Source organism: Cygnus atratus, chromosome 9 (genome assembly GCF_013377495.2).
Source record: "Cygnus atratus isolate AKBS03 ecotype Queensland, Australia chromosome 9, CAtr_DNAZoo_HiC_assembly, whole genome shotgun sequence".
In the NCBI taxonomy this organism is placed as follows: Eukaryota; Metazoa; Chordata; class Aves; order Anseriformes; family Anatidae; genus Cygnus; species Cygnus atratus.
This window is the reverse complement of record NC_066370.1, coordinates 15,066,235-16,135,408: the sequence shown is the minus strand read 5'-3', so window position 1 is coordinate 16,135,408 and position 1,069,174 is coordinate 15,066,235. Positions and strand designations below refer to the sequence as shown.

The 1,069,174-nt window shown below is 48.0% G+C and overlaps 13 protein-coding genes across 51 annotated transcripts; 5 read left to right on the top strand and 8 right to left on the bottom strand.

Annotated features, from left to right (window-relative positions):
* Positions 1–1,319: 1,319 nt before the first annotated feature.
* TFRC (transferrin receptor) lies at positions 1,320–16,931 on the bottom strand. Its single transcript, XM_035544995.2, has 19 exons — positions 16,827–16,931; positions 15,169–15,239; positions 13,557–13,770; positions 12,755–12,977; positions 12,399–12,542; positions 11,677–11,773; positions 11,161–11,283; positions 9,860–9,955; positions 9,550–9,689; positions 9,000–9,169; positions 8,587–8,706; positions 7,878–7,963; positions 7,686–7,749; positions 7,251–7,318; positions 6,813–6,877; positions 6,319–6,400; positions 5,198–5,419; positions 4,581–4,721; positions 1,320–4,302 (listed from the first exon to the last, which is right to left on the bottom strand). Exons 2-19 carry the CDS (start codon positions 15,199–15,201, stop codon positions 4,060–4,062), a joined length of 2,331 nt encoding a protein of 776 aa, XP_035400888.1. The 5' UTR covers positions 15,202–15,239; positions 16,827–16,931; the 3' UTR covers positions 1,320–4,059.
* Positions 16,932–29,374: 12,443 nt separating this feature from the next.
* On the top strand, positions 29,375–31,640 carry SLC51A (solute carrier family 51 subunit alpha). Its single transcript, XM_035544994.1, has 9 exons — positions 29,375–29,409; positions 29,575–29,669; positions 30,063–30,217; positions 30,327–30,400; positions 30,488–30,646; positions 30,755–30,866; positions 30,983–31,129; positions 31,275–31,380; positions 31,504–31,640. The coding sequence occupies exons 1-9, from the start codon at positions 29,375–29,377 to the stop codon at positions 31,638–31,640; spliced, it is 1,020 nt and encodes a 339-aa protein (XP_035400887.1).
* Positions 31,641–35,155: 3,515 nt separating this feature from the next.
* On the bottom strand, positions 35,156–51,256 carry PCYT1A (phosphate cytidylyltransferase 1A, choline). Of its 2 annotated transcripts, none has more exons than XM_035544990.2 (9): positions 51,128–51,256; positions 46,082–46,222; positions 43,614–43,713; positions 41,289–41,405; positions 39,101–39,252; positions 38,218–38,296; positions 37,328–37,470; positions 35,947–36,135; positions 35,156–35,560 (listed from the first exon to the last, which is right to left on the bottom strand). In XM_035544990.2, exons 2-9 carry the CDS (start codon positions 46,196–46,198, stop codon positions 35,354–35,356), a joined length of 1,104 nt encoding a protein of 367 aa, XP_035400883.1. In that variant the 5' UTR covers positions 46,199–46,222; positions 51,128–51,256; the 3' UTR covers positions 35,156–35,353. The 2 variants fall into 2 exon arrangements, with proteins under 2 accessions (XP_035400883.1, XP_035400886.1); XM_035544993.2 differs by lacking the exon at positions 51,128–51,256 and adding an exon at positions 49,445–49,541.
* Positions 51,257–51,794: 538 nt separating this feature from the next.
* On the bottom strand, positions 51,795–57,988 carry DYNLT2B (dynein light chain Tctex-type 2B). Of its 4 annotated transcripts, XM_035545074.2 has the most exons (7): positions 57,863–57,988; positions 57,500–57,633; positions 55,821–55,890; positions 54,418–54,481; positions 53,903–54,010; positions 53,258–53,335; positions 51,795–52,450 (listed from the first exon to the last, which is right to left on the bottom strand). In XM_035545074.2, exons 1-6 carry the CDS (start codon positions 57,910–57,912, stop codon positions 53,288–53,290), a joined length of 474 nt encoding a protein of 157 aa, XP_035400967.1. In that variant the 5' UTR covers positions 57,913–57,988; the 3' UTR covers positions 51,795–52,450; positions 53,258–53,287. The 4 variants fall into 4 exon arrangements, with proteins under 4 accessions (XP_035400967.1, XP_035400969.1, XP_035400966.1 ...); XM_035545076.2 differs by lacking the exon at positions 53,903–54,010 and having other exon boundaries at positions 51,800–52,450; XM_035545073.2 differs by lacking the exon at positions 51,795–52,450 and having other exon boundaries at positions 52,734–53,335.
* Positions 57,989–62,152: 4,164 nt separating this feature from the next.
* PDCD1 (programmed cell death 1) lies at positions 62,153–66,726 on the top strand. The gene is made up of 5 exons (XM_035545095.1): positions 62,153–62,261; positions 64,015–64,347; positions 65,225–65,380; positions 65,772–65,806; positions 66,508–66,726. Exons 1-5 carry the CDS (start codon positions 62,153–62,155, stop codon positions 66,724–66,726), a joined length of 852 nt encoding a protein of 283 aa, XP_035400988.1.
* A 7,010-nt stretch (positions 66,727–73,736) lies between these two features.
* On the top strand, positions 73,737–75,002 carry LOC118247184 (receptor-transporting protein 3-like). Its single transcript, XM_035544958.2, has 2 exons — positions 73,737–73,840; positions 74,507–75,002. The coding sequence occupies exons 1-2, from the start codon at positions 73,737–73,739 to the stop codon at positions 75,000–75,002; spliced, it is 600 nt and encodes a 199-aa protein (XP_035400851.2).
* A 7,559-nt stretch (positions 75,003–82,561) lies between these two features.
* On the bottom strand, positions 82,562–103,028 carry MASP1 (MBL associated serine protease 1). Of its 2 annotated transcripts, XM_035544772.2 has the most exons (11): positions 102,688–103,028; positions 100,583–100,808; positions 95,434–95,611; positions 95,210–95,341; positions 94,457–94,653; positions 94,032–94,179; positions 93,658–93,776; positions 93,318–93,396; positions 88,909–89,046; positions 88,260–88,334; positions 82,562–84,601 (listed from the first exon to the last, which is right to left on the bottom strand). In XM_035544772.2, the coding sequence occupies exons 1-11, from the start codon at positions 102,690–102,692 to the stop codon at positions 83,706–83,708; spliced, it is 2,193 nt and encodes a 730-aa protein (XP_035400665.1). In that variant the 5' UTR covers positions 102,693–103,028; the 3' UTR covers positions 82,562–83,705. The 2 variants fall into 2 exon arrangements, with proteins under 2 accessions (XP_035400665.1, XP_035400666.1); XM_035544773.2 differs by lacking the exons at positions 82,562–84,601; positions 88,260–88,334; positions 88,909–89,046 and adding an exon at positions 90,991–91,490 and having other exon boundaries at positions 102,688–102,860.
* A 59,771-nt stretch (positions 103,029–162,799) lies between these two features.
* On the bottom strand, positions 162,800–166,620 carry LOC118247183 (cytoskeleton-associated protein 5-like). The gene is given in 2 exon segments (XM_035544957.1): positions 162,800–162,912; positions 162,915–166,620. Coding segments are annotated over 2 exon segments (3,819 nt in total).
* Positions 166,621–171,792: 5,172 nt separating this feature from the next.
* On the bottom strand, positions 171,793–173,195 carry SST (somatostatin). The gene is made up of 2 exons (XM_035545013.1): positions 173,058–173,195; positions 171,793–172,187 (listed from the first exon to the last, which is right to left on the bottom strand). Exons 1-2 carry the CDS (start codon positions 173,193–173,195, stop codon positions 171,975–171,977), a joined length of 351 nt encoding a protein of 116 aa, XP_035400906.1. The 3' UTR covers positions 171,793–171,974.
* Positions 173,196–178,896: 5,701 nt separating this feature from the next.
* BCL6 (BCL6 transcription repressor) lies at positions 178,897–197,210 on the bottom strand. Of its 2 annotated transcripts, none has more exons than XM_035544604.2 (10): positions 197,130–197,210; positions 188,372–188,410; positions 187,202–187,369; positions 186,029–186,250; positions 184,909–185,892; positions 184,135–184,316; positions 182,897–183,064; positions 181,501–181,631; positions 181,031–181,168; positions 178,897–180,186 (listed from the first exon to the last, which is right to left on the bottom strand). In XM_035544604.2, the coding sequence occupies exons 3-10, from the start codon at positions 187,360–187,362 to the stop codon at positions 180,043–180,045; spliced, it is 2,130 nt and encodes a 709-aa protein (XP_035400497.1). In that variant the 5' UTR covers positions 187,363–187,369; positions 188,372–188,410; positions 197,130–197,210; the 3' UTR covers positions 178,897–180,042. The 2 variants fall into 2 exon arrangements, with proteins under 2 accessions (XP_035400497.1, XP_035400498.1); XM_035544605.2 differs by having other exon boundaries at positions 187,202–187,373; positions 197,130–197,192.
* A 147,294-nt stretch (positions 197,211–344,504) lies between these two features.
* On the top strand, positions 344,505–681,227 carry LPP (LIM domain containing preferred translocation partner in lipoma). Of its 32 annotated transcripts, none has more exons than XM_035544619.1 (14): positions 344,636–344,782; positions 352,608–352,740; positions 367,321–367,426; positions 409,228–409,327; positions 439,979–440,043; positions 463,699–463,900; positions 492,958–493,067; positions 511,417–511,539; positions 548,981–549,649; positions 595,701–595,824; positions 622,239–622,408; positions 661,158–661,336; positions 664,095–664,215; positions 666,276–681,227. In XM_035544619.1, exons 6-14 carry the CDS (start codon positions 463,708–463,710, stop codon positions 666,402–666,404), a joined length of 1,818 nt encoding a protein of 605 aa, XP_035400512.1. In that variant the 5' UTR covers positions 344,636–344,782; positions 352,608–352,740; positions 367,321–367,426; positions 409,228–409,327; positions 439,979–440,043; positions 463,699–463,707; the 3' UTR covers positions 666,405–681,227. The 32 variants fall into 32 exon arrangements, with proteins under 32 accessions (XP_035400510.1, XP_035400520.1, XP_035400512.1 ...); XM_035544620.1 differs by lacking the exon at positions 344,636–344,782 and adding an exon at positions 344,977–345,067; XM_035544617.1 differs by lacking the exon at positions 352,608–352,740 and having other exon boundaries at positions 344,505–344,782.
* A 4,226-nt stretch (positions 681,228–685,453) lies between these two features.
* On the top strand, positions 685,454–978,519 carry TP63 (tumor protein p63). 2 transcript variants are annotated; one of them, XM_035544952.1, is made up of 22 exons: positions 685,454–685,846; positions 686,304–686,441; positions 757,418–757,618; positions 768,495–768,898; positions 770,868–771,019; positions 775,813–775,959; positions 807,536–807,971; positions 808,826–808,949; positions 811,727–811,874; positions 896,400–896,528; positions 897,276–897,408; positions 929,155–929,409; positions 958,650–958,836; positions 960,520–960,635; positions 960,964–961,073; positions 961,984–962,120; positions 962,885–962,967; positions 963,904–964,040; positions 974,568–974,725; positions 975,557–975,701; positions 976,589–976,682; positions 977,919–978,519. In XM_035544952.1, the coding sequence occupies exons 8-22, from the start codon at positions 808,943–808,945 to the stop codon at positions 978,213–978,215; spliced, it is 2,136 nt and encodes a 711-aa protein (XP_035400845.1). In that variant the 5' UTR covers positions 685,454–685,846; positions 686,304–686,441; positions 757,418–757,618; positions 768,495–768,898; positions 770,868–771,019; positions 775,813–775,959; positions 807,536–807,971; positions 808,826–808,942; the 3' UTR covers positions 978,216–978,519. The 2 variants fall into 2 exon arrangements, with proteins under 2 accessions (XP_035400845.1, XP_035400846.1); XM_035544953.1 differs by lacking the exons at positions 685,454–685,846; positions 686,304–686,441; positions 757,418–757,618; ... (4 more) ...; positions 808,826–808,949; positions 811,727–811,874 and adding an exon at positions 878,512–878,573.
* A 14,907-nt stretch (positions 978,520–993,426) lies between these two features.
* P3H2 (prolyl 3-hydroxylase 2) lies at positions 993,427–1,059,603 on the bottom strand. The gene is made up of 15 exons (XM_035544686.1): positions 1,059,114–1,059,603; positions 1,009,078–1,009,224; positions 1,008,202–1,008,391; positions 1,005,246–1,005,377; positions 1,004,288–1,004,430; positions 1,002,899–1,002,988; positions 1,002,389–1,002,429; positions 1,002,042–1,002,136; positions 998,638–998,765; positions 997,942–998,037; positions 997,709–997,859; positions 997,074–997,191; positions 996,631–996,706; positions 995,677–995,817; positions 993,427–994,814 (listed from the first exon to the last, which is right to left on the bottom strand). The coding sequence occupies exons 1-15, from the start codon at positions 1,059,567–1,059,569 to the stop codon at positions 994,722–994,724; spliced, it is 2,097 nt and encodes a 698-aa protein (XP_035400579.1). The 5' UTR covers positions 1,059,570–1,059,603; the 3' UTR covers positions 993,427–994,721.
* Positions 1,059,604–1,069,174: the final 9,571 nt, after the last annotated feature.

Genomic DNA, 1,069,174 nt, shown 5'->3' with positions numbered 1-1,069,174 from the left:
GTGGGCACCGGCCGGTCGCCGCGCTCCTGCAGCCCCGCGCGCACCCCCAGCAGCACCCGCTGCCACTGCCCCGGCCGCCCGGCCCCGCCGCCGCCGCCGCCGCCCTCCGGTGCCCTCCCGCCGGTCACCAGCTCCTGGCCGCGGGCTCCCAGCCCCGCTTCTTGCACCCCCTCCGCCAAGCCCCCCGCCTCCTGCACCCCCGGGGCCACGCCGCCGCCTTCCTCCACCCCCGGGCTCAGCCCCCCGCCCTCCGCGACCCCCGGCCCCCGGATGGTGCAGGCGGCTCCCCCCGGCCCCGCACGCTGGGGGCTCGGCTCCGGCGCCCGCTTCCCGGTGCCGCAGCCCCGCCGCGGCCTCCCCCCCACCCCCCACCCCGCACGGCCCCTACCCCGCCGCGGTGCGCGCTCCCCGCCGCCGGGGCGCGCTCCCGGGGCGGCGCGCTCCCGCCCCGGCCCCGCTCTTAAAGGAGCCGCGCCCCCGGCTTTTACGTAACGGGAAGGGGGGGGGGGGTTAGGGGGGGGTGAGGAGGGACGGAGGGGCAGGGAAGGGCCGGGGGAAGGGAGGGCGGGCAGGGGCGGTGCGCACGGGCGGACAGACGGACACGGGGTGCGGGGGGTGCCCGGGGCAGCAAGGGAGGAAGGAGCTCCTCGGGCACGGGCCCCCCCCGAGCAGAGCCAGGGCTCCTGGAGGTGCTGCCTCCCACCCCCCAGGTGTCGCTTTGTGGGGGCCGCACCTCAACTACGAGGTGACATTGGCGTGAGGGGCAGGGGAAGGCAGCCCAGAAAAGCCCAGGGGAGCTTCCCCGAGCACTGGAAGCCCCCCGAGCAGGTAAGGTAAGGCTGCAGGGGGCTGGCTGGGGGGGGGGGGGGAAGCTCCAGGGCAGGGAGCAGGGGCAAGGACACAGCCGAGGGGAAGGGCTGGGAGCCACGCACGGCAGCACCCGGTGCGCCGATGCACGAAGAGAGGGGAGCAGGTGAGGCCTGGCCTCCTGAGACCCAGGGACAGCCAGGCAGCATAGCGTAAGGCCCGGACAGGTGGGAAGTCCCACAGTCAGCCTCCTGCCGTCCCCCCAGACACCCCCGGCTGCTTAGAGCCACCACCCTGGGGACCTAAGGAGGAGGCGGGTACCAGCCCTGTAAGGGGAAGAAGGGCAGAGGAACTCACATGCGTTATTTTTCCACATCATTGCTCACGCCCTCACCCCCATGACCTGTCGTGAGACAGGACTGTGAGCACGCCGAGCCATGGCGAAAGTTGAAGCTGGCCCGTGTCCGCAAGAGCCCGAAGGCTTGGCAAGAATTCACAAGAGGAGTCGAGGGTTCAAGCTTCACAACTTTATTCAAGCAGACAGCAGGTAGCCTAGAAACAGACACTGCACCCCACACCACGTCAGATGCCAGGACTGAGCGAGGGGTATCAGCACCCCAGCAGCCATGGCCGTGGCATCTCCCGCCTAGCCAGGGTTTAATCTTCCTCTGCTGGTTACAAAGCACATGATTAAGTCTGACATCAAGACGCATGCAAACGCTACAGTGAAGACTCCTAGACAGCATCTCTTAAATGCCACCTGGAGAAGTGCCGCTAGAAAACAGTAACACAAACAGGGCTGCACACATGCCTCAGAGAGAGCAGGGTACTTAAAGAAGAGCTAGGAGTTGCATAAGCCTGGACCTAAGGCTTCCAGAAAGACCGATGAAAATCCAGCGTGTCCGTGTCCCTCCGCCCCCCCCTCCCCTGAGTTAGCGAGAACTAAGCTTACCAACCCAGCCACGGACTTCTCCTTGCCCAGTCCGTGTGGAGGCCCAGGTCTCCGCCCCAGCTGAATGTTTGTTACCTCAAGGGCGCTTGCTTTGAGGTTTAAAAGCCAGACCAAACTTTTTGCAAAGTACAGGGCAACGCGCACTAGTGTCAAACAGCAACAGTGCTGAGCGTCAGGTCAGGGAGCAGGGAGGCACCAGGAGAAAGGTACCGGTGATTTCCCTCACGCGTGCCCAGGAGGCAAGGCTGGGGCTTTCTAGAGAGACCTGGGGAGGGGAGTAAGCAGGCCCCCGGACTGCCAAAGCAGGCCAAGTTCTTCCTTTCAGCAGTACGCTGACCTAGCTAGAGCAGCTACCTGAGTCCTCTAGGCTGCGGTCAGCCCGAACCCCCACACTCACCTTTAATTCACCAAGTCTTTGGAAGGAAGTTTACTAAATCACAGAGCACACAATCTATCTAGCCTAGCTTCCACTAACATTCAAACACCAGTCTCAGGACTGGGGGCAGGAAGCCACTTCGAGACAGCACAGCTATGAGAAAGTTCAGCTTAGAGGGAAGGTAGAGTCTAGAGAAGTACATAACAGGCTGAAGTTTGTATTTGCATCACCACAGGAGAGTGAAAGAAATATGACTGCGGGAAGTTAATCCACGTTAGATACTAACCATCCAGCTTTGCAGATGACATTGCATGATAAGCATAAAACAATTATGGGAAACACTGTCCCCGATAATTACGTACACCCATAGTGCAACATATGGAGGTCACTGCCTCCGATATAACACTGTGGTAGGCAAAAACTACCTTGTTCTTTACACATTATGGAAGACACTGCCTCCGATAATGTCAGTTAGGTTTCATGATACATAAGGTACTGGAAGTTTGCAGGAAGCTGCCATTTAAAATTGGGCCAAGGCCTAATCCAAGGTACTTTGCGAGTGCTGCAGTGGGTGGAGCAAGAGCTACACAACGAGCCCTGCTCAGGGTGCCTCTGCCCCTCCGCCCCGGCCAGCAAGGAAGCTGCGCTCCCCACAAGGGGGCAAAGCTGCCAGAAAGGGCGGGGAGAAGAGGGAGTCCTAAGCCCAGAGAGGCACAGGCACCTCGGGGAAGCCAAATTTGCAGTATTTGAGTTCTCACCCAGGTTTTCAGCATTTCAAGGATTGTTTTGAAGCGCAACCCGGAGGCTTGTTACCAGGTTTGCACCATCAGGTTTCTTCCAGAGGGGCGTTTTTGCCACAGAAAGCTTAATTGCTAGTTTTAAGAAAAATAATAAAAAATAAGTAGTTGGGGGGGGCTTGTTTAGATTATTTCAAATGCAAAGTTCCAGTATCATGTTTGATTGTAATAGCAGATGCTGCTTTATTCAAAAACGACAGTATAACTGTCATAATTATGGAAGGCACTGCTTCCGATAATTATCTTCTATAAAAAAACCACACCATTTATAGTGAACGCTGTCACTGATAAATAAATAAACAAATAAATATCTCAGTGCCAAACAAGAGCCATCCTGCAAAAATGGTATCAGCCAAACAGTGTTTGGCCAGCAAGAGACTCGATTTCGCAAAAGGCCCCAGCTCTGCAAGGTCTGAAGTGCCAGTCCTGAGCCATTTCTCAATGCCACAGCACTCGCGGAGGCGCCGACTAAGGATACAAGACGGGGCATTATATAGTCTTTGGGTTATCCTTCCTGGGTGCCGAGACCTGCCTTTGCAGAAGCAAGCCTCCAAGATTTTATTGGAGCCCTGCTGTGGAGAAAAGGCAGGCCGGGCACTTCAGAGCTTGCTGCTAATCCAGCACTAACAGGCTAGTAGTAAGCTGTTGTAGTAAGCTGTTTTACTCTTGAACTATAGTTTTGTGTCTGCAGCTCCCTGGACAGAGAAGAAATCCTTACTACAAGCTACAAACAATAGAGGAATCCATTCCCTGTTCTGTCACCACATTTAGGAGGCCAACAACGAAAAACAAACACATGATATGGTACCTCCCCACTCAAGGTACCGGTTCAGGATTCACCTGAGCTGTTAGTTCTCAAGTATACCAGAGAGCAAACGCCACAAAGCAGCCGTACATGGCCGGGTTGGACTATGGTCAGATGGGAGCCTGATCAGAGAAGATTTCATGGAAATTTTAGTACCTGCTTTTAAACTGCCTCCTGTGAATTTGTGAGGTGAGATTTAAATTTTATCTTCAACTTTGGTCAAAAAGGGATCTGTTGCCAAAAAAAACCTCTACAGAAAAATAATGCCGTGTTAGGGAGTGGGTTTCCTTTATCCTGTACCTTAACCAGGTGTTTGCTGTGTCTAGAATGTATTGTCTGTATTCCAAATGTCACCCTCTAACGCATTGGCAGCCCCTTTAATGGTCCAGGTCGCCAGGGCCAGCTGCTCTCTCAGCATGTTCAAATCCACGTCGCTCCTGCTAGTTTTCAGCAGCTGCAGATGCTCCAGCAGACTCTGCAGGGTGTGGGAGCCTTTCCCGAAGAAGATGTGGCGAAGGGGAGCATCTTTTGGCGAGAGATACGGGGAGAGGAAGTCATATTCCACCTGGAGCAGAGGTGCAAACTTCAGGTTACGCTCACCTCCCAAGTTTTTCTTTCCTAATCTGTCCCATCACGAGCCCCCAGCCTCCCACCCCCACCCAGCCCTTTCCTAGGGCAGCTCTGCACAGGCCAGATCCTCTCCTGACAGCAGCAGTCGGTCACATTAACGCTACATAAGAAGAGACACGGATCTGCACAGCGTCCACAGCTTCCAAGTGGAAAGCCCACCCCAGGCAGCTCTCTCCCTTTGCAGAGGGAGGCAAACCAGCTGCAGGCACCTACCTTCATGATCCTGTCATTGAGGGCTCTGCGGATGACCTTGTTCTCCTTGTCACTGTTTTCGATGTCTCTTCTCAGTGCATTTGCAGCTCGCTGGAAGTCACCACGGGCAAGAAACAGCCAGTCCAAGTTCAGCCCCAGCTCCTGTGAGGGAGGAACTGTTAGCAAACCTGATTTTCTTCTTTTGCTGCTCTTACCAAGTTGTTTTTTTTTTTTTTTTTTTTTTTTTGCCAGTTAACCAAGTAGCAGAGCAAGTTCCTGGCAGTCTTTCCTGAGGTCACCGAGCACAGTGAGGTCTCTCCCCACCCACAGTTTCTCGTACTGTTACAGCAGAGGTGCAAATGAGATGCAAAGCTGCACTGTGAATGATATTCAGACTAGAAACAATCACAGCCACATCCATTTCCTCAAGAACTCTAAAGCCACTGTAGCTAAACCTGTCTGCCACAGCTACCATGTCTGTACTGTTCCATAAGGAACATTAATTCAGATCACATCTTGTGACCCTCATGTCAAGAAGAAAGATGTCCACCCAGTTATACGTAGTAGTCACAGAGCCTTGTTAACACACGACCCCAGAACAGCCTACAGGGTTTCAGTGCATTCAGATCCTTTCTTACCTTCACATCCTGATCGTAGACCAAAAACTTTTCCTGGAACGCTAACAGTTCCTCACTGTATCTCCCAAAGTCTAGGAAGAGCTCATGGTCATGGGTCAGCCTGAGAGCTATTTGTCCAGCTACTTCCGCAGCAGCACACAGAAGAGCGTACAGACTGTTAATCGTCTTCAGGTTCTCCACAGTGTCCTGAGTAGTGCCCAGGAAGGGATATTCCTCATCTTTCTACAAGAGAGAAGGCGTAAAAGTTAGACAGCAATGCTTCTCCAACTAGGAGGTCTCAGCTCCCAGCACATCCCATCAACTTGTGCTCCTATGTAGTGAGATTTGAGTGGCAAAGTTTCAGAACATGAGGGAGGGGAACGGAACGCCCTCATCTAGTCCCTCACAGCCTCCAGCGATCAGCCACATGCCCTGTGAGCTTGTTAGGCCCGAGACACACAGACCCATTCTGTCAGAGCTCCCTGCGGAGCTGCAAGCAGGCAAACCATCACCCAGTTCGGTTAGTGCTGACAGCGCTCTCCAACCCTTCTGAGCAGAACAGCCCAAGATTTTTGTGGAGGAAGCCTGACACTCGCAAAATCCAAGCACTCAGGAACCAAGGAAGCTGTTAGCAGAAAGGGTCCCAGCTGCACACCTGCAATAACAGTGCAGGCTGCCAGGCTGCTGCCATTTTGCCAGCACCAAGCTGCAACAGCAGATCTGGACAGTCTTGAGTTTCTATTTGCTCTGGCCAGCTGTACAGCTCCCCCAGAGCACCCTGCTTGCTGAGCAAGCAGGCTGCAGTACATTCTCTAATTGAAGTAGGGGAAGCTTGGCATCTCTTAGTGCTTTCAATTTCTACATCGTTGACATCTGAGCCTCCAGAAGAGAGATGGCCCCCTCTCCCCACAGAACACAAGCATCCAGGACTCTCAAACAGGAGCTAAAGGCCAGCCACGTCCCAGGAGCAGCCTTCACAAGTACTGCCCCAGGTCCGGAGGCTGCACCTCCTCCCTCAGAGAGGCTCCTGCATGGACACTGAGCTCAGGACAGCAGCTTGTGCTTTGCCATCCTGGAGAGCAGCTATCCCTACAGCACTTTCCACAGCGCGAACACTAGGCAGGCGGGCAGGCAATACTTACATTGTAGAAACCAAAGGACACCACTGGGATTCCAGAGTACGCCAGAAAAGGGAATGCTGCGTTATCTAGGCCAAAAGGAACGCTGCAAGAGACGGGTATAGTTACCGACGGGTTTAGACAACCCAGCTGAAAAGCTACAGGGCTAGAGGGCTCAAGTTGAAGCTCTGAGCCAACTGGGCTACTCTGTCTAGACAAGACAGGTTTTGGCAAGGAGTCCGAGCCAAGCGCTAAGGGCTGCTGGTCCATTTCCGGCCACTGCTCCTTATACAAGGCGGTTGTTGCCCTGCAAAAAGGGTGTCTGAACTGCCTACGGGCAGCTTGGGGCAGCACTCAGCACAGCTAGTGCTCTGCTGGTCACGCCTGCCTGACTCCAGTGCAGCAGGGAAAGCCCGCCCCGGACAGCGGCATGCCATTCCAGCGCAAAGAGCAGAAGCAGTTTAGTTTGTGCCTTTACGGAGGTCTGCTTTCCTCAACAGCAGGACTGGAATACTTACATTGATTTTACCCAGTCGGAGCCAACTCTGCTATAGAGGTTTCCTAAGTTTGTCGGATCCTTTACCTGCAGAGAGATGACAGTCACTGCACTTGTTCTGACCTCTGTTTAGGCTTCCAGGCTGCTGGGTGTGCCCCAGAGCTCACAGAGGCCAGTCAGGTGTGCTCTCCTGACTGTTCTTTACACGAGCACACTCCATGCAGGACAGGCACTCACTTCCCACCAAACCGTGGCATTTATTAATTCCAGATTTTACATAAGTGAACTGCAATTCCCAGAGCCCAGCTGACTTCAGACAGGGCCCTCCAGAATATTTCAGCCCCTCGTCTTAAGCGCGGCTTCTCTTTAAGAGGTGCCAGGCTCTGCTGAGGAAAGGGACCCAGTGGAAAGTGGCTTAAACTATTATCACACCTGATCCACCTGAGACCCTTCAACTCACCCCCTTCATAGTTCTCTCCAGCAGCGCATACAGCAGGGGGCTAGCAGAAATCTTGATGTTTTTTGTGCCTGCAAGAGAAAAGGGGTGTTTAACACACTGACAAGTAATTGCCAGAACAGCTCAGAGCTGCGACCAAGCAACAAGGCCTTCTGGGTCAAGTGATCTACAGCTTGCTGCCAAAAGGTTTTCAATACGCACAAGGCAGAAACTACAGGAACCTAGCAGAACCGTCTTCTGGTTCAGGCTGCAGCAACCCCCCGGTTTCAGTGACAGCGGGCCAACAACAAATGGAGTCATTCTGGCCTTCAGCCAAACACCCACCACCACCTCTAGCACAGTCAGGGAAGCGCCTCCATTTCTGGAGGCTAATGGATATCTGTCAAACTATCCTCGTCCCATGGTTTCAAGAAAGCAAAATTAAGAGTGGCAAGTTACCCAGGACTGCAGCATCCAGGTTGATGTAAGTGAAAGCTTTGGCATGCAGCGTGGCTGAGTACCCCTAGAACAAAACAAGCATTTCAGGATAAGCAACAGCAGCATAATACGAGGGAGTTTATTCCACAGGGAAATGCGGAGTGAGAAATGACGACTGAGCAGTCATCACACAACAGTCCAAAGAACCAGTACCTCCAGCCATTCCGTAGCACCCACAGCGCCGTAGTCTCCCGCACTCCAGCTAGCGAAGATGATGCTTCGCCTCGGTTTGTAGCCATCTGCAAAGAGACAGACTGAGATCTCCGCCCTTCCCCCGAGATGTGGATTAGCACTCCGGACCTGGGCTGATGAAGTCACCTGCTGCTCAGACAGAGCTGAAGCATTCTGGCTGCCGCAGACAAACATGTGCACTAGTGGCAGCAAGGGCACTGTACCCTTCCCGGCCCTCCTCGACCTTCTGCACGCTGCAGAGCTGCGTGATGAAGCCACATTCTCTGTATTTTACCCCCTTTCTTTATTCAGAAATAACCCTGGGGACAAGGGCACTCACATTAAGTGCCACGGCGCAGCCCCCACCCCTCCAGCTGGTCAGCTGCTGTTTTTCACCTCCAGGCCTGGCTGTCCAATAGCCAGCTCACATTTGAGGTTTGCAGTGCACGCTATACAAGGATATTCTTGCATTCAAGCCGTATCAGATACAAGCAGGCAGTCCCTTGGAAGCAAGCGCTGGCTGCAGACAAGCTGTCTGTGTTGGACAAGTAACAGCTTCTCAGAAAGCTTTGTCAGGTTTCCCACACATTCTCAAAGGATTATTTTGTAACTGGGCTCTCCAGTGTTAACGCACACAGACCTAAACCTGTATCAACCCCTCAACCCCACGCTTTTGTACACAGATATTTACCATTTTTCACTATGTCCGAGATCACACGGGCAAGTTCCAACAATATAGCAGTTCCAACGCCAGCCTTGGCTGCTCCTGGGCCCCAGGAGTCTCTCTGCGCTCCGATCACAACGTACCGATCTATAAAGGAGACATCAAGATCTGAGCTGCGAGCTTCAGATTGCAAACATCGTCTACCAAAGAGGCAACTTTGAGCTTTTGTGCCAGGAATCAAGTGCAGAGTCTAACCCTTGTATGAAGCACACTGCTTTCATCTAGCCTTTCCCTGGCACTGCAGTTCAGCTTCTCTCTTAACCCTCAGAGACGGGTCTTGGTGCTACTGAGGCTGTCTCTGGGAGCAGCTGCCATGTTATGGAGATCACAGAAGACGAAATGCTCCCCTTGAGTCTGAGCCACAGGGCAGTTGCTGTTACCTGGTTCTTCAAATCCTGTGATAGCACCAAAGATGTTCAGAATCTTCCTGTCCACCATGATATTGTTCACGTCCAGTTTCACCATCAGCTGCTTGTTGCTGCTCACCGTCATCTTACAGACCACAAGGCCACCTCTCCACTGGGGAAGGCATGACTCTCCATCCATTTTGCTGAGGGGAAAGGAAAGAAAAAAAACCACCTCTGAACTCATTATCAAGCTCTGGCCTCATTTAACTATCAAAAAAAAAACCACCATCAAGCCTGCAACTGCAGGTACAGCCTTGTTCAGAGCTTGCTCAGGAACAAGCCTGCAGCCCTGTGAAGCCCTGCTAATTAAGTGCAGAAAGGAAGAATGCAGAGGCCAAGAAGAACTCAACACTAGATTAAGACCTGCCTTTAAGCAAGGAGACATGGATGAGCAACATTTCTACAGCCAGTTGCAGTAAGTGTTCCCTGCGATACACAGCACAGACCAGCAGAGAGCTCCCTGGGCTCGCAGCACCTCATCATCATTCTCACCTCTGCAGCAGAGCCACCAAGAGCCTGTTACCTGAACAGCCTGCTCGCTGCGTGGCTGGAGATGGTCTGAACAGCAATGTGGGGTAGTCCTGAAGATTCAATGGGAGGAAACTGGGTGTGGTTGAAAGAAGGGAAGCCTGGGGTGTAAGGGTCTCCAGTTCCAAGGTGGGCCTGTGGAAAGTAAGGAGCCCTCATGTCTCAGGAGACCAACAGTTTCCACCTACACAAGGGCATGAAGCACTGCTGGGCTGGAAGCCTGCAGAAGGACTTGCTACAGTTTGCAGCCCACAGAACGAAAGCTTCATGAGAACGGCAGACAGGAGAGCCAACTGCGTACTCACATGCCCAAACGGGACAAGGTCGTCTGTGTTCCCGTACTCGTACGGATCCAGGTACATCAGCACACCGACTGCTCCTTTCTCCTTGGCGTTCATAACCTGAGGTGCAGAGCAACGTTAGCTGCGCACGTGCACAGCAAGCAAGGGGAGTTCAGGCAAGTACATCAAGTAACGGGTGTGAGGGGCTGAGCTCCTCACTGCCCAGCTCCACAACAGGCTTTAAGAGCCACCTGACAGAGACGTGTGCACAAGGACATGAAAGCTAACAGCCTTACTCCAGGCATGTCTCTAATGCCCTTCTGAACAGTTAAGACACTCCTTGATTAGCATCTCACCCTGCAATTCCTTCAGCACAAACTTACTCCTTGGAGCAGCTTGGAAGAAAGATGCTATTTAATTGCGATTATGGTCTGTTTTCCCAAGATTAAGTTTATCTCGGGACAAGAAGCCACTGGAGGCCCATCTTCATGTCAAAAATAGAGACAGTGGCCTCATCAGGTCCCTGTTTCATGCCTTCAACCCAGCTGCCTCCAGTATGCCACAGGTCCAAACACTCCTCCAAGACCACACACCAGTTTGAGGAGCGGGAATGGGACTGGAGTACCAGCGGTCCCCACTTGTGGAAGCAGGTTTCAGCTTGTGCATCGTGGACGCGGAGAACTGACAGGCAGAGCCAGAGCGACACCCAGCAGCGACACCCCAGCCTCTCCACAAGCACCCCTCTGAGGGGCAGTTCTGAGGCAGACCTAAAATGGGCTTGTGCACAGGACTTGGATCTTTTAGGCTGCCTGGCTGTTCCGCATCGCTTGCTATGAAGGGAATGTTAAACAACACATGGCAACTGACTGGGAAGGCAGTGCCAGCACCTTCACTCGGACCATGCCTGCAAGAGCTCAGTGCAGACACGGCAGCCGAGCTTTGAAGGTACCTGGTCGCAGCAGCAGGAGGTGCCCTGGGGGTGAAGCTGCTCTGCTTCTAGCAGCTGTACCTAGCCATAGCAGCCAGCCCCGCACGCGGCAGTTCGCAGACTGCCTCTCTCTGCCTCTTAAATGCTTGGCTATCCCAACCAGACTGCCAGAGGCTAAGAACAGCAGCCCCATGAGTGGTAACCAGCTCCATTCAACCTCGGTGTCCAGACCTGCACGTGGAAGCTTGGAGCAAACAAACAAGACCAGGCCTGCAGGACAAGCCTACCTATGAATTCTTGCGACGTGAACTGAGGTAAAGTGGTGTGACTACAGAAGAAAAAAAACATAGCTCCCTGCTGCCACGTTTTGCCAGGCTTTGGGCCACAGGCTGCTTACCTTCTCAGCAAGGGTTATTTTGCCAGCTCTGACAATGACTACGGTTCCATTCAGTTCAATCGCTGACTTCTCTAGCTTCTGAAAATCTGTTTTCTGTCCATAGTTCGCATAGACTGGTTTGCCCTAGGACAGAAACACTGGTTATAAACACAGCAGTCCTGTGCTAGGAAGGCACCTGAAGCACCCTGCCCAGTTACAGAGCCTGGAACACATCAGCCTGCCACTAGCAGCGCGGAGTTCAATTTCAGCAATGTAAACTCTGATCACACGCAACACACGTATCGGAGCAGTTCTGTCAAAAGTTCCTGGCTGGATCCCAGCAGAGAAATTTAAACACTAACTTCTGCCTCTTGACAAAGTAAGAAAACTGCCTGGGCCCACTCTTTTCCCTCCCTCTCCCCACCAGCTCTTTAATTGGGAAGGCCTTTAAGCAGCACAGGTCTTGACACAACGTATTTCACACATTGCCACCTGACAGGCACACAAAAATCCCAGGATTTTCTTGGAGTCACTTACAGTAACTGAGCCGGTCTCACTGTATGCCACATACGCATCAGGAGTCTCCAGGTCCTCTTCTTTATCATCTTCCAAAACAGACACTTTGTTCTTGGTGCTGTTAAGTGTCAGGAGACAGCGTTACATTCTTTCCTACGTTAAGTGCATATTTAGCTACCTCACGTATTTCAGCGTAATAACCCTTGTAATTCTGATCAAGTCCATGCAAAGCCTGAAACAGGCCAACTCATCCCAGTGCTTTCACAAAACAATCTCGGGGATTGTTCAGACATTAATGAAGGAAATTCCACTCCCCTAGCATGAACAGACAGGAGGACCTGGGGATGTGAGCTGTCAGCCCACTCAATGGCAGCTGACACCCTTCTGAGCTGCTGGGAGCCACCGCCAGGTCTGCAGCACCTGCCTGGGTAACAAGACATCACCTTGCTATCAGTCTTGGGCACGGGGAGTCTACTTTTCAGCTGAGCCTTTACTCTGTGTGTTTTCTCTCCATTGCTTACCCATGCTTTAAGAGCCAGCTGTCCCAGCTAAAATTCAGAGGACTGCTACTAGGCCCTCTGGATTTAAGAAGCCTGAAGAAAGGAGCAGCTACAGCTTGGCTAGATAAGGTCTTCTTTGGAGAGAGGTAACTGGCACACAATCTCAACAGCAATTAAGTGTTTACTCAGGACTATGGAGATCCATGCTGTAAGGGAGAGACCTGCAGCTTTTCATTAACATACCTGCCTTTGACCTGCAGCTTTATATAGTGCTTATCCTTCCACACTTGATTCAAAAAGAAGCTCTTGAACTGGTCATGAATGTAGATGGCCATGTTCTCATCTTCACTCTGGCCAGCTTCAAAGGAGTACTTACTTGCTCTTTGCCTGCGGATAAAGGACGTATGGCTTAGGCTACAGCACCAGGCTGCACCACAGTCCCCCAGCCTACAAACCCAATTTGGATGAGACGCTTAAATCCACCTTTAACCACGTGCCCCCCTACATCGCCACGCCTCTTGTTCTCCAAGCAAGCCTGAGTTCTGCTCACAGGCTTTGCCTCTCCCATAGCTGTAAGCTAAGCTTTCCGGAACTGTTACCTCAAGTTCTCCTCAAGACGCCTTTCTGACAGCTTATTTGACAACAGGCTCTTAAGATCAGGCCAGTAGAGGATAGGTAGTCCTTGAACCTCCTCTTCCTCAGTTCCATCACCATCCGCTAAATAAGATGCGGTAGGAGTCACCTCACACTTGCCACTTCCCTCCAGACACTTGGCAGCCAGCTGCATTCGTCCACGGTAACTCAAGTAGCCGATCAGAAACCCTGCAGAGAGGATACATGTCAGAAAGATGACCACACCAGCGCGCTCACAGCAGCCTGACAGTTAAGATGCAGCACTGTTCTCACACCATTTTTAACGAGCTGGAATACCTAGGGACAGACAGGAAGGAGTATGCAGCCTGACATTTTGCCTGAGCCAGCACATTTTAAGGCACACTGTAGACCTGATCTCGTGCTTGGCAGAGTCCCTCCAGACAGGGAGGAGAAGGATTGCTTTACATTGGTGGCAGTGCTAAGACCTTGGAAAGACCAGCATCAAGCCTTACCGATGTGTTCACCCACATCTCTAGACAAGTGCTAGGAGTTGATAAGGGGAAAAAACAGTGACTGGTTTGCCCTTTGGCTAAGTCACAGTCCCGCTATCAAGCTTCACGCTTCTGTGCCCAATTCTATACAAGTCTGAGCCAGGTGTTCTTAAGAGTTAGTGACAAGAGGCTGCAGCCTGGATCCAGGCTCTTTAATTCTGTCCCGAAACAATACGAATTCTAATGTTAGTGGATAGCCTCAAGTAACCGCATGGAGCAGAGCCTGGTACTTAGTTTGTTTCCCACCCTTTCTTACCAATCAAAAGGAGGAGAAAAGCCGCAATGACTAGGAAGCAGAGGTTCTTGCCATTCCTCCACGGCTGAGCCACGTGGGCATGCAGGTGCTCGGGCCTCCCCGCCTCTCCTCCTTCCTCATCATCAGCAGACAGCTTCATCTCCACATGGCTGTTGTCTCCGTCCGTTTGCCGGGCAATGCTGAAGCGAGTGTACGACATCGGCTCGCCACCGAACTGTGTCGAAAGACAGCCACGTGATGGTAGAGAGTCCGCTATGCCAGCCTACAGCCCCTGCAGCCAGTTGCACTTGTGCTAAGTACAGCGTGTTCATCTGAAACCGCTCCAGCACAGCCAAGTGTCGGCTGTCAATAAGCCAGGCTGGCTGCTAACAGACACAGCTGGACCCACTCGGGGTCTCCAGAGCCTCGCAGCTGTTTGCCCTGCACAAGCTCAAAGCTACGCTAGTCACATTCTAGCCTGGACTCTTCCAGATACAACGCAGGCAACGGTATTGACATTTCCCATGGAGCCCCATGGCAATGGCTGACAGAAGCAGAATCTCCTGGTCTTCAGCAGGAATGCACTGGTTTGACCTGAACACGTGCGACTTGCACAGAAGGCAACTTTGATCAGAACAGAGGAAAGGGAAGGCAACCCCTCCACAGCCGTGCCTTTGAGCCACATTCACTTTGACGCAAGTAGTCTCATCCAATATCTGTATAATCTTGTATTAAGCTGCCCCAGGCTACTCTTAAATCACATTATTGATGAATATTATAGAGCAGCTAGGCTGAAGAGAGATGATCCATAGGAACCCTTATAGCCTTAGCTGACAGGAAGGCAGGGATGCACTTCTCACATCCAGCAGCAATGGGAACCATTTGAGAGCTCTTTTTCAGCGCCCAGGCGGCGTAGCTGACTTAACTCTAAGCAGAATCACACAGCTCCCATTAGAGCCACCGAGCCCGCTTGTAGCCATGCTTGTGCTTGGGTACTTGCTGGGGACAGGCAGGAGGCTGGCTAAGAGCCAGAGGAATAGTTCTGGGAGCAGCAGTCCTGCGGCCTCCCTGCTATGCTGAAGAAGCAGGCGGCAGAACGTACCCAAGCTACTACAGTCTGCCCATGCTACCTGAAATGAAGTGCCTAGCAGCTCTTGTAACTGAGGGGAAAAACTGCAGCAACATCTCCCCAGTACTAGTTTCAGAAGCACGTGTCACAAAGGCTGACTTTGTGGTTGAGCTCCCCTTCCCTCCCCCCTAGAGAGAACATAATAGAACATGTGTTGATTGTCCCATGCTGATCGTCCCAACGGGCATTTAATCGGCTTCCTCATCAGTACTTCCTCCTGGAACGTTGTTCAAAGCTCACTTGCCCCTCCACTTATCGCTTTTCCAGCTTCTTCAAAGACCCAAGACACTGTAGCAGTTAAAGATAACCCTACCAGACCGAACAGCTTAAACCACTTCCTTATCATACATAGCCAGCTAGCGACAGCAACTTGCACAGTAGCACCTAGCAGCACGTTAGACTTTCCATCCTCTGATACCAACACGGACTTCGCTGAATCGTACTTCTACAGTATTGCCAGTTTGTCACCGAGAGATAAATGGCACGGGGGTGGCAGTGTCTTACCAAGTTAGAGATTGCTGCTCTGGCATGGTCCATCGCCTTCTGGAAGAGTACCCACCAACGTGACTGAAGCCCTAGAAGTTCAGAGCACAACAAATCAACTCAGGCTGTTCCCCTGCAATTATATAAGATGCCCAAGATCAGCCACAGCCACTAGCAGAACGTTTGCCCACGGATTTTATATAAGTCCTTCTATATAAGTCACAATGTTGGTTACACTAGATCAAGCTTGCCCCTTAACCTTGAACACAACCTGAAGTTCACACATTCACTCTGCAGATGAACAAACATTCTTTTTGTTGAAACCCAGTGGTGGGAAGGGTATACCTGAGGAGTACGGCCTCGCACAGCTAAGTTCAGCCAAGGCTCTTGTCAATTGTAGGGCCAGCTCCACTTGGGAAGGGCTCACAAGAGGTAGCTGCTCAGCAGTGACAAGGGACAGCACACGGAGACATTGGGGCTCAATGACAGCACGGAGACATATATCTGACTGGTAGCCAGAGGTGGCACAAACCCATCAGCCAGAAGCTGCACCAATTCCTACCCTACAGGAACACTTTCATCTGGAAGGTCCCTTCCAGGTGACTATTTCTTTGTAATTTCATAAAGACAATCTCCACGCTGGCCCGTCTCCCAGAATGACTAAGAGCAACCACCCAAAGGCGCTGCAGTTACTTTTATAGCCTGCATTTCCCTGGAGGGCATAACTTATGATTTGAATCAGTTTAGCACTTCTTCCTTGGGAAGATGTTTGAAGGAGCTTTGTAAGCTAGTGACCAGGCAGCTTGGGTTGGGAACACGCAGCCTGAGCACATCCTCGAGCAGTGCTGCTGAGAAATGGCTTTGAGCTGGTGCATGTGGGCAGAGCACTCGAGCTGATCTTCAGATGCACGTGGATTATCACCTTTACACCGCGCAGCTCTGCGCCAGGAGCCAGCAGCAGGGACCAAAGGTTAACAATGGCCTGCCATTTGTTTCACCTTTCCCTCAGAACAGGGCTGCGGGGAGGAGACGAGCCCCAGCAGCCTTTCCAGGCGATGTTTCGAGGCCCAGGCCGCCACCTGGCAGGCGGAGCAGCCACCCCGAGGGGGGAGCGGGCAGGGCAGGCTCCAGGAGCAGCTCGGGCAGGTGAGGGACGGGCTGGCAGCGCCCAAGGGCCTGCAGGCCCCGCGTGAGGAGGGATGCTCGGCACAGCACTGCGGCAGCGCCCCCGTTACACCCAGCACCCGCATCCACCCCCCCCTCCCACACACACACCTCGACAGAGGGGGAAAAAAAAAATAAAATTAAATTAAAAAAAAAAAAAAACAGGCGAGGAGCCGCCTCTCGCGAGGTGCGGTATCGCGGGCAGGGCCCGGCTGCCAGCCGCCCGATAAGCGGCGGGGCCGATACGCCGCCCTCCCGGGGCACGTCTCTCTCCCCTCAGGGGCCCCCTCGTCGCCTCAGCACGGCGGCGCCGCTCCCCCCCTTCAAGGTCAGGCGGCCATGGCAGCGCCCACGTGCCCGCCCCTCCCCGCCTCGCCTCGCCTCACCTCAGGGCCCTTCCCGCCTCGGGGCCCTTCCCGCCCCGGCGCGGCGCGGCGCGCGCCCTTCCCGCCCTTCCAACGGCCGCCGCCGCCGCCGCCACGCGCGCGCGCGCGCGCCCTTCCCGCTGCACTCACCGCCGCCCCGCGCCCCGAGCACACACTGCGAGCCGCGGCGGCCGCCGCCCGGATCATCGCTGCCCGCCGCGCCACGCCCCCTGCCGCCCCGCCGCCAATCAGCGCGCCGCGCGCAGGCGCAGGCGGGAGCCCCGCCCAGAACCCCCGGGCTGTCGGGGAGGTGGTGCCGCCGCAGTTTCTTCCCCCCCCCCCCCCCGCCCCTCCCCCTCGGCTCACCTCAGCTCCGTCCGTGCCTCGCTGTGTGTCTGCGTGTGTGGAGGGAAAGGCGGCGCCGAGCCAATATGGCACCGCCGTGCTGAGGGGAGAGGTTGTGACTCGGGCTGTGGGGACTCCCTGAGAGCCCCCCAGCAGTGCCTGCAGCCCTAATAAGCGCCGCCAGTGTGCAGCAGCCCTTCTTGTGCCCGTTGAAGCAGTCCCTGTGGCCACCCGCGCTGCCCTGACAAAAGCCACCGACCATGGCTGGCCACCACAGGATGGCTCCTGGGGGGCTGCATGGCGTGGCCCGGCTCTGGCAAGCCGTGTGTCAGCGGGGGTCCAGCCCGGGGCACGGCCGGGACTGCCCGGGGTGAGGGGGTGGAGGTCTGAGAGAGGGCAGGAGCAAAGCCCCGGGGGGTTCCCCGTGCTGTTTCCAGGGAACTCTTAAGGAGAAGTGAAATGTGTCGCGTGTGCCTTCTTCCAGCGTGCTTCACGCAGGGAGCGGGTTAACGGTGAGGGTAGTAAATATTACATGGAAGGTATTTAAGAAACCCATAAACCGCCCATGCCCTTGGTGAGTCTATCTCCAGCGCTCAGTACAATGCCAGGTTAACCACATCAGTGGGCGGTGAAGGCAGTAACTCCGGGAGCGATGAAGAACTGCAGCGCACAGAGTCACTGGAAACACAAACAGATCCTTCAGGAAAAGGAGAGCCCCAGCTGCTGGCTGGGAGCGTGGCACTGCCTGGCCAGCACCCTGAGGGGACAGGGAACGTGGCGGGGACGCTGCCCCGCTCCCTGTGTCCCTGCTCAGCCCTCGGGGCACCTCGGTCCCCAAAACACCAGAACTGCCCATGCTCACGAGTGGCCCTGGAGCCACTTGTCCCCTCTGTCCGGGCTCCACCATGAGCTGGGCACCGCTCCCAGCCTCCGTGGCTGAATTCATCCCGTCGCTCACAGGAGGGCCAGAACTGCCTCGAGGTTTCGGTGTGCACACGCTCCGTGGTGCTGTGTTCGTTTTTCCTCTTGCTCGTTAAAGAAATAAGTGGGTAGGGCCGGATTATTGCCTCAAATCCTCTCCCGGGAAAGAACGATGGGAGCAGAAAGTTTGTAGTTTGGCAGAACACATGATTGCAAAGAGGATTATGCTTCGTGAAAAGAAATACATTCCTGCGCTGATAAAGGGGGGATTAAGCTAGGCCTGGACTCGATGCGGCCGTCTGGAGACAAGCCTCAGGAAAATGGCGGCCGGCAGCGCCGTGGCGAGCCGTGCTGGTGGGCCAGCCCAGTTTGTGGCACGAGGTGCGACCCGGGCTCCAGTCCTGAGGTTTGGGTTCCCCCAGCCCTACAGGGCTGGCTGCTAGTGCCGGTAACGGGTAGGCACCTCCTTCACTCGGGGTGTAGGGCCCCAGGACACGCTGCTGCGGGGTCCTCGGGGGAAGCCAGGAGTGTAAGAGGGTGCAGAAAGGGATTAGAGCAGTCCTGGAGCGGGGATCCTCTGGTTGTTTTTAAATACAAGTCTAGATGCAGGGAAGTATCTAACCAGGGGAATGCAGCCCAAGCCCTGCCCAACGTTTTATGTTCCTCCTGAACAAATGAATAAAATCTCCTGCTGTGAAGGCTGTTGACGGGGCTGGAGGTGCCATTGCCTTGCAATTAAAGACTCACGTGCTCATCATATCACCTTCAGGGAAGGATGAGGCACCCATCATAGAGAGGACAAGACCTGTGAAATGGCAGCATCGCCCTAAGGCCCAGAGAAGGGCCTTTCCTTCAGTTTCGCTCCAGGCAGGTTTTCGCCTATGTGCAACCCATCCAAACCACTGGAGGCCTCCGGAACTGTTCCCTTTTGTAAAACCGGGCTTTCCAGCTCCCCACAAAACTTCACCTTCTGGTAGTGCCTGTGCTGGTGTGCACAGCACTCGGCACGCTGCGAGTACACAGAAGCAGGTTCGGAGACAGAGGAGCGATGCTGAAAAGCAGCCATTGATTTACGTCTCTCCGTGGCCTCCGTTGGCTGCCACCTCCATTCCGGAGGAGGCGCGGCGTGCTGCGCGGTGCCAGCCCCAACCTGCCTTGGCACATACCAGCTGCAGGTGTTTTCTGTTCCCTCTCACATCTCTGGCCACATGCTCAGCAGTTCCCCATTTTTACGCCTGCCCGGAAGAGGGGAGAAAGCTGACATTAGAAACACAGCTATCTTTGCAACTTAGCTAGTGCTGGCCTTAAAATGTTGCATGCTTCAGATGCAACATGGTACCTGAGAGCAGTTTAACCCCGGTCCAGCTTCCACCAGGGCGTTCCTCCTCATGGCAGCTTGGCCCTGGTGTTTTTAGGAGATGTTTGTCTAAACTCTGAGGGGCTCGTGCGTCCCCTGACTTAGACTCAAATGATTCCCCAGTCCCTTGTGCAATACCCCACAATGTGACCGTGTCCCTCCTGCTGGACGAATGCCCAAACATGCGACCAAAACGTGGGAGTAAAAACACGGCTTCACTTCAGCTTTATGGCATGGCTGATGCTTTCGTGACCAGCTGCGCTACCCACATTTTGGCGGTGGCAGTTACAAAGCAGAGGGAAAACAAAAGCCCCAGAGATAACCAGGTTGGGAAGGATGCCCTGTGCTCTGTGAGCCGCTTATCAAAAACGACTGGGAGGTGACTCGAGTACTTTTATATCAAGAAATACTGGAAGCACTGTGGCTTTTTAATCTGGAAGGATGGAAAAGCCAGGGACAAAGTGCAGGAGCTTGGTGCCAAACCAGAGGTGCTGCAGCCGAGCGCAGGGCTGAGGGCAAAAGTCGCTGGAGACATGGTGGACTCAGGAGACAGGAAAGGCTTCAATCTGCCCTGCCTACGGGCTGCTTCCCCGGCAGTGCCAGCTCCTGCCTTTCTGGCAGCAGATTGGAGCAGTGCGTTGGCTGTGCTCCCTGCTCAACTCACAGCCTGCACCAGGCTGCAATCAGCTATTGTAGGTCCCAAAGGAGTTGGTAAATCCACGTTTTTGCAATTTTGGGAACTGTGCTGCAACCCACATCCTGCCCCGCCAGAAAGACCCTGCCCTGCCTTGCTCGTGTCTCCTTCCCAGCTGCAAGTGTGATATCCCAGAATTTGGCAAAGAGTGTCTCCATCCTCTAGGAGGTGGCCTTGTGGTTTCACCATTTCCTTCTGACCTTCCCAAACGCTCTGCGTAAAAGAGGGAGCCCGGCAGCACCGGTATCTGGGAGAGGATCTGCAGCCCACCTTCCTGCAGCAGAGGCCAGGAAAAGGCGCTGGAGGGAGTGGAGACGTGGCAGGTAGCGCTGAGAGCTGGCCGCAGCTCCGTCTTCCCTTTGAAACAAATTTGACTTTGCGTCCTTCCCGGGGAAACACCTGGCTCCGGCCTGGCTCATTGTCCTCGGCTGGCCCCGCAGAGCGCCGAGCAGCCGGGGACCCTCACGAAGCTACAGACCCCTCCAAGAGACCTCCGTCTTCCCACGAGACACCCAAACCCTCCGGAGATTGCTGAAGGAAGGAAGCGGGGCTGGCGGTGCTTGCTACCACCGTGCTGCTTGCCAGAGGCCAGCATCAGTTAAACCTTTTGGCAGGACTCTCGGCCCTTCCCGAGGGGACAGCAACGGCGCTAGGACAAATCCCCGGTGTGCACGGGGCTGATACGGCTCTCGCCAACAGACAGCGGTGCGGTGGGCAGCTGGAGCAAGAGCTGTTGTTGACCCAGAGCCACCAGTGCCGCGGGGTCAGCGCGGCAGCGTTCCCGCTATCTGGGCGGCTGCACCGCGGCACACCGCTGCTCGCCACGGCCCCGATAGCAGCTCTGCCCCCAGAGCGAGCCCGGCTGCGCTTATCTGCTGGTCGGGGCTGTGGTCCGACAGAGCCAGGCACCCGCAGGGGGGCTGCGGGGCTGGGGGCCCCCCGACAAGTGCACAAACAAGCTCAGGATGTGAGCACAATGGCCGAGGACGGGGCTTTGAAAAGCAGGGGGACGCAGTGCGGCCGTCCCGGGGCACATCAAAGGCCCCGTCTCGAGCTTGCGGCTCCCCAGCAGCCCCCGTGTTTGATCGCCGCGGGCCTGGCCCCGGCTGGCCAGGGGAGCTGGAGCGGTGGGAAGCGGAAAGGGAAAAGGCAGCTGTGGGGAGAGGGCAGGCACGGGGCCGGGATACAGCCCCCAGGCTCCACATCACGGGTTTCTCATGAGCTCCCTCGGTCTCTCTTTGTTCTGGCCCTGGCTGATCCGTATCTCCAGCGCAGCACACTGCCCCTCTCTTCCCCACTTCCCCGCATCTCCGGGCAGGCGTCCGGGTCCTTTTCCAAAGTGCCTTGTGTGCCGTTTCACTTGTCCTCGATCTGCAATTGCCGCAGCTGGGAGCTTTGTATTTCTTTTTTTTTCCCTTGCAGATTCGGTGGGCTGAGCCCTAGAAAAGCCACGGAGGTGCTCAGCACCTGCCACCCCCTGCACCACCACCCCTACATCCCAGCCTGCTTGTGGGGCCCTGCTACACCAGCTGAGCCCCTCTACCGGCATCGGTCCTGCGAAAGTCCCTCCTTGTTTATTCCCGTGCTCCCAAAAGGGCCTGGGAAGAGGCTGGGAAGCCCGGAAAAGTTTCCCCTCTGATTTGCTCTGCAGTGCCTGCGCTCGCTGCTGCGTGTGGGCACCCGACAGCGGGAGCCTGCCCGGCTGCACCGCGGGGACGGCACAGCCACCCTGCCCGACGCAGCCCCGCCGAGATAAGGGAGCGCGTTGGCTCCGGAGATTAGACCTGCCCGCTGCTCTGTTTCTCGTTTTTTTCATGCATTTATTGGCAAAAGAGGAGCCCGAAGGGGGGGAAGTTAAAACAACAGAGGGGGAAACAGCACCCTGTTGTGCACTGCCGGCTGGCTCTGCCGAGGAAAATTGTCCCCAAGGGGACTGGGGAGAAGTCCCCTTGACTTCTGCGCCGGGGAAGCTGCTGTAACCCGCGGCGCTGGCCCCAGGAGGCTGGGAGCAGCTGAGCGGGGCCGGGCAGAGCCTTTGTGCCTTTGTGCAGCTTTCTGACCGCAGGGCTTCTTGGCCCCGGTGGCTTTGCTGCTTCTGAAGCCGTAGTCAGGGGAATTGAACGCTCCCCAGGCAGGTGCCTGCAGCTTTTTGCAATCGGAGCTTTTGCTTTGTCTTGTCAGCCTGCTGGAAAAGCCTTGTTTTAGGCAGGATTAATCTCTCGGAGCAATATTCGAAAGCAGAGAGGGGGCTTTAATTGGGGTGGGATTAGCAGGGAGAGGGGGAGCTTTCTTCTTTCCTGCTAATTGCCCCTTATCTGCGGCTGCGAAACCTGCTGCTGGCTGCCTGCCTGCCTGCCTGGCTGTGCTGGGGCCCAGGCAAGCCGCGGGGCTTGTCGGTAGGTTTGTTTGTGGGTTTATTTGCGGGTTTATTTGCGGGTTTATTTGCAACCTGGCTGGTCCAACGTGGTGCCTCCGACCAGGGGGCTTGCTCTGGCTCCTGGCACCCGGTGTCCCCGGTGCAGGGCGCTGGCTCGACCCGCTCTCGCCGTGACCGCTGCACGCAGGAGCCTGCCGTGCTGTTTGCCCCGGGCACGCAAAGCCGGTCGGCACCTCAAGGGCAAATCTTTGGCTGGAGACGGGGCATGCCGCTGGAAAACCTGAGATAAGCGGCCCCGCCGCCCGGCCAAATTGCTGACCTTCCAGGGTGTGCTGTTCTGCCCTGCAACAGCCCTGGGCGCCGGCCCAGTGCACGTTCTCCGAGGGACGGGGCGCTGAAGGCAAATGTCTGCAGCCAGCGCAGCCTCGCCTGTCCTGCAGCCTTCCCCTGGGATGCACGCACAGCAGGGCAGGAGCCCGCTCGGTGGGAAAAGCTGGCTTTACCCTAGGGGAAAAAAAAATACGTCAGCTTGTATTTCTGTCTCGACGCGGCCTGAAAGTTGAAGCAACTAAAAAAACACTCCAAAGCCAATGGAAACAACCTCCCTTCTCCCTTCCGCCTTCCCCCGGCGATCAGCAGTCTGGTGCCCTGACCTCCTGACTTTTAGTCATCCTTGGCCCGTAAAGAAACGGCCACAGGGACCGTGTCCAGCGCTGGCCTCTCCTTTAGCACAGCCCGGCTCAGGAGCGGCCCCGGGGGCTGCTGAGCCCACTTGTGGGCGCAGGCACCTCCCGGGCTCCTTCCCCTGCCTCCCTTGCAGCCGGCCGGGTGCAGTTGCGGGTTTTATCAGCCGTGTGCCTTGTGAAAGTGCCCTCCTCTGCTCCTGCACGTCCCAGCTGCTCAGAGCAGCTGCTTCATTTATTACAGGGGCGGGCGCCAATGCTGCGCAGCCAGCACTGCTCACGGAGGAGCAGGGTCCTGCTCCCTGCTTGGATGCGCTGCTCCGAGCCCCCCGGGGCGGGCACCCACCCCTGGTGCAGGGCGGCAGCACCCAGGGCGAGCGGTGCCGGGTGTCCTCCTGGTCCCCAGGAGGGGCAGGGCTGTGCCACGCGCTCGCACCCACACATCCATCCCTGCAAGTACGGGCGCATACACACCTACGTGCGTGCGCCCACGCACCTCCGGGTGCACCCACTCCCCCCCCCCCCCCACCACCCCGACCCGTCTCCTCGGCGCAGGGTGCTGCCGTGCCCGCCTCGCCTGCAGGCACAAAGCGAGGATTTATGGGGCAGCGAGGAAATTCCTGCCCGCCCGCCAGCGCCGCAGCGGGTGGGTGCGGGCGGCCAGGCTTGCCCGGCACCTGCAGAAAGCGACGGCAGGGGAAGGAAGGAAGGCGTTTGCCTCGGTTCCCGCTGCGCAGCACTCGGGATGTTTTCCACCTCCCCACCTCCGACGGAAGGAGTCCCGGCGCCCACGACGTGCGCACGCGGCAGCGCTGTCGGGGCTGGGTGCCCGCTCCCCACTGCTGGCGCGGTGTCCCCGCGGGACAGACGGGGCAGGATGGGCAGGAGCAGCGCTCCTCTTTCACAAACGCGCAGTGTGTGTGTGTGCTGGCTCCCCGGGAGAATAGTTTGGGGTTTGAGGCGTGCCTTTTTCAGAGCCTCAGCATTTTCACCTGCGAGATCCTCGCAAGAGGCAGACGGGTAGGAAAATAAACTCCTGACCAAAGAAAACGCCCGGAGCCCACGCACAGTGTGCTTTTACCTCGTCACTCTCAAAGTGCAAACATCAGCAGTGACGCGCAGCGTTTTAGGTGGCCGCAGGAGAAAAAAGCCCCTCTGTTTTCAAACAAGGTGCCTTTTCATGCGGGGGCCGGCTGCAGGAACCCGCCGTGGTTGAGCAGCCGGTGCTGGAGCAGATGCTGGGCGCGGGGAGGAAGCAGCGCCCGAGCCTGTTGACTGCGGCGCTTCCTCAGGATCCCGCGGGCGGGCTGGGGACCGACGCCGTCCGTTCGTCCCCTTTGAAGGTGACAAAGCCCCCGCCCGCCCTGCCAGGCCCTGCCGTTCGGCCGCTTCTGCTCCGGCCGAGCATGGCACCGCCGGACGTGGCTCTGCTGGGAGGAAAAGCAAAGAAAAAAGGGAGCCCGGAGCTGCTCAGCAGAAGATGGAGCCGGGGATGCTGGTGCCAGCGACTGCCCGGCTTCTCCCCAGCCGTGATGGGCTCCCCTTCCTCCTCCCGCCATCCTCCTCCTCTCCCGACAATCTCCTCCGGCCAGGAGACGACAAAAATATTGACAGACTGAATGTGCGGTGCCCTGAGCAACCTGCTCAGGGCCACCTCTGGGGACAGGGAACCTCGGGGCAGGACCAGCACGGCCGGTGCCTCGTGGAGCACTGCTTTGGGAAGCGTGATTGAGGCTGGGGCTGGGTCGATAACCGGCCGGCGGGGCCGTGCCGTGCCTGCCTCGGGGGCACACCCCCTGGGTATATACACGCTCTGTAAGGCCCCTGTATATTGCGTAAAGTCATGTAGACACGCTTCTCTACGGATATGTATGGCTTTCCTGTGACCGCGTACACGGTCAAACATTTCTTTCATTTCACCTGAGCTGAGCGCTGGGGACGGGGACACCGAGGATGGGTGCGGCGGCACCGCTGGCTGCGCCTGCGCCCCCCCCTTCCCTCCCCATTCTCCCCCCTGGCCCCGGTGACCTTGATGGGCGGCGTGTGCCTGCCTGAAATGCCGGCCCCGGCTACAAATAACGCGTGGCACGGGCTCTCCCCTGGCATCAGAGCAAAGCGATGAGCTGACTCTGCTCTCCTGCCACAGGCATCGTTTGTCTTTTTACAGATGGGGAAACCGAGGCACGGCGAGGGCCTCGACTGCAGGAGACCTGGGGGTTTGCAGGGGCTTCGGGAGGGGTTTTCTTTTTGCAGAGGGACTGCTCCCCACTGCGAAAGGGTGATCTGAGGGGGGGGCTGCTGCTCTGCCAGGGGGTCCCCACCTCCTGCCGCACAGCTCTGCTCCCTCCCAGCCCTATCTCCTGGGGACGGCCGCTCCCGCCCTGCTGGCCGCCTCCTTCCAGGGGCAATCGGTGGGGCGCACACCGCGCTTATCTGCGGGCCAGCCGCGGGCAGGGCTCCCCTGTGGCGCTATCGGCGGGGCGGCTGCAGCCCCGGGGCCAGGGGGACACAGCCCCATCCCTCCTGTGCTGGGGCCAGCCCCGGGGGCACAGCCACGGCCCCGCGCTGACCATTGCACGGCGACGCTCTCGGGGCCAGGACTCCGTCCTGGTGTCCCCCCGCAACCTGGCAGCGAGCGTGCCAATGCCAGGAGCTCTGGCGTTGCGTTGCAGCAGGGCATGCAATGGCAAACGGAGCCTCGCCTCGCCTTGCCACCGGCAGGATCCGGCCCCCCGGCCTCTCGCCGTCGAGTTTCCTCTTGGCGATGCTCATGGGGTGCGGGGGAGGCCAGGCAGGGCCGGCGCCCTGGGAAAGGCTTTCCTGTCCCTTTCTCAAGTCCGGCCACCGCCACGCTTTATTTGTTTCTCTTAAGCCGCGTCAACCCTCCTGCTTCCAGCGTCTCCGTGGGGTGCTGCCGGCACGCCGTGGGGGGGCTGAGCGGGGTCACCAGCTCCCCCTAAAACCCTGGCACGGGAGTACCGGGGCTGTGTGGCTGACACAGTGACAGCACAGAGCAGAGTCCTGGGCAGGAGAGCTCGGGGTGAAGATGTTTATTGCCTGTTTGTGCGGACGGAGCTCAGCCTGAAGGCCGGGTGCTGGAGCAGTGCGTGTCCCTCGGTGTGCGGGACGGTGCGGGGAGCCGGTGCGGGTGCAGCGGGACATTTTCACTCCTTGGCGTCCCTGCCATCCGCCACACCCCTAGGCGCTGGGTGGAAGAGGAGAGCAGGGAGACACGAGCATTTCGGCCTCCTGACAGCTCTCAGCAGGGCTCTGCGAGGGACATCAGCTGGGGCAAGCGGCCAGGCCACCTGGCCTGGCCACCAGGAAGCCAGGGGCCGGTGGCACGCAGCCCCCGGGGACAAGCACAGCTGCCGGCCCCCGTGGGCTCCCCAGGAGCTGGGCCAGCTGCTCCGGCCGCAGCCCCGGGCAGTTAGAGATGGGCGGAAAACCATCCCCAAACCCCATGCAAATATTTGCATTTCCAGAGCTTTTCCAAGTATTGGGGAACGCTGACAAAGCAGCCGTGTGGGCGATGCAGACACGCTGAGAGGGGTCCGATCGGCTTTTTTGGGCAGGGTTTCAAAGGTCAAACAGTTTTGTTTAAAGAAAGAAAAAGCTAACCAAGCAGAGAGGGTTTGCCAGCACACCATGCCCCCTCCAGCAGCTCCTCGGAGCACAACACCCACCGCAATGCCCGTGGCACTGGGGGTTCCCTGAGCCTTAAATTGCCAGGGCCCGGTGGCGTGAGTGGCTCTGCTGGGTGCTCCGTTCTCCTTCTCCACCTAAGGGATTTTTTGGCAGGAAAGGGGAATCCCGGTGCAGTCCTCAGGGGAGCTGGTCAGCCCAACAGCATCCTGGGGCTGTGAGGAGTGCCCTGGCCGGGTCTGAGGTGATGGGGCTGGCCCAAAACCTCACCTGGTCCTGCCCGTGCCAGGAGGCGGATGCTCACCTGCCTTTGGCTCCTGCCCGTCCTGCCTGCCTTTGCCTGCAGCAGCAGCCTGCGGGGAGAAGGGTGGCTGTGGGGACACGGGGGTGACGGAGCCTGGTGGGGGCACCCTGTGGCTGTACCTGGCTCCTCGGTGTGTGCTGCGCTCAGGTGACGAGGCAGGGGACCCAGGACACGAGCAGGTTTGGGCAGGGAGCGCTGAGGAAGGTCGCCACGATGCTGCAGAGCCAGTCAGGGACCAGGAGCCGTGGTCGTGCTGTGCAGAGGGCACCCAGCCCCACTGCTGGCCCTGGGGCTACGCGCAGCAAGGGGAACAGGCTCCGGCATGTGCCAGCCCGGGCGGCACCGCGGGGCGTGCAACACGTGTGTGTGCACGTCGGGGCTGGGCTCTGCCTCTCCGGGCCAAGGATACGTGCAGCTCTTCCCCAGGGCAATGGGCTCAGGGGGCTGAGCACCGGGTAGGTGACGCAGGACAGCGGGACAGTGGTGACATAGCGCACGGCGACCGTCAGGGACAGCAGCTGTTGCAGGAGCTGATGTGTTTTCCCAGCCCCGGGCAATGCGGGTTGAACTGGTGTGGCGGAGGGGTGCCGGTGGCAGGGGGCAGCTCCTGTGCACCCCGATGGGGTCGGGGGCACCGAGGGTCATGAACACGGTGCCGAGTGTGCAAGGGGTGATGGAGTGCAGAGGGCTGGGCACGCGAGGTGCAGAGAGGGCACAGGATGCATGGGGTGCGCGGTGCGTAGGGACAAGGGTGCAGGATGTGGTCAGTGGGACTGTGGCGCGGGGTGGGCAGCGCTGGGTGTGCGTGGCACCTCGGGCACCCCGTGTCCCTCACCTTCACGTAGCCGTTGCAGTGAGGGCAGCAGACGATGCGTCGCCAGCGGGGATGCTGGCACCTGCGCCAGCGCTGCCATCTCGCTGTGCCACAGAGCCTCTGCTCCAGCGCGTCCCCCCAGGCCCCTGGTGCGGGTGACACGATGGGGACACTGCTCCCCCCAGCCCCCCGCTCCCGTATCCCCCACCCATCCGGGTGCCTCACCTGGCTGGGAGAGCTCCAGGTAGGCAACGCTGAGCAGGACGTGGCTGGTGACAGCCAGGATGAGGATCACGAAGATGGTGCTGGAGATGGGGACCAGCAGCAGGACGTGCAGAGCCAGCCAGCTGCACCTGCGGCGGGAGCGAGGGGAGCTTGGGGCCGAGGGAGAGGGGGCGAGCGGGCAGTGGGGTGCCCAGGCCCAGGGGCTGCTTGGGACGGGCGGTGGGCACGGGAGACGATGCAGCTCGGGGATGTCAGAGCTGATGCCCGGCTCTAACATCTGCAGGATGCCGACGTGGAAGGGCGGCTCTGTTGCCCCGTGTCGGCAGGATGGGGCTCGGACCGCTGCTGTGGGGCGACTTACGGGCCCAAGAGCAGCAAGCACAGGCACAGGAGGATGGTGAAGTGAAGGGGCATGAAGAGCTCCATGGTGGGCTGGGCAGCTGCGAGGCCTCGCTGGGTGGACTGCATCCCCTTCTCCTGGCCGCAGCCCAACAACCCCATTCCACCCCCACGGCAACCCCGGCATCACCCCGGAACCCCAGTCCCACGGCAACCACAGCATCCTGCTCCCGCAGCAGGGTGCTGGGGACCCTTTTGGGGTGCAGGTGCCACCCTGGCTCCTGCAGGACCCCCCTGCCTGGGGGCAGAGGGAGAGGGGCTTGAAGACGTCTGAGGTCCCAGCGCAAACCAGAGCCCATCTGCCTCGGGGTGCTGGGAGGGCACCGGGACTTCACCCCGGGTGCCGGCACTGACGCTGGGTGCTGAGCCGTGGTGCTGAGCAGGGCTGGCCCTGCCCTCTAGCGTCACGGGAGCTGCTCCCAGCAGGGCCCAGCCCCGTGCTGCCATGCGAGCAGGGCAGGTGCCACTGCCGGGAAGGACGGACGGAAGGTGGCAGGCATGGTGGCACCAGGTCCCATCCAGCCACTGCCGCAGAGGGGACAGGAGGGCGCACGGGGACCCCGGCACCATGGGGACCCCCCACCCAAACCCATCCGTGGGGTGCCCCAAGGGGCGGGCAGGCGGTGTCACGCCATCGCAGGGCCCTGCGCAGCGGGTTTTGGGGACATGCAGGCGCAATGGCACGCGGACGGCCGCTCCTCCCAGCACCCGGGTCGATAACCGGGCGGCCGAGGTGTTTGTGGGGCCGGCAGGGCGCGGGGGCTCGCCAATGAGCGCCCGGAGCTGGTTAAACTTGAACGAGGCACCGAAGCCTCCCCGAGGTCCCTGCCCTGGGGACTCTGACCCCGCGTAGGATCGGGGAGGGGACGCGGAGGCAGGCGGCGCCGAGCAGCCCCGCAGCCGCTGGGACAGAGCCGGGGAGCAGCGGGGCAGGATGGAGCCCACCGTGGAGCTGGCAGATGACCCCAGGTGGGTTGTGGGGAACCCCCCCGTGCTGCTGGGACGCTTTGCAGCTGCTTTTCGGAGCAGGATTTTGGGTTAAAGGAAGGGAGGCAGGTGGGGGGGGGGGGAGGCAGGGGGACCCAATGGGGCTGGGTGTCCCCGTGTCCCTGGCAGTGTTCCCCTTCTCCGCAGGTTCCCCCGCTCGCTGGTGGAGATGCTGATAACCAACTTCAGCGTGCCGGCAGCCTGCTTCTCCCTGCCGCCCACCTCCCGGCAGCTGCTGCAGGGTAAGCGGAGGGAGCGGGCGGTGCGGGGAGACCCTCCTTGTGTCCCCCTGGGACGGGGATGAGGGATGGAGGGGGATGCGGCAGGGACAAGAAGGGGGGAGGCAATGGGGTGCTGCTGGGGTCTCAGCTCCCACCCCAGAGCCCTGCCCAGGGGGTGGTGGTGGTGGAAGAGAGCAGTGAGGGGAGCAGTGGGTGGGTGACATGGGATGGGGGGGGGGGACCAAAGCACCGGCTCCGGCACTGCCAGATCCACCAAGGACACAGCGAGTGGCTTCCAGTGCTGTGCCAAAAGGGACCGCGAGGTGGGCTGGGGGCAGCACCCTGCTGCGGTGGCTCTGGGGAGGGACACACAACACGATTCGACCAAACCCCTTTCTCACCCCTCCCTGGCAGAGCTGGACATGGTCCAACTCTCCATCATGGGCTTGGCCACCATCCTGACGCTGGTGTCGGTCGCCATCTACGTGGAAGAGGCCATCTACCTCACCCACAAGATCCGCTGCCCCATCAAGATGAAGACCCTCCGCTGGAGCAGCTCGGCCCCCACGGTGAGCTGGGGATGGGGGCGGTGGGGGCGCAGCACCAGGGGCACCCGAGGGGTCTGAGCCCCCCCCGGGGATGGGGAGCGGCTGCGTGCCATGGCCACGTCTCCCCCAGGTTGTGGCCGTGTTCAGCTGCTTCGGGCTGTGGATCCCGCGCTCCATGATGGTGGTGGAGATGGCGACCACGATGTGAGTAGTGCCTGCCCCGGGGCGGTGGGGCTGGGGAGCCCGCGGGACCTGAGCACCTCTGTCCCTCATCCTCCTCCTCCTCCCCAGGTACTTCGCCATCTGCTTCTACCTCCTGATGCTGGTCATGGTGGAGGGCTTTGGGGGCAAGGAGGCGGTGCTCAGCACCCTGAAGGACGTGCCCATGGTGCTCAACACCGGGCCCTGCTGCTGCTGCTGCCCCTGCCTGCCCCGAATCACCATGAGCAGGTGAGGGAGGGCTGGGGCAGGGGCTTCACCCCCTGCTTCTGCTGGGGCAGAGGAGGAGGCCCCAGGCAGGGGACCTCGGGACGCCACCGACCTCTCTCCCCGTGCCAGGAGCAAGCTGCGGTTGCTGATGCTAGGGACTTTCCAGTACGCCTTCTTGAGGACGGCCGCCGTCTTCCTGGGGCTGGTGCTGTCTGCTGACGGGAACTACAACCCCGCTGATGTGAGTGCCGCGGCGTGGGGATGGGCAGGGTGACGTGTGAGAGGGGGGAGCCCCACCGCAGCCCCAGCCTCGCAGCCAGCGGCTCCGGCAGCCCAGCCGCATTTCCTGCCCCCCAGATCTCGGCGGAGAGCGTGGCGCTCTGGATCAACACCGTCGTCGGTGCCTCCACCCTCTTCGGGCTGTGGGCTCTGGGCATCCTCTTCCGGCAGGCCCGGCTGCATCTGACGGAGCAGAACATCAAGGCCAAGTTCACCTGCTTCCAGGTAAGCCTGAGCACAAGGAGAAATTCGCAGCACAGGCTGGAGGTTGGCGACGAGGTGTGCAGGGACAGGAGCTGCTGGTGGACGAGACCCAGGTCCAGCTGCGGGTGGGGACAGCAGCCTCTCACCGGGGGTGTTGTGTTTGCAGGTTCTCCTCATCCTGACAGCGCTGCAGCCCGCCATCTTCAGTATCCTGGCCAACAACGGCAACATCGCCTGCTCGCCGCCCTTCTCCTCCAAGGCCAGGTCGCAGCGTAAGTCGGGAGAGGCGGGAGCAGATCGCTCGCTCCTGGCCAAGCACCTCCAGCACGCAGCAGGGAGTGGACACGGCCAATGAAGACATCTTCGACCAACCCGTCTCCGTTTCTCGCTTTCAGAGATGAACATGCAGCTGTTAATCCCGCAAACCTTCATCCTGGCCGTGGTGACGCGGATATACTACCGCAAGCAGGATGACAAGCCGGGCTACCAGCCCTTCAACATCACGCCCACCAGCAGCAACGCCAAGGTGTGAGCGGGGGGGAGCACAGGAGGGTGCGAGGGGCAGAGCCCGGGGTGCTGCCCTCCCTGCACAGCCATCTCCTCCTCCTCCTGCGGCCCTGGGAAGCTGCTGGGAGCAAAGGCAGCAGAGGGGGAAAGGGCGTGTCAGCGGAGGGTGACAGGGTCCGAAACCTGAAGGCCATGAGCCAGAGGGAGCTGCGAAGCAGTCGTCCAGCCCCGGGGGGGCTCTTGTCTTGCACTGAATAAAGGTAACTCTGTACGTGGGTCTTGTGTTGGTCACTGGGCTCAGATCGTGGGAGGATGGAGCCCAGGGCAGCAGAGCCATGGCGCAGGGCTCGCAGAGGGCTGGGGCTGATGAGGTGCCCAGCACCCCCCACTGAAGCCCCTTCTCCCTCCAACCACTGCTAAGACGGCACGTGAGGAGGCCACGACGAGAGCTGGCTGGGCTAGAACAGCAAAAGGGACCTGGCACGCAACGAATAAAACGACTTTGCATTTATTTGGCTAAACACAGAAGCCAAAAAAACAACTCCAGAACAAGTAAGACACGGGGCTGTGCACGCAGGCCATACAGAGAAACCAGCACAGCGAACACGGATTGGGAAGAGCCAGCCCGAGGTGACAGCAAGAGTAGCTGATGCACAAGGCCAGGGATGGGCAGGGGATGGCAGAATGTGGGTGCTAAGGCCACACTGTGGGTGCTGGGCACCACCAGAGCTTCCTGCGACCAGCACCCTGGTGATCTCCCAGTGCCCCCCAGCACACTACCTCTGGCCGGTGCAACCCTGGGGAAGAGAAGAGTCAGAAAACCAAAGCTCCCAACTCCCACTCTTTCATTTCTTTCATCCATTTCAGGGAAAAAGTTCTCTTTCCCATCAAGGGGGGAAAAAAGTGACTCAAAGCTTTTTGTGGGTGGCTGCATTCAGAGTGAAACTGCTCAGCTGGAAGACACACCGGTGAGCAGTTATGAGACCGTCAGGCTTGACAGACTCCTGGCAACAGAGCATGACAGCACTTTCTAGGCACCAACGGTAGCGTTGGGCCCGGGAATCTGGTTTTGACAAGCAGCAACACGCAGGCAAGCAGCAAAACACGGGACTCGGTCACCTTGTTGGACAGCCAGACCCAGCTCCTTACGTGCGGCAGGTAGGACACCCAGCCCGTCCAGCAGGGAGCCCTTGTGAGCACCAAGTCTTCCCTGAGGGCAAGAGGCAGGGTTTGTCCCAAAGTCACCGCTACTGCCAGGTGTATTCACTGCTCCAACACCTGCCTCAGGTTACAATAAAGTCCTGACCCTCTAAAATGTCTTGGTAAGACAGGGCAGCTCTGGAAATGGGGCCAGTCCAGCAATCCAGGAGGAAACAAACAAAACTAAAAAGGAAAAAAAAAAAAAAAAAAAAAGACTGCTCTGGGATTTGAGTGTTTTTTTTTAATTTAAGTGCAAGGAGGAAGCAGGGATTATTGGTTACAAGAAACAGCTCTGTTATTCCAAGCTACACGTAAAACCATGCCTGGCTTCTTCCTAAGCGCCCCGGGTTGTGCAAAGACACCAAGAAACACGCAGGGTCTCCACAGAACAAGCCACCATCCAAAACACACCACTGTTACCCAAAATTACAGAACACTGTTGCATAACTTGTGTTTAAAACAGCAGCAAGGCTCTGAAGCAGCCTGGCCTTTGTGATCCGCCTGGGGAAAGCGACTTGACACCCCTAGTGAGGGAAGGGTGAAGGAAGGAAAGTGGGGAAGATAGGGAAGAGAGACCATGGGTGATACAAAATAAGTGCTCCACCATCATAAATAAGCCAGGTCAGTAAAGGCTGGCTCGTACCAAGGGACCGTTCTTTGCTCTCACAGCTTAAAGCCAACAGCAGCCAGCCACACTCCCAGAGCTGTGCACACCCCTGCTGAGAGAGGACCGAGTGGCGGATGAGGAATCCCCAAAATACCCTTTCTCACACAGGCTCTGGCCTCAGCAGAAGCCCAGAGCGAAGAGGTTTCTCTCCTACGAGACTCTGCCTCTGGGCAGCATGACAGAGCCCTCTGGGGGCATGCAGCCCTCTGGGCAGCATGACAGAGGAGCAGCAAGGTAAAAGCCAGCAAGCAGCAGCAGCCTGGGATGATTCGCCTCCCTGCTGCTCCCCAAGCCCCCCATCCCGCGTGGCAGAGCTCCCTGCGGGGCTGCGAGCCCTCCTCGCCTGCTGCCAGCACTGCAGGAGCTCACGGGGGCTCAGCCCAGCAGCTCCACCCAGAGACAAACCCAAAGGGAAAAGCGAGTGGGAGGTTCATGGGACAGCCAGCTGGCTGCGGGGACAGCGCGCCGAGCAGCTCGGGACCTGGCACGGGGAGGGAAACTTCCACCCGAAGAGCTGAGGGCCACAAAGCTCGACGCTTACTACACACACACGACAGCAGGCAGGACTAGGACCTTTCAAATGAGCAGAGCACACGTTTAAAATCTTAAAAAGCCGCAGCACTCTCTGATGTTCTTCCCGGCCTGCCTTGAGGAACGGAGTAAATGGGCAGGATTTGTGCATTTATTGCACAGGACAGGTAACACGGGACCGTCACCCTTCACTGGGCAGTAAAACGTGCCCCTCATCTGTCCAGCTGCACATACCGACAGACAGCAAACTGGCTGCGTGAATTCTTGTTTTGTCCTTATAGCAGCAACTTGACCAGTGTAAAGGACTGCGCCAGTCCTCAGAGCACAGCAACTGAAACACGGAGACGCGCAGAGCACAGCGCTGAGGGGCTGCGTGGACGGACAAACACTTAGGACACACCAGAGACTGGGACAAGGAACTTCTCAAAGGAGCACACACATTCATTTCCTACCTGGGCGCTCACACACCCGAGGAAACGCACAGACAAAGTGCCCTGAAACAAAGATTCATTCTCTTCTCTCCAACAGCAACTGAGGGCTCAATTTTAGCTCGAGATTTAGCAGTCCCGTTAAGATTAGCTGGAAAAGGCCTTTCCCCTGCAGCCGCCTGTGCGGATTTGGAGCTGCAAACGCTGCACACCTGCAGGGCGTGCGACTACGGTGCTGCGACTTCTTCCAGGGGGTGACTCGTGCACGCTAAGCTGGCAGCCCTCTCCCCAGCACATCCTCACCACGGCACGCCGGGAAGCTCGGCCAAGAGGCATGCCAGCGCTGCCGAGCCTGCCAGGTAAGTTCCTATCGGCTCCAGAGCAGCAGAGATGTCCCTGTGTCCTAGCAGCTTCTCTACGCAACTGCTCCCTGCATGCTGTCGAGGTCACCCTGGTTGAGGAACCGAGGGGTCTTTCATTTGGCAGTGGCACGGATACTGCCTGGGGCTGGGAGGGATAAGACAGAGGAGCTGAAAGAAAGAAGGGGCAGGTGGGTCTTACCACTCTCTGTCTCGCCTGGAGAGTTTAACAGGGGAAAAGAAACCAGAACAAGAGCCACACTCGAGCGCTATTCTTTGTGTTTTAAAAGAGTAGTTTCTTAAAATATAAAAACCATCTTTCCCCTGGAGACCACTAGAACGTAAACAATAAAAAGGGAATTTGGGGAGAAGGGAGAGGAGGTTCGAATGTGCTTCCAGGCAGCAGCCCTCACTAAGAGCAACGGGTGCCTCCGAGGCCCTGTGCTCACTGTCAGCCCTGTTCCTATGGCTCTCTTGCTCAGTTAGAGTTCCCCAGTGGGTCTGGACTTAGGATTCGGCGATTAGTGGGTCACAGCAAATCCCGGCTGGCAGCTTAATCCTCTTCATCCTCACTGATGTCGTAGGTGACTGCAGACTCGTTCCTGGAGCGGTTGGCCGGTGAGGAAGGAGGAGTCTTAGTTGAAAAGGGCCAGCGGAAGGAGGGTGACGGGGAGCGGTCGTGCGTGGGGCTGCTGCTGGGGCTCTGCTTGGGGCTGATGGCCTGCAGCATCCGGCCCTTGCCCTCCTTCAGCATGTGTTTCTGTGACGGAAGCAGGAGGGACGTTAGCATGGCTCAAACAGTGACGGAAATGGACACTGCTCACAGCCCGTGCAGAGTTTTGAGCTGTTGTGTCTCAACTCCTCATGCAATATAAGAGCAGAAACCCAAGCACGGTGCTATAGTGCCTTCGGACACTGCATCCACTTCCGCCATTACCCACTTTCAAGCACCTCTAGCATGAAGTGCCTGTGACATTTGGCCAGCACCACGGGACAGCCAGGCAAAAAACACTTGTTTCAGACCCATCCCGTCCCAGGCCAGTGACAAAGTGACTGTCAGTCTCTTTGCTCCGTGGCCTGCGGGACACAAGCTGGAGTTCGCAGACTCCAACTCCCCTTTCCCCTTCTCCCCGGGCAGCTCCTTACCAACGCGCCTTCTGGGCCAAACATCTCCAGGAAATTGCCAATGAACTCCCGGGACTTCTCTTCCCACTTCTGAATGAGATCAATACTCTTCTCCTCCACTTTCTGGACAAATTCCTTTGACTTCTCCTCCACATCCTTCACCCTTTTTTTCACCTTATCCACACGCTCCTGGAGGTGGTATTTCTTTTCCTGTTGAGTAAATGATGGATCAGAATACAGCTCACCAGATCTAAGTGGCGACCACCTCTGATCTGCGTTATTACACTGAACCGTTGCTTAAGACTCAGCATCTCCACCAGTTTTGTGACACTTCTCCCTCACTTCAGTGATGCTTCTTCCCTAGACTAAATGGCAGACATGCAGCGGGGCTGCGAGACGCTTTGTGGCAGGCCCTGGCACAGTCCACAAAGCAAGACTAAACCCAGAGATAAGGACTATCTAAGAGCAGTGCATGGAAGAGGGAAATATTTATAAAATATACAGATTAGATTTGAGGGACCTGCTGTAGGTCTCCTTGCATATCGTGACAGCACAAGGCTTTTTGCTGGGTGTTCGTAAACAGAGAGAGTTGGATGCCAAAGAGAGGCCAAGCAGCCGTTACCTCTCCTGTTTCATTTTGTATTTGATTGTATTAAAAAGGCATAGTGTCTGAGTGATAAGAAAAATGTTTACTACTTAAGAAAAGCCTCCTGCCATGCATTCTGCTTGTGTGCTGAAAGACGCTCAGTACAGGATCAGAGCACATCCTTCTCCCTTAACTCCTGCAGCTCCAGAGAGGGAATAGCACAGTAAGAACAGGATCAGATTTTATCCTAACAAATGCCTCTGCCTCGGGGAAGTGGCTGAGGGAAGGAGAGATATGAGGAGCTGCAGCTGCTGCCAGGAGCAACCAACACCTCACTCAGTTCAACAAAACACGCATTTTGCCACATGCCCTGGCCTCCGGCTCTCTCAACTGGTGAAATGTCACGAAGTGATTTCTGACAATAGAGCAGTATTAGCAAAACCCCAGCTCCTCTGGATGGGCCCACTCCTGACAGTGAGCATTCCAGGGGAGGAAGAAATCTAATTTCTACTACTATAAGGACACTAGTTTGGTGTAACTGTTTAGCTCTGCAGACTTGCTGCTCACTGGTATACAGCAGAAGCGTGCTACTGCTATGCAAGACACAGCTTCACACAGCTTATAGAACCATAGAATGCTTTGGGGTGAAGGAGGCCTTACAGATCACCTAGTTCTAACCCCCCTGAAGGGCAGGGACACCTCCCACTAGACCAGGTTGCTCAAAGCCCTGTCCAACCTGACCTTGAACACTTCCAGGGATGGGGCATCCACAGCTTCTCTGAGCAAGAAGTTGTGGTGAGACACACTTCGACTCACATTTATGAAACTGACGTTGAGCTCTTTAGCTGTGTAGCCCCGTTGCAGGTTCCGTCTGGCATAAACATCGTAGTCCCGCACAATGCGGGTGATGATATCTGATGTTGAAATCCCCTCGGTCCTCTGAGTTGGTGCAAACATGCCTAAAGTTGAGGAACAGGACTGAGGACAGCTGTAGCAAGACACATGGTAAAAAGCTGCTGCCACCTCTAATAGTAAACAACTTCTCCTGTGAACACTCCTAACCGTCCTCACACCATCATGACTCTGCCCTGGAATGCACAATACCTGGCTCCTCCTTTCTGCGAGTATGAGGAGGAACTAAGAAAGACCTAAGCATGTCAGAAACAATTTCGTACTCAAATACAAATATATCTTCTAAAGAAAAGCTCCAACTCTTCACTTCATGTGGTTTCGAAACTATTGACTACAACCCACTGCATTTAGAATAGCATGGTGACAAGGACAGAATAAGGGGTCCCACAATTTAACGGGTAGAAACATACGCCCTGATGGCTGGGTTTTGAAAGCTTAAAATAAACTGCCCCCCCCCCCAAGTAGTATAGCAATCAGCTAGAGGATCCACTCTGTAAAGTCTGTAAGATTCTCCATTCGTGAGAATCTATAAGACAAGCCGTAATATTTTGTCAAAAGGTGGCTGTGAATTCAATCACAGTAACAAGGTTGTACATAAAAATTAATGTAAGGCAATCCTTGATATGGCACGTGGAACAGTCTACGCCTGATGAACTAGTGCCCAAAGCTGTACTTCTTCCTGCCCTCAGAGCCTCCTGGGCAGACCGCGTCCCCACAGGGCCACTCTGCAGGGCACGACCCTGCCATACAGGAGCACAGGAAAAACTACAGCAGAGAATCTGACCCAGACTCACCTGCTTCTTTTATGTGCTTATATACATCATCGCTGCCAGCAGAAGAATAGGGGATGTCATCATGTGCAACAAAGTCGATCTGAAAATTAAGATCAACATGAGAATCAACATTTTATCTCGAGTACGCAAGTCTCCTGCTTTCTGCCACGGATGGTAACTTTTTGCTCAACACCTCCACTCAGAGGCGTGACCGAGAACTGCAAGACAGTTTCCCCCTGAAAAAACAACCAAGAGCAGTCACAAATGCTCACTGGCAACTGCATATCAAACTTGTTAGCACACAACGAAAAGGAAGGGCTGGGACTAAGGACACAGCTGCTCTAAGCTCCTGAGAGAAACAGCTTGTTAACGGCCACAGGGGGAAACTAAGCGTACTCGCCAGATGCTGTTTCACTTCCCAAAGCAGTTCAACAGATGTCAGAGACTCTTTTTACTTCATCTTACCTACTGATAAAAGACTCACAATACAGCTTGCCTGGTCTCCTGCTGCGGGGAAGCTGATGTAGATTTAATCTGGCACTGCTGAAAGCAGGGGGCTGGACCACACGACCTCCAGAAATCCCTTCCACCCAATGTTATGCTCTCCCTTTTTCATGTTGCACACCAATGTGTAACTAGCATCGGCTTCTCCTCGAACATAGAAAACCCTTTTGCCCTCTCAGGCTCCTTTACCTTGTCACTATCTGCCAGCTCAGCACACACTTCTAATCTTCCAAGAAGCCCCACCTGGTTCCCATAACCCAGCTCATTCTATATTTAAGGATCTTCAACAGAAATGGGTTGATCAGGCAGAGGTCACCCCCACGGATGAATTCTTGCTGTAAATAGCAAGCACAGACAGCAGCTAATCAAAATTCAAAGCAGATCAGATGCCACATATTACCCTGTGCTCTGCCAGGAATTCAGGGGTGAGCGTCCATGGTGCATTTCTCACCACTTCGTCCACATAGCGACAGTGCTGCACAGCATCGTACCGCTCGTTTTCATTCATCACCGTGAAGCCCTTGAAGTTATGGGTCAGCTCATCACTGCAGACTGAAGAAACAGGCACAGAGAAGAGTGAGACTGAGGTATTTACCCTAATACTTTGCAGAGAAAGGACCCTGCATACACCCCTGCCAAGCCAGACAATTCCAGCTGCTGACAGAGGCTGGTGCTTCCAAACCTAACTTCTAGCCAAAAATCACTAGAACCAGGGAGTGGTGACAGGGCACTAGACTCTCGAGCCATTCTAGGCAGGCTGAGCAAGGGGAATTGTCCATTTGCTTGGGGGATTTCTGCACAAGCTGGGGACCTGTACCCTAAGCCCTCAAGGTCCCTGGAGACTTCTTCAATGCTTATCAAGAAAACCAACCAATACAGAAGACAACTCTCCTGTATGAAATGACACCTGGGGTTCTACCTGGCAGAAACTTGCTTATTATCCTCTGCATGTCTCAGCTTTGGAAACTGGAGCCCGTATGAAAATAAAAATAAAAGTAAAACAAACAAACAAACAACAACAAAAAAAAAAAAACACCAAAAAACCCACCTCCCTAAACTTCTAATTTCATAAATAACACAACGCAGTCTAGCTCTTGGAAAACTAAAATGAAGAGTGAGTTCACTGTAAATTAAGTTCATTTAATTATGTTCTATGAAAAAAGTAAATGAACGACTCTTCACAATCTGCACATAATACATTGAGGAGGAAGCAGTTTCACTTGGTTATCAGACTCAAAAGTAAACAAGGGATTACCAGTCTCAGGGTATTGGATTTATTTATGTTCCAGACAAACAGATGATAAAGAGCGGGTGAGATTGCTCCCAGCTTGGAGCTAACGTTCACTTGGGCTGTGGCCTCTTGTCTCCCTCATTTCCTGGTGCAAGGGGAGCAGCTCACTGCCCTCCACAGCTCCCCAGTCTCCCGGAGGCAGAGAGCAAAATTACACATCTTAATTGGCATGTTAATAGTGTTACCTGAAGGTATTTTCCTGTCTGATGTACGTTTATGTACATAGCTTGTCTTTCTGCCTGCAAGATTTCTGAGTTTAGAGCGTTTTGAAAGTTTGATTAACTTTATCAGCTTTCCTCCCTCCTCTCCCCTTCCAGACACTACTGGAGCACACACAAAACATACAGAAGTACCACTGTAAAAATGCTCTCAGCAGTGAAACAAAACACAAAGACATTAATGGTCTGTCATAGAATCAGTTTCATTTTGCTGCAGGAAGTTAATGACAGTTGAGAAAACTAGTTAAAGGTATTCTCAGCTCCTGACACCTCAGCATTATTACGCAGCCTGACTAGAGGTCACCTCCTGATAGACAGCATCCACAGCCTGAGGTGTCTCTAGTGTCACATATCAGAAACGTGGGTGAAGGTACAGGCACAGAGGCACTGCGTGGACAGAGGCCAGCGTATTGCAGCAGCCAGAGGAAAGAGTTTCTTCTTTCCTGTTATATTCTTGAAGGAGACCTGGCTGAAACACCTCTGCTGGATCCCCTCAGGCAGCGAGCAGGATATTCCTGGTTTTATCTCAAGGACTTTGAATCTAATGAACAAAATATGAACTTTTTATTGGAGAAACAGGGGCTTTACTGACTGCCACGTGGCTACTCGTGTGCCCAAGGAACCACTGTTATCTTCATGCTCCTGGCAGGACCTGCTTGGGGTTAGCCAGAAGCAATTCCCAGCAGAGAGCTGGAGTGGGAGGGTGACTTGCAGGGAAATACTAGTGACACAAAGCTCAACCAGCCATGGGGGAACTGTTAACTGAGAGGCAGATGCTCAGCTGCTGCTAGTATATTTTCATACTCGGTGGTATCTGTCACAAACAGAGGGGCCAAGTTTGAACAGGCTGATGAGGAGTCTTTTCCTTGTGTTCTTTTGGTACAGGATTTCTTTCTGCAGATGTATCTTACTCTTAACATACTGCAGTAACACTTCGACAACAAAGTGGGATTTGGGACAACTGCAGGGACAGCCACCAAGGCCATGAAGACAAAAACCCTGTTATGCCACCTGTATGCACAACAGCGGAGGTTAACTGTGCTCCTATGACAGCCAAAGTCAACAAGATCACGCCTTACCTCCCACAATGAGGTATGTGTTTGGGAAGAGGTTTTTTGCTTGCATCAAGGCCCGGGCGTGTCCGGAGTGAAACAAGTCAAATATTCCATCGGCGTAAACTCTGACAGGGCGATCCACTGTGCCAAAGAGACAGACAGACAGACATTTGTGAAGATGCCTTCCTGGAGAAGTAGTTGCTGCTCATGCATGCATATGGGGACCTTCTGAAACTCAGGGGGGGAGTTGCAGGAAACTGGCAGGGTGCAGAGCCATAGCCAGGAAAGATTTGTGAAAATGGCTGGCTCTTTTCCTTCGCACATGGAAACAAACACAGCAGAGAACAGAGCTGAAATACAACCGTGTTCAAAAACAGACCCAAAACCTACCACATACCTACCATGAAGGGACACTAAAGGGAAAGCAAAGTCTGAATATCTCCCTCCTGTGGAATCTAAATGTAGCATTTTTTATTTATTTATTTATTTTTTTGCACAGCAAGGAGATACAAGAGGGGAACTGGCCAAAATGTTTTGTAGGTGCCTGATTTCCCCTACCAGCCAGGACCGCATCTCAAGACCTTCTCAAAATCCTCCTCTCTACAGCCCACTGCCACAGCTTCCACGTCTGGTTGAGGGACCAGGCTGTTCTGATTCCCCACCAGCATCATTGGTTCCCTACAGTCTAATGAAGTGTGTGCCTGTATCTGAAAACCCATCTGGACTACTCAGAGAAAGGCAAACACAATTCTGCTGAACTGCTGGCATGCATTGAAATCATAGATTAATAAGGAGGAACAAAGGCCATCAGCCCATCTCTGACAGGGTAAATCGTAGCTCCTCCCTGAGGTCAGCACAAAGATAAGTTGAGATAGAGGAGTACTGCCACGTAGCAGCAGGAGTCTCCCCGACTTCTGGTCCCCTGGGGCCACACGGGGCTCCGGCTCTCTTGTTGCTGGTGACAGAAAGCCACATATTCTTGTTATATGACACTTGGGAATGGGCTGCTGCTCTCTGGCCCAGTTCACGCAGACTGATTCAGAGGCACACCAAAGCTGCAGAGAGGAAGGGGCAGAGAGAAGACCCATCAAGAGAGCCGAAACCTCCTGGGTCTGGGAAGGGCTCTGACTGCACCTAGAGACAGAGCATGGGAGAGGAAGACTTGATGCAAAGGGAAGGATGTTAAGTTGAAGCTAAGCAGAGGAGTCAGCCTGAGGACAGCCTCTTCCAGTCATTTGTCAGCAAATCTGCCTCTGTCTGAAGGTGCCAGGAGGCTCTGGAGGGCCAAGGATCCGAAAGCCTAAGACTGCAAGAGCTTTCTGTATGCCAGGAGAGGGCTGGCCCTGGCACGCCCCTTCATTAAAGCGCAATTATGTTCTGGGAATTGGCTGGGACATCTGTCTCTTTTCCTCTGTACCTGCAGCAGCCACAGTTGCTGAGCACAGGCATAAACAACAACAGGGAAGCATGCAGTGTATTTTACTCTTAGCAGGCAGGAGAGCCATCGATGTTGAAATCAGAGACCTTTGTGCAGGTTCTGGAGACTTTCAGCTGGGAGACTAATGCGGACTGTGAAAAGCACTGGATTTCCAGAAACTCCTGCAGGAAATCACTGCCAGATCTCATTCTAAGCTGGCTTCTCTCTCAACATCAGCAGCAGTCAGGTAATCAGAAGTGCGGCATTTTTATAGTCTCAGGGTCTCCATAACGGAGAGGCCAAGCAAGACAGCACTGTCTGCACACAGCTTGGCAACAGAGGGCAGCCATCCTTCAGGAGGAGCCAGTCCTGCCTCTGCTTCCCTGATGGACTTGCAAAGAGCACAGTTTCTCCCAGTTTGTTTTATAAAATAAAAGGGCACGTTCCTGCTGTGGGAGTAGCCTATTTTGATTAATGACACTGACTTTCATTCAAATCCAGGCTAGAATGGGATACTCTGGACAAAGACATATGTTGGTTTTACTTGGCATTTCAAATTCCAAAAGAGATGACTTTTAAAGTGCCTAACTTTAAGCTGCTTCAGACAAAGTAGCACAGAAAAATGTTCAGCTCTGACAGTACTCTTTAGCTGTCAGTGGCATAGGAAAAGCTAAAATATGAATATTTATTTACCTCAGAGAATCTTACTGACAAAGGTACAACACCTCACACACAGAGCCTCCAATTTCAGCTGAACTGGCAGACCCAATTTCACATAGAAAGAGTTATTTAACCACTAAAGCATGAATAAAGTCATGGGCTGCAAACCTGGTCTTACACAGAAGGTTGGATCAGTCTCAGGTATCAAGAGTCAAACCTCTTCCCCAAACCCAACATTTATACAAACCCCGTCCAGTCTGGTTCTTACTTACAAGGGGTCCCTCTCATCGCTTCTTCATACGTCACTCTGATGTATGGCTTGGTGTAATCGATTTCCACTTCATCTGAAAACGGAGCTGGTTCCTTCAGTCCCTAAAAAGCCAGAGGTGGTCAGCCGTGAGAATGCAAAGGTGAGCGCGCTACGTAGCAGCAGCAAGGCAACTGCAGTGCTCTAGGCACGGAGTGACTTACTGTGTCTGCATGATTCGAGCACGTGTACTGAAAGACTAATTAGTGTTAAACCTCAAAACAGCCCTGCAGGGCGATTAGCCTGAATTTGACAGGGGGAGCTTCAGCAAACCTCACTGTCACGGCTGTGACTTTGCCCACCCGGGCAAGACAATCACTTTGCTGTACTTGTGTGCCTGTGCTGTGATGTGCAAATTCTAACAGCTCCTCAGTTTGAATACACAAATGAGCAAAAGAGCAATACCAACAGCAGCACAAATCCCCAAGGAACACGTGCATCATCTCCCTTTTCTGAGGCATATGTAACAAGAGACTGACCTCGATCTGTGGCAGAACATATCCTAGTGCTGCAGGAAAACCTCGCTAATCTACTAGCCTGATCACGACAGTTACATTTAATCAGCAGCTGAAGTCCAGGTATCCTTTCTGGTCTCCTCTGAGCGGGAACAAAACATCTGACCTCCCCATAATGGAACAAACAGCTCAACTTCCTTCTCGCAGGAAGGTGTGAGGCAGCAATGCCTTCTCTTTCCTGAGCCAGAAGGCTGGGAAACAAGCCTGCAGATCGTTACAATAATACCTTCAAGCTGCAGAAAGCTAATCAGCAGTTTCCTCTCTGGCTTCCTGTCCCATTGCAGCGTCCTGCCACAGTACCCAGCACCGCTGCAACCAGAAAGACCACTGCTAGTACTGTTAATGTCAGCCCTTATTACAGTGCTCCAAGTGAGGTGCAAAGGAAAAGCAACCCACTGACCACTACGCTGAAGCAAACTGACGCTGCTGAAACCTCCTTTAACAGGAGCATCTTCTGAGGCTCTGGTACCCACATTTCACACACCACCTCCTCTGGTGGGTCCCTATCGTCAGGTCCTCTCTCTCCTTTCCTCACTGCCATGATATCTGGTACTTGTGAATAAAACCAGACTCTTTGCAGCTTGGTTGTCATGTATGTGATACAAAGCTAGGAGTAATAGCATAAAAAACTACCAAAATTATCAGAGAATCACAGAGAAATGCTCTCAAAAGCTCCTGCCAACCTCACCCTTCCTCTGCAGCACCTACAAAGGTCAGGACAACCAAATGTGCACAATAAAACAGGCTGGGTATTACCTGTTTCATGCTGTTCATATAGATAGATGCTTTATTTCTAACACAGGAGAGACACAAAACTGAAGAGCAAGTGATTTCCATGGAATAACCCTTATGCTTCTCTTTCCTCACTGAAATATGCGGAATTTTCAAGAGGGACGGGATGGATCTTTATGGAAGTCAAGGATATTAAGGCCCTGTGGAATAAGTCATGCAACAGCTCAATCCTCCACTTCCAACACTGTTAACATCTGTCAAATGTCTTGGGACAGCACTGAAGTACTCCCCAAGAGCAAAACGTTATCCAAGAGGAAAGCCGTGACACATCACCAAATTTTACCAAGGACTATGACCCCAGTGTGATGTGGCAGGGACGGTAGTTGCTTCTCACAGAGATAAGGAAAGAGCAACCAGCAAACACGTGATGCACAGGAGAGCTCAAGGAAAAGGAGCAGAGAAGAGCTGTAGAAAACCCATCACCACAATGGTTGGCAAGGACAAGATAAAGTCAGCTCTTCACAGTGACATTAGCTGAGACAGATGACCTTTAGAAGAGACTCCAAGTTTGATCTAGAAGGAGAAATACTTTCCACTTATTCTCTTTTAAACATTCCTGAAGTATCAGCAACATAAATGCAGCATCCTGCCACACAAGGGAATCAAAGAAGTCATCTTCCCAGTGTTGCAGACAGTGGTTTCAGCAGCTTTCTTCTGCAGGTGCTAACAAACTTCAAGCCCACCAATGGGTCCCCTGCCTTGACGTGGACTTTCTGCTAGGTACACGAGTTGTTACGTACTTTTTTGGGTGTATTTCTCCCTCCTGCTGGCCACTGAGAAAAGCCACCTATGTGAAGAGCATGCTTCCTCTTGTAGCACGTGGATATCTATATGCATGCCTCTTTGGGTGCAGATTAAGTGACTACAAAGAGGCTGACCAGACCACAAAAGCAGCTTAGCAACGCTCGCTTCAGATATAATTTAAGCCCATGTTGTAAGCATGTTATTAGTATGAGCAAAGGAAGATTTCAAACTGGCTCTACAAGAAGCATAGCTACTGTCATTTGCTTCTCTCCTCCCCCTTGTTTTCCGTCTCCACAGAAACCCCATAACATTTATCTTCCTGCTGCTAAGACTTCAATGTGTAATCTCCAGGCACCTACAGCTCCTATCTCTGCTTACTTACGAATGAGCGCCGGGACATTTTTGGAGGGATTCCATCCAGCTCCGTCGCCCCGTTGGGGCCGGATCCATCTTTTCTTCTCTTGCGGGAATTCAGCCTGGAGGAGGTCGGCGGCTCCATCTTGCCAAGCGCGTCCAGTAGGAACTGGGACAAAATGAAGGAGAAGAAAAAAAGAAAAAAGGGAGGGGAGGGAGAGATATTTCTTAGCTCTTCCAAAGCAAAAAAAAAAAAAAAAATAAAAAATCAGTCAACAGCAGGCACAGCGTACAGAAGGTCAGTGCAAAGACACAGCCACCTAACAAGGGGCTTAGCCAGTTGTATTTGGCATCAGCTGCCAAGGCTTGACAAACAGTGCCTGGTGGGAATACGGAATCATTGAGTGCAACTCGGGGCTCTTCTGCAGAGCGGGAAGTGTGCAGCAGTCAGCTGGCTGGAGACAAACTCACCCAAGAGTTGCAGTGCAAGTTATAAATCAACAGAACAATGCTCATTATGCTGTTTTAGCATCTGAAAGGCAAGCTGAGGATTAAGGCATGCCCAGTCCACATCCAGCCCTCCCCCAGCTCTTTTCGATGACACCGAACGCAAACACTTCTACCCCTCAGTGCTGCAGCCCCCGCTTCGAGACGCCGGGTCCCCGCGCAACCCCGATGCGAGGAAGAAGCCGGTTTAAGCAGAAGGACAAGGGGAGGGGAAGGAGCGAAGGGGTGCAACCCACGGTCATAACTTCACTAACGAGACGGCTTGCTGTTTGCTTTGCTGTTTGCGCAAGACCAAGCCGCGGCTCAGCGGGGACAGCTCACCTTGGGATGGCTGCCACCATCCTCCCCTCTCGTCCCCTGTCCCCACTGCAGCGGTGACTCAGCTGGTGGCGAGGCAGCTGCTGTCACCACATTCGGGCACACGCTCACTCCTGGCACTTTATGTACCAGGTTGTAATTAGTTCAGCTGAACCGTTTCTGCGATGAATGGGCAGACAGACGGCCAGCTTGGGACAGAAATCGCGGCAGCCCTCTGGCCGTGAGCTACCCTGGCGTGTGAACCGGAGTTACCGTACGCTGCTGTCTTCCCAAAGGGCCCCGGAGCATTAGGAAGTACTCCGCACAGCTGAAGCAAAGCTAGGGATTTATAAAATGCGTGACAGCACACACTCCCTTTTCAGCTGCTGAGATAGAAAGAGGCGCTGCGTTTGCAGAGGCTGTAAGTGAAGAGCAGCAGCTAAGTCTTGTGCCTCCTGCCCACCTGAGCTGCGCAGCTCCCAGCGCGGCAAGCAGCATTTTGGAGCTGCGAGCAGCACGAGCCCTCCCTCCACCCAGGAATGATGATTACGTGCATGCCTCTACACCCTTCTAATAAGAGCCAGGTGGAATGTAAAACTTCTCCCCACCCTTTGCAGAGGATGTGCTGGAACACGTTAGGCGGGGCAGTGCGAGGGAAGGGGACGGGCAGCGTCCCTCTGCGCAGCCTGTCCACGGGGTAAAGCTCTGCTCCTCGGCCGCCAGCGAGCCTGGGCTCTGCGAAAGGGAGCTGGTAAGAAGCAGATTTAGGGGTTGGGCTTACTTGAATCCAAGTTAAGGAATGTCCCCAGGTAAGGAGTCAAATGCAGTTTAGTAACACACGAGCACAACTCTCCCCACCTAGCACCAACCAGGCGGTACCTTACAAGCAGGTGTAGGGCCAAGTGCCTCTGGTGTGGTGTTACCTGCAGGTACGTACCCCAGGCTGCTCTGTTAGACCTAACGTAGGGCACTAAGACCACAAAAAGAGAATCTTTAGGTGAGCGGGAAGCCAAAAAACACTGGGGAAAGACAACAGTCCTGTCGGAAACTGCCCGGTTCACCTAAAAGCAGCACAATTCTGTTTCTGGTGGAAGCAACCTTAACGTTGATGGAAAGAGTGGGGGAAAACAGCTGTAGGTTTTCTCGACTACCTGGCTGGTGGATGGCACACAAGCGCTCTCCCTGCCCTGATGTTACAGGCTAGACCGTGCTGAAGGAGCCTCTGCAGAGTCTGGAGAGCTTGGCTGGGCACCTCAGGAGTGACGCAGCTCTGTTAATTACTCAAATTAATGCAGAAATTAAGCAGTAATTTTACCTCTTCGGGGCTCTAAAACCTTTACCCTGTGGCTAGCGCGTTTCCGGGAACTCCTCCCAGCACCAAAGTTATTAATGAAAATAACTGGGAACAAGTTGGAAAACAAGCCATACCTCACTGCGATAAAGCTACTGCTCTTGGAACAATTTTTTTTTGACCCAAAGGACTAAAATAGCACCCTAAACAATTACTTCCTAACAATGGGATGCAGCATCTGTAGCTGAGCTGAACACATGAGCACGCATCTTTGCTTCCCCAAATGAGTAAAACACTGCCTGTTCTAAAATTAATTACACTTGCAGCAGATGGGGAGCAGGGAAGGACAGATAGCTCTGAAAGCTTATTCTGAAAAACTCCAAGACAAAGAACTGGCATAACCAGAAGAAATGGCCCTGCTGTAAAACATCAACACTGTTCCACTTTGCCTAACGCATCAACCTCTTGCAGAACCGAATCCGTGCTCGACACGAGAAAGTGCTCTCTAGGAGCAAAGCTAACAAGTGCCCTATCAGGGAAGGCCCAAGGGGCAAATCCCAGCCTCTGCGCCGCTTTACAGAACGCTTGTGGCTTCGCTTCCGAAACTCATCTCTTTGGTGCGCACCCTGTATCAAGGAAGTGCCCTCCATCGCCTGCCTGCTGGCTCACCCCGAGCTGAGAGCTGCATGGGCTCTGCCAGGAGGAGCCGACTACAAAGCTCAGGGCATTTCCCACAGGAACGCAGCCACTTCTTGGGGGGGAGAAAGGACAGGCATTGAGCAGCACAAGGAAAATTAATTTTTTTTCCCCTTAGCGCGAGTTAAGTAATCATCATCTGAGCTGGAATTTCACCACAGCACCTGTGGCATACGGACAAGGTCCCAGAATTGGTGCAGCAAATCCTGTTGCTTACCAAAGCCTTACCTCAGGGACTGCTCCTTCCCAGGCAGCTGTGATGTTTTGTTTAGCCCCAAGTGTAGGCATTCGCGGTGTCGCAGGACTCTGCCTCGCGTGACACCACAGGAGCAGAGCAGATATTCCTGCATCCCGAGCCCACTGATGGAACGGGGACCTGACTCATCTGCATTCTTTGTGTTTCGAGACTCGAGGGATTTCTCGAAGAATATTACGATTTGCAAATCTACGTGCAGCAGCAGGATTTCTCCTGCCGCTTCTGCTGCGTCTTGCTTGCAACAAGGCAAAATAAAACCTGCTACTTAAACTCGAAACACGTACGAAACAAGAGGTGGCTGCCACAACCCCGTAAGCGCTCCAGCCCCGAGCTGTTGCATTTACCAGCAGAGAAGAAGGTCAGCAGGAGGCCGGCACACCGGGACACCGAGCCCCCGACCCCAGGCTCCACAGCCTGCTCGCACGCTCCCGTCGCCCGCTGAACTCGGAAGGCGTTGTTAGCACGGTCAGATGTGACTGTCATGTGCTGCTCTGCCTACAAGATGATTCCACTATACAGAAGCAAGCCATTTCTCTTCTGCTGACTCATCCGCAGGCAAATACTACTAAACTTTGCACTCTGGCAGCTGTCCGCGGTGAAGAATTGCCCTGACACATGGAAGGCACGAAGCGAGAGCCTCAGGGAAAAGGAAGAGGTCCTGTCACCTCAGATAATTCCCCTGCCAGGCTGCAAAGCACCAACCTACCCTGCATTCCTCAGCCATGGGGAGAACAGACTCTGTATTCTGCTCTCCATCTCCAGCCCCCAATTTATGATTAATCTCACTGGTATGCATCTCTGTACAGATCCGCTGTAGACAGGAAGGCTCAGAAGAAGTTAATGACAAGGCTCGTCACAGACTCCTCTAGATACTGATGAAAGGCTGTTTACAAGATGGGGGTTAACCTGTACGTAATTACTGGGAGAGATCAAGATCTCTCTTCAGTCGGTGTTTAAAAATCTTGCCCAATCTCCACGCCAACCTCATTCACAGCCCAGCCTTGCCCGATGCCCCAGACCGAGGGCAGCGGCACAAAAAGCGAGTGGAAACGGCCAGACTGCGGCTGTCCCTACGCTCGGTGCCTGCTCTGCTCCGAGCCCTCGAGCCCCTCACAAAGGTTCGGCGGGGTCTGGCACACACCGAGCCCTGCTCACACTCAAAACACGGGCCGCTTCGGCTACTTGCGATGTATTTATTAGCAGTCACACGCAGACCTGGTACCAGCACTCTGCGGTCAATGGAAGGATGCCGGGCGCCACCCGAGCCCCAAAGGCTCGAGGTGATTCTCGCTACCGCCGCCACAGCCGAGCAGGGTGCTGTGTGATCACCGAGGCAGTGCTGCTATGAAGTATAAAAAAATAAAGGAATTGCCGGCAGGACCTTTTCGGTGAATTCGCAGCCCTGCTGGGCATGCCGTAACCTGGGGCACCGAGCGCCCCGGCACACAACAAGGTCTCTGCTGCGGTTTGCAGGAGCAGGTTTCCGGAGGATATCGCAGGTTTGGGGCTTGCTGAGGGGCCGTAATGTACAAGGATGGGCGGTCGTTCTGCCGGACTTTCGGGTTGCTCCTCGTGTTTTAGGGTCCGCCAGCAGCGCCTACTGAGAGCTGGGTGCCAGCCTCCCTCAGGAGGGCTGCCCATCGCCACCAAGCCCCCCAGCCACCTTCAGGGCTCACCCTGCGGTGACACCGAGACCATTACAACCCCCTCCTTGCGCTGAGAACCTTCCAGCCCACACGTTTTACTAACCCTGCGATTATTCTCCGGTAAGCACCGCGCAGGCATTCACAACACGTTTCACCACCAAACCCAGCGGCCACCCTCCGACCAACCCCCCCACGGGTGCCCCCTTTCGGACCGTGCCCTGCCCGAACCGCTGCCCACCCCCCGGTCCCGAATTACGACCCCATTAACCCGCCCCCCCGCCCCCCCGGCTGCGGGGCGAGCACCGCCCGGTGCAGCCCCCCGGGGCCCTCCCGGTGCGGGTCCCTGTCGTACCCCCCCCCCCCCCCCCCGTCCCCACACACCTTCACCCGCCGCCGCCCGGTGCCGGAGCCCTGGAGCCGGAGCCTCCCGGTGCCGGTGCCGGTCCCGCCCCGCTGCCGCCAACGGGGCGCGGGCGGAGCCGCCGAGCAAGGCCCGGGCCGCAGGAAGGGACCGGCGGCGCCCCGGGAAACCGCGGCCCGAAGCCGCGTTCCGGGCCCGCAGCGTCCCCGCCGCCTCCCTCCGAGCCCCGGCTGACTCCTCGGCCGGGCGAGGTGGAGGGGGTCGGGGCAGGGGTTCCGCAGGGTTTGGCTGCTGGGTGACAAAGTCAGCAGGTGGATGGGGTGTGCGGGAGAACGCTGCGGCTTGCAGCCTTGCTACGGCAGGGCGAGCATCGAGGATAAATGCTGCAAGTTATCAGAGGGGTACCGCGTCCCAGAACCGGCTGCAGGACCCCTGGTGCTCGCCCTAAAGGCTGACAGGGACCAGGCTGTATTGTTCACAGCCCCTTGGTTTTTCTCCGGGGGAAACACGCTATCCATTACCCTGCTGCTGTTACGGGTAACTGGAGTTACCAGACTTAGACCTGTGCTTTGTGCAATCTCTTTGTGAAGCAGGTGTTAAAAACCTCCAAAAACAGAACACCTGCAGTGCAAAAAAATCATGATTTAATTACTGTGACTTGATAAAAACATCAATACAAGTCTGAGGGTATATATAATCTCTCAGTGATTTTTTTAATGGGTTGTTTCACTGTTTTCCAAAGCCTGTGGACTCTCAGGTTCACACACACTTAGTGGTGCCATTACATCCTCAGCAGCTCATTTAACATGTCACAGATACAAAGACATCAGGGAAGCCACCATCTATTTCCCATCAGAGGTAAATTAGATGAAGCTGCTTTCAAACAAACCTATTACAGAAATAGCAATGTACTTGTTCCAGGATTGTAGACAGAAGAGTGATTCTAGAAGATGAACCATAATTTTTGACTCCTCTGCTAAAAGATGCACGGGCAGAGTGTGTTCTGCTCTAACAGTTGGTGAGGGTGGGATTCAGGATTCACCGTGCTAAGCTTTAGCACTGCAAGAACCATTCATGCAGTTGAAATTGTTCAGCTATGCTTCTTCCTCAGTCAGCACAGACAGAGAACAGGCATCACAAGAGAGCAACTCCTCCTGTCTTACAACGGGCATTTCAGATGCATTCCAGTAGCACCCATCTCTCAGGAACCAACCTCATCCTCTAACTTCTGGGGAGATAAGAGATTTTGGAGCTCCTTTTCTGATTTACAGCAGCCTTTTCTATCGTTCCTTTCAAGGCTCGAGTCCTAACAATTTTGGTCTCCAAACATCCAACTGTGTATCCTGAAACAGTTACAGAAAGGCAAAGATTGAGAATGCACTGCAATATCTACTGAATTGGGCACTGAGCAATGATTATTCAACACTTCCACAGGTGCCAAATTGCACAGAACCAACGAGGAGATACAGCTGGAAGTTTGGGCACTTGGTGGGGTGTGCAGGCTACTGGCTTGAACTATTGTCCTAAGCAACTTGTCTTCTTGTCAATTAATATCATTTCATGTGACACTTAGCTGGGACTGACAACATAATTCTTACAGAAGTCATAGTAACAAGTCTGGATAGCCAGAATTAGAGATCAGCTTTATTGATTAATTTACAAAGAATCCTCAGAAAATGCTTATCTGAGAAGCACTGATGAGCAATCAAGGCTAGTGCATTTTGCAGAGTGGAGAAAAAGAACAAGTGGTGGAAATGGCAAGGGTAAACACACAGGAGAGAAACAGCAAATACACAGATTTATTAAGCTACATTTCTTAGAAATATTTCATTCACTTCAGAAAATTAACAAAAGTAAAAGTAACAGAGCTCTTTTACAACGAGAGTTGAGTTTGCCCTAGAAACAATGGCTATTGGCAGTATACTTTTTAGGACAAAACCAGTACGCTACATAAAAACAAAGAGTGATTTAAATAAAGGAGATAATAATAACGTGCTTAAAGCTATATTGATATCCACAAGGGAGGGGGGATGTTGTAGTGTAACAGGTGTAGGACGTGCTTTGTAGAGCTGTATTGTGTTAGGTATTAAAGGAAGAATATGGTGCCTTTGAGTGTGTTAACAAAAATACTCTAATATATTCCTCCCCACCTTTGTCCTTTTGTGGGATCTGAACCATCTTCAATAGTAGAAGCAGCCAAATGCAGCTACCACACAAAAGAGGCTGTCCTGGGGAAAACAGAAAGGCTCTGCGTTAGTAAAGGCAAACTCTTTGCTAGCGTAACTGAAAAGGCTAGCCTGGGGGAACACTTGGACCAGAGCACTAAAAATAGTTATAGCTTTATACTGTAAAATCCTTCAAACTTTCGTCTTTTTAGTCACTTATTTACTTCAGGTGTGGTGTAACCCAGGTCAGTGAGTCTGAATGCCAGAAGTGCCTCAGGTTTCTCCAGCCGCACACCCAAAGGTGTGTAGGTGTCATTTCGATGCGTACCTAGAAGTGTCCCAGTCTCATCAGAACTGAGTAACTTGGCCCTTGCCCTACCTTCACCTCTCCAGGGCCCAAAGCCGAGTATACCTCTGGGCTCCACCCACAGGGCGTTCTTAGAGCACCCCTACTGTTTCAGGATCCATAGGCACTGTGGGAATGGGTCCCAACAATTTCTCAGCTCAGTGAAGGGAAAATAACGACCCAGAAACAATGTAAAGCATGAAAAACTTCTGCTGCAGTGACCAAACCCAAATCTAGGTGAATGTTCTCACCATCAAAGAGCAATCAGTGCTCCTGCCTGTTACCTGTAGCTCACGAAAAGGACATCCTCCTTCCTGAAAGCCCCGTAGCCTGATGCCTTTGACAGCAGAGAGTCTGAAGCCCTTCACAGAGAATTTAACCTGGGAAATGCTCTGCGGAGTCAGGACAGTAATGAAGGAGGTTTTAAAATAAAATATTGGCTTTTGCTCAGTCCTGAATTCCAGCGGTAGTTCTGGATAGCAGCTCGGCAAAGCATGTAAAAAAACAAAGCACTTCATCTCTTGTGCTTCCTCTCCCTACCCGTAAGACGGTGCAACTTAAATGACTTTTGTACAATATTGTATGATCTACTCAATAAACAAGTTTTACTGTGTTGGATATTAAGCCTATTTAATGAATTTGTGAATGAGACTGTAAATCATACTGTTTTGATTTGGCTTTGGTTACTTCCAAAGGGGCTAGCAGTTGCTTTTGCCTGCTTCACATTTTAAAATTAGTCTGCCTGTCATACAAGAAGTAGTAGCTTTACATTTCCTACGGTAAAACAGTCAATACTTACATTAACGAAAACATCATGAGCATAGCTGTCAGTGTCAGCATCCCAGAAACAACGTGCAGCCATACTAGACAAAGGAGAAAGCACAGCCATTACCTACAAAGTTAGATGTAAAGAACTAAGTGATCACACTTTCCCTCAAAAAACAAACTAAGCTTCCTTTAAGGATAAAAGAAACTGGACGCGTTCCCCTGAATCCTGAGCACTGCTGAATTCTGCCACATGCTGTAACCCCCTTTGTACGTTGGTCAAGGTGCATCTTCAAACTCCTCAACTATCAATTCTGCCAGCTCCGCTGTGCAGCAGGGCTTGCAGCCTCCTTGCTTTCGTGCTTAAGAACCTTTTGACTTCTGATGTATGCGTATCAGTGGCTAATTTAGCTGATTTGTTCTCATCCTTCACCTCCCGTGCCCTCCTGATGCATACTACCAATTTATTTATAGGGAGCTATCGTATTCCTTGGCAGCCTTCACATTACTAGAACCAAGCTGAACTCTTCTAGCCCTTTCATATCTACACTGTCTGTTCCCTGAGAATTCTGGCAGACTTTTTCCTGCATCTGCTTTACTTTGAAGACAAGCAACTACACTGTCAGAGGATATTCTGGATGAGATCTCAATGCTGCCTTGTTTAATGTCACTGACACTCTCTTCTCTACAGCAAATGCCCAGCTCACTACCTTCCCCACTCAGTCTCAACTGACAGGATTCCTCTTTGCTTCACTGATCTTCTGCTGGAGTACCAAGCACAATAATAACGTGAAGCCCAGTGTATAAGGCACATAAACCTTGTAGGCTGTTCCTTTTTGTTTTCTCCTTATCCAGCAGTAATGGAAAGCTACAGCCCACCACAGCAGCAAAGAGTAATTCTTTTGTCTGACTGCAGGCACTGGGAGCTAGATTTCCAAGTGCTCAGCACCCCCAGCCTGGGCTAGATTCCCATAACAGTACTGCAGGAGGATTATAGGAATTTGAACTACTGAAAAATACTTATTTGGGGGGATTAAATGCAAACGAAGTACTTATGGAAATCTGGCTTTAGGCACAAGTGAGTTACCATGGCTCTTGTGCTCCAGCAGGGCCCTGAGAATAGACTGGATGTATGCTCCAGTTCATCATCAATACAATATGAAATGCTTTTCTGCAACACACCTCACAAATGCTTCTCAGCATTTCAGCTTGTTAATACCCATCACACAGCCAGTTATCACCAGTCAACTGACTAGGAATTCAATCAGCCACAGTCCAAGCCCGCACTTGCTACTTAAGAGAAAAGGAAGCGCTTTACATTTTAGTACAGGCAGAGATATCTTAGAAGCTGGAAAAGTTGGAAGCAGCTCCCAAAGGAGAATGGAAAAAAGATAAAACAAAAATCACAGAAATACAATTAGAAAAGGCAAAACTTACTTCACTCCTTCTCCCCTCTGCTCTCCAATCACAACCTGCACCACCATTTTGTACCTGTCAAATCCCTCCTCTGGGAAAAAAAAAACAAAAGAAAGGGAGAACAACTTCAAACTCTGTATTTGTTTAAGATATGAGCCCAAAACAGGACACACAGAGAGAAAGATTTCTAGTTACAAAGCAGTGTCCTGTACAAATTAAAAGTACATGCAATTGGCAGAGCAGACAGACTGCCTCATCACTTCACTCTCCTAGGTAGGGACTACCACAACCTCGTTTTACTCAAAGGTTGAACAGGGTATTTGGTATCTGTCAGAAGATGCATCTAAATCAGAAGATACAGCTGAACAGCCCTCCTATATGCAAACATTCCAGTTCTACAGCGTTCAAGAACTGAACACATAGCGAGAATGTAAATAAGGCTGCTGGTAGGCAAAAGCCAATTTAAGAAAATTGGCTTATTTTAAAGCTGTTCTGATGCAAAGGTATTTTAGAGATTTTTCTGCCGCGTAGGTGTTTCCTTTGCTTCTGAGCTGAGATAGAAGGTCACAAAAAAGCTTAGGCAGGTCTAAGTTGCGTGTCTGCAAAAATACGTGATTGTTTCACAATAGTAATGGGATACTTTTGGGGCAGAGGCCAGACCCAATCGGGCCATGACAAGGTTCCAGAATTCAAACCAGAACAAGCACGCTTTAAAGAAAATATTAATCCTAATGCCTTTATCTTCAATAAAGCAACATAAGGGAAGACTCGAGTGCCTGTTTCCGCTGGAAGATTGAATATTACATGCTGCGTCTGGTAACATCCACTGTGTCAATGCTTATCAGAGATGTCAGCCCATACAACTGCCACACTGGGCCAGTCTTGCTTCAGGCTACTGTGAGTGTGCTTACAGATTGCTGAAGTCTAGCCCTGTGCATTTTAGCTTGCCATCAACATGTGCTGGGACTACAGCTGCTGCTGCTTTTAAAGCAGATGTGTAACTCTGGGAGAAGCATAAACCCACAGTTCCTGCTGAGGGTGATGGCATTTCTGCACAGCCACTGCTCATCAGCCCAGCAGATGGAGCACTAGCCTGTCCCACGGGAAGAGGGGAAAAGAAGTGACCACACCAACTCACACCTACCTACTTTTTCCAGCACTGAGCACAGGAAACACCTACTGGATCTTGCACTCAAAAACGTTGGAGGGTATCTTGTGCAGCAGCACCACCACTCTTCCAGTGCTGTATTCACATCCTCCCCTGGCCAACCGTGCTCCTAACTCACCCTTCACTGCTCCCACCTGGCCTTGTTCCCATCTCAGGAACACAAAAAAAAAAAAAAAAAAAAAAAAAGAGGAACACTTCCGTTTGTTGAAGCAAGAAGCAATCTTTCCTCCTTCTCTCTAGTGAAGCTTCTTTCCCTTACAGCCCTGCAAGGCTGACATCCCACATCAACCCATCCATATGAAAACAAAGCTGCTTGCTTGAATTAGATTTCTGGTTCCACAGGTAAGGCACATGTGTATAGAACATAACTTCATGTTCATAGATCATAACAGCACCATAGATAATAACAGTAGACTTTCAGTCAGCGGACAGTGAAGGAATAGGCTTTATGAATAAAGTAGGAAAGAGGAGATTTATCAAAGGAAGAGAACAGAGTAAGAAAAGAAGCGGCTTTCCCTGCACACCTCCTTACCTTTCAGCCTGTCTTTTATTATCTCTGATAAAGACTTTGTAAGTTGAGGCACTTCTTCGGGGACGTAGTGAGCATCGGCCAGCTTCTCCTTCAGTATCGCGTGGATGCATTCTTTCACCGTGGACGACTTAAATCTATCGGGGGGGACAAAAAAACCAGCAAGAAGAGGCTCAGGATATTTGCGTTACACACAGAAACACACACGCACCCCCGGGCAAAGCTTAGCTTTCCCATTAAAAAGTCAGACAAACCGAAGAACTGTAGAGAAAAGAGCTTAGCTCGAAGGGAGCTAGCCCCTAAACCTGCTACAAACAAAATCCCGGCGGCCAAACACGGGCAGGGGCAGCCCCAGCCCCGCCTCACCGCAGGCCAGGCCGCAGCCTGTGAGCGCCCTCGGGGCCCAGCTCGCCCATGGCCGCCCGCCGGCCTCGGTTACCATGGCAACCGCGGGCACTTCCGCGCCGCTACTTCCGCGTTGCTGACTTCCGCGTGACTGACGTCACGGCGCCACGCCCCGTTTTCGCGCCAAGGGCGGCACGTGGCGGGCTTGGGCTGCCCGCACCCTGCCCTGCCCTGCCCGCACCCATGGGTGCTGCTGCGCCCCCCGGGGTGCTCCCAGAGCCCCCACCCCACCCTCAGGGCTCGGGGACATGCCGCATGGAGCCGCTGCATGGCGCAGCCCGGTCCCTGCTCACCGCCCTGCCGCTGCCGCCGTGCAGCGTGGGTGTCCTGGGTGCCGTGCACCCTCCTGCGCTGCCCCCCCATGGGGGTTGCACCGTGAGCTTTTAAAAAAAAAAAAAAAAAAAAAAAAGCATTTAGTAATTCCACACCGTCATCACAGAGCTGTGCTGCACCCCCTGCCCGCTCTCTGTCCCGCGCTGTTGGTAACAGCTCGCGGCAGTCACCTTCTGAGAAGCTGACATCCTGCTTCCTCTGCTGTTTATCTCGCTGCGGCAATCTCTCCGAGCGAGTTTCCTACGTACGGCGGGTGACACCGTTGAGAACTCGGCGCCTGAGCTAGAATAGAAACGGCACGAAAAGTGCAGCTGGCTGCGGGGTGGAGCGCGGCGCGGGGCTGAGGGAGCAGGAAACCACCCCCGGCTGCCAAACGGGCGCAGGCTGGCCAGCCTTTGGGCACGGGCTGCTCTCCCGGCCGGGGAGCGGAGCCCCTTCCTGCGGCGGCTGTGAGCTCTGACGCAGCTAGGCTTGCACCACCTCCTGCTCCAGGCCTCCCCTGACCACATGCAGGTTGCTGAGACCCGAGGTGCAACAGCTGCCGATGCCCATGGGCTCAGTGCTTCAGCAGCATCACTCTCCGAGACGATCCACCAGAGCCCTGGGCATGGGAGCACCGGCCCTGGACATGCACCGTGCACCTTGGTCAGCAGCTCAGCTTTTCCCAACCCCGTACCAGGGCCCCGCAGGTTTCTGCTGGCTGTAGGAGCCTGTCGGTGACACCGCTCCCTCTCCTAGCACCCGGCACTCGCTCAGCCCCAGGCGCCGCTGGGCTGTGTGGGCTGGAGCCGCCTCGCTTCCCCGCAGGGTCTGGCGAAGCTCATGCAAATCATCTGCACGGGCCTTCTTAATTTCCGAGAAGTATCTGAAAGGCATCGGGCTTGCTTTGCATTTATTTGCAAACACCATTAACCATTTCCTGCTGCTGCCCAGCCATTGCCGCCTGCTGCCTAGATCAGAGCCACAGATGCAAATTCAATTAAGAAGCTGTGTGTGTGTGGGGACATGATAAACCTGCGGGCTGATCTTCCTCAGCATCTTTTCATGGTTGGTTTCATGGTCCCACTCATTTGGGAGGCTTTGTTTTCCCAAGGCTTTGTGGGCATTCAGGATGGGGCCTCATCAAGCTGCATACCAGGTGTTTGAACACTGCTTTCTTGTTCCTCTTCCACACTTTCAGTACTCCTTAAATAAATACCCCAGGTGATTTCAAGCTGCTTTGGGACTGACTTTAGGCCCTTTGAGCCGCTTGGGGTGTGCTGGCCTTGGCAGGGTGAAGGATACAGGTGAAGGACTACCCCATGCACCGTTCCAGCTCAGAGATGGAGAATTTATTTTTTAAAGCATCACAAGATCGTGTACAGCTTGAGCACTGCTTTTCCTCCCCTGGCATCCAGCTCCCCCTTCCTGTCTGCCCTGTCCTTGCTCCATCCTTGCTGGGCCCGTTGCTGGGGCCAGGCTCCCCCCCGTGATGCCAGCACCCAGGGCACCTGCAGGGTCCCTGCACAGCTGCGCATCTCACATCCCCTGCAGCCACTTTGTTGTAGCAAGGTAGATCTTGGCCTTTTTTTCTTCTTCTTCTTCTTCTTCTTTTTTTTTTTTTTTAATTTTTTTTTTCACCCTTTCGTGTGCTTTCTACCAGTGCTCGGTCGGACAGCTCGTGGCTCGTGGTTTCTGCTGCGTGCCCAGCTCTGTAGCCTCCCCTGTGCTTCATGGCCACCCAGTGGGGCTGCATCCTGTGCCTCACTGCCCCTGATCTTTGGCTCAGCTTTCTGCAGAAACGCAGCTACTGCAATGATTCTGGGGGGAAGAGTCTAAAGCAGCAGGAAGCAAACAGCAAAACTAAGGGGTGCCCGGTTGCTGGTGCTGAGAAATGTGTTTTCCCATAGGAATTTTTGTTTCCAAGCAGTGGGTATTTCCCCTTCCCTTCCTGCTCTGCCGGAACCTGCCGCCTCAGTCACGGTGTGCTGTGGAGCCAGGGAGAACTTCTGCCTGACCCACAGGGAACTTGAGCATCACGAAATGTTGCCTTACTCCCTGCGTTTCCCCCTCGTTGTTTTCTAGTGGACACAGCAGCCTTCCCCGCCCCGCTGAGCAACAACCCCCTGACGCCTCGTTTCGAGCGTGTGTTGGAAAGTTTGAGCAACCGCGCTATGATTTTAATCAGCCCCGTGCCAGCCGCGCAGGGGTGTGAGCCAGTTTTTCCTGCCGATCCTTCCCTCGGCGAGCTGCAGCCTCTGCAGCGATACCCGTCACATCTTCCACCCAAACACGCCGTCAGGACCGCCTGGAGGTTTTCTGGGGCTGCAGGGCAGGCGGCGAGAGCCCTGGCCCTGAAAAAAAAGCAGGCTGGGGGGTCTCCAAAGGGGACTGGGGTGGCCCAGTGATGCTGTGGTGTGGAGACACAGAGCACCGAGGGGGAAAAGCCGCCTTGCTCTGAGCTGTTTTCTGGAGTTCATTTTAGTTTCTTTAGTGGTTTTTGTTGTTGGTTGGTTGGTTTGTTTGTTTTTTTAACGGGAACACAGGATGAGGCAATAACCATCTGAAATCCACCAGCGCTGCTGTACATGCTGAAGAGCGCTCCCCTGTCACCATGCCGGGCTGCGTGGTGGCCTTGGGAGGTGACAAGCATGGGACAGCCCCTGGGCTCTTTCCTTGGCCCATGCAATGGCAAAAGCTGAGGGCCAAGGTGTGAAGCTACAGCACCAGGAGGAGGCCGGAGGCAGGATCCAGGCGGGGCTGGATGGAGCCCCCAGCCTGGGCTCAGCCCCCTCCTTGGCTGCAGTTGGGTCTGAAAGTGAGATGTGAGTGAGCCTCAGCCCCGCTGCTTGCTTCTGAGAGCCTGGGAAATTATTAAATCGTCATAAGAATAGCATCCTTTGCCCCAGTTATTAATTTTCCCCCAACACTTTCCAAAAATTGCCACCGCATCACGGCTGGGCTCGGTAGAAGCAGGAGGAGCCAGCGAACAGCGCGGTTTCACCGCTGCTTATTTGCGATGTGAATATTAGTCAGCAGGGTGAGCGGGAAGCATTGCTGGCAGAGAAATTAAAGAAGTCTGCAGCAAAGGTCACCCCGATAACTGTACCCTGACCTTGGGCACCTGCCCCCTGTAAATTCATCGCTTCATTAGAAACAGGCCCGAGGAGGCAAAGTCTCCTTCTCCTTCTCCTTCTCCTTCTCCTTCTCCTTCTCCTTCTCCTTCTCCTTCTCCTTCTCCTTCTCCTTCTCCTTCTCCTTCTCCTTCTCCTTCTCCTTCTCCTTCTCCTTCTCCTTCTCCTTCTCCTTCCTCTCCTTCTCCTTCTCCTTTTTCTCCTCTTTTCTCCTCCTTCTTCTCCTTCTTCTTCTTCTCCTTCTTCTCCTCATCCTTCTTCTCCACTTTCTCTTCCTCCTCCTCTTCCTTTGCCCCTTTCTCCTCCTTCTCCTTTGCTCCTTCTCCCTTTGCTCCATTTTCTCCTTTTCTCCTTCTTCTCATTTTCTCATTTTCCCTCTCTGATTTTCACCTTCTTCTCTCCTCCTCCCTCCTCTCCCCATCCCCTCCCAGTGTCAGCACCCAGCAGGAGGACCCGTGGGTGCCTGCAGCCCCGGACACCCCTTTCCCTGCCACCCATGGGCCATCTTCAGGGCTGGGGACATGTTATGGGGTGCTGCTGTGTGCCGCGGGGGGAGTGCACGGGGAGGGGAAGGGGCCAGGCCACAGCTCAGCTGTTCCCTGCCTCGGTGAGGAGGAAGCCGGGGGCGGGAGGCAGCCCGGGTTTCCCTGCGGGGCCGAGATGGGCACGTTTCATTTCCACCCCAACCCCTGCCGCGTGTGGCGGAGGACGAGACAGCACCGTGGGGAAGGAAGCGCAGCGAGAGCCGGGGCTGCGCGGCATGGCACGGGGCACGCGGCACGGGCAGGGGGCCCGCTGCCTCGCCATGGCTCCCGGCGCCTCGAGGACCACGCGGGGCAACGTGGACGTGGCCCTGGCCGGCCTCTGCGTCCTGCTGCTGTGCTGCAGCCCTGTGCTGGCCGGCTGCCACCGGGGTAGGTAGAAAACCCAAAGGTTTTGGGTACGGAAGCAAGGGGAATGGGGGGAGCTCGCGGGAGGAATGGGGTTAAAGGATGGAGAAAAGGGCCAGGTGCTGAGGCTGTGGTGCTGGTGGTGCTGGAGCCCTGCTGTGTGCGTGCCGACCACGGTTGGGGCTTGGTGTTGGAGGTTTGGGTTTGTCAGGTGCTGGGGTTTCCTGCTCTGGCTTTCATGCCCCCGTGCTTCACCTCCTGGGGTGGGCTTGATCCTCACCGAGGCAGGCTCCTGCCTCTGGTTTTGCTCGGGGTGAAATTTCGGGAGAGAAAGGCAGGTGGAGAGGGTGAGTGGGTGAGTCTGGGTAGGGCAAGGAAGAATCCTGATGAAGCCAGGTCCCTGCTTTGGTGGCATCGTTTTTTTTTTATGTCCCAGTGGTGAACACGGGGCTGGAAGCCCTTCGTGGGACCCTCCCCAGGCACCGATCGCAGCTGGTGCTGGGAAGAGGCAGGGATACCTGTAAAACCAGCCCCTGCTCAGGACATCCTCCGAGCAGTTCATTCATTGCTGACAGTGGCGCTCGGTAGGAAGCACAGCCCTGAGCCTGCTGAATATTTCCTGTTAAATGCAAGAAACTAAGAATACTGCGACAATTAAAACTCTCGGCATAGGCACTGTCACAGCAAACGCTGCCCGCTGGGAGCTGGAGCAGTTCCCTCTCTCCATCCTCCCGTCTGGTATCGTTTCTCATTTTTTTCAGTCCAGTTTTTCAGCTAATCCTGTAATCAAGGAACTGTCCTGGTACCTTCTCTGCTTGGTGAGCCTGTTTGTATGTACTGGCCTCAGGCCAATGCTGAAGGGCGAGGGGGCACTTTCTGATCCTGCCTCCGAGTCCAGGGGCTGGTATTGGTGCTGGTTTCTGAAAAATGGGAAGTTAAATTTCACCAATGGTTTGGATCACGTGTGGTCAGAAAGCCTACATGATTTTTTTTTTCCTTTTCTTTTCTGCTTTTTTTTTTTGCTCTGAACCCAATATAATACAGCAGCTACCTGTCCCTGCTTGGTCTGCTTGTCCATGCCAGGACATCACCTGTTCCAGTGGCTCAAGCAGCCAAAGTGAGAGGCAGGCAGAGAGTCCGATGGGCAGGCTCAGTATTGCTAATTCTTGCTAATTAGGGGCTTGCTGGGGGACAAGAGGGCACTGCTGGGGCTCTGCAGACCTGGCTTTGCTCAGGAGGTGGTGGAAGGTGCCTGGCCCATGCCTACAGCCCTGCTGGGACTGGGTGGGCAGAACTGAGGTGCCCCAAACGGGAATCCAGTCCTTCTTCTCGCTTTTGGAGGTGATACCAGCTGGAGGAAGGGTGAAACCCAACGTTAACACCGAGCATGGATTTAATAGCAGTAATAATATGCCTCTCCTCCCTGAAGTCTGTTTTCTCTGGTGCAAAAGCTCCTGTGGGTTCATTGTAGGGGGCTCTGCTGAGACCACTTGGCGCAGGTCACAGGGCTGGGCTCGTGAGCAGATTTTCACAAATCCCCTTTGTGAATCTGGCCTTCAGGAGCTGAGGGTGGGACAGCTGAAAAGCGAGCGGGGACTCTGGCACACGAGGCAGAAGCACGAGGGGCATGGGTTACCATCACCTCCGTGTGGGATGGGAGCTGCAGGGGGCTCTCACCCGTTTTGCAGCCCAGGCTCCCGCGAAGGGCACGTCTGCTTCTGCTGCCCAGGTGCCCGCTGTCGCCGTGTCATTTCCCTGCTTCTTCTCTCCCCAACAGTGACCTTCTCCCCAGCCACGTTAACTCGCCCCGCAGGCGGCTCAGCCACCTTCTTCTGCAACATCTCCATAGAGAACAATTCCAGCCTGGAGTACAATCTCAACTGGTACAAGGAGACCAACCACAGCGATCCCCAAAAAATTGCTCAGATCAGCCGGAGCATCCCTCAGACAAAGACGGAGAAGTACCTGCTCTCCAACCACACTCCTGTCTTCAAGATCGAGATCCTGAACCTCCACCAGAATGACTCGGGCTCCTACTACTGCGGGCTGATCGCCTTCTTCCAGCCCAATAAAGTGGAGGAGAGCAACCGGTCCCACCTGGTGGTCACAGGTCAGCCAAAGGGGACAGGCCATCGGTGTCACCCAGCAGTGCCACCCCAGAGGGTAGAGACTGGGTTGGATGGCGAGGGGATGGGGACTCCTGGATTTGTTCTTGGTGAGAGCCCTGTGGGGCTTTGCACGTGTCAGCTATGGAGTGATGTCCTCCCTCTGCCCTGCTCCCTGCTCCAGGGGCATGCTGGTGGCATCTCAGCTGCAGTGCCTGCCAAGGGGCTCTGTCCCAGAGATGGAGAAACCCCATGCCTGGTGAAATGTACGGCCCCAGGCAGGCAGCACCCTCCTGGGGAGGACCTGGTGTGGGTCAGGAGAGCACAACCCTGCCCTTTACTCGTACTATTGAGGTCCGGGACACAGCAGGCTGTCCTTTCCCTGAGCACACTGCAGCTGGATCTGGCCCCGAGGCAGGAGGTCTCCGTCCCCAAGGATGCTCTGGGGAGGAACGAGTCCTCACTGATGGCATTCTCTTTAACAAAAAGGGGAAAAAATGGCAAAAGTTAGTCTTCTTACACAGCTCCTGCCAGCGTGAGCTGGCCCCAAGATGAGGAGGTGTCTGAGATGCTTGGGGGAGCTGTGTTCTCCTTGGGAATGGGGATCGGGTCCTGCTGTGAGACTGCCTGCGGGTGTCCTGGCCCCTACACCCTCACTGTCAGCCCGTGTGGGATCATCTTCACCACCCGCAATGAGGAGGAGTGGGACGTGGCCAAAAGACCCCCCACATCAGCCCAAATTGAGGGCCCTGGAGGGATGGCGGGGCTGTGGCAGCCAGCCTGGAACCGAGCCCTTTCTGGGGACACCCCCTGTGCTCCCCCGTTACCATTCACAGAGATCTTATGCTCCTGACCTGCTGGCTTTTGTCACGGTTCTTGCAGCAGCCCCTGAGAAGATAAACACCACTGAGGAGCCCGGCGTGGAGGACAGCAGCCCCCCAAGCCACATCAAGGCCGTGATCCTGGGCGTCCTGCTGCTGGGCTGTGCGGTCGTGCTGGTGGTCCTCGGCTACTGCATCATCACCTACAGGAGAGGAGGTGAGGAGCCCGGGGACCCCGCTCGCCGTGCCGAGGGACCTGGGGGTGTGCTAGGGGACCCGGGGGGTGATGCTCCTTCAGCAAACCCAGCTGGGACCTGGGGGCAGATGGATAGGTGGGGTGCACGTGGGCTGGTTTGCCGTGCCCAAACTCAAGCGTGGCTTGTCCCCGCGGGGCAGGCATCTCCGTGCTGATGGGACAAGGGTGCTCAGGGCCCCGCTCGCCCCCCAGCCCACGTGCTGCGGCTCTGCACCTCTCCTTGGAGCACTGCCTAAGGACCCGAGGGGACTGGCGAGTCCCAGCGCAGCAGCGTGGCGAGGCTGGGTCAGCCCCAGCTGCTCACACTGCCTTGGCACACGAGCATCTGCTAACCAAACGTGTTACTTTGCAGATGTGCAGAAACCACCAAGTGAAAACGCTGCGGAGGTGAGTTCTCCGCCTCCGACAGCCCGCCGTGCTGCGGGGGAGCGGCGCTGGGTGCGGGAGCGGAGGGCACGGGGCCTCCCTTTATCAGGCTTCTCGCTTCCCCTATCTCCTCTGGCACTGCACGATCTCTCCTGCACCGCTACGGCTGCTCTTCTGCACCTGCAGCACGGCCCCATCGCGAAATCAAAAAACCGCCTGAGGCAGGACAGGGGCCTCTCTAGTCCAACCCTTGCTCAAAGCAAGGTTTTATCTGATGGGGAATTGTGTTGCTGTGAATAATGGGAGACACTCCCACCCCGTACCCCCCTCTTGCTGCAGCTTGGCTTGTTCCCTCTCTTCCTTTTGCTGGGCACTGCCTGCAGTGTCTGTCTTCCTCCAAGCCCGTCAGGTAGCTGAGGGCAGCCTTCACTCTCCCCTCTCTGGGCTGAGCAGTTGCAGCCCCAAGCTCACCCTGTGCCACTGGTGCCCATGGAGAGGTGGGAAAAGGGACCCTGACCTGCCTGCGGGTGACCCCAAGGCTCAGGGTCTGGTTTCCCTGCACAAATGCCACCCCAGGTCTGTACGTCCTTCCCGTCTGCACTGCTCTTGCCCTCCTGGGATGCTCGTTCTGGCACTTGCTGTACAAAGGGACTCGTGCTGGGAATGAACGGTGCCTCTGGACAGGGGATGAATTATCCCAATGGGGTGTCCTTCCTCTGCAGAAGGAAGAGAAGCCCCCCGTGGTGTCCGTGTCCACCGTGGACTACGGCGTGCTGGAGTTTCAGTGGGACCCGCACACCCAGCTGCCTCCTGAGACCCGTCCGGACGACCAGACCGAGTATGCCACCATCATCTTCCCCGAGGAGAAACCTGTCACGCCCGAGCGGGGCAAGAGGCACCTGGATGAGAGGACGTGGCAGCCGCCGTCACAGCCCTGCTGAGGGCCGGGCTGGCCCCAAAGCCACATGTGTGCGCTGAGCAGAGCGATGGAGGTGCTGCTGCTGCGGTTCGTGTCGGACAGCGCTGGCTGTGCTGGTGTCACGGCCACGGGACAGGCACCGAGGGACAGGGACAGGTCCCTGCTGGCCTGGTGCTGGGCTCCAGGTGCCTCCGTACACAGGGCAGGATGGGACCGAGCAGCGATGCCAACGGGTCTGTGCTGAGGGATGGTCTCTCATCATCAGTCTCCCACCTCTCCCCGGGGATATCTGCATCCAACCCTGCCGGCAAAGCAGGGCTTTGGGACAGGCTCCAGAGCGAGAACAGGGGCAGTGCTGGGAGCTGCCACCCCGCGGGAGCAACATCCCCACCCCAGGGTCTGTGCCAGCTCGGGGCAGGGACTTCTGCACGTACTGCTATTTATCGAGCCCCTGGGAAGCTGGCGTGTGCTATCAGACACTTCCCTCCTCCGCGGGGACGAGGGGCTCTGCTGGGCATCCCGGGACAAGGACGCTGTGCCTGGTGGGAGCCAGATCCGGCTGTGGGGGCGAATAAAGGGTTTGGCGCCCAGGCTGTTTGCTGACTCGTGGTGGCAGGCGCGTGGGCAGGCAAATAACAGCTCCTGGCAGCACGCAGGTGAGAGCCGGGAGGCGGCGGTGTCTGTTGTGGTTCCTGGGCCCCTCCGCGCGATAAGCAAGCCGCTCTTCCATGAAGTTGCTCTTAATAATTTAGAGAACGAGCTGCTCCCTGCTTCCCACCCCTGCCTGGGCTGGGCCTGGGTGCAGACGGGGCTGGGGCAGCCACAAAAAATAAAAAACCCACTCCCCTCTCTGGGCTCAGCTTGGGTTTTCTGCCTACCCAGCTGGGGACAAGGTGCTGGGGACTGGCTGCCACCATGCAGGGTGATGCTCATGGTGTGGTGCCTGGCACAGCCCAGCTGCAAAGCTGTCTCCAAACTTCCATTTTTCCCTTGAAAGCAGTGCCAGGGATGTGCAGCCCAGCCAAAAGCTTACAGAAACCAAAAGAGAAAGCAGCAACAGTCGCTAGAGACTGGAGAAGCCCTGGTGAGAAGCAGGCTTGGAGGCAGCAGCGTCCTGCTGGGAGACCATGAAACCCCAAGCAAACAAAGGGCCATTTGCATACTGCACGTCGTGGCACTGTCAGCAACTTTCTTTTCCCATTACCGCAGCTAAAAGTAGCATAGTCTTGAGACACCAGGCACCGTGGTCTGTGCCCTCTGGGGGCTGTGACATCCACAAGAAGCCTCCAGAGAAGATCATATGGGATGAGCATCCATCCAGGGTGGCCTACATCCTTTCCTAGGGCAGGGTCATGGACGTGGCAGCCCCGCTCAGTCCCCTGACCCTCTGCAAGCTCCCCTGGGGCAGTGGCACATCTCACCCCACGTTTACACACATCACAGTGCAGCTCAGTCCATCCGGACTCGGTGCAAGGAGCAGCTCCGCTCCTCGCCCTGCAGCAGCGCCGCGCTGCCCCAGCAGCGCAATGGTCGTGCAGGAGGCAGCTGCAGCAAACAAGAAGTGGGAGCTCAGTCAGCAGTTTTGGTTCTGCCTTTCCCGTAAGAGTGCACGCAGGAGGGTGGGCCCTGCTTCATTTTTTCCACCCTGCCTCTTTGGGCAGCAGGGGTGCCAGTCACGCCGTGGGGACTCAGCACTTAATGAAAACCCCAGCGAACACCCGAGCCACGGCAGTGCCTGCGCCCCTCGGGGCACCCAGCAGCCTGGCCACCACCCCGTGCCTCGCAGGGAGCAAGGCAGCGCGGCTGGGGACATTTGGGGTGCGTGGTGGGGATGCCCCAGGCACCATCTCCCACCCCTGTTTGCAGGGCAGGGTGCTGGTGCTGGCCCAACAGGACCGGGCTCCCGGAGTGGCTGCTTCTTGCTGGGTGAGCTCCAAGCAGGGGGCAGGCTTCAGGTCCCCAGCTGAGCATCCCTGGGCCGAGCAGTGCCCTGCTCCAAGCTGGAGGCTCTTTCCATCTGCCCAAACTGCTACATCTTTCCACGCAAGCCAGATCAGCCACTATTTTGATTTTCCCTCCAGCTTGGTGATGGTAGCCCCATCTTTCTGGAGTCACTGCGTGGCACCTGAAGCCATCTGTTTTGTCTCCCACCCTGAGAGGTCCCCAGTTCTGGCTTTCCCAGCCCCACCATTCCAAGTCCCTCCTTCCCAGCCCCTCTCTCTGTGTCAGAGCCCTCCTGCTTTTGCCCACCTCCGCACCAGCTGGCATTGGCACTGACTTGGCACCCCTTTTCTCTGCTCCGAATTGAGCAGGGACCCCAGCAACTCACGTCCACCTCTATTAAGGTTTGCATCAGGTTTTCTAGAGGGGCTGAGTTGACACCCTCAAGGACTGGTGCCCTGCAGGTACTTTAACTCTCCCTGCCCACACCAAGCTTGGGTTGTGATGGGTCAGGAAGTTTTGGGGGATTTGGCAAATTCTGGCCTTTCTGCCATAGCTGCTTTGCATTGCTGCGAAGAGGAACGATTTTAATGGTCCTCTGTTTAGGCTGCAGAAAAAAGCTTGCTACAGAGCAGCTAGCAAGGCCCCCCAAAAACCTCCCTCTGGTTTTGAGCTCACTCACTCCAGCGTTGTGGCCACCAGAGCTCACCCACACCCTGCAGCCGTGCCCCCAGCCAGCCCTGGTGCTGCGCAGGACCAGGTGCAGCTGGGGTGGCTGCAGCCACCGCCACGTTTCCTGGTCTCTTGGGCCTGCCACAGCAGCCACTTCCAACCACGGCCACCGCACACTTCCTCAGGGCAGCAGGGGCTGTCACTAGCATCGCTGCTGAAGTGCTTTGTCAGCATCTCAGGTGCATCCAGAGAGCAGGGCTCGCCCCAGCTCCAGTCCCACGGCTGGGGGAGCGGGCAGGTCCCCTGGGAGACCTCCAAGATCTGGAGCTGCTCCCCATCAGCACACACAAGAAGCTTCACGTGCAATGAAGTGCCTGAGCAAGCAAACGCCCCAGCAGAGCTGTCTGAACCCCGACTGTAGCTCCTTATGTAGCCCAGCTGTGGTCAGAGGTGATTGGGAACATGTGAGTCCCTTAAAGATGCCCTAGCCCAAAGGCTGGGTTTTGAGGAAGTGGGCAGGAAGATGGAGAGGAAATCCTCTGCTGCTGCTTGCAGGAGTGTCTTCAAGGAGAGCCATGCCATGAAACATCAAAGCACTGTTCCTGCAAAATAGGGCATTGCACTTGTAGGGGGAAGAAGGGACAGTAAGGCATTAAGGTCACTTACGAGCAAGCAGTGTCCTGGTCACTTACAAGCGCAGAGAGCTGGGAGGTTTCAGAGCAGTGTTTTGGTTTTTGGAAGGGCTGGGCTGCAGGGGGATAGGTGTGCGTGTTGCTGGCCCCTGGGTTATGAGGTGGTGATCTCTGGGTGGGACTGGCCCCCCGGGTGTGGTGGCATGGGAGCATCTCCATGGCCTTGTCTGGCTGGGAGAGCGGCTGTCATTTCTGGGGGCAAGGAGCTGAGGTGGGATGCATGCTGCAGGTGGTCAGATGTGCTGCTGGGCAGGTTGCCTGGACCCCTAACCAAAGCCCATCTACACCACCCCGGTGTGTCCTGATGGGTCCGGACCCACAGCATCTCCTCCGTCCCATCCCACCGAGAGCCCTGCCTGCGACTGAGAGTGCTGGAGGCTTGCCGAACATCTGCGTTTCCTCCTCCTGCCCTCATTTTGCTTTCTCTAGTTTTGCTTTGAGTCGGCTCCATGGTTTCTCCTTCTCTCTCTTCCTCCCTTGGGAGGGATGTGCTGCTGGAGGGGCTGGCCGGCTGAGCAGTGCTGAGCCCTGCGCCCAGGAACAAACCCACTGCCACCGCACCAGGCACAGCCTCCTCGGGGGGGGCTGAGCCCTCTCCTTACACCAGGGGGACCACCATGGGGCCATCAGACCAACGGGGCACCAAAACCCACTTGAGGTGGTACCTGATGGTGTTTCCTCAGCTGGTTCCTCCCGTGTATCTCTCCCCACTGCTCAGCATCCCTCTCCATCCCAGAAGGCTGGGGGCAAGGGGACAATGTCCAGCCCAGCTCAGGCATGTCCTCATTTCCTTGGGATCTGATTCTCCATGCCTCAAATCCGTTCTGGGACAGACCTGCCTTCTCTAAGGGCTCAGCCGTGAAGGTAGCCCAGCCTGGAAGGGATGCTGGTCCCTAGAGGACGTGGGCCTCGCCGTGACGGGGTCACAAGCAGTGACACCAGTGCAAACTTGGTGTGGGGGACAGGGACACGGGGAGCTGGCATGGTGCTGGCTCCCAGGAGGGTACGGATGCCAAACTCGCCATCTGCATCAAGGAAAGGGAAAAAAGAGGATCCAGGAAGCTACAGATGAGTCAGCCTCTGTACCCGGAAAACCGCTGGAACAAATTAGTAAGGCCACCAAGCGGTAAACACTGAGAGGGCAGCACTGGGACTGAGAACGTAGATTTAGCAGGAACAAATTGTGTCAAACCAACCTAATGCTCTTTTCATTAGGGTGACGAGCTGGGTGGTGCAAGGAAACTGGGAGTGATGCTATCTTTGTGCAGTGTGTTATGTTAGGTTCTCGTAAGCAAATTAGGGAAATGGGAAATTCTCCCACTGTGGGTGGACTGCTACCTGAGAAGCTATATCCCCAAAAGAGTTATCAATAGCTCGTGATGGCAGGCTCTTCAGATAGGGTTTCTCTGGGGAAGGGAAGCGCATGGCCCGAGTGAAGGCAGTCTGCTATTTAGGGAGGCTGTGGAGGCCATCAGGGAAGAGGGTTAGAAACCAAATCCACAGGTGAGCTGGAGAAAGGAGCAAAAATACCCTGAAAAAAATGTTGGCACAGCAAGAGCTGGAAGGGGAGGAGAGGAAGGTATCCACCTTCCTCCTCACACCCCAGCTCACCTGGGGGTGGGAACTGAAGCCAAAAATAAATTTGGGCTGTGTGAATGTGGCAGGGAAAGCACCTTGCGGGCTGTGTCTCATCTTCTCCTTCACCCATCCCGTGGAGGAGTCAGGGCTGGAGCTCCGGGATGGAGAGGGCTTGTGGGGTCCGGCCCCGTGGTGGGATGGGGCTAGTGCCCATTGCCCATCGAGGCCATGCTGGGGGTCCTGTGGGACCTTTTTTTTTTTTTTTTTTTTTTTTTTTTCCAGGCAGGTGCCGGTAAGCATCAGGGCGCTAGGGCAGCGCCGAGAGGTGTGCGCCGAGTGGAACAGGACGTCAAAGCAGTTTCAGCTCTGTGGGTGGTTCTGGGAAAGTCCCTTCAGTGCCGGCAAGCACCGGGCTCTGACAGAGGGAGCAGCGCCCGGCTCCTCGCAGAGAGGAGCTCGAGGGCTCGGCGCCCTGAGTCGAGATCTGAGTCGTGTTGCCGTGACGCAGCGGGGCAGGCTTTCCATGACAGCGGGGTTTTGGAGGCACCCGGCCCCCCGAGCCCGAGGGGCGGCAGGGAGAGCGGGAGCAATGCTGGCATCCCTGGAGCCTCCCCTTTTCTTTTTCCTTGCATTCATCCCCCAGGATAAATCTCAGCCCCGAAAGCAGAGGGGCTGAGGGGGTGGGCAGGTGCTGCAGGGTGGTGGCCCTGTCCCTGCTGCCCTGTTGCTGGTGGCTCTCTGTGTCAGAGCGATGCCAGGCACTGCAGGATGCCAGCGGGTCCCCGTGGCAAGGCTCTTGGGTCCCATCTGCAGGTTAGGGCTTTGCTAGCTCTCCATAAGGATCCTGAAAACTCCGGCTTGGCTCCTCTGCCTGCAGGAAAACCTCTGTTCCTCCCTCCTAGCCCTGCTCCAGATGACAGGGTGGCGTTGCTGTAAAGGGTGGAAGGACCTCAAAATGAGGAAAAAGCAGGCACAGGAGGCAGTGTGCCAGCAGGGAACCCTGCTGCTTCTCCAGCCTCTGGAGGAGAAGCTGGGCATTGTCCTGGGGAGCTGCTGCACGCCACACCTGGTGAGGGGCTATAGCCACTGTGCTCAAACCACGGTGGCCCGCATGGCCTTTTTTAGGCACCCAACACGATTTGCTGCTGTAATTTTCCCCGGTGGCTGCATCCTTGGTGGTGCCCTGAAAGGCTGGGCACTCTGGGGAGTTCTGTGCCCTCGCTGTGCACAGGATGGTCTCCTTTGGATCCTTCAGGCCGGACGAGATGGTTTTGCTTCGAGGTGGCTCCACCAGGCTGCAGATCTTCCCCCAGCGCCTCTCTCAAGACCAGATGCCATTCAGCCCTTTATCTGCCCATCCTGCGTGGCTCCGGGTGGGATGCCCAGCGATGGGGGAGGCAGGGGGTTGCCAGCAGCCCCGGCCCTGCTGCTTTCACCTCCCGCGGCGCTCTCGGCACAGAGCTCACCTCCCCACTTTCGGTTTTATGTGCGGTGCCATCATCCCCGACTTTCCACTCTGCGGTTTCATGTCAGGCTTTTTCTGCTCGAGTTGGCTGAAAGTTGTTAAAAACACCCCATGTTTGGTGGCAGCTATCGAGAGAGATAAGTGTACCTGGGGTTTTGTCAGCTGCTGAGCTCTGCATTTTCGGTGGGTTTTGCTTCCATTATTCCTATGCTGGGCAAAATCTCTGCTGATTCTGCCCCATTGCTCTGATATTGGTGGTCCTGGCCAGCACAGGGGTTCTGCATTTTGAGCCTCTCTGCATACAGACAGTGATGACAGCTTCAGCAGGGGTGGGATTTTGCCCCGTGCCCAAGTCTTGCATGCAAAACGCATTGGGGACACCTGCCTTGTCTTTGCTTTGGGGGACTTTTCACCTGTCCAGATGTGGCACAGCGTCAGCAGAACCAGGGAAACGGGAGTTGGGATGGGGTGGTGCTGCTCACGCGGGAGCAAAGGTTCCCCTCTCCAGGCAACAGGATGTGACTTTGCACCCACGAGGGAGTGAAGAACGGTGTGGGGCACAGTGAGCTGCACACGTATCAGCGCCCAGAAGCTGCAAGCTTGGCCTCGGCCACCGCCACTTCCCCAGCTCCAGGCAGGACCATGAGGACATGGCAGAAGATTTTTGCACAGAAGGTTGCGGACATGCACGTGAAGGAGCCGTGGACGCTTCAGGAGGATGACAGCCTGCAGGTGCACAGCCCTAAGCACGGCCGGAGGGAGTATTTGCAGAACCATGCAGCTGGGAGGTAGGGGCTGCTGACTTGGTCCCCTTCAGACCACCACTGCTGTCCTCCCCAGAAAGCCTCCTGCTGCCTCAGGCTGCAGCAGGGTGACCCCGGCCTTGGCAGAGGGGTGCAGAGCCCTTTGCCACAGCACCCTGCAGCCTGGGAGGGAGGAGGGGATGCAGAGGGGGGTGCTGGGCTGCCAGCCCCCGTACATGTGAAAGATGAGGAGCTGCAGGTTTCTCCCCTTTTGACTACTGAAGACATCTCCTCACCTGCCCTGCGGCCTCCACCCACACCTTCCTTCTATTTTGCTTCTTTTTCGACTTCCCCTGCCCCTTGTTGATGCTGGCTTTCCGCTGAGATGTGCTGCAACAGCACGGGCTGGGGGCCGGAGCCCCAAATGGAGCCGGTGCCGGATGCTTCCCTCCCCCAGGGCCCCTGCTCGGGGTGGCAGGGTCCAGATGGGTGCGGGCACCAGGCTGGTCCTAAAATCTGGCCAGCCCCCAGCTCACCTGTGCTGAGCTACCCAGGCTGGTGTCAGGCCCACAGGGGAGGACAGGCCATGGGTGTCCTTGCGTGAAGCTCGTCCCTCAGCCCCGACTGCCCTGGTCCCTACTGATGGCGTGGGGAGCCGCTGGGCTGCAGCAGGGAGCCAGGGATGAGCTGGTGTCCCCTGTGCCCCGGCAGGTTCCAGTGCTCCCAGTGCTTACACGAGTGGTCCTCAGCCAAGGTGCACATCCTCTTCCACATGCGCCGGGGCAAGGTGAGGATGCGAATCTTCCGGCAGGCCTGCCGGCGCTGCCTCAGCCCCCAGCTGGAGGAGCCCAGTTTCAGCCAGGAGAACCTGGAGAGGATCCTGCACAACCTGGTGCTTCAGATCCTCAAGGACTTCTACAAGGTGCCCGTGCAGCTCTCTGACCTCCTGGAAGTGGTGGTGGACTCGGTGCTGGTGGGGCCGCACGACAGCAGCCGCTGCGAGGGCTGCCGGCTTGGGGTTTGCTCCAAGCCACGAGTGGCCCCGAAGCCACCAGCCTGGAAGCCCAGGAGGCACGTGGACACGGCCACGAGCCCTCCACGCCAGCTCCTCAGCAGCGGCTTTCCCTGGAAATGTTGCTTTGTGCTCCTCTTTGTATGTGTTGTGGCAGTGGTCCTCTTCATCCTCTTGTATTTCACCTTGAAGTAGTGGGAGCTGGGGCTGGCAAACGGGAGCCAGGGTGATGGCTGTCGGGGTGGGGACGATGAAGGTGGTGGATGGAAATTTGGGTGCCCAGGGCCATCCCTTTTCCTCATCTTGGTGAAGTTTCCCCAGCACACAGGGGTCTGGGACGGCCACCACCACCATGCTTGGGGACCTCAGTCCCAGCTCAGGGGAGCCCGGCAGGTCTGATGGCTTTTTGTGGGACACATTCTGCACGAGGATGACCCCCAGCTCCCCCACACAAAGGATGGAGTGTACATGCAAGAATAAACCAGCTCTTTGTCCTCAGCCCGAGGATGCATTTGTGCTTTTTTAATTTCTCCAAAGCCTTTTCTGGGTATGTGTGACCAGCTCAGCTGGAAGCAGCTCTTAGGAGACACATCCCATTGCTCTGCTGGCTCAGCCTTAGTGAAGATGGGGACCCAAGGCAGCCGAAGGGCACCTGGAACTGAAGGTTTGCAGCAAATGCACCAGGAGCCAGCAGCACCTGCCCGATCCATACCACACGGGTGGATTGGTGACTTTGTGCCTCGCTCTCCCCATCTGTAAAATGGACCCCAGCCGTGCCGTGGTCATCCCCCTTATTCCTTCCAGCTTTCCACTGCCCTGGAGACAGATGCCGTGGGGCCAGGCAGGGAACCTGAGTGTCCCCAGGTTGCTGCAGCAACAGGGATGTAGGTGATGATGTGGCTTTGTGCTTCTCTTCCTGCAGCGCCCAGTGCTGCCCCATCCCACCACCGGGGCTCTCCTCTCTTTCAGCTTTGGTGATCCCAATGTGAGCACTTTTAGAGCTCAGCCCAGGCCATCGGCCTCTTCCACAGCCACCTGGACCAGGCTGAGGTGCGGGTCTGGGTGCAGATGAGGACCTTCAAGCAGTGTGTGTGTCCCTGAGCCTCCACGGACCAGAGCTGCACTGCTTATTCACCTCTGCCCTTCTCTCTGGGGTTTTCTCTATCCCACCAGCTCTCTCTCCCTTTCCCCAACCCTTTCCTCATCGGCTGCCTCCCACAGCCCCAGCGCCAGCAGATGGAGCTGCGAGATCTCCAGCACCGCACTGGGAAGCACTGGGACCAGTGACCCGCTAGCACTGGGAGGGGGCAGCCCTCTCTAAATGGGGGCAGCCCTCTCCCCGATCCCAGTGCCCTGCTGGCTCCCTGCAGCGTGGCTCCCCCAGACCGTGCCCTATGTTGGTATGGTGCCAGCCTGTTGACGAGCTGGTCTCTCTCTCTGGTTTCTCCAGTCTCAGAGCACTGGAGATAGATGCACAAGTGATGCAAAGCACCGGGTTTCCTGAGCAATTTGGGCAGGGGAACCTGAATGTCCCCATCTTTCTGGAGGTTTCTGCTTGCTCGGAGCAGCCAGGGGCCGAGCTGTGCCGCGGGAGGAGCTGGTCCTGCAGATGGAGTCCCTTCCATCCCACGGCTGTCCTGGCGCTGGGACCAGCCCTCTCCCTGCCAGCGTTATGTCATGAAGGCAGACACACTGCCAAGTTTCTTGCTGCCATTGCCCCTGGCCCTCTTCTTTCCATGCTGAGGTTTTCCCAGCCCCAGTCAGTCACCGTGTCTGGCTGCCTGCAGCCTGCCCAGCCACCCAGCTGCAGGGGGAACTCCCTCGCCTCCTCCTGCGAAGCCAGCTCTGGTGGAGACTACATCCCTGCGGGGGTCCTTGTTTTCTTGCTTGTGTCTCTCTGCTCTTTTTCAAGGGCAGAGGCATCCCTTAACCCCCCTTGCAACGTTCTCTACACACACACAGGCTCCTTCACCCATGGCCTTGCATGCATACGCTGCTTTTTTCCCCAGTCCCCTGGCTGATGCTGCCTGCCTGTCTCCTTGTGCTGTGTGTGTGTCCGGGGGGGCTCTGCCCCCTCCATCGTGCAGCTGCTTCATCCCCCCCTATCACTCAACAACACCCATGTACACATTGGCTTCTGAGCCACAGCCTCATTTTGGGGCTTTTTTTCCAGGATACTCTACTCTGATGTTCAGTTGTGCCAATCCCCCATGGGTTTCTTAGCAAAATGCCCTCTGTGTGCTGCTCTGCATGGCTCGTGGCAATTTGGAGGCCAGAGCAAGCCCCCCCCAGCTCAGCTCAGTGGCCAGGGAAGGTGAGTGGCATGGAGACAGCGAGCCCGTCCCAAGGAAGGTGGCAGAAGGATGAAGGATGCTCTCTCTCCTGGTGGGATGCTGGGGGTCCTGGGCAGGTCCTCACTGTCCCCCGCCTTGTGCCACTCCACGGCTGGGCTCCTCCACAGCTGATGTCTGGTGCTTACACCTGGCCAGGGATGGGCAAACCTCACCCAGGGGCATTTTGCTGGCCTTTTACCACAGCCAGACTGATAAATTGCTGTCTCCGTTGCCTGTTCCCATCTGCTGCCCACTCCCATCCCCGTGGCACTGGGGCGAGGGGCTGGCACGAGGGGCTGGCACTTGGTGGCACACAGGGCAGTGAGCAGGGGACATGGGCTGGGTGGCATCGGGGACTTCTCAGCAGAGCTGTGGGAGGGAGGAGGACGGGCTTTATTTGTGATGGGTATCTTGTGGGCAGCAGCATTTTGTAACTTGCCTGGGAGCTGTCTAGGCACAGGTCCTACAGCTGAGGTTTGATGCCCAGGGGACCATCTTTTGCTTTTGCTTTTTCTTTCTCTTTCCCTTCATTCTTTGGATATCTTTGGACATGCCAGCACACCCATGTGTGAGCGAGCCTGGGCAGCCACCCTGCTATGAACCCTGAGGAGGCCAGTGGTGTTATTTCAGTCCTGCGCTGTAGGAAACTGGGGGCCAACAACCCAGCTCCCAGCCCTGGATCTGGGCACAAGGCAGAAAACATGCCCGTGGTTTAGGCTCTCTCCAAAGGCTGGATTTTCACAGCCTGTGATGTGGAGAAGGGATGCTCAGCAGAGCTGTGTCCCTGCCCCAACTTCCATCCGTGTTTGCTGCAGAGCCCCTGCTGTGAGGATGTACCCTCCCAACAACAGCTAGCAGGGACAGGCTGCTTCTTCACCCCTTTTAAAACAAAAGTCACTTACCTGTTAGATTTTCTGCATGCTGATTGAACCCAGATTTAATTTTTATTCTCTCTTGCTGCGCTCTCCCCCGGCCACCAACCCCATCTTTAATGACATGCTAGGGCTATAAATAATTGAAGGGCAGGATCTCACCTCTTGCTTTTCCCTGCAATTTGCATTCCTGGCCAGTCCAGGTCTGTCTCAGCCCATGAAGCTGCAGGGGCTGTAGCTGAGCAGACACACTGCCAGCTTGCACAGGGCAGAGCCCCTCTGAGCATCCACCCTGCACAGGTGAAACCACAAGTGCTGGTGGAACCACAGCATTTCTCCCCTTGGTGTGTTATCTCTGATCCCGAAGTAGCTTAAAATAAACTGACAGTGTAAACAGAGAGCCCAAGGGCTTTGAAATCAGCCACCGCCGCAGTCGGTAGTGGCGGGTGGTGGATGCACTGCTGGACACCAGCCCAGCTAGCAGAGACGAAGGGTTATTTGCAATACTGGGGGATTTTGTTAGCATTTCACCCGTGACGCTTAGGAACAAGAGATATATTGCATGCGCTTCAGTTTAATTGTTTGCTTTCAGGGATAAATATTTTTTTTCCCAGCACTTCTGAAGAGGGAGTTTATTGAAAGCCAAAGGGCTCAGCGGTGTTGCAGAATTCCTGGCCTTGAAAGGCTTCTCTGCAATCTGCAGCCCCTGGGGACCGTTTCTGAGCTGCCTTCAACCTGTGCATTGCCGTGGGGCAGGGAGCTGGGACAACCATGGGCAGCGGTGAGGAGGCGAGCACTCCCCTTGGGTCCACAGGAATAAACTCTCCTCCACAATTCTCTCCTTTCTCTGGGCTGAGGAATCTGTTTTCTTTCCCTTTTTCAGGTAGGATAGGCATGAGTCCACATCAACACCTGGGCTTTAGCAGCCCATTGCATCACCCACTGGGCTCCCCGTGCTTGGGAGTGGGTGGGAAGTCAGTGCTCCACTGCTGTGACCTTCCTGAGCCACTCCAGGCTCTGGATGACACTGGAATAAACCCCGTACTGCTCCTTCACCCCACAGCCATCCCCCCAGGACACAGTGCCCAGCAGCTGCCAGTGGCTCTTCTTGGGACTGAAGGTGACCATGGGGCCCCCTGAATCTCCGCTGCAAGCATCGTTCCCACCTGCACGGGGTGAAAACTGCTGCAGAACCTCTCTGGGAACCCAGACACCCCCGTGGAGTGAAACAGAGGCTTGCAGGGAGCAGGGACTGGGATGTGAGGCTGGAAATGGCACAGATTTTTACCTTCTTTCTCCCCGGCACAGATCATGTCATCGGTCACCGTTCTGTGGAGCCTGGCGTAGGCATCTCTGCACTCGCTGTGCTCGACAATGGGCACCTCTATCTGCAACACAAGTGCTTTGGTTCATTTCTTCCTGCTTCCCCCACCCAGCCTCCTCAACAGCACTTCCCGAGCCTCCAGATCTTCTCACCAAGTGCTGCGTGAGCCCCAACCCCATGGAGGGAACCCCAACGTGATGGGGACATGGGGCAGTGCCATGTCCTGCTGAAAATTACATCCATACCGGGCCCTGAGGCCAGCTGTAGCTCTCACCTCCATCAGGGTTTCTGGAAGCCGTTCCAGAAAGGGTTTCCCCCAACCACTGATGATGACCAGGGTGTCTGAAAGGGAAAGGGAAGATGCTGCACTGCTCACCGTGTGTGCTGCCCTTGTTGCCTGGTGGTTCTCAGAGGTTGGATGCTCCTCCTGCCCACCTGCATGCTGTCTCTGCCTCCCACCTCCCTTCTCCTGAAGGCTGCCCCTGCCTGGCAGCTCCTGCCCCAGCTCCCCCATCCGAGCTGTGGTTCGGGGCTGGGGAGTCCCGTAGTTGTGCTGGGAAGCTAGAAGAGATGTGTGGAGCAGGCAAAGCTGCCTGGACCTCACACAGGTGTGTGGCAGCCCGGGAAAACAGTTTTCAGACAGGATGTCTGGGCTACACTTAGATAAGGGACAAAGGGGTTGGGAAGAGGAGAGGGAGGGGATTGTGGTTCTGGGTTCACAAATCACTCAGAGCTGCAAGGATGAGTGTATCAGGTTCATGCAGTCTCTGAGGAGGCTAACCACCACCAAAAGCTGTTGTTCCAACTCTAGAAGGCTGTCTTGATATGCTATCTAACTCCCCAGTGAGGTCTGAGGAGCATGTTCCAGGGATGCTTTCACTTGGTTGATCCCAAGCCAAGCCAGAGTCCTTGTGAGGTCCCTTCCAGCACCACTTCATATGATATTTCGTCCCTGCCATTGCCCCTCCTCAACACCCTGGCTCTTTCCCTCTCCACCTCCCCAAGACATCTCACATGCATCGAGGTGCCCCCTGCACCCACCCTGGCTCATTACCCAGCCGCTCTTGGGGTACACCCTGGCTGCTGCCACTCCTCATCCCTGCTCCCTTCCACCTCTTGAGCCCTCCTGCAGCCCCTTCCCCGCAGTGGAGGAGGGAGAGGAGGGCAGCAAAGCTCTTGCCTCGTGGCTGCTTCTGGTCAGGGAAGCAAATGGGCATGACGTAGTCGTTCAACACTGCTGCTCCAGACAGCTCCACCAGCCCGATGTCGTACTCCAGGGTGGCAGGGCGGTAGGACGGGTGGACGAGGAGGGCTTTGGGGTGCATCTGCTGCTCCGTGCCATCCTGCCTCAGGGTGCTGTGCTTCCCTGGGAGGGAGGGGAGGCAGGGAGATGTTTGTACCAAAGAGGGAGGTGGCTCCATGGCGTTTCGGCAATTAGGGCAGCTCACACCGTGGCTGGGTGCTCTGCATGTGTCTTTCAGAGGTTATTTTTCAAGCTGTACCCAGAGCCACCGTGGGGAAAGCAGAGCCCTGGCCATGGCTCCACAACCCCCCATCAGCGCTCTGCTCACCCAGGATGATCCTGAAGGAGGAAGGGGCAAGCAGATCCGAGCTGCGGAGTTGGGGGCTCTCCATGTCCAGTTCGTTGTGGAGGCAGTGGGCTGCGGTGACAATCCACTTGTTCCCTAGGAAACAACCCCCGGGCATCAGTGTCCCTCTGAAGAGTCCACCCTAGATGCTCTTGGCTCACCACGTATGGGAGAAAGCCCAGTGGCAGCGCAGCTCCCTGGGCCTTTGGCAGTGGGAATTGCACAAAAGGAGGAAGCCATGGGAGTAGGGGTGCTCACTTCTCTTGTAGTTCAAGAGGAAGGGAGCATTAAGTGAAGCTGGCTCCAATGAACACGAGGAGCAGTCACCCTGTGGGCTACTGTGAGGGACCAAATCTTTACATATGTTCAAAAACCACGTCAGTATTTTCATCAAGCAGGATGGTGAAGCTCAAAGGCACCACATCTGAGCCTGGGAGTCCCTGGGCAGCGGCAGGCTGGAGGCTCCCAGCGTCCTAAGATCTTCCCTAACCACAGGCAGGATATTCCCAGCCCGGCTCTCACCTCCTGCAGCATCTCCCCGAGGATGGTCTTACCCAGAAGGGAACCTGCGCAGAAGGGCCGGCCGCCCTGAGAGAGCATAGCGATCCAGGGGGAGGCTCCTCGCTGGGAGAGGTGTCTGCCTGCAGGCCGGGACATGGTATTCCTGGAAAACCTGGGCTTCCCACACACTGCAACCAGAGGGAAGAAAATGAGATGTGAGGGATGTAAACACCCAGACTTTGCAGTCACCCTTACTGGGGTGTGGTGGAGTAAAAGGATACGGAGTGCCTCTCCTTAAACCTTAGTGAAGGGAATTTTGAGGCCATCACTTGGATCTTACAACCCTGAGCGGGTTTCCAGACTTTTCCTGCTGTTTCCAAGGGTTTCCAAAGAGCCATATGGTCCTGAGTACTTGCTGCATTCCCAGGCCATGTGGAATGGGGGGGCTCTGATTCTGTGTTGCTGGCAGTATGGAAAGCAGCCTGTGTTACCAGCAGCGACCAGAAGCCTGGGAAATGGTCCATGGGAAGGTTTCTAGAGGGCCATGGCCGTTCTCTGCTCAGCAAATGCTTGCTGAAGCTGATGGTAATTGCAGACAGATTTCCCAAAGTGATACGGATGTTTCTGGGCACTGATCACTGTGAGACCGGGTAGTATTCAGGCTTGTAAAGCCCACAGGTTGTCGAACCTGACTGAAGGCTAAGGAGCTCCACCCTTTCAAGTGTGCTGGTATTTTGCAGCACTGCTATACATGGGTGGGCAGGATGACTACACCATGTGAGACCCAGCAGCCTAGCTTTCCCTAAAATGCTCCTTGCAGACGTGGCTTGCTTGTCTTGCTTGTTGCGAATGTGTAGTCTATTCATTATGGTCAGTTCTCCAGCACTGGATCGCACCTCCCTTACATTTTCTGTGCAGTATGCTCCAGTCTTTGTCTTGGCCATGGAAAGAGTTTGTGTGATGCAGAGCTGGACTGTGTGGAGCTGAGGGCATGGCTGATAAGGTCTGACATGGACAGAGAGCAGATGCCATGGAGAAGGAGCAGGGGTGCGTGGCACAGATTTGTGACCTGCCTTTGCCCTCAGTCCTTGACCTTGATCTGCCTGGAAAAAAGCCTCAGGGCACAAACTCAGTAAATATTAAAGTTTTATTTTGTTCTCAAGAGGAAGATTACACAGAACCATCCTTACATGACATTGGATATTTTACAGAATGTAGTATCAAAAAAAGAAATATATATATATAAAAATACCTTGCAGTTACATGACATAGCCAAGAATACAGTTCTTAGCGTGTCTGCAAATTAGACCTTCCTTAGGCCTTCTGCTCCTCTACATGCTCTACAAATGGCTTTTTGGACGATAGCAAAATGGAGAGTGGCTCATTTACTGTTGACTCATTTCTTGCATGGCAAAACCAAAGGAGGAGGAGGAGGAGGACAGGCCCAAAGAAGGTTAGAGGCATGCAGAGAGAACAGCAGGCAGTTGTTGCATGTTGCTTACAGCTATACGAGGGCTGTGCTGGCAAGTGAAGGAGTTGATGTCCCTGCTGAAGGAAGCTAAGCTTACCTGGCCATCCCATATGCTGGGTCGGTGCCATCTCAGCAGCCATTACCTTTCCAGCCATGGCTGAAGTTTAGGGCTAACGTGGACACATCCTCACATCCCCGGGGCCAGGTGGACATCACCTGAGATGCCATCGGGAAGGGATGTTTGTCTGCAAACATAAATACCAGCAAACCCACAGGGCTCTCTCACTGCTCGTTGCCCAGAAAAGGTGCGTGACACAGTGAGGGGGCCCTGTGAGGTCCAGGACTGCCTGTCCATGTTTCCCATGCTGTCCACAGCTCCTGTTGCTCCTCCAGTTACATCATCTGATGGAAAGAGCTGGCCTGAGAGCTGTGAGGGCGTGGGCAAGTCTCTGTGCATGGCCCAAGGCTTTGGTGGCAGGGAAATGCTGCTTCTGTCACTGTGCCTTTGTCATAGCTTGGAGGGAGCCTCCCTAGGAGGGTGGGCAAGGTTTGGAGCCTGGCAGCATGAGCTAAGGATGCCGGATGAGATCTCACCCTTTGCTCCCTTCCCCCAGCTCCCCAGCAAGCATTTCTTAAGAGCGCAAGCAAAGGGATGTGGGACCAAGCGAAACGGATGACGTGGAGGGCTGGCAAAGGCCCGAAGTGCGGCTGAGCATCGTGGCTACTGCTTGCGAAAGACCAGAGTCTGGAGCATATTAAAAAACAACAAGAAGAAAGGAAGCTGCGGCAGCAGGCAGTGCTTAGTCACTCATCTCTCCAGCTCAGGGTCCAGAAATGTCCACCTCTCTGAGGAGCCTGTTTTCTTCTCCACCCAGTCCACGTAGTTGGAGACTTTGGTGTACACCCCATACACTTGCTTGCTGCCACACTCTTCTGGGCCACCCCATGAGACCAGCCCTTGGGCCACCCACCTCCGGGTTCCCGGGTCCTGAATGACGAAGGCTCCCCCGCTGTCTCCCAAGCAAGTGTCCTTCCCACCTTCGTAGTAGCCGGCGCAGAACATGTTCTCGGTCACGCTGTAGTTCCCCGACCGGGACTCGTAGCTGGTCTTGCACTCCGCATGCAGCACCACCGGGAGCTTGACGTACTGCAGGATGTCGGACAGCGTCCTCATACCCGAGCTGATGATCTCGTCCACAGTGATGTTGGGGTTGGAGATCCCCCAGCCAGCCACCAGCCCCAGTGTGTTGGGGTGAGGTCCCTCCAGCTCGTGCTCGAACTGGGGCAAGCAGACGGGCATGACGTAGTTCCCCATGGTCACCTTCTCCTTCAGCTTGACCAGAGCGATGTCGTGGTTGTAGTTCTGGATGTCAAACTCCTCGTGGAGTATGATCCTCTCCACCGTCCGGTTGACGGCCTCCATCTTGTTCCTCACGTCGTGAAGGGCCAGGTAGACAGTGACGTGCTCCTTCGAAACGGGGATGACCGTCTTGTCTCGCCGCTGGGAGCGGAGCACGTGGGCGGCTGTCAGCACCCAGGAGTCCGAGAGCAGGGCCCCGCTGCCAAACCACTTGTCGTTGGGCACCCGGGACATGTCCTCCACCACAATCAGGGCCTGCCAGGGGAAGAAGCCGGGCTCTGCGTTGCGCCCACCGATGATGCGCTTGATGATCCCAGGCAGAGCACGAGCCGGCCGACCGCACACTGGGGACAAAACGGACAGCGCTGTTACTCCCAGCACTTATCTGGGGAACAAATGAAAAGGGACTTCCCTGTAGATTATGCCACATGGCTGGTTATCTTCATAACCATGAGGATTGTGGGGTGACCCCTGCAGACCCTGTTCAGCCCTTATGAAGCTATTTCTCTCTGTTGGCCTGAGCTATTTCAGCAACATTTTTGGAGCACAGAGCATCTTCCTTTGCTCATGGGTCCAGGACAATAGGGAGCTGCTCTCCCAGAGTTAAAAGTAACTATACCAAGCCCTCTGTCTATGCTTTTCATGGCTGTGGTGAATAAGGCATAGATTAGAGAAGTGTCTTGTCTATGGCACAGTATAATCTGTTGCTTTCCAGGATTTGGGCCCCCTTTCCCCAGGTGAGGGGGGGGACCCAATCCTGTCATCTGCTCCCACATGGCACCCTGGGAGACCCAAGGGAGGGTTCTAGGCAGCTCCCCCAGGAGCTCTCCGCTAGGCCTGTGGCATAATCTACCTGCAATGATGAACGCACCTTGCTCAGTGCCATCCATCATTGCACCTTTGGGACCTGCAATACCTTCTCGGGGGGGTAAGAGGGTCCAATCTCCCTCTGCATCTCCCCAAGCACCTTGAAGCATGGCTGCATGGCTCCTATGGCTATGGCAGCCTGTCCAGAACAGGCCATCCTTCAGCTGGCAACGAGACAGGACTGAGACCAAGCTTGGCCGCTAGGCCGGGTGCTGGGGCAGTGAAGGAGGCATCTTCAGAGCCAGGAGCTCCCTCTGGCTGCTGTCCCAGCTCTGCAGGACTCCAGCATGGGTTCAGCCATGGGCAGCCAAGGCCCAGGTTGCCCCAGCAAGTTTGCTCCAAAAAGCAGCCTCCTGGCTGCCTTCTCCTTTCCCACCCTTGCTGTAGGCTGTGAAAACAGAAGGTGAATGCTCTTGGCCATGAGGCCATGGTCTCTCTAGGTACAGTTCTGGCTACCATTTGGGTGGGTCTGTGTCCCAAAAAGTATCCGCTAAGTTTCGGAAAGGTCAAGCTCTTAGTGCCTGTCAGGGCAGGGCTGCAGTATGTGTGGCCCCGTCATGATGGGAGGTGAAAAGCCTTTGATGAAAAATGTGGGCTTGTGCAAACGGGTGGTATGTGCCAGAGGTCTGCCTCTACTCCAGAGGGGCTGGAGGACTTGCCCTGCAAATAGTGGGTGGAAAGAGTGGTCTTAGCTGGTGGAAAGAATGGTCTGTTGTCTGCTGAGAGTGAGAATGGATCATGGGAACAGTTCATAGCAGACCATGGGGATGTGGAGGAGGCTTTTACCCAGTGATAACTACCCCAAAGCTGTATCAGATCTCTTGCCACTGAAGGCAGGCACAGAGCTAGCAAAGGGGGAGCCAGGGTGGGACTTCAAGCTTTCTGAGTAGGATCAGATCTTAGTCTTGGTTTACACCTGTGTGATTTGTGCTCCAGATGTGGACCATGGTGTTACCAGACTCCTTACAGAAGAGGAGGTAGAAGGAGAACTCTGCTGTGTCAAAGACTTGGTGGATGCTAGGATTTCTGCTAGGCCTGGACTGCAGTAAAACAGGGCTGCAACATGACAGGTTGTTGTACAGTTGTGCTGGTAGGTGGGAGAGAGAGCTGGCTGGTGGGCCAGCCTGCACTTTGCAATTCCTCACTTTGCCATTCAGTTTCTGGAGTGGTTTGGCTGGACCCACACCACTTCAGAAGCAGAAAGGCCAAGTGAGTAATCCTGCAGCCTCACGCTGCCCTGCGAGCTCACTCAGCCCTTCCCCAGCTGTCCAGCCGCTTGGGCTCCTGCTCAGCGTGTGCCAGGGGAACGCCACCAGGAGGACTGGAGCCTTACATCAGCCCAGCCTCACCCCTCGCCCTGAGACCCATCACGAGGCCTGTGGTGTCACGGCCATGGCATTCACCCTCCCGGCGGAGCTGTGGCCGGAGGAGGCTTGGCCACGGGATGTTGCCTAGCACCGTGGGCTTTACTCCTGCATCCCAAGTCTTCACCGCAGTTCTGGCAGCCAAACCAGCTTCCCTCTGCTCAGCTCCAACAGACCCAGAATTATGTCTGAGGGGCCTTGATGTGCTGCCTGGTTTGCCTCCAGGTGCTTTATCCACATGCTGTGACCCACCGTGAGGAATTCAGCAGCTGAAGGTGGCACTGAGAACCTATTCCTTGGGACAAATGTGGTGCTCTTGGAGCTGGCTTGTGCCTGTGGCAGTGCCAGGGAGGGGAGTCCCAGGCTGGTTAGTGCTCAGGGGTGCTGATGATACTGGGAGGCTGTGGGAGCTGATTTGGGCTTGCCGTGACTCTGCCCCATGCTCCCATGTTGGGAGGGGAGGATGCTGAGCCTCCCAGAAAGAGCGTCCCAAGGTGATGGGATCAGAGCTGAGAGCTGGGGCAGGAGCACCGGGAGCTGCTAATGTGGATTTGCTGTGGCTGCTGCTAGGAAAACTGCGACTTCAGAGTGTGTGGGGAGCATCTGCCTGCGCTTCACTCCCCTGCCTTTCCCAGTGCTGCAGGGAACAGAAAACGTGCTCGGGCTAAGAGCTCCTGCCTCCCAGCCCAGCCCAGCTGTTCTGCTGCACCGAAGCTGACAGCCATCCCAGGGAGATGATTTTAGAGGAAGCGCATCCAGCCAAATATTTATTCTATTAAATTACATATCAAAAACGCTGACAAGGCTGCAAATGCTCCCACTAATGGCAGAGGCAGGCGCGGCATGGCCTGGAAGAGGAGTTTCTATTGATGGGGAGGTAGCGTGAGACACGAGGGAAGATCTGAAGAGCAGCTGGCCAGCTGCTGCCTGCAGATCCCAATCTCAGGAGAGCGTCACCCTCTCCCTGGGATTTTCCATTTTCCTGAAGCCTCCCTGACTTCTGTCACTAATCAGGAGGTCTGGAAATGGCCCATGAAGGCAGCTAAGGCCCCGAAAAATGTCCCCGTATGCTCCCGGCACAAATTATTTCAGGCTGAAACATCAAGGAGGGATGCAGGGAGCAGCTGCCGAAACGAGAGCAGCCGCAGCCCCGGTCTCTGGAGAGCAGACACCCAGCAAGACCTGCTGTGGGGCTGAGCCCTGCCGCCGTGTCCCTGCACCGCTCCAGAGAGCCGTCCCCGCACATCCGACCGCAGCCTGCACCCAGGGCTGCTGCCAGCCCTGTCTGCAGCCGGCTGTGGCCAGCCCACGTCCCAGGGACTTTTGTTTAATCCCGAGCGGGCGCCTGGCCTGGAAACTTGCTGGCTGCAAACGTTTCTGCCACTGCTCAAAGGCTTGGGACTTTTGGCCCTGCGAAAGGGCTGTTTTTTTCTGCAAGGCTCGGAGACGTGCTAATTGCTCCTGCATGGGGACACACTGCTAATGGGAGCCGGGAGCCGGCGCCACCAGGCAGGTCGTGCTCTGCCCTTGGCTAGAGCCAGCTCCAGCGATGCTGGGGGCCGAACGTGCCCATATTGCTGAGGCTGCTGCCTTCCTGATCCCCATCCCCACTGCCCTCTCTGCCATACATTGCAGCAGTGGACACGTACAGCACATAGCTCTGTCACCAAGGAGAGGGTCCCTGCCCGGGAGCAGCAGGTGAGGTCGGGCAGGCAGCCCCCTCCCTGCACATCCCCGCACCCCTCACCATGGTACCCATCCCCACCAGTACCTGGTCGGCAGGACGGCAGCGCCGTGCCCAGCTCCTCGCTCCTCCACACCCCTGATGCATCGCATGTGTAGGTGGCTGGAAGAGAGCAGCGTGTTAGCTGGGCTGTGGCCTCAGCGTGGGGACACAGAGATGCTGCCCTGCCACCAGGACCCTCTGAACCCTTTTCCAGGATGCGATCTCCTTTTTAAGCCCTCTGAGCTGCCACCCCATTAGTGCTGCTGCTGCCCATTACACTAACGAGTGCTGGATGCAGGGACCAGATGCACAGGGCTATGAGCAGGGAGGCAGGAATGTGAGGAAATTCTTTGGCTTTCCATACTGAGGGAGGAGGAGGAAGGAGGGCTGGGACATATGTGCACCCTGGCTGCCACCCAGAGCCATGTCCAAAGGGTGCAGAGACCTGTGGTGTTTTGTGAAAACCCCTTGTGGTGTCTCTGCTGGTGGATAAGCGTGAAGCTCTGTCTGCCATGATCCCACTGCTCTCTGCAGGGCTTTGGTTCTGCTGGGTTTTTGGGAAAGGGAGCCTTCAGGAGCCCTTCCTAGGGCTGCTGGACCTGGTGCTCTCCCCAGCACGGAGACCCCATTGTGGCCATCCCTGGCTCCCCCCGCGTGCCCACCCGCACCATGGGGACCTGGTCCCCCCGCTCACCAGTGGTGTTGGGGGCCATGTGGTAGTAGGGGTGCTGGCAGTGGTACTGGATGGCCGCACGGTAGGTGGTGAGGTTGTTCCTGGAGGAGAAGGTGACAAAGCCATGCTCCAGCTCCGGCGGCTCTTTGCAGTCAGCAACTGAAAGCCAACACAGAATTGGGATTGAGCCCTGTGGTATGTTCAGGGTGCCCAGCCCCATGCAGGCAGTGCTGGGTTTCAGCATGAGTGGTGGTCCTACAGGGCAGGGTGAGGCTCCTATAGCCCCATACCTCGCTTCTTTAGGGCAATGCAAGGAGCACAGCCTGGCACGGCTCAGGAGGCTCCTTGGCTCGGCTCCCATCCCTCCTAGGATGTCCCGAGCTGTGTGTTTAGGACGCGATCTGCTGTACCTTTGAGAGGGGAAGGGATGTGCACAGGTGGGCAGGAGCTGTCAGGACATGCTCCCGCAGTTTGTCTTTGCACCCCTTATGAATGGGCAGGAAAAAGCAGGCAGTGGTTCACCAGGCACCTCCTGCACGCACCAGGCTTTGTCGGTAGCACAGCCCCATCTCTCCTGCCCTGGACCTGCTCAGCAAGCTTTGCCGATAGGCATTTACAGCGCAGGCTGAGCACCCCTAGGTCCTGGCTCTCCTGTGACAACCAGGGATGAAGGACACGGAGAGCATGGCTTGGCTGCTCTGCAGGCAGGGGGAGACCGGCAGCTGTAGGGAAAAACCTACCTGCTCCAACCTCCAGGGTGCCATTGCCCTTTCCCATGGTCTGTCTGTAGTCCCTCTTCTCCCCCATATTCCTCACCATGCCCTGCCCAGCCTCTTCTCCTATGGACTGGGCTTGTGCCACCCACCCAGGGTCTCATCCTGCCTGGGAAATGCAGCTCTGTGGAGCTGGGCTCTGCCACTTTGAAGCTGAGAGGATGGGTGACTTTGCAGAAAGCAGGTCCAGTGGAACAGGGGCACGTGAGCTCCATGGGTCTGGGTGCTTGAGGATGGGGAGGGGGCTATCAGGGCAGGCAGCATAGTCAGGAGCCTTACCATGGTGATCCAGGCTAACGAAGAAAAAAATCACTAGAAGCAATGTTGGCACCAGGGACATGTACTGATGCTCAGGGTTAGCCACCCACTCGGGTGAAAAAAGCCTGGTTAATGGCAAAATGCTGTGGCTCACTGTCCACCAGGGTCCCCTCTGCCCTGCTGCGGTTTGGCAGGAACAGCGGGCGGTAGGATGGCTGCAGCCAGGTTGGAGGAGGCTCGGGGTGCCTGTGCTTCACAAAGGGGCAGAGCAGGGGACACAGACTCTGTCACCAGCCCCAGGGTCCCCGAGCTTTCCTGCTGTCTTTCCACCATGCTTAGGAGCACAGTGGTTTTGTGCCATGGTACCAGCACCTGTAAGACCTGTATAAGGTGCTGGGGGATGCTGGGGCTTGCAGGAAGAGGGGAATGGGTGTTGGGGGATCGATGTGGCTGGCACATCTGCTCTGGGGCTATTTATGGCTGCAGGGCTGTGCCCCCCAGCCCGCACAACCTGTTCCCTCCCTGCGTGTCCCGCGTGTTGAGGGCAGCCCTGATGCCTGGAGAATGGGTTCCTGCACAGAGGTGCTGCCCCACTGCTGTCCCGGGTCCTGCCCAAAGGGAGTGGGAAGGGAGTTTGTGCCTTGAGCTCTTCCAGACTTTTGCCTTGGGAGAGGGGCTGTTTAGCATTTCCATCTTCCTAAGAGCAGAGCCATGCAGAGCTCCCCAGCACTCTCCTCCTCCTCTCCCAGCCTCTGGTCCCCCTCCCAGAACCCTCCCAGTGCAGCCCCTGACACCTCAAGGAGCCCTGGGTGCACGTCCTGGGCTCCTGGGGACACAGATGAGGCCAGACACCGGGCTCTGGCCTCTTTTGGCTGTGACCATCCCAAGACCAGCCCATCCTCACCTCCGCAGGGCCAGCAGCGGGGACCAAGGGTACACAGAGCAGCATTCCCCGTACCAGTGCCAGGGCTTGGTCCCGCACGCATCCTCCCAAGGGCGGTCAGGAGAAGGCTGCTGATGCCACCCCATCCTCCCTCACCCGGGGCGGGGGAGCTGAAAGGATGCTCGGAGAGAGGAGAGGAAGGAGTGTTTCTTATTTGCGACGCTGGGCCAGGGAGGAAGGGCAGCGGGAGGTTAAATCCAAACAAACAAACCATGTGCGGGGCCGACGCTCCTTGCGCAACCGCCGGCTTGGAGGGGAGCAGAGCACGGCCGGGGCGTCCGGAGGGGTGCGGAGGATGCGCCAGGAGCTGGCGGCAGCCCGGGGACAGGCAGGGACCTTCCCAGAGCGCGACGGACGGACAGGGGGGGCTCGGCTCCGAATTTCCCTTCTGGAGACGGAGTTAAGAAAGCACCGTGCGCAGGGGGTTAGGAGCGCCATGCCGGTTAGACAAGCCGCGGAGATGGAGTTGGCAGCCAGAGGCAAAGGGGAGCTGCCCTGGGTGCGGGACAGAGCAGAGAGGGGCACGGAGGCAGGCTGCCCATCTCGGCGGCGCGGCCGGCGCCAGCCTCACGCAGCCACTTGCTCCGAGCCGGCTCTTCTGTCTGTCTGGTTGTCGGCTCTGTCTGCAGCTGCACCGAAGGCAGAGGGGAAGGAGGAGAGCAGAGAGAGAAAGCTCAATTAGTAGCCGAGCAGAGAGAGGCATGCAGGAAACCCAGCCCCCAAAACACCAGAGATCTGTAATGAGCACCGGGAGCCATGGGGACCCTGATGGGGACCCTGATGGGGACCCGCTTGGCTCATCCAGGGCGATCTGGGGACAGTGGCTGGGAGAAGCTGGCGAGGCTGCAGAGCTGGATGTTATCCACCTTGGCTGGGGAAGGTTTCTATTTTTTTGCTTTTCTTTTCCAACCATTTTTGCCTCTCCCAGACGTACAGGGGAGGTGGGAGGCACGGCAGTCTGAAGGCCTGGACTGCCCATTTAGGGGCTTCTTGGCTTTCTAAGAAAGCCACGGAAATTTAGCATAGTGATTTATCTCACACAAGAAGGGACTAGTTCCAGCCCAAACGGAATAGTGCAGGTAATCATTTCAATGTTCTCCAAAAATTAATGCTTTGGGGGTTAAAAATATCTACTTTTTTTTTCTTTTTTTTTTCTAGGCAATGCCAGTGTTTATTTGATCTCTCTCCAAGCTGGATAAAATCAATGGGAAGCTGGTGGTGAGAGGGGTAGTTCTTTGGTGGGGCAGAGACGTCACTGATCCCATACTTTGTAAGAAGCCCTTTCAGATATGAATCTATTTAGCATGTCTGACAACCTCTCATTTTTCATTTTGAATGAGCAAACGTGATCTAAAACTCCAAAAACACACTCCTAAGGTAAAATCCATGACATCATTAAAATAAAAAGGATATGCCCAGAAGGGGAGCACCTGGGTGCCACACCCCTTGAGAGCATCTCATCTTGCCTGTCCTGGAAGGTCTTGGGACCTTCCCTGAGAGTGTTTGTTGCTTTTCTCCTCTCTGGGCCAGCCTTACAGCAGGCTGAGTAGCAGTGAGTGCCTTCTGGGGCTGAAGGGCACTGGTGAGTGTTTGGGGAAAGGAAAGAGGTGTTATCAGGTACATGAGAAGCTCAGCTCCGGGCCTGAGCTGAGAGAGGAGCTGGGTTAGACAAAAGAAGAGCTGATGCAAATGGAATCTCCTTTCTTTTCCTTCTTTTCTCTCTTTTTGAGGTTTGTAAGTATCTGGGCAACTTTTGTGTCCCCTTTCTCTTAGCTGTGCACTACCCAGCTAGAACCTGGCACCTCTCTAAAGCCCATGACCTTAGCAGCCTCCATTTGGAAGGAAATTTGGACCAGGAACCAGATTATCCCAAATTGTGTCAGATTTATCTAACAGCTCAAACAATCCCACCTCACTCACACGGGACCAGCCACCTCCCTCCCTCCAGCAGCAGCCATTCATGAAGGTGCATCACCACAGAGGTAAGTCTGATATGATCCATGCCCAGGTTTTGCGGTCAAACAAGCTTTGTGGAAGCTTGTAGGTGTTTTCTAGACAGCAGGGAGTCTTCCCATCTCATGAAGCCCTTGCTCTCACATCGAGAGCAGGATTCAGCCCCAAATTTGCCATCCTTCACGTGGCAGCAGAGCCATCACAGTGCTACTGCTCACCCAGCTCCCAAGAGCCAGGGTTGCTCTTTCTTTGACAGGGAGGCAGCAGAGCTGGTCACAAATCAACTTATGAGTAATCTAAGGGAAAGCACAAACCTCCTGCTTGTGGCATTTGGACCAAGCCCCGTTATGCTACCCAAGAAAGAGCCAAGAGAGTGTTGCAGAATTACGTAGTCTCTCTGGCTGGGTCTGAGTAAGGAGCTCCGCTCTGGCAGGGCAGCTCTATCCAGCATGAAATTTCAGCAGGAAAAGGACATCGACAGGGTGTGTGTGGGGTTTCCTTACTTTTGCAAACGGGGATCTTGTTACTCCATGTCCCGTCCTTCAGGCACTCGATCTGGAAGGATTCACTCTCTAGGTTATCCTGTGCAGAAAAACAGAACAAAACAAAACAAAAACCACAACACCATCAATGTACGAGCCTATAAAAAGCCAAATTCTTGGCAGTTTAATAAAGATATAACCAGACCTCCCTGGAAGAGGACTTTTCTAGCTAAAAATTGCTTGAGGAGGCTGTGCCCTAGGCCCTGGGGAGGAGGCCCAGGGGGTGTGGGTCATGTTCACTCTCCCAAGCAGAGATGTGATGGCTTTGGGAGGAAGGGTTCCTCCCAGCATCACCCCATACCTTCAGTACTTTGTAGCCGGTGTTGCAGCTGATGACAACCTGGTCTTTGAAAGTGTACTTGGCTTGGGAAGGCTCGATTTTCCCATTGATGGGTGGCTGCACCAATGGGCATGGGTTTCCTTTGAATAAAGAGCAAGCAGAGCAAAACAACACTTAGCTGAGTAAGTGGAGCAAGTGGAGAGTCCCGGCACTACCGTCCATCCCCCTTGGTCAGGTCTGAGCATCCTGCTCTGCCCTTGCCACCAACCTACACCAGCACGGCTCAGGAACAGGCTCATGGGCCACCAAACTCCAGGTCTCCACCTGCAGAGTGTATAAAGCCCTTCCTTCCCATTTCCCAAGCCCAGCCAACAGAGGAAAGCAGCAGGAGTTACCGATTGCTGTGTACGACAGCTTCCAGCCCCTGTTCTCCCCCGAGTTATCGCTGTGGAAGAGGATCTGCACGCTGTTGGTTTGGGTTTCGATGCGTCCTGGGGACTTCTCTCCACAGAAAGGGCCAAACTCCCTGGGGCCAGCTTTGATCTACCAAGGGAAAGAGGTGGCTTGAGGGGGTGTGGATCCCTGGGGATCTCCTCACCCTGAGGATGATGGACAGGGACGCTTCACCACCTTGTGGTGGGGTGATGTGAACTGGTCCTGGGCCCAGGGCCAGAAAGAGGGCCACCATCAGATGTGGTAAGAGGTTCAAATATCATGGGGCTCCTGCTGGCTTCACCATCCCCATTTAGACTGGGGTAATTCTGGCCCCATCATTGGGACCCCTGGGGTACGACAGGATAGTGGGGCAGAGGGAGCTCACCTTAATGTAGTCATAGGGACAGGTCACCTCGGGGTGGTCTTCCACGTCGAAGCTGTCCTCGAAGCTCAGGGTGATGAAGAAGCCCTCCTCCAGCTCGATGCGGTACAGGCAGTCCGAGCTCTTGGGGTAGGGGCTGGGGAAGTCAGCGCTGGTGACCACCCCACTCCTCTGGGTGTAGAGGTTGTCGCTGCACTCCACTGAAACACAGCCGGGACGGATCAGCGCCCCGTCAGCCACCCCCAGCCCTGGCCACACTCAGGATAAGGGGTGCTGATGGGCACCCAGCTCTCAGCACCCCTTTGTCCCAGCCCCTGCTCCTGCTTGCACCCGTCTCCCTGCCTGCTCAGCCCCTTCGTGGGATGGGGTCCGTGGCCTTGAATGTGGGTCCATGCAAGGAGAACCTCGCAAGACAAGCTCCAAATATGCCCGTGATGTGGAAGGTCCTGGGCTGAGAGCCAAACCCATCTCACCTTCATCAGGCATACTCAAAGCAGAGACGAAAACATCTCATTTCTCCTACTTGAGGAGGTCTCTAGAGTTTAGCTGAGGTAGAAACCACATCTCATTCCTCATGAGATGACTGCAGGCCTTGGGCACTCTCCTGTCCCAGGCTAGTGGCTTGCAGGGGAGGAGGCACCTCATCCCTCCTGGCAGCAGGAGAGGGCAGTTTTGCCCGCATTTAGTAGGTCTGTTGCCTGCTCAGGGCCTGCTCTGCATGACCATCCCCACGGCCCTGCTGTGCCCGGCCAGTACCTTTGCAGGTCCTGTTGTCGGAGTGGAGGATGTAGCCAAACCTGCAGGAGCAGTAGTACCCGCCGATGTAGTTGTGGCAGTAGTGGTCGCACGCCAGCTCCTCGTCGCTTTTCTCCAGGCATTCATCCACGTCTATGTGGGATGGTGGGGAGACAGCAAGGAGAGGGGGGTCACACGCTGCAGCCCCCCGCGTCCAGTGCGTCCCAAGGCTGTGTGCTGCTTACCCACGGCCGTGTAATGGGCGTCAAAGCCAGTGAAGCGCTCCTCGTTGGAGAAGTCGGACCTGAAAGTCAGCCCCATGTAGGGGCCGGGGGACAGGATGACTTGCTGGCCAGGGGCCTGCTCGGTGTCTGTCGTCTCCCTCCCGCAGAAGGTTGCCAGCTCCTGGTCTTCTGCTTCAATCTGTAGCAGAAAGGCTGGGTGAGCGCTTGGCTTATGCAAATCACACGGGCTGACGTGTCCTTGGGGTGCTCCCCGGTGCTTGGCCACCCCTCAATGTACTCTGCACAGTGCTGTGGGTGTCTGAAGCCCTGGAGAGCCTCCAGTGCCTCCCTGCAGGAGGTCAGGCTGGGCTCGCTCTGGCTTTCCGGGATGCTGTCATTGCAGTAAAGCTGTTAAAGGGTTTCTGCGAGGGGAGACGAGGTGTCCCACCCGCTCTGCCCATGGCAGCCCTCTGAAGTCATCCTGGATGGGGAGAGGGTGGCACCCGGGGGCTGCAGGAGGGGATGGAGGGGCCATCATGCCCTGCTGTCATTTCAGCATGCTCACTAGCCTCTCTGTGCAGCCTTTACAGCACAGACTTGCCCATGCCTGGAAGCACTGCAATCCCAGTGAAAAACCCTCCTGTGTTCCCTGGAAGCCCCATCCCTTCCTTTTCCCTCGTCCTTTCCCCAAGACCATTTCAGCACCAACCCCATCTCCTTCCCCTGCAGTCCCACCCCTGGTCCCTGTCCTCATTCCCAGCACCCTGTCATATTCTGAATATGAATAACCCCCCAGGGGAGGAACACGAGCAATTCTGCACCACGCCAGCCCTCCTTGCTCACACCAAGAACACGTTATTATGGCCATAACAAAGCACACAGCTTGGGGACCCATGGGTGCTGTGATGCCACCCCCAGCTCGCGTGGCCTTGGTGAGGTGGGACCCTCCTGCGGCTGCCACCGTGGCTCCCCGAGACCCTCGGGATGCGCCAGCTGGGGAGGGTGCGGGGAGAAAAGGAAATTTCCCAGGGCTGAGCATGCAGGAGGAAACTCGCTTACACCAGGGAAAGACAACATGGAAATGGCAGCTCAGCATGCCTTGACATTGCCTCCAGATATTTTCCATCCTCTCATATGAGCAAGAGCTGGCCAGAAAAGAGAGACTTTCTGACGATAGATTTTGAGAATTTGGAGAAAAAGCATGCGTCCCGCATTGGGACAAAAACCCAATTGAATTTTATTCTTTTTTTTGTGAAACAGAGTTCTGAAAAAAAAAGGAAAACAAGTAATTTGGGGTCCATCTGGTTTCAATCGCTTTGAAATATACTGTGGTGCTTTAGAATCGTTTAAAAATCCAAAATAAAGGGTGTTTTGAAACAAAACATCATTTCAGGCTGAAAAACGGGAGCACCATCTCCAAAAAGCGAACAAGCCTGGCTCTTTGGCTGCTGCAAAAAGCGGGCTGGTTCCCCTGAAGCCCCGGCTGCAGCAGCACGAGCACTGCGTTTTCTGCAGAAAACCGCTTTTTTGGGGAGTAAAGCTGTCGGAAGCGGCGTTTTCCAGTCGGCTCCTCGGTGCGGGGCCAGTGCTGCCGTCACCTCTGTGGGGATGCACGGGGAAATGTCCCCCGTGCCCGTGCCCCTGCCAGAGGATGCTCTCGCCGTGGGGCCTCGCCGAAGGTATCGGCAGCCCCTTATCTGTGACGGGTCCCATGCCCCGGGACGCAGGGAGCAGAGACAGCCCTCCGGCTGTAAACTAAACAGAGAGGTCATCCTCCCTGGTTAATATTTGCTGCTTCTGCTGAGGACTGTATACTTTTTCGTAGATCATTTACATCCAGCGAGCAGGCTGGTAATTAAATCCTGGTTGTTTGTTTGGAGTTTCTCCCTCTCGGGTCATGATGTCGACGTTTTCACTAGAGAAGATGTGTCCCTGAGGGAAATATCAATTGCCGAGGAGAAATTCCCTATAAAAATACGCTGAAAGAAGCCTGCTTTGAAAAATAAAACATAGCGACACTCTTGTGCCTTAAATTTACCCGTGCCACTGCCTACTGCCAGCTTTGCTGTCTGCTTTTGCCTCTGCTCTCCTTGTTACGATGCCTGCCCCTATGGATGGTGGGGGGTCCCTGCCCTGGCTGTGGCTCTGTCCCCGTGATTTTTGGCTGGGGCTGGGAGTCAGAGGCTGTCACAACGCACGTGGCGATGCAGGCTGTGCCCAGGGCACACAGAAAGGAGACAGCCCCAGCTTTGGCCGCTGGAGCAGCGATGTCCCGGTGATGCCTCCTGCAGCGGCTGGGTTAACAAAGCCCCCCCAGCACCGCAGGGAATTTGGCCGGGTGGCTCAGCGCCTGCCATCGGAAAGGAGTACGGAGCCGGCAACACGGAAACGCGGCCGCCAGCCCTCCAGGAATGCACTAATTGGACTGACGAGGGCAAAGCATACCACTTGTAATATATATAAATGGCTCATTAGGCCGAGAAATCGCAGTGTCGGGCTGAAGACACTGGGAACATGACATGGGGAAGAGAGGCTCAGAGGCAGGGAAGGGCATGAAATGGCCCCTGCGGAGCCGCCTTGCAGCCGGAGTGCATGGAAGGAGGCAACACCCAGATTAGCGGGGTTTCGTGTGAAATGCCTGATGCTGTGCTGCTTGCTGTTGGAAACGAGGCAGGGATGGGACAGCCAGGAGCAAGAGCCTGCAGCTGAGTCTTCCCCACATGCGTGCATCCTCTCCCCAGTGGAGGTTTCCCAGACTTAGCAGAAAGCTCCTTCCCAAGAAACCCTGCAAAATCATGCTGAGGTTTTAACTCACACCCCTGGAAGCTCCACTTGGTTCCCCTGGTTCAAGAGAAGGCACCTGTCCCATTTGGGGCAAGGACCTTGCACCTCCCATCTCCCTGCTTCTGTCCTAGGGTTGCTGGAGACCTGTGTCCAGAAGCACTGGATGCTTGCTGAGCCTGGGGAGGAGCACGCAGGCTGGTGTTTCCTACTTGCTCGGGGCTGCCTGCTCCTCCTCTCTTACCTCCTTACTGAAATGCCACCCGTCCCATCCCCATTTGCACAAACAATCCCGCTGGCCACGTTTCCCTAGGAGCCACGTTCGTTTTATATATATACACACGCACGCGCATGCATGTGGATATATATAAATCAACAGCTATTGTTTTAATTAGCCATTGTTTCAGGGCTCTGGAAACTGTTCCCTTCCGAAGACCACCCCGAAGGCAGAGACCTGCGTGTGCTCGCAGCTCAGCAGGCCCCGAGCTTGCTGCTGGGGATGACTTTCTGCACTGCTCGAGCTGGGGCACATGGGCAGCCGAGGAGGTGAGGGAGGCAAAAACCACGGCACGGTGGCTTTCTGCCTGACCCCAGCTGGGTCCCCACCTTGCACCGGGGCTGTTTAGCCCCTGTGTTTGACCTTTGTCTTATGGCAGTGAAGATGATGGAGATGGTACCAAACAGAGAGGTGGCACCTCTGGCTTTCTGAGCCACGATGAGCCCCTTTAGTGGGGCTGGCAGAGTATTACAGACACATCTATACGTGTTGGGTTTTCCCAAGGAGGAAAATGGTCTTCTATTCATCTGCTGCTCTCCTTACATGTTCCAAGCTGATGCCTTAGTAGCAACAAAATTGCATGTCTACCCAGCGGAGCAGCTTACGGATCACCTGTAATCCACCCAGACGGGCGTTTCTGAGCGTTTTCGGCACTTTTCAAATGCAATTCTGTGGTAGAGGCTCTGTGAGCTGAGCTACAGCCCAGAGCAAATTTATACAGCTGAGATCTAAATCCCTGTGAAAAATGCCACCTTCTTATGGAAATCCAGCAGCAGGGAAAGCTGTGATGCCAACTTGGCACCGTGGCCAAATAACAGGGAGCCCTTATGAAAAAGGAAAAATGAGCAGGGGGTGAAGGGCAGGAGGAGGGGTAAAGCTTGGAATGGGGAAAGTTTCCAAGAAATCTGCTCCTTGAGCTTATTGGGTTCTTAGAGCAATATATCTCTATATATGTCCCTGGCCCTTGTGCTTGGAGAAGATCCAGGAGAAGCAGAAAGAACTAATCAAACCTCAATGAGAGCTGTTAGTAGCAAAATGAGTGCCAGCACAAAGGGGAAATTAAAGCAGCAAACAGATCCAAGAGGAAAAAAAATTAAAATGTTTGCTTTGTCTTCTTAGGGCGAGAATAAAACAATAATTGCGAGTAGCTGGCACCTAGCACTGGGGCTGAGTGCTTCCGGACCTGGGTGCAATCTCCACCTGCCTCCATGCAGAGGGGAAGGGTGAGGCTTGTGCTGGGTGATGGGTGATGAATGTTCAGCCCTGAAATGTAGGAAGCACCTGCTTGCTACACCTGGCCTGCCAGAAAGCACCCAAACTGACCAAATTCAAAGAGACGGAGAGCCCAGTTGTTCTGGAGGTGGGGAACCCTGTTTGGAGACACAGAGTTGCAAGGAGGCAAGGATGCTCTGCGGCACAACAGCATGCGGCCCACCATCATTTCTGATGGGTTACTGCCCAGCAACGAGGCAGAACGAAATCTTTTGTGGTTTTGCTCACGACAGCTCTCTGGGAACATCCAGAGCTTGTTTGTGCTGAGGGTATTTGCCAGCAGTGGCCCCAGAAGTTGGACCTGGGCTGTGATATGGGTTCGTAGTGAACACAAAGGAGCCTGTGGGTCTGTCCCAGTTGCTTGTAGGAGGGCTGCTCTGCATGCAGGCCCCAGCTTGCAGCCTTAAGCTCAGGTCTAACCCTTATTTTTGGTTCTGCTGGGTGTCCCCACAGCCATGACCTGGCCAAGTGTGCTGAGCTCAGGGGCCTCCTTGCACGTGCCTGGCATCAGAGGAGCACAGCCTGGGGGTTTTGCCACAGGGATTTCATCAGCACGCAGGTGTGTGAATCCCACAGGATTCAATGAGAATTAAGTGTTGTAGTTTCAGAAATCTGGTCCTTTTTGACTGGGCTCTGATTTGGGTGTCCCACCCACTGGTTAGTGCAAGGGATGTTGTCAGCTTATTGTGCTCTTCCTGTTGTCCACTGGTCTGACAATTCCTGTGCCCAATAAATGGGGAAAAATACCTCGTTCCCAGCTTTTCCAGCGCTGCCCTCTCCCCGCTGGCCAAACGCATGTCCCACCTGCCCGTTCACACGTCCCCTGATACCACCGCTCACCTTCACGTAGTCGTATTCACAGAGGTAGGATGACTCCAAGTCGAAATGCATGAAGTACAGCTTGATTTTAAATCCCTCGGGCACAGAGATGTTCCACGTCACTTCCGAGTCGCTGGGATAGGAATCGGGGAAGTTTGGGGAGCGGATCTCCCCAAACATCTCTGTCAGCTCAACGGCATCCGCCACGCCGAGCAGCCAGGCACAGAAGGACCAGGCCAGCGGGTACCTGGAAAGCACACGGGGAAACCGAATGAAACTCTGGCCATCCCAAAGCCTGTCAGGGCTCAGTCTGGTTTTCCAAAAAATGCATTTTTTTTCCCCAAAACCCTTACAAGTTTGTGTAAGGTTGCACAGTTGAGACAGACCAGTGTGCCAGGTTGGGAGAGGTGCTGTGGCACCATGCCACCAGCAGCAAACTCTCTGCAGGGACATGGAGGTGAGGGTGGGAGCTGCACATGGCTCTGAGGAGGGAAAACCCCTTAGAAAGGTGGGTGACGGAGGTGTCCCGTGGGATCCGAAGGCACCTCTGCAGCTCCAGGCACCATCAGGAGCTCCATGCTTCTCACTCCTGGCAGCTGCAGCCACCAGCTACACGTCTTTGGACTAACAGCTGATGGGCAAATCTTCGCTTAATAGAAGAGTAAACATCAGGATGTTTAATAAAATAATGATGCTTTCTGAATTGGTTTAATGAAAGCATCATGGCAATAACTAGTGTTGTTACTCCTGCTTAGCTTCACCCTGCCAAACGGGGATCACCGACTCTCAGCAAAAAGCACGCTGCTTTGCAGCTGGGCGACGATGGACCAGGGCCCCAGCAGCAGAACCTGCACATTGCTCCCCACTAGCACACCTCTTCTCTTCTCTTCTCTTCTCTTCTCTTCTCTTCTCTTCTCTTCTCTTCTCTTCTCTTCTCTTCTCTTCTCTTCTCTTCTCTTCTCTTCTCTTCTCTTCTCTTCTCTTCTCTTCTCTTCCTTTTCTTTTTTCTATTCTCTTCACTTCATTTCTCATTTACTCTTCTCTTCGCTTCTCTTTTACTTTTCCCTTCGCTTCTCTTCATTTTGCTTTTCCTCTTCTCTCTTCTCTTTTCCCTCTTCAGTTCTCTTCAGTTCTTAGGGTACCACTCACCCCAAATGAAGAAGGGCACAGAAGTTAAGATCCACAGAGACCTTTTGTCATCAAACTCAGATTTAAAAAAATCTGATCCAAGAGAATTTGTCCCAGTTGCCAACTTGTTTGTGCCCGAGGAGGGCACAGAGGACAGCGATTGCAGGTCACCCTGCAGCTGCCCAGCTGACTGCACACCAGCCTGGAGCTCCATTCGAGCAGGAAGGCGAGCGCCAGCAGAGCAGTTCTCAGTGCAAGGGGTGAGCAAGCCCCTGCCCATGCTGGGTGTGCAAACTCGAACGCCCATGGCATTGCATGGGACCCGGCCGGAGGAGAGACCTCCGTCTTTTTACAGCACACAGAAACATGCAGGAAATTAGAGCCATTAGAGAAAATTTCCGCTTTCTAAAATAGGTACTAAGGCCTGGCAGAGGCTTGTAGGTGTATATTACAGTCGCTGGAACTACCCACACGTGCATGCACACACGGTTTCAGAAGCAGGGCTTGATTAAGGTATGCTGATGAGGAAATTGAATCTATATAAGTGGATTATTTTTAACCTGTCTGCGTTCTTTCAAAACCAGGGCAGTAGTTTTCTGGAGCTCGTCTGTCTCGTCCCACCGCTCGCCCCGGCCCCCGGGTACAAAGCAAAGTCGTGGGGCACCGACAAACTTGGGCCGACTTTTCATCCGAGCGGACTGAGGTTGAACATGCCTTTTTCTGACGGCTCGTCTGAAACCACAAAAATGTGCGAAGGGAAAAAAATCTGTTTCTCTTCTGCTCGGGGGCTGGCGGAAACGGGCATCACCCCCTCCGCTTCGCCTGGCCTTCAGCGCCGCCGGCTCGCCCCGCATCCAGCTCCTCTCCGTGAGTCCCGGTCCCACTCCGGAGTGAAACCGGCGCCGCCCCCCAACCACCCCCCGGTGCCCCCCGGTGCCCCCCGGGGCCGGTGCGCGGCTCTCCCCCGCCGCATCGCCCCTCATCCCGGAGGCACTCACCTCATGTCTCTGCCGGGAGAGCTCCCCGAGGGGCTGGGGAGGCAGGGGAGGGCGGCTGGCTGGGCGGCGGGGGCCGGCTTCGCCTCCTTCCCCACGCTCCGCTGTCCGCCTTATCTCTGGCCGGAGATTTGTGAGCGTGTGCGCGCCTCTGCGTGTGTGTCTGGAGTTGTCTGGCATTTTCCATGCAGGTCACGCCTTCCCCTGCCTGCAACGGTTCCCCACATCCCCGCACGCACACACGGACCTGCCTGCGCTGAAGGCTCTCTCCTTCTTCCTCTCCTCTCCTCTCCTCTCCTCTCCTCTCCTCTCCTCTCCTCTCCTCTCCTCTCCTCTCCTCTCCTCTCCTCTCCTCTCCTCTCCTCTCCTCTCCTCTCCTCTCCTCTCCTCTCCTCTCCTCTCCTCTCCAGCAACCGCTGAGAAGTTTTTGTCTTCCCTAATCTCCAGAGTTTTGTGTGTGTGTGCCCATGCACATTGTGTGTTTTTTTTTTTTTTCTTTCTCCCTCTCTCATTTTTTTATCCTACAGTCTGCTTTGCCAGATGGCTAAAATTTGCCTCTCAATAGGGACGGGAGCCTCCAGCAAAAACAGAAGGCAAGAACGTGTGAAAAAAAAAAACTGCACAGAAATGAAGAGCTGCGGGGATGTGCTGCAGCTGGGACCCGCGCTCAGGACCCGATTTCAGCTTCTCCACCCTGAGCTGTGCTGGGCTTGGGGCTGCGGTCTGGTTCCTGCGAAACTTTCCGCTGGTGGCAGTCGGGATAAAGGCGAGAGCCGGCTGGGAACCTCCTGCAGGGCTTGGGGCTGGCTGGACTCTGCATTTTGTCTCAGGGCAAAAGAGCAGCTTCGGATGTGGACTCTACTCGGGAGCGAGAGCTGCAGATGCCAAAGCTGCAGGTCCGAAGCCTGAATCCCTCCTGGCGAGGTGAGGACCTGCACGCTGCCCACCGAGCCATGGGACATTGGTTTCCCTTCCCTGCCCCAGGAACAAGCAAACCCCAAGCCCTCCTGCCTGCACAACCCGAATCGTTCCTTAGGGCTGCCTTAGGGTGCAAGTGGCCCCCTCGTCCAGAAACGCCAAGCTCGGAGACATCAAGAGCAAAACTTTCATAGTTGGTGACCAATTTCAGCTTGAGCTGGTTAATGTACACCCTGCAGACACCCCCTGGCAGGCACGGGTACAGCTGCAGCGCGCTAAAAGGCACAAAAACAAGGGGCAGGGAGATGGGGATGTGCTGGCACCGCTCCCCCAGCAGCAGCTCCCAGCCCTCCCAGCCCTCCCCAGCCTCTGCCATTAAAGTGGCAATGGTAACTCGCCTGCCCCTTCGGCTACGTGCAGCCCCCCAGGAGCTGGGAGGGAAGAGGTCTGGGGAGAGGAAAATGGGGTGGTTTTTCCATTCCTTGCCTTTGTGCTCTGGGGGCTGACAGCTCCTTGGCTTTCAGCTCTGAAACCGCTTCTCTCGCTCCCATGGGTCCCTGGTTCTGTGCCGGGGAAGAAATGGCACCGAGGAGACTCAGCCGGGTAAAATAGAAAAATATGAGTGGAAAAGCAGTGGAAGAATAGCAGGAAGGCTCTGGGCAAAGGGGAGATCTCACTCTGCCATTTTTTCTGCCTCTGTTTGGGAAGTTTTAACAGCTCATCACTGTACAAACACCAGCTCTCGCTCATGTTAACACACCCAGGCAAGCTGATCAAACTAATTAATAGCTCAGCAGTGTGTCAAACGCAGGGCTTTATTTTTGCAGGCAAGTGTGCTCTTGTCTGAATACATTGTGATCTATTTTTTCCCTGCCTGTTCTGCAGGGTGGGTCCTTCATGCACTCATTTTTCCACCATGACAACCTCCTATAGCTTTTTGGAACAACTCCTGCACTTCAGGAGCAGCTCTAAGCCTCGAGTGACACTTTCTTTGCCTGCTGATGCCTCTTTCAAGCCAGATCACCGAGGGCCAAAGTCTGTGTTTACACTGCGAGGCTGGCTGTGACCTGTGCAGTGGCAATGCAAGTTCAATGTGCATCCAGCCCGAGCTGCTGGGAACAGCAGGGTTTAAAGCATCCACGCCGAACCCGGAGCACTGGAGGGCAGGGGAGGATGCAAATCAGCGCAGACCCCAGCAGCAGCCCTCTGTGCTGCTTGCTCATATGCTGCAAACACCCCTCCCATGAGCACCGCCTGCTCACCTCCCTGCCTCCAGGAAGCAAATTCCCACCAAATTCCCACTGGCGTGCTTGGGATGCCGGCCTTGCACGGGTGGCTGCTGTTCTGCCATGGAGCTGGCCCTGCTCCGGGGCTGGCTGACCTCCAGCCAGGCTCTGCGTGCTGTGAGATGTCTGTCCCCATGTGCCCGTGCCGCCCAGCATCCTGGCTTGGCACTCCAGGTCATTGCCAGCCCCTAAAGCAATGCAATTCCTGTGCTGCAGGGTGGGGAGGGAATGGCAAGGGGAGGTGGGGAACCTGCTCCACCTGCAATGCCTCCTCTGGGATTGCTCCCACCTGTCCAAGAGGAGGGTCCGTCATGGCTATCGGTGATGCCAGGGATGTCAATCTTAGCCCTGCCACACCAGGGACTCGTGTACATGTTTTATGAGGCCTGGCCACGGAGTAACAGGAGTGGGCATGCAGAGTCTTTAACCAGAAGTGCTTTTTCCCCAGGTGCTGGTGGGACAGCTGAGTTAAACTGTGACAAAGCAGCAGATGGGCTTGGACCTGCTTTATCTGCCTCCATCCTCAAAGAGATGGTCCCTGGAGCTACTTCTGTGTGCCCACGATGCTTGTCTAGGAGAGAGCTCAGCAGCATTACCCAAGGCAGTTCTTTAATGCTGGGGCCAGATTCACCTCCTGGAAATAACACCCTGCACTCCGTGGAGTAAGACAGCGATAAAACAGTTGTGAGGAATAAATCTGGCCCTGCAGGAGTAGTGATGAATCCACAGCTGGTGTAAATGATCATACACCGAACACCAGTGTCTGGCAAAGAGCTTGTGTCCCTGCTGGGTCAGTGCAGCACTGCCTGTGCCACAGCCTCGCTCAGGTCCCACATTGTGCCCTTGCAGCATGCTCGCTGCTCCTCGGCATGATGACAGAGGCAAAAGCCCTGGCTCCGAGACAGCACCGCAACATCTCTCCTGCTCTCCTCCACCCCGGCTGCTGGAGAGGAGCCCAGCTTCCAGGAGATGGGAGCTCAGCTCCCAGCATCCGGCTCAGATGGGCTCCTGGAGCCCCCTCGTGGCTCTCACCGCTGATGGGGTCCCACCAAAGGCACCCCTGGGGAGCTGCTGGTGGGCCAACAGCCCCCTGCTGGGGTGGGGGATCCCTCCGGACCCCTGGCCCTATGGAGGCAGCAAGACCCTCCTTGGGGACATCTCCGAGCGGCAAAGCATGGGGTGACAATGGACACCCCCAGGTGCCCAAGCGGGGCAGACGGTCCCCTTGCAAAACCATCTCCCTGCTTCGTGAGCTTGAGATGAGGCAGGTCGTTTGCTGTCTTTGCTGTCCCCTGCTTTTAGAGCCTGCTCCTGTGTTGTGACAGCCCCAGGAGGAGGTGACCCCTAAAGCAGGGGGGAAAATGAGGATGCGCAGCATGGCAAACACACATGGCAGTGGGAGAAAGGAGGGACACGGGGCTGGGGAGAGGAGGAGGGCTCACGGGGTGGGGAAGGGAGGGCGCGGGGTGCTGGGAGAGGGGAGGACGCCCAGAGGGGACCGGAGGAAGGCTGGCAGTGTGCCTGTCCCCGTGCCGCTAGGTGGCACTTGGACCTCTGCTTGCGGGGACGGCGGCCCGAGCGCTGCGCGACACCGGGGGCGGGGGGGGGCTGCTGGGCACAGGTGAGCTGCAGCCCCCCCCGATCCCATCCCACGTCCTGCCCCGGCCCCTCGCAGAGTTGTTTTTTTTTGCTGGGGTAGCCGCAGCATCCCTGGGAAGGGACCTGGAAACCTCCAGCGCGCCAGCAGCACAGCCCGGTGGCTATTCACAAGAAATCGATGCTGCGGGAGGAAAGCAGATCCATAACGCTGTGGATGGAAATATTGAGCTTCCTTCCTCCTCTTTTCCTCGCCAGCTCTTGACAGCTGCCAGAGCTGTGACTGTGCGGGTATTTAGCCACGTGTCCTGGCGCTGACTGGTGGGTATTTTGGCATTGTTAGCCTTTGTATTTTGCTGGGAGGGAAGCCCCTAAATGCTTTTGAGATTCGAGGTGCTGGAGCATCCACCTGTATGACAGAATATGGGCTTGGCTGTGCCTACACCACTGCTGAAGTGCCAGAGATCTGCGAGGATTTAAGGCACTCAGCACCCACAAAGGCAGGGAGCAGAGCATCATTCGCACACCTGTGATAGAAAAACAACTGTGAGACTTTTTGGAGCAGTCCAGAGGAAAGCTGGGGCAGGGACTGGCTTTGAAGCCCACGGTCCTCAACCCTCCTCAGTCCAGGGGGGCTCCTGGCAAGGAAAGGGGTCTGCTTGCCCCCCCAGGTGCCCAGATCCAGCACCCTTTTCTCATCCAGGTTCATCCAAGAGCTCCACCACCGGGATCTCTGGCCCCAGTGAGGGTCCCACCATGCCCACCCCTCTCTGTGCACATCGGTGCTCCTCCAAAAGGCAGCGTGCTCTTGTAATGCTGGCAGACAAGCCTGAATCGCCGTGATTTCCCCCTGACCAAGCGGCTGTGAAATTGCAGCGGGGGCAGAGCCTGGCGTGACTGAAGTGATTACGCGGGTGGCGAGGGACGATAGCAAATCTGCGGCGTTGGAGGGGGCCGCACGCTGCGCCGTGCTCCGAGCACAGATAATGTGAGCTGGCTGAGCTCAATCAACAGTTTGTTTGCAGGACCTTGCTTTCCTGGGGAAAAAAAAAAAGAGAGAAAAAAAAAAAAGATGCAGAAAAACTCAGAGCATTATTTCCCTCTTTTTTTTTTTTTTTCTCCAAAAGCTTGGCTTGCCTGAAGCTGGTCGGTGCCAAACCACAGCATGAGTCATTGCAAGGAATGGTTCTGGCAGCACCATCCACTGCTCACCTACAGAGCACTCACAGCAAATCCTGCAGGTCATAGCTCCCTCCATTAGGGTCTGCAGCCCCTGCTTTGGGCACCTAACTCTCTGCCCTAAACGCAGCCTCTTTCTCCTGGGAAGCCTGAAAACTAACAGCCTGGGGAACCCAGGGCTTGCTGCTGCTGGAGGAGCTGGATGTCTGCTTTCTCCTGGGGCCAGCAGATCCTCAAAGCTCCCCACAGGAAAGCCCTCTCTGTCAGGCTGCTGCATCGCTTCTAGACTTGGTGGTGGTGATGCCACGATGGCCGGAATAAGCCTGCGGTGGCGAGCAATCCTGTCCCTGCAGGTGATGGGCTGGATCCACCTGCCAGGCGTTGGTGACCCCAGATTCATAAAGATTTATGGGGATTTCTGCAAGGAGGTGTCTCCGACAAGTCCTTAGGCCACCAATGCCAGCGTCCACCCCAGGAGCAGCGGTGCAGAGCCTGGGAGCTGATGGCGGAGGACTTGGCCAAAAAGGGCTCTGGGGACAGGAGAGCGGTTTGCCTGCCCCGGCACACTGCTGTGTGGGTCTGGCTGTGGAATATTATCGACACACACCAGCCCTGCTCTCATTAACAACCTGTTAATCACACGCCGCCTGGTGTTAGAGGTGCGGGAGGCGATGCTGCGACATGTTCTGGGGGCTGGAGGGGGAGCACGGCTTATAGATCACATAGCTGGAGGCAGGAGCGCAGGGTGGATTTTAACAACCTATAGATCATGTAGCTGGAGGCAGGAGCGCTGGGCGGATTTTAACAACCTACCTGCGTTTATGAGACCTGCAATGGGCCATTCGTTATCTTCAAGATCTGCCGTGGCTTGTGCTTTCCCACACAACCTCGCGTGCAATGCCATTCAAGGCACGTTTCGGTTCTTACTCATGCCCCAGCCAAGCCCTCCAAGACACAAAGACCCAGCCGATGACAAGCTGGGCTTCTGGGAGAAGGAGAAGGCTGTCGGTGCTGAGGGTGGGCAGGGAGAGACGGTGCCTTGCGCTGTGTTTGTGGAAAGCAACGTCTGCATTATGCTTTCAGGAGGCAGCTCCTGTAGGTGTATTTGAGCACAAAACCCGATACCAAACACTTGTGGCATCACAAAGCGATTTGCACACGGGAGGTTTCTCCCCCTGCCAGGATGCAGCCGCGTGTGGGGCCGAGTGCTGCTACCAAGAGCACATCAGAGCAAGAAACGCACCCCGAGAGCAGGAATGGAGCAGAAACGGCTGGCGGAGGGGGCAGCCTGAAGGGGGGCTGCTGGTGTAATCGAGAGCATCCAGTTAGATCTGTGCATCCCTGGAGAGACTCTACCAGCACATGTACGTCGGTGCTGTAGGCAAAGGTGAGCAGGCAGATAAGGGTAAATCCCAGTGCCTCTCAGCCCTGGAGCATCCTGTGCCTTCCCCTGGAGCAACTGGTTTTGGGGACAGGGTGCTGAGGAAAGGCAGCAAGGCACGGTTGGTGGCTCCAGCCTGTCCCAGATGCTTTGTTCCAAGGTCGTCATTCTTCTTGTTTCCCTAGCTGCATAGCTTCGTTTACAAAATTCTGAAGTGTCAGCCAGGATCAAGCCCCGGCTTTCATTTTCTGTTTCTGTTTAAATGAATATTGATGCAGTGTTTACCTTTCTTTAATAATCATGATGATAAAGGACTTGGAGCCATTCACTTTTAATTACACCCTTCTCTGGCAAAGAGTCCAGTGCAATTAGAGGGCTTTCCAGATGTGGAAGAAAACAAACGAACTTTTAATTTTTCTTTCCAGAACCGACAAGTGGGCTTCCCAGCGGTGTGCCCTTTTCCCATGCTGTGGTGGCCTGGAAGCGGGGACTTCTGTGCCACCTCTCTGCTCTGCTACTGGGGGAACTGGTGTCCACAAAGCCTGGTGGCTCCTTGCAGCCCCCCAGTGTGGCCAGCGACCTGGAGGGGTGGGAAGGAGACATCCATCCCGTGCACAGAGGTGAGTGGCTGGGAAAGGACGGGAAGCCTTTGGAAGTCTTTGCATGTTGGAGCCCTTAAAAGCTGGATGCTGGGACCCTACGCCGAAACATCCCGTGTTGCAAGTCAGTTTGGAGACTCCTGTGCCAAGCAATTTTTGTCTCTTGAGCTCCTCTGTGTTGAGCAACCAGTCGTTATTGGGCACATGGTGCTCCAAAGCAGCTGAGCGCTATGTGGGGCTTCCTCCCATGTAATGGCTGTTTCCAGCAGCAGCGCGCTTTGGCTGAGACAACACCTTAATGAAAAGCTCTTTTACTGCTTCTGTTCTGTGTGCTGAGCGGTGCAACAGGCTGATCATTTTCATCTTGTAAAATATACATCATTCTATTTTACATAGGGAATAATCATGGCAGAACCGTTTTTTTTTTTTTTTTTTTTTTTTTTTTTTTTTTTTTCATTTTTATCCTTTTCTGCTGTAATTACTGTCCTCCTGCTGATGCCTGTGCTGGTGTCTGTCCGTGATGAAATGAGTGAAAATTTAAACTGCCCCGGGTGACGGGACACGGACCTTGCTGAAAAATTTAAATGTCTCTTATGGAGAGGAGGCCAGCCCATAAATAAAGGATGAAGTCCCCACTGCAGGAGGGGGAGAGCCAGTGCACCGAAGACTTAACGCTTTCCTGCCTGCCTCCTGCTGTGCCTTTTTGCTGTGGTTTCTTCTCCTTGCTGCAAGCCGGGAGCACCCAGGAGCCCCAGATATGTGGGGATCCCAAAGGACTCAGGGGCTGGGTCGTTGTGTTGAAGCAGGAAGCCTTGAAGTCAGGTGCAAACTGAAAATAACCACCCTGGGCTGAAGTGGGCATGTTGATCTATGTGGCCTGAGAGCTAAAACCACTGGCAACCACTGGGCTTAGCTGGTGCAGGAGCGATAGGCCAGCTTTCTCCTTTGGGAAATGGGGGATACAAGTAATTTATCTCCTCGCAACACAGAGGGGATGCGGCAGAGAGGGAGATTATCACATGCTATAAAAGCTAACATGAATAAACCGCTATCTCTAAAGGATCAATGATTTTTAGTTTTCCAGCGGAGGACTGTGTTTTATCCCCACATCTCCTTGGAGGTATTTTAGAGCCTCCTTTCACAGACCAGCCCAGGCAGCCACAGATGCTATGGCAGTTTGGTGAAAAACCTCTCCCAGTAGTAAGTTACTATTTCTGTCCATTACTGACTGTACATTACAGCCGTGGTGCACACAGGTTGCAGACCTCCGGCATCATCAGCTCTGCCTCCCTTCTAGCACAGGCATAGCATCACATAAGCTTCAGGGAGCCCTCCTCCACCTTCTGCCGCTGGTGAGAGCTCATCTAACACGTGAACATGAGGCTCACCTCCCCCTGGACACTTACCCCCCGTCCACGCTGCTTTAAGCAGTTGCACGGAGGAGGAAATTATGTGGGATGGACCGGTATTTGGGGAGGAGGCAGTGAAACTTCTCGTTTCCCAGGTGGTAATTTGCTTCTCAGCAGATGATTTTCTCCTTCTCTGCTGTTATTGAAAGTGGCTCAAAGAAGCCTCTAAAGCCACGGCAGGGGGGGAACTCTGACTGCAAAGTGGTGATGGCAGATTCAGATGATGTGTGTGAGAGGGGATGTGGTGAGAGGGGACACAGAGGACTCTGCTGTGTGGGAACAGGAGCATGAATGAGACAAAACACTGCTCTGGGCTTGAAATGTCTCATTTTTCAGCTTTGTGTCCCAGGAATGAAAGCATAATGCAGCCAAGCTCCCCATCTCTCACCCTACCTCCTGTCACCTCTGAGCGGGGTCACCCATTTCAGCCAAAGCTGTCATGCAACAGCCCCAAAGACGTTAAGTTCCTCTTCAGTTCAGTGAAAGACAGAGGAGAGAGACCCAAACCAGCATCACCAGCATTAAGCATGTCAGAATCCCCCCAGGAACGTCCCTGATAAGCTGTGGGCTCTCGTGGAGAGATGAGGCGAAGCGGGATGGAGTATCTGCCTCCATTCAGGTGGGTAATTGCTTTGTGATTCCCTTTCCAGAGGTGTTTGCTCCCAGCTGTGCTCAGTGGCTGGAAATTGCTGCGGCACAAGGTGTTGGGGTGCTGTAGGAACGAGCTAAGGTGCCAGGCGTTGTGGCTGGGTGCTAGGGAGGTGGGTGCCCTGCTCTGCACCCACCCTTGGGGTGGCAGGGCGTGGGGTGGGATGGGACGGCGGGGATGGGGAGCATGTTCCTGGGGCTTGCTCCTGAGGGAGGTCTGTGTGGGCTCTTCCAATTAACCCACCGTGCTTAATTAGCAGAAGCTCCCTGTGGAGGCAGATAACTAGGTAAGGACCTCGAGGGTCGGTCCTCATTATCTGGGTTGGGATATTGGATAGGGAAGCATGGGGTGCTCCGGGATCTGCTGGCTGAGCCCTGGAGAAGCTCAGCTCCTGTCTCCCGAGTGTCCCCGTCCCCCAGGCAGGCAGCATCCCGCTGTCCCCATGGCCACCGCAGTCCCTGGGAGCATGGTGCTCTCCCTGAGGTGTTTCCACCTGGTGACCCATCTCCTTCCCAGGGCTGTGGGTTTTGCAGCATCAACTCAACAGCCAGAGGTGCCTGGGCTTCTTTGAAGGGAACTTCCCAGGGAGCTCACCTCATTGTCCTTGAGGTGCCACCACCAAAGCCCCTCTTGGTGGCTCAGAGCCTCTAATGAGGACACCTGCAGTAACAGCCTGGGCCAGACAACCAGAAACCTCTGCCTGGCTCATCTCCCCTCATTCCAGCTCCTGCCCATGCTGGAGACTTTGGAGGGAGGCTTGCATAAGGCCAGAGTGACCCATCCAGCTCTGCCCGGCTGTGTTGTCCCTGCAGCAAGTATTTTGTTGCCTCCAAGAGCATCCTTTCGATGCTCCCACCTCCCTCGGGTAGCCCACCCTCCCCTGTGCAGCCAGGCAGCCCGCTCATTTTGCAGCTGCACCACGGAGAAGCAAGGAGCTCTGGAGTTTTATTAATTTTGAAGAAACAGATATTTTGATCGTCAGGTCAATCCTGGATTATTTTTGGCGAATGCAGTTTGACAGACCATTATTTGAAGGGACATGGATCATTTAACCAAGCCTAATTGCCTCTGTGTCACAATTAGTCACTCAGGCTGAGGAGGAATCAGTGTCACCATCATTTTGTATTGGGAGGCAGTGACTAAATCTAATGCAAGTGTTTGAATCAGGACTGCTCTGTACGCACATTCATTATGCTGTTAAATTGGCCGTAACTCCTCGCGAGGCTGCGGAGCACCACGTGTGCGAGCCTCGTACCGGCTACATGGGGGAGAAAAAATGCTGAAGGCAAGGGAAGGGTTTGGGAGGGAGACTGAGATGTTTGGCTGGTTGGTGCCTTGGTTTTCCTGCAGATATAGGGATAGTTTACCCATGGTAAGTGCGAGTTAGGGGATGTTCCCCAAGGTCTGATTAACCTGCTGAGGCTGATGGGGCATGATGCAGGGCAGAGCTGGGGGATGAGGGAAATTCCCAGAGATCTGGGGAAGGGAAAGGCTCAACCATCCCTGGGCTGTTCCATCGCCTGGTGGGGTCACCTTGAAAAGCAAATCGAGGATGCAGGGTTGTTCCTCAGGATGGGCTGAAAGGAGACTTGAGTTCCTTGTGAGGTCTCCAGAGACAGGGATCCAGCTCAAAGAAGCAGATTTGGACTGGAGACAGCCCAGGGAGTTGTGCTGGTGGATTTATTGCTGCTGAACACACCTGAATGGCACCTGTGGGAACAAAACCCGGAGCACAAGGGGAGAGGTATCCCCAGGCAGGTCCCCGTGTCCCCAGGAGGGTCTGTCCCCTTCGTTTCAAGCTTTGAGGCCGTACCGCAGGCACTGGGATGCTGCTGTGAAATCAGAGGGTGGCGGGGGATGTGGGACCTTGCCCTCCCAGCTCACAGAGCCCATGTTTCCAAAGCCCTTCTCTTTTTCAGAGAGCATTCAGACTGAGAGCCGAACGTGGCGAGCACGCGAAGGAGCCAGGAAATGAACTTCTCCGTGAAGCAAAAATCCAACTGACTCATTTGTTTTCAAGGTTTCCTGCCCCAGAGAAATGAAAGACGTAATCATACAGGGAAATGGGAAGATAAATCGGGTGTTATTTCAAGTATCACTGGCTCACATAATTTTATTGTGATGTTTGCAAGAATGGGCATTTGCTCCAAAGCTCCTCATTCTGGATTCAGACGGATTCTTGCGACTCTAAGCTTTTAGTGAAGAAAAGGACATTTTACGCTTCACAATCATGGGAAACAGCTTGAAAATCACGGCCTGAGATTGACTGCAGAAGTTCAGCAACCAAGAAGCAAGCAAGGAGAACTCAGTGGGCACGTTTTATCTGACGCCCCCTCTTCTGTTCTGATCAAGAGAAATTTTGCCATGCTTTCCAACAGCGGAGCGCACAGCCCTGGCAGGAAAGCAGATTTTGGGGGCAGATCAGGTAAAGTGTGTGTGACTCAGAAAGCTGTGTGGCTTCTCCATCAAGGGACGTGTGGCTTCAGCACCAAATCTTTCCATGCTCTGGGTGAAACCACGTATCTGGATCCAGTATAGTTTAGGGACAGGGAGCGAAGGGGAGGCAGGGTCAGTTTGGTGGAGGCAAGGCCAATTTAGCCCATCCTGCTCCTCCATCCTCTCCCACCAGCCAGGGTTCCCATCAAGAGAGGCCCCTTGTGCTTTGCCAGCCACTCTGTGATCATCAGTGCTTAATGACAGAGCCACGAGGCCAACGAACTCCGACTGACTGCCAATGTGCCTTGCGGAGCTGTGTCCCCTCTTCATTATTGATGTTTAAATCCCTTTCAGAAACACAGCCACTACCTGAGCTGCTGTCTTGGTGTCGAGCGGGCCATGTGGAGAGCTTTCAGAGGTTGGAGGCAGGGATCTGACCAAAAACAGCCCCGCTGTGCCCAGCACAGCACAGGTTGGTTCAGGTCTGGGGCTTGCTCGGTGCGGGTGCTGCTGGCCAGAGCAGGTCTGGTTCAGCGAAGAAGAGACAAACATCACGGTGAAGGCAGAGGATACAAGGTGGTATCTTGCCCCTCTCCTCCTCTTATCTCCTCCCCTACAGCCCTGTCAGCTCGTTCAGCAGCTTGCCTGGCTGTTGTCCTGCCTTATCTTGCCTGCGATGCATTTTCGGAGGAGGGCAGCTGTAATCTGTCATTCTGAAGCATCATACATTTGAAATTTCTGAAAAGAATAATTACAGAGTGGCAAAAAGAAGGACCTGGGGCTTTAAGAAATAATCCCACAAGGCTTCTGGGACATTTCCAGTTTCTATTTTGTCTCGACAAAGGCAAGAAGCAGTCAAAAGAAACAAGGTGCTGTTCAACAGAGAGAAATAAAGATTTCTTTAGGATGCATCCACGCTGCCTGGCTGGCTGCGGGCAGGTGATTCACACCGCAGGGATGCAGCCCAGCCCGTCTGGATGCTCGGCCTCCAGCTAGCAGAGGATGCTCCCAGCCCTGTCACCACCCCTGATAACCTCCAAACGCTCCTGGCTGTTTCAGACCTGAGCTTGAGAGATTTCCTCTCACTAACCAGGACCCCTGTGCTCTCTCCCCTGTGAAGTCAGGGAGCAACGCAGAGATGTGCAGGGAGCTCATTTTCTTCTCCATCCTCTGCCCAGCTGATTTATGCACCTGTGTAGGTGTCTGTCCTCCCAGGCATCCCTCCTCCAGCCCAGTCCCTGCTCAGCTCTAGCAGTTATATCTTGTCTTTCCTGCCTCGTCCCCACCCGGCTAGCGGGGAGTTCTGACTCACAGGAATAAAACCAGGGTGAGGCGGGGAGCGGGGATGCACGGAGCCGAAGCCAAATGGCTCCTGGAGGCAGCTGGGAGGAATTTTGTCTCGCTTGGCTTGTTCTCCTTGGTTTTATGTCCCGTGGGAGGGGAAGCTGAAGGTCTGTGATGGATCTGTGGGATGGCCCTTCGCGGGGAAGAGTGTTTCCCTTCTCCGGGAGGGGCAGGAGCTTGCAAGGAAGGCTCCGGCACCCAAATGATGAGCTGGCTGGGATCTGTCTCTCATGCTCAAGCTCTCTGACCACTCAGCTGGACATTTGCATTTGGCCAGGGGGATGCGTGTGACTGGCACCTCACTTGGCACTTCTTTCCTGCAAAGAAGTGCATGAGCTGCTTGCATTTTTGCCCCTGCTGGGTTCTGCAGAGAGGACAGCAGCCCAGGATGAGCCCCTGATGTTGGCAGGGAGCAGGCCAACCCCAGCTCTGGCTTGCTCTTTGCTCTAAGTGTCTTTGCTCCGAGTGTCAGGAATCTTCAGTTCTTACTACCAGCTTGCTCTGGGGAAGCCAGAGAGAGGGCAGGAGCGGTGGGAAGAAGCAGAGACACATTGCAGCCAGCCTCCAGCCTTGTGCTGGCCACCAAAGGGAGCCCAGTGCTGCAGAGCAGGGGCTGCAGAGCCCCAGCCCTCCACCAGACAAAGTTTTTTTTTTGGCAGGGCTGGGGGACAAGACAGCAGACAAGGTCCTGGCCATGGATGCAGTGCTGGGAGAAGCTCCTTCAGGTCCTGACCCTCCCTCCCAGGGCTGGCACAAGGAGCCTTCCTCCCCATGCACATGCAGCAGAGGTCACTGCACATCCCCTGGGGCCAGAGCACCCTGCAGCACACGGGGCAGTGCTTCTCCAGGGGGTAATTAATGAATTTGGATAGATCTGCTGCCAATAGCCAGCTCCAGCAATTAGAGACCGTACGGCGGATCTGATGGCTGGCGGCAACCAACAGCACGGCACGGCTGCAGGGCACGGATGTAAAACGGGGTGGATGTAAAACTCACTTTTAGGGGCTCTGGGCGATGCAGCAGCAGCACAAGCCCTGGTTTATGCAGGCCGGCTGCTTCGGGAGCAAACCGTGAGTTTGGGGCCGGTATTTCCTGGCTTGCAGCCACTAGGGGCTGCCCTGCTCCAGCTCCTGAGCCACTGCTCGCCGGGGCTAGCACGGGCTGCGCTGCCTGTGATGCAGGCACAAAGAGAAGGAGGTAGGAAAGGCCCTGAAGTTTTTTTTTTTTTTTTTTTTTTTGCCTTCCTTCTGCAAGAGGATTGAGCAGGCATCCCAGGAACTGGGTGCTGAGGGAGGGAGCTTGTGTCCTTGCTGAACGGAGGGAAACTGAGGCACGGGGAGCCATGTGGCAGCACAGCCCTGCAGCTCAGGATGAGCCCCCAGCTCCTGTCCCAGCTGGTGTCACACATGGGGACATGCCCTCCCCAACCCTACACGGTGGGCAAATGCTGCAAAAGGCAAGGTCCTGCACTCACACACCCCGACGTGCCCCCCGGCATGGGGGAACCTGCCCTCCCCTAGCTCCTGTCCGGGCACCCCCTGTCAGCATCTGTCAGCGCGTCCCGGGGGAGGTGGCACATGGCACCCACGTCCCGCTAGCCACAGCAGGGTTGTCCTCCCTGCCACCAGTGCAAACCAGCCCGCACGGTGCCCAGGGTTCATTCCCCATGTGGGGAGCCTGTCACGGTGATGGAGATGTAAACGGTGGGCAGGATGCACGAGCTGATCCCCTGGGGATGGTGGATGCCAGAACGGGTTACCCTAGTGCTCCATCGTGGCTATCGGATGGCTTGAGTGCTTCTGGGCTGGCACGGCCACACGCTCAGCACCAAATGTTCCTGCTTCATTCTGGGGGTGGGGGACTCCCTGTGGGAGGTGGCGGCTGGGAGGTGCTCAGGGGACACAGCCCCCATTTCTCCTCCGTTTCTCCTTTGATCCCACTCCTTGCTGCTCTCCCCCTGGGGATTTTTGTTCTTCCCTTTTCTCCCTGCCCTGCAGAGGCTGCCATAAATCTCAGCTCCTGCCCTGCTGCTAATGGGCTGCTTTGTCCGGGGTGAGCAGGATGCTCAGCGATGTAAATCGGCGTAGCTGCCCTGGCACTGACTTAGCCCAGGTGAGGATCTGCTCCACAATCTTTATTTCATTGTTATTAAAGCCCAAGCATTGCTTCTAGTGCCCGAAAATCACTGCCTTCTGTCACGCTTGGTCTTTGGCAGACTGATTTGTTGACAAAGACGTCTTCGTTTATCTTTTCAAAGCATCCGCTGCAGCCGGATGCTTCTCTGACCCTCACGTTTTCAATAATCTTTTCCCTTCTTCCTTCCAGCATTAGAAAGCCTCTTATTCATTTGAGAGATAAGTGTTTACGTATGTGTTGGTGAGGAAAACTTAATCAATAATGCTCATGAATAACATCTCTTTGTGCTTTAGATCTACCAAATCTCATTCCCCCTTTTTTTTTTTCTTTTTTTTTTTTTTTTCCTAAGCAGAATTCACATTCTGCTCCTGTCTTTTTTTTTTTTTTTTTTTTTTTTTTTTTCAAAGTTCAATTGTCTGGGAGAGAAAAGCGAACTCCAAGCACAAGCTGTCATTTTGTAGAGACATCAGTCTTATCAGTCCCCAGCACCCACACTGTGCCCGTCCAGGGAGGCCAGGGGAGCTGGGCCGCCCGTCCTGCTGCACTGCCCTGCACGGGGATGCTGCCCCTGGTCTCTGGAGCAAGCAGGACCGCTACAAGTGTAGCCTGCTCCGTGCCCGCCCTAGCGAGAGGGAAGCTCGTACGCCATGGAGATATGTGAGTGTTTGCGGGGAGCAGCTACAGGAAACTAATGGACCGTGAAATTATCCAAGAAAGGTAAAAAAAATAAAAAATAAAAAAAAAAAATTGGAGCAAACTGCAGTGCATCCACAGCTCTGCCATGGTATCAGCCTGCTTAATGCAGGGGTAAATAAGATATGGAAGGCAGGGAGGGCTGAAAGGGCTCTTTCCAGGTTATCTGCGTGACCTGTATGAAGCTACTATGCTGGAAGCAGCAAATGACTGGGGGAAGCTCCGAGGAAGGGTTATTGCCTTAAGGAAAAACAGAAGGAAAAAAAAAGACTTTGTAAATTGGTAGCCTGGCTTTCAGGGGAGACTAGAATAGTCATCAACATCCTCCTGATGGTGAAGTGCACTGATCCAGCAAGCTTCATCCCAAGGGGTCCCAAAGTGCAGTGTTGAGCTATATATACACCAATTTTTGCTGGAGCTCCACCTCCGGCAGGGGAAACACACTCTGGGGCTGCGGGAAGAAATTCAGAGAGCCAGGGCAGGGGCTGCTAGGGGCTGAGCTCAGCAGGGGGCAGCACCCCAGCGAGAGGGATGCTCATGGCCATGGATGGGCGCAGGGAGAGCAGCAGCAGCTCACCATCAACAGGCTTCCCCCTTCACTGAGCTGTCCTGCTCCTGCCCTCCTGCCACCGTGGGGTCTGACGTGGGAAATGAAGTCGTCTGCAGTATTCAGAGCTGGTTCAGAAATGAGTTCTTTTTTTTTTTTTCTCACAAAAGAAAGTCTGGTGGGAACATATGTTTATTGTCAAGGCAAGGGAAAACCCTTTTGATTTTTATTTATTTCTGTCTAATCAAAGCCCAAAGCTCAGGGTTTCAGCTCTCTGGAGTGTGTGTTGGGATAAATACATTTCTCAGCTTGCGGAGAGGAATTTTCTGGAGAGAAGCAAGAGCCCATCGGACAAAAAACTGTGTGCCCTCTGCGTTGCTCCGGGCGCAGAGCATGACCAGCTTGCTGTGCAAAGCCTCCCACCTGACCCTTTGCTTAAAAAGCAGAGATCTCTCAGCTACTGCCCCACAAGCTGGCAGTGTGGTGCCGGGTTATTATGGCCTCATCCTTCCCGCCCACTGCCTCCGCACCTCTGTCCTCCCCGGCTGCCTCAGCCCCCAGGCCAGAGCTGGAGGCTGGGACCCGTCCTGGGCTCAGCCTCCACCCGACCTCGGCAGGGAGGACGGGTCCGGGGGTCCTCGCAGGGGCATCTCTTTGTCCTGATGGAAACAACCCGAGGATGGGGATTTTGGTTGGTAAGGCGGGGAGTCGAGAGATCAAGGGGAACCTCTGGGGCCGTGGCGTGCTGCTTTAATCTACGCAGTAATTCGATTTCTCCAGAGCAATGTTGGCTCTGCATCGGCTGAGGATCTGAAATGTGTTTGCTGAGTTAATTTGCTTGCAAACACGAGATAATTGAAAGCGGTGCTGCCGCTTAAAAGCTACCTGAGAGAATGTAAGCACACGTGAAAGGACAAAATCCCCCAAATAAAGGACAGGGGTCATGTTCCTGGGGGGTAGACAAGCTCTCCTCCCCTCGTGGGTCTACCTATGGCTTTTTTGGTTGAATTTGAATACAAAATGGGTCCAGCCACCAGGCCAGCCACGGCCCAGAGCCACCCATCCACACCCTGCTTATGAAAAGAAAGTTACGCTAAAAACCGCCTTTCACCCAGATACTTAATTAAAATAATATTGAAACAAGCAAAACACACAGTGTGCTAAGTGCACGGTCACAGCTTCCCACAGCTCATTTGCAAGAGTGCTCAATAATGGCTGCGGGTAATTATTTTTTAATCAGCCAGTGTAAAGAACGATTGGCATGTTAACAAATGGGGCTTGTTTCCTCTTACTCCAACAGGGGCAGGACACATCCTGATGCTCCGTGGGGCTGTGCCTGGTGTTTGGAGATGCCACGGGTGGCACAGTTGGGGTAAATTTGGACAGGGATGCTCTGGTCTCCCTCCCATACCAGCCAGCAGGTAACTCAGGGTGGGTTGGGGATGCTGCCTTACGTCTGACCAGAGTGAATACTTGTGCCTGGGAGGCTCTCTCCTTAATTAGCTGAGTTGTCACTGAAGCCCAGATGTGATTTCAAGGGCAGGATTGTCATTGCCAGCCTGTGTGAATATTTCACCCTTCCTAATTGCCTGCTGTCCTGCTCCCTGGCAGCCCAGGATGGCCCATAAGCAAGGCAACACTGAACAGGTGCAATTAGGCAAATCACTCATTTTTTAAAGCCAAAACTCTATGCTTTTTGCTTTATTTATTTATTTATTATTATTTTTCCTTCCAGACAGCTGAGGCATCTGGGGGCATGAGCCCTTTTCTCCAAGGTTTCTGCCTTCCTCCCTGCTTTGAGGCCAAACCCATTGGGGTCTGGAGGATGGACCCGACCAATTCTGGCTTTTCCTTCCCCGGTTTGTCAGCCCTGCTTTGGCTCTCAGAGGGCCTTGTGTTCCCGACAGTGCTTGGGTAACTCATAACATTAATAATTCTGCTTGTTCTAAAACCACACTGTGGGTGCCATGAAAATTAATGAGGGAGCCTATGGAAATCAATTTCCTGCTGCAAAGCCTCCTCTCTGGAGAGCCATGTACTGGGGGCCTTTGGTGGTTATTTTGGGCAGGTGGCATGGTTATTTCGGGCATCCTTGGCCCAAGGAAGAGCCTTTGCTGTGTGGTGTCCCCTGAGCACACCCAGCAGCATCCCGGCAGGTCAGGAGCAGCAGGGTGCCATCCAGACCCCCCCCAGGATTGCTGCTGAGCCGAGCAAGAAGCTGCCTTTTGGTACACCGGCAGCCGTGCGTTCCTGAAACCTCATCCTCAGCAGCTGGAGAAAGTTCAAAGAAGCTTCCTCACTTGGGGAGTTTGCTGTCATCACCCCAAGGGTGGCTCCGAAGCCTTCCAGACGAGATCTCAGCTCCCTGGCAGCTGGCTTCATGTGGCCTTTGTGTTCCCATGAGGCTGTGTGGGCTCGTCTTCATCTCTTCTCTCCATCTGGTTGATTTATTTCATTACGTTCCAAAATTGCAACTGACACATTCCTCCCACAATTGAGTTGTTTTTTTTTTCTTTTCGGGGTGCAACAAAATTACTTGTCATACCACCCAGGCACCATAACTGTAATTTTCCCATCTGTGCAGATGTGCTTGTGCCTCTGGAGTTTCAATATTCACAGTGTGACAGGTCGCTTTGCACCAGCCTCCTTCTCCAACACCTTCACTGCAACATGATGTCCAGAGGGCAGGCATGGAGAGTGAGGGTTTCCCATGCTTTTGGTGCATTATTGCCCATTTAATTTATTTCCACTGCTGCTAATTATTTTGTCTGGTTCCTCAGGTGCAGCAGGTCCTGTGCTCTTCCTTCTCTGCAGAGCCTCCAGCACCAACAAACCCAAGCACGGAGCTGGGGGTCAGGGTCCAGCTGAGACCTGCTCCCACCAGGGGTGTCTTACAGGACCCATCGTGCTTTCAGATGGGTTTGGATCCACCTCCACCAGCCAGCAGATGACCTGTCCCCTTCCATCCCTTACTTTCCATTCCCCAAATGAGACTCAGCCCGTTTCCACCCCCTTTCCTTCCCTCTGAGCCAGACACCAGACAACACAGACCCCACCTCTGAGGTGCCCAGGAGTCAGACTTCTCAGAGGCTTTTCCCTTTTTGCTTTTTTAAGAGCAGTTTCATTAAAACAGGTCTCTGACTGTGTCCTGCAAGCCCTTGGGACACAGCCTTCTTGTAAGCCAATTTTCCATCCCACTCTGCCGCTCAGTGCATTAAATCTCCCTCCCCTGCCAGAGCTGTTCCGGGTGAGAGCACTTCACTTTATTAACACAGGCACGTTAGTTTGGGAATTGGAAAAGGGGAATTTCTTAGCAGATTTTGCCCTTTTCAAATCATCCAGCAGTTCTGGCTACATGCTTTGGGGTTTATTTTCCTGCAGCGGAGATGAGATGGCTTTGCTGGGGAACTGACCCATCACGACTCCGCTCGGAAAAGCAAAACACCAACACCCTGTGCTATAACAGGCTATATAGCCTGTTGTGTCCCTGCTCCCTGCGTGCCCACCCCATCCGGACTGCATGGTCTGGGACTTGAGAGGTCTCCAGATGCCTCCTGCCAGGGGTGGGCTGGCAAATTTTACAGGGTTACAGGGGAATTTGCCAAACTGCAGGCAGGGATGGTTGTTCGGATGCTCTTCAGAGCCCTGCACACCAAGGGATGCCGTGGGGTGGGTAGTTCCCCGGTGTGACAATATGGCCGGCCCAGCAGCAGTATTTCTGGGACAGCCACCAAAACTATCACACAAACCAGTTTTGGAAGGCAACCCGCGATCAGCTTTCTGTGGGAAGGCTGTTCTGGTGGGCAGCTTGGTTTCTGCTGGTGCACAACGTGAGCTGGGGTGGGAGGATCGAACCACCCACATCTCAGTGGAATGGCCAGGACGCAGCCCCCAGACCCCTTGAGCTGTGCTGGGAACCCCTGCTGGGCAGGGGCTGGTTTTAGTCCTAAAAAGTCACCCGAAGCACGTAGAGGATCTGCTTGTTTTCCCATTATTTAAATCCCACCAACCTTGGCTGCGTTAAAAAACGACATCGTTCTGCCGTTCCCCACCGCACTCTGCTCTTCTGAGTAAGGAGATTATGGTCTGGGGGAAAGAAAATGCCTTATCTGAAGTGGAAAAAAAAGCAGGGTAATGTTGAAATAATTGCTGTCAGAGGATGATACATTTTTCAAACGCGTCCTCTCTGCTCAGCGTGAGGCAACGGCTGCCTGGGTTTCAGAGCATTATGGAACATTAGCCTCCGCACGCAGCGCTGGTTGCTTTGTTTATTATTTTAATTTCCAAGTGTCTAGCAGGGGTGGATGGTGCTGGGGTGACAGCAGGGATGAGATCTCCTCGCTTGCAGTGCTGTGGGGACAGGGACAAGTGGGGACAGGCTGCCATCCTGGCAGGGTAGCGGGAACTGGAGACCAGCACCCTGTAATTTTTCCACTTGTAAATGTAATTCTTCCACTTTTCCTTGAAAACTGATAGGCTGGAACCTCTGAACCCTGCTTATATAGACACCCCAGAGGCACAGCAGCAGGGGTCTCTGGTACAATGCTGTCCCAGCTCCTCCATCCTATCTACTCCAGCAGAGCTCTCTTGCTAGCAGAGCCGTAAGTTCAATAGGAAAATGAGGTTTCCAGTCAACCCCCGTCTTCTGCTCAGCCTTAGAAGATGGGTTTGTTTGTCTGGGTTTTGTTTTAATGTCTTCAGAAAATTAGGGCAATTTTTGAAGAAAATAATTTACTTTGTAATGGGGTGGGGGGAAGACAAAATGAAAGAGAGAAAACGTTTCGACAGTCTCTCTCTCAATGCCCTCCTTTCTTCTCCACCAAGGCTCCTTGCATTTGACCTGAATTCTCAAATAGCTCCAGCCCTCCTGAATGTCTGGTTTTCAGCAAAAGCACCCCTCTTTCTTCACTGAAAATGCCTGTCCATGTCGGACCCCCATGCAAGCCCCATGTGCTCGCCCAGCAGCTGGGTGAATGAGGCTGGGGACAGCTGCGATGCTAACGTGGGTGCCAGCACCCTTGTTTGCCGCTCTACCTCTGCCCCATCCTGATGTTTTCCGTCACCCAGAGAACCCCAGCAGATGAGAAGCTCGGAGATAGCTTTCTCCTCTGAGAAGCTATTTGCAAATATTAACATAAAGCCTATTTGTATGCGTTCAAGGCCAAGGACGGGTAAGCCGAGTTCCTTTTATCTGATGCACAATTAGGAGCATCTCCCAAGCCCTGGAGAGCCCAGCAGGGAGCATGGCATCAGATGGGGGGTTAGTGCTGGGTTTGTTCATGGCATATCCTGCTTTCCACCCTGGTTCTGGTGCCAGCCCAGCTTTACATGTGGATGCGGGCAGCGCATAGCAGAGATGCTCAGCAAACGATGTTTGCCTTTACAAACATGGGAAGGAAGTATCAATCAAATTAACCAAACCTAACAACTAATGACTTGACTTCTGATGAAAAGCTGAAACTGAAAGGAAAAAAGCCCAGCCCTTCCTCAATTCCTTTGAACCCAAGCAGTTTTACAAAGCAGGGTCTGGCAGCTCTGGCAGCCAGGTGAGCACCTCTGGCTGTTGACCAAGCATCCAGCCCTGGTGAGCTGCCTCGGGCAACCCCATGAGCACCCTGGGCTGCCTGGGGTACAGTTTACAGCTGTGCTCACCCAGCCTTTCTGCTACACAATGGCTGGAAAAAGGATTTGGAAATGCTGCTGTGAAAGGCACAAGACCCATCCTGCAGCTTGCGTGTGGCTGAGAGATGCCCCCATAGTGGTGCTGCCGGCTGTCGGGTACTGGTAACAAAACCCTGCTCTGAATATTAGTTTCAGCTTATCCAAAAGAACCTGACACTAAATATAAATCACAATCAAAGAGGGATGAAATGATATGTGTTTATGTATCCTTGCAGTTGTATGATTACCTGGCCCAAAGCTGGGACTTGGGAGTCAAATGTTCCAAATGCAAATGCAAGCCTCCTAGTCTGACCACAGCGTGGTGCTTGTGATTCGAGCTGGCATTTCAAGCCCAGAAGGGACTGCTCTGCCCAGCCTTTATTTCAGTAGGGCTGAAATTTGGAAAGACGAAATCAAATCACATAGCTTTGCCACTCACAAATAAAATATATGTTTCCACTGAAACATGGGGGAAAGGGAAAATTTCCAGCAAATGTATTAAGTTTTGCAAATCTCAAGCCTCTGTTTCTCTTTCTGTACAAAGCCAAGTAATTGCAGAGAGGATCTGGAGGAGTTGCAGCCACTTTAAGTGAGCTATTTGAAACTATAAATTAGTTTGAATTTTGCTTTTTACAGCTGACAGCGAAGGGGCAGGTTTTGCTGTTTCTTATGTAGTGTTTTCCAGGTATGTTGTCTAACTTTTTTCTTCCAAATCTCTTGAGTGGTCCATAATGAGCAATTATAAAAGGCTAATCTCATTAAAGGGAAAATCTCCTCATTCATCTAATTCTTAAATCTCTTTCTGTTGGGAGGGAATATTTAAATGAGCTTCCTCCCATTATAAAGTTACTTCTGGGTCTGTTTTTCATCACAGCTAAATCAGAACTGGGGCACAAAGTGCTTTTACTTCAGTCTGTTCCATAGCTGCTGGTTTTCCTTGCGTGGAGCTCCATCATTTCGGAGTGCTAGAAACAGGGAAAAAACAACCAGCGAGAGGTCACTTATTTTGCTCCACAGTCCTAACAGGGACCATAAATTCATTAATGATCATTGCAGCTGTAAAGAACCCCATGAATTTTATCCATTGGCCAATAAACGCTTCATGGTATTTATTGGGAATCTTCTGTTTTTTAAAGACAGAAGGGACATGGCTTTTTGTGGAAGAAGGATCTCAGAGATGGACTGGTGTTTCAGCATCCCCAGAAGCCCTGTTTGGGCAGGGGTATGTGGGGATGTGACAGAGGGCCAGCAGCACCCAGAACGAGCAACGAGCTGGTGAGTGCCGTGTGCGCGCGATGCTTCGTTATCTGGGCTGCGCACTCGCCAGCTGCCAGCCTGCAGTCGGATAGCGCCTCATTGTCTGGGCCAGGTTCGTCATCGGGCCTTTCTTCTGCTCCCCTCTCGTCCCTTATCAGCCGCCCTGCGCCCCCGTGTTCTGGGGAGACAAGGCTGCTCCTGCACGGCCACCCCACAGGGCAGGATGCGGCCCCACTGGCCGCTCGGCGGGGGAAGGTGGCGCTGGGCAGAACAAAACCCAGCCTCATAATGAGGTGCCATAGCAGGGGAGAAGCAGGGTGCCTGAAAGGACTGGGAATTCAGAAGTTGGCCCCAGATAAGGTGCTGGCCCAAATGCCAGTATGCTAATGCTGCGGCGCTAGCTGTGCACGCCGCCTGTATCTGCGTCCTGCGTGTCTCGCATCTGTGACAGCCTGTCTCTCCTCAGCACCAGAGATACATATTTTGCTTAGAAATCAGGGCAAACCATGCCAGCATTTCAATGCGAGTGATTAAAGAAGGCCAACCCCCTGACGACGTCCCCTCACGTGGCCTCTGTCTCTTCTCACCACCAGCCTCCCACCGAGTTCACGATCCGTCACATTGCCTTCCAAGGTACCTGCAGAATTTTGAACTCGATCTCCGCCTTCCATCCCATCCCTCTTCAACTTTCCAAAGGGAATTTGCAGACTTTGATGTGGAGGTATGGAAAACCTCTTGTTAAGGAGAGAAAAAATGAACGAAGGGGTTGTCCAAAAAGAGAATCTTTGGTATGATGGGGACATTGCTTCAAAAGGCAAGTTGCTGCTGAAGTTTGATGCGTATTGAAGCACTGGGATCACCAAAACCTTCTGTCTGAGCACAGCCCAGCAGAAGAGACTCACTGGTCTCTTGGCACCATCCTGGATGAGGCTGCCATGGCTGGGAGGCTCATGCCTCTTGCACATCAAAGGCCTGGTCCCACCATTCACCACCACATGGAGAGGGCAGAGGGTGAGAGAGGTGAGAGAGTCATTTCAGCTTAACGTTTAGGTGAGTAGTTCTTGATCCCAGGACAAAAGCAGCTTTGGAGTTCTGTTTTCTAGGAACCGTCATACAGAGCATAATAAATAAGCACAAAATGAAATGAATCTGAGGAAATGTTACGAAACGGTGTATTCCTATTAGGAGATACTCCAGTGATATTTTCATTTTGGTATCAACAGGGAGCCATTATTGAAACAGTGGCTTTAATCAAAAAATGGTTGTAGTAAAATAGACTTTTTCCTTCCTCAGATCAACTCTCTGCATATAATTTGGAGCCCAAAATGCTAGCTTTACTTAACTGAAAAAAGAAAAAGAAAAAGAAAAAGAAAAAGAAAAAGAAAAAGAAAAAGAAAAAGAAAAAGAAAAAGAAAAAGAGAAAGAGAAAGAGAAAGAGAAAGAGAAAGAGAAAGAGAAAGAAAGAAAAAGAAAAAGAAAAAGAAAAGAAAAAGAAAAAGAAAAAGAAAAAGAAAAAGAAAAAGAAAAAGAAAAAGAAAAGAAAAAGAAAAAGAAAAAGAAAAAGAAAAAGAAAAAGAAAAAGAAAAAGGAAAGGAGAGGAAAGGAGAGGAAAGGAGAGGAAAGGAGAGGAAAGGAAGGGAAGGGAAGGGAAAGGAAAGGAAAGGAAAGGAAAGGAAAGGAAAGGAAAGGAAAGGAAAGGAAAGGAAAGGAAAGGAAAGGAAAGGAAAGGAAAGGAAAGGAAAGGAAAGGAAAGGAAAGGAAAGGAAAGGAAAGGAAAGGAAAGGAAAGGAAAGGAAAAAGTATTTTGCTTCTTATCCTCTGAAATGCTGACTTTAATGAAAAAAAAGCCCATGCATACGAAGAAAGTTCCATAGAAAAGTGTGGAAAGTATTTTGAATGAAAATTACCCAAGACTACAAAAGGTCTGACCAAACCAGCAAGTGTCACTTCCATTTTTGGACCGAAAGATATGATTTATTCAGAGTGTGACCTTCTAAAAGTCACTACCAATATTTAATCAAGCTGTCCAGCTCCCAGCAAGGTGACACTAACATAACAGTAATGGCCAAGCCCTTCTCCAGCTCCCCACCTTGGATGGGTGGGTGGATGGATGGATGGATGGGTGGATGGGTGGATGAATGAAACCCAGGAGGACATAGGAGACAGGCTGGTGAGGCAATGTTAGAGCAGCAGGACCAGGATGGTGGAGCTAACCCTGCCAGTCAGTTCTCCCTAATCGTGAGGCTGCAGGAACAGCTGGGGCTGCTGCTTACATTCATTTCTTCCGAAAGCAAGAGTGCTCACGAAGATGCTATTTTTTTCCACATGCACAGCATTCTGGCTGCTATTTTTGCTGTGCTGTCTGATCTGCTCCAATGGCACGAAGATATTCCTGTTCTTTCCTTTATAGCATCCTCCCTGAACGGGTGCCCGGTGCCGTGCAGACATCCATAGCTACAAGCTTGCCTTCTCCACTTGCTGGGGAGGGAAACTGAGGCAGCAGGAAGAGCTGTCAGGCAGCTGTGGTTACATGGGGAAATGAGGAGGCTTCAGCTTAGCTCTGGGCTCAGGGCTTTAGCAGCAAGGCCGTCCTTCCCCTCTGAACTGGGCCACTTTGAGCTGCCTTCATGGTTTATTATGTACAGGATTTTCGTCAGACGTGCAAAGTAAATTAGCCCCGCATTCACAGCCATAATCACCTACCAATGATCTCATGCGTGTGGCACAAAAGGAAAGGATCTGCATGGGATTCTGCTCTGCAAGTATAATCCGCCCATAGCCTCCTTGTTAATTAGCTCCTCTCAAGCATCCAATCTGTGGCAATTATAGCAATCAAAAATGCATTCAGCCCCCCCACCCCTCCTGCTCCCCATCAGCACCTGACAAGCCGGCAGGCGCATTATCCCAAACCGCGGCGAGCGCACGCGGGTAGGGCACAAACCTCCCCGCTGCCTGCCTCGGGACTCATCCCCCACAGTGCTGGTCCCGGCACAAGGCCCTGCGTACCAGGAATTATTAAAAAAAAAAGGAAGAAAAGGAGACAGAAAGAGGCAGATTTCAATTTTCTCCCATAGTTTCAGGAGCCCATAGAAAATGGAGTGAAAGATGCTATTTAGCCCCTTGGGCTCAATTGGCTTCTTCTTCCTTTTTTTGCTGATGTCAATGAAAAAGTGAATCTCTCTTATTTTTCATGTTGTCTGATTGAAAGCGCCGCTCGGATGAGAGGCCCAGGTGGGATGAATGCCCGGGGTGATTGCTGCATTGTGCTCTCAAAGGAGCACTTTGTGTGAGCCGCAAGGAGGTGGTGCGGGGGGATTCGGGTAGCCGTGAGTGCGGTCCCCTGGCAATGATCTGCCAGTTAACGCAGCTCCTTCCTCCTGCCCCTGCTTCCCACAGCCTCTTATCCCAACATCTGTGCTGTGTGTGCATGCAGCAGCTGCTGCTGGGGACCCCAGTTTGAAGATGGAATCGAAGCAATGTACGTCTTGGGGAGCATCCTCTGGTTTGACACCCCCCTCGAGACAAAATGTCATCCTGGGGCTGGGTAAAGGATGCTCTAGGTTTGACTTCCATCCTGCCTCCCCTGGAGCTTGAGCTGGGCCATACTGGGAAAGCCATGAAAGCAGAGGCAGGGGGTGCTGCTCCTCCTTGTCCATCTGCCTGCAAACCCAGCCCAGGGGTACTTGGCACCTCCTGCCTGCTATTGCTGCCCCCTCTTGTCCCATCTCTGCAGGAGTTTGGGGACTTTTCCTAAACCAGCTATGGGAAATGACCTGGATCACGAGAAAAGCCCTTTGAACAAGGGTACCTTTGTCTTAGTCCAGGTCCCGACCCTGATGTGGGTGCAAACAGCCCCAGGAGACCCACGGCTGTCCCTGGCTATGCTCACAGCACGGCTCATGCCAGTGCTCCTGCACCACTCCTGGGCAAAATCAGCCAGCTGAGCTTAGGCCAGGAGTGCTCACAAGTCTGCTAGTCCAGCTTAGTGGTGGGCGCATCATCCTTCAGATGGACGGATTCCTTGTGGGAGGCCACAAACCCACCAGGTTATGCCGTGCTGGGTCCTGTGGGCTGCGTGATGCTGCTGGGCTTGCAGCTCTGAGATAAGTCAGCCAGGGTGAGGGATGGCCCAATAAAGCACAGGCTGAGCTCAGGAGAGCCCCCAGATAGCTGCCACATCCAGAATTGCTTGCCCCTTGGTCTCCTCCAAGGGCCTGGCAGGGAGGAAGTCCTGTCTCTGATTGTGCAGACACAACGTGCCCCTCAGATGCCCCTGAACTCTGCTCTGCTCTGCCTGGAAAATAAATCTCCAGCAACTCACGGCTACATCAGCTGCACAGGGCAGAGGTGGGCTTGAGGGCAGTGGGCTCCTCCACACCAAGCTTCTCCCAGATACTTGCATGCCTGTGAATATCTGCCCTCTTTGTCCATCGCAGGGCTTTGGCACGGTCACTCCAAATCTCCTATTTCTCTCCATTTTCTTAGAGATTTATTTTTTTCCCTTTGAGCACAAAACCTCCTTGCTCTTTTCCCTCCTCCCACACATTTTCAGTGGAGGAGAGAGCAAACTGGCACCCGGGGATGTGAGCCCCAGGGGTGAGGGTGAGGTGGGAGCAGGGCACAGCTCCATGGAGCGGGGGGACCTCTGCAGAGCTGCCCCAGCCAGGCCGTGCATCGGTATGGAGATGGCTGGAGAATGGGAACTAATTAGTATATGTGGAAATAAAGGGAATATTAGCTAAGCCGTTCTTCGGCTTCCCTTTTCCCTTCCTGCTTTCTTTTCCTTCCCAAGCCCAAAAAGGCTGGTTTACATTCTAATGGCTTTAATTACTTCATGAAAATGTGAGCGGATGGGGAAGCACTGCCACCAACAACGCTTTAATGGTTGACTGAACGCAATTTGAATTAATTTGGTTGAGATGGCTATTAGCCCTAATACTCCAGGGCCTGTCTCGCTGGTGTTGCTGTCACTTCCCGTGCCCCTGATGGAGGTTTCCATGTGTGCCGCTGCAAAATCGCCATCCCTGTGCTGGTGGCATGGGGGCAGCCTGGGGCTGCTGGCCAGAGGGCAGATGGGCATGGGTGAGCACAAATTCCCTTGCTCAGCACTGGAAGCTGTAGATGTTTTCTTGCCCAAAGCCATGCCCAGGGTAAGGACAGCCAGGAATTTCCCCTTCTTATTATGTCTCTGGATCCTTACTTTATTTCAGTTGTCCCGCGCAGCCCTTCTCAGTTTGGTGCTTCCATGTCTGTACGAGTCTCGTGTCTTTGGGACGCCGAGGGAGAAACAGCATCTCGGGCAGCTCCGTGGCAGAAGCTGTGCACCCACGAGCTGAGACTGGCTGCTCCTTTCAGTACCACGAGATTCCCTTTCCTCCAGCCCCAGCATCAGCTGCAGCTGCTCTGGGCTTTCACCTCCCTCCCTGCCCACGCGTCCTGCTGAGGGTCCGGCCACCGGTGCCACCGTGGAGGCAGTTTGCTCCTGAAGGCAAGGCCAGCAAGCAGGTGTGGGCTGAGCAGGATGTTGCAGCGTCCCCTGTTAGCACCTCTCGGGCCGTGTCTGCAGCAGGTCCCCTGGAGCCATCCCAAGAGGCAGGAGCTGTCCCTGCTCCTCGCTCCCTCCCCATCTCCAGCTCTTCCCCTCCATCTCCTGCTGCTGTGAGAGACGTGGCTTCTGCAGGTGTCCCAGCCTTGCTCTGCCTCTGATTTGCACCACGCCTGGCCCCTAGCACCACAGCAGCAGCCAGGGATCTGGCAGGGTGTTAATAAAGAGAAGGAAATTAAAATCATCTTTTGCTTTGTATCCTTCCCTCTACCCCCACTGTGCTCCCCCCCCCCCTTCTCACACACCGACAGCTTCTCATTGCAAACGCTCTCTCCGGGGATGGGTTTTGCTTTGATCCATCTGCAACCAAATCCTCACAAATGCCACCGGCTTCACCAACTTACAAATCTGTCATGCTGGAGCAGGCTGTGAAGCCTGCCACTGCCTTGGATTTCATGGCCCTTCGCTGAGCTTCAGGTGGAAAGAGCCAGCAGTGTCGGAGGCTATGCTGGTAACTGGTGCTGCATCTCCTCCCCTGCTTCATCTGCACTGGCTCTTGGCTGTTTTCCACCGCTGAGCAGGGGGCTGGAGGAGGGACCAGCAGTGCTGGGGCTGGAGATGCTCAGGGGATCCGAGAGCAGCCCTGATCCATGCCAAGGGGGCTGGCGGCATCCCTTTGGCAGTCTCTGCTGGCTAGTTTCAGGGCTGGGGCATTGCCCTGGCCATACTTACCTCCAGGCTATGCTTCCCCAGGCTCTTTGGCCGCCTGGCCCAGCCTGCCAGCTCCATCTGGCTCCTGCAGACACAGGAGCCAGGCCATTAGTGCTGGTCCAGCTGCTCCACCAGCACAGACCCAGCACTGCCGGGCCCCTCGCCCTTTGCCCTGAGCATGAAAATGGGATCTGAGCCCAAGAGTGATCCGCTGGGGCACCCTCCTGCCTCCAGCCTGCAGGATAGGGGAGGGCAGGGGCTGCTCTCCTTGCCAGCACCAGCTCCCTTGCCTGAAAAAGTGCTGCTGTGCCCCAAGATTTCTGTTTATATCAGCTGTATTCTCCCATCAGATAAAGGATACTGCTTCTGCGTGGCCCTCAGGCTGTCCTGGAGCAGCCAAGGATGGACAGATGTCCTTGAAAGGACACGCAGCCCTGTCCACCTCTAGCACCACTAGCAAGGGATGAGCTCCATGGGGCAATCCGAATTGGAGCAGGGTTTTTGCAGCATCATGGATTCAAAACCCCATCTGCCCTTAGTGCTGAGGAGGGCGGTGGGTCCGCACTGAGATCTTTGGATGCTCAGTGTGCCGGGGGAGCTGGTCTGGCTCCAGCCCCCGACTGGACGTGCCTGAACACAAAGAGAACAATCAGACATTAATATTCATCTTTGAGTGCTGGTGATGGGCTGATTACAGTCTGCAAGGAAGATATCAGACTGCTCACGGCAGGGATGGCTTTCTGAGGTATAAAAGAGATTATTGTATATCTAAAATACAGACTTTGAGAAATGTTTTCTTGGCTACAAGAAGAAAAGCTTCTTTATTTGTGGAATTAATTTGCATTTACTGTAGCTTGCATTAAAGTTACCCGTTTCCTTTCATTCAAGGGACTTCTCTTTTGTTCACATGAAAGCAGGCAGATTAACCATCTGCAATGCACGTGTTCCTCCTGCTAATTGCTTACGGGATGCTCCACTTTCCACTCCCCAGAATGACTTCCCAAAGACTAAGCCAAAGTCACTGCAACTTGCCAGCAAGATACCTATAGGAGGGAAGGCTCTGCCACAGCCACATGAAAAACACTGAGAAATACAGGCACAGATGGGCACGGGGGGTGAATGCAGCACCCCATCCCGCTGATATCCTCTGCTCTGCAATGTGCCTGTTGGACATCGCTTCCCTGCTGGCTTCCCTGCATCCTGCAAGGGGATTACAGGGCAGCAGCATGTGGATTTGAAAGAGCCGGTGACTTCTTGGGTGCCTGTGCAGCATGTCACGGAGCATGGCAGTTCCTCAGCATCCCTGCCTGGCCTGCTAATGAGAGCTCCTCTGATTAAGCTCCACCCTTGCCCTCGGTGGCATGTAGCAGGGCTTTCTGTGACACTGTCCAGGGGGCTCTGGGCTGCCAGGTGCTGTACGTAGCAAGTAAGACTTGCTCTAAAAATACTGACAGACTAAAAAGGTTATACAAAAGACAGGCAAGGGAAATGAAGAGGTGGCCCCAGAAAGGTATTAAAGCACCTCGGCCACTCACCAATGCCATGAAGTCCCCCAGGGCCATGGCAGAACTGGCACAGCGCCTGGTCGGGTGTCTCATCGACAAAAGGGGCATTTTTCCCTCTGCTGAGCAATGCTTGGGAAAAGAATGAACAAGGAAGTGGGTGTACCAGAACAGGGTTTCATGCCTTGCTCCCCGCTCTGAGCGTCCCTCCGGAGAGGTCCTGCTCACCTAACCCCCACCTGCAGCTGCTGGCAGGTGACACCTTTGCAGGTGAAGCTCTGTGTCTGTCCCTCCATCCCATCCAGGGCACGTGAGTGGGGCCAGGTGCTTGCTAACCCCTGTGGTATGTGGGCTCCCACCTGCCCCCTCATTCCCCAGGACCCCCATGCACGCCTGCCCCCGGGCAACTTGCTTGCAGGGATCCAGGGCTCAGATTTAGACATGCTTCAACTGAGTGGTGCTGATTGCCAATCAGTTAAACCAAGTTAAAATAAGAACAAGCAATGCATCTAAACAAAGGCTGTCAGAGCAGCCAATGTTTTCAAGCACTTAGAGGGAACTCTTTTCCTGTCCTCCATTTCAAGTGGAAGTTTGTATATTTTTATGCTTCCAGCACCAAAAAATTAGGATTTCTGCCACCTTCTGCAGGGCTGAAGAGCCAGAGCTTCTTAGGCTCAAAGGAAGAAAAGCAGAAGTCATGGAGACTGGAGCTCCATAGGTCACACGCACACACACAAAAAAAAATGGTATCAGTTTTCATCATCCAATGTCATTAAATCCTTTGAGAGAAAGGACTGCATCTCTTCCGAGAAGACCGGGATGAAGATTTCATCTAAAGCACCACCTTGCCTTTGCACGAGGGGATTTGTAAAGAACAAAAGCCTCAAATAATCCTCCTCATCTTAATAAAAGGATAAGACAAACTTACAAGCAGTCTAGGGAAAATCTAGTTAGGCTTCAAATTTGGACAGACAGCTTAAGCCAGGGAGATTAAACAGTTTGACAGACATAAGCGCTCATGCCTCTCCGCATTGCTTTGCGCACGGAGGACAGAAATGGATTTTGTAGCTTCTCAGATGCTCCTGGCACTCTGCTGGGAAAAGCTGCCCAAATTCCTTGATTTCCTCCCCGTGAACAAATATTGGTTCAGCCCCTTGGCTGGCAGAGGCTGGCTTTTCCCCTCTGGCAGCAGGGGAAGGCGGCCAAGTCCAGCCTGGCACGTGCCCGGCCGGCTGTCTGATCTCCGGCGTGAGGGATGCGCGTGGCGGGGAGCCTCTGGCGAAGGAGGGCTCGAGAGACACCAGCTGGTTTTGCTGGAAACGCTGCAGATTAATGGTGTTTGATTCAGATTCCACAGGACCTCCAGTGGGTAACTAGCAGAGGATCAAATACGTATCTCCACTAAGAGGTAACAAAGCTGCTGAAACTTAGTGCATTTAGGGGTATAAACACTGCTCTGCGAGCTCTTGAGCACAGGCTTGGTTCATGCCTGCGCAGAAGCCAGCAAACAGCTCTTTAAGCTTTTTGTCTCATCTCAAGGCTTTCCAGGGGGTCACAATGATGAGATGGGTGCTGGAGCTTGGTGCAAGGACTGCAGGGTCCTGGCGGGGTTTGTCTTTTGCCTAGAGCATGAGAGCATAGGCACATGCTGGACTTAATTTTGGTGAATTTATGCCTGATAGAGAAGAAATCTGAATGTGCTCTACGGAAGAAACTGGGTACCTCTTTGTGGATGCTCAGCATCTTAGAGGATCCAGCATTTAACCTGTGGTAAGTATGTTTGGGGTGCACCCTTCAGGATGAGATCTGCTTCTGGAGGCTGCGCCTGCGGCTCTTTGGCCTGCTCGGTCTCAGCCCCATTCACAAGAAGATGGCAGCTGCTTGTTTCATGCAGCTTCTGACTTCCCCCTGCTTTTCCAAGTGAAATTTCCTCCCTTCTTCTGTTCGCTGTCATCACCAGGACGCCAAGAGTGGTGCTGGACCACCAGGCCGTGTAACACTGGATTGCACCAGAGGGAAAACTCCTGGCAGGATGAGCACATCGAGGCTTTGCTGCCACTGCTCCACTCCCTGCCAGCAGGAAGGTTTCCTCCTGTGGCAGAGCAGTGTTTTACAAGCTACGCCGAGTCCTCTGCCACCACGGTGCTATAAATCCTCATCTCGATACTCCAATTATCCCTCTCGGTGCACGTCTGACTTCAGAATCCCATCAGACAACTTCCTTACATTCTACTAGAGACAGAGTCATTAAGCACAGTCTGGTCACCCTAATTCACTTAATAATTTGACACGGGCATTTTTTCACCTTTTTTATGCCCATATGGGGAGGTGATGATAATCAGGGAAGTGTCTTGGTTCAAATGACATAATTGGTTTTCGTATTTATTCCCCCTCACTGATCTCGGTTCAAATGTGCTCAGCTCACAAGTCAAAAAGATGATGTCTTCTAATTATCAGTTCTGCAGAGCTCATCTCGGGCTCTGCGAATCCAGCTGTATCCTTTGTGCCTCCACCACGCTGTCACCAAGAATAAAGTGTCTGCAATCAGGAGGCAGTCAGTCATGTTTTGTTGCTGATGTGCAAGGCAGAGCGGAAGCTCGTTTGCCCCTCCGCCCTGCTACTGCCTCTGTTGAGTCAAGAGGAGAAAAACTCATGTTTTCAGCTGGGGTAGGGCTGCTGGAGAGAAATGCAGGGGGCTGCCTTAGGGGAACAGCGCGGGAGGGATGTTCCAGGTTATGGGAATGGCAGACGAGGTGAGACCCACAGAGGCACTGGGTGAAATCACCGTGAGTCAGTGTCCCTGCACGAAGGCTGGGTGGAAGGGCCAGCCACCTCCGCTCGCTTGAAATGGCTCATTCTGTGGGCTGGGGGGTTTACAGCAGGCTCCCGCAGCCTTTGATGACTCTTTCTTCCTACATCTACGTGTCTGGGTCACACAGGCATATTTATAGTTCTGGGACTATGTCCCGGAGGCCATAAATGCATTGAATGGCTTTCAAGCAATGCCGATGCCTTGCACCTTTATCATTGGAGCTGTGGGCTCTGTTAATTGAGTTCCTTCCGAGCTTTCAGACCTTGCTTCTGTAGGCTGAGACCAAATCATGGTGGGAGTGCAGATTTGGGCTGCTTGTGCCATGGAAATGGGAAGGGACACATGAAGGAAGGAGAGGAGCCAGGAGGGCAGGGCGCTCTGTGCCCGCAGCCGCTGGGTGAAGGCACTTCTTCCTAGGGATGGAGCCACCACGGGCCAGACTCTGACCCATCTCCTGGCAGCAGCTGCAGCCAGCCTGGCTCTGTGCAGCGCTGGCCTTGCCAAAGGCTCATCCTTTTGCCATCCTCATCATTTTGTTGGCCAGGCAACCCCTCATTTGCTTGTGCATGGAGCTGGCCCTGCCAATGGGTTTGATAGACAGCTCATCAAAACCCAGGGCTCAAACGGGCCTTTGCCCAGGACCTCTATTTACTGTGTCCATCTGTTGCGTGGATGACACAGATGGCAAAAGCCAGGTTTCAGCAGGACCTCTGCACATCTCGGCGGCTGGCAGCCCGGGGGGCAAGCTGGCTGTGGGGCAAAGGGGAGCCGATGAGAGTGCTGGGAGGCGTTGTGGGCAGGCAGAGCAAATGGTGGAGGAGCCAGCATCTGGGGGCTGCAGGCAGATCGTGGGATGACTCATGCACTTCTAACAACGTGGCTTCTACCTGGAAGAGGCAGCCAAGGAGCAGGATGTGTCCCCTTTTTCCCAGTGCTTTCCTACCCAGGCTGCAGGTCCTGCTGCAGCACAACCCTGCCCCGTACCAGTGGGCTCGGCATGGTGGAAACCCTATGGGCTGCGATACCCCATATCCCATCTCCTGAGCAGCTCATACCCGCCCTTCTTCAAGCAAATCTGCTGTGATTTCAGGCTTTTAGTGACACTTTTGCTGCCTTTTCTCTCTGTGCCATGCGATTGTTTTCTGGCCCAGCTCTGACATCTCAGGAGATGTTGGGGTGTCCTACGCATGGGGTGCAGACAAGATGCTCTGAGGACACTTGCTTATCACGTGGCTGCCCTGAGGCTGTGATTGCGGGGGATGTGGCTTGAAGACCCTTTTCTTCCCTTCCAGTCTTGTGTGCCTAATTCCTCTGAAATAATCCCAAAAGGGCAGTCAAACATTTCCATAATAAGGAACATTCTGAATAAGCAGTTTCTGTCTCTGCCTCATCTGTAAGCTTTTCTTAAGATAGCAAGTAGTTACTTTGGAAAGTATGAACAAAAACCCAAAGAAACCAAACTGAATTTATCTCCTTTAAACTGTTGTAGAAAATGTTAATTATAACGATCAGGCTGTCACGCTTGGTGTTTCTTTCAGCCCTTAGACTTGGAGGGAACGGGCAAATTCTACCTACGTTCAAAATATGAACAATTTTGTACACTTATATATAACGTATGTTAAGCTTTACTGATCCTGCCTACGGCCCTTCTAGAGAAAGATTGCGTTAGTCTTGCAGATGTGGAAGGGGATTACAACACTAAGCTTGGAGCACGATGCAGTAGTTCTGCACCTGAATCACAGACGGGGGTACCACCCTCCCCTCCCCCGATTAATAATTTTCTCAACAGGAAGAATAACATTCATCCTCCCCTACAGATAGATTACTTTTTGCAGTGTTAAAAAATATCAGTCATGCATCAAAAAAAAACAAGAATCCCCCCAAAATGAAGGACAGTTTTTGTCTGAGTTGAAACAAAAAAAGGATTAACACAGAATACAAATGCAAAGCTGATAGATAATGATAGTGTTTTCTAAAGCTCCCATCACATTCAGGTTTCCAGTCACCTGATGGACAAGTTTATCCCAATTCAGAGAAGCAGGCAATCCTGTTTGTTCACCCCTTTGGCATGATGAAGGAAATCTGTAAAAGCTTTTCCCATTTCTGTGAGCTTGAGACTGGCAGAGCAGACAGTCGCAGTGAGCTCAGACCAGGCATTACTATGAGTTTTCAAATAACTTGTTTCTGAGGATTTGGTTTGCTTTACTGTTTAGTGAATCCATCCATCCGTCCATCCATCCATCCATATTCACTGACCCCTGCAGTTAGCTGTGCACTGATGTACAAACACTGTGCTTTTACCCCAAAATCCACCCTCACATTTCTCTCTACCAATCTAGGAGTGCTATGGGTGGGTTCGGAACACAGAGGCACCAACACTCAGACATGCCCTCTACTGTAACCCCAGCAAAAATAGTGTATATCTTTGTCTCATCCTCGGCCTGACTCATGCCACCAGGTGCTGAGCAAGCCACTGCTGTGCAGTAATTGGAGCTGGTCTTTTGGCCCAAGCAGGAGAGGTTTGTGCTATCCCCTGAGCAGGTATACAGCTCAGATTGCAATGAAGCTCTCATTAAACGCACATTAATCAGAAGCCTTTTAAGGTCTTTTTTTTTTTTTTTTCTCTCCCATAGTTTTGTTGTCACTTCTTCTTGCAGCACTTTGGGCTCTGCAACTCAGGATCAGTGGTTGCCAAAGGGACCCGAAGAAATATGTGTAGGGCTTGATCCTTCCGCAAGGTCCTTTCTAGAAGAATCTGAGCAGGATGCTGGGTTTGTCCAGCCCTGCTGTTACGAATGGATATGGCCCCTCCGGGTACTCTGTGTCATGCTTGTGCTGTTCCTGCAGGGGAACGAGAACCCAAAACCCAGAGCAGAGGTGTGCTGGGGATGTTAATGCAGTGGCATCTCCCAGAGCAGAGCCTTGTGGTGCTTATCGAGAAAAGATATCTTTTCTTTAGTAAATTTTACATGCTCCTCCCAAGGTCACCTTCCTGATAACGCAGACACAAATGGGTTACCTTGTTTGATATCAAACCGCCTCGGAACAGGCTATCACAGCAGGAATCACCACTCAGTGAAGGAAAGGAGAGCCCTGGGATTTCCATGCTGGGACACGTGGATGCATGTGGTGATGCCCCTGGCAGAGGATTTGGGAGCTCAGGGGCAGCAGGCAGAGCCAGGATCTGCTGCCCTGCATTTCTGCTCCAGCACTTCCCATCTCGTCCATCCTGCTGGTGGGGAGGCAGACAGGCTCCCGTGGGGCAGACGTGCCAAGGGGAGCCTCTGAAAAGCAAGCCGTGATTTTCCACAGATGCCTCTGAGAGCTGTGGTGATGTGGCTGCAAACATCTCCCCGTCCTCGTGGAGGCCACCCCACGTTCTTCCAGCTGTGACGTGCCAAGGCCTCCGTGCCAAGACCAGAGCAGGACCTCCGGGAGCCTCTGGTAGCCCTCAGCCTCCCTGGCCAATTAAAAATCCACCTCAAGTGGCGTGTCTCATCTCCAGACCTCTCTGGGGCCTTGCACACCTCATTAGTGTAATTGGGAGACGTGTGCGCTGTGGCAGAGCCCACCCAGGTGTTGAGCTGTGGTGGCTGTTGTGGGAGACGGTCCCATAACTCGACACACCGCACGGTGAAGGGGCCCGTCAGCTCTGACATCCCGCCAGGAGCCTTCTGTAATCGCTGTTTGTAGGGGCAGGCAAACAAAGCAGCAGCGCTGTGTAAATAGCAGCAGTTGTTTCTGTGATGCCTGTGTGGAAACACCTCTGCCCTGGAGCTCTGCTTGCTTCACAAATGCTTGCCACAAAGCCAAGGTACCCACTGCCTGCCTACGGTTCTGAAAACCTCCCAGTTCATCCAGCAGGATTTACCCAGCCCACGTCTCACAGATGGGGAAACTGAGGTAGGGGCTGTGAGGCAGAGCAGGAGCAGAGCAGTCCCTTCTGCCTACGAGGGGCATGGGGTCAGCAAAAGCAGATGTGAAGAGTCCTCTGCCAAAAAACGTCCCCTAAAACTGTTTTCTGCTATGGGGTAAGCAATGTCCTGCTCACAGCAGGGGGAAATGGGGTTTAAACAGGGCTGGCACTGCAGGACAGAGGCAGGGATGCTGTGCTAGGGCAGCTGCAGGAGCACCACTGCCAGCCACCCAAAGCAAACCCCTCACCACAGGACAAAGAGCAGCACAGAGGCCGTGTGCTCCACATGGCACGGCATCCTCCCTGCTTTCCCCTGGGGGAACAGCTGTAATCACATTGCGTTGCCATTTTCCTGCATGTTTTCTGCCTGCAAGGTGCGGAACGAAGTGAATCCCGAGGCAGTGTAAGGACTGGTGGTATTGCTAGAACCCGGCTCAATGAAAAACAGATTTACATGGCATTAAAGACCTCTTCTGCCTCCTCCAAGTATCGGCTCCAAACTGATATAGAGCAGGACTCGTGTGGCAGGATTCTCCTCTTCCTGTCTTAAAAGTATTATGAAAGATCGGGGCCTGCTGCCCTCGCGGTTTGCAGGCACGTTATTGTTATTAATTACAGTTATTACCCCAGCGCCGACCCACGCAGCATCTGGCCTGCAGGCTGCCTGCAGAAGCAGGAACTGTGGGCTCTGCCAGCCGAGGAGAGGCAGCTCCCGGCCAGCTTGGTGGACAAACAGCAGCAGGGGACAGACGGACAGACGGCCAGCGAGCGCGGTGGCAGCTGGCCCAGCAGCGCACGGAGGCTAGGCCGCCTGCGAGTGCTGCTGCTGCTTGCTGGCAAAAGTGGAGGAGAGATCGTGGGCAAAGCGCTTGGGAAGTTTGGAGGCTTTTATGTGGTGGTTGTGGAGGTGGGGGAGGCTGCTGCCTCTTTGGTTTAGCCCTTTGAAGGAAAATGGAGAGGGGAAAGGGAAAAGGGAAGCACGCCAAATTGAAATGTGAGGGCTTGAAGCTTTGCTGGAAAGCAAAGGGGAAGAAACCTCCCCTCGCGACCCTCCCCGGGGGAAGAATGAAAGGAAACACGGTGAAATCAAAGTGTTTGCAGAAATGTAAATCCCAGTAAACACCACAGGGGAAGAGGCTGTGAATATCTAAGCAATTCCACTTGTACCACGCAGCTCAGCCCGGGGAGGGGGGGGGGCTGCCGCCTCGACAAGCCATGACGTGGGACCCCCGTGTGCGTGCCACAGGGTGAGGCTTCGTCCCCAGGAGCTTGGCTGTCTCCCCAGGGCGATTTCCAGCCATCTCAGGGCTCTCTGTTGCAGATTAAACCCAGAGCAGGAGAAGCTCTTGGGTTGGTGCTACACCTCTGTGCAGGTACCCAGCCCCGGGGTCCCCCTGCCTGCTAAGTCTTTGGGTGGATAAATGGCACATGGCCAAGTGGTGGGGTAAAACCTCAGAGCTGAGCCTTTGAAGCACTTATTTTAACCATCCTGGTGACGTTCTCCACTCGGTCCTGGCCTCGCTGTGACAGTGGGTGTCAGCAGCACGAGGGGGCTCCGGGACTGGCAGAGAAGCCGGGTCAGCGGGAGCGCTGCCCACACCTGGGGTCCTGTCCCCACGTCCCCCCGCAGGCAGGGCTGGGAGCTGGGACCAGGGAGGAGGAAGAAGTAATTAAGCACTCCCCAGGTTCGTTACACTAACATGGAGCTGGTGGAGAGCAGCAGGAGGAGAGAGCAGACTGTGTCGAGTCCTCAGCAGCATGGCAATGCGGCTGTGGTTCAAGAGCCTATTAAAGAGCCGAGACATGCACAGGCTTTATTAGCCACATGTCAGAAAGCACTTTCTACAGTAAATCCTCCTTAATAGCCATATGCTAGGAGAGAATTAAGTGCTTTTTAGCTCTCAGACAGTTATGTAAACTTGAGAGACGAGAAAAAAAGATAAAAAATATCAGAACAGAGGAGCCTTCAGTACACACCAGTTATTAATGTATTTATCTAGGCCATTTATTTATTGAAGATATATTTTTTTTCCTGGGACAGGCCTATTAAGTCTGACAGCTTAATCGACACCCAATGGGAAAAACGCCATTTTATAAAGTAGTTAAACTCCCATTGATTTCAATATCAGCTCCATTTTTTATTTTTTATTTTTTTATTTTTTTTCCCCAGCCATCACAATCTGTTTGACAGACTCGTTAACAAGATATTAAACTGCCCTGTCTTTTTTTTTAAGAACAATAAATTGCTACAGAGAAAGGTGCTGTTGTCTTAACAGATGCCTTTCACAGTGTAAACATCCCTTGACTGATAAGCAGAGAGGGAGACAGCAAGCAAACTAGCCTTTTCATGCTGAATAAATAGCGGGACTGGAAAACTGGCACTGAAATCAATGGTGTTTTGCTCTGCAAAGAATGCTGCGCTGGAGGACAGGATGGTTTGGGAGATGGATAATGGGATTCAGAGGCTGGATGTGGTTTAACACATTCACACAACCTGGACGTGGGACTCCATGTAAGTCCTCTGCAGGAGGGACTGGGAGGATGGACCCATGGGTACCAGCTCTACATGGGCAGGGAAAAGGGGAATGGCCAAACACGTGGGTGCTTCATCCCTTGCTGGCATGAAAGGACGGTCGTGGATGCTGTCATGACCATGGGATGTGATGCTGGGGTAGCAGAAGGATGTCTGAGCCATGCTCTTAGGGACAGGCACTGCTCAGAGCCATGGGGACCGTCACCCTGGGGCAGCCAGGGGGGAAGGACAGTGCTACGATTCTGAGCATTTCACCCTAGTCCTCGTGTCTGACCCTGCCCAGGGTCCCCCTATTGTACCCACCACACCAAGCCTATTCTGGCGTGTGCTTTCCCCAGAGCCCTTTCTGAGGGCTGGAAGGTTCCCAGCTCTCCCGGCATCCCCGCTGTGCCTGCCCCCAAACCAGCCCCCCCCCAGCACACCCCTGGCTCCGAGCACTGCAATAACGCTGCGTTTTATTGCAGGATCTTAATGATGCATCCGCAGATACTTCCCCTCTCTAGCTGAGCAAATTCTTGCTGGGATGGAAATTTTAAAATGAGAGTTGGATTGTTTCCACATCGCGGGGCACAGCCAGGCTTCAAATACAACAAAATTCCTGAAATCCGTTATCCTGTCACCTAAGCACTTAAATAATTAACCACAGAAACATCCCGCCTCTCCCGCCAGTCTGGAGAGTGTTTGCATTCTAATTGATCACTAAAGGCAAAGCAAACAGCTCGGGGATCTGTCAATAATTACTTTAGAAGAGGCAGCCGTGGTCACTAGGATGAACTCAATCTACTCAACGACACGGCAGCACTTACCTGGTGTAAGCACCGGCTCCGGCTGTTCACTCTAATGACTTTATTATTCCAGTGTCATTAGTGCTATTCCTCTCTAAGTTTCGTTAATGGGCACGCACATAACCAGCCTTTGCCACTGAATCATTCTCCCACTCCTTTATTTATTCCTTTCACTCTGTGGGGGCTGCAATTTCTTTTTATATCTGTGCACATAAGCATATGGATCTTTTCTCCCCCCCCCCCTTTTTTTTTTTTTTAATTAGAACTGAAAGGCCAATTTTCTTGCTGAAGGTGGCAGTCAGAGGGGGGCACAGCTTATTTCCAAGGGGCTCCCACCTCCAGATCCCCAGCGCACGCTGTGCATCCCAGGCTCCTTTACGTAAAGGAACATCAGAGAGAGGAAATGAGACTGACTGCTGTTTAACTGTTGGGATGCTACCGCAGCTCTCCTCTGGGAGCCTGGGATGCTGATACAAAGCCGGGGCATCCTCTGCACATGTAAATTCCCAAATCTGCCCTGCCCCAGCTCCCTGCTCCCCAAGGATCCTGCTGCTGCAGCGGGGGCTTGGCAGAGCCTCCATTAATGAGGATGAGCACGGGGGTTGAGGGTCCCTGAGTGAAACCTCCCTGGAACTGACCCAAATCCATCTCAAAGCTGCAGGAGCAGTGGTTTTCCATGCTTTTTCCATGCACTGACATGTCAGCAGCCACAGCCGTGCTGGATGTGGGCTGCAGGGTGCAGCGGCTGTAGGGGCATGGATAATGTTGTGCTCTCAGATGGTCCTTGAGAAGGAGGGTGGCCTTATAGGAGGACAGGGAGCTCTACAGGCTCATGGAGCTCTGCTGGGCACCAGTAATGCCCCTCGCTGCAGACCCTGTGGCCACATGTGGAACAGCCCTAATTAAGCCTTGTTTTGCAGGCTTAGCCTGTGATCACCGCCTTTAAGAGCACAAAGCCTAGCCCTGCTCTCTTCAGAGACTGCTTCCTTTGCTACGGGCTTTCTGTGAGACCAAGGCAAGACACCATGCCTTGAGGAATGCAAAGTTCTCACTGATTTAGCCCCAGATTTCCTTAGGGGCTCTGGGACTTGGTCTTCCCCAGTTTCTCAGGAGGGTAGCATGGATAGGAGGGCATCCTCTGTCTGTTTTTGGGAATATCCCAGAGTGAGGAGTACCCAGGCCATGTGGGGGGGTCCATTTAAAAGACCGCTTTCAAACCACCAGTATTTCTGCATTCAGCAATGAGCAAAAACCCTATGCAGGGACCCAGACTCTCCCTTTTAAAACCCAGCCACCTAAAAGATGTGAGGAAAGCTCCCCAGTGCTGCTGGGGGGTGGTGGCAGTGTGGTGGCAACATGTTCTTGTAGCACTTGAAGTCTCCGGGTGTAGGATGTGCAGCAGCCAGCCCTGACCCCACTGTCCCCATCCCTCGGGGGGATGAAGCTTTGACGGGGCCGCTGCTTTTAACCCGGAGCACAGAGCATCTCACCAGGAGTGCGGAGAAGTGCCTCGTAGGTGGATTATTTGCCTCGGCATTAAGCTTGAATAAACAGGCACAGGACACTGGGTGAGGGATGGAGGGCACGGAGCACAGAAACACGCTAATGAATGTAGCATCCTTGAGGATGCGAGGGAAGGGAGCGCAGACAGAGCTGTCTGTGTGGGAGGCCTCAGCGCTGACAATACACTAATCAGCACCGCTTCTCGCAGCCCTGCTATTGCTCACGCATTAGCTGAGCTGTTATCCAGAGCTCTCCCTCAGCCAGCAGTGGTGGCTCTGGCTCACTACCAAAAGCAGCCCTTGGTTCTCCCCGGAGCATCCCCCTGAGGAGATGGGGGCCCAGGCGGGGCTGGGGAGCCCGTCTCCCTTTTCCAAGTTGCAAAGCGCAAGTATTTACTCAGCTGCCCTTGCTTGGGGCATCTACCTTTGGGAGAGACGGAGGTAATTTAAAAAAATCAGCTCCCCTTTCTGCATTTTGGAGGACAAGGGGTGGTGCTGGGAGGGGAAGAAGGCTGCAAACTGCCTCAGGTACGCCTGCTCGGGCATGGAGGGCACCACTGCAGCCCCCACAAGCCCCACCACCATCCGTGGCCAGCAGCATCCCAGCCCCACGGCCCCTTTTTGCCCTCGGGTGCCCCATGCTGTGGGCACAGGGCTGCAGCCTTTCGCCCTGCTTTGTCACATCAGTCACCGGCGTGGGAGCAAGCCTGCACTGTTCAGATGTGTCTTCCCCAAAGCAACGCAGAATATATATCTCCCTCGGGCAGTCTTTGGGAGAGCTCCCTGGAAAATGGAAAAGGCTGAAAACAGCATTTTTAACAATCCCCACTACGGCTCTGCCACCAGCCTCTTTGACTTCGTGATTTATTTCTTTTCAGGAGTGAGCTAGACCGTGAAATCACTTTGAAGTTCTGCTCCTGAGATGAAACATCAGGAAAGTATTAATAAAACCATTTTTTTTTCCATGATAGAGGGAAAAAAAAATAAAAACATGGTAGAAATAAGAAGAGCTCCTGTGGAGTTGTTTACTCTAGATTAAACAGTCCCAGGCTCTCCGGATCTTAACAGCTTTAGCTGAGGAATGGCCTGAAAGTGATTAATTTATAAGGTGACAAATATCACGGGCAGGCAGGAGACAACTCAGCCGCTGGCTGAGAGCTGAGAGGTTGTAAGCAGGGTGCTTCACCACACCAATGGTTTTCAAGATGGGGTTGAAATTCAGAGGTCTGGGTACCTGGATTTTGGTAACAGACCCCACACCTTTCAGCTGTGCCACCTGTCTCATTGAGCTATCCCCAGAAAGTCGGATCATCTCTCAAGACTAACAGCATTAATTATGCCTGGATGCGAGCAGACGCACGCCGCCGCTTAATTTATTCTTCTTGCATTGTAGCTGATTGCTTGTTATTCTATTACCCCCCCCTCTGGATGGCTCTTGTACTCAATTATCGCACTGCTGACCCGCCTCGGCTGCTAATGTGACACTTTTGTTTCCTTTTCACTACAACAGCGTCGCAAATAGCAGCGTGCATCCGTTCTGCGCACGGGGGTGCTGAGCCGCTCCGGCAGCACGAGCGCGACCCTCCCGCGGCAGCAGCTTAATGAAACACGGAGCGAGCTGCAGCCGAGCCTGCCGCTGTCCCCAGGCCCTGTGTTTTGAGCAGGAGGCTTTAGAGTTATTGATCTTGGTGAGTTGGGTTGTTGGGAACAAGGCTGTTGCCTGCAACAGGAGGAGAGATCGTGCAGCAGGTGTGGGAAGGAGCTCGGCTCGCTCCTTGTCTCCGCTGGAGCCTTCCTGTATAGCATCGGGGTAAAACATGCTCTGCTTCATCTACAAGACAATAATTTGAGGAAGGCTTGATGGCTGTAGGAAATGCAGACAGCTGGCAGCCCACCGCCAGGATGTGGGATGTCTTTGTAGCTGAGCGGATCGGATGATGGGGTGCAGCACAGACCAAGGCTTGAGCTGTCTTCTTCCAAATCACGTTGGTGTGGGAAACCTCTCCTTCCCCCGCAGCTGTGATGTGATAGCTCTTGTGCAGGGAGAGGGGAGCACTGGTTTGGCACCCGGAGCCGTAGTTTTAAACTTCTGCAGCATCTGGCCAATCCAAGCAGGGGTGTGGGTCATGGAGTAGGTGAAGGAGTGTGCTGGGAATTGTTTGCTTCCCCCAGAGCTGTGCCTGGGACTGCTGGGGAGCACGGAGAGGCTGCAGGAGGAACATCCTGTGCAGAAGGGCTCAGGGCTGCTCCAACTGGGCTCCAGCTGCCCTCTAACAGAGTGCAGGAAGGGCCGGGATGGTTTTCTGCTCCTCACTGCCTCCTTCAGCAGTGATGTATGATAAAACAAGGGTTTTCCAAAGTCCTTCCTACCAGTTAGAGAGAACCCCCTCTTTCCTGAACCAGCGCTCCTCTGACTCAGTTGCTTTGTTTATATTGCTGGCTGCAAACTGGCTCTCAGAAACAGGGCTCCCACTCGTCTCATTCAAATAATGTCTCAAAAAATACTGTTCTCAAGCAGGGCCTGGAGGATGCTGCATCTCCAGGTCCCAGAAGTGCTCAATTGCTTGCTGCTAAAGGCAATGCCTGGCTTGGTTTTAGGGAGCTGTGACCATGACAGGGCTATTGGGCCAGGGTCGGGAACATCTGCTTCCCTGCCCTGGAAAACAGAAATGCAGATTATCCTCAAAACCCAGGCTCTGAATGGCAGCTACAGGCTGTGCTGGGGCAGGTCCTCCCAAAACAAGGCCAAAAAACATTAGCTAAGCCTCCTGCTGCTGCCGCCGGTGTTTTATCTGCCTGTGGATTCATGACCGAGGGCTCGATCTTGGCTTTCGGTGATGACCGTCTGTCTGGCTGCTCAGCCCCGGGGGCATCCCTGCTGCTCTCCCAAACTTTCTCCCACGAACCAGCCGATAAAATGTCCCTGGCGCTAACAACTGATCTCAGAGCTGTTTTACTCCCCCTTCACATAATGTCCTAGTTTCTCATAAACACAGGAAGATGAAGCCTCCAGTTCTGCGTGGTACAGAAGTGCCATTAGGGCAGCCGGTGCGAGTGCCGAGCAGCAGGCAATTTAGGATGATAGTGTGTTAAAACAGTCGAGCAACCCACTGTCAATTCAAAAGCTTTCTGGCAGCTCTCTCTTCATTTCGGAGATTTCTGTCTTAACAGGCCTATAAAGGAGCAGATTAGTGGAGATAAATTGGGTGGCAACTCGGCCTAATGTGTGAGCAAGGCAAGGCTGTGGCTCTCGGACGTGATGTGGGTGATGCTGCCAGAGGTTTCTCCTGGGTCCCATGGTGGGGCTGTGCCCCAGAGCGGCATTGCCCTGTGCTGAGCTTCATGGTGGGGTTTGAGGCTGTTTGTACCCAGGCACTGCCCCGTCCTCGGCCACCTGTACGGGTTTTCTGGACCCCAGCCAGCAAAGAGAAGGGGCCTCCATCAGAGCTCAAGGAGACCTTCAGGCGCACTGCCACCTCCAACTTGCTCCCTGGAGATGCCTTTTGTCCTCCCTGGCTGCCTGCAAACCCGAGCCACCCCCTGTGAATTTATCCCTTTTGAAGCCCCGTGAGGCAGAGAGCCCTCTGGTGTGGGCAAGCCCACCCTGGTGCTGCTCATAACTCCCCGCAGCTCCCTGGGATCATTCCCCTCCTCTCTGATCTCGTCCAGACGCCACCACTGCTTGTTAAATACAGCAGGTTTTGAATCCTGGCATCCAGCTGCTTAACATCACCCGGCTTCGATACGGAGAGCTTCACGGTGGAGGATATCTCCGAGCACGTTCCTTGCTGCCCATAAATACAGATATTTTTTCCTGTTAAATCCTGGCTCTATGAACTCCATTCTATTTACTCCATTAGCCACAGGCAAATTGTAAAATTATAGCCCCGTGCTTCAGCTGGGAGGCCGTGCTTTGAGAGCAGCTCAGGCTCCTGTTAGCGCTGCGCTGTGAAGGCGAGGGATGGGACCGGGGAGCCTCTGATTACCCAAGATAAAACTGATGTGAATAACTCCTAGAGAAACATACCGAGAAGGCTCCCCAGTCTATTAACCACCGAGATTGGGGTGTGTACCGAAGCTGCTCTGTTTAAACCTTCTTCACCACGCTGGGGGATTTTGCTCACTTTCCTCATTTAATCCACTTACATTTGTAGGCAGACGGGCGGGTGGGCAGGGACTGATCCCTTCCTCACTCCTTACCACGATATCTGAGCACTTCCCTCTGCCTGACACCATCACTTAGTGGCCTCTGCCTGCATTTCTTTAAGGTGTTCAAAGTTGCTCTTTGATAGATAAACCCTCCTGCGGCTTAAACTGCCAAATCTGAAATAGTCCTGGCTGGAGAAGGGATTAAGCAGCAAACCCTTATTTATTTTCTTCCCGGTGCTCAGAGCAGACACTTCATGGCATTTCTATGAGGCATAGCCTGTCCTGCCTCTGCAGGTTCGTGCTCTGCCCAGGGACACTCCTGGCTCCATCCCGCTGGGTCGCGAGGCAGCATCCCCCAGCTGGGGACCCTCGCAGGGGACCGCAGGGGACAGGGGAAGGAAAACGGCCTCATCAGCCCGTTAAATTTATCATCATTGTGCTTTTTACCCACTTGTTTTAAGAACAACTGCAACTGTGCATGGAAATGTCCTTGGGCACGGTTACTTTATTAATAAGCTGTTTTTTTTCTACAAAAAATGCAAAATCTGAACCTTGAGCCTTTCCCATCTGGAGATGTTTTGGAAGCCACCCAGCAGTCACCTGGCTTCTGACCTTACTCAAAATGGGAATCCCCAGAAAAATCTGTGAGAGATGGTATCAGGGGTCCAAACTGGCAGGTAATGGAGTCTTCGGAGCTAATAACTTCATGCCCTTTTGTTGACTGGCAGGTTCAAAATTGAATGTCTCTGGTTGTTGCTCAAGGGAGCAGAGCTTCCTGTGGCTGTTCCTCAGCAAACAGTGATTAAACTGAAGCTTTATGCTGCCAGGAAAAAAAAAGAAAAAAAAAGAAAAAGAAAAAGAAAAAGAAAAAAGAAAAAAAGTAGCTTTGTAAACAAGCTCTCAGGAGAAGCCCTCCAGCTTGCCCTGCTCACCTTGTGTGTACAGAAAGCAAACAGCAAACACCAGCTTCCTCCTTCCAGTTTCTGAGGTTCACTTAAAAACCGCCAGACTGAACTGTTTTGTATTTCAAACACAGCTGGGAATCGCATCTGTCATTTTGATTTTGCACTGTTCAGGTTCTTATTTTCCCCAAGTTCATTTCTCCAGCTCGACTGCGAGCTGCACTTGGAGAGGAGAGCAGAGGCCGGGTACCTGCAGCCCTGGCTCCCTCTGTACTGGGACAAAGCCCTGCTGCTCACTCCTGCTCTCCTGGCTACTCTCCTTGCTTTTATTTATTTATTTTTCCTTTATTTGATGTCCCCTGAATTTTTTCTCCTCTTTCCTCATTTAGCTGCACTCAGGACAGACACACCACTGCAAAGGATGGGACACACGAGGCACCGATGGCCGCCTTATAGTACCTCAGCTCTGGAGCAGGCTCTGGTTGTGAGCTCCAGGCAGGCAGGCTCCTTCTGCCTTTCAAATAAAGCCTGTTCCTGTTGAACAGGGGCTCATTATCACAGCATCAGGAGAGGAGGGGTGTTGCCATATAGCTAATGTGGTGATTTCAGGTACCGTTGCCTTTGCCTGATTAAACATCTCTGGGATCAGGCAGACTGCTTGGATTGAACGGGCCATTATCCTGTCCCGCTAATAGCAGACTCACAGAAGCACGTTATAATTAAAACCAGGATAAAGCTTCTGGCTTTATGCACACCCAGGCATGCCGGGTGCAATGCAGAGCACAGGTTCTGCAGCACCCTCTGCCTTGGCACATTGTGCTTGTGCTGCTCTGGGGGAATTTGGGTGTAAAGTACAAAGCGATTGCAAAGACTTGAGGGAATACGAAAGACCTGTTGCTGTTTTCTGAGCAGGTGATAATGCCTGCCATGCCCTGGGTTTGGAGAATGGGGGCTGGGTGGTGGGACAAGGGGACCCTTGCCCTGCTTGGGTTTGGAGCTGAGCAGCGCGGGCAGTCCTGGGGTCCGGGACGCAGGGGAGCTAGAGAGGGTACAGGGAAGAGTGAAGTGGTGCAGGGGATGGGAAAGCTGCCTTGTGAGGAGAGAATAAAAACCCTGGGTCTCTTCAGCAGGCAGAGAAGGCTGAGAAAATCATGAAAGTTTTCAGTAAGATGCCTGCAGACTTGTTCACCACATCCCACAGCACTGAGACATTGGGACACTCACCGAAGCTAGCAAAACACCAATTTAAACCAGATACAAGGAGGCAGGTTTCTGCCCAGAGGCAGCACATTTCTGGAACACTGTGGCTGGCCTTACAGGAGCTGGTGTTACCGTGGCTGTCCTTCAACCTACAGCACAGGGCAGAAGCAGCAAGCAGCTCCCCACCGCCCTGATGCCCGGTGCTCAGCAAACTCCTCTGATTCCCCAGGAAGCTACTTAAGTAAGGGCTGTAAAATTCCTGGGGCTGCTTTGCAAGTGGGATGTTTGTCATGATCAGCGTGGGGTGTCACTTAAAACCTGATTCATCTGGATCCCCCTGGAATGACATACTTAATATGAATTATTTTTTACCCTCCAGCAATTTTCTGACTGCTCCTCTCTATAGATCCGCAAGATATAGAAAATGGCAAATATCTGCTTTCATGCAGCCAATGTGGAAATTAAATAGCTCGCTTCCTCAAGGGACATATTCTGCCCTGAGCAGCCCAGGTAGCAGAGCTGGCAGGCTGCTTCAACGCTTCTGGCCACAGGCACATGGCCCTGATGATTGCCCCTTGGGGACACACGCTGTGTGCACCCAGCAGCCCAGGTAGCATCCTCTCCATTTGCAGACTGCAGTAGCCAGCACCCATGGAAAAATCCCTGAGCAGGACTGAGGTTTGCATCCTGAGCAATGCATAGACCTCAGGCTGGAGGAGAAACATCGCCTGCTGCGTGGGGGACAGCCTCATGCTCCTGCATGGGGTGCACGCCAGCCACACATGCCGGCAGTGTGTAACGAGTGTGTGTGCACCCCTGCATACACTTAAACGTGTGCATCCTGCCTGCTTGCCCTGTGAATCCCCATGTTTGCAAGCACACGTGTGTGCCTGCGTGTCCAGACTCCCAGCTCCGTTTCTCTGGGAAGAAGCCACTCAAGAGCTCTTTCCAAGTAACATTTCCAATAAAGAGACCTGCGTAAATGGTGCGTAAAGCTTTTATGAATCAAGCCCTTAATCAGAAGTTCGGGTTTCCGAGCACATCCTTCAGGCCTAACAGCCCCTTAATGCATTCATCACATTAAGAGTTAATTTACAACACGCGGTCTGAGACCAGCTCCTGGTCCTTCGGTGAGGATCCGCCTGAAGTGCGAGCTGTGTGTTAACCACCCAAATGTATTCTGCGCTCGGGAAAAAAAAATAAAAATTACCCCTGATATTTTCGCCCTTCAAGGGAGACTCTGGGCCGTGGAACAACATAGCAATGGTGCGACGGGACCACCGCCGCGTTCATGAATTTTAGATGCCTGCGAGAAATTATCTATTTTGCTGGACCCTTGCTGGGCTCAATCAGTTCCTCCGTGGTTGGTGACAATTAAGAGCCAGTATGATGCAAAGAGGATATTTGAGACGCTGCTTGAAACCAAGCCTCCCATCCCACCAGCTCTCAACCTCCCAGGACATGTACCCTTCTCTCTTGTTCCCCAAAAAGGATCAGCCTGGTTGCTGTGCTCCTGGTTTCCTGGAAATGGGCCTTCACACCTGAAGTTTGTGTGCAGAAACAGCGGTCATGCTGGAAGGAGAGGAGCTCATTGCCCACAGTGTGCTGCCCATGCAGGATGATGGGCAGGCTTGGGGCTGCACCGCGGCACACCTCAGTCCATGCAGAGAGTGTTTCAGCAAGGCAGACCTTCCCCCTCTTCCCCCACTTTTCTTTCCCTCTCTGCTTTCTAAGCAGATGACGATTTTTGGGCCGTTTTTCTCTTTTCAGACAGCACTGTTTTGGAGCTGAGCCAGGATCTGCTATTGAAGTAAACAGGCCGTGCAGGCGCTTCGTTAGCAGCATCTTCCTCGGGCTGATCTCGCGGAGCCTCGCAGAGCTTCACAGACCCAGGAGGTCACAGCGGTGATGCTCAAGGCATTGTCCTCCCCGTGCCCTTTTCGTCTCCTACCCCATCCTAACAGATCCAAACCTGAGACACAGGAGACAGGAAGGGAGATGGCAAATCCTCCCTGCCAGCACTACAACACTGTCCCCCCTCCAACCCCACTGTCCCCATTTATTGTGTCAGCATTGCAGTGTGACACGGCTCCGTGTCACAGCCTGCCACAGCCCACCTGCAGACGTGGGCTTTGCTGTGTTCAATGCAGTCATACCAAGAGAAGGAGACGATAATCAGCCAGCTTCCAAACAGAGCTGGCCAGAAAAGCTTTACAGTTTTGGATGAAAATGGCTATTTTCATTTAAAAGAAAGCATTTTTCAAAACATACCAATTTCTGAACAATATTGTCTAGGAAATTGCCCTGTACTCATCTGCTGGCATTGGATGATTTCCATCTTTCCTCTGTTTTCACTCAAAAGCAAACTCGGAGTTTATTATATATATATTTCCCTCTATATATCTGATATAGCTTCAAAGGTCAAAGAAAAACAAAGCATGAATTCACTAAAACTAAACATTTCCCATTAAAACAACTTTCAAAAGTCAACAACATTGGAGAGGCTTAAAACTTTGTGTTTGCCTGCTTCAGAACTGAAAAAAAAAAAAAAAAAAAGAGGATTTGTGGAGCTTTCATGAAGAAAAACACTGGGTTCCCACCCTGCTCTGCTACCAATGGACTGGAAACCTGGTTTCATGTCCCTCACCTGCTCAATTTGGATAGGAGATTTGAACCTACATCCCCTACAGAAAAGCTTAGTTATCTGTCACGAACCTCTCTCATTGCCCTCTGCTCAAATTTCTCCCTTTTTGCACAACTTAAATAGAATAAACCCTCTGGGTTTTGTTTCTCCCTGCCTTGCCCTGACTCATTTTAAACAGCGAATGATGAACGTGGCATTGCTCTTGGTAGGCAAATTGTGCTTGATCCTTCCAAAGGAAAGCTTTCCTTGGTGTGTAGCTCCCTTTCCAGCCTTTGCTCACTCCTCCCGTTGTGTGGTGCCCCAGCTCAGCAGAAAGTTTCATCTCAGGAGCATCTTCCCACCTTTACCCAGCCTGGCTCTGAGCTGGGCATTTCTGCTCTGCTCTCCTCTGTACGAGGTGAGGCTGATGGCAGCTGCTGAGGTTTCCCTGCGTGCACAGGGGTGGTGAAAGCAGCACAGCATTACCAAAAAAGCTGCTGCTTCCCAGCCCAGGCAAATGCTCTGTTGACTTTTGCAACAGAACAGAGAAGTTCTCTGCCATGCAACAGGCAGACAAGTAATCCTCGTGCAATTTATCACAAATCACTTGATCCAGTCTTTGAATTTGAAAGCCTTATGTAATGTAAATACATATGAAAGCCTATTAGCCTCCTTTGATCATATTAACCTGCCGCTGTGCACAATTAGTTTGAAATTTTTGTCTGAAAAGCTCCATATTAGTGTAAGGAAAAACATAAGGGAGAGATTCAACCTGTCAGGAGAAAATAACTTCTGAGAGGATGAGAATTTTGTATGATTACATGACTCAAGCATAATTCTTGCCAGTCTAACACGGAAACCAAGTCGGACTGTCTCACAAAGAGCTCCAGGACCACACTGGGCTCTCTGCTGGGCTTGTCTTGGGGCAGACACAGTCCCTGGCTGTGGGTAGATGCCGTGCATTATGTAGTGGGGTGACAAATGGTGTCAGGATGGAAGAGGAGATGTCAAGACCTCAATATTAAAGAATTTGTAACCTAAGTAGACATGGTGTTCTCAGGAAACAAGCGTAATGCTGTCCCCACTTAAAAGATCTTATCAGTGGCTGGCAGAAAAAAAAACGGTGGATTAAATGTTAAATTCCCAGTCCAGTATTGTCTCTTATCTATGGGATCATCACTTCTCTCCCAGGGGCCCAGTTTCGTGCTCCTTGAAAACAGATTGACTGACGAAATGGAAGATGTCGTATGCTGCTGTTTCACCCTGGCTGTTGACCGTACTGTAAGTAACACTGCCTTGGACATCCTGTCTGAAATGGATGTCCAGCCTGCTTTCTCCAGACTGCCTGGCATTGCCCTTGAGCAAGCTGTTCGGGAGGCTTGACATCCCTGGAGATCTCTCTGGCCTCCACCAGAACCGATCCTACCTCCTCTCTCCCACGTGGACCATTCACCTGACCATTCATCACTTTTAGCCTCTCCAAGTAGAAGAAAGGATCAACACAATGGCAGTGTTGTTCCTCCTGTACAAGGCATGGGAGTTATTACCTTCCCCTCAAAGATTTCTGCCTTGTTGTTCTCGGTGCTGGAGGAGGCTGGAGCTGCAGCCTCCCAGAGGAGATACAAGGCCTCTCAGAGCCACTTCACTTGTGCAATAGCAGCAGCACCTCTTATCTACAAAGACCATATAAGCAGTAAAATACTCCATCCGAGCCGGGCACAGCCGGGTTTCCAGTGTAATTAAATGGGAAGATGAGCTGTAGGGGGAAGGGAAGAAACCTAACCCTGGCCAACAAAGGTATTCCGGAGGGAGCTGCTTAAACTCATCCATGGGGCTAATTAGCTGTGATATTTTCTTGTTATTTCTGGGTCCCCTCTACAGTGTCAGATGTCTGATAGCAACGGTTCTCCAGTCACCAGCAAGAGGAAACAAAGGGCATCCTCCAGGCATGGCACTGGGAGAAGGCTGGGCATGCTGCTTCGTGGTCTGTTCACAGCCCCGAGGCCAGGGTCTGTGCGTGGCTCATTGGCCTGTAGGTGCCACCAAAACGTGACACTTCCTGCTTGTTTCCACGTGCCTGGGGGTGCCGATATGCTCTGGTCTTCCTGGTAAAAGCCCACCCCAGAGTACCTGAAAAATTGCTCTGTTCCTTCTTCTGCGACTCTGAGCGCTGTCCTACCCTCAGCTGACAGCCAGTGCACAATCAGAGCTAAGTGCTTTGTTTTCCAAGATGAGGCAGAGATGAAAGAGCTACACATGCCAGAGCTTTGTGTTTGCACTCTTGTCAGTTTAGCCTCTTGCAATGGCTTAAGCACAGCATCAAGGAAGCTCTTCTGGCTACTCCAGAGGACGTTGTTGGCAAAGACACCGTCCTGACATGGCCTCCCCATGCCCTCTGTGTGTTTTGTGCCACAGGAGTGCAGCAAAGTAGGGGAGAACCTCAGCAGAGCTGGGGCAGTGCTCGGCGTGTTATCCAAGACACCAACTGTTGGCTTAAAATACCCCACCAAATGTTTTGGTGCAGAGAGCTGAACCTCAGAAGTGGGAGAAACTTGGCATAGAAGTGACCCCCCCAAAAAAGCCAAGCTGTTTCCCTTGGGGAATTTCATGGGGGAGGACACAGGGAACACGGGAATGCTGGTATCATCTGAGCATTGCCACGCTTCTCTCCTAGCTGAGCTGCTTTTTGGCAATGTGGGGGGCTGTTTGCTGAGGCAATGGGTTTGTGATAATTTGGGGAATGGTAAAGAAATAAATTATTTACCAGATGAATAGAGCAAAGGAGAGAAAATAGCAGGGGATGCAAATGCATGAGATATCTTTTCTCTGCTTCCCTGTTAGCAATGGTTTTCTCAGCCGTGATAATTCAGGAGAGGCCCTTTACCTCGGCAGCCATCTGAGATGATTTTCCAATTAGCCAAATTCTCAGGCTGGTTCCCGTGAGCTGTGTGGAGAGCTCCTCAGCAGCGCATTACTCAGCCTGCTTGTCATTTCCATCCCGGCCTTATGGGTGGATCTCGCTCTGAGCATACCAGGTCTGTGACTACCAGCTTATCTAACACGTTTTCTTCTCTGAATATGTACCTTGGAGGCTCTCAGGTGGCTTTTCCAATGCAGCCTGAAGGACCTTCTGGGCCTGCCAATGTACCCTGGCTGGAGGGGACAGGGGTCTCCACACCGACTGCACCTGGCTAGTCCTGGAGCTGCAGCAGCACTGGGAGCTTTCGGGGTGTCCAGAAGCCTGGTGGCAGCCAGCCCTTCAGTCAGGAGCACTTATCAGGCTTCTGGGTGGACTTTTCCCAAGAGCGCAATCTAGAAAGTGAAAACAAATGATGTGCCTGGAGCTGGTGTGTCTGGGTGATGGGCTCGGGGTCAGGATGGTGTGGGAGCAGAGCCAGGGCACCACTTGTGTGCCTGCCTGGGACATGCTTTGCTCCCACGGTTGCTGAGCATGGGCACGCGTGGCAGCAGCACTGAAGGGAATCTCTCACCCATGCCTGTTCCTATTGCATTACAGACCAGGGCTGTGCTCCCAGCGCCGACAAACAGTCGTGTAAAGAGGCTGGAGGATGCCTGTGGGACCTGACCCTGCCTAGGCCTGTGCCAAGGATGGATGCACAGCCCACAGCAGCTTCTCTACACCAGGCAGCCTTTGCCAAATGGGTACCTGAAGACAACCTTGGACAACCAGCTGGTACGCTATAAGTCCTGTTATATTAATACAGGCTTTGCCTGAGCTTCCGGGGAGCAGTGGTACGTTTCCCAGTCACAATGCCTTCTTTCTACGGGCTCCCAGAGTTGCGAGCCATGCCAGGTACCTCAAATGCTCTCTGATCTGCGTATTGAAGTTTCTCAGAGATGGATTACCATGTGTAATTGCCATGATGGATAACGCGGCGTGGTATTGAACAGGGCCCTGGAGTCATTCAGGACCTACATTCGCCCCGCATGTTCAGATGGAAAATTAAATGATTCTTAAAATAATAAATGTGCACCCTGGAGAGAAATACTCAGCTGCTCCCTCAAGAGGAGCTGTGCTGTTCTTGTGTTGAGCAAGGAATGAGGAAGGTAATTGAAAAGTTATTACTTTGGGGGCAAATTTATCTTGGCTTGTATAGCGCTGCAAAAACACTTGACTGGTGAAGCAATACATGAACTGCAACAGGGAGAGCAGCCTGCTGTAGAAAAACCAGGCCAAAAGATCTGGGGGTGATTTCTGCACAGCCCTGTGCTCTGCGTGGTGGCAGCGGTCCTGAGCTAAGCCCGTGCCACCCATCTGTGTGCCACCCGGCCCAGGTGACAGCGTGCAGGCTGATGTGTGCCACCTGCCCATGGAGATCCCCAAAAGCTGTAGGGCAGTGGTTAGAGCAGGAGTGCTGGGGTGTGGGCAGCAGTCTAAGAGAGGCTGCCCCATGCCAACCGGTGGCATCAGCAGCTCTCCAAAAGTGCCACGGCTTCGAGCCCAGCACCCTGCACCTTCCCCATGGGCAGCTTCATTGAGTGGTGCTGGATGGAGACCACAGGCACCCAGCCGTGCTTTCTCCAGCTGCTAGCAGCCATTCGGTCCCTTCCATGTAATATTGTCTTCTCTGTGACCGTGCTGTGGAGGTGGAAGCAGGATGGGAGGGCCAGCGGGTGGGAGGAGGACATTATCGACATATTCGTAATGAGGGGCTCAGCCCCAGGACAGGGGCAGGGCAATGGGGGAATCTCTGCCTTTGGAGATGCTCAAACCTCAGCTGGACAAACCTGTGACATAGCTTGGAAGTTGGCCCCTCTGTGTAGAGCTGGAGGCCTCCAGAGGTCGCATCCTGCCTCAGTCACTCTGCCTCTGCTGGGCCAGTTTGTAAGGAGGAGGAATTAAACCCTGCTCGTCCCACAGAGGTGAGGACGTTGTGGGATCTGCAGTCTGCCTCGCCAGGGAGCTGAACCTCAGACAAGCTACAGCTGAGGAGCACTTCCACGGTTGTGCTGGAAGTGTGAGGGGTTTTCAGGTCTCCCAGACCAGGCAGTGACAAAGGTGAGGGTGCCCTACAGGTGTGCTGATGCCTTGAGATGGTGCCGGCACGGCTGTGTGATGCTCCAGCCACTCAGCCCTGGGCCCTGCACACTCCAAAGCGAGAAAAGTAAGGAGAAAAAAAAAAACAGAAAGGGGAATTTGCTCCTCTGTGTCTGCTTAGGGCCTGGCCTGTCTGCAGGGAATTTCAAAGCAACACTTCAAAAGGTTTTTTTTCCTGTTTGTTTTTAACAATTAATTCAAATGAAATAAAAGTTTTCACATGTTGGCTTTGCTGTTTTTTTATTATTAAAAAAAAAAAGCTCTCAAATAATTAGAGTACTCCAAGTAAACAGGCTCTTCATGCTTTATTACCTGATGTGTATTATGGCTCCGTTAATGCACTGTGGCATTTCTGCCATTTTCCGTATTTCAGAATGTTTTAAAGATGGGACTCAAATCATCAGCATTAATTGCCAGCAAAACAGAAAAGAACCTTCTAAAAGGGAAATCATTTTATAGCTCTAATTTGATTAAGCGGCAAAGCTCATTGTTTCCATCTTAGGTGGACAGTAAAAACACAAGTAAAGTTAATATTTATTAATCCTAATGTGCAGGCCAGGTAATTGCATTGCCCGCTGCGGCAGCGAGGGCTGCGTGACTCTCACTTGCTCTCTCGCTGTATATTTGCACACTCTTTGGGTAAACAGGAAAACGAGGAGGGTTCAGTGCTAATTAGGGAGACAAAATCTCCTTTGCAAAGGGCTCCCGATTTTAATTGTGAGCTCGGTAATTGTGCCTGGTGACAGCGACCCAAACCCAGGGGTGGGTGAGCAGCTCCGGGAGAAGCCATGGCTTACGCGGGCAGAGACGTGTCCGTAGGCGTGCACACGTATGCAGGCGCTCTTCTGTGTGCTCTTCATATCACACACACATTTTTCTACAATTCCAAAATGACTTCTTTTTTTCCCAATTTTTTTTTCTCCCTGTACCTTTCTTTGCATCCAGCTGAGATGCGAAGCATCCTTATGCTGTGAGCAGCACCAGCACCCTGCTGTCACAAGCATGACCGACATCTCGGGTTCCTCGGACCTAGGAACTTCTGGGGCTCTTTCTGCCCTGGCTCCTCTGCAGCCAGTGGAGATTCACCTCTCCTCGCCTGCTGGCTCAAGCCCACTTCAGTGCCTGGATGGTTTTGCCTTCAATAGTTTACTTGCCAATGTCTATGAATCTGCGCACTTCCATCAGTGTACTGAGCAATTATTGACATCTTGGCTGGTGGACACTGGGCTCTTCTGTAGGAAAGATGCTTTATAAGGCAGAAGTAGGTGTGTACACTGGGGGAAAAACATGACGATTGCCCAGGGCAGGTAAGGTCCACCACATCACTAAGTCAGAACCACATTGGGCACACAGATTTCATGCCTCTGACTTAAAAACACCTGCATCAAGTCCCTCTTCCCACGGGGGCATCACCCTGCAGCCACGCAGTGCTGTCACCACGACCTCCCTGTCTGAATGCGAGCCTGGCTGGGGCCTGCCAGGCTGAGGCAGAACCAGTCCCCAGCTCACCAGACGTGGCCGTGAGCAGGTGCTAAACCTGTGACCTCTGCACCGGCACCGACCTGAATTAACACGAGCTGCTTCCAGGATCGTTTGTGCTGGGCAGGGACAGATTAAGGAACTTTCTAGCCTCCTCCCAGTCCACTCAGAGAAGAAAAGAGCCCCGCAGGATCACAAGCCGACCATTTGATTTCCCCACCAAGCCTGCTCAGCATCTTGCAGGATTGGCCCCCTTGCATCCTGCCTTTTAATTGCTGACTGATTGTAATATAGGATTTTATTTTCCCTATAATGACTCTTGGGGCCCCCAGATGTTCTCCTCAAGTGTGGTTGCGTCAGCACTAGAGACTGAATGACTGATACCAGCAATTTTTACAGCTTGAAAGGAGAGAAATATGTGAAGGGGATTTAATTTAGCTCTGATACTGTGTCTTCATCTTCAAGACTCTACAAGAAAACGACATCAAAAGGTTATTTTACAACGAGAGGAGGGAGAATTAGCCTGAGAGAGGGAGAGATCACCGAGCTGGCTTTCTAATATCAGTTCATTATAGGGAACACGTTTGCACAGCCGCTTCACTGCTGTTGTTAATTTAAACCAAGATGATTAAAAGCTGTAATTGCACCGTTTTAAATAAATGTCCGCTATCTGGATTATTATATTTTTAATTAGCGTGGCTCTGTCCAATGTTTTTATCTCTCTGATTGATTTGTTTATACTGCATTTATTTATAATGCATTGATCTCCCTGACCCTGCTACTTCCCCAGCCTGCAGTTTGGTCACGGTTCCAGCAAATGGAAGAGGGAGTCTGACACGAACCAGGAAAGAGCAAAAGGTATAGGTCAGCTCTCCCTCCTGAGCTTGTCACAGCTCTTCTTCTTGCCTCCTGACCCAAGAGCTCTTCTGCTATTTGCTCTTCCCCAGGGCTGTGGAGGAGGCTGATCGGCTGGAGGGCTGGCTGGCAGGGAGGTGGGATGGGGAAAGTTTGAATTGTCCTTCAGAAAAACCTGACAAACCCATGGTGCTGGCAGAAGCATCCTAGGACCCTGAGGTTTCATCCTGTGTGGTAGGACCCATCCTTTAAGCATTATGTCCCCAGCAGGATCATGCTCCTCTGTCTTCAAGGGACTCTCTAAAAATGTAAAATTTCCCTGGCAGAAGGCAGGATTTCCTGGCAGGCTGGGCTACCTGTGCTGGAAGTAACTCCTGCCCAGAGCTGTTGAACAAAGCACATTTGCAGTCCTTGCTCTCTTTCTTAGCACCACCTGAACCAATGCAACTGTTGGGCAAAATCCCAAATGAGCAGCTAAGCCCATGCTGGACCACAACACCCCATTGCATGCTGTTCTCTGCCAGGGGCAAGGAGATGCAAGCATGAATACCTCGTAGATCATTGTCCTGATGTTCGGAGCACTCCTGGTTGCTGCTGGAGGCTGTACTGATGGGTAAGTGCTGCGAATATGCAAGAGACCACTTGCTCCTATAGGACTCTGGGTGCTTCTGCTGCTGCAGTTATCTCCTATCACTCACAGTATCTGCGGCACAGGGACTGCCATGGACCCCCTTGTGCAGGTTGTCCAGGTAGGGTCAGCATCCTGACTGGTTCTGAGCCCTGTGCCCTGGAGGGATTTGTGCATGCTGGGTTCAGTTTTGCCCTCTCCCAGACTCAGTTTTGCTACGAAGACTGAGCTCTGCAAACAGGCAAGTCCTGCAGAACTACCCTGCTTCTGAAAAACAGCAGCAGAGACATCAACCAGAAACTCAGACTAGCTCCTGGGCTTTGCAAGCCCGGGAAACCAGATCCCAGATAACTCTCCTGGCATTCATGCTCGAGTTGTTTCTTTATTGGTTATACGATTCACGCCATCTGCCCGTTGATGGGTGCCCAGAAGAGTGCCAGCTAGCTCTGAGAATGGTGACTAAACACCCACCTTGGCTGCAGGTCCTGCTCCTATTTCTGCTGTTGTTTCTTCGTGCCCTCAGGGACCTCATTGCTGTGCAGCCCTGGAACGGAGGGAGAAGCGTGACACGAGCCCCTCGGTGGGGAGCCTGCCATGGGCGGCGGGTTTTCCAGGCGGCAGGGTGCCGTCACTGCCTTCCCCCCAGGGGTCCCTCCTGGGATCCCCGTTGGTCCAAGGGAGCTGCTTCTGCCTCTGGGGACATGCCCAGAAGGGGTGGAGGAAGATGTTCTCTGGTATTTTGCTCTGTTCTGATGATGGCCAGGCTTTGATTCAAATAGCTCTGCAAGAAGAGGGAGAGGTTTACCATGAAAGACTCCAACTTTCACTTAAAACATTTTTTCTCACATTCTTATAATTCCTCTAGACCCTCCCTCAAACTCTCCTAGGAACAAATATTCTGGAAGATGCTGGAAGGCATTGCCTGTTTTGCTTTGCAACCCTACCAGCTGTCCAGGGGACCTCTCCCCATGCCCCTATAGCTGTTTTATTTGACCCTGCCCTGGCAGCAGGACTGACCGTCCTTCGGAGGTAAGCTTCCACCTCGGAGCCAGCTGCATCCTCGATCAGGGAGAGGTGGTCTAGGATCCTCACCCCCTTCAGCTTGCACAAAGTGTGCAGCAGAGTTTTCAGGGTCCGCAGGGGGAGCTCGTTCGTGCACCGCCTCAGTTTCTCCTTTGGGATTGACTTCAGGAGGGTGTTGACATCCAGCAGGATTTTGTCCAGGTTGATGGTGCTGATGGTGCTGGGGAGAAGACGCGTAGTTCTCCAGAGGCATTTGGCCAGCAGGTCAGAAAACTTATCTGGGCTGCCCTTGGCACTCAGGCTGCCTTGGAGCAGCTTGAGCAAGGCACAGAAGATCCTCGTCTGGTCAGATTTTTCTAGGATCCTTCTCATGAGGACATTAATGGACTGTATAAGCTTCTGGTCTTCCTCTTGGTCCCCCTCCAGGAATTCTAGCATTAAGGTAAGGAGGTTGTGCATTACATCCTTCAGCACCTCCATCGAGGCCTCCTGAGCCAGTTTCTTCTCCTGGAAGAGAAACATCATGGCCTGGATGACACCTTTGCATCTCAGGATGATTTGGTCCTTCCCCCATTTCTCATCAGATTCCTTTTGCTTCTGGAACAATTTAAGTGGTTGGAAGCTGGCTACGAGGAACTCATTAACGTGCCCAGCCATGGCTTCTGCTTTGTTGTTCTGCCTCAGGATCTTCTCAATTTCTTCCACTGCCTGAATGCTGGTGTCAGAATCGCTGTTTCTAATGTCACAAATAAGGGAATTAATAGTACGGGTGATGATATAACACGTGTCATCAGTGTCTGAGGAGGCGGGCAAGGTCTGGAATTCAGGGATCGTTTCTAGCCGAATGACATCCCTCAGTTTTAAGCGCCTGTATTTTCTGGAGACCAGCCTGCCCTCGTGCTGTCCTATACGTGGAGGCAGAGACCAAGGAGCCTCAACCACATTATTCAAATTTCCTCCTTCAGAGCTGGCGGGCTCTGGCTTTGAGGGTGCACCTCCTGCCTGCTGGCAGATGCCTTCAGAGCCAGTGTTTGAATCCTGTTGAGGCTTTTCACAAAGATGTTTTGCTTGGGACACTCGTGGCCTGCCAGGTTCCTGCTCTGCAGTTTGTCCCAGCACCCGCATATATTCTTCAGGGAGATCCCCAACAATTCTGAGTACAATTTCCCCATGAGTTTTGCGAGCTGTGACCATGATGTTTAGAGCAGCGTTATGAATAGCTCTGTCTTTGTCTCCGAGGAAGGCGGCTATCTTCTTTAAGGCTTTGCTAGGGCTGGGCTCACACACTTCCAGGCCATACACCTCGAGCAGATAACCCATCTCCACCAGGCATCCTGCCTGCTGCTTGGTGTTCTGGAACCTGATGCCTTCCATGAGGAAGCTGAACACCTTCTTAGCTGGGTACACCAGGCACATGCTCTTCAGGACAGTGTGCACCAATTTACAAATGACTTTCCTTGGCTCCCCCATCTTCAGGACCAGGTATGGAAGGAAGGAAAGGGCCTCATTCTCCGTCAGCTGGTACTTTTCTTGGATCAGCAAAGTTAGCAGCAGGTTGAGGTACTCCAGGCTCTTGATAAGCACCCACATGTTGGAGTCAAAGAAACACAGGGTAAGCCATTTCAGGATCAGGTCCAGGCAGCTGATGACTCCTTCCTTCTCTGTCTCCAGGTGCCTGATCATCACGGCCAAGGCTTTGATTTGGTGCAGGAAGCTGGGGTGGAACAGTTCCACCTGGAAGCTCCTGGACACGCAGCTGCTCATCTGGGCCTTCAGCTGCTCGATGTACCTTTTGTTGGGAGCAGTGAAGTTCCACTGCAGCACTTTCCTGCCTTTCTCGTCCCTCAGTCTTTGCTCTTTCCCCCTGGGAACAACAATGAAGATGGGTACGGGTTTGTCCCCATCCTTCAGCGTGGGCTTTGCCTGTGCTTTCCCCTTGGCTGCACCCATGTCTTTCATGCCTTCCTCTCCTGACGTGGGTTCCTTGGGACCCTGCTTCAGCTCTCTGCTGGGTTTGGGTGCTGGCTCTTCAGCTGACACTTGTGAAGACAAGGCTGTTGCTGCAGGTGGTGTGGTTGGAACAGAGGGCAAAGCGGCAGTGATGTTGTCTGTAGGCTGCCCAGAAAGTGACTCGACAGAAGCAGTGGTTTGAGCTGACAGACTGGCATTGGCATTCTCCAGGATTGCAAGTACGTGGTCCCTTGCACCTGCCTTCAGCTCGCTGGTGGCCTCAGCCATCTTCTCAAAGCCAAGGTGCATGATGAAGAAGGGCAGGGCTGCCTGCGAGGCCGTGAGCACGTCCCGGTTGCTGTCCCGTAGGCAGGAGAAGAGGAGCGGCACGCAGCGGAGCAGGTCCGAGGGAGCTGACCGCAGGGTGGGCAGCTCTTCGGCCAGCCACCGCACCAGCTCCTGCTTCTGGAAGGGCATTCCTTCTCCCAGCTCTCCTGAAATGTCCTGCCCACCCAGCCACTGCGATATGTTGAGCTGTGCAGCCCAGGCATTCACGGCAGCCAGGGCAGCCGCTCTCGTGCTGCTCTTGCTGTCCCTGAACAGAGTGATGAGGGGAAGGCCCAAGTCCTTCATGTGCTGTGTTACATTGGAGCCCATGGCTGCGGACAGGTGCTGGAGGACCCTCAGGGCCATCTGTACCAGGCTGGGGTTCGGGTCATGGAGACAAGCCCTCAGGGCTCTTGGGAGCTCTCCTATGTTTGGCTGGATGTGTTTGGCATCCCGGAGGATGCAGGCGACCTCTTCCAGGCCCTCCTTCTGCATGTTCCAATCCTCCTCCTGCAGCTTGGACAGCAGCTCTGGTGTGATCTTGTCACTAATGTCTATGGCTCCTGTTCTTCTGTGATCCCCCGAGTCCTCCTGGGTCCCATCACCCAGGCCTGGTTTGGGGTTGGCACGACTGGGAGCTGGTGGGACCTGCCCGTGCACCTTCTCCAGCTCAGCATCTATCTGGGGGAGAAGGGGCAGCTTTTCACTCTCCATCAGCTCTCTGAGCGAGTCTCCCACGTACAGGTAAATAACCCCCAGCAAAGTGATGGCCGATCTCTGCACGCGGGGCTGAGCAGCAGCAAGAGCAATCCTCAGGGTATTTATTAGTGTCTTGGCCTCCATGCCAGCAAAGCCAAATTCCAGAATTGCCTTTGACAGCCAGTCCAAGATCTTGGTCTGGATCCTGGAGTTATTCTGTGAGAAGGCCAATGCCATAGCTGTCTGTGCTGTCCATGGCAATGAGCATGCCTCTGCTATAGCTGTCAAGGCTCCTTGGGCACTGGTGCTGCACAGCACATCTCCCACCATTTCCACCACGCTTTCTAGGACAATTTGAGCCGATGTCCTGGAGAAGTCCCCTTCCTGGGCTAGCAGAGTGATTGTGTGGAGTTTCTTCTGCATCACCTGGAGCTTTGTCTCCTTGCACCCCCGTGACAGCAGTCTCACCAGGGCTTGGCACGGTATCTCGCTTTTCTTCATCTCCCTGATAGTCTTCTGCAGGGTCTCCATGCTGGAAATCCGTTCTTTCCAGGCGTTGCTTTCCAAATGCTGAATGCAGGTTTCGGGAAGCACCGCTGCCACCTTTTCCTTGCACTCTTCCTCCGAGAGCTCTGGTTCACACATGTTGCTTGAGCCCACCCTTCCCATTTGGTGTTGGGCTCTGTCCTTCCAGGGCTGGCCAGGTTTCCTTCCAAGCACCCTAAACGAGGAGCAAGAGGGCAGCGCGGGCTGTCCTTTCCAATGGAGAGGTGCAGATGTTATGGCGGCACCTTTGGGCCCCTCCTGGCAGGGTGCATGGAGCCCACAAACCGCCTGCCACGAGTGCTGGCCATTGTGAGGTCGGAGCCACCCACGGGGAGCCACAGCCCTGTGGCAGGGTCCCAGTGCCACCACTGTCACCAGCAGCGACCGTTCCTCCTGCAGGTGGGTCCGAGCCACTGGGTGAAGGCATCGGTGCAGGCAGCAGCACCTCCAGCCCTCGTTGCCTCCAGCGGTGGTTTATTCAGGCTGTGGAAGATGCAGCCTGGAGGCAGGGACTGCCACGCATTGTGCCACCACAGCCGTCTGGTCCCCTGAGCCTGTAACTGGACATAACCCTTCCTCCCTCTGCCCACACGGTTCCTGCCGAGACTGTGAGGCTGTCGACAGCTGAGTGAGTAAGGAGTAGTTTGGGATGCTGAACAACAACAAAATTGCCAGGGGAAAGAAGATTTTCACTGAACCAATTTTTTAAAGGTTTTCTTTAGAACAAAACCCACCACTTTTAACCGTAGATAGCACAGTTCACTTTTATGCTATTTAACTTTCTTCCAGCCTGTTACAAGTTGACACCTTTTGCATGAGAAATGCCCTGTAGAAATGAAAAACAGGCACTCAGCCGTGGGCAAAAATCTCCGGCAGTGCAGCAGCACTGCCTGCATCCTCAGAGGAAAGTGAGGATCCTCCAGGGAAAACTCTTTGCAGGAGCCCTGCACCCATCTCCACTGCTTGGACAGTCCCTGGCATGGAGGAGAGCTGTGCGGAGTGTCTGCCCTCACGGACAAGGATGCACAGACCACAAATAGGACAATCTGTGCTCTTTGGCTCTCTCTGCTGGCTGCAGTGCACCCCACTCGTGGGATTGTGCTCCTCATGGGGTCCCCCAACATCGCACCCTCCAGGGAAGAGGCTGGTGTCGGGAGCAGAGCAGCAGGGACAGAAGTCCCGTGTTGGAGCCTCTGGAAGAATCACACACCACAATGAGCACTAGAAGTCAAATAGGGAAGGAAAGATGCGGCAGTGAGGTTTCCCTGAAAAGCCTTGCAAATGCAACAGCTGATTTCCAGGAAGATCCTTCTCTTCCCTAAGCCTCCAGCTGGAGGGACAGATTTTCCTTGAAGGCAAAACCCAGAGCTGTGCAAGGGAGCAAGTGCTGGGAGGGATTCACCAACTCTGCTCAGTGCCAGGGGAACAGAGGTTAACAAGTGCTGAGGGATGGGCACAGGAGGGCTGGGAGCATCTCTCTGGGGCCAGCTTTGTCGGGGCTGGAGGCTGGAGTGTTTCCTCCCATCAGCAGAGCACGGCAGCCTGCCTGCAGCTGCGAGGGATTGGGATGCAGGCAGCAGGGAGCAGCAGCACTGATGCTCTGGGAGGTGAGCAGGGCTAAGTCCCTCTCCTTCTGCCCCAGCAGTGAGCAAAGCCTGGATCTGAGTGCAGCATTTCATGCTTTCTCAGGGAATCTCTCTATAAGAGATACTGGGGACCTTTGTGAAACCTCATTTTGTTAATCGAGTGGCTTTTGGTTCCACCCAGGTGGGTTTCTTTTTTCGGTGATGCTGGAAACATCAGGTCATGGCACAAACTGGCATGTGTACTGTACATATGAGAAAAAAATGCACTTGCTGATTTTTTTTGAGAGCTTGTTAATTTTTGGGGTTCTGCCAGGCATTTTCAGGGTAAGTCTCCCAAGATCGGGATCCAGACTGCTGAGGTACTCACAGCATCTGGCCAAACAGCTCTTTTGGGTATGCTATTAGGTGTTAACAAATGCGACAAATTATTCACTAATAAAACAAAGGAGAAAAAAAATGCTCAGTGTAAGTGAATTTTACTGCATTATTCTAGTGAGGAGCTGTCAAAGAGTCAGAAGGTGTTCTGAGGAGAGAGAGTACAGTCTGTTCCTTTATCATAATAGCTTTTATTGCCTAGGTATAGTTTCTCACCCCGGTCAATAAGCATCCTGCTGCTTTGTTTTCAGAGCATTAGGGCTCGGTTACAGCAGCAAATGCTTCTTTCCAGTCGCCTGGTGCTGACCCATCCAGGGGCTGGGGGCTGCTCCAGTGCTCCCCAGAGGTGCTGGGGTTTTGGCAGGATAGAGGGGAAAAAGATTCCCATGGTGAGAGCAGGGGCCTGGGAATAGGGGATGCTCCTGGTGCGTGCAGATCGGAGCAATGATGAGTCTGCCGTGATGCCTGCTGGGAGCTACAGGGGCAGATTAAATGCAAAAACACCGTGGAACCTCGTACAGGCTGTTCTGGGTGAAGGACAGTTGTGCCCAGGGGTCTGGGCTCTTTGTCATTTCTGCAGAGCCAAAAAGAGCAAGCCGATGCCAGAGCGGCCCCAGGCTATGAAGTCTGGATCCCAGAAGCATTTCTCGTGCACCGCAGCTAGAATTGCTTCGAGCTATCTGTCACCAACGAGCCCTCTGGGACAAGGAAGACTTGGCCTTTCTAACAGTTTGTGCATCACATAACAAATACCCTGGCCTGCTTGCTAGAGCCAATGACCCTTCCTGGCATCGTTACTTGGAGAGGTTGCTGCTGGGGATGGCTGAGCAGCAAATCGCTGGCTTCCCATCAGGGCATCTGTGCTTCCAGGCCTCATACAATCTTTTCTGGTTTTCATTAAAAGCAGCTCTTTGGACAGCAGTTTCAAGCCCTTTTATGTGGCTCCTCATGGACGTTTCCATGCAGTGCCTCATGAATCACCAGCTGAAGGCACCTGCCAGGGTGGGCATTGCTCTGGGTCTGCCCGTGCCACCGAGTGCACGAGGAGAGGTGAATCAACCAGTGTGGGTCATCGCGGCCCCCGGCCCTCCCCAGGTTGATGTAGGGGCTGCTCCTCCTTGGAACCTCGGCTCTGAGCTGCTGAGAACCTCACTGGAAAACCTCTCTCAAAGCCTCTCCCTTCCCCTTTGGCAGCTCAGGCCCATGGAGCTGACCGCACCGCGTGCTCTCGCCCCACATCCAGCCCAGCACGAGCCTTCCCAGGCCAGGACGCTGTGCCGTGGTTGTGTGGCCAGGGATTACATACAGCCATTTAATCTCTTTAGCCCATAATTCCCACCCATCAAAGAGAAGCAATAAATCTTTCTCTGTCTTTGTAGTCTCTGTAGCTCAGCAGGGCAAGTCCATCTCTGGCATCGTGTTTGCACGGCTCCCAGTCCCTGGGATTGCTGGTGCTGCCGCGGTGCAACTACACAGAGTGATGTTGTGTTTAATGCCCTGGGAGCCACCTCCCCAGCCTCCAGGAGCTCCTGAGCTGCCTGAAGGAGCAGGTTTTTCTGTCTGCCTTCGAGCAGAGGGCACTCACACATGCCTCTACCAGTACGTCTTCATTAAGCCTCGCAGAAGCTGCCGCGCCGTGCCGCCAGCTGCACTGCCGTGACGGGCTGGTGTAGCATGTGAATCACTTCGTCTCGATCCCTGCCTGTGCCTGTGGATCATCCATATTCCTACTTGTGACGGGTTTCACTCCTGCAATTGGCAGGATTAAACTCCCTTCAAAAGAACTGCCTGAGCATAGTGACCAAGAGGAAAAACCTCAGGCGAGGAGCGCTCTATTTATAGCCCATGAAGGATAGACTCGGTGCATAAGAATATTCAAGCCCCCGGCACCTCCACCCCCCTCTCTGTTCCTATAGCTGCTGTCTTACAGCTGTCTTGGCACTGAAGAATTGGCGGCTTTTTCAAAGCTGACGGGACCCTCAGTCAGGAGAGGAGCAAAGGGACAGGGGTGGGGAGATCTCAGCTTTGCTAAGTCCCCCAAAATCTGCTCCCTAAAGGACATCCAGCAGCAGAGGAATAAGACGTGATGTAGGACTGGTGCTCTCCCCTCGGTCTGCATCCACACTTTCCAAGGGGGGTCCTATTCTCACCCTATCTGCTTTCAGGGCAGCAAAATGATCTGCATTGCTTGCACTTCCCACATCTCTTTAAGGAGGCTCCCCCAGGGCTGCCCCCCTTTGCTCCCTCCCAGGGGTGAGTTAATGTTGCACCCCGCTCAGCTGCACTGGAGACAAAGAACAACAACCCCATTTCTCACCTTTGGATACGATGTCTGCAAAATATTTGCTACTTTTGCTCCCGAATGATGAATTTCTGATCAAAGTGACATTTGTGCCCCACGTCTCCAGCTCGCCGACGATGGCATGTCAGAAAGCAGCATGGCTGGGAGGAGAAGAGGTTCTGGAAAAGCACAAAGAGTTTATCTTCCATTGAGAAAACTGTTTCTTTTTCTCCGTGACATCTCCTACCCAGCTGACACTTTTAATAATGTTGTTAATGATGATGTAGTGGGTAGAAAAGCTGCTGTAGTGGGTTTACTAGATGGAGAGATGCTGATGGCATGGGGTTAGCACCTTGCCTTTACAAGGATGCAACCCCCCCTGCGCAGTGGAACAAAGGAGAACTTTCTGAAGGAGTCTCAGAAGCGGTGGATGTTGCAAGGAATAAAATACACCAGGTAAGAAAACATTTCAGTGTTTGTGAGTGAGAAGGAATAAGGCATGCTGGGGGTAAACCTGTACTGTGAACCTCTTTTTTGATACCCACAGCTTCCAACACACAGCTGTGATTTCCAGCAATGTCACTGGAGCTGGGTGTAAATCCTCTAGCCCGACTTGTGTCGGTGCTGTGCCAGCACCGACACAAGTCGGTGCCAGTGCTGTGCAAGTGCCAGTGCTGTGGATTTGACTCAATCCCATTTACAGGGATTCGAGGTCTAAAATACTGCGGTGTCCCTAGGTCCCTTAGAAAAACAGCAAAAATTTTTACTTAAAGAAATCGTGTGTTGTGTATGTGTGCATGTGGGGGCTGTACTGCCATTTGCTGTCATTGCCCTGAGACAGGCAGCATTTCCAAGACAAGCAGGCTGAGAGAGGTGACTTAGGTTTCCTCAGTGACCAGCAAGTCTCAGCATCACTGTTTGAAACATAAACTTTATTGCAATGAAGGATTAAAAATAGTACATCTGAAAGAGTCGCAGAGTGCATGTCATTAAGGAACTAGTCAGAAATCACAACTCAAGCAAATCGTGTACAATTGGAACAGAAAGTTTTATTAAAACAACTTGAAATCGAACTCAGATTTTCCTCGTGTGTTTCATTTCACCATAACCGTGTATTTACAGTCTTCGCCTCTTGCGGTGAAGGTTCTGCTCGGGGCGGGGGGCTAGGAAGAAGGCAGGGATGGATGGGGAGGAGAGGTGGGTTTCAAAAGCTAACAGGATGTGAAAGTTTTCCAGAAGAAGTTCTTGCAGCCCGCTTTGCGTTCCCGGGGCGCCAGAGCGGGGTTTGAGTTAGCCGAGCGCTCCAGCTCCAGTCTCACTTCGTCCTGCTCGGCCCCTCGGGACAAGTCCTCAGACTCCAGGGCTTCATTTTCTGTCTGGCTGGGCTCTGAGAGCAGTTCTGCCAAAAAGTACTTGGCCAGTTCCTTGGGGAGAAGGGAGAGAAAGAGGGAGAGAGCACGATTACTCTTCGGCTACTGGAGGCTCGCTGCACTGCGCCCAGGACAGCGGCACAGCTCCGGAGTAGACGGGGAGCTGCATCTCCCCAACGTCTCAGCCCAACCAGCAGCTGCCTTCCAGCAGCAGTGGCTACAAAATAAAGCAGAGCAGGAGAGCACTGACATCTACCCGGTGTGCTGAAGGGATCGCTGGGCAGGGAAGGAGCTCACCCGAGCATCACCCTGCCACCCCGTCCCTCCCAGGTGGTCTCAGCGAGGATGCTGAGAGGCTGCTGCTGAAGCAGCACAGGGCAGGTTTTGGGGAAAGCAGCTGGGCTGGGGCACCCTCTCACTGGGTTCTCTTTCCTCTCATCCCTCTGAGCCCTGGCTGCCCCGTTGCATGGCAGAGGACATCTTCCTGCTGCATCGAGGCAGCTGCCTTGGTTCTGCACCCCGGAGAAGCCTCGGGGAGCTTCTCCAGGGGCTCTGCCCTCTGTGCGGGCAGCGGCCGCTCCCTGTCCCCCAGCAGGCTGGGCTGGGGGGGGGGTCTCCCCATCCTGCCCCAGCCATCCAGCTGCCATGGCCCATCTCTGGTGGGGAACCAGGGGTCCGTAGGGGAACTGGGGGCTGCAGCAAGCGGCCTGGGGTCTGGAGCGGGGACAACAGGGAGGTCTGCTGAGGAACAGGGGAAAGGCACTGAGGGTACCGGGGTGTGCAGCGGGGAAGCGGAGGGGTCTGCGTTGGGGAAAGTAGGGGTCTGCCAGGGCGACGGAGGGGAACAGGGGAGAGGAAGCAGGAGGAGAAGCGGGGCCGTCGGGGTCTCCAGCGGGGTGCCCGCCCCGTCGGGGGGGCTCTCACCTGCTTCCCGGCGGCGGCAGCCAGGGATTTCTGCAGGAACTGCCGGAGCCGCGGGTCCGAGGGGGCGGCCGAGACGGTGCCGAGGGCCAGGGCGATGGAGAGCAGGGCCAGGGCGCAGTGGAGGCGGCACGACAGCATCTCGCCGGCGGGGCGGGCGCGGGCAGGAGGCGGCGGGGAAGCGCTGGCGGCTCCGCTGCGGCTCGGCTCCGGCGTTGGGGATCTCCTCGCCTCCCGCCGCCTTTATAAACCCTTCTCCTGACGTCAAGGCGGGGGCGCCCCCCTCGCCCCACGCCGCCGGGGGTGGGTCCCTGCCCGGGCTTGGGGGGGTGGGGGTGAGCCGCGGCCGGGGATGCTCCGCTCTGCCCGGGGCTGGCCAGGCGACCACGGCGCTCCCCCCCCCCGCGTTGTACTCCCCCCCTCAGTGCTTTCCGGCTGCCCCCCGCCTCCTTTTCTCCCCAAACCGCCGTCCGTCCGGGTCCTCGACGCTGCTCGTCCGTTGTCTCCTCCCCGAGCCTCAAGCATCCCCCCGGGGGGCGGTGGGGGACCCCCCGGCTGTGCGCCCCAGCGGGCAAAGCCCCTGGCCCCAGCGGGGCTGCCCGCCCCGTCGGGTAAAAAAAAGGCTGTAGAGTGGGGGAAAGTGCAAACCTTCCCCCAAAAAGCGGCTTAGCAGCAGGGACCAGGGGGTGCTGAGCTGTCTCCGGGGGCAATTTCTGCCTCCCCGGCTCTGCAGCATCTCTGCAGCTCAGGAAAGTGGGGACCAGCCGGTGCCTTGGTCGTGTGTGTCCCCCCGGTCCTGAGCTCAATGGTGCTGGTCCCATGGGGGACGTGCCCATCATTGGGATAACCAGTCTCCCCATCTCTCCCAGCCTGTCCCCACGGCTGGCCGGTGCCCACACGGATGGATCCCTCCATGCCAAGGGACTCCCCAGCCCTCTGCCAGCAGCAGGAGCAGATGGAGCTCTGCTACCACCCCATTGTGTGGTGTCAGGGGCCCTCTCCTCCTTTTCCCAGCTGGGGGAAGTCAAAGGCTTGTGGGAACAAGGCTGCTGCTGCTCAGAGGTCTCCAGAAATCTCCAGAAGGACTCTTTCAGTTCGTGTTGAATTAACGCCCACCCAGCACGCTCCCAGACTGACTGTTGCTGAGGCTGGACTAGAAGTGAGGAGGGTGTACCGAGGTGTTCCTGCTCTGCTTTACAACCCAGCAAGAGGAATTAGTGCTGGGTGCTGGTTCCCAACCGGGCAGACCTCCGGGCTGAGCAGGCGCTGCCCTCCCTGCACGATGCACCCCTTTCTCTGTGTGGGTATCTGCAGCCATGTCACATTCATCCACTGCCTCCTCCCCAAATCATGGTGCAAATGAATGCAACAGGGTTAATTTTGACCCAAGCGGAACACCCTCACTCCCCTTGGGGATCCAGGTTTTCATGGTGTCCATGCATACTATGGCTCTGCCAGCCACATGGGGACAAAATTTGGAAGACGAGGTTGGCTCAGGCTCCTTCATTCTCCTGCACTGGGGGCAAGAAGCCGTACCCCTGCCTGGGGATGCTGGAGGGATTGTAGGGGTGTCCTCTGGCAGTAGGAGAAACATTACTGCATGGAAACATCTTGGATTTGGCCCACTGAGCTTTAGACACCTACCTGACAAAAGCAGGGCAGTGGTCTTTTGCTGTCTCTGGTCCTGTGCCCCACCAGGAGATGACTTGGCCCCAGAGCAACCTAAGGAAGGCTCTGAGGCCCACCCTGGTTCTTTAATCCCTCACTGGATTCAGCTGACGTTGGGTGGAGGCAGGACCAGTGCCAGGGTGCTGGTGGGGAAGTTCTCCTAGGAGAAACTTGCCTATTTCAATGGAGTAAAACTGAGTTCCTATTAGATCTGAGCCTTGCTCTGGATCAAATTTTGAAAGGACCAAAATATTCTTGGTGCTCTTGGGAAGAATTTGGGGGAACCACTCTGATGTTCTCCAGCCAAAAAGTTTTGGGATCCCATTTCAAATAACATCTAAAAGAAAAATATGATTTAACTGAAGATGAAAATATGTGCTTTGGTTCAGAAAACCCTCTTGTGCTGACCTGAAGGAAACCAGCAGAGAGGGGGTGGAGAAGGTGGGGGGTCCACCTGCCCCCTGCCCTCTGCCTCTTTGTGGTGTCTCCTGCCGTGCCCCCGGCGCAGGGCAGACCGTCAGACATCCTCAGGACGCTGGCGCAGGCACGGAGGGGCGAGCAAGGTGCAGATCCATTCACCACTTCCCCCTCCCCCGGCTCCTCCGGGGGATCAGTGTGCTCAGAATTTTTTCCCTCATTCCCCAGCCGGATAAATCCGTCATCCGTCCGCTCGGCTGTGGCGAGGGCGATTCTGTTCCTTCCTCTCTGCCGCAGCGCTGCAGGGCATGTGGCTTTGCAGACGATTGAATTGCATTGAATTCCTGGGACTGCTTCCTTACCCCCAGCTCTCCTCCTGTTTGCTCCACGAATCCAGAGCAGTCCAGCAGTGCCCGGACTGTGTGCACAGGCTGCGCGCTCAGTGCTGCGCCAGCGAAGCGTGCCCTCTGCTGTCACTGTGCTTGCAGGACCGCTCTCCTCGCACCTCGTCACCCCAGCTGCCACCAACCCTTCCGTGAACAGAACAGCCTTGCCACATATCACTACCTTGACAGCAGGGAAAAAAAAAAAAAAAAAGAAGAAATTATTATATTGCAGCACTCAGCCGTGCTGTAGTGCCGAGCTGCGGTCCACGAGCCAGGGCTGTGAAATTCCTCATCATGAAATTCCTCTGGAAAAGCAGCCTGAGCTATAGGTACAGATGAGTGAATAAGAATAGTCATCTGTGCCTGGGAGATAATGAGAAACAAGAGCTAAATAAAGGGGGGAAACTGATGCCAGCTGGTGCTTTGTGTCCCTGGGACGGGCTGTGCAGGGGGCAGTGGTGTCGGGATGCCATATGGACTTGCAACAGCCCTTTGCAGGATGCTGGGGACAGACCCAGCTGTGTAGCAAGTGGCAGGCTGCCTTCTGCTTCTCACAGGGATGGGCAACATGCAAGGTCAAGAAATTCTCTTACTCCCTCATGTGGGGAAAAAAAAAAAAGAGTCTTTAAGAAATAGAGTTGAGATAAAATGCCTCTGTGCCTGGGTACGAGTATGAACTGAGATCATGTTTTATTGCTTGTCTGTGCACACCATTTCTGGTGATGGTCTCCAGGCCTCAGTGTGCTAGGTCACGTCCCTGTGCACTGACCGCAATTCCCTTGCTGCGGGTGTCACGCAGAGCTCGTGGCTTTTAGCCCAGGAAGGGCCACGCTCACCACGAAGGTAGGCTGAGAGGGCTGGGGGGGATGCTTGTGCTGAGAGGTCTCTGGATAAAAAGCAGTTTCTGTAGTAGGATTTGGGTGCAAACCCATAAGAACTGGAGTCTCCCAGTTGCCTGGATAGTTTTTTATTTCTCAATGATCAGCACAAGGCAAGAGATGATGGATACAGATGATGGGTGAGCACATGCAAATATGAAATAATAGAGGCTCTGGTTAATAAAATAGAGGTTTTATTGATTTATTTGATGTATTATTTTTATTAGTTTTTATTTTTAAATGTATTTTTAATTCTCATCTCTATCTTTATTCATTTATTCCCGCAGCTCGGTTATTGCCGGGATCCTTCCCAAACTCCATCCTCGCCCGCCCTCTCGTGGGCACCCGGCAGAAGGCAGCGGGGCCCCCCCGGTGCTGGGCGCAGGCTGCGGTGCTGCCAGCAGCGATGGTGCAAAGGGTCCGGCTGTGCACATTTCCACATTTTGGGAAGTGCCAGCTGCGCTGCCTGCATTTAAACCTTCAGTACTTCAGTGTCAGCACGAGTTTTTCAGCACCAACCCGAGGACTAGGGGATAAATGGGTGAGTGCAGCATCAGCTGAGCCCCAGCACCTTGCTGCATCGCTGCTGGTGACCCTAAAAGTGCTCAGCCCGAGGAAACTCCAATCCCCATTTCTCTACAGGGTTGCCCCACAGCCTGTGCTGGGAAGTGAAATGAGGCAGGTGTCGGCGGCGTGGGAAATGCTTTTTCGGTGCTGAAGAAATCTGAAGGGAAACACGACCACATCCCAGTGTTTTGGGCTTGCCTTCGTGTGGGAGGAGGGGGAGATGGATATCAAAGGAGCTGCTTCAACATATTCCGGGAACCTTCCTGGAAAGCGGCCAGCTTGTCAGTTCGCTGTTGCCTGCCCTTCTGAGGCTGGGAGGAACCAACCCCCCTATCTGGAGCTGGGTTTTCAACTGACCCAGTGGCACCGACACGAGCAGGCAGTACCTGGTCACCCTTTGCGGGCTCGGCAGCCCTAAAACATGCCGTGCAGAGCTGTCTGACTGCTCCCTCGCCTCTACAAACACGGCACATGCGGAGCAAAGCTCACCGGCACGGGCTGGCCGTGCCAGCTGCCTGCAGACCTCTTCCCTCCGGACAGAGAGGGAGAGAGATTGCGATCGTTTCGGCAGAGCTGCCTGGAAAAGCCGTGACATCATCGCTATAAAAAAGAAAACAAACACACACAAAAGCTGTCCCAGGGAGGAAACGCAGCCATGATCCAGGAAAATACAGTATTTATTTTGCAAACGCAGCTGAGCGGCTCAATGGGGAATGGAGGGCGCGGACACGCAGCCTGCTCGTCCGGGCAAAGCAGGGGCTGTCAGCACGGCCCGGCAGCTTCCAAAAGTGCCGGCTGCAGTGGCCTGAAGGGTAGTGGCCTCAAAGGCAGTCAGATCCCAACGGAGAGGGGAAACCTAATGCTTGTCAAATGGGGATAGCACTCGGAGAGAGGTCGTGGGTTTGAGGTCCTGCCGCTGGCCGAGGCTGGCCTCAGGAGGAGGCAGAGGCTGCTCAGCCCTTGCTCCCCTGGAGGTATCTTCCCCTCCTGGCAGACTCTGGGCACTGGGAAATGAGGAGTGTCCTGCACGCTGGCTCGCTCCCATCTTGCCATTTCCTTTCCGTGCCCTGCTTGTCTCAGCGCCGTGTGTCCCGTGGCACAGCCTCCCTGCTCCCTGCAGCTCCTCCTCACCGCTCACAGCCAGGACCTCCCCTTCCCGTTGGCGTTTCAAAGTCCTCCTCTGTAAATCACTCCCCCCAGCCCTGCCCCCCAAAACTGGCCAGGAATTAAGTGAAGGAAACCCAAAGATGAGCTGCACCCAGCTCAGACCCCGAGCCCACCCAGGCCACAAGGAGCAGGGGCCGTGCTCCGGCACAGACGGTGCTGCTCATGCAGCTCTGAGGCTGGTTTTCTGCAGCCGGTCGTGCACACATTGCTGCCGTGTGCTTGCACGGAGCCCTTGCTCTGGAGAATCCCAGCTTCCCGAAGCCCAGGTCCCCCCATGGCTTCAGCCCCCCCCCAGAATATGGACCGAAGGCAGGAGCAGTGGGGATGGCTCCCCGATCCTGGCACCAGGCTGCGGGGCTGGAGGCCAGGTGCTGTGGGCCAGCCTCTTCCTGGAGGAGGTCAGCGACCTGGCTCCACCGAAATGTTGTGCAAGGAGCTGAACCAGCGGCCCCCTTCCCCGAGCCACCCTGGCAATCGCACAGGTTTCCAGGAAATACAAATAAATGCCTCGTCACCTGGGAGCGGGCTCTGCCTTCTCTCTGCCAGCTTTTCGCTGCAAACGCACAAAATCCCCCGGAGGTGGCACAAGGGGACGGTGCCCACCAGGACCCGGGGACCTTGCTCCAAGGCCATGCCAGAAGCCATCTCTGCGGGACCCGTCACAGGGAGCTGCTCAGCCCCTTCGGGGACAGCATCTGGGGCTCAGGGTGCTCCACGAGGAGGAGGGGTAAGAAGAGACCTCTCACCGCACCGTGCTTCACTTTTCTTCGTTTTATTCTTTTATTTGTACAGCTATATTTTACAGAACGCATTAATGCAGTTTAGACACAGCCCAAACCCTGTCTCCCGAGATTGTTTATAACACAAGCATGTAAAATAAGACTGAAAAAAAAAAAAACCAACAAACAAAACAAACAAAAAAAAACATTCCCCGATAGAGAGTTCCACCAAAACTCCTTTTGCAACATCAGGCTGTACCTTGAAGAAGAAACTGAGCTCAATATAGTCCATACATTGAAAACTTCCATTGAAAAGAAAGGCACCGTGCGAAACCACATTTTACATATATACAGACTGAGAACTAGAACAAAAAAAATTACACTTTATTATTATTTTAAATTCCTTCTGCAGCTTTGTTGGTTTAATACACACTTTTTTTTGTAAATTGTAAACCTTCACTTGCAAAAAAATACAAATACACTGATGCATTTAGACAAAATATTTTCTTACTTGTACAGATGCAATACTTTAAAATATCTCGTTAAGTGCTCTATCATAATAAAGATTCTCAGAGTGGCTTCTGCCTGCAGAGTCCAACTGAGCCTTTAATGCATTTTATATATTTTTAATATAGCTTTTTTAAAGGTCTATATATATTTATTTTATATATATATTTATATATTTATATCTATATATATTTACAACTCTGCCATAGATTCCTTCACCTTTGGTTAAAAAAGTTAAAGCCCTCTCTTTAATAGCATACTTTCTCTTTAAAAGAACACACATTTTGCATACAAAAGAAAAAATCTGTTCCCATAAATCAACATTACATTCCTCATCTTCAAACGGCAAAGGCTGTGAAGGTTAGACTCCAGAGTTTATTAACACTCCACTGCACAGACATTTAAAATGACTATTTTTATTTTTATGTTTTATATACAATAAGATCTGAATAACTTTATCTTTCTTTTAGTTTCACATAACTGGGAAAAATAAAACCCGTGTATTTTTTTTTGTTTTGTTTTGTTTCTAATGTTTTTCCACCTATCTGCACTATGGGTTTAGAGGCACTCCATCATGTGATGAATTTTTTTTTTTTTTTAATTCCTCTCCTCTTTTAAAGTGTTGCAAGTATCCTTTGGACAGCTTCCCCCCGACCTCCTCCTGGGAAATCCTCGGCCTTCAGCAAGCCTTGGGGAGCTCCGGAGGCACCTCGCTCGCCGAGATGCGGTACTGCACCTTGGTGTTGGTGATGGCCCCGTGCTTCTGCCGCAGGTGGAGCCGCAGCTGGCTTTTGTGGCGGAAGTGCAGGTTGCACTTCTCACACTGTGGGGCGAGAGGCAGAGGTGCAGGGCATCAAAAATCACATCAGGGGACACGTCCTTCCCTTGGAGGTGGTGGCCAAGCAGTACGACCACAGCAAAATCCTGTCCTCCCCCAGCTACCTGGGCACGCTGCACCCATTGCACAGATGGCATTGGGGAAGTGGAGGCATGGGGGGAAAAGCAGCAGGGAGGCTGCTGAGTCCCCAGACCTTGTCCCTGCACCCTATTGCTCCATCCCCACAGCTCGGGCACCTCTACTGGGGGTCACACGCTGCATGCCAGGCTCTCCACAGCACACCTCAATTTATGGGACGTACAAAGGTCCCTCAGGATGTGACCCGGGCTCTTGATGGACACACCAACAAGCTGCTAATCCAAATGCTCGAAGTGGCGACAGGGCTATTTTGGGAGCTGCTTTTGACCCCTGCCAAGAGGGTAGCCCCAGAGGGACGTTTGGATGACAGTCCTTGCTCTGGTTCCCTCCCTGGCAGATAAAAAAGCCTCAGCAAAGAGCCGAGAGCCCCAGGGCTGCAGCAAGGCAGGGTGGGGTACCATCAGCACCCGTGAGGCTGTCTGCTCCTCTGCCCCATCCCCATGCACCGCAGAAAGCTGTAATTTAAGCTGCAGCTATTTGGAGAAGTGTGACCTTCTTCCAGAAGAGGCGGAAGAAAAGGAGAGCAGCTCAGATGTGCCCAGCCCGGGCTGCATGTGGCTAACACAACACGGGGACAGGACACACGGAGCAGAGGCTGGTGAAGGGCACTGGGGTGTCTTCCCACCCCCTCCTTGGGTTTGGCAGCATCCCCCCCGAGCTGAGAGCCCCTCAAGAAAGCAGGGTCACTCACATGGTACGGTTTCTCTCCCGTGTGGATTCGAAGGTGGCTTTTGAGGGTCTGCAGGTGCCGGAAGCGCGTGCCGCAGATCTCGCAGGGGTATGGCTTCTCCCCAGTGTGGATGAGCACGTGAGCACGGAGGTGGGCCACCTGAGGGGAAGAGGTTCCAGGTTAGAGCTCCCAGCAGCTTATTTTATGTATTTATTTGTATATGGATTCTAGCAGGGATCCAGGACCACGCATGTCTGAGGTTTGATCTCTCCAATCCTTAATAGCAAATGGCTGAAATCAAGTTTCCTACTAAGCCAGCAAACTGGTCCCCACAGACCTCAGAGCCCCTATTTATCCCCTAATCATACAGGAAAAGCTGCCCAAGGCAGCGAGCATGGCCCCTCAGCCCCCTCACAGCACCCCAGGTCTCAGGCAGGACCCCAGCTGTGTCCCCTGCCCTGGGCACTGCGGGTCCCGGAGGTCACACACACCTGGACGAATCTGGCCCCACAGGTCTCGCACTTGTAGGGTTTCTCTCCGGAGTGGATGCGTGTGTGGGTTTTCAGGTTGGCCGGCCGGTTGAACTGTGCCCCGCAGATGTTGCAGCGGTACGGTTTTTCTCCTGCAGAGACCAACAAAAAGGGCAAGGCATAAATACCAGTGGGCTCTGCACCCACCAGCCCCAGCGCTCCCCGAACCACAGCCTTTTTGCACACCCAACCCCACAGCATGCTGCACCGGCTCTGGCTCCCATCCCTGCTGGAGACAGCCACAGCAAATGGGTATTTTAGGAAGGGGACCCAGGGCAGGAGCAGCCTTGCTCCTCTGTGGAGCATAGTTAATCCACTGTTGTACTTTTCAGGTTGGGAGCTACAGCCTTTGGGGCAAAAGGGAAAGCCTGGCAGTGAAAACCAACGGCACCACTCCTCCCAGCTGGTGCCCCAGATGTCCCCTTGGCCCTGAGTAAGCCACCCAGAGCCGCCTGGCTCCCTCTGAGCTCCCAGCACATCCTGTCCCGGCTGTTCATTGCCTCTTTGGATGTTCAAGAAGAGCTGGGAGAGCAGAAAGCCGAGGCCCAGCAGCCCAGCTCCCGTTCATTATTCAGTTACGATTACCGCTGTCGGCCCTGGCTGGCTTTCACATGGCTGGGGGGAGCTGCAAAAATGTTTTAACCAGTTTCTTCAGGATGCTTTAAGATGAGCTCAATGGGGAGCGGGACACAGCCATCGCCTATTCCTTCCTGCCTTTTTCTTTTGTTTTTGATTCAAGAGCAAGTCTGTTCCTGCCTGGTGTATGCAGAGGACCTGGGGGGCCAGAGGACTTTGAGCCCCACACCCTCAAACCATGCCCTGGTGCTTGTGTCACCCTGGTCACCCCTGCGGGCCACATGGAGCTCAGCTGGGGCTGTGGGATGGTGTCTTTACGGCCCAGCAGCACGCACTTCCCTTCCCCAGCCAGGGAGCTGGCTGTTGACATGCTAGGCATTAATAAATGCATGAAGAAAAAAAAAATCCCCAGGTTTGTCAGCAAATGACTAAACCCTTAATATCCCTTTCCTTTCTCAGCTTTCATTGTGCTGATTCACAGAGCCCATCCGCTCACAGATTTTCCCATCAGCAGACTTTCTGCCAGGCTAGATATGATCTGGATTTCTAGCATGTAGGAAAAAAAAAAAAAAAAACACTAACAAAACAGATTTTTTTCCCTAAATGGTTTTTCTTCTGTTCTTTTAAATCTACCACTAAGTGACCTGGAGGCCACGCACCTGCTCCCAGCCACGCGTTGTGCAAGCGGCCTTTAGAAAAGCCCAAGGCTTCACAGTAAATGAGCTCAGCCCTCGTGGAGTCGCAGCCCAGCCCCTGGCAGCCCCCCAGGATGTCGCCGTACCTGTGTGGACGGTTTTGTGGCTGGCGAGGTTCCCCTTGTAGCGGAAGGAGGCCTGGCAGCGGTCACACTTGTAGGGCTTGTCGCTGTGGACTTGCAGAGAGTGTCTCTTGAGGGAGGCCTCCTCGGAGAACCGGCAGTCGCACTCGTTGCAGAAGAAGGCTCCGTTCTCTGGGAGGGCAGAGAGGGGGGCGATGAGATGGATGAGACGGGCACTGCGCGGCCAGCGCCAAAATGGGCCCGTGTATGGCTTGGGGAGGTAGGGAGGGGAAGGCAGAGCGAGTGTTGGAACAAGGAGGGAGGCCCAGATGTATTTGTGGTCAGCCATGCCATGACCTCCCCAGCCTTCTCACGCACACAGTATCAACGTGCGCGGCTTGAGAGAGAAAAGGCAACACGAGCCACCGCTCCTTCAGCGTGATACCAGCTACCGCTTCTATAAAGCTGCTTCTGAGAAGCCAGGCAGCTCACCTGGGCATCTTCCAGAGAGGTCCACAAAGGCACCCAAATTATCAGGCGTCCTCTGAAGGAGGGATGCTCAGTTCTGGACCTCCAGCACCTTTAGAGGTGCAAACCTTTATGGGTACAGATGTCTACAGGGGAAGACTGCCATCATCTGAAGAGGCAGGCAGGTCCCCCTGGCTTAACTCTTCAACGCCGTTGAGCATCACACCTGGCTCCCTCTGTGGACGTCTGCGCAGACCACAGTGACAATCCTGCATTCCCCCTCCCTGAGCTACAGGCAGATCAGCGCACAGATACTCGTCTCTGGGCTTGTGGAGTTTTGCAACAAGATTGCAAGCCTCATTATCTGCGTTTCTCCAGATGTGCACATTGGGCTCCCTGATAATGAAGACACCATGACGGATGCATGAGACACACCAGCTTGCCCAATCCCCATTAGGGTCATTACATCTGCCAAGCTTGTTCTCGTGTGGTTCTGGCGGGGTGGGGTGCGCTTTGCTTCCTGTCCTGAGCTGCCAAGCTGGCAGCAGGTGACTAACTCCCCGCACAAGGTGTCTGGGGAAGGGGAGGATGGAAGCAATTCCCACGTGTGTGCATCTCACATGCATGCACACAGCTGCTCACCCAGCTAAAAGGGTAAAGCACCTTGGGATCTACCAGCACCTGAGATGGGTCTGATGCCCTTTGGATGAAGGGCACCGGGTGGACGGGTCCCCAGAGCGCACAGCCCCCTCGCCTGCCCTTTGAAAAAAGGCGAGCAGGGATGCAAGACTCACCGCAGCTGGAGTCAGAGTATTCAGATTGGGTTTCCCCCATCTCCTCTCCAAAGGCTGAGCCAGGGGTATGAAGGCACATCTCAGCATGTTGCGGGGACTGGCAGCCACAGGAGCTGCACTTGGACGAATGCATGTACAGCGGGGACTGTCCTTCGCTGCTCCGAGGGGACCCATCCCGGGACCTGTGGAAGGACAGCAACGCACACAGCCGTGAGAAGGCTCTTGCTGTGCTTGAGCTACTGGGCCCTTGACGTTTGCACCCTTCCAGACACGAGGAACATCCACGTTTTATGGGGAGACCTTTGCGGTGAGATGCACAGCATAGCCCTGATCAACAACAGGTCCCTGAGCCACATCCTTCAGATGCCCATCACAAAATGACCTCAAAGCTCTCTAGGAACATCCAGGTCCAGGGGACAGCACACTGCTCCACACTAGTTTGGCCCTTCCAGCACCTAAAGCCAACCAAAAGCTCTAGGCACAGGGTGAAAACCAGGCTCGACGAATCCAGGCTCCAGAAACCATCCAGAGCTGCTGAAGCAAGCCAGAAATTCCTGACCCAGTGTTCCCAGTTCCACCACCAGGCCAGGCTGGCACCGCTACCGTGGAGATGGATAGCATCCAGCCGACGTCACTGGCAGCGCTTCAGCACGTGCAGAGGTTTCCACCTGCCCGCGGCCGGACACCCCAGCGCAACGCTACATCTATTTCACACACCTCCAAACCCTCACCAACAACACAGGGAGTCCTGTCTCCCCGGGGACATCTTCTCACCTGTTAACGATGTTGTTGAGTCTGCTCGCTTGAGGGATATTGGAGTCTTCTCCGTTCACACTCATCTTGGTGGGGGATTGCACGTTGAGATGCTCCGGTTCCATGGACTGCTGGCAGGTGGACATGGGCATGTAGGTGCGAGGAGAGAGGGTTCCCATCTCATTCTGGTCAGCACTGTCTTGCTTGGTGCTCTGATTCAGAGAGTTGAGGACGATGAACTTGTACTTCTTCCAGTTGCAGGCTTTGGGGTCTGTGGGGCTCTTGGTGAAGAGGGAGTTGGAGTTCTGACTGATGCGGGCGTTCTTGCTGCTGCTGGACTCGGTCGGCGAGTTGGGCTGACAGTCTGACTTCTGGGGGCTCTGGGGGCTGATAAGTCCCTTGCGGTCCAGAGGGGTGTTGGTGGGCTCAAAGTGCTGGCTGATCTCATCCTCTGAAGAGGTCCGCTCCTCCTCTTTGGCCACTTTGTCGCAAGAGAAGTAGGGATTGTTCCGGATCGAGGGGACGACAGGTTTGGGGCCAGAGGCTACGCCGTAGTGCATGTCGCTCCTGGCTTCTTCAGCAGCGCCTTCTTTCGGAGCGTAGATGGTGGCGTGGCACATGTTGGCCGAGATGTCGGTGATGGTTCTCATGTACTCGGTGGGGATCGTCCTGGAGCTGTCGCAGGGCAGGATCCTCTCCTTGGGGAAGGCACCTGCCCTTGAGACTTCGGAGAGAGGCATCCTCATCTCCCGCAATTCGTCATCCACAAGGAAGCCATTTAGAGGGAGAGGACTGTACCCGGGGTAGGGAATGGAGGATCCAGACAAACTGTTGAACAAGCCAGGTGCAAAAGCCCTCCCGTTGCAGAGGGACCCGTTCTGGAGAGGCATGCTGTTCTCCGAGACGTCTCTGCTCCGATAAGCCATCACCTCTGGGTGGCTCAGCATCCGGCCAGCCAAAAACTCTTCCCTTGGGGTCTTCACAGCAGACACCATCTCAGCTTCACTGGAATAAGGCAAAAAGGAAGAGATGCAGTCATTTTCAGCACATAAGGATAAGCCTGCAGATGCTTAGACAAGTCCTCCCCCACCCACCGAAACACACCATGCCAGGATCTCCAAAGTTCACTTAAGGTGCTCACCTAGATTTGACAAACCTTCGGCAAGTATCAACCACGTGCTCCATCTGCAGGTACAGCGCTGTGGCCATCACAGCCATGATATTGTTCTCCCGCAGGTTCAGGCGGGATGTGTACATGAAGTCTAAGAGGATGCAAAACCCCTCGGGGTTAATTTCAGGGTCTAGGTTGATGACATTCAAGTTGCACTTGAGCTGGTCAGTGAAGATGCTGTAGAAGAGGCCACTGCAGAGAGGAGGCAGAGGGAAGATGAGTGTTATGACGATTCAGAGGAAGAAAGGAGAATTTACCTGAAATCCCTTAGCTCATGGAGTTTTGTGCGTGATAAGGAAGGAGGAGAAGGAGGCAATTACAGTATTCCCTGAGCTTCCCCCTTATTATCAAGCTTGGTTTCCTAGCTTAGTAAGCGTCTTCTGCGCTGCACTTTTACCAACCGGCACAGCCTGCTTTTAGATCTCACCTGCTCAACAACTCCCCACTGCCTTGGTTTAGAAATTCACCTTTTTCTGTTTTTCTTACCACCACCCCCTTCCCACTGTGACTCAATTCTTTCAGAAGCCTCTTGGGGCATCCATGCTCACTCTTTAACATGGAGGAAAAGAAAAAAAAAGGAAATGTTGATAAAATATTTTTCAGACGTCTTAGCAGTCAAATCCTTGCTTTTCTGTATCTTTACATCTTGTCAGCAGGAAACCCTGAAAGGCATCCGCAGTTAATGCAGCTAGGCAGTGGTGGGATGTTAATTAGAGGTCACTAGGAAGCAATGCTGGACCTGGGAAGAGATTTCAGACCCAAGCAGGCTTGAAAATCCACAGAGGTGGGTGCAGCCAGAAGCCTGGGAGGAATAGCTCTAAAAATAGCAGCGGCAGGGGACACCACGGTCACAGAGGACTCGCTCAACCCCAGCAGCATCCAGTCCTGTCCTGTCCCACACAGCGTTTGTGCCCTGCCTTCAGAGATGCCCCACGTCCGCTGTTCTCCTGCTTGTCCCCATGGGCTGCATGTGGACTCCGTGCTGGAGATGAAAGGTCTCAGTAATCCCTTTATCGGTGCTAATCGCTTGGCAGCCTGTTTCTATTCTGCTTCTCTGCCTCAGTTTCCCTGCCCGTAAAACCCACAAGCCTCCCTGGGGACGCAGCAGCGGCGCAGGTGGCCAGAAGCGGAAGGTGCTCTCACCTGCAGGCCATCAGGACTGTTTTGTGGGCTCTGAACTGCTCCCGGTTCACAATGATGACGACGTCAGTCAGGATATCCCGGCTTCTAAGGCGGTTGAGATTGAGGAGGACATCACTCGCGTGGCGGGTGAACTGGATGCAGCTGTCTGCCGGCGAGGCCATCTTGAGTCTGCCTGAAACACAAGCGGGAGAAGGACGGGAATGGAGACGCAGCCACGAGAGCACCTAACCTCAGCGGGGAGGCAGCTGCTGCTCTGGGATGCCTTCAGGTGGCCAGGACGGGACGGCATCAGCTCCTCGGTGCTGGGACAAACAGCCCCACACCATGCCAAGTGCCTGCCAGGTCTCCTGGTGAGGTCTCTTGGCCAACAGCAAGACCTGGCATGCCTCAGTCCCACCCAGCCAGCTGGCGAGCGAAGGCGACCAGACCCTCCTGAGGATTAGCTAACCGGCTCTTCTTTCTCCTCGCCTCGCCCATGGCGGCTCCACCCCAGCCCACTCCTCCCACCACCACCACTGCTCCTCAGGTTCATCCCCAAGAAGCTCCCAGCACAGCTTGCCAGCCTTCAGATCCTTCCTGGGCAGCCACCCGCCTCAGCTGCTGGCTGCGAACCCAGCCACGGAACCAAAACAGGCCTCAGAAGTCCCAGCTGGAGCTGACTGATTTCACCAACCCTCACCCACCACCAAACTACTTCCTTGCTATCAGGTGGCCACCCTGGAGAAGACCTGTCCATGGTTTCCCAATGGATGGATGGTGGCAGCGAGGAGCAGAACCCATCCAACCTGCCAGGCTGCTACCCACACCGCGGCCCGGTCCGTCCCAGCGAGGAAGGCTTGGGTTAGTCAAGGCACACAAAGCCTTCTCCTAGCACGACACCCATTGACCCATCTCAGAGACGTCCCTGCCACCGGCCTCTCAGGGCAGTCTGCACTCCCCCCTGCCCCAGGTTTGGGCTGGATCGTGCGTTTTCAGCAGCACGCTCCCCAGTGACCAGCCCCTTCCCGCAGCCCTGTCTCCTCCTCCTTCCCCAGCGGCATGCGAACGTACAGCATTTTCCACAGAGCAGCTGCTCTCCTGAAAACAACTCCCAGCTGGGTCTAATGAAACATTTCATTCAACACTTTAAAGGGAAGGGGGGAGGGAAGCACAAAATTTAAATTTACATACCCAATGCCTCAATTCACAGTCCAAAAGTTTCTTTCAAACCTATAAATAAAGCAGAAGAAAACAAACACCACGTTAGCTGATAATTATGAATTGGCCGTGGCAGCGCACAAGCTTGCTGTTTCCCTCGAGTATCAGTGGGATAAAAGCTAGAGATAACAAACCTTCCACTCTCCAGTAAGGTTAACATTTGTTTCTTCCGGTACAGTACGTTCTTATCACAACCACAGGCTTTGAGAACCCAGTCATAGCTTCTTCCACACCCTCTAGCCCAAACCATGGGCGTATGCCAAGGAGATTTTCATTTCCATGACTCAGGAATTGAAGGCAGGTGGGGAAGGGAAGTCGAGTGAGAATTTTCTCACCACTTCTTTCGGGGATAGCTCTCCCCTGCCAAGACCGAATTCCCGGGCAGCACCACATCCAAGACCAATGTCATATTCCCAGCACCTCGTTATCAGGTATGACTTACAAACACCTGCTGCCACTCCGCTCGGAAACCTGGAAAGAGCCTGAATGTGGCCCTCCAAGCAGCTATTGCCCTTCTCGGGACACCAACACGCCCCAGACACCAGCACAAGCGCGCTGGATGGCGCTGCCAAACAGACCTGGGAGGATGCGGACGTCAAGAACCAAACAAAGCGACTTGGCCGGGATCACATAGGAAGTCGGTGGCGGAGATGGAAGGGGACCCAAAACAAATGCCTTCCTCTGGCTGCTGGAAAAGCCTTCCCCCAAACCGCAAGCTTTGTCTCCAGCAGCTGGCTTCGCGGGCAACGCAGCTGGGGCAGCAGGGCAAGGAAACCCAGGAGCTCACTGCCAGAACTCATGCTGCTACCTCCAAATTGACTAAAAAACAACAAACACAACTGACCTGGCACCAACCAGGAGGAAGGTCCCCAGCAGCCGCCCCAGCAGGAACAGGAAGTGCAATGAGTAAGTGAACCAACAAACCCCAAAACCTTACCATGCTATTTTTAGGGCTGACCCCAAAATGCAGAGGGATCCAGTAGGATTGCCAGCACCTGCACGGAGCGCATCCAGCCCTGCGAGGACGAGTGTCCCCTGCCCTCACAGCTGACATGTGGGTCTGGACCCCAAGCCTCAGAGACCTTGGGGTGGGAAGAAGAGGAGTGATTTAAGGCATGGTGTCGCATGCGAAGCCCAGAAGGGTGTCTTACAGCCCTATCCCGGCCATAAAATGCAAATCTTCTAGACCTGCTCTGAGCCTGGCAATCTTCAAACTCTACCACACACACAAAGTGACTCATTTCCCAAATACTGCAGACTCTGACCTTTCTGTACTTGCTCACTGCCAGCCGCTTGCTACCAGCGAGCGAAAGCCCAGGGACTCGCGGCGCTCTGCAAGCAGCCCACCACGCATCCGTGCTTCCATACCAGCAGACGGCCGTATTTAGGGTGGCCGGGTCACATCCCGACCTCGGCTGGGCTCCCGGTGGCTCACCCCGGTGTCACAGCCATCAGGACTGACCCGTCTATAAACCAACAAACTGCAAGATGAACTCTGTGCCCGTGAGCATCACGTGAGACACTGCTGCTGTCACCAAATTCCCTTACCCACAGCGAGGCCACGGCACTGCTGGCTGTGGGGACACCCCGCTCCTCTCCCATCGCCGGACCCCGCTCAGCCCCTTCCCCAAATCGCCTCTCCCCAGCGCAGTGCTGCAGGGTATGGGACCCGGGCAGGTGCATCCCAAGCCCTCCGGCTGCAGGATGTGGGCAGCACAAGGGAGAGGGACCTTCCTTCCCCTCCGAGCCGCGTTAACCCTGCCCCTCCCGGCCGCTGCACAGCACCAGCTCAGCACCCCAGGGAGGATGCTCAGGGAGGAGAACAGCAAAGAAGGGGACAGCGGTGGGGAACCAGGGAAGACCACCATGGGCAAGCATGACCCTCTCCACCCACACCCCTCTTCAGCCCAGGATGTGCCCCCAGGCTCAGTTAGGTTCAAAGCATCACCCCAGTGTCCCCCCCCCCCCCAAGTTTTCCTGCCCGGTACCTCGCAGGTGGGGGCCAGTGGCAGTGCTCGGGGCTGCACGCCGGGGCTTGCTGTGCCCGGAGAGGAAGGTCGGGGCCCATTTCGGGGGTGGCCACATGGGACTGTCACCGCTGCTGCCTTCCAGGAAGGCAATGGGTCTGCCCCAGCGGTTCAGGGAACGGCCCTTCCCTGCCGGCACCTCCCCGAGAAAAACCATTCCTGGAAGGGAGCCCAGGGCCAGCACTGTCCTCCCTGGGGCCAGCACAGTGGGCACAGGGAAGGAGTGCCCACGGGTGGGGGAACCCCCCAGCTCCACCCCATGAAAAGGGGAGACCCCTGCAGCTGTCCCCGGCCACAGGCACAGGAAGGGGGGGGGGGGAGAAGCTGGGACCCACCCCCCATCCATCTTCCTGCCATTCACAGGGAAATCCCTCCAGCCATCCACTCCCCCGTTTATAGGGAATCCCTTTCCATCCATCCTCCCACGACCCTGTGCAGAGGGGAGACTCCTTCCTCCCCTACCCTCTTCGCATGGGGGCTACCCTTCATCCTGCCCCTCTCCCCCCACCATGCACAATCTGGGTGGGGGCACCACTCACCCCCCTGAGCTCGGCTCTCCTCCCCCTCCACCCTGTGCTGCTCCAGAGCCTGCAGTGCTGACTCCCTCACCTCACCCTGGAGGGGTGGCTGGGTGAAGTCTCTCTTCCCCACAGCCTCATCCCACACAGAGTTCCGAAACTGCCCGCCCAGGGGAAGCTCCATCCTGCCACCCCCCTCCAGCCCAGCCCCAGGGGGAAGCACCCCCCTGCCTATCCAGCACGCTGCCAGCTTCCCCCCCAACCCACGAGGGGATGCTCACTTTGTCCAGCACAGGGAGCAGAGGCATAGAAAGGGAAATGGGGTGCGGGGGGGGGGGGGGGGACCCAGGACACAGTCGGGGGTGCTGTGAGCCACCGTGAAGAGGATGCTGTGGGCTGGGGGTACGCAAGTGCCCAGCTCGGCTTTCCCCACGTCACACAGTCATGGGGCACTAAGCGTCCTTTAGCTGTCACAGGACAGTTTTTATTAATTTAGCAGCTTCTGGTTGGCGTCTAGGCCAAAACGTGGCTTGGTTAATAATAACCGAAGAAGAGACGGAGAGAAGTCCTAGCGCACTGTGTCAGCACAGATCAAAAGCAGCATCACCAGTGCGAGCCCTGTAGTTTTTTCCATCGTACCCTTCCGTGAGTGGATTGCACTCGCTATATCGAGCGGTCTCTGCTAACTTTCAATCTGATCCAATTTCCTGCCAGCAAACAAATGTTTCTAGGAAATGCAATACATTATCCGGACGGGTTTATTATCAGCATTTGGAACCAGGAAAACTGCATATTTCTTGAGCGCTGCAGGGAACTTTATAGTTTGTACTTCAAAAGAGCGTTTAAAAGGATTGCCCTTGAAAGCTGGCCCAGTTCAAGTCTCCGCATTGTTTTGGTCTTTGCAGAAGAAAAAGCAGAGCAGGGGGAGCACGCCAGAGCTGCCTCCGACGTTTTCCACTAAGGAAGACTCCCCCTGCCCTTCACGTAGCCGAGAGCTGACGACGAGGCAGAGCCAGCGAGTGCCCTTGGGAAGCGAGGAGCCAAGCCTCCTTCAGCATTTCCAATGACCCCAAGCAATTTGGCACATTAATTTTTCAAGGGAAGGCAGGGACGCGTCCCAGCTGAAGCCAAGGGAGCAAGGGACTGACGCCGCACGCTGCCGAGCCCCGCGCCGAGCTGACGGCAGGGTGCAGCCGGGGCCGGGCGTCCCCGTCCCAGGCAGGCTCAGAGGACGGGTCCCGCTTTCCCCACCCTGTACCGACCCCCCCATCTCTGTCCTCCTGGGGCTGATAGGGAGACACAGCTCATTGTGGCAGCAAGGCCCAGCTTCGGCACCCCACTTAGCTGGGGTGAGACATGAATGAAGGTCAGGGGTCCCCTGGCAGGGGAGAGACACCTCTGTGTTTATTTAGCCCATCATCCTCACAGGTTCCTGGTGTGCAAGCCAAAGGGGGCACACCAGCCAGGAGAAATTAAGAGGGGAGGAGCAGAAAGAAAACACAGCCCCAAATTTGCCCCCCCTCTCTCAACTCCCACAGCTCGCCCTGCTTTAGGTGCGAAGCTCCACTGAGATTGCTGGGCTTTGAAAGCAGCCCTGAATTGCTCTGATTTAAGGGCCAGGGGTGTGTGTGTGTCTTTTGGCTGCCAGTGCCCTGCTGCAATGGGAACCCAAGACCTAGCATGGATTAAAAAAAAAACAACAAAAAAAAACACAGGCAGGACTACATCTGCAGTCTAAATTTGCAGTCTGAAGAAGCTGAGTGGTCAGATGCTAACTTTTGGATATTCATCTAACCGAACTGCAAACTGTGAACTCCTGAGGTTTGCCAATGCCTGCTGTAAACATGGAAACCAAGTGTCACTTTTTGCCAAACAGAAGAATGGTTTAAAAATAGATTAGAAAAGAATACAGGCACTCAGCATACAGGGCTCCTGTTTATAGACTCCCATGCCGCTATAAAAACGGAACGAGAGGTTACGAGCATGCAGGCAACTTTTCACCAAATTTAGATTTTACAAACTTCTCAGAAACCTGAAAACAACATTTCGGGATCCAACTGAACCCGTAAAAGCCCTTCTCATGGAGTTTGCAGCCCAAACACTACTGCACACGGACTAAAACGGGCATGAAATGTTTTTTTTTCCAGCCACGACAAACACCGTACAGTTTGTTCCTCCACGTGAGAAACGCGCCTATAGGTCAGAGCTTCATCTCACTCACCTACAGACTCTGTAATAAGAGTTTATTTTTAATGGGGTATTCCAGCAAATTAAGACGACATCCACCCCTGCTGCTAAAAACACGGGACCGCCTCAGTAAGTTTTACCACCTGTCTTTGTAATGGGTTTTGGAGGACAGCGTCAGCGTTATTACTAAAAAACATGCCTACAAATTAACCTGAGGCTGCTGCCATTGGTGGCTGAAAGCTTCAGCCCCTCCGGGGGGGGGGATGATGTGGAAGAGGGAAAGAAAAAAAAAAAAGAAAAAAGAAGCATAGCTTTACAATACAACCTAAATTAGGCAGAAATTCAAGGGCAGATTAGCACCACAACTTGGAAAGATTTTCACATGTGATTTCATGACCAGATGCAGAGAGCGCTCCATATGGAAATGTCAGTGACTTTAATAAGCACTCGGTTGTTTCCAATTAGGCTCCTTAAGTAAGTTCAGCGGCATCCGGAGTTTCCTCTGCCACCTTCCTCCTAGCTAGCAAGCATTTTTTTCTTTTTTTAAAAAGGAGTGTTAATAAACATGTTCCCACTCTCCCGAGCCTCCCGGCTCAGCCCCTGCCCGGGGAGGAAGGAGAAGACAGGACACTAGATGGCACCAGTTAGCTTTGCTGCGGGAGCAATTTTTCCCCTTGGAAAATAAAACACCCCAACCAAACCTGGAAAACATATAATTTTGTCGATGTAATTCTGTTTCTCTTAAAACGCGTCTGAGCAACATTATTTTTATGAGCTTTTCCAGCCTTGTTTTTCAAAACTTAATGTTTCTGCTAGGGTTATTTTTGTCTCATCAGACAGCAGGCTTACGTCCTCCCAGGGCTGCAAATAGGGACGTCTAAAAAGTATCATAAAGAGTTTTGACAGATTTTTTTTTTCCCTCCCCTCTTTAAAGAGAGATTTGTTAAGAATCACTTCTCATTCCAACTTCTTCCTTCACAATAACAACTAACTAGTTAACCTCCACTTCCTTTCTGAATATTGACTCAGACAGGCAGAACTGAGGGGGATTGGAAATTGGAATTGAAATGCATCCCAAGAGATCTTTGATCTGTTTTGCCAGTCAAAATTGAATGCTCGGAGATGAAGTCTTTTCTTACTGGAACAATGTAATAATCCATTCCTCTGGAAAATTGCTAGACACCCTTTGAATATTTTAGATGGCTAGCTGATTTGTTTCACGGGGCAAAAATTGCTATCTGTAACATAAGGTTTTTTGAAACCAGCAATCCCACCGTCAGAAGAAAATAACAGAACCTCAGGTTCTGCCTCCGTAGCTCTACCTACAGACGGAGAGGAAGAGAGGTCTGCCCTAAAATATTTTCTAAGCAATTTTTGAACTGCAGCCCCCCCCGCCCAGGGGGCTGCAGGTGGAAGCCTGCGTTTGTTCTTCAAGCACTTATCCTGCTGACCTTTAAAACAATACAGCAAATAATTTTTTTTTGAAGCATCTGAAACCTCCGGACAGGAATCGATACGCAGCCCCGGATCGAACGAGGGCTTGATCCCGTACCCAGCCCTGCTGACACGTCCAGCTCTGTGGGGAAGAATTTGGCCCCGGACAGACGCGGGACCGCCGCAGCGCGCAGTGCTGAGCCCCATCTGGCTGGCTCAGCCTCGCTTCGCACCGATCCTGCGCCTACCGAAGCGAGTGGAAAAAACTAACCGAGGCGGGCTTCGTTTTTGTTGTTTTTGACCCGTGATTTTAAGCCCCGACTTGCCTCTTTCCCTGGAAATGCAACAGGAGGTAAAAGGCAGCTTTTTAGGCACATCTGAGAGGCCGCCGCAGATTTTTTTTTTTTTTCCCCTAAACAAACGCCCTGCTTTCTGTTTCCCTCCTTCCCAAGAGGCGATTTCATAACATTTCGTACTGTGACTTTGCAAACTACGGGCGGGGGGGGCCCGGCTGGCGAGGCAGAGGGCTGGGGGGGGGGGGGGGGGGGGGGGAGAGAGAGAAGGAGGGGGGGGGACGGCCGGGAGAGGTCGCTGCCGCCCGACCACGAAAAGTTTTCACAACAAAGTTGGGCTTTTTTCGGTTTTGTTTTCCTTTTTTTTTTTTTTTAAAAAAAAAAGGGGGGGGGGAATTAAAAATAATAATAATAAAATAAAAATGAAACACGCATCACCGAAAGAGCTTTCTCCCATCCCCCAAATGCTGTTTTTTTTTTTTTTTTAATTTTTTTTTTTTGAGGGGGGGGGGGGGGCGGATGCGGAGCGGGCCGGGCGCGGCGGTTGCGCGGGGTCTGCGCGCTATTTGCGCGGCTCGCTCCAGGAATAGCGTGTGGCCGGGGGCCAGCCGCGCAGCTCCCGGCGGCAGATTTACGAGCTCCTGTCGCCGCGCCAAGTCCGCCGCGGTAGTAAACACACGGCAAAGGGCTGCCACGGGGAAAGGGAGGGGGGGGGGGGGACACACACACACACAACCGGGTGGGGTGGGGGGCTCCCCCGTACCCCGACAAGCGGCCCCCCCCCCCCCCCCCCCAAAGCGCACCCCATCGCCGAGCGGCCGCAGGACCCCCCCCCCCCCCCCCCCCCCTCCTTTTCCTCCTCCTCCCCGCTGTTTGCAGGCGGCATCGCTGGAAGGAAAAGGGGGGGTGGGGGGGGGGGGGGGTAGGAAAAAAAAAAATAATAAAAAAGATCGGAGCCCCCCTGCGCGGTATTTTCAGAGCCACTTCTCCCCCTCCCCGCCGCCTCGCTGCGCGGGTCGTGCCGCCGTCGAGCCGGCGCGGTTCCTTCCACCGAGCCCCGGGAAGGAGGGAGGGAGGCCGGGAGGGAGGCCGAGCCTCCCCGCCGCCTCTCCTGTCCCCCCCCCACCCCACCCCCCCCCCGCCGCTTCTTTTCCCCGGGCCGGCAAAATGCCGCAAAGTCCGCTCCATCCCCGCCCGGCTCCTCGCCCCCGGGGGGCTTTGACAGATCCCGGCGCGGCCCCGCCACAGGTTGCAAAAAAAAGCCGGTAGGGAGCCGAAAGGGGAGGGGGGGGGGGGGGGGACACGCGGGGAAAAAGCCCCCGCTCGTACTGCGGTTAAAAAAAAAAAAAAACAAACCTCGAGAAGGGGGAAGGAAAAAAAAAAAAAAAAGAAAAATCACCCCGAGAGAGGGCCGAGCCGCCCGGTGCCGCGACACGACGCACACGCGGGGACTAGGAGCGAGACAGCCACTGGAAGCGAGAGGACAATAATAAAAAACGATGATAAAATAAATAAAATATAAAACACGCTGCCCGAGCTCCGGCCACCGAGAACCGACGCCGAAAGAAGATAAAATAAATAAAATTAAAATAAAAACCCCGGAGCTCCCCGGCGGCCGCGGCTCGCCGCCGTCCTGCGGCCGCCTGCAGGTGGCAGGGGCACCGCCGGGCCCCCCTGGGGGACGCGGGGATGGGGACAGCACCGCTCGGGGGACAAAACCCCCCGGCTGACCCCATGGGGACCCCCGAGGGGGACCCCCCCCTCCGGGAGCCGGCCCCGTTAGGGCAGCGAGGCTGGGATTTTTTTTTTTAATTTTTTCCCCCTTTCCCTTTTTTTTTTTTTGTTTTTATTTTTTTTTACTATTAGGGCGTAAGGTGAGGGTCGGGGTGTCCCGTGTTAATTTAATAGGGGCACGTTAATTTAGTACGGAGAGGGAATTATTATAATAATAAAAAAATAAGGGGAAAAAAAAAATTAAGGGAGAAGGGGATGGGGGGGTGGAATAGGGGATGGTAAAATAAATTTTTTTTTTTTTTTTGGTGGATTAAAAAGTGCCGTCGGGGCACCTGCCGAGGGAAAAAGGAGGAGGGGGGGGAGAAAAAACGGGTAAGAAATATATAGGGGCGGCTGGGCGCCAGAGCGGGCAGGGAGGGAAAGAGGAGGGAGAGAGAGAGAGGAGGGAAGAGAGAGGAGGAAAAAAAAAAAAAAAAAGAGAGAGAGAGAGAGAGAATTAAAGGGTAAAATCGGCCGCGGCAATAGAAGCAGCAATCACCTGGTCTCCGGGCTTTCCTAGAAACTCCTTGCATCACCACTTCTAAGAACCCCAGTTCTAAGAATCAACAGAGCCCAATTCTCGGAATTTGAGCTGCCGGCCCTACCACTGCGAGCGGCGCGGGGAGGGACGGGGACCTCCCCTACCGCCTCCTCGCCGCCGCCGCCGCCCCGCCGGGACGCCTCCCCCCGCCGTAACGCCCCCGACGGTGTCCCCGTGTCCCCGACCGGCGTCCCGGTGGGGAGGCGGCGGCGGCGAGGGTCCCGCCGCCCCCCGCTCCCCGCCGTGTTCCCCCCCCTCGCGGTGGTCTCGCCCGGCCGCGGGGTCACGTGGCGGCGGGCGGCGGCGTGACGTGGGGGCGCGGCGGGGTGGCGGCGGTGAGCGCGCGCGCGCGCGGGCGCGCGCCCGGGCGCGGGCGAGGGCGCGCGCCGCGCGGACGCAAAGGGGGTCCCGGTGCGAGAGCGGGGACGGGGCTGAGCGCACGTGGACACCCCCCCCTCGCCTCCCCCCAAAAATATAATGCCGGGGGAAGGAGGGCGTGTGAAAAACTATATGCTTTTTTTTTTTTTTCTAATAATTCCTTTTTTTTCATTTTTTTACTCCTTTTTTCATTTTTTTACCTTGTTTTTTTCCCCTTTTTTCTCGTTTTTTTTCCCTTTTTTCCCTTGTTTTTCCCTTTTTTCCCGTGTTTTTTCCTTATTTCCCCCTTTTTCTCCTTTTTTCCCTTTTCTCCCTTTTTTCTTTTTTCTCTTTTCCACCCTCTTTTCCCTTTTTCCCCTTTCCCCCTTTTTTTTTTCCATTTTCCCCCTTTTTCCCCCCTTTTTTTCCTCCCTTTTCCCCCCTTTTTTTCCTCCCTTTCCCCCCTTTTTTTCCTCCTTTTCCCCTTTTTTCCCTTTCCCCTTTTTTCCCTTTTTTTCTCCTTTTCCCTTTTATCCCTTTTTTTTTTTGGGGGGGGACCACTTTCTCATTCCAACAGTCAACCCTCCCTCCCTTTAAAAAAAAAAAAAAAGAAAAAGCCAGGATCCTGCTGCACTGCACTGGAATTTTGCATTTTTCATTATTTTTCCTTCCGTTGCCTCTTTTTTTTTTTTTTTTGCTAATTTTTGACAAACACATCCACGCTCGGCTCACAGCCTCAGATGGGATTTACTCTTGGGGCCAGAAGCTTTTTCCTTAAAGCCCCCCCCGCACCCCCATGCGCTTCTTTTTCTTTTTTTTTTTTCGCATTTTTATTTTTTTGACTTTGCTCCTTAACGCTGGGATTCTCGAGGAGGAGAAAAAAAAAAAAAAAAAGAAAGGATGACGATGTAATTTTTTTTTTCTTATTATTTTTTATTTTCAGACGCTTTCGCTCTTTTCCTTCCCAGGACTCCCGAGCGGTGGGTTAATTCTCTGTAGCTCTTGTGGTTCTTATTGCAGCCCAGCCTGTAAGTGTGCACATCCTCGCGTTCCTCCGCTGCTCCGCGAATCTCTGCTGGGGTGCAAAACGCCGTCGGCTCCTCCTGGCGAGCCCGGGTTTTTCTCCGGGCACTTTTTGCCCGCTCCTATTGCCGGGTGTACGGAGGGGAGGGCGAAGGCCTGCGCTGGCCCTTGCGGGAGGCGGTGGGAATAAGGCGAAGACTTCTGCAAACCCTTCTTCCAGTTGGGTTTTGCAGCGCAAGGATGGAGGGGGGTGGGAGGGGGCCGCCACCCGAGCGTTGATCCGGTCCCATATGTAAATGTATCACCCTGTATGTAAATCTGTAGAGATTTATACCTCTCCAGCCTCGAGCCTTGCGTATTTATTTTGACCGACCGTGCCGGCGCTGGGGCCTGCGGCTTGGGTTTGTTTCGGGGGTGCATCAGCACATTGCCAGCCTGCTGTGCCGTTTGCCCCAACACTTTTTCAGCTGTGGGCTGCCCAGCGTGGCCGAGCAGGGGGAGGGCGCGCTCCGGGCCGGGATGCCTTTCCCATTGCAATTAATAGAAATTTGTTTATGAGAATAACCACCACGGGTCACGGTGCCCTCGCTCCTCCGCTAATACAGTCGCTCGGAGCTACTGATTCAGTTGCCGCTGAGCCCCACGAAACGGGTGCCTTTGCTGGGAAGTTCCTGCGTGCCGGGTGCTGCCTTTATTTTGATTTTGCAGCCGGGCTCGCAAGCCGAAATGCTCGGTGCCTGCTCTAAAGTCGGGGCGGGGGGGGAGGGAGGAATAAGAAGAAAGCTGTTCTGCTAATCCGACTAATTTTATCATTAAGAATAGACCGGTGGCAAGATCAGAACGGTGCTGCCGAGACACTTGAGATGGTTCAGATATGCTCGAAAGCTGTAGTTAAAAAGCAAGATGGGATTCCCAATGAGGGAGCACGGCCAGAGCCGTGCGAGGCTCCGGGCCCCGGGAGCAGGCTTGGGAGGTGTTTGTGAGCGGCCGGCTCGTGGGACCCACTCGCACAGACTGCCCTCCGGGCTTGTGCTTCCTTACAGCACGGAAATTAAAAGGCCTGAGGGGGGGTGGAGGGGTTAAGGAAAAAAAAAAAAAAAAGGTTCTTTGCTGTTTGTCATTTTTCTGCAGCGTGACGCTTTCGGTTTAGCCAGCCCCTGTGCCTGGCTGGACGCAACGCTTGCAGAAAGTTAGGCAGGGCGAGAGGGCTCGCGGCGGGGTTTTTGCAGAGCCCCGGGGTCAGGCGTGACTTCTGCTCCGGTGGCACTGTGAAGGGGGCTGGCTCTGCCTCGGTCTGCAGCGTGCCCCCCCTGTTCATGGGGATGCAGAGGTCACCCACCAGCATCCCCGCTGGGCTGGGAACTCGGCAGGCACCCGCTCGGCCTGGGCGTCTTCATAGGGTGGGATTTTCTTTTTCTTTTTCTTTTTTTTTTTTTTTTTTTTTAATTTATTCTGCAGTTTAATGTCTTCTCATCCCTCTACTCTGTCACCCATGGGGCTCCCACGCTGCCTCCCACCACAGCTTCAGCACCCCATAAAAGCAGTGACGGTGGCTCCAGGGTGCCAGGGAAGGGAACGTCTCCCCAGGATCCCCCTCGCTGTGCCTGTGCCCCACAGGCCAGAGGGGTCTGTGCCGGGCAGGACAAGGCCTTGTCACCTCCTGCCCCTCTCCTGGCCCAGCTGGGTGCCGGCCAGCCCTGGCTCGGGGCGGTCACTCTGCAGCTGGTGGTGGCTGCCCAAGAGGAAGGCGACGACGAGCCCACAGCACGCGGAGGGGCGGCGGGGCTGCCCGGACCCCTCTGCCACAGGGCCCCCCTTGCCCACATCACGTAGCCAGCCGTGGGCAGCCTCTCCTTGGGACTGCAACCCTGGTGCCACTTGGTGATGCCAGGACGGGGGCATCGCCGCCGCAAAATGGTCCATGTGGTGTTGGCAGAGCAAGGCCGGAGCCGTGCTGGGCATGACAGAGGGTGATCTGCCCCGGCTGAGCTGCTGGGCTGAATGGCGCTGGGGATGCTTTCTGATCCTCTGCCAGGGCCACAGCTCTGTGTTGGGGACCTTCGGAGCCAGGGGTGAGAGGTGAGGGGCTGCGGGACCTTCCCTTATGTCGGTGGGTTTGAAGCATCCCCGCGGCCCACACCTCTTCACAGGTGACCCTGTCAAGAAGCGCTTCACCTCACGACATAAACAGCACCCCATAATCATTTTTCCCTTCAGAAATTAACTCCTTCCGGCCACAAGGCTTCTCCAGCCCCCTTCCAAAAAGCAGACCCCAAAGCTGTGTCCGGGAGGGGGCCGTTCAGCCTTACAGAAGAGCACCCGGTGGCAGCAGGGGACGGTGGCGGCCGCAGCCTGCATGACGCTGCTGGAAGGGAGCTGGGCGCACATGGAGGTGCGTGCCTGAGGCCGGGCCACACGCTGCACGGGGACACTGTATTCCCTGGTTCAGCCCAACTATCTTGTTTTCTAATCTAACCTACTTTTTTTTTTTTTTTTTTTTTTTTTTTTTTTGTCAGAGGTTGGTGCTTTGCAGGAACCTGTTCTCAGTGCAATCTCAGAGCTTTTTGTGGGTGTCTGATTTCTGTAACACGTTTTGGTTTCCAGTATGAATGTAACGTACAAAAGGATATCATGACACTGCTCTAGGTGTATGCGATCTTATCTACCTGACATTTAGGGTTTTTTTAACCGTCCATTCACCTGATTTGCATAAAAATCACATGGGGTTTCTTTTTTTTTTCTTTCCTCTTTTTTTTTCATGTATCATCATAACAAACTGCTCAAGTTTACCGGGCTGCCTTCTGCCTGTCAGCATCAGCTCCCCTCTTTCCTCCCTGACAGAGGCTGGGGCCAGGGAGGCCAGCGCTCAGCAGGGACAGTGCTCCCTGCCCCACTGTCCCTGTTGGCCGCTGAAACCTGTAATGAGCAGGATTTAACTTCCACGCAAACCAAGCCGGCAAGCACGCATCCCATCCGGTGCTAGTAAATTTAAATAGATGAGACTCCTTTTTATTGATAAGGAAACTCCCCAGAACAGCCCCATGCTCCCAGCAGGCTCCCCCTGCCGCGGCCGCGCTCATTACAAAACAAGGCCGCAATTAAAATAAACTCCACAAGCTAAACAAGCTGCCGCCTCTCGCTGGTCATGTGCAGGCTTTAGCCCTCGCGCAGAACAAAATGTTTTCCTCGGTATCGGAAGAGCCATCAGCTCCATGAGGAGGGAAGAGGGAACATGTAAATGGCAGGGAGTGGAGTATCGTGATGTGCATCGGGGCACTTTTTCTTGCTTTCTTCTCTCTCTCTCCCTTTTTTTTTTTTTTTTTTTATTGGAGTGTTTGTGATCTGGCTAGGTCCTCGCCGTGCGCGAAAGGACTGGAAGTGGAAAAACTTGAATGTCACGGCAGGGCCCGGCTGTTCCAACATGCCCTGGGCACACCTGAGCTGACCCCCCCTGGCTCCCTGCTCCTTGCCACCCCAAGCTTTCCCCCCACAAGCCCCCAGCCCCATTTTTATTGCCCCCATCACGCCCCGTGCAGAGGTGTTGGGTGACAGCTCAGCACCTCCCAGAGGGACACTGGGGCACCCTGGAGGGTGGGATGAGTGGAGGGATGGACGGACAGACAGAGGGAGGGACACCAGGGAGGGGCACCCCGTGGTGACCCCCAGCCTCTGTGTGATGGCATTGCTCTGTCTGAGAGTGTTGCCTCTTACGTGCCACATGCCACAGCATGAGGATGCCCCCTTTGGGGCAATAAACACCGCTCGGATCAATATCCCGCAAAAAGAGCGCTTTGATAAAGGTGGTCCCACTGCACTCAATAAAGTCTCAGGACATATTCCCGTGAAATTGCCCAAATAACTCGTGAATCTCCTCAGCTCTCGCTGCCAGGAGAGAGTGCAAACTTGCCTGTCAGAAACGACTTTACTCCCGTGTAGCCGAAGGAGCGAGATAGCTGCCTGCCTGCCTGCCTAATCTCGCAAGCACTCAGGACGAGGTCGAGTAAACATTATTTACACGTGGAAGGGGTGCAAAGCCTGCCGTCGTGCCGGCACCGTGCAACAGAGCACTGACGGCCCTCGCTGTCTGTGCCTCAGCTTTGATTTAGATGGGATTTGATTTAAGCAGCCCCAGCTTTGCCAGGCGCTGCACCAGAGGACTGCTGCCCACCCCTGCCCGCTCCCCATCAATTTTTAACCAGTTATGGACCAAAGTCTGGGAGCGCCTCAGCGGGGCTGTGCCAGAGAGCCTTTGCATGCCTGATGGCAGCACCTGTCCCACGTCTCCAACCCGCCCCACGTCCCCAGTCCGCCTGCTTGCCTGCTTTTCCCCACATTTTCTCATCCTGGCACCTTCAGAAATCTTCAGCGTGTGACCAGTGGCAGTGCTCAATCCCTCTCCTGGCACTGTGTGGGGACGCTGACCTCTCCCATTGCAGCTGAGCTGTCAGCTTTCAGCTGTCGACATTAGAAAAACTTCGGTAACCCCCACAGATACTTGTCTGATAAGGAGTTGCTCAAACCTAATGCAAAAGAAGTTGCTTTGTTGGAAAAAAAAATAAATAAATGTTTTGTATGTTTAATAGTGTTGTTTTCTTCTGTTCAAGAATCCCTCAGATCCCTGATGTCAAAATGCAGAAAAGAGCCTAAGGAAAAGGACAGAGCCTCAAAGTTTTGCAGGGAGCCTGAGTGCAAGCCCATGGAAATTAAAAGAGGGGTTTCCATCGATCCTGATGGTTTGCAAACAGGCCTCTCGAGTTCAAGCTGCAGCAGCAGGGGGGTTTAACAGCTCCTCGGACATCTCAGCCAGTCGAGTGCTGCGGGAATTTCAATTTCTCTCTTCAAATAAAGCATCAGCGTAATTTTTATATTCTTTGAAATGATCTGCACATTTTCTTTCAGTGAAACCCTTTGATTTAGACTTAAAGGATTTAGTGACTGGGTGGGAGGGTATCTGGAAGTAATGATGAAAATGGTAATTATTTGTTTTACTGCCTCCTGAAATTCTTTTATTTCTCTGTACTATCTTTAAAAGCATGGCTGGCAATAACAAACTGTCTCTGAAAAGAATTCAATTAAATGCATTGCCAACAAATTATTTTATATTTTTTATACCAGTATTTAGAGTGTTAAATAATATATTAGTAGATTTATAGACTACATTTAGGTACGACTATGAATAGCCACATTAAAAAAAAAAGCAGAATATTCATGTGAAGGGGGGGGCTGGTTCCTGGGTTTTAAGATTTTTTTCTTCTCGTCCTTTTTTTCTTATTTGAGTTTCAGTTTTAGGACTTAAAAAGAATTAGATTTTCCCGTCCTTTTCTGTTACTCTCAAATGACAAGAATAAGCCAGCTATTTTTTGAGGCTAAAATTCCCATGGGATTTCTCCTTATTTTCAATAATTAAATATTAAAGAACTCAGAAAGAACCAGGCAGATTCTACGATACGGACATGAATGGAATGGGATATTTATTTGCATAGGTACATGGCAAATAGGGAAGGATCGATCTCTGAGCTGTATGAAATTGCCAGTTACTCCATTAGAGTTTACAAATAGATTATTGCCCATAAGAATATAACTCTTCAAGTCCTAAAAATATTTCAACTCCAGGATTATTTTTATTTAATCTAGTAAATGACAAATATATTTTTAATTCCTATAAAGCACAAATAAAACCTCTCCAAGGAGCTGGAAACTGAACCCAACTGCTTTTTCCCTCCTCGTCTTTTTTTTTTTTTTTTTTCATGGATATTTCTTTCCTTTTTTTTTCCCCCTTCTTCTTTTTTCTCTCCAAAGTCTTATCAGCCCCTCTGAATTTTGCAATTTATTTCTCCTTCCTCCTCCCTCAAGAAGAAAAACAAAACAAAACACTTTCCATCAGAAAACACGATACTTTCCCCTCCGAGCCTCTCTGAAAAATTGCCTGCCTCGCTCTCTCAAGACGAGTTTCCAGGATCAACAAGTTAACCTTCAGAAAGATTACAAAGGTACAGGCGGGCTGCTGGGGAGGTGAATCATTAAACACCAGGTGAAGCCCAGGGCTGCGGGAGGTTCCCAGCACGGCAGGGACGGGGTGCTGGCATCGCCGGCCGTGCGTGGGGCTGCTGCTGTCCTGGCCCCGGGGTTTAATTCCCCCGGCCACGCTCTGTGCTTCCAGGGCTGCCTCAGCCCTCGCTCGTGCGAGCGGTCCTGCCGCTTCCAGGGTGATAAATGGGGCTGCAACGGTGTGAAATATGGGAAAGTGGCCAGGTTTCCCTTCTATCCCACCCCAGCTGGGACGGAGGAACCTGTTGCTGACCTGCTTCGCTCCTCTGCTTCCCTGAGCTTCACCTAAAATGCCCCTCGCTGCCCCGGCCCCAGGGAGAGCAGGATCAGGCAGACAGCCTACCCCACTGCTTCCCCGAATCCTGCTCATTTCTATTTTTTTTTTTTCGTAACAGTTTTGTTTTAATATGACAGCATATTTAATAAACAGCCCCAGGCTGGAGGGAGGAATGCAAGCTCCTTGCCGAGATGTGGAAACCCCACACTCTTCCTGCCTCGTCCCTGTGTTCTGCTGCAAATGCATTTGCACTTCTGGCCCCCTGAAAAAATGTCCCATGGGTGCCGAGGGAGGGGGCCACACATGGACCACGAGCCCCTGGGCTCGCCACCCAATCCCATGGGCCGGAGAGAGAGCCTGCAAGGGACTTGGGCTTGGTTTTGCTGGCTTCAGGCAGTGCAAACAGCAGCATGGTGGCAGGGCCGGAGATGCCCCGGCCTGGAGCAACGTTGTGGCATTTTCTGGCATTTTTCTGACTTGAATTTTAAGCATTTTGGGGATTTATATTTCTTTCCGGTGTGTCCCCCTGAAGCATCCCTGAGTGTGGATGAGAGCTTGCTACAAGGATGCTCCAGCGACTGGGTTAATTCCCTCCTGCTAATTCCTTACATAATCATGTGGGCTCAGATCCTCAAAAGTATTTGTGTGCCTTCCTCCCTTGGAAATCAAGGAGTTTAATTGTCTGCTAAAGTTATTGTGTTTTGTTTTGAAAGCAGAGCAGGAAATAACAAACTTGGTTTTTACGAGCTTTGTTTGACTCTCTGTGGTCACAGATCATTTTATCTACCTTCACAAATAAACTCATGGGTACGTGGCCTAGTGACCAGAATACAGATGGATTTTTAGACTACGACAGTGGGAACTGGGTGCCAAAGTAGATTAGGGGAGCTGGGTCTTGGCCTGTTTATGCTTCTGGTCCCAGTTGGTAAAATGTGGATAAGACAATGGCATGGCCTCGCAAAGATGCTGGGAGGAAGAATCTATTAAGGGCTGTGAGATGCTGAGATAGGAGGATAATAGAGATCGCGTCAGTGAGAGATGCCATCTATTACAGATAACTATGGCACAGCTGACTGCATCTCCCTCTTTGGAAATGGCTCCTTTCTTAGTTTCATTTTTGGCTATGCGACCCGAAAGAATTCCTCTCACTCCCTGGCGTTTGTCCCCTTCAGATATTTCATGCGATACGGAAGAAGGAGGAATCAAAATACCATGACATTGAAGTTTATTGCCGATTCTGCTCACGTCGGTTGAAATCAGTCACTAAAACCTCAGCCGGCAGGACCCCGTGCTCTGTATTTTTCTTGTCTAGGTAATCGCGATGGCAGCAGGGGGAGGTAAGTAGAAGGGAAAAGGACTGATTTTATTAGGTGTTAGAGGAGCTTATTAGAAAACTGGGGGGGGGGGGGGGGGGCGTGGGGGGGGAGAAAGGCAATAAAATTATAAGGACGTGAATTAAAACGAGTGATGAAATCCAGTCCCTGCTGACTGCGAGGGGAGACCTCTCTCCGCATGCACCCTTTCTCAGTTTGGAAGATGCCCAGGCATTGATAAACGTTTTACGAGAGCCCGGCTCCGCAGCAGTGAGCGGTGGCTCATACCAGGAGAAAAAAAATGCTCGGGTGCCAGGATCGGCTCCACAGCTTCGGCAGCGGTGGTGAAGCCGCTGCCTGGCTGCCCGTGGGCCCTGTTTGGGTTTGTTGTCAGCAAGCAATTTGGATCCGCAGTGTACCTGGGTTATTTTTAGGCCAATTAAATTAATTGCTGGAACAGACAACCCTTTTCAGACCCAAGGCGCTTTTTGCCCCCCTTCTCGATACTGGAGGGCTAATGCATTGAGTCTGGGGCTTTGGTTTGGCAGCCAGGGCAGGTGTGTGTTTTACGTGAAAAACAGCAGCAGGGATGGATGCTGTTAGACAAATATTTGGTTAATTTTTGTAATTATTAGTAATAACAATACCCTGCTCTCTCAAGCACCTTTCATCTTGGAGCGTTTTGGAAATAGGAGGAAAACCAAGCCACGCAGCTCCGCTCTAGGGGCTGTAATTACCCTCAGCTCCACGCTGCAGATGCAGAAAGTGAGGCCGAGAGAGGCAGAGAGGACCGGAGGCTGCAGCAGAGCAGGGGAGAGGTCCTGGGGCTGCGGGACGGTGCCTTGAGCAGCAGCCAGCCATGGCCGGGCTCTTGGAGGACATATGTCCTGGGAAGGAAGCTCATCTCACCAGACCGTCACATACCCTGCTGGGGTTTGAGCCGGGGAGGTGCTCCCCTCCTGGGCTGCATTATGCATGGATGAGGCTGCCCTTCCTGCAGCTCTTTGCCTTGGGTCCTTTCGGGTGAGCGCAGGGCAGAGCACTGGCTGTTTCCAGGATGAAACAGCCTCCTTGCTCCGTGGTGCTGCACCAGCCCGTACAACCTTTCCCCTCGCTGCTGCTTTCTCCCACAGGAGGTTGAAACGCTCCCTGACCAGGATGGCTTCCTCGGGCCTCGAGCCTGTGTCTTCTCCCCTCAGTGTCAGAAGTGATGGGCATAGACGGTTTTATGATGTTCTCCTGAGCCCTCCTGGTGCCTGAGCACCAAGAGCCCACGAGGTGAGGATGGCCCCTCAGTGACGAAGAGCAGGAGACCCAGGTGGGCCACGGAGGCTGGCCCATGCCACTCTGGGCCACCACAAACTTTTGGCAGCTGTACACTCACCACCTTGGCTCCTTGCTAACCTGGCTGCCTCGTGCAGGACCTCTTTTCACTCATGGTTAGGGTGCTTCTTCGAGCTTCCACCCTACATTTATTCTTGGACCGTTGGTCCCCCACCATGTTTAGGCCACCCCTGTGCCAGACATGCCCTCCCGCTCCTGCCAGCTGTGGGCAACTTGGATGTCCGCCTCCAGGCCATGTTTGTCTTGCTGGGAAATGGGTGGAAAACTCAGGAATTTGGGATTATGCTTTAGGAAGTTCAGCATCTCATTCTAGAATGATTTTTAAGATTCTTGCCCACCCCTCTCCCCGTTTTGGCCCTTTTTGGAACAGAGGTGGCAGACTGTGGGCATGGCGTGTCCTGCAGCCTAGTCACCCAGCTGGCAGCCCGCCCCATTCCCTCACCACCACTTTCATCTGCAGCTCGTATGCTGGACTTTGGTCCATGACCCTTGATGGATATTTCAGGACGTGGCTAGAGCAATTGGCATGGGCTATTCCAGTATGTTCCTACCTTTAGGAGGGCCATGCCGTGTTAGCCAGGATCTAAGATGAAGAGGGGTAAATATGTTCAAGATCTAGTTGGGGGGGGGGGAGGAGGGGAATAAAAGGAGAAAAAAAAAATACTGAATAACCTGCTATCTCTGTTCTGCTCTGTGCCATTCTGGTGAATCAAACCTTTTAACCCCAGCAAGTGTCATGGTTTAGGCCCGCACTGCTAGCACCGAGAGCCTGGCTGTGATGCTGAGCCCAGCAGATCGTCAGTGCTTCGACCCGATGCAGGGATTCAATCACCTAAGTACAATCCAGATCCCCGTTGACCCAGTACTTCTCTCTTTTATTATCGGTGCGCAATCTCTCCTGCTGTGCCAAGATTTCTGTGTTCTTCATTTCTCTTCCGTCTCTGATGCCACAAAGTCAAGTGAATGTCTTCAAGGAAATCTCTGTAATAAAACCTATTTCCTCCTCCCTGCTGCAAAGAGAAAGCAGAGTAATAGTTTCTTTATCCATCAGGGACCAGTTAATGCCTCGCTCCTCATCATCACCAAATGCAACTAATAAAGGAGTAAAGGAGATTTGGCAGTTTAATGTAGCAGCTAATTTTGTGCCTGCTGCTCTGCCAGAAAGTATTTTCACTTTTGGGTGATGCCAGAATAGCAGAGCTGATTAATTAGCCTTCTCTTGAGCAGGAAGAGCTCAGCTAAGACACCCGCAGCCCTTAAACATCCCAGGCATTGGCCAACCTTTCTAGCAGCCGGTGTTCCCGGTATCTCAAGGGTTCATCGGTCTGTCTGTCTGGGTAAGGCAGGAGGATGACAGTGTAGGGCTTTCCCTCGGGAGGGAGAAGGTCTATCGCACAGATTGGGTCTAGCTCTGGCATTTAGAGAGCTGGCTGCAGAAAGCCCCGAGCATGTAGGTGCTGTCCAGGGACCACTGATTTTCATGTCCCTGTGCAGCTCCTGCTCCGGAGGGGTCAGTGCCGCAGCCGTCACTTGCAGATGTGCAGGTCTGTGGAGGGCGGCTCTCAGGAGTAATAAATGTGTTTGTGCAATGAGCAGAAGTGCAAAACTAGGGAACTGTGCAGCTTTGACAGGAGGGTGTCTCGACAGAGATGTTCAGACTCATTCACTGCCTACCAACAGCCAAACACAGAGGGGACACTGGTAACATGTGGGACAGCCCCCGGAGCAGTGTGTGCCATGGGACCACGCCAGGCAGAGCCCCATGCTGGCCGGATTGTGCTCAGAACAGGGCACCAACTGCTCCCCAGCTCTCCCTGCCCTGCCTTTCCCACTCACCAATTGTTTCAGGTCAGCTGAAGCCTGCGGACACGTTAGTTAAACGCAGGGAGAGGAGCAGGCAGTTTCCGTAGGGCCTGGCCATCCTCCTTTCACGAGGTTTTATGGTAATGCCTGTAAGAGTTTACGAGACCAGGATCTTAGTGAGTATGTTTGTAGGCAGAGAAACTCCCTCCGAGCATGCAGCGTGTAGGATGCAGGAAAACAAGTCCCTTGGTCTTGGCTGGGTCTCTCTAGACACTGCAACAGTAATGATAACACTGAGAACTTCACTCTGGAGACTTGGGCAACTTCTGCTGGCCAAGAGCTTCTGGGGCAACGAGTGGGTGTGAATTGGGAGGTGGTATGGTTCGGTGCTGGGCTGCCGTGTGAGCCTGGGCACATACCCCAGTGTGAGCACCTTCCCTGGGGCTGGCCAGATGTGCTGCTTCTGTACCAGCCGCACAAATCCAGATGCTGCAGTTGGGCCCCAAAGGAGCAGCGCATGGTAGGCTGGTTGCACCCTTCACCATAGCCCCTGTTTTTGCTGACCCTGCAGCAGAAGATGGATACCTGTTTTTTATGGTCTAGTTAGTAAAGATGGCTCAATTAATGACATAGAGCTCTTTGAGATTTCCACTACAAGCACACCTGTCCTGAAAGCAGCGTGAAGTCCCCTCGCTTTTCCTGCATCCTCGGGCTTTCCAAGCATCACTTCTGTGTGTCAAGTTGAATTCGGGGAAACATGGAGTTACCTCCATCCTCATCCATCAGACTGAATGGATCCTTAGCAGGAAGCAAGGGCTTAGCCCATGGCAGGTGGTGAGGTTTAAGTCAGGCTTTGGAGCTATCAGGTCAGAGGGAAACGCAGTGACTTGTGCAGAGACCCAGAGCAGCTGGAGTTAGCTGAAACTTGCAATTCCTGAATGCCAGACTGCTGAACTGCGACACAGGGATGGAAGACCTTGATCTAGCAAAGGAGATAAGACGTTTCAACTGGTACAAAGTAGCCAGTGTAAAACTGAACTGAGAACAAGAGAAGGCTCAGCAGGCACAGCCTGGTGATGGGGCGGCCGCCTTCTGGCACCGCGTGCCACTACGTGACGCTGATAAAGGAGAAAAGCACAAAGAAAATGGAAACGGGATCACTTTTGCATTTTTCTGGTGCAAAACACTTTGCCATTTAAGACATATTGTTCAGGTGTTTCCATCACACTGCATCACCCCTTCGTGGTGAGGGGAAATAAGCGAGGCGGACGAACAGACGGACGGACTGGCGTGCCATGAAGGTGCAGCTCAGCCAGAGCTGCGAGGGCAGCACGACGGCTGTTTGCTTTACAGCATGCGGCAGAGATTGACAAATCAGCTCACCTTGATTTATCTTGCTCTCCCAGATGTTATCTCGAAATGTCTCAATCCCATTGTTCCGGCCTGACCTGCCAGATAAGACGCAGCTTGTGCATCTCTGGGACAGGGCTTGGGCAGCCAGCAGGTCCAGCTGGCAGGAAGCTTGGCTGCGAGGGGACAGATCCTTCCCCTGTTGCAATCACGGGATCAGGAACTTTGCTTTTTCATCAGAAGAACTTGTTGATTTTAAAAATAGCACAGTCACGGCCTATGCTCCCAGGAATGTCTGGGATTGGGAAAATGGAAATACATTTTTCCGTTCCTAGTGGAATTGGCACTGTAAAACCTAAACAGTGTTTGTCCTCCTGGACCTCCCCAGCTCCACGCTTCTGTGGCATTTGTCTGCGCTGTGTTTCGGTGAGTGACCACTAGCATGGCTGTGTCACTGTGTCACTAACATGGCTGAAGTCATCTGGTGACGGTGCCAAATTCCTGGTAGCCAGCAGCTTCCCCCCTTCCTATCCAGGGCAGCCAAGTAGATGCTGTAAGTGCTCACGCAGCACACGAGCTGATCTTAAGGGATCTTTGGAACGAATCAAGGCCCAAACCTGTAAAAACTTGTGCACCTGTTCAGTCCTGAGAGCATGAGTAATTGCAGAGAATGAACATATTATTTCTGTCATTTATTCATAGGCGCTATTTCTATGGCTCTCTTCCCTTATTATCTCAGTGTCTTGTAAACATTAATGAATGGTTCTCAGGCCCCAGCACACTGCTTCATTGTTTGGGCTGCGGGTCACAGGGAACGATTAAGGCTACAGGAAAGAAGGAGGTTTGGATTTAAAAATGCCCCCCCCCCCCTTTTTTTTTTTTTTTTTATGTTTCTTTGCCTAGCTTCTGGAGTATGGGAAAATCAGGCTACCTCAGTGGTGCCTTCTGAGCCATTTCAGAAAATATGAACCACTTCAAAAGTTGCCCTGTTTCATCCCACTCTGAGAGATTCATGGAAGCCATTAGCGGTGTCTCCAAACCTTGCTGCCCCTGAAGAGTTAATGCACATGGCTCTAAAATGGACTTTCAGCTCATTTCAGATGAAAAACTATTTCCTCCCACTTAACCTACCTCTGAGAAAAATGTTGCTCCTAACCTTGGCTGCCTAATGTTATTAAACCACTGTCGTGTCCTCTGGGACTTGAAGCTGGGGCTGGCTGAGGTCCACGCGGGCTGTGCTGTGTGACCACCTCCTGCCACCACTTCTTAGGGTGCTCGTCCCCTCCGTCCATGGGTGCTGGGGCAGGGGAGAAGATGCTGCATCCCCAGCCAGGGAGCCAAATTTCAGCTATGAGCAAAGCCCCGAAGGGCTGGTTTCTCTGCAGCCACACAGCTGAGGCGCTGGTCTCATGTTGGGAGTGATGTTTCTGTCTCTGGATCCACGAGCTGGATGCTGCGGGGCTGGGAGAGGTGGTTGGCGTTGGGGCAGAGCTTGGGGATGGGTTCCCTGGCCTGCAGACTGGGGGCTGCAGGATTACAGAAGGGGGGTTGCACACATCCATCCTCATCCAGGAGTTGGAGATAGGTCCTCAGCAGGGAGGTGCTGAGTGTCAGTGTCCATCTGAGTCAATCCATGCAACAGCAAAGGGCTGCGAGACCTCTGCAGATATTCCCAGGCTCAGGGCTGGGGATGGGTGATTTTCTTTTTTTTTTTTCACCTGAAACTTCCCTTGTGTGAAAAATGCAAATTTGGTGACAAATAGTTTTGAGCATTAGTGCGGGTTGTGCTAAATTGTTTGTCCTGAGAAAAAAATTCCAAGAAAGTACATTTGCAATGTTTATTTCAGTTTGAAATTCCCCTCCATTTTACTTGTAAATTGCTCCAAATCAAAGTGCAACATTTTCTCCTCACCTTTCACGTATGCTGTAATTTAAATAAATAGTTCTAGTTGCAATCTAAAACTAATTCCCTCCTTCCTGACTTTTCAGAACTATTCATAAAACAAAACAACTCCAAATTCATTTTTTTCAGGCAGCTCTTCTCAGAACCATTAGACGCATTAACATCCACCACATAAATGAAACCACAGGCTATCAATGTTTTAAGACAGCTGTATTTCCCACCAGAAATTTGCATAGCATCACCTTTGTAGCACTCTGAATTACTCTACCAATATTTTTTTTTTTTGGGGGGGGGGGGGGGGGGGGAATGCAAGTTCCTGGTACCAGAGCTCGAATTAGGAGTCTGAAAGTCCCCCAGTGAAACCTCAGCCACACTTTTATCCACCGGTCACAGGTCACCTCTCCTGCCTATGTGCTCGCACTGAAGGACCTTCATCCCTCACTCTGTCTCCCCTCACTGCATCTGTCATCCACTTTTCCTAAACCACTTCTTTCTTCTCTGGCAAAGCCATCCCGCTAATAGGTCTGGTCCAAAGAATGGTTTAAAATGCCTCCTCAGCAGCCAGACATGACCTTTCTGAGGGATCCAGAAGCTATCTCTGCAAAATTTCCATTTTTGCCACCACTTGAGATTTTCATCAAACTCCCATCTAACAAAGTGTGGTTCTCAGCAACTAGAAGCAGAAGCAATTCAGTCCTCTGGGCAGAGATATTTGTCTGCATCAAGGAAATTCGCCCGATTAGACAGCAATTGGATATTTTTTCCCTATAATATATACTTCGAGCATAATCCCTCAGCTCAATTCCCCTCCCCCTCGTGGAAAAAAAGAAATAAGAGCAGAAAGAGAAAATAGTAAAAGCCCAAAGTGCTTTTCCTGCAGAAAGCACCATTTCCTGGCGAGCTCTGGGAGGTGCAGGAGGGCAGCAGCTTGCCGCAGGTGTCCAGCCCCATGGAAGTGCAAGGATTCACTTTTCCTGCAATGGGGAACTGGAATGCTTTTGGGGCCCATGCCCCAAAATGGCACCTGTAGGAGCCCTGCGTGGCAAACACCAAGGTGCCATCATTATACGGGCATTGCAGAGAAGTGCTGCCAGGTTGAGAAGGAAGAGGAGGAGGAGGAAGGATTGGAGAATACCTCTCGTGTTGATGCCATGGGTTCTGGCAGCCCAGCTCAGCTCCTCCTGCCCTGGGAGAGAAGCAGGTGATGACACTGCAGAGAGGGCTCAGAGGGAAAAATTCCCATCATTTTGAGGCCTGGAAGTCTCTCATTACCCCCAGGTGCTTTTATTCACTGGTTTTCCTTCAGAGTCGTGCAGAGGTTTGAGGTTTGTCTCCCTGGGATGTGCTGGAGCATCTTGACTGAGAGAGGAAGGTCCTGAGCAAGAGGGCCAAGGCTGGGTATCCTCCGTGCTCTGTCCCTTGTGTGTGCTTAGAAGCTCGGGAGCACCAGCAAGCCAGCCCCAGGTTGCAGGGGTGGGGTGGGTGCTGGTGAGAGACCCTTCAGGCTCCTGGGTCCCTGCACAACTCCAGCAGGGAGCAACCTCGTGCACTACCAAAGCTGATGGGCTCTGAAGGGTCCAATCCCATTGTCAAACTGGGGGCACTTTTGGCTAAAGCTGCTCAGCAGTTCAGTGGTTTGCCTCTGATCTGTCCCCAGGGCTTCCCTGCAGGGAGTTTGGGCCTTTTTCAGTCTGTACACTCGGAAGTGTTGCCCGGGAGAGCTCGGTCCTCGCAGAGCTCATTTACAGGTTGCACTGCAGGTAACCTCTGCAGAGTGCTCTCCACTGGGAATGAAGCTCTTCCTGAGGACAGGTCTCCTGAGAGGGGCCCTGCGTTGATACCAGGTCGCCTTACTCAAGCAGGGACAATATTTTGCATGGAAAACATTCTTCCAGGAGGACTCTGACTTCCTCCATGTCTGGCAGCATCTCCCAGCGGTGTGCAGGCTCCTGCTTCACCACATCACCCACGGCAGCTGCTCCCAGAGCAGGAGCTTCATCCAGCCCCACGCGCTGCCTTGGAGCACATCCAGCCCAAATAGCTGGGGAAGGCATTGAGCAACGCGTCCGCCTGCTGCAACACGGCTGCCCCACAGCAGCCGAGCAGCGAGCCTGCAGACGGCGATGCCTCGGCTGGCCCTGCCAGGAACTTCTCGCTCCCTCCTCTGCTGGCAAACACTTTGGCACCTGCAGCTGCTCCCCAGTTTGCAGCAGGGGAGCCTGGCGAAAGAGATTGGTGGAACGAATCGGGGTGAAAGTGCTGCTTATAAGCAATCAGGTTTTGGAGATGCAGTAAGAGAAAACGTGCACCCATCGCTGGGTACTGCCTGCTGCTGCTGTCCCCAGCTTGTTTGTGTGGGCTCCACAGAGGTGTGCTGGATACTTAGAAACTGTCAAATCCTGAAACTTTCCACTCGTGTTGGAGGGATAATGAAAACCCAGCTCTAGTCAACAGGTTCTCAAATTTAATCACTCTAAAAAATGTCAGCTTTAATCCCAAACCCCATGAATACTTCATGACATCAACTGCATGTTGACACTCTGAAGTCAGGCAGTTTTTAAAGGATTCAGATCTGTTATAATTAAAAGGATTTAAAGTTATAGAAAATTATTAATTTTGTTCCCTCTGGTTTCTTCCTCTTCCTTTTCTGAACAAGTCAATGAAGTCATAAAAAGCAGGTGTAATGGAAAACAAACCCAGAGATCTCCCTGCTGAGAAATGTTGTCTGGCAATGGATTTTTTTTTTTTTATTTCAGCAGGAGGAAATGGTGACATCAAAATGATATTGTAACATAGTTGGCACTAAACGAGCATAAAGTGCCCTAGATGACAGCCCATCATCTCACTTGCCTACTATGCTCTAGGTGTTGAAAATAAACCACTTGTCACATAGACCAGAAATGTATTTCAGAGGTTGTGTGAGATCCAGGAACTCCAGATATTGCAGCTGTCCTAGATGACTGGCTGCACTGAGCTTCCCTCTCACTGTGAGACATTTCAGAGGCATCCTGGTGGTCCTGATGGTCCAGAGCCACATCCCAGCCATGTGCAGCACACATCCCGGGCTGGGGCACCAAGCCTGTGTGCAAAACCCTCCTGTCCTCACACTGCTGTCTACATCAGGGTTTTGATTTGGCAACCACACTACAACTAATCCCTTGGCTACCCTCACCAGGAGGCACAAGGAGAGCCTGTGGGCTTGGCAGGCAGCTGTCTCACATGTCTGACATCTAAAAGTGTCCCACTTGTTGCTCAGGGCATCTCCACCTGCCTCCTAGCTACAGTTATGTGCTCTGTCCCCTGGTTTCCAGAGCCACGTCCTGGGCAGAACCATCACTGTCCTTCACATTCATGGCCTTGGAAGAGATTTTGTGGGGCTGCACCACCCCTCGGGCTATGGGGGGCAAGAGGGACAAAAGAAGCAAGACATGGACCCTGATCCTTGGAGAAGGGCTGGCCAAACATCTCTGCACTTCCCAGAAGCCTTCATGTGCTGCCAGCAGCATGGTTTGCGGGACACAGTTTCCTCTGACCACCTTCACATGCCAGCAGGTAACAGTGGCCGCACCAAAATCAACAGCACGGTCCCACCATCTGGGTGTTCAGCTCTCCTTGCCGGAAGGCCCATTGAGAATGGCTCAGTATTTGTTCAGCTCCCACAGGGCTCCCAGTGAGACCAGCAAAAGCCACATCAGCCAGAGGTGGGCACAGCACCAGCAGGCTCTGGCAGCAGCCTGGGGAGAAGATCCACCAGCGAGGGAGGCAAGCTGAGGAAATCACCCTGCATCATGACTGGAAGCTGCTTGAAATACCGAGGTGGTTTGCAGTTACCTCTCTCCATCCCTCTAACCCTGACCATCACCTCACTCCTGCCCATGTCACAGCTCGGACAGTCCTCACCAGTCTCACGTTCATCTTTTCAGCACTGGGCCCCCACTCACTGTTGTGCAGGTCTTCCTCGTTGGGTCACCACTTTGTTCCTCCTGCACTGGGACACAGGAGTCGTCCTTGCTGTGTTTTCCAGTTCCAAGAATAAGGTGCAGCACGACAAACAGGAAAGAAACCCAACCGTGTGTTTGAAGGCTCCAGGACCTTCAGGTTGGTCTTCGTGTTCAAGTGGGGAATGATTGAGCAAGAACTTGATTTTATCAGAAGGAGGTTGTCCATTCTCTATTCCAGCAGGGATTTCTTTTGGTTATTATCTATTCACGCATTTAATTTCTTTAGAAACAGCATCTGCCCAAAAGCTCTGGGCAGCCTGCCATTCCTCTGATGTACAAAGTGTACTTGTTATTGAACCTGGGAATGCATTAGCTTCTGATCAGGCCGTGGTCTTGCAAAGCCTTTTCCATATGCTTAATGCTGCGTGTATAGGAGACATTCAGAGGGACAAAGCTCAGCTTGCCATTTGTTTGTGTGCTACAGGTGATCGCTGCAGATGCTGTATCATTCTTCCCATTCCCTGAAAGACACAAGATCACGCCCCACCTGGACATGCGAAATGCAGCGATCCTCCCCTGCTTGGGAAATTATGCCAAGCTCCTACTGTTGGTATCAGATGTTATTTACTATGCAGTTCTCAGGAAAGATCTCAAGTAGAGCAGCTCTGCTTAGTTGCAGTCATATGGCCTCACTGGTGCTCTCCATGGGACAGAACAAGTGCACCAAGTGTCCCAGGCTCGCATCTGGGGACTGATTTAAAGCAAGCATCTGCCTCTGACTGCACAGCTTGCATGTCAGTAGAACAACTCAAGCACTTTAGGCAGCTCCAGCAAAGTGATATGCAACGTCCTTCTACTGCTTCCTGCACAAAACCAAACATTTCCCTTTGCACAAAGGTTTCTGACAGCAAAAGAACCCAGAAGAAAAAGGATCCCAAGGAATCCTCTAGAAAAGGACAAGCTCCTCGTGAAAATGTCCAGAGGCCTCTGGAAAACTTTCCAGTGGTAGTAAAAGCCAATAAAGCCTATTTTATACCTTTGCGACCAACTGAACTTACGCAATCACTCTGCTTCTTACATAACGCTGGCAAAATGCCACCCCCTCCCTGTTCTGGAAGAACCAAACCGACGTGTTAGAAGAACACGATTGGAAAGCCTGGCCGGGGCCATTACTTTGCTGGAGCACTTAAAGGACATGCGGAATACACTCCAGGTGCCATGAAATAATAGCCCGTGTCAAACAAGTTCTAGGCCTCTTACCGTGCCTTGATCTGGCCACTGAACACACCCGTTCCCAAACTGGGGTGACATGTGGCTCTGTCTTTGGGAGTGCTGGGTGGACCCAGACGTGGTCTCCTCCGCCCCACCCAGCCGATGGGTGAATCCAAGCTGGCACGGGGCAGGAATCATCCCACAGCCTCGTGGGCATGAGAGGAAACCCACGCCGGTCCCATCCTCCACCAGCCTTGCCAGTCGCTCATTTGCAATCAGTCCCGGCCGAGGAGCAGAGAGCAGGCCGGTTCCCTGGGCCCTGCTGGTTTCCCCTTCCTGGGGGCTTCCCACTGCTGGTTAATGGTGGACCAGTCTCGGGCCCTTCACCTCGCTGCTGCAAGCAGCCCGCTTTGCTGAGTATGTTCTTCGTCAACTCATGTGTGAGGTGGCCAAGTGGAAATTTGGTGGGAAGGGGCAGCAGAGCTGCTGGTAATGCTTGGGTTTGGTGGCTGAGGGGAAAGGCTTCCCTGTGGGCAGTTTTCCCACTTTGTAAAGGAATAGGGGAAGCTGAGAAATAACAGCGTGCATGCAAAAGCTGCTAAGAACCTTCAACAAGTGTTTTGGGCATGAAGAGAAAAACCTCTCAGACTGCTCCAGATGAGGATCTGTTGGCTCCTGAAGCAAAGCAGAGGCACAGCAGCACAGCCGGGGACCCGCATCCCCTCCATCCGCCCCATGGGGGTGTGGGTCCGGCGCTGGGGCACGCAGGGCGGTGCAGGGATGCTGACGGGTGGGCAGTGAGGTGCGGAGCTCGGGACACAGATTGAGCCCTCATCAGGGCGAGCACTTCGGCGTAAACACTGGGGGTGGGGAAGGCGTCTGGGCGCGGGCAGGCTGCGACCTGCACGGTGCTGGCAGCCTGCATCCGTCCGCGAGGTTTCTGATTTCAGGAGCAAAGGTGTTCTGAGAAAGCGCCCGCGCTGGTCACCGTCATCATCACCGGGCACTGATCAGGCTGGGGTCTTCATCAGCCCTTTCTCATCCTTCTCTCCCGCTGCTTTTCTGTTGCACGGATGGAGTTACGGGCGCGGGCTTTTAATAGAATAAATAGTTAGTGTAAAAAAAAAATTACTGCACAGTTATTGCCCTCTTAAATCTGCTCATAAAGGGCTACAACAGGCAAGGGAGGAAATTATTGCTGACCTGCAGCTGGTCAGCTTCTGTGAGGGCTGCATCCAAGCCTGGCGGTTCACACTCAGCTTTTCAAGATGTCATCTCATGAAATTTTATAAGCTCAGTGGGAGCAGGTGAGGTCAGGGCCATAATGGGAGAGGAGCGAGGCAATGCTGGGAGCAGGCACGCTGCTTCGGCAGGCGGTGCTCTTGCCCGCGGTGCCATGCCGTGCTGTGCCAAGCCGTGCTGAGCCCAGCCGTGCCGGGGGAGCCAGGGCCCTGACCACTTCAGTCGCTGCAGATCTCGTGGCGTTGGTTTTCACGAGTGCTCGGGTGCCGGCCTCAGTGGCCAGGCCAAATTACTCGCGGGTTGGAGACAGAAGGCCACCGAACAGGTTTGAAGGGATGAGGAAACATTTAGGTCATTTTTATCCAGAGCGCGTCTGCTATCTCTGGATCTTGCCAAGTGGGCAAGACACCAGGAACAGGAGGTGAAGAGTAAGAAACAACTATGCCAAGCTTTTTTCTTTCTTTTTTTTTTTTTCCCACCTCCTTCTCCTCTGCTATTGGTTTCACTGAGATTACACCAAACGCGTATCTGAATGCACGCAGCACGATGGAGATGCGGGCGGTTTTAGGGGAAGGGAGCCAAGCTGGCAACCCAACTAGTTTGGTGAAACTAAACTCAGCTGTTTGGAGACCAGCTCATCTGCACAGGGTCATCTCCACCAGCTCCCTGTGCCAGGTCTGCCTGGGCACAATACTGGGGATGCGGGAAATGTCTGAGCACGTCCTCAAGGCTACACAGAGGGTTTGAAGGGACAGAGATCCCACTAAGGTCCCAAGTCCTCTAGAACACTGTTTTTGAGGACAGAATGGGGATATTTATTTTTACCCCTTTTCCTTTCTTCCCCTTGATCTGGAGCGATGTGGGCTGTACGCACGGTGTAGAATGTGAGCACATACTGTACATCTGAGGTGAGATGAAACACAAATATGCCTTTTCATAATAGCATTTACACCTGGAAGAGAAGACCGGTTTATTACCTTGGTAAACAAAAGTTAGAATTCAAGCAAAGTACAAACTTTGCCCCAGGCCGTTCTGACAGCGCACCTTGTGTTTGTGAAGTGAACTCGGCTGCTAATGTGCAGCGTGAAGCAACGGGGCCACCTCCAGCCCTCCCCCAGCCCCTTATCTGAGGCCCAAGGTTTACAAGTGCATTATTTTTTTGGAGGGGGTGCTGGTAGGTGGTGCAATGCACCCCAGATGTGCCCGCTGAGATGGTGGCTGCTGGGGAGGGCAATGTGTGGCACCTCGCCACTGTGCATCGGCTTTCTCTCTCTCTGGAGAGGGTGAGGATTGCAAGGCGTGTAGGTTTAGCAATACGCTCAGTGCCAAACTGAGGCTTGTGCAGCAGGGATATGCTAATGGGGGAGAAATGCCTACGGTGCTTCTCTCCACGGCCAAATCCCAGCCTGGCTCCCAGGAGAATGTGGCTCTGGGGGCATGGCTACACCCTGCAGGGTGGCTCTACAGTGCTGCAAGACCTGGCCAAGGCTCTGGACCACTTGTAAAATGTCCTCTTTGTTTGGGAATGTGTTCCTGGTTCTAAAACCAAAAGCCACCTGGGAAGCACAATTCTGGGCAGGGAGGAAGGGGATCCAGACAGATCCAAGAGGAGCTGGAGCAGCAGGATGTGTCTGGCACCACGCTCCCAACCCATCAATCCTCAGCCATTTTTCTCCATGCCAGAAGACGGTTTCTGGACCAGGCAGAAGGCTGGCTCTGGGCTGGATGGCTCTGTATCCTCATTAGGCAGCACCATGTGCTAAGGGCAGAAAACTGCCAGCTTTGCCTGGAGGGAAAAAAAAAAAAAAAAAAAAAAAAAAGAAAGAAGATGAGCTTGTTGGGGTACAATTTACAGCTGTCCTCACATTCCTAGTTCAAATATTTGGCCAAGCAAAATCCCAAGCTTTATTTTGTGCAAGTTCCAGAAGTCCATAAAATTTCACTCTGTTTTCCTTGATGCCTTTGTTTAATTCTGGTGACCAAAAGGGTAGGTGGCTGTAGCCAAACAGTGTCAGAGAGGTTTTTAGCTTCAGGATATGCAGCCCAGAGGAGACACTGATTTTCTGGAGAGATTGCTCTCTTGAAAAGTTTTGAGCACATTTCTGAAGAATCCCCACTCCTGGGTGCTATCTCTAAAAACTTAAATCTCCCTTGCTGGGCCTCCATGGAGCCAGTGTGCCCAGGGCTGTGGAGAGGACGGAGGCACGCCAGGCCAGCCGAGCTCTGCCTGCTGCCTGGCGGATGGCAATATCCCCCTGCAGTGTCATCTCCGGACCCGCAGCTGGTCATTAGCAAGATGCTGTGTATCTCACCGGGCCCTGTATTTTTCTGCAGGTCACTGCCAGCTTTTTCTGATGGCTTAAACAGTTTCATCGCTGTGTACAGGAGCTGTACTGCCAAGACGAGCTAAGCCTTTGAAAAATCTTGCCCTTTCCTAGACCACAGCATTGTTGCTGGTTGTTTTATTTAGCTCTGCTGACCCCAGAAATGTCCAAGGTCATTTTAAGGAAACAAAACGTGTCTGTTGGTTAGATGTAACTGGGCTAGAAAATCCTCCAGGCGTTTATTCTCACAGCCCCCTGTCTCTGGCAGAAGGGACTTGTTACACTTCATGTGAGCCCAGCTACTCGAGAGTGGCATGCACATTGTAGCTTATCTGTGCTGCGATCTCTTTGAGCTGCTGGGAGGGCACCTTCCTGTGCTGTGCTTTCAGGGGAAGAAAACCAGGACCCTGACTGGTGAAAAAGTGACTTCCACAACCACATTTTTTTCTGAGTCAGTGACTGCTACTGGTTTGCATGAGGTGGAACATCAGTGTCCTGGAAGCAGCCACTGCTGCAAAGGGACAGACCCTCAAGTAAACCTTAGAAAACAACACTGAATTAATTTGACATATGAAATCCAGCAGAGACTCTCAGTGGAGGCAGGCAAAGCATCCGCAAAAATACGTTAACAGTGCACTCTGCCTAGGTGAGGGGTCCCTGGGGGGAGCGCCTTAAATCAGGGAAGCGGTGGCAGAGATGCTGTGGAAGGAATGCTCACTCAGCTCTCTGATCATAACTCCTGCTGACCCACTCGCTTTGCTGGATTACAAGAAACAGTCACGAGGGTTAAATTTAATCTGAATATAGCAACACCATTAATACAACTGTGATTTCAATTTGTTGAATGATGGCTTTGGCTGTATTTATTGCAAGGTCTTAAAATTCTTGGAAGACGAGTACTTACAGAAATTAAATGCATTTCTGCATAGGATTTGTGTAACCACATCAAACGTGCCTAAGTACACATTGTACAACTGTGGGGCTCAGTTCTGATCAGAGATACAAGATTCCCCGGTGCTGCTGCTGCTGCTGCAGGAAGACAGCTTTGCCTGGCTGTTCAAGTCCCTTTGCTTGAGTGATTGAAAACAAGACCAGGCAAAGGAAGGAATATAGCCCAGGGAAAGTTCTGCCTGGCTCATGAGAGAATGCAAACGGACCTAATAGATCACTTCCATCTCTAACTTCTTTAGATTCTGTCATGATTCTCTCAGGCACTTTGCAAAGTACGTGTGTCAGTACACATGCATTTGCAAAGGTTTTAGAGGTGAACAGGGCCGTACCTAAACCTGTTTGAGAACGGCTACGTGAGCTGTGGGTTTGGTGTTACATGGGGAGGGCTTGCTGCATCTCTAGCTTGCATGTCTTTAACCCAGACCAGAAAAAAATCTTGCTGGTTCTGAAAGTTTGCTGCATCTATTTGTGAGTACCCACAGGCCATGGGATTTGCAGCAGTTTCCTGGAAGTGCAGGGTCCAATTCTATTCCAGAAAAGAGCCCATTTTTTCAGTGCTTGTGTTCAACCTAAGGTTGAACATCTCTCCAGAAAATCTCCAACTGGAAACAATGCAGTGAGTGGAAGAAAACCTTGTCTTTGTGCACTGGAGTGACACAGTGATGACCGGGCTCCAGGCAAGATGGGACATGGTCTACTGACTGCATTGGCAGCTGCAGCATTTGCACCAGCCCTTCTTGGGTGGCCTCCTTCTGCAGTGCCCAGCAAGGGACAGGGATCTTGTGTTTGCACCTGCGATCGCACCTGCAAGCCCTCTGACACAGGTGAGCCTGCAGAGCTGGGCGATGGACATGGACTGGGATGGGGTTTATCTCCCCAGACAAAGGTGCCTCTTTTAGCTGTGTCTGCTGCTGTGTGCTCCTGTGGGTGACAGAGTCCCCAGACAACCCCACATGCACACACCACAGGACAGCGAGGCATCAGGAGGCAGGGGAGAGAGCTCTGACAAAGACACAAAATGCCCAAGCACCTCTTAATTGTCACTCATAGCAATACTCATCTCCTCCATGCTGCACTGCGTCTGCCCCATAGCTTTAGTGCAGTTGTCACATTGCATCCACAGTAAATGCATCGAATAGAATATAGCTTTCTATTTGTTACTTAATAAATGTATCAATAACCAGATTTGTCCTGAAGCATAAGACATCGCCAGCAAATGCCTACCTACCTAAGCTAATACAAAATGTTGGATAACTCTTCAGTTTGTAATTCACTCTTTCGTAAATACCGAGACAACAATGATAATAAACTTTGTACTTTCGGTTCTCCTCTTATTGTAGATCTTTAAGTGTGTTACAGAAGGTAATCGATAAAGATTTCACAAGAGGGAGCTGGGCATTGCTTTGGTAATAGAATTATTTGTTAGGAAAACACTGAAAAAGACTCACAATTAGAAAAGCTTTGAAAAAATCCCATATTTCTTTGCAGAAAAGAAAATTCCCATATTTCTTTTCCTGCTTCCTTATGGGTTTTGGCTCATCAGGCCCCACAGAACAGCCCCTGTGCCTGCACTCAGCGTTGGGGCCCTTCCAGGGAGCAAGAGGAGGTGGTCCTCAGAAGGATGCTGCAAGGGGAAACGGAGGCGGCTTGTTCTCCACATCTCCAAGGCTCCAAAGGCTTTCACTATAGCAAGGGAGAGTTAGTTCACAGACAAAGGAGCATCAGAATTACAAGTGCCCTACAACTGATCGCCTGGGAGCCGTAACAAATCCAAGTGATGAGATTTCCAAGGGGAGGTGAGATGGTGCCCTCTCCGGAGGGCTCGGGCAGGGTCCCCACCTCGCGGAGCCCCGCAGAGCTGTGGGGTGCTCTGCTCCTGAGCGTGGGGCCTCCTGCTGCCCAGCTCTGCGTGCACACTGCCAGGAGCACTGCTCATCCAGCCTTATTTATGGCGAGCGGCTGAGCGCCCAACCATCTGGAACCCGGCCCCAATAATCATGTCCTCTGCCAAAATAAATTGGACCTAATTGGTCGGGAAAGGAGGAGGGGGAGAAGCGACAACAGCAAAATCAACAGCAGCGACAACAAATACCCCAACTCACCCCAACACAGTGCTCAAAACAAGCCATTAAGTGTCATTCAAAGTCAAATTGCACCAACTGTCTGACAGGCTCGTCCAAGTTTGGCCTTATCAGCATTCAGCACCACCGCCCCAGGATGGACGAGGAGACACAAAACACTGCTGAAGGGTCACTGGGGGAGAGGGGACCCATGCTTTTGTTTACTCCACGGCCCTTTATGCCTTTCTGGAAGATAAACAAAATATATAGCTGGGAAAGAAGTCCATTCTCGGGGCTGTGTCGCAGCTCTCCGCCAAAAAGCCACCCTGCTGTCCTCCTCTTGGCCCACCCGTGCTTGCGTGGAGGAGCTTGGGGGTGTCCCTCAAAGAAAACCTCTGTCCTGCTCTGCTGGGCTTCTCCCACCACCCTGGGGCTGATCCCAGTGGGGTTCGCATCACCCCAGGGTCTGAGCCTGGTGGGGTTCACCCCACCTCGGGACCTGATGCTCCTCCAGCCACAGGCAAGGCAACCTGGCTGGCATCTGCTGCTTGTTTGCTCCCTCCCTGGGGGAGAACCGTGTGCAGTGGGCTGTTTTGTTTTGTTTTCTGTGTGTATACACATTTTAATATATGCATACGAAGGAGCACAGATACAGATACGGCCATGGACTTCCCAGCTCTCGCCCTCCCTCCCACATGCAGATTAACACCTCTGAGTATGCTGCTCTCTCCCCAGCAGTAGGAGCGAGGCTGTTTGGCTGCACAGCGTCCCCTCCTCAGCACATCCTGGTCCTGCTTCTGTCTTTTAAATAATGCAAGCATGGAAAAATGCATCAATGTGCCTTACTCTTGCCGGGTGGAGGACTTTGAGTGGTGGTGCTTTGGATCTGTTCTCCTTCCTAGGCAGGCCACTTCCTAAATGTTGGGGTTTCTGCTCAAAAGTCCCTTCACCAGAGGAGTTTCTCTTCACCTCAGAGGAGATGGTGCCATTGAGCCATTGTCATCTGGAATGCCTCTCCTGGGCACTTGTGTTTCCTGAAACAGAAGTTTTTATTCCCCACTCCAGGGGAAAGCCCAGATAAAGGCTGCCAGAAATTATTTTGCAGGCTGTGATTTTCCCTAATCTTCCTGCCCTGTCTCAGAGGTGATGGAAATCCTCGGGACTTCTCTAGGAGTAACAGCTCTTGGGACATCTTAGATGTTTCAAACAGCAGTAATGGGAAGGCAGAAATGCTTTGGATGCTGTGATTTATTTATTTTTTTCTGCTTACAAGTCCACACTGACTTCCAGGTGGGCAGTGCCTCAGTAAAGATAGGCCAGTTCCCCAGGCAGACAATTCCCCAGACATTGTTGACAAGGCGAGAGATGCTTCACCTGTGCTTCCAAAAGCTCTTGGCCTCTTTTTCTCTTTCCAGTGGGGCTTTTTCTTTACCCATCTGGAAGTGCTTTGTCCTCTGCTCTCTGTGATCTTCCTTCACAGAGCTCAGTTCCAGCTCTTGCTTTTCCGATTTTCCTGCCCTTTCCTCTGCCCTTATTCTGGTTAGAAAGGACTCCCTGGTCCGCCTGCTCATCCAACATTTTATAGCCCCTCGCTGCCCCTGCTCCTTGCAGGCAGTTGCTGCTGAACTCCGTGCTGGTTAGAAGCCTCCTCCTAATTTTTATCCCAAATGTTTTCATACGCCAGCTGGTCCCCCATTTGTTCTCATGCCAACAGGAGCTCTTAGCTTGGATAGCTCTTCTCCCACCCCAGTGTTCATGCCTCTGGTGTATTTACAGACAACAAAGCTATGCCCTCTCCTCCTTAGTTTTGCTAGACTAAACAAGCCAAACTGTCTTGAATGTGGGTGAAGAACACATTCCTGAGACCTGCTGAACCTGGGACACCGACAGGAGTGGCTGCTGGGGGGTCCTCCTGGATGCCTGCTGCTTCTGCAGTGCTTCTGCTTTCAGCTGCTGGAATGAGGGTGCCTGACTGACTACTAGGGCAGTTTGCCATCCTCCATCCCCATCTTGGATGATTTCTCCAGTTCTGTTTTCATTATGATCCCTTGCAGCTAAACCTGGAGGTGACCACAGTGCACCGCACCCGTCCCCATCTTCTCACCCTCCTCACTGTACTCTTCCTTCCCTTTCTCACTCTCAGACCTCCACCTGCTGTGTCCCTCTGTCTGCCTAATATCCAGCACCAGATTTTCCCAATGTAAAGCTGTTCGTGTGGGTAAAACTGTATTTGCCACCCAGTTTTATACCGTGTGGCCAGGCTGGCTGCATAGCTGCTACTCTTCTTTCCTTCCTCTTCCCTCCTTCCAGTTAGGAAAAAAAAAAAAAAAACATTGTGCAGCCCCTGCATTTTATCCTCCTTCTGATCTCCCAAGGAAAAGGGCTCTGTAGTCAGTGGGGCTGGTCGTGCCCTTGCACACATGGGTTTATTCAGCCAGCGCCCATTCAGTGCCTGCTGTCTGGGGTATATTTGTGCTGCTCCTGTGCTCTGAGGGCAGAACCAAACAGCCTTTTGTGCAGCTCAGCTTACCTCTGTGTAATCTCTCCCAGAATGAAGGAATTTTATATAAGTATTCTGAAAAGATCAATTTAAGGGAGGGTGAAGAAATCAGCTCTACACTACAGGTGCCTTTCCCCGGGCTCAGAGCAGCAGAAAGGTCTCCTTCTCCTTTTGCTCTCCATCACAGGGGAGGATGGACTCAGCTGCCTGGGGTTGCAGCAGGGTGTGCGTGCGGCGGGGCCAAGCCAGGTTTCGGCGCGTTAGGTTGTGAAGCAGTGAAAGGATTGCCACCAGCTTCTGAGAAACGCCTCACCTGCGGACCGTCGGCCTCCCTTTGAGGACGCGGTTTCTGTCTGCAGTGCTGCAGGCTGGGGCGTGGAGACCTGCAGAGGAGCAGCTGTGGTCAGCTTTCTCTTTTTTGTGATTTCCCCTTTTTCGCTATGACTTCTTGGCCAGGCTGCATCCCAGAGCTGCGAGGCTGCTGCAGCAGCCTGCGGGCAGCGGCACGTGGAGCAGCACATTCATACTGTGAAAGCAGGCGGAGTGCTGCAGCCTAGCAGCCTTCCTGAGGGCTCTGCCTGCACCTGCCTGTGTGTCTGTCTGCTTATACACATGCTGCTGCTTCAAAATGTCATTTAGGAGCAGAATGGGTGAGGAGGGTTCAGCAGGGAATACAGAATGGGAAGGTAACAGTGTAAATATAATGGGTTTCAAATCTGGGGCCATCTTACTTCATTTTAAGAAAGCCTTGGGAACAGTGCATTTCAGCTGTGGCTTAATATTTGTTTGCCAAAGAGTTATACTTAATTTCAAACACCACATTGTTCCTGCAGAGCACCAAAAGCACTTTATGGAAAGGCAGCAAGCTATTGAATCAGGTTTGAAGCCTGCAGCTTTATCCTTGAGACACTCTTTTTTGAGACAACCTTGGCCTAGACTATTTTAAAGCAGCAACTCTGGGATTGGTAATTTCTCTTCCGTAGCACAAAAGAGCTCTCTACAGTAAGAGTCAGCTGTACCTGAGAGAGACTGAGCTCTGCAGGAGCCAGTCCATGGCTATGGCACTCCCCATCCTTACCTGAGATGGAGAACCAGATCCTCCCAAACGAACCCCTGGTCTTTATCACCCAAAGCCCAGCAGCGATGAAGACAAAGCCTCATAAGTGACAAATATTTGCTGTGCTGTTTAATGCCTGAATGAAAAGCACAGAAACACCTTGATGAGGAGACCGCTGTGAGAGCCCAGGAGAGGATCAGAGCCCCCTCGTACTTATGTGGCACTGACAGCCCTGGGGGCCATCTGCTGCTGGGATCCAGGTTTCCTCATCACCATTTACGATGCATGGGCAGCTTTCAGCAGGTTATGGAGAAGCCTAGTTCTGCTCCTGACAGCATCAGAGCTGGCGGCCAGAGTCCTTTGCAGCATCAGGATGCTGCAACACAAAGTCCGCGGGTTTCTGACACCTGCACCCTACAAAACATGGCAGTTTCAGTTCGCAGTGGCTTGGGCAATCACTTTCCATTGCCCTACCTTTATGCCCGCCTGGGTTTTGCTTTCTGTTTAGGGTTCAGGCTCACCCAAATCTTTGAGGTGAAATGAGTTCAATAGAAAGTAGCATGAAAGAGGACACTACCCGGATTTCCTCCAGCCTGGGCCTGTTCTCTAGAAATGTGCATGAAACTTTGAAATTGGAGACTCGTTCATGTTTTTAATAAGATCGTAAACAAAAATATGAATCAAAACATTTGCTTCCTTCCAAGCAATGATATGGGAATTGATTCAAATGCATACATGCAGTCTTTAAGGCATCTTGTCTCCTTTACTCCAAGGCTCCCACCAAATCCTTTGCACAGGCAGTATGAATGCTGTGACTTTTTCCTCCTGAGTTTGTTTCCAACATTTCTTCTTCTATTTTTCAGTGTACCAGCAAGTCATCTCTTCCTGTTGGAACCAGATATCACCCTGATAGCCTTGGGGGTGAAGCCTGAATTGAAGTCATGATTTATCTGCTGTGTGATTTCCTTTTCTTCAGTATTTGTCTTGAATGGTCCAGCAAACCTCAAATTTTCTTGCACACCTCTTATTCCTGATCTGCTGTAGAAAATTTTGTAAGTTTAGCTTAATAACTTTATCTCTTTGCCCTTCATTTTCTCCCCAGCCCTCAGTTGCTTGTAACTGCTGTCTGCTGTATTCTTCTCCATGAGCCCAAGCTGGAGTTCCTGGCAGGGACTCCTGTGATCCAATAATGTCAGGTACCTGGCCTTTAGCAATACCACTTCTTGACACATTCTGCTTTCTAGAAGCAGGTTCATGCCCTGTGGTTGTTATATATATCCCTGTATCACAACAAAGGGCCCACAGAATGATGCAGCGGATAGGTGACCTGCCATGCTGACTCAACAAGTTTAATTGGACTTTAGTAACTTTCAAGATAATTAAAATCCCTCCTGTGCAATCTTTCCATGTTCTGGGTCACAGGGATTAAAACACAAGCCTACACATAGCTGGTGCAGACTTCTTGTTCTAATACTTTCTGAGCTCAGTGAGACACTTCTTCTGCATTGACTCAGAAGGAAAAGCACACACTATTGAATCAGCACCACCACTTCCTTCCTTTGCAGCCGTGCCATTCACACACTTACCCTGCTCATCTTGAGACAACCAGCTAGAGCAGTCCCGAGGAAGAAAAAACAGAGGTGCAGAGAATAGTAGCAAAAAAAGGTATAGGGTAAAACACACTGGAGGGGGAAGGCAACCCTAATCCTATGCAGCTGATATCTGTGATTACCATGCTTTTTATTAAGCAACATAGGTTGGCTGAAATGAAAGTCACATGAAATGAAAGTGAGCTTAGCATCCTCCCAAGAGCTGATGAAACGCATCATGTCACGCTGCTAGGGCACAAGCAGTGGCTATGGGGGCTGCTGTGGAGAAAGGAACTTTGACCCAAGCAAAAGGGAGCAGCTGCTCTTACCAGGCTCTGCCACCTGATGACTCTTGCACCAGACACAGCCGCCTCAGGGTGATTGTCATGCCCGGTCACAACAACGCTGTGGTGAATAATTGATTTCCCTTCCCTGCTGCAAAATGCCTGGGCAGCAAGACCCATCCACCAGCTCAGCTCTGCCGGCAGGATAATTAAAAGGTCTCCCTTTTTAAAAGACCCACCATATTATCGTGTCTGGCTGTGCTGGCCGAGGGAGCCTGGAGCAGCGCAATCCCACACGCCAGGACAGCGTGCAGAAGTAGTGCTGTTGGCTGGTGCATTTTGGTGGCTGAACATCCAGCTCTGTTGACTTCTGTTGCTTGTTGCTGGGGACTTTACATGCCCTCAGCTGTGATGGGAAATGGGGATCTACAGCTCCAGATCTGTTTAGCCATGGCTGGTACAGGACATGAATCAGGGTCCCTGGTGCAGCCATTCAGCACCAGATTTCGTGCAACCTGGTAGAGAACAGTTAAAAGGAATGCCAGACCCAACCACAAAGCTTCACAAGCTCTTGAAGCTCCTTTTGTTGGAATATTGCATCTTTCCAGGGAGTGTTATGGGAGGGGATGAGTTTATAAAGCTGCAAGAATGGTTCGAGCCTGAGTGTCTTCACTTAGCCTCAAACTGATAGCACAGGCATGCGTGCGGTGTCCATTATCAGCATCACTAGCCAGGAACATTATCAGATTAGCTGTTTTTAGACAGGGAATGAAACCATCTACCCATCTCTCAGGGTAATAGAAGTGGCTGGGTTTACCTAGCACAGCTGGGTTTGAAACAGTCATCAGTGAACAAGTCCCTGAGCACACCAGCTCCCTGCTCACCGAATGGAGCCGTGCTGCTCCGAGGCTATGAGGGACCTGCATGCTAGAGCAGACATAGGGAGGAAGGTTTCATTTCAAGCTAGAGGCATGGTAACAGGATTTGACTTTTACTTCTGCTGTTTCTTTACTATTTTGTCACCATTCTGATTTTTTTTACTTCGGTTTTCTTCGTTTCACTAAACCTTGCAGAATCATGTGAACCAGGGAGCTCAAAAGCTGGGTGAAATTTTTGCCCCAGGCTCACAACATGTAAGATGCGTTTGTGTGTGTGAGTATGCATGTCTTCATACGCACAGATGAGTCATTCTTATTCTTGCTCGTGTTATTTCCGGGAGGGGGAAGTGAGGTGGTTTGATCCAAGGTAGGGGAATGCAATGCATGGGCCTCTAGCATGGGGCAGTAGCACACCGAGGGGTTACGGCTCAGCAGAGGTGGGCTGGGGAGTGAACCTGCTGCCGCTTTCCTAGCAGGAGAGTGGGCAAAGCAGTCCTGTGCCTCAGTGCCAGGGCTGGTCAGAAAGCAGCAGGCGTGTCTGCTCTCCCTTCCCTCACTTTCTGTATGTCACTGTGGGCAGAGGCAAGGCTCAGAGAGGAAACCGCAAGTGGTCTGGGCTGCTGAGTCTCAACAAACAGCAGAATGGGCTCCAGGTGCAGCCTGCTTGCTTTCCGAAGAACCTGATGTATTTCTGCCTGTCCCGGGGAAGCATTACTGCTGGTACGTCTGCTGGAACATGCCATCTTCCCACCCCGTCTCCCATTCCCCCTCCACCACCTTCCCCGGTAGAGGCTGACTTTTTTTGTCTCCTTGTTGTCCCTTCCTATCAAACCTATCTGATGGCTGGCAGATTTAGGGCTGGAAAAAAGGTGTGCACCCAATAAAAACTGACCCAGATTGTCACCCATGATTTGTACTGAGCTCAAATGGGACCGTTCCTGCAGCTCTCAGTTGTTTAATTCAGTGTAAGATGAATTATTTTTAATCATCTCACTCCTTCTGGATGCTGGCTGGGGACAGTGTCGTCTATATTATCATATATTAAAATGGAACGGAGGTTGAAAATACACATCAGCAAAGCAAGCTGTTCCTGGGGTAATTTATGGCTTATCCAGTAGCAAAGACCAGCGAAAATCTTCCAGGAAGGTGCGTCCTGCAGAGAAGGTAAGCCTGAGTCTGCAAGACCAAAGGGTACAGACAAGGTCTGGGATAAACTTTGTAGGCCAAGATCCATTGGTGCCAGCACCAAAGGAATCAGAGGAGGCCAGAAGCTGACCCAAACCTCTGGTTGTCACCTAAGTTGTCATCTGAGAGAGCCCAGTGGTGGCCAGGAGAGGAAGAGAGGTGCTGCCAGGACAGCTTTTGGTGACGGTCCCCCAGCAGTGATTTTGTCACTCAGCCTCCCACGTGTGTCGGGTGCCTCTGCCTCAGGCACATGGGCCTTGCACCTCCGCGTTGCGTGCCACCCGTGTGGGCTGCCCGGCCCCACTCCTCTTGCCCCACGACCTGGCAGGCATTACGACACATGTCGTGTGTGGAAACACTCCCCAGCGTTTGGGCAGATGTACTTCTCATGTCTTCTGGGGCCTCTGTGACTCCTTCCTTCAGGAGACAGCGTTGTCTCCTCACACCGTCCTCCCCGACCCTGTCGTTCAGGACTTTGCAAAAGTCATAGTAAGCTTTGTTTACCTGCTTGTTCCCGGACATCTCTTTAGAAATGTCACAAGCAGAGACATTCCCAAAGAGCTCTCAGGTATCAAGAAAGAAACAAAGTCAGTAAACAGCCTCCACTGGGCTCTGAGCAACATTGACTTCCCCGAAGAGGAAGATGAGGTTTTCCTTTGAGGCAGCTAATGGCTGTCTCTGCCTGCTGGGAGGAGGTGCAGGCTGGAGTTTCTTCTGTGTATGAGAGACACCAGTAAGATGAGTAATGCAAAAATCACTATTTGTTGAGGTTGAAGGAGTCACCTCAGTCTGAGGACAAACATCCCAGTTACATTTCTCTCTGCAGTACTGGGGAGCACTGGGTTCCTCATGGTCACTGGTATGGTCAGTGCAAGCCCAGGACTGCTCCAGAGTCAGGCAGAGCCTCTGCAGTCACGATACCTGCAAGCCTAGGACCAACAGACCAAAGCCAGTTGAGGACTTCCTCCAAAAACCTTTCCCAGAGCTGACCTCTCTCTGGAGTGCTGTCTGGGTGCCTCACCAGCACCACTGGGAGCTGCAGCCTAGGCCAACTGGATGGTGCAGCACCCATGGGGAGGCACCCGAAACGGAGGAGAGCCTTTGGTGGGACTCATGTGCCAGCTTTGCTGCCTGCTATAGGGGCTTGCCAGAGAAGGGGGTGTTTCACCCGAGCTGTGGAGGCTTGGCAGGTAATAACTGGAGGCATGGGAACATTGATGCAATATGAGCTAGGAAGGTACATAAGGTCAGGACTTTTTAGAAGTCCTGCTTTGTTTTTTCAAGTGACTTACAGAAGATCTGCATGAGTGTGTAGATGGACACTAATGGCTTTGCAGATTTTCATGTCATTCTGGAAAGTCCAGTTTAGTTTCATTTGGCTGGTGAAGCTTTTTCCAGGCACACAGATAGGAGAAAGGAAATATTTTCATGGACTTATTGCCAAGTGGCATCGGCATGTGCCTTTACGTGATTGACAGAGGAGATGCAGAACCCTAACATAGTGGTCTGCTGGTGATCAGAGATGTTCTGCTAATGCGGTAAGCCATGGCTGTGATTTTTCTAGTCTTTGTGAGGGTTAAGGGGAGGTCAGTGCACATGGATGTGATAAGGACACTTGTGGTAGATGTTCTGAACAGCTGGAGAGCCTGGGCTGATGCAACTGCACAAGAGCAGGTAGTTGTGGATGCATAGTGTTCCTGCTCTGACCCTAGGGCCATGGTAAGAAATGCACATGTTTGTGCAAAGGCCTTTATTACAATGACCTCACCCATATGTATGCATTTTAATCATGCCAGTGAATGCCGGCTGTGTTTATTTTTAATACAGCGCTTGTTTTGATGTTACAATTGTGATGGTGTGGATCTAATGTTGGTGACTCTTCATCTTAGGCCTTAAAATCCAGAGCTGAAAGTGAAAAGGCACTTTGCATTACTTTAAAATACAAAAGGGAATGTCCCTGGGCAAATTAGTCCTTCATTTCCATTCTAGACTGTAGTCAGCTGTCTGCTGCCTGGAGTCCACAGCACACAAGTAGCTCTGGAGGTCACCCGAGGTCCCTTCTCCTGCAGCCTCCCGCAGCCAGCTGATAGGTGATGGAAAGGCAAACAGACTTTCGGGGGAATGTTCGCTTATACCCTGACCTTCAGTATGACCTCAAGGGTAAAACACAGTATTTGCAAGCCCTGAATTTTATTTAACATGCTGTTAATTCCCTCTTTCTTTCCCTGGATAGCTCCAAAAAAATCCCCAAGAGGAAAGAATATACTCTAATTCCCAGGTCTAGCAGGGCTTTCCATTAGCCATGGTGGTGGGGTACTTGTTACAGTAGCAGTTCCCATGAGCTTTTCATAGAGGAGAGGTGTTAAAAAAAATAAAATGAAAAAGAGAAAAGGTCACTGGAGATGTTGGCAGCCAGTCTGTGCGATGGAGCCCCAGGAAGACCAGGGATTTCTGACTTCAGCCTTGCTCTCTCCTGCATAGTGTTGCTGCTGTATCTGCAGAGATCTCATGGTTTTGTAATGCATGACGTGTGCTGGTGATAGACAGGCAAGCCAGCGAGCCGAAGGCAAGCTGCCAGCCTTCCCTTCACTTTGAATGCCCTTGGCTGTCCCGAGACTAGTTCCAAAACATTTAAATCGCTTAAGTGTGCAGTGATGTGTTTTAATTAATGCAGAAGAAGGGGGCAGTAAAATACAGGTCCCTTCAGTACTAATTTGGCCTCGCGGTTGAGGCACAGGTGCTAGAAAGCCAGCAGTGCCTGGATCTGCCTCTGCCTTATTGCAGCATGCACTGTGCTCAGCTTCCCCTGCCTCGGTGGGGCTGACAGTGCTGTCCTGCTATCAACAGGACAAGGTGTGCCATGGGGAAGGTGAGTTTAGTACACAGGCATTCATGATACCTTCTTGGTGCTCTGTCTAGGAAATAAGCTCTGCAAAGCAGTTAGTTTATTATTAAAAAGCTGGACCTGGAGACAAAGGGCTTCCTGTGACACACTTTGTGACAAGCTTTACTAAGTGGTGGAGATTCCTCCAGAGTCTGAGTCCTCCATCCAAAGTGAAACATCATACGAAGAGGTTCCTGCTCCCCTGCTCCCATCACGGGGTGTGTGTGTGGGGGGGGCACACAACCGTCACACAGTTACACAACTTGCCCAGGAAATGTGGCATCAAATCAGGGCTTCACTTATGCAGTCCAGAGGTTCCCTCTTTCATCAGAAACAAACAAACAAACAAACAAACAAAACCACTTTTGCAGAGCTCTAAAGAAGGAGTATTTCTGAGTCCAGTATTTTCCCCATGAGCACAGTGGGGAAAAGCAACGTGGAAAACTTTCTGGGTCATAATTAATGTAAAAGAGAGCAGAAGGTTTTGGAATTTACGATGACACATGGATTATTAGGGATTACGTGTTGGCTTGGTGAAGAGGCCCAGCTTCAGCATCTATGTCCTCACAACAATTCTTTAACAGAGGGGGCATACCATGACTCGTCCAGGTGAATATATTGCCCACTGCAACACTGGCACTCCTTCTAAGGAAGTATTTTAAGCAATGGCTCAGCCTGCAAACTGGTCAGAAGATCTAGCACTAGCTGACCTGGCCAGCCGATCACCCAACCAAATTTGTAAATAAAAGGTCAAATTCTCAGACAGGTTGCAAACAACTAGCACATTTACTGTGAGAGCTTTCCCTTTAGAAAGCCACCCTAACTGGATCTTCTAAGCTCCTCAGATACCCAGCATTTGAATGGCAGCTAGGAATGGCTTTGATTTTGTAGAAGTTTTATTGGGGAAATTTAAACAGCACCTGCAATTAGTCAGCATGAGTCTTACCAGAATGGTCAGTTCCTTAATTTAATGAGCACTCGAACAGTGATTCATTTCAAAGTGGAACTTGGTTATATTGCTGCAGAAAGAAGAAATGACAGAGGGGAACAAAGAGAATGAGGAAATAGTTGGTTTAGGCTGAAAACAGAGCAATATGTTCCTGGAAGTACACTTTCAGCCCCCGTGCGGGCCTGGCTCATGCTGTGGCAGGAATCCCTGCGTACAGGTGGACCGTCCTTCTTAGCAAGGTTCCTGTCTCTCCAGGCCAAAGCTCGGCCAGGCTGCAGGTGCTGCCTAGCACTACATGCCAGACTGCGCTCCAGAACCACACAAAGAGCATTTTCTATGCGTTCCCGTCTTCTGTGAAAGCACTCACAGGTTAAATACTTGCATAGAAATGTAATAATAATGATTAATGCATTCCTGCCCGAGCTCTGGCCATTCTTCTGACATAATCCGTCCTTCTTCGAGACCATAAAGCCTTTGCTCATGATGATGGGTGTTTGGTCCTGCAGCCTGACTGATGTCAGCAGGAGATGAAAGTGTTGCACCTCTTGCAAGGCGAAATCCACCCGTTCTTGACCAAGTGTATGCCTTCCAGAGTAATAAAAGAAGTGTAGCAACTAAGCCTGTTAGTAGGAGATCAAGCAGAGGAATGAGAAAGCATTCACTGCCTGAGAAGAAGGCCTGGCAAAGCTCACGGTGGTGAAACGAAATGGAAATGTTGCAAACTTTCACCTAGAATAAACAATCCGAATCAGCTGGAAGCGCTTTCCATCGCTCTGGTTCCCAGGAACAGGGTTGCATCATTTTCTAGACATAAGGCTGCCAAAATCTGTAGCGACATACTAGAATCCTACTGATTAGCCAGGTTCTTGGCACACTCGTATAGCCAGAGATTTATTTATCTATTTATTTATTTATTTATTTTTGTGAGAATCGCTGGTAGATTAAATACGGGAGGCAGGCAACACAAATACATATTACTTGGGTGGAGGAGACTTTTGGCTTTAGGGTAGAATAATGCTTTGTGTTACGTGGCAGCTTTCTGTCAGAGGACCTCAGACATGAAATACCATTATTAACCTCCCAGCATTGTCTGTGGCAGATGAGACATGCTCCATTTCTCAGATGGGCAAAAGCTGGCCAGAGATATTAAGCACTCGCTGCTCTCAGATCCCCTTGAGTCAATCCTGACTTGCTTCCCCATGGTTCTGAGGTCCCTGCTCTGTGTTTTTATATTAGCCTTTGAAAGCTGCCTGCAGCACTTGCAATTAGTAGGCACACTGGTGGAGGAGTTGGTGGCACACCAGGGTCAGAGCTCAGGAGCTCTGGCCTTCTAGCTGCTCTGCTGCTTGCTGGGTTATATTTGGAAGCAGGGACAGCATTCCTTAGTGTTTGCACTTCAGAATTATTTTACTTTGAGAAAATCCTTTTTATTCTTTTCTTCATAAGTATCTCCTTCTGTTTCACATCTGTTCTTTGAGCACTGCCTAACCCATCAGTTTCAGTGGCTGTTTCATCCTTGCTGCTTGCCGCTCTTGGTGCACACACACCCAGCTCTGGAGCACCTCCTTCACCCACCTCATCTTCACCGGTTCTCCCACAGTGCCTACTTCTTCTTTTTACCCTTCACTGCCTGTGCCACCATCCTCCGGTTGTTCAAGGCAGCCTTTATACACACTTCCTTTTTCTTTGAAACTCGAGCAATGCAAGAAGTGCGTGCTTGGCAAAAGTTACGTGGCAATGGAGAGGTTTCCCTCTCACTCTGCTCTTTCCTCAGTGTGGCTTCCTTTGGGAATCCTGCTCATAACTTCTTGCCGTTTGCAACAGGATCCCAGGAACTGAGCAGCAGTGAGACACATCTGGGGCTAAGCTGGAACCGGAAGCCAAGTGCAGACAGGCATACTGGAGTGGAGGGGAGGGAAGCAGAAAGCTCAGACATAGCTGGACGTCCAGCAAGGCCTCGCAAAGCCAACTGGCAACACCATCTTCCAGGGGCTGTCTGAAATCACAGATAAGTTTGAATCAGAAGTTTCAATGCAAACACTCATGAACTTTGAGAAGGGTCAGGTCCAGACGGGCTCCAGCTGGACTCCAGACCCTGATAAGAGAGTTCCTCCCATGGGCCTCGAGAACATCTGAATCCTCAGCAGCCACTCGGCTGACCTCTCCTTCCCAGGTCTCTGGGCTTTTTTACCCAGTTACTAGGTCATGAGCTTGCAGGAGACCCACCCACTTGGGCCTGTTGGTTTTCACTGGTTCAGGGACATTTTTCTTTCTTCAGGGAGCTCTGCAAAGCATTTTTTCTTGCAGGAGGGGAGGAGATTCAGCATGACTCAATGGTGTTTAAGAAACAGGGGAGACAAATGAGGAGATCCTAGAGGTACTTCCTTTCTGAATAGCTCAGAGATTAGTAACGCTTTGCCGTACCTGTAAATAGTTTGTGCACAGACACGAATGCCAACAACTTCTCTGGAAAGCTGCACCTCGCTAGCCCTTGTTTTCGAAGAGCGTTTGTGATTTTTCAGCAACCACCTAGCAAAGCCAAGAGAAAATAAAAAGATCCCTGACCTTTCACTGCTCTGATTTCCTAATCATTTGGACACCTTTAATCCTCGCCTCAGTCACAGGGCACTGTTGTGTAACACAGCACAGTCCAGGAAGGGCCTGGCACAAGACAAATGCTGGACATGGAGCATCCTTGACGCAGAAAAAGAGCTGTGCAAGGGGTGCAAAGAGGAGAGCATGTCTGGGGGCTCACAACAGCATAAGCTGTATTTATGCAGTGCTTGGGGATCGGTCAAGGCATGGAAGGTTTTTGCCTGTCACCAAAGTGGCCATGCAGAGTGGTCAGACAAGTCGGGCAGCGAATGCATGCACATTAATATTTGCTGTCACTGAGGTTGCAAAACAAAAGCAGACAGATCGTTTCAGGACTTGGCCTCCTTATCTCCACCTACCACAGCCTATAAAGTTGCATAAGAAAACAGGACAGCATAGAAAGAAATTTGAGGTGGAAACCTGAAGAGAAATGAAGCAGATGCAGCGACACTGAATGGCAAAACTCCCCCCACAGAGTAGGATTTTAAGGTAATGGCAAAGTAGTCCTGTGCATGTCTCAAACCCTGACTTCAGATCCTGCCCAACTTAGGCCAAAAGAAGTTAAAATTAAGGAGGCTTCTTTTGTGGTTTGTCAAACACTCTGTGATTATGGACACTCCAAAAGCTCATTCTGCTGAAAGACTCGAGGATGTGCACCCTGCTGGAAAACTACCTTGTTAAATGCACATAATTCCAGTATGCAAAATCTTAATGACTGAGAAAAAGAAGAAGATGTTCCCCTTGTGGTTTGGTGGTGACAAAAGGGTTAATCATCTCTCGACGCTCCCGACAGGGTCACAATAAAGCCAATGGAGCAGCACGGTGGGGACAAGCCCTGCAGACACGGGGTCCCTGCAGAAATCCGGCGAGTGGCAGAGGAGACAAAGGCACTCTGAAGTACTTTCTCTTGGAAACCCTGGCTTCATTTTCAAAAAGCAAAGAGATGTTGTTTGGGAGACACGAGCATCTGCTTTGTGACTTCTTGGTGCAGGGGACAAGCAACTCGCTGGTGTCTTGCCAGGTAAGCTGCAAACAACATTAGGTCATTGCAAACAGCTTTCCTTGGGCTCCATCTGTCAGATAAGGACCGTATCACTGGCATGATGTTTGTGATGCCGAGCTCTCCTTTGCTTAAGGAAGGCCAAATGTGAAGCTCATTAAGGAGAGAACCTGAGACGCCCTCCCTAGACCAGCAGCAGCTGACTTGCTGCCGTGGGCTGGTTTAATCTCCTATTAGCTCAGGTCAAAATGAGCTGCATGGAGAAATATCTCTGTCACGACATGTCAGACCTGCAGAGCTGAGTCCCAAGTGCAAAAGGTCCTGGGGGCCACGGGGTGGTTCTGGCTCTGACTTCCCCGGGGCTGATGATGTGTTAGTGGCTGCGGGCAGCCACGGCGTGCTCTGCAGCCTTCTGCGGGCTCAGCCTGCAGGAGACAGGCATGTGGTACAGCCTCACCGGCTTCGGAGCAGGCCCTATTTAGAAGCCATTCAAATACGGTGGTGTCCAGGAAGACATGTAGCACCTAATAGTGGTGTAGATTAAGAGGAGATTAAAAGAAAAGTCGTGATTCAGCCGTGATTTTCATAGCGAGGAATGATGCCATGGAAAACATCAAGGAAAATGAGATGGAATGGGCTGCCATTAGCAGATTGCTTTATTTGTGGCTATTGGGTATTGCTGTTGTGCCAAATCTTAAATTTATTGGGTGCCATGGATTTCTTCATTAAAATCATATTACTGAATTGTTGTTTGTTGCAATTTTCAGTGACCCTCTCCTTAGCTGTTTTTATTTTTGCTGTATGTGTGTGTATGACCCTGTAAAAACAGGCCGGTCTGTGGGGAGAAAGTACATTTGTAGCCAAAAGTGTGTATTTTAAATGGCGTGACTGATTTTCTCCGAGTTCTCTCCTCTCTCTCCTCCATTTTGGCTTTGTGCTTCACCTCTCGGGCTGCACCACTGTGACTCCAAACCCTTCCCGTCCCAGTTATTAACGTTAAGCTGACAAGCTCTAAGCGAGGATTTTCAGGTGTCTTTATACAACTCGTGCTGGCTGCTAGGTGTTCCCAGGAGGCTGCAGATCCTGGAATCTTCCACCCTGGCAATATGCCCAGCCCATCGCAACTGTGACCTTACCAAGATCTCAGTACTGGGATTTTGCAGCTGTTCAGATCTCTCCAGATACCACAGCAAATGGTTTCTGCTCTCTGAGTCAGCCGGTTGCTGCACCCCAGCCCTTTAAGGTTTTCCCACTATTCCTTACCAGAACCACCTTCAGAGCTGGTCTCCTTGGGATGGAGATGGAGCAATGAGTGGAGTTGGGCAACTGTGTCACTTGCCTTAGTTTGCTAATGTCAAGGCTTTTGGCAAGCTAGTCCTCAGGAAGGCACACGGGAATGGCAGAATGGTGGAGACTCAGAGCTGATGATCAGATCAGCAGCCAGCTCTGGGCACTGGCTGTGTTGTTCAGAAATCACATCAGCCCTCTTCTCTCAAGGTAATGAGATCAGTTATCTGACGCTGCTTGTATCCAAATTGCATTCAGATAGTTTTATGCTTCACAGGCTGCTGGATCACAGCGATAGTTATACAAAGCTGGTGATGGCTGCAGGACAGAAACAGCTCCCCTGAGCCCTGCTCCTTCACACCATGCTCTCCTCTGATGCACATTCATATGCTGGAGCACCCTACAGCAACAAGCACCCATAGAGTTCAGACTGTGGCTTGTCTGATCATATCAAGCCATCAAGATTTACAGTCTCATCTCTCTTCTGAGCGGATGTAATAATAGCAAGAGCAGAGGTTCTCACCACAGCAAGGCAAAATTTCTTTTTCAATGACATGCCCATCATCAATCCCTACAAGAAGGTTTTTCAGTTCAGAAGCTCATGAGTACATCCCATCCCATACACTCTGTGCTGCTCTTTTGCATAACACTTCCTAGCTTGTCTGTACCTAGCCCTGGGCTCTCTCAGGTCTTTTCTGTCCTCGGGACAGATCTCTGAGAACTGCGGTATCAGTCTCAGGTGTTGCTCAGTTATAAGCAAGGAGGCAGGTTCATTATTAGGTTTCACATTTTGCATGAGGTGGGACCAAGAGGTTTGTGTTTGATTTGATGAATTTTTGCTCTGATTTGGAGCACTCAGAGAGCAGCCTGGCTGCCAAAGCAAGCTGAAACAGGCAACACTTGAGACATTCATATCAGGGAGCACGCTGCTAACCCATCTCAGCAGGTGTGATACCATCCTGCCACCATCCTGCACCCATCAGCTTGTAGTCCCTCCTTTTGACCCAGGGCCTCATGAGACACAAAGCATCTCTCAGTGCAGAGAAAGCTCTGTGGAGAGACTTCCCCTGTGCTGACCTCCTGCAGGGTTTATGTGCCCGAGACCAGCCGTCTGTGCAGGGGCACGGGACCATACCCACTTGCAAGCAACATCTCCCAGCCACTGAGGTCCAGGGCAGAGGATGCAGAAGGGCCCATCCTTCAGCTCTTGGGTCTTCAGTTAGTCTTTCCTCCTCACTCCAAGCAAAAGGCTCTTTCCCGGAGCTGCTCCCCATGGTACTGGAATCTAAACAATCCTCCTAATTAGCTTTCGGACAAAATCAGGTTACTGGGTTCCCCCCACCATGCACACACTTTTGGAGGACTGGGAGCAGAGGTTTTGGGGGAAGATAAGATGCTGCTCTGTCAATCAGAAACACCGTGAATAGCATTTGTTATGCTTTTGTGAGGCTGTTAAGTATTTCTTGTCCCTTCTTAAGACTCTTCACCATACCTTTCTGCTGATGGAAGGCACCTGGCTCTCTAGACTGCCATCCACAGACGAGCCGACGCACATGCACACACCTGCCTCAGACAGGATGAAAATGAGGCATGGCATCTATTGCCAAAGAAAGGTTTCTTCAGTACCAGAATTACTAAAACTTCCTTAAGATATGCAGGAGTGCTTCCAGATTGCAAAATGAAAATCGCTGCCCGGAATCCTGAATTCAAAGTAGGGAAATATCCCTTTAAAGAAACCCATTGGCAATATGACTAAAGGCCCTAAGGCCAAGTTGATCTTCAACACAACTCCACTGAGTCAAGAGAAATACACCAGGGATAAAGTTTGGCCTGATAGTGAAAACCACAAGCAAGTGAGAATGATTCCCACAATCAAGCTGATCTGAAAAATGCAGTTAAATTTTGCCCTTAAAGGAATCATTTTCCTAACAATAATGGATAAAATGAAATGCTTGTCAAAATTATTACAAGCATATGGTGATGAGACGATCAACATCTTATGAATTATTTCCTTCAGCAGCAATATGTTTGCTTCATTCTTTAGCCATTCTTCTTTCTTTAGTTCCAAAGCTTGTGACCTTCCTGCTGGCTCTTCTAGATTTACTACCTGCCCTGTTCATTCTTGGCTTGCTAGAGCCACACAGATGATGTGTTTTGGATGCTTAATCCCAGCTTTGCCACTGTGTTGATGTGGCATTTTGTAGAGTATTTTTCGGACCAGTATCCTTCGAGTACATCTCTACTAGTTCATCAATACTTGAACTGACCCCCAGGCAATGCTAAGGGTAAGTATCTGATATTATCTCCCAGGACTGAGTTCTTGGTTCTCAGCTTAACACTTTACAAGGATGCCTAAGCGAAGATGCTGGTTAGAATGAAGACAAAACTTTCTCAGAAAGCTGTTTCGGAATGTGGGACTTGCTTCCCAAGAGAGGAGAATGAATGACCACAGAATTAATCTCTTTCAAAGATCTGTCCAAAACTCATTTGTTGTGTTTAACTTGTTCTCAGCAAGTCCTAAACACACGCTCAGAAACAAAGAGTGGAAAACTCAACTGTAGTTATACACAAAAGCAAACAAAACCCAAACAGGAGCAACTTGCCAGTGTGCTGAAAAGGTCGCTACCAAAACAAAACAAAACAAAACAAAACAAAAACTTCTATAAAATAATTATTTTTTTTTCACTTAAAGTACTGAAAAGGGAAAAAAAAAGAGAGAGAGAGAGAGAAAGGAGAAAATACAGAGTCTTTTTTTGGATGTTTATCAGCTTGGGAGGGGTTACCAAGAACTCCAAGGCTTTTTCATTGACTTTTTCACCCTCTTGTACCTTCCAAGAGGCATCAGGCCATCTGAATTACATTCCTCTTCCTCAGTTATGTAGTTCTCAGTCCCAGAGTTCATGGTTGTGGGCGAGGGCTGGAGACTCCTGCCTGATCCCCAGCACTTCAGGTATTCACAGATATTGCTCCCGCACCTCTGTGTTTAACTCATGTTTGGCAAAGTACAATGTGATCTAAATCAGGCATCCCAGGAGGGCAGCCAGCTTGGATTTGAAGGCACCATGAAATGTGAATCCTATCCTGGACCTGGAATTCTTCCCAAAGATTAAGCATCTTCACTGATAAAATGCATGCTACTTTCTTACTCGAAATTACCAAGCTGTAGTGTGCTTGTCATGGGGCTGAAGACCCCTTTCCTCCAGCATCGCTTCCTGAAGGTGCTTGCACACTGTCATAACATCACCTCTCACTTTGCTTTTGAATAAATTTAGCAGATTGAACTCCTCAAGTCTCTAAACTTCCTTTTCAAAGTGCAGAGACCAACAATAACAGGGAAAATACTTGTCTGGTTAATACTGGCTGGAAGCAGACCTGGTCCATACTGCAGCTGGCCGTTCTGTTCATCCATCTGGAGCTCCTGGGAGGCCCCTTAGCCTCACCATCACACTGGAAACACAGGTTGAGCTGCTTGTCCACAGCATCCTTTCCCAAATCCTGGCCTTGCTTTCCAAGATATGGATTCTCCCTCTGTGCAGGTCGACTTGTGTCCCTTGCTCCTCCACACGGGGCTGTCACACTGCCCAGTGACCTGGATCTCTCCACACCGCTGCCCCGGCCTCTTCATCAGCTGCTGCTCTGCCCGTCTGGTGTCACTTGCAGGTTTTGGCAGCCCTCGTTGTGGCTCACCTTCCACACATTGATAAAAGCGTTGAAAATTATTGGATGCCCTATCAGTCCCTGAGGCTCTCCTCTGGGGACGTGCCCTGGGACTGCTCATTTGCAAAGTCTTTAACCTCACTGGTCCGTAAGCCACAGAACATGCATGCTATTGACGTTGGATATCCTTACTTGCTACTAGAACGTGCTAAGTCAATCACCTTGCCAAAATCTGTCACATCAACAGAGCTGCTTTTCCCAACCCAACTTTTAACCTCTCCAGAGAATGCAGAGTTGTTTGAACAGCTTGATTTTGATGTGAAAAGGCTGAGCCAACTTCCATGAATAATAGCCACAGCTTTTACCTCTGCTCAGCTCAGTTCCCCAGCAGCTTTTCCACCATGTTGTCTACAACTGGTTTCGTGCTATTGTGTACTACAGTTTTGCTTTATAACCTGTTTGTGCCCTTGTGATTTGGAAGATGCTGTGTTCCACTCTCCCATTATCTGTCTTAAGTGAGCCAGGTAAGGTCTGAAATGGGCAGAAATGCTCCAGCATGATGCAGCTGCTGTTTACAAGCAGAGGTGGGGGGCTCTACGCTCGGAATAGTGTGGGAATTTTCCTTTTTCCTTTTTTAACCACTTTTACTCCTCATCAAGTGCTTTCAGACCCAGCCTCAGGCTCAATTTATTTTTGAAAGGCCATTTATAGCTGCTGTGTCTTAAAGCAAAAAACAAAAACAAAAACAAAAAGAAAGAAAAGAAAAAAAAGAAAAAGGCTGCTGATCTTATTTTTAAAGAAGAAACCACGCACACGCTGGCTCTGTCGCAGTTTGCTCACTTCTTGGTGTCCCACAAGATCCTCCCCACCGTGATAGCAGCGTATCGCCCCGCTCCCCTTACCGAGCTTATATAACAGCGTGGGGTGGAGGCTCTGCTGCTTTCGAGGCTGAAGCACGGAGAGCAACAGCTTCACAAAATTACCAGAGCTGGGAGTGGCCCGCTTTGGAGTAACCCACCTGAACTTCCAACTTGTTGCACCCTTCGGTTCGATAGTTTTTGTGTTCACAAACATCTGTAATGGGCGTTGGAGAAATGTTTCTTAAGCAACCATCTGCCTGCATCCAAGCACCCAGATTTTCATTCTGGCTCTGATTTGGTGCTTCTTCCTGTTAGTTTTCCTTTCCAGCTGTTCTGATAATGCAGCACTTTAGATTAGCAGCCTCTCCTCTTGAATTTGTAAGCATTTACTGAGCTGTTGTTTGGTTAAGGGACCAGACAGAGACGTACACCAAACAGGAAGGGATATGGTGGGTTTGTGGTCAGAGCACAAGGCTCTGAATCAGGAAATGATCAGAATCAACTTCGAGAGATGGGTCCAACCCGCAAAGCTCAGTTCTGCATCTGCTTCTGCACCGAGCTCCGAGTACCCTGGTATTTAGGCTGATTTTGTTTGTGGCTGCTGCGTGGGGCTCACCTCTTCTTTCCCTGGATTTCCGCAAAGCAAGCGTTTATTAAAGGCAGATCGCCAGATTGCAAGGAGGCTCAGTGCAAAATTATCTAACCGAGTACCTTCCTGGTGGTGAAACAGCTTGGACCCTGTGGACATCACTTGCCTTGCAGGTGTCGGGGGAACTTTCCCAGCTTGTCTCCCTAGACGTGCTGTGCACACACAACTTTAGCTCATCCCCGAACTGGAGGGAGGCAGCCCCAAAGCCGACAGCATCCCTCTTCTCTGAGCTACCCATGTGCATCAAGCCGCAGCTATCTGTGAGGAGCAATAACAAATTCCATCCCCGCTGAACAGCACCACAAATGATGTACAATATCTGATTCCCAGATGGCAATGTTAAGAACAGAAGGCAACATGTCTGGGAAAGTACCTGGGGCATACCTGAACAATAGAAATAATAGAGATGTAAGAAGAAGATAGATCTTTTTTCTTTTTTTTTTTTTTTTTTTTTTTTCCTGATATATGCATGCCTTGTGATCACTCAGGAAACAAACAAACACCTTTTTTTTTTTTTTTTTTTTTGGTCAAGCAGGAAACAGCCTGAATGAATAGAAACACCGTCAGAGGTCTAGAGTAAAAGACTTGAAATAGGTGAAAGGTTGGTAGCATGAGCAATGTGCCAGGCTTGTCTGCTCCCAATGTCTGTGTTGTGCATCACGTGAACACATAAATCCTTGGAATCCCTCACCATTTGTTCGGATACCAGCAGATTGAGTGTGCATCTACCTCGCCGGTGACTTGAAGGATTATTCTTATAGGACAGACTCCCCCTGCTAGGCTGCTTGCATGCTTGGGAATACACAAGGCTTGGGATGGGTATTTATGCACAGGTTTTATTCTAGGCCCACTGAGGAAAAGGACTTAGGAAAGAGGACTGACATGAGGAAGAAGTGGCTGCCTTTTCTCAGATGTTCCAGCAGCTGAACATCCTGCAGAATGGTGAAGCTAGTGAATGTTTTCTGAGATACCAGTGCAAACAGCAGTGAGATGGAGATACCACCCCGATGAGCAGCAGGCAGCTTCATGCAAGTGCACCAGTTCTGCCTCTCCAGTCTCGCCCCGCCTGCATTTGTTCCTCCTTTGCCTGATGGCACATCTCCCCCACACAATGGCATGTAAAATCTAATCTCTACTGAAAGCTCTGCAGGGCAGGAACTCACACATTCAGATCCAAATAGGCTACTCATGCCTTTTTAATTTCACTGGATCAGAATAACAACAGCAAGGAAATAAAGTAACAGCCAAAGAATCAAGTCAGCGCAGTGAAACAGGTCCCTTCCCTGCCTTACGAGTTACATCCACACCACCCCATGCTAGCGGGAAGTCTTCTAGTCACAATCAGTAAATCTTTCCCTTTTAAGCATCCCAGAAAGCTCTCAGCCACCAAGGAGTGGCCACTGATGTCCACTAATTCCCAAAGGCACACGGACCAGCACCACGCTGAGAAGCATCCCAGGGCACAAGGGGCCGGGGAGCCCCTCTGTGCCTGCCCATGGTCTGGGAAGAGCGAGCATGGGGTTGGTGCACTCCCACGCACATCTGCACCCCGGGCTGGCACGATGCTGATCTCCCCAGACATCAATCCTGCTGCCATCTGGATGACAGATCTTGCACAAGAGCCGTGCCATTACATAAGGCCGGGGCTGTTTACAACTTCCCGCGAAGCGCACGCCCGCCGTGTGTTAATCAGAACGGTTCGCAGTCAGTCCTGGAGTAAACAAACGTGGCTTCACCAGAAAACACGGCACCACACCTCTTCACTCCAGGTGTGCGTTTTGGCCCACTATCTGTTTCTGCATAGTGATTAGGGACTGGTATTTAAGACAATTTCTTAACAGGACCTGGGATCGGTGGTTTATCTCCTCATTAGCTTGGTAATGTCATTAATTAAGGTTATGTCAACGGACATGATGCCACAGCAGATGGGTGTTATCAGTGGCAACAGCCTTCCAGGGTTTGTGTTCGCAGCCTGCCTACCGCGATGCGCCATTAGCATCCTGCCTAAGGTGGGGACCTGCCCTTTCCCCACGCTGCTGCTGAGAGCCCTCTCCGCAGTCAAAGTGTCTTGAGGCAGGCTCCAGAAATCCTCTCGAAAGTCCCTGTGCTCCCAAAGCATCTCAGAGTGGGGAACCATGAGCATGGGGGGAGTTACGGAGGGGTGAGGAATGGACACGGGGGCTGTGTCCTCTACCTTGCCCACCCTGCCAGTGGCGCTCCCAATGGTGTGCGCCCCAGGCAGGCAGCAAAAGCAGCCTTGAGGCCTCTTCCTCTGTCCTCCTGCTCCTGGGGCTGGGCTTCCTCATGGTCCTATGCAGCAAGATTAATGCCCTAAGCCCCCTCGAACCACTTCTGAAGGGCAGGGATGGTCCCGGTGGTGCTGCACAGCCCGCAGGGCCTCGGGCCACAGTGCTGATCCTGGTGGAGGAACGGTGCTGTCGTCGCCTCCTTCCTCCTCCTTTTGCATCTAACGCGGCTGCTCGTTCGGCTGGCTCTGCATTTCCAGCTGAGAAAATTAGCACGTTAGTGAGAGATGTGGTGGACTCTGTCCCGTGGTGTTAACAGCAGGGCTGGGTACTTCAGAGCAAACCGGCTGGCAGGGCTGGCAGGAGCTGGGCCCAGGCCTGCACGCAGGGCAGTCGTGATGTTAGATTTAAAGCAGGCATGTCACGAAATCCATGAACCTGTGAATTGTTGGGCTTCAGAAGAGAAAAGCCAGTGAGTTTAGCTTGCCTACTCACACGATACTCTTAGAGGTAGCAGGAAAGTGTGAAGACCTTTTGGAAACCTTCTTCTTTCTCCTCTTCTACTCCAGAGGATGTAAGGTTAAGCCAAACATGCTCCTGGGTCAAGTCCTGCCCTGGTCCTGTACAGAAGCCCCAACGTACCCCAAAGCCTTGGTGCACTTTAAATACATTCAACAGTAGCATGTGCTGGCCAGCAGCAATTTTAACAGCGGTCCTTCAAATGAATGCAGTTTTAGTTGTTTTCCTCGGTTGTTTGAGGTCACTGTTCCCCCGCCCTTGTTAATAAAGATGTGATTAATGACTTTTGGCAAAGATGCCGCCTGAAAGAGCCAATGCTTTAGGAAAAGCAAAACCAGTTTTCAGGTATTTTCTTTAAGGTTCATCTCAGAAACACACAAACACATTTCAAAGCGTTCATAAGACACACTTGACACCCCCTTTGCCCTGTCTCCACCCCCAGCAGACACACTGCCATTCATAACCCACGTAATTATTTTCCATCTACCTGGAAGGGAGCACAGAGAGCAGGGTGGGCAGCGCAGAGCCGTGCTCGCCATGCTTCCCCAGGCGGCAGCAGTGGCTTTGTGCTTGCTCTCCCCGCACTGAGCAGCACCTGAAACTCCTGGGTGAGGCCCTGGAGTCCCTCTTTAAATAAATCGCAGTGGTAAGGGAAAAAGAGAACGATTAGAATTGTGTCCTCTGAGAGTGCTGGGCTCACGTTTTCAAGCTTTTTTTTCTGTGAATGGTGAGGCTCGGAAATGCAGGTGGTTAAACACAGGGACGGCACAAGGTGAGGGTTTCACAGCCAGGCCTGGGGCACCAGAGCTGGGCCTTGAGGGAAAGCACCAAAAATTGGGATGTTGTTGAGAAGTGCAGTACAAATTTAATAATTAAAGGAGCACTGCCTCCACTAAGCACACACTTCTAGACGGGCCATGGCTCATACAAAAGCTTCACATAGCTTAGATTTCCCAACAGGCGCTTCAACCTTCACATCGGTGAGGTTTAGCCTGCACCACGGGGGCCAAAAGGGATGTCTGGGAAGGGGTGGCTGTTGCCTGAGGATGGGGATGCACAGAGCCAGCGATGCTCCTGAAGGCTCGTACACTAGGTTTTAATCAGTGCTGTGAATTAGCACCACAAGAGCTAGGACCAAAGCAGAGATGCTCGTGTCTCAGCCCATAAGGGTGCAAGACACCTGTGCCACAAAGATCACATCAGCCCCTTTGCCAAGCTCTGAGGCTACTAGTCCACCTGTCCAAGGCATTACATGCACTGTGTGCTCTCATCATTTGCAGCATCTGGATGGAGAGCTGGGGACGGCTCTCAGTTGCCTTTGTCCAGGCACAGGAATCCCATGTGCCTCTTGTCGTGCTCCATGGGGCCACTTGTGCAGCTTTTCATGGGGAAGGGGTGTCTGCAGCATGAAACATGCTGCGCCCACGGCAGCACGTGGAGCTTGGCAGGACCGGTGTTTTTGCAGCTGCAGGAAACTGTACTGGGGAGAGCCAGTTTGAATGGATCTCTGACATTTTATAATCCCTTGGAAAGAAAGGAGCGAGTGCTCCAGTGCGAGCTTGTCTCCGAAGCTGAAGCAAATCCTTTAAATTAGCAGGACACTCTGTGTAGAGAAGAGAATTTCCCGTTGCTGTGTGCTTTCCCCTGCAGGCACCGAAGTGGCTTAAAGCACCGCTAAACCCCAGGCAAGCAGGAGCAGTGTCTGCAGGCTTGCCACTGGGGTTCTGGACTGGCCCAGTCTAAGCAGATGGTGAACTGGCAGTGCTCACAAGAAGATCCTGATCCATGTGCTGAAGCTTCCCCAAAATTGCTGTGGGTGGCTCTAATTATAACATGTGTCCTACCGCCTCCCCTTCCTGCGAGTAGGAAGGAGCCCAGCTTTCTTGTTACACTAGCCGCCTGCCCGTTACCAGGTCAAGATTGCTGGTGGGATAAGGACTTTCCATTTGCTTGCAGCACTGATGTCCTACTTGGCAGCACGCGCCTCATTCCTTCAGCCCTACAAAGGGAAGAGCCCCGAGCAAAGCAGGTTTGCAGCTGGCTTAGCAACACGGCTGCTCTGCATTCCTGTAAATTTCCAGGTTCAAGTGCAGTTTGTTCTTCTCTGTTGACAAGCCAAGTGGACATCTCAGTTCCCTTCATCCTGCTGCAGAGCCTTTGGGAAGGATGATGGGGCCTGGGAGAAGCAGCAGCTCCGGAGCTTGGTGCAGTGCTGCAGCAAGGCAAGTGGTTCAGTGATGGAGAGGAGATGACCAGGAGCCATGCCATCCGCCCACCTGCAGACTTCCAAAGCAAGAGAGAAGCTTGCTCTTGAGCTCTGAGGTGAAGAGGTAAATACTGGGGTAGATCCAAGTCCCCAGGGCTAGCCTGATTTATTTGCCAGTCCAGACAGTCCATACTTTCAGCCTTGGATGTGATGACTCTATTTTTATTTATTTTTATTTTTTAAGCATATGCCTCATTCTTGGGTTCCCGTTACTTTATTCCCAGTGAGGCTGGTGTTTCTTCATTGTTTTCTCTCACGCATGATTGACATTAGCAGGAAGGAAACCTGGAAACTATAGGAACTGTTCTCTGCACTGAGGGAAGGTGCCTCGTATTCTTCTGAACCTGACCCCATTGTTTGCTGCTGCACCCACAGGCACGTTCTCTGCTGTGCACTGCAAGGATCAGGGCATCCTCACCCAGGTTCGGGCAACGGTCACCAGCAGGATTGCAGGGCTGGCCCCATTCCCATTCAAGTCAGCATGAGTTTCACACCTGGTTTGACTGGGAGCAGAATCAGGTCCCTCATTCAACTATATAAATAGAAAGATTTGATTTCAGTGCAGGTGGATATCAAGTTGTTCTGATGCTTTTCCCTGATTTCATTAGCGAGGCGATTTGTGTTACAAGGAAAACTTGTTCTGAAGCTGTCATTATTTACCTGAAATGCATCTGCACTTTGAAGTAGGCTCTGGAAACACAAACTGAATGAAATTGTCCATAAAGTACAGGTGGAGAGGCTTTTTCTGAGGTTTGAGACTGTTGGGTTCCCTCTGTGCTGGAATGCAAAACGAATGCCCTAAATTTAATCACGCACCAGGCTTTTTTTGCATTCATGACTCGAGAATGAATTCAGTCGTAAAAAGAAATGCAACTGACACATTTGGCATGCAAAACAACCATTGTTTTTGCCAGGGGGTTTCACGTGCACGTGTGTATGTGTTTATCTGTAAAACAGCTCAAGAGCATTCATGGAAGACTTGAGCAGTGGAAACACTGGTTGCAGCTCTCCAGAAGAAGTCAGCATCCAGCCGTGGTCGTTGGTCTCCCTACAGATCCTCCAGATCCTGCTCCAGGGATTGACCTGGCCAGATCCTGTCTAAAATCACAGAAGAACACAGTGATCCCAGACTAATAAATGAAATAATTTAATAACTAACTTGCAGGCCACTAAACTCCATGAGCTCAGACTTGGTGCGTGCACCTTGTTTTGCTGCGCTGCTTTCTTCCCAAATGAATGGTGCGATAAAAGTAGCAGCAGCTTAGTGCCGAGTGCCTAAAAAAAGGTGTTTGTTTCCATTGCAGTGCTTAGCTCATTGTTCCTGCCACTTGTCCTGTTGACTGCCTCCTCAGGAAGGCCACACTCCTGGCAGCCAGGAGCTCCTGCCTGCTCCCTGCTGCTCCGCAGCCAGGTTCCTAAATTCAAGCTTTTTGTTTCCAGTGTCTCCTTCTCCCTGTGGGAAAAAAGAGGTGATTTCTTACTTGTCTCACAGTGGTCTTTTGGTGACTTTTAGAGCTTTTGAAAGCTGCTTATGGTTCCTCAGATGGTACCAGAGGAACACACCAGTATAACTGGCAAGAGACACAGGGATTCTGGTGTGCAAGCTGTCATGGATGTGACTTTCCTGAGATGCGCAATAAATTACACCACCCCACGTCTTCTGGTCACTGAAGGGTTAGCTGAAATTCCCTTGCATGCTACACTGGAATGAAAACACCAGCAGGGTCTGGTATGACACCATTTACACCTGAATCATTTGGGACAATCTTGTGAAGAATGGGCTCTCCCAGAGATGGAGGTTTGCTTTCCACTTCACTTCTTCCCCTGGTGCTGCTGTTTTCCCCAGAGGGACACAGGCAGGAACAAACCCCTGGGGGCTGCCGGCTTTCCAGGCAGGGTCCTGCCTCTCCTGCCTCCCGCAGGCTCCCGTCGAAGAGCGAGAGTTGAGTCAGTCTCCATGCTCCGCTTCAGTCTTGTGCGGCTTCCTGAAAGCAAGCATTGAGATATGCAGCCCGATTTGTTTTTTTTTTATTGTTGTTGTTGTGTGTTTCTTTTTTTTTTTTTTTTAATTTGCCCACCAGATCCGGAACTGAAACCATCAATTCATTTCACTGAAGATCTTGTTCTTGACTCAAATCAGCAATAGCTTCCTCAGCTAACACCAGGTTTCTCCCCACTGAATCAGCTGTCCCAGCTCCTGTGGGCCTGAAGGTACCTGTTTTGTGGTATGAGAGAGTTTTGTTATTCAGAACAAGGTGAGAAGCTTCCCTAGACACTCAGTACCCATCTTTATGTCCCTTCTTGGAGACCCATTAACCCCTTAGCCATGTGCCGAGGTGGAAGACAGGAGGGCTGAGAGCAGGAAACATGGGGAAGATCCACCTGAAATCATCATTTCCCATCCTGACTCCCAGGATGATCAAGAAATGACTCCCATAGTCTCCAACCATTTCAATTTCAGATATACTTTCCAGACCGTGTTGCTATCCACTTCCACAACCCCAGCTTGTGTCTGTCCATGGGCTGCATTCCCGAGAGCACCAGGAAGGGCTGGACACCACAGGGGGATGTCACGGGAAGGGAAGGAGCTCTGCTCTGCATTGGTCTTGTTGTGCTATGTGAAACAGTGATGGTGCTGCCCCGAGCTCGAGCAACACGAACTCTCAGTACCTGTTCTCATATCTTTCAGAGCTGTATCAAATTCCACCAAGATCAACGGAGTTTTCACACTGGCGACCATGAGTTTTGGATTCGTTTTTCTGAGATTTAAGTTTTAGGAACAGGCAGGAAATTATCCATCAGGAAATCTGTTTCAATCACCCCTTTTAATGGCAGATGCTTTGGAAATGATTACGTGCTATGTAAAGAAATATGGCCTTCTGAATTTATTCAGGCTAATTCTGAGCAAACCCAAATCTCTTTTATACTGTTCAGGCTGTGCAGAGTCTTAATTTACACAGAAATTAATTTCCAACCAACTTAACTCACTTTTGTTCTGCCAGAACAATAGAAAAACCTGGATCTACACCATATTTTATATTTGTGTGCTGGTCAAGAGTGTGTTTTCCTTCAACTACTGCAGTTAGAGCGATAGAGCGAGTATTAGAGTGATAGGCAGATAGAGTGATTCCCTAGGGTGGATGTAGTGATGGCTTTATTCAATGTGATTTATCCCCCCTCTTATAAAGGAATAAGACCCATACATATAAACACCTCTATAGCATTACAATTCCATGCACAGTAGGGAAGTTTCCTGCTTTCCCACACACAGGCACAGGCTTACAATAAATACTGAGGCCCAGATCAGCAAGCATCTCTTTGCTTCCTACCGTGGGATGAGTTCAAAAGAAAGTAGTGGGACAGATGATTCAACTCTGATAAAAATGTGAGTTGTGATGGCCTTGACAAACTTCTTTTACCTTCCATTTGCTGCTATTTCATGCTATTTGCTACACACCTTCATGGGTTTCCAGCATCCCCAGGCTCAGTACCAACCCCATTGCTGCCAAAGGGTCTGTGTGCTGCTGGAACGTGGACTTGTCACCAGAATCACCCTCCCTGCCTTCCTGAACCTGAACATGCATTTATGGCTGGCTTCAATAAGGAGAGCTCCAGCACATGGTTAAAATAAGGTACCTGCTCCAGTTCCCAACCACAAAACAGATATTCACCATGTGAACCACGGTGCCGCTCAGTCAAAACAACTCAAAATAAAAGCGCTGCCTACTAACAGTGAGAAGGATTTGTTTGGTATAAATTACTTGGCAAATAATCCTGCACCTCAGATACATTTCAGAAAACCGTGACCTATTTCTGGATGACTTATCACACCCATGTGTGACAAAATTCCTCCAATAAATTAGTTGTGATGAATGATTTCAATGTTTATTATTATTATTATTGTTACTATTATTATTATTATTATTATTATAACCTCCTTTGGCCACCTTAAATGTTCTGAGACAAGATGAAAGTACTGAAACTTCTAATGCCTCCCTGCAGAGCCGCTATTGTAGGAGTGAAAAAGAGAAGAATGGATCAGTTTTTAGTAAAACCCATGGTTTATGTAAAGCGTCTGATTCAAAACCTATTTTCTGTGTAGCTTTTTCTTGTAGACTAAAATAGTAGGCTGCATTCAAACTAGACTTTGAGCTCAGTGAAAAGGAAATGCTGATGAAAATCACGACTCAAACACCCTTGCATCATTTAATTCTATTTGTTTTATTGGTGAGATACAACCTGGGCCCCGTTCCATCGCTGTAGAAGTGGAGGGCAGGAGGCCAGCCTCAAGCTTAGGCAGCTGCTGGACCGCAGTCAAACCCAAGATGTGGAATTTGGACCAGACCAAAGTCCACAGAAACTTTGCCAGCAGCTTCTGCAGGGCCAGATCTCACCTTAATGATCACCTCGAGTGCCGCCCTGCAGAAAGGAGTATGTATTTGTTCTTACAATAGGCATTCGCTGGACTGTCCAAGTTCTCCCAATGGCAGCCCCTCTTCCCCTTTCACCACTCCAGCGTTCACCCCAAGCGATGGAGAGCAGCGTTGCAGCAGGTGATGGGCACCATCCATGCCCCCCTTATCTGAGGATGGATGGTGGGGTTCCCCACTTCAAACCATCCACGCAGAATTCATGACACCTTCCTTGGCTGCCTCGTGCTTGTGTTTCATGACTTTTGGGTCTTGACATCTCTGCAGCAATTGCAGCTTCTGAAAAACATGTTAAACACTCCTGCCAGGAGGTTCTGGGTTAACAGGCCATCATCTGGGAGAAGCAAAGCTACGAGCAAACTCTATAGGCAGTGAGCTTGTGCCCACAGAGCTGCAGTGGCACGTACAGACGTCTCTGCAGAAATCACTGTCCCGCTCTCATTTCTACGATCTCTAAGTAGCTTCCCATTTTCTATATATGAAAAAAATATATATATTTATAGGTATTGGGGAAGTGATGACAAAAACTCATCTTAACATGCCTTGCAGCAGAAAAGAGACAAAGTTCCTTGTTGTGGCTGCTGGATAAACCCCATTATTCGGTCTGGTTTGTCCCTCACGTGAGCGGTGTCACGGCACTGGAGGTGCTCAGCTTGGGCGAAGGCTGTTGCTACACTGTGCCATGGCGCAGCGATGGTGAGATATCCCATCGTGGGAGGATGCAGCCTGGCATTGAGCGGTCACAGCAAAAAGATACCTCGCTCAGGAAGCCAAAGCCGGCACCTGAAAGCTACACAATAGTCATAAAAGATGCTCAGCCTGCAGTGCCTGATGAAATATGGATCAGTGTAATTGTTTCTTACGCTGCTGAAGTATATCAAAAAGCAGCACAGAGACTCCAAGTATTGTATTACCACTGCACACTTCAGTGGCTGCAGCTAACAGCTTATCTTTATTTCCATGCTGACAGCGCCAAGCGAGTTGATTTATTTTCTGTGCTGTCTTAAATATCTGAGAAGATACGCGTATCCTAGAATCGGAGGCACGGATACAGCAAATCAGCTAAAGGCATGCTTAGCTAAAGCCTTCTCTGGAGTCACTCTGACTTACCTGAGAGTTTGCTCAGCGAAGCTCACAGAGCATTTGTGAGCCAGCATCTACCAAGGGTCTTTGCATGTGGCAACAGTGATTTGCCAGCGTGGCTCAGATAAGCCACAACTGCACTGATCATTTCCTACGCTCCTTCTTCTGATGCCTTTGTTGTACGCTTAACAAATATTGCTCCCAATCAAGAAATGTGTGTGATTAGCAGATTCAGACTGAAGATTGGTTTCGTATTATTTGCCTTCTGGTTCCAAAGCTCTGTGGAGGACATGTTTTCAAGCTTTCTTTTCAACCACAAGTTTTAGAATCTTACTTTTTTTTTTTTTTTAAGTAAGCTAAGATTCTCGTGTAATCACCTGCCTCTGGCAGCTGGGGTTTAAAATACAAGACCAAATATGGCCAGAAGTGGAAACAATGAATGATCAGCTTTTCTCACATGAGTAGTCCCTTTGAAGGTTAAGGATCTATACTCATGAGCAAAGTTATGTGTATATATGAGAGTCTGCAGAACCAGAACATGAAAAAATACAAAACTTAACTTACCCTAGAAATACAAAGCTTGCATAAACTGTTTGTTTCACAGTTGGGAAAAATACCCTTTTTCCTAAAACAAACATATTTCTAATTTTTTTTCTTTTCCTTTGTAAAAATACCTGCCTAGAAGCAGATGTTTGTCTTGTAAGCCCTACTGTTTTAAACCTTTCCTTAAGTGTTTCAGTAAATATTAAGAAAGCTTAAGGCAATAAAAGAATTTTATGACTTTTTAAAAGAGCTTGGTCCTTTCCCTCCCACATTATGTTTTCAAAAAAAAAAAAAAAAAAAAAGTCACATAACCTACATCTTTATCTGCTCCAGTCTGAAGGTTTCTATTTATAGGTTTTGGTTATGAATGTTTTTTCCTATGAAAAGGTCAGACCTCGCACATATACAATGGTGGAAAGCCCTGCTTATTAAAAAGCAGGCAGATGGATTTGTTAAAAAGAAGTCATTTCATAATGCAGCTGCTGTGAAAGGAGGCTGCTTTAGCAGAAACATCCTCATACTGCATTATGAGAAAAACAGGTAAAGGAGTTCTGCTTTGTGGCTTGGTAATTTTTCCTTTCCCAGCCTCCCTCCTCAGATACGCAGCACATTCTTCACCTCTATTTACACGCTTTGTCCTACACCCATGCAGACATCCACACACACCTATGCACAACCCTACACACACACACACACACACACACACACACACTCCATTTTTCCACCCCTACTGCCCTGGAAAAGCCGGAGGAGATGGTGCACGACCGCAGCATCCCCTCCGCAGAGCAGCCGCGCTCGTACAGCCACCAAGGGCCCACCCCGCAGCGCTCACGCTCTGCTTTTCCCCTTCAGAGCAGGCTGCAGGTGCCCTAGGTTGGCACGGGAGGTTTGGGGTATCCTGGGAGAGGGGGTGCTGATTCGGAGGAAGGCATCACGCAGGGTTTCAGACCCCGACAGCGGAAGAACAGTGACTGCAACCTCCTGCATTTTGGAAAAGCAGCCAGGACCTCTCTCCTTTGATGATGGTGAAAGAGAGAGTTCTTGGCTACTTTGTTCCAGCCCCGAGCAAGGAGCTTTGATAAGCTGAAGGACAACCACTTCACCCCCAAAAGCCTGTTTCTCCCTCCTTCTTCCTCTCTGAAGCATCCTAATCACTCTCCACACCTGCAGCACCCTGGGTTGCTGGAAACATTTCCTGAAGATCAGTGCTATCAGGGAAGGTCTCTCCTGTGCTTTATGAAATCATATGCAAACAACAACAGCAACAAAACCACCCTCTTTCAAATAAAGCTTTGAAAACAGCCACCTGCCTGTAATCCCTGGCTTCTTTGTACAAAAAAAAGCCCCCCATGCTCTGATCAGGCTCTTCTGCTTTGAAGGAGCAGCCTGTGCAGGAGGGGATGGCGCCACTGTTGAATTCATGGCGTGCCCACCAAGGGCACAGCTCTCTCAGGACTTAATTTCCAGGGAAGCACCATGGCATATTGAGTTGGACTCGATGATCCTTGTGGGTCCTTTCCAACTCAGGATATTCTGTGATTCTATGTCCACTCTGAAAGTCACTGTCTGTACCAGTTCCTGTTCAGCAGTGCCTCAAAACAGCTCATCCCTAGGATTTTAAATGCAGAATTCCACCTGCCCAGGAAATAATTTGTCCTGTTAGTGCTTCCACCACTGCTGGGATCTGTCTTGTCACACCTGTAGGGAAAAGGGAGGATGGTTTCACTGAAAACCACCTTCTTTCCCCATATTGGGCCTGGCCCTGCACCTCAGGGCTTATTTATCAGCTTCTTCTGCTATCATTCAGAAATGCCGCAGGTGCCTCCTCTATGGTGCCCTCCCACAGGGTGCCAGCCCTGCTCCTGCTCTCAGTAGCCACACGTGAGGTGACAGCAGTGAGGTCCCTGCCATGTGGCTGAGGACATCCAAATGCTCCCAGATTCAGCTCTATGAACAGCACCACACATGAGGTTTAGGAGGTCTCACTCATCCCAAACACCGTGGCTGAGGGAAGGGGCTGCAGCGGAGCTGGGCTCCGGGACTTCCATCCCAAGCAGATCCAAGCCCTCCTTGCTGTGTGCAAGCAGAGCTGAGCCTCCTGGCTGAATGCTGTCTCAGCTCAGCTCCCAGAAGCAGAGCACAACAGCCTTATCCAATGTCAGTCAAGCTGTCGATGGAGACATAAGGCAACTTCCACTAGCCTGCAGCATGGTGTTATACCAGCAGGTTATCACCTGCCAGGTTGCCACCTGCTTGCATTAACAAGGTGAAAACACAAATCTTCTGTAGCAACAAAACTTATGGGATTTAAAGCTTTAGTGGTGCGTAGATATTTCGCCCCGGGTTGGTCTCACCCGTTTTGAAATCTGATCCAGCACCTGATGGAGTCCTGTGGCAGTCACCAGTACCGCTGGGAGAACGGCCCTGGAGATGGGCAGAATGTGCATGAGGAAAGTTGATCGAGTACAGAAGTCAAGATGAGCCTGGAATTTAGAAACATGGACCGAAATGTAGGCCTCCATGAGAGACCATGTAGGTGTAGTGTTTATTTCTTTATCTGCAGTGAAATCAGTAAAAAGGTTTGGTAAGGCAGGAGTGGAAAAACAAGAAGAAACAGTCTTTCCAGATGACCTGCTGTGCCACTCTCCTGACTGCTGTTGTTTCAGAAGATGAGTTGCTGATAGCCGTCCAACCCAACGCAACCTGGCTTTAGCTCACCTCACATGCCCTGTCCCACTCCTAACTCCCAGGCTACTGAAAAAGCATTAATTACTGCCCTTGCAAAAGAGAGCATCTAATTGCACCACAGGGCTTGATGCATGTGAAAGGGGGTGCATTAAATTACAAACCACTGTTCCTCTAAGCTGCAATGTCCGTGTGTGAACTAGGCTGCAAGCTACTCTGGCAAGAAAAGGCATGTTGCAGATTTGTAGGGTACTGTGCACCTTAGTCAACTGGCCATTAAAACCAACAAAGATCTATATTGCAGTTGTGGAGTCAGATATTAAAATGCTCATATCTTTTATGGCAGTCATATTAATCAAGAGGAAATCAATTTGTGATGAACTCGATGGCAGCCAAGCCTGAGATCATCAACCTCTCCCACCCCGTGACCCCACACAGCAGACGGAGGTGCAGCCCAGCATCACTGTGCCCAGCAAGCGGGGACCCAAATCTCCCTCTGCTCCGAGCATCCCCTGGGGCTGACCCCAGGACCTGACCCCCACCTGACAGGCCTCAGCATCTCAACGTTTCCCTGGCTTGGTGTCCCCAGAGCTCCCTGAGAAGTACGATGCTGCGATCCACAGCTCGGGGGCACAGCACCCAGGTCTGCTGGTGAACAGATCGTGGCCAGGACGGCCGGGAGGCGTGTGGTCCGGCAGTGCCGTACACCTGCCCGGCCAGCTGTGACAGTCTGCAAGCCAGGGGAAAGTGAAATAACTCTGCCCACACCGCTGCCGTCGCGGGGGGGCCGGGGAGCGGGGAGGACTTAGTAATACCGAGAACAAAGAAGTCTGCCTTAGTCAGATATTTTTAATGATCTCTCCCCACACAGGGCAGGAAGTGAAACTGAGGTCCCAGCCGAGCCCCCCCCCCTCGCTCTTCCCCTCCGCAGCCCCCAAGGCAGCGAGCCCGCCCGCGTGGTCCCACCGTGCCGGCACAGCAGCGGGCGAGACGGCGTCGTGCTTTCAGTCAGCGTGGTCGGCATGCTGCGAGCCGGGCTCCCACGCTGCCACCCGTCCTCCTCCCCTGGCCCCGTCCCGTCAGCACCTCCCATGCTGCACGCCATGGGATGCTCGGGCAGGGCTGAGCTGTGGGAGGAGGACCGAGAATAAATTTTTAGGTGAATTAGAGCGAGCCGTCGCATCATCTAACGCGACCTCTTCCTGGCCCCAGTTTCCAGCCCAAAAGAGGGCACCTGAACTGGAGTGAGGGTGCTGCCTGATGTGGCACAGCACCAAGCAGCTCAGGGCAGAGGCTGAAGGGACGGAGGGAGGACACCAGGGAACATTTGCTGCCTGCCGAGGCTCCCAGGTGGCATCGAGCCCCATCGCTCGAGCTGTTAGCAGCAGAGCTGTAGATCGGGGGCCTTGGGAAGCAGCCATCCTCCTGCCTGCCGGGACAGCGCAGGTTTTGCCCTGCCCTGCTCTGAGATTCAGCTCCGGTTGCTCAGGGCGGGTGTTCCAGAAGGTGCATAACGAGGCAGGTGGCAGCTTGGTCAGCTTGGTGCTGGGGAGGGGAGGTTCCTGCAAGAACCCCAACAAACAGAGACATCCCACTGTGGTAAAGCCCAGCTTGTGGGACCCAGAGGAATCAAGGAGAAAAAAGTGAAGATGCTGCTGCCTTGAGGAGCTATGAGTGGAGACTATGCGACAGACCTTGCCCTCGGACTCCCTGGAAGTCCCTTAAATTAGTGAAACCACTTGAATGTGACTGCAGTGAGGAGGACATCTCCCCCCCTGCCACAGTTGCTTCTTGACCCCTGTTCCCATGGCAGACCTAGGAAAGGAGGGTGCCCAGCACCCCCAGACCCATGTCTCAGCCACCCCTGTGAGACCGGGAGGGATGCCACTGCCCCAGCTGCCTCCGGGGAGCCTGAGCAAACTGCTCAGCGCTGCTGTGCCTGGCCAGTATCGGGCAGTCAGTGCACATTTCTGCCATGTGCAACGCAGCTGGGCAGAGGAGACAGCTGGCAAGCAGATTTGGACCTTGGGTCCTTTCCCTCTGACAAGGACAACTCATGGGAGGCAACCAAACAGCAACACCGTCCTTCCTCCCGTTAGCCCGATCTGCAGGGCCCGGTCAAAGGTCCTTTTATTACTGTTCTCTTCTCCAATTAAAACATCCTACAGATTGTACTTGGCAGGGTCTCAACAGCATCCAGAACTAAAGCCTGTTAACAGGATACAATCAGCTAGGTTTAGGGCCTGAAGTAAGCCAGAGGGGTAGGGAACATTTGCCAACAGCAATGTGCCAAGTCCTGTGGTTTGCCCATTTTAATTCCGGCTGTTAATTGCTTTCCAGAAGCACCCACAGGTCCCAAGTGACAATCTGAAGCCGGTGGCCAAAAGCTCACGTGCCTGTAGCAAGGGGAAGCCCGGCTCCAGAGAGCTGCATGGCCCCCTCGAACCTGTGGTGTCCCCAGGGACCGACAAAGGGTGGCAGGGACAAGGTGGTGGCCTGTGCCGGAAGACTTCTGGCAAGCCAGCACGGTGGGTTTAAAGATACTGTGCCCTCCTGCCAGCCAAGAGTTCCTCAAAGCCATCTAAAGCCCACTGGGCATTTCACACACTGGCTCATGTGGGTGCATCCAGCTGGACTGCCTGGGCTGACCGGGAATTTGGTCCTTGCAGGAGCTGTTTGGGACATGTCAGTGGCTCTCCAGTGATCACCCCGTCCCTACCCTGCTTCAGAGAGCGGTGCTTTGCAGAAGGATTTCCACCACCAGCAAAGCAACCAAGCAGCATTTCTCTGGGGTGCGAAGGAGGAGTTAGAAATAAACAAAAGACGTAGTTGCCTCATACACTAAGGAGCAGCATGTGAAGTGATGGAAAGAGTTCTGTGTTCAGGAGTCCCTGCGTGACTCTTCAGGCTCAGCAATACCCAGAACAGTGGTATTTTGGAGCCTCCGTAGAAGGGCAGAGGGAAGGGAGGCACAGACCAATTCCCACATTAATTGGCTCTGGGCAAAAGCATCCAGAATGGGGTCAGAGACCCCTTTGTCAGGTCTTGGACAGGTCCATGTCCCCTTTGCTAAGTGAAGTCCTGGCTAGGGAGATGGAGGCGAGCTGTGACACTGCGCTGGCAGTGTGTGAGCACTGCCAAGGGACAGTAAGAGATGTGCATGGGGGTGCCATGCCCAACCCTCTGCTCCTGGCGGATCAGCACCAGCTTGCAGCTGTGGTTTGCAGGCAAGGGGAGGGATGGAGAGCAAAATAAACAAGCGGAGTGAAATGGCCAGTCTGATTTCCTTATGCAAGCTGAAAGGAATACAAAGCATGAACAAGCCCCCGATGAAAACAAGCAGTGATTCACACCAGTCTGGAGGCTGTTGGATCCAGCAATTTTCTTTCCAGCTCTGCTCTAATGGCAAGTGAGTTTGATTTTCACAACTCATTCGCTTTTAATGACCTATGGGCGTCATTAGTGATTGAGTTAAGGACACTGGATAGAGAAGCTGTATGTTGACAGGGGCCCTTTGTAATTGCTTCCTGTGTTGGGCTGTTGTTTGTTTGTTTCTCGTTTCCAAACACATACATTTTCCTTATTGTTTCTGACACCTGTCAGCAAAAAGCACAGCCTTGTGTATCTGCTGCCATCCCTGACCAATGTGCAGGGAAATGTCCCTGCCTGCACTGTAGGAACTGTGCCAGCAATTCCAAAGATCAGGCAGGGAAGACAGGTAATGCAAATAAATCATAGCACAAAGGAGGACTCTCCCTGCAAAGGCTGGTGCCTTTAGCCTCATCTAGACTAACAAGAGTCAAAGGTTAATGCAGGTGTCACTTGAAAGGTAATTTTCTATTGATTTGCAAATAGGTCCCTGACCTACTGACCTTGGTGCTAAGGGAAATAGGAGTTCTCCTGGAGCAACATATGTGCAGACAAATGCATTATTTACTTTGGTAGTCCCTGTAGAATTTATAGACCCAGGCAGAACCAATATAGATAACCTAAGGTATGTGGTAGCCCTTGTAAAGGTTTGTGTTTCACGCTTAAATATTTGGGCAGCAAAATAGCAACCTTGATTATAATTTGACATAAGGAAACCTCAAGGGCACTCTCCAATTTCTACATCCTCTTACAGGTGATAAAAACCACCCATAAATAATTTTCACTCAGTGCCTCAGGAGCTGCTTGCAGGGTTCAGCTCAAGATGGGCTGGACATGGTTGATGTTGTGCCAGGGCGTAGCTCCGCTTGCTCCTCTGGAGAAGTTCCTGGTGTGCACAGCAGGAGAGGCTGGTCAGGCCTGGACAAGGAGCACACGGCAGCGGTTCTCCACGTTGCTGCTGGTGGGGGTCACATTTTGGAAGAGAAGCACCTCTGGAGGCTCAGCTGTGAGCACTAGTCCCTGGCTGGACAGGTTGTCTGGAAGCAACAGCAAACCTTCTGTGGTTTGGCCACAGATTGGAAACTGAGTCGTTGGAAATTTTCCTCCTCTTTCTTCAATAGAAAATTAGGGAGCTTTTTAATGAACAACTGAAAACCTCAAAGGCGTAGCACAGGGAGATGGCCGCGGCTCTCCCTGGGGATTTTAATTATGCCTCACTCTCCCTCTGCGTGCAGTGCCATCAATGATCCATGATTCAGAGCTGATCAGCCAGGAGATAACACGTGCAGGGAGCTCACTTCCCAGGAAACACGAAAGGGTGTAGGACTTGAGAGGCAGCAGCAGATTTCCCAGCTCAGAGAGACTTAGGTTTGCAAACAAAAAGTGAGTATTTTCAGTGGCTGGAAGGACAAGGAGGAGAGTGGGGGAGAAACAAGGAACACAGCCATGTGCAGCATAAATTCAATGGGCACCTGCCCATCCTAAGCACTATTCTCTCCCCTGCAGCCAGGCAAGGCAACTAATCATGTCAGGACCCCACCATGCTTCTTAGAGCTGTGCTCAGCAGTCCTCCTGCTCCTGTTCCTGGTGGTCCCATGCAGCCCTATGTACTCCTGTGCTTGTCCAGGCTGTCCCCTCCCTGGTGTCCCATGCAAAGGGACGACCTCTGCAGCCACCAGAAACTGCAATCTTGGGTACATGGCAAACAGCACAGGAGATGGGGGTTCTTCTCCACAAACGGGTGGTGTCAAAGCTGGCAGAGCTGTTTCTGTCATGTCCCAGCACCTCTGGATGCTGCTGAGGGTAAGGCTCAGGGGTGGAGATGCTGCAGAGTCTCCTTGGCCTGCTTGGAAGAGCTCAATGGATCTGCCAACTAGGGGAATCCAATTCTCAGCCTCCCACAGAAAGACTCTCAGAGGTTTCTTTTCAGCTCTGCTTCCCACACCCCACCCCAACCCAGTTCTCATTCCCAGTTCCTCTCCTTTTGCTTCCCACTCCCAGAGCCTTGATCTCCCTGCCAAGTCTGGTCTCCTCCAGCAGGCTGCTAGCTGTCATCCTGCTGCCCCACACCGCCTTCTGCCAGCAATGCATCCAGGCCTGCCCCAAAATTTGGGGCACAAGAACCTGGCAATTGCACCTTGACCCACCCAGGCTGGGAGTCTATCACAGCCTGGGGACACCTTGCCCAGGTATGACTCAAGCTGCTCATTACCTGCCAGGGCTGCCAGGCAGGCAGGGCATTATATACCTGTGTTCTGAGCTGGCTTCCCAGGAGACCCAATTTCACACAAGGATTTCAGGTGGATATCGGTCTTGGCACATCCTGGTGGCGGTTGCAGCGGCAATCCAGCTGGGCCTTTTCCTACCCACTGGGAAAGCAAAATGCTGCAGTCTGGGGTTCCCATCTCCCCTTTGCACTGTGCTGTTTCTCTCCCACCACCACACACACCTCTGCTCTGCAGGGCAAGTCTTGCTTTGGACTTTTTCCTGGTAGAATCCAAGCTGAGGCACCTTCACGCTTGTTTACAGGACAGTGGTGTCACTCCAGATATGACAAGCCATGGTTGCAATGCTGGAAGATATTGATGCTCCCAAAGCTCCTCAGCTCCCTGGTGGAGCAGGAGGGAGAAGTGCTCAGTGGAGCTCCTGCCTGATCCAGCAAGATTGGCTTTGGCAAGGTCACCCCCTTCGCCTCCCAGCTGGGAACATGGGTTGTGTGACAGCCCACCTGCAGCACTGCTGCTTGACTGGCACAAGAACTGCCTTAAACAGCCTGGCAACCACAGGCAGCCCACAGGGCACGGATTGCCCAGCCCCGGAGGTGTTACCCCATCTACTAGTCTGAAATGCTACAGCACCAGGTGTGGGACCTGCGAGGAAGCTGCTGCAGGAACGCTGTGAAATAAACACAACGCCTTCCCTGCTCCTGTCCCTCCAGATGAGGGGCACCCTGCGGGATGCAGGATGCTGAGCCAGCATCCACCAAGGACCACAGCCAGGATGTGCCCCTGCCTGCATCCATGTGCCAGGATTCATCCCCCTTCTGCCAACAGGCAAAGGAGAAACACAGATTGGATTTTACAGAGGAAGAAACCAGAAACGGAGAGGTTTAACCACACTGCTTTTCCTGAGTTGCCCAGTCCCTGCAGAGGACCAAAATGAATCCAGGTTTAGGCTGGGCTGGATTCTCCTGAGCTTTTCTCCCCTAGCTGCACAGCAGCTGATCCATATGCTGATGCTGTTTCTTGGTTGCTGCAAGTAAATGGTATTTACCTGCAGAAAGCAATCACTGGGAAAAGCTATTTTTTATTAGGACAAGGAAAAAAACAAAACAAAACAAAAAAAAAACAAGCAAAGAAACAAACAAAAAAAAACCACAACAACTCTAGAACAGGCAAGTTTAAACAAAGCTGTTACCAAAGGCAACACTTCTCTGACTCTGTAGCCTACAGTTGGTCTGTGCCACCACAGAGAGAGTGGCACTGCTAAAGCCAAGGATCGAAAGAAGTGCAAAAATGCATTGGCAAGGCAGCAAATATTCCCACCTGGAGACCTTGCAAACCTGCCACAGCCAGGCTCTGCCTAGCTCTGCAGCAGGGGAAGGCACTGACTGCTTTCAGAATGGGGTCTCCTCCCATATTCTCATGGATGATCTTTGCAGCCCTCCTTTTGTAATGCTGTCCTTTTCCCTGATACAGGGGGCACTTGTGCCAGCTCCTCTGCAAAGGCCAAGTGAGGTTGCATGTGCAAAACCAGGGCATCTTTTAACAGCCCACACCAACAGCAGGTGGGTGAGATAGAAAACTCACTGCATATCCCTCCCTAAGAAAAAAAAAAAATATATATATATATATATATCCTATAGCCTTTGACCCTTTTTACATGCATAAGCCCAGGCTGCAAAGCATGGGGATGCTGCTGGGTGCTTTTAGGGGCTGATGGCTGCTCCTCCCCGCACAAACTCCCCCAGATGCTGCCGAGGAATGGAGCAGCAGTTGGTTATTATTTTTAGCCCCCCGTCCACGTGGTCTGAGGATCAGATGCACATTCCCAGATGCTCATTCCACAGATGCCGAGATCCCCCCAGCCCACACTGTGTGGATGCACTGAGCTGTGGCAGTGCCAGTGGTAATGGTGGGGGCCAGTCATCCGGATCCCCCCACCCCACAGTGGGGTGTACCCACACGTACACGTGCACACACACACACCACCTGCTGTGCTCAGGAAGCCTCCACTGAAACAGGCTTTCTAGGAAAATGGAATAAATACAGGCAAGGAAGTCAAACTGAAGCCGTGCATCAGGGCACGTGTACGCTGCCATGTGGCTTGCATCCCCCGCAGGCTCTGGCCCACTGGAAGGAGAAGGCCCCGGGGCAGCCCTGCTGGGAGGTGTCGTGACACAGGACATCGACAACATGAGTCCTGCCTGGCTGTCAGAGGCAACACAAGATCCAGTGGCTGCTATCTGAAGCCAGACCAGTGCAGATTAGGCCTAAGGTGCCTTGCTGTCAGGAGGCCAATTAACCACCGGCACAGCCCTAGAGCCTGTGGTGGATTCTCCACTGCTGGCAAAGGCCCTGCTGGCATTTGGGCTTATTTCTGAAGGCTCTGCTCTTGTTCAGGTGCAAATATCCATCTTGCAGAAGCACTGGTAGGGGGTAGGCCTGAGGGCAGTGCTCCACAGGCAGCCAGCAGCACTGGAGCATTTGTGCTGGTGTCAGCCCTGGCATCAGCCGGGATTTGGGCTGGCACCAACACCAAGAAGCCTTGGCAATAAGGCCTAAGGTACCAGAACTCTTCTGGCCTCCATGGTGGACATCCAGCAGCCTTAAAACCCATGACAGGACACAAGGAGCACGAGAACACGAGGTAGGCCGGCCCTTGCTGCCATGCGCTGTGTGCCCAAGTTTGAGCACTGTAAGAATGTGGTGACTTTGTTTAGGGAAAATGGTGTTATCTTGCACAGGCTTTTCTCCTGGCTTCTGTCCCTTAAGCCAGTTTCTGACCGGTAGATAGCTATGGGGTGAATCACCTTCTTTGTGCCTCAGTTTCCCTGACTACAAACTAGCCGAGAGACTGTGCTCGTTGTCATTTATTCAGTCATAGTGCTCCTGAGGGAGGAGGGGAGGAGCTCGCTGAAGCAAACCTGGAGCCTTAATGCCCACAACCTTCCAGGGGCAAAGCCTCACGACTCCTGATATCACACTTCTTACCAGCACAGTCATCTTGAGAGAGTTATTGCGAGACCCAGAGAGGCTGCAAGCCCACGGACAGTCAGCGGCTGTAACCGCAGCTCATTGCTTTGTGCTGTGCACCTCCCTCGAGCTCTGCTTGTCCCTGGTGCATCGCGACCCCCAGCATCGGCTGGAGCAATTGCCGTGGGGCTGTGGGGTTGTGGGGTTGTGGGGCTGTGGGGCAGGCTCTGGGAGTACTGGCCATGCATACTCCAGAGGCTCTGCATAGCCAGCCTGAAAGGAAAGGGGGAGAAGGGGAAAAAGAGATTTTTGATTACTTAAGCGTCAGGCTTCTGGCAACCCACAGCATCTCTGGGGAGCGGGTAATCCTTTCCTAGACCCAGCAGTATCTCGGCATGTAGAGGGGAGCCCTGTCATAACCCTCACCAGGGCATGGCGTTCTTCCCATAACAAAACTTGGACACACTCAGGCTATTAAGCAGAGGAAACGTTTGTTGCTTTTATTAATAACCTTAAGAGCCCCGTGCCTTCTGTTGTTTAGCAGTAAACTCGCAGCCCCACACAGAGAAGATTTGCTGATGATCCCTCCGCTTCCCAATAGACTCTTTTGAAACCTACAGCACCATTTCCTGCTGAAGTTCGGTAATTCCTGAATTACTGTGGTGGCCCCAGCCCCAGGCTCTCCCAGTCTGTGGGTCTGGAGCACTCTCCTCTGCTGTAAAGGACAAAGAGGGGATCAGGCTTTTCTGCCTAATCTCCTGCACAGCAAACAAGAACCACAAATATTGTTAAATAATCTCATGAAAAAAATCTAGGTACCACTCCAGCCCTTACAAAGCATTTCCCTGTGCCCACCGCTGCCCTTTAAACTCCAAACAGCTAAAGTGGGACCTGCTTTCCTGGCTGAAGACAGAATTGATTTCCTCTTTGTTTGTTATTGTGTCTGGTAGCCTTCTATCCATAAAACTTGTGTACCCGTAGACAAACACACGCAAACACATACAGAGACCTTCTGTCCATGCCAAATCCCATCCCTCCTTCCAGAGAGAGCTGTGGGCAACCGTGGTTGCGTTAGCCTGAGGTTGGGACAGCTGGCTTCGAGCCTGGACTCTATCCCAGATCTGCAGGAGTCACTTTTTCAATGCTCCATGCCTCAGTTTCTCCAATGGGAGCAAAGGAACAGCGATTCTGATCTCCTTCACAAAATGCTCCCAGATCTATAGACAAGAAGAGCTCAGCTGTGGCGGTGGTATCAGAGCCTCCCTATTCCATCATTATTTTGCATTACTTTGATGCCCTTGAAATCAAAATATCGCTCTGTGATTTCATTAGTTTTCAGGGAGGATATCAGCAATCTTTCTCAAGTGCGTGCATGCGTCAGGTGAGGGGCTGAGGGTGGTGGAGGTTACCTGAGATGAGTATTAATGACTAACAGCTTCAAGCTCAGACACCAGAAGTGAGAACATCTAAATCTAGATCGAGGCACTTAATTAGACTTTTATTAAACTTCCTTCAGCACATGGGCAAAATTCTCCCTTGCTTTGTGAAGCTTATAATACTAAAAAATACGTTGCCCTTTCACACTTAGGAGCATGTTACTCCAACTTTGCTGCAGGTTGAGTTGGTATTCAAGGAGCAGTACTGCACAGTTTCCAGCTCCCTCTGGGCTCATTTAATTGCTCATACCACTAAGATTTAGGCACACTACCAGTGGTGTTTTGGTGGATCAAAGTCCTGATGCAATCAATGTCTTTGCAGGGGCAGGCTGTCAGCTGACCATTTTTGGCTACTCGTTTCAAGGCGAGCAGCCTGCTTTGCACTGGGATCTTTGCACAGCTCCGACCCAGAACGTGTGAACGCAGAGGATGGAGATCCCTGCTGCAAGCTGCTGGGGAGCCCAGCCCAGTCAGGACTCACATTCCCCAGCATTTTGTCCCTGTGCCTTCGGTAATCAATATATAAACCCTCATTTAGCATGGCTCAGGCAGGTGGTCCTCTTGTCTTCTTGTTGCCATGGCCCTGCCTGAGATAACACACAGAAATAATAACATTAAAACCCTCTAGCATCACTAAGCAGCTGTAATAATTAATCCTTAGCACTCAGCCCTACATTTTACACTTTCAAGACACACGATGACGTTCCCTGACTGTGCTCGCATGCCCTGCTGCTCCTCAGAGAAACTCTCTATTGCATGCTCTATTATAGAGGGAATGAAGGATAACACGTCCATGGGCATCCATGCATTTCGGTGCACCAGATGGGAATATGGTATTATGGTCTGAACAGTTTGCTGTCCTTGAGTGTCCCTGATTCACAGGACGCTGGAAAGCCGCCAGGTCAGCAGCGAGCCTGCAACTGGGTCTTACATGTTTGGGCGGATTAGACCCAAGGGCTCCTCCGGAGAGCTAACCGCGCTTGCTGGGATTGCTCTGCCTTTCTGGTCTGTTGCGCCAAGAGGGGAAGATATATTATTCTGGACCCGTGGTGGGACAGTGCCCCAGCTGTGATAGCCAGGCTGGGCTTGGCAATTCTAGAGACCAAACCTCCTCGGCGGCAGGCTGGTTGTGTCTGCGAGTGGCAGCGTGGGGCAGCAGCAGAGCTGGGGTGGCCCTGTAGGACCTGGTCCTGGAGCTGTGCTCACAGCAGTCGGAAGCACACACTCTTTTCCTAGACCATGGCACAAGTCTTTAAATATGTGCTCAGCTTTAAGCTAGGGAGCAACCTACTGCAAAACGGTGCTGGCTTCAGGAGCCTTATCTCTGCTTAAAGGTCAGAGCATGCTTAAATGCCTCAATGGTTTGAGACCTTAGCATTCTCAAGGAGGTAAATTAAGAGCAGCCATCCTTTCCAGCAAAGCAAACCCCGGAGAAATGGATTGTTCTTTCACTTCTGCCTAGTCTTTTTGCTGAGTTAAACTGGACATGCTCTGAATCTGTGCTGTGGCAAGTGGAACAGGACTCTGGTGCTTCTCTTTGCACCACAGGAACAGCTGGGGAAAAGGGACTGGGCCAAACTGGAATACCTCTGCACCGCCAGTAGCGATCCAATGCCATCCTCTATGAAAGATGCTGGCATCTTGTGGGCTCTGACACCCCGGGGATGGCACAAAATGTACTTCATCTCCCAAGGCTTTGGGACCTGCAGGTCATGAGGTCGGGGTATGGGCAGCTTGAGGTGACCGGGTGCTGACCAGCACTCACCACCCAAGACACCCTGTCCTGCCTCCCCCCCCAGCAGGGAGCTATTTTGAGGTCCTGTTTTGATCTCCTTTGCATGTCAGTTACACTATTTCTGAGCACGTTTATTTTTATTGTTTTCCGGTGGTGAGCTCGTCGCCCGGTGCTCTCGCCTTGATCTTTTCCACTTCCTCTCACTTTTATGCCTCTCTTTCCCCACCGGGCGGGTGGGACGGGTGCTGGTGTCAGAGGCAGAGGACGAGCCGTGTCCCCCCCATGCTGCCACCCCCGATGGAGACTCCCGGGGCGGTGGGAGCCAGGGGGACCGCGTGGGTGCCCTCGCCCTGCCGCCTTTACCACCCTTACCTGTTTCCAGCTGCCACGTGGGGGAAAAAGTGTTGATTCATGAGTTGTCACAATGTAGGTTATGGTTAGGCAGATGAGTAAAACTTCTCCCAGCCAGCGCGGCGCTGCGGAAAGGAAGGGTTTGCTCTTTTCTCACCCAGTTCCAGAAACAGTAAGACCAGCCAGGCTCTTCTGGAAGGGGCCCTTGGGTGCCAGCATCAGCTCCCTGCTGAGGAAACCCAGCTCCCACCTGGGAAGCTGAACTTCTGTTTTGGGTTGGTGACTGAAATCTGATATACTTCTTCCAAAAATAGGGGGGAGCATTGATGCTTGGCAGCTGAAAAGGAGAGAGGAAGAGAAGGATGTCTCCTGAACCTTTTCCAGGAAAACCTACTTCTCAGCACCATCATTTTTATTTTGTTCAAGGTATAATTTGCCTCCACAAGTCTTCAACAAGACTTTAAAAAAAAAAAAAAAAGGCAACTAATTTTTAAATACAAAAGCCCTTAAATTTAGGCAGGTATTGATACCAGATCTGCCATAACCTTCACCTGTGTTTGACACTTGTGGAAGAAATGCACGTGTTACCTGTTACAGCACATGGAGCTGTGCTTTAACAGGGCTTTATTGGAGCAGTGCCCATGGTGGTATTCAGCAGGGGATCTGACACATGATCAGCATCCATATTCCTACAGGGATGGGGTAAAAAACCAAGTGATCTGATGCCAGGGCACACGGAGGTGGCCAGCTGAAGGCCAGAAAGCAAGCAGTGGTCCGGGGGAATGGTGCACACCTGGGGCCGAGCCAGCTCGCACGCGTGTTAATGAACGCCCATGGATTCAGCGCCGCAGAGAGAGCTGCAGTAACAACGAATCACTTACTGCTGATATTGTACCATCAGGTGGTTAGCGAGGGTTTCCTCTCCAGACAGGCTCTTGCCTTCCTGCGGAGCAGCTGGGATCAGCCTTTTGGGGAGATGAGTGAGCAGCACCCGTGCGTGCAGTACCTGAGCCAGCCCCTGCAGCCCCCAGCTCCTCCTGACGGCCAGCAGCTCCCTCAGAAGATGCCCCTGGGCAAGTGCTGGCCCTCGGCTGCAGCCCACACGCAGGCAGCTGAGTAGTGAGCAGTCAGGTGCCAAGTCCCCAGACACTCCAGTTAGGGTCAGCAGTCCAAAGGGTCAGTTGGAGATAAGCTGCTTATCGTTCCCAAGGCTTAGTTTCTCATTTATAGCTGCAGGGAAAAGCAAGGACACCTGCAGCAGGGAAAAGCAAGGAGGAAAGCGAAGAAGCATCCTGTGGTGCTCAGACATAACAATATCAGTCACATAAGTGCTCAGGTAAGATAGCAGGAGGGAAGGGGATTTTGATTTACTCAGGTGTCGTTTGGACTGTCTGACCAGTGAACCTCTTCCTCCTCCACTTCAGCCTAGATAGGACTTCACAGAGAGCATCAGCTGCCTCCCCTTCCCTGGGAACACTGACTGGGTGCGTGCTGCCCTGCCCCAGCCCATGCACTGCCCTGCCCCATCTCTGCCCCTCTGAAAGCTGTCCAGCTTCTGCTGCCACAATTTCCACCAAAAGCCCTGAGCCCCTTCCCACTCACAGCCTCCCTTCACCCCGGACCGCCTTGTCCTCTTTGATTTTGGCAGCTCAGACTGCCCCAGGCACTGGTGTGAGCGGGGAGCCCGGGATGGCAGGGATGTGGAGACGTGGGACCATGGGGACATGGGGATGTGGGGACATGGGGACATCATGGGGACACGGGGACATGTCTCAGAAGAGCAGCAGGGCTGAGTGGCGAGCTCGCCCACGCCCCCCAACCCCACACGGGTGAATCTGCCTCTCACTTTTTCCATGTGTGAAATTCACACACAGAGAGAAAGAGGTTTCAGGAAATTTCTGCTCCTCTCAAAATCACTTCTGATTTTTCTAGTAAAAGCGTCTGCCAGCCTCCTGCCGCCAAGTTCTTTTTTTTTTTTTTTTTTTTTTTTTAATACATATACGATTCAAGCTGCGTTGGCTCCACTCCTGAAGTCTGGCAGGTGCTCGGTGACATATGTTCTGTGATAAATGTTTATTACATAAGTTCATTCAAGCTAACATGGATTCTGAGATACAGTCAGCTCTCATTATACAGCTTGCCTTCAAAGCTCGGTGTCCAGATTATGCCTTTTCTTGTACAGATGTCTCCCAGGGCTTGTCTGCTCCTTCCCTGATTTAGCCAAGCCTTGATTGGTTCATCAAGGTAGTTAACGAAGGCAGGCCGTCCGACCTGGGGGAGGGGAAAGGGAGCAATTATAACTTCAGCTTGTTCCAGCTCATTATGTTAATCACTGTGTATCGTATTTGATGAAAACACCACTCTCCAACCATTAAAACTCAGGCTCTGCCATCACTCAGAGGCAAAGGGCCTGGTGTCACCCAGCACAAACACCGGTCCTGCCTGCGAGGGGAATGGCATCAGGTTGTTACTGCCTCTGCTAGAGAAATTGCCCCCGATCCCTCCTCTTTCAGGACTGTGGACACATTTCACACTGTCTGAGATTCCCGAGTGTGTTCACCTTCATCCAGGTTGTGCTAAAAACTTATTATTATTGTTTAACCTTTTAAAAATAAATTCCAGTCACTCTGTGGGCTGTTCTTTGGAAAGATGAAATCACAAGTGCTGCAGCACGAAATCCTAGGCATCCTGTGCAAGTCCAGGGGAGTGCTGCTGTCGAATGTACCCTTTTAATGAGCGTCGAATGGCAAAGCATCAGGATAAATACTTTGCTTTAGATTAGGAGATTGGGTATGGTAAAAGCCAGAGCTGCCTTTGAGCTGCCCCTCATGTCCCTGGGTCTGAGCCTCTGTCAGGGCTTCACAGAGTCTCAAATTCATTTTGCTGACCAAGTTTTGGCAAGAATATATGCATGCACATGTCCGGGAGCAGCACAGTGTGCCATCCTGGAGAAAGAAAAAGAAATGTAGCCCTGGTTTTCCATGGGCAGTGATCTCGCTGTTTGCTCTCAGAGATCCAGCTGATCCTGCATGTTATCACTCTCGATGTGACAAATTCTTGTGCAAACTGGATGATTCACGTAACATTTTGCAAAGGTCTCGTGACTCTGGACTCTGTGGCGAGTCTGACCTTGCTGAGACAGGGCTGGGCTTTGGAGGGCACAGCAGCAGCAGATGTGACATTTTCTCATAGGATCCCCTTACCTCTGTGAGCACAGGGACAAGAATGTCAGGACCATCTACAGGCAGCAAAGGCTCTGTGCAAGGCATGGCCCTTTGCCAGGATGAGCCTCTCCAGTGAGGATTTTGGAGCTCAGTGAAGGGGAAAGCAGGCAGTGTACTCTACACTTGATCAGTTAAGGCCAGCAGCAAGAATAATCATTTTCTAGTCAACACACGTGTCTTATCTGACAAATTCTGAAGCAAATGCACCATGGGCTGGCTGTTGCTAAATGTCTGCACCACCCTGGGTCTGCAGCCCATTCGTTCGGCTGATATCTCCCATTTGCTGGCCGAGCAATCTTAGTCAGAAGCAAACAAAACCAAAGACGCGGCAGACCTGCAGATGGGAGGGTTTACAGTTAGGGGACAGCACTGGGGTATGACGTGTGGTTTGAGTTATAATGTATGCCTGGGTTATTATGGTTGAAGTGGCACGGGGGTTTAATACAGCTGCGTCAGATGCTATGCCAAGCCTTCACTGAATGCACCAGTTTTAGCAAGATGTGTGAATATTATTCAAAGAATCTAAAGTTGAACTTGCTGAGCTGTAAATCTCAGAGACCAACATGTACTGCAATTCCAGGACGGCCCGAAGCATCCCGGGGAACAGGAGAAATGTGGAGGACGTCGTCCTTAGAGTGCTTGGGATCAGAAATGCAGAGCGGCAGAGATCAGCTGTCTCTGCTCGTGCCTTGCCTGGGGCTGACTGTAATCAGCCTCATGTTTCAGAGGTGTGGAAGGGGTAAAATCTGGCATACAGAAAAGAGAGGATGCAAAAAGGAAGAAAGGAGCATTGAGGGGAAAGCAACATCACCAAAAACCCCGGTCTAGTCTGGTTTCTCTCATGTCTTTGGGAGGAATCATCTACACAATGTGTGGTAGAGAGCATGTGGGAAATATCTCCCACATGCAGAACAGCAGAACAGCAGAACAGCAATTAACATGCTTTTTTAATTGGCATGGGCCAAAACTCCCCCTCCCTGTCTCTTGGAGCGAGCACAGCTGGCCTGGGCCGCCAACTCAGATGGACATGGCCGAAGCAAGGGGTCAGGAGATGTGCCCTGAGTTGTCCCTTTTAGAGGATTCCCTCAGAAAAGGCTGTGGAAAACAGCAATTTAATGTGGGTAAATTCCCAGCTGGGAGGCACTGGCTGGGCTTGAGGGGCAGCTCTGCGTGGTCAGTCCCAGAGCCCGCGGGGTCAGGGTTCTCTGCTGGGACAGGAGTGTGCTGGCGCAGCAAGCAGTGGTGTGGTGAGGTGGGACAGAAACCTCTTTGGAGTCTAATTGGTTTTGTGTAGCCTGGGGTTGAGTAAGAGCTCTGAAAATAGTAAACCAGCACCCCAGAAAGGGATGGCCTTTCTCTCCTATGAACTTCTCCTGCCAGGCTGCAGCCCTCTTTGCTGTAACCTGTGTCCAACCCCTAGAGAAGTCAGGAAGCACCTGCGGTAGCATTTGCATGCACTGCAAGGGTTTTGTGGCAGGGACTGTCCTTTGGTGGCTTGTGCTGGCAGCCTTCAGAGCCGGGGGTCCTGGCCAGGGCACACCTGCAAGGCGAACCTTAACAAATGGGTGCCCGTCGCAGCCACTCGGAGACGAAGCATCTCATCTCTGGCTGGGCAGATGAGTCAGACCCAGAGCAAATTAGAGTTAGTTTGGGTGGAAGTGTGATGTGAGTGTCTAGCCATCACTTGTGGGGAGGGTAGATCACATCGCTGCAGCTCCATTAAGAATGACGCAGCCACTCTCCACCCGTGGAGAATTTGCCCCAGACCTTTTTAGTCAGCTCCTCTGGGTAATTTGATTTCCCTCCGCATTAAGGACACTAATGGTTACAAGTGCCGTAAATACCAACGTGAGCCACATACCAGTGGAAGCGATGGTTTTGCATCTGCTGCCATCCAGCCCCTCTGAGCAATGCCTGATCAGCAGCCTGCTTTCAGAGCACCCTTCCCTCCAAAAGAGCAGCCACTGTGCTGAAAGCGGAGCTAGAGATCACTCTTCAGAGGATCAATTAACCTGACAGCTCTGATCCTCCGGGGGGGTGACATGGTGACATCATCAGTCATTCTGCTGCCGAGGGCTCCCTGATCCACAGGTGTTGGAGTACTCTCCATCCTGGGATGGGTTATTTGGAGCATTTTGACATCCTGAGATCTGGGAATCCCAGTCTAAATTATTCAGGAGAGACAGTGAGGAATGAGACTGAGAAAAGCACCACTGGAGATGGATGTGTCTTCAGGGTTTGCAGAACCACTCACCTGTAGAGTGCTCCAGCTCACTGGGAGCTGAGATTAAGTTCACAAGCCTTAACGGACTGTAAATGAAAAGCAGGAGGTTGGTTTGGTTGGTTTGGTTTTCCAGAGGGTCCGGGATTCAGGCCTTTTTGTTGAATAGGCAGCTGTGTTCTCTTTTAGGCACGAAGCAACCCCTTCTGTTGTCTCCCCCATAAACAGGTCAGGGTCAAGTTGCACCTTGGGGTGAAATTTTCCAAATCTTCCTTGTGGAACCTCTGTTTCTGGGATGCCCAGGCAGAGCTGGCAGGAGTGGCCTCTCCTCTGGAGATCACTGGGCACCAGGTCTCTGACTGCTGCAACCCTGAAGCTCCCTCCAGAGAGATGCCCCAGACACAGAGCCTCTCAAGCTTCCCATCATTCCTGGAATGCTGGCATGGCTCCACTGCAAGACTGATTTTGTTCTCTCCCAGACCTTTTCCCCTGATCATTCTGCCCCATCCTCCAGTCCATCGTTTGGTCTGCTGCTCAGTGGATTCTTCCCTCGTGCACCTTTGTTTTGTGCCTTTCCTATTCAGGATGTGGATGCAGGAATCGGCCAAGACGCAGCTGGTGGTGGGTTTGACACAAAGTCATCTGAGTTCCCTTGCCCCTGCCAATTATCGGTGTTGCAGCAAAAGACGGGGTGCCCACAGTGACTGTGGCCACTGCTACTGATGGGAAGACCAGAAGGGAGCACTCCTTCTGTCACAACATTGCCACTCGTGCTCACAGCAAGTCACTGCGTGTTGTCGGGTCGTTTCTCGCGCCTCTCCCTCGTCTCAGCGATGTGGAGGTGCGCACTGAGCACCCTGCATCCAACTGCACTGCCCACAAAGGGTGTTTGGGGGTTGACCAGAGGAAAAACACCCTCCTCGGGAAGAGCCGATGTGGCTGAGAAGCGATTTTGTCAGAGTTGCTTGGTTAAGCATGTGGAGACAACTGCTCAGGGTCAGCCATGGATAATGAGCCTTCAGATGACAAATCACAGTCCTTGGCTGTACGGTAAGGGGTGTATGCTCCCGGCATGCTCTCTGTGAATTATTGCAATGGCAGCACTCACTTCCTTTCTCTGGGAAAGAAACAAGAGCAAAGCAAGCAAGAACTAGCAGCAGATGGTCCCTCCTGTGCCCAGATCGTTCCAGCCAAAACAAATCTACATCCCCAGCTGAAGGGAAGGGTACAGGAATAGCACAGGAGTGTGACTCAGATCCAGTGACTCAGACAGCAAGGCGAAGGGAGGGAGGGAGGGGGAGAGGCAGAACCTGGCGCAAGAGCCTCTTACGGATGACAGTGATTATTGCTATTATTCCAGCGAGTGCTTGCGGGCACCGACAACTCTCACTCCTGCTCCTGTTCTCATTTTTTGTGTGTTTTTTTTTTTTTTTCACCCTCTCTCTCTCCTTCTTCCCTTTTTGTGGGTAAGCTGTGAGCAACCCCCTCCGCATCTTTATCTGTTTGTGAGCTGGTAAATAGCAAGCCAAACACTTGTGTGCCAGATATCAGATAGGCTCAGCTGTTTGCATGCCAGCGGAAAATGCCACATGCCCGTCCTCTCTCCGCCGGGGCAGCGGCGTGCGAGATTCCAGGCATGGTCCTGGTCTCGCCTCTCCCCTCCCTTCCTCCTCCAGCAGCTCTTTCTCCCCACAACAGTCATTGTGTCAAACAAGGATGATGTTTGCCCAACCTCAGCAAGTCAGATTTTGACTAATGAGCTCAAGTGCTGAACTGTTGGTGTTATTCTGTCAGAGCTGCCGGGCAGGTCAGGTTAGCTACTGCCACTTACTCATGCATAAAATGTTTTTATGGCCCTTGGTTTTGCCACGGGGGGACGGATTCATCTCTTGATACCCCTTAGATGCTAAGAAAGGCTTTGCAAAGCTCCTGAAAAGCATTATCACTGGAAAAACTAGGCCATTGGGTGAGATCATGCATTAAGCACTAGGGGCTGGCTGAACAATCTGTCCCAGAAACCACCCTTGGATTAGTGCTGGGCTGTGCTCTGGCCCTTGGCACGGGCACAGGTGGGACGAAGGGCCCAGATCCTGCCTGACCGCATTGGAGGAGAATTCCCCTGCGGAGCAGAGCTTCCAGCCTCCTCAGGCACCCCGCTCCTGGGCACGGGGCCTCTGGGGAGTGGGCAGCAAGTCCTGGGGGAACCCAGGCTCTGCTGAGCACCAGCAGCACCTCTGTTTCTCCATCCCAGGTCATCTTCTCCGTGCCTTCCCCATCCACCACCAGGCAGGACTTGGAGGGTTATGGTTTGTGTTGGACCCACAACTTCTTGATGCTAACCCCATTGAATGGCATCTCTCCCATGGTGATATGAGTGCTGATGCTGTTGTTGTATGGTGTTGGTGGTGCCAACTACCTTCAGCAGTGTGGTTGGCACACACAGCTTATGCTGCAAGCTCAAGTCAATTGGGATCTTCAGAAGAGCCTAACTGGCTGGGAAACACTGGTCCCATTTACTTTCAGCTAAGTCAGGGACCATAAATTGACTAGATTGCAACTGTAACAGGTATCCCACAGACATTTTGGGTTTCATGGGTGACCAGAACGAGAACACCATTCTTCTAGGGTGCAGAGGTGCTTGAATATCCCATCCTTTCTCCTGAAGTGAGTCCCATGACTCGCACAGTGCCTGTGGACCCAGCAGAGCTGGCTGGGGACTTACAGCTTACTCATCATGAATGCAGACATCGGCACCAGAGCCCTAAACCAAAGGCTCCTCGGGGACAGAGCCAACACACAGACATGAGCATGTGCCGACCCACGCATTACTCACCAGCTAGCAATGGCTTCAAGAAAGCCCTATGGTCACTGGCCCCACCAACACATCGTGTGTCTGGGCTGGGGGAAATGGCCCAAAACTGAAGGACCACTGGGCTTGGAGGGTTTTCTCTTTGGGCTAGCAGAGACAGAGGGCAGACTGTTAGAGTGAGGTTGCTTGACGAGGGGCATCAGCCTGACGTATTTGGAGGGAACTGATAAGTTGAATTTATGTGCAAAAAATATAGAGACACAATTATATAAACTATACAGATATTTTTAACTTTGGTACCACTCTGGGCTGAATTTAACCGAACAGGATACAGGAGGTAAAACATTCTTCATGGCTACATGAACAACTTCCCCCTTCTTTGCATGTGTTGGTGAGGCCTCAACCCATTATAGACCATGGCAGTGCTATATTTTCACATGTATAATGTGCTGTGTTATTTTTTTCTTAAAAAAAAAAAAAAAGTGATTCAGCAGTAAAGCAGACTGCGTGCACGTGTGGTAACTCAAGGGGAACTTTAACGTAAAGCCCCTTCTCCCCAGTTACCCTCCCAGTCCTGCTATGGGCATGAAAATTCAGCATGTTTTCTATTCCTGTCCACCTTGTATAACGCTGTTCGGGATGAACTCCCTAAAGCATGCAGGAAGGACAGCTCCCAGTTCCTAGGGTCAGTCAATCGAACTCTTGCTGTCCATGATGGGAGAGGAGCAAACCTGCTGTTCCCAGCCCAAGCCGATGCCTTGGAGGCATAGCCTTTACAAGCGCGTATACTAATGCATGCTCTGATGCTGTATCTGCCACACTGTTGTTATACCCAGAGGCTGTTTCTGGGGGAAAGTTTGCATGACCTAGATACAATCTTGTGGTTCCTGCAGGGAAGATAGTGTCTGAAGTCAAGATGCTCAGGTGGGAAGCAGCAGTTATTCTATGCTAGGCTCTGGCATGGGCTTCCTATATAAGCTCACTAAAAAACTCTGGGGTTCCTGGGGTGCTAACTAGGGTGACACAGTGCACTGTGCAGATGAACAAGGCATTTCTATATGCGGAGTGGATTGGTACCTGAGGCTCAGAGGGTTATGATGAGGGGGAATCATTAGACTGTGTAATCTGACCCATGGAGCGCAGAACAATTGTTTGTACCTCGCTACCCCTTACCCAGTGCTCAGTGACTTCTGCTTGCCTAAAGCATCTCTTCCAGAAAGGTGTCTAGTCACGATCTGCAGATATCAAGAGGAGAGCCTGCCCCTCCCTTTGGTCGTTTGTTCCAGTGGTTAATCACTTCTTTGTTAAACACGTGCGCCTTACAGCTAATTTGAATTTGTCTGGTTTCGGCTTCTAGCCAGTGGCGGTTCATGTTTATGCTATTCTCTTCTGCATTAAAAAGCGATGTCCCACTCAGTATTTTCTCTTTGACGAAATTACTTGCATGCTGGACTTAACTCACCCTTCAATTTTCCCCTCCTTTCCCCTTTGGGTGCACGAAACAGATCGAACCATTTCAGTATCTCGCTCTAAGGCATTTTCTCTATTCCTTAATTCATGTCTGTGGCTCTTCCCTGCCCTCGCTTTAACCACCTTTTGAATATTAAAATGTGAGCCCCAGGCCTGGATGTGTTATCTTATCCACTTTAGTTGCAGTGCTTTATATGGAGGCAAATTAACCTCCCCGTCCCTACTCATTGCCTTCCGTGTGTGCTCAGAATTCCCCGGCAGCCCTTGCCCATCGAGCCCCTTTCACCCAGCGGCCACGGTCTCCTGGGGGGCTGCTTCATCAAGCACCCTGCCACCATCTGTGCCCTCCATCAGTGGCCGTTTCACATTATCTTCCAGATTGCTGATAAAAAGCATGGGATAAAGTAGGGCTGAGTCTCAAACCTGGTTGGGATTTGTTGTTCGGTGACGAGTCCTCACTGACAACAACATTTTGAGATCTGTCAGTTATCCAGTTCTCAATCTGTCTCGCATATCCTCTGGTTCATACTATTCTGTGCTATTTTTTAAGCAGGATGTCATGGTTTTAGCTCAATCCCCTTGTAAAAAGTCTAAGTATAGCATATCTGCGTAGTTACCTTTACAGGCAACTTTGTAATCCCCTCATAATATTAAATCAGGTTTGTTAAGTGCTATTTTCTCTACAACAACGTTGAATCACATTCTCAGAAGAGGGGAATGCTAAGAGACTATTAAATATTATTATTTTATCTTTAGTCATCTGCTGTCCTCACCTAGCTGGGAAGACAGATTCTGTGTTGTTGGTCTCTTGGATGTAGCACCACCCAGTAGAGCAAGATCACCAAGTCCCCTAGACTACCAGATAATAAGAGACCAGCAACAATTTGGTGAATGCTGTGCACACCAGCTGGGAATCCACCAGAGAGGAAAAACGACTGTTTGGTGTGCAGCATGGGCTGGATTGTGGCTGCTGTTGTGTACCCACACCAAAGCAGGAGTGCAGCTCTGAAGGCTATCTCTTGGGCTTGAGCATGTAGCACCACACCAAACCATGCTTGTGTGAAACACCAGCTCCAGGACAGAGGAGTGGAAAAGAGCTTCATCCCTTCCTGCCCCCCACCAGCCCCCAGTGTGCCCACACCTGAGCAGGGCGATACCACGGCTCCATTGTGATAAAGGTTCGGGGAAGCAGAGAAGAAGGGATGTTCTCAGGTGCCAGATGCTGTCTTTTCTGCAGAACTACCTGAGGATGGCTGTACTCAAGTCCCTTGAGTCAGTCTAGTGAAAGCAAGCAGCTTTATCATGTTATAAAGCAGGGTGAAACTTTCGGATCTACGATCTCAATGATGGAAAGAGCAACCTGTGGATTTCTAGTGCTGCTCTAAGCTGAGCTGCTCAGTGAATTTTCCCTGGTGAGTGTCACAAAAGAAAGTTTGTCTTTCCTTCCTGGCCACGAGGGTGTGTTGCAGGGAGGCACGGGAAGATTGCACAGCATCTGCATGGAGCTAGTCCACTTCTGTGTGACGTGGTCACGTTAGCGGCTGAAGAGCTGAGCTCCTGCTTTGCTTTATATGACTCAGCCACTTCATGTTAGAAGCTCAGCTGCATTCGGGAGAAGGATATTTTATTGAGGAGTTCAGATTGGCTCTCTGTGGTACCAGGTTTTCAGCTACTGTCTCTGAATCACTTACTTCCCTCCTGATGGCCATGTCAAATCGTTTTTCTCAATCTTGTAAAGATGCTCTAGAAGGGAAGCCCAAGTACCCCGTGTTTCATAGCCACCTCATCTTCAGAAATGCTATCCTCATCAATTCCTGTGCCTCTTCATGATTATTAACAATAGAAGATGTCTGAGGAATGGGCAGAATTCATCAGTTAGAAGAGAAGCACCCCAGCCTGTGCCTTCTGAAGACCCCAGTATGTCACTGGCCTTGGGACCTGGGAGGACTGGGAGGCCAGATTCTGCTTTATTTGACCTTTGAGTCTTTCTGATGAAGATGGAAGCTGTCATGATTTATGTCACAGTGACCAAACTCTGAAAAATAAGTAATGTTTCCAATGCAATTTTCTTTCTCAGATGTGCCAGCTGCTCTTTTTCACACTTTCGCTGCACATTTATGAGCGAGAAGGAATGCACACACATACATGCACATACACACAGCTGCAGCCATAAGACCAGCCTGGCCTTGGCCCACACGGTGCTTTCAAGCTCAGGGATGTATTTAGTTAGAGCAGGAGAAAGTTAAAAAAAAAATAAAATTGCTGTTATAATGTCTGGATTTCCAAACACCTGCACTAGGGTTTCCTGATATTTCTGCAGACATTTACATCAGAGATACAGCTGTCACAGCACTCACGGAAGAATTTAGCCTTCATTTGATCATGACTCTATTCTTGTTTCATTTTCTCTTACTTAAAATGGAGATAAAGAACTAAAGTTTCATTACATTCAGAGCTGCAATAGTTAAAGTCCAGACTAGTGAAAAGTATCCAAGTCTACTTATACCAGTTTAACATTATTTAGTCAAAGTGCTGCTAGTTTAGTTTAATTTGAACATGTGAGGAAAAAGCTTAAACCATTCTACCTGTAATGCATTTTAAATTAGACTGAAAATTTGTGTGCAGAGAAAGCTTAGGTTTTAGAAAGGCAGACCTATCTTGCTGTTGTAAGGGAAGAAGCTAGTTTTAATTTGTGATAGTTTTTATTCCCTCTGCAATATTTCTTTCTTGATGAGTGCATTAGTTGATCAGATTTAGGGGACTTAAAAACAAATAGGATAATCAAGGCTGAATTCCTATGAAACAACATAAAAGATGAAAACAATAAAGCAGGCTTTTCTCTGGTGTATATTGCTGGGATGCTCAGAGCGTTCTCCTGCTTCTGACTTTCCTGGGGCATAATGATGCTCACTACTGTGGCCACTTACTGAAAGGTGCCTGGCTGTATCACAGATGCCTTAGACCAGTAGTGGAGAGGGAGAAATGCAAGTCAGGCAGGTAGTTCATTCAAGTTAGAAAAAAAGAGAATGGGGACTACCACTTGGTATTTCTAAACAGTTTCACTCTCTGGTTCTTACAAGGTAGTAAGAAGCTTCATATTCTTTACAGGAAGCCAAGCAAATAATTTCAGGCAGATCTCTAGAAAGAAAGAGAAAAAGGAAAGGAAAGGAAAGGAAAGGAAAGGAAAGGAAAGGAAAGGAAAGGAAAGGAAAGGAAAGGAAAGGAAAGGAAAGGAAAGGAAAGGAAAGGAAAGGAAAGGAAAGGAAAGGAAAGGAAAGGAAAGGAAAGGAAAGGAAAGGAAAGGAAAGGAAAGGAAAGGAAAGGAAAGGAAAGGAAAGGGAAAAGAAAAGAAGGGAAAAGAAGGGAAAAGAAGGGAAAAGAAAAGAAAAGAAAAGAAAAGAAAAGAAAAGAAAAAAGAAAAGAAAAGAAAAGAAAAGAAAAGAAAAGAAAAGAAAAGAAAAGAAAAGAAAAAAAGAGAAAAAGAAAAGAAAGAAAAAAGAAAGAAAGAAAATGAAAGAAAGAAAGAAAGAAAGAAAAAGAAAGAAAGAAAGAAAAAGAAAACAATCAAACAAAACAAAGAATTTGAATGTTTGTCTTTATCTTAGATGTTCTGTAAAACCCCTTAGTTAACTAAACCTATATTTGGGACCTAAACCTACTTGACAGTTTCCTTTAATTAAAACCTCATCCGCTGTTCAACTTACAACAACAACAACAACAACTACAAAACCAAACTTCAGAAAACAAATGAGATGACATCTGTTCCTCGGGCAAAGCTCCTTTGTCCTGAATTCTAGAGAGCTGGTTATTTAAGGAGAGACTTATGTGAACAAGATTAAACACAAGCAGCAACACACCCTGATGCAAGTATGAGGGTGTTGAAATTGCTCTGCTCCTCTCCCCAAAGACATTTCAGATCCCATTTCTTGAACACTGTTTATGTCGAAAGCGTTCACATTCTGATTTCCTCTACAGCCAGTTCGCTGCTCTTTGCAGTCTCTAAAAGCATCATCAAGCGTTTCCTCATTAGATAATATCATCACACACCCTAATGATTAGGCTCAATGAGTCACCTTCCTTTTTGGAGCACTGCATTCAATCCAAAATTGTGTATCCTCTCTCCCTTGAAGAGAACTCCCTCCACATCCAGACATCTCAGGAGACCAGCCCAGCTGTAGCAACAAGTTCATTAGCTGGCCCATTGTGGCGGATACCAAAGTCCTTTGTGTGATGCCTGGGACAATAAGAACGGTGTGAGGTTTGGGGATGTTATGTGGACACCTCTGAAAGGGGTGTCCTTGCCTTAGAGAACTTTACCGTTTGAAAAGGAAGAAGCTAGCTAAGCGGTTAGCAAATCATTTTGGGGACAGGGAGGATGATTAGCAATCAAAGTAGCTTGGGATGTATGGAGAGGGAGTAAATAAACCAAACACATGGGGAAGGAGAAGAAAGAGAGGGAGAAATGTTGAATGGCAACAGGCAGTGAAAAGCAAGTAGGCAACGAAGCAGAGGAGTGACAGTGGTTTCATGTCACTGGGAAGCTTTGTGCCTACTGGAAGAGGAAAAGGGATGGGTCCCTCCAGTTTGATTGAAAAGGCCTTTTCCTGTCATCTTGCCTGCAGAACAGGTATTATTATTTATCTCATTTATTCATGCCTTGGCAGGAATTGTGACAATAATGCCACCTCCATTGCAGGGTGCATTACCTGCCCTCCCCTGAAGCCCCCCCAGCACAGGGGCCAGCACAACTCAGCGGGGAGGGTAGCACAGGGGTGGCAGGGCAGGCAAAGCAGCCGGCATGCTCTGAGACTGCAGCCAGGCAGGGAAGGCCTGTCGCTCTCACAGAAGTCTCCATCGAAGGGCTTTCCTGCCCCTCCCTCCCGCGTTTGTGTGTGGTAGAGCCTGCAGGACTTTTGCTGTTTGCATTTATTTTTGTTTTTATAAACATTGTAAAAAGCAGATGCTTCCCTTGGGAGATGGCTGTTTGCATCCCCTTGTTCGCAGGTATTTATAGAGTTCCCCTCTCTGCAGCATCTGAATGCCTCGTGTTCTTAACTGGATTTATCCCCACATTTACCTCTCCCTTGCAAGGAGCTGGGTGCAGGCAGACAGGACCGAAAATGAGGGAACAAATCCAGACCTGAAGTCTGGAAGCAGCCTACTCAGCTGCCATTTAACCTTGGACTATGCCTCAGCTCAAAGGTTTTTGACAGCTTCCAACTCTTGCAGCGCCCACATTTATGTTTCTGCCCCTTCCCCAAACAGCTTCCAACTCTTGGTAGCATTGAAGAGCACAGCCTACACCTCCAACATCCTGAAACTAGGTGGAGAAAAGCCTGGATTCCCAGGGGAACACTTTCTGGAAGATGTGTTATGAACACATAACAGACACCCAACAAGCCGCTGCACCTTTAGGGCTGAGGTTTGCACATTCCCTCTCCCTCACCTGACTTGCTGATGAGATGTACCACCACGCGGGAGCACATCCTCACTGCCAAGCTATAGGCTGTCTAGGCTTGACTCCCTGGCTCTCCTAGTGAAGTGGTGAATCACTTCAGCCTCCTGGTTAAGGCACTCACGTGCATCACCTTCCTGGATCAAATGTGGTGTGTTTCGTCTATGCAAATACACGGATGGAGAAGCCTTTCCTCCCAGCAACACAAAACCACAGTCACTCCTGCTTTCTCCTTCTGGCTCAGCCACCATTGGTTTATTGTTCAGGATGCTCTCTGTTTGGATCCCATTTCTGAGGCTCCCACGTGTTTCCTGGAGAGTCCCAACCCTGCCCCTGAGCCTGGAGTTTGCTCAAAGCTTTCCTCTGGCTTCCCAGTTCCAGGGAAAAGGGCCCCTCTTAAGCTACTTCCTCATGCTGCTGAGGACTCATGGTCCACCTGTCTCTTTGGAGCCAGGATATTTCTCCCTGAGAAAGCGATTTCTCTTCCACTCCCCTCTTTCTCAAGCATTGCTTAGGATTCATTGCTCACATCATCTAAGAAGGTCCTCTTAAAAACCATCTTGGTGAGTCCTGCTCAACAGAGGAGGCTTGGTGCTCCTCAAACCAGGGAGAAGACACAGCCGCTCTGTTTTCTGTCTATTCTGCACAGATAATTTGTTGCTCCCAGTCATACGCCTCCTCCTAGGTCTTCTCTCCGGAGGAGGCACTCTTGTCTCCCTGTCATTGTTTCACAGGCACACGCTTAGCGATTTCCCAATGGTGGTATGTGGCAACAATGAATCCCCAGTGCACGGAAATGCACATGAAATTGTATTAGTCACACACAATTAAGCAACGCACAATCACCATGCAATCAGGGGAAGCCTGGATGCAGATTATTGAGGCGCAGAGGTTTTTGATGAACCATATTATCACCCCAAAATGCTAATTTATGAAAAAAAGGAACATTTTCCTTGAAAGGGGTTGTACTGGGCAAATTTTTCAATTTGAATTGTGTTTTAAGGGTTGGAAATTGCCCTTTTGTCATTTCCAAAATGAAAAATTCATTTCATTCGAAATGACTTTTGATTTCACAATTTAAGCTAATGAGATTTTTTTTTCTTTTTAAGTGGCTGAACACAAAACACTTCAAAGTTATCAAAATGAAGCAGTGTTGATTGCCCCCATTGAGCTTTTTTCCACACTTTATTTGTAAAAATACTTATCATCACCTACATTTGCATTTAAGAAAAAATGCTCAAACATTGAAAACATTTGCAGGACACAGTAATCATAAGTTGCTCAGCCTTCACGTAATGGCAGTTTCACCACCCCCTTGTTACATGATTGTGATATGCTGTCTTGTCTTGACACCTTCCAAAGGACTGTTTCTTTCCTCAGGAGAGGTATCTGGCTATGCACATATTTACAAGCTGCAAATTCACACCAGACGTTTCAGATAATTTGCTGGACCATGCCATGGAGGAAATGGACGTGGCTTGATTTGCCCCAGCTGGATGAGGTCTCAGTGAGGCTCAAATGGTATTGACTTAATAAAGGGAAACCTTTGAGAGCTATGCAGCCTCCAGGTGAGATTTCCAGTGTTGATTTGAGGCTGTAATCAGTCATTATAATTCCATTATAATAAGCAGAGACAAGTTCAGTAGCTCAGCACATTTCCCATCAGAGGAATGTCTGCAAACATCATAGGCACCACTGGTCCAGATGCTCCCCGAGAAAGAGGAGCTCTCCCATGGGGTGCTGGGAATGCAGACAGGCGGGTTTGGGGTGAGCACCCCAAAACTTCCCACATGATGCCTCGCTGACCTCCTTCAAGCCCTCTCTTTGGAAAAATTAGGGCTAGGTTGCACTCAGACAACTGGCTGTCACACCGACCTGTGCCACTCTGTGTTTCCTTGGAGTACCCCCCATGCCTGCACCCCTTGCCCTACAGACTGCATTATGGCAAGCTCTGGGGGCAAGCAATCTTTTTGTCCTGTGTTACAATATCTCGCATAATAAAGGTCCTGCCCCAACAGTGGCATCCTCTGTGCTACAGTAGTGCAAACACACGTGGCTGTAGCAGTCTCAAGGGTTTTGCTGATGGGATGTATTGGAAGTGCTGTTGGGTAAACTTTGAGGTGCCAAAGAATCTGGATCTCAGCCTCTAAGCTTTTTAGACCATCATTTTTTCTTCTCTGTGAACAGTTTATAACCTACCATGAGACACTGCGTCTGATGCTGACCAAAAGTGTATCTTCAAAAAATCTTGCATAACACTGACCGAAACAAAATCAGAGTGTGTTACAGACCAAGGTAATCCCAAGTACAGTGAAAAACTGAAAGACTGGGATCTCCCTAAAACAAGTTTTGGTTGCCTGTGCTTCACAGGATGGGGTGGAGATTAGAAAAGGAGGCTGGAATGTCATAACAGCCATTGAGAATATGGCAATAATCAATTTGCTTTGAATTATCTTGCATTCAGTCTTGTTTTACAGTAGGAATAACTCAAATCGTAAGACAGGAAATACAAAGTAAAAGCCCAGTAACCACAAGCTTTTATCAGCAAGAAAACATAATAATAATAATAATAATAATAATAATAATAATAATACAGCACCAAAACAAAAGTATTTCATAAATCATCTGTTTTGAATTGTTCTCATTTCACCCTTGAGAGGCAGCACCGCTCACATGTCCAGATAGCAGTGGCTCTCCTCTGCTGAAGCAAGAGCTTTGTCAGGCATCTGACTCCTCTCTTACATAATGCACGGCTGTGTGGCCATGCTGGTCTGAAAAGGGGGAAAATAACATGCGATTTACTGAAATATACCTATCACAGTGGTGTCTTAATGTTGGATCACCACCATATTTCCAAAACTTAAATTTGTTGAAGATACACAGAGAGCTCAGCCATACGACGTGTTCTCACTGGCTGAAAAAATTAACAGCAAGAGATAAATTACTTCAAAGTCACTTGTATGAAGACGTTTATACACAGGGAGATGCTGATGCATGTGTGCATGTTTTGTAGACACTGATCCTCGTAGCAGAGAGCCAGGCAGAGGATGGCACTTCTAGGGATACCCAAATACCCCTGGTCCTATGAGGCTGAAGGGCAGAGTCATGACCTGTCCTTGGCATAGCTGAAAAGCACAAAAATGTCTGTGGTTTTGGCTGTTGCCCAGAGACCTGTGCCCTTGCTCAGCCAGTCCCCAACACCACTGCCAAGCCCACAGGCAGTTTCTCCAACCACTTTAGTTAACAAAGCTAGCCTGACCAAGAGGAAATGAAGCTCTTCTTCTTTGCATTTTTTTTCCTTTTTTTTTCTTCTTTTATTTATTTTTTGTTTTGTTTTCAGTCATGCATCCACATTTCATGTCTTGCCACTGGATCCTGCGGTTGCCTCCTGCCACCTCCTGCTGCAGCCATGGAGGATGGTGCTTTGACGGCTTGGAAGAACAGCAGGAATTCAAGCCTGGCCACAGAGTGGTCTTACAGGGCATGGATGCTGGTTCCCCAGTCACCCCTAAGAGCCCTTGTGGTAGGTGTAAGTTTGTGAACCTGACAAGTTTGTTAGAGTCCTTGTTTGTCTTCTTCCAGTACTTTGCAGCATGTAGCATGAGTGCTAAAGGGAAGCACCATAAGCACTTTCTAGTGTTTTGAACTTTGCTTGGCAAAGGAAAAAGAAAAAAAGAAGAAAAGAAAAAGAAAGAAAGAAAGAAAAAAATACAGCTTGTTATTGTGTAGGCTCTCCATAGGAGCATCCCACTTCAGTCTAGAGTTGATTATTATTTAAGTAGGAAAACATTCCTCAGGAGTTGAGAGAAACACTCTTTCCTCACTCTCATTAGTATCAAGAACTCAAGGAAACCTCTCTCCCAGTAGACGAGTAAGGTTTAGGGGGTTCTTCTAATGCTGCCCGTGATGTCATGCCATCTCTTTTCTCTTATGCATACATACACACAGCAGCATCTGTACCTGTTGACATATACTCAAGGAACTGATCTGTCATGATAGAAGAATTTCAAGCCAGTATAACTGCCTTTCTACCCCACATCTGAGCTATCTATCTGTACAACAGGCACCGAGCACTGAGCACTTCCCAGGTCCATCAGCCCAAGATGCTGCTGAACTTTGGGAGCTTCTATTTTTTTTTATTTTTATTTTTTTTATATGGTGGGGAATATTTTACTTAGGAAAGGTTTGCAAGGGAAGGGTTTGAACGGGAAGGGTTTACATCTCAGCTTCCTTCTTTCCCTCTGAGCTTTCACTTCACTCTAGACATGACAAGGAAGCTCTGCACGTTGCCATGCTATGGATAAACCCAGCCTCCTGAAAAACTTGTTTTCTCCGTTGACCTTTCTGATCTATGGAGCTTTTATGTGACTGGGATGCTTTGTTTAGCTAAATATTTATACAGTAAACATTTGGTGTATGGGTTGCTGTTAAGACTTCAAGCTCTGTGGGACAGAGGCTGGTTCTCTATTGTGTGCCTCGCACAGCCATAGGCAACACAATGCACAGCTATAGCAACAAAATTCCTACGGTTTTTGGAGTCACAGACTGTGACTGATTTTCTTAGGCACAATGGAGCAGCTATCATCAGTTGCTCAAGAATGAGGTTTCCAAATTCCCCTTTTCTACAAAGTCTGGGCAGAAAGGAGGGGGCGTTGAATCCTATCACGACAATATTAGAAGGAAGATGAGTCAAAAGTGTCGCAGGGGTGTCCATCAAAGAGTAGAGATAAAAGTAGCAAATCCCAGCAGCAAATTGTGCCTGGCAGACACGACGAAATAATGCTGCTTGAAGGGAGTGAGGGGAAGTGTCACTGCGCCCCGGGTGCTAGAAGTGCCTCCGTGAGCGCCAGAAGAGTTGAAGTTGTCTTCGCTGCAGACTTTCCGTCTGACGCCGGGTGAGTCACCGGCGTGTGGCTCACTGCAGGAGCGCGAGTGCCTGAGCGCTGTGCAAACCAGTGCAGGTCAGGTGCTGAGACAAATGTAAGGATCCTAGTCTCTTCTCTCCTGCGAGGTGCAGGTAACATGCCCTCTGTTCCTATATGGTAAGGTGTTTGAGGAGTGAAGAGCTTCGTGCTAAGGCTGCAGCAGCGAGCAGCCCAAGTCCTGAGCTCTGTGAGGACTCGTCACTGTTATCTGACACAACGGCAACTGGGGAAGGCCAACATCTGCTTCTGGAGCTCAGCCAAGCTCCTCTTCATTCAGAGGGGTCACCAGCCTCCTGGCTGGGCATTTGGGTTCCCGGTTGCAGACCAACAAACCCAACCACCGGCCGACCAGCCGTGTCTGCAGGGCGCGCTGTGTGGCCAAGGTCTCACCAGCCAGCCCTGGAGGAAGCCACCGATGCTGTGAAATTAACTTTTTTTAACCAAGAAATGAAGTTTCCTTTCCTGTAACCCCAGACTTATGAGTCAGCATTTCACACATCAGTTATTTACGACGACAACAACAAAAAACAACGCAAGAAGCAAATTCAGGTTTTGGTAGGATGCAGCAAAAGGGGAGACATTGCACACAATGCTCCTAAGCTAAATGTGTCCCCTTCCTCTACTTTCTCAATAGCCCCCAGTTTTCCTCTATTTTGGTGTAGTCTTTTGTGTGTAGCAGCTCCAGGCCTACAAATTTATACTGTTTAGCCTGAAGGGAAACATGTTTTACAGCTGGGGACACTAGGGCACGGATAGCTGAAATAACCTGGCTATGTCTTTAATTCCCCATACTGGCTATCTCATGATCCTACCCAAAAGCAGCATACGTGCACTCCCTCCATGGAGCTGCCGGAATTCAAGGAAGGGCACAAATCCCATTTGTGCAATAAGCCTGAAGGCTTTCATTTATGCACTCTTTGGTAACGTGTGTTCAGCTCTAGATTGTAAATGAAAATTGCTTTGAGTCACAAGGAAGATCCATGCAACCCACAGTCTCAGCGCCTAACGGTGCTGGTGAATGCTGGCTGCAGTCACGGAGGCTAATGTGGCCTTCTGGAAGTGCCGGAGTGATCATGATCCCTAACTGCTTAATGTTTTTTCCAGCCTCCACAGGCCATTTGGCCACCGCGATGATGTTGTGAGGTGGTAACAAAGGATGCAGGAAGTCCTTATGAGAAGGATGCTGTGACGAGGAAGCAAACAAGATGAGCTGTTAATAAAAGGCACAAAGCACTGAAATCCCTCAGAATATGTGGGGAGTTTTCTGGTGAGTAATACCAGAATTTTAGGAGCAGAAAAATGAATCATTCCTACTCCACATTAACTGCTCTCATCCTGCCACGATTTACAAACCAACGCAGTCCCATACAATCTCTCACTGAGGGATGGAGTAAATGATATTTTTCCTGCAGGAAAGACAAGGTTTTAGCATTTGTCCTAGACCACTGGGTCCTGAGACCTCATGAGAAAGGCTGAGCTAAAGGGAAAAGTCAGCAGAGCCCTGGCGAGAATGAGAAACACCTGTAGGTTATTCCCAGTGAGAAGAGCGGCTATCATGACCCCTCAGCATGCAGCTGGCAGAGATTTGCATGTAAATACACTATCAGACAAAAAGTATATGAGAAATTAGGTTGTAAGAACCTTTCCCTTTTTGCTTCCCCCCCCCACCGGGAGCTGTGTTGGGTGCTCTGGGATAGACTGGAGAGCTGCCTGCCCTATCTTGTTTGCAGTGACGCAGCCAGGTAAAGTAAGTAGGGTGGGTGAAAGTCTTTGTTGTGATGAGCTGGCCAGTGGCTCTTGAGCAGGCCACCTCACTGGAGGGCTGTGAGCAATATCTGTAAACACGTTTCACGCAAACATCGTTATTCTTGGCAGCTGCACTAAAAAAGCTGCAGCTTAAATGAGTGTCTGGTTCCTCAGTCTTTCCTGTGCTATGATCTCATGCTACAATGTGAGCAAACTTCCTATCTGTGAAGAAGGGAAGCAGAGGAGCCTCTGGGGAGCTGGAGTGGATTTTCCCTCCTTCCCATCAGGTGCTACTTTTACTGCAGAGCTGAGGTATATCCGGAAGCCTGGGTCAGGGCTGATGGGGAACTCTGCAGCCCCACTTGTGAGGATGCTTGGTCTCTGTGCTGCATCTTCATTGTGCCAGCAGTGTGTGCCATGGTTTATTTGGGGTCATGCTACCTAAATATGGGACCCTGCTCTCGCATGGCTGGGTCCAGATAAAGAACAAGGTGGTGGGAGAGAGCAATGTGCTCAAACTCAGGCTGCGAGGGGCAGGGGCTAGTGATGGCATGGCACTGGGTCTGGCAAGCTGCTTTTGCCTTTCTTTCTCTCCCAAAATTTGAGGCTGTGTCCAGAGGGATCCCTACAGCAATCTGGTTGTTGAGGGAGGAGAAGAAGGTGTTGTGTACTTCCGTAGAGCAGGGATCCTGCAAGGATCCATGGCTCACACAGAAGGGTGGAGCAAATGAATGAGTTTTGTACTGTTCTGGATCCAGTGCTGGTCATATACAGCAAAACCAGCAGGAACCCAAGTTGATACCTTTGGAATCCAAGTGCTTATTTTGATAGTGTGGTTATGTTTGGATTTGTGCTTGTTGTTTTTTCTTTTTTTAAAGGTGTAGTGGATTAATCCTGGCTTGTGCAGTTGTTGTACCATAGTTTGTTTTTGTGTTGTAAGGGGCTTGGCAATGGTGTCAGGAGACGTGCTCCCTAAGTACTCTTATTATTTATCCTCATTGTACAAGCTGCACCAAATAAGTACCAGCCATTTCCAGAAATTGCTATTGATTGGGCAACTGCGTTTACAAAGCTAATCAATAAGTTTAACCCCCACCATATATTTATTTGTGATACAACTGCTCTCTTTGTGTGCCTCATGTGCTTTCCAGAGCTTGTAATTTGTCCAGTGTAAATAGCTGATTTCATCCTTTTTCCTGGGGAAAAAATAGTCCTGCTATTATAACACTGTGCCTCTTCTGATGAGGGAGGTGTATGTGTCTTCCTGTCTTTAGGGTGGGTAATTTCACCCTTCACAGGAAGAAGATGAAGGGATGGGAAAGAGCCTTGTTGTTTCCTGAACACCAGAGTTACTGCAGTCTCCTGTGGATTTTTGTCCTTTGGCCTTTTCATCCTACTTCTGTTTCTGCCATAACAACCCCAGCTCTTTTCACACGTCTCTTCCTGTGACTCTACAGCAAAGAAGATAACGTAATGCTGTAGAGGGACAGAACCGTGCAAGTGCTTGTTGGACAGGCAGGACATACACCCTGTTTCCAAAGGGTTGTGTAGCATAGGCCTTTCCACAACGGGGACCTCATCTGGGTCTTTATCTCTAGGGTCTTTATCTTTAAAAGGTCTTTTATCTGTATCTTCCAGGGTTCTTCCAAGCACTGGATACTTCTTGCTGCCAAAATTTCTACTAGTCCTTTAGATATGACCAAATTGGGTCAACAGTTACAAAGTTCAATGTGAAGGTTGGATGGCTGAAGGGTCATCAGAGTGTCAGTCCAAAAAGTCATCTGTGTGGATGGCTGAATTGCCAAAAATATTTTACTTAAGTCCAGATGTCTGGAAATCAGAAGAACTTGGATAGCTTCCTCTTCTGGTCTCAAATGATTTTGCTCATTCATGCTGTACTGGCAGTTCTAGATCCTCTAGGGTGAGGATAAGAGCACACAAAGCTCTTCTGAAGGATTTCCCCACAAACTGGAAGCACCAGGATTTTGCAAGATCTTCTTCTGTAGTGTGGGACTATGACTAAATAGACCTTGGTGGTTCTTGCTCCATTACAGATGACAGTGCCCTGTGTGAACTTGGATATGTGAATGCCCCCACCTCTGTTCTCAGAAACAGACCCACGCTTGACCTCTGAAACCCAATGCTCCAATGCTTCTCCAGAATTTCCCACTCTGATCTGTGCAGTCACCACAAATTGGCCCAATTTTGGACTTTCCTCTTGCAGAGAGTGGCCATTAGATCCAACAGGCTTATGTGCTAACAAGGTTTTTCCAGGATTTTGAGATTTTTCTTAGGAACTATTGTTCTGATCATAAGGCCAAAAATGAGGTAGTGCAGAAAGTGGTGTGTAAGAATGTTAATTATTTCCTGAACAGTAATACTGGTAGTTTCTGTTGTATTCCTTCAAAAAAAATATATATAGAACTTGTTGACCTTCTTCAAACATTGTAAACAAGGAAGCTGAGGTCTCAAACAACCCTGTCTCTAAAAGCTTCTTGCAAAAATCAATGATCAGGCAATAGTGTGCCCTGTGTACGAGATTCTGGGAGTTATCAAAAGTTAGATACTGCTTGGCCAGTTGGATGAGTGTCCAGCTGGCACCCAGCCTGAAACATGCCATAGCAAATGCTGCTTCTTGCCCCGCTGGTAGTTACAGGACATGGGAAGGAGCTGATCTTGTTGGAAAGGGGGAGAGTTTGGAGGATGTCATCAGTCCTGGAAGCATGGGCTGGGAAAGGGGCAGGTCATGGGGCCTGTAAAGGGGATCTTGGAGCACTGTATGAAGGGAAATGTGGGGGACACCAGGGTAGGTGTGCTGGTGAAGTGAAGGCACACAGGATGTAAATTCTTAAATCATGGAAAGAGGAATGCTGATGCCTGGAATGGCTTGGTGTATTGATGATAAAATGTGAGAGGTTAAATACTTGGTTTCTCGTTCTAGAACTCCTGATGCTCACTTTCATCAGACTTTTAAAAGATGGTGTCTTTCTTTGGCAGTAGGTACAGTATAATGGTATATCTGGAAAGTAAAACTGACCTGTGTATAACTAGTGCTTCTGCTTAATATATGAGAAGGCTTACAGGCAGTGGAACTTAACTCCCAAAATATAAACCTTTGTCTTCTGACTTTACCTCAGATTATTTTAATTCAAGACTCTAGAAACAATTGCGATTAGCTCCTATTTCTTCCTTTTGCTCCTCTTTATATTCAGTTGCTTGTCCACACCCTCAGCTTCTTGGATCATTGACTCAGATGTTTAAATGGAAAAATACTCAGCTCAAGTTTATTGCAATGAGCAGAAGCAAAGAGGGTCTCTGTAAATATCTTGGTTCTTTGTATGCAGCTGGGTTCCCCTTTGTTTACTTGACTTCCCCAGTTATTTTCAAGCTGTTAAGGTCATTGCTAGTTAATAGTTGGCTAGAAATCAATAGACAGAGATGGTTAAAGATAAGTTTTAATAATGAGCGCAATCAAATTCTAGCAACTTTTATCTCTCTGCTGCTGCCAGTGGTGGCTGGTTTTTGTGCAATGACTACATTCATTTTCCAGCTGCACAAACTTCAGGCAGTGTTTTTTTATCTTTGTAAAATACAGCTACCATAGCCCACCCTGGTGCCTCGTGGTTAATGCTGTCTTGCTAGAGAACTGAGTTCAAGTGTGCTAAATGACTTCCATCAGTTTCAACAGGGTTTTCACCCAATGTTCACTGCTATCCAGGTAAAACAGCTCCAAGATATCTCTGGAGTTAGCCAGAGATGGAGCACTGTCATCTCTTGACTCATCTTTGAACAGATGGAGAGCTTCTCCAAGTCCTGGTGAGCATTTCTGTGAAGTTCAGCTGTCCAATGCATTCAGCACCTTCAATTAAGCATTATGTTGCAGCTGGATTTTTAACAGTTAAGCTCCATCTTGGAAGGGAAAACACAGGGCTAGGATTTATGCCTTTAAGGTTCTGGTTTGCTTGGTTCAGAGTGTGCAGAGCAGTGCAAAATCTAATTGCTATTCCTCACCTGCTGGACCTCATTACGTGGAAAACCAGATCTCTTGCAAATACCTCTCATGTTGAGTGATCATTAAAACACGTGTGTTGAAAGTATTCTAGAGACAGTGGCTGCTGCTGGGCTTTGGATCAGGTTCTGCATGATGCTGCTTGTGCTGGAGGTTCCTCAGCTCCCTGTAGTTTGCCAGGCAGTCCCGTGCCTGGCACCAGGTTCTCTTCCTGTGGGTTTTGCAGCATGTTTTGGGTTGTGACGCAATGGCATGCTGTCCTGCTGCAGCAGACTCACCCAGATAGGCATGGCTGGCACTTGTGTGTGCTCAAGCAAGTAAAAACCTCACTCTCTACTGAAAGCCCTCTCAGATGTTTTCACAAATATAATGGGCTATGGGGATGGTCTGGGCTTGGAACGCATACCAGGAATTTGAGGGACTCTCGCTCAGTTCTCTGTTCTGTCCCAGACTTCATCTTCTGCCTCAGGCAAGTTACGTCAGTGCAGTGACTCAGTTCCCTAGCAGTACAATGGAAATAGCAATGCTGTTCTAACTTGTGGGATTAGTTTGGTGATAAACACCTCTAGGACTTCAAGGTGCTGTGCTTCTGTGATCAGGACAGCCACTTCAGCACCTAATGTATGAAAAAGTGACTTGAGCTCTTGTACCTGCTGAATGCTTTGGGGAACATTTTTAACTGCCCTTTCAAAGCCTGTACTCATGCTCCGCACCTGTAGGAACTTCTCTTCTTCCTTCCCTCCCTTGCCACTGTCTGAGAGTTGATGTTCTGGGGGAAAGAGGTGACCCCTTGGCCAATGGCAACGCGTTTCAATCCACTACAGACAAAATTTGATTTGGCTACTTGATCATGCCAATGGGGCACTAGTTTGATGGGATTGTTCACTGCAAATCCTGCTGGAGATGCGTATTCTGAAGGATCCTAGCAGTAAGCTCATGAGGTCTGAAGTGGTACAAGGAAACATGGTAAAACATCTCATGGGTTTTGTTGAAGAACATCCAGACAGCATAAGGAGCCAATTTTTGCTAGGAAACAAATGAAAACAGTTCACAGGTAGGGTATTTTGCATGCATATGTATATGCAACATGCAGTTACCAAACCAATAGGTGGAAGATGCGTTGCTGTTTTTTTATTAGTAGTGTACACTAACAGGCCATCTCACTGGTTCAAGGTGGTCATGGTTTTATAGGTAACCTGGGATGGAGTTTCTCTTCTGTGGCATTACCTAGCACATCAGCTCATCACCCTGTCCAGGAATGAACTTCTTGCTGGTTCTTCACTTTTAAATAACTTCCAATCTATTTAGAAGATAAATTCTCTGCATTAATGCTCTTGATAATATGTTAGAGCAAACATCTTGTCCCAGTTCTATTGGACCCTCTCCTCTGTGGATTTTGGCCATAGAGCAGCGAAATCAAAGTACAGCAGTTGAGGATTTGTTCCTATTTCCAGTGGGCAAGTCACCAGATATCTCTCAATCAACCTGTTAAATACAATTGAATTCCTCCTGATCCATCTTCTGGGGTTAGAGGCTGTTTGCTTGTCTGTTAGGATCAGCAGGTGGGAGCGTGGCTTCCTGGAGCTTGTGATAACAAAGTCTGTAAGCCCTGCTTTGTGCTCCCTGCCTCGGTGCTGTGTGAATGGCAAGTGGTCTGTTGCACCTGGCACAGAGCCACGCCTGAAACCCAAACCTTTGCTGGGCTGATAAGCCAAGCCATGTAATGAGAAAGGAACACTCTGCCTTGCTTCTTAATGCTCAAGGGCGTGCACAATGTCAGTTTGTCCAAGGCAGGAAGGATTTGTTTGGAAAGGAAAAAAACAACAAACTTTTCTAATACCAAGCAAACAAAATGAGGTTTTGGATGTTTGGGGTTAAGACTTAGAATCTGTAAGCGTTTGGCGCTCATTTGTTTCAAATAAGGCCAAGGTCACAAATGACCTGAAGTCATGGTTGTACTACTTGTTTTGCCTGAAGAACTGGCTTGGATTTGTGAATGAGCAGTAAACTTGCCTGAAATATCTGATTCTGTAAGACCCAACCTATTTGCTGCTTGGTGTGGTTTGGGGTTTTGGTCAAGGGAAGGATAGGGATGTTGACAAAACATTTTCCAACAGCTTGCAGACAATTTTCCTTTTGTTTCAAAAGGATGTTTTCTATGTGCAGAGCTCTTGAAGGGGGGGGTGGAGGGGGGTGAGGGGAGGAGTTAAACCATTGCAACCCAAAAATTTTCTCCTTAAAGGCTTTGGACAGACGCTAAAGGAGATTTCCCAATTATTCTTGTTTTATTCAAATTGTTTTGTACTTGGTCATCGGGGGTGGTGGTGGAATCTTGTCCTAGCTTAGATCAGAATATCAGTAGGTAGGAGATTGCATAAAGTTCTGGGCTCATTACTTTGGGTGCAGCACAGGCAAGTAGCAAAAACAACCTTCCCTTCCCTGACAAACGTCTGAACAGGAATGAGACAGGATGCAACAAGTGGACAAAATGAATGAGTGTCGGGAGGAGAACGAAATGAGGAGGAAGTTGTGCCTTGCCATGGGCCAGCCTGGTGCCAGATGGGTGTGAGGTGTAAGGCTTGTGGTACGGAAGAGTTTTAAGGAGCTATGTGAAAGATGCCACTCTGTTGGTGTGAATTTTGAAGCAAGCAAGGTATAAAAAACTGTTCTTGGAACTAGCAACTGGTAGTTTCATCAACAGGACCTGAATGTGAATGGTGTCACGGGAGCTTTTCTTCACTGCCTCAGTCCTGTAAGTCAGGCTCAAAGGTTGCTGCTGCTGTCTGGGCTCAATGCCCATGCGAGAGCTGGCTGGGGTGGCAGGGGGCTTTCTCTCCTAGGCAGTCAACCTAAAAGCTTTTCATCTTCAGAAAATGTCAGTTAACAGATCGAAGATGTTCAAAAATGCCGAGTGCTCCTGGTTCCTGCTGTCTGCAATCAGAGCTGTGGGTGCTCAGGCCATGACTTGAATAAACATCAGAACAAGATTCCCAGTAGCAGCCAAATCTTTAAGCACTTCACAACCCAGTGGCTCTCAGACACTCAAAGATTTTCTTGTTGATCTTTTGGTGAAGTGCTGAACTTGAGACAGATCTGAAATTCTGCTGGGACTCTTCAATTCTCAGAGCAGCTCCAAGAAGCTACGTACAAACTCTCGACGTGGTTCGGTTCCATTTGACACCTTTGGAAATGTGTGCCCCCAGGCAGCTGAGGCAGAGAACAAGGAGGAGACAGTGTAGGGCAGCAGAGCATCTCCCAAGCTGGGCAAGTGTAGCTTGTGGTTGCTTGAGCAGTTGGCCAAAGACTTGTGAAGCCCACTCTGCCTTAACATTAAATCCTGTCCTTGCTATGAACAAAGGTGGGACCCTGTAACACCCAATACACACACAGCAATCTGCCATATGTAGGTTTTTCAGGTTACTGGGGCAACCTGCATCAGAAAATGTTGCTGTGGGTGACTGGAGATCAAGTAGTGATTCAACGTTTTGTTCAGGGTGTCAAACAGCTGATTGATATGCATCATATAAAACAATGTGGTGAAGCAGTTGGTTGATGGCTGTCTTCTCAAAGCTGGGACAAATAACGTGGTCCTTGGTGTTGCAGAGGTCTGTGCACCCTTGGTGTGGTTGTTCCTAAACAGATAACTTTCTTCTTTAGCTTTAGTAACAATTATTTTCTAACCACAGTCTTGGGCTGCTAATTAGGAGAAAATTTCTTATCCTCTGATTTTGAAATTGCTCCCCAGCAGGAGCAATGAATGCAAGAAAGTCCTCCCTAAGGATAGGATGTGGCTTGACAAATTTTCAGAAATTTGTCACAATTATGTTTTGCAATAAGAATATATTAAATATTTAATAATTAAATAATAATAAATAAATATAAATATAGATCTTTCCTATCTCCTGTTTCAGTTGTGATCTTCCAATATTAGCTCCTGTTTTAAAGTGACCTGGCTAAAACTTCAGCTCCTTGGTATTGTCTTTAGTCTATTCCCATCCCTAACCAAGCTATTAACTTGTGGAATCAGTTATTAAAGGCACCTGTGACCCCCCACAAACCCCAAAGCCAACTGACTTCCTACTTCTCCTTTCTGATCTGATTTGAGGTCAAGATCTGAACATGCTTCAGCACTCCAGTCCAATTAAAAAAATCAATTTGTGTTTAAAATTTGTTTGGGGGTCTTTAATCCCCTGGTGGTAGATTCCTCCCATCCTTTGGAAGTTGTAGGGAAAAGCATGTGCAGTGATATTAAATGACTCACCAAACTAGCCTAGTGGCTTATCGGGCTTATGCGAAGCTTACTGTACTCAACGGAGCGTGGTGGGACACCCAGCACTGTCTGCCAGATCAGGAGTTGAATTGGTGCTAGCTGAGTGATATTATCCAGGATGCCTGGGGACAGAGGAAATTAAAAGTCACTAACACTTGCTGCCCTGAGCCAAAGCTCAATTGCAGAAGCACCTGCAGGGTTGGCCTGAACACCTACTGCTTTTTTTTTTTTGGTTGACTCCTCAATGTGTTTTTCTTTCCAAGCCAGTGGATGGCATAAGGCAGCTGACTCTAGGTAGGCAAAATAGTCAGGGATGAGGCAGAACAGGATTCTGCTGGTGTGCAGAAGGTCTTGGGGACACAGTTGGGAGGGGGGAAGAAGAAATGCCCCTCATTTCCCATAACCCCTCTTGATTGTGGCTGCTTTGTGCTGAGCCTATGAAAAATAAATGTGGGTGACAGCATTTGCAGCATGACGGGGGGAAGCAGACAAGCTAAGGTTGTTCCAAATTTTTCATAAAAGAGCTTTGCCCAAGGAAAGTCTGGGTTTCAACTGGGAAAAGTTTCTTTGGAAGAAACATCTGTTATTGAATCTCAATATTTTTAGTTGAAAGTTCTAAAACTAATAGAAATAGTTTTAGATCAAATAATTTTTTTTCATTTTGTCTTTAAAAGTTGTCTTTAAAAAGAACCTTTTCAATCTCTTAGAGATTCGGGCTGAAATGTTAAATATCAAGGTGAACTGAAAATTCAGGAAAGAAGATCTTCAGTTTGACTCAAAATAAAACCTTCAGATTATTCTGAACTGCCAGTGAACCGAAAAATCAGTCATTTGCACTAATGATAAGTAACTGGCAGGTTGTTTTGCCTGTCAAATTCTGTGTCTTGTGGAGTGAGCACATTGTTGTCTGCTGACATGATCTACTGAGCTGCTAAAAAAAAATAAAATAAAACCAAATATAGCTCCTATCTGTTGGCAGTAAGACTTGCTAACAGGTGCAAGGGACTTCTGTCTGGACCATTGGGATGAGGGACCCCAGTTTCATTTCTGTGCACTCAAACTGCCGTGACCTAATAAATACCCTAGGATTTCCCCTGGGTACTAATGTTTAGAGACCATCATGGCAATAACCACTGATTATCTGGTTGGCAGTGGCATCTGCAGGAAGGCACCCGTGCCAAGACAGGGCACAATACCACAGTGTGTTGCAGAGAGGAAGGTGAATGATAACGCAGGAATGGGGGGCAGGTAGAAACTGGGCTTTCCCCAGCCTGCTGAGGGTGCGTGCTGCTTACCGCCATGAACAGGGGTGAGAGAAATCAGCTGGACCCCTCACTAGAGTAACGAGGCAGAAAAAGAACAAAACCTGGGTGTCTCCCAGCTTCTCCACGCTGCTGGGAGGCAGAGGCTTGTCTTTGGGAAGTGGGCTGCCTTCTCCAACAGGGGCTGTTAGGGATCCAAGGGGGTGTCTCGATGCTTGTACATGTTTAGCCTTGGCTGCTTTTTTGATAGCATTGCCAAAACAGGTGGGAAATCAAGCTGCCTAGCAGGAAGGGCTGCTGTTCACTGAGAGGTGGGCTGAGTCTGGTGAGGGGCTGCGAGGGAATAAACCCCTGCCCTAAACCCCATGTTGGACTGGCTGTCCTGAGCTTGTAAAAGCACAGCAGAGCCTCTCTCCTCCCAGACAGGGGGCTGTGAGGGCAGGGAGTGATAGCCTGTGGGCAGGGTGATGGGCTGCAGCACAGTCAGTGCTGGGAGCTGTGCCACTGGGGGCTTGCTGGGCAGGAGGGAGGTCTCCTTACTGCAGGTTGAGCAGTGGGGTGGGATAAAAAGTCTGCAAGGGAGATAAATAACCACAAGGTGCTCAGGAGGGAGAAGGCAGCATGGGGATGCACTGCAGACCGTGACCCACAGCTGCCCAGACTGGATGGCCAGGAAAGAACTGTGCAATTGTAATAACCGTAATTTTATGGCATGTCTACCAGGTGACCAGTGACTTGCTGAGTGTGAAGTGGTGTCTGAGCTGGAAGGAAGCTCTGAGAAACTGTACGAGGGCCTGGGTTTCATCTGGGGTGCATCTGGTGGTTGTGGTTAAGGCAGAAATCTGGTAGTTAAAGTAAATCAGAGTTTGGGGTTGGAGGGAGGGGGAGGGGGGGGAAGCAAGCTGCAGTGTGAGCGGGACCTGTCTCATCTTCCTATAGTTCCTCCTGCCTGCTGTGTTGATCCCAAATAGGTTTCTGGCCCTACATGCAGGAGGTGAGGCAGCTTAGCAGGAGCCTGAGGACCAGCTGCCAGTGAGGCTCTTGGCAGCCTCACTCATGCCATGGGAGCAAGCCTGACCCTGACACCTGTGGCATGGGATGGGAGCTGGGGGCAGTGGGGCCAAGCTGTTTTAGTACTGAAGTATTAAAATAACACCCATTTCTTCCGAAATGCTTTAAGGTTTGGACTACGGTTATGTAGTGGTGTAGTCCCCTGAACCCTATAGGTTTTACTACCGTAAGAGGAAAGAGAATCAATTTAGTGAATGTGGTTAAAAATGGGTCTGGCTCTGAGTCCTGCTTGCTGTGATCTCTGGCACAGTGTGTGGATAAAGAGTAAAGTTTATCTGTACAGCACCCCTCCCCAGGGAGCTGGAGGTCTCAGCTAAATAAGGCTTATTTTTCAAAGAGCACCAGACTTGAGCTAGGTCTTCATCTTTGGATGTTTGCTGTTCACACCGTGGGTGCTTATGTCCATGTGTGGCCATACCCCTTCTCTCTTCAGTCTCATCCCAAAGCAGCCTGGTTGCTCTTCCTTCCTTTCGCTGTGCTCCTGTTCCACTTCATCCCACTGCCGTATCTGGTAGAGGGAATAGTTTCTGTTCTCCAACTCACCAGGTCAACAAAAATATACACGTTAATGCTTCTTTCCTATTTGTCATCCAACAGTCTTACCTCCAAATAACCTCAAGGATCTTGCTACCTGTCACCTGCTCCTACCCTTGTTAGGCACAGGGTCATTGCTGCCCTTTCCTGATGTGACTGCTGGGGTTGGACTGGGGGCTGCCTTCCCCAGCACCTCCTGCCAAAGCTGGGGCCAATGCAGCTGCACTTCCCATATGGTGGGGTTAGAGCTACAGCTGAAGTTACAGCAGAAAGTGTCAGCTGTGCTTTGCCAGTATTTTGGAAATGAAGCTGGAGCAAATTGGTTTTATTTATGGAAGAGTCATTTCTCTACCATATCTCTGTTTAAAATCAGTGTAAGTGTTCAATGTCCACAGGTGTATATTAGGTTGCAGAAGTCATTATTCCAAGTTGTGAAGTCAAAAGCTGTCAAAACATGATACAGATTCCCAGTTGTGCCCTGGGATAGTTTGTCTACCCCGACCATTGTCAACTCCGGGTACTGTGTGCATCGGAGTGCTCAACCAGCCTTTCACAGGCAGTTTGCACCATCTAAAGCAGCTACTGACCTCGTGGGACTTGGGCAGTGATTTCCAGGAGGGGAAGGAATGAGTGATCTGTAGCAGCCACTTCCCTGGTACCATCCAGGGCAATGTGCGGTCTGTCACAAACTTGTAGCATCCACTCAGTGTCCAGTCTCTTCACATAAGTGTTGCCCTGCGGCAGGGATTTTAGGATGTAATTCAGCATTACCAGGCAGAAGATAAAGCAGGATTACTGGATCTTTTGCAGTTCTTGTAACCCGGGCTCTAATCTTGAAAGAAGATGAGTGGGTGAGTAGGTCAGTTTGGGTGGGGTGCCAGATCTCCCCATAAGCCTCACTGAACTTGGAAGAAATTGCCTACGCAGCAACAGGAAGGGGTTAAATCCTAGCACAAGGAGGCACAAAATATTCTCTGGACAAAAAAAAAATCATACTATTTCATTTTTAGCTTTCCTTTATGGAAGTCACAGGACTTTGTTTACACTGAACAATGCAAAGCCAGACTAAGATCAACGTGTCCTTGATTTTGTTTTGCATGTTAAGTACTGCATATTTACCCCTTGCCACCTAATTTGTGAATTTGCCAGGAATCAAAATATCCCTTTAAACTAGCCAGGAAGACAGCAAAATATGAGTACTGCTAGATCATTATCCAAGGCACAGCTATGATGTACTGAGGGTGGCTTTGCAAGGTCTGAAGTATAAAAATGCAGCTAGGAAGAGTAAGTTTTTTTTGTTGTTCCAGACGTTGATTGTAGGTAGAAATTAAACTGGAACATCTCAGATTTGTAATCTGAATATGTAATCAAGATGTTTTCTCGGTGGAAAAAGCACAGGGGATCTGTGGGGACCCAAGGGTGAGTGTTGCATTGCCCTTTGGAGCAGGCTTGTAGATATAACTGATACAACTTAAATGTTTGATGCAACTTTGTCTTAATGATGTAGGAGGAAATCTAGTTTACTCTCCTTTCTTAAACCTTAACTTTGAGGAAAAACATTGTTTAAAAAAAAAAAAATGTAACTTCATCACAGATCTCACTGTCATAATTTCATCCCATTGCTTTTACCAAGTACCAGACAATGCAGCTGTTGGTATATTAGAACACCAATTTGGAAGAAAGTTTGATATGCCTATGGCAGGCTGTGTGAGTGAGTTTTTCTCATGACTATTTTTTCATGCGTCAGTTTCCTGATTTCTGTATTTTTTTCTTCCAAACTCTTTGAAAGTTGGACAGTGATAGTTTAATAAACAATGAAGAAACGTGTTTTTAAATCATTCTAGCTAATTTGTATAGATGCTTTCTACCTGGTTTGGCCATCTATCTCCTGAAAGGAGGAGAAATCATCTTACAGCTAAAGGTACAAAATGAGCTCATTACTTTATTAGACATCAGAAAATCCGGCCTGGCAGGAGCAGGAGGAAGAGAGCCTTCCTATGCATCATTGTCAGGGAGCTATAGCATTCACTGGAGTGTGGTGACAATGAATTAACTCCAGGCCTATTGGGTTTATTGCTGTATGTAGGTTCTCAGAAAAAGGAGAGTGCAAAAAGACTTTCAGGGTTGTTAAAGTGGCAAGTGTTGTCCATCCAAGTCTTGTATTGTCTACTTGATGCATAATGAAAGTTAACGAGGTCAACTGGAAATATTAATTGTCCTACACTGTTTACTGTCTACCCTTGCTCTGGTTCTGAAAAATTCGTGCTTAGCAGCAGCTGAGAAGTCAGCAAAAAGCGTTTTAACATAGGCAATGGGCAATATTTGTCCCAGTGATGCCATAATGCAGGTGGTGAGAAATCACTCAATTATATGCATGAGGGGGACTCCATACAAGAGCAACATTTGGAGCTTTATGGGCAGCATAAAAGGAGAGAGAATGAGGTTTTTATATCACTGCACTCAGTTGTAGAAGCATGAGGTTGTTTCCCACCCCTATGCATATGCTTGGACTGTGTAAGGAAAATGAAAATGAATGCCTGCTTGGAAACTTGGCATGGTACCTATAGGGAGGACCTGTTCCAGAGACACCCCCTCACCCACCCTCCACATCCCCCATTATATAGGTGATTTCATGTGTCCGAGACTGGGCAATGTCAAAAGTTACACTCAAAATAAAAATCTTGACTTTAACAATGAGCCCTCAAAGCAAAGAATTCTCAAAAAATATATTTAATTGCAGCTTTTCTTCCTCAGCAGTTACTCTAGAGCAAGTGAAATAAGATCTTCAGCACATACAGCTCCCACCACTTTATCACCCCACTTCTGGGTTTCCTGTGGGGTCCCTGCCCCTGGAGCCAGGTGTGCAAATATGCAAATCTCACTTTTTCTTCCCTAATGCTCATGGTGGCTGAGAGAAAGCACATAGGTAAGATTACAGTACCTGTCAGAGCAAGGTATTTGTGTTTTCCATTAATTTCAAATTGTTTGAGTGTTTTAACCCATGATTTTTCAGAGGCTGGGGCTGGCAGTGTTGTATCCCTGACATTGCAGTGACTGTGTCCATCTTTTCCTCCAGACATGCCAGCGCCTGGGCTGTCCCCATCCTCCTTCCTACTGCTCGTGACAACTAAAACGTTTTTCTGCTGGTACAGTTCTTCCTTTTTATTTACGTAGAGAAGATCCATCCCCTAGCCCAGTGTTTTTTGCCTTTCCAACACAAATGTCTATTTTATTTTTGTATTAAACAAAATACAAAACTGCTACAAATATCTTAATTCTTTTTCTTGCTGTAAAGCTTGACATCTGGGTCTGTAACAGCTCATCAGTGGATTTGTGAGATGAAGCAAATGACATTTCTATATAGAGCACTGGCTGCTGTAGAAATCAGATGGTGAAATGGGACTGTAAAGAATTTGGTATTGAGTGATGATCTTCATCCAAGGATCTCAGAGTACAGCAATCCTGTTTTGCTGACATAGAGGATGGGTGACTTACTCCAGCCTGGTCAGCAAAACTGGTTTCATAGCAGAGAACACATCTCTGGAGACCTGTACCTAGAGCAGAAGCGCTCTGGTGTGGGCACTGCCTGTCCGTGTTTTATAGCACTCATTGTTATAATGAGGCTTGGATTCCAGCGTGGATAGAAATGCATTTACTGTAACTAGCTATGTTTGGAGCTCTAATCCCATCCTCACCACACGTGAGATGTGCTCAGATGTTTTCTTGCCCCATTGCTTTGGTGGATGACCTGCTGACTCGTGCCTCCCTTCTGCAGAAGCAGCTTGAGCTGTTTTCTGTGCAAACATTGCTTCTGTGTGTTAGAGCACAGCGTGGGACCAGGGCAGCACTCCTGCTCTGTCCTGCCCTCAGCACTGCTCCGGGAAAAAAGCCTCTAGAGCAGGCCAAGCAGAAGCCCTGGGACTGTAAGTGAAGTCAACCCCAAAACCCAACAATCCCAGGTAGTTTTAGGATGAACCTGGAGAAACTGTCAGAGGAGGATGCTTTCAGCAGCTTTTCCTTCGTGCTCCTAGGGGAGGCTGGAGGTGTCCTGGGGCTGGGCTGCTGCTGGCAGTGTTCTCCTTATTCCACTGGTGCTGAATGCCTGGGGAGATGCTACTCCAGCTGGGTCGGGGGCAGCAGGACACAAGGAACCCTCTCATGCCCCAAAAGGGAGCTTTATCCCTGTCTGTGGTGACTTCGTGCAGGGATGGAAGGAGGTCGTCTCCTTGCGCTTGCAAGCTAACCAAAGTCTGAGGCGCACAGCTCTGTTTTCAGTGTGTTTCTCTGGGGCCTTTAGTTCCTCCCAAGTGCCCAGCATTAATGCAGTGCTCTCGTTGCCTTTACCAAGGGAGTCACGATGGCAATACCAAAAACTTCATACACACAGTTCTGCAGAGTTCAGGATCACTCCTTTCACAAGGAGCTCCCTAGCATGCTAGTGGGGATGGCGGCAGGAAAGGGGGGGCGCAGACCTTTTCCCAGTGCCAGCTATCATCACATTCAGATACACAAAGATATTGAAGAAATCCAGCACTTCTGTCCTTTTGGCTTTCCTGAAGGATGTCTGTATCACCCTATTCCTTCCCATCTTTGAAGCTGCTGGGCAAATTCTGCCCATGATGATGTGGTGTCCAAACCTCATGCAAGGGTTATTGATGTGCTCCTGTGGAGGCTGGTTGTCCACACCAGCTGGAAGCCTAGCTCTGTGCTCTAGCTAGCACATCTAATAGCAGAGACATTCAGGTCCAGCTGCACCATCTCAGGCCACATCTGATCAAATTTCTCCAGTCAGCAGTAAGAACTTGCTGATCCCCAGGAATCCCATGTGCTGCAGCAAGGCGGGAGAGGTGGCAGTGTCACTGCTGGCTGGTGCTGAGCCCCAGACCCTGGCAGGGTGTGAGGGGCTGAGCTGTTGGCATGAGGAAAGGCCCAGCTACCCATGGCCATATCCGTGGAGCTCTGTGGTGCTCTGTGCTAGAGGAGGAGGGTGTATTACATGCATTTTGCTGCCTTTCCTTTTGGGGACTTTTTGCACTTCCAGCTGAACCTTTTCTTGAAAAGAACTGAAAAGCTGTGAAAGTTGTATTGTTCACCCAGGTCTCAGTTTTCTTATTACACAGGAAAAGTTCTCTACATCCAACTTACTATTTTTAATGAAACCTTTCAACTTTAATTGCAGTGGCCTTACATATGTGTAAATATATGTATGTGGGTTGCATCTGAAAATTAAAAATATAGCTGCTTAGTTCTCCTTTTTGGAGGTTATCTCCCTGTGATTGCTTTGGGACTGGAAACCATGCCATGCTGTAACACTTCAAAATCTCCCGTGGAACCAAATGTCTGTCTTACTGCACAGCCTGCAGCCCACCGGCCTGTTAAAGGGCTGGATGGGGCTGAAGCAGTTTTCTGACTTTAAAAATGACTTTGGTAGCTGTTAGGAAAGAGGAGCTATGTGGGTATTAATGAAAGCTGTCTCAATAGCTGTGAAGGGATTTGCTGACTGTTGGAGCCTGCTCTATTCTGTGCTTATCTATTTCTTATGTGGACTGCTTGGTGCAAATGCGAGGTGGGGACTACCTCGTTGCAAGCACGGGATCTTGGAAGCAGTGAAACAACTGTTCCTGGTTTTGTCTTGTGATTTCAAGTGGCCATCACTTGCTTCTTGTACCATAACATAACTTATGTTTAAGGCATGCCCAGAGTTGTGTGCTACAGGCCCTTTGCAGATCTAAAAGAAAATCCTTGATGAACTGATGAACCCAAGATAAATTGGCTTTGCTTTCTGGGAATATCCACAGGGAAGAGTGCAATGAAGTGGCTCTGAAATAAGTGAAGCCTGGAGAAGCAAAGGAAAAGGCACATCAGCCTGAGTCTGTCTGGAGTGATGCAGAACACTCTGTCAGTGGAAATCCATCTTCATGGAGCTTCCTGTTGAGAGCTGCTGTGCAGTGCCCCCTGTGATCCAGCATCCAGGTGCTTGTGCCTGACCATGCCTCATCACTTCCCAAAGAGCAAGGGAGATGAGGAAATAAGAGTGCCAGAAATGGCTCTATCAATTGGCAACTCTACATCAGGTTTTCGTGTACTAGCGGAGAGGGGGGCTGGTGGCTTGCAGCTTTACTTGGTGGAGGGATTTCTACACATACCAAAAAATCTAGCAAACCAATTACCTTTATCTTTGTTGTACAATAGCACCGAGTAGAGGGTGTTAGTCACTTCTGGAAGAGGGAAAGGAATTTTACAACATAAAATCACATCTTGTTTCTCTTTCTTTTTCCAAGATTTTGTCCATCTGTTCCCTTTTTCAAAAACAAACAAACTATTAATACAGTGCTTTGATAGAGCCTTCTGTTCAAGGCTTTTAAAGTGCTGTACAGATATTCATGATTTTATTTGCCAAGAAGGAGTCTTTAAGAGATAAATATTAAGTTCCTTGCTTCCCGTAGGGCAGATGCCAGAGAGGCTGTGTTTGTGTCTGTGTGTAGGGCTGATACTGCAACTGGGGCCCTGGCATTGGACTCCGGAGAACTTGCTTGATTCCCATGTCTGTCTCAGGATTCCAATATGATTGTATACTAATTGCTTGTTTTCATTGCCTTTTTTCCATTGTAAAACATGGGCATTTCTCTTATTCTCTGCCTTGCCCATCTTTGTGCCGACCTGACCCCAGCTCTGGTTTGTGTGATGCAGCCCTTGGCTGGGCACCCACGTCGAGTGGCTATTTCTGCACTGTGGCATGACCAGAGCTTTTAGCAACAACGTGCTTGGTGCCAGACCCGTGGGGTTGGGTACCGATATCACTGTGGTCTTGGCATCGGGATTCAATTCTGGCTTGAGTGGATTCCTAGGCGAATTTTCTGCCTGCACCAAGCTCTTTGCTGCTGCAGTACTGTTGGTCAGGAAGGCAGCTCATAGGGACCTACCAGAGCCGCTGTCACCTATCCATCTGCATCCCCAGTGAACCCACATAACTTTAAATCCCCTTGGATGCAATGCGGTGTAAGGACGTGCATTGGCAGAGCTTGGGGAACTATGCCCCCGATCCTGAATTTTACCTTCCTGGGGTACTAGTGGCACCTATAAAGCTCTGGAGGAAACCTGTTGTGAGGGCTACAGATGAGCAATCTCCCCTGGAAAGGACTTCCTGAAAATCTACTTGTTCTCTGAAACATCTCTGCCAGCCTGGGACAGCAGCCCAGTCATGATGTTCTTAGCCACTTTTCCTTTTGTTCTTTCTGTTTGTGAAAAAGACAAAAGGATAAATTGGATAAAATGCCCCAGATGGAAAGCTTTTGTTATCAGGGAAGAAGCAAAGTCATCCAAGAAAGGAAGGAACCAAACATATCTAGCGCTGAAACGTGTTCAGGAATATCACAGTTGCTACTTACCAGAAATCAGACTTCAGACCCACAAAAGGAATCTTAAATCCCTTAAGGGAACAGACAATGCAAAGTTCTGTTCTTATGGTGAAAAATACTTTCCCTTCTCACTGCTCTGAAACTGAGCTTGTGATGGCTTTCAAATTACACTCTGCAAGCTTGAGTTGGCTTGTGAGTCGTTTATCCTAAACTCAGTCATAAAGCTGAACTGATCAGAATAAAAACAATTCAGTAATGTCAGCCAGTCTCTGGGTTCATCTGCACTGCAATATCTTGCAGTCAGGCATAGGTGGCAGCTACCAGGATAAGATGAGAAAGGTGGGTGGTGCTCAGGAGTATGGTGAGATGGTGGGAGTGTGGAAAGTGAAGCAGACAGGGTTTGGGTCACAGAAGAAATGGGTGGGCAGGTATTGTATGTAGACACAGGAAGAGACTGAGTTAGTCATGGAGAAAAGCCAGGTCACCTACGTGAGGGCTGATATTAAGCTGCCTCTACCCACCCAGGAACAGTACTACTAGGGGTAAAAAGTATTTGAGTGTCTAAATCAAAAGATGCTCACAGGCAAAATCTCCCAGATGAAAAGACACTTGTGCTAGGGCTGATCATTTCTTTGCTACCGCCAAGGCTTTCCCCCTCCAGCAGAAAGCTCAGCCTGCAGGGCTGGGGTGCCTGGGTGTGCACTGAAGGTTTAGAAGCAAAAGAGGACTTGGTGCTCAGCTGTGTTTCTACTTATCTGTTCTCTTGCCACAGAGCTGTGAAAGTTTCTGAGCCTTTGGGTAGAGAAAGTCTATCTGCTAAAAGGTCTCAGTGCTACTGGGCAGCAAGTGACCTGGCAAAAGGAGTACAGGTGGGGAACAGTGAGTATGGCACAGCCTGTACTGGAGAAATTAGACTGGATTTTATTGTGCAATTTCTTGTTGGGACTTGGCGTGACCTCCATTATACCCATGAGATCACCTCCAGCAAGTATCAATAGCCTCTTCCCCTGTGCCTTAATGTATTTTTAATACCAAGTAACTGCCAGAAAATAATATTGTTTCTGGAAGCTTTCACTGCAACATTTAGTTATACATTTATCCCATTGTCTGTGAATTCAGGATTCTTAGTTACCCTTAGCCCAACACCTGCAAAAAGAAAAAGGAGGTTAGGAATATATAGCCACAATAGTTTTAAAATAACATTGAAAGTCATTGTTATCTGGCCTGGTTGAGTACAAAGTCTGATACAAATTGTGAAAGAGAATTTCTAGCACCTGGGTTGGGATACTTTGAATTATGCCAACTTAATGATGAGGTAGTCAATTAAAAAACTATTAAGTGTACAAACTTCTACATAGCTTGAGTTCCAGCTACATGTTTCCTGTTTACTGAACATCACACCCTTACACAGCACATAGATATTTAGTAACACGTGAATTACATGCTCTCCATCAAATTCAAGTTCTTGTAGTTAGCTTTGTTGAAACTTAGGTTAGCTGCTAGCTTAGGACATAACATTGCCCATCTTCAATCAAAAATGAGTAGAATTTATGAGGCTGTATACGAGTGTAAAATGTTCCAAGCAGTAAATATCTCTTTGTGAGAAGAGCATGAGTGAAATGAATAATAAGGACTGTGCTGTAGGTGTAACTAATCATACATCTTTTGCCTATACATATGATGTGGACCATATGATGATAACACTTAACGCTCTTGATCAGAGGATCTCAGATCATTCTGTAATGAATTCTTGCTCATATCACACTGGTAGTGAAAACTGGTATCTGGGAGATTTAGTGAACATCCAAGATTGGAACAAGCCATCACATGATACAGGAATACAAATCTAATTTCCTTATATATCTAGTGTGATGTCCCACTCACTGGACCAGGCAGTGTCACGTATGTGATTACATGCACCTGTAAGCACAGCTTCCAAGCAGTGCAGTAACAGAGGAGATGTGTGCCAGAATGGGCTACTGGTGTGGCGTGTGAAAGGAATAAGGAAGAGGAAAGAGGTCTCTTTGGATGGTTTTCCTGGGATGGGGATGTTTGAAGAGGTAAACTTGTTGATTATTTCTGAGCTCAAATCTCCTGAACTTCATGTTCTGATCTTTTCTTCTTTGCTGGAACAAGAGGAGCATGACACAGCAGTGGAACCATGTCTGGGATCCACGTCTGCTCAAGTCTCCTGTGTCCTCCTTTGATCTCTTTGTCCCTGCTCTCTGGGAAAGGACCACTTCCCAACCCCTCCATACACCTGCTTGTAACTAGCACAGCTCAGCAGTAAGTGGATGTGGTAGGAATAAAAAAAAGTTCCTGCACCAAGCCCTGAAATAGTTGGCAAGAATAGGTTGATAGTCTGATTCAGTGACGACAGCGCTCCACCCTCCTTCTGTAAATGCCTCATATCTCCTGCTGCCAGTCATGATAGAAATACAGACGTAGCTTTTCTCAGGAGGATCTAAATGTTCTAGCTGCTATTTGGTAAAGGGGATATTTCTCCAATTAATTATTAAGTGGAGCTCTGGCTGGAGGAAGGGGCTGCAGAGGTGTCAGAGTGAAATGGGGTGAGTGTTTTAACCTCTGTGAAGCTCTCCTGCAATCTGCAGCAAGTTTGCCTTGTGGGTCCTGGCCAGTTCTTGTCCTACAGCACATCGTCACGGCTGGCCAGCAGAGAATGGCCTCACGGGGACCCTGCCAATTTCCATAACTTGTAGGACCATCTTTTCTCTCCTTGGCAGCAGAAATACGCTGCAAGGGAAGTGTTACCTACTGCTCATGGCTTCCTTCTGACCTTATTCTCCTGAGCTGAGATAGTGGTCCTAGATGTGGAGCTGTAGGAAAGCACCAAGGAAAGCAGTCACGGGGATGGGACTGATGAGCTGAGAAGGAGCAAGGGGAACGTAGTACAGTTTATTGGATATGGTGTTGTGCTGGAAGTCTGGAGACCTGGCTTTCTTCATCCTAGATTATATGAGCAAATATCACCTCACTGCAGTGATCACCTCACCCCATGTGCTGACCCTTGGTCCTCAATGACACTAAAAAGAGCTGCAGGGCTACTGGCAAATTGCTGCATCAACACAGCCTTTTTTTTTCTGGCAATAAAATAATACTCCTGTATGCTAGTGTCCTACAACAGGAGCCCATTTTGGGAGATGAAGTAGGAAGGATTAACTGAGTTGACTTTTTCAGGTTAATCTACTGAGGCAGACTCTCCACTGATATGAATCAGCACAGTTGATACTGTGAGGAAAAAAAAATTACTATTGTACCTCATGTGCAGGAGGATCTTGCCTTGATGCTATGGTCTTCTTTCCAGATGGCTTAATTATCCTTAAAAAAAAAAAAAAAAAGGAAAGAAAACTGTTAAATGAGTCTACTCCATTAGTAATAAGATGCCTTCTGAATTTTGAGCTGAGATAACACTGCAGATCACTACAGCACTCACCTGGTCCTGTTCAGCCCTGGGGACCCTCCTTTAGTACAGGCACTAAAGCCAAAGTTACAATTAAGCTCTGATTCAGCGTACGAGCTGTCTAATATTGAGTGAGGCTGTGCTTTCCTACCCTGTAAATGCTGCAGTCAGTGGGCATCCTGAAGCTTTACCTCTGATTAGCCCACGTCTTAGCACCTCCAAAACAAGAACATATTGCACTGCTTTGGTTTTGGTGTTCTTTTCAGTTGCACTACAGCGAAAATGGTGATATTTTGCCCTAGCGTGGGGCCAAACTCAACAAACAAAGGTCTTAACTAAGGAACAAGGAAACCAGGAATGACCTCTGGAGAGTTTATTCTGCTCCAGAGGAGAGCTTTTCCCAAGGTCCCCTCCAGTTTGTTTTCCTGTTGCCACTGCCAAGTTGTGCCTTTGCAGGTGCCCTGCCAGCTGCTGTGCAGGCACAGTGCCTCTCCGTGCTGCGGTCATCCACATCACAGCTGAAGCACGTAGCTCAAGAGCCATGCTCGTGTTTTGGAGGAGCATGGGACAAAAGGATGGCTCTATCCCTGGAGAACTTAAGTGTATAAGCCAATGTCAGCTTCTGCTCCTATTCTTCCCCATTCTTCTTGGGAAATGCATGGGTTTGGGTCCCAGACTCTTTCCGCAGCCTGAACTCCAGCGCTTTGTTCCCAAGCACAGCCATTCCACTGGCATGCCCTGTCCAGGGGGATTACTCAAAGCATGTCTCTGGGCATGAGTCAAGCCCTGTCATCAAAGCATGTTCATCCAGCTTCTCATCCTCAGCCAGTTGTGTGCAGGCAGCTTACATCCAGGGTCTTGGGGGACAGCCTCCTGGCAGCGCACTGTGGTGTCTGAGAAAGGAACAGGAGGCTTGCTCCTCAATCAGTCCGTGCCTCACTGCTTCTCCTGTCTAACCTGTGACTGATTTATTTTTCTTTTGGCCTCTCTATCTGCTCCTTTCTGTGTCTTTGCCATGCAAGTCCTCAGGACTGTTTCTGATTCTGCACACCTTGACTTCAGGGCTGCAGTCCCTCCAATGTGCAAGACTGTCCTGGGACCATGGTAGTTCCCCATCCTATTTCTGGCTGTGCCGCAGATTTTGAGGATCAGCCCTTTGCCTGTGTGTCCCATGGTTCCTCCAACCCATGCAGTATGGCTGGTGACAGCTCCTGCTCCCAGCAGCACTGCCAAGGCGCTGTTTGCTGGGGGTTTGGAGGATGAAAATTGGCTTGGGGTGGGAAAATGTCCAAGCTGACTCTTACCATTAAGCTGTCAGCAGGATGTGCTGAGGTGTTTAAATATTGATGCAAACATAGAAGAAATAGTTGCCCTCTTCCGGAATGAGTGAAGGATTTACAGCGTAAAACATCCCAGAGCTCTTTGCCAACACTGCTTAGGTCACAGCTGTTCCTCTGTGATACCAGCACATGGTAACCGTGGTGGTGAAAACCACTCATCTTGTGCTCACTTCAGCCCGGAGAGCTGGAAACCAAGCAAGGGAAGGCTTTGACTAGCACAGAGAGGTGGGTTCACAGAGGAAAAGGCTTTCCTGTGCCTGAGGAGGGATCCCTAGCCTGGGGTTAAAAGTCAGATGGAAATGCTGAGAGCTGTAAACCAAACGTCTCCTTTGGGGCTGGATGTGATGGGCTCTCCAGGGAGATGGGATAGAAAGCTGCTGAGCCAGCACTTTGATGTCCAGGAGAGGGAGTTTCATTATTCAAGCCTTCCTACCAAAATCAAATATTTGCAAACGGAGGGAAACTGCTCCTTGAGTGGTTTGCAATGGGCTTCCTGCTGAGCTTTATGCCAGCAGCATGCAAGTTTGAGCCAGAGCTATATGTAGGAATGTTTTGGCATTTTTACATGTCTAAATGCTCAGTTTTCCCTCACCTGTCCTCAAGACAGGTACAGAAGAAGATTGTCTTGCCTCTCAGTGTGTTTTCAGAGTTAAATCCAGGCTTGGTTGAGCTTTCTGCTCACCCAGCTCAAGGGCTTTTCCTGAGCTCAGCTCCCAACCCACCGCCCCGGCAGCATCGTGCTGCTCTGCAGCTGCTGTACCACATCTGCACAGACAGGGCTCACCACTGGCTCAGCTTTGTTTTCCTAATGCCAATTTTTCTAATTATAGACCTGTGGCTATCAGCCAATCAGCTCCATTTTTGAGGCTCGTTATTGGACTTTGGATGTCAGGCTGAATTTTTCCTAACTGTCCATAATAACAGTAATAGCTTGACTTCCACCATGAGACAATTAACCTTCTTAAAGTTAAGTGCCTCAGGCAGTGCCTCAGAAAGATTCCCTCTACAAAACAGACAATTACCTTTACTTAATAACCTTTTGCTTTTTAATCTGATATTAGTGCCAAAGTAAATGTAAAGGGCAGCGCTCTATGTCCCCTCTTAAGTGCTTTAAATGCCTGTCCACGAAGGCTAATGAGCTCCCATTTTGCTTAATCTAGATTTGCTGTGGATCTAGTGATACTGTGCAGTATCTTCTTTTTAAAAAAGCAAATCCAGACTCCAGGGATATAACAGTTTTAATTTGAATTGTGAAGGTAAGAGAAAAAAGATGAAAACTCACAATGCCGAAAGAACAATAATGGTGTCCAAACAGCAAAACAAGGCAAAGCATTTTCAGCATCAGTGTGACTCTGGATTGAGGCTGGTTTCAGTGGGAAGTGGTGTTAGTGTCTATAAAGCAGGAACTTGTCACTGGCACTTCACAGGGTTAGCGTCTGCCCTCTCTGCCCTCCTATGGACTTCAGGGAAGACAAGGCTGGGTGGTTTTACAACTTTCTGTACATCTGTCCATCCAGCATGCATGTGGTCCATCAGTCCCCGGCAGCCGGGAGTGCTGACCTCCCCAGTGGTGGCTGCGGCAGACCTATGGCACAAGCACAACTGTTATGCGGATGTAATCTCTTCATGGGTTGCTGCTCATGATAATTAATATGTACAACACTAGCAACTGTTGAGACATGAAATGCGCTCTCAGGGAAGGAGTTACTGCTCCGCTGACCCTGTGTTTTCCACTTTCAGTGAGAGTCCTCTGATAATATTGAATTTGAGCTTTGGTAAAACCACACAAATTTCTGAGATAAATGTAAAGCTGTAGGCATGTCTCTATCATGTGAGCAAACACCCTTTTTCGAAGAATACTGGAGAAAAAACAACACCAAAAAACAGGCTTAAAATCCAGGAAAAGCAATGCTATGGCTGCTCTTAACAGATGTCTAATTCCTCCTCTCCTCTTAAATCCATGTATTTAGATGCAGAGCGTTTTCACACACCGCAGAATGTCAGATTTATTTGCTTTATTATAGTGTCCCTGCTAAGTCTGTTGCCTGCTGCTGAACCGACATTTATTCTTTTCTTGTAAGAGCGTTCTTGTTTCATCATCTCAATATAATGAGGTTTATATTATTATATTTTTATTATAATAGAAGCAGCCTCAGGTCCTAATCAAGATATTGGGCTAATTGCTATGGAAACCTAATTAGTCAGACCATGTCTCAAACTCTGTAAATATTTATACATGCACTTAACTGTCTGCATGCAAACCATCCCACCCCGGTCATGGGAATGAGGCTCAGCACATGCTTTAGTGCTGATAGGGGTGGGAGTCTCCTTTAAGACAAGGTTTAGCTATGCTGGAACACGTAGAGAGGAGCACGTAGTGGTAATCAGATTGGGATCGTGTATGTGCAGATTAGGATCGCATCAGATAGGGGTTGGGTTATGGGTTTGAGTTAACAGCTTAACAGAACTTTGGAGCTGCTGCATATTTTTAATTATCTTATAGAATAATAATTAAAAAGGTGTGAGTCAGTGTAGCAGACAAACAGGCATATACAAATACAGGGATGTATGAGGTCTCTCTGGTCAGAATAAACTAACAGGTGTCCCGAGCCATTTCTTACCATAGGGTTGTAACCATTATTTGAAAAACGTTTTTGACCTCAATTTTAGAACTTGGTTTGCATGCATGAATCAGTTCAGATTTACGTGTTTATTGCAGCTGAGAGAAAACTCAGTGTTAGCTTTGGTATAAACACCTTAGACCGCTAAGGTATTAACTTCAGAAGTTGAATATATGGAACTAATCAAAACCCTTTCATGAACAGATTAATGAGGAGACAAAAATGCACAAGTAAAAGCTGCTAGGCTTTGAACAGCCGGATCTTCTGCAGTACCTTTATTTATTTACTTTAACAAGTATTTTAATTGGTTTCGTTACATGCTGGTTGCGGGAACGGTGAGGTGGGGTAAACTTGCTGAACGCTAAGAGCTGCTGGCAGATAGAAATAGAGTAATGTCATAGGTGCTCTGTTGAACCCTCCTCTGCATAAAACCTGGGTTCTGGTGGTCTTTTATTTCAATCTTCCTCGTTGTCTGTGTTTGTTGCACCCTTGCACACAGCTCTCCAATTGTGCATATGCATTATTTAGCCTCCCAGGTGGGAACAGAGGTAGAGAACAACAGCATTTAATTTAGCTTAGCTGGTACAGTAGCATCCAACCAAGAACAGCAGATTCTCTGCCATAAAAGCTGGCATTCCCCTTCCCAAGGCTTTCTGCCCAAGCACTTTGTCCATTTAACACTGCTTATTGCTAGTAAATAACTTCTCTTTATGCAGAAAGCAGCGAAATGCTCTGAGAAAAAGAATTAAAAAGACCCCAAAAGCAAAATTAAAAGAAACTCCTGGGACCTGCTTTTAAGCCCTGCACTTCAAGCGAAAAGGGGATGGAGGGGAGATGAGGCTGCACTGAACAAACGTTTCCTGTGCCGCGTGAGTCACTGCAAAGTTCAGCAGCGCAGCCCTGTCAGGGACGCCTCGCAGACCTTGCGATTCAGGACTGTAAATTTCCTTCCTGAGTTTGTTAGCCGTGAACAATGTGTGTAAAGAAAAAAAAAAATCCACTATAGCTGCTGGTATTATGCAAAAGAACTAATGCATAAACAATCTGCTGCCTTTTGGGGAGCCGTGCAATGTAACACCAGGCACCAGGAAAGAGCAGCAGCTCTTCCAAACCTTGAGATAAAGTAGGGATCTTAGTGGAGCTGGCTGAAAATTTTCCATTAAACGCTCTGCTTTTAACCTGGCTCTTGACTAACCTTATTTTTTTCCTCCAAAGTTACGTCATTTCTGTACAAAACATCAACTACTTACTGAACCAACCAAACAAGAATCGCCTCTCTCTTTTGCTATCTGCATAATTTTGACCCTGGGAAAATGTCACAGGATGTGCCTCAGCAAAATTTTAGTTCAAAGGCCTCAAGTCCTCAGCACCCTCCAAGGCGTTGGTCCCTCACTCACTGCCCTGAGGCTAGGAAAGGCTCCCCAAAAGAAGGGGAATAATGGGCAGGACTGGAAGAGCCACATGGGAAATGAAGTCTGAGCAGGGCTCTGGGGGAAAATGGGACCAAGCACTTTGGTGCTCTAGCTCCACAGAGAGCAAGTCCTAATTTCCATTTCCTATCTTTCAAGATTTTCACTGAAAAGCCAAATTTTTCCTATAGGAAAATTGTATTCCAATGGGTGCTGAAGCTAAGCTTTAAGCTAAGGAAGTTCCAAGTTCTCTGTCTAGCTGAGATCATTCTCCTAAAGCTTGCCCAAAGCTTCAAGAACAAAGAGAAAAGCCACAGGATCCAGAGAAACTTGATATTTCTCGTGTTTAAAAGTGAGTTTTTCTTTGTAAAGTGAGCTTCTCTTTATACGTCAGAAAGGAGAGTAGCAGAAGTGACAACGAAGCATGCAGCTATTTTTTGATTTGCAGCTTGCTGTGAAGAGGTGTTTTCACCCTCTCCCCCTTTTCCCTTTAGGAAGAAGTGTTAAATTAGCAATGAAAACAGCACATTAACTGACAGGTACTGCAAATAATCTAATCATGAGACAGCATTAAATAAAACAAATTCAGCATGTGGTGGACATTGGGGTTATTTTCTTTAGCAATTACATAGCAGTAAAGCTCTCCTTAGATATTTAATGGGTCATAGCTAAATAACTTTTAAAGCACATTTCAGCATTGCTGGTAAATGAGAAGGATCTAGTATTTCATTCTCACTGCTAAGTTTTACAATCGATTATGGCACATCCCAAGCTAAGCTACTTTGGTAGGCATCTGGCAGTGCCTAGCACCAAACGCCGCAAAGGAGAGCTTGTCTAGGCATAAAAGGAGAAGAGATGGGATGTAATGCTGGGCATCTTAAGCAAAAAGCCTTACTCAGCCAGGGTCTAAAAGTGACTTTTTTATGTTTATTTTTAACTAACTGTGAACTTCTGCAATAAGTACAGAGTGCTACTTGGCTCCTTAAATAGCTGCGATGACGAGCTGGCGCTCGCTTCTGTTACTATGTGAATTTATGGAGCTGTTGTCACACGCTTTGTTAGAGGAAATATATGGTGGTTCTGTCATAGAGAGCGGACACCTATAATTCTCATTTTCTTTGCCTGCTCATAAATCCCCGCTGCTGAGCCGCACCGTTATTGTGCTGGGCTTGCTGCTGCGGTCCCCAGGGCTGGAGCGGGGCTCTGGTGAGCAGGGGAAGCGCTGCGTCACCAGCGCTGCTGCAGCTGGGGTGAGATGTGGCATGGGGCTCCTGGCAGCCTGCCCTGCAAAGGACATTCATGTGTGCATCCATCCGCGTCAGGGGCATGAAGGCACGTAGCTCACGGGTAGATGGGGAAGGCACAGGGTGACTTGGAAATGCCACTGGCTTGTGCAGGTTTTGGGTAACTTCATGGGTTTTGGTGCCTGAACGGTGTGAGCAAAGAGGGAAAGGCTTAGAGGCTAAGCAGAGAGACAGGCTTTACCTCTCCATTCCTTTGCCTTTCTTCCCTGACTCTTTGCTCAGGTCATCACACCAGCTACACGGGACTTGGCTGTACTTCATCTGCGTGCGTAAAGCCTTGCCTTGCCCTGCAGGCCTCCAACAAAAGAAGTGCTCGCTCTTTTGTTGCACAGACATCTGCAGTCTGGTTGGGCTCAGGATAGGCTTGATCGTGCTGGCTGCCCTCTAGGAGCCGTGCCTTTGCTGCTGCTTTGTGTCTGACGCCGGAGCCGCTCTTCACACCGTGGTTGCTGCTGCCCTTCGTGCACCGACTTTGCTCTCACAGTCGGTCCCTTTTCTTTGCTTTTCCGGCCTCTAAGCCCCTTTCATCTCGCCTTTGCACAGGCTGCAGCCAGCCTTCTTTCATCTTCTTCTCTCTGCTGGTGGAGATGCCCATCATCTGAACTGCTCCATGAGGAGCCCGGTGGCAGCAGGGCACGGGGCTGCGGGTGCTCGCCTAGCAGGTGCTGCGTGACCTCGGGGAAGTCATTGCTCTCCCCTGTGCCTCTGTTTCTCTTTCTGGCTTTCACCTGCCTTTTTCTCTTGGGCTGGAGGCTGCTGTGTGCGACAAGCCTGTGACAGTCTGTGTATTGTGACAGTCTGGCCTCAGCTGTAATGCAGAAGATCGTCACCGTGTCCCTGCTTTGCCCCTTGTCTGCGCAGGCCGCAGTCCGGCCTGCCTCTTGTGGCAGCTGCTTGGAGATAAATGTGCCCCTCAAGGCGAAGGGTTGACTTCAGTGACTTCTCCTGCACCTTTATGGGAACAGTGAAGACAAAAATGTGGCTGTGTTTATTCCAGCATGGGGCTGGCTGCTCTGGGGGTCTCGGCCCCACGTTGGAGAAAAGGGGGTAAGCAGTGGCTACACATACCCGTGCCTCTACCAGCAGCCTGGGAGCCACCAGGAGCAACAGCAGGGCTGGGGACAGCACTGGGGTGCTCCTGTGTGGGCTCCTCTCCCTCCAGGTTCCCAAGGAGTCTACCAGGTTTCTGTGACTTGTCCTGACAGCTCGTAGTTCTCAGGAATGGTGCTGTATCTGCTATATCCTCTTACCAATGGTCTATTTCTTAGGACTGAACCCCTGCAGCAGCTGTGCACTGAGTTGCTACAAAGCTTTGTTAGGCATTGAGTATCCCTCACCCCTGGTCTGGAGTACCACAAGGGGCTCAGGACATCCCCCATCTGTGCTGTAAGCGTGGCATGGGGAGAGAGGATGGAGACACAGAGTCTCTCTTCTCTTCCCCCCCCACCGTGTGTCAGCCTGCCTCGCTGGAGAGTGGTCTATTGATCAGGATACATTGCCAATTGCTTCCCGGAGAAGCAAGCAGAGGCTGAAGCACACTTCGTGCCTCTGATGCACGCTTTCTTCCCTGGGGCAGTGCACTTTTCCTCCTGCTTCACCATCAGAACAAGAGGGAAGGGCACACGCCAGCCCAAGGCTATCGCTGCGTTACAAAAGGCAGAGTGATGGAGATGGGCAGTGAAAGACACTGACTGGCGGAGCTTAATCCCTGCTCGCCCCGTTTTGACAGTGAAATTACACGTTTTGATAACGAAAGCTTCCACCTGGAGAGCTCGATGAAAAGCACAGGGAGGTGTTGGTTCTAGACAGGAATTTGCTCTGCTATTCTGCTCCTCTGGAGCTTTCATAAGCAGGTTTCTTTGCTACCACAACAGAAAGAACACCTCTTTCATAATGAATTGCCTTCAACTACCATGAGCCAAGCTTAGGGTTTTTTTTGTTTTTTGTTTTTGTTTTTTTTAAATGTGGGAGCATAAAAAATTAAATCTCTGTTGGATTTTTTTAAGCAATTATTTTAAGCACTGTGAATAAACAAGGAGTGCCTGACAAACACCTGTTATTTTTCCCATCGTGAGTTTGGCTGCTGCTGAATAGTCAGAAATGCTGCTCTTTATAGGATCAAGTGTGTTTATCTGGCAGAGAAGAATAGGGTTTGTTTTCACTGTGGAATAATGCACTGGCTGCCACATGAAGTGCAGCACTGGCTTTTATCAGATAGGAGGCATGTGCTCTGCTGGCTTCCTCCTGGTGGCTAGCAGACCGGAGGGACTTGGTTGCAGCCATTTCATGACCCGTTTCTCGGTATTTCTGGGCCCACTGGGAATGTGGAGTTGAGCTGGAGTGCAGGACGTGGTTCAGATCCGGCTCTCAGCTTTCTGAAGAAACCAGAGGGTGCTGAGTCTGGTTTCTGAACTTCAGGTTGTTCTGAAGCGTGGACTCTCTCAAAGTCCACGTTCCCAAAATACAGAGAAGCAGTTTATAGTAACAAGCGTTGCAAAGAGGCGGGCTAGAAACAGCTCTGGGAGGTTCCTGTCATCAGCTGCTTCCTCCTCACCCCTTCTCCCTGGAGGCCGCGGGCTGGCAGTGCCATGGAGACAGGGTGAATGGGGTCCTGCTTGTGTGGTAGCTTCCAGTGCACTGGCAGAGCAGTGTGGGAGACCCAGGGCAGAGGGATTACAGCAGCAGTCGGCTGACTGAGCTGACCTGATTGAGCTGACACTTCCTTCTTTTGCAGCCTTAACCTTTGCTGGAGGTTGTCGCCTTCTCTCACCCGTCCTCCCTCTGGGTGGGAGGATGCTACAGAGCAGCCGAGCGGGAGCCCCGTGCACAGGGCACAACCTCAGGGAGGGGAAAGAAGAAGACAGGAGGTCGCTGGGACTCTGTGGCAGATGAAATAGGGCACGAGGGCAGACAGCAGCAGGTTTGTAGCAAAGACTTGGTGTTGCAGGTCAGGCTTGAGGTGACCTGGCCAGCAATTGTTCCCCAGAGATGATTGAAATCCTCTGTCCTCCTTCCCTCCTGTAGCAACCAACCACCAATGTTATTTTTTAAGTGCACTTCTCAAGACAGCAAGGCTCTTTAATGAGATAAGACAAGCACCCCATTAGCTCCTAGCAGGGATGATTTTAGCAGGGACACTTGCAGGGCTCCCTTATAGCTGGGCTTTGCTGGTTGTTGGTGCAGGGGGAGTTTTTTTCTAAATTTTCTTACTTCTTAAGAGTTCCCCATAAACCACAGCACATTTTGAAGCTCAGTTAAAGCCCAGAAAGGGAGTGCAAGAGGAAGGTGATGGGACACTGGGATCAGCTCACTCCTGTTGGTGCTTTTGTGTGTGAGCAGTTCAGAAGTTCATGTGGCTGGATTTCCCCCTTTCCTACTGCTCTGTGTAACTGGTTCTGCACTGGATCTGTGCTGTGGCACTACAGATGCCCTGACAAGGAGAGGAGGAGGACTGCACGCATGGGAAAACAGAAGTTTGCACACCAGATAAACCATGCTGGTTTATCTAAGCACTGCAGGCAAAGCTGCTCAAGGTCCGAAGAGCAGAGAGGGAAGCAAAGAAATCGCAGGAGTTTTACTCCTGCTGCTGCTCTTTCCAAGTATCTAGTTGTGAGTATGTAGGCAGCGAGTCTGCATTGCTCATTCTGAGCTCCTGCATGGTGAATGGGGACAGCAGGGACTTTTGCCAACTGCTGGCTACTGGCAAAAAGGATGTTTTTAGTGGTTAAGGAGTAAGACAGGTAGCAGAGACCAGCCTTCCATCCTGGGCGTTGTTACCAGTAAACTGTGTGTGAACAAATCCCTCAGGCCAAAATTTTCATTGCCCTGCCCTTCTGAAAATCAGGCCACATAAGTTGCGTAAATATGGGTGTAGGTACCTAGCAGTAGGCAGCCAGGTTGGAACATTTTGGCTTTAATCCCTGTACCTGAGTTACCTCATTTATAAAATGGGGATAATTCTCTGCTACCTCGAGGGATGCTCTGAAGCACAACTCTATTGATGCTGGTAAAGCATGTCCCAGCTCGCTGGATAGCTATTATTCTATACTTGACAGAAATTGGATATGGCAGAGCTGAACAAGTGCTCTTGGTGTAGTTTTCTCTGTTGCCACTGGACAGCCTTTGAGTCACAGTTTTCCCCTCTAGTGAGACAGAGCAGACTGCGTGCTCCACGTTGCAGCCTTAAAGAAACTGAGTGTTGCTAACAGCTCTGCCCCAGCTTGTCACTGCTCTGGATACTCTGGCAATAGGACATGCATCTTGTCCCCTGGGAAGGGCGATAAGACTTGTCAGGACACTGTGGAGGGTGACTTTGGAAGCTCACGGTGTTCGGAACAAATTGTGGTTATGCCTTCTCAAGTTCATGTGGTTTGCTTTCTTGTAGAGTGAAACCAGCATCTCTGCTGTGGGGGCCAGCTCCATGCAGAAGACAATTAAAAGAGCAAATTAATTCAGAATAGCTCTGGGTTTGGAGATGACTCTTCTGGAATAAAAGGGTCTCTTCTCTTAGCATGTGCTAAGCAAAGGAACAGGTAACAGGAAGCATTCCCACCAATTTTTCATGTAGACAAACCCTTGATTCATATCCATGATTTCCACAACATTTTCACAGTCAGTAGCAAGACGCTCTTTCCAATAGAACCGTGCTCCATCTTCTTTTCTGCCAGTACCATAGAAGGTGGCTGCGTCATTTTATGCTAAAAAACATATTTTCATATTTCAAAAACTAATGCAACAAGATTCTTAATTGCACAATGCTGGCAGAACAAATAGTTCAAAATCTTGTGTTTAAAGTCACTTCTTGATTTAAATCATAGGACGCGGATGATAAGACTTGCTAATTGAAAAGCGACTGTCTGCTTGGTTTTCATCTTCTGTCCTGCTGGAAACTAAAGAGTAGAGGCAATCCTGAGAGGTGTGTAATATCCTAGGATTCCCTTGCTGGCCTCATCCTCAAGGTGAGGTGATTTGTGTTTGGTTGCCTATCTTCAGTTACAGCTGCTCTATCTTCTGAGTCTCAGCCCTCACAATAATGACAAATGAACCTCCGTGCCCACCTTTGCACCCAGCCGGTTTCATATCAGGTAGTTTCACTGCCCACACGTTGGTTAGATAAAAGAAGAGTCTTCGGCTCTTTTGCAATCCTCTTACCTCCTCAGAAACCTTCTGCAATCTGCATTGTCTTGAACAAAGGGTGAGCTAAAATATGAGTGGGACACTTCATTATAACCTCTGGCTGCGCAATGAGTCACACCTGTGATTTTGAAATGCAAAATAATAAATTAAGAGGGCAGTAGTGAGATAGAGCTGACAAACTGATAATAAAAATACTGGGCAACTTGTCAACTTCAGCTGAGTAACCAAAGAAAGACACTTTCTGCCAAGCACAGGCAAATGAAAGGCTCTCTTTGCTGCACTGTTGTCATGTTGAGGCCAACGGCAAAGTCTACAGATCAATAAAATGTAAACACTGACTATATTTTCTAGAGCCAACTTCTCTTTTTGTCCTCCTGGAGAAGAAAGGTTGGCATCTAGGAGTATGAAGTAAGTAGTGAGAGAAGGGAGTATTTGCTTTGCTGAGTGTTTGCGCCAACTGAATAATCTCTGACTTAGTTTACCTAAATGTAGACTACTTTTTAAATGGGATTAGAAAAGTTTAACTACAGTTAGCCTGGTCCTCAGAGGGAATGCACTGATAAATATTCTTTTTTTATCATACACCGTCCTTCACACTAGCCATTAAACTCTTTTCTTAGCTTGCTTCATTTGCTCGGTGGTACAAGCCTGTGCCATGCAGGGTAGGCTCACAACGCTGAGCCAACCCCATACAGCAGCACAGAGCCGCAACGTACCCCCAACAAGTCAGTACGCAACTCCGTAAACAAGCTTTGCAGAAGAAGGTACAACCAACTGCCATCCTCCTACCATCATCTCAGTTCAGCAACAGTATAATGCCTTTTACATAGCAATGTCTTTTTCAGAAAACAGCAACAACAAAAACCACCTAAGCCTTGAGTGGTAGGGAATCAGAATTATCGTAGGATAAAATGCCCTTCCCCAGGAAAAGAAGAAAAAAGGGGAAAGACTTGTCACCAACTTGTCTTCTCTTCTAGGTGATTATATGAAAGGGTTTTTGCTACCAGGAAGGCAGGCTCCTCTGTTGTTTTGGGCGAAGAGCTCACTCTCTTTGTCTACGAGGAGGAATGCTCTCGGTGTTTCTTGGGAGAAAGGTGGGGCTGCAGCTGTGCAAGTGAGATGCGCACGTGGAGGTCTGGCATGATCCAAAATCGTCATCAGGACAAAAACATCCCCAAACTGAAAACTTCTCAATGGAGTAAAATCTCCACTGAAATCACATACAAAAAATTAATCTCAGCAGCAAGGTGGGAAAACTCTTACAGTGCTTGCAATCACAAGATTTCTGGTTTAAGACTGCAATCTGCAGACTTTTTCTCTTTTCCTGTTGTTCCGGTCATTGTGGTGTTGGGGAATGGACATTTTGGTATGAGACAGAACTGATGCGTTGCTTGTAACTGGGCAAAGTATGGGGTATTTTATTTCTTGGGTGCAGGAACTCTTCGCTTTTGAGCACTGCTGACACAAAGCACTGGAGTTTTCTCCCACCGATACAATTCCACACTCAGTTTCATGATGTGACATCTTGGCTGAGCCTGGGTATACAACAATGTCTGAAAAAACAACATTTCCAGCCAATGACAGCAGTGAATGAGCTGCCAAGGATGAACCCATTTGGTCCAGCTGTGAGCTGGAGGATGGTTCATGGCAGTGGGTGGGTGATTTCCCTGTGTGTACAAGCACCTCTGATCCAACTAGCACCATTCCGCTTGTCATTTTTCTGTCTTCAGTTTCAGACTTTGTCAGCTGTTGGCTTGCCAGGTACTGGATACTGCAATGACAAAGACAGATCTAGATTGCGTCTAGCTGGCAAGGGGAGCATGCCATTTTTAGCAGGAAGTATATCTTTTTATATTGCAGCAAGATAATGTATGTATTACAAGTAGATCAGCAGTGCTTTGAGGGATTTGAGGCCATGGGGCAGTCTGTAGCTCAGTGTCATTCACAACCTCATGTTGATACTACATCCTGTGATAGTACGTCTGTGTCCATGCTTTGTAAAAGCAGCTTGCAGTAAGTGAATCTGGCACTCAGCAAGGAAGAAGCTTGAGCCATCTTCTTGGCCATACGGTGGCAATGGAAAGGTGAACAGGGTAGAGGGTGGTTTCTATATTGAATTCTTGGCATTGCTCAGCCTTGGTTCTGCTCTGTTATTTTACCCAGACAAAAACTTAAGAGTTGTGAACCCTGCCTGGATGACCACCCCCAGCTCCTCAAACACGTATTTGGACTTAGCAAAGTGGGGCCTAGAAGAGCCTATCAGGCACTTTTCTGTAGAGTATAACTTCTCTGAAAATATCATGGCTACTATTGCAACCTGTTATCTTTAATTCCTTGGTCTGAATGATGTACTTCTTTACAACCAGGAGTATCCACCAGCATGTCCAGAGAGAGACTTGAATTCATACTTCTAGCTATGCCGTGAGACTTCTCTGTTTCTCTGCAGCTGCTGCTGGCTAGGGAACACATAGAGCAAGCAAGATGCTGCCTTCCGTCACCAAGGTCAGCGTGTTCTTACTAGTCAATAGCTGGTGGCAGCCCCTGGAGGCTGGACATGGTTCTCACTGCAGCACCGGGGACTGAACATGGAAAGCACCTGGCTACTGTGGCAACACGGGTTGTAAACAAATAGAGACTTGGCTGGGAGTTGCCGCCACAATTCAGTACGGCATGCAGAAGTCTGATCTACAAAGCAAGCACCTCCTGTTTCTAAGGAAAACTCAACAGTTGTCCCTGCACAGTTTTGTTTCCAGCAGTGTTACACCCAGTCGAGTGCTGGTTTGGGATGATTTGCTGGGCATGATGCAATGTTCTCATCCTGGGATCAGACTGGTCTTAACCCAGGATTTTATGCAAATCCAAGGCTGGAGGAAGCTAGAGCATGGAATAAGAGAAAATCCCCGTGATCAAGGTTGCTGATAAAAGCAACCGCCTTCAGCCGGTGAGCAGCACCGCCCACAGACGGGCTTCGGGCTGGGCAGAGGCTCAGGCGGCTGATGACAGTCCGGCATGGTGTGTGCCTGTCGCCTGAGAGCATAACAGGATGTTGTCCCAGCCCACGCACAGGATAGCTCCCTCTGAGACAAGCAGCAAGCCATGCCAAAAACGTGGACAGATGCAAACATACATTACACACCGTGCGCAGGGAGTCCTGGGGCAGCCGTGCTAATCTCGTAGCTGCACGGGCCAGGTGGAGTGGCTGAGTGTAGGCACAGTGCAACCCTCCATGTTCCGTGGCTTGCTAGATGTGCCCTGTTCAGTGCATTATGCCTACTTTCTACTGTGGACAACATTTGGGAATGAAGAAGGTCTCTGTGGTGGCTGTGTCTCCTACCCACTTACAGACACTGGTCTCAGAGCACTTATTGTGGAGTCCCTCGAGTGAGAGGGAACCTACCCTAGTTATCCCAGTTATTAGGAGTGGAAGCATGTCCCCACTGTTTCATGCCAGCTGAGAAAATGCTTTCAGATAGAAGCATCTTGTCTCCCCAGCACTTGATGCACAGGGTGCAAGTAGTAGAAAGCACTACAACTGCAGAAACAACTACCAGACGTTGCAGTCCTTGATGATTACTCTTCCTAGCCTTCCCCAGTGTACTACAGAGGCTTGACGGCTGCTCAGCAATGCCAGCCACAGTCCTACCTGCGCAAGGCTCTTGGTATCTGGTAGCAATGTGACTAACACTGAATTGCAGGTTCTGTCATTTATAATTCCCAAGAAACTTTCTCCCGGAGGGAGTCACGGCGCGGGGTTGCAATGGCAAGTATTTTGCCCAATTAAGCAAGTGAACAGCCCTATGTTGCTGGTTGACATTTAGAGCAGAGCAGAGCAAGACAGATTGGAGGAAGATGTTGAAACCTTGTTTATGTTGGCAGTGGATGGGGTTGCGAAAAAGCCCTAAGAGAAAGTAACAAACAAAGGGTGTGTCTTGAAAGGAGGCTGAGTTCAGAAACCTTTGCACAATGTGTAGGCAACACGTGCAAAAGCCAGGTGATTCAGAACTGCCTTTCCTACGCTCTTGTGACCTAAATCCCCCAACAAAAGGGACTAGTATGTGCAAATATGATGAGAAGCACCTGGCCTCTGACTGGGATCAGGTATTTGGAACTGGTGCTTCCAGGAAGAGCTCTTACTCTTACTGTGGTATTACAGAACTGCAGAGCTCGGTGCACCATGGTGCGTTTTTAGAGTTGTGTTTAAGCCCCAGGGATTGTCTAAGATCAGAGTCGGGGCTAGTGGCCCAGTATTTTAATCTGTGTGTGGCTGGGTTTCTTCTAGCATAAAGCTACTCTTTACGTCGCCTCTTGGAAGTAGACCCTTGTATGAGATTTTAGATTCTTTCAATGTTTTGGTCAAAATAGGAAACAGCTTTTGTTGGCTGGGGGAGCAGAGGCTTACTACTCTGCACTGAGTTTGATGCTTTAAGAAGACTTTTCTCAGCTCCAGGCCTCTGGAAGAGCTGTGCAGGCAGAATCAGTACTACCTGTCACTTCAGGGAAAATGTCCTTTGCAACTTCTTTTGGAGCTCTAAGAGTTAAGCACAGGCATTCCGTGGTCCTTCATTTCAACCCACAATATTAATTACTCTTCCACCTGCCATGGGAGCTCCCCTATAGCACAGTGCTGTGTCATTTCACATCCCACCCATGAAAGTTTTCTAAGCCCATGTTATTTCCTGGGAGGAGTGTTTGTGAAATGACCGTGAGTATTTAAATCCCCCTGGGGACCTTTTGATAGGTCGGTCACAGCTTCCTACCTCTTTGGACAGCCTTTCTCTCATCTTGCATGACCAAGATGAGATCGCACAACGATGCTGACTCAACGCTACAGAAAGGGGTTGCATCATGAGGCACTGATGAGGTGAGATGATGCAGTGGTGTCATGAGGGTGGAATCTGCATATTCTGCTGGAATTAACAGACAAACGCCAAGCTGAGCTCCTCTGTCATCTCCTGCATTCTTAGATCTTTTTGCCATCTTATTTGTGATTCAGCCTTTTGAGGCAACCTGGGATTTGTCTGTTTTTTTCCACAACTGAATCATGTTCTCATCTGCACGTTATTCTTTGCCTGAATTTCCACAATCGGTGTCTAGACAAATATCACTGCTTTGCAAGGAAGGCAAGTGGAAAAGCACCTTTTTACTCCAGAGTATCTCAGGAGCTTTTCTGGGAGGGAGAAAGTACACTCTCTTCTTTGAACAACGTACAGATTATCTAAAATCAGACCGTGGTAGACAGAGATAGGAACATGGTGTGTAGGAAACACAATATTCAGGTAGGGTGGCCAACGCAGTGCTCGGCTGTGTCTGAGTCTCTATAAATCAGCTAGACATCCCGCAGGCAGAACAGTACAAAAAAGGTCTCCAGAAAGCACTCAAATACAGAAAAAGAAGAAACTTTATGAATCAGCTCCATGCGCATTGAGGTCAGCAAGGAGGAAGGCAGAAGGACATTAACATAAGCAGAGCCATTTATTAAAACACTGCAGCCCTGAGAAAGCAGAGTAGGAATTGCTGATTTCAGAGATCATGTGCAACAACTGCCAGACAGGGGACTTCCCTTGTTCTCTGCCTCTGACCTCCACTCATACTTTTGCTGTTCTGTTTTATATCTATATGTTGTGGCTCCCAAGCCCTCAGAGCTGAGTTTCCCTGCAATATTTTTATGTAATGCATTTATTTTAACAGCTTCCCTACACGGACTGTGTGCAGTTCTTTGGGGACGAGGCCATTTTTCAAAGTTAGTGCTGCAGAGACAATAAAAAAAGAGTTAAAACAGATTAGAGTTCTGACTCTTACTATATATCAGGGAAATCTTACTGGAAACCTCAGACGGATGCACAGTAAAAAGCCTAAGCATGCTGCTTCTGTGATATATTTGCCTGAAATTGCTAGAAGACTCATATAACTTTTCCCTGTTTGCACTTCAGAAATAGATTGCTTTGCTTCTTGATCCAAAGTTTGAGCAGTTCATGCTTTAAAAACTGCAAACCAAGGGGCATTGACTGATAATCATGTAATTATATGCTTTCTTTCTTTCTTTTTCTCTTTCTTTCTTTCTTTTTCTTTTTCTTTCTTTCCTTCCTTCCTTCCTTCCTTCTTTCTTTTTCTTTCTTTCTATCTCTCTTTTTCTCTCTCTCTCTCTTTCTTTTCTTTCCTTCCTTTCTTTATTTTGTGTTCTTTCTGTTCTTTCTCTCTTTCTTTCAGCATATTTTGGCAGCACATAAATCATTGTAGCTTTCTGGATGTAGTGGTAGAGCTCTGCTCCCAAGATTTTAAGACAAAGTCTTGCAATATGAGGACTGAATATCGGCTTAGCCATGGTAACTATCACTGTCAGCTTAGCTGACAGTACAAGATAGTTAAGCTAAATTGCATAGGTTGCAAGCCTACACACTGCAAAGTCACACTGGTTTTGTTTATTATGGGCTAAGAGGGAATGCATGAAGAGTTAAAACAGCTCAGCTGATGTATGGTAAGTTGTTAAGCTTGTAAGTCTTGAGTCTTTATTTTCTAATTTAGACCTGACACGGGAAATGGAGGACAATAATTAATGAGTGGAAGAGGAGATATGGCTTTACAATAGACAGAGATGGTGAGATAACCTTATTACATATTTCATTGGATCTTTTACCAAACAGATGATAGATTCATTATAAAGGGTGCACAGAACAAAGGGAACATTGACATTTAAAGAGATTCTGCTCCGGAAAGCAGCCACAGAATTGGCATGATGGGTTTCCGTGACTTCTGTGTTTGGTTTTCGGGTGAAGGAACAGCTTTATATCTATTAGACCTGCAAACTGTTGTGACATGGGAGTTACACTGACTTTGAGTCTGATGAGATTTCAGTCTTGAAGTGTGTTTCTGTTTATTCCCCCTGTTGTTTTGTGGTTTTCTCTCCATTTTTTTTCCATGAAGGCCAGGTAGAAGCAGCTTTTCCCCCATTGTTTTCTTTGTTTTGTTTTTCTCATTTGTTCGCAGGGTAGGGCTGTTTTTCCTGCTATATTGTTGCTGCTTCAGAGCTGCCTACACACAAGCTTATCTTAGCTTAGTTCAGCGAGTGTGAACTTTTACATTTGATGCTCTTTATCAACCATAGAATGTCTTATTCTTGTTCCCTTGAAAACTTTTCTAACCAACCAAAGCTGAAAGATCAGCTGTGCTGATATTTAAATATAGGGGTCTGCAAAACCTTGTGTCCTGATTTAAATTAAAACTTCTTAAAGCTGCACTTTTTACTTTATATGCATTCAGTGTGTTGGAAATATCAGCTTCTACAACTATCTTTGAATTATATCTTCAGTGAAATATAGTAAAAGCCTTTGCTTTCAGTGAGGCTGGGAAACAAGAACTTAGATACTCATAAGCTTAAGAGTATATTGGTGGACTGGTGGCATTGAGGTGGCAACAATTCTAGAATATTTACATGGGGCAAGATAAAGCTCCACCTCGCTCAGTGTCACATCTCCAGCCATGTTTCCTGACTTTGTCCAGCAGAACACCCTTGGCAGAGTCCATGACCTCCGAGATGTCTTCAGGACAGTGGGTGCTGTCCCCGGTGCACTGGGGAGCCCTTGAACCTGAGGCATTTTAGACTAGTTTAAATCTTGTTTGAATACATGTCAATAACACCCAAACAAAAGGCTGCAGTAAGGCCATTTTGCTCGTTCTGAAATGACGTTTCTCAGAATTTGGGTTCAAAGGAAATTGCAACTTTCCGGTTCAATTTAGGAAAACATGAAATGTCAGATTTTTCTGCAGAACAGAGATTTCGGCATTCATTCAGCTCAGCCAGCAGGTGAGGAGAAGCTTAACAGTAGCACATGGAGCAAGTGGTCACTGCAGTAATCCCCTGAGCAAAGAGCACATGAAGCTGGAAAGCTCTGAAAGGGAAGTCAGAATGACCCTAACAGAAAACTTTTCCTAAAGGAAACCACATCTGTTCAAGCTGGCATGCAAGACTGTTCTCAGGAGGAGCAAGATGCAAAGTTCAAGGGAACTGCATGTGAAGACACACCATGACTTCACTGGGGTTATATAATGAGCCTCGGTGTGAGGAAGCTCTTTGTTCTATTTACAAATCCCTGTATTACTGACAAGGAAACTTTGGTGGCTGGCTTCCAAGGAAAACAATGAAGAAAGAAAGGTGGGTTTTTCTTTGTCTTGCAGCTCCCATAAATCCCCTACCATTCTGAAATGTGATTTTTTTTTCCCCCATGTGTAACCCCATAGCATGTTTTACAAGTATAATTACAAAGCAATCAAACATGGGATCAGTAACTAGAAGTGCATCAAGGAATGCTGAGCCCATTTGTTTGGAAACTCCACAGGTGTTGGTCACAGCTTGGAAACACCAAGGTTATTGTGTGAAGAATATTGTTTCAGCCACAAAGAGGTCAAATACCGGAGAACATTCTTGGATATTAAGTGAGATTTAAGTCAGACTTGTTCCTCAAAGACAACCTGCCACTAAGGAGGCTCGTAAACCAACTTCTCTGATTCAAAAGCCCCCAAACTCTGAGAAAGGTCAGAGTGGGATTGGGACACCAAGTGAGAAGATATAGCAGAGGTTGAAAAATCATGAATAATGCAGAGAAAGGAACAAGGAATGACTAATCATTCTTTGCTATAGCACAAGAACACTGATTTATTTATTTTTTTAAATCACAATAATTTTTCTGTACTGCAACAGACTCTCATTAGAGACTTCACTAAGCCAATCTCTGTGACTCTACAACTCAGATGCTTTTCTTTACTCCTCAGTAAATATTTAGACTGAATGGTGTAGAGCTGTAATGTTGTCAGGGAATTAACCCTTGGTACCTATTTCTAAATCACTTCTGTATATTTCCTGGTGAATGATCTCACTGCTGACTAAAACTGAGCTATGGTTCTTCAATAAAAAATTATTCAAAAAAAATTATTAATAATTAAGTTCCCACTTAATTTCCCAGGTATTTGGGGGAAGAAGGCATTCAGTTGATAAAAGCATGTTACAGAGAACTACAAGGTAGGGATAGTCCTTCTGAGTCTCGTTCAAATTCCATTTCAGACTCAGAAGTTCCTTATCTCAGCTCTCTATCTAGGAAAATATTTACCCATTATAATGATCTAATCACAGGAAGGGGCCAGGGCCCTATTTTTCTCATTTGCCTGCCTGTCTCATCATGGGGTGAGGCTTGACACAGGGTGTGTACCACTCCCAGATCCTCATGCAAAGCTTGCAGTTGGGGCTCAACACCAGCAGTGTCAACTGGTGCAATTCTTTGGGTGGCTGTGACAATGTCTCAGTGCTTTCAAATGCTTCCTTGTGACATTTGGCTTCTCTGCTGGTACCACTTGTGCAGAGTGGCCTCCTCATCTAGGCATCTCTGGAGCAGCGCCAACACAGCTAAAGCAAAACCAAGTAGTTTGGTGTTCATACCCAAAGATAAAGTGGGAGTGAGTGGTCTTAACTGGAAGGCTCCAGTCTGGCTAGGCTAAAGGCAGAGCAGGAAAGAGCCCAGATAAAGTCTTGGCCACAAAGAGTTGAGATGACTGGTTCTACTGTGCTCCCGCAAGCAAAGAGACAAGCTGATCTTTCTCATTGTAATAAGATAGGGAGGGAATGGTTATATTCTTAGGTTGCTTGTTGCCTTCAACCCTCCTGCTCAGTAATACTAAATAAAACAAATACTTCAAGGGTATAGATCATTATCCCTGGTCAGCTGCCCAAAGGGAGGGGACAGAGAGTGGTAAACAGCTGACACATGGGTGTAGCCAGCTTTTGATTTAATAGTGGAGAAAAGTGGCATTTTTCAGCCCACGCTTGGAAGAGTGAGACGTTGAACACGTGAGATGGGCGTCCAGAATTTCTGCAAATGCTAGAACCGATTGGCTGAAATGTGGGCAGGATAATGGAAATACCAACTGAAAAACTCTTTTTCCCCCCTGTGGTAGGTGTGGACCTGAAAAACATGGGTGATGTCAAGCTGCTTTCAGCCTTCTTAAAGTTTTGAAACCATTTGTCCCTTTCTGAAAGGTCTGTGCTGAACAGATATTTGTAAGCGTATTTCTTCATGTTCACAAGCTCAGTCTGGAGTGCCAGCCCTTGCCTGGGCCATGACTGTGCTCCTGCAGCTGCTGTGGCTATTGTGGGTCCATAGCACCCAACAGGTGACAGAAGCAGACGTGTCCTACGAGATGGGGAAAGAATATGCATAGGAGGGTCTGGCATTTTATGCACTCCCCAAGGGACCAGCAAGATTCCAAGGTTTCTCCCGTGCAGCCAACTCCTAATATCTGTGCATAAACTCAATGTTCTTGTGTTTCCTATCAGGTTGCTATGCTGCAGCAGGGGTAAAGATGTTGCTCCCAGTTCACATTTACTCTCAAATTGTCTGCTAGATTAGAGGCGAGCCATTTGGAAGAGATCTATGAGCAATCTGGTTTAGCTCTCTGCAGACATTCCTCTCCAGCCGCAAGCAGCTCATGAGCAGCTCGAGTGTAGCTCCAGTGCCAGGGATCTGTCACCTCACTGGCAGCGGGGCTGGGCTGGCTCCTTGGTGATCCAAATTCCTGGGGACGGCTGAGTCCAGGGCTGCCGGGGCACGCTGCATCGCCTCCATGTCCCACAGAGGAATGGAGCAGATGGAGCAGCCTTTGGCCAGAGATGCTGTTGGTCGAGGTTAAACACGTGGGTTATAATTGGCCTTAATTTGGTCTATACTTACGTCCTATGAGGTATATGGAGATCTTAGAGTAATTAATGGAGGTGGCGAGTCTGGATTATTATCTGAGTATATTCTCCCAGAGACTTGGAAGTGTAGTTGTCTCCTTTTTATAGATGGTGCGCTGAGGCACAAAGCTCCATAGTCACTGGGGAGGAACATGTTGGATAAATGTTTCTCATTAGAAAATGTTTATTTGTCAGACACGATTCCTTTCGTGTTGTGTATGTGGGAATGTATCCATTTCAGCAAGACACTCTAGGAATCATTTTCTTGGCATCAGAATGGAATTCCTGGCCAAGATGGTCCTCCATTGTGGCATGGTAATTATTGGGGTGGCTGGGAGACTGCAGGTCAGGCCTTGGAGCTGAGGCTAGCAAGACAGGAAATTAAAGCAGAATGGTGATCTTCAGTAGATTCTGGCACTCTGATTTGTTTTTCATTGTGTGCTTTCTGTCCTTTATTGCAAGGGAGAAAAGTCCTCCAAAAATGTTGAGAACTCCTGTTTTTGTCACAGTAGAGACGGGAAAGTTTCCAGACTCTCAAAGGTATTGGCAAATGGAGGAAGCTCTTTCCAGCTTAGCTCAATCTGCAACTTTCCCAGAGTCCCACAACTGCTCTGCTTCAGAGCAGGATACTTAACTGTGATTTCCTACAATGGAAATGATGGTACACAGGTTGCCCAGTCACTAAGCTGAGAATGGGCCAAGCTTGCAACCAAGAACGGGAGACCGAGCACTTTCCTTTTGGCTGTCCACCTTCATTGTTCTTTGTTTAGAAGCTAGTCAGTCAAATTGGTCACACCCCTCTATTCATTCCTTATACCATCTTAAACTCTTTGCTTCTTTGAGGCTTTAAACTCTTTAGGACTTTTGTAGGAGATGGCTAAGGATTTAGATGCATTCCATGGAAGAGGCTTCCTGAGTCAGCAAACCCAGACCTTTGCTGTTGCACAAGGCAACATTTTATGGCGCGGAATGTGGGACATCCTGGAACATCCACCTCAAGTCATTCATCTTTGGTGTTAGCCAAACTGCACGGCTTTTGATTTCTTAAACTCTTCCCATCGATCCTGTAGTTCTTACCTCAAGGGTGTCCAAAGCTTAAGGAAACAGAGCTGTCCAGGAGCCAAGAAGAGAGTTCAAGTTTTGTTCACGTGAAAATCATCAAGAGAAAGACTATGCTACCCTTGTGCAGGGAGGCCAGAAGGTCACTGGTTTATTTTGCAGTCTTGTCAAACAACTCTTTGATATGTTATTCACCACAGTTCAGATTGTTTTTCATCCAGAATTGTTCTTCTCTTCTCTTCTCTTCTCTTCTCTTCTCTTCTCTTCTCTTCTCTTCTCTTCTCTTCTCTTCTCTTCTCTTCTCTTCTCTTCTCTTCTCTTCTCTCTTTTTTCTCTTTTTTCTCTTTTTTCTCTTTTCATTTTTCACTAGGGGGAATCCAATTTTCTCTTCTCCTCCCTTCCTAGTATTTCTGATCTCTGTAGCTGTCTGTGTACTACACCCATCTTCCCTGACTGAGGGAGTTACATGTGAAATTCACAGTTGGCACCTCTAGCTTGTAGATATATTTATGTGGCTGTACATATTTTTATGTGCTGGAACTCTACTTTAGTAGAGCCCACAAGACTGATGAGCGAGGCAACATATTTAAAATATACATTTTGTAAATGTGTTAATGACTACATGGGCTATAGGTCCCCGTGGAAATAAGAAAAGGCATTCTTTTAATAAACAATGGAGCGCATCCAGTTTTTCTTCCTACTTAAGTTATTTCCAGCACATTCACTAAAATGCTACCAGATTCAATAATATTTGTCTCTTTCTTGGCTTCTTACATACATAGCTTTCTTCCTTGACAACAAGTCCAAGATTTTTTGGAGCCAAAGCAGGAATGATGATGTGTTTTTGTTGTTGTTGTTCTAACCAGCTGTCTCTGCTCATCTTGCTGTCACTAGGAGAAGACATCTGCTTAGTACATTCAATATTTTTGCTTTGATTCTCAACAGGGAGGTCAGAGCCTATGCAAAAATGTCCCCCAAATTATTTGTTACCACAAACATTTCTTTTAAAGCTGGGGTACTCGTTATGCAGTGTAAATTCCTTAAAGAATTTGACCAATTCTCTTGTAAAACAAAGCACTCATGATTTCACTGCTAAAATCTGGACATGAGACATTCACCATTAGCAAGATATCCTGCAAGATACCAGATGGTGCAAATACAAAGTCTAGTGACTTCTGCTCTAATTATATCACATTACTCCGATGAGATACTATAAACTTACTTTTTTTTTTCCCCCACTAAACTGACGCCCAGAGAGTGAGGATTCTTAATGAAATTGTCAACTTTACTAATTGTATCTGTTAATTTTATCACATTTCATTAGAAAAATGGTCAAGCAGCAGGGACTAGCAGTATTATGGCTTGCCTGTGGACCCAGAGTGCTAGGCAGTTCTTTCTTCTAGGCACTAGCAACCCTCCTTCTTCATTAACCAAAGATCCAGTCTAGCAAAACACTTAAACCTTAAAATCTTAAAAAAAAAACCCACCTTAAATCCACCCCTGTTCAACAGAACGCTTAAACATAAGCTAAAATCTCACCGGACTCAAATTGGATTTAAGTATGTCCTTAAAATTAAGTATGCTACACTGGCACATTGCTCAACTACCTTTTTCAGTGACGAGATTTAGCAGTTTTACAAAGCTTTACCATTCTTTCCAAGTGCGGCACAGTTACAGCAGACAGCTATGGAGCAGGGCTGGGAGCAAAGCCTGAAATGAGTGCAGAGGGGTCTATACATTTCTGAAAGACAATAGGAAGGGCCTGAGCTACCCAAAGCTTATCTTAGCCAAGAGTAAAGTGACATGGAATTAATTAGGACTAATTGGCAGGTAAAATGGGGAGTTTGGTGAACCATGTGCAACTGAAAGATGTGTACAGAGATGCAGAAGGGTTTGATAACGGGCGCTATCTCTGATAAACTAATGAAGTTAAGGAGGGGTTGTTGGAAATTGTATTTCTCGTCAGTGAGAATTCCCTCGGGGTTCTGGCCCAGACTCAATCACTGTCAGTGATCTATGACATCCTAATGCCTGCCCAGCACATGCCTTGCATTCCTGTCTGGATGCAGACATACCTGCAAAATGGAGAATGACAAAACTTGGCCCACTGCTATTCCTAGATTCCCTTTACCAGGCAACAAACATGCATGTATCTCTAAATCAGGAGCGTGTACCCTGGTTAGAAATGAATTCAGGCTTGCAGGTTGAGTGTTTTCTTTCCTCTCTGTCTAGCATCCATGCTGGTGTTTCCTCATTCCTTCCCCAGTACCACAGGAATGCTATTGCTGTGAACTCACAGTTGGCATGTGCTTCCAAGAACACCCTTTGGAGACCAAAGGGTCAAATGCACCACCACAGCGTGTCTTGATGGGAAGAGGCATCCTTGTGGCAAGGTGGGTGAAAAGTGCTGTGGTTTGGGGCAGAGGAGTCTCCAGTTGATCTAAGGCTAATTGGATCTGATCTTTGTCTGGAAATTAGGCGGCAACTCTCCCAAAAAACACACATTTAGTGTGTTTTCCAGCCTTTCTGGCTTTTACCCACGGAAGGATTAGTTCACCAGGTGGGCGACTTTCCTGTTGTTCTGGAATTGTTGCTAGCGAGGGAACACGTCAGATCCCCACGATTTCATCTGATTAAGAGTTGAATTGCAGCAAAAATGACTTAGGTTAGAGATAAGGAAAGCTTTTCTAACTGTGAAGCACTGGAACAGATCCTGAAGATATCCTTATGAGCAGACCAGGTGACCATCTGGCAAGTACGATTTAGGCAAAGCTGCTCCATCTTTATGGTGCGAGGGATGAATTACCATGGATTCCCAAGAGCTCTTCCAATCCTGTGTGTGTTTTATTTCTGTTTGTTTGGGTTTTTGTGTGGGCGATTTTTGTTGTTGTTGTTTTTTTTTCATGGTTTTGCATCCAGAATTTCACCAAGAAGAAGAGACTCAGACTCTGAAAAATGAGGTTTCATCTGCTGACTTCTGGAAACTTTGTACAGAATCCCTTTGCAAATAATCTGGTGGGAGGTTTTACTTCAGGCTGGTTGTGGTGTGTCCTTTCTTGCACAGGAAGAGTGCAGCACAGAGCCTGCATGCGTGCTTTGGGCTTATAAGAGCTTCTGGAGACACAGGAAGGTGAACTGACTGGTCTAAAGTCATACAACACAGGAAAAGTAGGAACAGAGGCCAGGTTTCCAGGCTTCAAGTCATGTACCTTAACCACTAAAATACTTCATTTCCTTGAATTAATATTGGCCCATGCTGACTCTTGTATTACTGCCTCCTGAGTGGCCTATGCAATGTAAGGCATTTCAGTCTTTTGCTGTTTAATTCATTTTGCTGCTATGGTGCAGGGTGCGGTAGATATTACCAAAGGAATGATCGCACATTGCCAGTATTTTTGATTCTTTCCAGGCAAAGAGTAGATTTTCACAGCCAGGCTCAACACCTCGACGTTTCTACTTTCATTTCCAAAATGTATGATATTGGTCATGATAGGAAATTGAAAAAATAGAAAATTCACACAGTGCTTGACAAGGCAGTGACCATTCTGGGCTGCATGTTACAAGGGTAATGGGCTGGGAATCAAACTTCCACCGCTGTGCTGCAGAGGATTAGTCACAGTTCACCTACCTGCAAAACGGAGGTAGTGGGAGTACTATCTCATAGTTTGGAGGCCCAAAGCTTAAAATTGTTGAGATCATTCAAAGGAGGCTGCTATGGACGTGCAAAGTATCCTCTCTTCTGCTAACGCGACTGGAAAATTGCATAAGCTTGATGGATAAAGAAGCAATAATTGTTGGATATGGGACAAGGAAAATATTTGACCACTGGTTTTCTCTGAAATACTAAATGGAGAACACTTGTCTCTCATCTTGGGCCAAACAGTTTTCTTTTAGTTTTCAGCCGCTTCCCCTAGATACTAGTTGATATTACACAAGGACTGTTGCAGATTTGCAAAAGAGAATTTCATGGAGAATAATAATAAAAAAAAAAAAACACGCAACAATTCCTCTGTAAATCCGCTTCTCTGGAGCACTACAAATCAGGACTCTGGCGAGAGCCACACCATGCTGAGACTGACAGCCATTAGCACCAGCGAGTCCCTCGTGATGACTGCCTGACCTCTGCAGCAGAAAATACCATCAGGAGCATTCCTCAGAGTGTGATGAAGGAGCATGGCCTTGCAGCCTGGTGGTCTGGAAGGAGACACTTGAGCTGTAGCATCCCCCAGGCAGGAACTGAAGCCAGGCCTGCAGGGCCTTGGGCAAAGCCTTTGGCCACGCAGCCAGTGCCAGTGCTCCAGCCTTGCCCAGCAGTGCTTTAGGAAGCAGCCACGTTTGTCTTTCACAACAGGCCACGCTCGCAGTGTTATTGGCACTCTAGGTACACCTACAGCATGGGGCCCTAGTGACTCATGCGCTATTCTGCTTTGGTGTTGGATCTCAGCAGGGTTTAAACACGGGGTAGGCGGCTAGGACAAGGCTAAGGTATTTCTAGTCACAGTGCTTAGAAAACTTCTGTGATGGGACTGAAAGGCTCGCACGGATTTAGCTGCATGATGGCATCTGGCCTCGGCAGTCCTCCCCGTTCCTCTACAGGAATTTAGCACCCCTGGTGCAGGAGGCCAGCACAGGACACCAAATAAACCACAGACAGATCATTTGCAGCAAGGACTGAATGTGGGATATGTCACAATTCCTGTGCTGTGGGGCCTGCTGGGGAAGGGGTGCCCCTAAGGGTGCAGCAGCAGCTTCTGGGGTCTCCGATCTGCCAGAGTGTGCGGGTCCATCCTTCCTTGTTTTAGACACTTGAGCAGCCAGGGAAGGGCGGGGGAGGCTGGATCAGAACTCCATACTTCAGCTTCTCAATTCTTTTAGGCACTTAACGTCCTTTTTTGGGTCCTTACGCGCAGACTTTCCCTCCTGGGGCTCTTAAGCGGCGACTGCGGACATTAAAGCTGGTAATGGGGCAAGATTGTAAACATCTTCTGAAAGTACACAGCACAGCCCTTTATTGTCAAAGTGAAATACATTTAGAGCGCTTAAAAACTCATCCAGAAATCTCTTTCCAAATGAGTAAGGCTTGGCAGCTCTCCCCTCGGCCGCCTGAACGCAGCGTAACCCTTCTGTCTTCCCCTGCTCTTCAGGGCAAACCCAGTCCCAGGCTACAAAACTGCAGAGACCCAACCTCGCTGCGCCAGGGGTAACATTCCATTATAAAAACGATCACACTCAAAATCTGAATTATTTTAATTGCAGTTCTTGTAAATAGCCACAAAACAATCAAACCGAGAGATTAGAAAATGCAGCTTCCCTTCCCCCCTTCTCCTTAGCATGCTCGCCAGGTTTTGTTTTGAATCTCCGAGCAAGACAAGACCCTTTATTGTAACCCCCACCATCCTATCCCTCCCCCCAACCCTTTTTTAACGCGGCTGGGGAAGAAGAGAGGAAAATTCGGGAAAAACACCCCAAAAAGCATAGCACAAAACTTCTTCGCGAAAAAAGTTGAATACCACGAGCATCCCGCGGGGCTGGGCGAGGGGGTTGGGGGGTATAGCGAGGGCATTTTTCGGGCTCCCCACCCTGAGTTTTAGGGCGATGCTGGCAGGGTCGGTGCCGGTAGCTGTCTACCCCCCCCCCCCCCCCCCGCCCGCCGTGCGGCCGCCCCGGCCCCAGCCCCGGCCCCAGCCCTTACATGGCCAAATGTGCCTGCGGGGAAAGGCAGGAATTTTGGGGCCTTGACGTCAGCCCCGGGCAGAGCTCAGCAGCCCGGCGGGGCGGGAGGCAGCGGCGGCCGCTTTCGCTTTTTGTTTCGGGGGCGTCCCTCGGAGCTCGGGGCTCCCAGCCCACCTCCTCCGCCCGGAGGGGAGGTAAGTGGGCAGCGGGGGGGAGGAGGGGGTGCTGGGGATACCGGATGGGGGGAGGAGGGGGGGGGGGCAGAGGGGCTGCGGAGGGGCCGGGGGAAGAGGAAGAGGAGGAGGAGGAGGAAGAGGAGGGCAGCCGCGCCGGGGCGGAGCGGGGCGGCCCCGGGCGCCCCCTCGGCCCCAGCCCCGCCCCGGGGCCCACCCCCGCCGCCTCCTCCCGCCGCCGCCGCCGCCGCCGCCGCGCTCGCCTCCGCCGTCGCCTCCTCCTCCTCCTCCTCCTCCCCCCCCGAGGTATCGTTGCGAATAATAACTTGCCCCCTTCCTCTTCTTCGCCCCCCCCCGCCGAGGCAGCTGAGCAGCAGCTGGAGCCCCCGGCCGGAGCTGGGCGTGGGGGGGCAGCGGCTGGCTCCTCCCCGTCCCCCAATCCCCCCCCCTCCATACCCGGGGCGAGCTCGGCGGTGGGGCGGGAGCAGTGGGCCGGGGAAGGGTGGGAAGAGCTCCCCGTGCCGGTCCCGGTTCCCCCCCCCCAAAGCCCCTTCCCCGGGCCCTGCCGCCCGCAGGTGCACCTGGCCCCGGGGGGGGGGAGCGGGCACCTCGCCCGGCCCGACCCCCGGCCGGGTGTCGGTAGTAAATAATAAGTAGAGCAAAGCCCCAGCAGCTTTTTATACACCCGGGGAGGCCCACCCTTCCCAGACAGGTAAGTACGTAGAAATTTCCCACACCCTTACGTCACCCAGCGCTTTTTTTTTTTTTTTTTTTTTTTTTTGCTTCCCTCCCCCCCATTTAATTTTTGCCCTCCCCTTTCAAGCAGACAAATCTTATTCCTGCCATTGTTCGGGAGCGATCTCCACGCCCTGGGGCTGTGCTTGGGAGAAGGCAGTGCTCCGGAGTAGGAGGTGTTGATGGAGAAAACTCCCGCTGTAATTGCTCTGGCTACTGTACCTCGAGGTGCAGCATGGCCCCACGGCTGGGTTGTGCTGCCTTCTTCTGATTTGTTTTTCTTTGATTTCTACACTCATGTGAGGTGGCTTTTTGGCTCAGCTGTTTGGTTTTGGGGTTGGGTTCCTGTTTGGTATCTGTCTGTGACTTGGTCACACGAAGTATTAAGAGTTTTTGGAAACCACCAGGCTGGCTGATACGTCTTCCTACACATCCACAACACCTTGGCCCCTGTGCAGAAAGTGGTTTTGACCCCTGTGGAGTGTGAGGTCTCGCGCAGGAGTCTTCATTTTGGGGAAGTGCTCTAGATTGAGAGATTCTTTCCTTATGGGACCCAGTTTCCTGTAGAATGCTTATACCTTCCAGGAGTGGTTTTTGGGACCAAATCTGAGAGCGAGCAGGGAGTTCCTGCGCACCTGGGAGTCATATAGCAGGCGGTGGCCCACCAAGTAATTGCCAATATGGGACCTGAGGGAGGCAGGGAAACACCTGGAGCCAGAGAATAGGACACAACGTTTCATCTGCACATTACCAAGGCAGTTTTTCGCACTGGAAAACGTGGCTTGCTGTCCTGCGTGCAGCCCAGCCCGCTGTGCAACAGAGCGGGCTCGGGATGCGAGGAACTTTCTGGTTGTGTACGCCCTCACTGCAGCAGGACTAGCCCAGACAAGGCTAAATAATGCTCCAGGAGACGGGATTTCCCTCAGGAAATATTTCCATCTGAGGATAAAATGTATTGTGTAAAACTTTTTGCTGCCTATTGGCCTACTGTGTCTCCCGCTGACACTTCATCACATTCACCTCACCTGTGACGCTTCATCCTGTTGCTCCTGAGTTTGTTAGCGCTGTTATTCCCCTCTTTCAGTTCCTTAGCCTTTGTTGGAGGGTCTTTCCCTAATGGGACAGGCTGTCAGCGGGTGACAGTGTGGGTGGTGGCTCTAGGGCCACCTGGCAGTGAGCTCCTACCTTTGCTGTCTTGCCCTGCAAAGTGGTGGTGCTGCCTTCAGTCCTGCTGTCCTGTAATCATTGAGTTCTGTACCTGGTCTGGGATGGTGGCGGTGCTAAATCTGTCAGTGATGGCGCTGGCAGCTCTCCTGCCATCAGGAGCCTGCTGCACCTCATGGGCTCTTCTGCCACCCTGGTGCTGGAGGCCCCGAGTGGAGCCGAAGGTCGGTGTAGGCTTTTTGGGCGCCTCTTGGTTGGTGCCTGGTCATGGGCAGAAGGCGTGAAGTGACTTGGCACGTTGGTAATTTTTTAGGCCTGCTTGCCAAAGTCCAGGCCCACCCCATGTGCTCCATGGAGGCCACGGGTCTACAGGCCTTGCGCGCGTCCCATGGTGCCAGCGGTCCTGCTGTCCAGAAGTCCCTGTCAGAGGTGCGTGTCCCACATAGGCTGCAGGGTAAGCTCCTGGGTGTAAATGCGGGACATGTCCATGAAAGTGAAGCTAAAACAGTTTCTCATGGCAGCTTCAGTGGGTACTGCAAAAAAAGTTCCCAAGCTGCAGTGATTTCGCTGCTGTTACAATCTCACGTAAAACCAGGGCAAACCAGCAAAAACGTGCCTCTAGACTGGTGGGCCAGGAGTGGTTTTCAGATCCAATATCCAAACGATCACAGTAAGGGTACAGAAAATCCCAGGTGTTATTTTGCTGCCTTGTGTTGTGGAAACTTGCAGAGCAAATTGGACATCAAAGTGCATTGTTCTGAAAATCATCTTCAGCTGTGCTGCATTTCTGACAGGTGATGGGCTGCTCTCTTACCAGAATCAGGAACTGGTGTAGCGTAAGTCAAATTTCCAAATAATAAGTGCAGATTCAGTTGTGCAGTGCTTGCCAAAGCACACGTTCCCCTAGGATGTTAGGGGATGAAGCTCCAGAGCTGGAGCAGCGAGTTGGTGCTCAGCTACAGTCTCAGTGGAGCTGAAGTGCTTTTAAATACCTAATGATCATCAGTATATATTTTTAATTACAACATAAGTTGATTACACTGTAAGTACCAATTACAGTATGGTCAGAGTGGAGACACCAGTCACTTGATTTCAAAGCCTGACTGTTGCCTTGCTTGTTATTGTTGCTTCTTGGGTTCATCAGCGTAATGTCTGACGAAAACCTGAAGTGACTCCCTCCCACTTTGTGAAGTCTGGTGGAGAATGTATGTGGTCTTGAATAGCGATAGTAAAAAAGCTGGGAAGCTGAAAAACGTGAGGGAGTTTGATCGACAGTTTGGGATTGCTCCTATGGAAAGAACACGCGTTAGAAAGGTGTCACAGAGTTGATGAATGAATGATGAATTTGTGGAAAAAGGGGTCTCTGTTCCCTTGTACTGGTGCTTGTGAGATGTTGGAGCCAAGATGAAAGTGGCTGATTGAAAGCGAAGAAAAGTAAATGCTTTTCCAAGTAGGTGTAACTAAAAGGTGGAATTTATCGTGGAGAATGTTGCTGAGGACAAGAATGTAGCCAAGTCTGGAAAGAAGATAGGACAGCTGTACGACTATCAGGTAGATTCAGAGGTTTGCCAGTTAATAGTGTTGCCTCTTGTATCCTAAACATCTAATTGGAAAGAAGAGACCATTTCACACAGGTTTCTCTGAAACTTTTGATGACTGTAGCTGGAGAAAAGCAGTAGCTTGGGTGAGTGACAAATGGTTTGCAATAAGACAGTTTCCATGCGTCTGTGGAAACACATACCCTCAGGGTGCCTACAGTGGCTTCTCTGTTCCTTTGCCCATCATGGTTGTGTGAACAATGCATACTCGGTGGCATTTCAGTCCTTGTCGGGTGTCTGAAAGCAGTGCCTTTCTCCTAATAAACTCACTTGGCTGCTGGGCAGTGAGCTGGGATTCACTTATGGGCTGGTGGCTGGTCCTCTGTGCTCTTCACCCTGCAGCCTTTGGCTGCCTGAAGACTCCTGCAGCTCTGGGAAACCCTTCAGGTGCGGGGAAGTCTGAACAGCCATCCCTGAGGATGCCCTGAGAGGTTTTAGAGGTGACATAGTGATGACAAAGATGTGTATTTCCTTTAGGTACGTCTGTGTCTCTAAGGCACATTACTTTTTAGGCTGAGGAGACGGCAGGGAAGCAACATGAATACAAATTCCTGTCTATGTGATCTGCTGGGAGTCTGAGATCCAGCACCTGTGCTCGCTGTATGCGTGCGTGAGCAAGACAGCGGGACTCTTACCTTCTTGCAGTCCTCCACAGCCTGTTTTCTTACCCTGGTAACTTCATTATCTCCCTCTGCTCTCACAGCAGGGTAATTCTGCTAAAAGCTAGAGAGCTTACTGGAACTGCAGCCATGTTTGAAAAGCAGGCAGGAGTGGGGGAGACAGAAACCGTAGTTTATCTGAGGATGTGGGTTATCTAAGAGACGGATTTGCAAGGAACAATACCTTTAAAGAGTGTGGGTTACGTATAGGAAAACAGAGAACTTGAAATTAACTTTATGAACAACAGTTCCAGAGGAGGTATTGGAGGCAAGATGTTGCAGTCAACTTCCACATGTACATTGGGCCTCTCCGAAGCACGGTGCCAGTAAAGTATGAAGAGCTCAATGTTTTCCTCCTTTTAATTTTGGGAGCTTTTTGTTTTGTAAAACAGAAACAAACAGAGAAGAGAAAACAACAAATCAAACCGAAAACCACAGACCAGAAAAACCCCACAAAGTTAAAAAGCTTTTGACAGCTTGCGCCTGCCCAGGGAATGGGGGTTAGCTGGGTGCAGGGCTCCACTCTTTCTGTTCCTCCTACTTCTGGGCACAGCAAGCAGGTAGTGTTCATAATGTTTCTAGCCAAACGTGAAAAAAAATGCTACCCACATTTAATCATTGTTATTAAGGTTACTGGTAGAGACACCTCAGTAGGGACTCGGCTTTTATCTCAGAAGAGTTGGTTTCGATCACGTTCTGAGCAAGCGCGAGAGCTGGCATGAAAATCATCATTTTAAGGAGCTGTCAGCAAGTCTCTGTCATTTTAGGTTGTTGGTATCTGTTGTTGGGATCTGTGGGTGACAGTGACACACGTGTGAGTCACTCATAAGCGCTCCCAAACTATTGCAATATGCTCAAGAAAGGAAAACAAACATCGGTGGAGTTGTGGGCTGCTGATAACCTTTTCTTAGAAAAAGATACAAGCTTTTGAGCATTGCAGACTAAGTGAGGATGTTTACTGCAGCCCTTGATGCCGTAAGGGAACCTTGTAATACAGAGATTCCTCAATAACCCCATAAATAACTTTGTTTGGTCTGGGGGGGGGTCGTGATGCTTGTGGGTCTCCGCCAGCGTTATGCCAGTTTTGGCTCAGTGTGACAGAGCCGACCAGCCCTCGCCGGGTTTTCCAGGTTAGTTGGAAGGGATCCCATTTTGCATGTAAATGGGTTTACACATTTGAGCATCCTCTGAGTAGGGGCCGTTCAGCTCTCGGCTGCCTTCATTTCCCTGCTACCACTGCCCAGTGATGCTTCAAGGCAGGCAAACTTCTGCCAAATCTTAGATGATTGTGCCGCCAGTGGAATAGTTAGTTGAGATTTAATACGGCCATTATCTTTAGGTAATAAAATATCAACTAACTTGCCATAACTATCTTGTTTAATGTCTATTAAAAGCCCCACATACTTCATTGACTGGGTGAAATTTAATAGAAGTTCAGCTAAGCATTTATTGCTTATTTAATTTAAAAATAAGTTGATCTCCGCAGTTGGTAACAGGCACTGAGGATTTAATTAACATTCAGTAAACTACCCTGTTAGCTCTGAATTACACAGTCAGGTCTTGTTTATGCATCAATTTGTAACTCCCCCCTCCTCTTCGGGCTGGTGGATGCCATTGTCAGGAGCTGCAGTTGGTTCCTCTTCTCCCTCCTCCTGGGCTCCTGAGCTCTGCTCCAGCCCAAGCCTCTACCAAGTCTGCGAAGCAGGGATCGTACGTAGCACTGCTCGGTGACCAGCACCCTGCTGCTTTCTGGGGGCTCCCTGGCAGCCTGGCCAGTTGGGCAGGGCAGGAAGGATGGGGGAGGCTGGTAGATCCTGGCACAGCCCTTCGAGAAGGGGCTGTGGGCCCAGCGGGATGGGTACAGATGCTTTGCGTGATGAGTTAAAAGCAGCCCAGCTCCATGCTTTAGTTAAGCACAGCAGAACAAATGTAAAACACATCCTCTAGGGCTTTTTCAGCAATGAAGACGTCTGCATGAAACTCAGGTCAGTGAGTTTTCTGCAGAGAAACTCAGAGTGTTTGTTTCACAGGTGACTTGCAGCTGGTGCTGCGGCGGTCCCTGTGCTAATTGCACCCAGAGCGCTGTGCCTTGTGTCTTGGCAGCGTGTGCGCATCTTCCATGTGCTGCGCGCACGTACCCCGAGGAGCTCTCTCTGTTTCAGCAGTTTATTACCTCACCTTAACAGACTCGAATTACTCTACTTAATGAGGCAAGCTTGAATGAAGGCGAGGAGTCTCTCAGACAGTGCGCTTTACAGGGACTGGGTTGGGAGGGTGATTGGATTAGCAGCTGATAAGTGGTTGCAGCTCCAGCTGCCGCAGCTCCCCTGCCTTACTTGCTCCGGTGTTCGCGTTGCAGCTCAGCCCCAAAGGAGATCAGCTGGCTTCAGTTTAACACACCTCGTGGCTTGAGGTAGAGGCTTGATTTGCTTTTCATGGGTTTGGACAAATCTTGAGAGATACCTCAAGCTATTAGCGTGGCCAAGACAAGCCTTTAATCTGGTTTGCTCAAGAGAAGCAGATAGCGATTGCCCCAGCCACGTGGCAACTCTGTCGTTAATTACAAGCGATGCACTTGGTTAAAAGAACGGTGTTAAAGCTGCAAAGTCCAAGTGCTTCAAAGCTACAAAATGCCAGGATGAAGGCTGGCAATGAAACTTTAATTTGCTGCCCTCCCCACCCTCCCCCCCAAGTGGGTATTATGATATAGCCACTTAATTGCCAGGGCACCTCCTCTTTGTGCTCAGAATGGAAGGTGATGCTTAACGAGCACCTATTCAGCTTCTTTTCTTACTGTGCAGCGTATGGCCCCAAGCCTTATTTACTACATACCATTCAAACTGAGGGCTGAAAGCAGAATTATTAATTTCCTTTTCTGCTTTTCTGGAGAGCTCTCCGCTCTTTCGTTGGAGCGCTCTGCAAGTTGGGGTGACTATTTTTGCGGTGCCCTCCTGAGGTGGAGGAAAATTGTTCTTGCTGTTTTACTGATGGGACACCGAGGCTTGGTGAGGAGCGAAGCCGGGAGTCTCACATCATCCCTGACACTGAAATCCAAGAGAAAGAAGCCGGTCAGACCAGGGTTGCTTGCTTTAGTTTGCAGTCATAACTGATAATCAGAGAAAAACGGTTGAAAAGAATTGTTTGTAATTACAGACTGAGTTTAGCATCCTTTTCACCCAGCTCTGGAGATTACTCTGAACTGCTCAGTGCAGTTACATCTATCTGTACAGTCCATCTCCCTCATCTCTGCTGCTTTCATCTTCCTCATATGTGTTATCATCATCCTTGACTGGGGGCAAGGGCCGTACGTCCTGTGTGTGGGTCTCAAAGCGCCTGGCTTAGGATGGAAGCTGGGTTTTGCCTCTGGCGTTTGGAAACCAGGGCAGTTTACTGCTGTTGGATCTGCAATGGGAAGGTGAAGTCCAGAAATAAACCACAAAAATGGTTAAGGTCCAGGTGATATTTATGTATAATAATGTATTTCAAGGAATATAATAGGGATAATGGAGACTTTAGATCATCTGCTGCACATTTCTCAGTGGCTTGTTTTCCTGTGTACAGTAAAAGTGCCATTTTTAAGGTAGTTTAGGCTTGCTTTAGAGCTGTAGTGCTTCTCCGTCGCTTCTCATCCAACAGACTATTCTGTGGGAGAACTGCCTATTCTTACGATGCCTGTTCTGCCTTCCCTAGCACAGTTCCACTTTGGTGCGCTCACAGAGGCTCCTCTTCTTTCCTGAGTTCCCGGGGATGTGCAGAGCAGCGCTTGGGAAACGCAGCACTGCATCTTTGCCATTTAAGGAGGGCTTGGTGAACCTTCTGCATAGTAAGTCTGAAATTCAAGTGCGTGAGTAATCCAGCTGAACTCTCTGCAGCTACTTGTGTGCCTAATGATAAGCAAGGGTTTAAGTACGTTCCCGAGACAAAATCCTAATTTGCTTCAAATGCAGACGGGGAAGAAACAAAGGGCAGAAATGTTAAAAGTCAGCTCGGGAGATGTCTGGCTTGGTTTCTTATGAAACAATGCTGTAGCATGCAGACTGGCAGTAGCCTTGTTGCAATAGACACCGTCATGCAGTGCAGGAGATCACGCTGTGAATGAGGCAGACAAGTTGCAAACCTCTAATAGTGGCATTAAGCGATGAATTGTGAGTCAGAAGTGTATCTCAGAAGTTAGGAACAACACCTCGCACCTCTGTGCTACTGTAGGGGTGAGGGCAGTGTTCTTGGCACATAACGCCTCTTCCAGTGTCTCCCTTGGCATACGAGAATTGGGAGTGGGGCCAGAGCAGCAGGTGAGCTTCAAGCAGTACAAGTGAGCATGCCTTTCCAACGCACTCCACCCACCCAGGTATTCGAAGTGTCCAGGGCAAAGGATGGCAGCTTGTGAAGTGCCTCAGCTCCTCGTTTCGTTGCTCCTGGCGCAGCGTGTTTTACCCTGCTGCGTGGGAGAGGTGTGAACTCGGGGTGTGCGTGGAGGCTGTGGAAATCAGTGGAGAGCTGGAGAAGGAGCTACGAGAGCAGTGCTCGCTTCCTTACTGCACGCAGGGATCCCTGCAGGGCGTCTTCATTTGTGAGTTATTCTGCGTGAGGTTAGCTCCCATCCCCACATAGCACTCCCAATAGATTTGCGCCTTTCTGTGATTTCCCCCACCTCCTTGTTTTGTTTTGTTTTATATGTAGGTATCTCACTGAGGATGCAAGGCAGACAGGTTGGCATCCCCTCCCCTTTGCACTGCCGGTAACGTAACCCAGAGTAAAAAAGAGAGGCGTCCTGCTCCAGGGTGTTCCAGTGCTCATCTGTGCAGGTGGTGTCCCACCTCGTCTGGGGTCAGGACACTCACAGGGGTGTCATACCCATACCCGCACCACTCATTCCCTGCCTGCTGGAGTTTCATCTGTGCGGTAGCCCAAGCCTTTGATCTGTGTGCACCCATTTTTTTTTGCCTCGGGTGGTGTTTTAGCTCTTGCGTTGTGCTGTCACGTGCAAGAAGTGCGAAAGTGATCTGCTTGCTCCAGCTTTGCTGTGTTGAGGGCCGCTGTCTGCCTGCGTCAGCTGCTCCCCATACCTTGGAGGTAAATTGCAGAGAAGCAGGAGCAACCTTAGGTTTTTTTCTTCAACAGCTCTTGATAAATTTCTCATGTCTCAGATGGTTTGATTCATACCTGGTTAAGGGTGTGCCCTACTTCATGGGTGGAACTGGGTGTACAAAGGTAGCTGTGTATTATCAGGAAGCCCCACGTTGGATCATCTGGTCTAGTTCCAGCTGTTTTGGTGACTGCACCTTTTAGGACAGGAATATTTTCTGTTTGTTTTAGTTGTGCACATTCTACCTGCCATGTAATGAATGGAAACGGTTCCAGATGCTCTCGATCTCCAGAGCAAGACAAGGCCTATCCATCTCATGAATGACATGAGTAATTGTGGGCACGGCGTTCGTGCTTTCCAGCGCTCGTGATTACCCTTCTCTTTATTTTTGCTTCCATATTCCACGGTCGCTGTTGTCTTGTGTTGTCCGTGTCTCTTAACTATGAGGGTAGCGTCTTGGGTGAGCCTGTTTGTGATGGTACCCGCAGGAGAGTAGCGAGCCTGCCAAGCCGTGCCTGCTGGAAACCTCCTAAACCTGAGCAGAGGCTGCACCACAGAGCAGCGTGGGGGTCAGGGGAGCTCCAGCCCCGGGAGGTGACGACACCCCGGAGAGTGCTGAGAGAAGAGCAGAGCAATTGGCTTGGGGACAGAGAGACTGATTGTGAAGGAAGATGAAAAGGATGTAAAAAGTGTGTGTTAGCAGAATGTGACTAAGATGGAGACCTGATAAGTACTGAAATGTCTCTGCGGAGGGAAGGAGAGCGGTAGCTGCTGGCAGAGCAAAGCTCTCTGCCTAGGACTTGCAGCTGGGTGCAAAGCAGTTCTGAGTCACAGGAATATAAGGCTCCTGTAGCCCTGCCATCACAAACAATTACCGTGCATAATCCTTTTTGCAAAGTTGCTCAGGTCTATCTGAGACATAGCTGTGCTCTTCTCTGTTCTTCCCGGGGAGCTTGTCTCCCTCAGCGCTCTTTATCGTGGCTTCTGAGCTGTGCAGCTCCTCCGTTCATTCCTCAGCGCTTAGTCACAGGAGGTTTTTGTGGGAGGGAGGGACACCCATGAGAAACGTGTAACTTGATGCAAAGTCCCTTGCCACGAGGAATTTGGGTGGCTAATCTGCTACGGAGTGGCCTGGTGGAGCCCGCTGGAGACCCGTGGGGCTGTGCGTCTGTGTGACCTGCAGCCCTGGGGCTCCAGGGGCTTGAGATAATGTGGGTTTCTCTGTAAGAGGTCAACCCATACAACATTTGGGGGTTCCTGGTGGACTGGCCCTATGCCAGCTCGTTTACAAAATTAACTGGTGCAATTGGATGGGGGTAAAGTGGAGAAGGGGAGCAACAGGGCTCACTTAAACTGCCTGCGACTGAAAGTAGGCTGTAAACTATAGGAGAACCTCGTGCCTCTGTCCTGGCTCCAGAAAGGGAAATCTGGCAGGGGAGATAGGGCCATATGTGCAAATACAGCCTGTGGGTTTAGGTCTCGGTCCAGCACTCACATCCATAAATAGGTCAGTCCCTTCCTTACGATAGCGTTCGTGTGCACTTTGCAAACGTGAACCAACTAATCCCAGCAGATGTTTGGCAGCATGGTGAGCCCACAAGGAACTTAAATATCATCGCGCTTTGCTAGAGAGGTGCCCGGGGTTCAAGCAGCACCTGCTCGAAGAGGACGTCTGAGCTGGGATGGTTTTGGGGCTCTGTGGGCTCAGCTTTGCATAGCACCTGCCCCCGTTACATCGTGGCTATGTGCAGGCTGAGTGTGTCCCCACTGACATCGAATGCACAGCGTCCTTCAGCTTTCGAGGGGGGAAATGGGATTTAGACCTACGTTTGCACGTGCACGCTTCATCAAAACCCAAAGAAAAGGAGGTGGCGGTGGATTTTGTTTGCTGCCTGCCTTTCTCCACGTGCTGACGTGCCCAGCTCATTGTTGGTGTTGCGTGAAGGCACGGTGTTTGTGGCTAGCCTGATTCATTTGCTCGCCTCCCTCTCCTTCCCCAGGCAGGAAGGGTTATGTTTGAGATCCGTGACGCCCCGTCAGCTGCCAGAGATAACGCTGAGCACCAGGGCACTTCGCTACACCGGCTTTGCCTGCGTGGAATATTCAGAGGTCTCAAATGATGAATATCTTGCAGCCTTTTTTTTAATAGGAGAATTTTGCTCAGTGGTGCATGGGGCCAAAAGCTGCCTGGTGCTTTGCTTTGCCCCTTTTTAAGGGGAATTTGGATATTTGACTAACAGTTTTCAAAGGGAAAATAAAGCTGTGGCACATCACAGAAGAGAAAGGGGTAAGGAAAGCTCTGTAAGTCACGGTAGCCTCCAAGGCCAATATTCATCCTCTTAATAAAGTTCAGCTGCACAAGGGAGGAAGAAGGAACCGATCCTCTTCATGTACGGATTCTTATTGCCCCAACAGCCCATCTGCAGAGAGGAACCGGGAACAAAACAAGCTCTTGCTGCATCTGATTTTTTTTTTTCTGGGTGCTTTGAAAGATGATCAGAATGCTTTAAACTCTGGGCTTTCTCGCTCAAAAAGGGCCAAGGATTTTACTCGCTTCTCCTGGCTTCTCTTTTGTGCTCTGGCTTGATTGCTGCCCTGATTTCCAGGCAGAGTTATAATTATTATAAGGCTGCTGAGCCGAGGGGGAGGCAGCAATAGGATAGTTCTGGATTAAATAAATAAATCAAGGACTTTTCGCAGGTATGTCCTTGCTCAGATCTTTGTCAGTCCCTGTTAAAAATGCATCACAGCTCAGGATAGCAGCATGTGCTTTGTCTTCTCAGTTAAAGCTTCCCGGAGGCTCCTCAGGACACCTTTCGCTGTTCAGCATCCCAAGGAGAAGCCTCCGGTGTCTTCTGCTAACACGCAGGCCGTGGGCAGCTCTTCTGTCATCATCCTGAACCTGCTCCTGGTGCTCCCTGTGTGCCAGGCGCGTGCATCTGACTCGCCCCGTGCTTTCTGCCGCTGCTGCCTGGCCTTTTTGTCTGCATTAGTTTAATTGACTGAGGCGCTCGCGGGAGAAGCTATTCATTCCCCTGGTAACTGTGCTCGACAATCAGAAGTTATTCTGGGGGTGAAGGACTGCTACAGATTTGTTTTCCTTGGCTGCAGATCTGTAGCCCCTAATAGTTTCTCACTAAGACGAACCGAGATTGACTTGGTTTGCCGCTAATTAAAAGCCAAAAGGATCCGCAGCCCTCTCCAAAATAATTACCATCCTTGGTGAATGGGAGAAAACTCCGCTTGCTTCCCGTTTGTTTCCAGCCCCCTCCCTTTTGCCACTGTACTCTCACCTTGGCCCTGATGTGCCGGCAGCTCCGACCCCTCGCTGTCGGAGCAGCTGTGAGTTCGTGGTCGAACCCTTTCTCTGCCGAAATTGTGGCTTTTGGACAAAAGGGTAAATATGGCAAAAGAATGGGGACGTTTTATGAAGCCTCGTAGTTACTTTTGGGGGGGTGTGTTTGCTTGGTGGGAAGCTACTAAAAGCAGCAGAGGGGTGTGCGTGCACCCCGTGTGCAGGAGCGTGTTTTGTCCTGACTTTTTATGGGTTAGAAAACAAAAAACCCGACGTTTTGACTGCGTCTGTGTGCTCGTTACCAGGAACTCTGAACGCAGCAGCTGGAGTTCCTAGACAGCTTGGTTTCTCTCAGTAGTGGGTTTCAGATACACGTTAACTTTGATTCGTGTATCGTTCAGGGCCGGCGATGCAAAGAAAGGTGTCCTCTCCTCCCGCTGTGCTCCGTGTGTGTTCATCACCCATCCTGTCACCGCCGGGGCTGGGGACTGCCGCGGGCAGGAGGGCAGAGCCCTCTTCCTTCCACCGCTCCGAGGTGTCCCCAGAAGTGCTCGTGCCCCTCCGGTGCCCCGTAGCTCCATACGGGAACGGACGAAGGTCTTCACATCCCAGGCCTGGGGGCCGGGCAGGCTCGGCTCCCCCTGCAGCTCCTCACGGGGACATCCAGCCTGCGGCTGGTGCTGGCTGCCCGCGGTCCCCTCCGCAGCTTCACCGCGCGGGGCACAAAATCATCCTGAGCCCTCTTCATCCCAGGAGCCACAAGGAGCAGCAGAGCTGCTGCTGTGGCTCCTTAACCTGCCAGTTTCCCGAGGCGCTATCTGGCCGTGCCCTTAGTAACATACTTATTTTAATGCAGATGGAGTGCCCTGTTTTAATTGACTAAGAAAAAAGAACTTGGAAAGGGTGGATGAACTCATGACCTTGAGATAAATGGTTTCTTATTGAGTCCCTGGGCCCCTAAACCACCCCCTCTTCTGAGAGCAGCGTAGTTTAATCAAAGGTCAGGGGTTTTGTCTTCTTTGAGAGCCTCAGCAAAAGAGGGCTAGGCGGGTGAACTCTCCTCGCTGCTCCGTGACTGCAGTCATTCTTGCCTTGTCAAGTTCCCATTGAGCTCGCTCTGCTTGTTTTCTGTTCCTGGATGACGACTCTGTTGACCTTCTCTGGTCTCTGTGAATGCTGATAACGGCTCGGTGATGGAGTCAGCTGTGTTTCTGAGGGATGTAACTGGATATACGGCGGCTACGAGCGAGCGGCTTATGCAAGGCTGCTGTTAGCCTCCGCAGCGTGCAGCCTTGATGGTTTGGTAGGAAATTGTTTTCCCTTGCCAGCTTTGCCCCCGCAGGTGTCTCCTGTTTCGAGGCTGGGTGGTATCTCACGGTGCCACATGCACGGCTCTCTGAGCTGGGGCTGCTCCCAGAGGTACCGTTTTCCCCATCATTTTATGCCCTGTGGTTCCTTCTCGGATGGCGATCGGGCACGTGGCCGTGACTCTTGTGATAGGAGCAGTGTGAATCTTTCTGTCTTCTCCTTCTTTCCTCCTGAGTGCGGTTGCTAGCTCTCCTCGAGCCTGGCGGATGGCTGGTGTGGAGCTGGTCTTGCTTGTTCCCATCTTGGATGCCTGCTGCCTTGGTGTCCTGCCAAGCCAGTCTCTGCAAACATCAGCTGGCAAGTCTGACAGAGAGATCTTGGTCTCCAAAAGTTTCTGCACTTCCTTTCTGGTTTTTCCCCTCACCGAGTGAAACAAAACAAAAAACCCGACACAAAACAACAAATAAAAAAAACACGTAAAACAGTTGGTTTGTAAACTTAACTGCCAGCTTTGGTGCCAGCGACGAGATTCCCACTGCCGAGCTGAGCGCGGTGCCGTGGGAGTAGGTGAGGACGGGTCTGGCCGCGGCGTTGCTCTGCCTGGTGCCCTCGTGAATCACAGCAGCGGGATGGAGGGGGGTGAGGAGACTTTCCCTGGTCTCAGAGCGTCCCGTACCTCGGTGTGACGTTGCACCCACACGCTGCAGCTGGCCTGTCAAACAAATAGGCCAAAATACAGTGCTCAGGGCAGCAGGCTGGGGGATATCGTGTGGCAAACTCTTGGAAGAGCACAGAGAATTGGTAGCCAAGAAAACTCGGTGCTGAGAAACTGTCAGGTGCCTGGGCAGAAGTGTGCTCTCTCCCTGAGTACCGAGGGCATCCGGTGAGGGAGCTGAGAGGTGTTTAACTGATAACTTCACCATTCTGCAAACCTGGAGCTTCTTTCTTTCCAGGGAGAAACAAGAAGTAAAATAAGTTGCACTGCTCCAGGGGTACGATTGCTACAGCCACTGTTGGTGCTAGGCAAAAACCGAAGGAACCGCAGCACAAGTCCAGCGTATTGACTTCTCTAGGCCAAGATAAAATGGCACCGAGTGGCAAAAGACTTCTTATTCTCAAGTTTTAAGCAGAAAAAAGTTTTTTTTTTTTTTTTTTTTGAGCTGTGTGCCATCCCAGCGGCAGATGACCACGTTGAGTGAAGATGGATGGGCGTCTGACAGCTCTGCCGTGGGACGGCGCTCACAATGGTGCTGAGCCGGGGATTAGGTTCGTGTTTCCTTTCCATTGTAACGCCACCGCCTCGGTTGAGCCCCTGCTGTTTTAATACCAGGGATGTCATGCGGCACCTTATTTTAGTCATCAGCGCCGGGCTGAGGCTCGTGCACCCTGCACGTGGTGGGAGAGATGCTCAGGTGCCCTTTGGGGGAGACGAGGGGCAGCGGTGTCGCACCCCTCGCTGGTCCTCCCCGGCCCTAGGGAGGAAAGGTGTATTGGTACAAAGCATGACCTGAAAAACTGCCTCCAGAGGGCCGGATTCAGTGAGTGACCTGGATTCTGGCTGAAGTCAGGGTAATTTAGGAACTGACTCAGCTTTCTAATGTGTTTTCTTTGTCTCAGTCCCCATCTACGATGGAAGTAATGGGACTTTCGTGTTCAGAAGGTGGATGTATCCACAGGCATCCGGGTTCCTCTCGGTTTTGAAAAGTAGTAAGAGCAGTTATTAGGGCTTGTCAGAATGTCTCCAGAATTTTTTATCTATATTTGGTATAAATGACTCTTTTCTGAAAATGGAGTTTTCTGTGGGAAGCACCAGCCTGCAACTCAGTTCTCCTTTTGTAGAGGAAAAAGGCACTTTTTTATTTTATTCTTCCATTTGTGATGGTAACAACACTTGCTGAAAACAAGAATGTTTTCCTGACAAGCGGTTGGTGGTAAGGCTGCTCCCCTCAGCTGGCTGACTGCCACACTTCCACTCTAACCTTTGCCTCTCTGCCCCCATTGTTTTTTCCTCTATTTTTGAAGGAATTCGTGTTCTCGGTCTCTTGATCCAGCTGTTTAGAACGAGGAGCAGTGGAGCAGCTTTTTCATTTGAGGCCCCCTCTGAAGGTGCTCATTGCAAGTCTGAAACTAACAGTTTGCTATTAAGATATAAAAATGAAAGAAGATAACGAACACGTAAGCATCCTTGGAAATGGAGATGAAAAGGGGATGGACATTTCTAAAGCAGATGGAGAGATTTACTGGTCCTGGATGTTTGTTCTTGTTGAAACATCGTGATGGATTATGGTGCTTTTGAGGATACTTAGCCTGGCCAAGCGGACATGGGAGCAGGGAATCTGCTTTCCTGCCAGGTGTCTGTTGCTGTTTTCAAATGACCTGGCAGAAGTTGGGTAAAACAGAAGCTTTGAACCACGAAGACTGTCTTGTAGGCTCAAAGTTTCAAAGGTTTAATTAACAAAGGGTTTTAAGACGAGCAGTGAGAGCCCACCATGGTGTCAGGGGTTTTGTTGTGGCGGGACCGAAGCAGACCTGGGTGGAAGTAACCTTCCCCTCAAATTCTTGCCATTTAAAACCCAAATGGGTAAAAGGAGATGTTACTTTATAATACAACTCAACTTCTTCTCCATTTCCATTGCTAAGTGGCACCATTAGACTGTGCAAACGTGCACAAAAATGCAATCTCTGCTCTAGATCTCAGCCTAAGCGTGGGCTGCTGGAGACCTGGGGCTGGGACTGGGGGGATCTGGATGCCTTCATGGCCCCATGGCTTGGGGCACAGCACTTCTCCTCTGCTCCCCTGTTCTCTTCTTGGTCACCGTTGGTCTGTTTTTCTTTACCAAGTGTCTTAGGACTCAGGAATCGTGTTAGGGCAGCATTCTGCCTAGTGAGTCCGGCCATTCCTTGGGCAAAAAATGACATTTTTTTTGGTTTTGAATTGCAAAACATTATGCTTTGTTTGAAACCCAGGCTCTGTGGTGCTCTGATACTGCATGCGAACTGGAAAGCGAAATCAATTATCCTTCTTTGATCGAGAAGCCGGGGTGCATTCGAGTGAGAAAGTGAAACTGCCCCCCTCTTGCTCGAGGTCGCTGCAACCAGCCTTAGTGAAATGCAGCCAGCAAACAGGGCCTGTGTGTGTGTGTGTGCTGGGGGGAATCAATGAGGCTGTTTTGAAAATCTTCCGCTTCCACTAGACTGAGGGAGTGTGAACAGCATGAGGCCGGTAGTCTGTGCTTGAAAATACAGGGTCCGATCCTGGTGTCAATTACAGACCCGTAAATCACAGGCAGCGCCGCTGGCAGCCACGGGGAGCTGCTGAAAGGTCACTGCAGAATGGGACCCGCGGGCTTTCTGGCATGGGCATGCTGATTCCTCTCATTCCTTAGCCACCCTGCTTTCCTAGCCATCTTTTTCAGCGCTTTGTGTAGTTAAAGGACGAGGGATGTGACATGGCTGCTGCTGGAGCTGGGTTGTTCCTCCACTGCTGTCCAGTTGCTGCAGCTGAGAGCCGGTGGGGTGGCTCCTGGGTGCTGCAGGTAGGGCTGTCTCAGATTCCTTGGCTACTGCTTAAATATGTTGCGCCCCAAATAATTTTTCATGTGTTTTAATACAGCAGTCGCTACCTGGAGAGGCTGGATCCCACCCCACCAACGCTGCCAGGCCTGAAGGAGCACGCTGGAGCAGTCTCGGCCTCTTCCCCTTCCACCTCTGCTCCTTTTTTTCTGCTTGTTTTTAATCTCATTTTATGAGCCCAGGGACAAACCTGAAAATCAGGTGTGACAGCAAAGATAAAAGTGAGTCACCTGGCCCCGAAGCCAGGTGTGCCACTGATCTAGGAAACGGGGACTCCTGTGGGGTGGTGACTGAAGGCCAAGCTCTGCTGCCCTGCAGCGTGCCGAGGCTGCTGGTGAGTTGGCTCTTTCATCCAAGCTATCTTCACCCATCGCAGCCGATGCTGCAGGTCCGGGCTGCAGCTGGCGCCAGGGTTGGACCAGGACTTCGGAAGTGCTAAGTCCCGTCATGGCCAATTTTGACGCGCGGGGTTGTGGTGGATTTGAGAACAGCTCAGCGCTGAGGACAATGAACAAGGGGTGTGCGCTTCCTTGCGGGTCGAAACTCTTCATTCACGTAGCGTGCTTGCTGCTTTACACCAGCACGGGATCTGGCCTCCAAAAAAAAAGCAGCAGCCGGGTGTGCTGGTTGGTGCTGCTTGTATCGATGACTTTCTGAGCAGGTGCTGCTGCTGGCAGCGCCGGAGAGCCGCAGCACGGAGGAAATACATCTCCTGCTTTTGTTATTTAGCATGATCTTTGTATTAGATAACTTCAGCAGCGTTCTTCTGAATTGGAACAGTTTAATAAATGAAGCCTGAGAAGCACAGAAACAAATAAAATTAGAAAGCTGGTAGGGATCCTGCAGGCGTTAGTGTTCTGGTATAGCAAGATAGGTCCGTGGCTCGGAGCAGCTGTGTTCAAATGTAGAGCTGCCCATGCATATAAGCTGAATTTGAAGTCAGGGTGGGACTCTAATCTCAAGTTTGCATAGAAGGGGTCTGATTTTCTTAAGTGTACAGTGCGTGGGGAGCTCAGATGTACCAGTCAGTGATAGTCAGAAGTGCTGAGGATCAGGGCTGCTTGTAGCAGAGGAAATAGCTCGAGATTTCTGAATTGAGGACTTTGGCCAGCAGAAAACAAATATTGGCATAGTGTGGGAAAGGCATGAAAATACATATGTCAAAACGGTGCAGGCTTTTAAGTGTTTTTCACTTAAAATGAAAAGGTCAGATTGAATGGGGTTGTCAGCTGGGGACCTGTACACGCACCTGCCAGTCATACATGAGCGGACCCTTGTCAGCCCGTGCTGATGGCTGACTCCCTGAGAACTTGTTGGCGCTTGAAAACTGGCGACTGGAGCAGCTAAAACTACGATTTTCCTTGTAGCAGTCAGGCTGAGACATGTGTTCCTCGTTGGGGTGGGAATGAGAGCTTCCCGGTGCGAGGCTGCTTTATCCCAGTTTAACTGGTGTTCACACTGGGGCTTCTGCAAGTACAGCCGTATTGATTCAAGGAGAAAAAAAATAAGAAGAATGGAGAGCTCTGGGTATTTGTAAGACTTTCAAGTGTAAACCAGATTTAAAGGTGAATGCAAGTTTCAACCAGTCAGGAAAAACATATGCTGTTCAGCCAGGCTGCTGGATGAGAAATGTAATTAGCACTTAAAGAAATTATTTTAACGGCTAAGATTTTCTCTTAAAGGGATTGGTGATTCTTGTTACTTCAATTATCAAGTGACCACTGTAATGTTATGCTAGAAATGCCTTTTCTTCTGAAAATGCTGACTTTATTTCTCTGAAACAGCTTTCTTGCAGAGGTTTCAAGCTGTCCGTTTCTGAAAAAATATGAAGAATAAAAGAAAACTCAAAACATACTGGAGAATCAACATTTAAATTCAGGCATTGTAGGCTACTGCTTTTCGTTGTGATTTAAATCAGCAAACAGGAAATGTTGCTTTACATACTAGTGTTTTAAATTAATGGCTTTTCTTATCGTGAGATGTTGATTCTCGCTGTCGATAATACGGCATCGGCGTTATCAGGCAGGGTGAGCAGGCTGCTTCTGCTCGTCGTGTCTTTCAGGATTTGAGAGTTAGATCTCAACCTGTCACCTAATTTTCCTTTCGGCCTGGGATGGTTTTTATAACTTCTGATCACCTTCTCAGCTTTTTTCGAGCTGTACCTTAAACTTAACTAGTTGGAAAAAAACAAATGAAGAAAACAATCTCTTGTGAAAGACGTCGCTCTCAGTAAATTCTGGTTCCAGTGCTTTGTTCCGAGACTGCTCGGTGCTTTGAATGGGATGGCTGATCCCCGCTGTTCAGCTTTTTGCTTTAAATTACTTTTAAATGATAAATTGCTCGTTGAAATGCTTCAGGGTGCATTAAAATAAGTGGTCTGCACTGCACTAAGCACAAGAACGAAGATGCACATGCGCGCACGTACGTGTGGACCACCTCGAAGTCCCGGTGGCTGCAGCTGTGATCCGAAGGCACGAGCGGTGTGCTGAGCCCTGCCAGGGGGGAGCTGGGGGGCGTGAGGCTGTGTTGCCAGAGAGACTTCCCTGCTGTTACCTCATGCACGGCCACGATAGCAATCTGGGCTTTCTCGGTGCAAGATTAAAATCAGAATTAGCCGCATGCTGGCTGCTGAGCATCTGTCGCAGCGAGCTGGAAAAGCACCTGAACATTTCCCACTGAGGTTGTCGGGGGAAGTTGTGTGAAACCCAGAGGGGGCTCCTTGGGGCTGGGCTGTGGACGTATTTCCCTGAGCACTCCAGCGGAGCAAAGACTTGTGCTGGAATCGATGGCAATAACGTGGGTACGTCCGTACGGTGTGCTTGTTCATCTTTCCCTACCTAAGCCAAAAGGGGAATGAGCATGGCAGAGAGGAGGCTTGTGGAGCTGTGACAGGGAGAGGGGCAGACCCTTTTTTGGGGCAGGGATCTGTCCCGTTGGTCCCCATCAGCTCGCCTGGGACACAGGTGGGCACGAACTCGGGAGAGATGAGGCCAGACAGGGAGCGGGTTTGCTGCCAAGCTGTGGTGCTCCTTGCTGTGTACAAGGCACTGAGATGAGGGATCTGGGGAGAGGAGCTTGGGGCACGGGGTCCTCGAGTCTTGAGAAATGTTCTCCACCAAGAAATGCTTGTTGAGATCACGTCTCGGAGATCTCTGGTTGGGTGGTGACCTCATGGCTTCGTGGCTTGTGATGCAACGGCTGGGCAGCTCTGCCGGCACCGTGGGTTCGTCCTCTGCATCCCCCTCCTGGGTCCCTCTGCACTCTCAAGCCCGGACCGACTTTTGTAGCCTCCTGCTAAAGCAGCGGGGCTAAATGACTCCGTTCTGCCCAGGCCTTGTTTGGGGTCACAAACGGAGGAGTTTGGCGGACCAGCTCAGGTGGGTACTGCTGTGGCTGGCCAGGTTCTCCCTGCCCTGGTGGCCAGGAGGGGTGGGAGCCTGGGCACCGGCTGGTTGCTGCCTGCCCTGGGGATGGCACCCATGGGTCCTGCTCGCCTTGCGGGACCCAGTCACAAGCTGACAGGGACAGCCAGCGCGGAGAGAAAAGCCAGGCAGATGCGTTTCAGTTAGCTGAGGCTGCCAGAGTCCCATAAACGGTCTTATAAACATCTCGTGAGTTAAACCCGATGAAAGACAAGCCTGAGCCAAGGTCTTTTAAACACGGGTTGGGTCCCAAGAATATTGTCTTACCTGGAGCTCCCGGAGGTGCTGTTGTGAATTGAATTGAAACAGGGCAGGAACCAGAGGGGAATGTTGTTGTCTTCTGCCTCTGCAGATAAGACCGAAGGGCATTTTGCCAGGAGCCTGTGGGAAGGACCTAAATTGTGTATAACTCTACATCATTTTAAAATGAAAAGTAAACATGCAGAACCATAATATTTGCTTGTACTTGTCTCCTCCTTGATGGATGAAGAGAAATTGCTCTTTGGCTGAGTTCAGCAGCAATAAAACCTTGCAGTAACTCATCTTCATCCCCAGTCTGTGGTGAGTGGGAGACACCGTTGCGATCGCCGGCTGAATTTGCCCTCGCTGCGCCTGAAGGCAGCACTGAGGGTCCTGGGGGCTTGAATACCTGCTCTGCCCACACCTGGGTCCTGTGGGGAATCATTTGGGGCTGGGCACCAGCAAAGCATCTGTGGGATGGAGCTGGGAAGGTGCTGATGGGGCTAGGGTAGACCCCAATGTGCTCTTATGATGTTGGAGAGGCGAGGGTCGCGTGTCCCTCCTGGCTGCATGTAGGCATGACGTGCGGTGACAAGGGGGTGGTGGCAGGGGCAGGACGCCATCCCGCCGGGTGACAGGCCAGGGAGACCTGGGCTGTGAGCCACATCTGGTGTTTCGCCATCCGTTGGTTATAGATTTGCGGGCTCACATGCATCCTTGAGCAGAGCAGGTAAAACAGACGCAAGCCTGAACCGAGCGTTTCCATCGTTACGGCAGCAAACAGCAATAGCTTTTTGTGTTGTGGTGGTGACGAGGCGAGCCTGTGCTTGTCGCGAGCAGAGAGGGGGACGTGGGGGTGTCGGGGCTGTGGCTGGGATGGGATGCCGGGCGGGAGGCAGGAAGGAGTGCAAAATGCAGATGCTGTGCATCTCCACGGGATGCGCCCGGCAGCGTGTCCTGGCGTGACACTTGACATGCGCAGGATGCCGGTTGCATGGCCTGGCTGATAACGGGCTGGCCCCTCTGGTCTGCCTGCGTCTTCTGCGCAGGGAAAAACAGCGTCAGCTTGGTCAAAACAGAAAATCCCGTAAGCTTCAAAACCGATTGAAATGATGCCTCCTGGCTCCCTTGTCATGCCCCAAGCCACAGTGACTAGGGACAGATTCACCTGTCCTCACATTTTGTGCCTCGTTTTATGTCCCCCTCACATCCGTATCTTTACAAATCGTCATATTTTGTTGTATTCCTAGTGTGACACCTTAAAGCTTGGTGATTTGGGGTCATAATGCTCGCTTTCACAGGGTGCGTAGAGCAGCTGCTGTAAAGCAGTCCAGAAGCATGGAGGCTTCTGTCTACGAAAGCTGGGGAGGAAAATGCTCCGTTTTCCAGAAGTTGTGTGGGTTAAGCTGCAAGTTTTGGAGAAGAGCTGTTGGGAAGCCCATCCAGCGTGCATCACATGGAAGTTCTTTCTCTTCGCAGGGCTGGGAAAGAAACCCAAAGTCGTGACTCCAGCAGCACCCTGCGTGTCTCCAAAAGCCGTGCTCTGAGTTCATCCCACCAGCAAAGCTGTGCAGTGCGAGAGCCGGTACGTAAACACTTCTCACAGACACGAGGGGAGTGGAAGGAATTGCAGCTTTTCTAGCAGTAGCACCTTCTCCATGCCTCTCTTTTAGGGGACAAAAAAAAAAAAAAGGCTTCTCCTAATTGAGTGTGGAGGGGGGTTGCGATAACCGGGAAACAGGAGATGAAGTGGTAATTCCCTTGTGCTGCTTGCACAAGGACACCTTGGAGGGGAAGGGCTCAGCACCAGCAAGAAGCTGTGAGTATTTAGAAGTCATCCCAGACTGCAGCACTGGGGCTGTGGGTACGCTCTGTCGCGTGGAGCACTGTGTGACAGCGTGCGTTTGTAGGTGATGTGGGGGGCGCTGACAAACGCGTGCGTAAGAAATGCATATATACATGTACATACAGCGTACAAATCCGGGCAAACAAAGATGTGCAGTGCGTATATAGTATATACTATACAGCGGCATGTGAGAGCTCGGGGGTGTGTATACCAAACGTCTGTATGTACTATATATGGCAATAAAAGAATGCATATGCATTCATGTTCTCTTCTCTTTTTCTGTCTCTTCTGTCTCTCTGTGGAGCTGTTGCAAAGCTACCAGATCCAACCTCCTGGGAAGCCTTTCTGGCCAAGGTTTTACAAGCCAGCACCTGCTTTGCCTGCCTTGCTTTCTATATTTATTCCTTTGCACACAATTTTTGCCTTTGCCCGTAAAGTGGAACTGTCACAAACGTTTGTGTTAACTTTTGGCTGTACAGGACTTCAGCTTGCAAGTCCTAAGCTCGCTTTTGTGCGTGGTGTGGGAGGGAGCGTAGGTTTATGTAGTTGTGCATGTGTGTATGAACACCCCTGGTCCTGGCTGTCTGCATTACGGCATTCTCTGTGCTCTGTCTCCCCGTGATGCTGCAGCAGTCCCCACGTTACGTCTGTCGTGCAAGTTGTGCTCTCCACCTCTTCAGACATTTTTGTGAATCAAAAGCTCTGAGCGTCCTGCTTGTGTAATGCTGTTCAAATGAAATTAGTCACGCCTGACCCAGTGGCCAACTGATAATGATCTATACTGCTGTGCAGGAGGCTCGGGTTGGATTTTATTCCCAGGCCCCGGAGCTTTTACTTTCCAGGATTAGGACTGCGGCAAGGAGAGGGACTCGTGGCACAGTGTGGTAGGGAGCTGCTGGTTCAGCTGTGCTGGGACATGGATCTGTCCATCCCTCTGCTTTCTGTCCTCTGTCATTTGGAGTGGTAGGTGCTCTAAAACAGGAGCACTGAACCTCGATTTATACTTAAGTACCGCTGTTTAAGCACAGCGGCCGGAGAAGACACGATGCCATCTCAGCTGGGACCCCAAAAGGACATCGTAACTCCAGGTGGTGGGACTGCAGTCAGCGAATGCTGCTTGAGGGGGACGGGTGTGCTTGCTCCTGGATGCTGGGTGGCTGGTGTGCTGGGCGTGCCCCGTCCCTGGGGCTGTCCCCAGAGCACATCAGCGCTCCCTCCCAGCCCGGTGGGTATTGAAAGGCCGTGCTGGGCTGCCTGCCAGGACCGGGAACTGGCTTGTCCTCGTGTGCTCGGGCCCCTGCGCTCCCAGCCCCTCTAACAGCTATATTCATTTCTGGCATGGGAGTCCCCCTAAGGTCACGAAGCCAGGTTTCAACCCCAGGAGCCGTAAAACATACCCTGCCTGACCCCTGCGCAAAGGCAGCGTTAACAGCCTGCCTTCCCTGGGGTTTCGTTTCCCTGTCCCCAGTATGTGCCACTGCCGCCTGCATTCCTCTCCGGCTCGGTAAGCCCGTTGCCTCTCGAGCTGACGCAGCTAATATTTCCCTGCTGGCAGGGCAAGCGAGGTAGTGGCATTTAGCTGCTAGGGAGAACCTTGATCTCTTAATGCTGCTGGAGCCCGGAGCTGTGAGGGCTGCTGCGTTCCTGGGGCAGGATTTCTGCTGTCCCAGTCACTCCTCCTCCGTGGCTTTGTTCCCTTCCTTACCTTATCCCCGTTTCATCCTGCTGCGTGTCCTCGCACAGACAGTGCCCTGGGAATTGTCTTCTGTGGAAGACTGAAAAACGGAATCAGAGTTTGCAGAGCCTTCCCAGGCACTTCGACAACTTGTCTCGCCATGGTTTTGGAGCATCTTCTTCTCTGGTTATTGTAGTTTCTGAGCACAGAGGATGTTCCTGATGGCCTAGCTGTTGGCTGGGGCAAGCAGCTCTGGGGAAGGTCTCAGGGGTTTTTATTTTTATTTTTTTTAAAGAATAATTGATTGGCTGCCCACAGAGAGCTAGTCCCAGCCTGCATTTTGGGAAGATGTTGCTCTTGTGTAGCACTTAGTGCCACTGGAGCTGTTGGCTGTTTAAAGCTGTCTTTATAACTAACATGTAATGAGTATGTGCTGGTGCTGCCTTGTTAGGTTTATTTTTTGTAGCGGCAGTGATGGGTCACAAAGTTAAATGTTCTTAATCTGAAAGACACAAAGCTTTGTTTTCTTCAGAAGCAAAGGTTTAGATGTTTTCTGTCACCCGTGATATCAGGGACTGAACTCAGGCTGTCATGGGCCCCTGATCCCTGCCTGGCTACCGGAGGTAATTGTGCAGCCTCTGTCACTGCAGGGGTTTGGCTTCTCCTGAAGCCTGTGCTTCGGTATCAGCGAGAGCCAGATGTACTCTAATGTCACTTTTTTTTTTACTGCTTATTTTGGCCATACATGGGCAGAGTCAGCTCTGGAATTCCTTCCCTATAAATTCAATAGCATCTTGTGGGTGGTGCTGGGGAATCACTCTGGCAGTGCTGTCTGGGCAGCCTGTTCCCCTTGAAAACGTCCTGATTTGCACATTCCTCAGATGCTGCGTGCTCAGCCTGGCCGATGGCTGCAGCCACCAGCAGGCTGCCGGGGCAGAGGGGCTGGGAGGGTTTCAGCCTGCATATTCGCCTCCCGGTCATCTGCAGGGCGGCTGTCGTGGCAGGGGGGAGATGCGGGTGGCTGGGAGAGGTCCCTGCTGCCCTGTGGGAGAGGTGCTGTGGGTAAATCACCCCTCTTTGTAGCCAGGTTTTGCTCTGTAAGCGTACCCGTGCTGCCTCCCGGGCTTGCTGCACGGGCTGGACGTTGAACTTTGAGTGGGGACACTCGGTGCTCCCCCATTGCCATCTGCCACAGCATCCCCGTGTCACACGCCCCTGCAGGGAACCTGCCCAGGTGGCAGTGAGCCTTTTCTCATCGTGCTGCTTGCCCAGGGAGCCTGGAGGGCTTGTTTGTTGGAGCAGGGAGCCTTTTGGTTACAGGCTGGAGGAACGGCGTTGGGATCGAGGGATGCTGCTGTCCTGGGGCTCCTTTTCCCTGCGGGGAGCTCTCTGCTTGTGCAGGGTGTGTTCCTCTCTGCAGAGCTGCTTGTCCTCTGATGAAGCGGAATCACATGCACGCTTCTCGCAAGGCGCTGACTGGATGAGTCAGGTTCAGGGAGCTTTTCCCTGCCCCAGGTGAGCAGCTGGAGCGGAGCGGGAGCCTGAGGCCATGCGCAGTCCTGCTTGTGCCCTGTGCCCTGCTTGCCAGGTGGCTCTGACTGCTGGGTCTCACCTTATCTGGTGCTGAGTTAGTGTCACTATACGCACAGCCCGGTTTCACTTATTTGCCTTCAAATAGTACTCAAAAAAACAGCTTTGGGAGGTCTCCTGCCGGTGAGTCGAGGGATGAGAGGGAGCTTTGCAGCAGCAGTTGTGGATGCGGGGCGATGGCTCCTGGAGCTGCCTTGTTGCATCTCCCCGGGCATCCCCGGGAGGGGACGGAAATGCCCGGTGTCTCGCAGTGAGCCGAGAGCTGCCCAAGCATGGGCCAGGACCGTGCCGGCGCCGCGTGGCCCCGAGTTCAGGCTGCGCGTGGGTCGGCCACGGTGATGTGCTCGGTGCCTGGAATTCAGGCTGGAGAGGGGCAAGTCATCCCCGTGCCAAAGGCAGGGAGAGAAGGGTGATTTTTTTTGACATCCTCTGGAGTTTTGATCTCCATATTTGGAAATGTTTACCCATTGCTCTGATCTATTGCAAGGGAGGGGAGGTGACTCAGGGTCTGGTGGAAGCAGGATTTGAATTCCTGTAGTAAGGTTTTTTTTTTTTTTTTTTTTTTTTTTTGTCCTTCTTGTTTTGGAAGCTTCTTGTGGTCAGTTTTCAGTTCTCTTTTGCTCCTGGACCTTGTTCCAAATTTGATCTGCTCGAAAGGGAAGCGTATTAGCGAAGGAGCTTGCCTGGATGCTGGTAAGTGCATCATTGCTGCTTTAGCAAGCAACTTGGGATTTTCTGTTTTGTTTAGTCAGATGGATTGCATCAAAGTGTGTGCGTGGCTGCTGGTGGAGGCAGGCATGTGGATCGCCAGTCAACAGAAAAGGACCCGATGAAACTTTCTCGAGCTCGGAAATTTAGCTTAATAGATTGGTCTCAAAGGCAAAATGTTTCTTCAGGCCTAGGTACAAAGATAATTTAAGCCAGCTCCCATTCAGTCAGGCTCTTCCTTGTAGTTTCTGGCTGATGCACCAAGGCAGCAAAGCACTGCAGGGTTAAATGGGTATGGTTATATGGATGTGGTCAGCAAGTAAAGTATAGCTTAAGAAAGATTTCTGTCTCCTAAGCAAGTGTGTGTGTTAAAAAGGCTGTGTAGCACATGGATATATTTATCTCCAACGTTAATATTTAACTGTTTTGTTAGGGAACTGCAGAAGTTTAACAGCTTTAACTGTATGAAGGTTCAGTGTGTGTTTTTTCCTGTTATTCTTTATTTTTCCTTAGCGTGATGGTTTTTTATCTGTCTGATACTGCAGCTGGCTGCCTCTCTTTTTCTCCCCTTTTCCTTTCTCCTTCCTGAAAGGAAACTGCAGTTCATCGAGAAAGTCAGGGGAGCGGGGGGGAACCTGAAACATGTTTTGCTTCCTGTTTTATTCATGGCAACTAAAGCCATGCCCAGGAATCTGAAGTGGAGATCCACTATCCCGCATTCCTCTTGTCATTTGGAGCATGTAACACGTATAGAGTGCTTTTAGTGCTGGCTCTGGGGGTTGCGTAGCAGCGAGTCCTGCGCCTCAGATAGAAAGCACTGCACTTTGTCCTTTTACTTGGGAAGGGGTGTTGGTGAAAAACGGTGTACGGCTCGTGCCACTGGTTAGTGATGCGTGCATCTGCTTTGCTAAATGGTATTTTTAGGCTGATTCAAACTTGTTATCGTACTCTCCTTGTTTTAAACTTAGGATGTAACTTTCTAGGAGAGGTCTTGCTTGATTTTCTTTTGCCCTTTTAAATGGGGATTAATATTCAACGTGAGGTTTGGTTTTCTTAGAGATACGGATTTGCATCAGGCCTTTTAGGTGCAAAACTGACGTGGTTATTCGGGGGAAGACAAAAATGCTTGACATAGTTTGCGCAAGGATAGGATGTGAGCAGAAAAGCATTGTACCCCAGCAGGCAGCGAAGGGACTGCAGCGGTGTGTTCCTGCAGGCAGGTCGGGTTTCGAGTTCGCAGATTTCAGTTGCATTTTAATCCACGTTGTTTCAACAAGCTACTTGGATTAAGTGCCGCTTTGGGGCTCAGGGCCCTGCTGTGCTGGGAAAGAACCGCTGTCCCGAGGAGTTCACAGCCTGAGCAGACAGCGTAGGTGACGGCTTGGAAAACGGGGTGCGGGGAGGCGCATGGAGCTGCTGCAGCATGCGAAGCCTCAGCACGGTGACTTGCTTGAGGAGCCACCTGCCTTTGTCGTGTGCGGTGGTGCAGAGCCGTGGAGGGCGGTGAGTCCGGGTCTGTGTTGCTCCTCGTGCTCTGCGCTTTGCCTGTGCGTGTGCACGCGCGGCCCCGGGCCGTGCCGCCTCCTGCACCGTGCCTCGAGCAGCCCCTGCTTCAACGGTGCTTAGATGTGGTGCCTCCAGACTTCGCCAGCCGCTTGTAGCCCAGCTTGGTCTTTGGGGACAGGGCTGGAAATGACGATGTTCTGTTCCCCTCGCAGTCTCCTCCCTTCCATGCTTGCTGGAAGACCAGGACCAGCGGTGCCGAGGCCCAACTGGGTCCCCAGGCCTGGAGGCAGCGCCAGAGCGAAGGCGTTTCCTCCGGAGGCCTCGGGCAGACATCGGGCACGCCTGGGGAAGCACTCTGGGGCTGATAAACCTCCATGTGCCGATCCTTCTCCCTGACACGTCTCCGCTGGATGGACCTGAAGGCTGAGCCCCCCCAGGCAGAGCCCCTGCCTGGAGGAAGCCCAAGGCTGGGGCCGCAAACTGCCAGGGCTCTTCTCTGGTGTGTCTCCAGAGCCTGGAGAGATCCGGTGATCGCTGATGCTAACCAGGATCTGCAGCGGATGCCACACAAAGGATTTTCTTCTGTTCCAGGAATGGAGCCGTTAAGGGCTGACCTGTAAACTAATACACGGCTGAAGATTTTCCTCCTGCAGCCTGGCACTCTGTAAACACTTGAGCCTGAGAAGCCTTCGGTGGCTTCCATGGACCTTGAGCATGTTCAGAGAGCTCCGTGCCTGTTTCTTAAGCCTCTCGGTCACTTTTAATGATGCATTAGATGCAGAAGATTCGCTTTAGCTCCCATGTAAGGAGGATTGGTTCACAGCCTGTCCTTCATCCCGGCTGTTGCACCAAATGATCACGGCATAGCTCGCTGGGCTGGCACCGTGCGGGACGTGGCAGGGTGGTGACACTGTCACTGTGTGACCTGGGGGCTGTAAGGGGGCTTGGCAGGCACTAAGTGTGCGTGCCCCAGAAGCTGCCCCAGATAGCATGGGGGCAACGTGGCGGCATGGAAGGGAGGAAGGAGGGGCAAGATCACAAGCCTGGATGGCTCTTTGTGTCTGATGCTTTGCATTTCTGTAGGCAGAGGTTTCAGAGCTCTGAAACACTACATCATGTCTGCGGGCTGGGGAAAGCTGCGTTATCCTGGTGGGTGCGGGTGCAGAAACTGAGGCACCGTGTGGCAAATTTGGGAAAAGTGCAAATCTCCTGACTCCGTGTGACTGTTCATGTTCAGCTCCTGCAGACAGGCAGGTGTTTTACAACCTCATGCTGAATAGTGCTATTAAACACACTTACTCTAATAAAGTCATACTTTTCTGAGCGTGAAATATTTCTGCTTCAGTTGCTCACAGGTAAACCAAGTCATACCGAGTATTTCATAAAGTTGATCTATGTTGCTAGTGTGTGACAGGATCCCAACATGTATCGTTGCTTCTGGAGTTTCCAGATGGCACTTCACCTAATTGTGCCACTGCTACGTCTTAGTATCTGAGCAGAGTGCAGTCTTTTAAGAAATGTCTGTGCTTATTAGCTTTGTAATGCACATTCTTGTGTAACAGCTGTTGCAAGCAGCAGGAGGTCTTACTCTCAGCCTAATTCTTCAGTCAACTCTGAGGGAAATTTGCTCCTGTGAACTAGGTATTTGCATTTGGGGTAAGATCTCTCAGATGAGAAGAACTTGTTTGCCTCTAGTGAGCATGTCAGTTCAAGGACTCGCATGCCCAGGAGGAATAAACAAGTTGCTCTTGCTCCTTTAGCAGCATCAGTTAACAGTGTGGAAGTCTCCCCAGTTGCTTTTTGCTTGATATGGGGGTGACTGCATTTTAAAGAAACATCAGGTTTCGGGAGCCTAGCTGCCTGCATTGAGGAGGAAAGGAGTTCTTGTGCTGTGCTGTCTCACACCCCTACTGTGAAAATATTGCACAGAGGAGTCCCAGAGAAGCTGTCCGTTTTGGCAGCCACTTCCCTCCTACATGCTTGTTCTTCAGGTAAATCCCTCGTCAGCTCTGTCAGCTGTTCCCCCTTTCTCCCTGAAAAGTCATTATCATCTCTTGAAATTAAGGAAAAGACAGGAGGAGGGAATAAATGGATGTTAAGAAGTAGAAAACAATCAATTAAATAGTACATAGCATGTAATTTTCCTTGGAAACTTACCATGAAATTGAGGAGCACTTTAACAACTAGTAATTTAAATTGCATTTGAGCGCTGCTAATGGGTTGTTTGCATGGGAATTTCGGTCATTTCGCAGCAGGCCCCTGTCTTTAGTACCCCTTCATTCACTTTTAGAAAAAAAAAAAAGATCCTGCAGACAACTGGTCCAACTGTTGCTGGTAAAAGGTGATACCACTGAAATTTTGCAAGCTCTTGTTAGGTTCAGAGCTGTTTACTTCGTTAGCATCAGCTCTTCCAGTGTTAAATTGATGGGAATTCTGGGAATCCAGCACTTTTGATCTAAAGAAGCTTGTCAGGCTTGCTATTTCTAACAGGCAGGAAAATAACATTATTCCTATTGCGCTCACAACCGTGTTGGAGGCAGAATGGCTGCAGGGGCTCCTCTGGGCTCATGGGGCGTTTGCAGCCATGCTTGGGGAGGTCCCTGCTCCTCGGGGTCCTCCCCAGCGTGGTCCCAGTGCCAGGGCAGGGGAAGTGCCTTTTCTGCAGCCAGGGCTGACCTGGGAACACCGCCCGTGTCTGTCTTTATCACCCAGAACAAATCATAACAGCCTTTTGGGATCCGAAAAGGAACAACAGAGAGGTGCCGATCAGCTGTAGCTGTGGGTATTTTCACTGAACCTCTTAGGCTTGTTTTTCCAATGTTTAATGCTCTCCTTCACTACTGTTTTGCTTATAAAATGCCAGCGATTTTCAGCAAAATGCAATTAGCCATGTGCTGTTTTGCCACTGGTTTCGGTGGGAGCAGACTCTATAGGAAGGCAAAGGCAAGTTGCTTGTCGCCTGTTGCTGAATGAACATCCCGTTTTCAGAGCAGGGTTTTTGCAAATCCGTGGGCACAGCTAGCATATGGAAGGGGGTTCCATTGTAAAAACAAATCTGGCCTTCTGTTTCTGGATGTGTAGGTTGTTTCTTAGAAGATGGAACCTTTAAAATCTGTCCCTGCAAACATGGCTGTTAAATTCTTCTATTTCTGGCGAAGCGAGGCAGCTGTCTGCACTGAGATAAGCTATAAAAGAAGCAATATTTTCCAAAAATGGCCTTTTTAGCTATACCTGCCAGACAGCTTGGCCAGCAGGAGTTCACAAGGAGTGTAGCCACTGCTGCCCTTTTATGCACAGGGCCCTGAGCCACGTCAAAACTCCTGGGCAAGTCTCCAGGGGCAGCGTTAACCACCAGCTCTTCAATCTCTATCTTGTGAAAGGCTGCCACACGGACAAGAGCCTTTGGAGCAGAGGGAGGGCTGCTTGTCGATTTGATTGTTCCTACAAGATGCTCTGTTGTTTTCTAGGTGATTGCTTCGTCTTCAGCAGTGCTCCTGTTTTTAATTTTACTCGTACCTTTCTCGTTGCCGATTTGCCTGCAGTGGCTGTCTCCTTTAATCGCAGGGGGGTTTTGATGCTCCCCGTCCAAGTTATTTACTTGAACGTGTTCCCCTTTGCTGCCTATTCTGAGGGTAGCTAGTGAGTTCAAACAAAACCAGTAACAGAAATTGTAATTTTTCATAAGGGTCTGGGTGAGGTTTCTAAAAGGATAATAGTGTTATCCTTTACACATCCTGACACAGATGCTATCCACGGTTCTTCGTTGGTTATCAGCTAACCGTCTGCAGAGATACGATTGCAAGAAAGCTGTATCAGGTAATCTCATAGAGGCTGTTCGAGCTGTAGGGACAGAGGGGGACGTGGCTCTTGAGCACGCTCAGAGTGGGTGAGTGAGAAATTCTTAAACCCGGGAGGGTATCAAGATCGACATTTCGAGGCTGTGGCGGCGATGACCTCGTGTGGGCAAGGGGCTGGTGTGCGGTGGGAGGCAGGGGCGAAGTCCGTGTGGTGGAGGAGGGCAGAAGGGCCAGAGGGCAGCGACTTGGGGCATTAGGAAACCCCAGACAGCTCACGTTCTCCTGAGATAAGGAACCAGCTGATAGCATCAACTCTGTGAACTGTCTAGCCAGTACTCTTGCCCTCTTTTTTTTTTTTTTTTAAATTTATTTATTGAATGAGCATCTTACCATGCTGATTCTTGAGAAGTGCTACGCCCACAATACAAATCCCCCGTCACGCATGGGCAGTGTTGCCAAACAGCCAACTGCTGCAGGGCATCAGCTCAGCGCTGACGCAGAGCAGGGTTTTGCCTCCACTGTCTTTTTCGTGGACCACGGGCCTCTTAGTCACCAGTTTGTGCCTTGTGTGTTTTGCGTAATCCTCTCTTCATAACTTTCTTTTCCTTGTCCCACTTTTCCATTTCAGCAGTCCATTTATCCCCTCCCCAGCCCTCTCCCAAAAGCAGAAACTCTTGACTGGTAAAAGTCAATGCAGGTGTGCTAGGTACTCCTCCAGCAAATATCTGTGTGTCTGCTGGTCCAGCAACCGACTGACAGCTGAGTAGAAATGAGACACATGAGGTGGAATAATCCTGGTAAGGTGTTTGTGACCATGCTCTCCCCTTGCTAGCGTGTGCAGTGCTCCCCCAAGCCTCTGTGTGGCTCGTGGTGTGAGCTCATGGGTGAGCAGTGCTGCTGAAGGCCCTTTGTTTGCCCTCCTCCCTTTCTCAACTGTTTTTGAAGAATGCTGGTAGATTTAAGTAATAGCCTTGTAGCTGAGAGATAAGGAAGAAAAAGTCTTAAGGGTAGATTAGTTTGCTGTAGAGGGAAGGCAAACACCGAGGGAGCTCGGTGGAGGGAGCTGACACTGAGCTACCCTGGAATGCCGAGACCGCGTGTTTATCATTTACCCGCTCCGTAAATGTGTGTCGTGTTTTACAAGTGGGGAAGAAGACAGTCCTTGTCCGAAAGAGTGCAATCCAAGACGGACAAATATGCACTCGAGGGCCTGGTTAGGGAGGGCATGGGTGATTGCTGGAGGTAGAAATCCAGGTAAAGTGGATTCCTAGAAGAAAAGGGCTTCTCAGGTGGGAGTCGTGGGTGGTGAGAAGGGTGTTTAAGGTGCCAGAGGAGTGGATAGACAGAGGAGGGTAAACTGCTACGGAAGGAGATGAAAAGACCTGAAAGGAAAGAAGGTTGAAGTGGGAGGGTAGAAAATAAGAAAAGTAGTAGGAGGAAAAAAGAGCAACAAGGCCGCTGTGGGAGGGGATATTGTGGGATGCTGTAGATGAGAGTTGAGATGACCTTAACATCTCTTTTTTCGTGTGTTAGAAGCTATGCTGTAACTCAGCTACTGGGATTAGTCATCTCCCAGTGCATGAAGCACCAGTTTCTTCTCTGAATGGAGAGTGGTGGTCCTGTCTGAATGCCAGGGCTGGGAGATCTCTTGGCTGGGCTCGAATGCCTCGTACATCTGGTGGGGTGCTGAGCACTTACACGCCATGCCATCCTGTGCATGCGCCATTGCAAAAGGCTTAGGCATGTGCATAAGTAAATTGCCACCTTCTGCTTAATGCCATCAAAGGTAGCTCTCCAAAGACTTAGAAACCAAGTCAGAGATTACATATATATATATATATATATTTAATATGGGTATATGTATTATGAGTAGGTTTTCAAGTGAGGCTGCACTTCAGTGACATCTGAGAGGATGTGGGTGGGATTGATGTTTTTGTTGTGTCTTACCCACTCCCCAGTAAAAGAGCAGTAACCTTTGTGCACTGACTTCCACAGAACTGAGATGGCAAAAACTCACTGGTCAGCTGGTTCCTGGGTGTCCTGCTTCCAGTTCTCGAAAAAGAGCTTGGGACTTCCACAGGTTCTGTCTGGGTTTTGTTCCAGTCCCAAGGATTGAAGGAGTCAGGGAAGAATTTACTGTCACCAGTCTTACTTCCCTTTCTCTGATTTCTTCTCTGCTTTTGAAAATAATTGCCCTTCATTTTTGGCATTTACGCTGTAGCCAGTGTCCATGGACTGGAAAGCCCCTTGAGTTCTCCTGAAGCAGCAATAATAACTTCAACTTTCCTCCCAGATCTAGTCCTCCTCCTGCTTGCTTACTTTGTGCGTGTGTATGAGAAATATCTGATCTACATTTGTTTTGTGTGTGTGTGTGTGTGTTTTGGGGGGGTCTCGTTCCTCTGCTGATGCTTTCCAGATCTTCCTTCTGGTTTCTTATTTCTTCTCCAACTTCTTCGTAGCCAATAAAAGCTGTAGCCAATAAAAGGACATCTCCTCTGGAGCTCCGTGTACTGTCATGGTATGTTGCTCCAGCATGAGAAAAACTTGAGTTTAAAACATCTGAAATTGCCCATTAGCTGGGCTCGTTTCTTGTAGTCCATAATTTGGGGGTGGGGAAGAGGAGGCGAGCCATTCTAAAAATGACTCATCCCACAATAGATCGATGCAAAATGTTCCATTACATTTTCATTGTCAAAACTGACTCCCCTCTCCCACCCTTCCCTCTCTGTGAGGTGCAGCAGAGGCTGCTTCACCACGTGTAGTGGTGGTGGATGGGTGCACGTTGGCTGATGTATGGCCAGCCATGCAGCCAAAAGGCGTCTGGGTTTTAGATCAGGGCTTGCTGTAGGGGCATTGGCGTCCTTGGGTCATGGCTTGCTCCTCTTCTATGGACAGTGATGGTGTAAGGGCAAAAGTGGTGAATTTTTGTACGTTGAACCATTTGGGTCAATGCCTGCTGTTTGTTTTGGGGGGGTGTTGTTTGACCTCATGGAGTGTGTTTGTATGGCTGCACATGGGTAAGTACATGTGCTTAAGCAAATACAGCAGTTGAGAAGGGCAAGTGCAGCAGCCTGGCACTTCTCAGGGCTTCACAGGACAAGATACCAGATGTCATGGTTTCCTCAAATCCCAAAGGGACAAGGTGCAGAACGGACCTGTCCCTGCCTGTCCCCACGCTGAAGGGCTTTTCTTCCATTCAGCCTGCGTGCGGGCTGCTGTCCGTGAGCCTTACTGCTGAAAGCCCATGAAGTTGTCGTAGTAAAGCCTTTGGGGAGCAGGCTAAGTGGTGGAGACAGAACAGACGGTGACAAAATCTTTGTGGGTATGACCCGTACATGACAAATTCACAGGGTCTTGCTGGTGATGCGGGTGTCGAACCACCAGCCTGCTGTGGACGTGATGCTGTTCGTGTTTATGTACAGTTAGTTTGCTGTTTTTAAAGCTACCACCACCCTAATGGTTAGATACAGCAGTGGCTGGGGGCTTTCTTCTTATGCTGGAACATGAAAAGGCATGCTTTTGCTTTCTTTCTTTTATCTTTTTTTTAAACGCCAAGTGTCTTTGTGTTTCCTTCAGCAGTGGTCTCTTCACCCTGTATCATTGTCCACCTGCTCAATGGAGGCTTATATTATTTTGATGCTGCAAGGTTGTTTTTTTTTTTTTTTTTCCCAAGTAGAGCATCCGTAAGGAATGGTCTGCAGGACTTGCTTTGCTGAGGCTACGCTATACCAGAGCGTGGTGATGCAGGGCCAGGTCCATAGCAGGTGTAATGGCAGCGAGGTACCTTACAGTCTGGTCTGTCAAGGCTGTTTTTCACTGCTTGTAAAGGAGCTGTGTTGAACGCTTTGCAGTTTATAAGACTTTGAAAGCTTGACATGGACATGATGTTCCTCCTGAGATGTCGCTGCTGTATCTCTTGGAGCGGTTCTTTTGTTGCTTCCGACGGCTGAAATTAATGTGGAGCAAACTCCAAAATGTTTGAACAAGCTGAGCTTTCCTTGTAATATCTCTTTTCCCCAGACAAACATGCGGGGAGATGTTCAGCCCTCCCCCCATTTCCTTCCTCCCCAAGCCTCGAGACCGTCCCACTGTTGTGGGTTGCTTGTCTCCTGCACGAGTGTATTTCATTGTCCCTCGAGAATGCCCAAGTCGGTGCTTATTTGTCTCCAAATCATTGTCCTTGCAGTCTTGAACAAAACCCACGTTAAGCAGGTGGAGCTGATAAAATCACTTCCAACGCAGCTGATGGCAACTGGGTCAGATCCTTTCTCACTGTTTCCTGACGGAGGAGAAAATAAAGCACACACGAAAGCAAAACACACAAGTTTTCCCCTGTCTCCCTTCCCCAGCCCCCTGTCACGGTTTCTTCAACAACAAAACAGAAGCCTCAGCCAGTCAGCGGCACGGGAGAGTCTGAATTTCTCAGAGTCAACATTTCCACGTCTGACAAAATTTAAAAAAGAATAATAACAATAATAAAAAAAAAAGTGCAGAGGCTGCATGTGGTCTGGCACGCAGCCAGGCAAGGAGAGCTCTTTGGGGTTATTATTAGGCAGATAACTGTATCAAGAACTTGAACAGCAACCCCACTGTGAAGGCTGTGGCTCTGTTGAAATGCTGATGCATGTTTGATGCTTATGAGAAAATATATCGCAGTGTCTCAAGCCACTTTTTTTCTCCTTTTCCCCCTGCAATAACTTTGGTGCTGGTGGAGTTCCTGAGAAGCGATTACAGGTGCTCCGTGGGGAGCTATTGCTAGTTTTGATTACACCTTGCTTGTACCTCTCGTAGGAACCATACCTAGAACTTGTGCACGTTGGAGGGAGGTGTGCCCAAAGGGAACCGGACTGCCTTGAGGATCTTCTAATCCCTTCTCAGGGCTTATCTCAGCAAGGTGAGGGAAGTTTGGGGGCCCCTGGGTTCTGGTTTGGAAGGTGTGTGTGGAGAGGTACTCAGGGCATGGGGAAACCATCACTGGGACTTCAGTGCCCTACAGCAGAGGGTCAACACGAGGAGGTGCAAGAAGAGCCTGACATATCCGTTAGGAAGGACAGCCTTTTGGTGATCCTTAAGAACCGAGACACAGCACTTACAGCACTCGAGGAGCAAGAGCTGACGCAGAGGGATGCACAAGGCAAGGTGACACGGGTAGAGCTTGCAGCCCGGGAAGTTTCTTGTCAAGTGCTTGGAGACCGGCAGAAGAATGTCTGTTTGTAATGCTGCGAGATACCACGTATCTGTCTGTGTTCCCAGCTATATACGGTATGTGCAAGGCTATATATAAACGCTTTGGTGGCTGGTATTTTGGCTGATACACTCACAGTTTTGTGCCACATTGAGAGATTTAAAAATATCTCCCTGTTCCAGGAACATCTATACCATGACAGATGTCATCCGGCGTGGGGAGTGGCTTCTGAAAAGAGAGCACAGCGTTATTACTACGAGCCTCAGTACTCTATTAGATTATTTATTGCTTCGCTGCAGCCATGAGACATGTGAGGTGCATTACTTCTGCCTGTCAGTTTTTTCACACATCCAGTCAGGCAGCATCTGTCACTCCTCCTTGCAAGTCTCTAGCTTTCATTCTCAATGAACTTTCTTCCCGGCTGGAAGGGAGGCAAAATAAAGGTTTCAGGAGTACACGGAGTTAATGAGCGAGTTCATTAACAATTATTTACCTTGGAGTCGTGCCTCTGAGAATTAGGGTCCTGCCTGGCTGGGCTCCCCGGCCAAGACACGGTCACCTCACACTCGCTGTTGTTTTATTTCAAGGCGAGTCCGCAGACCTGTTGTGTCAGGCACTGGAAACCCAGCGTGAGTCAGACCCGTCTCAGCTGCACGAGACACGGCAGGGTAGGAAACAAATGAGAAATGGCATGCTCGGGACTTGCTTTTGGGAGCAGCTTTGTGCTTCTCCGGACCTCAGCTCATCGTCCGAGGACCTGGCGGTGCTGCTTCATCCCCAGCACCCGTCAGAGGGGACAAGTCCTGTTTTTGTGTGGCAGTCGTGAAGCACTGGCAGGGCTGTGCCAGGCATGTTCTGGTGGAAACACTCAGAGAGCAAATGCTGGCATTGCCAGAGAGCTCTGCTCGTACACGCAGGAGTAATTCTCCATTGCTCAGGCTTTGGACCCGCTCTGGGTGGAGTCTTTCAGACTGTCAGGGCCAGAGAACATGTTGGGGTTTGTACCTCCATTGCAGAGACTTCCAGTAAATAAAGCAAGGCAATGAAAAATAAAAGACAACAGAGCTGTGAGGAGGCATGCCTGACCCAGGTCTCTTGTTTCAGGCTACCATGCAAGGTGTCAGCACTCTGTTAAAATCCTGTTCTGCGTGCTGGGGCTGGGGTGCTTGTCCTGTAAGGAAAAGGTTGGGAACCAAAACTTTCCCTTCTGTGTTGGCTGCTGAGGATGGAGGCTTTGGATGTGGGTCTGGGGAACTCGTAATACCTTCATCTCCCGCCTACACTGGTAAGGGCAGAACTGATCAGTGGAGCAGCAAGGGTGGATGTGTGGAAAGTGGGGTTAGAAGTGGTCAGGTCTTCCTGTGACTATAGACCAGGTAGGAAGAGTCTCTGTGGGACTTGCTAATTGTCTGGGGTTTGGTTCCTGCCTCTTGAGCTTGGCGGGTGGGCCATGTTCCCTGTCTGGTTTGCCCATGGCTTGGCAGGGGGTTGGCAGCGCTGGCCAGGCATGCTCGTCTGCCGGCTCCGTGCAGAACTGCAGTGTTGCTGGGGGAAGGTTTGCTGGAAGCAGTCTGCAGCTACAAGGAGGTGGCCTGGTGAGTTGCCATTTGCATGGCATCGCTGCCAGCGGAGGTGTCAAACAGCCTGAGGATTTCTGCTTCCCTTCAGGGCCAACCCACGGACAGGTGAGTGTTGTGGGTTTAGGCTCGCAGGAGGAGCACGAGCCCCATGGGTCCGCTCTGCAGGGCCCTGGGACCTCGATGTTCTCTATCACTTTGTCAGTCCATCACTAAGGTCACGAGCAGAGGGATGCTTGTAGGTTTTCTCTGTAGATGTCCTGTTTCGTGCATCCCTCCCAGAATTCTGGCCCTGTCTGCAAATAACCCAAACATCGTTAAGCCCGGCACCTCCCTCCGACTGCAGAGGGACAACCTCTGCCGGTGGCCAGCCGCAGATGCCGAGGGAAGGCCCTCGACTTCCCCATCCCGCTAGCAGCAAGGCATGGCTGCGGCGAGCCCCTGACCTTGCACGACGCCCTTCCCGCTCCCGACCTCGCAAAAACCCCGGGCATCCACGGTGCAGCCCCACCGGGCGCTGGCGCCGGATGAAAAACAAAATGCATAGAAAGCTTCGGGAGCGTGGGCGTCGCTGGGAGGGCGGAGGGGGGTGGTGGTGGAAAAATAGCTGGGGTGTCGTGTCACCGGGTGTCAGGAAGCAGCCCGGCATTGGGGTGAAAGACGAGCAGGGGCCGGGGCGGCGGGGCTGCCGGCACATTCTGTACATTCTGCAGCCCCGCAGCACGTGGGGCCGCGGGAGCAGCCCTGCAGCCGCGCGTTTCGCTTTCAGGCATGTAGCTTAGCCGGTACGGCGTTATCTGGGTGCATGCTGAGTCTCTTACTCTCTCTCTTTTTCCACTCTAGTTTTAACTGAGGTACGCTTGTTTATCCATTGGGGCTCTACAGCCTATAAACAGGATGTCTCTCTGTTTCCTTTCAGCCCAGTAACACTAAACCGCTCTGAGCACAGATAATGCTGTAGTAACCCTCCTCGGGGCTGAACAAGCCTCGTGCCAGTCATAGCTATATGCATAGCATATATGGGAGTGTTTAGCTCGTATATGCCTCTATGGATGTGGCGTGAATTGGCCATCATCTGCAGGTCCACGTTGTCGAAAAGGAAATAAGTGCATGTTTTACGTAGGGGGGCTGGAAATGAGGTAGAGATTTAAACCGGATCCTTAATTTATGCTTTGTAAATACGGTCTCTTGAATAAAACCCTAAACCTGTGAAACCTTTTGGAAAAATGTCACTGGTTTATTTAAACGTCACTTTCTAAAAATTTTTCCCAGTCTACCTGGGGACCTGGGCATGGTTGGCACCAAGAGCGTGAAAGTGAACGAGAGAGCACAGAAGATGACTCCGTTAAGTACTGCTCACAACACAGAACAAAGTTTTGAAGGGAAAAAAAAAAGAAAAAGGGAAACAGTAACATTATATTTCAGGAAATTGTCTCTCTTCAAAAGGTCTTTTTAGGTGTTTCAGTCAGTGTGAAACCAGGGAGGATAAAGGTCATTCTTCTGAAGTACTTTTTGATTTAGGATATTGAAATCACAAACAATAGCAACAACAGAATGGAGGTTTAGTCTGACATGTTCAGTATCTTAGCTTTGATGTTCAAGATGTTCAGTGATTTTTATTGATTGTGATCTTGTTGTAAGCTCTGCCACATATGATGTCTTTTACAACCCCTGTTCCATTAAATCTGTAATTACTTTGAATATCTAATCTTTCCTTTGAAAGAACCTTAAGTTTCTTGCGCTTTGGAAAAGTGCTCTCCATACAGAGTGCCAATGGGGGGGAAACTTTAAGCATACTAATTCTTAGTGTGTTAATTTTTAAGCCAGTCTTATCAGCTTTGGGGCTGGACTGATGATTTCTTACACTCGAGGTTGGAAAGCAGGGCTCTAGAAAAGAGACGAATGTTGTTTGATTTTTATGGGGTCAGCGTGCCCTTGGTTCAAGGGGATTGTCGGTGAGAGCTTACGGTTCTGTAGAGGTTTTAAGCCTGTACCCACCACTTTAACTGGTTTGTCAGATCAACATCTCGTTTACAGAGAGGATTTCTGGATCTGTTGCTGAGCCGTGGATCAGAATAGCTATTGAGGAACAAGTTGTTCTGCCATAGCTCTTCTGTGAGCACCTCATATGCCTACAACTTCATTCCAAAATGAACATGCCTTTTTTTTGACTTCGTTCAGGCTATTTTGGAAGGAGTAAACTAAAACAGCGAGGAAAAATGCTCCGTTCCTCCTGAAGTAAGATGATCTGCATTGGGCATCTTCGCTGCGAGCTGCTGTGTTTTGGCTTTGCTACCTGGGCGGGCAGATCGCAGGCCACACGGCAGGCCCGTGACAACCTGGAATTTTTGCAATTCATTTTCTGCTAACGCAGCGTTCTTAGGAGATCAGATGTTTTCTATAAAAAGCTGGATGATTCTGGTTTTAATAGAGGGGCTGGCGTGCTTGCCTTCTGTGCCCCATTTGGCACCTCATCCTTTCGTCCGAGCGGGCTGGGTGAGTGCCGGGCCGTGCTTGCACCTGGTAGCACGAGGGGCTGACACAAATGAATGGGGTGCTGAAGCTGATGTTCCACCTGCCATACAGATGCCATTTAAATAAAGATGTGCCCCTGATCCCGAAAGCATTTACCCATCACAAGGGTTGGCAGCGCTGGCTAACATTTAAGCCGTTTTGTTTAGCTCATGGAAGACAGGAGTAGATTTCAGCGCCACCATCCCGGGTGGACAGCGTGACATTGCGAGCGGTCGTGAGCCTCTTGGCCGCTCAGAGACCCCTGTGGAGCTGGTGGCCAGCAGCTCAGGCTGCACGTTGGCAGCAGGTGATGCTCTGGAGCAGATCCTGGCTTTGTGAAATGACCCATCCCCTGGGGAGCGGGGCACGCTGAGCTTGAGTTTGGCTTTCCCACAGTGCTGCGTAACCTCTCCCTTGTAGCATGGCGCTGCCCAAGTGCCACCGCTTCTGCGGTGACACATTTGTGTCCCCCCATCTCACGTTTCCCAGGGGAAAGAGGAGGTGAATGGCACGGGATCTGTATCTGGGCTAACTGCCTGCTCACGTGTTGGCATTGGGATCAGAGGGGGCGGTTGGGTTGGTGGCAAGCCTCCCTCCTTGCCCCGCCACACCTGGGTGCCGCGGCTCATCTCACCTCCTGTGAGCAGTGCGACACCTCCAGTCAGGTTTTCTTGCCCTTGTTTGGTTTTTGTCTTCTTTTCTTTTGGAAAAGAACAGAGGAGGAATGAAGGGGAAAGGTAAAACTGAATTTCCACGGTGCCCAACGTCTGTGGTCCAGCCCTGGCCCCATCTCCCATCCAGGCAAGCCCCATCTCCAGAGAAGGGTGTGCTTCTGAAAGGGAGGAATACAACAAGTGTCTATGCTTAAGAAAGTGATGTCAGAACAACCCCCTTCATTTCTCCCTTCTAGAAGTCACTCTGCATATAAAGTGGCTCTCTTTCACATTCTTGCTGTGTCCGAGCTGAGGCCTGACCCTTTCTTGAAGTGGTCTCCATGCCCCTAGCAGCAGCCCAGAGTCCAGGACTGTGCCTTTTCCTCTCTTGTAGGGAAGCTTTCCTTCCCCATAACATACCTTGGCAAACACGAGGTGATCTCACCTGATGGGACTGACCGGCATGTGGTTCCTGCTTGAACAGGAAGATGAACTGGGCCAGAAGTGATAACTTCAGTCATTACTGTGCCTGAGGGGGGACCAAGATTGCCTTTGTCTTGTGTCAGGCGTTTGCTGGTGCTCCAATGGACTGAGGAGGTGATGTGGCAATCTCCCAGGTGCTTTACTCTTCATTTAGTTTGTGGCTGACCATTGACAAACACGATAGACTTCAAAAGTTACAAATTTTAGTCCTAAACCATGCGTGCCTGCTCCCTGTGTGTTAGCCTGGAGGGCTTTATGGGATTCATCTGCTCTGTGTTCCTGTCTGAGCTGCTCTGGATCTTGTGGCTTTTAAAAGTTGGAGGGATATTGTCTAAAAGGTGAAGAAACTTGGTAAAAGCCAAGAAAACAGTTCTTTGTAGTGCATTCAGCAATGCTGGTTGAAAAGTGGTAGAAAAGAAGGAATGTGTATACTAAGCATTTTAGTAGGTGATTTCTTGGTGATAATGAAACATTACGGTGAGGGAGAAGTGCTGCTGCCTTGTAAGACAGCAAAGGCAGCGCTGCATCAAACTAATGGAGAGAGATAAGCTGATTAATTTTCTCACCATTTTTTCCCCTGCTATCTTGTTAACATTTGAAGTGGAAAAAGTCACCTGGTTTGAAAATGTTACTTGGTTAAAAAGAAAAACCCAACCGACCAAAAAGTCTTGAGCAAGCATTTACTGTGGTGGGTGGTGGGTGGAATTACAGGACCTACACAAAAACAGTGCCGTGGACTTGTCTGCTGGATTGGCCACAGGAAGGAGCCATGTGCCCGGGGTGGATGTGGCACCACTGATTGTTCTGGTGGCAGTGTAAAAAGTTCCTCCTCCCCAAATTGAGAGGTGTTGATTCAGTCCACTGGTTAGTAATACCTAACAGGGGGACCAAAGATTAATTCAATGGAAAAAATGAAGATTAGCATGAGTAGGGGATGAATTTGGAGCTTGGAAAGAGGGCATTGCAAATACTGGGATAATGCAAGCCTGCTGAAACGCTCCCCACCACTGCTGGTGGAGCAGAGGCTGCTGCTGCGTAGAATTCAAAACCAGAGCTTGGCTGGGAAATGGGAAGTATTTTTTTTTTTGGGGGGAGTGGAATTAGAAAGAAACAGGAAAAAGCACGTCCTGTTTTTGACAAAGAATAACTCCTAAACACCTTCGCCCCTACCCCCTGTAAAACCCACAGACCTCTCCAGAATCTGAACTTTCTATTTCTTCTTTGCTTTAAGAAAAACAGTACAACACAAAACTCTGTTCCTTCCAAAACACCAAAACATGGTCTAAAAATCACGCACAAGTTCTGTTACTTGAGGTAGGAGGTAAGCAGAGTTTTCCTGGGGAATAAATTGCCAGGAGACCTCCAGGTACTGCCCAGAGCTCATGTGCTCCCTGCTGCTCCACAGCAATGTGTGGATTTGCTGGAAATTGGTACAGTAAGTTTTCTGAGGATTTTTTTAATGCTGCCAGATACTGTTTAACGCTCATTATTTTAATGTAATGCCCGTGGTCAGTAGTGCCATCACCTGTGCTTTGTGTATTTGGGAACCTAGCAGCCTTCTGCCTTCCGCTGGGTTTTTACCTTCCTCCCAGCTGTGCAACTGGGTAATTCTGTAAAGCCGACAGTCTGGCCTCAAAGTGTAATGCTTACCTGCTGATTGAAGGTATCTCCTCCACCTCTACCTCCCTGACCTCCTTGTTGCCTGCCCCCTGCAGACGTGCTTCGAAGATGCTGGGTGTGGGTTACAAGTTCCTGAGAAAATTTGTGGGTAAATAATTAACGTGGTGTAACACTGAGCTTCCCTCCCCGAGGCTGACCGGTGACAGTGAATGTTCTCCTTTTTAGCTTGTTGTCCTTGTCCTGGAGAGTGGATCTCCTTGATTGGGTTCAGTTTCTTTCTTTTTTTTTTTCTTTTACCTCCTCTTTGTGAGAGTAAATAATGCACAAACTGCAAACGGGAGGTGGAATTGCAGACGAGGAGCTGACCTATAAATCTTTGATCTGGTTACATCCTGGCTCAGTGGAGGAAACAGCTTCTTGCTTGAGAGAAAGTAAAATGAGTCCTTTTGGCTCGATCGGGTGCCAGGACAAACCCAGCCTGTGCAAAAAGCTGCACGTGGCTGGGGTCTGATTTCCACGCAGAGAGGTGGTGGAATCTCCCTCCCTGGAGATCTTCAGAAGCCACCTGAAAGTGGTCCTTGGCAGCCTGCTCTGGGTGTCCCCCCCGAGCCGGAGGGTTGGACCAGATGGCCTCCAGAGGTCCCTTCCAGTCTGGTTCTGCAAGTTCCTCATGGGAACTAACATGATCCTTAGGGTAATGAAGAAACTCAGGGCAAGGGAGTTGCTGGGGAGCGCTGTGTTGAGGTTGTCAGAGGCAATGCGGCCTCCCCAGAGCTTGGGGCTGTAGATACGGGTTAGGCTGTGAACATAATTGCTTGCTGTCCTGGATTATCCCTATTTATTTATTTATTTATTTTTCTATTTGACCCAAAGGCCTTCATGAAACAGCAAACAGCCCCAGCTCCTGTGTGCATTTCATCTGTACGCCAAATCTCTGTTGTGTGCAAGTGTCACCCCCCTTGCTCCACACAGACCTGGGACACTGCCGGCTACCTGCAGTTGGTTTGGATGTCACCCCAAAGTGCCTCTGCTCTGGCTGATTTAAAACAAAAGCTATTTTATGGCCTGGGGAAACATCTCTGTAGAGAGTCTCCTAGGTATCTCATATAACAGCCATCTCTGAGGGACAGAGGAAGATTTTTCTAGGGTGAGCTGAGTTGAGAACTGGCAAAATCCAAGATTTCTGTTTTCAGCTCTGTCTTGTATTCTCTTGTAATTTTGGGCTCTTTCAGTGCTTCCCAGAAGGCCTGTGTCTGTTGTTGTGATTTGGTGGAGTTCAAGTGGAAATGCGTAAAATATAAGGGTCACAGTACCAGAATCAAGTGTCTCAAGTGAATTGATTCTTGAAGATTGGGAAAAACAAAACAGACAAACCCCCAGCTCCCAGGTTTTTCTGTGCATCAGCTTCCCCTTCTGGTAAGTGGTGCCCTGGAAACCTCCTCCTGGGCGTTGTGCTCAGCCTCGGTCAGGAGCATTCCGTGGCAGCGATGGCTGTGGAAAGAAAGACCTGCTGTTGGTGAGAGCAAGAGGAAGAAAACGGGAAATACCCAATGCGTGCGCAAGTAAGAAGCAGAACCCAAAAAGTCCTTTGATCTCGAGCTGCTGTGGTTTTCTCTCAGTTTGCTTGCTCATGCTCCTTGGAGGATTTCTGGAGGAACTCCAGACTTCAGCCCACCGTCACCCCTGGTGAAAGGCACCTTCAGACCTACCGGGGCACGGCCCCAGTGGGGCTGTGTGCGTGGGGGGAGCTGTGGCCGTGGGGCAGGCAGTTTATCTGGCCGCATGAACCAGTTCCTAAAGCGATGTACATGAAGCATGGCCAGGCAGGCTGTTTCCTCTACTGCGTGGCGTTTGCTGTATTGTAAAGCTGGAATGGTTCCTAGAAAGCATTAAGATACAAATAATATTAACCAGAACCGAGAGAGAACAGCCAGTCGCTCAGAAATGAGAGAAATACTTTACGGTGAGAACAGGGCAGGAGGAATGAGGCTGCCCGTTTGCTACTGCTTAATTCCTGGAGAGCTTCAGCAAAGTGTGGTCCAGCAGGACCAGGGCACGAGCGAGGTGCTGGGAGCATGTCCTGTGCAGGTCTGTGCCACGTGGGACTGGGAGCATGGGGCTGCAGGTGGTGGTGCTGAGGTGGTGAGGACCCTGAGATCCTGGGCTGGGCGCTCGGTCCCTCTGAGTCACCATATCCACCTGTCAGCCGGGACCGATCCATCCCTGGGAGGCTTCACAAGAGCATTTCTTGGTAAGTTGTACCAGGATCCTGGGAGATGCCCTACTAATCAAGTGCTAAGTGCCACTTCTCTGTTTATTTTATTGAGATATTTACCTGGATGGTAACACCTCCTCCCCTTCCCTCCAAATGCTCACTCGCTCACATGAGCACTTGTAAGGCCAAAGGGGCGGTCAGCCCTCTTAATCTGTGCTGTCACGGAATAAATAACCTACCGGGCTAAATCCCTGCAAGCTTGTCCTAATCTCACCTCGTCCTCATCTGTGTTCACGCGCATGATTGTGTGCTGTCAGCAGGACGTAACGCGCTTCCTTCTCTCACAGCTTAAACGGATAAATCCTGAAAGACTGAAGATGGAAATTGCGTAGTGTTGGGGAGCTTGGGCACGTGCTTCAGGCGAGCAAAGCGCTGTTTGAAAGGACAGCACTGGCTTCAGAGAAAAGAAATGCATTCCCTTCTATCTAAATTTCACACCATAATTTGGGGAAACCATGTGTTTTGGTTGTGTTTCATGTTGAATAGATTTATGCTATCATTTTTGTGTTTCAGAGTTGTCAGTTTCTCCAATGCTCTGAGCAAATCTTTCCCTCAGCAGCCAGGAGAGAGAGAAACTACTGAAAAACAGTGGTGTGTGGGTTTTTTTGTTTTCTGTTTTGTTTGTTTGTTTGTTTGTTTGTTTGTTTGTTTTTCATTAACATACTGAAAATGCAGGCAAGGGGCATGGCACAAACACAGGTCCAAAAACAATCTATATTTGTCTCAGGTCTTACCATTTATTGATACTTGGTTGAATTTGTTGATCAAGTTTTCCTTGATAGGCTTTGAAGTGGAAAGTCGCAGAGGGGTATGGTGACAGCGCCGTGGAATGGATGTAAACGGGTCCTGGGTCAGAGCGGGCTCAGCAGTTGGTATATGCACAGAATGTGATGGGCTCATCCTCCTTGGTTGGTTCTGCAAGTAGCGCTTCCCCAGGGCGACTTGTCAGGCACTGTCCAGACAGGGATCTGCGCTCCTCCTGGGCTCTCACAGCTCCTGGAATTCCTCTGCCCAACAGAAATATCACGTCTGTGTGTTTTGAGGGGAGAAGACAGGCATTTAGCCTTCGGTTGGAGCAACACGGCGTCACTGTGCATCTCATCTTCAATGCACAGGGACCGCCAGTTTCAAACCCCCTCGTCACTGCACAGGGGTCATCCTCCTCACTTCACAAGCCCCTGTGCTGCTGGAGATGCAGGAGCCCATTGCACAGGGTGCAGCGACTCCCACAGTGGGGGAAAGGCCCCTTGGGGAAGGGAACGGTGTTGCTTGGGGCCACTCCATGCAGCAGCCCTGGTAATTGATGCTTGCCCCACAAAGCTGCTGCGTCAGGCAGCTCCACTGATCCTGGAGCTGGGGAGCAATGGGGAAAAGCAGTTTAAAAAGGCCAGTGAGGGTTTCAATCAGACACCAATCCCAGAGAAGTCTTACATGTACTGGGAGTGGGTGGTTTGCTGTCCTGAACCCTTCTTGCAGCATGGCAAAGGGCTTGATTTTGAGACTGAATTGACTTCTGATGCTAGTGCAGTGGACACAGGATCCAGAGGTTGCTCAGGAACCTGCATCTTGGGCTCCTGAGAGAGTTGGGTTTTGTTCAGCTGGGGCTTCCCCAAGCGGAGGAAGGTTGCGTGGAGCCATCAGGCTGGTGGAGTCCAAAACCTGAACGCAGCACAGGATAACTTACTGCCCAATGTTTCTTCTCCCATGCTAACTTCAGCACTGAAGAGCTCGTTGATCCGTTTTCGGGGTGCTTTGGAAGCAATGATTAACCCTGGGGAAGGGCTGGTGCCTGGGAGGGGTGCTGTGCATCGCTCTCCTGGGCAAGCACCCTGTGAGCTGTGGGGGCAGCGAGACCCCGGTGCGGGCATAGGGGAACGGGGAAGGGCGAAGCCCTCAGACCTAGAGGGTATGGGCTCTGCCCCAGGCTAAGCAAAATAATCATTAGTGTCAACATCTGGCCCATCAATTCTTCCATTAGAAACACAGTTCTTTGTGGGATTTTAATATCTTGGCTATTTCGGATCACACTGAGAAACAGCATGCCCCTGCGCAGGCACTCAGCGTGGATGCTTTAGTTGTTTGCAGAACCGACATATATAATAATAATTTATTGCATCGCAACGAGAATGGGCAAAGTGGGAAAAGCAGGCTCCTACATAGTAGGAGTTCTTTTGTATGAGGCGAGCTGTCGGAGCGATGTGCTTGCAATTAACTGTAATAGCAAGAGAGTAGCTGCTGAGGGGAGGGATTGGGCAAAGGGGTTTTGGGGAGGTTCAAATTGTGTATTGAAAAACCAGAGCTCCCTAATGATAGGGCCAGTTCAGATGCCTTTCAGTCACTGCTGTAGTCCTTCAGCCCCCCTCGTAGGGCTAAAACATGCTTTCTGCCGGCTTCTGCATCCTTCCTTACTCTTAGCCCTGCAGTTGCCTACTTGAGGCAGCGCCAGCTTTTGGGGGGATGTGTTGGGTTACAAGGCAGCGACTGCAGGAGCAATGTGGGTTGCTGGTTCCCTGTGGTTCTTTGTGCACATCTGGCCTCAGCACTGTGCTCTGCGCCCTCTCCACCATGGCACAGCCGTGCCCCAGCAGGCAGAGTGGCTCAGAAGTGACCACCAGAAGGTCCTCCCAGCGCCTTCTGTCACTCACCGCGTCTAAAATCTAGAGCTGGCCCTTCGTAAAGCCCCTGTCCCAAACGAGGTGTTTCTAAACCTCAGGCTCGGTATTTAAAGCTCGGGCTGAAACATTTCCATCCCCAGGTAGGCACAAATTTAAGGCAGTCTGATTTGCAGCTGGGCTGAGGAGCCAGAGCTTTCCTGAGGGCACGAGCTGCACGTGCGTGCGTGAGTGTGCGTGGGTGTATGTATGCAGCATCCCTTCAAAACAGGATCTGATTTAAGAGAGTATTTCTGTACAGGAAAGCACATAAGTATATGCTTAAGTCCCACGGAAGTCAAAGCAACTTAAGCACGTGTTAAAGTTAATCATGTAATTAAGTGATTTTCTGAGTTGGCCTGGATCTGAGATTGTACATGCGTCTCCCTCGAGCTGAGATCCCCAGCCCCGTTTTGTAGATCCTTCCCAAGGCAGGTGCCGGTTTATTTATTTTTAATCCCATCTTTAAAAATGCTTGTTTTGGCCTTAGTGCTTTGCGAGTTATTGGGAAAGATGATGTGAAAAGTTAAAGCGCTCTGAGCAGCGCCGTCCTTTTGAAATGACTAAGAGAATTTGTACCATTCATTTCAGGAGGGCGCAGCATAGCAAGTAGAAGGCAGTAACAAGGATGTTTCACCGAAGGATACTGTTGGAGTTAAAATGCCGTCTGGTGTGATGAGAATGACAGCCTGCTTGAAATTGGTGTGGTGTAATGTGCTACTATAGATTGCTTTCCTTTAACGTCTTTTTTTTTTCCCCTTCCTGAAGTCTTTTTGCAATGAGTGGGATGCTTGCAGCATGGATTTGAATGTGATATTGTGTAACAAGAATAATAAGCAGGTGCACTGTATCATATTTAAGTGGAAAGCTACTGCTTCAAAGGGAGAAGTAATGCGGTTACTGCTGTGTCTTTTTCCCATAGAACCATTGTTCCCCAAGCACTTATGGGTTTCCCTGTGTGTGAGGCTTATTTAAGTGAATTCCCATTCAGGTGGATGGGATGCTTTGCTTCTGAATTGATTTTTGGTGGAACTTTTTGCACTCGCAGAGTGCTAATATGTAAGTTCTCCATAACAAGACTAACATTTTGTCGGGAAATAACAGGATGATTTGATGAACGCTCAAGTGTCGCTAATGAAAAAGGGTGGGAGAGGAAATTACATTTAATAAGGAGTTTAAGTGACAATTTTCTTACAGAATGCCACCGCGTTTTAATTTTCCCAGTGAAGAGAAAACCAGAGGTGCTCACGAGGCAGATGCAGTGCAGCTGGGTGCCTAACCTCGGTGCTTAACCCCGTCCCTGTGCTACTGCAAGTCAGCGCTTCCCGACGGCCAGCAGCGTCCCTTGCTGTCCGTGGGGAGCCCCGCAGACGCAGTCCTCGTGGTGTTGCAGCCCTTGTTTGCAGAGCGCTCTCTGGTCTTGTGTTTCGTGTCCCCGCTCGGCCTGGCCGGGAGTGAACCCTCGTCTTGACCTGCCGCATCCTCTGGTAGGAAAGCTGCCAAGCGACTTCCAGCTGAAAACACAGTTTGTTAGGAAAGGGAACGAGTTACTTTTTGGCTTGCCTTTTGGACCTCTGGCCTCCAGACCAGGCAGATCCTCTTTCTAGTCCTCACTGTAGTAAATCCTCCCTTGCCAAGACCGGCGGTGACGTTAGGTGCTTTTCTGATCATATTCCCTCGCCAGTGTTGGCCCAAACAAGACCTTCCAGCTTCAGATCGCTCTGAGAAGGGTATTTGCTCATGTAGAGGTGCCTGGTGACCCCCTTTCCTGAGGAACGTCCTCAGCTGATGATTAAAGTCCATTTTAAGTGCCATTAATACAAGTGGCACTTGGACAGGAGAAGGACACGACTCGGGGCTTTCCTCGCCCCGAGGTACCAGCCCTGAGGTGCTGTCCGGGACTGCCACGTCTCTGAGAAGCACCGAATCACAGGTCCCCTTAGCTCCTCCTGGCCAGCACACCTGAAAATGGGAAAGGAAAACAAAGCTTGAGGTTTCACCGTAGAAGGGTTGTTGGTTTGCCATTTAGTGAAGAAAAGAGTTGGGTAGCTGGGGGGCACACATCTGTGCGATAGGCTGGAAAATGGGGCAGAGGTGAGTTCTTTCCTTGGCTGTGGTAGTTTGTCTATTTGACAACCCACTACTGCTACAGGTGCCTGAGTCTCTTTCCCTGGAAATGCGGTAATAGTTTATTGTAGGTGTGTTATGACATCTGTAATGAATGTATTCTTCCATTGTTTAGGTACAAGGTTTTACATCCTTGGTAGGATCGATATATTAGCTTGTTTAACCTCATAAATCCTAATAACACTACCAAGCTAATTCTGGAGCTATTTAAGATCATGAGGGCCGCTGGTTGCAGTCTTGATTTCCACCCTGAGCTATAACTGGTTCTTTCACTGAGAGCTGGAAGCTCGGGAAGGGGATCACCTTCCTCCTCAGCGTGTCAGCAGCACCTCAACATTAGTGGAGAAAATAAGGCCACTCTCTCAGGGGTCCTTCTGTCAGAGGAGATGAGGGAGGGGTGGGTTCGAACTGAAGAAATTTGGAGGGCAATGAGGACTGGATATATATGGTCCATCCTGATGTTGCTCGGATGTTTGTTGGTGCAGTTTCTAAGGGAAGGCAGTGCTGGGTGTAATTCTTCCACTGGTGCTGACAGTGCAGCTTCTTGAGAGAAGGAGCAGCTCTGATGCCATCCCTTGCATCGATCCCCATCAGTCTGTACAGGGTTGGACATTACTTGCATCCAAAAGTCTGTGATGTAAAGAGTTGATGAATCCTGGGGCAAGAGAGGAGATCTTTCTCAAGGCAATTTCTCTGTGTAAGATGGAGATTGTAGCGTCTATTGTGTAAGGGCAGGATCTGAATCATCCAAGTGCAAATGCCTATGCAGCACATCTTGGCCGTTTCTAGATGAGACACGCCATGGGCTCCACCTCCTGTTCATGGGTAGCTGGGTGGCACCCTATTTTTTCTGCCTCTGGTGCAGGTTACCAATGGTCTGATGAAAAGCATGGCTGATTGCAGTAGTCTGAAACTTTTCTGGGACTAGCTGAGGAGTGTGGGGGCCACTTATTGCTCATCCTTGCTTCCTTTTCCAGCCCCACCACAAGCTCTCCTCCCTCAGCAGAGCTCTTGAGCTTTCATGCCAGCCCTGCCACGTGCCCTGTGGCTGCAGCTCAGCTCCTCCTGGCCCAAAACACTTTCTCTAAACCCCGGCACATTTGCCTCCTGCCAGCCTGTACCCGGTGCAGCCGTCATCCCACGTCCTTCAAGCATCCCCTTCTTTTCCATCCAGTAGTGAGCACGGTGGGGCAGCATAGCTTCTGACTTCATCTCTTGGGTTGTGTGTGGGGGTCGTCGTCGTTGATGTGTTTTCTTTTTCCTTTGTAGTTTCTTGTTCCATTTTTCCCGTTTGCAAAGTGGGGATGCTGCAGGGAGGTGGTGCACCATCGCAGCTCAGCGGTGCAGCAGCTGCGTGTGCTCCCAGCCCACTGCAAGCGTGAGGCAAAGCGCTTCAGCTGAAACCGCCGGGAAGTCAATTCACCCAAATTTGCTAAGCCACAGTGACTTTTGGTTGCAGTCACCTTGGTATTTAGAAAGTGCTCTGGTGTCTGAGAAGGAAAGTGTGTCGTGGGGTTTATTAGTTTTAGTTTAAATGCTTTCAAAGGGCTGGAGACTTCTGCTGGGAAAAAGAAAGGCAGTTTGGGGTTTCTTACGCTATCACACCAGCCCTGGACATGGTGCGGACAGCTGTGTGGTTGCTGGGGACTTGCCACCTTAGCTGTGATATTTTTGCAGACACGGCTTTAAGTGCAATTCTATTGAAGCGCTTTGTAGCGCTACAGGGAAGGGAATTTTAAAGGGTTCGCACAGCCTGGCTTAGAGCTTCTGAGCTTAACTGGTGTAAAATGTTCTTGGCATGCCTTTGAGAACAGCTGCCTAGACACACGCATTGTCATATAGCCGATCCTCTTTGTTTGGTTCAAGCATCATCATCCTTCATTACAGCAGCAAAACCTCACCTGAATCTGCCGTTCTGCCTCCAGAAACAGCGGAGACGTTGTGTGTCATCCCACAGCCACGTCGCTGGTGGGGGAGCTCTGAATTCATCGGGCACAACTCTGTGTCCGTCCTTGGGTTTGTAGCCACAGCGCGAAGAAGGTGGCTTTGGTCGGTGGTGGGGCAGGCTGGGCTTGACCAGACCTTTTCCTTCCGCAGTGCTGTGGCTGTGCTTGCCCACCCCGTGCCCTGCGTGGTGTCTGCTGTCACCTCTGCTAAGTGCCGTGGTTTGGCAGAGCCACCTCTGCAGGGACCCAGCGGGGACCCCTTCTCCTGTGCACCCAGGGGACCTCCTCGGGCTCTGCAGGAGTGCAGGGGTGCCAAGGAGGATTGAGAAGGCCTTCTGTAAGTGAGGACCACATCTGTCTCTTCTTTGCTTTTGCATGCAAAGCAGAAGCTTCAGCACTTTCTGTTGCTCAAAATAAAAACCAACGACAACAAAAGAGGTAAGAGAAATCCTGAACTCCAGAGCTCCTGGGCGACAAGCCTGTGAGGGCAGACAGGAGAAGCACTGTTGAGGGAAAGCAAGCGTGAGCCTCCTGTGTGAGGTTTTGGGCCCATAAGGGACTTGTGGTCTTCAGTAGCTTTGCAGCGTATGTTGGTGATTTCACTGGAAACATCGCCTTTGGTTTTATCCTGTCCTGGTGGAGATGAAAGGTGTCAAAGTAAAACCGTGGCAATTTTGGTGGTAATGATGGTAAAAGTAAAACAAAGGATAAACGATCATCTCTTCCTTGCTGCCTTTGGACCTCCTGCCTCCGTGCCCACCATAACCAGACGGGAGCAGCAGGTCCTGCTGTGCGTGCTGAGGTGCGGGGAGGTCTCTTTCTTGTGAATTTATTGCTTTTAATCTACATAAAGCTGAGATGTGAGCCTACTTTCTCTCCAGTGTTGACCGAGCCCTTTAAGACATTGACTCGCATATCAAGACACAACAAACTGAGGCTTCCCTGCTCTGGGCTGGCGTAGGAAGAAAGGATTTTCTCTCCCATTTACCAATATTTCACATCAGCTTTGAATGACAAGTGAAGAAATACGGGCATTCGTTCACCTGCGGTTTTGGGGTCACCCTTAAATAAATAGGTGAAAATAGCAACCAGTGACAAACTGAGGGAAGGCTAATTCATCCTTTTCCTAGCATAACTTCCCACTGGCTTCTTATTCTGTTCGCTTCAAGATGCTTAAGCCTGTTTTTCTCCCACTCTAAATTTCCAGTTGTTTAAAATCCAAGCCGACAAAGGCAGCCTTGTCACAGCTTTACCCTGGATCTGCTCCAAACGACAGCAGCCAAGCCCCTCACTTCAGAGGAAGAGGGGACAAATTCTCGGCTGCTGGAGATCAGCATTGCATCAATTTTGAGAACAGACCGTCCAAGGAGATGCTTAAACTCTTGCTGCTTCCTTCTCCTATTTGCATTTCCCCCAGCCCGGCAGGGATCGGGCACCCGGCCGGGCTCCTGATGCGCGCCATCCCATCGCTGTCCTTTTGCTCTCCAGGAACGTGTCCAGCACGCCAGGTATTCGCCTCTTGAGGAAGGATTGGGCAACCGGCTCACCTCGAAGGAGCAAGCCCTCCTCGGCCAGGCTCTTCGAGCAGCCACACGAGCCTGCTAATCCTCCCCACCTCTCCTCCCTCCTCCTCCGGCTGCTCCGGGAGTGCTGGTGGCTCCTGAGAAGTTGCAGGCGCATTAGGCACCGACTGCGAGACCTTTCCCTTTTGGTCTTTAATGCTGCAGCATTTAGACAGTGGGAGCGCCATGCTAGTGGGGCGCCCGCTCGGGGGCAGGAGGTGACATCCTGCGGGGACCAGTGGCGGTGGTGGCTCGTGCTGGATTCGCAGGGCACTGGGTGACTCCCCGGGGACAGGGGGACAGACGGGGCGGCTCGATGGGCGGGTGTGGAAAGGGGACTGCTGGGCAGCGGGGGAGGAAGCATTCACTCTTGCTCCTCGCGGCACGCAACTTTGTTTTGCTAATCATTCCAGCCCACAGGAATTTTGTGTTTTACTGATTTTTGGTGGTGGTGGTTCTTTTTCTTTCCATCTCTCTCTTTTTTTTTTTTTTTCTCTTTTCTTTTAATTGTTGGAGCTGGTTTTAATCCCTGACCATAATAAAGCCACACTGTTAACACAAGCAGCAGGGTAGCTGGAATCACAGCTGTACTACAAGCTCTGCTTTTAATTTCAGGCTGTTATTAATGAGGCTCGAAACCTTCCCTTCCCCCAGAGGAGCTTCAGCTGTGTGTCTTCATCCAAGCCAGTCCACTGGGTGCTTCTGAGCATCCCTGGCTCCGTTTGAAGGCAGTGGGCTGCAGGTAGACCATTACGTATTTCGGTGTAATGAATCTGTGAGCAGCAGAACTGGGTGAAGAGGTTTCTGGCTGCTGCCCAGCCCCTTCCCTGGTGCAGGGAACTCAGCACGGGACGGGTATTTCGGATGGTGAGGGTGCCTGCCCCGGCTGGAACGCAGCTTTGCTGGTCCTGCAGTGCCTCCCGTCTGCTTCTGGTCCTGCCACCTGGTCCTGGTTTGTTCTCTCCTCCAGCTCACCCAGTTTATGGCAAAATATTTCCACTCCTCTTTTTCGCTTGGGCCAACGGTGCTGGTGCGGGGGAGGGCATGGGACTTGGCGTGTTTGGCAGAGGAGGGAGGACAGGATGGGGTGGTTGGGTGGGCTTGGTCCTGGTGCCGAGCAAAGGGCTCTGGCATCTGATGTTGTAGTCTGATGGGACAGTATCCTTCACTTCCCATGGAGGGAAGCCAGCGTGGTGCTGGTGGGAAGCATCCCACTTGTGGACAGGCAATGTCCTGCCCTCTAAATGTGTTTGGAGAGGGACTGAAAGCACTGGGATCATCTTCTTCAAAGCACAGAGTGAAGAGTATGTAAGCAGAAGTGTGGGAAGGCAGCCTTGGTCGGTCTGTTCTCCTTGTCCCGACATGCAGACACATGCGATAGTCAGAACTGAAAGATGAGAATTTTGAAACAAGTGAGAAAAACAAAACAAACAACAACAAACCAAAAGCAAGAACAAACAGCTCTGTCACCTAACCTGTAATTGAGTGTGGGGCTTTTTGATGCCGATGATGTAAGATCCAAAGGTAGCCTGGATGCTTTTGTGCACGTAAAGAATAACGTCAGTGCTAATGACTCTTGGCAAAAGAACAAAATAAAATTGGAAACAATATTGAGCCTCCTGCCTCAGGATTTAGTGAGTCTTTTCTCTTTCGGACACTGGAATAAGATGGCATCTGTACTGCGTGCCTGCCTGTGATGGAGGTTTTGCATCATTCTTTAAGGCATCGAGAACCAGCCAGCATCGAAGGCAAGACACGGGGGGAAATGGGCCAAGCTGCTGATTTCTTCAAGGCTTTCCATCTTCTTCCTGGTCAGTTCTAGCGTGGCCTTGCTGGGCCCACCATGGCTTAGCGTGGTCTCTGCAGTTGTTGCCACTGCTCTCCTCTGCAGGGTTAAATGAGAGAGCTCTTCTGATACTGACGTGCTGAGAAATGGGAGTTGATGCAGACTCTTCCTGGGTATTTGTGATCCAAGATTTCCTGCCTTCGGAGGTGGAGTGTCTCTGTCTTTGCCTTTCTGCTTCTGCAAAATCCTGAGTGCCCCCAGGAATAGTCTGTTGATTACTGAGGAAGCAGCAATGGCAAAAAGGTTTTATTTTTTACACTGTAATATTTTAATTGCATCCTGGATACGGAAATCCCAGTCTGCTTCTGAAGCTGCTGCAATGGACTTTAACTTGGAGGTTGTCAGGACTTGAGAAAAACTCCCAGCAATTTGCATCTCTAATGCAGTCTCACACTCCTGTTTCCAACCCGTGTGCGTTACAGAGGATGTGTTTCTCTGTGCTGAGGTCACGTAACCCTCCCAGCCCCAGCTGCATGTGCCGAAGGCCAGGCTGCTTTTTATTTCCAGCACAGATAGGACTGGAGTGCTGCTAGCATGGGAAACAGCCCTTTAGGATTGTAGCCACAATAGTTTCTGGCTTTTAAGTCAGCACCCCCCTTCCCAACAATATAATTAAGAAAATTACTGCTCGTGCATGTGCACATGTGCATGCGTCTTCATAGGAACCCTTGCTAGGCTGGTGTGGTTCAGTTTTCCTCCTCTTTGTGTCCTGCGTGTCAGCAGCGTGATGTTTGAGGCTGACACCCTGCTGTGTATGCACTAGCCGTTTTCCTAGACGGATTGATCGGATTTCCAGTAAAGACAAACAAAGTCGGAAGTGGGGAGGCGTTGAGCACGCAGCGCTGCCCTCCCCAGCCCAGCCGGCTGTGCTCAGCTCCTTATAGGGCAAAAAAAAGGAACAGGAAAAGAGAGCGCAGCGTGAATACCAGACATACAATGCATTCCTTGCAACTGCACTCTTGGAATTTGCTTTTCTCAGAAAGTGAGCCCTCTGCACATCCATTGAGTCACTCTGTACTGTTTAGCAGGGCCAGCATCGGGCTGGCTCCAGGGAACACTGACTGTCTTGTGTAAGTGAATTTCTCCTCTACAAGGGTCTTTCTTTTTTTTTGGTGGGGGACAGAGCAGGGAAAAGGGCTGGAACGAGGAAGGGGAGAGGAGCCAGGTTGTCCTGAAACTGGCTATGACTCCTGGCAAGCTGCGAGCAGGTAGACTCCAACTGCATTTATTTTCTTGTCCTGGTTGTCCAAAAAAATCAATCTTGATTCATCATTAGCCTCCGCCTTTAAATTATATTTTCCCTGAATAGCATCTTCCAGTCAGTGGTAGGCGGAGGATAGATAAGGGAATCGATCCTGGGAGTTCATTCATAATCTGGCTTCAGCCTGCGGCACCAGATAGCTGCCCGCATGAATGGCCGGCTGCTCTGGGGCTGTGCTGCGAGCCCAGACCTTGAGGTACGAAGCACCAGCCCTATATATATTAACCAAGGGTCCCGATTTCTCCAGACGTGCCTGGGGTTCGGAAGCATTGGTTTGTTAGCCTGGGTTTTGCATCCTCCCGTGAGTTTGAATGAGGAAGGTCAGGCCAGTCCATCACCTCCCGGCTTTGCCACTGACTCAGCGTGTGCGCAGACACCTCGCACGACACGGAGCCCAACCACCACCGCAGGTGCTGTGGTTTCCTAGATTGTTTGGAAGGCAAATTGGGGATGGGAAGCCACAGCAGAGTGAATCACGGCGCTGCCTGCGGCCACTCTAGCAGAGACTCCTCCAGCCAGCCCCATGTGCACTCCCCAGGGGAGAGCTTTCCCCAGACCATGGATGTGACCCGTGCGTCCTCGTGCACCTTTCCATGGGTGCTGCCTGCGTCTCGTGGGGCCAAGCAGGTGGAGAACCGGGCGAGTGTCGCTTAGCCAGCAGGTGTTTCTGGTCAGGGAAAGAACAGCCTCACGACTGAGTCATGTTTTATTGCCTTGGGCTCAGGCTGCCTGGAAAGCAGCCCTCTGTTGTTCTTCGCAGGCCTCGTGGAGGTGATGCTGCTGCTTAATTTCACGTGCTCCTTTCATCTGACTTCAGCACCGTGCTTTCCCAGCTAGAGGATGGGCTGTGACAGCGCTCGGCTGAGGCAATCTGTGTAGCTTTGTGAGGAGCCCATCTGTTTCTGTGCCTGACATCTGGGTTATTCCATGTTACTTGCCTTCATGCTTTCCTGTAAAACCAAGCACGTTATTAGGACCCGAAATAGTAGCTCCTCTGGGCCATGTTGTAATAGGAGGGTGTTTCATGATGACAAGTTCCAGCGCTGCATGAAGGCAAAGCTCTTTTTATATATGCAAGAAAATAGCAACAAGCTGCTGGCAGGTCATGCGTGGCTCAGCTCTTTGAACTTGTACATTACCGAGTGTGTGCTGTCTCTGTTCTCAGAGACTGTACTCTGCAACAAGCACTGTAAATTATCCGGCGAGGATAATAGGGGAGTTTGTGATGGTAGAAGAAAGAGGAATGAATGGCAAATTTATGCTAATGAAAACATCTGTTGAGTATTCTTGCCACTCTTTCCTCATCCATCCCCACACACATCCGGAGGTTGTTTAAAGCCAGGTGGAGTAAAGAGACTTGATTTTTTTTTTCCCCCTCACTGTGTACCCTGGGCTCTTGCAAACGTGTAGCTATGGGTGCAAAGCAGAAACATTTGGAGTAGAACTGACAGGTGTCACTTTTTGGCTCCGCTCCACGTAAGTGCGTTGTTGAGCACTTTGCCATACCTGGGACTCTCCTCCAGTGTCCCCAGGGGTTGGTTTGCTTGCGGAGGGCTTTCAGGTGCTGCAGCTAACCTGACCTGTGCGCGTGGCTGTGGAGCATCGTGAGTTTTGTGGCTGCTGCAGGGCCACAGCCTTCCTTTGCTGCTTCCATTTCTGCTAGGTTTAAAAGGGAATAATCTCCCCCGCTTGTTTTTCTAAAGCAACAAAACATTGGAACTGGTGGAGCAGGAGAACCGGGCAGGCAACTGGTAAATATTTCCGTAATTGTTGTGATGTTTTGTTTTCCAGAATGTTTTCTTCTTGCTGGGAAAAAAAAAAAAAAAAGTAAAAAAAAATTCAATAAACACAAAGCAGGCAACATGTTTGCACCCTCTAAGTGCAGGGGAATGCTGAGCTTTTGTTGCTTTTTACTTATTTATATTTTTTTGTGGTACTGCCATAAGGTGTCTTACCAGAAGTAGGGGCCATCATTATTAGAGAATCCTGTAAAACAGCTGCAATAATTGCACAGTGTTCTCTGTTGCTATCAGTTTTATAATTATTCATAGATGTTTTTTAAAAGCCGTGAGGGACTGTCTCAGCACACATCATTGATTTTGCTAATAAAATCCTGTATTTTAATGGTACCTTGCATTGGAAAAACATCAGCTGCTCCATAAAATTAAGACTCATAGTACCGTAGGATGGGAATGTTTCCTGTTGTCTTGATGGAGGGATTGATCGAGATGGATTTATTTGGTCGCTTAACAGCTACTGGTGCAAAAGCAGGTACCTCAGCTCCTCTGCTCCAGCCCCTCCGAGCAGGGGTTTGGAGCCCAGCGTCCAGCTCTCCCCACCCCGACGTGCTGGTGTCCTGCCCCGGGACCGGCTGCGATGCAGCAGGGTGCTGCGGGGCTGTAGGAACAAAGCCGCTTCCCTGCCAGCTCCGGACCAGAGGCTTGTGGAGCACGATTGTTGCTCCTGCTTCGCTGCAGGGCGAGGGCATGGTGCTTCAAGCCTGCTCAAAACGATCGTGCTGTAAGGTATGGAGAGAAGACCCCCATCAGGTCGTGGCCACCGCGCTGTCCCCAGCGATCCCTCCCTGCGAGGTGCTCAGTCGGCTGCTCAGATGGAGGACGTTACTTCTGTTTCGGTTCTGCTCTGGTTCGTTTTGCCAAATGCCACCCTGCCACTGAACATTCTCTCCCTGTAAGGCAGCGGTAGGTGTTGAACTTGCAGTCAGAAAGTCACCGCTGAGCCAAAGCTCCAGGCCGGCGTGCCGCAGTTAGCGGGCTCGAGCATGTCCTTAGTTCAGCAGGAAGAAGTCAGGAGGTGATACGAGCGTGTGTTTTATTGTATTTATTTATTTAGAGAGCGTGCGCGCGTTGTATTTCAGGGAATGTTTCGCTGTCAGGTTCACGGAGCTGAATCAGATTTAGTCTTACAGGAACCAGCCCAGTTGTCCATAGCAACCTGAAATTGATTTTCCCCCTCTGCCTCCTGAAAGCTGTTCCCTCTTGAATCATCCCTTTAATTTAATACAGCGAACAGGATGTCCCTGCCTGCTGAAACTTTTTTTTTTTTTTAATAATAAGTAATCTAGGCAAAAATTTCTTATTTGAGAAACAGCCGCGACTCCATCTTTTTCTGCCTGGCATTAGTGCTTCCTGTGCCATTTCCCTGTGCTTCGTACCAGGTGCCGGAGGCCATTAGCAGGGTTGGTTAATTACTGCTGTGGTCACAGGGAGACCTCCATGTGTGCGCTCTGGCCACGTTGGCCATCTTGTCCCCTTGGTGGCCAGCCCGAAACCCTTTTGTCAGAGGAGTGCCAGAGATGAGGGACTGGAACCATGTGTGGTTTTGCTTTCTCGAAGACCATTTGGCTACACGTGGACATTTTGGAAGAGCGTCGGCTTGCACAAGAGCAGTAAAGACTGCGCTTTTCCTGCGGCTGCTTGCCCCTGGCTTCTGCACCCCATTGCAAGACAGCAGAGGGACTTCTTCCCGTGCCTGTGGCTCCGGTGCTGCTTAGTGCGGGTGCCGCAGGGAGGACGAGGTGCCACTGGGCTGGGGCAAGGTGTGCACGGCAGCATTTGTCCCCTCCTGGACTTGTCCCCCTTGTCTGTTCCTTACAAAGGGAGCGGAGCTGCTGCATCCGTCTATGTGTAGACCATTCTCACAAATTGCACTGCTCTCTGCTGTGAAACGCCTGCCTTTTCCTGGCTTGTTTTTTGGGGGAAATGCACGAAATTAATCTGGCAGAGCCTTGGGCTGTGTGTCCACTTGCCGCCGCTTCCAGGGGAAACGGTGCCACTCAACACGCGTGGTGTATGGCACCTGTTGGGAAGATTGCCGTTTAATCTTTCCCTTATTTTCACATCAGTCAAAAAATGGGTGTATTTAATGTGCATCAGCTGAACAGTTCACCAAATAAACTACCCAAAGAGGTTAATCTCCAATTCCACACTGCTTTTACTGTCAAATCCAACTGCTTCAAAGACAGTAATGAGTGTAGCTCTAATGATGAATTTTACATGCAGAGGTAGCAGAGGCGTTTACTACATCTAGTACTTTCAGGTGCCAAAACTGAGAGTTATAAGGCCAACTTCTTTTTTTCTCCAAAAAACTCCATGTTTTGCTTATGGTTGTAGTACAAATCTCAGAGATCGAACAGAGCACGTCAATCAGTTAGTGCTCATCCCTTCTGGATGTGGTCTCTCTGTTTCTTTATTTCGGTAGAAAAAGCACAGCAGTAAATATCTGGAAAAAAATTCCACGATCTATGTGACTTCCATCTTACCGTTCAGGAGGATCGTATTGACCATGAAGCACCCTTTCTGGTCTCCTTACCATTGCCCACTTTACGTGCTTCCTATCTTCCAAAAGCTGCAAGAAAGTGAGGAGCCCACTGTCCCACATGGTTGCAACCTGGTTTTCCACGCCACCTGGCTTCTATACACCCCTAGCAAGTAGGGTGAACCTTTCTCCAGGTCGAAATGAGCTTCCCTGCGTCCTTGTTTGCATTCGTCCCTGCAGCAGGGACGCTGCAAGTCTGAGAGCTGGACGCGACCCGGCTGGGACACGCAGAAGTTCCTCGACTGTTCTCTGCAACTTCTGACAGCGGGATATTTGTAAACTTAAACGCTTCCTCCCAGAAGTATCAAAGGAACTAAGGCCACTTTTCAGCATGAACATGAAAGGCTTTCGCGCACCAGCGCAGTGAGCATTGCCATGGAGAACAAAGGCTTTTGCTAATCGCTTCTAATGCCTTTTAAGTTTATGCCTCATTTTTTCCCCTTTTTCAGACAGCCTCCCAGAGTACCGAGACTTCAGCGACTGACTCACCAAATAATTAACAGAAGAAGGACTCTATCTCTGAAACTTTTGAACACCTCTTTTAATTTTCTTAAACCAGCCGGTACCCTGGCCAGGTTCCAGTTTGTGTAATTACATTTGGTCTAGCTTAATCCCTTGGCAGTTTCAGTTGCGTGTGGTAGTCTTCTTGGCTCCCCGTCCTGGGCTGCCATTCAATACTACTCCATGGTTTTCAACAGCCACAATCCTGCTGTGGAAATGGTTGTGTTTTCTTGGTGGAAGCACTCCTCACACCTGTATCCTTTGCTGAACATCCATAGCTCTCACTGGTATGTCGGAACGTAATATATCTGATCCTACAGATGGTCCTGTTGAAATTATCAAAGCTACTTGCATTCTCAAGGATGGACATATATTTAAATTCTTTCATTAGTTGGACATACATATATTTGAGGTTTCTTTGAGTTCTTCGTTTTCAGTAGAAGGCATTTATTGCTGGTTCTTTGCAGCTACTGTGTGTTGTAGGGATGTTATTGGTGCAGGTATTTGTCTTTATCCTTGGAAACACCACTTCTGTTATCAAATCTGTGCTAAACAGGAGAGTGTCACCTTCCTGTGCTGACAGTAGTGGGGCTTGCTGTAAGTGCTGTACTGGTAAGAGAGAGATGATCAAGGGAAGCAAAAGTCCAGGACAGCTGAGACGGATTAAGGAAAAAAAAAATCCCAAGTGGAAATCTGGATATGGACAAAGTACGGTAGTGAAAGGTAGTGAAAGTTGGTGGGTGGTATGGGCAAGAGAGAAGGCACTGAGTTGTTACGTTGGCACTTTTACCCCCTGATGTGCAGCAGACATCTTGCTTTCACAGCAGATGGCAAAAGGAGTGGATCTTGGCCAAAAAAGTTTCCACTTGGTACTTTGAGTCTAAGAGCAGCCCCTGTTAAGCGGAGAAAGAAATTTAGACTGGGTGGGATGCGAAAAGTGATCCATTGAACAGTGATCCACTGTTGTGGCAAATTGATTGCTACTACGTGGCCCCCATTTTTTGAGAGCCCCCAAATGTAAGAAGGCAAATGTATTATCCCTGCTTTCCCTTGTTGCTTGTTTTCTCCTGAAATTTGGGACATTCTTGCTATTCAGAACTCTTCCGCTGTGTTTCCCAGTGCTGCTCATATAAATCCTTTCTTTGTTCTTCCTCCTTTTCCACCAAACCCTTGTGTTCAGGAGAAAGATTTCTTTTTGCTACCTAGAGCATTCAGAAGATTGAGAGGTAGGACGTATGTTGCGAACACAAAAGTTATTCAGTATTTAATCAAATCTAACTTTTCTCCTTTGGGTCTATCCCATAATTACACACACTCAAGTCTCAGAGTGGATGAGAAGTCTTGCCCTGTTGGTTTCAGTGACTCTGAAAATAAAGTCACCGGTGGCAATATTCAGGTTTGTCCTCTGTCACAGTGCTGGAGTCGGAGCCATCTGATTTTGGTGTGTACTGGGTACTGCTTATAGCTTGGCAGGACTTTATGCAAAGGCAGCGGTGCACTTTGTTTCCTGGAACAAAGATTTATCAAACCCTTATGGTGGCTGTCAGAGAAAATGTGGCTAAGTTTGAGTGGTGGCATATGATGTATCTGTAGTCTCTGATGTTGCTTTTGAAGATCTGTTTGAAAGTTACATAATAGGGTGGGAGAAGTTGCAGTTCAGAGCTGTCGGTTTACTACTGGACCCTGTGCCTACCATCCTAAAAACAAACCTCTTTTTTTTTTCAGAGTCGTTTATAATTGGGTGTGCCTGAATGCATCAGCCTTTGGATGTGAGCGTCTTCTCCTGAAACAGCCTTGTGATATCCTAGCTGCCTGTTCTCACGGGGTAAGGAAAGAAATACACCAGCAGAGACACAAGACTAAGAATCTGCTCTGAGCAGAAGCAGAATGGCAAAGAAAGGGCAAGCCTCACTGGTGCCTCGGTTCGTAAATTTTGACAACAGTGAACTTCTTGTGGAGAGAGGGAACAAACCGTAAATCCACTTACTGTAAATAAGACAAATCACAGGCTTAAGTTGCAGCAGGAGAAATTTAGATGAGACATTAGTAAATGATCTCTTGCATTAAGAATAACCGAGCACTGGAATGGATTGCCTGAGGAGCTCATGGAGCTTCAGTTGTTGGAAAGGTTTAAGAATGAGTTAGAAGGGCTCCATCAGACGTGTTTTAAGAGAACAGATCCTTCTGTGTGGTGAGGAAATGGACTAGATGACTTCTGGAGAGTCCTTCTAACCCGTTGAATGTTAGAAATTGCAGAAAGTGTAATTCTTATCTTGACAACGTTATTCAAAACTTAAAAGGTAAAAAGGAAAGCTATCTGCAGCAGATCGAAAAGAAAAAGAGAAGTATCTGTGCAGAGGGAGCTGCCTGGTCTGATGATGAGCTTTGAATCTATGGCAATAGCTGTGCTCAGTGTCTTTGTTACTGAATGGTGATGTCCCTCTGGAGTGAAGTGCAAACGCGTGGAAAAGGAGTTCAGTCCTTGGTTATTGGCATGTAATCCAACCTTGCGATAAAAACAGGAGGTTGTGTCAATTCTTGTTCCCTTGTAGCAAGTTCTTGCAAGTTTGGGTCTCATCTGTGGTCCTTGTAAAGGGTTTTAATCTTACTTTCAGGTTGTAGTCTCATGTGTTGCTCTGATGTGAGAGGACAATGCTACAGATTGAGGTATACTGTGCAAAATGTAAATAACGTGTGGAACACATACACAGGAACCAAATGATTGCTTTTCTTCTGTGTTTCCAGGGCTGATGAGATGGCAGTTTCATATTTCTTTTCTTGTTCTTCTGTTCCTGTTCTCCATTGTGTTTCTTTGTCCTGCCTTGACAGTGAACACAGCAGGCTTTTTCTGTGTTTAGAAATGCTAGCTCACCAGCTGGGTGTTGAAATTATGTCCTAAGGATGGCTGCTCGTTTAGTTCCCTCGCTTCTCCCTTGCTCCCCCAGAAGCTGCAGATGACAAACCTGGCCAGGGGTCAGGCAGCCCTGGCACTTCTGAGGGATCATGACCAGAGGAGCAGAGTTTGGGTGCTTCATCTTCTTGTGCAGCTAAGAAGGATAGTGAGATACGTCTTCTGTGTCTGAGGACACCTGAAGATGAATGGGAAATTCTTCAGCCTCCTTTTGGACTTCGGGATTCATTTGTTTTCTCTAACATTTGCCTTTCATTCTTAATGTCAGCAAATACTGGTGTCTCCCCTAGAGTTACTTGAGTGTCTTATTGTTTGTTAGCATCTTCTGTTTAGCCGAGATAAGCTGTTGTGTCCCAGTGGTGCAGGAACATGGAAGAAACTTTCAAATAGCTCTAAGAAATGCAGGTGGTGTCAAGAGAGAGAGAAGTAAGGGGATGCCTTTCTCTGAAGTCACCTTTGTACATCTTTTTTTCCTCTTGAGCTTCAAAATTCGTGCAACTACCTGCTCAAATCTTGAAAGCAAAATGCATTCATGGAAGGATACAATTTACTGTATGCCCCCTGATCTTTTGATCTCAGTCAATCAAATAAATGTAAGACCTTGCTGTTCACCTTATTGCAAGGACAGCTAATAAGTTGAGGGGTTGTGCCGATGGCACTGATGGTTTTCCAGCCTTGTTCTTTTTTTATTGTTGTTGTTGCTGTTATTTTTTATGATTCTAACCTTTTGGACTGGTCAGGGTAAGATTATTTGCAAAGAATACTCCATAAATATGCCTGTCAGGATCAGAGTTAACATTCAAACGTTGCTGCTTAGCAAAAGAAAACAATATGCCAAGGTCCAATTTAGATTTCCCTGTAGGGTTGAAAATAATGACAAGACTCACTTAACGTGGCAGCGATGAGTCTTTCCACCTTTATGGGAGCGGTTGCCTTGCAGCTTCGCAGCACATGGCAGCTGTGCAGCTGGTGAACTTGCTGGCTGGACCTGAAGATCTGGAGTCTGGCATCTCGTGCTGGGGCAAAACTGGGGCAGAGGAGCCCTGAGGTGCATCTCCCAGCTCTCCAAGGTGCAAGCTCAGTCAATTCCGTAGCTTTATTGGGATGATTTTGCAACTGAAAATTCTTTTTTTTTTTTTCTAATGCTATGCTCCTTGCCTCCACCTGCAGACAAGGTTTGTGGAACTGCTGTGAGCTCCGTGTCCCACAAAGCAGTCCCCTTTCCTTCCATGCAGTTGAGAACAAACATCCTGCTCCGCGTGCAAGCTGGCGTGCATTGCAGGCACTGCTTAAGAAAGTCCCAGTGTGTTGTGAGGAGGGAGTGTGGGTAGCTCACTGTGATTTTTTGAGCACTTTGGGAATTGCAGGTTTTGGTGGGCAGCCGCTTGGGTTTTCCCCATCGTGAATATTCATTGAAGCAGTTCCTAGATGGCTCCTAAGGAAGATTTTCTTTGGAGGAGGCTGGCAGCATCCAGCGGCAAGAACCTTGCTTGTCTGTCAGGAAGTGTAATGGTATATTATCGATGTTTCTGCGGTCCTGTCAGCAGAATTAACTTCTTTGGGTGAGAGCAGCAGGAGGAGCAAGGCTGCAAGGCAGCAGGCTGTTATTTAAGCATTAACCTGCAGTGTCTGAAAGCCACACCAGTGCGCTGTGTTGAAATGGTCTGTTTATAGAGCCTGATCATGGAAGCAAATACACTTCATGTCGGAAGCATGTGGATATTTTGAGGTTATTTTATTCCTCCTTTTAAAGATGAGCACGTGAAGGCACAGCAGCGGAGCCCAAGGGTGGATCTGAGAGCATCTCACCCATAGGTTTGGCAAAAAAAAAATAGGAAGGAAGGAAGGGGGAAAAAGAAAAAAGAAAAAAGGCACGTGGTGAAAGGTGGCTCATTCCCTGAAGAAATTATGCCGTGGATTGAGAAAGCAGGCTTAGACTGGGTGGTGAAATAACTGTGCAGAGATGCAATGCGACTTGTGGAAAGTCATGTGGCACCTTAGTGACAAATCCTCTACGACAGCCCAGCAGTTCTGGGTCCAACTCTGCAATGCTGTAACTTGCAGCCAAACAGATGGGGCCAATTCCTCGTCAGAGTCGGTTGAAAAATTTAGAAACAAAAATAAAAATTAGCGTTTCTTCCCAGCCTAAAATCCAAAAGCCCCGGCGCCTGTAAATGATAGTGACTTAACCCTTTGCTGGACTCACCTGCCTTGCCCATTAAGCTAGGAATAGTGGAAGAAGAGGCCACTAAGTGTGGCAGAGCAATGCTTTTGCTGTGCACCCTCCAAGCCCTGTGTCCCCACAGGGATCCTGCTGCGGGCTGAGGAGAGGCATCCCCGTCCTTGGGGCACAGAGGGGAAAAGCATTTGGTGGTGCAGGAGTTTTCTGTGGCTCAAACACCAAAATGCTTTTTTTTTGTATTCTAAAAGGGATTGAAAGTTAGCAGCAGGGGTCATAGGCACCTTGAATGAAATCGTATGGAGGCATAAGAATTAGCAAGGTATTTTTGAAAATATCCATTACATGTATTCCTCTTAAGAAACATGTTGAAGATGCCATATCCATAAATACTAATAAGGCTGTTTGATTCCAGTTTTCAGGTAAGATTAACATTTTATTGAGTATTATATCTGTCACATTCAATGCTTTAGTGTACCATCCTCTCCGGCTTATTAGCATAATTGCAGTGCTTAAGCAACAATAAAAAATTCAACAGTAAAATAGCAGTTAGCACAGGCAATTTGTTATCAAAAGCTTTTACTTAAGGACAGCTTCTGAGCATATTTATTATCAAGTTAGGGCTATACATTATTTTTATTTAGAAAAACAAGAGGGGACTGATGTAGGATTTTTTTTTTTAATAGCTGAATCAGAAGGCCTGAAAATTGCTCGCAGCCTTTTTTTCTGTTTCTTAAAAATGCTCGGCAAGTTCACTTGGGATGGGAAGAGAAAACAAAACTTCAGGTCTGGAGTAGGGTTGCGATGTTCATAACTCAGCAGAATAATCCTGCTGACTCTTCGAACCATCTCAAGTGCCCTTTTAAGTCCCCTCACCACGTGCCGGGGCCTGAAGACATGTCCCATGACGGTTGCTCAGGCAGCAATGATGCTCTTTCCAAGGGTGCATGAGTGGGTGGTGGGCTTGGTTTTGGAGGCTTTGGGGCTTGGTGTTGGTTTTCAAAGCAAGATTTCTGCCCCAGGGAGGACAGACGGGGCTGGCCTAGCAACTATGGGTAGTCAGAAGCCTGCTGGTGTCAGCGGCGCGGCGCAGGGCCGGAGGTGTCCCAGCCTCACTCCCTGCCGGTGCCACAACCCGGAGGTTATGCAGGGACGTGCCCACAGATGGGAGGGATGGGATGGGACCCACAGGGACACGGGACGTGGCTGTCAGCGCTGGCCTTCGCCGAGGCCGGAGCAGAGGAGCGTGCTGTGGCTGCGCGACAGTGCTGCGTGCTCCCACTGTTTCTCTTCTCCCTTTGAGGACGAGTTGGGGAACAGGTCTTCTCCAGAGGATCTGTAGCTGAGATGTGAATGTGCACGTGTCTGGGTGCAAGCACCTGCCTGTGCACGCACATGTGTGTGTGCACGCAGTCACTGTGGCCAGCGTGGCAAGATTTCATGTGTGTATTTTAATTGGCAACAAAAGGCAGATTTTGGGGGGGCAAATTTACCAGGGACATTCAAAATAAGCTCACAATATACCTCATTAAAACAGAAGAAAACAACATTTGAGGTTTAAACAATGAAAGAAGTCCTCAGAAGAAGAGGTCCATCAAGGAAAAGACAATAATTTGGCAAGAGGAAGGTAGTTGGCTATGGGCGCCATGCACAGTGGATGCAGGGGAGCTGCCTGCTTCAGACACTGCAGTTCAGCTGCTTTCGTGACTGCTCTGGGAGTTGGGGAATTGGGAGACAGACCTTAGAAAGCTTGTTGGAAACCATTATTTCTTGAGGCTCAAGTTTGTCACATGTTGCCGGAGTCAGAGGCCTGGCCTTTCTGTGAAAGAGTTGATGGAGCCTCCTGCAGAGGGTGGTTCAGCTCAGCTCGTGTCTGCTCTAGGTGCTCCGGGTTGGGTGGGTACACGCAGGCATGAGTCTTCTGCAGTCCTGTGAGGTGGCAGCTGACAGAGACAGGCAAGCTGTGGTATTTATTCAAGTGAAACGTGTGGCCTTTTCCATCCCAGATCGCTTTGCTGTTGGAGGGTGTTCTCAGACCACTCTGTGTGGAGCTGGCTCCTCCACACCTCCCAACTTCTGCCTGACTTCCTCAGACAGGCACTCTTGGTTGTCCCTCTCTCTCCTCAGACCTCTGTTTGCCTCCAGCATCCCCAACTTCCCACCCCCAGTCACTGAAGCCTGGGGTCCCTCTCCTCTTGTATCTTCTGGGCATCCTTTTTCTTCTCCTCCCTGCTTCTGGAAGACCTCCCCTAGCTTGTGCCACCTTTTCAGTTGCTCTTCCATCTTCTGACTATAGGGATGATGGTGGACATAGCACTGCTTGCTGTTTCAGTAAATGAGAGGGGTAAACGTGTCTGTTTTTTATTTTTGCTCCCAGTTTGACTGTTATCGCCGCTCACCCCACGAGGAGAAGTGAAGGCAGCGCTGCCCCGGGGCAGAAGCTCATGTTCATAGTGAAACAGGATGTGCAAGCAGGTTGTAGGAATTGAGAAGGGAGCACATGGAAACAGGTGAAACTAAACTGGGCACATATTAGAGAAGTGATGTGCTTGTGGGGTCTTCTTCACAAACACCCTCTTCTGTGAATATGTGAGATTTCAAAGGAGTTGGTTGTTTCAGATCCCCTTTCTTTGGGGGGTACCAAAACCCATGTTATTCTTCAGACATGGAGAGAAACTGTATATTTCAGACTCCTGGGTAGTTGGGAGTTTTGCGTTGGTACATAGCTCACTCTCACAAAACTGCCAAGTCCTGCACAATGTTTAGACTTTCTCAGCAACCAGCGGGCTTGGTGATGTTCCTGGGAAGAAGATAGAATACACAGAAACGAGCTGTGGGGAGCTAAACTTCCAGGGAACTTCAGTCACAGGGGAAACATGGCTGTAATTTGAATTGCAGTTGAAACGTGTTCCTGTGCAGTCCTGCAGGTCCCCGCTTCTGTCTCTGCTCGTCTGGCTTTAGTAGTGTCCGACACATTAACTCCCTGAGCATCTCCTGCTTGCACCTAGCCTTGCAGCTCAGTAGTGCTGCGTGCCTGCTACCATGGCCAGGGAAGCCCCCTTCTAGGTGCTGTGCACATGCAGAGGGATCCCACATCTGTAGGAAGAGCTGGGGTACCAGGGGAGGTGTTTTCTGTGGTATTGATGTGATTGAGGGCATTTCCACGTAGCACCCGCCAGAGATCTATAATCCTCTTACAGCTTTGGTAGGAAGGAGCTGGCAGGTCTCTTGTACAGCCCCTGGCTCGAAGCAGGGTTAGCTTCGAAGTTAGATGAGGTTGTTGGGGCTGGTCATGGCAGTGGTGGTGTCATCACCAGGGATGGTGGCGTGTGCCTTGGCCAACAAGAAGAAGGCTTACAGAGGGCCTACGTGATTGTAGTGTGGTGTCAAGGGAGAGGAACAGTGAGCTTTTTGGGAGAGGGTTTGTATGAATAGTCAGCCCAGAGCCGGAGTCTGGGTGCTCTAGTGCACAGGTACTGCACCAAATTCCCCCTGAGGGGTTCTGGGAGGGATAGGGTCAGCAGCTGATGCCATGCATTGACACGGCTCCTTCGAGGATGGAAGTGCACGCATGCTTCTTGCAGGAAAAAAACTGGCTAAAAGAATTTAGCAGTGATAAATGTCATAAAAATACTTATGCTGGAATTTGTAAAGCCTGGAACATCTGTTCTCGACAATGCTTTGATCATGTTGTGGGGCTTTTAAAATGATACTTCCATGAAATAAGTGAGATCCTTATGGCTGCAGGATTCCTTTCAGTGCCCTTTTTTCATGGAGCAAAAAGGCAAATTTCACAGGGAACATTACATGACTTGAAACACATATTTTAATGGTTAGTATCAACCAAACAATGTTTTATTAGGTGCTAGAAAAATGTTCCAGTTACATACCCCAGGAAGCAAAGCACTCCCATTTACTTTTAAGCTTATGGGAGCTGCACTTTGGGGGGGAAAAATCAAGAATTCCTTGCTTGTATATTACTGTATTCAAAACCAAAACAAACTTGGTGAAATGAGCTTAAACATTCTGAAGTTGTTGTTAGAAAAGGGCTTTTTTAGGTTTTGTTTGCAGGCAGAGCTGCAGATGAGCCAGGATCAGCATGTTTTCCGAGGGATATGTTGCTAACAATTGTAAGGCATTGACAATTTACTTCCCTGAGCGCACTGTTTTGGATTGAATAACTTTTTAGTCATCTGCTTTTCTCTGAAGAGTCATCCTTCCCTCGTCATTTTAGCAGGCTTCTGCATGTTGCTCTTCAAGCAGCTGTGTGTTTCGGGCTGAAATGTTGTGATGTTGAACGTCGTCGGTGTTTTACGGAGCATGGAGAAGTCTGATAGCGGAGCTGTGTTCTGCTCCTCCTCGCAGCACGACACCTGACAGGAGGATTTCCTGATTCATCGTCTGCTTTCTGCTCCTCTGCCTTCACGTAGGAAAATCTCCTAGGCCACGTTTGCAGAAAGCAGGCCTGGAAATGGCTGTTCTGGGAAGTGTGTGCAGCAGAAGCAACTCCTCGAGCTTGGCTGCTGGAGAGAGCTGCTGGCCACCCCGCCATGGGGAAGGAAGAGCCCCCCATCTCCATCCATCGAGGGGGCTCAGGCCACGTTCACAGACAAATACGCTGCAGAGGATGCCCAAGCGTGCAAAAACCTTGGCAGTTTCAGAGCTGGGAAGTTGCACCATTGCCTGAGTGCATTCAGGCCTGCTGAGAGGTGAAGCTGCCTTAGATCCCACAGAAGCCAGGAGGGCTGCAGGGGAGGGCTGAGCTGCGTGGTGCCGTGCTCGGCCCTACAGCTTCTCCTGGAGAGCTCTGCGCCGAGCTCCGGTGATGTACACACAGCCTGTAGGCCACAAACAGCGTCAGGAAGGAGCAAGGAATTGAAGAGACGTGGAAAGAGGGGGGTCTCCTTTTCGGCTACGTTTGGGTGTTCATCTTCTTCAAATCCCTTGTGGCTGCTGCAGCCAGTGAGGCCAGCAGCTCCCTCAGGGAGTGCAGGGCAGGGCTCCCTGGCTCCCACTGCCCCTTCCCTCCGCTGGATCCACGAACTGGCTGCGAGCTCTCCCCAGCAAACCAGAGCCTGGCAGACAGGCGACGGTCATGGTTTCTTCGTTCAGAATCTATCAGATCTGTGAAAGGAGGAAAATTAATGGGCATAAACAACAGAGAAAGAATATGGCTGTGCTTTCTAGTAAGGCTCCGGGTGTCAGGGGTTAATTTATGAAAACTAAATTGTGTAATTAATTTCTGCATCTAACAGGTGAACAGGCTGCTTATTACTATGACATATCCATTTATAGCATTTTTCCTTAGCCAACACCTGCGACTCAGTTCTGTTACATGCTCATACTGTCTGTTAATTATTTACCGATGATTTACAAGTACAGCATGCAAATGAAATGCTTTTATGGTAAAGGCTGTATTGAATGCATAAGATTCTTGGTATTTATGCCACTGTACTGCCAGGTACAATCCCGTCGTGATCTCTGAGCCTGTTACTGAGGACTCCTTGTACATCCACAAGCAAGAGGCAGCCTCCTGCCCTGTAGACCTTGCGCAAAGAGGACCAGCGTTCTTGGTGAAAGACTTGCTACACACACGGCTATGGTACATGAGTGGATCTGTGTCCTTTGCTCCTTTGCAGATTGATTTCTGCCATTTTGGATAACTTTTCTGGGTAGCACACAAGAAATTCCCTCCTACAAAGGCTCATTCTCCTTCACAAGCAATGGCAGAAACAAACTGTTTAAAAAAAAAGTGTGATGTGCCTGATTTATTTTTTTTCCAAAAGAATAAAATAGTATAAAAGTCAAGTAGCAGATCGCGTTCTGACTCAGCTGGTAACTTATGATCCTATGCTATTTTGGTAACATTTTTAGCTTATGACCAGATTTTTCTAATATTAGGACATTGCCATAGAAAGTGTCAGAGTCCCAGACTGCCAGAACGTATCACCCTGCAGAATATACACTTCTAAGCAAGTGTGCAGGAGTAGTCCGGTAAGTTCTTTGTTGTGGTTTTAAATTGCTGCAATTTCTTTTTTTTTTTTTTTTTCCTGAATCACTTAGCAAACAGTGCCGGGCAGAACAACACAGCCGCCTTTTGTTTCTCGTGCGGTCAGATGCTGAAGCCCCATCCCCAGCGGTGCCTCTTGCAGGCTGGGGTGCAGAAGAAGGAGAAAGCAGTGGAGTTGCTCTGCTGGTAGATTTTCAGCTGGTGTAAACAGCTGTAAGTCAATTCAAGCTGTACTGACCATGTGGATTTTATGGACTTGAGAATCTGGTCAAACAGCCCGTGTTTTATAAAGAAGGAGCTCTGGAGATGGTTGTCATGTTCTAGGTAGGCAAGCAAGTACATGCAAAGTCTCCCTAAGCTAAAGAAAAGTGTGTGTGAACAAACAAACGTCTGTGTTCAAGTACAAGAGAAGGCAATTACCAAGGAAATCTCAAAGTTTACAAGTAGGATTTCTTTATAGGTTCAAATCTGCTGTGGTTTCAGAGTACCTAAGGACGCTTAAAATAATGAAACTCCAGACAGTCCAGCCCAAACATGCATGACCCAGAGCAGCAAAGCAATCATTGTGCTTAGCACTACCAATCAACTAGCTAATGCAACAGCTGCTCGGGGATTTTGCATTTAATTTTTGTCTGGATAATAACGAGGAACACAGGGTTAATGATCTGTGTCCGGTTTCCCTCCAAAGTGCTTTATTTGCACTTTGTGGCTGTTTTTCATGGTTCTTTGCAGCAGCCCCAAAATGTTAACTGACCTGAAGAAATCAACAATGGATCTTTAAAAAATCAGAAAGAAAAGTTAGAAAGGATGCTGCTTTCTAGCTTTTCATGTGAACACCTTGTACTCAGGCTCCCTTTGGTAAAGTAACCAGTAAAACCTATTCACATGTACTCCAATTAAAATTTAATGAAGCAAGAGGATGTATTCATATATGCTGACTAATGCAGAAGGAATAGATTCCAGTAACTCGGCTCTGTGAGCCCTTTGCTTAGCATTCAGGGCTCGGTTTACTAGAAAGCTCCTCTGTGGCCATTGAGCTGTCTGGCACAAACAATCCCTGCAAATTTGGGTTCTTGCAGTTACAGCGAGAGGTGATGATGGCTGATATAGGAAATAGCATGGCTGCTTTGTATGGCAGAGCTTTATCAACGAAGTCTGGTCTGGCTGATCACAAGAGGTGAGGCAGGGCTCCTGTCCTCAAGTGCTCCATGGGAAGGGGTTTGGGAATTGCTGGCTGTGTGTTCCGTCTGCCCTGGTACCAGAGCTCCCATCAAGCACCAGTTGAATGAACGGAGCGACATGCAGCATGAAGGGAAACCTTAATGGCCCTGGTTTATACGTGGGAAAACTGTTGCTCAAGTGGAGGATGTATGACAACTTAACCGGTGTCAGAAAATAGCCAGGCTTTCAGTGCCTCTGCCTTCGCTGCAGGTTCACCAGCCAGTTGTTTTGGCACTTGCATTCCCGAAGGATTATCGCCCTGCTTTGCAGAACATTTCACTTCTAAACCATCGCTCCCACCAGTGGGGAATGCACAGACGTCTGCTTGGGCAACAAAACAACTTTCCAGGAGCGGTGCAGAGCCGTGCTTGTCAGCTTTCACACCGTCTCTATCTCGTCCCCCAGTGCTTCTACCTCTCAAGCTGCTGCAGAGCTACCACATCATCTTGAACCCAGAAACAACGGAGAAATGATGTAAAAAACCTCATCTGCTCTTTTACATCACCGTGGTGGGAATGACCAGGCTCTGCTGCCCATGCAGCTGCAGCGTGGTCTTGTGCCAGCATGCTGTGGCTTTAGCTCGGGGTGGGGATGGATTTCCCACCTCCCGGGTGAGACGTGGCAGTGGGGTGATGCTGCACTGCTACGATAAATGGCACTTTTTGGATAAGCAATGAAAGACCCTGCTGTATCTGCTGTTAGTAATGGGTTGGGTGACAGAACGGAAATGCCACGGTGGAATTTGCCTTTGCTGCTGACCCTTGCATGACAAGCGAGAGCCCCTCATCACCAGGCCTTTGTTTTGCCTTGCCCCGAGTACAAAGCGGTGCTTCATCGGCATGCCTGCCTGGTTTGGTTCTGCCTCGATTCAGTGGCGGAGCTGCAGCAAAATTTCCCAATGCATCCTGGGTTTTCCAGTTATCATCCTCCTCAATCTCCATTCAGTCCTGCGAAAGCTCTCACTTGCTGTTTTGAAATGAAGCGTGGAAGAAGCCTTCAAAGGGAGATGTGAATCTGGAGCTGAGATCTTGTGCTTCGGTTTTGGCCTGGAAAGCTGCTCTTGGAACAGTAAGCATGAGATTTCTCTTGAAACCTCCTTTGTGTGCCTTTCTGAAGAAATAGCTGGAAGGAGAGAAGACCTGTCAGTTGAGCTCTAAAAGAGAAACCTATTGGCTCTGAATACACTGGGGACATTATTTAAGGTCAGTTGATCTGTGAGAAGGCATGACTTATCTAACGCAGCCTAAGGTTAGTTATGCAACAGCCGGGCTGTTCTTTGTTGTGAAGAACAACCTCAGTGTGTGCCTGTGGAAATCAAAGGCCTCGCTGAAGGCGTGTTGTGTTCTGGCTGGAAACTCTTGGGTGTCCTCCTCTAGTGATTTTCCTTTTGTAGTGTGTTATCATTGTGGAAATCTGAACAGTAAGGTTTCCAGTGGGAAAGGCACTCACTAAGTGCCGTCTGCAGACGTTGGGCTGCTGGTAGAAGTGTCCTTGGGTGGGTGGTGGTGCAGGACCTCTGGCGTTGCTTACCTCTGGTATTGCTTCAGACCAGGCTTTGCTTCCTTCACCTCTCTGCCAAACATCTCTCTGTGTCCTAGACCAGATCACTGAGTTGCCTTGATGCCTGCACAGGGCAGTGTTTTTAAGGTAGACACCGAAGAGGGTTGTCTTCTGACTTCTTGCTTGTACAGAGAGAGCTGTCACAGTTTGCCACTGGTATTGGTTTGGAATAAGTTTGAAATAATTGGTTTGTTGCCTTTCATGGAGAACCTTTCCTCCCTCTGCCCTCCTGTGTTGACACGTGCTGCCCCGCCTAAGTGCCGTTCTCCAAAGAGACTGGGCATCACCCAGCAAACCAAAGAAAGGGGATTTTCCTTTAAATCTGGGATTGGTCTCCTGTGGTGGGTAGGAGCAGGCAGTTTTGGGTAGCCAGTTTTGGGTTTGATCCTTTGTGCATAGTGAAAAATGCTTTATTGCTTGTGCAAAACTAAAATAATGTTCAGCAACGTTGCCTGTCGTGCTGGTGAACTGTCTTCTTCCTTCTGTGCTTTTTATTTGTGGGGTGTGTGTTGGGGGATTTATTATAGGGGAAATGAAGCTATTTGAACTGGCTTCGCACAAGCCTTGGTCTCGTGTGGTTTGTTTGTTGCACAGTCCTGAGTACAAGGAGGGGGCGATGAAAATAATCAAATGGGCGCTGCAGGGTGCAGGTGCTCTGGGCTTAGGGAGGGTGTTCACGTCTCCCTCGATGTGGCTCTGGACTGGGGTCCTGGAGGGTTTTTTCCTGCTGGCCCCTTACTCTGGAAGTCTTCCGGCTGTCCGGCTCTGCAGCCCTGTAAGCTGCCTTTGAAGTACACGACGGCGTTAGAATTAGTAAGAGATTTCCTCTGCTTCCCTAACTCAGATTCTGCCTTACCCCTTCTCAGCATCCGAAGTGATTAGCAGTTTCTGGAAATCCAGGCCTATGGATTTTATGAAGACCCCTGACAGTCAGGGGTGATTGTGCTCTCCCTGAGTGTTTCCTAAGTAGTAAGAAATCAATGCATCGGGAGAGACCGTGCCTGACATCTTTTAATTACGGCGTCCCCGTATGTCTAATGTACCAGAAAGGGCTCTGAAAGGCAACCCCTTTGCCCTGGCTAATTGATACAAAAACAAATTGGTGCAAATGAAAGTAAACCGGTTCCTAAAGAAAATGAAATTTTGCTTTGTAGTTGGAGCTAGAAGGAACAGTTGCGAAAGGAAATAAAACGTATGGCAGCCTGAGCTGCTTGGCTCTCGCAGATGCTGTAAACGGTGCCGCCAGCCCCACCGTGCCCCATGCTGGGGGACAAAACCCGTCCTGCTGTTAATGCTGCCCCAAATGAAGGCATTGTGGTACATGCCCGGGGGCTCTCGGGTGAGGGATAATTGCTGTTTTCTTCCCGTATACCGTAGAGGAGGCGATTTTGAAGCTTTACCATACTGGCTGCTGCAGTCCACATTAAGCTGGGTATGACATCAGTGTTAAGAGCTGTGGCACTTGTGGTTACGGCTTTGGGATTCCTTATATTTACTTTCTAGGGAACTAAAATTCAAAGCAGCTTTTATGGCTGTCACGAGAATATTGTAAGTTTCGAAAGAGGTGGCTAAATGTGCATTGACCTTTAACTAATACATCCATATCCTATTTTCTGTGTGTTTCCAATTAGGAGAAGTATGTTAGATTTATATATTTTTTTTAATTGTTAAAATAGGAAAGTTATTCAACTACAAGGCTTCTTCTGCTTTTTCCCAAAATAAAGATAGTGATGTTGTCCAAGGGCAGAAGTTTTCATACAATTACTGTTGTAAGCTGGAAATAAAGATTTAAGAATAGCACGCGCCATCTGCCACCAGTGGGGTAAGAACCAGACCAAACCCTGGACTGCTGCAAGCAGTTCTAATTGGTAACTTGCAGGGATGCCACAGGGCTTCACATCCCTCTCCGGCATAGGGGATGAAGTTTCTGAACGGGCACCTCCCTCCTCCTTGTTTTCGTGGATTCGTGTTCCAAAATAATGCTGTATCTTCGTTCCTACAACTGGGGATCCTTTTCATAAGCTGCAGTGCATCTTTTGCTGCCTTTAAAAAAACACACACAAAACAACCACCACCCAAAAAAAAAAGCAATATATTCCCCACTTTTTAAAATGTATTTTGCTAAATATGTATTTTTGTCAAATTGCAGTTTGCTCCAAAACATTTTTCTTTATATAGAAAATGGAATTCCACCTCTCGGAGACCTTTGTTAGCAGCTGTTCTGCTAGCTAAATGTCACTGAATTAAATGGAAACAAAATAAGAGAAGGAAAGAAGAATGTGAGGTTTTGGAACAAGAATTCTAGTTGACAATTTCAATCCCAGGTAGAAGAAATCCTCCTCTCTTCTGATTTCTGAGATATTCTGGAGATCACTACCCTGCTATTTTATCTTGCAGAACATTGTAATACTGCAGCATTTCTGGAAAATTGTTTTCTGTGTATATGAGCACGCTCTCCTTGTATTGCACTCAACTGCAGAGCACAAAATAGAGGCATCCACTTACCATCTACTACACAAAAAGGTAGAACCTTGGAGGAGAAATGCTTTTTTGTCAGAAAGCTATCAAAGGCAATAGGCTACAGTTTACTCATCCTTTATTTAATTTAATTCTAATTTTTTATTTTTTAGCTTTTGGGAATGAGTGCCACAGGGTTTAGCTGCAGCTTCACCCCAAAGTGCTGCTTGGAGGAAGGAGCTCAGCAAAGGCTCTGTTGCTGAACCCTGCACTTGCTTTTGCCTTGGTCCCTGCTCTTGCCCAGAGAAGTGCTGGGGCACCTTTGAAGGACCCTTGCTGCTGTTTTTGGCACCTCAGCTTTTGGAGCTGGCCTTTAAAGCGCTCAGTGTAATGGGATGATAGCTTCAGCTTGGGGTGTGTAGGAAAGGGGCCCCACACCAGCCTCCTGAAGGTCGTTTTGGCTCAGTTTTGGGTGCAGTGAGGGCTCCTGGGGTATTACCCGCGGACTCCGTGCAACCTTAAGCATTGCAACTGGCTTGTCAGAGAAAGGACAGCTTACCAAAATACAATTTATAACCAACAGCTTACTACCAGATACAGTAATTAATACAGAACATGGTGGGGCTCATCATTAAAGTGCTTTGTTGTGCTTGCATGACTGCTGCTGGCAAGGCCAGCTTCTGAGGCTAATGAAGGACGGGGAAGAGAGAAATCGGTGCTGTAGTTAGCTGATGGCAATATTTCTCCAGGTCACATACTGTAGCGTGCGCTGTATCTGATCACAAATCTCAGCCAGACATATCTGTCCAATAAAAGTTGGTCTTCCAAATTCTTGCTTAGAGAGGCAAGAGTTATCGTTCCCACCAAGGTCGCTGTGAGCTGACGCCAGGCGCTGCTATCGCTGGGATGGGGGTGAGGGTGTGCGGGCACTCGGCAGGGACTGGAGGATGGGAAGAAAACTCTTCATCCCATCTGCAGTGGTCCAAATCCTGCTCAGGTCATCAGTTGGTGTCCGGTGGTTGGTGAGCTTGCCTTTCCTGCCACGTTCTGGTGGCCACATGTCCAGGTAAGGGCACTAGCAGGTGCTGCGTTGCAAGCCAGAGTCTCTTCTGATAAGGAGGTGGTTGGTTGGAGGTAGGTCTCGCTTCCCGATAGCTGTCTCAGAGTGGAATGACTTCAGCAGAAGTTTTAGTCTCACATTAGTTTCCATCCAGACGTTTGGAGCCGTTCCCAGCAGGGGGTTAAGCTGCAGCAGCAGCGCGAGCCCTTTTCTGGTGTTTTGGTGAGAGACAGGCCGGCTGCTGGCTTTTCTAAGGTGTGTAGGGAGCTTGCATTAAAACAAACAACGCTCTTTCCCTGGTCTGTTTACTGTATCAACTCTGTCTTTGTGGGCTCATTCTTTGGGACATGTGCAATCTCATCAGACTTGGAGAAAGCCCTGGGTCTGGAGGGGCTTGGAAGGTGGGCATGGTCAGGTCTCCTGCGTGGAGGTAGCAGTGGGTAAACCAAGTGTCCTTTAAACTTGGCATGCTCGAGCTCCGTGGTCACTGTGATCTACTACAACACTGATTTATAAGAATACTTTTGGTTCAGTGCCTACCCTTAATTCAAACGTCTGATCAAACGGCGCGTTCTGGGTTACAGCTGCCCGCGGTGACAACACCTCACTGGGCAGGGCGCGCCGTGTCTTGGTTTTATTGAGCACTGCCCAAACAGTCAAAAAGCAAGTTTTAAAGTGCCTCATGTTGGTGCAGATCGGGCTACTGCCATTTCCCAGGCTCTGGGGCAATTCACAGGGAATCCAAAGGAACGAAACTGAAGGGTTTTGGCAGTTCTGCTCTAGCTTAGAACCAAGTAAGCGATGTTCTTACAGTTCTTCTTGGCGCTTCTCTTCCCAACAAGTCCTTTTGGGCATGTTTGACAACAAAATCAGATCAATTCACTGCATGATGATATATTTGCCACTTTAATTTCCATGGCCTCGGTTGTAATGGCTTTTGCTGTGTGCTCTTACACATCTCCGTTACTGGCTGTAATGGGTGGAGGGATGTGCCTCATTGGGGAGTGTATACACCCGTCACGTCCCTTTTTACGCGGCAGCTCTTGACCTTCTTACCTGTCCTGTAAAGGAACCTCTCAAACGTTGGCTAATCCCACCAGGGTTTATGCAAGCTGGCCGAAATCCAGTCCTGCCTGGGTGTGTGCAAGATGCACCAAGGGGCTTGGACATTTGTGTCCTGGCTTCCTGAACTAATCCTAGTCAAAGCAGCTGGAGGTAATGCACTGCTAGGCCACGGAGTTAAATCAATGCCACAGAGGGCATGGCAATGTTCTGACCATTAAAAATGTTCGTATACAGGCTCCTAGGCTAGTCCTGAGAGGTGCGGCACTGCAAAATGGAGTCTCCTTAGCAAACCCTGCAGGTTCAGACTGCAGAGCTCGTCAGATGGCTTGCCATGGGGCTGAAAAGATTGCTCTTGGTGATTTTCTCTTCTTCTGCAGAAATATCAAAACAACCAGAATACTGACTATTTCTGTTGTCGGCTTGATGTTTGTTTTGTAGCAGAAGGTGACGTCTCTCTTTGGGACCTTCAGCATATTTGACAAAGGCACACTTCTCTGAGAGCCACAGAAACGGCACAGTTGAGAATTCTGGAGTGGAGCACGTGGCTGTAAACTGCTATCTGGAAAATGAATTTTTCTGGCTCAAATATCTGTGCTCTCATCTGTTGTATAGAGAGTCAAAATGCTATAAATGGCATGGTTTTGTTTGATGCTGGAGCCAGCAGATTATCCATCTGCAGTACTGGCAGTGTCCTTCCAATTCAAAAGAATTCTTAAGAAATTTTTGTTTAAATTACAAGAATTAGATTCATGCTTTGCAGCAGGGACAAAAAAAACCAAACACAAGCACAAACAGAAATAAAAACAAAACAAAAAAACAAAACCAGTTCTAAATATTTTGATAACTTTTGAAAATAATAATCTAATGATAGCAAATAGCACAACAGTGATACGGAAACAGAGGTTCAAATGTTGCTCAGTGATCTTCACCCACTGCGTGGAAAGCCCCGGGACCCCTGTCATGGGTTGCATCCCATCTCTAGTTGTTTTTCCAAACCCAAAATCAGTCCTTTTCCCCTAAGAAAGGCATTTACTTTCTTCTTTATGTGTCTGTATACACAGCCTCACGCATAGATAGGCATGGTAACGCTGATGCCTTCTTCTGTGAACTCATGCTGTATTACCGAGGAGCGTGTTGTCGGCAAGCTTTCCAGTATTTGTAAAAGGTCTACACGGGGTAATAAAATCTTGTTGTTGGGAAAATCGGTCTAATTTTGAGATTGAGGGGTGTGAGAATAAAAGATACTTTACTGTAAATTGTAGGTAGATAACAACAGAAACTCAAATATTAGAAGAAACTGGGTATCGCACAAACCACACTTTCACATCACTAAAACAAGAGCTGTGCTCACACAGAAACATGAACCTCTTTGCAAACCACAGAAAGTAAAAGGGAGCACTCCTGTTTCGTTATTGATCTAATTGCTCTTTTCTTGATATGAGAATAGATATGAAATGCTCTTGAATATTCCAGCATGCACAAAAAAAGACCGTCATTTTTGGAAACTTTTAAAGGCACAGCACATACTGATAAGTTGCAAGGCCTTTTAATACTGAGTTACAACTGGCTGTCTAATGCCCCCTAATTGTTCTTCTGGAACGGAATATATTATAGCCTTGATGAAAACTTTCCAGTCTGGAGTGATATGAAATGAAGAGAGTCTAGCCTATGTTTTCGTGTGACTAATCACTTTTGGATGCTCAGTTTCTTTAAGCATATCTTATTTTAAGAAAACAATCCTCTGGAAATTGGGGATATTGGGGAACCTTTGTGTTGGGCACCTCCAAAGCTCCCTTCCAACCTAAATGCACCTGTGGCTCTTTGTGGTCTTTGTCTTTATCTGTAACCTTTTGCCTTTGGTTTTACAATCCCATTTAAGACCAGGTTTCCCAAGTAACTTGTGTGAGCCTGCGGGACATGTGCAGAACGTGTGCGACTTAAAAACTTGCCATGTTTGTGTGTGAGAACAAACACGCATACGAATGAGGTTCCTGGATCAACACAGCGAGGGCTGGATGCGTTTCAAAGCTTTCAGAGTCTAGCGTGGTGTGCTTGTCTGTGGGGGAACTGTGAAGGTGAGTGTCGGTCTGTGCTCACCTCTGTGTTTTACAACACTGTTTCATTTATGATCTCCACCAGCTTTGCTGCTCTGCCTGCTCCTGCCAGCAATTGCACCTCCTACTCTTCTGCCGGGCTGAGCAGACTCCGGAGCCAGGCGAGATCTCTGCTGGCTGCAGGCGATGCCAGCTCCCCAGATAAGCTCTTCCCGAGGCTGCCGGCAGAGCGGATGGACCAGGCTCCTTGATTCTCCTCCTGGCTTTGCTGCTGGCTCACTCCAGTGGCATCAGGCAGCTTCGCAATCGATCCCTTGGTTCCTACAACATGATGAGCATCCGTGTCATCGCTGTCCTGGGCTGGATGCTGGAAGAGCGTTTTAGAAGGAGATGGGGATTCTCAGCTAGAACTGCACAGTGGCTGTTTTCCTGTAGCGGGTAGTTCATCCTAAATGCCCAAGGGAAGGGATGAGAGAGAGAAGCAAGATGCAACCTTTAATAAAACGTTTTTGAAGCATTTTAGTTCCTTTAAGAACTAATTTTCGCTTCCTGAAGTCTCTGGCACTTCAGAGTGGTCGAGAGATTTGCAGAAAAGGTCACTTCCAACAGTAACTAATAATACGAGGTGGAGAGGAAGAGGGACTTCTCTTGATGGCTTGTTCTTTAGACATCTCAATGACTTGTTTGATGAATCAGCGATGAATCTTTGCCTGAATCCCCTGGCAATTCACTTTACCTGTAAATCATGTTTAGCTCGTTGTAACTTTCCTTTCGTGTTTATCGATTTGTTGATTTTTTTCCCCCCTCTCAATAAAAAGAAATGAATTTGTTCTATTTGAACCAAAATGAGGGGGAGCCTCCAGCTTGCAAGAACATGACTGCATGGTTGGAGAGAGGTCACTTCTACAGGGAACCAGCTCGGTAGCATCGAAGCATCACCGTGCACGTTCCTTTTAAGGGAATTTTCCCTTGAATTGTCGTGCAGTCCCAAGGCACTGAAGACAAACTTGCACAAACTCCTCCAAAAGTCAGCCTGTCAGAAATGCTAAGAACGTATTGGCTTTGGGTCGCTGCCGCTGAGCCAGTAAAAGAGGAGGTTGGCATTTGTTTCAGGCAGAGCGGGCCAAACCTTTCTCTGATTCGTGTGCATTTGTGCACAAAGTTTTTTGTTTTGTTTTGTTTCTGCAATGGCAACTGTATACAGAATGCAATGTGGGAAAAGATTAAGTAAGTTCCTTTCAGAAAAGCTTTATCAGAAATTTGCCAAAAAAAAAAAAAAAAAGAGAAAAAACAAAAGATGATTCTGCTCATTTTTTCCTCAGCACTCAGGAAAACCATTGCTTTGAGTCAAGGTGAATTGTTGATGAGTTTGTAGGTTTAAATAGCTGTTGCCAAGATGCAGGTAAATACTCTGCAAGCCTCCAGATGCTGCCAGGAGGAGAAGCAAACATTTAGTGCTGGAAACGTGCAGATTGGTTGCTCAGGGCCTCTTTCTTGAAGGATTTCTGAATGTCTTGTTTGCCTGTATTTCGGTAGCATGCAAAGGGCCTGAGTTTGGGCTGTGTCTCTGTTGAACAGTGCTGGAACAAGAGGCCACCGCCACCTCCAGGGAGGTGACAGCATGAGCTGTGCTGGTGGGAAAGGAGAGGGTGAAAGCAGTGCTTCGGTCAGGGCTTCAGCAAACCTGGAGAGAGACAAGACCTGCTGCTTTCTGAAGAATGGCTTTTCAGTAGCAATGTTAAATAGTAATACTTTGCCTTCTTCCAGGCTGTTCCTAATGGTGGTGGAATATCACTGTGCTTGTAGGACAGGGGAAGGCCGAGCTGGGGAAAGGAAAAGTGACTTGCCCTAAACTCCACGGGAAGCCAGCAGTTGAACCAGGGGCAGGGAATCCTGCTCCCTCCGTTCTGTGGACAGTAAGAAATTTATTTGTACTCTGCAGGCAGATTCATATATTTCAATCCCCCACCTCACTGCTATTTTTGTAACCTTTTGGACGAGAAGCTGGAGAGCACCAGAATACACAGGTTTGATTTCCATCCTTTTTCCAGCCAGTCGCTGCTTACTATGGCATCGTGTGTGCGAGGTGCTCAGCCCACGTAATGCCATTTTTGAATTATATGAATCAAAATCAAACCAGCTTCCACTTTCCAGGAGAGTGGTCCAGTTCCCCCAGAAGGATCATGCTCTCACTCAGATTCAGGTCGATGATGTTCTTCCCTCCATCGTGAGCTCCAGGCGGTGCTGCCCGAGTACCATCCAGAGGTGACGACATTTCGGTGGCAGCTGGAGTGGTTCCTGCCCCTGTGAGCTTGTACACTGCTTTGGGACCCTTTGGGACAGAAAGTATTGTTGTTTGTTTGTCTGAGCTGGTATTTTCACCGTGCTTTATTTCCATTGCTCCTGTTAGATGTGTCGGTTTTCATTATGTCTTTAGATAAGGCTCGTGTGAAATGGGCTTCTGTTTTGTTTTCTCACCAGAGGAGTGATTCATATTCAAATGGAAATGGTGTATTGCTCCAAGCCAACCTTCTCCCCATGTGCTAATGGGAGGAGAGGGAGACACAGGCGTGGACCGAGCTGGATTATTTTTCTCCTTCTGCATTTAGAAACTTTCCAAGTGGCTTTTCGGGAAAGCATGGGAACTTAACTGCCTGGCATGGGAGAATCCCGGGCTTACACATTTTAAGAAAACAAGATGAGCCCGAATCTGATAATTTGTCTGTTTGAGCTGTCGGAGCCATATGCTATTGTCCAAAAAAAGGAGAACTTAGAATTCCTTTGAAGTTCTTTTTGTCATCTTTCTTAATATGGTCCTGTATCTTTCCTTTGCTCACAACACAAGTTTTTAGGAAAGTTGCTTGCACTGTGCCCCGAGGCAGTGGCTCCACGGGTGCTTTTCCGTGGCATGGCAGAGGCCATCAGCTCATGATCCCCTCTGCTACCTCACACTTTCTTTAAAGGAGCTGGTTGCTGCCTGAAGAAGAGAGCTGCACAGTCGAGCAGGCATTTCGGATCTGGTTGGAAGCAGATGCTGGCTAGTCCAGCCCAAATGTGATGAAGGGACTTTATCAAGGGTACTGTAAAACAGAGAGAGCAGGCGCTGAAATTCCCGGCGTGGATTCACGTGCACACAGAGCTGTGCTGCTCTGTCCCTTGCAGCTCAAAGTGAATGCCACTGCTTGTCCTGTAAACACCCAAACTGAGGTGATAGTGTATTTCATGGAAATACATAAAATTAGCGTGAGCGTTCTCCTTCTGGTTAAGGTGACTGACTAACAGAGCCTACTCGAGGAGATTTGCCGTGCTTTAAACCTACAGCTCAGCGTATTTCCTTCCTTGGGTCTTCCAAATCAAACTTGGCCATGTGAAATGATCCTTGACCACGCGCTGTTTGCATTCACGGAGTCTCTGTGAAGCTGGTTGAATATCTCTAAGGTGCCTTGAGGCTTTTAGATGAACATGATCCAAGGAGAGGTGATGATACTTTTAAAGTAGCACCTGAGGAGCTGCTAAGGCTTGGAGAATCTATCGACTTCGATGGGACGTCCATGGCCACACCTTTGTGTTGCTTTGGCAATCCAATTACACTGACGGTCTGAAAACGTCGCGAGGATCAAAAATGAGCTGCATAAAATCAGAATTTGCACAGAAGTGTTTCCAAGGAGGAGGAAAGAAGAGACACTGACAGGTTTTCATAGCTGATTGCAGATTTGTTCGCCGCTGGAGAGCTGGTGACAGATGAGAGCTGGGTTACATGTCACCGAAATACTTTCTGGCTTCAGAGCTTTTGAACTGGAATCGCTCGCAATTAGCATGGGCTTGGCAGAAACTGGCACTGCAGCTGCTTGCACAGAAACTGTTTGCACAGTCCGGTTGTGCCATGGGGAAAACCTCTGGTAATAAGGAGCTCCAGCATAGCCTTGAGGTGGTGTCTGGGCAGTGGCTGCTCTTAGAGCAGCCGAAGTCTGTGATGGCATGCTAGTGACTCAAAAAGCAAGAGCATGGCTGTCTGTCTCTGGTACCCAGTCCTTGTCACCCATACGTTACGGTCTTGAGCACATTTATTATCATGGCTATGCTTTTTTTTTTTTTTTTTTTTTTTTTTTACACATTCTGGAGTCAGGCAGATGCAGAACGCAACCTGCTGTGGACTCAAAGGACCCGCCAGGGATCAATTGCCCAATCGACACAATAAATTACGTCTAACAGTTCGTTAAATAAAGGAATTAATGAGGACCAGAGGGCACCTGCCGCGGTCCCCAAAACCTGCGTTGCTGCTCAGAGGTTGGGCAAGGTGGCTCCCGCCTGCCTTACGGAGCCTGGGAGCTTGTGAGTGGGTGGCGTGGGAACTGGGGACAATTGAGGATTCGTACAGGGATGCCGAGTTGCTCCCCGGGGCAGAAAAATAAATGTATGATTCTTGGCCCTAGAACGAAGAAAGCAAGACGCTGCGGACATGTTGCAACCCGCGCAGTCTGTGAATGTTTTCTTCTTGTCAGATGCTGCTGTCACATAAGTAATTTCATTGCCAAAGGGAAGGGAATGAACTAATGAAGTAGGAGAGAGGGCTACTTACTGAAGGGCTGCGTGTTGTGAAAATCAGTGCACCGAGTGTACGGCTCTTGGTTTGCTGTCTCTTGCAGCGTTTGTTTATCTCTGGTTATGGGGGGGTGTGGGAAGGGGCGGTGGAGCAGGAGGTGAGTCTGCCTTGTCCGGGACCAAACGCACGTTCAGAAGCAGCATTATGCCTACAGGGCCTGAAATGAGCCCTTAAAATAGCACGCTCCACATCTTGGTAATGTATTGAATATACCTTGATGAGAAACAGCCTGACTGAAGTATCGAGCGCGTTGTAGTGGATCTGCTGTGACTCATCAGGAAATCAAAAGTCTTGAGACAATTCCTTACCCCCAGCTCCCCCACCTCTTTGGAAGAGACGGGAATTAGTCTTAGCCAGGAAGTAATTAATTGTTCTGTGATTGTCATAAATAGGTACCAAACAACAAGCTTCTACTGAAGCATTTATATCCTAATCCCTGTCTTGTGAGCCCGGCTATCGAGAGTCTCCATCAGGCAGAGAGAGTAAAAAGGAAAGTTCTCAGGAATGAGCAGCGCTTCCACCTACCTGCCTCTAAGTGAGACAGGCTGGAGGTGAGTGGGTAGGCTGCGTGCTGTAATAAGCCATTTACTAGGATAATGGCTGCAGGCTACAAATGCTGTTTCTGCTTAGTCTGTCTATTCAATGCAAACATTAGAGGGAAAAAAAAAAAGAAAAAGGAAAAAGGAAAGAAAGAAGAAAAAAGCGTCTACCTCAGTCAAGTCTAATAATATTTTTAATCCCCAGTGTAGTTCGTGAATATTAACTCGGCCAGTGTCGCAACTCCCCGCAGAGGCAGATGACATGTACACACAGTCTTCACCTGGCTGGGAAACCAAGGCACTGGGAAGGACTCGTAATTGTGGGAGGCTTCTGGTTTTAGACTGGGGCAAAATTCTGGTAACAGTCTGGGTCGCCAGTGAGTGGGATGGAGCCATCCTTTAGTCCTTGGTGGGAATTCTGCCTTTCAGGGACCAATCCCATAAACTTTGGGTTTCCTTTGGAGAGATTCACTGCCTGCTGCTGTAGGCAGCAGCGTCCTGCAAGCTGGAGTCGCAGAAGTCATGGTGGCACATCTGGCAGAGATGAATTGTGAGGGCACAAATATGTGCAGAAATCTCTCTAAATGAGCAGGTATAGCCCTTATGAATCTGCATGGCTGGGGGATGTTGCTGGAAATCCAGATGTTGGGAAAAGAAGTAAGAAAATACAGGCAATCAAATACCTGTTTGAAAAAAACAACGCCCAGAGAAAAGGAGCTTGATGGCTTTGTGTTTGTCTGCAGTGAAGTCATGGCAACAGAGCACTCATTTAGCAAAATTAACTGTTTCTCTATCTTTAAAAAAAAAAAAAATCAAATGAAAGTGATGCAAGAGAACATCCTTTTATCTCAACCAAATGAGTCCATTTGTGCCAAAGCAAAGGAGTCATCCTGGGGAGTTTGCTCCTGAGAGCGTGCACTTTATTAGAACAGAATGTAATAGTTGTCCCAGAGCCATAGCTGAGAGCCCGGTGCCCTAGGCAAGCACTTTCAGTAACAGGAAAACCAAAGTTAGGTTCCTGCACCCCTGTGATGTCGAAACAGGCACTTGGGAGCGTGATTTTAAGCTCCCGGTTGTTTGGTATTTCAGCTCAGTTAAGCTCTGGATACAGCCTGCAGAAGGGCTGTAAGCTCTTTGGAGTTCCTTATGGGAAATGTTTAGTTTCAGAAGTAGTTAGGCACCTCGGGATGAAATGCTGGTGCTGCTTCACTCCAGGTGTAGCCATATGCCTGGGGAAACCAGCCACCTCCAAGTCCTGTTGACTTGAAGACTTCTTTGTGCCTGAGACTCCTTTTTGGCTCCTAGCCTTAGTGGTAGCTGCAATAATTCTCACACCAGCCCCGGAAATAACACTTCTGTGCTACTTCTGTTTTGATTTTCACTGCCCATCTCCGTGCACATAGGGCTCTGTGAAGCAGCGCGTGATGGTGAACCGCATGGTGACTGTATTGGTAGGCACGAAAGCTAGATATCTGTCACCGAGAATCTCAGGTCGGGAATTCAGAAATTGTTCATCTTGGTAGTGAGCGAGGGCGAGCTCCAGGGAATACAGCACAACCTCAGACACCTCGCTCGAGAGGCCTTGGAAGGGGTGTGTTTGTCTTAAATAGTGGTTTCCAACCAGATCGAATTTTATTTTGTGGCTCTCCCCTGGAGATGGATTTAGGCGCTGCCCTACGATTTCCATGGGAGCGTCTGACGGCGGAGATGCAGAGCTTTTATCTGTACGAGGAAGCTGAGCGTCACGGGGGAGACTTTTAAGGGTGATTCAACTCCGACGTGCTCTCTGTCAAAAAACGTTGGGGAAGCTTCAGGTGAATTGGAAACCTGGTCATTCACTGACATCAGTGCTGGTCAGGTGAACATGAGTTGGTTCCCATTGCCTCTCATGCCCGGATGAGATTTGTGCCTTTCCCTTACAAGTTAAATTTCAGCTCGATGAAGGCACGGTGAGAAACGAGTGCGGTTGGATGAGTTTTGCTCAGAGAAGGAAAGCCTGGGTTTTACAATCATTTCATACCCAGGTAGATATCTCAGACATTGTTGTGGAGGTCTTCCATGTAAAAAGCCGGTGTCTGAGGCTTTTTTTGGAAAGCATCTCTTCCAGGAGGGACTGCACGTGGACGGCGGTGCTGGACTGTGCTTGTCAAACCGGGTGCAGAGGCTGGCAGGGGTGCATGGCAGTGCCCAGCCCAACCTCTGGCTGATGTGATGCTACCTGCAGCGGTGGCTGGCTGCTCCTTGCTGCTTGTGGCCCTTCTCCAAGGCAGGACATGGCTCTCGTTGGAGCTGTTCACAGCGTTAGAGCAGCAGGGCCGGGCTGCAGCAGCCTCCTGCCGGAGCGATGCCCGTGGGCTGCCCGCAGGGAGGAGAGAAGCAGGCGAGGGTGGGAGCGCAAATGCCAGGCGGTTGCACGTTGCATTTTGTCAGAGGTTTTTAAGGAGTAACAGCTCGCATCCCAGGCTTTTTACGGGGAGGATTGAGATTCCCCAAGCAGGAACGCCAGCAAATTAGGGAGCCCCAGCCCCGTGGGTTGTCCCAGCCCGCGAGGGGCGAAGAAGCGCGGCGGAAAAGCCCGAGCGGCTGCTGCCAAACGGCTGGGAAGATGCAGCCCACGACGTCTGTTGTGTCTGAGATCTCTGTAAAGTCTCTCGCATCCTTCCTCAAGTTTAGTTTTCCAGTGGAGGCTGTCGCAGTAATGAGAATGTCTCCCATCTGCTCCTCACATGGCTTGGCACATTCAGCTAGAATATATATATTTTTATTATGGGGTTAGCCAGTGGTAACCATGACGATTAGACTTATCACGCAGCATTTTTTTCCCTCCTCGAGTCAGTTTGAAATGCTGACAATTAAATAGATACAGTACACTTTAGAGATCCATCAGTCTCTGTGTTGTCTTGACAACCGGAGTATATTTAGAAATGTAACAAGTACATGGAGTTCAATTGCACTTTTGCTAAAACATACTTCTGTAGCTTGAGAATTTAATCTGTTGTTTGTAGATCCAGGTGCTTATTTGAGCTGCGCCTGACTTTCTCTGTGGTCTGTCTGGGAAGCTTCTGCGTGGCAGCGGGGAGCCGTGCCTGGTGGGAAGGGACCCTCATCAGAGGTGCCCGACACCGCGGTGGGAGCACCAGGAGCATCCATCCTGCTGGTGGGCACGGGGCTGGCACCCGGTGTGCTCGCCCGCACGGGGTCCTCATGGCTTGCCTGCTGGGCTGCAGTGCAAGAGGCAGCCCGTCCGAGCACCCTGCTCATCCCCTCCGATGAGCTGCTCTCGTGGTGCAGGAGCACGTCGGTACAGGAGCACTGTACCTCCGTGCATGGTGTTAATAGAGCGTGGTGTCTTGCTTCCAGCACCTGAGCTACCTGAGCTTCGAAGGGTCGTGGCTGCAAGCTGCTCTCTGCCGCTGAAGCAATAGCAGAGACTGAGAGTGTTTCTCCATATCCCCTGTTCTGTTTTGTCTTTGATTTGCTGGGGCTTTTGGGCTTGTTTGATGTTAACAAAATGCTACTACTACTCATTTGTTGTTGTTTTCATTTATTTTTGTCCTTTCCCATTTTACTGGCAAAACTGAGCTCAACCTGCCATAATTTAGCTGGAGCAGCATGTTGGTTAGGTGCCTGGCACTATGGGTTTTCAAAGCTGCATCCAGAACTGGAACAGCAGAAGGGAATATGATGGAGTGCACCCAGGGAATACGATGGAGTGCACCCATGGGGCTGTGCACAACCCTGTCCCCACCACCCCTGCCCACACACTGATGCCCAGACTGGTGCATGCCCTGTGCTGGGTGCCTGGGGTGGCTGCGCTGCTGTCTGCCCATTCTCCTCGGAGCCAGCAGAGAGCTGTGGTCAGGGCAGGCATGTATGACCAGGGAGCACGGTGCAAGTGCCACAGCCATACCCACAAACGTGGTGACATTCCAGTCCAGCTGGGACAGGAGGCTCCCATCTGCCACCGTTCTGCCCCAGTGGAGCAGCCCGCTCGCTCCCGGGGCAGCGCCGCCTCCTCGCTCACGGCGCTGTCTTGCTGATTGAAAGGCTAAGGGAGGGTTGCATTTCTTTTTCTTCGGGACGTGGCAATGTCAGTAGCATCCACCCTTGGACAGAGAGCTGTAAAACGTGTTGGTAACGTGTTGGTAGCATCACTGCTGCCGGGGAGCCTGGCCATTGTGAGCTCACTGCTGGGAGGCTTTGTGACAGGGGGTTTGGGAAGGCTCGAAGGAGAGGAGCCCAACCTGAGCCCAGCTGTTAGTGCCAGAGGCAGCCAAGGACGCACGTCTGCGTTTCCTGGGGTGAGCATCGTCTTATGTGCATGCCATAATATTTAGTAGGGCTTACAAGGAGGAGAGGACTGCGTTTCTCTGTTATGATTTTGTCTCTCTTATCCCTGTATTTCTTTTTAATTCAGTATCTATCAAATAACGCGGATGATTTTTTGGTGTGTGCACAGCTCGCTTTCATTTTTCTGCATTTTATTTGCTTCCTCCATTTTACCGATTTCCCAGTGAGAAGCAGAAAGTGAAGTTCTAGCTCCACTCCAGCTTGTCTGTAAACTGTTAACATGCCATATTCAAGTGGTTAATTGCTGCTGGGGTTTATTCTTAAAATACAGCTACCAAACCCCGAAGATTCTAATGAGTCTTCAAGCATGCTGTAAACAAGGTGTCCAAATCAATCTGACAAAGATAATGGTCTTCTATTAGAAGATATTTAGCTGCAGGTTGGAAGAGCTTTAATGTTTATTGGTCTGTAGATCTGTAACCAGACAGAATCAGAGTAACTCCATTGATTTCAGTGGAGCTCTAACTGGTTATTACAACTGAGGTTTGGGCAGCGCTTTAGATGCAAATTGCAACATCTCCGAAGGTAAGTGGGGTTTTGATTTAATTCCTGGAAGCCATAATGTCAGCAGAGAAGCGAAGAGCTGGGACCCACATACCCCCACATCTGTAACTTTGGGTTAGCTCTCTCTCCCTCGCTGTCAAGATTAGATTCCCTTGATTAGGACTAGTAATTAAAACGCAGCTTCTCTTAAGCATCTCCCAAAGGCAGGCAGGGAGAGTGGAAGTGCAGCCTGTGCAGGTTGTATGTGTGTGCTCTGCAGAAAACGCCAGCAGTTATCTTCTCTCATCTCACTGCTCATGGTTGGGCTGCTGACCTGCAGCTTGAGCTTTCCAGCTCCAGAAGTACAAAGCTGGTAGCGCTGAATTCCCAGGCTGCAATGCAGAGGGGGCTGCTATCTCTTTTCCCCCAATGTGTTCGTGTCCATGCAGTGCTCAGGAGGCATGGACCACCGCTCCTCACCCCCTCCGTGTGTGGTAGAAGTGATTCACCATGCATTCATGGCTGGTCACGCAAGGGGCATGAGTTTCAAACAGGCTGGAGGCATAGGTTAGCATTAGCTATTTGAAGTCCTCGGTCTGAAAGCGACATCAAACAGGGAGCAGAAAATGTATCGTGCACAGAATAATCCGTGGGATTTGTTTCCCCCTTTAAAAAATAACAATAATAATAAATTCCAAACTGTTGGCATATGCTGCCTCCTCTGTGGTCAGGACACCTGTCTGTCTCTGCTGTTACTCGATACGGGGCTTACAGTGCTCGAAAAAATGTTAACATGCATTATTTGTCATGGCAAATATGAAAGGAATATCCAGCGTCAGAGCAGGCAGATCCTCGGGAAATTTCTCCGGGCTTCTTGCGCTTTGGTGAGGGCCTGAAGCAACCTCTGCAGTTCTCCTTCGCTGCACTTCCCTTCCTCCACCTGGGGCGGGAGGGCGAAGCTGCTGCCCTGCCAGATCCACTTCTCCTAGGCAAGGACACCAGTGGTGGGCTCTTCTCCTCCCTGCCTTTAAGGATCTTTTAACTCATTAGTTAATCTCAGCCGCCTGTGTTATAGACAATTAATTTCAGGCATGCAGGGGAAGGATGTGGGCAGAAGCTGGAGGTGATAGGGAATCCTCTGACCCTGGCGATGGAGTGGGCAGGGGCAGGTGTGCAGGGGCAGGTGTGCAGGGCCTCGCACTGGTCCTCGCTGGTATTTTGTACTTGCTTATTTCTTCCCTGGCACTGAGATGAAAGGAAATGGAAAACACAAGAGGAGGCTCAGATATCAATAAGCTGCAAGTATGAAAGGCTGCTGGTTAAAAGCAGCCTGTGGTTACTTCGAAAACCCAACTTTTCATGTTTTTCTTTTTGCTAGGCATCTTTGGAGGCACCCAAAGGAAGCCAGGGCTGGAGGTGGAGATGGGACTCGGACCGTCCCACCCGGCCGCTTGTTTTTTTCCCCAAGTGCTGCGTGTATAACGCATCCCATCTCGGCCTCACTACTCCTTGGTGCTCACATGCCTACCCGGCGCCGCAGGGTGACTCACTGCGGCCCTAGCGGAGAAGGAGGCTCAGGAAGAAGAGGCCCTTTAAGCACGAGAGGCAGGAGGGTGTCTGGTCGGGCTTTGAAAGAGGCTTTGTTACCTAGAGCCCTTACGTCAGTGCCTTTCACCAGCTCCGCGTTGATTTAAAACAAGCAGCTCCTCTCTCAAATAAACCTCAGTCGCTCTGATGCTCGCTCAGATTTAATCTGCCCTGCCGACGTGTGAAAAGCCCTTACATGGAGCAAAGCAGGGCCAGGCTGACACGGGAGCTGGATCAGAGGAAAAATAGTCATGATCTGCTCTGCGAGGGAAGGTAGCGGGCCTACAGGCCCTTTTAGGGCTGTTTTCTCTGTGAGGTGTCACAGCCAGCTTGATTTACTTTCTGCTTTCACTGTGAGCAAAAAGGTTAATTCTGCCCTTTCCGTTTCCGTCCGCAGAGGTGCCTCGGAAGAGCCTGTCCCTACGTCTGTCCCGGGGCCTGACGGGGCTGCCTGGCTTCCAGGTGAGGAGCGCATCAGCTCGTGGGGCTTTGGCAAACAGCTGAGTGTGGACAGAGCCTGCAGACCCCAGGGCTGCTTTTGCAAAGTGTAATTTGGTCCTTCAGCAAATGAAGGCGTTTCTCCAGAGCCCGTGGTGGTGGAGGCCAGGGCACCCCAGGAGACTCAGTGTGGTTTTTATTATTTCTGGGTCCAGGTCTGGACCCACGATGACTGAATTGTAGTGAGGGTGAGCCCTCAGGTGAGGTCGCTAAAAAGGAGCGGTGTCAGGGCAGTGGGTCTGTCCTCAGGCCTCCATCAGCTGAAACATCCCAGGAGGCAAAAGAGGTGTTAGAGATGCTACAAAGTGATGGCAGCTGTGGGGAGAAAGCAGCGAGCAGCCCCGTATGGAGAAGGGGATAATAAATGGACAAGGTTAGCTGGTAGCTTTGGCCTCGTCATCCTTTTTAATTGTGCTGTTTATACACAGCACTGGCCTTCATGCCCCGGTTTGCTGGGGGGTTATTTTCATGCCAGAGGCTGCTTCTGGACACGGGCCACTAAACCCAGCTACCCTGTATTGACTAGTGGAGCTACTTCATTTGCCTCGATGTGGATCCGGCTTGAGATCTGTGAGATGTCTGTGTGGCATGCAGAAATTGGGAGTGCTTCTTTACCCTCCTGTGTCACTGAATAGAAGTGCACTCATCCTGCCATTTCAGTAAGGCAATCCACATCCTTCCTTTCCTCCTTTTTACCCTCTTGTTTTTCTGTTGCTTTTCTTTCTGTCTGGTGAATTATGGCTGGCTAGAGATGAGGTTTCAGCGTCCTGTTTACTGCAAACAGTTGGGGGCATTAATAAATGTTGAAGGAGAAAGACAGACAAGGGATTAATAAGTAGAGGACAGGAGATTAATAGCAAGAGAGTAGAATTTGGTTCAAGGCCTGGTCTTCCCATTTGCTGGGTTATCAAAGATTAATGGCAGCACTTCTCTTAGTCTCGCTCCTTCTGTGGCAGCTTTCCTGGCTAAGTCTAATAGACTGTCCCAGTGTGTTGCTGTAAATATGAAACCTAGGGAGAAGCCCACCCTTGTAGACTGTTGACTAAATGAGATGGTATTTTTTTTTTTTTTTGCTTTCTGTTGAAAGCTTAAGCAACAGCATCAATATATTTGTGAATTGGGAAGTCAGATGTTTAGGTGCTCACAGCTCCTCTCAGGACAAAAGCATATCATAAAATGTATCTTGCCAAGCAAGCAGTCTCTGACAAATTTATTATTTTTTACTGTGAGCCTTGTGCAAGAGATTGAAAAAACAGTCAAGAGAAGAGAAATCAGTTTTTTTTCTGGTGGAGAATTGGACTCTTGCCCTATTGTACCTGGTCTCTCATTAGGCTATTTGTGTGAGATTAGATCATGGTAAGGAAACCCAAGCTTTGGGAAGAACGTTTCTGGTTAAATTTGCTGGAGGACCGTAGAACATTGGCCTGCACCACTGGAAGTCCTCATGCTGGTAGGAGGGTGCATGCAGCTGGTGGTGTCCCGTGCAGAAGGTCAGCCTCAAACTCCGGTAACAGTCGAGTAATTCCAGTAATGTTCCAGTAACAGTGGAGGAACACAGGGCTGGAATCAGAACTTCGTGCAGCAGTAGCTGAATTTCTTTTGCAAGGAAGAAAGGCTGTGCACTGCTTCAGCGTCCCTGTAACGAAGCTCTTCCCATCTCCTCTGCTGTTACGTTCGGTGCCCTTGGCTTTTCAGAAGTTAATTGATTTGTCCATATTATGCTTCTCTCTTTAATTTTATTTGTGTAAAGGACATGCACTAATCTTTCTCCAGAGAAATGTTTCACACTGCTCCTCTTTGAATGTTGGCTCCGGGTCTGCCGCGTTTCTTAATGAGTCTCCGACTGAAAAGCCACGGTTGCCACATGCTCCAGCCTTGATACCCACATACTTGCACACCCACAAACTTGCACACCCACACGCATGCTCCCGGCTGAACCCAGCAGTCTGCCTGCTCCGCGCACGCACTCGCTGCTTTGGGATTTGCAGCAGCAGCCCCGTGCCTTCCTAGGAAGCCTTGCACACGGCAGGGGGTTTCTGTGATAGATTTGGCATCAAATTAGCTGTCCTGCACATCAGGAAGGCTGTAACCTCTTTGTGGCAGCATCCCCCAGGCGCGGTTAACATGCTTCTCTAGGAGCCTGGATTCCTGTGGGCTGCGTTACCCGACGGGTGCTGCTCCTTCCTGAGGACCCGAGCTAGCACTGAGCATGTAGACAAACACCCAATGCTGAATTACTGCCTGGAATGCCACCGGCTGCCAGATCTTTGATAGCTTGTTTTTAATGAAGATTCTTCCTGTAATTCCTAGAATATCTTGCAGTGCAAAAAATGAGCCGTGTGTGTATTTTGCTGTGGGCTGAATTTTTCCTGCTCTTCACAGTTCCCTCCGTGAGCAGAGAGGAAAGGGAGGGGGAAGCAGCTGACTGCTTTTTTGTTGTTGTTTTTCTATTTGACTTCTGTGAAATATGCAGCGATCAATCGCTTGCAACTAACAAAATGTTTTTGTTTCTCTTCGCAAAAGCATATGGGAACTGCAGGAAAAGCATATGGGCATTTTTAGGAAAACATATTGGTGAATGGACAAATTATAGCGGTGCCAATATGCTTTGGATGTTTGGCTAGACCACTACTACCACCACACTTGCTGGCATGCAAACCCATCCGCAAGATTTCCAGCATATGAGTGGTATGGAGCTGCTCCTAGGGAAACGCAGGCTGTGTTGGATCAGACCCACGTGGAAATAGCGTTGTGATCCATCTTCAGGGTGCGTGACTGCCTCACCGTGTCCCAGGCCGGGCTCGCTGCTCGTGTCTGTGGCAGCATATCCATTCTCTCACAGCAGACTGAGCCCAGAGCTCCACTTGCAGCTGGCTGTAAGTAATGGTAATGGGGACCATTTTTCTTTGTAAAGCCCTTGACTGCGGTCCTAATAACACCTGAGCATCTTGCAAACAGGCTAGGCAGCCTCGGGTTTTCTGCTGCTTTGTCAGGCCTTTCTTTGCTAGCTGGGGCTTTATTTTTAATTTCTCTATCATGTGCACAGCTTTTGAGGAAATGCAAACCATTTGCATTGCTTATGGGCCCGGTCCTGTTTGCTGTCGTGCTGCTGAGTCAGGGAAGGGCCCCATGAGCTGAGAGAGGCTCGGGGCGGTGGATGAAAGGTATGAAAGATTCTGGTTTGGCAGGGCAGTTCTGGTGGCTCACAGCATCCCTGCGGCTCGGGTTGCTCTCCTGCGGTCCCATGCAAGAAAAAGTCCTTGACAGCTCCCTCTGGGCAGCCCTTCCCTCTCACCTCTGCCTGCAATGGGCAAAACATGGTTGGAGACTAAGGGATAAGCGAGGCGCCCGTGTGGGCACTCATCTGGACGTCACTTTGTTTATTTTGATTGTGATCCTGCACTCTCAGATATCCTGAGATTCAGCACCTTTTAGCGTTCTTCCCCTTATGCCAGCTCCAAGATGATCAGCTGCTGAGTAATTTTACATTATTTAATGTAGCCACTTTCCTTCTAGCTCTTCTGTTCCGTGAGACAATTCCCTGTTTTATTATGCACACAGTACATTAAGATCCTTGTGGGCCAAAGTTCCCAGCAGTGCTCAAGATGACGGCAAAGAAGTAGGTTATTTCAGAAATAACGATCCTCTCCTCTAGAAGCCGTCTTGAAGTTCTGCTTTAACTGCTTTTGATATTATACGTGTTTTTTAAAAAAAATCCGGTACTTCCTAAATGTTACAGAGCTCAAAAAATACACTGTATGCCTTGTCACAATATTTAATACAGAGTGCTATTTACAGTAATGAATCAAAATGTCAGTTTTTAAAATATGAACTGTCAGAGTGTTCCTACTTTGCAGAAAACTTTGATATGACAGTTTGTTAATCATATGACTATTACATCAAATGTGTCTTGGAGTACTTTTGCTCAACAAAGTCTTTTTTTATTCCTTCCCCTCCCTTTACACTGGTAATTCTGGTAGCGTTGTTTGACTGAATGCACTTTAATTAGAGGTCTGAAAAGCCTGGAGCTGAATGCTTTTGCATTTTGCAGACGGGAGGTATCAGTACCTGTCCTGATGCTGATCGTGGTCACCTAGTCTTACAGGTGGTAGAGGCTGGTTAGGATCACCTTCACCGAATTTCCCCAGTCTTTGCCCCAAGCCTAGAGTGGCTAGGAGGCTAGGATGCTCTGGTTTCGATATATGTGGCTGTAACATGCACGTGGAGGGTAGTAGGGGAGAATGGGGCCTGGCAGAGTTATCTCGGAGTGCTGAGTGCTGTAATGAAGTAAAATGCTGTGGGTGAGCAGAGCGAGCCTTGCTTTGGGATTCACAGTACCTTTCCCAACACCAGCCTGGGGATCACTGCCTGGCGCATATATATATATATATATATATATATAAATAAATAAATAAATAAACAAACATATATATAGCTTCAGCATGAAGGGCCAAGCGAAATCCTTTGCAGCCTCATGGGTTTTGTGCCATGCAGTGGTGGCTGTGTGGGGCAGGCTGGTGTTGCTCCTGCGGCAGGAGGAGGCAGGGGCTGGGGATCCCAGGTTCCTCTCCCCGGGGCTTTGGTTACTCTGACCCGTGAGCCAGGTCAGCGTGTTTGTGCCATGAACTCTGCTCTGTAAATGTAGACCAGGGCGCTCAGTGCTCTCTTGTGTTCCTTTGTTTGCTTATCTGCAAAATGGAAGTAATTAATTGGTACTGGTTAACCCGGGGGAGTCTCCTTAGAGCTGGATTACTCAAACAACTGTGCTTCTTGATGAAGATGAGGGGGAGCTTATGTAGATAACGATGCTTTAGAGAACAGCCTCTGGAAGGAGAGGTGTACGGGATGCTGATATGAGGACTGGAGCGTGGGGAGGCATCTTGGATGTAGCAGAGCCCCCTACCTCTGCCCATGTCTTTGGGTCGCCTTGCCTGGGGCATCAGGCGGATTCCCGTCGCTTATTTATTGTGTGACTCCTACACGCACAGCATTTCTCATTTGGAGTTGGCCTGGCACGGCTATGGGAATAGGAGGAGTCTTAAAAAGGCAAAAATGATGTATCAGCAGTTCAGAAAAGGCTCTTACACAAACAGGAATGGTGACAAAGTGCCCATGAAACGGGGCTGCTGCGATCCACCCCGCCGGGGGGCAGTGGGGCTGCCACCTCTGAGGGTGGTGGCCCTGGGAGCCACCAGCAGGACGAATGTTAAGGTGTCACTTCCAAAACCATACCTCTGTCAGCTTCACCGGGCAAGCTGTGCTGCTCGCTGCCTTCCCTCATCCCGCTGAGGAAAATCGATTATTATTCAATTTTCGTTTCAGACAAACCACGTTCTTAGCGTGGTGATTTTTCTTTTATTATCGTTACAGCAATGGATGGAGAAGGAACTCTAACAGATGTATGATCAGCAGGGCATGAAATTAAAAATGTTTGTGTACAACGAAAAGGTTGTTTACTACCAAATTCCTCATCTGAAAATTAAGCGATATTAAGATTGGCCACGAGATCGTGTAGCGGGCACGCAGCCCTGTTTGCTCCCCCTCTCCCAGCAGCATCAGCAGAAAAGTAACAATCTTTTAAAAGTTAGCTTTATTTAACGAAAAAATAATAATCCAACTGAAAGGTCAGTACCTGCCTTTGGAGGCAAATTATCCAAAGAGCTTGTTCGTCCACTCTGGGACCAGCGGTGTCAATTCAAAAAAATATTTTTACTGATGCTTAAGCCCAGCTGATGAGGGCAAATAGAGCATTTTCTATCAAAACACTTCTGGCTGGACAATAAGGTATGGATTAAATCATTCAGAGTGGGGGTGTGTACACGTATAGAATGTATTTGTTGTCAAAATGCTAAAAAATATATGTTTGGAGCCCCTGCTGCAGCATGCCTGGAGAGGTGCAGGTTGCTGCTCAGTCCCTGGTCCTCTCCCTGTCTTGTGGGGCAATCTTTTGCCAAATTTCAGCTCCTCGGGTTGTGAAACCTGGGACTCCCTGAGGCACCTGGGTGCTGGAGCAGAGCAGAGCATCGTGCTGCCTCCTGGGGTGTGTAGGGTGGTTTTTCAGTTTAGTTGGTTTTAAAAAAAAAACAGGTTTTTTTTTTTTGTTTTTGCATGGTTTCTTTCAGACCCCGGTAGAAAGCAATGGACTTCTAGATTTTTGTCTAAAAAAGTTGTTGGGTTTTTGTTTGTTTTCCCCACATAAAGCATATGTGTTTTTTGGTTTTTTTTTTCATGGAAATGAAATTTTTTGTTTGAGAAAATGCTCTTCCTTCCTATGAGCTCTATCTGAGATTCACGGTTCTCAGTTCAAGCTGCTCTTCCATGACTGTCTTTAAAAATGTACTCATGAATTTTAAAAGAGCTGGATTAAGAAATGGCTGTCACAAACACATTGCTCGTCTGTGTCATGCCGTGGAGGTAAGCCTGGTTCTACCTAGGACTGAACATTTCTTGGGTACTTTGAGTTTCACACCTACCTTCATCCATTCTTTATGACTTCTGAAGACTTTGTGGCCACGTTCAAGGCTGATGCAAGTGGAAGTCTTTAGGACTGCTCATGTGCAAAGTTTCACCTGGGTAAGTGTTTGCAGGACCCAGACCTGAGGCAGCAGCGTGATGAATTCTGCACGCCGAGCCCGGACGGCATTGAGCAGAAAATAGGAAGAGGGCGAAAAGATTGTTCCTGTGCTCTGGGAACAATTGAGACAGAAAATTGCTTCCAGGATTTTTTCACTTTTCCGCAGAGGGTAATCAGCCTGTGTAATTCTCTGCCACAGGAAATACTGCCTGAATCTGCTACCCAAAGGCAGAAAGCAAAGTTAGATACCAACTTGAATAGCAAAGGTACTGCAGAGCAGGGACTGCTCCTTACCCTCCTTTTCTAGGTGTAATGGCTGCTCTGTATGGCATAGGAGGTCACAGTGATACAACTAATGGGGCAGCTAATTGCATATGGGCTTATGTACTCGGCGTGTTCCTGTTACACAGTTGGACCGATCTCCAGTATTCGGTGCTCTAAATAAGGAGGCAAGTTCGTATGCTGAGACTGAAAATGGAGTTTGCTAAGCATCGTGCTTAGGGTGTAAGCCTGAGTCTGCAGGGCAGGTCAGAGCAATTCCAGGAGGATGATGGGTGTCAGGTATCTCCAGTCCTGTTCTTGGTTCAGTTTATATCTTTGCTCCATACACTTAAGAAAATCCTCATATCTGCACCTTTATTAGTTCATCTGGAGGATGGAGCAATCTCTTGGGCTGCTTGCAGGGTCTCTGTTAATGAAGCAAGGCCTTTCAGCCACAGGTCTCATTGCAGCTTTTAGGCAATACGATTTTTATTTTTTAACTTGAGTGAGAATAGTTGTGGCCAGATCACTGCATGTACATTATACCTGCTGGCCACCAAATTTGATTGCCAAATTTCCATTAGCAGGTCATATTGGGCAAAAGGATCTTGGGCTGCTAGATGAGAAAAGAATAATACAGAACCAAGTTGGTGTGGGGTTATCAGCTCTGGATGTGATTGTTCCTGTCTGTTCATCTGGGTAACGTTTGCTTTTGTGTAGTATTTGTCTGCATCTGTGCCTCTGTGCACATGGGGAAAAGGAGGACAAATATCACTGGGGTAGATTAGCATTAAAAAATAGTTAACTGATCAAAGCCATAAAGCTTGTCCAAGTGAATTCTTCAGAGAAATAGCTTTGAATTTTCCAAGCAGCCGCAGGCCATAAAAGCGAAGCACTATCACTCAGAGATGCAAAAAATCTCCTTCTGTTGGAGTGTTGGACCTATTTGTTCCCTTTTAGGAGGGCGTTCAAAATGTTTTCTTAATTTTCTTCAGAACATCTCACTGCTATCCATCACGAGCCTTCGCCAGCTGGGATAGCTCCATTCCCCATTAGCTTTAACCCTGCACTGAGAACGTGTGTATCTGTCCTTCGCTTTTTAGATGCTTTTCAGCTCCGTACGTGTGGCAGGATGGCACTTGCAGAGCTCTGCTCATCTCATGGCTCCAAGCGTCGTAAGGAAAGGGCTAAAACTTCTCCCCAGTGTGTAGGAAGGGAGGTGGTGACGAGGAAGGGAGGACGCAGGAGGTGGCACCTCGGAGGATGCCACGCTCTGCCTCGGTGTAGCATCGGTCCTGTCCCGGCTGGAGCACCGGCCCCGGGGCTGGGGAGCAGGTGGGGTGAAGTTGGGGGAATTTCGTTTTACTTGAATGGAGTACAACAAGCGCATTGTTTTGTTTCTCAGAGAAAGTTATTGAGGGCTCATAATGAAGGTTAGGAAACCAGCCTCTGGGAATTGGACACATAAATTTGCTTTATGCTTATGAAAGCCTCTCTTTAGCAGTGTTTCGCTTTGTTGTTTTTTCTTAAGATGCACAAAAGTGAAGTGCTGCCGTATGATCCATAGGCGGAATATTTGGATGGCACGATCATTAACAGGAAGGAAAATTGCACCTCGTGAGGTGCTTTGTAGTTGAAGTGCCTGTCCTCCTGCAAGGACTCAGCTGTCCTTCTCAGTACTGGTCTTCTCTTATGGGGAAATTTTACTGCCTAATATCTTCTGGCCTTTTAATATGCTTTATTGTAAGCCCATCGCACAAAAAATAAAGGCACGTATACTTTTTGCTCTTGTGAATGTTGAGTGTTAGGGCCCACAGGGAGGGCTGTTAGGGGCTGTGTCCTGGCTGCCTTTCAAGCAGAGAATTCCCCTTTTGCTTCCCTTCTGAAACCTGGAGTCTCATTCTCCAGATAACCCAAATTTTAATATGGCCGTGTTTACAACTTTTTCATTTTCTTCTTTCCCCCCCGCCCAGGCAAATTTATACACGTCCTGAGTAGCTTCTTGTAGAAACTGAGGTCATCGTTGTAACAGGTGGGCAGTGCATGGAGGGCAGAGCTGTGACTGAGGGGCAGGACTGCAGCTTTTGGAAAGGAATTAGATCCTTGCACAGGTGGGGGCATGACATTTGTGTGTGCCATGTATACACATCCTGTGCTTGGTTTCTGTGGTGAAGCAGAGATCATTTACCCCCAGAGCAAGGCCGTTTGCTGGGATGAAGTCATCAGTGTTCGGTTATTAAAGCAATATAGAGGCACATCCACGTACAGGACAGCACAAAGGAATTGTGAATTTCGCCCCTCTCCCCTCTCATCATACTTTGGCCTCTCATATAGGCTACGTCCTGCCTTCAGATGGAAGCAGTCCTCAGCTATCGATAATATGGGCTGAAATTGAATCTGAAGCCTAGGGCCTTTCTGCACAGGGGGAGTATTGCGAAACAAAGCCAGGGTGTGAATTTAAAGTGCAATAGCTATTCCGAGCGCACTTCTCATGTGGGCAGCCTTATTCTGCTCTGAGAGGGCCTTTGTGCAGTTCTGCTTTATCCATTGCCAAAGGCGCTCTCAGAGCAGAGAGAAGAATGCCCACACAGGGAGTGAATAGCTTTTCCAGGCTATTTCCCCATGCTGAGGAGTCCCAGGAGATGCGCATGGTTTCATGTCCCCATGAACGTTGCGGGAGCTTACCCTTCAGCTCTCTTTCACCGGAGCTTTCACGTGGGGAGACGTGCTTTGAGGTGGGCGCTTGGTGGAGTTGTGTCTTCTGGACCCTTCTAGGTTCATTGTGCATCACTCGGTTTCTTCAAGTTATGGGACTGGACTTGGAGATCCATGGGGTCTTCTCGAGATGTCGCTGGTGTTGGGGTTTGGCGTTGTCCATCAGTGCCATCGTGTCCTGCAGTGTGTCCTGGCTGCTGGAGAGGGCTCGTATGAGATCCTGTCTCTGTTCACATGTTGTACCTTGTCATACAAAATCATCAAGCAAACCTGTGCATGGGGTATGATCGTTATCTGAATATTGCTGAACAGGGAAAAAAAAAAGCCCATCTGTTTTACAAAGAGGCAGTGTAAGGAGCAGGCTCTGTGACTAAACAAATTCACATCTGTTTAGCAGAACCATCAAATGGCGAGCAGAGGGGCCTAATGTGAATCACATGTTAAAACCACAAATATGAGTGAGATGAGCTGCAAAAGAGAGAGCCTGGAAGTGTTGATCCATGTGAGCAACTGTTGGTTTCTCTTCTTTCCCACTTTCCTGAGCAAACGATGTAGCATCGGGGGGAAAAAAAAAAAGAAGTGGTGTGCACATGTGTACACATGTCTGTGTGCAGGCATGTATGTTCCCTGCAGGATTAAATAACCTTCCTCTATTGTCTAGATCATAGCTTCAACTGGAAATCAGGAGAGCGATGGAATTCAGAGGGGGCTGCAGAGGAGAGGGCACAGCTGGCTGTGCTTGTGCGAGGAGAGCAGGTGAAGCTGGTCCCTGGTGGCTGCTTCACGAAGAGTGGCTCCGAGGTTGCTTGCTTTAAGGAGGGGTGTGTCTTGGATGTGATTCCTCAGGGGGGTGTCTCCAGCAGTGCCATCTTAGGGAACGTGATGGCAGCAACCTGGGAACTTCAGAGTACTGGTTATGCCTTCGTATGCTCAAGCTAGCTTCAAAATGCAGATTGTGTACCGGTCCTAACAGACTGCATCTTTCCACGGATCAATTTACTTTGTTGCTTAGGTTTTCCCCTTAGTGTTTTAAGTCCTGCAGAAACAAAGGGCAGCTCAAGTTTCCTTATTGGTTGCATTTGGAGTTGTTTTTTTTTTTATTTTTTTTTTCAGTGCCAAGAACATATCAATACAATTTCAAAACATGGTGTTTTTATAACTTGAGGCAGCAGTTTCTAACTCAAAAACAAGAAAGCTTTGGGGATGTGCACACAGCTCAGGTGCCTCAGCTGCATTATTTGGCTGGTCCCCATAGCACCGTAAGAGAGTCCATCAAGAGGGGAAGGAGTCTTCCCTCCCGTAAGATGTCATGAAAAAAAACCTGAAATAATTTTAATCTCAGAGGTGGTTTCTTGTTGCTGTGTTCCTTTTTGTCCTGGATATTTTGCAGTATAAGAGACCGGACTTGCAGGCACGATGAGCGGTGATAGATAAGCCATTAGCCCTGATTTGCAGATTCTGGTCCCCTGCAGCTCCGTGTGCTTTCTTTAGCTGACAGAGCCTCGCTCATACTGCTCACCTGGGATGTGAGCTCTGCAAGAGTCTGCTGGAGGTAATGAAGCACTTAGAGGGGCTGGTGGGGTTGAAGGTCCCTGGGGTGTTTAAGGTGTTGGCAACTGCGTTACTTTGAAAGAGAAATATGTGCTTTACACAGGGAAGGCGTGCTGTGGCCTTGCAACCACTTACTGGTGGGGGAACACGCCTTGCCTTAGACCTGTGAGCTGGCAGGTGCAACTGTTGGAGGACATTGGATTAACTGAGCTGTGTGCACTTACCAGCTGTGTGGCCCAGCTGCCCCAGCAGCATGCGAAAACAGACCCCAAGTGGCTGCCAGCCACGGCTGAAATGAGGCAGCGTAGCGCCAACTCCAGATTTGTGAGAAGTTTGGTTCCTCCTTTCCTCCAAAAATTCCCTGCGCTCATGATGCACTTCATCCACGTCACACCTGGGGAACCACCCTCGGCTGGAAGCTCTTTGTCACAAGGCTTGATACAGATTGCTGGGGAAGGGAACAAAGGGCTGAAGTGGTTCATCAAAATGAGAAGACGCCAATGTGATAGTGGTGGAGCAACTGGAATGACGTCTTTGATATGACGCAGTTGTTTAGCACAAGTACGAGGCCATCGCGGATGCCTGGCTGAGTTAGCTTCGTTGCTGGCCCCGTGGTTTGCTCAGTTGGGGAATTATCTCCCAGAGCTCGAAGCACACCAGTTCTCAAGTGAGCAGACACTGACCTGATGCAGAAGACCAATAGTTTACTAGGATAGACCTCAGTAGTTTGATGAGTTTGAAAGAAGAATTGAAAATTAAATCCTGACCACTTGTCTTCAGTCCCCAGTTTCTATTCAGAGCAGAACTAATGCCCTGGAGATACAAAAAGAGAGCTTTATCTTGGTGTGCTCAGGAGTGTCAGCACACTTGCCTCGCTTCTTAATGTTCCTCTTCACCCATTTCCCCCAGTTCCAGAACATCCCTCTTTGAACAGCCATCTTCTCAACTAGCTGCATGTTGTGCTTACTGCAGATAGCCCGGGGTAGCTAACGTCACTTCATAACTTCTCCTTCTAGCCATATGTCCATGGACAGTCTGGGGCTCCCTTGGCTTACGCAGGATCTCAAAATACACCTTTTATTCTGCTGTGTGCCGTCTTTGATGAAGGGACCTGGAGGATACAGTGGATGCCAAATCAAATGCGAGTCTACTGTACACTGTGAACGCAAATAAAGCAAAATGCGTGCTGGGTTACTTCAGGAGAACCCAGGAGGGCAGACTACAGGAGGGATCTGGAGGCATTATTGCTCCCCTTTACTCTGTGCTGGCGAGGCTGCTGTCCCGTCGTGAGTCCTCCAGTTGCAGGTGTTGCAGAGCTGGAGGGAGCCCAGAGGAGGGCTGTGGGACACTCGAGGTCCTAGCACACGTGGCCTGCAAGAAGGCTGAGGGAGCTGCATTTGCTTAGCCTGGTGGAGAGGAGGCAACAGTGACCCAACGGCAGCCTGCGACCACTGCCAGGGGCGTTACAAAGATGTCAGAGCCAAAAGCTTCTGTCCAAATGGCAAAATAAAATGCCCTGGATATACGTAGTGGATTGGGAGATTCAGCTGGAGAGCTGGAAAAATGTGTTCACTGGGAAAATAGTGCACACCTGAACAATTTACCAGCCTCGAGTCTCTGTTTTGGAGGTTTTCAATGACAAAGGCACAGCTTGCCTTATCTAGTGTTAGGTCAAGCCTTATCTAAAAGCAGGACTCGATAACCAGCAGAGATCCTCTTTCTTTCCTGAGAGTACCGTGGGCTTTCAGTTTCTTAAAGAAGAAAGCATTTTAATCTCTAATTTTGCTTTGTGTGGCAAAAGGGAGGTAGGAATACATTAGGGTGCTGGTCTCTTGAGAATGTCAAATCACCTGTTGTGAACTTAGAGAAACGTAGTCTTTTTCTGACTGTTTGCACAAAGGCATGTGTGTTCTTTTCCTACAGTTTCCAGGCACTCAAATATCTTGCTTCCATTAGCAATCTCTCTGCAGCATCAGTTCCCAGCCATCTGGCAGCAATCACTCCTTAGGATATAGGATTTTCCATAGGAAAAAGGCTATTTCCCCTGATTATTTGCAAGGTGCCATGGGCTGAGCTGCCAACAATGAGGCACAGGTTGGTGCAGCGCTCAGGAAGGAGAAGAAAGCATCCAAGGATTTGTTATACACCAGGCTGTGACTTGCAGGATGGCTTGGGGTCTGGGGAGGAAAAGTTAAGTGGATCAGGTGGGAGGGAAAGAATCAGGGATTAAAGATTTTGATCCTCAGCGCAATTCTTGCCCATTAATTGATTTTTTGGGGGCATTATGGTTTCAAATTCTGGTTCATACTGCCAGCCCCTTGAGGTGTTGCAAGAAGGTGATAGTGGTACGTTGGCCCTGTGCTCGCATCCCACTTGAGCAGGGCCCCTGCTGTGACCGTATTCTGGGCTGCAGCTCCTCTGCCATTCACAGAAGTCCTCTTGACAGCTTGGGGTTTAGACTGCAAATTGTAAATGTGTGTTCTTCCAGGAAGTGGCAGCTGGCTCTTCCCGTCCCCCACAGCTCTTTAGAAGAGGGGCGCAGCACGGGGAACCGGCCATAAGCAATAGCTTACCTACGCCCCCACCAGCCTTGCTGGGTTAGCACCTCAAGCTCTGCTTTGTTTCTGTGCTCGCACTGTATCAGTTTCCCCCTCTCTGCTGGGCTCAGGTCCCTGCTGTTCTCCCCAGGCTGAGCCATACACACAGCTCTCTGCAGAGCTAATACAATTAGCTCCGTGTCAATACGCTGCCACAGTCCTGTTGGGTCCCACCGGGGTCTTGTTGATATCTTGCTGCTGAGCTGAATGCCAGTTTCGTATGGTTCCCTCTTGTTTACAGGCATCATCAGCATCCAAACTGCCTGGGTTTGCTTTAAAAGCTTTAACCTTGCCATCTTTGTGTTGTCCTGGTTTCCTGGTTTCTTTGCTCTTCTGTGGGATAGGCCTGAATCCAGTACGTGTGCACTGGTTGGATTCCAGTACGTGTGCACCGGTTGGATACGCTCTATTCTGTTTGGCAGCGCCTTGCTGAAGTAGGAACCCAAGTATGGAGCTATCCCATAGGCACAACAACAATCAAGGTTACAGCAAGAATAAAGGCAATTTTTTGGCAAAGGGATCTTGAAAATAAATTACGTGCATAAGGGAGCTCATGGTCTGAGACTCCCCATGATAACCTCTCTGCATTATTCCGCCTGATCTTTTGCTGTCCCTATCAGTGTATTTCCTTGCTTGTTTTCTACGTAAAATTCTCAAACATCCATCTCAAACTTTCCTTAGACAGTGCAGCATCCCCCTCACAAACTTGTAGGTCAAGTTATCAGGAAGAGAAGCTTAAGAACTGGAAGAAATTTGTCTGGCTCAGAGCTACCTCCTGGCTCAGCTCTCAAGGTTCAACCACAAACTTTGCTGTGTTTGAGTAAGCATTTTGGGCAGGCCACCAGGTCTACCTCCTCTGTTGCAATTGCCCTGGGGTTTGTTGTGACCACAAGTAGCTAAGGCCTCGGATTAACGTTTTATCCAATATGATTGTGTTTGGAGTTGCTGAGGGTTGTCTCATACCACAGGAGTCAGAAATCAGCCTGCTCTCTGCTGAAATTGTAATGCGGTCATTAGAGTTGTATTAGATTAGATAGATCTATCTATCTCCAGGGAGCCAGTACTATCTCTTTGTTTCAATGCACATGGGCCAGTCAAGTTCAATTTATTAGTTTTTTAAAGCCTAGTTTGTCATCCAAAACCGGGATGTGACATGGCTGTAAAAGGAAGATCTTGCTCATCAGTTTTTATGGGTGTGTTTTGCAGCAGCAGTCAAATTCAAATAGCCTGCATCTAATCCCAAAACTACTAATGGAATTATATTGGGGAAAAAAAAAGGAGTTTTATGTTTAGTTTGCCCTTCTACCTTTCCCACCTTTGAGGCTGATACGAGAGAAACAAACCAAGAAGGAAACTTAGAGAAGGGTAAGGTTTTGGTTGATGCTGTCATTGTCCCAGCAGCAGGATTTTGGTGTAAGATGAAAGTGGTGTTGGGTTGGTATCTGGTGCCTTTAACCTGCAGTAAGCAATGGTAGCAGAGATCTCTAACAGATCTTTACCGTGTCCGCTATGGACTTGCCGTCTTCCTGTTATGCCTGATTGATACTGTAGAAGTTAGAAAAAGAAGTTATTTTCCAAGTATTTGTTATTTAGTTAGAAGAATGGGCTCAGTCCATATTTGAGAACTATATTGCTGTAAACCCTTTTGAGGGCAGATAAAGCCATAGCTGGAAGTCTCAGGTCTTAAAGTGTTGATAATTGATTTTGGAAGGGATCTCTGGAGGTCATCTGGGCAAACCCCTTGCTCAAAGCAGGGCGAATGCTGAATTTAAGTCTGGTCTTCCAAAGGATCCCATGAAAATTTGATTGAAGCTGTTAAAGCCAGAGTGAGATGATGCTAGATTATATGAATCGAGGAATAATTCAGCACAGGCAGTGCTCTAACTAGGTTTCTTTCTCCTTTAATTCCTGTGATTACATTAGTGATGTCCCACAACAGGAAGTTGGTGAATGCTTTCAGCCCCGTTTAACTGGAGAAGAGATTTCAATTTTTTTAATTTTTTATTTTTAAGGGGATTGAGCTGAGGATACAAAACCCAGCCCTATCCAAGCAATTGGAAGAAAATCTAGGTCTCGGGGAGAGAGAGATTTAAACTTGCTCCAGCTGACAGCTGCTGTAAAAGACTAAAGCAAAACATGAACAAATGTCCAGAAACAGTGCAAAATGTATGCAAGCAAAGAAATTAATCTCAGGGAGAGATCTGCCCCAAGAAATTGGAGTCCATGTGCATCAGTTTTTGTGTAAGGTTTAAAAAGATAGTCACGGGGCTCAATGACTCCTGCTAGCTCTCTGCTGCTAAGCAGTGATCAGGGTCACGTCATCCCCCTCAGTAATCCCAGTGCTCAGAGCTGTTCTTGTGGCTTTTTGTTTCTCCTGGTTGCTTATGTGATGTTTGAGGACCCAAGTCAATTTGCCACTGGCAGGGTCTGAAGGAGGAGCTTCTTTGGACTGGTTAATGTTACAGGCCTTAAACTTTGTGAGATGTTGTGCAGATCAGCGAGAATTAAGGGGGTTCAAAAGGGATCACAATTTCCCCAAATCGCATAATTTCCCATATGATGTAAAATTGATGAGGATAAATAGTACCATATGGGAAAGACATCCCAAGAGGGCTTGGGCTGAGTTTGTAAGTAGCTATGGTACTTCCTATGTATGGTTAAAGCCCTCTAATGAGACCAGAATTTTGACATTGTCCTCTTTTGGAGACCACAAGAAGCAGGAAAGCTTCATGGCTAGAGATCACTGGCCCTAAATGGAGAAATAAATTAACTTAACATTCAGAGTGGAACAAAGCCAAGAGAAACAAGCAGCTTTGGGAGTTTATAAAGAGCAAATCTCTCTGGTCAGCCTCAATTACTGCTTTTGGATAATTAGTGGAGTGGAGGTGATAAGGACAAAGCAAGTAACTGTATTTCAACAGAGCATTTGGGTTCTGCTTTTGGAAATTTCAGGGGGAAAAATAAAGGAAGACAGAGTAGAAATGTTCAGTTTTGTGGATTGCACCTCTGACTGAAAGGGGCAATGTGTGGCATGGTTTTGCATCAGGAAGGATGTCTCCTTGGTTCGGTGCTAGAACTTGTCTTTAAAACTCATCTGGAAGATGAAGTAAAGTCAGAATTTTTCTCTTTGAGTCCTGCTGTGTGGCTGGAAGAGAAGGGAGAGTGGGGAGATCGCAATCTGCCTGTCTACATGTAGCTCTTGTAAGCCCATAGAGATGAACTTTGCTCATCCAGGGGAGGAGAGGCCTCGATTCTGTTCCTGAATAGCATCTGAGAGAAGCCACTGGAGGGCTTCCAGCTGCATCTTGTGTCAGCAGACAAGGTAGTGCCCTCCTTGTATCTTGTCATCCCCATGGCCTTGAGGCTGATGGTTAACTGTGCATGGGTGATACTAAGGACATTATGGATCTAGATCAAGCCAGTGGATTTAGGAAGGAGTAGGATGGATGACAGAGCGGACTGTCTGGAAGAACAGACTGTTGTTGCTCGTTTTTTGTTAAACACTGTTGCTACCCACCGCATAGCATTAGCGTAATTAACTCAGGGACAAATTCTGTCTTGGCAAAGCCCATCAACATCCAAGGAGTATTTGGTCCGTGTTAAAAATATGAAAATGAAATGAAGATTTATTTGGATAACAGTCTAATCACAGGAAAGCTAGCCTGCCTCAGAGACAAATGTACTAACAATTTCAGAATAGACAAATTGGTACTCTACCCTTCCATTGTTTATCTGATATGAGGCTAAATTGACTTGGAACCCTCTGTTTTACCTTTGCTTCTCAAAGATGAATGACATCCTGTAATTAAAAGCAAAAAAACCCCAAGCAGTTATGTGCTTTTTTTAAAACATTTAAAAAAAAAAAAAAAGCCTTGTCAGGATTTTATTAGCCTGGCATTATCTTCTGTTGATATTCCTGGTCTGATGTTTTTAGATAGTGTGGTCTCGTCTTGCGATTCATGGATTCCAGTTCCTCTGCTGCAGTGTGTTCTTTCATGGTTAGAATTTTCTGAATTTACAGCATTAAGATTGTCCTAATGATAGAACCAGAGCACACTGTTTTCCTTATTTATGCAGTGTGATTTCACTCTTTGCTCTTAATGTCATTTATCATGGTTAGTCCGGTCTTATCCTCTACCTCCAAAAGTAGATGATGACTAATGCTTCCAAGGAAGGAAGGATAACAGAACCTCAGGCAGCCACAGCTGAATTCAGTATGGTTTTTGTCTTTGATATTATCCATCGTATTACCCTTTCCATTTTAAGTTATCATTCTTGAAAAAATGGTCATATGCTAGCATACACCATTTCACAAAAGGTTGCTGAAAAATTGAAGAGAGTTCAGAGTAAATACATGAGTAAATCAAGAGAAGTCTGTTCTTAACAGTACATTTAATTGATACTTAATTTAAATGTTTTAATTTGATTTCACCAAAGTCCTGGCTGTGTTCTGAAAGGATCTGCCTAAGGAGGAGAGGCAGGTCAGTAATGTGGATGACAGGAGCGTAGCAAAATCCTGTGGTTGGAAGCGGAGCTAGATAAATTTAAGCCAGACATAAAGAAGAAGCTATAATTATGGTGCTTAATTGCTTGCCCAAACAATTTACCTAGTGTTGCGGTGGATTCTCCATTGCTTGCATTCCTTAAGTAGAGACTGCTTATACTTTCTAACAAATACTCTTCAGCCCAACAAAGCTTCACGGAAAAAGAGTTGGGTGGAGTTCAACGCCCTTCAACGTGCAGGAGGGTTAGATGAGATGGTCAACAGGACTTCAAAAGCAGTGGCAGAAGGAAGATTTAGGGGAGTTCTCTATGGGGCGGGTCTGTGAATTTGGTAAGAAGACGTTTTGCCAAAGTGTAAGGAGTCGCAGGAAAGAGTAGCCAGGCTGGGGAAGAACCTGTTGAGTTACTGCTGAGGGTGGCTGTGTGCAGAAGACTTCAGACAAAACAGAGGGAAATAGGTTACAAACTGGGAAGCAAGAGATCTCTGCTGCTGTGGGAGGATTCCCAGGGACACAGGCTCTGATGACGAAGATCGTTCCAGACAAGCTGTATTAAATGTTGGATGGCCAGATTTGCTGGGAAGGGACTCGTTGAAGCGAAGCCATGCCTGACTTGATTGCCTGATTTGCTTGGAACAGAAATGAGAGGCAACCATAGATTTAGCCTTCACCTCAGCTTTTCGATGAGAGCTCTGTGATCCAACTGTTGACTTGAGCAGCAGAGGGATCAGGCCCTTAATGCACTGCATTTGGCATACAAGGAGTAACAGTAACTGGCTTGGACAGCAAAAGGCTGATGAGAGTCACTTTTCTCCAGTGGGAGAATTGTTTTTTGGAGAACTGGTGATTCATACTGGATTTGATGGTTTTTCATTCCAGCCGCTATTAACCTTGAAGGAGGAGCTTGCTGTGTTCACCCACAGAAATGCGTAATGCAGCTATTTTAACAGCTCCATCATCCCCTGCCAGCTCCCAGGATCTTTCTTCTGGGCCTGCTTCTTGGGTTCCCCCAATACACCCATCCTGATGGTCCCTTCATTGCATTTTTCCTGTTACTTACCTCTCTCAAGCCTGTGATATCCAATACAGCTTTGTTCTTTCTAGTTTTTGAGTTTCTCAATGACTTCTGCCTTCTTGCAGTCACTGACTTTTGCAATCTCCCACATCCCAAACCAGCTAGAAACTTCTGAAAACTACACTATTCATTGTAGAGCTGGCAGAAATATATTTATACATATTTATGGAAGAAAACACTTCTAAGACAAAAGTGAAATGTGCACTTGCTGGTCGTTTTCGCTATCCATCCAGAAAAGCACTGCCTTTAACTTTTAGAGGTTCTCATTCAAATGCAGGAGCCACAATGATGCCGAGGCAGTGACACATGTAAGAGTAAGTTTAGGGTAGGACAGATTTTCCTGTGCTGTTCTGATTACTTGTCTACATCAAAAAATGTTAATCTGTTTTGCTCCAAAGAAGCTTCTGATTGAAAAATAGGCAATATTGTGAGAAATGGTGAGGGAGCACTGAGTGCTTTGTCTGAATTAGCCAGAGTGCTCCACTGTGGAGCAGCCTGCAGGGAGATGGGGTGCTGTGCTCCTCGAAGAGCCACAGACCCTTAAGATTGCCTTGCCCTTGGCCTTTTACCCTAGGCACACAGTCATGTGCACTGGAAAGATTAAAAACGTTGAGGGGAGAACAGAACAAACCCAGAAGTTCAGCTTCAGCTGTTAAAAAGAAGTTAATTCATTTTCCATTTTCATCATTTTGTGAAGTAGTTTGGCTAAATTTAATTGAGGCTGGGGAGCTGGAGCTGGAAAAGACGAGGAAAAGGGAAGTTGCTGAAAACATTGTCAAGGCACAGATAACAAAAACGAGTGACAGCAAATACATAACAGAAAATGAGAGGGGCAGAAAGAGGAAGAGAAAGGCTAACGGGGAAACAATTAGAATACACCACTGCCGCCAAAACAAATGTGTTAAGAGGGTAGCCGGGATGGAGCTGCATGCCAGCTTACAGTCAGCAACCGAGTTACAGCAGTGTGGTCTGCACATTCCCAAACTGCCCATCAGAACAGGCTGCTCTTCAGGCTCGTTCCCTGGGATGTCACGTTATGTTTGGTTGTCCCCAGCACTGTGCAACCCGGCTGCTGAAGCAGTTACTCCATGCATCGCTCAACCCGCCCCTGCCATGAACCTGGCAGGCCATAAGAACTCAGTGGGACCAAGGCACATTGCCTGGGAGGTGGGTGAGGAAGAACTGGGGAGCTGCCAGAGCAGGAATGATAATCTTGTTAGTGCTGTTTGTTTGTTTGCTTTGAAGTAGTGTGGAGGTAATGCCAGTGGTCTGAGGGAGCTTTCTACAGTGGGGTGATCTTTCATATGAGATGTCAAACCGGGGGCTGAAAACCTGTCAGAATAAAACTCCAGGATGCTTGTAGCAATGGGCAAGATACAGTCACCTTCAGATGTAGTAAGATAGCAGCTCTCAGAGTTGTCCTGCTAAGGCTGAGTGCCCACATTATTTTCTGCTCTGAAAACACAGAGAGTTGCCTGACTTGTATTGCCATCCTTTACATTTTTGAACAATGTGTGAGGAAGAGGTGGCAGGGTAGGTGAATCTTTGTGTTTAGTGGCAGTCATTTTCTAGGTCCGACAGGGCTGGTGTTGGTAACGGGAAGTACCAGGCGGCGGGAGCGCGGTTCGGCCCACCCGTCACGGCTGGTTTCCTCTGCAGCCCTGCGGGGAGGACCTGCCTTTCACTTCTTGCTTTCAGAATGATGCTCTGCTCTGTCATCGTGAGCTTGGCCGGCAGCCGTATGTGGGAGGGAATGATGCATCCTTGCAGCTCGGCCTTCGATGGTTGTCTGACTCCAGGGTGCCCCTGCCACACTTCCACTTGCCTCGTTTTGAGCCAGTCCCTCTGTGCTGGCACCGGTGGCCTCCTGTCACTGGTACTGGATGTCCGGCCTAATGGGCTCGTCCTCCAGCGGTAGGGACTGCAAAACCTGTGACCACGAGCAGTCAAACTGCATGGTGAGGGAGTGTTGGGGCTGATATTTGGCACATGGCGGTTCCTCTCACACACAAAGAGTGAAGGAGGTGGAAAATGACCACAAATTGTCCATTTCCTAGTGCTGGGTCAGACACAGGGACTGGCTTTCCTTTGCAGGCTTTAAGGAGAAATGACTCCTCCAGTAAGAAGCTTGTTACCTGGAGGAAACTTAGGCTAGAAGAGGCACAGTTTTAACAAGCATTGCTGGCAGCTGGAGGTACTGTCCCCATGTGGAGGCCTTGCTCCTTCCCAACTTCTGCCCCCACTGATTCAGCATTACTGTCTAATAGCAAATTACTAGGACACGGTTGTCCGTATAGGAGCCCATCAGACTACTTTCTCTGGCTCAAATCCAAGAGTCCTTATCTGCTTCTTCAATAAAGGACTCAACTGATCTTGCTCCACCATAAAGCTTCTAGGAGGCAGAGGCTTTGCCAGCCAGGGTGAGTTGGCAAAATAGCTCCATACCTAAACCCCAGCTGCTTGGTCTTGACATTTTTAGTGACACCTGAGCCCAAATTAGGAGAAAGGGGAAATGAAGTGTGATTTCTCCTTTTTTTTTTTCTAGGTAGACTTAAATGCACTGTCAGAAATGACTTCCTCGTGCCTAAATGTTCCATGTAATCCCAGGGGCTGGTTGCAGAGCTCCAATGTTACATGTTTCTGAGAAGCATGTGTGCATGGACTTGTGCCTGGAAGGCACCAAGAACATGCCCAGGTAGGCAGGAGGTGGCCCTGCAGCTGCATTCCCCCATATATCAATGAGGAGATCCTTGGTTTCCTTGTTTGATGGGACGTGGCGGAGGTGACAATATCAGTCATGCGTTTGCTTTCAGATTTTAAGCACTGACCTTTATAGCTAGCTATATGTGGCTGCACTTCTCAGCTTTGGAAATGCCTCCTCGTGAGACATTCAAATAGATGGCTTCTTGCGTGACCACAGAGCTGTGTCAGAACAGCTAGAGAGCTGCAGCGCTGTGGGGCTTGGTAATGATTTCACTCCGAGGGGGTGTACATCTGCCAGAGGCCATCCTTCATCTGTCCCCATTCATCTTCCCCACCCTGACCTCAGAGGACTGCTCGCACCAGCCACTAAAGCCCTTTGCTGCCGTGCTCAGCAGAGCTGGGACTCCAGAGCATCTCTGCCCTGGCAGCAGCCAGAGACCCCTCTGCAAATCCAGCAGTGCCTTTGCTTTGCCCTGCCGTGCCCAGCTGGAAATGCTTTTATGCAACAGCAGTCAGCTAATATCTTCCCTGGCCCGGTGCTGTCTCTCGCACTGATCCTTTTCCAGCCTTTCTGATCTAAGCAAATCTTTCCTGATCAAGTCCCAGCTGTGCCTGGTTTCCAGAGCCCTGGCAAGTCCCGACACCGAAGCAGGGCACAGGCAGAAGTGACGGGCACTCAAGGGCTCCAAAATTAGCAGTGGCTTTTGTCTGTTTGGGGTCTTTATTTCCTCACCGCAGCTCAAAACCAGCTTAGAGGCATAACGTGCTGGTGCTGTAGGACCATCGCTGCTCCCCAACGGCTGTGGCTTGTGTGCAGTGGAAAGCACTTGTTCATTGCAGGTCGGCCCATTACAAACAGGTTTTTTATGGGCAATATTTTCAGCAGCGTTGAGTCCAGTTCTCAAAAGTGATGTAGGCTTTTAAACAGACCAAAGCCAAGATTTTCATAAATAAGTAATGATTTGGGCTGCCTCTGTTTTCTGTTACACAAGTTGAGATGTCTAAAAGGAGCCTGGTTGTCAGTGGTTTTGGAATCCTGGCGTTTTTTCAAAATTGACGTGCTTTTAAAATATCTTAAGCTGGGCATTCAGAAATGGAGGCATCAAGAAGGATTAGCTGCTTTTGAAATCCTTTTTCTTAAAAGTTTAAATGAATGACAGTGGGATTTGGGGCCACAAATGATATGTTGAAAAGTGCTAAAGGTATATTTTGGAAGTGTGTCTGCCTGTCTGTAATGACACTTGTCCCCAGAGCACCTGCAGTGCTCTATGTTAATGTACCCACAAAAGCCTAACAGGGAAAGGCAAATACATCGCTATTGTGCTGAATAGATGGTGGGAGTGATGGGCTTCTCCAGGGTATCAGCCTGCCTCAACTCTGGTTAGAAGAGGAAAATAACAACACTCTTGCAGAGACGAGCAAGGAGCCGATCAGTAATTCCAACCAACTGGAGAAAGAAATGCAAGTTTGGATCTGAATTCCTGTGCAGTGGGACCACTGCTTAAAGATAAACATGCAAAGGTTAAACACATTATATATTTTGTGGGTTTAATTTAACAAATTAGCAAAGTTTACAACTGTTAGCTCCCCAGCCTAAATTCCTAATGCGTGTGTGATTGATCCTCGTTTGCCTCTCCTCAGATCTGAACCATGTCCCACCCGTCCTGGCTGCCGCCCAAGAGTACCAACGAGCCTGTTGGTCACGTTACAGCGAGGATGGAGACCACGCATGCCTTTGGGACTCCCAGCATCTCGGTGTCCACCCAGCAGACGCCAAAGAAGTTTGCACCCGTTGTTGCCCCCAAGCCAAAGTACAACCCGTACAAGCAACCAGGAGGTGATGGTGAGTAAATTTTTTTAGGAAGGAACCACAACTGTCTAATTCAAGGGAGTTAACCTTTAACAGAGACTGTACTTGACTTTCTCTCGGCTCGTGTGTTTGTGGCAGCCTCCCTTTTTGAGATCATTTAAATCAAGAAGAATGTGAAAGTATCTCTTCCCCCTTCCTCTGGGTAGCTACCTTCCTGAGAGGTGCAGGGCTGGAGGAGGACAGGGGGACAGATCTTTCTTGGTTTTAATTGGAAGCAGATGTCACATCTCCAAGACTGGTGATTTTCAAGGAGTTTTGCTTTTTTTTTTTGTCTTTGCCAATACATGTTGATCCAAGGAGCTGGAGCTTGAGCACTCTCCTCAATATTGTTTCTTTTTGTGTGTCAGCACAGTGGGAATCCTCTGCAAACATGGGATGGAGTTGGGGGTGTGGGCAGAGGTGTTAGGGCATGGATTTGGCAGAATGGTTCTAGGCATGTTTCCTCTCCAGCCTGCTGGTTTGGTTCAGTTTTATTCTTTTTCGTCTACTGTGGCAGGCTCTTGAATGTGAAATAATGTAATGGTATAATTATGTGGATATTTACACGACCGTTACAGTAACCTCTGAAGATGTTCTGTCAGTAAAACAAAAGCCTACCGATCACCACTTGTCAGCCATGCTCTGCCCCCTGCTTTAACAGTCCTGCTCTCTTCTTGCAGTTGAGCAGCAAACACAGTTGTTGGGTTCCTGTTCCATGGACATGTGGAGGCAGGGATAAACACAGGAACAAATTCGGTTGTATTCAAGAAAATTGCCAAACTAGCTTTTGATTTTCAGTTTTGGATGTTCTGCTTTGTTCTATCTCCACTTTTCCTTCTTTTGTATCGAGTGCCGTAACGTAAATCTTATCTGTATTTTTTTTCCTTTTTGTACTCTTATTTTTTCAAATTGTGTGCATTTTCAGGATGACTATAGAATAATGAAAAGGAGAAAGAAAAACAAAGCAACATATAAAATCTCACAGTTAAGCAATTTTCTAAAGTTAAGGGCGTTTAGTAGGAAAGTTGGAATAGTCTGACTAGTGCTTCGTTTTTTCCCTCTGCCACTCTAACTTCAGAGAATTCGGAACGAAAAAAGAAAATGTGTTGGAGGGGAGAAGCTAAGTCATATGCACCTGTTCTGTTGCCTTCAGTAACAAAACATTAGCAAGTAAGGGGAAGAGAAAGACATTTGGAATTAAAAAAAAAAAAGTAAAAATAATCCATTTCTGAAGTGCAGTGAAAATGTCACTTTCAAGTAAAGTGGAATTCTTAAAAAAAAATAAGATTGTTATTTTTTTAATTCCCCTAAAACTTAAAATAATAATGAAAAGTGACACTTTTATTTTTCCTCCAGGAAAACTGTTGTTGATCACCCACTATTTTTTGTCAGAAATGTCACTATGCCTTAATTGTTGATGCTTTAATTATTGTAGATCTGATAATAAGTGACTCAGGAACATCACCACCTTCTAAAAAAAAATCTGCTGCTTGGCATTTGGGGAAGGAGACTTCCCATACGAGCAAAGCAGCACCCTGGTGCTGCAGGCTGAGACGGGTAGGTGAGCCATGCAAGCATTCCTTATGCAACACAGGCTACCCAGTCCTGCCGGCATCTGGTCTGTTAGAAATGGGGAGATTTGGGGAACGTAAAGGAGGCCTTTGCAGATTTTTATTTTATTTTTTCCCTTATCAGTCCTCTGCCTTGCATTATTCTGGGCTTTTGGAGATGCTATTGTCACCTGACAGGCTTGGGAGAACTGAGGGGTGGCAAAGAGCTGGTCAGGGACTGGCTGAGCGATGTTACGGCGTACCAGCAGCTTAAGCTAATCCACTTCCAGAAGGTGACACGCTGCCGGTCGGCGTCAGCAGCTGGTGCAAAGCCATTAGCTCAGCCATATATAACCCTGAGAACACGAGGCTTTGGGGATCTGGCAGGTGAGGAGGGACAGCAAGAAAATATTTAGCTCACCATGCCTCATTCACTTTTTATGGCTCTGTTCTCTCCTCCGAGCCCCCTAATTGTTTCTTCAACGACCTCTGTTGGTTTTGCAGCAATGATTCAGCCCCGGAGACAGCTCCGTGCCCCCCTGCCTAAAGGGGCACCACCTAAATTTGTTCAGCTGGGGCTTTCCCATCTGGTTAGCTGCAAGGCCGTAGGCGGAGGTCCTGCAGCTCCCTGTTGTACTCGAGTGCATTTTCATCCCTCCACTGGGAAGACACCAGAATGACAAACCCCTGAGTCAGGCACCTGTGTGTGCAGCAGGGAAGGGCTGGACCCAAGTTCCTCCAGCCTTTGCATGGCTCTGGTGCCTCTGCGGTGGCCTTTCCTTGGTCTCACCTTGACTTTTATGTTTTTCCGCATACCTGCACAAAAGCCAGCCAGAAAGGTGCCGATGAAAAGAGAACTTTGAAGCAAGTTAGAAATAGTTAAAGGAGTAAAAAGAAAACAGAAATCTCATCAGCCAGTGGTTTATAAAACAGGAGCATTTTAATGTGCTGGAAGCAGTCAAGACATGCGTGGTTTAGACCAGCTAAGTGAGCAATTTTCTCGGTGGTGCCAGTCCCCCTCCTTGCTGTTTGCCACACTGCCTCGCTGAGGCTTGTTGTGAGCTAGATTTGTCACCTCAGCAGAGCAAAGACCACGTCTTGCTGTCACAGGGATCTGTCTGGGGACCTTGGGGTATGACTACAGTAATAATACTACTAATAAATAAGAACACAGCTGCGTGTTCATGTGTTGCATGGGTTTCTGCCTAACAGCTAGCCAGAAAGGTGGGGACTGCTGTGTTTTTATAGGCCCTACAAACAGCAGACTGGACTTCCATGCACTGCGGTCTGGGCTCGCTTTCTGGAGGATTTTGTGCTAGCCTTCCCTGTGGTGGCAGCTCGCGGAGGATTAACCTTGCTCGTCTCAAATGCTCCCTCCCTGGTTTGCGGGGTCTGTACCTCCTGCTTTGTTTTAGCCTCTCTGTTTGGGGATAGGGATGAGTTTCTGTGCTGGGGTTTCAGGCTGGCGGGTGGCAGTTCTTGCTGGGTTGCAGGAGCCGTGCTGGCACAGCAGTGTGCTGGGGCTCATCTGCTCCCCACCCCATCCATATGGTCCCTTGCTGCTGCTCTTCATCTCCGATCCTTCCTCCCCGGCACATGGGAGAGGGAGATGCTTGCTTTCCTCTCCCTGTCTCTCAGCCCTCTGCAGCACCCTGCCAAAATCCCTGCACGCTCTTTCTCCATGGGAAGAGTTGCTGCTGGGGTCTGTTTTCAATAAGTTCAACCCAAGGGCGCAAACATTGCTGCTCAGCATGGGCCTGATCCTGAGAGGTGTAAGCGCTGTGATCCTGCCCTGTGCAGGTGCCTGATGTCCTACACAGCTCCGTATGCACCCCCCAGAGGAAGGAGAGCTGCTTGAGCTCGGGGAAGATGGTTTTGTACAAGAAAAACAAGTGTCTGTGGGGAGGAAACGTAGCTGCAAATGAGCAAGAGTGGAAATCCAAATTAGGTGTCCAGACGTTCAAGCAGTGGCTCTAAAAGAGCTTGTGAGGCCAAAATCGGGGGTTTCAAAACCATGCAGAACTCCGTTGTCAGCTTCGGGTGCTCAGAAAGCCTGAGTCAGGGCTCCTCAGGTTATCGGATGGCTTGAGCGCAGTCACAGTGTCAGGCTTTGTGGTGTGATTTGCCTTTGGTTTGGATCCTTTTGGTTTCAAGCTGGTTTTCATAACCGCAAAAGCTCTTTCCCCCTTGCCTTCCCCTCCCCTCCAAGTAAAACCCCGCAGACACGAAGCGGTGCAAGCCCGGGAGCAGCACGGTGCTGATGCAAATCGAGCGCAGCCTGCGAGCCCTGGGAGGCTGCTCCCCAAGCAGAGGTGGGCTTTGCAGCCCAGCATTTACCAGCACTGGGATGAGAAGTACCGCCTGGCTAGGAAGCACGGGGAAGGCTTCCATCTCTGGTGCCCTTGCTGTACAAGCAGCCAAGTTCCTCATGGTCTTGCAATATATTTCATTTGCAGGGATCCGACCAGGCATGTGTGCGAGACAGATAGCACACGTCCAGCCCTGGCCACAAAGGGACGTGCAGATAACATCCCTCCCAGGACTATCGTGGAGTTTATGGGGTTGCACAGCACTTGGGCAGGTTTCTCTGTCACCCCTCCAGAGACTCTGAGGACAGGCTTTGCAAAATTAGCCGCTTGAGTTTATGCTGCCGACTGCTTCTGAATTCTGTGTTTGTTAGTGCTGTTTTTTTTTTCCTTGCAGTTGCCATCCCTGGTGAATGTAATACCTGCAGAAACGATTAATGTGGATTTAATAATGGATATAACGAAGAGATGAGAATTAATGCAAACTCTTTCGTTCTCCTTTCTTTCCTTGGGGCACTTTCAGGTATAGTGAATGACAGAAGGCTCATGCGCAGGTCTTTGTGGTTTTCATCTTCATTTTTATTTTTTAAAATCACCTCCTTCCATCTACCCAAGTTGGAGGAGCGGGCTGCGACTCACGAGGCAAGGCACAGCAGCAGTGCTGGCTCCAGGGCATGCTTTTGTAGTTGACACCACGTTGTGTATGCTTGAACCTGGCTGATGCAGGCTTCCCAGGTCCTGACCCTCTCTGCCCTCCTCCTCTTCATCTATGTGGAGAATCTCTAGCAGTGGCTAATTATATTCTGCTGTGTCTGTAAGGGACTGGGAGCATGAACTATCATGCTGTTTGTTTTTTCTTGTAGGCAAATATACCTAGTGGGTTTTGTTTACAGCAGCTGCTATCAGTATCTCTGTCTAATTTTTGAAGCCTGGGTATGGATTTATTGGAATAGACACTCAGTGTTTTAGCTGTGCTGTTCCCTGCTCTGCAATCTTTGACAGTTCGTAGAAGCTAAACCGCTCCAGAGTCTATTCATTACTTGGATGAGAGCCCTGAAAGGATAAATTCAGGCTGACTTGGGAAATTCTGCATTTTTTTTTTCCCGTTGTTGTTGTTTTTCTGGTTGTCTGTGCTGGGTCTGCACCATAGCATGGCATGAGCAAGCCCTGCTGCTGGAAGGGCTGCGTTTGGTTGTGGCAGAGGCATAGCTGCTCTCCTTACTGCTTCCCAAGAGCTTTTGGGGCATTTTGTTCAGTTTTCCTCGTAGTTGGCAGGAGGCTCACGCACATGAGCAGGGAGCCCTGTGCCAGCTGTGCTCTGGTGGTGTTTTCCGTGCGCTCAGCCCCAAACTAACATGAGATAATGGGATTTAGTTCAACCCCCTTTCATTGTGGTAGATGCAAAGGCTTGCTATCTTGCACGTGGTGTGAGCTGCGCACCTGGGCTGCTGCTGCAGCCCACATGAGGCATGGCAATGTGCAGTTATCCACTCGTTTTGATGTTGGATTGGGTCCTGCAAATCCCAGAGAGTTTCCAGCAGGACCTGCTAGTCTGCTTCCAGCTCTGCCACCAGCTGATAAAAGCATTGAAGCTCCAGGGGTGAGGCAGCATCTCGGTGATGGGACAGGAAAATAGGCTGAGAAATGCTGTAACCCTTTTCCGCTCCTATCACGCTCTCAGGATTGCACTTGCAGAGATGAAAAATGTTGTGGGAATAAAGAGGACTGCCACTGCTGCAAATCATCTTGACTGCCGAAGCACAGCCCCCACGTCGGTGCTTGTTTTTTAAAGAAAGCTTTTTTGAAACGAGTATTATAAACTTTTAAAGCCCTTCTAAATTCTTGCTCTCATTCTTCCATGTGTTTCTTGTGCTGAATGAAATGGAGCAGATGAAGCAATACTTTATTCATTAGTGTCAGGACTGCATCATCCACAGGCACTTACAAAATATAGCCAGGGAAAATGAACTTGAATCTGCAGGCCTCTTTGTGGTGGCTTTGCTACCTTCCACGCAAGAGCATTTAACGGGCAGACCAAGCCCCCGAACCCCGCAGAACACGTGGGAAGCTGGGGGTCCCTCATTACGGGGTTGCTGAGAACTAGTTTGGAGCAGCCTTTCGGAAGTCTCTATTGATTTCCCTTTAATGACATCCTCTTCCCCGTTGGTTAAGAACCAAGTGAAACCAGCTGGAAGTTAGTGGTGGTTCTCATTTGTGTAATAGTGGATTTAAATCACACCGAGCAAGCCGAGTGGCGCTGAAGATGCGTGAGGCCAAGCTGGTGCCTTTGTGCCCAGGTAGCAGCCCCTCTGCTCCACGGCTTATAAAACCTTGATGCTGGTTAGACAGACCCCATGCCCTTTGTGCTGGCAAAGCAGTAGCATCCCTTTCTGCTGGTCCCCCACCTTTTTGCCTCGGTTTCCTCTCTTATCTCTTTTCTTGTGTTTAAAGTTAAATGGAGACCGAGCTTTGCCGTGGTGTCTGCGGCACAGTGACCAGCGTCAGGACTTGGCGTTCTCCCTGGTGGAAATAAACCAGCGCTGGGTGGGCCCTACCACTTTGATTGCAGTCATCTCACCAGAAGTTACTGCTTGGGCTGGATTATAGTGTCTGAGTCTGCTTTTTTTTTTTTCTGGAGACAAATACGGAGGTTTGTGCTCTTGGCTTTGCTCTCAGGATGAACATTTTCTTTTCTGAAATACCACCTCAGATAACGGCACTGGAAAAAAATGCAACATAAAACAGGTGCATAAAGACTATTATTGAACCAGTATACTTATCTGTAGTTCACAAAATGTCAAGTCAAGCCACCAGGTTTTATTAACAATTCTGACTGTGTTTTGTTAGAATTACAAATATTAAACTTTCAGAGGCTTTGGAACATATTGCCACTTATTTGGGAACTGCTTGAAGTAATACCTAGCCTTGTTTTTCATTCTGGTGAGTGAGCTTGTATTTTCTTTGTTATTTGGTATCGTAAAGCAAACATTACACTCCTCAGCAAGTAGATTTTTAATTTTTTTCTGCCATGCATATTTTTTCTCTTTTTCCTTTCCTCCTGTCTATCTGTTCTTTCGAGATACTATATTTAATTTTTCCACTTCATTATTTCAAACATTGAATAGTGATTCATCTTTGCAGTGGCCTGTTCTGTGAACCACAATAGTTTGGTTAGAATAAAGAAAAAGGGCAAAAAAGGGAAGGAAAAAAAAAAAGACGGATCTGACATACACTGGATTGGAAAGAAGCCATCTTTTTATAACTCAAATTGCAAACATCTGTCATCGACTATATCAAACCTACTTTTAAAAAGATAATGTTTGTTCTCTATATAGTTCTAAAGGGCTGTGGTGCCCAATCAAAGTGAGAGAGCAATGTTAATGCTGAAATAGCTTGAATTCAAGCAGGCAGCACTTGTCCTTTTTATTTTAATCTGAAATTTTAACATCCTCCAGATGCTAGTCTGTTAAATAATAACAATTGTTATATGACAGTTAACAGTCAAGTAACATTTTTTATTTTTTTTGCCCTCGTTCACTTGATGCAGCTTTTTTATGCCCTGAAAACTAACTGTTATAATAAAGGATTATACATATATTTTTTTCCTTTTCTCTGTCTAAAGCTTTTTTACTCTGCCAGACAGAGTACTGCTAAGTCAGAGCAACCAATAAATGTCTATTGGATTATATTACAGGTTGGTCTAATAAAAGGTTAGAAGAATGAATGAGCAACTCTTGAAGCCACAGAAGCTGTAGTTGTGGCCAGAGCGAAGGCATTTCTGGCAGCGAACACTACACAATTACAATTTGGAATAAATATACGAGGCCTGAAATGCTTGTCACTTAGGCGAAGCACATGAAGATGGACTAGGTGCAAGAGCTGAGGGTCCAAGGGTGGGACCCAGAGTCCTGCAGCTCTGGCTTTGCAGAGGAGAGAGTTTAAGTAGAAGGGGATGAGCAGGTCTAGTTCCTAATAAATAGACATCGCTATCTAAAAAATTCCCCTTCTATTGGCATCTTTAACTAGCATGCACCTTGGAAGGTTGTAGCCATGAAAGAATGCAAGCGTGCTCTCAAAGCCTACACAGGGATTGGGGATATACCCGAACTATTTCAGGAGCTGCAGAGCACGATGCTGGAGTTACACATCCAGCAATTTCTTGGCACAGCCATGTGCCAAGAAGCACCCAGCTCCCCCAGGCTGCTCTGGGTGCCGAGTAGACTGCAAAGGCTCCTCTCTAGAGAGGAGAATGCCGCCTGGAGCGGGGACAGACCAAAAGACTCATAGGTCTTTTTCAACTCCAGTTCCTGAGATGACAGTGACTCAGGGAAGGTTTTGGTTTAGTCTAGACATGACCAAACCATAATGGAGAGCCTGGCATAAACGGCTTGTTCGTAGCATTGTAGAGATCATGCTGACATAAGAGCTGGATTTTTTTTTTCTGTTGAGCACTGAATTTATGGGAAATGCCATGGAGGTAAGGAACCATTGTAGGAGGAGGGGCCTGGACAGCTGGGCCACCTCTGTTTAAAATCCATTTTGAAAGATGTAGCAGTGCATTTTCTAGATACTCTGCGGTAGCCTGATCCAGCTGCCTGGTGTGCGAGGGTCTGCCACAGGCAAGCTGATGGGAAGAGAAGGGGCTGGTATGGGTAGGAAAACGGTGCTAAAATGGTGCTGGTAAACACAATCTTTTCAAAAGTAGGTTTGATATAATCAATGACATTTAAAAGTTATACTATGAAAAGCTAATCTGATGAGGGTTAAATTCTTGCAAAGTGTAGACTGAAGGTCTGTGAGGTTGGTGACCTTATCCTGAGCTATACCTGCTGGCAGTGGACCCGTTCTTTGATAGCAACATAACAAGATCAACTCCCCTAAGTTTTTGCCCCACATTCCCCTCAACACACACTCACAGTCTGAGCTCCGAGTTTCCCATCTCAGCCTGCTCCCCGCCAGCCGTGACACTCGGGGTCTTCTCCAGAGGGCACAGTGCCAGGCCGTGGCCATTTCAGCACAAGCTGGGAGCGCTTTGGGGGTCCCGGTGGCTTCCTTGGGACCCCGGTGCACCTACAGTGGAAGCATTTTCATCTCGTACTCATCCAGAGCGATGCAGCTCCGCTCTTTGCAGGACCAAGTCACCTCTCAACCCCTGAAGTGTCAGCGCCAGCTTTACAACATGCCACCGAATTGTCCGAGGGAATGTGCTAACCCAAAGCGTGTTGTGTATTTGCAAAGTTTTTGCAGGAGGGTGAAAAGGGATAATAATAATTCCCGAGCCACTTCTCAGGTAGGGGAAGGAAAGGAGCGTTTCTCAATAAGGATCCATTAACACTGCTCCGGCTGACAGGCGGTGAAACACAGGAGGTAAAAGTCCATTCTTCTCCCTTCCCAGTCCTGTGATTTTAAATGTTTGAAGGCACACTTCAGAAGCCGGGGAAGTAAAAGCCCCCAGTTGTGCCTGGAGACTCGGCAAAGGCCGCGGCGAGCGGAGGGGCTGCGGAGTGTTAATACAGTCCATCATTTTGTAACGAGCCCGATGTCCTTGTATGAGCTGTGTCAGGCTGTTGTCTGCACGCTGTCTTTGCTGATCACAGTAATCGGGTCATAAGAGAGGGAGAAGTAATAGTGCGTCTCTTAGCAACCAACCCCAGGAGAAAGAGAAAATTACTCAAACAGACTATCCAGCCAGGGAAGTAGAAAGATGAAATTTTCTGAAAGTCTGCTGGAAAGTGCTCAGGGACATAATTCTTTTATGTGTGAGATCCTTACAGGCTGAATCCAATGATATCAGACACTTTTTTTTTGTCGTCTTCCTGGTAAACTTTTATTTTTAATTGGCCTCAGAAAAACGGGGTGGGGGGAGGAGGGGGGGGACAGACCTTTAAAACAGAGACATTTCGAGAAATAAGTAGCATATTTTTTTATTATTTTTAACAATGCCGAGGAGAAGAGGCTGGGGGGAGGTCGGCACGTCTCAGGCAAGACACGAGGGGAGCATCTTATCTGCACGAGTGCTTTGCATGCCTCCCATGTCAGAACCAGCTGAAGCACGCTGGTGTGCCTGCCGGCCCCATGGTGGCATGCGCACAACAAACTCGGTGGGCCTAAGTCGCACCGCACGGGCCTTCACGCCCCGTGAGTGTCACGGGCTGCATGCCGACTGACGGATGGCTTTGGGGAGAGCCAGAGCCAATGTGCCCTCCCTGCCACTGTGCTGGGGCTGGGCACTCAAATGGGGCAGGTGCTGGCCAAGTCTGTGCCCGGTATGGGTCTGGGGGAGCCATGGAGGGGAAGGCCTCAGAGGCCTCCTCGTCCTCTGTGCTCTTTGGCTGACGTTGGCCGCATGGCTCGGAGGGGAGGGCAGTGGTTGGGGCAGTTTGGCAGTCATAATAATAAATTCTGTCATGTTTATTTTGTATACAGGGTGGGGAGAAGCTCGTAGGCTCGTATCTTATGCTTTTAAAAAATATTTTCTTTTCCCCAGAAAGCTGCACTTCTGTGGTCAGCTAGCTTATGTCCTTCTCGATGGGGTATGCCACTGCCATGGGAAAGGGGACTGGGTCTAGGGTGGTCTGCCCAGCCTCACGAAGCAAGAGCGTAAATCCAAGTGTGTTTAGTGGGAAGGTTAAGATGGTCGAGCCTCTTCCAGATTTGCAATTGCATCATTTAAGCTATTGAGGAGAGAGAATGTTTCTGAAAGCCTCACTTTCCTCCCTGAAAGCCTGGCTCTGAGGAGACAGAGAAACTGTTGCGTTTGTGGAGGAGAACAGATACCTTTAGGTGACTCATCCAGCCACAAATCGTGCCCTCCCTGTGCTTTTGTCTGCTTTGCCATCCCAGCGCAGGTCTAGGTTGTGTGGAGGAATTGGCTCATCCCTCCATGGGATAGGTTGACTTCCAGAGACAGGTTAACCTGCAGGTTTAGGTGGTTTGATGAAGGCTGCAACCATTCCCCCAAATCGGGGTCCAGGACAGTTGGCTAAAGGGTTTGGGCCAACTTCTGGGCTGCCAAACTTGTGCTGTTGTTGGTACCTGGCTTTGCTCAAGTACGTGTGTGAGAGATCTCTGGCTCAGCCTATGGATTGTATTGCAGACGTGTTCCAGGAGAGAATTGCTAAAGTTTCCTTAGATGAGGCTGACTTCAGCATCTTATCCTGGAAATAATCAGTGGAAGAGAGAGGAGAAAAAAGCAACCTTGCAGCTGTAAAGAATTAATAGCTTAGGAGCAACATCTACTACTGTCAGGGAAAAGTGAGATAAGGAACAATATTAATTGTAACTGCTTCCAAACAAATCAGAGAGGCTGCTGCTTTGCTGTCTTGTCACGAAGAAGAAAGACTTTCTTCCTTAAAAGTTTAGTAATTGAAGAGTTTCCTTTGCTATTTTTAGGAGTGCCAGTAAGTGATGTTTCCTGGAAATTTTCCCCCAACTCTATAAATACCGCCTGGGGCCTGTAATGGTGACTCAGTTTGGGAAGTCAACACCATGCACTTCCTCAACACAGCCAAGCAGCCCCCCGGGCAGAGAGCACAACTTCTGCAAAATGATTAATTCTGTATTGGTTTTTAAAACTGCAGTACAATTAAGCTCCTTCTTGGAAACTACCTCCCTGCTGCTCAGGCTTACCCTCCTGCCATGTTAGAGGTGAAGGCATAGGGGTCTGGGGGAGGCTGAAGTTTAGTTTGGGTCTGGAAATTCTGTTGTAAATGGTGTTTTGGTGTTTTGTGGTGCCATGGTGTCCTCTCAGTAACGGGCTCATCAAATGGCCCCAGCTGATGAACAGATGCATTGTTCCCAATCACCACCCCTCGCTGTCCTGGGACTGAGGTTCTCTCACAGATCCTGGTTTTGTCATTGGGTCCTTTCCCCTTGTGCTTTTTGACATCGCTTTTTGCACTGGCTTTTTGTGCTCCATTTGGGCACTAATCGAGCCGTTTTATAATTTCTTGTGTGGTACCCAAGGGAAAGCAAGACCTGGCTGACTGAATTCATTCTGCAAGTGTAGAAGGAAAATTGCATTGGGAGCTCAGGTCTGACACAGCTGTCTTACGTAAAAACGAATTTATAAAGACAAGAGGCAACACATGAAAGAAGCGTGACCTGGGTAAAATCACAGCTGGCCTGCATCTCCTCTGATAACAGCCCGGACATGAGACCACACAGCCATAACAGGTAACATATGAGGTGTTGCAGTGTATTCGTCTTCTGCTTAGTCCATTCAGAGAGGCTCCATATCCCGATGCCTTAGATTTGGATTAAATTTGTAGATTCCATTTTCCTTGTTAACCCGTTCCTGCCGACAGTGGGCCTGTGGCGTTTAAGCCTCTAATCCTCCTCTGCAGCAGGACAGGCAGATGGGTTTGTGACATGAGAGTACCTGACCGACTTCTCCGTGCACATCAGCACTCAGCCTATGTGGATAAGAACAAGATGTGTGCCTTCGAGAGGGAGAAGTGACCTTGTGGCAGCAGAAGGGGGTCGGATGGGTGGATCTCCAGCCACCAGATCTCTAGGTTTTGTTGAATTGTTCACTTCCCTCGTTAGGGACAGGAGTCGTTTAGAGAGCTGCAGGAATGATTGGTTTGGCTGAGCCTGAAAACTCTGATGTGTAAAATATTTCTCCACGCCAGTAAATTGCTCTTGTTGGCCAGACAGAAAATACTTCAAACCTAGCAGCTAATCCAAGGCAGGAGCTGTGATGCATGATTACAGCTGAGCTCTTTTTCCCTGCAATCACTGTTGGACTTTTTAAACAAATAATTGCTGAACCACCGCGTTTCCACTCTGAGTGTACGGTGCTTTCTTGAGGTATTCCTGAGACCAACTAATGGAGGATCCATTTTCCTTATTATTCCTTCTCACGTGGGAAGACTGTTATCTTCCTGTTTCTCATGTGATACTGTACACTTTGTACTCAGCGCTGCCTGTTTGTGTGTGTCCAAAAACGCTCTTGCTAATTATCCCTTTTGCCCCTGCCGGAATGTGTTGTGTAACTGTGGCAGGGAAACAAATAAGAGAGAAAAAAGTAAGCAGCATGGTAACTATTTTGAGAGATGAGCTTTCGGCTGTCATGTTGATTTTCCCAAGAGATACAGCATGTCCAGTACCTCCTGTAAGTTGACCATCCAGCATGGCATGGGTCTCCAGAGCGGGAATATTCCATTTTAAGACTCAGTTGGGTAAGACATGGCCTCGTGTTTGGTGGACACCGCCAACTATTTAAACATTCAAGTGCTATGAATTCCACCTGTGAAACTGGAGGCGGAGGTAACACAAGTTGGAAAATGAGGGCCTAAATGTCATGGCCTAAAGGTCACATTTCGCTGGCTGAAAGTGCAGTAGTCACCACAAACGTGAGTCTTCAGGAAGGGAATTGTGAGGCTCCGTATTTATTTGATCTCGGTGTACCTGGCCAAATATGCTTAATTCATGCAATGTCCAGAGCTAGTATTTCTAACAAACTTGTCCAACAAATGTGGTTCTGATCTTAGGAATCAAAGTCCTCATTTCTCATGTATTTTTTTCCTTTCCTTCTCGTGCTCCAAGAGCAGTGATGAAGGTTCTGGGAATTTGTTCGGTCACTGGGATGGAGTTGAAACCAGAGCTTTCTATTCTAGCGGTTTTGGCTTTGTCATGCCCAGAGCAATGAAAGCTCTTTGAGAGGAGCCGGAAAACTCATGAGGCATCAGAAGCAGCAGAAAGATGCATCTTATTTATATAAGCATTTAATTGCGAAATCTTTTGGCTACTTAGAAAAATGATTAGTCAAGTCTATTGGAAGGCAGAGAATGTCTATTTGTGGGAACAAGGGAAGGTTTGATCTTCTCAGATTTCCTACCTTTTTGTTTTTCCTTCTTCTCTATTGCAAATACTAAATGATTAAAGCGGGGGTATGTTTTGAAAGGAAGATTTCTGAAGGAGCTTGGAGGATTCTGTGCTTCCTGTTTGTTGATTATTTCATACAGAACCATCGCTGTTTGCAAGTGGCTAAGAAATGACAAAGCATTTGTTTGTGGGTCCCAAAATTTTAGCATGGTACTTGCAAGTGAAGTCTTGTTTTTGTTTTATTGTGCCTCATTCAGCGGTACTGCAGGTGACGTTTCACTCTGACACTTTTGCAGCCCAGTTGCTGCAAAGTTAGGTCAGTGATGGCTCTTCTGAGTGGTTTTACATAAAAGCAGCTGTCTGGACCTTGCAAATAAGTTTGTTATTTATGCACAAAGAAGAACTGAAGCCAGATCCTTCTTGTCAGGGCTGGCCCAGTACAGCTGAGAAAAGGCACAGCCTGCAAGGAGAAAACACTTTCAGCTTTAGCCAGTAGCTCCAGTTCGTATTGGGAATAATCTGCACTGGGACACAGATGTGTTTACTGTGAAAATGCCAATTTTATATCATAATATCTATGTCCTTTTTTCTATTTGTTAGAAAATAAAAGAGAATGAAGCTTTCTGTCTTTGATTAAATATATTCCAGTTAGGATTTGGAGGCTGTATCCCAGCAGGCTTATTCACATACTGTACTTCAGCTGTGGGCTTATCTTAGTGGGGGAAAAGTTTGTTCCAGTTAGCTGGCAAGTGGAGACTAGTGGCTGGTGAAGTCTCGGTTGAAGCTGTGTATTTAGCTGCTCTTATCTGCGTTAGCAAGTGGAGTGGAACACTACATTATTTTTAGGTCATCCTAGTGACTCAGGTGAGAATCACAGGTCACAATTTTGCCTCCTCCTAGTCGTCATATGCGAGCTACTGGAGTGCATCTGTAACACCAGTGAGATCCTTCCTGAGCTGCTGGGATCTTGTGACCGCTAGGAGTTACGATGCAAATGGGCTAGCGGATTTCTGTCGGTCAGCTGGCACACGGTCTCTGCTGGGGGTTTGGGAAGTTGCTTTCAACCCATGGGTGAAACCTGATCTGTACCTCAGCAGTTGGACACGTTCTTTATCAGCATCGCTACCTGCTAAGCCAAGAACAGCTTCTCAGCCTTCATTGACACGTTGTCTGCTGCCTATCGCGAAGCTCTAAGTAAACAACCCTGTGTGGGATCAACAGATCATCTTTGTGGCATTTCTCGTCATCTAAACAGTAATTCATTAAAAATTTAATGATTCTTTTGCTGTGTAGAGGGAAAAAAAAGAGAGCTGGCACCTTCCTTTAAAGTTTCTGTCTTTTGTATTTTTTGGTGATTTTTGTTTTGTTTTGGAGTTTTTTATTTTATTTTGGAGGAAATGGAGTTGATAAACTGAAAGAAAACCATGTTATTACAAAAGCTTGAGTGCTTCTGAGAACATTTAAAACAAGGATGACTAGAAATGACCTTTCCATCCTGGAGCGAACTTTGAGTGTGTTCTCCCTTTGGCATTTCTAATGATAGACTTTCCATCTGGTTTTTGCTTAAAAGCTAAGATGCAACTTGTGTTTTTTCACATTAAAACTGTGCATACTCTAAAATTAATCCTCTTGATCATTTCACTTCAGGGACAGGAGTGCAGAAAGACTGGGAGTATTTGCTTATTTTTAGCAACTCCATTCAGGCCTTCTAGAAGCAGATCCCTATTGTCTGAAATCAAGTAGTTTCTGATCTGGGGGAACCCTGGATTTTCCTCTGCTTGGATTTGGGGAGATCGTACGTTTTAGAGGAGATTTTTAAAAGAAATCGGAGAAATGTCAGGGCCCCTGGTGGGGTGCATGATCTGGATCAGTGGAAGGGATTTGTGGTCACATTAGCCACCCCTGGCAATACTATCATTCCTAGGACACAGATTCCCTGGTCCCAGTTTTCCATACTGATTCCCCAGAGCTGAATGTGCAAGAGTGAAATCCTCGTAAATGGATGCTTTGGGGAAGAACTCGGGATCTCCTGGGATGTACCAGTGCAACCATTCAGCCTCATTTCAGCAGAGGCATTGGGGAAAGTATGTAAGCTCATCCTTTTGCTTAGCAAAGCATTTCACCGAGTGCCTAATATGATACATGCTTTTTGAGGTCCCACGGGACGTCACATTTAAACACGCACTTGAACTTCTGCGTGTAACTGACTCTGTGCTGCATGCTAGCACGTGCATGTGCGAGTGGAACATTTCTCTGAGTCACGTGTAGGAACATCAGACACCAGATTTATTTATTTTTTCTCCCTGTGACACAGGTCATTATCGAATATGTTCTCTTTTTCTCCCTCTCTTTCTCTGTTTTCCTTCTTCATCCTTCTATTCAACAAAGTTCCTCAGAAATAAATGGAAGGGGAAGATTACTGGTGAGACATCCATTCCTCAACTGTTGTTCTGGTAGGAACAGCAGAGCATAAGCCTATTAGCAAAGCCGTTTTTCTATCAAAATTATATATGGGGTGTGTGCAGGAAACATATATTTTCTGGGCATCAGGAAGGCTCTGCAGAAGAGCAGAGGTTGTTTGGGGTTCTCGGCAGATAGACGCTGTGCTGAGGGATTTGGTGTTTTGCTGCAGGTTCATCTGGTGACCAACTCTATTAAAACAATGGGAGGGAGAAAGGATGTTCAAATAATGGAAGAGAACAATTCTGGCACACGTAGCTTCCTCTTCATAAAGCTGCTTTTCCCTTGAGGCAATATGTCTTGTGTGTTATGGGAAGGAAATCTTACAGTATAAAAGGAAGTCTGAACTGTTTACCAATGATTTTAGAAGCCTAGAAGTTGTATTCCTTTTATGAAGGGATAATATGGGTCCTGTTCCAGTATTTCAGGGAAGCTTTTTTAAGATGCATCTCCAGAAATAGAACTATGGGGATAGTTTCTTTGAAATAATATTTGTATGTGGCTTATGTTAATATTTCTGGAACCTTAGGGGATGTAGGCTCAGCAAAATGAAGGTGTTCACAGAACAAAAGCAACAGAGAGACGGTGTCTTTAGCCTGTGCTGCTTGGCAGACAGGACACCGGAGGATGACTCAAAGTTTCGGGGGATGTCTGTGACATGGGTTACAGCAGTCTCAGGGCTGTCCTTGCTCCGCTCTCCTGCGAGAGCTCCTGAGGGGCTGCTCTGCCTCCAAGAATAGCTGGCACGTTGCAGTGCTCCAGTTACGCCCGTTTCCCCGCCACATCTCATGCGCAGGAACAGCGAGCCTTCTGCAGGCTTTTTCGTGCTAAAGCTCTCTTACAGCTCCCTGCATAACAGGGTAAGAAGCAGGGTCCGTCCAAAAGTTTGCAACCTTTTATAGCCTCTCCAGTGCTTGTTGTCTGTCTTCCCATTCTCCTCAACTAAAATGAAGGCATGGGAAGAGAAAGCGGTGTTGATTTTTTATGATTAGCACAGACGGTGAGGTCCAGATAGCTGCAGTGGGCTTATCCAAGTAGGGATGTTTTGTGCAAACCTGAGCTGAAAAACAACAAACAAAAAAAAGGGGAAAAAGAGGCCGTACTGATGCAACTGACTGCATCACCCAGGATCCTTCGGAAGAATTTCTGTGTTTTCTGCAGAGTACGTAATTGAAGGGAATTTTTGATAAAGGCTAAATTGTGTACGGGCATGAAAAATTCAGCAGGGAATTTAAGCCATTTCCAAACCACATGAAACATTAAACATTTCACTCAAGAATAGCTTGAAGATGGCATGCATCATCCTAAGCTTTAAGCATTCATCTGCTTTTTCTCTTGCAAATGTTAGATATACAGTAAAGGGGAGCCAAAGCAGATTTTGTCTTCTTTCTCCTGACGAGTGCAGAGCCATTGCTTTGAAAAAATTTGCTGGCTGACCTGACACACACCTTTGTTTACCCATCTTGTCCAGGTGATCTTAGCTGCAACATTTTCAAGAGCTAGGGGAGCAGATATCAACTCTGTAATCGCAGCATGCCATTCTCTGCCTGTGATCAGATCCAGCCTTGGGCTCTCATCTGAGTGGCTCTCAAATCAGCCATTTAAATCCACTGGAGTTAAAGATTTTAATCAAGCAAGATGCTAATCGCCATGGCATGATGTGATATATATGGCCTGATTAGGATGTAGAGTAAATCCCACAGTCTCTTGAAAGCAGAGAATATTGTTTCTTCCGTGATCTTCAACAGCCACATCTAAGTTTTGTTTAGATGTGATACTGGATTTTAAAGCTAGGTTATGTCACTGTTTCTAAATTCAGAATGCTTTCTTTGTATAGAAAGACAAATATTGGCTAATTTCAGATCGTTCTTAGGTGTGTTTTTGATTACTTTGCGTTTTCTTGACAGACTCAAACATTCAATGTTTTCTATTTAAATGGAGTTATTCTTCACTTGGGTGTCTTTCATCAAAGAGACATGACTATGATTCTTTAAACCCTCTAGGATTGAGCTTCACTTTTGGAATGACTACAAGAAACTATAAAGCAATCACCTTGGATGACTGTATGCAGCAACTCATGCATTGCAAAATTGCAGTGACATTGTCGAGGGGTGAAATCTGATGGTGTGAGTTTGCAAAACCTTCTGTCGTTCGGTTTTGTTTAGCAAAGCTGGTTAACGCTCTCCAAAGGAGCATGGCTGTCTCTTCTTCTGTAGGCAGACACTAGGATTAGGACTCAAGTTTGTCTCCCTCTACCCAAGATGGTCCTCCGAGAAAACTTTGCACCCTTAAAAGATTTCCGCATGCGCTCTTACCGTGGCACACAGCACACCTTCTCATTCTTGTGCTGCAAAAGCAGCGTGTTGGCAGGCAACAGCACAGACTTATTGTTATTGCACTTGGGGCTGGAAAAAGGCAAGTGAGTAGTGATAGCCCTCAGCTCCAGGCACCACACAGGATGGGGGGAGTCTAGACCAAAGGCTGGGTAGTGTAGGTGCAACCAGTCTACTACAGAGAGCACTAACCTTGAGCAGTGCCGAAATAAGGCAGTCCAGAACAGCAGGCCCAGGAGGTGCTTTTCTCTTTGTTGTGGATCATGGAGACAAGAGACATTGACTGCAAAGTTCTCAGAGCTCAGGGAGACCGCGCTCATAAACAGCTATGAATTACATAGGTTCCACTGTTCATCATACAATCCCAGCATATCGTGCATCTCTATCCATTAACATAATTCCCAAACAAAGCCCCTGCTTGGGCTCTCCGTGGCTTTTTGTGCTGGCTGGTGATGTGGAACTGGAAGACGTTCTCCCTCCTGCAGCATCTTCTGTCTGACAGAAGAAAAGGTCCACCCTTGGAGAGTGTCCCTGATGCAGAGCTTTGTGTTTGAGGGCGAGATGGCCCATCCACTCCTCCCTGTGCTGCTAAGCACTCTCTCTCCTTCCCATTCACTGCTCCAGGCAAGCACTTCAGGTAGCATAGGGAGATGGGCATGTTACAGTGAATAACGTGCATGTCACTGCAGGCATCAGAGGTCTCAAAGTATGATAAAAGGAGGGTTTTGTGCTCCTAGAAGATTTATCCTCTTCAGTTGTTCCCTGAGCACACACTAAAACAATATATCTATTTTAATTGTTTTCTGAGAGGTTATTAATATTGAAGTGGGGATTTAGATTGAAGATCAATCATCAGCTGAAAAGAATGGATTTGTGCTTTCCTGCCGCAAGGCTGGGAAAGAAGTTAGGGTGGAAGAAAATCAAGAGAGATTCTCCACTTAATTTAACATAATTCTTTGCCCAAAATTGCCCAAGTAGCAGCTCCGAAGGAAAACCAAACCTCAGAGTGAAGATTTCAGAAGTCCAGCCTTGAAGCTGTAGCAGTGTGCTACTACAGTTTGTTATCATTTTTTTCCACAACATTTTTCTACAAGAATAAAAATCTCTGGCATTTCAAAGAAAACCACAATCTTTGCAGAAGATTTTAATTTTCTTCCACATTTTTCCTTTTAACAATATCCACAAGTATTTCAGTAATTCATTTTCTGTAGCCTTGGTTAAAGATAAAAGTTTTAACTCAATCTGAAAATGATCTCACCCAGGTTTCTCTACACTAAAGAATTGACCCAGCTTTTGGTGTGGTGTGTTTTACTGCGAGGGCCCCTTCGCAGTTACTGCCGTGTCCCTGGGCTGGTGCCAGGCCCTTGGACTTGTTCTCTGGAAGGGAGGCACCTTATGCTGAGCTGGGTCACAGCAAAGCTGGTTGTGTGAGTGACTGCTTTCTCAGAATGGTCAGAAGTTTGAATAACTGCAATATCGTGGTCATGGGCATAGGGAATGCAAGATGAGAGACATGTTTTCCCCCAAACCAGCACAGGAACTACAGTGCTGGCATTTATGGCCTGCTTTTGTTCGCAGAATAGGCAGCATGCTTGGGTCAGTTTAGGGAGAGAATTTTAGTTTAATGGGTTTTAGCAGTGTCATGAGTGCAAATATCATTGTCATCCTGGTGATGTGCCTCTAACGTGCCATTTCTGTGCCTCTGGCATTGACCTCTGCTTTTTTTCAGCTTTCAGAAAAGCCCGCCAGGGCTGAGTTCTCTTACATCCATTTTCTACACTGAGCAAGTCCTCCCTTGCACGTTTTAGGATCCTCCTGACGGGAAGTGGCACAGAGGTGTGCAATTGCTCTGCCTGCTCTTCTTTTACCTACCATAGTGCTGGCACTGACCAGCAAGGAGAAGGATGGGGCAAGGGGATACTTGGTAGAGGGTTTTGTGGGATATAGAGAACAGAAATGTAGTTATTTAGAAAGTCAGTTTAGCAGTTTGCTACTGAACTAGAGAGGTCCAGGAGCTGCCAGGAGGCCACTATAAGTGAAGCTCAGTTACTTTGCTGAATTACACAAGAAAGTGTAAATTTTAAAGCATTTCTACTTAAAATACGGTGGTAACTGCACACGTGTGTATAATAACTTTGGGGTGCTGGATAGTGATCATTGGTAGAGAAACATTGTGGATCAGTGCTTTAGGGTAAAATTGATCTCAAAGAAGAGAGCCTACATCATATTTTCTCCTCTGCTTTCCATGCTATCCGAAAGTACTGCAGAGAGGGTGTAAAGCATCTCCCGATACCTCCTTTATTTTTTGCATTTGGTCATAATCCCATTTTTCTTCCGTGATCTAGCCAGATCATGTGTGACATTTCCAGCAGGAACTGGCAAAAAGAACCAAACTCCATCCATGAGAAAAAAACACCACTGTATGTAAACATATATTTATGTACATTTATATGTATTTATATATAAATATAAGTTTATATTTATATATGGAGATTTGGAGCGTTAGTTACTTACTTTGAAAGAGGAAAATAGAAATGATTTCTGTTTATCCAACATTTCATTTTATCTTGAATAATCTTCAAGGATTAAGGATGTAATTTATTATTCAACTGTTACACTGGTGAATAAGAAGCAAATTCATTTTATATCATGAAGAAAATCTAGCAACCTTTTTCTGCTCCCCAGTAGCATTGACTAATTGCAGCAGAAGGAAGAAAGCCAGTGCTGTTTGTATTGCTGAAAACAGTGGACTGAACTAAGACATATCTGATAAAGACACGAGTTCTGCTTTAGTCTTTCCAAGTGTGGATGTTTATGAGAGTTACATAGGGAGGGGTGTGAGGGAGGAGGGAAGGAACTGAGGGAGCCAGTTTGAGAATCAGCTTGTGTTCTCTTCTTCAGTTCATCTGTGAGAGCTGTCCATGCATTTCCCACTTGGTATTTTGTTCCACTCTATCAAGCCAGTGGCAGCAGACTATGTGAAGAGGATGCCTCGCAGGCAGGTTGACCCCAGCATCCAAGGAAGTACTCTAGCAGCAGCAGGTTTTGTTTATTTTCTTTTGGCTCTCTCTTTTGTGTGCTGGGTGAGCAGGATGGGTCCAGTGCCTCCAGATGTTCTGCAGCAAGGGCCACTGCTGGCTCCAAGGCTGCAACACGTAGGGTTTCCTCTGACTATTCAGATTTCATTTCACCCCTAAAGCGGGAAAACAAACAAACAAAAAGCAATTAGAAGCAAAGATAAGTCCAAGATTGCTTAAAAACTGTTGGCTGCAGCTTCCGAAACTTGAGGAAGTCCCTTGGCAATAAAGAGCTCTGGGAGGTAGCTTTCCTGATCTGTGCAGTGTCTTGTATTTCATCACCAGGCACAGAGAGAGTTTGACTGGTGATAAGAAAGGATGCCTCTGAAGGATGCTGTCCCCAGCTTCCCCAGCTGCCTGCTCAGGGGAGAAAGCTGACCCGTGGCACTTTGTGCCGAAAAACGAAATTTGTTTTGATCGGGCCACGCAGCCGCAGCCAGAGAGAAGGAGGTCGTACCCAGTGATATAACTCATTTTTTCAACTCCTTCACAACAGCCTCCTTTGTAAATTAATGCCTATGTCAACTCCTGTCAGGCACTCTTAGCAGTGAACAAACGAGTTTAACACCATAATCTAATAAACAAATAGATAACCCGTTTCGGTTTTGTTCTGAGTAAGGCAGTGCTTCCCTTGCTGAGTTGCTTCGTGGACCTTTTGCTCCTCCGAAGAGCGGGATGGTGTGCAGGAATGCGGCGTGTCCCCTCTGAGGATAGGGTTTGCTCTTCTGCCTTAGATGCCCTGATTTCCAGCCTATTTCCAGTTGTTTGTGTTGAAATCTTTCCATCTGAGCAGGCTGTTTTCTGTCATTTTTAAAATCATTTGGAACTATTTTTGTCCACGTTTATTGGACCTGAGCAGCTGCAACTCCAAGTGGGATCTTGTCGTAGTAGTGACCAAGCAGGACAGACTTCCCTCCTCTGAGTGTGTTTGTAAGGACGGGAAAAGGACGGCTTTGTGTGCCCATGGGCTGAGGCACAGCGGGGCTAAGGGACATGCCCTAAGTCCTGAAAGAAGTCTGCGGTAAAGAGTGGTACCTGGAGCTTCTCGGTTAATCCTACAGCTCTTCTTCCTCCCTCTGTTTTAACACAGATTTTAATTAACATTTTACAGTGCTACGGGCTGTTTCTTGCAGTGCCTCAGTAAGCTTTAGTAAAGGACGGGTTTGTTTTCCTGAGAGTTGGGCTCTGATACTAGCTGACCTCATCTCCGTGCAGATACCAGTGTCACAGAGATACCCGTTTGGTGTAATGGCACGAGTGGGAGCAGAACTGCTTCATTTGCATGGCGTTCAGAGAACGTGTTGTCGAGGTGAGCAATATATCTTATCTCCACTGCAGAGAGGTCGGCGTGGGACATTAGCTGGTATGTTTTGTCCCCGTAGTCACACGGAAAAATGACTTGAAGAATCATAACGCAGCCTTGTGTAGATGTCTTTGTACTTGGTGGTGTGTTTTGTAAGCGTACGGCGTGTAGGATGTTGGGCTGATGTGCACGGGGGACACAAAACAGCCTTTGCTTTCACCTGCCTCCCCATACACCCATATACTTGGAGCACCGAGGCTGCAGGAACATCGACTGCGTGGCTGGAAAGGATGGCACGCCTCGGTGTCTGCAGCCACAAGCCAACTGAAAACGCAGCCTCATCACACAAGTGTTGTTTTCATGATGAGGGGCATCCAGCGTGGTGAAGCAGCTGAGATTTTGCATAATTTGGGGAACTGAGCCCTCGTTTCCTATCCATGTGCTAATTACTGCCTTTGCGGGTGTTTGAGAGGGAGTTCAATGAGTTCTAACGTGAACCAAAGATGGGGGGGGATTTTCCCCACCGGTGACCAGAGCCGGGATGAAAGATCTGTGTACACAACACCAAAAATAGCAGCTGTTTGTGCTAAATCAAGTTGCTTGATAAAAGCTGAATCATTTGAAGGAGACTTGCTCTGGTGTGCCAGCTCTGCTCCTCTTAGCGGCCATGTCAAGCTGAAACCTTTCAGGTTAGGGGTCCAGCTCCAGTCCCAGTGGCTATGTGGCTATGCTACATGCTGATAAACCCCAGTTACTTCTTGAAAGGTGGAAAAAGCAGCCTTCGAGCTGCCATCTCCACTCAGACCCGAACATCAAAGCAGCCAGATTTGGATCTCCCCGCTGGCACTCGCCCATGCAGCTCCCCTGTCCCCAGCAGAGCCTCATCTGCTGCTCCTGCGAGCTGTAGCGACTTCTCCTTGCTCTAGTAACGCTGGAAGAAGGCCAGAGCGATTCCAGCGGAGCTATTTTGGATTTGCGCTTGTAGGAGGAATTGTACCTGGAGGTTTTAAGTTAATCGCACGGTCATTTTTCCTCTGTATATTTAAACACAGAAGTTAATTAACATTTGAAAGTTTCACAGGCTGCTTCTTTTCATTATCTCAGCGAGCTGTAGTAAAAGGCTGCGTGACAGGAGGCTGATAGCCTGGCTGAAGTTGTGCAGGTGGGAGAAATGCTGGGGATTTTTTTCTATCAGATCCCAGGGGCTTGAGCAGTTGGACGATGGGATGGAGGTTGGGGTGAGGAACACAAGCTGCCATGGTACACATTGCCTGTTGACTTGCCGTGTAGTAAACAGAATTACCAAATGATCGTTGGCGTGTGTTTTTTATTTGAAGGGAATATTTTAAGCAGGACTGCGATTCATAGTCCTGAACTGTAGGGGACTAATGTTCCTGTTCTCCAGCTGGGAGAAACTAATTCAACATCTTGTGTTGTAAACACTCACTCATTTTAACTGATTACACCTCCAATGTTCCTCAAATCACTAAAATTACTAATTGCTATTCCTTACACATCAGAGAGTGAATCCTGAATAATTAACCCCAAATAAAATTAGATGAATTGGCCCTTTTAATTAGAATCCCTGCTGCTGTTTGTTCTGAGCTTCCTTTTCTTACTGTTAAGAGACTTTTAGAATGATTAAAACTGTTTAAGACTTAAACAGCCAGTGACCTTTTAATACAATATAAATCCATAAAAGCAATATTTCAGCTAGCAGGTGGTGAAGTAAATTTTTAGTGCAACTACCTGACAGATTCAGTATTCCTTTTTTAAATTAGCCAGTGTTGTGTTTTTTTTTTTCCCCCCTGCTTATTAATACAGTAGCTGATTAACAAAAGTAGTTCAAATGGTAGAATTAGTAATTGGTAAGAAAATGGTAGTTTGAGCAGTGCTTTGGATTGGCTTTATTTTATTCATGGTGGGTGAATGTGGTTTATTTAAGTGGGTTGTGTAGCTGGTGTGTAATGGTGTGACTGTTCGCCTGTACCAACATGGTGTCGATGACCACCTGAGACATGAGTATGACCAAAGATGTGCCAGCACTAAGCATGATTTTAATCGTGTATTTTCCTTGTCCAGTGATGGATGTTAAATGCAGATGTTACAGGAAAATGTAGCATGTAAACGTATGGCTTGGTGACACCTACGAGTCACCATGCCATATCGAGCTGAAGTTTTCTATAAAAATTGTGCAGTGTTGCTTTTGCAATATGAAAATTTCCAGACCACTTGGCAATGCTGCAGGATTCTGCAGGGTTTTCCAGTGGCTGTTTTGGGATACAGGTCTATGGGTGTGGAGAGACATTCGTGATAAGTTTAATCAAGGGGATTTTAGCCCAGATGGATTAGGTTCTAAGTGTAAATCTTAATTGTTTCACCATAGATCACCCCCAGATCGCTAACTTTGGCTTTCTGTAGTAGAAGCTAAATACTTGACCAGGGAATGGAAGATGACTGTATCTGCTCAGCTGTTGGGAGCAGAAGAGAAACACGTCAGTGGGGGTTTGCTCCATCTCTGTTTGTACTCTGCTCCCCGAGGCCAGGGGAGAGCTTGGTTTTTCAGGTGATTCAAACCAATTCTGAACCAGCCTCAGAGTCAGAAATGACGATAAAGGGTTATTTTTGTTTGGAGGAAGAAAAATGAAAAACATCTGGGCATATCGTCTTCAGATGTCAGCCAGAGATCTGGGAATACCAGTGTGAATCCTGTTTTGTTGCTTGATAGGTTTCATTAAGTTATTGTTTCAGGGAAAAATATGATGTTTTGCTTTTGTGTGTTTCCGAGGGTTTTCCCCCAAACAGTCTCTTCTTACTGAACATGTGAGATCATCTTTGTGTCTATAAGTTTCAAAGCTGCAAATCTTGATGTCTAAACAACTGTGTCAGTCAGTGGGGGAGGCAATTACTGTGCTGCAATTCATCTGCTGACTGGCAGATGCATCTCCCTGAAAACAAAGGCTTGAGGCAGATGAGTCTGATCCCGCAAAAAACTTCCGTGCACTTAGGAATTTGAAGGTTTGCCTGCGAGTGAGAAAGGTGCTTGGAGCATGAAACAGGATGTTTTTGTGTGTTGTTTTTTTTCTCAGCTTGTACTTGTACTCAGCTTTTTTCCTCCTTTTCTCCCCCAAACGAAGACCTGTTCCTTCCACATGTCATCTAAAACCGTGATCTGTTCAGGACCCAGATTTGACCGTCTTTGCGTGTTTCCCTCTGTGCCTGAGGGAGACGAACAGCAATGCCAATAACAATACAGGAACAGCTCTGCCTCCTGCGCTTGGGAGGATTTGCTCCCGTGAGCTCGCTGGGAGGAGGATGGGGTCCTATGGCTGTGTGTGGGAAAGAGGAAAGTGCAGTGGCAGGATAAATAACTAAAGCTGTGAAGGAGGAAAGTCCATCTGTTCACAGAGCACCAGGAAAAGGCCAAACATCTGCAAGGTCCCCCCAGTTCATCACACATCTGCTTTCTGCTTCCCAGTCCAAAACCTTCCCAGTCGCCAGCAGCTTATCAGCCGCGGAGGAGAGAGGCAGCAGAGCTGGGCTGGGGCGCGGTACAGCAGCTGCCTCCTGCTCCAGAGAGAAGTGTTTTCTTCCATACTCTTAAAAAGAGCTTTTCTCATTGTTTCTGTCCTTTCGCTCCTTTTCTGAAACATCTTGCCAATGTTTTTTTCTTTGGGGAGCAATGGCTCTTCCGAAGTGGCAAAATGGCATTTGTTTTGAATTTGTTACAGCGATTGTTATTTTCCCCCTCAGCCTTCTGCTTATGCGCAAACCCTGGCCCTTCCCCTATCTCATCCCCTTCGCCCCGTTCTCCCCCTGGGTTTCACTTAGGTATATTGAAGGGTTGTAATAAAAGCAGCTTGGCTTTTATTACTTGGCTGGAGGTGAGTCTTTGGAGCTGGGGCTAACTGGAGCAACAGCATCTCAAGTGTATTCTCGGGGAAGCGTGCGTCCGCTGCAGTTGAATTTATTTGCAAAACCACATTGGTTGGTTGAAGGTTCACTTTCAAAGCAAAGGACAAAAGTTTACATAGCACTCAGACATCCCAGCACTTCTAGAATGAAACACTTAAGATGTTTGTTTCAAAATATTTCCTTTGTTTCTACTCCGTATTGAATTTCATATGATTTGAAATAAAAGGTTGGATTAATTATGGAGCAAAGAGGAGATACTGCAGATGTTATTGTGCATGTATTTTTTTTAAATCAGTCTTGAACTCTGCCATACAATGAGCCAGTAGGTTTCATAGGATTTTGTGTATTGGAGCAACATGTTTGTTTTAAATTAGTTTTCAGTGTGTTGTTTTCAAGCTGTCTCCGAGCATCTGTATTTAGTACAATACTTTCTTAGGGATTCAGAAGTGGGTTTTTTTTGTTTGTTGGTTGGTTGTTTTTTTTGAGTTCTAGCCATGCTCACTTTGGGGAAACTGGGAAGAAATTACTTTCCTGGGAAATAAGATCCTTAAAAGTTCTAGGGGGAGTTTGTGCCATTTAGAGAGCTCGTGGCTTTAGCAGATTTGCAGTAGAACAGGAAACCTTTCTGGGGCTGCAGACCCAGCTTGCTTCCCGTACCAAATGGCTTGAAGGTGCCACGCAGGCTGCAGTGCCCCGCTGGTGCCTGTGCCCTGCGGTGGCTCAGCCCTGGGCTTCCAGCCTCGGCGTGGGAAGCCCCAGGGACTGCAGGTCACTGGGGTTTGGCTCAGCACCTCTGTGAGCGGTTTGGTCACTGGGGGTGGTGCTGGGGAACCAGTAGCTGGGAGCTGCTGTGATGCTGGGTCGAGGAGAGGAAAGGGTTAAAACTCTCCAAAAGCCACAGCTCTGAGATATGTGAAATACAACACTTTATTCACTTATCTTAAACTTCCATCACAGATGCACAGAGGAGAACCAACAGTAAACAGCTCTGCTTGCAGCATAAAGCTTTATGAGAGGAAATAAAAATATACCAAAGTGGTCCAAATTACAGGTAGCTGCCTCCCCAGGAGCCAAATCCAGTGCTAATGGCAAGCTCCTTTTTTTTTTCCATCTTTAGGAGGTGCTTTCAGAGCCCAGTGTCCTGCTGCCTGCACTGCTCTGCCCATGTTTTCTCCTTCGTTCTCCCACCTCTGATGTTCTTTAGGAGAGGTCTCCCTCCTCTGTGCAAAGCTTGGATGGCTTTGCAGCCAGTGTGCTGCTTTGTATTCATATTTACATCTACGTTGTCAGAACTTTAAGACAAAGCAAATTTAAAGTGGAGATATTCTATACATCAGCCCCACATACAAAGCCTCCTCGGAGCTGAAGGAGGTGGATGCTTCTGGGTTTGCAACTGGCCCATTGTTTCCTTGGCTGTTGTCACTGAGGAGAGCCTCTGATTTTCCCAGCAGCTCCTTACGTGAAGCCATGAGGTCCCTGTAGGAAAGGGAAACGCAAAGAGCATGGCTGCCTGCCAGCAGCAGGGATGCAGGAGGCAGGCTGGTCTAGAGAAATCATTTTTGAGCTGGTAAAACACAAAGGTACGTTGGGCTCCATGAGCGGTCAGAGACGAGAGGATGTTGGCTCTCCTCGTTCCAGCTGCTGTGAGCCTGAGGAAGCTTGTAGGAGGTTGGAATTGGGCTTGGTGCTGACCAGGAGGTTAAACAGCCTCAACGCTAGCCCCAAAGATTTTGGGCTCCAGCCCCAGCCCTCCGAGTGTCCTCTCCAGCAGGCAGGCAGTCCTGACTTGTAGTCAGCACCTGATACAGTCTTTAGAATGACCAAAAAGAGCCACAGGAGGGGAGTGAATTGTTTGGGATCTGTCGCAAGGCTGGATGTGGGGCATTCGGTAGTGCAAGTTCTGCAGCCTCCTGTGGCACATTTAAAGGAGATGTGAGTTTTGGTCTGGGTGCTGCTGCCTTCAGGCTGCTGTGGGTTCCGAGGACCTCTAAGCAATCTGCAAGTGTTCCTGAGCTGTCACAGCCATCTCCTGGAGCAGCGAGGGATGCAGTTGAGTATTTAATGGTTAAATGATGTGTTGACTGCCATAAAAGCAGTGGCAGAGCTGTGAGTATCACACGAGTCATCCCAGGAGCCAGTCTCCAGATACTCAGTCCACCCCCCCCATCTCTGTCTACCTACCTGCTTTCTCTCTGGGCAGCAGAGAGACGTTCTGAAATGATTCAGGAAAATGCTGGTGCTCTGCGATGAGTCTAAATTCTCTTGATCCTCTCTCCTAGGAGACTTCCTTCCTCCACCCCCACCTCCTGTCGATGACCTCGGGAATATCACATCACAAGGTGCCTTTCCCCCACCGCCCCCTCTGGATGATGTTACTTTCAACGTGCAGGTAAGAAGACAAGAATTGTATTGTGAGTGCAGAACTGATCCAAAGGGGCTGTGGAAATAAGTGGATGCTAATAAAACAAGGTGGCAAAGTGCTAGGGTTTGCGATCACGTGTCAGGAACAACCAAGTCAGCATTAGCAAGCTCCGTTTCCCAAGCAGGGAATATTTCCATTCAAAACTTGCTGGGCTATTAAAGGATTTTTCCCATCCGGCTTGAATTAGAAAACTAATTGCGTTACGTCCTTGTGATAGTGGATGGGAGTGAAACCTTCCCAGAATGAATTGTTTTCTGGAAGGGCCACCTCCTTCCACTGACTGTGGAGAGACCTTAGGGCAGTAATCTGATCCTAAAAGTGCTTTGTTTAGATGCCTAAAATTAAATGAAGCAAATAAGCCCTGGCCCGGGCTCCAGTGATGTCACTGGGACCCTTTCCACCTCATTTTTGCTAGGTTGGATCCTCCAGATTTGCCATCTGAGTGAAAGCACAACTTCTCAGCTGCATGAGGCAGCGGCATGTCCTGTGTGATCGGGAGGTATGACCACCTTTGTGCCGTCCCACCTGAGTGCCGGGTACTGCTGTGCTAGGTCAGGCAGGAACAGAAGGCGCTGAGCTTGCCCAGAGTACCTCCGTGCTTAGCAAGTTTCTAAGCACCAGGGCTGCAAAGGTCTGAAAGAGCCTTCTGGGAGCAGTGGTGAGGGCAAAGCCAGCGTGATCTGGGTTTGAGACTGGTCAGAGTTGTGTAACCAGGTGTCTGTGGCATGGGGCTGCCATTGATGGCCCAGGAAGGTGGTGGCAGTGCTGTGTCCCTCGATGGAGCCTGGGAGCAGCCCAGTGGGCAGGCATTAAACAGGATTCAAGAGGTCTGACTTCGTTCCTCACTCACCCCACCACAAACTCCGGAGTCAATTCATCCACTTTGTGCCTTCGTAAAAAGAAAATGTTTCTCTCCATCATGGGCTTCTTGTGATCTCTTGCCTGTAGCAAGATGTTCGGAGGCTATCACAAAGTCTAAGCATGTTCCCGTGATGGTTTCAGCATCCTTGGAGAGGGAAGGGGTTAATGACAATTATGTTTCCCACTGCCAGGAAAGGCTGCAGCCATTGGAGACATTAGCCAAGTGAGGAGCATGGCTTTTCCCAGCCTTGGGGGAATGAAGTAATTCCCCAGCAAGTGTTGTTCTGCCTCTTATCTCTCCAAGAAGCGTGGTCCTCCTGGGAGCCGGGGTGCTGGGAAGCAGCAGCGCAGCAGGCGCCTGCTGCGGGGCAGAGCTTGGCTCCCTGTGCAATGGGAAGAGGCTGTAGTGGTGCCTCTGTGCTTCTCCAGATCCAGCCATGGCCTGGGAAGGGCTTTTGCAAGGAGGAAACTTTGCCACATGTTTTGGAAGGGGTTTGTGATCCTCGCGCCTCAATCCTCCGACTGTCCGGAGATGTGCCACAGCAGCACGGGGCTCTCACTGAAACTTGCCTGTTGGTACAACCACCAGACGGACGGCTCTTCCCCGCTGAGCTCATGAAATTGTTATTTGTCACACCCTTTCCCTCTGCCTTTGGAAAGCCAGGGCTGGGGCAGTGTTAACAGCCTCGGTTTTGGCAGGGATCTGGTTAGATCAGGATTCCTCCGATGGCAGCCTAGTGGGAGAAAAGCAAGCCCTGGGGCTGCATCCCTGCAGTCCTGTGTGTCAGGTGTACCCAGCAGACACAGACCCCTGCCTTTAGTCTGCTCTCGTCTCCTTTTCCCCTTTCCTTTTCCTTCCATCCTCAATTATATATATTGGGAACAGGCCTAAGCCAGTGGAAAATTAGGATCTTGCCGGATCTCGTGTTGCAAGCTAAACCCGGGTCTGCTCTCTGATACCAGGCCACTTCAGTTCTGCGCCCCCTCCATTAAATGCATACACCGGAGCAGACGATTCCATTGCTGAGTGTGGGGCAGGTCTAAGGATCTGCTCCTGGGGCTCGCTGCAAGCCCTCCAGGTCTGCTCCACTGCTGGAAACTGATCTCCAGCAAAGCAGGCTCTTTACAGCAGAAATTCTCTCTGTATGGCAGAGGGTTTCGTGCCGCTGACAGCTCGTGAAAAATGTGCACTGTGGCTCGAGGTAAGGTTTTTTATACTAGGTGTTAAGTTGATGAGGGCAGCAGCAGATAGATATATGTTTAGTTTATTATCATTTCATGCATTACCGTTAGCAGACAGCTACAAGCTGCACAGATTATTACAGTTTAAGTTGGAGTTTATGGAGTAGCAGTTAAAATAATAATGCCCGGTTTTCATAGGCCTATTTATCTCTGGATCTCTGTTTGGACAGTGGAGCTGACCACTTAGGATCAGATCCAAAAAGGTACTTTAGTAGCTAACTTCCCTCTAGATGCCTACACTGGCTGAAATCAAAGGAGGAGTGGGCCATGAAATAACTTCGCAATAGATCTGGCATTTTCTTGTAATTTCTGTTTTCTCATCTAGATCACGTTCAGGTTCACAGCAGGGCAGGAGAAAAGGGGAAGGAAATTTTGACTCTTTTCTTATTAACTGTAATGCTTTGGAAAAAAAAAGAAAATAATAAAAGAAAAGGAAATGTTTATTTTAAAAAAGCAGCGTGTTGGAGCTGGGGGCCAGTTGTGTTGGGAAGTTCCCCTTCGGCTGAAGTCAGGCAGCAGAGGCAAGGGCTTGTTCCCAGAATGGTGGTGAGGGCGCGGCGATAGCGTGTTTGACAAATAAGGACATAAGCAAAGAGCTTTTTGCCACGTTGGCTTGTGCTCAGTTTAGAAGAAAAAAAAAAAAGGAGAAAAAAAAAATCCTGGACGGGAAGAAAAATGAAATCACTGTTTGTCAAAGGGAAATAGATAGATCTGGGAGGGAGGGAGGTTTTTTTTTTTTTTCTTTTTGCCTTCTAGTCTCAAAAAGGCATTCTGAAGGAAAGCAAACGTGAGCAACCCTTACAGAAAACCTCTCCAAGTGCCTGGTGTTGCTCCCAGCAGGACCCTTGCTGACGGCACCGGCCGTTGGTTCCTTCCTGGCCAGGCAGGGCTGCTTGGGATGAGACCCGTGTGGCGTGATGTGTAAAGCTGGTTCCCTACCCTGCGTCCGATCCCGAGGGAGGCCGGACCCTGCAGGGGGCATCCTGCAGACTTCTCGGGGGAATTGGGGTGGCGGAGGGCTGGGGCTGTCCGGCAGAGGCTCACACGGTGCCTTGCAGCTTCCCAGCGCCCATGGGAGCTGTCGGGGCAGGAGCTGGGCGGCTGCGAGCAGCTGTGACCCCGAGCTGCAGATCCGCCAAGGGCCACCTCGGTAAAACACGCATCTCCAAATCGCTGCTAATTGCCCACAGGTGCTGTGTCTGCGGCCCGGATCTGATTTTAATTTGGGACCCTAGCTGCTACCGTAGCACGGACGGCGCTCAGCCGGGAGATCACCTCTTTCCCAACAGCCCCCGGCTGTTATCAGCATGTTTTATTGACAGGCCGCAAAGCACTTCACAAAAGAAACACCGGTCTCTCTCTGATAAGGAAGCTGAAGCGGGGAAAGTGATTTGCCTGGGTCACCAGGCTGGCCAGCAGCAGGCTAAAAATAGTGCCCACATCTCCTGCATCCCAGAGCAATTGTTGGCTGCATCGTGCCGCCTCGGTACTGTGAAAACGGCGACTTAATGAATAAACACCATCCGCTGCTGAGACCCGAAAGAGCTTGGGATATGGCAAAGGGGACGTGCAGAAGGGCTTGAGGATGGGGTTTAGAGTGAAGAAGCGATCAGATGTGCTGCCTGCATGGGGTGCAGTGTAAAGCAGAAGCCAAGGCACCAGTTCTCAGCACGTTCGGGTCGCAGAGCAGCCTGGCACCTGCCCTTGTATGAGCTGTAGGGATACACGGGGAATTCCTTTCACCGGGGGAGTTTAGGGAGGAGAAATAACAGAACGTGGTCTGAAGGCATACACGCCTTCCTCCGCCAGGCTGTTCAGAGGAGAGCCCTTCTCCAGGAGCCAGCCTTGGGAGCTCATGACAACGTGCGCCGGGTGCGAGCAGCCAGCCCCCGTCCTTGTGGCTCAGCGTTTCGCTGCCTGCCGGCCCCTGGGCGAGTGCTGCTGCTGCCTCTGCCTCTTCCTGGGCTCCGACTCGCCCGCTGCGGAGGAATTTGTGTATTTGTCGGTTTTGGGTGCGTGTGTTGAGGAACCACTGGGGAAGGAAGGGCCCGGGTTTTGCCAACAGGGGGTGCTGCCTTAAATAGCGCATCTCCGCGGCTGGGCTCTGCCGGCGTGCTGGCCTGCCTTGAAATCGCCTTCCTTTGAATGGCTGGAGGAGCCGAAAAGGCCAAAGAGAGCAGAAAGTGTGTTCAGCCTCCCTCTAGTGCTAGATTTTGTTAATCATCGGGATTATTGGCCTGGGTTTAGGTGCTTGCTGGCGAGGAGCATCCGTAGCGCCGCGCAGCTCTAGCTGACTGCCTCCCCGGGCTCAGGCGAGGAACGGTCGCTCCTGGTGGCTCTGTGAATAAAACCGTGGTCTGTGTGTATGGCTTTCAGTTTGAAAGCCCGCTTTTACAGATTTCTGGGACTCTTAATGTGATTTATTAAAATCCAGGTGATAAGTAACAGCCTTTTATCTAAATTGAAGCCGTGTCCAACAGTATAAATAAATTACCTGGTAATGTTAACCCTCTTACTCAAACCTCGGCTTTGCAGGAATGCTTTTGATCTGTCTCCCTCCTTCTGCTGTCCTTGTGTGTTTGAGAAGCGGGAACGGGCTGTGTTCTGAATTAGACTTGAACAAATAACATGTATGCTCTCTGCATGTGTAAATGCTCACCGGCTCCCTACAGGTCGATGTGTGTTTGTTCTGTTATAGAGGTCCCTGGGCACTAAGGTAAGAAAAATCGGTAATTCACAGTCTTTATGTTGATGAGTATTTCGATACATGGTATATGAAATTGCATATGTTTTTCTCATATACCTACACGTATATATATATGCACGCAGACACACTAGATATATATATATATATATACACATACGTGTATATATATATATGAGAAATGCATAATGAGCAGGGATATAGAGTAGGCCTCCATGTTCTTGGGGAACAAGCAAACACATTTTATCCCTGCTGCTTTTTTATCCTTTCTGTGGGTAGCATGACCAGTAAATCCAGGATCACAAGAGAAAAGGAACACTGAGCATGTCTTTCAGTCAGCTCTTGATGTAACCCATCTTATACGCATGTTTGTTTTACAATGCCAAACCACATTCTATTTTAAATCTTTAATGAACCTCTGTTCCCATCTATGTAACTTTCCAATCCTTACTCTCTTCAGAATAGACAAAGATGCTTATTATAAACCACAAATTTTACTGAAAGGGTGAACTGGAAAAGTTTTAATTGTACAGCGTAAGCCTGCCATTCATCTCTCTGCCTGGCTATTAATATCTTGGCAATGCTATAATGCAATACAGCCTTTAATAGCTAAACCTCTCGGCAAGGACTACAAAGGAAGCAAGGATCCAAACAGTTAACTGTGCTCATTATTTTCATCATGGTTATTACTGTGTTATTTAATGTATTTGTTATGTTATTGTTTAATATAGTAACAGAGCAGGCAGGATGTGCCAGGACCTGTGCTGGTGCACACTCGCGCGTTCCCTGGGAGGAGGAGGGTTGTGACGGGGCTGTGAAATGCTTTCAGAGAAGGAACAGAAGCAGCTTTTGGTAATCTGCCATGCGACGGGTAATGAGGTGAGGGAGCAGAAGAAAGCAGCAGCTAATACAGATCACATGTAAATAAGGGCATGGGCCCATCTAAAAGGTTGTAATAGGGAACAGAAAGGTCAGAGAGACTGCTGATTGGCATGTTCTGAGATCACTAAGCTAAAACCATCCCAGGTTAAGACTCGAGGTGGTGTTACGCACGTGGTCCAAGCAGTGCGGCTGTGGGTCCCCCGGGGCTGTGCCCGAGGCTACAAGCCCTGGTGGGCTCATCCTGGCTCATGAGGGTACATCTCTTTGTGGGAAACTGTCACCCTGCTGGCAACAGAGCCAGGTCCAGTGCCCACACCTGCAGGGAGGTTGATCTGTGACCTGGGTTATCCTCCCATGGGTAATAGGGGCTTGAATGGGGTATGTAATTCCAGAGGCGTGGAGAAAAAGGAGACAATTTGGTCCTGTCAGACTGAGCTAGTACCGGGCTGTGACAGACAAAAGGAAGCAAAAACATCATTGTATCCAAGGTAGAATTATTTAAACACGGGGAAAATAGATAATGAAGACGTGGGAATTCTCCCATTGTAGCCGATGAGCTAAGTGATGGAAGAGAGTGAGATAACATGATCAGTATTGAAGACATTTCCATTCTTCTCATTTCTGAGTGCTATTCACATTTTCTGTTGGATTAGCAGGTCCTAGGAAAGATCTTTTGCAGGATTGGTTGCTTTCATGTCAAATCCTGGGTAGGCTGTGTTGCATTAGGGAACTGTAATGCAGCGGCGAGACTAAGACAAACAAACTGTCAGTAGCAAGAAGGAATTCTAAAAATTGCAGCGGATACAAATTATTTTGCCTTTTCTGTGAAGCTGGCTGGGGTTGGAAGATGTGGTTTAAAAAGACAAAGTCTTTCCATGAAGCTTGGTCATGGTGGTAGGCTTGGACGTGACACAGCAGGCAGAAGTCAGATTCCCACCTTGGTTTTGATGCTTTAAGTAGTACAATATTTTGGGGTAGTGAAGTAAGCTTTGGTCAAACAAGTTGAAAGGAAATGCACATATTCTTCTTGTCTGTCTAACTTTGGTTTTGCAGCCCTGGAGTAGTTCAAAGTGTAAGGCAAACTTCATCCTATTTTAGGTGTAAATTTTGCCTGGCAGTAGCAAGACGTGGATATGGAGATGATGTGAGTGCATCTAGTCACCAAGAAGGGAAGTGGCTCAAATGCAGGCTCCTGTCCATTTTTTAGTTCCTATCACAGGTGAAAAACAAGGCTTTGGTTGCCATGCCAGGTGATTTTGTTGTCAGAAAGTGTTGTCTCTTCGAGGAGCGTGTGGCACAGTGACTGAGCAAGCTGAGAGGTGGTAGAAATAGCAATGAGAAAAATTGCAGCCAGAGATGGAAGAATTTATTCCAGAACAGAAAAGCAGGCATGATTTTACATGTTTGCTGCCATTAAATTCTATCTTTGAGGACCATTCCCCACAATTGTATTCTTCCGTTATGATCTGCTGATGAAAATGCAGGATGTTGGTTAGCTCTAATGCACAAAGAATAGGTAAGAAAGAGCATCTGGAAAGCATCACAGAATGTTTTTAGGGCTTTGTTTTCAGTTGTGTGAAAAGTAAAGTAGAAATGTTTGGGAAGGCTGCAGCAGCTCCAAGTGTTGCTCAAGCAAGCAAGCGAGGACTCTGTCAGAGGTGCTGCACAGGCGTCTCTCATTCAGCAGCCCCGACATACAGCTCCTTCCCTCTCCATCTCATCGTTTCCGCGTCTCTGTTTTGCCATGGAAACAGCCTCATGTCTTGTCGCATCCCAGGTCTAGCTTTCGTCTTCAGCTCAGTTACTCCCCTCGCTCCTGGCTTGCTCTCCCCATACCGGGCTCTGCAAATTCACCGTGCTCATGCAATATGGCTCTGTGTTTTCCCAAAAGATGTCACTGCTGGGGTTTGTGCAGGTGTTTGGGTGTCAGCACTTCCCATGGCTGATGGCAGGGCTGCCTGCTGGGAGCAGCATGCAGCAGGTGCTAAAATTGGGTGACCCTCATAAGGAAATGTAGACAGAGGATGTTTTCTGCACTGAGGTAAATGCCATTTGGCTTCTGTGGCTGTATTGGCTCCAAGCAGAAACAGAGTTAGGAGGTATTTTCCTGTGGCCTAATGTGTACTGTAGAAATCACGATTTCTGATGCATATCTGTTTTCAGGCATGAATTCGTGATAAAAACAAACAAAAAACTTTAATTCATTTATCTGCATGTGGGCATTAGCAGAACAAACCTCAGAGCTCATCTGGGAAGGACCTGCATACTGAGAAGACTCTTTGCAAGGTTTTATGGTGGTCTCTGGGCAGTGCAGGTTGTTCATTTTTCCGGCTTTGTGTAATTCAGGTACTTTTCCTTCTCCCGAGGTTCTTAAGAAAAGTCTAGAAGGTAGGGTATCCAAACAGGACTTTGTTGTTAAAAAAGAAAGAAAACCTGTGGTTATTCAGCCAAATCAAGTACTAGGCAAACATCTTACAGCCTTGAAGGGAATGGAAATGCAGGCCTAATGGTTTGGAAAAGGAGACAGCCAACTTCTTGAAGGTGAGGACCTTCCTCAGTGTATAAACCCTGATGGGTCTGCCCGGCTGATGCTTATCTGAGGCTGCTGGTGGGCTGCAACAGGTTGCCCTCCGAACCAGCACCCGTCATCTGCCCTAAGCATGTGTACTGATGCAGAGTCCAGGCTTTCCCATTCTCAGCTTTGAGAGACATACAGTAAATTTTTTAACTTGACTCAGTTCTGAGGAAGCCAAACCCGGGCCATCCGCTTTCATGTAGTTTTATACGTCCATTTTCCTGACATCTTGCCAGGCTCTCCAGGAGATTCTTGAATCCTTGCAAACTTTTTGGCATGTACCCCTTCCTATTACAGCAAAACAAGCAAACAAATTCAGAAATATGTTATGTGTTTAACTTCTGCGCTTGGAGCTTATTCAGGCTGTGAAAATTGAATGGCCAATTTTTATTTTATTTTTTATTTTTTGGTGGTGATTTCATAATAGCTTCACAGCCCATGTTCAGGAATGCTTTCTCAAATTCAGAGAAGCTTGACTGTGTGCTTAAACTTCATTGAAGTTGATAGAACTTCAGCACACGTGTAAAATTAAGCATAAGCTTATGTTGTATACAGTCTTTTTGCAGGTGACACTAGCAGCTGCATATGGGTTTCCAACATGTGATTAAATTCCAAAAGGAGTTTTTAAAAACAGTTCTAGTCAACCTTAATTTTCTGAAATTGGTAGCTTTAACAAAACCTATCTTTTTTGATTAAAATTGCCTGAGACGTGTCCCTTTTTAAAAGCTCTTCATTTAACTGTCACAATATACAGTCTTGTGTGGGATAGAGTTTGTTCATGTAAATTTAATTTCCAGTTAAAGTGGTACAAATACAAAGTGATTTCAGCAGATCTTTGCGAGCACAGCAGCGCCTTCGCTTTCTCCCCTCCATGGATCTGGGGGCCAGGCAGAGCCATTAAATTGCCAGCTGTGTCCCTCTGCCTATTGCACATCACAGCCTCACCCGGTCACCTGGAGAGACCAAAGGTGCCCAGGCTCGATCAGCAGACACCAAGAGATGAAGAAATCTTGGAAGTTGGTTCTAGTATTTAATTACCTGCACTATTAGGCGTAAAGTGAATATCTCTTTTATTTTAGCCAGAATTGGTCTGGCTTCAGCCCCCTGGCTGTTGTATGTTGTTCTGTTTTGCTAGATGGGGCAGTCTTCTGGTATCCGGCGTTTTCATTCTGCGAAGCTGGTTAGGTATAGCTGTCGAGCTACTCAGTCTCCTTTATAAGTGAAACCAAGTGAGCTCTGTACGTGTCTCATTGTCAGCTGTTTCTGCTTCTCTGGGGAGTCTCTCAAGTTTTCAAAATGCTGCCTTCCAACCTGGACACAGTATTTCAGCGTCAGCCTTGCCAGAAGTGTTGAAAGAAGAGAAATCACTGATCTTCAGCCTCCCTTGCCTCAGGATTGCAGAACACCGGGAAGGAGCTGGCGTTCGGTGTTTCTCCCTCTGGACCATGAGTCCTGGGATGAGGGCTGGCTGGAACGGCTTGCCCACCACTCTAGAGGTGAGCTCCCTGGCTGTTGCATCTCTGGGTGCCGTATTCCAGCGGTGGGGCTTCCAACGCTGGCTCTAGGAGGTGAATTTCCAACATGTGGCTTCCATTCGGATAGCCTTGCGTGGAAAACCATCCAAGATAAACCTTGTCAAAAACGCATTTCTTTTCTTGCCCCTCACTGTTTTCAGCCTGCTCGTGTTTGACGGCGTAGTTCACTTAGAAGTTTCAAAGGGTTTCAGGAGCTGTCACAGTCTTCATGAGGAGGAAACAAAATGGAGTGCAAAAGCCACTCTGCTCCGGGGGAACATGGCAAGAGAGTGTCCTCACCTCCTCTTGCGGCTGCTGGGTTCGCTCAGGCAGCGCCTTGGACAACAGATGTGTGCGTGTAGGCATGTGTAATTCGTGGCTTGTCAGACACGTCCTGTGCAATTGGAGGCATCCTCCTCTTCCTTCTTCTCTTACACCAGAAAAGGAAAGAGGAAGATTACGACTTGGCCAGGATGTGGAGGTTAAGGGAGTCTCTGCTCTTGGACTTCGCCATGGGATCTTTTATAAACGTAACTTCCATGTAATGTGAGAGTTCCAGAGAAGTGGAAAGGCTGTCCTTTGCTGCAGTGGACACCTAATGAGCTATTTGGTTTCTGTTATTGGTTGAACTTTGGAACTGCATTGGGATAATTGGTTACTTTTTGGTTATGGTTCCCACTGGAGGTAGATGATGAAATATCCAATATCTCCTCTTAGTTCTCGGTTTTTCTGCAAGCAGCGATACTCTGTGGGGAACATCAGTTCTGCTAGATGGCTAATTAAACGTTAATTTGTGACAATATTGGAGCAGATTTTAAGTTGGCGGGGGAGTGGGCGAAGAAGGGGGAAACTTTTAGCAGTCACCGTAATTATCAATAACGAGTCCTAATATTATTGCATTAATTAAAGGAAAAAGTATATATTCCCTGCTGCCATAAAGTTAGTTACAGTCACTGAAAGTCACGCTGGGTCAAAGGGTTTCATGGCCAACTCTTCTTGCCCTGTGAACAGAGAAGTAGTGCTGTCCTGCAGAAGACATAAAGAAATAACTGATATATTCCACTTTATATTGTATATTCTGCTGATGAACAAGAACATTTTGCTAATTCAATTTAATTCCCAAGGACGAGTGATTGTAACTCCACCCGGAGAATATTAAATTGCCTTAATGGAAAAATAAACTGGTTTTATTCTCCCCCTTCCCTCCCCATCTTTCCCATTCAGCTTTCAAATAACTTTATGTGCCTCCTTAGTTTATTAATACACTTCTCATCTTGCTGCTGATTTTGCATCTGGTAGCACTTAACACAGACAAGACTTCCAAAGCTTTTGATCAGACATGGTAAGTAAACTATCAGGACTGTCGGCTCTGCTGCTCTGGCAGATGTCAGCTGGTGGGACTCCTCCTCTCCCTTCATCCCTGGACTGTTCCTTATCAAATCCATCCTGTTGCTTTCATGTGCTTGAGGATCTTGGTGTCTCTTCCTTGTGTGCTAGCTGGCTCACAGTGTGAAGATCCTCCTGTTGCCTAAATGGCATGTGCCATTTTGCTATTTTTGTGTTTTTTTTTTAGTGGTGATGCAGTCTTGAAAGCCTTACTTAGCCAATGTTGAAGTCTCCAAGACTTCCTTCCATGAGCAAAAAAGTAAGTGGTTAGAAACCCAAAAAGGCCTGCTGCAGGTTTGAATGCCCTAAGTAAAGGTGTCTGTGATGCTGGGAGCAGGGGGCTGGATAACATCGTCCTGGAGCCGAGCAGGTGGGGCCTGGGGGTGGCAGGCAGCACAGCACCTCTGTGTTGGCATCTCCAGCCTGGGGACACCGACATGTGTGCTTAGGGGCTGCAAGGTGGCTCTTGTTCAGTGCTCTGACCTATATGCTGCATCCTCTTTCCTCACAGAATTCCTTTTGGCTGTCCTCAGGGTGGCAATGGGAGGGGGAGTGTTTGACATCTTACTCCCTGGGCTGTACTCATCCAAAATCCAGGGCCAAATTCTCTTCTGTGGTCTTGGGAACAAGTCTGGATAAACCCTGTAAGCTGTGGCAAAAGCTTTTCTCTAGGGTTAGGGGCAGGAGCTGTTCGTAAGGGAACGTAGTTCTGGGCTCTGCCCTGGCATTATTGCTGCCCATCCGCACTGGTGGTATCCTGGCCCTGAGCAGAGCCAAGGTGCTGGGTTTGGGATTGGATCCCCTCTCAGGATGCACAGAGGGCAGAGGCTTGTTAAATGGTGATGGAAGGGCCTCTTCATGTGAAGTCAGGACGATCCTGCAGTAAAATTGCAGCTGGCGATTTGATGGCTTGGACTGTGGTTTGTCATCATCTGGCTTATTTTGTCAGGGCTGGGACAACAAATGCAGGGAATGAGATGCCCATTAAGGAGTTGTTTTGGCCCGGTGGGTTAGTGTCTTCATCTGGTGGCCAGAAGGAGCTTGTTTGAGTTTTCTTACTTGCCCAGCTAGGTGCATCTTCAGCTCCTTGCTTCCAGCCCTCTGCCTGTATTCCCTTTCCAGGGCCGGTATCCAATAAGCTCCTTGGGACAGGGATGTTTCCTGACTATGATATGTGAGCAGAGCCTATCAGACAGATCTCTAGGGAAATATAAAAACTTCAGTGTAATACAGATTCATAATGGCAATGAAGTCTTTGCTCTCCTTCATATATGGGTCCCAGGAGGCTGAGTGCAATTGACTGCATTTTCTGTCATCTCAGTTACAAGGAGGGAAGAAGTGGGTTTCCAGGTGTTGGTCAAAGCCCTGGCATTGAGGCAATAATCAGTTATTAACCTGCAGAGACTGACGTGTTCCCACCAGCAGACAGAGTGACTCCAGGGTGGTGACAGCTGGCAGATAGAAAGCACGAGTGGAGGCTCGATGGAAGTGTGAATGTCTATGAAGAGCCAAATCAGATCAGCAAGGGTCAATGGTGAGTGGCCAGACAGAAATGTAAGAGGGAAGCACAGAGTATTTTTTATATTTTTTCTGAATTATCATGGTAGAGTTTTGGTCCACGTGTTTCTCGAGCTGCTTTTGAAATCCACGTAAACTCATAGCAACCACAGTGTCATGCAGCAAAAGTAGCTCTGCAGCTTAGCAGCTTGTTGTGTGACAAGACACCTCATTTGTGTTGCTTTGAGACTGATACCTTCCAGTTTCTTGCTTTCTTCTTCTGTTATCTTTTTTATTTTTTTATTATTTGTCCTTCTTGTAAGCCTCCTACACAACAGCGAGGTTATAACTTGTTTTTTTTAAAGATTTTGCAAGATGTCTCCTAGCAATGCTAACAAATAACTCCTTTTCTCTCCTTGTTCCTTTACCCCAGCTATAAACCGTGTAGTTCTTTACAACACTGTGTTGCTTCAGAGAGAAAATAAACCCTGAAGGTACCCAGAGCTATTTACATTTTACATGGGTGGAGAAACTGCAAGTGGGACCGTGGCTGCCCCAGACCCATGCCATCAGTCTGGGATGGAGCTGTGCCTGGATCTTAGGAGGGCAGCCCCCTTTACCCTGCAGCATCTCCTGCAGTTTGCTGCTGACGTGAGCTTTGCTGATGGGAGGCATTTGACACGTAGGTTGAATGCTGCTGGGGAGCAAGGGGACTGGCGCTGCGTGGTCATTGGCACCTGAACCCCCTTTTTTAAGTGGGGTGCAGGCAGACCCACCTGCCTCCTTATCTTCAAAAGTGGCCAGAGTTGTAGAAACGTCACTCCGTTAAGTGACAGCTGTGTCAGAGAGACACAAAGTGATACCTTTGAACAGCCCACTTCAAACTTTTGAAGTGTTTTTCTTTGGTCCGGCTAATATTCAGAAACATAAACCAGGTAAAACTATTCTGTGACTTAAAATAGAAAGAGCAGGGGAAAAATAAATCAAAACTTAACTTCCCTTTGGCTTTTATCCTTGATGTCATCAAAAGACTAAAAAGGATATTTCAGGCCTGGCTTCAGCCTGATGGAACAGCAGGGAAGTTCTTTTCTATTAGATCCGTGATACAATCACGTCTGGTGAAATCACTGCGGTCACATCTGCTGAAATCTTCCATCATTTCAGATTTGTTTCAAAAGACTCAATCTGTCTGTTTTTAAAGGGCAAGACTACTTTTCCAGCCCCTCCTTGGTGCCTGGAACAGCAATTTTGCATCAATCAAGCATCCGAGACCCTCCTCACCCCAAATGCTGTAGTCAGCTCTTGTCAGCATGTGCGTGCTTGGTGGGGCAGCTTCTTTGAGCTGTTTTAATTTACGTCGGGGAGTTTGAAACAAAATGTTTGCACTTGTCTTTAGGCTCAGGGGAGAATAGTCACAGCAGCTCAGCTTCTGGGTGCCTCATTTTCCTGATATATGCCCTCGAGGATGCATCTTTTTGCCACTGCAGTGGCTCTTTGTGCTTTAGATGGCTTCTGTAACCTTGGAAAGAAGAAATTCTGGGAAACTGTACAGTGAGGGCGATGGGGTAGCAAGGGTGTGTGTCTGAAAAGGATTTTGCCTCTGGCAGTGGTATTGTTGGAGAAAGTGCAAAGCGAGAAAAAAAACAAACCCAAATAGCAGTCTGAAGTGTATCAAGACTGAATCACTTCTTCCTGGTTAAAATTTCTCTCAGTCTCTTCTTGTAGGTAGAGTGGATGCCATCAAAACCAAACGTCTTTCCCCTCCTCTCCCCCGCCTGCCCCCGGCTACAAGAGGGAATGAGAGCCCCATCCGTCCTTCTTTCCCTGTCTGCAGCTGCGTCTGAGCCCAGTGCCTGGGGCCGTGGAGTAGAAAGAGATGCTAGCTCCTTGTGTGGAGAGCCATTTCGTTTGCTCTGACTTCCACCGAGGATTCCCCCTGCCAGCAGAGCGGGGCAGGCAGCAGCAGTGGGTGCAAGCTGGAGGAAGCAGGCAGCCATCAAAGAGCTGCGAGGGGTGGAAAGTGGAAGAAAGTTTGGCCAGTGTCAAACGCCGTGGTGCGTCATTGCCAGTCTGGTTCCTTCCCGTCGCCCAAAGGTGCCTGAGCCCGCAGGCAGCTGCCCTGCGCTGCCTCGTCTCTCTGAGCCCCTCGCGAGGAGCTGGCTTGGGCAGACAGCAGGGTTCTTGCATCTCCGCCCTAATTTAGGATGTGTGATAAGAGCAGGTGATCCGGGTTGTACAAAAAGGTGCCCCTAGGGAAATCATTGTGCTTTTTGTATCTCCCAGCTTGGCGAACAGTCTTATGGCCTTTTTTAGCACAGTGAGCTGAACTGTGAGGCCCCACGTCGCCGTCTGCACCGCGTTTTCTGCACCGCACATCCCGTGGGGCGGTGAGGGGGACCTGTGACACGGGCTGGTGTTGGGTGGTAGGATTAGCAAAATTAAAGCCAGTTTTCATTGGAACAGCGTGGGTTGACAGGGCGCAGGAGTGGATTACTGTCACAGCTGCTCTGAGCTGCACACCAGGAATTCAGGGGCGGCCAAACGGGCCCGGCAGTGAGGCTCTGCTGTTTTTCTCCCTCCTGCCTCGCAGCAGGGACTGAGCCAGGGGATCGGAGTGTAGGCGTTGCAGAAATTCACGTGAGTAGATAGGCTCTGGCATGAGTAATTTGTTGGATTGGGTTGGTTTATGTTTGCTTTTTGTCGAACTCAGGTTGGCCAGGCCAAAGAAAGCATCCTTTTCCCTTTTTAAACCCATTTTTCCATATACTGCTAGCTGAAGCGGAGGGTGCACAAGTGACTTGTCTGCAACAATGCAGTAAATCCCGACAGAAATAGCAGGAGCAGCTCTTTCTGGTTCCTGTGTTCATATTTGCAACGTCCTGGACTTAACCAGCCTGGGTTCCTCAGAGCAAAGCCCTGTCTGCACTAACCTGTTGTGCCTTGGGAGCTGGTGCTTGCGTTTTGTTCCAGAGCAATATCATAAAACTTTTATAGCAGCGTCATGACGAAGAGCATGAGAGCAGAAATAACTTAACCCTCTCTTACTAAAGTTGTGGAGTTGCAAATTCTTTTCCTGTTTCCACATGAAACAAATCCCTCAATGGAGACTGGAGCGCTATGGGGAGGAAAACGCAGGATTCATGGAGATGGGGAAGAAAGAGCAAGCGGAAACCTGCCTTTGTGAGAATTAACATCTCTCCGGTGTTCTCAAGGTCTAGTCCTTTCCCAATAGGCCCTTCCACACATCGGCAGCATTACTCGTTGGCACTGTCACACTGCATTGTGCTTTAGCATTTGTAGAATTGGGCTCTTAATCTATGTTGATTATATTTTAATTGAATAAATAAGTCTTTTGCAGAGCCCAAAATCAATGGAGATGTTTCCATGCTTTTATTTTTATTTTATTTTTCTAGGTTTCCTAAGGACATTTAACTTTTACAACCTTACAACTTGTTCTGCAGCATTTGCTAGTCAGCTGTTGCATAATTGTTCTGGGGAATGAGAACCTGGGAATAATATGGCACAGAAATGCTAAGAAGCAGAAATAAAATCGGCTGATCTTCTAATCCACTGCCGTCCCTCCTCTCCAGGGTCAGCACCGTCGCACAGCCAGGATACCAAGCAGCCCCTTTGCGGGCCCCAGTTTTATTCCTGGTTCTGCCATTGACCTTCCGCACGATTTACCACCTCAGGTGGTGGTGCCTTGGGTGCCCTCCACATCTTCCTCCCTTTCCAGGCTGGCTTTTGGCCACTGAGCTCAAACGTTCTCTGGAGTGGAGCAATCTCAGGTTTTGAGGCTGGGAAGCCAGTGGCTGCCCTGCAGTTATTGTAGGCTGGCAATTGGAGGATGGAGAAAACCCAAGCAAGAGCCATGAAGTGTACTAGTAATGGAAAGGAAAGTGGACTTTTTCAGATTTAAAAATCCAGATACCTACAGCTGGCTAGGAGTAACAATCTGGGGTAATTCCTGTCTAAGGTATTTCTTTTTTGAACAATAGTTTGGATGGAAAAACACTGACTGCCTCTATAATAAAAAGAAGCAAGAAAAATGGAGTTTGAAAGTAGTTTCTAACCTGACTTTCAGTCTTTAAAATGATGTGTTCTTGCATAAAGCACCTTGGAGATTCCATTTTCTTGTTAGTCAAGCCAAATTTATTGTAATCCAATAAGATTTAATAATCATTAGGAACTAATGAATGCCTTCGCACGTATAAGCTTGGCAGATCAGAGCCTTCCTGCTTTGCATAGGCTGTCTCTCTTTGACCAACTTGCCATTTATGTGTCGGATTGATGACTGGGGAGTTCTGTAAAACAGGTAATGATCTAGTGCTCCTGAAATGAAATTTAAATAAAACCTATCTGGAGCAGTCAGCAAGCCAAAGGGAAAGGAAAATTTTTGGCTCGGAAAATTGAAGTAACTTGGTGAGAATGAAGGCAAACAGAGCTGGACTGTCTGTGGGGAAGTGCTGGTATGGTCTGAACAGGCATTACAGTTGAAATTAGGTGAGTTGTCTTATAATTCTTTTATATTTTTCTCATTGTAATAGTCAAGCTGTGAGTGTGCTCTTCTGCACTGAGCTCTGTCCTTGCACATACATGGAGAGACTCTGCCTGGGGAATTTGCAGATAAGTCAGACATGGAAGGACAGAAGACAAATACTGACTATGACTCAGGTTCAGAAAAGACTTTAAATATGTAAGGCTTTACTTGACTCAATAACTTCAGCCTCTGTGCATGCCCTAAACGTGGTCTGGCTAGGTGTGTAAGCTCCTGGCATCTCTGTCACACCTGATGGGGATCCTTTGCAGGCTTTCTTGAACTCGTATTCCTGCTAAAGCGAGTGTCCCGACCAGCCTGGTACAAGCAGGGCCAGACCACTTTGAAAACAGAGATAAAGCGAGGTGCACTGGATCCAAAAGTGTCCTGGCTGTAGGTTGTTGTCTGCTCTGGGCGTGGGCTTCCCTGAGTAATAGCCCTTCTCCCAAGGACCTTCTTTATGTTACTCCGTGACTGCCTACTGCAAATTATGCCCTTCACCTTGAGTCAGCTAGAAATGAATTGAACTTTTTCACTCCTCCTCAAAGGAGCTTATTTTTTTAATGGAAATTATAAAGAAGTGTTGAACTGTCCAGGTATAGCTACCACAGATTGATTTAAAATAATAACAGGTGTGCAGGTGGCCGGTCGCTGGCCCCAGTGGCTTGCAGCTATGCTCTGTGTGAGCTTCATCTGGGTTGGGATGTTGCAGAAGAGATGTTCTCAGTACCCAGGTGCTCCAAACCTGCACCCAGCTTTGGCTGCCCAGCTGGGCATCCGGTTAAAATACAGCTTCTCCATCTGTGGGGCTTGTCCTGCCTCACCTCGGCAGCAGATTGCGCTCCGAGTTGCATAATCCTCCAAGTCAACTTAACACAATGGGACCATTGTGGGAAACGCAAGAAGAAAAGCCCCAAAGCAGCCTAAATCCTTGTGAGATGGAGGCTTTCTGCTCGGCCCTGCTTCTGGGAGAGAGCTATAGCATTTCAACATGTTTGTCCCTGCAACCCGAGAGTTATTGCTGGGGCATGGTAGTAGCTCCATTTGAGGACAGTAAGAAACCGTGTGCTGGGCCAAGTGGTTTGAATAACTGGAACTCTTCTTCTTTCTCCTTTAAGGTGAATCCCGGTGGCAAGACACTAGAGGAGAGGCGGTCCAGCTTAGATGCAGAAATCGACTCCCTGACCAGCATCCTGGCCGACCTAGAGAGCAGCTCTCCTTACAAACCTCGGACTCAACAGGTTAGTGGCGCATTGCGTAAACCGAGCGGGAAAGTGGCCAGAATTGACTGCTGGAGTCAATTTGCTAACCGCTTGGTATTTGTTGCGAGCAGGCATGCCAGCTTGCCCTGATAGCATCCAGATGTGGCTGTCAATGGGAAGAAGGGCGCAGCCGCTCTAAAGGGGGCACCAGTTCAAAAGCTGCAGTACCTCTGAGAGAAGGGCCTCTGATCCCAATTGTTAGATTTGCCGTGGAGATTGTTAGAAAAAAGACTTGTAAAAAAATGGCATTTCATTTGCCCCAACTTTCCGTGGAGATTGTTAGAAAAAAGACTTGTAAAAAAATGGCATTTCATTTGCCCCAACTTTCCGTGGAGATTGTTAGAAAAAAGACTTGTAAAAAAATGGCATTTCATTTGCCCCAACTTTCCGTCAACAAGAGCTTGTGAATTAAAACCTGATCAATTCACAAGTACTTTTCACTTTTATTTATTTCACCCGTGTTTTGTTAACTTTTATCTGTCATGCTGCCAGAATGATCCAGGTATCTGCATCTCAAGTTGTTTTCTTTTGTTTTTGTCATCTAATCAGTGGTGACAAAGTGTCTTGGATAATAGCTTAGTGTTCAGGGTGGCTGTAGCCCAGCAAGACAGATTGGAATTCCCACTTACTCTGCTGTGTCGAGGTGAGGACTGTTGGAGCGTCAATAGCTCAGCTAATTTTTGTCACTAGTATAGGTAGTGCTTGAATGGAGCTATTTCAGTTCTGGAAAGATGTCATCTCTTTATCACAGGAAAAGGTGAAACCCTAGTGGCACTTTATAAGGGCAATTCATGAGATCTCTAAAATCATCCCAGATGTGTGTGGGCTTATTTGTGCAGCTCCTTCATGCCCTATCTCATGACTGGTCTCATTTCTTACATGTGCCTGGATCTGTAGGCATGTCTGCAGCTATGTTTGTCTTACCAGTGTGAACTGTGGCTAAAACCCCTTAAGTCAACAGAATCAAAGGGAAAATTGAGTGACGTGGTGCACACCCATTATCCATATAGGCCATCTCTTTAGTTTGTGGCTCTTTTGGTTCTTTTTGTTGTTGCATTTGTTTCAAGTAATGCAGGAAGAGTACTTTTGAGAAGAACAAAATCAGTGATACAGGTTTGTTTAGGTTTAAGCTCCTGTTTAAGTATGTGAACTTAGCAAAAGCAGCATTAAATCAGATCTGGCACTCCTGAACAAGACTCCAGCCCAGGTGTCCACCTGCCAGCAGAGCTCTGGTGTCGTGGCCAGTGCCATTTCTGTCCTTTCTGCTGGGACCTCCCAATAAACTCTTCTTTCATTCTAGCTGCGTCTGCATGGTGGCTGCATAAGCTAACAGCCTTACCCTTGTAAACAGTCCGATTTGGGTCAGTCAGTCAAAAACAGCAACAGCACAAACCAGATACAATTTGGTTGTTTTCCCTGTGGAATTTTGTTTTTTGCGATAAACGAGACAAGTTTTAACAGTGATTGTGCTCAGGCACCATGTCGAATAATCTGTGTTCATTTTGTGTGTGCAGACCAACCACCTACGAAGGCACAATGCTATGGGGAGATGCTTTATAGTGTCAAAACCCTGTGAGAGAGTTAACTGGAAGAGATTTGTACTTACCCATTTTCCTTGGCAGTGCCTGTAGTCAGCTACAGTGTCTTAGCAGAGACATGCAACTCGTGTAACCACTTCTCTGAGCGTTTGCAGTTTTCTGACAGTACTGCTGACTGCCTCCTGATACTTTTTTCTTGGGGATCTGGCATTGTGCGAACAGATTGGTGTTTTTTTTTTTTTTTTTTTGCTTTTATTTTGTACCCATACTATTAAAAAAACCTCACAGAGTTCAAATGCAAATTTCTGCAGGTTTATTCGAGTTTCTGGAGTTTGGAAGCCCGACTTTTGGACTTGATCTTACTTTTAAAGCTTATCAGCCCTAGGATGACACGTGCTGCCTGCTGCACGCGCTCCTTCATGGGGATTTTTGCCTGCAGTTCTGGTGGGGGCTCTGCAGATTTGTCCCCCCTTCTCAAAATGTCGGGGTGCTGCTCCCAGTGTGTTACAGTCACTGTGTGATACAGGGGGCAGAAAAGCTGAATTTCATTTCTGGGACCAAAAGCCAACTTTCTGTGTTCAGTTTCTCAGACTTGTCAGTATTCATTGGTTAACATAACCATGTCCCATGAAAAGTACAGCTGCAGCAACTTTACCTATAGCTGTTACAAAAACAAAATGCCAGAGTTGAATGTGTCATCCGCTGTAATTAAAAAGTACTCAGACAAGTCCTTGAAGGGTGGAACTAGAAGGTAAAGCTTTGATATTTTTCTTTGTTTGATCTGTACTAAGTATTAAAACTGGTGAGTCACTTGATGGTCTTATAGTAGGATAATAGATTAGGCTGCAAATTGTGAGGTACTTACTCAGAACATCAGCGCATTTATTGGATTACACCTTAGCTGACCTTCCCAAATTTACCAGAATAATGGTTGCAGATAGGAAAATAGAGTTACGACTTGTTTTCAGGGAAGATGTTTCTAGTTGTGCTTGTGCGGTTAAAGCATTATAATAATTTTATAAGTATACCTTGCCCTTGGGGGTACTCCTATTCTGGAATAAGAGAAATTTTATTGTTGGGTTTCTTTATTTTCTTTTATCTTTAAAATAGTTTTAAAGCAACATAAACTAAACTGTAAAATAGGCTTCTCATGCTGGAGTAGGAGTGCTGTCAGGATAATGGCAGGTGGTTTACTCAACAAGCACTACCTTCATTGGCGTACGTTCACAGAGGAGCTGATCTCTTCTGATCCTCGGTACGACTTCAGGATTGCAGTGAGACACAGTGCAGTGGGAGGTGCCTCTGGACAAGAGGGATTTGTACCCTTCTCAGTAGGTTTGGGAAGTCCAAAATACTTTTCAGATCGAGGGAGGCTCCCATCATCCCCAGGCGTTTCTCCTTGGTCGTTGTTGAGAGCGTCCTCCGCAGCAGAGGCTCTCTTAGCATCAATAATTTACTTCATATTGGCCATCAGCCACACGTGGGTGAGAAGCAGCTTTTGGTCACCATCACCTCAGCCCCAAGCTGAGCCCATGACTTGTGAGAGTCTCGCTGACTGAATCACAGGAGCAGCCAAAATTGATTAAAATGCTGTTCTTTTATTCCTTTTGAAATTGCATGTACCTAAACCAACAGATAATTATAACTCTGGGTCATCTTTAGCTGCAACACAGCAGTGTCTAAGGATGCTTTCTGTCATGGGAGCTGGTAGGAGAGGCCATATTTCACAAAATCAGTTGGAATTAGGGTTTTAGAAAAGGTCAAACAGCACGTGAGCTTGAGAGGTTTCTGTGTGATCTTCACCAGCGCTGCTGCTTCCAGTGTCGTGGGTGAATCAGAGGAGACTAGTCTGATCTCAAGATTGCTGTGTTTGCAATGGTGTGTTAGTAAATCAGCTAGCCATAGGTATTGTTTGAAGAACTGCAGATGCAGTATGACAAAATGTATTCATATTTTCCTCCTGTTTGGTAAAGTTCAGAAATATTAGTGTGATGTATAAAGTACAGAGATCCTCTTGTGTAGCTGCGATGTGTTTTCTGTTTACATATCACACCTCTAAATTACAGTAACCCATTGGAAAGTTCAGAGGCAGAGAACCCACTATGCCTTTTAATAGTAAAAGGGGGTTGTATAGACAAGGCATTTAGGTGCATGAGTTCCATGGATGGGAGTAGGGGCAATTCCTAAATTGGGTGGAGACAGGGGATTTGGTGGATGCTGTGGTCATCTTACTCTTCTGTTAAAGGGTATTTTCACCAACTTAGAGGGATTTTTTAAACTGTTCTCTTTAAATCCTAGCATAGGAGATGAGAGCAGCAAGGCCTCAAGCAGAAGAGAAAAAAAAAAAAGCCAAATTTCACCCCATAAAATAAATGTTTGCATTTTTTTAAAAGAACAAGAAAACTTTGTGACTCTGGAGAGAAAGCTTCCAGCAGAGGCTCTGAAAATGAAATATTGGAAATAGCAGCATATGAAAGCTCAGGATTTTTTGTCCCTGCTGTGAATTATGTATTGAATGCTGATTGCTTTGTTTGGAATCAGACACCTACCTTCTGAAACTCTTGGGTTTTATCCTGAATTTCATATAGATTGTCTGTTTGGCAAAATAGGACTTTGTGGGAGGTGTACCAGGTAATAAAATGTACCTGGTCCAATGGTAGTTAGGCTTTTTTTAAAAAGCAAATACTGGGTGGCCAAAATTTATAGAGTATTCAAATAGAAAAAAAATTGCTTTGATGGTCACGATCAAATCTACTTGTGTACAGCACTCAGAGGCTGCTTGATCCAGAGGGGTCTGGGCTGGCACTTAGGAGACCTGTTTCGTTCCCAGCTACCACCACTGTGCAAAATGACCACAAACGTAGCATTTCTGCTTTGCTTCCTCCCAGAATCTCTTCTGGTTGTGTAGCTTGGCAACTACTTCAACGTGATCTGCCTCCTACCCATGTGTATGGCATCTAGCAAAATGAAACCTTGGTCTGGGTTGAAGACCTTTAGGTGATGTGGTTGTACAAATAATGAAAAAGAGAACTGAATTCTTCTTTTCATCCAACAGATGGGAAAATGAAGGCAGAGTTAGGTGAGATATCTTAAAGATTCATGCCTGTATCTCTCTGCCTGTGTATCGTTGCCCCCAGTGCTAGATATCTGCCACTATCCAACGCTGTCAGCCAAGGCAAGTAATATTTTGAAGGGAAAGAAGCTCATTCTCAGTGTGAGCTCCAGAATAATAAAAAAGTAAATAAAATTAAATTAAAAATCAGTGATACATTTTCATTAAGTTCCAAACATACTGGGAAATAATGTCTTCTAATGACTGGAATTTAAAAGGGATTTAAATGTTTGACAGCATTGGTTGTTATTCCATCACTTCTTTTGACAACCAGTTGGGAATTACAAAAGCAGTGAAAAGGCAATGGATGTATTTTCTTGCAGAGTGATGGAAGAGGATTGAACAGCTATAGGATTGGAAACCACGAAACAAGGCAAAACGCTCGGCACAGAAGATTCCTAGGAGCACTCTTTCATGTGCATTTCTAATTTTAGTGTCCCATTTATATCTGGGCCGGGAATGTGCAGCTAAGGGTTCGGGTGTTTTATCTTTGTTTACGTGGAGCTGGATCTCCAGCCATGAATGAAGCTTCCCAGGCAGCAAAGAGCAGAGCATTCCCCAGCATTGGGAGAAAAAAGCCCTATGATTGCTCTTGGTGTGGGCTGTGGGATTGGCATATGGGCTCTGTAAATAACAGACTGCTAAAGCACTCTTCAAAAACAGTCCATGCAAATTCCCTAGTCCAGACTCGGAGTCTGATTTCCTTGTTCCTGTTAGTTGACTGAGCCCGGATTGTTAAGGGTTTTGCCAGCACAGTCCATGGAATATTTGCTACTATTTCAGTTGTCAGGAATGTTCTTCTTTCTTTTAAGAATGAAAATTCAGGGGTTCAAGTAGATTAAGATTAATTTCACAGGTTCTGAATTAATTGCCCCCTCCTGTAGCATTTACGTGACGAAGAGTTCGTGGTTCCTGATTTACAGGGCTCAGTGGGATTTGGCTATTTTAGGTGTTCAGAAAGTTGCTGCGTCTTTTCAGTGTTATTTGGGCTGAAATTTATGGCTAATCTGTTGTATTCAAAAGTCATATTTGGGGTAAATAAAAGGGCCAGGCTGCTTTCTGCTAGTCTGAGCACATCTAATCTATGGGCAGCTGCACCAAGGAGGCTTCTGGTTCCATCTGCACGGGGTGGTAACACGCAGTGAGGCCTTTCCAGTGGCACATTGCTCTGTATTTGTTCACTTGAGGTAGGTGCATTTTGTTTGTCGTGGGCTTTCTAATCTCTTTGGTTGTGGGATGGAAAGCCTCATTTGGAATAAGCCCATTTGAAGCATCCTCTGCCCATCCTAAAATGTCGATGACACTTGAACTGCGTGTACCTTTTAGTAGGACCATGTGCTGTGCAAGGTTTTCCATGAAGGCTGTGAGTTGCCAGCGTTTCTCCACTGACTTGGATGGCCCGTGAGTGGACACAGAGGGACAAAAGTGTCTTGTAGAGGGGTACCAAGCTGGCGAGCTCATAGTGGTGTGGCATGGGTACTGCAGAGCTCGTCCAGGCTGACCACGGGGCTGTGTTCAGCAGGCTGTGACACTTCTGCAGTGGTGACAGGGACTGGGAATTGCACAGGCTATTTTAACAACGGGGTCACCTCAGAGAGCTGCACTCCTGGCTGCAGCACGCCGGCTTTGTACTCTTTGTAAAACCCGTGTAGATTACCGAAGTAGAAAAGGAAGTGTCCCATCTGGAGCCATTTCAGTGGGTTCCTCCCAGCAGGCGACAAGCAAAGCCTTTACATCCAGGAAACTCTCTTCCTCCCGCAGTTCCCGTCCCCAAAGGCAGTGACAATCCCGCCTCGCGTGGGTGGCGGTGGAGATGGTCCCAAGGTTAAAGCTTTCTAGGAGCGCTGCCGCAGGCGTGCTGGCTGCTAGCGGGGCACGTCTGTCACGCTGTCCCTGCCACGCCTGCAGGCAGAGGAGCGTGCACAAGGCAGGGATGTTCAGCCGTGTACGTGTGAGTTGAGAGGCGTAGCCAACAGATGAGCTCATGGATGTTTGGATTTGGCCTACGTGTACAAGCAGGGGAACCTTCCTGCGCTCATCAGCTCCAGCCGGCGCGTGCAGCGAGCTGACACTGTTCTGATTAGCAGATGCTTGAATCGGTTGCATCTGCTGGTATGTATTAAAGCATAATCCTTTTGATAAGAGCATGTCCGTGAAGATTTTTAAAGGAAATTTAAAAAGATCCAAGATTATCAGCTCATCACAGATGAGCAGGATAAGAGTGACCTTTGCAGGGTATTATTTCTTTCTGTTGTGCTATCATCAGAGTGAAAATAAAACACCACCACTCCTGCTTTTCTTTTTTTCTGGATAACCAAGTTCACGGAAATCTTGGGAAGGTTTGTTTTTCCCTCTTTTTTTTTTTTTAAATTTCTGCATCCATTTGGGTTTTCTGCCTACGTGCTTGGCTCCAGCACCTAGATGACGACTGGTGTTGGATATATTGGACTTTAAAATCTGTGCAGGCATCTCAAATTTGTGTGTGGATAAAGGCAAACATTTACTTTGGGATCAGTGATAAAAAAACAAATAGTACCTCATAATTTGGTCTTTTTTCCTTCTGCATTCGTGATTGTTTTGTTGTGAGTGGTTGAGAGCTGGGCTCTTGCTTTCTAGAGCTGTTCAAGGCCTTCTACCTATTGTTATGTTTTGTTTTCTATCTTTTTCCCCACAATGGGGCCAGGCTGCTGTATACCATCAGCTCAGGAAGCCTGTCATCATTTCCCCATCCTCAGTGTTTGGCACTCGCAGTGGTTTGGCACTCATCTCAAAGGGACCCAGCGCGCTTCACAAGCTGTCCACGTGTCCAGCCAGCAAAGTGCAGCCGCCGCTGGGGCAGAGACCTGCGCTTCGCCGGGCCGCTGGCTCTGCTCGCATCCTTACACGGGTCGATGCATCTGAGTGCTTCGGTGGCATTAGATTTGCCACTGCGACAGCCCTGTGAAATACAGAAGTATTGCTCTTTCCTAGGTGAGGGAAAGACCGAGGCACTGGGAGATGAGAAGACTTGGTTTGTGCAGGGTCACCAGAGGAGCTGAGGGCAGACTGTGGGCTCCCCGCCACCATGTCACTGATTTATCCTCCTCTTGTAGCACGTGTGAATTGAGGGACAGAGAGTACATGGGGACATCTCCTCTCAAGAGGCAGAGAGAGGGGTCTCAGGTGTGGAGTGATACATCAGTGTCTCTCCCAGAGTGTGTGAACCAGGCAGAGGCAATAAAAACCCTTAGCTTTCTTCTGTTGGAGGGTGTTGCTTGATACACAGCTACAGTTTTGTGATCTTGCTGCCGTGTCTTGTGAGTAAATCCTGAAGGATTCAAACCCCCAGGCCCAGAAGGCTGTAGCCCCCTGGACCTATAGCATCACTGATGTCACCAGCACTTGAGAAGTGGGAAGTTGTTTTCCCCACCTGTGTAAGCCTGAAGGAATTTTATGAAGTTGCACTTAGTCCTATGGCACAAATCAGTAATTTCTTTGCCCTCTGCAAAGAAATAGCTGGCACATTTGGAAATGAAAGCACATGGATTATTTTTTCCCACCGTCGATGTCTGTCAATTGGCTCCTCCAAATGTACAGATTGAGTCCAACATCTGCTTTCAAGGGTCTGAGAGAGGGGTACGTGCATGTAAAAATCAGTGGCTGGGGAGGAGGGAGCAGACCTGTGTCCCTCAGGGAGCTGCGGTGTGGAGCTGGTCGTCCTCACCTCCCCATGGCCCATGGGCTGGCCCCACGCACACGCAGTGAGCTCCAAGCTCCAAGCCCACTGCGTGTCAACCTGAACTTTTGCTCTTCCAATCTGTACTGTAACCAGGATCCCTGACCTGAAAGGCGGATTGTTTGGCTGATACACACAGATAAGTGCCAAGGCTAATTCTAGGAGAAGGGAAGCAGGAGGGGCGGTCAGGAGAGGTAAGGAAGGAGAACAGGAAGGGTCAGTCTGCTCAAGATGCAAGACACAAGTCCATAGGAAATGAGGCTTCCTTTGCTCTGCTCTTGATGGTTGCTGTTCCTTTTGTGTTGGCTATTTCTCCTCTGCACACCCTAGGAACCAGCTGCGTTTCCCTCCCAGTCAGGGAAAGGAAATAGTTCAGAGCCAAGGGAACAGCACAGCAACTTAGAGAAACACCTGCATGGCAATGCATCACTTGGGACTTTGCTCCCACTGTGCCTGCGCTGGATGTCTGCCCCAGGCCATTTCCACCACAATGGGAGTGATGATTTTGTGCTTTGTGTGTTATGCTTGCAGCAAGGAGAGCATTGCCTCGATAGTTGCCTTTCAGTTTAACTCTATCCAGAGACCACCGAAGGGCTGGCACTGATGCTGCTGATGTGAGTTCCTGTTGAGTTGTGCTCTTGAAAAGAGGAGGGCAACTAATTTCTGTGGTTGCAGTTTCTAAATACATCTGAAAGGTGAAGGCTCAAATGTGCTAGGGAGCCCTAGCATTTATGGTATGGCCTTTACAAGTTTATCTTGGTTGCTTCCTGGTGCCAGTTCGCGTAAGCTGCTGCAGATTTCGCACATTTATCTTTGTAATGCCTTAAGGAAGGAGAGATTTGATTCTTCTTCTGTTCTACAAACGAAAAGCTGAAGCAGAGCTGATGCACAGAAATGCAGCTCATTGTAAAGCAGGGCTTTGGACATAGATCTGTGACGTTCTGGGACAGTTCTGTCATTTGCTGGTCTGTCCTGTCCATACAACGGTCTGTCCTACTGGCAAGAGAGGACCTCTCCCTGGAGCCCCTGCTGGCCAGCCCAAAGGCAGAGCAGAGCTGCTCCCAGCCTCCTTTCAGGTAGGGGAAAAAGAGGGCTGCCTGAAAGCAACTAGTGCCCTACAAAAAAGTAAGAGCTGGCAATGCATTTTCTACACTAGACCCTGCTACCAGTGCATAAATAAACACGATACATTTATGGCCTGAACATATCTCAGGATTGTTGCAAGATGTTCCTAGTTCAAAACCGTTAACCATTAGAGGAAGAGACAGATGTATCTGCGGATAGTTTAAGGGGCTGTGTCTATATTTTCTCTTATTGATCTCCTTTTCCCTTCCTGTCTGGAACCTTTTGAGAGATGACTGTGGTGCTGAGATGCACCGTCTCTGTACATTAAAGCTGCCTAGGCTAAGAAAAAAAAATACACAAAAAACACAACTGAAACCCAGCCCATATCTGAAAGCTATGAATTGATAGATTCTTCAGATAGCTCTTCAAATAACTGTAAATTACTCCAGGCTGTTAGAGTTTCATTGTAAGGAGGTTCCTTCCTTGAGTCAGGCTTCTTTGCATCACAGTAAAATGCAATTAGATGACGTACATATTGTGGCTTGGAAGCACTTACAATTTTCTTAGCCTTATGTTGTCAACTTTTGCTCAATAACAGGCTTGTGGACTGTGTCACTGTGCCTGTGTTAGCATATATTATCACCATATGGTGTTTCAATAGTGAATAGGAGACATCTATGAGTATGTAAAAGGATGAAATGGAAAAAAATATTACAGCAAGATAAGCCTAACATGCTGCTTCACAGCTGACAGTGAGTACTCTAGCTGCCATTTCTATGGGAAATCAATAACGTGTTGCTCCAATGAGTATTACTGTCTTCTCCTGCAGATTTAAAAACAAAACAACAACAAAACACCAAAAAACAAACAAACAAAAAAAAACACAGAAGCAGACCTGGCCAGAAAAAAATGAGATTTTGATGCAGGTGTTAGAAATATTTTTGCCAGTGTTTGCAGTCTGAGACCGCCCAAGCAAAATAGTTTGTCTTAGCATGAATTCTTTGCACAGAAAGTAGTAGTTTCTTTTTGATAAGTACGGCAAGAACAAGGGCAGTTTGTGCAGTTTTTATGGCATTATACATGTAAAGACAGATCAGATTGTTGCAGTCATCTTATCTGGTTGTTAGCATAGCCCAGGTCAGTGACCCTGCTATCTTGTCATAAATAGCACCGGTGTTTATCTTTGGGTTGATGTCAGACCGGGTATCTTGTCCCCTTTGGAATGATTTATAAGAAGTCGATGAGAGGCTGCCGCTGTCCCAAGGAGGGAGCCCTGAAGAACTGCCATCTTGCAGACCAGCAAGCACTCCAGTCTTCCTAGGGGCTCAAGCAATTTTGATTCCCTTTTCCAAAGCCATTAGGTTGTGATCCAAGAAGGATTCAGGAGAGATGGGAGGAACGGCTCTATGTCCACCTGTCAGAAAGCCAGGATACGCATGTACTTCCAAATTGCAATTATCAAGAGGGGAAGAGAAGGTGTTGGGGTTGATTACTGGGCTGGCTTGCAGAAAGACCAACTGCGTATTCCATGACATAGCTGTATAATTAACACTGCAGTCTTAAAAAGTGGTGGATAAGCCACTGTTTTTCAGCTGGGTTTCTTTGAGCAGAGGATATAGTACAAATGTTATGTTGAACTCTCTTTAATCTTTTTTCTGGAAACATTTTGACTTGAGTCCACATCGGAGGCTAATGTCCAAAGTGCAAGAAAGGGGGACCTGGCTGTGGAACAAGGTGGCCGTGAAGGTCACAGTGTTTTATGAGGCCCTGGTGACAGAGAGCTGCTACTGTGCTCGAGACAGCACTCTGCTTAGTATGAAAAGCTGCAGAGGTATCACATGGAGGATGCAATCGTTTAGCGCTTCTTCAGGCTAAGTGTAGATCACTGTCGGGTCTTGGAGGTATCTGGAAGAATCAGTACCCCAAAGCAGCAGGGCTGTATAACACAACAGCCATTTTTAGCTTTTTGGCAAGACTTGCATTTGACAAGACTTGGCTTTGACACTGTTGAATAATGTGGTCATTTCTAAGTAACAGCAATAAAACTTTAGAGAAACACCTGCTGTTTCTATATTGAACATATGTGTGCGTGCTCATGTAAAATCACAAATGCATGCAGGTCTAGAGAATACAATTCATATTTGGCATCTTTCCTACAAATTGTATTTCAGAACACTTTAAAGTCTTCCTGTAAATAAAGTAATTTCAGAATTGAGCTCATATTAATGAAGAAAAGGAGATGAAGTAAGATACAAAAGCAAAGGATGAAAAAGGGTTGCTTTTTTTCTTTTTTCTTTTCTTTTTTTAAAAAGCAAAACAGGCATTTGGTGAGTTCAATCATTTGCTGAGTAGTGTACTCAGTGATATCTCCAGAGGACATACGGACAGTCTCAGGAGACTGTCTGCATGGTGGGAACTGCACAGGGCCAAAACCAAAGTAATGGACCGATCACTTACAAAGTATAAATGGAGGGAACATCTGAAGATCCCTGGCTCTTTTGCTTATGAGCCAGTGCTGGATTATCCCCTATAATCAGTGCTTTCCCCAGTCCAGTTTCAAATAAATTAAATGTAAATATCTCTCTGCTTTCTTTGGGTGATTATTCCAGACTGAAACGCATGCAGCTGCTAAGAGCTATTTGACTCAAGTATTTCTTTGCTTAATTTAATCTCCTTGTTCAAAGTGACACTTCCTATATGTGTCCGTGCATGTGTGCCTGTGCCATGTGGATGCATTCACTTACCATACCTCATATATACATACAGAGTAGAAGGCGGCTTAAATTCCCCAGTACAAAGCTGTAATAAAAGAACTGACAGAATGGATCTGTAATACGCCTGACCTGACAATTAAGCAAACTTATTACCATGTCAGCCTGCCAGATGGATCATCTACTTGTGATGTAACGTGTATTGCTTCTGAATGTATTGGAGTGCAGTTTCCTATTTTATGTTTGTTGAGCTGAGAAAGGGAGAGGGAAGAGACAGTTTTATTTGAACTAAACCCACTCGTTTTGAGTGTGTTTAATGATAGCAATATGTGACAGATAAAATAAAATCCTAGGCCCTGGTCCATGTTTATTTTAATTTTAAGCAATGGGGAGGGATGGAAGAGATAAAACTGTAGACTAAAAATGTCTCCTGTTGTAAAACAGCAGCTTGAGCACCGAAAGGGCTTTTCTTGCTGTACTCTGCAGGACTCTTAGATAGGCAGCTTTGCCAGGTGGGAATTTGGGGTTTTGTCCCTGAGAAAGGGACAGTTTGGACTGTTTGGCATCAGCTTTTCTAATTGTTTCCTCCAAGCTTACTGAAGATAGTAAGGTTATACTGAAAGAGAGGAGGCAAGAAAAAGCCTGAAGCATGTCATTAACCTTGACTTCCTTTTAATGTAGTCCCACCCTGACCCTAAGGAGAAGGCGAGTTCTTCTTAGACCTTTGTTGTAGATGTGTCCCTGAGACTCCCACATCTGTCACCTGCTTTTGTCTAACCTTGGCTGAGCCATCTTTTGTCTCAGGGCTGCATTCCTCCTTCTGTTAAAGAGGGATAAACCCATGTCTTTGCCTGTCTGCTCGCTGTCGGGTGTTCGGGTGAGCGTTCAGTAGCTGGTGCAGTGAGGATGCGTAGGTAATGTTGTACAGTTTGTGATCTGTCGTATTTGCATCTGGACCTTCCTGATCTTCTGTGACTGCGTGGGTGGATCGGGATAAATTCTCTTTCTCTCAAAGGCTTATGTCAAGCACAACCTTGAAAATTTGTGCAGCTAGTTCACTTTTCTATGTGGCTAAGCTGGCACTGCTGGCAGTAAAGCAGGTATCTCTTTGTCTTTAAAATACTTACCAGGGTGCTGTTCTCCATTTTCAAGCTGTTCTCTGCCTGAAATTCCCTGTACATCCAAACAAGGTCCCTCACTCTGCTAATGCACCTCTGAGGAGCTGTATGCTCATGTCTCAAGGGAACGTGAAGACGATCTTCTTGTTCTGTGAAGCTGCTTGAACTGGCTTCCCAGGTGGGATGTTGTGCCCAACAGCAGGGAAGAATTCCTACAGAGAAGTGCATTACGGTATAAGGGAGCTTTATGCTCTGGACTGCCATCTCTTTTGAAGTTGCGTTGTCTTGTGTGGATATACCAAGTCTGGTTCCATCACGTGCTGTTGGCTGGTCCTCCATTGACTGGACTTCTCATGTGCAGAAGAGACTAGTTTTCACTCTGTTGGAAGACTCTCTCATGGGGAATTTTTAATACCTAATTTTCCTGCCAAGTTTTCTTCAACATTCAGCATCTGAAGTGATGGCTGTTGTGAGGAACCAGCTTCAGCTCTGGCTTAGCTCAACGGATAAAAGCATAAGTATTCTGCTTCCTGGACTCAGATGAATGCTTTTGTAATGTTGTAGGACCTTATAGTCTGCAGCTGAGCTTGGAGGGAAGTCCTATCTTGCGTGTAGTCAATTGAGTACCTTTTGTCTCAACCCCTGTCATTTTAATGTTGGTTTATTGCTGGTTTTGTTGTTGTTGTTTTGTTTTGTTTTTTTCAGAGACAGAAATACAAGTCTGGGTTCTGGGCTCTAGAAAAACACCCTGCCTGGACCAAAGTTGGAATTTAAGCCTTGTCTTTCCAGTGTCTTTCTGTCAAGTGTCAGTGTATGTGGGCCTGAAATTAAGAACCTAAGATTCTCCATTCTGTCTGAGGTGAACGGTCACTCCAGCTCAGTGTCCTTCCTAGTAAATACTAAAGGAAGAAGACAAATGGGGCAAATTTATAGCAATATTGCCCCAGGATATTTCCCTTTATCCAACAACTTGCTCTTCAAAGAGAATGACTTTACTGGAAATGTTCTCCAGTAATACTCAGTTGGGCTTTTTTCCTCTGTCACGTCATCTAATTGCTTTATGAACTCAGGTAAATTTCTGGAATTTAACACATCCCATGGCAAAGGAGACTCAATCCCATGTGTATGTTCTCCATTTGCCTCCCATTAGGGTTGTTCCATATTGCTTCTTTCAAGCACTGGAAGAGAGAGGACAATCGTTCCTCCTTTTTGTACCCCTCGTAGTTTTACTTGTCTCTTTTCAAGGCTCGAGGGTCCTGGTATACTTAGTTGTTTCAGAGTAATTTGAAAAATTAAGTGCAGTATCCGTATGTTTCTGATCAGGAATTGCTGTCCAAGTGCAACCTGAAGAATTTGAAGGTCGTAACAGTGGAAGTGGCTCCTGGACCTGTATCATGTCCTTTGGTATCTGCTGTTAACTTATTGTGAAGCACTGGATTAACTGTGCATTTTGTTTGTTACAGGTAAAGCCTGTGATTCCACTGTTTTACTTTCTTTTCGGAGTAACTTCCCTAGCGTCCTGTTTTGTTTTGTTTTTCAAATATGTTTGCAGTCATTGCAGAATTAAATTATTTGACTAGATTTTAACCTCATCGCCAAAGTTTTTGCATGATGGTTTCTGAAGATAGTATCTGCAGACAATGTGATATTTCCAAATAGAAAGTGATAGAAGAGAGACCTGGTGACCATATGGCTCACTGGGAGAGGTCTGAAGTAGGCAGAGTACTTTGGAACCGAATGGGATCTGTTGTTTTCCCCTTCCTTCCAGATCTCTGACATGCCCCCTGTATTTTCAGTGAGATTTTGAGCTGTTCTAGCATTAAGTTTCCCATCTGTAAAACAGAGATGGTAATAATAACATTCCACCTGGCTGTCTGACTTCAGAAAGCATTTTCAGATCTTCAGCTGAAAATTCTTTCTGCAAGTACAAAATATCATGATTTTGCCAGCTTATATAAAAACTGCCTCTTGCAGTGAAAAATCAGTATTTCAAATACTTTTATTTTCTATAAAGGAATTCAACATCAGACTCTTCCAAATGAGTTAGTTAATGTTTCACATTATAGATTGTGAGATTGTGAGATGTTAATTTCAAGTTCTGTGTAGCGAAGAAAATGTTGGGTGTACTTTTGTGATTTATACTTTGATTTGATCAGTGTGTTAGTAGTCTGGAGGATCTTAACTTTCAGAAACATCTAAGAGTTCATTACATTAGAGATGAATAAGATATGTGCATGAACACGTGTGGTTTTATTGCAAAAGCTAAATTAAAAGTGGAGCCCTTTTGGGCTGAAATAGCTAGCACTTCTCAAGCTCTTTTTCTGTCTTCCAATACTCCTCTGCACAAGCTAGTGTGAATCTAATGTGTTCTGCATTATTTTGCAGCTTTAACATGGGGACCTGTAGAGATGGTGAAAGCTCTGTATAGAAAGTATTGTATAGTGAGGGAGGAAGCCCAACAAAGCTAATTATACAGACACTCCCACTCTATTACCCTTCAGAGAAATTGAGCCTAACATTCTGCTCTTAAGCTTGTTAAACTATTCTTTTTGGGTGCAAGGATCTTATTTAGGGAATGAAATAGCTACACTGTGTAATCAGAATGGGAATTGGAGCAGATCATTATATTTACTCATTTGATTAGCCATAAAATAGCTACTGAAGTCCCCGTTTTAAATCTGCTCAGCAATTGTGCAGCAGGGCAAACTGGGTGTTTTAATTAGAAAAGAGAAAAGATTGCGGTATTTTCTTATAAGTAATAAATACATAAACACACGCACATTGTGATCCTGTTTATGTAAATAACCTTTTCCCTGTGGGCGTACTCGCCTCTTAATTGTTCAGGGTCTGTTCTGCTTCCAGCTGCAAAGAAAAGGAGAATAAAAGGTTCTGCATGTCTGCTTGCGAACGTACAAGGTCTGGGACTTCAAATCCAGTAAAGAGGTTTAGATTAGCCATTTGGGATTAACTGTGGTAGGAGGAAGGTAACCCTAGAAAATGACAGCGGAGAGAAATGGTGGGTCCCCGATCACTGGAGGGGATTTAGGTCAGGTTGTGCAAACATCTCTTAGGAGCAAGTCAGATAGGCTCAGCGCTACCTGAAGAGAGAGAACTGGACTGCGTGCTGTCCTCAGGACCCTTTCAGCCTCTCTTCACAGTTTTGCAGGGAAGCTTGTGGCAAGATTTGCTGACGAAATTTAAGGCTGTACAAAATCACCAGTGGGTTTGGTGGCCTTTGACCTGTTCCCCTTACCCAAAGGGGCTGGGGCTGGGGTGCTCTCAAGCAGGGGCAGCACCTGGCCTCCCCACGCACATCTGAGACCCACACATCCCCAAGGGGCTGCCTTGCAGCCACTGACAGCCCTGGTGGATGAGGATGCTGCCGAGGATGCCCTGCTTTCTCTCGAAGAATAATTCCTTGCCCTGCCACTGATCCACCCGTAAAGGCTTGGAAATGAGCCATTGCTGAAGGTTTCATTTTCTGGCTTCCTTTGCAATCTGAGGGACTCGAAAAGCAGAGCAGATGTTCCAAAGACAGCAAGCTCTGTAGCTGCTGGTTTCTCTGATCAAAATGGTCACCGTCTTAATGTTTCTTAAGTATATAATATCCCTTTAGGAAACTAAATAGCAGCAAAAATATTTCAGCTTCTTATTTATTTTGAGCCAACCTGAGAGAGTGAAATGAGCTTCGTTACAGAGAGGGGACCTGGGATTTTTTGAAGGCATTAGAGTATATGTGGAGCAAAGACAGTTGGCAAGTGTGTGTTGTGCAGCTTACCTTTGTGGGTCACTGAAAGAGTCATGCTAATGAAAATAACAAAATCACTCTTGTGGTGTTGCCTGTGCATGACAAGGCCTTTGGGCAGCAGGAAAGGGCGTAGTAAGACTTCAGCTTCCCAGCTGTAAGCAGTGAAATGTATTCAACCCAGTGACTCTCTTTCACAGATTCTCCCGTATCTCCTTCTTGGTCATTGATTTAACTGGTGCCCAGGGTTAGGACCCACTTGGAAATGGCCAGAGCTCCTGCTGTGTTGAGAAGTCATCTCCAGAGAGGCTCAGAGCAACCCCTCCCAGACGTGCTGTGGTGTCCTAAAAGAAGAAAAGAAATGCCAGCACCGGCTGTTCTGCATCTGTGAAATTAAGATATCGGTGCCTGGGCTGTTACCCTGGCATCGTTCCACAGCACGAAATTGTATAAGCAAGACAAGGGGCAGGGAAAAAACAAACAAACAAACAAAACCACCACCATTATTAGGCCTAGCATACCTAATATAACCTTATGGCCACAAGCCCCTAACTATAAAGAGGTTAGAAACATACCGTAAATTTTAATGAACACCTCATTCTCTTTTTAATGTGGCTGGGACACCTGCAGCTGGATGGGGCTGTTGTGCACTGCACTGCATCGCTGTAACCACCCCAGGGCCCACCTGGCTGGCAGGAGGAGCGAGGTGTAAGGCGAAAAAGGAGGCTGCTGCTTGGATTTTTGCTTGATTGTGGTGGCAAAGATATTTAAGTGCTTTCTCTGAAGTGTTGAACACCTGTAGTTCCCATTGAAATTAATGGAAACACTCAACATCATTGCCAGTTCCTCCCTTTTTCTTAGAAATGTCTGTTGTTTTGTGCTGTAATTTTCAGACTTCCTAAAAACCATAACCTAAAAAAACTCCCAGACACAGAAGTTCCGGCGTCTCTGCTAGAAATTAATCACATGCTTGAAATTTAAGTGTGCTCCTAAGTGCTCTCCTGGGCGTACCTATGCATGTAGATGTGGAGCTGCTGCCCATCCCTCTCTCAGTCCGACGTGGCTCAGTGCCTCCAGAGAGATCAGTACTCCACGTGTGTGCTCCTGTGCTTGCCCGCATCCTCAGCCTCCAAGCCCATCTGTCAGTCTTTGCTCAGATCCTTTCTGTGCCAAGGAAGGAGGGAGCCCCAGCCCAGTCTGACCAGCACGGTATATGCAGAATAACTAACTGGTCAAGAGACCGTCTTGGAGGAGTGTTTCTAACATTACATCCCTTTGGTAAGTTCCTTTCCGAAGTGACCAGCTGCTTTACACCCTGCAGTTTTGTGCTTAGAGCATGTCTGTGCATTGGGGTTGTTCGGTTTGAGCCCCTGGCTTTATGCTGACATAGTCAGCCAGAGGCAAAGTCGTGACCTCCCTTTTTTTGTCCTTCACCCCTTCGTAATATGAAGTACTATTGCCACAGGTATAAGGGGTGCAACAACCAGCATCCAACTTAGCTACGTGCAGCTCGGTGATCTAAAACACCGTGTGAGGAGAGTTTCAAATGTCTAGTATTTGTACCCCCAACTTAGAGCCACATTGAATGCTCCACATTGAAACAACCTCCACGCTTTCCTGAGGCTTTGCCTTCAGCCCTGGGAACGCATGGTATATGCTGACATGACCGTATACTCCTCCTGATTTCATCTCTGTTATTGATTAAACTCACAGACACATCAAACTGTGTGAAGCGATAAAGGCACCCCAGGATGCCGCGCTTCTGGACCCCCCTCTGCCCCCCCAGCCGCATGCAGGGAGCGCTGCGAAGCGTCAAGCCTGCCGTTGTGTCACTGAAAGGTTACAATCCCTCGAGCTGTCACGGTGACTTTTAAGTTTAAGCAAAGGTGACGGTTTCCTTTTCACGTCAACAATGGCACACCGTTTTTAGAGCTGTGGGTTTACAGCCCTGCCGTCTGCTTTTTGCTTCAAGGGTTTGTGCCCTCCGGCCGCCTCTCCTGGGGTTGTTCCCAGCTCCCGGCCTGGCGCCTGGTGAGAGGTGGTCCTTCAGCCAGACTCATTTTTCCAGCCTGGAGTTTAACTTTTCATACTAATTTGGTGTCATTTGCATAGGATTCTCTCCCTTCCAGGGAAAAGTGTGCTCCTGTAATCTGATCTAAAAGGGCTCCTAAAGGAACCATTTAACTATTTCTCTAGAAGCATGTAATAAATTTCCCGGGAGGACTGGTGCTCTTCTGCTTAGTGGAGGAGTGAGAAAGTATTTAGCGAGATTTCCCAAGAGATGAGCCTGAATGTTTCTATTCTATAGACAAATCTGCTATTATTGCTCATTGCAGGGACATGCAACAGTGCATGGAGGCTGCTTTGGCTTTGCTGGTGCTCTGTCGCTTCAGAAAGGTTTTCCCCTTCTGGAAGAGCTGGTCCCACTAACCCTTGTTTTGGGCCCAAGCCCTTGGGTACCTCTGCTCTTTGAAAAAGGTCTGGATAGGCTTGGTGAGACCATCTCCTGTGGGTGGAATGGGCTTCCCTCACACGATCCCACCAACTGCACACACCCAGCTTTGACACAGAGCTAATAGGGCACAGGATTGGGAAAAAAGGGGATGTGTTTTTATTCGTGTCTGGAAAATAGTTTCCATTATTGGTGGTCTTAAGGCCGGTTCTGGGAGTGGGTCTTGGGATGCTGTCTCCTGTCCACTGCTTGCTGATACTGAAATGCAGCAGTTGTCAGGTCCTTCTCGTAACGGGAATTAGCGAGATGAGCTTTTCCAGAAGAAATCTGCAAAATGAAGGCAAGGCCAAAGCTATTTCTGTACATGTCCAGTTATAAACCTTGGGAAAACTCTGGATTTCTTTCCATAGGCTGCATTTGGGGCATCAGGATTGATACATGTGTTTATTTGACAGGCAGCTGAAAATTCATTGCAATCCTGGTGAATCCATGAAATGTTATCGGTCTCGTGTTAATGCCTTAGGATCCTGCCTAGACTGGAGCAATACCCAGCAGGAGCCCGATGAGCTGAGGTTGTTGGATGCATTTCTGTCCTGCTCTTGATGCAGCTGCAGTGTTTGGTGCTTTCAGATGAGGCATTAGTAGGGCAGCTGCCGTCAGGGCAGGTGAAATGCCTGAGCACTGGGCACCTAGATGCTACTGTTGGAGCTCAGGGTTGCTGAGATTCTGGGCAAGAAGAAAAGAGAATCAAATCTTGAAAGCTATGGGAAATGTGCTCCTTGGCAGATGAGTAAGAAAACATGTGGCTTTCAGCATCCACAGGGAGCTTTGGGCTCATTTGGGTGAAGAGCTCGCGCAGCCGTTTTAGGACAGTGGCACCGTTGCCTTTCAGCCCACTGAGGCTTCACAGGGGACATCCCTTCCCAGGCTAAGCTGGGAGGTGCTGGCTGTGCAGAAAAGCCCAGGAGCCCCGTCCAGCCCGCCCCACAAAGGACAACTCACCTCCGCAGCTGCGGTTGGGGGCACTGCAGCTGGGTTTGTCCCCGGCCTTCTGCCCGCCCGCGCTCGTGTGACCTCCAGCCTTGGCCGAGCAGCACACGGTGCGGGCACATCCCCCTCCTGGCAGTGACAAAACTTGCCTCTGCGCTCAGCTCTTGGCCCGAGCACTTAATTGGGATAATTAATGCTGCATGGGGGCGAGCAACTATTTCTCTGAAGTCCTTTGCAGGCTCTTTGGAGTCTGCCCGTGTGGCATTTCTGTCTCTGCGTGTCCCTCTCCCATTCAGGGTTTGTGGAATGACTAAGTAGTGCTGACGGCATTAGTTGTTGGCCTGTATTAATTATTTCCGCGGGTTCTATTTAGTTGCGTGTTCCCTATGGGAATGCTGTGCATACAGATCACAGCAGCACTTAATTTTATTGCAGTAAGCGGCTGAGGTTGAGGAAGGGTGGGGGGGAAGAGGAGAGAAAGGGTCGTGTATGCGTCAGCCCTGTCAGGCTTTTCCTTCTGTTTCATTTGTGCTGAGGTTTTTATTATCATTAAGCCGATTGTATCCGTGGCACAAAGGGCTGAGTTACCTCGGTAACCACACTAGCTGGGATGGTAATCCATTTATAGCATCACTGCTCAGGTCTGATTAAATTAGCATGCTGATGACGTAAATGCTTGGCTGGGTGATGCTGACGAGGCTGCTCCTAATAGGAACTCTCGCCCTTACATTTATTCTCATTTATTTCATGAGACCCCTGCAGGAAATGTACAGAAATAAGGCTACAGATGATTGACTCTTGTTTTCAGAACAACTTGTGCTGCTAGCAACAGACAGCGATTTATATGAATGCAGACGGCAGCCTGCACATTGCGCCTTGTTGCCTCCCGCTGCAGAATTCCCCACGCAGCCCCGCCGAGGCAGAGCCCCCGTCTCGAGCCGTGCTTGCCATCTGCCACAGCAGCACCGGGAGCAGCTCCCCTGTCTGATGGTTTATTTCCAGACATCGCCGAGAAAGAAATAAAAAAAGGGTAATAATAAAAGGAAAGGAACACCCTGGTTCTTTACTCCCTCTTGTGAGTTTCCTGCAAACACAGACATCCTTTTACTCATTTGAAACAAGCCAGTTATTTATGTCTGAATTTTCATCGTTGAACAATAATGTTCAGTGCTAGCATTTAATACCATGTGGATCAAATGCTTTCAGCATCTTCTGACCAGCCCCTTGAGGGAAAACACTGACAACTGTATGATCACATAGCTGCGCCTGTTGTTTGATGAAGTGGTGAGAACAAGAGGAATGAGAGTTGCTGAAACTCCTGGTTTCCCTTCCCAGCCCTGCCTCTAATTTACTAGATAAGCAGTCTTTGGGGCAGGCTGCTTCCTAGCAGGGTATTTGGGGCTCCCAGTACTTCAGTTTTTTATCTAAAAAAAGAGAATTTAAAGTATGCTTTTTTTTTATTTTTTCTTTTTCCTCTTTGCAAGAGGCATGGGAGTGATTAAGTGCCTTTAAGTTCCAAAAGTGGTTGGAGATCCTCATGTGGAAGTTGTGAGGTTCTGACCAATTTACCATTTTAATTGTCAGGTTTGATTTACCCCGTCAGCATAGAAGGATTTAAAAGGAATTTTTGAACAAAAGCCATTTGGGGATGGAGGACTAAAAATGCAATAAACTTTAAGTAGCAATAAATAGTTTGGCATTTGCCCTGGAGTGTAAGCAGATGTGGCTGCACAGAAACCACTGGAGCTACACCTGCTTTGAGTCGGATTTGGGCTTGGAAATCTGTCATTCGTGAAATAAAACGCACGGTTTCTAGACACAGATGCCAGCGGGCCAGTGCTGGGTTTTTGGGGCCTGCAAATTCCCATCTAGAACTTACAGGGCTTATCCTTGGGAGTACAGCTGCTGGGGGAAAAGGTGGACTGGGTGGGGGTGGCATTGGGGTGCTCAGGACCCCACTCCCCACGCCTCTCCCAGCCCTGGTCTCTCTCTGTAGGAAGCATTCAGCGCCTGGGGGACCCTACCCCAAATTTCCAGGAACGCCAGTGTATAGAAGAGGGGCTTTATTAATGAACGTCTGCCGAAGGGTTAGGTTCTGCCTCTGGCTCAGCCCCAAGCATCCCTCCGATGAGACGCCCCGCACCGGTGGCCCACAATGCTATTGCATGAGCTGGCTGCGTGTGTGTGTACCGTGTACAGGACATTCATCCTCACAGCACAAAGATTAGGGGCCTAACAGGGTTGCTGCCTTGCAGGAGCCTTATCCTGGGGCTTTCCTGTAAATTAAAACTTTAATGGCTAACGCCATTAATTTCCAATTTCCAGAATAAAATATTTAAGAGCCATCAGCAGCACAGTGGCCTGATGGCAGCACTCTTTGGTGTGGCTCTCCCGGATGGGGCTTCCTCTGAAGGTGACAGGCATGAGCGCTCTTTTTGGTGCTTTATTTGATAATTTAACTTATCGTATGACTTTCAGGTCCTGGCAGAGGGAGCTGCCTCCAAGGGACGTGGGCTCTTGGTGCCCTGCTCATCACGAGGTGGTCGAAGCTCATAGCAGAAATGTGCATCACTGGGCAAGGGGGACTCCAGGCTGTATGGGGGTTTGGGAAGTCCCCCTTTTATTAAGTATATCTGCTTAATAAACAATCAACCCTCTTGATCAGCACCCTGCGTGCTGGGGCTGAGGGAGCGTGTGGGGAGGAGGTGGCTGTCCCTGTTCCAGCAGCATTTGCAAACTGGCTGCCGGTGTTACTGCGTCCAGATCGTGGCTGCTTGTTTCAGAGACACCATCAGAGCCTAGCTGAAGTCGTCTTCTTTATGAAGATTGGTCCAAAATAAGAGTTACACGTTGGTCTGAAGGGTCTGCCACTGCCTTGGTGTGCTGCAGGAGAAATAACTGGGCTCCTGACAAGCTCCTCGCACAACTCAGACGACGACCACAGGGCAGGAGGGAAAGTCCCACTGAAATTCCCCTCCCTTCCCCACAGGTTTCTGTGATTTTTGGCATGAGTGCATTGCCTTAGAGTGCCTGGAAATTTTCATTATAGGTGAGCAAAATTTCAACTCATTTGTCTACCAAATTAGAGCGAGGCAGGGGATGAACAGTAATAAAATTCCTCTTTGTTGAAACAGACCCATTATTGCTCATTTGGAGAAAAAGAAAAGCCTCTCGTGTTTGCATGTGTTTTGATTTTGATGCTGTTCGAGCCTGGTCCCTTTCCTCTCTGAAGTTGGGATATTTGTATTTGATTCCAATGACTCCCGTGGGAGGGGAATCTGTTGGCAGAATTTGGTTTAACACCGTGGGGGTTTCTGTTTATTTGGCGGGGGGGGGGGGGAATAACGAGACTTGTTTTTTTAAACATTTTAATTGTTGTTCTAAAGGAAAATTCACTGCGTATTATCTCACATACTTTTATCTGGTGCTGAGTCATGGAAGTGAGAGAATGTGTAGGCGTCTTAGCATAAGAGAGAGTAATTCTGTCATTTACATTTACAGACAGTTATGCTTTCCAGAAAACTTTTTTTTTTCTGTGGGTTGCAAAAGTGATTAATCTGCTGCTGAAACTGTCAAAAGAGGTTTTCTGTTTAAGAATTTTTTGAAAGAGAGAAAAATCTGTTTCTACTTATAGGAAATAATAAGGTAGAAATTGAAATAAAAAATCATACTGAAAGAGCAGACAAGAAAATGTACCCTTTCCTAATGATATTTTTCCTTTTTTCTTTTTATGTATCTATCTGTGTATCACCCTATATATCTGTCTGTCTCATGGAAAAGTCGTGTGGACTTTGATAGATACGAAACTAAATATAGAACAACGATGGCTGAGTTCAGCATTATCAATTCCATCTGTTAAAAGTATCATGGGATCAGTTTAAAATCATTTATATTTTCTCTTAAAAAACAAAACAAAAAAACAACAACCCACAACTAATTTCAGTTTCTTCTTAGTTTTCCATCTGTTTTTTTTTGAGTTCTTATCATGCTTTAAACTTTTTCTGCAATCTTGAAAGCTACTTTTTTAATTTAACAAAGTCCAAAATCCTCAATTAATTTTTCCTCTTCTGTATTAGTAGTAGGAACTACTTTTTTTCTTCTCCTCCATCCTTCTTTTTTTGTCTTTTTTTTTTCTTTCCTTTTTCCTTTTCCATCTTTTCCATTTTCAGAAGAATTGCTGGTAGCCTTTTCTTTTATTATTAAGGAAAGAATTAGTTACAGCTGAAGGAACACCTTTCCTCCTTGTGATATATCCTCAGTGGTGAAAATTGTAGTTCTGTTGGAAGGTTATGGAGCCTTTACCGGTTCCTACCAAATTGGTATAAGCCATTGAAATCAACACAATGGTCTTCTGTGACTAATTGTTGTTGTTGTTGTTGTACCCATTCCTAAGGACAAACAGGACAACATGAAATATTTGGCCTGGAAATTTAAGTTTTTTTCTAACAAACTACAAAGTGGTGTTTTGAAATGATCTTCCAGCAGTGGGGGAGAGGGTACAAAAACTTGAGCAATTTTCAGGATAGTTTATTCCTTTATGGAGAGTATGATGCAGCACAGAGGGAGACAGAGACAAGTCTGTAAAGACTAGCAAACTGTGCACAAAATATATATATATGTATAATAATGTCTGGTAAATTCTACTGGACCCTGTGTATATGAGACACATGTGAAATCTCTTGTGAAGATGCTCACATGCTGGAGCCCTGCTTTGCCTCCATGTTAAAGCAGACTTAATAGGTGAGGCCTCATCAGACAGCGACTGGTCAGAGATGGCTCCACATGCACACTGGAGAGTTTGGAGTTAGGGACATGTGGCTGGGGCTTAGCTGCTGGCAGGCTGCCCCAGCCCAGCAAAAGCCTTGGTTTTGGGTGTCCAGAGTAGCTGATACTACGTGGTTAGTTAGAGCAAGGTAGCTAAAGCCAAGCAGGATGCTGTGCTGCGAGCTGCAGTTGTCACACGTAGCCTTGGGCAGAGGGAAGGAATCTAACCATCACGTCACTGTCCACCAAAAAGGGCCTCAGGGCAGAGAGGATGTCCTCACCGTGTCCCACCTAGCTAAAGCCCTCGCTTGCTCTGGTGAAAGTGCTTGGGTTTGGCCTCTCGCTTGTCCCTGCTCTGTTAGAGTCTGCTCCCCCCGTCCCCCTTTATTACAGCTTACCCTTACCAACCGTAACAGTTTCAGCTGTGATCCTTTGGCCTTCAGCAGAAAATGCTTTGAGCTGTGTAAGTAGGATATTGATTTTTACATCACGTGCCCCACGAGGCTTTGAAAATCACATTTTTCCCCTTTAGCGTGGCTTATATCTAGTTTTTAGGAAAAGATGAGCTTTACGCCCCGTGAGATTTCCTGTTCGGGGTGAAGGAGCTCTGCGTTTAGGTCTTTTCACTGGAAAGCCACACGCTGCAGCTGGACTTCTAAATTAAAGGGGGGAGGGAATTAACCTGGCTTAACTTAAGTTTTGACAATTCCGTTGAGAGGCCAGTGACTCATTCAGAGAATTCAGAGAGTCCACAAGGGCTAGAATGATGCTTCTGAAAGCTTATAGAGTGTCATGGCTTTGTGTTTTAACAATTGGGTCCTGCAGTGAATTCTTGTGGGTTGTTATGGAAAAGAGATTTATTGATGACTTGTGATGCCAGGACGCTTGCTCCGTGCATAGTTTATTTTTTCTTAAAATACAAATATGTCATGAACCGCAAAAAAGAAGCAATGCGAGCTAGAAGTGACGTTCATCTTGCTGTAAATTCAGACCCAGACCTGAGTTCTCCCCACTCCCCTCGAGTTCAGGTCTGGAGCTTCGTTTGCCCTGTGACAAACAAGAACCAAAGCCACAAAACTCCACTTTGGATCCAAAATTCCTTGCAGTTTTTGGGCGTCCACTGCTGAATTTTGGATAGCATTGAGCCCTTGTTAGAACATTGTTGAAGCCAAGCTGCTCAGAAGGACTAAATTAATACTCCCTAGTCCCAAAGTTTTTAGCATTTAGCACTCCTGCCCCAGGGCTAAAAAGTCACTGTTTCAAATTCTGAAGTTAAAAATGTCAAAATCGGTTAGGCTATAAATCCCAGGAGCCATCAGTATACATTTATACATCCACCACGAGGGAAGAAGTGAGGAGAGCGGGAGGATATGTGTGCTTGTTTTGAATTAGCCAGCTGGTTTTCAATTCCCGGTACCAAAGCGTGCCGCAGGTCGGCTCGCCAGGCCGGGGCTCGCAGGGGCTGCAGCCAGAGGCAGGCCCAGGCCTCTGCTTAGCCTGTGCTCAGCCGAGGTTAGAAATCTCATTTGCTTTCATTCAGATATGACTTGCCAAGATCTCCTTACATGTTCATTTTTAAGATTTGTTAAGTTTGCATAGAAACCCCCGATGTGCTCCCAGTGCGGAGAAAAACCCTCTAAATTCATTGGCAGTAGCAGGCCGAATCCTGATCGGCCACAGCCAGCATTGAAGTAAATCTCCTGGAGTCAACAGACTTGCTTAAGCTGGCACCAGTGTTACTGAGATCAGAATCTGGCTTCTTAAAATGCACTTTTTAAAAATGTAACTCGGGCAGAACGAGGTTTTAAAGAATATTCTGGTTCTTCACTGTGTCTGCGATAACCTTAACCCGATCAGCAGCCATGGAGCAAATGTCTCGAGATGTTATTTTGATCCAAGAACACAGTAAGTGAGGAAAATTATAAATCATAACTTAATAGGGCTCATTAGATCATCACTGATGAAGTTTAACGACTTTTTTTTTTTTTTTTTCCTAAAACTGCTGAGCTGAGAGGAGTGTGGCATACAAGAAAGCCTGGTATTAAACTAGTATGTGGCATTAAGTTGCTTCAAAAAATACTTGTCGTTTTTGGAATAAGTATATAACCTATTCAGCAATACGAGTTGTTGAAAAACACAGCTCTTGCGTTCTGCTTAAGAATGAAGAAGACTTTTTTTTGTTCTTTTTGTGTGTGTGTGTTTATATTAAAAATTACAATGGCTATTTGTGACTTTGTTTCCTCAAGGCATATTTAGGAAAAACGGATTGATTTATAATGCCATTTGCAACAGAACCAAGCCTGCAGAGGCAATGGATTTGACGCTGCTGTACATGGGTTTTTTAGAGTAATATTGTTTTTATATTAAGTATGGAAAATGCCAGTCCTAAATTTTTATTCTAAATTTTTATCAACATGTTTTTTAAGTAAATACTTTATTATCCATATGTTTAATGTAATTTTATGTTTTCTATGGAAAGAGGAAAATAGTGGGGAAGCTGATTATTCTGAGTTAGCACCTTAATTTCTAAATATTCTCTCCAACTTTCTGCATTGCTTTTTACTTGAGTATTGCTGTGTTACAGATGGTATTTTTCTGTGCTACAAATTAATACTCTCACTTTCCTGGCTTGTTACAGTATCGCCCTGGTGTTTTGAATAGACTTGTTGTAGTGGGTAAATTCCATGCATCTTGGTGTATGTATTTATATACGTACAGAATAATTTTAAGAGCTACAGAGGGTGAAAGAAAACCTTTCCAATCGTATATATTTCTCAGCATCGTAATTTGGAGTCTGTGATATTGTGAAAAGACGAAGGTATTTCGGGCAGTGGTGATAACCCAAGCAGACGGATAAATGAGGGAACGTTCCACTCCACTTCCCAGAAGGAGCCATCTGGGAAAACAGTTAAAGCTGACCTGTTGTTGGAGCTCGTCAGCATTTTGGAAAGGTGTACGTTGGACCTAACAGGAAAAATAACCTCTCTGTCGTATCTGCTTGCCTTTTATGGTGTTGTGTTTTCTTTTTGTTTGTTTTTTGGTTTTTGTTTTTCGTGAAGCGTTATTTTTTTGGTGAGGCTGTATGGTTTTTCTCTGCTGCTAACCACTCAAGTTACTAACTTGAATCATTTTTGTATCCCACTAAAAATACTGGCGGATGATGGTGGGTTCTGGACCTCAAATGAACCATAAGAAAGCAGATGTTGTACGAACACGGAATTGTTTAGTGATGCTTCTGCTCTTCTGTACTACTATTCGCGCAGGCTTTAAAATGTGGGGAAGAAAAGAATAAAAACACATGGTTTTCACAGGAAATAGAGACAATACTAACATTTGAAAATGTTTATGCCCTGTGGTAGGATAATTTTTTTAGTCTGGTTTAATAGACTTTTGGAATTTGAAAAGATAAATAGGTCATAAATGCAAGCAATGCAACAACTAAATGGAATCGTAAACAAATAACAAGTAAAGCAAAGTAAACCAAGTAGAGTCTGAGTGCATATGTATTTCATATTATTTTATGTGTGCATATGCACACTTTTAATATCCTCTAAAATTAATAAAGGAAGAAAGCTTGCATACTCTATAAACACTCTAAAACTCCTTTGCAATTTAGTAGGAAATGAGAACCTTTTATAGAGTTTTTGGACTATTTTTTAAATCTGTTGTTCAACACACAATGGAAAATGCTAACTTTTCCATCTATGCTGTAGAAGACTTCTCCTGAAGATTTCGTGAATATGTTTCATTGTGTCACTCACAGCTGCACAACCCTTCCCCTCACTCATGCATCTTCCATTATACTGTTTTAATCCATTTATGTTAATCATGATACACATCCATGGATAGCTGCATAATCTGTATAACCCTCCAACCTGCCCATATTTATCATGCACATTAGCTTCTTTTCCATTACAAATAGCGAGTTATAAAAGGAAGAAAAAACGTTTTTAAGTTTGTGGATGTTGTAATTATGATACTTTAAGCTTCACTAGCTTAGTAATAGCAAAAGTCATAAAAATACCTTGCTCACCCAAAGTTCTTATTTATAGGGGAGTGGGGGCTTTCCCCATTGTCAAGCAGTGCAACGTCTTACCTAAGTTAAGCAAGGAGACTCGTTCAACTCGTTGAAGTGCCCAGTTTGCTTAATGGAGATGCTTTGGATGTGTCTGTCTTACTAAACCTTGGCGAAGGTGCTCCTTGAGGAGCTTGGTTTCTCTGCACCATGCACTTGTGTTCCCAGCGTACTGCTCTACCCTTTTTGTGGTCTTCTGTTCCGGGATTGTATTCAGTAGTTCTGCATTTTGATGTAACCAAAGGGCTGTGGTGCACAGCCCTTTACATAATTTATTGCTGAGTCGATGTGCCAGAGATTCAGCCCGCGCGGGGGGCTGCCGTCGCGTGTTCCTGAGGTCCAGACTGGCGCAAATTTGTCGTTCTAGTCATGAGAATGGGAAATTACAGAAATATCCCAAGATTAATTCAGAAAACATCTCACAACTGACATCTTCTGTAGCTTTCTGACAATGATATTTCTCATGCAGATGTCAGATGTCCTTGTAGATGAAGTGGCTACTGCAGTTGAACTGGTCAAGAGGAATTGCTTAAATAGGAGAGTTTTAATTCTAGCTGTCCTTTTCAACAAATTAAGCTCAAGTTATGGCCCTTGACTGTCTACCAGAGCTAGAAGTATTTAGGTCAATTGTTTGCACATCTTTATAGATGGTCTTTCACGTAGTCCTTCTCGTAAATACCAGATGATCACTCATCAGAAAGGGAAAAACAAATAAAAAGTCTCACAGTAGTTATTGTAGTGATAGTGTTGGGGTAAACAGAAAAGTAAATATGAAACCAAGAAGGACAAGCAAAATTCCTCCCTGGCATTACGTTTGTGTTTTGGAGACCAAACTTTTCAGATGTGCTCAGGTTCTGTGGAATTAATGGAGTGTTGGAAAGTGGAAACCCAGCTTGCCTAGAAAACTTGACACCCATACTGAAAGCTGAACCAAGGTGTTTGTCTGTAACTGCGCACATCTGTTGTGAAAGGCTTTTTTCCATGATAAAATATTGGAGGTCAACTTGTTATCACCTTTTCTTTTGTGCACCCTCTTCTCCCTTGTGTTTCAAGTTGGGCCGTCACAAGGAGTGCAGAAGAGGTTGTGAACAGAAACATTAACAACTGTGTTGACTCCTTTTCCACCCTTGGTAGCAGCTGAAAAACAGATCAAAGCTCAGAAGCAGTTGTGTTCTTGTAACACTTTATGGCATCTGTAAGGCATTCTCTTCATTTGAGAACCAGAGATGAACACTTTATTAGATTTCTCCTCTTTTTCTTTTGGTGTAATGCCTAGGAGCAATCTGTTCGAATACCTTGATAGCTTCTGGTAGTCAAGCCAACAAGCTGAATCCCATATAAACACTGCTGGGAAGTATGAGTGTGGCTGCTGATCACGCACAGCCCATGCCTCCGTGATGCTCACATGGCAGCTGTAAACTGGAAATGAGAGAATGATGAAACTGCAAAGAAAAGCTTCATCCGATTATAACTGTGTTTTGGCCGAGGTTTTTATGGTTTTGGACCAGACTTCAAAATTTTGGATGAGATTCTAAGGACATTTTGACACCTAAAGACACCTGTGCTAGCAACTGAGCCATGTGCATCACATAGCATCAGTGCACAGGGGACCAACGTGTCCTCAGTGTGCTTAGTCTCCTATATGAACATTATAAAGAGGGCCAGAAAGTCCTTGATACTGAAAATGCATCAGATATGCTGCATGGGGACAGTGCATCTGCCCACGATCTCTGGACATTCAGCAACCCAGCTAGAGCTCTACCAGAATGCTAAGTATCTGCAAGTCCCAACTGAAAGGCCAGATTTCTCTTTTTCACCCAGATGGTATTTCAGACAGAAAAAGAGGATATGCTGAGGGGAACCTGAGCATACATTATTACTAGCAAAGCTGCTTGTTCAAATACAGAATTTGAAGTCAGCAGGTGTTAGATGTGTCTGCACACCAGGAAACCCCATAAAATGCCTGTTCACGTTTTCAGGTACCTAAAGGCGCGGGTTTCAAAGCAGGGTATTTAATGTTTCCCTGGGGCTCTCCTTCCCAAATTGAGAGGGAGCTGGGCTCTGCTGCCTCAGGCAGGAAGGAGGCACAACCCAGCTGCTTCTCGTGGCAAGGCAGCAGCTCCAGTTCCAGTGGGAGCCACAGTTCAGCACGTAGGTGGGAAAGTGCAGCCCACCCACATCACCTCCTTCGTGTGCTGGAAATGCCTTTGCTGCCCGGCCTCTTGGGCTTGCAGGCGTGGCAGGATCCTGGCTCATCGGCTGAGCTGCTGGCACTCCACAGTCCCCTCGGTGCAAAGCAGTAGCTGAGCGTGAGTGGCAGCGCACTTAATGCAGGGGAAAGGCATCCCTGCTTCTAACAGTCACGTCAAAATTACCTGCTTATTGTGGGATTTGTCTCAACCATCTTGTGCTGTCTAAATATTCAGTGACTTGTCTCGGCTGTTTTTGTGCTTCTTTTACAGTCGGTGGAGAGAAGTAGATTCCCCCAGTGGATGATTCATCTCCCCCTTTTAAGCTTCAATATTAGAATGGGATAAATGACCCTGTGGAGATGCATTTCTTCACTGCTCTCACAGCATTAAGCACCTCATCTAGCTGAGGTGAATGCCAATCCTTGGTGTCAGGAGAAGCCAAGTTAATTTTCCACCCTTCGCTGGCTTTGCCACACTCTCTTCCAACCACTGCTGCCACCAAGCCCCGCTGAGAAGATTGCAGCTGGTCTTGGTGCGTGCCTGAGCTGGCCCCATGTTTCGGTCCCGGTTGCGCTCGTGGACCATGCAGAAGAGCAGCTGGGTTAGGAAGAGAGGTGCTGCACAGGCACTGGCAGCTGGCAGCCTCCTGGGAACGCTGCGTCCTGTGTTCAGCCCACCGGTAGTTGCCAGGTTTTTGCCTTTCAAGGGTTGTTTCATTCCTCTCCTGGAGTAAATGTGACTAAAATACTCAAAAAAGACAGCCCCAGCTAGAGCTGTGGTTCGCAACCTGTGCTCTGGAAACCCTGGGGGTCCTTGGATCACTCCTAAGGTAACTAAGAAGAATTCTGTGAAAGGTAACTTAAAAAAAAAAAGCATGTTTATTTTCAGTAGATTAACTCTCTCCGTAAAGGAACTTGTCTCTCCTGAAAAACATTTGGGGGCTGCAGAGCATAAAGGTTGAAAACCACTGAGCTGGAGTAATGTATCTTTATACGTGATAATTTGACAGCTAAAGGGCTAGAGCTATTCAGCTGTACCTTTATGAAAAATGTCTGGAGAATTGAATAGAACGTGATAAACTTTGTGTAGGCATTTTTGATCCAGTCTCTGAAACTGAATAACTGAAGGGATTCTATAGAAAATACTCTACAAATACACAAAATAAAAGGAGAATCAAGTCCTTTTCATAAGGCTTCCAGCTGATCATACAGAACCATGCTCCTGCTGTACACTACAGTTACTTTGTACTCTTCTTAGGATTTAACCCTGACAAATGGTATAGAATTATAGGCTATTTTTTTGTAGAACAGATTTCATCTCTAGTACCTATTTAATGACTTTGTTGTAGGTGTACGCTGAATTTAATGTAAGATCTATGTAAATAATTTCTACAGAATGAAGAATCGCACAGATATTCCGAACTTTGGGTTTCCCCACTAGGGTAGCTTTGAATCCAGATCTCCAGCTTTGACAGTCAGACCCTGTAGAAACGCACGGATTTGTGATAACGGCACAGACTTCTCACACGGTGGTTGGTGCAAGAAACTCCTGCAAATGTTTATAAACTTTCACTGCATTTAAGTAGACATGACAGGAGTTACCAAACAAAATGATTCCCCTCACAGTTGCACATGGTAGCTTTATTTAGGAGAAGTGTTTTGGGGTTTTTTTCCTCCCACATTCATTGAGTTCTGTTTGATTTTGTCAGTATTAGTTCACCTTTATTTGAACTGCTGGATAATTCATTTGTAGAAGAGGCAGTACATTTAGGTACTTCCATCTGTGTTTAAACAAGGCTCTTGTGCTTTCCCCATTAAAAAAAAAGATTTTGTATTATAATGTTTGTGGTAGTTGAGGTTCTGAATTTAACTCCTTCCTACTCTAGTTTCTCTTAACAACTCTGCGTTATCAGCACCTGGGGTTTCTAGTTTACTCTCTCTTTGCAAATATGAATTTGCAAGAAGGGGTTGATGGTAAGTAGCGTGGTTCTAATTTGCACTTGCGAAGTGTGTCAGACAGTTTCATCTAGTGCATGGCGAGCAGAGGAAAGCCTGTCTTCCTTTGAAAACAGCCTTTAGAGGATGTCAGAGAGCGTGTTTGGCTGCGATAGTCACTTGCAAATGCAGTACGGTTTTGAAATGAGCTGTCCAGGAGCTGCTGGAGGAAGGGATGCCTGAAATCCTATGAAGCCACTCTTTTTCTTTGTCTTCGTCCTTTTTCTAACTCCTATTTCTACTTGTTTTCGTGCTTCTGGGCTGTCATTTCGATGTGCTTTTGGATGAGTCTACTTCGTTGCGCTACTAGATGTTCTGTGGACTCGTTTGGATGAAACATTTGTGACAGTCATCTGTTTTGCTGGGACTGTACCCAGTGATATAGGTAGTCCTTTCCAGCTTTCTGTTCGTTACTCCCTCTTCATCTAGCCGACATCTTTATAGCCTCATCCATCTCTCCTATCCTCCTAGTGCCTAACAGACATCTGTTGAAATCACTCTTCTCCATGGTATCTGAGTGTCGTTTTCTCATTCTTCTGCACATGCCTGTCCTCAGAGCAGGAATCTTGTCCATAGTTCATGTGCATGTATAGCGTCTTTTCTTAATCCACTAATGATCTAGAGGTTTATGCCGGGGGTGATATTTGAGTCTGTGGCTGGGTATACAGAAGCCTGGACTGTAGCCACCCTTCTCTCCCAAGCAAAAGGGCAGAGGATTTATGGTGCTACCTCACCTGTGCCCTTGTTCAGGATCTACAGCCAAAGTTCCTCTTTGCGTCCCCATAAATCGTTAATGCTCCAGTAGTGTTAAATTCCCTCTAAGTTGTCCCATATCTCTACTACACCATGTTAACTAGTGTTACACCCTCCTCCTCCCACTCAAGCCCAGCTTTCATCACACACTTGCCCAGCACCCTCAGAGGAATTCAGAATGAGTCACGCAGGGTGCCTCTGGGGACTCCTACTGATGCAAACTTCCTCCTCCTCAAGGCAGGCTGTGGTTTGAATGCCACAATGCAGCCGGCACTTGTTAGCTCTACCCTTTGCTCTGAAGCTGATGGCAGAGCTGGGTCTCTGGCCCAGGCGCCCTGGCTTGCCACCTTTCCTTCATTTGGGTCCTGGTGCAGGAGGGGAGACTGAGCGCATCCCTTTTGTGGCATCAAACGTGGGAGCTGCTCAGAGCTTTTCAGAGTGCCAGTCAATAGGCAGCAAGGGTTATCTTGGAGGAAGAGGTTATCATTCATTGTTAAGGTGTATGCCAGTCCTGGCAGGAGACTGGCACCAGTACACAAAATGTGTTATGTGGATGCTTATATGTAAGATCAAAATCCCCCGGTTCTTGGGGTGGGACAGGTTTCCATCGCAAGAGCTTTACTGGCAGTCTGTCATCATTTGCTTCCAGAGTCCACATTCAGAAACATAAAATGTGATGAATAAGGGCTCATTTATGTTGTTTTGTTTTGAGCTTTCCCCCTCCCCACTGATGTGCCATTGTCATTAAAACATTATCTACCTTCTGCCTGTTCACATGGGAAAAAAATGCTTTTCTGGTGGTAATTACACAGTGCCGCATTGTGGACCTTTCATCCCATTACAGTAAGTGGACAAACTACTGTCATTTACAAGAATGAAATAGGTGAGGAAATGGGAAAGTTTCTAGCACTCCTGGACATAAACACCAGGCTGACATGGGAGAATAATGCCAACAGGAAGCAAATTTTCATGTTAGCACTGAGCACAGTTGTGCTCTGAAGGCAGGCATAGAGGAATGCCTGCTCCTTATCAGGTATTTCAGAAATAGAAGACTCAGGCAATATTAGTAGAGGGCTACAGACCCTTAACTTGTCTCTGTCTTTGCATTTCAGCAAAATCTCTTCGTTCTTCTCACTTTCAAAATCTCTTCAGTCTGTCTATGCTTCGTCATGGATCTGTTTGTAAGGTCAGGGTTTGAATATATTGAGATGTTTTTTCTCCAGCGGAAGTTTGCTGCATTGTTTTTCCCCACCTCTGCATACACACCTTTTACACCTCTAAAACTAGATTGATGCTCTTATTTTCCTGTTGCTTTGCTCATTTATAGTGATTCCTTGTGGGAGGTTTGCCCTGAAGGTGTGATTGCAGAAGTAAGTTCTTTTCCAGTGCATCAGCAAAAATGTCTTTGCACCTGTCACCAGTGAAGAACTACCAGTTGTGTAGTTGAGCTTCCTTATCCCACGTAGACATGGTTGTGGGCTGTGAATGAGAAGTTGGGTGGCTTGCTCTTACCTCCCTTCGTGTGTGGTGGTTGCCACATGGTGGTGGTGGGCCTGCCTTTCTCCCACCTTAGTATGGATGGTGAGCTCGGTACCTTTGGAGGCTCGGGGAAATAAATGGGTGATTGAAGTTCCTCTCCAGCCACTGGCCTGGGTTGGTTTGGCAGCAATTTATTGCCGCCACCTGCTGACCAGGCAGAGGATTTCTCTGGCCCGGGCAGGGATGCGCGGGGTGCTCCTGCTGAGCCCCCACTGCCCTCTCCCCTGCTCAGCAGTGCCAGCAAGAGCGTGACGAGGCAGCACATGCAGGCAGGGAGCCTGCACAGAGCAGCAGTGCCTGGGGACAAACACAAGATTGAGCATTTAGGGAAAAGAGGTGGATGTCATAGCTTAAACACAGCCTTTGGTGAGAGCTCAGCTTGTCTGACTTTGGGATGCTGAGAACTTAGAGGTTATTGAGGGGATCGGGGTGAGATCAAGCCCCGTGCAGGAAGGTTGGATGAGATAGAACCATCATGCTAAGTGCAACAGCAAAGAAATACTGTCAAACTGCACATGTTCCCTTCTATACAGAAGGCATGAAATTCAAGTATCCTTTTTGAATAAAGGAAAATAAAGAGAGGCAAGAAATTTTACCTAGTCCTGAACTCCAGAGATAGAAATTTGCTCTTCTTTGATTTAGTGAAAAGGCTTAATGGTGATCTTCAGTATTCTTCAGAAACCATTTCATATTGTGAGCTCTTTAACAAAGCTGTCTTTTTCCACCGGTGTATTTGGACATGAGAGTTAAACAAGAATTTTAAGAAAGAGAGACAAACAAATACATTGAACAGAAAGATGTAAGATACCCATTAGGACAGTGTCACCGCACTAAATCTTCATTCAGTCGCCAAATCCCAGGCAGTGGCGGTGCTTGCTGTGAACCGAATCCCTGGCTGCCCGAGCGCCGCTGTGCCCAGGTGCCGGTGCAGGGTTACAGGGTTGCCATTGCAGGAGCTGACTTCTGAAGCTCTTGGGAATCTTGGCTTGCTTTCTGCCCTTTTATGTGCCATGTGTAGCATTTGCCTTCGCTGGGGTCACTCCAGACTTGCAGTGCTTAGGAGCAGAGCCAGGAGCAGGGACACTTCTGTATCTTGCTTTGCTCCAAGCTTATTCTTACGGCTTGGGAGCTGCTTTTGTGCCATCCCATTTTGCTGCCTCCTGTGTTGTGTCAAAGATGGTCTCATATTGGGGGCAGTACACTCCAAGCACTCTGGGGACCCAAGGAATTTCATGTCTCCACAGAGACTCTACTTGCATTTTCCTTCTTTTTCTTAGCGCTCTCGTTTTCACAGGAACACGAGTGCCCCCCTAATTATTCTCCAGTGAGTCCCCTTTTTTTTCCCTCACATTTATCGCTTTTGAGTTTGTTTGCTTGTTTTGAGGCAGAGGAAAAAACCCCAAGGAGAGACGAAACACCGTGCGTGGCAGTTCTGCTCGGCTGCAGCAGCGCTGTCCCTGTTCTGTCAGAGCCAGAAAAGGTTGCTATTACCATTTTATAATGTGTGGTCTCAGGTACATTCCTGCTTTCCTAAGCAGTTTGAGTTGCTGTGCAGATGTTACTGTAAAACCCTGTTCCCTCTTAACCCTTCCGCGCACAACCTGATGCCCGAGCGGCCCCTCCTGCTGACGCCGCGGCTCTCTCTGTTCGCTCCTAGGGCTCCGGGACCTCCAGCAGCTCTGCTGCCACCGCCCCGTCCGTGTCCACCCCCGTCACCGGCCACAAGCGGATGATCATTCCCAACCAGCCTCCCCTCACCGCCACCAAGAAGTCCACCGCCAAGGGCCCAGGCCAGCCGGCTCCCATCCCGGTCACTCCTATTGGCACCCTGAAGCCGCAGCCGGTACCGGCCTCCTACACCACGGCCTCCACGCCCAGCCGCCCGACCTTCAACGTCCAGGTGAGGACAGCGCAGCCCAGCCCTCACTACCAGCCGCCCGGCCCGCAGCCCACGCACTACGGCAGCATGGGGCCCGGCCAGCCCTACGCGGCCCCGCCGTCCCGCCCGCCCGGCGCCCCGCAGTACGGCTCGCCACAGCCCCGCGGGCCCGACTACGGCTACGCCCCGCCGCCCGCCCGGCCCTCGGAGCCCAGCTATGGCTACGCGCCGCAGCAGGGCCGGTACCAGGACCCGTATTACAGCGGGTACGGGGGGAGGAACGGCTCGGAAGCGCCCTACATGCCGCAGAGCACATGGAAGGTCGAACCAGCGTATCCTGCCACTAACACCGTGGGTCAGGCTCCTCCCGGGCTGTACCAGCCGCCCGGTACGAAGAAGACCTACATCACCGACCCAGTGATGGCCCCGCAGCCGCTGCAGCAAAAGGTAGGAGACGCCAGCGCTCACAGGCTTCTGTGGGGGAGTGCAGAGGGCCCTGGGACCCTTCCACATAAGCAGCATGTAGGTTTAAATGTCTCTGCCTGCACCCACGTGCCCCAAGCAGCAGAGTGGCCACAGCTCAAGCTCCTCTTCCCCGGAGGTCAGGGCTGCAGGCACGTTAGCTCTGGCAGCAGGGGCTCAGCTTCTTGCCTCCTCTGCCCCTTGTCTCCACACCCCACATCAATGGGAGGAAAATAAGGAGGAATACAGAAAGGAGTCTCCCTCCACGGGGCTTCCAAAAAGCTGGAAACAGGGAACTCTCATCTGGTTCGAAAATAGGCTTTTGGGGGCTTAGGACTTGTGTCAGCATGGAAGGGTGAGGCAGCCTCGCGTGCAGAGGCTCAGCCTTAGTTGCAGGAGCTCACCCTGCGGGGCGGGAGGGAGCTACGTCCCTGCAACATGCCCCTGCATGATAAGCTCGTAGGCAATACGTCTGTATGGCGTTAGTGCCATCGACTTTCCTTCCGGGCTCTCCCAGGATCAAACGAGAGGTTAGGTGTCAACATCTCGTCTTACGGGTGCTTATGGACATCTTTGGTTCACCAGAGAAATAGTTCCTCTTCTTACGCAGATGGGAGGTACAAAAGACACTGTTTTTGATTGTGGTTCAGAGCGATTCCGGAGGTTGACCTCTTGTGCGTCGCTGTTTAAAAATCACATATTGCTGAAACCACATGGAAATGAGTTCCCACACAGTGCTGCGGGCTCTCTGACTTTCCTCTCAGGTGGTGGCAGGGCGAGTGGCATCCAGCCACTTTAGCCTGTGCCCGGGCCTCATAAAGCAAAGCTGATTGGAAACAGAAAGTTAAGCTGATCTGCTTGTTTTCTTTGTCCAAATTTCAACCCTGGCCAACCCTTGTCACTTTTGCTGGCGGCCATCTCTAATGTGGCTCCGGGGGCATGTGGGGACTTGAGCTTTGTGCGATCCTTGTATATGACGGGCTTAAGTTCCACTGAGGGGCAAGGACAGTCATGCCCAGGCAGGGAGGTGGTGAACCCATCGCTGGCTGGGGCCCCCCTAGCTCGTCTCAGCACGCTCCGGCTCTCCAGCTTGTGACTGCTCACAGAGAAAGGGTTAAAAGCTTCTGACACGTAAGAAGAAGTCTGTCCTTTGGCATTTCCCTCACTAGAAGCGTCCAGTCTGTTTTTCCCTGGATTCCAGATTTTCTGACAGTGGGAACTTGTGAAGGCAAAGATGTGTCTTGGGCAGTATACAGAGGGCAATAAATAAATAACTCCTTGGAATATGATCTACTAGCAGTTAATAAACTGCTTTTTCTTTTTCCTTTTTTTTCCCCTTTCCTTACCAAGAAGCTAGGAGTGGGGAGAGAAGCAATAAACTCAGCTCTGCAGGTGCCTGGTATAGAGCTTAGATTGGAAAGTAGCGAAGGGTACAAAATTTGCACATAGCCTTAACTGGTGGAAATTGGTGTGGAGTCACTGAGGAAATGCTGAGGTATAGCAGACACATATTTAGACTTTTAAAGATACAAGTAGGCCTATATATATAAAAAATTAAAAACTTTAATTCAGTCAGCATCTCTATGGAAACGCAAATCATCTTGAACCACAAACAGCACAAGCCTGTTAGTCTCATTTGCATTACAAAGCTGGAGGGACAATTTAATTTAGCTCAAGTTTGGGGTTTCACGTATGCATAAATATATATTTTTATATATTTACATATGTGTTTGTGTGTGTGCACGTGGCATTTGCAAATACACATACAGAAATATTTTATATATATCTATATAAAAATGATTTCAGTTCTCCGGCAAAACCGACCATGATCCGCTTGGTGATAAATTCTTCTAGAATATACTTTATCTTCTAGCCTGCTAAATATCGGCATTATTGACTATTTCACCTTTGAACTTACATCTGTTCTCTGACATACTGGTGGCAGACTGCTTGATTGCTGCTTTGTAAGGTGTACCGTTTAATTGGTGAAGAACTGAAGAAGATCTTGCAGTCTAACAGGAAATGGTCAGTAATAAAACATCGTGTGCTTTGCCAACGAAGCAGTGTTGTCCAGTTTTGCTGAATGTTCTCTTTCTTTGCAGTCTAACTCATTCATAAAATCAACTTCTGGAATGATTTTATTTAAAGGGATAAAGCGAAAGGCTATTAGTTAGTGCCAGATTTCTGATAGAGAGCTGTCACCGTAATTCTACTTGTTGGCTGCAACGTGAATTGTATTATATTTTTATACACAGAACTGGCTTCTGCGTTTTGTTGTGTTTTGTTTTTTCAAGGTTAGTTTGAGGCCTTTCAGTTAAGGAGAATGATTTGAGAAGACAAGGGTAAGAAACAGGCATTGATACCTATCACTTAAAATGCAAGATATAGAATACTTCCTAAATGTATTCATAAAAGTGCATTCTGAATTTTGAACACACTTTGTGTGGAAAATATTAAGGATGTCTTAACAAATCGATCTCAGACTAGCAATTCATGGTCCTTAATTCTAATACATACCATACATACCTTAATTAATACATACATACCTTAATTCTAATACATACCATACATATATACATACCAATACATAACTGTCACTGTGACAGCTGAAATTTTCAGTCAGTTCATTTAGGGTTTTTAATGGGTAAAAAAACCACCATGGTTTATATTTTGCATTCTGGCTACAAAGAGGTTGACTGTGGTTCAATGTTTATTGCTGTGTGCTAATCATGTTGAAGTCGCCACTGATCCAAAATAAATCTGGATTGGTATGGGAACAGCAAATAATCTGTACGGGCTCTTAAAGCCTGCTGAGAACAATGAGTTTTACTCACACACAACTGGTGCATTCTGTCCTTGGGCCAGTTATGGAAGTGAGAGTGGTGCATGTGAAACCTCTGTGCATTTTAGTCTTTTGTAGCACTCTGTGTAGCATTAGTGCCCAAGTCCTAGTTAGGAAATGAACTAGTAGAGTGCGTGTCCTCATTTAAACCTTCATGTGCTTCAGGGGTATCCCCGGCCAAAAATCTCAGTAGCTTTCTCTTCTTAGCTGAAGGTAGTAGGGATCTCTGTGTGAGCAGCAGGGGGCTTGTCACAAGACCATCACAGAAACGTGTGAAATGACCAGCTGCCTTCATGCCTGTTGCCAATGGTACTGTGTCCTCGCAGACCAAGTCCAAGTCTGAAGCCTCTTTCTTAACTTCTCCCCTCCCAAAGGTCAGAGAGCACAAGACCAGAGTGACTCATTAGGTATGCTGATTTTTGGCACCAAGATGTCCGTCCACAGTAGGAAAAAAAGAATGGCAAAGCCAGTTTCTGACATGGAGAATTCCTGCAAGTTTGCCCTGTGGCCAAAATAGAGTTGAAGAAACTACCACCACTGACCGACACAGCTATCATCAAATATTTCTGTGCTGAACTGGTTGACTCACCAAATACCCTTGTCACGCTCTCATATCTTCAAATAACTCTAGGTCCTTTCATTTTGGTTATGTTTGAGTGTTTTTGAGATACTATTGCATATCTCCAAGGGGTCAGGAGAAGATACGCTATGGGTGTCGACCTTGTTGGCATCCATTGTAGCTCTCATTCTGTCTCATTCCTTCAGTCCTGCAAAGGCTCAGTCCCCCGTGGCCCTAACCTCTGCTATTTTTGTCTAATGACAGGAGCTATGGGCACCTGGGGCCTCAGTCCAAATGTTTAGCTTTGATAGTGTGTAGTTTGGCAGTTGAGGATCCTTTTTCTGCACTTAGATTTTAAGAATTTAGCAGGAGACAGAAAATTCTTCACACTTTCAGGGACCACACGTGGCAGCTGGTGTATAAGAGAGGTGGCAGCTGAAGACACCCAGGAGGTCTGTCCTTCCTAGATCTTGGATCCCATGGGTTCTCCTTCCTCTTTCTGAATCAACTTACAGTCCTGAGAAACCACATTCCCTTCCAAAGAGATCTGCACATTTTCAGCTTCCAGACTGGGTGCACTTGAAATCACCTGAGGACAGCTTGTAGTTTTGGTCCAGAATGGTGGAAATCTCAACAAAAGCATTGATCTTTTCAGAGCAATCTGCTGATATGAGGAGGACAAAAGTGTTTTGTAGCTGTGATCTAGTACAGCATCCAAACCCATGCTCTTTTACTGCAAATTTGCAGTAATTTTCCTTTCGGTAGCTGTGTCTGTTCATGCCTGCTCCCATGGCACAAGTGTGTGAGTCCTCACATGCTTAGCATCTGCTGGCCACAAGTCCCCTTGTCCCTGCTTATGTACTTACAGGTGGCAGTGCGTGTGGAGCAGGACAACCACCCCAAACAGCCTCTCAGTGTTGTGCACCATTGTAGGTGAGCACCGTGGAAATTAAATGGAAAGACAAAGGGAGATCAGGAGGTAAAATTAACGAGGCAGCTCGTGCTTTTGGCATGGTTTAGGCAGTGGTGGCTGCTCGTGATTAGCAGACCTCAACCACCGCATCCTTTCCGCACTGCTGGAGGTGGTGTTTCTTTGCTGCCTGCTGCAACCAGCATTGACACGGTCTCATGAAACTTGCAGTACCCAAAAGAGGACTGTGACGGCTCGCTGTTTTCTCATTTTACACAGCTTTTGTCAGTTTTTCCACTGATTTAATACCTGTGATGGAGACATTCACTTGGAAGTTTCATCTTTGCCTCAGAAACATCTGCTCACCAGTGTCCTTTGCTATGACTGATGCACTTCTCTTGTACTGGTTTAATAATTTTTACAGTCTGCTATCACTCACATAAAATAGATACCTCCGGCACTTGCGTTTGAACTGAGACTAATGCTCTTGCTGTTAATCTAGTGGCTAGGAATTTTTTGTTCTCTGCAGATGAGTAAATGCAATCTGCCAGATTTCCTCCTGCTGTCACAGGGATATAGTCTTTCTTAGCTTTGCTTTTTGCTGTGGAGAGAGGCAGGCAGCTTAGTGTACGCAGCCTGCCTCCCCCCAAGTGTCTTCTCCCCCAGAATCTCTCATCTGCACCCAAGTCAAAAGTCACACATCAAAAATTTCCATTGGATGGGATTCAGAGACAGTGTAAAATGATGGTTGAAGTCAGTTTTCTGACAATGTGAGCTAGTAATTGCCCATAGTTTTACAATGCTAAAATAAATAATAGTAAAATTAAAAATGGTTATTTAAAATATTGCAGTCTGGAATTGAATGAATTAAAAGAGAAAGATATTGTAAAGTGAAATAAAAGGTGAAATTCCAAACTTCAGAATTGAATTTGTGATTTCAGTGTGACATTTCAATTTCAAAATTTCCAAATGAATATGCAAGTTCTACCCTGAGAATAGTAACAAATGTCAAAATGTTGACATTCTTCACAAAACAGTAATTCTGAGTTCTAACCAGCACTAGCTGTATATCAGCTGCTGACTCTGTCATTGCTTCTGGGTGGATTAAATTAAATGCTGTTGCTTCTGTTAAAATGAGGAGGAGGGGAAGAAGGCAGTGGTGTCTAACACTGCGATGAGAAGCTCAGAGTTGGGACTTGTTGGCACTCTGTGGCATTGAGAATGGTATCTTCCAATCAGAGATAATACAAATCTCCGCATCAAAATCTCTGCGCATTTCTTCAGAATTTTTAGGTGCAAAGGTATTGTCAAGAGTTGCAAAGAAATGTTTTCAGAACAGCTTGCTTCAGGAATCTGGCACGCTCTCTCTTATACCTTAAACTTTTGAAAGAGCCCAATTCTCACTGTAAAATGTGTTTACCACTCTTGTTTCAGAACTTTACAGTTAGTTCGTTGTATTATATTGTATTATTTAAGCACTGCATTTATTAGGAGGACTGGCTCATGACAGAGGAATTCATCGGATTTGTTTCTTAGGAGTCACAGAGAAACAACAAGTTGCCAAACAGTTACCTTGAAGTTAAAGGTAACAGAGATCCTGTAGTTACAGAAGTAAGTCAGGTCAGCAAATACTGAGAAACCAACTTAAATTTACAGCTTCGGGATGCAGGTTTTTCAGTTTCAACCTTTATTCAGCCACACTGGGTTAGTAATAGAAGAGGAATAATTGAGAAAGAGGCTTTTGGTGTAATACGTGAATGTTCTTTCTTGCTCCTTCTTAAAATAAGCTGAGGACAATGCCTCCATACATGATAAGGAATGGGGCAACCCTGAAGTTAATTGAGGGCTCTGTTTGTGTGCTGTTTAACTCTTGATAACCAAATGTCTACATTGACAGATGCTGTCAGGTTGTGTGACACTCTCATGGGTAATGATTTTTTATCTGTGGACATAAAATATAGTCAGCATATATTTACCTATGGATGAGAAGAAACCTCTAATGGGGAGGCTGCCTGGTTTGCAGGCAGTGGTGCTTGTCTGAACCATGGGGCCATCTGAGCTTGGGTCTCTGGTGGATGGCATGGTCTGAGGCATGATGAGGCAAGGACAGTTGGACTTGAGCTGTTGGTTTACAGTTTTCAGTTCAAAAAGCAGCACCCATACAAGTGAGTACCACTTAAGTAATTCACAGGCATACTGTGGCTGTTGTATGTGATGGTGACTCTGATTACTGGAGGAGCTGATTGTTTCTGTTTTAAAATGCAATTGAGTCCAACCACATTGTAATTCTTCCAAAGCCAAGGTGCTGAAGCACGTGGTGAAGTTGTGCATCTATCAAATAATCTATCAAGATGATTGCTAGGACATGAAGTAAGGACATGAATGAGTAAGGTAACTTACCCAGGCTTAGGCGATAAACCAGTAGGAGAGCTGGGGAGAAAGAGTAGATGTGGAGCATCTCAGTATCGTTGGATGGCTCTTCTGCTTGAGGCAAGAAGGGCTCCGGCTCTATTGGTTTGAAACTCGGCTTACAACCTGGCGGTAATACCAGTGTTTTGGCAAGCAACTGCCCAGTTCATAGTGATGCTTTGGCTAATGTGATATTTTGGTTATGTCATTCAGAGTGGATCACGCATACTGGGGTGATTTCCCCACTGATTTCCGTGAAACATGTTTGTGGTCTCAATCCAGTTCTTAACGGAATGTGCACACATTATCATAGTAATGGCTTATTACCAAAGCACCAACCTTGTGCAGGGAGCTGTGCACAATTCAAAAGATTATTCGTTGCTCCACTGATAGCTGTGGTTGTCCACAGCTAGGCTCTTGGGCCTAGTCCTTCTGTGAGCAGGCAAGGTAGAAAATGGTCATGGTGCACAGTGAGAAGTGCAAGTCATGTGGGATCTCCCTTAAAGTAGATGCTCAGTTATAAAGAGTAGAGAATAGTCTATACTGGATGCTGATATAGTATTTCTTCCTCCAAGAGTAATGGTAAGAAATAATTGATAATATATGGGCACGTTTACTGATCGTAAATGTTCTGATACTAAACTTGCTTAGGCACCCAAATAATGGGCTTCCTGTTTAGATTTACCTCTGGATAAATGTAAAGAAATGCAATATATTAAGTGAAATATCAGCCTTTGGGGAAAAAAAAAGTTTCCTATCACCAGCTGAAAGAACTCCTGCAAGGCAAACAGAATTTGCAATTACACTGACAGTTTTGTTCTTAAATGAAAATAATAGTGAATTATAAAGTTGTAAAATTGTTTTCACAATAATATTTTGCTTTTATAACTCATACTATTTCACTTAGTAGCTGCCTAGCTCCAGTGCAAGTTACATAACATGATGTTATGAATATGGTGCCTCAACTTTTTGTCCAGGGAATTAATTTCAGGGCTCTAAACTTTCCAATCGCATTTCTTCTTTGTTCCAAACACAGTGTATTCTCTGCTTGAAAAAATATCAGACAAACTCTATCTTGCTTGTTGCAGAATACTATTCATATGCCTTCACGCTAATAGGGCAGTTACTCAGTTTTGCATGGATCCTCAAAATAGTCCAGAGTGAAATGTGCTGTCTGAAGTCAGCTACATGAAACAAATTAGAAGAGCGGAGCTGCTATGTGTTAGGTGATCAATCTAGCATTAGCAAGGATTTTCCACCGTGTGGTTTAGCACCAGCACAGACAGATGAATTATTATTACTGTCAGAATCGTTCCCCCCCCACACTGATTAAAGCTTTTTCTAAACAAACAAAATTTCCTCAAATGAATTGGCAGTAACTTAGACTGACATATTAGGATTACTTTAGTCATCAGGAAAATGGAACCACACCTGGGCTGTAATAGAGCAAATTAGACATAATCATTTTCATCCCGTTATTTCCTAGTTAGGCTGTATTTTACCCTCAACTGAAGGATATTCTTTTTCAGGTGTTTCCTCCAGCTTTGTGAGAACTGGTGGCTCATTAAGTGAATCACCTCCTTTTCTGTTGTTGCTGTGAGAGCTTGAAAGGAAAACTCGTGGCTTTTTCAGGGCGAAAACTGCATAAATGACGAGGGAAGCTCCCGCTGTGTGTTTGCCACTGATGGATTCCTTCTAGGCTGTCACCAGGAGGCTGGGAAGGGTATTTTCCAGTCTTAGTCAGACTACAGAAGAAATCTCTTGTGAAGTGCCCTGAGACATTTGTACTCTTGCAAAGCCGAGTTTCATGAGTATCTTGCAGACTTAAAGTCTCAGGTGATTACCATGGTCCCCTGGTCTGATGATCAGCATCATAGAGGTGGTCTCTCGCACCTCCTTCTCCAGGCTCTTCTGTTTCCTTTGCAGCATCTCTCTCTCCTGTTAAGCAACACTTACTTGTGACCTCCCTTCCCCCAGGCTGCAAACCAAGAGTATGCTTTAGAAATGCATCAATTCTTGCACTGCCTCATCTTGCACTTCAATTAAAACTTTCTCCTAAACCCATTCCCTTAACTGCATGTACCCAAATTTAGATTTTTCACAACTTCTATGTGTTTCCACATCATTTTCCATGAGGTTGCATGTCCCCAGGGTTTAAGCTTAAAACTGGGGCTTTGCCATTGTTGAATTTCCAGATGAGTGAGAAAGAGGTGGGTGATTCTGTCCAGGAGATTTTTAGTATAAAGAAACAACGGAGTTATATTGCAGGCAAGTATGGCCCTGGAGGTAACAGAGGGTGTTAGAAATGCATGTCCTTGTGTTTGTGTCTTTGTCAGATTTCTCACCAATAATATGCCCAAACCCAGTTTTGAAATCTGAATTCAACATCCCACCTACCTTTCTTTACCCTTTCTCTATCAGGTCACCTTCTGCTGAATAAGTACAGCGCAGCAATTAAAACCATATGTGTAATTAAAAGAAGTTCAGCATAAATTTAAACGTCGTGAAGATAAGAAAGGTAAAAGGATAAAGACAACTGGAAGCTCCGTTCTGTGTGACCTGCTTTTGAATAAACAACATTATATTCCACAGTCAATTATCCAAAAAGTACAATGTGTTCTGCTGCCAAAAAAAGGTTGTCAGATAGAAGTGGTTAGTCAAAAGGACACATGCAGTGGAGTGAACATTAGTCTATTGTACTCAGTATACTATTATACAAACAGGGCTGGTTTGTTGCTGGCATTTGTGTTTGGTTTTTGTTGTTGTTTTTTTTTTTTAATTTTTGACCACAGACAAGATTATGCAGCTTTTTAATATTATTTCATAAACATCTAATTGCAGGCTTCAGCAAGAGGTGCAAGCATTGCTAGGGAAATCAAATAAGGTATGCTCTGTGCCGCCCAATAATAAGGCTTCCAATACAAAAGTGGAAAAACAAGTCATTAGTTACAACCATCGAACGGAAGAGGTCTAATGGGAGCCACAGGATAAACATTCCATTTTATTATGTCTTCGTTATATGTTTTGCAAGACTCCGTGGTTATAAATTAAAATTGCTTTTTGCAGCAGTGGCTGTAAAAAGTTCAAAATCTGTGAATGTACCTATTATTTTTATTTATATCACAGCAGGCTGCTAGCAAAATTAACTTTTTTTCCTCCTGTTTGTTAGTTAAAAGATGGAAAATGCATACAAATGCGTAGCTGAAGGCAGCACTCAAAAGTGCCATCCCCTAATTTTTTTTTTTGGAAATCAAGATGGTATCAATTTAAAGTGAGATAAAAGGGAGGGGAACCAAACATCTCAGATGAAATGAACTGCTTCACCATTACACGACTGGGTAGTGTCTGGTGTTTGGTTATAAATTTAAATGAATGCTAGCAAAAACATCCAGACGTGTCCTTGGTCTGACAGATGAAACGGGGTCTATGCTTGAGGCCCAGCTCGCTGACGAAGCAGAAGACTTTCCAGTGCTCCTCTGCAGTCGAATTCGCAGTCTTGAAGACCCTGATTACCAGCAGGAGAATCAGTGGTAGGACAGGGTTTTCCCATGCTGTCTGCTGCCTTCTGAGCAGGCTGGAGACGTGCTGCTGTGTGAGGGAATTGTACAACCTCTGCCTCTCCACCCCATGCTCTTCTCTGAACCTTCCAGCAAAACAATTAATTTGTTTGTTTTTTAATTCAGCTTTTGGAACTGACTGCCTCAAGGTAACAGGCAGAGCAAGCGATTTGTGGAATGGAGGTTTGTGGTCTTCAGAAACATCTGTTTCTCCTTTTAAGAAGGATGCGAAGGATATGCAGTCATAAAACCTCATCAACCCTTCTGCTTCCACTTAGGAGTTAATTATTAACTGTGGGACCACAGGCGGCTGCTTCTCTTGAGGACGGGCTGTCCCATACCTGGACAGTAGGTCGGTGGCTTTCACCTTGGAAATCCCAAGTGTCAGCAAATTACTTCTGAGCTGCACTTCCCGATCTATGAAAGCCTGTTGTCAGAAGCTTAAATTCATTATGCGGGGGCCTGCACTTCCAAGGGAGAGAAAAAATAATGGTATGCAAATTAAGTGGCTGAAAACCTCTGCCCTAGGGACTTTCCTGCTCTTCCCCATTAGCATTCCCCACGGGCTGTTGAGGAGGCAAGCCAAGGTGGTCTCACTTGGGCAAGGAATTGCTGCTGTGGAGAGGGACGAGGTACGTGAGCATCCTTCTCCAGGGACTGGGCAAAGGTGTCACCAGGCAAGGAGCTCAGCTCATTGCTAGGACGGATCAAAGCAAAGCAAAAAATGAAATGTGTTTCTGAGTCTACGTAGTCCTTCTCCTGCTGCTCCCTAGTCATCACCATTATCATTTTGCTGGTGTTGCTTAATAATTGTTCTAAATACGAGATAATGCCAGGTAATCAATACCATGGGACCTAATTGGTTTTCTATCATCTGGAAATTAAAAAAAAAGGAAAAAGTATGTTTAGTGCTGAGGGACCTGTTTTAGAGTAGAAACCTGAATTTTTCTACACAAGCTGAGTTCCTGCAAACTTTGCCTCCCACTGTGCTGACAATTTCTGAGAAATTATTTTATTTCCCATTTTAGATGTTGGACAATGACTCAGTATGCCCTGGAAATACTATCATTCTAGCAATTTTCTCATGTGGTAGCTCAGCTTAATGTCAGAGAAATGGGTAGTTATGAGTCCAGACACTATAACGTCGGACTTAGGTTCTAAAAATACGTGTTTGGTTAACTTGGAGTTGTCAACAACTTTTCTACTGCCACACATGCTAGAAGATGGAATAAGTGGCCTCATGCAATTCCAGGCACACTGTGGTCAGTAGAGGTATCTACAAAAAGCTAAATGCACTGGTAATGCAGATAAACGCCATGGCCACTTTTGCTGTGCCATGAGCATACCCTGCTGTATCAAAGTTTGGGGGCAGAAGCGTAAAGAGTTTACTAAGAAGAGCAACTGAGGAAACATGGGTCTAGATAGACCTTGCTAGAGTGCCTGAATTCTCAAATGTTTCGTTTCTGGCTTTAGGCTAGGTAGTTGAAAATGTTTGCCTCTTAGTTTCCTCTGTAAATCAGGTATAATATTTGCCTCCTGTATCACAGTAGGGGTTTTGAAACTTGATTGTCTGCAAAGTAGTTTTAAAGTCTATAAATGCAAAGTATTATTCCTATTTTCTGTGTGAAAGGGAATTGAAATCATGTGCAGAGCCTCTCACAGCAGGCACAGTGATTATTTGCAATGAAGGATATTTTTGCACCTTTGTATGGAAACTAAGAAAAGACCTCTCTTAAATCTGTGGCTATTCATCATTAAAAGCAGTTAACTTTTAGCATTTATGTAGTGTTTTATATTTTTCAGAGCCCTCCAATGGATCTTAACTAAATTCTTCGCAAAGCCTCTGAAAGGCATGCAGCAATATCCCACTTTTATAGTCATTTCCCCGTACTCACAGGAGGAGAAGGTAACTCAGCCAGGCTCACAAAGGCAGCAGCCATGTGGTTTTCTCCTCCACCGGTCTGTGTCTTGATGCAGTGTCAGAGGGATAGCTAGGTGCCTGTGCTGAGGGGGTAAAAAGGTCGCTTCAGAGGCAAGAAAATGACATAATTAAGCAAGTCGTACAGTTTTAAGGATGTGTTAGCTCTCGGACAGCGCTAGACATGAGGAACAGTGCAACAATGCAGCGTCCCGACCTTGGCTGGGTCTAAGGACTTTGTTGGAATTTAGGGTGAGTGTAGGCCACTCCCTCATCTGCTGAGTGGGTGGTTAGAGCATGAAGAGACTATCCTTGCCATGGCTGAAGTACGTGTTTTGTTGCCAAGCAGGGGAAAAGGACAATGAGATCAGGCATGACTACTTGTATCCTGGGCTTTCCTATTACTGAAGCATCTACATGTTTTATAGTGAACCAGATGCAAAGAATGGGAAGTGAGGATGAGAATAAATGTTGTTGCCCCAGCATTCAAGGTTATGCAACCATTTTCCACTGGTGTTCAATCTCTAATGGCTCATTTGACATTTGGTGGCAGTGTTATCCCCATTCAGGTTTAGAAGGCTGTAAAACAAACTCATTTATGAAAGGAGACAATTTGCAGCTGGAATCAGGGTATCTCTGTATGGTAATTCCAACTGTTGGGATTTTATGAGACAAGAAACTAGGAACAGAAACACACAAACATCCAAGAAAGCCTTAGCAGATATGACACCGTATATATCCAAAGTCCAAATACAGAAAATGTATGGAATGCTATTTTAGCAGTGAGTTTGATCTATCCTATGAAGGCACATGGAGTTACAGTGCAGTTTACCATTTTGTCATGTGTATAGAGGGCCAGAGTAATGTCAGTATAGTTATATTAACTTTGGAGCAACTATGTTGATTTAATAAAAGCTGGGAGTATAGATCAGAGGCTAACACAGTGTCATCCGAGGTTCTCAAGCAACAACTAGGAGACTGAGTAAATCACATAGTAGCTTCTTTATTTGGTTACTCCCTGCCTGCCTAGAACAATTACACAGTGAACCTAATTCTGGCGTTAGAGTGGCTTTACACTTAGCTTCAGGGGAATTGATACCTTATGCACACTGGTTCATGGGAGACCTTGGACTGCTGTATGCTTAACACTTCTCAATACTTTCTTTTGTGAGGATAGAAGAGACGTTGATTACATTAGAAATTCTGAGCAAACAGATTTTACTTGCTATATAAGAAGGTACCCATGGTAAAGAAGTGTGAAGAGGAACGCAGTAAGAGAACCACTCAGGTGAATGGCACCCCAGCGTGGATATCCATCCACCTATGGGGGGGTTTGCTGGGATGTGCTGATTGGGGTTAGCACCACCAGCAATGTGGGACCAGTCAGGAAGGACACTGGGCAGTACAGGTAGGTAGCAAAGGTGGATATCAGAACAGGTTTGTTGTGGACACGCGTCCTTACAGATACAAAGTAGATTTCTGCTTAAAAAATTGAGCCAGCTTTACAGACATATTTCTTTAAGACTTCTTTCCAAGCCTACTGCTTCTGATTTTTCCCAGAAGGACTTCTCTGTATCTCACATCCTATTTTTCTTGGAGAGAGTTTTTTTCCTGTTTCTCTTATGCGCTGCGCAAGAGGCAGCTGTTCACTCCTCCTCAGTGATGAATATATACAGGCTCTGTGTATGAGGCTCAATATACAAGGTCCAGAGCGTTGTGATGGCAGTGAGCAAGGCAGTCTCACTCAGCTTGTCCTGATGAGAGCTTATTGCTGATGGTTTCATATCTGCTCATATCTGCCTCAGCTGTTCTGCAGATGCCTTTCTTCCCCGGCACTGATTTTCACTTGAATTGCAGGAAAGCACGATTCCTTGGCAGAGGTGCACAGCTTTCCTCGGACCTGTGTGATTGCCACTCAATAGATGTAGCCTGGCAGAAGCCCAGGAGGTTTGAGTGCTGGGAAGACCGTGAGAATTCGTAAGTCGGGGGACTACAGGAACGACTATAAAAACCTTCCTGTCAAAAAGAAGCGGCCTGGCACTTGTGTGGCTTACATTCAGCCTGGGTTCTGCTGTGGGTTGTTAAACACCCACATGCACGTGTATGTAGGCATATATCAGCTGGGTTATTGCACTTCTAGAGCTCTACCCATGTTCTCAGAGTTAGGTTCACTGCCATCACCCATGATTTCTTCTCCTTCTGTGCATCCTATCTGATGAGTTCAAATCGCTGTAAAGCCAAGGACTGCAGCTTACTGCGTTAAGCCGAGCATGGGCAATGAGAAGTGTTCAACCAAAACATGGGTTAGTCTAAGTGGCTTAACATCAGTCTTTGGCACACTGACCAAAGAATTTGTCAGCATGGTTTTGACAGCTTGAACCTTGTATTCCTTTCCTATCCCCTTGGAGTTACCAAGGGTGAACTGTCCCACATAGATCTCCCATCTAAGCCCTCTTGCATCAATACTGATGGCTCATTCATGGTGGGATCTTGAAGTCTGCACACAGGGGACTTCTGTCTGCAAGCAGCGAAGGACTGAGTAAGAATGCCTCTGAAGAGCTGGCAGTTTTCACGCAGACGGGGAAATCAAACCTTGCTTGGGTTAATTAACATGCCCAGGTCCAAAGAGTGAGTTGGTGTTGAAGTGGGGAAGTGAACCCAGGGGTTTTGACATGCAGTGGTCTGTGCTTCCTCTTAAAAGGAGAAGTTGCGAAGGCACCTGTCAGGTCTGAGGGCTGTTGTGTGAGGCCATCCAAACTGACATATCCAAGTTTCAGTGAGTCTTTGGGTTTTCCTTTGTGTTCCTGACATGCTAGATGGTTAGAGAAGCTCTGAGGGCAAAGGGCACATCCATGTGTCGTCCTGGGAGCTGCTGGGCACCAGGGCTGGCTCTGGGCAAGGAGCTGGATTTTCAGTGTCATTCAAGTGATCCTACTGAATGACATTTGCCTCGCTGGCTGGGATGCACAGTCACGGGGCAGTAAGCAAAGCAAACACGTATGGTTGTGCGTGTGTTTGCACATCAGAGCCAAGCGGCCTTGTCTGCGTGTTTCAGATCACAACGGAAAGGGCACTGCTGGAGGTCACCGGCCTTCCTTAGCAAAAGGTGATTGATTGTATTGTTTATTAGGGTGCAGCAATTTCTACACAGCATCTAAGTTTTTATCCCTACCTTGTCTTAGTCCAAAGACTACAGCAGCCTAGCAAGTGAGCAAGCCCACAATGGCTGCTGTGGATGGCACTGGAAGAGCAAACCTCCAGAAAGGCTTTGAGTGTAGCTCAAGGCATAGTCAGCCCTGCTGGTTTGATCTCTTAGTTTTCCATTTCATGCCACCACCACACACACATACATGTTGTTCATGAATGTACATGTTCTGTCCTCCTCACTCTGCATCTGCCTCTGTTGCATCTCTTAACATACAATAAATAATTTGTGCAGCTAGGTGGCTTCTGTTGAAAGCATTCTGCTCCTTGCAGGGTCGACCTCCAGTATCTCCCTTCCTCGCTGTTCACGTTTTAACAACACAGCGAGGCAACAGGTCAAGGCCAGGGCCAGGTCTCCGTCATGTTTCATGCTCTGGTGACCCAGCAGAGTTTGACCTGGTTATTTCTTGCAGCAGTGAGTCCCAGCTCGTTCCTTTCCTGTCTCCTCAGCACACTGATCTGTAATACCAGCAGCACTTGCTTTTTGGTTGTTTGTTTTGTTTTGTTTTGTTTTGTTTTCCCCCAAGACTGTTAGACTCAGCAGTGCCTACAGTCCCGTGTGTTGTGGAAGGCCATTGATACCCACAGATGTTTGGCTCACTTTTTCTGGGTTGTTTGCAAATCCACTGGTGTCACGTGCACAAATCAGCCTCTCTAGAGACCTGCTCATTTTCCCATCGGTGTGAGAGCTGTTTAGGTTCCAGTCTTTCCTTTCTGAGACTTTCTCACCGTCATTCAGTGGCTAGGGAGCTGCTGGCTTTGTTGAGCCCTTCTGCTCACTTGTGCTGGGCCACTGGCACTTGTGCAGCGGGGACGGTTGGTGTGTGTGTGTCTGCCCTATTGTTTGCTCTTGTCGCACCACTCGTCCCCTAATGCCACTGCTCCGGATGGGTGCCAGCAGGAGGAGGACAAGATGTACCACACCATGTGAGACCGCACGGAGAGGTTTCAGTCGTGCGAGGGAGGAGTTCATCCTGCCCTTTCAGCGACTGTTTAATGTTCACAGAAATGTCGGAAGTGCTCTCCTTGTTCTTCGTGAGCTGGGAACTGGCAGCAAACAGTTCAAATACCTGCGTGTAACTCTGCACATGAGGCCCTGCATGGTATGAGCACGTGGCTGTTTTCGGATAGGTCTTCCTTTTGTGCGCATCGTGTCCTCAGTGCCGAATCGGTTTTGAGCCAAGAAGCACTTACTGATCCCACCAAAAGCTCCCTGACCGACTGAGACAAATCCACCTTTGAAAATTGAACTAATGCAATGTGATGACTCAGAAACATCAAGGGATTTTTTTTGTTTGTTTGTTCTGAACCACAAATGATCCTGTCTGAGGTTTACCTAAGGTCAAGCTACGAACTACAGAGCCAAATTTCGACTGTGCTCATGTTTGGGGCTCAGCTCATTATAAGGAGGGCTAGTCCTAAACTGGGATACATAATCAGATCTGAATTTCGCTTCAGAGCCAAGAGCTGCTCTGCAGCTTCTACAGTTCTCTATTTTCTGTAAAGTACGTATTAATATTCAGTGTAACACTGCCACATTGCTGGTAAACAAGCAAATCCCCAAAGTAAACACCAATAAAACAGGAAATCTTTGGGCAGGATTTAGTTTATCGAAGTTTCCATTATTTTTTTTCAATTATTATCTTTATTCTGATGTTGTCATCATCATCTTCCCGTGGCTGATGATTGACTCTGCACAGATTTCTTCTCATATGAGCTATATGCCAGGTTTTATCAGTATTGTGTGTCAGGGAAAAACATGCACCTGATTTGGAGGGAAATCCTGTTCATGCGTGAAAATAAAATAAGGCTTGTTTAGTAGATACAAATTGGATTTGTTTTCATCCTCTGCCTTAGTTTGAGTATAGTATTCATGTGGGGATAGGTGGTGCACATTTCTAATGCAAAACCAGTTTGTTTATCTTCCTAAAGTCAGTGAAAAGAGCTGCAAAGTAGCTGACAATCCCAGGGAACAGTGAAGGAGGATTTTTTTGGGGCATGTTACATCTCAGGCTGGGGAATGCAACTTTTGCTTTTTGTATCTTCACATGTGATCTTGCCAAAATTTCTAGCGTGCTCATAGCTCTCTGTCTTCATTGCTGCTTTGCTTTTTTTTTGACTTGTGATCATCTCAGCTTCATTAATAACAACTAACCCCTTTCATCACTCTGTCTGTCTGTTTATTTAGAGTTTGACCTTTTGAGTGTTTGTACTAACAGTTTCTCTTTGTGAAATGTTCAACTGCTGAAAACAAGTTCCAAGAAAGGGAATGTTATTTTTCTCTTGCATACTTGCAACGTTCAGAAGATGTGCCCGTGCACCTGCTTTTCAAAAGGAGCGCACCCAGCTGCTCTTGCCTGTTTTGGGGTGCCCAGAGCTTAGGAGATGGTGCCCTGCGATGAATGTTAACAATTGTAATTTGATCTGGAAGGTAGTGTTAGGGTGTATTGGCAGCAATGATCACAAGGGGGTCAAGTACTTTGTTTTGCATCTCCTTTGAAAAATGCTCTCTCAGGGATGCATGACTAGACATGGTTTATCCAGAGCTGGCTACATGCATGAACAGCATTTTCTACCATTTGTGGGGCTGGCTATGAGAGAGATCCTGCAGAGCCTTCAGCATTTAGAAGAACAAGAACAATATCGTCTCTCTATTACCTTATAGCACTTAAACTGCTATAAGGTGCTGAGATCTTGCAGTTCAAAAGAGCCTATACATTTCTAGTTTTCTGTCATCCTTGGCTACAGTCAGAAATAAAATGTAGATATATAAACAGGACAGCGAGGTCTTGGTGCAGCAGTCATTCTAGAGGTGAACATCTTGCCCTTTGAACCATTGATACAAGTTCCTGTCCAAAGGCAGAAGGCTTCAGCAGGAAAAAGCAGAAACTCTGGCCAAAGTAGAAGACCTGCCTGGCTGAAAAAGCACAGAAGCCCTATTCTGCCCAGAGCAAACCAAGGCTGGAAAATGAAAGACACAAAGAAAGCAGGATATTAAGGATTTGTGTCTGCCACAATCAGAAGAAGGTTTGAAATGGTTGTTACACAGGGCCATGCTTTAGGTACCCCAGTGTTAGGAACTAGGGTAGAGTGGCTCTGAAGGGTTTTGACAGAGCTCTAGCATGCGACTCCTCTGCTAAGTGTGTGAGAAACAAGAAACCACAGGGAAATGACTGCAAACCCCTTTGTCAAAAGCTCTGAGAAACTTTACAGTCTATGTCTTTTCCAAACCGGTTACATCAACCATTGCTGTTCCTAAGTCTTTAACGCTACAAAACACAGCACATGTGCAAGCTGCCGAGTTGCTGTTTAATGAAACACTATTGCCTGCAAGCCCGTTTTTACAGGCACAGGGCTTGCACTTTGCTTTGGGTGCTAGAGCCCAGCCCTGAGCTTGAGAGACTGAAACACCTTCAAGTGAGGGGCAATCCTTCTGCTACTTCTGCACCTCATTTAGCAACCCAGACGAAGTTGCTAAGACCGATCAGATGAAAGCAATGGTCAATTTCGACCTATTTGGCCCCAAGAAGAGCCATGAGAAGTTAGACTTTGTGGTATGTGGTGTCACCATTCGGCTGTGCCGTCACCTGCACTGCTGTAACCACATGGTGCAGGAAACAGCAGTGCATTAAAAAGAGAAAACTTGCTGCTCCCATCACAGTCATTTCAGACTCTAAGCCTGGTCTGGCCATGTCTTCTGGTGCATAACAACTTTCACTGGCTGCGGGTTCTGGCAGCCGCCTCACGCTCAGGTTTCTCAGCATTCAATCTGTTGATTAAGAGCCACGTTTTTTATTTAAGTCCCGTAGGATTTGCAGCTGGCCAGAGGTCATGCTGGAGCATGTGAGTGCTGTGCCTTGCAGGGCCCTGTGACCCAGCCACGAGAGCCAGTCACCTCCCCAGTGCCACCTGCCCCGTGCCCTGACCCGAGGCATGGCCAGGCCCTTCCCCAGTCAGTAACAGCCTGGTGCTGCTGCCCGTTTCCCAGTATGTCCAGCATGGCCTGTAAGGTTACTGTTCATTCTCTTCCTTCCCCTTAATTCATTATTTCTGCAACTGCCCAAAGCATAGTGCCTTTCTTTGAACTCGGTTAGGTTAGCTTTGGCTTTGCTCGCTGCATTTCTGCCACCTTTTCCTTCAGGTTATCAGTTCGCAGTTATCACCCCGGCATCCATGATTTAGTCACTTCTCTGCAGCTTCAGTCGCTCCTTTGCTGTGCTCCTCACCCTTCTCCTTTTTGACACCACCTCTGTTCAGGCTGCTGGCTGGACCCTGTCACGACTGCCACAGCTTGGTCTCATCAGCTTGGACATCCGCGGCCTGCTTTTTGGTGACAGGGAGGACCCACCATTCCCTCCCTGCTGCTGTCCTGTGCTGACAGACATGCCTGTGGGGCTTGGTTTGGTACAAAGTCAAGCAAATGAAGCAGCAAGATTCTTAAGAGTGGATATTTTGGGGCCTTGGGGTCATGATGTGGGGACAGACCAAAGTGTTTAGCACCCAACATGCCACCAGGGTGCAACAATCTGGTTACCATCCTGACTCCGCTCCATCAAAGGACAGCAGCTCTATAGCACAGCATCCAAGCCACCCAGCCTCTGCCCTGCTTGCTTTTTGGTGGTGTTACAAGAAGGGTGGTTTGGAGATGGGCAGTCGTGTTAGCCCAGCTCTGTGCGTCTGTGACCTTTGTTAGCGATGGGGCATCACTTCCTACATGCCCTGTCCTGCGGCAATGGGGAGTGTGGAACAAAAGAGGGAGTGCTGGCCAACAGTTATAGGGAAAGTTGGGGACAGCAAGGGACTCGGTGGAAAGAGGGAGGGAGAGGTAATAGGGAAATTCCCAGGTGACAGTGGAATATAACTAATAGGTCCTTGCAGCTGTCTGCCCTTTCTGGCTACGCTTTCTGTGTTGACTTCCAGCATGGAGAGCGGCGGGAGAAGCCAAAAGTCTTTCCTGCTGGCAGAGAGGAGCAATTTGGGCATCTCTCTGCCAAAAACATACATTCTTGAGAGAACAGCCAGATGCCTCAGTTCATTGAATCTTAGAAATGTAAAGGCTGCAAGGGACTTAGACTATCTCATCCTGCGCCCGTCAGTGAACCAGATCTAAGTATATCCCAGGGAGCAGCTCCGCTCCTGGCAAAGGCCATTCCGGGTTGGGAAGCATGCTGTTGCTACCAAATATCGCTGGGCTCCCGATCCGGGTTCCTCTTGGTGTGGTGCCATGAGGAAGCCAAGGCTCTCCCAGCACACATTTGTCAAGCCAGCTCTGTCAAGGTGTTTGGCATGTGTCCCCGTGCCAATTTTGATATCGAGAGGAATTCAGGCCTCCATGGGCCACAGTGAGCTGTGGGGCTTTCAGGAATAGATTTGGGAGAGTTTGAGACCTGGGCTGCTTTGTCTCCTCTGTCCTTTATAAAGAAGGAAATCTGCAGTTCTGTTGCCAAATGGTGAATTTCTTCCTGTGATATAAAATCAAGGCCTTGAACCCTAGTTTTGAAAACACAAGTTGGAAGTAGATCTTTCTCCTTAGAAATAACTTTGCAGTTAGAGAGTGATAACTGCAGCAGTGACACAGCTGTACCATGTAATCTCTTCTTTCTTCTTTCCTTTAATGCCAGTTTTTTCTCTCTGGCACCCAGCTTTAGGTGTATACATCTATATTTAGGCTACTGAAGAAGCAGCCCGAGGTATGCTTTTCCATGGCACAATGCATTTAACTTCAGTAGGGGCTGCAGGAACACAGCAGTTCTGAAAAGCTGACCTCTGATTTCATGTTTACAGATGCATTTCAAAGCTTGACTTCACGCACGTGAATTTTGAAGATGTTTGACCTAAAGTTCTTTTTCCCTTTCATTTTATAGTGGGCTCTTATCTGGTCATTACTGTAGCAGGTCACAATGTTTATCCCTGAGCAGCGGCCATCAATAAGTGTCAATTTCTAGCAAACGAATTTAGCAGCTTCGGTATTTTTTTATGATGGCTATTTAAAGATGACAAAAATCATAAATCTTCCAGGCTTGTCATTGAGAGTTTATATAGAGTTTGTTGATGAAACAACTTCACAGCTCAGCTGAAGAGGAACTGCAGGGTTTGAGGAAGCAAAAGACTTTTGATAGTGTGCAGCAGTCCAAGAAATTGAAGATAAAAAGCAACTTGCTGGCATTTTGTCCATATTCCTCCTTCCTAGTCAGAGCAAGAGCTTCCCTTTGCATCCCCAGTAGAGCCTGAGCATTTCCCAGCCCATGTTGAAGCCAGCCACCACTTACACCCAGGGCATGCTCTTAACCCTGGGGGCTAGAGGAGGGGAAGTAAGGCTCAGGGGACAAGAACAGGGGTGAGCACGACCTCCGCGAGCACAGCAGCGTTTCTTGCTTCGGGAGCACTCTCCCCCTCGTCACATCCTGCAGTGGAAAGTTCCATTGCGATATTGTTGTTTTACAATTGCAAATTTTATATGCTGAGGAAAGTTTGAATCTTGTGGATGTTTTGACAATGGCCAATAAAATCTCCTCCATAAATCTGGTGAATTCCCTGGTTTCTGTTTGCATTTTCATCTTTTGTACGGGCCAATGGCTCTCATTGGCGCTTATTTATTTTGCAGTCAACGAACAGACTAGCAGAGTTTATGGAGTAATTGCTCCATTATGCAACAAGTGGGAAGGTTTATGGCTCTGGGAAGAAGGAAGATTATAATTGTAACAACTAATACAACTGCTTTAGCAACCACCATAACACTAGATTGGTTCATAAAACTGCAAATTGGATTGAAAATAAACTGTCTAAAAAGTATGCTTCAGGAATAAACTTCTGTTTAACAGAGAGGAACGGTTTTTAGCTGTTTTTAGCTTCTGAAGTTATTGTAGGTGTCATTCCCTTTTTCTTGAAAAGCAGGGATTTGCTCACCCTCCAGGTTTCAGCTGACTGCTGTTTCTGAAAACAGGTTCTGTAGTAGTATATTTATCAGTCAAAATAAGGTAAAATATAATGGTAGTATCTTTTGTCATAACAATAGTTATTTTGTATATTTTGTATACTCATTTAGTGGAACATTCATTCTTGTGTTTTCCCCAAAAAAACACTCAATCTCCAGGGATAAAATCAGACCATTGGATAAATCCAATACCAGTCTGTGCTAGCCTCTGAGGAGAAATTACAGTTTGAAAACCTGGTCTTTGGTTCAACTCCCATTGACTTTGAACGAGCCAAAATTTCACCTGTGATATAGTAAGCACCTTTTTTTTTTCCTCTGAAGTGAAACTGAGTCAGATCAAAGGCCTTTTGCGTCCTTGTATTTTTTATTCTTCCTGCAAATTCCATTCTCATACTTGACCAGAGCCCCAATAAAACATGCCTGCACTAATTCCAGAAACGACCAGCACAGAACTGTACACACTCGGTGTAGTGTGCGGAGCCATTCTTTCCTTTTTGCCTTGCTGTCTCAGAGGATCGCAGTTCCAGTAGCTGGATGCTCTTCTATATATGAGATGAGTTTAGAAACAAAGTCCCAAGATACAATTTTCTGCATCTGTGTTAGGCACCAAGACGAGTGACTCAATCTTCTAAATGCTGGTCTCATAGCATTTCCAGCAAGCTTCACTGAACTGCGCAGCTTCATAATTCAGATGCTGTTATGTGTGTGTGTGTGTGTCTGTAAATATCTCTACTTTATGTATGTTTGTATACTGTATGTATTATGTATGTGTATACAGCACACTCTGGACTATATTCTTGCAGAATCTTGGTCTTGTTCTCCCAACAACTGTTTTTCTGTGGGTACCTAAAGCAGAGCATGGAAAGGGTATGCTACCAGGACTGAGGCTGAAGGAGGGAAAATGTGACATAGCAAGCATGCCCAAGTGAAAGAAGTAATGTAAGTTTAATGCAAAGAGTTCCCAGAGATTGACCTCTTCTGTATCAGGCCTAAGGCCCTTCCTAGGTCTTGCAAGCATTTTCAGTACCACCAGTGCCTCAGATGAGTTTACTTTAAACTACAAGGCAAACCTATAAAGCCTTTTCTGTGTAACTGCTAGAGGATCTCGGAAAACTAATTTCCACATCAGAGTGCAGTGAACTATGACACTTGGCTTAAGAGAGCGCCAGTAGCTTGCTGTCCTGCGTGTGGAACAGCACACCGAGCAGCACAGAGCAGACTGCAGGTCTGTGCTGGCTACAAGCCACGCTAACAATAACGTGTTCTCCAAATGCCTCTCTAGTCGTGCATATTTTAAAACATAATTTTAATAACTGAAGGCTTAATACTATACTTCCAAAGTCTTAATGTTGTTTACACAACATACAAATTAGACCAATTCTGACAAGCCCTGACCCTCTGTCAGGTGCAGTTATGAGCTTGTTCTGTAACAGCACCGGACTTTCAGGAACTGCAATAAACAAACACGTGAAATAAAAAGCCCTGTGGTGAACTCCAACCAGGGCAGTAGATCGACTGGAGGCTGTCTGCCTGCTGCAGAGCACCGCTCCATCTTCTGTGATGAATCACCGCCTTGTGCATGGCATTAAAAAACATGAGCCAGAGAGCAAAAAGGGTGTTATCTAGATGTAATGAACTCCTGAACTGACGTGGGGAACGTGGCATGCTGACAAGGTGTCATCAGCTACGAAGCAGGACAGGCCCCCTCACCTCTAAAGCCCAGCGATAGGTATCACAAAAAAACCACTGCTATCTGAAGCAGGATCTCTGGAGCCAGCCGTGCATGGTTGCCCCATTAACATTTCATGTGCAAAGAGATGAGGCTGTGAATGCTTAAAAGTCTCCCAGTGGCTAAACTGCAAGGCTTTTCTATTTTCTTTAATTGAAGACTTAGCACGCAAGCCTGTGTGCGCACATAATCTTCAGCCTGGAGATTTCAAGCTGTTAGGTAAATGAAATATTTCAAAGAGAACTTTTGGGGGTTTTGTCACTGGTTCCTGCTAGCCCTTAGTAAATTAGGAATAAATACTTGCAAAGAGAGTTTCATTTTTCTTTAGCACTATTGTGTGATGGCATCTGGACAGATAATGCAGCCACGAAGTGGAACTCCTTTATAAAGAAGTGCAAGTAGGAGCTCTTCTGAGGCTTGCAGGCAGAACCCTGCAGCTTCGTATCAGTAGTCAGCAGTATTTCAAACAGTGAGAAGATAATGGTCACTCTGAAAGGTGAGAATTGGATTTCAGTGGTGGGATTTCAAAGCCAGGTGCCATTCCAGCAATTGTGACCACAGCTGGCTGCAGGAGAGTCACAGAGAAGGGAGGCCTGGGTTAAATCACACTTAAAGACTTTGTGCATCTGTATGGTTGTAAAAAAGGCTTTTAAAGTGCGGAATGAATATAATCTTCAACTGCTACCAGGAGGACTTGCTAAAAAGATGCAGGGCAGTATCAGCCAGACAAGTTGTGGACAGATGTCTGATTTTTTCGGTGTGTGAGTGCCTACAAAACACAAGTATTCTGCTTCACTTTAATTTTCCTCGCTTGCAACTAAGTGAATGTGGATGTCTCTCGTGCTTTTCTGCTCACCTTGAAACACTGAACCACTCTGGTTGTCAAAGGGTGCTCAGTGGTTTTTAAAAAGCCAAGTTCCTTTGAGATGTCTGGCAGCAAGGCGTATCAGTGTCTTCATCAACTGTTGGTTTAGTTTTTTTTAATGTGATTCGAAGTACTGCAAGGTGCTAATCAACTTATTTTTTAGTCTGTCCTGCCCTCTTGTGAAACCAGATGTTGCGCTTAAACCCTGAGAAGGGGAAAGTGAACCCAACCAGTGTTATCTGTAGATGAGAAGCTTGCAAAAAAAGTAATGCAAACTGCACAAATGGAGAAAAATCTGATAAGTCTATGGTCTTTCTAAGGCATTCCTTCAACACGGACAAGTCTTTAGAGGCATTTTTTAAATGTGTCTTTTTTAAATGCCACCCCACTGTAAATGGCTCTTGCTAGCCACCAACATCAACTCTGCCCCTCAGCTGAGCTCCAGCTGTTCAGATCCTTCCTGCTTTGTGAATTAATGTAAGGGACAAATGTAAGGGACAAATGTAAGGGACAAAAGCTGTTGAGAGAAGAGATGAGGAGAGGAGGCCGGGCAGCCCTGCGTCTCGCACGCAGCTGCCGGCAACAGCTCTTTCAGCATTGGACAGAGCTCTGCAGGGCGGCCGGGACAGGACGGGAGAGCGAACTCCCCGGGCTGTGTCGGGCACCAGAAACACTTCCAGGGGCACGCAGCATTGGGCCAGACCTTGCTGAGATCTGGGAGAGTTTCATCACAGGTAAAGCAGCACCAGTGAAGGTCCGTAAGAAGAAATCACAGCAGCTTCCCTGGGGAAAAGCTTCTCCGGAACGTAGTTCTGGCTGGATGGGGACTTCAGGAACGCGCTCCTCTGATGATAATTCAGATAACCCAGTGGAAATTTAAATATTCACTTATAAACCAGTATAAAAATAACACTCCCCATCTGTTTAACTAGTCTTGGTCTGTCTTGTAACAGTTCACTGACCATCTGTTACTGTGGCGTAGAGAGAGACATTATGAATCCACTTGACTGTACGCATTTCAGACTTGGGTTTATTTTTGGTTGCTACTACATATGGACCGTGTTCTGTTACTCTCCATGTGTTTGTTCACAAGGACTTCTCTGCACAAGTTTCCCTAGGAGGGGTGTTTCAGAATGGGAGAAGAAGGAGAAGAAAAGCAATTAATTTTCTACTTCAACAATAATAAATAGTTTCTAATTTGGATCCCGTCGCACTCCCTCTTTCCCCAGCAGGCTGCATGGATGGATGAAGCAGCCAGGGGAGGGTGGCAACTCAGAGACGAGCTGTGCGATTAATGAAGTCGCTGTCAGGCGTGCATAGTAAAACTCAGACAAAATGAATCACTTCAGAGTTCTCTTGTTGGTGTTTCTCCCCTGTCTTCCTTCTGCTAAAAGGTTTTGCAGGTTCTTCAGGCACAATCTCAGTGCTCGTTAGTTCCCATATCCCACAGGTGCTGTAAATTAGAGTTGAACTTAGCCAATCTGATTGGTTTGCAGGACCTGCTTGTGAGACATGCTCACGGTTTTAGCAGTGATGCTTTCAGTAGCCCAGGCCGGAGTAGCATCTGCACCAGGCAAAGATGAGGGAGAAGTGGCTCCTTTCCAGGAGCAAGCAGACTTATGGAAAGGGACTGGTATTTGGCCGGGCTTCTTCATGCTGCAGAGCACCATTTGTTGCCACATCTGTGGTGCGCGGCTGTCTTGTTGACCCTTACTGAGTTCAGGGTTGGTGAAATGCATTGGAATCAATTTGTTCTGAAGATCATCATGTTGTCCCTTGTGGACAGCCTCCAGGAAGGGGCTCCACAGTCCCCAGAGCTGTATGGGGTGCTGTGTGACAGCGCTGGCTGTTCTTCCTGCCTCTGTTTTACAACAGGGTAAGTTCATTCATGTCTGTAGTCCTCCTGCTGCTGGCTGGCACGAGGTGGAAGTGAAACTTCCACCGCCTAACCACGTATTAGCTAGGCAGCCATGCATCTGCGAAGTGATTAAAGTAAATATTGATGTAGTCTCCATTCCTTTCATAGAAGCATTTTAGAAAGGCAGTGCAGATGATGCAGAAACGTTCCAGGACTTAGTCTGTACCCATTGCTCATAAAACGTTCCATACTTTCTTTGTAAGCTAGTTTATTTAGACAAGCAACAGCGTTAATTCAGGCATCACCTGATGCTCCAAGAGAATCTAGTTCAGTTCTACATCAGCCAGAAACCATCACGACTCCTTTTGTCAGAAACCCTTCTAGCACACGCAAGTGCTCTGGGGAAAAATACAGCCATGATAAATGTTCTCCTGGGAGAAGTGACACAAATACCTAGATGCAGCCGTACCTCGGTGAACTGCTGCTTCCAGTCTGGGGAAGAGTTTCAGGATCCTACCAGGGCCCACAGTATTACTGACTGTTAAGCAGGAGGAGTGGGCTCCTGTGCAGGGTGGCCAAGCAACAGAATCCTTCCCGCTGGGAACTGGTAGGGCTTGTGTGTGTGTGTAAGAAAACAATAGCAGACATGTAGGCCAAATAGGATTACGGTTGTGCATTAATTATAAACTAATTAACCCCCTTGTTTTTAGGCAAGGCCTACTTTATAAAAATCAGGTGAAAGGATTTCTTACATATATTACTTACCAAAGCTTTGTTAACATCTCACCATCTTTAATCCCTCTCTGTTTTTGCTTGTATTTAGTAATCTATCTGAATTAGCAGTGGTGTGACCCATTCTCTGCAGAGGCCAGGCTGCCAGCTTATAGAAATTACTGAAATGAGGCGCCAAAGTAATGTAAGGACAAATGCCTCCTCGTACAGATTGGCATGAACACTGGAGGCAGCATTTGAGCGTAATATTGACTAATTATTTAACCATGAGTGGCAGCTCTGAACATTGTGTTCTTTTTGCTTCGCTTCCCGCATTTACTGTGAATCTAATTACGAAGGGAACAAGTATTTCTTCTCAGGTCGCTGAAAACACAGCAGCTAGCTTTGGGAAAGTGCATGGGATGCAAAGTGGAGGCAGCCGTGAACTGCGCGTCAGCTCGTTGTTGTACTAGAGCTAGTACTAGCGTGCTTCACTAGTACTCGCTGAGCAGAGCGAGCAGGTGTTGGTGGGAATCTGCTCTGAAAATCCAAAAGCTGCCAACAGGAGAAAAATAGATCTTGGACTAAAAATATATAGTTTGAAATGAGCTGCTTGGATTATTGAGAATGTGATTTTTTTATTTATTCTTTTACATTATCGGTTGGTTCCTTTGTTCCTATCCAGAAGGCTTTCTTTTTAATGATAATTCTTTCTGTGATGTCAACAAGAAGCGTCCTCAGTTGGATGCATTTCAACAGGGGTCATGTGTATCGGGAGATAGGACCCCTAAGTGAGTAATGTAAGCTTCTGGCATTCACTTTCTGTGCACTTTCTCCCTACTGCAGAGGGAAACTTTTCTGAATTTAAAGCAATATGTATGCATAGTAATTATCTGGACCCACAGAATGATAGGAACAAATCTTCAGTTCAGGCTTGAGAATGCAGATGGTCATCTTATTCTTTCCTTTTCCACTATCTTCTGGCTTCCTCACCCGTGCAATGAAAAACAATAGATTTCAACTCCTAAATAGCTAAACCACCAAGCACGGCAGTAAGGAGGGGATTAATTTTTAGGTGCAACATTGAAGTTTGTGACACCCTGAGCAATTAAATGTGTATCTAATGAAATTTGAGTTTGATCCTACGTATTCCGCATCCCCTGAGAAGGCAGCTGTCTCATCAGGTGGGTTTGTACATTCAGGTTGGACTCATGACACAGATCTCAGTGGAGATTTGCATCCTGGCGTTACCCTAAACAAACCCCTCTTTGTGCTGAGGCATGAAAGCTTGATGGCTCAGCTTTTACTTGAAAAGCATCCTGTTGAGGTGGCCTTGTGCTTCACCACAGTCCTTTGAAGAAAGTCCGCCTTGACTGTTGGGTTTGTCTGGTTCAGAGGAACATGGTTTTAGCTCAGCCCAGAGGTGAACAGTGAAACCTGAGTGCGCGCGTCCTCCCTGGCCACGTGTGTGGTGTTGGGATCTCCAAGGGCACCCAGCTGCCCCAGCTTGTTGTGGGGCTGTCAGCTCAGCCTCTCTGTGACTTGCTGGTTTTCTCTTCCACAGTTAAAAAGGCCCCTTGGAAGATTTTGTTTGGCCCTAAGGCTCGTTGAGGGAGTTTTGGGAGGCAGCTGGAAGTGCCCCACTGGTGGAGCACAGCACGCTGTATTGCTCACCAGACCCCAGCCTCCCCCCTGTGAGCTTTTGGGCTGATGAGCGCAGCAGTTGTGGCAGGATAAGGGTGTCATTGGGTAAAAGACCACACTGCTACTGCCTTGAGGGGCATTCTTGGAGGCTGGAGTCATGTGCAGTGTAAATATATCCTCCTACCCTTTCATCTGGAGTCAGATGATGCCAAGCTATTATATTAAACGCTGTGTTGTAGTGTGTACTCTGTGGATGACTTTGTGAATGATACTTTTTTCCACAGTAAATCAGGTGGAAATCCCCTAGCTCTTGATCAGGGTGTTAATACCAACCATACCTCTTGCTTCCTTTCCATTAAGCTTTATTGAGTTAGCTATGGTCGCTACTTGCCGATTTTCCTCTGTGAGAAATCTACTGGCTCTTTTTCCTGGAAGTGCCCACTGGATGATTTTAACTACAGAGGTTATTGAGACATGCCAAGACCAAGATGTCAAGGTTGGCCTTGAACATTTGTCTCCGTACTACCGGAAAATCTATTTCGCAAGTAAAATGATTGCCAAAACCCCATTAGATAACTTGATGTCTTCTGTTGCTGGTTATTTCCAAAGTCTGCTACAGGGCTCAGATCCCAAAAATCACTTTTAATAAACTTGCAGTTGCTTTGTTTGTTTGTTTTAATTTAAGGTGCAATTTCTGCAAACACAAAGCTGCACCGCTTTCTCTTTGCCCTTGATGCTGAGTTGGTTGTGCATATTAATTAAGGGCCATTAGCAGAGTAAGTGCAGAGCAGTGCAGAATGTGACTGAGCACATGTGCTGTGCTGCAGTCTGCTGCGTTCTGTGGTGCACCACTTTTTGATGGGATTTGAAAAATCACAGGTGAAAACACACTCTTCCTTTATTAGCCACTATTATTAGAACCATATGGCTTGAGCTGAGGAATAAATTGTGCCTGGCATGTATCAACCTAGCATGTCTCTGCAGATGAATATCATTTTTGAAGTGTAGACTAAAGGGGAAATGAAGGTGGGTTAGTGTTGTTAGCACAAATAGACCAGGAAGGAGATGCTGGCACTACCTCACATTTTTAAGGCCATGCCACTGGCTTGCTGGAGGGTGATGAAGCAGTGCAGGCAAGTTCTCTATAGGAATGCTGCTGTGTTGACATACACTTGCACGCAACTTTTTGTATTCCCTCATAAAGTGAGAATCATCCTTGTTTATGTAGAACACAACACATGATGCAGAACATGAATCCGTGGAGGGTATTTGCATATTGGCATGCTGCTGCTGGGCTGCTGAGCAAAGTTCAAGATGAGACCTTGGCCACCCTTGCCTGGCTTGTCAAGGAAGAAGAATGTGTGCTGTCACACTGCATAAGATTCTCTGGTTTTGAGACGAAACATAAATCCTCCTATCTCTAAGCAGCCTAATTGCAAATTACCTGGACTCAGGGAGGAAGTTAGGCTTTTGACACACTACTTTATATTTTATTGTTTTGTGCTGCATGTATTTTGTACAGTACATAATCAAGGTGATGGTCCCTCTTAAAGACAGGAGCCTAGAGTAGGTGGAAACCACAGATCTGGTCTGCCCTGGAGATTATATGAGTTACCCCTTGCCTAGAGGGTATGGTGAGTACAAGCACTGTGGACACACAAGACTTGTGCTGTGCAATTACTAGGAAAATCAAATGCTACTTCCTCATTCTCCAGAATTAACTGCATTTAATAGGTCCTCAAACATATACCGTGTTTTCCTCCTTCGTGGGACAAAGATGTTTGTGAAGCAATCTAAGTCAGTTCCAGATCTGTTCTCTCTTGTTATTTCTTGGAGGTGTATGGGCTTGTTAAGTGTCTGCTGCCTTCAGAGTTTAAGTCCCCGTTGGTACTGAAGGGCATTTGACCAGGCCTGCAGCCTCGGTGTGCAGGTGAGGCTGGGGAAGCAGCCGCTGCTTCGCCTTGCATGCAGTGCAGAGACAGGCAGCCTCCCGGGGCGAGCAGGATCCCGCTCCCGACTGCCATCCCTCACCCAGCTGCCATCGTGGGAGAGCCTCATCGATCCGGCAGCAGCCACCGCCAGCCTGACATCAACTGGGAGCTAAAAATACCACGGGGCGGAAAGAAATAAGCGACACGTAAATATAAATCCCTAATGCCTCAGTAGGGAGCATTGCATTTCCTAATCATTCAGTCAAATTGTTTAAAGATTGATTAATACTGGAAAGCTTCTCGCTTCCACCTTGGTCACTGGTCTGTCCTTACCGCAGCGCTTTTAGGGGAAGGCAGAGGTTTTCCTTTCCTGCTCTCCTGGTTCTCCAGCAGCCCACCCCTTGCACGTATGCCCTTGCTAACGAGGTGCAGCGGTGCGAGCTGCGCTGGCTGCTGCAGCAGCTTCCCAAAGAGCAGCACGTTTGGGCAGCAGCAGGGGGACGGAGGGCACAGCACCGCATCGCTGCCTCCACGCCGGCACAGCTCTCACGAAGTCAGCCCGCTGCCTCACACCACCCGGCCTTGCCACCCACCCTTCCTCATGGCGCAGGTTGAACGAAATACCGCGACGGAGAGAAAATGGCGAAAGTGTTTCTCCCCAGCCCATCATCTGGCTGCCTTTGAAAATGAAAGGCCAGCGTGCTTTCTTTCCTGGGGAACCACGCGCCGAGCAATCGCGCTCCATTGTTGCCGGCAGATTTGTTTTTGCGCACTCCAGCCGGGAGGAACGGCGCTCGCGGGGCGAAGAAGCTGGCGCAGCGCGAGCGAGGTTGGAAGAGGGGAAAGAGCCAGCAAGTGGCAGCGAAATCTGCCGGGGCTTCGCCACGTTCCCTAGCAACCCGCGGCCCCGAGAGCCGCTCGCGACGTCTCCTCTTTATCAGCGCAGCTGCATGCGATGTACCAGCCTCGCCGGGGTCTGGCTCGCGCTATTTTGGGTTTAGAAACCGAAGCGTGTGATTGCGGCGCTGTCATGGGCATAAGGACTTTTGGATTGCTCTCTTGCACAGATGGGAGCAATTCACAGGGAGGGCTGGGAAAGTGACTTTCTGTTCTTGCTTGAATGTTGTCTGGTGCCGGCTAGTAAATACCATCTTGTGGCTTAAAGATGTTGCGACGAGTAGATGAGATAGCTCCCCTGCCGTTCCTTTTCCCCGTAAGGTGGCATCACAGGGATGGGCTCTCATGGATGTTTCTGGAGTAACTCCCTTTCCTGCCAGCTGCTGCAGACACACATGGGTCTTTGCACGAGAGGCACGCGGAGCGTTTTGCTGTCTGGGGCACTCATGCTCATTTACCGCATGCTTCCTGGCCAGGCTCACTGCACCCTGTGAGGCTTTAGTGGGGATTCAGCACTGAGTGCCAGGTGAGCATTCCCAGGAACCTGGACAAGACAAACCTTTCATTTGTCTAACACAAGTATTTACAGCCCACACAGTGGGTCCTCTGAATTCCAGCAACCTTTTGTACCAGAAGTCTAAGCTGGAGACGCAATGTTTTGGAGACGGTAAAAGAAGGGCAGTCACTGTGCCTGTTTAGGACCCAGCTTCTTTGTCATACCACTTCTGAGCAAAGTTTCTTTGATTTAGAGTCTGGAACAAAACCATAAAGCCACTTCACACATGAGCTTCCTTTCCTGTAAGCAGCTTCAGCCCTGAAGATGATCCATAGGGCCTTCAGCTGGCTTTGCTCAGCTCCGTTGCAGAATCTGTCACAACTGTTATCACAATCACAGAAGCATAAACAATAAGGCTGGAACTCACTCGAAGATCTGTCTGCTGCTCAGAGACAGGATCAACTCTGCCTAAGCCATTCTTCGGAAATGTTTGTTCCTACTCAGAAAAGCCTCTGTGACGGAAATTACAGCTTCTCCCCAGGCAATGTCTTCCAGCACTTTGCTGTCCTCTCTGTTTCTCCTCCTCCACACTGCAAACCCCCTCAAAATGCCTGGGTGATTGTCAAATACGTGTCCAGCACAAGGAGGGGGCATGAGTCCCCTGTTTAATAGTGTAAAACAAATGCAGAGGGGCAGGAAGGGAACGTGGACAGCAGATTACGTAGTTTTGGGGGGAAGAGGGAGGTGTCTGCAAAGAGTTTGAGGTTCACGGCATTTTTATAGATAAGCTTTTGAAATCTTTTTTTTTTTTTTTTTTTTTTTTTTTTTTAATATGCTACCCTTGGAAACGAAGGTAGGTGAGAAGGAAGGTGGATGAGGCACGCTTGCTGTGAGGGCTGCTCCAAGGGGAAACTGGCTCCTCAAATGGAGCAAGGAGAGAAGAAGCCCTGAAGACCAGCTTGGTCTGATCTGAGAAGTGGTAGTGGTAGTTCATGAAAGCCAGACTGAGAGGGGCACCACAGTTAGCACAAGGGACTTCAGCTAAGTAAGCCCTAGAGTGTCACCTGCAAGGAAGCAGGTTTCAATCACCCATATCCCCAGAGAGAGTGGGGTCTAAGTCTGCAGTGCTTGCTTTTGGTCTGGCAGACTGGGAGCCGGTTTTCTCCCTGCGTTGACCTCGTTGACTCAAATAGTGCCTCTCAACCAGCCCATGTACACCTGAGCACATTGCTCACTTTGGCACACTGAGCTAGACCCTCCGCTGCTGTGTAAATCAGCGAGTTCCCTAGAGCGACTGATTTGCACTGTCTGAAAGTCTAGCCCATCCTCTACAAGTAAATTCTGCAAGCAGAATTATATTTATCTTTTTGTTCTTCCCCTTCAGCCTTTGCTCAGTCAACCTGCGAGCTGCTTAATCATTAAAAAACAGAAGGGGGCTGCTGCTGTTGTTGTGGTTGAACAGGACATGAAAATGTTTCGCGGACAAAGCGAGCTTTTAAATACATCAAAGTGGTCCAGGCACGACGCTGTGTCCTGCCACAGCCCTCGGCCTCCTCAGCTCTAATTGCACATGCCACCGCCTCCTCCAGTGCGCCCCATCCTGCACAAAGTACTGCTTGGCCAATTAGCGGGATAAGTTCATCTCTAGCCCAGGAGCTATGTGGATAGCCTTCTTCACTGCGTCTCTGTACATGGAGGAATGTTTTGACAGCTAAACATGGATCTTGTTGAGCTGTCAGTTCTGCTCACTCTCCCAAGTGTTTCTTATTTATTGAGTCATCAGGCTCTTCCTGACCTCCTCAAAGTCAGCCCCAGCCTGGCACAAATGACAGCACAGAAATACAGCTCGAGCGTGGCCTTCTGAGCAGGGCAAGTTTCTTCAAGCATTTCATGCCTTGAACAGCGCAGATCATGAGGTCTCCAAGTCAGAGCAGTGGCTATGCCCCCAGGCTGGCAGTGGTCTTAGAGGCTGCAGCTGGGGAAATTCACATTCCCTCCCTTAGTGCACAGCCTGTGTGGCTGCCAAGGTCTTGGGTTTTTTTAAGAGGCCAATGGAAAAGCAGGGGACCAGGGAAGGGAGCAGAATGGCTCTGAATCCAGGAAGCCTTGCATCCACTTCTGGCTCCTAGCACTGGTCTAGGACCCCGTGCTCTTCATTCCAAACCTGATCTGGCTTGGAGGTCGGAGGTACTTCTGCAGGACACAGCACAGTCACCACAGAAAAAGCACCTATGCTCTTATCATCTGGAGCATTGTGACCACAAAGTAGTTTTGCGTTTGGAAAGTGTGCCCCTGGTGGATGTGGGATCACGCAGTAGGTGCAGCAGGGGAAGCAAAGGGGAACCTGTGCCCTTTGAATGCCGCATAACCCTTCGCTGAGGGAGTGAAGTGAGCCTGCGGGTGTCCTGTTGTGCATGTGTCCAGAAGCATCTGACCAATCCCATAGTCTGAAACTGGTCGTTTTTTGGTTAGCATTGGATAGGTCTTGTATGGGGGAGCTGATTCAGTAAAATAGCTGATGCTGGTACCTCACATTTGTTCTTGCTTTCCTGCCTGTTCCCTGTTCTGAGGATGCTGGTAGTACATCCTTCCATTTCGTACTGCTCCATTGCACATTGGTCCTCCCTCAGCCACCCTCCTTCATGCACAGAGTGCACACAGCTGGCTCTCCATGGGCTCTTGCCAGCTCTGGAAGCTCCTAGCCATGTTGCACTTTATTCTCCTTCCTCTCTGCCTCGTCACATCCTCTCCTCCAACGCTGGGGTCTGTCTCAAATCCCCTACTGCACACTGCCTTCAGAGTGCCCTTCCTCTTTTTGCCAACACTTCTCTCTTGCCTTTGTAGTTCTTCCTTTTTTAATTGTTATTTTTGCGTTGGAAAAGGTTGTTTTGCTCCTTCCCCTGGCTCTTTCCCCATGTTGCCAGTGCCCTCATTCTAGCTCTGACCTTGACGTCACTGTTCCTGCAGCTGTTCTCCAAGGGCCGTCTCCTTCTCTCTCTGCAAGCAGGATCACCGCAACAGCACAGCCAGCTCAGATCTTCACCCCTGTGCCTGCACGTTGCAAAGACCCCTTGAATATTTAATACCCACAGTGAAGCTTCCTGCAGCATTTTTCGGTAGCCTATAATCTCTGCTTCTTTGCCTCCCTGGCACAATTTGACCACCAGGTGGGATGTGCTGGGTCCTCAGCCCGTGGTTCCTTCCAAGGGAAAATCATCCCTCGTCTCTTGCTGCCCTTTGCTCGGCTCCCACCTCCCACTGATTGTGGGAAATTCCTAAGCAGGGGCAGAGTTTCAAGGGAGACTTGAAGCTTTTATCTGAGTAATACTTAACTGCCCTGGACTGTATTACAGGAGAATTATGACTTTGTTGAGAAATTTCTACTGCTGTGAGCCAAATGAGAGATCATTTTCATAAGTACATTGGATGAAATAAATGATCATCTAGATGACAGGCATTTGCCCTGGCCTTTTTGCCAAGTGCAGTATAGAATGTGGCACTGCTTTGTTCTGAAAATATTATTTCTGATTATCCTGGGGTAATTGATAGTGAAACATCATCTACAAGTCCCTTCTAGAGCAGCAGTGCTCAGGCTATTGAGATGAAACTCACTGGGAACTGCAGCCTTTCACTCTCTCCTGCTTCCTTTCTTGTGCATTACTCCCTCTGCTCTTGATGGGACTGTTTAGTCTCACCACCTTTTCCCTTACTGCTAATGTGTCGTACCCTGTGCCTGATAGCGCTCGGCATTACAGAAGCATCTGCAAGTACATCTAATGCCTTGTGGATGCGGGCTGCACCACGAGCTTGCTGCTGAACACTTTCCTGGGCTGTAACAGGCAAAAAGCATTTTGTCTACAAGCAAACTGTCCACTTTTGATGGACACCCCTGTTTCATCAAAAGGGAGAGAGATCTTTGAAAAGTTTTTAATGACCGGTCATTACGATCAACTGCAGTCGGGTAATTTTGTTAAAAGGCCATTGTCAGAGCTGGGGCTGGAGATGCGGAGAGGCCAGGGCTTGCTGGTAGAAGTGGTGTATGAGAGCTGCTGCGAGTTACTGCTCACGTCCAGGGAGATTGTTCTGCTTGAATTAAATTGCAGATGGTCATTGCAAGTGGTACTTGATGGGATGTTAGATGGCTGAGCTGGGATTCAGGCAACCTAGAGGTACCTGGAGAGGGCTCTTCACGAGAAGAATTAATTGTTCTAAATGCAATAAAGCTTCAGTATAAAGCAATCCAGCAACAAAACCATCCAACCATCCACGTAGATGGGATAAAATATAGAGACACTCTAATTGAGGCAGAAATTAGGGAATGAATTCTGATCTTTACTGTTTTACATATTGTCTTGAGCTGTGTCACTGCCCTTTTAATACTCTTCTCCATGATCTTTCACCGCAACGTCTTGAGGTGCAAGCAAATGAGCTGTCCTTTGACTTTGAAGAATAGCAGTCTGTCTTCTCATTACTATTTGCAAATTCTCTTTTCTTTTGCATCACTAGAAAAGGTATCAATTTGGATGTATTTTGTAACCTTTGAAGAGTGGCTTGGCTGAGGAGCCAGGCAGTTATATGACTTGGGCAGAATCCAGCTGTCTGGACAGTCTGTTAAGTTTCTGCCTTCTCTCCCTTGACTCAGTCACCTGGGAGGCTGAAAGTCAAATGAAGACTCGTACTCTGTGCTTACGCTCTCTGACGTCTTCGGAGCTCCCCATCTGCTTTCCAAAGGAACTCATACTCGTGTTGTTAAAACGGCTTCGGACCATGCAGTAACCACTTCAAGAGATGGGGTCTGTGCAAACCTTAAAGAAAAACAGCAAAGCTCTTAGGGAGAAAGCAGCTGCACATGAGGGACAGAGAAGAGATGATTTTGGGATCAGAACATGAGTAAAACAGAGAAATCTTCCTGTCCTGAGAAAAGGAAGACATTTCTGAGTGCTGCAGGAATATAATTTGCTTTTGCCACACTATTGTTTTAGCTAATATCATTCTTACAGCTTTTATTTATATAACAAGACACGTCCTGGGCAGCTGAGGGGCATGTTGGGAGAGCAGTGTTTCTTTTGAAGACATTATAATCTTACAAGACAAAACGTAGACACATTGAGTGGAAGGAGGCACAACTTGGCAACCAAAGATAATTAATAATAGTTATAATTTGTACTCATTCAGCATCTTTCATTCAAGGATCTCAAAGCATTTTGTAATCATGAGTTCATTGAGGCTCTCAAACTCTCTTGAGACAGCCAAACATTCTGAAGACCATTTAAAACAGCAGGGTGCAGGATCAGACTGGTTAAGCATATTGCTGAGGATAAAATTCAGGAATCCTGCCCTCCAATCCTGTAGATGCTGAACCAAGTGCCTGCTCCAGTCTGAGAAGCTTTTTTTCTTACTGTAATTTATATATATATATAAATATATAGTCTTTCAATGTTAAGCAAAATGTGTAGTCTTCATTTAAGTCACTGGCGTCCTGGGAAGTGTAATGGCCCATGTCACAGTTGACTAAAAGTGAGACTACAGATAGTGGGTTAAACACATTTGGTTAACCATTTGTTTGCTGTTATAGTTTTCACATGAAAAAAACTTAGATTGAAACCTGTCTTGATGATGGAAAGTGATGTGATTTTAAGTTTCTTTGTGTATTAAAACAGAAACCCATTTGCATATTCTAAGTATCTTTTCTAGCATATTCAGGCATCTGGCAAGAAAGCTATATTTAAACTGTTAATACAGTATGAATGCAAGTTTCACATGCAAAATTAGTACCATTAAAATGGTGAGATTTATTTTTCTTTTGAAACAAGTGATGCCCCAGCACTTCTGGTTTTGTTACCTGATAAGGCACTGCAGCTGGGAGAGTGTATTTTTTCAGCGGGCGACGAACCTGAACCGCAGGGCAGGTGGTGCTCCTTGAACAAACACCCTGCCAAACCCCCGTCACTGCCTGGTGAATGGCGGTGAGCTCCCTCGTCGCTGTGGTCCACCAGGGAGGGCACTGCACCCGAGGTGTGTGTACGCACGCCCGTCGTGTCGTTTCCCATCATCTGCGAGAATGGTTAAGCTCTGCCTTGGTGAAGTGCTTTACGAATGAAAAACTTCAGAAAGAGCAGAGCTCAGTTATTTCCTTGTGGGTTAGGGATGCTTGTGGAAGGATGGGGTTTGGAAGGAGAGTCCTTTTCTAAAGTGGTTTTATTGTGGTGATGAATTGTTCGGGCTAATTGTGTTCGGTGCGAGCAAACACATTTCTTTTCATCATTACAAATTTTGGAGCATTCTCATTTTCACCAGGTGTGTCCTCGTGCTTGACCTATGAGATAGGGATGGGGCTTGATTGGTTGGGAGACCATGAGCCACTACAGGGTGCCAGCCGCTGTGACCAGAGACCCCCACAGCCCTATGTCTTTCAGTAGCGCTAGCGTGGATTTACAACAATGTTCTGTACATCATCTCCCCAGATAAGAAGCCCTAGATGGCACTATGTACCCCGAGGTATATAGCCAAAATGACAAGAAATTAATTCAAGCCCATCTACAGCACTTCCCTATGCAGCTTGGGACTAAGGCTTAGAGACTGTCATCTGCTATGGATGCTTATGGCTCCTGCTGTGAAATGCATATTTTGAGCTGCTGATAGCAGTAAATACAATGCTTAATTAATTAATGTTTTAAAGGCAACCACTGGAAGCTTACATTATTATGACATCGAGAGAAGGGGAGTCGATAAGCAGGCTATAGGGTCTTTACTGCTGGTGATATGTGGGAATGAGAGAGTACATGACTCTGAGCCCAAAGACATGTGGCAAGGCAAGCAGCTAGAGCAGAATAAAGCTTTCTATCTTGAAACAAATAAAAGAGTAAACATAGGACTTCCTGATCTAATTTTATGAAGCAGAATAAGGTCTTACAGCCAAAAACATAGGGCCAAAACAATGCAGTTTACTTATTCATATACTGACATAGCAGTGATGCTTCATTCCCCCTCTCAATGGTACTATCCAGCTTGTGCCTTGAATTCCTGGCTACTAAAATGTCTACCACCCAAGTAAGTAGGGTTAATAGGAAAACATGAAACAAAATAGCCCGCTCCCCTTTCTGTATGAGAAAAGCCTTGACAGGTAAAGCGTATTTGTGTAATGATAGAGCCAGGAGGCCCCAGGCAAGATTAGGTACTGCTGCACTTGTTTCTGTATATACATTTAAGCAGCAATGGGACATTAACATGTAGTGCTGTATAGGTGTTCTTATTTGAAATGTAGTTTAAATCTGCTGTTTCCATGTTATCACGTCAAAGATGCATTACTTGGAGATTTGTTTGTTTTGCATTTCCTAATTAGAAACAGCCAATGTTGCTCCATAAAAGCCTAGCTCATCTCCTGTTAACCCCGGGTATTGTAAACAAACCGCAGTGTCCAGCAGGAACAAAGACCCTCCACAGCAGAAGTGGAAGCTGTCATTTAACAAAATCATGCTCAGCGCAGAAGCAAGCACCAGCCAGTGGTGTTTACAGATTATCCAACTTCGCTAACACCTAGCAGAAACAACCAGCCCTTCCCCATTCAAAACATAAGTGAGAACGTGAAGAATAGCAAGAAAAGCTGTTTAGTCTGTTTGCATATAATAGAATGCAAACAATCCAAGGACAAAACAGTCATGCTTGTTTATTACCATGCTTGATGATTAATAAAGCAGTCTCTGTATAGTTGCTTGCATCATAGTAGCTTGGAGAGCTTTGTAGGCACTGATTAATTAATGGAGAAATATCGTTAGACCCATTTTACAGGGTAACTAAGGTTTATTTAGGGTGATTCTGTTGAATTTAGTATCGATGCACAGAGGCCAAGACTTGGTTTTCATAACCGTGAGCTAAAAGCTGGGTTCCAGGTAGTCAAAATAGGCAGTTTAATTTTCATAAGGCTTGGAAACTTCTCAGCTATTTAATGATTTTGCATTCTGGCTCTATCATCTGGCTTTTAAAACTATCAGACGAGATGCCTCCCCTTCCACCTGTCCACATCCCTGTTTCAAAGTGTAGGAAAAAGAGACATTTGGCCAGAATCACAGGCTGACCAAGTTAAAACAGACAGAAAGAATTCATTTATATTATTATTATTATTACCCATATTTTGTGTAACACTGTCACAAGAGATTTTTGAAACTAGAAGCTTAGCAGGATTTGAATAGGACGGGAATGTGTGTGAATAACTAAGTGAGGATAGAGTTACAATAATGAAGTTTAAAAATAAAGAAAAATATCCTCTAGAGCTTTGGAGTAGTTACAAAACTGTCCTATTTCAAAGCATGCCAGTGTTTAATAAATGAGGGCTCTGCTGCCAGAGCTGCCCGTTCTGGATTCCTGGTTTGCTTCGGGAAGCAGTGGCAAGGCACGTGGCCTGCGAGGGGACCGAGGTCTTGCCCCACTCCGGCTCATCCCGAGGGAGACCTCTCTTCTGCTTGCCCAAAAAACTTGTGTTTTCAGGCCACTTGCGTGGGCAGGAGGTCTCAGGAGGTTGGTGGGTATCCCCTCGTACAGGGCACCTTCTTCAAAGGGATGTGACAAATTATTCTTCAAGAAGAAGTAAACCCAGGAGTGTGCATGCGGCAGAAATCTAGGCAGAGTCGTCTTTTCAGGAATGTGTATGTACTTGGACAGCTGTGACTTTTCACTGGGAAAATAAATCAAGAATTAAAATATTTTTTTTCCAGTGCATCTCCTCTGTAAGAGGGTTCAGTTGGCCTTAATTATAGACTGAATTACAGCTGCAGGCAATCTTGATATTTCTTTGGGAGTTCAGCTCATGAGAGATGTGGCACCATGCTGAATTTTTTGGTCTGAAAGTTTGCGATTGTTTTGGACAGTCAATAACTTAAATGAAAAAGCATGGTCTTTGTCAGGCCATTGAACAAAAAATGTGCTGAGATGTTATTTAACTGTTTATTTAACTGAAGATCAGTTTTGGTGAGTGAAGTGAAAGGAAAGTGCTAACTTCATGCAGATGAACAAAAAGAAAAAAAATGAAAAGGAAAGTAAGTATCAGTGAGAGATGTTTCTGGCTGCTTTTCAATTCCAAATTGGGCTAATTCTACCATCTGAAAAGAAGATAATTTCCACGTTTCTGTAATTGGGAACACATAATTGAAGTTATTTTCTCTCAGAGAGAAGAAACTTCTTCTATAGCATTTGCAAATGGACAAGAAAAATGACCACATACAGTGTACTCTGAGTGATGGCGCATTCATGACAGCGTGATCTTCAGATGTCTTTGTAGATCTTGTGTTGTGATTTTTACCCATTCAGGTAGACCTTTATGTGCGGGTGGGGAAGGTTTGTGTTGGAGCATGCAACGCACTGCCTCCAGAGCTCCCTTTTCTGGGCAGCAGAGCACCAGACAACTGATTACCAGTGAGGTCTGGAGTACAGAGCACAAGCCAGAGAAGTGCTGAAGCAAATGTAAACTCCACGTACCAAAATAATTGTGCAGCCATTCCATGCGACTGCTTCTTTTGACCTGGCTTTTTAGGAACTGAACTTTAATGAGGAAGATGAGCCAGATGTTGTTGCAGCGCTTGGAGTGGCACAAGTGATTAACTCACTTCCTTTCATTTGTAGCAGGAGATATTTTCTGCCATGGGGTTTAACCCTAGGGATGCTGGCATTTTCCTAGGCATGCCATTAATTAAGCACGCAGGACAGTGTTTACTCATGAATACATTTGCATCTGCAAAGGCAACCACAATTGTCACGCTCTTCCCCAAGGTTGCTCTGTATTTGATGGCAATAGTGAAGATTAAACTCGGGTGCTCCTGCTCCCAAAGTATGGTCCCTGCTTGCAGACCATGGCTCTTTTCTATTTTGTGGGCCAGTTTATCATCTGTGATGTTGCTGGGATTAGCCAGAGTGATGCTCGGAGGGTCTGGAAGGCCAGGTTGCCATTCGGCACGGGCCACAGCTCTCTGTAGCTCAGGCAGTGTCCATTAGTGTGTGCATCGAGGCGTCGTGGAGAAAAGAAAATGCATGAAGATAACTGTGTTAGATTAGACAGTAAATTGGATTTCTAGACAGCCTTGATCATGGCACAGATCAGGAAAAAATAGAGGAAGTTTAATAAACAACATAGCTCTGTTTTGTAAGGAAAGCCAGAGTTATATTTTTACCCTGACCTAACAAAGGAGGAGGAAGGAAATTGTTTTGCTGAAACAAGCACTCTAGATCCACTAAGGATACACTTTTCTCTCTCTGTTTGTGTGCGTGCATGTCCCAGCAAACTCAGCAGCATGTGCATATGCATAAAGTGCATTTTCCTGGAGGCATACAGTCAGCGTGTGCCATGCTAGGAGAAAAAAGATGTGCCTGGCACTGCTTAAACGTTGGTCAAAAAAGCATAGCATTTTAATCAAAATAAGTTAAAATGTTTTCTAACATTGTGGTTCGTATTTGTTATTTTTGCTGATCGTGGATACTGGATAAGAAATCTGCCCAGTTTGGAAAAGTGCAACGTAGATAAAATACGAGAGCAGCCTATTTGTTGTGTGTGTGAGACTATGTGGTCTCCAAAACCAGAGAAAGTCAGACAGGTCTGCAAATCTGCAGGTTTGGGTCTTTCAATTTAAATGGCACAGCCAGAGCCCCTACTGAAGCAGACATGAATGGGCTCCCTGATCCAGAGAAGTGGGAAGCCGGTGTGAAGGAGAGGGAGAGGGGTCACACATTGCCTGCCGCAGGTGTCCCACCAAAGCCTGGCTGGCACCGGGGCCAGGAGGCACGTGCTGATGCTGTCTGCCTGTGGGGTGGCCTTGGGTCGGAGACCAGCCCGAGCATGTCTACAACATTGAGTCTGGCCCAAGTACTCTGCGGCTGGAGACAGGGAATAGGACTCGCAGTACCCTGGGCATGGATTTGTTTTTGCCTCAGAGCCTGCGTGTGGCAAATCACTTCAGCTCCACGCATCTTGCTTCCCTTTCTGTGAACAGACGGCAGCTCATGCCTTCTGTTTTGGTCCATTTATGTTATCAGGCCTGAGGGTAAAAGCAATGTTTTAGATGCTGTGTGGACAGAGCCCAGCAGAAGAGGCTGGAGCGTGGTGCTTGCACGTGTTCATGCCACGCTGGTGATCGCTAACAGGGAAGAGAGAGGGGTGGGAGCCATCATCAGCTTGGGCAAACCATCCTCTCTGTGAAAAGGGAAGAAGTCCCAGTCAACGGGGTGGCAATGGTCATTCCTTTCTGCACGGAAACTGAAAGAGGATGAAATAATATTTTAAGATGCTTAGTTGCCAGATTGATTTCTCAAGCTAATAAATCCTTGGCTGCACTTGCTGTGTTAAAATATATGTTCAGGCAAGATTCATGATCAGCTCTTAGGAACAAGAGAGCAAAGGAAAAAAATGCTGTTCTTCCAAGATTAAATGCTTTATATTTGGCAGCCTTAATTGGCTTATTAATAAACCCTTTTTTTCAGGGTTATGTTATTTATTATTTCTAATGAAACAGTTGTTAACTAGCCTTCTAAAAACAGTCACAAAGCACTGGCCAAGGGCATCTGGGTATGCTGGGTCAAGTACCTGGCTCTGAAACTCTTAGTCATGCGCATGGCCTTATCCACACCAAAATGATATATCCCACCAAGGTGGCACTTACATGACTTTGAAAGCAAGTGCAAGCCCTGTGCATCATACAGGCGTGTCTCCCCGTACGAAAAAAAAAAGAAATTGTGGTAACCCAAACACAGCATGGTTGCATTTGTACAATAGAGTTTATGGAGCTATGTGCGGACATTCAGGATTTCCAGATGTTCAACAGCTTACTCAGAACAACTGCTAGGCATCTAGAAATCCTGGACTAGGGTACAAAATCCTTGAGTATTGCTCAGGAAAAAGTCTTCAGCAGAAAAATAAAACATCCCTGGGAAAACCTAAATGTACGGTCAGTTCAATCTGTATTCTCAGTCATGGATGCTGGACGCATGGCAGATAGACCTTGCACAGCCTTACAGGGACATTCATCCAGCATGGGGCTTTTTCCAGGTGCCCTTTGTTCCAGGGGACCGTGCCAATCATCTCCTTTGTGCAATGCTGCTCCATTAGAGAGCAGGAGATGGGCAGGCAGCAGGTACAGCTGTCCTATTGTGTGTGCACAGCAAATCCAGCACTTCCAAGAAGTGCAGTCATGCTACTGCACTCCTGGGTGCAGCACATGTGAGGTAGGTCAGGTCAACAAGCAAAGGGGGGTGAGTGATGGCGTATAGTTTAGCACGGGCCCTAGAAAAATAAATACGACAAGGTCAGGAACGTGCAAGTGTTTGGTTTCTTGGAGTGGGTGATTGAAATATTATTGCTAAGTGCCATTTGGAGACCTCTGCATTGACTGATGTCTCATTTGAAATCTCTTTCTTGCCTGAAAGAAAAAAGCATGAAAACATTCGGGTAATTCTCTTGCAGTGCTTTAAGGCTGCTGTTCTTGTTGAACATGACTGGCTCGATAAGGATTCGTCATTTCAGGTGTAGTCTGTATAAGCTAGGTGGAGGTGGCTGATGTATTGTTTCTCTGACAATCTTACATTTTCTCCCCATGTAAATAGGTAAAGAGCATGAAAAGTGCTTCCTTATAGGCTGATGTTCAGAAGTTTATGAAACTTATAAGGTCCAATCTTATATAAGGTCCAATCTTTGATGAAGAGAGCAATTGATCAATTAAATAACTTCCTGTACTGAAATACTGCATTTCATAAATAAGTTAGTTTTCCCATGCAAGTCTTTCAAGAAAGCAGTGCACACAAGGAAAGCTTCTGTCAGCATTTTTTAATCCTGAAATGACCGAGTTTCTCACTGCAGACACCAAACTTAGCTTCTTCTAAGAAACTCTTAGGCATGCGACTATTTCTGTGCTTCTCAAAATATGCCTGTACTTCTGCTGTTTTCCAGGGAGAAGACTCACTGAGACAGACTTTAAATATTTAATGCCAGCTGTTAGTACATGAAGGCCAAGAGGTCTCAATTTTTAAGCACATACTAAAACCTTTGTATCCCCAGTACTAAAAATCTGTGGACTAGCTCCTGCTCTCGCTAATGTTAACAGCGGGATTTGTGTCAAAACAAACAAGAAGAGAACATAACTAGCAGCTTGGAATTATCTGTCTTTGTCTATATACTCCACCACTGTAGGAATGATTGTTCTAGCATCTCTTCTATTGCATTGTTAAATGATGGAAGCTTTTGCCAAATCCAAACTGAAAAGCTTCCAAAGTCTTTTTCAGCGTTGGAAAATGTTTGTATCAAGTTATCCTTGGAATAATTTTCTTCTTTATTTATTGCTATGTGCTACCCAGTAGACACCTAATTATGAGGCACAGAGTACTTCTCATTCTAATAGGATATATAGCACTTCACTGGATGTTTTTAGGAGTCCATTTTCATTACATTAAATGGGATGTTTACTTGTATGAATCCCTTGGGTTTTAAAAAAAGCAAAAAGACAAAGAATGAAGTTCAACACTGAACAGTCAATATACCCTTTTACTGTAGGGGAATTCTGTTATACCACATCACAGACTATTCTCTGTTTTTTTTAGAGTGGGTATCCAAGCTCTGGACCCGCATCAAGCACTCCTGCCTTCAGGCCTGAGGATGAGCTGGAACATCTGACCAAGAAAATGCTGTATGACATGGAGAATCCTCCCTCTGATGACTACTTTGGTGAGCAGTGCTATGTCACGTTAAATCAGTCTGTCCATAGCCCCTTTCTGTATTTACCAGGTTTGGTAACAGGAAAGCATGACAGCTGCACTATTAATGTAGTGACATTCCTATTGATAGATTTGCTTTCCATGCTTGGGCTGGAAGTGTAATCATCCATGGGAATTCCTCTGTAATTTCAGCATAAATCTCATGCTCACTTGCTGTATGTTGACAGTCTTCCTGGTTATAAAGTGGAATTTTTTAATGTCTGGTTCATTTTGACACCACCTGTACCCAGCTTCTGTATTACCAGGCCGAATTCAGGTGCTGCATGCTGTACTGGTCACCTGCCCCACTCCTCCCTTCTCATTTCATCTGCAGAAAGCCTGGCAATGTAAATGCGTTCTGCTTCTGAGGCATGGATTTTCATTTTCTCTATGCTGCCATAGATTAAAAGGAAACCCAGTTTGAGTCAGTCAGGTTAGTTTTATATGGACACCCGTTAGCCCAGAACCGGGTCCAGCAAATATGAGGAAGACAAATCTGGACTGATTGAGTATAACCGATTGGGTATAACCATGTCATCTTCCTTGCCTGGCAGAAAGATAAGCAGTTGATTTCCTTTTGAAATGGTGTATAACTGAATTATCTCAGACATCTATAGGGATAAAATACATATCTTACTTCTACATGAAACACAGGTGGTACAGGCTGAACTCTGCATTAAAGTCAAGAGACTTGGGCATATTTGATACATCTTGCCTGTGTGTTTAGTTTCTTACAGGCCTGGCTGACAGAATTGTTAGGAAACAAACTGCTTTAGTTTGTAGAGTTAAATGCTAGGGGAGGCCATTCATTTTGTCTTCTCTGCCTTCCTTTATTTTAGCAATTCTGAAAAATTTCATTTAGATTGCCCCATAGGTCTATTGGTTATAGATTTTGGTTGGACAAAAGCATTTCTGGCTTAAAGAAACTTCAGTGGTTTTGTGTAATTGAAAAACAGGTAGGACCAAGGTTTAGCTAATAGACAGGATCTGGCAGTGACAAGGATCTGATTACATGAGAAGGTCAAGATGTTCTCATCAGATAAATATTGCCCTGTGAGATGCAGTAGGTATCAGTCCCCGTGCTCCATCAGTACCCTCTGCTTTCCATGGCCTCCACCCTCACAGCCAAAATGTCCTCTCTATAAACATCAGCTGATGAGAAGCACGGATCTGAGATGTAAGCGAGAACAACTTACTGAAAGGAGGATAACCAGAGAGCATTTTCTGTGTTGCTGCATTTGACTTCGTCTCTGCCCCATATCCATTTGCATTCACTCTCTGGTGTTTTAAAAGGGGAACGGCAACCGAACAAACATAACATGTATTTAGCTATTAGCGTGGGCAGGCAAAAAGGAGAAACCTTTTTCCTGCTCCCTTCAGGCAAATGGCTGAGGCCCTAAAGCATGAGATTTGATTACAGTCATTTTTTTAATGCAGAACCGTAAGTGGCAGGAGCCGGACTGAAGCCCACCCCACTCTTCCTATAGCCCAAGAAAGTAGTCAAGTTGAACAAAGAATTTGAAGACTCACAGGATCCAAGGTCAGAAAGGACCTTGCCATTATACAGCCCAATGTCCTAGTCTCAGTTTCTCCCAGAAAGCTTGATTGAATCATGACTTTAAAAAAAATTAAAAAAAATCTAATCTTATCTTAAAGACTTCAAGCAATGGTGAGTCAACCACCTACCCTGATAAGCTGTTCTAGTGATTAATTTTCCTCACAGCTCAGAAATTGCTTCCTGAAGTGGAGCTTTAGTTTTGTTTAGCACTTGTATTTACGAAGCTGAAATGCTAGGGTTTTGCAGACTAATAATGTATCACTAAGATGGCTCTGCTCCGTTTGGGAGTGTGGTACATCAAAGCTCTTTCTTCCAAAAAGGATGCATAGCTCAGAGGGTTGGAACATAAAGTCTCTCAATGTTAGGTCATCAGTTTAGCTATCAGATGGGAGGTCAGACCAATGCCATGCCAATAGCTCTTAATTCTGCAGGAGAACAGGAGATGGAAAGAAGCTTCCACATCATACAGAAATTTTAAGAGTGCTGTTGTTACAAGCAGTAGCATGGTCAAAGAGCGATGCATGATGCAAACTGGAAGATGAAAACCCAACAACCTTAGTCCTATCTTGGGCAGGTGATGCTTAATTACAAGCTGCACCTGACCGATCTAATTGCATTAAATCTATGCCACTGAAGGTCATCTCTGAAACAGTTTCCAGCCTTGGCATTTTTGATGTGCAGATGAACTGCATGTAGGGCTGAACTCCTCGTCAGCTCTCTAAGCATGCTGTGCCCCATGCAGCAATTTGGGAAGCATAGCCACAACTAATTATATACCTACCAAGAAAAACGCAAAACAAAACCAGCAGTCCTGGGGCACAACTGCTTTTTATGGTTGGATAAAATCAAAGAGGTGGTCTGCCCTCATCCTCTTAGGTTTGTTCCAGCCCAAGCTACTCTCAGGGGAAAATGATCTCTGGGATCACAATGGTTGAGGCTTTTTGATATGGCAGTGCAGGCCAGGAGTTCTGTACTAATTCTGGCTATGTCAGAGCTAAATACCCATCTACTTGAGCTGTCAGCCTAGTGCCTTTCCACAACTTCATGCTCATGCGGAAGGAAGAAATTAAGTGTGGGAGGAAAAAAAGAGTCTTTCAACTTTGGTTAACTGTCTGAACCAGTATCTCTGCCTTTGTTCTTTATTTGTTTAGCATGGTAGCGTGGATTGTACAAGATTCATATGGCACATTGATACAATTATCAGAAAAAGGACAAATGGACAGAGACATTGACTCTGATTTGCATTAAATATCTTCTGCCTGAGGTCTAAATGCCATGGTAATTGTAGCATACCAGATAGCTGTCAGCTAATCACTTTTATTAGTTTGAATTTAGAAAACTGGATTTCAGCATATTAAAAGTTGGTTAAGAACAGATAGGTTTTGAATTGAGGAATCTAATTAACCTTGCTAGAAAGCTGCAAGGCGTTATATTAAGTCATGAAAATAATTTGTTGGAATAATTACATTTGAACTGTCAGGCTGAAGAAAGGTCATTTTACTTGGCCCGTCAGCACTCTGGGGTCTTTTCTGTAACTGTCTTCCTTCTGCAATTTCACTTTCTGTATCTCTGGTTTGCAATCAAGCTATTTTGTTTCAGCGTGGGCAGAGTGGGGGCTCCTGGGGAGGGAAGAGGAGTAGGAGCCACTAAAGGCTCGTTGCCCTGGAAATACCAGCTGGTGCTGCTGGAGACTGGGTGAGCTGAGCTCAGGAGCTGGACAACCCGCACTTCCATCACGTCTGTGCTCACCACAGCACCTCTCAGTAGCTTCCCTGGGTGCAAATCACTGAAGGTGGTTTCAGAGACGGGGAAACTGCTCTAGCCAGCGATTGCTGACCAAAGCACACACAACTGGCACCATGGCAGGGTTCACGCTGCATTCCTGAGGAGCCAGGGTGCGTGGTAAGCCAGGAAGCAGCATGCTGTAGGCACACTTGGAAACAGCAAGATCACAGTTTGCAGCTGTTTGTTGCCTAGACGTAGGGCCCCACCACGATCTACTCACTGGGAAATCCTCTAGCTGCCACTGACAAGGCAAGGTTTAAGCACAGAAGTATCATAACTGAGTAACATAATTAAAAAATATATATTTTAGGAGTTAAACATGCATGCTGGTTATTCTGCCTCACTCCGTTTTGTTGAAAGCCCACTCTACTATACTACGTCCAAGAGCTCTGATCTTTGGTCTATATCACCTTCTACCCTCTTGTAGGTTACAGAATGACTTATGGAGTGACTTTTCCTCAGAAGTCCTTGGCAGATCAGCAAATTGAAGTCTCCTAAGTCTAGGCTACTCTTTACTGCTGATTCAGTTGCTGATCTGTGGTAGTTGGCAGTCTTTAATCAAATCCCTTTTTATTAGAAAGGATTCCCACGTGTTGTGCACTGTGCTGTAAGGATGCTTTCTCTCTATCACAGCTCTTCCAGTTGCTAAATGCATGATTACAGATAGGCATGTTGAGGGAAAAATAGAATACTGTGTGGAGTGGAAATTGAATAAGGGTGGAAGAGGAGAAACGGAGATTTACAGGAGATTAGGATGAAACTATCAAAGTGTTTTGTTGGCCACTGTGGGCAACTACAGCCCCTGATTTTGCATTTTTTAAAACACACACACACACACACACAAAGATCACAACTGTTCTGGACCACCATTTCAAATCTCATAGAAAGAAATGACTTCTGGCAGCTTATCAGTCTCTATCGCCATGCAGTCAGTGCTGATTAAGACTGGAAAATTGCCATCGGGGCCCCTCATCTCCTGTTGCCTTCTGGACTATGTCCCAGCTGAGTCACTCCCCACAACGGAGGAGTTTCCCTAACTGGTGGGAAGAAACTTTCACTGGCATTTTACCGTAAGCACACAGAGCTACCAAAGTAGCCACCAGTTTATGTACTTGATAACATGGCAGTCTCCTCTTGTAGTTCCAAGGTAGTGTAGGGATGCACATGGGGAGAAGAGAGATACTGAGATGGCCCTGTTGAAAATACTCAATTCGTGCAATAAAGGGACTTCGATTTGTCTCAGAGCTAACAGTTCAGGAGATACAGTTTTCTTCTTTCATATTTACCTTACGTCCTGACTTCAGCAATGGTAGAGGTGGTGCAGAGCATGGTGAGGAGCAAGGCTAGCAAGCAGGATGCTTGGCTTCCTTTCCTGATTCTCATCCTGACCTCTTGTGAGACCTGTAGCAGATCTGTTTACCTCTGCAAACTCCATTTTTGCCCTTTCACCCAATTTTCAGTGCACTTAATGTGCGTAGTCCTTCAGACAGGAGCTGATTCACAGCAGCAGCTCTGTGAATATCCCCCATGGAGAAGCCTTCATCTCCAACAGTTCTTTGAGGTGCAGTGTCACAGTAAAGAACGATAAGTGCCACCAGGATTGAACCTGTCACTGTTCTGTCAACCTTTCCACCTACTGGCTTTGCGTCTGCACTAAGCGTGATGTCAGAATGGCTGATGTCAGAATGGTGTCCCCTCATTTTGCTGCTTGAGGAGCAGGACACAGGTTAGCAGGTAACAGACCAAGTAAGGTATGGGACACAGGTTAACAGGTAGCAGACCAAGGAAGGTATGGGAAAGACTGTGATGGGTTCACAGAAGCTGGAGATGAGAAGGCTCACTAGAGATTGTGCAGGTATGGCTTCCTTCAGTTCGTCGTGTATTTGTTTCCTCACATAGCTCTGTGGGCTAAACAGTTCTAGTGTCTCTAAACCATACGTGGTCTGCATCACATTTTTGTCTTCACTCGGTATTTCTGCAAGACATCCCTTTCTGCCTGCTCAGGTAGCCTCTTAGTTTCATCTGAATTACCACCAGAAAAGGAAAATGAAAGTCGATGTATTTTGCCAGGTTCTTCTGAAAAGGTTATTATTAAAAGATGCAACTATTATTAAAAGAGCATAATTGCATTGTAATTTTGCCATGTAACATGATGCGTCATCGTGTCTTTTGTTTAAAGGCAGGGTTTCTGGTGCAAGAGAGCATACATCCTCATCTGAACAACATCTGGGTCAGAAAATAGTAGGTTAGATTTTCAACAACTGATGAGCTGACAGTCATTTTCTGTTATGTAACCACTCACAAAAGCAGGAAAAGCGTACATATAATGGGGACCCTTTTCTCCACTGTAGTTCAAGTTATTGTCTTTTATGCTCAAGCCATATTCTAGCATTTACACTCAAGCTACAGTGTCTGGGAGCAGCCTGCACTCGGGTAGGTCGTGGTGCAGTACCATCAGCATCCAGCTGCCCTCTTGTGGCCTGCCGCAAGGGGAAACATCCTCCCTCTGCTCCCCAGGGGCTTTAATTACCCTGGTAAATGGCTTTCAGAGCCTGTTTCTTCAGTCTCACTTCTTTCAGTGCTTGCCACCCGCATCTAACGTTATTTCAGGGAGTCCTGTGACTGCTGGAACAGCAAGTGCAGGTAGGGGTTTGAGAGTGAATTTATACAGGTAGTCTCAATGACTACAGTTGGCCCACAGTTCCAAGTGCGGAGTGAAAAAGAGGAGCCCCATGAGTGACTGGAGAGCAAAGCATACCATGTCTGCATGCATTTATCTCCAGCCATGAGTAAGGCATGAGAAAACATGGATGCAGAGCCTGTGAACTGACTTAAGTTGTTTTTCAGCATTCAAAAGAGTGCAAAAGTTTGATCATTCCTGCTAGTGATGGAGTCCACATCCTCCTGTGGAGTAGTTGTGGGAAAAATGTTTTGGAAAGCCGAGCACCCATATCTTTTTATTCTAGGGATCTTAGTCTTGTAAAGTCTTGAGCGTATGTCCCTTAATGTAGATCGAGCAGATGTAACAGTCAGGATTGAGGAGAGGCTGCACTCCTGTGAGCCTTGAGCACCTGCTACCCATATGTGCCATGAGGCAGGAGCCTCGTGTTCCCTTCTTTCTTTTCATATCTACCCAAGAGTGGACGAGACTTTGCATCATGAGTGTTTCTGAAGTACAGTCACCTCAGAGACCAGCACTGCTTCACAGATGTGGTCTAAATCTTGCGTCAAAAATAAAATTACCCGTTGTTGCTGTAGGTGATAAAATGCCAGCTGAAGCAGGTAAAAGGCAGCATGACAACCTTGGTGTTTTTAAGTCCCTCGTTCAGCTTGAATTGCTGGCAGTCAATCTAGACATATTTTTTACTTTTAAATAGAACTGATTTGATGCTGAAGTCATTTAATGGAGAATAAGTGCAGAGTACCAAGCTAGCATTTTAGCAAAGGGATTTTGATGATCACCTATGTGCTGTGAAACAAAGGTGGGTTTCAGGTTGTGAATGGAATTATTTTTGAAGCAACAGTCAGAAAATGAAAGCTGACAATTTCCTGGTGTCTTCGAAGAGGGGTGAAACGTGATAGTGAAATGTCTTTCCAAAGTACAGCACTGTTCTACAAGATTTCTTCAGCGTGTTTAAAAATGAACATATCCATGAAAAAAAATATTCTGTGAAGTTGGAAGTCATTTCTTATGTTGCAACAGGGCCCTTACTGTGCTAGATGCTGTACAAATGGATAGCAAAGCTCAGTCTCCTTCTGAAAAGACTTTGGCCAAAGATGAGGCTAATACTCAAAACCCCAAAAGTTAATAGCTTGTATTTGCAAACAAAGTAAATCTTTCTATCTTGAACTGAGAAGCAGTTGAAAGAGAATCCAGCTTGTTCCATGATAAACTTACATGCCCAAACTGAACTGTATGTGGACTGAAATGGCTGAAGAACTGATAATGAGCCATGAAGACTTCGTCTACAGGTCATTAGTCCGTAGCTAACTCAGGTCATTAAGAACCGAAAGTGTGACCTACCTTATGGCTGCTTCCTGCCCCATATGAAATGAGCTGGCTGGTCTCAGGGGGGTTCTCTGTGGGTACGTCATCACCTCACCAAAAACATAAATCGTGGCACCCGGAGGACCCCTCGTTGGGAATCTCCACGAGGAGGCCAGGAGCTGAAGACAGACTGTTAGCCTAGGAGCAGGTGGGATGGAGAAGGTTTGTTCTCCCTCTCCTCCTCTTTGATCTGTTGTATGGAGACAAGTGAAACCAGGATTTTCCACCCAGGATTCCATAATCACTAAATTCTCACTGACAGGTATTTTAAAAGGGGCTGTATGTTTGTGTGTCTATGAAGGAGTGAGAATGTTTCTCTGGATTGTAGTTTTATAGAAATAATTTTCACTTCAGATAGTGCTTTGGAGTGTTTTAAGCCACAAAATTTTTTATTTTTTTTTTTTGGTCATAACTTAAGGCTGAGTTGTTTAGAGATATTAAGGCAGCCAGTTCTGGAGCTGGGGTTAGAAACCACGCTTCCAACCATGCAGTCTTGGCCAACTCTTTGTTCCAGCGACATGAAAACAGTTTCATTTTTCTTTGTTTAGAGTTAGTTATGCACATGACCTGGCACAGAAGAACCTTTTTTGTTGTTGCTTTTTTACAACTGAAAACAGCTCACCTATTGTTTGAAGCTGGTTGCAGTAAATTTGCCGTTGCTTCCATGTTATTTCGTGGCTTTTTTTTGTACTGCAGCGATATCTGAGGCCTGCTAGTGAGACTGCAGTCGTGCTGCACTATGTGCAAATTAACCATGAAGGAGGAAACAGTATGCATCCCTCTGAGCTTCCAAGCTGAAAATACAGCAAGGACCAGGAAATTATTATTGTCCTTAATTCACAAATGAGGGGCTGACTGGCTGAGCTGAGCTGAGTCACCCAGAGTCACGCAGAGAAACAGTAGCAGAGTGGGAATTGAGCCTAGAATTCCTCCAAGTCCCGTGCCTTACCCACAGCCACGGCCTCACTCCTATTATATGTGAAAAGCAACCAGATGGGCTTGTGAGCCTTGTCTGATGAGAAATCACAACTCTCTGAAGGCTCTTCCCAGCATTTAGATCACAGGCCCTATTTTCCAGGGTTAATAACACAGCTGCGAAAATAAGAAAGGGGAAAAAAAGCGCTCCAGGACCACACTTGGTAATCTTAACTGCTGTTAATATAATGTACCCACTAATGCTATCGCACTTTAGCATTTAGATAGTTCATGGCTGTTATGAAAATTGATAATTCACCATAGTAATCTGTTACTTTCCAGTCTAGCAAGCAGCATCCCATGGGGGTGGGCGGGGGCATGGTGTGGCATTTATTATTTCTTCTTCTGGTGGCATTTGCCTCATGCTGTCATTTTTGATATGGTGGTTAGTGTCTTGCCAGTAACTTTTGGGGGTATTTTGAGTGTCACTTGAAGTTTAGCTATGGGGGGGGGGGGGGGGGGGGGGAAGGCCAGATTTTATCTGAGTGAAATGTGGTGAAAGAGAATTAAGCAGGGTTCTCTTGTGTGCTGGGCGCTCTTCTCCAGCCTGCTCTCTTCTGATAGAAATGCATCAAAACTATTTGTGTGGTTTTTTTTCTCTTCTTTATTTTTTAAGGAATCACTTTGACTCAGATTGTGTGAGATGAATCATAACCCACTTTCTCATCTCAGATGTGAAAAGAAAAAAAAAAAATTCCAGCTCTGCTGTCAGTGTCAGCATAATCAATACAGAGTGTTTCTCAGTGGTGCAAAGAGGTAGGGGAGTGTTGGAAGACTGAAAAGAAGCAGAAGTAGCCAAACTTTCCTGCTGCTTTTAGTGGGCTGCGCTGTTTTCATGTCTGCAGATGCACCTTGCTGTTCGTCATGTCATCTTGGACATGAACACAGTTTTTGTGTCTCTGGCTACAACCCTAGGTCACAGCCTGTGCTCAGAAGTCAGGAGACTGTCATCCCAAACTGACAGGGAAATCATGAGCAGCCAGCCCTTGCAGACATTTGGGACGCTACCAACAGCTGAGGGTAAACCCGTTGTGACTTCTGAAACTTGCCGTCAGATGTCACCTGCCTGGACTGTGCCAGCGCAGTTTTTATCAGTGTGGCAAACCACTGTGCCTGTCCCATGGCCTCGCCTGAGCCAGTCCTACTGAGGGAAATGGAAAACTTAAATAGCTATAGGATCACTATCAGTGTAAACTAGAGATAGGAGACCACACCTGATACCTCTTTTATGCTCCCTTTATAAGGGAAAAGGAAAAAAAAAAAAAGGTATAAAAACTTTATTTTATGAACTTGCTTATTTGCATTAATTTTTCTTTTTTTTCTTTTGTGCCTTCCCAGGCATGCACAGAGATGTAGGAATAGTTGCTTCTGGGGGTATGAGCTAAGAGTGAGAGCTTAACCCCTGAAAAAAGGATGTTCACAGCACCAGGACCAGGGTAAAAAGGGGACAGCACAGCTTAGTGTATGGGTTTTAGAAGCTGAGGAAATGAGTCTCCCCATTGAGCACAGTGGTTCAGTAAAACACCCTGGCAATAACAGACACATTTGTGGAGATTTTAGAGGGGTGCAACCATCATCCAAAGTGTAAGACACCCTCCACAGCTAAAGACCTGCACCTGGACTTGATATATGAATGGTTTTCTCTCATAGGTCCTTCCAAATTACTGCTCCAGCCATGCAAAGTTATTTATTTAAAGCTCTGAATCAGGCTGTATTCAGTTAGCAGCAGTATTCAGCTTAATATGCAATTTACTCAACAAATTCTGATTCCAGACAGTATCTTGAGAGGTTAATAACTTTCTATCTACTAAGTGCATGTTCTGTTTTCTGTCTGCTCTGTCGGGGTAGACCAAACAGATGATGCGCAGCCTTTCATATGAGGGTGGGGAGGGAGTGGGGAAAGTCTTTGTGGGGAGTTTGGTTGGTTTTGTTGTTGTTTTTTTTTTTGTCATTAAAATTATACTCTGAAAAAAAAAACAGCTTTTTTTAAATGCCATTATTTCCTTATTATCTGCATGCTCTAAAAGCCAGGTGAGTTCAGCTGCTGGCTTCCAAAAAACCTGCAGGAAGCCAGACGACTTCTACCTTGACTTTTCTCTTGAGTTGATGGTTGGCTGTGGCATGACAATACTGACTTTCCACCTCTTTTTAACTCAGGGATTGTGTGTCATCACGTGACCTAAGAAATTGTGTCCAGCTAAGCTTTCCTAGACGGAGACATTTGGAGGGGATGCTCTTGTAGGTCACTTATGCTCTGCAGTGCACTGTCACGTGCAGCCAGCTCTTCTGGACCGGAAAGTCCTAGCAATCGTCATTGCCAGCGTGGAGCTAATTCTGGTCACATGTTCTCGTTGTCACCTCCACAAGCTGGGCAGCTGCTTCTCATTTCTTTCCTGTGGCTGGAAGTAGTGAGAATCCTAAAAGGCATACGTATGGCGTGTATATATATAGTGCAGGATGCTGCGTGGACCTTGGATTCTAATGGCATTCCCCTCTTTCCCATTCTCCATCGCAACATCTCACATCAACTGATCCAGCTTTTGGTGCCTACAGAGTCTTGTGAAGTATGAATATCTCTCCAGTACTGGCAAGTCTGACATGCACATATGAAGCAGAGAGGAAAGTTTGGAGATTGGGACAGGACTGAGAAGGCTATGGCTACAGTAAGAATGGATGTGGAAGTGAGTTGGGCTATTTTTAAACATTCCGTTATTTGGCTGTATATGTCAAAAGTAATGGCTTCTTCTAAAGATAAAATGCCAAAACACAGGCTTCAGTGCACCGTGCTTGTGTAATTCGTAACTAGCCACTACTGATGCTGCAACAGCCATAACCTCCTAGACTATGTATGCTCAGTGTCCAGGCAAGGCCACAAGGAGAGGAGGCAAGTGAAACAGGGAGGTTGCTTAATGATCATAATTATTGGCACTTTTTTTTCTCATGTGTAATTCAAAAGGTGAAGAAAATGAAGCACATGCACTGCAGATGTGCACAGCTGGTGCATTGCTATCTCTACAGCACCCCTCCTTCAGAAGAGGATCTGAGGAGAGCCAGGAGGGGCTATGTCAGTCATATGGGCAGCTCCTAGTGAAAGCTTGTCATTTAAACTCCTTCAGTCTCATTGTGCAAAGCCATGAGGATACCAAGTGAGGAGTGGAAAAGGCTCTGTTTGCTCACAAAGGAGATGATAGACACATACTTTCAGGTCTGGAGGACTCAGATGAAAAACTGGGCAGATAACACAAGCTTCAGGAGCCTTAGCAGGAGTGTCAGAAAAGTGACCTCTTCCAGGCTTGGTGCAGAGGGACACGGGTGTCCTGGGGGCACAGATCTGTGCCCTGAGCTAGTCCTGGTCATGCCATGTTCATGACTAAATTACGTTGTTCATAAGGCCCATTGATCTAAGTCTGACTAGGTCTTTCAAACAAAAACAATACTTCATAAAAAGCCAATTAGTCTTAGGATCTTGATGTTTTTCCTGTTACATCTTTGTTCTGAAATAAGAGGCCATTGGGTGAGGATCTGTAGCTAAACTGTTTCAGGTGTGCCAGCATTGGCTTTTCCTTATGTTTTATCCAATTGCAAGGTGTTCACACACAGTCTCACTGCCTATTGCCCATTGCAGAACAACTTTATTTCATTTAGGAGGCAAAGGGGCTGACCTGTGATTTCAGGTCTTGTGTAAATGACCAAAGTCCTAAGACTGTGAATAACAGCTGTTAGGAATGGTGTGCATCCAGCAAATGTCTGATTACAAGAGCTCTTCTGGCCCAGGAAAATTGCAGCTGTTCGGAAAAATGAGTAAGGTTTTACGGGATGATATTTTGGAGCATGGTCTAATCATGACACATAGTGGGTCACATCTCAATAGGTGTGTGTTGACTAGAAGATGTTCAAATTGGCATCAGCTTGGCTAGAGGTCTGGTTGATTAAATATAGCCTAAGCTCTCAGGAGATCAGTGTGTGCAGTGGCTTCATGCTTGTGCTCTGGGGACAGGGGAGAGCAAAACAATACGTAGTGGAAATATCACTATAAAATGAGAAAGTCATATTTTTTTCCCCTGGGCAAACATTTTACTTGTTTTATCTCCCTCTTAGCTAGGAATATCCTACGGTAACCGCTAGAACCTCAAACCCAGCTTTTCCATGGAAAAGCCTTTTACTGTATTGCAGGAAAAGAAGTTTGATAGGTCTTTAGTCTGTGGTCTCCAAAACACGAGCCTGTCTCTTCCTCGTTATAGAGAAGTTGCTTCAACTTTCTTGTGAAGCAATATGGAAATGATAAGCACTGGGATAGTAAAATTCAGACTTTTTCCAGGTTTTCTAATGTTCAGACATGGATCTAAAGCTTAATTCAAACACTTCATCAGTCATCTGATCTAAAATGCAGGCTGGAGACTTCCCAGGAGCTGCATTATACACATTATTTCGCAGGTCATCAACTGTGTAGGGGCTGCAAAGGGGAGGCTTAGAGCAGTACAAAACAATGAAAGATATTTCCAAAATGTTTGAAGCCTTAAAAATTTGCATTTGCATTGGGTCTCACCTTACATTGCTGCAATTCTGTGTTTTGGATGCTAGCTTCTGCAAACCGTAGCCTTTTACTGGGGTGAAAATCTCCCACACGGTTTCCTATGTCGGGGTATGAATAATAGCTTCCCCAATCTACCCATCACATCTGACTTTGTCAACATAAAAAAATTGCATCATTTTAGGTGCAAATGGAAACCAACTCAGATAAACCAGCATTGGCTTTCTGGGATTGATCATGTATATTCAGAATTGCCTGAAGTTGCCTACGTTGACATCAGTTAAAATCCGGCTTGGGCTAAACTGAAATGAGTGTCTCTACACATACCTCAGATCTAAATTTGGAGGTCTAGTGGTTTTCAGATGATTCTGTTATCACATGTAAACAAGTCCATAAGTTTTCCCTGCTGTCATACCCAAGCACTTAATGAGGATTAAATATACTTAACATCTTCACAGTGAACTGCCTTGTATGAAGGAAACCAGTAAAGAGTGCCCTCAAAGTTCAGAGCACAATGATAAAGAGCACCCTGAAAGTTCAGAGCACAACGATTTGTCAGCCTTCTCCGTATGGAGGTTACCGTGACTGGTTCGGGATGTTCAGGAGGTTTTTCAACGTTGAGTTTTTGGCAAACGCATGTAATCCCTGCTGATGATAGTCTTTTCTAATGCCCGCTCAAGGACATTGGACTGGCAGGACTCACCATGACCTCTGGATATCGGATCGGTCCTTTCTGATTGGTTCTGCCCTATCACGAGGAGCGAAAGCTTTTGGGGTTTCAGTTTCCATCAGCGCAAAATTCTCAGGTCAAGAATTGTGTGAATAATTCAGGAGACAGGAATTGGTGCCCTTCATGCAAAAGTCAATTTAGCAAGAACCTTCCATCTTAGAAATGTGATAAGAGTAATACTTTGGACTCGTCTTCATAGATACTGATCAACATCAGAGCCTCTTCATGGAGGACTTCGGGTTGAATGTCAGGACAATCTGTACAGCTGGCAAAACTGGGATTTTATTTTGCCCTTCCAGTATCATGATAAACCTGGATCCTAACCTACATTCCCAATGTCTCCTATGTTAGTCAACAGGCCCTAGCCTCAAACAGAGCAGTCTTAAGGCCACTAAAGAGCTCGGCTTTATGTTTTCTTGTTTTGTTTTGTTTTGTTTTTTAATTCTTATTATTTTTAAGCCTTGCTAATTATGAATCAAAAGCTGTAGGATGTGTGAGGGTGACACATGCAATTGTGCAGATGGGTTTTCCACAGATTTTCTTTAAATAAAATAATTTTTATAAATATGTATCTCATATTTTGCACTAATTCAATGCCAGTGGAGGCCAGGCAAGAAAACTTCTGTCTCCTTTTTGATCAAAGTTTGAGAATGTGACGATCAGGTGAGAATAATGGTCTATGGATACTTGATACCAAACTGTGCCATCATGGACTCCAGATATGCAGCATGTGCCACAGGGAGATCATTTTGAAAATACTTGGGAGAGTTTTCAGTATTACTTTCCATCTACCTCAGCCAGTAAAAGCAGGTCCCATGACCAGAGGATGAGCAGAATTGTAATTATTACATGGTTACATGAGTATAAGTAATATGGTGTTACCGACATCGAGCGTTATTTTAAAAGGACTTTTGCTCTCAATACCAGTGTCCCATTTTAAGGATATGACATGTCTGGTCATCCTGAGTAGAAACAAGCACTGCACATCCCCGCCAGAATGGGAGTGCCTCTCTGTCCCACGTTGTAAAGCTCCTGTTACTTGTCCAAGAGAATAAACAAATATTGGACCTTGCACCTGGTTGGAAAAGTCCCAGATTTTGGGGCAAAGAAGGAAACCTCTGTCCAGTAGGTTGGTTTAATGAGAAAAAACAGAGTTAGTTGATTCCAGCTGCTGAGAAATTTGGGATGATGGAATTCAGTGCAGGGGGCGGTGGATGGTCAGCATACAGGTGAGGCGTTTTCCAGCGCCTGATGGATGTGATTTACGGCAAGGCTGCTGTCGACACGCAGACAGCGCATGTTTCAAAACAGCAAGGAAGCTTTGGGCTGGTGCCGGATTGTGAAAGGCAGGGTTTTAAAAGACCTTAAATAAATGAGGTGCCAGTTGAAATTTGGTGGGACATCTTCTAATGCAGTCAGACACCTTTGAAAACTCCAAGCCTCAAAGCCGCGGGGAATATGAGAGCTATCATTTGTTCAGGACTCTGCTCTTTGTGGGATCCAGCCTTTCTCCACCTTTTTTTTTTTTTTCCTTTCTACTTTTGGCAGGGGGAAGACAGGTTCCCTCCCTGTTTCTTGTTTTTTTTGTCAGACGTTTTTCCCCAGGCAGGCATGCAGGAGGCATGCCAGGCTGGTAGGCCAGAGCCATTGGCACGGGAAGCATCTCTGACTCAAAACTTCGCCATTACTCAGGCATTTTCACCTTCTCCACTGAACAGAACCTTTGGTAAAAATCTCTTCGTGCCACCACCCTCACGGTGATGCAGAGGCAGAGACAAGCCATCAAATGCCACCTGGAGCATAGCCAAACTATGGAAGAGTGAATTGAGTCATTCATGCCCAGCAGCGGATGTGATTTTTGGCTGGATTCGAGTCTGGTGAACATACTGATGGCGCCCATCCTGGGCTTATGAAATGGGTTGGCTGGGCTGGGGGGACAGAAGCGGTTTGAGTGCCCTTGCGCAACACAGAAACAGTTGGAAGTGAAAGTCTTTGGGAAGTGGGACATGGTTTGCTCTGCCTTCGTTCAGCACCAAACACCGCAGGGCCTTGACCCATTGCTTGGGCTTCTGGAGACCGCTTTCATCATGAAAACTCCTTTGGGCATGCAATACAAGGCAACTTATTTTTTTGACCTCGATGGAAAGGTTGCTTACCCATATCAGTTTGGGCCTTAACTACACCCTCAGTTCAGCTCTTAAGAAACCAAATGCTGAGGAGAATTTGATCTACACTTGAGGCACGCCTGCACTGAGCAGTGGCGTGATCCCGGGGGCAGGCGGTCGCTGGTCCTCCCCACCTGGAGGAGTGGGTGGGCGAAGGTGCACCAACCGTTGCACAACGAACACGAGGCATCTGAAGAGGAGGCCGGCTCATCTGCCCTCCAGACCTGCTTGGTTTTGCAACTACCGCTTCTGTTACGGGGTCAGGTGCAACAGCCCCTGAAACTACCCTCCGCTGCTCGACCAACACGTCTGGTATCCTGAGTCAGTGGGTGAGCAGCCTGGGACGGCGCACAGAGAGACACCTGCGAGGGAGCCCAGACAGGCCGGGGAGAGCTCCCCCACCTAGCCCCTGGCTGGGACTTCTGCCACTGGCCCTCTCAGTAATTGCGAGGTGCTTTTCCCAACGAGGATCCTGAAATCTGGCGCAGAATTACAGAGTGAGCCCGGTGGGCTGGGGGATCACCCAGGAAAACCCTCCCTCCTCATCAGCCCAAGATGAGGGTGGAAGGAGGAGTGATTTCTGTCACCCATCCTGCCTTCCTTTTCCTGTGGGAGTTTCAGACAAACGTACGGCTTGTGTGCCGCCATATATTTGTCCTTTCCTCTGTCCAGGGAATGTGGCTTTGCAAGTGTGAATACAAAGGGAGCTGGCTCAGTGGCTGCTGCTATTAGGATCACCAGAACTGCCAAAATACCCTGTCTAACCCACAGCTCTATCAGCAACAGTTTCCCTTGCTGAGGTCTCTTCCAGGAAAGGCAAAACCCCACAGTACCAGCTTTGGGATAAATTGCCCAGAGAAAGCTTTCCTGCCAGCCTCACAAGGAATTGGCTGATCCCCTCACCTTCACCTGTTACCCAGGAGTTAGTGAAGAGCTGCTGAGATTGTTCCCTGGGTGCCATGTAATGGTAAAGTCTCAATAAATAAAAAATTTTTTTAAAAAGAGATCTCAGTGTTAGCGATGTGTTCCAAGGAGAAGAGTCATCTTTGTTTTAAGAACTCTCATTTTCCTGTAGAAGTAAAATGAAGAAGAGCTTTCTCAGCTTTTGAAAGCGTGGAAAGCCCCACTTTTTCACAACTTTAAAAGATTCTGCCCCGTTTTTACTTTGGGAAAAAGTAAAGAGGGAAATCAGAGGTAGATTTTTTTTTAATGTCTCTTGCTTTTCTAATTTCCTATATGTTATTGGATGTCCCTGATGGAGAGGAATGATGGGCACAGAAAGATGGAGGATTTCTGTGAAAGTAAGATTCATTCGTTCATTTATTTTTTACCAAACGAAATGATTGCATTCCTTATTAAGTGTTCATTGACAGATTTTTTGGGGTGCAAATCAGTGGTCACCCAGAGACACACCCAGAGACACAAAAATCTTTTAAATTTTAAAATATAGTTGCAAAATTCTACTTCTTTTCATCCAACTATATACTTGCAACTTAAAGCTCCTTTTCTTTGGCATTTTCACGCCTAATGCTGAGCCCAAAGTGGAAGAAGTAGTGAAGAGAAGCAGGTAGTGTCCAGGAGGCAATATGGGACATGACACCCTGTTCACAGTCCTGGAGAGCCATGGGGCAGGCTGGCTGGAGGAGGAATTGCTGTTGCTTCTATAGACAACAGCCGGTGCCCCAGCCAAAAGTGCCTGGCAAAGCTATGCAAGCGGCTTGCTCTTCTGTTTCCCTAGCCGGGGGTCTTTAGTGGATATACAACTGTACTCTGTCATCTGGCAACTTTCATCAGCATTAAAGGGAACATTTATAAAGGAAATACAGTACATTTTACTTGCTCCCTTGCATTTCCTTGATCAATCAGCAAAGGGAGGAATGTTTCCTGTCTCACACTTTTTTTCACCCCCTTTCTTTCGCATCTCCAGATGTTACTGAGGCTCTATTTCAACCCCTTTGCACATGGTAAAACATGTGCCAAAAAGTTGACACAATGTGAAAAAAAAAAAAAAAAGTGTGCTTCAAAAAGTATCTGGGACAGTAAATAGTGTAGAGCATCACTGACCCCCACTGGGCTGGGACACTCACTGCAGATCACCCAAGTTGGGTCACTGGTACCTCACTGATGAGTTGGGAATGCGATCAGATCAACATTTGCCTGCATTGAAAAGCATTAAAAAAATACCTCAGCAGCTGTCTTGTCTGGGGAGGAAGGGGGGGCCAACTTCTTTTAAGGGTTCATGCAGATCCATGCTTCAAAAGCTTCCCATAAGACTGGTTAGACCAAACCAAGCCCACACATGTCCTGTGTGTCCACCACGAGTAGAGTAAGAAGGCATTGGCTTAGATAACTGTGAAGGGCATTTTGGTTTGATGGAAAAACAGACTTGCTCGTGATAAGGTCAGGTACTCACTGAAACCTTTTGCCCAGGTTGTTGGTGAAACTTCCATTGCTGGAGGTTCTTAGGAACAGGTTAAATAAGTACGTGCCAAGAATGATGTAGAGAGGGTTGATCCTGCCTTCGAGGCAGTAAGGCAGTTTCCATAATCTCTCAAGATCCTCTTCTACTTGAGTTTGTATATCTTTGTGGAAAAATCAGGAAGGCTCCTCTCCGAACCTTTATTTTCTGGCACTGATGCATTGAAGTTCTGATAATTCAGGAAGGAGCCTCTATCGTGTTGGTAAGCACATGCTGTAATCTGTTTTATATCGTAAGCAGGCTAAATTGTCTCTCGTGTCTCAGGGAGAGGATGATGCAGATGAGTAAGGGACAAGGGCCATCAGCACGTGGATGTTGAAGGCAATACACACCTTCCCTTCTCTGTTGTTGAACAGAGGCCAACCAGTTGGAGAGGCATGAACTTCTTCATGCTCCGTCACTGTGCTGCTCAGCCAGGCTGCTGGGGAGCGATGGCATGGCCTGCACAAGGACCTTGTCCCAGGGCAGGATTATCCAACAGGGCTGGGACATCCCTCTGAATTGGAGGGGTTTTTGTGCTGTAAGCCTGTCTCACCATCAGGCCTTTTTAGAGATTGTCTTGTGGTTAAAGAGACTAGACTGGGATTTAGAAGATGTGGTTTCAGTTCCTGGCTCTGTCACAAACTCCTTGTGTGACCCTCAGCAAGTAATATAACTTACGTGGGTCCCAGTTCCCCATCTGCATGTTGGGCGTCCTAAGAGTCCTCCACCTTCCCCAGGAGGTGGAAGGATTCACCGTTAGGGCTAGTGACCAGCTCGGACAGTAAGCTCAGCTCCGTGCAGCACGGAGAAGCATTTGAAACGGTACGGTAAAGTGTCAGTAGCCTGAGCCCGCACAGTTGCAGTGCTTTTGCTGTGCGGAGTGGAATGAGACCTCTGGGGCATACTGAGAATGTGTCAGGTTTGCAGCCAAGGAAAGTGAGAAGATGAAGTTGTATTGCGGTTGGAGGAAAGGGATGCAAACAACAGGAGAGCGCAGCTACTACTGGACGAGCATAGTACAAATGACAAGGAGGTCACTGCGGGGACCTGTACATCTGGAGTATAAGTGCAACGCAGCTAAACCAGAATAACCAGGACACAGTAATTAAATCACGGCCTTGGATTTAATTTATGAAGTGTTACAGGCACACGTTGCAGCATAAAGCTCTGTTTACTGTGAAAGATTGTGTTTTCTGACGTCTGTTGAAGAAGAGGGAATTAAGATTAATCTGTCTCGTGTCCAAAGGCTGTGTAAGACAACTGATGCATACAGCCTGCTACTGTCAAACGGCGAAACTCCAAGCTTGGATCCTGGCACAATAAACCATTGCCAAGGGCTTCCCACTCAGAAGTCTGAGTTCAAAAACAAAAACAAAACAGGATAGGTAAGGAAGGCAAGGATAAATTGAGAAAAGTATCATAATTTCCTACAAAATGCACAAATTACATTTAGGTTTCCCTGCACTCTGAAAGTGCAAGGCCCTGGGTGCCGAAGTGTTGGAATAGCTGTAGGACAGATACAGTCAAGGCATCTTTCCCAAACATAATCACAGTTGGACACATGCCTCCCATGCTCCACAGAAATGGAATAAACGCTACCTTATGGATCAAAGATTCCTATTTTATTCCCTTTGGATGAATCAAGGAACTCATTGGATGCTTATGAGTTACAGGATCTCTGCTATTGAGACTTAACCCAATTAAGGTGCCCTGGCAGTTAAGGTCTGCTCTTACACTCCTGGCCTAATGGATTAACCTCTGTTCATGTATCCCTTTAAAATGGAATAATTGTGCTGTCTGGCTTAGGTGCCCTGAGGAATCCCATGTGCTTGGGAAATGCTTGAAAACCCTTGGATAAAAGTCACTAGGAAAGAGGAGGGGGAGAGGGGAAAATCTTGTTACATTGTTGACTTATGGTCAACGTTGTCCTCGAAATGCTGTTTTGTCATCAATATTTCTTCATTAGGAATAATGATTTTTCCACATTTACTGCCAGCTGATTCAAAGCTGTCCAAAAGCAGAATGTGTCATGAATCTCTAAAATGCATTCGCTGGCGGACTCTAAACAGAGATGGTTAGAAAAATAACACAGCGGAAATACTGGGTGTCTTGAGGCTGCCAGGGGAACTTTTAGTGAGATATTTTGTCCAATGTATTTACATATTTTTAAAATGTTCTTAGTACACTTCTGTAAAAGGAGTATGCTGTATTTCTTTAGTTCTTTCTTGCATATTGTATCAGGGCTGCAGCGAGAACCAGGGAATACACTTAGCTGATCAAGGGAAATTGTGTAATTGATAGGCAGTGAGGATATGACCTTGTGGTATATTCCCACAGTACAGTTAGGTGGGAAACAGTTTTTTCCATCATGCAGAAGTTTCTGAGATATCAACATTTTTTCCCCACATTTGAGCAAATGCAGAACATTCCTACTTTTATGCTTTTATCAGAAAATTATCCCCTATCTCCTCTCTATATAGAACGCATGCTTTGAATTCATGAATTTAAACCTTTTGTAGAGAGAAGGCTTGCACATTTTCTCTCTGCTCTCTTCGCTCTTAGTATCTCTAGTTACTGCCTGAATTATCTTTGTTAGGCACTATAAATCACATAGCAAGGGATGATCTGTGCCCCCAACAGCTTAGTGTCTAAGTAGGTATCACAGACAGATAATGCTGTAGCCTAAAAAAGGTTAATGCAGCCCTGGGATGTACAAACAGGACCGTCTCAAGCTAGCTGGATGGAGTTACATTACCTCTGTATTTGGCTCCGATGTGATTGCTATCGGAATATTATGCCATAAGCATTAGTATGGCATGTACGTATTCCATCATCCATCTTCGGTGGTAGATGTTTGTTTGATTGGCTCACATTCTTAATCTGATATTTAAAAGTGACTCATGTCCAAGATAAGGTTGGACACCCTGTACCTAATTCCTCATCTCCAGATCACACCCAGACTCTAGCCAAATCTTAAGAATCTTGCTGAATAACAGCTCAGATTAAGGCCTTTCCTATTTATCTTCACAGATAAAACCTGCATCCAAGCTCCAGTGACCTTGAATCTCTGCAACATACTTTTCTAAAAATGCAGTTTCTCCCTGTTCATGCTCAACTGGCATGCAGCTGCAGAGATCACCGTCTAGCTTGTCACTTAGACCAGATTGTCCCTGCCTCTTAATCATTCCTCCGCTTTCATTTCTGTGTTGTATCAAACAGAAGCTTCTCGTCTTTACTTGCATGGCCTGTAATGACCTATTCACACCCTTTTTTTCTCTCATAATCTCCAGAGGCATATCAGCTCATCCGTCCCATCTGCAGGTATCTATGTTCAATCTTCAAGCACTTACGCTTCCCTTTTGTGCTCTCTTTGTCCTTTCCTCAGAAGCATCCCATTAAACTTCCCTCAAACTCCCTCCAGATCCTCTTTCAAATTCTTTCTTAACCTTTTCATTGGCTCAGCTGTCTAAAGGCTGCTTGTCAACAGTAAAATATTTAGAGTGCTGAGACCACAATTTTCTTTGCTGACCAGTTCTGTCTGATTGTTTCTCTGTATTTCCTATCTGGGTGCAGTTGTTATTGCTTGTAATAGGTTGTAAACTCCTGCAGTTGGGCCCTTCTTTTTATTCTGTGCTTGTCTGATACCCAGCATGATTGGGCTTTTCCACAATTTGAGCACCCAAGGCCTGTGGTAGTACAAGCAAAAAACAGGCAATAATAGTAATAAAATAACAAAAAGTTAGAACATGGCATCATGTGCAATTTGAGCTCCTCTTCTCCCTTCCCCCTCATTTCAGATTTGGAATATTTCACATTTTTTATACTACGAAGTACAGTAAATGAAGAGGTTTCAGAATGAAGTGTAGGAGCTGACATTCCCTTTCAGCTGCTGAAGTGTTTCCCCGTGATCCACTGAGTAAAGATGGCATTTCCAGCAGTTTTATTAGGGAAGCCTCTGTGGGCACCTCTATCTGTCCCCCCAAGGTAAGCCCAACACGTGGCAGTCGGGCTATGACGAAGGAAGGTCGCAGCCAAGGTTACGAACCTCTTTCATGCAAAAATAGAGGACTCCGGTCTCCCAGGCTTGTTGCCAACTTATCACCTTCTAGTTCTGCTGAAATGATCTTGAACCAGGGCCTAAAAAGGACTGGAGGGGCAGAAGAAGAATGTTGAAATGACAGATTTTCGTCTTCGTGCAGTTTAGTACTAATTTTGTCCTTTGTCTTTAAGCTGCCTTTTAAGTGCTATTTGTCTCTGTGGGAAGCAAATGGGTCACGTTGTTCTATGTTTCTACTGTAATACGCTGCCTGCTATTTTTCTCTTAGATTATTTGTGTAATCTTTTTTTGTGCAATCTGTTTGTTCTTGAGTCTTGCAAGCTTTGCCTTTGCTACTTCTTTCCCAATAAGCAGCGCAACTTGTTCTGTGTTCACTCATGGGCATTCTGCACACAACGGACTGGGTTATTTCAACCAGTGTGAAAATATTAAAATGGGGAACATGTGTGGGCACTTAATTGTGGTAAATCCAACCACAAATACCTTCGCCGTTGGTAATTGGCACACAGGAAAAGCAGACCTTTGTTTTGTTTTTATCAGACATAATGATAGATGCATTGTTTTTGGTGGGGTTTTTCTGGTTTTCTAAGGAAATGAGGCTTGAGCAATCACACTGCCTGTGTGCATGTGCCTATCTGTTTGTCAGTTCCTCCCTCACCAACAACTCTGGAAACTGATAGCCATTTTCAGCCAACTTTGAGTGAGAGGCAGGAGGCAGGAGAAGCGACCTGGGTTCACAGAAGTCCCGTGAGTTCACGGATTGCACCAAAGCCCACAGAAGGCGCAGGCCCTAACAGCTGCATCCCTGCAAACCAGATCAGTCCCACATTCGCCCGTGTGCCTTTGCATGGATCCAGACGCCCAGCTGTAAGCTCCCAGATTTGAATATTTTGGCTGACTTGCTTTTACGCTTCGGGCGAGTGAGTCAGTCGGTGGTGTTGCTAGGCACGGAGCTTGTGTTTTGATTCTCACTGGAGTGGCCGTGTCTCATGAAAAACATGGTTTGCTCCAGGCCACAGCGTTACGATTTGCATATAAACTTCTGAAAAAGGAAGCTTTCTTTAAGCTTTCCTGTGTGAGCGTTTACAGTAGCTTTTCTGTCTGTGTACATAATAGCAGAAGCCGGACTTCTCATAAATGTAGATGAATTAAGTCTGTTGCTGCCTGAATGGGAATCTTCTGTGGAAAAACCCAGAAAGAGGAAGGAAAGCCTAAGGAAATACCAACTTCAAGGGGAGAAGCTGGCTAAGATTTCTGTTGTGCTGTTCTTTGGTCTGTACCTGGCCACCAGCAGCGAAGCTGGGGAATGCCTCAGAGCCGTGGAGGAATGTAGCCTCAGGGCACCTTTTGGTGCAGAGAAGATGTCTTTATGCCCTTTGCTCAAAGAGAGGACAAAGCTACAAAGGCACCGAGTGAGTTGCCAGGCATTTCAAGAGTGCGTATCTAAGTTAGGAAGCAAACCAAAATTCCTGACGTAATAAGTGCAGCCAGAAGTATGGGCCACATATAGAGTTTCTGCAGCAAACGGAGAGATGCCTTGGTCAAGGAGGAAGATAAATGGTGAAGTATGCAAGAGTGGCTAAATTATGAATGTGAGAAGAGGAGGAGGGGAAGAAAAGATTCCCACATGTTCTACTCTGATGTTAACAAAGAAAGCTGAGAAGTGTTTGCATAGACACTACATTATTCTGTGTCCAAATGCCTCATAAAAATAATACCGGATGATCACAGAATGGCACACCAGGGAAAATAAATTCTTCAGCGGAATATTCCCGCTGGAAAAACACTGTGTAAAGTAATACACTAATGGCTTTCAATTTCATGTTTTATATATAGAGATATTAACTGCTCCCCAGACGTCTCTTCATATTACAGCCCAGCTACATGAGCAGTTTGGAGAAGGCCCCGCAGCACACTCGGTCTTGTCTGCACGCAGGACCAAGCAGCGCTCTCCCCTTGTACATGCAAGTCCTGTGCAACATACAGTAGGCTTCTCCTGCCTCTTCCCTGCAGCAGTACTGCTGCCTTGGTTCTCTCCAGTGGGATTTTCTTTCGCTTGGTCCTAGTCCTCATGGTTTTTTCCATTCTTCCCCCATGCTCTGTAGCCTCATCACCATGCTGGGAAGCTTGCATTCCTCCTCTGCTCGTAAAAAAGGAGCCCTCACAAGAAGCATTACAGTGGAGTAATTAAAGCCCAGCACTGTCAATCAAAACGTTAATAACAAATGCTAAAGAAAGTTAAGCTTAAAAACGACATCTATTAATTCCTTTTTGGAGGGGTTTCCAGGCTTGTCTTGGTTTATCTGGTAACTTCTCTCTCCACGTTGCTCAGACTGGGAGCTGTTGGAGTAGGAACTATCTGCCCAGTGTAGTGCCAACTACAGTTATGCCACGGTAGCAAATCAGAATGATCTGGATTCTTTTCCAAGCTCTCCTAATGCATCTCAAATGCATATCTATATGATCTTGCCACATTCCTGAGGAATACAAAAGCAGCTTACGTGCTTCGTTCACTGGGTGTAGCCTGCTGAAGGCTGGGGCAGGCAGGGAAGAAAGAAGGTGTGAGCATGGGGACATGGGTGCTAGGAGCTGTTCCATGCAGGGACAGCAGCCCTGCTGTCGGGTGACAAGATGTGTCTGAGTCCTCTTAGGAAGCTTTGCAGTATTTGTTGGAAAAAGTCAATAAACACAGAGCATGGTATGAGAGAACGCTGTATCGTTGTTGGATTACTCAAATATCATTAGGTACATCTTATTTGTATATGTTTTTTGAGTAATTCCATTTTGAGCTCAATCTGCCTTCCTTCTCTCACTTCAGGTCTTGTTTTCCTTCCCCTCCTTCCCACCCTCAGTGACCACATTACTCCATGCACAGTAGAGGGAAGCAGGATCCTACAGCTGGGGACACCACAATTATTCTTAAAATGAAAAATACTGGTTTGGGTAGGATAAGGCCCCAGACCATAGATGCTCCGTTGCCTTTGGTAGGGCTATCTTGTGCAGGGTGACTGAGGTTGTTATCCTAACTTCCCTCCATGGCTTTGTGTACGAACTACTCTCAACACTGCTGGCCAAGGACTTCAAATCTGCCTGGGATATCACAGTTTAAAATGAATTGTTGCTTTTCAGCATATGAGCAAAATTGCAAAGGTGTGCCTTTCACCCACTGTTTTCCATCATCTCTGCACTACAGTCTTCTATAGGAAAATGTCTTTTCCCCATGATCTAAGAAATCCTCTTTCTCTAAAAACCCGTCTTCACTTCTGCCCCGTAACTTCTTCAGCATCAATGTAGACAAGGTAGCAAGCCTTGCATGTTTGTGCACACAGATTTTTTTGTGTTACGTATTTGTGTATTGCATTAGGGACCTTTTTCAGAAACAGATAGAATTCTTAGAGCTTTTCTTTACTTAGAGTCCTTATTAGCAGCTTCTGATACACCTTTCTTGAATTATAGTAAGAATCAAGTATTTATAGATCAGCTTCTTTACTTTGAATAGACATAGTGTCTTAATCCATATTAATAATCTTCAAGCACAAAAAAGTAATTCTTCCATGTAGGTGATGATTTTGCGCTCTTTGTGATCACTCGGTCCTCAGCTACTACTTTTTATTCAAAATAGGAACTATGTCAGCATCAGCACGTTAGCAAGAGCACAGATTGATACTGCTATACTAGCAATATCATAAAAGTGAAGTCTTTTTGTTGGTATAATTGGCTCCATTGAGAGAATTGGTTTAAGCTGTACAAGCAAAAACTACTCTTTAAATGGTAACAATTGCGCTGCCACCAGGCAGCTTTATGAGGCCTCCTACCACAAAATCCTTTCATGTAGAGGCGAGGCTTTCAACACAGGTTTATCCCATGTAGCTGAGGAGCTGAGGGTGACTATATAGCTGGGTTAGATGATAGTTGAATGGTTTGCATCTGGGGCTCAGGTTCCTTATGATAATCACTGGTTACTAGCACCAGCAATAATGATTTCAGGATTTTCAGTACAGACACACAAGAGCACCCTCTTCCCAGTTGAGGATGGGAGTTTGCACTGACTCATGTCCCTTCCTTCTGGTGACAGGCCGCTGTGCCCGCTGTGGGGAGAATGTTGTTGGGGAAGGCACTGGCTGCACGGCCATGGACCAGGTCTTTCACGTGGAGTGCTTCACCTGCATGATGTGCAACAACAAGCTGAGGGGACAGCCTTTCTATGCAGTGGAGAAGAAAGCCTACTGTGAACCCTGCTATATCGTAAGTACCTGTGCTTATTTGCCCTTTGATTTTTAATGCTCAGATAACAGAAACATTCATTTCCTTCACTGCAATACTCCTGCCTTACAGTTAAAGCCTCAGTTTACAGTTAAATCTTATAGCAATACTGTAGGCACTAGTTTTCTGTGGTCTTCAGAAGAACTCGGATCTCTTCAGCTTCCTAGTTTAACTTTACTTTCTGTGCCATTTAAGCTGTAAAATGAAGTGGCCAAAGCAGGGGAAAGAGGTGCTTTTTGTGATTATTTCAGCTCTGTAAGGACTGTGCAGCAGTTTATTTCCTTTTTTAAGAGGTAGTATTATTCTCAGAAGCTTTTTGCATTGAGAAACCCGATACCAAAACCCATACAGATGTTGATGCGCACTAAAATGAAAGATGGGACTCAAGATAGCATTAAAACTTCTAAAACTGCCCTTCATGTTGTTTAATATTAATGGAAGTCTCTCCACTGAACTTTTGGATTGGATATTTTTCTGAAGCTTACCTTGTCCTCAAATTTCATTTTATGCTTCCAACAAGCTCTTAAATCAAACAATCAACAGTTGCTCTGAGGAGCTGCACCTTTTAAGAGGCTCACATAAAAGACAATTGGAACCAGTTGTACAGTTGCAAATTAAAGGAACATCACTTAACCTGAGGCCTTACCTTACTGTGACCTTAGCATACAATATGTTGGGATAATCCCTATAATTTAGAATGAGGAAAGCACCAGAACGTTCTTAAAACATTGATGGGTCTTCCTGTAAACCTCAAATTCAGAGTCCTTTTTATAAACCCTTACTTTTTTTGCACACCGTTAAATTAAGCTTATTTTAAACCGAAGTCTAGTTTAAGGTTGGTAACTGTAGCATTCAAGTTCTACCTGTTAACTCTGCAGGAAAAAGGTAGAATTTTGTGAAGGCCAATGTACCACCAATATGCTGTACTGCATCTTTTATTTACAGAGATATTTGTTGGTTTGTTGTTGTTTATTAGGGGGTGGGAGGGTGAGGCCTTTCCAGAATTAGACTGCACTTCTGAAAGGAGAAATTGCTTTTCTTGACATTTCTGGTATTTCAATAATTAAAGAAATAATAGGTATTTCTGTAAATGCTACCAATATCCCTTTATTCCGTCTGTTTCTGTGGAGTCTTTGCAGTGGGATTATTGCTGAAATATTGAATATAAAAAGGGAAGATTCTGTCTTATTTACAGTGGCAGTGATAGATGAACCATGGGAATTGACTTTCAAAAACTAAGTGATTTTTGATTGAAAAATATACTTCTTAAACATTTCCATTTTTTGTTTGCACTGAAATGATTGTACCATAAAAACTATAAGGTTAATTTTGTGGGAACTTTGACCACGTGCAAAGCACTGCAGATTTCAGGAAGGTGCATTCATAATGGGATAGGAACAACTTCGTACAACTGGAGTTAAACATTTTATTCACTTCAGGATGGAAATGACTTCATCTGCTTGCAGATTGATACTTTTCTTCTTTTTTAAATCAAGCACGCATTCTTCGCCACTCATCTGCTTTAGTTTGGGAAAACATCTGCATTAGCCACTGTAGTAATGGTTTAAGATTAAATAATCCCATTACTTATACACTTCATTAGCCTGAGTGAATTGTTGGCAAGGGTTCAGTAAACTTCCTACATTGGGAGATAAAAGGATAAAAAAAGGAAAGGAAGAAGGATTCTGTTCCTCATTTTCTTTCAAATTTGTCTTCTATCTATTTAAGGGATAAAGGAATGATAATTGCCTGGTTGCATCTGCATTTGTATGTTCTGCAATACGGCTTTGCAGCTCTGAGTAGAGAGGCATGAGTAAACGTTTAATAGCATTCTCTTATATAATCAGAAGGGGCCTTTAAATGTTCATCGTACAATCAACAAAAAATGGTTATGGACTCAACCCAAAACACTTTGGGATTGATGGATGCTGCTGCACATGAAGGGGAAGGGATTGTCCTACTGATGGGCAGCTGGATGGTTGGTACCATGAATGGGAAATGGAAAAGCAGGAATCTGGCAATCTGATTTACCAAAAATAGATAACACAAGTAAAAAATCAAACTCTATAGCCTGTGTTGTGGTTTAACCTGGCAGGCAGCTTAGCACCATGCAGCTGCTTGCGCAGTCTCCCGAGTTAGGTTGGGGGAGAGAATTAGAAAGGTAAAAGTGTGAGAACTCATGGGTTGAGATGAGGACAGTTTACTAGGTAGAGCAAAAGCCACACAGAAAGCAAAACAAGGAATTCACTTGCTACTTCCCATCAGCAGGCAGGTGTTCAGCCACTTCCAGGAGAGCTGGGCTCATCCTTTGTAACAGTTTCTTGGAAAGACAAACGCCATCACTCCAAGCATGCCCCTCTTCCTCCTTCTTCCCCCAGCTTTTATAGCTGAGCATGATACCAAGGGGCATGGGATATCCCTCTCGGGATGCAGTCATACTGAAGTCAATGAGAGTTAATCACTTGCCTAAAATCTAGTCTGCGCTTAAGGATTTTGCTGAGTTGAAGACTAGTTTGGTTTTCTTTTTGAGCTTTTCCAAGTCCTGCTATCAGAAAATAACTTGGATGCATGGAGTTCTGTAGGAAATCAATGGGACTGAAGATCCCAGACCCAGGTTCCTGTGGGCCTGAATTCCCATGGAAGGTGGAGCCTGCCTGGCTGGCCCAAGGCTTCACAGCTAATCAGTGGCTGCAGCCAGCTCTGGGAACAGGGTTCTCAGCTGGTATCAATCTGAATAATTCCATGATGCTTATTTACTGGTCTAATTCATGCTGATTTCCACCACACATCCCCACCTCTCTGTGTTCGAAACTCTTGGTCTGTTATGTAGGCCATTAGACCAAGCTGCTGCATTTACATTAAAGAAGGTCGACTCTAATATTTGCCTAGACCTGGTATACAAATTCATGAATTCTTGTTTTTCATAATTCCCTTGTGTGACTCATGGCCATACACACAAACTTTGTGCAAAATCAAAAATACGCTTTTTTCAACAATTAGAGTTGGCTGATCTTCTCAGTTTATGTGACTCTTAGTTGTGGTGGAGTAATTAAGATTACTGTGGAGAGTTGTATTTAATTAGTATTTAGTCAATACCAGGCTTAAATAGCCTGCAGAAGTGTTGTATTTTGCTTTTGTTTCTGATTTTATTAGTGACCCAGTTAAGATGAAGTTCCCCAAAAGTCTGAATTAACATCCAAGGAAGTCAATCACCTGTTTAAAAACATTTACTAACAGAAATGTGAGTACTAGAGTTAATTTTTTCATAAAAAAAAAAAAACACCCAAAAGCCAGTCACCATCACTTCTGTATGAATGCAGAGAGTTTTGTTGCCAATGTTTACTGGTTTTGCTCTGCATCCAAGGATTCTTTCATTATTAATGTTATTTCTAAAAGAGTACCAGTCTTCTCCATTAAGATGCTTCTGCTCAACCAAAAGCAACTGTAAGAAATAAAGCATTAATAGGAGGCAGATGTCTCCTAGTCCTTACGATAGGCAAGTAACATCTGAAATATCATGATAGGGTTTCCAGTGTAACCAGCTTACTGCTGTACATGCGAAGGATGCTGTCTGCAATATGTTATCAGTATACTTTGCTCCTCTGCTACAGGGCAAGTTACTGACAAAAAACATTTGGTTTGCTTCCTCTGTAGCTGAAGGGATTTTAGCACTGGGCTTGGTGCAAAGAAAAGGGTAAGAGTAATATCAGTAGAATTGTTGTAAAAGATTGAAGAGCAAGATGTTAGAGCAGTGCCAGCTGTCTGCTTTCCAAATACAGTATTATTGTAAGGACTGAACACAAGGTTAACCAGACACACCAGTCTGGCAAGAGTGATGCTGCTGTTTTGTGAATGGGGTGTTCTCTGATGTCCCAATGACTTTCTCCGGGACATGGAAATTTCCCTCTGTTCTTTATCCCCTTTCCCGTCAGTCCAGTGGCTGATGGTAGGAGATAAACTTTCTGTGAGGTTGTGGGCTGAGAGGTGCTGAGCACCTGCACTTAGCACAGAAAGCTCTGGCAGATGCTCCTGGCCTCTGAGGACTTCTCCTGTCATGCCCAAGTTAATGCTGGGCCCTGAGGGAAGTGGAAGTGGAGACCCAGTGATGGAAGCTACCAGATATGAGAATATAACCTTAAAACCTACCCCAGAGATCACTTGCAGGGATTTTGCAGGGTGAGGTTCATCTTTCCATAGTACTGGGAAGGCTTGAAGGAGGAAGAATTGTGCATGACTTCATGCCTTGATTGCCATTTCCCAGCTTTAAATGCAGGGTTGTAGTGCTCCACTTCTTTCATCAGTTAAGGTTTTTTTGGGGGTGCACACAGGCAAAAAATTGAAGGTTTCTACCTCTTACTAGCTTCTAACTTTCTGGCCTGTTGAGGCTGTAGTGTGCAGTAGGAGGAGACAGGTCAGGCCATAATAAGGAGAAATCCAGATATTTCATGAAACGGTACAACTAGAGCCGCTGGTGCCACAGAGCATCCTGCGGAAGCTTAAATTTGTTGATCATTAGGAAATCTCAGTGTTAACTCAATTTGTGCTCATTGAAAATCTCTGGTAAAACGGCTGTCAGCTCTCATGTGTCTGGTATGGTAAACCTCACCCTGTGCGTGCACAAGAATGTGGCTGTTCAAAACCTGCTCCAGAGAAGGCACCTCCAGCACATCTAGCTGAACGTGTGGTTGATCCCTGCAGTAAAATGATATCTATTTTTAAAAATAATTCTGCAATTTGTAAGCAGAGATTACAGCACTAATTTAGCAACCATGTAACAATTTAAATTGGACCAGAAAAGAGAAACTATAATTTAAAGATTTTTTTTCATGATACAAGTTTTCTTCTTTTTAAAGTAAAAAGCCCTTTATTCTTGTTTTTGTCAAGCAACGTATTGAATTTGAGAGTAATTTATGGAAAGTGCTGCCAGCATGGTATTGCGAGTGCTCCACAATTTGAATTTAAACTGCTCAATGGGATCATTAAGACTATTATGCCTGCTTTCCAAAGAGTTTGAATTCAAAATGACAACTGGAACAAAAATATAAAATAAACTAAAGAGAAGTCATGCACTCTTTACGTGGTGGAATTTTTCTGCCCTCGAAATATTTCATTGAGATCAATGCTCTTCTTCAGTCTTCTCCTAGGTAGGGAAAAAAAAAAGCTGGTGTTGCTTGTTTTAGTGCTGAGCTCCTGCCTGAGTCACTGGCAGCAGGGAGCTGAACCTGTGACCCTAAAAGCATTGCTGCTGCGGTGCAGCCAGCTCCTGCCTCCTGGGTTTCATGCCCTCGGTGGAGGAAGCCTGTGGGCATAGCAGACATAAAATGGGCCCAGAGTCTTGGCTTGCTTGCAGGCACACTTTGATCCTATTGATTATTAGCTTTGATAATTTTGCGAGTCTAGGCCCAGCTGGTGATGTCTTTGGGGGGAAAAAAAAAAAAACCCATGTAAAGATGACTGTCATTCCTGGTAAACTGATCATCACTGTAAAACTGAAAATGAATAAATCCATGAGAGTTTAACAGCTCTTTCTGTTAGCTTCCACTCAACTCGTTTGATATATTTAAAAAAAAATACAGGTGGAAGTTGAGGGAGGGGAGGGGGGCATAGGCTCAGTACTGCTGCTTTGGTAAATGGTCTTTAGCAATCAGAGCATAAAATAGAGGAGGACAGGGTGCTGTTACGGAAGCTACACCTGGAGCTTTCAGGAGTTCAAGTCTAGGAGGTACAAAAATGCCTGAGAGAATGTCAGCGAAACAGCTTCTGTCAAAACTGGGGCAGATGCTGATCTTAGCTGACCCATGTGAAGTATGAATTTTTTTTCAGTGGACTATCAGCTGTTACAAGGGTTGGGTCATACCTCTTGTTTTGTCTCTAATCAGAAGGAAAAGTTTCCTTTTTGAGGGAGAAGGCAGGGTTTTTTTAGTAACCACCTTTCTAAACCAGAATGATAAAGGAAGGGGAGAAAGCATACCTTGATTTGATGAGGTATGCTGTATAGCAGCTCCTCTGGAGACTCAGAGGGGCATATCAAAGAGGACAGGGCCAATTCATCTCACTGCCCAGCAAGGACAGGACAAAGAAGTGTCTGAACTGAGGCTGTAAAAGAAAAAACTCCTAGTAATCTTAGAAGGTATTGAAGCAACAGCCCTGCCAAGAATTGCACTGGGCTCACCTTGGTGGAGGATTCTCTGAGCTTAGACCAGACACCTCTGTGCTGAGGGTGGCTTAAAGACAAAATTATTCTCTTCTCAGCACAGCAGGATCTGCTTGGCTAACCATTCTGAATCACTGGATGGGATTAAAGGTGTTGTGCACCCTATTTTCAACCTACAGTTGATGTTTGCCTTCATGTTGTTGACTGTTGCAAATGCAGCTGATTGACACTGAAACAGATAGCAAGAGGATCAGGCCCCACCTTGGTATAATTGACTTTCCAGAAAGTTGAGTGGAGTGTTGCTTAAGAGAAAGACCAGCTGTGGACTGCAGAGCTAAAACAGCGTGATGGTACCAGTGTTATAAGGGGGATATTTCTGGAAAAGTCATCACAATTCTGGATAGCATCTTAATAGGTACAGCAGTGTTGTAAGATTGGCCATGAAGTAGGGCTGATTAACTAGGTGGGAGATGTCTTGGTAGGCCAAAATTTTGCTAAGGATGGATGGATTATATCCCACTCCTCTGAATGGTTTATCTGCAAGAATATGTCCTTATGAAGTGAAGGCTCCTCCTCTACACTGGGGTTTCTGTGTGGGACTTCTGTGGTTTCCTAGTAGAATCCAGATCTTTCCTCCTGTGTGTGTTGGCATCTCCAAAATCTTCAGCTGTCTTCCTGTCTCTGCCTTGAGCTCCTATAATTAGGGATCTTTATCATATTTGATTATGTAAAGAAAGCATTGCTTTGACATGTGTAATCTAGAAAAATTAGACCATGGGAACTCTGTGGAGGGAGTTCTTAGCATATCGGAATGAAGATGACATTGTGAAGGACCAGCTGTTGCCACTCAGTGAATTTCTCACCTCACAGGGTGAACTCCACTGACTAATTGTGTATTCTTAGGAAGATAAGTCTCCCTTTCTGTAGAGTCATTATGGCTCCTGGCTATACATCTGCTTACGGATCATACTGCAGTAGTGGGGACAGTGAATTCATTTAGCAATGACTTCAAGCTGTGTTGAGATTTCACTTTAGAAGGTAGTCCAACTCTTGCATATGTTTTCTAGAGCTAGCAGAAACAGCTTATAAGTCAAGAAGAAAGTCTTACGCACAGCATTAGTAGGAGAATCTTCATTTGCAATCAAGTATGGATAAATATTAGATGTCAAGCCTGTAGCACTCACCTTTGCTTTACTTTCAGCTGTAATTTGCTGCCTTCTCAGCATATTCTTTGCTGCTTTTATCCTTTTTGCTATCTGAGTAGCATCTAGAGATCCATCTCTAATAAACTATCCTTATGATGAGCCAGTGAATGACAGGCAGTGGCCTCCACCTCGGTACAAACTTACTGGTAAACAGCAGCAGGTAGGTGGAAAGGGCGGTGGCACTGTCAGCTTATTGCAAGCAGACAGCTGTCCCCAGGAAGATTAAATGCAGCTTGTTTAGAAAGGGCCATGAATATTGTTGGAAGCCTTCAAGGACAGGCGGTGCAGGCATTTCTAAAGAATGGTTTAGATCTGGTTGACCTAGGTAAGGGTAGATCTAGGGGTCGTCTCCTAGCCCTGGGTGCTCTACTTCTGAGCTCAAGCAACTTGTCCAGGATCACAGGCACAGCCTGCAGTGTGGGTCTTCCATGTCCCAACACACTGCCTAGTTGCAGTTGAGCCTGCAGAGATCTTCAAGTGAAGGGGTTACCTTTCTTTTCTTCCCCTCCTCAAACAACTGCACTCTGGGGACTTGGGCACTGGTATGAGGTGAATGTGAAGAGCAGCTGGAAGTTGAGTGAGGGCTCTCAAAAAACTCAGGAGGGTGGGAGGTACTGTGACAGTATTCTCTTCCGTGAGTTTTACCACTTGCTTATAATCCCACGTAGTTATTTGTCCCTTCAAACCACTGAAGGCAGTTATTTTGAAGGGCTGTGGTTTGTTTGGAATAGGTCCTGTAATTTAGGTGTGCATTTCCATCAGATCTATGTGTTACTGAATTTGCTCGGTCCTGCTCAACACAGTAATGTCAAAATGCCAGCGTCCACAGATAAGTCAGAATTGACGCAAGAAAATAGAGGGTTAATATAGTTAGCAAACCTTCTGGTTATTTTACACCATGGCTCTTATGCTTGTGGAGCTGCTGGTAAAGTCCGGGCCTTGCAGCCAGGGTGTGATAGCTGCCAGTAATAGAGCTGACTCTGTCCTGGCCTGTGTGTGGATTTAGCAGGTATGATTTACCCTTAGCAGCCTTTCAGAAAACAGAAAGCCTTGTCTCGCTCGCTTTTATTCAAGATGTCCTCTTGCTTTGGTCCAGACAGCAATTTGCAAGCCCGACTGCCAGGGAGGCGAGCGGGCGTTTGCAGCTTGCCACTTCAACCGGTCTCCGTGGTGAAGCCACACTCTGAGGAATTTGCTCTGGCAGAAGCTCAGTCTGTGAGTCGATCCTCCCTCTAGCGTCCTGCCTCTGTTTCTTCACTCCAGGACATCAGCTTGCCTGCATGCGATGTTTGTTTGCAGTAGAGGAAACTGTTTAACTTGCCATCGCACACACACAAACCCCAATGGGCTCGGTAGATTTCTGGTTAGAAAAACAAATTCATGCCAGTTTAGGGAAAGCACAACAAGCATGAATGATGACAGGAGAGAAAGTTTATTGATTCTAAGAGTATCATGAGTGTTTGGTGCTTATAGAGGGTAAAAGCAAATTGCAAGTGTTTTCTCTCACAGCTGCACTGATTACAAAGGTGTGGGCCAAGTACAATATTAACAGAAAAGGTAAATCATCCGCTGGGATACTTCGGGCAGAAGGAAGACCAGATTATAGCTGGAATCTGGTACTGCTTAGCTGTTGTGTTTGCTGGGGACAAGCGATGACTCTGCTGGTTGGTGGCAGCTCTCACAGCAGCAGAGCACACCTTGGTTAACGCAGTAAACGAGCCCCGTGGTCAGTGTGTCTGCACCCATCATTTGGGGACCATTTGTCCATCATTTGGGGACCATCTGTGTGTGTCAGGGCAACAATGGCACTGGTGGGCACATCAGCAAGCCTGCCATGCTCCAGGGAGCTGGAAAGGCATCTGGGTGGCTTAAATCGTGTGATGAGATCTGCACAGCATTGCCCCTTCTTTTCCCCTGCCTGTCGTTTCCAGACACAGGCACCACATGGGTTTTTCACAGCAACCTGATGCTGTAGCCCTCTGAGCAGACTTACTGCCCAGCTCTCTGAGACGGTTCAATAAGTGCAGGGACTTGGAAACTGGTTACAAATATTATGCACCATGCCCAGCTCGTCCAAGGCTTCGCTGTCATCAAAAACTAAGCTTTGTGACATGTTCCTGTTCTGTAGAACAGGACCCTTTAGGAGCATGGTTGTTTTTAGAACAGTAATCAAGTATAAAGCGGGAATTTGATAGGCTTCTTCAAGCACTATAGGAATGGACTGCTGCAAATGCTGGGGACTGCAAAAGATCTTTGTTGCATCAATTGTTTTGGTTTCCGTTTTCTTGCTGTAGTTAATCTGCTAACATTTGATAGTCCAGTGCTGTGGCTCATTGTCTTTACATCTGTGCTCTTGGGCTCTCTAATGCTGCTGCGTGGGCCTTAGGTTGTTGTACAACTCTAATGTTACCTGGTGCTCTTCATACAGGTATCCTTTTCAAACTGCTCAAATTCTGAACAAGTAATGGTTATGGTGCCCAGAACTAAGAAGTTGCTACTGACCTGGGTAGTTTCCCTTGCTTGTAAAGGGAAATACAGCAAGTGGGGAAAAAAATAACATCTGGAAGTTAATTTACATTTCAACACTGATTATTATCAGGAATTGAGACTTTTAAGTATGAATATTCCATTAGCTCTTGACAATGTAGTTTTTTGTTTAAGGACATGTTTGAACCAATACACCATCTTGGCGCTCCACCAACAGAGGTATCTGTGTAAATGCAATCTGTGCATAAGCCAGACAACACTTTCAAAAATTTATTTAATATTTCCTACAGCAAGCCATCTGTGACTGGTCATATTTTAGGAAGCAAGCGAACATCATAGCAACGTTCCTCCCTCTATTTGAGTAACTTTTAGACTTTTTAATTTAAATGTGCTGCCAAATATTTATGTTCTGTTGTGAAAAGAAAAATATTTGTTTGACATCTTAGTCTCCCTGGCAATTTGCAGTTGGTTGCTCGTCTTTGGAGCCACTCTTCTTTTATTATTTTTTTTCCTTGTGGGTAGAGTAGTAAAAGAAGGATGCACATCAGGTTTGGACATCCCTGGGGTTGTCTCCTGGGTTCACTCCTCAGCATTTGGTAGGGCTGTAGCATGTGGTGTGGCTTTGCAGGGAGCTAAAGAGGGGTTGAGCCCTGGGTCCTTGCATGGAGGCTATGGTGTGGGATGGATGGGTTGGGGGCCAGGCTGTGTCCCTGGTGGGTGCAGAGGGCAGTGGAAGAGCCACTGTGGTATTGCTGCCAGCAGCAAAAGGCTCCGGATTTCCTGGGAAAGCCAAATGGGTGGGAGGCGTTTTGCAGCACACCTCCCACAGGCACTGCAGCCATCACCAAGGCAACCGAGTTGCCAGAATTGAGGTAAAAACCAGTGATGGCCCAAGTCACGGCTGGCAAATACTGCCGAGCCTAAACCACCCTGATGGGACTGAGCCCTGCTCTAAGTGATACGTGCCTTGCTTTGGCTGAGGATTTTCACAGGAGGCTTTTATTTTTATCCTGTTCCACAGATTTATGGCTGGTGTAAATTTAATCGCCTACGGTAGTGAAATGCATTTGCTCAAGGGCTCAGAAACCAGTGTGATCCTTTTATTGCACAAAGGTGTTAACTAAAATACCCGAAGTAGTCCTCAAACAGTTAATTCCATTCTGGAAAGGCTGAAATGTGCTGAAGGGTCCCCAGTGGCATAGCACCAATTTCTGCTCAGTATTCATTTGGAACGGTCCGTATAACTTACCGTACTTACCACCCGGGGAATGTCGCAACCCGCAGAAGTCCAGGTGAATTGCCAGCACGTAACCTGTCTACCTGTCCGTCACCTCTAGGATCAAAGCCATACATAGAATATATGTGTTCATACTTATATGCTGAAGAGAGGTCCTTGTAGTATAGAGGAGGAAGAGAAGGCTGTCTAGATTTGGTTTTTACCTCTGACAGGTTTACTCTCACTGTGGCATGGCAATAAGATTAAAGTTTTATAGTAATATTACCTCCATCCAGACTAGAAAAAAAAAGTAAAGTCTCTCTTCTCTGCCACTTGGATTTTGATCTCTTTTATAGAGCTGCTGCATCTGTTAATAAAATCCTTAATTCATTCTGAACATTTTATTGTCACTTCAGATAAAAGTTTAATCAGATAGAATTATTGCCCTTCTAATATTCCCTTAACCTTTGCGTTTTAGACTTGCACCATATCAGTTAAATTTTAAAATCACTTTTTTATGGACTTGAATGCCCCATCTATGTTTTAGAGGGTACTTCTGCACAGAAATGCCATAGTCTATCTTAAGGTCATGTGAAAACTTAAAAGGCTCTAATGTGAGCTCTGCTCGCTTTCTGCTGAAGTGTCTTGCATGCCCTATTAATTACTTTAATGGTGACATGCTGGTTTAAGGGAGTTCTTTATTAATACCACTAAATCTTCTTTTATTGTTGTTTAAACACTTTTTCTTTCCTTTATGTAGATGTATTTAATCCTTTCTGTCTTTAAAATGAATGAGCGCATAACTTCACATGAAGCGTTTGACACTTCCATTTTGCATTCTCAGGAGGGGGCAGAGGAGCATTGCACTCCCTTGCCTGCAGCGTCCGCATCCCGGCAGAGATGGAGAAGTGCACATCTGTATTTGTGTCCATAATCATATGTTAGATTGTTGTGATGGAAACGACTTCTAAAATCTGATTTGCCTTTCTGAAAGTAATATGCAGTGAATTTGCTTCTGCCCTTCCAGGATGTTGAAATTCTTGAGGTCCATGCGGCTTGCTTGTTGAAAAGTGTAGAAGCCCAAGTTCAAGAGATTTGCTTATGTTTGAGCCATTTCCTAGCAAAGAGAAGAACACATCAATTTGCTCTTCTCAGTCAGAACTCTCTAACTAGTGTTATTCTAGTAGTTCACTTTAAGATTAAAACAATACAGCATTTACTATACCAGTTAAAGTAGCATAGCCCTTCTACCAAACTAGTCATCTGACAAAGCCCTGGCATCCATGTCTGCAATTCTGTTCTCTCTTCTACAAAATAAGTTTTGCTCTATATTAGTTGTGGGTTTTCTTGATCTGGGGAAGGGAAACAAGGTATGAGAAAAGCCATTATCCCTGGGACTTGGAGAAGCATTTCTCCAAAGCATGTAAGTGACTGATGAACTTGCTGCTTTTTGGTCTCTTAACTTGCTGTTGACAATGAGAATTGAACTCTTGGCAACTAAGTCATCTGGTGGTTCTTTCACTTTTGAAAGTGTTTTCTCCAGCAGCCATTGATGATCTTGTCACAGGACTTTCCTGCATTTGATAGCCATTAATAACCTTCCCTGGTCTTCAAGAAAATTATAGTAGACTCTTGGAAAAATTAAATTTGAAAAGGTATCACCAACAGCAGCTAGTTTTGTGTGTGGTTTTGTTGTTGGTTGTTTTTTCTTTGCAGTTTTTTTTGTCTGAGGGGATAGTATTTCAGGGCTGTTTTTTTGTTGTTGTTGTTTAGTGCAGGCAAAGTATGGAAACTTGTGTTATGCTCAGGGTCAGGAAGTCTCTTGACTTCTCCCAAATGACTTCTGTTTCCTAAACCATCTGTGCCCACTTGAGTAGTAGAGTTTTTGTGCAACCTTACACAGCTAATACATACTTGTACATACACACAGACCAGCACAGGATGAGTCTGAAGCCTGAATCCATCTGTAATGACTTATCTGCCTGTATCAGGTCTGTCTTTCTTCTGTGGACCTGTCTCAGGTTTGTCCCAATTACTCTGTAGTTACCAGTAGCACACTTTGCTGTCGGGTGGCCAAGGCCTTTTGCTCAGAATTGCTATTTTAATTCCAGAAGCAGGCAGTAAACTCATACGCTTACACAGTACTAAATAATACCTTTTGCATTTTCAATGTTTGCTAAATGGCACCCTTTTTTTTAGAATAAGTAGCTAATTAAATGGCAAGGCTAAGCGCTGTTTGGTGGGCCACTGGTGTAGAGCCAGTCTAGGTTAGACAAGAGAACTGTTCCTACAAAGCAAAGTAGTCTAAGCCATGGGCCTGCTCCCAGTGATCCTGACGTGAATGTGTTCTGTTATAGTAATGGGAGCTGAATCAGATTTCTGTTACCCAAGACAATGTAGCTAATGACTCCGTAAGAGGCACAGGCTCCTATCTCATAAAGTGCCCCTCTTGTGAGGATTCTAGACTGACTCCATTAACGTTTTTCAATTTCTGTTCTCTAAAGCCAAAGATAAGTAAGGAGGATTCAAGTGATTTTCAGTGGAAATTCCCTAAAATTAACTGAGAAAGCTTAAAAGATGCATTTTTCTCGTTTAGTTTGTGTTTACTTCCATTTTCCCTCGTGGATACCTTGTTTATTTTTTAAATAAATAATCATTTTAAAGCAGCGTAAATAAATTGCAAAATGTGCTCCAGTGGGGTGGATAAATATATTCCATCTGCTTGGGAGTGATTATTAAATAATTCACAAGTGGCAAACCCAGGAGTGGTTATCCATTTTTTCCTCATTCATGGGTAATTTTTTTTACATCCCGTAGGAGCTAATTATGTTTTCTTTGTACATAATGTTTAATAATTTTTAAAAATCTGGCACTAACCCCTCCATCTACAGATTCTTCAGTTTTTCCAAAATATTTGTGCATGTGTATGCACGTAGGAGTTGCCAGAAGATGTTTGTTACCTTTCTTCCTTTTTTTTTTTGCGTTGAGAAGGTGAGCATTGATGTCTGAAGTGAGACAGGGAACTGAGAAGCAAGATTCCTTGCATCGAAGGAGTTTGCTCCTGCACGGATGTGGATGGGACCCATCCCAGCTCTAACCCTTGCATGGGGATCAATGTGACTTCAGGTCTCTGACAGCAGTCACTGTTTGGCTTGTACTTCCCCCTCCCAGTGCTTCCTATTCATATGCCTATAAGGGTCATAGGGTATGCATGTGAAGGACCCTGTTGCCTTTTCCTCAGTGTTAGGAAGAGCTTGGTTACCTTCTGAAGCTCCAAGAGTGAGCCCAACAAACTCAACTTGTGGATAAGCAGTGAGTGATTACCAGAAAAAAGCTTAAGCCAAATCCCACCAGTGGAAAAACTGTCACCAGTATGTGGATTGGTGGGCTTTGAGTCTGACCTGGGCTGAACAGCTCAGCTCCTCCTGGTAGCTAGTAAACCCAGAGGCTTCACGTATGAGCTTTGAGCAGGCAGGGAGGGTGACTGAAGTGAGGATTGGATGAGGCTGGCATGTAGCAGGAGGCTGCAGAGTCAGCAGCTGGCACCTCCAGGACTGTATCCCGTTTCAGCAAGGTTCACGTTCCCGTAATTGCGCCTGTGTCACAGGGCAGGAGGCAGGGGACCACCATCCTGCCTTGGTGCTGGTGCCCAAGGTCCTGTGGTCAGAGCTGGGCTCTACCCCAGGCTGGAGGCAGATGTTTGCAGTTAGAGGACAATCACTATCTTGGTGCTAAAATGTGTAATTAGCCACAGGAAATTCTTTCCTCAGCTGATGAAGACAGGAAGGTAAAAGTCTCTTAATGCTTTCACTGTTTTTCTAGGGAGTTGAGTAAATCTGGCTGCCCTCACGGTGGGGAACAGCGGTACAGTTTCTAAGCAGGTAATGCTCTCTGCTGCTCTCTTGCAACATGTCCAAGTGTCCATGCTGTCAGCCAGGGAGGAACAAAACCCTCTCACTGGAAGGCAGAGCAATGTTTTCTTTTTCTCCTCCACCTCTTTTTCACATTCCCTGTAGGCATACGCAGACTCTGGGTTTCAGAGGCAGCTGTGTTCTGTGTGAAGCAGCAGCAAACAGCATTTCTCTGGGACAAAGAGCAGACCCCAACAATTTGGTTTTGGCTATGATTTCCAAATGATTCTTGACCTGGGAACTCCTCCTTTTGTTACTTTGCTAATCCCCTGTCTTAACTGGGAAATAGTCTTTGGAAAGAAATATAGTCTGGGTGTGAATTACCAGGACCTTGAACATTTTGCTTCTTTTTGAAGAAAGGCTCTTTCCTTCCCAAGACGCTTCCCAAGTTCATATTCTATATAGCTCCATCATAGTCAAAACTGGTCAGAGCAGCATTTCCCATGACTGCTGTCTGTGTAGAGCATGAGCATGAGCTTTCTGCCCTTTGCATAGTAATGAAATGCTGCAACTGCTGAGGGTGGCTCTGACTCCGGGCTCCCTTTCCCATCTCATTTCCTGCTCCAAATGGTCACTACATTTCACTCCTGGCAATGATGCTCCAGGATGGAAGAGCACAGCGAAGCCAATATCCAGGTGACAGAATTGTGGCAAGAGAACAAACTGAATATGAAGTCCTGGAGCAAATGAACAGTGTGTTCAGCACTGTGCTCTGCATGTGTACAGAAGAGGAGAGGCTGGGAGGATGAGCTGAGGTGTGCCAGCTAGGACGCCAGCTGCAGGAAAGGTGGTGTGAATGCAGGGATTGCTGGGCTGCTTTCCTTTAAACTTAAAGGAACTGGAGAAAAAAAAGCTGAGGACTGGAAGGGTGTTTGAAGGATATGGCTGGAGTTGGGAAGCACAAAACCACTGCCACGCTGGCTCTTCTGTGCCCGAGGCTCATCATTACATTAGCAGTTCTCTGGTCGTACCAGGCGGGAGACACTTGTGTTCGGCTTGCAGACCTGGGCTGCTGGCACTTCCAGCAGGTGTGGCATTTAATCCTGTGTTCCTCTATGTCCTTGATTTTAACCAGGACTGAGCATTGACCCTTGAAAGCAGCAGGGAGAGAGCAAGCGCTCAGTTCTCTAGAAAGCTGAGCCCAGAAGGTAGATGTTTCTATGACGTCCTTTCTTCTCACCCACACGTGCTGCTTCTCTCCCTGGATCTTGCGGTCGTCAGGTCACTGCTCCCTCTTCTCATATGCATTTTCTGTCTGTTATGGTGACCCCGTTGCTGCTTTTGCCCCCAGTCAAGTACTTGATGAGAGAGGTGATTGATTCCCATAGCAGGTGAAGTCGCAAGGCAGAGCTGGGAAGATGGCTGTGGCTCCCTGGCTTTGTCCCACGCATCCACGGCAGGCTAAGCACCACTTCACGCTGCCTCTTTTGCCGTGGCAGTGCTGACAGCACCTCTGCCAAAATGCACACCAAAGGCACTGCACCGGAGACTCCTGCAGCAGCACAAACATCCTCGGTACTGACACAGAGCCCGTCCACCGGGCTGTAATGTGGTGCAGCATGTATTACAGTGTGCTGTTAAGAAAACTGTAGTTGCTAAATGTTTCTGTTTTTATATAAAGCTATTCCAGCAAGGCTGTTATCTCATTTTTCTCTGGTGCTGAGAAAAGTGGTTGAATCAGACGAGAGACCTTGTGGGTGGAATACATTATGTCCAAAAATCAATCATAAGGTAAGGTAGGAATAGAATTGAGTTTATTTACAGTCCGTTGACTTTTATAGTTAGCACCATTTATTAGAGAAGATGAAGAAGAAGAAGAAAATTAAGCAGAGGGCAGGGAAATGTTTCTTTGTGATATTTTTGTGCTTGGCAATGAAAAGAGATGTGTGTACGAGCTGACAATTTATCTTCTGCCCTGAAGAGAAATGACTTGTTCTCAAATGGGCATGAAATGAAATAGTGCAGAACACGATAGGAACTTTTCTGCGTAAATGGGTCAATTTCCTGTCATTCTCTCGATAATTGTATGTAGAGCGCACTACACTCCAAACACTGGCAAATGTGAATCTTTTTTTTTTCCTCCTGTTATTTTACTCTTCTTGTAAATGGGTGGAAAACATATTCCAGTGCTGGCACTATTATAATCAGTTTTTGCCGGTGGCTAATAGCAGTCCATTTTCGGTGAATGCTTATTACCTCCAAGCAGTCCAAGACACTACATAATAACCCAGCACTGTGTAGATTGGTACTGCTAGGAACAAGATGTAGTTATAGGGACTCTATTGCAAATGCCCCATCACAGCAGGAAATTCACTCATCCTTTTATCTTCACTTTCCTAATTGCAAAATAAACCATGCTGTAGCTGGGGAAGGAACCTTGTTTGCTTTCTGAAACTTTTTCCAGTGTGGTTGGGGGGTTTCTGCCTCACTGTTAGCAGACTCTTGCATTTTCATCCACTGCCAGGAGGTCTGGCTGTTACCGAGGTGGGTATGGATTCGGGGCAGATTCAGGGAGGACTGAGCTGATGATTTTACTTTGGCTGTCATTAATTAAAAATAACAAAAGTGCTGCAACAGGTGTTCAGTGGGTGATGATTAGGGCCCCTGTGGCAGATTGGGTAAATCACACTGGTACAGGTTCGTATGGTGACAGAGCCTCGTGAGTACCATTGAACCTCAATCTGAGGAAGCCCTTAGGAAAAGATGGCGAATGTTTTTATAGGGTTGGCCCCAAGGGCCTGGATTCTGACTGTGGGAACATCTGGATAAATCCCAAACATTTGATTTCAATAATCTTCCTCCTTCCTAACTCCAAGCTAAACAAGATCTAGGCTTATCTAGCCCATCTCATCATGCACAGCATTATGCTCCTATTTGGAGGTTAGAGGAAGGATAAACACAATCCCAGTCTAGGACTGCAGATACCTGAGCTGTGACCGCATCGCTTGATGGGGCAACACAGCCAGTGTTCATCAGAGTGAGGACTGAAACCTCTCCCTGCTTCTCCAGTCACTCAGGGACATGTACTTAGAATTGCAAAAGAAACAGATTTCAACTGAAGGTGGTTGGGAGTAGATGTTTTCACCCCACTTACCCCCTTCCCACAAAAGGGAAAATCACATGTTTTGAAGGATGGAATCTAAGAGCTTGGAAATAAAACCCCAAGAACAGACTCTTCTTTTTTTCTCCCCACTAGTGAAAAAGCGCTTCTCAGAAGCATGTCAGGATCAGATATTTCCCATGGAAGTTTCCATTTGGAATGGGAAGTTTAGGGCATTTCTGAAGGTATAATCAAAATATTTTCACCAGCCCTAACTATGGCCCTTTAGGGTCTGTGTCAACTTCGTTCTGTGGATGTGGAGCAGGTTTCATTCCAATACAAGTGGTTTCATTCCAATACAAGTTGGACTGGGTCACAGCTTTGAAGAAAAAAAATAAATAAATAAAAACCAAACAAAACTTCAAGATAAAACTAATGGCTTTTTAAGTCTATAAGCCCTGAATTTCTGTATCACCCTCCCCACACACGCACACTGGGACAGGAAAATGAAAGTTTCTAGTAGGTGTCCGTAAGATCAGACAAGTCTATTTGTCTTTTATGTATATTCTTGATGCAAGTGAACTGGAAATAAGGATACCCACAGGACAGATCTTCAATAACTTCTGCCTGCTATCAGGAGTGGAATTTATGTCGCAAACCCACTCTGTGAATCAGCAGTTGCTGAAGTATGCTTATGATGGCTTTACGGAGTTGGCACTGCTTGACTTATGTGCAAGGCTCCCGACTCCATGCAAGCCGTGAGGAACTGGAAGCAAATGATCTCTGACCTCCATCAGGAAGCAGAGAGAAGTCTGTTCTGTTTATTCCACCTGTCTTTGGAAATATGCAGCCCTGAAGGACTGGTTCAGAAATCAGTTATGCTCAGGAATGCAGCTGTCGGGGGGGATAGGATCGGCCCACTGTAAAAGCCACCGGGGGAATTGGGTCAGAATTCGGCTATGCTGCTGCTTTGACCAGAGAATAAGATCTAGCGACTCTTACTTGGAGCGAAATGTGAAAAGATCAAGGGCTGAATTAGTCATTTTCCCCATGTTACATAACAATATTTTAGCAAACATTCTTCTCCCTGAATGTTTAAATGCATTGCTTGAATAATCACTGAAGACAATGTGGCAATAATATGTTCCTTATGTGTTGGAGGCAAAGCATTTATTCTGGTTTTACTTGTATAAAATGTATTAAACAACTTAGTTTTTGTTGATGTTTACACACAGGGAGTTGGGGGGGGTGCTTTGTTTTTTACTGTTGTTATTCCTTTAAGGGAGCACATTTTTTGTCTGTGATTCAGAGACAACTGGATTTCTATTAAACGGGTCTGATGCCTGTGGTGGGATTCATCCCAGATAACTTCATCTAGCTGGAAGCTGCATACTTGGTCGAACATGCATGGCTCTTAGGAGTGAGGGTGGAGACCTGCTGGCAGCTCTCAGGGAGGAATACTTTAACCAGCCCTACCTACAACCCTCTTGCAATTGCCCTGCTGCCGATGTCACCTTTGCTTGGCGTATGTAAGGCAAACCCCATCTGAGTACCTAGAAAGCAGGTTTTTGTCCACCTATAGCTCCTGAGTGGCCTGGTTGTTTAGTCATGCTCTAATTCACCCTCGTTCGGGGCTGACTCCACCAGAAAAGGCAGCTCTGACCACTTTCTTTGGAGACACAGCCAGGAAAAGAAAGTGGAGGTGCGGTACGCACGGAACATTTTATGAGATCTGTGTGGTTAGGAAGCATTCCCTAGAGATGGCTGACCTCTGGCCTCTGAAACCTCTTCAGTTGGAGGGCAAAATCTCCCCAGAGCTACCATTTCTTGGAGATGTGGGGGAGACGAGCAGAGAGGCTGCCTGGAGGAGAGGTCTCGCTGAGGCCAGCGTGCAGAAAGTGCCCTGGGGATGCGCAGTGGGTGGGACGGCTCCTTGAGAAGATGTGGGTCAGGAACATCCCTGGCTCTTGTCCTCCTGCCATGGGCTTCCAGCCTGCTCCAGTTCTCTGTTTAGAAAAGCACAGGGTTAATGTTGCTGACTGCAAAAGGAGGTGGATGTGGGTCTTGTTCCATGGCGAGCACCAGGATGGGGACAGCGGTGCTGAACAGGTGCAGCTGTACGAGCTACAATGCCACCTGTAGTAAAGGGGGTCAAAAAGGAGTGGCAAGGTTGCTTTGGCTAGCTGGCCAGGAGGGATTCTTATTGTCAGACACAAATCTTACTGGGTTTGAAAAACCTGGATTTAAAAAAAAAAAAAAAAAAAAGCCTGTATTAGCTCGAGACAGAGATGTATCCTGTAATCATGGAAATTTTCTGTTTCACTGCTGGCTTTGGGAGGAAATTCTGGCTTTCGAAGTTATAACATGACTGATAGGTTTTATTTGTATTTTTGGGAATTATTTTTTTTGTTGTTCTACTCCCATGACTCAAATCCATTTGAATTTTTCCCTCTGAACCATGTGTTTGTATGCTCTGGCTAGCCTCGTGTTGCATTTGATATTCTAGCATTGGGCAGTGGAGGATGGAGAAGTGTTTTTCCACTGCTACCACAGCGGTCTTCAGCTTAGTGTTGTAAAGCACAACTCTTTGCACGATCCACCACGCCCAGTTATGCTCTGTCACTCTCCAGGAGAACCAAGCACAGGGATTTTGATCCACTGAGGCCAGCACTGCTGAATAGAAGTTCTGCAAAGAGAGGCACAAGCCTCACCTCTTGCTTTGACATCTTTCTGGCCTGAAAAAGAGGTACCTCCTCCCAGCCTGAGTTCTGTGCTTAGGGTGGGGTCTGTCTTATAATAACATAATCAGGGTAGGGGATTTTCATCTACCCACAGACCCTTCCCACGATTGTGCTGTTTAGAGCAGTGACCTAAATAGAGGATATTTAGGGCTGGTTTTGAAGGGAGAGTTAGACAGCTTCCAGCCTTTGCCCCTGTGCTGCAGGGTGCAGATGGCTGATGGAGGCAGCTCTTGCTTTCTCCTGGGCAAGCATTTTGGCTTTGCATAGGTAAATATTTGCTGGGCCAGAGAGAGACAGGCAGGGGAATTGATGCTATCGCTGTAAGGTTAAGCTGTTTGCTGGAGAGAGGAGGCCAGCCCTCCAGGCTTGCTCTAAGAATACGCTGCAGACGCAGCTCTGCAAACAAGACCCCCAAGGGCATGCTCCATTTATGACTTGCCACCAGCCCCGAGTCCCCGGCCAGCATTGAACCATCAGCGCGTGAATGGTTGCGCGAATGCCTGGTGATGAAAAATGGAGGCACCTCGGGGACTTTATTGAAAGCTTGTGTGTTTTTCCTCCCTGCCATCTGCACCGGCTCCCCGGGGGCTCCAAGAGCTGAGTCTGCAAGCTCCCTCCTTCCTTTCGTGCCTCTTCGGCAGCGCCTTGCGAGGCGCTCGGGGACATCTCCCTGTGCGAGGAACTTCCTCACCACCGAGATGCTGCTGTGGCACCGGTACCCAGTGGGAACACAGCCAGCTCATCCTGATGCCCAGGAAAGGATTGGAGCCTACTCTGCTTTCTGACAACTCTGTTGCCTGTAAAGCTGGAAGGAATAAAAGCCTCAGTTGCTACTGTCAGCTGACCTGGCTCTGCACTTGTGTAAGTGGGTAGCATTTTTCATCTCCACACTGTTTGCTTTAACATGTCAAACAGCTGGCATTTTTGCAAGGTTTCCCTAGCTCCTCCTTCCCTCTCTCCTTCCCTCCCCTTTTCTTCTGCCTCTATAAAATAATGCTGCTATAATCTAGTTTGACTCAGCAGGATCCTTTTCATGCTGGCTAATCCCCATATATAGGCATCAGTTCAAGGAGGTGCACCAGAACACTGCAATATTTTCCCTAACATTTTGTTTAACCAGGATGACATTATTCAGACAAATTAATTCCTCCAAGACGTAAACTTGTTCTGACTGAGTGCTGCAGCAGCCTCCCTGAGAGCAACAAACCATGATCTGACATCTTAACAGCTCTGTACACGGTCAGGGGGAGTTGTACAGAAAAGATCTTCAGCTGTGCATATGTGCATGGTATAGCTGTCCCTTTCTGTAGATTGTTTTTCCAGCCAGGTTTGGGTAAAAAAAATGTCCTTTTTTTTTTTTTCCTTTAAGTATATGGGTTCTAACACACAAGCCATTTAGAAAATTATCCTGGCATATGAGAACAGGCTGAAGGCTCTATTCTGCCCTCTGAAATCCTTTCCAAAGATTTGGAAAATGGGGATCCACTTAAGCCACTCTTCTTCTACACCTTGAGTTCATCTTGCGTGTCTGAGGTGTAGCACATTCCTATGCAAGACTCACAAAGCTCAGATGCATGTGCAGCTGATAGGTGCCCCCTGTGTGTGCCAAATGGCAGCCCTTGTGAGAAGGGGAGAGGAAAACATCACCAGCCACTCACATGTCTGTCAAAAGAAGGAATTCCTGGTGCTTCATGTGCAGAAACAGTGCAAAGAGGTCCTAGCATGGGAAAGCAGTCCTATAGTGCTGCTTTTACCCTGTGTGGGATGTATGGGGAAGTAAGGTACGTCAGGCCCTGCTGTGAGCACCAGCTCTTGGGGTGGCATGGCTGGGCTGCAGGAGCTGTGTTCAGCTGAGTTTTTCTGTCCTTGTTCCCTGAATGTCTTCCTGGTGTTTGAGTTGTATCATGTACCCTATAATGTCTGTGCTTTAGGAGGCAGCTGGGAAATAGCTTTTTCCTCCTGCCCTTCATTTCATTCCACCTAGCCCTGAGCATCATTATGGCTGTTCAGGTGCCTACCAGTTCTTCCTTTAGCTCCAGGATCCCTAATTCAGTCTGTGCGCTAGCTCTGAGCCTGCCAATGCTACTGAAAGCCTCCTGGAGCAAGGAAATGGGAAAGGTGGTTAAGGTAAAGTAGCTGGAGCTCAGCTATTTGAACAGGCTCCTGCGTCCATATCCGCAGCTGGTTTCCTGCTTTGAATTCTACTGCTGCTTCATATTGTTTCTGTTCAGCTTGAGTTGCTTCAGTATGCCTCAGTTTTTCCTTCCTGAGAAATGGGTTGGTGTTAATGAGCTGTTGATTGAGATGTGCATGGAATGACGTCATGGCCATCCAGTCAGCTGAGCACTTTGTTCTGGGAGTGCTGGGAGCTTCTCCTAGCTGGTCCTCTCTTCTACGCCTTGCTGTCTGCTAGTGTAGTCGGAGCAGCTTGGGGAAAACATTCTTGCTGGAGCAGTGTGTTATTGACAGAGGCCATCACTAGCCTCTTGGTACTCCAGCTTTAAGTACCTTGATGTAGTATTATCACCATTAACTCAAAGCGAGTTAAGGTTACAGCAGACAAAAGTGTAACATCCAAAAGACACTGAATAATTAAAAGGGCTTATAATGCTATAACTTACAAAGATGAAATTCCATATGCTTAAAACTCCCGTATACTTAGATTAGTTTCAGAGGTTCCCCTTCCTCTGTATCAGCTGTGACAGATGTTTCCCATCTTTCTCCCTGGGGATCTTTCCATCTTTTTCTGGTTCTGTTTGTGAAAGGTCTTTCATTGGGAATATACTTCCTTTCATATTGCAGTTTTATCTTTTGGGGAACAGTCAACCTCCAAGCTCTCTCCCTTCTTCCAACCCTAGGATCATCTCTGATTTTGAGTCCTTCCTTTGTGGCAGAAGTAGGCTTGACCAGTAGCTTTGAAAATGCTGCCACTCAGACATGCCTAACTGCAGCTATCACCTACACGATAGTAACCAGTGCTGGCTTTTTGTTTTTCAGGGGCTTGTCAGAGTGATTAGCATGTTTTTTGTCTGTAGTAAGGGAAAACACTCTTTTCTCTTGTTGAAGCAATTCTTAAATCTTTCTGCAAAACCTTCTGTATGCTGAATTTTTTAATCTCGTGTGAAGTAGCTACCTCTCTTTATGCAAACCTAGAAATGCCCTTAAATGATACAGCTTATTAATGGTTTCTGCTTAAGACTCCTCATGACAGTACCTAGGAAGCCTGGGATGTCATCTTTTCTCCCAACGACGTATTTGAGGCCAGTGTGACTGTCTCTACAAGAGAAAGGGACAAGTCCCTTCATGTGAAAGTACATGGCTAAAACCGATTCCTAGTGCTGTTCTGCAGAGCTGTTAAGCATTGAGTACTCTTATCTGTAATCTGTTGTTAACAACACTGGAAAAAAATGCTGATGAAAATAGCAGGTTAGTAAGAGGTCAGTGCAATAGAGAAGCATGGACTGAAGAACGTCCTGGGCTCATTTGAGCAAAACTAGTTTAATGCACCCAACAGGGAGGCCTTCTATTCTTCCAGGAAAAAAAAAATCTGGCACACCAACTCTATCTACAGATGGAGGCTCATCCTACAAAGTGCCTTCCTTAGGAAGGAGAAGAGCTTTCCATACAGCCAGCTAAGGAAGCCTTCCAGTGTTGGAGCAAAAAGGGCTGATACCAACCCTTGCAAAAGGCCTACTTGTAAAGGCCGGAAGGGAGTAAGTTGAAGAGTGGTTTTGCATCGAAGCTCAGTGTTGGTGGAAGAGTGGAATCCCCTATCTAGTCTGCTCTCCATTTCTTACGAGGATACTGAAAACCAAAGAAGATGAAGAAAGCAGCCAAAGGTGGGAGAAAAAAATACTTGGAAGTGAGTTCAGACAGTTTAGCTTCCCAGAGGTGGCATGATGTAATGTGCAAGGCGAGGTACTGGCTATTAAAGGAGCGTTTATAGTGGTGAAAGGCAGAACAATGGTGGAAGCAGTAGCCAAACACATTCACAGCAGAAATGAGACAATTTAACAGTATGACCGGTTACTACTGGTACAAAAGACTGGTAAGTGATAAGTCTTCATCTCTTAACAGTTTTAGACTAGGCCCGAACGCTGTCATGAAATCCTGACTTAGTTCAACAGCTCTCGATGAATTTCTGCTAGAGCTGGGGTGATGGTTCTGGTCTGTGATGTGCAGGAGGTCCTGTGAGATGACTAATGGATCTTTTGTCAAGAAGCTCAGCTTGCTGATGTTAAACCTGTAAAGCACTACAAGTCTGAAGTGGATCGGTTGCCAGGGATTCTGCACAGAAACAATGCTGTGATAGTGCCAAGGACCTCACAAACTGTGGAGCTGGTGTAGAAAGGGTGGTGCCTTGATTTCTTTTTTGTCATCTTCCCAGAAGAGAACAGAGAGCCCAGGCATGGTTGGAAGATGGAAGCGTGTACATCGTATGCTGGCATGGTCCCTGTGTCCCATGCAGGGTGCTAGCTAACACGTTCCTTCTGTTAGACCTCTGCCATGGCAGGTCCAGATGTCATTAAATCCAGCTGATACCACTGAGTGATGATGATTTATGGCTGCTGGGGATTTGTCTGCCTTTGTTCAAGGAGCACAAGAAAGGCACTTATGGAGGTGGTGCTTGGAGTGGTCAGCCATCTCGGTCAGAAGAGGTAAAGGCTGATGTTTCCAAAAGTTGGCCTTCTTTCTAGCCATCTTGTGGTTTGTCTTGTCCGTGAGAGACTATGGGCTGCTTTGTTTTTCTGTTTTTCTAAGATGCTGAACATACCCCAACTCAAGCTGCAGGCGTAGAATGTCTTTTCTTAAAGACAGCTCAAATTAACCACCCTAAAATGTAGAACACCCCATCCCCGAGGACACTTTGCTGCGTGTGACTGTGAGCGATTAGCAGTTAAAAGGAAGTCTGTACCCAAAGTGAATTACTTCACACATCAGGCCTTGAGAAGATCAGCTCTACACCCAGCTGTAACGCTAGGGATGCCAGAGAAACAGTGGAGTTTAAAGTTCATAGAAGCAGAAGAACTGAATTGGAAAGACAGGTCTTTGGTATCCAGGCAGTATTTTCTCACCGGCAGATCTCAAAGCATTTTCCGAAGCTTGGTAAGAACAAGGATATGTAGGGTCAGATGAACCCTGGAGTGAGTGCAAGGTTTTCAGTCACCCATTCCAGATCTCAGCTCAAATATTTTTGTGTTGGGTTTCTTTCAGAAAAGTACAGAGAGACCCTGGAGCCAGAAATACTGTATAAAAGACACAGGATAATTAGCAGCCTCCTGGAAACATGTGCAACTTTAATAAAATTTAAACTCCAATTCCTTCCCACAGGTGGACTCCAGCAGTATTGTAGGCAGTATGTACAATTAATCTATTTTTATTCCTCTTCATCTAAAAATGTGAGCGTTAAAACATATGTAGGTAAAGCAAATGGAAAACATAAACCTGACTGCATGCCATGCTCATCTGAACTTGTTGCATTAGCTCTGTGAAATGCCTGGATCGCTCCTGAGCAGCGTACTCAAGTGAAGACTTTGCTAAGAGAAACATCTTCACCTACAAACTGGGCTTCTTAAAAAGCCCTATGACTTCGCAGCTCGAGAAGATATTGACTTTCCCTGCCAACCACAAAGGGGAATAAATGACTCCGGGAGGGCTCAAGTAATTATACGAAGTGCCTGGATCAACTTTTCCATGGGGATCCTGTAGCTACTGGTCTGATGGCTTAATAATGTGCTTCTGAAATGGCTGCTTTCCATTGCTGTTTCTCTCTGGGGCCAGATTTCCAGCAAGACTCCTTAGCTGCCCTTGCAGAACTGGCAGGAGGATGCTCGCTGGACTCGCATTGCATATGAAGTAGCCAACATTAACTTTTCCATAGGAAAGCTTACAGGTAGGGCAGAGCTGGGCTATGCTGCCCTAGTAGCAAACCCGGAAAAAAGAGGATGACTCAGAAGGTCCTAGGTCACTTCCTAGCTCCCCACCCTTCACCACTGCTTCCTGTCCCTCTGTCCTTTTCCCTCATCTCTTTGGAAGCTGGTGTAGCAGTACGGGAGGGGAGGAAGGGATCATTTTGCACAGTAGGGTAGTATGGTGCCAGCAACAAAACGCTTTTTTTCCATTAGGAGACCACCGGTGCTCATCTATGTGTGTAGCTGGGTTGGTCAGGCACATGAGCCACGTGTTACTACCAGGATGTCTCGCACCTTTGCACCTGGACCTGGTCCATATTTAGTGTGTGGTGAAGGATGGCCTTTCCTTCTGTTCCTAGGAGAGCCATTAAATCAGCAGCTATGGAAAGACATGAACCATACCAGTTTTACTTTGCATGAGCTGCTTGGCAGAAGGCAAGGGTTAGATTAGTTTGGGTGTTCAGATGTTTTTGCTGGGGAAAAGACAATTTCTGGTATTCAGAAAGGAAAGTTGGAAGTAACTTGATTTAGGATGGAAATGAGCAATTCAGCAGTTAATAAGAAACAACCACTGGTGCAGGTGACTGTGAAAGATCTCAGACATTTTAAAATACTATGTGAAGCACCAGAGCACTTTTTTTTCCACAACTGTGGAAAATAAAATCCCCAGAACAGAATGGAAAAGTTACAGAACAGTCATCCTGGAATAATGTCATTTTTCCTCTATATTCCATAGGCACTGTGATTTTAGCACAAGTCCATGTGCCAAGAGGATGCTATCGACTGGAGAATGGGCACGTTATATAATATCTATTATACATTCAACGTGTTTATATAAATGCACATTCCTTATGTAACTGTGTCACTAGGAGAACGGTGAGGCTGGACGAGTTGGTTTCTTCTTCCATTGCTGCTCTGCTTTGCTTGTTGATTCTCAAGCATTGTCACAGGACCGTGGCATTTGTGTTACTGCTCTGTGTGCCCAAGTTAATCTCTTCTTTTCAAAAGCTCCATTCACCTTTGGGGTTTACTGTATTTTCTCAACTGTTGTTTCTTTTTTAATGTAATACTTGGCTGAAAGCCTTTGGTGGTGTTGCTTTCACAAACTAAGGAGTAATCTGGTTAATGTATATTAGGAGCTGACACTTAGCTGACTAGTACAATGTTCAGTGCCTGTGCTTTTCAACTTTAAATAATACACAGGGCAGCCTCCTCAAGTGATGTAAAAGACCGGGTAAAGAAATGCCAACTGTCAGCTTGATTTTCAGTCTGTTCTGCTCTGACATAAACCTTCCTGACAGCTCAGACCAGTGTCCTTCATATTCCAAATTAATCCAGAATTTCTTGTGGTGATGAAAGGGAAAGAAGTGACTTAGAGCGAACATCCTTGACTAACCTTGCTGACACCAGAGAATTACCACCTACTCAGATATGTCCATCTGCTCTCGACAGCAAATCACAGAGCCTGTTTTTATTTGCATTCTGATGGTTTTGCCATTCAGAATTTGTCCAAGTATCCATATTGTCTGTCCAAAATAAGGAAACTTTTTTTTCACAAGGAGCTTTAATTTTTCCAGTTCAAGAGTAACAGAACAGTACCAAGATGTTAGATAAACTAGATAGGCAATTGTATTGTGAGGTAGCTTTTGCCCACCAGTCCCACCCCTGTATTTGAATGGAAGAGTAGCCCAAAGCTTTTGAGTCATTTCTCTCACATCATTCCAAGGATGGCACAGAGGATCTGGTCTATAGCACAGGTATTGGTTTGTAGGGTTTGAAGAAATTATGTACCATCCTTTTTCTCCTAACCCTATGTCATTGTCTGTCAGTGAAGTCCACAGCAGTAGAGTTCTGGCAGAATTGCCCCCAGAGGTTGGCTGGAGTTGCAGAGGGGCTGATGTCTACATCTCCACATCTTTCTCTGGCTGAGAATATCTTGTAGTGGAGGAAGGAAGGTGATGGATGGATGCTTATGGTGGAGTATCAGTCTCCAGCTAGAAAGCAGATTGATTTTCATTTTTCTCACATCTTACTGTAGATTTCTTTGGGTAATTCTCATGTGCTCCATCTCTTGTCTGGATTCTCCTTATATAGCTGTCTCCATTTTCCTCTTTGTATCCCTTTCTCCTCTGTCACTCTCATCTCAGCAGGCAGCTGGAACTTTCTTCTCCAGACCAGGAACTGAAGCAAACATCCAGGTCACCTGAATGAAAAGAACTAGGGATGTCATTACATCTAAAAATAATCCCAGTACCTGCTAGGGGATATATTTGACCCTGGACTTACTCAGCAGCCTGCATTTATTTCTAATTAGAGCCTGACTTTAGACAGAAGAATGGGTGTTGCTCCAGGGGATAACTCGATTCAAGCCTCTGAAGAAATCCTGGCCAAAAAAAAAAAACGACCTGCCCCCTTCATGGAAGAATCTCAGAGCACCTACAGAGGTTTCAGCCCTTGTGTTCAAGGCACAGATAAGTTTCCCAGTGTCCTAAAGGCTCTAACATGTTCTCCTCACATCAGGGACTTAAATGCATTTGGCAGCTCTTGAAGAACACTTCAGAGATTTGGAAGAATCATATTTTCACTGTCAGTCCAGGTAGCAGCAGCATCCAAGTGCATTGAGAGTTTTGTTGAGTTTTTTTCCAAGCTTTATATTGGATTACGTTATCTATTAAAAGCAGCTATTTTTATGCTGAACTGTTGCCATGACCTGTATTTCACAACTTGTATGTATACACGGAAAAAATTCTCTTGCACTCAAAAGGTGCTTCAGTGGCAACTCTATGAAATTTTGTGAAAAAAATCTCATCTTGCTGGTTTTGGTTGTATTGGTCTGGCGACTTGCTGACTTCTTGGTACTTCTAGGTGTCAACTTTGGCATTCAAACTGGTGACATTACTTCTGTCAGAGCGTCACAGGCCTCAATATCACACTGAACCCACTCTGCAGATAATGTGAGGCACAGAGATGGAAAATAATAAAATGAAACTCCGAGTCACTGCTGAGCCCAAGGACAGACACCAGGCATCCTTAGTCCCTAGTGCTCTTTCCCTGCCACTAGAAAACGTGACTGTCCCTTGTGACTTAGGTGAGAGGAATACGAGCTTTGCATTCGCTTTGAGTAATTTAGGTGGAAGGCAGAGATGTTAAACTGATATTCAGCTGAAATATTGAACCTTTGGTAGCTATTAGAAGCAGCTTAGACATGCCCTTATCTGTGCCTTGAAATAGGAAGGGGAAAATGGATTGTGTGCCTCTCCTTGTGGCTTAAAGAGGTGAGGTTTTATTCTTGAAGAGTGGAGGGGAAGGATTCTGCCTTTTTTTCTTCTAACTTCTGGAAATATCCAGGCTCTTAAGCAGTTCCCCCATCTTTTCCATTGTTTTTTTTCCATGAAATCTCTCCTGGAGAACATGGGAGTTATAAAATGCCAGCTTTAAATAGGTGGTGGTTAAAAGGCTACTGGTGGTCAATCCGTAACAAAAAATAGAAAAGCTCATCTTTGCTGGGTGCTGCCTTATTGACAGAAACAGTTTCAACTAAAATTTTATTTCCATGCTAATCAACGAGATTCCATTTTCTTGATAGTTTTTGTCACAAGTTCTTGCATTGCTCAGTCCTTCAGGAAAAGCATGGCAGGCGAGAATTCATTTTTAATGTAAGAAGACCGAGAAAGAGGAGGGTGAGGGGAACTATAAATAACCACCGAAATGTCACAGAGCCAGTCATTTTTTCCTCTGCAAGTCAGCTTTAGCAGTTAAGGTCAAGATAACATTTCCATGTCAATGGTCAGTTACATCAAAATTCTAAAACAGGAAGATTGAATGGAATTTTGGATTTTTTTCTTGTATTCCACCCAGATCTGACCAATTTATAGCCTCTTCAGTCTGCCAACTATGAGTTCCAGTGTTATTTTGGTTAAGCGCTTTGCCAGAGTGGCAAGCTTGGATTGGAGCATCAGGTTTATTAAAGGCTATGAAATTAAATTCGCTACCAAAAAGAAAAAAAAGCCTACTTCTTGCTGATAGTAACTTCTTTGTTTTTCCTTTGATGCGGTTCAATTGGACTTGGATTTTGGCCTAACGATTTGCTACACAATTTTGTTTTGTTTTCACAAAGTTCTAATCAGTTTAAACTGCAAGTGGTTTAAAATGCCTCTCTAACAGCTTCCTCAGCGTTGCTAATTAAGCTTTAAATCTCTGTGTTGTCCACAATTGTATCTAAACAAGGAGCAGAGTGTAGCTGCTCCCTGTTTGCCACATCTCCCAGCTGCGTGTAATTCTGCTGCCTGTGCGGAAAGCAATCACGATGGGACGGATCCTTCAGGCCTTATTTAGGCAAAACTCCCAGGGTGGCATACGAGGTCAGGCACATCGTGTTTTGAGGGAAGAGATGGATTTGATGGTGAGAACGTGTAAGGCAAGCAAGGCAGCATCTGTAGTGCAAGGACTGGAAGCGGTTGGGTGTAGGGAACAGCTTTGCTTTGTCCCCTAGAGCACTTTGTACGGTGCAGTCTTGTGTTGTGACTGGGTTGTAGGTGCTGTCACCTGACGTGTTGTTAATAATAGGTAAAAGCCCAGGCTATCAAAATGTGCAATGTATTCTTCCCATCCCTGAGGAGCAAAGCTAATGGCATATCATCGTTTTATTTCACAGTGGAGTGAACCTCAGTAGCTTTAGAAAGAATCCCAACAAATCCTTGAGCCAGCTGAAGACGGTTGCTCTGCAGTCAGCACAGCCTGCCGGTGATTCATCCCTAGGTAGCGACCCAGGGGTCTGAAGCGATGCTAATCTTCCAAGGCATGGCCGCAGCTGCCATCGGGGTCCAGGGATTTTGGTGGCAGCTCTGTGCCAGGTCTCCTGAGCCACCGAAGCCTGGAACAAGCTGTTTACCTCCGGCATTCTGGGAGGGATTGTGAGGGATTTCCTTCAAATCAGAAATCTTGGAAAATCAGCGTCTTACTCCAGGCGTTGTGTTATGCAGCAGGTTGGAACGATGGCTGGAGGGCTTGTCGTGAGCTTGGGATCTCCTCAGGTTGAAGAAATCTGAGGTGGATGATCTGATAAGACAAGACAGGGTCGTCTTTGGTGCTCTGGTGGTGTTGCTGTGCTTTACTGATGCTCATCTCTCAGAGCTCCAAAAGCCCGGTGGGATGCTTGCTGCTCCAGCTGCAGTCCTGGCACAACACGACCGACTTCACGCGATTACACTGGGGTTTGTACCTGTGGTCAGCAGTGCTAACAGAAAGCATGAGCAGTGCTCACCAGTGTACAGGATGCACTGGTTTATTGTGTGTTTTTTTTTGTGAGGAATGTGCAGCTCCTCTTTTTTTGATGTCAAGATGTGAGAAGGTTTGGAAACGGAGCTTCACCAGAAGGAAAATTACTGAAGGAACAGGAGCTGATTACCAAGCTGTATAACAGAGTTCCTCTACATAGCACTTGAAAGCATCCTTAACAATTACTTGATTTACTGTAGTATTGTGTGATTACAATTATTGTTGTTGAAAAAAAATTCTTACACTTAGAGAATAAAAAAATAAGTCGTGTGAGTTAGAGAGCATTTCCTCAAGATTTAAATATTTTACTCTTGCAAATTGCAGCAGCCACATTGGAGCACAGCAACACCTATTCCCCCATCCTGCACCTCCCAAGGTCAGACCTTAGTGACTTTTGAGGTGCATGCAATCGTTAAAGATAAGCTGGAATTGTGGCTGTTAAATATCTCGTTTCCATCAAGTAACAATTTGGGCACACAGACCGCTTCACAAGTGTTTATCAAATGTAGCAGCATCGTGTTTCTCACAGGGTTATGCAACTCCTACAGCCATTGAATTCACAGGCAAACTGAGGCAGAGAGCATAGAAGAGTCTTGTCTCTGTCAGTTACATAGTAGAAAAAGCAGAAGTAAAATCAGGCATTTTACCTTCCAGCCCAAAAATTTACAGTACGAGTCCCTCATTTGTTACGTTTCTAAGCGCTGCCATTTTAAAGTGACAAAGACCCCAGTGTTGTCAGAGCGAGGAATGCACAGAAGATGAGTAGCTTCGAGTGCCAGAGAGCAGTTAAGTTACTTCCAACATGAGGCAGCTTGTGGATTTTTAGCTGGAAGGAGTCAGCGTGATTGTGGTCGGACGCTGAGCCTAATGCAGAGCAGATCGTTTAACCCTGGTGTTCCAGCATGGGTCTCAACTTGTTGGTGCTGGAGATGGCCGTGGGTCTTCTATAAAACAGGGCTGAGCAACAGAGACATCACCCTGTTCCTAATTTTAATTATGTTTACTGTTAAAAATATCTACCTCTAGTTAGCATGGGCAGCCTGTGAGCCTGCCAGATCCAGCAGCTGCCTTCTCTAGGTCTCCTCTCCACCCTTGGACGTGCTCAGGTGATAGTAAAGCAATCCCTTAACCTCTGTTTGGTAAGATAGCTGTCTTAAGGAAGAGCAAATGGAGCTCCTTCCTCTCACCGTAGAGCCTATTTTCATACCTGATAATCTTCCATGAAGCTCTTCTTGAACCCTGCTCCATTTTAATCATGGCCTTGGTGTTACCGCACATTTGTGGACTCGATTGCCTGTTGTTGTCATTTTTACTACTAATACAAGCCATAAAAATACATTAGTCTGTCTCTAATAGTTACAGGGCAAGGGGAAGGGACTCTTTCACAATGTATGCTGGGAGGACTCTGGGCCAGATTCACCTCCAGCTGCTCAGAGTCCAGAAACACAAAGCTGCATTGGGTTGATCCTAACAAGAAAAGCAGATTCCAGCAGAGGGGAAACATGCCAGCCATGGTATTGCTACTGTGCTGGGAAAGCCACTGAAAACTGAGCTGAATGGAAGAACTATTTGAAAGCCACTGAAAACAGCAACCTCCAGGGCCTGAGCCTGTTGTGCTCAGCGCAGACCCACATCACACTGGTAGCATTGCAGGGCTGCCAAGGTAACTTATCCCAGCATCTTTTCTCCCCTCTCCCAAGAAAACAAACTCTACCACCTAAAGAGCACCCTCACTGCTTACCACTGTGGCTGAATTAGGGACTTCATCCAGATTATTTCTGGCTGTCAGGGGTCATGCCTCTTCCCCCCTTACGCACTGGCACAGCTATGGCAATGTGACCTGAGCGTCAGGCATCCAGCTGAGATCTGCCTGCAGCACCTACCCCTCTGAGAGCAGCATGAAGGGCAGGAGAGCGTCACCCACTGCTAATAATGTGTCCAGTTGGTAAGGTAAGCAGGAAAAGTTAACCCATACATGCCCAGATTTTCTCTTCAGAGGAGGGAATTTCATGCCAATCATCAGTGAATTAAATGCAAATGCCAAGATTTACCCACCTATGGAGAAAGATGGTAAATCATCACTGGGGATGGCTGAGGACTTTGGGAAGGGAACTGGGGTCTTGGTCTTCAATGTTCCTTTTCTACCAAAAAAAAAAAAAAAAGTTTTGAAAGTGTTGAAATTACATCTTGACACTTAACCCCTCCACCAATGTCTGCTTTATATTTAACTTATAATCCAACTATATATTTGTAGACCAAAACCCTAAATGAAACCATTTGAAATCATTTGAAGTGCAGCATTTCAATTGACCTGATCTAATATGGGGTTTATAAATTCACCAGACTTTTTGAGATTAAAGTGCTCTGTCTTCACTTAAGTATGGAAATATTTTCAAGCCTCAAAAATCATCCCACAATGGGGAAAATGTCTCCTGCTCCGCTCTCCTCACAGTCTGAGGAAATGAAGGACAGAGTCACAAGATTTAAAGCAATTCACTTACCACACTTTACTAAGTTACAGTTCAACTACAGTAGTTGACCGTGTGCCTGTTTTTAGCACAACAGTCACTTTTGGTTCCCGCAGCTAATACCATCTCCTCTGCAGTCACTCCAAGAATGTTTCTTCTCCAGTGCTCGCAAAATGAGTTCATGTCCCCACGCATGAATTGCCAATATAATTTATTCCAGCAACTTCCCTCCCCTTTCCCAGCAAAACAAGCTATACCATCCTCGTGTCCTAGTGCATGAGCTCTCCTCTGTCTGCCATGCGGAGTGCAGGAGAGGTTACGTTCATTAGCATTCCAGATGAGTTGCCAGTGCATAAGAAGCAGTGACTAATCTCGGTGGCTTTTCTTCTGCATTCACTGCTAGGTCATTGTGGGAGGTTCTGTGCGCTGCACCATATTGTGAATTCTTGCTGTCACCCAAACTTCAGTTCTGGGGGGTTTTAATCTAGAGCAGGGAAGCAAGATGTGCTGCAGCCCACAGGCTGCTTGGCTGTCACTACAGCTCTGCTCCTGAAGCTGTCTGCCAGCTTTCCATCTGGGACGTTCAGTTTTCAGGAGGGGATTCAACCGCTTCCAGTCTTTAATAGCTCTCGCACCCCAGAAGTGTCCCCCAGCAGCTTGGATTTTCATTTTGTTTCCCACGTTTAATCCCACCATCTGCAGAGCAGCTCCCTTTGGCTTTCTGTGTCTCTGTAGGGCCAAGTGTTGCTACAGGAAGGTACTGAATGACTCCCCCCACTACGTATTTTCCAGTAGGTATTCCCACTTTGTTACTGGTTGGGCTGTATTTCTTTAAGTCTCTGAGTTTTTACCTGCAAGCTACTAATTGACATCCTGCTCACTTCACCTGTTCATTGCCTGCATCTTAGTGCATGTTCTCTTGGGGTTATTTCGCTTTTCAGATGCATTAGGTTGCATTATTCTCCCTAGCTGAGCTGTTTCTTCTTTGCCACGGATAAGCAGTTCTGCTCACAAGAGGCCTGGACCCAGACTCAATCTTTAATGTGGGGCCAACCTCCCAGGTAGAAATGGATTATGACACTTGTTCCTTCCCTGTCCTTTTTAACCCCCCCCCCCCCCCCCCAAATCAGATTTGGAGACACAAGCGTCTCCAATAAAGACGGTCACTCTCTGCTTCTTAGCCAAAAATATGAGAAAAAGGTGGTAAACTTGTCCTTCAGCCCTTCCTGGATAGTGGGCTATATTCTTGTGATATGAATTCAACCACAACACCTAGGTCTGATGTTTCCTGACTGGTTCTTCTCTTTGCCTTACTTTGATGCTTTGCATAGTTCATCAGATGCACCCTGGGGTTGGCAGTGGCAGCTCAGGAGAAAAAGTAAATAAAAAAAAAAACAGCGCCATTATTTTATTTTTTCTTCATCTTGTTTGGCTTTCTGAAGGCCTAAAAGCTCCAAGAAGTGCTAGGAGAGTTAGCTGAACTATAAAAGAGCAAAATCAAGAAGCCAAACTTGAAATCCTACAGCACTGCTATTCCCATAACGTGCAGAAATACCTTTGTGCAGGTTGTTAGCTGCTGGGGCAGCATTTAGGCGTGTGGGATAACCTGATTAGAGAATCAAAGAAAACCCTGTTAGCTCCACAGGCCAAATCCTGCCTTACAGCAACCCGATGTCAAATGGGCATGAATCAAGGAAGCTTTCCCTTTGGCATCTTGTGGTAACACCTTGAAGAGAAGGGTTTGAGCCAGGGTTCTAGCAGGGAAAAAGGCTTAAGCAAATATACTCCCAGACAGGGAGTGAGCTGTAGTCTGAAACTAATGACTTTGTTTTTCCTCGCTGGTACAGACTTGGAAGGATGAAAAGAATAAATTTCTCAGGTCTGATTTTTGGATTGTATAGGTTTAATCAGGAGTTGGTTAATTTAAAATGCTTGTCGTGTTTGGCTGTGAGAATGTCAAACAGTGTGACTGAGCTGAGATTTGGGAGCAGACGACTTGTTTCTGAAGGCATAATCCAGAAACGTGATTACCTGCCGTCCTGGTCACTGCAAAGCTCCCACCACAGCCAGCGCGGCATGAGACGTCAGACAAGATGATTGCAATTATCCCCTTGAAGTCTTAACTCTCTCTGAAATGTGTGAGTAGGAGCTGTATTAGGTCTGTAGTGAGAGCAGTTCCAGGCAACACTGTTTGGTGTTAAATCCCTTTGTGGGATGGGTTGTAGCTACTGGTTTGTGCTCTGCTCACAGCACCATATAGATTGTGCTCGCTTTTGCTGTCCGGAGACCAGGCAAACTGCTTAGCAGAGAAGCTCCTGGGTACATAGGTAAGCCATGGAACTCCAGGTTGTGGGTGCTCAGTGTTTATCAGAGTTCAGAAAGCCATCAGGAAACTCCATGGGAGGACCATCCACTCAAGGCTATTGAGCACAGAGAAGTTGAGCTCTGGCTTAGGAAGTCCTTAAGCCAGAAATCACTGGAGGCTGGGAGCACATCCTCAGCGATTACTGTGTTTGTCCTGATTTCATTTGCCCTTGGCCTCTGTTGCTGGCAACTGTTGGAAACGAGGCAAGCAGTGACTTGGTGAGGCAAATGCTCCATACCTGTACGTATTCAGAAGTTGTCATAGATGCCTTGTGAGTGGCACAATATTCCCTCAGCATCTGCAGATACACAGCATTCCTTCCTTGGCAGTACAGAGAACAGCAGGGATGTGGACTGAGATGATGTGATCTGCTTATGCAAAGCGAAATGGTAATTTTGCCAGGTTATTCCTCCAAGGAGAAAATTATTGACCTTGCTTTTTCTGGCATACCAGCTACTGTTATAATGATGATGATGGTGACAGTAACCAGACAGAAAGGCCAGCAATAATTCTTTCCTGCCCATTATTACAAAGCATAAAGCAAAATCCAGTCTGAAACCAAGGCTAGTCTGGCTGTGCTCTCTACAAATGTGTTAGACAGTTCTCAAACGGGTTGAAATTCAGGACTTTTCGTATCAGGCTTTCCAAAAACAATCCTTTTGATCTTCTGATACGAACCTGTGTGTTTATATGTTTGTATCGTGCTGGTGATTTGCAGCCTAGAGATAACGTCCGACAGCGTATGTGTGAGTGCAGAAGTAACCTCTCTGAGTTCCTGGGTGATTCATCTCCTGACAATACGTCTTGGCTGCACATGTAAGGACTGGATCTTACCCCTGAGAATATTGGCTCAGAGAAGCAATAACAGTGCGGTCAGTCAAAGCACTATTTTCCCTGGGAATTTTGTTGCATGAGGAAGCAGAACTTCAGCCTTCCTGTGTTTGTCAACGTGAGCTGCCTTTCAGCAGCTTTTTATATTTCTGCCATTATTTTTTTTCCTTTCCTTTTTTTTACTCTCTTCATTTCTGTGTATTTCAGTCATAATCAGTATCGTAATCATAGGTGTTCTGTCTCATCCAGGATTCAAACATTGATTGGTAACATCATTTGAAATCTCTAGGGTTCCTCAAGCAAGACTACTGAGTGAAATTTGCTTTCCTAAAGTCCAGTGAAATGACCCAGGGCATTGCCATAGATTTACTGGTGGCATCTATGTGTGTTGCACCCTTAAGTCATGGCATGTGCCTTTTGGGCGCTCAGTTTGAAATAGTAAATTGCACATTGGTGGCCGAGGGGCTGGAGTGCCTCATGGACAACTGTTCGAAGCACATTTGTTTTGGTCTTTCTCTAACTGACTGTAGGGCTGAGTGAGAGATGAAATGGGATGAATCACTCAATGCATCCCACTTGAAAGGTGTTTTTTTGGCTCTAGTGCTTCAGGAGCAGGCCGGTACATCAAACATGTGAGGCAAAAGAGCATGGCTTTGGAGCGGGCATTTCACAGTCATCTCAGACACGGGGGGCTAGAGATAAGTGATCACATGAGGTCATCCTGAACTGTCTTTGTGGTGCTTTTGTTGTGGACACTGTTTTGTTTTCTCCCCAGACTCATCACTAGTTTCCCTCCTGGGAGAAGAAGATTAAGATTTACAAACAAGGCAGATAAAGGTTCTTTATGGGACCTGTATTTGCAGAACAGTTAAGGGGTCTCTGTACAGCCCCAGGAGTGTGAGTTTCAGCTTTGCACTGCGCATCATGGAGGTTGTGTCTGATAACTCAGCTGCAAAAGGTCATCCAGCTTGGGTAGTATGGAGGCAAAGCATCCAGGAGCACGGGCTGCATAACTCTCATGTGTTCTTGGCTATAGAAGCTGCAGTGTCTCGGATACACCCACCTGATGGTAAATGTCTTGCTGAGATGACGCTCACGTCTGGTTGTGTATGTTTGGTTTGCAGAACACACTGGAGCAATGCAGTGTCTGTGCGAAGCCCATCATGGAAAGGATTCTCCGAGCCACTGGGAAGGCCTACCACCCCCACTGCTTCACCTGTGTGATGTGCCATCGCAGCCTGGATGGGATCCCCTTCACCGTGGATGCCGGTGGGAACATCCACTGCATCGAGGATTTCCATAAGTACGTCCTAAGCTGCTCTCAGTGGCTTTGCTTGTCTTTCTCTTTTGTTCTTAAAAATCCTCCCTTTCTTTTTTGCTGAGTGTCCAAAAAGCTCTGGACCCTCTGCCGCTTACTCTGAAGACTCTTAAGAAGTCATCAGAGCTTTGCTTCAATCAGGCATGCTGTGACAGGCAAGATTAATTGATTAGCAGCTGCTGATGCTTGATTTTGCTTAGATCTGAATTTATGGATATCCCCTGTGTTCCTCTGTTTTAAATGCTTTGCGCTCCCCCTGCAGCACGTGCACGTTTCCCTTCCCTGGCTGTACCTGCACTTCCACATCAATGTCTCTCCCCTTTGTCTACCAAGCAATTAAGAGAGGTCCTGTGCAGTTGGACTCTGCAGGTATTTGCTTACCAGCTAGAGGGATCTAGGTGTCCACAGGATGCTCACAGTTCCTCTTGTTTCTAGTTGCTAATTAGATTTTAAAGCCGCTAAAAATACAGCCCTGGTAATAATTTATAGTGAAACCGCTATTTAAAGTAAGTTGAAAGGTATAGTTGCAAATAGCTTCTGTCATTGCCATGCTACCACCCCCATCATCACAGCTAATCTAAGGAAGACAGGTAGATATAATCAGAGCACAAATGTTTCCCCTGTATGGAAAAGACAGACACATTACACCCCTCAATTATAAGAGGAAATCAATACTGACAAATGTGAGTTTACATCTCAACCATTTATCTCTTAATTTCTAAGGGGGTAGACTTAATTAGAGCCTCGTGACATCGGTGTGTGGGCCTGAAAGCTCAAAGAAGCAGACTGACTTGACAGAAAGGAAAGCAGCCACGATCAACTCGCATGTTAAAATCCAACATGAGGATGTTCCCTGGAGCTCACATAGGCAGGGTTAATTGACAGGTGCTGAAGTGGCTGTGTGCTGCTTTGCTTTTTTGTGTCAGAAGACGAGTAAGATAACAATTGGACCTGAGCAGAGGCCCAACATGGGGCTAAAGCACCAGTTATGCTCATGAAAGGTTTCCCTCCAAACCAGGTATGATTTGGAGGCTGCTTCTTCTTCAAGTCCTTGGAGGCCTTGAGGTTCACATGCCTTCTGGAGAAAGGATGGGAGCAAGAGCTGATGTCCATCTTCAGTGTTTTGGCAGTGAACAGATCTGGACCTCAGGGCTCTGAGAGTGGAAAATGGGGTGTTATCACTCCAAGCAAAGGACATAAAATCATTGAACAAAGGTCGAGGGAAAGATAATGGGGAGTAGCAGTAGACTTAGTGGGACATTCAGAAGGTCTTTGGCCTGGCTGCCATGCATTCACCAGGACTTTGGCCAGCCCCTTTTTAATTGATCAGCAATGATGTTCTGGTCTGGAGGTCAAGCATTCTACATCTTGTATATTGTTTTGATAATAAAACGGTACCTGATGCTCATGCCATCACTTAGGTACCCCCTGAGCTTGGAGCCCCCGGGAGCACATCCACTTCCCTTGAAATCTGCAAGAGTCATTTCTGGGCCCCTGAAGTTAATATTTGGCTCATAATGAATTACCCGCAGTGGCCTGGACAGCGAAATGTTGAAGTATTTTTAAGCACTGCATTTGAGCTAAATGGCACAAGGAAGCGCCTGCATGAAGCAGCATATAATTAACTGCGATTACAGCTCCGGTCATATCCTGATCCATTTAAGTTATTTTTCAGAGTGCTCACTATCGCCACTGTTTAATTCATTTTTCCGTTAGATCGCAGCTACACAGACATCTTTCATCTGCTGCCAGTGAAATTAATATTTTTCTTTATTCCTAGTACAGATAGATTTTTTTTTTTTTTTTTTTTTTAAGCTAGTTAATTCTGGGGTGGTTCATGTGACAGGCTGGGTGGCAAAGTCAATCTTTCCTAGATATTTCAGAGGAGAAGGGTCTTTGATCTCCTTGTGTTCTGATGTTTGCTATAAGCATTGTCCTCTGTCGCTCCATAGCCCATGACCCCGTCTCTCATTAAATGGCAACAGAGTCTGTAGGTGTAAGTTTCTTTTTTCTGAGCAGAGAATTTGAAGCCAGAGAATTGGTACCAATATGTTTTGAACCAAAACAGCAAGTAGTGATTCACCACAAGCTAAATGTTCCCATGCACTCCCACCTGCCTGGGAGCAGAGATCAACCCTTGTCATGGGCAGATGGGGGAGCAAAACCAGAACATACGTGAAGTAACCAGAAGTTCATGCAGTGGACAATATAAGGTGGGAAAATAAAAGGCCTGTTTTGCCTGTATTACCAAAGGCCTGTTTCACCAATCACCTGTTTTTAATATTTGATTTTTATTTTTTCCAAGAGATGCTTTTGGAGCAGATCTGCTCATCTTTCTAACCTTAGGAACTGGACGAACTTTCTTAGAGTTAGGCTGAGGGTTGAGCCTAAGGGTTGTGGTGGTGCATAGGTGTCATGGTCATGGGTGACTCAACCGGTACTTCAGTTGTTAATTAGGGCAGGTAAAGTATGCTTTGCTGACTGTCAGGTGTTCTTTAAGACCTTTCCTAATAGTCTGCAAGATGCTCTTTAATACTCTGCAAGCCTGAAATTGCATTGTAAGACTAAAGTGCTCCTTCCTGCCTTCTTTCCAAGGAGGCAGCTGTGCAAAGCTGCAAAATGTGATGTGTGCACGTGCGTATGCCATTTATACACAGGCACATATTTCTGCCTAGCTGGTGCAGTTAGCAAAAACTTTTGCTCTGAGCTTGAGAATGACTGGGGCCGTCCCTTCTTTCTTCAGGAAATTTGCACCAAGATGTTCAGTGTGTAAGGAGCCCATCATGCCGGCCCCAGGACAAGAGGAGACTGTCCGCATTGTCGCCTTGGATCGTGACTTCCATGTCCAGTGCTACCGGTGTGAGGTTAGTATTCTAATCACATGAAGGAGAGAAAGCAAAGGCTGGTATAATTTCATCGCTGCCTCATGCTATAAACACGACTGGCATACCCTATTGTAACACTGGCTCTACAATCAAATTACTTCATTGACTCCAGCATGCAAGGAATTTTTCCTCATTTATATCAGCACAAATGAGAAGAAAATCAGGTCCCTTATTCATAACAGGTTCATTAGGAGAGCAAGAGAATGTGACTCAGTTAATTAGAGCTTAATATTTGAGAGCATCATAAATTATAGCTTGGACACAAACATTGCTCATGTTTATGTTCTTAAAATGAAAGCTAATGTGTGTTAGAATTTGAGCAAGATTGTACAGGAAACTCAACATATGGCTCTGGGTTGAAGAATTTTAATGGACACATAAACATGATCATTCTTGTTCAGTGCAATGCTTTTTGTGCTACTTTCCTGTTAAGTTTCATTACACACTTCATATAATTTTGATGGTAAGAATCTGAAGACAGAAGAAAAATCACCTTAAAGCAATTAACATGTGAGAACAGCTGTGTTAGAGAACCTTCAAGAATTCCTCAATGCAAGTGTTACTTGCTGGATAATATATCAGCCAGATGGCAGGGTAAGAAAATGAGACCGAACGTATTTCTTATCGCAGTTGCAGGTTTTAATATCCAACTGGAAAGAAGGATGGACTCTGGCTTAAAGGTCTTGGCTAAGACTGGGGGCATCTGGTTCACTTCTCAGTCTGACACTGGCATCCAGGGTTCAGCCCATTACTTAAGCCTAGTTTTCATAAGGCATTGGGGCATTCGTACACTAAATTTTGTAGAGTCTAATTCATCATACAGCATTTCTTCATGCTGGCTGTTGAGATACCTAGGCTTCATACATGAATGTCAGAAGTAGGTGCAGTGGATAGCTGAGGACAGACACGTGGCTCAGTGAAGTCCAACGTAGGTCCCAAAACAGTACATTATTAGCTTGGAGCATCATCTCATGGGCAACTGAACTGCTGCGGGCTTGACCTGAAGTATCCGTGTGGATTTGCTGTTCCAGAGATTGCTGCGCTATGATCTCTGCATAATGCAACTCTTCCCACAGGCACTGCATGTCGGTAAGACACTAAAGATGAGAGCTAGACTCCCACATCAGTGAGGTACAGAAGTCTTTTGCAATCTCTGAAAATCCTTCTGTGTTTTGGCCTTCACCTCCACGTGCCTCAACTATTTCAAATGGAGCAATAGTTACATTCCTTTTTCTATCACTTGCCTGCCAGGTGTATTTACAAACACAGATTTATCATGAAGCATGGCCTCTAAGCAAACTGTAATCCTCTAGCTGCAGCTCCATCAGTAGTCCTTGCCAAAATGATTGCCTGATCACACACACCATGAGGAGCAATGAGGAGTCTTCCTAGCAGCTGTACTTAAGTCAGCCTGAAAATATATAGATAGAGTTCTCTGGGACAGTGCTTGGGCCTTTTTTGGGGGTTTCCACTGTTCCTGTCTCAGCGAAATCCTCCTCTCAGGCACACCCTTTTGCACCAACAGCAATACAAACACAGGTGGCAGTTCTGGTCATGGGAGACAGGCAGGGAGTTTGCTTAGCTGTCACCCTGGAAAGGATGCTATAGCTTTGTGGCATTAACTCTTCCAAAGGAGATTACCTGTAGTCAGATATTAGTACTGAACTTCCTTCCTGGGGATGCTTCCTTTTTTATCTTTTTTTGCATTATTAAATATGTGCTTAAGTTTGATGTTTTCTTCAATGCAACGACCTTTCCTTCCTCAGAAATGTGAAGGGAGTAATCTCCTTTTATTTTCAATTGGATTAAATTCAGCAGAGAGCTTGGGAACCCATCTTCTCTGCAGCATTGTCTCTTATCAGGAAATGGCTTAATCATGAAAGACATCACGTACCTCAGCTTCTGCTTTACGCTGACTCAGGCTGGATCCTGTTACAAGGTGGAGAGTGAGGAGAGAGCTTCTTTGACTAATAGATTCTTTGCTTAATCTTGTTCTTATTTCTTATTTACTTTGCTTTTGCTGTTTGCTTGTTTCCTAGGACTGCGGCGGCCTCCTGTCTGAAGGGGACAATCAGGGCTGTTACCCTCTGGACGGGCACATCCTTTGCAAGACCTGCAACTCGGCTCGGATCCAGGCTCTGACTGCCAAGGCCAGCACTGATCTCTGAGTATCAACTGTGACCCTCCCCAGGATGCCTTTCTGGGGGAATTGCACAAGCTTTGCATGATTTCTTTCCAGCCTAGGGTCTGAAACTCTGTTTAAAAAAAAAAAAAAAAAAAAAGGTAAAACTGGAAGGCGTTGGAACAAGAGGGCAGTTCTTCAGGCCATGTTCAGACTGCCTGCAATAGGCACCTAATTTAGACATGATTCTCCAGGATGGTGGCAAGTCAGACCACCAGCTGTCTCTGCAGTTGATGGTGACAAGTGGTGATAACACCTAAGTTATCTGCCTGTAGAAGGAGGTCTGAACTGGTGAAAGGTGGCTGAGCTCTAGACCCTTTTCCTAAGTCATTCTGAAAACTTGATCAGCTCTCACTGAAGACAGGGGAGCTTCTCTTTGACTTAATAGTATCTGGGTCACAGCAGAAGTAGCTCCACTGTCACAGAAGGTATGAAACCAGTATGAGAGTAGAACCAGTGCTCCTCTCATTACATCACAAACAATACAACTTCAGCCATGCTGCACCTAAGAGTGTAGATGTGACCTTGTATCTTTGGGACACAGATTTGTTGTCTGAATCTTTTGCCTTAGGCCCTTACTTGTCTCCATTCCCTTCCAGTTCTATAGGTTTTTTTCTTTTTCTTATGAAATTATATTTTGCTATTGCATAAACTTATTCAGTAGTGATGCTTCCAATTCACAAAATGAGCAATCACAGAAAGACATAAGCTTGAATACACTACACACACACACACACACACACAATGTGCTTTTGATTTACTAGAGGTATAAGTCAATCTTGTCCATTGAGAAGGTCTTTCAAGAATCTGGGGCTGGAAACACTTTTTAAAAATCCCAGTAGTTAAAAAAAAAAAAAAACCTACATAGAACTGCAGTGCAGAAAGCGATGCTCAAAAACATCTTATGCCACTCATTATAGTGGGACCAATGTCAGCGCTGGTTTCTGGGTAGATATTTAAGCAGTGCAGTCTTGTTCCATTGTTAATTGCGATGGGGAGGATTTTTCTTCAACTGTAACAGGGATTGAAGCAGGCCTTGGGATAGATGTTTCTCTGATGGTAACGTGCACAATCTGGAGTTCTCATTAAAAAAGGTATCTTATTTCAACAACGGCAAAAGGACCTTTCTAAATACATGCAGTTGTTCAGTTTTTATCTTAAAGTTAAGGTGTTAAACCGTTCTCTGTGCCAACCCAAAAAGCAAGCATTTTTTTCTTTCATTTTCATCCCAGCCACTTATTACTCCTCGCTGGTAAAATGTCATTGCAGAAGAGTGCTGGGCCAGGAGCAGCACTTTCATCTCCTGTCCAGAGTTAATATAAATGCCAAGGTAAATAAAAAGCTGGGCACAGATAACCTTTTTTTTTTCCTCATGTTGATGGAGTTTTTGTGTTTTTTGTTGTTTTGTTAATTAAAAAAATAATAAATTTGCAGCTCACTCTGAGCAGCTATAATATTCTTGTTCATGAAACCCGTAATAACTCAGGTGCAAATTACATAGTGAGGGAGTAATTTTCATATCACTGAATTGACATTAATATCTTATTTGCAGATGTAATCAAAGAGAATACCTTTCTTTGCACTTAACAAATTAAGAAGCAGAACTGAAACAGTTGCAGGCTGATTGACCATATTAGTGACAAACTGGCACTTTTCAACAGTGTTACAAGAAATTTTTTTCATGCACCCACTGAAAAGCAGTGAGAATGCGGTGCTTTCATCTTTAATCTCTATAACAGAAGCCTGATATAATTATACCTACTAATGCTGGAAAAAAAGGAAAGTTAGATGAGCTAGGCTGGTAAGAAACAAAGAAGAAAAAATTGATATACTCACTGCAGCTCCAGCAAATGGTGCATTTACTTTCAGTTTAGCACTAACCTTTATGGAAGAACACTGTGAACTGTAATAGCTTTAGCTGTATACAGTAAATTCAAATACAAACTGTGTAAGGAACAGAGGTTTCAGATAGGTCTTTCTGTATTTTGGCAAGCTGCATTGGTGTCAGGGAAGACTCCCAAAATTCACAGCTCAGAATGAATCCTTCTTTGTAGAAGGGTGGCATCATTAAGCAATAGAAATCATTCTCCACCGTAGTGACTGTGCTGAAGCAGTTTGCCTTTTTATACTAGATTTCTACCCTGGCCTTCAAGAATTTTACTGCCTTATACGTTAACAGACTTTTTTTGCACTGTGGCTTCTGCCAGATTCCATCTGGGCTCCTGCTCCCTGAACCATGGCACGTAAGATACTTCTGAGCTCGCTTCTTTACAGGCAGTCCCCACCACCACCAGTCAAAAACCCTGGCAACTATTGAGCAAATCCAGTTTGAATTAACCCCATAGAAACACCGGAGTTCAGAGCTGGGATTGCTAACACTTGTTGTATCCCTATAGAGGATTTTACATTTCTGCAAGCATGCACAGAAGAAGCCATTCATCAGGCTACAAACACAGCTCTGAACTTCCTCCTTGTTAGTGTTAAATCAGGTGGCTGATGAGACCCTCATAAATAACAGTGGGGTAACTGATGGAAGTGAGCTAATTTGGCCACAGTCTGCAGGCAGGCACGACTCAGGAGGACTGAAGTCGAAAGCCCCTTGGGCTTTTATGGCTCTGCCATAGGCTGGACTTGGAGCAAGTCATATGGCTTCTCATCTTCTGCACGAGGTTTCTTTACAACTTCCCAGGGATGCTATGGGAATTAAACTAATCATGGATTGGCCCAAACTACCAATTTTGGAGTTCTGTTTTCTTTTTCCAGAAAAGTTTGCTGGTATGTAGGTTTGGGATTCCAGCCCATTTCAAAGCCAAGGGCCAGCCAGGAGGTCTAGATCTGAATCTCTGTGTTATTAGGGTGCTGTGGTGAGTTGGGCTGGTGTGCAGGGAGGTGAGAGCCAAACTTTTCACACACAAAATACCCCATGGATGGAAAGCAGTTGACAAAGATTGGGCAGTGTTATATGAGGTACTGTGGCTAATTTCTCTACCTGATATATCTGGGCAAAGGTACTGTTGTGCTTTTGTTTTTACTTCTGAAACACCAAAGCCATCTGCCTGTTGGAAGAAGTGAGTGTCCAAAAAGCTCATCTTCATTTTCTGTAATTCATGTTCTTTTGGCTTCTAAAATTGCTATAAATATATTTGCAAGGTAGTGCATATATGTATATATACATATATGTACATGTACGTACTGAGGGTCTCATCACCCACCTGTGCATGGAAATCTCCCCTCTGATGCATCAGGGTTTAATTAGGAAATGTTGGTGGACTTATCTTACTTGCACTGTAATTAAGAACCCCTGGGATATTGCTACATCACAATATTTATCACATATTTGTAATATAACCTGACTTATCTGTTCCAAAGAAGGACTTTATTTTGCCAAAGAGGCCTTGCTTTTTTAAGGTGCACTTCTTAGCCATGATAAAAATCACTTCGTTTGTGCCTGTGGTAATGTCGGAACTGTTCCTTTCAGAAAGATTTGGAAGATCACACATCTCTGTTTGAGTCTACAGAGGTTTTGCTTGTGCTGCTTTGGCTTTTTGAGCATTTGTTGGCGAGTGGGGCCTGATCCCATGATTTGTGTGGCCAGATAGGGCCCAAGAGGGGCCAGGATCAGGGTCTAATTTAGCAAAATGCTTAAGCCCACGGGGTTTGTTTAAGCATAGGCTTAAAGCCGTTGCATGGTATGACGTAAGCCATGGGTGTACAGTCATTAATACCAGACTGATTCTGTATCGCCCAGTCAGGCAGGTTCAAGTTGGGTAGGATGTGGGCACAAATTTCTGTCAAATGAGCTTGAACACACGATGCAGCTCCTGCATCGCCCTCATGCTGGCTGGAGGAGGGCAAACAGGAGATGACCCAATGCAACATGTGGACAATGGGGGGGTGAGTTATTACAAGATCGGTGCTTCGTGTCAGGTGGCTGTGGTACTTTCCCTGTGTCGTAAGTAGCCCTCCAGCCAGATTTACTGTATCTTTGAACCATGGCTTTAAGTGACTACTTAAACTTTCTCCGAAAGATTGGGTTGCCTTGGTTACAGCCCAATCCTTAAGCATATCCCCAAGGTTAACACTAGTATTTTATGAATGTGATGGTTTTTTTTGTCACTTACCTTAATCATTGCCTGAACGTTGCTTTTAAAAACAGAAAGCAACACCACTGCTTTAGCATATCAGATAATGCACCTTTAATTATTTTTTTTAATATTTTAGTTTAGATTTTTATCACAGCTGCAAAACACTTGGGTAATGACTTCATCATAGAGGTGTGGGAGTAGCGAAGTGTTTATCAGAGTGAACTCTACATAATAGTGTTCAGCCTGACGGCAGGAGCAAGGCTTCCCTGAGACACAGGCCTCAAGTTGACTTTCTACCTACCAGCAAAATGTGCCTGAGAAGAATGAGGAAAAGGTGTCTTTTAGAGAATTGGTGGTAGTTGAAGAGAATATGCAACAAATCATACTGAAATCTCTTTGAACCTGCTCCTTCCTGCTAGGCCGTGGTGAGCCAAGCCTAGCCTAGGCCTGATAAATGCTGGTTTTATGGTATTGATCCTTTTGATTTTGAGACAGTCCGGCAAATGTGGGCTAACAGCACCCCCAGAGACGGTCTGTGAGGGAAATTCTGTGTCTTCACCTTCCTTCAGTAACCATGTTAGACACCTGATGCCTTGGCTGAGAAAGGATTTGAGTTTTTAACTTTTTTTTTTTTATTGATATATGTTTCCAGCAGTCGGTTCGTCACGTTGATTTGCCATTTGTTCCCAGAGTTGTGCTGACTACGTTTGATATAACTTTCAATACTGTAAGTCAGGGCTAGCAGAGGGATGTGCTGAAGAATCTCACTGTGGTGAAATTCCCAAGAGAAAACACTAGTGATGGTAATTGAGGGTTTGTTGCCAAAGGATAGCAGGAACTACTTAGAACTATCTGGAGGTTAGTAATGTACAAATTAAGAGAGCTGTGAGCAAGAACACTATTTCCAGTTAGAGCTGGTCACAATTTTTACACTAAATTATGTGATGTCAGAAGTGCCGTTTTTTAAATGAGATATTCTCTTTTCAGTGTTATCCACAACAGTTTTTCTTGCTGTTATAATTAAAACCATATTGAATTTTTATCTAAATAGATTTCAGAGTTGTTAACAAATATTTTCATTTCTCAAAAACCCATGTCTCCCTCATTTTTTGTAGTTCTTGGGTTTCTTCTGCAGGTAAATTAAAGTTTCTGTAATGGTTTTGAAAGCTTTTTTGGATAAAAAATTCCCTTTTTTATTTTTTTAAAGCACGTGTTCTTGGAAAATGATTCAGTATTAGGCCTGGTAAAGTAAAATTTTAAGAAAAAAAACTTTGAAACTTTTCACAAGGTATTTTACCCCCCTAATTTTTGACTAGCTTTACTAACTTTGAAGTCACTGTTTCCTTTGCCAGAACAATCCAAATAATGTGACTCTTCTTAAAATAACAGCGTTACTTCCGTTGGGTTTGTTTTTCTTAAAGCCATGGACTGCCTGGCTATGGAGAGTGCCTGTGACTTTTTATGTGGCAATTGCATTTTTTTTCTTAAAATTAGTGAAAAATATAAGCACATCATTGCAGCTGCCATGAAGATCAAGAGGTACGATTGAACTTCCTCACCATTCTGGGCTTGGGAATGGCATTTCTCCTTAAACATTTCTTGAAATATTACCTGTCTTCCTCAACATTTCAAGTTTGAATTTGCAACAGTCAATTGCCTGTCTGGCATTTGGTGCTTCCGAGTGCTGCGAGAGAGAGAAGACTTAACACTTGTGAAATTATAAAGTTCTCCTGACATATAAAAACCCAAGAGAAAGCCATAAGCTCAGTAGGTTTCCTGATGGCCTTTGGGGAACAGCTCTCATTTCAGCTTGCAGGTTCTCTGCTGCGATTTGCAAACACTAAGCTCAAACACCTGCAGACCACTCTGGCATACGGACTCACATGCACACGTAAGGTGGTTGTGGGGCTACAACTAAGAAACGTTTAGGCTGAAATATTAAGCACTGCTACTTATACCCACTGGGCTTTGTTCCTGGCTGTGTGTTCCTGGTCTCTTTTGGCTTCGTGTTATGTGTATAGGCAACTATCCCATGGGCTGATTGCTGATATCAAGAGCTCTTAGTCCAAACTTTTTTTTCTGTTTTTCTGTTTGTCTACATTTCTCATCACTTGTAGACCTTTTAGAAAATGAGGAAGGAAACAAAAGCACCCAAAAGGGGTGTCATTACCTTTACATTTCCAGGGGTTAACGTCCCTCACTGGGAACATGGTGCTTGGAGGCTCTACTTTTTTGTCTCTGCCCTCCCTTTTGTCCACAAGTGGCAATCTTACCCTCTTTTTCCATTTGCTCAACATGCTCTCGTCCTTGTAGTGAAGATGGTATGTTACTTACTTCACAGAGGTATTGCAAGGCTTAGCTAGTAGTCGGAAAAACTTTTCCAGATCTTTAATCAAGTATTTTTGCGCATCCATAGTATCAGTGGCCTGCCATATGGATATCAAAGAAAATGATTATAATTATTGCTTTTAAAATGATTGTGAAATTGTGCCTTACTTTTTCAGTCATATTTAACCATGTAATTTAGAACCACATGATTGCAGGGACTTATCATGAAGAAATTTGTTTGAAGGATAGTTTGTTTTTAAATATTTTTTCTCCAAAAGTGAATTTATTAGTTTTCCCTCTTTTATTTCTTTTCCTCCAGTTTTATTCCTTTAATATGTTTGTGTAAAAGGGCAGCCAACATTTGCATTCGTGAGAGACAGAAGATTTTATTTGGTCTTGTATGTGGAGCTTTCATTTTCTTTTATGTTCCTTCAGGAAAATTCCTCTCTGCTCGATTACTCGTACTTAGATGTCTTTAAATGCAGGCTGACCAGTAAGGGTTTTTTGTTGTTGTTTAATTTAGTGTGTGGTTTGCTTTGTGTTTTTGTTTTTTAATTATCCAGATATCGGGTACTGGGGAGGCATTGCACATTAATGCAGAATGTTAATGCTAATTTTCATAGAAAAGACAAAATTAGAGTCCTTTCCCTGTCTCCAGCACAGTTTTGTTACTGTTTTGTGTGCGACACTAATATTAAGCCAGGCTGTAAAGGCAGAACACTCGGTGACCTACTTCCATTCACCAGCAAGAATCCTTTGTCAGCTGACTCCTGTTTGTTTGTTCATTTTTAAATGTCGGATTACAGAATGAGCATCTCCCAAAGATGAAAGAAAACAGTGTTTTCATGTGCAGGAAATTTGGGGTTGCAGTAACAGAACATTTTCTTTGTGAATTTGGATGTCATGGTGTTTTAAAGCCCCTGCCTGGAGCCTAAATCAATTTGGCCTCTCATCCAGTTCATCTCACTGGTGCTCCTAAAAGGCTGCAGCCCTGCAAAAGCTCATGCAGCATTTTTGGCTGCTTTCCCTTGCTCCCATTTGGTACATATTTGCACAATTTAACTGAGCTTTTCTTTCTGCTGAAGGTCAGATGCAAGCGATACGAAACACTAAACTTTATAAACAAGCAAAGCCATTTTAACCACAGTGTTTTGGACAAGAATGGGTTTTTAGGTGGCGCACTGTCTGCTGGCCTGTGGAGGGGGGATCCTGAGACTACATTTGACTGAAACAGGATGCAAAGCCACAAGCCTTGGTTTCTTAATAAACTACTTACTGTAATCCAGCTACACAGTTTCAGCCTCACACTTTAGAAGAAGCTTCCAGCAGCAACGCGCATACAGGCACTTTCCCTTTTCCTTGCAGAAAGTGAAACTTTCCCAACCAGTGCAAATTTAACCTATTGCATAAGATGCTGGAAGTTTGTTTTTTTTGGTTGTTTTTCTTTTTTTTTTTCTTGGGATTCTTTCTGTAACCTCTATGAGCAAAGGATAAATAGCTTTTCTTTTTCCTTTTTTTTTTGACAAGATTAGATGTTGCATATTGATGAGCTAGCATTTCAAAGGTCTATGGGGCTTTGGAACGTATTAAGAATCTCTGAAGTTTAATATTCACCACATCTTAAATATTCAGAAGGAAAAATCTGCATAAAATGGCTTTTGATAAATACGTTCTAGGCGTTCTTTCTTGCTGTCTTACACAAGCGTTGTGGGGATTGTGGCCGTGCCAGTTTTGTTCCAAAGTGTCTTTTGTTTCAGCTTATCAGGACCGTTTTGATCCCATTTGTATGCCCAGCACTTGTCCTGAAGTCTTTTATGGTTTCCACTGGAACTGTACTGCAGGCAGGTGGATGTAACCAAGGCAAAGGCACTGCTGAGCATCCTAACTCCTGCATGTCTGTCTGCCTCGTTGCTCCCCTCCTGATGTACAGCCTCAACCTGTTTTTGGTGGTGCAGGTTGCTCAGCCTGGCTGGTTAGCCCAGCAGTCAGGCTTGGCTAAGATCTTTCTGGAGACATTCTTCATGCTGGTGGGGATTTGCAGGTGGAGAGGGCAAGATCCTGGATGCAGGAACAAAGCAAAGTGCCGCTCGGTGCATCTCAGATCTCGCAGGGCAGTTTGGGTCTTTAGTAAGAATCTCAGCAGTAAGAGAAATGTTTTTAGGAGAAATCCTTCCTTGGATCTGTTTCCCATCTCTGTTGAAAATCTGACTGAAGCTTTAGATGAGGATCAGTGATGGGCTGTGTACACTCAGATATTTTACTGTATTATGAACGCTCTCATTTGCCTTATCCTTGAAGTCCCATGGTGCATGCCATGGTGTGCAGGACAGCTTCTCTGGCCCTGTTCATCTGCAGCCTGGACTTCGTCATGCCAGCCCCTGTTAAATCAGTGCCTGGTACTTTTTCTCAGGACAGCTCTGGCTTGGGCCAAGGGCATCTCGTGCTCCTATGCAAACAGTGGTGCTTTCATTTCTGGCTTAAAAATAATGCAGCCTTTTCAAATTCACCTTTCCCCTCTCATGTATTCCTGACGGAAGTAGGGTTTTAAATATTTCATAACATTCTTCTTTCTTCTCCTTTTTTGCCAGATGTCTTGAAAACATTGTCAAATTACAATCTGGGTGGGGGTTTTCAGGATCGATTTCCTTTCCTTCTTGATTGCGTGGTGTAGGTTTGCAATAAGTTTTTTTTTCTTTTTGTTTTTTTTTCACGTCTTACAGAACAGATGCCTTCAGTTTATGCAGAGAAAGATTGACTATGATTAGAGCTAATCCAGGATGGCAGGATTGGACCCCCACAGTGAAATCTAGAAAAGTGATTGCAAAAGTATTTTGTTTCTCCTTTATTAATTACACAGGAAGTTTCCACAGAAGGCTCATGTAACACAACTGGCCTATGTAATAAGTAGCAGGGCCTGTAATTACAGTCTGTCTTCTGATCCTATCTGTGCTCTGACTTTCTAGGCATTGCAGTTCTATTTACATGTGTCTTTGTCACCTTTTAAATTTTTGATTGGTCACTAAGGGAAGAACAGCACAAGCGGCGAGCCCTGCGGAGATCCAGCAATGAGGCATCCTCCTCCTCCTCACATATCTGCCTGCTTTGGGACACAGAAGAGATTTTTACCAGGCATGTAGCAAAGCGAGCGGGCTGTGCGCCAGCTGTGTATCTTTCGAGATCTCGGAGTCTTTGTAGGACTGGAAATTTGAACCTTTTACAGGTCTTAACTAGTGTACTATCCTGCAAGGGAGTTTATATATCAGCATTTCTTTGCTCCAAGCAGTTTCTACAGGATTTCGCCTTTCTTTTTTGTAAGATTCAGGATCTTATGGTTGCAAAGAGATCCTTCTAGATATGACACAAGGAGGGAGATGGCTTTTGGCAGCATTCAGAGTAGCTGAGCTACAAATGCTGATACCAATGTAAAACAGCAGTAACCTGAGTGGAAGTGGAAGGCAGCGATTTACCCACAGTTCAGCACCAGGTTCACCAGCACTGAGCACCAGCAAGCAGGCCTCAAGCAGATCAGCTGTCTGGCATGTCAGTCCTGAGGCCTGGCAATGAGGAAATGAGCTCCTTGCGAAAGTCCTTGGTGCTGGTCACTCTCACGGTAGTCTCTTCTCTCTTTTAAAACGTGTTCTCGAGTCAGGGTAGAACTTGAGAGGGGTGTCCCCCAGTCTTCTCCTTCAAGCCATATTCCCAGCGCTATGTTTGATCAAGAGGAACAAAAGCCATTGTGCAAACACTGTTATTCTGTGCAAAAAATATTGGCAACCCACTATGGATACATTTAATGTCCGTTAAAGCGTTATGCAAATCGTCCCTTTTCTGCAGCTTGCACTGTTATTTAATTATTTTTGGTATGACTTATAAAAAAAAAAAAAAAAGAAAGCACAATTATTTTTTAATTTTTTCTAACTCTACTTCTAAGAAAGTTGATGCTTTAAAGGGAGAAAAAAACTTACTTTCAAACATGGGTTTTTCAGGCTTCAAAATTAATAATTTCTACACCTGACCCAGTTCTTGCAGCTGCCAAAAAAGAAAAGAGAAAGCTATTTAAATTTCTCATAGAACCATTTATCTCTTAAAATATGCCAAGGCAATTTGAGGTGGGGGTGGAGACTCAGCTATTTATCTCAGCAGCTTGATTTTTCTCTTTATGTTTCTAACTGTCAGGGGAAAAAAACGGTAGGAAGCTATTCTTGGGCTATTATTGATGTATTGTGTTGCCATTATGCAGGATGTCTGCTTTGCTATATACGGAAGGACATTAATAATAGCCATCTCCCCTGCCCCCAGCCTCGGTTCCTCTTTGGGAAGATACGCTTTAAACTGGAGCATCTGCCCTGCTCAGACTGCTGCTCCACCCTCCTCTTCCCACCGTTTGTTCCCAGACTAGTTTGGGGGAACAAGGCTAAAGGGAATAAGGAGGCAGGTTGTATTTGCCATTTTTCTGCTTACTTGTGTGCTTGCTCCAGGCAAGTCATTTCCATGCCATGTACCTGGCTTCCTCTTCCCTTCCCGTGTGTTGCCCCTCTTTTCATTCTAAGATCATCAGTGCAAAAAAAAAAAAAAAAAACCTTTCTTGCTGTTTTCTTCTTACAGGGGCTGGCTGGCAGAACGGGCTCAGCGACAGCCCTCTGATTTGTTATTACCCAGCATTTCGTATCCAGAAATGTAGGTTTCCTCATTATTTGCCCTAAGTAGGAAAATGTATTCCCATCCCGCCTACCTCAGGTTTAAAATATTGTTGTGAAACTATAAAGGGTCAGTCCACTTGTTTAAAGACTCGGATGCTTGTTTTATTTTTGGTAGCAAAGTGTATGTTGAACAGGAATAGTTTGATGTTTAAAAAATAGCCCCACTTCAGCATTCCCCCGAGGTGCAGGAAGTCGTGTCTCCGCGGGTCCGTGCCAGCAGTGGGACAGCCCAGCGAGCAAGGCCGGCTTGAATTGGAAAGAGAACTGAGCAGCCCCATTTCATCTGGGAGCAGAGAGGTGAAAATAATAAACATGGCAAAGACTAAAGGTTGTAATTGGTCTTTTTTTTTTTAGTGGCTAAGTTTCTGCTTTTTGTGCTAATTTTGTTGTACAGAAGCTTTGCTTCTTCAGCATTTCTGATAGTCAGGACCAAGTGCTCTTTAGTGATGTCTTTTTTTTTTTTTTTAATTCAATTCTAGCTGGGTCCTAGGCTTGATCTGGTCCTTATATGGTCCAGAACCATTTTGTTTTGGGCACTGAATTAAAACAAAGTTAGGAACTCTTTAGGAAAGCACACCCAGATTTTAGGACTAGAAAATGCAATCAGAATATTTTCCAGTTCTGATACGGGGAAGTTTTCCAAATATGAAGTCTATGTGGGAGGAATGCCTTCATTTGGGAAAGTGCTCGGATTTCAAAATGAAAGGGAGATGGGCATTCATTGTAGTTCCTCATTGCTTTTATATTCTTACTTGGTGGCAGCTGCTCAGTCAAGAATGAGAAAAAAGCCATCCTCTGGCATGTTGCCTAAACTAGAGCCCAGCACCTCCTCGGCGGATGTTTGCTCCGGCTTGCCACACTCCTGTAGCCTGTTCTGTGCAGATCTAGGGCTGAGGAAATCCTCCTAATGAACCAAGGCCCACCTCATCCTCTCCGTATCCAGAGCTGCTCCCTGTGCTGAGTCTGCAGCCAGCCTAGGGCTTGATCCTGTCTTTGTAGTGCAGGTATTTTGCCAGAAACAGGTGTTTTCTCTCTGCCGTTAGCTCTGGGTTTTCTGTGCAGTGATTAAGATTTGCAGGGAAGGGGAGGGGGATCCTGCTCCAATTAGGCTGCCTTTGTGCTAACGTTTCATTCAGGGCTGTGTGAGATGAGCAGGTTTACGGAAATGCACAGCTAGAGGTTGTGGTTTGTTTCAATTTGAGATGGTACCGACTGAAAGCACAGAACTGAGGCACTGCTTCACATCTGCCAGTGCATTACTGACAGCTCTGTGTGGGTAGGAAGCCAATTCCACTTGGGCAAAGGGATGTTTTCTGCCTTGTCCTTTGAGTCTGATCTAGTTCTTTGATCTATCCATATAGGAGTAGTATTTCTAATGTGCCTAGTGGCCAAGTAGCTAAGCAGCTGACAAGCATCTAAGCAGCACAACCAGCAAGATGGGGAGTAGGTTATTAACTGAGTTGCCTTTACAAAAAATATATTCCACTTTCTTCACAATGTGCCTTTTCAGACACCTGTGGTAGTCGTTCATGGGCAGCAGAGAAATAACCCTAATGCCAAGCAGGGATGAGAACCATAAGCGTGATACAGAACAGAAGCAGTAGGCGGTTAATTTTGAGCATCTGTTTGTTCTCCATTGGGATGAGCAAAGCTTGTTGTCTTGTTTACTACACCACCTTGTCTGGTAGACAACTGTTCAGCAGTGGAGGTACTAGGCTGTATCTCCTTCAACATCTCAATCTTGTCAGAGCTCCATAGTCATTCATATCTGGAGATTTTATTTGCTTAATACTGGCTTTTATAAGGTCTCCATTATCCACTTTTTTGTACAACGTTAGAGGAGAAAATTCAAAGGTGAACCAAAGGCTGGGTGTTTGACTGGCACTACTGTGTTAAAAAGGCTGATGTGCTTTCACTTTGAATCCCCAAAAAGATGTTTTAGGAAGCTCTTTTCCAGCTGCAGTTGGAGAGGAAATGCAAGCTTTATTGGAAATGCAGCAAAGGGAAAGCTCTGATTCTGTGATTCTTTGATGCTTGGGACTGCACCACCATGACCCCCGTTGTCCCTCTGGAGAGTGGGGACTGAGAATAGTTCGAGGTATGGGCAGAGCAAATTGATGCTTGGATTTTCTCTTGACCTTGCTAGATAGGATATGCCTTGGTGAAAATTCAACTTGCTTAAGGGTCCTATAATTTCCCACACCATGGTTTGTGTTCTGGACTGCCAGAGAGCCTGGAGGGCAGCCTGCAGGTGCCTTCCTTCCAGTTAGTGAAATGAGAGGCAGAGTACCGACAGTGCAGTGTTGGTAACGGCACCTTCCTGCTCAGAACAAACAGCAGAGATGTGTTGCATTTCAGAGCCTAATCCCTAACATTGGCTTTACCTGTGGGTTGACACCAGGGGGTCCGAACCACATGTGGGTCATTCCAGAAGGATTCCTCTTGGCTAAATGCCTCATGGGCTGGGAGATCTGCTTAGCTATTCCAAACTGCAAGGAGGGCATGCCCCCAGGAATGTATTTGCCCTCTGTTGCTGCTATGCTTGGGCCTATCCCTGCCAGCTGTAGGACCTGTCTGCTCTAGGGTTCGCTGGTGATGATGTTTACTGGGTGGATATTAATGGGTAGTGGATGATTAGGCCAGGTTTGAGATGGTATTTCAGCTTTCTGGTAGCTGTTGGTTTAGCCCTTGAGATAGAGTGGGTTTTGTGTGGTTTCCTTTGGTGCAGCTGGGAGGGGAGCGTGGCTGCTCACCCTTCTCCTGGTTCTGCAGCAGCAGACAGAGGCTCTCAGTGGTATGGGAAGCATCTTCCTTTAAATGTGAATCACTAGCCTGGGTATCTGGGCAAGAGAGGGGTGCGAGGAGGCATTCCCTGTACAAGGGATGCCTTCTGCTGCAAACTCCGTGCCTTCAGATCCTAACGAAGTAACATTACTTGAGCTTTTGGGACTGGTCTCCTGTCTGTCAGAGCATGGGGGTACCAGAGCGTTACCCCGTGCTGAGCACAAGCAGCACCCGAGTCTGTGAGGGGCCCGATCCTGCTGTCATTGGAGTTGTCACAAATCCTGCGAGTTGCTGAATGCACCTCCCGTGAGAGGCTGAGTCCCCTCCCTTCTCACTGAACCCTCCAGGCCACTCGGCTCCTTCGCTGACTACTTCCACAGGGTTTTGAGGGCACTCAGGAAATGCAATCAGCACCTTACAGGATTGGTCTGCTAGGTTATATATGAAGTTTTTTCTCTGGTAACTTGTGTGCATGAATTGAAAACCATTTATTCCAGTTTGTTCTGAGGACAGATACAGCATATACACATTTTCTATATTTATAAATATATATAGATATATATATTTTGTTCTCAGCTAGTTACCTCTTCTAAACTGCAATTTTCAGAGCAACCGGCGTATATTTTTTATTCAACACGTAAAATGACTTTTTACTGTAAGAGAATGAAAGCTGTTTTAAGCATGTGTTTTCTGTATTTTTATTATGCATTATCCAATTATATTGAGATGTATTTTCCTCTTTGCTCTGCTCTCTCAGTTGTTATCCTTATTTTATCAGTTATGCTTTTCTAATGTTTTGTAAGGGAAAATAAATATGCAAAATCGCCAGATGCCTTTTTTCTTTGCAGAAGAAGTATCACAAATGCTTTTTTATTACATTTTACCAATCCAATAAACTCCTTATAAATTTCATTTTTGTTTGCTAGTGTGTGAAATTATTTTTTCAAGTCGAATGGTATTTACTTTCTCCCAACCTCCACCTGCAATTATGCTTCATATCCTTCATCTTTCTCTTTCACATTCAAGATTTCACTGTGTGGTTCTTTAACATGCTTAATTCCAGAGTGAGCCTTTTTCACTGCTGGGTGAAGCAAGGATGCTAGAGTAATGTCACAAGAGAGGCTACACCCTGCTTTTACTGACCATCTCATACAAATTTGGGGCTGTTCTCACAAACGTGCTTTTGCAGAAGAGAGCACTCCATTCCTGATCCGTGAGGTAATCTGCAGAGGTGGGTTAACATGCAGAGGTTGCCCACAAGTATTCTCAAGGCTGAGTTGTGATGGGGTGGCAGCAGAGCCAAGCACCTTGCTTTGCAGCTGAACGGAGGAGCGTTATTCATAGTACTACGGGGAGGGCAGAAGTGTGGTTTGCAAAGCGTATCTCTTTTAGGAAGTTTTTTCTAGGCTGTCACTGCAGTAAATAACCTGAATTGTTCCTCATCCAGTCCAATCTGCTTAAAAAAAATACTGCTGCTCATCACAGAGCCTGACCTTCACCTCTCCAGTCAAAGCAACTGGCACAGCACCAAACCCTCACCGAGCGCTTTCCCTGACCAAAACGCTTCAAGTGACAGAGAATCCAGTGTGTCTCCAGGTAAGCTGCTTCTTATTCGTTAAATATCTGCGCCGTTTTTAGCTTCTGTTTCCCTATATTTTCTATCCTTGGACCTTAGTATAAGAGCCTTTTGCTCTCAGAGATCTTCTGTGCAGGGCTACACAGGCTATCTTCAGGTGGGATTAATCTTGGTGAACCTCAGTGGCCCTAGAAGATAGATTTGATGTCTGAGGTGGCCCTCTAGTCTTCTGTAGTCTGTGGAGAAGGTCTGTCATCCCTTTGTTAAGTGAGCGTTTGATTAGCCAATCTGTAGAGGAGGCTGTGCATTTTTTTTTTTTCTTTCAGGGTTAGCTGAGGTGAATGCTGCCCTGCATTCATATCAGCAAAGGTAGTTTTCTTAAAACCGTTTTTCACAGCATTGTGGAAAGATCCCTAGGCATACAATATAGCTGAACTCATTCCCCTTTGTCCCTCCTTACAAAATTTAATTGGCATCTCCTTCGAGACATCCACAGATGGAGATCCCACAACCTCCCTTTGCAGTCTGTTCCATAGCTGCAATGTCTTCACCCCTGGACAGCTTTTCCTAATGTCCAGGCTAAATATTCTTGGCTGGCAATTAAATCCCATGCTTCCTTTCCTACCTCCAGTGAACAAAAAGGACTTGCTTAGTAGGTTATGTTTTGTCAGGGGATGCTTTGTTAGCCATGGAAGGAGGCGCGAGCAGCAGCTTCACTCCCAGCTCCTCCTCCCCATGCCCAGGGGACTTCAGGAAAGGCCTGTGTTCTCCCTCAGGAAGGGATGAATCCCGCAGCTTGTTCCTACAGGACACGGGAGTCTGAAGGGCTTTGTCTTGGCAGTAAAGGGAGTGTGATGTTGTAGGCTTTCAAGTCAATTCAAACTACAGTATAGTTTTTTTTCAAACTCAATATTATTACTTCCTTTATAGCACAAGGTATTTTTTCCTAAACTTGTTAGGATGGAAAAGTTCCAGGGATGTGTTGTCCACGCACAAATCAAAATGCATTAGCAGGCCAAGGGCCAGAGGTGAGGGCCAAGGGTGGGGGAGCTCTCAGTTTGATAGTTTGGCGCTGCTTTTCTTGTAATCAAAGGCAATGGGAATCCTTTGAAGACAATGAAAGCTTTGGGAGTGAAGTGTATCTAAGCCAGGTGTCAAGGCTAGCTGTACCAAGGGTTCAGCGTGGGATGAAGGTGGTGTAGAATATTTGGCTGCCCCACATGTTGCCCTGTTGGTGATATTCCTGGACAAATGGTGAAGCAATCATGCAGCTGCTTTCTTGTATTCAATCATTGCTACTACAAATTTAACCACCTGGCTTTAAACAAAGATGGGTCTTGTATGTTTGTCTCAAAGGTATCTAGGCTAACTTCCTCTGTATCACAAGTGGGGTTTTATTACGGAGCTAGGATGACTCTTCCTTTCTAGTCAATTTTGAGGAGGCTGCAGGGGCTTTGTAAAATTCCCTGGGGGTTTCAGAGCCAGGGTAAAACTTGGAAAGCCAGGAGAATCTGCCCAGAGAGTGTCTTAGCAGGCAGTATTGGCATTCTGGATGGGGTTCATCTCTGCAATCTCTAATAGTTTGGGACAAAAGAGTCCAGTGTGAGTGTAGGGCTCCCTCTGGGACAGACAGCTCCGAAGGGCCATTCCTCCAACATCTCGTGGATTACCTTTTCCTGGTAGGGTGAAGTGTCCTCCAGAGATGCCTCTCATGCTGTCAAGGGGCTCTGAGAGACCAGCACAGACCAGACTTCTGCAACTGGAGAAGACAAAAGGACACAGTGAGCAGGCTCTTTCACCACTGTCTACTCTCACCAAACGTCAAGTTGCTGCATAGCAAACACCACCTCCGCTGCACAAACAAGCGGGGAAAGGGGGGAGAGGAGTTTGTATTAGGCTGTCAGTAGAATTGCTGCTGCTGTCAGCGTCACCCGTCACAACCTGCCGGGGTTGTGCAAGATGAGATGCCGCTCCTCCATCGACACAGGGGAGCTCCCTTTCCCAGGCAGTTTTCGGGAGGAAGACTGGGAGTTCGCTGCCCCTGCTCTGCTGGACCAAATCCAGGCACTCGGGGTAACAGAGAGTTGAAGTGGGGGAAGCCTGCACCTCAGCTGCTGCTGAGAGTTTCTGGGGACAAAGGCAATGTTTTACTGATGCTAAATCCAGGTAAAACACACAAGGTCAATCCTGGAGCAGAGCAGAGATGTAGCAACTGCTTTCAAAGTGCTAGCCGCACCTCCAGTGCAGCATCACCAGGAGATGCACATGACACTGTTTTCCACAAGGTAAGGGAAAATAAATAAGGCCAAATCACTGCATAGCAGAATGTGCTGCTTTTTTATCTTGCAATATTGTTGATGTTGGACTGAATCTGCTGTCTTAAAGTATAAATATAAAGACGCTGCTAAATCATCACTATTTCAGCAACTAATTAAGGGGTAATGCTCATGGTGCAGCAGTATATGAGGCAATAAACGGCTTTGGCGGCTGATTAAACGCTGGCACCGAGGCATTTAATTACAGCAAAAGCCAATTACCATGTGCATATTCCGACACCACGGACATTATTCCTGTTATATGACAGAACAAGGAAAGGCAATAAACCATGCTATAGAGATGTATAGTACAGGACTGCATTTAGCTTTGCCAGAACCTGCACCCTTCGCTCTCAGATGGGGACTCGGGTTCCACAGGGAAGGCTCAAAAGAAGGTCACAGAATGGAAATTGTTCACAATACATATGACCCATTTGAGATCTAGAAACGGAGCCAAATATTGCAAATCCTTCCTTTACTAAGGTGCATTTGACCATATGTAGAAAATAATAATCCCACGCTTAGGGTAACAGGTGCAGTTGAAGCCTCACCCTAGCATATTGAGCATCAGTGGGCAAATCAGTGGCACTGGTGGAAGAGGTTATGTGCAGCCTTTTCTTTCTTTCAGTTATTGAATTGCAGAAAGCATAATCAGTTGCAAAACACCACATGCCATTCTTCAGCTAATTGATTTAAAAGCCGGAGTCTGATTTTCACAGGCTTTCAAGCTCTTGCACCATCCATTTGACTTAACCAGCTCAGTACCTCTTCAAATTAAGCCCTCGCTCTCTTTAACCAGAAGTGAATTCTTCCTTTTGAAGGAGTTTCCTAGAGAAATTCTCTCTTAGAAAATCCTTGGCACGAAACCTTAGCCAGCCTTGGCATGCAAACCTGCCTCACGCTGGCATTAACAAGCCTCTTATTTAAATGTTGATGAGCTCTTTGCTGCCAGTTAGCAATGGGAAATGCAGTCTGTGTGTTAAACGAGAGCTGGGAATGACTTCCAAATACCAAAATGTTTGTTAAACTCACAGCCCACCTCTTCCCTCCTTGGGGGTGGGAAGCTTCCCAGCAAATTGGCCCCATTTTGCACAGAAACTGCCAGACACGATCAGCCCAAGGATCCCTCTCGTTCTATGGCCCGCGTGGGACCGACGCCAGGACCACGGCTTCCCAGGATGCCCTCTCGTACCCGCGTTGTTCCTGTCTGCCCTGGGGAACATTGCCCCTGAGCCCCATTAATTAGGGGAGTCTCACGCTTTGAAGGCAGGCGCCCCTCACCGTAGTGTGCATTTGGGCTTGCTTGTTTGCTTTTAACCTTCCCTGCTATAGGGCAGTCTGGTGGCTGCTGCCTTTACTGAGAGCTGATGAATCTCAACCCCGAAGCCTTTCAGGAGTCACTTGGTTCTCCGTGGTGTTTTATAGAAACGCATTCCACAAGCTGATTGACATATTACGTATGTTGATTTATCTCTTTAGTTGACAGGTACCCCCTCAAATCCACCCTGAGGCTGTGGGAGCAGCTGCTAACTATTCACTTGCCACCCCATGGAGACCAACTGATTTGTTGCCTTTAAACCCTCATCTATGGCGAGGGCTCTTCAGTCCTTCTGGGACTCTTCCATTTTGCAGAGTCTGAGGTGAGTCAAAGGGTGACATTCAAATATGAAATGCAAGGCCAGGCAGCCTCTCAGTATCCTCGTGTTACCTTTTCTGCCTTCTGAAATCAACATGCTCCCCAGCCAAGGAATGTGTAAATTCTTTCGGCTATCACTCACTTTTGGATGGAGCCCAAATGCTCATATACACAATCGTCTGTTTCTTCAGTGTTTGAATGAACCAGAAAGGCTTTGTCTGCTATAGATGGGAGCTTTCAATCCCATTTATGGTACATTATATCAGTCTGAAATAGCATCTGTAAGGTTCTTAAACTGAACCACCGTCAGATTTACAGCCACCGCAGAAGAGTTAGCTGGCTGGCTCCAGAGAGCTATGAGCAGTAACCATATTCTCTTGAAATATTTGCTTTCTTTGCAAAGTTGACCTGAGGAAGAATGTGTTGTTCATTTAAAGATTGCAGTTTGTTCATTTATTCAGAGAACATCTTCATTGGCAGCCACTTGTAAAGAGATGAGCTTCAGAGCTGAAAGCGGAAGACATGCTTCTTGTCATCGTGGAGCTGGTGACAGCTGCTCAGCCAGGGAGCTCCCCGTGATACATCTACATATGTGCAAGGTACAACATGGGGGATTTGAGCTGCTCAACATCATAGGATGAGCAAGGCAGCTCAGCTAAGCACAATCTTCCACTCAAACCTCTGCCCAGAGAATGACTGGGAACTTGACTGAAACTCAGCAGACAAAATGGCAATTGCGTGCACGGACATGTTCTTGGTTTTTAATATCTCTGCTGCCTTGAAGAGCACTTGAAACACCTTGGCAAGGCTGCAACAGCAGGGCCAAAATAGGATGCACCAAAAATCTCCCCCAAGAGCTTACTGTTGGGTCATTTCCAGTCTGCTGGTCACCTGCAACCTAAAGCAAGCTACACTCAGGGAACCTATCCCCCATACCATCCCCACTGTAAACTGCTGGGAGAGTGGCTGGTTGTTTTCAGTTGTCCAGGGGAAGTGCGGGAAGCCAGCCGAGACTGGGGAGGTTTCGCTTGATGCTGTGCAGATATGGCTAGTGACAGCCCATGTCTCAGACGCTCCCAGCCTAAGAAGGCAGGACACACGAAGAGGAGGCAGCACTGGCAGCTCAAGCTGCCAGAGCCTTGTGTTTATGTGAAATTCTTGGCTTTCATTTAAAATAATAATAATCATAATAAAATAAAATAAAAATCTGACCCGCTCAGTTGGAAATATGATCGCTAAAGAGTCAGAAACCACAAGACCATTTAAAAAGGCCCATAATTCATATGTATATACTTATAACTCTTGATTTTGAAGCCAAAATCATGGTGTTTGGAGGCCCAATTGAAGTCTTATGAATTCTGAGGGGCTGACAGTACCAAGTGGGAAAAGGGCAAAATTAGCACATGGGAAAGAAAGAGGGTTGCCAAAGGTATGACGGCAGGTCAGTGGGAGAGCCAGGCCTCCTGCCTCCTCGCCCCATGTACTAGCCACATTGTCTGGCCTCCTTCCCCAAAGGAAATTAAGAGTCCTTAAAGCAATCCTGGCTATTTTAGTCTTGTGTTTCCATCTTCCTTTTGATGCTCTTATTTTCGGCAACACGCGGATCTTGCAGCATCCTGCTGCTCCCCATAGGATATTATTCCATCTCTGGGGCTCGTGGTCATGATACTGTGTGCTGATGACAGCTGTGGGAGTTTGCAAGTAGCTTAACATTTGCATGCCATGAATATGCAGCTCTGAGCATGGCCCAGTTCTCCATGTAGCCAGCCTGTGTATGTTTGCAAGGGATGGCAGCATCCTGCATACATCTAGATCCCAGGAGACACCAGTTCCTAGTGCCTTGGGGTGACATTTTTGTATATGCTTGGCTGTTTATAACCACAAACACCTGGATAACCAGCTTTCTGGGAAATCTGGGCTTGCTTTTAATCACAGCAAAAAAGCAGGGTCTTCCTGGTTGAGTAGCAATCGTCCCTACCTGAGCCATTTCCAGGATCTGCTGTCTGCACGCCAGCAGAGCAGGGAAACCTCCCAGCACTCGGGACAGCCCTGGCCAAGGGCAGAGCCCACGAGCTGCTGCTCTCCCTGCCGCACCGACGTCCAGTTTCTGTTTGCACCAGCACAATGTCAAACATCGCAGCAGCAGCTCTGGCGGAAGGTGAGTCTGCTAGAACGGAGGTGTCACTTCCTCTGCTGAGGCCTCTCTAATAACGCCGAGATGCTTTTCTAACTAATTAATTACAGGGCTTTGGCTGAGTCTTTTTAATGATTCCCATCTTCCTGCTGCTGCTCTGCAATCAGCACTACTCACAGCGCTGTTCAGAGCAACGCTGATGCCATCAGAGCAGACGGATGAGCGATATGGGGTGAGGGGATGTTTTTATTCAAGCCAGTTGTAATGTGAACTGCCTGAGTTTCTGCTCTCTGATGTACTTTCCTGGAGAGGAGGATGACGATACGGCAGGCAGGTAGCTCTACCAGGCCTTTTGCCCTCACCTGGCTTGCTGTCTCAAGGGAAGAACTTGTGCAGAGTATAAATAGTTCCCACTCTCATTAAAAAGCCATAAGCTCCTCAGGGTCTAGCTTGCCTGCACATCCCCATGATTTGGCGGTTCAGAAAAGAATTGAAGCTGCAGTCTGGAAACTTTGCTCCTGGACCTTGAATATTGAGACTGGCTCTAGGTAAAAGAGACCAGCCCAAGTCAGCACTCCAGCCCACCTATTATCTATACTCTGATAGCACATAGCCATAGTCCACGGCCTCTTGTGCTTGTACAAATCAAAATCTGTGTCCAAATCCTTCTAGTCTTAGCAAACAAAGACGACTGCATGGCTCCTCTAGACTAGTCCAGGCTATGCAGTATGATAGCACGACCGTGTGTAGCGGTGATCTCCAGCTGTGAAGCCACATTAATTATTGTTGCTACTACTGCCTGCTTCATTAATTGACTCTTCATATTGCAGTAGGAACCAGCTGCCCCAGTCTTGCCCAGAGCTTTATTGCAAGGGTGAAGACAAATCCACACCTCAAAAAAAAAAAAAAAAAAAAGGTAGCACAGTAGGAAATGAAAGGCAGCAGGAGAAGGTAGCTGTGAGAGCAGCAAGTCAGTACAAAGCAGCAGCCTCAGGAAACTGGCTCTCAGATGGTTGTGGGTCACTACAAAGTGAGATTTCAGGAAGGATTTGAAGGCAGATACTTGTGTCCTTTTAGGTTCATTCCAGGAATAAACACAAAGAAATATTATGGTATTTTTTAAGACGGATATGTGGGATGCAATCGGTACATTACAAGAAATTTTGCTTTGTCTTTCCACAAAGGGTTGTTGTGGGTTTTTATTCATTACTTCAAAATGTCTGTATAGGTACTCTCATTTCAATCCCTGTGGCATGAGCCAAACAGAGGAGATGAAACCAAGGTTTTCTTGAGAGCTCTATAATTAACAACTGGTCCCCTGAGCAGCAGAAGCAATCGAGCCTGCTTTCCTATGAATTTGTGCCATATGTGGTTCTTTGCTGTCTAAGAAGGAGTGAATTCACTCTGCAGTTCTTTGCTCATAGAAGGCCTTCCTGAGGTATTTCTCTCTGACAAAAACTTGCAGGGATCTAGCATCTTCAAGACCTTTCCATCTTCTTTCTTCCCCTCCAGTTTGGATGAAATTGGTAAGGAGGTTCTGAAGGTACCAGAAGGTTGGAAAGATGGATGGTACAGAAAAGCTGGCTATCAGATGAAAGCAGAAAATGCCATTATGTGTAGTAAGAAACCTGCTGGGGGGAAGTGGTGTATATCTGAAAGGAGATAAATTCAGGTCACAGACTCATTTTCTGTGATTCCTTCCTGGAGAACCTCTAACACTAAATAAATGATGCACTGGTCTTCAGCTGAAGCTGCTGCATTTAGTACAGCTCTTCCAAAGATATTCCTGCAGCCAGACTTTCAAAGAATCACCATTATCTTTACAGCCTCTATCCCAAGATCATCTAGAACTAAATAGAAGTTCAAACACAAAGTGCTGTGACTTCCTTCTCGGTGTAATTGATAAATATTAGCAGCGCCTTTGTACTGGCTTGAAGCTTTTGTGCTGAATTTGCATCTAATAAGAAGGGGCCTTTTAATGAACAAATAAATAAATAAATGGAGGAAACCTTCTCTTTGAGCTAATTTTAGGCACGTCCATGCTGACAGCTGCTCTTCCCTGATATATCTCAGCCACATCCTGGAAGGGCCAGGGGGACTAAGCTCCGTTCCTGCCACTGCAGCTGAGAACAGACCTTTGTTTTATTTTTAAGGGATTGATGGTAGCTGGCTTTCCAGAACCTCCCTTCATCCTGGTTTCTATTAGGAGGCTTACAACACAGGTGGGAACAAAGTTACAGCACTTGAATGGGTGTCCAAGCCACACACAAAACAACGAGAGGTTGCAGTCGCAGGGCACGGAGTGTCAGGCTGAGGTTTGCACTTGGTGGCCTCCTCCCATGTCGCTAGCTGGGAAAGAAATCCTGGAGTGCTGAGATGTGAGCTCTGGAGATGTACCAGATTTCGAGCAAACAGGTCTGGCACGTGGGGTCACCTTGGGGAGAGAGCCCCTGATGGACTGCAGATGTGCAAGGTGGCTCCAGGGAGAAAAACTGGGGAAGGGAATGGGGCAGGGCTTGTGAGAGTCCCGTGTTCAGCTGTCAGTGACCTAACAGGTCTGGCCCTGCTTCTGGTGAGCTGGAGAGCCCTAGGGAAGACTTCCTCCTCCTCTGGGCATGAAGTAAGCCAAGAGTGGCTCCCTGCATTGATTTAGTCCATGGGCTAACTCTTCTGTTTCCCCTCACTCACAAGGCACTGTACAGATGCATAAAGCTGAGATGAGCACGACAGGAAAAGTTTCAGCCCCATGTCTGCTTGGAGATAAAGTGGCATAGAAATGGCTCTTTGATCTTCACCCGTAGCTTTTATTTTTCCCCTGCTCTAATTAGAAACTCAGGACTTGTCTAGCTTGGATGATTGTTTCATTTCCTCGTTGAAAAGGTGATTACCCCTTTAGTTTTCATAATTACCTAATCAGCAAAAATCAAACCAATCAATGTTAATTTCAACCCTAATAAATATTCTCTGGTATTCTATACATTTATGTATATCTCAAAGCTCATCCTACTTGAAAGAAAAAAAATGATTCCACGAGTCGGGCCAGCTTGCTCAGCATCACATTCAACAGCATGCCAGCTTCCTGTGAACTCACAGGGAGGGGACGGCGTGTGACAGTGCAAAGCTGAACAAAAGCACCTAGAAACTGGGATGGGAAAGGCCAATGCGTAACAAGAGGTCACCTGGCCTGTGCCCTGCCACAAGATGGGACCAGCTGGACCCAGACTAGTCCAGGCAGATGTTTGCCTCTGTCCTGTTTGTGAAAGCACTCTAGGCTACAGACTGCACGGTCTCCCAAGCAATCTTTTCAGTGCTTGAACTGCGCTCATTAGTTGAGACATTTAGAGATGGTGCCAAAGTTAAATCTTCCTTGATGCACTCTAAGCTTATTATTTCCTGCCCTGCCCACAATGGGCTAATAGCCTGAACTTGAGCTGGGTTACTTCCTCCTCTGGTAGGTGGATCTGGGGGGTCATGCTCTCCACTGAGAAATTAGCCTGGACTAGCCACAGTTGTTACAAAAATACTGCCTGATGGTTTCCAAGAGTTGCCAAATTCAGGATCCAGCTGATGACCGAGGCCTTCCTTAGTCTTCTAAATCAACAAAAGTCTCAGCTTTTGGGATGAGGACGAATCATACGAGGGACCTAGCCAGTGTGTGCCTCACTTGACCTGCTCCATATAGGTAGGGTTGTAAAATTTCACTGTCTGTATATGTGTTGGCCCAGATGATTGCCCACCACTGTGGTTTCTACTCCAGTGCAGAAAGGGAAGGGTAGAAAAAAAGCAGTATGAACTCAGCAGTCACCTGCCTGCTATCATTTACCCTGATAAGGGCCAAGTGCTTCTTTCTGGCACTGGTAATAGTGGCAATACTAAATTGTAGTTGTCCCAAATTAAGTCGTCTCAACATTGTACCAGATGCTGAGATGCCTCTGGCAACTTTTTCCCCATTTGCATACCATCATCATTTGTGCCTTCCCTATTGACTGAACATTGCTCCACTTGCAAGCAACTCTGCTGTGTGGCAAAATGGCACATGCTTTGGGCCAGGACTGTCATTTCATGCTGGGTTTACTCAGTGTGCTGTGATGTGGGTTCACCTTCATAGCAGGGCAACAGCTGTGGAAGGATGTGAGCCAGACAAAGAAGATAGGGCTGGCTTTGCTGGAAAACAAAGTTTTCACGTATGCCTCCACCCGGCTCCTCTTGCAACTGTGCTCCTGAGGAGGAATTTCTCCTTCCTTCCTTCAACCTGTCCCTCCACTCAGCTGCCCTACATCACAGGACTGTGGCTGGACATTCTCATCCACTGGAGGACTCCGACATGTGGCTTAGAAGATGGGAGGGTTGCATGTTTGTGGTTAGCCTAGGCTTATGTTTTAGAGGGATGCTTTGGCCCCTGATGACTCTCTCTGTGGGGCTGGCCTTGAGGACAGATGCGTAGCAGTGAGGTGAAGCAGTGCCAAATTTTCAGATGTTGGCATTTTCTGTGGTTTCTGAGGAAGCTCCTCACCACAGAGGCACACACCCCTTTTTTTTTTTTTTTCCTGGGCAGTTCCTGGTACAGGTAAACCCGACTCATCTCTTTCTTGGGCTGCAAGTGGTGAAAAATCTTCCTAAAGCCGCGTCTGGCAAGTGCAGTGAGCAGTCGTGGCCTCCCGGCACCCAGCCCCCACATGGCAGATGGAGCTGAGCAAGAGGGAGTTTTGCATTGCTTCTTGTCTTTCAAGGAAATAATTCCTGAAGAGGAGGGAGGGCTCCGCTCCGGGTAGATAAACAGTCCCGTTGAGCCAGACCTCTCATGTTTCTGCTCCTGCAGTACATGAGACAGCATCCTGAGGGATCGTGCAGAGGGGCTTTCAAGCTGACAAGAGCAGGGTGGGAGCCCCAAGCTGCTGCCATGCAACTGGAGTTAACACAGTGGTGGGAGGGAAGGAAAGTCCAGGCCTGGCAAGGGCTGGGGCTGAGAGCTGGCACAGCTGTGTGTGAGTGCAGGGAAAGGTTTGCGGCCCATCAGGGCACTACACAAGAACCCAGGATTTGATGGAGCTGCAGGTCTGCCTGGGAGGCTCTCAGAGCAAATGGGAGCAAGGGCCAGAGCTGAAATAGCAGGAGCTACTGCACCTAGGTAGGATGGGAAAGTTGTACCGGAGATGCCAGCCAAGGAGGATGGGTTGCAAGGGTTCCTTGCAGGTCAGGACCCCAATCCTGATTCTTGATGCCAAAATGTGAAGACCTCTGGTTTAAGGAACCACCTAGAAGAAAAAAAAAATATATATATATATATATACTTTTTTTTCTCGGAAGCGTAGCACAGGATGCCTGGGAGAGGAGGTGTGCAAAGGGGCTTGGGGCTTGGTAGAGCTGCAGGGGAAGACCCAGCATGGCTCAGGAGAGGACACCAGACTGCTCACTGGGCAAAGGCTTGTGGACACATGTGGAGTCTCTGATCACATTGGCCTCGAGCAATGGCAGACACCTGCTGCTGATAGGTTTGGTAGCTCAGCCACTCCGTGAGCTGCAAGTTCAATCCCCGCCAACAGAGCCATCCCTAAGGGCTGACTTTCCTCCGTTTACTGTGCAAGTGACTGGATCTTCCAGCCAAGATCTCCAATAATGGTGCAGCTCAGCAGCATCTCTGGTCCCAGGTGCAAAAGGATAAGTAAAAGATCACGCAGGAATTTATTCCTCTTCTCTCCACTCCCCATTTTCCTGGCTCAGCCAATGTTCCACTTGGGATATTGGACCCTGATTCGGGAAGGCAGTCCCAGGTCCCAAGCAGTATTTGTCCTGGGCACAAGGGCATCAGAAGCAGGAGCATGACTGCCAGCAAAGCTGGGAAGCGCAGGCCTGCACAGTCCCTAGGGGGAAATCATTTGCTGATTGCATCTGTTTCCCAGAAGCATCACTCCAATTTATCCTGGGATTCACGTTTTTCTCCAGCAAATAAGCACCTTGGGAGCTTCATTTCCATCTCAGATGTTAAATTTAGAAGTGGTGCTTCCCCTTCTCCCACCCTCTCCCTGCCCCCTTCCCAACGGCTCCTGTATCTCCCCTCCAGCCCCCACCCTCACCTCCAGCTCTCCCTCTTTGTCGCATTACATAGTAATCTGAGATGCATTGGCTGAGCTCCAGGGAACAGAATGTACTTGGCAGGGAGACGGGTCTTGATGTCTGCAAAATGTCGGGAAATGCAGCCAAGAGCTGCTAACTGGGTCATTAACCTCTAGAAGAAGAGCAAGTTGTGGAGCTGTGCTCTGTCTCCCTTCATCTCGCCAATAAAAATGTCCCAGCAACGAGCGAGGGAAGAAGAGGTTTACAGCTTTAAGTTCTAGGCAGTCAACGCAACCACCCCTCCCCGACCCCCCTTCTCCCTACCCTCTCCCCTAGCGCAGCATTAAAGCTTATAAGTGGCCTTTTAAAAACACAGCGATCCCCGCGGAGCTGTCCCTGGGTGCTTGTAAAGAGGCTACTGGAGCAAACCAGTCACTTCCAGAGGCACACTGCTCCTGCTGTTTGTTGTTAGAGGGGCTCAGAGGAAGGGCCCTGCCGATATGTTACAGCCCCCTGCCACCCTTGTGCGAGGTGGGATGGGGACGCTGCCACCACCCATGGAGTGGGCAGCGAAGCCACTCACTGTCCCAGTAGAGCTGCACACCACATTTCTGGCCACCCCACCGCTGTGAGTTGCCATTGGGTGCTGAGGCCAAGCGGAAGTGGTTGAGTCCCCTTTGGGGTGCCGCATGGCAAGACGGCAGTAGATGTGCCAAGGAGGGCCCCAAGCACAAACGACCCTCCCCATGCCACTTGGTGCAGCTTGGAATAAAGTGAAACCTATTTGCTGATGGAAACGAGGCCTCTGCTGTGTGGGAGTGGGTGGGCAAGGGGTACCCCCTGGCAAGGGGTAGCCAAAGGTTGGAGGAATTACATCTCCAAAATCCTTCCACAACCCACACTAGGTGCCTGGTGAGCAGATCACAGGATGGAGGTTAGTGTGGTGGATTGGAGAGGGGAATAAAGGTGTCACAGGGATGGACTTGATCCTTAGAGGTGTGTTGTTTTCATCCTGCTCCTCTAGAAGAAAGCCATCCTTAGAAACTGTGTGGCTGGGCTCTCCAAGGACCCCACGGCTTACTTCTGTGCCTGATGCCATCATGTTGGGACACCCATGAGTTTTTCCACCGAAACACACATTCCCTTTGCTCTTAATCCATCCCCCATTTCAAAAGAAGCCGTAACACTTCCCAGCTAGTGAGAAACAGGGGAAAGCGATGCCTTCAAAACCTGGATCTCTCCGTGTGACCCAGGTTAGACGAGGTGGAAATGAGCCGCACCCCTGAGGCACATGGGGCCCTGCAGCAGGACAGCACCCTGCCTGACCTGGCGATGAGGACATTCGCTGCCATTCCCCACACCCTCAGAGCCCACCCATGGGCCCCTGGGGAACCTCAGCCTGACTTTGGGCCCCCGGGGAACCTGTCTTTTCCCCCTCAGCCTGTCTTTTCCCCTCAGCCCCTCGCAGTGCTTTGGGGTCAGCCGGTGACCGCAGCTCAGCACCCAGGCCACCCCGAGGGCGCTGAGGTGTCGGCGGCCATGGGAAGCCCGGAGAAAGGCCGAGGGAACCCGGCAGCCGCTCCCCGGCCTCTGGCGGCCGGGACGTGCCCTCATCGACCCCCGCAGCCACCGAGCCGGGGCCGTGGGCGGCAGGGCCGAGTCTCCCTCTTCCCCCGGCCCCACGCAATGCCGCTCCCCGAGTGCCCTCTGCTGACGAGCCGGGGCTGGAGCAGGGGCCGGCGGCGCGGCCGATGAGGGGGACTCCGGTGGGTCCCGGCCGGGTGTGAGGCGGCTGAGGGCATGGGGAGGGCCCGGGCCCGGTTCTTCTCCCCTCAGGAGTGTGCAGGGATGGACCCGGTGCGGGATATGCAGCGGGCCAGGCGGTGGAAAGCCCCCACAGAGAGAGGGGATTGCTGCCTTCCCCCCGAGTGGGTCTGGGGAAAGCCCACCTCTAGGCAGTACAGGGCTCGGTGTGGTTTGGTTTAGCGTAAAAGTTCTTGCGAGCTCGGAGAATATTAATTCTTCTGTAGTGAATGTGCAAATTAACACCTCCCAGCAAGGATAACTTTGTCAGCCGCCAAAAACTTTTAAATTAACGTGACCTCCCCACTATTCCCCTAGCACCTCAGTGTCAAAGGCATGGCAGTAAAACTGTGCTATAAATCAAGCCACATTCATTCCCTCCTCCCCTTTCCCACCCCTTACCCTAATCACCAAAGCAGAGACTACCCCAGGTCTTCCCGACTTCCCCAAACGCTTCCTCAGATTTGCCGGGTGCCTTGAAGACTGCAGAGCAAGTGCCAAAACCCAAAAACCTCTGCCAGGCCCCGTCTTGCCTGCACTCACACCACCACGTCCAGCACCTCAGTGGGATGAGGTGCAGGAGGACAGGCCGGGCAAAGCTGGCTGCTTCTAAGGCGGAGTGGGCTCAAGTAGCCGCTGATTGCCTCTGAAAGCCGCCTTAGAAGAAATATTATTTCTAAGGGAGGAGCTGAGTGAAGGCCCCTTTGAAATCAGTGACCCAGATGAAGAAGCAGCCAGTGGCATCCAAGCCCCCATGCCTACTGCAGCAGCCCCAGCGACACTGTTCTCCTTTCAGCAGCACTTCACTCGGAGGAAATGAAAGCATCGGAAAAGGAAACAGGGCTGAAAAGGCTCAGATCCCGAGCGAGCGGGCCTTTGTTTTCCCATTGTGCTAGCCCAGCTGAGCCTGTGTTGGAGCAGAGCCCTCCTGCAGCTGGGCCCAAAAACAGCAGCCAAAGAGAAACCCCGGCAACCGCCCGTGGCAAGAGAGAGGGATGTGCGGAGGCTGCAGCACTCGGCCGTGATGGAGGAGAGGTGAGGGGCTGTTTCTGGCCATCCCAAGGGCTGCTGGGACCGAAAGCAGCTTTGGAAAACACACTGCTGCACAGTGGTAATGCGTGCACTGTTTCACATGCGGAGCTGGCAGTAAATCTGCCAATGTCTCTGGCAAAACACTTCCTCTAAGGGCATGTCTGAAAGAACTGGGCACTGCACGAGCAAACATCGTGCAGAGCACGGCCCTGCCAGTGACCTCGCTGGCTTGGTGTCAGCACAGGGAAAGCTCTGCCTTTGCTTTCAGTAAGCAAAGGGTTAAACTCAGCCCTGCTTCTCCTTTTCACCCTGTTCAGGGAATGGTCTGTGAATCAGCCATGGTCTGATCACCTCCATCACCAGCTGAGGGGCTGGGTATGCCTTCCAGCCGTATCTGCTGCTCCAGGAAAAGGAGCCATCACTGTGGATCCTGGTCTTGCCATGATTTGAACCAAACTGACCAGGTGCCTCTAGGAGGGAGGTCATTGCTCAGCAGATGGCAAATCAGTGGTAAGTTGGGTGGAGCTGGGGGAGAGGGCAAGACCTGAGAACAGCTGTGTTTGAAGATGTGGGCCTTTCTTCCCTCTGTGTCAGTGATAAATATATAGTGAGCAATACTTAGGAGGTGGTGAGGCTGCCTCTTGGTTTCTCTTGCCTTCCTTGGTCAGAACAGGCCTGCAGGAACAGTTTAGCAGTGCTAAACACAAAAACAGTGCTGGCCTCGCAGGGATGCTGAGCTGTGCCATGTACCTCCTGCAGCTGAGCCTGTGGACCCCTCTTGGGCTCCATCTGCTTAAGCTGAAGATGGTGCTGTCCTCTGTGGCCAGCAGAGCCTCTTCAGATGTTGAAGCTGCTGTCAGCCCAGCTGGCAAAGCAGAGGTGGCAGGAATGTTTTCCCTTTACTTGGGCGAAGCTGGAGAATGATGCCTTGGGGACTGTGCCTTGCAAGAGCCCTGTTTGGTCTTTCTTGTCCTAGCTCTGAAGAACACGATGTGACTTAAATAACGCAGCTGGGGACACAGGCTCCAGTGCTCGTGGTGACTTCTTCATTCCCAGACAGAGGGTTTGTCTCTCCTAAATTTGTACTTTAATGAGGCTGTGATGGACGGACTCTGTCTGCTAACTCTGCTACTTAACACTACCGCAGCTGCTAGTGACTTTCAGAGCAGAATAACATTGCTGGTGTCATTGCCCTGTGATGCAAATACCTGAGTAAGGGTCCTTGCTGAAGTTTTTCAGTCTTGTGGCTTTTTGGTGGCCCTTCTTCCTGGATTTGTGTTATTGCGTGAATGTTTTTTTTTATTTATTTCTGGAGAAAGGGCTTTTAGGCTGCATAATTACTGAGGGAAAAAGGCTTGATCGTTAAAGGCTCCCCAAAGTAAATAAATTAAAAGAACCACCACTTGAAATTTCCCTTTATGATGATGATAGGAGAGTGATGACTCGGGGCCTCTGAACTCCTGGAGTCAAACAACATCGCTTCCACTTCCTGAAATGACTTTTTCTTAAAGGATCTGCATGTGTTTTCTGCAGCTGATTAAGGATCTACAATGTTTTATTCATGCACAACCCGGGATTATCAGCAGTGTTTTACATTTCAAACCAACCATTGCCAAGACTTCTGCAGCAGCTCAGGGAAGCTGTGCTTCCTCAGTGCAGCTCGAGGCTATTCCTAGAGAAGGTGTCACAGCTATTATTGTAGGTTACCCTTGTTCACTAACCTGTGTGATGAACTGTTAATGCTCGTCTCTGGTGCTGCCTTTGCTGGCTCCTTGCCTTTAAAAAAAAAAATAAATAAATCCTAAAACTCTGTGGCAAGTGATCTTCTTTGTATGAGTCAGTGCTGAACCAGTTGTTGCAGTGATGTATCAGATTTTATCCAAAGAAGGAGCTGCTCTTCGGCACAGAGCAAAGCATTTCTTGGATATACATGAATATCTAGTCAGTGATATTCAGCCATCCACAGCTAGCCCAGAAGCTGAGAACTGTTTCTGTTTGTCCCGGGACCACTTGGAGCTTGATGGTGGCCCCTTCCATTTCCGAAGTGTCACCCTTCCCATGAGTGAAAAATTCCCCTTTAGTTGTTAATTCTGCGGGGACTAAACCACAGCAAGTTCTGATCCCAAGTGGTCCATTGCATTTGTGAATAAGGTCCCAACTGCTGAATCTGACTGAAGTCAAAGTGGTTGCAACAGCAAGTAATTCAGCTGTCTGAGGGAAATGCACAGAGAAAACCCCATGTCTCCAGCTGCACAGTTACTGAACAGCAAAGAGGGTCATATATTAAAATTGTGAGACTGTTTAAGCACTCTGTAATTAACTCCTGTCTATTTAACCAGACAGCTAAAGCAAGTTAATTCACTGTCAGTTAGGAGACTTATTAAGCATCTGTAGTTTTTTAACAATTTGCTGGTCCATCATTAACTACCCCTAGATTATCTTGTCAAATTGATAATTAAATGCCTCAAAAATTCATTACAGACTCGATATATTAATAGGAATATAATTAAGTAATGTTTGCTTATGCGATCTGCAGTTTATTACCTGCATGCTGATTTATCTCCAAGGCATTAACTAAACCTTAGCTGTAGCCTATTCAGAATCAATACAGACCCAGGAGTCAATAAACATCGTATTAGATCCAAACGAGCTGTTTAATTGGGAGAACGCACTGAAGTTGTCTTCTGGACCTCCTGTGAGTTTGATAAGGGAAGGGCGATCCTATAATCACCAACCTAAACTTGCGGTTGCTATTTTTCGGCTGGGTCAGAACCATCCCTGAAGAAGAGGTCTAATTTTGCTGCCTGTTTGGATTGGGTTCTGTAGTCCGTTAGAAGCTGCCTAAATTGGTCTTACTGTGCTAGTCACTTGGTGCAAGGATGAATCAGAGGCTCTATTTTGTAGCAAAAGCTGGAGTTTAACTCCTGTTGTCCTGCACGAGGAAGATGATAGCCTAACAGTCTCCTTAAACTTGTAACTCTTGGACTTTGCATGTCATGTGGATTTCCAGGGAACTTCAAAGTTGCTTCATTAATGTTACTAGGCTTGAATTACAGGAAACTTTATTTTTTATTTTTTTTAAAGGAGGGGAAAACATGCTGCTTTTACTTTGAATAACTGTAAAGATGGAACAAAAAGTGTTAGGCTTGCTGTACCGCCGAAATTAAGAGCGACCGTGTGCACAGCTGTGTTTAAAGACGTGGGCTTGCAGTTAAGATATGTTATCGCTGGTTACCGTCTGCTAGGATTAACCAACCTGCAGCTGAGCCATTGATCAAGATAAAGCTGGGGGGATGCGACCACCCTCCCTCTGCAGCTGTGCATGCCTGATTCCGTTAGGTGTCGGGGGCCTGGTGCAAGGAGGTAGGGGCTGAGCATGTCCACAGCTTGGCTGTGGCTGGAGGTGCTGTGGCTGTGCCCATCTGCAGGGCCTGTTGTCCTGCAGGGTTTGCAGGGTGGAGCCCTCTGCTTGGTTTTGTAGCTTTCTTTATAATTTTTAAGATCAGGGAATTCTCATTAAGATGGATTTAAGTTCGTGTGTACGTGCATATGAAAATCATGATTTAAGAACAAATAGTAAGATGAAATATTCCAAGTCACAGTGTCATAAGCCCCGTGAAGTACAGAGTCATATTTAAAAGAAATCTTAAAAGCGTGAAGTTAAAATAATATCATTGTAGCAGTCCTCTCAGGGACTTCAGCTTCCCTCTGCTGTTCAGCAGTGTTATGAAATAACTGTATTGTCATGAAGATGGTATTTTGGTGTTCTGTGGCCCAGATTAGGTGAAATTAACATTTTACATGGTATATCAACATTTGGGTTGTGCTTTCTCCCCTTGAGGCATCATTACAAGCTCAGGGGTGACTGTATTATTGCTCTGCTGTCCTACTTTGAGCTATGGTACTCTTCCTGGGGGGAGGCAGGGGAAAGAAGCTGATGGTACATCTGATGGTTTCCTTTTCCCCAGTGCTAAACTGACGTTAATCACAAACAACTTACAACAGAGTATGTGAATATAGACTGGAGTCCAAGACAGGCTCTCGTGCATATTTTGTGAGCATGTCTCTGAGGTTTAATCTTTTTTCCCTAACTTAAGGCAAATTCAGCTTTGTTTTTCACACAAGTATATTTGGACTGTTTTGTTTTCAAAACTGGTATTCTACTGTTTGAATTAGATGAAAAGCTGGCCAGATCCAAGCTGAGCATTCCTGGAGGAGAGTTCCCAGCAAGCATGCTTGTGTGTGTGCAGCCCTCAGAGTCTGCCAGGCTCTTCTGTGAAGTTCTGTAAAGTGTTTATAATGCTTAAAAAAAAAAAAAAAAAAGACTGGATTTTGATCTGAAAAACATACAATTCCAGGGAAGTCTGTTGGCTGGGGGAGCAGATCTCGAGCTGGTATCTACAGAGCATTTTTCCATGCATTCTGTATGTGCATCATCCTTCCCGTTGTCTGGCTGGATGAAGAGCCTCACAGGTCCCGACCAGGAATGCAGAACTGTCGTAAAATTTACACATGCTTGTCTACTAAGAGCCTTTGCCTGGGAAATTTGGTTAGGAAATATTTTCCTGCTTCATCTTTCTCTGAGCTTTACTGGAATTAAAACTGAACCAAACTTCTCTGAAAGCTCAGAAATGCTTCAGTAACTTCTGTTTGTTTTCCTCGTGCCTCTGTACTTGGCTTCTGGCAAGGCCTGAAAGCAGCACTGAGTCACTCGGTAAAGAAGCCTATTTTGACAGCAGCCCCCTGGCCTGAGCAGGAAGTTCTCAAAGTCTGAAGACACCGACAGTTCTGGATCTCGCATGGTTAAAGCCCAGATGTGCAAAGCCTGAGGACTTCGGAGAGGTGCTTCAGCTTCTGGAAATGTTAAGACCATGCAAAGCTGGCAGTATGGAGAACCTCAGCTGTCGCTGGAGTTAACCAAAGAGGTGGCTACAGCAGAAATCCTTAATCTTCCAGTAATTTTGAGAATGAGTCAAATTCTTTGAAGTTTATTCTTTGAAGAATAGAATTCTTTTATTCTCCATCATGACTATTTAAAAAACAAAAGGCGGGGGGGATAGGTAGTGGGGAGAAGTTCCGTCTTACTCACCAGATCTGCAGGCTCTCTGGATTCTGAGTCATAGCTGCTGGCTGCACTGACAAAGGCAAGTTTTTTTAATTTGCTTTCTATCCTCATTAGTACAGTAGAGGGGACACAGCAAAGACAGGGACAGCAATAGGATTGTGCAAGCATCAACGAGATGATAAATTGGCCCATCAGTCTTCCTTGCTGGGAATAATAATTAACAAGGAGAAGCCCAATTCTACTCCCAAACCTCAGCAGGAGTTTTGGACGGTAGAAATAGGGAGTGGGAAGCAAGGAGGTTGGGAGGAAGAGGAGGCAAGTATTTTTTTCAGTAAAAGATAGATCAATTTATGAGCGTTTGATGTACAGACTAAAAGACAACCGTTGTTCCTCTGCACAACGTGACGTTAGTGTTGCTTTACATAAAAGAGGCACTGAAGCAGATCCCTCCACAAACTTTAGATTTGGCAAATTGACGTTTCCCAGCAGTGCGAGTGTGTGACACCACGCAAAGGAAGTCACGGAGGAGGTCACCCCATGTGAATTCACCTACCTTCTTTCATCTTCCCAGATGAAGAAGAAAAGAAATAAGAGAAAAATGCGAAAGGGGAGGAATTGGGTCTCTCTTGATATTTGCTAGCTATACGGTGCCTGCCATGAACAAGTCAGCGCTTGTTAGCACTTCCTACGTGGTGGGATGTGGCACACCGCACTCCTCACCCCGTGCACAGAAGAGGAAATCGCTGATAACTGTGATAGTTTGCTGTTGGGGCTACCTCGCTCAAGTTATCTAAACTGTTAGAAAATATATCAAGGTGAAGAAAGGCTCTTTTCGTTACAGTTGCATGCAAAATAACCACTCTGCTTCCAGTACTCCAGCATTATCTGTGGCCGCTCTGCGCTATTAAACTGCTGCTGAGCTCTCACCCTGAAGGAGTTGTATTTCAGCGCCAAATACAGCGATTCCTAACACGCGAATGGCCATATGCCTTACACTCCCACAGCCAAAATCTCCATTAGAGTTTATTTTATAGCAGTTCCTACCTTTGTGTTTGTAGAAGACTATGGGTACCATCTGGGAAAAATTGTTCTTTGTTGAATTTGCCTTTATTCCCCTTGGGATAGGTTTTTAAGGCAGGAGATGCTGAAGGATGTTCTGAGGACAGTAAAAGCAGCTTGAAGTGAAGATGTAGGAGGAAAAGTACTCAAGCTGTTTTTCTGCTTTTGCAATTGAAAGGAAACTCATGATATAGCAAATTTTCAATGGCACAAGAAATTCTGCCGTCTACTTCAACATGGCACTATTAGGCCAGCAATAGGGGGAGCAGCTGCTCAGCCGTTGTATAATTGACATCACTGAAAATGACCTTGGATTCATAATTAGGGTTCATGAGGATCAGAGGAAAAAGAAATCCTTAAAAAAATAACATGAACAACTGTGTGAGCGAGCACATTGGAACTCGACTGAGGGCTGAAGAAAATCCTGCCTGTCCCAGGGCCCCGCAGGGGGTGAGATGCGGGCGCCTGTGCTGGGAGTGGTTCCAGGTCTCTCTTGATACTGAGCAGTTGATCAGAAGTGCTGACATTTTAGGAGAAGGCCTGAGAAGTTCAGATTAGAACACGATGCGGGGAAGAAAAAAATAAAAAATAATAAAATAAAATAAAATTGTTTGTATATTTCCTGGGAACGAATGAGCAGGTTCATGCCAGTTACACGCAATCCGCAACATGGCACGCATGGCCCACTGCCTCCAGTTCTAATCAGTGCTTCAAGAAAGCATGCTGGCATGCGTTGCATGTGGAGTAGAGCTCCTTTATCATAGGTTTATATATCATATCATAAATATCATATATTTGAGAGCTCGGACTTTGATTGCCGCCTAAAATTGGGCACCGTGGTTTTCTTTCCCCACTCAGTGGGTTGGTTGGTTATGATTCTGAATCCTTTCCTGAGGCTCTTTAGAGTCCTGTATAACTTTCATCCATTTTGCTTTCTAGCAAAAATATATTTCAGGAAGTTCCATAATTGCACATTTCTATATGGTGAGGTTTGGCACAGGAAGCCTGATGTGAGGTTGGCTTCTTTTTCTTCCTTTTTAACTTACAGTGTTTAAATTGGGTTTCTACACAGATTCAGAAAACACATTCTGCTGGGTCACGCTGGAGCCTCGAGTCACAACTTTTGTTAAATGGGGAAGGAAATGCACCGAGTGTTCCCCCTCAAGCTGTCCCTATGGAGAACCCCACAGTATTCCTGTGTAGAGGTAATTAGCCAGTGTATTGAGCATGTCTTGAGCTGCAAACAGCTGCAAACCCGCAGACAGGTGCTCAGAGTTTAGCAGTACTTGCTCTCGGTTTTGTTTGGGTTGTGCTCTATTAGACTTTCATCTGTTAAGGGAGGGGACTCCAATTTCCTTCAATAAATAATGATTGTGTTTTGGAAATGCCAGTCATATTTTGGTAGCTACTGAAACATAATACATGAGAAATGTAAAGCTAGATGAACACAGTTTTCCGGAGTTTGTGTTGCATTCCTGGAGGGGGTTACAAGTCTTTTTTTACAGTGGGGTAGGAGCTCTGAACCGATTCCTTTCAGAGCTGCCTTGAAATGCCGCTAAATGGCTGCTTTCACAAGTCTGATTCTAAATCAGAAGGCCTCTGATACCTTATGGAAGATGTATCCTGTCGAGTTAGACTTGGGATTATTCATGATGAAATTAAAAATATGGTCAATAAAGATACTTGTGGTTTGAGACTCATGAAAAATATTTGTCCTGGTACTCAAAACACTTAAACTAGAATGATTCAAAATCAATGTGAAAGAGTAAAAGGATTAAACACAGACTTGGAAACACATCCCAAAACGTAATTGTAAACAGGAAATCAGAACCGAGTGGGTGTATTTCTCGTGGGGTCTCCGAAGTTGTTCTGGGGCCCTAAATGACCAAATGTTTTACAAATGGCCAAGCAGAAAACAGCAGTCAGGCATCGGCACAGCAAATGACACGTGGCCTGCTCGGGGCCACTTGGTGAGCAGGGCAGCGAAACACTGTGTTCCCCGGTGTGACCCCACGCCAGCGAGGGAAGCTCCGGCTCCAGCCAATTCCCTTCTGCTGCAGCCATTGCACAAGCTGCCGGTGCGCTCCAAAAGCACATGACCCTCCAGGGAAAGCAGCAGAAACGGTGATAAAATAAACTGCAGCTGTCCCTTATGAGAAGCATGTTAATTAGGTAGAAAACAGCATCAGGGTGCCAGCGTTCCTGACTGGTTTTCCAGTCCGTATGAGAAGAGCCACCAGTACAAGGATGGGCCTTGCCAGTTTTCAGCAAGACCGCACTAGGGATGAAGTTGAAATGCGGAAGAGCAGTTGCTTATGGCATGTGAAGACTAAGGCTGCTGTAGTCAAGATGCCTGGAGGTCTTTGACCTCCTGGTTAATGGAGAAAGGTCCCTTTTTTGGCTCCCGAGTATGTCTGGATTCAGACAAAATGGGGTTTGCTCCAATAAAGCTTCCAGCCACTTTCCCTGCAGCCTTTTCTCTGTGCCTTTTGAATTTGGAAGCGGGACTGCTGCTCCTAGAGCACTGCTTTCCCTGCTGCCGAGTTTTCCTGTTTACTCTCATTGCATGGGGTGGACTGGTGGAGCTCACACTGACTTGGACAGAGCCGCAGAAGCTAAATGTAGCATCTGAAAGAGTAAAGAATCAGAATTAAATACTGCACAGCACAGGCTGTGTGTCTGAGTTAAGGCCATTAATTCCAAGAAAGAAATGGCAGTGGTATGTGTTTCCAGGCCTGGGCTTAAGTGTAGCTGGAAGGAAAGAGCTACAGGGCAGCAGATAAAATATAACTGCTTCCAGAGCTCCCTGAAATACTCTTCCATCAAAATTAAGGAACATATAAACGCTGCAATCATCCTTGCTCTCTGCCAACACAGGGGACGAGGCAGGTAACATCACCATTTAAAGCCTGATCCAGCTCTGTCAGAACGTACACAGGGGAGGCACAGCAGAGCGACAGCTTGGGTTTGCTCATCTGAGATGTGGAGCAAGACCAAGCAGGTTGACTTGAGGGGGAAATTAAGAGGCAATCTTGCCACGCGTGTCCACACATTGCTCATAAAACTGTTGATGTGGTGGTCTTGGCTCTGTGACAGTGATGTCCTGTGCATGTCCTCAGCCCGTGACTGATGGAACCTTCTCCTGCCTCCCCTCCCGGTGCCAGCTGGCTACAGAGGAGCACGGGCTGCATTTCCCTGCATCCTGCAGATGATGGGGATATTTCAGGTGTAGGGAGGCCAGGCTGGCTTTTTGGGCCTTGTGAATTTGGGCTTTTTTTTTTTTTTTAAGAGTTTTTTAAGGGCTGTTTAGTTTTACTTTGAAAGGGTGAAGAGGGGAAAAAACAGCTTCCAGAAAAAAAACAACAGCTCAAGCTCCAGGAGCCAGATCTTAGCATGAGAACCCGACCCACCCTAGGGGAGGGCTGTGTCAGATCGCTGCGTGCCCAAGGAGCAAGAATTCACTGCCTGCTGAAAAGCCACAGAACTCAGACCCTATTTGAAAGAGTAACATCTTTGATATAAAAAAAAAAATAATAACAAAACCAAAACCAAACCAAAACAAAAAAAACCCAGCCAATAAAAAGCCTCAGACATACAGGATCCCATTCATGGTGGGAGGGATTTAGTGGAAGTATTTTCCTTCTTTAAGGTTTGGCACAGCCTTAAAGGAGTCTCTTTAAAAGCTTCCAGAGCTGATTATATTTTGGATTGTATTTCAAATCACCCTTCCCCCACCACGTTTGGTGGGTCCTCAAACAAGTTCCCAGAATAAATTACACATAACGGTAGCGGGATTTTTTATTTTATTTTTTTCTGAGGAGGAGGAGGAAGGAATAAATGACACCAAATTCTGTAATGGAAAGAAAAAAAAAAGTGTATCGGAAACTGCTGCTGAGTGACTCATGCTGCTGGACAAATGGAACCTCACTCATCACTCCATCTTCATCCTCCTCCTCTGGTGAGAGAAAAAGTCTTGGAAAAATATCAGCACACTCCCCCCCTGCTCTGCTTCTTCTCCCGTGGCATCTGTACACAGGGAAGCAGTCCAAGCCACAGCGATGGCTTCATGTGCTTCTTGGGGCAGGCGTTTTTTGTTGTTGTTATTTGTTTTAATAGCCAACTAGGAAAAGCCTCCGAGGTGACCTTGGAAAAATGTATGCACCAAAGGAAAAATATTGGGGGGGGGGGGAGTGTTGGAGTCCTTGTGTGCTTTATGTTTGGAGGCTTTTTTTCTTTTTTCCTAATAGTGTTTTTTCCAAATTTCCACTGAAATAAATTTGCAAGTTATTATTATTTTTTTTTTATGAGTGGGAAGAGAGGGGAGGATGTGCCGTGCGAAAGGCAGAAAGAGCTGGGCACAGTTCCGACTTAAATAAATGCTGCGTCATAAAAGTATAAAGGATAGTGCAGGGGGAAGGGTGGGATGCACAAAATTGCTCTGTTTCTCCTCTCTTCAGGAGAGTAATTAGCATTTTTATGAAGCATATAAACCATATACAAATCAAATATGTTTTTATTACTATAAAATGGGGGAGGGGGCCTTTTTTTTTTTTTCCCTGCCTTCCCAAAACATCTTCTGCAAATGTTTGGCACTGCTTGCCAGAAAGCCACTTAAAATGCATTTTTTTGACTGCCAGCTCCATCCGGCCCTGCTGTGGCCATGTAGAGCTGTTAGCCAGCACAGCCCCTGCCCAGCGAATACCTTTTCAGTTGTAGGGCATCTGGGTTTGAGTGGGTAGATACAATGGCTGTGCTCCACCTCACCGAAAAGCTTGCTCAATGAGATGCCATGTCTTGTTTGTTGTTCACCAACAGGTAACTTCTTTACCGCTCTCTCCAACCCCAGCTTTTGGGTTGACTTGAGTTAGATTGAGCACTGACTGAAAACAGCCATGGAGAGGTGCAATACTATGTTCTGTCATGCTTTTTGTGATTTCTCCACAGATGAGGCAGTGGCCATGCCATGTAGCCTCTTTCAGTACTCCTACTTCCCTCTGTCCAGCACCCTATGCTCTCTCCAGCCCAGCTTTGCTCATCACCAGCCCAGGCTTGCACATCATGGTGTCTGCAGAGCTGGAGGAGCCCCCAGGAGGCTGGATAGGAGTGGTGACACCTTAGGGTAGCCACAAGCTATCTGAGGACATGGGACAAGGGACTTCTTTGCCCAAGTGACTCCCTGCAGAGACAAGCACACAAACCCTGACCCCTTGATGAGATATATCCTCTCCTTTTGTTGGCACCTTGGAGCTCCTTCCCCATCCGCAGCCCCTGGACTTTGAAGCTCCATCCCCATCCCGTGCCATGCATGGGTGAGGCAACAGCCAGCCCCACTCTGCACCCCAATGCCTACAGGCAGACCCCCCAGCAGCCCCAGCTGCCTTCCCAGGCTGATCCTGTGAGCAATTGCCGGACAAAAAATGACTTTCAGCTGGACTGTGTTAAGCATGGGTGGTGCTGCCCTGAGAGATGGCTGCAGGGAGTGGTGGCTCTATTTAAGGCAGTATCTGCCAGCCCCCCTCTGGGCTATTGGTGGTGGGGTAGCTGTGTTGAGGTGATGTCCTTGGTGCCATCCTGAGGTCTCCAGGAGTGGTGTGCCTGTGCTGGTGGTCCTGGAGAAACCTTCCTGGCTGTAAGTGCAAGGGCTCCTCTGCCTTCCCTCCCCCACCTCTTTCCTTTTGCTCATTCCACAGGAAAGCAATCATAGTATCAAGTGTTTCCTAATAACTTTTTAGGTTGATGACTAATTTTTTAGCCATGCTGAATGAGGGATGTAATAGTTTGATTTTAAGGCCTGCTGTGAAGTAGGTGCCTGAATGAGAAAGGCACCAGTGAATTTGCAGCAGGGAGGCTTTTGAAATATCCCAGTTTCAGCAAAACCTCCATTGAGTATTTGTGTGCCTTAGAGGCAGAAACCAATCCATTGCTAGGTAGGAACCCATAAGAAAATGAGCTTTGCTGGAGTTAATGTTTGTGGCCTTGCCTTGTGAGAAGGGAGGGAGGCCTAAGCGGTTGCCTTTCAAAGCCCTCCCCCTACCCTGGGGGAAGGTATTGGGTTTCAATTTGGGCTTTGCAGGCAGGCCCCAGCTGAACTGGAGGCCTTGTGAGAAACACAAGGAAGTCAGATGTGGATTTGGATCCCCAAATTCCTGTTCTTTGTAAGGCGTTAGCTGAGTGCTGAACTGCTAGATCCCATTATGGGATCCAGGCTGCTTTGTGTGGTACAAGAAGGCCCCTGCTGCTACCCTGCGCTTTTGGCCCCAACTGGGCACCATGAGCTCCTGACAGGCCTGTGCTGGGCCTCTCCTGCTGCAGTCCCCCATGAAAATGTAGGATGGTGAGAGGAGTGAGCAAGAACAGGATGAAATCAGTTTTCTGTACGAATCAGCTGATGCGCTGTATAAAATGCAGGTCTAGGTTTTGAACCTAGAATTTTCTTTAATAACAAACCAGGGTCAATGAATGTAAAGCCTCATGCAGAGCCTTTTACTGTGTTAGTCATAGCTTGAATCCTTTATGTTCCCTCTTCTAATGGCAAGTATTATCCAGCAAGCCTTGTTATAGTGTGGTCTTTGGAGGGTGTGGAAGTTGGTAATGATGGTGTCTGAATGCTGTTCCAGAGATCGCTGCTACAATTCACAGCAGATAATAAGAGCCACAGCCAGACAGATAATAGAACTGACTGAGACCCATTTATTGCTAAGAGACTGTCTGAATATTTGTACATAGCTTGAGCCACCCCACCCTCCTTCATCACATTTCCTGGGAAAAGGGGGGAGGGGGGAAACAGGGCTAAAACAAAACAGAAGCCTAGGGCAGAACAGGGAGGAAAGGAGAAATTTGCAGACTCTGATGCATTTATAGTGTTTTTTTTATGGCCCTTGTCATAACTGAGCCAAAACAGTGTAGATTGCTAAGGTATTTACTGCCTGCCTCTACAATTGGAGGTGTGGGAAGACCATGGGGAGCAAGCGGTGGACTGGGACGGGAGCTGACCCCAGCCTGTCTGAAGCCTAGGGTGCCATCTGATCACAAAGCCCTCTTCTGTCACAGGTAAATGAGCAGTATGGTGGGAGGTTTCTCTGATGTCAGGCAGAGCCTGAAGTCAGGGTTATTAGCAGCAATCAGGACAGGAAGGCTTGGCCTAATTCAGAGCAGCATAGTTCATTGTCACTTGCAATTTTCTTAGTTTTCACATGTTTGTTAGCATGCTTAGGCCTTCCAGAAGTTGATTGGAGAGGTAATTTGTGTGCCAAAATATACATCTGTCATTCAAGTTACTTGGGGTTTTTGGTATTTGATTGACACCCTCTCCCCCTTCCCTGTCTGGGAAGTACTGGCAGTTCTTAAGGAGCAGAAAAAGTTGGTTTTCTGCTTTCTAGAGAACTTTCTAATGTGGTGCTTGTGCATGTGGAAGGTAGAGAAGTTCTAGTTTCTATTCCTGATGGCTGCACCATGTTTCAAGAGGGTCTGTGGCTGTTTTACAACCTTTCTTATGCCTGGTGCTGATACTGTTCAATGTCAGCTGTTTCTATGATGCTTTTGGTGAGGAGCGATGTACAGGAAAGGGCACACCTACAAACATCCTACTGATGATGCCACCTCTTCCTACTTTATCGAGATGGTGGAGAAGTTATGCTGTAATGCTTCTATTCTTGTTTCCAGCCCTGAGGAAAGACCCTGATTTAGTAGGTTGAGGAGAGTAGCTTTGTGATTTGACTGATCACTAGTGACAATGCAGCAAACCTGGCCTCACTAATGGAGGAGCTGACACCCTGGTGGAAGTGGACAGTGGGCTGCCAGAGAGCTCTGTATCAGCCTGCTGAGTAATAACTGGCCATCCTCTCGGACTGGCTTGGCTCCCTGAGCCCTTTTGTCAGCACAAGTTTGGTAAAAGCCTGTAAGTAAATTTAGCATTGGCCCCTCCTTACTCTTTGCTTTGAAATGCGTCGCTCATAGTGTTGTGTACATGTCTGTAAGCCCATGATCTGATGTTCTTATGGCTCTCAGATGTTAGAGCTGCTCAGCTGGTGTGGAGTTCTTGCCAAGTCTGTCTGCTGTGACCTTTCATTTTTATGATCTGCCGCTTGTTGCCTTCATCCCTGAGGTGCTCAGGCCTTTTCTTTGCTGAACAAACAGTTCATTATTAGGGTTTCTTGTTTTGTTTCTTGGAGATCACTGAGCTTTCTTTAGTAGTGGTCTGAGTTAGACTTCTGTTGATGAGAGAGAGTCAACTCTGCTTTGATATGCAAACATGTATAGGTGCAGGTCTGTCCCCACCATGTGTCTGCATGGTGTGCTGTCAACTAGTGATTGCAAGCATGCAGATGAAGGGTTTTTTCAGCTGGTTGGAAGAGATCTTGTCTTGGAGAGCCTTTCCTCTTGTGAGACTTCCCCTGGGAGGTTACTTGGAATTAGGCTTTTGATAGCATCAAATCCTGGTTTTGAAGCATTTCACAAAGCTTTTATGGAAGGAGGAGGGGTGGGATTTCTATTCTACACTGTGAACATAATGCCAGAATTTTGGGCCTCCTTGCATGGTCTTAGACCTTTTATATGAAAGAACTACAGGGTAGGTGTTAAGAAAACTGGACTTGCTCCCATATTAAGAAATATGTTCATTAGAAAAGACAAGTAAATACCAGGCTACATCTGAACTTTTCAAAGATATTCTGTTACTTTAATTGAAATCTGCAGTTTAGGTAGTGGATGTTCCTTGACTTCAATGTCCCCTTACTGAATTTTTTCTCATGCAGTTAGGCTCACCTCTCAGAAGTCCTTCATAGTTCTCAGCTCTTAATCTTAGGTTGAACAGGTATTTATGTGAAGGGAAAAGAAATGTCTGGAATTGTTTCCAAAACCAATGACTATATGGTTTAAATATCATTTTGGTGAGTAGAATTTCAGTCCTAGAGGAATGAGTTCTAGGAACTCTGACATTGATGCTATGCATGACAAAGTATTACTAAGATGTTTTTCAAAGGCTGTACTTAGGCTCTCTGGAGATTAGCTGTTTCCTTTCCATATTTCGGAATCACAGTGATCTGACTCTGCCATATTAGGAGCTGCTCGGTGGTCACTCTTTCCCAGTAATTTCACATAGACACTGTGATGCCTTGTGCCCCCAAATCACTAGGGCATTTTGAAAGTTTTACTGTTAGGCACTTAAATCTAGGCTCAGGAGGAGGCAAAAAGCATTTTTCTTTAAGGCTTGGGAACTGGGGAGGATTGAGGTCACCTAACTAACCCTCCAACAGATGGATGGTGTTCAGACCGTGCTTTCCTAGTGACCAGGAGGACCTGAGCTCTCAATGCAGCTGTGACTATGGTTAAGCTGTAGACCACAGGCAGGTTTTAAGTCTTGCTTCCTTCGTTGAGGAATGGGTGAATTGGTTCTTGGGCACACAGTTCCTACATGCCTGGGGCTGTCAGAACAGGCATGTCCTACCTATTCCTGTGGTCATTTTTTTTCAGATTGAGTTCTTCAGAAAGAAAGGAGAAGGGTGTTGGGGGCTAAGCAAAGGGCATTGTCCTGTATGGTTTTTCAGTTCAACCCTGAAGTAGCATGAAACAACTGTAAGCATTAACGCAGCTAAGGTTTCCTGGCAAAATTCAGTCTTTTTTTAAGACTGATAGTCACGCTTAAATCCTTCATGTACAAGATCTCGTCTTCAACCACACCTTGCCTCTGCTCTCCCTATACAATGAATGTACGCTGCTCTGACAGCGAAGTGAGAATGCATTAGCATCACCATAACAAATACAAAAGTAGGACAAAATACTGGTTGAAATCCAAGACCCAAGCATGAACTTGCCTGCAGAGATGCTCCAGAATGCTGTGTAAAATATGGCTGGCTGGAGAGTTGGACATGACCACCCAGGAACTCCCTTTGTGTATTGTGCCCTGAGTTCCTAACTACAAAGCTTTTCACTTGTATTGTCTACCAAATGCATGTGTAGTTTGAAACTGAAATATCTGAAAATCATTTCCTGATTTTATTGGCCTGAAAGAAGGGTCTGTTCATTTTGTTCTAGATCTGACAAATGTCTCAAGTGTGAAGAATACGCATATATGATGAATTCCAAACATCACTGTTTTGCTTTTCCTCCGTCAATATAATAGCTATAAACTAGTACTTGGACTAGTTTGACAAATTAATTTGAATTTCTACTTTCAGAAGCCACAATGATGCATGGAGTCAGCATCTGAAGAATCAGGGCCTATTAACACTCTTCCACTCTGGTCTTACAGGTTTATTGGACAGTTACACAACACTTGAAGGTCTTTCATCTTTTTCTGCCTGTCCATTTACATCAAGCTCAAGAGAGCAGACAAAGCTGTCACTATCCAGCAAGCTATGCGAGGGAAGCCAGGATGCAATGACTTTTGAGTAAACAGCAAGAAAACCAGTCTATAATCAAAGCCTGCCCGAATGGTCCTATGGAACACTTACATATCAATGGTCTGAGATCACGTAGCTTGTCTGTGCAATGTGGTCTACAGTATGACCCACTGAACTGCTTATCCTCTGCCTCTGGTCTGCTTCAGGTTTGCCCCTCGCTGTCTGTAGCTTTTTGCCCTGACTGCTCTGGGCACCAACGGCCTTGCTGCTTGAGTTCTGCCGACCATCTCTTTGCCCTGGGAGAGCCGTTTGTGTTGCCAGTGGCCAGGAAATGATGGGGATACCAAGAAATTAAATAGAACTAGAAGACAGCCTGTCTTCTTGCCAATGTAGAGTGGCAATGTGTGAGCAATAGTGCTGTACATATTGTGCAAAACAGGATGAGGGTTTTCCTGGCAGGCTTTTCCTCATAGCTCCCTTCAAAAACACTACCTTTCTACTGGGAACAGACAGCTAATGTCTACCTTGCAGTCATCAAGCTTTTTTTTGCAGCTGTACTAGAACTTGCTGCTTAAAGACTTATTACAAGCTGGTACCTTGTATGTGGTGATACTTAAAGACATTTTAATTCCCAAACTCAGACAACCATTTAGCTTTACTCTTGGAAGCTGTCTAGTTCTGGAGGAGGACTTGGCCTTTCTGCTGCTCACTTCCACAATACTGACTCAGCCTTAGGTTTAGTCCAAGTCTGTGTCTTGTGATGAGTAGGAAGAGGGATCTGACTAGCAGAAATTGTAGCAAGGTAGTCCTAGATGACCTTAGAAAGGATGCAGCCGTAATTGCCAGAACTTGCAGCACAGTCAAGCTGTAATACCCACCCTACAAGGCCAAGTAATTTTACTGCATCCTGATCTCAGCCTCTGTTTCTAATCTGGGCTAGGTGACTTGGCTTGCTGGAGTAGTGGAGATAACACAAAGGTCTTGGGATGAATCTTATTGATTACTGTATACAGCTCTGAGTAATAGAGGTATTGGCAGTATCCATACAGCTCAGAAAGGAAAGATCCCAGCCCTTTGTCTAAAAATACAATCGATTGTCCAGTTCTTACAGCCAGGAAAAGCTTTCATGGTCCTGGGCAGGTCTAGAGGTTATTTAATCTGTCTTCCCCTGCTGTTAGGGTAAGGCAGGTTTAACACACTATTGTTCTGATCTGTTTGACACTTGACTTCCTGTGACTCCCCCAAAGAGTGAATTTCATGTTTGGTTGCCAACTGAAAAAGCTGCAGTTGAAGGTCCCTTGTTACAAGCTTTGAGATTGATCAGCTACTAGCTATAAGAAAGGCACTAGCCAAGGAAAAAATCAGAAGTCTGCTAGCCAGGAAATATCCCTGTATAGGAAAGGAACTTTTCAAATTGTTTTAGATCCTCAGATGGTATTAATGGGCCTGGTCCCATGTTTTGGGAGAAAGGTACGCTTGAAAATAAACTGAACTGTAAAGGACAAGAAAGAATTTAGTCATGGTAGCTTAGATTCTCCTCTAATGAACAATGTGAAACATCAGGAGAATGGGAAGCTCTCCCAGGGGTAATCCCATCCAAGATTTAGCTGCCTCTGAATTAACCAAGTCCCCAAGCAGTCTGATACCACAGGATGCAGATGTTTTAGTTCTGGCAAGTAGCATGAAACTACAGGCCAAGATTGTGCTAAAATTTTCTTTCTTTTAATACAAGTTGCTTAAAAAAAAGGCAAGATTAATACTCACCCAGACTATAAGCCTTGTTTAGAAATGTGAATGGGTGTATGTTCTCCTGCTGGCTTGGTAATTTGGTAGATGTTAACACAATGTAAATAGAGTACAAATACAGTTTGGCGTGGTGTTTACAAGGACATATGGGAACTATCATTTTTATGCAACCTAGTACTGGATTTAGTGCTTCTGAAGGGCTTCTGCTTTGATTGTGTGTGAGCTAGGCTATAGTGTGAATGAATTATGAGGGGGAGCAAAACGTGCATGCCTTGTAAACATGGCGAAACCAAAAGACCCAGATAGATGTATAAATGCTGTTCTAAGCAAATACAAAAGAGCAAATAGAAAAGAGCAAATCTAAGGTCAGATGGTAAAAGCTTAGAAATGGAGGGCTGTTTCTCATCCTGCTTACAAAGAGATTTGAGAACACTTCTCTGTCATGCCATAGAGAGACCCACTGCTTGCTGGTCTAGACCTGTTCTGGCCCAGAAGAGAGGTGGGCTGCCAGCCACAGATGCTACAATGAGCCTGTGTTAGCTGCTAGTGATTTGCTTGTGCAGCAGAAATGTTGGACATCTGCTGTCAGCCAGAGCAAAAACCTAGGAATGCAAGTATGAAATGCACTGCCTGAATCAAAAGCTGCCACAGCCTTAATTTACTGCATGTGGGATATTTAGACCAGCAGGGGCTTCCTGACCTTTGTTAATATAGCATGTTGCAAAGCATCTCTCCGTATCCCATGACAGAAGATGAGTGTATGTACGCGAGGCAGAATGCCAGTGAAGGCTTCCCAGCGTTGCTGTGGGAGGGTGTTTGCCAAGAGAGAATGGCTAGATGATACTGAGGATGTACCAGGTCCTAAACTGCAGGAGGAAAATGGACTAACGAGTTATTTACATAATGGTTGCTGAAATCTGACTTGGAGGAGATTCCGTTCTGTTCCCGAAGCTGGTAATTGGTCTGGCTTTGGGTGAGAAGAACAAACCAACTGAGGCTGTGGGAGGCTTCTCAGCACTGGGAGGAGTCCTAGCATGCCCCCCACGTGCTCATCTATGCCAAAGGTTGTTCGCTACTCCTCCTGTCCAAGGTGAAACACTTTGGGTGCTCAAGCGCATGGGTCAGGAGGAGGAGAAACCTATTCTCTCGTGGCTCATGCCACAGCTGGAGCAATTCAGAGAAAAGTCCATTATTCAGTCTTATGCCTGCAAGGGACAAGAGACCATCATTAGGAAGGGTGACAACACAGGGTTTTCATTAGGCAAAAGGAAGGTTTCATGCAAAGCCAAGTTACTTTCATTGCTATGGAGGTTTCATGGCATTCTACTTCTTGGGTGTGGGCTCAGTCCCCCCATTGAGATTTGTTTATTCCAGAGCTCAGTAGGTTTCTGGGAAGTGCTGTAATAGCTGGGAGGAGATCCCATGGAGAGGGTGGATTCTCTCGGACACATGCTGTTTAACAATGCCACTGTCTGCAGAAGAACAGAAAATAAACAATGCAAAATCCCTGCCGTAAACCATGCAGTGTGCACAAACACTGAAACATGAATAGCCTCTCAGAAGGCAGCTAGTGCCAAGCAGCTTTACTGCTAATGTTTATTGTGGCGGAGGAGCTAGAACCAGCTCTTCAAACGAGACCAATATTGCCAATTCATAATGGGTTAATGGTCTCTGCAACTGAAACTGAAGTATAATGGTTCTTGGTGAAATGGGGGAAACATCTGTAGAAAGCGAGTTTGGAAGCAGTAAAAACTGCAATGAATTAATTTGATTTTTATTCGGATGTCTCAGGCAGGGAGAGCTAAAGGCCCTATTTGAATAGCTGTTGCAATAGCATGTAATAAAAGCTGAAGGATTGTCTCCAAGGACAGATCATCTAAGCACCAGGCAAAAGAAACAGGTGGGAGCAGAGCATAGCTGGAGGGGCTCTGAGGGACTGAGGGCCTCACTGAGCTGTGAGGTCTGGTGTGAGTACATCAAGTGGTGGTGGGGATGTTCCATCTGTGTTTTTGAGGGGGGCTGGGGTTCTTTGGTCCTCCAAAGCAGAGCTAGTCCAGTCCTTAGCTGCTCTGGCATGGATCTCCCACTCTGGATTCATCTGCAAGGAATCCAGGTTGCATCCTCCAAGATCCCCCTGGGGTGTGAACCAAAGTGCAGTAAGTTCCTGCTCACTGCATGGCTGCGCCACTAACTGCCTGGGTGGGGGTGACTCTCATTTACCCTGTACTCATCGGTCCCATCCACTTGCAAGGTCACTTCATGCTGAGAGGAGAATACTGCTGTTTTGTTTCGTGTTTTTTTTTCTGAATGAATTGTAAACACGGGTTTTCTCCAGAGGAGCCAGGTCATTCTAAAATAAGGTAAACACCACCGATGCTAATTGCAATGGAAAACAGAGCAGCTTCTGCTGGGCTGCTGTGTGCTGTCCCTGAGCAGGGATCCAGCAGAGCAGCTGGGTTCCAGGAAAGCTCTGAAAGATATGAAACATGCTCAGAATGGACCAACGTCTTCTGGACTTGGAAGCAGATTCCAAATATGGTTATTTTTGTTCAGGGGATTTAAAGAGCTGGTGGCAGCTGAGGAAAAAAGTGAGGCTGTGAGCTCTGGGGCCTGTTTTCTTTTCACGAATATATCCTGTAACGTAGTTCAGTATCAGTGATGGCTCTTTCCTCTAACTCTCCCTAACATGGGAAACGCACTGAAGCTCATATGAAGAAGTGGATGGTATGTGGTAGGGGGCTGCAGTCAGCAGCTGGCTCTCCAGTGGGGCACGTTCCCAGCTGCAGCGGCTCCTGCTCCAGCCTGGTGGGCCAGTGCAGCTGAGCACAGCTTGGGGTAGGTGGTGGGTGGAACTGGATGGGGCTTTGATGTTGTGCTGTAGTTAGGTGACAGGTTGGTCGTTCAGCACCTCTTGCTCCAGGTACTGACATATTCAGCACAGAATAACCACTAAGGGAACCCTCAGAGGTGAGTGAATGAAGATGCTTTTCCCTGAACAGCAGTAACAGCCTAACCCTTCTGCATCAGTGGGTAGTAAGTACAGTGATTTCCAGCAGGTCCAAGTTCTAAACTTGGCTATAAGAAGCTCTCAAAGCATAGTGCTACATCTTTGAGCTCTTCTGCTCCTCCCTAGCAGCAGGTGCTGTAGTGATTAGAGCTCTGAGAGTGAAGATGTAAAAGCCTGCAGCTGCTGCAGGTGACTGGAGCTATTCCTTATGTCAGGCATTTACAACCTGGTGCAGGGTTACACTTCTACCAGTGAGCGCAGTGAGCATTATCCCAAGGCCCACGAATGCGATCCAATTGCTTCCAAAGCCTGTGCCCTTCTTGCCAAGCAGTGTCTGTATTGGCTCCATTGCAAACAGAGTCCTGAAGTGAAAATAGAAAAAAGTCATGAGGACCCTTGTGGACCTGAGTTGCAAGCACAGGAATCCATTCTGTTTGTCCTGCAAGCTCTCCAGCAATGAAGGAAGCAAATGCCAGCTTGGAAGCAGTGTGATCCCTCTCTTCTGTCTTGCCAGAGGGCAGACTGATGCTGCTGCCTTGCTCCAGTTGTGCTCTGAGCTTGCTACCAAGGACAACCATTCACGTATTTGAGGAAAGCCTTGGTAAGCCAGAGCAGTGTACCTTTGAAATCATGTTATATAAGCTTTTGATAGCTCAAGAACTAGAGATGTCTGGATGGTTCGGAGCATCAAAAAGTCCTTGAAGTACATAGGGTTATTTGGCCGTACAGAACAGACCAAGTTCTAGCTATTTTAGGAGTAGATGTCTCTACTTTATTCTTTTAGGCACCCCTTTGCTGAGCTATTAGGCATGCCTGGCAGTCTGGTGCACAGAATACCTTGCAGAACTAGGGAAATCTTATCTCCTTCTAAACACCAGGGAAGTGAGACAGGCTAAAATCCACATCCTCAAAGGAATGTAGATTTGTAATTTGCACTGAAAACTGGTGGAGATAGCAGCATTTCCCTAGGGTTAGGGTTAAGCTGATTGACTTTTCTGGTATATAAGCATGTAATTGATTATCCTGGAGGCTCTGAGGCTAGGCACTTTCCTTAGATCATGTCTGTAGGGGTGCATGGAAATGAGCCTGTGTCTCCTGAGCCACACTCTGCTCTTGCTTGAGTCACTGCTGCTGCCCATGACAGCATTCCTTACCCTTGTCTCTGGATGAGTTGACTTAAGCTCTGTCTGGGGGAGCCAGGTGGGAAAGCAATCTGATTTTGGGGAAGTTATTGTAGGGCTCTCCTTTCAGACTCCAAACACAAGACCCTTCCTTCTCCCTCCCTGTTGCTCCTGCTGCCGCCTTTTCAGCTGCACGGTTTGGTGGGGCCAGCCTTGCCTAACTCCTCGCAAGCAGCCATGAATTTTTGAAAAGGGCCCTGGCTTGCTCTGCCAGCACTCCTTAGCTTTGCCTCGCTTTCCTCCCTGCAAGCCACGCTGAAGCATCGCTTCGCTCTTCTCTGGGGGGGGGGGAAAGTAGGTCATGGTGTCACGTAAGGCAGCTGAGTGTTAATACAGAGCTGGGCGAGTGGAGGAAAAAAGCCATCGGATTGGAGATGAACGCCCAGCTGTGCGGGATAACCAGGGATGAAAGAATTCAGCAGGGAGCCCGGTGGAAGCGCAGAACCGCGGTGGCAGCAGGTGACAGCGCCCGGTGCCACCAGCCCGGCTGCTGCTGCCTGGGGACCTGGTAGGCGCCTACCGAGGCTGCTCGGAGTGCCCTCTGCTGGCACAGGTGAGTCCTGGTCCTCCCTCAAATCTTGCCTTTTGCAAGCTGGGGTGGTTCTTTTTTTAATAAAGAAAAAAAATCCCCTCCGCAGTTCAGCTCAAATAGGCAATGCAGAAAACATGAGACAAGCATGGAAAATCAGCTTTCAGCGGTCCAAAATCCTTAGTTGCAAATCTTTTTTTTCCCTGAATTTTACAGATTTATGAGTCCCTTGGTTTATTTCAGCTATTTTTTGCCAAATTAACATATGAAAAAGGAGTTTTTTTATGTGCTCTTGACTCTCACCCAGCATTACTCACCAGGCCTGGAATAGATCTGTTTGGAAGATGGGCACAAGTCTTGCCTTATCTGAGGCAGCATTTCAAGATACCCTCGTGCTTAAGGAGAGGGATTCAGGTCTGGAGGTTTGGCTTCTCCACTTACTGACTTGGGATACCATTCACAGTTCAGGTGTGGATGGTGATCTTGGCTGCTTTCCTAATTAATGGTTTTAACCCACTTCTTAAAAAAATAAACAACAACAACAAAAAAGATTTAAAAGGTAAGTGTTTCAAAGGAGTGCCTGCTGAGAGAGTTTGGGGTCCTAATCTTCTTTCTGTGATCTTGTAGGCACAGTAACTTTTTCATTTTTGTCAGTCTGTTTGCAGCATCGTTGTCACTCAGAATGAATTCACTTTGAATTTGCCCTTGGCCAATGCATGCCGCAAGTCTCCCAGTCCTTCAGAGCGCATGTGGCACTGGGAAAAGGTGGCTCAAATTGTCAAGGCCAAAACCTAGGCTCCTCTTTCAGTCTGGAGTGCCTGATTAGCTCTGTAGTTCTGTTTGCAAGAACTCAAAGTTTTCTCTGGAGGGCTGGTATTTAAACCCTGCTCATAGCTCCCACCCTCTGACTCCAAGAGCTTCCTCCACAACTTGGAGCGGAGCAAACCTCTTGTGTCCAGGGGTTGGGAGCTGAACAAGATGAAATCCTCTTTCTTTCCACTCTTTCATAGTAATAAATAGTGCTGGTAGAGCAGAGTCAGGGAACCTCCTGGCATTATTAACACTTGCTGCTGCCTGACCATGCAGAGGGAAACTAGTGCTAAAATCCTGTGTCTAAAACATCCTTGATGCCTCCATCCTTTCCTGTTTTTCAGCCTACTTACTTTTCCAAATGCTTGGAAGTGTTGGTGACTGGTGCAGGCAGCAGTCTCTAGTCTAACCAAGGTTTTTGCCTGCTGCTGGCTCTGTGGCATGGATTTTTAAAGTTAGTTTTAAAATAGGTCTGCCTAGGAAGAGCAGGATTCAGGAGGATGCCATCAGCTAATAGGCACAGGCCAGAGATCCACAGCCAGGCACTTTGCAGACGGGCCATGTCTGGTGGTTGAGCTTGACCGTGGCATGCAGCAAGTTCTCCCAACCAGAGTGAGAACCTCAACAGTGCCAACTGTCAATTATGCCTCCCCTGTTAAAAATAAATGTCCTGTGTTTGAACTGGCTGACTTAAAATTCTAGCCTTACTCTGTGCTTGTAAAAGATCTTAGCTTCAAGGCTCTCTGAATGCTGTGCAGGCATTAGCAAGCTTTGATGCCCCTTGAAGGCTGTCTGGTAAGCAGGATTAGTCTCATTCCAGTCATGGAGGGCACAAGAGGTGAAGGGACGAGGCTGCCCACCTCCATCCCCATGTGTGTGTTCTTGGCTTCTGCTGCCATGCTCAATGTACCTGCCAACTTTGTGCCTCCTCTCCCAGCGGCACTGCTTGTCCTTGAGTTACCGGTCTGATTAATTAGAGGAATCTGAACCAGCACACAGTGCTCACCTATGTAGGCAACTGTTGCTTCTCCCATCCGCTGTTTGTGAGCTTGAAAACAACTTGCTGAAATGCTGAGGTGTAAGATGGACTTCTTGAAATATAATGACTCAGTTGGAGTTGCCAAAACTTGGTATATTCTGCTTGCCAAATGCATGCTATTTTCAGCTCTCACTGTTTGGAAGCACCGCATGGTTTGTGTGGCCGCTCCATCTCATGAGACTGGGAGATGGGAATGGTGGTGTTTGGGATGAGTTGGGTTTGAGTGGGATGAAGAGAGCCTTTGAGAAGCAGCAGTAGATGAAATGATATCAAAGCACAGGTGATGTTCATGTTGCTTACCCAAAGGTCTCTAGGCTGTCCCTGATTATATTCAAGGTTATAAATCCTATCAGGTTACTGAATTGGGTTCAACCAAGACAGAAACGGCTTTAATGTTTCCTTTAGTACCTTACATTATTAATCAAAAATGTGTTTTAAAGCTTGGCTGGTGTCACTTCTGATTCTAATCTTTTGTTCCTGGTGATCAGGAGGTATTCTGGTATTCAGGATTTCGACTTTACAGGGGGCTGTTGTGCCAAATCATTTTTTTTACCAACTTCTTCTCTCCTTTTTTAAATGTTAGGAGTTGCAACAAATCCTACATCAGCGGTTGGATTGGATTCCAAATTTTGCAGTTGGTTCCATTTGTTACAATGGGTGTAACTAATTGCCTGGATCCAAGCACAATTAAATGAATCTAGATCATAATTCTAGGAGTTGCACCCAAAATATGAAGCTCATTTCCCTTTATCCTCTAGCTCCATTGAATAACAATAGTCAGTATTAGCCTTTCCTGTTGAAAATCTATTTTGACCCACCTCAAAGGCTGATGAAGCATATAAAGAAAAAACAAACTGTGTGGGAGCTGTGCATCTTTGCAAGCTTGCAGGACTGAAGTGGTGGATGAAGGTAGCTATGCATGCCTCTCGAAACTTGCAAACAATTTATTTTTTTTTGCCTAATGACCTGGCTTTTATATTTTAACCCACATTGGATTGTTTTTATTACCTGTTTTGACTCTACCTATTGTGAAGTACATAACAGTAGTTCTGTGCATTTTTCTCTGGACAGCAGCTTAACCATTGCTTTGTGCTGAATAAGAGAGACAGATAGTGAGTCTTGGGATGAATCTGGGGTCAATGCTTCTAATCCAGTGTGTATAAAGTACAAAGACTTCTTGATATCTACTTTGAGTCTGGGTTTGTTGTTCTTTGTGCTGGGGCTGCTGGCCGAGGAGCCATCTTAGGATGAGCTAGAGCACAATGCTGCTGTCCCTTGAGTAGGGAAGAAAGCTTAACCTAAACGTTCTATGCTACGCAAATTTTCAGTTTGATGCTGAAACAGTGATTCTGAAACAGAATTAAAAGCTCTGTCCTGCTAAAATTAAAAACCTGAGCTCAGGAGTAACTCTATAGTGAGACTGTTGAATGACTTATTTGCTTTTTTGGGTCTAATTCATAAAATGGGCCCAGAGGAAATAGGAAAACATGCAATTCATAATAACCTCTCCAGAGAATAGCTTGTTTCTTTTTCTCCGCCAGTGGTATTGCCAGGCTTCAGTGTACTTAAAAACAGACCTGGCACAAAGCACAGATATGTTGGTGAAACGATGGAGAGAGGTTCCCCCCCTTAAACAAAGGATGATGATGATGACTTCTAATGAAACCCCCTTAAATTGGGATTCTTTTCAATGTCTGTTGCTGTAATATTGAAGAGCTTTGTTTGCCTGCTTACTCCAGATCTTCAAGAACAGAAGACAGTATCTGGATTTGCTATGTAGCAGCAGGAGAATGAACAAATATTAGAATCATGAAGAACTACAAGCACTCATGTAGTGTCAGGAGAGTCAGCTATAATTCTTTTACTCTGTACAGTCCTGGGGAAACAGCTGGAGCATTGTGTACAATTTGCTGGTTATACTTCGGGGATGATGTGGACTATGGGGAGATGCCAAAGAACAGGGAGAACAATTGGAGATCTTGAAAGCACAACCTCAAAGCAATTCTCATGACTAAATGAGAATTAAAATTAAAAAGCAACAGAAGCTTCAAAGTATATAGAAAGACTCATGCACAGGAGGAGGAAAATGCTGTTGTCCAGAATAATGGAAGTGGGATGGGAAATAATGTACTTCAAAACTTTCCGAAGTGTCCATTCTTGATCTTTCTTGTCACAATTTTAGTGCTAAGGATGTTGATGCAGTACTTCGAAGCACCTGGGAATATCATGGAGTTCCTGATCACTACAGGTGGTAAAGACTCAGTTACCTGAACATGTTAAAAAATGACATACCTTGTGCTCAGCTACCAGCGGTGTCTGATATTTGATTAGAACATCATTTTCTAACTAATACTTCCCTCAAACTCTCTGAGGTGTGAAAAAGTAATATCTGCATCTCTGCAAACCTTAAGCCTTAGAATAGAGAAAATATTCTAAGGTAAACTACCTCCTCTATTGACTTCATCAAATTTTGGATTTGAGGATGGCATAGAGACAGCAAACCAGGCCGAGATGGCTGAGGAGTTGAGGTCTGAGACCTGAGCTGAGAGCTTGCTTTGAAATCATGCAAGATGAAGTTGATGCAAGTGTAATTCTCATGGTGTTTTTAGTTCACATTAACCCCAGAGGGAAGTGTAAGCAGACTTTTCCAAACTCTGAAGCTTATTAGACCATGACATATTTATCCCTCTGGGAGATATTTAAAAGTGGATTGGACAAAGTGCTGGAAAATGTAAGGTCCTGTACACTTTGGAGACAATAAGTTCCATACAGTCGGGGCATCTGAACTGGGTTTAGTTTCTTATTTTGTCACTGGCTTGTTGTGTACATGAGTTAACTTTATTTTGAGGTCTGCTGTTGGGAACCACCGGAAGTGCTGAGGTGCTCTGACCTGGGATTTGAAGCAGGGGGTAGGACCTAGTTCAACTCATGCTTCCTAGTTTCAGGCCAGGGTTTCAGAGATGCTGTGTGCATGCAGTTCAGCACACTGACACTGAAGCACTTATGTGCTTGGGTTAAGCACATAAGCGTCTGTGTTTGGAAGTTCAGGTCTATAACAAAACTGCGGGTCAGCAATTAGTCTCAGGTGCTCTGGCAAAGTGCTTATATCACAGCTGACCCCCTGCTGTCTTGCCTTTAGAAAGCAGTGTGGCATCTGTAACAGGTGGTTAGGGGGTTATTTCTGGCACGCAGTCACAGAAGAGGCAGCAGCGTAATGAGAATAGACCAACATGCAAGAAAAGGTACCAAAGTAGGTCTCAAATCCCTCTTTGCTCAGATGAGCTTTATTAGACTATGGTTTGGGTCTAGTCAATATCTATAGTCCTTTAATTCCTGTCTGTCCTCAGTTACAAAATGGTATAAAGGAAGGATAGGAGAAGCTTCAGGAGGTTTTCCAGCTCAGTGTGACACCGTACTGATATTAATATCTGAGTGTGTGTGACCTTGTTAATTCAGTATACACGGGGTAGATACCTTTCTTCTGGCTGTCCGATGCGTTACTTACTATTAATGAGAAGTACCATTAAAATTTCTCCCAGCTTGAAGCCTCACTGTGATGTTAACTTTCACACTGTAGGATATGTGGAGAACTTCAGCCAAGGCTTAGGATAAAATTGTGGAAGAAAATGCACCTGTAGCTCGGTACTAATGGTGTATAGCATCCCGTAATGATTATAATAACAGCTCATGAGCAGAGCTCTGAATCTGAGCAGTGGGTAGAGGCATCCTTCTCAGTGTTGTGGTTTGCTTCTTGTGGGACTTGTTAGGAGCCAAGTTACGCCTGCTATTTCCAAAACTATCAGGTAGAAATTAATGCATTGACAGAGCAAATAACCCACTGCTTATTTCCTGAAACAAAGAGCACCTGTGACATAGAAGGGGTCACTGCCTGGCAAGAGGCTTGTGTAGACACTTAGAAAGTTGGGACTGGGAAGAGAACTAGGGACAAGTGGCCACACAGGGCCAAGGGTAAGTGTGGCTTGGGCTGAGACCTCTTTGTCAGGTGTTGGTGCTTCTTCAATGCCTCTTTCAGTCCTTTGACAATAAGCTCATGTGGGATCTGACCTTGAAGGAGGTTAATGCTTCCATGACTCAGTAAAGCCAAGTCACGCTTTTCAATCTTGGATGTTTCTTGTTGCTTGCAGGCTTGTCTCTGTTTGTGTTGTTCTTTGGGTGTGTTGCCTGCGAGGTGGCAATTGCATTAGGCTTGGTTTGTTTGGTGAGAGAAGGAGGGTCCTGTTTGTCAGGTATTTTCTCTTCTCAACTCCTCCAGCTTCTGCCAGCTTGGTCTCAGCCCTCAGGCTGAAGAGGCAGGTGTGAAGTGAGGTGAGCTATTTAAAAAAAAAAAAGAAACACAACTCAAAACCACACACATGGAGCAGGCTTGTGAATGTTGGAGGGGAGGATTTTTGTGAAGCCTGGGCGGTGTAGAGGGCACAGAGTATCTGGAGCTGTTTGTGCAACGCAAGGTATGGCTGAGGCCTTGCAAGTACCTCTTGGCTGTGCTGGGGCAGGGTCTCTTATGTGTGAGCCCTGTGGTCGTGCCTGGTGTGGCAGACTGCACTTCTTGTCTTCAGGGATTTGGTCTGCCTTGAACAGAACCAGTAATGTGGAAGCTGCTTAAGCGGCTGCCATACTCTTGCCTTTGCCAAGCTGCCAGGCTGGGTCTGCCTTGTTAAATGAGTGCTAAGGTCACCCTTGAAATAAATCTCACGCTGGAACTGCAGCCTTGTGTTTGCAAGATAGTAATTCCTTGAAATACCAGAAAAAAAAACACCCATGGACACCAGGGCCTTCTGTGCTGGTGTTACACAACATCTTGTCGGTGTTGTTTCTCGTCTTGGAGGCTTTACTCTAGAGACACCAGGGCTGAGCTTGCATCAACCTTGTGTGTTTGAGTGGTTTTGAGAGGAGGGTCCTCTAAGTGCCTGTTTGTCCTTTGGTGAGTGGAAGTCACTTAACTGATGACTCTGTTTCTATGACTGTAGGATAGAGATGAGATGTTGTCTTTCAAAAAAATTGGGGGGGGGGGGGGTTGGTTTGGGAAAAGCTTTGAAAAATGTGGGGTGCTAAAAAAAAACAATGGCATAAATGTTATGCAAACAAACTCTGGAAGATGAGGAAATACAGGTCAGGTGCTCGCATTTTCTTGTGATGCCTTGGGATTGCTGTAGTGTGACTCCCACATTTGGGTGGTGGAAGCTAAATTACAAAGTGAGGAAGTGGCTTTTACTTTCTAGCAGAATATGGATTCTCTGTAGCAAGGGCTCCTCTCTACTCTTGTGTAATACTGACTCTTTCCCTTTCAAGGCTTTGCATTTGATGGCAGCCTTCAACAAAAGCTGAAGCAGAGGCACTTCTCTGAACAGAAATTCTGGGTGAGATTACAGAGGGCTGAGCAGAGTTAGTTCCAGTGACTCCCTTCACAATGTTTTTGCATGTAGCTGGGCTAAGTGGTGAATTCTCATGACAAAATAGCAACTACTTTGTAAGACTCTCTACAGAGCCATTCCCCAAGTTACCTCTCTATGCTAGGCTGCAGCTGCCCACTGATGCCAAACCATGAGTGGGGTTTAGTGAATGGGAGAAGGTGAAGTGAAAAATGTTTGCTTGTGAGACCACTAGCATTCATGGAATGCTGCTGACAGATGGCTGCCAAGGTTATAAGGGTATTTATCACTTAAGGAGATAAATCATAGCTGTGTCTTCCCCAAATGATGTTGCATCTTTGAACTTCTTCCTGAATAAAGCTCTTCTTGTTTTCTGCTAGGCTCTGCATTGGCGATTGAAGGAACAGTGCCTGACTAATGATGCTGGACAGCAAGGAAATACAGTTGTCCTGCAAGAGCTGGCAGGTACATTGGGGATGCTGTTCATTGTGTTTTGTATTTGCAAGAGGGAGCTTGTGTGAATCCAGACATTGTGGATACTAGCATCTCCTGGCAAAAGGCTTATAAACCCTAGCAGTCATCTTGATGCAAGGATTCATTCTGGTTGGCCTGCTGGGAGCACTGGCTGTGTCCAGAGTTATGCATGCTTAATGACTTCCCTTGTCAATATTTTTAGTGGGCCGTTTTCACAGGACCATTTCACCTACCATCACCTTCTATCCTTTCTATCTTCATAGTTGCTTCTCCCCAGTAGATGGGAGGAGATGCTGTTTGTAGCAATCAGTGCTGTTACATGCCCCGTACGCTTACTTTGAAAGAGTAACAGCTCTCCCCCCCCCCACTTGGTGGAGGAGACGGAGGTGCTGCCTTCCCCAGTAGCCTCCTGCTTTGTCCCCAGGAAAAGGGCAGGCTTTCCCTTCACCCAGCTCCCCTGTACAGCTGAGGAGAGAAGAAATAAAAATTGGAGCAAGGATTCGCAATGAATCAACATCCCTTGCTTCCCCACCCTAGCTAATCCTAGAGCTGCCTGTAGGCTGCTCTGTTGTAAATGCTGCTGGTAAAATCACACTCCTGCCACTTTTCTTCCATGCCCTGGCTTGCCCTCTCTGTTAGGGAAGCTGCCAGGAATCCTCTGCTACGTATGCAACTGCGGGGGTGATACAAGCGCCGCTTTGTGTTCAACATGGCATTTAGGAGCTGTTTTCCCATTGCTGGTGATCAGAGCAACATCTGTCTCCTTGTTTACAAGGATGCAATTGTAAGATGATCAGAAAGGCTGGGTTTCTGTGGCTGCCACTTATAATAACTACTGAAATGCATTCCCGTATCAGCAGGAAGCATCTCATAATATATAGATAGACCCTCTAATCTGTTCTGCATTAGCAGATGATGGAGATGGTCCAGGCAGTGATAATGAAAGCTGGTCTGATAGAAGGCTGTTGAGATCCTTTTAGTTAAAGCTTGATGATTTGTCAGGCTGAATGCTGTCTTGTTCAGCTCTTGTGCGCTGAGGTTTGACCTGGGAGGGGACTGCAGATCCCTGCACCCCTGGCTGGGCTTGTTGGCAGGCGTGCTTGGCTGAGCTGTTCCAGTGCTGCCTTCAATATAATGCAAGCCATAAAAGGTGGTATCTTCCATGCTAGTCCCCAGTGTTCTCCCCTGTACTGGGATGCCAGCTGTGAACTCTAGATTGAGCACAAGCCTGTTCAAACACATGCTTAAGCAAGTGCATGTAGTTGAGTCATGCATGAGTACTGCATATCTCAAGGGGGCAGTTGTGATTATGGGAGCACCTGGATTTGGTGCATTTCTGAGGCCACTTTCATGTCCTGTTACCTGCCTCTATCTGTGCAGGATCCATGAGTTCTGTAGCTCTTTCTCATTGGCACATACTCTTTCCCAGTTGCTGTTCCCTGTGGGGAATTCTCTCCAGCTCTGATTGCCTGGTTTCTGTACTGCATTTCTCAGCTCCTCAGCTGTATGGTCTGTCCCTTGCACAGAGAAATAAGGGTTATGCTGGTGGACTTCTTGGGGAGCAGGGGCTGGATGAAGGGAAGATTTTCAGGTCTCTTATGCTTTAATGTGCCCGGACAAAGTTCAATTGTGCAGCACCTGTGGAATGTCTGGGTCTGCTTTGCATGGCTGTTTCCATGGGCTTGGAGCTTTCTATGTGGCTTCCCCTCTTTCTTTTTTTTTTTTGTCGTCATGATCTGTACCCTTCCTGCTGTTTATTTTCATTTATTGCTTTTTTTTCCTGTGTGAAGAGCTCCAAGCTATTTAAGAAGTCTATCCAAGACCTAGTGGAGAAAATGGAGTCTGGGATGGCATTTTTGCTGAAGATGTCCCCAGGATTGGAGCAGTCCATCTCCATCTATGGCTGTCCAGTTTTCACCTGAGGGAGCAGATGAGCTTGGCTGGGTAACCCTCTGGTGACTACAGCACAAATGATCTGTAAAACAAAAGTCTTTCTCCTGCAGAAAGACATCTGGCCACTAATAATGGGGGGCAGCGAGCAGAGATGAGGTGCATTGCCCAGATGTTTTGTTACATGCTCAAATATATGTATATATGGCTAGGGTTTTGATGGCAGAAAGCCTTATTTTCTTGTCAGTGGAGTAATTTATATGTCTGTGTCAGCTCTTCAGGAAGTATCATGTCAGTGGAAATGTAAAGTCTCCTGATCTTCTAACTCTTTGGCCTTACTTAAATTCTCTGAGTTCTCAGCAAACGAAGATTAACGGAATGGCTCTAGACATTCAATGGGGGCTCATGCTGCAGTGACCTTACTGATTGCCACTGATGAGTGGCAAGAATAGCAATTTTGAGCTTTTCTACAGAAGCAGCTTTTCGTCACTGTTGGAGATGGATCCCCTCCTTTGGGTGAGAAGCATGTTGGTGTGCAGTAGGAGGTGCTCTGTAATTCAGCACTTTTGGAGGTTTTACTTGCAAATAGAGATTTGGAAAAAACTAGGAAATGAATCAGTTGACTGTGGATGGAGAAACATAATTGTTGACCTCCTTTAAATGTTTTCTTTTCAGTGCAAAGCTGTACTGTAGCTTGAAGTGTCATCTTTGTGGTCTGCTCTTAAGAAAAGGCTAAAGAGAAGGTGGGGTGTTTAGGCAATACGCTAGACTGGAGCTCAGGAGATGCTATAGGAGATATCAGCTGGATTTTTGAGTAGGCTATGGATGACTCTGACACAGGCAAGCCATTAAATGTACCTGTGACCTTGTCTTTTGAATCTCAAGCTCTTTGGAACAGTCTACCCCTTGCTAAATGTCTGTAGAGTGTCTAGTGCAGTGGATGTGGTTTCTGGGCCAAACTCTTGGACATTACTGGTCATAAAACAGCAAATAATGCTCACCTGTTTCAATTGTGTAATTAGTCTGGAAATCCATATCCTTTACTGAAACTTCCTTTACCCTGGTGCCATCAGCTCTGTGTTTTGGGAGGACAATGTGCCTACCCATTGGCAGAGGAGCTGCCAGACTCCTACTGCATCCCCTTTTTCAGTATTTGGACACGTTCTTTCAATGTACTTGGCCAAGGTTGGCTACCTTTTGCTACTGTCTTAAGGAAAGCAGTCCTTGTATATCTGGATAATGTGTTGTTGTCCATCAAGTCACTGGCACAGACTTTCCAACTCAGTGCCATACCCTCTCCGCCACCTGGATGGTTTGCAGTTGCACCCAGCCATAATACTCTCTATGATGTTGATTCCCTCTGATTCTGAGTCCTTTATTACTTACACCAAAGGTTTTATTTTAATCCAGCAGCTTGCAGTATCACCATCACATTTATACTGTTTCTTTACAACTGTTTCTTCAGTCTACCTTGTTCTGCCAGTCTGTCTTCTGGCTCCCTTGTCTATCTAGGTGGTAAAGCCCTTGAAGAAAGGGGTTAGCTGTGTTACTCCTGCAATACTCAGTCATAGTTTGTCATTTGGTGGGGAATAGCCTATAAACTTGTGTAAACTTTCGCTCACAGTACAGATTTCATTATATTAGGTAGGTCTAATTATAAGGCCACTAGAACTCAGGTGCAGCCTCCAAGCACAATAGTAATATACATAATCACTTGGGTAGCTGCCTCTGCTCTGAGACCTCATAATAACCGGAGGTGGAGCAGGTCATATTTTGGCTTCCACTGGGTGTACATTTTGATGGATGCAGTGGGGATGTCTGCAGTGTGCTTGACCTATTAAAATTGCTTCTATTATGCAATTTCCCATTTGAAGAAGTGATTACGGGTGCAATCCCGTATCAGTTTACACTATTGATCATCCAGTGGTTATCCTGTTAGGATCCCAAGAGTGCTCGAACTAGTTTCCAAATTTTTTTCCTTCTTGGGCTGTTATTTAAGAGCTACTTTGATGTTCCAGTCCTGTGTGCAGTACAAGGCAGCAATAGCCCTTTGGCTTCTGCATTTACCAATGCTGCTTCTGGAGTGGTGCAGGCTGGCAAAATCCAAACTTTCAGCAGCATAGTGCTGAGGATGCATCAGCTACTGTACCCCAGAAGTGGCCTAAGACCCAGAATATCACTGGGGGAAATACCAACCAGGGCAGAGAATATAAGTGTTGGTGTCAATTGTTCCTATCAGTCTGTGGGTGGTCATAAAGGATGAAGAAATTGTGAGCAAATGAAAGTCTTGGTAAGGAAGTTGCTGCCTCAGATCTGGACATCAGGGCTCAGTTTTGTCATTCTAGGTGAACCAAAGAGGAGTCACGCTGCTTCAGCCCCTCTATTCCCTGGCGAAGGGCATAAAGGTGATGTTGCATTCATGCTTACGTGAGGAGCATTAAAACTACTTGGCTTTCTAATCTGTGTTTTAGCTTATTCCATTGTAGATATGCCTGAAGCTCATCCAGAGTGCTGGCTGCCCAGGCACACATATCCACCTCTGTTTGCAATTATGATACTGAACAATGTTTATATGTTAGAGATAAAGCAGGACAGCCTCCCTGGTTACTGCAGTGATTCGATTTTAGGTGCACACTCTGAGCTGAGCTGGTAGTTGGCCAAGGACACTAATGTTAACAGGCCTGCTTTTGGGTAAAGTGGTACAATACTTTCAATGGCCAGAGGAACTTAGCTCCTAAACTGTTGTCAGTGTGAAGCTTTTTATGCTGTTCTTGAGTTTGCAAGGGGAGGCGAAGGGAGAGCACAGTCTTAGTGAGTAGAGGGTACTAGAGGCTAGACAGAAGGCACAAGGCACCTTACTGGAAGTCATGACACACGGCACGCTCCTGTTCTCCTCCACCCAGTTCACTCTGGCCATACCAATGTCCCCTGCTGGCATTTCCCCTTCTTTCTTTGTCAGTAGATCTTACTGACTCACTCTTGTTTCAGCCCCATAGTTGCATTTTTCCCCTGCAGCTTCACTCAAACCTCATGTTTGACTGTGCTCAGCCTGAAGCTCCGCGTGCTGTTGGCTGGCTGCAAGCAGGAGCCCCTTCAGCACTGGGAGAGCTCCAGCAGGGCATTAATCAGGCTCTGTGCTGCTCGGCTCGGAGCGAGGGCTGCGGGGATCGCAGCTCCAGGCTGTGCTGATGCGAAACATCTGATGCTATCTGGCAGATGGGAGATGCTTACTAATTAGTTTGCCTTAGACAGATTTTAAATAATTTTGTTCAGATTAGGGTTTACGCTCTGCCTAGCTCCATGCTGGGTTCCAGAGTCAGGCTGGGGCGTTGGATTTTGATTGACAGTGATGGCTTTTCTTGACCAGGCATGCCTTTGTGGTCAGATACTTCCTCCCCAGCTGCTTTTGCGCCCTTAGCTAGCAGGGTCTAAGCCCAATCCAAGACTTACTATCATTAATAAGTTTCCTGAAACTTTATTCAAAGACTTTGAGTATGGACAGGGTTGTCTTAGATTCCCACTTCACTGCATTGAGTGAAGTGGGGGCTTGTCTGTAAAAGGGGAGGATTAGCTTCTACCTGGAATAATCCTTTAACAAAGTGATTCAACAAAAATCAGAATAGAGGAGGATTTACAGGCTTGAGAAGCCCTTATCCCAGAAGCTAAAGTCAAGATCATCAAGCATGAAATGATGAATAAGGGCAGGGAAACAAATGTCAGATACTGTGCGTAGGTAGAACACGCTTATTTTTGGCCCTTGTCATGTATCTGGAGCCATACTCCCTTTCTGTCTATGCAAAACAGACTACTGCTTGAATGATGCAAGGCTTTAAATTCTCTAAGTGACCAGATGGAGTTTGCCGCAACAATAGTGTTTCTGCTTGGTTTTGGGAAGGGCGGTGGTTTTGCTGGCATTACACAAGGCAATGTGTGATAAAATAAGGAACCTTCTTTCTCCAGCTCTTCTGATTTATGAAACTGCTGGAAATCAAAACTCTATTGCTGTTTGAAATTTTTGCTCCAAACTGTACTGGATGTTCTTCACATATTAATTTGTGGATTACAGAATGTTCTAGGCAAAACATCAGTGGGACAGTAAAACATTAATGCAAGAGTTCAGCTAACAAAATAAAACCACAGTGTTCTTCTATCCTGCTTAATAATGGCTTGAGTGAAATGGGGACAGTTGTGTGGTCTAGTGGCAAGTGAGGGGTGTGGTCCTTTGGATTCCTGGAGCTGCTTCCCAGCTCTTCTTTCCCATGCTGGGTGACCTTAAGCAAGTTTACCCCTTGCAAATTGGAGCCTGATGTCTGGCTAGGAAGCTTATTGGAAACTTAATTTTTGAGAGAGCATTTTGGGAGCTTGAGATGACAGGTGCTAAATAAAGGCACTTCTCTCTATTAAGTAGCTCTAAGAAAACACACTGAGATTCCAATTTTGTGACATTGGTACTTAGAGAACTCATATTTTGGCTTTTTATGAATTAAGTACTCTTCATCTGGAGTTGTCAAGAGATGACAAACATAGCTACTCCTGACCATTTTGCTAGGTTGACCGTTTCAATTTTCAGCTCTTCGCTTTATTAGCGTGAGAAGAACAATGGCCTAACTTCCATGTCAGCATATTATTTTTGATTTAAACAGAACTGTGTTGCGGTGGTCTTGACCATAGCAAAAGGTGCTCCAGAGCCAGGACGTTAACATAATTTTAAATGGGAGTGAAACAGGTTGGCTAAGCCTTGCTTTCCAAGTTGAATGTAAGGCATCAGCGGGGGGAAAAGTGAGCATTAGGGAAAAACTGTTGCATCAAATGTAGACGGGATGTGTGAGATAAAAGGGTTACTCTGCAGAATACCACTGGTAGGACATTTAAGCTAATTCTGCAGAACTGTCTGTTGAAAGGGGACAGCAAACATTTTCCTGCCTCATGGAGTAGTTGGAAAATGAAGTTGTAAAATGCTACGATACTGGGGTAGTGGAGGTGATACAGGTAGAAAGAAAGATCTGTGGACTGAGTTCCTGACAGAATGATCTTCATACAAGGTTACCTTATTTGGTTCTCTACTGTGAATATTTGTATAACAAAGAAAACCTTTTAAACATCAGCCTATCATCCCTCTATCTCTTATAGAGCTCAGGTCTAAATACCTACTCGGAACTTCCCTGAGTGAGGTGACAGAGGGTCTGATTGCTTCTGCACAGTCAAGTATGAGCCAGAGTCTTTGGGAAGGAAGTCTGTCATACTCAGTGTAGTCTTGCACCAGAATTTTGCCATTGGATTTTGCTGGAACTGGATCAGGCTGTTACTCTGAATGCACCCGCAATCAATCAATTTCAAGCTGTGCCCTCATCTATGGCCAGAACAAATAAAGATTTTTCTCCTCCTCCCCCATATGCATAAGTGACGACATGTCATTGGGTAAGTGTTGGTTTATTGTCCAGCCAGCAATTTGTCCTGGCTTGAAGTTTGGTAGCAGTATTCTGCACAGCATGTACTGTACAGGACACCTGGAGAATATGCTTTGGATTCGCACATACCTACATATTTAGGTAGCAGAGAAGCAAAGATTGCTGATCTGTGTGTTAGGCAAGCTCATGGGTAATTTAGTGATAGAGCCTTCAGTGTATTAAGACTGTTTTTGCAGATAAGTGTTCCCAATATTGGAATTTAGGCATTACATACTTCTAATTAGCTCTTTTCAAACCAGAATGGCACTCGATCAAGCCCAGTTTGATCCAAGCTGACTCATACCAGCCCACTGCACATGTATGAACCTCTTGCATGTGGAAAGATGGTGTGGGATTACAAAGCCAAAATCCTACTGGAATATTGTGCAAAGGAGTGCTGTGATGTTTACCCAGTGCAACTGTTAATGAGTGATGCCTAATATAATGCAGCTCTTCTAGAGGCGATGATTTCGTTTACACTCAGGTTTATTTAAAGTGTTCCAACACCTCTCATAATTAGGCCCCATTGTCTTGCCACAGCAGTGAAAATGGAAACTAGATTTTTTTACAAGGATTTCTGGAGCTCGAGCAATACATATAAATAATATACACAAGCCATATTTCAGGGTCACTGGAAGAAGGAAAATAATTCACCTGAGACCTTATGATCAGAAGGAGCCATGACTTCCTGCATGGCAGCACAGTTTATCAAAAGGAAGATGTGTGTCCAGTTATACACTTCCCAGCAAGAAAAATACTGGGATGAGTGTACAAGATGTGGCTCTGTGAACAGTTAATGTGGCCTAATGTGAAACTAGTAGGACAAACTGATTTCCTTTGGAAGGCAGACCAGGATACTGGAAAAGACTCATGGACAAGGGTGTATGGGCCTGGCTGGTGCTGTCACACATTAGGCCTCTCCTCTTTGCCCGTAGGGATCCAGCAGTGTGTACAGTCAGCCACCTGGATAGGTCTTTCCTGTGGTTTGGGTCTTGATGCACCAAAGGCACTGTTATCTTTGAGAGTGCCAGCCTTGGCCCAGTGGGCGTAGAAATAGTCCTTAGAAGGGGATGTTCCCTGAACCCACACTGCCTCAAGCTGCTCCACCTTCCCCTTGTCCTTTCCTTCATCTCTCAACTAAGAGATGAAGAGATGACTCGGGGTTGTCTGAGGGAAGCAGAGGTGCACTTAAACTCAACTCTTCAGGTGCTCTACATCTTTTGTGTGCATTGTTCTATGGCCAGGCAATGACCTGGCTCCTGGAGCACTTTCATCAGGATAATGGAGAGAGTCCCCTTGCCCTCCAATCTGGCCAAGGGTTTACAAAGCCCATAGCAATTCCTCCATAAAGACGTGATCTGACTAGTTCACATTAACACACCAGTTCATAATATCTAATGGAAATTATCAGTAGCCTAGGCCTCTGCCATAGACAGATGTGTTACCATTTTGCAAATGTGGAGTTGAATAATTCTGTTCTATCGATTAGAAAGCTAGTGATAGGATTATGGCTCTAGAGTGTCCGACTCTCAAATCTATGCTCTCCTATATCTATCTTTCCCCAGACGTTATTTAGAATAATTTCTCCTTCCAAACAAAAAATAATTTTGGGAAAGGCAGATTCCCAATTCTGCTATGAGATGTCATCTCTGTGATAGTGATGATTATGGGATACAGCAAATGCATACATAATTACTCTTACAGCTCACAGAGCAGCAGAGAGGCCTGTTTGCTGCCTCCTGAAATATATAACCAAAGACTTTTCCTCATGCTGTCTTCTCTGTGCATTTTCATGAGCTCATTCCCTAGGGCTTATTGTGAAATTGTTCTAATTTTCTTGAAGTAGGGAGAAAAATGAAATAATTCTGTTGGAAATGGCATTGATTTGTCTGTGAAGTCATTACAGCTGTTCCTCTCTTGAAGGAGCAAGAAAAGGAATTCCTGTCCTTTTTTTTTTTAACGTGGGGAGGTGAGAAGCAGTCTGACACAGAATGAATTTTGGGAACGGTTCTGAAAGTGCTTTCATGTTACGCACGTGAGAACGCACACTAAGAGTAATAATAAAGTTAAGAATTTTCTGACTTTCAGATGTGTGGCTTGGTCTGTGTCAATAGTTATAACGGGATCTTGGTGTAGGGTAATTTATTTGATGCAAAGGGTTGTGTTTGACAGCCTGAACTTGTCAGCCTTGAGTCACATAAGGGAAGGCTCAGCAGAATGTATAATGCAGATGTTCAAATAATAAAATGAAAAATACCCTTCTGAACTCTTCCATTAAATAAGAAAATTAAAATGGCTTAACAAAACACTTTTCTGTCCCTGTCTTTTAACACCAAACTGAAGGTCCAACGTGGAGTCTGAAATTGCTCATCAAGGGAAGGGACCAGGCTAGGATTTAGCAAATGGCTTTGTTATTTATTTATTTTAAATAAAGCAATTAGTTCTAAAGGGAACATGTCATATGCTGTACATTGCTAAGGTAGAACAGTCATTGTGCTGTTTGGCACTCCGTCAAACCGCTCCTTGTGCGTAGTTATTGGAGAAAGTGCATTTACACGTACTGTCGACGTCCGATGCCGGGAAGAGGTTTCTTAAATAACAAGACACAGGCTATTACGTGCATTAGCTTTATTATTTTTTAAAAGTGTCTTAGCCCTTGGGGACTGAAGGTACTTAATAATATGTTGCAATTACAGTGTGCCAATGTGTTGTCGTCATATCTCAGGTGCTTGACAATCGAACAAGTGCAAATTAACCTTTAGTTGTCTGTTGAATTTCTAGCCAGGTGCATTTATGTCTAGAGCTCACAATGCATGCATAGGGCAGTGAAGGACAGCATACATCTATTGTCTTAGTGTATGACCAGAGACTGTCTCAGGAGGAATGTCCTGCTCCATCACTAGATAAGCTTAGTCTATATAAGAGATGTTTTTTATTAGGATGATGTGACTTTCGTACAGCTGTATGGGATGTCTTGGAGATGGAGAATGATCAGAGGGCTTGCACCTTGAAAAGCGTGTGTTTGTAGAGATGAGTTGCAGATGATGTAAATGGAAGGAAGGATGGAGCACATTCCCAGTCCCATATTGTACAGTTCTTGAACCTTCAACTGAGGTATTATGTTCCTGCAAGGTTTCAAGGAAAGGGTTGCCAGAGACAAAAGAAATGCTGCATGAGTAGTTCCAAAGTGGGGAAAAGACTGAAACATTCACTAGCTCATTATTAGACATCAGAGAAGCAAAAACAGAAAGCTTACCCCTGACAACTCCTCAGAGCAACAAGAATTGTCTATTTTCCGTAGGAAAATGGTTCCTGTGCCCCTAGAAAGATGGGTGGTATATGGCAACCTGCTCAGCCAGCAGTAAGCTAAAAGCAAATTCTCAAGTCACAAAACTCACTGATGGGGAGGTTTAGTAGTGAGTGACTTTAGTGCTGTAGACAGGACCCAAACCTCTCATGGACTGAGCTGTTCAGTGCATAAATGAAGATAATATGAAGTAACTTCTGCTTTGTAGGACTTTTGTTTATTTTTTCTCTCTCTGGCATCTGCAGTATTAAAAGAGGTCTCAGAATGGAAGTCAAGGGGCTGTCCTGTGGAAACACGGCTGGCGTATCACCCTGAAGGCATGGAAAAGATCTGGTCTGAGTTGATCTCTGCCACCTAACCAAGTACAACTTGTCATTCATCTTTTGTGCTCTGGTTATTGCAACTGTCACCCGCCGGTACGTTTGGGTGTGGAGGAAAGGAGGCAAAAGGAGAGATACAGATGCTCTCTGTAGGTAACAGACAGCAAGAGTTCAAAGCAGACAGCTGATAGGTGTTTATTAGGCAGTATCAAGTGGTTTTGTTTTTTTCTTTGGAGTTTGAGTACAACTTGGAGGGAAAGTTTTCCTGTCCAAGAAATTAAAGAAGTTTTAAAGACCAGATGAAGACGTAAAGCAAATACTTAAAACTAGCTGAGATGCTTGATGTTTGCTGCTGGGTCACTACTGAGGTTATGGTGACCTGACTTCTAGAGTTGCAGCAGGCACAGCACTTTTTCTTCTTCTTCCTGAAAACATCTCATGAGGAAGCTTGTCTAGCATCCAGATCTGTCATGCTTGTAACCTTTAGGGTAACTTCTCTCTGTGTGGTGTGAAATGTGCTGATGGTGGTCCAGTGGGCACGCTGCAATACTTCGTTCAGGGCAGAAGCAAAGCTGCTCTCAACTGAGTCGAACATTGCACCTGCAGCCAAGACAGTTGCTGAAAACTGGTGGGCCCGGGACTTGTCCTTTATGCAGCAGAAGTACGTGAATTCTCCTGAGCTGTGCAGACCATTTGGTAGCCAGTAGTGCCAGTATTTATGGCATATACGTTACAGGTGGAGCTGTTAGGAACACCGACAAAGCTAATGTCTTTCTGTTACATACACAGGCTTCTTTCTGAAGCCTATGTTTTCAGGGGCTTATAGGTTGCAGTTGACTGCTTCAGCTGATGCCTACTGTATAAAATCCTGTTCTCTTCAATTTTGGTTTTGTTTTTATTTTTTTCTTTTTGTTTTGGAAAGTTCATTTAAAGTGATTCAGTGGTTTTGGAGAACAAGACTGGAAATTGTTTGCTAATAGCAAAAATAAGCTTAATTGTTCTCTTCAAATTCTGTATTTTAGAGCTGGACCTTGGACTTCAGAGGATAGAGGAGTTCATGGGGTCCCCATGGTGTTAAGGTTGTGGTGCCTTGTATGACATATGTATGGAAAGCTGTGTGTTGCCAAAGTATAAATCTTCTCTCCCTCCCTCCCCCTGCCTATCAAAAGGAAGGGGGAAAAATACATTTCAGCATGTTCAATGGAGCCTGCCAACAAATCCTCCTGAGACTTCCCTCACTGAGATGGGAATAGGGGTGAGGCTGAGCAGGTCTGCCTTTGGTGTGGTTTCTGCCAGCTGAAGGGGAGTTATCATGGGGCCAGGCTCTGGATCTAGGGTCAGGGATGTGTCAGTCAGATGGACGTGGTTAGGGCCTGACAGATACTCCCAACCACAGCACTAGAGTTAAATTTCAGAGCCTTGTTCCAAAGTGTGGAAAACCCGTATCTTAACATCTTGTTTGGAAAAACTGAATATAGGCTACACAGTTCTCATTTTTCTAGTAGATGTTACAAAAACAAACAAGTAACAACAACAGAAACAACAGTTCCCTACACGATGGTTAGACATATCTTCCCTAAGTCTAGGGAGAGCCCTTCTGTAGGCTCCTGTTCAGAAAGAAAAAAGTAGTTTTGCTGCTGGTATCAGTATGAACAGGTAAGCCTCCAGGGTTATTGGCACCTCTCCCTTGTTTGGTGCAACTTTTAAAGAAATGGGTTAGGGAAGAAGAAGAATGGCTCAGTGCAGGAAATAACCATGGATCTCATCATGAAGAGAACTTCTGTGTCAGAGGCTTAAATTAAACTTCTTAGTTTCTTAATTCACTGATAAGACACAGACTGAAAGAGGCCTCCATGCTGCAGGCTACACTAGTAGATCTCTGGTTTCCTCTGCTTGCAGTCTTGGAGAAAAAAAGTCGATCTTGCACCATCTCTGAGATGGTTCACTGCAGCTTCACAACTTTGCTTGGAGCAAGAATTCTTCTAAGAGCTTCAGGAAGCCGCTTTCCTTCCCCTCATGCTTCTGGAATTCAGGACAGGGGCTTGCTCTTGAAAATGTTGGTTTTCACAGGGTGATGTTTCTGGGTGTCTTGTTGGAGTTCTGAAAGCTGTGATTATGCCTGAGCTTTGTGATGTGACTGAAAGAGCTGATGAGAGCTGACCGCTAAACTCAGTATTGCACTCAGCATTGGCATCATTCTAGTTCTTGGCTTGCTCAGCGTGCAAAAAGGGTGCTGCAAGAACACAACACAACCGTCCATGTTAAAAAGGAGTCAACTGTCTTTTAAAGATGTCTGAGCAGTGGAAAGAAACCCCAACCTCCCCCAGTTTATATAACACAAGGTGGAAAACAAAACCCAAGGTCTGCATAAAAACACAAGGATTTTGCCTTCATGGGAGGAAGCATGGATGTCTGGAAGCACAGAACAATGTCAGTGGGAACATTCAGCTACAACTGGGAACTGGGTGCCACGTTCATATCTTCTGTGCAGGTCTAAACAGATTTGCTCAGCTGTATGACACCCAAGATGCTGCCAGCTCCGTGGCTCTACCAGCAGCCGGCTCAGCAGCTCCCTTCTCCAGTATCCAGTAGGTTTTCTTCCTATGTAAAGCTTCATGCTGACTGCCCAGCCAACCTGGGGACTTGGCCTTCCTCTTTCCACAGTTCCCGTTGCTGTATTTTGTTCTGGGACTTCCCAAGACAACGTCTGGGTGTTGCAGGAGATGTTTGTGCTCTGTAAGACATCTTTCGCTGCTTGTGCACTGATGGGTTGAGGTCTTGCTTGGGAGCTTTGTCCTTGTCCCTTGATCATCCCTAAACAAGTGATTAATGTATTTTAGATGCTTTGTGGGAAAAGAGGCTGTTATGGGGAAGCTTGATGATCGGTAGCCCTGTGCAAACCGTCCTTGTTCCCCATAAAAAGACCCTAGCTCCCTAGACACAGAGCAGTCAGCCAGCACATCTTCAGTGTCCATTCTGCCCATGGTGTGGGCAGAGCTGGAGAGTGCTTCTCCCCTTCTTACTGTCTGAAATCCCCAGCTCCTCTGTAAACCCGTTTTTCATTTGAGCATTATTTGCCCCGGCAGTGTGAGTATGACTTGACTGAGAGACCTCCTGGGAAACTAGCTCTTCTGTCTCTCTGTCTTCATTTGGATGCTTGATTCCTGGGAATGTGCTTAGAGGGAGAGACTGAAAAATGCCTTTTGCTTAGCAGTGAAGTTGTTGCCCAGAAATGTAAAGCCAGCATCCCAGGGGACTGCTGAGCCATAGTGCTTTATTCCTGGAACTGTATGAGGCAGTTCGCTGCACATGGGAGCTATTTCCACCTCGCTGATACGGGCTTTTAGGAAATTATGTGAATGTCTTCATGTCTGAGCAACCTGGAGCCCTGGATGCTCTGGCTGGTGGTCACTCATCTGTGAAAATATGAACGTGCGGTATGGAGCATGCTCCCGTCTGCCCCTGCTGTTTCTGGTTACACATGATGGGGAAGAGGGGGGAAAAAGGAACCCCTGCCATGCACCTGGCAGGCAGTGCAATCCCTTATGTGATGTATGTGTGGGAGCAATTCCTTTGTGACCCTGGTGAAGATTGGCTCATGTCCTGGAGAGCAGGATTTAGATCACTTTTATCTTTATTCTCCAAGCTACAATGATTATTAATGGCTATAAAATGACCCAGCTGCAGCATTTGACTTGGTGACCTTCGGTAACAGTGAATTTTGCAGGCTGGCTGTATAGTGGGGGTGGGGAAAGCTTTTCCTTATTCTTCAGGAATGTTGGAATTCCTCATAGAGATGTCATGCTAGAAAAGAGGCCTTGAGAGATTGTTTGCTTCACTTACCAGCACTGATCTGAGCAGCTGAGCTGCGTGATGTCTTCTATGAGCAGGACAGAGGAGGGATGAAGAGATCTCGCCCTATTCACGTGGAGCAGAGCATTTATGCTGCAGCACAAGGGCTGTGTTTACACAGTACTCGTGCACCTGTGGTTTCATTTCGTATTTGAAAGTGTTGCCCACAGACCGATACATTTCCAGGTATCTTTACCTTGCCCTGCACCTGTGCCCAAGGAGCTTAGGCCAGTAAAAAGTCCTTGGCCACCCTGTTTGTTCAGCCTGCTCATCCAAAGGCCTGGTAGGATGAGCTTGAGTACTTTTGTGTCATAGCCCCTGGGCAGAGGCCCCCGAGTCGTTTGGTTGCTCGTGCCCAAGTAAGCAGGGCAGAGCTCTCACTCCGCACCGGCACCGAGCAGATCCATGAGCCGGAAGCAAAACCTGCCCAAGTCATTTAGTCTTGTTGTACCTCTGGTTGCGTGAAGTCTGTTGCAAGAGCTAAAAGGTGCACTTTGCAGCCAGCCCGGAGAGACACGGCACACTGACTGAAAATCCATCTCATCTCATACTGACCTATTTTGAAAGAGTAAATGCTGCTGCTTCGACTCTATTTACGTGCTGGCTGTCAAGTTATAAGAGCAGCATTTGACAGTGCCGATACTGCCGTTTGTATCATCAGACAATCACCAGCCTAGCAAGAATTTGTAATTTGACTAACAGCTCATGACATTACTCTTATTATTTATTTCTGGCAGAACAAATGCAGCAGCAACTTTCTTCCATGGCATCAGCTCCAAATGTCTGTGGCATCCTATCAGCCAAGGCTTTTTCAAAAATTCAGCCGTACTCCCCCACATCTTGCTAACTTTACAGTCCCCCATGGCATCTGTGTGCACTGAACTGAGCTGTTGAGACTAAATGTAATTTGCAATCAGGCTTCTGTTAACGTGGAAATGTACCGGCTGCTCTCCTGCAGGATGGATTCTCATTCTGTCTAGCATATGGTAGCATTAAATCCAGTCTGGAGTGCCTCTCTTTACCACACTGTCAATCCTTGCGGAGTGGAGAACCCTAAAAAACAAGTGAGTGAAATACATTTCAGGAACTGGCTGTCTTCTAGCAGAGCTTGTCGGGAGCTATCAAAGGAGACCGTACCTTGAAAACTAGCCCTGACAGCATGCTAAGCGAGTACAGAAAACTGACTTGAACACTGATGCAAAAGCCAAGTACTTCCCAAGGCAGGTATTGCACAGGGAGAAGGGGACAAAGAGAATCAGACAAGTAAGTTCATAATTAACAAGTTAAAAAGCCAGAAGCAGCCTATCTTTCTGTTACCAATATGGGAGAGATTTTGATTCAGGAGGATAGCCTCGGGTATGAAGCCAACGGTTATGTAAAGGTTGGGTATAAACGTAGGCAAAACAAGAAATGCATCCATCCACAGAGAAAACAAACAGACAAGGCTTTTATCCATTAAGTATTTCTTTCCAGCTGTAGCTCGCTGCACAGCACATAAAAGCAGCCCTGGAATTTCTTCAGTGTTAGCATATCTCCCGTTGTCTTGTAAGGTAGTTTAATTTTAATTTTGCTATTTGAGTGTTATGAATAATTCACAGTGTTTTCTCACTGTCAGCTCTGATGGATGTCCTCAGCTCTTCTTCCCTGAGGCTCTCAGGGCTTTGGCCTTAGTGAAAAAGATGCAATCTGTATCTGAAGTGAATTGGATTTGAGGCAAGAAATCTATCATCATGGGCCAGCAGGGGCATGGGCATCTGAGTCATGAGCTTGCAGTTCTGGCTTTTTCATAGCTCTCTTTGGTCAATCTCACCCCGAGGACCACACGCATCTGTTCTTGTGCACACTCGTGTTATTTTTTACTTGCAAAACCACCGATTTGTGCTCAGTGCCCTGTGCCTTTGATGCGTGAAGAATCCTAGAGCTAAGCTCCTGGGCTAAGGTCAGAAGTAAAAGTGATTGAGTGCATTTGATCTTAACACCTGCTTTTTCTTGAGGCTTCTCTGACAATTTCTTATGAGTGGAAGTTATTTCAATCGAGGCCTGTGTCTGGTTGTCGGGAAGTGCTGGAAATATAGTAATGTCAGTAATTTGGGACTGTAATACCTGGAGTCCTGAGATGTAGGAGTGAAAGGTAGCAGCAGATCAAAGGCTACTTCTCCATCCAGGAAGATTCAATCCTGTGGGGCTGAAGCTACGAGTGACTGTAGCATCCCAAAGTGCTTCCTGGCAATATTATCTTTAAGTGAGAATAATGTGCCTGTTGAATATAGCTGCTTCCTTCTTTATTACACTCTTCTGTTCTTCTTGGCAGAGCTAAGGCTTAGGAGACTGTATATTACCAACCTTGGGCTCTGGCTCTGTCATTAGTTTTCATACCTGCAAAACCATTTTGGGGACATTTTAGAGTCCTGACCTATAATGCTGTGGCACTCTGAGCAGGGGACTACTGTAGGCAAACTTGTGAGAAAGATGGAAACAAGCTGTTGGGGTTTGTTCTCAGGGAGTTGTTGTAGACAGGACACAGACCTGGACCAGCCAGCAGATGAGGGAGTCTTTGGTTCTTCCTTGGTTCCAGATGGCCAGAATATTTCATGTGTGTTCACATGGACAAAACTGTCTGTACTTTACATGAAGAAAGAAAATAGGTGTGTTCATCCCGACCTCACCTTCCTCTGTTTCCTTTACTTAGGCCAATCCTCACATTCTTAATTTAAGAGGGTCTCCTTTTTGAGCTCTAGGCTACTGTACGCAGTGTTTGCTTACTGTGGCTGGTGAAAATAAGGGTAATCTCCATTGTGAGAGCAGAGCATACCAAGACACATCTCATTTCCCCCAGGAGGTGACTAATCCAAATTTAATCCAAGAAGATAAAAATGCAGTTCAAGAAACTATTTAGCACGGGTTTAAATCCTGAAAAATATGATGGAATTAAAAAATAAAAAAAAAGCATGTGTGTTTACTTGTTTACATGAATGTGGGTAGGAAAAGAGTTATATCCAAATAACTTCCTGAGTCATATTCTTAAACCTTTTTTCCCTGAAAAAAACCTGGATGTCAATTTTTTTCCTGACTGTGAGTGGTTAGTTTGTCTTCGGTAGCAGGAGGACAAGCAGCTCTTGCTTGTCATGTTTATCCTAAATGTGACAACAGACAGTTCCTAACTGTGTAACTCTCTTCTCCTCCACAAGGCATTCTCATTTAGTTGCCTCAGTGATATCCAACTGGTCTCCATCCCAATTATTTGTTTTTCTGGTAATTGTCCACATTTCCATGTAAGAAAAAAAATCATCGGAATAACTGTGGTTTTGCAAAGTAAATAACTGAGCAGAAACTCTCTGCATCTTGAGAGGGAAGAAAGGAGGATTATTTTCTGAAGAGGCGTTTTCTTTGTTTTTAACCTATATCCTCAGGCCCTGTCATCAGAGACCTTTAGCTGTCTGTGCTGGACTCCACTCTGCTCCTGTCACAAGGACAGGCAAGTCCTGTGAGGCTCTCCACAAGGTTTTGTTGGCACTAATAGGACTGTGTGTTGGGGAAATACCTACAGCTCTCAGCCCCCAAATGCTTGTGGATTCAGTTTGGCAGAGTTCATTTCAGACTTAAATCCCTGCCCTAAATGCTGTCCCTGCCTTGAAAAGTGAGAGGTCTGGTTTGCAGAGGTATGGTATGCAGGGAGGAGGTGGATGCAGACCTCCTCTGTCCTGTCACTGATGGTCAGCTTGATGGTTTTAGCACTTCTCATGACCAAAAATGCTCGGGCTTTGGGTGCCTTTGACAGGAGTCACCCCTGCTTAATTGGCAGCCCTGTTTGTGGCCATCTCTCCAAACGGAGACTGCCAAACAGGGGTGCTGGGTACATGGCTTGTGACTTCGATCTTGGTTAACCTAGCTGAAGTTTTCTGTTAGAGCCACCTCCACAGTACATTAGCTGTTCTGCTTAAATTTTGCTGAACTTTTCCTATCTATTTCTCATTCAGTTTGTATCCTAAGCTATCCCTGCAGCTTTGACTGTCCTATTTCTAGTTCTGATATCTAGGAAGAAAAGTGTAGCATAAACGGTAGAAATAGATAAGAATTCTCATAGTTTCTGCGAACTATAGTGATCAATTTAGAACCTGATAGAGAGGAAAGCAGTACGAAGGTCCAAGATTAACAGGTGCTACTCCTTGGGCATTTAAAGAGTGCTGGTGAAATAAAAATGGGAAAGTTGAAGGCATATTTTTAGAGATGCAAAGATCATAGTTCATTGCATTGCTTTGGTATTGATTACAGAAGAGGGCTGTCAGTTACTTGTTATCTAAAAAAAAATAATAATCTTGTAGCTGTGGCCTAAATGCTGTTGGGAATCAGCAGACGTTGCTATTGATACCAAATGTTTGGCATCATTAGTTCTCATACTCTGACACAGTCCAAAGTAATTTACAATAATTCCTTAGAATTATGCTTGAGCAGAAGAGTGTGATTCATCGTGCTTGATGGGATTTTCCTGTGTTATTCTGGGGACAGATATCAAAGTTTTGGGGTACTTAGCAGCAAGGGAAGCCATCAGTTCTCTGACGGGACTTCAAAAGATGATGTGTATCTTTGAACTTCATCTCCTGGTCAGCCGAGTTCCCCTTAGCCAAAGTTGGGATGAAACAAACCGATTCACCACAGATGTTTGTTCATTCATAGCATGTGAAACACTCTGACCATGGGCAATTTTTGAATGGCCAAAAATAAGAACTTCTCACTTCTGTGTAATATGGTCTGTTTACAGAATAATGCAGGGAAGGATGTCTCCATAGTAACCTGTAAAGCAGGCAAGTCTACATCTTCCACTCTGATACTGTCTTCAACAAACAGATTGTAAATCTGGTTTTAAAAAAAGAAAACAAAATAAACTATACTTTTGGGTTATGTGGCTTCTATTACTTCTAAAGAGCTGGTGGGCTGAAGATCTGTCCCCCTGCTTCCTCCGATTTGTAATAATAGCAATGTTCAAATGTATTGACTTTGATTTTGATTTGAGTTGCTGTTACGTCAAGTTGTTTCTACCTAAACAGTTCATCTGTAGATGACAAGCCAGGGAATCATGAGTAGTCCTCAAATATGTAAACAGATACTGCAAGAAGAAAGCATTTACATAGCCCATTGATAGGCTCAAAAATCTTGGGCTTACCTTGAAATGGAGAATGTGGTTTAGCCTAGACAAGAGAGTGTTTTCTGTGGGTAAGAGGAGTTAATATTTATTGGATTTTTGAACAAGATTATACACAAGATTATACAATTCTCCTTGCTGGAGACCTTTAAAAACAGACCAGGAATTAAGTGCAGATGATCGTCTTAGGACACTGGGGATGGTATTGGTGACCTGTTGAGTTACTAGTCAGCACTGCTTTCTATGACCCACCTTGTTTCTTAGGGCATTCTCCCAGGAAGTAGGTCTGTTTTGTCTAGGAAGAGCATATGGAAGTTGCTCTCTGTTTGGTGACATTCCTGACAACAGTGTGTGAATCCCTTCTGTCGGAAGGGCAAATATTATGTGAGAGGTAGAGTCCAGCATATACACAAAAAAAAGGATGGTTGAAGGAGCAACTTCAATCACCACAACTGCATTCCATCCAAAGATCGAGTTTCATTTGATGCTGCAGGAGCAAACTAAGCCAGTGCTGCACTGCCTGGAGGATAGCTGCTGTGAAATGGGCATCTGAATGGGGCCAGAGCCTGGAATGACCCAGGCATGAGACAGCAAAAATCAGAATGAAAGGTTAGGGGTCAAGCTGGTGGTTGGCTAGTGGTGTTCCAGTCCGTTCCTTTTGCTGGTTTCCATTCTGCTTCGTGTCACTGTTTTACAACACTGTTACTCAACCCTGAAATTTTCTTTGCAGCTCTAGAGAGATGACTTAGGAACACTCTGAAATCCGGATGTTTTTCAGGTTTTAGAGGTTTGGTGAAGGTAGCCCAAGGCATTCAGAGGGAATGGACTTCTGGGGCTCCCTATTTCAGCTGGGCTGATTGCCCATTGGCATTTCCTAAGATGGCAGATGGAAATGGACATTTCAAGGTGTTGGAAAATAATTCAAGTCACTAATTTTTTTTACACGTCAGAAAAAGTTTTATTCTGGTGAAGTCTCACAGGTGATGTAGGGGACGAACATTTGCAGAGCACGGTGGTATCTGAGGATGACTCCTGATTGCTGAGAGTGGGAGGGAACCTGGGCAGGGCACCTCTCATTCCTGTGCTTTTACTTTGTGTTTTGTCCTCTTCTGCTGCTAACATCTGCATTAGTTTCTGCTGCTCCCGCTATCTCCTGTTGCCTGTAATCCTGCGTTAATCAATAATAATCAGAGCTTCCTAGCTGCCGCCATCTGTTTTTGTGATACAGGCCGAATTTGCAAAACATCTCTGTTTTGAGGCAAAGCACTTGCAAGGTGTTACATGTGTGGATGGGGGGAAGGCAAACCCCGGGGAGGACGGCTGCTCTGGGGCAGCACCTCCTGCCCTGGCCATGGGACCCGGGGAGGGTTTTTGCCCCGTGTACCAGGGTGCCTGCGGGCGATGCTCCTGGGCCCGGCTGGGTGCTATCGGCAGCCATCTGCTGCCACCTCCTGTCCGAGCAGGCGATGGCATGCGGGGAGCTGCTACAGGGGCACTGCGCTGCCTGGTGCCTGCACGCAGCCAGGGGAGCCTCGCCGAGCTGGTGGGAAATCCTACAGCCTTCGGGGGGAAATGGCCACCGCCTTGGGCTTCCACAGTGCTATGTGTGCAAGGCAGTGAGGGGGCCAGCCGCTCGGAGTGATATGCCTGGGTGCTGAGCTGTCTTGTTGTGTTTGCCCTGTCTCCGCCACGCAACGGCCTCGTTTCATTCTGCACATTTTTCTTTCTGGCCTTCTCAGCCCCACAGGTCCCCCGGCCAACGCCATACCAATGCCAGCATCTTGGCAGGAGGAAGCAAGCCGGCCACTTCTCCCCGTCCCCTGGGGCAGGGCAGCAGCTGGAGCTGGGGGCAGAACTTCTCCCCTCCTTCCCCTCAAGGCTGCTCCCAGCTCCTCTGGCCTTCCCAGTCAGCTCGGGGCGGCTCTGCTGGACTCAAACGCTGGAGCAGGGTGTGCCATGATCCCCGTGCCAGAGCCTCTATGACTGGGGCCGCCGTCCCACTGGGGGCCAGCCCGCAGTGACTGGCTAGTGTTGGTGACCAGTAGTTGCTTTTTAATTTGTATCTCTGTGCCCTCCTTTCTGGAGGGGAGGGCAAGGGCGATTCTTTGTGCCTGCTTGCTTTTACTTCTTTGGCTTGTCCTCTAATAGCTACTGCAGCTTCCCTGCTGCCTGCGGTGACTACAGATTTGAGCTGAATTAATCCCAGACAGAGACTCAGTCCGAGGCAAACTTTCCTTCCAAAACGTTCGGTCTGAAAAGACACGAAAGCAAAACGGGCTTGCCACTTACCTTCCCCATGCCTGTCTCATCCCTGCTCTCCCGGGCAGAGGTTTGTTCTGCCTTCAAGCAGGACTGAGAGCCCTTGGTGCTGCGCTGGGTGCTGACCAGGCAGACGGCAAAGGGCGAGTCTGTCTGCCAGACCTCAGCAAGAGCACAAACAGAAAGCAGCAGCGTGGCTGGCGCTGACAGGTTTCGCTTGCCACCCTGGAAGCTCCCTGGGTTGCAGCAGAGGTGTTGCTGCTCTTTCTCCAGCTGGCCCAGGCTGTGGCCACGCTCAGACCCTCAGCCTGCCCTCGTGCAACCCTGTGCTGGCCGTGTCTCGCTCTGCTCAGCAATCCCTCTGCATGGCTCCTAGAAGCATCAGGATTTCAGATTCGGTTTCTCCCTGTTTCCTTTCCCAAGCACTCTTATTTCATGACATTCTGCCTTTTGTGTTGAGGTTTGTTTTTGTGCTGCCTGGCTGAGGTCAGCATCTGTTCTCACAGTCCCTGCCCAAGGGGACTTTCTGATACCAGATTATGCGGTTGCAGGCCCCAGACCCTCTCTGATAAGAGCTGGCTGTTTGATCCCAAAACAACCACTCCTCCTAAATCAAACAGAAGGAAACAAACTGCCTTCCTCTAATCTGTGTCTATGCAAGCAGGCATTCCCCACAGAGAAAGTGGTGCAGATACCCTGAGGTACCTGAGATACCTTCCCCAAGGAGCCTCACGGTTGGTGCTTCTGGCAAGAGCTTTTCTCTGAAATTGGATGCTGCTTCTTCCTTGACCTGAGACTAACAGCGAGCTCCCTCCAGCCCCACACCTATGACAGGTAAAAATCTTCTGAGCTGTGCTCTGTGAGATTTTATGTTTTGCTGTGGAGCTCCCTGTGCTGTCTTTTTTCAAGAGGCTGAAGTGCCAGAGCAAAGAGTACAGAAAGCCCCTGCATCCCTAAGCTGTGCAACATGGTCTGTCTTTGGATAATTGCTAGCCCCATCAAGAACCAGTCATTTTAGTAGTGTAAAAATCACTATGGTTTTATTTCAAGCTAGAGAAACCACTTTGTGAGACTGGGTGAGTTTCACCAAGCCAGTATGTGGGCTGTGGGTACAGCTGGAGTTAAACAGAAAGAGCCCAGTTCCACAAATACTAGATTTTCTCTTACTTGGTTAGAATCAGGGAAACAAAGTAAACAAGGGAAGGAAGGGCTGGGGAAGTGGGGAGAAGGGGAGGGGAGAAAACTTCCTCCTTTCTGACAAAACTGTTTTCACCCCCTCCCTCCAAAGAGAGGTTTTCTGCCATATGGAGTTTCAAATGTTTGTTTGCTTTGCCTACTTGGTTATTTACTGCTCTGGAGAGTCTGTGCTGTCTTTGCTGGCATGCTCTGTCTTTCAGGGAGTAGGATGGAATGAAAGGCTGTTTACCTACTGCTACTAGCACTTATTTAGCAGTGGAGTTGGTTTCTGATCCAGGTTTTGTCAGAAACACTCACACTTCTACACCGCACCAGGAGTGTGGTGGTGGTGAATTTAAGGGAGAACTCTGTCTCCTCTTCTAGGTAGCTACAAATCTGTACGCCTTGGTGTGTTTGACTCATGGAAAAGAGGGAAATACTTCTGTTCCTGTTTTTTTCCAGGTAGAGTAACAAAGGATTTCAAGAAGAGAGGATGAAGAAGGATGGGAAGGCAGATGTTTTGCAAAAGGCCGTGGAGAGCGTCCGTAGGAGACCCAAAGTCAGGAATTTTCTGGGTCCCTTGTCCTTAGTCTGTGAATATTTGCCGTACTCCTATGTCCCCTTCACCAGCTTTTTTCTTTGACCTGCCCCAAGCAAAGGCAGGCTGTGAGATGGCTTGGGGCTGGTTCCAGTGGTGTGGCACAGCTGCTGGCCCTGGAGGGCCTAAAGAGTCAAAGGATGAGTCTGATCTTCACCATCAGCTCTGTGTTAACCGGGCTAGAAACTCACATTTCCAGACAAGCTGCCGCTGTTCTTGATGGCTTACCATTACCTTTATAAAGTTTCATGTTCCTGTTACCAACTTTCTGGAAAGATTTAAGATTTAAGGCTAAGCTTTTCTGTAGGGCTGCAACTATCTCAAGGGCCATGAGGTGAATGTGAAAGCATCTTTTTCTTCATCATCTCAAAGTCAGTGTTAGGAAGGATCACCCTTGGCTATGGAAAGCTTTTGTAGTGCACCTATGGGCTAAACAGCATTCTGCAGAAGTTTCAGGCTGGTGTCTTGATCCCACACAAAGTATGCTCAGGGCTGCATGAAACGAAGTGCCCCAAGGGATCTCGACCTGAAAGCTGAATAGTCCCGCTTCATAGCGTTGCCCTGCTTAGCTACTTTTGGGAGTTTCAGCAGTACTTTGGTATGCCTTTATTGCTTAATCCTGGATCTTGTTCCTCCTTCAGAATGACCTGTCGTGTATTGTTTCCTTGGGATAGGGAGAATGCATGCAACTTGATTTTATGAAAGGCAAGAAGAGATGCTAATGTTCATCTTGCCTAACATCCGGAACAGTGCTGCCCATGGGTCTCATTGCTTTGTCTCTGGTTTGGGTCAACAATATGCTTCTGACCCAGGACTTTTCCAGGCAGAAATCTGCACGCTACTGGTACTACTGATGTTTGTTGAGCAATAGTATTCTGCAGTCATTCTGGGGGGGTAAAAAAAAATCTACGTATTTCCATTTTATCTTTTCTGGGTCCTAAACCCCAGATCTTTCTTAACTGTCTTTCAAGGAGGTAATGGCTGCTTGCTATGTGCTGGAACGCGTCCTTTATATTTGATATTAGTTAATGGGGGCTAAATTGCTCTTGGCTCTTGATATTCCTAAGTGTTCCCCTTTGGGGACTGGATTCCTTCCCAGCAAGTGGCAGCAGCAGCCACCAGCAAAGGTGAGTTTGACATTGCTGCAAACTCTCCCTCCAGCAACCCGTGCAACTGTGCCAGCACTGGCTCCCTTTGCTTGGATTATTTATTGAAGGTGAACTCCTTGAGCATACAGAGCACAGCATGTTTTCCTCAGTACAAGCAAGGACCCCAGGGGTGTGCTGGAGGAAAGATCTCAAGGTAAAACTATGGAAGGCACTGCGTAGGCTTCAGGCTGCTACCTCTAGCTGCTCTTGGCTTCTTGGTTCTAGGCAAGGGGCAGCTTCTCTTTTTCTGAAATAGCCTTTCGGCTCCAGTAACTGGGGGAAGGATTGTTGTTGTCTGTGGTTTAGAAAGAAGGGAGGGAGCGCTGGTACGCTTGGCTCTTGTGCTTCGGTTTTCTTATCTATACAGTGTGGGTGGCAATTTTGCCTTCTTCAGAGGGATGTTTGCAGGCTAGCACTCAATTTGCTCTCAAATTCCCCACTTCACAGTTGGGACACATTGGCAATCTACCCAGGAGCATTTAGGTGGGCCTTACCTAAGCGACAGTGGACAATACACGGTATAAACACTTTGTCTGTAATGGGATGGCTGTTCCCTAGGCGCTGCGTGTATCTGCAGGGAGTGCTGTTGTTTTACTACGTGTTGGGAGACTTCTCCCTTTGTTTAGGGTTGTGCAGAGTCCAGCTGTGACTTTGGCAGAACTGCATTTCCAGCTGAGTGAGAGAGTTCGTGCGTGCATTGCCAAGGGTCGCATGTTCCAGCATCGCCATCAGCTCAGATGAAGGTTGGTTAGCGGGCCGTGGTGCCCGCAGGCTCCCGAAGGCCGGCGTGCTTCTGCTCACACCAGCCTGGGACTCTGCCTGGTACCCCCGCTCTCTTGCATCAATTACAAATGTTGATATTTTTATGGCATTGCAGTTTTGCTCCCCGTTGGCTCTGGAGATTCAGAACTAACCCTCTGCCATGACAGCATGACTTTTCTCTGGATGTTATGCTGTGAGACGGAGAGCAGGAGGCAACCTGGAAGGCTTTCAACTGTATTATCTTTGCCCTCATTGCTAGTGTGTGAGAAACGTGCCATGCTGACTCCTCTTTGATATCTTCCCTGGATTTGTGCTGCTGCAAGGCTTCTCTGATCTCTGCAGCTAAATGACACAGCCTGGAAGAGCAAGGTATAAGTGAACTTAGCAGAAAAGAGTTTCTCTGTTTTAAAACCAGAGTGATCTCTGGGAAAGGAATTACTTAGAGCTTTGATGCTGCCAAAGGCCAGGAAGCTGGGGCATAGAGAAGAAATCCGATTGTTCAAATACTGGGAGCACTGAAAGCAAAACGTTAGTGTCAATCTCAGGTTAATTGGAAAATATTCAAAGGACTTTGTTTTGCTTAATTTGAGGTTAGAAGTTCCCTGGGGTTCTCCAAAAAGAATGTAACACTGGCAGCAACTTTGAAATGAACAGAAGTAAGCTGCAAAGCAAAGATTTTTAGAGGGGATGTGACCTCCTTGTGGACAGCTGGATAGGGCAGCAGGAAAGCGAGGATGAGAAAGCTGTGCATTGCAACTGCTCTTGCTTCAAAAGAAGTCTGTGGCGTGGCATAAATTAATAGGTAGAAAGACACCTCTCTGAAGACAGATTCATCCTCTGTTCATCCCGATACCCGACATCAAAGACAAGGTCACCTAGCTCCACGTGCTCCTCGGACGCACACACAGGCTTTGGGAAGCATGAGACATCCAGGTGTGCTGTGGCTCCACTGGGCTATTAGAAAGTCACCGGCAGCATCAGTGGTAAGCCTTGAGTGGCTCTGCAACAAAAGCCCCGGCTCTCAGATTAACCGTGTGCACTTGTTAAGGCCACCCCTTTATTTTTATCTTTTGTTTTCCCTGTCTGCTTAAGCATAAAATGTTTTGGGGCAGGGAGTGTCTTAGCGCACGTTTATAGAGTATCCTGGAGAACGGGAACCTGCCGTGGTGCTGGGTCCTTGTGGCAGTGCTGGCCTTAACCTGGGTGTGTGGGAGGGAGGGGGGCTCACACCGTGAGTCTGGGGCCCTCAGGGCTGGTTCACAGGCAGTCTCTGGGGCTCTGTGCAGCCAGGGGAAGAGGAACAGCAGCCGGGCTGTCAGTCCTTCTGTGCCTTATGCTAGGGTAATTCCAGCTGAGCACATCTCTGCATCATCTACAGTGGGACAGCATGAGGAGGTGGACACTTTCCATCACTCATGATAAGACAGGGTTTGAGAGCTGCTCCTCAGCAAGGGAATTATGAGCTGAAGGATCCTATAAGAGACCCTACCCTATTTCTGAGAAAAGGAACCTCTCCAGGACTGTGAGACTCAACCCCAACGTGTTGCCTCAAGAAGCATTTCCTGCATGAAAGTTCGTAACCGTGTTCGGCGGTGCGCCGTGTTCAGCTGCATACCTGCATTCGAGAGGTGGTGAAGGGGTTGGGAGCAGGGCACGTAATGGCCAAGAGGCAAAGCCAAACTACCTGGAAGCGAGCAGAGTTAACAGTCTGAGAGCATCTCCAGCAGATCTCTTAGAAGAGGGAGTCTTGTCTTCTCATTAAGAACAGAAGCATTTTTCAACCCTTTTGGCCTACGTATCAGTTCTGCTGATTGAAAAATCACGTCTATTGATGGAAGAACTCTCATCCTTCTAGTAATTTGAGTTGCAGAGTGAGGAAAATGGCTTTCAGACCTCTTTTGGTTTTGTTTGTTTTCCCTCCCCACTTTGAAGCATTGTATCAAAGACTAAGATTGTTCTAGTCTGATCAACTCCATAAGTCACCACCGAAATATGGAGTTACCACTGCACCAAAAGCTGTGAGCTCTGTTCTGCCCCAGGAAGGTACCCAGTCTGGAGATGCACGCATTCAGGGAAACAAGCCATCACTTCGCTTGTTTTGGACCATCCCACTCCACCCCAAGTTATTGATGCAGGTTTTGTTTTCCTTCTGAGTTTGGTTGGCTGTCTTGGGTTCCTATTTCTTGCTTTTTGTTCAGCATTTTGTCTGTGACATTACGTGCACTGTAGTAACAAATAGTTTTTCTTGCTGGGGAAACAGATACGAACAATGTACTGTCATGAAGTCATCCATAGGCCTTCTCTTTTTACTCCTGCAGTGCTTGGAAGTCTCTGGGAACACTCATCAGTGTTGTCTAGTTTTCACAGTGCACTCCATGAGTCAACAATATGTTACAGAAAGGCCACGAGCCAACACCCACATGGAGCAGCCCCTTCTATCCAACAGTAAAGTAACCACCTGAAGAACTTGAACCTCATGCTGTCTGCTGTTGTTGTTGCTTGCATCACTCAGCACTTCCAGTTTACATTCAATGTGTGTTGCAGGCTGCATAAAACACAGAGGAGAAAATTCTGGAGAAATATCACCAAACAAAAAACACAATATGATATCTATAATTGGAGACTAGGCATCATATTTATCATCTTAGACTGCTACAATTTTGTGTTATTAAAGAGTAGCATCACATCTTTAGGAAGATATTCTTCTTAAACTAATGGAAATAAACTGTCATTTACAGGCAAAAAAAAAAAATATTTGGAAAGTTTGTTCTGTTTTTCCACTCTGCAAGCTCAGGCTCTGAGCTTTCAGCTTTGTGAGGCTTATCAATTCTTTCAGTAATCCTGAAGTAGAAAGGCCACTTGCGAATTCTAGGTTACCTAAAACAAGGTGTAGGGAAGGGTTTTTGGAAGCATAGCCTTAAAGGGAATCAAAATCAACATAAAATGTGGTTCTGGGCAGAGTTTGGAGTAACATCCTCTGACGAGCTGTTGAAAAGTTTCATTACATGAATGTCGGTGACCAGCTTTACAAAAGAGAGGCAGAAGTGAAAGTCAAGCATTTTTTTCTTTTCCTTGGAAATGAATTGCTTCCAAAGAGTCATCCTAGGCAGTTTAGGCTGATTACCATGAAGATGTTGTCATGGTCTTATCTTTAAGTCTGTCCATCGTTGGCTAGCAACCAGTCTGGCTGTGCCAATGCAGCTATGCTAAACTACTATTTGCCTGAAATCTGGGTGACTTCATCTCAGAGTTCATCACTGCTTGCTGTAACACTGTGGTGTGTTGTACTCAGGCCCCTATGCCTCTTTTTGGTCATTGCTAAATGTAAGTTGAGGCTGCCTATTTGTTGGCTTCCCTTGTTGTGCACAAAAGACTATCAGAGTTAAAGGTGGGGGATAGGTGAGAATTAAACTACTGTTTTAGTTTTCCTGGCTACTTTCTCTTGTATAGATTAAATCTGGATTGTTTTAGACTTGGTTCCTGTGTTACTAGACTTGCCCAAAGTGAAATGCAGACTTGGGCAATACCCTGGACAAGTTGCTGGAGGTTCAGGCATATGTAAGTCCTACAGTCTCGTATTTCTATTGCTGATGTCTCATGCAGAACTCTTGAGTAACCTTAACCAGAACACTGAACCTTTCTGAACTTGGGGAATAGCACTGGCCTCCTATGAGCTGAGTAGTGTGGCATGAGATTTAGCTAATATTTGTAGAAGTGTAGTTCTTTAGAGGCATATGAGTCTTAGCTAATATTTGCAGAACACTTTGAGGTCTTGGGATAGATGTTGCTACCAAAGGGTGAAGTGGTATTCACATGTTCTGTCATGTCAGAGTTGTTTACAAATAGAATAGAATGGCGTTTTAAAGGTCAGAGACCTTGAGAACAATAGCGGGTTTGAAGTACTCATTTATTTTTACCAAGTTCAGATGCCTGGCATACACTAGCATTTCATTTATATAAAAGATCTGATCAAACATTTTGGTTGTTTAAAAGGGTTGTTTTGCTTCTTTTAGGCTGTTGAAATGTCAGATGGTAAAAACAACCAAGAGTTCCAGATGGGGCAGTCGGAAGAGAAACATGCTGAAGATGGTAATGGGAAAGTTCTGGATTCTCTCAGATGGGAGTCCCATGTCCTTACCTGTGACTTCCCAGCCCAATCACTGTTCAAGCCTTATGCAAAGCAGTATGCCTTGAGGAAGTTCTTCATAACCAGGGTAAGCAAAGCGTGCCACAGTTTATTTTCCCTGTTCACTAGTCCATGTATGCTGGGAATTGTTTGGGAGCTGGAGTCTCACGTAAAATACTAAGCTTTTACACAGCTGAGAAAATCATAAGCACTCTGCTGTAACAACCCCAAATTTGAATTGGAGCTTCATTACTTACATTAAGAGGGAGAAGTGCCCATGAGTTTGACTTCCTTCACTGGCATTTGTACTGTGATTTTCACCAGCAGATGATTTTTTTTTTTTTGTTACCCTAACTTCTAGTGAGCCTACAGGCTATAAATCTATATATGTGTAATGGTGGAAGATGAGGTATATAATAACAACTGTAAAATCCCTGGTCATTTATGGAGAAGTAAAAGTTGATGAAAAGGGATCTATCTAATCAGACGGCTTATGTAATAAAATAATTTTTTAAAAAAGTCGCAATTCCTCTAGTCTATGGCCAGCTTTCTTGAAGACAAAGGAAGGCATAATTTGTCCTGGCAAAGCTTACCCTGACTTAAAATCAGAGTAAACAGTTGGTGCAAATTGCAGCTTTTTGTTTACAGTTGAAACTGTACTGGTCATTGAGGGCTGGAGTTGCAGCAAATACCTAACGTATGTTGCCGTCTGATTTGTTATATTGGAGATGGATTATTCCCTAGCACTTAGGAAGCAAAGTTCAGTAGAGGGAACTGAAATTACCGTGCAGTGATAAGCTGCAGCACCTGGTGACCTCTTCTTTGATGCTGGTAAAAGTAATGTGGGAAAGTACAAGGGTGGTGTTACGGGGTGCTTGGCTGATCACTGCCATTTGTCGTGTCAGCCACTTACTGCAAGGGCTCAGTTCTCAGTGCTTTTAACTCCTGCTGCTTTCACCGAAGACAGAAGTTGCTTGGCACCTTGCACCTGTGTGCTTAGTTCCTGTACTGATCTGAGGGATGTGCAGAGAGGCTTTCTGGAAGGAAAAAAATAGCATTGAAAGCCACTGATCTCTGGCACGTTGTGAATGTGGTCTTCAGTTCTGTCTTGGAGACTGCTGTTCCAAAACTCCACCTCAGGAGAGCCATACTCATCATTTGTAGGCAGCCATCAGTGGCTGTGCAGGAGCTATTTTACCCAGTAGACAAAGGGAGAGGGGAAATAATTATCCCTGAATTTAACACTTAAGAACATGTGATGTATAGAGGAATGAAGCTAAACCCATGGGATTGTTACTATCCAATTAATGGCTGTTTGTTGCCATGCCATAGCCTGCACTGTGCTGGAAGCAGCAACACGCTAATAGGCAAGTTTCCTGTGCTTAGCTTTGGATCTTGCCACTTCAGGCCTGCTACATGCTCCCAAAAACCAATCTGGAGATCTCAGTCAGATAATACTCTGCCTGTGTGAGTCAAAAAATATGAATGCATGAAATCAAATATATGAACCCATGTGTAACTGAGCTTTCATTTTAGGAGTTAAAATGTAGATGGTTAAAATCTCAAATATTATGATTATGTGAGAAATTCATTATTTACTGACTTTGAATCAAAGGTGAGGTGGATCAGAGGTGTTTGGGGGGTTAAAGGTATAGAAAGTGCCTTGTAGAACTGAATGCTACTTGCTAGTAGAGAAAAAAAAAATGGCTTTATTAATTATGGTCCTTTCTGTCAAGTCCTTTAACCCTGCGTATCTATGTGGAAAGGAGTTCTATCTCCTCTGGGTAAAGATGGTCAATACAGTCAAATCAGAGCTGTTCAGGAGGAGTATTAGGGAGGCTGAAACAATCAAAAATGCTCCTGGTTCTTCATTTTGCTACTGACTTGCAAAGCTGCTCTTGTTGAAAGTTGTGGGCTTTTTAGGCAGAGAGCAGCTGGTCTGTGGTCTTAAAATGAGACTACGCAAAAATGTTACTTCCTTCTCTTCTTGAAGCGGATTATGTGGGGTCTGGGGGCTACACAGAACTCTCATACCATCCCATACCTCAGGTGAGACCACCAGTTGCTCCATACCTTCCCCTCTGGCTCTGTCATTGGTATCAACTGTTGATGTTTATGCTCCATACAGAATCAGCCTCTCCTCTCTCTTCTCATTTGAGGTAGTTTCAGGAAAACTGCTGAAGTAACATGCTACAAGGAATCCAGTTAAATGTATTAGAAACTTTTACAAACCAACAGGAGATGATTGCAATAACTCTTGAGGCTCCCTGCCCTTCTACCAAGGGTTCTGTTGAAACAGGCAAGATCTTTGAGACTGCTTTGGTAGTTCTTAATGTTTTGTTTCGGGTGACTGAGATGTTGCTTGTTCAGAGCTGGTATGTCTCACCTTGTGATGAATCCTATGATGGGCTGTCGGTGAGGATGTCATGGCTGCCCTGTTGCCATCTGCACAAGATCTGTAGGGACACAGATGTTTTTAGTCATAGAGGACAGGAGATGAGCTAGCCGAGTCATTCTGACTCGGGTACTACGGAGTGCAGGATGTGAGGCAAACTAACATTAATGGCTTTCTATGAGGGCACCACTTGCATGAAATCAATCTGATGATCTGGAATTGAAGCAGAAGTAGTCGTATTTTAGCTGTTATCTTTTATTGTCAGGTTTATTTTAGTAATCTTTTGCAATGTTCCCTCATTTTAGCTAGGAGTGTTCAAACAAACCATAGAAGGTCTATGCTGAGATGAGTTCAGAGTAAACTTCCCAGAGCTGTTGACTGAGAGGTCACAAAGGTACATGTGGAGTCTGGCTGAGGTGCTGATGTGTGATGGGTTGTTGGAAAGAGGACAAGGGAAGCCTGGGAGAGATCCATCACAGTGGTGCATTTGAGCTAGGTGAGCTAAGGACAAATGCCTGATCTGCTGGCTTATGCTGGTCTTTGTTGCTACTGTTGCTTCACAAGGAGGTGGTATTTGACCTGGCTCATCTAGAAGTAGGCATGTGTTTAGACTGCAGACCTACTGCCAATAATGTTCTTTCTGAAGTGACTGCTAGATAAGTCAATTATATCACTCCTCTTAGAATTGAAGCTATTAATTACATGAATTAGAAGCACAGAGCAAAAATGATCAAAGCAGGTGGTGCAATGGGATACCAAGATGCAGTGTGGTTTAATGCTCGTGATAGCTGTTCACTGAATTTCTTTGAAGATGGGCGATATATAATGTTTCTAATTGATTATATTAACAAGAGTGTTATCTGGAGGGCATTCGATGGGGATTCAGGAATTCTGGCTCTGTTCCTTGGTATTTCATTGGCCATCTGAGAAAGTTAATTCCTCTTCCTGTGCCTTAGTTATCCCACCATTAAAATACAGATAATCACACACAGAACTGAGATAATTACACTGTCCTTTTTGAAAAGGACATGGAGACCTACTGATTACAAGTTCTGGATGCATTTTTGAAGTTATTACTATTTGCTTTGTTTAGATAAGATACATCAGCGTCAGTGCATGTGTAATTTTGCGTAGAGCTGGCAAGGAGAGATGGGAACTTGAATCATTATTGATTTTCACTTTAAAGGTCTCTGCTAGCAATTTCTTTAAAGGAAACAATAAAGGTTGATGCCAGAGCTCTTCTTTTTGCTGGAACTTGGTGCTTCTCTGCAGTGCCTATTTCTAGTTAAGAAAATCCTAGCAGTTGGCAAATGACAACTCTTCTGTCTAATAGGTGGCACATCACTCATGTCTGGGAGTGTAAATGTTCTGTACTTAAGGATCTTCGCAGGTGGTACCCTAGATTTAGCAGAGACAAGAATAACATCTATTGCTGTTCCTGACACTTCTGAGGTCTCCCAAAGCCATTTGAAAAGTGCAGAAGTAGATACTGGCAGGATCAGGTTGAGGTGCTTTTGAAAGCCATTTTGTGCTAAACAGCTGTATATCAGCATGAGACATCATTCACAAAATGTCATCTATTGCGAGAAGGCCTTTTTTCCAACTCTTAAGTACCGCTCCCCCGTGATACTTTCTGAAAAACTTGTCATATTTCTATTTGTCATCCTAAAGAGGAGCAGAACAGAAGTCTCTGCCTGATCTTGAGTTAGTGGAGGCTGATGTAGCTGGGAGGCAGGTGACCATTTATGCCAGTAACAGAATGGATAGCTGCTGAAGGAGCCAGCATCGCTGATGGAAAACTGGCGTTGATATATTCTCTCACTCTCATACTATTGCTATTCAACGTGCTTGAAAAGACTTTTGAAAGAAGGAGAAAGCTTAGCTTAGAAATGGTGCAAAGCATTTATCTCCATGGCAGTGTTGTGGCGATGAATGCCTCTCACTTTTCACCAAGTTTTCCTGAACTTGGGACCAAGCCATTTCACACCTGGTTGCTGCTCAGGCCAAGTCCGTAACCAAAAAATCACTTTCTGCTTTTGCAGGAAGTGGTACTTCATACAACAAGCATCAGCTGATCTTAGTGGAGTGGGTGAAGGTAGAAAAAAAGTAGAGAAGACTGAGTAAATGGCTTTCCCACCTGTAGATGCTGGTCTTGCTAAAAACAATATAAAAATCTTCCAACCTAGCAGACAGCAGGTACTACGTGGCTTTCATCCCAGATGTCACAGAAACACCTTGGTGCTAAATCCCAGGTTGAAGGTGCCAAGTCTGTCTTTTATGTATTCTTGTCACAGGAGGCCAAAGCTGATGCTGGAGCTCCTGGTGCTCGATGGTGTTCACATGCACCCCAAGCCTCGTTCAGTTCCTTATCCAAACAGCTTACGTTAGGAACAGACCAAACAAAGAGGGGATAAAGGAGGTCCTTTTCTGTAAGCCAGTTTTATGCTGGTGTTGGTGCACACAGGTGTCTGCACTCAAAAACATGGCTATTATCTAGTTGTTGTGGCCAGCATAGGGTAGGGAATATAGCTGGATTCCAGCAACAAGTGGTTCGATCACTTGATACACTGTCATTAGGCTTCTTCTGCCTCCTTTGGGGATACACTGTCCTCAGGACAGGCGTCTCATCAGATGTCCACTCCATCACTGCTCTCCAGGATCTGTACCACGGTACTGGATAGGCTTTGTGATGCTGGGAGTTTTTGGAAGAGATGGGAATCCAGATCTGTGGATTCCACTGAACACTGAAAGTAGATTTCTCTTTTCTTGCTTGGAATTTTATCCCTGCTATTAATATTTTGCCTTCTATTTCAACTTCTTCCCCTTCTTTGTGTGTGTGTGTTAAGTTTATTTTAGGGAAGAAATTAGTTAGGCAGCCGACTCTGCAGTATCATAGTGGTGTTTGGTCTGGCAAGTGGCAGCCCCGGGGCTACGATCCATACACTAAAGGCTCTAGCATATAATGGTAACTGCAGTGAAATTATCTTGTAATGGCTGGGTGCATACTACCATGGCAGTGTAATTACACAGCAAATACTGCAGGCTGCTTAGCCTAATGATAGGCTAAGTGCCAACTGGAAGTGACAGTGCAGGTCCCTTGTGGGTAGGGAATGGTGCTGTGATCCTTCGTTGCTGTCAGGCACGTCCACATTCTGGACCAGTGGAGGTAATACCTCCTTTTAGCAATGATACTTGAGTTAGCGCTTGTCTGCCCTAGCGATCATGCGTTTTGCTTTATTTTTAAATGGCCCATCTAGCAAAGGAGGGCAAATGCGATGTGACCTGCTCTTCCTTTTGTGAAGGAAGCGCAGCCGAGTTGCTGAGGATGTCAGGCTGGCTGATGTGACAATTTTCACTTCCCTGGGACAGCCTGCTGCCATCCTCTAGGTCCTGCGCTTTGTTGTGTTCTGTGAAGGTATGTCAATGAGGGGCTTTCAAGCTAGTTCGAGTACAGCAGTAGTTTGTGTAAGTTTTGAAAGTGTTTGGTGGGTATTCATTATAAAAGGTCATTGGTGTTTGTCAGATGTCGATGCTGTAATTTCTGTCCATAGACAGAAGTTTTTAAAGCTGCCTATTGAGTGGCTACCAAATAGAGGTAGTGCCCATGCCGCCTTCTCTGGGACGCTCTCTGACATAGGAGCTTTCCAAGATTTTGATGTTGACAAATACTTGGGAGTCAGGGTACCTAAAAATACCTCCTTGCAGCCCACAATTCCACTGATAAATGGGTTTCCTTTGAGCCCTCATCATTTTCCCTCCTTCCCAGGCATCAAAACTTGAAGCAATCATTTCTTCTTCAGAGCATGAATTCTGTGATCAGACTGAGTGTCTGAGAGTGGCTTCACTAAAAGATGACACCCAAAAAGTCGGCTTGCAATAAAATCAAGTCTGACACCACAAATTCTAAGCGGCTTTGGAAAAATAACTTCCAGAACTACAGCTAATTATTTGCAATTCTCAGGGAGTGTTCATCCGAGACAGCCCAAAGTGCTTCCCGGATCTCGCATACAGCGTAGCGTTCAGGTGCCATAGTCTCAGCTGGGAAAATTGTTGCTGTTCAGGAGCAGAAGTCTCACCAAATGTCCAATGAAATCATTTAAATGCTGGATTTACTTTACATCTGAAAATATTAAGGCTACTAGTTAGGTTCCTAAGTTACATACCAAGCCTGTTTAGTTGTTGGCTTGGAGATCTTTGCAATATAAGCCAGCTTAGTTAATGAGTGCAGATCTGTGTTATTAGTTACCCCAAATCAGCTGGACAAGCTGCTGGCTTTTATTTCTGAGACATGGGACTGAATATGCTCAATCTCCTCGCAACAGGAATGAAGAATCATTCTGTCAATTCTCTTCCTGCCAGCTGATGCCAGGGTCAGAGAAGTAGGTCACACCTTCCTGGTTTTGAGATGGAGCAATACTCATTTTAGACCAATTTGCTCTGAGCACGGAGCTCATCTGCTGGGCTGAACCAAGGCATTGTTGCTTTCTCTAGTGCATTGTTCTGCTCTCCCTCTAATTAGCTCCAAATGTTTCTTATGCCTGGAACACAGTGGTAGTGATGAATAATGGGCTCTCTTCTCTTAACCCTTTGACCCCTCATTCGGCTGTGCACTCCCACCTAGATGCTTTCGCTTTCCTACATGCACCGGCGCTGTGGCAGTCTGACAGCTGCCTGTATCAGAGACTTGCTGACCCATAACCTCTTCCCTCCTCTTCTGTGAATTGAGGAGGGGAGTGCAGGAGCATGGTCTTATCTCCAGCAATTACGTTTATGATCACGGTGGGCGCTTTGTGCAAGTGCAGCCCCTGTGCTGCTGGTCGTGGAAAGGTGAAGGACCACTGTCGCTCTGGGCCTTCTGCTTTGGAGGTGACCCGCCAGGAGTAGTAGTACAACTTGTTGATTTGCAGATCTGCTGGTTTGCAGAACTGCTCTGGTTACACGCCAGCAGAAGAAGAGAGGCATTGTAGGCTGATCCTAGGAGATGGGTTTTAACTGCTGATTACTTTGGCTAAACAGGAGCACCCCTCATACGTGGTTTCTTTATTGGGGTAGGGTGCAGACATTTGAGATCACGTGTGAACAGACATGGGAGTTCAAGCCTGAAGAAAGGAATAACACCCATAAAGGTCTTACGTGGGGCTGGGGTTAGTGGGAGGAAGAAGAGGAGACTTGCTGCGCATGAGTCATGGGGAGGGATGCTTGGAGGAGGTTGGACCAGGGCATGTTCTTGTCCTACAAAACAGTGCGATGTAGAAACACATTCTGTCACATTCCTTCTCACAGCAGACCCTCTTGCTTTAATTTGTGGGTGGTTGTTGTTGCTTTTCATTTGTTTTTCCAATTCAGAAAACCGAGCCGTCAGCCCAGCACGCTGGGCTCCCCCTCACTGCAGCAGGCAGACAGCTTTTCGGAGGCCTGGCAGACGTCACCTGGGCCAGCATCTGCACTTCAGCACATGTGGCCATCATCCACTGCTCGGAGCAGCATGTCACGTCTATGTCTGCAGTGTGTTGCAGTGAGCGCCCTCCGTCACTGGAAGCACCTTTCAGCCTTGACAAAACAGTTAAAAACATCTGCAAGCCCTCCCTCCGCAGAGGAGCATGAGCGCCGTATGCTTCTGCTGCTCTCTGCGTGCTCTCTACCTGCCTCATTCCCGCAGCAAAGTGCCCCTGAGTTACTGCAAAGGCCAGCGCGCTGTCATCGCGTGCTGTCTGTTTTATAACTGTCCACTCTTGTAAAGCACTGACATTTGGGTAGGTTGGAAATAGTTTGTAGCTGAAACAGCACTGCTTTGTGCCTCTGGTGGGAAAGGCTGAGCTTTTGTTTATGTTGGTGTTGTCTGTCCTACAGCACACAAGGGCTGGGCTGAGGCTGGGGGTGTTTCTGTGGTGTGATGCTTTCAGATGCTTGAGTCACAGGTCTGTCTTTGTCTGCGCAGCTCCCCCGGAGCTGTATCCAGTATAAATTCCTTTTCCTTCAATAAAGATCTCCCTGTGGCCCAGGTCTGGGGGCAAAGAGAGTAAGCACTACAGACATTACTTTCTTTGCTACATGACTTCGGTATGACTAATGTCTTTGGAGGCTCAAAACTTGGAAACTGGGCCAGACCTCTTCTCCATCACTGTCATATGTCAGTTCCTGCCCCAGTCTCTTCCCAGCTTGCACCACAGCCCAGGAACTGGTGCGCCAACTGGGGGCACAGGATGACCCAGCAGCTGTTGGCCCTGAACAATTTGGCCAGGAGAATGGTTTGTTTAAGCCCATGCTCTTTTTTTGAAGAGATGGGTAATGACTGGGCAACAGAAGCTGCCCCAACAGCCAGAGGCCACCTCTGTTCCTTGTGTGGTGGAGTCCTTGGAGCTGCTGCCACTTCTGCATTGACACAGCCTGTGAAGGGAGTTTGCAAAGGTGGGAGTCAGCCACCACAACTGAGACAATTCTCTGCAAGAAGAACCTTGGTATTTGTAGACTGTAATTACAAGAAAAGACCATTTTGCTAATCTAGTCTCACCTTCTGCTTCATTCAGACGAGACCTGGACCCATAATGTCTGCATCAAGGCTAATAATTCACTGTTAAGCTATAGCACATATTTTAGAGAGACAGCAAATCTTGTTTTAAGTGCTCCAGGGGTGGAGAATAACACTCTCCTCTACATGATTTGTTCAAGTGATTAACTACTGACATTATTGCAAGTTTTAATTTTTAAATGCTCGTATTATTTCCAGTTTGATTTTATCCAGCTTTTAATTTCAGCTTCTGGATCTAGTTATATTTTTGTTTGCTGGATTCTTGGAGCCTTTTAGCATCTCTCACAGTTGTGTTCCCCACCACCACCACCCCAGCTGAGACACGTTGATAGATTTAGATCAAATCACCTCCAAGCTTTCCCTTTGGTAAGCCAGATAGATCTGGCTGCTGAAGCCTCTCCTTTCTTGTTCTCTGCCACATCTGGAATCAAATGATGTGCTATGTTGGATCAGTCATCTCTTCAGAACGGCATCTGACCACCTTCCATTTGATGATGCTTAAATACATGCCGTTAAAAGTGCTTCTTTTACTTGTGGCTGTTCTCTAGCTCCAAACCATCAGTGAATATTTTCCACTGACTGACCCAGACGAACCAAAACCCGAAGCTGACAGCGGGAGCTACCTGCCCGCCTCAGTGGGGCTGTGCCGGTGGGCACAGGATGTTCATTTGTGCCGATGGGCACAGGATGCTCATCATCATCATCACAGGCTGCTCCCGGGATCGCTGCCCCACTGAAGGCAGCTTGACAGTTTTACCACTTTCCTGCAAACAACTTCTCACCCCAAGATTTTTGGTCGCTTGTTTGCTATTGCCCTCTAGTGGCCATAGGACAGCCGCTGGCTTGGCTTTCTAAAATGTTTTGTTTTCTGCTAGTATTCCACCACTTGGTACCTTGGGGCAGTCGTCTTGTTGATGCGATGGGTTTCAGTAATATTACTTACCTGGATCTTAGCATTCAGCTTCATTATTTAGAGCTTTAATGCTGCGCAGGAAAGAAAACTTGCTCTCTACGGTAGATAAATTCTAGTCTTAGATATGGCAGGGCATTATAGACTTTCCTTTCTTGCTCATCCAAATGTTTTGACAACAGAAGCTGAAGAAAACGTTGCCTTTTTGGGCTTAGAATAATTCAGAGTCCTGCAGAATCTGAACTCTGAACTGAACTTAGTGTGTACAGCCAGCAAGGACCAGCCTGATGCATGAGGTTATCTTCTGTTGTATTAGAGATATTGCCTTTTTACTATTTGTATTTCTAAAGAAAAAGCTTTGTTTTTATTGTAAAGAGCGGACTATGTAAAACACGCTCCTTTCCAATGAATTATTTTTTTTTTTGTCAGGCAAGCCAAATCATGTATTGAATGATGTTGGCTAATCAGGTCTGTCTTCTCATGGAGATCCTACAAGATAGTTTATTAATGAGACCTAGATTTCTCTCCCTGGTTGTAACGTGCGGAGATCTTAATAAGCAATGAAATGCTGTGTCTGCAATCGCTTCTGTGAGGCTTAAAAGGAAAACAATACTACGATTAATATGATTGCTCTCCCTACACTGCCATCCGGTGGATGCAAAAATCATTTCCTTTTGTAAATGGAAGGGAAATTCTCCTACTGATATCACAGCCTCCAGACTTGCACCAAGCTGACTCTCACTTGTAAGACAATTTCCAGGCCAATGAAGAAAACATTGGTTACTATTTAATTTTAGTTATTTTATGTTAGAGGAGCTTTTCAATGCCCCATGTAAAATAAAACATTCTGTACCCTGGAATGGGAAGTAGACTCGTCTAGATCTTGAAAAGGGGATCTGAAAACCTCCCTGACTCTCTGCTCTCAATATCTGGTATGGACAGTCCAAGCCACTGAGTGCTCCTACTCTGGATGCTTTTGCAAAAAGGAAGGTTGAGCTCCTGTTTTGATTTTCAGATAATCAGTGCCTGGGATAGAAACAGCACAGCCCTGGGTCAGATGCAGTGCTGCATTTTTGGTGTGGGGTGGGAAGACATGGGGCTGGGAGTTAACTCTCTGATTGTCTTCCTAGGACTCACAGAAATAACGAGAAGAAGCAAGTGGTGCTGCTCATGTCCTCCTACCTGCTGCTCTGCAGATGTGACTTCACCATGCTGAGCAGCTTCTGAGCACAACAAATCTTGCTCACCCCCATCAACTGTATGAGCTGCTTCATCATCCCAGAGATGTGTCTGGAGAAGCGAGTACCAGGAGGGGATGGCAGCAGCGAGAGGTTGAGTGCCTTGGCTGAGTGTACAGCTGTCTGGGCTCTGCCGTTGCTTTCAACTTTATCCAATTCTGGGATCCATCTAGTACAAAGCACTATGGAAATCCCTGCCATGGGCATTTGGACACTATGTGCATTAATCTAATATGTTACAGCAATAGAATTTCCTGTGCCTCTCTCAAGGACCAGGATTGCAGGAGTTTAAGTAGGTGGGTTTGGTGCTACTTGCTTCCACTGCATATCTCCTAAATTCAAACATTTAGGAGGGCGTTTGTATATGGCAGCAATGTCTGAGCAATTGTGAACTGCTACAGTGAGGAAAAGTGCATGGCCTAAAACAGAATGGCCAGTCCTAGGAAATTGGGCTGGGAGGACCAGCTCTGGCATTTCAGCTGCCACAGGTGGGCCAGGTAATCACCAGGAGGTGGCATCCATCCCCCAGAGATGCCCCAGCCCATGCTGGGCACGGTGCCAGTCCTTATCTGGGAGCCTTGTTTTTTTTTCTTTTTTTTCCATTTTTTTTTTCTAGTACATGCTAGGCCTCCGAAGAGGCTCTGCAGTGGGGTATTTGGGGCCAGCCAGGTCCTGGTCTGCAGGCTGGAGGTGGGAAGTGCCGCCACCTCACCGTGCTGCCAGCACGTTCCAGTTCTGAGTCATTCCCTTGCTTGTTTATTTATGGTATTTATTTATTTACCACCGAGGTGTCAGCCCAGAGCAGGCTGGCTGTGCCGAACTCCTCTGGTGGCCTCGTGGCTGCTGCCAGCTCTATCCAAGTCCTGCTGCGTTGGGAGTGTTCCCACCCTGAGCCAAGGGGGAGAGAGGTTGGGCTCCTGTGAGAGCAATGCCACCGCAATCTCCCATCAAACGTGTGCTCGACTCCAGGTAACGAGCGTGGTAGCACAGGGTAAACTTCTTCTGCCCTCCCCATGGAGCCGCTGGCTCCCAGCTCTCTCCCTGAGCCAGCTGTGGGGGGTGGAGGGAGGTTAAGAGGCATATCCTTTGCTGTAATTATATCCTGTTGCTAGAGATATTGTGCTCTGCTTAAAGAAATCATCATAATACAGTCTCCCGGAGAAGGTAATTACTGTGCATCTTGTGAATGGCTGCATGTGAATGTCTGCTCAAGCTGCTGTCAGCAGCAAGTTTCAACACATCTTACATACCAGGCATTTCACAGCCTTAGTTTTATTTGTTTTCATCACCCCTTGCCTTGTGCTTTATTTTTCATTAATGGATCTGTTTTTTTGTTTGTGGTGGTGGTGTTTTATTTATTTATTTATTTAAAAAAAGGAAGGAAAAAAAAAAGAAAAAAGGCCAGAGTTCATGTCTTTGATGGAGTGTTTGGGTGGTGGCTGCAGCTTTTATTTGCTGCATTTCCATTGCTCTGTGGTGGCTTGAGGGGAACTCTCTGGAAGATGCTGTTTCCCAGCAGTTCCCATATGGTAGCATCTAACTGGGCCCTAGTTTCCTAGTGTGAGCCCAGAAAAAATGAACCGTACTGCTGTTGACAAAAGTCACCATTGCTCTATCACTAGCATAACCACACAGATTTAAGACTGTGAGACAATTTATTTTTCTTCTTCCAATTTCCCAGTTTTTCCCCTGTAGTGAAAAAGAGTTGGCAACTATCCCACCTGCTCCCAAACAGGGCTGTCAGACCTTTCAGGTTTCTGAAGGGAAGGGTCCTCTGAATCAAATCTATTTTACACCTTCACTCTGCCTGCCACTGGCACCAATGCCCCCACCTTAGGCAATAAGTGCTGCTGAAGTTTTAGAACCTGGTAATGTCTACGTGAAGACTGCATATGAATGAGCCAGATCCATTAACTTTCTCAGAGATGATTGAGGTAGAGAGACGATGGAATGCCAATGGAGTGCTGGTTTGTCACAGTAGGGAGTGATCAAGCTACTCTTCCTTTCCCAAAACTCACTAATGTTTGCCTTTCCCCAGCAGTACGTGTGGTAATCTGTCCTTGCGTTGTGCTTATAGGGCCACTGTGTGTGATCATGGCACCCTGCATGGCTGTGAAAACATCGTGTCCATCTCCTGGCCAGCTCAAGCAAGATTTGAAACTGCTGCTTGGATTGCTTCCTTGTGCACATGGCTGGGGCTTGCTCTTGCAATGCTGAAGCTGAATTGTTTCAGTACCCTCAATGATTTGTTTTGTTTGTGGCCAGGCTTCTGTGCACACTGAACATCCACTACGTCGCATTCAGAGGTGGCTTCTTCCTGGTGCTGTGCAGAGCATCAAGTCCGTCTCTCTCGATGATTCCTGGTGAAGCCTGAAATGCAGCCTGGCTCCTGCAGGATGGAAGGTGCTGTAATAAATGTGAGCTCATAATGCTGTTGTTAAAAATAACTGGGGCTAAATTAAAAAGAAGAAAATCATCTTATTCAGCCCTACCCCAAGGGAGAAATGGACATGAGGAATTGGGCAATCCTTCTGTAAGTTCTCTTTAGACTATATTTAAACCGCACCGAGAGCCAGATTCTCAGCTGGTGTCAATTGTTGACTTCAGTGGAGTGAAGCTGGTTTACACAAGTTGAGGCTGCTAAATGCCAGCATCTGGATGAAGCTGAGACACAGCTGCAATTACTTTTGCAGAAACCTCCAGTCTGAGGCTGGTTCAAAAACTGAGCCCTCCTGAGTGCTTGAGCTGTCAGGGCTCTGATTCAGCAGCTTTTTTGGGATGTGAAGGGTTATGAAAGGACCTTTACTCAGGTCAAAATTGGCTCTAATCTCAGCTGGGTTCTGCAAGTCTTGTGCCTGTCATTCTGTTGTAATCACTGCTTTAGCTGGGCTCCTCCAAAAAATTCTGCAAAACCTTTTTACTTGCTGCTTCACCAGCATCATCTCCTGTCTAGACACTCTAATTATGAGAAGCAGGGAGCGTACAGCGTGATGTGTAGATAACCCTGGATAACTCCAAGGCAACCGTGTGCTGCTTCCATCCCTACCCTGACTGCCCTCCGAACTAGTTTTGCCAATTTATCGGCTGCTCCAGCATGATGATTAGCAAAGTGAGGACTGTGCAGTGCCACCTGGGCAATATTCATTTGAACTTTGCCTTCAGAACCAAGTGCTTTAAGCTGCAGAAACTGATAGGCAAACCTCCTCAGATTGCAATGGGATCTAGGTTTAGATCCCTTATCTACTTCTGTTTTTCTGTATGCATGAAAACTCTGTGGATTAAAAAAACAAACAACCTCCCTCCCCCCCGCAACCCCATCAGCAGAATGCATTAAATCTGTAAGCTGCTTTGAGTCTTTTTTTGCGTATTTATTGTATCCACTCTAATTCTGTTCTTATCTGTGGACTTGTTTTTGATTTACACTACCATAGATGATATCAAACTCAAGCTTTATGTATTTCTGCTATGTCCTTTACATAAGAGCTTTTAAAGCTACTGATTTAACAGGAGACTGTCAAATAATCAATACATACAAAGCACTGGAATGAGTTTGCTTAATTTAGTTGCTCTCTGCAGTATGCCACCTCCAGGAGTACGTAATGAGAGGAAAAAGAAAAACATTTTTTTATTGCCCTTCTTTAGTGTCTCATCTTCTCTGGTTCCTTTGCTGTAACTGGTACCAGAGAGAGTTGTCTGTGATATTTAGCAAAGCCCCTGGGATTCAGCCTGTTTCCCAAGTCTCTGCACTCGCCTTGGGGTGCCATGCGGGTTTACATGGGTCTCTGCAGGAGCTGGAGCATGTGAAAATAATCTGTTCTCTGCATTTTGATTCCAAATCAATGCACTTTGAAGTGATTATAGGGTGTTGTTTTTTTTCTTTCCTTTTCTTTTTCTCCATAACAACTTCTGAAAAGCGCCATACTGATCTGTGGGGGGAGTGCCACCAAGCAGCCCGCTTCTGCTCCCGTGGGAGGCACCTTTTGTTCTCCTCCTAGCAGTGGCATGGGTGAGCTCAGCCCTCTGGGACATGTTTTTAGGTTACAACTCTTTATAGTCCAGATTAAAAAGCCTCTTTTTATGGGTCCCAGTGGTTGAAACATGCCATGAGCATGGAGGACTTGAAAGAAGCTGGTACTAGAGCCAGTTAATGAATGACCAGCATAAATCCCCCAGCTTTCTTGAGCAGTGCAGTCTGAGCAGGGTTGTCCTCAGCCTGCATCCAGCCAAACCTGGGATCCTAGCTGGAGCAATGGCTCCAAGACTCTTCCCAGAGGAGACGATCCCCCCAGCTCAGGAATTGTCAGAGCCAAAGCTAGGCCAGCTCCCAGCCTCAGGTGGAAACAGGAGGCTCACCTTTCCCCTCCTCTGACCTTTTCCTCTCAACCTGGTGGTCTCCACTGTCTGAGGATCAGCTTGGGATTGAGTTGTTGGATATTTGCTTATATCCCATAATTCTGACCTTGCACATGAACACAGGAAAAAAGGCAGCTCCACATGAAGAAAGCACAAGTGTGCCTTGAACTGTGGTTGTCTTAGCTGGGAGAAGTTTCCTCGCAGCGCGCCGTGGCAGGCTTTGAACCAATTTGTTGTTCCTTTGCTTACAATCAAATTAGTGCTCTTTTTGATGTAAACTATCTGTGAGATTGTTTACTTTGGCATGGGGATACATGTAGTTTTCTGAGATGCAAGGAATTTAGCTACCAGGGGGTTGTTTAGTATAGCTTGTTGCATTTGCAAAACAGATGGTGGCAGGGAAAATGTGGCCAGGAGGAGACTTTAGGACAGAGTTTTCTTAATATTTGCTGTCTCTATAGTTGCCTTTGTTGTTTGCTGGCTGAAGCAGGGTGGGTTTCCATCACGGAGAGAAGACAGACGGCACATACGACAGAGATGCATTTTGGATACAGGGAAAAACAATCTAGACTTGTGCTATCATTTCGTGGGCTTCTTTGCTGAGGTGGGGCACTCCCCTTCCCAGGGCTGGTTGAGTTAGAGGCACTGTGGAGGCTTTGCACGTTGGCCTGGCCCTTCTGACTCCTCTGGAGCCCTGTGGGCTCATCAGATCTGTGAAGTACCTGTGGTTGATGGCATTTGTACGCTGCTGCTGCAGAGCACAAGGAGGGAAATCTTCACTAGATATGTGCCCCAGAGCTGGCTGGAGGGAATGAGGCCATCACCATGGCCCAAGTGTCCTCTGTGTAATGATTTAAGTCACAGTTTTCAGTCGAGGTGAGAAAGGGCTGCTGTCCTCAACAGGGAGCTGAAGCACGGAGTAGAGGAGATGGACCTGCTCAAGGTCCCACAGAGGGTGCCCGAGGGAGAATGAGGGTGGATCCCTGCTCTGCTCAGCCAAGTATTCGAGCCTTGTGTCAAGTGAATCATTTTGGAAAAGGCCAGAGTTGCTCTGTTCCAAGGTCCATGTCAGTGCCAAGTTGGAACGGATGCCTGGAAGGCTCTGCCATGTCCATTTGTGGTGTCTTGTGCACGCTGGGTTCTAGGGCACCGGGAAAAGTGCAGCTTTCCATTGTGCTTCCGTCCAGGAAGAGCATCTGCTCTGATGGGCTCTGCAGCTCTGCTTTATATCTCCGTGAGACTCGTCCAAACTCCCTTCCAAGCCTTCATGTCCTCGCCTCTGGGCTCGTTCAGGGTGGCCAGTAACTCCCTGTTTGCGAGATCCTTGCAGGAAGGATCTGAGAGTGATCAGCCCTAATCAAACTTGGCTCTTGCTCGTGGCAGGATTGTGTTCCCCTGCATACCACCGGAGATGCGGCAGGCAAAGAATTTGTCATAGAGTCTGATGACCTTGCCTTCGGGGCGAGGTGCCAGGAATGCCCCATGTCTTCTTGGGGTGGGGTGCTGTCCTCTACTAATGCCCGGTGGAGCGTGATGACAGGGGTGCACACAGGCAGGGATTGCTGGGGCACTTGCTGGCGGGCCTGGTGGGGGAGGATCCCAGATGCCACCACCTTGTTATTTAGGGCAATGGAGCGAGCTGCTGAGCTACATCTTTCACAGCTCAGCCAATATTCTGCCTCTGCAGAAACACTTTGTAGACACCCATGCTTTGCCTGTCTAGGTGTCATGTTTCTGGGAGACCTTTATGCATCCTGCTATGAGCCCGTTGCAAATGCTTTTACTTTTCCTCGATTCTTAGAACTGAAGCACTGTTGTTAAAGGTGCTTGAGCACTTTGCAAGCCTCTGGAAGTATCATGGTTGTCTTACAGGTCAAAAGGTTGTCTGTCTTCTTACTGACCTCTTTTTATGAAGGCTTGTTGGATGTCAATTGCACATGGACAGATGTTGCTGAGGTAGCTGGGATGTTACTGGGCTTCATCAGCAGCCCTTAGCGTTTTAACTCTCGTCCCTTTTAGATTTTCTGGAGCTCCAGAAGTCTGACATCCCTCCAACATCCATATGGAGAAGCTGAGACATAGTGAGTTGCAGTGGAGTGGTTTGTCCCAAGGAAGTCTAACCAGAAAAGTTCTTCAATTTAGACTTTCACTGGGCCTTGCTCTGAGCCCTGATCAGAATATCCTTCTGTTTCTGGTACACGAGCCTGCTGGGAACGGATGGAGTGCAACTGTGTGAAGGGAGAGGACATCCTATCCCCTGTGGGGTGGGGCCTGCAAGCTGAAATGTAGCCTCCAGTGATGATCTTGGAGTGCTGCTCCCCAGACTAGGCTGATCTTGCCCTGCTTTGTATGCAAGTGTGGTTGCCAACACCTGCACAAAGCAAAGGTATCACGCTAACAGACCTGAAGAGCAGCATCTGGGACCTCATCAGCTGTGGCTGGGTGCATGGCCAGGTGAAAGTGTAAGCAGCAGCACTGAAGGTGAAAATTAAGCTGGCAGTCCTAAGCTATGGGTTTTCTGATAGGCTCCAGCTCATCTCTGTAGTTGTCCCCCTTGTCTCACTCACTGTATCGCAGCTCCATCTTTCCAGTAATTGTCCATCTGGATCAATTTGCAGATTAAGCCCTGCAGCTACATGCAGTGGGAGCACGGAGGAGTGCCACCATGTAGTACGTCCAGGGGTAGTCTGGACTGTCCAGGGATCCTGCCTGGAGCTCTTCCTAAGCCCTATTTGCATTGCAGGTTAACTGGGAACGAAGGAAGTGTGTGTAAGAGGGGGGGAGGAACACTGGTCTATGTGTATTTCCTGCCTTTGGAGGCTTTTTGATGAAAGCCAACACAGTTGTGTCCCCACAGGTTTGCGGATGTCCCCTTGGAGCCTTTAGATGTGGATCAGGATGCTGCGTTGGTGGACGCTACACAGACAGCTACTGAGGAGACCATCCCACTCAAGCTCTCAGACTGGATACCAGATAAAAGGCTGAAGTGGAATAGCTCAGACAGGTGGGTGGAGTAGAGCTGGAAGGAGAAAGTGACAGTGAAATGAAAGGGTGTAGTGGAAAATCAGGAGTTGTGCCTTGCAACTAGTCTAACCAGGACCCAAGGGGAGAAGGTTTCTAGGCATTGCAGTAGCAGCTTTGCAAATTCTGATGGAGAAATTGATAGTTTTTGTTGTTTTATTCTTCCATGCAAATGAACAAGCATAGAGGTGTTTGACAAACAGCTAAGCCTTGGACTTCGTTGCATTACCCTGAACTTAACCATTGATTAATTGCTCTTGCAAGACACCACTACTTCAATTCTTGGCAAAAGTCAGTTAGAAAGGGAGGAAAAGGGAGTCTATAGGAAGGGAGAGCAATTGAGGAGTCCTGGGATGTCCTTTCCTTGGCTGGCCGTTTCAGACCCTCTGCACTCCAAGCTTGTCCTGATGACTGCAGGACCTGTTGTGGTGCCAGCACAAAACCTTCCCTAAGCGTGCACTGTGGGCACTTGCTTTCTTGTGGTGGGACAGGACAGGGTGGGACATTCACTGGGGGTAGGTGTCAGGGGAACAAACATATCAGGGATGTGTGGAACTTGGGTAAGAGAAGGGCCCTGGCTTCTGCACAGATTTCAGTTGAAAGCTACTTTAGCACCTGGTTGTGCAAGAGCCTCTGTGGTAGAGGGGTTGTGTGTGACAGGCAGGAAGAGGGCTGCGCCTGTGTGCGCATAAGGAAGTACATGTAGCAGCTGTTGTAATTGTTCTAATAAAAGAATATTTCCCCAGTTTTCTCCTCTGGCACCTGGGGACCCTTCCCAGGATGCCCTTTCCAAAGCTTCTGTTTGATTTCCAGGGCAGATGCACATGCACGCGTGCGCATGGCCTCATTCATGCAAAACCCATGGTTCTACCAGCGCATGGCTCCTTTCCCCTTTGCTGACAGGGAAGGGGGAGTGTCGGGACTGAAATAATGACAGAGCTGATTATAATTAATATTTTTTGTGTCTGAAGAGTGAAAGTCCTGCCCAAGCCCCCAGCTGAGCACAAGCCAAAGCACTAAATCCCTGCAGGGGTGTGTTTTATTACTGACGCTCTGCGTGTCGAGGCTGGTCGCAGGGTCTGATGCTGTGTGTGTGGAATTTTTGTGGCTATTTTCTATTGTGCCAGTGAAAAGCAGGATCCCATCCGTATAATAAAAAGGAAACTTGAAGGTTTCCACGCCTACATAGAGGTGAATGTTTTCAGCATTACTATTTTAATTGCTTTACCTTCCCGTGACTTCCCTGTATTGCGCACCTTGCAAATGCTGGAGCAGATGTTGCAGGGGATGGAAGATGATGGGACTCCCAATGCCCCTTCCCCAAAAAGGTTCTGGCTGCTCCTCAGTCAGGCTGGTCAGTAGCTGGGTTGTTTTACAGTCTCATAATGCTTCATCGGGTGGAGCTTTCTGGGCTTGGTTCATCCCTGACTGTTTCTCTGTCAGGAGCAGGGCTCTGCTGGGAGGATGGGAAGAGAAAAGGGGAGGTTTTGACTGCTTCTTACCCTCCCTTGACCAGCTGAGTGATCTCAAGCAGGTCCTTTCAGCTCCTCAGGCCTACCTTTTGTATGCTTGCCTGGTGTCAGAGAATAGATTGATGGCTAAGCAGGGTATTGAAGCCCTTCTTAGCCAGGTTATGCACAAAGAGCAACAGTGAGACAACAGTGGGCCAGCTATCTCTCCCAGATTAGTCCAAAGCCCTATCCTGCAAGCTCTGGTCACTTCAGTGGGCTGAAAGGAAGATCGTCAGCACCCACCAATTTAACAGGAGGAGGAAGGAGTAGTTTCCTGTGTGGTATCTTAAAGGAAGGTACCTTTAACTGGGAATAGCAGCAGTATTGGCTGCAATCCTGCTGGCTTACCAAAATGCTCCAAGCATGCTCTGGAAAATGTAGAGCCCTGGGGACCCAAGTTGTGTTTGTACCTGTGCAGTCCTTTGTCTCCCAAAGCAAATTTCGGCTGGCAGAGAGAGCATGGCACTCCCCTGGGAAGAGGGGCTGCCTGGGCACATTTCCTAGGAGCTTACAAAGTTCCTTCCTCTCTCTGTCCTCCCTGCAAAGGGAGGGTGTTTTGGCTTTGCTATAGTTCTTTCTCTTGCCATCTTCACAGCCGAGAACCTGTTGGGACATTGGCTTGTGGGTGGCAGCTCACAGCTTCTCCAGCTGGCTTCAACCTTGACTTAGGGGAAGAAGAGGATGTCTGTATGAGGTGGTTTGCTGTCATCTGTGCCCGTGTCTACAGCAGGAGATGCCCTGGGAATATGGCTGAACAAACACCATCCTTGGTGGCTGCTGCCTTCGTTTCAGGATGCTTGTCTCTCTCCCACATTACTGGCCTGAATATTGCTGTTGCTCTACCTTCTCCTTTCTGCCCATGATCACATGGAACCAAGAGCAACCTATAAAGCCACTCAACTTCTGAGCTTCGCTCCTCGATCCTGGCACACCAGCTTGTACTTGCGGTACCTGCAGTCCCCAAGTGATCTGTCATCCAGGGACCAGATCCTTTGGACTTTGAACTTTCCATCCTGAAAAAAAAAAATTATATATATATATATATTCAGCTCTGTTTGACAGAGATCTCAGCGTCTTTCTCTGAAACTCTTTTGTTTTCACTGTTTGTTTTTTTTTTTTTTGACCTTCCAAATCCTCTTTTTCCTCACCCCCAGAAGAGCACGCTCAGCATCTAAAGGACAAAGCTGTGAGGGGATGCAGTCTCCAAGCAGCACAGGAGCCGCTGTGAGAGGGGAAGGGCAGCAGGATGGCTGTGACAGAGCACACACAGCTACTGCCCTCAATTAGCCCATGTAGCAGGCACATTTGAAATGAAAGCACAGCAGGTCTCCGAAGGGTTCCCTTGTGGGTCTTGCTGAACTTATAAGCTGGGACCACAGTATAACTTAATTTCCTGAAATGTCAAGTGGCTCATATTGGCTGCCTGCTCTATTGGTGTTTTTCTTACTAACACATTGTACTCCCATTTCCTGCAAAAAAAATCCTACCAGTGCTTGATGAGTGCTTAATAAGAGAAATCAGTAAGGACAGGAAAAGTTCACTTCCTGCAGATGAATATAATGACTATTAGCTTTCTTCTGTGTTTGCCAGAGGGATTTTTTTGGTTGTGGCTTGATTTATTTGTATTTTTATCTGCAAGGCTGAGAACATTGATCCAAAACCGTATCCTGCAAGTGCTGAGCGCTTCGGTGAGCTGTAGGAGGCCCTCAGCACCCATCAACCTCATATGAGAAGGAAAGGGTAGAGTGTCCTAAATGATAATACTGAGAAAATTCTTAAATTTGGAAAAGTAGCAATATTAAGGGTATAGCTGTCAACCTCATCGTTTTGTTACCTGTCTTGTGATAGCCTGTGTTTTGCACTTGGTTTTGCAAGAGAAGAGGCTTGTACAGTTGTACTGTCGGTACAAATTCCTGTGAAGGGGGCTGAAAGGCTCAGAGGCAAGTCTGGAGTATCCCAAATGGATTTTTTGTTATTTTTGAAATCTTAGTTTCTAGGCAAGCCTCACTATCGTTTCTTAGGTATGATTTGTGAGTTCAGTTCATTGTTTTATTCAAGATCAGGCTTTTATCATTTCTGTGTGAGGTAATACTCTTTTAGTGCTGGAGATGTTGGGTTTATAGGGAAGCTGGGGAGAGGGGGAGAGAAAGCCTTTCCTTTATGATAGCTTTTATGACTAATTCTAATGCTCCTTTCTAGAGCTTTTCTGCTTCAAAGTGCTGTGCAAGCTATTAGCTAACTGCACAGCTTAAGTAAATGAGTAGGTAAATAAAACTCCCTGCCATTTGAAGGGCATTTGAACTCCTCCTAAACCCTTGGTATTCCCGATCAGCGCTGTGTCTCTTAGGAGTCGGTCCTGGGTCTGAAGTAAGGTACTGAGCAGGGTGCCACTGAGAGCCACACACCGGGAAGTAATTTGGCAGAGACACTGAGACTTAGGCTATCTGAACACCAGTCTGAAAGTAAAATATCTTCTGGCTGTTTGCTTTCCGAATGAATGCCTTTTGCAATCTGGGTCCTTTCTTCTCGTGCCTTCACCTCCCGGCTCCTGCATCAATTCCTTGCACAGGGCTGTCTGTTCAAGCTCCTCACATCTCAGGGAGGGAAGAACTATCAAATGGTTATAACTGGCAGCCTTGTTGATTAAAAGTCAGCAACATATTGAAAGTAATGCAATTTTTATGCTACTACTCCCTATTTTGTAGAACGTAAGGGCCAACTGAGAGAAACCGATCAAGCAAAAATAAAATACAATAATGGGCATTTTAATCCCAAAATGATAGTCAGCCTTGGTCTGAAGCTGAGTTGCATATTAGCCTTCTTGAGAAGGAGCAAAGTATATCTTGTCACCACACCGCAGGCATAAGCATATTCCTTAGTTCAGCTCCTTCTCATCACCTTGCGTTACATAGCCCACATGCGAGGGTAATCATCTGGTTACATTGTTATGTCTTGGTACTCTAAATATTGGAGTGTATTAAGACACCGGAATAAATTAACCTTGATGTAGGCTACTGCCTGTTGCAGAGAACAGATTCATTAATTTTTTGTTGCTGTTGTGTCCTCGAGTCATCCCTTTCTGCGGATGTATGCATGCTGCTTGTTGGAGGAAGCACTGATGTCTAATCACATTCTGCAGAAGGCCATTTGAGATGATTAAAAAATAGCCTATTTGCTTGCTTTTGAGGAGTATTATTACAAGCAGGTGCTCATAGCATGGCAAAGCATATACAAAGGGGTATGAAGGAAAAAAAATTAGTCTTGTGGCTTTGGGTACAACCACGTGTGACTGTCCCACCTTCTGCAGTTGCCCTCTGGTCTTTCAGGGCCTTTTTGGCTGAAGGGAGAGACCCATTTCACTGTCCTGTGGGGCAAAGGTGAAGTTTTGTGCTTAGCCAGTGTGACGGCGGTGTAAATCCATGCACTCCTCACAAATAAGGACATTGCTTTGCATGAATTTTACCACTCTTGCTACCCAACCTTCTGCTACAGCTTTAAGAAGGGTTATCTGAACCAAGGAGAGTGACAACTTTTGCACTTCCCTGATAAATCCTCTTTTGGGAGGATCTAGCCCCCTTTGCATCCTCTGCCCCAAAGTAAGTTGGAAGGGGCTCTTGGGTGCTGTGGGGGCAGTAGCCAGCTGGGGTCACTCAAGAGCACTGCAAGAGGCTCGCTTGTCTCCTCGCCCCAAGGGGCAGAGATATTTAGACAGCTGCCTCACTATGAATGGGACTCTCTGGCAGAAGAATTAAGCAAAGATTAAAATCAGTTTTAGCTGTTAAATGTGTGCTTTGCACAGCATTAAGTAACTAAAAGGCTAATTATCTTTGAACTTATGCACGTGGTTTAAGATGTGATCCACACAAGTTGATATTTTTCTGTTGTCTACAAGGAATGGAAAATGAGGATAAAAATGAGATGTTGATGTTGATAAGGTCACAGCTTTTTGAGTAGGCTGGAGATGGTGCCCAGTCTGCAGGGAAGGAGGGTGCTGACTGAAGGAAAACAGGTTAAAAAAATCCTTTTTGACACTTGTTGTTTAGACTCTTCTATTAATAGGAGTTTGAGCTCTTTAAGGAAATACAAGTGTGCATGAAGGTAGGAAAATGAGATTGCTCTGAAAGAAAGCCAGGCTGATACCTGGAGGGAAAACTTGCTGTGAATGTTAACATTTGCTGTGTACAGAGAGTGAAATTTGGGAGGTGGAGAGTGTTGCAAAACCTAAACACAACAGTGCAGAGTGAATTAGATCAGATTTTAGAAAGTTTTGCAGAAAATGAAAGAATGGTGCTGAGCTGCGGTACAGCAGGGAGGTGCTTTGCACCCCTGTGCAGGCTGGGTACTTTGGGAGCTGCACCAAGCTGGAGATATCCATGTGGTGAAGACAGAGACAATAGGAGGAGGTAACGCTGTTGTTGTAATGTTGGTGCCATTTTAAAACCCTTTAGGGAAGCAAGTAAGCATTGCCAAATGGTGATCAAAAATCCTGGATCTTCTCATCCAACGCGAGCCAAATCATGACATAAGATAAACTTTTTTCAAGCTTTTTTTAAAGATTCAACTTTTTTAACCTTTAGATTACCCTTAAACTATTTTTCAAGCTTCTTTCTTAGCCATAAAGTGTACAATTATTACAGAAATATTACCAGGAATCAAAAGTGAAATTATTGTAGAGTTACTGAAGGAGTGCTGGTCGGTGGCTTCTATCTCACTGGCCCGTTCAGTGTGGTTGATGCTCACTTCATGAGCCACTAACGCCCTTCAATCTATTGTCCTGTGTCTGTGCAGTTGATTACTACTGTTCAAGTGTAACATTTTGCACTGATTTTTACTGAATTACACCTCCTCCCCTCATTCAGTTCTTCCAGACCATCAAGGTCGTATGAATTCTGATCCTCTGCTCTATATAATGTCAACCCTTCCTAGCTTTCTTGTGTGCGGTAGTAGTATTCGTATTCTCAATGATTTCAATGATCTCAATTTGATTTTTTTGTTAAGCTGTTGAATGGAACTAATTCTGAGGTATAAGGCTAATCTAAGGTTATGACACTTACAAAATGGTCATCACACGTACCAGCCGCATACTTCAGGCAGCAGCATTTTTGCCCTAGCTAGGAGAAGATTAATAGCTACTTTTCTCCTTTTCTTTCTGTGTTTCATGGTTCCCTTAGTGTTGCAAAGCACCTGAAGGGGAGTGGCAGGTAGTGCTTAAAGCAGCCGTCTTGGATCCACAGTCCAGACCTTCTGGTCTTAACACAGAGTCAGAGTCACCACCTGACCTCTCGCAGACCTCTGTAGCTTGTCGTACCTCTGTTTAGTCACCTGTAAGGTATGGATGAGTACAGTTGTTTCTTTCAGTAGTGGTGAAGGTTTCTGCATTGAGGCCTGACCCAGGAAAAAAATCAATGAGAACTGTCTGCTTTCTCTTCAGTAGGTGTTGAACCAGGCCTGAATTACAGGACAATAAGACTTTATGACTTCTGAAGTATAAGGTATGGATTATGCATTTGAGAAACCCATTAAGGGCAGTAACCTGCTTTAACAAAAGAAAGATCTCTAGCCCAGGCAGCTTTGATTGTAAGATACCAAGGGAAAAACAATTTCTTTTAGTAATTTAACAATGCAAATAGGTTCTGAAGTGATGACGGGAAGATGAATATGCTACTTAGAGTGGAGCTGAGCAGCAGCAAAGTGTTGGTGTGGCAGGGTTCACAAAAGGCAGCCTTTGAATGACAAGCACCAGCTTGGGCAAGAGGTTTTCACTGGGTGCCAGCCAGGAGAGGTTAGAGCTCTGTGCAGTGCGTGTTCCTTCTGACTCCACCACCCTGTCCTTATTTCCATGGCTCTGCTGGTTACCTACCACCTCGGAGAGGTGCTGCAGGCACTTTCTAATGGGCTTGTGTCATTGGTCAGAGATCTTTGTGTATGTAAAATTTGGGAGAGATCTATACGATCCCTGTACAACTGATGTTTGTAGATGATGGGTGAGGCAGTGATGTCCCAGAGAGCTACAGTGCCTTGGGCTATTATCTCATAAGTCAAGCAGGGTTGGGCCTGTTTGTTTTTGGATGGGGGACTTAGAAGGAAAAGTTGATTGCTACAGTCAATTTGACTTGGTAATTCAGAAGGTGGTGTTCTTCCCCCTAGATGGCATAGGCTGACATGCCGGAATGATTAGGCTCACCACAACTCCTAACCTTTTGGAAGAAATGTAAAACCAACATCCTCACCTCTTGAGATTGAGCATCACGGGACTCCTGCTATTACCCCCGAGTCCCAACCAAATTCCATCCCAAGGCAACCGCACCCTGCAGATGGAGATCCGCCCTGCCCTTTCAGGAGGATGCAGGAAACTTTGGTTTCACTGCTCGGTCACGTTGTACCACCAGCTGAACTGCTGCAGAGCTCAGTACAGATGGCAGCAGAATTGCTTGCCCTTTCAATTCACTTGCGCAAGTGTCCTCAGTGAAAAGGGACTGTTTAAATGGGAGGTGTTTTCCTGCCAGTAGGGATGTTGGAAGACTTGGTGGGGCCTGGTTTGAGCAATAGCCTCCCCATGCTTCAGGCAGCATAGTGGCTCCCTCTTCTTTGCCTCTAGCTTTCTCCACTGCAGCACATTCCCTCTGCAGCCACCCCTATCAGAGGCATGCACTGCTGCCCACTGCCATCTTAGCGGGACAGAAAACATTTGCTTAGCTGTTTTATACACTTCTTCCTATGCCAGTGTGGCTAGTTGGGCCAAATTCTGGAGTGATGTAAGCTATTTAGCAGTATGTAGGTGCAAAGTGCAGCAATTTTGTGTGCTGAGTGGGTGGTAAGGTAGGGTTGCAGCAGGAAAAGCAGCGAAGAGGATGGCATTAGATAAAATGTTCTCTGTGAGGAGGGTTACTGGGATGGGAGCTCTGGTTACTTTGGCCATGGCTGAAGACAGATTTGCTCTGTGTTTATTTGCTAAGCTGTGAAAGTGCTTGTGTGCATTCTTCTCTTTTGCTTTAGCTTAAACCTTTCTTAATCCTGTTAGCTGAAATAAATCCCGAACCCCAAGTTAAGTGGCTGCATGGGCGTTTGAACCAGCTGACTTAAATCTGTGTGAAATCACCCAGAGCTGAAGAGGTGCCCTTGCATGGGTAAACACAACCTTACGGTGACACCTTCCTTCCAGCGTCCCTGTGTCTCCCCGCTGTGCTGCTCCTGCTCTCCCCTCTTGGCAGGAGAACAGCAGCAGCTTCCTGCTGGGGAGGTCACCTCGCAGGAAAATAAGCAAACTCCTGTCTCCACCACAGTGATGGTGCAGGAAAAGGGCCGAGTAGACTGCAGCTAGGCTCTCAGTTTAGGGTCCTTGTAGTTGAGAAGGGCTCACTGAAGAGGAGGCTGTGTGCTGGCAAGACCAAGTCCCTGACCTGGTGACACGCAGAAATGGGGACTGCTCCCAGTGCCAGCCCTGGCCAACCTCTGCTGTCCTGGCAGAGCACGGTGAGAGAGGCATGCAGCTGGGCTTAGCTCCGACTTTTGCATATTCTTTACCATGCGTGTCCTGTCTTGACAGTATTTATGCAAATTTTTAAGTAGGGGAAAAAGCTGTCACGTAAAACCAAAAATTCATCTGAAGGCCAAATATGTAGGCTGGTTGGCTTCTGTTTTCTTTTTTTTCTTTTTTTTTTTCAATTAAAAATAAAGTAACCTATAAAATGACGATCTAGTTTAATATCCTCATTACATGTTCCAGGCAGTATCTGAGTCATGCCATTTTCTCTGTGCTTCGTACCCCTGCGGGGAATGTAAAAGTTCCATTTTTGTAATATTTCATGGTCCACCCCAATCAGATATGCCAGGTGAGAGTGCTGGGGCTGCAGGCAGCATGAGTGAATTCCCTCCAGCTAAAGTTGCTGTTGGTGGAGACAGGACCCACAGGTCACTGCTTCAGGTGACTGGCTCTGTCGGCCTGTCCTTTCAATCCACATCATCCTTTTGAGTGGAAACACACCCGAAGTCCTGAGATCTCTGAAGTCCCTAGTAGAGTGTCTTGCCCTTATTTTTGTATTTGGTTTGGGGAGCTCCATTCAATTTAACTCCTGACCAGTGCTAAGATCCATCACTTTTAATTATTACCAAAAAAATGTTTATGATGAGCTACAAAATCCTTCTCCAGCACTGGCAGAGATGCTGCATGTTCTCATGTCCTGATCAGCCAGTTCACATCAGCAAGGACATTTCTCGTGCAGGTAGGGGTCTTCTGGCTTGCCCAGACCATTTCAACTGGGTATTTTTGCAGAGATAATTAGCAGGATGCTTGCTGGTTAATGCCAACTGTGATAATGGGTTTTGTGACGCAGATTCTTGTTCACTAAGAGGCAGAGTAAATCAGACTTGCCTCGTGGGATTTGCATACCACAATAGTCCAGAGATCATAATTATGAAGAATTATTTTCTTGAGGACTCGAGGTCACAGTTAAGGTACAGCAACCTAAATCTCTCTGACCAGCTTGCAGACCCACTTATAAGCCAAGGTGCCAAAGCTACCTTTTGTATGACTAAGATCATGTGTATGAAGGGTTATCGCTGCTCAGCTAATGCACAAACAAGTGTCTTAATCTGTGGGATGAACATTATCTTCACTTTAAAGCACTTTGTAACTAATAGGAAGGGGCTAGAAGAAGGAGCTCAACTTCGGTTTACAGACCCCCCACCCACTAAGTCTTCATCCCCTTCCCAGCCCTGTGAGCTCTTGGAACTTGGCAGGTCTCTGCCTTTTTTCTGCTAGAATCACAGTTTTTTCCTTGGGCTGTGTCTCAGTTTCCTTGGCATGGTGGGAGGGGATGATGTTACCACCACTCCAGGGAATGCAGTAGTGTACGATTATTACTTTTCAGATATGTTGTACAGATACACTTAGAAATCTCCATTTTTTTTTCCGTTCTTTCAAAATATATGGCTCTAGTTAATGCACTCAGAGCCTGCAGGTCTCTGACTCTTTAATGCTGAGGAGGATGACAGCCTGCAGTAAACAAGTCTGCACTGCTGGACATCTCAGCTCCCTCGGCCATTTTATGTCCAACATTGGGTTGAACCCAACGAGAAGACCTGCACGCCTAGTCCCAGCAGGCAGCACAGCACTGTGCCCACTTTGGCTTCCCTGTGCCCCTTACAGTCCTTCCACGCCATCTCAGACCTTGTGCTCTTGGGTGCACCACACCCACACCACCCCCTTCTGCAGGGCACGCAACACAGCCTGTCGGCATCGAGCTGTAGAAACATTGCCTTCGCGGGCTGCAGTACCATTCTCAAATTGTTTTAGGCTTGTTGACTTAAAGCACACGCACACGAGCAACTCATGTCTTGTGGCCACAAGGCCAAGTGTCGTACGTTATGGGCATGGCCAGTTTGCTCTAGAGCCAAGATAGCCTGGGGCGGTGTTGGCATGGGATGTTCTGTACTGCCTGGCCTGGGAGGCTGGGAACTGCTTCCTAGGGTGGATGCCATTAGTGATATAGGTACAACCTTTAGCTACTGACTAATAAAATTGCTTTTGTACGTGCAAGGGTATAGCTGCATGCTGTTACCATTAGAAATGACAGGTTCCTTGCTGCTGACTTAGATGAGGCTGTTATAATGTTATCCTACTTTATTTATTTTTTTTCTCCCTGAAAGCTGACAGGCAGAATAACTTTTCTGTTTAAGGCCTAAAAATCTTCCTTTATCCTGATTTTTTTTTTCTTCTTCCCCATGTCCACATACATTTAAAAAAAAAAAAAATTAATTTCTGGAAGTTTGGATGCTTTTCTGAAACATCTAATAGCACTGAGGATATGAAATACTGTATTGAGTCCTCTGGGAAACCTACAATTAGTGGGATGAAAATACCTTCTGTACATGATTGAGACCCTGAAACAGCATGAGTAATTAAAATGCTATACAGGACAGAGTTGAAAATCCTTCCAGGATTATCACAGCGAGGCATTGTTTAAGAGGATGTCCTTGGGTTGGACAGCAGCAGCATTGTGTGCAGTTCCTGCCGGGGCTGGGAGGTTGCAGACACCATGTGCAGTACCTCCTTAGTCTTGTGTTTTCTTCCATTTTTACCCTCACTGTTCCAGCTCAGAGGAGCTCTTCATACCGTATTTATTTCATCTGAGGAGGACGGCAGATTGTTTGGTTGTGGTGTTTTTTTTCTCTTTGTTTGTTTTTCCAGCCAGTCCATAATAATGCTGGGTTGGTAGTGCAGAGCCAGTAGAGGGAAACCTTTAGGAAAGGTGTTTTCTGCACATCTACTTGTGTACTAGTCTTACCCCTTGCATTTGTGCATCCAGAAATGGGAACTAAGGAGCTTCCACAGACCTGGTTAAGCACTTAACACCTAGTTTCAGTTTCTACGGGCATTTTTTGTTCCTGAAGATGCATACAGAGCTCTCACAGTGCCTCAGCCCAATGGATATCCAATTGTCTAACTTGGACAGGATCCTTTGAAATTCCCACTAGGGGTCTATCTGCTGTGGACCTGAGAGCCTTATGAAATAAGATCTGAGTAGATAGAGGTTTGTTTTTTTCCTTTGATTTTCTACCTGCTAGGAAAGGCTTCCTGTGGGTGCAATTCCCAGCATGACAAGCCCTCATAGAGTACATATAGAAACAGCCTCAGCAATGGCAAAGGCTGAAAGATCTTTATAAATTATCATAACCAATTGGTCAGGATTGAAAAAGAAAGAGATTATGTAAGTAATCATAGTTAATTTACTTCTGGGAAGATTTGTAAAGCTCAGCATTGTTTTGGGACTGTGAATGAAACTTTTATTATGAAATGCGTGTTGGAGAGTCAGGTCGCATTTCTGCTTTCTTGGTGGAGAATGAAGCCAGACAAAAGCCTTTCCTTACACAAGTACCATTACAAGCACAGTTAGCAGATGTCTGCATCCTGTCTGTTGTGGGGTGGCATTAGTGAGCTGATAGGTGTGGTTTGGAGCAGGGATGTGAAGAGAGACAGGCTTTGTCCACAGACGGAAGACAGGAATGAGAGAAAGGGAAGAAGAATGGAAAAACAAATCCTTGGTTAGGTGCAGGTAACGGGACTGGAGGAATTGGTGTAAAGGTATGTGTGAGTGGGCCAGACCTGAGCCATGCATGTGGGCAGGGGGGAGCAGAATTGAGTATGAAATGGGTTAAAAGGATGTGTGGTAAGAAGAAGGAAAAAGGAGGAGAGCTGTAGGCTGGGAAGATAGAGGCTGGGTCCAGCATGACAAGGGAGCTGTGAGATGGCAGGCAGGCCTTTGCTTTTCCAGACACAGTTGCTTCTGACTACCCATTATGTCTGTCTCTATCTCTCTGCAAGGAAGATTTCCAAACCCATGAATAATACCTTATTAGGTAGATGGTAAAGCCCCTCCTTTTTTATCCTGCTTTAATTCATGCTTCCTCTGCTTTGGTGGCTGCCTTGTACATAGTGCTGTTAAAAGTGCAATTATCATTCTTCCTGGTTGCGCGGTATTAAGGGCGTATCCTCTCGCAGCATCTCCTGGAGGCTTATTACTCAAGAGAGAGGAGTTGTGCACTGGGAGCCAAGTTAAACTGGGCAAAGAGGAGGTTGTTTCCACCACAGGAATGGAACAGATCGTTTGCTGAAGACCAGGTCAGGAGCTGGTCTATGGGGAGAAAATGTAGCTGGAAGCCTGTGATGTAGGGAAGTAGAGCTGTGAAGCTGGAAGACGCAAGCCTGCAATTCTTTGTGGCTTAGCCTGCCTCTGTCCCTTTTGTTCACTGCTGTGGAGATGTGGGTTGGTGGCCATCCCCTTCCTGATAGTGGCTTGTTGTCCTAGACAGATTTCAAGGGTAGAAGGTGCAACTGTGACCCTCTCCTCTGGTCTTCTGCAGGATCTTGAGTTTTTTCTCAGGGAGCTATCCATACCTAGCTTAAAGATCCCCAAGCGATGGAGAATGCAGTGCATCCCTGGAAGAACAACCTTTTCCCTTCCTCTTTTAGAGGGTCTCTCTCTTCAGCGTGAATTCAACAAACATTTACTTGCCTTTTTCTATTGCACCACCATCGTCTTCTGTCTGCTTGTTGGAAAATCTCCTTACACATCACTCAGGTCAGGCATGAAGGGTGACCAGAGTAGCTGTCTCCATTTGCCAGGCTCCTTGATGTCTCTGAAGCTTCTTGGCTTTTTGAGCACCAGGCAGCAAACAGTTAAGACAGCTGAGCCGCAGGCCCCAGAACATTTTGCTAGGGAGCCAGGTGAGCAAAGAACAGATAAAGGCAGCACCTGCCTATGGGTTTGGAACAGCCTGGGGCCATGGATAGAATGTAAATACACTCTGAAAATCTTATTGTCTGACTCTGTGCCAGCGTCTTCTGGGCTCTTGTCATGGAAAATATTTCGGCTGAGGTCATTCAGTCAGCAAAAAAACAGCATTTAATACCCTCTGAGGTGCCAACTTGCTTCTTTCTTTGTGTCGATAAATAAACAAAGTAGGGTAGCATTTCATGTTGCCAGGATGATCTTTGTTTTATTAGGAAGGGTTTAAAGGTCTTTTTTTTTTTCTTCCTCCTCTTTAAATGCAAAGACTGTATGTTTCTGCTCCCTTTCTCTGTGTTTGCTCCTTCTGGCTCACATGCATACACGCCCAGCCTTTAGAGTGAGAACTAATGTCTGCTTCTTGTAAATCTCTGCTGGCTGCCCCGGGCTATGTTTTTAATTCCTTTATTCAGCTTTGAGATGAGTAGGAGAAAGGTGCAGCTTTTTTGAGATGATGGAAGTTGCCATTTCCCTTCTTCAGTCAATTAGGTGCTTTGGCTGCTTTCGGCTAAATCTCAAAACTTTCCATTGATGATAGCTCTGAAGGGGGAAAAAGTGTTGAGGGGAGCTGAGGGATCAGGGAGGGAGAAGAAAGGGGGCTGATAACTGGATCTGTTGGTAGAATGACTGATTTGCTGTGTGCGCCCCTAGGAGAAACAGCCTTTACTTCAGAGGTGTCTCCACTGGGTCTTGCTCACTGGCTTGTAATACCCAGTCACCTTGTGAATGGTGACTACCTCCTGGAGATGTTGTAGAAAGCACCACAAGGCCCTGCAAAGTGAAACAGTGGTGTCTCCTTTCTTCCGTTGTGCTTCAGCAGTGACGTGACAGCAAAGGCTGGGCTTTGCCATCTGAAACTTAAGCTTTTTCTGCTTTCAGGCAGGGAAGGAATGAGATCAGTCCTTCCACATCAGCACTTTTCTTTATCTTGTTGTTTTCTGCCCTACTTAGTCTGTCAGGGTCTGTGGCTCATCTGGAAATGAGTCTGCAAACCTTGGGGTTGGGAATCATCTCACCTGATTTTAGTTATCTAAAACTTAGACATGAAGTCTAAGATTTTCATCTATGCTCTCTCTTCGGGTGGTGAGGAGTGATAAACAACCCATGCCATTCATCTTACCTGTTCTAGACAGCTGCCTTAGGTTGGGATGATTCACGCTTTGGAAGCGCCTGAACTCTACCCAAACTGTCAGGGAGGCATAGGTGAGCGGCCAAAGCTAGACCCCTAACTCTCACAGAGCTCTTCATCTGACAAATCTATCAGTGATCTTCTTCCCCCCGTTTATCATGGATGTTGTTTATGTGCAGTGTAATGTTATAATGTCACTTGTTGTAAGGGGAGCGATCTGTGCCCATCTCTCTGTCAAGACAACTTTGTGCTGGGTTTGATGGGGATGGTGTTCTGTCTGTGATGGCCCTTGTTTAACTAAAGAACAGAGGAGGTTTTTAAAGTGAGAAGATAAGTGCTTTGCCAAACATCGTCATTCTGCTATCAATTTTTCAATCAGGTGGATTTTAAGGCCAAAATTTCAGAGCTGATGAAAGAATATGGAGGCCTGGTTCCCATCAGAATTAAAGATCTCGTCTTAATTGCTTTATATTTACCCTTGTGTTAATCTGTGATGTGATTGCTTATCCCTGTGTACATCTTTGAAGGAGAGACTGCAGGCATTCCCCACCCCACCTGAGATACAGACCTCAAAATATAGAGGGAAGACTAGAGCTTGGATCTGGGCTAATCTTTTTGGGTTGCTGCTGGGAGCACAATGGTGGCAAAGTGCTGTGGCAAAGGACCCCGCTTTTGAACCGAAGACAGGAACTAGGCTGAAGAAGACAATAATAGTATGTTGGCTCAACTGGCAAACACACATCTCTTTTGGACAGACTCAAAATGTTACATTGAGAAGCAGTTAATGCACCGTTGTGTAAGGTTCCTAATGGACTGGAGCCAGAATGCTCCATTAACCACACACGTATAAAATATTCATTGAGCTTGGGTTTTGTTGCCAGGCTGGAGGAAGGGGGAGAAGCTTTGTTTATAGAGATAAAACTGTCAGTATTGAGGGCTGAAGGGAGGAGTCGGTTATGTGTTCTGAAATCTTTTATTCTTTTTAAAAGGAGAAGGATTTCTAGTCTTTGGCAGGGGGCTAAGGGGTGCAAAGAGGATTAAATGCAAGACTTGTTGCTGGGTTTTACGTTTCACATATAATTGCCCAAAGGGTGAAGGCACCTCCTGTCTTTGTGCCAGACTCCCTGATCTGTTTTATACCATGTATTCTCTGCAAATTAAACTCAGGGTCAGTCTTTACGCAATAAAATAAATGTGAAACCCCTGATTGTGTTCCCCAAAACACTGACTTCTAGACAGAAGAAAACTTTCCTAAACACGGGAGAGTGAGAACTGTGGTGACAGGAAATACAAGCACTAGATTTCCTTCCTGGAAAACACAGGTTCACCTGTTTTTGTGCTGGGTTTAGATGTGCAGTAAGAGAAGCTTTCTGTTTTCTGGAAGCTGGATACAGTGAGCATTTTAGAAAGGATTTGGTCAGGAGAATTTTCTTGATTTGCTGTTCTGCTTGAACATTGCAGTAAGAGAAATCATAAAATTGTGTTTCAGACGGAATGAGTAAATAAATGTGTGCAAAAGTTGCTGTCCATGTGACCCTTCTGTCTTGCTGGAAGGTGACTGTACATCCACTCAAGTAAGGCACGAGGAAAGGGTAACAATGCTGCTCGGTAGGAAGAGGCAGGGTGCGGTGTTGTGTGGGGTTGATAACTGGGAATACAAGGCCAGGAAGGGAACACGTGGTGGTTTGCCTAAGCACTGGAGGTTTTGTATCTTGTGGTGTCTGGGCAGCCTTTTAGAGTATACTGGAAAGGAGCCGGTGACCTTCCTCGTGCATCATGTCTGGTCATGGTTGTATGAGCACTGACAAAAGATAGGGGAGGGCTCCAGGAGGCAAAACAAAACATTTTGATAGGAAAGGATGGTAAAGACCTGGAACTCCATTACAGTATTCAAGAAACGCTTCCAGCAGTATGTGCAAGGTCACCCAGACAATCAGCAATGCAGTGTGTGGCTGAAGAAGTGGTTACAATGAATTATTTAGACTATTTAGAACAGGAGAGACCCTAGGAATGGAAGGAGATATTCTGCAGGATAGTTGTTTTCTTCCAAAATAGCAAGAACTAGGTTAGTGGCACTGGAAACAAAAACAAATAGTAGGGGAGTCCTTAAAAATTATTTGAAATGGGGACCTGGAAAAGAACACGCTTGTCTTGATGTTGAGCATGAAAAGCCCTGTGCCCCTGTGGCAGGATCGGACAACCACTAATGAAGTACAGCTATAAATAAAATAGAGCAGTCTAAGCAATTCCACAGTTAAACAAGTCACATACATATTGGCAACTAGACCAAGATCAAAACTATCTGTGCTTTCCTATAAATGTTAAATGTATATAAAATGAGAATGGGTGAATTTTAATGTACTGGCCTCCCAGTAATCTTACTGAATGAAACTAATCAGTACGAAGCTGTATTATCAGGATACTTATTATGTAGAAATGACAAGAATAGATTTTGCCGTTGGTAGAGTGACTCAGTATGTTGGAAATCAGAGTCCAATAAGATAAATCGGTTATCTGTATCTTCGTTTACCACCCACTTTTTCTTGAAAGTTGCTATGCCAAATCAAAAAAAAAACGTTTTAAAAGGTTACCCTTGTCAACAGCTGGCCACGACAGTGACAATGTCCATGAAATACTAAGAAAGATTACAGGCAGTAGAAAGAGACTATGGACGGAGAGAGACTGGAGAAGATTTGTCCTAGGTAGGATATAAAGAGTAACTTTTAGTCAACATGTTTAAACTTCTTTCTTGAAGAAACTCATGAACCAGTAAAAGGGACAGACACTCTTGACTGAGACCTAGTTTTAACTATAACCATTGTACTGAGGTTGCTCTGCAGTAGTGACCAATGCATGGTCAAATTCAATAATTTCATAGGAATAATACCTTTAAAGAAACAAACACCATGACAATATTTTTTTTCTTTGAAAAGTGGTTTAAATAACACTAAAGGAGCATGTAAATGAGCAGAGCGTAAGTAGCATCCCTGTAAATCAAAGACAACATATTTCACTTCTTCCAAAAATAAACCCAACCCAAAAAAAAAAAAGCTTAAAAAGCTTAGTACAGTTAAATAGTAGAGCAAGGGGGACTATTAGAAATAAAAAGGTATCCTTTAAAAAGTGGAGATCGTGCCTAAATGAAGAAAATAGAGAGGAATATAATGTCTGCCAAGTTAAATGTAAAACCATAATAGCATAAACTGAAATAGTTTGAGGAGTGACTCACAAAAGACAAAAACTAATAACAAAAGCTCTTCCAAACGCAACAGGAGTTGGAAGTCTGCCTGGAAATGGTGGGATCAGCAAATGACCAAGGCGTGAAAGGAGCAATCGAGGTCAATAAGGCCACTGTGTAACAAATAGCAGAAGGCAATGGATGCATAGCAAATAGGAAGTCCTCCAAGGTTTGAGCCTAAGGAATGGCCTCTAATTGAATTGTTAATAGAAGAGCTTTTAAAACAGATCAATGAAATGAACAATAACAAATCACCAGGACAAATGATATTCACTCAAATGTTGTAAATTACTCTGGTATGAAATTTTGGGTTCAATCAGTCCTGATCCCAGAGGAGGTAAATAATGTGACACCAATCTTAAAAAGGGTTCCAGCAGGGATTAAAAAAAACCTACAGACTACTGAAGTCTGGCTTCAGTACCAGGCAAAAAATGGGAGGAAATTATAACAGAGTTAGTGGCTGCATACATAAATATGTTATATTGCAGATGTGTGAACACAGCCTTTGTAAATAAACATGTGCATCACTGCATCACGAACTGTGAAGTTCTTCGAAGGAATGAATAAGCATCTGGAGAAGCACGAGACACAAAGATCTTTAGATCTTGAGAGACTGGGCAATGAAGTGGCAGATTAAAGTCAATGTCAAAAAGTTTAAATAATACAAATAAATAATCTTGACCATTCATGCCTCTAGGTAGCTATGGTTTCTGTGTTCAGGAACATGATCAGTAAAGCCATTGTTGCTGATTTTCCACAGATATCAGACCAGTGCTAGCAGTCATGTAAGTGACCAAGAGGAATTCTTGGAGCTGGGAATAACTGAGAAGAAAACTAATAGCTTATGCTATTGCAAGAGACCCATTAGAAATAAAGAGGTAGTGGTTTCCCTGTGATGTTCCTGCATCTTTCCTGCTGTGTGCAGGACTGCTCACTCAAACTGGGAAAAAAAAAACGCAGTAGAAGTAGAAAAGACATAGAAAAGAACAATAAGAGTAACCAGAGGTCTGAAATGTCTCTTTTATTTTTAAGGAGAAATCTAAATATAGTAATGCTTTTCAGCCTTGAAAACTTAAGCATTTTACAGAGGCTTATAAAATCGTGAGTGGTATGGAGGAGGAGGTGGGTAGGAAATGATCATTCCCTCTTCCTTTTAACACAAGAACTGGGAGTACTAAAGAAACTAAAAAGGCAACAGTATAAAATCAAAGCAGTATTGTTAGTGATTATATTGTGGAAGTAGTAATGGATATAGAAAATAGCAAAATGAAAACAGATTCAGAATAGGATCAAATAAGATCCCCTAGGATCCATCATAGGCTACTAAACGCAATGACCTGTATCACTTTGGATGTTGCCTCAAATCCCTAAATTGTGGATGGCCAGAAACTGGAAAGCAGTGGCCAAAAAAAGCCACTCTGTGCAAGGCCTGCATCCTGCATGTTTTAAGTATTGCCTTCTGGATGGTGGTGCAGGTAAACTGCTGGGCTAGCTAAAGCTTTTCTCTGCCATGCACCACCATTTGTGTATCCCTTTGCTATTGAGGTTGAACCTGCTCCTGTTTTTGTTTCCCTTGTGCCATCTCAGTTCTTTGTAATATTCCTTTTCCTTTCTCCAGGTTTGCCTGAGCTTTTGGCTCACTTGCAAGTACTCAGCTTCTTCTGCTTCATTTGCAAGTTTCTGCATTTGAGCCTGCGAGTACTTTTTCATATGTGGAGATCAATGTTGTGTGTTTTCTTTTAAAAATCTCAAAATTTCAGCTGCATTCACAAAATCAGCTGATTTATAAGATCTGGATTAACAATGCATGTAAACACAGGACTAAATTTAAGTGTATGCTTAAGATGTTTGGATCTCAAACACATGTTTAAATGCTTTGCCACGTAAAAATAGATTCATGATTTAACACTAGGCCTTGACTTTCCATTGTGCTATTTTAATTTTATGCTGATTTAACTTCAGCTAACTCAGCCAGGATACAAGACTTGGTTTGGAGAAGACAGCTTTGGTCTGAAAACAAGTTATTCCAAACCCTAGAGCTGGAAGAAGTTCTCTAGGACTGAATATTTACAAGAAAGGGTGTGATGGCAGAGTGTTAGGCTGCTTCTTCTGGTTTCATGGTGTGAGTTTGAGCTTCATGCTGGAATTGCACAACACCCAAATACAAGTGGGTGTCTGGCCACGCTGACAATGTTAAAGGCATCCAGATGTGAAGGTTTTTGGCTATGGAAACTTTTGTGCTTTAACTGTGCTAGCCCAGTTTTCTTGGGAGAATATTTGGGCTTCTTTCTCTGGTGAGTTTTTTTTTCAGCATCATTTAAAATGTTGAGAGATGTAGTGATTTGCCTATAATAAAATATATAGACCTGGCCCTTGAAAGCCATTTCACAAGCCATGCCACCTAGATTTCCCTAACATACAAGCAGGTATTAGGGGAGGGAAGGAAACAATACAGCTCCTGTTTTCTACTGAACTGAAAACCAAGGAACCTCAGCAGTGTTTGAGAGAGAAATAGCAGTTTTTTTGTAGATGTTATGCTAGAAAGGTGAGATGCTGCACCCCAGGTTTCATACCAGTCCAGAGGCGTATAAATGAGGCAGGAGACTGGATTCATTGATTTCTAGTGTTGGATGCTCTTTAAATCATAGAATCAGCAGCCTAATTTTGTTTTGCGCTGCAGTTGAACCACGAGTTTGAAAAGGAGATGTCAGAGTAATCAGTGATTGACTCTTCATAGAATAATCTAGATGTTTCCAGATTGCTTTCAGACGCACATGAATTACTGCCCTGGAATTTGAATGGCTACTTACTTGAAATGGTTGAGAACTCCTAGCTTTGAGTCATCTTACTGAACATATTTCTTTATTCTGAATTGGTTATTTAGTAGGAAAAATGATAAGGCCTGCAAATTCCCTTGAATTGTTTGAAGGAAGGATTGATCCTGTTCCATTGAAACCCGTGGTCTACAGCTGTCCCCAGCGACACCTTCAATGAACATCAGGCAAAGAATTGTAATGGAAGTTTCAGTGTGCTCTGACAGGTAGGGGAAATGACTAATCAGGACAGCAGGTGAAACCTGCAGATACCTGAAGGAGGATGGTCCTGTGTGGAACTATCTCATAGGTTAAATATCCTGAGCTTTATGATAGAAAGAGCAACTTTAACAGGTGAGATCAATCAAGGCTTCCTGGCCAAGAACAATATGAAGCCAACTTGTTTGTCACAACCTATGAGAAACTTCAGTCCTCCCGTTGCATTCCTGGCTTTGAAAAAGGGAGGACTGCACTCCTGTATCTAGTCAGCTATTTCTCCAAGTACATATATATATATATTATAGTAGATGCTAAAATAGTTGTGCATTTGAAGATGTATAGGGAGATGTAACCACCCATTCTTGTAGAGAAGCAGGGAAAGGATTCTTGAATTCTGTTATACCACCTAAGATCTCTGGTTTTGGAACTGGAATCTCATACATAGAAAAGTACTCTCCTGGAGATGGGAAGAAAGCAGTGGGTGCTTCTCTCCAGCTGCCACCTGTAACTCACCCAGAAGTTCTGGTGCAAGGAAGTGTTTGAAGTGAACAGTTGCATCTTCAGGGAAAGCATTCATGTGCACTTGATTTTTCTGGGCTTTTATCAATTGAGCACAAAACACAAATTCTTTTCAGGTGTGAAGCCTACTTGTATACACGTGGTGTGCTGTGTGCCTCGCTAAGAGTGAGGTGGGTGCACAACCAATAGCTTCTTTCATAGTCTAGATGTCCAGCTTCAATTTACTGTTCATTTTCCCTTGTACTGAATTACATGTTAATGCTGGTGTAACCTCTGTTTCTCTCCCTCTCCATCCTAAATGTAAATTGACTTGCCATAACCTGCCACGCTCCAGAAATTACAAAGCCTCAGAAGATAATTTGTTGCTGGTGCTGATAGCATCTGTTTATTTTAATACACCCGCCAGTTGGGCCATGCTTGCTTGCAGATGGGGAGAAAATGACCTTCAGTAAAATCGCAAGCTTAACAATTCAGAAACAGTGTCTTCCTCAGCAGCCAGCTGCTGGTGATCTGAAGGTCTGTGTTTTCACGGAAACAGCAGCCCAGAGCATAGAGACTCAACCATCAGTGAGACAGAGGGTAACCTACAGCTTTTTGGAGAATAATGAGATATGGGAACATTTGTAGTAGGGCTGTGGCCTGAAAAAATACTGTGCGTCAGATCTTTTCAGGGTGCTTGAGTTCGTTGCTTTCATAAGTATGAAAAATGCCTCTGCTTCTTTGCCCATGAATGCCCAATTACAGTTGGGTTGTGGTGCTTCAAAGAAAGCCTGGTTAGAGCATTGTCACAAAATCAGCTAAATGAAGAAAACAATAGATTTTGAACTAAATAATCCTTGGGTTTTCAATCAGTTGACTGGCTGTGATAGAATTGGCAAGAGGGGCACAAAAAAGGCCCTCTTCCTATCTTGAAAATAAACAGAGGATGAATGATGAATGTTTCCTCTAGATAAGGAAGTAACTTTCACTTTGTTGATACTTGGGAGTACACTTACCAATCACGTTCTAAAGTTCCGTATGCAAATCACTGTGGTGGATTTTTTTTGTAGTAGTTTGCTGTTTTTTTTAAATTTAAGTCCTAGAGTTACAAAAATTAAGAGCTCCCTAAGCCTTTTATTTTGATTACTAGTAAGCTCTCCAATAATGGGAAGTTCTAGAGACATAGGAAATCTAATTTTAGATCAATATTTTAAATAGATCGCTATGATCCTTAATTAATACTAATCCCTGGAAATTCAAAAGGACTCATACAATAAAGAACATACTAAAGCAATGTGACTTATGAAGAGGCGTTTAGAGTGGATTATTAGAAAATAACTTCAGTCAAACTCAGATGGATTAAGAAAAAAAGACATCTCTTTGATTAGTATACTAATGTTGATGTAAGAACTTCCTATAGGCTTTTAACTTGCTCCCACAGGTATTTTTCATAAACTCAAATGGTAGAGTATCAAACAGGAAAAGTTACATGGATTCCAGTTATTCCAGTTACAGATCTCAAAGTGGAATTTGTTGGATAGATTTGAAGTGTAAACACATCAGTTAGCTGTGTTCCTAGTTGGATCCTGCCAGTCATCTAGTCTGTGCTTTGAGTTGTTTAATGGTGTAGCAGTGACTGGAAGGAGACTTTGACTCCACACTGTAGACATTAGCAGATGCAGAAAGACTGGCTTAGCAGAGTTTGGATCCCTCAATAGCGTGGAAATGGCAAATAATTTTTCAGGATGCTACAGGTAAAGGAAATTAACACTTTGAGATTTATGTACCAGATGGGATAGAATGTGTTCGGAAATGGGAATCTGGAAAACAGTTGAGAGTTTGAATGGATAATTGGCTGAATGTCACCTTTTGCTCCAGTGCTGTGGCCAAGGGGGCTAAAGCAATACTTGGATCCTTCCTAACGCCTACTTGATATTCCCTGTTTATATACCCAGGGATCACTTTACTGCTGTGTTTGGCATAGGTGCAACTGCTTTGGGAGCACTCCATCCAGCTGTGGTACTCACAATTAAAGAAGGTTGTTGAAAAATTGGACATGATTCAGAGAAGAGCCACAAGAATGACTGAAAGATTGGAAAACATGCCTTAGCAGTGGAGCCCATCTACTTATCTTACCAAGCAGCAGCTCAAGTCCGGTTTTCAAGCGAGCTATATAAGGAACATAAGTTCAAAACCAGAAGTCCCTTTGGGCATTAGTAACAACGAGCATCAGTAGTCAAAAGTTGGATGAGTTCGTACCACATATAAGCCTTCAACTTCTGATAGTGGACGCCATTCTTGGAGAAAAAGTCAGGGTTGTGATTTGTTCTGTCATTGGCAGGTAGAGATTGGATGCTTTTTCTACCTGCTTTATGCAGGTTTTCAATCAGAGCAGCCTTGATGCTGGCATCCTTTCGGAAGCCAGCCCTAGCTGTCCACAGCTGTTCTCTGTGGCTTTGATAATTTATAAATCAGACTCCTCTCTCCAAATTGTTAATAATCTGAATAAGCAAAATCTTTCTCATACATCTTCTGCTGTCTGATCTGGATGATAAACTCTGTTCTCCAGCTTCACCATAGGATTGGATAGGAAAATCAAGATTTTTTTGGAAGTATTTGTATGTGAGATTTTGTGTGATTGCGTGAAAAGTTTAGGGATTAGATCTTCATTTTAAAGTTAGTTCTCCATGTCTCCAATTCCCATATAAGCATGCGGGCTTTGGCAGGGGACAGGTCAGGAGGTTTCAAATGAACAGTTAGAGTCAGGCTTCTTTTTTCAAAGAAGTCATGGTCTGGCAGAAGGATCCACTAACACTTGTGGAGTGGACCAGGGAGAGCGGGGAAGAGAAGACCCATGCGTCTGGTGCCAGCGTTCCCTCTAACAAAGTCCATGCTTGCGGTTCCCACTACTGGGCAGTCTATGCATTGACCTGTGGCCTTGGCCATTATCCTGCCTTTCTTTTTAAGAAGGGGTTTTCTCCTGGGCAGCACAAAAGCACGTTGGCAATGGCACAGCGAGAAAGTCTGCCTTTCTGCTGCCCACACTGTTCGTGCTCTGCGAGAAGGAAGTCTGCCTGAAATATTCCCCAATCCTTAAAATAGAAATGGGTATGCCATGTCTCACAGTTCACTGAATTTAGGATTGAATCCAAGTATTCTTTAAATGTGATCAAACCTCAAATTTGGAGGATGACTGAGCCTTGAATTTGGTTTCTTTCCATTTTAGAAATGCTACTTTCTGGTCTGCTTCTCTAGGACCACTTAAAAGTCTTCAAATCAGACCAGATCTGTGGCTTTCCCCGCTTCCCTACTGGGCTGCTTTGATTTCTGAGCTGTGAGTTTACCAGAAAGGCCACTTTGCCTCCTTCTACAGTAAGGCGTTGTCACCTGGAAGATACAAAGTTTGGAAACTTTGTTGACGTTTTGGCCTGAAATGTTTTATTCCAAGGCTTTTTGCTCACTTCCATGTCAGAATGCTTTCTCCAGAAGCTTCTTTGTAAGATTCTGACTCTGTTATGATTGGAGTTGATTCTGTACTCTTAGTTTTCCCTATTTCTTGTTCATTTCTTTTTTTTAAGTCCCAAATATAACATTGTTTTATCTGAATATTTAAGGAGGGAATACACACTTCTTCAAGGCAGCAAACAGCCTTTCACCACGGAGGTCATGTCTGTGGCAGCATTGGGAAGCATCCATGCAACAGCAGTGGTGATCTCGCTATGCTGGCTTTCTGGCCAGGATTGAATTTCACTCCCTGAGCACATTTTTTCATGGGATTTTCATCAGTAATGCATGTAAGTATTGGTCAGCTGTAAACCCTCCATCTTCTCTTCATAGAAAGTAGTCCAAACCAGGATTCCAGATTGATGGGGATGCTGTCCAGGGCACATGCTGTGCCAACAATTTGGAGGGGTTCATCTGTGAACTTGGTGTTTGCAGTTTCTGAGTTTGTGCTAACTGCACTCTAGCTCAATGTCAGGCATTCATGCCATTGCTGTAACAGCAATGTAAGAGCATTTGCTCTTGGATTACAAAAACTGGACTGTACACCAAATTATCAACGTTGTCTTCAATGCCCTTGTTGTTTTGAAATCTTTAAAATCAAAATCCAGGAGCTTTGTAACACAGTAGGAAAGTGTTCTTTACCAACATGTTCCCTCATTCATATGAAGATATTTACTCTCAACTCTATCAATGAAGATATTGCCTCTAAACTGAGTTGAATATTTTAGTTACTGACAGTTTTTAGACACTCAGGATAGACCATATAATGATTACATATAATAGATTTGTAGATCAATCATAGAAATATCATTAGTGATATTTCTAGCACATTTCCTGCTCTTTGAAAGAGCCTTGTTTGAAACTTGTTTTGGTTCATCTGGAGACCTCTGGAACAACTCAGTGATAAAACTGGAAAGAAATTTTCCCTTCTCCATTATATTGGCAATATTGGGTCTCCTTAGTGAAGGACAAGATTATTTTTGAAATGAACTTTGTCTACAATGCAAACATTCTTTCTGGAGATATTCTGGAGAAGTATTTTGCCTTGAACAAAAGAAAAAAAAAGAGTTGGGGAAGAATCCCAATATAAGTCTGTTTTCTGGATCTTTTTTTTTTTTCTTAATTGTAAAATAGATGTATTGTTTCATCAGGTTGAAGAAGGCCTAGTTTTTATATGTATCTGAGTAAAGTTATGTTAATTTGGGGTTTCCAAATTCTCAAAAAAAAAAAAAGTATCAAAACAGTATCTTCAATATTTGTTTTTCTCTGGGCTTTAAAAAAAATGCTTATTTTCTGGGACGGAAACCTATTCTGCCTCAAAAGAGGCCCTGCATGGTAATTTTGCCCTTTTCACCCAAACTCTGTTTGCCAGTAAGCCTTCCGGCACCAAGCTGTTCTGTTTGTGTTCAGAAAGCAAAGGGTGAATCACTGTCTTAATTAAGGTCAGTGTGTGATATCTTTGCTGTTCTTCCAGCTATTCTAGGCTAGGGAAAAAAGAGTAAAAAACAGGATGTAGACTTTTTTTCTGTAGTCTTCAGTGACTGCCCAGTTTACAGGCAGGTCCTAAACATTCTCAGTGATAGTATGCTTTGATTGAAATTCACATTTCCATCCAAGTTTTTCCTCAAATGGCTGAGTAAGTTGAATGCAGACCACAAAATCTGTTGAAACATCCTGTTTGCCCAGCTTATCATTAGGAATAAAGGGAAGTTGGGCCATTGGTCACTTTGGAAATTTTTTCAGCATAGGTCTTCATATTTTTGGTGCCCCTTAATGGGTTTGTATGAATCTAAAATACATCGATAAAAATATCTCAAATCAAACCAATTTCTCTGACTCTAGCTGGAATGGTATTTGAAAGTTGGGGCCAGGAACTTAAAAGGAAAAAAAAAAAATGTGCGGGGACAAAAGAAAGAGGGAAGTGAATTCTACATCACTATAGCATTTTCTCCTGGTAACTTGTATGAGTTTCATTGCAGGCCCCAAGGCAAAGAATTTTCTACTTGGGCTGCAGGAGGGAGTGTTAAAGTGTTGGAAGAGGCAGGATGAGAAAGCTGCTATGTTGCTTAGGCGGTTGTTCTTAGGAAAGCATCGTTGGCAAACTAGAACCATAATTTTGCAAAAGAGAAAAAAAAAACTTGCCCAGGAAACAGGATTTTGCTGACAAGGTGTTAAGGAAAGAAAAATATGCTTTTATTTCATTCTGTTCTCTAGAGGGATTTAGCATTTTGCTGTGTAGCTCTTTCATACCGAACTTTCATGTAGCCCGTCTGTCAGCCAGCATACTTTTTAAAGGTGCAATACAGCTCTATTTTCAGAACTCCATCTTGTTTGAAATATGTTGAATTTGTTGTTGTTTCTGGTTTACCGTGAGAGACTGGGCATCAAGGTATGTAAAAATAGAGGAAGTATGGTTGAATCCTACAGGATCAAAAATGGGCAGAAGTCATTTGTGTTAGGTTGTGTGTGGCTCACACAGAAGACAGATCTCACGTGGGTTCCTTAGTACCTCTTGTAGGCTGATCTCTGTGCTCATCCCTCCATGCCCAACTGTCCCTGCTGGTGCTCCATCTGGATCATTGGCATCAGTTTTTAAAACACACTGTGGCAGTGCTAAACAACAGTGTTATTACCAAAGGCCTTCTCCATCTAACCTGGCCTTGAACACTTCAAGGAATGGGGCATCCACAACTTCTCTGGGTAACCTGTTCCAGTGCCTCACCACCCTCATAGATGTTAGGACAAAATTCTTTACTAATCTAAACCTACCTTTTTTAAGTTTAAAGCCATTCCCCCTTGTCCTATCACCATACTTCCTGACAGAGTCCCTTCCCAGCTTTCCCTTAGGCCCCCTTTAGGTACTGGAAAGCCACTGTAAGGTCTCCCCAGAGCCTTCTCTTCTCCGTGCTGAATAACTCCAACTTCCTCAGCCTGCCTTCACGGGAGAGGTGCTCCAGTGCTTTGATCATCTTCATGACCTCCTCTGCACTCGTTCTAATAGGTCCATGTCCTTCTTGTGCTGGGGCCCCAGAGCCTGAACACAGTGCTCCAGGTGGCGTCTCATGAGAGCAGAGTAGAGGGGGATCTGGATGCGAAGCAGTGTTTGGATTCAGTCCATTGTCATGACCTTTCAATAGGTTTGGAACAGGAAAAGAAAAGAAAAGAGCTTTGGCTCATCTCTTGTGGATTGTCTGTTGCCATTCAAGGACTTCAGAGACTGTCCTGCGAATGTGAGTGTCTGCCTCTCAGGGGGAGGGGGAGAAGGGCGTTTTTTGTCTTCAGCTCGTATAGACAGGAGAGCTCTTGTAGTTATCCCCCATCAAGGCACACTAAGTAGGGATGCCTCACAAGATGATATAAGTGCTGTATTTTATGACCTGAATGCAAAACCTGTATTAGTTTCAACCTGTTTCTGGTAACATGTGTCTAATGCTAAATTATCTCTTTTATGTGGTTTCTGTATTACACGCTAACCTCAGATTGCTTTCATGTGTTCAACTTTTGGGAGTTCAAGAGTTTTGCAGGAAGAGCAGTAAAATGTGTTTTTGTCAATCTCTTTAGTCTTGGGGCCAAGCTGGGTTTCTAATGGGCAATTTGAACAGCAATGGTTGCCTGGAAGAGCAGGCGTAAGCAGCTTGCATGTTGCAGACATGTGTGAGTGCATGTGCATGGGAGGCAACTACCAAGGAAACCCACTTGGGAAGAGCTGTAACAATGCAAGTCTAAGGCTGGAACAACCCAGTGATGAGCAGATCAGGATGGACTGAGAAATAGCATTACAGACTTGTTTTCTCAAGCAGCTGCGTTTCTGGAGATGCATATGCACCATATAAATGGTTCATGCTGAACAGCACTGAACTACAAAGGGGGAGCTGGGAGTGCTAGGGCTGCTGGTGTCCCTTCTTGCTGAGCTGCCTGAGCCTGAACCAGGTTTTTAGAAGAAAACTCATGTTTTTTAAACTAGTTTTAGATGCTTTGAGAAATGTTTTTGATGAGTGACCCCACAGCTGGTTATTGAGATAGGGTCAGTACCAGCATGATAATAGTCATGGGGACTTTGTGCTTTCCACAGTGCCATGTGGATTTCCTAATCTCTTCCCTTTAAAGCCAGGTCCCTTTACACCACCTGGACCTACAGTGGTCTTCCAGGCACTACCTGTGTGAAGGATGAAGTGAGCGGTAAAAAGGGGCTGTATTCATTCATGAGGTGAGGCAGGGAGACTGAGTCATGGCTGGGCAACGCCGTGGTTACAGCGGGGCCCGGGGAGAGGAGCGAAGGCACGCCGGCATGCTGGGGCTGCGTGCTGCAGATACCCCTCCCAGGCCGCCCATGGCCAAGGCCTGTCACTGTGATGGATGCCATAGCGTGCGCTGGCAGACAGCATGTTCCTCATGGCCTCTGCCCTGCACAAAACAGGGATCCAAGGGGCAAGGCATCGGGAAGCCCCGAACCTCCCTGTTTGTTGTAGCACCTGCTTTGCCCTTCCACGCCTCCATCCCTCCTTGGAGGAAGAGGTGGGACCATCCCTTCTGTCTCTTCCTGAGCAGGATGATCTCAGCATGAGTCATTCGCGGCACGATAGGGACCCTGTTTCTTTGGAAACAGTGCCCAACGAGCAGCTGCACGGCTCAGCACATCTCTGATGCAGCTTCTGGAATAGGGCAGGGCACCTTCCTAACTGAAGCATTCAAGGGCAAGGCTTGAGCGTGCTATAATTTTGTGCGTGGCTCTTGCCTGAGAGCAGGATGCGATGAGTAGAAGAGGGTGGGGATGCTGGGAATCACTTTCTCTCATTTTTGGTGTCCCCTTAGTGTCTGCCAAGTGTCTACTTCTTGGCCTGTAGGGAGAGTTGAAGGAGAGGTGAGCTCTCTGCTGGAGATGTTGGCTGTAACACAAAGGAAGATCATGGTTCATTCATCACTGGTGTCTCAGTAGGGTTTCAGTGGCTGAGGATTATTGGTGAAATCTCCATGTGAGTGCCAGCCTTTTTGCTGTGAGAAGCTGTCTTACTTTTGCTTGACTCTTCTTCTCAGGTCATCTTTTTTAACGTATCTCATGAGATTCTTAAATATCTCCTACACCAACACCTTCCTTTCCTCACAGAGGTCTACCCTTCCTTTGAGAAAAACACTGCCCTAAAGCCATTTGCTTGGTCTGAGTGACATGCTGTTCAGTTAATGAACCAGCGCAGCTGTGTTGAAGCATCTCAGCAATGAATACAGGCGAAAATAGAAGCTACAGGAGGGAAACATGCAAACCCTTCCTGTGCCAGAGACAAAATCCAGGGAATGCTGGGCTGGATTGCTGGTTTTTAACGCCTCTCACTAATTAAATCCTAGTCTATAGTCCACTTGTCCACTGTGTCTGAGGTGGTGTCTTCCTAACAGCTTTCTGGATGCATTTCCACTGGGGCATCTTCCATTAACCACAGAAACCTTCACGTATCACCTTTAAAGCAGACGCATGTAATTAGGTTGGGTTTTGGAAGGTTGGTTTGTTACAGGCAACTAGCCCATCACAAAGTTTGAAGGGCCAGCTTGCCCAGTTTTTAACCTCACAAAGATTTTGTTACAGTTAATCCTTTACTGCTGGTCCCTGCACCATGTTCCAAGTAGCTTAGATGATACAGCTTAAGTCTGTTTAAAAGGAGGGGTGGAGTACTTGTCCCACTCATTCCAGCAAAGAAACAAACCCAGACGGCCAAAAGGTTTCAAGTAAGATTGGGTGACACTCAGAACATGAAGGTATTTGGTTTGGTTAACAATCCAAGTGTGGTGAGTGGAAGAAAGTTATCTAGTTTTTAATCAACTAAAGATTTGTGTAATGCTGCATGTGGAAGTGGGAGTAGTACTTACTATGTAGCCAATTCTCAAAATTTTATGAATTTTGCAATGCTATGCTTTTGGAAAAAAATAATCTGTTATTATATAAGAAATTCAGCTTTCATTTAAAAAAAAATGTTTCTAGCCCTTACACTTATGTAGAATGTTACCTAAGCACATCCCAAAGTAAAATGAACAAAACAAAAAGCAACAAACAAAAGCAAAGCCTCCCTCAGTCCTTATGGTTACTCAGTCAAGCCCTGTACGCTCATGTTCCATTTTTCATTTGACTTTTTTTGTTGTTGGCATTTCTGCAGTTGTAAGTCAATGGATGCCCTCAAGGAAAGATTTGGTCTTTCTTGCCTGAGCTTGCCATGCAAAACGCTATTGGTAATAAATATTATCCCAAGTGACTGTGGTGTAAGTAATGGCATTCCTTCCCCAAAGATCACCCAAAAAATCACACTTTGTTCATACTGAGAAAGTACTGCTGGGAACAAAGGTGCAAATGACTTTTGTCTCTGCTCTTAATGTCAGATACAGCTCACGTGTGCATCAGGAACCAGATGGACCCATCGGGATCAGAGCAATCTCTAGTCCTGAACTCTGTCTCACTTTTGCTGGTGAAGCCCAAACCTGAGGCTGTGCTCAAACCAGTCTCTTCTTCCTTTCCTCTAAGCAAGCAATGAAATGGCAGCCCCTCTCCTGAGGAGGAAACACAGTACCTACCCCGCACTTGGCCTGGCAGCTCAGTCCAGCTGTGCACCAGCCCAGCAGCAGAAAGTCCACGCTCACTCTTCCTAAGCAAGGACCAATGCCTTGGGCCCAAAGCCAAGCTCTCAGCCACAAATACGGAGAAGAAGCACAGAGGATAACAAACTCTGCATTTAAGACCACCCTTGACCCATGCTTTCACCAGCACCATCACTCCAGCATTGAACTGGGGAGACTTCCATGCAGATAAAACTGTAAGGTAAGCCTGGGCACACCCTGCTTTACTGCCCACAGAAAGTGAGCATCACTGGTGATCCGATGTGCAAAGAATGAGTCCTCTTTTAGTACGTTTTCTTTTTCTTTCTGTCTTTCTTTCTTTCGCCTTCAAATATAAGTGGCAGAGGGTGGGAAGATTTGGAAATAAGAGGATCAGCTGTATTTTTACTAAGTGCTGTGCATTTTAGGCTTCCCTGTAAAATATAATGATAGATTTCTTCAATAATAATTACAGTGGGAAAAATGCTTCATCCAAATTGCATAAGACCAACTTTATCCAGGCATGTGGTTTTATAAGAATTTAATTGTAGATGATCTTAAAAAAAAGACCACAAGCTTTTGTTTAGTGATAAGAAGGGTCAAAAAATTTAAAGGAAACCCAAACCATAAACCCCTCTCTGAAGGCTTTTTTCTTCCACCACAGCGCACTAGTGATTCTCACTAGAATCAGCGTGTGGTTCTCTTATCTTGTGGTAGGAAGATAGGTCCCTGGGGAAAGCAGTAAGCTGTCTGAGTCTTTGAGTCAAGGGATGGAAAACATGGAGGGTGATTTTCAGAATATCTGACCATAATCCATCGTTAAATGTTCCCATAGTTCTGTGCAGTTTGAATTCCCTTAATTGTGTGATGGATTTACAGTTGAACATTTCAGGTATAATTACCTCTATTATCGGAAACAAAGGAGACACGTGCCAGTCTGACAGAGTAAAGACATAGCCTCAAGGAAATGGATTAGTTCATCTTCGTCTCTTCCCCTCACACATGCACATGCAGATATTTCTGCATGAATCCCTGTCTACCTACTTGTCAGTGCATTCATTGTCCCTTGATTTCCAGGGCTGCATTTTTGTCATCTCTCTGGGACAGCTCCTAATGGTCGAAAAGTTCTTCAGTTAAGTTCATGATCATCACAGGTCCGGTTACCGAAAGAGATTCACCTGTTTGAACCTTGATATGTGTGGTAAGAGTAAAAATATTTTTAACAATTCTTCCCAAGGGTTGGAAAACTAACACCTAGAAGCCATCAGACGTGTACAGGGTGCTTGGTAAAATGTGAACCTGGTTCATAGAGGGTGAAGTTCTTAATGTGAATGTCCATTGTGTGAGGCAGTAAATCTCATTCATTAAATCCTCTCTTTGGAATCCTGCCTGTGTTTGGGACATGCAGCTTGTCTGCAGGATCATCTAGACCTCACTTGTTTTCTCTCTGGAGAGTTACTGTTGGGCCTGTCTGCTCAAGGAGTTGGCTGCAAATAGAAGCAGGACTGGACTCCAAATTTATGTTTGCATTTAGAAATTTTAATGAGAATTGTTCACTTCATGTTATTCAGTACCAAGCTATCTAAGCGCACTACCAAAAGACAAACATGATGATTATGGACTTTTGCTACATATGGCCCTGACTAGGATTGGACACCAAGCAGTGAAAATAAACAAACAAAATATATATAAAAAGAGAGATTTTTATGTCTTGTAATGTGTTAGGTACAGATTTTGGACTTTAACTCCTCTGGGTGAGCAGTGCAGGTACAACTGAGTGGTTTTATGAAAGAGAACAGTGAGGTGTGTTTGTGTCTGTGTATAAATGCATGTAGACGTGTAATCGGCTTTTGAAAATGACACCGGAGAAGGAGACACGTTACAGCAGGGTGGTGTCATTTTGCATATCGGCCTCATTCATCTCTATGAGCCTGATGCCAAGAATAAAAGGTTGTGATGACGTTCAGTGGCACACAAACAGCTACCTGACGGTCCTGTTGTGTACACATCCATGGATGTTGCCCTGGAGACCTTGCAGCAGTGAGGGCAGCGTGCCTGTTTGCATCCAGATGCTGAGGGTTGCTTGGAGAAGCCCATCCGTCAGGAGGGTTAATTGGGAGCTTCGTCAGCACCTGGCCCCCTCCCTCCTTGGCTCCTGGCTGTCTCTGCAGAGCTCCAAGAAGGGAGCAGCAGTTACTGAAAGACCAGGAGTGGAGGAAAGCTGGCGTTTGGGTGCTGGTTTCCCTGTGCAGCCCACAACTGACTTTGCAAGTCAGCCAGGGGTGAGGCTGCTAAATCCCCATGAGGGTCTAGACTTCTTTTCCCTGATTGTAGTCCACTGCCCTGCTTACTGAGGTGGTATCAGAGAGCCTCCGTGGCACAGCGTGTGGTTCTCTGAGGGGGATTCTTTCCACCAAACATGGACATGGCAATGCCCAGACCCGAGCTGTCTAGATGCCCCTTCTAATTAAGCAGAGAGCAAGAGGTGTGTCTAGGGACTGAGTCACCTTAACCTGACAGCCCAAACAAGCCTTGCTAATCTCTCCTAAAAATGCCTATTTTTCTCCAGAAGCAATGACTTGAGCCCTGAGTGCTCAGATCAGGCAGAGGTATCTGCACTGCAAGGCAAACTGGACTCTGCTGCTCTTCTGGTGTTAAATGTGGCTATGTGAGCATTAACAGATGAGAAAGCTGCTTTGTTCTGCCCTTCCCCCCATCTTAGAGGTTTCCTTCTGTCTGTGAGGATGAGAAAGGAACAGCAAGCCATTAGCCAGTGACCCATCTTCAATTTTTTATACTTCCCTCTTTGCCTTATAATGAACTTACCAGTGTGGCTGGAGGACACCAAGGTGTGCCTCAGCTGCTAGTGCAACCAGCCAGGTGCTGGGCAGGAAAAAACTTTGCTTTCTCTAGGATGTCAGACTACTGAGAGCTACCATCAATAACACACAAAGACCTCAAATCTCTTGGTATCCTCTTTGCCCAGGCATGAAACCATGCCTCAGCTTGTTGTGCCAGGGGCACGTTGGGCCCCACAATGAAGAAAAGCCCACAGCGCCATGCTTCAGTCACTGTAAGGGATTTAAAGTGGCTTTAAGCATGTGGCCAGGGGCCTGCTAGCTGTTCTCCAGCTCTGTGCTGCTTCCAGACCCCAGTGACAGAGGCTCTGCCAGCTGGAGCAGTGGAGTATAGGCCAAGGGATGGATGCTGGAAGGCATCAAGGATGAGGAGCTGGCTTTAGTGAGTATGGGTGGACACATCTGAAACCCGTGCACCACCTGTGGTGTTAAACAAGCCCTTTTCTGGGCTGCTTTTCAATCTGACTGTGTTGTGCTCTTCTGACCATCAGGTTTTTATAAAATTTAAGCCTTGAGGGCAGAGCTTTTCTTCCTTTGACACTCCTAACTCATTCTGGCAAGTTTACATATGTTGTTGTTGTTGTTATTGTTGTGAGTAACTGGCAATAAATAATGCTTTTGGTCAAGGCTCTTACAACGTGGAACTGAACCTCAAAGCACCTCTGAGTTGTCTGTGCCATGACTAACATTGCTCCTGATACACAAGCAGGGGAAGCATGGAACAGACAGGGCATCTTAGAGTGAGACAAACTAAACCAAACCAACCAAGAAAAAAAAAACCTGTGCTATGTTGTGTTTAGGTGGGTGACAAATTCCCTCCCAGAAACCTGCACACCTGGATGTAGACAAATAAAGTAAGTCCTGAGCAAACTAAAGGGGAATACCTCCTTAATCTAGAAAATATGTTTAGGAAAAGGAGATTTTTATCTTGTGCCCCTTGTTTTTAGGTTAGAGTTGAATAAGTACCTTCATTATAGATACACAGGGTTCCTGTAAGTGACAGAGCAAAAAATATTGCAGCAAAAAAACCCCAACCCTTGAATTCCAAAAATACCGTCTCCTTTCAAAGATTTATATGCAAGAAGACAATCTCTCTTACAGAGTTTTTCCTGTCTCTCAGAGTCTACTCACTGGAAACAAGCAGCCGATTTAAAAAGATATTGGAAGAACAGCTTGGACATAGAGAAAGGAATGACCTGGAGTCTTAAAAAACAGACAAGCTTTTCAGTAGCTTGGCGCTTGGAACAAGAAGCTAAAAGTCACATAAGGTCAGCAAAGTTTGGGGCATTCTTGTTACCTAAAAATTTCCCATTCTTGGCTTCTCTTATTAGTGTCTCTGCTAAGGGATCAAGTTAACTGTTTTGTGGGGAAGCTGGACCCACTCTGCAGCTGTGGTGGTAAATTTTCTTGAATGTGTAAAGGGTCGGGATGAGCGAGTGGTTAGGTTATTTGAGGGCTGGTGTTCCTGAGCCCTCTTTGTCTGGGATCCAGACGGGCCTTCCTGTTGAGAAATACTGGCCTACTTCTTCAGTGCAAAACAAACAACATACCAGCTCCTACTCTAGCAAGACAGTGAACGTAGTTAACTATTTTCGTTAATGCCGCAACCATGTTGTAGCTTTTGGAGGTACCTAGCGCAGCACCTCTCTCCTCCCTGCTCCCTCATTCTTTGGTCGTATTAAGACAGTCGTGGCTCTAGAATAAAATAGGAGATGATCTACTTTTTGCAAGGAAAAAGTTTGTTTCTGCTGTCAGACTGTGGCTCCAGAGTACTTAAGTATGCCCTGGTCAGAGCAGAGGGTCCCCATTAGGGAACCTGTGCACATCCAGGGTGGAGACAATATGTACCACCAGCTGTGTTCAAGGATGCAACTTCATCTGCAGGATGAGCAGAAAGTACATGGGATTGCTTAACAGTATTTCCTTAAAATAAAATAAAACAAACAAAAACAAATAGAGGCTCATGTTTGAAGCCACGTGCTTCATGTAAAACAAACAAGCCCAGAAAAAAGCTTGCTCTTTGGAACAAAGTAGAACAAGAGCCTTTATGTAATGCCATATGTCATCATGATTTGTGTCATTGCAGTAATGCATAGAAATGGCCTCACTGCTTTGGCATGCTGGTAAGGGTCTAAGAAGCACTCTTTGCTGTGTCCCTTAGTAGGCATGGTCTAGGAAATGAGGATTCAGAAAATCTTTTGTGATGCCCTTGAAACAAATAAGTTTTGGCTGCAAGTTGGGCTGCTTTTTGCAATTCTGTCCAAGTTGTCATGGGGCTGCTTAAGAAACCCTAAAATCTCATAGTATGGGCTACTAGAATTGCTGTCCCTCTGTTCCCCCATGTGTGGCCTGCACAGGGACAAAAGCTGATGAAACATTTGGGTTGTCTTCTTTATGGTATTTGAATGGGATATTGCTTTCATCTCCTGCCTATTATACACCCTTGTGGCAGTTTGCTGGAGTCAACAAATTGCCTGTATAACAACATGTGTGTGCACAGAATGTATATATTCTATTGATGACTGCATAGGCTATTACATATACATTTAATAATTGTATCACATGTCTAGTTTTCTGTGTTTGAAAAGCATAAGGGTACCTATCAACAGATGTAAATTCATACTAAAATGCTATGATGTGGTAGGAGAGCTCTTAGCAGGAGGTGTGTGGGAAGTACTCTTTGTTATGGTTGTACCAAACTTGACTAGCCCAACTATGATGTACCCAAGCTGAAGAAACCTTTATACCACACAGTATTTTCCAGTTAATTATATATATTTGTACGTCTGGGTGTGTGTGTGTGGACAAGTGAGATCATCCATTCCTGTGAGACTTTTTTCTTCCTACCCAGATCATTTTTCCTCTCCCTAGCTCCTTTCCAGTAGCTCAACAACAACAATAGAGCCAAGAGCTTTCCCTCTCTCTCATCTGGTGTCTGCAGTCTGGTGTCTGCTCGGAGGGCAGGGCTCTGGGCTGTGGGTTCTGGGCACCCCAGTGGCGTCAACTCCAAAGACTGGTCCAGCTCGAGTCTGCTGCATTTCCAGGCTCAGATATGGGATGTTTTCAGGACAGCCTGGTTGTGGGCCAGGTTCTACCCAGAACCAGGAAAACAAATTTCTATTTTATTTTTTTTTCTTTGTGCGTGTCTGAATAAGAGAGAAACATGACAAAGAAAAGCTGTAGGTTTTGGGCCATCCAGCATCACTCAAGTGGTGTGGATTCAAGGGTTTAGCTCACCCTCAACTCAAACAGATTTGTTTTGTAGTTGCATTTGAAAAAAAAAAAAATCTATCTTAGTACTTGCTTAGAAGTTTTGGGGTTAGTTTTGGTTACTTTTTTAGAGGTGGATTGGTTTGTTATTTTTTTGTTTTGTTTTGAAAATGGCATCATTTTTTTTTCCTTCCCGTATTTGCTTGGATCAGAAGGTTCACTGAGATGCCAAACTATGGCTGGCTACAGCTTCAGTACATCTTGTAACAATGCAGGCCATGACATGCCAGAGTGATGGAGCGTGGTATGTACAGTCCAGGAAAGATGTGACAGATTAACACTGCTGATAATGTTTGCCACTCCGGATCTTCTACTAAAATCCCCTTCTTCCAGGTAGTTTAACTCTTGAGACACTGATATTGTGATTACCTACAGAAAACAGCTGCCCACAGTCAACCAGACAGTGGACTTGCATTTTCGATAAACATCATAATGATGTTTCTTCATTGTAGAGCTGGGCAACAGTAGAAATACGGGGTACTCTATCCTAGCAAGGGAACCATAATTTCTGCTTAATTTCTATGTAATTTCAGGCACTGTGCTGACTGGGATCAGCAACCTGTTCCCTGCGTCCACGTGGGGTATGAGGCAGTTCCCACCATGGCATGTTCCTCTGCTGCATAAGGTGTGATGGCTGCAAAATACATCCTACTCCTCTTGGTCAGAAAGGTGATGCTAGGAGAGGGGGCATAGGAGTATGGGAAAGGAAAACAATGTGGGAAAACCTTACTTTTCTTCTGTGTCCTATTTGTCTTCTCTCTCTCCTTCTGTCTAGAAAGCGCTAAGTGGTGTGCAATGCCTACAGTGCTGGTCTGGAGGACGCATGTTGTTCCTCCTGCTCACTTGTGCAGTAACTGGGCTCTCTTGGTGAAGGTCCATTCCCTTTTTTACAATAGGAGGTACAAACAGTTTCTAAAATTTGTAGAGTTGACAGCTCTCCCTTCATTGAACTACCTAGTGGGAGGAAGGAAAGAAAAGTCGTGCAGTGAATTGAACTACTGAATTGAAATGAAAAATCTCCAGGCTCTGGGATGCCCCTAGTCACTGGGGTTAGAAGGACAGTGATTTTCCACCCAGCATTGGACATGCTCAGGGCAAGCTCCAGGATGAATTGTTAATCTGTGATAGGAGCTCTGTTGTCTGGGTTTTAAATGATTTATCAGGAACACATTCCACAACAACTACATCCAGAAATTCTGGTCTCATTAAAGTCATAAGTGGAACTTGGTGAATTTTGCTTGGCAGGAAGCAGAGATGGAAAAGAAAGGGCAGGTCAGCAGAAGCAGACTCAATTCTCAAATAGTTGTATTTTTCCAGAAAAGAGAGGAGAGAGGGGAACTTCTGGTAGTTAGTCATTTTTTCCTACCTCTTCAACAGAGACAGAGGTATAGGGATGCTACAGCCCTGATTATTACTTGCAAGCATTTTTTAATGTATATATTTAATATTATCATGAAGCAGAATCTCCATATCAGGTTCTAGCCCTTCCCATTGAACTTCTAGATTTTCTAACTGTGCCCATTTCTACTGTATTGATTGCTACATATAGTCCATCCATCCTTGCATCTATGCTGGAGAGCAAAGTTACTCAAAGCTTTGTTACTGCACAGATCTACTGCACCTTATGTATTCTGCAGTACCCAGCCACATGCATGCCCTCAGCCAGCAGCCCACAAAGGGCAGCCTGTGCCATGTTCAGCAAGGGCTTCGCTGCCTCCCCTGGTCCTGGGACAACAGCCTGCAAATGGGAAGTTACCTTGAGGTAAGTGGTGTGCTCTGAAATTACACCCTAGCTTACCTTGCGGTAACTTGCTCGTGTAGTCATGGCCTTAAGGTTTTTCTTTAGTATCCATGGCCACAACATCTAAGCATTTTATGGTAGAGCATACACTAAACATTAATTTCAAATTATTGAGACTATTTTCATGACTCAACAACTTTCTAATGACTGTGTACCTTATTAAAGTCTTACAGCCCTTTAATAACGAAGTTTTCCCTCATCCCTTGGCATTTAAACACTCTGTATAACTGAAATGAAATGCATAGCTGAAGTGTTTTTTTAGGACACTTGATTTAAAGTCAGCCCAAAGCAGCAAAGGACGCTTTGAAAAATCTCCAGAGTGGACACTCCCAGAGTAGTCTGTATACAGTTTGAATTAATTATTCCCTTCATGGAAATTGTACAAGATGTCCCCCAGGCTCTTTTTGACTGCCTTGCTGCCCTTTTGTGATAATCCCTTGCTATCCTCTGGGCTCTCTGTGGACCTAAACTTAACATATAAAGCTATTTTTATCTAGGAGCAAGGGTGTGAATAAATTCAGAGAATGTCTCTCAACATGACTTTGTGTTTGTAAGCCCTCCTTTAACTTGATTAGAAATGCTCGAAGTTTCTTGCAAGCTGCCTTCGAGCATCCTCTGGTGAAATAGCTGCAGTTAAGAAGGATTTCTTCTCCCGTGGGTCGCATGGGGCAGCAGTCAGCCACTTGGGAAGCAGAGCCCCTGGTCTCTGTTCCTCACTGCCACATGAAATGACCTTGGACAAGTGTCCTTGCCGCTCTTGGATAATGTAGGTGTGATGCAGGTGTTCATCCTGCTACTCCATCCTGCACTCCAGAGCTGCACCGTTTGCCTTTGTGGGCAGGGCTCAGCTGGGGTTTCAATAACACCTTAGGGAGATGGGTTCCCAGCACTCCATTGATTTTAAATAGGGTCACAGGTGCCTCTAGGGTTCTTGAAAAATCCAGCCTTTAATCTTTTAGGGAAAGGATGAAATGTGCCAGGAGAAAAGAAGGATTTTGTTCATATCATTAGTTCTGATGAGTCCTTTTTCCAAAGTGGTAAAGGCAATTCAGCGAAGCATTGCAAAGATCCCCTAGAAGAAGCCACAACCTCTTACCTGTAATGACCATCAGCAGAGAGCACACAGCACAACTGCTTTGTACCAGAAGATGATCTCAGGTGGCCAGTGGCTAGCAGCAGGTTACCTGCCCTGCACGAGCCTTGCTGAGCAACTCCTGCCAGCAGAGCCACTTCCGGAATTAAAGATCTGCAACTCTGGTTGCACCACTGTATAAATGCATAAATGTCCGTTGGGAAAGAGCTTCTGCTAGGCTTTAAACAAACAGAACTTACCAAGCTTGGTCCCCACCATGGCAGGGCTGCTGTTTGGGGTCAGCTGGACAGGTGTACTTAGGCAATGCCAGCTGTGCTGCAGATGACACTGCCAGCTTTGCTGGCTCAGGTGAGTCTGGTCTCAGTCCTGCCTCGTACCCGCCTGGTCCAAGGATTACACAGTAGTACTGCAGGGCCCTGCTATGAGCTAGACTGGGATAAAGGCTGGCTGAGAGCCAATGTCAGCTTGCTTTTGAGAGGGACCAAACACCTACGAGCTCTGCAGAGCACCGGATGCCCATAGCGCTGGCTGAGACACTACGTGTGTTCGATGGGCTCTGGTGTGACAGAGAAATGGTGGTCTGGGATGTTCTGGAGCTGCGATCGGTCAGCTTGGGTCACAGGTAATGTGACCAGCATTCTTTCAGACCGTTGTCCTTCTTATTTCAATGTAAACACTTCCCACCTGTCCCAAATATGCGTGCCATTCTCCAAGACTTTCCAGCATTGCTTACATTTGCAGAACTTTATTCCCCGCTCCCGCTCCCTGTGCCGCATCTGTTCCCACCACAGCTGTGGCCACCCTGTTCTGTCTGGCTGACACCCCCGGCCCCCCCTTCCCCTCCAAACCACCTCCCCCTCCAAGATCAAAATACTCTGTTTTTATTTATTTACCCTGCAGCTGTCAGTGTTGTGTCTGGGTCAGTGCACTGCAACGTGGAGGGACACGCGATACGTGGAAAATCCTTAAAACTGCCAGTCCTGGTAGTAACCAACATACACACCAACAACAAATAGATCTCTTGGCCCTTTGCTCCTTTGAAAACAACAGGTCTGGGCAATGGAAGAAATAACATCGTTGGAGGCTGGCACGGACATCCTGGCCTGAGCTGGCACCGGGTTTGCGTGTGGTCGGAGAGAAGAGGCAGGAATGAAGGTAGGGGCTACCCCAGGGCTGCCCCATCAGTGGCTTTTCAGGCTGTGCAGAAATGCACAAGACAGAAATGTGTCTGTGAGGCACCAGACAAGAGCCGTGCTGCCTCACAGACCTTCACACCCATCTTTAAGATGAAGGAGAACACTGTAAGGGTCACAGATGCTGTTGAGGAGCAGAAAGCATCAGTATACAGATGGCAGCTTCAGTGGAGGTTAGCCCTCAGCCCAGCTGAGCCACAGCATCCTAGAAGGATGGGCTGGTGCATGGGCTCACAAATGGACCCAGGGACAGACTTACTGTTTAGGGCTACTGTGTGTCAGCAGCAATCATTTTTTGCGTTGCGCTAAACCCTATTTTTTAGGCAAGCACTTCTTATCTTTTGCCACTCGAAAATGCAAATGCCTTCTGAAAAACAGCTGTAGTCTGCCCCCTGTGAATATGGTTAAAGACACTTGCCCGTGTAACAGCTACAACACCAAACCAGGGCAAAGAGCTGGGTGCAGCTGAAGGCAGTGCTCCCCTGCAAACCTGAAAGTTAGCTCCCAGCATCTGTGATTCAGGCTGAGGTAGGATGCATGCCACAGCAGCTGGGTGAGCAGCTGGAAACTAGGCCTTCTTTAGCTGCCAGCCACCATCCCAGGCAGTGCTCAGGGCCACGAGAACTGCTCTTCTGTGCCTTATGGGTGTGAAAGAAGGGGGCATTGCTATTGTTGCTCTGTTGTTTCAGGATGACACTAAGAAAGGCTGGCACAGAAAAAGGGATTTTATTTCCTCTTTCTCCTTCCCTAAGAATAGTCAGTTTGTAGGCCTGTCAAAAAACAGGACACCAAGTAAGCTAAAAGACAAGGAAGGAGCTGGTAGCAGCATTAAGAGTAGGTCACATGTGCTCTTGGTCAGCCTTGTCTCTGCTTAGCTTTACCTACCTTTTCACTGCCACCATCCCATCTGCTGCAAGGTAACTTGCGGCTATCTCAACAGGACCCTTGTTGGAGCCTCCTTCTTGAACCATTGGCACAATGTGCTCTTGGCATGCGGGTTCTTGGAAGAGAGTATAGAGATGAGCAGGCAGGCTGTGGTGGATGGCTCCAGGTGGCTGTTATTGAAGCTGCAGGTTGCCTAGAGCCTGCATCTGGTGCAGGAATAGGATTGGAAGCCTGAATTAAAGTCTGTTCAATAGGGATATGCCGGCTCCAAGCACCAAACCTGCATTGTGATAGTCAGTTGACTTGTCACACTGCTATAGCAGACAGGGGAGGGATGTGAAGGCACTGAGAGGGCTGCAGGAGGCACAGGGAGAACAGAGCTGGTGTCACGCCCTTACTGCTCCACACTCCTCAGTCTCTGCTGCTAATTCAGCTCATTGAGAACCACAGCCCAGACCACGAGCTACAAATTAAACCTCCTTGCAGCTCTGCAGTTTCCTTCCCAACCTGCAATTTCTGCAGGACTACTTGCACTTATGCCTTTTCCACCACCTACAGCCCCACATTTTTGGGCGGTGAGGAGCAGAGTGACTTGCAAATCAGAGATAGGAGAGAGAAGATGACTTTTTCCAGCAATTTAACTCCTGTCCCACCTGGCATTGGATCCTTTCTTGAAGGTATCTTTCAAGAAAGCAGTACCCTTCTCAGAGGGCACAGAAGGTTGGTCTACACTGACGTTTATCTATTACTGGCCTACGGTGTACCTAAGTGATGAAAACAGCTGCCAACAGGTTAAGCAGAAATAGATTGCCTGGAACTGCAAGTTTACATCCCAGCAGTAATATTTCCAGTCCTTCAGATGTAGCTAAACATGTAGCTAGCAGCTTGCTGGGGTGTTCAGAGATTGACGTTAATGACATGTTATGCAAAAGTATCTCTTCCGGGACAGGATCTTATTCCTCCTAGTGCAGCACATGCAGTTATTGCTGTCTTCCACCCCAGAAGTGGCTGCATGTCTGATTCTGGCTACGTATGCAGCAGCTTGTGAAACACTCTAAGACTTTCCAGCATGCAAGGCATTAGAGAAATGTAAGACAGGATCTGAGCTATGACAAGCAGAGTGCATGGCATCATATTCCATCGTGCAGCGGGGGGAAATAGGGATGCAAAATATGTACTCGAGCTGAATAAGCCATTTGGACAAAATAAGGACTGAGGTGAACTTTAGTCTCTGAATTAAAACCAAAACTGGATCAAAAGCCTTCTCACATTGGTGTGTCACGGTTACTTCATGAAATTACCCCACCTCCATTGCCACCAGCTGTATTCTAGTGTAGCAGTTTAATTCATAGTTCCAGTTGCTGAAAAACACCCAAAGATTGGGGCTGAGCAAACACGAAATCTGGTAGCTCTATTGTGGCTGGGTGAGTCATTTCAATACTCTGTGTGTTGTAGAACCTCAGACCCCAATGATTACTTTTCATTTCTGTTTTGACCTCATGGGACTTTTTATTTTTTGGACCTGCTCTGAGAGAAAGCATTTCAGATGTGAGCATTTCCTTAGGTCTTTCTTACTACTTCATGATTTGTGGTTAAAGTGGTGCTGGAGAAACCCAGCAAAAATCCCTCTGGTTAGCCCAGTCTAACCTAATCTAGTCCAGCTGCAGCCCCTGTGCAACCAACTGCAACATCTAAAGCCTTTGCAGGCCGAGGACCACCTTATTGCATCTAGTCACCACCTCCACCTGAAGCAGAAGGAAGGGGGACCCCCAGTGATGGGTGGGCTGTGTATTTGGGCTCAGATTGCATCTGCGGAGCAGAGACCCTGATTGCAAGGCAGGGGAAGTGGCTAGCTCTGCTCTTAAATGGAATTTGCAGTAGTGTTAAACAGAGAATCTGAAATCTTTAGCTCTTGCTAGAGGAGTGTCCCCAGCCAGTGAAGAATCTGTGTTTCTCTTCCTGGTGAGAAAGGCCTGGTGGATGCAGCACTGGCCAGGTGGGACGGCATGCAGAGGGTGATGGCTTCAATATACTCTATAGGGTGGATGTAATACTTTAAAACCACGCAGCAACACTGGCCTGTGCCAGGGTTTCAGCTTGCATGGACTGGAGTTAGCATCAGACCAGGCAGCATAGGTAGCGCGGGATGTGCAGGCAGGACAGCTGGCTTCGCGCATAGCAGTAACTCAAGAGTTCACCCAGCTTCTCAGGGAGGATTTGCAGAGCTCTCTGTTATGTGGCTGTGTGGCTAGACAGTTCAAAGCTGTTTTGGCTACCCATGCATCAGCTGTGCTCTATGCCTACAGTCGCTTGGGGATGTTTGTTTGATTGTCAAAACATTTTGGTGTCAAGGGCCTCTCCACACCCTCTGGCGTGATGTGATCCTTGATTAATAGGCTGAGCTTGACTGTTTGGGAGCCCATCCCAGCGCTGCATGGAGAAAGAGTGAAATAGCAGTATGTCAAAATGATAGCTGGTGTGACGGTACCTGCTGAGGTGAGAAGGCTGCTGGATAGGCAAGGTGTGAAGTAATGAGCAAGTACCTGAGCTCATTATCTGCTGAGGCAAGGGGCTGACTGAGCTGAAGACAGCAAAGGCCAGAAGGGCCTGTCCTACCAGGGCCTGGTGGTCTTGTGATCTTGAAAACCAGAGTGATTGGTTCTTGGTTTTGTTTTCTCTGCTTTAGTTCTTTCAGAGTCTGGTTCTGGGGTTGCCCAGAAGCTAGGCCGCAGGTTCAGGTCCCCAGTGTTCACTGAGCCAAGTTCAGCCGTTGCCACGCTGGGGCAGGGCACAGTTCAGCTCCTCGTGTGCACCCCAGAGGAGGAGCTCGTGGTGGAGCAAAGCCTGCTTCCTCTCCCCATTCCTTTGGGAAATGGCCATGCCGTGCACAGGCCGCAGCCCACCCAAGTGACAAGTGGCAAAAGCAGGCAGGTCTCTGGCGCTGGTACTTTGCCACCTCAGGGGCTGGTGCTGCGAAGGAGCACGGACACGGGCAGCAGCTACCAGCTTTCGAGGGTGCCTGGCTCCATAACTCACCTGGCGATCTCACTGCCAGTCCCTGCTCCACGTTCCTCAGGGTATCGTAGCAGTCAGCAGCCCCGGCGATTGGCAGCGGCAGCACGGTGACTCACCAGGCCTGGCCCTCCCTGCACTAAATCCTGCTATCGAGCTGATGATCTGCTGGTAATTTTGCTCCAGCTGAATGCTGTAGACCTGCTCTCACGCATCCTGCTCTCCCTGTAGGCAGAAAGCTTCCCCCCAAATTACCCCACCCTTGCTCAGTGTACCCACAGCCTCTGGCCACTCTCCAGTGCGTTGTCTGCTTTGGAAACCAAAAACCTCTGCCCTAGTACCTAACTTCAGGAATTAGGCTCTGGAGGCCAGCGAAGTGCCATGGAGAGGTGTGGGTGAGCGCTTGTCCCTGGTGGCTGCACCACTGAGGCTTTTCTCTGTAAAGCCAGGGAAGTGTTGCCCTGCTGAGCAGCTCTTCCCTAAGTGTCCTTTTATTTGCAGAGGGAAGGATGTGGCATGTCATGGCACATTGGCTGGATAGGGCCTTCACAGCAACTCCACAGCATGGACTACAAGCTGTGAAATGCAGACGCGTGTTACTGCACTAGTAATAAGCACAGGTCCTGATTTTTCCTTGCTGTTCTGTCTTCTCTGTTCCTCCTCCCACCCATTTACCTCCATTTTCTTCTCTGTCACTTCTTTGTGATGTTATACCTGATAGAGGGACTTTGTTCAAAGAGGGGGCTGAGAACCCCCTGGCTATGCTCAGGGGCTGGGCTGAGAACTCACCAGCTCATTTTGTGCAGGGCACTAAAAACTGTCCATCTAGCCTGGTTTGGCACGGAGGAGGTGTGAGGAAATGCTTTAGTAACTAATTTCCTGCTCTGACCTGGGGGTTTTGGGTCTTTGAAAAAAGAGCTAAGTGTTCATATATAGCTCCTACCTCACAGTCAGTAGCATTTAAGGAAAGAAGAGTAAGAAACAAAATGAGTTTGTTGCTTTTCCTGATTTGTGGGAGGAGCTCTGCGTTGAGCACCCAAAAGATTTACCAGTTTGGAGGGGGAATGTCCCTTCATGTCCCTGGAAAGGGAGTCTGGGTCATCTCTGTGGGCACAGGGAAAAAGGGAAGGAAACCATGCTCAAGGCAGAAAGCTGTGCCACCAGCCCTAAGTGCTGCAGTGCAACTTCCATCAGGATGGAGGGAACCTTGTGGGGAGGCAGAGGGATAACAAAGTTATCAGCTAAGGTGAAGGTCCGGCTGATGTTATAAAAGCATCCTGGCCCTTGTTTAGAAACTTCTGGGGTTTGTCTTAGCTGGAGTTGTGAGGCTCCCCAATGACATGTTTCTGCTTTGCTGCTATTATTAACACAGGAGAGCAAATTTCCCTTTCATATGTGAATGCACAGACCAGGAGCAAAGTTAAAGATGATATCAATGTCATTGTTGTTTTGCGTATCCCCCTGCTGAGGCCCCTTTGATTTAATTTTCCATCATTTATTTCAGAGTGACCAGTATCCTGTCTTGCCAGGGAGGTCAACAGAAGTTTAGCTGCTGACTTCGTGAACAGGACTGCAACTCGTATATGTGATTAGTGATGAAATGAAACCCACGGCTTGAAATCATTTATCCAGCGTATCTGATCAAACGCAAACATCCTCTGCACTTGGAATTAAATGAGGGTTGGAGCCAGCTTGCCTCTGCAGAGGTTTGTGACATGTGTAATAGATTGATGAGCTGAGAACAAGCTGCCACTCTCCACCCCCATCGTCAGTGACTTTCCAGCTTGGGGAAGGGGACACTGAGGCCAGAGGTGAAGGATATACTTTCCAATAAGTGTTTCAGTGGGAGGTGAGAAATATGAGCCCCTGGAGGGGGAGAAGGGAAAAAAAGGAAGGCACTGTACTCTGTTAAGCAGGGTACAGTTTAGAAAGAGCAGCTGCTTGACAGACTTATGGCATGAGGGTGAGGGCAGCGACAGCCCTGTGCTTGCAGCACTTATTATTGAATGCTACCCACAGGTACCAGGGCAGCACAGACTGATTTCTGTCTGATACACTCTTTTCCAGTTGCATGTGAAGATAAGGGACCTTTGAGATGAAAGGAGAAAGCTGATGGACCAGCTGGCAAGGTCTGCCCACCGTGAGATGCAGTAATGCCAGCAACAATCCGTGTGGCTCCTCAGCACCACTGCAGCACCCGCAGCTGCCAGGAAGGAGGGTCCTCATGCTCAGGCAGCCCCACTGAATGGCAACAGCCCCTCCAGTTTTGTTTTTCTCCTTCGTTTCACAACTGTAGGTTTTCACGGATCAAAGCTGAAAATAAAGCCTGACTTTGAGTTCCAGTGTCACTGTTCAGCGATTTCAATTGGGAAATTCATGTTGCTTTCCCTTTTCTTTTTTTCCTCCCCCTCTGTAGCACACCAACTCTAGAAGCAGAGCAGAAGGTTCAGGCTCTCAGAGTAATGTGCTTCCCCTGGTGCAGAGCAGACAACATCTGCTGAACCGAGCTGTCACATCGTGGTCCGGGTGGGTGAGCAGTGACAGCGTGGTCAGCCTGCAGTTCAGTTGGGGAACACTTACACATGGAGCTGGGGCCAGTCAGTCACTTGCATTTCTCTGCCCCAGTCTCAGTGTTCATTAAGATCAAAGTGAATGTCTAGCTCCCAGATTTGCAAAGGGAAGCTTGAAAAGGTGAAGCATGTGTTGCCTGAAAGCAAAGAAACTGAGAAGCAAAGGAAACGTTTAATTAATGATTCTGGATACATGTTATTTTTGATTGTTTGATTTTTGTAATTGAGGCAAACCATACTTCAGAGAGACTTTGTGATATGGGGCATTTTCTGAATGATGAGCTAATGCTTTAGGTTTTACAACCAAAGAAGACAAAAGAGACATCTTAGGGCTGCTTAGTGAGTTAGGGATTTTGAATTTGGTAACAATCACGAGCTGTATGCTTAAACACAAGGGCACTGTGCTGGTGGGCAGCTGGCAGGAGGTGCTGGTACCAAATACAGAGCCAAGGGAGCCTTAGGCCTGTGCCTTGCCAGCACTGCAACTCAGGGTGTTGTCTCAGAAATCCTCTGTCAGTGTGTGCTGGAGATACACAACCTCAGAATGGAGGAAGGTGGCTTGAAGTTTTCTCGTCCTTCCAAACGCAGCAGACAAATTAAGCTGATTTCATAATTTAAAGTAGCTTCTCGGGTGCTCTAATTATGGCATCTTCATCAGTACTACCTCTGAAACCCCAAACCCACACAGTCTGAGTGATATGAGTAGGTTCTCCTTCCTACAGCCTGCCAGATGCAGGGTCCTTTTGCATCAGCCCTAGAGTGCTTCTTGGGCTTTGCCCTGGCTGCTGTAAGGTCCCTTCACATTCAGAGAGAAATGAGAAGTGCCCGAAGGACAGAGCCCCACTTGCTACCAGGGCAAATGCCTTATTAGACCCATGTGAATCTTACACAAACCTTCTCTATACACTGGTTGAGGAGGAAGTAATGTAGGACAGCATGGTTTTACTTCCCCAATACCGAACTTATCTCCACTGGCTGGCTGTACCCAGGGCAATTTTCTGGAAAGCATCAAAAGCTGCTGTATCAAGGACTGGCTGAGCTCTTCTGGCTACGGGAGCTGGGCACCTCTCCACTCCCTCGTAGCAGTCTCTGGAAGCACAGCCCTGTGACTGAAAAAAATATTGCTGGAGCCCAACTCTCACACACAGGCATGGGAGCAATGCTGGCTTTTCTAAAATACCATCCCATCAGCTCCATTGCAAGGAAAAGCTGAGGAAACTTATTTTTAAGCCAAATCCAATTTAAAATTAAAGGAAAAAAAAGTGGTTAAGATTACACTTTAATGTGCACTAAAGAACTGTAAAGAATATAGAGTCTAAACTTTAGAGATATTTTGAAAGCAGCTCCACAAAAAGTAAAAGCATTACACAGAAATCTCTCCATTTTCTAGGCAGTGTCCTACATGTCAGTGCTAAAGCAGAAGCTGAGGATCTTTCCTTCTCCCTTTTTCACCCTCCCTCACTCTCACTGCCTTCTAACCGCTAACAGTGAGTAAAAATATTCATGTTTCAGTTCAGTACCTTTTTGCAAGGCTCACGCTAGAGTTTTTTTTCCATTCCCCTGGGGTTGGGCAGGCCTCGATTATCACTCTAATAGAGTTAATTAAGTGCCTCGAGGCCCTGATGTTTTGTTTTCTTTGGGACCAAACCTATAGCTTGGGCCTCTGAGCTACCTGCTCTGCCTCAACCCCTTCCCTGAAAAACAACCAGGCGAAATTCAGCAAAAGGCTCTTTGGGAGACATGTGCACCCTCCTGCCATGGTGTGGTGTTATGGGAGGAGGTGTCCTCTCCGCCCTGGGGCTGTGAAAAGCATCCTGAGAAAGCACGTGGTGATCCCTAGCTGTGAACTGGACAACAGCTTAAACAAAAATAACCGTAGGAAATGATTCAGCAAGTTAAGGCATGGCCCCAAGAAGCCCATCTCTTGGATGGGTTTGGTGCTTGGGATGCTGGCAGAGCAGCAGCCTGCTCGGAAGCAGGTGAATGCTATCAGGTAGGGTCACTGATAGCTTATCCTTAGCACCTGGGAGAGCCAGTCCCCAAAAGTGAGATTTCATGCTTGCCACAGCCTCACTCAGCTCAATGTGAATCTCTGAGATCAGGTAAGGACTCTCCTTTTTAATAAATACAGGAGCGTAGGGTCCCTCCCACATGTAGTATAAAATAATAAAAGGCTTTTATGTGGGAATCTTGCTGTCCTCTGGAGAGCTGTAAAGATCAAAGACTTAAAACAGTGGCTAATTGCAGGTGAGGTTACTACTGTGAAACAATTGCCCTGTGTGCATGCATGTGAAAATAGAGAGGGCACACTGCTAGCAAACTGAAGTGTCTGCTGTAAAACTGCTCTCCATTTTAAAGGTTGTTAACCATTCTCTTGCTGAGTTATGAATCTTCTAAATGACTGGTTTGAGGCCCAGTGGCTCCTCTCCCCTTCCTAGGCTTGTGGCCAAAATGTGTGCCTGATGATCAAGTGTAGTACTTAAACGATGGGGAGAAAATCCTGGGGATAAGTTAGCATGATATTCTGGAGAGGAAACTATGCTCTTTGGTCCATGAGATGTGTTCATGTTGCAAAGAGGAAAAAGGAGACTTGAAAAGTACAATCTGGGTGTCTTGAAGCCTTTGTCTCAAAACTTTATGGGGCTGTTTAATAATTTGAAGGATAACAGTAAACTATTGCCATGATTTGAAACTGTCTAGGCTACAAAACCAGGATGAGAACAGTTTTCCATAAAGCTGAAGGCCCCCAAGGATGTCTCTGAGCTGAGCACTCAGCCCTATGATGTTTACTAGTGCTGTGGAAACTGTGATGAACTGGAGAAAAAAAAATGGCATTAGGAGTAGTGAAGAGGGGTTTCAAAGGGAAGGAGCTGAGCTGGTATTTGAACAACAAAACGGCCTTGGGAATTCATGCCTGAGAAATGTTCCTCTGGAAAGGATGAGCGGAGCTGAACAGACACAGCCCTGGGTTCCTGGGTACCCGATGTTCAGGAGACTAGGCCTGGGGCTGCTCTGTGGTAAGCTCTGTGTGGCCAGAACAGACAAAACAAAAGCAGAAATGGTTAGAAACCAAGACCTGATTTTTTACGAGGGTAAGGCCCTACTCTGGGGTCTCGTGTTTTCTCCTTGGGCAGATGAGAAGCTGAAAAAGCAGGGAGAAGGGATGGGGGCTTGGTGGACAGGGAGTAGTACTTCTGTGTCAAGGCAGAGTGAAAGACTCCTTCCTTGTCAGATGGTAAAGGGGATGGTGGAGAATTGACAAGATGGCAAATACCAAGTATTCCTATTCTTCCTTTGCTTTTTTGTCACGTGAAAGATGCTCAGAGAAAGAGGTAAGCAAAGAGCAGTTTTTCAATAAGCTTTAAAGTAACCAAAGAAAAGTTTTTATTAGCTCATTAGGTTTTTTTTTTTTCCTCCTCCTTCCCTTGCTAGTATCTGAATACTCTCCAGACTGATAAGCTATGCCAGGACTACTGAAATGCAGCTAAGCCTGGGGGCTATGTAGATGTGTGAGAGTGGCCCTAGTCACATTGTGCATTCATTTGAGTTCCCTGTTCAAGAAAGGAAGCAAAAGACTGTATTCTCATCCCCTCCTGGGCTTTTCCATCTCTGCTTTGCATCCTTATAATATCTGAGGCAAGACACCTGTCCTCTGAGCTCAGAAATATGGCTGTGGCTGCTACTTAACCCCTCTTTTCACAGCAGCTATCTCCTCTCCTCCCTGCACCAATGGCCTAATTGCACGTGTGCATGTTGACACAAGGTGGAAAGAAGAAAGTCTTTAGTTAAGCAATTAGTTGCTGCCATTGCAGGCCCTGCCACAAGATAATTGAGCACCATTAAGTAATGTTTGGTTCTGAAATGTAGCAATTATCTCAGTAATTGCAAGGACGTTCCTTGAATTCTAACCCATTTTTATTGACGTGTGGAGTGCTTCTGCTCCACATCTAAGCTGCTGGAGCGCCTGGTGTGAGGGAGCAGGGGAAGGAGGCAGGCAGGGAGGAGGAAGGAAGCATGTCCTCTGGGAGATCCTGCCAAGAGCCCAAATTTGGTGGTGGTTTTTGCATTGCAAGCATCTGACACTGAGCTGGCTTCGCCCTGCTCCTGCCCAGACCTCTCAGGCTGAGCGGGGGGATCTTCCCCTTCCCCAGGCCAGAGTGGAGGCGGGCTGGAGGCTCGCGCTCTGCCCGGGCTAGCACTTGACCTCTCCAGGTCTCTCTCTCCTTTTAAATGTGCAAGTCATCCTTGCACAGCACCAGGCTGGTTTCTGGGCTTGAAGGTTTGCAGTCCAACCTCTTCTCTGCCAGGAGCAACGATCCGAGTGAGCTTCAAGGGGATGGGATTGGCCACTAGAGGGTAGCACAATTAAAAACATAAGGAAGTCGCATTCCTTGCAGTCGGGCTGGCTGTGCTGGGGGATGCACGGTGGGGTGCTGAGCCCCTGCAGACCCCATGGCCATGGATGGGGCAGCGCAGGGAGCTCGAGGCAAGGTGAGGGATTCCCATGGCCAAGCATGAGCATGTGGCAGCAGAGGCTGAGCAAGGCTCTCAGTGCTGGTCCTTCTCTTCCTGGTCATCCTCCTTGCGCCCTCCTCGCCGGGGTACAGGATCCCACAGGAGCCTTTTGCCTTGGCTTTACTGGTGGCTGTAATGTCACTTCTTGAGCTGTAGCTGTGAATCCAAGCTCAGAGCTAGGATACCAGCAGGCCAGATGGACAATACCAAGGTCTTTCTCTGTTTTCCGAGTTAATAAATCTCTAAAAAAAATTCTTGGGTTAAAAATACTAGAGTATGTACTGCTCTTCTGTTTGCCTCTGCTGGCACGTAGGCTGTTCACAGCACCATGTATGCTAGCAGGCGAGAATATGCCCAGTTCTTAAAGTCACGCTACTGTATGAATGGAGATAAACGAGTGCTGGGTCACTCAAGAAGTAAGGTTTTAATTTTAAAGCATGCCTCTGGAGCCAAAGGTCAGAGTGGAGCCACCCTCCCTTGAACAAATTCCCCACCGCAGCACTGTATTAACATGATACCTTAAAATGCAGCTGTGCTCTCGGGTTAAAGTCCTGGCTCTGCACGGAGCACACTCTGGCAGGATCAGTTTCGAGGATGGAGAAATACAGTGTCTGACGCACGTTAAAATGTCTGTCTCATGATCCGCTCTGCAGTAATGCATCAAGCATGTCTTGAAACATGGGCTTTGCCAGGTGCCAGCACGCGCCAGGGACAGGAGGTTAGCTATGATGTTGATACAGTTAATTGCAGATACGGAAAAGTCTGGGGAGGAGAAAGCAAATGCTTTTCTTAGAGTCGTGTGGCTCGTTAGAGCAGAGGCATAGCACTGGAAGGGTGAAGAACTTTTCTCTTCAAGGGTATTCGTAGCACACTAAGAAGCCTCATTGTTTCTTGGGGTTCATAATGATGTTCCCTTGCCATGTCTTGGGCAGCATCTGGTTACAAGCAGGTGCCCTGCAATAGCACGGTGACGTGTTATGACGCTGTTGTGAAAGAAGCAGTGACTCAAGGTAGAAATTTCTCATCGTGTAGAAAAGGGCCAACTTGAAACTGATCCTCACATATTGCAGGATATCACCACTGTGCTAGCATGCAACAGCACGGAGTGCTTATTTAACAGCGAGTACGTCCTTGTAACCCATGGGACATACTGCGGCCCTTGCCCTGGGTATCCCCACTTTAAACAAAAAGATTTATTCACCAGATCACAAACAATCAACTCAATGTATCTTGAGAGCTCAGTGTTCATCATCTGACAACCACTATGCCTTAAGGTGACTCTCTGCCCACTATCATGTGCCAGCTGACCTCCAGAAATCCTTGAAATATCCCAACTTTTAGGTAGGTTTTAGACCACTGCTCCCTCCCTCAGTTTTTAGCCAGTAAATCACATTCAGTGCCACTGTGCTGTACCTACCAGCATGACTTATTGCTGGTACAGATACCTATGCAGCATCCCTTGACAGTGGGGTTGCTTAACCAGAAGAAGCAAGTGCTGGGCTTTCTGGCATGAACGGTAGAAAGGAGGAAAAAGTGCTGACCCTTGATGCTTCTAACTCCTTGGGAAGCGAGAAGCACATCCGGGTCAGCCTCCTGTTTCCATGTGCATTGCTCTGGGCTGGTGTTTTGTTAGCAGTAGTAGGAAACAAAGACCAGGAGGCTCTGTAGTGTCTTGCTGGAAGAAATGACCATTCCCCTGCTGGCAGCATGGGTGTGAACTGCTCCCCTGGGGCATTCAAAACATAAGCGAGTACAGTAGTGGGTTGATTTGTGTGTGGTGGCGTTTTCCTCGTTGCCTTAGGGAACAAATAAGTCCCTCATTAGCCCTTGGGTGGCCTGGTGTAGGCTGTGTGTGCTGGGTGGCACGCTGCTTCCCTGGCCTGACCCTGACCCTGGAGCACAGCAGGAGGAAGATGACGGGTGGGGGGATGCGGGGGCTATTTTTGCTCCTGTATCGCTATCTAGTTAGACTCCAAGGTGCTGTCCTTCACTGCTGTCTGCTGCCTTGCTCGCTCTGTGACTCTCAAGTGTTTACCATTGACAGGCTGCGAGCAGATGGACTGGCAAGAAGAGATAAATTTGACCCAAGAAGATGTCATTTGAGGAACAGCTGAGGCTAGTATTTCACCAGATGTCCCAGCTTTAACCCATTAGCAACTTCAAGGAACTCACTGTTGTCAATGGCCTAAACACACTGTTACCACACAGGCAGGGCACAAAGGCTATTGTTAAAATCTGCTCAATAAGCAGATATTCTCATTTTTTTTTCCAAGCGAGCTGCCATAAGCTCAGGCCCAAAAGGACAGTGGGGTAGTAATGTCTATGGTGGTTCCATTGGTATCCTGCAAGCTTGGCTCAAGCAACTGGAGTTAGCCAAAAACTCAATTTAGTGCTAAATGAATCTGCTGGTGAACAGGTACCATTTTATGACAATACTGACAAATGCTCTCAAAGTCATCCATGTGATTGGAGTAGCTGGTTTTCCCCTTAGTGACTCCAGCTGTGTTGAGTGTCCCAAGAGACACTGCTGCTTCTGCTGCCAGATTAAGGGCATACATACGTGCTAAGTGGCTGTATCCCTCAGGCCGTGACAGTCTGGGCTGCTCACCAGATTGTGCCTAGAAAATACAGCAGAGTGGTGAATGAGCAGTGAGTGGGTGGATATGCATGCGCAGTCAGAGTGAGAAAGTTGACGTGTAGCTGCACAGAATGCTTTCCAGCATCCTCAGCTGGGTGCAAGCACTGCACCGCAGCAGCAAGTGATCTGCATCTGTGCTGAGAGTTTCTGAAAGTCTGTCCACATGGTCCTCCAGGAAGGAGTGTCATCTGGCATTTGCATAGGCTTAACAAAGCAACAGCCACATTCAAACTGGTAAAATGAGGTTGCTGAGGCTGTACGGTCATCCCTCGGTATGGAGATGTAGGATCTATGGGTATTTGAGCCAGTGAGACAAGTCAGCTGTAGTGTAATCATGGGAGTATCTCCCACAATTGCAGTATCTCCCACCATTCACTGATGCTGCTGGTTTTTGGAGGGTGTCTTGTCCACTGGTTTTGCTGTTGGGGCAGTCCCTGCCCTGCAACAGGGTCCGAGGGTGTGCACAGACAGGTATCTGTGTGTTACTTGCCTGTGCACCCTTCCTGCTGTCTGCATTGTGAAGAGCTAGGTGGGCATCTTGGGTTTGTTTCCTATCTGAGTATGAAAAAGCTGAGCTTTCAGTGTCTTGTGTTAAACCCCACCTTGTAACCTTTATCTCTGACAAATCCACTGGAGCGCAAGCTTATAGTCAGAAAGCCTGGGGGGAATCACCTTCCCATTAGCTCGTGTTCATTAATAGATGTTTCTTACCTCAGGCAATTTTGAATCTAATCAAATTGCCCTCTTCGAATTAACTGTCTTGTTCAAGGCTTGATCTGGGAGGTAAAAGAACAACTCCTCTCTTTATCTGGGAGAATGTGGGGGAGTATTTGGCACAGCATGAGCCCATGTTAACTCAAGGCTTCTCTTGCTGGACCTCTACTGGGTGATCTGGGGGAAGTCACAAGTTAAAATTTGCCTGTCTTTTCTATAAAGCCCTGGGACAGAGCACCCCTCTTGGCAGTGGTCAGCACAGGTTTCTACCACATTTTGTGAGATACTTAGGTCTAGATTTCCAGCTAGTGTAAACCAATGTCCCCTAACTCCCATACATCGATTTTATTTATTTATTTATTTTCCCAGTGAGGGGATGCTGTATATTTGACTGATGCCTGTCCAGCTGGGAGCAGGGTAAAGCTGAAGTCAAAAGCTAAAGGGTACCATCAGAGTCTTTCCCCTCCAGACATTTTAATCTGGGCTGGTCTCTGGACTCTCAGGGAAACCACCCCTGAGCTCACTCAAGAAACTAAGAGAAACCTACTGCAAGTACTGTACTGAAGACTATTTTTTCTGTTTGAGCTGGGCTCCAAGGGCTTGACTGCATATGCCAGCATTTATACAAGCTGCCCAGCTGCTTTCGGACGTGTGTGCTGTTTACGTGCAGGCGCCAGCTACTTGCTACAGTAGGATTTAGCCAGGCAGGGTCTGTTGGGGAAGAGCTTCCCTCTGCTATAAAGATGAGGCAACATCTGTTTTGGTACTAGGACAAGCTTTGTAACCCTGAGACCTGCCTTCTGGACAAGAAAAAATACAAAATCTGCCCTGGAAAGGAGAAGAAATTGGTGGTTATCAACATGATAGATGCCTGCAGTCCCAGGGCTGGGGTGTTTGATGTCTCTGCCCTCATTGAAGTGGCAGCTCTGCTACAAAACTGAAGTACAGAAAGCAAGAAATCCCTCCTTCTGCACTAGCAAATTTGATTTTTGTCTACAAAATGGCCTCTTCTCCTCCTCACTCTCAGAGTCTCCTTGTGTGGCAGGATTAAAAGATCCAATAATGAGGGTAGGCTTTATTGGAAATAAGGCTTGGCTGGGCAAAACCAGAGGCAGTTTTATGCATTGGGCTGGGGAATCCAGCACTGTTGCAGGCTGACCGCAGCAACGTTCCCAGGCTGTCCAAACGCAAGTGGGTGTTTTAATCATCAACATTTTAATGGCATTTACTTCAATGTTTTGTTCAAGAAGGGTTTTCTATTCCTCCTGTTCCTCTCCCCCTTCTCCAGGCTGCTGGGAAGTTCACCCCAGGAAAAAAAGCAAGACCGGAGAATGTGTGTCTCTTGGGGGTTTTTTGATAACTGATAAGAATTGTGGAAAGTCCCATAGGTGAGAGTTTTTCTTCATTACTCAACAAGGCTTGGCGCTAATATTTCTTAGGAACCTGCTGCTGTCTGTGTCTCTTTTCACGCAGTTTGATTGTTATGACATGTACAGTAGCTGAAATTTTAAAATTCATTGAACTGGGGCCAACATCTTCTAACTGGCCACTGATTGGGAATTCTGTGATTTTTGAGATACGCGATGTCAGTGGTTCACCCCTGCCTTTCTGGGAGAGCTGAGCATTTGCAAGTGCTCTGAAATGGAGTAAGCCATGCTCCTAGGTTAGGAGTTTTAAAGAGGTCTGTGGAAGAGGTTTTTGAAGAGGTCTGCTCAGCTTTGCAGTCTGATTTATTGTATTCCCTAGTAATCGTTAGTGGGAATTTTCTTTGAAAACAGTGGATATTTTGTCAGACTGAAAATTGCTGGGCTTATCAACTTCTTTCTGACTAGCTTCAGTAGTCAATGTCCTCTGATTAGGGAAAGATATATATTGCAAATGCTACTTTTAGGAAGACTTCTCTTGGCAAGTGAAACTTTGGGAGTTTGATGGCATCTTTACTTGAAAGAGTTTTGATCTGAGATGGATTTTTTTAAAATGTAGGAGAAATGTGCTTTTTTGATCATTTTGATTTAATTTTATTTTTTCCATGAACTGCAAAGCAAGAGAGTAAGACATCTTCCCAAACTGTACTAAAGAAAAGTCTTACCCTTTCAGTATTTTAAACGGATAGCCCATGCTAAGCAGTAGAGCAATGTTTCCTTCTTGCTGGGTAGTAGAAATGAGAAGTTGCTGGTTCTACAATTGCAAGGCCAAACCCTGCAAGTGCACAACAATATCAGTTCCCTTGTGACCAGTGACTTCATGTGTGCTGTATTTTGGGCACGGCGCTTCGCTTGCCGTGCAGTCCTCGCTCTCCTTCAACACACGGCGTGGATACAAACCCACAGAGGGGCTGCGGCTTTGGGCAACCTTCAGGGAGCAGCAAGGAGAGAAGGCCTTGATCTATGCTGTCCCTTAGCACGCACCATGCTGCAGCACCAACGGCACAGGCGTGTTTTGTCCGGCCTGGCTCCTCGCTGCACCTCCTCCCTCCTTGCAGCAATATTTGGTGATGAGAGAACTGTTTGTAGCCTCAGAGCTGCTGAGTTCAGGCCGTTCTGGAGCTGTGTGGACATTTTCCCTGTAAGCTGGAGGAGGCTGCTCAGGCCATCTCCTTGCTGGTGAGCGCACGGCGCTTGGCCTGGCCTCAAGGGAAGCCGGCATGGAGGGGCGGCAGGTGATTTCCAGAGCAGCCCTTACAGGAGGCTCGGCCCAGGGCATCGCTCGGGTTCACCTCTGGGACGGCTCTCGGGGTTCACTGCGGGCCAGGCGGGGAGGAAGTTGCCGCTGCTGCCTTGCTTAGATCTTCCAAAAGTGCTGAAGGCAGAAAGGCGAACAAGCAGCAGACAGCAAAGGGAAGATTAATTGGCCGGCTGCCTGAAGGGCTGGTTGGGGTTGTATTTCTTGTTCTTACCTTTGCAAATTTCTACAGGATTGTAAATCTTGAGCTGCTTCCCAAGTGGGGAGACTTCAGGTGTGTTTTTTTTTTTTTTTAAATAAGCAAACTTGAGCATACTTCAGTTCTTTGACTCAACACCCAGGAATTCCCATTGGCTTTATTACACGCTGACAAGCGTGCTGGGGAAAGCAGAGCAGATCAATGGCTGTGTTTGAAGCGGGCCATAAATCACCGGTGACACCAGGCAGCAGATTGACTGACTGTGTTCCTCCCCCCTTCCCTGCACATCAGTGCTGACCCTGGCTTGCCACGGAGATGTCAGGAGGGCTGCCTGTGATTAATGCTGCAAGTGAAACCCTGGCCCAGCCGGCAGCAGGCAAGCTTGAGCCAAAGGTCTCCAAAGGGAAAGGTCAGAGGACAGAGGTCTGAGTCAGACCTGGTGTTCAGGAGCAGATGTAAGTCGGTTAAAGTCTCCCCAGCCCCGAGGACTGTCGTCCCATGCTGTATCTGCACTTTTCTTGTTATCCAGACAAAATCCTTGCTTTGTGTGAATGCCCATCCCTGCCCCAGCGCAGCTCATGAGTGCAGCACGGCTGAGCAGCTATGGCATTAAAGCTGCAAATGGGACAGGAGGGTTTCTGAAGTCGGACGTGGGAATTAGGCTTTTGACAGGCGTTGACTTCTTGGAAGGAGCCAAGATGGGCAGAATGTTTTGAATTTAGTATTTTTCTTCTCTGGAAATTGTAGCCTTGGGGTGATAGAAAATCAGACGTAGCCCTGGTCTAGACAGGAGAGGGGTGTGAGAACCTCCAGGCTGCCAAGTGCTCCCCTCCCGGCCCCCGCGCACCAGGGCTGGCGTGGGAAGGCAAGGACAATAAGGAAAATGAGCTAGAAAGTCACAACGCTCTTGTTTGAAGCTTTCAGACTGCTGTCTTGTTTTCACTGATAGGTTGAGATCACAGTTAGGGAAATAATTAAAAAAAAATGACAGCAATAGAAAACACAACCACTCATCCAGTTCAGTTGAAATGCTTTGTTTTAGTGGGAGGAGAAAATTAGAAAGATCTAGATTTTTTTTTTCATCCAAATTTAAAAATGAGCCCTCCTTGGGTTCCAACAATGTCAAGTCCCCTTGCTTTGGAGCTGTCTTTCTGGAGGAAAAAGTTAAGCAAATAAAGAAACCCATCCCTGCATGCACAGAGCTTGTTCCTTCCAAGGCACCACAGGATACTGGGAGTGCCTCGTGCTGGTAGATAAGAGCTGAGATGCCAGGGCTGTGGATATGCCCAAGGGCAAGATCTTAATTAAAGTTTATCTATATTATATCAAAGATTTTTTTCTGAAAATTTTCAAACTTGTTTCCATGCCTTCTGTTTAAAAAGAAACCAAGAGAATATTTTGCAGGATCTTAACATTCATACTTTTTTAATTTAAATGTTTTTTTTTTCCATCTAAAAACGTCCAAGCTCTGTGCTGATGCAGTGTTTGGTAAATAAGAAATCTTGGTAACATTGAAAGAAAATTCTTATTTTATTGTTTTGAAAAGTCAGTAAGAATTGCACAGGAAGCAGGAAATGTCTTTAATGATAGCATCTTCAAGGTCTTCCTCTTGAAAAAGCAGACCTGTAATGGATACTCAAGTGCCCTGCCCTTTCTGTGCAAATACTCTCAAAACTCAGCAAACTGCAGTGGAAATCAGCCAGTGTCAGGACAGGGCCCTTCCACCATCCCAGGCAGTGCAATTGCACAGTGCTAACGCAGGCCAGGGGACTTCTGCTGAATAGAGAGGAGGGAGCTTAATGTTTGTAGGCACTTGGGTTCCTGTGCTCAGGAAGCTGGCAGGCCTGCCCAGCTTGCTTTCTTTTGTGCTTTTTCAAGGTGAAGTATTCAGAAAAGGAAACTCTTGGTGAGGAGATAGAGGGAACAAAGCTTTTTGTCCTCTGCTATCTTGCTCCTCTCGAGCGCTCTCAGTTTTACTTTACAGGGTTTCCCTTTCATCTGAAACCTTCCAATTTCAGGTAGGTTAACTTGCCAAGGTGCACCTTCCCTTTCATAAATATTGCAGTAGCTACAGGCTATGGAGAGTTAGCCAAGCAAGTTCTCTTCATCTATCATAATCTCACCCCCTCCCTTAACCCCCTCCTCTACCGCCCTCTCATTAAATAAGAACAAAAGGTAAACCGTAACCCTCTCACATGCCACATTAATATATGGTATAATTTTCCAGTTCTGCCCAGTTCTGGTATGGCAGCCATGTGGTTGTGTAGCAAATGGGGCATCCCTCGTGTTGGGAACACTTGCAATCTCCTGTCCAAACTTGCTGCGAGCTGGAACGTCCTGGGCTGCCCAAACGCTGCTGAAATAGCAATAAGCCATTGGGCACTTCTTATGCCCCGGGCATCAGAAGTTGAAGGACCTGTCCATGCTCTCTGGTACCTAAGGAGCAGCTTCCTAGGATCCTGTGTCCCTGGTCATCAGCTCTCTGAGGGTTCACAGAGCTGATGTCTGATGTGAGCAGCCCTCCGTGCACACCGGGACTTGGGGAGCTCAGCAGCTGAGTCCCTGCAGGGAGCCAGGGCTGCTCTGCCTCCCACCTGGGTTGCAGGGGAGTTCAGCTTGGTTCTGCAAACAGAAACGACTTGAAATACAGGTTTCCAGTGCTCTGCTAAGTGGAGACTGCTTTTCTTCCCCTGTGGCCCTCTGGCACTGCTAACACACAGGAGAATGGGTTTTGTGTGCAATTCTGTATGAGGCTCTATACACATGCATGCGCATGTGTATACAAATGCATAAAGATACCCTGTAAATCAATTTTCTTTCACTGTCCTTCAAGGATACAACTATTTCTGATTAAAGAAGCAGAAGCCAAATATTAGTAACTAATATGTTAGTTTATGGAGCCACTTGTTTACTCTCCTGAACAGCAGATACACCAGATGCTAAACTGCGCGTAGTGCTATTAGTGGCTGCATTACAGCAGTGCCCAGAATGCAAGATTGACCCTGCTCTCTGCTCTGTAGGATGTTTTCACACACATGCAAGCCTGAGAACATAAGATGATGAAAGTGGATTAAATGGGTGAAGGAAGAGAGCAACATCTGTAAAATGATATGAAAATGTTCTTCTCGTTAATTTCAAGCACATGAGAAAACATAAAAAGGAAACAACTTCTCATTTCTGTTTCAAATTTTCAGGGAAAATCCCTAAATCCAAACAGTTGGGTTTTGTGTTTTTACTTTTTCTTCTTGGAAAGCACAGTTAGAAACACAAATCAAAACTGCTGTAAAATCTTAAAACATCACCAGCAAGTTGCTTGCGTCTTGCAGCTTATATGAGAAAAAACATTGCATGGAGGAGAGGGTTGATTATGTGACAGCTTTGCCATGAATGTGGTCCAAAAATCATGTTTTCCTTACATTTTCTGTGAAACTTTGTTAGCAAGGTTTGATCACCCCGAGAAGAACAGGTTACACAGAGGATGGTTTTGTGTGCTAATAAATACTATTGCCATTACTAGCACTCTCTGTCTCTCCTAGAACAGGGACTACTGCCCTGAATTTTCTCTGGCCCCAAATTCCCTTTTGCTCCAAATAACTTTTTGTTTCTATTCGGTGTTGAACCTTTCATCAGGGGCCTCTTCTGGACCCTTCATTGCTGCCGACAGCGGTGGTGCCTCCTTCCATTTCTGAAATACCTCCCCTCGCGTGTCCACACTTACATCTGTCAAGGACACCAACAGGTGACACCTTTCTCCTCCCCATCATGTCAAGGCTAGAAAAGGCTGTGGCAAGTGGAACGCTTACAAATAAGGCTGGATTTGGTGACCGAGGACCATGATGCATTTTTTTATTTATACCCATGCACGCACACTTGTGTGTATGTTACAATGACTTCAGGGGACTGAAGGGGACTTTCCACAAGGATTAACTGAGTGTGCCTTCAACAAGGTAATACAACGATCTTGCCCCGGCTGCTGTGTTCTTAATTAGGGCCTTTCGTCATATATAAGCTGTTTTTTAAAAGAGCCTGGTGTGGTTAGCGAAAAACACGCTGTAATTGAAGTGGCTTGTGGAGTCCTAATGCAGATAAAACCCTCACTGCAAAACTAAGGGGGTTTGTAATGGGTCTCTGTTTAAGATCGACACTATTATTACTGATAAGGCAGTATTACAGGGATGGTGTCTGCTAGTTGCCGTTTATATGTGAAAGACGAGTCCCTGCTCCAAAGACTGTACAGATCCAGATGTTGGGTGCAAGCTGATGGAGGGTGGAGAAGATCCAAGGACAGAAAAACATGCAAAAGTTGTGCCAAGTATGCTTCTCTCAATAAGGGCAATGTAACAAGCGTTATGGCCAAACTGGGTCCTGACAAGAAACAGAGAGGGAAGACTCTGAGCTTCCCTTTTGCACTATCTTTCCCTTTACAAACAGCCTCTTCTCCAGCTGGCCCAGGAGATCTGTGTAGGAAGGTGATTGAGTAGTGGCCACAGATAACAGTGCTGGTTGGACAGGGAGGTGAAGAAGCCAGTGGTCTCTCTCTCTGTTTTTCTCAGACATTGAAAAGAGCTATCTCCTTTTTTATTTTTGTATGTCCGTGGTGCTCTCTTGCTATACCTAAACTTCAGTATGGTATATTCTGCCCTATCTGAAAAGGCATTTCCAGCCTGTAGTAACCCCAGGGCATCTAGACTCTGCTAAGTACTTGCGTCAGCTATGAACTATGGAGGGCTTTCAGGCATCACTCATTGATGTAAAGGCTACTTCTCTTCTGAGGTAGAGACTGAAAGGAAAAAGAGTTAGAAAGCTGTGAATAACCACTAAATGTGCTGCAGGGCACACACTCTCCCACATAACTAGCACTGGATGATGGAAGATGCAGTAAGTGCACCTCGGACGTCTGGTGTGAACCAGGGGTATGGAGCCCCTGAGGCAGAGGTTTTGTGCAGTGGGTGGTACGCCTGCAATTGAAGGCTCAGGACTCGGGGAACCTTTATGAAGCATAAGAATAGTGCCACTGACATAATGGGGCCAATCTTTGCTTTGATCCCGTATGCAGGCCTTTGAGTCTGAGCTACATGCTACGAAAAATGCCAGTTTCCAAACCAGAGGTTTGGTGCTGACCTATCCCTGAAACTGTTAGAGATGCTGGGTAGAAGTCTTCCTGTACCCAAAACTGTTAACCAGAAAGAGGAGCTGGTTGTGTTGGTACCCCCAAATTGAGTTAAAAATGCTGTGAGAGTAGACTTTCTGGAGGAAAAACAAGAAACAAACAACCTTAGTTCTCTGGCTGTTAAGCTGCAGTGCTGAAGGACACGGCTGATGTATGTAGAAATCAAGAGAATTAGAGGGACTAAATTTAGAATTTTCTGAAGCACAGTTTCAGGTGATGCAGGAGGTGGGGGAAAGCAGCAACAGCATGCTTGTATTCCATCCCAGTCCACTCACTGATCCTTGATGTCCTCTCTTTTGAGATGTTGCAAGGTAGGGAACCTCCCAGCAGAAGTGGGATTCCTGAGATGAATTTTCTCCTGTTCTCCGAGCATCGGTGCAGGAGTTGATCCTAAAGGACTTGCCGTCATGCCTAATAGGCTAGCCACGCTATGTTCATGGGGAGCATGAACCTCATCCTCTCTCAACTGCTCTCATGGCTGCTCCTTTCATGAACTATGTGCAAACTGAATTCATGAGCACAGGCAGCCAGTGAAAAATAATTTAATAGAATTACTTTACACATCCTGATCCCAACATGTTTCTGCTCATCCCGAGAGCCAGCTGGTATTGGTAAATTATGGCTTGGACTAGCCACATTCAGTTAGTGTCTGCAGAAACACTTGAGGCTCTTCAACACTTATCCTTGCAAGAAAGAGCTGTGTAGGCTGGCCAGAAAAGGTGAACAGTGAGAGCCTTATCCTACCCTAAAAACCCAGTGTGCCGGAGAGGAGTGACTCAACAGGTCGGCTGCCGGCTGCACCTACTGTGCAATGCTGTTTGCTTCCCTTCCCCCTCATTTCCCTGCCTCTGTCTAAATTGTGGAAGGGTAACATTTTCAAAGGCAAACGGTCCCAATAGGGGCATAATTTTATTTTTGGCCAAAGGACATTGTTCATGGAGCAGAGGAGAGTTTTAAGAAGGCTAAACCAGCTGCCATACCACTGGGCCCAGGTTCTAGTGCAGGTGTGGACTGACCAGGCTGTTCCAGGTGGTTACTTCAAGAGTGCTGAGATCTCTGTGCTGGGTTTCATTAAGGAGCTTTTAAAGTTCTTTGCAGTCCTAAGGCCCTGAGGGTGCTGGGCCCAGTTCCCTTCTGGTTCTCCTGTCAAACACCAGCCTTATTGCCAAGGGTCGGGAGGGTGGTGGTTTGTGGTGTCTGGGAAGTCGGGTACTCCTGACTGAGTGCTGATGGGTGAAAGTGAAAAAGCCTGGCTATCTTGTACTGAGGAAATATCCATCACTTGCGAAGTTAGCCAGCTTGGCCATTTGGTCTTTTGTTGTCTCTGTGAACTGATTTTAAAGGGTTTTCTCTCTTGTTTTTTCTTCTCTTCTGCTATCACCTATGGATGTGAAGAGGTAGAAATGAAGTCTAGCCATGTGCTTTAAAAGGTTCGGTTCAGCATTGGTAGGGCTGAGTCACATGCCTGTTCTAACTGATGCCATCAAACCCGTCAGATACACAACATGTTATTGCTTAGTGGCTTAGCAACATGCACTGTAGCCTGAGAGCTTCTCACCTTTGCCTTCCCTTTCAGGGCCAGTATTTAGCAAACAGAATTTGCAGTGCCATGGTTACCAGCCAGCAGAGCTTGGGACCTTTGAGCAGTTTGCCAGCATCTTAGGAGATACCATCAGCTTATATTGTAGCACTTTTTGGGAAATCCGTCTTTTATAGAATTGGAGCTGCTGATGGAGAAACATTTTGGGGGATTTCTCAAAACTGTGCTGTGCGGTCTCACACTGCAATGATAGAAGAAGCTTTCACATGATGAAGCCCACAAGAGAATCAGGGAACTTGTGTTTCAGTTTTCTATTCCAGATGCCAGCCCTGACCAGTGAACTGTGACATTCAGTGTACGTATGTTAATCCAATGAACATTTAGGCATTTAGAAGGAGGTGAAGCAGTTCCAATAGAACTCCAGAAGTAGTCCACAGAGTCCAGTACATGTCACTAGTGAGTGTCCATACTGACTGTGGCTAAGGATTTGTGTAGCCCAGATCCTGCCTCTGGTTGTACCCCAGTCTTTTATGGTTTGGGATAAGTCTGAAAATAGCAAAGTGGTGGTGTTTGCTCCAGGTCCTTTCCCAAACTATCCTAATACTTTCTTGATACATGATAGGTGCAAATTCCCTGAATGTGTTTGGTCACCTTTTCCACGTATGTAAGCTTTTAGCAACCTAACTGGTCTTTACTTGAGCTGACTCTGGCCCCGGGTTTCTGGCTTTGCACCTGAACACCACGCCGTTGTGCAGCAGGAGCTTGCTTGCTTTTTTCTTAAGCTCCTCCCTCCATCAGTCGTCAGCAGTGCCCACTTGGATGTTAAAAACTTGCCCAGCCCAAGGAAGTATTATAAAAATTAGAATTCAGTTGTTTGTTAGATTTGGTGAAAAACAGAATATTCTGAACAGATATTCTGAAAAACAGAAAATCTCACAGAAAAATCCTGTTCTGTTCTGGCCGCAGCAAGGTGCCCCAGTGCCCTGCTGAGTTTGACTGCTGTTCCATGGCAGAAGCCTGAGGATCACCCATGCTGTGGGCCCACTGCCACTTACAGCTTGTGAAGGGGAACCCAGTGCTTTCATGTGAATGAGATGGGGAAAATCCTGGTCCGTGTCTACACGTAGGATTTACATGCCTCTTTGTGGAAGAGGAGGCCCTCATAGATGATGTGAGATTATAAAGCACATCTAAGCAGGCTTGCTGACAAGTGGGTAAGTGCTTGGTGGGCTCTAAACCTGCCCAGGCTGGCTGGGAGCCTTCCAAGGCAGCTTGGGGTGTAAAGGATAGATATGTGCCATTTTCTGTGCTGACCTTACCTACACGCCAGGGGTGTCAGACCCTCATTTTGAGGGTGGACTGGGAGCCTTTGTGCCCCATGGGAGCTGGCCAGCTCTTCACACAGGTCAGGGCCTCTGCGGGGTGACAGGATTCTTTCCTGCTGGGCCTGCCAGCTCCTGCCTCCTCAGGCCCTGCCACTCAGGCCCAGAGGCTCCCTTTTGTGCCTGCATTGCCACGGTGAGGGCCTTAAATCAGCCACCCTCATGGAGCACGGATGGGGAAGGCCGTGTCCTGCAGGAACAGGCTGCTGGGCAGGCTCGGCACGGACAAGGGGACATGGCAACACAAGCCCGTGACAGCCTGCATAGGGAATGTGGTGAAAGCAAAACACACGGGATATGCACATCCCTTTCCCTTCATGCTCAGGGGTTCTGCAGCTGCTTGCTTTGACGGATGGATGGCAGCGCTGCCTGGGCACCTCCACGTACCCCGCTCCTTCCCTCTCATCTTTCAGGCCATGCTGTCATTCCCTGTGCTCCCTGGATGACCCTTCGCAGAAGCAGCCTTGGCCAAAAAGCTAATGCAGGCACTTGCAGCCCCTCGGGGTGTTAACAGGCCTGCTGGCCCTCAGAGGCCTGCTGTCTTCACAATTTACACATGTTTGCTCAGCTTTTCTTCCTCATACGTTTTTGTTTGTTTGTTTGCTTGCTTTTTGTTGCTGTTGTTTTCTTTTACAAGCTCATTAAAGGGTCTGGGAGACTGATCAGCAGGAAAGTACACAGCTGCACTTGTCACGGCATTCATCTGCCCCTTGGTGGCCATATGCTTTTGCGCTGTTGGGCAGTAGGGACAATTAGCAAGTTTTCCCTGCACGTGGATGTGCTTGTATGAAGTCAACTTCTGCGCTGGTATAGAGATGCAAGGAGAGGTCACCTGGTGAAAAGTACTGTGGCAAGTAATGTTGGCAGATTCCACCACATCAGAGGGCCAGCCCTGGTGCCCTACAGCGTGCTGCTACTCTTGCTTTGCACATTTAGATGTGTTTGCATGGTGTCCATAGATCTCCTTTCCCCTCCTGTAGCAACCAGTTTTTGTGGAAGGCAAACTGCTGCTGCGGCTGACAAATGGAAGTGTGTTTGCACACTTGTACAAGAGACATTGTGTACTTTCCCTCCTTGCTGCTTGTACTTTCGAGCAAGCGATAACTCTCCCATTTGTATCTCCTTTGACAAGCATTGGAGGAGGACTTCTTCTCATGAGATTTCTTTTTTCTGCACTTTTTTTTTCTTAATGCCTCTTTCTGTTTTGTTTTTGGAGAAGAAGGTGAATTTTCATTCTGGTGAGAGCTAATAACTGCTTGACAGGCAGCTTTAAAGAAATTTGTAGCTTGTATCCAATCATTGGAAAGGAATAACATCTGCCTCTTAGGAGTTCACAAAGCATATGACAAGGAGTGAAAAATGGTGTGGTTTTCTATACTATATCATCATATAGTCCCACAGTCAGACAGATGGAGAATAGTCATCATTGGAGACCAGAGCAGCAGTTGCCCCTGGGCACAGAATTCAAAGTTGCCACTGCCTGCCTACCTGCTCTTCCAGAGGGGAGATTCACTTTCACACATGCAAGTAGTCTTTTTTAATTTGACAGAGGGACAAAAAAAGGGAGGTGGGTGTAATCCCTCCTGACTACACATTTTACTTTAAAAGTACTGTATCTGGCATGAAGAATTTCACTTCTATGTGCAAAGGTCTACGCTGTTGGCCTCTTCTCCCTGCTGGCCACCTGCTTCTTCTCTTGCACCTTGGTAGAATTCATGAGCAGTTGTCCATTTTCCTCTAGTTACTTACCACTTAATGTAGTCCAAGTTTCTAGAACAGCTAATCATCTAAATCTAGCGATGAAGTTTGCATTGTGTGTGTTTTCTGATATGATCCTTTTTGAGATGCAAATGAGCTGTGATCTTCTGATCCAAAATTCCCAAATTTCCATGAAGCTCACAGCTGACTGGGTCTAGTTAGGAGAAATTCTCTGTGTATATCTTAGGCTGTTCAAAGTGTGCTTTGTCCTACTGTGACACTTGGTACTCTGCGGCACTTGATGTGCTCAGGACCCACTGCGGGCAGTGTATTCCTGAAAATGCTCAAAATACAGTTCTTACCTGGCAGGCCATGGCCTTTTCACTCCAAATAGCACTCAGGACTGTGTTGTGTTCAAGGTATGTCAAGACTTAGTAGTAGAATGGGGAGCTCTTGAATAGAAAAGTGACTCTCATAAAACATCTTTTGTCTCTTGAAATCCAATACACTCATCTCTCCTCACCTCGACAGACAAAATTCATCACCAAATTTTCTCTCTAAATATGAGCTCATGTTTTGCAAACAGTTTTACAAATTTATTTTGTGTGAAATTATTCACCTAGAGTTCATTGGCCATGTATCCACCCTGCTGGTTATTCAGATGCTCTTCACCGCAACTATAGTTCTGACTCTTCACTAGTAATCAGCTGCTGCCAGGAGTGTCTCATCAATCACCTGCTTGAGGAGCACAGCTTCCGCTCCCCAGCTAGCTGAAGCCCACAACATTTTCATGATACCCACACAAACACTTTCAGGATGACTGTGCCTCTCTGTTTGTGACATTCCTTGTCTTTCTCCAGGAACTTCCATAAATGAAAAGAAAAAAAAAACACTCCCTTTTTTGGGGAGGTATGAGGGGAAAGAAAAATGTTCTCCATTATACATGAAGTGAATGTACTTGAAGCAAAGTCATTCCATGAAATTTAGTATTTATTTAAGACCACAGATGCAGGTATTTAAGTACCTAAGGCTTCAGAGGAGCACCCAGAGGCACCAAGCTTCAAACATTTGTTATTCTGCAACACCAGGAGTTTGTCAGTCAGGCTCACAGGAGAGGTGAGATGAGGCTTGGAAGACAGCCCAACTCTGAGGTACTGTTTAGTTCATATTGTTCTCTGTAGCTAGAGTATTTTACAAACTAAAAGTTAAGAGTTTCTGAGTTTACATCCACTAGGAAATTACAGCTCGATCTAGTGACTGGCTTTATGCGTGAGATTTTCTGGATAGTCTTGCTTGGGCTTTTAACAATTGCATTTCTGTCAAAACTGTGGAAGGTTGGCTCAGCTGAGATTGGTAATGACCCACAAACCTGGCTCCTAGTGCTGAGTGTCAAACATCAGACGCACAACCCCACAACTGAGCTGCAGAGAGATACAGAGGTGTCTAACTTAAAAGATTCTCAAGATGCAAACACTTTTCAAGATTTTTCTAGATGATTGCTTTTTGGATTTTTGGTATCCTTTCTTCCCCAAGTTGTAAAAGTGATCTTTGCTCCTTTCAAGCTTTATTTTTCCCATAGCAGCAACCCTTTTCTTGCCCAAATCCCTCCTGTTTCACAAGCCATGCAATTTTCGAGTGTTTTCATTGAGGAGATTTTCTTGCTTACCATGTCAAATGCAACTCCCTAGGAAAACAAGAACAATTTTTCAGTCAGTTCACCTCTTTACCTAATATAAATATAGAGAAGAGAAACATAAGAGTAAGGTATCCTGCTTCCAGATGCAGAAGCTATTTACAAACTATGCGGTCAGGCTTGTGCTTCACAGTGAGCTGATTGTGGGTTAGTATTTCTCGGAAAGCTTACCTGACCCGGTGAAATGCGTGTGCAAGCACTTTTCATATTCGTGCCCTTGACACATGGACACTGTTGCAGTGAAGCACATGGCCATGAAAGCAGTTATACTGACGTCAGTTGGCCAGCTTGCATGGTAGCCAGCATGTGCTTACGTGCTTGGTGAGGTCAAGCCTGCCTTTCTTTGTGCCAGGAAGGCAACAGGCACTGTTCACATTACAGACATTTAATAATATCCATCTCTGTAGGATAACAGTATGCACATGGAAACCTACCTTGTAGCAAATTACCCTTTGCGTGTGGAGAAAGAGCCAAGCTATATTGGGGTAGGACCACGACATAATCACTTGCTCCATGTTGGGTGATGTGAATACCTCATTATGCAATAGCAACTTTATCACACACCTGAGCATCATGTCCTGACCAGTGCTATAGGAGGATGGGAAGTAGACCATCTGATTTCCTGGCATGCTTGTGTGGTTGTGTCATTGCAATAGCTGAAAAATCCATCTTGAAGGTATTTCTCCTCAGAACTTTACTCTAAAACAAAAACAAAACAAACAAACAAAAGTCCCATTTTATATGCCTCTGGCTTGAAAAGAAGTGTCTCAAAGCAGGGTAGCTAAGCTCAGGTCTCCCAGGGTGGTTATAAATATTCTCCAAACACAGGGCCACCTCTCCAGAAAGCCAACTGCTGATGGCCCTTGGTGCCACTGACCTCCACGTTGGTTTTAACTTAGCATCCTCTCGAGGTGAAGCAGAGCTCCACCTGTGCTCTTGTGTGCCCTTTGTGCTGGGATCACAGCCTGGGATATTTTTGTAAATTATGTAATGACCAAACTGAAAATATAGTCTTTCTAGGGTTACCACTGACGGCAGGACATGACTCCAGGGCAAAGTATCCAAGCATCTTTGCTTACCGTGGGAGGGTGATTGGGTGCAGCGTTTTTCCTCTGCACCCAATGAGATGGGCTGCAGGGCTCGAGTTAGCAGTACCTTGGTGATATGAGCCTCCATGGGGTTTATGTCATCCCTATATTTCAGATGTTACAGAATGTGAAAGATATTATTGCCTTAGAAGCGTGTTGCAAAGCCAGCTCCTCTGGCCTAACAAAACCCTCTTTTTAAAGGTTTTAAAGGCAATGCAAATTTAAAATAAGGATTGTGGAGTGGTTCTTTATGAGAAGTAAAATGAATTCCCCATGCCCTATTACATGGAGAACAGGATGGTTGTGCAGCAGGGAATTGACCCCAGGAGGAGTCCAACAAACAGATCTAATATCAAAGCTGAGATATGCTTTGGGGGAGCACAGTGTTAACATCGACTGGTCTTTGTGTTAACAGTTACGCTCATGATCTCCCTTCTGTAACTGAAATGAAACAGGAATTATTCCAGGGCATGAATACTGTCTTATTGGTCCTGCTGATGCATATGTTAGCTAAACACCTTGTTCAGATATGCTAGTGTTGGAAGTCAGTTCAACGAAAGTAGTCTGCATCTCTCTGCATCCCAGCACAGCAGAAATCTCTTATTTTAGTTGTCAAAACTGCCGGTGGTAACCAGAAAGCAGTGCTTTCAGCAGCTCTGAGTCATGAGTGAGGGCTGCTGCCCTCTTCTGGAAGGAATGCCAGGTTTCTTGCCAGGTCTAGGAGCATCAGCTCTTGATTCTGGGACCAAACCCTTGAGCGTGGCCAGAGCGCTTAGGACTAGGGCACATAGCTTGACAAAGCTCATCACAGCAGTGGGTTTGCACACAGCAAATGGTAACCAAATACGGGACTGTGCACCAGCAAATAGGATAATGAAATTCTATGAATAGCTGTAATGGCAGAGCAACTCTAATCCTACTTTTTCAATTACTTAATGTACCCAAGTGGCAGTATCTTCTATTTTGGGGAGTGGAGAAATCTGGAGGTGTATCTCATCTCCCAAGTGCAATGCCAAGAAATTGTTGCAGAATGATTCAGAAAACCTATTATTGCCTGTGCATGGGCTAGTCCTCATTGTTCCCCCAGCCTTGAGCAGCCAGCAAAATGAATCACCATATCACCTCTTCATAAAAATTGGGTTGCTGCAAAGGATGACCACAAAAAAAAAAGTCAATCAGAGAATGAAATAAGGGTTAAGTCACCCGTCATAGCTCTAAATTAGAAAAATTTTCACTGTGTAAAGTGAACAAGGCAAACAAGCTGAACGGTTCATAGGGATATGTGAATGCTTGCCCCTAAAGCACCAAAGAAATGTTTAGTTCTAAAGGTAGGATACTGTGGAAATCAAGCAAAGTTGGGACATCATGAAGAGTTAACCTGTAGTCTTCTGGGAAATGATGCTGCTTTTTGACAGAGAGGAGTATCCACAGATGTTTATCCTTTGTGTAAAGGTAGGGATGTTCTCCTGCAGGAGATATGAAACCCCTCTGGATGCTTAATGTGCCTTATCTGACTTTGGAAAAGAAAAGCTGTCAAAACATTTATCAAAGGAAAGAAAATGGGGCAATGTAAGAGTCAAAGAGTCCCATTTCCAGTCCTAAATATTTTCAGATATTTTTTTCTTGCCCTGTTCTTTTCCCCACATCTCAGTCTCACTGTAAAATTAGTTTGATTATACTCCATCCGCTGCCAGACTTCCTGTGCCTGACAGGCAGTTCTACTGCTCCCTCCTGCCAAGAGTCATCAGGCTTAGGGGGATGGTGGGCAGAAATGACAGTTCACAGGATGACACTAACTGGAAGGTCCTATAAGGGTCACCAGGTGTGACCTAAGGTTTGTGAAGTTTTGAGGGACAAAACAATAGAAGCTGAAAGTGTGCTTTTGCTTTCCCTCTCCCAACTTCATTTACTTGCTCATTAAATTGAGAAGCATGTAGCTACACCCATAGAAAATTACTGCATTTCGTAACCTTTAATTGATTTGCGTATTTATGGGGAAACTGGTATTTCGGGACTATCCAACTGTGCCATCACTATCACCTTTCCGTGGGTCTCTGTGCGCTTGGTTGCTGCAAAGAAACCCTGATATTTGTCTGCCTGGTACAGGCCTGGCAGCTCTGCAGGCAGAATTCCTCACTGCAGGTTACTAATACCGAAATCAGGAGAGCCCTTATTTGTAGATGGGGCAGATAGCTGTTGCAGCATGCTCTGCTCTGTTTGTTTGGCTGGCTGTTGGTATTCCAGCAAAGATTTTGAAACACATCAGCGTGCTGCATGCTGCTAATGATGTTCCTTTTCCATACCATTAGGAATTAGGTAGGGACAGTGCTCGCATGGACAGATACCAAAGCACTTCAGTTAGTGATGTGGGTGTAATTGCTCCCCTCATCACCTCTCTCAGTCTCCTGGGGTTTCAGCAGCTGTAAATTCAGGGATGCAGTAGATGTCTGTGTAAGCTGAGAAGGAGGTGAGGACCCTCACAACTTCTCATCTGTCTCAAGGGCACTATTGCTGAAAATCCAGTTCAGTTGGACCCAGCCACAGAACCACGGAATGGTTTCTTGCCACACACAGCTATTTGTGACATGAAGCTCCTCCTTCACTCACTTTTTTGACTTGATTTTTTAACTTTTGCTTCTAATTGCTGAGGCTGGAAAGCCTTGCAGATAATACATTGACCATGAAGAGTGTTCATTTAGTGTCCTTTCTGTGTCTAATGCCCCTGGTTCCGGCCTTGTTTATACTGGTCACCCTGCTGGCATGAAAGCTGTTGTTTCAGGCTTGAATGTTGCGAGTATGAATCTTGCCCTAAATAAATAATGATTAAGCTACCCAAAATAGCCCAGGACAAGCATCATCCAACCCAGAGCACAATAGCTGGATGGTATAACTCTGGACTGAGGGTCAGCTCCAGTCCTGGCTGAGGGCTTTGTACCCCCTTGGAGGGGTAAGGGGTGGTGGGTATTTGCTAGTGGCCCACCAAAACCCTCCTCAACGAGCCTGGTGGCCCCAGGGAAGACGTAGTGGCAGAGTGTCCTCTGCTCTGTCACTAGCAGGTACTTGGAAGATATGAGAAATGTGAGGGCTTGCTGTTGGGACCTATGGACCTTCCTGGTGGAGCTGCCTGCAGCCAGCATGGGGCAAATGCAGAGTGTGTTGGGTGATAACAGCATAATGGTGGTGCACCAGGCCACGGCTCCTGCTGTCAGTTTTGGGAATCGATGTCCAGCCGTGCTGCAGCTGTGGCTGGGCAACCACAGCAGGCAGTTGGCTAGCCAAGGAGCTGAGGCCGCATGACACAGCAGTGAGAAGCAGCTGCAGCCCGGAGGCACCTGAGGTCATTTTGTGGAGGCTGGGATTTACTGAGGCTTCACTCTAGTCTGGTTTGAAACAAGCTAAGGGCAGTATGTGACCGTAACGTGACCTGCCCTTCTTAACCCAAGAGAGCAAATCCTTATTAAATTTTCTAGGTCTGGTGGGAAACACCACTCTTCAGGGGCTAGAGTTTATGCAAGGTTACTCTCTGGATGGCCCTTGCACAAAATGTGCTCATCTGTAAAACACCCTGCCCATGGCTGTTGGAAAAAGGTGTTTGTCCAGGGCTGTTCTTTAGCACCACAGCTGGAGCTATCAGATGGGGACGTGCTTGCAAAGACAAACCCAACAAAACAAACTGGAGACAACCTGTCTTCTTGAAAGTGTTTCCAACACTCCAGTCTTCCTCTCTCTTTTTTTTTCCCCTCCCTCATTGCTCTTGTATCATTGCATCTGTCTGCTCTTCCATCTTTTTCTGTCTCTCTCTCTGTATCCATGTTTTTTGAATGAAGAGCCATGCACACTTCTCCAAGCATCTCTGCAAGCCGTAGTCTGAAATGAGGTAGATTGTGCAAAAACCTCATTTCACTCCATCTGAGCCATGATCTTCAGAGCTGAATGAGAACAGAGGAGTTGACTCCCCTTTTTTGCACCTGGTCCAATGTCTGGAGCCTTATACTACAGCAGAAGCCATCACTCATTCTTTCTCTTGAGAAAAATTACCTTGGGTCAAGCTACCATCTCCGTTTTATCACCTGCTAATTGCAGGACATCCTGGGGAAGATGGTGGCATTTGCACCTTTGATCCCAATGGTGCAAGGTTGGGTTCTCTCTTCTGTAGGCTCCGAGAGAGAGTGTAGGTGTTTGCTTTAGGCTACGATGACATGAGAAATACCTTTGTGAGGCGAGGCTTGGGTGTATTGGGGCGTGACTCAGAGGAAGTCAATGTACAGGGATTTGTTTTGTGTGCAAGAGATCTATTCACTTTAGTTACCAGGATGGGTGTAATTAACTTTTCTTTTACATTTTATTATTTTGATTATTAATCATGACTTAACAATGGCTGAGCCAATGAAAATTTCATATGCAATTTCAAAGAGTCCAAGATTTATAGTATCAAGGGCTGGCTTGAGGGAGCCAGGGAATTAGATGGCAGTTCCCCGTACTCTGATGAGGGACCAGTACAAACCAAAGAGGCTGCTAGCCTGGGGCAGGATATCTTACTTTAGAGAGAGTAGTGAAAAAGGACATGCTTAAAACTGGGCTGCAAGGAGTCTTGCCAAGAAAACTTAGAAGAGCATCAGTATGGACACGAGATGCAAAGAAAATGAAGTTGCTGCATGTCCAGATTTCCTTGGTCTTAGAACCGGACCTCTCTTTCTCTTCTTTAATGTAATTAACAGTAGATGAGATTAGCTACAGTTCCTTTACGGGGTAAGGATCGCTATGAGGTTATTCAAGTTTGCATTGTTCTTAGCCTTGATTTAGGGTGTCCAGCGTCGATCTTCCTACAGCAGACAAAGCTGCATAGTTCAAAAGTCTGCCACAGTTCGGGTTCTATTCTCATTCTGTTTGTGTGCCAGTGGAGTTGCTGTGGTGTGTATAAAACAAATCTAAGTGAGCTGAATGCACAAGGACCACACAACCTTGCTGCAGGAAAGCTCTTTTTGTCACCATCCTGCTGTATTCTGCAGTAAGATTGTCTCACTAATAGACCAATTTCTGCCAAAAGTCAGCAAACAGGTTATGGTTCCTATAAACGCTAACTTGAGAGAAATATAACTTCAGAGCAAATGACAACTCATTTTCCAAGAAAAGGGTGGATTGAGGTGGGAGGCACATGAATCATGCTGCGTGTATTTGATTTCTGCCCTGATTTGAGACTAAAATTCAGAGGTGAGGCAAGGGGAGCAGCTGGGTTGTCGTGTTATAATCAAACCAGAAAAGTTTTCCGCAAACTCTGCACGCCTGTGATGTTCTAATGGTCAGGCTCAGAGCATTTGTTTTTATAGGGCATTGACTAGATTCCTCTGTTACTGTCCCAGATTGCCTTACTGCTATTTCTAATGAAAAGGACCTTTTGAGAAAGGTGCCCAGACTTCCTGTAAATAATCAACTCCAGGTTCCAATATGCAGCCAGTATATTCAGGTAGCTATCAGAGTAGTACTGGAGAGGAAAGAACATTTCAGTTGCTTGGGAAACTCTATGATGTGTTTGCATTCATCCTAAGAGGGAAAAACTGTCAAGATACTCATGAAACAGAGAGGACTTTTTTTTTTTTTTTTTTTTTCCCTCCAACCAAACACAGTACATTGACCGGGAAACACTGAATAAAACTTCTGTGATATATTTGATTAAAATAAAACAGTTCCCTGTGTCTTCAGGTATTAAATAGTTTGAAACAGTTCTGAAAAGTTAGTTGAAAATGAACATTTTTGGCTTGCTTAGAAATTTAAACTCCAATTATGTTTGAACTAAGAAAGATGTGAGGAAGAGAGAGGAACCAGGTGGTTTTGCCATGGGAGGAACCAGGTGGTGTTGCCATTGTAGGGCATAAAATAGGGATCTGTCAACTGGAGATATGAGCCGGTAAATAACTGCAGGCTAGAAAAGTGCCATTTCAGCATGTTACTCCTGTCCAGAAACACAGTGACTGGGTGTGCACAACAGTGCCTGGAAATGTGGCCATATAGTTTCCAGACCTGAATTGGTTTGTGCGCCATCAGCACAGAAGTACCCATGCTGCCCTCATCAATCCTGGTAATCCAAGGCTGCCGTGTGCGCAGCCTACTCAGGCATCTCTGCAGCTACTGTGTGTTTTGGGGAATGATGATCTCGTTCCACCCAGGACAGCTGCAGGTCACCTTCCAGAGAAACAATTAATCTGAATGAGGTGCCTGCATTTTCTTTTTTTTCTTTTGGTTGCTGAAAGAGTGTGTGTCACTGCTGTTGGATGCTTTCCTGCAAAGGCTCTCCTAGTCTGTAATATGGAAGACGAAGAAATTGCAAAACTCTCCAATCAGGGCCAGAAAAAGGCAAGAGACAGAAAGTTGCTGGTGGTGGTAAGTGTCAGGCACAGCGAAGACCAAGAAAACTTCCAAGGTCTTTTCTTGCAGTTTGTCAAATCCCCAATTGTTTTTTCCACAACTTATTCCTTGTACCTTATAAATAATACTTAAGTCAACACAGACAGTTGTGGCTACTGGTAAAAACCACAGAGAGCAGCTAAATACAATGGAAATGACTTATTCCACCATTTGTTTTTGTTTGGAGCAAGCAAAAAACTTTTGAAAAGAAGTGAGTCATTTTTATTTTTTTTCACCCATCTTGGCTTTTGTCTGCTCAACAAAGTGTCCTTTTTTGAGTATAGTTGTGGTCTCAACTTTTTTTGTTGCTTTTTATTTATTTACGTTTTTATTTGCTGCTTCGCTTTCTTGGTTTAGGATTGTCTCCCAGTGACAACTGCTAGCACCACAGGGCTAGAACTGGTAAAAGACAAAGCAAAACCGCCATGCCTTTGGGGAAATGACTTTGCTACCTTGCCAAGAAACATGTTTGGCAGGTTTATAAGCCAAGGTGGAGTTGAAGTTCTCTGAGCCCTTCTGCCCTCCTTGAAAGATGTCAGGTGGGAACCTCAGCAAAGGTAATATCTTGAGTAGCATCTCCGGGGTTGGGCAAACTGGTTCAGGTAGAAGAAACTACAGCTCACACTGAACCTTTGCCCATTTCTTGATGGGCCCAGCCTAAATTGTGTCTTCTTCCACTTCACAAACCTAAATCTGGCACACGGTTGTCCTCAGAACTGAACCTTCATAGATGATGTGAAAACTATGGCTGATATCTTAAAATCTTGCGTGTCTGCACCTCTGCCCTCCCTTGAGGTTAATTATTTGAACATCAGCCAGTATTTACTCCCTGCATGCTAATCCTAGACTAGTGTGGGCTTCAGGCCTCCATTGGAGATTTACTCCCCACAGGACCACAAACTAATGCATCCCTTTGGCTTTGCCAAGAGTGTGTTAGAAAGTAGGGGCTGTGGGGATGCATGTGGTTAGCCTACGCAGCCACTTGTCGTTGTTGGAGAGTCTGTGTGGTTTTTATGAGGGAAGCAATTGAATAGTCTTCCTCTGAGCTGACTCAGAAAAATTAGAGTGAGGGGCTGTGTGGAGAGATGGAGGGACTTCTGCCTTTAATGTTGGCAATTATACCTCTGCAAAAAGTAGGTCTTTGCACAGCAAAGGAGCTCCAACATTTGCAGTTGTATTAGATGCAGCTCTGTGCTGAAACTATTACCAGGAACTCACCCAGCCTTCTTCCAGCTGCTCTAGGAAGAAAAACAATTAGCTTGATTTTGTAAAAACTTTTTTTTTTTTTTTTTTTTTTTTTTTTATAAAATATTTTGACCTTTTATGGAAAGACCTTCTGAGAGATACTGCACAGGACCTTCCAGGTCATGTGGCATGGGGAGAATCTTGTGGCCCAATGGTATGAAGAGTTGTGCTCAACAAAAAGACCCTCTGGGGTGGTAGCTGAGGGAGAGCTTCTAAGATACAGGTGGAAGGAAGAGCTACAGGAGAATGAGCAATGGGAGGAGGCATAGAAGAAAGAATAGGGCAGGATAATCCAAGACGTTTTCTGGTCTATGGTCTTCTGATATTATTTGTCTCCTTTGTGTTAAAAAATGTGAGTGATGAAGAGCAAGGATATGTACTATATCCCTGAAATCTGGGGTGGGCTTTAGACTGGGGATATCTGTGTCCATTTGGTATGTAAACCATGATGAGCAGGATAACATTCATGAGGGCAGTAGGGATTTTGGCTTAAGGTGGCTGTTCTGAGCTGCAAAACCTTTTGATAAAACAATAATGCTCATCTGGCCTTAAACTCAGCCTGGAAGATGCTTCTAGGCTTCTTCATGCAGCTGTTACCCTGTTGCAAATCTTCATAAAACAGAGGGCCTTATGTTTATATTTTTGCTTGCAATTGGCAGGGGTTGGCAGGTTATCTGAATACTCTATCTCTGTCTGTATTTGCCTACTTCCAGATCTGTTGACAGTATAAGAATGTCAATATTTTTTCCTTGTAAGGTGATATAAGCAACTGCCTAACTGTTGACTCAACTAAGGATTACTAATTTCAATAGCTAGTTAACACATCAGCTTACATTCCAGGCAGAAGTGCAGTGCCTGCTACTTCTGGGAAGCTAACAGTGCTTAGCTGCTTGGAGCCAGGGCAGAGCGTGCCGACACTCCCTTTGGGCAGGTCGTTCACCAGCCCAGCAGATAAGCTGGGCTGCTGGGGGATGCTCCACGGGATGTAAGATTTCAGGGTGTCTCTTCCTCTAGTTCTTTGGGCAGTGATTTCCTAGAATTTACTTTACATTTAATTTGCGTCAGATAACTGCTGGATTTCCTTTCCTCTTCTTAGTATGACATTATTAAACGTGTCCAACTGACTTGCATCTCTAACAGAGAGAATGGCAGGGCAGGATTTGTGTAGATCTGTGAACATGTTTGCAAGGGACTTGCCAGCCCAAATCCCACCTATCTAGGTCATAACTGACATTTCTTGCTTGTATGGTGTCTGTGGAGTATATTTAAGAAATAGGTTGGTTCCATCTTGTGCTATGTCTTGCTTCCAGCAAACGTATTGAGTGTGAACGTGCACAGTCTACGCACGACCTGTACCTGCTCAGTAGTGCGTCTACAATCATTTTTACTCCTAGTCATCTTCAAGATTTCAGGAAGTGGCTCAGTAGAAATTCATCTACTTTGTTTCTCTTTGCCTAAAATGCTTTTGAGATGGTCATGAGAATGTAGCACGGGCTGTCAGTATTTATCTGGCTCTACTTTATTTGTTCTACAATTATATTGTGAAACACCGTGTGTGCTTTTAGGCATAAACATGGTGTGATGATGAACATGGTGTGATGTTTTGTTTTGTTTTTTCTCCAGCTCTACTCATCCCCTTCTTTTGCACACATGAATTTACAGTCCTTTTGTTTTTTTTTCTAAAGGAAATAATGTCCCACAAAAGTCTGCCCTGCAGCTGAGGCTAAAGGAGGAGCTGCATGGGTGCTCTTTTCATTACCTTAGAAATGAGTGTTGATTAAGTTCTACTGGAGTGAATTTACTTGCATCTCTGTGTAACAAGAGCCTAGAATTTTTTTGTTTTTGCAGTTCTGCCACGTACATGGATAAAATGAGGTTGGAATCTGAATAGCAGATGTCATAATGTGGGGAGATGTCCACCTCAGTAGTTTGTGCTCATGTGTGTGTTGTTCTGTTGGAATTTAGCTTGACATGAAATGTCTCTAGTTTAATGAATGTTTTTGTCAGCTTCTGTGGAAAATACCCCAGACTTGTCAAGTCTATTCATATCCTCTGTCAATGCCAAGGGGCATCCGTTGTGCCCACAAAGCATCTGTTTCAGCATCCCATTACTCATCTGAATGCACGGTGATAAGTGAAAAGCAGCTGGCGCAGCGTTGCAGGACCAAAAGCCATGGTTCAGTTATTGGTACCCAAGCATTTTCATAAGCTTTGTGCTGAGTTGCAGTGCAGTAAGTGCAGGAGCATCCTTCCTCTCCCTCCTCCAGAGCTGAGGGCAGCCACAGCACCGACGTGGGAGTGAGGGCTGTGCACCAGCTCTGCAGTCACTCCTTGAAGGATAAAGCTTCTCAGGACCCTCGAGGTCTGCCTGGAGATGAGAAGCAGCACCTCCTGCTGACTCACCCTAGGCTTATTTTGAGGACTAAAACCTTGATAGTTTGGACTGACAATTTTTCTTTCAGTGATTAAAAAGTTCCTCTCTGGGCAAGCTGGGGAGAGGGTGTGCTCTGTACCTTCTTGACAAGAGTAAGAATCTCCCTGCTTATCTCCCTTGAAATCATCTATTTCACATTCATCATCTGAATTCAATTAAAAATAACCTGCAGCTGTAATTGTTAAGGGCTGTTTTTAACTGAGCTCCCTTCATCCCAGATTGTGTGGGATTTCCCCCTGCAGTTTCAAGAGCAGGTGGTCAGTGGGAAATTCCTACAAGTTCCTTAGTGTAGGGTTGCTCTTGTGGGCTAGTCACAGCAGATCAGATGTGACTTTGCATTCATCTCTGTGGAACAAAAGACCGATTTTTTTTTCCCCATTTATATCAGTACCTGGCAAAAGCTATGAAAAAGTGGAGCTATAGGATGCAGATCTGTTCTTGGGTTTTCAACGTGTGTGTGGTACGATGTAGGCAACCAAAGCATCATCTCCAGATTGTCCCCAAGGAGTTTGTGCAACATATACTGCAGTGCATGGACATGCCACAGGACCATTTTAGTCCATTTTGAATGCACAAGATAAGTTCCCTGAAATGCTTGTGTGACAGGCATGGTTTATATCGTAAAACAATTAGAAATGCATTTGTTTGGAGAGTGTTTAAGCGTTCATTCATCATCCTTCTCTTTTTGTTAATGGGAAGTTTCCTGTTAAAAACTGGGTGAGGCACTGCCTTGCAGAAACGTTCACAAGCAGCGTGAGAGATTCTTGCTTTTGTTCCTATTGTGTGGGAACTCTGCGAAGTCTGGGCGCCTTCAGCCCGGACTGAAGCTCTGCAAAATGCACACCTCAATCGCAGAGATGTACCTTGTTGTAGAAGAGCAGAGGGCCCTGATTTGACTCAAGTTGTCTTCGCTTTTCTATCCTCTGTCCCTGTTTCCAGGTACCTTGGTAAAATTTCCTATGCATTTTTTCTTTTTAATTAGACTGAATATTTGTGGAAAACTTAAGCCTCAGTGGTTTAACTCTCCTCTCTGACTAATAGCAGAGAAAAATGTTAAAACTTGTTACTCTCTTTTTGCTCAGCTTGGCACGTAAGGAGCCGTAGTTTACCCAGGGAAAATTTGGAATAGAAGCTATCTTGATTTCACACAAAGGCTTTGAGTGTTGTGGTGAAAATGGCTTTTGATTAGAAGAAGTCATAAGCTCCTTGAAATCATCATATGTGCAATGTAAGAAGTGGAATCCTTCTGCAGCTTGTCATCGCTGCATAAATTTGAGCTCTGGGTACTTCTTTCACTGGCTTTGAAAAAGCTTTGGATCTAGAGCTGCGCTCAGGGAAAGGAGGCAGGACAGCCTCTGCTCTGTTAGCTTACCAGGAACAGGGTGTTCCCTCTTTCTGTGACTTGTGGGCCAAGTCAAAGTCCACCATGTATCTCTCACCCCACTCAAACTGGAGCCTTCAGAGGAGAGCAATTCTGCCCTCACCCCCTGCTCTGAGTCTGGGATGTGCTCATTGCACACTCCCTCGTTTTGCGGCTTGAGAAGCTGTATTTCTGCTTCAGCTGGGGAATTCAGTCTCCTCCTTCCCTGCCTCCTTTTCCCTTAATGCAACAAATGATACAAACTTGAAAGGATACTTAGCATCCAAAATAACACGCCCATGCAGTAGCTCGTCCAAATTTACATCTCTGAAGCAATTAATCCTACAGCCCACTGATGACTCTTTTTTTCAGTGGTGAGGTGGGTGTCTCTGGGGCCAGGGGTACAAGTGCATGGCTGTTCCCTGGAGCACAGTACAGTGTTGGCTCCTGTTCAGGACTGCATCCTTCCAAAAGCCCAGCACTTGTAGTTTCAGTGATGCAGAAGTGTTTGTAACGAGTGCTGCAGCACAGCTGAAAACCACTTTGTGTCGCTTGTGTCTGCTGGGAAAACCCTGCAAACCCATCTGCTCTTGGTGTCACCAGGCCAGCTCTTTCCTTTGGGGTGCGAGCCCAGTGTTGCTTCCTTCTGCAGCAAAACCACCAGCACCATTTCCCTCTCATGCTAGTGGGAAAGAAAGGTGTGTAAAATGAGCGCGTTCCCAGGCTCTCCTCCTTCCGTGCTGAGACAGATCAAGACATTTTTCAATTTTAACTACAGGCAAGTAGTTCTGTGATTGGCAAAGACAGTGAAGCCAGATTTCCTAGGGCTTTATCTAGTGGTTAGTGCAGGCTTTTTTTTTTTTTTTTTTTAACTTTTTTTACTTTTGCCCTAGATCCTTCTCTTTCCCCAGCCCACTGTATTGGGGCTGCAATGCAATAATAAGCACTGGAAGTCCAAAGCAGAGAGATCCTCTGATGGAGGAGTGGATTCCCTGTTGTCTAATAAAATAGTCTCTCCCATTGGTACTTCTCCTACATCCAGCGTTATAAATGTTCTCATGTACAAATTCTCGTATCTATTAAAGCAAAACCACATCTTGTATCTCTTCCCTTTAAAGAGCATGGGGCTCCTGTGGTGGTTTCTCTCTACCCAGCCACTGGGTAGTACAGAACTTGTAGGAATTCAGTATTTTTCTGAACCTCTGTCAGCAGTGGTGGGAACTGGACAGTTTTCTTGCACAGAGAGTACCGTCTGCTCAAACCCTTGTGAGGGGAGGTGAGAACACAGCATTCAGGCACTGTAACACAGTGACCCAGTCCCTGAAGGAAGGCATCTTACCAGCTTTCTGGGGGTTTCTGTACATGTGCTACAGGGCTGTAAGTGGGAACACATTCTTTTTACTTATGTTTGAGGAAATGTCTAAATTTTTGCAAGTCTTTTTGGTTCTTTATTTTTTTTCTTGCTCCCCAGGTTCTCCCATTCCTAACTAGCACCACCATATATATATATATATATATAAATATATATATAAAATCTAACATTTATAGTCTTGTACAGAATGATTTTTGTTCACTGATCCCCAGAAGGCCTTTTCAAGTGAAGCGAGTTGCCTCATCGGGATGTAGTTGCTGTACACACCTTACCTGATCCAAGGAGTCTCTCTCTGACACAATCTTTGCCCATGTCCATCTGCCTGATACCTCCTAAGGGATGTGTGTACATCTTCTAGTGATCGTTGAACCCCAAGCTACAAGGCTTTACAGAATCATTCAAAGCAGTCCAGTAATGTCCCTTTACCCTATGCTGATCACATGGCAATTTCAAATGGCTTGAGCATTTCACATTTTTGTGTAATCTCCTTAATGTAGGGGCACTCTGGGAGCTCTCAGATTTCAGGGAGTTCAGGGTAATTTTAACTTGCAGGAACACTGCAAGTTTCCACAGATCTGAGCGTGGAGGTCTGGTGGGGTTTGGAGCTGCATCAATTGCCTGGGAAATGAGTGGCTGGGGAAGCAGCAGGTCCATTTGCCTTTCTCCTGGAGCAGGCATTTACCAAAAAAATATTGTCATTGAGTGGCACCTGGAGAAATAAAGGTGCAAGAGTGCCAGGGAGATGGTCATATGCTCATTTACAGAGATGAACTTTTTGAATTAGACTGAATAATAAAGTGGCTATTCACTGGACAGTTGGACTTCATTTTACGAGGTTACTATTCAGTCACGTTTTATTGGCAGCACATCAACACAGATTATTATGTAAACTCTCTGGAATGTTTATCTGTGGTTTGCTGCTGCTGATCTATAAACAGTTCTAAACTCCCTGCCTCTGTATCTCCTTCTTCTGTGCTTTGTAAAGTGTTACAGGAGAAAAAGCTCTTCGGTGTGGCTGTTCCCCACCCTTGTATTTCCCAGTGTTTTTTGGGAAGTGTTTGGATCTCTGGTCAAACTTCATGTCTTCAATCATCGATCACTTCTTTTGAAGCATTTTCTATAAAAGAAATGGTTAAGCAGGTGGGAACTAAAAAAAATAAATTGTGAGAGAGAGGGTAAGTAATATCAGGAGTCACTTAACTGATGAGCTGGTGAGCAGCGTGGAGAAGGTGAACTTCATGTGTTCTTAGTCTCAGGAGCTAAAGTTTAAAATCAGGCTGGCAGATGCCAAGTCCAGAGCAGCCCAAAGGAGACGGTGTCTGAAAGTCACTGATGTGTGTTCTTTCATCTTATTTAAGTTGCTCATCGTGGCACACTGAGCAGTTTTACCATGCAACTGTTTACTAGAGGAAGCAGTGGATACAAAAAGCTTCTTGCTGTTTAAAATTAAACATACTAATGGAAGACGAACCACTAGGCTACTAACTGCAAGACTAACAACTTTGTCTTGGGGTCTTCCGAAGCTGGATGATGTTGAAGCCTGGTGAAGTGCTCCAGGCAGAGACCTGGTGAGCCTGGTCTGCTGTGACAGCTCCTCAGGCCCTGTTATAGACCAGTCTTGGTCCTATCCCTTCACTCTGTTCCAGGCTGGAAGGAAGAGCAGAAAATGCAGGAAGCAAATTGATGTGTTTCAGCTGCAGGTTAATGAGACTTGCAGAGCACCAGGCCAGCAGGATGCTGCTGTGGTTGAGATCCCTCCATCCTGAGCACATCCCGCTCCCTACCATCCCCAAGCCTCTGTGCAGGAGGGAATGCATGTTGAAGTCAGGGTTGAACCCCTGCAGGGCGGGTTTTTTGGGTTAGCATCAGTGATGACAGGGTACTGTGGGAAACTTCCCCCCCACCCCCCCCATCCATTTTAAAGGAAGCTCTGTGTGACTGGGCAGAACCTCCATGTTTTCCTTCCTCTAGCAAAAGCCAAGAACGTGTTTGTTTTACTTCTTGGTTTGAGAAACCTTGATGAGGATGAGTGCTGATCCAGTATCCTTGGGCAGCCAGAGCAAAGGAGGACAGAGATATGTGGAGCACCTGTGGCCAAACGCAACAGGGAGAAAAAGCAGATCATGCTGAAATACAATGCCGAGTGCATGTCGTCTTGCTGCAGAGAGCTTAGGTCACCCCGAGGCATTAGTTCTTGTGACAGAAGACCTGAAGTCCAGGAGGCTTCAGGCACACCAGCTGTACCCGTGGCCTGTGCATATCCTGGCTGTGCCCTGGTGCAGGATAGGGGCTGCAGGAGGCTGCCAGCTTCCCTGCCTCCGCTGACACCTGGGAGAGATGCTGGGAAGAGCTGCTTATGTTCCCTAACTAGACTGCTACAGCTGACAGCAACTGATTGTCAAAGGCAGCCTAATTTAATTAGAGCTGAACTGGATCATTATTTAATGAGAACTGAGACTAATTAATTTTTGGAGTCACAGTACGGAAGATGCTTTGTTCCTTTTGAATAGATAATTAAGTGAGGCGTATGCAGGCACCCTATGCTCTGCTGCATTTTCAAAGGGTTTGTTCTTTTTCTTATCTCCATCTTATTTGTGTGAGCACTTGGGAATTAGGAATTAATTGTTTTGTTGCTAATGATGTTGGGTATAATTATCTTGCTTTAGAAAGGCTGAATTTGTCTAGGAACCAGGGCTTTGTCTTCCAAAGCACAGTGCACAGAATCACTCCCGATGGGGACAAGGTTGCAAAACAGAGGATGAGTTGCCCAGGGATGATGAGCTGTCTTTGAACTGCTCTGAGCTAAAGCTGCTTCTGGTCAGGAACAGAGCGGCTGAGCAGGAGCCTCTGCAGAGGGGTAGGTGACAGTGTTTCACAATACCAGCCTCAGTTGGTTTTCCAGCATAGATAAATTAACTTTCATGTGGCTTGTTCTCATCTTGTTCTGCCAGAGCAGGACAATGTCACCGCAGCGCTTAGTTGCCTGTCTCTGGCAGGAGGAGCTTTTCTCTGTTCCTATTTAGTTTGTAGAAGCCCTGTGTGCTCCCGGTGCTATGCTGGGTCAGAACAGCTTGGCTGTCTTGTTCCTCACACCTATAGGAGCCCCGGGGATTCTGGCAAACACAAGTTAACATCTCAGTAATTGGAGTGACGTTCATTTGCAAGCCATAGATTAATATTTTGAGTTCTGATGTTTCTGGAATAGTGTTGTATGAATTGTTCTTCCTTGACACCAGCAATTAACTCACAGCGTTCAATACCTAGCAGGTCATTTCCACTAAAAAGCACGCTTAGTGCTTGAGCCCAGCGTTTCTGAGAATGTATTGTACCTCACAGATAGAAAGGGTTCATCAAGAAGAAAGAGCCTCATGGTTGCTGGCGTCTGAGTTAGCATGCAGTTGAGAACTTTCTTCATGATTTTTTCCTCAGAACATCCCTTGCTGTGCATGTGTTATGGGCTCTGCTTGCTCCTTCACTGGACGTTTATGTGCACGTGTGGCTGCATCAGAACGAGCCTGTAAGGAAACCGTGTGGCATTTGCAGAACTGATTGACCTGACTTACTGAGCCCAAGCCCTCTGTGATGGTGCCTGTTGCAAAGGCACATTCATTGAAGATAAAAGGTCATGACCGTATGACCAATTTAAGACATTTAAGTTGCAGTACATGTTCTACGTCAAGCACAGCAGTGCTTGCCCTACCTCAGCTTGGCCCATCAATACCGGAGAACTGTAATGGTAACTTCTTATGCCACCTGACCTTATTTGAAAGGAAAGGAATAGCTTATACTGACACCTGATAGAAACTAGACTAATGACAGTGTGTCCTTGCTAGGACACTCCCTGACACATCTGTAGATTGATTTTTGCTCCTATCCATTTTTTTGGCATATTTCAGTGGCCTTCTAGGAGGATAGCACAACTTAAAAAAAAAAAATAATAATAAAAAAATCTTCAGAGGGCTACTGTGAATAGTAGATGCCTCAGATCTGTTGCACATTTCACACGTTTCTGCCAGCCTCAGTTTCTACACCTACACTTTCAGCTTTGGAAGAGACCTGTGCTGAAGCGTGTCTTCAGAGAGGCCTTACAGCCTTCACTCTGGCACTCCAGCCTATCGTTTGTGCTGGATGCTGTCTGTTATAATCATGCTTTCCTATTTTTCATTGCTTCAGGGCTGCTTTCCTACTTGCTTTTCCTACTTGTCTTTTTTTTTTCCCACTCTTACACATCTTTTTGTAAACCTTTCAGCTGGTCCAAACCCCTTTGATTTTCTTCAGAAACACCTAGCAAGAGCCATTTTGATGTTCTTACCTCTAGGGCTCACTGCAACCACAGGCAGTTGCCTGTGTTAGCCAGCTGCCAACATGGCAAAGCAGTCCTGGCAAAACTTCTTCCCTGTTTCTTTGTGACTGGTGCCCTGGAAAGCTGTGCTAATGGCTAAAAAGCACCAGTTGTGTTCCTGCTGGGGCAAACTTGGCCCATAGCTCCTGCTGGGCAGTGGATGTTTTCAGAAAGGGGCCGTTGCTCTTTTACCTTTCCATCTGACAACGGGAGCAGGAGCCCCAAGGCTCCTTGCCCTTTCTCTTACCCTTCCCAGCTCCATGTCCCAGCTTTGCCCCTTTCCCTGCTCATGACTGCACTTCTGGGAATTCTCAAGCTGCCTGGGGCACAGCGAGGTGCCTGGTGCTTGCCTTGATGTGGCAGCGCAGGAAAGGAGAGGTGAGGGTGCTGAGGGCTGGAGCAAGAGAGCTTGAGAGCAGGTGCACTGCGGTTAGGGCAGATGACTCCATCCAGTTACTCATCTCAGAGCAGGTCTCCACTTATTCCTCTCTTCTTTTCTGGAAAGTTACTGTAATTCACTTATTTATGCTGCTTTCTGCCCCTGCAGGCAGGATGACTCGTTTACTGCTATCCAATCACCCACAGATCACTTGCTTTAGGTCAGCTGCAGCACCCAAGGACAGCCTGAAACTGCTGAATGCATTCTCCAGCCTGGACTGCACAGTTCTCAGCCACCATGAAATGTGCAGGTAGTTCTCCTACAGTTTACTGATGGCCTGGCCTGAGGTGATGCTGGATGCATCACAAGGGATGATGCACACCCCAAGCACAGGATCACACCTCACCTGATAGAGAGGATGGCCGTGCAGTGTTTGCAGGCAGATGTGAGCTCCATCTGGTCGGTCTGGCCAAAAGCCAGGCTGCTCTGAGCCGTGTGGCTGTGCTGGTGCTGGGCATGGCTGAGGATCAGGGTTTATTGGCCTGGGCTTTCAGCCATGCTCACGTATCTACATGGCTTTTGGTCCTGAGCTGGATCTTATCTGGTCAGGGCAGAGCTCGCTATGTGTCTGCTCAGAAGACAATGTTCTTATCCCACAGACACACCAAATCCGTGTCTATAGAAGCTGGTAATCGATCTCATCCAGATTCCTCACCATTAATCTTCATCTCCATCTAGTATCACACGTCCTGAGGTCAACAGTGTTGAGATCAGCCAAAATCAATAAAAATCTACATTGTTAGTGTAGATTGTTAGTGTATCTTCAGTGCAGTGCAGCTGTCCTTGCTATGCAGGGAGCATAAGTTAATTTCCTAGCACGATGGTTTGCTTGGCGAAGCTCAGTGAATATAGAGTGGTGGGTGGGGAAAATCCTGGCTTTTGATTCAGAATTTGTATTACATCTGTGAGTAAAAACATACATCTGATGTGCTGACTCAAAGCAAACAGCTCCCATTTGGGCTGCACTCTTTCACTGCGCTGCTTTCCTCCTTTCTCTGCGCTTACAATATTGATCAGGGCAGTTCCAGGTGGATGCAGAAACCGACTGGGTGGAAAAAGGGAGACCAGGAACAGAAATAATATTGAATAAAATTGCACATTTCTGGGAAGAAAAGTAAGCATTTTTTATCCTGTTATGTAAGGAAAAAATAATTCAAATTAAGAGATTGTTTCCCTTTTAATTTAGCTCTTGAAAAATGCTACGGTGAATTATTTAATCTCCTTAGGCAGATTCCCTAATCGGACTTTCTTGCAGATGTTTGCTCACGGTGTCTATGCCAGCCTCTTAGCACAGGGAAAGTTGCTCACGATGTCAGCTCCTATGCTAAGAGGGATTTCTGAATACCTTTTCCTTAGGCTGCTTGCTTGCTGAGTACTCCCCATGGCATGCAAAATGGGAAAGTGCCAAAAGCGGAAAGATATAGCTGTTGCCTGTTAATTAAACTGAAGAGATTATCCCCATAGCAAAAACCTTAAATCAGTGAGAATTCTGTTGTGACTCGAATAAGGACAAACTCTCAGCCCAGATCTAGGTGCCATGTGTCCTGTTAATGCTGGTTTTGTGCCTCTGCTTGCATTTCACCTCCGCTTACATTTGAGCTTTGAATTTCAGGCTGCGCTCTCATCCGTGGGCTGCCCTTGTGGGAGCTGGCACTGGTCACTCCTCTGGTGGTCACTGGATCAAAGTCTAACCCAAATAGTCATCTCGGTGTGTGTGTGGGGGGGGAAGCCACCAGTTTGCAGGAGATTTCCAGAGATAAGTAAGACTGTGGCTTGTTTGAGGCCAAAGGGAACTCAGCATATGGCTGTGGAAAGCTTTGGGAGATTTTTGGAAAGTGGTAAGCTTTGGTCTGCTTCTCCAGGTCAGAGCAGCTCCTGTTACTCTGCTGTTGATTTGTCTGTGGGTTGAAGTTGAGCTAGAATTATGGAGCAGGACTTTCTGGCTTTAGTTCTGCAACTAACTTCAAGGAAATCATAGAAAATTGCTTCTTTCCATGCCTGGTGTCTCCTGCAGAGTTGTTCTCAGTGTGCATGTTATCACCTTGTGTGATATACAACCATCTGGGGGCCAGGACATGCACGCACATGGTTATGTGTACCCACACCGTGGTCCCTTGCCCCGATGCCAGAGATAAATGCTCTGACTCTGGACTCTGTTATATTCTCAGAACCAAACCACTCAGCAAACCTGCCTCGTGATTCCACTCAACCCTGTCATAATGATTTTAGAAGAAAACCACAAGAAACGTGGTGGTTTTGGGTCCTTGTCAAAGCACAGCAGAGCAGTGTTGGTTGGTTGTTTTCTTTTTTTTTTTTTTTAAATTCATTTTGACATTACATTCAGAGTGAAAGTCTGGGCACATACCTAAGCAGACTGAAATGGAAAGAAGGCCTTGCATATGGTTGTGGTGAGAAAACCACTGGATTTCATCTAAAAACTTATTGGGGATGCAGGAGAGAAGATAATTTAAAATAAAAGCAAATATGCAAAATCCCACCGTGAAAACTGTGGGCTCTTTTGTGTTATTCTTCCCTTCCTTAGCTCTCTTTTCTCTACAAAGCTTTATTTCTTTGGTACACCAACAAATATAAACATTCAAATTTCAGGTCCTATCAATCCAGTATTTTCTTCTCCTGGGCACTTTCTCCATGGTGTCCCCAGACACAAGAACAACCCATCTCCCGCTGGCACAGTTGAAAAGAAGTCACCTTTCTTTCCACATCAGGGCATGAACACAGTTGCAGAGTACTGCTGCGGAACAAAATCTTTTTGTGATGCATAACTGCTCTGGAGTTTGCTGGGCATCTGGCTTTATTGCCGGTCAAGGGATGGCCTAGGTCAGTGGTGGTGTGAGTAATTATAAAACGCCGGGCAGCTGCCTGGGCAGCCTGCATAGGCACCTGCACACCCCGTGGCTGTAAGTCTGCTTGCAGTTCTGGTCAGGGAGGGAGGAGATGGCACGGTCAGGCAGCCCTGCCTCTTGGTAGTGGGCAGAGGTGCTGGGAAGGTGTTTGAGGGGCTTCAGAGTCTGCAGCAGCTTTCTCCACCTGGGCTAACCACCATTTACCTGCCTGGCTGGGAGTGTTAATGCTGTAGCAGGCACCAAGGGGTAGGGTGGGGGCCTTGTCTTTAGCTGATGCTGTTCACAACGTGACACGTAAAGACAGTGCCACCTTTCTTGGTGGTGGCTGGGATGCTGGTTCATGAAGCGAGACAGCTGAAGCACTGACAGGGACTAGGATACTTGTGATGTAGGAATGAGCACCACACCAAGAGGAGCCAGGTGGACAGCCAGGTGTGGAACCACCTTCAGCCTCCATAGCAAAAAAAAAAAAAAAAAAAAAAAAAAAGACCAGAGATTGTCTGCCTGAGTCCTTTCTGAAATGCTGTAACTGATGAGGCTCCAGGGCACGAGCCTTTAGCAGGAGATGAGAATTGTTCTTCCCTGTGCAGAGCTCTTATGGCACCAGCGAGGTCGGGGCTGGAGGCCACCAGCAGGTAGCACTAATGGGGCTCTCTGTGCCCTGGCAGAGGGAGGTTCCCAGTCCTTTCAAGAGATGTGAAAGCTGCTGTAGCAAAGGCCCTCTGGGATTAATAGCAACTGCAGGCTTCATCTGCAGAGCGTGCTTTCCTCTTCCTAAGCACTTAACACGAGTGCAAAGGGTCCCGATGAAGCCAACCTTGTACAGCATAGACTGAGCTCTCTTAGGTCTCTTTAACGGTAGGAGTTGTGAAATGTTTGTTGCACGTATAATTAGGGAGAAGAACAGATGGCTAGAGCTTAGTTATAATTAAAGTCTAATGCACAGTAAAATAACCCAATGCAGCCAGTGATTCAGCAGCAACCAAATAATTTTAATTCTTTCTTTGCTGAGCTTAAGCTTCAATTGTAGGAATTGGGACTTCAGGGAAAGTCTGTTGCATCATTTCTTACGTAGGGATGTGGCTCTGTATTAAAGGACTGTGGGGAAATTTTTGATTGCTATGCATTAAGTTATATTGTGTGGTCTTGTTTACATTAGTTACTTGAAATCATATGTGAAAAAGGCACCTGAATTGTTTTAACAGCACAGGATCTGCATGTTGCAATCTGTAGTAGCAAAGGCTTTTAAAGCCTGTCTGCTTAATAACTGATTGTTAATGCTTTAGGATAAGTTATTTAGAAAGAGCCATTAATTATGTGTTCTTAGGAATACATTTTATTTATAAAGCTGCTTTAAATGGCATTATCAGTAATAATAATTTAATGTATATTTAACACCGCTTTCAAGCATGGGTCATTAGACACCTCATGGCAGTAGACCGGAAGCAAGTGGAAAAGCTGCTCATTTCCTGGGAGACTGGGCTAGGAGCAGGGGCCAGACAAAGAAATACAGAGAGACATTACTGTGAGCAGTGCAGGCCTGGGCTTTTGTAGACTGGAAGTGATTTTTATGTATTTATATATATTTAGGGCAGAGGGAAGGCTGTAATGCAACCTGCCAAGTGTACAAGAGGCCAGCTCTTCCACAAGGAGGACAAGCGCACTTCTCAGTCTCCAGAAATGGAGATGAGAAAATGCTGTTACGAGCAAGCTGTCTTAATTTTCCCTTCCCCGTTTTCTCAGATGATTTAAAACATTCACCTGCATTTACGTGGGATATTGGGACATTCACGAACAGATCAGCCACGTGTCCTCTCCTTCGCTTCCAGCAGACTGGAAAGGGCTGAGTGGAGCGGCAGGTTTCCTCAAAGCTGAGATCAGCCCTGGGTGGCCCTGCTCCTCCAAGCCCTGTCCCAGGAGGACCTGGGTGGCACCTCTTGTGTAGCCAGGGTGAAGGGAGCCCCAATTACCTGCTGTTTGCTGGGGATTACTGGCACGCAGCCGGTAACTGCTCGATGGCTGTGTGACAGCGTGCCACGAGCATGGCATAATTCCCCTGTCTGCAGAGTTCAGTTGTCTCCCCGCTTCTGTCTCAAGCTGCGGTGGATTTGGGTGCAGGAGCTGTGTGTGTGTGGGAGGTGGGCTCCACGGGGCTTGCAAAAGCTGCTACAGAGCAAATGTAGACTCTGCATGCTGCCAGGGAATCCTGTAGAGGGAGGCCGGTGGCATTAAGGTTTTCTGATGTTGTTTGAGTGACTTATACCATGCTTCGGTATCCTCCCCTTGGGAAGGGTGACTTAAAAAATCAGGAATGCTCCCCAGCTCTGTATTTGTCCCAAATATGGGTCTGGGGGTTAATATAAGAACTTTGGTCTTACATTATTGTATAATATTATTACATATTATATAATATATATAACATATATTTATACAATAATATAAGAACCTTGTTCTCCAGAGCCAGTACATCCCTGAAAGGCAGAGCTGAACTCTGCTGTTGTACCCATGGAGATGATGGGCTCTAAGCAGCCCCTGGAAAAGGCTATGGAAAGACAGGGGCTGGAGAGGTAATGTGAAGGGCTGGATTTGGTTTGCTCAGCCTTTTTAGGTGCGGTAAGAGGATGGGGAATGGAGAGACCCAGCTTAGCATTGCTAAGACTTATTCCCAAAGGACTCTTCAGAAAAACTGGAAGGCAGGGAAGGAAGATAAAAGAAAAAAAAAAAAAAGTGAAAAAAATCCCACATGTATCCCTTCTCCCAAACAGACAGTTTCTGAAGTGCTGCCCAACAAGACAGAAGCAGCAGCGAGACCCCACAGAGGGTCCCCAGGGCTCGTGGGAGTGGGCCCCTGGACTTGGACAGCAACACAGGGGCACTGCTGAGCCTGCTCCCCACTGGGGCATCGTGCTGCCGAATGCATTGTGTTTCCAGCAATGTGAGGAGGTCATTTCTTGCAAGGAGCTGTCGCAAATAGTCAGGGAGTCTGTACGCTGCGCCTCTTGCCCCGGAGGTTTGACCCCTGAGGAGGAGGGTTTCTAAAGTGTAGGGATTGCCTGTGTGGTAGGGTCCCGCTGTTGGGCTGGGTGAGGACCTTGAGCAACATCGCCCCGCCAGCCTGGTGCTTCTGGCAGGTCTGCTTCCTAGCAAAGAGCAGCACCGGCTTACCCTGTCCTGTGGCAGTGGGGCAATTTGCCCTGATTTGAAAAGCCAGAGGCTGGGCTGAGAGCTTGGGGCAGAGGATTAATCCTTTGCCTGCTTCAAGGCTGCAATATATGAGGTGTTTAGGCTGGGTCACAGCAGAAATTAATCTTCACTTTAGGAAAAAAATGTGCAGAGTTTTGATTATATCACATTAGTTTCTTTTTTTCTTTTTTTTTTTTTTTTTTCCCAAGGCTGCTTACATGGGCTATTAACATCAAAGTGCAAGGATGGGGGGAATGTAAGAGACTTACCCTAGGTCATTATCTTCTCCATAAAGACATGAAACACTGGCTCTTCAGCTTTCTTGATCTTTGCTCCAAGAGGGGGGAAAAAAGTTTTATTAACTCTCACGTTACTCAAGCCACACCAAACCCTCATTTTAGTGGCTGTATGTTTCGCTGTCACTGATAAAGTGGGTTTTGCTCTCCATCTTGAGGGTGAACTGCCCTCTTTACTGTTTTGCAAGCTGTAAGCCTTGGAAAGGTCCTGGTGTCCCTACCAGCAGTGTTGTCGGGCTGCATCCCCAGCACAGTCAGGAGGGCAAATCCTACCTGTGTGAAAACACCCACGTCCATGGTAATCCTGGTGAGCTGACTACTGCCGGCTGGGGAAGTGTGGAAGTGCAGGCTTCAGCAGAGGATGTGCAGGTTTGCAACCAGGGCTTCCATTGCTTGTGGTTAATGTTTTGGGTGTTTTTGTTTTAATTGCTACTGGTTCTTGAACTGACTTTAATCCCATTAGTTTGGGTATGCCTGCAGGAGCTGCGCTCACACCTTGGATTGCAATAGCCTTAATGCTGGGAACAAGAGTCCTGCCAGCCAAGCAATGAGTTTTTGGTGTATTCTGTTTGGAAATCAGAAAATCTATTGAGACCTATGCTTCTGCATGGAGGATTTATTTTCTGAAGTTGCCAAAAAGGCAGAGACGTTTCTGCTTGTGTGCAGATTATGCGGAGATAAGGAAACACCAGGGGACAATAGCAGCAATAATGAGACATTGCGAAGATTTAGCTCAGCTCTGACTCACAAGGAAAAAGTTAGAGGGAGTGAAAGACAAGTGATACAGCAATATTCAGTCCACAGCAGTTTTGTTTCCTGCATTGAAGCTGACAGCAAATGCCATCCTTGCTAGTGAGTTTCTCTGCATGAATCTCTCCATACAGGCAACTTGCTGAAAGCTTTCACCTTGCTTCACATAGAACAAATTTCTTCTTTGATTAACTCTGATCTGGTGCTGCCGGCCGTCACCAGGACTACAGAAACAGCCTTGATACCTTTTCACAAGCCTCTGTGGCTTCTGACGGTGAAAGCTGGGAGACTGGAGCAGAGGGCATCAGAAAACTCTGGAACAGGTCTGGGGCGAGAGGCTGAGGGTGAGCCTGTGCTAGCAAAGTGAAAGATGAGAGCAGGGAGCTGCCGGTCGTGCCCTGCTCTGCCACCCACCCCGCTGCACGGTGCCGCAGCAGAGCTGGAGGATGCAGCCACCGGGGTTTCTGTCCCCAACCTGGGCTCGGCCCCGCGGGCGCGATGACGCCGTGTGTATTTGTGGCGCAGTTTTGGCCAGAATGCCAGACATGTCGCGTGGCAGCTGTATGGGGAGGCCAAGCCTTCCACCTACACAGCCACTGCCACCGCTTTGATATGCAATCCAGACCCCACGGCGGGGTGTTGCCACCTGTCCCAGCCTCCAGCCCCACTTTAGCCCAGGCTGGGGCCCCGCTGTGTCTCGGGGACGCCTCGAGATGGTGGCGCAGCTGCGGGGATGTCAGGGAGGGAAATTCCCTCTGCCCAGCAGCTCTGTCTCTCCCTCTCCGTCTTTAGCGATGGGAGTTTCCCGTAAGAGTTGCACAGTGTCCTGCCGGCTCTTGGGGACAGGGCAGGGACCAAAGCACTAATGGGAAACTGGCTGTAGGACGGAAGCCTACTTTTTGGCCTTGTTTCTGGTTTATCTTTGTCTCACATTCTTCCCTGATGGACAGATAGACTACAAAGTGGTGATGTGGCGGCAGAATGTGCAAGACTTCAGCCTTAGGATAGTCACATTCTTGCAGTCCCTGTCACCTGAGTCCCTGCTGAGACAGGGTCCTGGGGACAAACTTGGTTTGTGCCTCATTTGCTGTTCTTTCAGAGAGCAGCAGCAGCCTATACTGTTTACTGCAGGTGGATGGTGCTCTGACAATACGTATGTGACAGACGCGCCACCAGCGGCAACCAGACAGCTCTGAAAGTAGGTCTGGTTGCTCTGTGAGGAGGCTTTGAATGGTGTTCCCTGCATTTCCTTCTAGCCCTAGGTAACAGCTGGCAGCCAACAGGAGCATAGTGCAGAGCTCCAGTGTCCAGGAGCTGGACAGAATGTGGTGGGGGAAAGTTTTGTATAAAATTGCAGGGTTTTTTTCAGTTTGTTGTTCTCTGAGTCCCTGACTCTTTGTTTGGGGATGACAGGGGCAAAGGCTTGTATGAGCCAAAAGCCAGAGGTCTGACATTTCTGGAGCAGTGGGACAAGTGATCGCTGTCAGCTGGAGGGAAAATGTGAAAAGCTGCGGAAGCTTCTCCCATCGTTGTGGCATTTGGGTAGATCCTGTGAAGTCTGTGAGGGCCATACCTGTTACCTCTTTCCTTTCACTGGAGTTAGTGATAAGGTGTATTTCCCCTGCTTCATTCTGTTTGTGAAATTCTGAACACTTTAATATCTTTGAAACCTTTAAATATTAGTAAAATGTAGTTGAAATTAGAAAATGTGCTCAAAGGGGACATTAACACTTTGTGACCTTTTCCCCTTGGCTATCCAAGATAAAGACTTTTTATTGCTTGGAGCAAAGAGGAATTATTTCCCTCTCCAAATTTTTCTAACAAAAATAAATAAATATAAATCCCCAAATATCCCACAGATAAACTGCTTGCTTTTGAAAGAAATTAATTTTAACTTAATAAAAAAGGAAAGAAAAAAATAAAGAAAAAAGGAAGACCACAACCACTCCCCTGGAAATCCCACGCTGCGAATGAAATGTTTCATCCCCTAGTGCAGCGGGTGGGGTTGATTCCAAGCAAACCCTGCAGCCAGCAGTTGCAGAAGTGGCTAGGAACAAAGCTGGCATCTCCCCTTCCCTGTCTTCCTTAGCTCCAACCCATTCAGATGTCCCCAGACCCATGGATCAGGACCGGAGCCACGGAGATGTCGGGGAGCTGTTTCTCTCCACTTCACCCTTGCTCAGGACAGGGGTTGGCATGCATCCTGGCACTGGATTTGGCTGGTGGTGGGGTGACCATCATAAATCCTTAGGAGTCCCTTTGCTAAAACTTTCTCATGCTCATCGCAACGAGAAGCTGAAGAGGAGAGGGTGGGTGCACGGAGGGGTAACGGGAGAGTAGTGCACAGCTGTTTCTCTGCCCGTTCTTCTTTCCCAGACGTGGAAGCAGTGGCGGCGGAGCAATGCCCCGCATTCTTGCCCACCTACACACATGCTTCCTCCGCATATCCCCATGCCGCCTGCTTTCCGCAGGCACTGGAGGCTTGGCTGTAAATCCGCTAGCCAGACAGATCTCTGACACCCTGGCTTCCACCCTCCTCCTGCAGGCCACGTGCCTGCTGCTGGTGCATTAGCATCACCCTTGAACCAGCCTGGAGACATCTTAGGAAGGGCAATGAAAGCCAGGGATATCACAAGCCCCTTTTCCTCGTGAGCTGACCACCTTTGAGGTCTGCTCCTGCAAGAACTCCATCTCCCAGTGGATTTTCTCCAAGGCAGTGCGAATGGGGTTGGCCAAATACCACTGAGCCCTGCGAGCCTCCCAGCTATGCATGGGGCACTGGCAATACGCACATGCACACACCCTGTGGCTTGTGTTTCCACTGCGGGCTGTGCTATGCAAGGAGCGCCCTGCAGCTGAGAGGAGTTCAACGCGGTCTGACTGCAAAGGCTGATATCTCTGCCCAAACTCATCCCGAATCGCTCTTCATTGGGAACCCACAGCTCAGCGTTGGCTGTCACCAAGGGGAAAAGGGGAAGCCGGGGCTGGGCGAGAGGGATGAGGACACTCTCGCAGGTAGTTTTTGCCCACTGTCACCAGCAGGCTCCCATGGCTCCATTTTTGCAGCTGGGAGAAGCAGAAGGTGGACCTTTTCAGCCATTTCAAAACATAGCCAAATCTCTGTGGGAGGCTGAAAACGTCCAGTTCTCTGGGAAAGGCAGCCCGATGCTGTGCGCACTGCCAAAATGAGCCAAACTGGGAACCATTTGCATTTGCCCAACCCCTGGCATGAGGGCTGGTGAGGACTTTGGGCAGTTGGTGGCCCCTTTTGAAGTTCTTATGGAAATGTCCTTGCTAGACACCCCCTCCCACTGGTGCCTTGTGAGTGAGAAGAGAGCCCTGCTCCAAGCTACTACTACTCATTACAATTATGTGGTGCTGCTTTTTTTAAGTTAATTATGGTTTTTCAAGAGAAGATATTCTTTTGGTGTGAATTACAAGCTGGAGACTAACTGCCTCTTCTAGACTGGGATGCTGCTAGACATGTTCAGCACTGAAAGCAGGAATCGCAGGCTTGGTAGTTTGGGCTGTAACAAACTTGTACTTAATGGGTCCGAGGAAGCAAAGGGCACATGGAAGGGCATACTGATGTTGGATGTTCCTAGCAAAATTCCTTCAGATATTGCTGAGCGGGGCTTTTTATACCTTTGCTGCTGTGTGGAGTTAATGCAGCGGAAGAGCCGGGGTCAGGTTCATCTTCAGCAGCAGAGGCAGCGCAGCAGCACCAGCTCCAGGAGCTGCCTGTGCACTTCACAGGGCCCTTGGGATGAGCGATGTGACCACACGGCGTTATTTGGGCACGTGCCAGGTGAGGAGACTGGCCAAGATCAGAAGGGCAAGTCTGAATCCCTGGAGGGGAGTTGTGTAGCCTTTCCCTGCTCCCAGCGTGCTGGTCCTGGCACTGGGGATCGTGCTGGGAAAGGCACTTCTCCAGCTCCTGTGGAGAAATAGATGGAAGAGAAGTCCTCAAGAACCACCGTTTTCACTCAGCATTTCTTTTTCATGAGACTTTCACCTTCTAGGCTGAAATCTAGCTGGAAATGCCAACTCTTTCAGAGTCAATGCACTCACGATGGCTTGCATAAAACCACGTGTGCAGAGCTAGACCCCAGAGGGCCATGCTAGAGTAAATCCAGCAGGTTTCTGGTCTGTCCCTGGGCACAAGCATGGGGTCTCAGTGATGCTCCCACATGGTTTGTAGTAAGGGCCTGAGCCCAGCCTGCTGCCTCCCAGCCAGGCTGATTATCCATATACATACCTGGGGGTGCAGATTGAAGCTGAGTCCTAGAGCCAGGGGAGCACGGACCCAAGCTCTTACTGAAATGGGTTGTCTGGGGAGAAGACCTGCCTGCTCTGTGTGCTTACTCTGCGTCAGGCAGAAGCAGCATCTAGCAGCAAGGAAATCCTTAACTTCCGTTAATAAACACAGCTTTCATTTCCAGCCTCTCTTCCTTGGCAAGTGCCACTTGTCATAATGAAAGTTGCTCGGACATGGGCAGGGATCAGCTCTGCAAGTTTACGGGATTCACAATTCACAGATGTTAGGAGCTATCAGGCTGAGTGTGGGTGGAGAATGTCAAGTCCGAAATAGCTCCCTGCCACCCTGGCACAGGCAGCAAAGAAAATGTTTCCACATGACATTCTTCGAACCAAAATTTCCTACAAGGAAAGAGCACAAGGGGAAAAATAAGAGGCAACCGCTGCCTTCTCAGAGAGCTTCTGACTTTTGCTCGGGAGGTTGGCATTTGTGCTGACATCAGCACAAAAGATGCACAGTAGGTGAGCTATCGGGCAGCACCCTCCCCTCTCCCCACGCACAAGCGTATGTGTCTGCTTAAAGACGTGGCCCCGTTGGTGCATAGATATATGCATGCTATTTTTTCCTGCTGGAATCCATTTTAATTTAGCTCCTGATTCATATTTCATTCATTCTCCAAAACCACAAAACCAGGATAGGTTTACAGCCTGTACTATTTGGACGAGCTGTGGAGGGGGAAAAACGGGAATAAAGCAGGTTGCTTTCCTGAATGGTTATCTGTGTCATTACCAAAAAAAAAAAAAATTAAAAATGGTGGGGGGAATTAAAGATTCCCTTCTTGGCATGTAGTTTTCTTCATGAAGGTATGATCTTCCTTTCACCTTTGGTAGTTTGGTTTCCTGGACTTAATTTTGCTCTTGTTTCTTTAGGCTTCAGTGGCTTGAAAAAGACATCATGCTTATTTCTTTATTTCTTACTTTTCTTCTCTCCTCGGGATCTTTGAAAGTATTGTAATTTTCCATGTGAAAAACATTTATATTATTTTAAGAACACTAACACAAATACCTCAACTCTCAGTGAAAAGATACAGAGCAAAACATTTACAATTACATCAGATGTTTTGGGGGGGATAGGGGAGGCAGGAAGGGGAGGCAGAAGAGCAAAAGTTCAGAGTTAAATTTAAATGAGGAATTTCCCCATATTTTGTCATTCAGCTTTTGAAACTATGACCACAACAGACAGTTTGAACTGTGACAAGAGAGAGACTGAAAAAGAAAATTTCCCCAGGCAACGTTACGCAGGTATTAGCCACAGAGCTGACCAGGAAAGCTTTTAAAGCACGACAAAATCCAGCGCGGGTGCTGCACCCAGCAGAGGAAACTCCGGCCATCTGGAGACGAGGATGACCATCAGCCACAGCAGTCTGCAAAATCGCAAGAGCTGCCAAAATTAAACCGTGAAGTCAGGCAGGAAGGCGACCAATGACCGGCGAGATCAGAAGTTCAGAGATGCCCCAGATGAGCTCCCAACAACAAGTGTGGCCGACGTACTCCCAAGTTTATTAAGGATGTTGAGAGGAGGGGAAAATATCCGTGCAGAAGATGCCCAGCTGGCGAGGAGGGACTGGTGGTGATGCTCGGGTCACTTGATGAATCCCATTGGCCACGTCCCCGGGAGATCCCACCCATCTGCAAGTGCAAAATAAATCTCTAAAGTTGTATCTCGTGTACCACTTGACCTTATTGCTTTTAGCCGGCCGACTTTATATCTATTTATTACTTTTTTTTTGTTCGGACCCTAAGAGGGGCTGGAAGGAAATGAATTTTGAAGCAGCACCTTTCACCACCCTGCAGTACTACCCCGATCCCTGCATCCAGCGGTGAGTCTCTGAGCGTGACGTAAACCCCTCCTATCACAGGTTTGATCTTGGTGTCTTGTGTAATTGTTAACTTTCCTGCTATCGTCCGGCGGCAGCTGGGCTGCACGCGGAAAAAATGTGCCGCTCTCTTCATGCTCAGTGGAGCTTATTATTATTTTTGGCTTTCTAACAGGTTACTGTTTAATTATAGGCATCCGCTTAAGATATCAGCCTTTTCCTCTCTGGAGTTAGAGGAAAAAATATATGATAAATAACGTGAAAGCTGATAGTATCTTTTCCCTGTGTTTTGTTAGGTGAAGGTTATTCGGTGCTTTGGGACATGCAAGAGTTGCTTTTGCTTTCTATAGTGTGTTTATTTGTTTCTTTAAATGAAAAACTCATGGAAAGAATATAAGCTTAATTATTAAGCTCTGAGATTTGGGAATTTAAAGGATAAATAAATCATTTAAAAGATGCAGAGAAGAAAAAACATCTCCTAAGAGAGAGTGCTTCTCAAAGAATATTTTTTTCACTCTGTTTAACAGCCAATATAGAGCCTGACAACCACTCTTATTTTAGCTTTGTTGTTAAGCTGTGTTTTATAACTTTCCAGCAGATAAAAGAGCATGTCCGCATGAGGTATCACGGTATCACATTGTCGGTTTGTTTGTTTCTCCCAATAGGAGCTACTATATTTAAGCATGTAAATGACATGTAGATGGTATTTTTCCAGTCGTAAAGTTCAGGGAGGTGAAATCCTCCGAGTGCAGTCGCTTGTCAAGCTGCTTTAAGGCTACTTTCTGGCTGTGCTTTGCAAAACCCCTGCCTGGGGTCTCACCACGGCATTCGATCCGCAGAAGGGTTAACTGTTAACTCATCCTCTGCACCGTGCATGTGTTGCATAGCTGTCTGCTGAAGAGAGGGCTCGGCCACTGTGATCTCTACATTTTTTTTCCCCCACCCTGCTATTATGATTTGTGACAGTGTTGTTGTTTTTCCCCCTTAATGTGCGGGCGCTCGGTGCCACCCTGCGCTTGGCGCTCGTCGGGGCCGGTGGTGGGGAAGGAGAGGAGGGGAGCTGGGACATAGTGCGCGGTCCTTGGCTGTGCTGCTGCGGTGGAGGAATGTGGAACAAGGCCGGGGGTATTGGTTTCCCTGGCGAGACCTTCCACAACATGAACACGGGGCTGCGAGGCCATGCTTTGCTCTCCCAAACCCACCCGGGAGCTGCGTGTGGCCGGGAGAAGAGCAATGCTGGAGCAGCACCCATCCGGGAGGGCAGAGCGAGGCTGGGAGCAGTGGGGTCTTTATATAGCATTTAAATATTGGAAAGCTCAGAGGTGCACTAGCAAGGGTACCTGAGCTCTGGGACAGCTTTCCAGATGCTATGAACATCCCATCCATCCCATCATGTGTCAAACAGCGGGTTTGTAGAATTGGCACTGCAGCTCAAGCAAAAATCCCATTGGGAGCAGGAATTAAAGAATAAATTTCCCTGGGCTGTACTTTATAGAACTATTGGGATGGGCCTTTCTCACCTTTAAATCTGTATCCTCCAGCAAATCAGGCCTTTCTCTAGAAATGCTGCTCCTTAGCAGCACGAGGGGTTTCTGTAAGTGACCATTGTGCTGTGGGAAGCCTCGGGACAGCTTGGGACGGATAAAGTTTGTGACACCCCTCGGTCATAAAACCTGATCAAGATCTGGCTTAGAGTAACAACATGTCTCAGCTGTTATGCATGTCTGTTTTCATGAACTGAGAGCGGCATTTGTCCAGTTATTAGCGGCCATGCTCTGCGTGGTCAAAATCAGCTGGAAGTTGCTCCACGAAATAATTTTCTCTGTGTGAGCACATTCACACTTTGAGCTTTAAGCTCCGTCAGTTGGATATCTTTCATGATACGCTGGGTGACATTCTTCTGACTGATTTAACAAAATTAAACAGTTTCATAATTGCATTTATTTTACAGTTTGAAACATTTTTGCTTTGATGTGGTCAAAGCGCTTTATTTAGCTAATACCGATATGCTTCTTTGCAATTCTGGCTGTATGAATATATCTTTCCTTAAAATTATATGCGTTGACAATATAAACAGCAAACCAATAACACTGAGCTGAGGCATGCTGGCAAAATAGCAGTCGTGAAAAGTGTTTGAAACCCTGTTGAAAAGGGAGGGAGCGTGGTCATGCTGACATCCCTGTAGGTCTGTGCCCTGTTCCTGTCCGATCCTGGAGGCCACATGGGCTTCCTTTCCATGGTGGAGGTGGCTCTGGGTTATGTGTCCCAGGCTGACTCCTCCAGGAGCCATGGGACGAGGTGGAAGGGGAAGCAGTTATAAATCCCAGTTAGTGCTAAGATTTGTGGCTTAGATTTACCCCCTGCCACTGCTTCATCTATGAATCCCTTCACTTTGGGGGTGTCTGGCAGGCAGACAGGGTGGGAGCCAGCTGAAACATTTCCTTTGTCAAGAGATGAATGCAGATCACGTTCAGGAGGGTTCACCGATGTGCCATTATAATGCTTGCATGCTTACTGCCTGTTGTTTCACCGCACTGCATCCAAACAGTGCAGTAATGCAGTGCCACAGATGAGAAAAAGAGTTGGGTGCCTGGACTGGCAGCTCTGCACCTTAGGGTTTAGGCAACCCCAGTCCCAGTCTCAGCACTTTCTGCCCCATCTCTCTCATTTAGGCTATTTAATTCTTTGCAAAATTTGGTTATTAAAACAAAAGCACTCCCTGCATCACACAAAAGGACAGACAGCTTGGCTGGGACAGGGGACAAGCAATCTCCTCCTTTACTAGCCCTGCTTCGGTGCTGGAGCTGCACCCAGGTGAGAGGGGCACAGGGGTACCAGGCGCCGACGGGATGTACATCCCTGTGCAGAAATGAAGGGTGCAGACACAGCATGCGGCTGCCTGACGTGAGCTTGGAAAGGTACATCCAGACTCGGCTCTGCCTCTAAGCAGAAACATCTACAAGATGCTAAAACTCAGCAGCAAGAGAATCAAACCAAAACCTCAAAGTTTTTCTACTTCTGTTTCCTTTATAAAGGGATTGACATGAAATGCCTGAAATCAATGCTAGAGCAGGCTCAGTGCTCTGACTCCTGACCCTGGGAAGGAGATGCTGTAAGGACAGAGGCACCTGTATTGAAGCCTGACCCCATGAATTGTTATTCGGATAGTAACGTGGGAGCCGGAGCTCATCCTTTGCTGCAGAAAACCCAGGCTAGCTCTGAGTCATAAAACGACTGATGTGAAACGGGCGGGATTTCCACCTTCCAAGAAGTGCCCACCTAGCTGCAGTTGAAAGACGCTAATGCAAAAAGAAGACGGCACTGTAATTATGATCAAAGTCCAGCTGTTGAGAGCTATGTAATTAGTTTCGCTCTCCAAAGCTGCTTTTTCTTTTTTTTTTTTTTTTTCCAGCTAATGCCTGGTAGGGGGAGTGATGTTTACAGATAAGTTACTTGTGTTCTTGGAAATAATGGTCATTAGGCTGTGCTTTGCCCAGGAGCTCCCTTCTTTTGGGGCTGTGGGGAATGCACCTGCTTGTACTCTGCACGGGGTCCTGCCTGCCCTGCTCGCCCCCTCCCCGCGCCCAGGCTAATTTCAGGTTGCCAGTGTTTTGAAGGCATTTGCTGTGGCTCGCTCCTCCCTTCTGAATGAAAGGCCCCTTGCACTAACTGCTCTTTCCTCTTTCATTTCTGTTTTTGTGTTCTCAGCGCAATGTGAGCCCAGCCTCCCAGATCTCGCTAATAATGGGGCCGTGCTGGAAACTGGATGTCTCAGACATGGCTCTGGGTTTTGGTTGAGGAGTTGCTAAAATAAAGAAATAAATCAAAAAGAACACAACAATCAAGCAAAGGAGAAAACAAGCAACCAATTATGTAGGAAATCTATTGGTAGAAGGGAATGAGGGAAACTGTCAGAAATTAGTTGGGCACGGAAGGAAGGGAAGGGCATGGCAGCATTGTCTGCTGGGTGCTGTATCCAGACAGATTTTGGTGAGCAGGGCCAGAACTCCGGGGTTCAAAAGGGATCTTTCATCGGGAGCCTTGCACGTGTCACTTCACCTTTCTTCTTCAGTTCCCACACCTATCAGACAGGGCTGGCAAATGAATGGCAATTATCAGATAGGAGCCTCGCCAATGTTAACGCTTGCAGTGCAGCATAAACGTGAAAACTTCTCTGTACCTATCATCAGTGCTGATAGGCAATGCTCTCCTATCATTAATGATTAGTAATTAAACAGGTTTCCTCCCTTTGGGTTGGAAGGGGGCATATTCAAGCAATACATGCAAGCTGCCCCTCCTGATCACAGGCAGCAGTGAGCAACTGTGTCCCTTCACAGCCGTGATTCAGTGCTGGTGTCAGCAGCAATCCTTTCGTTTGGGTATTAGCTGGGGTTATTGGGGCAGAGTGGTGTCTAAGCTGTAACAGGTTAATATCTTGCAGAAGAGGTTCATCTCGTATGCAGAGCTCTGCAGAGCGCTTGCATTTGGGCTACCTTTTCCTCTTTCTTTTGCTTTTCCTCTTTCCTCTTACTGTGTGGTGCTGAATAAAATAACCTAATTCCAGGCATGTCAGGGTTGACAAGTCTAATCTGCTGTCACCTTTGAGATGGGAGCCCAGATTTGCCATGCTAGCAGAAAGACCTGAAGCCAAGTGAGGAAAGCCACGTGGCTTTGCATAGGTCTTTTTGCAGAAACAGCTAGCGGTACAGCAGGTACTTTCCAGAGAGGGGCCAGAAACAGTCCTGAGCAGCTCGTGGTGTGTTCGGCGTGGTTGGTGACTCCTGGAGGAGCAGGGTTGGCTCTGTGCAGGAGGGAAAGGTGGAGGGGAGCTGGGGAGAGGCTTTTTTCTTGGCCTCGGTGTGCTTTCTTGCTCTTGGTGTGCAGGAGGTGGTGGTCTCATGGCTGTGTTTTCACCCCTGGTAGAAATCCTAAGGGGGTTCCCTGGATGGACCAGGCGTTCAGGAGGGGCAGCGTGTGGTGTGCTGAGCTATAGCACGGTGTGATCCCGTGGGTGGGAGGGCTCCATGGCACAGCTCTGCAGGGAGGGCATGCTGCCACCATTGTGCCTCTCAGCTGCCCCCCAGCACCCTGCCGAGGACGTGGTGGTGGGAGGGGAGGTGTTTCTCTCACCTTCAAGGTCTGTTCTTTGCTTTTTTTCCTGCTCTTATACAGCAGTCTCTTCAGAAGATGGAATTAGAAGATTTACAAAACGCTGCTCAAGAGCAGCATGTTAACTCCTCTTAAGTTTTCTTTTCCCAGCAGAGCCCTTGCAGTCTGCTTTTCCCTCACTGTCCTCCTCCATTTAGTCCCAACCAGACCTCTTTGCTCTGGGTCAGAGAAACCGCGTTGTGCTGAGGCTGTCACAGCCCCTTCCCAGCCAGTGCCAAAGACATCACTTTTCTCTTTTCCTCCTCAAAGCAGTACAGGCTCTTCAGAGTGTCAAAAAATAAAAAAAAAAAAAAAAACAATATTTGTCTGCTCGGAGGTCCTTTTAGTGCTGCTTAAAGGATTAAGGGGGAACCAAATTGACCGTTTTCTGTTTTTTCCAACTCTCAAAGGACCGGAAGGAGAATGTGTGAAGTCTTTCATGTGGTCCTTTTTGCTTTGAGGAGAGAATACCTAATTCATAGGATCTTGCTCAACTTCAACTTCCAAAAAAAAAGCTGAAGAGATTAAAGAATCAAGTTCTCAATAGCTCATCTGTTTAGAGATGTTTAGGGTGTTGGTGGTACATGCTATAAATATAATCCCGTGCTAATTTGTGTGGTACCTCCCTGATACAAGCTGACTTGCAATGGCTCCTCTTATAAAACAAGGACTTTATAACCAAGGAATAAGAAATCAAGGAAACCTGGGTATTCATTTGGTGCCTTCACAAGGAACTGAGCTCTGAGCTAGTTTTGCACTTCTGTGAAAACCTTTGTGGGAACTCAGGCATTGTGGTGGGAGCCAGCAGTTACACTGCCATACACATTTTCACTTCTGTTCACTTTAATTTTTTGAGGAGCTGTAACCTGTGATCAAAACTGAAATAATTAGAAGGAAAATGCCTCACTCTAATGGACTTCTGAGTGCTGTTTGACTAGGTCTGCTGCTAATAAATAGATAATATCCTTCCACCTGCTTATATAGCTTCATGAAACATCCGTACCTGTTCCTAGGGCTTACCCGTGTGTTCTTGGTGCCTGATTGCAATGACTTCCAGTGGTGTACCAGACCACCACCCTGTGGGATTTTGCTGCTGAGTCAACTCCTATCAGGTGTTTGAATGCCACAGGTGGCCTGACATGATGAACGCTGATGCAGATGAGCAAGGGGAATTCGGTTAGTGCGTGGAGCTATAAAGAGAACAGCCGCCCCGAAGAGTGAGCAGGGGGAAACCCTGCTGTAAGCGATCAGGGGTTCAACAGGCTCTTTGCAACACACAAATAATTCTGTTTACGAAACCTTGCTGGGGGGAGGTTCAAGATGCCTGTTTAGCATGTTGGTCTGCCCCTAAGTTGATGCATGCTGAAATAATGCATGGAAAGAAGCTTGCAATGTGAGCAGCAGCTCTGAGAGATAGCACGAGCATTAGGTGGTCACATAACACAAGAATAAAAACGTAAAATTAAAAAAAAATCCTTTACATTTTCTTCCAACTTTGTTCATTTTTGTTTTTGAATTTTCTTCTCAAAACATGCAGGCTGGCAACATTATTCCTGTTGTTGGCAGAGCTGGGAATTCTGGTGTACTCGTAGCACTCCAGGAGCTAGTGCTTTAAGATAATCACAAGCAAAAATGATAAATCACATTAGGTGTGGCAGTGTATTGATAAAATTATAGGGAGCCAAGCCTGTAATTCCTTAACACCAGGCATAGTTGCACAAGTAAAGGTTCTGTGAGCACAGCAGGTGTTGTTCCCATACACACTAGCAGCATTTCCGATAAGCAGTTTACTTGTCCTTGTCTTCCAGGACTATAATCTGTTCTTATTTCTTTGTCCTTCATCTGCCCTGTCTTGCAGCTAATTTGTGACGTAGAGAGAGGTTTTTGCAAGTGCTCTTATTTTTGGGAGAAGGATTCTCTGCCCTTGGGCTTAGCAATAGCTGGCCTGCCACAGAGTTGCTACAAGCTGAAAAATGCAGCCAGCATCATATTTAGCAGAAGACCTCATTTTCCCGTAGGAGCATCAATGGTGGCAGGGGTAGGGAATGGAAGTTATTTTTTTTATCATCCAAAGTACATTGGATTTAGCAGGTTGGCTGTGAGGTAACAAGTGAGACCTTCAACCAAATTCACAGTGCAGGACTGCACCTAACGTCTGTTTTGCTGGTGTTTCTGGTTTGCATTTTAATTATTTACTGAACCACAGGATGTTGCTCTTTGCAGTTTCCTGCTTTTAAAGAGTTCTAGGGACTTTCTGCATTATCGTGATGATTTACTTTATTTTTGTAAAATTCAACCTTCCCGAGAGAGTTTGAGAGGCTTTGTAAGTCCCCTGACTGGTTAATCAATAAAAGAGTTTGTGTAACCAAAGACTAAGGTGGCTTTCGGAAGAGTAGGTGCTGCAGGGAGCCAAGAGCCTTGCCTGAACGCTCAAAATGTCATGAATCTTTTGCTGTAGACAGTCTGTGAGACCCTCCTGTCCTAAAAAAAGAATCACGTATTTCACGTTTGCTGTCTGGGGAAGCTGTCCCTCTCCTCTTTGATTATATTTGTATGACTAAATGCTCTGCCGTGTGTAGTATCCCGGGGCTGAAAACCAGCATGGGCTGCAGGATTTCTCTTGCTTTGCTCCCTCCCCGTGGGGGGACTGTATCGAAACCTGCATGGGACGTCCCCGTGCTGGGATGTCCCCTCACCAGCCCCTCCTCAAGGCAGCCAGATTTGGGGACTGTCTGCCCTGTGTGACCGGGGACAGCAGCATCTCAGCACCTGCTGCTCGGCGTGCTGGGCTGCCCAGTGCCTTCCCCTTGGGCAAACCAACCCCAAGAGCTGTTGGGAAGGCCCCGGCAGAGAGAGGATCAGATTCCTTCACGCATCAAAAAGGCTCGCATCTCAGCACATTTAAAATAAATTGTCCTTGCTGGAGCGTGGTGGTGTCCTGGGGAACGCGTGCCCTTAAATGCCACCGATGGTGATATGGCACATGCAGGAAAAGGCTGCGTGCAGGAAACCTCTGCCAGGCTCTGCTCAGAGCTGAGAGCAAGCTGCAGGGTGCTGCCCCAGCGCTGCAGAGACCCGAGGTGAGACCACAGCCCTCTGAGCACCTCAGTCCTGACCCACAAACTGCACTCAGCACCTCCATCCTGGGGACATGGAGGGCAGAGACCTGGGCATCTGCAGTGACCTGAGCTGGGTTTGCCTGGTTTTCCAAACTCCATGGCCACAGTCACCTCTTGACCCACTGAACCTCCCAGCAGCAGGCAGAACAAGGTGCCCACGTCTCAGTTCAAGCAAGGCTGCACTGACTATAACAGTTGCTCTGTTCTCCACGTATCTCACTTTCATTGTGCTGACAAGCAAGCTGCTCAGGAACCCAAAGAGGTCTCCCTGGCACCGTGCACGTCCCTGGCTCGGGGGACTGGCCGTGCTCATGGCAAACCCTTCATCTGGAGGCTTTCTCTTAGGCCTGCTTGGCAACGTGCTGCTGGTGGCTGGCACTTGCTCTGTGCATGCTCAGCCCTTAGGAGGAGATGTTAATTCCAAGCTCTGGCCTCTTCCAGAGCCATGTAGCACCTCGTGAGAGCCCGTTCCTGATACCCTGGCTGCCTCTATGAAGCTCTGATGCGCTTGGCTGAGTTATTTTACCGTCTGTAATAAATACAGCGATTTCTCGTTCTGTGTTGTGGTCTCTGCGCTGGAGTGGTGGAAGTAGGCTACTGAAACCTGAGAGATGTTGGCTGCACACAGCACTGCAAAATTTTAGCAGACAATAGTTAAAAGAGGGAAAACCCAGGCCTCCTCGTTTCCTGTGGGAAATATTAAGAGCAAGCTCCTTGTTAAAAAATGGATAGCAACAGGCCACTGCAAAAATTATTATTAGGTAAATGCTTGAGGGAAAATATTGATAAGCAAAGCTCAAAGGGGGGACTGGATTCAGAAAGCCTCAGGAAGGTCAGGTTTCTGACCATCGTTTTTTCAGAACTGTTTTATTTTCCTTTTTCCGTACCTAAAATCACTACAGTGCAGTGCTGAAGGCCTGTAATAGCTGTATTTTGTCATGACTGTAATCTTAAAAATGAACTCACGCTTTTGTTCCTGGGGCTGTTCATTTTATTTTCTGTTACTAATCCTTGGTGTTGCAGAGGTCTGAATAGCCAGAAGGGATGGGGTTAGCTGATTTGGGCTGCTTTTGGCATTTAATGCCTGCGTTTGTCCTCCTTCACCTCAAGAAAGGAGCTGCCTGATGAAATCAGGGGCTCCCTTTGTACTGTACAGCAGCATCTAAAACTGAGCAAGTGAAACGCTTTTTGTGTAGGCCAAAGGGATTTCTTTCTTCTTCTTTTTCTTCTTCTTTTTTAATGGACTTGAATACGTTTCTGAACAGTTTCCCTGTAAAGTCTACCTTGCAATTCTTCTTTTCAAACTTGGCTTAAAATTACCTCAGAATTTCGAGGGCTGGGCCTGGATTTTCCACTCCTGTCGCTTGTGAGACTTTCTCAGTGCAGCAAAGCTTTCCCCTCCACCCGGCAGCTCCCACCGCTCCCTCTCCAGATGAGCACCACCTTTAAGCATCGCTGCAGATAGGCTTGGGGCGAGGATTGGCTGCAAAAGTGAGTTACAAAATAATACAATTGCGACTGTTTCCTAATTGGTTTTATGATGCCTTTCAGAAGTGGACGGAGATTTAAATTTTCTTTTCTATTTAAATTGGGAAAGTCTCGGAACAGTGTCTCTTTGGAGATGTAAGGATTGTCAGCAGGTCCCTGTGTGCTCTACAAAGCTGGTGGCATTGCCATAGCTGTGAAATGGAAGGGCAAAGACGGGCACGAGCCCCAGCCTCATGCTCTAACACTGGCTTCCTGAAGTGGGTTGCTCAGGCTCCTGGGTGGTTTTTTGGAGGTTACGAGGGCTCTGTATCCCATACTAGCAAGCAGCGGGCAGGAAAACTTCTTGCACGGTGGAGGACATGCTGTGGCAGGGCTTACACTTTGGCCAGAGCTTTGTCTCTCTCTGCCCCTGCTGAGAGAGGGAGTGGGTGTCTGGGCCAAGCAGAGGGGAGGGAATGTCCGCGGCCGGGTGAGGAGGTAGTTTCCAAGGATGGGTGAGAAGCTGAGGGTGGAGAAGGGGGTGTCCAGGGTGAGTGGGAGATAAGAGAGGTCTGGGAAAGTTCACAGGACACTAACGGATGGAGGAAAAAGAAATAGGGGTACTTTGCTGTGACAATTAGGGGATGATGCCTGGTTCTGGTGGAGCAATTAGCTGCTTGGAGCCCTGAGGACAAAGAAATGTCTCTGACATGTAGAAGTGGTCACTGTTGTCAGGCTGGTAATGATAAGATGTAGATAGCAGATGCGGCGGTGGGTTCCTGGGTTGCTGCTGACTTTCTGCAGCTGTCTGGTTTTCAGAAGCAGTTTGCAGTGGGCTGTGCAGTGCCCAGGCCGGGAGCCCCTCAGCAGGGCTGTGTTGGTGCACGGTGCACCCTTTTCTCCTCAGGGAGCTCTGCTGGAGCAGGGTGCTGGCGTGGGGCTAGGGCTGCAGTGATATAACGTGCTTCGAGGGGACACCGTGGAGCTGAAAAGGTTGCATCCACTGCAGGCATAGTCAAACGCAAGATGACTCTAACTGAAAGAAGATGATGAATGGGAGAAAATCCCCCTCGTGTTTTTCAGCATGGTGAATGAGGAGGATCATTCCGTGCAGGCAGTTTCACTTTCTTTGATATAGGTCAGTTTTGTCCTCGCACCGAAGGCTCGAGCAAAGAGCAACCGGAAAGCTGAACCATCCTTCCTCCCCCTTTCTGCTCCACTCACACACATACACCCCCAAAAGAGAAAATTAAGTCACAGGGAAACTGGGATACACTTAGAGCAGACTCTACCAGAATGCTGAGTTTTTGAAGCGATGCAGTCAGCATTCCTCTGAGACAAAATTGCTTTAATTCCTCTAAATATCATTCACCTCATAGCTGAAGCAGGGTATGTACAGTACACGTATCGTTTGCCTAGAGAATAGGAAGAAGCTCCAGGCCTCCCTAGGCTGCCCTCGATAAATGCTGTAGGACCCCAGGACCCCAGCAGAGTCACAGAATACTTTGCTGCTGTCACTCTTAGCTCCACTCACGTGCTCCCCAAATCTCCCAAGCTGGAGGCTGCTTCTGAGACTGGGGTTCACCCTTCAGGCAGTTAGCCTCTTCAGTTTTCTACTGCACATCTCTTGCTGGATCACTTTTTTCCTGGCAGCCCTTTCCTATAACCCATGCCGTTGTCTACACATTTCTCAGCAAGACTGCAGATTGGATATGGGAAACGTCCAAAAAATGTGGGATCTGGGACAAAAAAAAAAAAAAAGGATGACCATTTGAACTATATGTGAAAGTTGTATTGTCTCAAAAAAAAAAAAATCCTGTGTTGGTGTTTGTTATTCCTTACATTTGCCCTTCCAAACCGATGCATCCATCACCCTTCATCTGGAACTACTTTATAGGATTGACACATAGGAACAGTATTATATGGGAGGACAATCTGAAGGATTTAGAGAAGTAGCTGGAAATCTAGATTGCAGAGAGCTAAATCTGAAAGCTGGGCTGGAAATCTAAAGGAGCATAAATACTTATGACTGCTGCTCAGCAGGACCTGCCTCTGCTGCAATGGGAATCAGCCTCTCTCGGGCTCCCTGTCTATCTGTGGGCTTTCCTTTTGCTCCCCCTGCTCGTGGCAAGGAACATGCTTGGTTGCAGAAGTTCTCCATCGGGCGCTTCCAGGGCACACTTGGCCAGGCAAGAGTGGCCGGGGGGCTGAGCACGCTCCTCGCTCTGGGGAATTCCAGATGACGCTGCCTGCCAGGCACACGCCTGTCCCGTGCTGCCAGACCCCGCTTCCTTCTCCTCTTGCACAGCTGTGTGCTTCATTAGGTAGCAATGTCTACAAATCACGGTGGTGTTAAAATGCAGAGCAGGGGGGAATTCCAGCAGGATGAGCGCTGCCAATTCCTCAAGTTTCAATGGTGAGGTCCGAGAAGGAGCCCCCTCCCCACTTTAAGACTAAACATCCAAGTAATAGCAAGATTCAGGCAGCTAAGCGTAGTTCCCATGAATTTATAATCATTTGTTTATCGTTCCTTTTGATGCCCTTCCATGCGTAACCAGAGAATGCAGAGACCAGCACGTGGATTGGGATTGCTAAAGCCAATCTGAGGCTGCCGACTGCTCTGCTCTGTGACTTGCTTCCCTACCAAGCTCATACCTCGTGACAATAGAGAGGTAATATATTAATATATGCATAAATGAGGGGCTGTTCAGTGGTTAACTGCTGTAAGCATACAGGAAGAAAGGTTAGGCTTTAGCCTGGACATCTGGATATGAATCCTGTCTCTACCCTCAACTCTAAGTGTGGTGTAAAGCAAGTCACAGCATTTTGGCAGCCCTGATTTTGATTCCTGGGCATCAGCATTTTGGTGCCTAAAGATAAATGAAGTCTGGGATTTGTTGCTCTAGGAAGTGCAGTGTGTACTGTACCTGAAGATATCGAGTCTCGTTTCAATGTCTCTGCCTAGACATCCCAAATCACCAGTTCCTTTTGTGCAACACCAGGCTGGCACTCAGGTGACCAAGGCTGTATTTCTGGCTGCACGACTGGCTTGCTGAGTAACCATGAGTAATCCTATGACCTCCTGGTGCCTTAGTTTTCCCACAGGTAAAATGGGAGTAATTATTCTGTCTTCCTTTGTAGAACACTTTGAGAGCTATGAATAAAATGAGACACATTAGATATCATTATTTAGACATCATTAATTATTCTTTTGGCTCATTTGTATAATGTGGAAGTGCTTTCTTAATAAGAGTAGATGCTCTCTCTGCATCAAGGTTTCCTAACTACTGTGCCACCAGCTCCTTTAGAGGAATATATATTGTGAACAAACAGGAAAATCTGTAGGTTACAAAGACAGACTTCTCTGGCCCCATCTGCTTTGTCCACTGACTGAGTACTGCAGACCCAGTGACAGAAAACTGTACACCAATGAGAGGCGTTTGGTGGGGAGAAGCAGAAAGAGCCATTCTTTAACTTTGTCAGTAGACAGAAAAAGAAGCTCCAAATCATTCTGCTTGTCCCTACTGTGAATGATTTCTTCCCACAAGATATCACACTGTGGTTTTATAATGCACAGAACCAGTATGAAGCCATGAAACTCAGCATCTATAAACCACGCTGACAGTTTCTGAGAGTTTGCACACTGCAGGGGGGAAAGGGAAACTCAAAAAAACACTTGCCAGAGGTGCTGAGCTCCAGGGAAACTAAGGAAAACTGGAGGTGCTCAGATCCGAAAACCAACCTAGAAATTTCACTAAGATATCTTACTCTGATTTCCCAATATAATCAACTATTAACCTGGCGCAGTCTAGAGTGTTGAAACTCCAAGTGTGTTTTGGAGGGGAAACCGAAGAAAACCATGCCATCCCCTGGCTGTGGCAGCCTTATATTTGTAAGGAGATTGCGGGTCCTCAGCATGCACCACAGGGGTGCTAAGTTGTGCACTACATCAAGTCTAACCCTGTACAAAGCAGGAGAAAAGCAGGAAAGAGGAAAGCAGGAGATATCTGCCTTTAAGGTCGAGGCTGCACAGGAGGGTCTGGGCATGCTCTGTATAAAACCCAGGTCTTCCTTTCTACAGGACTTCCTGCCTTGTCCCAGTGGTAAGTTAAGCCTTAGCATTTTGGATTTAGCCCTTTCTAAGAAAGGCTGTGTGTAGTGAGAATTAGCTTTTTAGGTGGGGAACACTGCTGTATCGCAACAGTTGAGTTCAATGTTTTTCTGTCATTGTTTTCTGGGGCAGAAAGAGACTTTTTTTGTTGTGTGTGTTGTTGCTTCTCCTTTATGTTTTTGATGTGAATGTGGGAAGGGGAAAAGGTGATAAAGAGTAGAAAGTATGTGGTTAGAATGAGATAGTGGGAGCTGCAATGCCTTGCTTTCCCCTGGCTCCCCCACTGGCTCAAGGGTGCTGGGCTGAGCAAACAGTGCTGTTTCTACCAGGGTTGGTAGCTGGGACCCTCAGCAGTGTTAACGGACTAAAGCTTGTGAAAACCCAAAGCTATGTTAGCTAGTTTTATTTTACTTTGTAAATGTGAAGATTAACATTCCAAGTGGGCACAGCTTAGAGGAGTGCGTGCTGCTTTCGCTGCCAGTTTGCAGAGCTCTTGGTCATCAGTGTGATGGCAAACTGATTCAGCTGGGGTGCAGCCCCGCTCTGGTGGGGAAATGATCTTCAAATCAGCAATGTTTGGAAGCAAGAGGCTTCAGCTGACAAGGTGAATCTGGCAAAGTGCTTTCACCTGGAGTCTGGGCTGTGACTTTTTCAGCTCGTGCAGGATAAGCACGGTAGGGCTGGGTTAGGCCTCAGTAGGAGGCCATCCTGGGAGCCAGAGGTTGAGGAGCAGTGCCACAGCACAGTGCCAGCCAACCCTGTGCTCTTGGTGAGATTATGTCTCTCAGAGAAGATTTAAACTGCTGTTTATTTTAATTAAAGATCCCTTGGTGGCTTCTAAAGGAGGGGACTTGTGAGTGTGATGTCCTGTTCAGCTCCCAGCTTAATGGGGGCTATAAATCCCTCTGCAGTTCCACTTTGGTGCGCTTATAGCTTGTGGCAAGCTGCCTGCTGACTATTTCAGCTGTTAATGCGGTGAATTAAGTGTATAGTTTGTGGATTTAAAGCAGAGGGCGGGCCTGACAGGACTTACTATGGTGCTTTGTCCTGTCATAGTCAGTGTTTTGGTACAGCAGGCTGTGTTTAGCAGCGCTATCTCCTGTGATGCACTTTGGTATGAGTGGCTGCGGGTGAACGGGGTGTTGTTTAAGTGTTAATAAAAATAAAAAAAAAAAACAGCAGCTGGTAGGAACAATTTAAACAATGCAAAGTCATGCTCTCTTGTGATTAACTTCAGGCACTCAGGGATTATTTTACTGAAGCTGAGGGCTTGCTGATGTGGGGAAAGACAATTAACTGGAGTAGTGAAATTCGTGCATAGGTCTTGCTCAGTCTTCAGCTGTTATTTTCTAGTTGAAGAGCAAATTTGCTTACTTTGGTAAACTGTTTAGTAGGTAGAGGTTCCTCAACCATCTGAAAGCCTGCTTGTTAAGGAAAATACCACCAGGTTTAGATTTTGGAAACATCACAGGGAAGGAAACAGCTTGGCTTGCATGCAGAGAGGGTTGAAGGAGTCTAAAATCTTGCTTCTGTGAAAGCATTAACCAGGGAGCTTCTTTTGTTTGATATGGGGAAATGTGGCTTTTGGCCATCAGGTAGAACCTGCTGGAACTCTTTTTCAGAAAGGGTATGCTGGGAGCTTGGTTGGGCAAAGATGACAGCTGGAAAATGCTTCTCCAGAGAAGACTGGAATTGGGTTTAATACAGGGACACATCAATTGTGTCCTTTGGTGGTGTGACGCAACACCCTGAAAGCTTCAAAGGTGCAGAATAAGAAACTTTCTGGCTCTATCACCCTGTGCAGCTAGTGCCTTCCTCCTCTGCTGTGCTTTGGACGCTGTGGGGAGTACTTGGGGTAGGTCTGTGAGAAGCAACTTTTGCTTTGCTGCCGTGTGGGGCTGCGGAGGGGGCAGGGCTGAGCTGGTTGCTTGGTCTTCTTGTGACCTAGGGTTTTGTGCAGCTGTGAACCAGAGATGGGACATGTCATGGCATGCAGCAACCTCACTGCTATGAGACTTTTCAGAAGAACAAAGGTCTCTGAGGAAGGTCTCTTGTGAAAACTTTTTCTTGGTGAAATTGTTTCCTGTGTAAGTAATAGTGAGCTGGTGTGGCTGGCTGTTGTCAGTACCTTGGGACTGAGTTCCTAAAAAGTGTTTGTTAGTGTTTAAGTCAAGGCCGCTTGTGATAAGTGGCAGAGCAGCTGTGGATCTTCCTTCACCTGAGGCCATGCTGTCCTGTTGCTTTCCTCCAAAGCTTGTTGTAGCACTGGTGCTCAGCTTATATAGCAGGCTTTAGGCTAGATCTGTTTGTCTGGGTTTCTATATGGCACTCCTGAAAGTGCATTACCAGACTGAAAGACTGCAAGGAGTAATTTCTGGTACTTTGTGGGATAACTGCTGCTCTCAGAGGACTCGTGATTATTTATTCACGTTCAGTGTGGGTATGTGCTCACATCAGGGAGATGGAGCTATTAGCTTTGGTACTTCTGTTTTATTTATTTTTTCCTCTGGATGTTTTAAAGGGTGGTGTTTTTATTGAAAATAAAAGATGAGCAACTTCTGAAGTGATACTTTCACCTATTTTTAAGGCACGCTCAGCTGTGATCTGGGGGCTGAAACCACTTGATTTCTGTTAGTTTTCTTAAGCTATCTGCCCTTTTCAGACAACATGCAGTTTGCGAGCAGCAGCCGTGAGGAAAGCCTAGCTTTTTGCAGACCTGTGTCGTTCTCAAAATGTGAGAGGCCTTTTAAATTCACTAAAGAGCTAGATTAGCTCCTCTGACAGCAGTCAGTAATAGATGCTTCAGGAAAAAAGTAGAGCAAAAGAACAACTGTAGTTTGTTCATTCATCCATCTGAAACACTTTATTAATTTTGGCAGCTTAATAAGTTAGGGTCTTCCCTGCAATTTGTTTAGACTGTTGTGCTAAACAGCACCAAAATGTGCCAAAACAAATGTTAGTCTAATTCTCCTTGGAATCCATTTATAGTCTTGGCTCCTGTCGCAGCTGCTCCTCTGGCAGGGACTACTGCTGTTTACTAGCATTGTGTTGAAACAACTCTTATATGAAAATGTTGTGGGGTGCCCCCATCTTTGTAGGAGGAAAAGTGATCACCTGACTGATGCTTTAATTAAGTTGAACTGAGGGTTTTTTGTCAAGTGCAAATATACTCGAGAAATTCCCCCTCGTGTCCCTGCAGCCGTTGAGTATTTTGACCCGGGCATAAAAGCTGCTGTGTTTCAATTTAGAAATGGGCCAGTGGGATGAGAATGTGCAGCTGTGGAAGGCACGAGTGCTCCGGCTTCATCACCGCTCCTCTTGGGCCCACCTATTTCTGTGAGGCTTGTGGGAGCTTAAGGGGATAAAAATGGCCAAGGTAATTAGCAGATCTGGCAGAAATCAGCCAAGTGGGCTCAGAAATTATTGGAAGTGAAAGACAGTACAGAAGCAGGCATATCCTGATGGGGTAGAACTTTGTTCTGTTTTTAAAATATGGCAATTTTTCAGTTTTTTTAAAAGAATACTTATTGTAGTCCAAGATCTCTGCTGCAGTGGCTAGGTGTAGGTGAAGTCACTAAATAATCTAAGGTAGTGCAATCTAGAGGTAGCTGGGCAGAGGGGAATTGTGCACCACTTAAGTGCTCTGCCTGCTGCGTGAAAGTCCCTGCTATAGGTGAAAAGCTCATGTTTCAGGAGCAAAATGGAGGTGTGTTTTTTTTTTTCCCCCTCTTTGGGATTCTTAATGATGCAGCATCCCAGTGGACACAGAGGTATTTAACTTACTGAGAAGTGTGGCCAAATTCTTTGCTGTCTAAATACAGCATCTGCAGCAGTGTGGAATGTGCGTTGTACAGCTGTGAATGTTCCAGGCATTTAGCGTGTCTCCTTTTTCACACAATAGCTTCTATATATGGGTTTTCATCAAGTTGGTCTCATGCATTCAACATATCTTTGTGTGTTTTTTTTCCTTTTTTGTTTTCTAAGGTTTGTAGAAACTCCGAGCCACTTCTCCTGGAAGGAGAGTTACTACCGATCAGCCATGTCCCAGAGCTCGCAGCCCAGGGAGTTCCTCAGCCCAGAGGTGATCCAGCATATCTGGGACTTCCTGGAGCAGTAAGTAGTCCTTCGGTGGAACCTGTGGAAGAAGGCATTTTTGGACAGTACACTTGTGCAGTTAGGTTGCTCAGGGAACTGATGTTGGGGATTTCAGAGTCCTGTGTACCTGTCACTTAGAAGATGTGGGTGTGAGTCTGAGTGACAGCTCTTGAGCTGTGAAGAGGTTCTTTATCTGGGCTATGAGGAACAGATGCAGGGATCATCCATGACACTGACATTCTTCGAGACTTTTGGTTATTGTGGCAACTGCTTTCCAGTGTATGACCACACAAACTGGATAGGTAACGTTTTCCCCTAAAGAAATGAGGTAATGACACTCTTTCTTGATGTCCAGGCAGTAAGTTTCCCTCATTTCTGATGCCAGGAAGAGACAAGTGGTGATGGTGCTCAGTTCACTGTCAGGTCCTTTGAAGGAAATAAAACCAACTGTGTTCCCATTCCTGACTTGCCATGACTGATACTGAGACAGTTACTGCTATAAATCCTCTATGACTTCTGTCTTTGTGATTTAACTCCAGCAGTCTTGTCTCATTTTTCTAGTCAGGCAAATAAAACATCCCTCCAGGCCTAGTCCTGCTCAGGGGCTGCCACTGGCATGGTGAGTGGGTGCTCATTAGGAATCTCTTGCTTTGTCTTGAGACTGGGTCATGATTGTGCCTAAATACTGGGAGACACCCTAACACATGGGGAGTTGGAGGGGACAGGATTTGGCCAATTTTAACTGGGTTACTCTGTTTCTTTCAGGCCTATATGCTCAGTTCAGCCAATTGATTTGAACTTCATTGATGACCCGTCTGAAAATGGCCCTACTAATAAAATAGAAATCAGCATGGATTGTGTCCGGCTGCAGGATACGGAGCTGAGTGACCCGATGTGGGTAAGTAGAGAGGAGGATTTCTTTAACCTTTGGAGAAAGATGAGGGGTTTCAGTAGAAACCCTTCCTGATGTGTTTCCCTGAGGATGTTTTCTCTTTCTTGGTGGGGCTGTGGCTGCTCTCTATGACTGAGGAAGTTCCTTCTTGCTCTGCCTATTGTGTCTCACCCATGAAAGCTGGTTGGGAGCATGGTGCCACAGGTAACTGGTGGTGATGAACTGCAGTGCCAATACTTGTGGCTGACTGAGACTGGGAGGGACCCATGGAAAGGCTCCTCTGTGCCTCCCCAGGGCTGCAACAGGGAGCAGGCCAGCTCTTCTCCTGCTAAAGCGAAGGCAGTAGAGAGGGATGAGGTGGTGAAACAGGTGGAATTGCTGAGGAGCCTCCTGTGCTTGTTTGGCTGCTTGGCTGTTCCTGCTGTCTCCTTGCTTAGGGCTTGTTTATGTGGCCCGAGGGTTAAAATAGTTGATGTTCTGAGTACTGTTGCATTTTTGCTGACCAAGGGCTGAGACTTCAGGATGTTCTTAACTGACTCGTTTTTCATTTGTATCTGGCCTTCAGGAGAAGACTTGGTTTCGGACCCTCATTGTTTTGTTTTCTTTTGGTTTGTGTCTCCAGATGGGCAGAGCTAGTGAGTATTTATAACTAGTCTTGGCTGTGGGTGTCTCACCAGTGTACTTTGAGACTGGAATGCAGATGAGGCACTGGTGGTTGCTGGTTCATGTCGGTTTGTGCCAAAGGCAGAGCTCTTCTTACCAATATCTCTGGTGAAGAAGCCAGGTGCTACTCTTGCAGGCAGTAACAGGAGGTATTTCAGGAGTTTGAGCTGTTTGTGTGCCATTTTTATTCTTCCTGAGTCTTGTATAGTTTTTGGTATAAATCCTGTCTACTTTGAAGTTTGTGTTGGCATCTGTAGATTTTCTTGTTCCTCTGTATTTCTGTCCTGAGAAACTGTCACTTAATTCCTTGGCTAATCAACAAACATCTTTTATGTGCTCAACCATGGCATGTTTGCAGCACTGGTGTTGGTTGGCAGTGTTTGTAACCCCGAGGCTTGCATCTGCAGTGAAAGGTTTCCCAAGTCATGCTGATGGCAGTCCTTGGTGCCAGTATACTGCCTGACTGATGTGGCTGCTGAAAAATGCCACAGGACAAGGTAGTATGTTCCTCTTTCCTTGCAGGATTGTGAAGGGTGGAAGGGCCATGTTGAGGTTGGGTATCTGCTTGGCTGATGTCATGAAGCTATTCCAAATGCGCAAAGAGGTGGCAAATGTCAGGTCTGGTCATCTTTTGATTCTATGTTCAGGGTGGGCTCAGAGGGGCAGCACTGTGCAAGCCTTCAATCTGAGTCTGAAAGGACACTCCTCGGCTTTTCCCAGTGCTGTAGCACAGCTTTAGTAAAATGGTGTCTGTTTCAGTAGCTAGTCTAGAAGGTTCTCCATATTTTGAGGGTACCTACTTCTCAAAATGGGTGGCTTGAGCTAACTATTCTCCCTTAGAAAGCAATCCCCAATACTTTATAAGCTGCCAACAGAAGGTTTGCTCCTTCCATACCTGGACTTGCTGCATTGAGTGCTAGCAAAGCCTTTTCATTTCCAGCTCCTCCAAGCTGTCAGCAGAGTGCTGCAGTAGCTGGCAGGCTTGCTTGAAGCCCTTGTTCAGAGTCTCCCTCTCCTGTCTGTGGTGCAGTGAAACATCCGCGGGAAATCCCTTCCTCTTGTCCTCTCTGACCACTGCTGAAGTGAGCACTGGGGCCAGAAGAGGAAGGCAGGCAGCTTTTGCTGTGAAATTATTTCTTGCTTATGATGGCTTTAACCTCAGCATTGCAGGAGGCATCCCTGGAGAGGCCAAATTGCATGGTGACATCTTTAAGGAGTGTTTTTCACTGCCTTGATCAGCCAAAGGGGGTGCAGGGAAATTCCATCCCATCCTTACCCTTACTGTAAGGCAGCAGCTCAGACGCTGCTTGAGCCTGAGTGTCCCCACGTTCATTAACAAATGTTCCACTTTGCCTTCACTGGAAGACAGCACCTTCACTCAGTTGAGAGCTGCACAAAAGCCTTTACAAAGCAAAATATGCATCACAAACCTGTGCAAACAGCCCGTCTCTTAAAAGGAGGAAAGCTCTTTTTACTCCCCTTAGCACCACCACCACCTCCCTATAAATTTGCAAACATCCCTGACAGGTGACAACTCCCCCTTGCAGACCAGTCTGTGTTTGCTTTGCTGTTTCTGGGGCTCGCAGCCGCTGCAGCTTGCATTGGCAGGGAATGTGTAGCCTGGGGCAAGGTGTTTGCTATTTGTCGTCTTTAATCTGAAATACCTTACAACCCTCTTCCCCTCCAGCTTCTCTTTTCCTTTGGATAGCTGCGGGGCAAGAGCTCCCCTTGCACCTGTCTCTCCTGTAACCTCAGCCGTGTCACTCCTAGACACGAGGTGCCGCACGCAGCTGATTGCAGCAAAGAGTTGAAGAGGGCAGATAAACACAAAGGAATGCAGCAGAAACAGAGGGGCCCTGAGAGATGAACAGTGAGATCAAGGCAGAGTGATTTTTATTATTAGATTAGTCTTAAGAAAAGAGCGAGGCCAGCATTTGTCCAAAATGTACCACCGTGTGAGATTTAAATAGATGTATGGCAAATAAGACTCTTTTATTCAAACCAGTTGTCCTTCCACGGACTTGAAGGCAATCCCAGCAGGATTTAAAATAAGTTTTGCACCTATGCTCAACTTATGGCTGAAAAATGAAACTTTCAGCATTAAAAGATGTTCACCCTCGATCCCAGGAGTCTTGCTGATGGGAGCTGTGATTTTTGTTGTTGTTTGCTTGTTTTGGTATTGCTCACAGCAGAAGTGTCAGGGGGGGAAATGAGCTACAGTGTTCAGAGCAGTGCTTGAAGAAGCTGTCCTGCTGGTGGGCTGGAAAATGAGCGTGGATCCTTCCCTGCTGAACACCCAGTGGTTGTGTTCATTGCCTCGCAAGTGCAGTGAGGAGGTTGGGTGACAAAGAAATGCCTCTTGTCTGAGCTACAGCTCTGTCTCTGGCTGAACCACAACCTTGCTGTTCTCATGCTCCTGTTCGTAAGGAAGAAATATTCTTCCTGCGTCCTGTGGAAGAAAGGAGTAAGAAATTGGTGATTGGCACTACCTTGGGATGAAAAGAGCTGGAGGGGGACAGGAAGAAGGCTTGTAGGTCTGGTGTGAAATCAGTCAGCAGCCTTCCCCTGGTCGTGTGATTTGTGACCAGCTCTTTCACAATGTCCTGCACAGCTGGTTTCTGGCTGGCCTGGCTGCTGGCTGTGCCCCTTTTGCTCCCGTGGCCTTAACCACAGGCAGGCTGGGAAGCCCCAGCAGAGATCTGCCTTTTCACGTAGCGGGGACGAGAGGCTGGGTGGTCCCTGCGGGCACGAAGAGCACAGTCTCTGCCATGGCCCTGGTGTGGGAGGGAGCTGCGGATGCCCAGGAAGGTAAGTTGGATGTGAATCCTCGTGGCCACCTGCCCTTTGTTGGGTTTCACCCCCAAAATGCTCCCCTGACCAGCTGCCTGTGTTGCAGGGGGACGCTGCTCCTCCTGCCTGGAGGCACACCGGGCTCCGAGGCCGCCTCCTGTGGCGCTAGGAGCCAGGTGATGTTGTATGAAAAATTGACTTCTTTTGACTGATTAAGCACCCCGGAGCTACGGGGAGGAGGGGGCCGGGGACCTCTGTCGAGGAACGGTCGTGTGGCAGTGCAATAACCCCTGCGCTGCCCTGGAGCCCTCCCGGCGTGCTGTCAGCCTGCCATAAAACCGCTTTCCTTCACCCCTTGGAATTCCTTTCAAATAGTTCACCGGTGCTAGTCGGGACCCAAACAAAGGTGGCCTGGGCTAAGAACTCCAGCGGGTGGCATCCTGAAAAAGCATTGTTGGAGGGGCTTGCAGAGCCTGGAAGTCTCCTGGTCTCCTGCCTGTGACCCAGCAGCGCGCTGGGGGCTCTGGGGACCCCGAGGGCCCTCCCGGGTGGGAGCAGGCACGCTGTCCCGAGTAATGGAGTGGGTCGGCCCCCTCCCCCAGGTGCATACCTTCCTTTCATGCCCCTGAGCGAGCCGTCCTCGCAGCCCCTTGCCTAACCAGTTCAGTGGAATGCCTTTTTGCAGACAGTCGCTCTGGTCAGGGTTTTCTTAACCTGTATCTGTCCCTCCCCACAAAAGGGAGAGAGAATTCCTTGCTTTTTTGTCCTTCCTCGCCTTCTGCTGTCGCGGGTGTTTGCTTTGGGTAGGCACCACCACGCTGCCTGTCCCACAGAGCTCCCACCTTGGGGGGGTGGTGTGGGTACTTCGGGCAGGGCAGCGTCTTCCTGGGATTCAGTCCCCAGCTTTGTGGGCTGGGGGTGCCCAAGTCCTGGTGGCCAGAGAAGTCTGGGAGGTGCAACGTGCATTTTGTGTTCAAGTCGCAACTTTAGCTCTGTATCTCCGCTGCCCAGACCTGTTCTCCTTTATACAGGGAGGCGGAGGAAAAAATGGGCAGTGGGAGAAGCTGGATGCAGCCTGTGGTGAACATGGAAGCGTTGATGCTCTCAGCCTCAGTCCTTGCACCAGAAACGGGTCTCAGATTTGGTATTCAGTACTTCCTCCTGGGGAAGGAGACCTTTCCCAGGTATCTTCTTCAGCCTGCTGTGGGAAATCAGAGGAGCCACCCCAGTCACCTTGTGCAGGGTACCCGCCCGTGCAGCTGGAGAAGAGTGGGGCTGAGGCCTTTGAGTAGCTGGTGGCTGTCTTCTGCACACTTTCGGCCTTAGCATCATGTAAATCAGTTCAGTAATTTGTACTTGGGAGGCCATGCACTAAATTCCTGCCTCTTTAGAAGCCTACTGCACGTTTGGGATAGGTCAGAATCAGGCCTTTACTAAGCAAGAATGTGATAGACAGACATTTAAAATAAAAAAAAAAAGCTCTGTCCAAAAGGGTTTGCAGTACCCGTCCTATCCGGTGCCTTAATACTAAAGGGCAGGCTCTCGTCTCTGTTAACTTAGTTGCTCACTTAAAAAGTGTTTTGCTGGGTCAGAAGAAGAGAACTCTGCCTGCTGCAAGGTAATGGCTGAGGAAGAGGATGGAAGGTGGCTACGGGGCAGTGGGGCTGCAGGACAGGGAGGATGTCTGTGTCCCAGCGGCAGGCAGAGGTGGTGTGGTGTGGCTGGGTAGTGCAGGAAGAGTTGTCTGTGCAGAGGCTGGTGACATGTCGTGTCTGCTTCCCAGGGCCCTGGCAGATGTGACAGCCCTGAAGTTTGTTGGGAAATGGTTTTGCACCTGGAGGTGAAGTCTGATTTGATAAGTAGATGCGGCAGTGGGTTGTGTGGCTGTCTGCTTCCATGCATAAGTATTCCCAGATTGACCATAGAAAGGAAGCAAGGACTTTGTACGGCACAGATATGTGATCAAAGCTTTTATTACTGTCTGGTTTGTGCTTGAGAGAGTTTGAGGTCTGCCAAGTTTCTCTTCTGTGTGGGTATTTGTTCGTTCCGTAGCTGTGTAAAGAAGGTTGGGATTATGCAAAGGCATTTCCATAATGAGTAAATACATTATTCTGGAAGCTTCCCTCCAGCACCTCTCCTGTTTGCAGCTGAATTTATAAGCTCTCCTAATTTAGGCTTGGCTTTATAATGCTGCTGAATGTTTAATCTCATGCGGCATGGGTCCCTCCAGATCTAATCAGGTTTAGGGCTGCAGATCCAAATCCAAAAATGGTCAATTCATTCAGATAAAGGATGCATGTTGAGAATGCATCTGTGCATTCAATTTTGGCAAAAAAGCCTGACTTTTCTCATTCTATGTATTGTAGTGCTCCAAAGATGCTCGTTTCTTTAAAATTTTCCATGCCTCCCTTTCTTGTGGTGTTTTGTCCTGGTTCTGGCTGCAGACCAGGGCTGGTTGCGTTTCCTTTTTGTAGGAACGCAGCCAGTCAGTGAGTATGGTGACACTAAGTGCTTTGTGTTTTTAATTAATGGCGTTGGAGAAGACAAACAGATGATGCCTACTCTGTTAAAGACTATCTTGGAAGCATATTTAGAACTTTTTTTTTTCCTACCCATTTAGTACCTGGCTTTAGTACCAGTTTGGGAGGGAATAAACTCACTTGAAGTTAAAAAGCACAAGCCTAGTGGAAATGAGCCAGGTGTGGTGGGGTGCTCTGCAGCATGCCAGAGTGTGAGGCTGAGGGCTGAAGTGGGAGAGGAGCCTGGCTCCTCAGGAGAGCTGGCGTTAAATCCCCAGCTCGTATTGCTGTCAGCAGGTGAGGTGGAAGAGTGTTGCAATTGCAAATGCTGTCATCTGCCTACATGCAAATACGTCAGAACAAAAGAAGCAGTCGCTTCAGAAGACGTCTTCCCCCAGCAGCTAGGCCTGCCTCCAAAGGTTTCCATGGTGCTGCACGTGCTCCTTGCGTAGGTATGGAGCAATAACGTGTTAGCACTTATTTTACATCTTTAAAAGGAGTGCAGAAATGCTTAATTAAAAAGGATCTTGATCTTAGAACAACAGACCATAGGCACTTATTGCCTCCGGAGTAAGTTTAGGGATTATGCTGCTTTGCTGGGAACTTCACTGTATATGTCTGTATGTAGTTGATAGGATCCCCTTTCTTTTTTTTAAACTTAAGTGTACTTCTCATTTTATTGGTTGGGAACATTTTGATTAGCACAGAGTCCAGAAGCAGTAAACCACTTGGGCGCCTCGCACTTCACGAATCCATGAAGAGCAGCTGAATGCCAACAGACATTGCCATCCCCCAAATTCCCAGTGACCTGGATTGTCTTTTCGTGCTACCTATTTGGTGGATAAAGGGAAACGAGGCACTTCTGTCTTCTGTAGGGTGCTGAACTGAGCAGTTCACCTCCAGCCAAATGAAAACCTTGCGGAGCTTTGTGGTATCCACTCTTGTGAGGTGGGATGGACGAAGGGCACCTCGCAGCCCTGCTGCCAGGCTGCAGCACTGCCTGTGCTCGTTTGGCACCGTGTGGGGCTGTGCAGCAATCCGTGAGCGGGCTGGAGGTTTGCAGGATGCTCCTTTGGAGCACAGCCCTGGGAGTGCCCTGCTCCCCTTCCTCATCCACCATGGCCCAAGTGTCTGCGTTGCTCTGGGGTGTAGCTCTTGTTTTTAAAGCCTTCTCCTGCATTAATTGGGGATTCCTGCTTTGAAGAAGGCCTGGTGCATCCAAAGCCTTGCTGTGTTGCTTTGTGGTTCTGCAGATCCTGCCCGCAGACCTGTTAATGACTATTATTTTTCCTCCAATATGTTGTGATGAGACTTGCGGACTGGGTAATGTTTTCCTCTGAATGCCTCTACTGTCTGCTTTCCACCTCAGTGTCACTGATTTGATAGCATTTAAATTAACGAGGGAGCGAATTGTCAGGCAGTCACAGAAAATTAAATCAATCTCTGTGAAGCAGAGATTAAGGAGTGGTTTTTTGGCCTGGGTAAGTTCAGTCACTGCTGAATAAACCCTTTGCTAATCAGCATCTGAATTTGCAGAGATTAATGAAAGATCAAAGGAGTCTTTGGTAACGAATGCAACTATGTCGTCTCTGAAACAAGGATTTGTATCTCCAGCCTGTTTAAATAGGAAGGAAAGGTACCCTCGAGCACCCTTCTTTCTCTCTGCAGTCACGGTTAGGTAAGGCGGACCACACGGTGATGTCCAAACTGGATTAAAATTAAAGCAATCTAGAACTAAGGTGATTACTGGGGAAGATCCTTGGCCAGCTAACTGAACCCTATGGTCATCCACCCTGTGGCTGTCCCCATACCAGTGGGGTGCGTGAGAGCAGGCAGAGGGCATTCGGGCCAAGACCAGCACTGCAAAATTCAACAATTCTGCACAGTAAATAAATGTAAAGAAAAAGCAGCCTCCCCGGCTGCCTCAGTGCCTGGGAGGGTGGCAGCAGTGTTTGGAGGTCCTGCAGCAGGAGTTGAGAGCTGGGGACCCAAACACACTGGGGCAATATAGGGTAATGGTGCTGTGCTTGTGCCCGGAGTGTCGGTGGGTACCAGTGCAGGGGGTCAGGGTTTAACAAGAGGTTTGGGAGACCAATCTCAAATGGTTGCAGGCTGGTGGCTCTCTTTAAATGTTATTGTACAAGGGATGGGGTGTGTGTGGAGTTGGCAAGGCACTAAACCTGGCTGTAAAGAACTGCTATGATTGTGCGTTTATTAACAGCTTTGCATTTCCTGCGAGTGATCTGTAGTTTATACAAGATAAGAGAAGAACACCACTTTCCCCTCAGCTGCTTGTGCAAGAACAAACCTGATCTGTCAACAGTTGCTCCTCTCCTAACTAAAAACAAAGGCTCCCTAATCTGTCCTTATCTCTCTTTTTCCCTTTCCCTGGCCAGATCGCTGTCGGATGGAGGCTTGTGCCATGCCCACATCCAGCTGGAGGGATGGGCCTGGTTTTGCTGCTTGGGAATTACAGTGAACTGTAACGCTCTTGAATGTAACGCTCTTTTCTTGTATGACTCTTTTACTTCTGCAAAATGTTTCTGTGAATGGGGGGTGGAGGGGTGTGTGTGTGTGTGTGCGCGCTATGTTAGGCACCCAAAGGCCCCAGCAAAAACACAGCTTGAACATTGAGAGCTATCAGGCAAAAGATCTGCTGGTGGCAAAAGCTTAAAGCCCCAAAGTCCCCCTGGCCATGGCTCTGTGCTCAGGTGTCTGCTGGCCCATAGTTTTGCATTCATCAGTGTAGAAATGTTGTCTGGCCAGTGGGTTTGCAGGCTGATCAGCTGCCCTGCAGAGGTCTCTGTCTGCAGGAGGTTGTTTCCTTTTATCCTTAAACACTTTTACTAAAGCAACTGGTTTTTAAAGGGTTACCAAGGTACAGAAATGTGGGGGGAAAAAAAATACATAAAAAGAGCACCAGGAATAAAACACAGCTTTTTGATTGATAAATGATCTGGTTACCTGGTTTCCAGCCTGCGTTGTACTCCCAGCTGGAGGAAGGGAATCTGCTGGCTTTGGTGGGAATAACCTCCCTTGGTAGGAGTAGGAGACAGGACTGGAGGTGGCTGGATTGTGCAGCTGGTAGGGAAGATGTGGGGACCTTGCATCATCTTGGCTGGAAAGCTGAATCTCTCCAGAGGAGTGTCTTTGCTCCCTTATTAAATGGAGCTCGGCAGCCAGAGGGCAGAGTCCCTGGGGGCTGCGTGCGCCCTTCCTAAACCAATATTGCACAGCGGTTGTGAAGGGAACTGGTTTTGTTTCACAATTCCTTTCCACCTTCCCTCTCCCCACTCCCCCCACAGAGCGTTATCTCCTGACATGATGCCATTAACTCTCTAATTAGCCCTAGGGGTGTTCTGGGGAGATAACGAAGCTATAGGAGCTCAAATAAGCAGCGTGCGCAGATGTTTACCCAGGGTCGGAGGGCAGACCTGTTGTGACAGCCGATTGCCTTGGGGAGGGAGAAGCCAACCTGCGCTGCAGGCAGCCAGGGAGCAGGGCTCTGCTCCTGCCCTCAGCAAGTCAGTCTTCCCCCTGAGTTTTGAAAATGGGGGAAAAATGCAGCTGGATGTCCTTGGAAAAAGGGATTATCCTTTAGTAGCAAGCACTTGCAGTACAATCAGGGCATGTTTCTGGCTTGGTGGCTGCGCATGAGGCCGTATCCAGCTGCTTTCTGCAGCTGAAAGGCAGCATCCTGCCCGCCACTGCATCTCTTAGGTGTTTTTTTAATTTTGTCTTGCTATATTTTTTTTGAAAGGGGAAAGTCCCTGTTTCAGTATAGAAATTCTTCTTCCTCACCTCTTCTGGTTGATTTGAGCAGTGAAGGCCAGCTGACCACCTCTGTGCTAGCTTTCAGGAAGGAAGGGTGATTTTTTTTGCTCTTTAACCTGGCTGCTTTCTATTACTGTCCATCACATGTGTCCCCATAAAGTCTTCACTGGAAAAACTCCCCAAGCTAACTGGCAGAGGCTCGTTTTTGAGCATTCAGCAGTTATTCATATGTAGCAAAGGGAGGGGGGGGAAAACCCACACATTCTATTTTTTCCTCCTCCTTCTGTTATCTCAGTCTTAATTTGTAAACATTTCTGAGCTGAGTGGATGTCGCAGTCCACGGTGACGCGGTTGATCCAGATACTATTTTTACAACAAAGTGGAGAGGTCTGAGCAGACTTTTCCCTTTGATCTGCAGGAAATTCTGCATGAAGCCACCTAACAAGCAGGCAGGTGCGTGCAACCCCCCAGCCCCCCCTGAAATTACACAATCTCCAATTAACCTTACCATTAAAAAGACTTGTGGCCATTGCACTTTTTCATTTCCATGTTTTAGCACAGTTACCTTGTACGCAGGAGGGGTTACTGGGAACTTGCTGGTGGTACCAGGCAGAGATGCTGGGACAGACCGTGTAACAGCATGTGGAAAGCACATTCCAAAGAAAAACCTGAATCCGCAGTTTGACTTGGCTGATGCCTCGTTTTGGAAAGTTAGGGGTCTTGTTTGTGTACTTTGTTTCTCAACATACCAGTGGGAGCTGCAAAGTGTTGCCAGAAGCTTTCTGGAGTAACTGAGTCAGACCTGGGAGGGTTGCACCTGAAACCTTCCAATCTAACTAATGATAATTATTTTGGTTTCCTAAAGTGCTGGAGGTCTCTTCTTTAGAGGCGAGAGAGATTTTTCCTTTCCAAGCATCAGCTGCTTCGCTTTTCTGTGCTCAGCCAGAGCATCTAAAGCTTGAAACACAGCCTGATGCTTTGGGTTGATTTTTTTTTTCTTTTCTAGTTCTTGTTTGTTTGTTTTTTGGGGGGAGGGGGAATGGGGGGAAGCTTATTGGACTGGAAGAATAAACTTAAACATTGTTGCTTTGGCCTCAATGTGAATAGAAATAATTCATTTTTTAAGATGTGGAAGGAGGGCCTTCTGCAATGACTTGCTTCCTTTGACTAGGCTGATTGTAGGTAGAGGTTATACCTTACTACAGCAAAGATTGTCCGGCCTGTGACTTTATACCATCATAGTTGAAACAGAATTTATGGTGTTCTCCTTGGAGAAGGAAAGCCTTTTCCAGAAGGCTCAGAAATGGTAATTACAGACCCGTTGCAGAGGAGTGAGTGTGCAGTCTGAAGGGGGTCACTTTAGTTTTGTGACATCTATTTAAGCACATGCAGTTTCAGGGAGATGAGATTTCCTCTGACAGCATCTAAAAGAGACTGCCTTACTGCTATTAGGTTTTTGGAGGCTCATCTACGTTTAATCTTGGAATTTTTGAGTGCTGTCTCCTGCCTGCAGCCTGGAAGCTCTGGGGATGCTCTGTTACCCCTGCCTCCCATGTCAGGGTGATGGTGGCCTCCTTTGTGACACTGTGGAGGACGGTTTGCAAAAGGCCCCTTGTCAAGCATCTCCTTCAAGATGATAACACAGGCTAATACTTCTGAAACACCGAGGCAGGTCGGGGCTGTGTGTACAGAGGGCAGGGATTTGTGCTGACATGTCAATTTATTCATGCTATATACACTTCTCCTCGTGTTTGACATGCAGATCTCGTTGGATAAACTTCCACATATCTCTATGTAGCGCATCTGGGTGTTGCTTCACCCACAACCACCTCCAGCCACCTGTGGGACAGAAGACAGCAGGTACCCAACACAACAGTGCTGCATTAATGACTTGGAAAAGGAGGATCTTCTGAGTTTAGTAGCACAGCTAGTAAATGAGTTTTTTGCAATGACTTGCTGAGGTTGGGAGATACATGGTTGCATCTTACCTTACTCTTTCTCTCCCCTTCTTCATAGCTCTTGAGTTTACAGGCAAGTATCAAAAACCTGACAGGATTTAAGGGGCCAAAACTGCCAGTCCTCCAAGCTCAGCGTAACACTATTATATATATACTGCTATTACACAGCAGTAAATCCACAGGTGACTTCCAGCTTGATGTCCATCAAGCTCTGCAAGCTTCGCAGTGCTGCTGCGAAGTGACCTGTTCGGCTAGTGGTGCTCTGGCTGTTCCCTGCAAACCTTGCCTGTATCTCCAGACGAGCACTTTGTGTGGTTTTCTGGCTTGTACCCATCTCTGGCAAGATCACATAAATGCATCGAGCACAGCAACTGGTACTGGGGAAGATGGAGAAGGCAAGGGGCTGTGGCAGTGGTCTCCTGAATTGTTCTGGTGATGTAGGAAACATGTTCTGGGCTCAGCAGGCTCCTCCTGGTAGTTCAGGAGTGCTGAGGGTGTGCGGGGCCCCCATTGTTCTGGGATGTTGCTGCTGGGGAGGGCTCTGTGCTACTCCCTGCAGCCCATTCTTGGAAGTACCGTCCAGGGGAAGCACCTCCTTGTGTTGTGCTTGGCAAGGAGGGAGAGGCAATGTGTATGGTAAACGCTTGAACCCTTTGCTCTGGTGTCCATCAGTCCTCTGCTGAGCCAAACGCACTGCGTGAGAGCGAAGTGAGACAGCTGCACTGCCTCTTACAGCAAGGAGCTGCTGCAGGGTAGGGAGGGCACTGCGATCCTCTGCTCTGTTTGCTCTGCTGCCAGTTCCTTTCTGCTAGTGTTTTTGCCCTGTTTTATTAGTTTTAGAAAGGAGCTGGCGGAGCTGGCTGTGTCCTTTGGTTCTCAGGGTGGCAGGAAGGCAGTGGCAGCTCCTTCTGCTGTAATATGCTGGGGAGGGCAGCCCGGGGAGCCATTACCACCCTGCACTCACGAGCAGCACAGCCTGCTTATACTGATCTCCCTGTGAACCCGGTGTCCTCCCCTCGTGAGCCCAGAGACGTTAGGGTTAAAGGATGCCCAAAGGCGAGGGAGTTGGTGCAGCAGGGAGCAGCTCCCTGGGCAGGAGGCGTTGGCTGGGCTCTGCGTGGGTTGCAGGTCTGCCAGGGACTTCTCTTCCTCCCCCTATTCCTACAAAGCCCCCCATGGGTCAGTTGCACTCAGGGACTCGATTTTCATTGTGAGTGGCTGCAGCAGTGTGCGTACTAAGCAATTAGCCAGTGGTCTTCACAGCAGGTCCTCAAATAAGGCTGGAGCACTGTCATTAGGATGGGAGGGCAGGCGGCTGCTCTCTGATCTGGATGTTAGGTTTCCTCTCTCCCCCTTCCCCACCCCTTTCGAAAGGTGTTTTGTTTCCCCTCATTGGATGGAGCTTGCCTGCTCTTCCAGGAGCAGACGAAAGGAGCTGCCTTTTGTTCTCCCCATGCATCCCACGTAGTCGGCGGTGGATCGGTGGATCCCCGTGCGCAGCTCCGGACCGTTGGGCAGCTCTGCTCCGGGGCTGCTGGCACAGCCCAGACCTTGCAACCCATGTACAGGGCCGCCTACACAGGGACCTGGGGCAGGCTGGGGGGTATCTGCTTGTTCAGAGTGAAGTCACAGCAGGGCTGTTTGCAGTGAGCACGCAGCAAATCAGTTTACCGCAGATGGGCTCTGAGGTGTCTTCCAGAATCTCTAGTTGCTGTGGGCACAGTGGTCGGGTGGCTTTTGCTGGAGGGTACCCAGAAATTTCTCCCATGTATTAGCTCAAAATCATGAGTCTCTTTAAGTTGTTTTTTCAATTTTTAATAATTTTGTTTGTAAGTGATATTACTTCTAAGCTTATTGCAGAATTAGAAACAATCGCAGAAGAGGGAAGAAATGTAGCTGCAGCAAAGTGATGTCCTGTGAGCATGGATGAAAGCACACGGATGACAGAGCATGTGGCTGGATTATGGTGCACAAAACAAGGATTGCTTCTCAGAAAGCCCCTTCTGTTTTTTGTCCAAAAGCTGCATGCCGCAGCAGCTGGAGGCTCGGCTGCACTACTGCCCTGCCGGTCTCAAATGTTATGCCTTGATCCCTTCCCAAATGCTTTGGGCTTTGGTAGCAGTGAAGCCAGTGCCTGAGGAAAACACTAGACTCTTCTTGGAAAATAAATAAATAGAAGTTTTTTGGAGTGGCTGCATTGGAGCAACTCCGTGGCTGTATTTTGAGTTCCTAAACGTGTAGAAAAGTGACAGGGGAAAGTTAAAGTTTCCTTTCGTTTCTTTTCTCTTTTTTTCCCCTCCTGTCATTTTTCCCCCCCTCTTCCCTTCGCTTTTTAGAGATTGGTGATAAGGAATTCTAACTACTTAATGAGCTGGGAGAGGCCTCTCTCCATTGGAGTGGAGGACTCCAGGTGGCACTTTGACAGATTGGACAGGTAAGGCAGGAGAGCCCACCTCCTCCTCCTCGCCTATAGTTAGGTATATAAGGGAAACTTAAATTATGCAGAGAGGCACACTCCGAGTCCTGTTATCTTCCTAGTAGCATCACATACTTTTAGGGTCTTCTAGGGGGTGGGAGGTGTTTGTCAAAATCCTGGAGCCAGAAGAAAGAACAGCAGCATTGATCAATTTGACTGCTAACATGTTGTACCTGGAAAACAATGCCCAGTCCCAGTATAGCGAGGTAAGGATTCTAGGTTTGAGTTGTGATCTCTCTAATATATTTTATTTTTAGTCAAATTGTGCGATTTCTTTACCCCTGTAGCCTGTTGTAAGGTATGGAATATACATTAATTTCTGAAACTCTTACGCCTTTACAAATGGCAGGTAGTTTGCTGGGCTGAATATTGGAGTGAGAATGAGCTTTGAGTCTACATTTGGGACAGTGAATTTGTTTGGAGAACCTTGATTAAACAAACATATTTAAAATTTTTTTCTTGCATTGGAAAAGCAAGTCAAAGCACTCGCGTACTGTGACCAATGCATACAGATTCCGTTCCTGTAGCAGTATGAACAGTATCTGTGTTGACTACATCATAACTCATTAACTAGTCTTTTTATTGCCAAAATTGCTGCACATTGTTAGAAGTGGATGATGTTTAGGAAGTAAACCAAAAATGCATTGTAATCCCCTTCTTTGGTTACCTTTTTGAGTAAAATAATGTTAACGGAGGTTCTTTGCCACAAATGTTGCATTAGCGTCCACACCGATAACTCTCTTACACAGTGCTGTTAATACTTGCCTTGTGACTTGCAGCAGAAAGATATTTTATACAGGTCTGTTTAAGCACTTTAGAGAATAAATTTGTGTAAAATGGATGCAACCTTTTTGCACCGTATGGGCGGGCGCGAGTTGAACTCGAACTTCAGATACAGCTTAGATTTTTTTTTTAACCAACTGGATTGATGTTTTTGTAAGGTGGAAATCGAGCAAACTGCCACATACTGTGAAAGTCTTTGAGGAAGTTACCTGGAGCTGAATCAGATCTAACAACAATATTGGTTTACATTCCAGCGGAGACAGCAGCTGTGTTGACACTCGTCAGAATGGCGATGCAGCAAAAGCTCCATTCTGTCTGTGTGCGCGCGTGTGTGTTTCTGGTGAAAACGCTTCAAGTGGAGGGCATGGGGTGCGGGACCTGCAGCAGACAGAAGCTCAGCCATTTGGAAAAGAAAACAAAATAGGAATTGCATGGCCGAGAGTGCGGATAGGAGATGTGATAGCTGGTGAGGAAAAGCCTGTTAAATGTACACTTCAGGCTTGCACACCTGGGATGGCAGGCTTGCAACTCAGGTAAACTGAAACCTGTGTGTTTTCCAGGTCCCCTGTATTTCAGGGCATGCAAATGCACGATGTGCTCTCCGTTCCTAGCTGCTTCTGCAGCCCAGAAGACACTAGTGACTATATTTTTTTCCTTAGGTTAATTATAAACTCTTAAATGGGGGGAGAGCACTTCTTGGTGTGTTTGCTTGGCGTTATTTGTCTCCTGCTATCTGATCAACTTTCGCTGAATAGCAGCGGTGAGGCTGTAGAGTCCCTATGGTTGACTTGCTGGGCTCATCTGTCAAAGCGATGCACTCAGAGCGTTCTCACTCAGCTCAAATGCTGCTCATCATGGTGGCAGTCAGGGGAGGCTTGTAAAAGGCTTTAGCCATTTTTTTTCCCTCTTAGATTTGAGCATGATGCACTGACTTTGCTCATTCAGTGAAGCGTTGCGTGCTGTAGAAAGAAAACCCAATTAACATTGACTTGGCTGTATTTCTGAGGGAGAGCAGTTTTTCTGGTGACTCTTCTTGAGCGAGATGGAGACCTGTTAATGCTCAATGAAAATATATTGGTGGTGATGAACCTTGCCCATTGTAGGCTTTTGCATGGCTTCCTCAAAGGAAAACTAATAATGAATTAAAAAAATACCTTTAGCTCTCAGTGTGGAAACAGGAGTAGCAGTCTGTTGCAACTATTGTTGGAGTTTAGATTTTTAGCATTGTTGCTCGTCTGGGCAGAAGGCGGCCATGCAAACTCACAAAAAACTTAGTGTAGACTGTAGGTTGTGTCTAAAAATGGACAAAAACCTTATTAAGGCAGGGGGGGCAAGTCAAATGTTTTTACACTGAAATCCAGTTTTAAAATGGAGAGCAGGCAGCTTCTCTCCCGCTAAAGCTTGTTTCCTCCCCCCTTTTTCCACACTGCATATCATGGCACCTTGCCTTCCAGCACTGGCTCACGGGCACCGTGCTCTACCTGCCGGCACTGTGGCCCGCTCCACCCCGTGGCCTGGGCCTTGCGCAAGGGCCGGCCAGGCCCGCGTGGTCGGGGCGGCAAGCTCGCACCATTGCCTGTGGCCCCGTGGGGCCCATGCCCACGAGCACAGTGGTGAATGCCACAGTGAGATGAGGAGTTCCTCCAAAATGGGCAAAATTTGGTTGAGGGAGGTTGAGAGAGGGGTGTTTGAGGAGTCAGTAACAGCCCTGAAAGGCTGGAGGCGGAACCTGCCCCAGCCTTTTTCCAGTTTAATCTAATCCAGTGTTTGATCTGGGTTGACTGTAAGAGTGATTGAGCTCTTTGTTGGCACTCTGCTGGACTTGGTGACCCTGGAGATCTTTCCAGCCCATTCCTGTATCTTTGACTAGGAGAGGAGAAAAAGAGAGGTGTAGCGTGTTTGGAGTGGTTATAATGGGGTGATGAGGTGGTGTTCAACAGGAACCCTTGGGTATCAGATGGCTCTCCTATCTCGTCTCCACATTTGGCAGTTCTAGGTATTGTGCAGAAACATCTGCAGGGGAACATGCCCCAAAGTCGGTGTGCTTGTAAACCAGCAATGCTTTGCACAGAACATAACAGCAAGTCTGTCCAGTCTTGTCCAAGTTTCCTGAGTGCTGGGAGTAGAGGATGAGAGCAGTAGAGAGATTTCCTTTGGGGACTGATTCTTCTGGAGTTTGGCTGACATGATGATGTAGAGAGTTCGGTGTGTTTGCTGAAATTAAATTAAAGCATTGCCAAAAGAATAAACACGACTTGTTCAAACACTGATAAGAAAAGTGCTGTGAATTTTGATTATCTCCTTCTTCCCAAAGATCTTCCTGCTCTTTGTGGGAGAGAGGCAAATTAAAGAATCTCTTTCCGTTAAGATTTTATCATAGCTTTGGGAGGGGAATGGGGAAATGAGTTTTATACAAAACCTTTAAAACGTCTTGTGCTCTGCTGCGTGGCTTTTTGGCAACATTCCTTTGTACTGGAAATTAAATGGGCTGGATTGCTGCAAATCTTTGATTCAGGGTTAGGATAACCTATTCAGAAGGGTGGACCTCATAAATTATTAAATGATAATTCAGATGCATGTGTTTGACCTGTAGTGCCCTGGATGCAAGTCTTCGCTCTTGGCAGAAGCAGTCAGGTGGGTCTGTGGGCTGGATGTCCTGTGGGAGCAGGGCTACCTTACTGTGGCACAAGAAATGTTCCTCTGTTGGGGATGTTGGCTTAGCAGACCTTAATTTCAGGTTAAAGGACTTAGAAATTGAGATAGAGCTGAACTTGAGCATCAGCTTCACTGATGTCTAGTAGAAATGTGATCGGAGTTGAGTCCTTGCTGTCTGAACTTGGCTGTGAACCATCTGAGGAGGAAGAAGTTGTGGCCCCGCTGTTGCTGCTTTCCTTGGCTGGTTTTCAGTGGTCACCTCAACTGCCTGTGGCAACTGCTCTGCCATGTCCTGCTTTGTGGCCCTCTTCCAAGCCTAGGGGGAAGGAAGCAGTCTTCCTGGGAAGCCACCTGGTCACTCCCAGGAGAGCGGCTGTCTCATTGCCTCCCTGTAGTCTGGAGGTACCAGGCAGAAAGGCTAAGCTGTGTGTTGACTCTTGTACCCTGCATCTCACCCTGCGCTGGGGATAAGCGCTTGGAGGAGTCTATATGGAGCTTAATGAGTTTCTCAAGAGAGGTATTGGCTAAGCCTGCCCCTCTCTCCTAGTCCATCCTTCTGTTTGTGAAGGTGTCTTGGAGTTCTGCTGGCTCTAATTAGGGAGACATTAACTCCTGATGCCTGGGATGAAACTTCTCCCTGAATGGTTCAGGATTTGGGAAGGAGCAGCATGCCTTTTAGGGGCTCCTGAGCATCGAAATGATGTTAACACTTGCATGTTTGGGCACAGGCCCTCACTGGGAGCAGGAAATAAGGAGATGCATTGAGGGTTGCATTACTTACTAGTGTCCCGTTGCAGTTATACTCCTTGTCTGTTTGTCCCTCAGTTTTGCTGTAATTGCACTTAAGGAACTAAAATTATCATGTGACTTCTGTGCAGGCCTGTGAAGCATGCAGGGGCCCTCCACGAGGATGTTGAGGCCCTGTATAACCAAGTACTCTTTCCTCTGAGCGGTTTTAAATACCCAGTCCAGTTGCAGTGTTTTGCTCTGTGATAGAAAAGCTAAGGTAGGCTTGTATGCACCTTATCTCTTGTTCGGAGAGGCTAGGCAGATGCTACTGCCCCTTCTGGGTCTTCCAATGAAGAAATTGAAGTAGTCTCAAAATGGGCAGCAGGAAGCTGAGACTTGCTTCTTGCCGTGTGCTCCCATCTCCCTGCCAGCTGAAACAGAAGTACCGCTCTGGGCGAGAGCTGAGTCTGGCTCCCACAGGGGTCTAATCTCCAGCTCTCAGAACAGGTTTGTCATGCCATGGGTGGTCTTCTGTTTTGTAATATGATGCATAAAAGCTTGGATGATATCAGCATTGATGGTAGAACTAACATGATCCCATGTAGAGCAGTGAATCGGGGGTATTATCTGGAGGAATCATCTCCTTGCTTTAGGCAGAAGGACTGGTCCTCAGCAGCCAAATGTTGTGGGTGTAGCTCAGAAATAAGTGATTAACCTGCACGTGAGTGGAATGACTGAATGAGAATGTCCTTTAATAGACAAAAATGAAACCTGATGTCTTGTCTGCACAGCTTTAACTTCTGAGTGTGCTGTGTGTTACTCCTGCAGAGATTAGGATAGCCTGGCTGTGTGCGAAGCATTGTTATTGCTCAGTAGCGTGTTTTGTGGTTTGCACGGTAAAGCAATTACATTGGACATCAGATTAGAAATTGCATTTCCATTTTACAATCTTCTGTGCTCAAAACAAGGACTAATAAGCAGCCTGATACTAGGGGCAGGGCGTTTTCTCAGTTGTTGGCAAATTGTTAACTTGCTTCACTTGGTGAATATAACTTATACTAAATTTATAAAGTAAAGTATTCACTGTGAGATGGAAAGGAGCAGTCCTCGCATTTGAAGGTGTTTTGGATCTTGAACTGGTAGTTGTAACTGATGGTCCATTTTCAGTTTGTGACTTGGCAAAAATTCTGGGAAGTAAGGTCATAGTGCTAGTGTAAGCTAACTCTAGTTGAGACAAGATAAAATTATCCATGTAACTTCTATTAAAGTGTTTTCTATGGGGAATACAGGAACTGCTGTTTTTCACTGGTTTTTACCAATCTGACGGCTTCAGTCTTTCATGCTGTCACCAACACGTGAATTCTCTGAATTTCTTCTAACACAAGCATACCTATGTTACTGTGTTATTGTGTGGCTCCCTTAGTGTGTTCTTTCTTCTTACTTTTTCTTTTTTTAAGTAACGGTTTTAAGTAAAGTGAATTTGCTCAGGGACAGAGAAAGAAGAAAAGCATTAAGGGAACAACAAAAGGAAGCTTTGTCTGCCTCATGTACGTGTTTCTATCTGATGGTGGCCGTTTGGGTTGTATCTGCCAAGTTATGCCGAGCAGAAGGGTTTATTTCCAATCACGGCTCTGTTTTGCATGATGCAGAAGCATTGCTAGCTTGGTCAGGAAGATATGGCAACCCGCAACAGGAAAGCCGTGGATGTGAGAGGGTGACTCTGGTAAACCACGTGCTTTGCACTTTCTTTCCTCTGGAAGACGTTGGCTATAGCTCGTGGAGAAACTACCTGTTTTATTATCGTGAAGGGCTGAGTAAAAGCGGGTGTTGCCTGGCTCAAGGCAAATTTTAAGTTCTATTTACAAAATGTTCCCACTGAAAATATCTGGAAACGCTTCAGAAAGGAGCTCTTGCACCGATGGATTTGTGCTAGACATTGTTAAGCCCTGTTATTTTTCTGGCACTGCCTCCAACGCCTCTTGAGAATGTGCAGAGTAGGCAATAAAATGAGTGTAACTCTTTTAAAGCAAGGTTGCATAAATCATCTGAAAGGAGAGTAGCTTCTCATATACCAGCATTAATGCTCCACTTCAACCTCTCCAGTGGAGAAGTAAGCTCAAACTCTTTTATTTGCATGCCTTGACCTGGATTAGTGTCATCACTTTTGGTATCTAATGGAATTAAAAGGAAAATAATTGCTCTCCAAGGGTGGTGAAGTTCAAATTTTTCTAAGTTGCGCACGCTCTTCTAGAATCTCTGCCATCTCAGCACTGTGATCAACTTGCAGTGCCTTGACAACTGAGGCTGTGATGTTTAGCGATACTTGAGCTCAGGCATGGTTAGGGGTTTGGGAGGGTGTCTCCAAGTGAATCAATTTGCTGTTCTTCAAAAATTTCCTATTCTTTTTCTTGTATTATTTAATAACTTGTAAGTAATCTTCCAGTCCTTGCTCTCCCACATGGAGCTTCCCATCACAGCTTTGCTGTCCTGTGAGAAGACATGGTAACTGTCAGAGGAAATAGAGAATAGCCCTTAAATAGGGGTAAGCCATAGAACAAAGCTTTAGTAGAGCTGCACAGGACAAATGGAGTATGCGGGCTGTGATGTGCCAGCAAGCCAAAGGAGAAGGAAGTACAGCAAAATGTAGGGTTGAACCTATTTCTTATAACCACGCTGGATCCTGCGGGAGGCCTGATCCTCTTCTATACGAGCTGATGAGAGGCTTTCCAGATTTAGCTTGGCTTCTTGCAATTGCTTTGTGCAAGAAGAAAATAGAGCAGTTGGGGATTTAAAACAATTGCAATTTTATTTAGGCTTCTAATATTAGGAGCAAAATCAATAATAAATGGTTGTTCAGGAGGGCTCAGTAAATACGCGAAAGCCTTAGTTCCTCAGTGTTGGCAAAGTGAAATTGAATCATCTTTTGGAACTTGAATCTAAACTTGATGTTCGAAATTACTGACTGACGTTATGAGCTCCTTTTTTCACAGGGCACAAGCAAGTAACAAAAATGAGTTTTTTTGTTGTTGTTTTCATTGTTCTTTTTTAATTATATCAGGTTTGAGTGATTTGGGAGTTGATCCAAGAATACTCAATGATATCTTGTTTTTCTGCAAATCCCCTGCTGCTGCTGTTTCACCTGGAGCCTTAATGATACAACTGAAGGAGCAGTGTTTTAACCAGGATGTGCATGTTAGTATCTAGAATAGATGGCTTGAGGTGTGATATATTTCTGAGCTTGTGCCCAGTCGTCCGTTCTGTTTGGAAGTGGACCCAGGTGGCAAGGCTGAGCACGCTTGAAAATTAGTGCATTGATTGAAGCCCAGCAGCCTCTTGGGATTGATTCCAGAGTTTGGATCCGGATTAAACTTCCCCCCAAGGACTTTGGGAAGTGGTATACAAGGGGGCCTGGTGAAATTTGAGATGAGTCCAAGTTCCTCAAGATGGCAAGAAGATGAATGTTTTTACCAAGGGCAAGAGAGTGGGAGGAAACGCCCAGTTTAGGGAGGGAAGGGGAAATATTTTATGGTGGGGTAGTGTCTGGGAATGAAAGGGATGGATTGTGTCTCGGCAGATAGGAATCTTTCAGTTTTAATCCACATCTAGGAAGTAAATACAAAGACTCTTGCCGACTTCTGGGAACAGAGAGGGGAGGAGGTGCAGCGCGAGGCTTCTTGGTTGTGCTGCTTAGGCGGAAATCTCTGTGCTGCAGAGCTGAGGTCCAGCAGCGTAAGGGAACTGATGTGCGGGGCTCTGGTGCCTCAGGAGCTGGTGTGAACAGAACAGGAGCAGCTCTCCTGGCCTGTGGCTTCGTATAAACACGCTGTCAACAAAAGCGTCAAGTCAGCCAGTGGATCTCTCTGCCGTATGGGAAATGACTTGAAATATTTAATCATTTTGCCTGTTCTTTGTTTTAAGGTAACCTTGTGATGTCTTCAGAAAATGCCATTTGGGTGTGTAGTTGCGCAAAGTAAAGTAAACCCTGATTAAGTGCTCTGTAGAACTTGGACTCTGAAAATTAGGTTGTTTCTGAAATCGCTAATAGCCTCTGCAAGCCTTTGTTGTGATTTCTCACTGCTGTAGTCTATGCTCCATTTTATCCATAGTATAAAAGTTGACTCCCCTAAGGAGCGCTGATGACTGAGTAGAACTAAGCAGACACGTGAATCTCCCCCAACCCTCTTCCAGCAGCAGGTAAGTGTGCAAGAAGTTCCTGAAGAGGAAACTAGAATACACTGGCTAGGTGTGATCTAGAAAATATTAGTCACTTTGCAAGCAGGAAACCACCATGTGAATATTAGGGTGGGAAAACTGTTGAGGCTAACCTTTATCAGGCCCCTGTGCTGGGTGTCTGGAGTACCTGACTGTTCAAGTTGGAGGGGTAAGGAGTTAAGCATGCTGTTGAATAGAAACTAATGGGTACGTTATTTTCTTAATGAGTAACAGTCTAGAACCCCTTTCTGTATTTGGCTACTGAAATCACATGCAACCAGGGGTGGGTGCAAATAAGTTGGAAATACAATTTAGCTAAAATAGCTGCAGGGTTTATTGCAAGAAGCATCCACTAAAATCATGGAAACTGAGCAGAAAAAGTTCCTGTCTTTCTGCTAGCATGGGTGCTGCTGTACTGAACAACAAATCTGTCAACTTCTCAGTTTGGGTAGTGAAAATCCTTCACAGTCAAGCGTCTCAAGGCAAGGTGCAGATTTGGAGATCTGCCTTCCAGTGCTCATGTGGATACTGAAGTCAGCAGTACTATACAGCAAGGGGAAAAAATGGGAAGTCATTTTGGTTGTGTTATTCAACACTGGAGGGCCCGTAACAGAGCATCATGGAAATTCTGTATGTGTGCATTATGGTAATGTGACTTAAATGGCTGAGAAAACATTCTTGATGGCTGCAAGAATTATGGAATGAAGTCACCGTGGAAGGAGCACTGCCTCTGCGTGCATTTTGTAGGTACACACATTCACACTCGTCCCATTCTCAAAGGCCAGCTTTTTGGGGTGGCCTCCTGGTTTTGTGTGCCACTGTACTGAACCCCAACAGGTCCTTGGGTGCAGGTGATGCCAGCTTGCTGCTGCTTGGTGCAGGCCAGGAGCTGCTTTAATATACCAAATAAAGCCATGTGTTAGAAGGTAAAGCCCTGCCTCCTTTTGTTCTCTGCACTTGGGGCATAATCAGGATTTGGCAGCCAGTCCTCTCAACTCCCTATGCAATCTTGCAAGCTTTGCAGTCAGTGGTGCTGCTTGGGTCTGTTTGGCTCAGGCTTTGAGACTGTCATCCATGTGTTTTGTCCCGTTTTGGACAGATATAATGGCCAAATATGATAGAAAATCTGGTAGATCTTCCTTCTAATCTGTAGGGACTCTCATGCTGCAGTATAACCCATTTTGTTGCTTGCTGTAACTTGTTTTAATTTGCCCTTTGCCCTCCTATAACTCTTATTGAATTCTTATATTCCGTAGTTGTACCACGCTTCAAAGAGTGGGTGTGGGGGTTTATGCATGGTTTCTTTGGATTTTTTTTGTTTAACTACTTGATTTATTTAACTTGCAGATGATCTGAATTTCTCGTTCTGACTAAAATGCTACCTAGCTGGAGTATTTTACCCTGGTGTCTGAAAGCTGATGTATTCTGCTTTTATTGAGCATAACGATGAATTTGGGAACTAACTTCAGCTTCTAGTGCTGTTCGGACCCTGATTATTCATTGTCTTTGCGCCCTATGGCCATACTTTGGTGGTTAGTGTCTGCCTCTCGGCGTGGATGACGCACAGATATCCTGTCCAGCCTAATGCTGCCCTCTCAACGCAATAAAATGCTGCATGTCAGAAATGACTGATAGCCATCGATGATTACCATCCAGTTAAGAGTTCAAGAAACAAGGCAGCTTTAATCAACTACTTGTGAGTCTTCCTTTCCAGCCCACCCAACCCCGATTTTGTATTTTAATCTGTTCATATTATATTTTCTTTGATCCAACTTTTCAGCATAGCTGTACGAACTCAGCTCATGTTGTTTGTGCTGAGTTGTGGTCATAGTTGCTCAGCCACTGAAATTAGGCAAAAAAAAATTAGGCCTTGCTTTTTCTGTTTTTCCTGTTGTAGGTCTTTGTCTTCATTTATGTTTACATCTCTTGGGAGCACGAGGGATGCCTTTCCAAATAGTCTGTGCTTTCTGGCTCTTCAGATCTTTGTTGACACTGTGTTGTCCGGCTGGTAACAGGAGAACAGAGGAACCTCTTGGCCTCTGATTTAGTTTTAGTAAGCTGAGTGTTTTGGGTTATTAATCAATTCGCTTTAAAATCATGGAGTTCTTGTGTCCCATTATATCTGGTATCTCACAGGATGACGATTTTTTTCTCGTCTGTTTATATATTTTTCAGTTACTTATCAAATTGCTGTGCAGAAGCTCAGTAAAGACATGACCGTATATGTGTACGCTGAGGTGGATGTTGGACTTTTTTTCTATTTTAACCTACCTGAATTTTCAAAATAGCTAAGCATAGCCTAGATGCTATAATAGAAGCCTGCACAAAATGGTGTTGTTTTTTTTTTCCAGAAACAAAGTTGATTTTGTTGCAGGAAGAACACTTTCAAGAGCCCAATTCAGAGGGCTTTTTTTCCCTTCATTAAAAGCCTAAAATACACTACAGGGAAGTCATTAATACTGTTTTTATGTGCATTGAAAAATACTTAGACAGTACAAGATGTTCAGATTTAATATTTGTGTGAGATGGATGCACTGTCATTCTGTTAATCCTTGAATTAGACGAACTCTTTTTACCTGAATCTGTGGCAGGTGGTAGGAGTCAGGAATTACAGGCATTCCTGCTTTGGGCTGTGCTTGTTTTAAAAGGCACCCTGCTTCTGGCTGAAAAATACTTCTTGCTGAGTTAAAGTAAATGAATTAACCAAGGGGCAAAACTCAAAGTTTAGTTAAAAAGGAGAACAATTGCAGCTGGGGGGAACGACATGACTCTAAAGCTTGCAGCCTTTTGGGCAGACGGAAACTTGCCCTCATGCTGTTTTTCATGAACCCGTGTTATTCTCCAGGCTTACAAATGCCTGCTTTTTCGGACTTTTACTCAATGAGAAGTTCTGCTGAGGTCAACAGAGCTGTGTCTGAGTGGAAACGCGCACAGCTGGCAGTCTTGCTAGGTATGGCTCTTAAAGCTGTGCTGTGTGTGTTAACCTGAATGGTACAGACACTGCGTAACATCCACATTGGAGTAGCTAATTCCAGTGGAAACTGCCCAGCCTTTCCTCTTTCTCCCCGGTATACAAACAACACTTTTATGCACGATGGTGTGTTTTTTGCAAATTTGTGCGCTGCCTTCTGTTTAGTGCGTGCAGCATTGCCTACCAAGCTGGCTGCTGTCAAAGGGCTGATTGGCGCCCCTGGAAGGGAAGGGATGCTTTAAGTATGCACAGCAGGCAGTTCTTTAAGCTTGCATATCTGAACTTTAAACAAGGTTGCGTGGCTTCAGTTGGTTGCTTATGTTTGCTTGTTTTCTTAGTATTTTCTTTAAATCTGGGTGAAATGAAGGACTGAGTTTTCTTTAGGTTGTGCTTGCATGTTTGGTGTTGGAAATTGTCTAGGTGACCAGTTGGGATTGTCTTACTGCTTAACATGAAATACTTGTGCAGGAATATATTGGATATATTAAACTTTCCTTTGGAAGCAGCGTGTCTTTTTTCATTAACATTCTTGCATTTAGCTTCTTAAAATTGCCATGGTTGTACTTAATGCATAACCCAATAAATGCCCTTCTGAATAATTCAGGAGGCAGTATGCAGAAATACTTATGCTCCTTGCTACAGGTGGGATTGAGCTGAGATGTTAAACCTCTGGTTTTGCTGTGGCTGGTCAGAGAGCCAGGATGGGAGCTGCTGACTGCAGGGTCGCTTCTAGTCCAGCACAATCCATCATGCCAGGGGTCATTAACGCTGCTGGGATGTGAAGGAGTCTCCTCCCTTTCTGGAATAAGCAATGGCCCACCAGTAAGATTATTCAGGTTGATCTGATTTGCAGTAGTGCTAAAAGCCATGACCCATAGTAATTAGAGTTTAGGTTCTCAGGCCCTAAAGCTCGTATCTTGGTAACTGTTGATATCTTTGGTTGAACCAAAGTTATTTGCTTGCTTGCTCTTCACATTGAGTATAAGCTTGCTCTTCACATAGAGTATAAAGTACACGTTATCACTTCATCTGAGGGCTTCCAAACGTTTGTATTTAGCTGTACGGTAGGTCTGGAGGGAAACCTCTTCAAAGTAGACCTGCTGGCTTTGCTGGCATTTTAGAAATGGAGTTGGGGGGAGCACAGAGGCTGTGTGACCTGCAGCCAGCACCCAGGCTCTCAGCAGGCACCTGGGCCTGAGCTGGTGTGGAAGTGAGCATATACTTTTGCTACACAGCCAGGAGGTGGCCTGGGTGATGTCCGCAGCGAGCTTGTTCCTCCCGAGAGGAGTGCCGGCCCGAGATCTTTCCCATAGATCTCTTTGCATCAGACTTTCCGCCAGTCCAGAAGGCCCTTTTAGTCTTTTTGATGAGAAAAGAGTTGAGAGATACAACCCAAATCACACCTCTTGTTATGATGAGTTAGATACCCTATTTCAGCTTCAGCCCTGATTTTAGCTGAGGGGCATGGGTGGAACCCTTAATTTCTTGGCACTTCTTCGTAATGGCACAAGCACTTCGCCTACATCACGTATTGTATCAGCTGCCTTCTGAACAACTGGTGAAGTTGCACAGTTTTGCAGTCAGCATTATCTTGATTAATAATTATGATAGAAGCACTTCTGTTAAGCTTAAGTGCTTTATTTCCACCTACTAAATGCGCTTTTGGGAAGGTCTGAAAAATTAGGTTGATTTAAATCTTTTTTTTTTTGATACACTTAAGGTGTCTGTTTTGGATGAGCCTCAAGCACTCTGGAAAACAGACCTTCCACAAGCAGCAGGGCGGGTGTTCTCCAACAGGAAGGTGAATCTGTCTTGTCCAGCACAGAAATATCACCGTAAGCTGGCTCCTACTACTGCAACTGCTAGCCTTGGTGTATCAGTTAGGGGCAAAGCACAGGAGCAGCAAAATGCTTTGCAAAATGTTCTTGTTGCTGATGTCCACGGTAGTTTACTATATGGATTTCATCATCTCATATCTTTGGAGAATAAGCACCAGCGGTGGTGTTTTGCAAGGCTTTGAGTAGCTGAACGCTGCTCTTAAGCCACGTGGATCCAGCAGTTACAAGCTAAGACTTTGTCAGTATGTGTGCACAGCGTAGATAAACGTTCCTTTGGAGATATGGAGACGGGTTTTGATAGCTAGGGTTGGAGACATCAAGGCTTTCTGCACCTGAGGCTGGTAACTTTATTTTCAGGTAGAAAAAATCAAAACTCTGAGATGTTGATAGCTGAGCAGTTAAAAGCTGGAAGATGCTTTTTTGTTTTCTTCTGTGAAGTTTCCTTGTAAGCTTTTCTTCACTTGTGTGACTCTCCTTCGTGCCTTAGTAGTGAGAGGGTCTCTTTGCAGGTGTATCCCATAGGCTTATCTCTTAACACATTGGACTGGAAAGTGGGCTGCGGCCAAAAAAAAAAAAGGGGGGGTGCTGTTCCTGCAGAGGAGGTTCCCAGTTTGGGTCCTGTGCACTGGAGCATTTGCATTGCCCTCTTGTGGCAGGTGCCCCACAGCAGCTGGGACTGGGGATTAAACAACTCTGCAGTTTTCAGTCTGCTTTTTAATTCAGCAGTGTCTCTAGTGAAACCGTGGCTTTCCTAACCTAGAAGCATGAGTTAGCATGAAAACTTGAAAGCAGAGCTGATGGGATGTAGGAAGTGAAACTGATAGTTCGAGATACATTATCAAAATGATGTCCCAAAATACGTAGTCAGGATCTAATTGCATCCCTCTAACTATTTGCAGTTAAATTCGCCTGAAGGCTTTTGCAGTGCCTCAGTGATATTAATAGTTTCAGAAACCTGGGGGGGGGGGGGGGGGGAACAAAATAGAGAACAAAGGCTCTGAGAATTAGATAATCTGTGCTTTCTTTTTTCTATTAGCTAGCACTCTTGTTCTGCCAGGCATCAGTGGTGGGACTAGATCCTGCAGTTTTTTTCAAACCAATTCCACACCAAAACCAGAGTTTGGGCAAAACTTTGGGCTTCCAGCCGGGCAAGGGTTGACGTCTGAATTCAACCACTTTCTGTAAATGGTGAGGGGAGGCTGTGTGTGTGTGTGTGTGTGTCTGTGTGCAAACACACACCCTGCAGCCTTCCCTGGAGAGGGTGCTGCCTTGCAGACGTGCCCGCAGCCCTTGATGTCTTTGTTCTCACCAGCGCTCGCCGTCCGCAGCCTGGCTGGGCCGCAGGAGTTTTATTGCGGCGGGAGCTGCTGCGCGGGTGAATTCCAGCGCGCGCCTTCCCCGGGCCTGCTGCCCCTCTAATTGTTGTGTTGTCAGAAGGCGTGTGCCTCCCAAAGCCTTATCTGATTCCTCCGGAGGCCTTGCAAGCAATTCAGATGTTGACCCCTTGAGCGCAAACAACTCTCTGCGCCACCTGCCTCGGGGCATAGCTGGGAGGTTTAGCGCAAAGCCAGCCGCTCGCTGCGCTTTGTCACCGGGTTGGGGGGCACCTGCGAGGGGCCAGGGAAGGTGAAAGGCTGGTGGGACTCGGAGGGAGACGAGGGGAGTCCGACAGCTGCTCGTGTCAGCGCTGGGATAAGTGCGAGGAGATTAATAGTTATTTAAGGAGCAAATGGGGACATGGCATTCGGCTGTGGCATGCGAGTGTATAAATGCGGTGGAATGGCTGCTCCGCTGGTAACATTTAGACAGATGGCCCCTGGACTGAGTGGAATGACAAGGATCTTTGATTCTCATACGGATATCTTAAATTTTAATGGGGTACTTATTTTTTTAATTGACGTCCGGGCAGCACCATCAGCATTTCCAGACTGCGCTGCCTCATTAATGCTGACTGGCCCTTTGGTCATCTTTCCCCACAATCTTGAGCGGTCTGGGATTAGGAGAAACAGTCTTTAAGTGAAAGCTGAAACAGTGTTGTTTTGCTGTCTGAGCTGGTTTAGGAGACTGTTTTCATCACAGTCGCCTTTTCATCATTCGGCTGGTTGGGGAGTGCGTCTGATGCTAATCTCCATGAGAAGTAAAACAACCGAGCGATACCTCAGCGTTTGTTTTTTTTTTTGAGGTGTCTTTAGGTGTTATTAGGGCTGGAAGTATGGGACTAATTTTGATTAAATGATCCAAAAATTTACTTTGTTTATTTGTATGATGGAGTAGAAGGGTGAAGAGGTTTTTTTTGACTACACACAAAATTATTGACCAGCAAAAGTGTTCCTGGTGCTGCACATCAGCATCCCGGCACCTTCCTTACAGAACTAGCCTCCAGCAAAAACACATCCCAGGTCCGTTAAACAAGTCATGGGTGGTTGAATAACCTGAAGGAGATGAGACATAACTGTCATCTGCATTGCCAAAGCTGCAATCTCCTCTCCATTTGGAGAAGGTGATCCCATACGGATCATTGTCCTGCAACTGCTACTTCGCATGCCTGGAGCCCAGCTGTGGACTCTCTCCTCTAACAGAGGCTCTGGGACATCCAGCGTCTTCTCTGCTGCTATGGATGGGGAAACTGAGGCAGAGAGGGTAAATGACTAACCTGAGGCAACACGGAGAGTCACTGGTTCATCCAGGATTAGGACTCAATATATAATTGCTTTTATTACTCCACTGCCTGAAGGCCTTAGCCAAAGCAGAGGCCCATTAAGTGCAGGGCTTTTTTACATAGCAAGGAGCAATCCTTGCCCTGGAGACCTTGCAGCCTCAAGTAGGCTGAGGGTGGAGGGGGGGGCAAGGTGGTTTGCCCAAGGACATGGCGTGCTGCTGGCAGAGCAAGGGAGTGAGCCAGCTGTCCCTCCTCTCTGCCTGTTCTTTCTGCAGACCATCCCAGCTCCCAAAATTAATTCCCCCACATCATTCCCCACAAGACCTTCTGCGTCTCAGCTTGTAATAGCAAGCCGCACCATCTGTGCAAGATCCCTTTTGCCTCACTGAAGCCTCAAGAGCACCAGCCTCACCTTGGGCTTTTGATTAAATGCTCCATAAAAATATCAGCCTTTTCCAGACAGAAGCATAAAGAAGAGCCCAAGCTGAGGCTGGTGCTCTTGAGGCTTCAGCGAGGCAAAGAGCCTTTGCTGCTTGGCTTATAATAGAGGCTTGTCCTGGAGCCACTCTCTGGAAAAGGAGTGACTGTAGGAAAGAGGAAAGTCTTTGGCAGGCTGACTGAAGTTCTGCAAGATACCCGAGCTTTATGGCTTTGGGTGGGATTGAAACTGTAGTATGTGGAGGGAAATGGGGTGCCTGTCCTCTCAAATGAAGGGAGGAGCCCAATTTCTGTGTGCCATGTCCTCTGCTAGTGGCAGAACTAGGTGTGTTTGTCACTGCATGTTCCCTGGGTGATCCCAGAGTTGGTTGTGTGTGTGTGTGTGTGTGTGAACCACAAACATCTGTCCCTAAGATGGGCACAAACGATGCCCTTCAGATGAGCACAAGAACAAGACTACGTGTACCCGGCTGAGCCTCGTGTCCTGCTCACCTGCTGTCCTGTGTGTCTGCAGCCAGTGCTTGCTCCTTTGGAGGAATAAAAGAATGGAGTAATTGTGTAACTCCTTCCCTAGAGTATTTTCCTAGCTCCCAATTATTTGTGGATCAGAATTTTAAAGTCAGGTAGGTTGCCTTGATGGATTTTTCTCCATCAGAATTTGTCTGATGTCGTCTTGACCATATGTAGGCTTTCAGTATCCCCAATATTGGAGTGCCAGGTATAGGCGTGATTAAAGGCTCTGGGCGTCTTTGCCAGTGAGTCACACCAGTGCAGTTACTACCCAAGTTAGAGGTCCTAAGTGTCACCCTACGTAGTATGGTCTGATCTATGAGAAGAGGAATGGTCTTTGGGTAGAATACAAGACCATCGGATGATGTAGCCTTGTACAAGATGGAGCCAGTTGCACTGTACTGAACCTGATGATTTTCATCAGGATATAGCAATCCCTGCAAAAGGTCTGGATCTGGGTGTTGGTAGACATGGGGAGCCTGCCTCCTTGTGATAGCTTGCTGCCCTGTGAATCATCTCCTAGTATGCAATCTCTTTTCCCAGCTCAGTTACATGCTGTTGATCTACTGTGTGGCTGTGCAAAGCTTTACTTCTTTGTTTCAGTCACCGATGTAAAATGGGGTATATTCTCTGCAAATATTCCTCCTCTTTGAGTAACGCAGGTAGGATGGTGCTGAGAGCATGCTGTACATCCTCCATCATGAAGGCCGTGCTGCTGCTAGCCAGTCTGTGCTAATGTTGCTCCTGTAACACTTCTGTGCATCTCTTTGCCTCTAGCCGCAGTACACGAACCTGGGGCTCCTGAACAGCATGGACCAGCAGATTCAGAATGGTTCCTCCTCCACCAGCCCTTACAACACGGAGCACACGCAGAACAGCGTCACGGCGCCCTCACCTTATGCCCAGCCCAGCTCGACTTTTGATGCCCTGTCGCCCTCCCCAGCCATTCCTTCCAACACAGACTACCCGGGACCTCACAGCTTCGATGTATCATTTCAACAGTCCAGCACAGCAAAGTCAGCAACGTGGACGGTAAGGATGCAACGTAGCCTTGCTCCTTCACTGGCTTCAGCCCTGTAGCCCATAGCGACACTATTGGTTTGATACATATCCAGGCTTGTGCAAGAATGGAGTAACCCGTGTCCTCTTAAGCGCATGACATGTCACACACACAGAAGGGAGAGATTTATCTTGGTTGCTCTGGGAGGGTGTGGTGGGAATTTAACCCTCAATAGTATTACTAAATCCCAGGTGAATAAAATGCCTTGCAAAAAGACAATTGCTTAAAGACCATGTGTGATGAAACAGTGGCTTTCTATTTGGGTCTAGCATATGCTGGAGTATAAACAGGAGATGGGCCTAGGGATAGCTTCAGTGCTTCCCTTGGCATTCTTCAGCATCCGTGGGTTTGCATAAGGTTCAGGTTTAGTGTGCAGGGCTGTGCCAGCAGGATGGAGGTACGGGATGGAGATGATGCTCCCTGATCTGACCCAGAGTGGGGCTTTCTTCCTCCACATCTTGTCCCCCTTGTAGATGGTGTGAGAACCCCACTGTCACCAGCTCTGGTCAGTCCTGCAGTATGTAGGTTAATTTTGTAACTTAACATTTTCGTCTTGCTGTCAGAGTAGTGGCAGTAGTTTTTTGTTTGCTTTAGTTTATTAAATAGAAGTATAAAGCTTGAAATTTGAAGACTAGCTTTTGATTTCTGGAGCTGGCTTGGTTGTTCAAGCTCTTGGAACTTCATAACCTACAAGGCAGTAGTGCTGGAGCTGTGTGTCCTGGTGTGATTTAGGGCTCTGGAAGTGTTTAAGACAGCACTATTCTCCACTACAAAGATGATCAATATTTGCCTTCCTCTACTTTGGGTACTCAAGTTTGGTGCAGTGAATAATCCCCTATATGTGCTTCCCTGTGTAGTGAGTGAGGAGGGTTAGACAAGTCGAGCCTTAGTCCTGTGAATAATGCTAGAGTTAAGTGCCTAAATTGTGTGTTACCAGTAACCCCTGCTGTGCCTGATAGTTAGGTAAACCAGATTTGAATCTGGTTTAAAGATTTAAAAAGATTTGTTTAAGTGCATATATTGATTCTTCAAGCATCAGCTGAAATCTCAGTGTTCAGCACATTACATACTAGCACAATAGTCTTCTATTTTTCTTCAATCAAAACTGTTTTGTTTTGAGTACTTTTCATTTTATGGTACCTTTTGTTTAATGGTATCGGGATTATCTAATGCTTTTTTCCCTATCTTCAGAAGTCATTCTACCTGGACAAAAGCAGTGACTTTTTAACAAAACAAAAAAGACTCTTTAATCAAAAGCTAAGAACATTATTTTTTCCCCACTAAAGAACAACTTAAATCTCAAATTTAGTTACAGTTCCTGCTAGATTATATTTAACAAAAAGTCCTCAGCACTGCTGGTGATGAAGCAGTGGAACCTGTGTGCTCCTAACTGGCCAGATGGAAAGAGATGCCACATAACAGTAAGTTGGTGTAGTTTTGCATCCTTTGTAAATAAGTCTTTCAGAAAGTTTTTGTCTAAAGCTGCTAACAATAACCTTGGTTAAAAAATTGTTTCATGGGGTTAAAATGTATTATGTCTGCTTGAGAACAAATTTGTGATCCCTTATGGGTAAAAGGGGGGAAGCTTTTTTTTTAATGTGAGGTTGAAATGCATCTTCTCTTTACCTGCACTGGGAGTGATGCCTCATTCATGCTTATTTTCATGCCCAGGTTTCTCCACTTACACTACACACTATTTATTTTTATTTCCCTTTAAGGAAGGAAATATCAGTCAGGTCTCCTTTCTATTTCTCAGAGCAAGAAAATGCTGCCCTTGGATTTTTTTTGCAAGCTGCTCTGGAGAGGGTCCTTTGAGGGAGATATGAAAAAGACATTCCCTTTTGATACATGTGTACAAAGAATTATCTAATGCAGCTGCAGGGAACCAATGTGTTTGCTGTCCTTTCAACTAGGAGAAGCGGTCTTTTGAAATGCATTTTGAACATATGTAGTAGGCTGTTCCAGCAGAGTTGAAGACAAGTGAGCTAATCCCAAGCTTAAAATGAAGCAAGCACTTGAGATGTTTCACTGTAGTGATAGTGGCTTTCTGGGGGCAGAAGTGAGGCTGAGATTTTAATGTGAATCTGTGTGGTTGTCAAAAATGCAGTTTCATGCTGGTCTTAAAAAGTACTCCTTGGTAACTGATCACCTAAAGTGCAACAGCCAGGGCACCAGCACACTGTTTTCTTTTGCCCCAACATGGGTGATGCTATAAACAGAAGATGTGCTGCCTGTGGCTGTTGCAATCTGCCTAGGGAAAAGTCTTTATTTTACTAAAGGAATAGACTCCTAAACAGTTCTCTGATCATGGAGAAATGTCTGGGTGTCCCTGTGCTGAGTCAGGTAACCTGGATTTAGCTGCTTGTGCAGGAGCAGAATGCTGTGTGTTTGCAGTGGCTGATGACAGTCTTGTGGTGGCTGCTGGGGACCTTCAATCGATATGCATTTCACACTCAAGCATCTTTCCATCTTCAGAGCTCTGCCCTTGTGCTAATTAATCCACCAACTCATTTCACATGGGCTGTTGAGCAGTTGGTAATAGGTGTTCGACAGCTTTATCAGTGGGGTGGGCGGGGAGGGATGTGAAGGCTCTCTTTCCCTTGCTGTCCTGAGAAATGTGGAAACATGCGCGAAATGTTGATGAAAGAAGGATTGCCCCATCCTCTCAGCAAGAGCAAGTTCTCTGAGTTGCTCATTCTTCCCCCCCCCATGTGACTTCATGTGCTTTGATTAATGCCTGTTGACTTTTTTTAATGATGGATTAGGAACTTACCCAACTGGAAGAGTTTCTTCCACTGCAATAACCTATTAAAAGTTTAATTACTAGATGGCCCCACCCTTATTAAGAGTCCAAAACTTGAAAGCCTTGTTTCTTAGTTCTTTTTTTCCTTTTGTGTTCCCCAGGGCAACGGTATGAAGTAAGGAAACTCATTGTATCGCACTTTCCCCTGTTTGGGAGGGGATTAGCCAGGCTGACCCACCTTGCCCTGCTGGGAAGGCTCGGTGGTGGTGGTGGAGCTGGTGTTCTGGCTGGCAGGGCGCTTTGCCGTAGCTCCTCTGAGCTTGTTCGGGGCTGAGTCATGGTAGATTAGGTCATGGGAGTGAAGGCTGTGGGCTTGGTGAGAGGACTGGGTTATTTATCCTGGAAAAGCAAAAGCTGCTTTGTGAGGGTTAGAGATGTCTGAAGATGCGTCAGACTTCTTGGTTACTTGTGTGCCTAGCTTTGGAGGGAATAATCTGAAGTCATACGTAGATCTCCAGGTTACTTCTAGAGGTGAGAGACAGAGAAGGTACTACTAGAAAGTACCTAAATACCAGGCCTGTTCAAACAACCCTAAATTCCACCGTCACCCCCTAAAACCTGTTTTTCGTAGTGTTATTTTTTTCAAAGTTCTCTGGACTTCCTACAGGCAGGTTTACTTTCCTAGGACAGCACCAAAATCAGCAGTATTGGTGTAGGATAAGCTGGTAAGGAGATGAATGTAACATCAGGAGGACTGCTGCTCTGCTCAGGTTTGTGATGGGATTTTAAAGGGGGGAGGGAACTAGCTAAAAACTGGAGAGAAACACCAGTTGCTGTGAGGTGAGAGAGTGATTTCATATGTATGAGCAGCTCACTTTGAAAATATTGCAAATTTTTTCTCTGAAGTCTTTCATGACCTTAAGTAGGAATTCCAGTAAAACATGCTGTCTAATCAGGTTAGCTCTTCATTTGTATGCAATGTTGAGCTAATTAATGATGACAAATTGAGATTGGATTGCAGAGGACTTTATAAGCATCCTTGATTATTTTTTTAATTAATGACCTGAGAACACAAGTAAGAATACAAGCAGGTTAATCAGTCCTTTTCAGAAGGAAAACCTTTAACAATTGAAACTCTCTTGAAGTGTTTAAAAACAAAAGCCTTAGCAGTCTAAATCGAACGAAGCTTCTCACATGCGTACTGGGGGCAAGCAGCTCATGTTACAGCAAAACCTTCTGGAAAGCCATGCTGCAAAGGATCAAGCAGTTATCGTTTTGTAATGCTGAGACGGTTGTTAAGGTTGAGAGAGAAGCCCCATGAATTGGGTAAAGTTGGGTGAAGCTTATCTGGAGCTGTCATTTATTGTGGGATACTTCCTCTGTGAGAATTCTCATATACCCTGGCTTGCAGTATCTCCTCCCATTTCTGCAGCAGAAGCAAACAAGAGGTTTCAAAAGTGTGCCACCTCAGACTTTTTTTTATTAGTGGAAGTAACTTGTGTGCAGGTTTCCCCACCCACTCTGAGTGTAAGTAAATAAATAAATAACTGTACTGGCTTTTCCCCCTTAAAAAGGTTTGGCAATCACCTGTTGCCAGCAGAGCTTCTTACATGGGGAACAGCATGGCTGCAGCAGGAAAGTAAAAATTAAAATTGTGTCAAGGTAAGTAAAAGTTAACATTACTGCCAAACTCAAGCTATCAAAAAAACAGATCGGATCCACCCATTCCCATAAGCAAGATACCACTGTATAAGTCATGAGACTTTTAAAAAGACAAACAGGTTCTTCATATTCTCCCCCAGGTTTTTGAGCCTTTAGGGTGCATCTACTAAATCTTCTAAAGCTTTTCTTGGTAGTCTCGAGGGTTAAGGATAGATAGAGCAGAAATAGTTTTTAAGTTTTCATATGAAAACTGAAATTTATTTGCAACTTTTTGATTTTGCTGAAGACAGCTAGCCCTGGAAAACTTGCATAATTCAAATGTTGGCAATACCTGAGTGTAGCAGTTTATTCTCATGCCCTGCAGTAGTTTAGAGATGAGCAAGGTTGGTCCTTGCTTTGTTATGAAATGTGGAGCTTTGCAAAGCTGCAATCGACGTTCCAGTCAGGCACACTGGTTCTCCTGTTCTCAAACTCAGCTGTACCTAAAGCTGTATGAAATATTCAGATTTCAGACTCTTAAATAGCAAAGCTGGATAACAATCTGTGCAACATCCAAGAAAGCAACTAAATGTATTGTGCCGGCTGGAGGTATTGGATTTGGAAAGGCTGTGTTTTTAAGGAGGGCAAAAAGAATGCACTTAAATCAGTCTGTGCTAGCAAGAACAGGTTTCCATGGTGGAGAGTACAGATTCCTTGGCTGGTCCATCTCAGTCTCATTTCAATTTCATTCACTCCATTTTCATTTTAGAAGTATTGTCTTGAACCACCTGGTAAAATGAGACTTTTTTTTTCCCCCTATATATAAAATGAGTGAGAAGTTGGTGCATGGGGACGCTGCAGCAGAGAGGGTGTTGCCTTGACTCTAATTGTTCAGTGTTCTCTTAACCTGCTCAAGTAATGAGTTGTTTCAGTAACACCGGTAATGTCAAGTATTGCTCCTGCTGCTGATCAACTTTCTGCATCATAAGTGACAACTCTTTGAAGGCTGGTGACTCTTCCAGTGAACTTGCACATGGTGCTGTACCAGCTGTTTGTGTGAAATCGTAGCTTTGTTATTCCTCAGCAGCGTGCCACTTGCACAAGATAGTTGTCTTCTGGTCAGTGTGATTTGAGTTTTCCCAATTTTACCCTTGAATATTCCTTAAAGCTGTTAGGAAATTGAGAATGGAAGCAGCCGTGTTTCAGGATTTTGAATTTCCCTTTCTTTGGAGGCTCTGAGTCAGCAGTGGTGAGGGCTTTAGCTGTTAGCACAGGGCAGTTGGGAAGGGTCTCTGTTAAAGAGAGGCTTGTTTGTGCAGACAGTCTGCAGATGTCTCCAAGCACTAAAATTGGTCATCTTCTGGACACGTTTTGCTAATGTTTTCATGGCTTTAAACGTAGGTTTTCTCTTCAGCCCGGCTGCTTGTTGATGCATACGCTGTAGACTGTTAGAGAACTGATGCAATGGTGTGAGCTCAGGGCTTGGCTCCGCACTGATCTCAGCAAAGCGGGAGCATTGCCTTATTTGGGCATTTGTCTTGGGCAAGAAGTGGTAAGAATTGGCTTCCTAAACTTCCTTGCAGCCGTACCTGCCTAAAGAGGCTGTTTTCTGGTGCATGCACCTCTTCCCTGCTTAGAGCAGACAGGATGGGGTTTGGTTGTAGTGATGGCTCTTGTGCATGAAGAGGTGTTGACCGCGCTTTCCTGTTTGAATAACTTGGAGTGTTTCCCTCTCTGATATTACAGAGCCTAATATTAAGGCTGTTGAGGCATATGAAACTTGTCCTAGGTCACCTACCTGGAAAGAGGGCAGCCAGGCTTGTTGTCTTTGAAGGAGGTGCCTTTCTCACGGCAGGGACGTGTTTTCAAGCTAGCAGAGCTGGGAAGAACCAGTTTCCCTGTGAGAACCAGTCCAGGAGGGGCCTGCTGGAGTCTGTTTTGCTTTTTGTGCTTGAGTAAAAGGAGATCTGAGTGCATTAGGTTCCCATTAAAATGTAATTGTTCCTTTTCCCCCTAATCTCATTGTCATGTATATTTTGTTTGTATTAGCAGTTATCTTTTTCTGTTACTCCTTGCAAGCAGCTGTACAGCTCCTTGTAATAGTTACCAGAAAGAGTCTTGATGTGAGTTGGCTCTTTGTTTTTTTCCTTTATTGTTTTGTAAATCCTGTTAAGGCCATGCAGTCAGCCCATCTGAGCTGCTCTTGCAGTGATAGGTTTTGAAGGATGCTCCCTTTTAGACGAGTCCCCTTTATGATGGTAGACCTTTATTGTCGTACAACTGACTTCAGGAGCCTGAACAGGGCTCTTAGCGCCCAGGGATGCTTCCTCTACAGACATTTGGACACAAGGAAGGCATCTAAATTGGTGGTGTGAATGTCCTTTTCTTTCAGCCGGGATTTAGTCTTCTGGCAGCTGTGCCTGTGCTGACTCTCCCAATTTAACAGGAGACCAGTTAGAGCTCACTACAGGTCTCCCAGGATCCGCAAGTGCAAAACCCTGAGACATTAGGGACAGGCATAGTAGGATGGAGAAAGTAATTGTGGGAAGGGCTTGTGTCTTCCTTAGGATCCGCAAGGGCAGCAGATCTGTCTGCTGCTTTGCACAAGCAATTTCTAGCTCTACCAGCATTGCGCTTGTTTTTTTCTTTTCTCAAGGATTTGGCAAAAGTTGTCTTAAAGTTTGTCCTTTCTGAAGAGAAAATTCAGAGGGAGAGAATTAAGTGCAAGAATTCTTTTTGTTTCTTAATGGGAACTTTTTCTGCCTATGTGGAGAGAAAAAGTTAATTAAACATAATTTTCATCAATGCAACTTGCACAAAAAAGCCCCACCTACTTTCATGAGAAAGGAATAAAGAGAATCGTAATCCTGGATTAGGTATCTTTCACTACACACATATAAAAACAACACCGTGTGAAAAGGGGGAAAATATATATGTATACACACACACACTAAACATACCAATGTGCCTCCAGCAGTATTACCAAAGGAATTAACTTTACAAGAAACAGCCACAGCCTGGAAGGAAGCCACTTTTCAAATAAAAGCTGAATGAGACTTGTGGTTTCTGAGAACTCTGAGAAGGAAGGGTTAAAAAAACATCTTACAGATAAGAATAGCTGGTGTTGGGAGATGAGTGAACATCTACAAGTAGGGGAGGGTCACTGTTTAAATCCTCTTTTCTTTTTTTTCCCCTCCTCTTAGTTAAAAATTGGCTTCTGCTGAGAACAACATGTAGGATTAATGTAGTACTTTAAATCTTCAAAGTGCTGCACAAACATTACTTCCCTAATCAGCAAACACCTTAGCTCGGTAGGCAAATCAGGCGTGTAGTCGCCATCTTAGAGAGGGGAAACCAAGGTGCTAGGAGTCTGCAATATTTCCAACTAGTAGTCTTTTGGAGTGTGTTGGGCTTTTTTGATGCTTTAGGGTCTCTTGTACTGTTCAGCATGGGGGCTGCCTCTCTAAAAGCTGCTGAGCTCACCTGGATTTCATAAGCATGAAGCATGCAAACTGCAGTGTGGCTCAAGCAAGACATCTGATGAGTTGCCACCTTACCTTGCCAAACATCACTGCAAGCTGGACCAGAAGGGAGGCAGCCCCTCTGGGGCACAGAGTTTCATAAAGTTTTCTTTTAGAAAATAAAATAAAATCGCCAGTTCCCCCATGCCCCTGAGTTGTATTACTTAAGTTGTCTCAACTGAACACTGTTTCAAGATACTTCAACCAGAAAAAACACCCCCAAACCCAAAGGTTAGGAAAAAAAAAAATTTGAGTGACTTAAGTTACTTCTGGTGTAAGGGTTTTCAGGTCAGCTGGTGTCAAAGTTATTGCTCACCTTGCAAACAAAGACCAGCCTTGGATATAATCATTCTTTTTCCTAGGTTGGTTGAAATATTCCAGTCAATGCAGATCTTATTTCCCTGCTAACTTCATACAGAACAAGCAACAGATTGGCAGTGTGCTGAAGCAAGCATAATTTTTGTTTTATTTGTGGCGCTCTGTATACTGAGCGTTTAGCTCCAGTGCTTGGCAGACCATATGCTATGAAGAAGTCTTACTTCGTTTTATTTTTTTAAAGTGTCCTGGGTAGGGATGGCTTCTGTATAGAAAGAGCATGAACTTTATTATGCAATGGAAATCTTTTCATGAGGTTTTGCTATGTGCAGGTGTGTCAGGCTTGTTATTGTAAACACAGTAGAATAGTTACCCAAATAAGAGCTTGGATCCTGTTACAAATAGACTGGAGTGGAGAAATTGCATCTCTGTATTGATACAAACTGATGCTTCCAGTTGTTTCAGATAACACACATTGGAGCAAAACTCGGTGCATCCTGACAAGCAAAGTGCTGCTTCTCCCTCGTTTTATCAGATGTATTGTGATAGCTTTTTTTCCCCCAAGGAGAGCAGAATACTTGCTCGTCTGATAAAGGGAGTGTTTCATGATCTGCTGATAAGCATCAGCCACTGAAATAAGAGGGGGGGAGGAATGGGGTTTAAGTTTTCTGGCTTTTTTTTTCCCCCTTTAGAAGCAATAGCCATGCTGCCTTGCAAGGCTGGAGGAGAGGGAATCTCCCTCCCCTTGAAGAGCAGAGGGAGTGTCCCTGCACGGGTCCTCTTCTCTTGCCCGTGTGTGCTGCCCTCATGCCTGGGGCTCGCCTTGCTTTCCTCCTGGGGAGAGAGGCTGCATTGCCTGGAGATGCTCGGGAAGGGAGCAGCACAGGCAAGCCATGGATTTGGCTCCGAGCCCAGCCTCAGCACTGCTCCTGCCTTGCGATTTAGATGTAATCTGGGCAATGTTGTGCAAGTTGTTCCCTCTGCCTCCGTTTCTCCCCCTGCCTTTCCGTGTGCCCACCCTCCAAGTCAGGATGGTGTCAGCGTGATCCTGTGTTGTAAAGCACTTAGATCCCCCATGGGAAATGCAAAGGGGGATGGCTGGAGGCCGCTGCTTGCCGTGCGTCTCATATCACTAGGCTTAGCTTTCAGGCCTTGTATTTTGACTTATTTACGGGACACTAAAATCTTTTTACAAACCAACTTCTGAACAAGTCAAAGCATATCTCCAGGCTAAAGCTTGAAACTACCTAAGTCGTGGATGGGTTATTGCTTCCCCTCTTGAGAGCTCAACATTTACCTGCATCAGGCTCACCAGGTATAAGACTTGCTGATGTAGAGGCTGCTTGAAGGCCATGGTGCGAAGGGAAGCCTCTTCCTGTTTATGTAGCTGTACTGCTACGATGTGCGAGTGCTGCTGTGGTGATGAGCTGGGGCAAACACACCCTGCCGCTGTCGGGGCTTATCAGCTCACCCATGTGAGCTGTGGCTGGGAGCTTCTGCCAGCAAGGTGCCTTGCTCCTGACCTCCTTGGAAAGGGGACAGAGCTGAGCCCATACTTCCTACCAAACCAGAGCACCCAGAACTCCCCTCCTAAAAGATGGGGCTGGAAAAGCAAAGGGATGGGAGCGGTGCTGTTAGGCTCGGTGTCTAGCCCAAGGGTGGCAGCAGGGCAGCTTGCCTGCTCTGTTCGTCCTTTGAGCATCAGCATTGCCATGGGTGGGAGAGAAAGTGTTCTCATGAGATGTTTGTCAGGTGGCTGAGCACTAAATGACAGCTGTTCATTAATTAGTGAGGTGGTGACTGGTTTTGTGATGAGTTCCTTGTTGCCTGTCTCTTCTGCTGCACACTGCTCACGTTATTCATTCTTAGTCATTTTCTTGTCTGGTTCTTTGTGAACAAAGGGGACTCCGACAAAAATCAGTCTGTGCAATTCTAGGTCTGTTACTGAAGTTTTCTACGGTACTGATACCCACAAAGGAGGTGACCAGGTGCCTAGGAAAAGCTTCAAAGAGCCATCATTAGTTCTGTAAAGATTCAAGTTTCTCAAAGGCAGCACAGAGACTGACTGCTTTAAAATACAGTTCCTATAAGAAATGAATAAACTTAACCATCATCTGGTAACCCTTTAGTGTGCTGACCTCTCTGAGTCACTCGTTGGTTTCCTTTGCCCTGCCTCTCATAGAGGCTACAGAGGTAGGATTCTTTATTCCTGGGTTCACTTTTTCAGCTGATCTGTGCAATGCACAGACGGAGAGAACTGGTTTGTGCTCGTGCTGCTGGTGTGCAGAGGACGCTGCAGTGTTGTGTTCCCTGGCTGACAGGAAGAGCAGCTCCACGGGTGACCTGATTCAGGGTTGCATTTGCAGGGACACACGCTGGAAGCAAACCATTTCCATGCTGCACGTCTGTTGCGAGCACAAAACGCTCCAATGCTGTTAGTCACACCGCTGATTTCAATCTGTTTAATGGGGCTGTTTTGTTCTAATACGTTGATATTCTGATGTGCGTTCTGAAATGAATTTCAGGGAAGCTTCCGAAGCAAACAACTTGTAGGGTCTTTCTCTTAAGTGGGGGTGCTTGGTAGTATTTTAAGGGCTGATGAAGCACATGGCCACGATTGACTCTGTTGGTTAGTGGCTGGGTATTACCACCTTGTGACTACTTCCATCTCTACCGCACAGGTCTGAGCTATTGCCATCCACCCTCCTGGCTCTGAAGGCTAAATTTCTGGGGCGCACCTTGCCCTGAACCCCCTGGATTGTGCCATGCCTGTGATGTGACCCCAGCATAACCTGCTTGCTGGGGAAACCTGCACTTAGCTCCCGGGAGGAGCAGGACTGAGCATGCAGGCAGGCACTGGCTGCCGGTTAGTGGGGCAGGATGGCCGTTCCTGTGTGCCGGGGGATCTCTGGCTCCCTGCTGCCTTCAGCCTGCCTGGCACGGATCACTAAGGGTGTAACAGTTCACTCATTTTTTTCTTTTTCTTTTCTTTCCACTGGCCATACCAATCTGATTACACCTTCGAGGGATCATCCGCCCCTAAACCTTAATTAAGGAGCTCTTGTCTGACTCGTCACTGACTCACCTGCCACTGTATGAGCTCATGTCTGACTTGTCCTAGGAAGATAGTGAAATATGTCAGGCTTCTCTGAAATATAGCAGCTTTCTTGTTTTATTGCACCCCTGACATTGCTGTTGGCTGCTGCATAGGTGAACAGAAAGATGACTGCCTCAACTTGGTCACATTTATCTAAACTTAGTCGTTCACCTCTTTGTGCCTTGAAAAACCAGATGGGGTTTTGCTTGCACAGCTGTAGGTATGTTAGAGTTAATAAAAAAAATTAAAAATTAAATAACCTTTGAGTTTTGGCTTCAGGCAAAGTAGGTGAAATGATGTGTTTTGGAGATGAATGCTCTTGCAGAAGGCAAGATGTAGCTTGCAGGAGAACATCTGCAACCAATCCATTCTGTATGAGATGGGGCCAAGACTTGTTTGTATCTCAGTACCTGTTCAAACATGTTGTAGCACAGCAAAAAGTGGTTTTGAATGTATTGAGGAAGGGTGGGTAAGAAGGGAAAGACATCAAGCTGAATGTTTGCCTAATAGCTTTGATTTCTTCATTAAACTTTTAAGGACTTTAATAATTTGATTAGCTGTTTTCAGAGCACGACAGAATTTTTTTTAAAGAAAAAAAGAAAATCCTACTCATCTCAGTGCTGCAGGATGAACTTGATTTCTGGCCTGGAGTGAATCTGGTAACCGTTTACAACCTTTGCACACCATGAGGACTGTCAGCAGAGAGATGCTTGCTAATACATTGATCAAAGAGCGTGCAGAGACTGAGTTAACCAGGCTGGCTGCCTGGACACCAGAAGGCAGCTTCCTGATCAAATGGTCCTGTCCAGCTACTCCTGTCCTGTCTTGTGTTCTGTAAGAACCAAATGTAGAACGAGCATTTAGCAGCTGCATTTAGCAGAGCTTGTTTGCCTGCCTGTAATTGTGCACTTGAAATGCCTCTTTGTTAAGGCCTGTGGCAGTGTAGGACAGTTATATGACTCAGGAGCAGCTGAAATGGTGAGGCTGGTAATAGAGGTTCTCATATTCAGCTTAAACACTGAGCTCTGCGTGACTTTTTTCTTAGCAGACCCCTGAGATGTGCATGCAGCCATAGCTTGTGCATACAGCTAATGTGAGTTTTGTAGACACTGACTATGGGGTCTGCTGTCAGTGGGGTGCAGCAGCTGTTGGTCAGATCTTTCTCCGTATCATGTGGGCTGGATCCCTTGCTAGGGAGCTGGAGGGACTGATTTGGACTTGAGTATGGTAGAGAATGTGAACGTACTGCCTCTAAACTCCTGCCGGAGGAGATGGGCATTTAAAGCACTCTGTTCTGCATGGCCAGAGTTGTTAGACTACCTGGGTAGCGTTCTGGCAGTGCTTAGCATCAGCAGGCTGCAAATGAAGGAGTTTTCCAACTAGAATGAGAAGTGTGAACTCCAGATTTTTTTTTCTTGCCTAGCACTGAATGTTGTTGCCAAAAGTGCTTGCTGAAGCAAGGCACCTATGGTCGTGTGCTAATGCTCTTCAAGGACCTAGTGCACAAGCAGATTAAGGAAGTGCAAGATGTAGAATTGCCTGTCCTCTACCTTTGATGTAGACAGGGCTTTTCCACTGTGCATTTGCTCGTCAGAGTGAGGATACACTCACCCCTGCATTTGCATGCGTTTGTCAACTCCCTGGTGCCTCTGTGCTGTCGTTCACCTGTACTCCCTGGTTGGCCACCAGCACAGCCTCCTGTGGCTTGTCCATGTCCAGCAGGTGGACACCCAGCCTGGGGCGAGCCTTAGGCTTCATGCAACGCTGTGTGGACTTGCCAGGCTGCAGCTACAGGAAGAAAAGCAGTGTCTGGGTAGTGCTGCAGCAACAGGCTGGGTTTGTTACCCCTGGCATGATGCAATTTGGGCATGCCAGTCTGGGGGCTGTGCAGAGAGAGCTTTGCGGTGTCTAAAGCCCTTTCCCCAGTGTGTCACACACGGAGTTAGCATGTGTCAAGCCAGCCATTGCAGCAGCTGTGCTATGGGCATGCCTTTAGCAGGCTGTGAGCAAGCACTGGTTGCTTTTGCCATGCTCTGTAGGGAGCATCTTGACCTTGGGAAGCCTTTAGGTTTGTATTCAGGAGAACACTGTACCTCACACCCAATGCTTAGGGCTTCAGCTAAGAGGATTTTAGCTGCTCATCTCATTCTTCAGAGGGGAGCGGGGTTGAGTTTGTTCTGCTGGATTGCAGGAAAAGCCTGATGTGTAATTCAAGCTGCCTGAATGGAGCTCAAATTGCCTCAATGGGGCTCTTTCCTGATGTGCTGGTGACTCATGCGGTCTTCCTTTTGAGCAGTAGCGGAGCTCATCTCTGCAGAAATCTTCATTCAGACAGAGCCTCCAAAGCAGTTGGCTGTCCAGGGGTTGGCTTGCTTACTTTGGGGCTCCCAACCCAAAATCATCAAGGGAGGTGGCTAAAGCTATATGGCAGGAATGATGCTGTCTTACTCAAATGTTGTGTTAACTCTTGGGTTTTATCCTGTTCCTGCGTAAGCACTGCCCTGTCCCTGGGTTCTTCCAGCCCCCATGCTACACATCAAAATCTCTGCTTGCTCTGTCTCTGGATTTCATGATGTAATTAGGTCTCCTAGCCCACTAGGGCAAAGTGAAAATGGGTCCCCCTTGCTTTTGCAAAGGACTTCTCTGAAGAGCAAGCTCCTTGAAAGGCAGCATGGAGAGGAACATACATCAGCCTGTGTGGGAACGGGGTGAGGGCTGTTTTGTTTTTTCCCCTTGGCTACATGAGCAGCTAAAACCTGTAACCTACAGGAGTTGGAAGCTCCATGCAGAAAATTAGCTAAGGTTGGGGAAAGAGTTGAGATCGCATTTTTGTTGGCTAATTAAAGGATTAAAGGTGCAGAGATTTAGAGTGAACTGTCAGTGTGCTACAGAAGAGAGCCTTTGATGGTTGAATCCGACTTGAGATTAAACAAATTGCATTTAAATAAGAAATATGCGGCAACAGTTACAGTCTAGCTGGGCCTCTATCATTTATTGTCCTCCCAGGTCAGGTAGCTGTTGTGCTGTGACTAGGGCTTCTCCCTTGTCAGGTTGCTCCTTCCCAAGTGTTTCCCTCTGGATTGGGTCTATCTGTCACCTCCAAGCTTTGTAAAACTGGGATTACTTCTCCCCCAGTGCCTTGAGCAGAGAGGTTTTGTATGCTGCCTGAGTTAGTGATGATCCTGGCCATCATGGCAATAGCAGAGTTGCATCCTCATAGTGTTTTGTCATATCCCTTGTTCTATGGGTTACTTGTTACTAGGGTTGCCATCTGCAACTGTAGATCTAAATACTTTTTTCCCCTGTGGACTCTTTTCTGTTGTTCAGCTGTGAAGTTGGTGGATGGCAAGTCGTCTGGGTTGTGCTCGTGGTTTAACGGCGTCTTCCTCTGCACAGCAGTAGCTGGTAAAATTCTGAGGGGAGAGTTAGCTGTCGTGGATCTGCTCCTGCTGGTAAAAAGGCCCTGCTTTGTTTGAAAATCATCGTGACACCAACAGGCTACCCTTCTATTGCAAATAGCTTGCTAGTGTTGGGTCCAACCCTCACCCCCAGTCTTCTAGCTTGGATAGCATTAAGTTCAGAGCTGCTAAGGGGCAGTTCCTAAGTCTTGTCCTTAATAGCACTTGCAGTGGTGCCAGCTCAAGAGATTCACGACAGCTACCTCAGAGCTGCCTTTCTGCAAGGGTAGTAATTCATCTGTGCAGCATTGTGCAGAGCAACAGCACATTCTGTCCGGGGAGGCTTTGCGCCTTTCTCTTATGCATCATGTATGAGCCGTAAGGAAAACGGGAGTGCCGGACAGCGTGAGCCAATAACTTGCTCTGATGTTGAAACTCCGTCTTGTTTTGCTCCATTTTGTTTTATCCCTTTTTAGGGAGGGAAGGAGTTAGCCTCTAGTCGTCGTCAACCTATTTAAGATTTCAAGGGTGTCGAAGTTGTTTTCTGGGAGGGTGGGAGTGGGGAGGTGGGGAGAAATTGAGGGAATTGCAGAATTTCAACTAGTGAAAAATCTGCTGGGATTCCAAAATTACTCAAAAATATGGCATCACTTACTAATTGGGTGTGGTTAGTTAGGAAATCTGACTTTAAAATGATGTTTCCCAGGGAACTGTTCCTGTTCTCTTTGTTATCCAGTAATAAAGACTGTCCTTTTGTTTGGGAAAGCAGTCTTGCTTTGAATGAGAGGTCTTCTCACAAAACGTCTGTGTCTTGGGGTCTTCAGAACCTGCTGCTTTCAAATGAAACGGTGCAGGTGTAGTGAAGTCTGCACGGACAAAGAGCTGTCTGGTGTTTTCTTGGAAAGCCATCTTCAGACTGTGGTCATGAGGATTTGCATCTAAATCAGCAGTCATTGCTGTTATGTTTTTAGTTAGGTCATGCAGATGACATGATTATCTTTCAGTTACTAAATGAAATCAATTGCTAGGTATTGACAAACAACTTGCCATAATCTATTTCCAATAACTTATAGATCTGTAACTGTCACATAGTATTTGGGAGATTATTCCTGTCGAGTTTACCTAGCAGGCTTGTAGATTTGCCTTCAAAGGGCATCCATGCAAGCTTGCTTTATGCACTTGTGCATTCTTGCTGAAATTATAAAAATAACCAAAGAATCTACCAGAACATTTCGTCTATGCTGTGCTGAAGCCTTCCGTTTCTCATGCAGACTGTTACTGCATCTCTTTCTTTGGCTTGCATGTCAACTGGGATGTAGTTTTCCCTCCTTTTGGAGGTATGAGATGCAAAACAGAAGGCTGTGATTTCCTTTTAGAAGAAGGACAGCTAGTAACATTTCCTACGCTCATTGTAAACTCTTCCTCCCTGTGTGCATGTTGCTCTGCAGAACGGCTGTCTTCCCATAGCCACTGCAGTTGCGTAGCTTCAGGGCTGCTGGCAAGAAAAAGCTGGAGGAATACCCCAAGCCTGGGATGGGCTCGTTGATCTTCCTAGCAGAGAAGATGCCACAGCGTTAACCTCACTCGCCAGCTGCCTGGGGCTGAGGTGCAGCGTTCTGGAGCTGGGGACATCTGGATGGCTGCAGCAGTGACACTATGTTCCTCGGTGTGGTTCTTGACAAACCATTTCCCACGGTACGTAGGAAAATTGAGGTCCCAGTTCAGTAAGGCACTTGAGGGAGTGCATAACCTCTAGCACGTGAATATTCCCTGTGAAATCTATGGGGTTCTGTTGGAGTCAGCAAGGCTGCTCCCATCCTTAAAGGTAGGCATCTGCTTAAACACCTTGCTGAGTCATGTCTTGACTTTGAAAGCAGGCTCAAGAGAAACCACATCAGTTGACTGGAGGACTGTGCTTAGTTAGGTCATCGGGTATGGAAGGAGAGGGCTGGGAGAGAGGAGGGCCTGGATGAAATGCAGATCCCAGAACCCTGCAAATGGTCATAAATAGCTTGTGACTGTATTCTCGTCTGATTTTTCTTGCCGTTCATCCCCAAACTTAATTGTATGAATAAGAGGTGTAAAGGTGTGATTTAGTCAGTATTCATCCTGAGTATGCTGGAGCTGCTGTCATGGTTTATTGATCTAACGTAGATCTGAGACAGTTACATGCTTTTTTAATGTTCTCAGCAAAACTGAGTTAGGTGTGACTTTTTTTGGTCTTTCCCAATCCTTGTTTTCTCTGTGACTCAGAACAAGAATATGGCCTTGTAAGATTGGCATATCCAGAAAACAGAAGACTCTGTAGAAATGGTTTAGGTTCAGCTTGGATTTCCTGTCCTTTAGGAGGAGGAGAGGGTCTTAATCAGACCGTCTTCACATGGAGGAAGAAAAGTTGGCCCTGTTTATTATCTGTGCGCTAGTTTGTTGCGTTGCTCACCACCTTGTCTGTCCTGGCCAGAAAAGCTTTGCTGGCTTTTTGTTTTAATTATCAATGAACTGCTCTGCAAGCAGGAGAACAATATTTGCATAGATGTAATTCTGGAAATTGAGTGTAATGTGATCAGGAAATGGGACAGGCCCTGGCTGTTATCATGGAAGAGACTTGCTGGTACCTGTACCTTGTTTCAAAAGTAATAAGATCTGACTCAGGAAAGTTTCCTGGATGTTAACAGAGAAAACTCAATGCCTTTTTGGCAAGGGACTCACCCTAGCCTTTCTGCAAAGGAACAGAGGAGATCTCTTGTAAATTCACAAATGTGTTCTGAAAGGGCTGCCCTACAATGTGCCGAGGATTTAGAAGAAAATGCTCTACCTCAAAGTAGAAAAGCAGGGGTGTGTATGTGTTCAGGACTTTCTTTTTTCTGAAATAGAAGCCAAGGAACAAGGCACTTGTGTGCGCTGCCAGTGAAATCTCAGCGGGAAGACATGATGCTACTTGCAAGGTATGCACAAGACAAGACCAGAGGCGCCGCAGTGCTTGATTACTGTCAAGGGCTCAGTTGGAACTTGCCTTTGCTCTTTGGCCTGCAGCATTTATGTAGAAATTGGGGACGCTGCTGCTTGCTTCCAAGCTTTGCCTTGATGGGTCCTGCCCACATCTTAGGCGGGGAGGAATGGGGGGTGGGGGGGGAGAGAACTGGGGGGGGTCAGAGCCTATGAAGTAAACAGGAAAATTGCTCACCTTAATGATGCATTTCACTGGCATTGCTGATTTGAGAGCCTGTCAGATTTAATACTTTCTTTCCTCCCATCGCCTCCCATAGGTGTGATTAATACTTCGGTTTATTAGAAGGATGGAGTGGAGAAATATCTGTACTTTCCCTCCAGTGGAATAAACCGGGGGGGAAAAGGGCAGTAAATAGGGGAAAAAGGGGATCACCTTTCTTCATCAGAGCTGTTAAATCACTTTCAAGAACACAAATTGGCTTTAGAGGTAGCCTCTTATTCCATCCTTTAATGTTTGCAGTTGAGACCCTCAGCATGCTGGCTGGCTATCAGCCCTGCTCTGTGGGGTGTGGTAGCCAGATCCCCCACCCAGGAGCTAGTGAGGGAGCACTTCTGCAGGTGGTCACAGCATGACATTGAGGGAGGCATGCCCACCCTAGTCAGTAGAATACCTGCAGTCATTGAACTGTTCTAACTGCTCAGTCCGCTGTAGAAGCAGAGAGTATCTTGCTCTGTGCTCAGGAAAGACCTCGTGTTTGGCTGTGGATTCTACTACAGGTATTAAGAACCATGTTTCCCAGGGGATGGTCTCAGATGTATCCATTTCCATTTTTTGTCTGGTCTGTGGTGTCCCAGAGCTCTCATTGGCTCTGTCTGATTTGGGTTTTAAGACAAACGTTGGATGAAGAAAAGAGCTAGAGAGCCATCTTGGGATAGCTCTGAGCTGTCTCATGCGCAAGTTCGGGATCTGAAGGTGTGATTCACTGTCTGAGGAGATAGAATTGCTCAGCCAGACCTGTCAGCTTTTTTCTGCATGAACGTTGCTGAAAACATCTCTCTTTTGAAGTAAATCTAGCATCTGTTGCTTCCATTGAATCACACTGCCTATGTGAACTTCTTCAGGGGTTACTTGTTCTCTAAGTCTCTAAGTAGAGCGCATTGAATCTAGAGCTGAAGTCAAGAAAAAGTGTAAGGGAAAGAAAATGTATCTAGAGGAAGTATGCAGTATGAGAGGTCAGAAGGCAGTAAACCTGGTTTCAGCTTTGAGTCATTTGAGTTTTCTCTCTTGTAGCTACCCATCAGGATGAAGGTTTGCAAAGATGAGTTGCATTTCTCCTGAGCCTGTCAGTGCCCCAGCTGGGATAATGGGTCCGTGTTTGACACACTAACTCTTTCCTCTGTAACGTGCTGACCCTGTAGTATTTTGCAAGTAGGTCAGCCCTTTGGCATGAGCCAGAATTTGGGTGGAAATCTGTCACCATTTAGCAAAGTGTCCTGCTTTGCAGGGTGTTGAATGGCTGGTACATTGTGTGGCAGGGTGCCTGATACCTCTGGGCCTGACTGTGAAAATTGCAGGCTTGGGCTGTTGCTGATTGAAAAGACTATGCTGTCAGAACAACTTCAGTATTTTTTTCACTTGTTCTCTCATCCAGCTTGGTTTCCCTCTGCTGTAACAGATATTGTACTAACGACTTGTTTACCTTCTGCTGGGATACCTATGAAATCCCCTTATTTGCAGATGAGGGAACTAATAAGTGCATTAGAGTTAGTTCTTCAGTCTGAAATTTCCTTGTACGCTGCTTCACCCCCTTGATCTTCAGCTTGGTGTGGAGTTGTTTGAACCTGTGGCTGTATGCCATGCTGAGGTGCTTTTGCTGAGGACCCAAAGTATAAGCGTACTCTGTAGAGGGCTGCAAGGCTTGATCTGCTTATATAGGGCTCTTGCAGCTGATCTGTGTTGGTGGAACCAGGCTTAGTTTGGAGAGCTTCAGGGCTTTTGCTTTGTCATTTGCTGCTTGCTTAAGCATTGGTAGTAAGGGGATGGTTGGACCAGAAAGGCCTTGGAGGCCTTTTCCAACCTTAATGTACAGAAAGAGTCAATAGGGACAACATGTATGTTCAGCTGTTGTTCTTCCCTCCTCATGACTGTGTTCCTCACCCTTTCTCTTTCAGCAGAGGACAAAAGTGACTGGGAGATGCACTGAAAGCTGGTGTCTGATTACTCCAGACAACATTTCTTCTGGCTGGTTAGAGGGTTTTGGAGTTTGTCTGGTAGGATGGAATGTGCTGAAACATGTAGACGTGATATGAGTGAGATCTGGGAGTCTAAAAGGAAGCAAACAGCAGCTTTCCTCTTTGGCCAAACCTGAGACAGATGGTTATAAGAAGGTTTAATCCCCCACTCCAAACTAGGAGGAGGTTTGGAATGGCCAGCCTGGGATTTACTTCAAGTTTACTTAAAGCAGTCCATGAGCAGAACGGGTTCTGGTGCTCAGTGTTTGAGGCTGATGTGCATATGATTCAGCAGTGGTATATGGTGGGGTGGGTTTGCTGTGGGGAGCCTGGATATGCTCTTTCCAGTTGTTTTCTGGAGTCCTTTATTAAAAAAAAAACTTGACTAAGACCTTTAAGTCTTGGTTCAGCTTCACGAATGTTCCTATATAGACATAGACCTGCTTAGGAGGCAGTGGTTAACAGCACTGCCAAAAGTTAAGCATATGGTGAGGTTTTTGTTAAATCACTTCTGAGTTTTCAGCTTCAGCTTTGAATCATTTCTGATATAATGAGTAGAATTACCTGGAAGGCCTGTTGCTGGGTATGTCACCATTACAGCCTCTAGCTGGTGTGATATGTGGTGGTATGCTGATCAGCTTAAAGTTTTATGTAAACAAACACATGGCCATATATATGTACAGTTGCTTGCATTACTTGCAAGCAGGTGTATGTGTTGTATAGATGCAAATCCTGGTATCACAGCATAGCACTTCATTTGCCCCTCCTGCAAGGAGGATGTGAAGCAGCTGAGTGTCCCTGAGGATGGCGGAGCTGCGAAAGGAGGGAAGAGATGCAATTAAGTTGTTACAGTGAGTGCAGAAGGAGCTCTGTTAACGACTAAAATCTTGTGGTCAGGCTTTATTGGCTTTCTTCTTTTTTCAATTGAAGCTGATGCTTTTCAATTCCAATCGAACTAATTCTTTAGCCCATCTTTGTTCACTCACTCTGCCAAATGTTAACATGTTAATCTTTAAGTGAGTTTAGGCCACCTGAGAGCGAGCTTTCTACCCTGTATGTTTGTTAACATCTCGTTTAATAGCCAGACTGCTTATGCTGTTTTGTACTTGTAGTACAGAAGTCACCAGGAGGTGTAAAGACATCAGCTTGAGAGGCTAAGAGTAGAACAGAATAAAAAGAGCTTGTGTCCAGCCCCATGCCTCAAAAAACAGAAGAAAAATAATGCTTTAAGTATAGCAATGCAACATGAGACCCCATGGGAGAACTTATTTACAAAATGATCCTAGAGAAACATCCCTCAAAGAATGAGGTATAACAGATGTAATGTTTTATTGGTGGCCTGTAAATTGGCTGTATTGTTCTCAGTTAATTGGCAGAGCCTGTGAATGTAGCATCACAGGGATGTGCGGAATAGCACGCTGGGAGACGCTCTGATCCTGTGGGAATCGGTGCAGTGTTGAAAGCCTGGTAAGTTTGTACAGCACAGTTGCTTTGTCCTGTTACATTGCATTAGAGCAGCTTTGCCACTGTCGGCATAATTCTTGGGTGGTTTTTTTATATACATGTAAACTTCTTTTTGCAGAAAGGTATGACTGTACCTCTGTTTTTGGGTAATAATATAAGTTGTCCTTGTGGAAGCTATTTTATCCAGTGTGGAAATTCCTGTGCATTTTGTAATGTGGGATCCCCCAGTCACTGAGCACTTACTTCTGTAGAGAAGGGTGTATGGCATTGGTGCTCGTTTGTCTTTCAGCATGCTCACTATGAATTCTTTCGTTTCATGATTTCACCTCACTTGCAGAACTTCCTGTGTGAAGTAGCCTATCGGAAATGCAAATTACTAGACATTATTAGCCTCTGAAACTTATTTGGTCCAGCTAAAGTTTCAGTTTAGAAACAGGCTGAGAAACTGGATACGATACGCAAGCAGAGTGTGAGCTGGGTACGTCAGATAGGTCATTTCACTACAGTATTACGGGTTTGGTTTTAAAAAATTAATTTAAAAAGTTATAGAAGTAGCAAAGAAAGAACTCTAATAAAATCCAGTCATAAAGACTTCCTTTATAACCATTGCTTTGTATCAAAAGACAGGCACAAGATTTCCAACTTGCATCTGTAGTTTCCTATCAGGGCTCTTTCGCTTGAAATAGGATACTTTTCAGTTCATTGTTTTTTATTTAAAAAAGCCTTCAAGCCAAACCTTGAGAGGTCTTCACTTGTTGGTGAAGTAAAGCTGTAGATGTGAAAACGAAATGCAAAAGCCATCAAGCTTTCAAATTTACAACTGTTTCACAGAGCAATAGAGAATAATATCAGTATTTATTTCTGTTGTGGTTTTGATGGTGTTTTTAGGTAGAAATATTCTTAAAGCAGAGAATACATCCTGATCAAGGTAATTTTGCATGAAAATCTCTGGGGAACCTGAAGTGAGATGCTGAAGTAGTCACATGAATGAGTGGTCTACTTTACATAATGGTGTGAGAGTTTAGCTGATACTCCAAACTGAACATTTTGGGGAATTTCAGAGGTTATCTACAGCGTGATCACTTGTCAATGATGCCATGAATGATTTTCTCAGCCTACTTCATCAGTTTCTTCCAGGAGTGGTGTGTTGCTAGGGGAGGTATTTGCTGGATGGTAATGGGGGGCTGGATGTGAGTGCAGTGTGGAGAAAACTGGAGGGGTGAGTGAGGAGCTGGCTCTCTCTGCCAAGGCAAATAGGTGGTCAGGCACAGCTGCTGGGATTGGGAAAGCAGCTCTGCATCAACCAGAAGGGAGTTATCTGGGCCTTTCTCCTTTTGTTATATATCTGTGGTGCAGGGGGCCGGGGCAGAGCAGCCTCCTGCCAGAGGTGCAGGTACCAGACTGGGTCAGGGCCCAGCCTTGCAGCTGGGTTTCACAGGGGACAGTTACTCACCACCCTTGTGGCAGAGCTCCTTGGAAGCAGTGTTCAACTCTTCTTCCAGACCTGTTTCCATGTGCCCCTTCCCACCCTTAAATCTCCTGCAGGGGGTTTTCTGCTCTGGTCCCTCATCCCATCCACGTGCAGGCTCCACCATGGTGCCTTCCCCCAGCTGTGCTTCTCCCAAACCTCTGCCCGCAGGAGGGGTGCCAGGCACCATCCTGCTGTATCCTCATCCGGAGGCTATGTTTCTCCATCCTCCTCCTCCCAGCCACCCCTCCCTGTTCCCATTTACCTAAGCAGGTCAACAAAGATATTATAATTTTTTTTAACTAAGGCTTCCAAGCCGCCCTCAGTGTCCAGTCCAGCGCTGGGTGCACAGCGTGCCCTGGGGCAGCACAGAGCTGCACTGACATGCTCCTTGACACCTCTTCTCCCAGTTTTCTATGTTTTCTGTAGCACAGCCGCTGCCTGTCCCCACCGAGCTCGTGGATCGTGTCCCCCCCCCGCCGTCCCCTCTGTGCTGCTGGCCGGGGGACGCGGGGCCCACCTGCCTGATGTCAACATCTCGCAGGGCGAGGCTGGGGAGGAATGTGCCGCTCCCAGCCCGGCGCAGGTAATTAATCCCCAGGACTGACAGGTGGCAACAGGCGGCCTTTGGCTGCGGCTCCTGGGGAAAAGCGCTCGGAGGAAGGATTTTAATAGCTCATCAGCACAATTCGTGCGCGCCTGGCGAGGCGCGGGCCATGCAGTGGCAGGGCCAGGGAAGGGGCAGAGGAGCTCAAGGGGAAGGTGAAGTTTGCCTCTGCGAAGGCAGTCTCTCGTGGGTGAGGCTCTGCCCCTCCCCAAGGGGAAAATGAGGGTTATTTATTTCCTTCGCCTGCAGCAGAGAAATTTGGTAAATGTCTTCAGAGAGCTCCTGGTGCTGTCAGCATCCCCTCCTGCTGCAGTCCTCCCCAGTTGTTGCACGGTGGTTTTGTACTCGGGTGGGGATTGCTCACAGGTGCTTCTAGCTGCCGTGATGCTAACCTGAACATAAAGGGTCTGGAGGCACATGAGGCTGACTGTGGAACCCGTTTGTTGTGTCCGTGGTTTGAATGCCTGCTACATCTGCCAGCAGCAAACTGCTGCTCTCTGGAGCCTGGTGAGATGGAGGACCTCAGAGCCGCAACAAGAGCTAGCAAGTGATGGGGTGAAGGTTCTGCTGAACTGAGGGTTATATCTGGCAGGAGATGTCAGCGTCCGCAGTGCTCCTGGGAAAGCTCCCAGGGGACTTCCCTGCTGAGTGTGTTGTGAACACAAATCTTCTCCTACAAGCGTGAATGTGCACACATACCGCCCCCCCAACTCCCAACAATTTCTGTGAATGAAAAGGTTTGTCAAAACAAAATATTTAAGGTATATGCATAAATACTGTTCTTTCTTCCTAAAAGGTACTTTTTTTCCCTATTCCTTTTTTGTTTTATCCTAAATTAATTAACCTTGCCCTGACTTAGGTTATTTTCTGTTTTTCATGGCTCTTTGTTCTCATCTGTGAATATGTCAGCATAAGTAAATGTTGCTTTCTTGTTCTTCTAACCCATTCTTTTTTCCTTTCTTCAAGCTAGTTTGTTAGTGGAGAAATCACAGCTGTCCGATGGCTTTGAGGCTTTGAAAATGTCAGGTAAAATGACTCTAGTGTTTAACTGAGTTGAACTAAAACGTGACTTCTTGAAAGAAGTTTGCAAGAGATTTGAAAGACCCGTTGATCTGAGCAGAAGGGGCTCAGGGCTGTCACACCGTAAGCCAGCCTCTGGGATCACCTTCAAGTTGACATTCGTCAGCCTTTGCAGAGATGCTTGAACCCCACTCCTTTTAAAGACTTAGGGGCTGTAATCCCTTGGCTAGATCAGATGGTAAGACAGATTCTAGAGGTAGATTTCCAAAGCAGTGTTTGGGGGATTTTTCTACATCAGAGTTTTGCAGGGGAATTGAATGCTCAGTGAAAAGCCATTTCAGTTTGTGTTGCACAAAGCACTCACTTCCAGGAGACGTCTGTCGTTGTAGTGAAAATTCTCTATTTGAAAAGTGAAGTGTGTTTTGTTTTCTCCCTTAAACCCTTTGACACACCTTCCAGAGAAGGGGCTTGCTGAAAAATCAGACAGGTGTTGCCTGATGGTAGCTGGCGTGTGTGCATTGTGATACTGAATTACCAGCCGGGGTGCCAAGAGTGGGTAATACAGTATGTCTGCACAGGCAGGTGGGGAGGGCAGGGCTGCAGGCGCTGGAATGTTTTCTTGTTTTAAAAGGAAAGATATTATTAAGCAAAAAGCTAAATTCACTGTTGTTCGTAGCAATCTCTTGAAGTCTGCTTATTTGGGCATGACTTGCAGCAATTGAACCCCAAGGAAGAGTCAGAGCCAAACCTTTCCCCCCCCCCCTCTCCTGAGCGGATAATGTGGTGCCAGGCTCCGTTCTTTTGTTTTGAAATAACTTTTTGCTCTGTATGTCTTGTAGAAGTGGTGTTCATGCTCCCCAGGCTTTTGGCACAGCCTTTCTTCCTGCTGCTGCATAATGACTGTCATCTCCATAAATGACAGGCTTGTTGATTTAGGTCAGGCTCCTTTTTAGTAGTTTTCCTTCTAATTAATTTCCCTACTCAGGCAAGTAACAGAAGTCTGTTGGTTAATAGTCATACTCTGGATTTGTTAACTGCCTTAATTTCAAGTATTTACACCCGAAAGTTACCAATGGAGAGCAATTCAGTTCTTGACAATTCTCTCTGGATTAGTACAAAATGTTGGTTCTGCTTTGATTTTTCTGACATCTGTGTCTTTCAAAGAACGATCGTCTCCCTCCTCCCCCACTACTGGCATAAAGATACTGAATCTCAGTCTCGTGATCCTTGCTGGGAGTTGCTGATCTTGTGCTCTTATGCCCCATACAGTGAGCATCCGTCAGTTCCTGTAGCAAAATGGTGGGCAGGGTGGCTGTCACCTCCTGCCAGGTGGGGTGTTTTGGGGTCCCCTGCTTGCAGGCATTCTCTGAATGCACAGACAACTCCTGCCTCGGGGGTTTTCTCATGCTTATTTGCTTTGAAATCTATATACAATATCCTGTCTTACTCTGTGGATATAGCGATTATCACTGATCCAGTACCAAGTTGCTGTGACCTAGTTGTTGGCATCTATTTATGCCAGTAGATGACTGGGCATCAGGTTACCCATGGTCACAGCAGAGTTGGCAGGATGGGAAACTCAAGCCCTTTACTGTCTGACAGCAGGTACCCCATGGACAGATTTACACTGGTGTTAAATGACTGGCCTCTTGAGGACTACATGCTTGTGGGCTGCTGTGCTGGGGGTAGAGGTGGAGTCCTTGCCAAGTCGCAGTGTGCCACAGCCCCAAGCCCTGTGCAACGCCCAGGAGACATGAACTCCTCCTGCAGTTGTGTAACAAAGGTGGCTTCTCACCTCCTGCCTTGTCTTTCTGTGTGGGTTGCTGCTGGTTGCCTCCCAGTGCCCAGCTGTGTCCCAAAGTGGAGGTGAGCAGCACAAGGCTTGGTGGCCTTCTGGTCACCCTCCTGTGATGTGCCTAGCTCAAGTTGGTGTTAGCCAGAGCTCTGGGGTCTGAAGGCTTGCAAGCCCTGTGGTTTGGGAACGTACCTCTCTTCCGTTATCGGAGAGGCCTGTTCTTTGCAGCCCATTAGCCCTTGGCTGTTTCCTGTCTGTAAATTTAAGCTGCAGACCCTGTGCTTCCCTGCTGGTTGCTGCTGAAGGGCAGATGGAGGAGGAGCAGATCCCCTTCTTTGCTGGCAGAGCGGTAACGCTGTTTGACCTGGAGCCTGTGTGTTTTTGCTGGTGTTGGGCACCTCTCCTGTCCTTCCAGAAGCAGTGATTTCCCACTCTTTTGTAATGCTGGTGAAGATATTAGATGTAAAATTGTAGTCAACACCACTACTTCTGGTCCCTGACCATGGCTTACGAGAGGGGTGTATCTCCTTCCATTTGTTCAATTCTCTGAATGCTTGTAGACACCAGACACGTTTGCTCCTGGTGTGTGCTGTGCCCTTGCCAAGCCATCACACTTCCATATTTATGCTTTCATTTCAGCCCACTGCGTTTGGGTGCACGGTTTCTTTACACTTCAGTGACAGTAAGACATCCAAGCAGTTAGGTGGCTTTTTCAGGCTTTCCACGTATGCTTTCTAAACTTTCTTCCTCTTTCAAATGTGATTCTTTTCCTACTCAGGAGATGAAAAGACAACATAGTGAGCTCACTCTTACCTTTAGTAAGGAATTGCTTTTTAATTAAAAAACAATAAGGAATTTCAGGTTAAAAAGATGTCTGATATAAATCACCATCTAGATGTGTTTCGCAACTTTTTTTTTGTAATTGTTTGGCATGTTCCCCATTTCCGCGGGCTGGGTAAATCCTTTGTGGGCTTAATCTCTAGCCTGCAGGCACATAAAATACATTGCACAACTTGGCCTTTGCATTTTAGAGATTTTTTTTTTTCCTTGACTTAAATACCTGTAGCATCTCCTCTGCCATGTGGCAGGATGGCGTTGAGCGAGCAGGGAAGGGACCAGCCTGTCTTACTTTTAATCCCCCTCTCCTCCCCAGTGTCTCTCCCAGCTTTGGTTTTCCTGTGTTAGCAATGTGTACACTTTGAAATGCAAATAATCTCTGAATATCGCTAGCTAATCCTTCTGTTGCCACGTCACCCACCACCCACCCATGCATGCGCCAGCTCTTCCCATCCCAGCAGGGTGGATGGCCAACTTGTGCTCTCGACCTGTATGAACCTGTTGGTGCTCTGTTTGAACAGTTGGGACAAGGGCTGTATCAGCCACAGCTGCTGGAGACGTTTTCAATAAAACAACCACCTTGGGGCTTTCACTTTTCTTTCTCTGCAGGAACCAAAGAGATGGAAGTAGGGAGATGCCAGCAATTCCTGTGGGTTACGTGCTTAGTTATTGGGAGAGCTCTGCACTTGCAAGTGTCTGAACACCAAGAAAAAAATAATGAATGGCTCTGTAGTGAGGTATCAGCAAAAACTGCCTTATTTTGGATCAGCAGAGGGGGATGGAGAGTCCCTTTTACGGGGACATTCAGAAGAATGGATTGGGGTTGGGGTATACTGAACCACTTAAGGGTTTCATAGGGTCACAGAATGGCTTGATTTGGAAGGGACCTTAAAGCCCATCTAGTTCCAACCCCCCTGCCATGGGCCAGGTTGCCCAGGGCCTCGTCCAACCTGGCCTTGAATACCTCTGGGAATGGGGCATCCACAACTTCTCTGGGCAAACTGTTCCAGTGCCTCACCACCCTCTGAGAGAAGAATTTCCTCCTAACCTCTAATATAAATCTCCCTTTTAGTTTAAAACCGTTCCTACTTGTCCTATCACTACCCACCTGTGCCCAAAGTGTCCATGACTATTCCTGCTAAATGCATATTCGTATTTCAGAGAGGGCTTTTAAAAAAGAAACCAATGACTTTAGCCCATGCCGTGACATTTTGCTGAGTAAAGGTTTCCAGATGTGAACACAGTTCAGGGAAATGCTGTGCCAGCACACTGGAGCAGAATGTCCTAGAAGAGGGAACCTAATATGCTCTGTGAACTAGCACAGTGAATAGGAGCTTCTTGCTCTGTTCCAGGTGTCTATTGCACACACCAGGATGGTGGTTGCCTCCATTTTGAAGCCAACTCCTGGATTGTGCTCCAGGTTCCATTGGGTTCCATTGTAGACCAGCTTTTTGGGTTGTTTTACTATTCAGAGCTTTGATATATTTTTATTTTTCCACCTGCTGCTTTGTGGATACAGTGCTCAGAGTTTAAAAGTGGGGATACTGGTATAGAGATGATCAGCAGAGGTATGAGAGACTTTTTTTTTAAAAAAAAAAAAAAGCAAATATCAGATCTGGCACAACTCTCAGGTTGGTCAGGGTGTTGCTTTCAAATACTGTTCACTTCCAGGGCTCATTGTTTTTACTGTTCTCAAAAACAAGAGTTTTTTTTCTTACAAAACAGGATGAAACACTTTACATTATGTGGTTTTCAGCCTTTCCAGGATTACAGGCTGTTGTGAAAAGAATGTTTTCCGCTTTGTTAGGTGGGTAATGTGCGCACACACCCCTCTTTCAAGGGATGCACAAGAGAAATAAAGATTGTATTTGATCACATAATAGCAGTGCTCATGCTGAATGTTTTTGCCTTTGGGAAAACTAGGTGTCAGTCTTACATTCCACTATTCTAAAACAAGTAAAGGTCTGGTTTTGCCACTTGTCTGGTTGTGTGGCTCTTCTCTGAACAAATGCAATGCCTATGGAATAGCTGGTACATTCAGCTGTGTGCATAAACCCGTCTTCATCTCTCTGGCATGTCTCCACCTCTAGCTGAATGTCCTGACTTTCTCTTTTCCCCCATTCAGTACTCCACTGAACTGAAAAAGCTGTACTGCCAGATCGCCAAGACATGTCCCATTCAGATCAAAGTGCTGACCCCACCGCCGCAGGGAGCCGTCATCCGGGCTATGCCAGTCTATAAGAAAGCTGAACACGTCACTGAAGTGGTCAAACGCTGCCCAAACCACGAGCTGAGCCGGGAGTTCAACGAGGGTAAGGAGGGCAATGCTTTGTAGAAGGACTGCCAGCAAAGCTGCTTGGGTGTTGAGTGGCCAGTACGGAGTTTTGCAGCAGTGTCGCTGCCAGTCTGGCAGCAGACCTCCTTGCGATGTTTCTTGTAGCTTTTTGCTGTTGTGCTTAACAGGAAGCTTTGTGCTATGCTTTAGCTATTCCTGTGTGAGCACGTACTTGGGAAGAAAATACAGAAATAAACCTCATGCCTGCCCAGGTTGGATGGATGTCTGTCCCCATGGCAGCCAGTGCCCTTCTGGCAGCTTTTCCCCACTCTGCTTGGGCTCCTTTGAGAAGCAGCTGTTTTTGTGCTCAGGAATGAGCTTCCATGTCGCTGGGGCAGGGATCTAGTAACAGGATGCAATAACATCTCCAGTCCTTAATCCGCACCTCAAAGACAGAGGGGCTGTTTATCTCTAGTAGGATAGCATTAAGTGCCTGCATCAGCCACAGGCAACCTTCCTGTACGCTTAACACTATCAGTTCAGTATTAATGTTCTAATCTTTTACTTGCTGCTTCTCATATTAGTGAAGTAGCAGCTGTTTTGAAAATGTCTTGGGATTTTCTGCAAACTCATGGGCTGGGCTCCGTTTTGCCTTGGCTGCTGAAGTTCACATAAGTTCAGATGAGCATCTGTTTTATTCTACATGCATTATTCGTCTCCTACTGTAAAAAAAAAAAAAAAAGTGTTAGCAGCACGTCTTGGGAGCCTAGCTCCCTTGGCTAGTTACAGTGCAGTCAGCTAAACAAATCCCAAAACAAGCAAGGACTTGGGATCTGAAAATCAGCATGAAGTGAGGCGGTTTTTTTTGAAATACGTTTTTTCTGTTAGAAAGTGCTTTTCCAACAGAACTGGATTTTTTTTGAGTTTATACTTGGTGAAGTGACAGAGTTTTAAAGGGGGGCGGAAATTAAAACTATGAATTATTTTGAAAAAAAATACTTCTGAGTATGCTGTATTTTGAGTAAGGAATAAACAGTTCAAACACAAAACTAATCATTTAGATGAACCCAAAACAGGCTTCATTCTTCAGAATTCGTGTTGTAGAAACACTAGAGTAAATTTGCAGGAAGGAAACTTTTGAACTATTGGAAAGGGGCCTACAAACAAAGATGATCATGTTCCTTGCCCTCTACTGCTGTAAGCAAGCATGACTTTTCAAGCTGACCATTAGTTAAAGCAATTTGTTTTGCTGCTTCAGTCTTTTTAAACTCCTTAGGATTGATAGCGATGGGCAGGAACAGAAGAGGGTTAACTGTTTGGAAAGAACTAGGAGTTGAGACCCAAAGGAATTGGTTTCATGTACACTTTGGGGGTGGGGAGGAGAAGGCTTTCAGATGCTGCAAAAATCCAGTTATCTGCTGGAAGAGCTGTTGTGAGCTGCCATTCAGTTGACGTTTGGGTTTGTTTAGTTAGAGATCTTGGGAAATCCATGTTAAAGTTTGCTCACAGGTATCCAGTGTGAGCTTGAGGAAGTCTACATTGTCTTCATCTGGCAGTTGGAACCTTGGAAATAAATGCTTTAAGGGCTGGGAGGCACATGTGCTGTGATAGACCTCTGAGACCAGGCATGGGGGTTCCCCTTGGTTGGAAGATCCTGCTGCCCTGCACTTGAGCCTGCATCACCAAACAGTGTCTTGTTTTTGTCTCCTTGTCCTTGCAGGGCAGATTGCGCCTCCCAGCCACCTGATCAGGGTGGAAGGGAACAGCCATGCCCAGTACGTAGAAGACCCCATCACTGGGAGACAGAGCGTGCTGGTCCCATATGAGCCACCTCAGGTATGTTGTGAGCTCAGGGTGGGGGCATCCTGGCATGTGAAAAGGTTGGGGTTTTAACAGCAGTCAAAGGAGACAAGGTCATGCGCTTGCACTATCCTCATCACGTTGAATTCCTCTTTATCAGAAATGGTATTTTAAACACCTCTTCATTCCCTGAGAGACTGAGTTCTTCAGTTTTATTTAAGGAAGTCTTGTGGTGGGGAAAACTTCATGATAGCCTGGTTGTAGCACAGCCATGGGAGTGGAAAGGATTTTCAGAGGGACAGCTTGCAAAAAGCAGAGCTTTCCATCCACCATCTCTTCTGCTCATCCCCTCTGTCTCATCCAGGTTGGTACAGAGTTCACAACAGTCTTGTACAACTTCATGTGTAACAGTAGCTGCGTAGGAGGGATGAACCGTCGCCCAATCCTCATCATCGTCACGCTGGAAACTAGAGAGTAAGTACTGTGTCACAAATGTAGCCCTTTGCTTGTGAGGTGGTCTTTTGGCTCCTCTTCTGCTCAGGACAGCATTGCCAGATTCTTAGGGGACAGTTTGATGCCAGGGGCTATGGGGTGTTTCTTTGCAGGCAGGAGTTGCCCAACACCTAGGACATTCTGAGTGGGGAGTGGGAAGTTTGGGTCTGTCTGCATTGTCTGGTTCGAATCATTCAGACTCTGTCCTTACTACACTGTCACATGGAGTAAATGATGAGTGTTTTTGCAGATGAAAAGTTTTGATGCACAGTTTTTAAGTCTTATGAGTATGCCTAGCCCACTTAACCCACCTGTAAATAGCTAGGTACCCTGCTTCCACATCTGCTGAGCAGAGTGCTTTTGTGCCCTTGCTCTAATGTAGCAAATCTATCAAACTGTAAGGAAGAAGATGCAAACCGTAAGGAAGATGGAGACAATGGTCAGACTTGCGGGGGGGGGGAAAGCAGGTAGTAACTATTCTGGTTGGTCATGTTAGATTTTAGGTCAGGTAGATGATTGGATTTGATGATCTTGAAGGTATTTTCCAGCCTAAATTATTCTGATTCCTCCAGGTCTCTGACTGAGGTGTCACCCTGCATACATAGGTACAATTTAAGAAGATCAAAGTAGTAGTCTGAGTTAACAGCCGGATCAGTGTGAATAGATGTGAATTTCTGCTTATTTTTTCTATGACTTGTAGTCAATCTATGTAGTATTTACTGAACATGTGTAAGATGAGCTGTCAGTGATTGGGACGCATTAGTTCTGGGGTGGAAGGATAAAGCAGGTGTAGGTAACTAGCTTGTGAATTTGGCCTGTTAGGGTGTGAGGGATGCTGCTGGACAGTGTCTGAGCCATCAGTTGATGTTTCTTCTTTCACCTTTCTTCACAGTGGGCAAGTCTTGGGCCGTCGATGTTTTGAAGCCCGCATTTGCGCTTGCCCAGGCAGGGATCGCAAAGCAGATGAGGACAGCATCCGCAAGCAGCAAGTCTCTGACAGCACAAAGAATGGTGATGGTACGAAGCGCCGTAAGTAGCTGGCAGAGCTGGGCAGATTGCAGATCGTGCTGTCACCAGGTGCAGGTGCAACCCCGGCACTTGTGCCATGGGGACAGAGCACTCCTGTGCATGGACTCGGAGGCAGGCGGGTATTAGATGTCTGTCAGATGTGCACAGCATCTGTGCACATTTGACAGTCTGGGTTTATGGGATCCCTCGCAGTGCTGCCTGTAGTAGTTACCTGTTCCAGTCAGCAAAACCAGTGTTGGGGATGTGTTTATCTGATAGTCTCAAGGTACTTGGATGGGCCTGCAACTGCTTTTGAACCTTTACTGCTCACTTGGGACTGTGCTGTCATTCCCTGCTCATTCTAGACAGCGTCTCCTGCTGTAGCATGTCTTCCAGCTGCGGGGATCTATACAAAGGCTCTGTATAAATCCTGCTGTGTGATTAAGGTGCTTTGGCATCTCTCTGCTCTATGGAATACAACTCATCAGATGCACAGATGCACTCATCAGATGCACAAAGGGTAGAAACTCAACTTTGGTTTTCTACATATGCTCAGTGATGGCACTTGGCTGCATAGCAAAGAGGCAGACTTTAACAGGAGGCAAATTGGAGGTCTTAATTTCTGCAGTGGGTTTTTTGTGCTCATTTTGTTTTGTTGTGCTGTCGTGGATCACCAGTCCACTGACAGCTCATAAGCGCTAGCCATACACTTGATGCCTTCTTTTCCTTTTTTCATTTTTTCCTTTTTTCTTTGTTTAATGGGATGCTTTTTGTGTTCCTTTCAGCTTTTCGACAAGGCACTCATGGCATACAGATGACATCTATCAAAAAAAGACGTTCTCCAGATGATGAGCTCTTATACTTACCGGTGAGTTCCCTCCATCTTTGCTTTTGCTCTGTTTAGTATCTTCCTTAGTGATTTGAGGCAAGTCGGCTGCTCACCTGTATCTTAGAGAATTATGTTTAGCATCTAGAACTGGTATGTAGAATACTTTTATTTCCCCAGAGATATCTATTTTAAATGCATGTTCTAAACAAAAAATGTGGAAAGAAATTTCATTGTTTGGCCTGAGTTTGGTTTGTGCAATGTATATAAGAATATCCCAAGGGATTTGTCTGTCCTGGTAGGATCATTGTCTTGGAGGTGTGACTGAGTTTTGAGGCTTTTTTGAATCTGTGGTTCCTGAGCTTTCTATAGGAGTTATGTGCTGAATTCTGCTTCTTTGCTGACAAAGATGGATGCTACTGTGCCTTTTATATGTGCTGCCATTGTACTGCAGTGATAGAGGTGAAATACTCGGTATTAATTGTAGGAACAGAAAGGGCAAGTGTGATCTCTAACTTTCTGTTGAACTGCTTTGCCCATAGACCATGTTTAGGTGAGTTAAATTGGAAACCCCATGGTGCCCTTAAGGAAGAAGGGAGAACCAAACCTACCAGCCAAACTCAGTACTCTTTTTCTGTAAGGCACATAAGGTTTATCACCAGATATGAGGCAGGTAAATACATATTTTGTCTAATGGATTGGACCAAAGTAATGCTTTTGGTTAGTGTAGGTTTACATCAGGCTAGATGATAACCCCAATATGTTCACTAGCCTGAGGTGTCAGATTATCAGCTCTTCAACATTTATCTGCTGTACCTCTAGCACCAGGCTTAGCGGGTTTACTGTTTATGCATTGAGTATAAACAGTATTTGCATCCTGCGCTGGTTGTTTACTTAATCTACAACTCACAAAGATGGCTGTCACTCTAGATGCAGTCCTTTAAGGTTTTTCTTTTCACTCTTTTCCCTGTGATTCAGGTGAGGGGACGAGAAACATATGAAATGCTACTAAAGATCAAAGAGTCCCTGGAACTTATGCAGTACCTTCCCCAGCACACGATTGAGACTTACCGGCAGCAGCAGCAACAGCAGCACCAGCACTTGCTCCAGAAGCAGTGAGTATGGGTGTGTTTGCAGTGACCTCTGCAGTAAGGATGATGGGGAAGGGGGAGAGAGGAGAGAGACACAGAAGGCTTCTGTGCAGTTGTTTATAGGGATAAGGTGCTTAACCAACGGCTAAGCACTCATAGCATACTAACCTGGAAAAATCCTTTCCAACGGTATGGAACTGCTTGTTAACCCTGTGTTCAGAGCTGATAGAAATCAATGCCAGGAATTGGGACAAAGCCAAATTTCTGGACCAGAACTTGAGAGATTGAGTTTGAAATCCACGTTTTGCAACCTGCCTGTCTGTGCAATGGGGCAAAGCAGTCCTTCCCCAAGTGCAGGTCCTGACTGATTGCAGGTCCCTCTCTACCCGCTACATGTGCATGACCAAGCTGGGGAGCATAGGGTGGGCTGTGCTGTTCTCCCATCTTCTTTGTGGGAACCGGCAGTGAATGTGGAAGTCCTTTCCATGTCTCCTCAGGGGAATTCACAAAGCATTTTGTAGAAGCGCACAGAGCTGGGACTGTGGGCACCAGCGTGGCCAAGTGCTCAGACCCTACTGCTGCACTTCTGATTTTGGAGGGCTGGTGTCTGTGTCTGTCTTTTGGTGGAATGTAAATATTGTAGGTTCCTGAGCTATAACAGTGGAAGCTCAAAATCACGATTGAGGGTAAAACATTTAAGAAGTTGCCTTCTAGACAACAAGCACTTCAAAAAAGGTTCTTTGTGTGCACTTTTGAAGTGTTTTTTAAACAAAAAAATGTACTTTGTCACTGTACTCTCCACATTGTGTGTAAGAAACTTTGCATTCAGGCATAGTCCCTGTCTGAACTTGGCTGGCAGGGCTATGCAAGGATTACTTCGGGTGGTGTAAGTGGCAGGAGGATGGGGAGAAGAAGGGCCAAATAAGTGTCTGGTTTCTGTTTTGCCCTACTCCTAATGCTTTACAGTTACAGAGACTGGTTCAGAGAGTGACTTCCCAGACAGACTGTAAGCAGTGTCATTCATGGGTCTTGCTTCACCTGCTGTATCGGGTGACAGCAAGTAGCCGTCCGGGCTGTAGGTAGCCGCCAGCGGTAGTGCTTAGCATCTCACGCGTTCCTGCTGGTAAGCTCACGCGTCAAGAGGCTGCGGGTATAACTCATTCCTTTGCAGAGGTTAGCACAAGGCCAAGGCACCACATAAGTCCCATTTGAGCCTGTAGGGATTTATTTCGGTGCCTTGGCCTTGTCTCAGGACTTCTGCAATACCACGGCTTTGTGCCAGATCTCTGCATATGTTCACATTTTGACCTGTGTGTTCTTAGTGTCAGCTGTAGTCTCATAAAGATGTTAAAGCTTTGTGCTGAAATGGCTGGAGCATCCAAGGGCTCTTGGCAATTTTTGAGATGCTTTTTAAAAGTAATAAAATAAAATTCAGTTGTCTGAGCTGTTTGTATATACTATAACTTGTATTTACTAGCTGCTAGGCGTTGTGGCCTTTGTGCACTCAGCTGCATGTCTTCAAAGCTCCACCTGAACTACAGCCATTTCAGTTGAGAAATGGTTCTGTAAGCAGAAATGGATGGCAGCAGATGACAGCTTTCATTTGGTGGTGACAGTTGCTTTGCCATAATTACTGTTTTCATTCTTCTTATATCAATAGCATGGATTCCTGGCAACTGAAGTTGGTATTTGCGTTACCTTTAAGACCAGCGTGCATGAGTCCAGCCATTTAATTTAATGAAACTTCTTTTGGTGTGTCTCCTGGCACTTGTCCAGTTATATACTCATTTTTCTCGGCTGTTGAGTGTGCTGGGATACTCGGGAGAAAGATTAAGAGCTTTTAAGGATGCTGGGAGTGGGGTGAAAAAATCTTTCACTGTCTGTCCAAGGGTACAGTAGTTGTCTCTGCTGACAGCTTGCCATCAAGTAGGGTCCTCCATGCTGAAATGCACATTCAAGCATCAGCACGTGGGTTCTGGTGCTTTTGCCTCGATAATCCAGGGTATATATTTAGTTCTGAAGGAATGTGTTGAGGGCAAAGGCAAATTTGGCTGGAGAAACTTAATAGATATGATTGCACTCCCCCCCCCCCAAAAAAAAAAAAAATTTAAGAGTTTGAGATCTTGCTGTAAGAATGGGGAGAGAAAAGTACTTTGTAGGAACTGGCTTGCATAAGAGCAATCGTGTGCAAGCAGGTTTAGCTAACCACATGTGCATTTTTCTTTTTTTTGAAGAGTAGAAAAAGAAAGGATGATATTATCATGGTGAAAGGTAATTTATTTCCCCCAAACCAGATTTTTTAAAAGTATAATAGCTCTCAGGCACATACAGACCAGCATTGTGTTTGACAGGCCAACAGATAAAGCTGTCTTGCAGTTCTGGAATACAAAGGACAAATCTGGTGATAATCCATGTCCCGCAAGACGATCAAAAACACTGCAGTGCTCCACATTGCTCCAGACCACATCTTTCTCTGTCTCATCTCCTCTCTGTTTGCTTTTTTGTGCATGGTTTTCTCTTATTTACTGTTAAGCCAAATACCTTCATGATCATAGGTGGGAAGGTGTTTTGTTGTTTTTTCTGCAGTTTCTGTTCTTCCTTTTTCACTGCCAAATCCTGGGGCCCATATTTGAAGAGCAGCACATTTATTTAGAAGGCTTCCTTTTCAAGGTCTGCCACTGGCAAATACTTGACAGAAAGGTTTTAAACACCAGAAAATTCCTGTTTTCAGAGATACCAGAGGTGGCCCACACTTTCATGGGGAAGGGAAGTTTCTTCAATCTTCTGCTGTGAAATACATTAACTGTCAATATTGTCAAGGAATAACTACCCAGTCTCCAAGGTTTTATTGGAAAACACTACTTCATATTCAACAAAAAAGGGTTTTACCCTTTTGAGCACTGTTTTCAGAACAGCCTGTATTTGAATGTGTAATAACATGATAGAAGGGAGTTTGCAAAGTCTTCCAATGCCTACCAAGAACAACTCCTATATCCCAGTGGGCTCTTACAGCCTAGTAAATATTTCTTTCGTGTTAGTGGGGCTGCAGCTACCAACCTACTGGCTGCCTTTCAATCTAGCGAGCAGCACAGCTCATTTCCCGGATGAGAGGGGATTAACCTCATAAGTGAGGTGTGACAAAGCAGAGCTATCCAGTGCCTCCTGTGCTCCAGCTGAGACAGGAACTGCAAAGAGTCTGGTGCTTACCACAGCAAGGAGGAGGCCAGCAGGGAAGGTATTCTTCATGCCTCCACCTAGTTGTTCTCTGTCTTGGTGTGGAAGCTCTAGTGGATTTTTGCATGGCTTGGTTTGTTTTTGTAGTGCTGTGTTTGCATGTGTTGTGAACTCGAGGCACTTGGATAGCGTTCTCACTAGAGAATTAGCAAGATGAAAGTAAGCTAGAAAAAAGTGTGGGATTAGGTCCATGAAGATGTGCTGTGCTCGCTTTGCTGGCTCTGAGGGTGCACTGCCTTTGTGTCAGCTGGCAGCCACAGGGACCCTTCAGCTTCAGTGCAGAGAGTCCCTTGGCTTTGAAAGAGGGAGTACTGGAGAAATAATCACTACAGCCCTTTCACAGTAGGCACAATCCTCTTTTCCTAGCACCACCTTCTGTTTTTTCAGTAAGTGAAGTTTGAAATGAACCTGGTGGAAGCTGCTTGTCTCTTCTTCCTATTTGGCTGAGTGCTTTTTTCCTCTCATATTTCTTCAGCCTATCAAGAGCTGCTGGGAACAGTATCAGAGCACTGTTTGCGCCCATGAGACTGGGACACAGAAATCTGATTTCCATATCAAATAGTTGTTTTCTTTCTTGCCAAGCACTCATTTGTATCTGGGGCTTTCCAGCTTTCTAAATCTGCCTATTGCATACCCTCACTGTAGGTGCAAAGACATCTATTTATTCCCTCTGTCAAGTCCATACTGTGATCATGAAGGTTGGAAGGTGGCTGTTTCTTTCTTGGTGTCTGATGAAGGGTCCTGTAAATTCATCTCTTCTTTTCTCTGGTTCCTTCTCTACAGTCTCCTTTCGGCCTGCTTCAGGAGTGAACTCATGGACTCAAGGAGAGACTCTCCCAAACAAACCGATACCATCCTAAAACATTCCAGCCCCCAAAAACCATCAGTATATCCATAAACCGAGCTGGCAGGGTGGCTTTGCCCAGCTCGCAGGACTAGGAGCAGTGGGGCAAATACGCAGCCTGATAGCAAGGGAGTACATAGAGTAATCTCCTGAAGGGACACAAAGTTTGCCAAAACAACAGACACTTCTACAGATCTCTTAGCTGTTGCCGGTGGCATTGGGAGGTCTGGAACCACAATGTTGTCTTTCCTGGTGTAACTTTTTCTTGTTTTTGTAATCTGTTAATACTCTTTCCTGTTAACTTCTGTATTTGTGAAACTCAGCAGGGTTTCTCTGAGCAGGTCTCAATTTTTAAATGCCTCGTCTTGTTTAAATTAAAGTATTCATGGGCTAGGGGGATGGAAGAGGGTGGGGTGTTTAAAGTCTGTGGTATTCAGTTGGGCCTGTTTTAATGCCAGTTACGCAGTAATAGTGCAAGTAGCTGAAGTATTTGTACTGCTGGACAGAGGGAGGTAGTAATTATATTGGCACTAGATATAAGATCAATTTTTTCTGTAGAAATACCCACTAATTTGGTGTCATGAATTGTTTCCCTTTATTTCTAATCATAAAAGGTCTGATCTAAAATGCATCAAAATTGTAGGGAAGATTGAACGACACTGTCCAACTTTGCACCATGTTGCTTTGGAGCACGCATTAAGCCTATTACACTTTACCTAGTCACTACAGACCTCAGTTCAAAGGAAAGCAGTGCCAGCATATGTTGCAGTTGACTCAGCCAAGTGGCCTTAAGCCATGCCCATCTTGTCCATTAATCTTGCAGTCAGTGGCCATTGTTCTTGCTTTTTGTGTCCATAAATAGATTGGCTTAGCAATTCCTGTGCAGGAGACTTTCTCAGCAAGGGCTTGTAGATCCTCGCACTGCTTGTGTCAAACTCTACCTCTGAAAGCTGTTTGTATGGGGCTTGACAAGGTGGATTTGTATCCTTTAAAAGCTTCATCTCTAAGTGTCAACCCCAGATCAGCATGAAGGAAGAATAATGAACAGGCAAGTAACACACTATGGAATTATACTGGCATTGCTGATGGTGGCTCTAGGAGCATATACTGGAGATGAGGGAGGAGCTGCTGAGATGATGCTTGCTGTGGCTTGTCTTCCCATGAAAACCAGCCGCTAATGCTGGTAGAGAAGTGTACTTTGACTTATGTTCTCAGGCAGTGGCATCTTTCCTGGGGGAACCTGCTGCTGTTCATGGCTGCGGGAGATAGAAATATGAAGAACTTACTGAAAAGTGCTCCCTGCATGCTGGTGTTTGCCCAGATCAGCGGTGACTGGGGAAACAGAGCTCAGACACAAATGCCAGCGATCAGTAGCCCATGAGAATGGCAAGTCGGTGGCTGAATCGATGCTAATGGGGGCCTCTATGCCTGCAGCTCAACTGATGCTGGATTTATTTGGAGCAGGTGTATACCAAGCACTGACACACTTGTGGTTAGGCACAGCCTGAAGAGAAGGCGCCTTCCAGTGCAGAGCGGGCCTCCTGGCCACCCACCAAGGAAAGAATGCCTGATGCAGTGGGAGAAGACTCTTATCTCTGAACATCGCATCATCTGCTTCCAGGCAGCAGAGCTGTGATCTGAGCAGGTGATGACTCGCACTGAAATCTCTTGAGAGCTGTATTCCATCTCTGGATATCTCCTTCATTGTCTTAACAAGACTTGTTCTACCATAGAAGCGGAGGGGAGGGCTGATGCAGAAGAGCCCCCCAGAAATGTGATTAAATATAAATAATGAAGCAAATGCTAGCAGTGACTATTCATAGAGTTGCAGTTCTACCATTGTTCCTCGTGTAAAGTTAGACAAATCAAGTGCCTCTTTCTTCCTAGAGTTTCCAGACAAAGTAGTTTCAAGATCACAGAAAAGATAATGTTGTGCCTTTTTATTTGGGAGAAGAAAGGCAGTACTCCTCCTTTCCATATGAGAGCTGGGAATCTGAACCTCAACTGCAACGCAAATGTGGGATTGTTTGGCAATATCAGTCTGTCTTTCCAAAACAGGTTTATTTCTGGATCTTGGTTTTGTCTGCTTGTGGATGCCAATATGGAAATACTGGGATAGGGGTACGCTAACGTCTATCAGAACTCTACTTCAGGGCCTACCCACTAGAAAGTTTGGGGAGGCGAAACCTCAGAAGGTCTGAGGCACCCACAGCCCCTCATCAGGAGATCCTAGCTCGTGCTCTAGTTGTCCTGTGGTCTGACCTGTGGGAAATCTTGTGTACCATCGTGGGCAATGCAACGCCTGGGACTTCCAAACAAGCAATTGGTTTATTTGGATCCCACTGTCCTCTGGGATGTCTTTCCTGTTTGTATTCTTTACTTTTAAGAGAGTGTTTATGAAAATGGTCTTAATGGTGACTCAGTTTCCTCTCCAGCTACTAGGTGATTATCTGAACGTGTAACTTTTTCCATCAAATAACCTGGAGCTGAAAGAGTTAGAGTTGCCTTTTAGTCTGTCCTCTGCAGCTGGGGGGAAAAAAAACGCCACCAACCCTCAACTGTCTCTTGATTCTTCATCTCTGGTGCTTCAGAAAAGTAAGCTTTTTTCTTTTGAGGAATAACCAAATGGATTAAGTGGTCCTTAGCAGTCACCCAGGCTATATCAGTCTTTATCAACTAGTTGATGTATGTCTGTTCACTATATTATAGCTTCATTCCCTGAAGGGTAAGCTTGATTCACTGTTTGCCTTGGGAAATTCCCATACCTGAAATGTAAAGGGAATTGTTTCTACCCATGTCCCTGTGTTGTAGCTGCTGCCTGCCCTAGTGACTGTCAGAGCTCCTCCTTTCCATTCTCCCAGCTGGCTACCAAGCACACAGATCACTTGTGTGATTGAAAAGATGCACTATTGGTAGCTATATAACTGCAGCTTTTTGAGATGTGGAGAGCACATGTGAGCAGATGTGGGCATCTCTCCGCTTTTAGTGTCCTGTTTCATGAGCTCTAAGTGATGAGTGCAGCTGAGCATCGTCTGTGTCCCTTGTGTGCCATTACTAGAGTACATCAGTGACATCCCAGGGTTATGCAATGCAGTAGGCAACCTTACTTGAAAAAGGATTGCCACTGGGCATATAGACCATGTATGAACTTGTCATGTAATCCTTGATGCACTTGCTCTGACCACTGTAAGGAAAAGCAGGCCCAGAACTGAGCAGCTTCAATTCTTCGTGGGTCTCTGCATTGCAACTAGCTCTTAAGTTTTCAGGGATAGCAAGCCATAAGCACAGGGGCTTGGGTGAGATCTTGAACTCTCCAACCCTGAGTTACTCTACTCCTGCACTTACTGAACCTTTGTCATTTGCATTAAGACTGCTTACATGATGGTGTGCTCATCTAATGTGAATGAGGACTCAAGGACTTTTCTACTGAATCAGGTAATTGGTCTATCCAAGCAGTTTTCTACCTCTGGTGCAGGGCTGGTATCCAGTGAGCTGGGAAAGCACAGATTTATATAAGGTAACCCGTGAACTGAACTGTGCTTCATATGTGGGAGAGAGTAAGTTTCTTCCTGACCTCTTGAGATGATCAGTATATGCCTTGAAGCATGAGAGTTGATTGCCTTCATATGAGCTTGCATAACTACAAATGTTATTGGCTAAATAATTACATAGCCTCTTGAAGAGAGAAAAATCAGTTGCAGAATGTGACTCAGTGCCTTTTGTATCAGACTGTTCCAAGAAGCATAATAGTCTCTTAATTGAAGTCCTTATACCTTGATATTAAAATGTGTTTCGCTGGCATTGATATCAAAGAAATGTTAATGCTCCTACTTCTAATCTTTCTTGAGATATAGTAAGTATAATTTTAATGAAAATCACTGTGCATGACATTCTTATAATACCTGTTTAAAAAAAATGAGAAAAAAGCAATATATTTTAAATGAATCCTCAAAACACCCTGTAGTCTGTGTGTTTAATACCAAAAACATTTTCTTGTGTTTCTGAGGCTGTTGCTATATTGTGTGACATTAATTTTGAATAAAATTTTGCATCTTGGTTTATCTTGGGACTTTTCTTTGGCTAAATGGCCTTCTCTAGACCTTTCATGTCTGCTTATGTGACTGAATAGTTCAGTATAAAAGATTACAGGTATAAAGAAAAATGCTCGTTTCTTTCCTGTTTCATTGACTTGAGTTTAATTGTCTTAATAGAGCTAATCTTGATTCTTATGAGTACGAAAGAGATGAGAATGGAGTCCTTTAGCTGTAAGTGAAAGTATGTATTCTTTTTTGTATAGCATAGGGTGCTTTTGGCTTTTGTTCACTTTTTGTCCCCAGTGTTCTGCAGGAGCATAACTAGTTTTGTTGAGGTCACTCTTGGTGGCATTGAGAGCAAAGTTAGGCCCCCTACTGACCTCCTTGCAGAACCTTGTTTTGTACCAACAGGTATCCAAAAAAAGTGTTCAGAGCCATGAGCTCTATAAAATAAAACCTTCCCTGAGCTTAAATATTGAAAATAAATCTCTTTTGGGAAGTCTCTGTTGGTTTCATTTGGAATTTCACTGTGGAGGCTGTTGTACACGGTGACCTCCTCACTTGCATGGCATTCAGATTTTGCCCTAAGGGACTCCTCAGGTGTGTATAAATTTCAGCTGAAGCTCAGTTAGTCCAGGTTCCTGAACTTGCAAAACCGAAATATTAGATTTCGGACTAGAATTAGAGGTCTCTTAAGTTAAGGGTAGTGTCCGTCTGACTCGAATCTTACGGCTGGCCTCAACTTTTATAATTGCTGAAGTGAAACCTCCAATCTGAATAATTCCCTTCGCTCTGAAAAGCTGGGCCTGAACTTCGTGGCTTGGTTTCACTTCCCCCTGGGAGTTGCTGCCATCATTAATATTAATTTGCGAAGCTGCTTCTGCTTTCCACTTCCTTGAGTCTATGAAGTTTGCTGGATCTTGTCCTGCATCTTCACTGCCAAAGGACAGTTCACACCCTTCTGCACCTCCTGTAATTGTGTAATTAAGTAACATTTCTTCAGGGCCTTAGATATTCAAGCCTGTTAGCATAGATATTTCTCCACCCACCGTTGCAAGTTTTAAAAAGCGCAGGAAGCTGGAGATGATGTAGTTGTATGGAACTTGACCTTGAGTGCTGAAGGTTTTAATAAATTACCCAAGAATAAGCCTTTTCTTTCCTTTACACTTTGCTTATTTTAATAACTATTCCCTTTGCATAGAAGGAGAGCCAGTTCCCAGGACTTGGCGTAGCCAGTTAGACCCAGACAAACGAGTTTCTCAGTGGGGAATCAGATGGGAATGTGCCCTTTCTCACTTGCCACGGGGTCACTCTGGTATGGCCAGATGGGTGCTGGGCTCCTTGCAAGCCCAGCAAATAGGCTTGTGTGAGGGTATGTTGTGTTCGGGAAGCGTGCCCACTTCCTGAGTGTCGTTGCCCAGTCTTGTGAGCTCCCTTGGTGTGCAGAGAGAGAACCTGCTCTCCTGTGGCCCAGCAGCACCCTGCCAAGCGTGCTGTTGGGCCTGCTCTAATGGTCGTGTTCCGCATATTCCAACTAAGACCCCACTCCAAATGGGATGCCGCAGCTGTAACTTGAGCTTGGAGCTGGGCTGCTGTTCAGAAGCAGCCCAGTTCTCATGCTCCAGATCGCTTACGAGGTGGGATTGCAGCTGGGACCATCGGGGCTGGGGAGGGATGAGCTTGCCAGCAAGCCTCTGGCCCAGTTTGGAGATATGCGGGATGGAGCTGGGGGCTGTCTGGACTTGAGGGAGGTCAGTGGTGTTGTTGGACGGTTACAGGAATCTGATACTCTTTGCAAGCAGCCTGTGGGGTCTGGATACAAGGCTTTGTAATGCCAACAAAAGTTGCATCTAGGTGTCTATTCCCTAAGGTGTGTGGAGTCTGTCTTATGCAAAGACCCTCTGGTTTTATATAGACATGGTAATAGCCTGCTTATATGAATAACTATGAATTTTGGAGAAACCAAGGTGATAAATGTGTCCTGATCTGAAAACTACTGCTGCCATCAGTTTTAGGAGTAGTTAAGATGATTTGAGATAGCTTTCTCAGTTCTCGTTCTTAGGAAAAAGTATTTGACCACAAAGAGAGCTTACTTGAAAAATATTTTTCCAAGTTCTGGCAGCTGTGTGGTGGCTTTGGGTACGTTCTCTTCAACTGAAAAAGTAATGTAGAAACTTTTCTTTAAATAAAAAATCTGAGCCAAAAGCAAAGCTGCCCTTTTTCTTTGGTATTTCACCATTTTTTTAAATCCCTAGAATATGTGGGGAAAATGCTTAGTTCATGTTGACTCTCTTGGATGATCTTTAGCTGCAGCACTCCCACAGTGTCTGACTTTAGTAGCGGGACCTCACCATCCTACAAACAAGATGTGTATCCCCTTGGATGTGCACTCTTAATCAAATGCTGTGATTCCTGTTGTAACATCTCCTTGCTTTGCAGGACCTCCATGCAGTCACAGTCGTCCTATGGCTCCAACTCGCCGCCGCTCAGCAAAATGAACAGCATGAACAAGCTGCCCTCAGTCAGCCAGCTAATTAACCCCCAGCAGCGCAATGCCCTGACCCCAACCACCATCCCTGACGGCATGGGAACCAACAGTAAGAAACCCTTGCTCCTCCTCCTGTTCAGTGTGTGCTCCTTGCTGGTGTGGGGAAGGAGACTGGACATTTCTGAGGTGCTGTTGTGCCACGGGGCAAGTCACCTGCCTTCTCTGGGCTTCAGCATCCTTCTGTGAGCCTCACAGGGGTGAACAGAGCTCCTTCATGCTGCAAATCTGGCTGGCTGCACTGTTGTCTGTCTTTAAAGACCTTCCCAGCAGAGGAGATGGAAACATTGGCAAACTTTCTTTCATTTCAATTAAGATGCTCCTTAGTTTCAAAGGAAATGTCTGCAGCTCCCAGCTCTGTAACCTGTTTCCTCCTGGCTGCTGAAGAGTGCCCAGCAGCCCTGTAAATCCAGGATGACAGACATGGTTCTGGGGGCTAAGAAGTGCTGCTTTTTTTTTTTAATTTCAAAAGCGCTGGGCTCTTGCCCACACCTGTTGCTGATCCCCTTTGGGTGCTCAGTGTCTCTGAAAACAAAGCTGTTTGGCTTCTGTATTGGGTTACTCTGCTGGCTCAGTCCCGCTCCTTTCCTGCAGCAGGGAAAGATGAGATGCCCACAGCTTGCTTAGGTTTCTATGCAGCCTGTTTGTAAGGGAAGGTGATGCAGAGGCAGGGCTGCCAGCAGCAGCTTCGGCAAGGGGAGAGCTCCTGCAGGACTGTCTGTCATCTGGTCCTTGTGCAGTCATGGGGGCCCTGCCTTAAATTCCTCCTGAGCTGCTTCTGTGTGAGTTTAAGGCTGCTTGGGTTGCGGGCTGCTCTGTGCTGGGGGTGAGGTGAGGTGCAGGGATGCCTCGGTAACAATGTGCTCCTCCTTCTCTCCTCCAGTTCCCATGATGGGCACCCACATGGCCATGACCGGCGACATGAATGGCCTCAGCCCCACGCAGGCACTGCCGCCTCCCCTCTCCATGCCTTCAACGTCCCACTGCACTCCCCCTCCTCCATACCCCACAGACTGCAGCATTGTCAGGTGAGCAGGAGCAGGCTGCCCAGCACATTTCCTACCCACAGGGAGCAGAGGCCTCGTGCCAGGAGCCTGAGTGGCCCCTGCCAGGTCCCTCACCCCGTTTTCCTGGAGTTCTGGATCCAGTGGGCTTTGGCAGGCCTGAGGCTGGGCCACCGTCTGGGCCCTGAGCCTCAAACCCCCACCTCTGAGCAGCTAAGAGAAACAGGGACAGTAGGACTGCAAGAAAGCCGAGGGATGCAGCATCTGCTGGACTGGTGGAGCAGAGGGCACCCTGAAGTAAGCCAGGGAGTCTTGCAGAATTTTTATTGACACTTGTATTTTTTTCTTCTGTGGCCATACAGCAAGCTGTGGCTGGGGTCAGAAGTACAACCAGCCTCCCTAGAGATGCAGCTCGTCTGCCCTCCATGAAGTCAAACAGGTTGAAAAATGCTCCCCATGACCCTTTATGCTTAGAGAGGAACGTGATGATTTCAAGTACTGTGGGTGCATGATGTGTCTGAGCCCCAGACCAACCGCCTTGGTGAAGCCCTCTATCTATGTGGCGTGCTGCCATGGGCTCAGCTGCATTCCGGGTGAAGTGGCCTGGCAGGAAGGTCCTTGGGAGCCTTCCTGCCCTGACGTCTGGAATGCAACACCAGCTTTCGGCTAAGGCAAGGTGCTGCCATGAGGGTTGTCTACTAGGAGCCGAGATTGAAGGACTCCCTCATTTGTTTGGTGTGGCAGCGATGTGGCTTGCTGGCCTGGGATGTCTTGGAGAAGGTCAAGCCAAGGGTAAAAGCTTCATTTCCTGTTGCTGCAGGTTGGCTTAGTGTTTGGTTTTTCTGTGGTTTGGGCTGTTGCAGCCAGGGTGATCCTTTTTTCTCTCTCCTTCCTTCCTTCCTCCTCTGCAGCTTCTTAGCGAGGTTGGGCTGCTCATCCTGTGTGGATTATTTCACGACCCAGGGGCTGACCACCATCTATCAGATTGAGCATTACTCCATGGATGTAAGTAACTCCTCACCATTTCCTTTGTTTGCAGTCTTGGCCCTGCTGTAGAAACAGGTCAAATCCAGACTCAGTATTTTTTATGTGATTAGTTTGATTTAAGACTGTTGCACACCACAGAAAACTTACTGGGAGGTGTAGAGGCTGGACTCAGTGCCAGTTGGTGGTTGTAACTACCTTGCCTGGCACAGAGAAAGTGCCTCTCCCCCTCCCCACTGCTGTCCTTTTTAGTCCCCAAAGTGGCCCCAGCCCACACGCCTGTTAAATCTGCAAGGCTTGGTTTCAGTTTACACTCCTCTGAAACACCTCACTTGCCTGCAGACAAGTAGGCTATCTAGAAGTGGTCTGCATTTTTCCCCTCCCTGCTTCTGTTTTCTGGCCTTACCTTAATCTTCCCTTGCCACTGACATCTTGGCCCAGCTGCCTTTTCTCTTGCATGGCTCTTGCTGCAGGGTTGCTTCCTCCTATCCTATGCTGCTGCTCTCCAGAGAGTTGGCTCTCCCTTTTCTGCCCCAAGACTTTGTAAGGCTGTGATGCTTCCTAGGCTGGGCTGCCTTCCTTCTGCTGATGCTCTAATTAGAAAAGCTGACCCAAATTAACCAAAGCTGGTTGCTAACTTGTTTCAAAAGCCAATGTCACATTTCCCAGAGTTAGGTAAGGCTGCCCTCAAGTACAGTACCCGCAGAGGCGATGGGGCCTCGAAGTCCAAATGTTTTAAGCTTAGGTTTCTGCCTTAAGCTTTGTTCAAGTCATTTAGGCAGTTTCTACAGAGTCAGACACAGAGCTTTGAATATTGGAGCCCAAACTTTAATTCTAAAATCCTTTTTGCAGGCTTTGAAATGAACAGTGAACTTTTCAAAGCTGTTGAACTTCTGCAGTCCAACATCCCCCACCACAGACAACCAGCAGAACTCTCCACAGGAGTTTTGGAGGCCTTGCAGTCCAGTTAAACTTCTAGCTTTAGGTCATCATATCTTATGCATGAATGTGTCACGTCAAAAGGGACCTTGTGTCATCAGTCCTTGCTGCCTCTCAGCTACACATACTTGTTCAGGAGTGGTGAGCCAGTGAACCACCACCTTCAGGATCAGTGGCTTGTCTTCTGTAGCGCATCGTAGCCACCGTGGGTTAATAATTAAGTACTTGCAGGGTGGCCCAGAGGCTGCTTCTACTGGAGCCCAGACCCCCTGGATTGCCCAGGGATTGCCCTGTTAAGCCCTGCTCCTTGCCTTGCAGGATCTGGTGAGCCTCAAGATCCCGGAGCAGTTCCGCCACGCCATCTGGAAGGGCATCCTGGACCACCGGCAGCTCCATGACTTCTCCTCCCCTCCCCACCTCCTGCGTACCCCTAGCGGCGCCTCCACTGTCAGCGTGGGCTCCAGTGAAACCCGGGGGGAGCGGGTCATCGACGCGGTCCGCTTCACGCTCCGGCAGACCATTTCCTTCCCACCCCGCGACGAGTGGAACGACTTCAACTTCGACATGGATGCCCGGCGCAACAAACAGCAACGCATCAAGGAGGAAGGGGAGTGAGCTCCGCAGACCCCGCCCCGCCTCAGCCACAAACTGCTCAGCCCTTCATTTGTCTTCCCTTCTGCTTGGTACTGCACCCCTGGACGAAGGGCGGAGGGAGCCTCCTTGCTCGCTCACGCTAGTTATGCCCTTGATGCTGTCTAGGCCATGCTCCTGGACTGCAACCTCCACCCCAGCTCTTGCAAGAGGAGGAGCTGAGCGAAGGGGGAAGGCGGGTGGCGTTTCCTTGAAAGCTGTTGGCCTTCTCGAGAAGGCGTTGTCCTTGTTTCGTGTTTTCCTTTGGGGAGAGGGCTTCTTTTCTTGACTTTTTGAATCCTCACACGCCTTGCGGGTGTCCTGACCTGCAAACTCTCTCTGTCATCCAGCAATCCCACTTTGAAAAGCAGGAAGGTTAAAACTTTTTTTTAAAAAAAAGCTAAAAACAAAAAAGTAAAAAATCAACACCCAAAGCCACTAAATCCCAAACCGGCAGTTCATCTGAAAAACAAATGGGAATTGGTTTGCTGAATGTTGCACTTAAACAGCCTCTTCCCCCAGAGCTGAGCACTCTGTTCATGTATACTATTCTCCAGCGGAGAGAGCACATGCACTTTGCTGGACAGGCCAGAGCTTATGGCCACCTGCAATCCTCCTTTTCCTTTTCCTTTGCATTCTATAGGGGAAAAACAAACCTGGTATCTCTTCTCATTTTGAATGTACGCTCTAGTTGTATATCCGGGTTTGCTTCGGTCAGGATATAAATACAGATACAGCTGTCAGTAATTCTGACTCTTGTCCCCCACCCAACGTTAGCCACTCTGTACTACTACTGAAACTTAAGCTAGAGAATTAGGCTTTGCCACATATGCTGCCTGGTTAGTTTAGCACAAGGATTTGCCTGCTTGTCCTCTGACCAGAGGACCTACTGGGAGCTGCACGCTGATTTGTAGGGCTTCAGCTACCCAGAACCAAGGCAATTCTTTATTTAGACTGTTAGATTGGTTAATTAAAGTAGAGCTGTCTTTAGACATGCCTGTAGTAGCCTGGAATCTGTTATTTTGTTGCTTTGGACTATAGACTAAGTAATGAGCAACTAGAAGTGCAGAGTGAAAATTATATATAATACGTATTTTCCAGCAGCCTCGGAACAAGTACCAGTTCCATGGTAGTATGAGTGTTGCTACTGCAGAAGTCCTGTTTACATGAAAAAAAAATTTTTCTTCATTGGTTGAACAGCAGCTGTGCTCTGAGGCATTTCCTCTGACTGCCAGTGATACTCTGGACAAGTAACTGAACACTTTGATGTTTATATTGGCCAAGGTAGTGAGACTGATGTATGGAGAAGCTAAAGCAAGGGGCTCGGCTCAGGACAGCTGCTTTCAGGTTGGCTTTTGCTGTTAACAGTAAGCCTGACTTTGTTTTTTACTGGAGAAAGATATGAAAGAAGCAGCTTTTAAAGGACTTGTCATCCTACCTTGCTACAACCAAATCTTGTTTCAACACAGTGGCTGTTTTCTGGGCCCTGCTGTGTGCCTCTTATTTCACGTAATCAACATTGTTAGCATCCTCCTCCATCTGTCCATTGTGCCAGGTTGCATTCAAAGACTGCCTTTTGGTAACTGTGCAAGCCTATTTTGGATAGCTCTGAGCGGTAATATAAGATGGTTACCTTGTAAAGTGTGTATATATATTTTTTGTATGTGTAATTTTTGTTTCCTACAGCATAACATGCCAATTTTTATTTCTTCTTGGGCTACTGGGTCTGACAGAACCACAATAAAATTTTTTGTTTTTCTGTTTTTTAATTATTATTTTTATGCAGAATGCTTACAGTATACAATGTAACAAATGGCGTCGTCACTGGACAAATATATTTGTATTTTTTCATACTGAGATTCCTGTGTTACTTTGCAGTTGAGGGGAGGGGGCAGGTACTGAAAACCTGTTTTATCATTTTGTTTTGTAACACTTCAAAGAGCAGCGTCCTAGATTTCAAAGTATTTAACATGCTCAGTGTGAAAACTGTCTTTTTTTTATTCTAGTATGCTACAAAAGAAGCGAGTCAGCCTGCTCTTGACTCAATGCAAGAATACATTCAGCAGGGCAGTGTTAGTGTGGGGAAAGCGTTAGTGCGGGTACTCTGCAAGGTCCTGGGGGTGAGCTGGGTTATGCCTTTCTCACCTCCATGGTTTTGCATCTCCATTGTGTAATCCTTCTGAGCTGCTTCAGTACTGTACAAATATTGATGCCTTCATTACCTTCCTTCATTACCTTCGTTCTAGGAACTAGGAAGCTTCTGACTACCAAGGTTAATGCAGTTAATGCTGTGCCCAGAGGCTGGGCACAAGAACATTAGTTTCTGCTTTTCAACTCAGCAGTAAGATGGAGCTTTTCTGCTACATCACTAGTGACTAAAATATATGCTGTGAAAACCTTCTTTCCACTGTATACCACTACGGAGTGCACTTATGTGTAACTGGGATCTTCATGTGAGTTTGAACAGCTGTAGCTTTTACCCTCCCCTGTAGAGCTGTGATTATTTTTGTTGTTGTTGGTTTTTTTGATACATCAAAGCCCATGGGATCTACCAATGCTTGTAGCAATGACAGTGTTGCCTGCACCAGGACTTGTGTTTTGGAACACCTTGTTGTTGAAGTCAATGAAAATAAAAGCCGGACTGAAAATGATGCTGAATTTCTGAACATCTTCCTTTCTTGCCTGTGCGCCGCCCTGGAAATGAGCCTTTGCTGCTGCTTACTCCTCTGAGCAGTGGGGCCTAGCGTCACCTCTGCATATGTGTGCGTTTGTCTAATCCCCTTAGATGCTCACCGGTCACTTCTTTTGCAGCTGTACCCAACGCAGGGGCTGAGGTGGTGGTGGTTTGGCTGCTGTGACCTGCAGTTGATCCAGTGGCTGTTAAATTTCATGATGCAGTCCCATGTTAGGTCCATTAAGTTGCACTCTCGGTCTGTCTGCCAGAAAGGTGTCTGTCTTTCTGCCAAGACTGGGGAGAGGGAAAATCACCTCTCTGTGTACTTCCCTTGAGACCTGGCTTCATGTTCACCATTAAAATTGAGAATGTCTGAATTTCTTGCTTCAGCTTCTGCTTTTTTTTATTAAAAAGCCTTTCCTATTCAACAGGGAGACCTTTCATGTTTCCATATCATTTATGTTGGTTGGGTATGTTATGAGGTGTCACCACATCCACATCTGTCATCTTTCTGGCACATCGCATGGGTTGACCCCTGTAAGCCTTTCACTGAAATGTGAAGGCTTGTGGATTGTTTGCATAGTTCCTTTTTTGCCCTTTCATCCTTTATTTTGTTTTTGAACAGGGTATGGGGAAATGCTTTATATTCAAAATCCTGCTCAAACATTGCAATGGTGTGGATGCTGTGTGTGCCTGGGGTGGGGGAGAATTTGGGCTTTGGGCAAGCAGGGGCAGTACTATGCTACCCCTTTTCCCCTCCTCCACATTTCTGAAACAGCCTTGCACAGCCACATCCACCACCACCCTTGGAGTTTGGGGATGCCTGCCCTCCATGCCTAGCTTACATCAAAGACCCTGCTCATCATGCATCTTCTCTTCTAGCTTTTGCCTTTTTCTTTGTATGTTGGTTCCTCCTGGCTGTACTGCTTCAGTCTGATGGGCCATCACATTAATGGCCCAGCTTTGTCAGTGGTTTCTGTATAAAACCAATGTCTGCCTCCTACAGCTTTCCTGAGGTTATGGTTGGGGGAAGGGGCGCAGGAAGGCACCAAAAGGTCAGGGAAAAAATCACAAAGATCTTAACAGAGGAAAATGCCATCGCTTCTCTTGAGAGTTACTTTCACATTAACCATTAGGGCAGGGAATGCCTGCCTGATTTTTTTTTGGTTCTGGTCACTGCTGCTTTTCCCTTTAGCCAAAGGCTTAGAAAAGCTCTTGTCTCTGGATATCGCTAGCTGGAGGCATCATTCCCCTGGTTCCAGTCAGATAGGCAGGGATTGCTTGAATGTGCTATTAAAAACTAATATGCTGCTCTCAAAGAGAGAAGTGCTGCTACAATGACTGCCAGAACTTGCTGTTTCAGCTGATGGGCTCCTTGCCTCTAGATGAGCAAACTGAATCAGGTAAAATAAGATTTCAGTTTCCATTAACCAGATAGGCTTGAAACATGTTTGCTGACGATTGCAATAGCTGTCTGCTCTGAACCATTGCTGGATCAGAAACTTTTACATTGCTTATGTGACAGCAATGGTTTTGGTGCAGAGGAATCCCAGGCTAGTGCTCTCCCTTTCATCCTCCACATGGTCCTGTTGGAATTCTGTCTTTGGATAATGAGCACTCATATGCGGGTGTGAAGTTTTCAGGGTAGGGATCCATCATAAGCTTCCTGCTGTATTTTGTAAACCTCTCAAGACCTGCATGCCCTCCTGTGCTGTTTCCTAAGCACACTGAAGCTAGCAGTCCCCTATGACAAAACTTATTTAGACAAAGCAAAATTCGGCAAATGTCTGAGTGGAGCCTCTGAAGGATGTCCTGCTCAACACGGTCATCCTGTCCTGTGCAGAATCTCCTTCCTTCCTGATGGCAAAGCTGCCAGTGGGGGGATTTCAGGATCCGTCTTCCCCCACTGCCTCTTTCCTCAGTGGGAAAACCATGGTCAGCCAGTCCTAGCACCAAGTGCGACCTCAGGATGTTTGGCCTTCTGATGTGCTGAGCTATGAAACGTGGAGCTCGTACCAACTGCTGCATGGAGCTGAGCACCAGGCCAGTGCTTTAGTCCTGCTCAGCTCCCCTGAGCAGTCTGGTGAGGCCACCTGGGCGAGGGCTGTGCCTGTGCTGAGCCCTCGGCAGCCAGTTTGGGCACTACAGCCTTGCCTGGCAGCCAGGCTGGAGTTGGTGGGGTCTGGGGCCTGAGATGTTCTGGCTCTCTGTGACCCATGAGAGCAGTGAATTGACTTCCTGAGCACACAGCAGAGGGAGGAGGCCGGAGTTTTGGAGCCTTTTTGTAGATGTTCGGATACATTGGCTGTGAAGGTCAGATGAACGTGATGGAAACTTACCTATATACTCTGTCAGCAAGGACTAGCTGCAGCCTTCTCCCAGCTTACTTCCTTAGGACTGAAGTGCCAATATTTTACTTAGGGGTATATGGCAGTAGCCCTTTGCTGCAACTTTGCTGTCCCATTCAGGGCCCCGTATGGTGGTCCCTCTCCTTTATATGCTCTCTGGGTTAGATAGGTTGTCCCTCGAGCACAAGGTGTTAATATCAGCTCTGTGGGCCTGAGTGGTTTTGGATTTGTGCACCTATGTGTTTACATGCATGTGTTTCTTGTAGTGGGGTCTGGATCCTCTCCACAGCCCCCTCTTCCTGCCTTTGGGGGCTGCCCATCACACTGTGCCCGGCTGCTGGGTGAGCACAGCTGTGCTGCCCTGGCTCAGCCGTCAGGATCCCCACAGACATGCTGGTCTGATTCCTTTTCGGGGGGAGGAAGGGGCAGCTGGTTTTGTTAAAATGCTTTGACTTCCTTGTAAACACTCCCACAGACTCGTGTGTTGTGTTTCAGGAGCCATCAGCTCTGCCTGCATGAAGCAAGCCAGATGCCTGTGACTGGGGAAGAGTAAAGGAAAAGCTGCTGGGGGGTGGAAGGGGAGGGGGCAGGAGACACACAGCTTGCGCGGGGGGTGGGGGGGATCTGCATCTGCCTGCCCCTGGGCTGTGGGTGAGCACCAAGTGGCAGCCTGGGGCCAGCGTGCGGCGACCAGGTGCCTGCAGCACTGAAGCCAAAGGGCATCACTCCGCTCCCCCAGCAACACCTGACACAGCCCACGGGCATCTGGATATCGGCCTGATAGCTCTAAGTGTTTGGGGAGGGTCTTCATGCAGCATTCAGATGATTTTTCTCACTTCCGCTGTGGTGCACAGCTCTTTGCATTCAGCACCAACATAAGCACTGCAGCCAGTGGCTTTTTTGGCTGTGCCACTTCCCCTGACGGTGGGGATGCGTGCTCCAACATGAGGTGGGTGCCTTCTGGCGTGCTCAGCAATTACTCACAGGCAGCTGGGCTGATACCAACCATTACAGCATACAAGGGAGATGCTTACATTGTCTCTCCCAACTGCCTAGGGTAGGAGATTAGGCTCCCTGCATCATCAGTGGCAAGAAAGTCCCTGGGGAGCCATTCAGAGCATATTAGCTTCCCACTCTGAATCATGCCCTGGAAGATGTGGTCTCATTATTGCCTGCATAAAGGTCAAGGGAAGACAAAGTTTGTTTGTTAATATTAAGCAGGATGGCTCTGTCCCTGTAATCAGCTTTGCTGAGGTCCTGAGGCTCAGGGCTGCTCTGCGAGAGAAGCTCCCACGGCAGAGCCGTGTGCCAGGCAGGCAGCTGGCTGTGGGGCTCCGCGTGCAGAGAAGAAACTGGTGCAGGGGCTGAAAAGGGAAAAATAGAGGAAAAAAATAGAAGAAAAAAAATTGGGAGACCTGGGGAAGAGCTGGTGCTTTTCCTATTCTATTTTTACAGCCAAGACTCTCGAAATGAATATCTAGCAGCAGAAGGGAAAAGAAAATACTTTTTTTTTTTTTTTTAATTAAACAAATAAAAAAAGAGAGACGAGGGGAGATCGCTCCCGCATTCCTCGGTTCCTTTTGTGGCTGGGGCTTCCTCCGAGAGGAGCGGAGCGCAGCGGGCGGGCACCACTGCCCTCTGCCGGGGCTGCGCTCCGGGCTCCCCGGATCCGCAGCAGCACGGACGGGGCTGCCCGGGCTGCTCCTCTCCGAGCAGCGTGGCCGTGTTTTCCAGAACTGGCTTTTATTTTTATTTTATTTTTTTTTTGACACAGACACACAAAACCCATCCCACGCGCAGGAGCTGTTTCGGTGCCTCTTGGATATTCATTTTGCATGGCTTGGATAAACAAGCGGCCTATGGGGGTTTTGGAGGAGTATGTGTTGTAGCTGCACCTGGGGAAAGGTGCTGCTCTCCTGCCCTTTGCTGTGCACCCAGGGATCCCCCAGAGCTGTGCCCGTGCCAGCCAGCACCGGCACCAATGGGAAAGGCAGAAGGCAAAGCTGTGAAGCTGTCACCTGCCAAAGCAGCAGGGCTGATTGCCCTCACCCCGGGCAGATCTTGGGTGCCAAAAGGCTGAAGCTATGCCCTGGCTTGACAAAAGCTGCCTCAGGAGCCAGAGCTCACCCACCCCAGGAGGCTGGCTGGAGGCAAGCAGCCCCGTGTAGCTCCCCGGTGCAGCATCACCCCGCAGCCCCGGCCAGCCTGCAGCAGCGCCCTGCGTGCCCAACCCGAGGGCAAGACGCGCTCCACCTTCCCTCCACGCATGCAGCACCTCGGCTGCAAAAAGGTCCTCGCTGCCCCAGCGATACGCATCTCTTCCAGCTGAGAAAACACCACCAGGTATTTTGCAGGGAGCGCACGCCGCAGCCAGGAACTCCCACTGCAGCACCTGGCTGGAGCACCGGCGGCCGGCTCGGGGCTCCCACGCCACCGCAGGAGCCAGCTGAGCCAGTCTGGGTGGGGAGCCCGGCACCCCGCCAGGGCCCACCCGCCCGCGGCACCCAGCACCCCGCTGTGCACCTGCATGGCTCTGCGGGGTGCTGCCTCCCCCCCCGGGGCTCCCTGCTGGGGCTGCTGGCTCCGGCTCAGTTTGCTGGTGCATGCTTTAAAAGCTCACCTTGCCTGTTTTGGAACCACGTGCGATTTTTGGGAGGGCTGGGGGGCAAATGTGAGCACAGCCCCCAGGAGCGGGCAGGTGCCCACCGCAGCGCAGGGCTTTGCCATGGGGGTGTTTTACAAGGAGATGGAGAGGCTGAGTGGTGAGGATGTTGTGCTGGCAGTGCTCCTGCAGGATCCAGTCTCCAGGGTCATGCTAAGCCCACATGGGCTCCCTGCTCACACCGAGGTGCTCCTGTTGCTCAACCCAGCCCTGGCCTCCAGGTCCCCGCTGTGGCCCACAGGGAGACCCGAGGGAAGGGCGCCCAAACCACTCTGGTGCACACAATGGTGTGAGCTGGCTGCTCAGCTGCAAGGTGAGGACATGCAGATGTCAGGCGTTTGTTTTCAGCTTCTTTTCAGCTTCAGTCTGAGCATTTTTTAGCTCTGTCGTACCTGGCCATGTTCTGGCCGTAGCTGCATTTCTCTGTGCCCTGCCAGCAGCTGCAAGATGAGCAGCTCTGAAAGGGAAGATGCTGGGGAGGCCCCTTGGTCCCTTGGAAGGGGTTTGAGATGTGCCCTAGAGCAGTGTTTTCCAGTTTTCCGGGAGAGCCTCTGATTTCCTCCAGTTTTTCCCGGCCTTCCTGAACAGCACCCCAGGGCACCTGCTGACTTCTCATTTTCCTCCTGAAGTTGCTTTTGTCTGATTTTCTTTTTTTCTGTTTGGTTGGTTTTTGGTTTTGTTTTTGTTGTGTGTCCCCCCCACCCCCCACCCCAATCCTTCTGTGAGCTTCTGATTCATTTGGCTTCTGATTCCTTGGAAATCGCCTCTGGAGACAATGCTGAAGATTTCTACACATGTGATCCAACTTCTTGGCTGCATAGCCCTCAGCGCTGCAATTGGGTAAGAAATGTTACAACAGATCCCAGTCCTCTGTAGCAGGGCTGTTAGGAAACAAAATATTGCACAGCGCTACGTGAAGAAAAAAAAAAAAAAACAAAAAAAACCCCTCTGATTAATTAAAGGTGTGGGTGGATGCACAGTTGCATCAAATTATCCATGCGTCATGGCGAAATGCAAGATAAATGCATCCACCCGTTGTGCCAAGGACGTGGTCAAGCAGCCGGCGCTGAGCCTGGGGAGGAGATGCCAACCTGAAGGTGCTCGCCAGTGTTGCCGTGGGGGTGTCCTTCACCCAAACAGGAGCTGGAGGGTCACGTCCAACGCATGCCGAGGTGCCCGTGGCACGGAGCCCAGCCCCTCTCCCTGTGTTTGGACTGTGAAGGTGATGCAGGGCTCCTGCACACCAACAAGCGAGCCGCCCTGAGCGCTGGTGAGCACGAGCCGATCCCTTCCCTGCTGGTGTTTTGGCTCTGGCCTCAGCCCCAAAACCACAACCTCCTTGCTAAGCCCTGAGCAGGGCTTAGTTTGGGTGGGAGCAGCCTGTGGCCGTGCCTGCCTGTTGCTGAGGGCACAGCGACCTTACTGTGCTCTCCCTGCAGGAAAGCTTCCTTCCAGCATGAAGTGCTGCGGGCAGCAAGACGGTTACTGCTATTATAATTTATACTCCCCCCTTTATGTCTGCTTAATTATTCACTTGACACTGCTGTTTTAGGGGCACGGGGAAGCCAGTGTTTAGCTGCTCCCAGCTGGCTGGGCTGTGCCCTGCACTGAAGGCTGAGGGCTTATGGTAAAATCCCACGCACCAAACCCCCACGCGCTGGGGTTGCTCAGCTCTGGCAGCGGTGACTCGGCCAGCCCCAGCGAGGGGATGGGGCAACACCTTCCACCCAAGGGAAAGCTATTAGCAAGGAATAATTAAGACAAGTCAGGGACGGTCTGGCCATGGGCAGTGGTTGTCTGGGGTTATTTCAGACTTGCCTGGGAGGTGAGGAAATTGGATGCCACCAAAAGCCCTGCTGGGGATGCCAGCAGGTAGGTGGAGGTGGGCAGGTGGGGCAGTGGAAGTGAAGGCACTTCATGGCCCCTCAGGAGCAGAGAGAACTGATGGAAATTTTATTTTTTAACTTTTTTTTTTTTTGGTGGTGGTTTTGTAGTGGTGTTCCCCTGGCCAGGAAGCAGCACAGGGCTGCTGGCATTTTGCAGGGGACGAAGCCCAGCTAGAGACTGGGGCTGGAAAGGCACCAAGCACACGCTGCAGGACTCTGAGCTCTGCTTCACACCTCCAAGAGGAGGAGAGCTGAGCCTTCCTCCTGCCCCCTGTGCAGTGATGCTGGGCCCCACGAGCACCTTGGTCAACCCCTGACTGCCTGGTTAAGCCAGGGCATCTGCAATACCTCCGAGAAGGCTCTCAGCAGGTTGAGACAGGCAAATCAGACCCGGTGAGGCTGAGCTACAGAAAATGGTCTATACTCATACAGGCAGATATCCTGGGACAGATTTTTCTTCCGTTCATGCTGCTTTGGCTGGCTGTGAGCGAGAGAGGAGCAATGCTGGCTGGGGTTGCCAGGTGGGACAGGACGAAGGTCTGGGTGATGCTCCAGAGCTGGCCTGTGCTCCCAGGCAGCACCCTCCCCTTTTTCCCCTCCCATGGGTAGTGCAGATGGGCCCTGCACCTGACCCCTCTGGCCATCAATCCCATTAGCCCATGACTGCCTGATTATCACGGCTACCATGTCCAGCAGCATGGTGACTGATGCACAGCTGCCGAGGGAGGGGGAAACAAAGAGTCCTCTTGTTTTTTTCCTTAAAACTCTAAGATATTTTGAAGAAAGCACCAGCAGCAGTGCCGGCTCCTGGGCAGGTGGACATACCAGCAGCAAGCTGCACTTTGCACTCTGAAGGCAGCAGGGGAGAGCCCAAGGCAGCAGGCAGCAGCACCGTGTGCTGGCATTGCTATTAGGTGGTGCTCACAGCCGGTCCAAAGAGGTGCTGAGGGCTGGTAGCTCCGCCATGCCGCCTCAGGCATGGGCTGCCCAGCAGCAGCTTCTGACCTGGAAATTTTCTTTTGCTGCTGGGCTCATCAGGAGAGCAGGAGATATTTTATCATTTGTCTTGTGGCGCCGGAGGTTGAGCAAGAGGAGCCGGCATGCTGTGCGCACGCCATCGGGGCTCCCCCCTAATCCTGCTGGGTGGAGGACTCGCTGCCTGGGTAATGCTCATGGCACTGCACGTCCCGCCTTTGTTTCAGCGTAATTAGCGTGGAAAGGGAGAAAGGATGCAGCGCCTTGCACCTCAAGGGGAACCATTACGGATTCGTTGGGCTCCCAGAGCAATGTGATTTGTGGTTTTGTGCTCGTTTCTCCCAAGCAATGTTGCTACAGCTCCAGGCCATGTCAAGGCACTGGGAGAGTGAAGTCACAGGCTGCAGGGCTAATGCTGCAGCTCCCAGTGCAGAAACTCGAGCAAGCAGAGGAGGAATGTGATGGTGGAGTTGCTGCAAGAGCTGGGTTCAATACTTGGGGAAGCACAGGGCACAGCAAGGCAAAGGTCACTGTATGCTTTTTCCCACCCCTAATTGTCCATGGGAACCATGTTTGGGAGTGGGGATGGCTGTTGTAAAGGTGTTAGCTCAGAGCTCCTCAGGGCGAAAGTGACATTTGGTGACAAAGTCCTTCCCTGCAGCTGTGGAAACACATCTGGCAGAACAAGGAATGATGGGCTCACACTAGAGCTGCTTTCAGAGCTCTTGAGAGGGGGAGAAAAAAGGGAAAAAAAGGGGAAAAATCGCCATGTGGAGTGGCTGAGGGCTTTCCCTGCCTAGCCCTGCACCCAGCCTGTGTGCTCGAAGGAGCTGTAGGCAGGTAACTGTCATGGAGCAGATAGACATGAAACCACTCAGCTCCTCCTGCCTCACCCAGGGCCAGAAGGGTTTTTTGAAAACAAAAATAAAGGGAAAATTCAGTCTCCACCCATCCACCCAATTTGGCCGGCAAATCAAATGAAACAATCTGAGCGCTGGCACCGTCAGAGCGGTGAAATGCCAGCGCCCAGCCTCGCACATGAGGTGTCGAAACAAAACGAGGTGAACAAACAACCCCTGGGAGCCTGGGGGCACCGACCTGCTTTTAAGACGCTGGTGGGTTGTTTTCCCTTGTGTGGCAGTGGTGGCAGCCCCTGTGTCCCCCCCTGGGACCAGGCTCCTGTCCCTGTGGTGCCTGGGCCCAGGCTGATGGGGCTCGGTGGCATAGGGCCATGCAGGAGCGCCCGTCACTGCTGGTGGTTTTTGGGGACATTCCGATGCAGCCAGCTCCATGCTCAGCTCCTGCATCGGGGCTGGGGCACAACCCAAAGGGGACTCATTGTCCTCTTTTAAAAGCCAAGAGTGGGATGATAAAAAAATTTCTTCCCAGCCTTTGCTACAGCACGCTTAAAGCACTGGAGGTGCATCTCCAGCTCTCTCCACCTTCTGCCTCATTGCCATCAGAGCAATTGCTTTCATTTCTGGGACTTGGGAGGGCTGGAGCTGCCAAACCACCTTGGTGGCCCCATCTCCAGCAGGGCCAGGCCTTCAGATGATGTTTCCAGCAGGAGCACTGCGAGGAGGCAGCGGTGGCACTGGGCAGTGCTGGGAGGCCACCATGCAGCTGGGCCAGCACAATGCTACATGTTCCCCCCTCAAACCTGGGAGCGAAGCCACCTTACAGCCATTTTGAAGCCAAGAAAATGTGGTGTGGTTTTTTTCCTGGTGTTTTTCCCTGGGAGCAGAGCCGTTGGACTCGCACACGAGGCAGCGCAGAGGCTGCTTATCGGCTCACCCCATCGCAGCTGCAGCCCGGTGGTGCCGCTGCCATCTCCGCCGTTAATCTCATTACAAATAAAGGAGGGGTAGAAGCTAAACTGAGCTCATGTTAATTCCCCCTGCCCTGCCCTGCTCAACTTCAGGAAATACCTCCTGGAACTGCCATACTCGTTACCCAAACCAGCCCTGGAAGTGATCATTAATGTCCTGCTCCCTTGCCAAGCCTGCCCGCTCGCCAGCCCAGCTTTGGTCACCCCTGGGACCCCTGCGTCCCCCAGCTCCTCAGAGGGCCCCTGCTCTCTGCCCTGCCCCTGAAACCAATGCAAGAGGGGCCAGGCAGCTCTCTCAGTTGCCTATTTTGCTTTCCCAAGTTCCTGTCTTGTGCTGGGTATATTTTCAGAAGGATTGGACAGTGGCCGGGGGGTTAGGACATTTAAATTTTTTTTTCATATAATAAATCTTCGCTAAAGGACAAGGAAACAAATCCTGTGCCAGCTTTCACCATATGTTTAAAACAAGATAAAAGTAATGCCGGGCTGGACATGGCATCCACCAGACCTGCCAAGACAGCAGTTTGTTGGTGTGCTGTGTGCTCTGGGGATGGAGGAGCTGTGCTCCAGGAGGCCGTGGGTGCCCTGCCATCCTCAGTGTTATCTATATACATGCAGATACAGACATACATGCACCCATCTGCACTTGGGCAAGAGCACGATATCAAGGGTCATACCCTGATGCACAGACAAGCTGCAACATTTCCCCCAGGAAAAGGTGGCTCTTGCGGGTAGGTGGTGGGGTGTGGGCGTAGGACCAGTTGCAGAAACAAAAGACGTGCATGCTTCTTTCCTTTTTTTAATAAAGTTCTTCCCCAAAGCATGACTAGCCCATTTTTATCTCACTGCCAGCACTATTAGAGCCAGCTGTTTTGCTCCCTCCCCTCCCCCCCCCCCCCACCCCCCCCCACCCAGGTTGGGCAAGGGTGTGGACAGGAGGAAACATCTTTTTTTTTTTTTTTTTTTAATGATGGATTTTCATGGGAAGACGTTGGGCTGCTTGTGAGAGCTTGGGCTGGCTCTATCCTGGTTTAACCAGGGGGGATGAGCAGGGCTCGGTGCAAACTCCATCTCCTTCACATCTCCTGGCCAAGTCTCTGCTCGCAGGCACTCGGCAGCTGTAATTCCACCTGGCAAATGTGTCCAGGCTCTGCCACCTCCCACCACCAGCACCTTGGGCTGGGAGGACCCTTGGATGGAGACTGGGCGGCCTTTAATGTTGCTGGGGAAACGGTGCCACCTGAATTGCCCATCACCAGAGCAGAGAAGAGAATGCAGCAAGAGGGATGCTGCTGCAAGGTGGGATGGAGCTGGGGGGGGGGGTCTTCAGCTGAGCTGGCTGCTGGCAGGGCTCGTCCCTGGGTCTCCAGTAGGCAGCAAAGCTGCTGTACGCCTCTGGGCTGTCAGCCTGGCTCCTGGAAATAAAGGGCACATACAAAAGGTCCGACTACATGGTGGTTTATAAGCCTATCACGCCCCGGGTTGGAACTAATGGGGGTTAGTCACCACCCAGCAGAGCTGCTGCAGACTGACATGTCCGCATGGCCCTGAGCCTCTGCAGCAACATCGGGGAGGTTCTGCGGCTTAAAATTAGCACCACAAAGCCTGCCTGGCTAATGCCCATGGTCACACCCAGGTTTTAGTAGCCTCTGTAGCCTCTGGTACACCACCAGCTCTAGGCGTTTCAGCCTTGACTGTGAATTCAGGAATTTGTAAATACCCGAAGGCATCCCTTTTGCCTGCAGCTTCCTCATGCTGCCGATGCCCAGCTGCCTGCACGGAGCACCCGGGTTAAGGGGTGACCACCCTGGGCTTGGGGACACGTGGCTCTCAAAGCAAACCCCAAATCCTCACTAACGAGGAGCTCCTGCACCGAGGAGCACCTCCCTTTGCAGCACTTCCAGGGCGAGTGCCGCACCCAAGCACACACACAACCTCTTACATTGTTTTCAAACGCTTCTGAAATCTATTATGTTATTTCCTTTACGAGGTCCCCCCCCCCCTTTCTTTTTTTGACTGTCATAAATCAACGCTGCTAATCCAGCCTGCATATATTGCTAGGACTAGGAGGGGTACGCTGCTATTAACAAGAAACCCAGACATTGTTTGTGCATCTCCATTTTCCAACCACACCTACTGTGGGTGATAGATCTGGGGCACATCTAACAAAGGGCCAGGGATCCTTTCGGAGGCTCAGCCAAGGCTGGAGGAGCTCAGAGCTGGCCCTGGAGCTGCCAGGCTTGCTCTGAAATGCACATCAGCTTCATTGCAGTGCCTCGGTATAGGCCATTTCTCAGTGGCCAGGCCACCCTGACACAAAAGAGACACAAAAGCCTACATTGCACTTCTGGTGCATGGCCCAGCCTTGCTCCCACCAGGCTATGGTGTATGAATAAACCTGGCGCCCACCTCTGCTGTTGCCACAGAAATAAAAATCCTCTTCTGAGCAAGACTTGGCTGGAGTAGAGAGCTGGCTAAGCAGCAAACAGGAAAAGTGCCTTTGAGTTGCTGCTTTCCTGCTTCCTGCAGCCCAACACCGACCGCAGGCAGCTCTTGGTGGCACAGAGAGGGACAAGTGGCACAGCCCAGGCTGCCTGGGGTCCTGCCCTTCCTCGGGATTTAGGGCTGGTGTCGCTTGTATTTGCTGTCAAGTCCCCAGAAGTTGCACCCTGTAATGCTCCCTCAGCACATGGGATGTGTGTTTCCGGGGCCAGGAACCCCAAAGCGAGAGGCACCATCACAAGACACCCTGCGCATACCCCAATCTCCCCTTCTCCTGCTTGGATAAAGAAAGACAAAGACAGGCCTGATGTTGTGTTTAGTTTAGTTTAGTTTATTTCCCCTGGATTTAGACACAGCTCTGGCTAACCACCGCAGCAGCAAACCAACCCCAGCCTGCAAGGGGAGCAGCACAAACTGGGGCCAAGGGCGCAGCAAGCAGGAGCCAAGCCTGGGAGGCAATAGTGTGGTGGGGACAGAGGACAACACCTGATTTAAGTCCTGGAAATGCCAGACCTGGCAGAGGGGAGCAGAAAAGGACTGAGAAAACACCAAGCCAATGCAGCAGGGAGCTAAGCAAAGCTGCCTGGGGAGGTGAGCTCCAGCCAAGCCCCCTGGGGTGCTTTCTGCAGAGGACAGCAGCCTTGCAGGAAATGCAACAACTAGGATTGCTGCAGCCTGCTTCTTCGGAACTGCTTTCTAGCAGCTGTTGGGTCAAAACGAAAACTGTCCCTGGGTCTGGGGTGCAGACAGTTCTGAGACTTCAGTGCTTGTTGTGACTCAGGTGGGGGCTGCTCTGGTCCCGTGCACAGGCGTTAATTTAATGGTGGGTGAGACACGATTTACTAGGTCAGCAGCAGGTGCTGGCAGGGTAAATTTCTTGTGCTAAGCAGCATGTGCTTTCACAGCAACACCCTCAGACTGTGTCAGAAATACTCTGAGCAAGTAGATGCTACCATGCCATAAACATCTGCAGCTTCTGCACCATCAGGATGGGAAGATGCAGACAGGGCACCCAGCATACAAAGCAGCATCATGACCATCCAACACCATGGCACTGTAACATCTCTGAGACTTGCAGCTGCTTTTGAACATGCACCTGGAAACCATGAAGTGTAACCTTGGGTTTTACCAGCAGCAGCAGGGGCTGGAAGCTCACAGGATGGGTGTGGAGCAGTTTCCAGGATGGGGAGAACAGCCACAACCAGTGCTCCAGTTTCTCCCAGGGCAGCACTGATGAGTCTTCAGCCAGCTCTTTGCAGGGACAGGGAGAGGGGTCCATCAGCACACCTCTGACATTTCTCTAGCAGAGGCTAAAGAGAAGCAGCATCTTCTGGCTGAGGAATTGAAAAAAGGGTGCAGTGGGCCTGAATGGGTCCTGAGCATTGCTAGGGAAGGACAGGGAACCTCAGCAGCAGAGTCAGTCCCAGCAGGAGATGCTGGCACAGGAATGAGGGGTCCCAGCAAGAGCTGTGCTAAACACAGAAGAGGCACTCCTGAAAACTCCACAATCATATTAACCTGTTAACTTATACAGCATCTCTGTACAAAAATAGAAAGGTTCTAATAAGATTAACAATATTAAATAAATATTTAATAGAAAAAGTCTTTGGCCTAGTTCATAGCTCATCCTTTGGGTTGATGTTCATTTCACTGGGTCCTAGATGCTCCTGGTCCAACATCGCGATCACTTCATCTGCCTGGATTCGCTCCTGCAAGAGGGCAAGGAAAGAAATCACAATAGCAGAGCTTCAGCGCCTGCCCTCAGCTCATTCAGCATCTCAGTCTGTTGGCAGCATCCACAGCAAACAGTTCATCTGAGGACCAGCAGTGCAGCCAGGAGGGCAGGACACAGCCTGGGACTTGTCCTGGGGATTTGCTGGACAGAAGGAGCCCAATCACTTTGCTCCTCAATACCTAATTCCCAAATGGATGGGGTAGAGCTGATGCACTGCAGGTCCCTTCTCACACTTCATTAGTGGCCACAGGCAACCATCTCCTCCGTGCCTACCAAGATTTCCAGCTCCCCGGGCAGGGCTGATCTCCTACCACACATGCACCAAGCATAGAGGAGCCGCAGCTGGCACCCAAATGCACAGACAGCAAGGTGCATGTCTAAAATAAGCTTCTCCCAAAATTTCATAGCCCACCAGCTAGCCCAACACGGGGCGCTCACAAGGCAAAGGCACAAGGGTTTGGTTTGGTCTTTTATTGCAGAAGGTGCTCCCGTTCATCGGGATGTTGGCCACTAGGTGTCAGAAATGGCCAGCCCCAGCCTTGCACACAGCCCTCCTGCACTCTGCTCAGCACCCCGCTCAGCACCCCGCTCAGCATCCCAGCCCTGCACTGCGTGGGCCACAGCAGGGGCACAGGGCCAGCATATAAAACTTCTCTGGGGTCTCCTAACAGCTCCTCCCTCCTCATGTCCTGGGGTGCCACTGATGAGAATGCTGCTGTGGGGAGTTTGATGGGAGGAAAATAGATGTGGTAGGACTGGAGACTAGGGATGCTCTGGGTCCCTCGGGGATGCTGGGTTCCCCCCGGCTCCCTTCATGTGGTGCTGGAGGGACTCACCAGCTCTCTGTAAAGTGGGTCCAGGGTAAACCAGAGAGCCACGGCACACCGCTGCCCTTTGGTAACTGCCTTCACCCCGTGGGGGTTCTCGCCGCCCGATGAGAAGCTGATCATTCGCCCGCACTTTGGCTTGATGGATGCCTGCAGGAAAATAGGCAATGACAGGGTGGTAAAGGGCGGCACGGCTGCATGGACTGGCTGTGTCTGGGCTCCCTGTGGGCCTGTGACCAGCTGGGTGTCTCTGCATCACCCCAGGACCCTGTGAGCTGCTCAGGAGGACATGAAGAGCTTTGGGCACAGCTCACAGTGTGTCAGTAACGCTCCCTTCTCTCCTTTGGGTCCACAGCAGGGATTCTGCAGGAGCTCAGGGACAGACGTGCCAACAAAACCAACCCTTGGGCACTGGTCTTGGGTAGACTCAATGTGCTCTCCAGCACCTTCCAGACTCCAGAGCCTCAGCACAGTGCCTAGACCCGGTGCCCAAGCACCGAGGGGGCACCCGGCCTCCCAAATGGCCCCATGCAGAAATGGGGGCTTGTGCCTGAGCCACATCCCTCTTGGGGACTGGTGGTCCACAGCTGTGACCCGCTCTGGAGCAAGGCCTAGGCCAGGCCAGGCTTTTGCATTGTGTCCCACAGCGCCAGGGCCACTGCTTCATGCAGGACAGGACTAGCCAAGGACAGAGGCACTGTGCATGCACTGAGGCATCGGCATCTCCTCATGTTTGGCCACGAGATGGGGTGGGAGCTCAGCGGTCCTCCAGGCAGGGGCAATTCTCAGCCTGCACCAGCAGCTTCTCCCTGCCGGTTGTCTCAGCCATCCCTCTGCCCGATGGAGGTGGTGCGAGCCCCGCATCTGCAGCTTGCCTGACCAGGAAGGGCACAGGAGCTGCCTCCGAAATTACCTCCCACCTTCAGCTCGCAGCAGCTCAGCCAGGAATTTACACCGACTCACCGTCACAGTTTTGGCATCCATCTCAGTGAAGATGAACTCGCCGCCTTCAAAATCTGCATTCATGTAGAGGAGGGCACTGGGGGAAGAAGCAGGAGAGCCCTGTGGAGGTGGCTTCTCTGGGGCTATCGTTCTGGGATGGGGACAAGCCTCTCTACTTGCTCTCCCATCAGCAGGCAGTTCTCAAAATGGTGGGACATTTGGATCACACCAGCTTTCACCCTCCTGTTTTGCACCCAAAAAAACCACAGAGGTACAGTACTGTAGTCCACAGCTGGGCCCTACAATATTGCAGAGCCTTTACAGTTAAACCCTGGCTCGAAGCTTAGCTGTGCCTGTTACCACCCAAAATGACCTGCTGGGATGTACCAGCTTTAGGGTTTACAGCCTTGGAGCAGCGTGCCCAGCCGTGGGAAGGGCACTGGGGGCAGCACCGTCCTTCCTACCTGTAATCCCGAAAGGTGTAGGCAGGAGGCTCCTTCCAGCACTCGTTGGCCTCGGGGTCCAGCAGGCAGTTGTCAGCATGGATGGGGTGGCTCAGATCATTCCTCCTCTCCTGCTGACCTAGGCAGGACCATGAGGAAGAAGGGGGAAGGAGATGGGGTGGATGAGATGGCAGTGCCATGCTCTGTGTGCTCTGATGTGGGATGGGGAGCTTGCCCAGCCCCACTCTGGGTGTTCACAGGTGAGAGGAGGAAAGGAAATGCTGGGGAGAAAAAGCCAAATCTGAGGAGTGAGATCTGCACAGCTTTGTTTGTTCGTTACTGTTGGGAAGAGAGATGGAGAGCTGGGGGAATGGAAAGGAGAAGGAACAGTGAGAGGGAGAAAGAGAAGAGAGGAGAAAAGAGGGAGAGTTGGAGACACGAACAGCAAGAGACATCCCAGAAGAGAGCTATCTGGGACAGCAGTGCCCACCTTTTGCAGCTGAGAGGACAGTGAGTTTGCCCAGCCCTCGGCCACCAGTTCAAGCACCAGACAAAACAGCCAAACTCCCCGACTTGTGTCCCCTCTCACCACACTGTCACCCCCCATGGGGGACTGAAACCCTCCCACCCGGCCTGGTGCCACCCCCGAGCCTCACCAGAGAGAGCGGTGCGGCACACCAGGTGCGTGTAGGAGAAGTAGAGCGTGGAGTTCAGCATGAAGTAGGACTCGACAATCCTGCGGGCCTTCTCACTGATGTCGTAGAAGAGCCGGGCGCTCTTCAGCGGGACGCGGCCCTCATAGCCGTACTGGGCAGGGACAAGGGGCGAGGGGGTCAGTGCCGTGCTGGCCGCGGAGGAGGGCATGGATTTGAGGGGGAGGGAGCTCTACCTTGAGGGCTTTGAGGACAGTGGCTCCTTCAAATCTCTCATTTGGGGTGTGGGGGGAGGTTTTGCCCCGGTAACCATCTCCAGCCAACATGATCCCCTGCAAGGAAAGACATGAACACGGGTGAGGGGTGAGCTGGTTCCCCAGGGGAGAAGGAGCTGCAATGGCAGCAGTTGGGACCTTCTTCCTAAAATACCCCAGGGCTGCATTCTCTGGGACAGGTAAGAGGGGTGGGAAGGTGCTGCAGCTCTCCATGAACACAATATACTGTGAAATGCTGGAAAACAGCTGCCCACCTCCAGACTGGGGATGTTTGAGCATCCTCTGTTCTGCCCCAGGCCCAGTCACCGACAGATCAGAAAGCTCCACCAGCCTTGTGGATGCACATCCACATCCTCTGGCGTTGTGTACAACATGGGGCAAAAAGCTCTCTCTGCATGCTCTCTGTCTTGTGGCATCCTTGCTGCACCATGTAAGGTGGACCAGCAGCTTCTTTGCTGGAGTTACTGGTGCCTTAAGTGTCTGACCACTCACCACTGGCATCACAGCATCATTTGCAATGCCCAGGAGCAAGGAACAAGCCCAGAGCCTCCCCATGAGCAGATAAAATTCAGGTCTGACAAGCAGAAATGCTGGTGAGGGCATCAAAGACTCATCCCATGGGGCAGTCACATCCCTCCCGGGGGCATTGCCACTCACACTGGCCACCCTGTGAAGCTCTCGGCACTGCTCCTCCGAGATGACGTTGTCCAGCAGTACTCGCTGGGTGCCATTCAGCTGCTGTGAGTTGTAGACAAACTTCACGTCGCTGTAGAGAAGTGGGCCCCCTGACGGAAAGAGAGACACAAAACAACCCTGCTGAACATGACCTGGCCTCATGGACATCTTGTACCATGGCCAAGGGCCAGCTGGAGTCACCCGGGTGCACTTCCAGGGAAACGACTTCACAGCAGAGAGCAGAGTTTGGCTTCACATCAACAACAAAAGAAACAGAAGCAATGGAAACACTCAAAGGTGAAATCAATTTGCTGCAAGAGCATCAGAGTTTTCCACTTTCTCATTAGCTGCGCCTTACAAACGCAGGGACTGCATCCCGAGAGCACCAGACCCTGACAGGACACGATGACAGACGCAGACACCAGCTAACCTGGCTCTCCTGCCTGGCAGCCAGGGTAAGCAGAGGCTCTGAGTTTCCATTGCATTGGCTTTGTGTGCTTTCACTGGCTTGGCATGTAAAGCCACTCTCTGCAAGTGTCACCAGGGAGGATTTTTGTCTTTTACCCTTGTAGAAAAACTGAGATGTGGGGAAGTTTGCATCAAGCTTTGCTTGTGCTCAGTCCCACTGGTGGCTGCTCTTGCATGCTGCCGGGCTCCTGAATGAGCCTCACCATGTGCAGGGTGAATGGGCAAAAGGCAGAGGGAGGTTAGCTCCTTGCAACAAGCTTTGGATTGATCCCCATCAAATTTGCCTGATCAGAAGAACATGGTGAGGCCACTAACTCACCACCTTCTGTAGCCTCTTCCTCTCATTTCCCCTAAGACAGTTGATGAAAGAATTGGCAATATCAATAAAAACCTAAACCAGGTGTTTCTCCAGGAGGAAGGTGAAGTCATGGGAAAAATTATCTGTTGTCACAGAGGACCGTAAAACAGAGGAAGCGGAGGCACTGAGCTCCTCTCACCATGTGGCACAATGAAGCTTCTCACAGGCCTGAAAGCAGAGCTCCGCCACCAGCCCACGGCTTCATTTCTAAAGAGTTCCTTGGAAACGGAAGAGATGGGACGTCCCTCACGTCCACTTTGTTGCACGATAATAGCCTTTATTATAAACGCAGCTGGATCAGAAACAGAGTGCTGCAATCCAAACTTCTGGCACACCCCAGCCCAGGGCTGAGTTTTCCAGCTGAGATGTTGCACGTAAAGATATAGACATAGGATACTGACATCGGCCACCAGGACCAAGCTATCAGAAGGAGATTTGAAAACGTCCAGGAGGTTTACGAGCTCCTGCTGACTGCCACAGAGCAGCCTAGGGAAGACAGCTGCTCCCTGCAGCGTTTCTGCCTCTTGTCCATCAGATGAACCAAGCTCTGCTATCTTGTATCAGGGCATGGACACTCTGGTAAGTCACAGCAGCCAGTAAACCTCACCTGGGTCAGTCTACACACAAAGAGAGGGGTGCTGCTTTTTTTTGCAAGGTGCCCAGATTCTTTTTGCACACAATGATTTGTGCTAAGGAACCATGGCTGGCTCAAACCTCCTCAAGCTGTGTGTCCGTCTGCCCCACAGCACTGCTCTGAGGGCTGCAGCATCATTTTTCTTTCTCGATTGCTGGGCAGACTCAGGTACAGAAGACTAATAAAGCTTTGGAAATTGGAACCGGGTGTACGGGCTCTCATATCACGGTTTATTTAGTCTCTCGTTTTCACAGTTCTATAATGAGTTTGTCTTGGTCAATGTCCTGTCACTTAATTCTTCAGTTTTAAAAACAACACAATAATAACAATATTTCATGGTAATATTTCCTAACCCTGACTGCCCTGAACCAGGTGAGCCATGGGGCCAGCACCAGGACTAGACAGAGCTCCTTTACCCTCCCACAACCATGTTCCTTTGTGCTCTGCCCTGATTCAGAGCATATGACACGTTAACCCATTGAACAATCCTTGGCCAACGTATTCTTGCTGTCCTTTTGACCCAGCAGGAATGGGTAGGGATTATTTAAAACCAATGCCCACACTCTGGGCTCTCTGGTACGTCATGGCCTGCTGGGTTTGCACAGTTCCCAAAGTTAAAATTGCAATGGGGACAAGATTATTTTGGAAGAGAGCCCCAGGATCCAAAACTGACATCAAAAGATGAGACACACGTGAAAAACACCCCAAAGAAACTGGGGAATTCTTCAGACTTTTGGGAGTGAGGGGAAGGGACGAAAGAGCTAAGTATAGAAGAGGAGCACAAAATTAAAATGTACCATTCTTTTTCTCTTTTGACCTTTTCTCTTCTTTTTCCAAATGAAAAGCGAGGGAAACAAAAAGAAACAAAGCAGCTGGGCAGACAAAAATCCATTTTTGAAGGGTTTCAGTTTTCTTTGTAAACTTGAAAACATTCTGCAACTAAACCAGCAAGCATAAAAGCACAGCACCAAGAAAGACATACTCTGAAATTATTTGGTTACAAGGGCAAACAAACCAACTAATATAAATCAGACAGCTCTTGGCTTATGAAGCTCTTCAAGATCTTCCTCTGGTATTTTCCTTTTTTATCTGTATGGCTAAAGAAGAGATAACAAGACTCTGAACAAGGTACTGAGCAGCTGGGGACTACTTGGACCACAAAAGCTGTGAAATTCCCCCAAAACCATGACCATCCCTTGCATTACAAGGAGGTTTAATTGCCTGCTACTGTGAAGCTGTCCCACCAGAAACACAAGATACCTTCTGGCTTGAGATCCCGTTGTTTTGCAGTGAGGAGCATGCATTGGTATTTGGCCGCAATCTAATTCTTCTAAACTGTTACGGGGGAAATCTTGTCTGTTAGTAAATGTTATGGTATTTTCTGTGGCTGTCAAGAATGTGCTGAAATCAGTTGAAAATTCTACCAACAGACCTTAAAACCAAGTTATTTGGTATTAGCCAAAACATGATATCACAAGCCAGGCTGCAAACAAAAAACGTTTGTGAAAATTGTGTGATCCAGCACATTAGCAAAGCCAGAGTTCCCCAAACCTAAGGCCTACAGCATCCATCCTACAGCAGCCTGGACAACATGGAACATCTCTTAAAAGCATCAGGAGGAAAAATTACTGTTTGTGGGTGCCAAGTCCCCAAGGGGAGGTCCCAGCCTCCCAAATCTGCATCTCAGGGCTCTGTGCTAAGCAACTCAGCAGGCAGCAAAGCAGGTCCAAGAGCAGAGTGCTGCTGGGATCCACAGAGCTGCCAGTGCTACGACACCAACAAGGCCTTCTTGTCTCTTACAAAAAGCTTCAGTCCCCCTGGTAGGACTGGCCATCACTGCTCATCTGCCAGCCTTTGCAGTCTGTAGCCTCTAGCAATAGAAAAAATACTTCCGATTTTGTTGAAAAAAAACTTCATTAGACTTACCCTCCTTCAGCTCTCGGTCTGGTTTCGGTGTGGGTTTCTTTGCTAGGGACAGCCGGGGCCCTTCCTCTGGTTCGTTGCTAATACTTGATGGGACACTGAGGAGCAAGAGAGAAGGGGAACATCATGACTTCTGCCACAGGTCTCCAGCTGGGAATTACGCTGTTATGCATCTCTTGGAAACCATGAAAACATGAAAAAAATGGGCAAGCTGGTACTTTGTGCAAATGCCACAAATAGAAGACCTCACCCTGTCCTGTGGAAAAACATAATTGTTTGGTAATGGGAACACCTGCTTCCACCAGCAAAGCACAGCTACCAACAGGCCCTGAAGAGCAGTGGTGGCTTACCTGTGCTCGTCCTGGCGGGCGCCATACCTCTTCCAGTAGTTCTGTGAGAAAAGGGAGAGGGCGAGTTTTTTTTAGTTTGATGGTCAGACTGAAGCCACTCAGCTCTGCTTCGCTCCTTCGCTCAGGCCCTCTGGTGTGGACTCATCCCACACCACCTTGGACAATTGCTTGGAGTGACCAAATGGAAAATTCAACCCAAACCTGAACGGGCATCGTAACACGAGTACTGTGGGAGCCCAGCTTTCCCCATCCAACCCCACGGGGGAGGTCTCATAACTGAAGCCTGAGACACAGCTGGCCACGAGGCAGGAGATGGACCTGGCTGCTCCTGCTCCTCCTTCACCAGCCCCCTCACCTAGCCAACAGCATTTTTCCTTAGGGGACAAACCAGCCCAAGTCCCAGCTCCTGAGTCACCTACATGGGACTGGCTTTACAGGAGGGAGAGGGGCGAGGAGACCCTACAGCTGTGAACTCCTAAAGGCCCTCCCACCAGCAGACCCAGGCATTACCGGCTCCGTGTAGGTGAATCCCAGCCCAGCCGCAGCCACCTGCAGGAGGTGAGACTCCAGCTTATGGCGCCGCAGCAGCGCTTTCGCTTCCTGAAAGGCAGAGCAGAAAAGGAGATGTTGTACATGGAGCTTTCACCAGACACCTCTGCTTCAGCAGGGATTTGCTTTTTGTGCAATGCTGCAGACTTCTACAAGGTGGGGGATGCTTAGGTCATGCCTCAGAGCAACCCCAGGAAGCCTGAATCCCCCCAAAACATGCGTGCAGTCAAAACCCTGGAGAACCTCTAAATATCTGGTGACTTGGGGAGCCCTGGATGCAGAGGTGAGTCCAGGCTGTTGGAGCAAGATCCTTGGCTGGGCTGTGCCTCAGTTTCCCTGTCCACAATGCAGGGCTGGGAGTCCTGTCCTGTCCTAAAGGAGCGGTGGGTGGACTGCAGCACCACAGCCTGGGGTACTGGATGGGGGCCATAAAGCACAGCTAGCTGGAAATCATCCACCAAAGGGTGTTTCTTTTAAATGAAAAAATATGTAAACAAAACACTGGGCTTTCTCCTAGAAAATTACTTTACAAAGCAAAAATCAGTGTGTTTTTTTCCACAGCAAATTTCACAACACTGGAAACATTGAAATTATTTTCTCAACTTCATTTTTTTCCTGGATGTGCTGTTTCAGAGGAGATTACAATTGTTCTTAATTTCTTCTTTATCATTTCACTTTTCTTTTTTACCATTTCACCAAATTCCATAGGGAATGGAAAATCCATCTCCTTCCCACCTCTGCCAGGGGAACGAGCCTCAGCAGGGCTGTGGTGGGACAAGGATCTTCTGCATCGTGAGAAAGGCAGCCCCAGGGCTGCAAACAAAGATGCCCTGAACGGAGGAGAGGAAGCCTGGCCCGCTGGGTGACTGAACAAACACTGTTTGGTTGCTTGACCCCAGCCTCACCCTGCGATAGCAAAGCTGCTCCCTGCCGAACAGGCTAAACACAACGCCAAGCCAGCTGCCAGCGACTTGAGAGTAACACTGACATCCCCAGCTTCCCCTGGGAAAATATTTCCCAGCCCGCTCTTAACAGAAGTTGCCCCCTGCTCTTCATTGCATTCCTCCTCCACACGTCCTCCAGAGCACCAAGAGAAGAGGGGTTATGTCACTGAGGCACGTGGTCATCACCCTCCCTGCCCTTGCTCAGGCTTTTTAAAGCTGAAATCCCCATTTAAAGACTCTTCTCCCTCGTGCTCTGGACTTGCACCTTTACAAGCAGCGCTGCCAGATAGCCCAGCACCTCCACGTTTGCTTTCGGTGTGGGGAAGCTGCCAAGCTGCTGTTCTTTACAGCCGATGTTTTTCTTAAAACCCTGCACCATGGGCCTGTATGTGACGCTCACTCTCACCTTTCTGGGTTTGATGGTGCCTGGATCCAGAGTACCTTCCAGGAGGCCCTCGTAGTAGCTTGCATTCTCCAAGACATTTTCATCGTCCGGGTGGAAGAGGAGGTAGGACCTGGCGCACTCCAGGGCTTTCACGTAGTCACCGACTGGGAGGCAACACAACAGTTTTTAGGAGGCCTTTCTCATGTGCAGCACCTCTCAGGGCTCTGGAGGTTTTCACCACCACATTAAACCTCTAATTTGGCAGAATACAAAATTTTTAATAAGCCTGCACACCGTGCACAAAACTGCTGCCTCCTCCAGCCTTCTTCCGACTGCACTGATGAATGAGGAAGTGTTTGATTTGAATAGTAATTCTGACCCTCATCCATCCTACCCTTTTCAGGAAGGAGCTTTTACCATGTGCCTGAGATACCAGAATTCTGCCTAGATTTTCTTTCTTCCAACAGAACATAATAAAATACCACACAGGACCACACAACTGGCAACTTTTCATAATGCTGCCAACTCCTGATATCTTGTCGTGTTGCCAGCTCCTGTAATTTTACTGTTAATCTTAAAATATTTGGTAACTGGCAGAAATTGGCACCTGGGGATAAACATGGGCTAACTTGCATATGTTATGTACCAACCTATAAAATGTAGTCATATGTTTCAGAAAACTAGAAATATAGAGATCCCCAACATTTTAATATCCAAATCCAAATGAAAGGACCCCCCAAAAGCATGATTTTTTAAAAGAATAATAATGTTTTAGCTACATTTTGGGCTTTTAAAACCTGACTGGTGATTTAGAATACTTTTATAAAAATACTCAACCATGCATTTCAGTCAACCTGAAAGAAAAGGACTTTTGAACAGGTAGTTTCTCATGTCAGATATTCTGATTTCCCCATGAAACAACTCATAACTGAACAAAAAAATCAGCAAGAGCTGTAAGGAACAGAAGGACGGGCTTTACCTCTGTAATAGGCAAATTGTAAGTAGTCATAATGGAGGGGAAGGAAGTTTTCGATGGGTGAGATGCGGCCTGAACGCGTGGCGAGTTCCCGGACACAGTCGTGTTTGCAGGCCAGGACTTGCATGTAGTGATCTGTCGGGAAAAGAAGGAGAAGAACTGAGAAGGGTGGTGATGGTGCTGAGCCCACGACAGGCAGAGATTATTTTTCCCCAGCTGAACGACATTCAACTCATGGTCCAGCAGGTGATGGAGCACCTAGAGAAAAATCTCAGGCTCTGTCCCAAAGCTGATGGAGAGCTGCAGTCATATTTTGGCCCCCTTGAGAAATGCTCTTTTCAATTGCAGAGGGAGCCTGAGCATCTCTGTCGCATCCCAGGAGCTGCCACCTACCTCTGCCCAGGAACACCGGACCAGCCAGGGACCTGCTGTTGGCAGGCAGGTGCTCAACCCCAAGAGCCAAACCCAAGGCAAGGACAACCACAAAGCAAATTGTAGGTGTGAAGATAGCGTGGCCACCTCCATACCATACCCTTCTGTTCATCTTTAACCCTCACCTTTTTCCAGCAAGAAAGCTCCCAAGGGCAAGGGGAGGTGAAGACAAGAGGGTCTAGGGATAGAGCAGCTTTGTGACCATGGCCGAGCAAGGCAGCGCCGCTGCTGGTCTGAAAGGTCTAAGGTGCAAATACTGGCAGCAAAATCCCTGTGTTCATTGCTTCTTGACAATGAGATATCTCCTGGGTAATGAAAGCACGCGGTAAACATCTGCCATCAGCACGTTTTCTAAACAGTGGGAGTACACAATGCAGGCCTTGTATCAGCTGTGCAATACCAAAGCCAAAGCTGACATCTGATTCCCGTTTGGAGCCTTTGCTGCAGTGTACTTACAAATCTACTTTGCTCGTTCTGTCTCTGTACACCATTAAAAACTTTAAGAAACAAACACGGGCTTGAAAAAAAACATGTGCTCAGCTACCAAAGCACTTCTTGGAGCTGCCAAAAAAAAAGCCGGAGGAATTTGTGCTGAAATCAAGTGGAAACTTGAAACAGTCCCCATATTCTCCAAGCAGGTAGCTTGAGTAGTTGTCTGATATACCATCTACATCCAGGGTATTTTATTATGGAAAGCAAGAAGGAAAAGGACATAAATAATTTTGCTGTATTTTAAACCTCTTTAAGCATCCTAGCCATGGAGTAATCCATCACTGACAAGCCCTGCTTTCACTTGGTACTCTCAGGATGCCTTAGAAAGAGTCTGCATGTACTGGAATCAGTGCACTGAAATGCATCTGTCCCTGGGGTGAGGAGGTGAGAGCATTTCCACTCTGTGTAGTGGTACAGCAAATTAGCTTGGGACTGAAAAGAGAACGGGGCTCTGGAGGACTAAACTCTCATTTTGTGGTGTGTGTGAGTCCTCAGTCCCTGCCTTGGACACGGGTAAACTCTGGGTTGCGCTGTCCTGTAACGACCACACAATTTCCTATGGGGAACTCTTTTCCCTCCTTTGCTCCCTCCCTTCCCTGTTTCTTTGGGTGTCTGAGCAGCCCTGAGCCTTGGAGTGGTTATTCCCAGGCAGATCTGACCAAGCGAAGCCACAGTGCTTGCTGTGACCTTTGGCTTCTCATCTCCAAGAGATGTACTAGTCCACACCATGGTCACTGGGTGGCCACATTGAAGCACCTGCTCTGCTCGCTGGGGCTGCACTCGACTTGCACAGCACAGAAATGATCTAACAGAGACCAAAACCTGTTTTGCACCTGAAAGCACCAGCTTTCACTAAGAAGGAAGGTGGCTTTTCTTTCCCACCAAAAACTCTCCTCCTGGAGGGCTTGATACGGCCCTTGGTTTCCCGGTCATGGTTTTGAAAGCAGGCATGACCAGCTGACAGTAACATTGGCACCAACTTAGTCCTTACAGCAGTCTCACATTTTTGCCTGAGTAACTAAGCCCAGCAGAGGCTGCTTCCCATCCTGTATCACATCATAATAAACCCGTAGGTTTAACTTGGAAGGGACCTTTAAAGATCATCTAATCCAACCCCCCTGCCATGGGCAGGGACATCTCCCACTTGATCGTGCTGTCCAAAGCCCCATCCAACCCGGCCTTGAACACCTCCAGAAAGAGTGCATGTTCATTGTCTGGTGGTTTCATCTTGTTAGGTTCAGTTACGTCTCTAGGTAAGCAGAATTATGCAAAACCAAAAAACAGTCTGCATTTCTGCATTTTCTACAACCTGTATTTTCCATGGAAGAAGCAAAACTCCGGAGCATGATGCAACTCCAAGACCAAGAGCAGATAAATAAGATTTCTGTCAGCAAACAAACCTTAATTTATTGTTTTTCTTTTCCTTACAACTAATTACATGTAAACTTTTTTCTACTGAGAACAAACCATTTTAATCCCCTCTGGCTCAGAGCCACACACGCAAATCTGAAGAGTGCGTAGCAATGTTCAGTTCTCTCCAAAGACTTCAGACAGGACCATAACTAGGTGGGCCTCCAGTAATGACAAACCCATCCCTTTGGATGGGGAGGAAATCTGTGTCCTGAGCCTTTTTGGCAACTTTTCTGGTCAGCTAGAGCAGGGCCAAGAGGACTCTGCTGCTCTCTTCAATACACACAGAAAATCAGAGAAAATATAAACAGGGCCAGTAACATCTAGATATACATAGCAGTGAGACTGCGTACGGGGGAAACTGAGGCAGTTTTTGTTAAAGCGCCTTCCAGCTTTACTGAAAGCTGCAAATACTTCACACATCTGGAAATGCCACTCTTATAATTCAGTTTCTATTTAGGATCTAAATGAGATGTCCTGGTACCCTGTCCTCTGTATTTGCATTTTCTGGCCTCACAAGCACCTCCTGCAGCATCACTCACCAGCACCAAATCCACCCAAGCTCAATAATTAAAATTATTTCCAGGCCAGGGGTGAGAACCCATAAGATGCAAAAAGACCCCACCTGCAACAGCTTCGTAGAGGCTGGCCTTGTAGTCCAGGTATTCGTGCTCCTCAAATCTCTGCGGTCCCTCGCACATGATCTGGCAGTCTTCATCCTCAGAGTAGTACCCCACCAAGGCGCGCTCCAAGAAGTCAATGGCTAGCCCATACTCCTCCCTGTCGTAGTGCCTTACCCCAGCACTGTAGTCTTCCTGCAAAGCCCGCAGGCAGAGAAGTCTGTAGGCAGGCTAAAGATTATGCATTTAGGTGACAAAAACACTTATTTTCTCTGTTTTAACTCTCCTACAACGATGCTGAATGCCAAGGGAAAAGCCTGCACCTGGTCCAGGCAGATCTGTCTTAAGATGGTCCCTAATGAGCAGCTCCATTAACTACACTGAATGGCCACGCCAGCTTCCTCGCATCTTGTGAAATCAGGAAGTGGGGCTGGCCCTGGTATTCCTGATGGCCTTTCACCCTGGGGAGGTGGACAAATTTATCTGTTTCTCTGTCACCCTGCACTGCCACCAGCACAGTCACTCATTTGGATGCTCCCTGCCCAGGTGGGAGAATCCAGCTTGGAATAAACGCACGTGAGCCAAGATCTGCCCATCGGAGCACACCAAGGCATCCATTGGAGCTGCCTGACAGCGTGTGACCACAGCCACGGATGACCCAAGAGTCCCTGAATGGAGAGACAAACAACAGGGTGCCTGGAAAAAGCAGGAGCTGGCTGGGCTTAAAGGAGAGCTGTGAAAGGGAGTTTGTTTTACTGCACTGTGACATGGACCTTGGCAAGCGTTTCCCCATTCATAGAGGATGCTCTCTTGGCCTCCTAATTCTCTTCTCTCCAGGCTGTCTGACACTTAACCCAGGCACCTCTTCAGCTCGGACTCACCATGTGCGGCTTGGCCTCCCGGTCAATCAAGCTGACCTTCCCTGACGTGGTCTTGTAGTTCTCAATGTCCTGCTGTATCTCCATGTGCTCGGGGTTTGCCATGAAGAAAGTGTGAGCTGCATTTGCCGCCTCCTCCAGCTGGTTCAGCTGCAACAAGATAAGAAAGACTGAGTTGGTTGACAGCACCGGTCGGGCAGTGATGGGATGACCAAGGAAAACCTGAATGTAGAGTTTATGGAAAATGGCTGAAATGAGAGGAAAGCCCAGTGTAAGGGGAGCTGGAATTGCTGGAGCTCCCTACAGCCTGGCAGGTCACTTATGTGCCTCTGATGGGGCCAACCCGTGATGGGGTCCAGCCTCTTTTCCAGCTGCACATCCTCTGAACTCAGCTGCTCCAACCCCCTGCACAGTCTCAGGTGGAGAAATGTGAGGTGTGACGGAGACAGGAGGGAAAAGCAGCTGCCGAAGCCACTCGCTTTGTAAGCCTTGGAGGCAAAGCTGTGTCCAGGCTCAGAGCCCCTGCTTGTAACTGGGGACTTGGCACCATTCATTGAGCTCAGCTGGGTACAGCTGCAACAGAACAGACTCTGCTGATAGTGGCGGAGAGATAAAAAGTTTACCTTTGATATATCAAGTTACTTTGGGTTTGTAGATTCATAATCGAGACCAGACATTAGTTTCGCTCCAGAGAAAGCCTCCTAAGCAAACACAAACACTAGGGCTAAACACAGCCGTGGAGCTGCCCGGAGCGGGGGGAGCAGGACAGATGTTTGGGTGCAACACCTGCCTGACCCAGTGGGACGGGGGCCACTTCCACGGCCAATGCACATGCTCCTGAAAGCAAGCCAACACCGCCTAACAGCAAGGTGCAGAGTCAGGCCCCTGGCAGGCTCACCCTGCTTGAGACCTGCATGCATACCCACCTGACACCCAAAATGACCTCAGGACGGTCTCCTGCCAGCCCAGGACAGAGCCACAGCATGGCACAGCCCAGGTGATGGCAAACCACACTGCCCTGCTTGCTCTGCACCATCCTGCTGTCCCCTCCAGCCAGCCACAGTGCCAAGCCCAGCTGCTGCAGGCTCAGCATCCCTCTGCTGCAGCCCAGCATGTGGTCCAGAGGAGGGATTCCCCAAACTGCCCAGCCAGAGCGAAAACCTTCCAGGAGCCGCGATTTAATTCCGGCTGTTGGCTGTGCTCTGTGTTAAGGTTCAGCTGTAAACACTGAGTTAAGACTCGGATGCTCTTAATGAGCATCAGCTCTATCTCCTGTGGCTTGATAAATTGCTGCCTTTCAGCCGAGCTGTGAGAAATGCTTTTACAGAGGCAGGGAAAAGGTTTGGGCACAGCTGCATGAGTTCCTCTTCCCACAGCCAGGATTGAGCCCCGACGGTACTGTGCTCTGCCCACATTGCTCCGGGCACCCGGCTACACAGGGGATTTGCTCAGGGCACTTGACTGCAGCACCAGCATGGCAAAAAAGTCCTTTTTTTATCTGCTCTGACCAAGAATAGCTGGAGCAGGGTAAGAGCCACAGGTCTGATTCAGCTGCGCAGTCCCTCTGGAAGCAGCGAGCCCACAGCAAATCACTTGGCTATCCTGTTCCAACTTGGAAAGGGTCTGCCAGGGTTAATAAAATACCCGGCTTGTTTAACTGCCATAAGGATGCCTCCTTTCCTACTGCATGTCAAACTTGGCAAGACCTGGGAAAATGCAGCATGAAGACATGGCTTATGGCTGTGAGGCCGCGTTCCTGACCGGCGCAGGGGGACATGTTTTGGCTGCAAAGGGAGCAGCCGGTGCCATTTGAATCTCCGTTCCCAAACAAAATTTCCAAGTGGCAAATATTAAAAAATTACTGTAATAGGTTTCCTTTGGCTTTTTCCCAACACAAGGTGAAATTTGAAAGCGAAGGAGTGGTTTTTGCTTTAAAAAATGAAATGGGAAGACTTGGGAGCAGGCACCCAAACAGACCAGGGGGCTGTGAAACCAGCACTTTTATCTCAAATGAGCAGTGCTGTCACACTGTCTCATGTCTCCCCAGGGCGTGGAGATGGCGGGACAAATATTTAGTGGTAGCATCTGTCTCAAAGAGCAGTTTATGCCCCTTTACAGGCCCATCGCTTTCACAGGGGATCCTGTCCCAGTGACCACAGACAGAAACCTCCCAGGCAGAGGGAGCAGGCGCTGGATATGGCCAGCGGTTTGAAAGCAGATGATCAGGAACATGAAAACCTACTGGAGGAACAGCCCAGCCACCCGATGAGCTGTGCTGATGCTCAAATTGCTCGTCTGGTTCCCAGCAAGGCCGGGGCAGGGCTGGCAGAGGAGGCACGCGTGAATACCTCCGAAAAGGGGATGAAAGCCGCAGTCAGACATCACATCTCAGCCCACTCCCCAGAGCCGCCCTTTGAACACCAAAGCACCACCGCGATGCACTGCCCATGGAAATGCAAACAATTTGCCTTGTGCAAACTTCAGAAGATGTGCAGGATTAGCACTGTACTGACAATGGGTGCAGGGAAGCCAGCTTTTACTGCCAGGAGAGATCTGCTCTGGTCCTTTGCTTGGCATTTCCCACCAGCAGTTCTGTTTCTGCTGTCTCACAGGTGCGTTGGGTGATTTCCCCAGCATCGGAGCAGAAATCGGAGCAAAGCTGAGAACCAAATTCAGGGACCTGACTCCAGATTTCTCTCAAGCTGTAACTCTTGATTCCTTGATTTCCCAAAGTCAAGAAACTCTTTTAATGATGCATTATAGGTCCAGGTTCTGAGTTTGGGCTTTCTTTTCATTGTAAACTCTAAAACACTTGCATTTAGCTCCTGCCTAGGAGCCTTATCAAGGATCCCACTCTCCAGAACAAGCCTTTGGTTTCCCAACAGGTGAGCAAAATGACTGCAAGAATTTTTGAGCTGAGACAGCACGAATGCTGCTGACCTGATCCAGAGGGTGCTAACATTTGAGCCATTATTTGAGCTGCTTGGAGAAATCGCACTCTTCCACACCACAGCGCAGATCTCTCTCCTGGCAGCATCCCGCACATGCAGCCTTAAAAGGGAGCAGATACATCCCAGCAAGGGAAGAGGTCCCCTGAGAACCGAGCTGTGATAGTCTGTCGTGGGCTACACTGTCCTTTTCTTTGCTTCTAGCTCCTTTTCAGAAAGCTGTTGAAAACTGTCACAGATCCTAGGAGGGGCTTAGCTTTTCCTGGATTAAATCCACCTCCATGAGATAGGCGAAGTCTGACTTCTAGACACAACAGAAAATCCCTTTCCCTCAAAACAAGGCTCATACTGTGTCTAGTCCTGCTGGCTCTTTAGAGGACAGATGACCTTTCAATTTTGCTAAGTGGACTCAAAGCAGAACATTTCAAATCAACACTTCTCAATTCATCATGTCCCTTTCTTGCCTCAGAAATGCTCCAGTAACATGAAGAAGCCAACAGTTGCTAAGTTTGGGGGAGTTTTTAAGGGGATGTGTGTATATAAAAGCAAATTCCTAACTGGTAAGACACATTCAGAGACTTGCACTGACATTAATTATGAAACACTTCAGGGAAACCTTTGCCAAAACACTGAATTCACTAGGCACAGAAGGATATTTTGGTGTTTAAAGGTCTGGGCTGGGACTCAGGACACCTGGACTCAGTTCCTGGCCCTGTCACAATTTCATTGTGCAGCCACTGGAAAAAAAATGCTTTGTTTTCTTTGTGCCTGATTTTCCATTATTTTAAAGGAATAACAATAAAAAATAGTATTTCTCCTGCAGGGGAATTATGTTGTTTATTTAGATGGCAAGCAACTCAGGGACTATAAGAAAATGCAAGCACGTAACACAAGTGGATTTTGATCTTTGTAGGGCTCTCAAAAAGTAATATAAATGTAATATAAATAAATGTAGTAAAAAGTAATATAAATAGCACAGCATAACAATTAACAATGAGGCAAAATAAGCAGGGAAAAATGACAACTGTCAAACCACAACCTTAATACGTTCTCTAAGGTCTCCTCATTCACATTATTGGGATAAGATTTCTGGAATGTTGCTGCACCTTTGCACCAAGCCCTGGGTACTTCAGCCAAGGCAGACACAAAATCAGCATGGCAGCACAAGGCAGACCCTGGAGCACCCTGTCCTTGTTGACTTTACCATGACAACGGCTAGAGCCAAGAAGAAGAAAACATAATTTTTACGTGTTTCTGGGTTTTAATGCTGAAAAATATTTTTTTCCTGATTCATTGTCATTGTGGTATGTGTCAAGCTACGTATCAGGCAGCACAGTCTGTGCTAAGCAATCTGCTGCATACCCCAATGCCACCGTCACTGAGCTGCCGTGCTTAGGAAACGAATGTTGCCTGTCTCCTGAGCACCCACACCTTGCTGTTTGATCTTACCACCGCTTTGGCTGCTGTGTCCTGCACAGAGAAGCACAGACGGCTGCCCTAACCACTGCCTGCCCGAGGGCGGCCCCAACTGCTCAGTGCCAAAAATCACCGACACAGTGCCACTGACAAGGGGAAGTGGCCATATCCAAAACACCTATGGGTATGCAGGTGCTCATAGCTCACCCTGCAGTTTTCACAGTGAAAACAAGGCTAAAGGAGATGCAAAAGAGTCTGCAAGATGCAAAAGAGGATTTTAGAAAGAAAGTAGCCAATGCACTACTGATTCTGCCTGCCTGAGACAAGGGTGATGGTACACGATATTACCAAGACCTCATACAAATTTTGGCAATGAAGTCCCATTTCACTGAACATATCATCAGTTATTGGCAATTACCATAACCCAACTTGCTTCTGTATTAAGGTATCTTCAACACGTAAGACACAATTGGAATTCAAACTTTTCTGGGGGGAGCGAAGAAGTCTTATACCCTGGAAAAAGTGATAGATCCCTCAGAACCCTGAAGTTTCTTACATGCACCTGCTTGCATGTCACCTCAGGGAACTGCTGAATGCATGAACCTGGTAAAGAGCTGGTGAGAACAAATTTTAAACTATTCTCCTGACCTAGAAACCGAAGCCTCAAACCTCCCAGCCAACTCCTGGGTTGCTGAACTGATATTGTTTCTTAAAACTTTTTCCACAGTCCCACTGCTGCTGTGTTTTATCAAAGGCTTAGCGCACCAGGCTCTGCAGAGGAGGGGGGGGCTCAGCCATGGGTAAGCACAGATAGCAAGGGGAATGGAAAGTTTGGTGTCATGAAGGATTAATCTTGCTGTGTCTATGCAGAGATTACTGCCTGGGCGAGTAGAAACAAGTAGCGTGAGATGGCTATAAATAGCAATTGACCTCGTCTCAACTGTTTTACTATTACAAATGGAAGAGGAGGAGTTAATTAGGAAATTCTGCATCTGCTGATGGGATCCGAGGTTGGCAGGAAGGTGCTCCCAAATCCAAAACACAACCAGTCTGGAGAGCTGGCACAGGGAAAACTTCTCATGAGAAACCTAGGAAGGATTTGGGTTTTTTTTGTTATTCCAACAGGCAGTTTTTCAGCACACAAACATGCGGATTGGTACGTATATGGTCAGAAGAGCTGACTAGACATTGAGTAAGTCTGCAGAAAGTGGCAGATGCTTGGAAATTTAAAACTCAACTAAACAAATTATTTCAACATTGTTCATGGAACAATTTTTTTTATTTTTTTGTTTTCTGCAACTAACCAAGAGAGGAATCAGACATCCTAATGAATCTCTCACTTGGGCCATGCTGGTACTATTTTTCATAAGCTTTCTGTCCTGGTTTCAGTTAGGACAGAGTTAATTTTCCTCCTCGTAGCGAACGGCTGTGTGGTGTTTAGCTGCCGGTCGGGTTAAACCACACTTTCACATGTATGTTCAGAGCGGATGAGCTGCATCCCCCAGGTGTGCTGGGAATGCACCGTGCAGCACAAATACTCTCATCTGCCAGAGGTTCAGGTTAAGACCGCTACGTGGGTGCTCTTAAATTACAGTGAGACAAACTAATTTTGAAGCTGAGAGCCAGCAAGCTCCTTGGTCCCTCCCCTACAACACATCCTTCCCTCCCTCTCTGATAAACTCCTCTTAAACTCTTCACAGGCATTAGATTGAATGAAGATTTTCACAGGTCTGTGCCCCTGCATTATACGCTTAAATGCACCCTGGTATAATAAACAACACACAAGGAGCAAGCGACTTCTTGTTAAACCTCTCCCCAGCAGGAGAGACCCTTCCCATATAAATCTCAAACACGCTGATGCATTGCAGGATTCATCCGGGGAGCAATCAGTGGGAAATGTGTTTATGTTTACTGAACCTTCAGTCTGACCCACTGTGAAAAACACTCCCAGGCAGTTTCTGTCCTACATAAACACTTAGCTGCGTTTAACAGACCCTGATGACAGCTGTGTTGTGTGTAAAACAACAGTTTTAATGAGGAAAAATTCCTAGAATATGCAGTTGGGGCTGTCCTAGCAGAAAGAAGATGAAAGAAAACAATCAAAACCCTTTAAAGCTTGGGCACAAAACCCCTTGTTTCCTTCCCAGCCCTGTTTAAAACGTCCCTGCTGCAAACACCCGACCACACCACCAACACTCCGCAGCCACACCACACCAGTGGGGCGAAGCATCCTGCTCACGGGGCCATGGGCAGGCTCTGAGCAGCTCCTCCAACAACTGTGTCTGGCTACAAATGGGCTCCTGCTTCCTTTTTAAGGATGCTAGCATAACCTGAAAGCTAAGTAAGGGCTTCCTGCGTAAAATTCCTTGGAAGAGGTGGGATGCATTCAGCCCTCAGGAATCTGTGCAGGTGGCTACCCATGAGATTCCTTTACCCCAGGGTTTTCCTCGGTCAGGTAATCAGAGGGCTGGTGGCCCTCAGAGATTAGCGGCATGCGAGAAGCCATACACTTAAAGACTAATGGCAACAAGCAGTGCTAGATACTAAAAGGGAGTTACAGAACCAGCCAGGCTTTCCGGAGTGGAGGATTTCCCATGCATATCCTTCCTCCTGTGTTAGAGTATCCCTGTGGCAACCCCAGTCACTGCACTCCTGGGAAGGCATCACTCAAAGATCAGCCCGTGCATTTTAAGCTAATGAAACTGCGCAGCTGGAAACACACACTGCATGATTATCCCCTCCTCAAAGATCACCAAGATTTCTGTGGGCCCCAGCTTGGCAGACAAGCCATGAGCTTTCATCCGACACACCAAGTGGCAGGAGATGCAGGTGGTCCCCAGCAGAAAGCCTAGGAAATACCTGGGAGGAGAGATGGAGATCGTGTGAAATGCACTGGAAGGAGCAAGGGAGCCCTTTGTGCATGAAGGGAGGAAGGTCAAGGCTGGAATTCTTCCATCTGATTAGGGCTAAAATTGATTGCATGCTTTTAGGGGGAAAAACAAAGCAAACAAACTTGGCAGGAAGATGAAAGGCTGGGGGACATCGTGGGAGCGCGAGTCATGGGAGGAGACAGACGGGGCACTCGCCCCAGCAGCAGGGATGCCACGGGAACATAACAATATCCTGCATTTCCACACAGCCTTCCAGCCTCAGGAACCCGAAGGCATTTGGCATTTGATCTGGACCTGAAACAAAGCAAACTCATCTGTGATGAAAGAGCTGGAGAGAAGTGATGACACAGAGATGGAACAGGAGGCACTTGGGAGGGGATCAGTGGACAGTGCGTTTGCAGACAGCCTCACGGTGCCTGAGATCCAAACACAAGTGTCATCCACAACACAGCCATCCACATGGAAACAAACCGAAGTGTTTATTCTAATGAGGAGGGAGGCCAAAGCACACTGAGGCATGTCTCTCTACCAAAAGAGAGACCCATCAGGAAAGGACTGCGTTATAACACTGGCCACCTCCTCTCCGTACAAGAGGATGGGTTACTCTCCCATGACCGAATTGACAAACAAAACCTGCACAAGCAATGGTGAATCACCAGGAGCTGTGCACGACAGGCTGACACCAACCACATGCCTAGAATAAGGCTAGCAGCTTATTCTGGCACACTTCTGGACAACAGCACTTCTGCCTGCAGAGCACCAAACCACACTTGCCTGGTATGTTTGTAAGAACGCAGCAACACAAGTCGGAGACCAGATCCAAAATTAGCAGAACTGCCACGGACTCTGTTTTGAGATCCTGAGTTTTTCCTGCTTTTATGTATCTTCCTTCTTTGGGGACCTTAAAACAACAGCTTTCCAGTTCAGATGTGAATTTTCTCTAGCATCCTGCCTCCCTGGCAGTAACCTGGGGCACTGCAACCAGTCAAGCTGCTCTGGCTGATCATATCAGGCACTGGAACAGACTCCTAACCAAGCTGTTTCCATGTCACTATCTCTATAGAAATAATAGCTGAAACACTTCAGAAAAACACAACAGAAAAATCTGAGACAAACAGAAAAATTCTTACAGCAGAAATTTCCTCCTTTTCCAGGCCTTAGCGATGGCTCAGCACCTTTTAAAAGACTCCGACATGATGAGCTGTTGAATGTCCATCAGCGGCCAAAGTTTCTTGTGAAAATGCATCTGCTTCTCTGCTATTACTCAACATCATCCAAACAGCTTTGCATAGCCCTAGAAAATACCTTTTTCATGAAGATGCAGGGATTACTCATGACCATCTTGGAGCCAGAAAGCCACACAGATGCAGTGATAAAATAATACCCCTCTTAGCTGCCCCGTTCTGATAATAGAGTTTTGTCAAATGGCTTATTCAAGCCCTGTCCTGAGACCGAAGTCTGCCTCTCCCTGCTTTTCCCTTTCAAAATAGAAAGATCATCTCCTACAGAAATAAACAAATACCAGAGCATTTGTTTGAAAAGCAGAGTGTTTAGCCCTGGGGGTGGGCTGCAAACAGGACTGTGCTACCTGAGAAAGAGGTTGTTATCTCCCTCTGCCCCCAGCCACCATGGGACAGCAAAGGGATAAGGAAAACAATCAATTCCCAAAATAAAAACAGACTCACAGACTATCTGTGCATCTCCCTCTTACCCCAAACCCTTCCAGTCTTTAATGGGTTTGATTACCATGTTTTTTTCCCAACACAGTAATTCCAGAATACCTTTTCCAGGGCTGGAGCTATAAACCAATAGATCATGACTCCCAGCTGCTGAATGCTTGGAAACCATCGTGATGGTGATGGACATTATGGCACTGCAGACCTGACCAAATAAATTATCAGACCATCATGCCAATTAAACAACCATTCTGCAAAGACTGAAGATCTACAAATCAGGGATGGAGTCTGCTCACCGTCAGGCGAACTGGCTGAGGCCAAGGGGAAGCAAACGGAGCTTATGCCTTAGGTGGTTTCGGAGACAACTGCTGGCTTTGCAAAGAAACTTCTCTGCTGATCTGATAGACTCACCAATTGCTGGGCCAGCATCCAGATACTGCATTTACTGTCTGCGAGGAAGCAAAGCTTGCAGAGGAAGGGCAAAGGTACAAGGAGGGAAATGAAAATATATCCACAGTTCTGCAGTACACTCTCGGTTGTTCTGGAAAGCAAAGGAAAGGTCTTGCAAAGGACATTATGTGTACATGCTGCCAAGGTAGATCAGGCTGATCCCAGGAGCCTTCCCCCAACAGTGGCCAGTGGAGGACTCCTGTGGGCAGAGCATAAGGACGTGGCAAGCACACGGAGACCCTTGCACACAGGGTTTTGTCAGTGAAAGCAGCAGCTTACAGGTTTCCCAAATCGTGATTTGCCTCTGGACCACTGTGCTTAAAAGCCACCCTTACACCTATCCTCCATGGAGCTGTGTAATCCTTTCTGGAAGACATTTATATAAGCTGCAATAAATAAGGGATTTGGGAGATTTTTAGACATCAATATATTATTTTCACCAGAGCAGATGTACAGCTGAGAAAGCCTTGCTGCTAGGCTATGTTAGAGTTTTCAGAGGACGTGGGGGTTGTTTCAAAACCTACCTGCACACACAGTTGTGTGCCTGGAAGGCAGGAGTCATTGCAGCAGGACTGCAAGCTTCCTCAGAGTCCTCCAATGTTACACCAAAACTCCAGCCCATCTGAGAAAATCAGAGATGGATCTTCCCACAACAAGGCATCACTCTGAAACGGAGGCAGATGAAATGGGGCAGGGGCAGGGGGCTGCAACCCACCCTCTCAGCAGCACGTCAGATCTCAAGGGTGCTCCAGGCTGGCAGGATGAGTATGCTGACATGAAATGGACTGTGACAATTGCACAGACGTTCACAGCCAAATTTGACCCTGCAAATGCTGGAGGAAAGGTCTTTTGTGAGAGCTTCTGACTGCTGCAGCTGAGGTTGGCTTATGAACAAAAACACAATGGTGAAGCCAAACATATGCACTTTCAGCATCAATTTATCCAACACCACTGAAGAAACAGGTATTTCATTTGGAGAGGATCTAATTCTATTCTTGCAAATATCACTCACCCTGTGCCAGCTCCACAAGCGTTGATGAACACTGTTACTAATTTGAGAATAACACCACTGGTCCCAGAATGACACTTCCAGCCCTCAGCCCAGGGGCAAGTTACAGACAGCATACACAGCTCAGACCCGTGGTGTAACCCTGGTGTCTCTTGTGGAACTACTCCAGGGTGAATTTGGCTCGTGCTTCAGCCAGCAAGGCCACATACCACTTGGACAATTGCCTCCATACATGATAGACACCACAAGTCTCAGCTGGATTTGCTGCTTCTGAAATGAAACACTTTGCTCGCTTTCCCCAGCCATAGCTTGGTAATCATTACTAAACACTTATCAAGTAGACGGCCTTCATTTCCTGAGAGCCTGGACCTAATTACTCCAGGAAACGCTCAGCTTTTTATTCAGACACTGAGAAATGTTGCTTTCTGAGCCCTCCTCTTACAAAGTCAAACTTTGCTCTGATTAGTAGAGGGTAAGGGAGGGAAAAAATGCAGCCAAATCTCCGCAGGCAAACCGGAGCGATTATTCACAGAGATGCCCTGGCTTCGCTCTACATCATTAATAATAAAAATAAAATGTCACAGCTATTTCATCTCCCCTCCCACCCTTATTAATCTTAACTGAGCCCTGGAGGCCCCTGGCAGAGGTATCACTTTCCCCAGCTTGCAGGTAAGGAGTACAATGTCTCTCGCAAATCACAGCCAGATCCCGGGTTTGCCGGTTCCTAACGCCGTTCCTGGAAGGAGTGAAACAAACCCTCTCAGCTCCGTCTCCTTATCAGGGCATTTGATCCAAGGGTGGGATGAGGGAGGCTTTGCCAAGTGCCCTGCACACACAGCAGCACTTTCAAAGCCTCTCCGTTGCACTGCGGGGCTGGCCGGGATGCCGAGCTACAATCGTCTCTTTGTAACAGAGCACAGCGTATCGCCATCAAATCAAACCGTTGGCTAATTACTGTATAAAAAACCCTCAAATGCACAGTAATGGGGTTAGAATGCCAGTAGGGCCAAACTATAAAATCTGCTGCTGTGGCAGCACAGGTTTTACTGTGTGAGCTGCCGATTATCCCAGTGGGTGCTCCCGGGGAGCGACCTACAGCAAACCTGCCTGCGGAAGAGCCGGGAGGGAGACGTGCTATGGGGCTGTGCTTCCTCTGACCAAGGTTCCCAGGCAGTCTTACTCATCACATTATCCCAGTTTGGGATAATGGGATGAGTAACAGACAGGCAGAGCAGGGCTGTGGATGTGCCCAAGAGCTCCTCCTTGAGAGCAGTTGAGAGTTGTATCCTCTGCTCGGGGCTGATCAGCAGCAGATCCCACGTTTCTGACCCTGGGGTGCTCTCTGACGGTATGTACCTTCACCTTTCTTCTTCCTCCCAGCCAAAAGCTGGAAATAAGACACAGCCCCATCACCCTGCACAAGAGCACTCCAAGGCCTAGTGTAACCCAGCAGGGAGGCTGGAGCAGCAGAGCCAGCACTTCCCATCCACCTCCCCAGCACTGGTGGCCAAGCTCCAAACATCCTGAATGAAACAGAACCGAGTGCTTTGTATCCCCAGCCCTCCTGGCCTCTCTCACAAACATATTGTCAGTGATGCAATTTATTTATAACCCAAGGTACGCAGCGCTCATGGCTTGGAGATTGCAAGCACGTGCTTGCATTACCCAGCCATGCCTGCCCGGACTCACCCTATCAAGCTGCCAGCTGATTTGTAGCTTTTCCCATTCCATTTTTTTGGAGCAAATCTGTAGCCCAGCAGCGGAAAGCTCTTCCTCAAGCAGCTCAGAAAGCAGGGAAGACCTCTGGTGTCACCCGTGCCCCCTGCGGTGCCATGCTGGACACTAGGGCAGCATGGCTCTGCCCATCTCAGCCCACCAGACAACATCTCTGGGGGCTTTGTGGTGGGCTCGCAGCTCAGTCCTGGGGCAGGAAGGCTGCCAAGCCCTGGCACGGGGACATCTGTACTGGTTGCTTGCAGGGCAGGATATCAGAGGGGAGAGCTCTGCGTTCACTGTTGGAAAGCGCACAGAGAAAACGTACCACTACCTGCTGCTGTGGATAAACGCTTTGTCTGCACAGATTCCTTCACTGGGGACAGATAAGGATGGAGCCAGGCTGGATGCCAGCCACGACCCAGACAAACTTTGACACAGACAATTTCCAGTTCCAGCTGCTGACTCCTACTGCCCTGCTCCCAGAAATCCCGTGGCAGCACACGCCTCCAGTGCCCGCTTCACACCAAAGGCACCCACACTAGCAGATGATCCTCGCAGGTCTCCCAAGCTGGTGCTGCCTCCTTAGCTTCTCATCTCTCATTGCCACAATGTCCTAAAGGACACATGTACGCCTTGTAGGAATAAAGCAGGTGTTTATTCCATTATTGCTGCTCCATTCTGCTGGCCTGAGACAGGAGAAGGCGGCCGTGAGGGGCAGCCCCGCTGCCTGCCCTCACTGAGGACACGGCTGAAGCCAGGCTCCTGCAAGAAGCCAGAGTTTTCTGAGCACAGCCCAGGGGCCGGGCAGTCTGGGTCTCTGCTGCTAATTCCTGGCTCGGGTTCTGACTTGCTGGGAATCCTTCAATAAGTCACTCAGCAGCTCCATGACTCAGTTTCCCTGTTGAACGGCAGCACTAAGCTTCTGACCCTGGTAGCTGGGAGGCTGAATGACAGCATTTAAATACCTCAGATGACATTTCAGGCCTTGAAGACATTGCAAGATTTTTCTGTTGATCTTAAAATTATGCACCGGCCTCCTGTAAGAGCTCACTCAATCCTCATAAGTGGCTCTTTGTCACTGTTCCCATCCACACCCTGCTTCCTCTTTGAGAGGCAAATGCCATAAAAGGCTGTTTATAGAGACCGGGATCCATAAAGGAGAAGTCAAATAGGGTCAGGCTCTGCTGCCCTGAACTGCAGCCAGGGAGGGGTGGCTGCCTGACCCCGCCCCCCCCCCCCAGCAGTCTGTCTGTCCAAGGAGCCTCTGCCGTGGGTGGGTGGCTCCTGCCCCTCCACAGAGAACCACTTCACCCCTGGTGGAAACAGCTAAGACGGAAAAGGAGGATGATGCCAAGCTTAAGTAAGAGAATTAGGAAAAGAGTGAGTGTCCCTAATCAATCATGCTCAGACAGCGAGGGGTTTTTATTTGCACAAAGACTTCGCTTAAACTTCTGTGCAATTATCCACAAACAGAAAAGAATCTGGTGGCTGAGGAAATTGCCAGATGTCAATTCACCCTTGCTTTCTGCAAGTGTTTCCATTTTGTTGAAAACCAAATTTGCAAACCCAGGAACCCTCAAAAAAGGTATTTATTTCTTTTAGAAAAAAAATAAACAAAACAAAACTGCAAACAGCTCCAGTGACAGCACATGACGTGAATGAAGTCAGAGGAACTGCCTCTCTCACTGGTACCAGGTCTGGATTTTCCGTAGCACGCAGGAGAAAATGCTTAAAAACGCAGAAACTTCAATGCAGGGATTTTGACAGAAAATAGTATTAATATAATTAATAAATGGTGGTGATCCCAATCATCATTTGGTTCACTAAGTTCCTGTAACATGCTTAAAGATGATCCAGGGCTGCAACTGAGAGGGACAGAGGATGAAATCGAAGTCACAGAAGGCAGCAAGATAGCCAGGATGTAACGACACCCATGGGACTCACCCCAAACAGCTGAGCTAATTGTAATATCATATTTAATTTTTGTTGTTGTTGTTGTTGTTAGCTTTTTGCCCCCTTTTTTTTTTTTAAGAATCACTTTGGACATACTTTTCACAATGCCTTTTTGTTCAATTCAGTGAACAACAGCTGTTCATTTCAAAAAGCCACTGGAAACACATTCATCTGCTCCCAGCCTAGACTACTGTTAAAAAAGCAGGGAGTACTTTGTTTGAAAAAAAAAAATAAGAAAAAAAGAAAAATGCCTTTAAAAAGTACATATATGGAAGAATTTTTGACAAATGTGCTTTGGTTGTTGCTGGGGCTAATTCAAAACATAAATCTCTGCAGGTGTAGCTTCACTGGAAACACGTGGCTTTCCATCCAAAATAAATCTGAGCCACAAAATAAAACCCACAAGACCTAAACAGCGACTCGATTGGCAATGTGGATGCATGGGCAGACTTGCATAACCGGCACCAGCTCGGCATTTGGCGCTGCGGGTTATTATTTGCAGACGCTCACAGTGATGGCAGCATCCCCCCCTCTCCCTGGCACTGCTCTTTGCGAGCGCATCCCTGGCTGGATCATGCCATGTTTGTGGAGCACAGGATGTTCCCGATCATGGTAACATGGGGATGGGAAGCTGAGGTTTAAGTGCTGTCAGGACATCCTAGTGCATAGGTCCCCTCCTGGGGCTCCCTGGCCATGCTGCCCACCTGTGCTGAGCAGCCCCAGAGCCCTCAGGGTGTGCAGATCGCAGCCAGCTGATGCTGCTGAGCTCCAGCACCAGCACACACACCAGAAACATCTCAAGAATGAGGGAAATATTAAAAAAAAAAAAAATAAGGTTTCCAGTGACAGCAGCAGAAAGCGCTCTGGCTGCCAGACCACAAACAAGCTGGAGACGTTTCCTTCCCTCGTTCTACTTGACATAAGACCTGAGCCAAGCTCCTTCTTCAGCAGCTCTCCAAAGAGGTTCAGCAAGAGGCCGCCCATATCTCTGATCCCCAGCTGCACAGAGACCTGTCCTCGTGCCGGCATGGTGAAAAAGCTCTGACTTAAGGGGTCACAGAGCAGCAAGAGTACTGGCTTGTGACAGGTCAGGAGGGACATCATCAACCTCCAGCCTTTCAGGAACCCCAGGCTGGATTTTACACCAGACCAAAACCAATAGTGACAGCTTTTGGCCCCTAAGGAAAACAACAGAGATGATTTGAAATGCCAGGAAAAAAACAGCCTCAGCTGAGCTGCTGAGTAGCTTTCACACCTGGGTTTACCTGGGCACAGACAGGAGAGGGCGGGCATCTCAGTGCAGCTGAGGTTCAACCTGCCCTTTAGACACAGGCTGAGGGCTGTCCCATCATGCCTGGCACCTCAAACGAGGGTTTCAAGGCAATCACCACATCTCACTTGTGTGCCATGTCACTAATTTTGCTCTTCTGCCCAACAGGTCAGCTGGCTCACAAGCACTTTCAGCACTACGTTATTCAGAGAAAGTGGCCAGACTTACACGTCCATTAACTGCACAAGAAAACAGAAGTCCTCATGAACCCTCTGATGGAAAGGCTGTTATTTATTTACCTGATAGCAGAGGTCCAAAGACCCAGCTCAGCTCAGGGCCCTCAGTGCCAGGCAGCCAGCACAGTGCCCAGCACACACAAGAAGGTAGGTAACACACCTCCCATGGCCAAGCCGACTGAAGGCTTTAGGGAGCCCTCACCCAGGGGAGTTCATGAACGCAGCCAAAGGAAGGCTCCAGAGACCATCTGGAAGAGGACAGCAAGGACAAGAGGGATCCGATAAAGCTTTCCTTTTGGAAAGCAGATGGGCCCAAATCAATGCAAAAAGGCCTTGCGATTCCTCAGGCAGGAAATAAGTGATGACATGCTGCCATGTTCCCGTGTCAGCAGCTCACGCGTCGCAGCAGGATATTCCACAGACTCCCACAGTATTGGAAAAGCTCTCGCTGAAACTGCAGAGCAAGGAGAGAGGACTCACTACAGGGGCTGCTGAGTGATGGCTCTGCAGAAGAGCTGTCACTGTGGTCACCTCAGTCCCCAAGAACCAGCCTGGGCACGCTGTCTGCAGAAAGCATCTGGGGCTTCCTACAGACAGCTGCTGATACAAGAGCAGAACATCAGCACTTCTCTTTCTCCCTCCAAGAAAAATCTGTCCCAAAATGTGCTCAAAGGGTCCATTGTTGTCTGTCTGGCACATGCCACACTCGATGCTAGCCTGGAAGTCCTCAAGATTGTGGTCAAAGCACTGCATAGCTCAGGGCTACAGCACTTCTGAGAGTCTCCCTTCTTGTTAGGAGGGGCTTTTTGTTTGCTTTTAGCATTACGCACCAGAAATATAAAGCACTCCTCCCGCCTGCTGCTCTTCCACACCATGAGGGGATCAACATGTGGAACTTCACTCCTGACCTGGACAGCAAGGGACCATCACTGTGATGCGCCTTCCCCCCTGGGCAGGGGAGGTCTCACCGCAGGAGCACAGCACGGAGAGCCCCTGTACAGATCAGCTGGTAGCTTGAAAAGCTTTGCCAGAGGGGACAAGTATTTGACTTCAAAGCTGGCACACACGAGCCATGAAACCTCCGTGTTTCTTATCAGAAGCAGACACTTGCATTTTTGCTGGCAAAATCGCCAGGCTGTTCTTTCAAGGGTCCGCTTATTTACTTTCTCTGCTCTCTTTCAGCAGTGAGATGCAGAAGCCAAATCTTTGGGGAATGACCCACAGGGCCCTGCCTTGCTGGGAAGCAAGAGTGACATCTCCAGGAACCCCAGGATTTCATGGCTCTGCCAACTGGAATTGTGTTTCGACTTCCAGTAGCAGGTTTGGCACAAAGCACGTACTCAGATATCAGCAGAAAGAACAAAACCCGTGTTCCCCATGAACCTTATGGAAAGGATGCCCGTGTTCAGCACAAATTCTGCAGAACTCATCCAATCTCTAAGGAATGGCTTTGTTTACAATGTGGTTTCATTTTCCAGCCCATGATGTTGGAGACAGCCTTTGCGCAGATGCATCTCCCACGTGGTTTTGCTTTTAGGAGTGGTCCTTCCTTCGGGAGACGTTTGCTGGGGTTACCAAGCGAGTGCACACAACCCTCTCCTTGGAAAGCAACATGTTAGGAAGCAGTGTGAACTTATACATCAGAACAGGCATCTTTCTCGTTAACATACTCATTTACTTGCACCAAGAAAGCCTCCCCTGTCCCTCTCCCAGCCGGGGCGCTCGAGCACCTCTGGTGGGTTTGCTCTGGCCCAGAGGCAGCGCCGCCGTCCAAAGCGGGAGGCAGGATCTCGGGCCACGGCCATGACTCACCCTCCTGGCCTGCCAAAGAAGTAGTTCTGGAGTGAGGAGATGAGAAGGAGACTTAAATTAGAAAGCTGGTGAAAGAAAACAAAAGAAAATCCTGCACTGAGTGGGAAGGTGCTCTCCTCACTCCAGAGCAGTGAGGGTCTGGCAGGGAAGGGGAGAAGGGGTGTGCAGGGAGTTTCAGAGCAGAGCCTCACTGCACCCACATGGGGCCAGGTTCTGGGCAAGCGGCCTTTGTTTCTGCATGACTAAAACACCCTTTTCACCAAACCTGCTCAAGGGGAGCGATGGCTGTCCCCACATGGCCATTTTGCACAGCACATGGGAGCTGATGTACAGGCATGTCAGCATGCTCCATGGGGTGCTGCTTCCCACGCTGGTGCTGGGCTGGTTTCCTTCACCACCTGCTGCTGCAGAGCATTAGGAAGAGTAAAACACTTCCTGAATATTTCCCATACAATTGCGTATAATGCTGAATGTTCCTGAGTCACATACAGATGCAAGGAAGCATCAGGACATGGAACCAGTGCAGCCAGTGGCAGATCTCCAAACTCCAAGGGGGCTCAAAATATAGCCTCAGGTAAAATGGCCCAAAAACAGATGCTCCAGGTGTGCCTATCCTTCAAAACCTCTCCCCACACCCACTCTCAGTTTGGCAGATTAAACCCAGTTTATTCTTAAACATTGTTGTCACAGGTAACTGCTGTGCCACTGTGGCTGACCACCCCACAGCAGCGGAGATGTGGGTGCAGAAGCAGTCGTGGCGGTGCTCAGCGGATGGCACTGCTCCCCTCCAGCTCCTGAGAAAGGGACCCCAGCCTCTGAGCATCACCATGGACAGACAGGATCACAGGGGTCCCCCCACACCTTCTGTCCTCTGGGGTAAGGCCTGATTCCACAGCTTACTTAGACAGTTCCAGGCAGAAGTCCTTATTTCTCTTACTTTACTCTGAGCATCGAAACAAAGGATGCTAACAAGAATGAGCCACTCTTTTAGCTGGCAAGAAGGAGCTGGAGGTACAGTAGATCAGCAGGAAGCACAGCCCACAAACACCGAGAGAAGAAATATGAAACTAGGACAAGGGCCTGCCCATAAATCACATCGCTGTGAAGAAAGCCAGAGGCACGGTGACGACGGTTCAGGCTGGCATTAGACTTGTAAGATAATTTCCTGCTTTGTGTTGCTTTAAGGCAGACATCATTCTTCTGGTCCCTCAGGTCAATGTCTGCCTAGGCAGATTAAATGTAGAAGGTGCTACTGATATAACTAAAAAAGATAAAAGTGGCAGTGACTTGCACTTGCGAGCACCACGCTGATCCCAGGGACCACAGTGCTAGGAGCCAGCCCAGCCCCGCTCAGGGAAGTGCCACATCTCTTCCCCTGCCCCATCTCCCAGCAGAAACCCAGCTGCTGCAGCTCCAGCATTTGCCAACGTAACTTCCAGTTTAACACGCAAAATAACCCCCAGCAAGCCAACTGCACCTCTAACCTTCAGCAGCCAGAGGTTCCAGCTCAAAACCTCTCCCGCGGACTCTCCCAGCTAATTTTTAAGGTAAAAAGATGCTACTGGGACTGCTGGGAAGCAGAGACGAGTCACTAGGGTTGAGTCTGTAAGCCAAGGAGAAATCGGGCTGATGGAGCAAGCAGCCCCTTGCTTTTGGGGCTCACAGCCATTGCAGGATGCACATCCCTGAGCAGTCACAGCTAATGCAAACCCAAACCCTCTCCTGTGTGTATGTCCCCATTCCAGGACACTTCCCATAGGAAAAAAAGCACTGTAGTCTGCCCCCTCCAACATGCCTCAGCCTTTGCCAAGTTTCAGCCCACAGCAGAGGTCTGATAGCCCAGTGAGCAATATGGGGAGATGTCAGGTCAGGGCAAGGAGGCTCACAAAGTTAGGCTCCCTTGTTCCCACAGCCCTTGGGGACTGGGAAGTGGGGCAAGTGTCAGGAGCGAGAGGAGGATGCCGTGCCATGGCCCTTGGGCAGTCCCTGCCCGACTGGCCAGGCGGGCTGGATCGGCTCCCAGGCTAGTAGGGCAGATATTGTCAAGGAAAGAAAAGGTCTGATTAGGCCTTTCTACCACTGATAGTATCAAACCAGCATATTGCATTCATTAGCAGCCAAGCAGAAAATGAAGTGGTGCAAAGAGGAGAAGCCCCAGATGAAATGGGCTGGAATAATGTGGTGTCTCCAGGAAATACAGCCTCCACGTACCCTCAGCGCTCGAGTTTTCTCTCCTCCATGGGGAGGTCTGTGAGATATGGGCTATTACCTCCTACGCACTGCCCCACAGGAATCCTCCCACGCTCCAGCCTTTGCACTGCTGGCGAACTGGCCAAGTGCCTCCTCTGAGCTACAGCGAGTCCCTGGGAGCCCCGAGCCGGACGCTGCTCTCCCCACACTGCCCCGCCGGAGGAAGGACATCTGCACTGACAGCACCCACCTCTGAGAGCCACGAAATGCACCTTCAGCTGCTGCCAGGTAGCATGCAGCTCGGTGACTGACCCAATCCCCATGGCTGGACACAAAAGTGTCCCCAGGGGAGATGGCGCCTGGATCTCCAGCCTCAGGAGGCAACTCACAGCCCCTCTGAGGGACGTGGTCCACAGCTGCCCACAGTCCCTCTGTACCCACCGTCGTGGGCTGCTGAGCATGTGTCCAACAGCCCCCGAGGGATGCTCTTAGAAAAGAAAGACACTTCTCAATATAGAGCTGTGCAGGATCTGTTTACAACAGATCTTGCTGGCATTGGTGCCACCAAGAAAGCTAGCGAGTCCAGGGAGCCCAACCCAACCCAGCTCTCTATCAGGAGTTGCCAAAGGGAAGCAAAAATGTTTTTGGCTGGCATTTGTGTCCCATGCTGAGTTGTGGCTCAAGAGTGTGATAGGCTCCAAACCTGCAGCAAACATCTCCCTGCTGCTACACAGAGTGACAACTTAGACTTTACTCCAGACCTCGATGCCTTCCTTGTCTGTCCCATGGTGAGCCAAGTGCAGCCCACCTGCCCCGCAGCCCTGGGCTCCCTGGGGCCAGGAGGGTTTTGTAACACGCCTGCACGCTGACCAACAAATAAAGCACTGACCTTCTGTGACTCCCGGCTGCTATGGCAGCAAAAAAAATAAATAAAAGCAGGAGCACCAAAGAATTAATTAAAGCAACTTCTTGAAACTCTCCAGAATCTTCCTAAAATAGCTTTTTTTTTTCTTGCAGATCCTGTGCAAAGCATAGGGCACATGATGGGGGGGGAAGCAGTGTGCATACAAGAGCACACACCTACCAGGTACCCTGCAGTGGTGATAAAGGCACTGTAAGTCTTTGGGAGGATGCTCCTGCTCCAAAGCTTCCTGAAAGCTGTAGAGCACTTATCATCCAAACCCACAAACATCTTCATAGCCAGCAGCAGGCACGTTGCAGCAGCATGCAAACTGTACGGTGTTTGTACAGACTTGCATGCACTTTTATAAAAAATGTATATCATAACATGGACAAGCTGCATGCCTAGACTCAAAGCTAGGCAAAAAGGATCATTTTAGAGCTGTGCGATGCATCTCAGCTCCAGAATTCAAAGAACTAAGCAGAGTCCAAAGGCATTTTTCCTATTTCCGCTCTGCTGAATGTCTCTTCCATCAGCAACCTTACCCCCACAGAAGGCTGAATATGAGTTGTCAGTTAATTCGCAAGAATAACTGAACAAATCAGGCAGCTGCAGCCCCTAAAGAAGACCCCACTGCTGGAGCAGACTTGCTGTAGACTCACTTGCTGTGGATACTGCTCCCACCAAATCCTCAACACGCTCAGACACCGGTGCCAGGACCATGTCCTGAAGGACAAAGCCAGGCACCTGGCACACCCTGGGAGTCTGGCCAGGCTGCAGCACGGCTCAGCAAGCTCTGAGCTCAGCTGCCCTTCGACCCCAAACTGCCTAAGCACCAGCAGGGCTCACAAAGGTGACTGGAAACCCCAGGTTGCACGGCTCAAACTTCAGCTGCTCGCAGCTCGGATGTAAGCCGCAGGGAGCAGGAAGGTGGGAGAAAGCTCAGGGCATGAATGATATTGGACTGACAGCCTTTGCAGGGGGTTGCTGAGGAGCTACAAATGGTTAACTTGGTGGCTGTTCAGAATGATGGAGCTGGAAAAAACCCCAGGCCCTTTCCCAGGACACCAGGACTGGATGGCTTTTGCTGCTGAATAGGCTGCGCAGAGAACAGACACCTTCTCCATACAGAAAACAAATTATTTCCTTGCTCTCAATGAGACACTTCCCTCCCACACATCCACCTACTTAATGTACACTGACAACTCCTCGAGGGGAGGGAAAGACTGGGGACCTCCACCCCATCTCAGCCCCACTGGGCATTTTGTTTCCTACCAGGACGCAGCCCCAGTGCTGCCAGAGGGCATGCAGCAGAGCGGGGTCCCCAGCAGGGGAAGGGCAGCAATCAGGACTTGGGTCGAGCTGGCTGCTGGCAGCGCTTCAGCTGGCCGTGCCAGCGAAAAAAATAATAATAAAATTAAAAAGAAAAAAATAAGGGGCTGGGGAGTTAATGTCTTTAAGTATCTGACAGCTGGAAAATGTGAGCAGCCATTGTTTGCAGCCCCCTCCTGCTCCTCCTGCCAAACAGGGCTGCTGAAAACAGCAGTAATAAAGCATAAAAGCCAAGGCTGGAAATACTGACTCCCCTCTCTACCCTGCTGCTCCCAGCACGGGAATGGGATGGCTCTGACCTTGTCCCACTCCAGCTTGGGGCCCACGGGCTCCCCGCACTCCTGTCCCCCCAGTGAGGTCCAGAGCCCCTTGGGCTGCAGGAGAGGTGCTGGGAGGCCACGGCAGGAGCTTTCTCATCGCTCACATGTCCTGAGCAGCTGCTCTCCATCTCCTCACGCAGCCCTGATGTTGCTGCTGTCACCACGGGGGTGAGCAAAACGATTCCAGCGCGGCTGCTGCCCCCGCTGAGCTGCCAGGGGGAGGGAAGGAGTGAGCCAGCTACACCCCCATCACCAAAGCCAGGAGAGCATTGCTCCTGCTCCTTCACCCAGCAGCACTGCCGGGGGATGCTGGAGAGCCCAGGAGGTGCTGGCTGCAGCCTGGAACAACAGTGGTCCCCAGCAGCCGGAGACGTGACCCTTATGCTGCTGCTTCAGCGTGCGTGAGTGTTTTAGGGTTGGCTGCAGGAGAACAGAAAGAAACGCAGAGCCTAAGACACATGCATCAGCTTCCACCAGCCAGCAGTGGTCACGGCAGATTTTCCTCTTTCCTGCAAATCTGCTAACAGCTGGGTTCTTGGAAAAGAACAGGGTGGGATCATGCCTCCTCCTTTTGCTCAGCCACAGGTGCAGACTTCACCTAAGCAATAACCCATTTTTGTATGCACCAACGAACACAAATTAAATATATCCCTCCGACTTGCAGGCTCAGATATTCCTTAAGTAGAATCATAAATAAATAAAAATAAAAATAAAAATAAAAATAAATTAAATTAAATTAAATTAAATTAGTTCAGGAAATAATTGGGAAAAGACTGACTTTTGACTTGGTATTTTTATCTCTTTGTGTCTCTGTGACCTGGCAGTGCCCTTTAGGGGTTTGGTGACTATGCTGCACAAGCAATTAGCATCCTGGAATTTGGGGTGGGAAAGTGATAACACACATCTCATTGACTTACTTGTGTCAAATCCAGCAGAAAACTGAGTGACTCCAACACCAATGACCTTAAGAGATACTTTGTGCAGTGCCTCAACAGATCATACAACTGCAGCAGGTCCACAGCAATAGCAGGACCCACACACACACACACGTAACAGAAATAACTGGGATCCCAGACGTTCATTTTTCTCACCACATCCCCTGCCGAGTCCCACACACTTCCGCAAAGAACAGGAGGATTCTGATCAAGACGATTCACATGAGGACAAACCACATTTTCCCTGGCATCCTCCTTGCTGGACACTCACTAACTCTCAAACGAGAATCAGAGCACCTCCCAGCAGTTTCAAAGCCTTTGTGGCTCTTTCCAGGCCAGCTGCCTTCCTCCCTCTACCTTGCCTTTGTCCAACTGGGCAAGACGCATTTAATTACATTCATTTATGTTCAAACAGGCCTACTGAAAAATAAGTGGATTAAAAGCTGGTCTGGAAAAGGAATAAAACCCTGTTGCTGCATAGCTGAGCAGTGATGTAACGCATGCAATGGGAATTCTCCCTGACGAGAGACACTGGGAACTGTGGAGTGGCAGCACAGCCAGCCCTGCTACCTGTGATGCATTCAGCAGATGGAATATGCATAGCCTCAACCATTTACCTTTGATTTTATATCCGATATCACATCCGAGCCCTTCCTTCCAAGTCTAAACATCCATATAACAAGTGCAGAGGCTGGGTGCGTTTCTGCAGATGGATCTGACTGCTCTCTGGGCTCACGAGGGTCTAGCTGCAGGTATCAGTCTCCAGAAAGCAAAAGAGCCACCCCTTCTTTCATACCTTCACTCACTCCCCAGCCATCCAAGAGGCACAATGTAGATGTTCTGCTTGAGAACAGCCTTTCCACTGCAGCAGCTACCGCCGTAAGCCAGGCTGCTGGGTGGCTTCTGAGTCAGGAATTCAGCAGCCTCCTGTTGCACTTCCCACCACAGACTGCAGCAGGGCAGGGCTGCTCAGCCCCCAGCCTCCCAGGAGCAGACCCCTCTGCAGACTAGACCAGGACTACACAAGCCTCTCCTGCCTCTAGATCTCCAAGTCAAGTAGCACAAGTTAGGAAAATGCTACCAAAAAGAAATAAAATTCCTGCAAAATTGGTCTTGAGAGCCAAAGGGACAGAAAGGTGAAGTGCCAGGCACGTCCACACTGTGGGTGCAGCCATCTGCCTGCTTACCCCATGCTGAGCAGAGACCTGGAAGCAGCAGGACCACAGAGCCCAGTTTCAGGGGAAACAAGCACATTCAGAGGATGCTGTGCGGCAGCCAGTGGGTCCTGCCTGGAGTGCTTCTCAGCAGCCAGGGGGATAGCTGGCAAGAGACTCCAGGATTTGCTAAGCCCAGCACCTACCCTTCCAATTTACACCAGCTCTCCCAACCTGCTCTGTGTGGGGAAGAAAAGGCAGCACAGGAGACAGAAAACTTTGCATCCCAGTGAAGTTCAGCAGCATTCAGCAGACCATTAAGACCCACACAAAGCCACTTTGCTCCAGGCTTCCCAAGCCTCCCAGCTTTGCTTGCCCCCCATCCGCAGCACAGCCAGGAAGCGGAGCTGGCACGCTCCTTCTTCTAATTAAGCAAGAGCAATTAGGCAACACATTTTTAAGCGTTCCTCTCACAGCTGAGATTGCCATTCCTTGGGAAAAGGATGGCTTCAGCATTAAACCAGCAGCTGTGTTCAAGTGCCAAATACACTGGGTCAGAAAGAGGGAGCTTGATATGTAAACAGCCTTGTCACTAATTACCCTTTGCCTCCCAGGGAATTGCTGTGGCTTCACTCCCTTAGAGCCTCTGCTCCCATACGGCAGGACAAGCAGGGATGCTGCAAGGAGTCTGATGATTAAACCAGAGCCTGGGAGATGTAACAGGAACACCATCACTGAAGACTGTGTTGCACAAACCCAGAAGCACGCAGTGGTCCCTGCCTGCACAGGCTGGGAGGATTTCCCGCTCTGTCCCACAGGCCGATGTGTATTACAGCAGATTGCAGAGCAGAGAGGCTTTCCCTGGCCCTGCAGAGCTCAATTCAGCATTGCCATCATCTCCCCACAAACTCCTCGTAAGGGACAGATCCAGGGGAAGGGGAGGACTCCTGGAGCTGGTGGGGAACAGCACACAGCTTTCCTCCTCACTCCAGGGGGACTTTATGTGATGCACGTAGTGCCAAAAACACACTCCAAAATCCCTGGGAAAAACACCGAGCGACTCTCCCACAGGCAGCGTTCAGAAGCTGCAAACCAGTGGCGACAGGGGAACAGTGGCACGCGTGGCAAGGCTCAGGCTGGTGATGCTTGGCTGCAGAGATTTCATGCTTTAAAAACCCAAAAGAACACAGACGTGAAGGCTGTTCCTCCTCTGCTTCAACGAGGGTGAACATTGCCAAGGACACCCAGTAAATCTATCATGCATTCATGCTCCACTTCTCTCTTGGCTGAATATTTACACGTTTCCAAAGTGCCGAACCTCTTCAAACCATTCAGCTTCTGCTTTTATCTGCAATATCTACAGAGCTTCTGAGATTTTCCTGCAGCTTTCCTAAATAAATGGGGAGCGGAAACGAGGCCTCATCTGTAACCCTGGAGGTCAGTCACGTCATTTTGCTTCAGCACGCCAAACAGGCAAGAGGAAAACAAACATACGGAGTTTCCCAAAGGAATATGAGCGAAGAGAACTGTCCCAAAGAGAAGCAAAAGCCCTCAACTAAGAAGGATAATTTAAAATAGCCATTCCTGTCTGTCTAGATAGTAGCAACACATGCAACACCTGGTGATAGCAAGATACAGGGAAAATCCACATCGTCTGAGGAATTTCCAAAACCAGGCAAAAAATTCCTTGCTATTTTGGGAGAATGCTACCAGAAAAATTTTACATTTGAAATTAAATCCAATTTTGCACATTTGAAGGGAGTTCTGCAGCCCCAGGACAGCACCAGGCGGCTTCTCCCCATTCCTGTCCAAAACCCCCATGTTACAGCCTGAAATCACTGTAATACAAAGCAGCAGGGTCTACTGTTGGGTGGGATTGTTGCATCTGGTACTGCTTCTTGGGTCATGTTCCCAAAGAGGCCAGGGTGCTGGGAAGACAGAAGATCTGCCTCAGATGGTGTGCAGTCTCCTTGCTGTCCCACTATGCACATTTTAAGGATACCATCACAAGGGGAATGCAGAGACACATCTCCTCCAGCTACGAGACCTGCTAGTCCTGCCCTTGCCACCTGTCACACTCCAAAGGAGATATCAAAAGATGAAGTGTAAAAATAAAATAACATAAGATCACCAACAGTTTGTGTTATGCACATAAGCTGTGGGGCTGGAGGATAAAGCACATCAAAATGAGTGATGGTGGACTGAGGGACACAGCTGCAAAGCTGTTTTCTTGTTCCTGCCAAGGCAGAAAATAATCCAGCATTCCCTGGTAGCTCCCAGAAGAGCCCCTTTTTAAAACCATCCCATCTCCACCTACGGGTGGCCAGGGAGGAGAAGTGGCTGTGTCACCGCTCGCAGCCCATACCCAGCACCTATTCCCTTGCTCCAAACCCTGCTTAGAAACACAACTGCCATCCACACAGGCATTGTCCAGGCTCTCAGTGTAAGACACAAAACCATGCTCCAGGTGAAAGCAAACTGTGGATTACAATTATAAGTTTGCAAGTCCTGTTTTCCTGGCAGTAGAACATAATCAAATGCAAAGAAGCACCACGAAAGCTTCTCCAGGGACATCACTTTCTAGCTGCTCTTTGGCTTTCTTCCTGCAACTGCTGGCAGCAGGGACTTCAGTGGCAGCTGGGACACAGCGCACTGATCCCAGTTCATTCCCACCAGGACTGCCCCAGGACAGTGACAACCCTGCCAACATGCTGAATAAAACTAAATATTTCAAAGTAACCCCCCTCATTTCTAATCCACGTATTGCTTCACTGCCTTTAATAGCACTTTTCCCCAAATCTGCGCTCTCTCTTCTGTCTAAAACACTAATTTCCATTACCTCAACAGGTATCGAATTCCAAACTTTTGCTGCAGCTTCAGGTTTTCACACTCTGGTTGCAGACACCTCATTAGCTGCCCCACATCTGGTCCGGGATACAAGGTGTTTGTTCTGCAACATGCCAGAATCAGTCAACAGGACTGTCTGATTACACACAGGCTCCAAAATGTCTCATGTATTAAAAAGAAGGAAAAAAAAAAAAGAAAGAAGAAGAAGAAATTAAGCAGATGGCCTGCAGAGCACTGAGATTTGCAATTTTCTTCCTGGAAAACTTATGGTAACCCCAGTTCCAAAAATAACACTAGGAATAGCCCTCCATGTGGGAAGGAAGCATTTTCTAAAGATCTTTGATCTCCCTGTTTCAGAGGAGGGAACTGACACATTAATTACAACATATTGCTAACTGGGGTTGCTGTGTCACACCATAGGGCAAAACCATAGCTGGTATTTAAATGTTGGTGGCCAGCTCCTGACAGAAATGTACTGTGTTGTTTCTCACTGGGAGCTTTTTTCAATTAACAAAGCAGGAGTAAATCAATTCAGCTCTTCCCTAAGCCCCACTGTCATCTCTCCAGTAAATCATGGCTTGTCTCTTACTAAAACTCCGTTGCAACTGTTCTCACCCAGAGTTTTATGCAGGTTTGTATCTGCCTTTTTTTTTTTTTTTAATATGGGCGTATTATGAGATTTTCCAAATATAATGAATTTATTCACAGCTATGGGCCTTATTTTACAGGTAAAACACTGAGACAATGCAGAGCACGGGCATGCTTCAGGGTGGAGACATCTACAGAAGATGCCCATTCCTATCTATCTTCCTGTCCACCTCCTCCCAAAATTTTATCTAATCAGTGTGAAGGGCCTCTCACATCTAATCCCTCTTCACAAGAGGGTTTCCTCACTTTGGAAGCAGCATCCTCCAGTCATCCCTGGCCCCTTCTACCCATACCCCAGCAGCAGCAGAGCTGCAGCCCCGGGCACACGAGCACGTTGCAGAGCTCACGTCCTCCTACGGGATCACCCCGTCTGTAGAGGCCACAAGCTGACAGCCCTTGTTTGGACTCCTTTCTTGGATTAAAACTTGCTTGAAACACTGGATTTTCTCCACTTCTTCCACTTTCCTTCTGTAACATGAAGCAATATTTTTTTCCCCCTATAAAAACTGAAATTGGGAGCGTACAACCTTAATTTCAAGGTATTTATAATTTTTGGCTTATGCAGTCTCAGCATCACCCTGCCAAGCACTACTTGCTGCTTGGAAGGCTGACAAAATGTGCTCAGCCATAAACAAACGAACTTTAACTCCCCCCCATCATCCCAAAGAGAAGGGAAGAGAAAGGAAAAAAAAAAAAAAAGAGAGAGAGAGGAGTAAGGAAAAGAAAGGAAAAGAAAGGAAAAGAAAAGAAGGACGGTTAAAATTCTGTTCTTTCTATCTTGAACTCTGACTCTAGCAACAGCTAACGCACACAGAGTAAAAAGGGCATACATAAAGCTGTCTGAAATCATAACGACAGGGTGGCAGATGTATTAAGAGCAAAGGACATCAGATTTGCTCTCTTGCACAGGCAAAGGACGGTGACCCTCCTGCAGTGACAGCGCACTCACGGACTGGTCTCTGCTCCTGTGTATCAGCAGCTCACGGTAAGCATGAAACCAAGATGTGGTGAGGACAGGTTTTCAGCCCTCTTTGGACCCACAAATAACAGAGTGAAAGGGAAAGGTGGAAAACACACCTCCATTTTTTTAAGAAGAGCTCATCTAAGAGCTTCAATCTGAAGGAGAATGTCTTCCCTGTGGCTTTTTCCACAGATGATTATAACAGGGATGCACGGGTCGTGCAGCTTAGTGATGCTTACATCTGAGAGGGGATCTAGGAAAGCATAAAGTCAGCTATCCAATTTGGATAGCTGGAATTTGGCACAGCAACCTGACCTATATTAAGTTTCCATCTGCTTGAGTGCTATTTGGAGCAGATTTTTAACCACTGTTCTTGTATCCTGCGCTTTCAGTTTGTAAAACAAGATAATTTACAAAGAATACGAGTTACCTCAGAGGAGGAGAACGATGAGAGACTTCCTCTGTCTGGATCTGATAAACCATTACCCAGCAGAAGGGAATTTGCTTGTCAGGGTGACCACAGGCAGCTCCCTAGAGCAGTAAGGCACTCGGCACGACCTGTGCAGCCTTTGCCTGCAGCTAGCTCAGAGCTGGTGCTACCATCTTACCCCCTAAGCCAGAGCTCAGCAAGGCAGGGATCTGCCTGCCAAGCAATTCCCCACAGCTCTGCCCCCGCTCTTGACTCCTCCTAATGAATTCAGCTGTTTTCCGACTTGATTGAGCAGGCATCAGCATCCCTTCCTGTGTCCACACAGCGGTCATTGCCCTGCACACCACCAAACGGGGGCTCAGCACCATGAACTCTCTTGCCCTGGGGATAGGAAAATCCCACTGCAACACTGAACAACAGGAAGCATTAAATCAGCAGCATCTCTGGAAAAGGACCACAAGAAACCACCCGTGGGACTCTTCTGCTCTTGCTTTTTTGGCCCTGAATAAAACTTTCTCAGCAAAGGGGCCATCTCCAGCAGGAAGTGCTGCCTTTGTCCCGTGGCCTCCCAAACATCTGCGCATTTGCACATGCTGTAACACGCATGAGCAGGCGTCATTGCCCCTTGGTCTGTAGCTGCAGCAGGTCCCTCAGTAGGAAGAGTCCTTCCTGCAAGCTCTCGCCTCCAGTAGAAGTTATATCTTTAGCCCTACCTATTTTTAAGCCAGCCTTAGATTTACAATCTCAGAGGATACACCTGCATGGCAAATTATCTGATTTCTGCAGGAATGCAAGCACGAGAACTTGAGGAATGTGTGCTGCCCTAGTCAACAGAGGACCTCAAGGGAACCTACCATAAGACCTAACAGTCCAACTAGAGGACACAAGCACAAGAAATGCAATGTCTATGCCTTGGAAAAAGTGAACACAAGCTAAAGAGAGTCCAGCAGAGTGCCAAAACAAAAACAGCAACAACAACAACAAACTTCCTTGAATGCCCACTGCTGACCACTCCTAGGGACCTTTAGTCTAACTGGATACAGCTACTCTTGGGTCAGTTGCTTAAAAACAAAAACAAACCTCTCCCCCTACTCCTCCATACCATTAATCATCTATTTTCCAGCGCACACAACGTTACTAGGAGTAACAGCAGCAATTACAAAAAGCCTGGGACAAATAGGTTTTCTCACCAGAAAACCCAAATGTGGTTTCTGCGCTGCATGGCAATAGCCTGCTATTGCGAGGAGCTTCAAAGGAGAAGGACTGCGGGGAAGGGTTTATGACACATCTGGAATGTGACTCGGGTTTATCTGGAAGGCATCTTTATTGAAACAGAGAATTCCCAATTAAGATTGGAATCCCTAACAAGCTTCCCACCACCCAAACAGGAAATTCCAGGTGGGAAACTGATTCCCTTCCAACCATGACTCCTGAAAGCAGAAGTCAAAGGAGCCCTGCACTGGCCGGGCAGTGCGACCTCTGATTTCATGCTGTTCCTGGGCACCTTATTGAACCCAGTGGTGTGGAGCTGGGAAAGAGATAGACCAAAAAAATTTGCTTAGCTGATATCACAGGTATCTTTGAAGGAGCAGAAAATCGATCAGTAGTGCAAGGTCAGTGCCTCGAGCTTCTTGTTTCCTCACCACGTCACACAGCAGAAGCGTCTGTTGTGTGAGCAGCACCAATAACTCGCCTGGTGAAATTCAGATTAGCACTTCACACCTCTTAGGATAAAAATAACCAAAGGAAACTGGGATTCGTCCCAAAACACGCTAGAAAACCCACATTAATCAGGGGCTGATATACCTGTCTCTGTTGCAGTCCTTCACTTCCAATTCTCCAGCAAGATAAATGGCAAAGAAAATCAACCAACACCCTCTACATTTTTCTTCTGTAGGGATCCAGTTTCCATGAGACTAGACTTCCCTGGCTGTGAGCTGGAAAATAAACCAGAGCTCTGCTCTTTCTCAAGGGGCCAAAGCCCAGATGAAGAGGCTGTGCATGACCTAGGATGAAAAAGCCCATGACTCTCTACATTTTCCAGGCTCCGTTCCAGGCTGGTTGCCTATAAGCAAAGTTGTGAAAGAAGTATAAATATTATTTTCTGAAAAAGTATCTTCTGGACAACAATCACAATATAGGTATCTTCCACCATCTTCCCCACCTTCCCTTCTGTACCAGGACCACAGTAATTCCCAGCCCAGCCAAGTTTCCCAGCTAGTGCTTCAGCAGCCAGCATCGCAACCAGAAACATCGCATCCCAAAACTGTCCTTACTCCCCAGTGTAAGGGGTAAAAGCCAGAGAGGGCACCATCAGCGTTTGCCTCTAGAATGGCAGTGTGGGGTTCTTGGCAGCTGTCAATGCTCAGGGCTTCCAAAAACTTACTCAGTTGCTCTCCTGTGGGATGAGATGCCAAACTTCAGGCTCCTGGTTGCAGAACACTGTGGACAAACGGTCCTCAGCACAAGTTGGGTCCATTCTGCAACTTTCTAGAGAAAGCCATGCTGGTATTTCTACTCTGACCTATTCAGCATCGCTTCCTTTGACACGGTGCCAGCAACAGCAATCCCCACATCCCAGCGAAGGGCTTAGAGCTAGGAGCAGTTCCCAGATCCCATACCTTGCAGGGCTACACGCCAGAGCTTCAGGTGATGAGCTCCTGAAGAAATAGGATCAAGCCTGCTTCCTGCACAGAAAATACTTGAAAATCCAGGACCCTCCTCTGCTCTTTCCCTGAAGGAAATACCCGGGGATGAATCAAGTCCCTTAAATTCTATTTCTGGCTGAAACCACAATGACCAGCTGGGAGGTCTGCAAGGGTGGAAAACCCTGAGAAGTCTGAGATGCAACCTACATCATCCCTGGGCTGCATCTGCTTGGCTCAGCAAGCTATAAGGGGGTAAGACAGCATCTGCGGTAACCCAGAGCCTCCTCCTCCCTCTGCAGAAATGTGCAGTTGTGGCACAAGCTGCATAACAGGAGGTGAAAGGGAGGTGAAATAAAAATATTTTCCTTATCTAGGAGATTACAGCAAGATTTTCTCCGTAGGAAGTGTGAAATGTCAGCTGTCTTAGGGGAAGCAGCTCTGGTGCCACAGCTTTTATGGCAATGTGGTTTCACTGCCCTGTCACCTGCATGCAGAGAGGAACCCAGTGATAACGTCTGCTGTCACCAAAAGAAGTGGCAAACCTCTGTCTTGGGGATATTAAGGAAAGAGCAGGAGCTGTGCCCCTCTTACACCCTACCTGTGGATTTGGTTCGGTCACACCAGAACCACAGGCTGGAAACAGGTGGCTGTGCTGATTAACCTGAGAGCAGCCAGCATGGGAAGGAGATTGCTGGTGGCAATTCCCACCTGCTGCTCCATGACAAGGTTAGATCAAACACTCACAGCTTTCTAATGAAGAGAGAACTCCTGTCTGCCTGCCGAGGCACACAGCTCAGCGTGATCCCCAGGGCACGGTGAGGCCTTCTTCTTCATGCAGTTATCTGCATGTAGAGCAGAACCTCCCACCTGCACAAGAGCTGGAGCACTGAACATACATGACTGAAATTAACTCATTGAGGAGAAAAAGGGATGGGCTGCAGGTCCTTTGGAGAGACCCACGCCAACTGGAACAGGGCACAGAGCAGCCCTGCTGGTCCATTTGCTGTTGCTACCCTTCTGTCACTCATTGGTTTTTTATTTATTTATTTTATATTCTCTGGGAGGCAGTTTACTAGGGCCTTTTAGTATTTTCTTTTAAATTGTATAATTCTAACAAGCGTGATGCGATTTGTAGCAAAGCACACGATCAAACTTCTAGCTTCTTCATATTTTTTCACTTTATTGGGTGAAGGCAGATTCTGCCCATGGTCACAAAGCGAGGCTCATTCCTCGACTCACCTCTCAGTAATTTATCTGCCACATCAGTCCAAGCACTGCAGGCTCTGAGTCCACAAACTCCAGAAGTCTGTAAGCCTGTTATTAGCCCTGCCACAGAGCAGAACCACACACTGGCTCTGCACAGATTACACACGAAAAAAAAATTAGCTAAGGAAAAAAAGAAAAAAGACGTCACCAGTGTGAAACAGGAAAGCTGTTAGATGAACTTTGTGTGCTTATTTGCTCAGCTTAGGTAAGCTTCTTGCCTTGGACCCCCTAGAGCAAATACAGTAGTAGCAGCTTTTTTTTCCCAGTACTGAGGCATCTTCTCATCTTTTCATACTTCAACAACTTTGCATCGGATATGAGCAAACAGCACCAATCATTTCCGTCTGATTGCTACCTTGCTGCTTAAGCAACAAACAATGTGATTAATGAACCTCAGAAAGCAGAGGCTTTGATAAGCACAAAACGCTGGCTAAGCACCATGAATTTTTGTTAAATTCCCAAAAAATGGAGAGCAGCTGCCTGGCACCGATTCCCCCAGCAGCAATAACTGCAGCATTTGGAGCAGCTCTGGATGCTTCTGAAAATAGGAATGATCATGTGCCAAAAATAATAATCCCTGAATTTTATAGGTGTCTGAATTAAAAAAAAAAAAAAAGAAAAAAGAAAATGAGAAACTGAGGAGACAAATATAGTGCATTGCCTGGTGCCTAAAAAGCGCTTTTTCTTTGCTTCCCTCCAGCACAGACAAGTGGAACTTGATCATATCTAAATAGAGAGTTCAAGAGGTTCAATGCAAAAACCTTTTCACTTGGTGATCATTTTTGCCATTGATTTCATTGTTTAGGGTCAGATCAGAAGGCATTCAGGGTTCAAAAAAAAAAAAGCCAAAAATTAAAATCTTTCCTAATGCTAAAAAGTCCTGGCAGTATCCCACAGAGAGATGAAGTCTTCAGCAGCTCAATGCATTGGCTGCTGGCTTAGGTTTGCCCAAATTTTTCAAGAGGAGATTTTAGGTTCTGTGAGTGACAGCGGCATATGCCATCACTGTCTCCTGGTGTGAAACCAGCCAAGGTGAAAGGTTGGGGAAAAAAATATATATATATACACATACATACATATATATATATATATTTTTTTTTTTTCCTGGGTAGCTCTTCTGGTCTATGTTACCAGCAGCAGGAACCAGTTACCAGTTTGCAGGCAGCCTCGATGGGGTTGGTGGTGAAAGCAGGAAGGGGTCGCTCATGCTGAGAAGGACACACGCTGCCCTGGGTAGGGCTGAAGTCCCTCTGCAGAGAAACCCATACCCTAAAGAAGGAGCAATACAGAAATCCTGTGACTCCCCCCAAACCATAATCCCCCACAGACCCCGTGATGAATCTCTGAAGCAATGCTCGAGTTTCTGGCAGTCTGCAGGGAGGACTTCTGGAGAAAAGATGGGGAAGGTGTGAAGCAAAAGCTCCCACCAGAGCACAAGCTGAAGCTCTGGGGCTATTCAAAGCATGGAAAATACCAAGAATTGCCCATGAAATGGCAGCTGTTAGGGCCTGGCTTTTATAAGCCACTCTAAAGAAAGCACTGAATATCCTATTTATGTTGAAAATTATACAGGTCATCTTCCATTAGTGGAATTAGTAGTCTTCCATCCCAAATTTAGTGCAAAGTTGCCCTGACACAGCCTGGGGATGAGACACATTCATACCCCACCTTTAGCATGACTGCCACCCAGATCCATATGTGAGCTCAGCCTTCTACTCTGTATTTAGACTACAATAAGCTGTGCTCTACATTTAAGGGAAAAAAAATAAAAAAGAAATCTATGAATCCAGACCTTTGTGGGGAAGGTTTCAGCAAAAAGGCAGGCTGCTTTTCTGTGGTTACTGAGGTAATGAAACCTCAACAGGGGCTTACACAATGTCAGAGTGGAAGAAATGTTAAGCATCTACTAGAAAGGTTTTAAGTTACTCAAAAGCCTTACTGATAGCATTTCAGAGCCAGCTACTCCATTCGGACACCAATGTGCAAGCGAACACGTCTTTCAAAACCACATGTGGCCAGACTATTCATACTCGCAGCCTTGTTCCCTACCATTCATGAGCCTGAGTGCGAGGCAGCAGGGCAAATCAAATAAATGACTTCATTCCTCTGGGGATATGAGGAAATGCGAACAAAGAAGCAAACATTTACAAATTCAGGATGCCATAATTTTTTGCCAAGTTTTCTTCCAGTGGGAAACTCTGAAGGATTCAAGGAATACAACTGGTATTTTCTTTCCTAAAACCCTGCACCCATGATTGCGTGTGAGCTCCTAAGCACAAGCAAGCTCCAAGATGTCCCAAATCAACAGGACTCCTTGCCAAGCTCTGCAAAAGGCCTAACGGAGCAGTTTGATACATCGATACTTCTGTAATTGGTTTGGAAGATGTATGTCCCAGGCAAAGCAGAGCTTTGGGCACTGAGTCACACAACCCTTTTGCTAAAGTAAAGGCCAGAAGCCCCTGGAAATCCTCACTTTGTAGCAGAAGGGGTGTTTATGAACAGGCTAAGATGCTCTTTCCCAGCAGCAGCAGAGCTGCTCAGCTCCCAGCAAGGACCATTGCTCCAATTTTTCTCCACGAAGTTCAAATCCAGCCTTTTAGCAAGTTCCTCCTTCCAGGACAAATTGACCCCATACTACTTATCCTCCTCAAAACTTGCTAAAGGTGAGTGCCCCTCCATGGGACTGCATCCCCACGACCTCCTCCTTGTTCGGCACAGGGACCTGCCGAGCTTACGCAATGCTGCGGCTCCTTCCCCCGTGGATCCTCTGCAGTTTCTGTTCCCTCCTCCATTTCCCTCACTTATATTTCTCTTTTGGCTCTCCCGCGGGAGGAAGACAAACTGAGACATGCTGCAGAGCTGAAATTACAGTTTATGGTGCCATAGATGTGAAATTAAGCAGGATATCTACTTTCCAAAATAAAAAAAAAAACCTCTCAATGGATGTTGAAATAAGCATTTTTCCAGCAGCGATTTTTTTTTTCTTTTCAAGCAAAGGTAAATGAAAAATAGATAAGTTTTGCTGCAAAGGGAGAAGCACCTGCAGCGACCTTTGTCAAGCAGCACAGCTCCGGATGGAGCTGTCCCCCTGCTCAGCCCCACGGAGGGGATGGCTCTGTCCCTCCTCTCACCACCTCCTGCTGACAGTAGGGTTTTTGTTGATGAGGTTCAGCAGAAAGAAATACAGAGGTGTGCAGAGTAGATTCTCAGAGCAATTTGTGGTGTGATGATGCGACGGGATTTATGGCATGGTGCGGTGATGTGATAGAGGGATTGGGCTGGGTTAAGAACATTGAGTAGACCCACTTCACCTCTCATCCCAGGCCAGACACATCCTGCTCTGCGAAATGAAAGCTGTTGCTCCTGGACAAGCCAGCTGGCTTTCCAGAGTCAGTCCAGGTCCCCACCAGAAAGCATTTCTAACTCAGAAACCACTCCAAAAAAATCCCCTTGGGTTACATTTCCTACATTGATCCTATCAGGTTTTAAAGGCCCCAAACAAGGAGCACTGTTATTTTAAAACCTGGCAATGATTTAGGGCTCCCACTTATCTGAGATGCTCTATTTCCCCCCAACTCTTAGGGACGTCATCGGGTTTTGAGCAGCAGCAGCTCAGGGCAGGACATCTGGAATAAAATAAAAGGTGCCAAGGTCAAAGAGATCTCTGTAAAGGTAATCAGGGCTGCCTAACAAGAAATGTCTGCTGTACAGCATCCTTATGTTTGTAAGGATGATGGTGGGAACTGGTCACACTGCTCCATGACCCGTTGCAACCAGGAGAACAGTTAGCTCATGTTTTCCTAATAAGCCAGGCAGCGCTACTGACTGAGCAAACTGCTCCCGTAATTGGACTTGTCTCTGGCAGGGCAGGACATTTTTAATTAATCTGCTACTGTTTATGCATGCTGTTCCCCTTGGAGCTCACTCGCAGCATGCGCAGACATCATGCAGTGCATCTGAGGCTCTCCAAACAAGCAATGTTGGTTATGTCTTACGGTGCCAAGTGTGTGGTGTGTAATTCCTGCACATCAAATTCATTTCACTGATGAGTAAGTGAGGGCACGGAGCGCTGCTTCCCTTTCTGCCTCTACCCTGACAAAACCTGGGCTGCACTGGACTACTCCCAGACTTTTCCATCCTGCCTTAATAAGTGTTGCAAGTGGCCACAGCAGCACCTCTCTGGGTCACTTGCTCCCAAATAAAGCACTGTAAGCATCGCACACTCACTGCAATAGAGAAGTATCTTCCTACATTTGCGAAGAACCTGCCGAGCATGAGGTGTTTGGCCTATTTAATCATAAGCAGCTCAGCTGCAACAAGAAACACAGTGTCCACACATCTGTGCCTGTCTTACCCTCGGTATAGGCAGCCCAGCACCAGCTGTGTATGGTGCTGAGCAGAAAAACTCCACTACAGAATGAAAGCCAGCTTGGTTTTATTGGGCCATTTATTCCCTTTCTCCAAGGAAAAGGCTGATTTGTATCAATTCTTCCTACAGCTACCAAATCACGCCCCCATCACCTAAAGGGAAATCAGCCACTCACATCTCCCTCATTCTGCGGTCAGCTGCCCAACATCCTCAGTCAAAATCTCTGTCTCGAGGGACACCCAGGTGACCAAAGTGACCTCCCCATCAGCTAAGGTTTTCTGAACCAAGAACAAGCACAGCAGATGGTGGTGGGAAAAGATGCAGAATGAAAATCCAGCATTCGGGGCTGAAAATCCACAGCTCAACACACAACGCAGCCTTTGTGCTTCGGCACAGCATCAGTGTGATCCGTCATCATTGACGCAAGTCCCCAGCAAGTAGAGGTACCGGCTCAGCTCCATCTTTCTGCTTTCCAGGCTTGTGACACTCTTGCCCCAGTGCAGGAATCCCTCACTGGCCAGGGACAAGCACTGCTGTCCCTCACACCTGAGCAAACCCCTCCTGTCTCAGCTGTGCAGCACAGGCAAACACAAGCAGGGTTTTCCTACACATCACCCCAGCTCCACACGTCTGTGCACATGGAAAGAGCCCACAGATGCACACCCAGAGAGTGTAAGAGCACAACTGTCAACCCTACTTAGCGAGATTTTGCTGTTCAGCACAGGCTGGCTGCAACACCAGAGACGGCTCCATTGTCTGACCGCGCTGACAATTCCACTGCGGAGCTGAACTGTAACATCCAACACATAAAATAACAGCAAAGCAACAGGAACGTAAACAGAAAGCCTGAAGTATGCAAACTTTTCCTATCTAATACTTCTCAAAGGAATCATGAAGGACAGGACAGTTTCTACACTGCGCCTTCCAAGATCACTGAGTGCACTGATTGCTGGCAGCTCTGTGACAGCTCTGAGTGCTGTAACTTTCAGAGAAAAAAATCCAGGCATATGGTTATTCAGGTCCCTCTACCTGGTTTCTCTGGATTAAGAAAACACTCAAAGCTAAAATGGTGTATTTATGATGCTATCGTCGAGTGTGATTTCAAAGCAAGCATCCAAAAATAGATATAGAAAACCAGAAGTGTGCTGATTAAAATAACAGTGATTTGAAGCTACAAACATCCCTGCAGGAAGCCTTGTACTGCAGTGCAAAAGTCATTTTGCAGGGATTGTTTTCCTGCACATCCAAAACCTAAACAGCAATCCGGCTGGAAGGAGCTCCTCACGATGGGGAACTCTCTTCTGTTAACCTCGGAGCTGAGCTTGGGCACCTGGCTCCCAGAGCTTTGGTTGCAGCACTGGAGAGCCCAGCTTCTGTGAGCAGAGCTCCCTGCACATCCAGGGGAGCTACCAGCCTCATCCTCCATGCCCCACACATGGCAAGGATGCTTCCCCTCAACGAACCTCCGTTCACTCCGCTTCCCATCGCCCAGCGGCACTGGGGAGCAACTGGGCTCTGGTGGGCACGTGTTTTGCCTCAGCAAACCTTTACCAATAACTTTGCAAACCCAAGTCATTGAGGCTACCAGAACGAGACCCTCACCCTGCATTCAAGCACAGTGGGGGACAGAAAATCCGAGCAGCAGGAAGCATGGCTGGAAAAGCACGACACAGAAATAGCAACTGCAAGGGAGCGTTTCCAGCTGGAAAGGTGCCGAGCTCACAGTGGTGAGCACCCAGAAGCCTACAGCACGGCCGGGGCTGCACAAAAGGGACGCGCAGTTGACAAACATCGCTTCCTAAAGCCACGCGCTGCTCTTTTATTTGCTGTTTGCTTTCCTCGTAAAAGGATCCCGTCTGAGATTGAGTTTTTATTAGCAGTAACCGAGCGAGCCAAGGTGGCTGGAGAAAGAAGCATGCTTGGATGGGCCGGCACAGCCGGCGAGCTCATGGCTGACCCCGCAGAGGCGGCTCTGGGGAAGCAGCAGAGCCACTGACATCTGGACAGAGGGATGCAATGCTTACGTTAAGGGAAATGGAGTAAAGCTGCCAACCGAGGGATGAGGGGAACAACTGGCTGCCAAAAGATATTGGCATTTAAACCAAGGGGAACAGAAGTGACTGAATGCAGGAGCGATTCCGTTCTTTTCATTCCTTTTTTTTTTCTCCCTACTCCTTCCCTCTAGCATGATGGACAACTGGAGGAGTTGAGACAACTGGGGGAGCTTCTCCAGGTTCATGGCGCACAGAGCTGTGTGACATGGTGCCTGCTCCAGCGGTGGCAGTACTGGAGCCCTGTGAGACTCAGACCAGCCTTCCCAGCAGGGATTTGCAGTCGCTGCAGCACCCCAGCGTGTCCGTGCACAGCCTGGGGTGCACAGCAAGGCACTGCACCACATGCCCCAGCATCACCTGCTCAGGCTGCTCCAACCCCCTTCCCTCACAAGGGATCAACAGACATGGGGACACCACCAAGAAGCAGAAGCCTTTCCCAAAAGCTATGTGATTCCCCTCTGAGCAATCCCTAATCACCCACTTACTCCAAAAGCCCTTTCACCGTTTTTATCCCAAGAAAGATTCTTGAGAACAAAATGAAACATTCATTTCAATGAAGTACTTCAGGAATACCAGTGCATTAAAAAAATAAAACAAGTTACATAGCTCTATAAGGAGAATGAGGAAGACACCAGGCTCTTTCCCGCCCACCCCTCCAGCATTTTGCTCGATTGCAGAGCTCTGTGTGACACTGGCAGCCCTGCACAGGGCCATCCTCCAGCAGCAGCACAGCATACAGCGAGTCAGTGCTCTTCTTTTCACGCTGCTTCGCTGAAACTTTGCGGATTCTCATCTGCTTCCAAATAGACAGAGTAACTCAGGACACGGATGCCCCAGAATATAAGCCTCAGAACAGGCAGTGCCTTGGCAAAAACCACTTGAAAAACAGAACTTTCTAAGCAAGGGAATCAACAGACTCCGGCTCAGTCCCTGGGCAGTCACAGCAACACCTTCAGCAAATATTTTCAAGCATATTTTCCAAGCTCCTTCTCTCTGTACCACACTGATCTTTTCTGGGAAGGGACACGGCTGGCTCCATCTTCAAAAGACACTGTGTCCCCCGCCCCACCGCAGTCCTGGGCTATGAACTTCAGCACATCTCCACATCGTGCCTGCAGGAGACCTCAAAGAGCTGTGGGTTTAGGCTGTGCCCTACCTGCAACACATTCACGCAGGATTTGCCCACTCTGTTTTTGCAACAAAGCTGCAGACAGAAGGACGCCAGGGCTCCTTCCACTAATCTTGACAGGACACAGCATGGTCTTAGGCTCCTGTTGCTGCAGGGACGCAATGTGAGATCACAGCCACAAATGCAGATGGTTTGGGAAAACCATGATGAAAAGCAGCAAGTTGGTGTACAACTTTTTTTCTTCATTTTTTATTCCATTAGAAACCCCCCCTATGTTGGGAGGGAGAGGAGGCTGTGCAAGACCCAGGGCAGCTTGGCACTGAAGAGGAGCAGAGGGCTTGGCAATGCATCTCCATGCTGAGGAAGGAGTGATGCCACTTGGAACAGCAGCAGCTATTCCTGACGTGAATAGCAGCGTCCAAGCCCAGTTACACCAGCTCTGTGCGGTGGTACCTGTGCTCACAACATTGGAGGATGCTCAGGCACACACATCCCACAGGCATCATGGTACAAAACAAAGCAGCACAGCACCTTGCGCTGGTCCCTGCGGCCAACAAGCATCCCCATAACACGCATCTGATCCGCGACCGGATTTTAACTCCTAAGGATGTAATCTGCTATGCTGGAAAAAGGATTTTTACAAGGCATGACCGCAGAGCCAGCATCCACGTGGGGCAGTGGCAGCTGCCAGCACACAGCCCACCTCTCAATGGCCATCCTGTCCCCTCCGCGCTGCGGGGGACGTGCTCCTCGGCGCAGCAGCATGCTCTCCCGCACCCTATCTGCTTCCCATCTCAGCATGAGCACAGACCCAGCCTTTCATCCCAACTGGAAAGAACGTGTTTTTCTCCCCCTCCTCAGCATTTTTTTTTTTTTTTTTTTAAGTGAACAAGAAGCTAGAAGCGAGTATTTGGCCTTCAGAACTGATGGGCTGCAGCCAACCTCTGCCATATGTTCCAGCTAATACATGTGGGTTTTGCTTCCTATCCAAGAATGGGGGGGGAAAAAAGGACATTTATGAGCCAGGATTCAGCAGGAGCGTGTGGGAAGGAAGGGGTGGAGAGGGGATGCTATTTTCGTTGCTGTAATTATTCAGTGGCCAAATCCCTGACACTTGACGTCAGCTCTCAGGGTCTGTTTGACTGCCCAGTTGTCATGGGAAGGAGGAGGGCTGGTCTGGAGGCACAGGCTGACAAGGAACAGCTCGTTGCTGCTTGAACCCACACACAGGCAGATGCCCTACCGTCACCAGTCATCACCCACCACAGCTAAGAAATAAAAACGTCAATACCTTATTGCCAATACGTAGGCTCGAAATGAAAGCATCCAGGGAACCTTGCGCCCTTCTTCCTGCCATGGGTTACTGCTAAAAACACAGGCCAAATTCTGACCTCATTTTCCCCTGTGTAAATAGAGAGAAACTCCACAGCCATCAGCTGGGTCACTGCAGGTTCACATGGATGGAACCAAAGCCAGCCCGGCCTCGGTCCAGACTACAGGCATGGAAATACATTACGTGCAAAGTGCAGGGGTCTCTGCTCCTTGGGAGCAAACCCAATCGGCATGACTAGTACCTACCATCTCCAAGAAAAAAAAAAATTAAAAGGATAAACAGACCCCAAAGCCCTCGCTCCAGATGTCAGGCACTGCCTCCAGCCCAGGGTCCCTCCAGCAAGGCTCCTGCAGTGCTCAGCAGGTTGGCAGCAGACAGCTCGGTTAGTGCCACCATGGTTTCCCCTTACTGCCCATGCCATCCACAATGAAATCACCGCTCGTATGAGGAAATGGGAATAATCCTTGCTGAAACTTCAGGCACAGCTAGTAAGTACTGGGCACTGAGTTTGCTTAGCAGAGCTAAATGGCATCGCTCGTTCACATGCAGCTCATTATCAGCTGCTGTTAGTTAGTGCTGCAGCCAAGGACAACAGGAGGGCTCGGCAGAAGCCAGAGCAGGGCTCACTAGGATGTATGAATGAGGATTAACAGGCAACACAAAAAGCCATTTAACAAAGCCCAGAGCAACGCAGTGCATGGAAGGGGAAGCTCAGCAGTGAGACGAGTGAAGGGCAAGGTACAGAAACTTTGGGGAACAGGGAAGGGCTGGGTCCCAGGTGACAACAGCCAACCTCACATAGCACCAGGAGCCTGCCCTCTAAAGGCAAAGGGCCCTTGGGTGCTATCGAAGCCCAGCTTTGCCCAAGCTGGGACGTGAGCCCAGCCCCAAGCTCTGGGATGCCTTCAGGTCAAGGCCTCTGAAGATCCAGCGAAGCTGTGTGAGTCACGGCACTGTCTTCTCCATCACCCAAGCCTGAGCACCAGAGATTACTGAGAAATAAGGAGGAATCCAGACTTACCTTTTTTTCTCTCCAAAAGACAGAAATTTTGCAGGCGAGGCCCTGCCGCCAGTTATTTTGGAGCCTTGGCATTGCTGCACAGCGATGAGGTGAGAAAGAGGAACTTGGCAAGACAAAAAAAAAGTAGCTCTGGCCATCAAATGGCTCATTACCAGGCTGTATGAAATGAGCTTCGTGGGTGTAAGAGCAGTTTGCACTAACTGCTGGTGTCCTTCCCTGCCAAACTCAAGCTATTTCAGCTCTAATTTGCAGTGGGGCTGAGTGAGGCTGAGCTAATTTACCATCAGTTAAAATGATGCAGAAATCGCAAACACCAATGTTTTGCTTTAGATTTGTTGTAATTAAAAAAATAAATTAATTAATTAAAAAAAAAAAGCAACCAACACAATCATCTCATCTAACTTTTAGTACAGCACCAACCTGGAGCTGGCTGGAATCAGGTTCTGTCAGACCTAGAGCAGAATTGATCTGAGAAGGAAACACCGAGTCTCCTGTGAAGACAGTGAGCTAGCCCCAAGTAATTCTTGTTAATTAGTTCAGTCATTTGCTCACCTTCATCACAAAACCCTGTCTTACTGCCTGCCTTTGCTCAGCTCCAGCACCCAGCCACTATGTCACTGCCCTCCCCGTCTGACAATACTTTCAACCCAAAATGAAACAATATGAAATTTCACTTTAAATGGGAGCTTTTTGTCTTTTTTCCTTAAAAATGATACGGAGTCCAAAGAAAGACCATTTTCTCATTAAAAAAATAAATTAATTAAAATCCAGTTAAGCTATCAACATTAAACTTTTTTCTTCTTCTTTTTGGAAAATAATTTCAAGATGCAAATGCAGCAAAACACAGACTGAGGCATTGTGGAGCTGCCCCCAGCCCTCAGTGTGGGATGGGTGCTCAATGGATATGAAAATCCGGAGCACAAGGGACCTCTTGGACTTCCCAGGCTCCATCCCATACCTCTCTTGAGATGTGCTGGTCATTTAGCAAGGGAAAGGGGCTGTTTTACCCTGTACTGCTCACCCTAAAACTGCTCCATGGGACAGTACCTGGAGGTTTCAGAAATGGGCGTCCAGCACATTGACTTCACACGTGCACATCCCTAGGATTTCACTGCTGGGTCATTGTTTTTAGCATTTAATCAGCCCACTGGGAAGCAGCAGTCATTTTAAAGAAGGAAAAGCCCTGTCAAGTACAGAGACCGTTCTCTTCCAAAAGGATGCTAACCCCATGCATTAATGGAGAGGACAACCTTGTATCTGGTCTCTCTTGTATTTACAGCAAGACTCCCATATGGGGTTTGCTTTACTAAGACATCATGCAACGACACCCAGGATCTCCTGGTGCAAAGAGAGTTAGGGAAGGCATCATTATCTGCTTTGAATAGAAGCACAGCACTGGAAAGCAGACCACCTCAAGCCATGAGCATCCTCCTTTTGGAGAGCCCCTCCTTCTAAGCATCTTAAGACTGCCCCAGCTCTGGAGAATTCAGGTTTTCAGTTTCACCATGAACTCGCTGTAAGGAGGAATTTACCTAGAGCTCCCACAAATTCAAAGCAACCAGCATGGCACACCACAAGCAACACCACTGCAGTCAGCAGCTCCGTTTACAGCAGGTTGATGCAGGTCGGCAAGAACAGGGATACTCAGTCCTGCCCTACACCCAGGACGCTGACCCAACCATCAGGAGTTTTCCATCCCATAAACCAAGTTTATTTTTGTCCACATCATTTTAAATGCCTGAGCACTAACATTTACCCTCTGGTGAGGACCAGGAATGCTGTCTCAGAGAAGCTAAATAAAGAGACGTTCCAAGAGATTAATTCCAGGATCTATTTATTTATCCAGTGTCTGAGTAATACCAACTCTCAAGACATAAGATAAGCAAACACCTCTAATAGTAATAATCCTAATAATAATGATTATCAGCCAGATCTACTATAGGTCATTGTCTGGGATGTGATGTTATATTTGGATCCAATGAAAACAAGGCTGACCAAATGGGGAGACCGCAGGTGGTGGGTGTGATGAGAAACAGCTTCAAGAGGCTGCACCTGCAGAGACTTCTAAGTACTGGCATTTTGCACATAATTCTGTCACTACCTGCAAGTGAAATCACTGCCTTCCCCCCAGAGGATGCAGTTCACCCCAGCACAGGACCTTTGAAGTCCATGCAGAATTGCAGCATACAGAAAAACTGAACAAACTTTCAGGGAAAACATCACTTCTTGAGTGAAACAAGCCAAATTAGCAAAGCAACTACACTGGTGTGAATACAGACTTACTCCACAATTCCTGGGCAGATACTCCATATTCTTATCAAAGGGCTCTGGCCTAGTGCAACAGTGCAGAGACAGGCGGTGAGGAGCTGCTTGAGATGGAAAGAATTTGGTAGGGAAACCTTAACATCCTGAGGCTTGCTGCAAATGCCCAGAGACAGATGCCCAAGCACGGCTGGCTGCAAGTCTCCCACGAGCACTGGCAGAAGTCTGAGCAGTCAGTGTGGAGTGGTTAGAGCCCGATTTTGTGCATGCAATCCCTTGAGTTTGGATTCCCATAAATAGAAAGTTTTCAAAGGCAGAAGTGGAGCAGGGCAATAATCCGTACTGCAAAGCTTTCTGAGGGTTGGGGCGGCCATTTCGTTTCTCCCTCGCCCCGTGGTCTCTGCCCAGGCCATTGCTGTGTCTGTGTTGTATCTCAGAAATCTCCCAGGGATAGGAGTGGGCAGGAGAGCACAGTGTGACCCAGGACACGCTCCTGGCCGTGCCTTCAGTGCTGCCCCTGAACTGTACAGCTGGGGACCCAGCCAAGAGGGTGACAACGCACAGTCGGAGCCCTCCCCACACAAGACTATCAGAAAGATTAAGCTGCTTGTATGAAGTTCACATGAACAGGAAAAGATGTTTAGAAAAAAAAAAACACAACTTGAACAAATAAACAGCCTCTCCTACGGCACAGAAAATCCAAATATTGTTTGCTGCTTGCAGCATGTGAAATCCTGATGATAACATTGTCTAGGAACTGAAACAACTCAGACGTGACAAGGGGGAACTCGGCACAAAGACAGAACAAGCAAGACAGGGTCAGACTCTTGCACCTTTTGCTCCACCTGTGACCAGACACCACTAGGAGAGGAGCAAGGCCCTGTGCCCTGGAGACTTGCTTTGCTTACTGCTTTAGACAAGCACAGACCCAAGGCTGGTGGTCACAGACTACGTACATACGATTCCTGCCCTGCTTCACTGATGTGCAACAGGGCATGCAGGCGAGTGGTAAGATGAGACCACTAAAAGTCAGCGTTTACGAGGAGAATAAGTGTTCACCAACACACAGAGAAAATAAAAACAGGCTGTATCACAGAATCATCTAGGTTGGAAGAGACCTCCAAGATCACCTAGTCCAACCTCTGTAGCAACCAGCTAGCAACCAGGCCAGGGGATGCTGCAGCTGGGAACAAGATGAGGCGAGGGAAAGAGACCTCGAGGGAAGCGTGTGTAGGATAAAAGAGAAGCAAGACCTAGTTTTGTAATTGAAACAGTGATCAGGATTTTGAGGTTACTTGCTTTTGGACCAGGCTGGCCTGCAGAAGTCAGCACTGGGACCAGACACGAGGCTGGCACGGGGGGCGCAGCAGGCCACCTGCAGCAAGCTCCAGTACGGCTCCCGAGTCAGCAGCCACGGCCAGGAGGTGTCACGGTGTGTGTGGTTTCCTCCTCCTCTGCTCACCTTCAGAGCTAGAAATCCCCCAGAAAGGGGGTGGGAAGAAACATTGTGGCCTGCAGGCTAGGTTTGAACAGGAACAAGATGACTCAGGCAGCAAAGTGAGCAGGATGTGATTAATAAAAAAATATTTCAGAGAGCAAAGACATCCCCCTACACCCATCTGCCAAGCCTAGAGGGCATTTCACTGAATACCACCAAAAGGAAACCACTGGCATCAGCAAAACGTCTGTCTGCCCATGGGACATCACATCAGAAGCCCACGGAAGGATGACTTCTGTCTCTGGGGGCAGGAGTGCCTGCCACCTGCACTACAGGAGTTAAATCCCACGTTCTCATCACCTCCTCCCTTTTCACCTCTTCTCAAAACCCACCTCACTCACTGCTCCAGCCAGCTGCACCCAGTACATTTCTAAATCACCCAAGAACATCAGCAACTTCAGGGAAAATCCTGCCAGAGAGTTTTCCTACTTGTGCATTTGGAAGCTGCAATGAGACGTGAAAACACTTTTGGACTCGGGCTGCTTGTTCAGAGGAGTTCGTCTTAAGTCTCTGTAGAGACTGCAATCAGCCTAACAGGCCTGATCCAGAGCGGAAAGCCCACAGACACTTTCAGCTGTCATGCAGTGCACCACAACCTCCCCTCACTTCGTCCTGCAGTCACCGGGAAGATCGTGTCTGTGAGAGAGAGCAGAGGTCTTCCTTTCTACTTCAGGAAAATATATACAGAAAAAAAAATAATTAGAAAATAATTTTGGGAGCTGATAGGGTGACAGATTCAGGGGCTGATGGGTCATGTTCTTACACAGGGGTACCATCAGCACTTAACCTAACGACGCTTGCACACTGCAGGCCAAAGCTCAGCCTGTGCATCTGGCCAGCAGGAATAAAAACCTCTGCTTTTCACACCCCACAGGAGTGTTGCAAGGATTAGCTCATGTTTATTCAGCACCATTTTTCAAAGTGCTACATGAATGCCAACTCCCCTCCTTTTTTTTTTTTTTTTTTTTTTAAATCTACTTCTTGCTGTGCCCCAAAGGGAGGTGTTTCTCCCCTCCTTAGAAGCAAATGACCCTGGTCCCCAGCAGCAGGAGGTGGACAGCACAACCCAGGCTGCTCCTCCTCCTCCCCAGAGCTGCCGATGCCATCGCCCCCTACGAGTACCCAGCGGCCAGCCCAGGGAGGGGCTGGACAGGATACGCCGCAGGATGTTGAACTTCATCTCATTTCCTTGTTGGTTTCAAGGAGCAAAACAGGGGTCAAGCAGCCAGAGAGAGGTACCGCTGCCCGGAGTTGCACAGCTCTGCACGAGCCCCTCGTCGCAGCTGACAAAAAGCCGAGCGGATGCTGCAGCCAAGGTCTCCCAGAGGGTGTAAGTGTGGATGCATCCCAACCCTTGGGGAATTGCCAAGGCATTCACTCAGCCTTGGCACGGGGAGATTGTTCGCATCCGAGCGCGTGCTAGTGCCAGGCATCAGACCTCGTGTTTTGTGCAAGTACAGGCAAATCCGGCACGGGATGTTTCTTCTGCACATGGAGTTGTTGGGGCAGACCGAAAGAGCAATCCGGGAAGGCAGCAGTGGGGTGAGAGTGTAAGAAAGCGTTATGGCTTCCTCAGCAGGACAAAGCTGGTCCCAGGGCTGCTCACAAAGCTGGCCAGAACCAAGGAGCAGCCGGCTTAGAGAAAGGGTTAAAGAACAGGTATTAAAACCAGAAGCAGCTTAATTCAATTCAAACAGTACCTGACCTTGGCTACAGCACCCAGGCATCCATGCAGATAGCATTAATATCTGCTACTCCATCAGAGAGTGAGAAAATTCAAGTGTTAGAATGGATATAAGATCTCCAGATCTTATATCTTGCTGCAAAAGCAAATTAATATGGCTCGCACATTATAAAAAAGTCTGGTTTTGACACATTGCTTTGATAAGGCTACAGCACATTGTAAAATGAGCAAACAAAAACCCCAGACCCAGAAGAAATTTTTGTTGACCTATGAACAACACTATCTGGACTTCCGCATACTGATTTTATTGAAGTGGGAGACAAAATTAGCCAATCTCATTCCCTAGTTCAGAGGAAAGTTTGCTGGTGAGCTTGATGTGAGCCAACCTTTGTGATTCTGGGAAATGCTTTGAAATCAGAAGAAATCACTTAATTTTTAGCATGGCAAATTTAGGATGATTTCCTGCACCTAGCGACAATACACAGTCAGAGCATCTTTCAGGGTAAGAAACTCAGGAAAATTCCACCAGCTTCACTAGGATCAATATATATTGAATTATAGCCTTGGTTCTCTCCCAGGGTTCCTTTCAGGAGCATTATACTACACACATACGCTAAAATTTAAGCCAAGACATTTCCAGCCTCTGACTTGTAAAAATGACATTAAGGCAACGACAGAAAAGGAACTATGGTAAATAAAAAAAAAATGCAGTAGCTCTTTGCCTTCTTGTCCAGCTGCTGTGCAGTCTCTGCACCACCAGCCCTAGTGCTGCCTAGAACGGACGTTTCCTTCTCCAACTGGAAGTGGATTTCAGCAGAGTCACCCTCTCCATGCTCTGCTGTGCAGGTCTTCACCTATTAAGTTGCCTATAGCAACTACAAGATTATGACCGTGTTCAAATAAAGCAGAAATCCAGGGGGAAATGTTCCAGAAATGTTTTAAACACTTTCAGCTTGGCATGAAATAAAATTCCCACAGTTTCTGTCCTTACAAGTCATGGACAGGAAGAGTTGCTACAGGTACCTGCCTTGATGGAGCACAGGTCTTGAACTAAAAGAAAAATCCCCTTAACTACCCTGGCGTAGGTAGGTTTTGGTGTTTGTTTTTTTATTTTTTTTTCTTTTTGGCCAAGAAATTCACAAAGAATAACACCATATCCCTGTGGAAGGTAACAGCTGCGAGGCAGCAGTACTGGGACTACAGAAAGATGCTGAAGACATCAGTGGCTGCTAACAGTGACCTTATAGCATCACGGAAAGGATTTTGTATCTCAGGGCCGGTTGAAGACCATCAGATCCCAGAAGCAGCTGTACATCCGCCAGCTTCATGGCCACTCCCAGAGCTCAGCACCAGCTCAGCTCCCATCAAGGGGAAGCAGCATCCTTTGCGTGGAGCCTCAGGGTGTTAGTGGGAGGCTCCGGGGGGCTCTTCCCTGCCTCCGGGGGGCTCTTCCCTGCCAAGTGCCCAAAGGCATAAGTTTCAGAAGGGTACCAAGCCACTCCAAAAGCCAAACACAAGCACCCCATGGGAAAACAAATAACCAGCGCACCAAGCAAGCAGAAGCACAAAGATGGACCAAGCCGAGCCTGGGTGTGCAGCAGCAGGGGGGCAGCTGGGTGGGCACCGCGCCTGGGATGCTCGGGAGGCCGGGCAGAGGGGGGGGATGCAGCGGGTGCCTACCTGGATGTAGGCTCGCTGCAGGTAGCTGTAGGGCACCCTGCGCTGAAAATCGGCTCGCACCTCCTCGGCGGCTCGGTGCCGGGACGCTGCTCCCAGCCGCGCCTCCTCGCAGCTCCGCAGGCAGCCGGCTCGCCGAAGCAAGGCCCCCCAGAAGGGCAGCTCGCCTCCGGGCCCCGACCCCAGCTCCTCCAGCCGCACCTGCCCCCGGCAGCTCCTCCTGCACCGCAGCCTCGCCTCCCGCAGCTCCCTCCGGCTGCGCAGCGCCCGCTCCAGGCACCGCGCCGCCGCCGCGAAGTCGCCGCCGTAGTACGCCTCCACGCCGCCGGCATACAGCGAGTCGAAGGGCTCCAGGGGGGAGCCTTCCCCCCCGCACCCCCCAGCCGCCTGGCACGCCGCGTGCTGCAGCAGCACGACCAGCAGCAGGGCCCCCCCCGGCCGGCTCCCCCCCGTAGCCATGCTGGGAGCCGGGTGGTTCTGCCCCTGGGCTCCGCTCCCTGCTCGCCCGCCCGCCCCCGGCCCCGCACCGCCCTCCCGCACCTCTTAAAGGGCTCCCAGCCGCCGGCCCGCCCCCCCCCGCCCCGCCCAGGCCCCCCCGCAAAGAGGGCGGTGGAGCGGGAGGGGGGCGCGCAGGCACGGCCCCGGGTCGCGAGGAGCATCCCCGCGCCGCAGCTCTTTGTAAATCGCAGCGGTACTTCTTCTTCTTCATCATCATCATTATCTTCATCATCTTCTTCTTCATCATCATCATCTTCATCATCTTATTTTCCACCATCTTATTCTTATTAATCATCTTCATCATCGTCTTCATCATCTTCATCTTCCTCATCTTTTTCACCATCATCTTACTATTCTTCACCTTCTTAATCATCTTCATCTTTTTTGTCATCTTAGTCTTCATTATCTTTTTCGTCATCATATTTTTCATCATCTTCAACTTTTTCATCATCATCTTTTTCGTCATCTTATTTTTCATCTTCATCTTTTTCATTGTCATATTATTTCTTCATCTTCTTTTTTGTCATCATCTTATTTTTCATCATCTTCATCTTTTTCATCATCTTCATCATTACCATTTTCTTCTTCATTATCTTCTTGTTCTTCATTATTATGATTATCATCATTATTATTACCATTATTAATATTATCATCACTACTATTATTATCATTTTTAAATGAATTTGGGAAATGTAAGTCACACACACACACAGGGCAGCCCTTCCTCCTCCTCCCGCTTTGCCCTTCCGTGCCCTTCCCCACACCTCCTCCCCTGCTTCCCCACATCCCCCCAGCTTGCACTGTGCCTTTCCCGCGACTGCTTGGCTCATTTCTCGCTGGGTTCTCCACCCTTGGCCCCTCTTGCCCCAACAGCCTCCCGCCGCTGGGAATTCTGCGAATAAATCATCAGGGATGGGCACAGTGAGTGGCTGTTGAAGCCTTTTCGGCTCCCAGCTGTGTGCATGTCTCGCTTCCTCCGGGGTTTCTCCGTTCCAGTGCTGCAAAGCCCTGCCCTGCCAAAATGTTACTCATTTTTGCATGAATTTGAAGGCATTCTTGTGACGAGACGTTTGGCAGTGTGGCCCAGTGACACATGCACACAAAAAGTCTTACTTGGCATTTTAAACAATCTCAGCGTTGAACACCTGTCAGCGAGAGGTCTTTAATATTAACACAGTTAATTTGGTTGAAATCAGTTTTTCCCGAGTGAGAGCGAATGGGCAAAGGCTGGATTTCATTAGATGCTTTCCTGTGAGCTGTTCCAAGCCTGAGTACTCCAAAGGCTGCACATACAGCGCTGTGCTCAGTAGGGTTTCTCACCAGGGACTGTGGCCATAGTTACTGCAGACATTTCAGAAATATCTCTATAACAGTTGTCTATCTTTTAACAGCTTGAAATAGCAGCAAACGGGAGATGTTTGAAACCCATTTGGTGAAGATTTTCTTACTGCATCAAGCCAGATGTTCCACGCGGTCATGCTAGGCTTCCCCCCTCTACTGCTCTGGTGACTTTGATCATGTTGTTCCTGGTTTATGCTGCTGTGTCCCGGATCAGAAACGGGGCTCAACACCCTTGTTTTGGGCAGTCCATCAGATTACAGAGCCTGGTTCACAACAGCATCACATAAGGGAAGGTTTTTTCCCATGTGGCTCGAGATTTTTTGGATTCCTGGGAAAGGGCTTTCCCATCTGGCAAAGATTTCATAACGATCTTCCTTGTTGCTTTCTTGCACGTTGGCACAAAATGTTTGGAAGTTTTGGGTGTCCCTCCTTCCTTCTGGAACCAAACACACTGAAGGTAGATCTCTAATGGAAAAGGTGCGTGCTGTAGCCACTTGCCCGTGCAATATGAGCTCTCAGGTCCAGATAAAGCCCTTCCAGAGGGATGGCTTATCAGCACTCCTGGGGAATGGGGACGAGGTTGTGAGGTGGCTACTTCAACCTTCTCAAGACTCCCTTGAGGATTTGCAGCTGGGACACAAGACAGAAGTGTCACCGGTGACCACACAAGTTTAGATTGGGAGTGATCTGTCCCCCAAAACACAGACAAAGCATCTGGCTCCCTGGCTGCTCTTTCTGAAGGATGCATCTCAAATGATTTTTCTGCAGAAGTGCCGTATGTAATTCCACGTCCTTTCCACATCAGCGACATCTCTTTGTGCAGTGATAACGTTGAAGCCCTGGATAGGGAGGAATGCAGAAAGGACATGATTGATTGGAGAGAGAATGAAGTGAAACAAAACATTTTATTTCAGCTTGCTGCGTTTTCTGATCTGGAAGTTTCTTTCTTTAAAAAAAATCTTTTTGGAAACAGCAAAGAAAAATTTTTAGTTCTGACATCCTACAGCCCAATTATGCATCACTCCCTCGAGGGGTTTCTCCATAGGCTCCTATTCACTCTGGCACCGGTCTGCCACTACCCTCGCTTTGTGGTCTTCCTTCCTAAGGTCATGCTTTCTTTGTTCACAATAGTTTGTGCTTTTTCTCACCTTGATGCTTCATTGCTACCTAATTGCAGCTACCAGCTTGGCAAGAGTTGGCACACACAAGGCACGCAACCCAGGGCATCTCGGGGGCGTTCCAGTGCAGTTGCTTGAACAACCACCCTTTTTTCTCTGCCTCTGCTCACTGCATAAACGAAAAGGCAGGCACCAGGTGGAAGGAGTTTGGTGGTCCTCTGACTGGGGGTCATCTTCTTGCAGATGTGAACCACAGCAATTCAGCGTGGTAGACACGATGAGTTTGTCTTCTTTAGAGCCCTGAGTGGCAGCAATGGTGTGGAAAGGAGTTGGACTCAGAAACCTTGCATGTACAAAGGCAGGATTTCACTCAGCTGAGCAGTTTCTGGTTCAGGATGTTATAACTCTGAATCAGTCCCCAAGATGCCTGAGATAGCCTTCATGCCTCTAATGAAAGGAATAATTCTAAATATGTAACAACTCAGCCCGTGTTCAGATGTTGATCCTGGCCCCTGTGCAGTTGTTTTGAAAGACCTTTTCCCATGTAAATAAATTCATCTGAAGCTTTTTTTTTTTTTTTTCCAGTAAACTCTGATATGTGGGTCAAACCACTGATGATTTGGAAGAAGATAAGAGCAGATTTTAGAATACCTTTCAAAATGGCCTTTCAACATGCATTTTACAAGCAGAGCTCTGTTTTAAGTCCTCCCTGTTTCTTTTGTAGGCTTGCCTTCCTAGTTAATACATGAACAAACTTTATAATTCCCAGATCAAACACAGGTGACCTCTTCAGCCTTGTACCTGAGTGAGAGAGAGAGTTTTGAATCAGATGGAAAAGTACAACGTAGCCTCACTGAAGGGCTTTGATCCTTGCCTTGTGTATATAAGTACAGGTTTATTGAATACATCAGAACCATTACTGAAGTACTTCATGATTTAGACCTGAATCCAGACCTGAATTCTGTAGAATATCTCCATCTCTTTTATTACTCAAGAAGGGGTGGTAGTGATTGTGAATGTCAGTGGATGACAGGAAATGAATAGCAGATAGATTTGCTGCAATAATCATTGTGCACCACATTTTGGAACCGTTTTTCTAGGAAAAATCCACCATCAGAGTCACATAAAGCTAGCCTAGTTTTGGGAGGGGTGAAAGGATGAGTGACCAAGGAGGAATTTTCTCTTGTTGCATACGGAGACCATGCAAAATGCATGCTGGGGAGGCCGCTCCACCTCCTCCGGGTTGTACCTGTTGTTTCTTTGCCGACAGTTTTTACAGACCTGCTTCCCCACACCTGACCTGCCTCTTGGTCCACTCTGTGTTTCAGCCTGCCTGACACCTTGCTCAGGGCTGGTTGAGTTCAGCGCAGATGAACAGGAGGTCTTCAATGTTTCCAACAAACCTTTTTCACTTTTCCTTCCTTCTAGTAGTATGATCTAGGCTCCTAAACCTTTTAACTCTTATTTCTGGCAATATTTTTGTACGATCCAGGCTTAGGATCTGGGAACAGCTAACTCCATCTTTTTCTCCCAAACATATCTAACTTGTGATCAAATGCCATATGTTTTTCTTCCATGACCTAAAATCAGCCACAAGAACTGGTAATATCCTCTGCCCTAACAGACCTTTATCTGGGTATTTCTCCAAGGCATGTCCATCTCATGTTGTGCTGCTGACAACTGTTTTTTTATGACTTCTCACATTACCTCTGCAGATGGACAAAATGATTGCCAACAAAGCTTTGCCTGCAGTACCATCACTCTAAATGCATCATCCACCTGTGTATCCTTCCCCACACACACTGATGGCCATCTCATATCCTCCCTTTCAGCATCCAGTGGTCGGTTGCCTTGGCCCAGGCAGAAGACACATGCTTGTCCACCTCTCTCTCTGCTACACTCCATTATCAATACCAGCCTTGGCAGCTCATTTTTTTTTCTTTGTCTTGGTCTGACCTATCTCTCTGCTTTGTTTTGTGAGACTTATTATATGTCTTATGACTTATTATGCCTGTTTTGGAAAAGGTTTTGTGGTCTAGAATCCACCGTCGCTTCTCTCCTGCAGCACAAACCAAAACCATCTCCCTAAAGCCGCCCCTGCAGTGCTCCCTCCATTGTGCCTCCCAAGGCTTTGAACACATGCTGCAGATTGCAAGCGCGCTGTGATTCTCAAATGCTCATGTGCTGGATCTGTTATCCAAACCTTCATACAAGAGCACAGCCATGTACAACACAAGGCTCGCTGCTGGCACTCAGCAGAGGAGTACAATAACGTAAATCACGAGCAGAAGACTCGTGTGTCTTCCCATGTGTAGGCAGCAGCATAACCTTATTAAATTCCGTGTGCCTGTACATTTTGCTTACTCAGAAACTTGGACTGCACTTTACTGCTGTTATACATTAAAAACTAATAAAAACAAAGCTCAAAAAGTGCAAAACACGCAACCACAGGCTCACTGTTGTCTCAGAGGGATTGGCCACATGCCCGTATCTTTGAGCTTGGGTTTGAATTGGAACTGTATTATTTAAGATGACAACAATCAGTATAACACTAAGAAATAACTATTTTGTGCTCTACGTAGCACTTTTGCTGCACTGACAGCACAAAACGTTTCACGTATTTAGAGAGAGTTGCTGTTAGGAAGAGGAAAAAGCACTGATAAATGATATAAACTTAGAAAACTTAATCACGGAATCAAGTGGCATGGTTATTTTCAATGCATAGTCCAGAGTTAATGAGATGTGTGAATGGTCTCATTGTATAACAGCCTGAACTTCAGCTGCAAGCTGTGGCAGTTTCAGTGTGAACAGGGTCCAATTCATGGTCGGTGTAATTGGGCTGAAGTCGGTGACACTGCCGGGAGGATGGGTTAAGCGCAGCGCACATGCACGCACAGCCGGAGTCCGGCTGCAGCTGGAAGAGGTGCCACGCATGGTGAGTGGATGAGGCTGGGACAGGCTTGCCAAAGCAAGGAGTGAGGGTTTCACCTAGGAGGGGTAGAGCCACAGGTGATGTTTCTCTCCAACAAGTCCTCTGTACCCGTGGTGGTGTGTGAAAGCAGATGGGAGATGGAGGAGACACACCGCACAGCAAACCTGCTCTGGGGTTACTTAGCAACACCTTACAATTCTCTTTAGTATGTGACCATGAAATCCTTTTGGAGTAAGCACCTGATGGGTTTGATTCCCAGGTTTTCTGCTGCTGGCAGCTGTACTGCCTGCAATGGGGCTTTTTGTGTTGGCAGAGAGGCTTGAGCTGCTGTGAGCAGCACAGCAGAACCACAGTTCATACAAGTGAGATGTGGCCACTGAGGGGATGGTAGGGAAAATGCTCAGGGACCCCTCAAGACCTATTCTGATGCAGTTTGTATGTTTTAGCAAAATGTCATAAGGGCCCCCATTAAAATCAATATACCTATCCCCAAATCCTGTGTGGCAATATTTGTCTTTGCATGGCCTCGTGCTTATTTTTTCTACACTTTAACACATTATCTGGTCACCTTGATGCATTTATTTATTTTGTCATTCCCTTTTTTTTCCTGGCCTGGCCTCATTCTGCACTTAAAATTCTAAAACACTATTTTGTGAAACCTCTGGGCTGCTGGGCTCAGGTAGGTGCTGCACCCCACTCCAAACCACAACCTGTAAGCAGCAAGCTTTCACCCACAGACTTTTCTCCCCAAGATACCCAGCAGTGACTGGGTCTCCAAGGATAAGTATTTCTCTTCTCTGCATTTTTCCACACAATCGAGCCCCCAGCATAGTGTTGGAAGAACAAAGAAATGCCAGGCTTGGGGGACAGGCCCCTGAGCAGGGCAACCCCGTGGGAGGGATCAGAGAGTTGTAGCAGGGGGAACCCAACATTCCTGGCTGCGAAGCTGGAGGAGGGAAGAGATCTGTGTGGAAAACCCAAGAATAGTGAAAGTCCGCTGAGGAAATTAAATCTGAATTTGGCAGTGGCAGTGGGTCGCCGCAGAGGAGCTTGCTGGAAGAGGGACGGCCGGGAGCGCTGCCAGCCCCAGCAGTGGCCCTTGGCGCAGGCAGGGCAGGAGACTCTCATGTGGCCAGGCTTTCCCGATTTTAATTTTTATGATTTGGTGTAAAGGAAGGGGGAGGGGAGGTTGAGAGACTATAAAAGACATTGAGCTCATTTCTTTCACCAGTATCGAGTTTCCTGTGGCTTCCCTCTCACAGCTCATCTTTCTCGTACATTGATGCGGTTCCGACTAATCCAAGCAAGAGGCGTAAATCAGAATCAGTGTGCTGATCTTATCCTCCACAATGCAAGTGAAACTGGAAGAAATGACTTGTGCTTCAGTATAAGTCTCTGCAGCTCTGTACCTGCTCCTTGATCTCCTCAAAGAGGAACAAAATATCTTCACAATGGTGAAGGGGCAGATCATGGATGTGCTGCGCACACGGAGGGAGAGGCCCAGGGCTGGTTAAAAGTAAATAAACTGCATGGTGCATTTGGCAGAAGGTTCTTTACTGCAAGGTGTTAGCTTTATATGGCAGTAGTTTTCATCCCAGAGAATCCTAAAACGCTCTGCTAAAGCCATAGACATAAAACTCACTTTGCTACGGTTGCTGGGCAGGCAGGTTGCCGGCCCACTGCTTCCCACCCAGATGCGAGGAGGGAACAGCCAACCAAGGACATCTCAGCAAAACACTGCCTTTAAGGAAATTACCCCTGGGAAAGGAAGCAGAAGTAGAATTGTTAACATCCAGTGTAATATGCAGACCTCCTGGGATCCTGGTGTAATTCTGGAGATGGAGCACCAAAGCCAACTGTGTGGCCTGGGTGCAAAACCCCAAGATTTTAGAGTTGGGCTGTGAATGTTCAATTCTCAGCAGAACCATCCCAGTCCTTGATCAGCCCCAGCCGAGGAGCCCAGCAGAAGGGAATCAGGAGAATGAGAGTCTGTGACTAGCCATGGTGCTCAAAATCTGCCTTTCACTTCCCTGTGCCACCCTCTCCATCCTTTGGAAGTGACACTGAGTGCCCGGGATGCCAGCAGCATGCCACCGGTGGTGACACTGCATTGAGCAACTGTAACATCAGCTGGGGAACATGTGGCAAGAGCAGCAAAGCCAGATGGTGATAATGAAGTAGAGAGGAGAAAATATCCTGTCTCACTGAAGTGTTCCCTATAATTGAAGAAATTGCGGAAGAGAAACAGCACTGAATAACAGGAAATGGTCTCTGTTCCCCATTGCGCAGAGCTCAGGGAAAGCTGATGTTGCTGTATTATTGACTGCTGCTCCCAGGGGAGCAGGAGAAGGTCTCAAAGGGAGCGGACACCCAACACACAGGGAGCTGTGCTGTCCTGCCTCTCCTCCCTGAGACCTTGCACAGGGAAACCCTTTGTTCGGCCAGGCACTGAAGCAGAGCACCCCAGCAGCCAGGGTTGCACGGCACAGGGCATTTGCTACAACTTCAGGAGTTTTTTCACAGCCCTTTTTGGCTGGGGATGGATGGGGGCAGTGGTGGAGCAGATCTCTGCCTAACTGCAATCACTAAAAATAGACCCCAGTGCACATTTGCTCCCTCTCTCCCAGATTGCATTACCTTTGGGACTTGTCCAAAGAGAGATTCAGGAGTGAAGCCAGGGGGACAAGATCTCTCAGTACAGTAGCAGGGACTCTGCTTTCCTTCATTTTCTAGTTTCTGTAATATAGCTTCTAGTGAAAAAAACAAGCAAGCTATAGACAGTGCTGCTTTTGTATCTGCTCCCTGCATTGAAAATCTCAGCTGTTAGAAATTAAAGTGTGGTTACTTCTTTGACCCCTGTAATTTCTGCAGCGAACAGTGATCTGGTCTCCCAGGCATCCCCCTGGCCAAGCCTCCAGGATTAGGAGCGAATTCTGCTCAGTGTGCCAGGCCAAGGGTGTTGTTTGAAGTAGATGCCCAGAGAAGGAGAGCTAAAAGCTTCAGCAACCTTTTGCTATGTTAATCCATCATCCACTGACAATTGGGTGGCTCAAGAGGGCTGGATGCTTTATGGAAGGAGGAGGGAGGTTTTTCATGAGAAGTGGGATTTTAATGGTAAAAGAGGTATGTGAAGGGTTTAACCTTTGTGCCAGGGTGCATTTCAGCTTAAGGAGATTCTGACCCTATCTTTTGTCAGGAAAGATTGCTGTGAACCTCGCTTTGCAGCCAGCCAAACTGGGTATTTATTTCTTTAAGCAGCCCCAGTTCTTACTAGCCAGGAGTGTAACCAAGCTGCAGCTGCTGGGGGGACTGGTGGGAGCTCCAAGCAAAGGTCAGCAGAGCATTTCCAAGCAGGGCACAGGGCATTCCCAAGGGGTTAACAGCAGCTGGGTGGAGATGCAGCCTTAAAAAGCAACTTAGAAAGTCCATGGCCACAGCTGGATGCTGATCTTGGGGTGCCTCTTGCCAATAGGGCTATTGCTGTTATGAATTACTGCAGGCTTTTTTTTAATAATTTTTTTTTTGGACATAGTTTAGTGGGTGATACTGGTGGTATGAGAATGGTTGGACCATATGATCCTGGCAGTCTTTTCCAATCTTAGTGATTCTACGATTATACATGCTTTGAAATGCTGGGTTTGATGTTTTTTGAAGTGGGCACCATGAGCAGCCCTGGAGAGCATTTCCCTACTGACTTACAGCTCTGGGGAACAGCAGCATTGCCACCATTTTCTACTGTGCTTTTTGCCATCCTGTGCTTCATGGTCTCAGTTCAGTTGGCATCTGCAAAGGTAAAATTGGTTCTTTGTTCACCAGTGGTGCCCCTAATACACTGCCAACAGCAACACTGATGCTGCAAATCACTGCATATAGGGAACATAAAGAGTTTAGGCTTCATTGTGCCATTTCCCAAGGAACAACTAGAAGAAACCTTTTTCTATCAAGAGCAAGCAGGATGTGAAAACAAGAGGGTTTTCATGCCCCATTTTGGGTCAGGTCTCCTCTTGCCGTGTAAACCAGAGAGAAATTGAGATATTTTCTGTGTGCAGTCCCTGAGGGGCAGGACAGAGCATCTTCATGGCCAGGAGTCCCTCACTCTTCCAGGCGAAGATCCAGGTGGTCTTTTGAAGCTCAAGACTACAACTGAGGCAAGGCATGGAAGCACACTTCTGAGG

What these genes read in the sequence shown, in the direction of transcription:
- SST (XM_035545013.1), bottom strand. Translation starts at nt 173,195, where the DNA reads ATGCTGTCGTGCCGCCTCCACTGCGCCCTGGCCCTGCTCTCCATCGCC. An exon ending in CTGCCGCCGCCGGGAAGCAG is followed by an intron (nt 172,188 to 173,057) that starts GTGAGAGCCCCC and finishes CTTCTCCCCAAG; the next exon opens with GAACTGGCCAAGTACTTTTT.
- PCYT1A (XM_035544990.2), bottom strand. Translation starts at nt 46,198, where the DNA reads ATGGAGCCGCCGACCTCCTCCAGGCTGAATTCCCGCAAGAGAAGAAAA. An exon ending in TCAACGTCAGTTTCATAAAT is followed by an intron (nt 36,136 to 37,327) that starts GTGAGTCGAAGT and finishes TTTACTCAACAG; the next exon opens with GAAAAGAAATACCACCTCCA. An exon ending in TTGGCCCAGAAGGCGCGTTG is followed by an intron (nt 35,561 to 35,946) that starts GTAAGGAGCTGC and finishes CTTCCGTCACAG; the next exon opens with AAACACATGCTGAAGGAGGG.
- DYNLT2B (XM_035545074.2), bottom strand. Translation starts at nt 57,912, where the DNA reads ATGGGCGAGCTGGGCCCCGAGGGCGCTCACAGGCTGCGGCCTGGCCTG. An exon ending in AATAAAAGACAGGCTGAAAG is followed by an intron (nt 55,891 to 57,499) that starts GTAAGGAGGTGT and finishes TTTTTTTCCCAG; the next exon opens with AGGAGGGATTTGACAGGTAC. An exon ending in CTCATGATGTTTTCGTTAAT is followed by an intron (nt 54,011 to 54,417) that starts GTAAGTATTGAC and finishes CTGACTCCGCAG; the next exon opens with AGCATTTCCCAGGTTAAATT.
- P3H2 (XM_035544686.1), bottom strand. Translation starts at nt 1,059,569, where the DNA reads ATGGCTACGGGGGGGAGCCGGCCGGGGGGGGCCCTGCTGCTGGTCGTG. An exon ending in GCCCGCCAGGACGAGCACAG is followed by an intron (nt 1,002,137 to 1,002,388) that starts GTAAGCCACCAC and finishes CTTGCTCCTCAG; the next exon opens with TGTCCCATCAAGTATTAGCA. An exon ending in TGGATGCCAAAACTGTGACG is followed by an intron (nt 995,818 to 996,630) that starts GTGAGTCGGTGT and finishes ATTTTCCTGCAG; the next exon opens with GCATCCATCAAGCCAAAGTG.
- MASP1 (XM_035544772.2), bottom strand. An exon ending in GTCCCTATGACTACATTAAG is followed by an intron (nt 94,180 to 94,456) that starts GTGAGCTCCCTC and finishes TTCCCTTGGTAG; the next exon opens with ATCAAAGCTGGCCCCAGGGA. An exon ending in CATGGCCCCCAACACCACTG is followed by an intron (nt 88,335 to 88,908) that starts GTGAGCGGGGGG and finishes GCTCTCTTCCAG; the next exon opens with CCACCTACACATGCGATGCA.
- SLC51A (XM_035544994.1), top strand. Translation starts at nt 29,375, where the DNA reads ATGGAGCCCACCGTGGAGCTGGCAGATGACCCCAG. An exon ending in CCAAGTTCACCTGCTTCCAG is followed by an intron (nt 31,130 to 31,274) that starts GTAAGCCTGAGC and finishes TTGTGTTTGCAG; the next exon opens with GTTCTCCTCATCCTGACAGC. An exon ending in CTCCAAGGCCAGGTCGCAGC is followed by an intron (nt 31,381 to 31,503) that starts GTAAGTCGGGAG and finishes TCTCGCTTTCAG; the next exon opens with AGATGAACATGCAGCTGTTA.
- LOC118247184 (XM_035544958.2), top strand. Translation starts at nt 73,737, where the DNA reads ATGCACGTGAAGGAGCCGTGGACGCTTCAGGAGGATGACAGCCTGCAG. An exon ending in CAGAACCATGCAGCTGGGAG is followed by an intron (nt 73,841 to 74,506) that starts GTAGGGGCTGCT and finishes GTGCCCCGGCAG; the next exon opens with GTTCCAGTGCTCCCAGTGCT.
- TP63 (XM_035544952.1), top strand. An exon ending in CAAAGTCAGCAACGTGGACG is followed by an intron (nt 929,410 to 958,649) that starts GTAAGGATGCAA and finishes TCCCCCATTCAG; the next exon opens with TACTCCACTGAACTGAAAAA. An exon ending in TGGTGATGGTACGAAGCGCC is followed by an intron (nt 962,121 to 962,884) that starts GTAAGTAGCTGG and finishes TGTTCCTTTCAG; the next exon opens with CTTTTCGACAAGGCACTCAT.
- LPP (XM_035544617.1), top strand. Translation starts at nt 463,708, where the DNA reads ATGTCCCACCCGTCCTGGCTGCCGCCCAAGAGTACCAACGAGCCTGTT. An exon ending in CAAGCAACCAGGAGGTGATG is followed by an intron (nt 463,901 to 492,957) that starts GTGAGTAAATTT and finishes CCTCTCTCCTAG; the next exon opens with GAGACTTCCTTCCTCCACCC. An exon ending in ACAAACCTCGGACTCAACAG is followed by an intron (nt 511,540 to 548,980) that starts GTTAGTGGCGCA and finishes GTTCGCTCCTAG; the next exon opens with GGCTCCGGGACCTCCAGCAG.
- BCL6 (XM_035544604.2), bottom strand. Translation starts at nt 187,362, where the DNA reads ATGGCCTCGCCGGCAGACAGCTGCATCCAGTTCACCCGCCACGCGAGT. An exon ending in CCACAAAACCGTCCACACAG is followed by an intron (nt 181,632 to 182,896) that starts GTACGGCGACAT and finishes TGGTCTCTGCAG; the next exon opens with GAGAAAAACCGTACCGCTGC. An exon ending in GTGGGGCCAGATTCGTCCAG is followed by an intron (nt 181,169 to 181,500) that starts GTGTGTGTGACC and finishes TCTTCCCCTCAG; the next exon opens with GTGGCCCACCTCCGTGCTCA.
- PDCD1 (XM_035545095.1), top strand. Translation starts at nt 62,153, where the DNA reads ATGGCTCCCGGCGCCTCGAGGACCACGCGGGGCAACGTGGACGTGGCC. An exon ending in GCTGGCCGGCTGCCACCGGG is followed by an intron (nt 62,262 to 64,014) that starts GTAGGTAGAAAA and finishes TCTCCCCAACAG; the next exon opens with TGACCTTCTCCCCAGCCACG. An exon ending in CAAGTGAAAACGCTGCGGAG is followed by an intron (nt 65,807 to 66,507) that starts GTGAGTTCTCCG and finishes CTTCCTCTGCAG; the next exon opens with AAGGAAGAGAAGCCCCCCGT.
- TFRC (XM_035544995.2), bottom strand. Translation starts at nt 15,201, where the DNA reads ATGGACCATGCCAGAGCAGCAATCTCTAACTTG. An exon ending in GAGCAGCAATCTCTAACTTG is followed by an intron (nt 13,771 to 15,168) that starts GTAAGACACTGC and finishes CTTTCGACACAG; the next exon opens with TTCGGTGGCGAGCCGATGTC. An exon ending in GCAGCGAGCAGGCTGTTCAG is followed by an intron (nt 9,170 to 9,549) that starts GTAACAGGCTCT and finishes CTTTCCCCTCAG; the next exon opens with CAAAATGGATGGAGAGTCAT.